We start from the raw sequence: 1,153,433 nt of genomic DNA on the forward strand, positions 1-1,153,433 counted from the left end.
GATTGTCCTTTCCTTCCCGTATGGGTCACATTTTCCTGTTTCTCTGTATGTCTAGTAATTTTGTGTAGTTTACTGAACATCATGGATGATGTATTTTAGAGACTGATATATTCTGTTATACTCCTGCCTCTAAAGAGCTTTGTTATTTTTTTATTTTATTTTATTTTATTTTATTTTATATTTTATTTTATTTCCTTTGTTTGGGCAGGCGTTTATTTTGTCTGGATACAAACTCCAAACTTCTTCTTTCCTGGTGAGAGGCAGTTAAAAGATCTCTTTCATCATTTTATTCTCAGCTGGGCTATTTGGAGTCAGCCCATACATATGTAGTTCAAAGGTTTACACACAAAAAATTGTGACTCCTCTTTTTTGGCTCTTTGTTAGGACAACTCTGATCTGTGGTGATCACACCCTGGTTCTTCCATTCCAGCCAGTAAGATGGAGAGTGTCTATTCTAAGACTCTGAGTTTCTATCCAAGTTTTAGCAGCCTCACATTGAGTCTGCCTAGAGGCAAAGAGCAGTAAAAATGGAAAACACCCACAAATCCAAGCATCCACTCTCCTACAGCTTTTTCCTGTACCTTCAAGAAGTTGTTTTAAAAAGTTTCATCCAAAGTTTATAGTTGCTATCCGTAGGAGGTTTTGTCCAATAGAAACCATTCTGCCATTACTGGAAATGCAACCTCTGTTTCTTCAGTGCTAAAAATAGTTCACCTAGAAAAACATCTAGTCCTAAAATCTGGGTCAGAAGTGAGGTTGTTGGGGAAGGAAAGGGAAACAATGGAGAAAAGAATATAATTTTTAATAAATGTCTCTGTTTCTTTCTCATTAATGAATATAGCCTTTTTTTGTACTCCAATTTTTGATGAGTTATGTTTTCAGTCATGGATTCTCATCTAGATTCATTGCTTAGTAAATGTTTCCTTAGGCAAGTAATTTAACATCTTTGAGCTACTTCTTCATTTTTGTAACAGTGTTGATCCTGCCTTTCTGAGGGCGGAAACTGAGGTAACAGGTACTCTGTAAATGTTCATCTCTCCTCATCCACTCATTCACATGTGACTTATTCAAAGGTAAGGATTGCACTTTATCTTTGAGCCTCAGCTCTAGATCATTTTGGTCGCCACAGAAATGTCTGTACAATAAATGAATAAACAGACTATGAATGTGGACAGTTGTAAGATAAAATATATACACACATTAAGCTATTGTTTTTATGTAGGGATATTTTATTGCTCTGTCCACATACCAAAATCTCCTCTATTGATACCCGTGCTAATAGAGGTGAAGTTACATCTGCTTTATTTTAACAGTAAACTATTTAGAATCTGCACTTCTATTTTTATGGTCTTTGTATACTCTTTATTACTACATAAATGAATACAATTTTGCATACCTCCTGAAAAACAGCTATATTAAAATGTTCTGCAGAAATACCTTAGTCTAAAATCAGGTAATAAAAATATTTTCCCTGGAGCCAGTTCTGGGAAAAGTATAGTAGTCCAAAATCCCACCATTGTGTAGTATAATAGTATAAACTAAGAAAAGATTGTGTAATTGCAGCTCCTTATGAGTTTTGTGAATTATATTAAGTATTGTGGAGAATATTTTCCTTGGGTGAATAAAGTTGTTTATGTAACAAAGGTCTCAACTCTGAGAAGGCCATGCAGATCTCAGCTTATAGCAGCAGATCATGGAATCTACTGCATTCTTAGCTGCTGGAGGTACGAATGTGCTCTCAGATAAAACATTTCTTGTTGCTCTTTATATACATAATTTAAATTTTATCCTGAGTGCTCACCAACCTGAATGACAAGATGTTTATTATTAATTAAAACTGGGGCTTCCATCCCAATTCCATTTCACCCTGAAACAAGTCCAGACTAGGGTCTTGGCTGTCTTGGCAAATTCTGCCCTGTTCACCCATTTCTGCAACCATCACTTGGGCATCTTGTGCCAGCAAGAGATATGGCTGTGCTGAGAATAAAGCACCTACTATGTGTTGTGGCACATGCTGGGCACTGTGGGAGGTTTTGGGAAAAAAATAGGACTTAATTCTCTTCCTCAGTGAAGTTCAGGAAAAATGTCAGAGTCAAAAATATACAGTTTACAGGCTTTTGGACATCAATGTTACTTTTAGCATAGCTACAACCAATATCAATGGAAAGCTGGCTGTAAAAAGCAGAACCATGGAACATTTAGAAAAGAGTAATGAATATGGCAGAAAATTCAATTCTCAGCAGAATCCTATCAACAGGAGAAATGCTACTCCCACAAATTTCTGAGTGGAGGGAGGCATGCAGAGAGCTTCCCAGGCCATCTATAAAACATGAGAGCAAGAACAGAGCAGATGAAGAAAGGTTTCGATTTTCTTTGTGATTTATCCTTAACTTGCGGTTTATATAAAAACGTTTTTTTAAAGGACTAAGCTCTTCTCGGGGCCATTACAGGCTGTGTGCTTGCACTAACATTGTTTATTTCTGAACATCTGTGCCATCATCCTTGGTCTTGCCTGTGGAATAGATGAGGTCATCTCTTTGGATGTTTATATAGCTGGGGAATAATCAAAACCAACACACCAGAGATGGAGTCTCTTTCCCAGAGTTTTGAGCTCTTTTGCCCTTTTCATGTCACCCCTGAATTTGCTCAATCTGGCAGCAAATAGTTGTTGAATTAATTAACAAGCATAATCTGTGACCAACCTTTGCCAGTCTTGCCCCTTCTCTCTCAACATGCGCGCGCACGCACACACGCACACACACACCCACGCATACACACACCCACGTGCACACGCACACACGTGTACACGCACGTGCACACGCACACCCACACCCACACATGTACACACACGTGCACACAGTTGAAAGCACAGGAGAAAGATGAACAACATGACTTACAGTGAGCTGAGTTCTACTCTGGAAACTTGGGCAGGTCCAGCTCCCATCTGCCACCAGGGTGAACTCTGTTCTTCTTCTCCTTGAAACCCTTCTTTTACTTCCTATCACGTGCAGGGCAAAGCCCACAGATCGTTCATGTTCTGGCCTCTGCCTACGTTTCCAGAATCATCTGTCACAATTCCACCAAAACGCACCCCACTCGTAAACATCCTGCACCACTTGCTGGCCTTAACTTTGGACATGCTCTTTCTCTCTGGCCTTTTTGTCTGCCCTTGACCCGGCTGAATGGCAACACCTCCTTTGTGACACAAACACACCCCTAAGGGCACAGAGTTGTAGCCGCAGTTGACCAAAGGCAGGTGAGGGTCTGGAACCAGCACAGCACTGAAGAAAAGCAATTATGGATTTCTTTAAAGTGGGAAGGACCATGCTGTCAGGCAGCAGGATTGGTGGAAATATTTGACATTAGAGATTAGGTTTCTTCTTGGTACCCACACCCTGTTGACATCCTCAGGCTCTTCATCTACTTTCAGATTTTTTTTCTTTTTTGTTCCAATCCTGTTGCAAGCAATACAAGCAGGACAGTCCCGGGGGCAGGAGGTGCTGGATGGCCTGCGTCGTGCCCTACCTGGATACCTCCGATGCCCAGAGCTCTCGCCCTGGGGGGCACCTCCTCCTCCAAAGGACTCACCTCTCTGTCAGTTTCTTTTGGGAAGCACACTCCTGAAGGCAAGTTACTCAGGCAGGACCCCTCTCTGTATCCAACCCCCTTTCTACTCCACCCTTCCAGAAAAGGCCCTGATGGAAATCATCAAAGGACATTTGAAATGGAGAAGGAAGCCGGAGCAGCATCGAGAATCAGGAAGGGTGCCCCCTGCATGTCCAGACTTTGGGGTGCAGCTACTAACTAGGGTGTAGGTGGGACTGGTCTGAAGGAAGTCGCCGGGTGCTGACTCAAACCTTTTCTTCCCCAGAAAGCCATGCAGTGTGGCAGGACCAGAGCAATCCTCTACCATCAGCTCTGAACCAGAAGGAGGAAGAGTTGCCTGGGCGGGGGGAGTGGTTGGCTCCAGTGAAAGACGGGGAGCAACCCCATAGGCAGTGGAACCAACGACAGTTTTTGGTGGCTTCTTAAAGAACAGTGGCCCCTCACGAAACAAAGTCTGTGGGAGGCAAGGCTTGTTAGCCGGCCATGCTTTCAATAGTGGGGGAAGGATTTCCTACAGGAATTGGACTTTCTTCTCCTCTCGGGGTGCCAAGCCATGTCCTTGAAGTAAGCTCATCCTGACCCTTCCCAGCAGCCCTAGAATGAACCATCTCTGCGCCGAGCCCCCCTGTGAACGTCTCCATATATTTCTTCCCAGTAGTGTTTTCTAGGACGACTTATGGGGACCCGGCTTGAATTTCAGGGAAGTCCAGACATTTCTTAGCTCGTCAAGTGAGCTAAGTAGGGGTCAACTGTGATATACCTGAGCTAGTGAGGACCCCTCCCCCAGCACAGGGGAGAGGCACCTGCCAGGAAGCAGGAGTCTGGCGCTGACTTCGTCTTCTGGCCCACGTGTCTCTGGACTCTGGAGGAGAAGAGGAGAATAAAGCTTAGAGAGCTCAGGTAATAGGTCCCTCCACGGAGCTCTGGGACTGTGTTTGCAGGGGACGGTGGCTGGCAGCGGCTGCCCTTGGAGAAGACTGTGGGGTCCCAGGGCAGGAGCTGGGGACAGACCGCAACACTGGAGGCGAGGTAAGCACGAGCATCCCACACAAGCTGACTGGCCAGTGCATGCCAGTGACTCACGCCCCCGTGCTTCCGTAGTCCTGGGAAGACACCTGCAGAGGATGGGCTGCTTGTCTGAACAAAAAGAGGCAAAACTGATGAAATCTTAGTGGCTATGATTAATATAACCACATCAGCACGCACAGCATTGTGAAGCTCAGGTAACTTGGACGGCAGAAATAAATATTCATTTTATTTATTTATTTTTTTGACTGCCCTTCTGCCTTCCCCAGTGAAACATAATATAATGCCACCTCCTGAGAAAAATCCTGAAATTTTCTTTCTGGATCCATGGTTCTCAACTAGAAGTGCTTTTGCCTCTCAGGGGACATTTGGTAATGTCTGGAGGCATTTTTGGTTGTCACAATTAGGAAGATGCTACTGGCATCTAGTGGGTGGAGGCCGGGAAGGCTGCTGAGCATCCTACAGAGCTTGGGCCGGACAGGATGGCCCCCTCAACAAAAACTTCCCTGGCCCAAAGTGTCAATAGTGCTGAGGTTGAGAGACCGTGTTCTGGATCTATATATTATCATTGATTTGGCAAAGCTATTTATATGGTAAGGACATTACCATGCTTTATGATATATGTTGCAAAACCTTGCCATATTTATTTGTCTTTTGCACTGAACTGTATTTTTAGACCCACAAAAATATAATTTTTATATATCTAAGTCTATTAATTTTTAGGTTATGCCAGAAAACATTATTTTTATTTTTGATATTATAATTTTCCTAGGCTAAAATTACACAAATATTCACCTATTATTTTGATGTTTTCATAGTTTTATCATTTATTTTTAGTGATCTGAAATTTATTTTGTGGTAAGGTAGAATGGAGCAATCTCAAATTATTATTTTCTTCACAAATAGTTATCCTGTTGGTCCAGCAACATATATTGAATAAACTCTATCCTTTCTCCAATTTTGAAATAACAAAATTACCATATATTCTAAATCTAAATATATACTTAGAATTGTTTCTGGGGTTTCTAGTTTGTTCTATTGGTCTGTATATTGTGGTGACAGTTCTGTTGTAGCTTTTTTATTGTAGATAGTAAGTGTGTCAAGGTCAAAGAAAAATCACACTGAGTTTGGATCAGGAAGGATATTTTCTGTGTTAATTTAGAGAGCATTGATGTTTTTGTAATAAGTTTTTTCATCCAGAAACATTCTGTTTCTCCATTTATTTCTTTATGTCTCTTAGTATAGTTCAGGAGGGTTTTTAAAAAATATCTTCTGTATGTTTCCTTCAAATTTATTGTCAGATTTTTCATATTTTTGGTGTTACTGAAATATTTTCCCCTTATGTTTTAATAGCTTATGCTCCATAGGAAAGATATTGCTTTTTTAAAAAGTTCATTTTGTAGCTGGTTTTCTAAATTGCCACTGTTAACAGTTTTTCAATTGATTCTTTGTTTATTTTCCAGGAATCGTGCCCAGTTACTGTTCTTGTGCCTTTTTCTTTCCTGTTAATGCTCTGGGGACCACCCTCACTCTTAGGAATTAGAATTGCTTTGAAGCCCTGACAAAAGTCCAAAATTTCAGAGACTAGACGCTTCCAGTAATATCTTAAGAATATGTACCAACTTGAGGATGCTATCGCCATCTTTTGCTATATGCCCTGAATATGGGATGTGCCGTATTTCCCCAGAGGATGAATGAAAATTGAGGTACGATGTTCATCTGTTGAAATGCAGAGATCTTAGTGATGTAATTTCATGAGTTGCATGTCTTCTCATAACCACCACCCGTATGAAGATATAGAACATGTCCCTTAGCCCAGAAAGTTCTCCCGGTCTGTCTTCCTTCTCCCAGATGCAACTGCCGTTCCAATCTCTATCAACCTAGTTTTGCCTGTTGTAGAATTTCATGGACATGGAATCACACAATATGTCATCCTCTGTGCTTGGCTTCTCTGTTAAACAGTTTTTGAGATTCAAGCACATCATCCTTTTTTATTAGCAAATAGTATTCCATTTGATAAGTATACTGTTTGTTTATCCATTCTTCCGTTGGTAGACATTTGGGTTGTTTTCATTTTTTTTTCACTACTATGAATATAGTTGGTAGGAATATTTCTATACAAGTTTTTCTGTGAACATATGTTTTCATTTCTCTTGGGTAAATATCTAAGAGTGGAATGCTTGGATCATTTGGCAGGTTATATATTTAACTTTATTTCAACATTTCAGTCTTTCAGAGTTTACCAATTCTGAGAGTAGGCACTTCTGGTAATACCTGAAGAGTATATATTGACTTGTGGATGCCCATTTCTTTTTTAAAGATTTTATCTATTCATTTGACACAGAGAGAGAGAGAGAGAGAGAGAGAGACAGTGAGAGGGGGAACACAAGCAGGGGGAGTGAGAGAGGCAGAAGCAGGCCTCCCACGGAGCAGGGAGCCCGAGGCGGGCCTCGATCCCAGGACCCTGGGATCCTGACCCGAGTCGATGGCAGACGCCTAATGACTGAGCCACCCAGGTGCCCCTTGAGGATGCCTATTGCTATTTGCTGTGTTTCCTGAATGTAGAATGTTTTATACCTTTGCATTTTTGCTGTAATTTTAAACTTAAAAAAAGTTGCAAAAAATAGTGCAAAGAATTCTTGCACATTTCTTATATTAATTATTCACCAGTAGTTTATGTTTTGCCCTATTTGCTTTTTCCTTTTTTTTCTGTTTACCTGTATTTATTATCATACCTGTATGTATATATGTCTACATACTAATCTTTTCTGAATTGTTAATTAACAGTCATGATAATAGTGAATTAGTTTGTAATCATTAGCTAATTCCTTTCTGAAAAATTAGCTAAGGGGATCATTTGACACTTTACCTCTAAATAGTTCAGTGATCCATCTAATAATGGTCTTACCCACTGAGTGGCATTCAATTATCTCAAGAGTTCCATCCTCTTAAGTTTCTGGCTACTTTTTGTTATTATCCAGAGTCTTCCAATAACTGTTGTCTAAAAAATATTTTGTCCAGATTTTATCATTGTTATCTTTCGGGAGGAGTGTTGTCCCGAAAAGCTGTTCCACCATTATAGGAACCAGAATCTGCCTTTGAAATTGTTTTTGACCAAACCTTAGTGAAGTACAACTAAAATCTCCCCGCGGAGTACTAATGTTCCTTCCCTCCGTTGTCATCACGGTGTGGACCATACAGCATGCATGATCACACATGAGCTCGAAATATATGTTCCCTCATTTCAGAGACATTGAAACCCAGAAAGCTCATTCAGTGATTTTTACTTCCTGTGGGATCTCAGCGTTTTGTGATAATAGCATAAAAAATTTTCCCTTTTAATCTTAGCGCATTCCTCTTTCTAGAATAATGCAAAGTAACAGAGATAAGAGCGGATTGCCTGTGTTTAATCAATGTCATAATGTAGGATCCTCCTTAAAATCATGGACTAAAACCTGATTGGTCATCATGGATTATTCCTTTAATTTAGTGTTTGAGATCAAATAACACATTACCTATGATTCGTGTGTTTACATTCATGGGTTAAACTGATCTGTACTCCTTTGAGGTTTCCGTGTCGGGTGTCTCTACATGGGTAGTGTTAGTTGCATAAAGTGGTCGTGGTAACTTACTTCACTATTTTCTGCAGAAGTTCAGAGAGCAGAGAAATCATTTGTGTTTTGGGAATTTGAAACACTGCACCATGAAACTATCTGTGTCTGGATTTTTTTTTTTTTTAAATTAAAGAGTTACTCCTACGATGAGTTTTTCAAACTTTCAAGGTTATTGGTCTGAATTCATATTTTTTCTTTCCTTTTAAATAAAATTTAGAACATGGTAATTTCCTTTAAGGTCATGTGCTTCACCAGAATCATCAAATTTATTAGAATATGCCTTCATATGTTTATGTCTTACTACTTTGGAATCCCATCTGCATCTACAGTTATGGCTACTTTAGCAATGTTGTATTTTTGTGTTAACTTTTTAATTTTTTCTAAGAACTGAGAATTTAGAATTGTGTGTTCTCCCAATTCTTCAGTGCATTTGTGGGGGGGTAGCTTTGTTCTTATTTTTTTCCCTAAAGATACAGCTCTTGTATGGATATACTTTAAATTAGTTTTCCAGTTCATTAAAATCTATGTTGCTATTAATTCCTTGCCTCTTTTCCCATATGTTTAATTATGCATTCTCTGATTTTTTGTACTAAGTACGAATTTCAATTATTTTAATTCCTTTTTTATTTTATGATGAATATAGTAAATGCTTTAAATTTTTCAACGACTTTAGCTTTGGCATATGTTTTGGTTTAATTGTGCTGCCATTTTTATTTCCAAAATGGTTCTATTCATACACTATAGATTCTACTCAATCATTATAAAAATGTGGGTGAAAAGTATTAGCGTGAATAAATGCTAAAGATATTTTTAAGCAAAAATACTGGGTTACTATCTGGCATCTACAGAATCATCCTATTTTTATCCATATATTTAGTAGTTCAACAAGTATCAAGTATTTGATAAGCATGTAAAAATATTTTTTGTGGGTAGCTATATATCTGAAATATGTATCAATCAACTGTAAAAAATTATATTAAATATATTTACAAATAATTAGATATGCATAGAAAAGTTCTGGGGAAAAATTGGCTGAGACATGATTATATGCATATGGTAGAATTATTATTGTTTTAAATACTTTTTGTTTCACTTCTATTTGTCAGTTTTCCACAATTAGCAGATATTAGATTTTTAAATATTATTGTTATTGATTTTTTTAAAATGTGGCTCTTCTTTGACCCAGTATTTATATTTGTAGGAATTTTGCCTAAGCAAATAATTCAGGATGTAGCAAGAATTTAGGAATAACATTGTTTAATGTCAGATTGTAAGTAAATCAAGAATGTTCCAACAATCTCTACGTCCAACAATGGCTATGGATAAAGTGAATCATGGGGTGGCCTTACATTGTACCATGTACCCACCAACATTATGTTACAAAATATATTTACGTGTATTGATGCGTTTTGATAAAAGGACACACTCTTAAGTGAAGAAAGCTGTTAGCAACGTATGATATATAATGGTTATACTTAGAAATTCATAATTAGATATTCATAAAGACATCTATAATTACATGGTATGATTTTAACCATTTATTTCTAAGCTGTTAGTATTATAGTGGTGTTTTATTTCATTATTAATGCTTACCTTTTTGTTTCCTAGAATAAACTCGCATGTCTTATATTATTTTTTAGAGTTGGGATGGATAAAGAAGCTGAGGCAAAACCTGTATGGTTGGTAATTGAAAGCATGTTTGTCATTGAACCCCTGTTTTGGGGGAAATTAAAACAAAATAGTTTTTCTGGAGACTCTAATAAAACTTAGATAAAATAGCAATAATTAAAATGGCAAGGGAAAGAAAAAAACCTCTATGGAATTTTTATTGCAAGTTTCCAAAAATAGAGAATGTGTGTCTGCTTAAGTGAGAACTTTCTTACTGACAAATCGGGGAAGTTTTAACAGACCAGACAACAGAAACTAAGATTAACAGCAAACGTGAAAGAAATGCATCCTTATGCTATTCAGGACCAAATACCTGGGGTCTTGCTGCTGACTGATCTGCAGGTGCACCCCCACACTCCCTGCATGGGGCCCGACTGTAGCACCATCCACTGGGGAGGAACAGCAGTGAATGGGTCAGAATGTAGGCTGGTCTGGATGAAAAGTGTGGCTTTAGTGAAGTTACTATAGAATCAGGGTGAGAGTATCGTGCCCTGAGCTTCCGAACTCTTAATTATTTTTAGAAAGTCATTTGGCAGAATACATCAAATATGTCTATCATTTGAAGTAATATCTATTTGAAACAAACTAACAAATAACCATATACGTTTGAGCTAAAAATTTCCCTGCTATGTGTACAGCAAGGAAGAATTAGAAACTAGTTTTCATTGATGCCACGGATGCTGACCGTGGACCACATTTTTGAAAATCAAGGATCTATAATACTGCTAAGGATCTATATGATAACAATCGCTCGGCTATAATGACCTTCCTCATACATAGATATACATATTACCTTAAGCAAGATACTCTGCTTTACTCAAATGAAAAGTTAAGATAGCCCCTACCTACTAAGAGTGTTGAAAGGGTCGCACTAGCTAATGCATTTGAAGTTTCGGGCAAACATACCAGGCACACTGTATGCTGTTCGTGAGCAGCTTCTCTTGCCTCTGGTAGAGCCTGGGGATAGAATCTTTGTCTTTACCGTGGCCCATTAAGCATGGCCTTCATAACAGGGGATGGCATGGATCATGAGATCTTTGAGATTAACAGAATGGATCTAGGACATTTTTAGATGGTGATAATAAGAGCTTACATTTGTCGAATCAGCCAGGTTTGTCTGACTCAGGTGCCCTCACTCTGAATCAGTACTTCTCTTGGGACATTTTTTTTTTAAAGATTTTATTTATTTATTTGACAGAGACACAGCGAGAGCAGGAACACAAGCAGGGGCAGTGGGAGAGGGAGAAGCAGGCTTCCCGCGGAGCAGGGAGCCCGATGCGGGGCTCGATCCTAGGACCCTGGGATCAGGACCCGAGCCGAAGGCAGATGCTTAACGACTGAGCCACCCAGGCGCCCCTCTTGGGGCATTTTTTTAAAAAACCTTTTCTAAGCTTTTGCAATCAGATCATTTATTTTGCCTTTAAAATTTTACTTATTTATTTATTTGTCAGAGAGAGAGAGAGAGCACAAGCAGAGGGAGCAGCCACAGAGGGAGAAGCAGGCTCCCCGCTGAGCAAGGAGTCTGATGCGGGGATGTGGGACTCGATCCCAGGACCCCAGGATCACTATCTGAGCCAAAGGCAGACGCTTAACTGACTGAGCCACCCAGGTGCCCCTGCAATCAGATTATTTAAAAGAGAGGACTTCTTTGATGAGTGTTCTGTATTTCCTAGAGTATATTGAAGAAGCCACAAAAAGATGTAAAAATATTCCATGCTCATGGATCAGAAGAATAAACATTGTTAAAATATCAATGCTATCCAGAGCAATCTGTACTTTCAATGCCATCCTGATCAAAATTCCAATGACATTTTTCAAAGTGCTGGAACAATTCCATACAAATCCTAAAATTTGTAGGGAATCAGAAAAGACCCCCAAATCGCCAAGGAAATGTTGAAAAAGAAAAACAAAGCTGGTGGCATCACAATGCCAATCACATCAAGCTATATTACAAAGCAGTGATCACCAAGACAGCATGGTACTGGCACAAAAACAGACACATCGATCAATGGAACAGAATAGAGAGCCCAGATATGGACCCTCAACTCTATGGTCAAATAATCTTCGACAAAGCAGGAAAAAATATGCAATGGAAAAAAGACAGTCTCTTCAATAAATGGTGCTGGGAAAATTGGACAGCTATATACAGAAGAATGAAACTCAAACATTCTCTAACACCCTGCACAAAGAGAAACTCAAAATGGGTGAAAGACCTCAATGTGAGACAGGAATCCATCAAAATCCCAGAGAAGAACATAGGCAGTAACCTCTTCGACATTGGCCACAGAAACTTCTTTCAAGATACATCTCCAGAGGCTAGTGAAACAAAAGCAAAAATTAACTTTTGGGACTTCATCAAGATAAAATCTTCTGCACAATAAAGGAAACAGTCAACAAAACAAAGAGGCAACCCGCAGAATGGGAGAAGATATTTCCAAATGACACTACAGAAAAAGGGCTGGTATCCAAGATCTATAAAGAACTTCTCAAACTCAACACCCAAAAAACAAATAATCAAGTCAAAAAAATGGGCAGAAGACATGAAAAGACATGTCTTTTCTTCTCTGAAGAAGACATACAAACGGCTAACAGACACATGAAAAAATGTTCATCATCATTAGCCATCAGGGAAATTCAAATTAAAACCACATTGAGATACCACCTTACACCAGTTAGAATGGCAAAAATTGACAAGGCAAGAAACAACAAATGTTGGAGAGGTTGTGGAGAAAGGGGAACCCTCTTACACTGTTGGTGGGAATGCAAGTTGGTACAGCCACTTTGGGAAACAGTGTGGAGGTTCCTCAAAAAATTAAAAATAAAGCTACCCTATGATCCAGCAATTGTGCTCCTGGGTATTTACCCCAAAGGCACAGACATAGTGAAAAGAAGGGGCACCTGAACCCCAATGTTCATAGCAGCAATGTCCGCAATACCCAAGCTGTGGAAAGAGCTGAGATGCCCTTCAACAGACGAATGGATAAAGAAGATGTGGTCCATACATACAATGGGATATGACTCAGCCATCAGAAAGGATGAATACCCAACTTTTACACCAACATGGATGCGACTGGGGGAGATTATGCTAAGTGAAATAAGTCAAGCAGAGAAAGTCAATTATCATATGGTTTCACTTATTTGTGGAACATAAGGAACAGCCTGGAGGACATTAGGAGAAGGAAGGGAAAAATGAAGGGGGAAATCAGAGGGAGAAATGAACCATGAGAGACTGTGGATGCTGAGAAACAAACTGAGGGTTTTAGAGGGGAGGGGGGTGGGGGGGATTGGTGAGCCCGGTGATGGGTATTAAGCGGGGCACGTACTGCCTGGAGCACTGGGTGTTATATGAAAACAATGGATCGTGGATCACCACATCAAAAACTAATGATGTACTGTATGGTGACTAACATAACATAATAAAATTAAATTAAATTAAAAAAAAGAGAGGCCTTCTTTATGGCTGGGCTCCCCCACCCACCACCTGTAGCTCTATCCCAGCCCTCCACAGATGTAAGGAAGACCCTTAAATTTGCGTCTTGAAAGGAATAATGTTGTATCCGACTGCAGTAAGACAAATGTAGCTGTTGATGGCTTATAAATGCCCTTCTAGAGTTGATTAGCATTTTGTGGCTGTGACAAGACACCTTCACAGTCTAAAGCATTTGGAAGAAAAGAAGATTCTCCCAGTGAGCAAAACTGATGCAGGATAGTAAGCTTGCAGCATCTGGGCAAAACCAGGAAGTGACTGACTTCCTCTTGTGGGTATAATCTTACCAATTTCATAATGCCTCCCTGAGGATCAGATAAGATGAAGTGATATTTGTATTCTACAAATCAAGATATTCTTTCCATGTAGATTGGCTCTGATGGGATTTGCTTCTATGTTGGAGTATATTTGACATAGTCTAGTTTTTTTAAAGCACGCTGAACAAGCAAGAATACAGTGGATTAAAGAGAGATTTGCATACGGGCTTTTCCCGTTGTGTTTCATAATGAAAATTTGAATTCCAGTTTCCCAGCCACGTGGTGATGACTTTAGCATAAAAGTCTCGCCAGGTAGGAGGTGGCTTCCTGGGCTGAGGGGCAGCATTCTCATGGAAAATTAAAAACAAGTGCTTCTTTTTAGCCATGAAAATGTAATCATTCTTGCGCTCAAATATGCTTTACATTACCTGGAAGAGGGTTTATTGGCACTGGGTCTGTTGTGTAACTGAGGAAACCGCTGTGTGCTATAAAAACATGCTGATGTAAAAAGCAGTCCAATGAGAACAGGCTGATGGCAGAACCAGGTAGCAGAGCACAGGGAGGCTCTCCTGGGGGACGTTTAGGAGACTGGAAGGGACCCCCCTGGTGACATGGTTAGGACAAAACCACTGTTGAACACTTGGGAAAAGGAACTCCAAGTCAGAGGAATGATTACATTAACAGCGAGTGGGATCATTTGCCCTATTTGGCTGCAAACTTTTATTTCCTATTTGCAATGGTCAATGGTCTATGAGATCTCATACGTGTGCTCTCTAGAGGGCCTTTCTTGAGGGAGAGATTCCCAAATTCCTAAACCAAGAGGTGTGGAGAAAAGCTCACAGTGATTCTTGGAGGGAGAGTAGAAATTGGCATTTTAAAGCAGGTTAACTGGGGCTAAACCTTACTCCAGGTCTCTAAGGAAAACAGGTTGGACTGACTGAGGATGGATCTCTGGATGCTCAGAATTACTGACTTGATCCCTGAGACCTCGGGATCTCATATCTATAGCTCTTGGAAATGTTATTCCACTTATAATACAGAAGCATTATCAGTGGACATAAGAATTAAAATAATCAACACTAAGACTCCTCTGGAGAGTGTGGGGGCCGGAAAGTCTTAGCACATAAGCCAGAAATATTTCCCTTTTCCTGGTCTAATGGTTGGCTACGATGATCTAGCTCCCTCGTGAACACCTCTGCTCAAATCTGGGATCTCAGGGCAAGCCCTGCCCTCACTGGATAGCTCATTCCAAGACGAAATCCCGCCCGGGTCCCTCCGACCTCTTCTTCCTTCATTCTACGGAAAGCCTGGCCCCGGCTTTCAGGGACCAGGACCCTCTCTCGTTCGTTGTTACCATGTTTTTTGTCAACCATGAGCTCTGCTCTCCCCAGGCAATGCACCGGCAACGTGCAGAAGAAATCCAAAATCTCATGCCCAGGCAGGAAGATGCAAGAAAACAAACCCAAAGAGATTCGAAAAGAAATACTGAGATAAAAGCTAAAATTAATGGAAAAGACTCCCCCCTCCCCAGAAATGATTTGATCAGCAAAACCCAAAGCTTGTCCTTTGAAATGACTAATAAGACAAATGAACCTTAGGCAAAGGGGACCGGGAAAGATGAGGCACAACTCACATTAAAACCCAAACGAAAAACCCACATGCAGATAAATAAAGTGTTTGAAAATTGTAACAGGATACTATGAAAAACGCCGTAACAGATTTGAAAACAGAGCTGAGGGCGCCTGGGTGGCTCAGTTGGTTAGGTGACTGCCTTCGGCTCAGGTCATGATCCTGGAGTCCCAGGATCGAGTCCCACATCGGGCTCCCTGCTCAGCGGGGAGTCTGCTTCTCCCTCTGACCCTCCCCCCTCTCATGTGCTTTCTCTCTCATTCTCTCTCAAATAAATAAATAAAATCTTAAAAAAAAAAAAAAGAAAACAGAGCTGAAACAGACCATTTCCCTGGGAAACATAAAATCAGAATTGGCTCCAATTCCCACACACGGAGGCTCTAGATTTTCTAGATTTGTATGCACAGTTGTTGGCACAATTCCAGTTCTTTCCCTCTACGTCTCATGCCTGCTGGACAGACTCTGCCTGACACCTGCCCTGGGTGCTGCTTCACTCTTCTCTGTGCAATTTCCTTACTATAAAAGGAGCACCCAGGAGGCGAGCAGAAGGGGCACGCGTGTCATTGGGGCGTCACTGGGCCACTCTGCTCCCGTCTCCGCCTCACACTCTTCAAGCCCCATCAAGGACTCGGAGCGTTTTGCCACGGCCTACCATTTCCTGTTTGTCCACAAGGTGTCAGTGAGCCCAACATGTGCCCCAGAATCCTGAGTTCACACATTGCCGTGCTTCTCCATCTGCTCACTGACTCGAGTCTATTTCCCACCTGCAAAATAAGAGACTCCCTGGTGGATCAGCTCTTGCAGCTCAGCCTGCGAGTGTGTGGAGAAATGGCTAGAAGGATGCACAGCAACGTACTAAGTGTGCTTTACTGCCAAGGCAGGATTACAGGTTTTCTTTCCCGGGTGTTTTTTAGTTTTCCATGGTTAGGCTGGATTGTACTTTTAAAATCATTTACTTTTTCATTCAAAAGTAAAACATGAATACAATCTCATTTATTAAAAAATATGCCACAGGTACGTAATAATGTTTCCTTAGAAGGAATTATTCATCAGTGTGGTGGGTATCCAAATGTATCTTTACTGTGAATTGCAATCTCTCGCTCTCCCTCTGTGTGTCTGTCTCTGTGTCTCTTCTCTGTGTTTTGCGGGTAGAAGGGGTTGATTTTCTATCTAAATCTCATCATACTGTACTTTTGTCTGTAAATAATACTTTTCTCATTTAACATGTTTTGAAGACCTTTGCACATTGGTCCACATAGACCTTTTTTTTTTTTTTTTTTGGTATGTACTCAACAGTCTGAAAGTCCTGCGGTGTATTTATTCCAATTTTAATGTGTTTCTCCACTTTTCCCTGTTACCCACACCGCTGCACTGAACATATTTGTCCTTTCACATCGGACGCATGCGACTCTATCTCTAGGGTAGATACTGAGGCAGGGACCTGCTAAACCATAGAATATATACATTTTTCTGACAAAATCATATCGTGGAGCAGCTTTGGAAATTTACACTCACCAAAGCAATGAATAAGAGCATCCATTTCTTTACACATCATCAAGATTGGATATGGTGAGAGTTGGTTAATCTGATGAGTAAGAAAATTACATGTTTTTGTTCTAACCTGCATTTTCTCATTACCGGTGAGGCTGAGCATCTTTCCCCTTGTGTGTGAGTCATTGGTACCTCATCTTTTAGGACCAGGGTTACCTGTTCATGATTTTTGTCCATTTCTCCATTAGGATTTTTTCATTTCTTTTTAAAACAAATATCTTTCTATGTTCTGAACATCAATTTTACTGTGGGCTGTGCACCTAGCCGCACTGACTTTGGGTACCACCTAAGGCCGTCTGGTCTCAGATGCTAGCACCCTCTTCTGTGATGTTTGGCCCAACGCAGAGAAGCAGAGACCCCAGACAACCCCATCTGCTCTTCTGCAGTGTCCCCAACAAACATCCTGATGACGGCCCCCGCCACCTCCCTCCCTGCCCCTCCGGCATCTGCTCCCCAGGCTTGTCCGTGCCTCTAGCGCCCAGCTGCCCTTCCAACAGCCCTCCCCGCTTTAGCCCACGAGTCCTCTCCCAGTCTGAGCCCGTAGTCTTTTCCCCTTTCAGGAATCCTTATAGGCTTTTTCTTTTTAAAAATTTCACTTTTTGTTTCTCGACATTTGAACAGGAAACTATATAAATTTTCAAGGAAGAACAACAAGCTCAAAGACCTTAAGGTGAGGTCACACTTCGTTTTGGGTTGATAGCCTCATCTTGTTTTCCAGTGTGTACATGGATGGTTTCCTTTGTTTGCCTGGTTTTATTCCATAATTATTAGGAATACTGGACGTTCAACCTGTGTTCATTCTGACAGCCATCTTGAACTGGAAGTCTGGTGATTTCTAAACCCTAAATCTTTATTTATTTTTTTTTATAAATTTTTTTTAAAGATTTTATTTACTTATTTGAGAGAGAGAGAGAATGAGAGATAGAGAGCATGAGAGGGAAGAGGGTCAGAGGGAGAAGCAGAGTCCCTGCTGAGCAGGGAGCCCGATGTGGGACTCGATCCCGGGACTCCAGGATCATGACCTGAGCCGAAGGCAGTCGCTTAACCGACTGAGCCACCCAGGCGCCCTAAACCCTAAATCTTTACATTATTCATTAAAAGTAAAGCTATTTCACCTAAAAATATATGAATCCAGCTACCGTGCTGCACTTGGCAGTGGGCTCGGTGCTGAGGCGGGAGCAGTAAGACAGGCTTAGCTCTCTCGGCTACAAGTGCAGAGCCTCAGAAGGACTGGAAGAAGCAGGTGTCCGCGGAACTTGCTGAAAATACATTCTGTCAGGGGTATCACCCAGAGAGAGATCCTGCAAAAAAAGTGTCGTCTAAATTAGTCATTATAATCAGGTCTCTTCCACTATAATAACAAGAGCTATACGTTTTGATGAACAAATTCATATTCATCTGCAAAACAGCCCTGTAAGGTAAAAGCTATTTTTATCCCGCTTTGCATATAGGAACTATTTTAATACTCTAAGCACACAGTATTTATCTTTCCTGCTGCACAATATGTTGCAAGAACACCCCGGCTGGTTGGCATTTTGCAGTGGCCAGCCACCACGGGGAAATGACAGACTCCGAGTAACTAGGGGAAAACCCACCAGACCTGACTACCCTCCCTCCCGAACCTATTGGCAAGAGCTGGGGTTACACTATGCCCCCCATCCTTGCTCCCCTGAGTGTTTCATCTGTCTGAAGTCATGACTCCCCACCACGCCCTCAGGGGGAAGAGCTCTTATGCACCCCTCCCCCTCCCCCACTCCAGGCACAGAGCAGGTGACTCAACCATGAAAATATTAACAACACTGGGGCTGGGGGGGTCAGGATTGGAACCTAGCTAGTAGAGCTCCGGAGTTTTCTTCTCAACCACAAGGAGGCAAACCATGGCTGGTTTTGCACAATCTGCAAACTAAAAGTGCTTTGGGAATTTTTCAGGGCTTGAGAAAACAAACAAAAGTAAAGAATAGCACGTGACAGGCTGTGTATGGCCCACACAGCCTGAAGTACTTAGTGTCTGGCCCTTCACGGAAAAGAGCTGCCAGGCCCTGCCCTGAACCGCTTTGCTGCAGGGACCGCCAACGAGCACGGGGCCAACTTCGATGACCTTGCATCAGGAGTCCATCCCAGAAGCGTGTTGGACGGTGACCGCGGCGGCAGGGGATGCTGGCCTTTGTGCATGAAAATCCCCGTGAGACAGGAGACTTGGGTTCAGGTCATTGGTTTGGTTCCACAGGTCTTTTACTTTGTTGGATCTTAGATCTGATGAACTGCGCTCATCAGCTTGGGTCTTCTAGGAATACGTGGGCCCCTTTGAATTTCAGATAGCATCACCACCCCCAGAATTATCTGCAGGTTCCTAGTGGAGTACAGAGCAAGGATGGTTTAATATGCATCACGCTTGTCCCAGAAACACTGAGCCCTGAGTCCTCCGCAATGGACTGAGGCTGGAGGGGGTGACACATTGACAACCATGGTGTGCGTGATCCTCGGTCATTCTGCAGGTCCCTTCTTCCTCTGAGAAATGGGCACATGAGGGACAGGGGAACGGAGGCATGTCTCTGTCCTGCAGCCTCTCTCCTCTCCAGGCTTTGCAATCTAGGGCTTGGGGAAGCTGCAGAGCCCCTGTGGATCCTCAGACATCAGACACAAACTGTGGCACCTGTGAGTGTAACTGGGAAAGGGATCATTGTTGACAGATTCTTAAGGATATTCAGGACTCCCCAAAGATTAAGAACGATAAGCTGCACCAGGCGACCTGTCCCATGGCCTTGTTTTATTTACACCTGAGTAAAAAGATGGTCAATGAGTTCAGTTTCTGGGTTTGGGCATTTTGATTCTTTCCCCCCTGGTTTATTGTTTTAAACAAACAAAGGAGTAATGGTTTTTTCCACCCTGTAAGGAGACGTCCTTTGGTCATCAGGGAGCCCTGAGAAGCTAACTACCCTCCCAAGGGTCCTGCAAAGGCAACAAAGATGAGAAACCAACATCTACGGAAGACCTTCTCTGTACCAGAAGCCCGAGTCTCTCCGGAAGGATGGTGACCCTCGTGTGATGGAGGAGGAGATGGAAGCTTGGTATGTTCTAATCAGCATTTCAGTGCTGCAACTCTGACCTTTCTAACTCTAAGCCCACAGTCTTGTTTTCTTCAGTAAAATTTATTTTCTTTTCTCAGATGATAGGTGTATTATCAGTATCAACAGTAAGTTAAAATTAAGACAAAGAAATCACTCTGTTATCAACGTAGTATGTTTCCTTGTCATAGATTAGATCTAGAGATGTAAATATTGATGTAGACATTTCCAAAGTCGTGATTATACCAAAGGTAACAACGTTTTATTCTGCTATATTTCACTTAACGTGATAACATGAGTGTTTGTTTGCTAGAAACATCTTTTACTGATTACATTATATTCTAAGGCAAAAACCCAGCATCATTGACTAATCCATTCAATTACTGTTGAGGAGGAAAATCGTTTGCAACATTGTATGATTCTTAATAAGACTTCCATGAACATTTGTAACCATAGAGGTTGTAGGATTATTTTCCGATGGTAGAATTGTAGAAGTAGTCACAGGGCATGAGTCTGTTTCGAGTTCTTATTTTGCATTGCCAAAACAGCTCCCAGAAAAGTGAACTTTATTTGCACTCTTAGGCACACATAAGAGTTTTTTCTGTTTCACCCATTTCCTGCATGTTTGTCAGTATGGCAACTTGCCAAATTTATAATTTCTGTCAATGTAATTGTTAAAAATGGTATTTTATGGGAGAAATCAACATGGTTGAGTACAAAGAGTGTCCCTTTGGAGCCGGAGACCTCGATATGAAGTTACTGGAACTTCAGGTGTGGGGTCTGTAGGTAAGTCATTTATCTTTCCCCATGCCTCAGTTTCCTGGCCAGTGACATTTGGAATATGACACCTGCTTGGTGGGCTTTTTGTGAAAATTAGAGTTAACAGAGGTAAAGAGAGGAACTGCAGGTTCAGGAAACCTTCCAATTTCCATCATTTGGTTGGCCAGCCATCCTGACTTGGGCTGTCTGATCACATCCATTTTCCCCTTGACCTTAGGGTTTTTGAGCTGAAAGTGTCGAGTTCTCCTTTAAAATGTTGGGAGTATCGCCTCCGTAGGCTCTTCGGGCAGATCAGAGCAAGGAGGTCAGGAGGTGAGGATGCTGAGCCCCCAGTCAGCTCTTCCCAGAAGGCGTATGGCTGCAAGCGTATGGGACCGGGACAGCCTGACTCATGGCCGAGGGGCCACACCATGCACAGGGTTCAGTGAGGCAAGGGCACAGGAAGAACCCTTGGGGATAGGAAGAAAATATTAGAACTCTAGTTTATATTGACTTTTTAATTTAAGGAAATTAAAAAAAAATAAAATAAGCTGACTACTATTTGAGTACAGGTCCAAGCATTCTTAGTTGGCCACGTGTTAATCAGTCAAAGACGTGAAGAACCCTGACATAAGACAGGAAATTGCACTAGAAGGGAGGGCTGGGCACCGGCTAGCGCATCTTTGACCATACATCTCACATGTGTCCCTGCCAAGCAAGTTCACAGATCATAAACTTAAGTGGAGCCTGTATGGACAGGTGCAGAACAGAGTCAGTATAACGTTCCTTGTAGGACTATATTTTATACAGAATTATATAAATGTATATGCATACACATAACATTATATAAAGGATTATATGTATCTGTAGGAATATATAAAGTGCCACTAATACTTAGATGTATAAAGCTATGTTCAAAATTTTCTATCTGATGCAAGTACATACATAATCCTGATTATGATAGGATTATAAATATGTACAGAGTTGTGTTTAGTGAGCACATAGATGATTTTGTAAGTATGTGTATACAGAAATACACACAACCTATGTTTCCATGTAAAGTATCACATGTGCCAATGCACATGCATATATATTATTTTGCATATACATGTAATGTGATCAAAGGATATTTTATAAGAAAATATTTATGGATATGATTATGTGTATATGCAAAGGCTTATATACGTGGGTTTGTATCTATATCCCATAGACTCTGTAACCACAAAGGTTCTTTGATTGCCCTGCAGGAATATACGTGCCACGTTTTCAAAATTGAAGATGTCTGCGAATTTTTAGTTTTAAGTAGATGGAAATTCCAAATTCACTAATACTTTCTGTGATGATAAATGATTCTGAGGACCTCACTCAGTAGGTATTATAAAGGCACAATCTGCTCCTTCAAAGTAAAAATAAAGTTTTAACAGTGACCAAGAAGGTAACTTCTTTTCGGAAGAAAATCATATAACGGAGAGAGCACTTTGATACAAATATGATGTTTGGAATCATTTTCATTGTTATGCAGTTTTATTCCTAAATATGAGTGTCACCCATAACAACATTCAGGTCTGCAGACTCTAAAAACATGGAAATGGAATTTTCTGGTTAAATACTAAATATCTTCAGTGGGCTTTGAACCTGTTGAAAATATGCAAACACCAGACCCTCTTGCCATGAGTTTGCAAGAGTGCCCGATTCCCACAAGGAGCGAAGGAAACATATTAGCCAAATCCAACAAAGTACTGTGCATAATTGGTGAACTGATCTAGCCCATTTTAGCCAAGGATACACGGATTCCTTTTGGATCTCTGAATCTTTGTGAAAGAGCTCCTCAGTTCTGAGAAACATTAAAACAAAGTATTGCAGATAAACTGAATTTAGAAGCATCTTTGAATGACTGGGTTAAAAATGTTAACCAAGGCTTTCCAGAAAGGATGCACCTTTTCACAAAACATCATTGATACTTAGTCATGGGATTGGTCATATTTACAGAGGGCAAAATAAGTTGTACAATTGAAACATAATTTTAAGACCTTGTTAATTCATCTCTTCCTCATCCTATAAAAATTTCTTTGATGTATCATTGACATATATTAGTGAGGTAAGACCTGTAATCTATAAACATATGTAAACACGTACTCACATAAAAATTATAAGCACACACAATCTCAACGTGTATGTATATAATAATATACAATACGTGCATATATATGTCTATATGTCTATATACATATATGTACGCACACACGTGTGTTACATACTTAAATGTTTTTAATGCTTGGGGGAGAAGATCAAGGATGTGTTTGGAAATCATTGCTTTCAGTAGAGTGGGTCAGAAAGGACAAGTGCTTTCTGAGAACATGTGGGTAACTCGCTCCACACACAGCTCAGCTACAGGCTTTTGTGCATCACTTAACTGTTGAGAGACATCATGGCAGCTGTTCCTGGGGTGTCAAGGTAAAGTAAAGGGAAAACCAAACTCTAGGCTCTTCCTCTCACTTTCTCCAGGTCTCAATAAGTCAAAATAGTGACTTAACTGTCAGCCTCCATTCTAGCAAAGATGCGGACTTAAAGAGTAGAGTGATAACTGGAATGAAAATTTAGAATACATTTAAAATAGTGCTGTGCAGGGGAATGTTTTCCAGCCCCCCTCTGGAGACAAAAGCCCTGACGTGTCGCATTTGCCAGTTTCCATGGTGTGACTGCCTCCATCACGGCCAGTTTCAACCCCAACACAACATCCCTGAATGCTGTTGGAAGAGTGGCGCACAACCAGCTCTCGAAGACAGGATGAGCTGGCTCCAGCACACACTGCTGGGAAAAATCATTAAAATAAATGCATCTTTAAGATAAAAGGCACCATATTGGCAACAGAATCTCTTTCCTTTTCCCTCCCCTCCCCCAACCCACAGTACTGCACCAAAAAACAGAGGGTTAGGAGTCAGAAAACTGTGTGCTCCAAGTCATCCACTTGGTCCTGAGGTCTTGTGCCAATTACAGCATCACTGTGACCTCAGTTTCCTTTTCTATGAGATGCACATGACACCAGCTCTCCCACCCAGCTTCCACGGATGTCATGAGAACCTAATGCAGCCCCGTGTACAGAATGAACTTCTACTTCCTCCTGTCCACGAGGCAAACGTTTCTCAAAGTTGAACTCTAGAGCCTTGTCAAAAAGGCAGATGCGTGAATTGTGAGTTGGAAACAAGGAAAATATAAATGTTGACTCATCTAGCAAAGGAATGTCATGCCGAGTGCCTCCCACAGTTAGGGCTTCTAGCACATTTTATTTTTCTTGATTTCTCTAATCATATGCAGTTCTTCTGTAATTAACTGGCTACTGTTCTTGAATGAGCAGAAAAACTATTTGCTGAAGGCAATGACTTGATAACAGTCACACAAAATCGTGGGCTTCTCTGGCATACGCTGTTCTTCAAGTCCGCTGCTATTTTTGTATACATCCCATACACCAAGCCCCTGCAGGAATATTCTGAAGACTCGCCTGCTCGCTGTCTGTCGATTACCTTATAGAACGTGTATTATTAATGGCAGAAATTGCTTTCTGACCTCCTTGCCATGATCCATTTCCATCCATTAAGGCATCACATTATCCACTTCAGCAAAACATGAATCATAAATGAAATATTGATTTAAGAAATCACCAACTGCTTTACATTAAAAACACAATTCCTATAAAGTAAAACTTCTTCTAAACTGAAGTGAGAATTTATGCCATTTAAAAGACACAAGGTAGTTCGAAGACTGCATGGTGATCAAATAAATACGTTCATGTGCAGTTTCCTTTTATGATAACTATTTTTAGGATCTCAAAATTATTTGCTCTTTGAATTTATCATTATTGCTTTGCATACATTTAGATCAATTTATATCTTTTATTAAAGCAATTAAGTATATGTTTTTAAAGCCCCAAATCTTCTTTCTTACTGTGCAGTGGAGAAATTAGGTCTCTGTTTCCAAAACAAAAGGGAAGACCATTCAGCAAGGGAGTGATTCTAGAGTAAGGCACTATTACCAAGCATAATGTAGTGTCTTTCAATAATGTTAATTTTCTTTGCAGTATAATAAAGGGAATTTGATCCTCTGTGACAAGTGAGACACTAGATATTTGTAAAAACATAAACTTGTCTCTCTAAATGGGATAATGTGAGACAAATGTTTATATCTATTATGATAGACGATCAGCTCTCTTGGACAGGCTTCACCCCAACATCTGAGAAGGATTATGGCTTATGCAGGGAGGAGTTGGCTGTCTCTATAAAAATAAAGTCGAGTGCTGAGAAGCTGTGTCCCTGAACGGAACATTACCCTGAAAGGATGCTAATTAAAAGGAGGGGCACTGAACTCGGCCATGTGCTGACCTCACTTTTAAAGCCTACAGAGATCCTCAAACACGCAAAGAAAAGATGATTCTCTCAAGATGAGACATTCTCATGAGGAAGCAGACCTACAGCTTTATCTGCCCATATACCACCCCTCAAAAGAAGCACACGTGGTAGTTCGTGAGCTCATTCCTGTGCTGAGACTGCCGGGTAAGTGCACCATGGGTATGGATGTTCGTGCCTGTTTCCCCCAAGCCTCAGTAAGCAGCACATAAGTGGATGTTCTGATTCATGAACCACTGCCCAGTGAGGACCTCTGCATTCTGGTCCCTCACTGACACTTGTTTCCTAAGCATCTGACTTCCCAACAAGGCCAACTTGAGATGCGAGCATCCAGCACCGCAGGGAAATGCTCTGCATCAGGTGTGCTTGGCACACCAATTGGGAAAAAGAGGGGGCGGTGTAAGGTACTCTTGAAGGTCTCCTTCGACTTAAAAATTCTGACAGTTCTCTCATCCTCTTGGTCGAGTACATACCGTTAGTAAATATCTCTGTGACTTACTTTGGCCAGTGAAATGTGATGGAAGGGGGACAGATTATGTGTGCTTGCTTTGAGAAAGAGGGCGTGCAAGCATTTTAAACTCAGTATGCCGTGGTTTCTCATGATTTTCCTGGGAATCAGAGTAGCAGGTACCTGGGCTGAAACTCAGTAGGAGAGGCTAAGGGCTGACACTCCCCTTGCAGAAGGTGGAGTGCGGTAGGTGGGACTAAGGTTTTTCTGTTAAAGGGGCTCTTAGGGAATTTGGTGCCACGAGAATATTTAACAGTGGAGCGCATCCATAGTCAGGACCCATGTAGTCCCGAGATCCCCTGTAGGAGCCAATACTCACCTGCAAGAACGATGCACTTTTGGATGCATGGGATGGTTTCTAGGGGCAATCAATCAAAACTGATATTAGGGCTGTCCAAGAAGTTTCTAGGTGAAAAACCATCTAACTTAAATATCTTTTAGTCTAAACTCATTAGGGCTTGGATTTACTCCCCCAAATCCCTGAGGCCAGGACTTTCATTATATCCCACAAGTAGTTCATCCCATCAGTGGATAGCTCTGAGAGATGAATTGATGTTTATGTTTGCCTCCTCCTGCTCTCTGGGGGGTTCAAAATAAAGGTAGAACTTTTTCACCTTGATAGATACTTCAATATTTGATGACAGTGATCATGAACACTGTCCCCATTACCCATTCTTCCTCTCATTGCTTTTAAATGTCTGCCATGCCTTTGATTAAAATTATATTATTTATCCAATAATTAATTTACAAAAGTAATACAATAATCTACTTTTATAAAGCTTTAAACAATAGAGCCATATCTAAGATAAAATGCTAAAATCCCCCTTTCTTACCCTCCACCCGTCTTCCCCATGTTTCTTTTCAGAGGTAAACATTTTTCGTAACAGTTTGGTGCACACCCTTCCAGATTCTATTCCATCCTATATGTACATATACAAACACAGAATGTTTTGGTTTTTTCTTGTGTTTATATAAATGGAATTATATTACAGGTTTATATGTTTCCATTTATTTATATATTTCCATCAAACATTTGTTTTAAAGATGTTGCTATAGCAGAACTTATAAAGACACCTCATTCTATTTAATGGCTGCAAGAGTATTCCCTAGTACCACTGCATCATAATCTATTAACATTCCCCTATGGATAGCCATTTAAGTGTTCTCCAGTTTTCCACCATTGTAAACAATGCTGAAATAAATATATTTGTATATGCATCTTGGTGCTTATGTTCAAATATTTCTTACAGGATAGACTCTAGTAGCAGAATTGCTTCTTCTTTTTTTTTTTTTTAACATTTTGTTTATTTATTTGAGAGAGAGAATGAGAGAGAGAGAGAGCACATGAGAGGGGGAGGGTCAGAGGGAGCCCGATGCAGGACTCGATCCCGGGACTCCAGGATCATGACCTGAGCTGAAGGCAGTCGCTTAACCAACTGAGCCACCCAGGCGCCCCTAGCAGAATTGCTTCTTAGAATGATATGGAAACTTAACTTTTTATAATCTATCTTGGTGTCCTTTTATTTGTACAGTCTATGCCATGCTAATTTGCAAACCCATAAGTAGCACATACAATTGTCCAATTTCACATGACAACATACTTAGCCTAAGGTGACTTAGACAGATACTGGTTGCAGAAGCAGACTGCTACCAGTATAACTGGACATAAGATATATAGCATTGGCTTCAGGGCCAGACAGTGGTGAGTGATACATGGAGGCTGAAGAGATAGTAACCCAGTTTACACAGTGGTGAAACATCTGGTCAATTTGTTTCTCTGATAACTTGGGAAGCAGATAATATACCAAATGAGCTGATGACTTTAGGCAAAGAGATTGGGAAACAGAATGCTAGCGGCAAGACTTGGTCGTTACTGGCTGCATTTGACAAGATCCTAAAATAAAGAGATGAACTCATAGAAGGATCGCCGGTTTAAAGAGATTAGAAGGACTGATGTCTGGAGATTCCTGGATTGAAAAATGAAAGATGCAACTATTCCTCATCTCCAGTTCTTTGAACAATAAAGACCAACTAATATTCAGCCTTGTCCAGTGGCAATGAGCACACTTAGCACCCTAGGGCAAGTGCTAAGAAAAACCGTGTATACAGCATTCCTGTAAAAATGCATAAACTGATTGTACCATGACTACACAATTAGAAAAATCCAGGATCCCAGGTAGAAGTTGTTCTACTAGTCTGAGTTGAAGTTTATCAACAAAACATAGGACAGTCCCAAGACAAATCATGACAGATACGTAATTTGAGAAAGAAATAAACTTTGGACATCATAAAACAGAGATTTTGAGATTTCTTGTTATCATAGAATAACTTAGCCTAGGCTTGACTGATACAGAAATGATAATAATTAAAGTGTTCTAATATCCTCAAATTATTATTTTTAAAAATAAAATTAATTTTAAACTTTATTAATTATTCATGTTGTATGTTCTTAAGGTTAACTATTAAAAATAGAAGTAAAAAATATAACATCTATTCCAGTAAGAAGAATAAGAAATAAAGTCTCAATCACAATTAAAAACAAAGAAAAAGGGAAAAAAATCATAAAATGAAAATATGAGAAATGGAACAAGGTGGTAGAAAATGAACAAGTATATCAATATAAGAATGATAATGATAAATGTAATAGACTAAGCTCACCTTAAATTTAAAAGACAAAGACTGTCAGATTGCATTAAATTAAACAAAATTTAGCCATAAGGTGTTTATAAATAACACATCTAAAAAATAGAAAATGTGATAGTAAAAGGATTAAAAATGGTATATCATACAATGATAAACCAAAAGAAAGTTCAATTGCACCTAAAACAGATGTTAATAAGACCAAATAGACTTTAAGACAAAAGGCATTACTGGGGATAGAGATCATGTACATGGTAATACAAGTTTTAATTCACAAGAAGATACAACAGTTCTTAACATGTATGCACATAGTGACATGGCCTCAAAAACAGAAAGCAAAGATTTACAAAACTACGGGAGAATTTGACAAACTCTTCTTTTTAGTGATATATTTAAACACACATCTCTCAGTTACTCATAGATTCAGTAGAAATACAAACTTAGAGAAGGTACGGAAGAAATAGAAAAGATACTTTTTTGTCAAGCAATGAGGACATTTACAAAAATTGATCACAGGTTGAGTTGTAAAGTATGTTTCAAAGAAATGCAAAGAATTGGTGTCATACAGATTATGCCCACTGATACAATGCATTTTAGAGGTCAATATCAAATAAATCAATCTTATTTATTATGTTTTTTCATTTATTATTCATAATAATTCATTTATTATGAATTATCCAAATTCATATATTTGGAAATTTAAGATACACTTCCTATGTACTCTTGGGTCAAAGAAGAAATAAAAATGAAAACTTGAAAATGCCAAGACTACATATTAAATACTACATATCAAGGGGCACATGGGTGGCTCAGTCGGTTAAATGTTTGACTTTTGATTTCGGCTCAGGTCATGATCTCAGGGTCATGGGCTCCATACTCATTGGGGAGTCCTCTTGGGATTCTCTCTCTCCCTTTCCCTTTGTCCCTCGCCCTGCTTGCCCTCTCTAAAAAAAGTTAAATAAATAAATAAATAAATAAAATCTAAAAAAAAAAATACCACATATCAAATACATGAAGTAGAGTAACAGCTGTGTTTTCGGGCAAATGTATGACTTAAAATGTTAATTTTTGAAAAGAAGAAAGTACGAAAATTAGCAAAGCACACAATAATGAAATTAGGGGAAAAACAAATGAATAAGTGGAAATCAAGTAAATAAAAGGGATCATCAAAGTCAAAAGTTAGTTCATTGAGAAATCTAATGAAATGGGCATAATTCTAGTGATAATGACCAAGAAAACAGAAGGCACAAATAAACAATATTAGGATTTTTAAAAGTTATATTCAAAAGATAAAGAAAATTCTTGCCAATAAGTTTGAAACTTGGGTAAAATAAACAGATCTTTAAAAATTAACAAAAACTGAAACCGAGAAGAAATGGAGAGACTGATAATTTCTAATGCACTACAGAAACAGAACTGATAGTTAACTTACCACAAAGAGAATACCAGAGCCAGATGTTTTCCAATGAAGTGCCAACTTTTTTGGGAAAGATTAGTCTAACTTTATGCAAACAATTCTATAGAATTGACAAGGAGAGAATACTTCCAATTCAATCTATGAAGCCAGTTAATATCAATACCCTGCAAAAAAAAGAGTATCATTAGAAAGAAATATTATAGGCCAAGTTTATACAGAAATGTAAATACAAAAATTCTAAACAAAATGCCAGTAAACTGAAATCTGCAACATATAAAAAGATACAATGAAAGCTTTGGGGTTATTCCAGACATTTAAGTGGTTTCACACTGGAAAAAATCTATACATGTAAATGCGGAAGGAATGACATAATTAGAAAACCACCATTGTGCAGCTTATAATGAAGTAATGTATCTTAGCAACAACAATTACCAGTAGACTCTAAAACCACTAGGTGAAAGATTGGATGGGAAGTTTGTCGCAGAAAGATGAGGCTGACACCATCCGAACCCCAGGGATCAGTCTTAGCTAGACTCAGAGCAACAACAGGACCCAACGGGAGGTAACAGCACCACCTGAGATGTCTTCTTAACAAAACTAAACCTGAAGCTAGAAGCTTGTATCTTAACTATCAGTTTACAGGAAATACAAAGGAAAAACAAGCTAGATGATGATACAGAGGAGCAATCAGTCAAATCCCTGACCTAGTTTCCACAAGTTAGTGACATAAAGAAAAGAAAGAAATATTTTTGTAGAATAAAAAAAGGAACAAAACAAAACAAAAATGTCCTTCAGGGGCATTCTGAAATATTATGGGTGAAACAGCATGACTTCTGTCTTACCATAATCAAATAATGGGTATAATTGAGGGAATTATTGAAACAAGATTAATAAAATACTAATAGTGTTTATCACTAGATGATGGACACATGGAGGTTCATTTATACCATACTACTCTCATACATATTTGGAAATTTTTATGATAAAAAGTAAAAAAAAAATTTAAGTGTCATTACTCAGAGAATCAGATTAAATAAGGGGAAAAATATGATTACCTTGATAAACACCAAAAATATTTACTAAAAGTCAACATCCAAGCATGATCCAAAAAATCCTCAGTACATTAGAAATAGAAAGGATATCTTTATATCAGTTAAAGGATTTCTAGTTTTTAAAAAATCTGTATCAAAATATCATACTTACTGCTAAAATGTTAGGAAGCCCTTCAAAAAAGAACCACAAATAATTGAAACCATATGACAATTGACTTTCTCTGCTTGACTTATTTCACTTAGCATAGTCTCCTCCAGTCCCATCCATGTCGATGTAAAAGTTGGGTATTCATCCTTTCTGATGGCTGAGTAATATTCCATTGTATGTATGGACCACATCTTCTTTATCCATTCATCTGTTGAAGCACTGAGTATTATACAAAAACAATGAATCGTGGATCACTACATCAAAAACTAATGATGTATTGTATGGTGACTAACATAACATAATAAAATAAAACAAACAAACAAACAAACAAAAACAACAGTACCTTATGATGAGAGAAAAAAAAAATTTCCCCCAAGGGATTTAAAAAAAAAAAAAAGAACTAGATAACAATACCCATTATCACCACTTCTTTTCAAAGTTTTATTGTATGTACTAGTTAGGGCAAAAAATATACAGACACATATACTATACCCGTTCATACACATACTCACACAAACAGATAGATAAATAATATTTAAATTAAGTAAGGATTTGAAAAGTAGGAAACAAAACTGTCATTATTGAGAAATTATGACTGTCTACCTATAAAATCTCAAATAATTGGCAGATAAATTGTTAAAACGGATAAAAGAACATTTATAAGATCAATATACAAAATGAGATCAATATACAAAAATTCATTGCAGATTCTACAGACAACAACAGTTTAAAAATGCGATCTTCAAATATCATTTGTAATAGCAATGTATGCATGTGTATCCCCTAGGAATAAATTTAAGAAGGTATGTGTAAGACTTGTATGAAAACAGTGATTAAATTCTGCTGGAAGACATTAAAGATGACCTTGTTCCTATCCCATCTTCATGGATACAAAGTTTCAATATAAAAAATGTCAATTCTTCCCAAATTAATCTATGGATTTAATATAATTACAATCTGAATGTCAATAGCATTCTTTCAGGAACTTGTCAAGCTGACTTTAAAAGTATTCTCGGGAATAGCTCCTGAATAAAGAGAATAAAGTGGGGGAAATTGCCATATCAAATAAAACACCTGTAAAGCTACCCTCAGGTGATGTGGACACAAGTGTAGAGAAACTGACCATTGATCATACTAGTGACACCAGAAACAAAGCCATGCAAACATATCTAAGGTACATAGCAGATAACCAAGGAGATGATAAAATAGTCAATGGTTCTGGAACAATTGATTATTCTTGTGAAAAAAATGAAATTGAATTCCAATCTCATGCACAAAAATCAATTTCTGTTTGATTTAAGTCTAAAATGTAAAACACTCTTAAAAGAAAACAGAAGTAAATATTCTTATGATCTTAGCATACAGAAGATCTGTTTAAACAAGAAACTAGAGCATTAACCCCTCAAATAGTTCATCAGTTCAACTGCACTGATATTAAGAAATCACCATAATTAGAGTCAAAAATAAGTAACAAAGGGGAAAACTATATTTACCAAATATAATACTTGAATGCTTAACCAGAACAAAGAATCCTATAAATGAATACCAAAAAAATAGGCAATCCCACCCGAGGGGTGCTTCTCCAACTTTAAAGAACGTACAAATCCCCTGGGAATTTTGTTCTACTGGAAGCTGGCTCTGGGATGGGGACTGAGATTCTGCATTTCTAACAAGCTCAGAGGCGATGCCGAAGCACGCATCTGCAGTCAGCAAGTTAAATGGCAAGGCAATAGGAAAATCAGCAGAAAACCTAAATGAGAATTTCATCAAAAATGAACCACAAGTGGTCAATTGAAAAAAATGCAATGATGCCCAACTTCATTAGTAATCAGGAGAATAATGTTGCAAAATTTGAAAATTTTGGCAGTTCCAAAGGTTGCCAGGAGAGTGAATTAACAAAAACTCATACACAGATAGTGGAAGTTTGCTTCTGTTTGATTAGTGAAGGCACTTTGTTTATAGAACGAATAAATTGTTATTTACTAATATAATAAAATATTATATAGCAGTGAAATGAATGAATACCAGGTGCATATAACCACGTGGGTACATTTTAAAGTATAATTTTTGGAGAAAAAATAAAACATATCATAGAAAACCACAAAGTTAGGCAACTTAAAAAAATAAAAATAAATAATATATTGCTCGGGGATGTGTATATGTAAGATACTATTTTAAAAAACAAAGAAATTGTTAGAATTACGGTCAGCTATGGAGGAGAGTCACAAAGTATAGAGAAGGGGCACAGAGTTCCGTAATATTCTAATTTGTTGTGTTGTGATTTCACAGATATTCCTGTAATTACTACATTTCATAATATATGTCCGGTAGTTATATAATTTTTCTTTGTATCCTATGCTTGCAATAATAAAAATGTAAATAATATTATAATGTTTATTTGTGTTTGTATAAACATAGATACAGATATATTTACATTGGTGTTTGTCTCCATCTTGAGCTAAACTATTTAAAATTATTTAAAGTAGGGGATTAAGAGGTACAAACTCCCAGTTATAAAGTAAATAAGTCACGGAGATGAAAAATATAGCATAGGAAATATAATCAATAATATTGTGATAATGTTTGGTGACCGATGATGACTCCATTTATCATGGTAAGTGCTGAGTAATGTATAGAACTGTTAAATCACTATGTTGTTCACCTGAAACTAATATTATGCTGTATGTTAATTATACTTCAATAAAAAATAAATTAAATTATGTAATGTAAAAACACTTCAAGAACCATTTACCTAGTTTTATAGAGACTTAGATTAAAACACTTTTACGTACTCCTAGGAAGATATATTTAAATAACACTTTGTAAAGAAAACATAGATTTATTTTCATAAACATTTAGTGCAGAAACCTATACTTTATCCTCAAAGAGTTAGAAATAGAAAAAGAAACTGACAGAGGACATTTGGGTAATCCTATACAGGTACTGATGTTTGCAAGTTCTTAGAGATAACAGATACTATACATATGCAAATACAAACGTATTTACAAATGTCTATGCAAATAAATTTACATGATCCCACACAGGTAGATATACAGATATATTTGCATAATTTTAAACAAGCCTTATATCCAGACACATGTATATAATCCCATATAGTGTCAAATATATGTATTTACATATAATTTTGTAGGTATATCAGATATATAGAGATATACACAAATATATATGGGAGCTCTATTTATGTAATTCTATGTCAATAGTGATGTAGATATTAGATATTTTCATGATCCCATAAAGGGACAGAATCTAATACATTAAATCATACCATACTGAGAGGTAGTATGTACCGAGATCTACTGAGACACTATATACTAAACACACAAAGTTATAGAGAGGAATTGACATACGTAATCTTGTAAAAGCATATTTAATTATGTACTCTAAACAATTACTGATATAGTAACATTTTTGTAATACTAAACAGACACCCACACATTTACAGAACACTAAATGTATTAGTGTTCTATAAACCAAGCTACATAATTTATTATATAATCTGAGACAGAATCAGAGAAAGATTTAGAACATCATCTAAAAGTATGGATATGTTTGCATAATCTTAACAAAATGCCCATTTCACATAATCAATCTGGAAATAAGACATTTGCATAATCTCTTATGAAGATACAGATAATCTACATAATCCATTACAGAAGTAGACTCAGATATATATGTCTATATATTCCTGTAGAGATAGATGGATATTTACACAAGTCCATACAGGAATTTCTACACAGATATATTTATAAACTACTAGATATTAAAAATATAGAGAGATGCATTTTCGTCATTTAATGATGCAAAAGATCTATATATATCTTTATGTATTTATTTACATATTTATATATGTATCTGCATATATATAAATATATATATTCCTGCACATATATAGATTTACATAGTTAAATATATACCGAAGCATGATCTTAAACAGATGTGGAATCAAAATCCTATTCTGCTACAGGTAAAAAACTCAAAATTAATAATCCTATATAGTCAGAAAATCTATATTCATAATCTCAGTGATTCTACAGCTATCAAAGCATATATATTTGTGTAAAAATTAGATCATAACCTCACCCAGATCCACATTTGGGCCCAGGTGTATGCCCTTAATGTTGTCCATAACCTAGCCCCCAACCTCATACAGGTGCACACCTGTAACTCCATTCCCACCAACACGCAAAACCACACCCCTAACCTCAGCTCTTCCCCAATTTTGTATGCTGTCCCAATCCTAACTCAGTTTCACACACATGTACATACATACCCAATTATACCATAATCTGATCATGTATTATTACTCCTTTATCAATTAACAAATTCCTATTCCTCTATACATAGCCATGCATATACCTAGTCCTCTATATACATAAACAAATGTATATTTAATGATAGGTTTACATATACCTGGATACCAATACATATATATGTACTTAGTCCTACATATACTTAATTTACTATAATAATACTTAAGCTTACCTATTTTTCTGAATATATATATTTCTGTATATACACATAATTCTATTTATATACACAAACACACGTACAGTTTGTTTGGAGGAAGTTATGTTTGTCTTGCAATGATTGAATCACATATTTTCCCACTTCCTTTTCTTGCCTAAAAATACTTGACAGATAGTTTTCTAAATCAACTGGTGGGCATCTAATTCATTCTTTTGATAGGCATTAGATTCCTTTCTCGTTTTTGCCACAACTAACAATGTTGTAATAAATATCTGTGTGTATAGATTCTTATGTATTGCGGCTTTTGTTTCTAGAGAAAATTTTCCCAGGAGTGAATTTCTGGGTCAAAAGCTATACATTATTTTAAAGATGTTGTCAGATTGTTTTCCAAAAAAGATGAACAGTTTACCTTGCCACCAGCAATGTGTGAGAGTACTTTTTCCATTGGTTCTTACCAGCAACTGTTATAAATCTTTTAATTCATTTTTACTAGTCTACGAATATTTAGTTCTATTTCATTGTTATTAATTCAATTTCCATTTCCCCAACTACTGATGGATTTAAGCAACTTTTCCTATTTTTTTGAGCCTTTTGGAGTTGCTGTAACTGTGAATTATCAATGTATACACTTTGCTCACTTTTCTTTTGGATTATTCCACACTTTCTCAATTTATAGGAGTACCTTTTATATTATAAGTCGTAATTTTACATCTGTCATATGGGTTTCAATTACTTAACCTGCATCTATTATTTATTCACTGACTGACATAAAGTTATCATTTGCCCATAGAAAAGTGCTTCACTTTAGTCATCCACATTAATTTTGAACCTTTGGGCGCCCCGTCTTGGTGAGGGCTCCTCCCACCCTTAGATTGCATATGGAGTCTCAAATATTTTCTTGAAATATTTGTATTTTTTTAATTGTTTATTTAACTCCTTTGTTTGATTATATGAAATCCTTTGCTTATCCAAACCGCCACCTACCAGTCTGGAGTGGTCTGCCTCTTTCCTGGGTCTCTCCTTGCCCTCCTTGTCTGGGTCAAGTTAGTACATCACCCCAGGAACTTTGGAGCTTGCAAACCAACAGCACCAGTGATTACCGAAATATTGTCACTTCTTTTTGTTTGACAGATCTATCCAAACCCGAGAGATGTCAAAATGTTCGACTATAATTATATTTTGATGAAGCTTTCTTTGCATTTGAAAGAGTTTTCGCTTTTTTACCTGCTACATTATTTGGTGCTATAATGTGTATCAGCTCTCTTTGGGAAGGGCGATTATGAGGAGTCACTCCGTAAATTGTGCCTCATCCTAATTTGTGTATGCATCGTCATGTTTCGTGCCTGAAGCCCCATCTCATTTGATATTACCATTTCAACCTGCACTCTGCTTTTGTTTACATTGACCTTCATATCTCTTTTTCACCCGTTTATGTTCAAGCTTTCTTTATACTTGTGTGTTAAATGGGTTTCTTGAAAACAGCATATAGCTGCATTTTGAAAAAAATCAGTCTATATTTTAATGAAAGAATTCAAGCTGCTCAAATTTATTGCAATTATTGAGCTAGTCCGTTGTATTCTTGCCATCTTCCCTTATGTTTGTTACTCGTTTTGCATAAGTGCGTTTTTTCTTTGACTTGTATTTGTGCATTTGATCAAAAAAGCATTGATTCTATTATTTTTACTTTTTGAATTGGACTGTGTATTTTCTTTTATATTATTGACTACATTTTCTTTCCCATACCCTATGTCTATGACTCTACTATTAAAACTGAAGTATTACACTTTTTGGAAATCATGACACTGTAATAGCGGGTTATAGACAAAATTATATTCATAGATTGTTACCTGCTTGTTACTTATTGAGCACCTACCATGTGCCAGAGACTTGGGAGGTGCTGGAGAGGCATCAGTGGACAAGAGAAGTCAAAGTCCCACCCAGGCTGTTTCCACCTGAGTGAGTGGTGTTGCCAAGTCACGGAAGGGGAGCCCAGGGGAAGCTCATCAGCTTATTCATGATGTTGAAAGCATGGAGCTGAGTACTGATAATAATAACTAATATTTAGGGGCGCCTGGGTGGCTCAGTCAGTTAAGCGTCTGCCTTCAGCTCAGGTCGTGATCCCAGGATCCTGGGATCAAGCCCCACGTTGGACTCCCTGCTCAGTGGGGAGTCTGCTTCTCCCTCTATCCCTCCCCCTGCTCAAGATCTCTCTCTGTGAAATAAATAAGTAAAAATCTTTATCAAAAGTAACTAATATTTATAGAGCACTTAACCATATTCCATTGTTCTATGGGTTTTCTAATGTTTCAACTCAGCTCATGTTCACGTTCTCTGAAGTAGGTACCATTACAATTTCTTCAGAACTTTGAGGCACAGAGAAATGTAAGTTTCCCATGGTTCAAGGCTATGGAGTGACAGAGTGAGGATGAGGTTCTAAGCACATTAGATCCAGCTCCCACACCCAGAACCGCTGTTCACTCAGACTCTCTGGATGAGATCGTCCAGAGAGTTCATGAAGATAAAGGAAAGAGGTCTGCAGATGGAACCCTGGGACACAGCAACACTCAGAGTTGGGACAAGGTGGAGGGACCAGGGATGGAGGCTGAAAAGGAAGGTCTGTTGGATAGAAAGAAAATCAGAAAGTAAATGAAATTGATGTTTTAGGGAAGAATTGCAACACAAAGAAGGCCCGGGCCGCCTTGAAGCCCCAACTCTGAGTGCTTCCCAGGCAACTCCTGAGTCCATCTCCACTGTGGTCCCTCACTGAAGGAGGGAGGCAGGGAGAGAGGGGAGGAGGGAAGGAGGGTGGGTGGGAGGGAGGGAAGAAGGAAGGAAGGAAGGAAGGAAGGAAGGAAGGAAGGAAGGAAGGAAGGAAGATGGATGTTAATGTGATATAAGCAAACAAAAATCCCAGTAGACTTGATCAAAATCCAAGTTTTTAGAAGTGATAAAATGGGCAAATTCTGGTAAATTTCACTTTTTAAAGCCAGAGAAAGCACAAGTATGCAACCTTAAGAATAAGGATGATTATCCATCTACAGGTACAAAGGATATCTAAATATTACGTGAGGAGATTGTACTCACACTTGTGAAATAAATCTGAAAGTATAGGTACATTGAATTAACTCCCAGGAGTAGATTAATTACCAAAATCAACTCAGGAAGAAGGGGAAAACTTAAATAGACTCAAAGTCATACCGAAAAACGGAAAAGCTAGTAAAATATCTACTTTTGAGAAGGTATTAAAAGACCTACTCAGACTGTTTTACAGAAAAAAAAATTTCCTAAGCCTTTAGGAAAAAGAAAATTGCATTTTTAAGAAACTGTTCCAGGGCATAGGGAAATGTGAAACATTTCCCAATTTATCATGTGAAATCAGCAGAGCCAACCAGGTAAAACAAACAAAGACGGAACCAAAAAATAGAACTACAGATATGTCACTTTTGAAAACATGTGCATATCACACAAAAAAATATGTAATGATTATTTGAGTCCAGTATTAAAGTGAATACTACTTCACAACCAGGCTCGGCATATCCCAGGAAGGCAAAGGTGTTCAAACCTTAGGAAATATATGAAAGGTATTTACCACATTAACAGATTAACAGATTAAAAAAGAAAAATTAAACCTCAGTCTCAAAAGATGATAAAGAAAAATACCTGAAGCTGTTCCTGATGAGAAAAATAAAAAGCACTAACAAAAAAATCATCTTAGTAAATTACATGTAGAAGAAAATGTCAGGGCACATAGGTGGCTCATTCGGTTAGGCATTTGACTCTTGGTTTCGCCTCAGGTCATGATCTCAGGGTCATGAGATCGAGTCCCATGTCAGGTTCCAAGTTCAGTGGGGAATATGCTTCAGGATTCTCTCTCTCCCTCTGCCCTGCCCCGCACACATGCTCTATCTCTTTCTAAAATAAATAAATATTTTTTTAAAAGAAGAAAATGCCAATAAGCTAATAAGCAATATTGCAGAAAAAAGTTTTAGCTATACATATCAGCAATCTCCAGATCAACTTACTAAACCATAAGTAAGAAGTCTTGAGGTAAGATGCCTCCCGGGACAGTGACTGAAGTAGCTCAGAATCATGAAGATGCAGCTTCTCTCCATATTTCCTCTCTGACATCCTCATGGTATTGGCATTCTCCTTGCCAGCTCACCCGACAGTGATAACATTATTCTGTAAAATAACAATGTGCCCTTGAAGAAGGACCATTTTCTCTTGCTGTGTGTAAAACAGGGAAGCTTTTCTAGAAGACTTTTGTTTCATTAGCCAGAATTTCATCTCAGCTCATTCTTAGACCAATTGCTGGTAATGGAAGTGGGGTTCCAAAGAAAAATATGGAGCTGTGTGGGTCACCCAAACAAAAAATCATAGTTTTATTAAAAATAAATAAGTATGCTAGTTAGGGAACCAGCAGGGTCTGTAAGAGAGCTCTATCAAAAACCTGAAATAAACAGCATGTTTAATATATAAATAAATCCTGGAAAATTAGAGGCAGGCCTCGAAGTCAGGAACAAGATGGGGGTGCCAATATCACTAGCAGTTACCATTGTGTTAGAGATCCTAACAATATTCAATATTATTTGAGTGCCTACTAGGCACCTGGTACTGTATTAGGTACAAAAAATACAATAATAAGTGAGTCTCAGATTCCGCCCTCTAGTAGAAAAAACAGTTAAGTGCAAAATAACTGCAAGTTATTCTAAAGGTTGTGAGCTAGAGAAAAGGGGCACTTTCTCCAGATAGGTGGATCCAGAAAGTCTTCCCAGAGATATATCTAAGCTAAGAGCTAAGAATTAGAAGGATCTGGCTGCAGATGGTGAGGAGCAATTGTTCCATGTGGAGGATAATGCCCAGAAGACAGAAAGGGTTGTAGTATTGGTGCTCAAGGATTGATGCAGCTGAAACATGGCAGATAGGAGGAATTTAGTGAAAGTGGCCAAGTGAAGAAGGCACTGAATTGTCAATGGCCTGCATATCTTCTAGGAGTTTGGATTCGAATTGCATTGACAGCTATTGAAGGACTAAGTTGCGAAAGTTCCAGTTCAGGAAAACCATTTCTACTACTCTTTGGAAATGGGTTTGAGGAACACAGAGTAGACATGGGGAATCCAGTTTCGAGGCAGTCGCAAGTCACCCAGATGAGAGATGATGGGGGCTGTTATGGGCTGGGTTGTGTACCTTCCCCTAGATTTCTAGGTTAGAGTCCTAACCGCCAGAACCTCAGAGCAGGACTGTGTTTGGAGATACAGTCCTAGAAAGGCAATGCATTCAAAATGAGGTCATTAAGGTGGGCCCTCATTCAATGTGACTAGTATCCCTAGAAGAAGAGGAAGTTTGGACATACACACACAAAGAGGGAAGGCGAGGCTCAGGGAGAAGACAGCCAGGCACAAGTCAAGGAGAGGCCTGGAGCAGATCCTTCCCTCATAGCCCTTAGAGGGAACCAGCCCTCCCGATACCTTGATCTTGGACTTCCAGCCCCCAGATTGTGAGACGGTAATTTCTGTTGTTTGAGCCCTGCCTCCCCCCACCAGTCCATGGTACTTTGTTATGGCATCCATGAAACTAATACAGCAGCCTAGACCAAGATAAGGGGTAGCAGAAATATGGGAGAGCAAAGGCGAATCTGCATACTGTTTGGGTACAGAATCAGATGTACTGATGGGCTATCCAGTGCAATCATACAATGAAATAAGAGGTGAAAATTTTGGAAGGGAAGATACACGTTGTCACCAGTTCTGGTGACACAGTTGTTGCCCTAGGGCCTACCCAAGAGCTATAAGGTCGTAGGTCACCGTCATTGTGATTACCAGTGTTTGGACTTTCCTGAGCCAGGTCACTCCGTGTTTTCTTTTCACCAATCGAAAGACCCAGAGCTGCTGTAAGAGCTGCCTTTAAGGACCTAAGGGGCAGTCACAGGGATTAGAAATCTGACTTGTTTTGAGAGGCTTCAGAATGTGGACAAGGAAAATGGCAAAAATTATAGGGAAGCTCAAAAAAGTTATTCCAAGGAGAAGTATCCAACAAAAGAGCTTCGTTGGTAATGAGCCTCCAGCTGCTGAAAATACTTGATCAAATGCCGAGAGACAAAAGTGATGCTCGTCTTTAAAGAGAAACGCTTCTCTGGAGGGCCTTGAGGCGAGGTGACCTCTCGGAACCGCTCCAGTGCTGACTCAGTGATTCCAGGAGATGCAGAGATTTGTTCTTATAACTCAGTAGCTGGGGTGATACCCCGTGGATCTCCATGCTGAGGCAGGGCCTGGCCATCCAGCGCGGATTAGCGAATGCAGCATGGCTGCAAGGCAGTGGAGACAACCCCTAATTCCTGGAGCTCCCAAACCCAGTCTCTTCTGTTATATTTGGTTGGGCGCCAAGCACATGGATCATCTCACTGTATTCTAGGTCAACCAAGAGAGAAGCTAAAGATCCTTTGAATCATTATTAACATTTATCAAATGCTCAGTTTCTTTCCAGCAACATTTCCCACATATGGTTCCCTTTCCTATTTAGACTCAAATTATGCTATGGCCATTTTGTTCCCAGGTTTTATTGCAGCACAAGGCAGCCCCAAAGAGCATATGAAATAGCTCTGCACCTAGCATTCTGTAAAAGTTTGGTATGGGCTGTAGTTCGTGAGCAAGGCAGCATTTGTAAAGCCCTTCCAGACTTGTCTGACAGTATTTCTTGCCAGGAAATTGCTTGATCACTAGATACCTGATGTTTGTGATTAGCAAAAATAAGCTTCTTGGAGTTGGGGTGTCTGTGTGTGAGTGTGTGTGTGTGTGTGTGTGTGTGTTTTCAGCTGGAGTTGGTGGTTTTTTTTTTCAGTTTTAAGATATTTGCAAGCATTCTTTATGTTGCCCATAAAAATACAAAATAGTTTCCCTCTTCACATTCTGCACAAGCTTGTAAAGAAAATGTTGCAGCCACATGAACAGCCTGTGCCTCCATTGTGCAGTTACGGTTTGTAATAACTCTGGAAATCACGGGCCAACGAAGGATTAGGAGCTGATCTTCAATGCTCTGACACTTCAGCAGGAAAAAGCAGTTGCCCAAGTGCCAATCTGCCAAATCCCACCATAGTTCCAGCCAGACAGTGAGCACTTTGAAAGGGAAACAGATTTTGGTGACCATATGTGCAATTATGATTCAGCCCCATGAGGATTGAATAAACAAGTGTGTTGGCCTGTCTGGATCCCAGTGTGCTAGAGCCAGGGCAGACTGATGCCACTTCACCCCTCTGCAGAAGCTTGTCCCACCTGACCCCAGAGCTAGTTCCAGAACTCCCCCCAAGGAGGGGAGGAGCCCCACCATCAGGAGACCTCAGGCCAGGATCACAAGGTCAACACTGTGTCACCCAGACATGCGTCATCCAAACAGAGACACGTGGCCATTTCCTCGGACAGTGTAACTTTAGCTTACTTCCCCATTGCCCCTGCCCCTCTGAAACCCTTGGCTTTTATCTGTCTTCATTTAATCCTATTTCCCCCATAAATTCATGCCCCCATTCATCTGTGGGAGAATTACACACTACCTTTGTCTCTTAGTTTTGCTGTGTTGTGTTTTGTTGTGTTTTAAGGCAAGAACCAGGAGGAAGATTCGCATCGTTTTCCTACCATTGAAGGTGTTTATATAACAACACAAACCAAGGGACCAAATGAAGGGAGTTATGGTTACTCTTGCTCACCAGATCTGGCTAAAAAGTGGGTCTCTTTTGTTTTTCTTTGTCTAATCTTGGATTAAAAGATGAATAAGGCACCATAATTCCTCAGTGATCATAACTTTATTCTTAATGACCTTACCACATCCCCAAATGGCCCTAGATATCCACAGCATCCTCAAGCATGTCCTCTAACCACTGAAACATCTTGCATTCTGGTTCCTGTCCAGCCACATTTCAGAGAGAACACTTAACAGAGCAAATCATGGCCAAGAACTGGCTCCAATAATAACCACAGCTGTGTAGTCATAGGCAAACGATATCCTCTCCAAACTGACAACATTCAGAATCCCTGATCTGAAGGGAAAAAATCGGGGCACATTAACCAGGAAATACCCTCTCCGGGGACTTTCCCTAGCAGGTAATTTCTTATAAATCTAGAAACATGGACACCTGTGGTACAGCTGCCATGAACATCTTCTGTTCCCCAAAGTCTATTTCCCCCTGACTACACGGCAACCACTCCTTCACCCAATCGGCACACATTTCCTGAGCCCGCCCTACGTCCCAAGCACTGTCTGAAGGAAATGCAGATGCTAAGATGAGAAGGAGACAGAGGTGGCCTGATGCGCTGTCTGGCTTCAAGAAAGCTCCCAAATTAGTTACTTGGCAATTGGAATCATTTCCTTTTCCTTTTTTTAAGATTTTATTATTTGTTTATTTATTTGAGAGGGAGAGGGAGGGAGAGCATGAGCAGGAGGAGGGGCAGAGGGAGAGGGACAAGCAGACTCTGCGCTGAGCACGGAGCCCAACGTGGGGCTCGATCCCACAACCCTGATATCATGACCTAAGCTGAAACCAAGAGTCAGGCACTTGAACCGACTGAGACACCCAGGCGCCCCGACTGGAATCATTTTCGATCAGATTAAATGATCTCGGTGCCTAATGCGACTGAGAAGTACAAATTCCTGTGGACGGGCTCAGGATGTAAACGATGCTCCTGGAAAGCAGCTGTGCTGTTTGCTCGGGGAAGCCCGCTATCTAACACATGCTGGCTCCAAAGCAAAGAACCACAGATTCCAGATAAAGTCATGCTTCCCATAGATCTAAAGTCACCTCACGAAGGTATGGATTTCAGAGATAATCTTCTCAAACTTAAAAAAAAGATGTTTTTCTAAGGAACAGTGCCACTAAATCGCAGCCCAGAAACCAGTGGTGGCTACAGGGATGGCGCGACCTTTATTCCAGATATTGAAAAACCAACAGAAGAAGGAACAGCCACAACAAATGCACTGATTTTTGTTTAATACAGTTCCTTCTTTTAAAATAGAAATAAGTTATTTGCATTCTCTTCTGTGCTTAAAAATTTGAGAGAGATACTTTTGTTAAAGGACGAAAATGCTGGGAATATTCCAGCCCCTGAGATCATCACTACCTAAATCGGATAGTCTTACCGTACACATTTACTTCTGCCCCTTTGCACTGCCGTTCACTCCCTTCACTCGCCCTCCCAACCCCCTGCCTTTATTTGTTTAACACAGGAATTGGCCAAACAGGGCCCTCCCTGCCCACTGCCTGGTTTTGCACAGCCTGGGAGCTAAGAATAGCTTTTACACTTTTAAATGGTTGGGGGATGGGGGGTGAGGGGAAGAAAGAAGATTATCTTGTGACCTGTGACAGCTATGTGAAATTTACACGGGGGTGCCCTAGACAATAGTCAACAAATGGGTGTAGCTGTGTTCTAAGAAAACTTCATTTATTGGCTGCTTTTGCAACAGGACGGCGGAGCTGAGTAGTTGTGAGAGAGGTCTCAGGGCTCTCACAGCCCAAGCTGTGGACTTCGCAGAAAAAGTCTGCCAACTCCTGGCTTGATCTCGCCTTCCTCTTTTTCTTGTCCTTGGCCTCACACGTTGGCTCTGGCTCTGTGTCTAGCCAGGTCTGTCTCCCTTACTCATCACAAAATCTGTTCATTCCACAATTTTTCTGCCTCCCTGAGCTTTGAACTTGAACATCCTGCTATCCTTTCCTGCAGGCTGAGCCTCCGCGTAGCTGGTCCAGCCCCTCCCTGTCCCACCTACCAACCTGTAGGCTGTTCCTTGTGTTGGTGACTGTCTCTGAGGCTATTCTCAATCATTTCATCTCTGGTACATTTTCTTCTCTCTAGAACTCTGCTGTATAGTCTTTCCACAGTCTTTCCTGCAAAGGACTTCGTGGGCTTGATCCCGGCAACCCTTGGCTCCCAGGTCCTCTTTTCTCATCCTCCAGGGGGCTCACCCATAATGGAGACACATGGCCGTGTCCCTTGACAATGTGACCTTACTTCCCTTCTGCATCGGCCTTCCACCTGAAACTCTGAGCTTCAGCCAGAAATTCTACGGGTTCCAAACATCTTTTTCTTTCTCTAAATATTTTAGCACAGCTAATCAAAACAAAACTGTTTTTTAGTTGGTACAGGTTTTTCTGTGGTAAACTCTTTGGAGGTTTTTGTCACAGTAGTTCTATTAAAGCCACATGGTGAAGACACATCTGTGACTAATGCTGTCAACATTCCTCCTGTCCTTCAAATTTGTTTTTGTAAACAATTTTTAATTTTCCATGGAAATGGATAGGATGGGAGGGTGCAGAGGACCATGAATCAGTGCCGCCTAGTGATAGCGCTTCCCACAATTCCCCGCTCTACTCCAGGACTGAGCAGCTAGTTTGACTCGATGGATTACACCCTTTTCTCCTTGTCCCTGTGTGCTCAGTATCAGCGGAGGTATGGACAGACCATGAAGGACTCAAGTACAATTGCAGGTAAAGAAAGAATAGGAGGGAGAGACCCTGATGATGATCCAGGAAGTCAACTGAGTTTCTGGCATTTGAGGTGAGGGGGGCTTATATCCTCAAGAATGTTTGCTGAGTTACAATCCTCTTTATTACTTTTGCAATTAAAACAATCATTTACATAAAAAGAAAAAATTATCATTCTAGACTTCCCGGAGACCAATATGAACAGAAATATGGCCCTACATTATAGAGAACTAATCTAGCCATTTGACCGCCAGTAGTTCTAGTCCCAGTTGTACTAGTACAAGATGAACTTGTTTGGATCTCAGTGTGTTAGGACCAGTACTCACCAGGGGATTGGGCAGATATTCTCCCCCTCACACAGAGGCCACAGGAAGCTGAAACCTCAGTAAAGTCAAGGGTATGGCATGATTACACGAACGTGATGTATGATTGTATGGCATGATGCATGGCGCGATGACAGCCAGACTACATGAACTTCTCTTCTGTGCATGTACCACGTGCAAATTCTACTGCAATCCTGCTCTACTGAATGGTGTGCTGTGTTATTGATTCTGAAAATACCAAACATACCATCAGTAATTCTGGGCATTCCTGAACCTGTGGGATCCTCTTCTGGGAGAAGAATGCTATTCAACCACCAGAGGTGATGCTCTGATGTCTCTGGGAATTCCTAGTCCCTGCAGACACACGTGTCTGTGCACACAGTATAACTTTTTTTGCAAAAATCTACGATGAAGGGCGCCTGGGTGGCTCAGCTGGTTAGGAATCCCACTCTTGGTTTCAGCTCAGGCCATGATCTCAAGGTGATGAGATCGAGCCCTGTGTCGGGCTCCGTGCTCAGTGCAGAATCTGCTTTGTCCCCCTCCTTCCCCCTGTGGGTACTCTCTCTCTTTCTCTCTTAAATAAATAAATAATAAATAAACTCTTTTTTAAAAATCTACAACAAAAGACCTAGGAGTCACCTAGATCCTGCCTTTCCACTGGTTATAAAAACCTACACTGTGTTCCTTTGTGCAAATAATCATGCATACACCAACGGAGAGCATCTGCTCTGAAAGAAACTGTAAGATCAGTATAAGGAAAACATGAGTAGCTGAGGTTTCTAATCTACAGTCTTCAAATGAATCCAACTCTTCCATAAAAGAGAGGTAAAATGAAGAAATAATCACTAAAGTTTAGAAAAAGAAAGGAAAAAAATGTCTGTGTGATGTGAATCTGGATTGTGTGCAACTGTAAATAATAATAACGCAGGTGGCTTAACCAAATAAGTCCTATGTGGATTTGTACCAGGCGCCATCTCTCTGTCCACTCTTACCATCTTTAGGATGTGCTTTTATTTTAATGTGTGTTGCCTCATGGTCAAAAGAGGGCTGCTCCAACTCCAGCCTCAGGATTGTGTTCCAGGCAAGAAAGTAAAATGCAATGGAGGAAGGGGGAAAAGAAATGAAAAGAAAAAGAAGAAAACAACAGCATTTGCCTGAAATGCTTAACTGATTTTGCTTCTATCTTATCCAAAATTCTATCATGCAGCCATCCCTAGCTTCACTGTAAATTGGAAAAATTAGTATTTTAGCCAGATGTATCACAAAATTGGCCCCCGATTAATAAGGAAGAATGGGAGAGTGGAAATTGGGTAGACAGCTAGAGATGTCTGCCATATATGTATAATTTCCAGTGGGGAGCTCAGAGACAACATGTTTACCCATAGCTATCTGCAACTATTACATAGGGATTCTGATCACAGACTGTCTGTTTCCGTGTGATATCAAACATCTAGCTGTATTAAAACCATCTGAAATATGTTCACATCCAACAGATGTTTGGCATGTTGGAACCCCACTCTGCATGTGCTGATTTTAACCCAGCCATCCTTCAAACAGCGGCTCTCTGGGTTATTGCATTAAAATGAAGTACAAGGCTTGTCTTATATTAGAACCAGTGAATTGTGCCAAAACATGGAAAGAATGTATGGAATGATCTATGAAAGTAGAAAGAATGATTTTGTTTTATGTGTGATATAGTAAGAATTGTTCTGATCTAGGTCCCAAAGCTGAATTTTTTGCAAGTGGAAGATTGATCCATTAATTATTTTTGAAACCCCAGGGTTCGTCATGCTTGCCTACCTCTATGCATCTTGGGTTTGTAAATTGCCAAATTGTAAGGAAAGGAGTTTCAGATACATATGGAAGCTGATTCAAAATCCAAGTTTTTCCAAGGGTGAGGTTTGGCTGACTGAATTTGCTGGGCCTTTAGGAAATAATTTTTTATTTTTTTTTACGTCCAGATTTAGTTGAGACCCTGAAATTCTGAGTCACACAGCTAGCACTCATTTCCAGCTACTAAGTTCAATAACACCCTTACCTGCCACCTTTCTTTCTCAGAGAACAGAAGCGTATACATTGAAAAGAAGCAACATTTTTTAATGGGTCTGGGAGAAGAAAACCAACTTTATTGAATACCTACCATGAAACCAGACCCAGTTCTAAAAACTCTTTGCATATTTGCAAAGTAAGATAACAGCTTAGTCTGTGAGTCCTCTGGGAAGAGAACATTTCATGACAAAGTAAGCCATGCCTAAAAAGTCTTAAGTCAAGTCGAGAAGCTGAATTGCACAACAACCCAGCTGACCAGAACTTCTGTATTATCTTTGTGATTAAAAGAGGTCAACACCGTCCAATGAGCTTCATGGCCAACCCAGTTCAGCTACTTTTCCTCAAGCCTTCTGTTTTTTCCCTCCTGGTGAATTTTATCAAGTGTCTTCTCTAATTCCTTCCACTGATACAAACTGGAAAGATTTTATATGCTGTCTTGTTGACAGATGGCAGTTCCATGTATGTGTACGTGATGGGGGAGTTCAATTTAATTTGATATTTCTAGCTGTTTTTATCCATAATTATGGGATAAAGGCTTTGTCCCCATTTTAAAATCTCCACCCTAGAGGCACATAGATTGGAAAGTTTGACCATCAGGTTCAATAAAACTTTCTAGGGTACAGAAAATTCCTATGCAAATAAGGTATTCCATAGCACAGAAAAGAATCCCCCAATTTAGTTTACTGGTCTAGCAAAACCCTTATAACAAAACCAGAAAAGAATAACTAGAAGAGGAAGATTGTAAACCGTTTCACTTACGACTATAAATATTCCAAATAAAATGCTATTGAACCAAATCCAGTAGCAAATTAAAAATATTGCAAAGAGCCTCCCCCCGGAATACAAGAAAGATTCAAAATTAGGAAATCTAGTAATGTAATTTAAATGTAAATTTACACCTGAGAATTACATCAGACCTCTTCTGTTTGGGGCAAGACAGAAGAGGAACAGAAAGTTCATCGTCCAGCTGGGAAACTTAAGAAGGAAAGGCCAAGGCCAAAGAAGCCAAGTTACTGATTTCATTTTTCAGCCATGCTGGCAAAATTTTAAAAGATTAGCAACATCCAGTGTAGTCAAGCTTGTGGGGAATGGGTACCTTCGTACTCTAATGAGTGAGTATTGGTACAGTCTTCATGGAAGGCAGTTTAACAGCTGTCTCTGAAAAGGTAAAATATATGTTTCCTGCTGACCCAACAATTCCACTAAGGAAACTGTCCTCAAAAATATTTGCATATGTGAAGAGACTCTTAACCATAGGAAACAAACTGAGGGTTGCTGGGGGGAAGTGGGTGGGAGATGGGGTAACTGGGTGAGGGACATTAAGGAGGGCACCTGATATAATGAGCACTGGGTATTATATAAGACCGATGAATCACTGAACTCTACCTCTGAAACTAATAATACACTATATGTTAATTAATTGAATTTAAATTAAAAAAATTAAAAAATAGTTGCATACATGTGTAAATATGTATAAAGATTCCTTATTTCTGCATTGGGGAAAGCTAGAAAAAAGCTGAATGTCCAACAATGAGGAAATTGTGATGTAAATATTGATGTATTCTTAAGACAGAGTACTGTATAGTTACTAAATAGAAAGAGATGGATTTATATGAATTGACAATGGGACATCTGAGACATTTTGCTGAGTGATTAAGAAGTTGCAGAGCAATATCTATAAATACTCGTCCCAATTTTAGAAATGAAACCTCTCCTTGAGTGTACACACACACACACACACACACACACACACACACACATTTTAATAATGCTTATGTCTGGATATAGCAGTGGGATTCATTGAAGGTGTAGGATATAAATGGAAACTTTTACATTTTACATCTGTACTGGTTGAGTTGTATTGCCCACAATACGTGTACTTTTGCAACGTAAAACAAAACACTACAGATGGATGTGAACAGAATTTTAGGTGGATGAGAAGGAACTGTTCTGGACAGGCTAAGAGAAGGTCGTTGTTGGAAGCACCTGACTCAGTGCTTGGGGAGTCACCTGGGGATTCACATGGGGCAAGAGACTCGGTGTCCTCAGGAAAACCAACCAGCTTCAGTACCTTACATCTAAACCTCTTCTGTTTGCTGTAGGCAACAGAAAACATAGTGTAGCTCCTTCTCAGATACCCCACTAGAAAAAGGTAATGCAGAGGGAAAGCCCCCTGTTTAGGAAACAGCACAAGACAGGAGATTCCCAGAGACGTAATCTTAGAAAACCCATGGAAGCCTCCTTCAGAGACATAGGCTTTCCTCCAGCCACCCCCGCCCTTTGGGAAATGGGATCCCAGTGTGACCTGGGATGGGCTTTCTAGAGTTTGGTTGCCAAGTTCAGGTGTGTCTTTGAGTGTATCTTGCAACCTTAATAATGGATTTAACCAGACCAAAAGATGTGGGTGGCCCCGGGGAAATTAACATTTTATCACCCTTCAGAAATAAAGTTCTTTAAGTATTTGTCTTACATCCATTTATTTAGGGTCCGAGTACTATAGGAGAAGGGTAGAGAGGTCTGTGGATAGCAGGCAATAAGCTAGCTCTTGATTGTTCTCAATAATTTAGTTCTGACTTCAGGTCCACCTTGTAAGACAATAAATTAACCTGCTCCTGAGGAGTTTAACCCCAAACCTACATGGCTCGTGACATTATTTCTTCCCATCACACTTTGTACTCTCCTTTGCATGGACTCCGGGTAAATACAACTTTCTCCACCTGTGCCCCACGTTCCACGGTTGTATTGGTTTTCCACAGCTGCGAAACAAATTACCACAAGCCCAGAAGCTTAAAGCAATGTGCATTTATTATGTCACCGTCTTCTGTGGGTTAGAAATCCAGGCACAGCTTCATTGAACTCTACTCCAGGTGGTAAGCCAAGAGTCAGCTGGGACTAGGGTCCCATCAGAGGCCAGACTGGGGAAAGAGCCACTTGGGCGATCGCTTGGGTTGTTGGAAGAATTCAAGCCTGACTGTAGGACTGAGGTCCCTGTTTGCTTGCTGGCTGTTGGCCACGGGACTCTCTCACGTCTTAGAGGCTGCTTGCAGTTTTGAGCCAAGTGGCCTGTCTCCATAGTCCTTTTCACAGCATGGCGGCTTTTATATTTGGTGGTTCCAAAATAGCAAAAGAGAGTCACGCTTGTGTATATGCTCACATGGGCGTGCACGCGCGCATACACACACACACACACACACACACACGGCAGCATGACAGGTGAGATGTCTTGTTACTTTTACCAAAGCCCATTGGTCTGAGGCAAATCAGACTCCCCCGCCCCCAGCACTCAAGGGGAGATGATCACAGACGTGAACATAAACCCATCAGTAAGTAGGGCCATGCCAGGGTCTATTGTGGGGAGGCTTAGCACCCTTTAATAGATCAGGGTCCTATCAATCAGTTGACTGGTCTACTCCTTAGTCTGGATGATGAAGTCAGATCTAAATTATTCACACGCCCTAAATTCATGACACTTCTTTCATTCTTTAGAAGATTAATGTGTTCACTTGAAAATGAGAATGGATTTTCAAGTGCTACATAATGTAAGTGTTTGAGTAAAGACAAGTATTTGAGCATTGTTTCCTGAACTTTGTTTTTGAGCAATTTGCTATTAATATTTATCTAAAAGTCAACTCGGCTCTGCTTTTCCCAGTTTCCATTGAAGGGTGAAACCATTCATCTCCGTGCACCTGATACCATCATAAATGGGATCTCTAGAAATGCAGCATGATATGGTAAGCCATTCATTAGGCCTTAATTTTACTTAAAAATCACAGGCTGCAAAGTATCATGCTTCAATTTAAAGAAATAATGGCTGCAGCAAACAATCCTGATAGTGATCCCTGGAGAAATGAATGAGTGTGCACCCTTGATGTTGGCACCTTCTCAAGAAAAGAAAGTTTTCAAATGAGGAGGCATGATGACTCATGTTTCCACGAGTAAAAAGATCATTTCTTTCCATAGAAATAAAAAGCCACTTGGCTCTCAACAAAGATCAGGAGATTGAAACTCAAGAAAACAAAATGAATAAACATGGAAAGGATATCTGGGGTCAAAGAAGAATAAATCTATTCCCCAAATCACAAATACCCTCAAAAAGAGAAACACGACACCTTCAGGAACAAATCTTATTTATCCAAAGCAGGCAAAGGCTCGGCAGGGGAGCTCGTAGGGGACCTATGATTAGCAGGGCATCACAGAGACCTCGCCGCTAGGGCATTTCTTCATCTCTTTGGAGTGGCAGCCTAAAATGGGGGGTGGCATGGCCCTGTCTCGCACTGGGACCTTGTCCTCCCTTATTTTATACCCCATCCTCACCCCCTTGGATTCCAGGATGGAGTGCTGTGGTCAATAGCTCTGTTTGCCCAAATCAATCCACTTCCTCAGACCACTCATGGCGTTGACCTGGCCTCAGGTGACTGCTCCTTGGCTAGCACCTCAAGTGCTTGCCTCTTCCAATCTCAAAATGGTTTTTTTGGTAGCTCTGATGGAACTTTGTCCACTTCACATCCATTGAACCATAGTCCGATTGGAATTTCTTGAAGGATGGGAAGACGTACCATTCAAGAAGTTCCTCAGAGTATCTCCACACTGGCTTTGGTACTCTTTCCTATTTTCCAACATCGACATAGATCATTCACTCCTTTATATTTTGGTTATATTGGGGAAATGAGAGCATAGGGGATTAAAGATGAGTTCAATCACCATCTTGAACTGGATGGTACAGATTCTTTTCACACTGAAACCCTGTTTTTAACTGCTTGTTTTTCTTGAAGGAAGAAGAGGAAGGATCCATCCCTGACAACCCTTTGTTCAGAAATCGTGTAGAATATACTAATGGAGCGATCCCATGCTTCATCGGCTTACTTGTAGCATATCTGATGCTGCAGCCCAAGGCACGGGGATGGGCTCTGGCTGAGGGAGGAACTTTGTCTCCAAGCCGCTCACTTCGTTTTGTGTGTGTTATGTCCTTTTACCCTCACCTCCACACCAGGTGTACGGTGGGGTCACACTGAGTCTTCTTCCCAGTGCTGCTGCTTGCCAAGCTGAGTGAGTGTCCCCACAGCCCAGGGAGGCCAGATGCCCAGTTCCATTGGCTGGTGGCTCCCCAGGCCACAGCACTTAACCCCAAGGATGCCCTACTCCTGATCCCATCTCTGCCAAACTACTGGGAGAGTCGCTTCAGGTTGGTAAACACATGATGCATACTGAAGAAATAAGAGCACTGAACATTGTTACAACAGTAATAGGCTTAAAAATTGAAAAACTATTAGGAGAAGAAGAAAAAATATAATTATAGTGAATTACTTAAATGGGCCAATCTCAGTTTATGAGGGCAAGTATACAAACACTAAAAAAGAGGTGAGAAGACTCTAAACTCTACAATGGCTAGAGAAGAATTAATACGACATAGATGAAAATCTACATTTTTAAAAACAACAACACACATTCTAATACAGGGTCTAGGCGTGCTTAAAGATTCATTTTGGTCACAAAATAAATTTAACACGTGTGAGAAGCAGAAATAATCAATATCACATTCTTTGACAAAAAGTAATAAACAGATGCTCTTAGTTAAACAAACAGACAAAAAAATAACTGACATCATTTGCAAATTGAAAAATTCTATGAAATAGGTTTCACCATTTTTTTTTCTGATTTCTGGAAATTCATCAGATGTAAAATGAACCACTATTTTAATAGCATTTGTTTTTAGGATTTTTAGGACAAGCTAATTAATTATATGTAGACTGGGGCCAGAAATTGACGGTATATGGTTTTTGTAAGTTTCCATAAAAACTGACCTTCTGATTTATTCTTCAGGTTTTGTAATTATAGTAAAATAGAAAAAACATGAAAATTTGTCATCGTAACTATTTTGAAGTGTACAGTTCAGTAGTGTTAAGCGCGTCTACATGGTTGTGCAATCCTTCTCCAGAGCTTGCAAAACTGAAATCCTGCTCCCATTCAAAAACTCACCCCACCCCCCCGTAACCACATGCTACTTCCTGTCTCTGAATTTGACTGCTCTAGGTACCTCAGTTATGTGGAATCATACACTATCTGTCCTTTCTGGTTGGCTAATTTCACTTAGCTGACTGTCCTCCTAGTTCATCCATGCGATGTTAAGTACGTTTTGAGAATACCTTGAGACAATTGTTTCTCTTACATTATCTACTATTACATATTTATTAATACACTCCCTAAATATTCGGGTTCCATTTTCGGTAAATCCCTTCTTGGTCACAATATTCTTTTACCACATTCTTGAACCCAATAAGTCTGTATTGAATATATATAAGCGCTATGAATGTGCTTTGTAACAAGTGTCTCTGGGTTGTTAGCTTCGGAAAGTACAGGGCTCACCACTCTACCACCAGCTTTTTGGCTGTTATCTTTGGCAGGTGTTGTTATCACTGTTTGGTTTGCCTCCTACCTGCATGGATGCCCACATTTTTTAATACTCTGGATGAGTCCATTCATTTTACATAATCTTTTCCTAGGATGTGTGTTATCCTTTCCCTGATTTGTTTATTTCTGGGTTTATCTGTATTAATTCCTTTGTTGTTTCTCCTCACGGCTCTTTGATTATTTGCTTGTTTTCTAGAGTGTATTTTTCTTTGTGGCAAATGATGAAAACATTTAAGATTATTTTTTTTCTGATTATAGATTCGGCACACTTCCATTTATTTTCACAGGCAATATTCTAATTTTCATAATTATTTATTAATGTAGATTTGATTTCCTCCTTAATGTACCATAATTCCTTGATTTGAAAAGGTCAATTTTCAAAAAAAATTAAGAAAAAACCCAAAAAATTAATAAAAGGGCCATTTTCTCATATTTTTTAACATTTTCAGAATTCTCTCGTGACTTAAATAAAAAAGACCCAGGGCAAATATGAAGATATAAATTAACATCTGTTCAATCTAACTGGTGGATGTGAAGGATCTGTTAAATAATTCTCTGTGCATATTTATATATTCAGAATGTCTTATAATTATAATAATTCAAGAACAGGCTTAAAAAAAGAATGGGCTAACGTGAGACAGGTAGGAAGTAGGGAAGGAAGAAAAACACTCGTCTTACCCAATCTACTCTTTCCACTGATGAGGTCACTGGCGTCATTTGAGAGGAAATCATGGGCCACAGAGTGGGAGTATTTTTAGGCAGTAACTTGCAGAGCAAGCTGTCCATGGAGCACATCCTGGCAAGTGAATGGTCTTGCAAGGGCTGGGGGCGGAGGAGGGCGACATGGGGGGCGCAGGTAACCCTCCAGGACCAGTCCCTGACATTGGTACCGAAATCTAAACACAGGCTTCCCATGTTGTCTGGAACCCACACCACCATTCACTTCTTTGGACTAAAACACTGGAAAATCCTAGGAGACTCATCTGGGGAAGTGAACATCCTTACCTGGCATTGCCTTTAGAAGCTTGGCCTCCATTTATTTGTCAGATATGATTGCAGCTCATCTTTAGGGGCCCTGATTAAATAGGACACGGAAAGGTTAACTTGTGAGGAGGGAATAATGGGTCAGAAAAGTCCACTTGGCACAAAGTGTGCTGGCAGGACTGACTGCCATGGGGAGGGAAGGAGGAGCAGGGCGTCAACGCCAGGATTTGACCCCATCCCCTGGTGGCCTGGCTGGGACACTGCCACGGCCGTGGGCCGCCACCCCCTTCAGGGTCAGACCTCACTGCACACTGTGCCCGTGACCAGCCTTGAACTACCTCCAAGCTCTCCTTCTATTCTCCAACCTGTAGAAAACCCCTTCTGGACCAGATGACAATATATGGACTGCTAAACTACCCGAGCTGGAAGAAGCATTTTAAAAAGCAAGTCTATCATGAACCACCTGGCTGAACTGGTACCTACGTGTTTTTGCCAATTTAATTTCTGGAAATTAGTGATAAAAACCAGAACATCAAATATTAGAGATAGGCTTCAACATCACAATCTCTTTAACTTGCTGAGGCCTGGGTTTTATTTTATTGTTTATTTTGCCACAGTAGAAATAAAAATTAACCATGATCAGATATGTATATTTTTAAAATGACAAAATATTCAAATCATGAGTCAACGCAAGTTTCAAGAAAAGAAAGTAATGTAATGCAGCTGGTATTTTGTTTGGGGTGTTTAGCAGCAGATTCCTTGCTTCACATAAATTCTTAGGGGGAAGCTGATGTGTACAACAGTGAAGGTAGAGTTTCAGTGCTTGAACATAGAGCTGCGGACATGGGGTCCGTGTAGGAGCAGTAATTCTGTGTAACAACCACAAGGGTTTAGTTCTTGCTCACAGGTCTGTGGCCTGGCTGGGGTGGCTCTGTTCCATGTCGGAGGATAGGTTTAGAATTTTGCTCTCCATGTGTTCTCACTGTCGGACCAGACAGGAGGAGCATCTCCTACCTAGGATGTACTGTCCTCATGGCAGACAGCGGGGTGCGAGAAGCTAAAGGAGAACCATGAGACACCTCAAAGTCTCTGCCCACAACTGGCAATTGGCACACAGTCGCTTCCACACAAATCCCACCAGACGAAGCGAATCGTATGGCCACACCCAACGTCAATGCAACTCCTCCTATGGAAAAAGGTGTAGAGCATTGGTTAAACTAGAATATCCACCTGCTGTGGTCTGAATGTTTGTGTCCTCCTGAAATTCCTATGTTGACACCTAACAACGCCGAGGTGATAGTATTAGGAAGAAGCCCTTGGGGGTGATTAGATCATGAGGATGGAGCCCTAGTAATGGGATTACGTCCTTATAAAAGAGCTCCCTTGCCCCTTCTGCCATGTGGAGCCAGGAGAAGGCTCTTGCCCAATGGTCTGGCACCCTGATCCCAGACTTCTGGTCTCCAGGACTGTGAGGAGGACATTTCTGTGGCTTACGTTGTTACAGCAGCCTGAATGGACGAAGACCTCCCCATTTCCTCCTTCCCCCCTTCCCCACCTGTGTGCCTCCGATCATCTCCGTTGAGCCCCAAGATCCTAGGGAGCAGAGTCTGACAATGGACAGTCAAATCCAACGCCCTTTATTTTACAGATACTGGAAATGAGGTCGGGAAGCACTCAGGCTGGAGCCTGGCAGCACCACCCTGCACACAGCATCGGCTTCCACGGAAACGGAAAGAGAGCCGCTTCACTAACCTGCGCTCAGTCCACCCGAAGAGAACTGCTCTCCACTAAATGCTAATGCACCAAACCGATTAAATATATCTTTATATACTCAAACTTTTGAGACTTAGGCAAAATTTATAATTACAGAGAATGCAGTGAGGCTGTTAATTAACTTGTGCCTAAAGAAGATTCAGGCCACTAATTCATACCCTCTGATTTCATCGATATCAAAAGCATCTTGGCAAAGATTTGCTGCCAACCCCAATCATTGGGCTTGGTCTAACTAAGGCCCCCCTCTGGACAGAAGATGGGATGAGAGTTTGGGAGAAAAGAGAGGGTTTTGTTATTGTACTTGTGGTTGATTTTTTGTTTTTTTCAGCTTTGCTTGTTTTAATTTGAGACATTTTCCCGATCAACATGAAAGAGCCCATCAAGTAACTGAACTATACAAACTACATGTAATTCCTAACAAACTCGGGAGGAGCCACAGACAAATACAGTGGAGGGAAAGATACAGCCAATTCTGTATTTGTTAAAATTCCCAAAAGGGTATTTTTCCTACGTAGTTAACAAGCCCTTCTAGAAGATTCCCAAACTTTTCTTTCTACCACAAAAGGTCTTCACACCAGCCTGCAGATTTTCGAGAGATGGGCTTTCTTGAATCTCTAGCCCTTTCTTTTAGAAAAAGAAGTGTTGAGAGGTCAGTGCTCCTCACTGACAGGCTGAGGATTTCAGCAAGGCTTTTCCCTCTTGCGCCGTTGAACACAGAGATCAGCAGGCCCAGATTTGCTTGATTCTTGAGAAATGAGCTCCTGTGGTTTTCATAGAGAAATTTGGCTGCTGGTAGATTGAGCGTTCTTTAGCTCACGTGAGCCCCTCTTTCTGAGGATGCCGACATCGGTGCGTTCTCTCTTCTCTAGATGTAGACAGCACTGATTTCCGCCCCGTGCCTGGATGTTGCTGTGGTCTGGAGATCTTGCAAACCGGCGGGAGACAAGCCCTGGCCAGAGTGGAGGTGTGCATCTCCCCCTGAGTAACCAGAGAGATGGGAAGGGCAGGGAGAGCACGCAGCAAAAGACAGAGCCAAGACAGGTGATTCTCCTGGTGCTGCAGGCTTCACCCCTTCCTGCAGGAGGGGGAGAGGCTCAAGAAGGGGACCTGAGTTTCCGGGATGGTGACCCAACTTTCTCATGAGACGCTTTCACTGTCATTACACCAACACTGACCCAGAAGCAATCAAGCTTATGATCCAGCTGAATCTCTGTTCACGAAGAACCAAGCCTTAACGATCTGGATCAACACCACCGGGGAGAATATGCTCTAATCCGTGAACCATTTATGTGCCTTACATTTCATCTGTCCCAGAACCGAGCAAATCAGTTGTTGAGTGAGACTTCAGCTTTGTTTCAGAGTTACCTTGCAAACCCCAATTGGTCCCTGCGGCTCTTCCGATGGAGCATCGTCCAGCGTACTCTTTGAGATCACGTTGTCACATCTTAGATCTAAGACGCTGATGTAAAACGTCATCCAGCCCAGCTTTAATTTCATGGATGATTAAAAATCAGAGAGAAAAGGAGTTTTTCTGACTGTGGTAGGCAGAATTTTGATACAGTCCCCCATATCCCTGCCCCCTGGTGTATATGACTGTTTAATCCTCTCCTCTGAGTGTGGGTGGGACTGTTCATGTGATGGATTTCACTTTTATGGTTAGGCTATGTTAGATGGGGGCAAAGGCAAAAGAATTTCTCAGATGGAATGAAGGTCTCTAATCAGTTGGTTTTGAGTTAATCAAAAGGGAGATGAGCCTGGGTGGGCCCAACCTAATCAGTTGAGTCCTAAATGAAATTGGAGATTCAAAGCAAGAGAGGTTCTCTGATCGGCCTTGAAGAAACACTGCTATGTTGCAGACAGGGCCACGTGGCAGACAACTTTCTCAAAGGAGCTGAGGACTTCCGTCCTACAACTACAAGGCAATGAACTTTGCCAACAACCTGCGTGAGCTTGGAAGAAGGCCCTGAGCCTCGGATGAGCATGCACAGCCCCAGCCGAGTGCTACTGGGACCCTAAGCTGTGGACCCACGTAACCTGTGCTAGCTGCTGACCCAGGCTGTGCAACAGTGAATCTGCATTGCTTTAAGCCTGGGAGTTTATGGTAATTTGTTACACAGCAGAGAAAACAAATACACTTAGATCAGATATTAAACCCCAGGCAAGGTGGGGCCTAGAACAGTCCCTTTATTCACAATTTGGTTTCCTTCTCGTGGTTGCTGCTTTGAAAGGCTTCAGCCATCCCCCAAGAACACAAACCGAAACGGGACTCCCAGAGGAGCTCAGAACCCTCGAGAAGGAGTTCACCGAGCAGAACCACCGAGCACAGCCCCATGACCCCCACCAGCCACAAAAGGGGTTTGTTTATAGCTTTACCCTCACACGTTTGGGGCAGAAATCATACACTGACAGCCCCTGGACCTCACATGCCCTGCAGAGGTGGTTCACTTAGTACTTAAGAAAACTTGAGATTTGTTACCAGTATGTGAAAATTCCAAAGATTTTATACAAAAACCAGAATGTGCGGCTTTTCTTAAAAACTTGGGAGTTGCGACATGAGCACATGGGGCCTTAGCAGCAGTGCCCTGTCCGAGTGGGGCGATCCTCACAGTTCCCATGTGGCTCCAAGTTAACCAGCACCTGAACTCTTTCCCTCATTAACTTTCAGTGCCATGTCCTGAGAGCTGGTTGGTTTGGCACATGTGTGGGACTTGTCCCTGCAGGGAGCCACTTGGCAGCATACGGAGAATGAAGGGAGGGTCCCCAGTCTGGGGGCAGGGGTCCCCAGTCCTTCCTGCCCTGGCAGGTGGAGCAGGAGAGAAGGGAGCAGAAGAGGGGGGGCTGGCTGCCTGCCGGGCACCCACCCGCTGCCGGGCACCCACCCGCTGCTGGGTGCCAAGGGAGTGGAGGCGGAGGCTGTGGTGGGGGAGGTGGCAGAAACCGCTCAGCCTCCTGGGAGGCCCAGGGAAGGGTGAGATCCAGGCCTGGTCTCCAGTTCGCCCGCTGTCCCAGAAGCCCTTCCCGCAAACTCACAGAAGCTGGACAGACAAGGCCACATGACCCTGGTTCCTAGCCCGGCCAGCCACGGCTTCCCTCAAACAGCAAATGCGTCCTGTGATGCTTCACTATGAACTCGGAGCAGTGGGTATTTGGCAGGCAGCTTAAAATGGTGTAAGCCCTCAGCCGTGCCCCAGAGGCCCCACTTTGGGTGTGTGCACAGGGCAACATTGTCTTGGGGTCCTTTTGGCCCAGAAACCAGGTCTTATCGGTCAAGTAAAGGGGTGCCCCAGCTGTGATGCGAGCCATCTCTGATCTGAAGGTCACCTCTCTGAACCTGGCCTTTTCCAGGTCGCCCATGCTGGCCGAGCATCTGGTCTCCTGTGACTGTCCACGGGCATTCCCGTGAACACATAACCAAGCCATTGTCCTAACCCGAAGCAAGTGCCAGAAGGCAGAGGCCAGCCTGGACATCAGCAAGGAACAAAGCCTTCCGGTGGGTAAGAAAATGCATCTGAAACCCATGTTTCGATAGCAAAGTGCAATCTGAATGCCATATGCGACCAGTGGGCCTTCTGCCTATGCGCTGGAGCCGAACCTGTAGGTGATGCCTTCTCCACTTAGTTGGGGGCTTCCGGTCCTATGTGCTTTGCACTGACTCACATCAGGCTTTCATTGTCTCGTTTATGCTTGAGACCCGCTCATCGGAAGACAGTGAAATCTGTCTTAGCAAAGCGGAGGGAGCACCAGACACAAGACAGGAGCTTGCACGGTTTTGCTGCTTGCCTACAGCTATCCAGGAGGGGTATGGGGCTTCCGGTGCCTCCCAGGGGCCAACCTGTTCTCAGTCCCCTGGGCTAGGAGAGACGTCCTCTCCTGGTCCTTTTTCCTGGCAAGCTCCTCGATTCCTCCTGGGCAGGAGCTTTGCCTTTTCAATGTGCACAGCAGTGAGGAGTAATCAACCTTCGATGTGGCTCAGGGAGCTGCAGACGCCCCCGCCAGGCCACCTGCCTCCCCCCATTCCCCCAGGTGAATGATTCTCTCTCCTGGGATGCCAGTGCGGTATAAATCCCTCTGCACGATTTTTCTCTCCTGATCCAAGACTCCCTTTGTTATGGCTGGATGGAAACACAGAGCCCACGTGAACCAGGGGTTGGGAGAATCACACTTGAGGGGAAAAAATTCCTCTGAAGACTGCTTTTATAAGATTCTCCACCTAGGAGTGTCGAACTTGGAATGCCTGCTCGGGACGTGGGTACAAAGCTCCACAGAGAAGCTGCAATCCACTTCTTAATCCCGTTCCTCCTGTTTGTTCCTTGAAAAGGAAAGGTGCTGCCAGGAAAATGTCTTCTATCAAGGACATACCAAACCTCTCCCCACTGAGTCACACTTGACTCTCAATTCATCAGTAAACAGCACCCTGATCAATTTCCACTGATGAGAGATAAGAAGGCTTGATGAGTCAGGTGTGATTCCTGAAAGATCCTCCCGACTCAGTCACTTTTGTGTAACACTGTGACCAAAAAGCATGTTGTAGGGGCGGGGGCATTTTAAAGGGGATGGACCGTGGTCCCTGCTCGTGTAACTTGCATAACTCGTGATTTGGCACTTCCAAGAGTTACAGGGTTTGGAATATTTGGGGGGGGGCGTATTGAACAATAAGCTGATTATCTCACCTTTCAAAAAGTCAGTTTTAAGTGATTTTTGTTTTGTTTTGTTTTGTTTTTGTCTGCAAAAAGAGAGCCTGTAAAGGGATACAAACTCCTTCCTGGAAAACACGTCTCCCTTCCTGCCCTCCCTCCACCCCTGATAAATAACATGAGCATGCAGCAATTTGCCAACAGCAACTCCAGGCATGAGGCACAACATCTGTTACTGAGACGCTGGAGAGACAGTGGAAGGCAAGTTGGCTGCCTGCCAACCCTCAGACTCCAGATTTTTGCTGACAAGGCTGTCAATAAATGGGCAGATGGTACCCGCTCTGCTGGCAGGAGAGTTCGGTTAACCCAACATGGGACATTATCTCAAATTCATGGTGCACTGGGCTGAACCCTTTGTTGGGCCATTAAAACCATTCCTTGATGGAGAAGGGAGAGGACTGGCTTCATTTAATGAGATTAACTAAGCTTCCCACAATTGGCAGGCTGAATACGATCAGCCCCTGTGACCATGGCAGAGATGGGAGGGAGGGGTATCTCATTCACACCCTGCATTTTATGCCATTTAAACACGGAGATCTGTCCTCAGTAGCTGTGCATGCATGCCCCTGCAAGGAGAACGTGACCTGAAATAAACACACCCCAGGAAGGATGTGCATGCACACGTGCTTGCCCGATCACCCCGGAACTGCATGCAAGTCTGTGAGATCCATGCTAGCAGCATCTGCAGGAACAGGTCCCAGCAAGCCCAGGGATGAGCACGGGGAACCCCCAGAGGCATCCTCTGGTGGTGACTTGGGGACAACTCCCTTTCCTGTAGGAGAGAGCGATTGAAACCTCTTAGAAGAGAAGCTTGAGGTGATTACAGTGTCATCTAGAGCACGCCGGGCCATGACCCACCTGCAGTGCGACCCAAAGCAGGTCATCAAACAACTGGCCCTATTTCCCCATCTATAAATTGGGAAGAATAACGAACCACTCAGCTGTCAGAAGTAACAAATGAAATCTTTCCACACACCGCATAGCATTTCAGAGTTACAAAGTGCTTTTGCATATTTGAAGACAGTGGTTCTCAACTGGGGATGATTTTGCCCTTCAGAGGACGTTTGGCTGTCTGGCGATACCACTGGCATCTCCCGGGGAGAGACCAGGGACGCTGCGAAGTGTCCCACCACGCAGGGGACAGCCTCTCAGCAATGGCCAGGCAGGGCAGAAAAGAAAATTTGTTCTCCGTGTCTTCAGCCGACTGACTTACTTTCAGTGCGGCTGTCCCAAATGCTATTTGCTATTTTTAACCCTTCACTAAACCAACTAGAGAAACTAAAGTTCTCTCCATTTCTTCCAGCTATTCTTGGAAGTCAGATTTGAATAATGAAATGGCACATCCATGAAAGGGCTTTTAGTTCGGTTTCTCGATCTCAGACAAGAAGATGCATCTGCCCCACAACTAGGCCCATCAGTTGAATAAAAGCAAGGTTTAAAATTGGCAGTGGGGATCTGGGATGTAAACAGGGTTAGAGGGGTTACAAGGAAGTTCAGGTGGTTGAGGGGATTGGGATGTGGTGCAGACGTGGTCTCTTTTTCATTTCTTGGCTTGGGTTCGAGTGGCTTTGGGTGGACCAGACAGGAGGGGTGACCCACTCCCAGTGTTAGAGATGTCCCCGCCCCCTTTTAGGCATCTGTCACATAAACCTTTGGGCTGCCTGCCTCTCTGCAGTGACGTAAGCTGAATTGTGTCACTCCCCAAATTCATGTGTTGGGGTCCTGACTCTGAGTAGCTCAGAATGTGAATTGTTTGGAAATAAGGTCATTACAGGTACAGTTCATTGAGATGAGGTCATACTGGAGTTGGACTCTTAATCCAATGATGGGGCTCTTTATAAAAAGAGGAAATCTGGACACAGAGGCGCACGCAGGGAGAACGCCATGTGACAACGAGAGCAGGGGTCAGGCTGATGAGTCCACTAGCTAAGGAACCCCAGCAGAACCACAAGAGAAGATGGCCAAACGTGGCCAGCAAATTGCCAGAGGCTGAGAGAGAGAGAGAGAGAGGCACGGGGCAGAGTCTTCCTCATGCCCTCAGAAAAAACCACCTGTGCCCCCACCCGGACTGCCCGCCAGCTTCTGGTCGCCAAACTGTGAGCCAGGCTCCATTGGAGGCAGCCAGAGTGGGATGCTGTTACCACAGCCCTTGAGAGGCAGCGGGGAATCGAGGTGGTGGCCAAGTGACAGGTGATTCTTGCCAGAGTCATCCTCCAGCCTCCCCACCCCACCCAGCTGTTCCTCAGGAGCCTTCGACTCCCTGCTCAGCTCAGACACTTAAACCTCCACCCCTTCCCCTCTCCAGCAGGTAGGAAGGAAGCTAGTTTACATTTCAGCAAGTCCCAGGGGAAGTTTTCCAGGAATTTTTGCTACACGGCTGGTGGTAAACTCCTTTAAAATGTCATGACAGGTTGGGGGATGGAAGGCTGCCTACCTTGGTTCCTTCTACTCTGTACCTGGGGGACCTGGGGTCTCTACACCCCTCACAAGGAAGGCTGGTTCCAGTTGGATGCACATTAGCAGCATCTGGGAGCTTCAACCAACAAAACAAAACACCAGAGTCTGGGGCCCCAGCCCAGAATCTCTGGTCAGGGGTGCTCGGCCATCATCCCCCGGGTGATCTCCTACCAGCCCAGGCTGAGAGCCTCCGGGCCAGAAGGAAGAGTGGAGCAGCCTGCAAGCCGAGGAGTGTGGGAGGGTGAGGACCCAGCATGGGACTCCCACAGGACTCGGCGGTCATGTCACGGAAGGAGGGACATGGGGACCCCGAAGGGTTCTTCCACGCTGGGCAGTGACATAGTCACATTTGCATCGTTGAAAATTATGTTAGCAGCGACCCAGAGGATGTTTTGGAAAGAGGCGGTAAGGGAGGCATGGAGACCAGTGAGAGGCTCTTGTGTGGTCCAGGTTAGTGGCAGGGAGGACCATCACGGGAGCAGTGCCAAGGGGTCCTAGCCGCGTGCACTTAAACTGAACGAACATGAACGAACTGCTTAAAACACTTTGACCGGACTGTAGACAGAAGTTGGTTTGGAGATTGAGAGACGGTCGAGTCCAAAGTGAAGCCCCGTGTGTGTGTCTGGTGGTGACACTGGGATGGGTAGGGAGCCCGGGAAGCATCCCAGCTCTGTTCCAGGAGGAGGCTGGAACTCAAGGGAGCACACGAGGCTGAGGTGGACTTTTGGAGGCTGTCACCATTTCTTGAGAAGGGGTTGAGACCAACCTTGGGAGCACCAAGGTTTAAAGGGAGTAGGGGAATGAGCAACATCGGAGCCAAGGGCGTCACAAGACAACAGGAGGCGAAGGCAGGAGGCCTTGCTTGTCAGGGGCCGCAGAGGAGATGGCTTCCAGCAGAGCAACCACGGGGCTGGGAAGGAGTTTCGGTGGATCGGTGGGGAGGAGGAGGCAGAAGAGAAAGGATCAAGGAGCTGGGCGGTGGAGCATGCCAACCGAGAGGAGCTACTTTTATAACAGTAATGTGCCTAACACCTGTGTAGAGGGCTTAATTGTGGAAACATACACATAACAGAAAAGTCACCATTTTAATCGTCTTAAGGTACACGAATCCATGGTATTTAGGACACTTACCATGTGGCACAATCACCACCACTAGTCCCAGAGCTAAAATAAACTTCCCAATAAATGTCCAGTCCCCAAAATAGACTCATTTCCCCCTTCTCCCCAGCCCCTGGCAATCGCCAGTCTTCTGTTTCTATGAATTTGCCTATTCTGAATATTCTGAATATTTCATACCAACGCGGTAGCATAGCTGATGTCTGTCATGTAGCATGAGAACTTCCCGTATCGTCAAGTCAATCCGTGTTGTAGTGTGTGTAAGTACTTCCTTTTTTATGAATGAATAACATTTCATTTTGTGGATGTACGACATTTTGCCTGTGCATTCATCAATCTGTGGGTAATTGGGTTGCTCTGCATAGAGTTTTAAAATTTACCAATTACCATCTCAGTCCAGGTTCTCTGAAAGGCAGACGCCCTAATGGGATTAAATATGCAAGGATTTCATCAGTTGAGTCACCTGTGAGGAAAAGTGGGGAAGGCTGGGGGCGGGGGCACCGTGCAAGCCTCTGACCCATTGGGGAGGGGAGGGGAGGGGAAGGGTGCATAGCGATGTCCTTGGCCCCAGCCAGTCCAAGGGAGACTCAGAGAGGCTGTCAGAGACTCTGCAAGCCAAAGTCAGATGTCCAGGACTTGTGTCCGCCATGAACGTTGGACCCTGGGAGCAATGGCTGGGCACAAACCAGCAGTGACTTCAGAGCCGGGCGGCTGAGGCCCTTGGCTGAGGTTGATAGTTGATATTATGATTACTATCCATATTGTAGAGCTCCAGAAAATAGAATCCTAGAGAGAGTCTTGGCCAATGTCAATCAGCCTGGAAGTGGTAAAACTAATTATTTAGGTTTTTTTTTTATCTCTGTTTTCCCCAAAATATCTTCAAATATTTGTAGCATCTGACCCCTCATCTCTGTTCTCAGTCCTGTTGCCATTCTCAAGTCCTCTGGGTTCATCATCCAGACCATAGGTCTGAGAAGTCTTCCTGCCTTCACTGCTTTCCCACAGATGGCCCTCCACCTCCCTGCTTAAAACACTTTGATGGGTCTCTGTTCTTATAAAATGGAACCTAACTCTTTGGCACGATTTGCAAAACCCCCAGGCCTCATCTCCTGCTCCCCTTTCCAATGCTGTGAGCTCATCAGCTGTGTCTCCATATCCTCCAACATGCTCCACAGCCGGCTGCACGGAGCCACCCTGTGTCCCCCAAAGGTCCCTGGCTCCCTCAGACCCCTCCTTGCCTTATGCTCTCTTTGCTCCTCACAAGTCCCCTCTCCATTCCTTTGATCTTAGAACTTCTACTCATCCTTCAAGACACAGTTGTTCTGATGTCCAGGTCAGAATTAGTGTTTCTTGGCAACACTCCACAAATGGGATGAGCATTTATAACTCTGCATTTAATTAATCGGCTGGCTGTTTGTCCCCAAGAATGTGGATTCCGGGAGGGCGGGGACTGAATCTGATTCATCTCCACTTTCCCTGCACCAACGGCAGCTCCTGGCACACAGTCACTGGTTAATCAATGTTTATAAGCCACCCAGTTAGATCAAGGAAACCCTATCACAGATCAAAGCCTTGCTTTTCAGTGGGTAGAACCTCACGATCTCTCACCTGAGCTTAGTGGTGGAAGCCAGTGTACTTAGCTTGTAAGGAGAGAAGTGTGTTGGAGTTGGAGGAAATCAAGGGGTAGATGACCTACCAACATCTCCCCAGCCCCCTCCCCAGTAATCTTGAGCCTTCAACTGGAGATTCAGAACATGGGAACAAAGGAAGTGGTTTTCTTCAATCACTCAAGACACATTTAAAAATAAAAAGAGCAAGTTCCCCTAATATCTCGTTAGTTCCTACCTGGAGTAGCCTGAGGGAATGGATTTCTGATTCTATGGAAAGCACAATGCTTGAAACATGCAAATGCCAGAAAAGGCTAAGGCTTTTAGTTTTGATCCATGGAAAGGAATGATAAACAGGAATAAATTCTATTAATCTCACATCAAAGTGAATCGCAACTCCTCCTTCTCAACAGCAAATAGCATGGCCATTTCTTGACTTGTTTCGGTGGAGTCAGCCCAACGCTCTCTCTTTAAAAAAAAAAAAAAGGCAGAAATTTGATCTTACAGAGCACTCTGGCAGGAATATTAAACTGCTCTCCCCACTTCCTTTCCACAACTGGAATCAAAACTACCTTTCATCCCTCTGGTATGCAGAGCCCAGAGCCTCCTGTGCAGGATGAAGTCTGCTCAGAAACGAATGTGGTGCTGGGCAGGGTTGCAAGGAGCTCCAGGACAGTGAATGTGTGAGTTGGAGAAGCAGCCTATAAATTGGCGTGTCCCCCCCCACCCCCAGATCAGAGGAAGCAAAATCATAATTGGGTCACTCTCCTTCAAGACCTTCCTTCCAAGTACAAATGCATGGTGGGTGAGAAGCCCAGAGGACAAAGCCGGCAACCGGCAGGTCAGGAAGAGAAGGGAGTGGGAAGAGAAGCAGGGACCTAACCCCAGTTCAGATGCCCCTGCCCCCTGTCCGCCCCCTGTCTGCTCCCCGGCCGGCCACGGCCAGCCATGTTTCCCGTGCTCACCAGTTGCACGCGGAAAAGCTGGCTGGGTGGACAGAAAGGCCTTCCCTGCCCGGGAGCCCTTCAAACACCTGTGCCTGGAAAAGTAGGAGTCCCGCTGATGGGTCAGGTCTCAGGGAGCCACAGGAAGCCCCTTCTGAATTCCCTGCTGACTCCAGTCTGTTTCAAACTTCCTGCTCCTCGGAAGTGGGATGTGCTCTGCACCCAGGTGTTCCCTTTTCCACTTTTACTTTTTCCCATTTAAACAACCACGTCTTTACCCACAAACATCCCCGTCTACCTCTGGGACCTACTTCAGTCTGGGGTAGGTACCCAAACGGTGTTAAGCTGTGGGGCCATGAAAAGCCCCACTATGACCTCCTGAGGGGTCTCAGCTTCCTCAAAAACAAGACGCAGGGTCCCCAAAGTTGGAACACTTTGAAGTCAATCCTTACCTGGGGAGCTGTGGCCTCGCCACCAAGCTCAACTGCTCCTCCCGTGTCCTCCTTATGGGGCTCTGCTCCCGCATCCTGCCACCCGCTACCTTCAAACATGGTTTCTCCTGTTTCAGCCTGGACACAGCCGGCTCTATTGTTTCTCCTCAGCACAGATGTCTGCATTTTTCACAGAGGCTCTTCAAACACCAAGAGAGAATAAAATTAGAACAAGTACGGATGATGCAAAAAGGAAAAACCTCTATCACTTACAAGGCTGTCCTGGCCACCAGGTACAGAGTACATGCCATCCTCATGCGATACATGGTAAGAATGAGAGATGTTAAGTACCGGGCTGCCCACCCCTCCTTCCTCTCTTCTCAGAATATCTACCCTCTTCGGGGCAAACTCTCTCCCTCTCCTCTTCAACGTGCAGTAAGACCTGCTATGGACTAGTGGTTCAAAGCATGGCTTCAGGTCAGAATTCCCTGGATTCTAATCCCAACTTTGCAACTTACCTTGGACAAGTCTCTGACCTCTCTGTGCCTAGTTCTACATCCCCAGAATAGGGGTGATCTTAAGAGTACCTCCGTCATTGGGGCGCCTGGGTGGCTTAGTCGTTAAGCATCTGCCTTCGGCTCAGGTCATGATCCCAGGGTCCTGGGATCGAGCCCCGCATCAGGCTCCCTGCTCAGTAGGAAGCCTGTTTCTCCCTCTCCCGCTCCCCCTCCCCCTGCTTGTGTTCCCTCTCTCGCTGTCTCTGTCAAATAAATAAACAAAATCTTTAAAAAAAAAAAAAGAGTAGCTCCGTCATGGATTGCCTCCTAGTGTGATGAGGAGTAAAAGTTTATATGAGTAAATGTTTGGAATATTAACAGCCATGGAGGAAGTGCTGTATGGCTATTTTGACCCTGGAGGGGACAGCCTATCATGGCACCCACCTCCTTGGTGACAGTTGATCACCTAGAGGGTGCACACGCCACTCATGTGGCTAATTAAGGTCTACCTCTTGTGTTTTTCTCAGTGGATCTGGGTCAGGAGAATCAGTCTCACTAGGGTTGGAGGGGGGCAACATTTTGAGATGTGAGGTGCAGGAGCTTTTTGCAAGGTGGGTTGAGTGCTGCTGGCAGAGCAAACTCAAGAAGAGGAAAAAGTTACAAGAGGAGCATCCCCAGCAGCCTGGTTGGGGATGTGAGTCTTCATGAAAACTAGTGGCTACCAATTCCATGCAAATGCCCAGGACACAATCAAGTCTTTTATTTTGGCAAATAAAGAAAATACCAAGCAAGTTTACACTTAATTCATACTTAGCTCTAGGGGAAATGTCTATTAAACTTACAGTTATCCATAGTTACTACAGAGCATCGACTACAACAAGAAGAGTAGTTAGTGGGTGTTGTTCTGTTCACACATGGCTTTCTCATTGATATAATATACACAGAAGAATTAGATATGCACCCAAATCCCCAACTTCACAATGGTGTCAGTAATACAAACACACATCCTGCCAGTCTCTATATGTCTCTGTGTGTCTCGTGGGTGTGTGTATTTAGAATACTCTGGGAATGAGGAATCCTGGCTCCACCACTAATGTGTAAAGCCCAGGACAAATTCAGGATTTGAGAGCATCATTTAGCCTTTTTTTCTTTTTATAGTCACAGAACTCAACCAGTGCGGTGGAAAAAGCTTGCAAGTAGAAGGGCATGAGACACAAAGGCTTCTAAACCAGTTCTGCCTTATGCTTACACTCGCTATGTGACCTCAGACAAATTACTGCCCTAGATGGCCTCACCTTCAAAATAGGAATAATAACCTCTGTCCATCTTGTTGGGTTGGAAGGATCTGATGAATTAGTATATGCAAACTACATGTGCTTTATAAGTACGGGATGACACCATCACCATCATCACCACCACCACCACCACCATCATTTATTCTTGGCCATTGTGGTGGGCATCCCAATAAGTGGGATGGGTCTAAAGCAGAGTGTCTCAACCTGGGTACTACTGACATTCTGGGCTATTGTGGGGTCCTGTCCTGTGCATTATAAGATGTTTAGCACCAACCTGGTTCTGATGCCTGTAGGATTCCCTTCCAGTTGGGATAAACAAAAATGTCTCCGGACATTTCCAAGTATCCCTTCGGGGTAAAATCACCCCTGATCGGCAACCAGTGGCCTAAGGGGCAAGACCCGTCTTCCCATGAGATGAAAGAAGGAGAGAGGAAAGAGCGAAGCTCTTTGAGCAGTATGGTGACTACTGTTCTCTGAACATCTGAATAGGACTCCAACGAGACATCCGCACCTGTGTCCCATTGCTTCTGGAGTACCGTTTTGCTCCTTTTCCCAAACATTCTTCCTCTGAATTGGAAGTCATCAGCCTGCTAGTGTTTGACTCCAGATGTTTGTCCCAGAAAGCCCACCTTTTTTTACATTAACTCCCCCGCCCTTTGCATGGAGAGTGCACCATCCCCTTTAACCTCTGCTGATCTTCCCAGTAAACTGGAATGAGGAATCTGAGGATATTGTAGAGGGATGCCTGGCTTGGGGCAAGGCCATCGGTGGTAACTCTGGTATCCATTCACCTGGGAAGGATGCAACTCAGAGAGACTAGCCAGGAGAACCCACCTTTTGTGTAATGCCACCCAGCAGCAGGTCACCACCCACCCTTCCCCAAAGCCATGTGGGGAAACTCAGCCCCGAGCACCATGGAGTGCTCCTTGGTTTGTGTCCTGCTTGGTCCTCTCCCATGAGATGGGTGCCCTCTAAAAGAGGCCAGCCATGTCTTTGCCTCTGGGAGTGTTGTCAGTTGTGTTCCATCTTGTCTAGATTCCTAAAGCTGATGTTGCAGAGTTGCCCCTGCTCCTTGCGACCACGCTGGCCCAGCTGCAGAGGCCAGGTGCCCCTTGTTCCAGCCCCAGGAATGTTTACCTGATCTCACTCCTCAGCCTGGCTCTGGAGCCCCACCAGAGGCTGAGCCCTGTATGCCGTTCTAGCCCCTTGCCAGGGAGGGGAGACAGGGGCTCTGCAACACTTGAATAAGCATACAGGATTTGAGGGGCACCTGGGTGGCACACTCAGTTAAAGGTCTGACTCTTGGTTTCAACTCAGGTCGTGATCTCAGGGTCGTGAGATCGAGCCCCATATCGGGCTCCATGCTCAGCGAGATGTCTGCTTGAGACTCTCTCTCTCTCTCCCTCGGCTTTTCCCCTCCCTGCCCCCCGGCTCTATCTCACTCTCTCAAAGAAATAAATAAATCTTAAAAAAAAAAAAAAGAGGGATGCCTGGGTGGCTCAGTTGGTTAAGCGTCTGCCTTTGGCTCGGGTGGGATGGAGTCCCGCCTTGGGCTCCTTGCTCAGCAGGGAGCTGCTTCCCCCTCTGCCTTCTGCTCCCCAAGCTTGTGCGTGCTCTCTCTCTCTATATATATATGACACATAAATAAATAAATAAAATCTTAAAAAAAAGAATAAAGGATTTGAAAAATTTAAGCACCCAGACACACAATTCCATCTCTCAATAAATCAGCCAGTTTCTTTTTTCTGTATGCCTGTCTAACCCTTGTTTAGACCCAAACATAGCTTGCACACTTACTAAGGTATAAATATAATGATGTGTCCTGCTTTTCTATAGTTAATATCATATCATAAGCATTTACCACTTTGCTTTAAAAATTACCATTTTAATGACCACCTAAGCTTCCATAGAGTGGTTATAAAATTCCTTAGTTAACCATTTTTCTGAGGTCTAGTCTTTTTCTTTTTTCCCTGTTAAAGTTAATTCCACAATTAACATTCAATATCTTCCAGAATTCAGAATTTTTTTTCTTCTAAATTATTTCCTTGGGACACATCCCCAGAAATAGAGTTGAGTTCCAGGATGCACATGTTTATATGACTTTGGTACAGCTGATTGCCCGAAGGGTTGTCCCAGTGACCTTGGCATGAGCAATGTCGGAGTAATTATTTTACCACATCCATGCCATTATTTGTACTTTTTAAAAATGGTATCAGATTATTTATCATTGTTTTTGCCAGCATCTCTTTGATTACCATTAAAGGCAAGCATTTCCCCAATGTGAATTTTGTAATTCCATCAAAGAGTTCGTGGAAGGGACAGAGGAGGGGGTTTATGTCCGAAGTTCGGCTACAATCCACCCAAAATCCCACATTAAATGTACAAATGTTCTGTCCAAAGCCTTCCTTGGGCTCACCGCTATCCGTAGGTTTGTGGTTGCTGTGTTGCTCACCCTCTCACCTCATCCTCCCTTGCAATGCCTCCTTGCTGCCATCTTTCTCTTCTCGTGGAACCTCAAACCCCTCATGCTTTTACCTCCCAGAAGAGCTCAGCTTTGCTCAAACCCATACAGGTGCAAACACCCCAAAGTTAAAGAACCAGCAGACATAGAAGACAGCGACCGCGTGTGAGGCTTCAGCTCAGCGCCCGTGGGGTTACCCCCTTCACAATAGAATTTATTGCTGATACTTCTGGACAAATAGGCAGCTGTCCAAGGAATTCTGGCGGAGAAAATGTTCTGTATCTCATCCTAAGCTTCCGTCACGGAAGATTACCTGAGTGTAATACGTCTTGGTCACACCCGGAGAACCGGTACCAGGCTTCTGAGAGATCTGACCATGCTTTCCTTCTTTGAGATAACAAAAACATCAACTATCACCATAGCATTAGCTAGCTCTTCTATAGCTCATCATACAGGCTAGGGGCGGTGCTAGGCATTTCACATTTATTAACCCACTTAACCGCCACTGGAAGCGTATGGATTAAGTATGAGAATTATGCCCAGTACACAGGTGAGGGAACTGAGGCACAAACCTCACCCAGAGCTGGAGTCCATTCCTAGACTCTCTGTGTGTCCGTGCGAGTTTTGCTGGACGCCGGGCCCAGGCGGTGGAGGAGCGTACCACGTGGGGCCATGCAGCCCCTCCGACTTCTCGCTCGATCCACACCCGGGCTGGCTCTGTGGTCAGCTCCTCGTGCAAGGCCATTTAGAAGGAACCCATGTTCCAAAACATAGTGGGCTCCCATTCTGGGAGACAGGCTCCTCGAAACATGCTAACGTCCCGTTTCTCTCTGTTGGCCAGGGTTAAGATCAGAGTGAATGTGGTTGGATAATGGATCTTAGTCAATTCTGCACAGCAGTTGTGTTTTGCTGCTCCTAATGCACCCTTAAAAATCAATCCCATTGGCATTAATAGAATGTTCTCATTAAAAATATATGAGACATGCTGAGTGGCATATGAATGGAAAATAAACTTTATGAAATGAAGTCAGGGACTGTGCAGAGTCCATTCTTTCCTGACTTCTCTTTTTCTCCAAACTCTCAGGCCCTCACTCTGATGACTGCTGATTAATTACTAGTTATTTATGCAAAATTAGCAGCATCACTGTCTAAGTGACAGCACTGTATATCAGAAAGGACAGTAGCCATGGGGTGGAATCTCAGCTGTACCACCTGGGGCAGGTCCCTCAGCAAATCTGAGCTTTGTGCTTCTCTGCTATGAAACGCAGGTGGCCGAACCTCTCCTCACTGCCCTCCAGGCTCTCAGAAACCTGCATGAGGCCATGGATGTCCCAGATCGGCCTCCACCCTCACTAACTTTGGGATTTTCATAGGTGACACACCTGGGCGAACCGCAGTTTCCTTGTCAGTCATCTGTGGATGACAGAATGGGGTTGAGTGGGGGAATAAGGGAGGAATGGGTGTGGATGTAGTTTGCAAACCCGAGGGCGCTGTGTTTGCATAATAAATGTGTCCCCTCCTGGGAACTTGACAAATCAAAACTAATGACTAAGGAAAGGATGGAGATCCTCAGTTCTTATGGTATAGCTTTTTTTTTTTTTTTGCATCCTAAAGGTGGTGTGCTGGTTGCCCTACACCATTCTTTCCTCCCCCGTTGAGAGATTGTGGAGAGGCTCACCGTTTGTCCCCAAGGCGACTCAGAGGAGGACCCGCCTCAGGACGTTCCACCTCGATGGCCCAACGTTAAAGGTAAATTAGTGCAATGTGAGCATACCACATGAGTTTCTGGTGGCTTATTCATACCGCAGGGCCGTCCAAGCTAGCGTAAGCTCTGACATTTTGGGTCCTCTCTTGGAGGAGAAGAGAAGCAGGGCTGGGCCAGGAAAGCCTGAGGCATGATGGGGGTCTGATGAAATCCCCTCCCACAACAGCGCCTTTCTTGGAGGGGAAATAATGCTCCCCACATGCCCCGAAAGAAGGACAGGTCTTAATTCCCAGTGAATATGCTCCTTTACATGCAGAATGGAACTTGGCCTGACTCCAGGAGAGATGGCCAGGTCAGCACCAGGGTGCAGAAGGATTCAAGGGGCAGGAGGTGAAGGGAGAAATCCTAGACTGCACACTCATGGCGCAGGCAGCTGGAGGGGATGACGGAGAGCACGGCCTGGGGAACACGAAAGCCCTTCATGGGATGGGGAACCAGGTGAAGGCCTCCTTATGACGGGGTTTCCAATCGAAACATCACACAAGCAGCAGGTCTGATTGCATAGGAAAGTCAGCAAGGGGCTCTGTGAAGGGGTTTGCCCGTTGTGAGGATGTTCAGCCCACAGATTGCTCTGCAGAGGCCCAGCAGGTTATGAAAGAGCATCTCATGGTGCTCCTGCACATCCCCACTGGGTGAACCTCAAGCGCCTTGAACCTTCCTGTGTGTGGTCAGCCCAGGCCTCCAACGTGCAATGGCAGCTCATCCATGCAGAGCTCATTACCGCAACACACGAGGTGCTACACGAACACCATCCAGAGATTAATTGGCTGTTAAAATCCGATTGCTTGGAGCTCCCTGGTTGAAAGTTTGAAGAGGTTAATGCCATCAGTGGGCTGCTCTGATGGCACTTTTTATAGCCGACCCGGCTGAGGACGGGGTGCTCACAGGCGCCCCTGCCACCCAAAAGAGGTCATTTGCTGCACCAATTACAGACCATGTTTTTCTAAAGCTTACCTTGGTTCTGGGTTTTCCCAAGTTGTAATCACATGAAACTGCATGAGATATTTGATAAAACAACTGGTTGTAAACCACTTGCAATTTGGTGACTTCCAGAGCTTATCACACTGGATGCCTAAGGCAATTTTTTACATGAATGCGTGTGATATTTTTTCCATCACTTTATAGGTTCATTTTGGAAGTTCGGCAAGCAAATGTTTTATTCATTAGTTCATCATTCATACTATTTTCCGCAACAATCTCTGTAACGCCATTTATCAACCTATAATGCATTACTCTAAAATCCCAACGTTTTCCTCGTACCTATGCAGAAACCAACAAGAAATAATGCATCCTGTCGTCAGATTTTGCAAAAGTACTAACATGTTTTGAAAATTTGACCGAACGGCCATTTTTACATAAAATTTATTTTAGAATTTAATATTTTGCTCAAAAGTAAAAGAAACCTTACTTATAACTTATTTTTCTTATATTTATGGCAAATTATTGGCTTAGAGAAGGTCAGAAGACAAGCTTTCTCAACCCACAAGTTTTACCACCTTAGTCTATATCCTGAAGAAAGGGCAAGTGGGCATACCAGAGAATTCATCAACTTTATGAAAAGGAGGAATCTATGCCAAAGAAACTGGGGAAAACCACAGTTAGAAACAAAAATATGACAAACATTCCTGTTTCCTTGGTTTCTTATATGTTAATAATTTACCTTATTGTCTCTTACGCTACAGAATATTGCCAAATGGTATTATGGTGGAATAGTATTATGTAGTTACATTGCTACATCATTTTGAAACTAATAATTCAATGTTTAAAGGAAAAGACATTGAATGTCTAAATATAGGCATGATGGGCTCTTTGAAAGCCAAAAATGTGTTTTCCAGCTTTTCAAACTAGAAATGATATAGCCAGGGAAGCCTCTTTCACGGCTGGAGACGTGTACTCCATAACGAGAAGACTAATAAAACCTTGTTAAGCCAGCATGCTGAATGCCTGCTGGAGGAAGTCAGTCAACGAAATCATGGTGATGCTACTTTGTGGTAAGATCAATGATGACATTAACAAATTTGATTGTTTTTTTTTTTAATTTTGTATAATGAAATATGTCGACATTTAGGAAAGCTGCATAACTCAATGAACCAATACTTTCCAAATTACCAATACATGACATTACAAAACCATGAGCAAACAATTCATTCAAAGAATAAGATAAACCAATAGGTCTTAACGTAACAGAAGACAAAAAGTTCATTGCTGTGATTTCAGACTCCACATAGCAAACGATTTTTAAGAAACCTCCACTTGTTGAATTTTGGCATATTATCAAAGAAGAATATCCACAATTGCCTGAAAAAGCTATGAAAATACTCTGCCCATTTCCAAGTACTTACCTGCGTGGGGTCAGGTTTTCTTCATAGGCTTTAACCCAGACAACATGTGGCTGTAGACAGCACACTGAGTCAGATGTAGGAATGACGCAGTGTTCAATAAGCTGGATGGTAGAGAGATTTGCAGCAATTGTCCTTAGAGCCAAAATTAGTGTTTGTTCTCTCACTTCTTGGGAGACTCCAATTCTCTCTGCCCCCAGATATCACCTCTACTGGTCCCCAGGGCTTGCCTAGCAGAATGACCCAAACCCTAGCTCCTGAGAAGTCCGAGCTCTCGGTAATCACACTTCTCGGGCTGGATGGCTGCACAGTTTGGTTCAAAGCCACAGTTGGCCAAGGCAGCACCTAGACGAACCCAAATGGATCCCATGAGTTTTACACCCCTTCCCCGACCCCTGCTACGTAACCAGGGCTGTACTGCCAAAGAGGGAAAAAAAGAGAGAGAGAGAAAGACACACAGAGAGACTTGTAAAAATGTAAACGAATACCTCTCTCCTTTCCAATAATTTGTTTTGGAAAACGTAGCCATTTTTTATAAAAATTATGTTGTTTATGTTAACATGTGATGGTCACCTGGCATTTATTTTTAAATGATTTAGCAAATAAATACTTTAAATTGTTCCCAGTTTTAATCTCAAATAGGTGAATATCAGTAGGTATAACACACATAAAACAAGAATTCTTTGAAGTCCTCAATACTGTTCAAAAATGCAACGGAGTCTGGAAACCAAAAATTTTAAGAACCTTTGATCTGAAAGAGTAAACGCATTAGAATAGTCAAGTTTTTGAAAAGGAAGAGTAAGAAAGAGGAATTTTTCCTTCTCGGATTTTAAACCACATTATAATATAAATTGGGGCACCTGGGTGGCTCACTGGCTCAGTGGGTTGAGCATCCAACTCTTGATTTCAGTTCAGTTCATGTGATCTCAAGGTCGTGGAATCGAGCCCCAAGAAGAGCTCCATGCTCAGTGGGGGGGTCTGCTTGGGATTCTCTCTCTTCCTCTGTCCCTTCCCCCCGCTCCGCTCTCACTCTCTCTCTCTCTCAAATAAATAAATAAATATTTTAAAAAAATAAAAAATAATATAAAGCCACAGGATGAGGCTGGCAACAGAAAACACATATTTGGTCCAGAATACATGTATAAATATCCAGTGAATGATAAAAGTAGCATTTCAAATCAGGGGATGGAAGTAAAGATTATGTAATAATTATTTATTATTTTTAAATCCTCTAAAGAGGTACAAGACAAAAATAAAATATAGAGAAAATATCTGTAATATGTTTTAAAAAATGTTAATAATACAGTTCATTGTCAGGAGCTCCCAATAATTAATAAGCAAAAAGAGAATCACAGGATTAAGCAGATAATGGGCTAATTCACAAAATATGTTTTTCAAAGGCCTAATAAACACATGGAAAAATGTCTTTCTCATTAGCAACAAAGAAACAGAAGAGTTAAAATCAGATTTTTCATTTTTGTTGACTGTATTAGCAGAGAAATGTACTCTCTAGTCCTGGGAACAATTTGGGGGAAATAAGCACTTTGATCATTATACTCAGGACTTAATCGGTTCATTTTTTCTGGAGTAGTCTTGGTCAATCTGCAACAAATTACTTTAAAATGTGCCTATTTCTTGACCAGGAACTTTCATTTTGGAGAATTCACACTGCCGACGGAATCCAGCAAAGGCACAGAGACTGTGTAGAAGAATGTTCTTCAAACATTGTTTTTATTTTTTTTAAAGATTTTATTTATTTATTTGAGAGAGAGAGTGAGAGAGAGAGCGCACATGAGAGGGGGGAGGGTCAGAGGGAGAAGCAGACTCCCCGCCCAGCAGGGAGCCCGACGCAGGACTCGATCCCGGGACTCCGGGATCATGACCTGAGCCGAAGGCAGTCGCTCAACCAACTGAGCCACCCAGGCGCCCCTAAACATTGTTTTTATTAGAGAGAAATTAAACCATCCTAATAATCTGTCATTAGCAAGGGGTCATGTCAATAAAACATGGTGTAACCTTACCATGACACACTGTGCAGTCACTAACAATGACAAGGACTTGGGGAAAGATGCCCGTGACAAATCACAGGCTGAAAATAGTGGATTATAAGTTAACATGTACAGTACGAACACTTGTGCGGGGGGCGTTGCCCGTATTCACCAGTATGTGGTCTTCCTCGTCTTCGGGGTGAGCAGAAAGTCCTATTTTTCAGTTTCACTGAAGTTAAGTGGAATCATAGGACCAGTTCTGGCCAAGAAAATGTGTGCAGAGAAGTGACTTGTTTCATTTCTGGGCTGAGGCAGTAAAAAGCTGATGCTGGTTGTCCAGTCCCCTTTCCCCTCCTGCAGCAACCAAGAAGGCCATGTGGGCCAGACAGTGTGGTCACAAGACGAGAGTCTCTGTTAGCTTGGCTCACAGAGTGGCTGAGTCGAACAGAGCCCCTGCCAATCTGTGTTGGAAAAGTATGAGGAATAAATCTTTGTTTTAATAAGCCACTGAGAATCCAGAGTTAATTTATTGCTGCAGCAAAACTTAGCCAAGATGAGTAATATGCTATTTTTTTAAAATAAAATCACAACAAAAGGAATGTGTGGGGTGCTTGGTAAAATATCTGGAAAATTGTATTCCCAAAGTTAAATTGTGACTTTCTCTGGGTGATCTATTTTCATAGCTGTAATTTAATCTGCATTTTTTTCCTTGAACTTTCTACAGTACACATGTATAATCAGAAACACTGAAGCTGTTTCCATTTTGGAAAATGAAAAGTACATTGATAATATCTCAGGGAGAATTCTCTGGTCATTTGAGGGCTTACTTCTGTCTCCTCACATTCAGCTGTTATTAGGGGAAGATAAGAACCGCCAAGTCTGCGTTTCTCAATAAACAGGCATATCTGTTTTAGGCGACAGTGCGTTTTCCTTTTGGAAGGGGACCCAGAGGGGCCAGCGTGGAAATGAAACGTAAGATCGTCAAAGTAGGTGGATGTCAGGTGATCAGGCCCTGAACACAGAGCTACAGAAGGAAGGACCTTGAAAGGGACAGGGACCTGCCAAGATCTGTGAACCCAGCCGAGTAAGTTAAGGTTCTGTTTGCTCATGTTTGTTCACAGAATGTTATTCTGGGACAGAGGACCAGGAAAAGCCATATATATATATATATATTTTTTTTTTTTTTTTTTTTTTCAGGACAGGAAAGAAAGGCAGGGACGTTGGTGCCATTTCATGAGGAACACTAACCCTTGCTCACGTGTCTGTGCTCCCGGTTCCTCTACACTTCCTATCACTTCAGCTTGCTCGTGGCTTCTCACGGCCAAGGCAGGAAGAGCTGAGGAAGCTACGTCCCAGGAGAGCGAGGGCCTAGGACGCCCCTGTTCCCGGGCGCAGGACGGAGGCAGGCGGCGTTTGAGGGGAGGCTGGGAGAGGGGAGTCTGCGTGTCGTGTGTAGTTTACTCTCCCCCACGGACGGGCAGTTTTCAGTTTCTGGAATCTTTAGAATTTCCCAGTGTTAACCGTCTATACAGGCAACAGTTTTTGGACAGGAACAAACAATCAATTAACATCTAAGAGCCTTTGTAGGAGGCGGGAGCTGAGGCGACAATACCTTGTCGCAGCCCCAAACCCATCCCGCTTTGCTTGTCTCCGAGATGCTGGAGCAGGACCTCTGCAGATCACATTTCTGCTCGGCCGACTGCTTCCAGCTGGGTCCGGCAGTCGGGGTGCTGGAGGGAGGCTGAAGGGAGGCCAGAGGGAGGCTGGGGGACGGGGTGGCTGACGGGAGGCTGACGGGAGGCTGGGGGGAGGCTGGCGGGATGGAGGAATGAGACAGTTTGGAAGAGCGAGGCAGGCTGTCAGGTAAGACACAGGACACCCAGATACATTTCAGTTTCAGCTCAATAACCGGTCATTGTTAACTACAAGGAGGTGCCCGATCTTGCATGAGCAATCCATCCTAAAAAAAAATTCTCTGTCGCTGATCTGCAGTTGGAACTTGGGCATTCTGTGTTTTTGTTTGTGAAATCTGACAACCCTCAGAGGAAGCATGCATTAGTCCCTGCTCCTCCCCGGATTCTTCTTCACCCCGACAGCTGCAGGGCGTTCCAGGAGAAGCGGCTGAACTCGCTGCCCAGTTTGTCCAGCCCTTGTTCGCAGAACCAGCCAATTTCACACCCTCAGTGATGCCAACACCCACTGGCCAGTGTCCCCTCATCCGAAGTCTGGGTGCCAGTGCCGCAGACCCTCCTTCAAGTCCAGAGACACTGGCCCCAGCCAGGCAGTGCCCCCTTGCAGAAACCTGCTTTAACTCTGAGAAAATTTCCACTTCTTTCCTCTGTCCCCGTCGCCTTAGGGATGGCAGTTGCTACTTCTTAAGACATGCATATTTTACTTTGGCCTTTTCAGTTCTTCAGTAACTAATGAGCAATTCTTCATAGTAAATTTTCTCTGTTAAAATGAGTGGTGTGCTTTTTCTTTGGATTGGACTTGCCTGATGCATCCGCTCTGTAGCTAATCGTGGTGCACGTATAGCGAGGGACAGGGGAAGTCGAATAGTGGCGGTGTTGTTGTCAGGTAGGGGGGAAGGTGGGCGGTTGTCTGGACTCTACTAGGGCTGGGGGAATGGGATGCCAGGGAACTAGCCTTGGAGGAAACCCGCTGTAGGGAGTATCATGCAGGTCTATAGAACTGCCCAACCAGAGAGCAAGAATGACTGTATTGCAGGGGCTGGTACCAAAGTGAAGAGAAGTTGACACTAGAATGTGGCCCCGGATTCTACAAAGATGTAGACATGAACATGAATGGCAAGAAGGAGGAACACGAATGATCAGGGGTCCAAATGTGGACCTGGGGAGCATGCAAGAGCAAGCTTTCCCCCTTTCCGGCAGGAGCTACAGCAGCGAGCAGGAACGAGACCGGCATCGGAATCATCCAGAGCCCAAGTTCCATGGAAGCCCCGGGGGGCAGACGCAGCTAAGGAAAGCACTGGAATGCATAGACATTCCCAGGGGGCAAGGGGGAGCAGAGAACAAAGGAGGGGTCTGGGCGGCACAAGGTGGGGCACACAGCACTGGGAACGCTGACTTGGGTCAGCATCTGCCACACTGGGCTGCAGAGGGTTGTGGTAGGTTTCTTTCCTCTGCTTTTCAAAGACCAGCGGCAACAGGAAGGCCCACCATGTTACTCACTAGTCCCTTGTTGGTCAGTCCCCAAGAGGAGGTAAAAAGGGGCCTGCCCGTAGCCTGGGGCAGGTGCTCATCCGCTCTCCTGCTGGCAGAGCGCCGCACCCTCCCAAGGCGGCGGTACTCACTTCCATTGCTGCTGTTAACAGGTTACCGCAAACTCAGTGGCTTAATCATCTTGTGGTTCTGGACGTCAGAATTCCAATGTGGCTCTTGCTGGCCCAAAATCAAGGTGTCGGCAGGACTGGGTTCCTTCTGGAAGATCTGGGGGACAATCTGCTCTCCTGCCTTTCTCTTCAGATCGCATAAACCTTTTGCCTTTTCCAGCTTCTAAAGGCTGCGCCTGTTCCCTGGCTCATCATGCACATCACTCTGACCCTCCGCTTCTGTGGTCACGTCTCAGACGCTCCTACTTCCCTTGTGACGTGGGCTCTCCCCAGTAATCCAGGCTAATCTCCCATCTCAAGACATGTAACTTTAGTCACGTATGCAAAATCCTCCGTTCAAGATAAGGTAACATATTCACAGGGTCCAGGAATTAGGGTGCAGACAACTTTGGGGGCCATTACTCTGCCTTCCGCAGGTGCCAGAACAGAGTTTCAAGTGTACCAGTCCCTTTGACTATTCGGGGTGGATGGGGTGCGGGGATGACTCACCTGTTTATAGTCCTAATGACCTCCAGTGGGGAGACTGCGGTCCCCTGTGGGTCTGTGCTGGGCGCCAGGAGGGGTGGCAATGAAGAAAGTGAGGACGGCTGGCTGAGGTCTCCACCGGCATGCTCGGAGCAGGTCACATGAACAGGGACAGTAGGGGCATCCTTCCCAGTGTAACCAGTTCCCCTGACCCACTGGACTGCACCCGTCCGTTTTAGCCTCTAACCCTAGAGGACTCCAGGTAAGTAGCGAACGGAAGAGAAGGTGACAAGAGGAACAGGGACAAGCTGCAGGGAGGTGAGGCGGACAGAATGCCCTCGGGTGCTGCTGCCACCCGAGCCCTCACCAGATCTCGCCCCAGAGGACAGACGTCTTCCCGTAGAGGACCGGCCAGGATGGGAGCCAGTTGGCAGTACTGTACCCATAGAAGTTTTATTTGTGACTTAACAGCCAGGACTTCTGTTCCAGAGCACCTGCCAAGTTGGCCAGCAAGAGAGGTTTTCTGAATATGCGAGGCCAGAAAAAGCAACCTCAATTTGCTCACATGACCCCTCGTCTGACAGGTTTAAGAAACACCAGAAGTTAATTATCTGAACCTAATTTCCCAACTGGAGTAATAAAGAAACAGAGATGTTAGTTAGCGGTTCCTGTGCAGCATCTGGAACGAGAGGCCTGGAAGACAAACCCGTCCCCAGGCCAGGCCGGCCCTGGCCACCACTTCATCCGTGCGAGACTTCTAGGCACATGGCTCAGGAGGCAGGCCAACAGTTGCATAAGCAAAAAAGTACATAAAGTGGCCAAGTGGTCACCTTTCATAACACATCTCTGGCCTCCTGGGAGACATCTTATTGTCACTCATGGTAGGCTCTCCAGGTCTCTCTGGTACTTGACCTGTTACTGTGTCCCTCCCCTACTGGCACCGTGCTTGTCTCTGGAGCATTGCAAACACGGGAGGGAGCCGTCCCTGCCCCGGACCCACAGCCAGGGAGCCGGCGGGTGTGAGTTGTCAGGAGTCTGAAGCGAAGACGTCACATGTTGCAAACAGCCGAGACAGTTCAAGGGGACTGGGGGAGCACAACTCTCCGTCGGGGGACAGGGGCTGTTTCCCAGAGCACGGAGAGTCTGTGCTGAGCCCCGAGGGACACAGAGGTGGAAGGAAGAACAAGGGGTAGACACGGCAGGGCTTTTTCTGGGGGGACAATTGGGTTACAATTTATAACCGTTCATAAAGGGCAATGGAGAGGAAAAGGAAGCAAAGTGGAACAGCGTATATGATTCTTGCTTTCAGGAACCTGAAGTCTTAAATGCAAACATGTAGCAACAAAGCCATAAAACAATGGGCAGGGGAGGGGGTTGGGGAGGGACAGGTGTCAGGATCTGGGTTTGGAAGGAAGTATGTGGAGTGTGACTCCGATTTCTGGGCATGTTGGCAGCCGGAGCCCAGCTTTCGAGGCATCCCCAAAGTCTATGAATGGGCGATGGTTTTAAGACCCAAAAAGTTCCAGAAGGCTGACAGGTGCCTCGGAGCTCCATTGTCATCAAAGAGAGGAACAGGGACAAGCTGCAGGGAGGTGAGGCGGACAGAACGCCCTCGGGTGCTGCTGCCACCTGAGCCCTCACCAGATCTCGCCCCAGAGGACAGATGTCCTAAGAACTGCTCTTGATTGCATTGACAGGGAGATAAGAAAGGCTCCTGAGTATCCGCCGCTGCGGAGTCAGGGGCACCCGGAGGCAGATGCTTTGCTTGGCTGGTTCCACGTTTTCTCCAGTGGCCTTCAGCGTGTCTTCCCAGACGGCAAGGCTGGAAAGCTAAAAGCAATCCCCATCTTCTCTTGCAGCCCGGGCTCCCCATGTACATCAAGCTGCAGATAAGGGCAAGAGCTGATCTGGAAACCAAGTCAAGTAGGAGCGACGCCGATGGGTAAGCGGGCAGGAGGACCAGGGAGGTGTCCATCCTGCTGCTATGGACAGTGACCACGGGGCCTGGGGGAGGGGGTCCCACGGGGGCTCTCACTGGGCAAGAACAGCAGCTCCCCTCAAGCCCTGTGCTACAGTGCGGCTTTAGGAATCTGCTCTGGACACTCCGTCTCCAGTCTGTTCCTTAAGCCCCTCCAGTATCTGGTAAGCTGTAGGATACCGTGAGACTTAGCTCTTTCTGCTTACAGGAGCTCTAGGAGATTCTGCTTTCTGCCACAGAATCCTAACTCAGAGGAGCTAGGAAGGTCTTGTGTTAGCAAAAGGCATCCCAGGTGTTGACACCTGAGATCTCAAAGCAAGGCCGAATAATGGTCCCCAAAGATGCCCACACCCCAATCTTCAGAACCCGTGAATATGTTACCTTGCACAGTAGGGCAAATCAAGGATCTTAATAGGGATCGTCCACGTGGGGACATGATGTCACCACAAGGTCCTCGTAAGAGAAGCACAGAAGGGTCAGAGTCAGAGAAGCTGTGATGACAGAGCAGGCGGGAAGGATGCAGGGCCAAGCCTCTAGAGACAGGGAGTCTCCAAGAGGTACCCGGCCCTGCTGACACCTTGATTTCAGCTCCATAAGACTCAGGACCTCCAGGACTATAGGTGGAAAAAATGTACTGCTCTAAACCACTACATGTGTGGCAATGAGTCCCAGCAGTGATGGAAATTCGTACGGTGTCATTAAGGACCCCCTGCCCCCACTGCCGCGGCTGCTGAGAAAAGCCAGAGTAACCCTACGGAGCAGTTCTTAGGTGACAGATGACCACCGACTGGGGGGCTTAAAACAATCAAAATGTATTCTCTCACCATTCCAAGGGGCAGAACTGGGAAATCCACACTCCTTCTGCAGGCTCGAGGGCAGAGTCTGTTTCTTGCTCTTCCAGCTCCTGGTGGCTCCTGGTGTTCCGGGCTTGTGGGCGCATCCCGCCAACCTCTGTCTCCACGGTCGTCTTGTTGTCCCCTCTTCTCTGTGCCTGCTCCCGTGTCTGTGTCAGGCTGACACTCCCCCTGCATCTCTCATGAGGCAGGACTGCTCCTAAGGATACGTGGGATTGTGTTCAGAGCCTACACAGATAATCTGGGATAAACACCTCCCTGAAGATCTTTCATTTAATCCCACCTTTGACCACATAAGGTGATAGTCATAGGTTCCAAGGATTGGGATGGGAACACCCATCCCACCACTGCCCCCTGGCAGGAGGCAGGTCCCCTCCTGGATCTACGAGAGGGTGGCCCGGTGACACTGGAGTGGATGGGCCCCCCAGGGGTCTGGCTCTGAGAATTCCTTCAAAGGCGGCCCTGGCTCTTCAGGGATCCCTCTGGGGCCCCCTCACTGTTGTCCAGCCCATGCCCTGTGGGGAATGTCGGGCAGGATGTCGGGCAGCAACAAAGGGATTTTAGAAGAGAGAGAGCAGGGCTTGGGCTGTCTTGGCTACACCTCCCGCTGAAATCCTGAGAAATCCCTTTAATTCATAGTCAGGGCTCCTCAGAAGTCCAGCAGTGACCCACCTTGAACACTCAAGAAGTTCTAAGACTGAAAAGCTATCAACAGACCCGGAGAAACCGGATGGAGGTGACTTCCTGACACGTTCTCATGGAAACCAACCTCCAGGGGTGACGGAAACTCTCCAGCAGATTGGTGGGTGCCAGGGGCAGAGAGAAGGGGGGACAGGGGGTGACTGCCTGTGGGTACGGAGTTTCCCTTTGGGGTGATGACATGTTCTGGAACCAGATGGGGGTGATGGTTGCACGGCATCGTGAATGTACTAAATGCTTAAAATGGTTTAAATGGTCAATATTAGTTTCAGTGCATTTTATCACAATAAAATCCTCTCGTGGCTGGGTTGGAGCAAAACAGATCAATGGCCTTGACCTTCTGCATCCCTCTAGACACCACTCAAAAGTGGGGCTATATTAAGCATCCCCCGAGCCAGCCCAGTGTAAAGAGCCATTGCCTGGGGGAGCCTCGGACTGGGCACTGAGCAGCGGGCAAGGCTGCCCACACCACCCGTCCGCAGGGGCAACACCTGCTGAAGGACCACGCCTCAATTCACGGAAGAACCCTTGAGTCCCAGAGGCTCACACATTGATAATCCCCGTTCCTCTGCTCGCAGGGAGGCACTGCAAGTAAATAAGAAGGGACAGAAAGAGGAAACACGTGTGTGTTGCCCCCCTAACTCTGCAGGGGGCTGTGGGGGTGGATGAGCTGCCAAGCAGCTGTTGTCCTCTTGCCGGTTCTCTGAGCAGCTACGGGGAGTGTCCGGGGACAACGGCTGTGCTCCCTGGTGCTCGGCTCGGCTGAGCAAGGTCTGCGGTGACAGTTGTGCCAACAACTCAGGAGCTGAGCCCGGGCCGGGCCTTCTGCTCCTTGCTCAGTCCTCCCAGGCAGCCTTCCTTCTGCCCTTCGAGGGTGACCCAGCCTCCCATCCACTTTATAGGAACTAGAGCCTCAAGCAGTGAAGCGCTGTGTCTACGGTCTCACGCAGAAAGAGTTCCAGAACCGGTCTGACTCCAGAGACTGCACTCTGAATATTGCAGGAGGATGAGATGCAGAGAGAGAGAATGGTTGCGCCTCATGCTGCCTTTAGGGAAAAAATAAAAGCCTTTGCTTTTTTTTTTTTTTTAGACGATACAGCTCCTCTTGCTCCCGGCTAACCTGCGTGCAGGTGAGAGAGGGAAGGAAGTCTTGGGGAATGTGTCCTCCCCTCGCACGGCTGGAGAGACTTCAGAGCAACCAGACTCAGAAGGCCAAAGCCCAGTGCAGACTGTTATGTCGGAGGTCCCCAGGGTGTCGGGTCATTGTGCCCCAGGGTTTAGTGCTGGGGGGAGGGGGCCGGCCGGAGACCCCCAGAGGACCAGGAAACAAGGGAAGGACTTGAGAGGTGCCCAGCAGGAGGCTGCTATAAAAATAATAGTTTTTTTCTTTTTCTTTGGACTCTGGGAAGAGACACTTTTGGAACGTTTTATTAAAGTGATCATAAATCATAAATCACAAATCATAAGCGCACGGACTGATGAACTTTCACCAACAGGACACATTCATGGCGCCAGAAGCCCATGCAAGCAATGGCAGGGCCAGCACTGCAGACCTCACCTCTGCGCCCCTTTCCTGCGCTGTCCTCCTTCCCACGAGGGTCATCTGCCTTGCACCCCATCACCAGAGATCACTGTCGTCTGTGTTTGAACTGCCTGTGAATAGAATCACGCGCTAAATACTCGTGTGTGGCCCTCTTCCGCCCGGCACTACTTTTGGAAGCTTCGTCCATATTGCTGGGTGTGGTTTAGGTTTCGTTTATTCATTCTCGTCAAGGGATAGTATCTATTTCGTGTTGTGAATGGATCTACCCATTCTACTGCTGATGGACTTTTGGGTGTTTTCCACCCCGGGGGCGAGTATAAATACTGCTGCCATGAACATTCTTCTATAAGTATTTTGGTAGAGTCTTGTATGCATTTTAGAAAATCATATTTTAGTATCTAGTTTTAAGTGTACTTTTCTCCCAACTGCACTTAACAGTTTCATCTCCAAACCTATAGTGAGGTGTTCTGTATCTATATCATCTCTATCTGCATCTGTAAAGTTCAAAACCTAAAGGCAGAGATGAAATAAAACTAAAATCCTAGATGTCCATCCCCAGTAGAACAGATAAGTGCACATTGGTATATTCCCCAAATGCAATTCGATGTTGCGTGATGGGATGTGGAAGGGGGCAGTTAAGGGTTGGGAAAATAAAGAGAATGAGACTTAACAACTCGGTTGCCCCTCCCTGAGACTCCCACGGCTATGGCCGCATCACCTGAGGGAATGAATGGGCGTCTCGGAGTTGCAGGCAGCTGCTGATAGCAGTTTCCGTGTATCGGTGGAGACGGTGCAGGTCCCCAGGTCCAAGCTCGACCACACTCCCTCAGAGTTTACCTGCGTGCATCCTTCTCTCCTTCACTCTGATTTTGTGGTTTGGTTACACAACCTTCCCCTTCCATGTAAACCACGTGTGATGTGTGCTGCTGAGGAAGTGTCCTCGGGGATAAGCAGAGACACATTTTCCGGAGCAGAGTGAGCCTGAGATAATCATGAAAAAGCCTAAGAGAACACATGCTTAAGTGCATCTGAGTGAACACAGGAGGGAGAGGAACAGAGACAGACAGACAGACAGACAGGAGAGAGAGAGAGGGAGGCTATCCAATCAAACAGAGCTGGCAGATCTTGAAAATGAGAGGCAGACGGTTGTCTCCAAACCCTTAGAAAAGACTGAGTCATAGGCTTAGTGGGAGGTGCTAAGCGTGGCCGTCCCTGGACCTTGCAAGTGCAGAGGACCGGGAGGGAAATACCTGTGTGTATTTGTCAGACTATTCTCGTTCCAACTTCTGCATTGGGGAAACTCGTGAAGCGCATGCAAGAATCCTGCAATATAAATGAGAGATTCTGTTTCCAAATCAAAAGCTGGGAGAGAGAGACACTATAGGGTTTGAAAAACAAAAGTTGAAAAATTCTCTCGGAGCATCTCCCAGCTCTGTGAAAACACACATTAATATTGATGCCTTTCCAAAAATAAATGTTTGTGAACAAAAATCTCTTCCCAAAGGAAGTCAGCCAAAATTGCTTCATTTCGGATAATTTTCCATATTTCCTCCAAAGTTTCCGTAACTCACTAAGATCCGTCGTGAGAAGGAAATAAAGAACATTGTTTCCCAGGAATACGTTTCAACAAAGACCTCCACTTGGAGACAATGTGGGGACCGCAGTGAGCTCGCTGGAGGTGTTTCGGTTGCTCTCACCAAGATCGGCATCACCGCGTGCGGCAGAACACCAACCGCAGAGAACACCTCCCACAGTGTCACATGCTCCCATCCCTTGCGGGGAAGACAGGTGATTCACTGCAAAGAACATCCTCATCTTTGACACCGGTGGGTTAAGAAGTTCTGAAGGTCAGCCTAAACTGAGTCTTCTCCAATGTAACCAGTGTATTTTTCTTTTCTTTTCTTTTCTTTTTTTTTTTTTATGTTTGTCTTTAATCTGCTTTCCAGGCACCTTGCCTGAGATTTCCCCAGCATGTTTCATTGTACAGGAACTTCCGTCTGTGGGCTGTGGAGACCGTCGGGGACCAGCACGGGGACTGAATGGTCCCGCCATGGGGACAGCAAGATGATGAGCTAGAGCTGCAGAAGCCGCCGGCCTGATCCTGCTGCCCTAGAGATAGGATGAAGCACCTGCAAACCAAAAGCAAATAACATTCGAAATAGAACTGGAGCCACATGATATTAGAAATGAAACAGTTATACATCAATACCACTGAGATGTCACAGTGTCATCTAGAAGTCACGAGTCTGTGCAGACTGAAGGTGACCATTCACACCAAAGAGAGAAGGAAAAGCAACCTTCTCTTCGTCATAATAGCACCGAGAGAATGTCGGCCACCGAGCGCCCGTACCGAGGCAGGTGCACATACTGGCTGCCTGATACAGCAAACCCACGTTCACGGCCGCCTGTGCCAGGCACTATGGCTTGCGCTGGACGCCCGGAGGGGAACCATGCAGACCAAGCCGTGCCCTTGTGGGGAGACGGATCATAAGGGCGATGGAAACCCAACAGAGCGGGTTCGCGGGAGGCTCAGCGTTGGGTGGAGTCAGTGAGGTTCTTTCCAAGGGGGTGACATTTGAGGAGGGTAGGGCTGAAGCACGGGAAGGAGGAAGGAAGCTCTGGGTACAAGACTGACAATGGACACATGCTGACAATTCACATGGTGATAAAACAAAAGGTATTTTTAAGGTTTCCATTTTGCCAGAATTCAAATACCTGCACATCGGAATAACAATAACCCTGTTAAGCCACCAAATTTTAAAAATTTGTATTACTCCGTGCTGGGGAAGAGGTAGGAAGTTGACATTTCCACGATGGCTTTTTGGCAATACCTATCAAGATTCAAGAAAACTGTATCGTCTGGTCCCTGCATTCTACTTCTAGAAATTTAAACATGAAAAAAATACAGTCCCCATACGTAGTCTATGAGGACGTTTGGTGCTGGAGCACGGAGGGCCAGGGATTGCCACACATGCATAGACAACAGACTCAGTGAGGATACACTCAGGGCCACGGCTGGCATATTTGGAAGGGGGGTGGGGTCGAAAATGGCCCTTTTATTTCATTTTTTGTGCTATGATCTACTTCCCATTCTTCCTTCTTTAGAGTCTCCTATTTGTGAATAACCTCCCACCCCCCAACAAATGTTCAAGAAAAATTGGCCTGGACTCAGAGAGTCCGAGTAAGAACTTGGTTTGCACTACCCGACGTCTGAGCAGGCTAGCTGGGAAGGTCTAGCTGTACGTGCTAGGTGCTTCTGTGGACAGAGGGGCTTCAGTCGCGGGCAGTCGGAGGGCCCGAGGCGAGTGCCCCATTCTGTACGTCGTCATCCGACAGGCAGAAATCTCAGACTGATGGCAGTGAAGGGATGTTGCAGGGAAGTGATTATGTGACATGGGAATTTGGATTTATCAGAAAGGATTGGAGACATGAGGAGGGATTTGGTATAAGGAAGGAATGCCTCCTCCATCTGCCGGGGAAACTGTTGGAGTGTAAAGGTCAGAAGAAATATAGGAAACGTCCGGGGCTGCGGAGCCTGGGCCTGGGACCAGAGAGGCAAGCTTCATCGGGGATGTCCTCAACCCCAAGAACTGGCTCAGCTGCAGAGAACCAAGGCTTGGTGTTCGTGGACTGAAGAACACTTCGGCTGTGTCGAGCACTTACAAACCACGTGTTACTCCAAGTCCCATGGTTAATGACCTCAAAGGAAAGACAAATATTTGAATCATTCCTAAAAGGAAAGAAGCAAAACAATGAAGAAAATGAAAGAAAAAAAGAATGGCCCCTTGCTCTGACCATGTCTGATCTTGAAAAAAATCCCTTAACCTCTCTGGATCCCAATTTCTCCTCCTACACAACAGGTAGGGTAGCAGGTAGACTTTGCAGGCTGTAAGGGGAGGTTTTAGACTAACTCTCAGCAGGTGTAGACCAGAACTGCTGATGCCTTACTTTTGTCCCACAAACGAGCACCGAAGTTTCATACACATGTGTTCATCTGAACGGGGGCTGAACTTGAGTGGAAAATTTATACCAGAGTCTTCCTGTCCTCACCACCCTTTGGTGATGTCCCATCCGAAGAAAAATAGAACTACAAGTGAGGGGGCAGGCCTGTGTACCAGCTGCCTTCTGGAGGGTGGGGAACCGCCCCTGGCTTTAGCAGCAGAGACGACTCGGATGCCTGGGTGGTGATTGGTAACAGTTCTGAAACACGGCTCTGTGTGTTGGAGCAGAAGCTCTAGGGTCATCTGGAGGTACCTGCTGCTCCCTCATCATTCGTCATTGGTTCCCAGGTCCCAGAGACTCGCACCTGATCGTGGGCCACTGAGACCGTGAGGGGGACATGGGGTGGGGGTGTGTGGCAGGTTAGAAGGACGGAGGGGGCGGGGCCCTGGAGATGGAGAAGTAGCTGGTCTGTACCTTGCAGGGGGAGGTGAAGCTGGGCTAGAAGGGAGGGGTGAATGAGGGAGGAACCAGGTTTGTTACTTCGGCTGTGGGCAGAAGTGCAGCCGGCTCTAGAGAGGGCACCTCCGTTGAGAAATTAACATCTTTAGCGTGGATGCAAATGTTGCTGAAGGCAAAGATGGAGTAAGCATTTGGCGAAGAAGCTGGAATTTTGGTAGAAAATGTGCTCACAGAGACGGGAGTACCAGAGGGTCTGATGTAGAGGATTGGAAGGCTCTTCGGGGAAAGGTCAAGATAGGAAGCAGGAAGCAGGAGAGTGGGGGAAAGGTGAGCTAGGGGCTCAGATTTGGGATGGTGGCCAGGAACACATGGAATTAGCAAGCCTCATGGTCGTGAAAAGATTGGTGATTAAAATTTTATTTTGGAAGGATCTGAGCTTCTATGAACCATATCCTAGGTGCTGAAAACGTATTTATTCCGCGAATTTTCTCATCTGGACCTTTATAATAGTCTTTTAATGAAATTTTTAAATCTCCAGTTGTAACCTCTGGGCAAGTCCAGCCTCCATACTCTCACTAGAATTATCTTCCTAAAATATGGACCAAGGACCTGTCCCTCCCCTGTTGGAATACTTCATCAGCTCCCCAGCCTATTAGGGAAAAGATACAAATAACTTCAAACACGTCATTGAAAGCCCAGCACAATCTGACCTATCTGACGTCATCTACCCTGCCTGGCCCCCCATGTTCCCTCTCATCATGCCAGTCACACAGGGCTCCCCGCACCGGGGAGGGCTGGGATATGGGTGAGCATTCAGGTTCAAAGCCAGTTTGCACGCGTTGGGTTGGAACCCCAGTGTCATGACATACGGAGACTGACCATCCCTTAGCCCTTCACACATTCCTGAAGTGGAATGATAGTAGTGGGTCATCATGAGGGTTTAATAAGTTCTTGCAGGCCCCGTCCTTAGATCACGGGCTTGAACCGAGTATGTGCTCAATAGATGTTAGTGATTCTAGAACAAGTGTTCACCTTTCCCGTGATGCTGAACCATCCTCTTAGTAGGAAATGTTCCTCCTGCCTTCCCCATCTCAAAATCCCTTGTCTCCTCTCAAATCCCAGCTCAAATATCACTGCTTTGAAGCTTTTAGAGCTTTTTCCTTTTCCTATTTTCCAAGTTAAAATTAATCACTGACTTCGTGCTCCCATGAGATTTATCCAGACCCAATTAGAGCAATAACAGCATTTTACTTAAATGAACTGCTTCATGCAGCTTTACCTAGAGAAAACCAAGAGCGGGCCTCCCCCTCCACTAAGGGCCACGTGCAGATTTGAACTCCGCAGCGTTTGATACTCAAGCAGTGAGAAGGCAATGTGCATATTGCTTTCATTCACCTGCATGCCCCGAGTGTCTAAATACAGTGCTCAGCCCTTAGCACGTGCTCAGTAAAGGTCTTTTGGGTCCAGTAGAATGGAATGGAGTAGGAATGAAGGGAATTGAATACGGTTATGTTTCGAGGGTAGAGAGACACCCACCACCCAGAGCCCTGAATGCAAGTAACATTATCACAAGGTTTAACTATTTTGAAGGAAAACTCTAAACCGAACCACTACTAATATGAACAACTAACATGCATTTTAATGAGCAACAGAGAGCTTACAATATCCCACTGCACTAGCCAGCAATATGTCCCTTTTCTTGCCAGTAATAATTTCAATGGGGAAAGTATCCGCAAGTATTTCTAGCTCACTTTAATGTTATTAAAAGTACCAGTGTAACCTAGCAACCACCAAGACACAGATATTAAAACAGACACTTTATAATATATTCCAGTACTTTGCCATCCATTTAGCATAAATGTCTGCATTCTAATAATTCCTGATTTCTTACTTGTAAGAATAATTTTATGCCATTTCCCTTACTATCTGTTTCAAGGCCCTAGGCCCTCCCTGTTTTGACTGATCTACTCAGATGTGATGTGTGCCGAAGAACGAGTTAGTTAAAAAAAGAAAAAGAAAAAAAAAGTAAGGAAGCAAAGAGCACCTTGAAGGCAGGGTAGGTTATGTGAAGGAATACTTGACTGGGTCGCAAGGTGTGACTTGGACTTCCTCTTTCTAAACCCCAACAGTTTGCTTTGTTAGCAGTGCAAAGGCATCGTTTTGGCTGCAAATCCATTGTCTCGTTGTGCAAAGAGTCACAGAGACCCTGGTGTAAAATGCCGTAGGTCAATGTAGATTTTGGTGTGGGGATCTTCCATGCAACTGATCCATGAGACACAAATAACAGAATCCTAGAACTGAGGCTCAGAAGAAGTCTTGAGAGCCACCTCTGCCACACTCCCACATGCCTCTGACAAGCAGGCACCCATGCTGCTCTAAAGCTTTGGCCATAGACCACACCGGCAGGGTTCTGTGCTACCAAAAGGAGCCTGAGACCCAGACTAAGGGTGGGCGGGGAGGACATGGAAGCCCCATTTTTGGGAAAAGCTTGGCTGTGAGTGTAAGAAAGTACACCGAGCCATCATCAAGATCCTTTTGAAGCTCCACAGGGATGGTAGTAGATATCTGCGGTCTTCCATGGTGAAAGAAGATGGGGAGATCGATGGTACTAGAGAAAGGACACACAAATGTGTGTATAAAGCCTGGAAGGTGCAAAGCAGGGGTGACTGTAGTCAGTGAAGCTCACACAGGTCAAAAGGAGTAAGAATATCTCTTGCTAGGTACTGAGAGGAGAGGAACACACCTGTTAGAACTACTAAATGGATCGAGTAAAGTTACAGGGTACAAAACCAGTATAAACATCAGCTGCATTTCTACATACTGATAACAAATAATCAGAAATAGAAATTACAAAAACAATATCATCTACAAATGCATCAAACTTAGGGATAAGTTTCACCAAGGAGGTGAAAGACCTGTACGTTGAAAACTCTAAGACATTGGTGAAAGAAATGAAAGAAGACACATGTAAATGGAAAGAGATTCCATGCTCACGTGCTGGGAGAGTGAAAATTGTTAAAGCATCCACACTGCTCAAAGCCATCTACAGATTCAGTGAGACACCCATCAAAATTTCAATGGCATTCTTCATGGAAACAGAAGAAATAATCCTAAGGTTTGTATGGAACCAGAAAAGACCCACTACCGAAAGCAATCTTGAGAAAGAAGAACAGAGCTGGAGGGGTCACAATCCAGATTTCAAGATATACAAAAAAGCTATAATAATCAAAACAGTATGGCACGGGCATTAAAAACAGACACATAGATTAATGGAATAAAATAAAGAGCGTAGAAAGAATCCCATGCGTATAAACAGGAGTGGGGAGGGGCATAAAATAGCTGAAGATGAAGGTACATTTCTAAGTTTTTTTGTTTGTTTGTTTACTTGATCTTGATGAAGCTATTCCTCCCTGCCAGGCACTGTCCAAGGAACTGGGGATACAACACAATTCCCTGTGCCGAGTGGCAAAGAGAAGGTCAGAAATGGAAAATCGCATTTGCAATGAGAAGTAAAGCCAAGTGTGAAAGCAGGAGATCAAGAGGAGGGATCATCTGTGCCTCAGTCACAAGGATTTCCAAGAGGAAGTGGCATGTAGTTGTGATAAGGAGGACAGATGGTTGATGTTATCAGTAAGTAGGCTGCAGGCGTTTTCTGACCACATTTTTTTCTTTGCAAAACGAAGAAGGATCAAACTGAGGAAGCACACATAAGCTCGAGCGGACGAAGAACAGCCGAGAGTGCGATCTGGTCGCTAAAGCAGTCAGACAACATCTCCAGCATCTTCTGCCTCAGCACAGAGTCCCTTCCTTGCTCCATTCCAGAGGTCATGTTTTAAGAGCATGTTCTGATAGAGGACAACTTCCAGAAGAAGGTGAGCAGGTGGAGGGCCTACAAGGAGTGTCTCAGAAAGTGTGGTGAGCTCGGTGGAGCAACAGGTGTGGAGATGAAGCTTGACGGTGGCCGAGTGAGGGTACGAGTCCTTCTCACAAACCTTCCAGGGACACGTTAGTGGGGGGTGGCTCCAACAGTTTCCCAGTGTTTTCCAAATTAAGTCAAGGGGTAACTGTCCATCCCACCCCTGCTGCTGCAGGAGCCCTGGCCCCTGGACGTGGGCAAAGGCCCCATTTAAATACAGTGAAGAGTCCCAGGCTCTGCTTGTCTCCTCTCACTCTTGAGCTCTACCTCCTTCTTCGAACCCCGTGTCCTACCCTGTCCCGTCGGCTCTGCAGCCGTCCAGCTGGGCTGCAGGAGGAGATGGAATGGGGAGCAGCAGCTGGGCCGAAAGTGAGAATCTGGCAGAGAGAGCACGGGATCAAGATTCCCTCCAGAATGAGAAAGCCATTTGGCTACCTACCTCACTGTCCTCTCCTCCCCTGCCTCATGACTGAGAACAAATGGGACCCTGACTGTTTCCTGGAAAAAATGCCGCCTGCCAAGCCCAGCACCATCTGTCGTATGCCCCAAGATCGGTTCCACCGTGCTGATAGCGCTGGCTCACGTCCTGGATGGCGGGTGTTGCCTAAATGCCTAGGCTATGAGGGAGGTGGGAGTGGAAGGGAGGTACGACCCAACGGGTAGGCAACTCATACTGGATGCGACCAAAGCCATCATAAATTGGGGGGGGTGGCATCTAGAAGGATCTCACATCTGTTGAGCAAACACGAAGGAAAATCAACAGAAAACGCTAGCACAGAATAGAACCAAGGGCCCGGTGCTTCATAGAGATGATCTCGACATCAGTACACGTTGGCACTGAGTTCAGGAGATCGTGGAACGACTGTTGCAAAGACCTGGGGGTGTTTGCGGCTCGTCTTCCCCAGCCTGTGGTGCCTCAGCTTCTGTTCCAGAGCCAGAGGCGGGGTGAATAATTCGCAAGCACCCGAGGAAGCAGGTGGCATCTTCCACCACGGTCCTAAGACCCCCACTCGGCTTCTCCTAGACGATATCGTGCAGGAGGGACACAGATGTGTCACTGTGAGTCCTCCTGCCTCACGTTCTCTCATTGTCAGGGCTGCCGCCCCCTGCAGACAGATCGGGGAAGAATGAATCCTGCAAGGCTCTGGCCATTTGGCTGCGAGCTTGAGCCTCAGCCGAGGATCGAGCGGTGTTTCCTGCTGGACTTGGCAACCAGTGGGTTGATTTGGCCTGTAACGTGGGACCCATCATCCTTGATGTTGGGGAGCCAAGACGCCTGCGGAGGAGGGCAGCTAAAAAGGCGGGGAACATTTGAAGACCCTGGAAAAGTGCCCTCCACCTTCTCTAAACCAGAATTCTCTAGAGCTGTCACTGTTAGACGAGCTGAGCCTGAATCAGAGTCGCCCCGGGGGGTGTGTTGCACCATCGACTGCCAGCCGCACCCTCAGCGTTTCTGAGGGCCTGCTCGGCGGTGCGCCTGAGAATCCACGTTTCTGGTGAGCTACCAGGTGGGCCTGATGATGCCACCCCTAGCAAAATGGGCTGCCCTGGCCTGGCTCCTGGGCTGGAGGCAGAACTGGGACCAATGCGCTATTTCACTTTGGGTTCCCCTGAGACAAAGAAGGGTTCGTGGGCAAGCAGGGTAACAGGTGGTCCCTGCCACAGTGGTGGGGGGTCGGGAAGTGAGCCGAGGAAGGGGAGGAATCCACAGAGGGCACCCAGTGAGGCCACTGACCCCATCGGGCGTCTAAATCTTCCTCTTGCGGGAGAACTAGGAAACCAGGTGGCACATGTCTCTGCATTACTCCTCTTTGGGAGAGAAGCTAGGGAGAGGGGCAGGCAGGAACTCCCCCAAGCCACTAACTGAGGGCTGCTCTGGGACTGGGAGGTCCTTAGCACATTCATCCTGCCATCGGGGTGGCTGACAGACTCTGCCCAGCTTGTCTGATGGGATCCCAACAGGACGCCGGCAGCACAGGCTGCAGAGAGAACCAGGCAGGTGGCTGCCAGCAGCACGACCAACAACCCTCCCTGCCATCTCGCTAGTCCGCCGTCCACGGACCTGCCTCCAGAGCCCATGCATCCTCTCCAGCAGAAACTGGCCACCCCTCTGTCAGCAGGACCAACATCTCTCCTGGATGGTAGGTGAATCTCAGAGGGTTAAGGGAACACTGAGGGTGTTGTCAGGGAGAGGGCATCTTTCAGGGCCCCCCTCGAGGAGAGGGTCCTGATGACACCTCCTACAGACCACTTCCCATCACCCATGTCATGGCGTTAGCTCAGACCCTGACAGTTCCTCACCTGTAAGTGTCACCTTAGCACCCTAACTTACGGATCAGGTCCTTGCCTGAGGTTTCAATCATCTCCTGGTCTCTTTTGCTAAAATTCTTAACAGGACATCCCGTCCATCCAACCACTCTCTCTCTTCCCAACCCTACACCCTCCTCTGTTCCTAACCCTACATCTTCCCCTGTCCCCGCAGAAGCCAAAGCCATCATCGCATGTGGAGCTCCTTAAAGTGCTACAAATAAAAAACATTGTTTTACACTCAGGAGTCTTTGCAAATTCTGTTCTCCTTTCCTAAGGCATGCATCCTTACTTTCCCACCTCCCAGCATTTACTCTGCTGGAATGCAAAGCTTTGGAACAACGCGCCGGATCACGCTCTATTTCCTGGGCTGAGACCCCAGTGTTTTTAATGCTTATTAAACGCTCGGTTCTTTGCTTTTCCCAGGTCTGGCAGCGGGGAGCACCTTCTAGCCTTCCTTCTTGACAGTGCCACCTAGTGCCACAGCGAGGTAACACCATTGCTGGGGTGGCCTCCCCCTCCACTTGTGAGCTGCTCAGGTTGGGGGCTCGCCACTGGCACTGGCCATGTTGGGGACCGCTGATTTCATACAGACAGCCCCGCTCCCCCTGCTCCTTTCTATTTTTATTGGAGAAGGAGGGGAAAAAAAACGGTATCATTGGTGTTTTATAATTGGAAACATGACCTATATATTCTTGGCTGCCCCAACCTTTCTTAGAAGGGGGGGAAAAAGTGAAATTTAATTTCGGGAACTAGGGCTTTTCTAATCTGTGTACTCGGCATTCCTGCCTCCAGGTTAATTAAGGACAATGAGATGTGGCCGACAGAAAACAATGTGGGAAGGAGGCAGAGAAGTTAGAAGTACAAAGCTTCCAAGAGGAAACCGAAGAACATGATCCGTGCCTACAGCAGTACCCGGAGCTTTAAATAGCTGCATTGATTAACTTGGGATTTCTGTCATCGGAACACAGCCTTGGGAAAGGGGAGCTGCTGGTGGCCCTGGGAAGCCAATCTAGCTGCTCCGTCCTGGCCCGTGAGATATGGAGATCCTGGTCAGCGCCTCCTTCAGATGCCCGTGAGCAGGTAACTTAGAATCCAAGTGGAAGGACTCAGCCTCCCAGCTTCTGCATGGCTCTGGATCCGAGAAAAGTCCAGGCCCCAGATAAGTGAGACCCCCTGACCCTTCCCCCTTCCCCACCTCTCTCCCCTGTTCCCATCTTGATGTTGTTGTCTCAAAGGCCTCTTGGCCGCTCATCATCTGCTCCTATTTGTCTTCAGTGTGGACGCTCAGCCCTACCCAATCCCTGAGCCAGGGAGAGACTCTGGCCTGGCACCCCCAGAGGGGGTCTGTCCCAGCCCAGGTCCCAGCATCCCTCACATCAGCTCCTGGTGCTGGGGATTCACCAAGCGAAAACTTTCCTCTGCGGCCCCGTGTATCGACTTCCAGGCATTCACCCTGGTCAGACGGGAGCCAGTCCCGACCAATCGGAGGCATGATCCTCACAAAATGCCTGCCACTCCCAGTCCGTGAAAGACACTGAGGCAGAAGGGGCCAGACCTGGCCACCATGAACACGGCGTCCTCTGCCATCACTGACTGCTTTCAGATTCTTACAGGTTCCAGCTCCAGCCTTGGGGCTTAGCACCTCAGTGGTCTCGGAAATGTCACTCCCTAGGTTTGCATCTGTCTCTACAATCATCCACCCTCCTGCCGCCGTGGTGGCGTAGATCCGCGACCTTAGCTACAAGGTAACCCACTGGAGAAAGGGAGGGACAAAATGGGTGGTTTGGAATGACAATCCTTCCTGCGTGCCCGGCAGGTTCCCAATTCCATACTCTGATCACAGGACCCCTCTAACGTGGGAACTGTCCTCCCTAACTTCCAGTAATTCTTTTGGAACCTCCAGCCAAGTGCTCCACCCGGTCCTCCACAGCCCACGGAGGTGCGGCACGTGACTGGGAGTGGGCTTATCAGGCACGGTTCTCCCTGGACAACGTCACCCCAAAAGAGCCAATCCAAAACATTTGCAAATTGGGGACAACTGGCTACTGTTTCTTCTTTGCCTGTGGATTGAGGATTCTCAGGATTACAGACACAAGGCTGTTGATGAGCATTTTCTCAGCCCCATGGAGAAAGATGAGTGAAAATGAGAGCCAGCTCAGACAAGGCAGAGACACAGAGGGGAGGAAAGGACCCCCCCTCTTCGTTTTCACAGATCTACCTCATTTCTCCCATATATTTCCCAGCGAACCCACCACAACCACCACACGCTCCCACTCCTACCGCCCAATTTGTTTCTGGCCAAGCCAGTTTGAAGTCGTTTTTATCACTTGAATCTAAAAGTGTCCCGAGTCGTACTCCTTGCGAATCCTTTGCTCTCTCGGTGTCGGAAACACATATACCATTACTTTTCAAAGCCTCCGTTCCCTTCATGGCATAGGACTTGCATTGTTTGGACTTTCTGTCGGCCTCCATGTGCCTTGGGTTCTTCCAGCCCTTTTAGGTTTCCTCGGCCTAGTGACAAACACCAAACACACTCACACTCCCAAGAAATATAGTCCCAAGGCCGTATCCAACTGTGCTATCTTTATGCGGGGGCAGTGTCCAAGCACACAGGGAAATGGAAGGATGGGGCACCCCAAGCCCCAACACTGCCAAAGAGAAATGAAGCCCGCCTTCCCAGGGAGTGTCTGAACCCAACATAGACCTCCAGAAAACAAATAGTCCGGTAGACTAATCAACGTGATTAATCCCGAATGGGCTGTGGAAATGTTCAGATGGACTGAGCTGTGTGTCTAGCCTAAGGAAAGTAGCAAGGGTGTCTTATGCACGGACGTTGTTTATGCCAGCTATGAAATCCCACTGCCCCTGCTTTTTGAAAGCTCCTAATGCCATAGGTTGTGAGAGGCTCATGCCATTTTCACACCCTAAAATAAACTCCCAAATACAATAACTTCACACCTTCATTATTCTAAAGATAACCACATCCAGTTTATACATGTCATTTGGCAAAGCCACGAAGACCAAGGGAAAAAAAAAATGCCCCTAAAGAATAATCTTTTCTAAGCCAATCCTGGAAAAAAAATCTTAGTGCTTTTTGGAATACAACATACAAAATGCAATTTCATTTTTCCATTTTTTTTCCCCCAGGTTTCAAGTGGCAGAAGCAATCTGATGGGCTTATAGGTTCCGTATGTAGGTCACTGGCACATTTGCATGTCCTCCCAAGAGTCATTTTCCATGGGATTTTTGCTCGGGGAGTGAACATATCTAAAATTGAAACTCTCTTTGGTGAGGCTGGTATTCGAGTGGGAAAAAATAGAGAACGGCTCCCAAGGCGTGCTAACAATGTTGGTTCTGTTTCAAAGTGTGCTCAGTCTGGTGAAAATGACAGGGATGGCCACCTAACCTGCCTAAGTGTCAAGCAGCCAAAACTGTATTTGGAAAAAAAAAAAAAAAAAGATGGTGGTGTCATTTGTAATTCACATGTGCCCTTTCTAGATTTATGCCCAAAGGCATCTTGTCATCCATTGTTTGGCCAGTGCCTCTTGGAGACATTTTTCTGTGATTATTTCCATGCCTTTCCACAGCAGCATCTGGTGCTCGGATGGTGATGCCCAAGAAGAGAATTATCGAGGATGCATATCCAGAAAGTCATGGAATCTGAGTTCTCAAAATGAGAAGTGACAAAAGCCAAGGAAGGACATGGGATGATGTGTTTCCAATTCTGTATTTAGAAATATATTCATCTACTCAGTTACTGAAGCTGTGACAGAAACTGCTTTTCGATTTGCCTTTGAGCTTCGCTCTGCTACCATCCAACAGAGGGTTAACTGGATAAATTTCACTGACTGTTCCCTCAACGAGCAGGTTGTCCTAACACAATCTACGGAGGAGGTTGACAGAGTCTGACGTGCTTGCTCTATGTCTTCCATCTGGTTTGTTTTCCTGACCCGGCAGAGGAGAGCCAGGGACCGGGGCAGCATGGTGACCTTCAGGAGGAGCTGCAGGCACTCCTTCCTCCCAGTCCTCCGCTGGTTCCCTCCCTCTCCGTAGAAGAGACGCCATCACGGTCAAAAACTCTGTTGTTTCCAGCTACTAATAGCTGGTGAAGCCAAGAATAGAGATAGATTATCTCTGCTAAACACAGCATAGCACCATCTTGCCCTCCTTGATCCCAGACGTGGTCACCCAGGACGTGGGAACACCCCCTCCCCCACCGTATCAGGATGCAGGTGGAGCCCAGGGGGACAGAATCTGGATGTGGTGGCGGAATTCAGTGCTCTGCTTTCCTTCAGCTGCCCCGCGAGCCCTGGGAGTGGCGAGCTGAGAGGAGAGCCCGGGGAAATGCTCCCGTGGCATTTTTCTTGGCTCTAGCTGAGGCCTAAAGTTAGAGGAGGGCGCATCAGCCCAGCCCAGCCCACCTCAGTAGGGTGAGCCCCAGGCCATTGTGAGGTGCCGGCCCCTGAGCTACCGGCCACCCCTGGGCCTGGCCTGATGCAGGGGGGCAGATCCTGCATAGCTGCTCCCCGGGGTCTCAACGGACAAATTCCACCAGTCTCCGATCATAGAGCCATTTACTCAACAAAGCATTCCTGGGCCCTGTGACGGGTGCTGGGGAAATAATGGCGATCAAGGAACGACCCTGCTGTAAGGTAGCACATAGCGTAGCGCGGACAGAGCCGTCTGACAGGCACTTAGGTTCCAGGGTGACCCACACAAGCACCGCCCAGAGACACCCCACGTAATGAGGCAGCCGCTCCTGGCCACACAAACAAGACTCCGAGGATGGGCTGAGGGGCGAGCAGGAGCCCACAGTGTGGGAGGAGCTAGACGAGCAGTACATTTTTGAAAATACAAGGCAGGTAAGAAAGAGAGTTTTTCCAGGGAAGAATTATTGGCTATTTCTGTACGGCTGGAGCACAAGACCCAGCAGAAGACAACAGGAGGTGAAAAAGATTGGCCGGGCCTTTATCGTGGAGGTCCTCGTACATCACTCACTCATTCATTCAGCACGTATTTCTTGCACACATTCTTGGCGCCCGGCACTGCTCTAGGCGCTGGGAATGCAGCAGTGAGCAAAGCGCACTGGTCCTGATTTCCTGCCGTGCTCGGTCTAGCGAGCAAGCAAATGACCAGACGAGGCCAGCCCTGTGAAAAGCAGTCACGCTCGACAGGGAGGTAGGAGAGATGGAGTGTGCTACTTTACATGCATGTGCAGGGAGCCCTGAATGGCAACTGGACAGAGAGCTGAAGGAAGTGACCAAGCGGTCCCGGGGTCAGGGCAGTCACAGATCTCGAATGCGCACTCGGTACCCCTGGGCCGCATCATCGCAGGTTGCTGGGCGGATGCTCGATTCATGCTTCACAGCTATCCTTCTAGATCCTTCCCAGCCCCAGGAGCCCCATACGAGCTGACCTGCTGTTCCTCAAAGCAGATGACATCACTTTCCCTCAGCGCAGAGTAAGCAGAGGCCCCTGGACGCAGCCTCTGTCCTCTGTCCCTACAACTACAGTTCCTTCTGTTCACCCAGCTGACATCCACCGAACTTACTCAGCTGCTGGATGAAGACAACTGACCCAAGCGTTTGGTGAACTTACCCCAACTCCTTATTTATCAACAATGCTCTTAACCACTTCAACACTGACTATGAACAGCTGTAAGAATGCTCATTCTTTATTCCTGATAATGAAATGCAATTTTCTATTAAATATTTCATTAGCAGAGGGGCACCTGAGTGGCTCAGATGGTTAAGCGTCTGCCTTCGGCGCAGGTCATGATCCCAGGGTCCTGGGATCGAGCCCCACATCGGGCTCCTGGCTCAGCGGGGAGCCTGCTTCTCCCTCTGCCTCTCTCCCTGCTCGTGCTCTCTCTCTCTCTCTCTCTCTCTCTCTCTGTATTTCTGTGTCTCAAATGAATAAATAAAATCTTTAAAAAATATATTTCATTAGCAGAAACCCACGCGGCAGCATTTTGTGGGAGAACTTTTCAGTTGATACTTTTAGAACCAATTTGAAATCCTTCTTAATGTCCTGTTGCTGTTTTTACAAATGTTTTAGCATTTTTAGGATTTTTCATCCTTCTTTCACAATTCCACACTTACCGTTTAACAGATGCGGAATCTGAGGTACAAACGTACAGCCCACGACAGTCGTTTCCCTGAAAATTCACATTCTTTCCCCCCTGATTTGAGTATTGTCTGATTTTTCTGCAAACTATTAACAAGTCAACACATCCAAATTGTTCCTTATTGAAATGAAAATGTAAACATTTAGCAACATGTTTGCAGTTAATTCTGATTTCTTTAACATTTGTTTCATTTAGTTCATCCTTAAAAATTTAATTGCTAGGAATATATACAAGGCTGATTTAAGGGATTAGCAAAACGATACTCATGCGTGAAGCTTTTAGAAAGAGAAAAATGGGGCGCCTGGGTGGCTCAGTTGGTTAAGCGACTGCCTTCGGCTCGGGTCATGATCCTGGGGTCCTGGGATCGAGCCCCACATCGGGCTCCCCCTGCTCTGTGGGGAGCCTGCTTCTCCCTCTGCCTGCCACTCCCCCTGCTTGTGCTCACTCTCTCTCTGTCTCTGTCAAATAAATAAATAAAATCTTTAAAAAAAGAAAGAAAAATGCATTCAAAGACATCAGAAAGCAATCAGAAGTAACAAAGGAAATCCTATTACATTTACAATACAGAAGTTTGAGTTACAGAAAAATAGTACTTTATATGGAAAATGTTCATCTGTAGTGATTTCTCTTTGGCCAAACTTTTAGAAATTTAGAATTTGCTTGACAGTTTCTTAAGCAGGGGTAGGGGGGAGAACAATTTTAGATTAGTTCCCAATGAGAAAATCTTATTATATAATCAGTACCCCAAAATGAACATTTCTGCCAGAGCTATTAAAACAGTTACATTAAGGCTTTTAAACTGCAAATCTACAATTGGTAAGCACGATAAGCTGAGTGAGTTGGTTTTTTGATGAATTGAATCCTGACTAATTGGATCTTTGAGAATTAACTTTTGGCCATATTGCCTGACTTTGAAAGAGCCAGTGCCTCTCACCCTGGGGAGTCTGTCTCCATAACCCACTTCCCGCGGGCAGTTAGTCTCTGGGCTGGTTGGGTTCTTTTCTGTCCACTCCTACTGGTACTTCCAATTAGATCATAAATCTTAGCCAAATCCATAGCCCTTGAAGGATCTGTGGCTTCGGCTTCCCTGTTAAGACAGGATGTGACTGGGATCATGAGCTGTACCAACATCTTAGCTACCGTGGAGTTCCCTCCCATTAATGCTCCCATATATCACTCTGCTGGGATCAGGACCTCTTCTTTCTGTCATCTTATAATGCAGAGGAAGCCTCGGGACGTCGGTTGAAACACTGACTTCTATCTTCGAGTGGGTCACGAGCCCAGACACCATCCCTCTCCTATCAAGTGCCTAAAACTCTTGATACCTCCTCAATCCTGGCATTTTTGTTTTGAGCACAATTATTCTCCACTTTACCTTGAGACTGTCATCCCAGGTTCACAAAGGAGAACCAGAGGATTTCCCTGAAATTACAAAAACTCTCTCTGCCATCAGCTTAGGAGAAGGACAACATAAGGTAGAGAAAAAGGCACTGAGCTAACAGCCAGGAGACCCAGCTCCACCCACATGCTGCTCATTGCGGACACTGATGCACACAGTTCCACTTCTTGGAACCTCAGCATTTAGCACCGTCCAGCCAGGGGTGGGAGCTAAGTGGTCCCTGCAGCCTCTTTTGGTGGGAACTCTTTGGGATTCTCATAAACATAGAACTTCTGTCCATATCCAGAAAAATGAGGCATCCACCCCATAAACCACTCTTAGCTGAATCATTGACAATCCAGTTATCTCACAAAATCCTGTATTTGGATTTTGGACTAATTAACAAAGATCCCTCTCCCAGAAAATCCACACTTTGAGAACTGAGATAGCAAAGCCAAGGAGAAGGTGTCAGCCATCTGCAGTCCCATAAGGCTCCATCCCAGATTCTGTTCTGTTGTAAACAAATCAAGCCCCCCCCCCCGCCGCCCCGTGCTCTGTCTTCTTTTATAACACAGAGACAATTATACTCATCCTCTGTATTAGAAAAGGAAAATATGTTTACCAACGTATTAAAGCTCAAGTAGTCCTTCTCTCCTCACATAGAAGGGTCTCTCAGTCTCAGGACTACTGACAATTTGGGTTAGATAATCCTTAGCCATGCAGGACTGTCCCATGTGTAGGCTGTTCGGCAGCATCCTGGGCTCCACCCACTAGATGCAGGACGAACCCCACCCCCCAGGTATGACAATCTCCAGATTTGTCGAATAGAACCTGGGGGCAAAACAACCCTACCTGTGAACCAACCAGTTAGGTGGTAAAACTAAGATATAAATCTAAAATGTAGATAAATGATTTAGTAGATTGTGTTAGTGATCTACAGATGCTAATGTCGTTTGATGTCTGGAAATTAAGAATCTTCAGGCCAGAGAACAGCACACTGACTAAGCAGACTCAGGAAGGAGATGAACCTCGCTTTGAATCCTGCTTCCCAACCTAGGAGCTGAGAGAGCTTGGGCAGACAACATGACTCCTCTGAGCTTCCATTTCCTCACCTGTAGGATGCAGTTGTTGGGAGGATTAAACGTGAGCATTTAGGTACTTACCATAATGGTGACTTTTGATAGCACAGCGACACCTACTGACAAAGTTTTGTGTTGCCACTCAGCTCTGCTAGAACTTTTTTATTTTTTTAATCCAGGTTAGTCAGTGTTCTATTAGTTTCAGGTGTACCATATAGTGATTCAACAATTCTGCACATTACTCAGTGCTCATCATGACAAGTGCCCTCCTTAATCCCCATCACCTATTTCACCTATATTCCCCCCCACGCCCCTCCCCTCCGGTGACCATCAGTACGTTCTCTGTTAAGAGTCTGCTTTGGGATTCTCTCTCTCTCTCTTTTTCTTGTTTGTTCATTTATTTTTCTTTCTTAAATTCCACATATGAGTAAAATGAGCACCTATCGGGTGTGTATACCAGGTACTATGCTGAGTGCTGGAGCTATAAAAACAAAGCAAACCAAATCCTTTCCCTCAAGTTTCCCATTCACTACTGGGGACGGCAAGACAGTTGATTGCTAGTCTCAATGCAATCGAGTCAGTGTGCTATACATATGCAGGGCACAACAGTCCAGAGTCAGAGGAGTATCTCAAGGAGCCCTACAGAGAGTCACAGTCTATTGGGGTAAGAGAAATGAGACCACAAACGACCTAAACAGTACACTTTGTACTGAGCAGAGATATATGAGGAGAGGCTAACATTGCCCCAGAGAATCACAGAATGGCTTTTCAGGGGAGGTGATAGGTAATGTAACACGGCCTCTAAGAATAAACTGTTTAGAGATTACTGTAATGTTATTTTTTATATTTCTTGGAAATGTTAAGAAAGATGAGAAAACAATATCTACCAATGATGAGGTATTATTATTTTTTGAGTATAGTTGACACACAATGTTATATTAATTTCAAGTGTACTACGTAGCGATTTGACAAGTTTATACATAATGTTATGTTCACCACAAATATAGCTATCATCTGTCCCAATTCATCATTATTACAATATCATTGACCAAATTCCTTAAACTCTGCTTTTTATTATCATGACTTATTCATTCCATACCCGGGAGACTGTACCTTCCACTCCCCTTCACCCCTTTTGCCTAAACCCCCACCCTCCCTCCCCTCTGGCAACCATCAGTTTATTCTCTGTATTTTAGTTCTGATTCTGCTTTTTATTTTTTTAGATTCCATTTATGAGTGAAATCATATGGTCTTTGTCTTTCTCAGTCTGACTTATTTCATTTAGCATTACACTCTAGCTCCAACCATGTTGTTGCAAATGGCAAGATCTCATTCTTTTTTATGGCTAATATTCCATTACATGCATTACACCTACATATATATGTATATATGTACACACCACATATGTGTATATGTGTGTGTGTATATAATATATATTATATATACTATATATAATAACTCATCTTCCTTATCCATTCACCTATTGATGGACACTTGGATTGCTTCCATGGCTTGGCTATTGTAGACAATACTGCTATACACATTGGGGTGCATACATCCCTTCAAATTAGTATTTTCATAGTCTTTGGGTAAATACCTAGTAGTGCAATTACTGGATTGTAGAGTTGTTCTATTTTTGATTTTTTAAGGAATACCCAGACTGTTGCCCATGGTGACTGCACCAGTTTGCATTCCCACCAGCACTGCACGAGGGTTCCTTTTTCTCCACATCCCCGACAATACTTGTTGTTTGTTGTGGTTTTTGATTTTAGCCATTCTGACAGGTGTGAGGTGATATCTCATCATGGTTTTGATTTGCATTTCCGTGATAATGAATGATATTGAGCATCTTTTCATGTGTCTGTTGACTATCTGTATGTCTTCTTTGGAAGAATGTCTATTCCACCCATCTTAATTGGATTACTTGTTTTTTGTGTGTATGTTGGCTTATATGAATTCTTTATGTATTTTGGATATTGACCCCTTATTGGATATATCATTCGTGAATATATTCTCCCATTCAATAGGTTGTCTTTTTGTTTTGTTGATACAAAACCTTTTTGTTTTGATGTAGTCCCAAAAGTTTATTTTTGCTTTTGTTTCCTTTGTCTCAGGAGACATATCTAGAAAAATGTTGCTAAGGCCAATGTCAGAGAAGTTGCCACCTGTGCTCTCTTCTAGGATTTTAACATTTCTTACACAACCAGGTTAGTGGTGATAAACTCCTTTATCTTTTGTTTGTCTGGGAAACTCTATCTCTCCTTCAAATCTGAATAATAACCTTGCCTGGTAAAATATTCTTGGTTGTAGGTTTTTACCTTTTGGCTCTTTGAATATATCACATCACTCCTTTCTGGCCTGCAAAGTTTCTGCTGAAAAACCAGCTGTAAGCTTTATCAGTTTTTCCCTCTAGGTAACTTTTTGTTTTTCTCCTGTTGCTTTCAGGATTCTCTCTTTATCTTTAACATTTGACATTTTAATTATTATGTGCTGTGGTGTGGACCTCCTTGGGTTCCTCTTGTTTGGAACTCTCTGTGCTTCTTGGACTTGGATGTCTATTTCCCTCCATAGTTAGGGATGTTTTCAGCTGTTTTTTCCTTAAATAAGTTTTCTACACCTCTCTCTCTTCTTCTTCTGGGGCCCTTATAATGCTAATGTTTGTTCATTTGATGTTGTCCAAAGATTTATTAATCCGTCTTCAGTTTTTAAAAATTCTTTTCTCTTTGTGCTCTTCAGCTTGTATGCTTTCTATTACCTTGTCTTCCAGATTGTTGGTACGTTCTTCTGCCTCCTCTAATCTACTATTGATTCCCCCTAGTGTGTGTTTCACTTCAGTTATTGTATTCTTCAGCTTTGATCGATTGTTTTTAATATTTTCTATCTCTTTATTGAAAGTCTCACTGAGTTCTATTCTTTCTCCAGCCTGGAGAGTATCTTTACAAGCATTACTTTAAATTCTTTACCAGGTATATTGCTTTTCTCTGTTTCATTTCATTCATTTCCTGAGATTTTTTCTTGTTCTTTGTTTTGGAGACTATTCCTCTGTCTTCCCATTTTGCTTGACTTTCTGCATTTGTTTCTATGGACTAAGGGACACGGCTAGTTCTCCCAAAGTTGAAGGAGTGGTCTTGTGTATGGTGTCCCCTGTGTAGATGGTGTGTGCTTGCTGACTTCTGTTGGCTGGCTGCAACTGTGGCTGTAGAGGCTAGTTACTCTTTTAAATCATGCCTTTTTACAGAAAGAATGGAGGAAAAAATAATAATAAAAGAAAAAAGAAAGCAAGAAAAGAAAAGAAGGGGGAAAAAAGAGAACAAGAAAGAAAAGAAAAATCCAAGAAGAAAAAACTAAAAACAAGACAGGACAAATTTTAAAAGTAAATAAAACAGTAAACATTAAAAAACAAAACAAGGGGCGCCTGGGTGGTTCAGTTGGTTAAGTGTCTGCCTTCAGCTCAGGTCATGATTCCGGGGTCCTGACATTGAGTCCTGCATCAGGCTCCCTGCTCAATGGGGAGTCTGCTTCTCCCTCTGCCTCTGCCCCCTCCCCTCTCGTGCTCTCTCTCTAATAAATAAATAAAATATTTTTAAATAAAATAAAATAAAAACAAAACACAAAACCACAACTTATTTTCTGTGCCCCAGCACAACCAGGGCTGATATGGGCTTCAGGACCCTGGGCCCGCTGGAGTCGTGAGCTCACCAAGGTGATTGAACCCACCATTATGGTGTCCAGACCCTGCTCCGGTCCAGGTTTCCAGGCGGGGTGAGAACCTACACCCTGTGGTTCTCCAGTGCCTCTGACCTGCAGAGCATTCTTGCAACTCCTCTGTTCTAGTTCTAGAGTTCTAGTGTTGTCTCTTTATATGCTAGCTGTTTCTTTAAACCGTGGGTTTTTTTCTGTGCCCAGGGACAGAGGGATCTGTCCCCAGTCCCTCAGTACCATCTGTACTGCCATTGGCAGCTTCAGGGTGGAAGTTCCCTACATGTCTCCATCTCTCTGGCTGTTCTCTTGCCACTATCTGTCTTTGGTTGTCCAGTAGCCATTCAGTCAGCCCTCAGTTCTTCTTCAGAAGAATTTTTCTGCTAATAAGTGCAATTTGGTGTGTTCTGTGGAGGAGGTGAGTTCAGAGTCTTCCGATGCCGCCATCTTGAACTGGAACCAATGATGGAGTGTTATGATTAGGGCTCATGGGGATATGGAGTCACATGGGGAGTCACTTTGTCACTGTGCAAACATTCTCTGTTCCACAGTGTCTGGGCTTGAGACATACTCTGGTATCGTAAAGACCTGATAAGACAAAGCAGCACTATCAGGATAATGATCAAAGCTTAAGTGACCAGCCTTTTTCAGAATTCACTTGTACTTAGACTTTCTAGAGAAGTAAGAACAGGTTGCCTCATCCTGCCATTCTTTCATTCAGAGCGCCTCTACTGGACAATGTTGGTCTCAAGTCACCTCAAAGATGTTGACCTTCTTCATGCCTACCTGTTGTCTTTAGCTCTGCACTGACTTGTGGCACAATCAGCTGTGGCCAGCATCATGGGGTTGGTTTCAGTCAAGGCATATGGCACAGGCCAAGGTAATAAAGGAAATAAAAATGTGCTTCGGATCACTGTATGGCAGAAACTTCGAAGTATATTGGCCAGACCAGTACCTCAATTTACATGCTAGTTTTGTAGTAGTTTGTAACATGTTCCTTGTGTAATAAATGACCACCAGTTGAGTGGATCAGCACAATGGAAATTTGTTCTCTCATATTCTGGAGAATTCTAATATCAAGGTGTCAGTGGACCATCTTCTCTTCAGTGAGGAAGAACCTGCCCTTGATTCTTCCTAGCTTCTGGTGGCTCCTGGAAATCACTGGCATCCTTGGCTAGTACAGCGATATCACTCCACATTCTACTTGCATCTTTACACTGTCCCCTTGTGTGTCTATGTTTCTTCTCTTCCCGTAAAGACACCAGTCACTAGATTTAGGGCCCACCCTCGCCCAGTATCTCATCTCAATCCTTAACTGGTAATATCTGCCAAGACCCTATTTGCAAATAAGATTACATTCTGAGGTTCAGGGCAGATATGAATATTTGGAGGATAGTATTTCAACCCATTACAAGCTGTAGGATTATCAGCTATTGTTCCCCAACTATCCTTTCAACCTTTGATGCAAGTGTGAATTTATTAAGAAGTTGGCTGGTCTTTTTCAAAAGAAAAAAGTAAAGAAGCTGCTTTGAAGGGTCGAGGGGAAGTCTTCACAGTCATGCATATAAATCTGGAAGAGCCGTGGTTCATCTTGGCTTGAAGGACAAGCTAGATTTCTGAAGGGGAATGTGGGCAGGGATGGACCATTTTGCAAAAAGGGAACAACATCAGCCAAGGTGAAAAAGCAGATTTAGCCATCCAGGAAATAAGGGAGAAGCAAGAACACTATCCTTAAATGTGAGCCTTTTGGTTAGGTGAACAAGGAGTTATTTGGAGTGTCATGACTTTTTTTAAGATTTTGTTTATTTATTTGACAGAGAGAGAGCACATACAAGCAGGGGGGGCTACAGAGGGAGAGGGAGAAGCAGGCCCCCCTTGAGCAGGGAACCTGATGCAGGACTCGATCCCAAGACCCTGAGATCATGACCTGAGCTGAAGGCATACGCTTAACCAACTGATCCACCCAGGTGCCCTGGGGGTCATGACTTTTTAAAAAATATATTACCATTCTTTGTAGATTTTGTATATTGCAAATATCCTCCCCAGAGTTATGAACTGTATTTTAACTTTTCTATCAATATCTTCTAACGAAGAGAAACACTAAATGTTAGTACAGAAGAAAGTTTCTGTCTTCTCCTTTATTGTCTGTGCTTTTCTCTCACTCAAGAATCCCTTTCAACTCCAATATCAGAAATATTTTACTGCATTTATTATTGACTTTTTTACACACTTAGGTCTCTATCATTCACCCTATCATTGATTTTTCTTTAAGGTATGAGGTAAGGACCTGACTTCATTGATTTGGAGGAGTTGACGTTGTACAAATGAATATGGCATGGCTCTTTAACCAAATCATCTCCGCTGGCTTATCAAATAATTTCCAAACAGTTTCTTGTCACGCGTGGACAAGAAGATATACAAGAATGTTCACTGCAATATTTTTCATACTAGTCAACGAAATGTCCCTTAAGAATAAAATGAGCAAATAACTTTCAGTGTATTTATACAGCCATGAATATAACTGCATGGGAGCACACATATCAGCAAGGGATATCTGAAAATTACCGTGTTGAGAGAACATAAAAAGTTTGAGGATGATATTTTTTTTAAAGATTTATTTATTTATTTATTTGAAAGAGAGAGAATGAGAGAAAGAGAGAGCACATGAGAGGGGGGAGGGTCAGAGGGAGAAGCAGACGCCCCGACGAGCAGGGAGCCCGATGCGGGACTCGATCCCGGGACACCAGGATCATGACCTGAGCCGAAGGCAGTCGCTTAACCAACTGAGCCACCCAGGCGCCCAAGAATGATATTTTTTAAAACCACTTAATATATGTACTGGCATAAAATGCACAAAAGAATTCCATATGTTTAATATGTAGTAATAGCATAGAAACTTCCCTGGGAATGATAGACTCCATTATGGAGTGACCGTTGGGCAGCAAGAAAAGGAACAGAATCAAGGAGGTGAACATGGGGCACGGGGCATTCAGCTTCATTTCTAGCTGTAAAGGTTTTCATTTAAAAACAGACCAGCAACAAAAACGGGTGGCGATACGGCGTGTTGTCCTAGAACCGAGTAGTACGTAACTGAGTGGGGAGTACTTGGGTGTTCATTACAGCGTGGTCTATCCAGTGATTGTCAAACTTTCCGACTGTGACCCACCGTAAGGAAACAATTATTTTACACTGTGTTACATGCACATACATGTGCATGCACACACACACGGAACTGAAACCAGATTTCTATGAAAAAAGTTTACATTTACTAAATTGATGCACTCTTCCATTTCCATCTCCTTTATTCTGTTTCTTTTCTTAAAAAAAAAATGTTACCTGCGTTTGAAAAGCCCTGGCTTATAGTTTTGCATGGTTGAAATATTTTAAAATTAAGAAATATCAGTCCTGACAACTATTTTAATTGGATGAAGGGACCGTTCACCTGAAAGGAGTACTGCTCGTGCACTCTCAACATTCAGGGCATGCTTGGTCAGAAAACAGTGATGTGCCATGGTTTCCAAAGTCTGCTTAGCCACGAAGCCCTTTTGACAAATTCAATGCAAAGAAAGTAAAAACGTGTTACCCTGAATAACAGTGCCAGGCTCTTCCTCAGGGAGGGAACAGTGGTTCTTGGAAAACTAATGCATGCCTGGAGTGGAAGGTGAGCCTCTAAGGCCCGGCTCCAAGCTTCGAAGGCAGACAGGATGCTCCGCACAACTGAGGGGGAGAATTTGGAACTGCCAGCAAGTCCTGCAGGGATGGGGTGAGGAGCAGGGTTGGGAAGGCAGCAGGGAACTCCAAGATGGCAGAGAACTGTGATGGGCAGGACGTGCCCGCCGCCCTGGAACCATTCTCCAGAAAAGTCTGTTAAGTTCATGAATGTCTGGTATATCGGAAATGGTTGTTGTTATAGAAGCCAAAGGGGCTTTGTCATAGCAGGGCTGACTTGGCATGGCAGAGTAGCCCAAGAGAACTCCAAATCCCAAGAGACAATGGAGGCCAAAGGAACATCAGCCTCCCTTGGACTGAACAGAAATCGGAAGAAAGGTTTGGGTTTCCACTGGGTGACAAAGGGAGGGATCCAACACCATTTCAAAACCAAAGGGCAGGGAACTCTGTGGACGGATATTAGGTCATGGTGGCATCTCAATACATAAAACAGATAAAAACGGGGTTGCTCGACTGAAGTAGGCAGGGGTGAGGGATATGGGGGTCAAGGGAATGGGGGATGGGGGGGCATTCAGTGGAGCCCGTGCCCTCAACCTCCCTCTGCAACTGTGGGACCTCTGGAAAATGCCGCGTGCAGCCCATTTTATAGATTAGGAAACAGAGGCCCAGAGCAGTAAAGTCACTAGCCCAAGGTGACCCAATTAAGAAAGCAGTCTGGTCTCCCGGCAGCCAGTTCAGACTCTGTCCATGACCACGTGGCACTTGTTTGGGTGACTTACTTCAGCACGTTAATTGGGTAGAACCAATAAGATCAGAGCCTTGAGAGAGTAAAACACAGGGCATCTCATTTGGGCATCGGTACGTAGGAGTTGGAAAGGAGTGAGGAATGGGACGTCCTATGGGGAGAATCTGAATGACATGCACGGCAAGGAACAAAAAAATCCAAACAGGCGGGCAAGTCTTAGCTTCTAAAGAATTTGCACAGGGCTGAACTGTCCGCGTGAGGAAGGTCGGTGGGAGCGTGTCAGGCTCAGGCAGCGAGTGTCCCTGTAAGGCTTCAGGACAAATGGCCTCCTCTCAGCTTCTCCTAATGAGCCCATGGGAGGATTTACGGTTGTTAAAGAAACTGCTGAAACAGGTCAAAAGATATATATTGTGCCAAGACACCAACAATTTGCCTCGGTTTAATTTCCACCTTGTGCCTTCCTGCCTGTTTTTATCAGGCCCACGGTGAAGCCTCTCGAAGAGAGCAAAGCCAAGGGACAACGGCTTCTACGCCCTTCCCAGCTGCTCCCCCCCCCCCGACTGCCTGAAAGGAGAGCGGCACGCAGAGCAGACAGCTCCCAGGAGGCACACTCGTCATCCGACTTTTGGGTGGTTTTTTGCAGACTCCGAGCTCCGAAGGTTACAGTGGGCTCGGGTGAGAGCGGAGCCGGGAACAAGGGCAGGGAAGTGGAGTCCGCTCTTGCGGGCACAATGTCACAGCCTGGTGTTATAAGCAGTCACAGCCACACCTCAAGCACACACGTCTCTAAGGAGAGCGGGCACATGTGCACGGCCAGAGGCTGAGTTCGAATTCTGGGTGGCGCAGCTGTTAAGAGATCCTCCAGACGCCGCATGGAGGTGTGCCCCGCGTGCCCCGTCCACGGGAGAGAGCATCCCACGGAGTCATTTGTCACCGTGCACCTTTACGCCCGGCCCCGCTCCGGACAGTCCCGACAGAGTCTGGCCCCTGGCACTGCATTCTGAAAACCACCGAACCCTATTGTGTCTGTCAGCCTCAGCCGGGGGAGCGAGTCGAATCTGGCAGATCAGCCAAAGGTTCACGAGGTGAGGGTGCCCCAAAAGCCACCTGCTCCCGAACCCCAGGCTTCAGCCAGAAGGATTCTGAGCAGGCAGACTAGGCTTTGAAAAAGCACTCTCTGGGAGAAGCAGGTTTCCTACGGAGTCCTCTGTGTGTCATCCCAGGGGAAGCCCGGGGCCGGAACAGTGAGGAACCAAGCTACTCTTGGCTCAGGTCACCACTCTCGGTGGTGGACACTGGCGCGGGGACAGTGACAGTGGTCCGGCAGCCTTCCCCTCCACTGCTGGACCTTTTCCAGCTCTCTTCTTCACGTGGAAAAGCCAGCAGAATGGTCTTGAGGCAGAAGGGTGTGACAGGGAGCTCCCTGACCTGTGTCCACAAGCCCTGAGGAGGTCTCTGCCAGACTGCCCTCCCCACAGTGACCATGGTCATGCCACACTTTGTCTCCTCATGATCCCATCACGGAGCCCGGGATGGTCCTGTCCTCCCCTTGCATGAAAGTATCGCTCAAGATGAGGGGTGTGTGGGTTTCCCAGCTCGCTACCATGTGTGCCCGCAGTCACCGATCCTCCTCTGACCAAAGCCAAGGCGAAGGTGGCAGGTGGCGGGTGGCTCCGAGGTTTAAACAGAGCTGGGCAAACCCCAGGCCCCCAGAATCCTTGGGCTCCATTTTTAAAATTATTTCCCTATTTCTTTCTTCATATTCTCTTTTGAAAGAAACACACTGTCGAATTGTAGTCTCTTCTTTTTTTCTTTCCAGGTTTTTGTTTAAATTTCAGTTCGCTAACGTAGAGTGGAATACTAGTTCAAGTAAAGAACGTTGTAACTCATCACCAACATACAACACCCAGCGCTCATCAGGACAAGCTCCCCTTGAATCCCCATTTCACGTGCTCCCCTGCCCACCTCCCCAACTTATGGTCAACATGTTAATATTGGTAGGAAAAGCTCTCCATCATTACTCCTTTTGTCTTCTTACCAGTTTATTTTGCCAGTTGAACTTTGTAATCATGCAACAGTATCCCCCAAGTTGACCTTTCAGATTTCCATGGGTGACACGAAGAATTTATAAATTTATCTGGGGACTATGGACATAGAGAGCATAGTCTTTCCAATTGTTCATCAAGTATTCCTTCCAATTGATGAGTCATTTTTTTATGTCCTTTGTTACAGCTTTGTTGTTCTCTTTAAATAAATGCTGCATATTTCTTATTTAATTTATTCCTGGGTGTATTTTTTTTTTTACTGTTGTTATTTTGAATGAGAATTTCTCCTTTATATATCCAAACTGGTTGTTTTCAGTCCACAGGGAAGTTATCAATTACTGTATTTTTATGTTAAAAGTAGCCCCCTTATTAATTCTTTTATTTCAGATACATTTTCACTTTATTTACTTGGGTCTTCCCAGAGATAGAAAACATCATCTATAAATAATAATTTTGCCTCCCCCTCTTCAATGTCTCTGTCCCTTCTTACATTTGGACTTCCCTAGCAGCAAATATACCCATAAAAATATTGAATAACAGGGGCGCCCGGGTGGCTCAGTCGTTCAGCATCTGCCTTGGGCTCAGGGCATGATCCCAGGGTCCTGGGATGGAGCCCCGCATCAGGTTCCCTGCTCAGTGGGGAGCCTGCTTCTCCCTCTCCCACTCCCCCTGCTTGTGTTCCCTCTCTTGCTGTCTCTCTCTGTCAAATAAATAAATAAAATCTTTAAAAAAAATATTGAATAACAGCGTTGATAGCAATATTTTTCACCAGTATTTAAGAAATGTTACTATGCTTAGAACATGCTAAACTCTGCAAAGCATTTACATGCTGTTGGGGACGGAATGTCGGTGTTCCCCAAAAATCGTATGTTGAAATCCTAACTCCAATGTGATGGCATTGGGGGCGGGGCCTTTGGGACCTGACTGACTAGGTCATGAGGGTGGAGCTTGAGTTAATGAGGATTATGATCTACTAAAAGAGACCCCAGAGAGCTCTCACCCTTTCCACCACGTGAGGACCAGTGAGAAAATGGCCAGCTATGAACCAAGAAATGGACCCTCACCAGACACTGGATCTATTGGTGCCTTGACTTGGACTTCCCAGCCTCCAGAACTTGAGAAATAAATATTGTTATTTGAGCCACACAATCTATGGTGTTTTTGTTGTAGCAGCCTGGACAGGCTAAGACACATACCTTATTTTATTTATCCTTCAAAATAGCATTACAAAGTAGGAGAAGATACTGAGCCTCCTATTCTCAGTATTTCCATCAGCAAAATGGGAGTAACAGCATTCCCACACCACAGGGTTATTGTAGAGACTGATGGTCTACAAGATCCTAGTCTAATTTCTCACACAGCAAGCTTCTGTGATGATAGCTGTTAACTCAACATCATGAACTACTGTTATTTTATCATTTTAGCAATGGAACAAGAGAATGAGACTTGGAGAAATTGAGATCCACCCAGCTAGGAGGTGCTAGAATTAAGACCTAGACCCCTATCTGTTTAATTCTCAGATCTATGCTTTTGCCCCTTACTTTTCCTCATTTGATGGAACTTTTCTTGTGTTTCGAGGTTAAGGACGATAGGCAAATTACCTTTCAACTTCTAGTCAATGAAAAACATTTTGTGAGGAATTATTACCAAATTTGTATCAGGGGCACTTCCAGGTATTAAAATGATCAGATAGTTTTTCTCTTCTAATCTACTAACGAATTAATTTTATGGTGTTATTTCCTCACATTGAACCATCCTTGCATTTCTGAAATCAACTCCACTTAGCGATGGTCATACTACTCTTTTAACATAGCAGTGGAAGGCTAAATTTAATTCACACCCATTGATTTATTTTCCAATGTAAGACAAGTCCCTCACTTTTTTTTTTTTGCTTTTAGATTTCAAGTACTTTGTTTAAGACATGTCTCTCAGAAACAGCATATAATGGAATTGCATTTTTATTGATTTAAGGTATTTTATATTTAACACAAGTATTTAACCCAATTACATTTTGTGGGTGGCCTTACTTCTGCCAACCATATTTCCTTATTTCTGCCCTTGCTTATTGTTTCCTGTGCCATATTTTTCACTGATTTTTCCTCATGTGGCAATTTAGAAAGAAGTTTTAAAACCTCACAAGCACTTATATTTTGGTTTTTCTTTCAATATACTTAATATAGCATGACATTCTGTTCCTTTCATGCCATGACTTCTGTATGCTTCAGTTCTTTGTTTTGATTTATCTCACAATGGCCTGGTGTGTATCTTTAAGTAAAGATTTGGGGGAAGACTATGGGGATGGTATATTATTTTTTAAGAGCTGACAAGTCTGAAAACGTCTTTTGCCTGTACTCATAAATTTAGCTGTGAATAGAATTTTTGGATCATGGCATTTTAAATTCAAAAGTCTATCTTTCTCACCTCACTGTTTTCTGTCTTTGACTTAGGGTCACCTCTCACTTTATTTACATCTCTGCTGTAGCAATTCCTACGTTATATGATGTCATATCTCTTTGTGTGATACCACGCTACTAGAAAATGAGCTCTCAAGGACTACGACTTTATCTTACGGATCTTTGGTTCTCTAAGACCTATCACCACACCCAGGACATGGTAGGTTCTTAACAAAGGTTACTTTAATTGAGGGATATGAAAGTGAATGTGCTTCACCAATTATAATGTTCTGCATAAATAAAAAGGCAAGACCATCATCAAAGCTCTTCAGTATCCATGAAGATTACAGGGCATTATGTTTAAAAGCCTTTCTATTTAGGTTAATATTATTTTAATTCTGTTTGCTGATTAATTGATTTTGTAGGTAAGAGTATGGCTGACACTAATGGTAGAATCTAGAAAAGGAAATTTCTGCCTCCCAGGGCTTTGTGGGTAAAGGCTGTGACTTCTCAATCAGAGATTTGATCATTGGGAATAACCATTTAATGAAGACAAATTGGTTAGATTTGAAAATAGCCTGGAAGAGAAGCAACAATAAAAGAAAGCTGCCATCCCGTTACAATGGGTTCAGTCACCAGAAAAGCTCGAACATCCTAACGCCAGCACAGGACAGGTGAGCATGTACCTGGGACAGGTACCTGGGAGAGCCATGCGTCTTTCCTAAGGTAGTACAGCAGGGTGCACAGACAAGTTTCAGAGTTTGACAAACTTAGACATGAATGTCACCTAACTGTTTGGGGATTATACCATGTATCAAGATTCTACCCTCAGGTTTCCTCAAATGTAAGATTGTAATAATGCACCTATCTCTTAGAAGTCTTATTAGATTGAACTATTGTAAGGTATTTAAAGGACGAAGCATGGGACCTGAAAAAATTGTTATGTGCACAATTAATATAAATCCCATTCCCTTGTCACATATGCACGGGTCTTAAATAGGGACACCGATTAATGAGTAATTCAAGTTTAGGAGTTGTTCAGCGGTCATGAAGGGTATTTTGCATGGCCATTTGTCACTAATACCTACTCAGTGAGCAGCAAAGCATTACTGTTTAGGGCTTGGCATAGTGCCATAAAATTGTAGATATTTAGTAGAATTACTTTTTTAAAATATCATCTTTGCTATTTGGTTTTTTAAAGCATGTTGGAAGAACTCCATACCTCAGATTGGTCCCAGACTCCAAAAGACCTAGATAAGCTTCAGTTTCGATAAAGTTGATTTCAGAATGAGCATTGAACGGCCCCCTTTTCTAAACTCATTGCTGGAACAAGAGCAAAATATTGGGTAAAATGTTCTTTTGGTGTTACAAGATGTAAAAGAAGGGGGGGCCCTAAAATATGCAAATAACATCCACATAAATTTTCGAAGAAAAACTAATTGTTGAGTGAGTAGCCCAACTGGCAAAAAAAAAAAAAAAAAGTCCCAAAATAAAGAATGCCAAAACAGACAATATTGTTCAACACTGATGGTGTAGAGCAAATAAGTCAGGAAAACTTGTAGTGATCTCTAAATAATTGTTAACGTGACAATGGAACTTAGTGTAAATGCCAAAAAGCATCTCCAGAAAAAAAGGGTGATCACTTAAATATCAGTAATATTTACTAGATTTATATTCTTTATTTGATTATTTGACTTAATATGAATAATAAATATATTGAATAGTCTAAAGTCTTAGATATCCCCCCAAAAAAACATACAAACAAAACAAGCAGTTATACAAAGGGCAAGGATGAAGTGACTGTGATACATTTCTCCCCAAAAAAGCAATAAATTTTTTTCATTCTTGTTTTTGATAGAAAGATATCAACTCAATATATTTTTATCTTAAAGTAACTAGAGTAGAGTAAAAAGAAATTATATATTTTGGGAAATCTAGAAGGAAAAAAGATCAATAAAATTTGAACAAAATACTCGCGTAAGACGTAGGGAAAGCCATAGTAAAGAAATCAAGGAAACAAAAATAAAAAATGCCAAACAATTAAAATCAAGCCCGTCTATGACCACAGTAAGTAGGAACATACTGAGTGCAATTAAGAAGTCAACATCTCTAATATTGAGTCAAATAAGAAAGTTCAACTTTGTTGTTTGGAAGAGAATTTTATTTCTAATAACATATATCGGATAAAAGCAAAAGGATTAGTGAAAAGGTACCAGGAAACATTAAAAAGGAAAGCAATATTATTATCAAACTAAGAAAAATTCTAAACAAATAACATTTCATAACGATAAACGTAAACCACAATGAATGCATAATAACTAAGAAATTTGATGCTTCATATAATGAAACTACATAAAGGCATGAAACTACATAAAGCCAATCTACTAGATGATGATGCTTCATATAATGAAACTACATAAAGCCATGAAACTACATAAAGCCATGAAACTACATAAAGCCAATCTACTAGAAATAGAAGAACAAGCTTACAGAATAACAACCACAGAGGAAGAGTTTCATCCACATCTCTTGTATTTGAAGGTCAAGTTGACCAAACTCAGTTGATGATAGAGAATACTCTGATAACAAAACCAACGAACTTCTTCAATAGCCACAAATGCTTGAACTCTGGCATCCCAACCCAGAATACATATTCCTCTCGAATATTTTTAGCATATTTACAAAAATCCATTTCATGTCAGAACTCAAAAACCCAACAATTGCAAAGAACAAAAATTACACATCACATTGTTTTGTGACAATTTTTAAAATCCCTCTTTGAACAAAGAAGTTGAGAACAAAAGCGTATCCAAAGAAACCTGCACGCTTGGGGATTTAAAAATACTTTTTAAAATTTAAAAAGTTTAAAATATGTTTTAACTTTGATATAAAAAAGGAAATAATGGCCCCACTCTGAAATGATGCTTTTCCTAATCACAAGAAGCACCTCATGGGCTAGCAGCCGCCGGGCGGGCCTCCCGCTGTTCCACACTCTCCCCGGGGACCAGAGGGCGGAGGTCTCTCCCACCAACACCCCATCGCCACCTGTGTTCCCACTTTTCCCTCCCTGCCTGCTTGGGGTCTCCAGGGTAGGAAGGCAAAGGACATGTTTTCTTCTCAACACTTACTGAAATTACTTTGACATTTTCTCCCTCCCCCAGTTCAGAGTCTATTTATTTTGGAAGCTTGGCTCTTGATGTATTCTTTCAAAACTCTTGTTTGGACCCTCCAGCCGAACAGTGCCTCTTTCATTTTCCACCTTTTACTGTTATCCCTTTCCTGAGGCTGCAGGCTTTAAATGCCATAGCCATGAATGAACTGAGTCCCAGAAGGGCAAGAGTAAAAGGAAATTTTAGAGAAAGCTGAGGTAAAAATGACAACATAAAATAGAATTTTTATTTTGCAATATAAGTATAATCTTGTTTAAAAAAAAAAGAATTTTACCTGCCACATCACATGCCCATGAAAACTAGGTCAATCTTCACTTAGGAATACGGATGTAAATCTTTAAGCAAAATTTAACAAATAAAATCCAGAACTATGTTTAAAAAAAAAAAACAGATTTGCCAGAAACTGGCAAAATGTTGGTAATTGTTGAAGTTAGGCATGAGAGTTCATTATGTTCATCTCTCTACTTTTGTTTTTTTTAAGATTTTATTTATTTATTTTTGAGAGAGAGAGAGAGAGAGGGAGAGAGAATGATCAGGGGGAGGGGCAGAGGGACAAGCAAACTCCCCGCTGAGCAGGGAGCCCAACAGGGACTCTAGATCCCAGGACCCTGGGATCATGACCTGAGCTGAAGGCAGACGCTTAACCAACTGAGCCACCCAGGTGCACCTACTTTTGTTTGTTTTTGAAAATTCCTGTAATAAAATGATTTTTTAAGCAAACTTGCACATCATGTCAAAGTAGACTTTATTCCATCACATTCAAAAATAGTTCAATATTAGGAAATCTATTTCTACAGTTTATCATCACATCAAAGCAAGGGGGAAAATTTGATAATATTAAATATCCATTCCTGAAAAAAGCTTTTAGTCAACTAGGAAAAATGTGATATTGTGTCAAAATGATTTTAAGGAAATATTTCAAGCTAGCAGATGTCTTATTTACAAATAGTTGCAAGCGCTTATATAGGATTTATGACACGCCAGTCTCTACTCAAGTACTTTACATATATGAATGCATCTGATTTTCCCAATATCTCTGTGAGAAACATACCATTGCCGTCCCCACTTTGCAGGTGCTGGAACCAAGAACAGAGGGGTTAAGTAACTTGCCTGAGTTCACCCAACTAATCACTAGAGGTGCAAACACATAGTTTGGTTCCAGAATCCGTCTCCCCACTAGTGTTTGGTGCCTCTCTAGGATATGTTCACGTATGGTGAAACTCAGAAGAATTTATCATCTGTACTGGGACCACATCTAAGTTGTCATGATCATCACAGCTATTCAATATTGATCTGAAAGCTCTAGTAACTCCATAACATGAGGAAAAAAACGAAAAAGAAATGTATAAATATTACAAAGAAACTGACCAAATTACTGTATTTGAAAATTTTAAAAAAATTAATTAAAAAAATAATTACCAAATTACCCTTATTTGAAAATTAAAAAAAAATAATTGCTCTAGGAAATTTAAGATAATTCACGGGAAAACTATTAAAACACATAGGTATATACGAAATAAATAACACACCCAAGAAAGTTTTTTTCCTCTACTCCAGAAATATTTAGTTAGAAAACAGTGAAAAATAGATTCCCTTTGGAAAAGCAAGAAAAAATCTAAAATGCCTAGAAGTAAACATAGCAATATGTATAAACATAACAATATGTATGCCGTGCCTGAATGAAGAAAAACACAGATTTTTATTTAATAACATACAATTAGACTTTAAAAATTAAGACATATTCCATATCCCTGGATGTGAAGTTTCCACATGGCAAAGATATTAATTTCCAAAAATCAATTGGTAATGATGATACAATCCCAATTATAACCCCAATGCTATGATCTAAATTGCTTCCTCCCAAAATTCATAACTTGAAGTCTTAACAAGGAAAAGATTCCCCCTCTCTCTGCCTCTGTGTGCAAGCCAGAAAGAGGGTCCTTATAGGAACCAACCATTTTGGACTTGATCTTGGATATGCAGCCTCCAGAACTGTAAGAGAATAAATTTCTGTGTTTAAATCAGCCAGTGTGTTCTGTAGTGTTCTGTTATGGTGGTCCAAGCTGACTCATACACCCAATAAAGGTTTTGGGGGATTTTGGGGGTAAATATTTAATAAAATTGTTCTAAGTTCATCCAAAAAACTAACCTCTTAAAAGTAATATTCTAGAAAAGCAACATTTGGCAAATCTCATCATATAGCCAATTCCACCAAAAGCCATCAATGGGTGTTAACACTAGTGGGTGAAAGTTTGATGAGTTATGGGATATTTATTGAATTTCAAAAGATCTCCCCACGTGATGCTTATTAATTACAAAGGGGAAATAACAACTTCATAGTGGAGAAACCAGGCAAACCCACCTTCACTAAGTTACCTAAGTATAATCAGTAGTAATAGGACCGATGGATCTGATGTGTCACCCAATACGAGAAGAACACAGCCTCCCTTCTGGGATATTCTTGCCCCAGGCTACATACTCTGAGTCTCATCGTGAGGAAACACCCGATAAATCCCAACAGAGGGTCAATCTGCAAAATGGTTGGCCTGCTCTTTTCAAAAAAGTGAAGTTCATGAAAGGCAAGGAAATATTGAGAAATGACTCAAAAGAAATAAAGAAGACCAAGGAGAGAGGACACCTGAATGCCGTGCGTGATCTGAGATTTTCTTTTGCTATAAAACACATTATTGGGCAATTGACAACATTTGAACAAAGTCTATAGTTTAGCTAGTATTATGGGCTCAGCGTTGCTCTCTCAACTCTGGCCATCATGCATTGGTTGCATAAGGGAATTCCCTTATTTTCAGGAAAATACACATGCAAGTACTCAGGGCAAAGGGCTTCCTGTCTATAACTTACGCTCAGTGAAGCAGAAAAATGGTGGGTGTGTGTGTGTGTGTGTGTGTGTGTGCGCGCCTAAGAAGAAGGCCCAAGAATTGAGATTCAATCTCGAAATCACAAACCCTCAAGATTTCAGGATTAGAAAAGGACAGTAAAACTGCTTCGTGGATTCTTTCAGCAATGTTTCCAACAAGGGGCACTCAGAGTATGTGTGCCCCTAACATACAAACACTGACAGGCAGCCATTAATAATGAAAATATGTATAATTAATTAAATGCTGTCATGACAGGTGCTATGCTAAGCCCTTTGCACACATTACCTCACTGTACTCCAACAACAACCTCAAGAGTTAGACTCTGTGATTTCCAGTTTAAAGAAATAGAAACAAGGGATGCCTGGGTGGCTCAGTCAGTTAAGCGTCTGCCTTTGGCTCAGGTCATGATCTCCAGGTCCTGGGATCGAACCCCACATTGGGCTTTCTGCTTAGTGGGGAGTCTGCTTCTCACTCTCTCTCTCTCTCAAATAAATAAAATCTTGAAAAAAAAGAAAAGAAATAGAAAAAAACCCAAAGAGGTGAAGAAATTTGTCCGAGATCACAGAGCTAGCCAGGTGGGAGAACCAGACCCTCCGTGTTGTCATTGTATTAAAGCTTCACCAGGATTCTCTCTGTGCCCGCTAGCCACAGCTCTTCTCCCCGGGGCACCTCTAATCACGGTTGGCACACAGTGCAGGAAGACCCTGGTCACAGGCGGGGGCCAGATCACAGAGGAGCTAGAAGTTTGAAGGACACTGAAGCTTTGGATAGAGAAAGAAAATCCAAGTGAAGTGTATCAGGAATGAAATGATCTGAAGGAAAGGGAAGGGTGTCCATCTGGGAGGTGGAAGTCGAATGAGAGGCTGGCCTCTGAGAGGGAAGGCCGGTGCCCCCGTGGGGGTGTCCAGGAGTCCCAGTCCCTGTGAACAGTGTTGTCAACTCACAGAAGTGGGCCCAGCAATCATAGGAAAAAGACCCCCCAGTTTCTCAGAGAATCAAGACTTGGGAGAAAATTATCGTAACCTGGAAGCACGCTGTGGGGTGAGAAGCACAGAGATTCACTGAATGCCTGTGCACTCTGGGCACATAGTGCAAGCTCTCTGAACTTCAGTTTCTCTAGCTCTACAATGCGGATAGTGATTATTACTTCTGAGCACTGGCTAAAGATCAAATAGTTAACATGTAAAATGTTCAGCACGCAGTAGGTACCTATGAATATTAGTTGTTTTCCTTCTTCCTTCCTACGACGAAAGAAGAGCATCTCCAAGGGCCTCCAAGAGGACATCGCATGGGGAAGGAATTCCTACAAGCATGGAGGAAGGGGATAGATCATTTGAGCCCCATCAAGCTACAGAACAACAGCAGGCCTTCAGCCGGATGAAGGCTCCGGAGGCTGACCACACAGCCAGCCCGGCATCCAGGCCGTCCTTGCTACCTTCAGTCAAGGAGCGCCCTTCTCTCCCCTGCGCTCGGCCACGTGCTTCCCGCTTTGCTTTGCTTTATTATTTTTTGTGAGTTTGCATCACGTCCCACCTAGCCCAGAACCGGTCCCGCCCCGGGAAGCCTTGGCTGTGAATCCTGATCATGGCTATCAGAACTGGAGCAGCCTCACTACACAAATAGGAAAACCGAAGCCCTTCAGGGGGAGGGTCTAGCCAGAGGTCGTAGGGACCGGACACAGACACGGTGACTTCGGGACTCCCTCCAGGAGAGGGGGTAACTTCGGAGGGTAAAGTCCAAGCTTCCCATCGGTCACAGAGTGGGGACCGATAAAAAGTTCCCAGGAGGAGAACATCAGGATCTGCAGGCGAGCTGACCCCTGGAGAGAGGCAGACTCGCATACCACACGTGGGATGTAGTCTAAGCCCAGCACGGAGAGCCCACGGGCCGGGGACTCGGTTATTCACCGTGGTTCTCCTCCAGTCATACTGTGTCGTGCTGCCAAACTATGCTGGGCTTCCTGTTCCAGTTTTGGAGAATGTCTCCTGGCTCTTTCAAACTAATTTCCAACCAGGAAGCTCCTTCCTCTTTCCAGAGAACAGAACAAGGCACATGCCAAAAAATGAACGGCAAACAGAAAAGGGTAAAGAAATGGCAAAGACAAGAAGGTGGATCCCTTAGTCCTTACGTTATTCATTAAGCATTTAGGTGGTGCTCCCCCATGGAGCCACGTGTACTGTGGGTGCGGGCCACAGACCCGCAGCACCAGCGTTTCTGGGGGAAGTTTTAGGGCCTGGGTGCAGCCCTCCTGCCTATGATGTCTCATGATGAGGCTGGGCGTCTGTGTTTTAACAGCTCTCCAGGGGATTCTGTGCCCCCCGAAGTTTGAGACCACTGCAGCAGAGGACGTAAGGCAGTGCCAAGAGAACTCTGTGGAAAATCCACCCAACAGAAGGACAGGCTCGACTGCAGCATGGCTTTGGAAAGGTCAGCCCAGGAGGCGGGCTGGATATGCTCTCCCCTGTGCCTCCACCCCGATAAAAAAAGATATAAAGAAAAGTAGGCAATTGTCATGCCTTGCATGTAAATTGCCTTCTATGGCAGGCTTTCTTTTTTTTAATTAGGTAGGTTATGTCTTGTGAATTCATTTTCAATTATTTCGAAATGAGCTTGATCCAGTTATTTCCAGAGTGCTAAATGCAGCAACTGTAGATGTTCTCATACAATCGTGGTCAAGGGACTCTGCCTTCTGTACCCACATAGTTGTCGCAGTACTGAACCTCCCCGGGCAAATCCGCAAATTGCCAAAGTCGGAGGCGAGTTGAAGATGCGGTGAACACATCCGTATATCATAAAACCTGTGTGTCCCAAGTGAGAAACCCAGTCGATACTGAGTCTTTAAAATAGCCTTTAATTCTGCCAAAAGAATAAGCATGCCTAATTGCATGTCCAATTCAGGTAATTGTTACAACTTGCCCATTATAAATCACTATTCTGTAGCATAAAAATCATCATTAAAAAGCCTCCAGGTTTTCAAAAAATCAGCACTCTATGTGTGACCTGATAGAAGGACTATAAAAGTTGACAGAGAGGTGAGACAAGATGCCATCAGTGAGGTAGAAAAGAAACAGAGGTAGCCGAGCTGGTGCTCCTCGTGTGTCCTGGGGGAGCAGGACGTCCTCTGCTGCAGTGGTCTCAAACTTCGGGGGGCACAGAAGCCCCTGGAGAGCTGTTAAAACACAGACGCCCAGGCCTGATTCTTTTGTGGTCCTCGAGTTGCACTTTGCAATGAATTGGGATCGAGTTAAGCAATGTTTGTAAAAAGCTTTGATGAAGCCTCTACTGCTCTATAGCCATTAGGAAATTTCAACTGTTGATTATTTTGCAGGAAGCTAAGAGTCTAGCCTTTCCAGAAAAAGGGAGGGTGGGAAGGGAACGTGGTTGGATGTGAAGTTCTAGAGTCTCAGGGCATGGAGCTGCCTCACATGGATCAACTCTTGACTTTGCAGGGAGCTGACTGAGAGGCGGCAAGACGAAGTGGCTCGCCTGAGGTCGCAAAGACTGAGGAAGCAGTGACCCACCCCCCACTCCCCGTGCAGGTATGCACCCCCCCCCATGGGCACCTGCGGAGCGACAGGTAACACATTTGAGAGTTTTAATTTCAGGGTCAGAGCACATTGCTGCCTTACCTTTTCAGCAACACTCGTGGCCCAAAAGATAATTTTCCAGATAAATGAGTCTAGCCCTTTTTAAGCACCAGATTTTGAAGCACTTTGGGGATGAAAATGTTTCTAAAATAAGCTAATCTCCCACACCACTTTCCGAAACAGAGAATGCTGACTAGTAAGTCCGCGAGGCAGAATTGCAGCCCCCGAGAGGTGTCTCTATCCTAATGCGTCAGCGTGCCCCCCCGTGGCCTCCAGGGGCTTTGCAGAGTAAGTTAAGGCTCTGGAGAGGGAAGGTTATCCTGGATGACGTGGGTGGGCCCCGCGTCATCTCACCAGGGCCCCCACAAGCCGGAGGCAGGAGGCTCAGGGCGGGAGGAGGAGGGGCTGACAGCCACAGCAGATGGAGTGATGATGGGGCAGGACATCTCGAGAGGAAGTTCTGTCCACGCCGGGAGGTCACATGTGAAAGGGAGGTTTCCGAGGCAGAGCGAGAGTTGCCTGGAAGATCCGTCAAGGCTGAGGAGGCGAGGTGTGAAGAGGCACTGTTTGGGGGAAGTGTGGGACTGACCCCAGGACTCAGCCCAGTGACCAGTGGGGCCGCGTGAAGAAGAGCAAGGTGCCCGTCAAAACCCCGCGTGGGGTCCACTCACGCTCACGCTCACAGAGCAACTTGGTAACGAGGGACTGTGTTCCAACAGCCACCGGCAAACGGGAGAGTCTGATTACCGGATCTGATTTTGAAGTGGTCCGTGTGCCATGTGGTAGAGGACAGATTGAAGAGGGGGGTGGAGCAGCGGGTGGGCCATGTGGAAGAGTGACGATGGTGGCTTCCTTCAGAAAGCGTGGTGGCCCTGCGGAGGGAGAGTGGGGGCAGAGTTGAGTGATCCCAAGACAGCACCATCCCCAGGCCTGTGACTGAGTGGGTGTGGAGACGGGGGAGAGACGGTGGATCAAGAACACCTCCGGGCCCCTCGTTGCAACAGCTCACCAGAGAGGAACGACGTCATTTGCAAACAGGCAATGCTGTACCTGAAGAAGGTTGGTCCTCTGGGAGGGAGGATGGGCTCTGGCCACACTGCGTTTAAAAGTTCCACATCCATCAGAATGGTAATGGATGAGTAAGATGGTCTAGGCTCCTGATGGCATGCTCTGCAGCGTTTATAAAGAGGGAATTCTATGGAAAGATGAGGAATATTCTCCAACTATATAGTTAAATGGGGGGGGGGAGTATAGCACAGAGAGGACAGTGTGCCACCATTTTGGTTTTGAAAAATGTGTGTGTGTGCACTTGGTCACTGATATAAGGACAGAAACTGGAGAATATAAAATAAACTAGTAGTAGGGACTATCTCTAGGGGAGACATTGGAGGTTCCGGGGGGGGGACAGGAAGCATTTTCATTGTATAATTTTGTGCCTCTTAACTGTTTTGACATGTGCACATATTAGCTATTCATTTAAATTGAATTTCAAATAAACACATAAATAGATGCAAAATGCGTATCTTCCTAAAAGAATGGAGGGCATGAGGTAAAGCCAGGAAAGCAAATAGAAGACAAAGGAGTGACAATATCACACAAATTAGAATTCCTGACGAAGACTTTTAAGCAGATAAAAGAGGTTCTTTTATGCTGACGAAAGATACTGTGCAGAATTAATAGATAATTACCCTGAAACTTTATGTACTAAATATCATAGCCTGAAGCATATGGAATTTTAAAACTCAAAAATATGAAGATAAATTGGCAAAACTAAAATCACAAAGGGCGATCTAAATATAGCTCTTTTTAACTGATAGAGAATAAAAACACAGGAAATAAAGAAATCAAACGGTTGAAGTTAAAGTATTATTTACAGAAAATAAGGAACTTTGTAACTTACACTCTATTCCTCACTTTCAAATAAATATGGAACGTTTACAAAAGAAAAAAAGAAAGAAAGAAAGAAATTATCTGCTAGGGCAAAATGAAATCTACAAGAAATTCCCCAAAGTAAAAACTATACAGGATTCATTCCCTCCCCATAATGCAGCAAAATTAGCAATTAATATTTGGAAAGCAACCACTTGGAAATTTAAAAACCATCTCTGAGAGAAACCTAAATTGTAATCACATGTTGTTTAGAAAGAAACAGCAGTGACATAGAGAAACATTGCTTATCAAACCCAGTGGGGCATGACTAAGATTGTACTCAGCACATCAATAGCCTTAAAAGATTTCATTATTTAAAAGAAGGAAATAATGACAAAATGAATAAACCCAAATCAAACTCAAAAAGCTCAATGAAAGCAAGAAAAAAATCCAAGTGTCCACATGCAACACACACACACACACACACACACACACACACACACACACACGGGTGAGGGGGTTGGGGAGTTCCGTGTTTACACAGCTGGTAAAACTTTTAACAGTATTGGTTAATCACCAATATGCTTTAGTATGTTGATGCTCTGGAATTTTTTACGTCCAGACAGACTGTTTAACTTCCTACAACTCCATTGAGAAGCACAGCGATGGTGTCCTCTTACCCTAGAGATGAAAATATAATTTGGGATAATTTTTACAGAGATACATTTGTAAAGACTTAGAATTTAATTGCTAATTTGACTTCTGGGTAATTGTTCAGAAGGCATAATCCTAGAGATGTGATAAAGGATCTCCGCAAGAATGATTTTGACTGGGAAGGTCGGAAAACTTCCAACGTGCAACAATGGGAGACCAATGATTCGATTTCTGAATCATCACATGGTTGTGTCCTATGTAACCCCTTAAATCCGTGTGGAGGATTCATTTATGGTTAGGTGGGGACAGCGGCTCAGAAACATGACACGCAGAGCCCCATTTTTGTAAAATGCCTCGGCTACTCTGAAAAATAAAACTTCCCTGAAAAAAACAGAGATTCCCAAGTACAGTCACAGGTGACATTAGGAGACCTGGTTCCTGGTTCTAACTCTACTTTAGCGCCGTGACTTCCCTGCACTCACAATCAGGGGGAAATCGTCTCCTCGGGTACAACATGACTTGGGAAAAATTACTTTCCCCCCTGGACCTGTCTCCTCATCTGAAGGGATTGATTAAAATGATCCCTTCCAGGCCGAAAATACGACTCTTTTATTCGAGGCGTTCACGATAATAAAATCCTCTTGGGTACGTCGTGTAAATTCAGATCTAAGGCCCTGCATTCCGTGAGTGACTGTTTTGTGCAAGTCCCCAGGGCAGGGACGGGACCCAGGGCCCTGGGGGGACTCCCCGAATCCCCTCAGTAAACCGACTGCCACCTTGCAGCAAAGGCAGAAAGCGAAGAATGCCAATGTGCCAAGCCACCTCCATGCTAGTGAGTTTTATCCTGCAGACAAAGCCGGGACAAAATAAGAGTTCGGCTCATTTCATGTCACAGTTTTAAGGGCCCCTGTTGGTTCCCCTCCTGAACTTTCAGGTTATTTTCATCCTGCCCACAGCTAATGATTGCGGCTTCCCAGGGTACACGGTGCGAGACCTGCGCCGGGATCTGTTCCCTTCACCAGCAATGTCCTATCGCTCTCTAAGAATAAGCATAGAATCTTAATTAAAGCTCCTAAGACGCAAAACACATTGGATTGTTTTTTTCTGTTATCCTTTCCCTTCCTTTTTTTTTCCCCTCCATTTCCTCACTTCTTGGCTCACGATTCAATTTTCAGTTTCCAGTGCCTCCACGTCGTGTTGTACCCGAGGAGACGATTTCCCCCTGATTGTGAGTGCGGGGAAGTCACGGCGCCTCCTCCCGCTGGGGCAGCAGAGACATTCCTTCCCCCAGGTCCCTCGCTCACTGCGGGTGGGGAACTGGGCGTTGGAGGCGGGGCGCTGGGCCCCACCTGCGGCATGGGACCACGCACGAGTCACTGCTACCCCAGCCTCAATTTTGCATCTGTTATAAAACCCAGAAAGGAGGTGAAGAGGGAGGGAAGTTGCTCCCCAGTCGCCAGCTGGAAATGCCCGGTCTGGTGAAGGGCTGTCCCTGCAGACTTGTCTGCGGGTCACTCGTTTACATGGTAGCACAGCTCTGTCACATTAGGAGACCTGGTTCCTCGTACCAAGTGTACATGAAGCAGCTACTGTGAACGGAACCTCCGCTTGTCCCTGGACATGTGACACAAGTGTGCACCTCCATCAGAGCCCGACGGATGTGAGTTCCCATGAACCTTCTTCCTTCCAGGCCTGGGGAAGTGAAGACTCATCCCCCCGCCACAATCCTACCCCAGACAGAAGCAATGCCTCAGCACCTTGCGTACAACTCTCTTCCAGGACTCAATATGCCTTCTTATAATGATGTATTTCAGCGTCCATCATTGGCAACCAACCTTGTGCTCGCTGAAGGCAAGAACCCTGGGCCCTGAGGTTAGACCTGCTGCGCTCGGTGCAGAACAAATGAGCCAGGTAGGAATGCAGGACACGCGTGATCTGGGTGGTGTCTCCAACCTGTAGGGCTCCCCCGTGAGAAGCGCAGCACTCAGTGGGAGGGACAGGCCTCGGGCTGGGAGCAGACAGCGTGGTTTTGTGGGAGAGACAGAGTTAGGCGGAGCTCACTCTGAGGCTGAGGCCGGGAGAGGCGCTCAGGGAGGGATCTGCCTCTCCTAGTGTCCGCCCCCCCAGCCGGAGTTTAGCTGGAACAGTATCAGAGGTGGGTGTAGCCAAGATGCAACCCAGGTCTCCTTTCTCCCCAAGATATAGGCAAATTCTTATGGAACTTCAAATCATGAGGCTTGTGGAAGATGGAAAACACTCGTTGGGAAACTCGGGAGGTTCCAACGCTGGGACCACCTCCCCCTCCCGATGCCGGCTACACATGCCCTGCCTAGGTTTGTCACCATGTTGACCCAGACATGACACGGCTCCCCCCCGTGTGAGACCACAGCTGCCCCCCACCAGGCACAGGACCACAGGTGAAGGTGGCCGAGGATCTGGGGGCGGGGCGACACAAGTGATGTGCTCGGTGACACGGGAACCCCGGAGCGCGCTGTAAGATCTCCCACTCTGCCCCTTCTCTGAAGCCTCTGTCAGGCCCACGGGGACACCAAGCCACGTCTAACTCTGCACACGTCTTTCCTCACCGCTCGTCCTGGCTCCTTCCACGAGGCCTCACTCCCTCCTCGTGGGTCCTCCCGCTCTCTCCCACACTAAGCCTCCAGCCCCCCGGAAGCTGGGTCCAGAAAGCAGCCATTCCCTCTCCTTCCTTCTGTGGTTTGAGCCACTGCCGGCCTCCCGGCGGCCCATCACAGACATTCCCGAGCAAAGGAAGAAGTGTGCGGCCTGCCGTCCTTCGTGTTCAATGGCACCTGCCAGAAGGCGGCCTCCTGGCCGGGGCGAGAGCCAGCCAAGGGCACGGTCCACACAGTGCTCATCTCGGAAGGCTTGGACATCGGCGTCGGGAGCATGTTCACCGGGCAGTTCGGCGGAGGACACCGAATGGCACAATGCAGGGTCTTTTCCTTCAGTCTCCCTGAGATATCTGGAAGCGTGACAGGGAGGCCATGAGGGCCCTCTTTTTCTAGGCTCTGTTATATTTCTTGAGGCCAGACCGGTGGGGTTGGGGGGAGCAAGGTTCCCTGAGACTCCTACAAGCAAGGGAAGACCGGAGGGAATTTAGAACAAAGTTGGCTTTCCTTTTTGCTTGTCTGTGGGAGTGAAAATAACATCTAAAAATCTCATCATGAGGCACTGGCTGAGCAGAAGAGCATCCCTTCCGCCTCAGGCCCAACTATGAGCCCAGCAGCAGCGCCACCGGGGTGGGGCGGGGGCGAGGGGCCTCAGTCCAGAGAGCGGTGCACTTTGCACTTCACACCGGTGGGGGCTCTCTGCTCCGGGGCCTCGCACTTAAACACAGACTTCTGCATGAGCCACTCCACCTCGTTTTTGTTTTAATCCATTTTCTAAGCTAATGTAGTGTTTTCAGTATGATTCCACAGTGTCTTGGCATAGGAGAGACCATGATGTCATATTTGAACTATTCATTATGATTCTAATATGTGAGGGGAAATGGCCAATTCTTCTCTGGCTCTGTGTGTGATGACAATATGAACATTCTCTATCCAGTTAAGAGTAAATCAAGATGCAAAAGACCTATCATTTCCCAAAGAGGGCTGTAGCCGACAGCCCTCATAAATTAGGAGTTGCTTCCTTGGAGGTTATATAAACTTGGTAATTATTTTTAGGAGTAGATAACTGTGATCTGATTGAGGGGCCCTACCGACAGAAAAGAGGGAAAGAGACAACCAAAGAGGAAAATTGAATACGGCTTGGGAACGTTGATTCTGTGTTTATTCTCAGAAGGGAGGGAGGAGAGAAGAGAGGGGCCAGAGGAACGGAGAAGAAGCTATCTTCCATGTGGGCTCTTTCACAAATGGGTCCCTCGAGTCATAGACATTCGGTTCTGGAAGAAACTGAGGCACAGAGATGCGAGGTAACTTAGCCCAATCTCGCCAGTGAGTTACGCCAGAATGAGGGTGAGGAAGCGTGTCTTCCAGGGTCCCATCCAGTGCATGAGTCCTTGGAGCTGTGTGTCTCAGGAGTGCATCAACCGGGGTTGGCCTGCCTAGTTTCTACTGTAACTTCTGTAAGAGAGCTGCCTTTTGGAGATCAGTTCAGGCTTGGGCTTTCTGCCACCACCTAACACAACCCCAGGAGAGAATTAGTCCTCAGGAGCAGTGAGGGGCTGAGAAGGGTTTCGGAATGCAGGATCAGAAGGTCAGGCTCCAAGCTCAGACCTCCCTGCCCTTTGCTCAGTGAGGCTCGGGCCCCTCCTCAAGATGAATGAGCCCATCACACCTGCCCAGTCTGCCCCACAGAGTTAAGGGTGGGTCGAGCAAGATGAGGAAGGGAGAAATGCTCATCAGTTGTAAAGCATAAAATAAGCAAGCGCTGTGATTAGGAGGATCATGATGGTGGAGATCTTCCAAAAGAATGTAAGAGTAAGAGCCCACAGACTTTCGGGTCTTCTGTGCTTGAGGCTCTGCTCCCGAGGGAAGAAGGGGGCCGGGGACCAAATGCTCTCCCACAAGGGAGACAAAGGACCCAGGAACGTGGATGGGGCAACATTCTCAGCCGGGATGCCAGGAACTTCCCTGAGGTGGATGCTGCCTGCTCCATGCCCAGCTTCGGGGCGGTCAAACTCCAGAAACCACATGCACGGTGCGACCCCAGCTCACTCAAGTTCAAAATCACCGCAAAAGGCAAAACCACATAGCGTCAGCTTTTACCTTGCCAGTCTCAGCTGAACAGATGTCACACATCTAACTCATTTTCTTAGGGCTGGAACGGGCTGGGGTCTCCCTAGTGGGGCCCCGGTTGCAATAGTTAGCTGGTATTTTGGCCTATGTTGTCCAAAAACGTACACGTCTTCAAAGACCGGAATCATAGCCAGGCAGTTTAGATGCTCAGAGTCCCAGTCCCTGGAGACTAGATGGGCAGAGAGGGCAGGAAGTCACTTTTCTCATCCCGTGGACTCAGGGAAGGAACTCATTCAGGAGAAGGATGGGCAAAGTTCCCTCCAGCACTTAGAGTCTCTCTGTCTCTTCCATCTCCTCCCAAGGTTATAACTAAGTTAGCATGTGGGAGGTGCCTTGTCTGAACAAACGCTGGAGCTCTGGACCAGTCTCAGCAGATCTCTCCCCCCACCGTGCTTACCACTGAGGTCCCTCAGGCCCCAGAACGTGCACCACAAACAGGCTCAGTCAGTGGGGCCAGGCCTAGTCGGGTGGAGCACCTGACTGGCCTCGCTTGGGATCCTGTTCACCTTTGTGGACAGGGCCCCCCCGAGAGCCAGCGGGGAGCCTCCCACCTCAGACCCTGAAAGGGTCCCGAGACAGAGCTCATGTCGTACTCTCGGCAGAGGACCAAGAACCGTGTATTGGAAATAACTCCAGTCTGAGGCCCCTTCTCCTCTTTCCTTGGCCCTGCAGACATATGTTATCTAGCCTGGGGAAGATTCCTCACCTTTCCAGGATCTGTAAACTGGGAAGATTGGCCTAGATGAGCTCCAAGCACCTCTCCTCTCTGACACCCTACCTGGACCAATGATGATGTGCTGATATACAGTGTCACCAGACGCTTTCCACAGACACTCAGGGCTGGACACACCCATCTCTAGTAACACAGCGCTCAGGCTCCAGAACTTCCTTAAAGCATCACTCTGCAGCCCCAGATTAAAAAATACAGGAATGAGACATGGCTGCCTCCGAAGTCCAAAGTGGGGGGTTTGGGGTGCTGCATCACTATTGAATGCCGGGCCCCTGGTTTATTTTAGTTAACAAGTACTTAGGCAGCACCGATGTTGCCCGACATTGTTCTAAGCGCTTTGTAAACAGTAATTCTCTTGGTCCTGGTTGCAGCCTTATTATGCCCACTTTCCTGACAAGAAAGCCAAGGCACAAAGAAATGAAGAAACTTGCCTAGGAGCATATTGCTAATAAGTAAGGGCTCCTTCACATACTTGCTCAGGGTTTAACATGATTAGCGTTCCCACCAACGGGGAGAGGGATGGGAACCAAAATCTCCAGGGAGGAGCGTTAAGAAGGCTGGGAAGTAGGCCCAGGCTTTATGACCCTCAAGCTCATGCTTTCCCCACTTCCATAGCATTTCGCACAGTACTGGCTGCCAGAAGACATTAATAGGTATTTTGCCAAGACGTGAAAAGGAGATGTAGGTGGGGCTTGAAGTTTAGCAGGTCCCTTTGCTGTAAGTTTTTTCAGAGCCTTTACTCTGAATAATACTATTAATCAATTAATCAATCATTGATTATTATCTATTTAATCATCAATTATTTTTATTTGTTATTATATAACTGCTAATCAATTATTCATTATGTAACAATAATGACTATACAATTATTAATTAACATTTATTAGTGTTATCAATTAATTAACAGTCAGTAATAATTAGTATAATGAATTCATTATTATTAATGCTACTAAGACTTTTTACCCTAATAATCATTGTGAATCTCCCAGGGAGGTGATAGAATGCAACTTCTGTCAGACATGTTTGACAATGGGGCCCTTTTCTCGAGGAGTACCCCAAGGGATGAAAGCCCTAACAAACACACTTTGGAGACACCAGCGGAATACGGCAGAAAGTTGACATGTATGCGTTACAACCTCGGATGTGACTACCCACTTCCTCCCCTTCCGAACTCAGGCATTACATGACCCTCCCCTTTCCTAAGCACGTCTAACTCACCCCTTGGTGTTATGTGTGAACACACCTGTCTCCCCTCCCCTACTAGGGGATAAACTCCTTAAGATAGAGCCCTCTCTGGTTTATCTGTGATCTTCACAGTGATGAGCACAGTGTCTTGCTCATAGTTGAATGAACGAATGAATGAATGAATGAACGAACGAAATGTTCATTCCATTTTAAAACCATTTCCATATGAGAACACCAGAAACCTGCATCCCAAGAAAAGAAAGAAAACTAAAACTGAGAGCATCCTTGGGGAGTTGGATTTCTAGGGTGGCAATGCGGTGAAAACTAGGCTGGTTCTCCCAAGAGAGTTAGGTCTCTGGTAACAGAAACGGGAGAGAGAGAAAAGCAAAAGCAGCTGCAAGATTACCCAACTTTTAGAGCCAGAGGGACATTGAAGACATACCTGCCTGAGTCTGATGTTTTATAGGTGGGGAAACAGAGGCACAGAGTGATGTCCCCCAAGGCCAAAAACTATCATCCCCAGAATTTAATAATGCTATCAAGGCTGTAAATCCAAAGAATCATGCAAAACTGACCTCCTGAAATTAGTTCTAAGGAAATGGCATTATCGGTAGGCAGGGAAAAAATCAATTTCTTATTAGATTCTCTTCCTATTTGGAAATAGGATGGGGCTATCTAATGTGGAAGGGCCAAGGGGCGATTGTCCTGTCAGTCCTGAACTGAGCTCCCAGCACCCTCCCCTCCCCCACCCCTTCTCCCAGAGCTCGTATCCAGGCTGTCTAACCGGACAGTGGCCCCTGAATGCTAAACGCTGGGTTTCTACGCCTCACACCAAGTCTGCAAAGCATAACGTTCACAGTGGAGAAAGTGCAATTTCCGCGGCTTGCCCATCAGCGGGCCTGCTCAACGCATCCTTTTTCATCAATCTTGGTAACAGTTGAAGTAAAACTCGTGTTTTTTTATGCAGGTCTAAAATAAATGAGCAGCAGCTGATTTCCTCGGCCTGGTACAAAACTGCAGCCATGAAAGATGAAAAGGAACAAAGCCATTGGGCCAGGAGTTTTTTTGTGGTTTCCTGTGAAATATCATGTTCCCTCCACATGTCCTGGAGTTCTCGCAGTGCTTACTGCAAGAAACCTCAGTCAGACGCGGGCTGCCGCTCAAATCTGGGGCCTTGTCTAAACCCTACACACGAGGGAGCTCGGGGGACAGCTCTCTTCGAGTTCTTCTAAGGTCAACGGTATTTGTTTGTAGATAGGAATGTCTGCTGAGAACAGGCTACAAACAAGTGGGAATTCCCACACTCTGTTCTCTGGAAAAAGCCATAAATGCTGCAGTAGCTCCATCAAATTTAACAATTTATTCCAACACCTATCGGAACAATTTGGGCACACTTTTATGGCTCAGTGGAGGGTTGACCTACATGGGCAGATATGGACCAAAATAGAGAGAAGGGCCACATGGGGAAAAAAAAAACCTAGATCTCTATAAGCAAGAACAAATGGCAAGTAGAATTTCTAATGTCTCCGTATAGGAGAGGCACGGTCTGCATTTTATTAAATACTTTTATCTATATTAAATCCGTTCATTCATCTTATCTTATTCAATCCTCACAAGGCTGGCGGTGGTAGTTAATGGTAGTTGCCCCGAGGTACAGCTGCTAAGACTCAGGGAAGTTAAAGAAAGCACCCAAGGTCACCCTGGGGCTGACAGAGTCAGGTTTAGGGCAAGACTGGACTTCTTCCTCTGTCCGATCAATCCACACAACTCTGGGTAGAGCCTCCTGACTTGCACACAACACTGATGGGATCCCGCCACACTTAAACATGCCATTCGGGTGCCCTGCCAGAGACAGAGACAAAATTCTCCCTTAGGGATCCCATCATCGGAGGAGCTATTCCTGGCTTGGCGGGCTTGCTGCTGCGGCGTGTGGGAGCGACCGCCAGGGGCACCATGGTCACCGGAGTAGAACCACAGGACAGAGGCAGGCAGGTCCTGGGGTACACGGTTCCATTCAAGTGCATTGTAAACAACTCTGTTTTAATAGCAGAGCGTGGCTATTATTAACCTCTATTGCTCTGTCCAGACGTGGAATCAAAATTTAGAGAAAAACAGCAACATGCAATTTAATCATTTCCATATTAATATCCAGCTACCAGCAACTGGCATTCAGTCCATCCTTGACCGTCTCCCACACTAAACTAGAACACAGTCTTGCAGGGTGGCACCTGTCAGGGACGTAGGCACAGCTCTGGCGGTGGCCCCGTTTCTTGGCCACTGCCATCCTGCCCGGCTCCATCCCAGGTGGTGAAAGCCTTTTGCCCTGACAGCCCCAGCACAGCCCATGCCCTGAGCCAGACTCGACTGAGTGTTTGGGAGCCTAGCTGTGTCCTTGGATGTGGGCTGCCAAGAGTTTTGCTGCTGTGGATCCATGCGAGCAGGCATGTGCCCGCGCGTGCGCACGCGCACACACACACACACACGCACACACACACACACACACACACACTTCAAAGGAGTGAGGCCACAATATATGGGGAATCAAATAGGTCATGAAAACAGGACCCCAGTTTCTTCCCCAGGATGAATGGGAAATGAAACAATTCTAAAGAGACCAGAGCAGAGACTTTACTTCCGCTGGATGGAAAGCCTGGGTTAGCTAAGCTTCTGATCAGGGACTGTCCGTAAGTGAGTCTTAGCATAACCACATTTCAAAGAATATAAGACACTCTAGCTTGAACTAAATATCATTATTTGATATATCAGTTTAAGAAAAAAAAAACACTTCCAATTAAGCTATGACATGCCTTCAATGTTAAGAGACATCCTAATTTCAGAATTCTGAAATGTGGGGGGAAAAAGTCTTAGAAGTGATAAAATAGCCCATGCTTATTTTGTAGATGGGGTACAGAAGGAGGGAAGGAGGAGGCCCAGCAAGGGGAGCTGATTTACTCAAGGTCACACACTCATATGAACTTGGGATGCAAATCCAATTGTATCCGATTCCAATGTCAGGAGTCTTTCTACGTGCTCTACCCACTGACTTCAACCTTTCAGACAACAAGGCCTTCTAGTACCAACCAGAGTCCTTAGGGCCTTGTGCATTCCAGAGCTGACCACCAACATGGGGACCAGCATCGCGGCAGGGCCATTAACCCTGGACCATGCCTGGGTTTGCCGCCTCCTGGCTGCCTATTCGCTGAGGTCTCACTACACCTACTGCTTGAAGTCCCCAGCAAGTCTGCGTTCTAAAGCAGCAATGCCAGGGGGATAGATGCTGGAGGTTTTGGTTTTATTTTTCTGACACAACAGACCAGAATTCTCAATAGAGGAGCATTCTTGATATTTGGGACCAGATAATTCTTTGTTGTGGGGGCCTGTCCTGTGCATCTGTAGGAGGTTCAGCAACATCCCTGTCGTCTACCCGCCAGATGTCAGTAGCAGTCCCCACATGGTGACAACCAAAAGTGTCTTCAGACATTACCCAACGTCCCCGGGGAAGGGGTAGAAGGCAAAAGCACCCCCCCACCTTGAGAATCACCACCGTAGACCTTTATTAGTCTACTTAATCAGTCTCTTCTTGATTTAAAATATTTTTCCAGGCATCTCTTTGGCATCCTCATTAGCTTTCAGAGTACTACCTTGCCTCTGGCCCCATCACAAATGGGAAAGAGAAAGGAAGGGAACAGTAGATTCCAAGTGTGCTATAAATCCATGTGCCCATATTTTCTAGGAAAACAGAACAAGGGCAGTGTTAAAAAAGAAAAAAGTTCTTCTCTCTTCCCATCAAGTATTTTGTCAACAGCACATTATTGGGTAAGTCGATGGGTTGTAACCCACTTGGGAAGGGTTGACCTGCAGCTTTCACAGCGTGACACTAACAGCTTCTAAACACAATCTAGCTTTTATTTCTTGAACGTAATCTTCGCGAACGCAATTAGGCACACATAACCAGTTTTTAAAGTGGAAGACAGGGATTTGCCAACGAGGTACCCTCCCAGTTACGTGGATTTGAGTTCAAATGTGTCTCCTCCCTTCCATTTCTACCTTCAGTAACTCAACTGGTCTACCCGGCACTGAAATCTAAGTCTAAACTGAAGCCAGAGTCCTAGTGGCTTGATTTAGAGTCTAGGGAGTTAATTCTCTTAGGATAAGATTTGAGATATCCGCCCAGTTCTCATTTCCTGCCTTTTAAGTGAATCTCTGAAGCATGGATTTAGGGATAAGTCTAAATAGTCTTTGGATAATTTTAATGATTATTAGTTTGTATTATCTTTTTCATCAACTGCCGAGAGGCACATGGAATGTTGTTAAAACTCTACGGTAAGGCTAAACTCGCGCGTGAGATGTTGGAGACAAGGATGCAGCCAGAAAATAGAGGCTTACCCCGGCTTTGCATATATTGTATTTTTGTCTGTGGCTATGCAAATTACCCCACAAAATTATAAAGAAAGTACAGCTGAGGTCCAGGAAAGTAAGAAAATAAATATGTAGTGTGGGAAGAGTGTTTTTATTAAGCAGAAAAAAAATAAGTTCTTGACCCATTTATTCCTTCATTCATCCATCGATTATTCATTATAAAAATATTTATTAAGCTGCTACTTTGGGCCAGGCAGGAACAGAGGAGATAATAGAAGCAATTCAGACAGGATGTCAGAAAGCATATGTCAAGCTGGGGAAACAGACAAATAAGAAGCACTATTGAGTCGAGCGATCATTGCAATGTGAAAAATAGACACAGTGTTGTGCGTTAAGAAGTATTCATCTTCCAGGGGAAATGAGGAAGGGCAGGGAGGTCCCGTGGAGGCAGCGATTTTTAGGTTGAAACTGGAAGGGAGAGTAACTCCTACCATCACAGCTCAGTGATCAGGAGGACGTAGAGCATTCCATGCAGAGAGGACTTCAAGCCAGGGATAGTTGGAGGTTGACGGGAACGGAGATACATGCTGACATTATGTCTTCATCTTTTAAATACAGGAAGCTTGAGGTTCAGAGCAGACATGGCCCTGTATGTCACCAGCAGAGCTAGAACCTAACTATCAGCTCAACTCTCTTGATTCAACCTCCAGGGTTTGCCTCCACGCAGCCCGAACGACTAGCTAGCTGATTCCTTCTGATGCAAGCATTGCTGCTTTCATTTAACCATTTAGACAACCTCTGTGTGTTCCTGATGATAAAAAATGGAATGGGACCAGTCTTAGACTCTGCCTCCAAGGACCTTGTAGCAAGTCACTATAATAAAATACAATATAAAATATAAAAATAATTTTGCTAAGTCCAAGAAGAGGGGCGTGACACCACACGCTGGAGGGCACGTGGAGCAGAAAAGACCCTCATTCGTTACTGGTGGGAATGCAAAATGGTGCAGCAGTTTGGTGCTCCTTCGTATTTACCTAAAGGAGTTGAAAACTTCAGTCCACACAAAAACATGCACACAGGTGTTTATAGCAGCTTTATTCATAATCACCGAAACTTGGAAGCAACCAAGATGTCCTTCTGTAGGTGAGCAGATAAATACACTGTGGTCCATCCAGACAACGGAATATCATTCAACACTAAAAAAGAAATAAGTAGCAAGCCATGAAAAGACACGGAGAAACCTTAAATGCATATTACTAAGTGAGAGAGGCCAGTCCGAAAAGGCCACATACTGTATGACTCCACCTACATGACATTCTGGAAAAGACAAATCTGTGGAGACAGTTAAAAGATCGTCAGTTGACAGAGATGAGAGGGATAAACAGAGCACGGAAGATTTGAGCAATGAGACGTTTCTGTAGGACACGATCGTATTGGACACACATCACTGTGCATCTGTGAAAACTCATAGAACGTACGTCAGTGAGACTGAGCCCCTGTGTGAACTGTGGAGCTCGGGTGATAATGATGTACCAGGGCAGGCTCATCGCTGTAACAAAAGTCCCACTCTGGTGGGGGTGTTGATGTTGGGGGAGCCTGTGGGGGAGGGGAGGGTGTATCTGGGGAAATCCTGTACTTTCTGTTCAATTTCACTGTGGATCTAAAACAGCCCCCAAAAGAAAGTCTACTTTAAAAAATTAAAAATAAAAGAGATGTGCACATGTGAAGAGCACATTTGAAGGGTGTTGAGAAAGTATATTCGTTATGAGGGAACAAGCTACTGGAATGAGGAGATCCCCAAAACTCAGTGGCTTAGAGAACAGTAAAATTTCATTCTCTCACTTAGCGCTTGCAGATGAGCACTTCCGGCGGCTCTGCCCCCGCAGCCACACCTCCCCAGGCATCTTGTCACCCACAGGGCCCAAGGTGCTTAGAGTCATCCGTCCTCGTCCCTCCCTCCAGAAGTGAGACAGCACCTTCGCTCACATGCAGCCAGAGAGACGGAGCAAGAGGCCTCACCTGGGTGCAAAAGGGGTTCTGGGGAGTGCAGCCCTGGCCTGGACAGCCATGGGCCCAGCTGTACACCTGCCACAAGGGAAAAGAGAAAGTGGAATTTGGAGGATAGTTTGTGATCTCCAGCACCAAAGGGGGTGCAATGACATAAAACATAAATGTGGTAGCTCTCTACTCCCCAGAGATCTTGCACTGTTAGATAACCCCAAACCAAGCCCCACAGTCTCCGAAGCATCTCCTAGTCATGATTTCCCGAGCACGGCGTGCTACCTGGAGTGGCAGGCCAACCCGTTACCCCTCTGGGCTGTGTCTGCCCAGACCCGGAAAGGCAGTTGTGTTCGGAGTCAGACGGAGGCAAGACAGAGAGAGCCTCAGAGATCATGAAGCCCAATTGGTTGGACTCTTCAGAAAGGGAAACTGACCCCCAGAGAAGCTAAGTAGCCCGTCCAAGTCACCTCCATGTATAGGCAGGAAAGAGGAACGCTCCTTCTACACCCAACACTGAGCTTCTGTTTTTTCCTTACCTGTCTCCCTCAGGGAGTCATGGAGTAAAATCCCTGAAAAGGAAGGTCAGTTTGTCCCCAAAGGTAGCTAAAGCATCGTGCGTGATACTTCAGAAGGTTGGGCCTTCCGTCGCCAACCAGTGGGCGGTGCCTAGCGAGCCGAGCGAAGGGCAGGGAAGATTGCCGCGTCCCACAATCACAAACCAGATCTCTCCAAACTTTGTCATGCCCTCCCACCTCAAGGACTTTGCAATCTCCACACCCCTCCGATGGTCTCTCCTTGAATTCACTTAATTTTTTCTTAGTCAAATAAAATGATTCTAAAAAGAAACTATACATCCCTCCTGCCATAAGTGGAAACCGGTATCATTTCTCTTAAATGGAAAGTAAATATGAAAATAAATAACCATTCGTTTAAAAAGATACTCACCTGTGTACTGCTTAGAATGGTCTCGCCTGTCATCAGTGGGACACACAGAGGGAAATGTGTCCTACACCGTAGGATGAAGCAAATATTATCTGTTCAGCTTGAAGAATGTGTAGGGATGTGAAAGCCTGGGCTCACCTTTGCCAGGCTGGAGGAATTTCTGAAGACTGAGGAGCTGTGTCACCATGGGGTACACACAACATGCACGTCTTAGAAAGGTGACAGATCCCCATTTCTAGGACGTCTGGCCTTGGCCAAGACCTGTTGCAAACATGCCCTGGAGCCTGAGTTCCATGGGGGAGAGTCCAGGTCCCAAATGCAAGGCCAACATCTGGGAGTTCATTTGTCTAATCCCCGTGCGTTCAATGAATGGGCGGAAACAAGTGTAACGAAGTGGGGTGGGTGGTGTTGCAGTAAAGCAACATCCGGCTCCAGCATTTGTCTTAGGGGGACAGCTGGGTTCACCTGGGGAAAAAGTCTTGGTAAATGTTTGGAGTCGAAGATGATTGAGGGGTCCGAGTGGACCCTCAACTGCCCGGGGGAAGGAAAGCCATGCTTAGTGATCCAGAGAGGGAAGCAGAGGAGAAGGGAGGAGTAGAGCCAGAGAGGAGGAAGGTGAGGAGCACATGAAGAACCCCCTCCCTGCCGTTACCCACCCCAAAGTGACCCAGAGACCGCTATGAACCTGCCACCTTCAGCCTGTGGTCCTTCTGAGGCCACCTCCTTGCATGGGGCAGGCTGAGAGCTTTCAGGACACCTGTCCCTAGCTTCCGGTGATTTCCTGAATGCCCCTGGAGTGACTGATGCCTGTCCGGGCACAGTGGGGACGAGGTGCCTGCCGGGGCTCAGGGAGGGTGGTTGCCGCGTGTTCCCGCAGAATCAAGCTGTGTTTCCTTTCACACCTCCTCCTGTATTCCTTAAACTCCGTACCTACCTCAGTGTCCTAGTTGTAAAATGGGTACAATAATATTATGCTCTCTTTTCCTGTATTAGATAGGAAATGTGAACTGTCTAATAAGAACTTCCTGAATTTCTTTCCCCTTGCCCCTCAAGCAACACGTCTACCCCCATCTTTATTGTTTCCCTGTGTCACGAAACAGTGAGCTGCCCTGGCCTGGGCTGATGGGGTCCCCTGGCCTCCGACCCATGTCTCCTTCTCCTCCTCCCCTTCCTCCTCCCCCCTCCTCCCTCCCCCCTCCTCCCCCTCTGTTTTCCCTCTCCTCCCCCTCCTCCCACTCCCCCTCCTTCCTCCCCCTCCTCCTCCCCCCTCCTCCCCCCTCTCCTGCCCCTCCTTTCCTTCATGACTGTCGGCAGCCACACCACCACCATCACCACCAATCTCATTTGCCTTCTCTCCTTTCAGCTTTCACTCCAACAAGCCCCTCCCCCCTCTTGCTCTTATCTTCAGCTGACTCTCTACTGACTCCTTCACATTCCCCATAAATATGCGGGGTTACTTCCCATGCCCAGGGAAACACCTTCCCTCAAGCCCGCCCTTTCCCTGTGGCTACTCCTCAGCCTCCCTGCCTCCCTCCACTACCAAATTCGTACCAGAGTAGCGCACAGACTGCAGCCCCTTGCTCTCCCCCTGTCACTGGTGGACCCCCTGCAGTGGGGACAGAGCCCTGACAGCTCCGGACGGTCTGACGGCCACTCGTCTCATCCCTCCGCAGCACCCATCGGTCACACCAAGGGCATGCGTGGAGGCTTCCTGTGGCCACGCACCATCAGTCCTTGTGCTAATGCTTCATGTGCATTTGGATCAATGTCTCCCAAGCTGTGAATCAAACTCAAGCTCTCTTTCGGAGCTGTGGACCAGTCCGGTGGGATAGGCACCCCAAATTCATCCAGACCCCGACAGACCTCCTTGGCGAAATCCCATGGCTGGAGGTCTCCCGCCTACCCTTCTGGAGCCATCGGTGACCCTTCTCACCCTCCCCCTGCTCGGAGCTTCCACAGGCTCCGTGCCTCTGCCTTCCAACTGTCTGGCCAGGGGAGGGCCCTAGCAGAAAACTGGAGAGAGAGGAGAGAGGGAAAGGTGCTGATTCCTCAGCTGCCTTCTGCTGGGGCCACCTGGGTGGGCTGTGTCCAGTTGTCTCTGTCCCTCTACGGAGGGTCCCGGCTCCCGCCAGAAAGACCTTCCCAGCAGACCTCCCCATGGATTCCAGCAACTTCTCCCTTCACCCTCCTCCTTCAGGCCTGAGGAGGTCACAGCTCCACTGATGTAGCCCCAGGACAGTGCACGGCCCCTGGGCCTCTGTCTACACCTCCCAAAGAGCCTCTCTGCCTGTCTTCTCACACTGGCCAGAGTGAGCGTGTCGACTCTTCCACCAAAATGATGTGTGACACATGCCTCCCCCATTCTCTGTTCCATTCAGTGGAGGGAAACCAAGACTGACCCTTTACCTTTTACCCTTCCCCCTTACGCCTCCCACCAGGAAGCTTAGGCCCTTTCCCCTCAGAGACACGGCCCCCGGACCCAGACGCCCTTCTGAATGCCTGTTCTCCCTTAGCTCACCGCTCCACACCTCGGTCCTCCCTCCCACATCAGCACAGAGGTGTTTCTAAAATGGCAGTCTGACCATTTCAGTCCTGTGTAAAAACGTCCCCACGGTCTGGGGGTTGAAGACAGAAACTACAGTCTCTGCAGGGGTTTGTACAAAGACAAGTCTCTTTGAAAACTGTAAGCAAATGACTGCCGGGAGGTTTGGAGAATTTCTACCCCAGCACATACGCACCCTTACCTAGAGACACATGCAGTGATGTTTCCCCAAATGTCTCCATGTCATGATGCAGTGGTTTCATGTGCCTAGGCACATCCGATCTCTAACATCTAGCCCCGATCATAACAGCATCTTTCATCTTTCCCAGGTCTGTGAGCGAAAATACATAACAAATCTAAAACAGAGGGAAAATGTTTGCATCCTATCCAACAAATAAAAAACACACTTAATTTTGCTGAGCAAGTGACAATGGCCGTAAAGCAATGCAGCTTAAAGTGTCCAATAATCCTATTTGACTCTGCTTGGAGTGAAGCTTTCATTTTGTGATAATTTTGGTGCAAACCTCCGATGAATAATGCACGCCAGAAAAAAAGTAACCCCCAGGCCCGGTTCAGATGCCAGTGGCCACGGAGCACTACAGCAAGGGTGTGAGGCTGTGAGGCTGCCACTTCTCAGCAGGATGGAACGACATCAGCCAATTAGGAAGAAGACTCCTGAGCCACTTTGTTCTCCACAGAGCAAACAGAGCTGAAGGTTTTAATTCCCTGGGAGCCAGAATCTTCCACGACAGAGCCTCGCATAATTTCTTATTTAGGGAGGTTTAAAGAGATTTGCACTGGGGTATTTAATCCAAAACCCTGGAACTGTCCCAGCAGTGGGTATAGATTAGAGGACAGTTGACTTCACACATTGATATTCAAAATAGAAAGTTGCTATTCTTCAAAAGTGGCAGAGAGATGGGTGAGTGACAGCATCCAACACCAGCTGTGAGGGGCAGGGACCTCCCTCTCTCACAACCTTTGGGATTCTGCAGCTCTTGGCAAGGTGGTTAACAGAGGACTCCCCCCACCCCCGCCCACCCCTCAGCCACTGGATGCCCAGCACTTTGCAAAATCAACCACAGACCTTTCAGGAAAGTCCCTCTATTGTGTCCCTCCCTCCCTCTTCTCTCTAGCACTCTCTCTCTCTGGGCTACCTTTCCTGTTCTGTTTCATTGGATTTTCATGCCGCAGACTAGGGATGTTTGCACTTGGCAGTGAGCCGACAGTCATAAAATCCAAGAAGGCTTGTTTATTTATAAGAATTCTGCAGTTGGGGTAAGTTCAGTAGAATGTTTCAATTTAAAGTAAGCAAGAACCATTGGGTAATCCATCACCAATTTACATTTTCCATTGAGAGGACACCATTTATCACTATCTGCAGATAGCCACACATTCCCTCTCAGTGTTTGCCAAGTCAAATCCCCAGCCAGCGAATGCTAGACAGCCCTGAAAGGAAGTGAATACATAAATCAAATTTGGAGGTTTTGTAGACAACATGCAGAGAGCTATAGGAGATGCCCATGGAACTTGGAAAGAAGGTGACCCCTGATGTCCAAAGTTAGAAGAATAGACTCCATGCTTTTTATACAGCCCCAAACAGAAGTGTTTCACTGCCAAGAGACATTCTGTAAGGTGTAGTGGATGAGACCTTAGAAAGCCCACGTCTAAGCTGTGCTCACGGAGGGTGGTGTCAAGGAGGCAGGAATAATTGATATCAAAGGAGGCTGGCAATATGCTCTGTTGTAGGAACATGGTGTGAACAGAGGAGAACGGACAGCATCCAGATGAAAAGGGGGCCCAAAGAACAACAGGGTGTGAGTCGCTCCAAGAGCACAAATCCTGGCTTCTGTTTGAGAGACCAATAGATGAAAATCCAGTTATAGAAACCCCAGCTAAGTAATGTGCCACATAACTGGTGCATGTCTGGACAGCCAGATAGCTCAGTCTCATCCCTCTTGCTTCTCTGTATCAACTCTGAAAAAGTGATGGCTTCTGTTTTCACTCCATAATCCCCACCCACCCACCTCATCCAAATCTACCCACCATAAATCCACACTACCTAATTGTGGAGGTACACAATCTATCCAAAATCTATCCCTCACAATGGGATAGATCATGGCCAAGTACTTACAACAGAATGGAGAAGAAAAGCAGAGGCATGGCCAATGCCTAGACTCACCTTGGCACTGGAATAGAACACATCACAATATTAACAGGAGTAATCCCAGGCACAACTCTGATTGTTCTCTTCATGTTCCAAATATTACTGTGACAGTTAGTGAGAAAAATCACAATATTTAAAAGCATGGCAAGCAAAAAATAATAAAATAAAGGTCCAGGAAGCAGTTTAAAAGGGGGTTGGCATTTAGTGGTACAGGAGGAAAAATCCTATGATGACAGATGGGTAGAGCCCAGAAGCAAGGTATCCCAAAAGATGTTCAAGTATGTGCAAAATCAAATATCAACAGATATAGGTCTCAGTCAATGGACTTAGGGTTGAGCATAGCCCTAATTCAGAGGAGGAAAAGTGAAAGAGACAAGGCAAGACCCTAGTTCTAATTAGTCATGGAGATACAAGGCAGGAGTCCTGAATAGGAAACAGAAAAAGATTTTGAGATGAAATAATGGTAGTGAGAACTAAGATATTCAAAGATAAGGGGAAGAAAACACTGGGCACCCAATGTGGGATGCCAGGTCCTGATGAGTAATGGCAGTGATAGAAGATGTGTCGTTTGTGTAGGGAAGGAAAACTAATTTCCTCCCTCCCCTTCTGAATTCTTGGCTGAGATCTCTGTGATAAAAGATGAACAAGAGACAAAGAAACAGAAGTCTATTGATATGTATGCCTCCTGCACACATGGGAGACACCCACGGACAAATGAGTAACTCAAAGCGGCAGCTGAGAACTCTGGCTTTTATAACATCTTCACCCAAGACCGGTACATCTGTGGAGAAGCGACAGGAAAAAAGAAAGCAGTTTTAGGCTTCCAAGTGTGGAGATACAGGCTGGTGAGCAAAATTTATTATGTGGATTCCTCTGGTGCCATCTCCGGGCTGATAGGGTCTGTAGTTGTCGCTGGTGATTAACTTTTATCTTTCCTGATTGAGAGGAGAGGAGAGACACCTTCATCAATTTATGTCCTGCTTCAAGGAAAACAGGAAGAGGGCAGGGAACTTTTCTTTTATCTGCTTCTTCTCAATTACCCTCAGTTCAAAATAATCCTTATGCCAAAGTGGCATGTTTTGGGGTGGCATATGTGCTACCCTTCATCTGCCTTAATGATTTCAGTTAATTTTTATGTAACAAGCAACCACAAAATCTCAGTGGCATAGAAAAGTATGTATCTATGTAACTCACATATGTGGATCAACCAAAAGTCAACTGATGTAGTCTGGTCTCAGCCAGGTGGCTCTCCTGGTCTCAGTAAGCCCCCTCACACAAGTGCAGATCAGCTGGGGATTATTAATGTAGGCTCAGCTCAGCTGGGGTGTTGGGCTGGTATTGCTCTATGCCACATGTTCTCCTCTCCTCACCAGTGGGCTAGCCCAGGCATGTTCTGCTTATAGTGAAAGAGACATACCAGAAAGCAAGCCCACTGCAAAAGTGCATTTTAAATGTTTGGCACAGCAAGCCCACTAACATGCCACTGGCTCAGAAAAGTGACAGCCACACCCAGCATGAAATGGGCAGAGAAGCACACTTCACCCCTGGAGACGGAGAGGAGGGGGCAGCCATGGGAGACATGAATATCTCTGAACAGCAATCCACTAGCCCACAGGTTTCCAAACACAATAAATTCAGAAACTAGGAGAAATGAACGAGAAGACACAGAAGGCCCAAGAACATGGCCAGGTCTGATTATCGCCACTTTGTCAGACAAACCACAGGTTCCCAACCTGTCCTCCAAGACAATAGCAGACACAAGTCAGGTTTTGATACTTATTTTTTCTTCCCACAGCTGAGGCCACATGAGCCCCATCTGCACATTCAGCTCTGCCCTGCAGGCTTGCCGCAGAGAGAATTTACAAGCTAGCCTCCCTCTCACAATTTGAACCTCCATGGTAATCCTATGAGGCACACTGCTCAGCTGTCACTGTCCAAATGGTTGGCCCATTTCCCAGAAATGATTATTCTTTAAGTGTGGAGTAGGGATACATTTTTTTTTAAATCAATTAAAGGTCAAGTATGAATAGAAACCAACATAAGGACTTGGGACCAGGATGACAGTGATTAGTGCTGGAGAAGTACTTCAACACACTTGTTCAACTCAAAACACTTCCTGGTGATAAAGTAGAGAAATAGGTGAGCCGGATGATGTCACTCAGGTCAAAATGAAACAAAAATCTGCATGGCCCAGAAGTGAAACACAATCCCAAAGTAATGAACCGGAATGGGGGAACTTCAAGGTCTGGGACCCAAAGGAAGAGGGAGGTGTCTGAGAGCTCAGCCCCCGTGGGGGTGACAGGGATAAAAAGCTGCCATAAGAAATGAGATAAGAAAGAGTCAAGGGACTGTGTGAAGTGAAGGGCTCCCCACCACACTTCAAAGGAGGCTGGAAAAAGTGGCAAGTGGCTTTACCCCCAAAGCTGTTATTGCCTAGGACGTAGTAGAGTCACAGAGGTCTGGGCACAATGAAGAGAGACAGAAATGCCTGGCTATGTGTCTGGGTCTGTGGTATCCTCCATAACACAACCAACCTGGAGCCTCCTTGAAGCCAATATGAGATGGTGTTATGCCAGGAGCCAAGGGGTCCAGGGAGATGGGGATCATGGAGGGCAGCAGAAACACATCAAGACCATTCAACAGATAGAAGGAAAGTGTGAACCATACAAATGAGACCAAACTAAAACTAAATTACTTCTCAGGATTAGCTTTCAAAACAAGGAACAACGAAATTGAAGGGCCGAGAAGAACATCCACATCAGAGCACAACCTGGTGCAGTTTGGGGGCCCTGGCAGAGTGAGAGGGCACCCACCTGAGGGGTGGGGTCAGCCCAGCACCATGTGTGAGAACAGAGAACAGAGGGACAGAAACAAAGAGAACACCTGGGTAGGGAACAGGTTCCTGGTGGTGGTGGGAGGCTAGCTACACACAGAGGCATTCGTCAAATAAGTACATATGTCGAGGATTAATGGGAGCCCGGTTTCTCACATCGGGAAAGGAACTTGTAAGTATGAGAGGAGAAAAAACTATAATGAGTAACACTGTGTGTTAACTGTACTTTAAATAAATAAACAAACAAATGAGTGAATAAAATGGAAAAAAAAAAACTGGAAGAAATCCTCTAATGTTGTTTGGGGTTGGAATTGAAGGTGTAGGTGTGAACTCATGCTTTTCAATGCATGTAAATAGGCAGAGAAATAAATACAAATGTAAATGCTTACAGATCCATAGATCTGCAGATCTATATCTGCATCTAGAACCCCTACCTGAAACCCCAGGAGCCAAGTTTCCTTGGAGAAATGACTGGTTTCATGACCAAGGCAGGAGAGATAGCATGAGCCTGGAGCATGTTGTTATGCTAGGAAGGAGGACGTACTCACTGAATGGCACAGGACCCAGGTTGAAGGGGCTCCTACTGCCCCATGATGACAACATTTGGGCATCACAATAAGCAACAATAGTAATGATTACAACCAACTGAATAAAATAAAAAGCCGTGAGCCTATGCCGATATAAATGTGTCATTGAATGAACTGAGTTTGCAAAGCAATGAAGCATAGCTTCCAAGGACCACCCCTCAGAATACTTATGAATTACAAAGAGTAAAAGAATAACTTTTCAGTCTAAAATTCCAGCTGCCACCACCTTTATTAAGTGACTAAAGTAAACACCATCAGCCATGGGATGGATTCCAGTGGGGCACCGCCTGATAGGATGCAGTGAAGTGAGCACTGCGTAACTGTTACCACATTCCTATCCAAAGAGCACAACCTGAGTCTCATGAAGAAACTTTACATAAGTGCAAATGTGTCAGGAAATGCTGAGGACCTGCTCCAGAGGAAACTAAGGAGGCATAACAAGTAAACATACAACATAATTCTGGACTGGAATCTTTTATTATAAGGGAGCTAAATGAGATAATTGATGGAATCGTAGGGAACCTGATGATTGGATTGTAGGAATGGCTATTTCCTGTGATGTAAATGTCCTGATTTTTGTAGCTGTCCTGTGTACTGACCTGTGTCATTACCACCGTTTTGTCTTTTCTAGATTGTTCTTTTTTTTTTTTAAAGATTTTATTTATTTATTCATGAGAGACAGAGGGAGAGAGAGAGAGAGAAGCAGAGGGAGAAGCAGGCTCCCAAGGAGCAGGGAGCCCGATGTGGGACTCGATCCCAGGACCCTGGGATCATGACCTGAGCCGAAGGCAGACGCTTAACCATCTGAGCCACCCAGGCGCCCCATCTAGATTGTTCTGTAATTGGCGCCATGCATATGGAGCCTTTTCAAAGTGGCTTCTTCCACTTCATAATATGCATTTAAGGTTTCTCTGTGTCTTTTTGTGGCTTGATAGCTCCTTTTTTTCTCTATTTTTTATTTTTATTGTTATTTTTTCATTTGGTTATGTATTTTTATTGTTGGCTTTTTTCCCCAAGCTTTACTGAAATCAGTGGTTGGCAGGGGTGTGAGGGGAGGGGAGAATGAGTGAGAGAGTGCAGAGGGTTTTTAAGGGCAGTAAAATTGATCAGTGTGATACTATAATAGCAGACACATGTCATTACACATTTGTCCAAATCCACAGAATGCACAACACTATGCGTGAGCCCTAGCGGTAGGCTCTATGGGCTTGGGTGATAAAGACGTTTCAACGTAGTTTCATCATTTGTAGCAAATGTACCCGCTGGTGGGGAATGCTTGTAGTAGGGAAGGCTGTGGTGTATGGGAACAGAGACTATGTGGGAAATCTCTATAGTTCTGCTCGGTTTTGCTGTGAACCTGAAAATGCTCTGAAAAATAAAGTCTATTTTTTTAAAAGACAAATATTTCCAGACCAGTTAAAAAAAAAAATTATGTGCTGCTTCTAAGGGACTTTAAAATACAGTTACAAAAGGTTAAAAGTAAAGGATATAAAAACATAAAGCATGCAAATATTAGCCCATATGAGGCTCTCACAGCTATATTAATATCAGACCACGTAGACTTTAAGGCAGGAAGCATGATTAGAAATAAAGAGGGAGCATTCCATAATGAGAAAAGAATCAACCCACCAGAAAGATTTTACCATTTACACGCACCAAGTAAAAGGGCCTCAAAACATATGAGGCAAAAAAGAATCCTAAACCCCAACATCATTTATAAGATTATACCTTTCAAACAAGTGGGGGGGAAAATCAAAGAAAGTAACACAACTACATTTGATCAATTAACTAAATAGCAATATTTTTTTTTCAAGCAACACAGCTTTCCAAATCTGTATTGCCTTTGGCAATGTTCCTTGGTTTTATTTCTGGCCTAGCAGTCTTTAAAGTTATGCTTGCTGTAACTCATGGCCATCTAGCTATATTTTGACAATAGAGGCTTTCGGAGTATTTCATTCACTGTGGAGCTAGAAGCAGAAGCCCCCTTCACAGCTCTTGTCACAGCTAAAATTTCACATTCCTACTGTGATTATTTGATTAGTATCTGTGTTTCCCACTGCCCTGTAAATTCCATCAGAGCTGAAGACCATGCTGGCTTTTGCTCACTGGTGTCTGTGCCTAGCACCATGATCAGCAAGTAATATAAAAAATGTGATCTTGCAGAATTCAGAGCACTGTGAATTCTGCAAGACTGTTGAATCACAGATCTGTACCTCTGAAACAAATAATACAATATACATTAAAGAAGAAGAAGAAGAAGAAGAAGAAGAAGAAGAAGAAGAAGAAGAAGAAGAAGAAGAAGAAGAAGATAGCAGGAGGGGAAGAATGAAGGGGGGAAATCGGAGGGGGAGAAGAACCATGAAAGACGATGGATTCTGAAAAACAAACTGAGGGTTCTAGAGGGGAGGTGGGTGGGGGGGATGGGTTAGCCCGGTGATGGGTATTAAAGAGGGCACATTCTGCATGGAGCACTGGGTGTTATTTGCAAACAGTGAATCATGGAACACTACATCAAAAAACTAATGATGTAGTGTATGGGGATTAACATAACAAAAATTAAAAAAATAAATAAATAAAAAATGTGATCTTTGCCTTCAAGAAATTTAGCAGAGAAGGCAGTTATTAAACAAAGAATAATACAAAGTAAAATAAATCTACATAGGCTGAGTGATACAAAGAAGATCTACAGCTTGCCAGGAAGTGCCTAGAAAGGGAGAAGACCCAGTCCTGAAGATCAAAGTTGACTGGTATCTAAATGGAACAGCTCTCAGGGGCACAACTCATGCCTAAGACGCTGCATTCTGCTGAGGATAAACCAAGCACAGGCCACGTTTAGGAGTCAAACCCTCCATTACCCTGGTGGGATGGGACCACTTTGCCTCAAGCCCAAGGAGGCTAAACTTCCATGGCCCATGCCCGGGTCGTGCCTCGCCATGTCAAAACTGGATTAGCAGTCTAGCCTTTGGAACCACTCTCCTGCAAGAGCAGTCATACACAGACAGGAGTTTTCCACAAGTTGAAAAGGGCTTTTTGGCATTTGAAGTTTCATAGTTCTCTGAGTTTGCCAATTTTAATATTTACAGGTCTTGAAATCTGACTGGGGTTGAACCTCCACTCTACCATTTCCTGTGTAATTTTGGTCAAATTGCTTAAGTCCCAAAGCTTTGGGTTCCCTTCTGAAAAATGGAATGAGAATGGCACGTTGACTCATGAAGACTAAATGAGACAAGATGGGTCACGTGCTCAAAAGGGCTCATACCCTCCTGCTCAGCACCGGCCCCAGGTTTCCAGCACGTGGAAACACCTGCTACTTGTCACATGGATGAGTGCCTTGTAGTTCCATAGGCCTCCATGAATATATTCTGAGCTTTGATTCTCCTATCCACTCTCATTAGATATAAAGACATCTCTTACATATCTGTAAGACTGTATCTCTTACGGTCTTCAATATTTATCCCTGTAAACTCCCATGAAGTATAACCATATGCAGACCTTTTACCATTCAGAGCTTTGTCCATAATGCCTCAATGTATGAGGCCAGGAGGGACGGGAGAGGAGGTACACCATGCATAATCTGCTCTCCAAGTCCAAGAAGGCAGAATGTGAGCAATTATTTCATCCGGCTTCATAAAGTTCACCCAGGCAACATCATCAGTTGTATTTCACAGACTTGGATTCTCATTTCAAGTAGGAAAAAAAACAGTAGAGTACAGCATGGTGACGTAGTTAACAACCCTGTATTAATGTACTTGAAAGTTGCTAAGAGAGTAGATTCTAAATGTTCTCATCATTTTTTAAAAAGGTAATTAATTAAGTGAGGTGACAGAGGTGTTAACTAATCTTATTGTAGTCACTGTTCCACAATATGTGTCAAATCATCACAGTGTACATACACCTCAAACCTAAACTTACACTATATGTCAATTATATCTCCATAATCCTGGGGGGACAGTAGTAAAGACAGGATGATAATCCTAAAATACCAGTTCATGGTAGCTCATCAATTATTGAAGGAAGTTAGAAAGCACATATGGATTGAAGGATGGATGGATGGATGGATGGATGGATTGACAGATGGATGGACGGATGCATGGGTGGATGGATGGATGGATGGATGGATTGACAGATGGATGGACGGATGCATGGGTGGATGGATGGATGGATGGATGGATGCATGGATGGATGGATGGATGCATGGGTGGATGGATGGATGGATGGATAGATGGTTGGGGATGGATGAGGTTGGAAAATATTTACAGATAAAAACAAATTTTTCCGTGTGAAAATGATGCACTTAGGCCTATACTGGGGGAGGCTTACAAAACGTATAATACAGATTAGGGACTCAGGAGTTTAGAATCTCGAGAATAAGGAAAAAAAAAAAAAAACCTGGCCAGCGGTTTGCACTGCCACTGCCTGCCTGTGCTGCAAGACCATTTCTACGGAGCAGCGTGTTGATGCAGTAACAGACAGTTTGTCCAAGCACTAAGGAGAAATGACCTCTAGAAACACGTCACTGACCTGCACAAGAAGGCCAACTGTGTCTCCTTTCATTCAGAGTGGATGGGGGAGGAAATCAGGAGAAATGACTTCAAAGAGTATTACAAAGTGACAACTCACCCTACATGATCAGGTACCACATAGGAAACATAATTCATGACCTCCGTGTGTGTGAAATGGAAGTCAGGAGGTGACACCAGCCATCTCTCTATGTGATATAATAGTTCAAATACCTCGATCCTTCTTACGGGACAGACATTTCCCACACATTCCTGCGGCACAGGACTGTGGAGAAGCAAATCCTTTAAAACCATTTGGGGATTGTGGGTACATCAGATGCCTGTGTGCAAGCAATATCTTAAAATGTGAAGTTCAGCAATGAGATAAACCCATCAGAACAGGTTCAACAAAGACCACAGCCTATTTATCCATGCTTAAATTATTTTGACACCTTGGTGAAATACCCATACATCTCTTTTCCAAGTGCCTACGATTCTAAATAACACTAATGTTAAAGAAAGAAAATACACTCTGTGGTTCTTCCCTCTTCCACCCCCCGCCCCACTAGCGCAGGGTTGTAACCACAGTGGTCTATCCACCCTGCCCCCACAAACATCATACATACATTCGCACACCCAAACATGCCCAAATAATCTGGGGAAACCCTGGAAATTTCACACACATATTTACAGAATATCCCATATGTCACCATGTGCCATCTGCTGAGTGTACCCAGATGCACCAGCACCCATGAAGAAGAACGTTTGCTCCCCGCCGACTGTGCTGCATGCTTGTATCTGTTTATGCCCCAGTGTCTTGTGGAGTTTGGATTGAACCAGCACTCCACATGCCACCCAGCACTCCGTTGAGTGAATCCAGCAGAGGCTGGGGGACAAGTCTAAGTAAAAATACAGCAGGCTTGACTCAGAATGGTCCTTCCTCACTGACGACTCAGTTTTTGTTACTTGGCCAAGACTGTCCTCTTTCTTTAAATCTGATTCTCTTCCCTTAGGGTGCATTCTGTGCCAGGGGCCTCCTCGATGCCTCACGCCCATCAGTTCGCCCTGGCCCACCCTGTAGCCCCTGGACCAACAGCGGCGTGTTTGAACCCTAGTGATGGGCACGCCACTGAGGCTCAAAGTGGGACTTACTATCCATTGTCAGCGTCATCTTCAACACTTGCTTTAAAATTAGGAAAGAAGAAAATAATAATGAATTGTTTGGGGCTGCAATCTTAGTCCTGAAGGTATTTAAAAAATACCTCTTGTGGGAAGAACAAATGTTTCTGAAACCCAAAATAGACAAATTGCACTGGCCTACTTTTCAACAAGTCCTAGCAAGACCCCCACCATAAAAACTTCCAGTTCTCTTTTGGTCTTAACCAAACTAGGAAAGTGTTGAGGTTTGGTTTGCAATTTTCCACTGGTCAAAGGAGACCACTTTCTTAAATCACAGCCTTGAGGCATTGGCACCTATATGTCCTGTGCTCCGAGTCCTCCCATCACCCACCCCCACCCCACCCCCAGAGAAGAAGGGTTGCAAGTGATCCCTCTGCCCGTGGCTAATAAATTTATCATCGAAAAGAAAAGTATCTTTGTTGGTAGGATCAATGGCTTTCCTAATGAAAAGCACATTTCCATACATGTTCCTAACAAGGTCTCACAGAGGGCCTGTGAACGCCTCAGCCGCAGCCTGCGCCGCTTTCAAAGCTAACTGCTTCCAGGTGCTCGGAGAACAGGACTCGGGCTTAATGAGCCATTTGCAACCTAGTGCCTGCGTGTCTTTGTTCTTGCAAGTGTAAAGTTTCTCTCATTCTCCATTTTATGGCCAGAGGTTTCTGGGTTGCGTAACACCCCATAAGAGAGCACCAAAGGGCTTAGTTTTATTGTTTTGTGTTTTCCTGACTATATGTTTTATTCAGCTAATGTGTGCCGGAGAGGCAGGGAGTAACAGCTCAATTATACCACCACGCTCTTCCTCTTCTCCAAGAGCCCAGCGACCCAGCACACTTTTATGACATCCACATGCAGATGGTAAGAAAAGGAAGGAACAGAAGAGGAGGCAAGGCGCTCTGGTGTAAGGGTGCAAGCTGGAACTGCTCCCTTCCCTAGTGATCCTTCAAGGCCAAGAGCTCTCCAAAGACTAGCAATTTGTTCCCACAGTGGTCATGGTGTAAGCCACCCGGTCCCTTCCTGGGGGCAGAATGCCACTGCTTTTTGGAGAAGAGCCAGGGGAAGGCTTCTCCCCATTTAGAGGACTGGGGGCCCTTGGATTGCAACATGAGCGCCCCCCAAACCCTGAGCCATTCATCCACACTTGCAATTCAGTGACATTTCAGCCAAGTGGGGAGGAGCTCAGGCACAGCCCCTTAGATTTTGCTTTAATAATGTTCGTGACATTTTATTTTTATTTTTATTTTTTGAATAAAAATATTTTATTTTAATTTTATTTTATTATGTTATGTTAGTCACCATACAATACATCATTAGTTTTTGATGTAGTGATCCATGATTCGTTGTCTTCGTATAACACCCAGTATTTGTGACATTATAAAGTAATTTATAAGAGGTCATATAACCAAAGCTTTAGAATCAGAGAGCGAGCGACCAGAGTTCAAATCCACGCTCTGCCACTTCCTCTCTCTGTGAACTTAACAAATCACTCAATTTTTCTCAGCGTCAGTTTCTTCAACTGGAAAATGGGAATAATGTTACCCGCCTCGGGGTTGCTGCGAGTATTTAATGGGATAATTAGAAAGCACGTAGCAGATCACTGAATGCACATCAACTGGTAGCAGGTTTCCTTTTGTACAGTTACAAGTCAAGTGCACTCAATTTTTGTAGTTTGCTGGTTGTCATTTGTTGCATGAAAAACGTTTTGGTGGTTTTATACATCTTCATACCATGATGTTCATTGAGTAGAAATACCATAATGTTTTAGGAATTTCCTTGCTGTTAAAGATTTCCCCAATATCTATGTAAATAATGCACAAATGTATCTATTTCTGCATAAGTTTGTCAGCATTAATGACTATGTCCTTAAAATAGATCAATAGATGAGGACTTACAACAATAGCCAAACTGTGGAAAGAGCCAAGATGTCCGTCGACAGATGAATGGATAAAGAAGCGGTGGTATATATACACAATGGAATATTATGCAGCCATCAAAAGGAATGAGATCTTGCCATTTGCAACGACGTGGATGGAACTGGAGGGTGTTATGCTGAGTGAAATAAGTCAATCAGAGAAAGACATGTATCATATGACCTCACTGATAGGAGGAATTCTTAATCTCAGGAAACAAACTGAGGGTTGCGGGAGTGGTGGGGGGTGGGAGGGATGGGGTGGCCGGGTGACAGACATTGGGGAGGGTATGTGCTATGGTGAGCGCTGTGAATTGTGCAAGACTGTTGAATCACAGATCTGTACCTCTGAAACAAATAATGCAATATATGTTAAGAAAAAAAAAGAAGAAGAAGAAGATAGCAGGAGGGGAAGAATGAAGGGGAGTAGATCGGAGGGGGAGACGAACCATGAGAGATGATGGACTCTGAAAAACAAACTGAGGGTTCTAGAGGGGAGGGGGGTGGGGGGATGGGTTAGCCTGGTGATGGGTATTAAGGAGGGCACGTTCTGCGTGGAGCACTGGGTGTTATGCACAAACAATGAATCATGGAACACTGCATCAAGAACTAATGACGTCATGTACGGTGATTAACATAACAATAAAAAATTATTAAAAAAATAGATGAGAACTTACAGGATCAAAAGATAGGAACATTTTTAAGACTCAATACTATTGCTCAATTATTTCCCAAAAAGTTCCCCTTACATTTCCCAGCGACACTAATAATGTCTCATATTGCCCATCAGAAATGGGAAGAACTATTCCAAATTTGACTTCTTTAATGAAAGATTCATATTTGGGTATAAAGTTCACATTCCCCTCTCCATAGCAAAGAAATGGGAAATAATGGTAACTATGCAGCTAACAAGAATTACCAAGAAAATTGGAAGAAAGTTGAAATTGAGTTGTCTGAATATTTTCTTAATTCTCCACACTGCATTTCCAAACACAATCTCAGTGGCACAAAACTATTGTTTTCTACCTTTTACAGTCCATATGTTTTTGTCCTAAAGTAGAAAGAGTTAAAAGCTAAGACATCCAGCCACTTTGTGGAGTCTTTAGTACTCAGTAGGTAGAACGCTGTGCCCAATTAGTGAATTCTGAGCAACTCGAAGGTTGTGTAGGACACTGTCTTCCATGGGGCCCTTAGTGTAAGGCTAGCACCTCTGTGCAGGAGGGTTTATAGATGACCCATCTCCACATTCTTATTTTTGCAAGTGAGCAAACTGGAAGGAAAAAAATGCAAGGAATCTCACCAGTTAGCCAGCTAGTAAGGGGAGAACTAGGGCCACCCACAAGCAAAGCTTGAGCCATGCTGTCTCTCTTGACAATGAGCATCCACATTACCACCAGATGGTAAAGCATTCCTAGAGTTGGCCCAGTTCTCAAATCTAGTAATACCTAAAGGACACATCTTGGTGAGAACTGAGAAATGGGCCCTAGTGAAGAAAAGCAGGAAACCATTAGTCCACATGTTAGGATAATATATGACTCAGTTGTGTTTAACCAACAGGTGTTCAGCACAGAAGTTGAGCGAGTTAACCAAAGTCCCATGTTCAGGGGCCTGCTCAACACTCTCTTCGTTTACCCCACATTAGACCCCCTGCCTCCTCCATGCACATAAGAGATGGAAAGGACTGTTTTCCAATGGAGTGAAGACCCTCAGGCCATCCCCGCCAGGCAAACTCTTGCTGCACAAAGCCAGGAAGGACAGGCTCTGCTGTCTGTGATGGCTCAGTGGTCTAGCAGACCCACAGCCAAATTGAGCCGGCAGCCTGTTTTCATATGGCCTGTGAGCTAAAAACGATTTTTACCTTTTTTTGAATCGTTGGTTAAAAAAACAAAACAGAAGAATATGCAACACAGACCATATGGCCCACAAAGCCTAAAATACTTATTATCTGGCCCTTCACAGAAAAAGTTTGCCAACCCCGCTCTATATGACATCTCAGTACTGATTTATCAAGCATACTTTCAAGGCTCTGACTATATTTTTACGCCCAAAATTCTCCCTTGTCTGTCAGAACACCTCTTCTCAAATATTGTAAAGGGTGATATTTGGAAACAGCATGTCCGGTGAGAGGAGTGCTGCTTTCAGAGTCAAAGGGGCCTGAGCTTGAAGCAGCGCCTCCATCATCTGTGAGGTGTTAGACCTTTGGGGAGATTGCTTTATTTGTGGGAATCATCATTATTTCACCTTCAAAGTGGGGGAAATATCAGTGACCACCTCACAGGGCTCTATGGAGGAGCCAATGAAATTTTCTATATATAGTTAAATAACAAAAATAAGCTGAGTACATTTGAAGATCTGATTGGCTTTATTCAGTGCCTATGAATTGGGTAACATCCCTTCTAGTTAGGAGAAAAGAGCTCTGATGAGCCAGACAAAATGAAAGGTTTTTAAAGGTGGGGGCGGGGTGCACCTGGGTGGCTCAGTTGGTTAAGCATCTGCCTTTAGCTTAGGTCATGATCGCAGGGTCCTGGGATCGAGCCCCCACATTTGGGTCCCTGCTCAGTGGGGAGTCTGCTTCTCCCTCACCCTCTGCCCCTCCCCACCATTTGTGTTCTCTCATGAATAAATAAAATCTTCAATATAAGTAAATAAATAAATAAAGGCAGAGAGGAGATAGGACACAGAAATCATAAACCAAAAAAAAAAAAAAAGGAATATTTTGGACAAGGTCACCTTCTTTTAGGAGACAAAAGTGTCTATTAGGTGGATTACCTCATGGATGCTAACCAGGAAATTCTAGACTGACTGGTTAATATTACATTCCTGGGGAAGGTGGAAACGGCAATTAGGTTAGATGGTAAATTTTGGTTTGGTCATGTGGGTCTTAGCACAAGTGACTCCATTTTGGGCCCATTGTTTCATTTTAACTATACATATTGTTTATATATATGGTTTTATAACTGTATATGTCTATACATATACATACACACATATATATACGTTATAACCTAGAAGTTATATTATATTTATATTAAAATAATACTTATATTATATTTACATATATATTTTAATATATATCATATATATATAAAGCTTTTTATAACCTATAAAGACCTACACAGATAAAGAAAGGTATTTTTACTCATAATATTGAATCCAAAATGACATTTTTTTTACATGTTCCCATTTTTTAAAATATGTCTTTGAGTATTTTTTAATTGAGGTATAATTGACATACAGCCCTATAGTAGTTTCAGCTGTACAACATAATGCTTCAATATTTGTATATGTTGCAAAATGATCACCCCAATAATCTAATTAACATCCATCACCATACATAGTTACAGTGTTTTTTCTTATGACGAGAACTTTTAAGATCTACTCTCTTAGCAAATATGCAATACAGCATTAACTGTAGTTGCTATGAGATATTACATTACATCCTCATGACTTATTTATTTAATCACTGCAAATTTGCACCTTTTGACCCCCTTCACTCATTTCTTTCACCCCTTTCTTTATTAAAGTAATAAAAAGCCTACTCATTTTTATTTTCACATCACCTATAATGACTTATCCTTGGAACTGAAAACGTGTAAGGAAGGCAAAGGTACCAAAGGGTGCATATTTTGGCAAAACTCAAACATATCCCTACGGTGTTGAGCCCATGGACAAATTAAAGCTAACCGTGGCAAGGGGGGGAGAGTAGAGAGAGAGAGAGAGACTACAAAGTCCCTGGGATAATTACCACTTACTGATTCACCAACTCATGTAACAAATGAGCTTTGTATCTCATAGAATTAAATTAGGCTCTAAACAATGACTAGCACGTAGGGATTTGTTCTTTTCTTATAACAAGAACTGACAGAAGATGGCCACTCGGGCCCTTGTGTGTGTTCCAGCTCTGTTACCTGTGGCCATCTGCCTTTCATGCGCACGGTCACAGGATGGCTAGGACTATCTCCAACATCTGCATCACATTCATGGAAAGGCAGAGGGCACAAAGCCAAGGTTCCTACCAGCTGAGCTTTCCCTTTTAAAAAGAAGCCCACCCTGGGATCTCAGAATACATCACATGCACTCCTGCTTCTAGGAAGGAGATGTACTTGTCCCTGTTCCTCCTGCTAAGTACAACAAAAAACCTTGGACATTGTATTTAAAATAAATATAAGAGGACTCTGAAACATGAACAGAAGAAGACAGACCAGCTGGGGACCTCAGGACTCCAGGAACAAAACAGTGGTGAGGTCCCTGGGTTTTTTCACCTTATGTAGTCCAGATTTGGAGCCAAAGAGGTTGGCAACGAGGAAACTCCAAAAGGCACAGACAGTAAAGCTCCAAGAAAGCCTTTTCTCTCTTGACAAAGAATCGGGGAAGTGGGAGCTTAGAAAAACAGAAATCTTTTAGACAGCAACCTCTCTCCTCCAGCCAAATACCACAGAAAAATCGGTGCACCTCCCCACAGGGTTGTAACAAGGCGTCCCAACACACACACACACACACACACACACACACACTTGTACACACACACACACATACACACTCCAGATGGTGTCAGAGACGGCCAAGTGAGGAGCCGTAAACCGTCATGATGACTGGTCGTGCACTCCAACTCCAAGGTGTCAGAGGGGACCAGGTGGGGACCCAAAACTGCCATGCTCATCTGACAGTAAGGAGGAGCCCTCCACAACCAAGGGGTGTCATCAGAGGTAGTGGGGGACCCCGAACCCCTTCCTTCACCTGACTGTAACAAGAAGTCCCCCCATCCCTGTCAGAATGGTGTCGAGAAAAGACAACCGAAGCAGAATTAAATAAGACCCGAAGCCTTGTACCGTGGTTATACAAAAATGTCCAGGCCTCCATCACAAGTCATTTGTCATACCAACACCCAGGAATATCTCCACGTGAATTTAAGAAAAGCAAAAACAAAAACAGACAATCAAGATGTGTCAACTCTGACATGAAAGAGATTTTAGGATTATCTGACAGAGTATATGTTTTATTTTTTTAATTTTTTTTTAAGATTTTATTCATTTATTTGTCAGAGCACAAGCAGAGGGAGCTCAGGCAGAGGGAGAAGCAGTCCCCCCACTGAGTAGGGATCATGATGCAGAACTCAATCCCAGGACCCCGGGATCATGACCTAAGCCAAAGGCAGATGCTTAATCAACTGAGCCACCCAGGCGCCCCCGACAGAGACCTTAAAGCATGATAAAAATGCTTCGACAAGTATTTAGGAACACACTTGAAACAGATGAAAAATAGAAAATGGCAGCAAAGAAATGGAAAGTCCCAGCAGAAGACATCTCCCCAGCCAGAGCAGGTCGCGTGGTGAACCCTGGCGCAAGGGTGGTTGAGAAGACATTTGAGCTCCACAGCATCCTGCGCAGAGGGCAGGGAGGGAAAACAGAGTTTGTGAGTGGTTGGGAACAAGCAATCTATAGTGTCTTCTAGAAACTTCTTGCATAATATGTTTGCAGCCTACTGCTTTACTCACCAGAGTTAGCTTTTTCTATGTATTTTTGGCCCCTTCCTTTTGGTGCCTGTTGTGTAAGTGCGAGCATGTGGCCCTAATCCCTTGTGAGGACGACAATAAGTAAACGAATGATTCCTTCAAGACTGAGTGGTGATTGATGATTATCGATAAGTGGTGTCTGGAGAGAAAGACTGTGAAGATTGGAAGACTTCTACTTGCACACTGGTATTTTAATTATTGATTTTAAGTGAGCTGTAAACAGGTTAATATTTCAGGGGAAATATAAAAAGGTTTTTTGAAATCGCTGTAATATGCTGTGTGTTTTCCATGACAGTAGATGCCATAACAAACCTCCTTTTTCCAAAGTGACTTTGAAACACATGCACTCAAACAAGTTAATGTTCCCCCGACTGAATGTTTTTGCCGGGAACGACATCACAAGCCAACGTGGATGGAGAAGGAGGGACCACCGAGGCAGAGGCCAGAAGCTTCCCACTGTGGGAGATATGCACGATGGCAGCTCATTAAAACAAAACAAATGGGGCCCCTGGGTGGCTCAGTCATTAAGCATCTGCCTTCAGCTCAGGTCATGGTCCCAGGGCCCTGGGATTGAGCCCCATGTCGGGCTCCCTGCTCAGCAGGAAGCCTGCTTCTCCCTCTGGTTGTACTCTCTTTCTCTTTGTCTGTCTCTGTCTCTGTCTCTGTCTCTTAAATGAATAAATAAAAATCTTTAAAACAAAACAAACAAAAAGGTGCTCTGCATGACTAATAGTTAACCAAAGGAGTGGGGGCTGGGTGGCGAATGAGAACACAGCTGAATATTTCTAAGAACCGAAGGTGCCCCATGGTTCAAGGCTAAAGCCCCAGTTACATGGTGTGACATTCTGTTCCAGGAGCAGAGTGAGGTAGGGCTTAGTGCAAGAAGGCTGCTCATTAAAAAAAAAAAAAAAAAAAATCTAAAATAATAAAGGATGCAGTGAAAATCGTTCACTGATGACATATCTTATTAGGTCCTGTGTTAATGTGTCTTCAAAAGTTTTATTCCAAGAAAGATGCATTTCTAATATATGGTGCTTGTAATGCATGAGGTGGGGCAGACAGGTGCTGCAGAGGGAAAGGTCCATAAAGGAGGGAAATCAGGCAAGAGTTTTTCTGTGGAAAAGAAAAGAAAACTAGAAAGACAGGTAGTGGAGAGAGACTTCTAGAAGGGGAAGTAACAGGGTTGGACGCGGGTGACCAGGCTCCGAGTCCAGGGGCATTCCCGTCTGCCTCTGGTCTTCCAGAGTCTGGCCGTACCATGTGGGTGGGAAAGGCCAGAGCAACCAGTCTGTTCCCTGCTTGGGTGGTAATGCTGAGAGCCAAGGAGAGCTGGGGGCCTGCGTGCGAGTCCCAGAAACAACCGCCAGCGCCAGAAGCATTAATAGGAATAGTCTAAGGACTCTCGTGTGAATGAATAGGTTCCAACCGTCTTCTTTCAAGATTTAAATGCCCCGGAGAAAGCACCTAAGCAGCCTTGTGCGGGTCAGGTTCCCACCTGCTCCCTAGGGCTCCTGCTTTTACAATCCCACTATGGATAAGAAAAACTAGAGGAGTGCTGGCCAAAGATGAGGCCACTGATGCCGACAGGTATGTGGTACTCCAGCAGAAGTCTCAGATGGGTGGGTCAGTTCTGGGAAAGCTCAAATCCCAAAGTGTTTATTGGTCAGCGGGGTTAGAAATGAAGAGTAGAGGGAGCAGGGACCGATCCCCCTCAGGGACAGGCGGAAGCAGGTGCTGTGTGCTTTCTGGGCACCCCGTCTCCTGTCCTTATAACAACCCAGTGAGTAGAGTACTAACATTTACCCCTTTTACAGATGAGGAAAGTGAGCTTCAGCGCAGTCAAGGGATGTCCCTAAGACCACACAAGAGTAAAGAAAGGAGGAAGGGCGAAGCCAGAAAGCTAGCTCTCCTGCCCGAGTCCTGGAGTTCACAAGTCCAAGAGCAAACGCGCAAACCCAAGTGTACATTCACCCCCACAGTCCCTCAGGCTGCCTGGAGCCACTATTTCTAGGTAGGCTTTCTTCTCAGAGAACAGAAGTGCTTCTGCTGCTAAATGCACAACAAACAAAACTTTGTTCAAACCTCTGATGTAGGTAAACAGACCAGAGATTTCCAGATTCTAGCCCGTGAAGACGTGCGAGACATCGTTGAGAGAGTCAACAGTGTATGGCTGAAATGTATGGGCAGAAAAACTTCTCGGACAATAAATACAGTAACAGAAAATGGTTCCAGCAAGCATTTAATGCCATCACGGCAGAAGAAAAAAATATGCAATTGGTTAAACTTCCATGTTAATTCCTTACAGTTTGGTCATTGCTACAGTGTCATTGGGCATAGTTCAGCTTTTGGTCCTGAGCTTGGTAATGCGTATCATTTAAAGTCAAAACTCTTAAAGACAGGGTCAAAATTAGAGCTAGTTTTAATAAAAAGCCTGGAAACTATTACATGTCATCTTGATGCTTTAAACTATATATTTAATGTTTTAGTTCTTGTATCAATTATTGGTATGAAATGTTATTTTATATTTCACATATAGGTATATGAAATATATTTATAATATAAATATAAATAAATACATATTATAAATATATAATATAAATATGAAATATATTTATATATAAAAAATAGTGTTATTTGGCACTTTTCTTCAACTCAGTGCACCCAAACTATATTCTTTAGTCCTCGCGTTAATTGGAACTATCCCGCCATATCTGATTCTATGCGCAGGAGCTCTATTCTCTTAACAATGACAGTATTCAATTTGAAAGTCTCTACTATATTATTGCATATGCTGTAATTTGTGCCCGAAAGCTTTTGTTAATATTTCTACAAACTGTGATTCTTTTATGTGGGTTTCATCATACCACAGATCTCTAAAAGCTGAAGGATATGTCGTTGTCTCCCTCCCTTTATTAAACAATTCAGCTTTCAGAGTTAGTGTTTCTCACTTCGTGTGACACAGAGTGGTCCACACACAGCCTCAGGGGGAAGGGGCATGGGGAACCACAGGTCTGTGACCCTTGCATTTTCCTTCTGGAGTCTCTCTGACCATTTCTAAATATATGATGCAGAAGAGGACACATGACTGAGGACCAGGGACCCAGGCCCGAGAAAACCATCCCCGTGGCTGTGCTCCTAAGGCCTCAGTCACTTCCTCTGTGAAATGGGGATAATGATTCTCAACTACATGGTTAAGAAAAATGTTGAAGCATGTTCGGCAGGATTCTTCACAGGTGACAAGGCAATGTGACATGCTTGCTCTTATACAAAGGATTAGATAATCCTTTGGAGAGGTAGCTAAGAACATAGGTTCACACCCTGCCTCCACTTTTAACAGCATCGTGACTTTGGGCAAGTTACTTAGCTGTTTTCAACCTCTACTTCTGCATTTCTGAAATGAAGATTATAATAATGTACACATTTTGTTAGAGAATTAGGTGGGTAAAGACTAGAAAGGACGTCCCAGGAACACGTGGTGCAGGCTAAGCGCTCAACTGAAGGTCAACTATCACCACCATTGTTTTTATACCTGTTGTGCTCCTAGGGATGAGGTGCTGAGTGGCAGATGCCATGGTGGCTGCATTGGATTTCCATCCCACCCCGCTCCTCATAGTTCTCCCGAGTCAAAGTCTGAAAGCTAAAAACACCTCCCAGACTCTGTTAGGCTAGAGCCCTACATGGTTTTGGCCACACCATCCAGATGAATTTACAAGTGGGGAGAGAGGCAAGGTTCAAGGTGCTCATTTTCCCAGGGCCAAGTTAAGCAGAAGAGTGTCATTCCAGAGCAGGAAGCTGTGGTAGAAACTTCTAGACTGGGCAGCTTCCTGACCAGGTAGAGGAGGACTCTCCCTTGTTGGTTCAGTTCAGTGGTGTGGTTTTTGGAGATGTTCCAAGAAGCTCAAATCTCTTCCATGCTCCCTCTGATGTTGTGAACTATATCTTGTTTTTCTAGACCAAGTGGAGAGGACTCTGTTGTCTGCAACTGAGAGGCTCATCAATGTGGAGGGTCCAAGTCACATGCCCTAAGTCATTAGCATAAACCATAGAACACCAGGTTTACAACTCCAGTGTTAGTGCTCATTCTACCATGTCACAGGAAGAAGAAAATCACCCAACTTCATCTAAATACCTTGATTAAGTCTATAAAACATGATTATGTCTCTAAAACCTGGGAACTGTACTAGGTCCTCGGAAGGAGTCTGAGTTCATTTGTAACTGAAGGAATCATCCTCAAGGAACTTGTAATCAGCGGAAGAGACCAAACAGAAGCAAATAATGTGTGATGTAAGTGTTTTCGTAAAAACAAATATTGTACAGAAGCAACAGGACGGAGAAAGCAACTATCTCCGGAAACAACAGTGTGAGTTTCTCAGGCGAGGAGGCCAGAGTGGGTGGCTGAAGATGCAGTAATTGTAGGCAAGGGAGGAGCATTTGCAGGGGCGCAAAGGGCACGCCCATTCATGGCATTTTCAGGATTGTTTTAATATTCAGATAAAAACAAATATAACTTTATTTCACAATTGGGTTCCTTTAGAATCATTTTACTCCATAGCTGTTTTGAACCCTCTTGGTTGGGGTATTTATTCCAGGGGACTCAAACAATTAACATAGAAACCCTAGGCTATGAATTAGCCAAATAAATGCATACGGCTATGAAGTGCTTAGGCTTATTTAATCACATTAATATGACTCTTGTTCCCTTTGAACACCAGAGGCCATTGTGAACCCTACTTGTGAAGAGATTATGTTCAGCCCACGAGTATTCCTGAGTTCTTACGATGTGCCATGTGCTGTGCTGGACCAGGAACACAAGATCTTTGCACCGGACAGACAGACATCCTAAGATGGATGCGGAAGGAGCATTTTAAGTTTTCTTAAATATCCATTCACCATTAATAGGAAGAAAACATGAGTAACTTCCCCTCCACATTCCTTTGCTTGTGCCCAGGTCTTTGGACAGCTATTATTCCAAATAACCCTCATATAACCCTCCTATCATCCCCAGCTCCTGGGGTAAACATTTCAATGGCTAACAGGCTGCTCATCCTTCCTTGTCTACTGTCTTCTCTACTTGCCCCCAACTCTTAAGCATCTCTCAAAAGTTTCCTTTGGTTTCCCTGCCCTACTGTTTACACCCATCTCTTACTTAAGATCTCAGAGAATCCCACAGCTTGTTGTGGTGGAAATAATAAAGAAATGGGAGTCGGGAGTTCTGGACCTGATACCCCCACTCTGGGACCCATAACCCCAAGTGGAGATGACCTGCCATATCCCTCCAGTGCCAACAACTTGGATGCTTGTGCTTTTTCAGGCCAAGGAAGTTTCTCTTAGATGCAGATATGATTATGTCTGTTGAAGATAATTGAGATGGAGCATGAGAGATAGAATATTTGTTTCTTAAACTTGTTCATAACCAAGTGAGATTGGAGTTCCTCTACCTCTCATCTAAGGAATTTAGGGGGAAAGTGGAAAAAAAAAACCAGACACATTCTGAAAATTTTCATTACAGTAGCATCTGGTGGTCAACTAGATGGAATAAATTATATGTGCAACTCCTATAGAATAAACAACAAAAAAATTTTGATAACTATGAGTAACAAAACATAAATTAATTTTATAATTTGGCCAGCTGGCTTTTACAGGCTTCTGTCATTATCTTGAGAAGTAGAACATTTTTCAGATCTAAAGCTGGAAAACACAGGCTGATATTAAATTACATGTACAATCTGGACATCATGATTTCCAGGGACTGATGAGGACAGGGAAGTGGTCAGAAAATCTGGTTCTGCTTCTGGTTCTGGTTCCTGATGCCTTCCTACTCAGTGAATAATTTCAGGTAAGCCACCCAAAGACTTTAAATTCATGTCAACCCTAATTACAGGGCCTTCGTGGGGCTCAGCAGAGACCATGAGAATGAGAGCATACTGTAAGCTGTAAAGCTCTGTACTTCCTTGGGAATTTCCTATTGTCCAACAATCCTGAGCCTTCATGTTTTCTCATGTACTTAAAAGGAATCTTAAAACATGACTTCCCATTGTTCCAGATATCGAGCTAGGTGCTTTAAATACATTTTAATTCTTACAACAACCCTCCTATTCCCCATCTTACAGGTGAGGAAACAGAGATTCAGAGAGACAAAGTAACTTGTCCAGGTTCCCACTAGTCAGTAAAAGCAGAGCCATGACTCCAACCCAGACCTAGCTGACTCTAGAACAACTAGAGGTTGTTTGGTCTATGAAGATACCTTCATAGGATATTCAACAGAATAAAACATGAGGATTCTTGATCAATTTCCAAGCAGTAAAGAAAGCAAGAGCTATTATTTATCTACAAGTGGTGCAGCTTTCTGGCATCTTCCCAGACTGCACGTTCCCATCATCTTCTCAACTCATACAGAAAGTCACCGTTATTTCCACTTGGGCTCGGGTATCATGGGTGCTACTCTTGCTGGGTATCACAGGGAGACTGCAATATTATGGCCTCTTAAGAATGCTCTCCCCATTCCCATGCCTGGTCTGTCACACTGGTTTGGGATCTTCAGATCCCTAGGTTTTTCCCACATGAGACATCTCCCACAAGCACACACTTGGCAGAGTGGTACGTAGTTGGTAAGTAGGTAGAGAGAGTCAAGAATGGTCAGACTGAACAAAGAGAAGCCAGGGAAAGCCAAGGGCTAACATAACCAGGCTTCCTCCTTAACAAGTATGTCCCCAGGCTGTCCCCATATCCCAGGTCCTAGAGAGGATAAAAATTATACTCCGTACCAGTCTCTGCTCTCGGGGGGTTTACCCTCAAGTACTAGAGGTAAGACAGATATGTGATTGCTCTTTAAATAATGCAGCAGATTTCTGGGTAGGTAATACATCTCATTTCTATAGAAGTGAATACATGGTTTTAAAGGTGTGGTAAACAGAAGATGAAATTTGCTTTATAAACTGCTAAACAGCAGCTTGCATGGGCCAGGGAGTTGGACTGACACACATATTTATGCTTGGTTCAAAATCCAGGGCAAGGATTTACAGCTGCTCTTACAGATTCGAGTGTGGTGTAAGTCCAGTACCACGTCCCATTCACACCACAGAAAGCAGGCAGCTGTAGCCAGGGGGAAATCCAGCCTTCATAACTTTCAGTGTTGCTAATTCTTTCCCAGAATGCTAGGAGTCTTTATAGGTTTGAGCGGAGAGAAAAGAGAAAAAAAAATCTTATTTCTAGAATCATAGTGTCCTTGGCCCTATTGGAATGTTTGTAGGGAATATGATAGAATGCCTACTGGCGACTCTCATTGCACAGGTGAGTAAACTGAGGCTGTTGGAGAACAGATGGCTTGTCAAAGTCACACAGCTAAAGGTGAGGGCTAGAACATTCTGATTTCAAGTGGCCTGAAAGCAGTTTCTGTCAAATGGAAGAGAGAGAGAAAGGAAGGAAAGAGGAAGAACGAAGGAAGGGAGGAAGGAGAGAGAAAAGAGAGAGAGTTCGTATTTGGTCTTACCCTTTTAATGATCGGCAGCAGCAGGAGAGCTAAGCCAGCCAGGAGAGACTCCTAACCATGAAAGCGCACTTGGAAGTTTGCCTGAGCAAAGAAGACAGTCACAGTATTAATGAGATCTGAGGCTCTTCCTGCCACTGAGATTCCATCACTGAAGGTGGGGTTGGCTGAGCAGGCAGTGGAGAGAGGATGAACATGGTGGGTCAGGAGGCTGGATGTCCATGTTACACGGAGGCAGAGCATTCAGAAAGCCTGTCCCCTGCCCCCTGAAAAGGCAGACCAGGTGCCTCCCGATCCCACAGAAGAGGATGGAAGACAGCGCAGGAGCGGTTTGTGTCGGTTGTTACTTGCTGAATTTGGCAAGGTCTTACAGGAAAGAGCGACACTCAGGAATGATGTGGCTGGTTTTTAGGCACAAATGAAAGAGAACAGAAAGATGTCAGGTATTTGCAACAGTGAGCAGTGAAAAAGCCAAATCCTTCTAGACCCTGCGCAGCACAAGATGGGGACTGGAAAAGCCTTTGAGTGGCAAAAACAAAACAAAACAAAACAAAACAAAACAAAACAAAAAACCCGGTGAAAGGTCTCAGGGGACTCGAGTGGCCCCAGGCACCGATGGCACTAAGGGTGTTTCCTTCTTGAGTGTGGCTTTCCATAGAAGGGAGGTAGCTGCCTGACTCAGAGTGTGTAGGGACAGGGGAGCAAGGAAACCAAGACTGAAATTGAGGGGAAGGGGGTTGGTAGCACATAGCACTGAATGAAAATAAAGAAATCAGAAGTCTTCCAAGTTCTAAAGGGAATTATAAATTGCTAAAGAAACTCCATTAAAAAAAAAAAAGAGTTCTGACTGTTCACCATAATGCTTGTGCTTGGGGGGGGGGGGGAGGGCGGGTGAAGGGCAGCAGAAGCTGTATAGCTCCCAAAGAAGGCATTCGCCTGCACACTCCCTTCCCGCACGGTCAAGGAAAAGTCTTCTGGGGAGGCAGCCAGGGGCCAGGGGTGGCAAGGCTCTAGCAGCCTTTCCCAACTGGGTCCCCCTCCAGGACAGAATTAAGCCCAGAAGCCCCAGGGCAGACCTTGTGAGCACTGAATTAACTCCTTCCCCACAAATGTAGAATAGTTCTAGCTACTTACCAGCCTTAGGAGAATAGGAGTAGCCACTCAAATCATTTTCTATCTGGCTTTATTCTCTCATGGAACCCCAGCTGAGAAAGGATTCCAGGGAGTTCCTTCTAGAAAACCAAACTGCTGTCTCATTAGGAAACTTTCTCCAAGGCCAAGGCAGGAGGCTTCAGGATTCCATGGCCGAGAGGGACCAGAAGCTGCTATGTGGAAAATGAGCATTCCTGAATCACACTGATGGGTGTGGACATGCACTCAACACTTTCTGGGGGTTAATTTAAAAGGCCTTTAAAAATGCACATCTTTTTTACCCCAGCCTTCCCACTTTTAGAATTGCATCTGCAGGAGATAATTGCAGATTCCTGCAAAGATGTTCACTGAAATTTTCGTCATGGAGTCAATTTCTTTCCGTGGGAACTTGGATATGCAAGAAGTATCAGTATCACTTTATAACTTTCAAATTAAAATGAAGAGAACAGCATCCACACCCAATCATGCCAGGAAGGTGGGAAATTAATCTTGGCTGTTTGGGGAGATTCCTCTCCCCAGAGTCTCCAGTCAAAGGAATCAGGAATCTTACATTGAGCCCAGTCTTGGTGGAGATGGAGGGTTTCTTTGTCCAAGCTGGCAGAGCCTCTTCTGGTCATGCCCCTCTGCTTCCAAGCCTTGCTGGGGGATGGGGGCACTTGCCAAGGCGGAGAGCCCCCTGCCCAATGCCAGCCCCCCAGCCACCATTCCCTAGCCAGGCACACATTCTGTGCCCCCCCATTTATAAACCCCAGCTCCTCCCCAGACAAAGCCACTTTGCATAATCCCCTCAATGAAGTGAAACTTACCCAAACAAAAGCATCTTCACGCCCCTGCCGCTAAGGAGCTCAGGCTTTTGGTTTCCCTTTAAAAAAGAGGGAGAGCGAAAACCGAAAATCCAACCCAGGGAGAAGGGGTACAAAGAACCCGCACCCCTTCATATTCTTCTACAAAGGGGAAACAAAACGTCAAATTTTCTTTGTCGCTACTCCGCACCCGGAGGACAGCAGAGCTATTGGGGGAAAAACTGAACCATTTGCAACGCGAGGGCATTCGGTTCATTACAGTCTATCCAGTGTAAGGAATACCATGCGTGGAGGCAAACACGGATATAGAAGCTTTAACTACAGGAAAATGTTATTAAAAAACAGGCTTTTTTTTTAAAGGGGTAGGAAAGTTGAAACCCAGGTGGCACGGAAGTGCTTAAACACTGTCCCCACTTCTATAAACCCAAAGTCTGAGGCTACGTGTGTGGACGAAGAGCCAAGCTGCGTAAAGCCGTGCCATGTGCAATACGCATGTCTCCTGTCCTTTCGCTTGCGTGTCTGTCCTACCGTCTTTATAACCACATGTGGGGTGTGCGTGACCAAGCGTTTGGAAAGACGCTGGGTGCCTCCGCGGCCCCCCTCTCCCCTTCCCCGCCTGGTTAGGCTCTGGCAGCTACTCTCAGCCCACTAACTGCGACCTCGCAAGAGCAGGGCCCACGTCCCGTGAATCATCCTTGAAAACATTCTTTAGGGGCCTTAAGGGCATTGTTGGGCCTTCCGTCCGTCAGTTAGTATTGAGGATGGGCCTGAGTCTGGGCTTCCCGCGGACGGAAGGGTGGGCGGGCAGCAAAGGCTCCATCGGAGAGGAGGACCTGGACCTGGACGGGGGAGGAGGTGCGGAGGGAGACAGGGGCTCGCTTCTCCCAAAAGAAGCAGTGAAATACGTGGAAGGGCCGGGGCTTGGATCCTGGCGCGTACACCATAAATAAATAAAGGCCTGATTCATAGTGTCGAGTTGTGCTGCGGCTTTTTTAAAGGAGGGTCAGGTTGGACATCTAGTGTCTCTGTGTCCCCGAATTCATCTCGCTCTGCGTTAACCTGTGACTCCTCAGGGGGCATCAAGGGATCTTTAGTGCCAAACCAAAGGAAAGGTCTCTGAAGTACGGTCCCGGGAAATGAAGGTTGGAAGGGCACCCCGGGGCCTCAGATGGACTCCGCCACCGACGAGCCCCAGGGGCTTTGGGTGAGACATCAGCCTTCCACGTCTACCCCGGACGTGAAGAGGTCCAGGCCGGGCTGCACCATGCCTGTCAGGGTCAGCGGCAGGAAGCCCTGAAAGTGCCCAGATCTCCAGGAACCCCCAAGGGGACACTAGGGCCGCTCCTGTCTGTGTGTGGGTACGATTTCTCTTCTATCGTTTGGTGAGTGCTTTTCCTCCGCGGAGCAGCTGCAGAGAAACTCAATATGGCGCGGGAGGGGCGCCTCAGGCCAGGCCGGGACGCCCCCCAGGACCCTGCCGGGGTCAGCCCCGTGCGGCTCCACCAACTGTCTCCTCAGAAAGGTTAGCACCTGCTGTTTGGGTGTTAAACATGGGTTCCTGAGAAGGACAGCAAAAAATGAGAATGGAGAGAGGGAGAGAAGGGAGAAGAAGGGGGAGGAGCGAGCGAGCCCGCGGTCTTCGGCAACGAGAGAACACCGGGCTGTCATGACTTCCATGGGTCCCTTCACCGTAAAGAAATCTCAAAAATTGTATTTTACAACTGCATTGATATAAACACAAATATAATCTAGCCTTGATTATATTCATTGCCTTTCTTATAAGTTTAAATGAAATTAAGACATTTCTAAGGGCCCCTAGAAGCATCCCGGTTCCAGACACTGGGCCTGCTCCGGCCGGATGGGGAAGGCGACAGCGAGCCCCCCCTGCCTCTGCTGGGTATCCACGGCGGGCTCCTTCTGGAACAGGCTCAGGCCTGCTCTGACCTCAAGCTTGGTGCAAATGTCCTAAAAGAGGGATCTAGTTTTTCAAAATCAGAGGGATGAAAAGTTAGACATAGCATTCTGTAGGAATTTTTAGGGTCTCAATGGAAGAACATGATCACAGAAACAGTAAATAAACTCGAATTACACGTTCCCTCTTCTTCGCGGCTCGATCCCTTCACCATCAGAAAGAGAAAAGTAGGCAAATAAATAAATCATAGTTTGGAAGAAATTAGCAGATCGTTATTGTGTGATTTTGCTTGGTTTCAGCAAAGTGTGGTTGACATTCTTTCTATGGGGAATAGGCAATTAGTGCACAGCGGAGACCAGAGGGAGAGGCTCATGATAAAAATAAAATAAACATGTGACCCAGGCACCATAAGGGAAGCAGCCCGGCCGCATATCGTCACAGTCGGGGCTTTCTTCAATGGCGTGTGCTCATTGCATGTCTAACACACCAAGCGAGCTAGAGGTCTCAGAAAAGCCCCCTTCAAGAACTAGGGGCCGACCATGGAAGATCAAAATTAAGGAGAAACCTGGCGAAAGAAAGGGACAAAGCAACAGCAGGGATGGATGGGGCCATTGGAATGTCAGGGTGGACCCGGGAGCTCGGTCCCCACGGTGTGCGTTACTTGGGCCAAAGGAGAGCATGGACAGTCTTCTGAAGGAAGTGGACGCAGGATATACAACTCCCCGGCCTCTGCTGGGGGTGGGGGGGGGGCAGGGGCTGACGAGCATCGCCAGGGGGGCCCTGGAACAGGCGGGCTTTTAGCACGACCCAAGGTCGCCAGGTGACCTTGGGCGAGTCACGTCAGCTCCCAGTGCCTCTGTTTCCAAACCTGTAAATTTCAAATCAAATAACGACATGCTTTTCCGGGTTTTCGTGGAGATAAAGTGACAGCATGTGTGGACACTACCCACTTAGAATAGGAACTCACTGATGGTTTGCCATTATTAGTCATGAATCTTAATATATCATGGTCAGGACTTTTAGGCAGCTCCAGGGACGACTATGGAGACATGATGTGGCAGGGTTAAGTCTTGGCTATGAGGGGCTCCCTCTGAAGAGCCGTGTTTTTAAGATTTAGGGGATTCAAAGGAGAATGGGATTGGTGAAGACCCATTAGGTTTAGTGACTGTTCTGTCCCTGTCTCTCTCTGTGCCACACACACACACACGCGCACATGCATACACATATGTGCTTCAGCACACACATTCACATGCATGCACGTGCACACATGGATAAGCACACACATGCATGCACACACATGCACACATGTGCTTCAGCACACACATTCACGTGCATCACGTGCACACATGGATAAGCACACACATGCATGCACACACATTCACATGCACATATGTGCACACATGCACACATGGCTAAGCACACACGAACACACATGCATGCACACACGTGCCTCAGCACACACATTCACATGCATACACACGCACACATGGATAAGCACACACATACACACATGCATGAACACACATGCACACATGTAAGTATACACATGCACACATACTCACATGGGCATGCACATGCACACACAGGCACACACATGCACAATTACTTCATGCAAGTTCTTCTTTGCTTCATTCAGGAGACACAACCTCATGTAACCCCTATGTAGATATAACCACTCACTACTGGCTCTCCCCGTTCTGGAAGACTTCCCAGAACCCACGGCCTTCTGCACTGACACCATGCCCACCAGCCCCACGCCCTTCCCTCAGTCCTGAGGACCCTCCAGCCAGCTCTGAGCTCCAGAGCAGTGACTCTGTGCACACGTGAGTAAAAAGAAACTGAAGACCTGGCTCAGCTCAGGGCGGGCGTGCAGCTGGGTAGGAGAGGGACACTCTGAACAATCTTCAGGACCCCTGTGACAGGCCAAGGCAGCATCCTCAGAAGCCAGCCCTGCTGAGTTACTGCTGTCCCCCACAACATGTCTAACCTCCGCACCCCTCCAGGAGCTGTGACGAGATAAAACAGCATTCATGGGTCTCTCTGCCACCATCCGTACTAGATTTGCCTCCTAGGTGCCAACCTGTGGGGGTTCACACAAGTTTACAGCTAGATGTTTAATTTCGTCTTAGAAAAAAATAGCAATTTCTTTTTTCTTTTTTTAAAGTTAGCCACCTTTTTATTTTTCCCTTCATCACCTTCCCAGGGCTGGCCCTTAACCCTGCTTTTCCACACTCTTTTCATTGTGAGGCTCCCACTAAAACCTGTAAGGCTCCCACTAAAACCTGTAAGGCTCCCACTAAAACCTGTGAGGCTCCCACTAAAAGTCGACTGCATGCTTACTGTGTGCTAGGCATCATGCTAAGCATGTAATAGGCATTATATTTCTTATGGCATTTACACATGATGAAAACCAGGCTCAGAGAGGTTAAGTTACTTGCCCCATGTCACACAGCAGGTATTATTTTACCCAAAACTCAAGGCTGTCTGACCGCAGAGCCCATGCTTGGGAGTACCAACCCTATGCTAGTTGGTAAGAGTCAAGGCAGGAAATGTAGAAACAGGTGTGCTGTTGACCAAGTCCATAAATATAAATAAAGCACACACTAGGTTAATTTAAATAAATGAAGGTGTATCATGATAGGATTAACTTACACCAGGTTTACCACAGAACAGCCTCACAGAGCCCAGGCAAATCGCATGCTGATACAGACACCAGATGCAAGCCACGCAGGCAGGCTTGGCTCTCCGAGCTTAGCCTGATGGAGTCTTCAGTCTGAAAATGAACAAGCAGGTCCATGGCTGAAAAGGCCATGGCATCAGATAAAGGTAAGTGTGATGGGCAAAACTTGGGATGTGGGCAAACTTTGAGAATTGGTATCATCTGATAAACAGGGCTGGGCTCAGTGTCTCAAGTGCGGTAGAACTCTGGACTGCAGGGCATCCATCTGGGGTCCATGGGAAGCCCGGGTTTGGGCTGCAGTCCAGGCACCGGTGAGGCTGGGTGAAACCTGAAGATCCCCGGTATTGGGGCAGGGGTGTTCTAGACTCGAGCATGGCTCTGCTCTTCTCTGTGAGGGAGCAGCTGGGGAGCATTTCCAGAGGACCATGGTCCACACCAGCCACCGGTCTCCCTTGCTCCCCTCTCCTTGCCTGGCCAGTGGCGCCATCTTTTTTTTTTTTTTCCTTTGTGTACACATTTAGTTTTATTGCAACAAAGCAACTTGTACACTTTTAACGTTTAAAACTGAGCATCATCTTTCCTTTCCAGTGAAACAAAAAGAAAATTTAAAAATAAACAGGAACAAAATTACCATAGAGAATGTCAATTCCAAATAAGATCCTACAGGTTCTGCTGATTCTCCCATCGAGTGGCAGGGCTCAAGTCATCATTAGGAGAGAGTTTTATTTTAAAAGTGTCATCTTAAACTGCAAGGATGTCCGTTAAACATCACAATTAAACACGCCAAAGGAGAAGCCATGTTGTCAAAATGCCCACTTAACCCACCCAAACATCTCAAACCCACCCTTTGCTGTCCTTCTATAATCCCATTTTTTAAAGTTTTTTTTTTCTTTTTTTTAAACAAGAGAAAGTAGACGGGTACATGTTGGTAAATGCTAACTGTCCATATTCACATAGAGACACAGTGTAATCTTTGAGCCCAATATACAGAGAAAGGAGGAAAAAAGCTAGAATTCTATGCACTACTACACAGGGGCCTCGCACCCTCCAGCTTCCAGCAGAGCCAAGGGAGCAGAAGGTTTTTCTTTTTTCCCGCAGAGCATGGTGGTGGTGATTCCATAAAGTTTTTGTTGAGACAGGAAGGGATAAAAATGAATTTGGAACAGAAAGGGGTAGAGATTCTTTTCCCACTGTATTCTGCTCAAGGTATTTCCCCCCAAAATAAGTTGAGAACCATGGTATAAAGGGAGAGAAAAGAGACTTCAAAAAACAGGGCGAATGAGCACAAGAGGAGAAAAAAAAAAAAAGACAGCAACTTGCTGACTGAAGAAAATTAAAAAAAGGAAGGTTGGAATCCATCAGTGTTCCATTAGTCATCTTCACCTTCATCCTCATCTCCTTCTTCATCGATGTCTTCCAATCCTTCTTCTTCTTCATCATCATCATCATCTTCTTCTTCTTCCCCTTCTTCATCATCCATATCGGGAACCAAGTAGTAGGAGGGGAGGCGGCGGCGGGCGGGCAGGCGGCTCGGCTCCCTCACTCACACTCCGTGGTCCGACTCGCTGCTCGCTCTCCCCAGTGGCACCATCTTAAGCTACGTTCCACCCCACCCCCAGCCCCAGCCCCAGGGCACCAGCAAACCCTCAGTTCTCAGGAGAGGCCAAAGGGACCAGTCCATCCCTGGGGCTCCCACCTATCAGTTTTCTCCCAAGACTCTTTAGCCAGTCTTTAAAAGGTTTGCACTTGTCCTCTTTCAAGGGTATGACTGTAAGAAGCCCTTCCTCTCTTTCCCCAATTCCTTTCTATGGAACACTGACCCCAGCGAACCTCAGGCCTCCTGGCTCCATGACCTGCGGTGGCCTCCATGGTCTTGGCTCAAATCTCTCCAGCCTTTGGGAGGGAGGCTTTCCCTCTCCCCTGAATGTCTGGGATTCTCCATTGCGACTGGACATGGCTTCCCCACAGCCTCTCGAGACAGACAAGCGGCTGTATACGGTCCCCAAGTGACTTCCAGTCTGTGGACCACACTTGGAGTCAGAGATCCTGGGCTCTGGGCCCTGGCCCTGCCCCACAGGTTGGGATCCCACGCACCCTCTGTCCTCAGTTTCCATCTGTACGGTCCAGGAGCTCAAGGAGACTGCATACTGCTCCAGCTGCCACAGGGCCCTGCAGAGCTCCTGGGGCTCCGAGGGACTTCGCCCCCTCCCCAGCCTTCTGTGTCGGTTTTTACTGCCTCTGATTTCATTTGAAGAAGGGTCTCTACCATGTTAGAGTTTGAAAGCCACCGGACCATCTGGCCACTCGCGCCCCTTCCAGCTGTGGCTGCCCATCCTTCTGCGACAACTCCTTCCAATCAGTAATTGCTGGCACCAGGTGTGGGGGCCCCGCGGGCGCAGGCTGGCTCAGACTGGTTTCCCTGTGGCCCCCCGCCAGGAGCCCGCACAACCTCCGCACTGTTGGGGCAGTGTCCCCGAGGGACACTCTGGTCAGCGCTCCAGACGATGGACAACAGCTGGCCAGATGCTGGTGGCAATTTCATGCTCCTGGTGGCTCATCCTTTCCCCCGCCCCCCTCCAGTCACCCAGGCCACGGAGCCAAGGCCAACCTCCTTATGGCGCATGGAGCCTCGGCAAAGCTCGAGAAGCCAGGAGGCTTCCCGAGGCTGCCAGAAATAGCCACTGCAGCCCAGGGAGGGAGGGGGGAGCCTGGACCAGCATCCAGCTCGCAGCTTCAGCCTCACATGGCCTGACAGCTCCAGGAACACGCTGACCATGGCCAGAGTCACTCCCTGTTGTCCTCAGCCTGGTTCAGGCTGGAAGCCTGGCTGAGGACAGCGGTGTCTGCTGGTGGCTTCTCTCCTGTGGGGGGAGGGGGAAGGCTCCGGCTCAGCTTCAGATTCTACCTGCTCACTTGCTTGGCCTCAAGCAGACCTGCATTCTGACGAGATGCATGTGAGTCTTGGTTCTCTGGCTTACTGACTAGAGGGCTGTGAGACTTCGCTCAGTCTCTTGAGTTCCGTTCCCTCATCTGTAAAGTGGAGGGCAGAGCACCCACCTCACTGGGCTGCTTGAGGATCTCCTGAGCCCCTGTTGGAGCACAGCACGATGCCTGCGCTCGGTATTGCTTTCTTATCACTACACTTGTTAATGAGATATGAGCCTCTGGTGCTGTTGAAAACTGCAGTCTCTTCTCACGTGCATGCTTGGGAAGAATCTATCACTGAAATGTTTATCACAGAATGCAGGCGACCTCATGACCCAGTCCACCTACAATTCCATGTCTGTCCCGTATGAGCTGAATAACCTTGATCAATCTTTAAATTGAAGGAATTGGGGTAGGTCCAGGGTTCTCAAACCTCAGCAGGTGTCAGCTTTGAAACATAGATTTCTGGGCCCCACCCACAGAGCTTTTAATTCAGAAGGTCTGAGTTGGAGCCTGGGAATCTACATTTCTGAGAAGGTCCCAGGTGCTGCCAAAGCTGCTGGTCGAGGACATATTTTAAATACTGACTCTTCATGTCCTTTCCAATTCAAGTGTTTTATGTTTTATATATTTATATTTCCTCCAATTATATTTTAAATATTTCTATTTTATGCTTTTTTTATGATTTTATGTTCTAAGTCAACCTGAGGTCTTGACCAAGGTGGGTTTCCAGGAAAGCACCATAATAGAATGGTGAAGCGCTGACAATGCGAGTTCAAGAGCTTTTGGAATCCTGGCCGCTTATAGAGGTATGTATGTGTGCCCGTGGAAAAATGACTCACCCTCTTGCTACAGTGTTCTAATCTGTAAAATGGGGATAATAATTGTACCCTACCTTACGTAATTTGGGGTGGAGAGTGGTGGTTGTCCGCTTGGACCCCTACCACAGGACATCTGTTTTGTGCCCCACCCCACAATATGGATCATAAGTGGTCAAAGCCAGTTACGTTCTCTTTCTCCAGAAACTGCTGGGGAGGAAGGGGGCAGGACACAATTCTGTAGAGAGCCTGCTGGGGACTTCTGGGGAAGACGATCATCCCCCGTCAGTGACGAGAACTTTTCAGACGAAAGTTCTATTTTCCTGTCCCTTTATGCTCTTCTGCTTGGGATGCTGTCCTGTGGAGATGTATCCTGGAGCTGCTGCAGCCACTCTGCAGTCATGAGGCCATCCACCACTGACTCACTGAAGATGGTAGAATGGAAAGGCAGAAAGGACCCGGGTTCTTGAGGGGGTCTTTTAGTTACTGAGCCAACTCTCGGTCCATTAATCTCCAGACTCTTGTTCGTAAGAGGCCACACTGATGAGCACTTACCACATTCACTATGTGGTAGATACGATGTTCTATCGGATGATACATCTGAGGCAGATGGTTGCACAGTGCCTGATCATAGTATATACTCAGTAAATGTTAGTTCTTGGAAATTATAAAAAAAAAAATCCCAATTTTTTCCTGTGGGTAATATCCTCTTTCATTTTCAGTAAAATCTCTAGGTCAAGGGAGATTTTTTGAGAGACAGCGTACATTCACTCTCTACCACTTTTGCCCTGGAGGACATTCATTATACAAGATGCATATAGAGTCCTGTCCTTAAAGATATTACACTCTAAGGAGGGAAAACAAACTAACATTCCAGGGGACAAGTTGAGTCCTATAATTTATTAGGCACAGTATTAAGAGAAGCAGTGTAGGTATTTTTAAATTTTGATTCATAAATAAAAGTAATATAGGTAAGTGGCTTAAAAACTTTAACACTACGGAAAAATATAAAATGAAAAGTATGAGTGTTTTTTTGCTACACTTCTCTGACATTGTTTATAATTTCTTATATATTTGATCAGGAAAAAAATGACGCATGTACCAACATTTCACCCTACAGACGATTATGAGTTTTATTGAGATTTAATTCACATGTCCTACAATTCATCCATTTAAAATATACAATTCAAAATATACTCGCAGAATTGTGCAACTTAGGCTGCAATTTTAGAATGTTTTCATTGCCCCCCCCCAAAAAAACCCACACCCATAGCGGTTACCCTGCAGACTCCCTCTCCACAGCCCCTGGCAACCACTTACCTACATTCTGTCTCTGTGGATGTGCCTACTACGGATCTTTCATATAAACGGAATCATACAATATGTGGCCTTTTGTGTCTGGCTTCCTTCACTGAACATGTTTTCGAGATTCATCCAGCTCGCAGCATGTACCCGTACTTCGTTCCTTTTTATTGCTGAATGATATTCCAGTTGATGCACATTTGGATTATTTCCATCCAGGGCTGTTATGAATAATCCTGTAATGAACATTCAAACCCACAAGCTTTTTTAAAAATTTCAGAAAGGGTTCAATCTTACTTTTCTTCACAGTTCATTTGTCACTTAAAAATCCACTTCAGAGATCCTTATATACAGATTGCTGGGTAGAAAAATAAGTGCATTGTAAATTTGATAAATGCAATGAGGAGATGGGGTTTGTAGGGGGGAGAAGCCACCTTTTATTTTGAATGAGCCAAATTTATAGAAAAGACAGCTGGGGCGCTTGGGTGGCTCAGTCAGTTCAGCATCTGCCTTCGGCTCAGGTGATGATCCCCGGGGTTCTGGGTTCAAACCCCACATCCGGGTCTCCCTCTCTCACTCCTCCGGCTTGTGCTCTCTCTCTCTCTCTCTCTCTCTGACAAATAAATAAAATCTGAAAGAAAGAACAAGGAAGGAAGGAACAACTGAGAATGGATGATGGTATAGATAAGGTTAAATGCTATTATCACCCACTTTTGCAAATATGGTAGGTAGCTTCTCTTGATATCCCTGGCCTCACTTCTTAACAAAAAAAATAAATAAAACGAAAAAGTTGAACAAAACAAAGCAAAGCAAACCAAACCAAACAAAAAACCACCGACGATCAGTGACTGTCAGATGACGTGGAATTGACAGGTGCACCTGCAAGCCTCTGGCAGTGCTGGCCCCAAGCTCACGGCACAGCCGTCTCCGCCCACCACCCCTCGTCGCCCTCTGCCATCCTCCTTTCTCCCCAGCCCCTCTCTCCCCAGCCCCTCTCTCCCCAGCCCAGTCCTCCATCCGTCCTCCAGATCTCACATGCCTAGTGCTTGGGTACCGCCTGTTTTCTTTATGAACGAGTCCACGATGTTTCCCCGGTGTGTTGCTCTTTCACCACCGTGCAGCCAGGAATGCTGGGCGAGGCGTCAGGCTGAGGAGAGCTGGTAAGAAAAGGGAAGGGCAAGGCACTATATTTCCCCATTGTTACCTGTTAGTAAGGTAACTGGAATGGTAGCCTACTCATCTTGCCCACCCTCGGGCAAACCTCAGGCAAAATAGTGCAGGATCTTCTTACTGCCTACTTTAGCACCCCATCGCTGTGTTTTTCCTAAGTCTGAATTGGTTGCTATATTTGTAAGAATTCATTACTGAACTATTCCACCTGGCGACCCAATCAGACTGGCAGCAGAGGAAGGCTGATTTTACAAAAACCCATCTGTCCTCATTAATCTGGGTAATGACGTGCAGAACCCCAGCCCGATACCCTGGAAGTCAGCATGAGGGTCCCTGTGCAGGAGACAGTGGGAGGGTGACACGGCTGTATACTGCCTCCCTCTTTGATCTGCAAGAGCCACATCAGAGCAATGACAGCCCGAGGTCCAAACACAGCCCAGCAGACAAATCATTAGCTGGTGTCACAGGGGACAGGACCAGTTCCTGTCGAAATTCAAGTTTGGCCCTGTCTCCAAACACACAGGGGACTTAAGCACTCCTTCCCCTCCTCCACCATTGCCATCTACCACCCTCTCCGAGACTTGAAAAAATCCTCTAGCTTTTTTAAAATGCAGTTTTAGAACATCGTGGAGGTTTGGAAATAAAAAATACAGATTCATGTGCTGCAAGCTTTGTCATCACCCTCACCGACCAGCCCCTATCCAGAATCTAAATCCCGAAATTATCCCAGGGGCTGACAGGATTAGGGTCTAGCTGGCATGCACACCTGCCATGTGCTCACTTGCAGGTGAGCTGGCGCTACTTCTTCCCAATACCTAAGATGCTCCCTGCACAGCTCTCCTGCACCACCTGACCCCCCATCCACCACCAACCCAGACTTGGAACTGTGAAGGGCAAACCCGGATGGTTTCAGTGGGAGCAGCTGTTCGTCTGGAATAAGGGTTCATGCTAATATCTAAATGTCCAGATGCCCGATGGACTCTCTTCTTGAAGGTCCCATGGGTCATTGACTCCACTTGTCTAGAACTGAACTCATTCTTTTCTCTCCCATCATCCAAATGAAGTTCTCCTCCCTTTACATTCTGGAACCACTCCCCTCAGTTCATTTTCTCAGAACTGGAGCATCCCACTCTGCTTCTCCCTTTCCTGTAAGGGAGACCACTGGATGGGCTTCCAAGCTATGATGGTGACCTGGCAATTTCCCTCCCTATATCAATCCCTACCAAGTTCCGCCCTTCATCCATCGAATTAGCCCGCATACTTTTTTCTCTTGTACCCACTATTAGTTACTGCTGTCTCCAACCTCCAGTACAATAAAACAAAACAAACGAAACAAGAAATAACATATTAAAATACATTAATATTGGAAAGGAAGAGGAAAAACGTCATGATTCTCATATGATAGGATTGCTTCCTCTAAGTCCAAAGCCAACCACTTAGCCATTCCGCTAGGAAGAGAGTTCAGCAATACCCCAGACACAGGACAAAGAAACAAAAAATTCTGTATCTGTCCCATAAACGGGCAAAAACCAAGTAGAAAATATAACAAAGACATTGCCTCCCCAAAAGCAACAAAAATATAAATATTTAGGAATTACTATCACACAAGAAGCACACAAGACTCAGATGAAAACTGCAACACTTTGAAGAAACAAAAGAATACTATGTTATTCTTAGATAGGAAGAAGCAGTGCAAAGACGATAATTTATCCCCTGAATTAATCCATGAGTTCAATTTAATCCCAATAAAAATCACCACCAAAATTTATCACAGAATTGGGGTTGTTTGACAATTCTGCGAAAGGTCATATAAGTCTAAAATTCATAGTGAAGAACAAATATGCATGAATAATGAAGAAAGTCCTGAAAATAAGAACAATTTGGCAGATGTAATTCTATTAGAATCTGAAATATGTTACAAAGTTAGAGTAATGTGTGTCTTTTTGTGACTGCAGCAAAAGACAAAGAGATTAGAGGAACAAAATGATGACTCCAGAGACGCAACAATATAGAAACTTAGTTTATGACATTTACCGGAGAGCGAAGGGGTTAGAGATGGCAGACGAAATCATTGATGCCATATGGAAAAACATACGGATTCAACCTTACCTCATATTACACATAAGACTAAAGATAGAGCAATAAATCAAGTGCAAAAATCAAAGCTCTAAAAGAAAAGATACAAGAATATTTGTGTACTCTTAGGATGGGGAAAGCCTTCTTCAGAAGACAAAGCAATCCGTAAGCCATAACATATAAGGCTAATTTAGCCACTATAAAAATTAAAACTTCATATAAAAAAACACAGCTAACAAAGTTATGAGATAATTTACATACTGGAAGAAGAAAAGTTGCAACAGGAGAATGTAGGGGGCATGGTATGAGCTAAGAGCTGAGGCAGACCATGGAGGACCTCAAGGGCCATCTTGTGGAATTTTGACTGAGGAGAATTGGACAACCAATTCTACTGGACACAGAGGGTTACACACCAGATGGTGACATGCCTGGGACTTACATTCAGAAAGATCATTCTGCTACAGGATGGAGAGTGGATGGGAGTTCAGCTGTGGTGGATGTGGGCAGACCAATTACAAAGGCTTCTAGCACAGTGGTCCAGGCATGAAGTGATGACCAGGATTGGGATGGAAATGGACAGGAATGGATACCTTGGAGAGACATGCAAGAGCCAAGGGAACAGCTCATGGCCATGGACTGTCATGGGCTCAGAGGTGAGGGAGACAGGAGTGTCAGGAATTACTGATAGGTGTCGAGCTTATGTAATTGGAATGGTGGTGGGTCCTGCAGGGAGACAGGAAACAGAAGGAGATGCTTGGAAGAAAAGCCAAAGTTTCAGTTTTGGATGAGTTAGCTTAGGAGAGGTTCGAGACCTCAGTGCCAAGCATCTGTGTCCCACGGGTCCTGGTTCCCAGGGCAATAGGAAAATAGGGCAACAGTGTGGAGAGGTGAAGATGTGGGATCTGGGGGGGGGGAGTGCACAGGGGAAAGGGGACGCTCACACCAGGAGTGGCACACCTCTTCTTCCCCCACACGGAGATACTTCGGGTCCCTCTGACTGAATCCGTGGAGAGTCTCAGGACCTAGGGGAGTCTGCAGTCAGGACGGGCTACCCGGATCCCAGGTCGTATCAGCATGAAAATCATGACAGTGGGATTCCAAGTAAACGTTTCATTCTTCTTCTTGCTCATAACTTCCAGATTTTGTCTAATATTCTTGTATTATTTCATTAGGAGGCTAAAGAATCAAGATAGATGAATTTTTTAGAAAATATGCCTTCCAGAGGAAAAAAGATGGGAAAGTGAAGATGGGAGATGATTAGTTTTCTTTTTGAATCTCTTTAATGCTTACAGTGTTTTAAAGAATGGTAACATTTGGGAGGAAACACAGAGTGGAGACCACCAGTGCCTTGGGGCGTGGGGCGTGCATGATTCTGCAGGGACAGGAGACGGGAAGGGAGAAAGAGCCCCAGGAGGGGCAGGACAGAAAAAAACCACTAACACACACTTTAAAACTAGTGACAAACCATAGGGGGTTTCTCACCTCAAAGTAAGTGAGAATGTCATTTCTTAACAAAAATATCTTCTAAAAAAAAATTGCAGTGTTGCTCCTGTTCTGTTTATCAGAATCACCCAATGCTGTTTCCAGTTTGGAGTCCTTCATATTTAAACTTAACAAAGTCGTTGAAATTAAGTAAAATTCTTCCTTTCCTCTGCCAATTATTTTTTTTTTTACCTGTACCTAGTAATATAAATGCTCAAAAAGTATTTGTTATTGACTGACTAACTCTGATTCTTGGCACTGTGGGATTTGAACAGAAATGCCCCAACACTTCCTCAAGTGTATCCAGGGTTACTGGTCCGGCGCAGGCTGCCCCAGGTCAGTTCTGCTGAGAGCCAAATTCCCTCCAGGTAGAGATTTGTGCCTTTTGCTCCTTTCCAACCCTTCCTTGTCCCTCTGAAATCCCTCTCGGTGGTGCTCTGAGCTTCATTTCAGGGTGTGAGTGAGCAGATTCTCTGACATCTGCTTCCTGAATGTGAGTCTGGTGCCTCATTTCCATCTCCAGCAGTCTAAAATTAGATGACATCACTGGGAAGACATTCATCCCAAGAAAAACCATCCATCCAGCAACATGGACTCAACTCCAGCTACCGTTCTTAGAAACAGCATCCAACCTGGACGAAAGGCGGGGAGGGGCAAGGATTGCCCTGGGAACTGGGGCACGTAAGTGGTTCAGGGTACCACCCTTCCCCAGAAGGGAGCCTGGGACCTTTGTCACAAGGAAGTTCCCTTCCACCTTCACAGAGCCCGAGTCCTGTCCAAATTTGGGTTTAGAGACCTTAATGTTCACAACAGAGCAAAATACAAAATCTGAAGCTGCGTTAGTACCTTCTCTCTAATTAGAAACTGCAAGAAAGCAGCCCATTGTAACAACATTAGAAACATCCTTTCTCTGACCCACATGAACAATACATACAGATGTGTGTGTCTATGTCCATGTGCAGCTCTAGCTATAGATATAAACATACATCAACTGAGTAAAGAAACCAGTCTCATTTGCTTTTTTCTCTCTAATCAAGATGCATTTTTTGGAGCCTGCATTCAATTCCAATTAAGGGATGCTTTTAGACCTTTTATAGAGGAACAACTATATTTAACATCACCATTCCCTCTAAATAGTAATTGGATTTTACAAGGTATGAAGCTTTTAAAGGTACCTTGAGTCTCCAAACCTTCTCTATGCCACTCCTGAGCCAAGTTGGCTGAGCTCAAAGTACAAATGCCCCAGCAGGAGCTTCCCAGGAACCAAAGAACCTGCATTCTACCTCTGAGGGTAGAAACCAGAACCATGCACAGAGGCTTTTGGCTCATTTGCACCTCCAAGGGAGTAAGCAATTCCTTTAAAAAAAAAAAAAAAGTAATTTGAGGTAATTGGCTCACTGACTTTTTTAAGAATTCAGAATTAGGTTTTAAACATGATGACTGTAAAGAAGAGGGAGGACAAATATGCATTCAGAAACATGTTTTATATATATATATTATATATATATATTCTGTTGGAAATATATATATATATTCTGCTGGAAAAAACATCAGCTAGAAAAAAAAAGGACTTTTGCAGTATCCATTGAGATTAAGCATGTTTTTCATCTCAGTCTGCTTTTATGGCAACAAATCAAAATTTTCCCAATGTCACAAAACAGTGATGCCAACTTCAAATAAGTCAGAATGAAACTAATGTGTCAACAGGATGTATTAAAAAAAATAATAATAACCCTTCAGGCATCCTCTTCTCCTGGAATGAATGAGCCTGCCCTTATTACAACCTAGACATCTGCTAGCACCCTCATCATTTTCCTCCACATGGTATTCAAACTTGATGGACAAAAAGCATCAAAACAGGTTTACTGGAGCCTCAGAAGATGGCAGAGTAGGAAGTACCAGGGATCTGTCTCTCCACCTAGACAATTGCACTGGCAGACTCTGTCAGAACTATTTTGGAATTCTGGAATTCATTGATGTCTTGCAACTTCCAGAGGAAGGTTTAGACAGTAATATGTGGTTAGTTTCTGCCAGTTTCGGCTCTTAGTTCACCAGCAGTGCCCAGCCCCACCCCAGCCCCATGGCAGGCACCTATGCACCTGTTCCTGCAGCGGTTGGCATGAAGTGTGTGTGAGTCAGAGTGGACAATAAGGACCTTGTCCTGAAAAAAATCAGGTATCTATGTTCTGATCACTGATTGCCTCTTCTGATCATGGAGGTGCAGACACAGAAGCAGGCGACCATTTTTACATTCCCGCCAGTCATTGTTGCAAGCTCCTCCCCCTGCAGTTGAAGTGACTTCCAGGGGATTTAAAAGGCTGGCATACATTTTTCCCCATTCAGTTTTCTCTTTTTCCCCTTTAGGAAACTGGCATTCAAGAACAGGTCATTCAAAAGCAACTGCATATACAGAGGAAACTCACTGTACATGACCAGGGAAAGGTTTAGGCTAGAAAAGACCCAAGAAGACCTTGAGTTTATACATCAGGCTGATCCTTAGCACAGAACCCACAACAATCGAAAAATAAACTGAAAAAAAGACCAAAAACCCCCAGAAAATTCTGGGGAAGAGAAAGTATTTAACTGACTTTCAGACTTACCACAATATCAGATCTAAATGTCCAGTTTTCAACAAAAAATCAAAAGGCATACCAAGAAAAAAAAAAAAAGGAAATTATGGTCCACTCAAAGGAAAAAAATAAACCATCAGAAACTGTTTCAGAGAGAGGTGCCTAGTGCCTCAGTTAGTTAAGCATCCAACTCTTGGTTTCAGCTCAGCTCATGACCTCAGGGTCATGAGATTGAGCTCTGCTTCAGGCTCTGTGCTCAGTGCAAAGTCTCCTTGAGATTCTCTCTCCTCTCCCTCTCCCTCTGCCCTTCCCCCGCACCACTCATGCATGCATGCATGTACACTCTCTCTAAAATAAATAAAACCTAAAAAACAAAGAAACCATTTCAGAGAAAGACCAGATGACTCACCAAGCATAAAAGATTTAAAACAACTATCTTAGAGAACAACAGGAAAATGTGGAGCGAATTAAGAAAATTATGTATGAACAAAATGCAAATATTAATAGAAATAGAAAATCTACAAGGAAATGAAAAAGAAATTCTAGAGAGCCTAAAGCTGAAAAGTACAATAACTGAAATGAAATACTCACTAGAGGTATTCAAAGGCAGAGTGAGTAGGCAGAAGAAAGAATCAGTGAACTTAGAACAATTGAAATTATTGAGTCTGAGGAACAGAAAGAGAAAGGATTGGAGAAAAGGAAACAGAATATAAGGGACCTATAGGACACCATCAAGTAGACCAGCATATTCATTGCAGGAGTCCCAGAAGGAGATGAGAGCGAAAAGGGTAGAGAGATTATTTGAAAATAATGGCCAAAAACTTCCCAAGTTTCATTGAAGACATGAATACAAAATCAAGAAGTTCAGTAAATTCCAAGTAGGATAAATCAAAGAGACCCACATCAAGACATACTATAATCAAACTATCAAAAGACAAAAACGAAATGAAAATCTTGAAAGCAGCAAGAGAGAAGTAACTCATCACATACAAGGGATACTGTATAAGATTATGAGCAGATTTCTCATCAGAAATTTTGGAGGTAGAAGACAGCGAGCCAATGTTTTCCAAGTGCTAAAAGGAAAAAAATAGCCAACCAAGAATCTTATCTGGCAAAATTTCCTTCAAAAGCGAGGGAGAAATTAAGACATTCACACCTAACTACCAAAAGCTGAAAGAGTTTGGTACCACTAAGTCTGTCCTGCAAGAAATACTAAAGGTAGTTCATCAGGTTGAAATCAAAGGACACTAGATAATAACTTGAAGTCATATGAAGAAATAAAGATTTTAGTAGAGGTAAATACATGGGCAATGATAAAAACTAGTATTGTTGTAACAATGATTTGTAACTTTAGTTTTTGTTTTCTATGTGATTTAAGACATATTAAACAAATTATTAGTTTGTGTTTTTGGACACAATTTATAGACATGTGACTTTATGACATCAATAACTCAAAGGGGTTAGGATGGATCTTAGAGGAGCTGAGCTTTTGTATGTCACTGAAGTTAAGCTGGTATAAATTCAAGTTAGAGTGCTATAACTTTAGGATGTTAACTATATTCCTCCCCACTGTAACCACAAAAAACCTAGTTATAGAATACACACAAAAGGAAATGATAAGAGAACTAAAATGTTTCACTATAAAAAAAATCAACTAAGAAGACAAAAATGCAGGGGGAAGGACAAAAAAGTGATAAGGCATACAGAAGCAAATAGCGAAATGACAAAAGTCTCTCCTTATTACTACTTTAAATGTAAATGGGTTAAACTCTCTAATCAAAAGGCAGAGATTGGCAGAACGAATGAAAAAAGCAAGATCCAGCTAGATGTTGTCTATAAGAGACTCATTTTAGGGCTAAAGACACAAACAGGTTGCAAATGAAAGGATGGAAAAAGATACTCCATGCAGATAATAACCTAAAGAAAGCAGAGATAGCGATACTAACATGACACATAATAGACTTTAAATCAAAAAAGGTGCCAAGAAACAGTGACAGACATTATATATCAATAGAAGTTTCAATATAGTGAAACAATGCAACAGTTATTTACACACTAGTAACAGACCATCAAAATATTTGAAGAAAAAATGGACAGAATCAAAGGGAGAAACAAACAGTTTTACAGTAACCATTGGAGATTTCAATGCCTCACTCACAATAATGGACAGAACAACCAGACAGAAGTAAGGAAACAGAGGACTTACATAATACAGCAAACCAGCTATATCTAACAGACATGTGCACAACACTCCACCCAAGAGCAACACAAACATTCTTCTCAGGTGCACATGGGACATTCTCCAGGATAGGTCATATGTCAAGCCACAAAATAAGTCTCAATAGGGTTAGACATTATACAAAGTCTTTTCTCCAACCACAATAAGATGAACTTAAAAATCAATAACAGAGGACAACTGGAAAATCCACAGATTTGTGCAAATTAAACAACACACTCTTAATCAACAAATGGATCAAAGAAGAAATCACAAGGGAGGATAGAAAACTCACAAGGTTAGAAATAGAATTACCATATGATGCAGCAATTCCACTTCTGGATGTGCACCCAAAAGAATTGAAAGCGGGGTCTCGAAGAGTTGTTTGCACACCGTGTTCCTAGCAGCATTTTTCACGAGAGCCAAAAGATGGAAGCCACTCAAGTGTACACCAACAGATGAGTGGATAAACAAAATATGGTACATACACACAATGGAATATTTTCAACCTTAAAAAGGAAGGAAATTCTGACACATACTACAACATGGATGAACCTTGAGGATATTATGCTAAGTGAAATAACAAATACTGTATGATTCCATTTATCAGAAGTACACAGAGTCATCAAATGCACACAGACAGTAAGTAGGATGGTGATTGCCAACGTCTGGGGGAGAAGGAGTGGGGAGTTATTGTTTAATGGGTGTAGAGTTTCAGTCTGGTTGCATGACAATCTGAATGTGTTTAATTCCACTGAACAGCACATTTAAAAACAGGTAAGACGGCAAAATTTTTGTTACACGTACTTTACCACAATAAAAAAAAAAGTGGTGTTGGCCAAACTCACAGAGCTTATGAACCTAATTCCATACTCTCCCACAATTCCATTTTCTCCTCATCTACATTTAGTCTTAGGCTGGATTTCATTACCTAGAAGTATTGCACCTGAAAGACATTCCCCCCTCCCGTTTTACCAAGGTCCATTCTCTGTGGAATGCATTGTTCAGGGGCTAAGAGAACTGGCTCTTGGAGCTGGGTTGCCTTGGTTTGAATCCCAGCTCTGCAACTCACTAGCTGGATGATGTTAAGTAACTTATTTATCTTCTCTGTGCCCTCAATTTCCTATTTGTAAAATGGAGATCATAACAGTCCTTATCTAAGAGAGTAGTTTTAAGGATTAAATGTTGAACTGTATGAATTCCCAGCGCATGTTAGGTGCTCCATTGTGACCATCATTCCATTAAAACAAGCATTTTCTAGGAAATCAATCAGGCCCCATGGATTCTATATTCTTTTGTTTTCCACTGTGCTATTTGTTTCCTAGTCTTTTAAGTGGTCTCCCTTCTCCAGTCTTGGATCTTTCCAACCCATTTTCCATCTCCAAGCTAAGGGAATTTTTCCGAAAGACACATCTGACCATGCCTCTCCCCTGCCTAAAGATCTAGCCCCTGCCAGCTCCCTGAACATTCTTCTACACTCCAGTTGCACTGAACTGCTTGTGGTTCCCTGAGTTTGCTTTTGTCATTTCATACTGTGGTGTTTTGTCCACACAGCTCCCCCTCCTGGGAAGTCCTTCCATGCTTGGTCCACCTGGAAAACCCATTCATCTTTTCAAGCACAGCTTTACAGTCACTTTTCCGTGAAGTGTTCCCTTGGCCTCTTGGCATTGGATCACAGCAACCGTAACACTTGAGTGCACTTACTTGTCTCCATCTGGCAGGAGCTGATGCTTATTCCACCTCATGTTGCCGGCACCCAGCAAGATCCTGGCTCAGGACAAACAAACAATATGGAACGAATGGACCTACTGTGCATCAGCAGGCAAGGAGAAGTAAGTCATGATACATCTGCTCTCAAGGAACTTGGAGTTATTAAGGTTAGAGGTAATGCCAGCCAATAGTTCAGGAGAGACTCCAACCAATGTGCAGTTAAATGTTTCATAAGGGGTGCAGATGAAGTCTCACCTTCAAAATGAGGTCATCACTTGCAGAGATTTTAGAAACATTAAAAGAGCAGCCAGTATCTATTGAGCACAACAATTGCCTGTCAAGGACCATGATAATTGTGTTAAAGGCATTATGTCATTTAAGCCTCATTAATTTATTAAATCATCAGTTTGCGCAGGTAGAAATCAGATACTTATATTGCACATAATTGAGTTTATACCAGGAAGTTCCCAGTTACTCCATTCATTTTCTGCTCATGTAAGTATCTGTCAATTTGTATTTATTGACCCTGTCACAGAAGGAATGCAAAGAGGCGGGAAAAAAAATAGTTAAAATAACCTTTGATCCCTCAACAAGACAATGGTTTCAAAAACTAAGCTTTAAATAAATAAAACAGGAGGAAAAAGAATCTTAACTCCAAACATTTATTTACTTATCAGAGGCAAGCACAGCAAACTTACAGACCATATAGCGTTTTACCATAAACTGTGGAACGCAGATATGAAATCAGAGAAATCTCTGCCACAAGGAGAGCGGGGAATTCCACTCCTTCTCGCCCGTGGAATGTGGGAAGGAGAGAGATGCGTCAAGAGGTGAGTCATGGATGCTGGTGAACTCACCAACTTCTAGGATGAAACCTGGAGGCAGAGGGCCAAAGTCTTTAGATGGGTTTTAAAGAATTCAAGAATACTGTGCCTAGTGGTCCATTTCCCTGAACATAGCTTGAGGAAAGTTGCAGCACTAGAAAAAGCCCTACATTTTGCTGGACAACACACCTTAAATGGCATAGAATGGGAATGCAGCCCTGAGCAGGGCAGCCATAATTTCCCAACCATGAAGGGGATCTGGAAGTTCCGTGTGCCTCAGAGAAGTTCCCAGGGGGATCCTGGACAGAAAGACTGCAAAAAATGAGCCTTGGGGTCAATGAAAAATGGCCCAGACCATAGTCTTCAGCTTTGGGTACTCATGCAAATTTTCAGAGTTCCACAGGACCGACCCAGCACATCTGAGTGGACATTATGCCGTGATCCAGGTAGAGGACAAGGCCAGCCACCCAGCAGAGGAATCAGTCGGGACACAAGAGTCAGCAAAAGGTCCTGCACTCACATAGACACAAAATGACCCCTCACTTCCCCAGGGCCATCAGATTTGTAACACCCTTACTGTAAGGCGGCCCAAATCTTTGGGGGACAAGTAAGAGGAGAGAGACAAAATCTGAATGACTGCTCACTTTCCAAAAAGGATTAGTCCATTCATTCTAAAAATACTAAGTTCCTACCCCATGTAAATCAACGCCATAGACACTGGAAATACAGCAGTGAACCACATAGGCAAAAATCCTGCACTCACAGATCTTGCATTCTATTAGATAAGACATACATATCACGGAGCACCTGGGTGGCTCAGTCAGTTAAGCGTGACTCCTGATTTCAGCTCAGGTCATGATCTCAGGGTTGTGAGATCGAGCCCCACTTTGGGCTCCATGCTGGGCATGGAGCCGGCTTAAAATTCTCTCCCTTCTCTCCCTCTGACCCTCCCCTCCCAGCTCATTCTTTCTCTCTCTCTCTCTCAAAAAAAAAAAAAAAGAATACAAATAAACAGGACAATACATCTTATAACAGAGGGGCATGCTGAACTTAGATGCTAAGGAAGAGCTTGGGGAGTGTGTTGTTGCTGTTTCACGTAGAGTGATCAAGGAAGACCTCAATGATAAGGTGGAAAATGAGGAGAGATCTGATATTTTAAGTAGTGAGTCACAAGAATGCTTGAGAGAAGAAGGCTCCAGATAGAGGAGACAGCAGGTGCAAAGGTCCTGCACTAAGAATATGTTATGGGTGTTTAAAAAAAAATCAAGGAGGCCAGTTGTGTCTGGAACAAGCAGGGCAAGAAAAACAGTGGTCAGAAAAGAGCAAGGGGCCAAATTGTATAGGCCTTATGAGCTTTCATAAGAACTTTGGGTTTTATTCTGAGAGAAAAGTGAAGGAATTGATAGGTTTTGAGCAGAGGACTGACGTTATCTGACTTGTATTGTGAACGAATCACCTCTTGGCTAAGGAACAAAGAGGTTATAACTTCCTAACTAATAGAAGGGAAGGAATGGGAAAAAAAACAGATAAAGAAAGATGGTAAATATGTAATAAAGTGATTGATATGATTAAATGCACACCTCAGTAAATCGCAAACAGTATAAATGGACTAAACTCAGGAAGGAAGGATAAAATAATTCAGCTGCAGGTTATTTAAAAGACATATGTCTTAAACATGAGGACACGGAAATTTGAAAATAAAAGATGAAAAAAAGACAAAAGAAGAAAAGGTTAACCAAAAAAAGATTGACAAAACTGACTTCAAAACTAAAAGCTGCACTAAAGATTAAGAAAACCATAGATGATTGAAGATTCTGTTCATCCGTAAGATATTCAAACTCTGGTGCCCTCAGTGCTTTGCAGATGCATGGAATCCCCTAGAGGAGCAAACATCCGTGCTAAAGGCTCGGGGAACCCCATCAATGACATTACAAGGGAGAAGACCAAAGCACCGTAGAAGACGACCAGGAATATAAGGGAAGGGACAAAGATTATTGACTAAAAACATCCAACTATCATGGCTCTTCATAGGCGACATCCAAAACTAAAGATACAGTAAGACTGAAAGTAAAAAGATGACACTTACAATAGCACCTAAAAATATAAGAACATAGGAACAATACTAGCAAAAGTTGGACAAGTCCTGGATGGGATAAATTGCAAGGCTTTAACGGAAGGTTTTTCCTAAAACTTAATGATTGCAGAAAAACCCCATATTCTTGAATAGGAAGACAACATTTTAAGTATCAGTTCTCCCCCAAATTATCCATAAAGTCAATGCAACACACAACCGAAATCCAAGCAGATTTTTTAAATAAGTTGACAGCTGATTCTAAAACTTACATGGAAAAGTTAAAGATCAAAGAAGAGGCAAAACACAACTGAAGAAGAAGCTGAAGCCAACAGGCTTGTGTCAAGATGTGTTATTAACCTGAGTAACTAATACAGTAGGGAATCAGTCAGAGTAGTCAAGTAAATGAGGAGAAAATCCTAGAGAGTCTAGAGATAGATCCACATCTATGTGAAACTTACTATAAGACCAAGTTGGCATTGCCTATCAGGAGAAAAAAAGAGGTGTACTTTTCAAAGAATGGTGCAGAGACAACTGGTATCCATGCGGGAAAAAAAAAAATCAAATTGGATACTCACACCACATCATACATAAAAATCAACTCCAAGTGGACTAAAAAAAAAAAAATTCCAGGTGATTATGAAAGGAAAACTATAAAACTTTCAGAAGACAGCATATATGATTACCTCTGGGACTTGAGGATAAATACGGATTTCTTAAAATATAAAACTCACAAATAGAAGCATAAAATATTTAAAATTCAGCTACGTTAAAATTAAGGACTTCTATTTTCTATGTGACTGAAATTTTCTATAACAAGATATTTTTAATGTAAGAACTTCTACTAATCAAAAAACACAATAAAGATAGCAAAAAATGCCATGAATTAAATGAAACCTTTAATTTAGTTAAATTATGAAGGATTAATATACAAAACACATAAAGAGCTTTCCTGAACCAATTAATAAAAACACAAACAATCCAAGAGAAAATGAGTAAAAAGAGCAATGTCAGAAAGAGAAAATGCTAGTGGACCATAAGCATATGTTCAACTCCATTAGTTTCATTAGGCATTAGGGAAATGATGATTGAAACCACAATGAGAAACCTTCTCATGGCCATCCAACTGGTGAAAATTGAAAAGTTGAACAATATCAACTGTTGGGGAGGATACAATGCAACTAACAGAATCTAAATCCACTCCTGGTAGAAGAGAAAATTACTGTAAACACTTTGGTAAACAGTTTGGCATCCTCTAATAAAGTTAAACATGTATGTATCCTGTGACCCACACATTCGTCTGCCATGACCATATATTGAGTAATCCTTACACATATACATCAGATCGTTCTCAACAGCAACTGTTTACAGCAAGGCTTTTTTATTTTCTGTAAAGGGCCAAATGATAAATATTTTATTCTTCATAGTCCATCCAGCAACTATTCAACCCTGCCAGAGTAGCAGCAAACCAATCATTAGATAATACGTAAACAAATGAACACAGCTGCATTCTAATCGAATGTTTTTGATGGACACTGATTTTTTTTAAGATTTTGGTTATTTATTTTGAGAGAGAGAGAGAGAGCATGAGCAGAGGGGAGAGGGAGAAGCAGACTCCCCACTGAGCAGGGACCCCCCCCCATGCGGGACTCCATCCCATGACTCTAGAACCATGACCTGAGCCAAAAGCAGATGCTTAACCGACTGAGCCACCCAGGCACCCGATGCTGAATTTCTAATTTTGTATATTCACGTGCCATGAAATACTATACTTGTTTTGATTTTTTCTTGCTGTTTAAAAATAAAAAACTCTTTTTTATGTTGAAGGCCCTACAGAATCAGGTGGATTTGACCCACAGGATAAATTTTTCCCTGCCTTTGGTTATAATGTAAAAAACTTTAAAAAAGGAAAAGAAAAAGAGAAATACAGGTGTCCATCAACAGACAAATAGCAGAATACGTTGCAACATATACACAACAGATGGGGAAATACCTCTGTGGAAGGAAGGAGAGGAGGCTGGAAGAAGTCGGGAAGAGCCAGACTGCAGTGAAGGAATGGGCCAGAAGTCTGGGTGGAGGCACCCCAGAATGCCATGCAGGCATGAAAAGGAGCTTCAGGGAGTCCTTGAGCCAGAGTTGGCCCACAGAGGCCCTGTCTCCCAGCCCAGGTCTACCTTGGTACCCTTACCTGAGGTCGATCCTTGGTGTGGGCAGTGAGTCATTGCTGGTGAGCAGCATGTGGGAAGTGGCCTTGGCACTAACACTCTTGAATTTCAGACCCCACCAGCGAAGCCCTGGGTCGGTTATGTTCCCTGCAGAAAGACACCCAAGGCACTGTCATGGCCACCATTATCACACAAAGCACACATCCCACTCACGTGAAGTTCTACAACAGGTGAGACTAAACACTGTTTGGTTTGTCCATTTACACATAGGGACTGAAACACAAAGATAGACAAAAGAGTGATCAACATAAACTCAGGATAGTGATTTGCCCCCCACTCCGCGCAGGGGGTTGGTGAGTAAGTGGGGAATTACTCAGCATTAGGGCCACTGGACTGGATGGAGGGCATACGGGTTTACATTTTATTATTAGTCACTAACTGCCCACGGATGTTTTATTTATTCTTTTGTATGTATGACATGTTGCCCAATAATTTTTATCGAAAAACATATTTCGCATATTGAAGTAGTGGTGTGTGTACATATTCAGCCACGCCGCGAGGATAAAGGCTCTCCACTTGGCTGCTGTCAGCTTTATAGATCATGAATGTCAAGCCACCTGGCTCGATACCTCAGAGCTCTTTCCCTCCCTTCCCTCCTGGAAGTCTTCAGCACCAGTCTGCAACTGGTCAAGTTCTTCTAGAAGATGGTTCCTCTGTTTTTACTGAGGTCAGTCAATGGGAATTACATCACTGCTGTTCAGAGGGGTCTGGAAGAGCAGTCTGCCCTACTTTCTCTTTCCTCTCATTCCTGGAGAAGGGGCAGCACAAAGGTTCATTCATTTCTGCCCCTTTCTTGATCAGTACTCACAGGTGAGAGGGAACCCGTCAACAATAGACCAGGCTCTACCGGTAAAATGCTCCATGTCACTCTAAAATTCAGGAGCATATCCTGTACTCACACCATGCTTTATATTCCCCACCAGCTTAGTTCATTCTAATTATCACTAAGTGACTCTGCATTGGAGTAGTAGTTAAGACTCTTGGCTTAAAAGAGGATTTGAGATAGAAACTTGATAATGTCGAGGAGAAATTTTCCATTCCTACTTCATTATTATTCTTTGGTAATTGAATTTAAATTTTAACAAATGCCATTTTGGTGACTCTTGATATTTTTCTTTGGACCTATGGATATATATTATAGTAAAATTTTTCTAACATCAAATCATTATTGCATTCCAGGAACATTGTTAACTGGGTCTTGAATTCATCTTAATTTAACAGAATGCTGGTCTCAATTTGCTAGTGTTACATTCTGGACTTCTTGCCTATTTTCGTAACTCAAATTGGACCATAATTTTTTGTGGGTAGAGGGAGTGGGTCATGTCCATTCTGTTACCAGAGCTATTAACAAATGAATAAGGGAAATTTCCATGTATTTCCTTTCTCTGTTTCTTATACATTCAAACAAATCTAACCATTAAAACCATCTACACCAGGTGCCCACATCCTTCTTTAAGTGTAAGTTTTGGCATCTCTGGAAATCAGTCCTCGATTATTCTCTCTTTCAAAAGTTTCCCCTTCTAATGTAAATTTTTATGGCTATATTTTCCTTAAAATTAGTCTATATTTTAAAATGTTCAAATTTATTTCCTTAATTACACAGAAAAATTCTCTATATTTTTTATTTCTCCCTTCACAAAAAACATTAAAGAGAGATCAGATTAATTTCTTTATAACCTCCATTGTTTATTGACTTTTAATTGTTAATCTGGGGCTAATATTATTCTTTCCCCCTGCTTCCATGAGATTTAATCTGCCTTTCCTTTCCTAACCTGGATCCCATCTTTGAGAGCGTCCCTCATCCTCAAACCCAACAGTTACTCTGTTTTTGAGCCATCGTTCTCTCCCCATTCCTGCTCTCATGGTGTCTCTACAGCAGATATGGGGGACTCTCGTTTTTACTGTTTTCTAGGATGTTTGAAATCACAAATTTAGGTTCAGTATTTTTTTTAGTGGACTTCAGTTATTTCCCATGTGATTGAAGTTTGCAATCACAGAAAATGAACTATATAATTTCCCCCCTTTGAAATGTATTAAGACTTTCTTTGTGATCTAATTGCGTTTTGTAGTTGTTCAATGCACTCTTACCAAAGGGCACTCAACTATGAGTAAGGTATAAATTTCAATTTGGTCTACGTAATTATACTTAGTAATGTTGTTATCCAGAATCTTTGTACTCTCACCTAGCTGGAGCTGCTGGGTCTTTCAGAGGTGTAAGAAACTATGGCGAAGTCGCTCTCCTCTGCTGGCCTTTCTAAGTTTTCTTCTTGACTACCTTATACAAAAATATCTTGTCATGTATGTCAATGACATGCTACTCATCACAGGCATATTCTGACCCTTATGTTCATAGGGTGCCCTGTACTTTTTGTCAAAATAAAATGATCTCCATCAATTGTAAATGCTTTTGTACTTTTAATTCTTAATTACATAGTCCTAACATAGGAGGCTTTTATTCAAGGTTTTTGCTTTTTGGTTTCTTTGTTTACCTGAACAAAGAATTTAAGATTTATTAGCTCAAGATTTTTCTTTTAATCTTCCTATTTTTCTTTTTTCCTTTTTTCCTTTCTTCTGATAGTCTTTTACGAATGACATATAATAAGATTTTGTTTGCTATCTTTTCATCCCAGACTAAGATTAATGTTCTGTTTGACTACCTTAATGTTCTTATGTGTGTTGTCATGGATGATATGTTTTTTTTTATTTATTTTTTTTAAAGATTGTATTTATTTATTTGAGAGAGAGAGAATGAGAGATAGAGAGCACGAGAGGGAAGAGAGTCAGAGGGAGAAGCAGACTCCCCGCCGAGCAGGGAGCCCAATGTGGGACTCGATCCTGGGACTCCAGGATCATGACCTGAGCCGAAGGCAGTCGCTTAACCAACTGAGCCACCCAGGTGCCCTTGGATAATACGTTTGATCTTAATTATGTTCATCTTGTTTCATGCTTTTGGGATTTGAGAGAATTTTTTATTGTTCTTTTTGTTGTTGTTGTTGTTGTTGTTGTTATACTTTCATTTACTTCTGCCTTCTGTGGTGATATTAACATTGGTCGTTTTTAAAACTTAGACTAGTGAGTACCCTGAAGTCTTATAAAAGTCTTACTTGAAAACATATTACTGTCATGATCAAAATCAAAAATAAAATCTCTTTGTCCTGCTCCTGTGTGAGATGAACACTCAGTGCACACTTCTTTGTCCCTGTTGCCTACCTTCTTCCCAGTTTTGTTACCTTATATTTGGGATTTTCAGAAACGTGTTATAATTAAATCATAACTTTTACATCATATTCGCTCTGTTTTCCTGCACTTAGCTTACAAAGTATACATAAGACAAAAACAATTCCATCTTTCTCCTTTAATTCTCCAAGTTGGTCCTTCCGTACTGGAAGAACCCCACTTTTACTCATTTTGAACCATTTCTTGGCCACCTTAACTGCTCTGTGGAGTCATAGTCCTCAAAAAGAATGTGTAGGTATTTTACATTATGGCCCTTCCAGTCTCCCTCCCCTTTCCCCAAAAAGAGAAAAGATAAGGTCTCACGGATGCCCTTCATATATGAAAACTTTTGCTGATATAAAATTTGGAGGCTAAAAGGTTTTCGTTTCAAAACACTAATGTGGAAAAGTCTATGGCAAGCCTGAATATCAATAGAATCAACTTCTTTTTATGTTCTTACTCCCTACCTAGATGGAATATACAAAGGCGCCACCACACAGGATGTGCTGGTCTTTCCTTTGTTTAATTGTACCGAATGTGTGCTTCTTCAGGTTCAGATGCTTTCTTGCACCTGTTCATTTCTGCTGCTTTCCCTCCCCGTGGCCATGCTCTTCTGCAGGGGTCCTGTTACCCACCTGTGGCTCCCCTTGCCACATCGTGCTCCATGCCATCCTCACTGCTCTCTTTCTTTCTTTGTGCTCTTTTCCAAACTTTGAGAGCTTTTCTCAATCCGATTCAGTATCACTTTCCAAATGGTTCTAGCCATTGAAAACAATTGCAAACAAAATCTCAGATGCCCAAATTATAAAGAATTATTTTAAAGGAAAAAAAGGATCAAAATTAGCTGCTCTGGTTGGTGTGAGCCTAGAGGGCCCTGGGCCACATGCCTTATCACCTGTTGACCCCCCCATGCCAGCAGCTGGGACACTCCCGGGTGGCTGTAGCATGCGCGGTTTGAAAAACACCGATCTGCATTTCTCATGAAATTTTCTGTAGTGTTAGCTTGCTTCCCTACTACCTTTGCTGTTGGTTTTGATTCAACGACTTCATTTTTAATGCAAAACGCTACATTTTGTTTATTAGGTTCATTCTAAACGTCCCAAGGCTGTGTACCCGACTCCTTCGTATACCTATAACCTTACAAAGCTTACATTCCACCTTTAACTGGCAACACAGGCCAAAAATTTTAAAAGAAGTCAGATCTATTAACATTTGGAGCAGTTTCAATAGCACATTTGGCATTCATTGATGGTAGGTCTCTTTGAAAAGCCGAAAGAGTAAAGAAGGAACCTAATTTATCATTTTCTTTTTGCTAACAAAGGCTAAATATACATTTAAAAAACAAATTTTGAACTCCTGAAAACATCTGTCTTGGGGTGGGAGGGGTGCAGGATGTAGATTCAGCCCCAGGAACCACATAAATTGAAAAGGAATGCAATATTCTGTGCACTTTTTGTTGGTTTTTGCATCCAGATCTGTTATAACCATTTTAAAAAGTAATTAAATTCCAGTTTTCTTAAAAGCTTTCCTTATCACAATAATCTCCCTTTTCATGAAAGCCTATTGCGTTCTCATCTCATCTGTGACTTCCTGAAGTTTATTGTGCTCAAGTCAGACATTTTCTAAAAGTTTTCTGCTCTTTCCCATAATAAATTTTTTCCAAAGTACACTGTTCCTCAGACTCTTGAGTCCCTGGTTCTCTCTCTTCTTCACTCAATCCTTTGATCGGGGGGAGATCTCAAGTTTGATATTTGTTCATAAAAAGTGCGTGTGGTTTGGTTTAGTCTCCACCCCCATCTATCTGCCTCCATGGAGCTTCACATCTCAGCCCATTCCCAGCCAACTCTCCTGTGAGCTGCAATTTACCCAACCTAAGGAAGGATCTGCCCGGTCAGCTTTCTGGTCTCAAGTGGCACATAACTTATTTCCTCATCCAAGACACAGAACGAAGAACAGAACCTTCTGTTTGCACTAATCCCACAATTTCCCAGTTGCCGAACTCATGTTTCTCCATTAGTATATTGGGATTGTAGTCCAAGAGTGGGTTGGGAGAGAGAGAGGCTATAATGGACAAAGAATTTCCTATGACCTCTTTTCCCCTATATGGCCTTACTCTGTTCCTTGGAGCTTCCTCTCAGTTCTGTGAAGTAGACATTTCTCTTGGTTTCTAGTAAGCCATTAAATAATATTTCTGGTTCCCAGCTTTGGTGGAAATCTGAATCCCCTTCTATATTTTCACAATTATGTCAGAGGGAAGGTGGGGGAGGGTAAATGGAGAGTGTCTAGTTTCCTGCCATCATAACCCACAAACTAGCACGGTAACTCAAGTACACGAGGCCACTGATCCAGCCTGCAATATTCCCGAAATCATTCGGAACGATTGCTAGTATCCAGAGTGAAATTTGACCCGTTAGCATGAAGAAGGCGGTGGAGGACTTGTGTGTATATTTGTGCATGGAATGTAGACACGTGCATGTGTATACATGACATGGGGTGCTAAGCCAATCAAGGGATGGACACATATAAAGTTAAAACGGAAACAGAAAAATGTAACAGAATTTAAAATCGGAGAGTTTGTATACTAATTTCTGGAATTTCCTCATGGCAACAGTTAAATGTCATTTATTTTATCTCCCCTCTGGACTCCAATCTACTTGGTGCATGGCCTCGCCAGGGGTTTTTGAGGGCTAGCTACTCGGTATCCACTCCCATCCTAACAGTACCCAATTTTAGCTAAGCTCTTGACATCTTTACAAAGCCCTTGTACTTTGGGGGAAGTTGACCCCACACTCGGTGCCCTGGGTGGATCCTGATTGGTCTAATCCTGTAAGAGCCCTACTACCTCCCACAGGGCTAATTCAGATAAGTGGCCTAAACCAACTGCATCTGGCTTTCCCTAGCCTCAGCAACTGGTCTAAACTTAGCAGACAACCCAGTGAGATGAGAGGAGGTTTGCGGAGAAATTCTAGGAAAGAGATGCTTTTTCCTAAGGTCACCAATATCAAACCTGGAACGGTGACCACAACTTAGCAAACATGAAGAAGTCACCCCAAAGCTAAACACGACACTGCATAAAGCTGAACAGAAACAAGAAAAGGGGCTGGGTCCTTGAGAAACTGTAGTGACTAAAGTAATCCCATCCTCAGATCACCCTACCCTGAAAATCTTCCATTCATGAACCATAAACCATGGCTTGATATAGTTCAAGCCAGTTTGAGTTGGTTTTTTCATTATCTCCAAACAGAGAATCCCAACTAACTCAGGGGCTGGGGGTCATGTTCCCTTCTATATCTCTTACCTCAAACCTGATGTCGCCTGTTCTGCTCTCTCGGTTTCCCAAACAGTTAGCCTTACAGGAAGCAAACGCCCAAATGGTTCAGAGAAGCCAGTGGTGGAAGTCAGCACTGGTTATCTGTCATCTGTGCTGGGCTGAACCAGGCCACTGACCCCGCTCAGAGGACAGCCTCATGAACAATGAAATCGTGGTGGGTTTTTATTTTATGGCACAAATGTCATCATCAGTTGAGACCATAGTCACTCTGAGAGCAAGAGCACCTGCTTTACTTTGGACAGCTGTCAAAAGTTCTCTCCAGAGCATCATTGGTGGGAAATTGGGTTGTCTCATAGAAAATGAGTTAAGGGATCTGATAAGTGAAAAGTTCCTGAGTGGACACTGCATTCCAAATGTTCTATGAAAGATGGCGCAGGAAACATGGCCTTCTGGAAAATCACTGAACCCTGCCTAACTATATAAATATCCCCTCTTGCAATGCCCACAGTAACCTAATAAAAGTTCATTGAGTTAATTGTCCACAAAGTGTAGGCTTTATCACACAGGTGTTGTGAGAAGAAAAGAACAAGAAATGGTCAACTCCATCAGAAGTAACACAAACTGGTGAAGTGACCACCAAGGATGACCTCATGGTAGATCACAGGAGACACATGGTCAGAAAACTTGGTTCAAGCCATGGTCTCGCTTGACCATTTTCTAGCTGGTGTGGTTGTGGATGGTAATTTCTATTCTTCCTCCATGCTGTGGTTGCCAAAGAACCATAGGGAATTTGAGAGGAAGTTTCAATGGCAGCACGAGTTAGACTCAGTTCTAGGCTCTGGGTGAGAGACAGGGTGAATAAAGCCCTGGAGGGAACTCTCCTTCAGAAGCAATGAGCATTCAGAAACTTCCTGGTGATAGGGAAATTTCAATGGACAGCACTTTGCTTTTCCATACACCTTGCCCAACTAGATTCCTATTAAGATAACAAATGGGAAACAAATTTAAGGAGATGAGTATTGTAAACATGTGGAACCGTGACCGCTCAGTGTTTTGTGATAGAGGCTATTACAACTACTCGGGAAAACATAGTATTAGGTCCTGACCTCAAATCATTCTTCAAAATAAATTACAGATTTACTTTACATTATACAAAATACCTTATAATAAATTAAATGAACAAATAGGAGAAAATATAGACATGTATCTTTCTATTCCTATAACGGATAAATGCTACTTTATACATAAGAGAAAACGAAGATTTGCTAAGAGAGAAAAGACTGATAAGCACCAGTATGTTTAAAAAGAACTGTTATATTTCATCTATGAAATTTTTCAACTTTTAAATAGCTCTAAACTTGGGATTGATGACATCATGAAATCATTTTCAGACATGTAGTCATTTCGAAGTACTTCTCACTCCTTACACATGCTCAGATTTGGTTATAACTATTCATAACTGTCGTTGCTTCCACAGAGTCTGTTCATTATTTGTACTATGTGCCCAAGTAGTATAATGGAAGGTAGAAAAAAGTTACCAAATTTTCAAAGCACAGTAAGGCTGGCATGACCAGTCAACACACCCAGCAGGCCTGTAGTTGAGGTGTTGAACATTGGAGACCTCCTACAGACTTTATTTAGGGTGCCCGGTGGCTCAGTTGGGTAAGCCCCTCAACTCTTGATTTCGGCTCAGGTCATGATCTTAGGGTTGTGAGATCAAACACTGCCTTGAGCTCTGCGCTCAGCATGGAGTCTACTTAAGATTCTCTCTCCCTTTCTCTCTGCCCCCCACACATTCTCTCTCTCTCTGTCTCTCTTTTCTCCCTAAAAATAAATAAATAAAAGCAATTAATAACCAAACTGAAGTTCTCTCTTTAAGAAAGCTTCTCTCTCTCCCGGTCCCTCTGCCCCCCTCTCTTGCCTCTCTAAAATAATAATAATAATAAATAAAAAGAATTGCTTAACCTCAGTGATGTGATTCATTTAAAGAAAACATAAAGTCATGAGTTAATTCAAATAAAAGTGACAACATAAAAACTTGCAGATTCAGCAGAGGGTAGATAACAACTTTGAAGAAAATCATAAAGATATTTGTGGTGCATGTTTTCCTTTTTTTTAACTGTAACATCACCAATCGGCTTTGATGGTACAGAGGATGACACTGTGTGGGAAACCACAGATATCAATGAAAACCTTTAGAGTCTTGTAAAAAATACAACTTTCAAAACTGACACTAAGAAGAAATAGAAAATTAGGATACTCTTGTATCTATGAAAGAAATTGAATCCGTAATTTTAAACCCTCCCACAAAGAAAACTCCAAACTCAGCTTCAACAATAAATTCTTCCAAATAATTTTTAAAGAACTATTTGACACGAACTTTTCCAGAGAATAAGAAAAAGCGGGAATATTTTCCATCTCTTTTATTCTCTATCCAGGATATCTTTGGTTCCAAACCCTTAAAATATATATGCATATCTATATCTATATCAAGAAAAGTCTAGTCCACTCTCCCTCATGAATATACATCAAAAGTTAAAATTAAAAAAATCAAAAACAAAATATTAGCAAATCAAATCCAGTGATATATTAGAAAGAAAATTAATAAGGATCAACCAGACTGGATTTATTTCAAGAATGCAACTTGGTTTAACATTTAAAACTCAATCACCAGATTAACATAAATATGAAGAAAACCATTTTTCTCAAATAAATGGAAAAAAACACATTCGGGAAATTAATCACGCATTCATGACTTAAAAAAAATGATAGCAAATTGGGAACAAAAAGGAACTTTTTAAATATGATAAAAGGAACCTACGAAATAAATATACAGTAAACATAACTAATGGTGAAATATGGAAATGCACGTACCTAAGTTTGGGAATGAGATAGATGCCACCATCACAACTTTTATTCAACATTGCTTTGGATATCCTAGTTAATACAAATAAACAAAGCAAGAAAAAATAAATAGAAGTTCAAAGCATTGGAGAATATTTGGAAATAATTATCACTATGCACACATGATGTAACATCCAAATAATCTGCAGCTAAGAAGTGAAAGACTTTTTTTTTATTTTTTTATTGTTATGTTAATCACCATATATTACATCATTTGTTTTGGTGCAGTGTTCCATGATTCATTGTTTGTTCATAACACCCAGTGCTCCACGCAGAACGTGCCCCCTTGAATACCCATCACCGGGCTAACCCATCCCCCCACCCCCTCCCCTCTAGAACCCTCAGTTTGTTTTTCAGAGTCCATCGTCTCTCATGGTTCGTCTCCCCCTCTGACTTACTCCCCTTCATTCTTCCTCTCCTGCTATCTTCTTCTTCTTCTTTTTTTTTTCTTAAAATATGTTGCGTTATTTGTTTCAGAAGTACAGATCTGTGATTCAACAGTCTTGCACAATTCACAGCGCTCACCATAGCACATACCCTCCCCAATGTCCATCACCCAGCCACCCCATCCCTCCCACCCCCACCACTCCAGCAACCCTCAGTTTGTTCCTGAGATTAAGAATTCCTCCTATCAGTGAGGTCATAGGATACATGTCTTTCTCTGATTGACTTATTAAGAAGTGAAAGACTTTTATACAGAAAACAATAAAATGTTACTGAGCGGAATTTTGGAAAGACCTAATTAATTGGAGGAATACACCATGTCCACCGATTTGAAGACTCAATATTATAAGGATGTCAGTTCACCTAAATTTAGCTGTAGAGTCAATGGTCAATGTAGTCTTAAGCAACTTCTTGCAGATCTTGTAGAAATTGATGAGCTGCTTCTAAAATCTGCATGGACCTGCAGAAGGGTCACCAACATCAAACTTAAAGACAAAAAACAATTTTAAATGAGTTGCACTTCCAGATAGGATAACTTGTTATAAAGCTCCAATAATTAAGGCTGTGTGTGCTGGCACAAAACTAGACAAAAGAACTAATGGAACTGGATTGAGAGTCCAGAAATACATATATATGTTCACATAAATTACGACAAAAAGACAATCTTGGAACACATTGAGGAAAGGGTGATGTTTTTCAATAAATGGTGCCAAGTCAATACACTATCCAGAAAAATAAAGAATATCTGAATTCCTAACATTTACCATAAAGAAAAATCAATTCTACAGGGATCATGGACCCAAATGTAATAGGTAGAACAATAAAGCTTCTAGATAGTAGCATAGAAGAACACAAGCTCCACAGACAGCCCACCATTAAAAAAAAAAAAAAACACAAACATAAAGAAAAAGAAGGATAATTGAACTTCATTAAATTAAGAATTCCTATTTATCAAAAGACACTGTTAAAGAGTGAGAGTCAAGTCAATGAGTGGGAGAAGAGGGATTTTAGCCAGCATATATAAAGAACACTTATATATCAATTTTAAAAGAGAGAGACAACAGTCCACCCCAGACAACAGTCTTGAACAGGAACACCAGAGTGCCTACTACATGACTCCATTTATAATAAGCTCAAAAAGAGGCAAAACCAAAATGTACAGTGAGAGAAGTCAGAATGGTGTTTGCCTTGAGAGGTAGATCATGATGAAGGCACAAGAAAGGCGTCTGGGCTGCAGCTAATGTTCTATTTCTGATCTGGGTGCTGGTTACACAATGGCTTGCCCAAATTGGTCCAGGAAGTGGAAGAAGGATTTCAAACCCGCGTATACCCGACTTCAATGTCCTGTCAATTATACTCTTTTAATACATGGGTCTATGTCGTGGTGATAAGGAGGTCGACTTCAAAATGGGTATGAGTAGGAAAATGTTCAAATGATCTCTCCTTTATTTTTTTATACATTTTTTATTATGTTCAGTTAGCCAACACATAGTACATCGTTTTTTTTAAATTTTTTATTATGTTAATCACCATACATTACATCATTAGTTTTTGATGTAGTGTTCAACGATTCATTAGTTGAGTACAACACCCAGCGTTCTCCTTTTATCATCCTTTTGGTGAGCGAAATCACAGAACCATGATTGGGAACCCACTGCCACCTAGTGGCACCTTGCCCTAATTGCAGGATCAGCTATTTTGGACATGAGCCCACCTCCAAGTGTGCCAATTCAAAACAGAAAGATGACAGCAAAAAGTTGTTCAGTCTCCCGGCACACACCCAGTAATTCTTCCTCAAGCAATGATTTATAGAAACCAATCATCTTTCTCATATCACTTCATCCTAGTAATATAAATATTCCATATTCCATCTTTATGCAATACTCGTAAAAATAATAAGAATGTTACCTACCAATTGTTGGGCAGTTACTACATGCCAGACATTGCTGTATCAGTCTCTTTGCATGGATACATGTCATTAACTTGTCATAGCAATTCAATGAGGAGTCTACTACTAGGATACCCATTTTAGAAATGGGTAAACTGAGACATGCTGAGATTTCCCAGGGGTCAACAGAGATACTAAATAATCAAGTTGGGATTGTAATCCAAGTGTGTAGGATTCCAGATGTCCTGCTCTCCTATTTCCCAAGCATGCAAATTGGACGTTTTTTCTCCTCGGAGTAGGGAATCCAGAGATGAGTATTCCAGGGCTCAAGGACCATGAGCAAATCACTTTACTTCTCAGGGACTCTGTTTTCTTATCTGCGAATGAAAAGTCTTGCCCAGATGATCTCTGAGGCTTCTTCCAACCCCATCACCTAATAGCTCCTGAACACAGAAGAAAGGCATTAGTCTAAGTCACTTGCAATATGTTTTTGCAGTTTGGTACAACTATTTTTAGACCATCACAGAATAAGAGCTCATTTCATGGAGCCAGTCACAAATTTCTCACAATCTTTGGGGGAAATCCAGGCTTGAGGGATTCTAGTGCTTAATGAGATGATGTAATGCAGGAAAATATATAGCTGCAAGAAAATTTTATTAGTGTGAGTAAATGTACATTTTCAAGTGAATTACAAGACCTTAAGAAGTAAATGTATATGCCCCGTGGGGAAGATCACCTAAGACTCTAAAACAGAGCATGTAGTGTTCATTTTCAGGCATTCTGAGAACCTCTGCAGATGTGAATAAAAAGGAAATTTGTGCAGAAACTTTAACCCTAGAAAGAAAAACAAATGACCTCAGAAAAATATCTTCAATTAAGCAAATGGAGGACACCCTGTGACAGGTGCAATTGTCAGATAAAGGGGCTTTATAATGCAACATGAGTTAATATAGTCATTCGGCACAAATACATTTATAAACCTGTTGATGTGAAATATCTACAGGATTAGCAATGTTTAAGACTAATATATGAAACTGGTCTGGCATTCAAATGGTGAGACATGAACCCTCCAGTTCAACATGCCTATTTTTCAAAAAAAAAAAAAAAAAAAAGCACGTTGGTTCATGCAAATACAAGAAGTAACATTCCGGGTCACATAAATTTCTTGAAGTGTTTCTAAATTGTCACATACCTATAATAGGTTCAACGCATGCATCATAGCAGAATTCAATCCCAGGATGTCGACTTCAGAATTTACAACTGTGACAGACTGTTAGTGAATGGGAAATGTGGTTCTTTCCATTATGATTTCAATAGCTAACCTCAGATGAATAAAATAATAGAGGTAAGGCATTGCACAATGAGAAAGGTGCCCCAGGGAGATGCTCTTTTGTCCTGCCTTACTGTATCTCTGCAGAGGTGCTCCTGCTATTTTTCAGTCGTTAAACAGAAATTTACCAGTGTGTAAGATACGAATAAATTCAGAGACTAAACATCTTAGGGAATACCACTCACCGATGCCTTCAAAACTAACAGAGAAATTAAGGGACCACAGCCTTGACGGGACTAAAGCAACAGACTCATCCCCCACCTCGTTCCTGGCATGCAAAGGGCCATACGGACACATTCACAGAGGAAGGGGCAGGAGGGCAGAGAAGGCAAAACTGTGCATGCGTCCGACAGACCCAAGTGTTGATGCCTCCAAATGTGGCCTGAGGGCTCCTCTGCCCAATGCTCCTCTGCCCATTTTAATCCTGCTATTTACCTTCTCAAGCCGTCCTCCAAAGCCAAGTTCCAGGTTTGCTTTCCCCAGGAAGCTATTTTGACTCTAGTAGCCCACGGGGATCTCCCCTTTCTCTGAACGTCTGCAGGATTTGCAATGGGAAGTACACGGTTTGTTCCTCGAACACAAAATGCCCCGATTTCAAAGGAAATCTGATTATTTTGCAAGACATTGCTCTTCATGCACAAGAAATATTTTGCATTTCTGGTGTGTCTTTTCCTAGACACAGAGCGTGGATCTTGACTTCCAAGCTGCTGAGCAGGTTTGGGGGTGGTAGGGACGGATGGAGACTGTGCTGAGTTTGAATCCGAGCGCCCTCACTTACAAGTCATTAATTTTTCTGAGACGCAACTTTTTTGTCTGAAAAAACCAATGGGGTGAGGATATCTCTACTGCAAACACAGTATGGCAACTGAATGAGACAAGTCATGTGAATGCACTCAGTATGGCATACAGCAAACTTTAGGCCTTCCACACGCGCTTGATTCCTTCCTCTATTGGAACCTAAAATGCAGGGAGGGGGGCGAAGGCAAAATAACCCCCCTCCCTCCAAGATGTAACGCTATCAAATTCTAAAACAAATAGCTTGGTATTTAAATAACTCATTGGAAGATGACTTTGAAAAAGTCAAGCTTTTTGTGTGAAACCTTTGTTTTGCAGGGTCAACCCTCAGTCCGTAAAAACCCTGTAATCGGGGAGAGAGCAGGATGGTGTTCTATGAAGGCAAAATAGAGGTGCCATGACCCCACAGAGTCAAGGACTTACCAGAACAGTGCAATTCTCTTATAAGCCAAGATCCTTGACAGCCACACTGTCTCTCTGTAATTATTTATAAAATGCCTGCAGATCATGATGGTGCTTCAGCCTTCCCTGTATCCCTGGTGGCCCTTCCCTGCCATGCGGGGTCCCCCTTGCAGCAGGCATGGCACGGGGCCGTCAGACAAGACATTGCACGGAACTCTCAGGGTCCTACATCAGAGAACTCACTCACCAAGGCAGCTTCCACTGGCCCTGTTTGCACAGTTCCTGGGACAGAGATCTAAACTTGCATAGGCAAAGTAAGACTAATAAAACAGGGTCGGTAGAGGTAGTGTGCATCACAACAGAGATGGACCGAGTGGAGTCTGGAGACTGCACTTGCTCCACACGTCTGGATTCTGCTTCTCCCTGGACAGGGACCTCACCTTCTCCTTCTCCAGGTGGCCTTCCTCCTGTGCCCCCTCCAGCTACCATCCGGCTTCCCTTTCTTCCTTGGTGGTCAGATTCCTCGACAAGGTCGTCCCCGCAAGATGGCTCCGTGTTCTCCTCTCCCACTCCCTCCCCTAACCACCCCAGACTCGTCCTACCACTGCATTCCGAAAATGCTCTCCTTCCGGTCACCGACAACCTCCGACTTGTCCACCCTAACCGCATTTTTAGTCTTGGGCCTCTTGGGCTGCTCTCTTTCTCCTTCCGTGGCAGCCCCTTCTTGGAGTCTTTGCTTGGCTCCCTTTCCTCTAATCCAACTCTTAAATTTTGTTCTTTCCCAAGGTTACATCCTCAGCTCTCTTCCATTCCCACCCTATTGTCTTGGGTTGACACAGTCACATTCTTAGCTTTAATGACCACCTTTAAGTGATGCCTCTATTTCCAACCCAGATCTTTCCTTTGAATTCCAGATCTCTAACTCTATTTTTTCCCCCGTGTCCAAAGGCACCTGGAAATCTACGTGTCCAAACTGAACTCAGCATCTTCCCCCATTCTCCTAAAGCTTGTTCCCCGTTTTTTCTGAATGGCACCATTCTTCCCTCCTGGTCCCCAGCTAGACACCTGATAACCACCCTCAGCAACCAATCCAGTTAGCCCCCGGGTCCTATTCATCTCTAGCTTATATTCGACAATGCCTTAGCTTATATTTGACAATACCAAAAGCCCTTGTCCTTTTCCCCTGAAGCACCAGAGAAATAGCCTCTAAATGATGGTGCTCGTCTCCAGTCTCCCCTTCCCATCTCTTTTCAGTCCAATCTCAAAACTCCTTCAAGCATGCACTCTCTAAAATATAACATAACTGTGATCGTGTTACTCACCCACCTTCGCTTAAAGTGCTACCAATTGTCCTCAGCATCATGTGTAGGAGAAAAACATCTGCCATGATCTGGCCCATGCCGCCTCCCCCAGCCTCCTCCCCCTCCTGAGCTCTCACCATCTGGGGCCTCACCGGCTCTGCAGGGCTGTCTGTCCAGCTAGGGCCCGCACTCCCACCTCTGCAACGTGGCCTGAGATGCTTCCCTTGACCAGGTGTTTTCCTCCTTGTTTGCCTAGAATGTTCCTACTTATCCTTCAGATCTCACGCTAAAGATTGTATTAGTGTCCTGGGGTTGCCACGACACAGTACCACTAACCGGCTGGCTCCAACACATGAAATTGATGGTCTCTCATTTCTAGAGGCTGGAAGTCCAAAGTCAAGGGGTTGGCAGGAATGGAATGGGGGAGTCTGGTTCCTCTGTCCTTGCCTTTGGCAGCCTCCGCTCTTCCCTGGTTTGAAGATAGCAGTCTGTGTCCTCACGTGCTCTTCCCCGATGCATGTGTCTCTCTGTGTCCCCTACTATAAGGGCACGGTCATATTGGATCAGGGCCCACCCCTGGTGACCTTAACTTGTCGTTTTCACCTGAAAATGTGCAAAGACCTTCTTTCCAAATCAGGTCATATTCACAGGCTCTGAGGGTTAGGACTGCAACATATTTTGGGGAGACATGATTCAACCCACAATAGCCATTATTATGTCAAATACCCTTTCTTCTTTCCGCTTAGAATTTTACCCCATAAGCACTTCCCCCACAAAGCTTTAGGCACTCCTTCACCCAATAATTAACAGGCCAAAACTGAGAAGAAGACCAGGATCCAGAGAGGTGATCCAGCCCCACTGGCCACTTGCCCTTGTGGAGAAACAGAACTATTCATTTCGGGACCTTCTGGGCCAAGGGCCAAGGGACAGAAGTGACAGCCAAGGGCCACCAGACATGAAGAGCCTGCTGGAGCCCTTCCACACCCCACATTGTACCACAGTGATGAGAAACGACAGCTATGGGGTAAGAGTGAAGCAGAAGGGCACTGGACTCCCCACGCCCAGCCCAGCAATGCATGGAGGGTGGCTTTGGTTCTGAACCGCAAAGGGAGGGAGGAAAATCTATTCCCAAGAAACAGTAAACTGATGTTAGATGCCACACAGAATTGTAGCCCAGAACTGCATCACCAAAGCCAGCTGGAAGCACCTATGCATCCAAGAAGCACATGGACATGGTGCCAAAAATGAAATGACTGGTGGATGAAAGACAGCATCTTTAGAATGAAAAACAATTCAAATCAAAACCATGTAATATTGATACAAACACAATGCCTTTTTTTTTTAAGAAAGCAAGTGGTTGGAAAACTCTTTCGGGTTTTTGGCTTAACACCTTTAAAACTGATATTCTAACATATCATGTTTGTTATTAAAATCATACATAATGAAAATTCTTCGTTCCTCTGACATCTGGTTAAATTTCTTCACTTCCTTTTTGCTCTTTTTTTTTTTTTTTTTTTTTAATAAAACCGCTTGGGCTTTTTGGGGGCAGGAGGTGTTAGGGCATTGTTGGAGAGAATTTTATTGCCTCAAATCCGGAGATGGTGAAAACACGAGAAAGCTCCGACTTTTCACAACATGACAGTCAAAACAATTCTCAGGGGTGAGTCTGACCATGGAGGAGCCAGGTGCTGCGTCCATGGCCTCGGAACGTTTAAAACCCCTTCCTCAGCTGGACATGACAGTACAGGGTCATCCTCTCTTATAAGAAGGCAGGGGTTCAGTGAGATAGCAGGATGGCGGTCAAATCAAATGAGGCATTTCCGAGCTTGAAAGGCCTTAGAAATCAGGGTTCTGCGGAAGCTTAAGCAGCTCCTTCTTTCTGTATGTAGGGTGTGCGAACCTGCTAGCGAGCTGTTTGCCCAGGTGGGTGGAGCCAGGGCGGACAGCTCACGGGACAGCTCAGGAACTGGGTCCAGTGCTCGGACAAGGGTTGAGGCAGGTCTTAAGCTCTGGGGTCCCCAAAGGGGATAAGCCTCTCCCGAGCACACTCAGGCTGAGTATTTTGCTGAGCACTAGCTGAGAGAAAGAAAAACATCCTTACCTCCTCAAAAATTCAGACCCGCACAGATCTAGAAGTAGCGTGTCAGAAACTAAATGGCTACATTATATATATATGTGTGTGTATATATATATATAGCTAGCAAAGACTTTGTAAGTGAAAAAAAATCGGAGCTATTGCAGGTAAAAAGCTCAAAAGCTGAGTCTAGAGCCCAGGTATAAGGACGCACCGTTCTGACACAGGACGTGTGGCCTATGGAAAGGGGTAACGGGTGGGAGCGGTGTGGGAGTGAATCAGAACCAGGACGATTCAGAGAAATGAGAAGACAGAGGGGGGCCCAGGAGGGGCCTAGGCCCCTGCCCACTGTTCCCTACAGATATTCTGCACTTCAGACCCGCCAGTGCAGGAGATGAGCTGTGGTGAAGACAGGTGCACCTAGCCTCGCTCTGAAGGCGCCGGGCAGGTAAGCATGGGTAAGCACGGGTAAACCCATCCTCCCTCAATGAGGCTCATTCCTTCCTGCGTCTCCCCATGGGGCACCTCCGCCGCTCTGGGTCTCCACGTCCTCATTTATACAACCAACGGGCTGGACGATATTGCTTGCGTGGTCCCTTCCGCAGGCCATTTGCTCGAGCTTCCAAACTGGGCCTCATCGGGCTACGGTCAAATGTTGGCCGAGCTGTGTCCCTTCTGGAGGCTCTAGAGGAGGATCCTTTCCTTCCCTTTACCAGCTTCCAGAAGGCCCCCTGTAGTCCTTACTCTTCGTCCTTCTTCCAGCAACGCTGGGCTGGGTCCTTCTCACACGGCCGTTGCTTGGATTCTCTCCTTGCATTTCCTTTCCCATTTCTGTGGATTCTTATGCTTACTTCGGGCCCACCCCGATAATCCAGGATAATCTCCCTGTCATAAGGTCATCTGATTCCATTAGGGTCACCTTAATTCTAACCTTAATTCCCTTTTGCCACTTAACCCATTACATCACAGATTCTGGGGATTAGAACACAGGCATCTTTGGGAGACAGGGCGGGGGGGGGGTCATTATTCTGCCTACCACACCAATAACACTAAATTCTGTTTCTATGATAATCACCTTCCCTGTGCCTTACCTCCCCTTAACCTACCTAGGGCCCGAGAGGCGAGTGCCATTGGAATAAGGAATAAATACTTGGACTTCTGAACACCCTGATCATGGTAAAGCCGAGAAAGGGGCCCATGAGCTACTTGTTAACATGTTTCGTTTACGGCATCCCATTTGTTATCCCTTCCGTAGGAGAAAACCAAGATTCGGGTCATTTAATGAACATGGCTAGTCAGCGGTGCAGTAGGAATTCAAATCACCTTTCCCGTGTATCACCTCCCTGTAAACCTACCTAGGGCCATCAGGACGGACCAGAGTTTACGTTCTTTTGCCTACGTTAGTCCTTTCCCAACCGACCAGCCCTTGACCTACGCGTGTTCCTGATGATTTTTCAAAATATAAATAAGGGAATGATACGGCTGAATACATACTCCATTCAAAAGACTGTCCTCTCTTCCAGGCTTTTGATCTTCCTGACTTTTGGTTTTAAAATGATTTCTGGTTCGGAGAATGCTGGCTATGGAAAACAAGGTTTTCTGGGGTCCTAGGGACCTGATCTTTGGTGTCGGCGCCACTGCCTACTGACCCGCCCTGAGCCTGTCTGCCTCTCTCTGAAATGAGGACGATCGGGTGGGTCTCCGAGCTGTTCCAGGGGCTGAGGTAAGACACAGGGCCCAGCGCGGCGCCTCGGATGGCTGCTGGTGGGAACTGGCTCAGGCTGCTACCTTTGCAGAGCCAGCCAATCACCGGCCTCCCTCCCTCACTTGACGCAAATGCCTCCCGCCTCCCACTCCCAGGCCTCCTCCTGGTCTTGACCTGCCGGTGGCTCACCCAGCATCGTCACCCAGCGTCTCAGACTCACCACATCCCAAGCGGAACCCTCCTCTGCCCCCAACTCTGCTTTTCTCGACTGTTCTTTGTTTCTATGCAGGACACACATCCAACTTCCCGGCGCCCAGGCCAGTAACTTAGGAGACTTCTTTGACTCGCTTTTTCCCCCTAAAGGACCAGTCCCTGCCTCGGTGACACCTCATTCTTCCACCCCACACAGGTGGGATGCCCATGGCCGCCCGTCCCCTGCTTCTCCGCCCCGGTTACGATGCTGGAGCTCTCTTCAGTCCCCTCCCCTGTTCCAGATGCCTCCCGAGTGACGTCCAGATTCCTTTGTCTCATCCTCAAATGCTTTGCAAGCTCACAGTAGCTTTCCTGGGCTCCTCTCTTTCTTACCCCTTCTTACCACATCCTGAACTCCAGCCGAATTACCAAAGGTCTGCTCTCTGCCTCACCGCCCCCACCGTGGCTGCCTGGCTCCCTCTCCTGCCTATGCTCCTCCTTCCACAAAATCGCCCTGGGTCTTGAGAAGACATCCCCGGAGGATGCTCCCTGCCCGGGCCCTTGCAACCTCCAGGAGAGTCCCACCTATAAAGAAGCTTTCCTTTCTTGTCAGCCAGAAGACTGCTCAGTTTAGTCATTGGTGTCCATCAGTCATCAGCATAAAGCTGGATGACTATGATACGTTACTTTGAATGTCATCCTCAAAGCTCTATTTGAAATACAAATATGTAAACTGTAAAATGGGTTTAGTTATGTATTCATGAAGAACAGATGCTCCCTTGTGCCTGGCAACCCAGCGCCGTGGTACCTGGCTCTTCTCAAGAGAGTTAGGACCGCACCCACTTATTCTGTAAAACGGGAGGCCCAGTGGCTCACTCAGTGGCAGCTACTTCTCCAGCACCCACCAAGATCCAGTGACAAAAGTATCACCTCTTCCCTGACTCGATGAGAAAGAGCCAGTTTCCTGGGGCTCCCCTGGGCCGGGGAATCACCACCAGGATCCTCCTCTTTCTTCCCCACCAGGATGAGGGAAGACAGGAGGTGGCATTAAGTTTCTCCCATATGCACAGCACCACACTGTGAGTCTGTGTTTTCTCTGGGGACCTGCTGATTTAGAGGAAAAAGAAGCAATGTCTAGCTCCCCTCCTCAATCTAGAAAGCAAGTCCTTAACGAGGTGGCAAGTCCTTCCCTTTCTGCCACCCCATGTGCTCACAGCTCCATCTCCATCAGGCACCAGTAAGGGGGCCTGGTTTTAGAAACCTCTCCCATGTCCCTTTTCTCAGCCAGCTCTCCTGCTGCCCCTTCCAGTCCGGTATCCACGGAGCCGAGGAGGCACTGAAATTCTGGGTGCCGCCCCGGGCACACCCCATCACAGCCTCCAGGAGCAGGGCCAGGCATCTGTGCTTTGTATGTCCTGGGGCTGCCTGATTTCTAAGTTGGCATGAGGACAAGAGTCCCATAACCATGTCTTGAATTACAATATTAACTCCCCTCCTGAGTGACTTCTAGCCCCTCTCCCTTGAGGATGCTTGACCCCTAACACTGACACTCACGTACCCAGAATCCTCCCCATGCTTGTGATGGTCACAGACTCACCCCTTTCCTGGAGCTGCCCCACCAGACATTTGAAGCCTCCACTAGAGATTATAGTGCACGACCAGCTCAGTTCCCCTGAAGCTTGAGGAATTCCAGAATCCTCTTCATGTGGCTTGCCTGATGGGAACGGGCAACATTATCATGTCTTATAAGGCTCCGTGCATTAGCAAACGAAATGAACTCTGCTCTACCTTGAGAACTAAGTTGAAGTGGACAAAGAGACATTAGTTGTTGAGACCAAATTCAATAAACTAAATTCATAAATCAAAACAAAGCCTTTAGATCCTTTCGCTCTATTTTTCTCAAGTTATTTCTTTACTATTGTATTTCAGACTCCTACTTCTGACGCCCCTCCTTCGCTGCAGATCAATCTGTTCATTTTTTTTTTTAAACTCTACCTGCATCTATTAAATGCCAGGAATGATGGCTCTGAACCAATAAATGCCTCTTACCCTGTCATTCATTTCTATAAGGAAATCGGCTGTAAATTGAGTTTGCTTCACACCCCATACCTCGTTCCATTCAGCTGCCTCTGTTTTTCCTGATGTAAATACTTTGCAAAAAAAAACTAAAAGAGTCTCAAATCTTTTGCTACTTGACTTTAGTATTATTAGCAGCTTATCAAAGAATTCCCAACTTTCTCCATGTGCTCTTTTTAAATACTTCGTCTTCTTATTCAGTGTGATTATATTTCGCCTTGGGAACAAAACCTTTGATACACTGGCTCACACCCATCTTCGGGGGTATGGATGTGCTGGTGAGAAACAGTCATAGTGGGAAGCCTGCCGTTCACCCTCTCCTGGTTGCATCCTCAGCACTGGGAGGAGGACACCAAATATCTTAGGATTCTGGCGTAAGCATCAGCAGGACATTCCTGGGGCCCCCTGGGGAAGGCTGCTCATTTTTTAGCTCAGGGTGGAGAATGGCCACTTGGTGCCATTAAAGCAGGGACATGCTGCCCAGAAAAAAATGTAGGCACCAGAAAAATGTGACCAAGAGGGAAGGACTAAAATTCTTCGAGCTGCTGTGATATGCTGAGCATCTCCTGCTTCACCTTCCAACACCAAGAGAAAAACAGGAGAGAACAATTCTCAAACTTGCAGTTTGCCAGAAAAGTTATTATTGCCCAAGTCTGTGCGAAATGAAGACCCTCACATCCCAAAGGCCCGTTAGCTCCACCTTTATGTTCTAGAGGGTGGGTGAGGCCCAGGGACGTGCTGGTGCTCGCAGGGAGATGATGAAGAAGGTGCGGGGCATGGGGTGAGAGTCACGTCAAAGTGAAGGAGGGCTGGAGGTTAGGGACGCACGTTGGCTGCCTAGCACTGCATGAAAAAGGGCCCTGGAACTCAGGGACCACAAACAGCAATCTTTATAGTGTGGCAGGTTCTGTTCGCCAGGAATCTGGACGTCAGCAGGGATTTCATTACCTGAGGGCTTGACTGGTTCTCATGCTCACTCAGGAGCTGTCCGCGGGCATGAATGGTTGGGGGCTCAGGAACAGAGCGAGGGCAGAGAATTTTGCGGTGCGCATTACTTGGCCATAAAAACACGATTTTTACATTCTCATACCCTTGCTTGCAAACATTTCGCCGTGTCAGAGTGTCCACTCCTTCAGACGCATTTATAATCGCATGTAACTCCAGCGATCCGTGCTTCTGCCTTGGTGCAGGCTTGCAAATCACCTTACGTCTGGGTGCTCAAAGCCAAGGAGCAACTGTATCAACTTACTGGAAAGGTCTTACAGGTCATGAGCATTCGGGAGGGTAGGGAGGTGCCCAAAGCTAAGTTCACTGCCCTCAGACTGACCCTAAGCCTGCACCGGCTGGAGCAAATCCAACACAACGTGTCAAAGGCGTGTGTGCTTTTACCTATGGGTCCTGTGTATTAAATTCAGATAATTTTGTAGCAAGAGATAGCTTTGTCCCTGCAAAGGCTCCCTAACTCCATCGCAGATAAAAATAAGCAAAGCTGCTGACAGCCTTCAGTGGCAGCATATGATTTGGTCTCTGAGACGTACAAAGTGTTTTAATTAAAGGTTGTCTAAAAATACAGAACGTTTCCACAACCACATCTGCCATTAACTCTTTTGACATTCTGGCGGCATGAAGCCCCAGAACATTCTTGACATATTAAAAAGACTGCAAGCGTGCCTGCACACTGCACCCACAAACCAAACCAATGGCCGATGGCAACCGCAAGAGTCACCGGGCGCCGCGCGGCCTGCTGCAATTTGTTCCTACAACTGGGGAGGCAGGCTCGGAGATTGGGAGGCATTTTGCTGAATGACTTTACGAGAGGGGAAGTGACGACGTCGGTGCCCACAAGGCCAGTCCGGGGAAAATGGCCTTTTATTCCAGTCGGTCACCAACTATTCCTGTGACTTGGAAGAAGTCAATCCGCCGCTGTGGTCCCCAGGTTGTTAGATCAATAATAATAACAATGGGTATGGAGCAAAACAATGTGGCCCGAGGAGTGTGCAAAGTGCTTTGCACGGAGGATACACCTGAACCCCACTTGTTCCCGTAAGACAGATCCTGTGATCATCTGGCTCATTTACACCTTATCTGTTGACGGATAAATCCGTCCTCTGAGAGGTGATGAAGGGTCGTGGGAAAGAGCATCTACGTGGAAGGAGAGGTCCAGAAGCTAGCTGTGTCCTTTACCAGCTGAGTGATCTCAAGTTGACCGCTTAGCCTCTCTGTGCCTCAGTTTTTCCCACCTGGAAAATGTGGGTCCTAGCAGTAGCTACCTGACAGGCTTGTTACTATGAATTGAATAAGGTGGGTAGCTTGGTACATAGTAAGTGTGGTCAAATAATCTGGTCTGGTTTGAACCAGACCTTTCCTGGAAAAAAAGAGGGGGGCTGGGGAGTTAGATTCCTGATTAGTCAGGGAGAGGGAAGGAAAAAAAAGTGCTTCATGAATGGCCTCTGTCCAGATGCGTCTCTAGAGCCTCCCACCGGAGGCAGAAAGGGGCAAAGAGCCTCAGGGCTGTCGCAGCAAAGGCGAGATACCTGGAGGACAGAGCAGAGCCTCCCGCAGAATCAGCTGCTGCTGGAGACACTTCACTGAATGGTAGCAAAACCTGCCAAGTGTACTGTAACGAAGGCCACGTTCACTGTAGGGCAGAAGTCAGCATAATTCATGCAGAATTCCAAGCTGCTGGTACCAATTAGGCCCAGTCATGAGACGCCCTTCCTCTTTCCCTGTAATCTCTGCAGCAACCTTGTAAATAATCCCTCAAGCCCCATGAGCCGAAATCCAGCTTTTTCTCCTGACCCGCAGATGGAAGCATCGATGCATGAATAAAATCTTTGTGCTTTTATTCCTTCTACACCTCAAATATTCTTCCCTACAAATGAGAGGCTGCCACATATATTCTCGGGGCTGCTGAGGGTAGCATAGGAGTTCTACTCTTTGAGACAGTAGATTGAAAAGTCTCCACACACAGGAACTCACCTCATCTATCTTTGCAGAAATAACCAAAGATGAAGCTTTCATGTTTCAGAATGTAGGGAGCGAAGTGAGAAGTGTTGGTTATTGAGGGAAGAAAGGTTCAAGTGGATGATGAGAGAAAGAGCCCCTGGCAGCTGGGGGTTCATGAGTAGAAAGAATGTCTGTGAGGAACAGGATACTGTTCAGGGAATTGAAAGGGAGGGGAGCAAGAGATGCGACGTCAAGGAGAATTTTCGGCTGAGCCTCGGTTCATGGGAGCGGTTGCCGCATTTGTGGGGGATGCTCAGAGAGGGAGCCAGGGGAGAGGATTTTTAAGAAGTGTTGCTGGGCTTTAATCATGCCTCCCTCCTGTCCTGCCCTCGGAGATTTTTCAAGAGACTAATTCAAAACTGGCAGTGACTTTCAATGTTACTATTCTGAGGGACTTTTAATTCTTTTAATCGATACTATACCAAGATGCAGCCACAGAGAGCCCCGGTTACACTGAGGTTATGTGTACAAAACACACCAGCTTCAGGGGAACATTGACCCCAGGATTTTTTAGTTCTGAGAACACAAGATCCAGGCAAATGTTGGTTAAGCAATAGTGTTTGTGCCACACGCCCATAAGAAAAATGCTCCTTTTCGACTCTGAGGTGCCCACGACCAACATTAGGAATGGCCTGGAAGGCGGACTGCAGCGGGTAAAATGTCAGGGTGGGCACGAATCTCCTGCATTTGTCAGGAAGCAGCCGGCTTCCAGCAAACCTACGTGGGTCCAGACCCACCTGGCTCTCTTCAGTTACTGTTATTATAGATCTCTTATACCCGGAGGCCGGGAAAAGACAACTACCCATCAGACAATAAGACAAGGTCACTTACCAGACACAAGAGCGTGCTGTGATTTTAAGTCACCGGGAAGGTGCTGCCCCAGGGACCACGCATTTCTTCCATTACTCAAGGAAGGATCGAATGAGGTAGCTTTCCTCTCCTTCACAGCATTTCTTCAGCTCCCCTGCACTCTCAAACCCCCTACACTGGTTTGGGGGCCCATCATTCCAACAATGACGTCCACAAACCCTGCTGCTGCTGGGTTCTCCTCTAAAAGGCTCTGCAGCAGGTTTCAGGACGGGTGACACTCGTCACCTGCGCCCTTGGGTTTCCACGAGGCCACTCGGCCTTCAGTGCCTGTCCCGGTGCGCTGGCTGTGCCTCCCGTCCCACTGGACAGGCCTCCATGCCTCTGCGTTTCATTTTTTTCTCCAGGACTCAATGCTGGGCTCTCCACCTATGACCCTGTGTCCCTCCCTGAGTGGTCACATCCTACCATCGAAACTGTCAGGGCTTCTCCCGGAGCTCAGAAGAGCCTGTCTGATTGCAACATTGTAAATCTGCACTCGCGTATCTCAGAGATCATTCACATGCAGTGTGCCCCAAACTGGACACGTTATCTCCCCTTCAAACGTTCCTCCTCTCAGTAAATACCCCAAATAACAGAATGAGAGCAAACACACGCTCTCTCCCACGCCCTCGGCACCGCGCTACACATATAATAAATGACGTCTGTCAGTCTCTTACTTTGCAGAGGAATTCTAAGGGTTGGTACCTCATTAGCCGTATTTCACAAATAAAGAAACTAAGGAACTGAGAAGTTAGATTATTCCACCGTGAGTAAGTGGTGGAGCCTCCGTCTACATGGTTGTCCCACCAGAAACGGGGGACACATCACCCCCCCCCTCACCGAGAAGCCCCGGGCCAACTCATCAGCCAGTTCTGCATATTTTTGCTTCTAAATAGGTGTTTCTTTTCTCCAGTCTCTATCTCTGCGACCACCTGCCACGATTCCTCGCTGACTTGCCTGAGATTGCCTGTCCCTCCTCCTCTCCCACCTCCTGCTCATCTCCAACACGTTCCCCACACGGCAGCCAAAATGACACTTTTAAAATCCCCTCACCTAAGCCTTTAATATCCGCCCACTGCTTTTAGACTCAAGACCGAATTCCTAATGAGCCCCTGCAACGCTCCTCCAGGTCTGTGGCGCGCTACCCCCCGCCAGCCCTCCCTTCCTGTCCTGAGGGCTGCAGTCACCCTGTTCTATCAGGTTCTCGGCATCCTGCTTCCTCCTTCTTTTACCCAGGCTCTTCCCTGTGCCTGGAAGGTTCTTTACCCCCTCCCTACCCTACCTAGTCAACACCCACCCATTCTTCAGATCTCAGACCAAATTCACTGTTTTAGAGAAAATTCCCTGCCCCAGAGCCCTGTGTTCTCTTCTTCACGGCACGAATCTCGCTTGGGCATCTGATTCATGGTTTGATCGATGTCTGTGTCCCTCACTGGTCAGCAAGGTCCTTGAAGACAACAATCAACGTCTGTTCTGTTCACCACTGCGTCCTCCTGTGACCAGCGCAAAGCCTGGCAAGTAACTGGCACTCGTGGATGTGTGTTGGGTGGAAGGATGGATGGAGAGATGGGTGGATGGATGGATGGATGGATGGTTGGATGGTTGAATGGTTAGATGGCTGGATGGCTGGCTGGCTGGCTGGATGGTTGGATGGTGGATGGACAGATGGACGGACGATGGACACATGGATGGACGGACAGATGGATGACTGAATGAAAAGGGACAATCGAAAGCCCAACCTACCTGCACCTGTTTTTTTGTTCTCCACATTTATCTAAAAGATGATCTTTTTTTTTTCTTTGCACACTCAGCCATGTCTTCAGCATGCTGCGTGGGTGTTAAGTACCAGAAGTCAAGTGATTCCTATAAACCTAAAAAGAGGCCAGCTGCCAGACTCATGAGAACAATGAATAAAACTGGAGAGGAAAGCAGAGTTCTAATCTCAGCAGGAGACAGTGCAGAGGGTGTGAACCCGACGTCTGGAGACGTGCCTCCACTCACAGCTCTGTCACACATTAGCCATGTGACCCTGGAGAAGTCTCTTTGCTTTCTTAGTTTCTCCAAATGCTATTAAAAAAAAAAAAGTCAGAGATACGATGCTGTCTTTATCTCTCAGGGTCCTTACCGGCTTATTAATGACTCTCAGCTTATTTCAATTATAGTATTTGAATTCTTCACATAGAGGAGGATTTCACATAGGATACAAAAGGGAGGTTTAAAATTAGAAAATCCATATAAGAACTAAGTATGGCTTTGAAATTTCATTTGGCATTGTTTCCAGACCAGGTACTAGCAGTGTTTTGCTGCATTTTAAAATAGCAATTTAAATGTTCTGCTTTTATTCACTATGGTCATTTATTTGCTGCTCTGTAGGACTTGAGATGAACATTGAAGAAGTCATGTTTATTTCATTAGTAGAATTATTAATTTCTCCTTATCATGAATGCTGCCAAGGAAAGTCATTTTATGCACTGTAGTTCAGGGCTGCAGCGTATCATCTATGTGTCAATCATCAGAACACATTTTCTTTGGGAAAAAAGTAAACTCTAAGCACAACAAATTGAGCTTCATCTTCTTTTTATAATAACTGAATTCTATTTGTGCACTTTCCAGACATTAGTTCTGAAAGGGAAGAAAAGCAAGCTTCAGATCTGTTAAGTCTAATTAAGGTAAGTACAGTGGATGCGATGGAGTGAGACCCAGACCACCAGGACATGTCAGGACATTTTCTGTCGAAGTGTAAATAAACACGTCCACTTTGCCATTAATAACAGCAATGGAAGGGCACTAAAAAGCTTGGCTGACATGAATAAAGATGAAGTTATGAATACTTAATGACCAAATGCCCCAGTTAAGACAGACAGACCTGGAATAGTGGGTCCAAGTGCATGTGAATTTCCAGCCGGTGAGGGAAGAACCTGTAAGTTTCACAGTAATGCTGAGCTTCAAATGTGTGAGTTCCATAAACTCATTCTCCAGCAAGACTTTTAGGTTTATTTTAGATTTGGTATTTTAAATGTAGGAGGGAAGCGATGCTTATGAATGGTAGATACAGTGTTCCTTTGTCAGGGGGTGGGTGAATATGGTTGACGAGAAGCCAAGTTGGAGATTTAAATAAACACAATCCTCTTTTATATAAGGGTTAACTCAAGAAGTACAGTTTTTCAAACCTATGTAAGTGTTTATATCCAGAAAGTAAATAAGGGTTTTTATCTAAGGGGGAGAAAAAGAGATGCAGGTGGTAACCACATTTTGGTTAGGGCTCCGGCAAGCTTGCAGGTTGGGGAACGATTTTATAAGCATTAGCTGGGAGCTCCTGGGCAAGTCGCTTCCCCTCTCTGAAATTGGTTTTCCTAGCTATGCACTTTATGCTAAGATGGAAGTCCTCCAAAGTCCCTTTAGCTGGAATATTCTAGGATGCTATAAAATCATCCTCATAATTTCAAAGAAGCATGAGTTGAGTTTTTTTCTGTGCCTGAATTTTCATAAATGAAAATTTGCCTTCTGATTTGTCCATGGGCACCTTGTAAGTTTGGTGGCTGAATGTCATTCCAGACCACTTGATCAACCATATGGCGTTCAATCATTAATTCAAACATTTATTGAGCGCCATATATCTTGTGGTTAGCAAGTGTCAGGAGCTACCTAACTAAAAACAAAGCCATGGGATGAATGCGCTCATTTGAACTTGGTCCCCGGGGAGGCCCTCTCTGTCCAGCAGGTGCTTCCATCAACTATCTCTACTTCACGGTTTTCTAACTGTATTGGTGTTCTGTTTCCAGTATTAATCTATATACTTAAAATAAGTTTTATATCTGTCTATGCCTTTTTTATCATACCAGACTGGACAGATTTTCAACAAACTTAAGAGAGAATTTTGGGAATGGTCAACTGCACATTATGGAGTACCTGGCATCCTTGAAATGTACTTGAATGGCCTGTAAGTATGACTGAGAGATAGGTCCTCTCCTGAGCCAGCCAAACCTGAGGTTTAATAGGACGTCCTAGTACCTGCCACTTGGGAAACAAATACTGGTTTCAAGTATTGGTTCCAAACTTCAGGAATTGATTTACAATGAAGCTCTTTCTCAGTGAGTAGCTCCATGTATCCTGATACAGGCAAGGTATAGCAGCAATTTACTTATTTTAAAATGATGGATGATTCTGGGGTGGCTGGGTGGCTCAGACGGTTAAGCGTCTGCCTTCAGCTCAGGTCATGATCCCAGGGTCCTGGGATTGAGCCCCACATCGGGGTCCTGGCTCAGCGGGGAGCCTGCTTCTCCCTCTGCCTCTCTCCCTGCCTCTCTCCTTGCTCATGCTCTCTCTCTCTCTCTTTCTGTATCTCTGTGTCTCAAATGAATAAATAAGTAAATAAAAATGATGGATGATTCTCCCACATAACACTGGAGGAGTCAAGTAATACGAAAGTGATTTACTTAACTCCATATGTATTCTATATTTATATAATTATAAAGCAAACATTTGTATGGGTGTTATGTACAAAGCAGAGGATTAGCAATGCACTAAATATGATCCCTACCCTTCAGCATTTAAGCTAATTAGGAGAGGGAAGATATCGACATAAATAAGTACTATAGACATTCAGTTTCATTCAGAGTAATGATAGCTTTGCCCCTTCAATCTCTTTGAAATCACCCAAAACAGCAAAGAAAATATAAACATAAAGGCAAAGTCCAGAGTAACAGGAAGAAACCAAAACATGCACATCTCAGACAGAAGCCATTAAAACATAATCCTCCTAAATAATGACTTGACTAGATGCTCTCACCTGAAATGATGAGTCAAGTGCAGGAGCCAGTTCAAGGCACCCTTCTGGATTTAGGACAAAAAAGAAGCTAAGAAGGCACGAAGAAATCAGTAATCGCACAGACACACACCCGTGGGGATGCAAACGCACACACATCCACACACGCAACATATTTGCAGGAAGTAGTTTATTGTGGAAGAATAGTGAAGGAAAAATCATCTGCATTGAAAGCAGCCTACTTCTGCCAGGCTCTGGTGACCAGGTAAAAGTCTGAATCCTAAATGAACTCATTCACATGTACAAACCTGAGAAATGAGGAACTAGGGAGAGTTCCCACTAGCCTGAAACCATCCTCGGTCCTCCCCCACTGAAATTTTCTGAAAATAGATGGTCCAGGAAAAAAAAATTCCTCATATTCAAAATTGAGTAGGGATTTTTTAAAAATTTATACAGAGATGCCCCAAAAAGTGAGTAAAAAAACAAGGAAGATAAATGACAAAAAAAAAAATGCTCACTTGAAAAAAATGTTGCCGTAAGCAGGTGATAATTGTGATCCAGGATATGGTCATGAATTTTCAGAACTTAAACAATCAAAACTATCAAACAAGAGCACAAAGTAGGAACAAAGAACTAGAAAAGCCATGAGAAAATAATACGAGGAAATAATATTGTAACTGGCAGAACTCAGAAAAGAAGTAAAACAGAGAAAGAAAATCATGACCTAAACGAAGATTATACGGGAAGCGGCAGAAGGGAGAAAAGAAACTGCTGGAAACAGAGTAATGCATGTAAAGCACAATAGCGAGAAAAACATTCAGTCGGAAATGAAAACAATCAAAAATTTAAAACAATATTTTCATTTTAACTGAAAAACAGACAAGTCATATGCTATATAGTTAAAATTGTCACAGAGGCAGAAAACTTAAATAAGGGGCAACATTAAAAGTAAATCTAAAAATATAAACAGAAAAAACCTTGAATCTACTACAACTGGAAGGGCATGTTGTTTCCTCAGCCAGAGAAGGGGCTTGGGGACAGGAGTCAAGTGATACAAAATGAACATCGATATATATTCTGGTAAAATTGCTTGACTTTATAGACAAATCATTATTTTGCCCAACCTGATAAAAAGATCAAGTCACCTATTAGGGAGAAAGGAAAAAAAATCAGGTGGCCTCAGATTTCCCTACAGCAATACTCAACCTAAGAGGAACACTAGTAAAATAATACCTATGAAGTTCTCAAAGAATGCAATGTGGGGCAAGGAAGTGAAACACAGCCAAGCTGTCATTCACATATAAAAGTTATAGATGAATTTATTTCCTATGAGACCTTTCTGAGGAAGCTACTAGAAGAGACAAGTGACAAATGGAGAAACTACATTGAAATAACAGGTATTGGACATTTAATCCACTTAACTGTTGGACTACAACTAAAGAAAATACAGAGATTAGGGGCGCCTGGGTGGCTCAGATGGTTAAGCATCTGCCTTCGGCTCAGGTCATGATCCCAGGGTCCTGGGATCAAGTCCCACATCAGGCTCCCTGCTCAGCAGGGAGTCTGCTTCTCCCTCTGCCTCTGCCTCTGCCTCTCTCTCTCTCTCTCTCTCTGACTTTCATGAATAAATAAATAAAACATTAAAAAAGAAAAGAAAAGAAAAGATTATGGCTCCATAAGCAAAGGTAAATGGTATACACCCTGACAATATAAAAGATAATAAAACAATGAGATTTGGAGAAGAGGAAAAGAAAGGAAGTTATAGACTATACTAATTTCTTCATCAGTTATAAGCTGGAAAATCAAAAAATAGGGCGCCTGGGTGGCTCAGTTGGTTAGGCAACTGCCTTCGGCTCAGGTCATGATCCTGGAGTCCCGGGATCGAGTCCCGCGTCGGGCTCCCTGCTCAGCAGGGAGTCTGCTTCTCCCTCTGACCGTCTTCCCTCTCGTGCTCTCTCTCTACCATTCTCTCTCTCTCTCTCTCTCAATAAATAAATAAAAATCTTTAAAAAAAACAAAAAATAGAACTAATAGAGTTATAAGTATAAAAGCAATAAAAGCCAACACTATGAAAAAGAATATAATCCAATAAAATAAATGAAGAAGAGGATGGAAAAGATGGAAGAAATACACTGGTTTCAATATTGCGCATAGAAACAGAAAATTGAAGATTATCACTGGAAAGTAACAACTAGAGAACACAAGTATAGAACTTCCAAATTATGAGGAAAAAATACAAACACAGAACAAAAACAATAACTATAAATAATATACCCACAGAGCTTATATAGGAAAAGATTTTTTTCAAAAAGCATTAAAAACAGAAATTAATATGTAATATTATGACAGAACAAGTCAAAGTCTGCCTATCTGTCATATTAGTAATGGTGTGGTGAAATATACTTATTCAAAGAAAAAAATCCAAACAAGTACTTGCATAATGGTTAAAAAGAACAAAGCACTCTCACAATTCCAGCCCCTCTTTTTGCAAAAATTGACAAACTGACCCTAAAATTGATATGGGAATGCAAGGGACGCAGAATAGCCAAACCAATCTTGAAAAAAGTAATTAAAGGACTCACAGTTTCTGATTTCAACATTTATTATAATCAACAGAGTATGATACTGGCATAAAGGTAGAAATAAAGATCAATGAAATAAAACTGACAGTTCAGAAATTGCCTGCCACTGATCAGTTTTATGGTCAATTGATTTTTGGAAAGGGTGCCAAGACAATTCAATGAGGAAAGACTAATCTTTTCAACAAATGATGCTGGGACCAATTGTATATCCACATGCAAATAAATGAAGTTAGACCCCTACCTCACACCATATACAAAAATTAACTGCAAATGGGCCAGACCCAAATGTAAGAGTTAAAACAACAAACACTCTGAGAAAAAAACATAGGAGTAAATCTTTGTGACCTCGGATTAAGCAATGGTTTCTTAGATATGACACCAAAAGCACAAGAAACAAACGAAAAATAAATAAATTTGACTTCATCAAAGGGGGAAGACATTGTGCTTCACAGGACAACATCAAGAAAGTGAAAAGGTAATCCACAGAATGGGAGAAAGTATTTGCAAATGTTTGTAAACATCTGTTAAGGGACTTGTATCAAGAATTTATGAGGAACTTTTAACAACTAAATGATAAAAAGACAACCCACATTTTTAAATGGGCAAATGATTTGAGATTTGAATAGATATTTCTTCAAAGAAGATCTACAAATGGCCCATAAGCACATGAAAAGATGCTCTGCATCATTAGGCATTGGAGAAATGCAAATCAAAGCCACAATGAGAAATCACTTCATGCCCACTGGGATGGTTTTAATCAAAAAGATTGACAATAACAACTGTTGGCAAGGACGTGGGGAAATTGGAACCCTCTTAACATTGCTGGTGGGAATGTAAAATGGCGCAGCCACTTTGAAAAAGAGTTTGGCAGTTCCTCAAAAAGTTAAATATAGAGTTATCATTTGACCTAGCAGTTCTACTCCTAGGTATGTATCCCAGAGAAACAAAAACGTATGTCCTATCAAAACTTGTACAGAAATGTTAATAGTGGCATTATTCCTAAAAGTCAACAAGTGGAAATTACTCAAATTCCCATCACCTGATGAACTGATAAACAAGTTGTGCCATATCCACATGGTGGACTATTATCCAGACATACAAACAAATGAAGAACTTATAGGCATAACAACGTGGATAAACCTTGAAAACATTATGGTGAATGAAAGAAACTCGACACAAAAAGCCACATGTTGTGGGATTCTATTTCTATGAAATATCCAGAACAGGCAAATCCAGAGAGACAGAAAGAGTATTCATCATTGCTGGGGCCTGGGAGGAGGAAGGAATAGGGAGTGAGTGCTGAAAGGAATGGGGGTTCTTTTGGGGGTGATGAAAATATTCTGAAAGTAGAGCATGTCGATGGTTGCCCAACTCAGTGACTATACATGAAGCCACTGGATTGAACACGTGGAAAGAGTAAGCTCTATGGTAGGGAAGGCATCCAACTTTTCATTCTATGCTCTTGTGCTTTTTGGTGTTTGCACTATGTGCAGATATTACAACTGTTAAAATAGTAAGAATTCAATAACTCATTATAAGGAAGAGTGTAATCCCCAGCATAGAGGAGAGATCGACAAAACGTTACCCACAAAAAGATGGCAGGGGAGGATTCAAGGTGAAAAGGTAACTCAATATAAGCCTGCAAAGATTTGCTGACTTCATTTGATGAGAGTCAAGGACATTTTAAAAGGACAGAAGAACTAATAGAGCAAAGGGGTAAAGATTCCCTGGGCTGTATTTGTGTCAGGTCGAAGTGTGGGACGTTATAGATGAGGCAGGTCTTGGAAAAGTAAGCATGTCAATTGTCACTACTAAAAATTGCAATGACATTTAACAACTGCTCTATTACTCACTTAAATAAGGAAGGAAAAGAATAGGCAAAACTGGGGCACCTGGGTGGCTCAGTTGGTTAAGCAACTGCCTTCAGCTCAGATCATGATCCTGGAGTCCCGGGATCGAGTCCCACATTGGGCTCCCTGCTCAGCAGGGAGTCTGCTTCTCCCTCTGACCCTCACAATCTCTCTATCTCATTCTCTCTCTCAAATAAATAAATAAAATCTTCAAAAAAAAAAAAAGAATAGGCAAAACTATGTACCAAGCATTGTCTTTAATGTGTAAGCATACTATATTGAACATCAAAAGTAATGATTATCCTTGTTCAATGCTTTCTATCACATGTTACATTTCAGAGAAAAGCTGTAAATATGAAACCAGAGGCCTCTGATTCTCTCCCAATTCCTCCCTTCCTCCTTGTCCAGCCTCCTTGCCTTCCATACTTTTGATCTACCTGAAAGAAGGAAGGAAGGAAGGAAAGAAAGAAGAAAGGAAGGAAGAAACTTCCAAAGCCCATATGTGTGGGAAGACCTCAGAACTCAGCACCATTCCCCCTGCATCGGAGTGTAACTACTGGTCAAGGCCCTAGCAGAGTTCTGGGGCACCAAGGGCTGAGAGACAACAGCAGATTCATCCAGAGCTGCTGCCTCCATCCATCAGCAGGTGTAGACAACATAACCATTGCAGAAAGTGTCACGCAATCCTCTTACCATCATTTTCATTACGCATGCTATCACACTTGGGAGCATTAAGATTTTCTGCCAAGGGCTGAAACGGGACCTTAGAGGTGCATTCTTGCACTCCCGAATCCAAGACTGTACAATTTACATCTGTTAAAATGTTCATGTCCTTCGATCCATCATTCCTATGCTAGATATTTTGTCTTAGAAAAATATTGGTGTCTGTGTAAAATAATTCATATATGAAGATGTCTGTTGCACCATTGTTTGCACAAAACCAGAAAAAACTAAATGCCCATTACTATGGAGATGATTAGCCAAGTTGTGATGCATCCATATTATGAAGAACAACATGGCATTTAAAAAGAATGATCTGGGGCACCTGGGTGGTTCAGTTGGTTAAGCGACTGCCTTCGGCTCAAGTCATGATCCCAGAGTCCTGGGATCAAGCCCTGCATGGGGTTCCTTGCTCAGCAGGGAGTCTGCTTCTCCCTCTGCCTGCCGCTCCCCCTGCTTGTGCTCTCTCTCGCTCTATCTGACGAATAAATAAATAAAATCTTTTTTAAAAATAAAATAAAATAAATAAAAAGAATGATCTGGATCTACATATACTCACACGGAAATCTTTCCAAGACATATCAACAAAGGAAAAAAATCAAGCCTCAGAAACATGTGTACAGTGAGATGTTTATTCAAAACATCTCTATACATATAAGACTCTATACATATAAGAATATAAATGTACCAGAAAAGGAATGAAAGAATTCATATCCCATTGATAATGGTTGCCAAGGGTAAAGAGATTGGGAAAATAATTGAAATTTAAGTATTTGATTTCTTCTTTATTGTTTGAGTTTTTTTTTTTTACAACCAAATAGCTTTCTGTATTATTTGTGTCATAAAAAACAATAGTAACCCACTGACTTTGCAAAAAATTTTTAAAAAGACAAAATACATAAGGAAGACATTTAAATTAACTTTAATCCTCTTGCTCTGAAATATCTACAATTAATATTTGAATACGTTTTCTTCCAGCATCCCGTGGACCTTTTTATTATAAAGTGTTCAAGGGATTTAAAACTTCAAAATGCCCAGCACAGAGCATAAGCTGACAATGGAGGGCAAGGGTTGTAGCCTCAAGTTACATTTCTATTAAAAACCAACCCAACGCTGCATGTGCACAGCCATTACAAGGAAGTTTTAAAAACCGATATCAAAGAAAATAAGAGAAGTGAAATGCCCCAAGACCCAAAACAGACTCTACCGTGGGCTTTTGATTGCTGCAGCCTCTACATCATACATTTTAAAATATCCTGCAATTGTGTTGGGTCGCTTTTATAATTCAAATAGATCTTGATCATCTTTTGAGTTCTTTGAGGAGCCAAATGTTTTAAAAATGAAATCTTACACCTGTTTATAATAGTTCTCATCTGCACTATAACCTGTACAAAGAAACACATACAATTCCTCAACACCCCAAACCACGGTCTAACAAACATGCCTGTGCTGGGATATGAGAGAGGTCTCTAACAACCACGAGGCCAAGGGAGGTGAGCTGAGAAAAATACCACCGCACCTCAGAGGAAAGCCAGTGATAAATCCTGCTTTATAACTGTTCCCGCCTGGGAAACACAGATGGGATGTCTTACTTCTCTCACTGTTTGCTTCAAAGAGACAAGGCCTATACCAAACTCATAATTAGGCAGTGCTATGGGGGCATTTTCTTGGTGACTACTGGAGTGTGAGCACCACCACCACCCAACCTGGTATGGAGGAGTCCCCATGAGTAGCACTTCCTGGGGAAAGACAGAGAAATCCCGGAACTAGATGCTGGGTGTTGTGTTTCTTAATTCCTCTACTAGTTCAGCATATCAGAGAGTAGACGTCATTGTGTTTCAACAGAGGAGAGTTGAAACAGGCAAAGGGGAAAGAGGTGAAATAAAGGGAAAAAAAACATAGAAGAAGAGTAAAAATCCTCGTTGGAGAGAGTAAATGCAAAAATTGATGGTGCAGAAAATGGAATCAATATAGTGGAAAAAAACTAGAGAGTTATGCTCAGACTTAAAAGAAAGGGATGGACAGACTAAAATGATACTAAAATGATAATAGATAAAATGATGTACAGAAGATAGTGGAACAATGCTCTGACATATACATGATTGAGATTCCTGAATAACACACCACACTAAATAAGAAAATAATTACCGAAAACATAGTAAGAGAAAGTTTCTATTAGATCAGTCATTCTCAAAACGTGGTCTGCAGACTTTTGGGGGTCCCAGGACACTTTCAAACTTGAAACAATTTTCATAATAATAATGACATTATTTGCTCCTTTTCAGGGAGTTGTTATTTGCATTGACTGCACAAGAGCAATGGTGGGTAAAACTCTAATGCCCAAGCTTCAGAAAGCACCAGAGCAGTGGAATCAAACTAAATTACTAGCCATCATATTCTTTTCCCCTATGCATTTGTTTTTTTTTTTTAAATGCCAGTTTCATTTAAGAATGTCTTTGCTCCAACAGTACAAGTAGTAACATTATGAAATCCTGGCCCTTCTATATTCTGAGCATTACACTATGGTAATGAGCCTCCAAGACATCCCAGTGGTGTGCACCTCCCAGTTCACACCCTCATCTAGTCTCCCCCATCGAATAGGGACCATTTTGTAACCAAAAGTATATGGCAGAAATAACGGTATGTAACTTCCAAAGCTAAGTCATGAAGATATATTGCCTTCCTCCTTGCTGTCCTAGATCCCTCCCTCTGGGGAGGCAGCGGCCATGTTGTGAAGACACACAAGAAGCCCTCTAGACTGGTCCTCATGGAGAGAAATTGAAGTCTACTGCCAGTAACCAGCATTGACCAGCCAGGCATGTGAGTGAGCCATCTTGGAAATGGATCTTTCCACTCCAGTCAAGCTTCAGATGATGCAGTCCCAGCCAACATCTCGACTGCAACTTCATGAGAGCATCTGAGCCAGAATCACCAAGTGAGGCTTGTCCTAGACTCCTGACCCATAGCAACTGTGTGAGATAATAAATGTTTATGTTTGTGTTCAGCCGCTAAGTATGCGGATAATTTGCTATACCCTCATAGACAGGCAGGAAGCCCCGTGCCACCTGGAGAAACACAATGAATGCTCCAAGAGAGTTGCTGGCTGCGCTAGTCACTTCTTTTCACAGAATAGCATTTTTACTGAATAAGTAACTGATACATTAGAGTTACTCAGAAGCAGGCACGTGGCAGACTTGTTCTCAAAAATGAGCAAAGAGAACCTATCACTTCCAGGACAACTGACAGCATTGGTTGCCAGTGATAAAATTTGGACTTCTAGACGGAAATTCGAGTTTTGAGAGATTTATATCTGCCACTGTGAGTCTGACAGTTTGCTGACACATTAAGTCTTTTCTGATGAGATAGTAGCCAACTAATTAATGTGATTTTTTAATATGGTATAATGAAATGTGTCCACATTTGGAAGATCTATAATACTCAGCAAATTAACATTTTCCAAATGACCAATGCATGATATCACAAACGATCCATTTGAAATGCAAGATAGACCAGCGGGTTTTAATGTAACCAGGGATGAAGAGCTCATTGATATAGTTTCAGAGTCCACATTGGCGCTCACCTTTAAGGAACTACCACTTGCCAAGTTTTGCCATAGTATCAAAGAAAATATCCATAAATAACCAAAAAGTCTCTAAAACTACTCCTCTCTTCACCAACTACATAACCATGTGTCACTGGATTTTCTTCACCTACTTCAATAGAAACAACATAATGCAGCAAAGTGGGTGAAGAAGCAAATCTGAGAATTTACCTGATTTTTAGTTACTCCCACTTAAAGAGATTTGCAAAAATACAAGGCAATGCCTCTCTTCTCATTGAATTTCATTTCGTTCTTGAAAATATAGATAGTCTTCATAAAAATGTGCTGTTTATGCCAAGATTGAATGAGTTTATGATTATATTTTGGATTAATGAATATTTTTTAATTCTCAGTTTTTTAATTTGTAATATGGCAAATGATTGATAAATATATACCGCATGAACAAAAGTTTGCAGGAGAAGGTCCTCAGAAATTGTTAAATCTGAGACCAAAAAAGTTTGAGAACTGCATTACATGTGGAAGAAGACGTGTGTGCCTGGTTGAAGGGGTTGCCTTTCTGTGATTCAGAATCAGTTGGGTCATGCCGTGGGATCACAGTGGCTTACAGCAAGAAAGGTTTATTTCTTGCTCACACTGTAGGTTCCTGATGACACAGCAGCTACGTAGGAAACTTCCAGTCATCATGACTGATGGAAAGGAGGGCCTGGCAAAGCATGAGTGGGTCTCACAACTCCCGCCTGGAAGGAACACATGTCCTTGAGTGAGGCAAGTCATAAGGACGCACCTGACCTGAAGAAAGGCAGACACTTCTTCCTGCATGGGCACCAAGTACAAGAGTTGTGATAGAGTATATGACCCCACATCCCAGACAAAAGTCCAATGAAGGGATCGACACCCTACATATATGGCTTTAACATCAGGAATAAAGAAAATCAGGCCAGTACACATGCAGAGAGAGAAAAGGTTACCTAAAAAAGGAAATAAAGTCACTCTGGCTTCAATCTTTTCTGCAACTCTGAATGCCAAAAGACAATGGATTAAAAACCACAGAGATGTAAGGATTAAACGATGTGACCCAAGAATTATCTTGGTCAGGTTTCAAGGCAACAGAAACCCCTCTGAGATGTTTAAGGGCTCCGAAATCCACCACCCTTGACTGCAAATCTCAAAGGCATTTTCCAGCTGACTGAGAAAGGAGCAATAGGAAGAGCCGAGAAATGGGAAAACCATGTTGTAAATGAAATGGTGGTGAACCCGAAAACCACTTAAACGGAGAAGAGACTAAACGCTTATCATAAATCTGGTCATAAAATGGAAGGCAAATAACAAAATTATTCTTGCAGAGGAAGTACTATATAAGAAGTAAAACTTTAATAATATCAATCAAGATCTAAAATTTCAGATAATAGAAACAAAGATTAGCAAGTGGGAATATGATGAAGTAAAGTTTTTAAATTTCTATTTCTGAAACCAGATATTACTTCCTTTTTGAGTCTGGTATTTGGTGAAGCATAGGCTGAGAGTTTCTAAAAATTTAATCTTAATTAGTCAGAGAAACCAAAATTACAGATATAAATGCAGATATTCATAGATCTATAAATTTGGTGGCATTTGGTGAAGCATAGGCTGAAAGTTTCTAAAAATTTAATCCTAATTAGTCAGAGAAACCAAAATTACAGATATAAATGCAGATATTCATAGATCTATAACTATATATTTTTTCAAATGATATAAAAAGATAAAAATAATAAAGCCATTTATAAGGAAACAAAAGAAAAGTTTTAAAACAGTAAAAAAGGGGGGGAGGGCCAGATATGATCAATTATGATGATGTTTGAAACTCAGCCAAGCTCTTCCCATTAGAGTGATTCTCTAATGGGAAATTAAACGTGCTGTTTATAAAAGGCATTCCTAAAATACGGTAGAAAAAATTAAAAGGGAAATAAGGAGCAAAGTATATCAAGCAAAAACAAAGTCAAGGTATCAATTTACTCTACACAAAATAAAGTTCAAGAAAATAAAAGACACAACAGACTGGGGAGATGGTTATTTTATCCTGATAAAAAATCACAATTTACAATGAAAAAGTAACCACAATGAATTTTTATGTGTTGAATAACCTTGTGTCCACGTACCTGTAGGAAGTATAAAGTAAGAGGAAAAACGAATACAAACGGAAAAATGACGGAAAGACCAGGGTCAGACCGTGATGAATCAGGAAGGTACAAACTTAATAAGGACAGAGAAACAGTAGTACAATTTTTAAATTAATATATAAAAGAACAGGAGAATTTGATACTTGGACTCCATCTTATCTAAAATTCATGAAACATAAAATTGATCATATCACTGGCCCGAAAAATAAGTTCAGTAAATTTCAAACAGCAGGAGTTACATGGGCCATATTTGCATATAAAGCTTCCATGAGATTAAAAATTAATTTTTAAAAAGGGGGAAATTTGACTGAGTGCCATGTAAAAAAGAATATCAAGGTATTATTAAAAGAAGAAATCAAGAATGGCTTATATTTTAGAAAATCAATTAATATAATTCATAATATCAGTAGTTCATAAAGAAAAATGAATCTCTTATTTTTTAAATGTGGAACTTGATAAAAATAAAATTACACTTCTGACATCAAAAATATATATATATTCTTAGCTAATTGAGAAAAGGAACATGGTTTATTCACATTATTTTTTAAATGCCTACTTTAATGAAAGAAAAAAATATCACCACTTATGGCAAAACTCTAGAAAAGTGAGGACCAAGACAAGCATATGCATTTCCCCCCGCAAAGAGATTGCCTATTCAACTAGCCAAAAAAGTATATAAAAAATTAAATATAATTGTTATATGAGAAAGCAATTCCACCTCTAGATATGTACCCGAAAGAATGCAAGAGAGAGTCAAACTGATCCTGTCACCAATTTCTCACTAAGGCCAAAAGGTAGAAACAACCTAAGTGTTTATAAATCAACCGATGAATGGCTAAACGAAATGCTCTCTACAGACACTGGAACACGATTCAGCCGTAGAAAGGAATGAAATTCTCACCTATCCACAACACAGGTGAAGCTTGAAAACATGCAGAATAAAGTACACCAGACACTAAAGGTCAAAAATCGTGTGAGCAACTATATGACCTCAGAGGTTACCAGCTGTGGGCGGGAAGGAGAAATGGGGACTTTTTGTTTAGCACTTCTGTCTGGGATAACGAAAAAGTTCTGGAAATGTATGGTGATGGTGGTCTCACAACACAGTGAATCTACTCAGTGTCACTGAGTTATACACCTAAATAGGGTTTAAATGGCAAATTTTATGTTATGTATATTACACCACAATAACAAATGCAAAGAGAAATTAAATCTAGAAAAAGAAAAATATAATCACTGCCTATAGCTTAAGCTATTATAATGGTATACATGGAAAATAAAGAAAAATAAACTGAAAAATTACTAGAATACACTAGAGTTTAATAAGGAGACTAATTACAAAATAAATAAACAAAATCTAATAATTTCCCATATACCAATACTTACAAATTTACATATAAAGTATAATTTATAGTACTTATAAAATGTATTAAAAGTAAAGATTCCAGTTTTAAGAAAAAGTTAAAAATATAAAATACTTAGGAAAAAAAACCTAAAACATCTTGTAAGAAGAAAGTTAAAAGCTTTATTGAATGACTTAAAAAGAACATCTGAAAAATGGACAGACATATCATGTCCCCAAATGGGAGGGCTTGATATTGTAAACATGTCGATTATCACCAAATTAATCAAGAAGTATACCTAGGGGCATCTGGATGGCTCAGTCGGTTAAGCATCTGCCTTCGGCTCAGGTCATGATCCCAGAGTCTTGGGATCGAGCCCTGGGATCGAGTCCTGCATCTGGTTCCTTGCCCAGTGGGGAGCCTGCTTCTCCCTCAGCCTCTGCTCTTGTTCTCGCTCTCTCTTGAATAAATAAATCTTTAGGAAAAAAAAAAGAAGTACAACTAAATCTCTATCAGAACTTTTCACTTAAAAAAAATTCACAAATGCATCTGGAAGAATAAACATATTAAAATCACTAAGAAAAGAAAAGGTAACAACAATCTAAAATATGTTACTAGTACTGAGATGTGCCCATTGGCCGATTCATTTCACATGTATGTAATAAAAAGCACCCAGCACACACTATGTGCCCTGTGCTAAGACACAGCGATGAATAAGACAGACAAGGTCCCTGCCCTCATGGGCCAGTGGGCAGAGGGCATTTAGCAAATCTGGCGAGAATACACTTAACTCTTTTCCCTCCACCTGTCCTAGGTTCACTGGTTGTGGCTCTGCAACTCAGACTGCAGAAAGACAAACTGACAAGAGAAAAACAGCGTGTTAACCCGTGCATCCTGCACACGCTAAGTGGGTGAACTCGGTGCCGAGGAGCTTGGAGGGGTGGTCACAACGTGAGGTTTATATGGCATTTTAACAAAGAATAATAAATTGGCAGAAAAGTGGCAAGATAAAGGAAAAGGGGTCTAGGCATTTAGGGGCAGCACACTGTGGGAAGGTAGACATATGGGGAAAACTAATAGAAAGTGAGCGTTGCTTCTGCTTCGGTGAGGTATGGGCTGGGCTGATAGGTGTCTGGAGTCCTGGGGAGCTCTGCCCTTCCCGGGACAGGAAAGGGAGACACCTTTGCAAACTCACTCCCCACTTTGAGGCAAGGAGGGGAAAAAAAGCTTTTCTTGTGTCTGCTTCTTCTCAGTTGCCTTCGGCTCAAAATAACCTTCATGCTGAAGTAGATACTTGGGTGGCGGATTTTGACGCCGAGGGGAAGGTGGGGAGAGTTGCAGTGAACCCCGTGAAGGAGAGAAGCAGGATAAAATGCGCGGAGCTGACCCAAAGGGGATCATCCCCCAGGAAAGACAGTCAGGGACCCGGAAGGTCGGTCATGTAACCGCGGAGACTTAGAGTGGGGAGTTAGCTGCGAGGAAAGCCTGCTGAGAGCGTTCCCCCAGAGGGAACAGTTCCCCCAGAGGGAACAGTGTGCACAAAGGTCCTGAAACAGGAGGGTTCAGGGGCGTTTGCGTGGCAGCTGGCCAGAGGAGGGGGGATGGAGAGCTGTCCACGGAGGATTGGTCAGCAAGAGATTTTAGCAAGAGATTCTCTTTGGGTAAGGAGTGTATTTTACCATGGTAAGGTACTTCGGTAAGGATTTTATTTTATTTGGATGAAAAGGACAGATTTGAAAGACGAGGTGGCATGATCAAACGCATACCCAGAAAGCATCAGTCTAGCTGCTGTGTGAAGAATGTGGGGGCACAGGGAATACTTGGGGTACTCAGGTGACACAGGAAGAAGCCAGTGCTGGCTTGTCCAACCCAGGTGACAGAGGGGATGGAGAAAATTAACTTGTGGTATGGGACAGGAGAAAGTTCTCCAGAACAGACCTGAACATACACAGAAACTGACTACATGATAAATAATAGTGTTTCAAATCAGTGAAGAAAGAATAAATTACACAACAAATAATTTCGAGAGGGTAAGCTCTTCCTTTGGGTAAAAATTCAGTCACGACCCTACCTCCAGTCTTACACCAAAATGAATTTGACATAATTGAAAATGTCAGCGGGATGCGTGGCTTCGCCATTGCTTTAGGGAGGGGGACAAATGTATCACCGGAATTTTCAGTCCTTTAGAACAACACGCAAGACTTTGAATTTGTGAAATCGCGAAAGGAAAGGGACCAGACAAGAAAATGAAAATTGCCACCTTGTCGTCTTTCCCTGGGCTCCTTTTGGCTCTTTCTCAGATTCTCCTTTCTTTCGATGACTTAGACAGCATTGAGGGATGCTAACCAGCTGTTTGGGAGAATGTCCCTCAATTTTGACTTGTCTGTTACTCTCATGACTAGACTGGGATTCTTGTTTGGGGAGGAAGAGCACGGAGGTGAAGGGCTACTTGCAACATATCGAATCATGGCATCCTGTCAACGTGACTTCTCATGCTCACCAGGGATCACCTGGCTGAGGTCCTGTTTGTCAGGTTTCCCCACTGTGAAGTCCCTCCTTCTCCCTGGCTCCGGGCGGTCCTCTTGGGAAGGAAGTGACTCCATGCAGCCGTGCGCGTAGGGAGTGGGGAGTTAGGCTCCACCTCCGTGGTTGCCCAGGGTCCCACATCATTTGTTTGGAATTCCTCTGCGTGGGAGATCTGTCTACTCTCCTCCATGTATTTATTTATCCAATCATTATTTATATCAGTACGGACTTGTGGATATTTATTTTATACTTGGGCTTCTAATCTAAATACTACTTTATTTATTTAGTTGCTCAAATTGTTCCCTCTTTGGCCACTGGGAGCTCTTCCATGGTCTCTGGGACCTTTGACACTTTCCATCGCTTTCTTTTTTGAGCACTTCCTTACTCACGGGCACTGCAAGAGGCTTCCAGGCTCATCTTCTATATTTCCTGTGCCAGACCTAAAATCAGTCACTTCCCCAAGGATCCTTGGTTCCTGTAGTTGGAGAACTGAATTCAAAACCAAGATCCAGATACCAGGTGTTAATTACTTTTTTTACAAATCTGATATGATTCAGTGCTGTCAAGGATGTGTTAAGAAAAAAAAAAAAGACAACTGGCACTTTCATCCATTACTGATGAAGGAGCAAATGATACAATTTTTCTGGGAAAGTAAATTTTCAATGTGTATATAGCCTTAAGACTTTTTACACAAATTTTGATATTGTTTTCTCACATTTGACGCTCTATCTTAAGTGCAAAGATTTTCTGCCATATTATGTATGATAGCACAATATTAGAAAAGCCAAAGAACGTGGAAATGATGAAATAAAAGAATAAGAATAAATTATTCGTATATGATGACTAGGGAAATAAATAGATACATACGCATACGGGTCTTGTGGGGGAATGGTTTTCATGTGAACAAGAAACAGTAACATTGTGTGTGTGTGTGTGTGTGTGTGTGTGTATTGAAATATATAATTTGTTTATAAGGAAACATCTTTTAAAATGGAAGGAAAATTTCTAAAATATTAGTAGTGATGGCACCTGAATGACAGGATTATGTCATTTTTATTCTGTTTCTTCGTATTTTTTCTCTTTTTCCAATATTCTTTTAAAAGCTCGTACTTATAAAAAACTGAACATAAAGTGTTTTTATCACCTTAAATAGCTATGTAAAGTGGACGTCTAAGCGATTCCTGTTGGCTGTTTGGGTTTCGTGGACGAGTGGTTTTCATCTTCACCGAGTGACGCCATGGTTTTTTGGCAGTAGGTTCCTCATCAGCAAGAGGGGAGGAGGGCCTTACAGGGAGATGAATGTACTGTCCCCAAATCACACAGCAGATTTTTAGCAATACTTGAACTGCACACAGCAAGGGACTCTGGTGTGAGACTGGACTAAAGGCCAGGCGCCAGAACCCTCTGGATTGATTTGCTCTGTCCCTGTTCTCTTGGCCATGCTAACTCCTGAGAAACACACCTTCCTGCGTCATCGGGAGGACCAGGGAAAAGAGCCGACAAGCCTCAAAGTAGCACGGGGAGCAGAGCATGTTGAGATTACAAAGTCAAGCGAACTTGGCTTTCAGATGTTGGCGAGGCGGGTAATTAATTCACGCGGGACTTAGAGTTCTGGATTTGTTTTTCTCTTAGGCGAATCTGGGTTTGTTTTGGTGGAGAAGTCACTAATAATTTTGTGTTGTCTTCCCCAGCTACAGAGCTAGGTCACGTGACTCAAAGTTTTACCAAAAGCAGCACTTTTATTCTGTAAAGTTGCCAAGGCAACACCAACTGCTTATGGCATCATGTGACGGAGGGGACACAGACTGATTTTAGAAGCCTAAAATTATCACTCAATCTGCTCACCAAAATCCTGAAACAGCCAAGATGGCCCCAAGCCCAAGGAAAAGCTTCATAAATACTGCCCTGTATAAATGATGATGCTGATGAATTATGTATTGTTCTCTGAAGTCTGGTACCACAGCTTCAAATCACATACTAAAAACATACTCAAGACCAACATATGCTGGACATGCAGGACACACCTGCTAATCTGTTACCCATTACAGTTTCCCCAATACCACAAGGGATAAAAATAATTTTTTAGTTTTTGTTAAATGGACTTGAAAAATTAAAACCTATTTTTATTTAAGTTAATTATATCTCAAATAGTTCTCATTCAAGATATGCTGAAGATGAAGAATAAGAATGATACTTTTCGACTGGAATATATAATTACATAGTAAGTGAGAATATATATATATGTATGTATGTATATACACACAGTAATTGTTTCAACATTTTTATGATAATAAACAACAGTACACGGACCCTGATAGGAGTCTAAATTGTAGAGTTTCCCAGAGAGAATGAATTACATGGACAGATTCCAGAGAGGTATAACCTAATTCTAAATTGATCATTTGTCAGGCATTTAGAGGCAGGGAAACTGGTCTCAACCTCTCCTCATCCCCTCTTAGAGAACAGATAAATTAGAACAGAAAGCAAAAACCGGACTCACTGCAAAATGCAATACTTGATCATATCATGTTACCCAAGCTTTACACTTTTTGTTCTCAAACCACTCACTTTGAAATTAGATGGTTGCATTGAAGGGTATGCTTTTGCTGACAAAACGGGTAAGATTATTGTTGAGGGAAAATATACAGAGGATAGATATTTCTTGTAAACAGAAAGACTCCTTGGCTCTTTATATTTAATTTTGCAAAGACGAATAATTGACCACTCACTGTGTGCAGGAGCGTGCTGGGCTCTATGGGGAATGACAAGATGAACACAATATCCTTTCCTCCAAGAATATGAGATAAAGGGACAAATAAGTAGACCAAGATAAAAAGAAGTAAAACTGAAAGCAACAGGACTATTGGATTGCAGGAAAGGCGAAGTTCTCTCTGGCAGGAAGGACCAGGAGGGCTTCATGGAGAAAGTCATATTTGGAACTGAGCTTGCAGGATGAGGAAGACTTTAAATTGAGTGGGGAATAGCATGCCGAGGCAGAGACGCAGGTGGGCGAAAGTGGAGGAAGTAAGTGAGGAGCTCGGGTGGAAAGCAAAGAGGAAAAATACATTCAGGAAGTTGTTGGAAGAGAGTCTAAGGGTAAAACAGAGGTGGGACCAGGTCCTGGAGGAAGCTGAGCATCATTCTGAGGTTCTGGACTTTATTCTGAGAACAAACACAAGTGCTGATGACTTGGGGGTGCAAGACTGACGTGTACACTAAGAAGACTAATTTGGAGACTGTCCACTGAAGGAAGGCAAACCCAGAGGAGTGGGAGTCGTGTTTTGGGGCTCGTAGAAGTCATGTAGGTGGGAGGCACTGGGGATGGGGACTGGGTAAGTGGATGAGGAGGCAGATGGCCTTAAGATGCACATAGGGGGTGCCTGGCGGGACCTGTGGCCCGCTGGGTGCATGGGGGAGGAAGGGGGTGCTCGTAGACAACACCAGTGCGTGTTCTAGGAAGACAAGCAGCTCCCTGACCTCCCTTCCAGCTGGAGTCTGGCTTTGTCTCTTGAGCTTCTTCTCCTTCCCTCCCTTCTATGGAGGGTTGTGTGAGCATGTGTGCCCAGTGTGCATGTCCCTGCGTCTGTCTGATCAGAGCCAGAAGGAGAGAAAGAGACGCAGATGTGGGAAGGCTAGGTCACTGTCAGAGAGTCTAGAAGAGAATCTAGATCATGGCGCCCGAGAGAATCGGGGACGGAAAGTGAATACAAAAGCGGGCGTCCCAACTTTGATCCCTTTAATGCATGACAGAATGAAGAACCGATTCATTTTAAATGATTTTTTCCCTGATGATGTTTAAATCCTGGAGGCCAGACTCCAGAATTGAAACCTAGGGATCACGGCTCCAAGAGGGCTGCACGCATCACGGACCGTGGTTGGTTTGGTTTGGTTCTGAGGATGGCAAGGAAGGAAGAGATTTTCAATTTAATTCATTACTTTTCCTGTTAAAGGTAAAGGCCTAAGTACCAACGTCCAGGAGGCATCATCATCGTGAAGGACTGCCCTGTGATCCGTGACTGTTGTCGAAATGGGCTTGTTCACTCGCCACTAACCGCAGGTGGCTTCAGTAAATACAGTGAATAAGTAAAAATTCAGATCCTCAGTGTAGCTGCAAGAGTAGCTCTTAGAATATTTTAATCTGCTATAAACTGTGCATGTGCATTATAACATCACACCTGCATCTAAGTCCAGATTATGAAGATACACACAGTACTTTGTAAGTCATCTTATCAAACAATTAAATTAGATTTTTGGTGCCCAATTTAACCAAACTTCTGAGTGATCATTTAAACTGTATGAATGTGAGGTTTGATAGGTGTGTGTCATTTTAAAGGTAATTCAATTTCACTTTGGAGAATTTTTAAAAATATGGAAAGGTAGAAAAAAGCTATCTTTTGCCCAACCCCCAAGTAACGACTGTTTCCATGTTGATATAGTTTTTTTAATGTTTTCTTCTCCACATAGATTTCCTGGTTGTTTTATATAGCCCAAATTATAGTTTATGTGTAAATTTGTATCACTTAATACGAGTATTTCCAGGTCATTATAAAATCTCCATAATTATTATTTTCACAGGTAAATAACATTCCATCAGATCAGTATGCCATGATTATTTAATTATTCCTCTATCATTGAAACTTCAGGTACCTGATACTTTTGCTAATAGAGGAACATCTCGTTGTATATTTTTTTCCTGCTTAGGTTTTTCCCTTGAAATGTGTTCTCAGAAGCAGGATTGCTCATTTAAGCGTAACTGTATTTTAATCAGAATAGCCTCACCCGATGTATAAATGCAGCGTCTCCCATTTCTCACAGGGAGAAGAACAAACAGTCGTGGCATTTCACGTGGCAAGCTTGCAAAGAGAGCATGCTTTTCTCTTTTTCTGGTTTTCTGTCAGGCACACAGGGTCAAAAAGCAGGAAGGGTAAACTAAGGCTGGTGTCAGATGAACTGTCCCACTGGAGAGGTGATTAGACACTACAGAAAAGTATGTGAAGCCCACTTACTTGTTCCCCGTCTTTGGGCCCTGACTCTGGGTCTCTGGTCCCTCCACCCAGGTGTGATGGACACTTGCTAACACCTGTCTGAAACGCGGCGTCAGCCTCCCCTGTCTGGGGCTCTGGGTCCTGCCCCTCAGAGCCCCAGAATCATGGAGAAAAGCCATAGCGCCTAGACTCTGATCTAATGACAACATCACTATGGGTCTCTCCCCGACAAAACACATTCTACAGTTCACTTAAACAAAGTCGGTTCTCTTGGTTGAAGATTTTCTCAGGTCTTGGTGGTGCTCTCTTACTCTGTGAACTCCCAAATGGGAAATAAAGTACATAGCATTTTCCAAACTTAGTTGCCTACAAAAGCCTTTTTCCAAGGACTTCTTTTTTTTAAATTTTATTTTATTATGTTATGTTAATCACCATACATTACATCATTAGTTTTTGATGTAGTGTTCCATGATTCATTGTTTGTGTGTAACACCCAGTGCTCCATTCAGTATGTGCCCTAAGATGTGGTGTGTATATACACACACACACACACACACACATATATATATACACACACAATGGAATATCATGCAGCCATCAAAAAAACCCCACAAAATCTTGCCATTCGCAATGACGTGGATGGAACTGGAGGGTATTATGCTGAATGAAATAAGTCAATCAGAGAAAGACATGTATCATATGACCTCACTGATATGAGGAATTCTTAATCTCAGGAAACAAACTGAGGGTTGCTGGAGTGGTGGGGGGTGGGAGGGATGGGGTGGCTGGGTGATAGACATTGGGGAGGGTATGTGCTATGGTGAGCGCTGTGAATTGTGCAAGACTGTTGAATCACAGATCTGTACTTCTGAAACAAATAATGCAATATATGTTAAGAAAAATAAAAAAGAAGATAGCCAGAGGGGAAGAATGAAGGGGGGGAAACTGGAGGGGGAGACTAACCGTGAGAGACGATGGACTCTGAAAAACAAACTGAGGGTTGCTGGAGTGGTGGGGGGTGGGAGGGATGGGGTGGCTGGGTGATAGACATTGGGGAGGGTATGTGCTATGGTGAGCGCTGTGAATTCCAAGGACTTCTTAAAGGTCTACTGATGGATGGTAAAAATGTTAGGAAACAATACTATGAAATGTGCCTCACATTACTGCTTCCTCCCTCCGTACCCAACCTCCTCCACCCAGACATTCCTCTGAAATGTGGGACGTCACCCTCCAGCAAAGCACGGTGTTAGCACTTTTGAAAATAAGTGAGCAGGTGGTCACTGCTCCCCGCATTTTATATCCCTTGTGTAAATACAAATTAACCAATTTCTTGTCTTCAAACCACTTTTCTAACAGTGTCTTTGTTCAATAATTTGTGCTCTAGAAAACATATATGTACTTAGGAAGATTATACGGCGTGCACCATGAGCAGCGTATCTTTACATTGAGCTGGCTGAACTCACCTCGAGATCATCAACCATTCATTATGGGGCGGGGGGGGGTGGGGGGTGTGGCGAGTAAAGAAAGGAAACCACATGTTAAACATCCCTGGACGCAAAACTCCAGAATAATCTGGGTTTAGGCTAAAATATAGACTTCAGGGATTGGGATGAAAATGAGAACCTGAGGACATACAGCAGTTTTAATACCTTATTTAGTAGGTTAGTATTCAGAAGCTAGGTTGTACACCGCCTTAGCAGGCAGTAAACATATTTCTTCTTTGGGAAACCGGTCATAATTGCCCAACATGGATAAAATAAAAGTGTTCGCTGAGCATCTCTCTTAGACTTTCTGCTTAATTAAAGAACATATTATATTCAAATATTTCTGAGACACTACAAATACCATCTTGTGTAAGATGTAAACTTTCCTGGTTACACATCATGGAAATGAACTTTTGACTCAGATCATCCCCAGCTATGGCCAATGTGTTTAGGGTAAATCTTCCTTTACAGAAAGAGCCATAATTTTGAGCTGAAATTATGTATAGAAGTCGTCACTCCAACTTGCCCAGTTTTGCTGGAAACTCTACATGAAATATGAGGCTGCGGACTAGGAGCTAGAGCTTTGCCTCTTCTGCCGGCACGACACCCACAACAAGGCAGCCGTAGACAATGGCCTCAGACACCAGCTTTCCAGGGTCTGGATGGAGCCAAGATGTGTGTGCATGCCTAGTACCAAGTGGAGTCCAGCCTCCTCCCAAAATTGGAACCCTCTGTATACAAAACACACTGGCTTCCAGGAACTAATTGATAGAAAGCTTAAGCATTCAGTGAAATAATACAAACAACTATAGCTTGAAAAGTAGGGTAGCCAAAGCTCCAGACTATAGATCATAATGTATTCAAATGAGTCAACCCAGAGCTCCAGCTCTTGGACTCTAGAGAATGAGACAGGTTTCTATATGCTAGGACGTCACTGCTGACAAGTAAAGAAACAGAAGGAGTGTGAATGACCTGCAAAACACAGCCCAAGAGGACTTGGATCCAGGGAGGACTTCCCAGGAATCCAGGCCTTCCTAGGAGACAGTCTGCTTCTCTCTCTCTCTTTTCAGAGCCATCTTAACCACAAGTCCTCTGGCTAACTACCTCACCCCGCTGCTCCGTCCTTAACATCAGCTACATTCTGAGTGCAACCACGGTTGGCTTTTGACCACCATGGATTCTAGCCAGGGGGTTCCTGAAGACACCAGGGGTTGTCAGAGACAAGCTTTCCCACTCTCTGACCATAAATTGATGGTTTCACTACTCTCACTGAGCTGCCCAGGCTCAGAACCTAGGAGTCGATTCCAGAATTCCCATGTCCCTCCTCCCCAAATATAATTACTCATCCAACTTTGAAACTCTCTGTACTGTCCTCCATTCCCTCCAACACACACCACTTATTACACTCCTGAGTTTTCTTGAAAATGTGTCTTGTCACACTAGACCCTGAGATTCATGAGGGTCAGGGCTACATCTACTTCCTATTCCTAACTCTGTCCCCGGTTATCGTGCCTGGCTCACAGTCGATGCCTGGGCATGTTTGGTGGAGGGAATATGACCCAGCCAGTTGCTCTGTTCCATGTGTTTCTTCCCTTGCTTTATATCCTTGCCAACGCCATCATCTTTCAACTAAGACTCAATAATACAATGATTAAATTTTGGATAGTGAATGCTGTGAAGAAAATAATGTGTAATAAGAAGACTGAGGCAGGCCATGATATCACAGACAAAACAAAGATGTCTCTGAGCAGAGGTACAAATGATGAGGAGAGAACTATGTGACTGCCTGGGAGGCAGGGGAAACATTCCAGAGGGAAACAAAAGTGAAGGTAAAGGCCCTGAGTTAGGAATAATGGCATCCTGCTTGAGGGAGAGCGAGAGGACCAACACAGCTAGAGCACCATTAACCTGGAGAAGAAAAGCTGGAGATGAGGTTGAAGAAGTAGCAGGGACTAGATCATGCCCTAGGTACGTCAAGAAATGTGGATCTTATTCACGTGCAATGGGAAACCATAGCATGGATTTAACTAAGGCATTTAAGTCACCTAAGTTAAGTCATTTAAGTCAAAAAATCATGCTGAATGCTGTGTGCAGAGTGGGTTGAAGGGGACAAGAACAGACAAAAGAGACCTGTGCAAGCATTTACGCAGAAATGTAGGAAAGAGATGGTTGCGGATTGTTCTTGGGGAGAAGTTGAGGGAATAAGTAGTGGTTAGATACCATATATATTTCAAAGACAGAACCAAAAGAATGTGCTACTGGGGTGCCTGGGTGGCTCAGTCAGTTAAGTGTCTGCCTTCGGCTCAGGTCATGATCCCAGGGTCCCGGGATCGAGCCCCACATCGGGCTCCCTGCTCCGCGGGAAGCCTGCTTCTCCCTCTCCCACTGCCCCTGCTTGTGTTCCCTCTCTCGCTGTCTTTCTCTCTGTCCAATAAATAAATAAAATCTTAAAAAAAAAAAAAAGAATGTGCTGGTAGATTGGTTGTGGCTGATGAGGAAATCTGAGGAGCCAGGGAGGCACCTGGGCCCTGGATCTTGGGTGAATGGTGAGCTGGGGGAGGAGCAAGTTTGCACGGTGGAGACAGAAGTCACAGGAAGAGAATTTGTTGGGGTTAAAGTGAAAATATCACGTGAGCAATTGGTATGCAGCTAGAGCTTAAACAAGAGGACTGGGATGGGAACATCAGTTTGGGAGTCAATCGTATGTAGAATGTATCCAGATCTGTAGGATGGGTGAGTTCAATGAGCCATGTGTTTTACTGTCATGAGCTTCCCTTTGGCCAGGAGCCATGCAAGTGCATAATGCCCTAATGAGATTGTCTCAACACCTTCAAACATTTGACTTTTACATCTACCTCATGACCCTTAAGGGAATCATTAAACTTTAAGGACTACGTAGAGAAAACAGGGGGAGAAGTGAAAGGCAGAAGAAGTTCAGGAACTCACTTGACCCCCAGGGAGGCAACACCAGAACACACCGTCTACACCAAGAAATGGTAACAAAAGTCAGGGAAACTCTCCAGCAAGTGTGACTCCAAGTTGTTTCAGCAGCAGCAACAAGAGCAATGAACAAAGGCTGGAGATGTGGAGCCAGAGGTGAGTCAAGCACATCCCCCCAGAGCCTCTGCCTCTACCAATCTCTTAGTCTAGGGATAGCTGGTCTCCAGAGACCTCCTCCATTCAGACCCTTGGGGACATTTATCAGCAGAATGGTTTTCTTCAAGCACAGCCAGCCCTGGGAGGCCCCAGTACAAGAACTCCAACGAGGGTGCTGGCAAGCTCAGCTCCAGGTTTGGCCATGCCCTTCCCCCCAAAGGGCACGCTTCTTTATCTGCAGACCCCTTTGGGTGACCTCTATGTCTGTACCTACCGCTCCCTACCGTGAGACTTCAATCCCAAGTTAGGGCTGACCAACTGGATGAGAACCATCATAGCATGGGGACTTTTCTGAATTCACAGAAGAGTCAACCCACTGAAATGTCCTGCTGATCCCTAAGGGGAACCATGAAAAACTGAAGAAAACAGTTTGTTTGTGTAATTCATTCACATTGCTGCCCCAAATTATAAGTTATTCTTTTTTTTTTTTTTTTCGCTGTAGATCAGTGTTTCTCAGTCTTTAACATCAGAATCGTCTGAAGGGCTTGTTAGAACAAGGACTGAGCCCCACCTCCAGAGTCTCTGGTCTGCTAGGTGTGAATCGAGACCCAAGAATTTGCATTCCTAACAAGTCCCCAGGTGATGCTGTTGTTGCTGACGTGTGGTCCGTGTTTTGAGAACCACTACCGTGGAATATTCCATTGTGCAACCATCCCGCAATTTATTTACACTTTCTACTGCCTGTGGACATCTGGGTTGTTTTCACTTCGGGGCCACTATAAATAATGATTCTGTGAATCTTCTTGTCCACCACATTTGTTCACATATGTAACGCGTTTCTGTTGGGTCCCTAGGAATTGCTGGGTCATACCACATGTGTGTGTTCAGCGTTAGGAGATACTGCCAAGTTTTCCAAAGTAGTTGTAACTAATTTACACTCTCAGGAGCAATAAATATTTGCGAGTTCTTGTAATGCACAGCATTCCCACCAACATTTAGGCTTGCGAAGCTTTTAAGTCTCTGCCAATCTGTTGACTGTGTATGTGGTTTTCATTGTGGTTTTAATTTTCCTTTCCCTGATGACTAATGAGGTGGAGGCCTTTTAATATGTTTATTGGGCATTAGGTTTTCTTTTTAGATGAAGTGCCTCATCAAGATTTTGCCCGTTTTTCTAATTGATTTGAATGAGTTCTTTATACATTTTAGATACTAGCTCTTTGTCACATGTGTTGCAAACATTTTCTTCCATTGTGCAGCTTGTCTTTAATCTTGATGGTGCCTTCTTGTGAATAGCATCTCTTGATTTTCATGGCGTCTGTTTTATGGAGTCTCAAACTATCTGCGGTGAAAGACCCCCCCTCCCAATCAACGGGGGACTGATACTTTTAGAAATTACAACATGATGATTCCATAAACATATAATTTTTTAAAAGCACTCGAAAAACTTTAAGCATTTTTATGATCAAGAAATGTGTTCAGGAGACCCTCCCCTCATCCCTAAGCCTCACCCAATCTTCTGAGGATTTTGTATGCAAGAATGAAGCGAGACTTGGGAATCAGAGTTTTGTACTTATCAATTGACCCTTAAACAGAACACCATCCAAGTGCCAAGCTTTTTATCATTCAGTAGAAGTCACAATAGACATCTTAGCCTACTTGCTCCCAAATATTCCTGCACCCATTCTTTTTTTTTTTTTTAAGATTTTATTTATTTATTTGACAGAGAGAAAGAGCTAGCACACACAAGTAGGGGGAGCGGCAGGTAAAGGGAGAAACGGGCTCCCTGCTCATGACCTGGCCAGAAGGCAGAGGCTTCACAACTAAGCCACCCAGGCACCGCCTCCCCACCCCCCCACCCCCGCACCCCTGCACCCATTCTTGACCTTCACTGTATTTCTGTCCTCATTCATGAGCCTCCAGTCTCCTTGAAGCACAGAGATGGTTAAAGTCCTGGATGTGATTAAGTCATCTGTACACATGATATATAGTGATAAAAAAATTATTATGGTTTTAAAATCATGTCCCCCCAAAATTTTTAATTAAAAATAAATTTAAAAAATTAAAATAATTATGGTTTTAAAATCATGCCCCCCAAAATTCAAAAAAAATAATAAATTTAAAAAATGAAAATAAAATAAAATCATGTCCAATGTCCCCAGAAATTTTTTTAAATCAGAGTCCTAATGTCAAGTAGACTAGCTGGGTGGCATGCTCATAATATAGTTTGATTGTAGCAAAACATTTAAAAGCTTTCCTATAGGATATAATGATAGATAAAATGGTACAGTGAGAACAGGAAGATTACACCATTAAGTCCTAGAAAAGGGAATGTTTGAGCAATATTATTATATAAAAGAAATTAAAAGGTAAAGACTGATTTAATTGATATGATCCTTATTTTCTTCTCTGTGAAGAAGACTTTTTTTTTTAAAGATTTTATTTATTTATTTGACAGAGAGCGAGAGAGGGAACACAAACAGGGAGAGTGGGAGAGGGAGAAGCAGGCTTCCCGCGGAGCAGGGAGCCCGATGCGGGGCTCGATCCCAGGACCCTGGGATCATGACCTGAGCCAAAGGCAGACGCTTAAGGACTGTGCCACCCAGGCGCCCCTCTGTGAAGAAGACTGAAAAAATAATTATGTGGTTCCCGCCTGTCACTGTTTCTGTGCCTATCCATCTCGGATTGTGAGCCACTTAAGAGCAGGAGTTAGATCTCCTTGTTCACCTCTGCAGTGGGTTTTTTTGTAGATAATCTTTAACAGATTTAAAAAGTTTCCTTTCATTCCTAATTTGTTAAAAGTTTACCGTAAATGAATGCTTGTGTACATGTTTTTCCTACACCTCTTGAAATGATCGTGTGGTTTTCTGCTTGAATCAGGAACCATGGCCGCATGTTCCAATAGACTTTCTCTTCTGAGGCTCTTGAGGTGCATCCGGTTTGTCATGATGTAGCATCACGTCTACACATAGCTGGATTCCGCTTGCTAATGCTTTGTTCGTCAGTTCACGAGCAAAACTGGCCAGAAGTTTTCTTCTCTCGTACTGTCCTTGTCCTGTTTCGATATCAGTGTTACACTTGCTTCATTAAACAAGTGGGAGGAAATTCCTTTTTTTTTTTCTATTTTATGGAGTATTTTATGTGAGTCTAAAACTGTATATCCCTCCAATTTTAGGATATGTGCTGCTAAAGCGAGCACTAAAACTGTATATCCCTGAATTATTTATTAGAACCTGCCTCTAAAGACTCTAGACTCAAGGGCGCCTGGGTGGTCCAGTCAGTTAGGTGTCTGCCTTCGGCTCAGGTCATGATCCCAGGGTCCTGGGATGGAGCCCCACATCAGGCTCCCTGCTCGGTGGGCTGCTCCTCCCTCTCCTTCTGCCGCTTCACCCCACTTATGCTCTCTCTCACTCTTTCAAATAAATTAAAAAAAAAAAAAAAACCTGTTTAAAAAAAAAAGACTCTAGACTCCGGTATTTCTTTTTAGGAAAACTTTAACTACAAATTACTTTCTTTAATGATTACAGTGAAAACCGTGCCTTCTGTTTTTCTTGAGTCAACTTGGATAAGTTATATTTTTCTAGGAATCTGTCCATTGATACCTAAGTTCTAAAAACATGGGGCACAGGGCGCCTGGGTGGCTCAGTCGTTAAGTGTCTGCCTTTGGCTCAGGTCATGATCCCAGGGTCCTGGGATCGGGACCCGCATCAGGCTCCCTGCTCGGCGGAGAGCCTGCTTCTGCCTCTCCCACTCCCCCTGCTTGTGTTCCCTCTCTCGCTGTGTCTCTCTCTGCCAAATAAATAAATTAATTAATCTTTAAAAAAATAAATTAATTAAAAAATGGGGCACAAAGTTATCCGTAATAGTGTCTCATTACGTGTTAATATCTGCAGCGTGTACAACTCTGTTCCTTTCTCTCTCTGGTATGCTTTATTTGAGCTTTCTTATTTTCTTGATAAATACTGCCAAGGCTTTATCCATATTATTAATCTTTTCAAACAATGAACTCTGCCTTTGTTTACTCTCTTTATTGTCCCCCTTCCTCTTCTATTTAAATAATTTTTATCCTACCGTTAACATTTTCTTTCAGGGGGGTTATTTTGTTTTTATTTTTTTAATTTACTTAGAATCACTCAAGTCATTACTTAGGCCTTTCTTCTGTTCTTGCAGACATAATTAAGGCTTTACGTTTCCCTCTACCAAATTTAGCTGCAAGTCAAGTTCACTTATTCTGCCTTTTTGTTCTTGGCCAACCCCAAATACATTCGATTTTCCATTATGATTTCCTCTTTGACCTCTGAATTCCTTAGAAGTGTTTTGAATTTCCAAATGGATGACATTTTTTAGTGCTTTTTCGATACTGATTTTTGAATTTAATTTTTGTTAACGTCCAAGAATGCGAGCTTATGGTGCCCATCCTTAAAAATGTGCTGGCTCTTATACGCAACCAATGAATCGTTGAACACTACATCAGAAACAAATGATGTACTATATGTTGGCTAACTGAACATAATAATAAAAAATAAATAAATAAATTTTTAAAAAATGTGCTGGCTTTTATGATCTAGTATCACATTGTCCAATACGTAACGACTAGCCACAATGGCTATTTAAATATAAATCCATTACAATTGAATAAAATTTAAAATCCGGTTTCTTTATTGCACTGGCCGTATTTCTGTTGCTCAGTGGCCACCACACCAGACTGCAAATACGGAACACTTCCATCACTGCATGAAGTTGTGTTGGATGGCTCTGGCATGGTGTGGGCTCAGTTCTTCTAAAGAGGCCGTGTGTGCTTGAGAAGAGTGTGACTGGTGCAGTTGTGGGATACAGGTTCTGCCACACACAAATCCGATCGTGTTGTACCGACTACTGGAGAAGTGTGCTAAAATCTCCCACGATGGTGGCGAGTTTGTTTACTGCTCCATGAAGTTCTGTCAAGTTTCATTTTACATACTTTGAGGTTATATCATTACAGGCGTGCAAGATCAGAATTGTGACATCTTCCTTGTGACTTGCATGATTTAATTTTCAGGTGTTGATCTTCTGTGTCTCCAGTGACATTTTTTACCTGAATATCTATTTGGTCTGATATGGTTACACCTGGATATGGTTTGTCTAATAGAGCTGTCCCTTTATATGGTTCATGTTTACCTGGGGTATCTTCTCCCATTCCTTTACTTTTCAACTGTGTATTTTACTTTCACTGTGTCTTTTAAGCAAATAATGACTGATCTGTTCTTTAAGTCCCGGGTGACAATATTTATCTTATAACTGGATGGTTTATGTCATTAACATATATTGAAATTAATGATAGATTAGATTTATTTCTACCATTTTATTTTGTGTGCTTTATACTTTTCTTGCCCTTTCACTTTCTTTGATTTATGTATTATTATTTTTCCTTTCTTGCTGTGTTGTAGAATAGTCAAGTTGCTTTCTTCTTTACTATGTTGAAGGTTTTGCACTCAGTGCCTACCTTGTGGTGCTTTCTCTAGAACTTGTAACATCCACACGTACCTTAGTAAAATCTTATGTTAATCAGTATCCCACCTCTTGAAGAGATTATATTTTTACTCTGATTAATCCCATCCTGACCAATGCAGTTTATGTCCAGTACTTTGGGTTTCACCTTGTCTTTATTTAAATCAGGTGTTATTTTAGTTAAATGGTTAATGATTGTTTTGCCCTGATCATTCTTAATTCCTACATTTTCTTGTCTTTGGGCTTCCGAAGAGTTCTACTTTCTTGTTAATTTAGCATTTGAAGGGTTTTTATATACATGTGTGAGCTGACAGGAGTCACTCATTTAATGAAGATCTTTTTTATTAAAGCCTAGGGGCTCATGATTTGGGGAGCCTTCCTTGTAGCTTGAAAGAGACATTTCAACCCAAGAGAATATTTATGGAGACTGTGAATGAGCACAGTTCAAGAAGTTTTAGAGACACCCCTGGAAAATTCATCACAAACATGTGCACAGCCCTCCAAGTGTGAGTAAGACTTGTCACCTGCATTACTTCCTGAGGAAAGTATAATGATAACCTGCAGTATTCAGATGAAGAAAATGTGTCTTAGATTACGGATGATCCCCAAAGCTTGAGAGAAAGATCTGGAACATGAATCCAGATCTTCTGGCTGTGAACCCTTCGGGCTGTGCTCCACCCCTCCACTCGCTTGTCCATCATAGATTGTTGAGACCAGAGTTGGAGATCCTCCAGCGGTCGTGTCCGTTTAATGTTGACAGCAAAGAGGGGAGATCTCTGCCATGGGGAGTGAGGGATGGATGAGTAGAAACTGAAGAGAGAATAACACGTTGGAGTTTGTTTTGTTTTGTTCAAAACACTGTGATTATTCTCCTAATGTCCAATCGTAAGTGCTTGCTCTCGCTTGATTGCTGTCCAAATCTCCAGATGTCTTGTAAGACAGATGCTCCAGCATGTCAAACATTTGGCCCCTTTAAGATGACAACGTATGGTTCCTGAAACACTCAATTACCAAAAATAATTGTGCTGTACTTAATAAATCCTCAGTGATGCAGCAAGCATGTGGGCAAGGCAGTATGGTAGATGTCATACAGCAAGAATAATGACAACAGATGTGCTACTACCGAGTCCTCTCTGGGACAGCCACTCCCGTTTCCTACTCCCTGTTTCAAGATTAAAAAGTGGAGCTCATTAATGAACGGTCTGGCCTTACAAGAAAAAATATACATTCTATGATCTCGCCAAGTGCCCCTGCCAGAGTCCCCAAGACAACCCCTGTCCACCCTTGGAATTCCAGGCTCTTCTGTATACTTTAGTCATCATGGACTCTTCGGAAGGCTTCACTTTCCCTCCAGCTCTCTCCTGCCATGTCAAGAGTCTTTAACTCTCATTTTAAAAATGGCATCAGATTGACAAATGTTTAATTCTAGAACCCCTTTCTATCCCTCATCCGTGTAACTGTGTGACTCTCCTGCATCACCTTACATCTCATCCAAAAGAAGGAAGTCACTGACCCTGGTGACTTCCTCAGGGCTGCCCAGAGCCTCTGGCTTTATGCTACAGCAGAGGCCCGAGCTTCTTCTGTCTGCCCTGTAAGCCAACTCAGCCCCAAAGACCACACATTCCTGAGACCCAAGTAGTCTCCCATCCCTTGCTTCTTCCAGTTTCAGGGCTTTCCTGCTTTGACCACTGCTAGAACCTCATCTTCTAGGTTCAAATCTCAGAGGCAGTCAGGCAGCCCTAAGAGAGCCACTGAAGAGAATTCAACCATGTGCCATGTCTGTGTCTACCATGAGCTTCCAGCAAAGACTCCCCCATCCAGGGAGCTATCCCCTCCTAGAGCCCGCATTGCCATGGTGGTTCCCAGGTCTAGAAAGACTGAGTGAGCAAGGAGAGATATCCTGATCCAGCTTCTCCATGAGCAAGTAACAGGTGTGGTTTCCTCTGCTCTGACCCATCATAGTCTTTTTTTTTTTTTTTAATCCTCAGCAAACTGGATTCAGTTTTGGGTCTCCAACCTCTGGGTTCCTCTGCCTTAGACACTATGGACAACCATTAATACAAGTGGAAACGACTGGTGATCACCATCTCATGTTTCTCTGTGTGACACCCATGCAGCATTCCCAAGAAAAAGGTGTTCGAATCCTATAAAACTGGAAGTGGTCTCTGAAACACAGAATGATGTTTAACAGGCTTGGCAAAAATCTCACAATGAGGTCTTCCAGAATCGAACTCTGAGTCTCCCCGACTCAACTCTTCTCTCTTCTTTTACTCACTAGAGCCAGAGGCAGCTTGAAGCTGCAGAGTACTGAGTGTGGGAGCCCCCGCTGGGACTGAGGCATAGTTGGGAAAAAGACAAAGTAGAAAAGAAAGCACTAGCCACAGAGAATTTGCTCATAGATGGGGGGGTGCTTGATCCCCCTGCATATTGCTCATCAGCCTTCATCTTTAACTCTGCCCCACTCTCTTTGAGTACCTCATCTCCAGTTCCATTAAGAAAACTGCCTCCTGCCACCCAACCACCAATCACATTATTTCCTCACCCATCACTCATCCTTACTGCATTTCATTCTTCCAGATCATGACTATTCTCCACGCTGGTGCCTTTGAGATCACCCCCTCCACCTCCTTGGAAACGGTCTTCATCAGTCTTTACCTCCCTGCCCTATATCTGAAATCTCTCTCTCCCAGCACTTTCCCTTCGGTAAATAAGCATGCTTGTCTCCCCCATTCTTTTTCAAAATCCCTACCTTAACCCTGTGTGGTAGACAGAATAATGCCCCCTCTGCCCCGAACACGTCCATATTCTAATCCCAGGAACCCATGAACATGTTATGTTACGTGGCAAAAGAGACTTTGCAGGCGTGATTAAGTGAAGTATCTCGAGATAGGGAATTCATCTGGATTATCTGGGTGGGCCCAGAGTAAATCATAAGGGTCCTTATAAGAGGAATGCAGAAGGATCAGAGCAAGAGAAAGAGATATGACAATAAAACACAGGTCAGAGGGATGCCATTGGTGGAAGGGGAGCATGAGCCCAGGAATACAAACAATCTCTACCAGGTTAGGGGCAAGGAAGAGATTCTCTAGAATCTTCAAAAGGAGTGAAGTCCTGCCAACAGCTTGATTTTAGCCTATGAGAACTATTTTCCAATTTCTAACCTCCACAACTATAAGATAATAATTTTTTGGTTGTTTTCAGTCACTAAGTTTCTGCAATTTGCTACAGCAGCAATGGGAAGCTTATACACCCTGCATCCTCCTTTAGCTAACCTTCAAGACGTTCTTCTCTCTCATCCAAACTGGCTCCCCTTCTTTTCCCATTAACCCCTCAAATCACTGTAATCTCTTCTCAGAGAGAAACACCGGAGGTATTTTCCCACCAATTCCCATTCTGGAACATTCCCGTATCTAGAACATAGTCTCTTTGTCTCCGTCTCAGAGCACTGGCTCTAACTCAAGAAGATAATCCTTAAGATCTTCTGTAAAACAAAACCTGTTGCCTCAGACCCTGGTTGCCTTGAACATTGTTTGTTCATGCATAAGAAATTCTCCACTACTTTAGTGGGTCTTCTCTTCTCTGTGGTTGAAAATATTTTCCGTCTGTGTGGATTTCTTGGAAGAAAGGGTAACACGGAAACACCTAATTAAGGGTATTTTACTCATTGTTTGTATCCCTTCAAATTCCCCCATGCCCTCTGTGAGCTCTGGCCCCTCACCCTGGTCCCGCCACTCCACCACACCTTCCCCCCAGACAAGACTGCCTTTCTGGAGCCCTCCTCTAGCTGGTCTCCCATTGCCCGTTGGGATCCTGCCCCTCTCCAAACTCACAGCATGGCTCCCTTCATCCTCCTGAGGACTTCAACCAGCAGGTGAGGTCTTGGCTCCCCTCCCTTCTTCAGACCTGTCCTGGTGTCTAAGGTCAGCTGTTCTGTCTTTCCCCTGTGCACCTGCTCCCGGGCCCCACACCATCAGTGCCATCTGCATGGGTGAGGAAGACGGTACACTGAAATGTCTTTAATGTCACTGAATGGAAACTACTATCAAGAAGACCCAAATCCACTCTCTACTGTCTGCTCTGTGGATGGAAGGGTCTGGGTGAGTTTTCCCTAGGCAGGTCCCTCTGTTGAGGAGAGCTGGCTACCTCATGTCTCTGCCTTGGCAAAGTTGTCCCGTTTGGCCTACTTTCTTCTTGCACACATCTCTTGTGGCATCTAGTTTTCTCAGCTTGGCTGATGTGTGAAGCTACCACATCTCAGACTTTTTTCTGTTTGAACTCCCAAGTTCTGAGACAAAGTGTCTTGACTCCAGCTCTTCCTTGAAGGAGACTCGGCCGCTGAAACTGTCCTACACCCCACACCAGCATCCTCCAGGATGGCCTTCGTGTGTGAAACACACAGCAGCTGGCCACCCGGCAGAAGCCCCGGGGTCTCTGCCTGGGCCTCTCTTCCTTTTCCTTCCTTATGGACAAGCTCACATATTTCAGCCACTACCTCCTCCTCAAAAGGCCTGATGCGATTGACAAAGAACCGCAACCAACAAACAAGAGCAAGCTTTCGAGGATAAAATTCTGACTGCCAAAATGTGTTTTTAAATTCTTAGTGGAAGGGTGGGAAGATAAAAGTGGGAAACCCTCCTAGACAGATGCATCAAGTCTAGAAGGTCAAAAAATCGACATATAAATTTCAGAAAGATGTACTGGCACAGGGAGAATCCTATTCAAAATTGAAAGAAAACTTCTGCAGCTAAAGAGAACACTGACCTTCAGATTAAAAGACACCCTCGAAGAGCTGGATGCTGGAGAAAGGATTCAAACCCAGACACATCCCCGTGAGGTTTCAGAACCTCAGAATGAAGCAGACGGTCCTTAAACTCCCAGACGCTAGAGAAGGAAAAGCAGGTCACTTAAAAAGAAACAAAAATTGAACAGGATCGTCCTCAGTGATCCTGGATGACCTATGACAACAGAACACCCTGTTCTCTGGATGAAACAGTGCCTTCCAGAAGCTCAAGTAACTGAGGGGTCAGAAGAAATGAGATTCAGGAAACAGTCGCTGCAACCCAGCAGAGCAAGGAGGCGCTATCCCCTGTGACACTAAGGCACCAGACCTGGAAGGCAGCCGTTGCCGAGGCCAACAGGCTGGCTGAAACTCAGCAACATAATCAAGTCAGGGGTCTCACATCCAGCCCCAGAGTAGCGATTGCTCGCATAGGACAGAGAGGCACCAAAGATGGTGGTGGTAGAGAAACGCCGTCCCCGCTCCCAGGGGTCACAGTCTAGGCCAAAGGAAACAAGCTAGGGTGGGCCCCAGCCTCCCATCCAGATACATAGTGTAACCGTCCCCTGGCTCCATGACAGAGCTGCAGCTCCTTGGCAGCGTGGTGAAGCCACATGTGACTCAGTTGCGCCACGACTGGGAGTCCAGTAGGAAAAGGGGATTCGAGGAACGACACTCCCATTCCACCCCATGGCCCATCCTTCTGCTTTCCAAACCAGCTTGCTTGCTTGCGTCCTCCAGCACCCCTGCCCCCCTGAAGGGCAGCCACAGGCAAGAGATCAGTGCCACCACTTTGGTCTGGGCCCCTCTGGACTGGGCTGGGCTGGGCAGAATTTCCCCCAGAGCCTGGCCTGTGGGCGGCCTCTTGACTGAGGCAGACGCTCCCCTATTTGCTATCCTTTTTGATTTCTGATCAAAACAGAATGGAGGTGTGGCAAAATGGAGAAAGTAACTCGATATGTGTATATGATAAAACTGCCATTTTACCCCAAGTTAGAAGGAGCTGAGAGATTGAACAGAGAAAGAAAGAAAACTGGAAGTTAATTGCTACTTGACAACAGAATAAGGAACTGAGAGAATGCCTTGCATTCTTGATTATCAGTCCTCCCTGAATTACAAAATAAACAGGATAAAACCGTATTTTCTCTATGCGGACTGAAGTGTGGCATTAAGAGGCTCTGGTAATTAAATTTAATTGGAGCCAGATTTATAAAACAGACTGTGGGCTGTTGGGGGCGAGGCCTGGGCACCATCCGCCTTCCTCTGTGCGTAAATGCTGGCTATTGTACTCGACACCGTGATATAGTATACGCAACAGAATTTAGAAATAATTGCCTCATAGAAGGATCAAAATGGGGTCTTCTACTGATAATTATAAGATTTTTGTAAGTAAATCACGGCCGGATGGACTTCTTTGTAAGGGACAGCATTCCACAGCAGGTTTGATATTTAAATGCTAGGGATAGTATTTTTGTTAGGACTCTTAGAAAATTAGGCATAAAAAGCTGTTTCCCCTCGCCAACCCAGCCCAAGGCCAGCACTCTGGATCCGTGCAAAGTCAAACTGCTTCTCTCTAAACGCATCCCCTGCCGGCTTTCAGACAGACCTCCCTCCAGGCAGACAGACGGCACTGTGTGGGAGAAGCTGGAGGCTGGTCCCATGGTCAAAAACAGCACTTTTGGAGCAGGGGGTGCCTTTCTGAGACGGCAGCAGGGAGCACGGACCAGAAGTAAAGACGGGGACAAGTTCCTGGTGACAGCGTAAGTGCCAAGACCGTGTGGGAACAAAGGAGAAGGCAGTGGGGTCGAGGTGGCAGCTTGGGGAAGGAGAAAGGGAAGTAAGAGCAAAGGGAAAAGCAAGCACGTGGAGAGAAGCGTGCGAGGAGTGAAGCCGGCCAAGGCAATGGGGCCGCCAGTTACCCTTCACGCCCTGGTCAGAGCATGGGGAAAGATGGAGGAGCTGGTGTGCGGGGAGCGGAATGGACACTCAGCTCCCTGTTTCCAGCCCCAAGTATTCCTTGACACAGGGATGATGTCATATCCATTTTCACCCACATAGCGTCACTGTCAACATCCTGGACAGAACACAGTAAGACGGATCATTCCAGAACTAGCATTTAACTGAGCAGTTACTATGGGCCACGCCCTCTGCCCATGTTCTTATTTCATTGAGTCCTCATCAGTAGTTTGTGAGAAACAGATTGTTTGCCCTCCTGTTATGAATGGGAAAAATAAATCTGAGGGCGATGAAATCATTTTCTTCATGGCCCAATATGCAGTGGCGTTTGTGCATCTGGAACGTCCTTGTCCTTAACAAGAATAAAACCCAAAGAATCGCACGGTGCTCTCAAAGTCTGCAAGCAGCCTAACAAATCTTATCTCGTTTGTTTTATAAACACTTACCTAGTGAAACAAGCAGGTCATTTATTAGTACTCTAGTCGGAAAAACGAATAAACTGGGTTGAAAATTGAAGTCACACAGCCTGGGAAAAGCGCCAGAACTGTGGCCACAGCCAGACCTCCTGAGTCCCCCGACTGGTGAGTTTCCAAGCCCCTTCCAGGTTACGGGGAAGAGCTGGGATCTATTCTCAAATGGAAGCGAGGGGGATTCTCCAAGGAGCAAAGGAGCAACAACGAGTGGGGAAAAACATACATTTTCCCTTATTATTGTATTAGGTCAGGTAGCCTTGACCGATGGAACAGATAAACTCCCACATCTCAGCAGAGTAACAGAAGATTATTTCTCATATATAAAAAATAATTTATATATAATTTTATATGTGTTTAAGGTACATTTAGAACGTACATATATAAAGAAGATGTCAGAGTATAGATGTACGGAGGCAACTGTTTTGACAGAGCTCAACTCTCAGCGGCGAGAAGAGGATGCTCTGGCGAAGGGCTCCTCAGACAATTCCAGTTTCCGAGAAACCCTCTGCCCACCCCGGAAATGCCAGGCTCCCCACCCTTGTACTTCTGGGCCTCGGGACTCTCCTGCTTGATCTTTAGGGGCACCCAGCCATCTGCCTGTCCTTCCTCCTCTTCTCCCAAGCAAGCCGTCTCTGGCACACCGAAGAGTTCAAAGTCGCCAGCCGACAGGTGACCGCACAGGGGTTTCCTTATGCTCGCTCCTCCCAGCCTCATTCGAAACCAGTGCCTTCCAAGATGGTCAGTCTCCTCAAGCCACTTTCATTCCATTCTCAAGGCCAAGGTCACTGACAAGGAAAGCTCCAGATTCCCCGGGGCATTGGACAACGATGGCCGGGGCGTTCTTTACCCACCTGCTAGGCTGAAGCCAACCCAAGGGGATACACGTCCCTACCCTTTCCTCTAGGTTCCAGATGGTTCCCTTGCCCCAGCACATAGCCAACCTCCCCTCTCCCTCATTCCTGCAGGCACAGCTTCCTTGTAGACACCACGTCTCAGAACTGATCAAGCCATCACCCCCAACGAGAAGTTCAGCCACATGTATGATCCACTTAATGTCTAAAGCCGGCCAAACCCACAAAATGTGCCCAGTCATCAGTAGCCCTTCCTCCCCCAGAAGCACCTTGGGGTTCCCTGTGGGGCAGTTTAGGGATGACCCCATCAGGGCAGAGCCCCGGGACTGATGAGGTCATCTGAGGAGGCTCCTTCTTTGCTGCGGCTCAGCTTGCTGATCCTGGGCTTTTGTGGTGACAAGCTGAGACCGTTCATGTGTCTCTGGAACTGGTCGGTAAGCTCCTCCCCCTCCGGGGCTCACCTTTGCCTCAGTGCCCAGAGGATGATCAGAACTGCAGCTGAAAGCAAAGGGCCACCGCAGTGAGCCTCCCACCCAGTCCCTGCTTCCGCTTGTCTGGCACCTGCAGCCTTGGGAAGCCAGCAAGAGAACCCGGATGGAGCCCAGCAGGAACCCCATGTGCAAAGAGGCATTCACCCTCTAGTTAATTAACTAATTCACCTGATCAGTCCACAAACATATGCCAATGCCTTCTCTCTGCCAGTTCCCTTGCTGGGAACTCACGGTCTCTCCTCCCGGACCTCATCCCAGGGGATTTTCCTACCAGGAGTCTCTCGGTCCATCCCCACACCATCTCTTTGAGCAAAGAGTCTGGAGGGCCCCTTCACAGTGTATTGGGCACCAGTCAGAGATTGAAATGGGAGTGGATTTTCTCCCCCAGAGGTATGGGTGAAGGAGATCTAAAAAACAATCCCCTTCAAGCCAAATGGCCTTGGACTCTATAAATTCAAATTTCTTCATGAATCACGGGCTCTCCTCAACTCTTTGCATGGCTCTCAGGAGCCTGATTCTGCTCCCGGCTTGGAGGTTGCTAGGAGGGAAGGGGAGCATGGTGGTATTTAGACGAACGGACGAAAACTCATATGCTCTGCCCAGAAAAATGTCTCTGTGGCCGGGTGGCAATTCTTGGTCTTCGTATTGCAGGGAACTGGGTCAAAGGTCACACACACACACACACACACACACACACACACACACACACACACACACTGCTGATGGGCCTGGTGCCTCTCCCCTCCCCGCCCACCTGCCCGTGACGCACAGGAGTCTCTCTTCCACGTAATAGTGAGGTTCATACCATGTGCCAAGCCCTATTTTCCAGATAAGGCTCTGGTCCCACCTCTCCTGTCCTGGGAATGGGTGTCCCTCTAAGGTCAGCTATTCTGAGCCTCCTGCCAGAGCACCTGCTCCTGGGGCCAGTCCTGCTGGGCAATCGGGAGTGGGGGGGGGGGCAGATTCAAAGGCCTCTGATGAGAAGCCTCGAAAATACCCCACTTCACTGGTTTCCCTTCCGGAGGTGAAGAGCCTTATCCTCAGTCTCAGTCTTGGAGCAGGGGCTTCCTTTTCTTCCTTGCACACCCCTTGCTCATTTGCATCCTGCCCAACTGTTTTTCCAGCCTGCACAGCTGCTGTCGGCTCACCCCACTGCTCTTGCAGGACTGGACATGTTTCTCTCTTTGCCTTCTCTTCCCTCATGGTAACAGACCAAGCAACAGAAGCCCCCGAGAGTAACCAGCCGGTCCAGCTGGGGTCACCGCCCGGGGCCTGTCCCCCTCCACTTACCCAGGGACAAAGCTCTGCCGGGTCAGGTTCCATCTCATCTTTAAGGGTTCCATTGGAACTGCCCCGGGGGATCTTGTGTTAATGTTGCCCATTGGAGAGCAAATTCTGTTCTGTCCTGCAAGCTCAAAGGCTTGGAGGGGGGAAGGGGGTCTGCAGTAGGGGAAAACATGGTCTCTGCTTCCCATCAACTGCCTCCTCCTTTTGGGTTTTCCACCAGCTTTCCCAAGGTCCCACAGGTCCAGCTGGTTGGCCTTGAAGAGGACCCCCTCCTCAGCTGCCCACCAGCCTGCCCTAGACCTGGTGGGATTCTTTGTTTGAAGGATCTAGCCAAGAATACCTCTCCTCTTCTACTGATGGAAACCATGAGGTCTCTGGATCCCCGCCTTATCTATAACTTAAGGAATTCTTAGCCAGGAGCAATTTTTACACATGCACACACACACACACACACACACACACACACACACACACACTCTCCCCACCAAGGAACATTGGCAATGTCTGGAGACATTCTTGGTTGTCAAACGGGGGTGGAGAGATGCTCCTGGCATCTGGTGGGCAGAGGCCAAGCATGCCACTAAACATCTCACAGGGCACAGGACCAGGACGGCCCCTCAACCAAGATGGCCTGTCCCAAGATGTCAATAGTGGCCAGTTTGAGAATCCTGGCCCTAAGGGTTTGGTATCAAGCGATCCTTAAGGTTCTTTCCAGCCTAACAGTCTCCAAAACCTATCAACTTCTTCCCATTCCCGTCCCAGAGATTTACCCATTTCAAGTTCTGAGTCCCAAGTGCTGGCAGTGAATATCCAATGGAGTGAGTAATTTCAAATAGACTAATAACAGTAATGCCTAACAAAAAATTTGTATTCACCTTAAAGATAACTCGTTTGTGTACACTGTGGCGTATTTTTTATCTGTAGAGTACCTACCCATTTAATTTTTTTTTTTAAGTCTCTCCAATTTTTTTAGAGGGCGTGTTGGGGACATTTTTTTTCAAATATTTGTTTGTTGAATATTGGATGAAGAAGTCCCTGGAGACTTTGAAAAACAGTTTTTACCAAACCTTCATAATGCAGTTTTATCTCAATGGAGGAACATGTGATTTTTCCTTAGAATGATGTAGTTTAAGTGGAAGAAATATCGACCTCGTTAAAGGTAAGGCATTTTACATCAGCAAATGTATTTAAGGAACGAAAATGAATCTTATCTTTCCGTGAAGGTTTCTACAAGATTTCCCGATAGAGAGGTGTTCTCCTTGGCCCTGACAATGCCACGGCACGTTATCTACAGACTGGAAAGTCAGGAAATTGCCTTTCTCTACACATTTGCCTCTCTAGTCAAAATTCTTGAATTCAGATTAACCTCTAGAGTGAAGTCAAATCGTTGACATCTACTGTGTCTGAAAACTTGGAAGTCAGAAACCAGTTCCTCAGCCGAACGCAGGGCCCAGGGAACTGAAAGGGAAGAAGAGATCAGGAAAGTATGTGTGTGTGGCCATGGTGGCCTCGTCCAGGAGTGTGGCTGTGTCCGGGGAGGAGGGGCGGTGGCCGGACGGGGGGGCATCCAAGGTGGGGGGAAGGAGGAAGAGGGAAGGAAACAGCCGGAAGGGAAAGACAAGGAGGAGGGCGGGAGGGCTGCTCAAGCACATTATCGCGCCACGTGCGCCCCCTCATGCTATAACAGATTGCCACAGAATAGTTTAAAAATAACAAAATTTTATTATCTTATAGTTCTGGAGGTCAGATGTCCAAAATAGGTCTCACTGGACTACAGTCAAGGTGTCAGCAAGGCGGTGTTCCTTCTGAAGGCTCTAGAAAAGAATCTGTTTCCTTGCCTTTTTTAGCTCTTAGAGACCACCCACATTCCTTGGCTTAAGACGCCTTCCTCCACCTTCAAAGCCAGCGAGCGCACCCCTCCAGCCTCCCCTTCTGTCATCAGTCCTCCTCCGTTAACTCTCCTGCATCCTTATTTCCCCCAGAAGGACCCCTGTGATTACATTGGGCCCACCCAGGAAATCGAGGATGATCTCCCCTTCTCAGGGTCCTTAGCTTCGTCACATCTGCAAAGTCCCTTCTGCCACATAAGGATCACATAGTCAGAGGCTCCGGGGATTAGGTTGTGCATCTTCAAGGAGCCACGTTTCTGTCCATTGCCCCCCAACGCTGAGTCTTTAGCCTGTGAAGCCGGTCCTACCATAGTGAAGAGGACCAGGTGGAACCCTCTGGAAGTGGAGCCCTCTGGAAATGCTCCCCTGGTAGTCCATGAGAAACAATATGAAATATGGTATCCAGGGAAAATTCCAGAGATTGGTGACATCTTTAATGATCTCGGGGATACAGCATTGGAGACCTTATTGTACCTCAGTTCAATTTACCAGTATGGATCCTCCAAAAACCAGATGGACCCTAGGGCATAACTAGAGACTCCCACAAGCTCAGTTAAGTAGTAACCTCAGTTGCAACCGCCCTGCAGACCATGGAATTATTGCTAGGACAAACTAATAAAACTTTGGGTACAAAGTATGCTGCCACTGATTTGGCAAATTCATTTTTTTCTATTCCAACCAGAAAAGAAGATCTGAAACAGTTTGCATTCCTAAGGATCAGACAACAGTATTAATTTGCAGTTTGCCTTAGGGCGATGTTAACTCTCCTGCTCTCTATCGAAAGGTAGTCTAAAGAGATGTGAAGCTCCCGGACATCCCACAGAGCAGCACACTGATCCCTCGCATTGATGACATTGTGCTGATCAGTCAGGATGAACAGAGCTGGTGAGTACTCCAGAGGCCTTGGTAAGACACTTGCTGTCCAAAGGTGGGAAATAAATCCCACAAAGATTCAGGTACCTGTTCCTTTGATAAATTTTTAGGAGTCAAGATGTCAGGGAAATACTGGGATTTTACCTCCAAAGTAAAAGACAGATTGCTACACCTTGCATTGCCTACCCTAAAGAAGGAAGATTGGCCTTTCAGGGCTCCGCATCTAGAAGTACTGCTCTTATCCACATACTAGTTGACACAGAAGGCTGACAGCTTCAAGTGCAACCCAGGGCAGAAAAGAGATTTGTGCAGTCTTGTCACATGAGCCAGACAATCTGGCAGACCATGTGATGTTGGTGGTGTCCGGGGTAGCAGAGGGTGTGGTGTGGAGTTCATTGCAAAGGCCCATGGGAAAAATCATAAGCAGGTCCCGGGGTACTGAATCGAGGCCCCATCATCCACAGCAGAGACTTATGTGACTTTCAAGAAATAGCTCATGTTGTGTGATTAGGGCCTAGTAGAGACAGAATGCTTGATCATGGAGCATCAAATGAACATGTGTCCATAGATGTCCATTACGAGCTGGGTTCTCTAAGTCATAAAGTCAGATGGGCTCACTAGTCCATTGCTAATTGAAAACGATGAATCCAAGACTGATCTCACAGGACCAAAAGGCACACGAAAGCTGCAGGAATGGGAAGCCCAGATGCCCAAGCCACCCACCACAATTTTCTCAGCTCATGTGGGACCAACTGAAGGAGGAGAAAAGGTCTAAGCTTGGTTTACTGCTGGGTCAGCTTGGGATGTGGGTATAAGCTGAAAATAGAGAGGAGCTGCGTTCTTGCCATATTCAGGGTGGTCCTGAAAGACAAGTGAGAGGGAGGAAATCTTCCCCGAGGATGAGCTGCCTACCTGGCAATCGACTTCGTGTGAAGGAGAAGTGGTCAAGAGGAAAACATCCAAACTCCCGAGCAAGGGCCAGTGGTCTGTGTAGCTGGTACGGGGCCCAAAAGGAAGAGACTGGAAGGTTGAAGACAAGGAAATCTGTGGTAGAGGCACGTAGAGGAATGTGGGAAATGGGCACAGTATGTGGTGAGTTTTTATCACCCATTGCCACCCACCAGAAAGCATCCACCATGGAAGAGATGGTGACAACCAGCTAGACGAAATGACTTGGCCAGTTGGCTTTCACCAGCCTTCGTCATTGGCCACCCCAGAACTGGCCCCGTGGGCGCAGGAGTGGAGCAGCAGAGGCCACGCATGGTCCTGACGGCGTGGACTCTCACTGACCACGGCCAGTGTAGTCGCGGCCATGTCCGAATGTTCAGCCTGCATCCACAGAGTTCAGTGCTAAGCATAGGAAGCCTCACTATTCCTTGAGGAGACCAACAGGCACAGAGCGGCAAGTTGGCTATTGTGAACCCCTCCATCCTCAAAGGGATGACTGCTCATCCTCTCTCTAGGCCTCAGGTCCTATTTCCTGCCATAAACCAAGCCTTACTCAGCTCGGGTGGATCGATTAAACTCCCTGCCTGATGACCTCAGCCTTCACCCTGACTTTGGCAAGTTCCTGGCCCATCCAGTCTCAGCTCTTAAAGTAGCTCTATTGCCATTTGTCCCATATTTATCTCCCCCACCCTCCTTCATCCTTTATATTTTGTTCAAGATGACACTGTGCGCAGCTAAAAATATCTGATTTCCCGACCCCGGGAACAGTTCTGGCCAGTGAGAGAGAGAGTCCCTGAATGAAAGGGCAGACGCTCACCAGCAAAATGTCTCCTTATGGTCCCCTTTGCGCTTTCACTGGGCCTTCCCCTCTCTCTTCACGCAAGGACTACAGGAAAGAGGGCTGGGGAGGCAGCAGCTACCTCAGCATCCCGAGGCACCAAGCACACAACACCGTGGACAGAGCAGTGGTCCCTGGTTGTGTCTCTGAGCCAGCAGACCAGCCCTGACCCACCTATTCTGGAGCTGTCTAGATGTAAATCCAGTCAAACTGGGCTTCAGCCACTATGGGAAGTCTTAAAGTCTGAATTCTGTCCCCCGAAAAAATGTACGTGGTGGTCTTAACCCCCAGCATCTCACAACATGACTTGATTAGGAGACACAGGTCCTTACAGAGGTAATCAATGGGTGGGCCCCAGTCCAATATGACTGGTGTCCTTGTAAAAGGGGGAGAGTTGAACACAGAGACACACATAGAGGGAAGACACAGGGGCAGACAGCCACCTACACACCAAGGACAGAGAGCTGGAATGGGTTTTTCCTCCCAGCCCTCAGAAGGAACCAGCCCTGCTGGCACCTTGATTTCTGCCCTCGTACCTCCAGAACCCCAAGACAGTGAATTTCTGTTGTGTAAGCCACTCAGCGTGGGGGGCTTTGTCAACCCTAGCAGAGCGATACAAAAGGGTTTTCTGTAATTAAAAATGGACGTATATTCCCCTATGATGCAGCCAGGCAGCCTCTGGCTCCGCTCCTCCCCAGCACTTACCCCACACATGACCTCAGCAATCAGCTGCGGTCGTGCAACATTCGGAAAAATCTCCCCGCTCTGGATGACTGATTGGTCACTGAGCTATAGGGATGGCCACTAAGTGGTACTTAAATGTAAGGAGCCGGTAAGAACCGCCAGGGAGATCCTTAGAGGTCTTAGCAAGAGGCTGGGGTTTAGTTCCTTCCTGTTACTCGGGGGCATCCAGTTCCTAACGGCTCAACCTGCAAAAGGACTGCCGGTGGCCATGAAGTTGTCAGAACCCGATTCCATAAGCACCACGTGGGGATGTGTTTTTGCATTCCTCTCGTCCTGTGCCTCCAACCCTGCAGACTTCCCTATTTTGAGAAGCTCCTAAGTTTGACTGATTATCTCTGGAGGTGGGTTTGGATGACACTCTACCCATTAAGGAAGGATTAATTGGGTTGCCCTGGAAGGGACTTCATTCTGGTTTCCAAATTTAATATATGGCCAAGTTCCACCAAGAACCTGCAAGGCCTGGCTCACTCACTCTCTTAGAGCGAGCGGCTTGGCAGCTCCCACCTTACTAAGCAGAGGGCAAGATATTTAGGCAATAAATTCAAAATCCCACCCCTTCCACCACTTACTCAGTCCCAAACTTCTCATAAATGTTTGAGTGAAATTTAAGGTGGTGTTTCTCCCTCCATGGAAAATATAGATTGGAGGTTTTCATTCATTTTGATCTCATCTTTGGAGTGGGGTTGCTGGGATCTGAGTGGCACGCACTCCTCGATGTATATTAATGAAGACTGAGCTCTTGAAATTAAACTTTTATGACAACAACACACTGATGTACATGCTCATACAAGAGAAGATCTAAAATACCGCTACTAATAATACATGGATCTTAAAAGCTTCCTGGTAACAATTGTTGGTCTTTGATATTTAATTAACATGAAGCCAGAGCCAGTGTAAGATATGCTGTTTAGCAAATCCTTACAGTAATAAAATAGTAATGCATGTATTTACTATTACTATATATAATCCTAGATGTCATTTGGATACAGTTAGCAATTCTTTTTTTGTTCTCATATGTCACATTCAGCGAGTCTGGGGGTCACATATGCTCCCGTTAGATGTGCCTGCTTACACGTGACATTGTGAGCTGTTCTTACCTAAAGCACTTGGAACAGAGTCTAAATCAAGCTTCTCCATCATGCAGCATTTCTAGGGTATTTATTCCACGTGTTTTAACCTCGTTTCAACATGCTGCATTTCAGCGTTCTCCCCGAAAACACACGCTTCCTAGTTTTCACCCTTCCTCGTAATTCTCATCTGTTGATTATTTGCATCTCATACATTTACATGCTTAGTCTTCCATCCCATCTTTGGGTTCTCTTCTAAAGTGTTAAATTGTCTCTTCTGGCTTCCACAGCTTAGCCCTACTTCAGAAAACCTCCAGGCCAATTTTTAGGATCTACACTTCTACACTTCTTAAAAATCTTCAGCCTTTGACTCTGTAAATAAAAACAAGATTTTTATTGTAAAAACCACACTGATTCTCTGTGGTAAGTTTAAAGTCGTTGACGATTGTTTCACCTGAAACGTCAAATGTCTAAACTTAATTTCAGAAAAAAAAATGGAATCAATGAATGCTCAGCAATGTACTCATTCCTATAAACAGAACGTATGTCCCTGTCTCCTATGATTATCAGTATTGTGTATAAACCAGCAAGGGAGGTTTTCAGATAATCTAACTGTATATTCATTGGTTAGAACAGTTATGTAGAAACCACACTCAGAAGAAAGCTGGGAAACATTTTTAAGCTACACACACACACACACACACACACACACACACACACACACGACTTTGAGTGAAATAAGCAAGCACATGGGGCTCTTTGGAGACAATCACCTCTTTCTAATGACTGTCTGGGCTCCACTTCCAAATGCGTAGTTTGCCTAAGGATAGAAATGGACCTTGTAAGTATACATAATCAAGATAAACCTCACGCAGGTTGTTTCGAGTCGTACACAAACCATGTCCCCCTGCTGAAGAGCAGTTCTTTCCTTATTTGAAGTCATCCCCAGCCCAGGTGGCCCTTCCCTGGGGCTCTCCTCAGCTCTCCGGTGAGCCTGTGAATAGAGGTGGGGAAGGTCTGACTTCTCAGCACGGTCAGCATACAACTAGGCACACGCACGTACGAAAGCTTTCTTTTTCCCAGATGGGCTTTTTCCCTATCTGCCCAACCCCTGGTGGGAAGAATTCTGTGATAAAAATATATATAAAAGAGGGACATGACTTAGAACAACAGAGTTCATAGAGACAGGTAGGAGCACTACGGTCACGAGAAGCAGGCGAGGGAAGTAATAAGGAGTTTCCATGTGGGCAGGTGAAAAAGTTCTGGAGATGGACCTTACTGATGGTCGCATAACAGTGTGAATGTGCTTAATGCCACTGAACTGGACATTTACAAATGATTAAAATGGTAAGTTTGGGGCTATGTATATTTTACCACGGTTTGTGTTGTTTTGTTGTTGTTGTTGTTGTTAAACATATAAAAAGAGGGACATATTAGTAAAATCACACCTAGACATTATGCCGTGAGAAGCTGTCGATATTAGATCTGATTGTCTCGCGGATGCTCCTCTCTGTAGACTCAGACAGGTTTACACTCTCTCCTAAGCACAGTGCCAGTGTACCTCCCACAAGGAGGAGGTAGTAGTACTGCGAGGACTTGAAGCTTCTGCACGGCGAAGGGAAACAACCAACAAAACTACAGGGCAGCCTACAGGATGTCGCATCTGCACATGACAGATCCAAGAAAGGGTTAGTATCCAAAATATATAAAGAACTTACAAAACGTAACACCCCAAAAGCAAAGAACCCGATTAATACATGGGCAGAAGACACAAACAAACATTTCTCCAAAGAAGATATCCAGGTGGCCAACAGACTCATGAAAAAGTGCTCAACAGCCCTCATCATCAGGGAAATGCAAATCAAAAATGCAGTGAGATATCACACCTCCCACCAGTCAGAATGGCTAAAATCAACAACACAAGAAACAACAGGTGTTGGCGAGGATGCAGAGAAAGGGGAACCCTCCTACACTGTTGGTGGGAATGCAAACTGGGGCAGCCACTCTGGAAAACAGAACGGAGGTTCCTCAAAAAGTTAAAAATAGAGCTACCCTGTGATCCAGCAATTGCACTACTAGGTATTTACCCCAAAATACAAAAACACTTATTCAAAGGGATACATGCACCCCGATGTTTGTAGCAGCATTATCTACGATAGCCAAACTATGGGAGCAGACCGAGTGTCCATCGACAGACGAATGGATGAAGAAGATGTGGTATATATACACAAGGGAATATTACTCAGCCATAGAAAAGAATGGAATTTTGCCTTTTGCCATTTGCCATAGCACGGATGGAACTAGAGAGCATTATGCGCAGTGAAACAAGCCAGTCGGAGAAAGACAAATACCATTTGATTTCACACATATGTGGAATTTGAGAAACAAAACAAATGAGCAAAGGGGGGAAAAGAGAGAGAGACAAAACAAGAAATGGTCTCTTAAGTACAGGGAACACACGGCTGGTGACCAGAGGGGAGGGGGTGAGGCTGTGGGGAAAACAGGGGGTGGGGGTGAGGGAGGGCACCTGTGATGAGCACCGGGTGATGTGTGGAAGTGTTGAATTGTACTTGCACACCTGAACCGAGTATGACATTGTGTGTTAACTATGCTGGAATTAAAGTGAATAAGTAAAAGTTAATCATTTGAGAAGAGAAAAAGAACCGTTATAGGAGAAAGAGCTAGAAAACTGCTAGAGAAAGAACTTTACATCCCTCCTCTAGGATGGAGATGAACCCGTCACGAGAGGACAGCACTACAGAGAATACGGAGAAGACCACGGCAGAGGAGCACAGGGGGGCATAAGCCGGTGGGGGGAGACCCGCGCCCCCATCTGACGTGGTCTCTGTACCGAGTGAAGGCGACTCTGTGAGAAACGTCAGGAAGCGGAGTGCAGCCCTTGTACCCCGAGTCCCTGCAGCCCCACTCACCATAGTCCGGATGCAGAACAACCTCCGCGTCCACCGACAGATGAGTGGATAAAGAAAATGGAGAGTCTGTGTATACAACGGAATAGTATTTAGCCTTATAAAAGAAGGACACCCAGTCATCTGCAGCAAAACAGACAGACCTGGGGGACATCATGCTAAGTGACATAAGCCGGACACAGAAGGACACATACTGCATGATCTCACATATAAGTGCAATCGGCAATAGTCAAGCTCATAGAAGCAGAGAGTAGACAGTGACTAGAAGGGGGAGGAGAGGGTCAAACGGTGCAGGAGCTCAGTCATGTAAGACAGGACTGTAAGCAGAGCGCTGTTAGCTGGCAATACCACGTCGCAGACTTCCAGTCTTGTGCAAGGTTGGATTTTATACTGTGTTCTTATTACTACTACTACAAATGGTACAGGCAGGAGGAGACCTTGGGACATGATGGATATGTTTATGGTCTTAATGGCGGTGATGGTTTCACAGGTATACACTTATCCCCAAACTCACTGAATTAAATACACTAACTATGTACGTAAAAATGCATATGTACTGCATTTTATGTCGATCATACCTCAATGAAATGGTTTCCTTTTTTTTTTTTTTTTTTTAACAGAGAAGAAGAGAGTGAGTGCAGGGGTGGGGGAACGGGCAGAGGGAGGGGGAGAGACAATCCCAAGCGGGCTCCACACTGAGCGTGGAGCCCAACGCGGGGATCCATCCCACACCCTGAGATCATGACCCAGGCTGAAATTGAGAGTCAGAGGTTTAACCGCCTGAACCACCCAGGTGCGCCAGTAAAGTGGTTTCCGAAAAAAGTGTTCGACAGCCTCTTCTGCACTTCCCATTCATTTATGGTTTCTAAGCCCCGCCCTACTCTTCCCCAGCAAGGCCTAAGGTGTTTGGAAAAACAACATGCCTTACCGCGACCTTCTCCAGCTAGCCAGTGGCCAGAGCCCATGACGGGGACTCTCCTGGGGTCCTCACCGCATCGGCCACACGCCAGCAGCAGGTGTGATGGAGCTTGGACGATCTGGGTGAGCGCCGAATAGAGAATGCACCGGCAGTGGGACCAGGCTGTCCAGAAAGCGAATGCACACAAGGAGGTCCCCCCACTCTGAGTCACTGGAGCTAAAGATGAGCGGGCCCAAAGCACAGGATTTCCTGAAAATCCGAAGCCCTCGAGCTGGGTAGCACGGAAGTGAGAACATTCGGGGTGTCATAGCCAGGATCTTCAAATCTCCGATGGGTTGGCTGTCAGGCAAAAGAGAAATTTGACTTGGTCTATAAAGTGAAAGCTGCTGGGAGAAGTTTGGACTTTTGGCTCTAGGCAAAGACCAACTTTCTCACAGGTGGACCTGCCCAGAGGCACAAGAAGGATGACTTCCATGGCCCCAAAACTCTTCCAGGAAACGGTGGGTGGAGGAGGCGACTCCAGCATCGGGGGAGGTACTGTTTCAACAAGACTACATTTCCGCTCCCTTCTTGCACCAGCTCCTGCCATGCCCAGAAGCCCCTCATTAATTATTTCCCTCCTTCCCAATCCAGCTGCTGTCTCCCTGGCCCAGAACCCTCACCACCTCCATCTTGGGTCATCTTGATCTTTCTTTCCCGTCCTGCCTACGACCAGCACTTACATCTTCCTAAAATAGCATGTTCCTTAAAAGGAGCCCCTCTGTGCAAAGGCCCATTCCCAAACACATCCCATGTAGATGTTTCTCTCTACCTTTCAAGTCCTCGAGAACCTCTCCCCACGGCCATGAGGCAATAAACGCTCTTCCAGTGGACCTTCCTTTCTCTGCCTCACCAGACTGCCACCTGGATCTTTGTTTTTTCAAAACAACGCATTTCCTAGGCAGAGGGGAAAGTCCAGGCAAAGGCTCAAATATGTAAAAACATGAGATGTATTCAGGAAACTGTAGGCAAAAGCATTTGCTCTAAAACTCTATGACCCTCCATTCAGTCACCCCTCAAACATCTTCATTCCTCTATGCTGAATAACGGGGTGACCCAGCCTCCGAGACTTCGAGTCCCCACATCACCCTGGCCCTCCCCACTGCCTGGGGTCCCCTCTGCCACCACACTGTCAACTCTAGGAGGTGGAACCACACGAAATTGCCATTGTTGGGGCTCCAGAAGGTCCAACATCAGCGATTTCACATGACTCCGTCGAGCACGTTTGCAAGGCCCTTTCAAACTCTCTCCTCTCCTCTGGTTATCCCAGATGCTCTTCACAGTTCTCACACTGAGCCATCTGCCTCCTCCAGGATCAGGGCCATGGCTCCTCACCAGTGCCCCCGGCCTCTCCTGGCTCCGTCCCAGTCCATCCGGCTCATGGTTACCGGAAAGCAGTATGAAAACTGTATCCCCTAAATGCTTGCAAGACACACCCCAAAACTCCCAACCAGGCCTTCCAGGCCTTCTACAATCTACACGTGACCTGCTTTTGCAAACGTACCTTCTACTGTTCAGTTCAGCAGGAGCCTTCCCTGGAGGGGTCCTGGACCTCACCCAGCCCAGTGGCTCCCAAACCTGGCTTCCTGTCAGAATCCCAGGAGCTGCTACTTCATCAGTCTGTTGATCAATCAACCCGGCTTTATGGCCATTCATATACGGGCTTACAATGCCTAGCACTTCAAAATATTTTTAAATTAGGAGACTATTCTTTTGAACAGTTTTAGGTTCACAGCAAAGTTTAGCAAGAAGGTACAGGGAGTTAGGGGTTCCTGGCTGGCTAAGTCAGTAAAGCCCACGGTTCTCAACCTCGGGTTTGAGTTTGAGCCCCACATTGGGTGTAGAGATGCCTTAAAAAATAAAGTCTTTAGAGGCACCTGAGTGGCTCAGTCGGTTAAGCGTCTGCCTTCGGCTCAGGTCATGATCCCAGGGTCCTGGGATCGAGCCCCGCATCGGGCTCCCTGCTCAGCAGTGAGTCTGTTTCTTCCTCTCCCTCTGCCCCTCTGCCTGTTTGTGCACTCACTCGCTCTCTCTCTCTCTCTCTCAAATAAATAAAATAATTTTTGAAAATAAAAAATAAAGACTTTAAAGAAGAAAATATCCAGAGAGCCTCTCACATACGCCCTCCCTCACACACACACACAGCTTCCCCTCTATCGATATCCCACATCAGTGTGATGTCTTACAGTCAATGAACCGACACTGACACATCATCAACTAAAGAAAAATATTTTTGAATGGATAATACTTATTGTTTAAAGAGATGCAAACACTACAAAAGGATATACAGCCCCTGATTCCTGATCCCCGTTCTCCCTCCTCAGAGATATATTCTTGATATACAAAATCACACTTGCATGTATGTCTCCATATACGATTTTAATATAAATGTCGCATACTATATGTATGATAATGCATCTTAATTTTTTCTCTTAATAATATATATTGGAGATTGTTTAACATCAGTGCACATTAAAAGGCTTCCTTCCTTTCCACAGCAACCTGCAGGGTTGTCCAAGGTATGTATTTACATCTTGAACTAATCACCCCCTACTGATGGACGTAGGGACTTTGTTCAACTGCAGACTCCCAGGCTCCTCACAAAGGTATTGATTTTCAAGGGGTGGATCTGGGAGTTGTTATCTTATACGACTTTTCCATGTTCCTCTCATGTAGGCATCTCAAGGGACAAAGCAGTTTACAGAACAGGAAGTGCGGAGGAAGGAGCCCATCCGGGAGGTCCCCCATATAGGTGTGGCTGTGATAAGTAACCCCAAATATCAGAGTCCTGCCTGTAGGGAGCTTCCCAGCGATAATTTTCTTGCAGGGCCGTGCCCTGCTATTGAAGTGCCTCCTGAGTTATAAAGGAATGTTAAGGCAATGCCATCATGGTTTTAATGCGGAATGGGTTTTACTGAACTCTAAGTCCCTGGGTGGTAGGGTGAGGTATTTTCAGTAAGCGGTATATTAAATGTACTCATAACACATTGGAGTCACTTCTGGATATTCTGTAAAAGCAGATTTCCACCTATCTGCTCAGGGTGCAGTTAGCAAGATCTTGGTTTCCAGAAATCTCTAGTCTCTACTTCAACAATGACTCCCTGTCGGGCGGGGCATTTAAGCTCTGTCTCCTGGGCTGTAGAAGGAGGACGATAGGGGAGTCCGGGTGGTTCAGTCCTTAAGCGTCTGCCTTCGGCTCAGGTCATGATCCCAGGGTCCCGGGATCGAGCCCCGCGTCGGGCTCCCTGCTCGGACAGGGAGCCTGCTTCTCCCTCTCCCACTCCCCCTGCTTGTGTTCCCTCTCTCGCTGTGTCTCTCTCTGTCAAATAAATAAATAAAATCTTAAAAAAAAAAAAAAGGAGGACAATAATGATATCCACATTATCTACCTCCTCAGGGGATTGCCGTGAGGTCATTTAAATAAAAGCATTTTGGAAAGTGTAACGTCTCCCGTACAAAATAAAATAATGGCATTGTATCATTTTTAAAGATACATTTTCCATCAAAATGTTTCAGTGTGGAAGATTCAGCCCAGGCAAAACTAACACCACACATGCATCCCACTTTGAATTTTTCACATTATTTTTGACCTATGAAAATAATGTAATTATATGGTAGAGAAAACCCTAAAGATCATGAGGATAGAAAATGAAAAAAAAATCCATTTATCAAACATAGGGATTAATAGATAGTAACAGATAGCCCTTCCATAAGCCACACATTATCCTAAGTGCTCCTCTGGGCAACCCTTTGTTAATAGTAATAACATTACTATTATTTTCCCCATTTCATAGATGATAAAACTGAGGCATAGAGAAGTTCAGTCACTTTCCCAAGTTACACGGAGTGGCAGAGCCCGCGCTCTGTTGTCAGCCCCAAATATCCATCTTATTCTCCAAGGATGACCACTGTTCAAGAGTTAATTGCCTATCTGTATAGTCTTCTATTTCTGCATCTCAAATTGCCCTAAAACTTGGACACTTAACAACAAAGTGCATTTATCGTCTCACGGTTGCTGTGGTTCGGGAATCAGCGTTTGGCTTAGCCGGGAATCTCTGACAAGCTCTCTGCCAGGTTGTAGGAGACGTGCTGGCCAGAGCTGTGGTCTCGTCTCAAGAGTCAACCTAGGGAGTCTCTGCTTCCAAGCTCATTCTCATGGTTGTAGGCTGGTCTCAATTCCTGACAGGCTCCTGGGCCGAGAACCTCAGTTCCTCGTGGCCAGAGACTCCCCCGATGGGTTTCTCACCCCGCGGACCTCTCCCTCTCAGGGCTGCCTCGGGACGTGGCTCCATCTGGAGTGAACCATCTGAGAGTTTGGAGCCTACAGAGAAGCCACGGTCTTTTTATAACCTAACTTCAGCAGTCACATCCCATCCCTTGTGCCGTTCTGTTCATTAGAAGCAGTCACATCCCATCCCGTGTTCTGTTCATCAGAAGCAAGTCACAAAGTCCAACCATTACTCGAGGGGAAGGACTATCCAGGGAGTGACCATCGGGAGGTGGGGATCACTGAGGACCGGCTGAAAGGCTGCCTATCACGGTAGCCTTGGAAACTTTTCTATGCATACAAAACTTGGCTTTTTCAAAAAGCCTATCTTTTGCATTTTGCCTTTGCAGATATCAAGGTGGTCTTCCCATTTATTGTAACGTGTAGAATTCCACTATGCGCAGGCTATAGAACTGAATGAACAAATGCCCTGTTGATGGGCATGTAGGTTATTTCAAGTAAAACAGCCTTTTCTCACTAATTTTCCAAGTGTGGACTGAGTACCCTTGTGGGTGTTGGGGGCTCAGAGATGGAAGGGCGAGACTCCCGCCCTCTAGACCTACTCAACCTAGTGGGGCAGAAAGACAAGTCAACACACAATTGTGTCATCGTGGAAGGAGGTACAGGGTGCCCTGAAGCCCAAAAGAGGGGCTCAGCATGTCTGACCCTTCCAGAAGGAAGTGAGCTACCTCTCTTCCCCCAGACGAGCAACTGAGTCACAGACCTGCTCTTTGTTTCACCCACACCTCCTGAAGACCTATGCTCCAGATGGAACGACACTCCAGACTCACGGGGTGAGCAGCCCCTCACCTCTCCTACCGGGTCAGGCCGCGCCCAGATCCTACAAGCCCCCACCAATGCCCTAGAAAAGGAAGCCAATTTGAGAAAACAGACAAAGACCTTCACATTCTGGAAACCAAACAATTGCTTACAGTTTACTTTTCAGTCAGGTGTTTGGCATCTTTTCGTCACTGTCTAAATAAATTAGTTCTGGTGACGTTTTTATGGAGTTTTTTTTTTTTTTTTTAGAGTATCCTGTACTCATTTTTAACCTCATCAAATGTTTTTTTTTTTTTTTTTTTTTTTTTTTGGTGTACCTAGGAAGAATATGTTACAGAATTAGCTTAATGTTCACCATTCGATTGGTCACAAAACAGCCAAGAAAGCACAAGGCTTTGGGAAACACATGCCAGAAAGGTCCTTGTGCACAATACGGCGATCTTCGTGTTCTTGGTTCCCCTCAGCAGCATGCGCGTGTGGCCTGGAGTCGCGATGGCAGCCAGGCCCTGGCTCCATCTCTCAGATCAATTACACTTATCAATAAGAAAGAACCATCATCATTGCCATGTTTGACTACTGTGTGATGAATGAGTGCTCACTTTTTCTGAAAATAACCTCCCATAAAAGCCATTTTTCTGAAGCGGTCAAGATAGGAGCTTTGGATTCAGATAGGCCCAGGGTGGAATCCGAGTCCAGTGTTTACTGACTGTGTGGCCTTAGGTAGGTCATTTAACTGCTCAATAGCTCAGTCTCCTTGTCTTTGAAATGGGTTTACTCATACCCACCCTGTTGGGCTGAGTGGGCACAAGACAGCTCGATAAACTGTCACAATCGTGTAAGGGATGCCTAACTCCCCCTGCCCCACTTTCTCCTTCCTGGAAAGCAGTGGGGCTTTAACAGTGGGGGAGAGCCTTTAGCACCTTAAGCATCATCGGTGGTGGCAAGGTCAGGTTTTGACTGGATTCAGGGGAGGTGCGAAGGCAAAGAGTGGGCAACACTCAGCATTAGAAGGGCCCTTGTTCCCGAGCCGACAAGGGAACGACCTTCTGAAGGTGAGAGTGATGGAAGCCAATACAAATTCTACCTCTTCCCACGCTACCTTGTCCCCATTAAGCTTTCAGGACAGCTACTACCAGCACCCCACTGGCCTGCAGGATCCAGACCCCCCGGGGGGGGGGGCAAATTTGTCCATACTCCCTGGAAAGACAAGCCTTCAGAGATAACATCTCTGGCTCACCTCACCTCTGAAAGCCACTGACGATAAGGAACCTTTTCCCAAGAGCCAACTGTGGCAGGATGAGGGGGACCGGGGAAGTAGGGAAAGGGGAAGAGCTGTTGGCACCAGATCCATGCCCAGAATTCTCCACAAAATGATTTCAGCCTCACCAGGCAGGAAGGGCACAAGCCGGAGTGAGAAAACCCAGGTTTGTGTTTGCACCGGACTGCATTTTGAGTATTTGCAAACTCAGGCCCAGTAGAACGTCAGGGGTGCCTCCCGCATGGCTCGTGGTAAGGAGCACGGGAGAGAATGGGAGAGAAGGTGCTGGGAACACTCCTTGTGAGCAGTATCACTATTAATCGGGTGCAATCTACCCCTCTTTAGTGAATAGAGGAGTTCTTTAATTCTGCGCCGCGCCCCCCCCCCGGCCCATGCATCAGCCGTGGCCTCCCCCACCATATTCCTGATATCGCTGGGGCTACCTGGGGAGTAGATAATCCCAGAACACGGCCGAGGGTCAATCTTTATGCATTTAAATGTCAGAAGAATATCACCAACTTCACTGCAGCGAACAAACAGCAGGGAAGATACATTTGCTTTGTCTACATCGGGGTTTCTCAAACCTTGGGCAGCATAATTCCTTGCTGTGCCTTGTAGGATGTTTAAGAGCATCCCTGGCCACTACCCCCTAGACACCAGGAGCACCAACCCCAGTTGTCATACCCAAAAATGTCCCCAGAGACTGCCTAAATTGGGGGGGTGCAAAGTCACCCCCAGTTGAATACTACTAGTGTACATAAAGAAATGAGTGCGGGGGTGGGGGAGATGTCAGTTCCCCGGCATTTTGTTGCTGCAGAAAGATTTCGGAGGGGTATAAAAGCAGAAAGGGACGGTGGTGACAGTCTCAGGGCATGAATGCGGCATCTCTCACCTCTCCAGCAGGAGGGCTGTCACCTCCACAGCCCGTGGCCACCTCCACGCTTGTCATTTGGGGGATCTGGGGAATGGTACAGAAGGCGTGCCTTGGATCAAAAGCTAATGCCATCCAATACCACTAGCATTTTCTACGTCCTGTGCTGGTGACAAGGGTCTGCCCTGCGGGGAAAACCAGTGGTTTAAAAGAAAGAAGGCTCTTTCTCCTAAGAAACCGACGTTTATTAATAATACATCCCCAAACTTCACGTCAACAAAGGGAACCTCTCACTGCAAAGACATACAGGCCATCCAAGGGGATGTCAGCAGCCTCAAGATCTGATCATTTTTTTTTCCCCAGAGTAGCATATGGACCACAAGATCTCTCTCCGTGTAGGAGCCCATGAGAAACTCAAGTCAAGGCTTTTGTTTTTTGCTTGCCTTCTCTGTAATCATTCTGCTAAAGCAGAAAAGCAAAGTTACATTGCTAAAGAAGTTAAGTGTAAAAAGGATCTTGGTTCTGTTCTAAGCATTTCCGAATGGCTAACAGGAAAGGTGAAATTGGACTACAATATCGCGGCTCGCCAGGCCTCGGCCAACCTCCAGTCCTTGAGGGAGAAGAAAGGGGGTAAACACCGTCTGGGAACGCTCCAGAGTTGGAGATGTTGCCAGAAATTTCCCGAGTTGGGCCACTCCTTTTTCCCTTCCCACCCCAAATTCCAGCCTCCTGCCTTTGCACGGCAGCATTTAAACCAAACAAATCAGGAGCTACGGTGTGACTAAATTTATGGACAAACAAAAATTAATACAAAAGGAAAAGAGGGACCACCACCAATATAGGTTGTAAGCCCACTGTTTGGACTCACCTGCTAAATGCTACCCATCAGCACAGATTAAAACAAAAGCCTGCCACATTCCGGGCAGACACTGCTCTCCAGGGGCAGCTCAGCTGGAAAGTTTGCTGGAAATTCAGTGGCATGCGCTGGTCATTTCTAAATACTCTCTAGAAGACAAGAGTTCAGGTCAAGTGAAAGCACGTGGCTCCATCACTTGACAAAACCCCACAGCCAGAGAACAGGTGTGGCCTGCCAAAAGCAAACAAAAACTTCCCTCAAACAACAACAAACAGTTAACACCCTCAGCCTGTCAACACCAATTAGCCAGCCCTCCCAGCAGAAGCCTCTTAAGACCGGATTCTGAAATCCAGCTAGGTCCTCTGCAAGCAGAAATGGTCATCGCGTGGCTTCCCCCAAGGAAGTGACCCTCAGTGGAAACTTAAACCAGCAGGCACAGCCCTTAGGCCCCCTCTACTCCTAAGGGGCCCCGCTGGGTGGGATCCTAACTTTGCTGGACCCCAGGCACTTTTCCTTTTCCTGGGTTTCTTCCTGCATAATAATGTTGATATTAGAATTGATTTTTGATATAATTTTAAATACTTTAATATTTTATTCTCTTAGTGTTTCAGGCAGACTTTAATTAATAGGTTCTTGTGGACCTGAAAAATTAAAACATTTCCTTTGAATAATTTCATTTCCTTTGGGTTTTCTTTCTTCTAATTTTAAAAGAAATTAAACATTTTCCAGCCCCCCCTCCTGCCCCCCACCGGGAGGTATCATGGGTCCTAGGCACTGGGCCCACTGTGTCTCAGGGAGAAGCCAGCCCTGATTCAGTAGGAATGTGCAATTTTTAAAAAATACTGTTACCCATGGTCTATACAACCGCCTCAACACAACTCTGGCCTATCCTTGAAAGCCCATTCTATCGATAAAATACTGACATAAAATGCCTGGGACGTATATACATTTTCACTCGTCTCTTAAGAGTGACTTACACAGGTGGACTCCAAGGGGCTTAAAACAAAAAAACAAAACCAACTCAGCACACAAGATAGATTTTCTTCAATATTTTATTTATATAGAAATACTTAAAAAATGAAGTAGCACCATTACTTAAGTTTTACCTTTATTATGTAGAACTTTAAATGTCAGAAAAATAAAACTCTTGATACAATTTCAAATCTTGTCTCAGCAAATATAATATTAGTATTTGACCATGAGGTTAAAGGCCCTTTATCATAAAATAAAATATACTTTGTTTTTTAAACTTTGCTCAGTAAAGTACATTTAAGCTCAAGTAACATCACCTACATATACATAAACAAGTGGTAAACAAATGTATTAAAATAGAAATACTAAAACTATAGTGGCCCAACAGAATTTTTGTAGCTTGCACTGAATTCTATTTATACAAATGTTAGAAAGCATCAACAGTTCCTTTTGACATGTTTATACATTTCCGTGGTTTTTTTTGTAATAATATAGAATAAAATATGCTTTATATCACTGAATAGAAAATATGCTGGGTGAAGCATTTCTAGAAGATTTGTCTGAACCTATAAAATCTCCATCCCAACAGAATACTGTTCAAAACATTACACATTTTATGGTTTTGTAATTCCGTCACAATTGTGTGGTTATTAAAATAATACAGTGTTCTTTGCCATAAGGCCATACTAAAATAAAAAGATTTAACCCAGCTACAAAAAAGTTCACTGAACTTAAATTAAAATACTTGTAAACATCTTTGCAATATGAAATATAATTTTTCAAGTCAAAAAAGAATAAAATACTTCAATCTGTATTAATGCAATTTCTCTTTAAAACTTTTAAACGTTTTTAATATATAAGAGATATGTTACAGTTTGTTTAACTTTTTATAAAGCTGCAGTATCCTGGCCCTTCCACAACATTCAAAAAGGATCCACTGTGTTCTATAATAAGCATCGTAGGAACCCAGCCACAAAGGGGAACACACTAAAACAGTCCACACATCCCATAAGCACTATTATTATCATCTTCATCATAATAATTATTGTTCATTTTTTTTCCTACTTTAAGAAAATGGAAAACTTGTGGGGTTTTCTTCTTTTGGAAGCTTCCTATGAAGTACAGTGTAAAAACTATCATTACTAGAATGTCGCCGTTCCTATTATTTATAGAGCATGCATTTCAGGTGGTTTCGGGGGTTTCCCAGGCTATAGTACTCTTGATGCAGGTATCCTGGCAAGTTCCTTTGTTTAAAAATTAAAATTAAAAAAAAAAAAAACGAGCGGATACTACAGCTTTCCAAGCTCCTCTGGGATCTCAGAGTGTGAGCAGGGGTGGGGGAGGAGAAGGTGGAGCACCACGGCGTCCGGCGGGCGGGAGCGGGACTGGCGGGGGGGGGGGGGGGGGTGCTGAGGCTGGAGGGAAGGGGAGGGGGCCTCCCTGCCCCCGCGGGGTGCGCGCAGGCGCGCGCTGGCTTCAGGAAAAGATGCGGATGGCCTGAGTGACCGCGGTGTGGCAGACCGGGCACTCGGGCTCGCTCTTCTCGCAGATGCGGTTGGCGCACTCCATGCAGAAGAGGTTGTGGCCGCAGGGCACCAGCGCGGCGATCACTTCGCTCTCGAAGCACACGGAGCAGTCGCGGCTGCCCTTCCGCCGCAACCCCGACGACGACGACGAGGAGCTGGAGGAGGAGCTGGACGACGACGAGGAGCCGGAGGTGTCCGACGGCTGCAGGCCGGGCAGCTGCGCCCCCAGCCCGTTGGCATAGGCGGCGTAGGTCAGGCCGCCTCCGCCCGGGTCGCTGCGCACCCGGCGAGCCAGGTGGTGCTCGCCCGCCCCCGGCGCCATGTGCAAGGGCGGGGACAGGCGCGGGCAGCTCGCGCCCGGGTGCAGCCGGCGGTGCACCAGCAGCCCCAGGTTGGCATTGGAGGGCGCGCCGGCGCCGGGGAACACCACCGAGGACGACGAGGCGGACGAAGACGCGGAGGACGAGCAGGAAGAGGACACGGGCGCTGCAGGTCCGCCTCCGGGGGAGCGCTCGAACTGAGCCCAGAGCAGCGGCGCCCCCGGCGGGGGAGCGGGAGCCGGGTCGAAGGTGGGCTGCAGCTCGGGACAGCCGTCGGGGGAAGGCACGGAAGCTTCCCCCGCCGCGTAGGTGTATCCGTTGCCGTTGTTGTTGTTGTTTCCGTTGTGGGCAAAGCTGAGCGCGGGGCTGGGGGGGCTGTAGTCCGCCAGGCGCGGGGTGGCTGCTGTGCTGCCGCTGGTCCCCCCGCCGAAGTAAGAGTCCGTGGAGGCGCTGCCAAGGGAGCTGGAGCTGTCGTTGCGGTAGCTAGAGAAGGGCTTGCGGCCGGGGGTGGGCGTGATGCTGGGGGTGGGCTTGCTCCAGAGGCTGCCTGGGCCGGACCCGCCGGACCCGTGATGCAGCTCAAAGCCCACATCCGTGCCGTTAGCGTGGAAGTCGTTCTCATCTGTGAGCTCGATGATACCGCCGGTGCGCAGGGCGATGTGCGCCTCGATCTCTTCGCGAGCTCGGTCTACGTTCTCAGGCATGCCGGTCACCTCGAACACCGGCTCCTTGTCGCGGCTGGGCGTCACGATGTACGTGTGCGTCTGTTGTTGGATGCGCTTGATCGTGGCGCCCTTGGGCCCCACCACGAGCCCCACCACGCGATAGGGCACCCGCACCTGGATAGTGGTCTGTCCGGGCAGGTTGGGCGGCCCGGGCACTGCGCCGTTGAGCGCCGTGTTCTTATTCCGCGAGGCGCGGATCATGGAGAAGTGCTCCGCGGCAGAGATGATCTCCCTCCGAGCCATGGCCACATCCTCCTTCCTGCCCGTCACAACAAAGACAGGCTCCTCCCCGCGAACCGGGGTCTTGATGTAAGTATTGGTCTTCGCCCGCAGCGCTTTGATTTTACAACCTGGGAGCCAGGGTGCAGGGGAGGGAGTGGGAGAGAGAGACAGACACGCCCATTATCCCGGGGTAACCGCGGAGACCTGGGACCTCCCGCGTCCAGGGCTGAGGGACGGCAGGACACGCTTTGGGCGGAAAGGGGGCGGCTCCCTCACTGACCCTGGGCCACGCCACGGGCTGGGAAGCGGGTTCCACCCGCGAGGCGCTCGAGGAACAGCCCATTAGCTGCCCAGCCCTCCCCCAGTGACTGCAGTCGTCCCGAGCAAACCCGAGAATCCCAGAAAAAGTCAGCCGGGGAGATGCCGCTAGGATCCAGCGGGGCGCGCCGTCCGCCCTGAAGACGCGGCGAAGGGGTTCGGGGAAGAGGGACGGAGCCGCGATCCCCCCAGAACTGGGGGACTGAGGGGAAGGGGGGGCAGTCCCGGGACCCATTGTTCCTCCTCTGGGCTCCATTCCGCTTTGCAGAAATCCAGAATCCTCCTCCCATCCGATGCTCACTCCTCCTCCTCCTCCCCCTCCCAAAGGACCGATCAAAGGCCCCCTCCCCCAAGCATCTTATATTTAAATTCTATTTCCCGGGGTGGGCTGGGTGGGGGGCGCTAGGGGAGAAGGCAGTGATTTTAGCAGGATAAAGTGCATCCCGCCGTGGCAGCGGCGCGGCTCCGGGAGACAGCCTGCCTGCACTTTCTTTGTCTGGGGCGCCGGCCCCTCGCGCGGCTCTTCCTCTCTCCTTAAGGCTCGCGGGCGCCGCGGATCCCGAACCCTCTCGCGCCCTCCCCGCGGGGCGGTGGTCCGAGACCCTCTCCCCTCCAGCTCCCCATCTCCGCCGGACCCACCTTGCCGCCCCACGATCTCGGCGACGTGTTCGGAACTGGGCACCGGCACGCACTCGGTCATGTTCACGCTCTTCTTGCGCGGCTCACTGTCGTACAGAGAGGCGCCCTCGTCACTGTCCAGCCCCAGCAGGGAGAGCTGATCGAGCGCGAGCTGCAGGGCTCTTTGGTCATCCAGGGTCTCTCCCCCGCCGCCGCCGCCGCCGCCGCCGCCGCTGCCGCCGCCACCGCCGCCGCCTCCCCCTCCGCCGCCGCTGCCGTTGCGCTCCAGGTCTGCAAACAGGGAGCTGGGCATCGCTCGGCCGTGCGCGTCGCGCCCCCGCCGGCCCTCGGCTCGGCGGCGAGAAGCTGCGGCCACAAAGGCAGCCGGGAAGCGAGTGGTCAGGGGCGGGGAGGCCGGCAGGCTGCAGAGGGCTCCGTTGCTCCTTTCTCGGCGCCGGGAGGAGTGGGTCGCTCGGTGCGGTCCGCGCCGGGCAGTGGCTGCAGGAGCCCCCGCCTGGGTCCCCACCCCAGATCTGCCGCCGGGTGGGGTGGGGGCAGAGCTCGAGCGGCAGCCGCGCGTGCCCCCCGAGTGCCCGGCTGGCTGGCCACAATGCCGAGCGAGAAGCGAGCAGGCGAGCGACAGCAGCGTTTCTTTAAGGAGCCCCTCCCCGGCTCCTCCACTCCCTCCCTCCCGCCCGCCCGCCCTCACTCAGCGCTTTTTCCTCCTCTCCTCCCCGCCTCTTGACTGAGCCTCTGCAGCCAGACGGCTCCGGAGGGGGACGAGGGAGGCGCAACGTCACCGGCGGGAGCTGACACTACAATGCTACTGACACTATCGCTGGGGGAGGCGATTGGCGCGCGCCGGGCCGGGGGCGGGCGGAGGCCGCGGTCAGGGCGAGCCGAGAGCGAGCGCCCCCCACCCCCGCGCCCGCCGCAGCCCGCCCCGTCCTCCTCGCGGCCGCGCCCCTCCCCCGCCGCCGCTAACGCCTCTCTTTGTTGTCTAATGCGGGACCGGCAGGCTCGGGACACTCGCGCGTTACCTATCGGCCGAGGACAGTCTGTCCCCAGCTCTCCTCCCTCGCCTGATGGAGAAGAGAAAACGCGCCCAACTCTGAGGCCAGCGGCCCGGCTCTAAGAGAGCGGTCCTGAGAAAGTCCCGTTAGCGTCCCCAAATAAACCACTCCTAGAGCCCACGGGGCCACTGGGAGAAGGGTCTATTGTCTGCCCAACAGGGCGGTCCGAACCCTCGGACTGGGAAAAGCGGAACTCGAGGTCCCGGTGCGCACGGGCAAAGTGGCTCCTGGCGCGGACTGCCCACCTGCGCGGGAGCGCAGGAGACACAAAGGCATAGGCCCGCCCGCATCGCTCCTCGCGCGCGCGCGCGCGCGCCCACAGCTCTGCCCCTCTCGGGCAGCACTTTGTCCAACTGGCCCTGAAACTGCAGCGGGGCCAGCCAGAACCCCGCCGCAGCGCGGGCCTGGCCCACCCTGCGGCCAGCGACCTCCGCAATGTGCGGCGCGGGGGTCCTGCACAGGCCCCCGCGCGCCTGCCGAAACCCCGCGGGCGCTGACTCGTGCACGAGCGCCGCGCCGCCACCGCGGGGACGCCAGCCATGGCTCCGGCGGGCGGTGCGGGCGTGCGCGCGCCGCCGTCCCGTCCCTCCCCGCCCCGCGGTCGGGCATGCGCGGTGCGCGCGGGGAGCGGGCGGGCCCTTTAAGGCGGGCACGGCGCAGCGCGCGCCGGCCCCTCCCGCGGCCCCGCCCCGACGGGAGGTGTGCGCCCGCCGCCCCGCCGCTCTTTGTGCGCTTCTCCGGGTGGGGTTGGCGGCGGAGGGAGGGCGCGCCCGGACCGGCCGGCGGGGACGGCGAGCTGCGCCCCCTCCCGGATCTCCCGGAGCCGCGTACGAGCGCGCGAGAAGAAAGGAGGCTTTGAGGGCCGGGCCGGGGCACGCCGCCGCCCCGTCCCCCTGCGCTCGGCCCCGCGGCGCCGCCACCCGGTCCGATGCCCCCTCGGGCCCCGCGCGTGCTCCGCTCCTTTGTTCCCGGCGCCCCCGGGCTCGCCGCGCCCCCGCGCCCGGCCTGCCGGGCCGCTCCGCAAGGCGGCCGTGGCTGCGGTTTGCCGAGAGCGCCGGCGTCCGCCCGGCGGGACGCCCGCCCGGGACAATGGGGCCATGTGGCCGCCGCCGCGCGGACGGGCTCACTCGGGGGCCCTGGAGGTTACGCGGGGTGAGCTCGGGGCGCGCAGGCAGAGGCTCCCTGGTGCTTGCTCCCTGCGTGACCCCGGGAAGAGAGCGAGCGCCCGGGCCTCGGTGTGCCCTGCGTAAAATGGGGGAAATCGTACCTGCCCTGGCCACCTCGTGGGTTCGGAGAATTGACTGTGACAGTAGACGCGAGCGCGCTCGGTAATCAGGCAGTTAGGCAAACGCCTTTACTTTGGAGAACAGGAAGGTGTTCCCTTCTTGCTCACCTGGAGCTGTCTTGGGGAAGAGGTGCTGATTATTTCCTTGGGGAAATGAGGCTTCGAAGCCACTTAGAGTGCTTATTTCCTCAGGATGTTTATGTCAGCTTCCCTGACTCTGGGTGTGTGTTTCTTCAAAGGGAATGATGGATGGGGTGGGGGAGGGTGCTATAAGTCCTCCGAGAGAGCCACCACCTAGAACTCCAGTGGAGAATTCTTGTGTTTTTTGACCTGGTTTATGGACTCAAGTCCCACTAATCTGTGAATGAGGAGGGAGTGCCTTGAGGTTGGAGGTTCTGGGAGGAGAGGGTCCTGGCTGGTCCAGGCGCCTCAGTCGGGGCCTGTAAATAAGGAGGGCAGGCAGGAAAAGCACTCCAAAGGCCTGGCCGTTGCATCTTGCCAACACAACAGGCTTGTTGCTGGCCTCTCCGCTCTGTTTCTAGGAATGTATTAGCCTCCCGATTGGGCCAACTGAGGTTTCTTTTTTCACATAACAGGATGGAAGTAAAGTTGTTGCCCAGGGGTCACTGCTGGGGAGGCCTGGACACAGGTAAATGGGGGCCTTCCTCCTGGGGTTGCTTGTGCTAGGGAACAGGACTGCACACACATCCTCCCCCTGCCATCTGCAGTGCTGGGGTTTCAGATGGGTTAAATCAGAAATTTGTTTAGAGGACTGCATGCTTCAGAGTCCCCGTGGTCCTCGGGTCAGTCCCAGGAAGGTGAAGGTGACACTTTGCTGAGGTGGCAGGTGTCTTTCTCCCCTACCGGATCATGAAGGCAGGAACTGTCCATAATTACACATACCTGGTGAAATCACACATTGAAGCCCACATGGAGGATGAGCTACAACTCTGGTCCTGGGACTTCTTGAAAAGCTGCTAAGCCCCCAGGTGCCCATGACATTCCTTGTAGCCTGGGTCACACTCCATAGACCAGAATGCTTCGGGAAAACCGATGCAAAGATGGGATCGTTTTCTGAAGACACCCACAAGACTGAGGGCCCTCCCAAGAGTCTGGGCGGGAGGGTGGTGGTCATGGTAGCAGGTGGTCAGGTAGCACCTTTGACAGAGTGGATTCCCAGTCGAGCCCTGCTTCGGTGTTCCTGTCCTGTGTAGAGGCCAGTATCCAGCTTCCCTTCTACCTCAGGGGGTTGTTTTAGCAGAGGGATAATGATGGTGAAAGCGAACTCAGTGTAAATTACAAAGTACTATGCAAACGTGTGGGTAGATTGGTGCTTTACCTGCAGCCACTTCTTATCTTCTGGACCTGTACCCAGTGCTGACTGGTCAGGGTATTTTCTGACACTTGAATGCTATTATAAAAGTAACAATCTGGAAAAATTCTCAATGAATGGCTTTAATAAGCCTAGACATGATAAAACTTGCAAAGTCCAGTTCTGTTTCTAAGTAGATAATACAACCCAACTCCATAGTTTTTGGCTAGACTTTCCCAGGCTCCTTTAGGACCCCAGCGCTTAACTACTTTTCCTGATATGGGACATGTTCCCTAAGGACTTACCCGATGTGGCCATATAATTATTATTATTATTATTATTATTATTTATTATTATTATTATTATTATTATTTTAGCACTCACAACAGCCAAGATTAACAGTGAGCCTACCTCGTACTTGCTTCCAGAGGACTCGAACCGTTTTGCACACATCTTGCTTACTTCTGCAAACTGAAGAGCTGGCAAAAGCAGCTACAGTCCTCATGGGAAAACAAGCACACTTTCGGTCAACTCACTTCACATTACTGAGTACCTACGTACTTTATTATAAGCACCCGGGAAAGTGCTGATGATACAGAAATGAACACAGCGGAGGTGGGGAGGTCCTTTCCCCTGGAACCCTGTTCATGTCCAAAGCTGGTTAGGCAGCAGGGGATGACTACCCAGGCAGTAGTGAGTCTGCCTGGACTCCGGGGAAGGCTTCCCAGAGGCGGGGACGTTTGTGTTGTGCTTTCAGAAACGAGGTGGGAGAATTCATTGAGACTTGTACCTCGTGTGGCGCGTGGTATCTGGTAGGAACTCGATCAGTGTTTATTAAATGAATGAGCGAGCCAGGCTGAAAAGGCTCCAGGTATAATTTTCTTAAGTATGCATGTGAACAACCGTCTCTGGGAAGCAGCTCAAATGACTCCAGCCACAACTCCCTGACTTTGAGTAATCACAGGAGGTATTTATCAAGCACCCGGTGTGCGCCAGGCAGCTTACCAAATGCTTTACAACGCGCTATCCTGTGTAAGCCTCCAAACCACTGAAGTCAGTACTTCTCTTGGCCCCATTTTGCAGATGAAGGGAAGTTAAGTCGCTTGCCCAAACAGGCAGATTGGCCTTGAAGCAGGTGAAGCTCAAGCTTTTGGGCCCTTCCACGCAGGATCACATGTTTTAGTAACATTTTCAAGAGTAAAGTTTTTCTTCTTTCCCTTAAGGAGGACCCCAACACTGATGTGACCTTCAGGCCTAATAAATTTTAGTCACTGTTGCGCCCAAGGTCACACAGCTGATAAACGGTACCCAAGCCTGTGATCATAAGCACCCCAAGTTCCTTCCCACCTCTGGACTGTGGATTCCCCAGCTGGAAGCTGGAAGCTGGAAGCTGGAAGCGTTTCCGGCCCCAGGCCCACCGCAGGACTCTAATGATCACATGTGTGAGGGCCCAGCAAAGCATCTTGGTTTTTGATGTCCTGTTCAGTCTTTGTATTGTTAACGTATATGTCACATGGAACACATAAAACACACACGTTTTTAAGAATATTTTAATAATATGGGAAATGCTCTCCTTATGTTGAATGAACAAAAAAAGGAGCTAAGAGGTGTGTGTGTTACTAAACACTCAGGAAGCATCAGGAGAAGCAAATGAATTAGGCTGGAAAGCAATACATCAAAATCTTCACAATGGTTATTTAAGTAGTGGGCCCACATTTTATTTTCACTGTTCCCCGTGTTTCAAGTTCTGAACATACATCTTTATTCAATTAGTCTTTAAAAGTAATACATGCTTAGTTTAACAGTTAAATAGTGTCAAAAGGCTTAGTAAAATAAAAGCACCCATACCTGCTGTAAGTAGAAGGAGGAAGAAAAAAGAAACCTAAAGTGAATCCTAGCACACATTTATATTTATTAAAGCTTTTGGAATTATGAGAGTAGAGAGGGAGGAAGTTTCATAAATTTTATAAAACGGGCCTTTAAAAGTCGCTTGACTTCTAAAATTTAGAAGTTTAAATTTTAAACTTCTAAAATTTAATCATTTACTTAATCACTAATAACCATTCTGCAGTATCAGAGAGGAATAAGAACAAAAAGTGATTTAAAAATCTCTCAGATACACAGGAATTCAAGGAGCCTGGAAGCTCACTGATCTTCGGGAAGGAGGTGCCTTTCTTCTTCTTACGCAGACATGAAAAAAATCAGTGGAATTGGGGCATATTTGCAGTTGAATCCCCCCCAATTTGCCCCAAACTCTCAGATGGAGCCCCTGCCTATGAACTGACAAAAGCCACAGGCTGCAAGAACCTCGGGATGTCCGCGCGGGTGTGGTCCCAGACCTCCATCTGGCAGGGAGCACGCTGAGGGCCAGAATAGGAAGTGGCTGAGCCGTTGGCAAATCCTCCTTGATGGTGGGTCTGGGCTGAGGATCCAGGGTCCTGACTTCCAAGGGAAGTGCTCATTCCCACTGATGTAAGGGGTTGGGCGCTGCCCGTAATGAGCCACTGTGTGTGTCATGGGTCAGTGAGGGGGGGCGGGGGGCTCAGATTGGCTGCTGTCCAACCTAAAAGGCACACGACAACTGCCCCCCAAATCTAGGTAGTGGGGAATAAGGAAGGGGCAGTCATGCAAGGGTATCTAACGGAAGGTGGTCTTACTTCCCTGGCTCCGGCCTCCTGTCCCTGAAATCAAACGATGCCTGGTGCCCCTTACAAAGTGATAGAGCAGAAGTATTTAAAGCTCCAATCTCTTTCAACATCTTGTATGGCCACACCCTCTCTGTTCCCGTAACTTTTTTAAAAAGTAAGAAATACCTTTGTAACCTAAAGAATTTGTGTTTTAAGCATCAACCTCTGAAAGTGAAGATGCTAATTAATGAAATACAGCTGTGATGTTGTCACGACTAACTCCAAACCACTAGCCTGTTTAACTTCACGATAAAAATTATTTCTTCCCTATGCGTTTCAGTTCAAAAAATAAATAATATTTATTTATTTATAATGTATTTATAAATATGATTTATAATAAAAAATAAAAAATTGTGTCAACTGAGCTGTTAATGTGTTAGCTAATAATAGAATCATTTTTGTTGTGCTAATAAAACAAAGCTACAATTTTATTAAAATTCTGCTGTCGTCACTGTAGTAACGTGTGTGTGCACCTATGTAGAGAAGACACATTGCCTCTGACAGGTAAGGAAATACCAGAGCAAGAATGCCTTTGAGGAAGCGTGATCACCAGTCAACCCAACTAAAGAACTCAAATAGAGGCCAGGATGTGAATTCCATATCTCAGAACAAAAGAAGGTGTGGTCTTCAGCAGGAAAATTTTTTTTTAAAGATTTTATTTATTTATTCATGAGAGACACAGAGAGAGAGAGCGAGAGAGAGGCAGAGGGAGAAGCAGGCTCCCAAGGAGCAGGGAGCCCGACGCGGGACTCGATCCCAGGACCCTGGGATCATGACCTGAGCCGAAGGCAGACGCTTAACCATCTGAGCCACCCAGGTGCCCTTCAGCAGGAAAATTTTGAAGACACATTATAAGTGGAGAGTATAAGATCAAACAAGCAGCCATATCCAGAAAACAGATACTCACTGGTTGGTTAAGAACAGAGATGAGGGGGCGGCACGCCCCCCCTGGATAGAGGTGGGTTCTCAGGTAGGACTTCACCTTGTGGAGGTCCCGCCGTGGTCCCTGCCCCGTCTGAGAGCTGCTGGCCCTGCCTCATTTTTGAGACCTTGAGCATATATGTGTCTTTGCTTCCTGTGCTCAGCTTCCTCGTCTATAAAATGGGTGCTTCCATCACCTGCGTCCCTGGGCTGATGTGCAGAGTGACGCACGGCACGTACGGTCACCTGCGCCGCTCATGCAACGGACAAGAAGCTCTCCGGAAAAGAAGACAAGGGGCAGCCCTTGCCCTCTGCTGTGTTCAGCCGTACTGGGCAGCTGTAAGAAATAAAAACCGCGCACCCTGGCACCAGAAGAGAGCTAGATCATTGGAACGATCTTACAGGTTTAGAAACAAACCCAAATGGAAGGGTACTGATTCTGTGACAAAAGTAGAAATGCAAATGAATGGGGTCAGAAATCATCCCCAAGAGGATGCTGAGGTGACTGGCTTTTTAGAAACACTGTATTAAGTTGGACCTTTTCCTGCCTCACAGCATAGACTCAAGTAAGTTCCAGGGGGGTTAAGGAGTTCAGCTTGAAAAATGAAATCATAAAAGAACTAAATGGGAACAGGTGGCTGTTTTGAGTAGGAGAGTAGGAGATTTTTGAGTAGGAGAAAGGCTTTCTGAGCTTGACCCTAACAGTGGTAATCATTTAGGGAAAGACTCTTGTTGACAAAGAAACTGTACTGCAGGAAAAAATCCTACACAGGAGGCCTCCCCGGATGTGATGTACCAGTGGTGACCTTGGGGGATACACAGATAAGCCCCCGATATGTTTATTGTAAATAAAATATATTTATTTTAATTGTATTATAAAATCATATTAGTATATCAAACCTTGGAATTCACTGATACCGATGCAAGGAAGAAGCTGAAGTTGGTATGTAGTTCTTTATTTCTTTTATTTTTTTATTTATTTTTAAAAGATCTTATTTATTTATTTGAGAGAGAGCATGAGCTGGGTGAGGGGCACAGGGAGAAGCAGACTCCCTGCTGAGCAGGTTGCCCGACGTGGGGCTCAATCCCAGGACCCCAGGATCATGACCTGAGGCAAAGGCAGACGCCCAACCGACTGAGCCACCCAGGCGCCACACTTTTTTTTTTTTTAATACCTTTATTGAGAAATAATCAAGATACAAAACCCTGGACGTATTTAATGTTTACGATTTGATGGATTTGCACACAGGCACGTGCCTGTGAGCCCATTACCACAATCAAGGCGGTAGACCTACCCATCACCCCCAGAAGTTTCCTGGTGTCCCTTTTTCGTGTGTGTGATGAGAACACCGACATGAGAGCTGGTCTCTTAGGTTTCAAAGTATACAATTCGGTGGTGGTAACTACAGGGGTTCTGGGGTGTGGCGGAAATCTGGAACTTACTCATCGTGTGTAACTGACGCTGCAGGCCAATTGAACATCTCCCCATTGTCTCATCCTCCTGGACCCCGGAACCACCACTCAACTCTGCTTCTGGGTCTGACCGTGCTCAGGTAAGTGGAGTCATGTGGTATTTGTTCCACTCCGTGTGGCGTCCTCCACGTTGTCACAAACACCAGGATTCCCTCCCTTTTGTAAGCCTGGCACCCTGTTTAATGTGTATACCACCGTCTCTCCATCCAGTCTTCTGTCTGTGGACGTTTGGTTGTGTCTGTATCTCAGCTATGGTGAATGACGCTGCCGTGAATACGGGGGTGCAGCCACGTCTTCGAGAACGTGACTGTGAGTTACACCCAGAAAGGGGATGGCTGGATCCCGTGGCAGCTCCACTCTGGGGCTCCACACTGTTTTCCACAGCAGCTGTACCTTTTACGTATCTGCCAACAGTGCACAAGGGTTCCGATTTCTCCACAGGACTGCCAACACTTTGCTCTGTTTGGTTTGCTTTATAATAGCTGTCCCGACGGGTGCGAGGTGGGATCTCATTGTGCTTTAGATTTGCATTTCCCTGATGATGTGTGGCTGTGGAGCATCTTTTCGTGTGCCTCTCGGCCATGTGGATGTTCTTTGGAGAAATGTCTCTTCGAGTCATTTGCCCATTTTTTAATCTGGTCTTGGCAATGAAGTCACAAGACACCAAAAGCAGAGTCAACAAAAGCAAACAAGTGGGACTCCATCAAACTCAAAGCCTCTGCACAGCAAAGGAGTCATCCACAGAATGCGAAGGCCACCTGCAGAGTGGGAGAAGATCTTTGCAAACCACATATCTGATAAGGGATTACGATCCAAAATATTAGGAAGTTATACAACTCAATCCAAAAAAACAGACCCCAACATAGTAACTCCATTGAAAAATGGGCAAAGAACTTAAAAAAAACATTTCTCCCTCTTAATCGTTATGCTACAGGGCCAGCAGAATTTTAGAACCACACACACACACACACACACACACACTAACATTTGCTCACATACTATATATCTAAATATTTAAAGCTTGTAAGTCAAGGTACCAGGTGTTGTATAAAATATGTTCTGTCCTCCTACCCAGACAAAGAGACCTTCATAATGAGCTGGAAGGCCAGGTTAGAATGCAGAACCCTCAGCCGCCGTGGGGTTCTGCCCTGCACCTCGGCCAGGACCCATGCCTCCCACCCCCCCGCTTTCTGTCCTGGGCTCCGGGCTCCATCCCACAGCAGGACGGGGTCTCGAGCACACGTGTGTAGATGCCCCAGCCCCGCCCACACCCTGCCCTGTGAACAGTCACTCCCTTAGACATACCTTGGGCCCAAGGGCACACACATTTTCGGTGGAAGACGTAAGGGACTGTCGGGAGAGGCCCACACAGACCCTAAGAACGGGCGGGTCCCACTGTGACCTCATATTCTGGGGCGAGGCACAGCCAGGGGGCAGCAAGAGTGGGCCCCTCAAAAGCATGGGGCCCAGGGCAGGAGCCTTTCTTGTCTGGCACATAGAATGACTCCAAAAAAAAAAATATATATATATATAACTATTTGGTCTCCTTGCTTCTGTTCCTGTTCCTTGCTCCCCCTGCCTGCCTTCCTCTCTTGCTTCCCTCCTTTCCTTCCCGCTCTACGCGAGCATTCGGAGAGCACCCTGGGTGCCAGGCACCGCCTGGGCCCGAGGGTTCAAGGGTAGTCGGGACAGATGCTCTCAGGTGGCATACAAGGTAATGAGGAGACTAGCATTGATCCCACACAAATACATGTCTAATTACAGACTGGGACAAGTGCACTGACAGATAAGCATGTGTTGATTTGTTGGCTGCCTTTGATTTAAGGTTTCCTGCTGAGACAGGGAGGAATGTAAATCTGTTTTTCTCTTAAAGCCAGGGGCCTTACATAGTTTCACAAACCTTCAGAATGGATGCATTTCATACAGCTACCCAGGGCTGGGTATGCTTCCGACACACATGTAAGCTCACTAAATCAACTCTACTGCTTAATGTCTGTAGTAAAACTTTACCCAAAATGTCAGAGGCACGCATTCCTGCAGGGTTACAAAGCCAACTGCCCAGTGATAGAAGGTAGGGGTTTCCCTAGGCAGCCCCCATGCCAAATTCTTATGGAAATGCAGAAGCGTCCTGTGGAAGAGGGTCTCCGAGCTCTTAGAGACCCATTTTCCCTCCTGATGTCCCTGCACCACGCACTAGAAGAAATGAGATGGGGTGAAGGATGCCTGTCCTTCCAATTACCCTACTCTAGATGATTCTAGGAAGTGAACCCTCACGGCGAGGGGGACGGGCAGCAGTCACCTTAAAGCTAGACAGAAGCTCGGCCCTTACTTTCATGCGACTGTTAAAATCCTCCACGTGTATTTTGGCAGAGAAGACCTAAAAACATGTTATTTTTAAACAGCTTTTGTATTGAGGGACAGAATCCTGGAAGGAAAATCCACTCGTGCCCTTAACATGGGCTATGTGTATTTCTGATCGCCTGCTGATGTCCTATCTTCTCGCCCATGGTTTTCATGGTTTCTGGTAAGGAATAAAGAAATCCCCATGAAATGTACCTTGGGAAAGGAACCATTATATCTTTACCATACTTGAGGGTCAGTTAGATAAACATTCCCCAAGAGGCAAGGCGGCTTATCTTCCCCTTCTCCTTCTCCCTTGCCCCAGGCTGAACATGCCAGCTTTTTAAAAATTTTCATCTCCTGCAGAGGAAAATCTTATTTTTAAAATTGGTTTTATACACACACACACACACGTCTTCCTGCGCTTACTTTCCTTTCTCAGGTTTGGGGCAGGTGCACCAGGCTGTAGGGCGTCCGTGGGAACTGGCGCACACTGGGGTGGGCTTCTTGCCCCTCACTAGGGTGTCTTCTGTGGCCCGACAGTCTCTCAGGGTGCACGAGGGGCCGGCCTGGATCCTGTGAATGAGCTGACCCCCGCCCCCTGCCCTGTCCCCCAAGGATGGTTGTGTCCTGCTCTGGAATTTCCCGCTGGGATGCGTTTCCTCGAAGTCACAAACCTCAAGGCAACTCTAGGTTTAGGGAGGTTTTTTGCCTGGGACTTGGCAGAATTGGGGCAGAAATCAGAGCTCAGAAAGGAACGAGGACATGGCTGAGGAAGGGAGACTGTCTTGTCTGCAGAGCGTCTATGACCCTATGAGCCTGAGCAGGGAGTGAGGGCCGAGGAGGTAACCAGCTTGGTCCAGGCTAAGGCAGAGGGGGATAGAAACCCAAGTCCTCGTGAAGCTTCTGGAGTGTTCTAGGACTTAACCCCCAACCCACCACCACCACCGGCTCCACCGACCACCTGTCTTCCCATCATTGCATCCTCACTCAGCTCTCAGGACGAAGCACTTCCTCAGCCCGTGGCTTTGTTCCCACACCAGATGTGTACAACCTCCCGCAAGGCCTCTGTGTGCTCGTTCCTGGGACGAGGGTGGTACGTGGGACCCCTTCACAGCGCTGTTGCTTTCTCCGGGGCGCTCCCCCCCCCTCCCCGCGCCTCGCACACGGAGAGAGCTCGGTCCACGCTGTCTCCCTCCCCACTCCTACCTCCCAACACAGCTCTCCACAGCTCCCTCCCCAGCGCCCTCTTTTAAACATTATTTTCCGCACCTAATCTTGCTCATCCTATTAGGGCTCCACACAGATGCCAGTCCCCAGGGAAGCCTCCCAAAACCAACCCCTTTTCAGCTTCCAGCCCAGAGTGAGGGTCTCCCATGCACACCCCTCTCCTTTAGCCCGATGTTGAGGTCCTTGGGGCGCTTTTTCCCTCCCCTGCTGAGCTGCACGTTTGTTTGGAAAATCCCAGTTGCACTGTCTTCTGTGTTACCTCAGAAAGGACTTAACCTCTGTGTTTCCATGTCCACCTTTGGAGAATGGGGCGATATCCATTTATCGCAGTATGTGCACGGAGTTTGCAGAGGGGCTACAGAAAACGCTACACGCAGGGCGCCTGGGGGGCTCTGTCTGCGGCTCAGGTCATAGTCCCAGGGTCCTGGGATCCAGCCCCACATCGGGCTCCCTGCTCGGCGGGAAGCCTGTTTCTCCCTCCGGATTCCCCTCCTGCTTCTGCTGTCTCTCTCTCTCTCTCTCTCTCTCTCAAATAAAGAAATTAGAACAAGTGCTACATGCAAACATGCAGCGCGGTCCCTGGTGCAAGGCTGCGGTGTCACATCGCAGATGCTCAGAAGGCGTGTGTGGGCACTGAAAGGGCAGCCAAGGTGTCACAGGGCCGAGCGGCGGGCCCCGGGAGGAGGTCTGAGGTGGTAGGTGCCCCGTGTTGCAGGGGTGAATGGAGCCAGCAGATGCGAGGGCCACAGAGAGCCGTGACTGTCCCCACTCATGGCAGGCGAGCTCACAGCCACACAGATGCCACTGTGCGCCTGGCCCCGCAGCCCGGAGGGGGGCCTCCGCAACTGCAGGCCCCACTGTTCCCGAGGGGCGGCATCTGCGGCCGGAGCCCCCACACCATATGTGCGGCCACCCCAGCACGTGCCGGGTGGCTGCTCGAGGTACAGGCGCCGCTGTGTGCTGCCCCTGGCCCATCTGCAGGGGGCCCCTCTGCAGGGGGGGCCTCTCCCAGGACTGGGCCAGCTGAGCTCCAAACAGACTCAAGACACACACACAGGGAAGGAACACCAGCCCCCGCAAGTCAGTCCCAAGGAGCTCCGTCCTCCAAGGGGCGCTCACGGCCTCCCTGCCCTGCGCCCTGTGTCTCAGAGAGAAACGGGCCTCGCGCCTGTTGTCTGGGGGGTTCATCTGTTCCAAGGTCAGCGGTCTTCTTTTTCTTTAGCTTTTCATGATTTCAAACTTGTAGGAACGGTAGAAAGAACATGCGTATGTTCTTTACCCAGATTGCTCTATTGTTCACATTTATGCCGTTTGCTTTATCGCGGTCTCTCCCTCTCTCTCTCCCCCATTTGTTTGTGTATATGTCACACACACACACTTATTTTCTGAAACCGCTGAGAGTCAGCGAGCACGCCGCGGGCCCCCACCCTGGAACACCCCATCGCGCGCCCCCCCCAGGACCGGGATCGTGTCTCACACACCCCCCTGCTGTGACCCACTCCGTGCCTTCCACGCGGACAACCTTTCATCCGGTCCACCTCCTACTCTGATGCTGTCCATCACAGTCAGCACCTTCTCTGTTCAAAGATGAAAGAATCAAAAAGATGAACGTCTCAGAGACTGAGTAGAGTCATATGTATTTTAAAATGCTCGGCTTTTGGAGTAAATTCTCAAGCGCCCCCCCCCCCCCCGGCCACACACACACAGCTGACCATGCTTTAAGCAGCCCACCTTGGTGTGCTTTATACGCTTTCATGTGTCCACCGTCTCGGTGAAGAACTCCTGCCGAGCCCCGTGTCTGCTGGGTAGGCCGTGTCCCAGGTGTTCTAGGAAGGGAGCCTCAGGGAACGAGGCGCACAAGGCGTGCAAAGCCGGATTCATTCTTTCAGCAGCTAGCCCTCGAGCCGTCCCCTGGGCTGGGCATCGAAGGTACAAACAGGAAAGCTGACCTCTGACCCCCTTTGGTGTTACTTTGCAGGTAAGAGCTCAGACTTAGAGGTAGGACAAGCCTGGGTTCTATTTGCCAGACGAGAGCAGATTACTGAGCGCTGAGCCTCAGTTTCTTGAGCTGCGCAACGGGGGTCCTAGCGAAAGCCGAGAACAGCTGTCCCGCACCAGCCCTGTCCGTGCGCGGAAGCACTCACTAAGTGCCGACCAGCGTGCTTTTGGGGGGAGAGCAGGGAAGAATCCCCAGGTTGCTATAATGGTAGGCAAGGGCCCAAAGGACCCCCCGAGAGGAAGGCCATCTTGCAGGTGCAGTCAGAGGTGTCTTCCGAGCAGGCATTTGAACCCAGAGAGGAAGGCGACTTTTCCACTGATGGGTGGGAGTCTGGAGGCTGCAGGAGGGGGAGGGAGAGGAAGGGGAGGCAGTCCATATTCCTCGCAGAGGGAACTGCACGTGCGAGGCACAGGGAACCAAGAGGCTACAGATGCTTCGCGGTGCTGGCCTTGGAGCCAAGGGCTGGGCCAGGAGGAAGGGAGGCTGGAAGGTCCCGCAGACGCGCCGGCACAAGCGATGGGCAGAGATGCTTCCTTCAAACCACTGCCCGCTAAGAGAGCCAGCCACCCCTCGTCCTCCTCTGGTCACTGCGGCCTGGGGCGTCAGCAGGTGCTAATGCCTCCCTTTAAGAGCCCAAGATAGCCAGACGCTTTTTCTGACTATAAAATTAATAATGCTCACCATCGATGGTTTGGAAAACATTTTTTAAGTCTCTTTTCACACTTTCAGTTAAGAAACTCTCCCTCCATAATAGCTTTGTTCTCTGGCCTGTCAAATTAATTAAAAGGCCGGTTAGCTGAGTATTCAGTCACAGGGCGCCGGGCAGGCCCCCCCTTCCCCCTCCCTTCCTATTACTTGTTAGCGCCAGAAGCCACCTGCAACGTCCCAGCACCCCTTCTCGCCCAGGGGGGACGTGTCCCGGTGTGGAATGCTGCGTGCTGGTTTCCCTAAAGGCGGCCCATTTTGGACGCAATGGATTTTGCTGAATGTACAACCCCTAGCTTTGAAATAAGATCCCATTCGCTGTGGTTCTTAAGCGGAAGCTAGGGGCAGGCAGCGGAACCACCAGGAGCCACCCCTCCCCTCTCCCCTCTCCCCTCCGGCTTCTGGAGCATTGCAGGGACTGGGGGGCCGGGCCTGTGTTTGGGCCTCCAGCTCCCCAGGTGATGTTGGTTAAGAACCTCTCTGTCCCAGGGTGTTTGTTTCCTGCCTCACACTCAGTGGAGAGGGACCCCAGGGGGAGCTGGAGTCCCCTCATTAGAACTCCACTCACCCCAGCGTGCCTGTAAATAGCCCCATCCCCTGAAGCTCTTAAAACACAGCTGACTTCCAGAAAGTAAGTGCTGGTCCCTGCTCTGGCAGGAACAGATCTGCGGGGGAAGGGGCGCTCGCTCTCTAACCCAGCCTCCACCCTGGCTGGGGCAGCAGTGAGGGAAACCGGAAACGGCACCAAGCAGAGATCTGATGCTCCTGGGTTACCTGTCGCGTTCTCTCTTTAACAAAATCAGGCTTCTGTTTTTCTGGCTTAGAAAATGTTCTCTTACACAAGGGCTGACGAAGGGGCTGTGTTTCACCACACAAAGGGCTTTCCGCTGAGAGCTCCTAAGAGCAGAGTGGAGGCTCCCGGAGCGCGGGAAATCTGGTTCTGTTTATAACCTCGGGTTTTATACAAACTCTGGGAGAACACAGGTTACGCGGTGGGGGCGGGGGTAGCTGCTGCAGATGTGGCCTGAGGGCCCCCAACAGCGCACCTGGGTCAGGGCAGGCGTGCGGATTACGAGCCATGCGCACTCAGCCCAACCTCGAACACTCGAACATGGCCAGGCCTCCCTGGTGTACGTGCATATCTCTCCCTGCCCCTTTCTCCCGACGCTGTGAGAAATTAGGGTAAAATTCAACCCCTTCCTGAGAAGCACTGACTGTCTTCTTAAGCGGACTTAGAAGGAAAGCCATCATTCTCTCCCGGCCTGTTTCTGTGATGTTTGTTGTTTGTGGAACAGCACCCCGTTCAGTCCAGCTTGAAAACACACCCACACCCACACCCACCACAGGGAAGCGTGTTGGAAGGACCCAAGGGCAGGAAATACAGCCTGGTCTCGTGGGCAGGCTGCAGGGACAGACGGCGGCTCAGTCTGTCCGTCCCTCTGGGGCCGCCGGGTCCCTGGCCTTCTCTGCATTTCTGCTTCTTTCTCTCACACACCACCTCTCTCTGCTTCTGTTCATGTAGCTCCCCAGGCCAAATACCTGACGGAAGCTTCCAGAGTCTCTGAGTTTATTGTAGGGACAGTCTGGTTCAGTATGAGTCCCCTTAGCTGCCGCCAAGTGGGAGCAGGTCCAGCAGGGTCCCGGGGTCGGCCCCCCCAGCACGCACCCCCACCGTGTCACCTCACCCCAACTCTGTGTTCCATAAACATGCACACTTCTCCGCTACCTCTGACTTCTCGGGCCACATGGCAAGTGTCGCTGGACAAATCTGCTGTTTCTGTCCCCCTGGCATCATCGACTGCTCTCCTCCTTCAAGCTCCAGAACCCCCGTTTGCCTTTTGGAAATAGCCCCCACCCCACACCGTCCGCCTGGTTCAGGTGAGGCTGCCACGTCCCACTCCGCCCACCTGTCTGGGCAGCGCATCACTGCGGGTCAAGTTCAGAGCACAAGCATGTGAGCCAAGGAGAGTCTCATCTAGAACTTTCTGCTGGGCCTGTCAGGAAAGGATTTTCCTCCTCCTGCTGGAGCTACCAGCGTAGGCCTGGAGCTGCCCATGGCCATCTTGGTTCGCCCCTAAAGTGAAGCCAGCACGGATAAAAAGCAGAGCCGAGAAACAGAAACAAATGATGGACAACGCGGTCTGAGGAATTCAATCTAAACACATCTGAAGCACGTGGACCCCCAAACTCCCTTTTCTGCTTAAGCCAATTTTGAGTTGCACTGAAGTTCACTTTCCCAGGAGTGACCCTGGCTGGGCACAGGGTGCCCCAGGAAGACCCTCCCGAGGGCTGAATTACTTGTAGAACTGCAACTCGTTGACTTCCTAATTTCTGAAAGCGCTTTGCACGGTGCACGTATGTGAGCAAAGTCTCCAGTTTGGGCTCTGCTCTGAGAATTCTGGCATCCGAGGCTCTTTTAAAGACTCAGACGTCAGGGATAATATAAATATGTCACTGGTGGGAATGAGAGTTTGGAAGGACAATGGACAGAACGTTAAGGACCTAGAGGATTCAACAAACAAAAAGAACACTTGCCGGCACATCAGCAGGTCAGGGGGCCTGTGCTGCAGCGGGAGCCCTTCCTCTCCGCCAGTGCGCAGCGGATCCTCTCACCAAGGCTGAGTGCGGCTGCACCAGTCCCTCCAGAGCACCCGCGCATCTTCCCTATTGCCCACGTGGGGCCCTGGGCCCAGGTCATCCAGCCAGTGTGCCCCCCGGCAGGACCAGCAGGTCTCGGGGGCACAGCCACTACCCCATGCCAATAAACCTCCCTTCCAAAGTCTGCAGTGCTAAGTGCCAGGATGAGGAGAGCACTGGAAAGCGTAGCTCATTCCCAGTCTGCTCCTCCTAAGTCCCAGCTCTGCTGCATCCTGTAATCTGACCCAGCCGGCATGCCCCCTGGGGGGACCCTGGGGGCATGACCTCAAGGTTCTCTGGCGCAGCAACCTCTCTTCTTAACAGCACTCTAGCAACCTGTTTAATTTGGGAAGTTGAAAAGCACCAAAGATGAACTACACAAAGATAACTCTAAGGAAATAAGCACCAGCCCCTCTTTGTCAGGGTTTTGAGGACCCGGGCAGCATTCTTAGCCTGGAATAACCAATCAGGATCAAGAGAGACTTAAACCATTTCTGGTGTTTGAGGACTCCAGTATGTTTTTTGGTACAAGGAAGAACATCCATATTAAATGTTTACATCAACGAACGATAGTACAATATTAATCATGCTGGTTCCCAACAATGATAGGATCTATGAAAAAAGCATCATAGTAGCTGGGGCGCCCCGGTGGCTCAGTTGGTTAAGCATCTGCCCTCGGCTCGGGTCATGACCCCAGGGTCCTGGGATCTTGCCCCGCACCGGGCTCCCTGCTCCGCGGGAAGCCTGCTTCTCCCTCTCCCACTCCCCCTGCTTGTGTTCCCTCTCTCGCTGTGTCTCTCTCTCTGTCAAATAAATAAATAAAATCTTAAAAAAAAAATTCGAAATTTCTTAGGTGAAAAATACATCTGCAGGGTTTGGATGAGGCCAGGTGTTTCTTGTTCAATATCTCAAGCCCAGGATGGTGTGTTAATTTGAAGGAAATGACATTGGACGTGTATCAAACTCAGTTGCTTTGATTGAGCAAGACACAACAGTTAAAAATAAGGATATCAGAGGGCAACTGGGTGGCTCCACCGTTAAGCGTCTGCCTTCGGCTCAGGTCACGATCCCGGGGTCCTGGGATCAAGCCCCGCATCGGGCTCCCTGCTCGGCGGGGAGCCTGCTTCTCCCTCTGCCTGAGCTCCCCCTGCTTGTGCTCTGTCTCTAAGAAATAAGTAAGATCTTTTTTTAAAAAAGCATCCTAGTACATTAGAAGCAATACAGGCCAGTCATGATACACAGGCACAGAAACGTGAGATGGACTTTTTTCCCGATCCTATTGGTGTATCTCTGTGACTACATTTATAGCCTCATTTGCGGATAACCCCAAGTCTAAATTTGAGGCTCCTCCTGAACGGTAGGCCAAGTCACAGGGCCCTCTCTCCCCATCCTGGGCCTCTGTCCTGGTCTGACATCCGCACTGAGCCCGGCTGTGGGGATCCCGGCTTCTGGAGGCCCGCGTGCTCCCTCCACGCCGGGGCCGTGGTTCACCGCAGGGGACCCCCCAACCCGGTCTGCAGGTACCAGGAGGGAACTCTTTTCTGCCCCACTCTGCAGACTGCAGGGACCGCTCTGCACATTGATTAACGGTTCCTGCTCCTACTGTTTCTACCCTCCTGCCAAATCCATGTGACACACTCCTTCCTTCGAAACTGCAGAGTGGCGAGCACCAGCCAGCTAACAGACACGGCGCGAAGGAGCTGAGCGGCCCCCCGGGAGCCCCCCGCCCCGCGAAGGAGACAGGCACAGAACGAGATCACTCCACCCAGTTCGATGGGGGCGGGGGGGGCGCTTTTCTTCAGTTTCTTGTTCGCTTACTTGCACTCTTCATCTCCCCACCAGACTCTAAGCTCCAAGAAGGTAGATGGTGTTTGTTTTGTTCTATCTCCTCCTCTCCCACAGCACAGAGTAGATGCCCAATAAATATCTGTTGACTTGACAGATACCTGGCGCGCTTTCCTATCCTGTTACTGCATGTGACATTTTCGGTGCTGTGGCAAGTATCAGTACAATTACATTATCTTTGTAAACGTCAGCTTCCAGGACATCATGGCGCGTCTCATTTTATTTCCTCTGTCAGTGTTTTCCAAATTTGACTGAAGATCAGAATCGCCTGAAGTGTCTTTCTGAAACACGGATTCCTGGGCAGCACCCCAGGCCCCTGAATCACAGTCTCCCACGGAGAGGGCCACGGTCGGCGTTAGTAACCACGCGGCAAGTGCACGAGTGGGGACATTCCAAATTCTAACTAGTTTATCAGGGATTACTTCACCTGCTGCTAGTTAGGTGATTCTAGAAAGTCTGCTCTTCGGTGGACGGTATGATCTCCGGAGCGTGTAGGTCACGGGTGTATTACTGGGCCCCGTGCAGCACACGGCTTCCCCTCAGGCTGCTGGCTTGGGCGGGGCGGGGCGGGGCGGGGCACCTGCTGACCTCGGCCTCCACCGTGACCGCCCTCGCCACCCCCCAGACTTCGCCGTCTTATAACTGACTCCGAATCTCCTCGCTTTATTTCGCGCTGTTTGATTCCTCCTGAGGCTGAACGTTTTCCTGTTCGTATACTAATCACATTTTCTCTTCGGGGAATTTTCTCACCCTGCTTTTTGCCTGTTTAATTCTTGGTCCCTTCAGGTTTCCTATCTAGTTTCTACGAATTCTCTATATACAAGATAGCAACTGCGTGTCTCTCGTATTTACTGCAAACACTTTTCCCCTCGAACACGAGAGCTACGCATGCACACCCTCTCTCTCTCCGGGAACATCGACCTGTCTGTGTGGGCTGGCGGCCTGGCCTGGAGCCACAGAGAGGGCGGTGGGAGTTGGCAGCAATAATGACATTGAAGGCCCGAGCCTCGAAGATCAAATAGGAAGAAAGTATGAAAGAGAAGAAGTACAACGACCCAAGGCCCCCACCATGCAGAAGTCGGGGCAGAGGGAGACCGGCCGGAGAGGCAGGAGTGAGGCCAGTGGCCTTGGGGGTCACAGACGCCAAGGGGGTAAGGTGCAAAGAAGACGGGGTTCTAGGAAGAGTTCGTGTCCTAGGGTGGGCGGCCTTGGCTTTTCCTTCTATTTGTTGCATGGTTCGCTTGGTGGGTTTCGCATTTAACTGCTTCAATCTGTCTGGGATGTCCGTAGGGAAGCCGTGCAAGGTGCGCCTTGACCGCCTCCAGCCTCGAGACAAAGGGGCTCTAGCCTCCTCCTCTGGAGGCGCCATCCACTTTCTCCAGCCTCACAGACCAAGGGCTAGAGGGGGAAGACAGAATGGAAACTGTTGTTTCCCTCCGTGTCATGAGGATGTGGTTTCCGGGACGGGCCCAGCTGTCTATCTCCCCCATCGGGATTAGAAGTTTGAGGTTTACTTTGGATGCTTAAAATTAAGGCGGAATTAGGGAGAAGAGCCTTGCCCAACCGCAGTAAACTATTTTTAAAATCACTTTCCATTACTTGTGATGCAAAGTTATGGCTTTGTAGTTATAGTTGAGGAAACTGAGTCACAGCATCACATGAGTTGCCTGGAAATGTCATGACTAGGAAGAAGTGGAATTGGGAGAAAACCCCCACATCCACCCATTCTCCAGCGCCCCAGGCCTCCTGGAAGCCACAAGAGCAAGACTGAGGGACCTTGTCACTTCTCTCTAGCTTGAAGGGACATCTCTGGTCACGCATTTCAGGCATTGTCTCAGGGAGACACAGATCTGAGGCAGGAGAGAAGGTCTGACAGGCATTCGGCTCAGGTGCTCTCGCGGCTTTCTGAGTAAATATGTTCTGCTTTCTTGAATGAGACAGGGACTCCTCCAGGGGCGGACCCTCCTGTGGGGCAAGAGCGGGGCTCCGTTCATTCCAGCCAGGCCAGCGGCTTGCACTCCGTCATCTGTGCCCTGACCTCGGACTCAGCAAGGCTGGCAGACTTTAGCCGGTATTGGGGTGCAATCCCCCACAGACAGAGCGAGGATGTAGTTAAGGTAGAGCAAAGTGGGGGCAAGAAAAGATGCTTAGACAACAATTTGACATTTTAGAAAGACAAGGCATTGTCACGGAGGAAATTAACCTTGTTGAACTTGCGTGTACTTATTTTAGAGTTTGGTATGGTTTCGCATTTTGAATCACACAGCGGTGTGAGGTGGGAAGGGCACAGTCCTGTGGTAGCAGACTATGTCTCTGAATAGCTTCACCATCTCTGTCTTAACACATCCTCCTCTGGGGTATCAGGTTGGGTTTGCTGTTGTTTTATTCCAGTGTCATCTATAATGCAGTGCCCATAGCTCTTTTATTCTGCTAAACGTTCCCCCTTTATTTTCTTCGGAGAGATTCTAAGGAGAGGATCAAAGCAGAGCAATACTCAGATCGGGCAACAGGGGCACCTGCAGCCCCCTTCTGGCTGCATCCTTCCCCATAGGAGGAGGAGCCCCCAGGCCAACAGAACATGCCCACTTAGAGTCCACAACCCCCTTCCAGGGACGTGGGACCCCCACAAGTCCTGCCCAGTGGCCCCAGCTCATCTCCAGACCTGCTTCTGGATCTTTCCTCCTGACGCCCAGTCTCACCAGCAGTGGGCATGGATGTGGACCTGAGGGGCGGCCAAGGGGCGCTGGGGCAGCAAAGTTTGCGCCTGTGAGCCGGGCTGTCCGCACACAGCTGTGCGAGGTCCCTCCCCATGCCGGACAGACCCAGGAACCGGGAGAATGGGTGTGGGGCCAGCGCCCGGCACCCCCCATGATGTCACACTCCAATGTGGGACCTGGAGCTGTCCGAGCACCTGACACTTGAGCCTGGCCTTCTAGGTGCTGTGCCAGTATACGTGTCAAGGAAGGAGGACAGGTAAGGGTTCGTGACCTTAGTACTCTCAGCTCGTGAGGCACAGGTGAGGCTCCAGTCCTGCTCTTCCTGGGCACCGTGCGAGTCATCAGGAGTCCTGGATGAGGGGTTGTGACCGTGTTTACAGTCTCCTGCTGTGCCTGCGCGGCCATGCTGCCCTTCCCAACAACCGCACTGGTTTACAACCGGTGCACGTGTGGGCTTCATCCCGCTCGCCCATCCTGCTCGCCCATCACGCCGCGGCTGCCAGCGTCCACTCGGTAGGAGTGGAGCGATCTGCCCACATTGTTTTACTCTGCACTCTTTGATCACCTGCGTGAGTGATAATAAAAACCACCATGTACTGAGCCCTCACTGTACGCGGGGCCCTAAGATAATACACTCTGCCCGCACTCCCTCATTTATTCCCCCCTGCAGTCCTTTGATCTCTCAGGACCCTAAAGGTCAGAGGAATAAAGGAACATGTCCAACACTGCAGGTAGTAATCAGTGCCGAGGACCTGTCCACATGGTTTCTTCTCCCGTCTCGGACCCTCCTTCCTGCCTCAACCGGCTCTGGCTCTACCCCCGTCCCTGGCGGTCACCGCTCTGCTCCAGTCGCTCCCAATGCACTTGCTCTGGACGCTTCCCAGAAGCGGAATCCTACCCGCTGGGCCCCTCTGGGCCTGGCTCCTTCCACGGCCTCCCGTTCCTGAGGCTCCGCCGTGGTGGCAGCACCATGTTCCCTTTATGGCGGCCACGGGCTACATTTTCGTGCTACGTGGTCTTCCGTCTGGACGGCCAAAAACGTTTCTTCTTTTTAAGTTACGACGCTTTTGATGAATTGCTAAAGGAGGAAGGGCAGAGGGTTGTCTGCAGGTGGTAGATGGCCCGCATCCACCTAAACCGCTTTCTTCCCTGACTTCTGCGTTCTCGGTGATCGGAAAGCCGCTGGGCTACCGGAAAGCACGTTTCTATCCACCTTAGCTGGTTGGTTAACGGGCTTGTGGATGGTACCAAAACAGAGAAAAGTGTTTTTATGGTTTCCAGGAGTTAATGAAAAGCCACAAAGGGGGCAAAAGGGAGGCTTGGCTAGAGAGGGAGCTTCCAGGTTCCTTCTAAAAATGAGCGCCAAGGTGCAGGATTTCAGAAATAACCACTGCACACATCGGTGGACACCACCTCTTTGGCGAAGTGTCTCTGAATGCCCTTCAGACGCAGAACTCTGCACACCTTCCCGAGGGCTACTTTGCGCACACCTTCTACGCCCACCAGACCCATCTCCTTCCTGGTCCTTTGTCCCAGAGAGACAGCACGCTCTCTGCAGGTGCCGCAGGGCTGGGACCTCTGGGCTGCACGTCTTCAGCTCTGCACCTGGCCAGTGGAGCCAGCTCCGAGAATGTCTCCTGAGTAACAGGTGAGCGAGAGAGTAGGTGAGCAAACGAAGTGAGACCATAGCTCTGCGGTGCAGCGCCACGCCGTCCAACCCCGTCGCTGCCGGCCACGCATGGCCACTTACATTAACGCTCATCAACATGAAATGCAATCAAAGGCCCAGCGCCTGTGTCACGCTGTCCACACCGCTGGTGCTCAGTAGCCACACGCGGCTGGTGGCCACCGCCCTGGACAACATACATTACAGAACATCCCTACCACCACAGAAAGTGCCCTTGGGCAGGCGGATCCAAACTCCTGTCTCTGTTACACACCCACCCACATGCAGACACAGAGGACCGCAGGGACGGGGAGGGTCATCTCACCCCGACGATTCAGCTGAGTCCCTGCCAGATGTGTAGGGCATCCAGATACATAGCGGGAAAGAGAAGGTTCTGGAGAGAGTTTGTTCAGGGGATGCGTTTGTTCCTAGATACCTTCCACTCCCTCCTCGGAGCCCTGCTGGGGATCAAAATTTGGGGGGAGAGCCCACGGCCGTGATGTTAGGCCATTTCACGCCTTTCCCAGACGATCAGCCTTTCATCGTATTCCCATTACTCCGCGCTTTCGATTTGTGAGGGGAAAGCCCTATGTCTCACGTGATAAGTGCTCTTTATTTATTTAGGGCTGGGAAGGGGCCATAAGCAGACGGTCAGCGTGCAGCGAGCGATAACCACAAACACCTTCCTGGAGAGTCCGCGTGGCGCACGCACGTTCCCTGCCAATTCCAAAACACCCTTTGTCGGGCAGTGTTTGCACAGAGGTCTTCAAGTGTGCTGTGCTCCTGTCTCTGGAGCTTGAGCTCAAGCCCGGCTCATCAGTCAACCATGGAGGGTCCCCTCCTTTCGGGGGACACGTCTGACTCCAGTCCCTCAAGCCAGGGAGCACTGTGCTCAGACCTCCCCGTTCCTTTTTTGGAAACAATAAGCAATGGTTACTGTGTGGGATGGGGAAATCCCTGGGGCAATAACTGGATGTTTCATAAAAATTCATGGCAGCCCATGGTCTTCCTGGCAGCAGCTTCTGTGAATGGAAGTTTTCACAGGAAAAAGATCTTGGAAATCCACTCAACACAGATACCCCGGAAGCCAAGAATGGCCACAATCTTAGGCTGGAACCTCCATGTCAAGAGAGCGGCTCACTACGCTTTGGCACTGGGAAGAGCACACAGTAGGGGTGGGGGAACACGTTTGGGAGGCCTCGGGGGCCTTGGAGGGCCTCTAGGCCTGAGGAAGGTGGCAAAGATGGTGAGGAACCGTTGTCTTGGCTACAGAAACCATATTAGCTGAGATTTCTCTGGACAGAAGAACGAGGCTTCAAAATAAGCCATTGAGCTGAGATTATGATGAGGTGGATCTCACCCAAGATGGATGAAATCAGGCAACAAAAAAATGTATCTGGTACCAAAAAATGTATTTGTCCAAGTCAGTGCCCAAGCGTTTCTGATCTCCACAAGCTCGTTATAAGGCAACTGACATGACTAGAATATTAAAAATAAGATTGTAAATGCTCCTGAAGGGTAAGGGGTGAGTGGGAGTGACTAAGAGCACACGCCGTGCCTGAGCTCGTCAGCTGCACCCAGACAACGCTGGACACCAGCGCTGCCCCCAGGGACCACCGTCAGAAGGGGTTCAGAGCGCGATGCGGACGCTATGTGCTGGGCGTGCCGCGTCTGGGCAAGAGCGCTGGGAACACTGATGGGTCTCTACAGATCTTTAAAGGGTCCCTCCTCGAGGAGAGAGCAGATAAACAATTTTACTTATACAGTTACTTGTTCTGAACAGGGAGCTGAGCAGAGAAAAGGGACGTTCCCACTCTTTTCTCATTACCCCCGGGGGCCGTGCTGGGGGTGGAAGCTGCTTATTAAACGTCAAGGTCAAGGGCGCTACTTGTAAGTGGCAGCACTGGGACTTAAACCTGCACCTGTTAGACACCCCAGTCCCCTTCCTCCAGGAAGTCCCCCCTGACGATGCCAGGAGCCCCCTGACCTCTGCCCTCGCTCTCAGATGTCATCTTTCCTCTCGGGGCCCTCCCTGGGACCTCTTCTCCCCACTGTCCACAGAACCCACACGCCCACGTGGTTCCAGTGATCATGTCTCCCCGCGGGTGAGTCCCGCCTGACACCCGCCGACCCACTTGCCCAGCCCCATACCACCCCTTGACCCCGTGTGCCGCTGTGTGACCCGTTTCCCCTCTCGCTCTGGAGAACGACTGAACGAATCAACCAGTTATATCCTGGGCGCCTACTAGGCTCAGGGTGGGCTGGGGGTGTTCAGAAAACAACCCACACAAACAAAAACATACCCAGACATCGACATTTGATTGTTCAACAGTAGACTCTGCACAACCGGCTAGCACGGGGGGGGATCGGTGGGGGTCGGCGGAGGCCGGTGGGGGCCGGCGGGCATGTCCAGGGCGGTGTTCTGGAAGAGCCCGAGCGGCAGGCGACATGGGGAGGGCACTCCCGGCAGAGTCACTTTGGACACGGAGGGTGTAAAACTCCAGGCACGGGGCCTGCGCTGCTCAGACATGTCAGCACATGGGGGTGGCTCAAAGGTGATGGCAAAGGTCAAACTGTCAGCTAACAATGAGCACGGGGGACGGACAGGGGTCGGCACTCAGCACACGGCGCAGGCCCTCAGGCCTGTTCATGATTAAGCCTGGTTATTAGAGCAAGAGCGTGGACACTTTGGGGAGGGAGTCTGGACAGTCGCGGTTGATCAGAGGTAGACGGGATGCCCTCTGATCCGGCAGTGCTCCCTAGGACGGTCCCCTACAGAAGACCATCCTGCATCTCATCGCTCAGCACATTCTTAATTTGTTTTTTTAACAGTGGGACACTGGAGACATGCTAATGCTTTTTGATAAGGAATTATTTGACAAATTACCAAACATCCATACAATGGACTATGATAGAAGGGACAAAGGAATGCGTTAAACATACATGTGTCAACATGGAGAGACTGCACTTTCTTTAGCTGTAGACTAGGACATATACAGGACTGTCTCATGCTGCCTGTGCGTGTGTGTGTGTGTGTGTGTGTGTGTGTGTGTGTGTGTGTGTGTGTGTGTCTGCCCAGGGAAAGGTCGGAAAGTATATGCCTGGTTGTACATAAGGGTTGACCCTACACCCGGGAAGGTAGAGAGTGCTTCTGGATTGCTTAAAAGGTTCACAGCACACATGAAAACTTCTGTAATTTAAAACATTTTTTGAATGAAACTATTAGAAAGAAGACGTTGACCTATAATTAGATGAACTAAAATCTAATTAAATATCTGCTCCATTCCTTCTCCAAGGGCCCCCAACCAAAGGGACAGATGTGCAGGCAGGAACCACGCAGGTGAGGCCATGCACCTGGTGCTCCCGCTGCCGGCCTGCAGGGAGGGGCGAGCGGGGCGAGGTCCTGCCGCCCCAGCTAAAGGGGCCAATGCCCATCCTGGGGGACTTAGGAGCCCTGTCGGATCCGTGTCTTGTCCATTCGCAGACCGTGTCCATGTCAGTGACTGTTCTCACACACATGCATGCACATACATGCACATGTGCACACATGTCCCAGGCCTTCAGCAGGAGCCCCCTGTTTCTCCAGCCAGCATCATTCTGGGGGCCCTGCTTCTCACTTGTGCTGGAAGCTTCCATTCGATCCCTGAGCAGGAGCCCGCATCAGCATCAGTGTCCAGAGGGGCAGCGCGGTGGAAACGTACGACCACGTGTGCTGGAGCAGTGCTACGGACCTGAGCAAGTGCACACACGTCCTAACACCCCTGGCGTCAGTCACTGCCTGTCTTGACCCCGGAGAAACACCTGGGCCTCTCTCGACAACGCCTTCCTTGCAGCTTCTTCCTGAATGCACAGACAGGCCTCGCAGCATCGGCCTGGGGACTTGGTTGGCCCAGTCTGTGTCGGGAAGGCTGCGGTCTGCACGGGTGCTCCTCACGCCTGAGCCCAGGCCTCTCCTAACGGAGCCCTCACGGCGAAATGAGAGGGGTCAGCGGAAGCACACTGGACACCACACACCAGCTCCCCCAATTAGGAAATATCCACTTTAGTCTTTGTGTCCCTGCTTCATTCACTCTTAACTCTGCTCCTCCTGCGTCGATACCTCCTTTCCGTGTCATGGCCTCTTTCTAGATTCTTCTACACACTTGAATGGTTTTTAAGGAACAATTCAGCAAAACCTTTCAAAAGCAGTCAAAGAGAAAAGGCCTCAAACCCTCACGGACTGAAGTCACCCATGGTGTCAGAACTTCGATCTGGTTCCAAAGTCACCCCAGCTGACGGGAGCTCAAAGGCTCGCTGACCATTCACTAGTCCCTGACGCTGACCCCCCAGAGCTGCTCCATGAACCTCCTCAGGACACACACCACCCTCTTGCGTGAGGTCACAAAACTCCACTTCTTCGGTAGGAGAAAATGCGGGGGACACCGGTTGAGCACAGAACACAGGATGTCAGAGCAGAGAGGGGAAGAACAAATCTCGGAGAACCTGGACATGTGGAAAGACCAGGAGACCAAAGCCCCAGAAAAGCCTGTGTGGAACGGCTGTAAGAACACCCCTCCAACGGGTCCCACAACACAGTGCCCACAAGTACTGATGGCACAAACACTTGCCTCCCCAACCCAGTGTCACTCACCTCCCTGCACATGAGCCCCTGGAATCTTGAGCTGTAGCTCTCATAGTTCACACCCTTTTAGAGCTCGCTCTGCAGCAAGCGGGTGTGTTTAAAATGTGGCCAAGGGTGGAAGTGAGTACAAAGGCTTCTGAGCAGCCCAAATGAAACCCTGTTCACCCACAAAAGCGTGTTACTCACCCATATTCAGAAGCAAGCCTCTCCAGCTCACTCAGAGCCCGTGTGCTCTTACTTAGCATGCAAATCTAACAAGACCAGATGTGCGGCTTCTAAACTAACAGCAGATCAGAGGTAACAAACTAGAAGTAGATAGAGGAACGTACCAATAAGCAACAGAAAGTGACACCTGACAGGCTGGAAGGTCCTACAGGGAAAGACAGTAAACAAGGAGTGGGTGCAAAATCTGGGCCATTACATTGGAAGACAAATAGCCTTACATCTCTCAAGGTCCTGAGCCTGAATACCAAGCCCCTCCCCTATGCCAGGCTCTTTGCTAGTAAATTAGCTAGCCATTGCTTTTGGCCACTAGTTACAGGAACCCAAAATAAAACTGGTTGAACTAAGCGGGGGGAGGGAGGTGTTTTTCTTCCATATACCAAGAAACCCAGAGATAGGGAGTCAAAGACAGATGGCTCTTGATTTCCTTGGTAACCTTCGCCATTCTTAGCATGTGGCTTCTAGCCTCGGAGTCACTTCATGATCACAAGATGACTGCCGCAATTCCAGCCATCACATCCACATTCCAGTCAGCAGGGAGGAAGAAAGGCACACTTTGCACCTGAATCGACCTCTTTGAAACCGCTTTCATGGAAGCTTTACCCGATTTTGCTTATATCTCACCGACCATCCCAATGTGCAAGGAGAATGGGAAATGAAGCTTTCCACTATGGCTCCTGACAAACACAGAGTTTTGGGTAGTAAGGACGAAATGAGAAAGAGGTGTTGGGAAAATAAATGTCACAGCCGGGGGGCACCCGAGCGTTGCAGAGATTCAGACACAACTCCGCCTTCAAGGAGCCCAGGCTTCAGGAGGATCCTTTCCTTCCAAAATGGTTAAAATAATAATTATGTCTTGAGACATAAACTTTCATCTTGATGAACAGACTCCATAATTTAGGGCAACATTTCCCCAGAAGATTCTAGACTGTGGAGAATTTTGCTGAGATTGTTTGTTTGCTTTAATTCCATAAGAATCACATTTCTGCCTATGAAATCCACTTGGGCCCTGCCCCTGTCCACCAGCATTTAGACTCCTCATAACTCTGTGGCAGGAGCCGGGAGAGGCTTTTGCTAACAGCAAATGGCCACAGAGTTCCTCAGGCAGGTAGACGCAGAAGGCCTGTACTTCCGTCTGTCCCCTCCCTACTCCGTCGGGCTGATCCCAGGATAATTCAGGTTGCGGGTATCATGGCTGCGATTCTTCTTCCATGGCACCTCTATCATGAGACAAATCTGCCACGAGAAGCGGAAAGCCCTCTGACCATGCATCATGTGGCAGCAATTCCAGACACAGGAGGGAGGCACTTTTAGATTTCATTTTGAGCAAATCTGATGTTTTCTTAGATAAAGCGAATGTGCTAAACTCCGATGGTTTTCTGCCTGTGGGGAGCAGGTGAATGTGAAGCTGGTTTCTTCCATTCCTGCGCTGGCCGGGGATGGGGATCTGCCCTGACTATGCTAGGAACCTCCTCCCTGAGCCGGGTCCGTGGGGGTGAGCGCCGCACTCTGGCACCTGCCACCTCTGCCTCAGCTCAGGCTCTACCTGCCCTCTCACATGCATAGGGCCGACCTGTAGGCTCAGCGACAGGTAGGAGTGCTGGGGTGGGGTGGCCCTGAGGGACTGGAGCCCCACAGGTGGCCTTGGGGACCGTGGAGCAGTGGGGGCTGGGGCACAGGAGGAGCACGTGCAGGGTCCAACCAGATGCGCGACAACCTCAAGAAGGAGTTGCACATCGATGCAGGTGCACCCGACCCTGCTGGCACTCACTCGGCATTAACTGAGAGCATTCCTTCTGCTGGGTGCCCACCAGGCACCATGACCTGTCCCCACCAAGTCCCTGCCCCCATGAAGTAGAAGGTACAAGGACGGCACTGGGGGAGTCCAAGGAGAAGCCCCCCCCAAGTAGGATTGATGGGCACAGAAGTTTTTCTGGAAGAGGTTTGCCCAAACTGAGTTCCAAGGAGGGACAGGGAAAGCAGAGTGGGGAGCAGGGCTGGTGGGGCCCCCCGCGCTGGTCCAGGGCAGGTGCAAGTGAGGCGGGACAGGGCTGGCTGGGGAAGGCGACAGGCCGGGATGGTGGAGGCAGGGTGCTCGGGCCCCCACGGGCTGTAGGCAAGGAAGGGCAGGGACCTACATGGCCGGGTGGAGGGCGGCTCGGAATGGGCGTTCCTGGCGGTCAGACGGCGGGTGGGCCAGGCAGGGGCAGAGGTCAGCCTGCTGGACATAAATCCAGAACCGCTGGGGAGGGATGGCCTGCTCTGGGGACTGGTGACCTCCTCCCAGCCTCACGTCCTGTTCGGAGAGAGTCTGACAGAGTGAGAGGTTCGGTGCGTCAGCCATGGCACCTCCCTCTGATCGGCTCGAGCCTGGAGCAGGCTGTCCCTGTGACGATACGTGTGCAGTTCCCCCTCGAGAGCATCAAGTGCCACAAGAAGGGACGGGGACCCTCCAAGGGAGAGGGGCCTTTTCACGGAGGCTCTGTCACCACTGGCAACTGGGACGCGTCATTTGCAAACACATTCTTCAGAAACCCCTGACGGGTAAGTGCTAGGTAGAATTAGGGATCAGAGATGGAGAGGGGCTCGCGCAAGCTGACCCAGCCAATCGGCGACAGACGCGGAACCAGGCTCCAGGAGTGGCGAGGCAGGCTTGCCAGGTGGTTAGACGAAGACCAGTCAAGGCTCAGATCCCGGCCCCACTGCTCGCCAACCTCCCCGAGCCTCTGCTTTGTCATCTGTGGACGGACGGTAAGTGATTCCACCTTCTCACAGGCACGTGGTGAGACTCGAGTGGGATCATGCAAACCCGCAACATACTTTACCCCGCGCCTGGCGCATGGAGCCACTCCGTGACTGTGCTTACTTAATAAAGCAACTAGTGGGCCCCGTCTCCTGGTGAATCTGAGAGCACGACATGAGCCCGTTGGTGGAACGTGGATTTCCACGGAGCGTTTTCCTTCCCCATGCCCAGCATCCAAAAAGCTGAGTTCATCCTCCCTCTGGAGCTAACTGCAAGCCAGGCTCTAATCCACCACTGGAGCGAGGGGGAGAATTCCTGCCCTCCTGCTGGACCTGACTTACACCTGGGATAGTATCCGACCCTCCAGGCAGAAGCAAGCCAGGTTCCGCCGTGCACCCGCTGGGCTCAGCCACAAGCGGCCACGCTCAGCCACTTTCTGCACCGCCTCCTCCAGGAGTCGGACCCTGTGGAGTCCGGCCCAGGGCCCATAGCCCTGGCCCCAGGCTGGGGCACAGGCCGGGCAGGTGGGAGGGGCCTGGTGACGGGGGTGGGGGGGGCCAGCGTGTCTTTGGGCTCTGCCTTCTGCAGAGCCAGCGCCAAGGTGGGCAGAAGATCTGACTCAGCTCGGCTTCATCTGTGTCCTCGGTCACATGTTTGTGGTCCAGACCACAGGCCTCAGTGACAATGACGTTTGACCATGAGCAACACAGCACACAACCGCGCCATTCCAGTTCTGGGAGGGTCCCACAGTTCTTCAAATCGTGTTCATGTGGTTGCTACGGACCAGACACTCCTACTTCTAAGTTCAAATGCAGCCTTTTCTTAAAAAAAAAAAAAAAAAACTGCCACAATTCAAATTGAACTTTGTTTCTATAAAAAGGAAAAAAAAAAGTAGTACTTTTTCAAAAAACCATAGCCCAAACTGGAACATTTAAATATGAGACTGATACATAAATATGCATACCCTCTCATAAAAATAGAGCGGTTTAGGTTTGTGTTATTTTTTTCCCATTGTTGAATGTCATTGAAAACCCACCAAAAGCCGTCCTGCGGTGAGTAAAATCGGCTCCACGCTGGTCACACCTCCCCCCTGCTCACAGCAGACAATTTCTAACGGCGGCAGCGGGGGGCGGGGCAGTCAGACCTCAGAGCCACATACGGGGCCACGGTAGGTTGTCACAGAAGCTACCCACAGTCGTGCCTGCCCGTTATGTGGCGGGAGGTGCACTTCCAAACCCCCACGCACGCGGAGCTGGAGGCTGGGTGCTGGCCTGTCGGTGCCAAGGGGCGCCCACAGCAGCGTCCTGCCGCGGGGAGCCAAGGGTGGGGGTCTGCGTCCACTCAGGGCCGCTCCAGGCGGAGGTGGGGGTCTGCACCACGCAGGGTAAGGCTTGGGCTCCTGTCCCGCGCCCCTCTGTGTGCGTCTCCCCAGCGCTCCGCCTGCCCAGGTCAGTGTGCAGAGACCCGGATGGCCACCTGGCCCCCGGGGGGGGGGGGGAGGTGCACAGGAGTGACTGAATGAACACATGCCACCCCCCCCCCCAGGAAGGGGCGGCGCAGTCACGGGCCAGTTGTGGCAAATAGCTGGACCCGCGTGGCCAGCTGAGGCATAGGACCAGGAATAGCCAAGAGTGGGGATGAAAAAAAAAAAGAAGAAGAAGAAGAGAGCATCTTGTGCCATAAAGACAGTGATGGAAGGCACAGCACGCCCACAGACGGGGTTTGTCAAAGGGCCAGGAGCCCAGCGACGGGAGCTGGAGAAACAAAATCAATAAGGGAGCACTGGATCATACACCGAAGTATAAAATAAGTCCCCCCGGGTCCATGCTGGTATAAATAGACAATCGAAGAGATTCATAAAGGAGAGAAGAGACAACTCTCCCACGCAGAACGCCAAGTAATTTCAGCAGGTTGTCTGCCCTCGAGCAGGCGGAGGGCTCTGCACCCCGAAGTGTGCGCTGTGCCCTTGCTTCCATCAAAGACCACGGGTGGGAAGAGAGGCAAGGGGGAGGGACCTCTTGGGTCGGGAGGAACTGGACCCGGTCTCCGCGGCCAGAGGATCCGGGCCAATGTCGCAGCCAACGTCCCGCTGACTGTGTGCACGGCGGCCCCTGCTGGGATCTGGTGAGAGTGGGGCTTCACCCCGGGGCCCCTCCTCCCCAAAACCCGGAGCCCTGCTCTAATCGTGGGCAACGCAGCAGAGAGGGTCCCCTAGAGGGGCGTCCCACAAAACACCTAACTCCCCAGGACGGCCACGCTCGTCGAAAACAAGGAGAGTCTGAGACCGCAGCACAGCCCAGAGGAGCCCGGGGAGACGGGCCGCCTCAGGCCACGTGGGGCCCGCGTGGGACCTTGACCGTGAGGTAAAAACCGAGGACGTCTGAACAAACTGCGGACTTCAGTTTATGATAATGGACCGATATCGTTCCGTTAATTCTGACAAACATCCCCTACTGGTTAGGTGAAACAATGGCAACATAGGAAAAATTCTGTAGGGGGACTGGGAGAGTACATGGAAACTCTCCATACCGTCCACTCGATTTTCCTGTAAAGATGAAACTGGTCTGTTTAAAAAAAAAAAAATGGAGTCCGTTAATTTAACAAAGGAGGAGGAGGAGCCAAGAGAATTCTTAGCGCATGCCTGCATACAGGGGAGCCCCGAGGGAGGGCGCGGTCAGTACCGGAGGTGGGGAGGCCCCGATGAGGGCCGCGGGGCACCCCGCACACCCAGGTCTGTGGGGAGGTGGGCCGACCTCCAAGGGCAGCAGTCAGGGGAAGGAGCCCCTGTCAGCGACCGGGCTGTCCGGGTGCCTGGAACTCAACATCAGCACATGAAGTGGGGAATTCCGGGCTCGTTAAACCCAACTCTGTAAAGGAAGGCCATTTCTGTGCTATATATGAGCATGATAGCCTTCTAAGGAAGGGGCACCCTCTCCTGTAAAGACCCCTTGTTCTGCCAAACACTTCTACGGCTTCGGCTATGTCAGAGATGAGTTCAGAAGGGGACGGAAGGGGGAGAGGGAGTGAAGAGAGAGGAGAGTGGGCTCCGTGGCAGAGGCCGAGGGCTACCTGGGGTGAAAGGGTGGCTGGGCCAAAAGGACTTTTCTAACAGGAATGTCAAAGGTGAGGCTGTAAGTTGTCTGCACGCAGCTCCGCGGCGAGAGCTCCTTGGTGACCCACCACTCGCCTGCAGAAGTTCTGCTGAAGCAATGGCCTGGGACATCCTGGGCTGCTTCACTGGCAGAGAAACAAGGCTGAGTGTCTGTCTGGCTATCACTCAAGCAGACATAAGGAAGCACCTGCAAGGCACGGGGCAGGAGACAAAAATACAGTCGATGTGGGAAGCTGGCTGTGGGAGCGACTCCCCCCCCCCCCCCCCCCCCCCCCCCCGCGCAGAGATCTCAGAGAGAGTGGAGATTTCCATACATCCTTCCCGGGAGGGTCTGCGTGGAACAGGGACATGGGCCAGCATCTCCCGGGGATGCCAGGAGCCGGGAGATGCCAGCTGACATGTGGGCTGCAGAACTCTACTCAGCGCTGGAGAACTTGCAGAGGTGGCCTGGTCCCTGTGACCAGGAAGGCCGGTGTGCCACGTCCGAGCCAGTGTGCCCGGGGCCTTCCTGGGGGAGACAGGGGCCCAGAGCTTGTAGACAGCAAGTTCTCAATCCAGAGCCGCACCTCCCAGGTCCTCGGCACACCCCTCGCTGGACAGCCAGACTCAAAGAACGTGCGGGCCGAGCACGCCGACAGACACAGAACATGGTGCCGGGCCGTTCCCTCCATCTGGGTGTGTGTGTTTGCTCCACGGCTGACAATCAGCTCTCATGGGTAACAACGAGCACACCATTCACTAATTAGCACCCCCCGGGAAACATCTGTTTTTCTTCTTTCTGGTGGGTATTTGGAAATAGAAATCACTGTAGAGCTAAACTGAGTGAGTGCGTGTGTTGGCGGGTGGGGGAGTGGCGTGGTGGCGAGGCAGCCAAGAGCAGCTCAATTTAAAATCTCCCCCTCCACCCGCCTCTCACCGCCTGGCCCAGGACAACTGGCGCTGGGGTGGTTCCTGTTGTCGGGAGCCGCGGAAGGGCTGGGGTGCACGCTGATGCTCCCAAGCTGCGGCGAGGTGTATCTGGCGGCAGAGGGCTCTGGGAAAGAAGGAGCCTTAGAGCATCAGGGGTGGACTTGGAGGGGCCGACGGCCGGACAAGGAGGCCGAGGAGGATCCAGAGCCAGCCCTCAAGGTACAGTGGGAATGAAAGTGGACAGGGATTAGGGGAGAGGGTCCCCAGGGGGCAGAGAAAGGGGGCATTTGGGGTGCTCGGAGCCAAGCACAAACCCAGGTATGGTCTCACTGCCCCCAGCGTGCCCCGCGGGCCAGGATCTGGGTCACACTTGGAGCTCAGGCCCTTTCTCCTCTCCAGTAGAACACCCCCCGGACTCCCGCTCATGCATGTGCAGGACGCCTGGCCAGCACCCGGTCTGGCAGCCATGCAGTGGTCAGCAGGAGGGCCACGTTCAGGCCCACTGAGATCTCTCCTGAACCCTAATTCTGTCATCTCATCTGGCCCTCAGGGAAAATGAACTCTTTCCACTGACAGTCACAGAGAACCTCCACCACTAGAATAAGCGCTTATAAAAGTGCCCCCAACTTCCAACTCCCAAGCAAGGAGAGGCCCTGGGGTTGCACATTGCTGTGGATGCCAGCCACTGGCCGCCAGTCCCACAGCTCTGGGCAGGTCTCACTTAGCAAGGCTGCTCCCAGCCCCGTGTTCCTGACTGTCACCTGCACGCACAGCGCCCAGCCCAGCCCTGGCCCAGGGGGTCTCCACCAACCTGCACGCACAGTGCCCAGCCCTGGCCCAGGGGGTCTCCGCCAACCTGCACGCACAGTGCCCAGCCCTGGCCCAGGGGGTCTCCGCCAACCTGCACACACAGCGCCCAGCCCAGCCCTGACCCGGGGGTTCTCCACCAACCTGCACGCACGGCGCCCAGCCCTGGCCCAGGGGGTCTCCACCAACCTGCACGCACGGCGCCCAGTCCAGCCCTGGCCCGGGGGTCTCCACCAACCTGCATACACAGCGCCCAGCTCAGCCCTGGCCCAGGGGGGTCTCCACCAACCTGCACACACAGCGCCCAGTCCAGCCCTGGCCCAGGGGGTCTCCACCAACCTGCACACACAGCGCCCAGTCCAGCCCTGGCCCAGGGGGTCTCCACCAACCTGCACACACAGCGCCCAGTCCAGCCCTGGCCCAGGGGGTCTCCACCAACCTGCACGCACAGTGCCCAGCCCTGACCCAGGGGGTCTCCACCAACCTGCACACACAGCACCCAGTCCAGCCCTGGCCCAGGGGGTCTCCGCCAACCTGCACGCACGGCGCCCAGTCCAGCCCTGGCCCGGGGGTCTCCGCCAACCTGCACACACAGCGCCCAGTGCTGGCCCAGGGGGTCTCCACCAATCTAACAGCTCAACGTGTTCATTACTCTTCCCAGGCCCTGGGTCAGGCTACTTTCTTGCCTTTCCCATCCTAAAAACACAAAACCCTAACGGACCATCAGAAATTGATGGCTAGGGTTCTGGTGCCCATTGCCACTCACTCCCCCCACCAAACCCAAGCACTTAATGTTTGGGTTGGGGTTGGCAATAAGGAAAGCTCAGGCACTAGGAATACAACTGCTGGTCTCTGACTACAGTATACACTATCTCTTATAAATAAGAGGTAACATGTAATGTGTAGTAATACAAACATATATGTAGCATATACTGTATACTGTGTGATGTATAATATAGAACACACTATATGTATGTGTCTCAACACATAGCAATGGGTATTAGTATGATTACTACCATTTTAATACAGTCAAATATATGATACCACTTGTCTTTGCAAGACAAATCTTTCTATAACGAGAGGAATTCACTTCCTGTTGGGTCGATTACTGTGTGCTTCACTCACGGTGGGGAAGTTCTAAAGTTCTCATCCCGGGGCGGGGGTGGGGGGGAGAGAAGGAAATTCCCTTAGGTTTTCCCAACCCTCATGCCAATTACATTGCAAGACCCGGCTTGCACACGTGAGCCGTGGATGGCAGGCCAGGGGAAGGGGTGACACACACAGACCGGTGAATCCAGGCCCACTGTGCTCTCTCACAGCCCGGCCCGGCCAGTGGGACAGATGCAAGGTCGTGGAGCCCACAGCCCACGGCGCCAGTCCTGCTCTCTGCCTCAAGCACCAGTCTCCCTTCCTGCCACCGCCTGAAGCTCCCTGTGTCTCCGAAATTCTCCAACACTGAGGAGTGAGGGCACTAGGCATTGCCGATTTCCTTCGATTTCAAAGGAAAATTTCCAGACATCCTCAGAAGCAAAAAAAAGAGGAGTTTTAGACATGATCCCAATCCTGTGGTTAGAAAAAGTATTGAAGAGTTAAGAACATAAGGAAAAAATTCTGACCGTTGAGTGTCCAGCAGTCCTAGCGAGAGGGGGGAGAAAAGCAGCCGTGCCCGTGGAAACCAGCAGGCAGACTGCCCAGCCGGGAGTGCCCACGAAGGGGCCGGGCCCCGACATCCATTCCTGCTCTGAGCCTGAAGCGTCCAGGCTCTCCTTCCCCAGGACCCACATGTCCATATGGATGTACCCGCAGGCAGTCCATGTTAGCGCTGGGAACTACTAGGGACAAGTGTCCCTAGTTCCCCAAACACCCAGGGAAAGGGAGCCGAAGGGAGATGAGGAGAAAGACACCCAGCCATCGCTCATCCCTCACAGAGGCCAGTCCAATCCAGGGAGGACGTGCAGGGACCCAGGGGGGCCCCGCTACTGACCTTGACTCAGAAAGTCAATAGGAGCCCAGGGCTGAGGCGGGCAAGCGAATCTTCACCCCACGGAGCCGCCTGCTGTCCTGTAAACAGCTTTTTGTAGCATTTGCGCTATAAAGATCACCTATGTCCATAAATACACGTCTACAATATCATGCTTAAGGGCACTCTAGTGTATGGATGTGTCATATTCTATGTCATCAATCCCCTAATCCCAGACTTTTGGGATTTTTCTCTAGTTTTTCACCACAACATACAGTGTTGCCCAGTCTCATGAAAACACCTTTGTCCATTTGGTCTATTTCCTTAGGACAAACTTCAGATGGAAATGTTGGATAGGCACACTGATAAGGCTAAATTTTATTTATTTATTTAAAGATTTTATTTATTTGAGAGAGAGAGAGAGAGAATGAGTGGGGGCAGAGGCAGAGGGAGAAGCAGGCTCCTCGCTGAGCAGGGAGCCCGACGCGGGGCCCCATCCCAGGACCCCGGGATCATGACCCGAGCCAAAGGCCGACGCTCAACCGACGGAGCCACCCAGGCGCCCGCGGCTAAATTGTAAAGACTGCTGTATTGCTACATCCTTTCCAGAAAAGGTGCAGCCTCTCTCAATCCCACCAAGTACACAGGAGAATGCCTGTTTCTCCCTATTCTCCCCAAATGAGATTTACCATTGCGAAATGCTCGCCAGAGCCTTTCAAGAGTCAGTAGATACATATCCTTTGATACATTAATTCCTCTTTCACACGTGTACAGTTACATGAACAAAGACAGGATGGAGCGGTGTGAATCACAAGCTGTGCGTGCTGTAGGGGCCTTGGAGCCGAGGGCTGAGTGCTATCCCCACTCAGTCGCGTGGGCCTGTCCTCCTGCCTCCTTGCATCGGCGTCTTAGGACCATTGTTCGTGTGACGGGTTTCCTAACAGCAGTGTTTCCCTGAAATCCCACAGCTACTCCTTGCCCATGGCTGCTTTCCCAGGACAACCACCCTTGGGGGCTTTGACCCCACTGTCCCTTAACCTGCCCATCAGACCTGATGGCTGGCAACTGGATCTTTCCGAAAAGCAACTTTTAACAGCTCATACCATGGCTCAAAGCCAAAAAAGATTCTGAAGCCACCTTGCAGGCCGCCCAGCGTGGGGCTCTCACGTCCCCTAACCCTCACCCCGGCCCTCATCCCCCGTCCTCAAGGCCAGCATTTCACAAGGCATCATCTGGCTTGTGCATGAAACCACACCTGTAAACAGCCTCTGCCCTCCTCTTCCCCCTTCCCCCGCATGGAGACCCTGCTGCCCGCCTCCGTTTGGGGAGAGACCTGGAATATTCAGAGAACATGAGGATCTGATGCGGGGAGGAAAGGGGAGACACCAGAGATCCAGAAAAAAGCAGAGATCCAGCTATGGGTGGAACTGGCCTCCCTTTCCTTGAAGTGACCCAGAAGTGATCTTTGTCCGCTCGGCCCCATTTCAAATTTCATTTCCTCATTCTGTCGGAGAGTCCAACAACTAGGAACCCATGGAGAGGGATCACAGAAGTGCTACTTCCCAGCGGGGTGAGGTAGCCAGGAATGAAGTCAATGGTTCAATCAGCTTTCTCTCCTTCAAACCCTCGGCTGCCATCACGCGTGCTGGGTGCGTGTGTGCTGGGAGGAAGGGCGAGGACTACCATGTGGTGTGGGGGAGGCCCAGGCAGTACCATGCGGGGGTGGGCGGGGTGGGGGTGAGCGGTGGGTAAGGTTAAGCCTCTGGGACAGAGGGAAGGAGCCCCAAAATGGAACAAGTGCACAGACAGGGAATCAAAAAAGATGTCAAAACGCATTTTGCTTCAACACTTGACTTGTCTGGGTCACATATGGATCCAGGGTGGAAAAGGAAATGCTTCTTGTGCTCCTCTTTTCTCTCTTTCCTCCCAGCCCTTACCCCATGCCTTTTCTTCCCCAGCTCTATTGAGATACTGTGGACATGTAATGCTGTGTAAGTTTATGGTGTACGATTTGATGAATCGATACACATGCATGTTGTAAAATGCTTACCACAATAAGGTGAGTCAGCACCTCCTTCACCTCACATAATTACCATTTGGTTGTTTCGGTGAGAACGTTTAAAATCTCTCTGCTCCTGTGAGTTCAGCTCTTCTAGATTCCACACATACATCCGACCATACAGTGTTTGTCTTCCTCTGACTTACCCCCCCGCCTTAGTACAATGCCCTCTACGTCCACCCCTGTCGACAAATGGCGGGATTTCTTCCTTCATGATATAATAATAATACATAGCATATCTCACACTTCTTTATCCATTCATCCCTAAATTTAGGGTGTTCCATCTCTCGGCTGTTGCCAAGAGCACTGCAGTGAACATGGGAATGCACGCATTCTTTTTTTTTTAATTTATTTTTTAAGAGATTCTTTTTTTTCTTTACATTTTTTATTGTTATGTTAATTCACCATACATTACATCATTAGTTTTGGATGTAGTGTTCCATGATTCATTGTTTGTGCATAACACCCAGAGCTCCATGCAGTACGTGCCCTCTTTAATACCCATCACCAGGCTAACCCATCCCCCACCCCCCTCCCCTCTAGAACCCTCAGTTTGTTTTTCAGTCCATCATCTCTCATGGTTCGTCTCCCCCTCTGACTTACTCCCCTTCATTCTTCCTCTCCTGCTATCTTTTTTTTTCTTAACATATATTGCATCATTTGTTTCAGAGGTACAGATCTGTGATTCAACAGTCCTGCACAATTCACAGCGCTCACCATAGCACATACCCTCCCCAATGTCTATCACCCAGCCACCCCATCCCTCCCAGCCCCCACCACTCCAGCAACCCTCAGTTTGTTCCTGAGATTAAGAATTCCTCATATCAGTGAGGTCATATGATACATGTCTTTCTCTGATTGACTTATTTCACTCAGCATAACACCCTCCAGTTCTATCCACGTCATTGCAAATGGCAAGATCTCATTCCTTTTGATGGCTGCATAATATTCCATTATATATATATATGCCACATCTTCTTTATCCATTCATCTGTCAGTGGACATCTTGGCTCTTTCCACAGTTTGGCTATTGTGGACATTGCTGCTATAAACGTTGGGGTGCACGTACCCCTTCGGATCCCTACATTTGTATCTTTGGGGTAAATACCCAGTAGTGCAATTGCTGGATCGTATGGTAGCTCTATTTTCAACTGTTTGAGGAACCTCCATACTGTTTTCCAGAGTGTTTGCACCAGTTTGCATTCCCACCAACAGTGTAGGAAGGTTCCCCTTTCTCCACATCCCTGCCAACACCTGTCGTTTCCTGACTTGTTAATTTTAGCCATTCTGACTGGTGTGAGGTGGTATCTCATGGAGGTTTTGATATGGATTTCCCTGATGCCGAGCGATGTTAAGCACTTTTTCATGTGTCTGTTGGCCATTTGGATGTCTTCTTTGGAAAAATGTCTGTTCATGTCTTCTGCCCATTTCTTGATTGGATTATTTGTTCTTTGGGTGTTGAGTTTGATAAGTTCTTTATAGATTTTGGATACTAGCTCTTTATCTGATAGGTCATTTGCAAATATCTTCTCCCATTCTGTCGGTTGTCTTTGGTTTTATGGACTGTTTCTTTTGCTGTGCAAAAGCTTTTTATCTTGATGAAGTCCCAATAGTTCATTTCTGCCCTTGCTTCCCTTGCCTTTGGCGATGTTTCTAGGAAGAAGTTGCTGCGGTTGAGGTCGAAGAGGTTGCTGCCTGTGATCTCCTTTAGGATTTTGATGGACTCCTGTCTCACATTGAGGTCTTTCAGCCATTTGGAGTCTATTTTTGTGTGTGGTGTAAGGAAATGGTCCAGTTTCCTTCTTCTGCATGTGGCTGTCCAATTTTCCCAACACCGTTTGTTGAAGAGACTGTCTTTTTTCCACTGGACGGAATGCACGCATTCTTTCAAGTTCGTGTTTTCATTTTCTTCAAATAAATACCCAGAAGTGGAATTGCTGGATTGTAGGGGAGTTCTATTTTAATTTCTTGAGGACCCTCCGTACTGTTTCCCGAGCTTGCATTCCCACCAGCAGTGTGACGGGACTCCTGTTCTCCTCATCCTCACCAACACCTGCTGTCTCGTTTTGATTCTAGCCACATCCTAATGGGTGCAAGGTGGTATCTCATGGTTTTGATTTGCTTTTCTCTGCTTAGTCTTGTTGAGCACCTTTTCACGTACTTGTCGATCACTTACATGTCTTCTTTGGGAAAATGTCTATTCAGATCCTTTACCCGTGTTTTAATCAGATTTTTATTTTTTTGCTATTGAGTTGTAGGAGTTCCTCATCTATTTTAGAAATTAACCTCTTATCAGAGAGATGGTTTACACACATTGTCCCCCATTTGGTAGGCTGCCTTTTCATTTTGTTGATAGTTTCCTTTGCTGTGTAGACACTTTTCAGTTTGATGTAGTCCCACTTACTTGTTTTTGCTTTCATTTCTTATGCTTTTTGTGTCATTTCCAAATCATTGTGGCCAAGACCAGTGTCAAGAAGCTTTCTTCCTATGTTTTCTTCTAGGAGTTTTATACTTTCACATCTTACATTTATTTATTTATGTCATAAAGATTTATTTGAGAGAGAGAGAGAGAGCACCTGCAACCAGGGGGAGGGGCAGAGGGAGAGGGAATCTCAAGCAGACTCCCTGCTGAGCATGGAGCCCAACACAGGGCTCAGTTCCAAGACTCTGAGATCGTGACCTGAACCAAAATCAAGAGTCAGGTGCTTAACCAATGGAGCCACCCAGGTGCCCCACACATCTTACATTTAATCCCTTAATCCATTTCAAGTTAATTTTTGTGAGTGGTATAGGACACCACATTAATAGAATGAAAGATAAAAATCATATGATCATCTCAATAGAAGCAGAAATAGCATTTGACAAAATTCAACATCTTTTCATGATAAATACTCTCAACAGAGTGGGTAGAGAAGGAACTCATCTAAACATATTAAAGGCCATATACAGCAAGCCCACGGTTAACATCACACTCAGTGGTGACGTGTTGAAAGCTCTCTAGAACAGGACAAGGATGTCCACTCTCATCACTCCTACTCAACACAGTACTGCAAGTCCTGGCCAGAGCAATATAAGCAAGAAAAAGAAATAAAAGGCATCTAAATCAGAAAGGAAGAAGGAAAATTGACTGTGGATGACATGATCTTACACGAAGAAAATACTAAAGACTCCACCAAATAGCTGTTAGAACTAATAAATTCAGTAAAGCTTCAGGATACAAAATCAACACACAAGAATCAGTTGTGTTTCTATATGCTAACAATGAACCACCTGAAAAAGAAATAAAGAAAACAATCCCACTTACAATAGCATCAAAAACAATAAAATAGGGCGCCTGGGTGGCTCAGTCGGTTGAGCATCTGCCTTTCTTAGGTCCTGATCCCAGGGACCTGGGATCAAGCTCCGCACCAGGCTCCCTGCTCAGTGGAGAGCCTGCTTCTCCCTCTCCCTCTGCTGTTCCCCCTGCTTGTGTGATCTCTCTGTCAAATAAATAAATAAAAAATTTTTAAAATACTTAGGAATAAATTTAACCAAGCAGTGAGAGATCTCTACACTAAACTCTGTAAGACACTGATGAAAGAAATTGAAGAAGACACAAATAAATGGAAAGATATCCAGTGCACATGGATTGGAAGAGTTAATATTGTTAAGTTACCCACACTACCCAAAGCAATCTATAGATCTGACATGCCCAAGGGCATTTTTCACACAAATGGAACAAGCCATCCTAAAACTCCTATGGAACCACAAAAGATCCTAAATACCCAAAGCATCTCAAGAAAGAACAAAGCTGGAGAGGCATCCCACTTTCTGATTTCAAATATGCTGCAAAGCTAGAGTCATCGAACAGGCTGGTACCGGCACAAAAACAGACAGCTAGATCCCTGGGACAGGAGAGAGAGCCCAGAAATAAATTCTTGCATATCTGGTCAACTAACACATGATAAAGGAACCAAGAACACTCAATGGGGAAGAGACAGTCTCTTCAATAAATGGCTCTAGGGAACTGGTTATCCACATGCAAAAGGACAAGATGGGACTCCTGTCTGGCTGCGCCCCCAGCAGAGCAAGGCAGCTGCAGAGATCAGCCCTGCAACCCTGGCTGGCCCTGCCCCTCGACCCCAGGGGGCGGAGGCACTGGTGTGGTCACCGCAGAACTCTCTCAAGACAAGCAAAGGAATTTTCCAGCCCATGACCAAGTGCTCTTTTCCCAAGTGGGGCGGTGTGTGTGTGGGGGGGGTGACACGATGCTTTATGATGTGGAGAGTGAAGCCACAGATTTTTTTTTTTTTTTTTTTTTTAACCATCGCTTCAAGCACTTGAATTTGTCCCCACCGGCACAAAAAGGGCTAGAGTCATTTGAATTCAGTTCTAAGGCTGCATTTCTGGAAGGGAAAACAGGGAGCCTTTTAGGAGAGTGGTCCCACTTTATTGCAGAAGAGGAACCTGGAGTGCAGAGCGTTGAAATGACCTGCCACAGGTTGCAGAGCCGGGAACACATGAAGCCCGGACCAGGTCCCAAGGCTCCTGACCCCGGAGTCCGTGGTCCTAGCCCTGCGCCAGCCTGGAAGGACCCCAGAACCGTGCCAACAACAGGGGCCCTGTGACTCTGCTGCCACTGTCCCCAGCTTCAGCCTCAGACCAGAAGAGCCCATGTCCCAGGAAGCCAAGGCAACTAAACTTGCAGGGACCCCCAAGGCTCTGCAATGCGAATGTGTAAATGTGTGTTTGTTTTCTCAGAGAGGATCCCCTCAAGTACGAGCTTCAGACCCCAGGAAACTTGATCCACCTCGGCTGACCAAAAGCATCTCCATTTCAACTTCAAAACCCCCTCTGACGGGACTGTCCTTGGCACGAGGGACACAGGAGCCCGAGCAAATATGGGCAGGGCTCTGCAGACAGAGGGAGCTTCCCCGGAGCAGCTCAAAGGACCCCTGACCTCTGAGCAGCCAGTGTGCAAACACGGCCTAGAAGGTCTCCTCCCTAAATCCCTTCCTTCCTAACTGGGGTGGGGCCGGGATGCTTTCCCACCTTCATTTAGGACTTCCCATAGACTCAGAACTCCATCTGCATGACCTGTGCCCCTGGTGACCTCCTCCCTCCAAGCCACGCGCTCACAGGACCAGAAGCTTCACAACAGAAGCTTCAGAAGAGTCAAACGGGCCACGGAAAGAGGGCCGGGGACGGGAGGGTTATATCGGAAGAGAGGAAGACATGTCTAAAGGGGTGGAGGTTGGAGGTCGCCGCGTGTTGTAGACACTAGGACTAATCAGGGGTGACTGGACATCCAAAAATAAGGCGGGAAGACTAACTGGTTTGGGGAAAATACTCAGGCACAGACTAGACAAGACGTGGTGAGTATACAGAATGGGTGGGGGGGGTGGGGGAGGAATGACTTGGGTGGAAGGTGGCTCCGTGCACTGAGGTGGGAAATGCTGGAAGAGGAACCCAGTCTGGGGGGCGGCGCGCTGGGAGGAGGGGAGTGTGGAGTCCGTGTTGGACATTTCGACTTTGTGGGACTTCAGTAGGTACTGGGACGAAGTGCCTACTGGGTGAGGGCCCAGAGCAGTGCCTGCGGTGGACAGCAGACCGGGTGGGGAAGCCCCCTTCAAGGCCGCCTGGAGAGCTCACCCAGGGACCCTTGGGGGAGTGGCCCTCGGGCTCCAGCAACCAGCGGGGTGAGGGGTCCCGGCCCACAGGGGAGTGTCAGCAGACCAGGCAGGTGAGAGCACCATGCTCTCAGGTGGAGGAGAGAGAGACATTTTAATCTGGGCCAGAGTTTTTTTAACATTTACAGGTGACTGGGAAGTTTTTAGATCTTCCTGAGATGACATCAAGGACCCGAAAGGAACGCACAGCTGCAGTTGGGATTTTTGTCTTTTTAAGGCAGTTCCAGGACCCCGCTGAGTTCAGAGGGCTCGATGAACCAGTTATGCCGTTATAGATGTTTACAGCGGACAGTTTTAGAAAACAACTCGCCTGCAGAAAGATGGAAATAAAAATCAAGCATGAGCCCCCTCACCGAAGAAAAAGTATTATTGATGTTTTGGGGGATACCATTCCAGTCTCTACTGTACCTCTTGTCGCTTGTAATCCTGATGTCATTTGAACTTGCAGAAAAGTCGCAACAACAGTGTGAGGAGCTCCCACATGCTCTCACCTTCTTCTGTCTCCGGGCACACGGAGACGGGTGTACAGACAGAATTGCTGGTATAATGTTAAATATATTCAGGTGATTGTGAATGTTAAGATAATGATTTCAGCAATATACTTCTGCATTATAGACAGAGGTTTATTTTCGGAACCATTTGAGAATAAGCTGGAGGTCCGCTTACCGCTGAATATTTCCATGTCTGTTTCCCAAGAGAACCACAGTACCAATACAAATATCTATCAGTATCCAGCCCACAGTCCATATTCAGATGACATCCATTGTCCTAATACTGTTCTGCACAGCAACTCGGTTTCCTGACTCAGCAGCCAGGCCAGGGGCCTTGGCACTTTTGAAGAACACAGGCCAGTTACTCTATAGGCTGTCCTGCAGTCAGGGGTTACGTGATGTTTCCTCGCGGTTCAGGTTATGTATCTTGGGGTACAGACACCCCAGAAGGAATGTGTGTTCCCAGTACATCCTATCAGGATGCACAGGAAATGGGCTTATCCCATTCTCAGTGATGTTAACATTCATCACCGGGTGAAGGTCAGATGTTCTCGAGAAAAACTGGCATTACACTGGATATGCTGTATTATAAACTGCTTTTTCACTGAACAACCTATTACAAATGTTCAGTATATTGGGGCTCCTGGGGGGCTCAGTCGTTAAGCATCTGCCTTCGGCTCAGGCCATGATCCCACGGTGCTGGGATCGAGCCCCGCATCGGGCTCCCTGCTCCGCGGGAAGCCTGCCTCTCCCTCTGCCACTCCCCCCTCCCCCGCTGGTGTTCCCTCTCTCGCTGTGTCTCTGTCAAATAAATAAATAAAATCTTAAAAAAAAAAATGTTTGGTATATTTTAAATCTTCTTACAAGGCACCATTTTAACAGATACATAGTTGTTTTCCATTATATGCACATCATATTTACTTATTACAATTCCTATTTTTTGCCAAATTTTTGCTAACACTAGCAATATGATGCGTTACATTTAAAAAATTTTTATGTACATCAAAGATAAGTTCCTGAGGGTAAGTTCCTAGAACTGAAACTAACAATCAAGGGTTATACATACTTTTAAGGCTAAAAAGTGCCATTAAAAGGGCCTTGTCCTCAAAAGCATTTACACCCCTCGTCACAGCACAGCAACGTGCCCCCTCACTATCCCCCCCCCTACAGTATTCCCAACAGAGGGTTTTGTCATTTTCCAAAATCCTTTCTTGCTCCAGTTTCTCCTTCTTTAGTTAGAAAATTTGAACTTTTTTCCATTTATTTTGGGCCATTTGTGCAACTTCTTTTCTTCAGCTTCCTAATCACACCCTTTGCTAGTTTTTCTGCTGAGTTTTCATCTTTTGTCATAATATGAGTTCTTGTTGTTAGTATTGTATGAACGATTTGTAAATTTGGTTTTGAGTTCTTGTTTTTTTTTTTTCCCCTTAGCATGTGTTTCTCTAAACTTCCAAACAGCGTTTCCATTACTCTATTTGTAAATAGAATACATTTGTACTCGTATTCATAATTTTTTTTTTTACACATTTGTAAATACAGTTGTAAGTCATCGCTCTGCTGGTGATTAATGTGTGGTGCTACGTCTTCTGGGTAAAAAGCAGGGCCTGGAAGCATTACCATCTGTGGTTAAGATCATCAGCTTCGGGGTCAGGCTGACCTGGTGTCAAGTCCTGTCTCCACGGGGTGACTCTGGGTGGGTCTTTCATTTTCTCATGTGTAAAGGAGGAGATAATAGCAGGGCTTGGGTGAAGATTATCTGAGAGAGTGTGTGAAGTGCCTGTTCCCTGGCGCTCAGCCAATGTGGGGCTTTGTGGCTGTTGGGTTACTGTAACCCAGACTCCTGAGGACCGCATCCAGGGCCTCGGAGTGTCCAGGACGGTATAGGAAGACAGTGAGCTGCTTCTGGGACGAGGAGTGTGGCCTTGACAGAGGTGCACGGGAGGGCCAGCACGGAGCCTTGTTCTGCCTCTGACGTTGGCCGGCCCCGAACCCTTCCAGGCTTGAAGTCAGAGCATCTGAGGGGATGAGCGGCTGTCTCTCAGGGTTCACCTTTCTATGCGGCACAGATGTCTGTCCCTTGGTGACATTCGCCAGCTACTTCCGGTCCGTGGGTGTACATCCGCCGACCACTGGCTTGGAGTCTTAACCTGAGTCAGCCCCCGAGGGAATGACAGACTTAGGAAAGCACTGAGCCCAGCGCGTGGCACAGGGTACAGGTACACAGCCAATGCAAACCACTTCCTTTCCTCCTCCTCCCTCCCCCCTCCTCCCTCCCCCCTCCTCCCTGCACTCGCCGGGGACTGGAGACGACAGGGCGGATGACAGGGCGGATGGCGTGGAAGAAGCACGAGTTAGCAGCCTGGTGCCCGCTGTGGGGCGCCACGCAAGCTGGGAACCCCCGGAACTTCTCTCTCCTCCTCAAAAAATGAGTTTGGGGGACAACTCGCCCTCAGAGGGCCATTTCCCAAATCCAACATTCTGTAATTCTATCATATGGGGATTTCGCATAATTGCCTATCCCTGAAAGCTCACACTCTTGAGCTATCTGTACGCCTATAGGAACCAGCACGGGAGACAGGCGCTGCCCGAGGAAGGAAAGCACCGGTGCGTTTGGGAGGCCTTCTGAGACCCTCTACCCCTCGGGACCTGACCTGCTTTGCAGGCGCCCCCCCCCCGACCCGGGGCGAAGCGCCCCTGCCGAAGAAGCTCCCATCTGTCCGCGCCCCCTGGAAGCCCCTTGGCTTCTCGCTCAGCTGTACGAGCTAGTTCTTCCGCAGACCCCAGCTGCGCAGATTTCGGTAAAAGGACTGAATTCTTCCCAGCCTCACGAGGCAAATCTAAAGGAAACAATGTGAGACCTGCACAGACAAGAGCACGCTCAGCAGCACCACGGTGTCATCCCCCAGACGAATCGTAACATGTCAGAACTTGGGAAACGGCCCAGGAGTGGCCCACGCTCCCAATGGGGGCAATTTGGTCCTGTGGTCCAGCAGAGAAAAAAAACCCAAAGTTTCTAATTACCTAGCCACAGGCCTGTATTTTGATGTAAAAGAGAGGAAATAGCTAAGCTCTCTCTTAGTCGGAGACACGCTAGAGTCAAGAGAAAAGCCTTGTGCCCAGACCACGGCTGGCTGCTGGCCGAGGCAGCCCCCCAGGTGCTGCTCCTCAGATGAACCTCCGGGAGCCACCAGCCACCCCGTTCATCCTCTGCAGGGGCATAGGCAGCAATGTCCTCCTCAAAACGTACCCCCCCCCTTGGGTGTCCTTTCCCACACACATCTGTTGTGGGAGGGAGGGCCCAGGGTCAGGAAGATCAAGTCACAATCCCTGCTTAGGCAGCAATAAACGAAATCACCGCTCATCCACACCAGGGCATTTCTCACCTGGTCTCCCATTCCCCCACCACTCTGTGCTTCCAGAGCCCTGACCCGTCCTTTATGCCCTCCGAGCGTCCCCTGTGGCCGTGAGGTCAGCGAAGAGCTCGTCCACTATTGGGCTGCAACAGCAGAATCAAGCTTCAATCCTCAGATTTTTAAGGAACCACTAATGTCCCATCTCAAGAATTTGTCAGAAGCCTCTCAACACGGGCAGCGTGGCCTGCGAGGATGCTTCCTAAGAATGGCATTTCTGCTTGGGAAATGCTTGGCTGTGTCTGTCTCCCTTAGTATCACTCTGAGCTACAGGTGCTCCCCACTGAGCGGCAGGATTTGCCCAACTGCCCGGAAGGGAAGGGACGAAACTCTGTGGTATTTCCTGTCCATGTTGTGGGAGCAACTAGCACACTCCTCGCCCCCTGACAACACTCACAGAAACACACGTGCCCTGCTCCCAGCCTGCCCGGGGTTTACTAGTCATTCCGTTTGCTTTCAGGACGTATAGTCAGGAGGGTGGAGTACAGACAGTGCGGCCCAGTCAAGAGGCAAGGAAAAGAAATCTGGAAGAGGGAATGAAGGATCCTCTCTTGCTGGGGTTGGCTTGCCTCTCAAGACCACTGACACTTGATATAAGCATTCATTTGACTTTTGTCCTATCTCAACAATGACAAATCCTAAAAAAATAAATAAATAAAAACAAGTTTATCACAAAGTATAAAAAGAAAAAAAAAGCACTACCGTATGTGGCTCTGGTATCTCCCCGTCCCACAGCCTCATCACACCATCCCCATCCCTGGCCCTAATTCTGTTCCCTCCGCTGGGCCACCCCGGGGCTGCTCTCTCATGGCTCCTGAGCTCCTCTCCTGCCAAAACACCGTCCGATCTTGAAGAGGGGAACCTGATCACCTGAACTGATGTGGAAAAGGGCAGAGAGTCTGTGTACAGAGAAAAAGAGGAGACTTGAAAGAGGGGGAGAAAGGGTGAGGGAGTCCAAGGCCAACCAGAGCTGGACTCCGAGACCAAGGAACAGACAGGCACACAGGCACTCCGGGGCAGCCCGGCGATGGGAGAGCTGGGAAGAGCAGAGCTCACGGGCACAGGGGTCAGGGGGCTGTCCAGTGCTCCTCTGACCATCTGCAAAGGGCCCTAGGAAAGACCTGGACAGAGATTTCAACACTTGACCCCTCCCCCCAATATCCTTGTTTCTCGTTCAAGACCCTCATCATAAGCCACCTCCGGGAAGTCTACCACGGAACGTCCTGGTGACCTCCCGGTCTGCGCTCCTGTCCCATCTCGGGGCCTGGGGCCATCGTCTCTCGGGAGTGACCCCGGGTTTGGTGGGCTCAGGCTGAGGGAGGTTTTGTGAATCCTGGCCGGCTGCTGGGACAGAATGCCACAGATGAGGCAGCTCGGGTGACAGTGTGCCCCTTGGGATTCTGGAGGCCGGGAGGTCTAGCATCCAGGTGTCTGGTGAGGCCTGCTTCCCGGCTGTGTCCCCATATGGGGACCCTCCCCCATGAGCCCTCTGGAGTCTCTGTTAAAAGGGCACTAACCCCATTCCTGGGGGCTCCACCCTGGGGAACCCCATCTCCTCCCAAGGGCGCCGCCTCGGGGCCGTCCCACCAGGAACTAGGTTTCAACCTAGGAATCTGGGGTACACAGCACGCTCCCTGCTGTCTACACAGGCGAGCTAACCTCGGTTCCCCTCCCGCCGTGGAGGCGGGAATAACAGGACTAACGGCTCACGTGCGCACCTGACTCAGTGCTCCCCGAACCCGCGCTGCGGGCGTGCGATGCCCCTTCTACAGATGGGGCACGAGCAGCTCAGGCAGGTTAAGTGCCCCAAGCCCATCCAGCTCGCAAGTGTCCACATCAGGATCCTGACGCTGAACTCTCCGCCCCCAGGGGCCAACTCCTAACCACTGCCTGGAGAACAGAGCCGCCCCGCATCCACGTCCCGGTGCGACAGAGGAAGATGCCCAGGTTCTCAGCGATGCAAGCGGTGGTCAGACCCCGAGCTTACGCCATCGCTGATTGGTGGAGCTGGAATAAGCGATCCCACCCCTTGGCTCCCCATTGGCTGGTTTGTCGCTGCACCCTCCTCTTCCGGTCCCACCCTGAGAGGCCGGCCCAAGGTTCGAGAGCTTTGATTGGATGAGCAGGGAGGGGCAGGGCCGTGTTGCCACACACGCCCACCCATGGGGGCGCGGCAGCCGGGAGCCCCGCCCCGTGGCCGCGGCAGGTGGGGAGGTTTGTCCTGCACTTTCCCCAGGTTCTGTGCTCGAAGTCCCGCATCGGGAGACCCCCTCAGCCCATGGATCACCCAAGCGGGGCCTGAACCTGAGCCGTTCCTGCCCTGACCTGTGGCCATCCAGTGAGAAACCAAGGGGTGGCCCAGCCGGCCCTGCAGCCGTCCGGCTCCGAGCATGCGGCCGCGGCCCTCCCAGGCTGGCCAGCAGGTGCTTGCACCCATCCGTCGTCGTCGGCCCCTGGGGACCCTGAAGCCGGAAGCTGCTCCGGGGCCCCTGCGGCGCCTCCAGGCCAGAGCTGGACTGGGCCTCCTGGGCCAAATCGCCCACCTTGCTTGGCACGACACGCAGCTGTCCTTAATTTCATCACGTGCATCCTGCTTCTGAGGCAGTGGGTTCTCGAAGTGGAGTCCCTGCGGACTTGTTGAGCATGCAGATCCCCTGGCCCCACCCCAGACTCACTGAATCAGGAACCCTGGGGCTGGGGCCACTCTGCGTTTTAATAAGTCCTACAGGTGATTCTGGGGAGGGGTCCAGTTTAAGAATTTCCAACACTGAACCTTACTTCCCCGGTCCAGCATGGGGCCGGCAGTCACGGGAATGAGGTATCCTCCCCAAGCTCTCAGCATCCAGAGCCTGGCCTAGCTGGAGGGAGTGGAGGCAGGGAGCTGATTGTCCGAAGGACACGTCTATGTAATGATCACCCTCCGAGGTAGAGTGGAGAATGTTGGGGCAACACTGCAAAGGTGTGAAGGAGGTGGTTAAAACCAGATGGAGAGGGGAGGGGAGAAAGCAGGCAGAGGGTGGAGACTGTTTCTAGAGATCACGCTCCAGCCCAGCCAGGCAGGTCCCTGCCTGGTTCACTCTGTGCTTCTAGAGCTCCCAAAGCAGCCGTCTTCAGGAACAGTGTCACCGGAACAAAGTGAGCACCGGGAAAAATTCCTGAGAGCAGTTTGCCCCAAAAGATCAATATTTAATTTCTAATGAGCAACTTTCGATGAGATCCTCAGTCTCACTGCTGCCCCATCACTCACCTACACCCACGCAGGCCTTCTGCTCCAGCCAGCGGCTGCATCCAGCTGATTTTATGGCCTTGATAACCTGGGCACCTGACCCACTACTGCATTAAGACAGAGGCCTTAAGACAGTGGTCGGCCTGGCAGGGCCCCAACCTGGGCAGTTTTGCCCTGCGGGAAATATTTGACAATGTCCGGAGACATTTTTGCTACTGGCATCTAGTGGGTAGAGACCAGGATGATGTCAAACATCCTACTGTGCATGGGATGGAGGGCGCCCTGCCCAACAAAAGTTAACTGCACACACACACACACACACACACACACCTGCACAGCACTCATCACCTACAATCTAAACTCTACGAATGATTTAGAGCCATGCACACCCTGGGCCGCCTGCCGTTCTGCTTTTGTCCCCCTCTCCCTCCAGTCTCTGAGCTGCAGTCCCTGTCCCAGTGACTCTCAAACCGGACTCTGCACCAGAGCCTCCTGGAGGACTTGTTCCAACACAGGTTCCTGGGCTCTGGCCCCAGTGTTTGAGTCTATAGGTCTGGACCTGGGCTGCAGAATTTGCATTTTTTTCCAGGCGATGCTGCTGCTGCTCCTCTGGGGACCACACTCCGAGAACTGCTATAGTACACCAACCTCTCTTCACCTCTGGTCCTGCCTGCAGGCTGCTGCTTCTGCCCTTGTGCACCCGTCAGGGTCCAGCTCGGTCGCCAGCCCTCCAAGCCTTCTCTGATGCCCAAGTGGAAAGAATGTTTCCGCCTTGGCCGCTCTCAGCTCTGTGGGTCTCTCTGCGGCTACTTTTTCCATTGACAGCTATTTTAATACATGCCTTGCCAGGCAGGAATGCTCAAAAGTTAGTCGTTGGAAGACAGTGTAATCAAAAAGATCATTTACAAAGATGTGGGCAGGATTAAGGGAAATTAACGAGGATGGTGAAGACCCCCAGGGCAACAGTTGCTGGAAGCCAGGACTACCCCAAGGCACAAGGCTGGAGTCAGGAGAGGGTCACTTGACCGGAACTATGGCCTTGGGAAGTGGGGCACACAGCTTCCATCCCTGCACTGAAATCCCAGGGTGTAGAGTCCATTTCATCTCAGAATCACCTCCTGGATCCAAGAGAAGCCCAGGCCTTGCCTAACATGGTAAGTTATTAATAAATATTTGGTGGATGAATCTTTCATCATTAGCTAGTGAGCATGTCTGGTGATTAATTTTCAGACGTTTTATGGAATTTAGCCGCTCAACGAAGTTTTGGAGAATATTCTAAGAATGTTCATAGCTCCGCAGGAAAACCGGCCAGTGGAGGCCCTCATGATGCGGCTGGGAAAACCAGCTCATCGTATTTCCCAGCTCTGTCCACCACTTTCTCACTTATACATCACTTTACCTTCAAGACAGAGAATATGAAGGAGGGATGTATCAGGCCTGTGGAAGAAGGAGAATTTTCTCAGGTTTTCAAGCAATCAAAGAAAACACAAAGGAACTGAATTAACAGCAGAGATACTAATGTTTTATAAGTGAAGTACAACCAAACCAAATGTAAAGGGAGAAAATTGACTACAAAATATATTTGTTTGTTTGCTTGATGATTTTATTTATTTATTTATTTAGAGAAAGAGAGAGAGAACGTGCAAGCACGGGGAGGGGCAGAGGGAGAGAATCTCAGGCAGACTCTGTGCTGAGCTCATGGAGTCCGACGTGGGGCTTCATCTAACCACCCAGAGATCCTGACCTGACCCGAAATCAAGAGTCAGACGCTTAACCCACTGAGCCGCTGAGGCGCCCCAAAACATTTACATTAGAAGTGATGATGGGTTCAAATCTATGCAATTCTTGCAAATATGACCAGAAAACAACTAGAGCTTGAGAGAGAGAGAGAGAAGTGGTCTTTATTCTAACACGACCAGCTACCATTTACTGAGCACTTGCTATGTGCTAGGAGCTGTGCTAAGTGCTTTATATATTTTGTCTCATTCAATTCCCACAACTAGCGTGTGACCTACATACTCCTTTGGTTTCCATTTTTACAGGGGTTCAAACTAAAGTACTGGGAGGCCACCTTAGTGTCCCAGGTTCTCATAGCTGGTAAAAGACAGAGTCAGAATTTAAATCCCGATCTGCCTAATTAAATCCAATTCCCACCAGCAAATAGTAAAAAGTCAAAACACTTGGATCAGGGACAGAGTAGAATCCCGCTGAAGCCCTGGGCTGGTGTCACAGCCGTGACTGTTTGCTCCCAAGCTCGCTGACCTGACATGGCTGGGCCTAGAGGCGACAGATGTTGATTTGCAGATATTGAACAGGTGGAGAGTTTCAGAAGCAAGGTGGAGGACTTTAGCCTTGGTCCCTTCCCGGGCGGGGGTTGGGGGGGGTGGGAAGGCCTGGGGCCGGTGCGGGGGGAGGCGTCGTGTGCGCCCCTGCTGGCAACTGTGGGAACTGCAAGAGGCTTTCTGCCGTCTGCTGTCTTGCCTCCTTCTGGATGCGGAGCAGGAGTTGAGGGCTTCCTCTGTCCTCCCTTTGCTTGATGTCACCTCTGTGTTCTAGAGGAAGCAGCGTGCCGTGGCCCTGGGATCCCAGCTCTGCCGCTCACGCAATTCCTAACTCAGGCCAGCCACTGACACACTCCTTTCCCAGCTCTGCAAGCGCGAGCCGTGGCCCCCCAGCCCTGCCCTGGAGCCCGCACAGCGAGTGCTCGGGAAGGGCCTCGCACTTAACAGGGGCTCGCTAAGTATTTGGTTTTTACCTTTCCCTGATTTTTATCCTTCCAACAAATTAGCGGGGGAAACACTTCTGTCCGGTCTTCATTTTATAGGATAAGGCTCAGATTGTTTGGGGGATTAACCACTCACATTTCTCTTATAGGGCCACACGGCTGGAGCCAGCAAGAGCCCGGCAGGGGCAGGCCGGGCAATATGGCAGGGCTCCACCAGAGGGGAGCTGAGAGCCGGGATGCAGGGGCTGGGCCGGGTCTGCATCCAGGGAGGAAGAACCCACAGGCACACAGAGGCTCCGGGAGGCCCTTCCAGGCTCCGTCACTGCAAACTGACAGGGTCTAGGAGTTATGAGCGGGCGTCACCAAACCGAAGACCCCAGAGGCAGAGATCTCGGTGAGGGCGAGCCCGGGATGGCTCTTCAGTTAAAGAGGAAGCAGTTCTATAGGGTCCAGAAGGAACCCTCTCAGAAGGGGGCATAAGAACAACTATTCATCAAATGTGCTGTTATAGTAAGGGTATTATTTGGGGCATTGTAAACCAATATACTCTCATCTGTGGTAATATCTAGTGCCAAACCCAGCAGGTGCAAGTCATGGCGTGTGTTCCGGGATGTGGGGAAAATCCCCCTAGATACCCTGTGGGGTTTAGGGCCTGGGCAGGGACAAGGAAACTCTTCCAGACAGGAAGAGGAAACAGAACTCCCACTATTTCCTCTCGATGGGCCAGGGAAGGGCAGGAGAAGCGGTGGGTAGGACCCATGTGTCCTCACTTCCCCAGGACGTGGTGGGAGTCGCTGGGAAATGGGCTGAGGCTAGTGCCCTGCCTTTGGGTCACGACTTTGGGAAGAGTCTTCCTCGCAGGGAGCTCTTCACGTTGGCATGGAACAGTCACGTCGAGTGGACAGAGAGGCTCAGTGTGGGAAGGGAGAGCCGAGGCCCGAGGTAGGGCTGCCCCGCTCTGCCTCGGCCAGCAGGAGACCAGAGAGCCAGCGCGTAAGAACCTCAGGTTGAGATGCAGGGACCTGGCCTGGTAAGGGGTGGAGGGGACCCCCCACAAAGGCCACAGAGGGCACATCTTAGGAGGGGTCAGGTGGAAGGTGTGTCTGACTCTCAGCAGCCATGCAGAACTGTGGAGAGCTGGGGTGGGGGCAAGTCAGCCATCAACACAGAAAACAAACTTCAAGTTGATCACCATTCCCGGCAGACAGAAGCCGAAGTAGCCCATGGACCAAGCATCCTCATCTATGCCTCTACCTTCCTGGCCGGTTCCCGCTCCCATCCTCCCTCAGAGCAGCCGCACTGGCCTCCCCACAGCTGCCATGCTGCCTCCAGCTGAGCCGCAGGGCCTTTGCACATCCCTTTCCTCCCCTCACTGGGCTCCGTAGCTCTTCCTGCTCAGTCACTTGCCCCCTTCCATACTCTCTTTTATAGCACTTGTCATTTTTATTCGCTTGCAACTTTACACTTATCTTGGGGTCTCCTTGCCTAACACCTGCCTCCCCCACACATTATAAGCAAACTAGAGGTATCACACCAATTTAGAGTCAAATACTTCAATTTGCGTCTCTAGAAAATAAGGACACTGCCCTGCTGAACGAAAATACTGTTACCACACCTCACAAGATGAACCCTAATTTCTTTATCACCTTATACTCAGGCTGCATTCAGATTTCCCCAAGAGTCTCCAGAATGTCTCCTGTGCTCGGTCCCCTGGGCCCAGGATCCAATGAAAGTGCTCACATGGAGCAGCGTGTTTTGAAAACCATCTCAAATGTCATAATTCAGACCATATGTTTACCAACGTGGAGCAGGGAGAGTGCCAGACGCCTCCCATTCACATCCCCGCAACCCCGGCCCCTTTTCAAAGCTGCCTTGCCCTGGACGGGCGTGTGTGTCCAGGAACGTGCAGCTCCATGGACCCCGCCCCCTGCCCCGGACGTTCCAGAAGCCCAAGGCAGCCGCACCGAGGGGCCACGGCTCACACTCCAGAGGCGCAGACCCATGAGCCACAGGGAAAGTATTTTCTTTCTCAAAAGGATGCCATAGCCTGCCTGGGAAATCCTGCCCCCACCCAGGACGGCACTGCCCCCAGGCCGGTCCCGGGAGGCGGCTCTGGGGCGACCCTTGAAAAGCCATCCGCTTGGGCAGCAAAGTCCGTCCCGCGTTCTGGGCCACAGTGCGAACAGGCGTTGTGTCCTCACGGACACACGCTGGGGCGTACCCATGAGCTGGAGGTGCCTGTGACAATTTTTTCCCTGTGTATCTTGATGGGCATTTTGTGGTTTTCACACTGTCTTGGGAGAAATAGGCCTGGGGTTCGTAGGACCCCACTGGGGGCCAGACACTCCTGTGAGCTGTCGGCTGTTGAGCGACAGGCCTGGCCCGTCCCCCCGGGATATGCCAGTGGTATCTGCAGACACTGCCAAGTGTCCCCCGGGTGCCAACACCATCCTCAGTGGAGAATGCCTCTTCTAGGTCTGACACAAGGGACTGGTTTGAAGAGCCAGGAAAGTTCCAGAACCAAGTGCGGGAGCTAAGAGTTTCGAGCTTTGGGAAAACCTCAAACCAGGCATTTCAGCGGTGCTCCGTGCTGGGCGGCGGGGGGGTGGGGGGGGCGCCTGCTCACTGCTGGAGGGAGACACACGGCGGCCGCCCGGCCAGGACCACCCGGGCCCCAGGGTCCCTCCCTCTGTGCCCGAGCCTGGCCTCAGTGTCGCTAGGAAGCAACACTGTCGCCGAGAGGACCGATGGGGCATGTTCCTCCTAGAACTGCAGGACCGTGACTCCTTCCTGGAGGACCCCCCCACGGCACCCACTCCCCCGCTCTTCCCCCTTCCCTCTCCCACCTCGCCCCACCCTCGGTCTGGGCCTAGGCCTCTGCCCCCTCAACCCCCACGCTGACCTCAACTCGAACGGCCCCTACCATGCTTGTTGCTGTCACCCCCTTCCCTCAGGTCCCCAGAGGGCGGCATCACAGAGGCTGACATGAGACCCCAAGGGCCTGGCTCTGAATCTGGCCTTGGCTGATGCAGCTCCAGGCCCTCTCAGCTGGAAGCACAGGGGACACGGGAGATGTGCGAAAGCCCCAGCACGGTACCCGCAGGCACTCCCAGGGGGCCCGGTGGGATGTGCCCCCTCCTCCTCCCTGTTACCCTGCCGGGGTGGTGAGGGCGGACAGCCCACTGAGGAGAAGGGGTGATGAGGCAGGTCTGCTCACTCTGCTGGGGGCGCAGGGGGATGCCCCCCGTGGCCTCCAGAGCAGAGGGCTCACCCGGCCTGGCCTGGCCCTGCCCAGGGGTCCCTTTCTCAGTAGAGGCTTTTCTGACCCTCAGGAGGTCAGGGCCTGGGGCCTAAAGTCTTTCCCTCAAAGGCACTTGCCCAAGATGGCTGGCACGCCTTCCTCCCCGGTCTGGGACGTTCCGTTTCACTCACCAGTGCCTCCAGAGCACCTGCCACGCACCTGGGACACGGCTGGACCTCAGTACCTGTTTCTTAGCTGAACGAATCTCACTCCCGATCCTTCATTCTCAGTGGACCACCTCCCTCTCCCTCTCTGCCCACAGCCCACGGCCCACCCCACACTGAAGAGTCCATGAGAGGCAGACTCACTCTCGGTCCCCTTCACCACACGCCCAGCCGAGCCCTCACGTCAGAAACGGGCACAGGTCCTGCAGGGTCGCCTGGCCAGCCTGGGACCGCACCAGGCTTGGGGGAGGGGGGGGCAGATGCAACTGGATTGGGTGAATTTCTTGGAAACGAATGTGTTTCTTGTGAAGTACATGAAATGTAACGTTCCTGTGCATCTCACTTGGTCTTCTTGGTCTGACTGAGTGCACCCAGCCTCTCTGGCTGTTCTGTGACCCGCCAGACCAGCAAGCGGGCGCCCCGCGGGGGGTGAGGTGGGGTGGGGGAGGGCAAAGTCTCGGGGGTCCGCCGGCCCGAGAGCCTGAGGCTCCGTTCCGCCACCAGTTAGCTGCTGACCTTTAGGAGCCTAAGCTCCGTGAGCCTTAGACTGGCATCTATAAATGGAGGTGTAACCAGTACATACCCCGTTCAATTAGGGGGTGGCCTGGCATGGTGTTCGGGAGCATGCGGCCTCGGGCCCGGGCTGGACCCCCAGCTCTGCCAGTTGTGGGGCCTGGGGCAGCTGGTTCATCTCTCTGCACCTAGGTTCCCTCACCTGGAAGACGAGTATCTGCCGCAGACAATCGTCACGAGGCGGGAGAACGCCTGGCACAGAGTAAATGATTAATGGTTCTGGAGGATTAGTTGTAAATTGCTTGGCACAGTGCCCAGCCCCTAAGGGGCCGTTACCGTAATGAGCTCCCTGGCTTGCCAGGGCGTTTGGAGTCAGCCTCTTGTGCCGTGCCTGGGAGTACAGCTCGTCCTCCACCTGCTCAGCCCCTTGATCTAGCTGTCTCAGCCACAGGTACCTCCAAAATCCGAGACAGCCGAGCTGAACAGCCAGTGTCTGCAGCAGGAATGATGGTTTTCGCCTCCAGTCTTCAAAGTCCAGCTGTGTAGATGGAGATAAACAGAGAGAAACTAAGAGTGACATGATCGGCGATGCTGGACTGTCCTTGATTCCACGTGTGACCGTACGTTTCAGTCGACAATGAGACGTTGTGAGTAGGGGCAGGTTTGGCCGGATATTTTCCTATTTGGCGAAACGTGGTAGCGCTCTGGTCATGACCCACAGGGAAAGGAGGTGAGGCCTCCCCTGGGCCGCTCTGGATCCAAGCATCCGTGCCACCTACCGCCTCTCATCACCTCCACGACTCGGAGCACCGGAGAGCAGATTCCAGTTGTCAACCGTGAGCAGTAGGCACCCGAGAAGCTCACAGGGCCTTCCCGGATAGAAGAGCACTGCGATGAAGCATCTCAGGTCCCCCCGATTCAAACTGCCGGCATGCCAACATCTGTGTGATGTTCGAGCGAGGTCCTTCGCCAGTCTGCTCAGTTTCCGCATCGATCAGAAGGCACTATCTGGGAAGCACGGTGTTTAACTGGGCTAATCATAGAACGTGCTCGGATGGAGTCTGGCACACGGTAGGAGCTCAAAAACTAGTATTTCTTCTCCTAACTTCTGGTATTGTCGTAAAAATGCTGAATCATCTTGGGAAGGAGTAAGTATATTATGAACGAGACAGGCACCGATCTCGGAAAGAATCCCCACGATGCTCAGTAGCCTCAGTGCCGCCTGTGCAGAACCAGGAACAGTGTGAGGGCATCTGTGCTCTGAGACCCGTATTTCTGGGACATAAATAATGTAAAAACCCAGAGGGAAGGTGACCAAGGGTCGCTGCATCCAGTGAAAGAATTAGTAATCAGTGTGTGTGTGTGTGTGTGTGTGTGTGTGTGTGTCCCAGAGCCTGTAAGATTTGGAAAATGTACCATTTATATACAAGGGGAGCTGCAACCGGCCAGACCACTGCGGAGGAACAGAAGGACCCCAATCCCTCTGCTTGCCTGAGACTCTTGGCTCTTGGAAAGGGGCCCCCGATTTTTCCTTGAAGTTCCCTGGGAGCATCTCCAAGGTGGGGTGTCCACGGTATGGAAGTGACGCCATGCTCCTAGAGCCCAGTGTACTGAGCCTGAACGGCGTTCTGGGCAGCAGGGGAGAGGTGTCTTCGCTCTCTCCCACAACGCCCTTCGCCTTAGGAGGGAGCGGGGTGCACTGCCCTCTTCCCCAGGGCCTGGGAGATCTAGCAAGGCAGCTTCTTCCGGGTTTACTCACAACCTGCAATGGGGTCATGGGAGGCTGGTCCAGGAGACACATTGGAAGAGCAGATCCTGGGTGGACTCAGAGCTGCTCCTTTCCTTGCCACAGTCTGGGGCGGTGGTCCCTAAGCCACAGAATGCATGAGAAGCGCTAGAAAGACGGACGGGGCCACCCCCACGTTCTGATTTGGTAGGTCTCGGGTGGGCCTGGGAATTCGCATTTCTGACTTGTTCCCAGGGGAGGCTGCTGCTGGTCGGGGGCCCGCTCCAGGCCTTCGTTACCGAAGTAAAGTGTCTGCCCAGACCCTCCTTCTAGAATAGGAATCTTGGGGGCTGGGACATGTGCATCTAAGTCACCTCAGTTACCCCCCTGCTTGCAGATGCTGGGAGCTTGGTGACGAGTCAGCAGCCGGCTGGGGGCGGGGGACCTGGATATGGTGTGCACGTGTGCAATTCTGGGAAGCCGGCAAAGGGGCTGGGGTGTGCAGGGGGGACACGGGGCGTGCCGCCTGAGCGGGATCTACAGCTGTGGGTTCTCAGATGTGCTCTGCTGACCCCCTCGGAGTTGCGTGGAGTCTGCCAGGAGCTGCAGTGTGCTCCTGGGGTCAGGCTGGGGGCCTCTCTTCCTCCCTCCTGCCTGCCATCTGCCTGCTTTCACACTGGAACTTGCACACTGGGTTTCTTCTGGAGAGAGCACTCTGGTTAAAAGGAGGTCAGAAGACCCCAGGGCTGGGTGGACTCCACACGTGCGCACTTTAGGCCGAGCAGACCGTGCCCTTAGGTTTCCTTACAGAGGAGAGGTACACCCGGGAAGCAGAACAGGACCGAGGCTGTGCAGCCAGGCCTTGAGCGACCAGGCCTCAGGACGGGGCGTGCCACCTGGCCATGTCAGGGTCCCAGGAGGCCCGAGGACCCTGCCTCAGAAGTTGGGCGCAGAGCTCTGGTGGCTTCCCAGCCCCTCCACCTCCTACGGACTCTCAAGGGCTCCTGTCTTCCCCTCCGTGCCTCTCCCAGCTGGCTCCAATCTCCAGAGTCCCTTTCAAGTTCCAGAGAGACCCTACGTCCTTGACCTGCGGGTGCAGACACGGGGCTAGGAACGGCCCCACTCCCCAGACAGGTGCATCCTGGCCCTTTCCCTTAACAGACACTGTAGGGGGCGGGGGGTGGGGTGGGCGCACGCACCCGGGGTTGCCCTGTCTGTGGGGTGCCCCGGCATCGGACTGGCCCCGCCTGAGGTCACGGCCGATCTAGTGCGTTCGACTCGGCCTTCGAGGTGCTCCGTACAGCGCCAACCACATCCCTCCCCAACACTCCCACTTCACAGCAGACGCCGAGCCACTCAAGCCCCTGGCAACCAGGCCACGGTGCCCCGAGTGACCGGCCAGGACGACCGAAGAAGCTGTTTCAGCTCCTAGAATTACCTTTTTCTGAGCATCAAAGGAATACCTGTGGGATTTGCAGCAGAAAACCTTGACAGAAAATCACAGCACAGAAAGAAAAGGCCCTCTGTAATGAGGGCCACAGAGGGAAGAGACCGAGCAGGTCTGTCGCTGGGTCTCCAGGTTTTTTCTGAGCGCTAACAATGTACATGAACATCATAAATACGTGATCAAAGTGGATTCAGGCAAAGTAGAGAATCTTGGGATTTCATGCCCTTAAAGGTCTTCAAACGTCCAGGGGTGGCTGTCGGTGACCCCGCTGGTCTCTGGAGCCACTGCTGATGTAAGCAGGTCTTCACCATGGATGCTGGGATTCCTCCCTCTGGGGGCTGTCACACACACAGCCTCGTGCGGATGTTTCTGTGGGAGAAGTTTCTAGAAAGATGCCCGGGCTACATGTATGCCCACTGTACCTTCTAGCGCGGATTCCCAAACTGGGCGCGGCCATTTCTCAAAGCTACTTGTCCGGGTCAGTCCGCAGCGGCCAGGGGAGGGCTGTTTCCCTCTGGCGCCCCGTCTTCAAGCCTCACCTGGCTGCCGGCTGCGGACTCCATGCAAGCCGCCATCACCACGTCGTACCCCACGTAATGGCTGTGGTGGGGGGGGCGGGAGGGGGGTCTCCTCAGAAGCTCGGAGTATGAGGAGGCAGACCCAGCTATTTGTAGGGGATTCTAAGGGACGTTCTGGTGGAGAAACATATAAAAAGGCAGCAAACACAATTGGCTGAGTAACAGGAGGAGGTAATAATTTTGAGTCCACGGGTGACGGCCATCTGAACCCAGCCCAAAGCCAGGCCTCAGGGACACCGACCTGGTCCTGCGGTGAGCTGGGTGCCAGGGAGCTGATTTACTCAAGACTCCATAAAGCCCCGGGACATGAAGGCCCACTGCTTTGAGACCTTTCCAACAGGACGACACAAAGAGGGAAAGACAGAAGAAAATAAAGAAAATCCAGCTGTATGGGGCCGGCAGGAGCATGGCCCCGTGAATGGTGGCGGCGGCGGTGGGCAGGGGCCTGGGGCCCCAGAGAACATGGGTCTGACTCTGGGCCTGAGCGAGACCGCCCCAGGAGCCCCCTGCAGTGTTGGCCAGGGGGAAGCTGCTGGTGAGCAGGGCCATCGGCCCAGGGCTCCCGTTGGGCAGGGAGGACAAGGGCTCCGTGAGGAAGGCTCTGTGCACATGACCTCAGGAATATCCACCTTTTCTGGGGGAAGGGAACCAGCTCTTAAAGAGAGAAGGCCCGGGACAGTCTCAGATGTCAGGGTGCTTCTGCCGGGTTCGGAGAATTATTTGACCAGTAAGCACCACATTTTCTGTATCCAACTCCACTCCAAATGCTAACCGCTATTTATTTGGAAGGGCTGAGTGGGGACGGGGGGTGGCAATTTTAAAAGCACCCCAAAGCTGCTGCAAACAGCTAAATGAATTCACCTCCAGGTGACATTCTCAAAACATGAAGTTGTTTTCATAAAAGAAAACGACTTTGGAAAAGGTAGCATATAAAAAGTGTGCATTGTCAGGGATTTGATGTGACGGGGAGAACAGAAGAAGTCCCCAGCTCTGAATTTTCTAGATACACTTAAAAAAATAAAAGGGGAGTAAACATTCATCACTGGACCTCTTATAAGGTCACTTTTTTTTTCCCCCTAGAATTAGGGCAAATAAAAAAAGAAACATCTAAATCTGATGTTCAAACAACTGCCGAGCATGATCCAACCCTCGCTCCTTAAAAGCACATTTTAAGTGCCCCAGATGCCCCGACTGGTTCCTCCCTTTCTTTGCTCCTGCTGGGCCTGAAAGGCCCAGAGCTGCTTCCTCCGTCCAGCAGTGTTCTGTCCAGAGTGAATGTGGATGCTCTTTCTCAAATCAAACAAACTTTTTGCTTGGTTCTGTCCTATGACCTTTCATGTCCCAATCTTAAAATAACAGCATACACATGTGGAAAGACTTAAGAATTTTTTTTTTGAAATGATCATTAGGATTTTATTACATCATAAACTCAGCCTATAAATTTTCTACAACTAATCGCTGAAAAGAGAGCATGATTTTTTTCTTTGTATCTCTATTTTTAACTTTATTATTATTTTTAAGACTTAAGAACTTCTCTGTTGTAAGGTGGAAGCTCAGTTCAGCCAGACCCAGAGACCTGGCAGAGATATGCAAAGCCTACAGGCTAATGAAGTAATCCCCGAACCAAAAGCTTGCACCTTGAGGGGCTGAGGTAGGTGAGCCCAGGGAGGGACTTGGGTGGAGTATGACCGCCTGGCCCTCTGGAATTTCCTTAGGAATGCCAGGCCCAGAGGGTGGGGACGTGTGGGTTGGAAGAGACTCTATCCCCTCCTCATGATCAAGCCTCCTTCCAGCCCCAGGCCAGGAGTACCCAAGTAGGAAGAAGCCTGGACCCTTCATTTCGGCCCTTCTCGGGAAGCCCTCGCCCCCATGCCCAGCTCCTCTGGTAGGAACTACTCTGTCTCTCTCGAGTCTGCAGCACGGGGCTCCACTGGGAAGGCAGAGACACGGTCGGGGGGGCACCTTCCCATCTCACTCCCGGGTCACCAGGAGATGCTTAGTGTTGCAGGCTCTGGGTGCGGAACAGGACCAAAACAAAGGCTTGGTGCCCCCCCTATTCTGGTTCCCATGCTTTGATTGGCCTTTTAGGATCTGATCTAAATTCTTGGCTTTTATCATTAATCTTATCTTTTTTTGGGGGGGGGTCTGGCTTGAAAGCTTAAAATGCTCTTTGCTTTAAAAAAAAAGGGGGGGGTTAATTTGACTGCTCCACAATGGAACACCTTCTAATTCCCAGATTCGATCATCTATTCCCCTGGAGGGCTCTGGCTCTGGGACGAGCTGCCTGTGGCCGTGAGCCTTATTTGTTAGTTGTAAGACAGGAGAGGAGGGAGATTCCCCATCCGGGTCCCTATGCTCAGTTCCAAGTGCACAAGTTCACCTCAATTCTGAAATCAGTTATTTTTCTAAACTTACAAGCCATAAACTGAGCCATTATATGATTTTGAAACTTGGACACTGTTAGTAGCTTTCCCTACGAGGTTGGAGACACAGAATATAAATGTCATAAACATAAAGATGCCCTGAGTCCTTCCCTCTGCCACACTGAGGCTTCAGCTTCTACTGATGATCCCAACTCAAATCAGGCAACAATCCCTGGAGCCGGTTTGTGATGCCCTGGAGACAGGGCTGACCAAGGGGCGTACCTGAGTGAGAAATGGGACCATGGGCTGTGCACTTTGCTCTTCCCAGGCCCTACTGGATTTCCTTATTCCCACTCCAACCAACATGTGTGAGAATCAAGTAATTCTGTGTGTCTGTGCGTGTGTGCGCGTGGGTGTGCACTCTTCTACACACACACACACACACACACACGTGTGTGTGTGTGTGTGTGTTTATACAGTGTCCCAAGGACCATAATGGGATCTGGGTATGTTGCTTCAGGTCTATGAAAACTCTGACCCAAGAAGCCTGTCCCTTCTCCCCTTCTCTCCCCTGGCCCGCTGGGGCCCCAGGGTTGGCGGGGAAAACGCACTCTGCTGATTTCGTCTGAGCAGAAGGATGGCTGCCCCTGGACCTCCAGAAGTGAGGGTCCTGGTTTTGTGACTCCCTCCCCCCAGCCGTCCTCATGGCCGCCGAGGCCCATCTACAAATGAGGGTGAGAAACCAGTGCAACCGCGAGAGTGAACAGGAAGAGGCGAACTCCCACCGCGGCAGGGTGTGGGCAAGGCGCTGGGACACGGACACAGCCGGACGGGGTTTCAGTGACTGGGGTCCCACCATGCATCGCACGGGGGCAGGGGGGCAGGCCAGATGACTCACATGGCGGCTTAACTTATCCCTTGGCCGCCCTCTCCCCGGGGACTTTACTGCTCATGACCGTCTCCCTCAAACACGGAGAAAGGAGGCGACCTGTCAGCGCGGCACGCCTCGGCGCCCACACCCGCACATCTGGCGGGGCCGACAGAACTGCAGAAAGAGCTCCAAGTCTTCCGGGTTGCGCCTCTTCTATTACACGCAGCGGGTGCTGATAAAGGGTAGGGTCTAAGAATACTCTTTACGGCACATCTGGCATCGTGAAGGATGTTATTTACAAATGCTATAAATCGACATGTCAGCTTTTCCTGCACTATCAAAGTTTTCAAGATAAGCCAGGACATGGAATAACTCTCCTAAGTTAATTCAAACATCGGTACCTCTTAAGCTTAAACAGATAGTCAACTACCTGGTCACGTTTTCTTCAACGTCTGGGTCAATCAGACTCGCCCAGCTATTCCAGCGCTTGACCCTTAAAGATAAAATCTGTAACTTATATTAAGACCTAGTTTATTGACCTAGTTTATGGGGGAAAAAAAAAACATGGCATTTCGAAAACAAAGTCTGGCCTGATCATTTTATGTGTTTTGAAAAAGAATCCTTCCATTTAAGTAGCTATAAAAATTACTAGTCCAACATCGAAAATTACAAAATCTATTTTTGGCTGAATCGCATTTGCTCCTTATATGGAGAGCTCCCTGAAGGACGCAGTCGAGGAGATTTAAGAAAAATATTTGCAATAAAGGCAATGATCTCGTCACATGGGCTAATACCCTTTAAGACTAAGAGGAAGCAGCCAAGGAAATTGCAGAAATTATTTTTTTCTTCTAAAGAAAGGGTATAGGGCATAACTGTCCTTAACACCTAGTTGAACATGGGCAATGTGATTCCGGAGGGGATGTGAAGACAGAGGGTGAGGCCAGCAGCACCCGGACAGGACACTGTTTGGCCAGACGGACCAACCGGAAGAAGGTCGCTGTGACCGTGCCTGGGTCAAGCAGCTAAAAGGTAGGTGGTCTCTCGAGCATGTGGTCTCCTCCAAATGATGGAAGGATTCCACGCTGTGAGGCAGGCGCGAACCGTGAGCTACATTCACGTGGAGAATCCGGACAGCAGCGTGACGCCGGGCAGAGGTGTGGCTGCTCACCATGAAGGTTGCTGTCCCGGCAAGGCACCCAGCTCACTGCTAGGGGGTCACACACTGGGTGGGGACAAGTCTCTGCTGCGTCGTTTGTAACGTCTCCCTGCATACCAGAATCAATCAAAAAAACACTTTGGAAACATGTTCTCTGACACCCTCTTCAAAATATTTATAAGGATCAGCTTTATTGAAAGTGAACGCGCAGAGAGAAGGCGGCATGGAGGAGTCTCTCCAGGATCAAACCCTGGCACAGGAAGATAGGAACGCGCCGGCAGTGGAAGTTACTTGTTTTTGCTGAGGGTTCTCTGCTTTTCTGCGTGCTCCACGATCTTCTCCTCCACGTACAGACCCTTCCTCTTGCGCACCGCATTCATGTACTTCCGGGCCTGGTTCTCGGAATCAGCCTTTTCCCCGAAATGCAAGTACTCCTCCTCGGTGGTCGGCACCCAGAAGGGGTCGCTGGGAATGATCTTGGAAGAGAAGGGGACAGAACATGCTGGATCAGGCAACTGCCCTTTCATTTCAGGTGGTCTATCAGTCTTAGCTGAAGGATAACAGTGAAGCCATGAACAGCTTCCTAGAAATGGTAATGAGAATGAAGCCTCGCAGGAGATGAGAACGAAGAGAAGCGGGATCAGCAGAGCTGGTAACACACACGCCCCAGAGCAGTCACTTCACACTAAGGAACAAGGGAAACTCTTCATTTTGAATAATGCCATAAAAAATCCCTTTCACTTGGATATATATCTGGGTACTGGTGTCTTTTCATCGGTTTTGCCTTTGTCCCAGCAAAGACTGACACGTGTAAGCCTATTCTTGACGACTCAGCCTTTTGCTCCAAAACTCAGAGCTGTGCCTGGTGAGCCGGACCGCTTGGCTCACATATTTTGCCCGGACGAGAGGCAGACGCAGGCACCTCCTTCCCTCTTTCCTCTGGGCCCACGGCTGTTCGCCACCCCGCCAGCGAGGAAGACGAGTCCAGGGGCGGGCACGCTGAGGACACTTTCCCTCTGAGGCTGCAGCTGGGGGGAGGGACGGAGAGGGCAGAGCTCGGGCGGGGGAAAGCAGCCAAGGTGGAGGGGGCTCCATCGCTCTGTGATGACCAGCAGCCAGGTCATGGTGTCCACGGAAGTGCTGACCTGGGACACGGACTCTCCTGACTTCCAGGACAGGACAGAAGGGTGGGGGGACAGTTTCCACTACGGACGGTTTCCCTCAGGCAGAGAAAGCTCCCCGAGCCCCACACGCGTAGCCTCTCTCTGCCTCCTCAGCCCAGAATCTGACTGGTGAGCGTGAGAGGTGGAAACAGACTTGGGGAGCGTGGCCTCTTCCTCCCCCTGAAGCTGCCCCCGGAGGCACACGGCCTGCCCTGTCCCTGTGTGCTCTTGACAGCGGCCACCCGCCCAGGGCTCCTGCCAGTCCAGCAGGTCTCCTTCTGGAGCGCGGTACCCGGCGCTCAGTACGGCCCACAGTCAACACCACATTCTCCACGGTCAGCTTCACCAGCAATGAAGGTGAGAGTCTGACATTAATGTGCCTGATGCTTTTTGTTGTTTTCTCTCGTTTCTCAGTTAGGGGAAGGGGGGGTGGTATTTATTAAGTGGCCTCAAATCCTACACTTTTCAATTTAAAATACAGAAATGAAAGAAAAATATATTTTAAAATAGTTGCTCTTCCATTTACAGTTGTACCAAAAGCCCTAAATGACCTAGGAATAAACCTAACCAAAGAGGTAAAGGAGTTTCAAAAGATCTCATTTTGTGTGGGCCTCGGGCATGGCCTTCTGAGGTTTGCTCAGCTTGCTGGCCAATACTCTAGAAACTACAGAACACTTAGTGTAGAAGTGGAGGAAGACACAAAGAGATGAGAAAACGTTCCACGCTCATGGACTGGAAGAACAAATATTGTGAAAGGGTCTACGCTACCCAGAACAATCTACACATTCAATGCAATTCCTATTAAAATACCATCGACATTTTTCACAGAGCTGGAACAAATCATCCTAAAATTTGTATGGAACCAGAAAAGACCCCGAATAGCCAGAGGAATGTTGAAAAAGAAAAGCAAAGCTGGCGGCATCACAATTCCGGACTTCCAGCTCTATTACAAAGCTGTCATCATCAAGACAGTATGGTACTGGCACAAAAACAGACACATAGATCAATGGAACAGAATCGAGAGCCCAGAAATGGACCCTCAACTCTACGGTCAACTCGTCTTTGACAAAGCAGGAAAGAATGTCCAATGGAAAAAAAGACAGTCTCTTCAACAAACGGTGTTGGGAAAATTGGACAGCCACATGCACAAGAATGAAACTGGACCATTTCCTTACACCACACACAAAAATAGACTCAAAATGGTTGAAAGACCTAAATGTGAGACAGAAGTCCATCAAAATCCTAAAGGAGAACACAGGCAGCAACCTCTTCAACCCTGGCTGCAGCAACCTCTTGCTAGACACATCTCCAAAAGGCCAGGGAGGATGGAGAGGGCACTGCAGATCGGAGGCCCCCTCCCCCCTCCCTACCCCACAACCACACAAGCCCCCTCCTCACGGGCAAGGGGAGGCAGCTGGGAAATGGAACAGTCACCTGGGCAGTCATCCACAAAGACTGTCTACACTGCAGAAGACTAGTTTTAAGCTGGTTACTGCTGCCCTCCTCTATCCCCCTGGACAATAAACCCATCACAGAATGTAAAGAAGCTATACATTCTTAGCAGGTCTGAGGAGCAGCGGCGAGTGAGTTGTTAATCCTGCTAAAAAAGTGACAGATTTTATAAATAGCAAGAAATGAGCTACTAGTTGAGAGACACTAGACTCAGACTGGCCAACTTAAGACCAGAGTCCTTCTTTCAAAATTATAAGACCAAAAGTTTCAAAAGATATCATTTTGTGTGGGCCTCAGGCATGGCCTTCTGAGGTTTGCTCAGCTTGCTGGCCAAGACTCCAGGGCCTTCTGCACTCAGCTCCATCTGCTGGAGGCCTCCTCCGGAGACCTGCTCCAGACCACCCCTCCCGTGGGCTCAGGTGCCCACACTGTCCTGTGCCCTACAGAACAGCATCCTCAAGGCATCAGTTTGGAAGAAAAGATGCTGTTTTCTAACCGGTTTACCCAGAATTCATCTGCCCACGGTGAGAATGGTGTTTTGCAATCCCACAGCCTGAAGGGAATGGCATTTTCGAGTTCATGGGAAGGCAGGCACCCAAGAAGAAGAAGAAGAAAGAAAAGGGAAAAAGAGCCTGGAAGGAAAGAGCCTGGGGAGCTCCATGTCCGTCCCGTGCCCAGCTACCACCAGGATTACGGCCGGCAGGTGGGAAACACTTGCTGGGCGCTACTGTGATCCTAACAGAGTGCTCCTCACCGCGGGTGAACCCTGGTCCGCCCCGCGGGGTGGGCTCAGGGTCACGCAGCCAATCCCGAGCTCGCGCTGATACGCGTGTACCACGGCACTGGCTGGGATATTTTTCTTTCTGTGCCTGTTATTAGCTCCTTTTCTTCCTTTTTCATAGAAGGGGCAAAACATAGAAAGAGAAATTATGGGATTGCTGACTTCAAAGGTTTCCTCGTGGAAAATGCCTGTAATCTTATCTCCTCTATTTTTTGAAGCACTTTCTCTCAAAAGCTCTTGATTGTAAATTATATGGTATGATAGAACACAAATGAAAGAAAGTGCCTTGGAGTGAGAAGCCAGATCTCAACAACTGCGTTATTTCTAAACCTAGCTATGGGGGGAAAACCAAGACAGCCAGAAACGATCAGATCAATGACATTTAATTATAACATCGTTTTCAACTTTCAAAGATGTGACGCTTTTGGGAAGAGGACCAGGACAGGTGGCAGGGGATGACAGAGGACAGCACCAAATTCTTGACTGTGTTCTTCTTTAAAGTTATTAAGAGACTGTTAATAACAAACTAATGAAGCCAGAAAGTATTTAAAAAAAAAAAAAAACACTATTATTAAGTATGTAACCTTGCTGGCCTTTTTTTTTAATTGAGAAAGGAGACTGAAAAAAACCACTGTGGCTTTTCCACATTAACAAAAACTGCCCATTTGGTAAAAACTTGATGTTGTTATACTAGCTGTTCCTAAATACCCATTCTCAGATGGCACTGGCTGATAGGTGTTTCGGGAGGGCATCCTTAGGCTCGGGACGAGGGGGCTCACTTCTGTGAAGAGCCAGAGAGAAAACAGTTTAGACGGCAGGCCGCACGGCCTCTGGGGCAACCACTCTGCTCTGCGTGAAAGCCGCCACAGGGAACATGCACATGAGCAGGTAGGGCTACATGCCAGTGGATTTTATTTACCAAAGCAGGTCAGGGGCCATACTTTGCTGACTCCTGATCTAGTCAAAGACGACGTTTCCCAACCTCCTTGTTAGAGGAGAGCATGATCAAATGTGACCATAGACTGGTTACGGGCAATGGGACATGTGCGAAACCCCATTCGTGTCCCTGCAGGGAGGGAGCATACCTCCCTCTTCCTGGCTGCAATGCTGGGATACCGAGGTAAAGTCGGGGGCAGAAGCCACGTGCGGAGAAAGGCAACAAACCAGAGGAGCCTGGGCTCCTGCCCGTGAGCCCCCACCATCCCTGGCTGCTGCCCCAGATGCAAAAGAGACACTCTGCCTTATCTGAGCCACTTTACTCCAAGATCCTTTTCACAGAGCAGCCTACCTGCCTATTTGCAATTAGGAAATAATGAAAACTTGACAGATTGTTTTAAAATGCATTTTATAAATCCACTGTCAGGGTTAAGTCCGACTGTAAGGTGATGGTGTATTTCTCACAAACAACAGACTATATGAATTCAAACATACAATTCCTCCAATCATGATGCCATTACACCTGCTGTGAAGACCTGCTTTGGATCTTGTGTGCAGAGAACCCCAGGGATCACTAACAACACTCTCTGTTCTGATCAAACACAGGATAACCCGGTCTCGTCAACAGTGCAGGTCAAGGCCATCGTCCTGCGATGGACGACTCGTCATCTCTAACATATTCCGAAGTGTGAGCTGCAGGTTCTAGGGGTAGTCTTCCACAATGGCGGCACCGATGAAGAAAGTGTCGCTGCTTCAAAGTGGGATAAATTCCTTTTCGGTTCTAAATATCGTTTAGCCGCATTACCCTGTAATCACACGTCTGGTCCCTAAACCACGTGGCAGAGGACTGTCATGATGTGTTTCCTTAAGAACATCACGAAAACGTATTTACATTACAGACGTGGTTCCTCAGAAGTTGCTTTGATAAATCCATTCCTTCTATTTCTCACTGGTGTGTGTTCTTATGTACAAGCTGAGTGCCAAAAAACAAAACCGAAAAGGTCAAAGTGTGGATAAGGGGGAAATTACTACCCACTTCCGTTCGGAAATGAACCAATTAAGGTAAATGTTTTAGAGCTCCTGTTTTCTACATAATGAAATGAAGAAATGACATCTATTCAGATATAAACCGATAAAACCACCAAAACTTCATTTAGTTTCTAGACAAAGACACAAAATGCAAGAAAAATTTCACAGTAAATCTGTTAGGATGAAGACTGTATTGACAAAAAAAAAAAAAAGGAACGTAAATGAGAACAACAGTAACTGTGGTTCCATCGAGCTTTAAGAATGTGAGTTCTTTTAAGGAGAAGCAGACTCACACGTGTGAGTCCTGGATTAGCAGCTTCACTTGTCTCAATTCAGGTGACAGGAACTGCCCAACTACAATCTGCCCCATCAAGTGTGTTTCTCTCAAGTGTCACCTTTCTTTACTCTGCTGATTGACTTGACGATAAAATTCATTTTAAAAAGGAGGGTCTCCCAAGGGGAACCCTCCTACACTGTTGGTGGGAATGCAAACTGGTACAGCCACTCTGGAAAACAGTATGGAGGGTCCTCAAAAAGTTAAAAAGAGAGATACCCTACGACCCAGCAATTGTACTACTGGCTATTTACCCCAAAGACACAGATGTAGTGATGCGAAGGGGCACCTGCACCCCAATGTTTATAGCAGCAATGTCCACAGTAGCCAAACTGTGGAAAGAGCCTAGAAGTCCATGAACAGATGAATGGGTAAAGAAGATGTGGTTCGTATATACAATGGAATATTACTCACCATCAAAAAAAATGAAATCTTGCCATTTGCAACAACTTGGATGGAACTAGAGAGTATTATGCTGAGTGAAATAAGTCAATCAGAGAAAGACAAGAGTCATATGATCTCACTGATGTGAGGAATTTGAGAAACAAGACATAAGCGGATCTTAGGGGAAGGGAGGGAAAAATGAAACAAGACAAAAGCAGACAGGGAGACAAACCATAACAGACTCTTAATCTCAGGAAACAAACTGAGGGTTGCTGGAGTGGTGGGGGGTGGGAGGGATGGGGTGGCTGGGTGATGGACATTGGGGAAGGTATGTGCTACGGTGAGCGCTGTGAATTGTGTAAGACTGTTGAATCACAGACCTGTACCCCTGAAACTAATAATACATATGTTAATTAAAAAAAAAAAAAGAGGTTCTCCCTCACTTACCACACTCCCCTTTGTGACCTGCGTTGAAACAGGACCCATCTGGCTGATGGAGGTGAGAGAAATAGGGGAGGGGGTTTGGCTGGAGCGGTGCTGAAGGAAGAGCCCGGGACGGGCCGCGGGGGCTGAGAGCAAGCCCAGGTGAGTGCACACCAACTATGGCCCACAGCATCGGCCACCAGGCCACCTACTCCACACGCTTTATCTGTGAAGTTATTTCTATTCCCCGTAAAGTGACAACAGAAACTGCTTTCTAACACCAGCCTTTCTACTTACATCCAGTAGTTAAAAAATTCTACTCCGGACCCGAGGCCGTGACTGGAAACCTAACAGCGGCTCCCGGCCTGTGACCTGCACTCGTCCCTCGCCGCTCCTCCCAGCAGCGCGAGCCTCTGGTCTCAGCTCTGCACGGGTCCCCCTTCAGGGACGCTTCAGGAAGCCTGCTCTGACCTCCCCACCCGCCCCGGGTTACTACTTTCCCTCAAGTGAAAAAAGCAATGTGTTCACGATCGACGTTCGCAGTGTCGATTATGGGTAAGGTTTGCTCTTCACCTAACTGTACCTACACTGACAGTGAGGTGTTCTCGTGAGCCACTTCATCCCACAACATGGGAAAGCCAGAGAAACCCTGAGCCCCCACAACGGGGACTGCAGATGAGGTGACGCAAAGGAACTGAAAGCTGTCCCTGGCAAGAAGCAGACCTGTCCCCTCTAAACACAAGTATTTCCCCCCCGGAAGAAAAGTTCCTGACAGTTTCACTTCCAAAAATGTCTGTGATTTTCCTTTAAAAATCTATCTTCGAGTGTTGGAGAGGATGTGGAGGAAGGGAAACCCTCTTACACTGCTGGTGGGAATGCAAACTGGTACAGACACTCTGGAAAATAATATGGAGGGTCCTCAAGATGTTAAAAATAGAGCTACCCTATGACCCAGCAATTACACTACTAGATGTAGTGAAAAGAAGGGGCACCTGCACCCCCATGTTCATAGCAGTAATGTCCGCAATAGCCAAACTGTGGAAAGAGCCGAGATGCCCTTCAACAGATGAATGGATAAAGAAGATGTGGCCCATATATACAATGGAATATTACTCAGCCATCAGAAAGGATGAATACCCAACTTTTACATCAACATGGATGGGACTGGAGGAGACTGTGCTAAGTGAAATAAGTCAAGCAGAGAAAGAAAGTTTCACTCATATGTGGAACATGATAGTGCAGAGGACCACAGGTGAAGGGAGGGAAAACTGAATGGGAAGAAATCAGAGAGAGAGACGAACCATGAGAGACTCTGGGAAACAAACTGAGGGTCACAAAAGGGAGGGGGTGGGGGGATGGGGTGGCTGGGTGATGGGTATTAAGGAGGGCACGTGTGGTGATGAGCACTGGTGTTATACACAACTAATGAATCGTTGAACACTACATCAAAAACTTATGATGTACCATATGCTGGCTGGCTGATTATAATAAAAAAATAAAAAAAAGTTGCATTCTATACAGAAAAAAAAATCTTTGAAAGGAAACATAGGATTGAATGTTCTGAGTCTTAAATTTTACATGCAGTAAAAAGAAAGAATGAATACATGCGTGTGTGTGTGTATTACAGGCCACCTGTGACCCAAGGATCATTCACTCTGGATGAAAAACAGCCGCACGCTTTCTCCTGCGCCATCGGCGGAGCAGAGCCCCAGGAAGGCGACCCGGCGCAGGAAGCCCTGTCTGCGCGGCCTGCTGTCGAGGGCAGGCAGCACGTGGGGACCCGAGGGGCGGGGAAGGGGATCCGGGCTGTTACCTCCCAATGGCTGAACACCAGCTGCGGGCTGGCCAGACCACTCGTCCGCTTCCTGATCTCATCTGCAAAGCCGAAACTCTCGGCGACAGGCAGCACGGCCTTGATGGTGAACATGTCTGTTCCTTCTTTCATTTCTTCTTGAAGCACTCGGCCTTCTCTCTTTGACAAGACAGCATACACCCGACCTGCAAAGCCATACCGCTTTTCAATTCGTTGAGCTGCTACATGTCTAGAGCCACACAAAGACCTGATTACTCACGCCCCCGGAACAATCTACTAGTGAGTAACTTTGTTACCAACCAGCTGTGTTTACAAAAGCATGAACACTTTTTTTTTAAGTATTTAAAAGTACAACTATAAAAAGTTAGAGATATAAAGGTAACAAAAAGTGAAACCAGCCCAAGCGGCATGACCCAAAGGGCGATCCCCCCAACACGGCATGAGAAGGGGGAGACTTTGCAAAGAACCTTCTGATACAATGTCGCCCATGAGCAGTCTCTGGGCATGAAATCCAGTGAGATGAGTGTGACTGGGCTTTGTAAATATTAAAATATCTTAATAACTATGAGACGTTATTAATACGATGGTGATAGTGTAAGGGTACCTGGGCCTAGGAAGCAAGCAACTGGCACAGTGACATTTTTATTTCAAAAATGAAAACCACACACATAGAAATGCATGCTCATGTTTTTAAAAACTGCTAATATGTAAGTGGCAGAAGTATTTTATTTCCCTGAAAACAGATGGTCTTTGGCATCTTTAACGTCTGTTAACAATGTCTCCCGCCACATCACAGGAACACCAGCAAATCCTCTTGGCTAATACTTGTATTCCGTCCTTCGGCCCAAGGCTGCCTGATGCTCAGAAGGGAGAGGTCTTCCCCGGGGCTCCTGTAGGAGCACCTCGGGGCACAAGTCTTTCAACCGGTAAGCAGGACAGACTCTGCAAAGAACAGAGACCGAGCATCACACACAGCTGTGAGGAACCGGCTGGGGCCAGCAGACACTCTGATTAAAGCCTCCCATTTTACCTACCACTCAGAAAAAGTGGTTTTAAGGGTGTAACTGATCTGGGAACACCTTATCCTTAAAGGTTTACAACGCTGTGGCTGAGCAGGGTGATTCTCTCCTCTGAGCACCAGCACAGGCCCTGGCTCTCCCTTCCTGGCTGCCAGGGGGATGACCCGGGGTGCCTGGCCCACCCAGAGCTACTTGTTTCCAACGAGAAACTGAGAACCCAGAGCCAGCCTTCTGACTGTGAACTTCTCCGACTGAGATTTCCCCCTGGTGGTGGGGATCAGGAAGGACCAAGGCAAACAAAAGGCAGGAAGCCCATTGTGTCCTGTGGCGGCCTTAGGAATAAAAAAAACCCTAAAAACGCTAATGGGTCTTTCTCATCTCCAGGTTTAGCTGAAAAATCAAACAAACCACAATTCTGTTAGTGCTGAACAGCACAGCCTTCCCCCTACTCTCCCCCACCAGCTCCCACACTTTCTGGCCCTTCCGTTTCCTGAGTGCTCAGATTCTCACTTCGTCAACACCTGGGCTCTACTGCTGGCCCGGGCTCAAGTGGAACTGCTCTGTTGACCTGTCACCGTCACTTTCAGATGGCAAATGTCCTTTTCCCATCCTCTCATGATTTCTGTGTAGCTGCAAAGCTACTGACCCATGCCGCTGACGGCTCTCCCCAGCGTCAGCATCACCCACCTCAGACCCCGGCCCTATTCAGGGACCGACGTCCCCCCACGACCACTCGCTGAGGCTCCGTTCGCTTCTCTGAACTCTCCCTGCGGAGACCTGATTCGTTTACCATTTGTGTGCATTCAACACGGAGGCCAGGCCCGAGGGGCTGAGACTGTCCCTACGCCCAGGCCCCCCACACTGTCACCCTCCAGCCCCACGCTGATCACAGAGCCAGGGCACCCCCACCGTGCAAATCCAGCACGCCTGAGATGAAACACCGTCCCGCCCGTTGTCCACACTAGAAGTCTGCGTTACGGAAACAGAAGAGAGGGTCAGAAGGGAACGGAAGGGTCACCAAGATCCACCAGAGAGAGACTGTGCTGGCCCTGCTCCAGCTCACCTCCTCCAGTGTGGCACAGGCCATGTCAGGGCCCCCCTCCCCACTGGGCCACTTCCCAGCCCCAAATCCGCTCCCCTCTAGTTTTGTTAGCTCCAGTTTCTATCACACGGGACAGTGTCGTCCCTTTGGCTCAGACCAGCCTGCAAGCTCCTCGAGGACGGCTACCTGGCTTTCTCTTCTCCGCCCTGAACACCCTCCATCTTTCCGTGACAGGCCCTTCACTCCCTGTTCCATCCTGACCCTTTCCTATCTGCGCCACCATGACCTGCTCACCCTGCCCTTGGGCATGGGGTGCCCAGAACCGCACACACCAATCTGGGGACGATATGGAAGCTATGAGACAAGCACAATGACAGTCTGTCTCCTAGAGGCTGTATGTATCGGCCTCAGATTCCCAGCAGGAGAGAAAACCGTACTACAAGAGCCAGCGTGTGTGAACAAGTAACCTTGACCCAGCTAGCTCATTCTAGGAAAAGCTTCAGGTGGTTTGCAGAAGTAAATACGAAACAGCAGGGGGGTGGGGAGGAGATCTACTGAGTGACTGGAGCGGAGACCGCAAGGTGTGGACCAGCAGGGATGAGCCCCGGCTGTGCTGCAGGGGCCCCAGCTCCTCCCCTTCCTTCGGGGATCACGCCGGCGGGATCGGATCAATAACTTCAATGGAGGCTGAATGTAATTAATCGTGTAATTTTGAGCCATGCAATTTTAATTCCACTAAAACTAAATCCTAAAACTGGGGCACAGTGATGGATCACCGAACAGAGGAAAACAGCCATAAATAGAACCTTCCAAATACACGTGGCTTTCATGACAAGTGCACCCAATGCCTCGACCCTCTAAACCCGCCACCGCTCTGAGATGTTATGGCAGCCACACCCGGGAGGCCTTGCAAGCATGTGGCCTCTGCGAATACTCCAACTCCCCTTCAGCACGACGTCGACTCCATTATACCTCAGTCATCTGTCCCTGTGTCCAAAGATCACGTGTGCCCCGCTGTACTGTGTGCGAGGCACCAAGAGGCAAGCACCCATCAGGGGAAAAATGGCAACAAAAAGGTTAATCAATAGGGGCGCCTGGGTGGCTCAGTCGTTAAGCGTCTGCCTTCGGCTCAGGTCAGGATCCCGGGGTCCTGGGATCGAGTCCCGCGTCGGGCTCCCTGCTCAGCGGGGGGTCTGCTTCTCCCTCTCCCCCTGCTCGTGATCTCTCTCTCTGTCTCAAATAAAAAAAAAATGTTTTAATAAAAAAAAGTTAATCGATGGAAACAGGTTGGTCAGGGCTGGTCTTTGAATGACTTCACCATAAACACCCCAGCCCAAATTCAAGGCCCTCTGGGGCTGCGGCAGTGACCCAGGACGTCCAGCTCCAGGACTGCCAGACCCGACAGCACACAGACTGAGCGTCCAGCCAAGCAGGAGCGCTCACCGCGGCGGCACACATCTGAGGTCCTCCCACTCCGCGCGTGCGCGCGCGGTCCTCCAACCCACAGCGCGCCTCCTCTCACTGCACAGTCGCATCCTTTTCATGAGTTAAAGCCCGTTCAGAATCACCTGCTCCACTGAGTCTTCCATGGGATCCCGAGATCAAAACCATCTCTTCACCATCTGAACCTAATTTGCTCTTGGATGGCATTATATACTCTCCTGTGTGTATTTTCTCCTTCTGTAACAGGGCAGGAAGACTGGTCTGTACGCTCCACAATCGTTCAAGCTGGACGTTTGGCAATTAAAGGTATGATTTTTTTTTTTTCAGAATTTAGGATAGGAAGCAGCTGTTCAGAGCAATGTTTTCTCTTACAGTAAACAAACAGGAAACAATGCGAACTTCCAATTTGGGGATGATGGGAAATAAATTATAGCATAACAAGTTGATGGGATGTTATGCAGAGGTTAAAATGAAATCCATGAATACTAAGTAGCCAAATGGAAGCAGCTTATAAAATAAATAAATGTAAAAAGCAAAACATCACACTCCTTCTACCATACGGTTACAGCTATGCAAAGTGTACTATTATAGACAAAGATTGTAAAACAAAGTGGAAAACAACACACTGATTTCCAAGGAGGAAGATTTTTCTTTTATCTTGTGGTTTCTGTTATTGCTGGTAACCCTTGTGGTGTAACTTCAGTGAAAACACACACGCCGGGAAATCGGTGGGCACTTCTGATTCTTATAAATCAGGTCACACTAACCCCTTTCCCTTTTGTTGCAGAGTGAGCCGACTGCTAAATCAAGCAGATGTGGTTGACAGGATGCAGATGGGCCTCCACCAAATGTGAGCTCCAGTGTGTTGTGGACACGGCGGGGAATGTGGGCTCTTCTACAGAGGAACTCAGCCCCGAGTCTGCAGGAAGTGCATGTCAACAAGTTGTCCCCCACCCGCAGCAAGATGGGTTAGCACCCTGACTGCAGCTCTGTGTCCTTATGATGGTCACCAGCAACCCACGGGTTCAGAAGGCATGATGATCACATCCAAAGTTGACAGGAGGCTGGAAGGCTAATTAACACTCTGGGACAGAGTCAAGACCACTAGGTAAGGACCCACATCCAACAAGACACAGGCTCCTGTGAGTAAATGCAAGGTCGCACGGTTGGCTTCACCCAACCCACCGTCCAGGGTTAGAGGTGACGCTGAGCAGAAGCTCCTATAAAACCAAGTGGGGACGAGTCCTCTAAGCCCCGTCGTGGTCTTCAGTGCTGGGCTACAGAGAGAGCCAATTCCACATTTAGCTGCTCTAATGCCAAATTATTCCATCCATCACAGCCCGTTTCAAAGAACTATCCCTTTCAAAAAGGCTACCCTGTTTCGAATTTTGCTAATCCCAATTTCTCAAAAAATTTCACTGGAAGACCATATTTGTTCACTGGATTCAACCGTGTTGCGCTTTCTGTTCCACATAATTAGGCTTTGTCACCTAACTCATCTCTCAAAGCAGGAATTATGCTTAACACAGTGTAGGCATCTATACACGTCCATACATTTTTGTTGAAATGAATTATGAGATGCTGAGAAAACGTAAAAAGAACCCAGCGTTTGGAAGAGAAGAGGTTTTTAGAAGTAAACAGTGAATTACTGAGAATGTTTCTGATATGTTAAGGCACGTATGTTCTCACAACGCGAGTGAGCATTTGTCTCTATGGGTAAAAACATAGGGAGGACTGCAGTAGCCGACGCGTGATTTAAAACTCTAGAGCTAGCAGAAAAAGTTCTTTTTCATACGTGAAGTTGTTGCCAAAGATAAAAACCATGAGAAGCCAAGAATGAAAGAAGCTGCCAGGTTAGAAGAGGGAATATAAAGACAGACAGCTGAAAAACACAAACGAATTTCACTGTCCAAAGTTCAAAGTTATAGGCAAAGGCGCCTGGGTGGTTGAGTCGGTTGAGCGTCCGACTCTTGATTTTGGCTCAGGTCAGGATCTCAGGGTCGTGAGATCGAGTCCCACGTCGGGCTCTGCACTGAGCATGGAGTCCGCTTGAGATTCTCTCTCTTCCTCTCCCTGTGCCCCTCCGGCTCATGCTCTCTCTCAAGTAAATAAATAAAATTTAAAAAAAAATCTAAAAAAAAAAAAAAGCTAAAGGCAACTTTCATGGGTAAAAAATGAGAACAGAACCACACCTTTAAGAAAGCAGAGTTTATAGGTGAAGAAGGCCTTTTCTTGGGATCACTTCCCCAGGTACAGTGATTCTGAGATGACTATTTTTCCGCAAAATGTCCTAAACGGATCATAAGTAATTCTATCCATTTACAGAAGGATTTCTTGTTTTAATGGTCTGTGTAGAAAGAATTAAATTTTTAAAAGAGACTAAGGACACTCATTTTGCTAAATAAAAAAGACTTGAACTTGTCTTTTTACTTGTGCCCATTCCTGGAGAATTTAGAGCACCTGCCAGCAAAGCCTGGAAGATCCCTGAATATCTAGGCAGGGAAGCAAAAGGCCTTGGGAACAGAGAGGTCTCCTCGTTTCTTGTTCCAGATGAAGGCGGTGATCCAGAAAGAAGAGGGAAAATACAGAAAGTCAGCAGCTGGCCGTACTGACCTTGGGTACTCGAACGTGGCCATCATTACCGAAGAACCTCTCAAAGCACTGAGAAAACGGACCTAAGAGGAGACTCTCACCTCTAAGCAGCTTCACACTGATGAGGACTTCATTCTAATTCAGGAGGAACAATTCCAGACCATATTGAAACACAGTTTCTTTGTAAGGTGGAGGGTGTGCGGCCAGTAGGCTGCAGAAATGATTAAGAAGGACGGCCAGTGGCCACAGTACAGAGGCCGTGCACTCACCAACCCACACACACAGGTACCACGTGGTGGGGTCAGAGGCCCAGCACCGCGCACTGGGCACCGGGAGCAGGCCAGGCAAAGACTGACTTTGCTCCTAAGAGAGGAGGACAAATAACCCCGACGATCGAGATCCGTAGCTCTTCCTACAAATGCCAGAACGGAGTGGGACGGCCAGGTGGAGAGAGCCAAAGGACAGGGTCACAGTGATATTTCGAGGGACCGTCCGAGGGCTGCCTGGTCACGTGCAGGGTCCTGGTGGTGATTTCCTAAAGGAAATGGGAAAGCGGGCACGGAGCACTGACTCAACAGGGATGACTCAACAGTCTGCCTGCAGTGTCGGGCTGATAAATGCCAACAGCTGATCCTGGCTTCATGTGGTACGTGGGACATTTGTCTTCTCAGAAAGCAAAGGACAAATGCCACTCCCAACGATAATGTAGGAGAGCCGGCAATTTGGGGAAGAGATGGGTTCCCATTACTCTCCCAGGAAGGCAGGAGAGGGAAGGACAGGCACAGATGTAGGGGGACCCCAGACTTTCGGAAGGATCATTTCAACCACATAAAGGAGAAAAAACAGAACAAGTTTTAGGAAAACAAACTCTAAGATAAAACTCCTTTCAGGAGTAACAAGAGTCTGAAATAACCACCACAAATGGTCCCAATGAGAGAAAAAGGAGGAGAGATCCTCCCCATCCCCAAAATACAACAGTAGCTCCAAAATAAACCTGTTCGGTCAAGAAGGGTATACTGCTGCGTCCTCATTCTGTTCTAATAGGACACGCACAGTGGACGGAAGAAGAAAAGGTGCATCAGGAGGGCGTCCGGGGTGTTAAGCTGAGCCTGCCAAAAAAAAAGGGCCAACTAACGACACCAGAAAGGGTCTTCTCCATTAGCTTCCAAGCAAGGATGAGACATGCCCACAATATGGAGAAACGTGTGCAGTGTCAATACAGAAGAGCTGGAAGGCAGGGCTTCTTAGTATGTGTGTCCTGCACTGTCCTCAGTGAGGAGAAACGGGGACAGCCTGTGGCGGGGGAATGAACACAGGAGAGAGAACACTCGAGTTCGAGAGAGCCAAGAAGCTGAGGAGCAGGTAGCTGGCCTCCTACACAGGGTCCGTCTCTGGGGCTGGAGTCGTATCTCACGGTCCTTAAGAAACTTGTCCTTTTGAGAAATTATGGATAATCTCTGCCAACAAATGAACTTCTGGGGGGATCAAAACCCTGGATTCTAGAAACTACAGACTCTGAAGCCATATGCTAATTTCCTGCAGAGTTTTAAGAAAATATTAAAGATTTGTACATATTTATACAAGTATGATTTAGGCCTTTGGAAATGCGTGGACTTTCTAACACAACATCTTATCAACCTACACTTAGTTCTTCTTCTATATGGTTGGTACCTTGATCATCAGGGGAAATCTACAGATATGAAGGAGCTTAATTTCATCAAAACATTCAATTCACTGCTTACAGAGTTTCAGTTCTCACCAGACAAGAAAAGACACATAAAAAAATGAGAAAAGAATCAGTGTGTTAAGATTGTGGTACTGAGACTTCTTTTTCTTGGCATTAAAAAAAAAAAAAAAACCTTCCTGTACTATTGTGTTTCTGTATAAAACCTAAGGGAAACAAGGAACTGTATAGATCCAGTTTACTTGTGTATAAATTTAGGAGTTCATGGGACTACGTAATTTCTATGGTCTAGTCAATCACCAAAATTTGGATTCTGCTTTCTGGGGATGAAGTGGGAAAACATAACTTATTTTAAAAAAAGAAATGATGTTGATCCTGACTCCCTGTGAGTCAATGACAGGATGCAGTTGCTGCTTGAAGTGGGGTGCTGAGCAAGTAAAGTACGCCCTAAAGAACAGCAACAGAACAGCGGGAGGGCACAAAAGATCCCATCATGAAAACACAGCCGACGGCTCTGGAGAGTTTTCTGCTGGACATACACTAGAGAACAAACGTGCTCCTCAGGCATGTGATGTGCCACAGCTTGTAGGAGGGACGGATGGTGGCACACGTGGCCAGAAACCAGCAGGACACAAGACATTTGCCCAAGAGAGGCAACACGATGCCTCATCGTGAACAGGTTGTGAGCTGCCCATCACCAGAGGTATTCGGGTTGAGGTGGCATCTGTCAGGCTCTTCTTCATGGTTCCCTGATTCTAACTCCACCTCTGCCTTCGTGAATTATGAAAGTTTTTGGGGAAAGTGGAGAACATACAGGAATGGTCCTGATTGGTTTCCTCAAACTAATCTATGGATTCCATGAGCTGCGAATGATATGCTGCATCCAAATAAGGCTGAGACACACTGTACACTACAGGTCACCCCCGCAGATGTTCAAGCACGCAAGGCTCTGGGCGGTCCCGCATCACCACGTCCGCGTGGCTGTTTAGCCCAGCTATTTCCGAAACGCTGCCACGGACGCTCCGTCCCTACCCTAGGAGCCCTGCTCTGGAGGCAGGCCTGAATTTCTTTTGGGAAAAAAACCCCAACAATTTAGATATCTGCTTTTAGGCATAAATTGGCAAAAGAACCTTACGACTTCCTTCTTACAGGTGAAGAAAAGAAGTCTCAGTGAGAGGGACTACCTGTCAAAAGTCAAAACAGCTACTAAACGCCAGGGCTACGAGTCTCCAGGGATCCCAGAGGATCTCCTTCTCTCTGGAGACAGAAATCAAGAGTAGTATTTGCTGTAATGGTGAGTGATGAATAAAGCCCCCAATAATCTTCTTCTGCAGGGACCCAGAATTTACCGAAGCCCTTTTGTGTTAGGTGTGCAAGAATGTCACCGTCCTCTGATCATTTCCAGAAAGGCTCTGGTTACCTAGACCGATACGGTTACTCACTTGAGAAAGAGAATGCCACGCAGGTTTGGGTGGGAACATGTATAGGTGGTTTACACCTCACTTGCCAGATCTCTCATTACAGAAAAGAGTCTATTTGCTGCAAACGAAAAGACCTTTGGTAATCAAGTTGCGTCCCACCACCACCCCCCCGTCATGATTTTAATATTTAAGGCGCCTGGCTTTCAAAGATCTTAGTTCTTTAGTAAACTAGCTGATGATGTAGCTTCTGTAAAAAAATATTAAGTGCGCTTGAGTTTTCTGACTCCGAGACCTCACTGTCACCCCTGGCGTTTCTCACTGTCCTCGCCCTTCTTACCAAGAACATCACTGGTGGTCATGATGTCACACGTGTACATGGCTGCCATCAGACGCTGAGGTTTCACCTGCAGGGCGTAGCGACACGCCTCCTTCATGGTGGCGATGAGCTGTCCTGAGAAGGGTCCGTAGCAGTCAGTGAGCGAAGCCTCCCCTTTCTGGGAAGTCTTTTTCTCCAAGGGCTCAGAGCTGCCGTCTTGGAACCCCGGGTTTTCGCCTCCACCGGAACAGGCTTCCTCTTCCCCTTGTTCGTCCTGCACCACATCCCTTTGCTCTTCACTGTGTTTATCACTTGCCCCTTGTTCCTCAAATTTACTTAGGTCCCATTTTTCCAGAACAAAACAGACACCCATGAGAGGTTCCTCACACATGGGGCCAGAGAGGGTTGCTAGCTGGAAACCACTCACGATGCTGTTGCCCAAATCTCGGTATCTACTGGCCTCTTTTGAAGCTTTGATGGCTGGGCCTGTCCATACTGAGTCCTGAAAGTCTTCGCTTTTATTAACTAATATGTTGGGCCCGCATTTTCTTGGGCCAAATGACCAGATTTGGTCAACAGTGTTCCTCCATTTTCTCCCTGTTAGGTATTGCTCTAGTTTTCCTTTGAATTCGTAAATTTTCTCTTGGGTCTTCTGGTGGATCATCTGAGTATGTCTGTCCTCATTCAAAGAGGATGTCAACTGCTCCATAGAACGAATCAAATCACTGTTTTCTTCCAGAATCTGTGTGACTTCTTCCGGAAGGGGCAAGGCTCGAACACTGAGTGTGGCAAGCTTATTGGGGGTTGTTATGGTGATGAGCCCATCAGAGTCAACTTGGATTCCTTCAGGGATTTTGCTCTGATCTTCTTTTGTTTGGTGGATAACTGCAACTTTTTGTTGTTTGCCTATTTCTTCATTGACCATGTCGACTTTTGGGGGTTTTGTGATTGTTTCTCTGAATGGAATAATGGGTTCAGAAACACTGATTTGAATCTTTGCAAACCTACAGACAAATGCAAGAGAAATAACAAGGTTATAATAAATGACATCAAAACTCCCATATAGAAATGTCACACAACAGAGATTCTGCAAAAACACAGAAACATAAAAGTGATTTTTCTAGGAAAGATCGGTACTGTACGTTATATCAGAATTCAAAGACCACTTTCATTTTGGTTTGAAAGGACCACCTCTAATAGGAACATACCTTCAGGGAGTTCTTTGCATATATAGGAATTTCACTGCTTTGTTCACGCTCAAAAAAACAAAATAAACCAACTATTTAGATAAAAATGTTTTGAGTGGAAAATAAGTATTTTAATAAGATCTGACATATGAATTCTTTAAAATACTATTTGCCAATTTAAGAACCTAGAGAAGACAAGCTCCATGATTATAACAAAGAATCAAGAACTTCAGGACATCTAGTCAAGTGCTGACAATGTATTTGGCTTCAATAATGAGGCTCACAGCGAGGCAAGGATGATGCAGGAGTGTGTCTGAGCTACACTTTCCAAAAGAACTTCCTGCTATGATGGAGATGTTCTGTATGCACTGTGATTGCTGGGCACCTGAAATGTGGCTAGTATAATGGGGAGGCTTTAATTATTTAATTAAATTTCAATAGGCACACATAGCGACTGAGCATGTGATATGTGGCTGGTGTGGCTCAGGAACTGAAGTTTTAATTTTACTTAACTTTAATGTGAAATAGCCACATGTGGCCCCTGGCTACTGTAATTGTACACGGGTTTTGAACCTCGGACCGTCCAGTACCATGTTTGGAAAGCCCCTTTTCCACATGTTATCAGGTTTAATTTCTTTTTTTTCTTTAGAAAAAAAATTTTAAAGATTTTACTTTTTATTTATTTGATAGAGAGAGAGAGAGAGAGAGAGTAGGGGGAGGAGCACAGGAAGAGGGACAGACTCCACACTGAGCACAATGCGGGGCTTGATCCAATGACACAGAGGTCATGACCTGAGCCGATACCAAGAGTTGGACACTTAACCGACTGAGCCACCAGGTACCCCTCAGGTTTAGTTTCATGCTGCATTTTCTTCCTAATGAATTATGAGTTCACAGAGGGCAGATCTGAGGAAATTGGTGTGGACTGATTGTGAGGACCAGGAAACCATGCAATCTTTCTCTTATTTTCTGTCTAGTTCACTCCCAGGTAATACCAAGGCTCTGGTCTGCTCCATGTCTGCCATTAGCAATGGGGATGGACACATGTCTGAATGTGGACATACAAGTATGTGTGTTCACATGTACACTTTATATGAGATTTTGGGACAGTGGAACAATGCTCTTCTCTGAGAAATGTTACTCAGTAAGGGCACCAAATACTAAAAGTTTCTGAAATGCTTACATTTGATTCTAGATTTGTTTCTGGTTTCTGTAGAACATTCTGTGGATCTGGACAGGTATTTAGTTTATTTGATTTTATTCTTTTTGATTAAATTTGAAAACTCAGTAACTACATGGTTTTCTAAAAAATAGCATGTTACCAAAACTGGTAAAATTGAACCTAATTGATATTAGAATATGGCACCTGAACAGACCATAATGTGTGGAAGAAAATAACATGAATAAACATTATTTCCAAGAAAGGTTTTGGTTTTGCCAGTAAGTGTGTTCACTTTCAAGGATTAGCATATCTGAATGCTGTTTCAGTTCACTGCTATTATTGTTACAGAATATACAAGATGGATGTTTTCTTGACATTGTATTAATTTAAAATATACTCTGTGAGGGGTGCCTGAGTGGCTCAGTCAGTTAAGCAGCTGGCTCTTGATTTCAACTCAGGTCTGGATCTTAGGGTCGTGAGATCGAGCCCTGTGTTGGGCTTCGCATTAATAGTGGAGCCTGCTTGGGATTCTCTCTCTCCCTCCCTCTCTAAAAAAAATTTAAAATAAATATAAAACAAATATATGCTTTGTGAAATAGGTGATGGGGATTAAGAATACACTTACCATGATGAGCACTGGGTAATGTATAGAACTGCTGAACTAACAATGCTGGAATTAAAAAAAAACTTAATAAAAAAAGCACTACTTTATTCAGGGTATTGTGACTAATCACAAAAGTGATCACTAAAGTCATCAGCGACATGCATTTGGTGCCCACTATGTACACGGGGACATGCCCTACACATTTTTATGTATTACAAAAATAGTAATAAAATATACTTTACTTAATACCTGAACTTGACAAAGACAGCATACACAGATAAACCTGCAGTTCAATCTTACTTAAGAATTCAGATATAAAATCTACAATTACAATGAGAAAAAAAGGATATATGTGTATTTTTTCTTTTTACTAGTCACTTATTACATATGAGACACTGTGCTAAGTGTTCTACACGCATTACATTTTTAGTATTATCCTCATTTTCTAGAGGAGAAAACCAGGTAAGAAAGATTAAGTCACACCCCCAAAGTCACAGAGTTCGTCAGCGGAGAAGCCAGGACTCAAATTTAGGTCTGACCTCAGAATCCATTCTTCTTCCGGTTATGCTATACTGAAAAATTAAACAGCACATCAAAGGAATACTTCACCGCAACACTAAGTAGCTTTTATTGCAGGGTATAAAAATTTATTTGTATTAAGAGATCTGTTAAAATAATATAGCACATTAAAAATGTCAAATAAAGTAATCCATCTATGTAACTATCTGTAAAACTGCTTAGCATTCAATAAAATTTAATACCCTTTCCTGATTTTTTAAAAAAGGAAAGCATTTAGAAATCTCAGAAGTAGGAAAATATTTTTAAATTATCGTTATTTTGAGAAAATATGCTCATATTCTTAGAAACTCAAGAAAATCACCTGCCGAGCTACTGAAATGATGAGTGAATACATCTACGACATCGGCCCCCTTTCCTCGAATTGTCAGGTAAAAAGGGCTGTGCGTCTTACCAGCCCTTCAACTTTCTGAGGGTCCCAAGAAGTTCCCTACAATAACCACTTACAAGAAGAATGAAAACCACTCCACGCCATGGAAGTGGGAATGTTCACATGACTGTCACACCTGCAAAGCACCTCGGGACCGAAGGCTATTCAAATCCCGGGAATGCAGAGCCTGCCATTACTTCCAGAGAATGCAGGAGGCTCAGACTCCCCCAGCAACCTCCCGTGGCTTCCTGCCATCCCTGAGCACCAGCACCGGGAGATCCTGCTGTCTCTGACCAGCCCTTCCACCCGTGAGACCTGGACATGAAGAACCTTGGCAGTCTCTCTGGCCGGGACACGACAGGCTGTCTCCTACCTCCCGCTCCTGCATGTAACGTAGTCCTGAACGTAACGTAGTCCTGAAGGTGTGTGACAGTTGGAAAGGAAGCTTACAGGTTAGAAGGCAGGTTCTCTTCCACGAGAGCTAAAAAAACCTCTAGAATTTCTAGAATACTCTTCATGTAGGTATAACTGTAAAATTTTATAGGATAGATGACAAAACAAAAATCAATTGACCCATGACTGACCGCACAGTGAACACCCACGAAAGCAGCCTCCAGTCAACACTACGAGCCCTCAGGAGGACCCATCAGGCCTTCCCCCAAGCCCACCCTGACTTTGACTGTAGTCCTTTCTTTAAAATTCTTATCCCCTAAACCTGTACCCCCTGCACGCTACAGCTCAGTCAGGTCTGCTTTTGTACTGTGTATATCAACCCCAACCAACCTTGTTTCTTCAGTTGGGTTCTTTGGCTCAGTATTATGTTGTGAGATTTCTCCATGTTTGAATGGCTAGCTTGTTCACTGAGGTTACGCTACAGAATTGCATGCTAAGACTATATCATAATTTATTTATTTATCCACTATACTGTTTGAGTTGTTTCCAGTTTGGGTCTATTAAAACGCCTGTTGCGATGAATATTCATGGCACACACTTGTTAAACTTTGTGTGAAGTATCTTTAGAAACGGGAGTAGATTTGCCAAGCCACAGAAAGTACAGGAAGTACTTACCCCCTACCTGAGTAGGTAGCATGGAATTGTATTCCAAAGCAGTTGCACCAATTCCCATTCTCACTAGTTATGTAGGTGAATTCCTACTGCCTATCTCTGCCACCATCTGATACTGTCACTTTTAAATTTGAACCACTCTGGTGGATACATAGAGGTATCTCACTTTGGTTTTAATTTCCTTTCATTAATTAAAAGTTGAATATCTTTTCATATATTTATTAGTCTCAGGCTTCTGTTATGTAAAGCACCTGTCCAAATCTTCGTTCCATTTTCTAGGATTGTTGGCTTTCATTACTTGTAGGAATTCTTTATATATTGGAGCTTTAAGTCCTTTGTTTATTATACATTTTACAAATGTGCTCTCTGACCCCAATGCTTGCCTTCTTACTCTTCACAGTGTCTTCCAATGATTAAACTTGACTCTGTCATTCATGCTTTGAACACCTTATTTAAGAAGCTTTGCCCTATCCCGAGGTCTCAAAGATATTCTCCTCTATTATCTTCTAGGTACTTTCTGATTTTTGCCCTCCACACTTTACAATGCACCTGGAATAAATCGCTGAGTTCAGGATGAGGTAGAGGCTTTCAAGACAGAGGTCCGAGCTGCCAGAACCATCTGCAGAGAGGCCAGTCCTGCCCACTGTTCCACTGGCCCCCTTTACTTTTTTTTTTTAAAGATTTTATTTATTTATTCATGACAGAGAGAGAGAGGCAGAGGCAGGCTCTGTGTGGAGCAGGGAGCCCGATGCAGGACTCGATCCCAGGACCCTGGGATCATGACGTGAGCTGAAGGCAGATGCCTAACCGACTGAGCCACCCAGGCGCCCCGCTCCCCTTACTTCTGTGCTCTCTGCACGAGTCCACTCATCCGTCTATCCTTACGTCAACAGCACATAGCCAACTTCTGTAGCTTTAAAATAGGTTTTGATTTCCAGTGCAGTAAGAACTTCTACCTTGTTCTACTTTCTTAACGGGTTTTAGTCATTACTGGCCCTTTGCATTTCCACACAAATTTGCCGAGCTCTGCAAACATATAGTTAACAGGATTTTGACTGGGACTGCTCTGAATGTATAATCACTTTGGGAAAAGGTGACATCATTTTAATACTAAATTTTTTAAAGCAATACACAACACAACCTTCTTTTGTGTTTTATAGTTTTTGCACAGAGGGCCTATAAATGAATACATTTTATTCCTGGATATTTGATATTTTTGTTACTGTAAATGGTCACCTTAAAATAATTTTCATTTTATGTTTATTAATGGTATGCAGAAATGAAATCCATTTTGCTTGCATATTAATCTTGAATAGAGCAACTCTGCTGAATTTACTTACTAAACAGTTTCCATAGATTTTTCTGGATTATTAGTCCACAATCATATCATGTGCAAAAGGTGATGGTATTAATTTTTCCTTTTCGAAAAAAAACTAATTTTATTATTTTTTATTCTTTATAATGCTGCCCAAGACCAATAGTACAATGTTCCACAGAACCTGTAACAGGGGGTAGGCACCCTTGTCTTACTTCTGATCACAAAAGAAAGCTTTCAAAAATTTCACCCAGTGAGTACATGTTTGCTATAGTTATTCTGAAGATACTCTTTATCTGTTTAAGGAAATTCCCTTCTAGTCCTAGTTTGCTAAGAGTTTTGATCATGCATGAATACTGAATTTTATTAAATGCTTTTCCTTTGTCCACTGAGATGATTTCTCTCCTTTTCCTGTTAATCTGGTAAAGGTACATTGATATATTTTTTAATTTTTAAAATTTGTATTACGTTAGTCACCATACATCATTAGTTTTTGATGTAGTGATCCACGATTCATTGTTTTCATGTAACACCCAATGCTCCATACAGTACGTGCCACCCTCCTTAATACCCAACACCAGGCTAACCAATCTCCCCACCCCCGTCCCCTCTAAAACCCTCAGTTTGTTTCTCAGAATCCATAGTCTCTCATGGTTCATCTCCCCCTCCGATTTCCCTCCTTCATTTTTCCCTTCCTTCTCCTAATGATATATTTTTTTAAATATATCATTCCCTTCATTTTTCCTTTCATTTTCATTCCTAGTCAGGCACGAACTGGGTCCTGATGGACCTGTCCACTATCCTCTCCCACACTTGGTCCAGCGGACTTCCCAGCTAACTGTCCATTCAAGTGGAATAGAGGATTCCTCCCTACGTGGGCTCCAGGTTTTCTCTCTGACGTGGGACAGACAATATTGTGCTTGAACATGAGGTCATTTCTCTACTGTACCAGGCCACAATGCATTGGAAATTATTTTTGTTTTGTGTTGAAAGGGGAAGGTGTCCTCACTTTTAGAAACTAGAATTTTTAGGAAAAGCAAATAACAAGCACTTCAGAATTCATCAAGTATCTTATTAAAGCAGTATATATTTTTTGAAAAGCAAATAGATTTCTGCTTTTGTTAGCCTCATTCAATGTAAGTCTAAATTATTTTCAGGTATTTGGATAAGGGTATTTTCTAAAAAGGTTTACACAGAGTAGTTTCCAAAATAAACTGATTTATTAAAATATTTTAATGCCACATTAAGGGCATAATAAAAACTAATTTTATTATGAACTATAGTTTTTTTCTCCTGGGATAAAAAAGTACCCATAATGAAAGCCATTAGGAAAAAATGAAAAAGACTAAACAAAGATACAAATAAGCAGTAATCAATTAAAATCAATTTTAGGTTTATGGGAAAACATTATTTGAAATGTAATTCTAAGTGCCAAAAAGCATCTTTTTAAAGAGGAGTTAATGGCCTGAGAAATGTAAGGTTATTTAACATGGATTTTAATTGGCAGCAGAGTGTGACAAGAGAAAATAATTTAGTTCAAAGACCCAAAAACGAACATAACATTTCAATAGTTTTTTAAAAATCCTCTTGAGAGCTGTTATTATCTTAAAATATACCTTAAGATTTATCCAATTAGCATTATTCTCTAACCAATATTGTAACCTTCAGAAATTGTAAGAAATGGTATCAAACATTGAGGAAACGAAAGATCTGCCTTCCAGTTTTGTACTAATCATGCCTATGAAAACATTTAAAGGAGGAATAAGCCACATCATTTTAGGCTGAAGAACAGAGCTGAGAAAACTCCCCCTCTGGCAGGAGCTTCTACAACATCCCCAAGGATGGCACTGCAGGTCACCTGTTCTCATGCTATTCCATTATGAGCAGTAGCGTGAGGACCATGGCGGGAGGACCGTGGCATGAGTATTGTGGCGGGAGGACTGTAGCACGAGGACTGTGTGGGAGGACCGTGGCTAGAGGACTACGGAGGGAGGACTGCGGCGGGAGGACCGTGGCACGAGTGCTGCGGCGGGAGGACCGTTGCACGAGTATTGTGGCGGGAGGCCCGTGGCACGAGTACTGCGGCGGGAGGACCGTGGCATGAGTACTGCGGCGGGAGGACTGTGGCACGAGTACTGTGGCGGGAGGACTGTAGCACGAGGACTGTGTGGGAGGACCGTGGCTGGAGGACTACGGAGGGAGGACTGCGGCGGGAGGACCGTGGCACGAGTACTGCGGCGGGAGGCCCGTGGCACGAGTACTGCGGCGGGAGGACCGTGGCACGAGGACTGTGTGGGAGGACCGTGGCACGAGTACTGCGGCGGGAGGACCGTGGCACAAGTACTGTGGCGGGAGGACTCTAGCACAAGGACTGTGTGGGAGGACTGTGGCCGGAGGACTACGGGGGGAGGACTGCGGCGGGAGGACCGTGTCATGAGTACTGCGGCGGGAGGACCGTGGCATGAGTATTGTGGCACAAGTACTGCGGCAGTAGGACTGTGGCACGAGTACTGCGGCGGGAGGACCGTGGCATGGGTATTGTGGCACAAGTACTGCGGCAGTAGGACTGCGGCACGAGTACTGCGGCGGGAGGACTACGGCACGAGTACTGCGGCGGGAGGACTGTGGCGGGAGGACTGCGGCACGAGTACTGCGGCGGGAGGACCGTGGCATGGGTATTGTGGCACAAGTACTGCGGCAGTAGGACTGTGGCACGAGTACTGAGGCGGGAGGACTGCGGCACGAGTACTGCGGCGGGAGGACTGCGGCACGAGTACTGAGGTGGGAGGACTGCGGCACGAGTACTGCGGTGGGAGGACTGTGGCGGGAGGACTGTGGCACGAGTACTGCGGCGGGAGGACCGTGGCATGAGTACTGCGGTGGGAGGATTATGGCACGAGTACTGCGGCGGGAGGACTGTGGCGGGAGGACTGAGGCACGAGTACTGCGGCAGTAGGACTGCGGCACGAGTACTGTGGTGGGAGGACTGCGGCACAAGTACTGAGGCGGGAGGACCGTGGCATGAGTACTGCGGTGGGAGGACTGCGGCACGAGTACTGCGGTGGGAGGATTATGGCACGAGTACTGCGGTGGGAGGATTATGGCACGAGTACTGCGGCGGGAGGACCGTGGCATGAGTACTGCGGTGGGAGGATTATGGCACGAGTACTGCGGCGGGAGGACTACGGCAGCAGTATCTTCGCAGTAGTAATAGTTGGTCGGACCAGTACCAACGTGACTGACTCGTCATAAGGATTAAATGAGACAGTGTTTAACACAGTGACTGGCATGTAATAATAATTATGTTGATTATTTATAATTAATAGAGTCCCCCAAAATTTTAAAAATAAGAGGAAGGAAGGCCATTACAAGGCAATTCATCAAAGAAGAAAAATGAATGGCCAAATAAACACAGAAAGAAATGTTTCAGTATCATTAGTTACAAACACAGAAAATGTGTTTATTCACAATGAACACCTGTTAGTTGTCTTCCAGACTGGGTAAATTTTTTTAAAATGATAATATACAGGGTTGGCTACATATGAGAAAAGAAGCACTTTCAAAGACCTTCTCCCACTTACAGAGTGAATTGTACCGGCCTTTCTTAAGGATGATATAGATCGTGAGCCTACAAAACACGCCAGCAATGTATGGCAGCTGGTGAGCCCGAAGCTTATGGTAACCAAATAACCAGAGCTGCTCCCATGCAGGCGTCCATGTACGCGGGACAACGCACAGCACAGGCTGCGGGTTTGTGGGCCCGACCGTCTCGGACATGATCTCCGTGTGGTAAGTGCCTCTTTTCATCCTTCTGTATTTTCCTAATTGCTATGATAAACACACATTAGCTTGGGAATAAAGAGAAGTGTTACTGACAAAACATGATCTGGGATGCCTACTTTATGACAGGTCCCATCACCAGGATGGAGAAATGGAAAGATTTCCCGAAGGTGTACCTTGTGGAGACGACATGAGGAAGGACAGAAGTCAGTCCCAGTCGCTCTAAGCTCACAACATAGGACTCTGTTCTGTTGACACGCGTGTGCGTATGCTCACAGGAAGATACTCACATGTGAAGCTATTGTATGACTCAAGCTTGAAAATGTAAAATTATTCAAGTATAGAAGTAAAGTGTCAGTCATTAAAAACAATCTATGATCCAACAGCACAGTAACAGTTCATGCTTGAATTGAGGGCCTTTCATTTTTCTCCAAAAACTAGCCATGTATGTCCAGTGGAACTCAGAATCCACTGGACACACCGACCCCCCAGCCCCACCCCCGACTACCACCAACCTACCTGTCTTTCAAGTCATCCAGGCATCGCTGAAGGTGGACCTCCCCCGCCGTGACTAAAACGTGCTCTCCCGTTTCTTGAATTAAAATCTGGACACAGGGGTCAGCCTGGTTTAACAGCTTCATTCCTTTGACGAGCTGAGGCATTTCACCTAGGTTAACAAGATGAAGGCTGATTTTCCTAACCTGCTTAAAAATCTACCAAATGATCTGATAAAGATAAAAAAATCAACATCTTTTAATAATATAAGAAAAATTGAGATCATGACAAATACTTACCATCGGGATTTCAAGGAAACCTTTGTATATAAACTGCTAACTGGATTTTAAAGTGGACCCTGTGATCTAGCAAAGGCAGCCCATGAAACACACAGTACATCCACCCAGTGGCTCTCGGGGGCAGGAGCACTGGGAAGTCTGGGTCCAAGAGGGTGGCCACCCCAGCGGTCAGCATCCACGGCAGACACAGCATCCATGGAGAGAGGGGCTCCGCCCCACAGTAAGGAGGGGGGCGAGGGACCAGGGCAGAGTAAACTCACAGTAACTACCCCTTGAGGGCTCACAGGAGTGAGCACAGCGTTAGAAGTACTCCCAGGCATTCTCAGTGTGCACTGAGATGGACCTTGTAGCAACAGCAAGAAGACAGAACAGTGCGTATAAAATTCAGACACGGACATGTGGGAACACGGGCTGCAGTAATACAGGCAAGAACACGCACGGTAAATCTAGCAAAAGCAATATATCTGGTGGGAAAAAGGAGCAATGCTCTTTTTAAAATTATGAAGAGAACTGGGTGCTCCTTCTCAATCATTTTAGTTTATTTTTTACAAAGTTCAGAACATTCTAATGAAAGAGACATGAGGAAAACTCTGGCATCCAGATGGATCATCCTAAGTCATTCTATTATTGCATCGCCTCATTTAAGGAGAGGAAATCACCCTTACTGAGCGTCTGCTATGGGATGGGCCGGGGCTGGGCACCAGGTCCCTGTGCTCCTGCCACCACAACGCAGGGAAGTCGCTTCGGCTGCCCATTAGGGCCAGTGGCACACAGCCGCCAGAGTTCAAAGACTATAAATTTCTATGAAAACATCATGGTCTGAATGATCAATTATTTCCTTACTCTCTGTTTTTTAAACATTTAGATCTAAATGGAATAGAGAAGAACTGAGTCCTACTAGAAAGGCCTAAGAATGAGCTACGGTTGCCAGACTCAAACGTCACAACTCCAATTAAACTTCCTTGTCTTGTACATACACGGGCCGGAGGCAGCTGACAGCGGCCAGAGCCAGGCCGGCAGTGGAAGAGAAGAGCAAACCAGGAGGGCCCAGAGAGGAAGCCGGCGTTAGAGAGAACAAGGTAAATCCATGCAGCCACCCCGCACTGTGGTCCACAATGGCGGCCCCGAAAGGACGCTCAGCTCCGGGTCCCCACGAAGATGGCTGCTCACCAGGACTGAGCCCAAAGGTCACAGATGTGGTCCTCTGAGTGTCTGCTCTAGGAGCCCAGGGAGCCTCACTGCTAAGGCCATCTGGTGGAACATGAGGCCGAGACAGGCTTTCGGAAGGCCCCAGCTCTGGGGCGAGGAGGGGTATGCGTGTGCAAGGGCAACGGGACCGTCCTCCATTTTGGCAGAGAACTACCATCTGACAGCGTTTGTCCTCTGGGTCCCCGGGAGCACAGTCTGGAGATTCTGCACTGACCTGCCAGCGAGCATTGGGAACACGGGTTAGCGAGGTCACGGGGAGCTAAATACAAGGGTTACTGAGGACCGGTCAGGCAAATGGTGTACACCAAAGACGAAGCACTAGTTATTACATGATCTGCCATATGCGGGTGGGGCAGGGAATGCTTTCTAAACAGGCCAGAAATGCTCTGTGTCCAGATAATCTACACAGTTCAGGGAAGAGCATATGACAGATTCTGGAGCAAGAAGCGTGGGCTAAGATTCTGAAACAATTGCATAAAACATGAGCTTTGCTGAGGCACCACCCATGCCAGGGTTGTGGGGGTGCAGAGATGCCCTTGTCTCTGCCCTGAAGAAGGATCCAGGTTTCCCAGGGAGAAGGTGCCTAAATATACCATGCTCCTAAGGCAGAGGTCAGACTCCCTTTGGTGAGCGGGTGGCATGCAGGGCCTCATGGCGGGAAGATCACTCCTATTACACACCCGAATGAAAATCCACAGCACACTGTTGAAGCAAATAGTGAGGAACCAAGTACGAAATGCACACATTTACAAGGTGTCATGAACATCACAGGCTTTTAAAAACAAAGTTGTCTTACTTGGGTGTTTCGGTTCAACAGCAACCCTCACAATAGGGGTAGCCTCGAAGTTGAGCGGTATAAATGGCGGGCAAGATGGCATGCTACACAGGGTCGCCGACTTGAGCACGAAGTCTTGAAGGCCCCCTATACCTGCAGGAAGGAAAAGATCTGTGCGGTCAATAAAGGGTGATCAGTTTGGAAATGACATTAGGAAAATAAGACCATCAACCCAGCATATGGGTCAGGGAGGAGACACACTTAAAAATGTGGCAAGGAACGAGGCCGACCAGCACCCCTGGATGCTATTCAATTGCTGTTAAAAAGACAAGAATTCTGTGGGCTACTGTTTTCAAGATGCACAAATCACGTAGTTACATCAAACTCGGCTAACACATCCCTAACTTTGATCACAGAAGTGATCATGTCCAGATACATACATCTGAAAATACTAATTATTTCTAATTGTAGCTCTTAGTTTTTAAAATACATTAATTTGATGAAGATGAATCTCTACAGAAATAGTCTCTTTTCCCAAATACTTGCATAGGGCTCAAGGGCATTTAGAGACTTCAAGTTTGAGGCTGCTACAGGGTACCTGACCCAAGTCACCCTTCATACCACCCCAATTTTAGAAGAGGACATTGGCCCCCTTCCCACCCCCTCCCACCGCCCTCCCCACTTCAGGCTCCCGGAGATGGCTGCCTAAGACCCTCCAGGAGGGCATCGGTCTTTGAGCAGATGGGAGCACAGGAGAGCTAAAGGAGCGCGCTGAGCCTCACATCCACAGTAAGAGCAGACATCGTTCTAGAAGAAATCGAGTTACACACACAAGGCCATTTTTGTGCTTCTGGGCTAAGGTAAAGATTGGGAAGGGCATGGAAGGGCAGGCCATCCGCTGAAGGGGAAGAGGGCACAGGGGACAGGGGCGGGGACATTCGATCAGCATTCCAGTCTCCATTTTGAGCTCAGAAACGAAGGGAAGGAAGCAAGGAAAGGAAGCTGCTGTCTTTGGTTGACACCCTGATGTGAAGGGACCGGGGTGACGGATGCCACACAACCCAACGTTCTGCCTGGGAGGGGAACTGAAACAGAAGTTTCCGGCACGCAAGCTCAGGAGGCGGTGGCAAGGCCTCTTGGTGGACTGCACAGTGTGGACAGACCTCCATCGTCCCCTGCTGAACACCTCCAGAATTCACCACCTGATGCCTTAAGGGAGAGCTCCAAGCACAAGGAAATCTTCCTTCCATCACGTGGACACCAGTCTTCACCCCATGGCTACACATGCCCTGTCTGGCTCCCCAGAGGACCTCACAAGATGTGCCTCCACATTCACCGACCACCCTCAAGATTTTGAAGGTATCTGTCAGATCCTCTGAAGCCTTTTCTGCCTCACACTAAACATCATTAGCTCAACATGATTTCTAGACCTTTCTTGTGCAGGGGACCCTCCCCAGACTGAGGTTTCCAAGGTACTAAATTTAGTCCCTGTACATCTGTGTATTTATCTGGTCAAGGTGTAACTTTCTTTTCTTTCCTTTTTTTAAAATTTATTTAATTAAATTAATTTATTTATTTGTCAGAGAGAGAGAGAGACAGAGAAAGAGCACAAGTAGGGGCAAAGGGAGAAGCAGACTCCCCGCTGAGCAAGGAGCCCGATGCGGGACTCGATCCCAGGACCCTGGGATCATGACCTGAGCCGAAGGCAGACGCTTAACTGAGCCACCCAGGCATCCCAAGGTGTAACTTTCTTATCACTGTGCCTCTTGGCCCAGCACCCAGAAAGGTCTACACCGGCCCCAGCTTCTTGCTACCTCCCCCGACTGGTTAAACAACGATGGAACAGATCTGGGTCTGCCCCAGTTCCCACCAAGTCTACTGGGAATAACATCATCTCCCCTGAGGCCAGACCCTGCATTCCCGCTGGCCAGCGCACATGTCCTTCCTGCACACACGGCCTGTGGTCTTTAATGGAACGAGAGAGGCCAGTCCTTCCTCTGTATCACCAGGGATGTGGACTGCAGATGGTCAGCATATTGTGAAGGCTGTCTGTCTGGATGTCTGGGCTGCACTCTGTTACTCAAATTACAAAATCTATTCTTGCTGCTTAGATATGTCCAGATTTATGAACATGACTATAATTCCCCAAAAAACAGAAAAGAGAAAAGTCAATACCACAGTATTCCTAGTCAAGATTAAGAATTTATAGAAGAAGCAATGTTCCAAAGATAGTAAAAAAATATCCACCACCTGTATTATGTGTCACCATTTTTACTTATTTTAAAATACAATCTTAAAATCTAGGAAAGGGACCATTAAGGTTATTTGGGCAAATCACAAAAAAAAAAAAAAAGATTTAAAAATCACTTTGAGAATTTCTTGAAATACTACCAGATAATTATTGAGTGTACAACCTGATATTTATGCAAAAACACAGTTTAAAAGAAGCTTTTTGTTTTCAAATGATATCAAGTACAATTTTGAAAAAATAAAAGTATACCCAGAATCACACCATCCTAAGACTGTCACTGTTTTCATTTTGATGTATTTCCCTCTTGCCCTGCCCCCACAGGCACACATAATTTACCGTTACAATGTCCATACAATTTTTTTATCCTTTCTCTTTTACTTCTGTTGTTCTGGTCACAGTGATAGCAATTATGTAGGAACACTTTCTTCACAGAAAGGACATCTGCTAAGGCATTTTTCAACTGGGGCTCAGGGGGGTAAAGGACATGTTCCCTCAAGAGAATCATTTCAGAATTTCTGGGACAGAACAAGTAACAGTTCGGGAAAAAAAAAATCAGAAATTAGCATGCCATCAATTTGGCTGAAGGACTAAAGAGAGGACAAGCTTTTTTTTTGGGGGGGGTAATGTTTATCACAAAAAAGGCATATGATCTCAATACAAGAGAGAGGGAGAAAACAGGCTGAGGAAGCAGGAACATGGGGTAACACCCAGAAAGCTAGCTTGTTTCTATACGAACATCGGTAAGTATTGTCTGGTTGAAGAGAAATGATCCAAGTCCTCTCTGGTCCTAACTCTTCCCCCCACAAGCGCACTTATATATGTGAGTGTGGAACTCTGGCTCCCAGGCTGGGGTGACAGGTAACCACACAAGAAACCGCTGAGCCCCCGCACCGTGTCCGCAGGCCCTCGCCGGGCCGGCCACCACCCCCTTCAAAGTCTTCTTCCTCAAAGAGCAGCATTGTACAAGCACTGTCAGGACCCAATTTTTTCCCAGGCTCTCTCTAATTCCCTTTAGAAAGTATTCCAGAAACAATATCAAGAAGCATCTTTTACGGTCTGAGACTGGAAATACGGAGGCTGAGAGATGGACGGGCCCTTTGCTGACAATGTTCTTCTACTCTGAGCAACTCCCCACATGCAAAGCTGAATGAGTCTAGGACAAGGTCACATGGGTGGGCAGGAAGACGGTGAAACTGTCACAGAATTCTAACACTGCTTCCTGTGGACCGAATGCACTGCCCATCTGGACAGAGAACAGCAATACTATCTTCAGGGAAGTCTGGATGCTGAAGTGCACTTTCATTGCTGGTATAAAAATGGTACTGGAATTAAAAAAAAGAAAAAACACTTTGTGGGAAAACATGTTAATGCTCTAGCTAGAATATGGTCTCCTAACCTCCACGGTTTCATTTCAAGCCAACTTTAGCATTACTGCTCAAAAACCATCAACTTGTTCCTCTTAATCTGTTTAATCCACCTGAGTTAACAGCTTCCTTTAAATCACCGAAGTAAGTGCAAGTTATACAGCAAGGATGCCTACAGAGCCTCAGGCCTGTGAGAACAGTGAACATGACCTCAGAAGGGACATGAGGATTCAGACCCTTGAACAACAGACCCGCTGAGCCCTGAACAACACATGCTTTTGACCCTGCGCAGTTAAAAATCCGTGTGGGACTCTGACTTTCCCCCCAAACTTAAATACTCACAGCCTGCCATGGACCAGAAGCCTTACTGATAACATGAATAGCTGATTAGCACATATTTTGTGTGTTATATTCTACACTGCATTCTTACAATAGAGTGGGCCAGAGAAAAGGTCATTAAGAAAATCATAAAAGAAAATATATTTACAGTACTGTACTTCATTTACTGAAAAAAAATCCACATATAAGTGGACCCACAAAGTTCAAACACGTGTCGTTCTAGGATCAACTGGATAAAATTTTTTTTTTTTTTTTTTTTTAAGTACAGGTTTCCAGGGCGGTGCGAATCTAGGGAACCACTGGTTTTGGAAGACCATCTTCTAATCTAGGTTCGTCTGTCTTTGGATGCCAAAGAAGCCCATATCCTCTGCCTAAAGTTTCATGCCATTATTCTGTATCTTTCAGCGAAACTCAGATTCCTCTCCCTTTGACTCAGCTACAGAGATGGTATCACAGAGGATCCATGCACTTTATAACTTGTCACGGAGGTAGGTAGGCAGGTAGGTACATGAATATAAAATATGATCAAAGGCCTTTTCCAGGCCTCCTTGGCTAATGTAATAAATAGCTTCAAAGTGGACCAATATTGCTTAGCCAAGGTTTTCAGAGGATTGGTCAAGTTTCCCCAGGACGCTAAGCAAGTCTATTAAATCAACTGCCCTTTAGCTTCTTGGTGTTACGAGAGGCCCCTGGGAAAAATCTTACAACAGTGACATCACCGGGTCAGAATTTCTTCTCGTAGGGACAGATGGAGCTGATAACCAGTTAATAATAGTTCTTCGGCAAGTTACATCAAGACCGGGGGACCTTATTCTCAGAGGAGACTACAGTAAGGAGAAAAAGGAATACCTGAGGAATCAAAAATACCTTTTTTAGAGATGTGGAGGCTTGCTGTCTTTGTCTATATTAGAGAACAGGCAGAAGCGTGCCCTGCAGTGTCCTGCACCAGGGAGAAGTGATAACTGGGTGTCACAATGGAGTCTCAGTTTATGCCCCAAGAAACAATCCTGAGGGAGCCAGACCACCTCCACTCCTGCAGGAACAGACTGACACCATAGGGCCTGGCTCCCACCCTGGGGAATGACACGGGCAGGGAGGTCTAGGATTAAAGTAATGCAAGAAGGGGCGCCTGGTGACTCAGCCGGTTGGGCGTCTGCCTTCGGCTCAGGTCATGATCCCAGGGTCCTGGGATCAGGCCCCGCATCGGGCTCCCTGCTCGGCGGGGAGTCTGCTTCTCCCTCTCCCCCCACCCCACTCGTGTTTTCTCTGTCTTTAATAAATGAATAAAATCTTAAAATAGTGGAAGAAATTCCATCTCAGGCCTGGAAGTGGAACAGATCACTACATGCTGCCTGATACCCTATCTCTGAGCAAATAAAAAGGCAGTCAGTTAAAAAAAAAAAAAAAAAAGCCCTTAAGTTATCTCTTGGTGTGTCAAACCGGGACGAAAAGGACCTCCAGAGGCTAGCCTAGGGGAAAGGAAGCGGCACGGAATTAATGCATTACAAAAGAATGTTTCCTACTGGAGCAGAAACCGAGTGGAAGGGCTGACGAGAAGGAAGGGGGTGGTGGGGAGAGGAACCCCAGCCCGGGCCCCAGCGTGTTCTGGGGGCTGGCGGCGTGCAGGGGGCCCGCGGCAGAGGGACAACAGCGAGGGGGGGGCGGTGCAGACAGGAGGCTGCCGGGGACACACACAGGGCCTTAGGGGACTCGAGCGCCACGTCGCGCCCGGACTTTCCATGGAGGGCGGTTGCGGGCGAACTAGACCCGAAGCGGAGCCAGCAGCCTTGGCAGTGACCCTGGAGCCGGGAAGCAGAGACGAGGCTAAGATCCAGATTTCAGATCCGGATTTCAGACGTGGACAGCTAAGCAGAGGATTACCTGTTCAAAGCATTTCTCTACCCTTCCTTCAGGTTCCTAAATGTCCCCGTCATTCGTGTACGTTCTTTATGGGATAAATATTGTGATTCATCATATTTTTCCCTCCAGACTCTAGTTTCTCTTTTCATTTTGTGCCTATTTTTTCTCTCTAGTACCTTTTCTGAGCCTTTTTTTGTTTGCGATCTAAGCTTAAAAGCTTAGAAAGTTATGCTTTCAAAAAACTAATGAATATTTATTCAACTTTCTGTACTTTTTTTGATGACTTTGTTTTAAGGGCAGGGGCACAAAGGCACTTCGTGAAGTTTTTTCAATGAACACGTGAACATGAGCACAGTTCTGTCCTCAAAGCTTAACATCTGGAGAGGGACAAAGGCAGATAAATAGTCAGTGACAAGACACTGTGACAAACATCACAAGGAGAGAAGCACGAGGTTTGTTCATGCGAGAGAGAAAGAAGCTGCCCGGGCGTGGGGGACAACTGTGCAGGTGTGGTGGGAGGCGACTCCAGCGTGGGGGACACGGCATCACTGGAGGCCCAGGGAGGGACCGGTCACCACCGCAGAGGCCCTGTGGGCAAGCAGGACTGCAGACCATTTTCAGCCCACTATTTCCACTTCTCGGGGACCCTGCCTGGTGTTTATGGTAGTTGTTGTTTTATTAATAAAGTTGGTGACCAATTCGGGGTTTTTTTTTGGTATATGGTATGAACTGCTTAATTTTTTTTATATATGCTATTAACTGGTTAACTGTAAAGAAGGTTATAATAACTTCCTTTGAGGCATAAAATTCATATTCATAGATCCATGTATGAGCTTTGTATCCTGGCCCGCTGACCTACATTTATATTTTACATAGTAATACAGTTTTATGGGATGCTCCTCTGAGATACGTTTCAACTCAAATGGTTTAAGTAAAGCACAAAGCACAAAATGCCTAGTACAGTTTAAAACAACATTGGAAATGTTTTCAGGTTAAAAGAAAGAAAAGAGATACGACTTTACACAACCAGGAAGTTATAACCAGATTTCTTTTTATGTTTAAACTCGAAATATTTCCAATTAAAGGCAGGAGGCAGAGTCACATCTGGATGAAATGGCAACTTCGTCACAGGCGCACAACAGATCCTGGTTGAAATGATCCAGGGAAGAAGACGGAGGACAACGTGGATGCACATGAGGCCAGAGAAGAGTGCCCCAAGCTCTGCGCTGCGGATCACATTAAAGACAAATAAGCAAGGGTCCGTTCCTACGGGTACGTACAGACAGCGTAGCAACGGCGGTGTGCCTGATTACACGGCAGAGAAAACGCGCAAAGAGCCCAGAACCACGTATGTGGGAACCCGGATGTGACCGAGGGGCGGCACGGGGGTAAGGAGGGGCCACTGGGAGAACATCACTGAGAAATTAGCTAATGATATGGAAACGATAATATGCATACCTCTACCATGCAGCACGTAGAATAATGGACTTCACAGGGATCGAAGACCGGGGTGAAACATAAAAACTGAAAGCACAAATCACAAGATGACACACTGAAGACTGGTAACTATTACTGTATTATAAGAACTGCATCACAAAAATGCCCAAAATGAAAAGTTACCAAATGTTTTCAATGTTTAAAAGACAAAGGATTAGTAAGCATAATATATAAAGAACTAGTAGAAATCAATGAGAAAGACAACCCACTAGTAACACAGGTGAAGAACATCAGCAGTTCCAAGAGGTGACTGAAAGAAAAGGAAGCCCTGATCAGTCAGAAATCATATAAAAAAGAATCTTAATCTAAATAATAACAAGGTAAATGCAAATTAAGGCAAAGAGGTGGTATTTCACACCAGTACAAGTGGCGTTAAGTCCGAAGAGAACACGGGTTTGGTAAAGAGGTGCAGAAAAAGTAGGTCTTCTGCACTGGAGACAGAAATGATGGTCATGACCTCTTGGGAGAACAAGTGTAGACATTCGGCAAAGTACGCCTGGACTGTGCAACTTGCCAGTCTGGCTTCCTGTTGTATACCGCCCACAGTGCTGGCAACAGGCAAAGTGGTGCGCCCGCAGCATCCCACAAGCTGTGATACGACTCTAGGGGCACACATTTAGGTGATCAGGTCTCTCCTGGGGGCACTTCTGGCTGGGGTCTACTGCTGGCATTCAGAGGGCAGGGCCGGGGCCCAGGGTCTTGCAATGTGTGCAAACGTCCCCCTCAAAGGATTCCCCAGGTCGCACAGCTTCTGAGTGTTCTGCTGGATAAACCTGTTTCTAATGACCTGAGCTTAAATCTAACTCCCTTTTAATTACAAAGTACCTTCTTCACAATTTAATATACATTGAGTTTTCAGGACTTCTGTTCTGAAAATGAGCTGTTCACCATGTTATCGACAGCCACTTGGGGCGTCTGAGTCATCAGTACCATATATCTGCATCAAGCCGCACCTGCTCCCGGTGATTGCGAGTTGCTGACTTGATGATGCCATCAGTAGGGTAAGCCGGAGCATTTGCATGCCGCAATGTACTAAATTTCATTGCTGATCACTTCTCTTTTATTTATCCTCCTATCAGAGCAAAGGGAACCGTATTGATGTTTTTGAAATTAGGTAAGCAGGTATTATTTTATCTTTGAATTTCATTTCTAGGTGGATGCTCATTACATTATATGCTATTTTTATGATCATAAAAAAATTTTTTTAACCAGAAGACTAAAAAAAAACCCCAAACCAGCCTTCAGTTGCTTCTGTGCCTTGAATGCTTGCATTGTTTCACCATACAGCAATAAACCCTGCAATTACCCTGCATATGTGTTACATCTGCATTAGCCAGTTGATGCCCTAGACACTGAAACTATGCTCTCACCCCTGGACCGCCGACTTGGATTTCCCTGGTGCCTGGTATCCGCTGAGGGAGTTTTGGATTCCTATCTGATGGGGAGCTGGAATGCTTCTTGAGGTTAATCAAGGTTCTGAGAGTGAGCCATCTGAATAGCCCTGGACTGAAAGCCCTGTTCCCTCTTAGTTCCACAAAGACCCTAATCTCCAGATCCCCTCACAGGCCATCCTGGCATTAGATGTGGGCCTGCGTCACCTGACCCCATCACTGTGTCCTCTACCAATCATGATGATCACTTTTCCAATGGTTAATATTTTCTTCAAAGTCAATTTAGTAATTACAGAATTTAGAGGGTCCTACAGTACCTTATAACCTCATATATCATGATTTATTTAAGAGTAGAGAGCAAAACAGTTGGTGAAGGAAAATTTCATATAATTCCTGTGCACTTTAGATTTATGTCAACAAACATCTGTTGACCACTTAGGTTTACAGGTCTGTGCTGGCCACCATGGAGGGGATGGAAACGAAGACCAAGACCCTACATTCGGTTTTCTCGCATTTTGCTACTGTAAGTGCCCCTAGAGCATTCTGAAAGCTCACATTATTGCTGATAGTTTATTCAGTCCCTGAGCCTTGGAGTTTGAGATGTCTGAGACTACTGCCATGTGTCCACATCCTGATGAAGCATGGTTACTATGGCACAGGTACAACTCATTGATACCTGAAGAAAGGTAATGCCTAAGAAGAAAAGAAACAATACTAGAATGTTAACTAGATTTTAAGCAAACATAGGTCATCCTAATGCAAGCCAGTTACTTTTGCCAGTTCATGGAGCTTTCAAAGCCTTGTTCCCGTGGATAGATCACCTCATAGATGAATGAAAGAAGAATATATCACTTTAAATATTAGTGAGGCTTACATTATTGTAGTAGTGGGCTTTAATTTTATAATAAACGAAAGCAGTTGGCAGTACTGGTATGGTATCAACTCCCCTAATAAAGGACCAAGGAATCGGTACTAGAGACTGGATTGATGGGAGACTCAGCTTAAAAAGAAGTAAAAGCAAGTAAAGACAGGGTCCCAAACTGATACATCCATTCTCATTTGCTGCCCTCTTCTAAAATGACAGGTCAATAAAATCTCTACAGGGTAGCAGTTTTCATCACTGTAAGAAAGAACATCCTAAATGTCTAGCAATATGCTAAACACACTGCATCTGGCAATAAAATACCATACTACAAATTGAATTTTGAAGACTACTGAGACACAGATAAAGTAGAATATAAAATTCTATGCAGCAAAGATAATATGAATAGAAGAGAAATATAACTAAAAATGAAAATTGTAATAGTATCAGCACTGAAATTATGAATGATTATTTTAAAATAAAAAACATTGTAATTTTACCATAAAAGTTATTAGACACAAGCTACAAGAACTTTGGAGGTGTTTTTTTGTTTTCTTAAGAGCTGTCATTACCAGAATCAAATGAACATAAACCCTATAAACTGATTTACAGCAGAGGGCACCGCTGTGCCATGAGGATCTGGTAATGACTCAGTCACTGGCATACCCGCGCTGGAAGAGACGATCCATCTGACTCCCACCTCATACCATCTTACAACCAATTTCAGATGGGTCACAAGTCTCAATCTCATAAACAGAACGAAAAAGCTTATAGAAGAATAACACAGAACTTCTTATGACTTTGGCGCAAGTGGATTTCTGAAATAGGACACAAAAAGCAGTAATCATAAAAAAAAACTGGTATTACACTATATTAAAATTTAAAACTGTGGTTCAACAAAAGACACTGTTAGAGCGCAGAAGGTAACTCCCCAAGTAGGAAGAAATATCTATAAATACAGCCAGCCAGGGACTTTAATGCAGAATATATAAAGAATGCATACAAATCAATACAAAAGGCAGAGAACCTTAAAAAAAGTGGACAAACACTTAACAGGCATTTCATAAGTGAGCAAAAATCAATGGTCAATAAATAAATGAAAAGGAATTTAAATTCACAAGTCATCAGGGAAACCAATATAAGACACTACTCCACACACACACGAGAATGGCTCAGCAAGAAACAAAACAGTCATTGGCAAAGGTATGGAGCAACTGGAATCTCCAGCGAGCTCCTAGTGGAAGCAGAAGCTGGTACATTCACTAAGGTTGTACGTACGCCCACCCGACAACATAGCAACTTCCTTTCCAACAGAGGTGTGTTCAAATATTCAGGAAAAGACATGCATGGGAATAATCAAAGCAACGATATTCCTAACAGCCACACACTGGAACTGAACTCAACACCCGCCAACAGAAGAGCGGATATATACTGTTGTAGTCATGGTAAACACAACGAGAATGGACACAGGTGACTCTCATCGCCAGCGTGCCCGACACTCGAGGACATTCTCTACGATCTGGCTTCATGGGGCTTAACAACAGGTGAAATGAAATCTATGATGCGAGAAGCCAGGACGGCGACATCCTTGGGGGTGGGGGTGGAAGGGGCAGTAACTGGAGGGGCGCTTGGCTTCTGGGATGCTGGTTATGTTCCATTTCTAAATCTGGATGCTAGCACACTGGCACATGTGCAGTTTAGGGTCCTCTATCAAGCTGTGGCTTAAGATTTGCACACTTTCCTGTCTATGATGCATCCATAAAGATTTACTTTAAAATGTTAAATGACATAAATTACAGGCTACTCTAGGTGCTTCTGAGTCTTTTGCAGATGCCATAATTCAACTGATAAAGATAAACCATTTCAGAGCCTTCACAAAGGAACTGGCAGCCGGGAGAAAGAACACATGGCTTGTTGCCTTGTCCCTCTCTTCCCGCCACATCATCCAATGACAAATGAAATGAGTCTTCCGGTGCAACATCCTTACGCGGATTCTTCTGAACAGTCTGTCCTTGAGCAAATCACTTCCTTATTCCAATCAAAGCAGCCAGCCTCCTCCTGGCTGCAGGCATCTGTCTACCCTCTGGCTCCTGACACTGCGGTTCGTTCAGAGGTTGGTCCTTTTAGATTCCCATTGGTAGATGCTCAGAATGGCTTTGAAAACTATTCTTTGGTTTTTGGTCTGTTTCATTTTGGGGGGAAACAAAACATTCTTAGCAAACATCACACACTTCTCTACTGCTGCCTTTATCTATTCATAAAAAACATCCAATACATTACCCAAAGAATTTCTGAGCATCTCCTTCCGCTCTTACCAGCTACCAATGCTGAAATCTGGCCACCATTAGAGTTAAGATGATCTTACTTACATCATGGGAAGCATTTCTTTGGCTCTAAGAGAAACAGAAAAAGTGCTGCAAAAAGTAGGTCAACAAAATAACATGAGAGTCATTTCAAGTTATTTCCATCATATGGTCCACGGTGGCCTTGTGTATGGGGGTCTCTGGACAAAGACACCAGCAATACCACTGTGAGGTAAGACTATCACTTCTAACTGACCCTGAATAGGAGACCCACAAAAAGGGATGTCAGGAGAACCTCCTTTCGTCTACCAGAGCCCCTGGTGTGTTTTCTCAATCAACCACAAATGTCTTTCTGATTTATTTATTTTTTTAAAAGATTTTATTTATTTTTTGACAGAGAGAGAGAGACAGCGAGAGAGCGAACACAAGCGGGAGAGTGGGAGAGGGAGAAGCAGGCTCCCCACTGAGCAGAGAGCCCGATGCGGGGCTCGATCCCAGGACCCTGGGATCATGACCTGAGCCGAAGGCAGATGCTTAACAACTGAGCCATTTCTGATTTATTAACGGGCCCTGCCCCTAGTGAAACCTGTTACAAACCAGAAAATTCCAGTGCACCGCAATGCAGAAATGCTGGAGCATCTGTGATGCTCCAGCCTTCCTGGGACGGACTTATGCAAACCATTCTCAGGCCTTCCTGCCCATGAGCGGGGTCAGATTAGCCATAACCAGATCCCATTGGCAGGTTTCTGTTCCATTCATAAATGGCTCACTCTACAGAAACTCAACACCCGATTTTGTCCTGAATTTAATGGACTTTGATAAAACGATCTCCAGGTGACCAACAAGATTCGAGTTAATTTGTATTTCTGCATGTTGCATTCAAGTCCAGGAAAGCAATTTTTAAAGCCTCCGAATATCATTTCAGATATAGTTTGTGACTATTCTTGACCACGGGAAGGAAATGACATATTGCTTTATGTCAGCTTTTTGATGCCCATCCAGATCTAGCATCCTCCCTGACAACACAGAAAGTCACAAGGAATCACACAACACGCAGCCATAGAAGCAGAAGGACCTCAGCAGCCTATGTGCTTCCAAACAACCCACTGCAGTGTGGAGCGTCGTCCATAGCATCCCGAGGATGGGGTGCTCACAGCAGCCCGCGTCCCTGCCGAGGAGCAGGACTTCTAGCTTGTTTGAGCGCATGTAGGAGTCCACGGCTTCATCATGAACACGCAGCTCGTGACACACACACAGCTGTTACACGTGTGAGCGCGTGTAGGGTTCACGGCTTCATCATGAACATCCAGGGCATCACACACACACACACACACACGCACACACACGGATGTTCCATTGCCTCCTCGTTTCGGGCTCTCCCTGGCTTCTCCTGTTGTATTCAGATCACATTCCTTCTTAGCAACGCCACTGCCTCTACTTTTCCCTTCTGGAGTAACACTAGCTTTTCCATACTGGACAGCTAGTTATCGCATCCTTCCCAGCACCTCTGTCTTCATAACCCCTCCTGGAAACATCCAATTCCCTCCATTCCTGGGCCCATTTCTGGGTGGCTTGTTCGTGTGAACAGGTGTTCAGCTTGTGTTGAGCACAGGTCCACCAGGAGCGAAGGGTCTGAGATGGCTTCTCTCCCATGAAGCACAGGCAGCTCACAAGGGAGCAGCTTCCCGCAAGGGTCACCCGTGTCCGAAGGATTATTCTGTCATGAAAGGCAAGGACCGAGTCCATCCAGAGGTGGCAGAAGAGGATGGCAAGCCACCTGAAGGCCTATTTTGCGGGTATGAAGGACAAGGAGCCAAGACGTGGTGCAAAGTGAGGCTTAACGAACAGAGCAGTCAGCCAGCCAAGGCCGGGCAGGCACACATGCGGGAGGGGGTCGGGCACCCACCCCTGCGTCCGTGCTGCAGCTCCCAGGCCTAGGGCAGCTGTAAAGGGCATGGGCCATAAAGGCACCGGGGAGGTCTGCGGGTGGAAAGGGTCAGCCGGCGGGAGAGAGGGCCCGGTGCGGCCATGTTAGCCCATGTCAGGTTGGCGGGGGAAGCCACAGCACCAAGTCCCGGCAATCTTACTGGAGCAGCTGAATTCGAAGTGAGGAGCGAAAAGGATCCATTCCTCAAATGCGGGGAGAAACAAAGGCTAATGACCACATTTTGTAATGATTTTGCCCCTAACATCAACTTTGTTTTCTTTAGTGACGCCAAGCGCTGCCTATGCCTGGGTGTGCGCCCGCTTCTTGGGGCACAGGGGGTGAAGATCGATTTGGCAGCGAGGCTTGTTGCTCTGCAGTGCTCACTGGTTCCTTCAGCAAGTTCGTGTCACCACGCTGCAAGGATCACGCCACCCACGAGGGCACCCTGCCCCGTGAGCAGTCACCGGCCCTGGTCCCTGCTCTCCCGAGCCGGTGGCGCTGACCCCCCGGATGGCAGCAGAGACCAGCTGAGGAGAGCAGGTCTGGCGAGGCACCCGCCCTCCCTAAATCTGATAGAAGGAGCTGGAAGACATGCAATCATAACAAAGGTTCTAAGGATGGTCCAGGAAAATTTATTCTGTGGCTCTGAGGCGCTGAATTTCTAGCCATTTTGAATATTATCACTGGGTTTACAATAGGCCCTGTGTTCTCTGTTTGTGAACAGGGTCAGTTGGCAGCTGGTTACATTTCTGAGGGAGTTAAAACAAAACCAAGCACAGGATTCCCTAAAAAGTGCAAAGCACCGGGAAGCCTGCCCAGAAGAATAATGTCAGGTTATCTTATGAGCCCAAGAGCAGAAGACTCCACCGGTGCGTATTATTAATGAAGGGCTCACCTTTCAGGGCAGCTAGAGCCAGCCGTGCCCCCTCCCCCGGGGCCTGGCTTACTTGCTGTGGGGCTGTGGCACTCCAGGACCACAGAGGTGAGGAGAGACAGGAAGCAGGACAGAACAGAGGCCAAGAAAAGTGACTCAGTCTTCTGGCTGTCATGAGAATCAGCAGTGAATAATTCTTTTTAATCCAGAGATTTGGCCTCTGATGTTGTTAGGAAAGTCATCGTTACAAACGTCTACCCTGGGAAGGCCGGCTGCTAGACCGCCACGTAGAAGGTCTGCAGCTGAGACCTACACACGGGATTCTGAGCAGCCAGTGTAACTCCTGGTACCCACGGGAGCAGAAGCTCGAGGAAGGTTCAAACCACGGCTGGTGACACACACTCACACCAATCTCACGGAGCGATGCAAGAGCATGAATTAGTTTCAAAAAAGTTACCGAACAGTGGGAAAGACAACATGCTGCCATCAGGTTGGTTGGGAACCCCTAGAGCTCATCCCCCCGAGGAGGAGGGGTTAATTACCCCAGTGAGCCTCTCCTGAGAAGGAACTGTACTTCCACTGCTCTGAAGGCACACTTCACATTCAATCAGGGTGCAGCTAAACCCCCCGCAGAGCCAACCCCCATCAGAAACGAAGCCCACGTTCTGACATGGGGTGGGCAGTAACTGGCCAGGCCGTGGCCCATACACCCTCCCCCAAGGCCTCCTCCAGCCCTGCATGTCCATCCTGTGGTTTTGGGAATCCCACCCCCCCACCCAGCCTTTTGGGAAAAAGGGAAGCTAAGTAGATTGTAAGGAAGAGAATGAATATTCTTAACTCCCTAATTCCTCAGAGGTTGACAGATACAGGATTTTTGGACAAAATGAGGTGAAACTATCTATTGCCAGAATATGTGTATCATGAAAACAAGGAAATGCGAGGTCTTCTCCGGTGAGGACTCTGGGTGGAGAGCGAGTTAGAGCGGGCTGGAGGAGTCCACCGCTGGACGAGAACGAGTTAGAGCGGGCTGGAGGAGTCCACTGCTGGACGAGACCGAGTTAGAGCGGGCTGGAGGAGGAGTCCACCGCTGGACGAGAACGAGTTAGAGCGGGCTGGAGGAGTCCACTGCTGGACGAGACCGAGTTAGAGCGGGCTGGAGGAGGAGTCCACCGCTGGACGAGAACGAGTTAGAGCGGGCTGGAGGAGTCCACTGCTGGACGAGACCGAGTTAGAGCGGGCTGGAGGAGGAGTCCACCGCTGGACGAGAACGAGTTAGAGCGGACTGGAGGAGTCCACCGCTGGACGAGACCGAGTTAGAGCAGGCTGGAGGAGGAGTCCACCGCTGGACGAGACCGAGTTAGAGCGGGCTGGAGGAGGAGTCCACCGCTGGACGAGACCGAGTTAGAGCGGGCTGAAGGAGTCCACCGCTGGACGAGACCAAGTTAGAGCAGGCTGGAGGAGGAGTCCACCGCTGGACGAGACCGAGTTAGAGCGGGCTGGAGGAGTCCACCGCTGGACGAGACCGAGTTAGAGCGGGCTGGAGGAGGAGTCCACCGCTGGACGAGAACGAGTTAGAGCGGGCTGGAGGAGTCCACCGCTGGACGAGACCGAGTTAGAGCGGGCTGGAGGAGTCCACCGCTGGACGAGACCGAGTTAGAGCGGGCTGGAGGAGGAGTCCACCGCTGGACGAGACCGAGTTAGAGCGGGCTGGAGGAGTCCACCGCTGGACGAGAACGAGTTAGAGCGGGCTGGAGGAGTCCACCGCTGGACGAGACCGAGTTAGAGCGGGCTGGAGGAGGAGTCCACCGCTGGACGAGAACGAGTTAGAGCGGGCTGGGAGGAGTCCACCGCTGGACGAGACCGAGTTAGAGCGGGCTGGGAGGAGTCCACCGCTGGACGAGACCGAGTTAGAGCGGGCTGGAGGAGTCCACCGCTGGACGAGAACGAGTTAGAGCGGGCTGGGAGGAGTCCACCGCTGGACGAGACTGAGTTAGAGCGGGCTGGAGGAGTCCACCGTTGGACGAGACCGAGTTAGAGCGGGCTGGAGGAGTCCACCGCTGGACGAGAACGAGTTAGAGCGGGCTGGAGGAGGAGTCCACCGCTGGACTGAAAAAGTCAGGAGACCCTTATGTCTCAGAAGGTGCTGACATGGAGCAGATGCTTCAGGGAGGAAAAGAAAACGGTCTCTAAGTTGGCCAGCACAATGACCTCTGTCAGACAGAGCCAGTGTGAGTTCTGCTGCCGGGACGGACAGACTCCCAGACAGACGGACTCCCAGCGCACGCCTGCCCCGCCCAGAAGATGTGGGACTCCCAGGAGTGCTGAGTGCTTGTCCCTGGTCTCCCAACCTAGACGGAGTTGGGACATCAGGCCACCTCGTTTCAGAAATAAAGACTCGAAGCTAAAATTACATGTGTACCTCACAGGGGAGGCCTAGGTAAAAAGTCAGGTGGATGAAAAGTGAGACAGGGACACGCTCTTGTTTCTGTGCGCCCCACACTGGGCGCCCGCGAGGGGGTGTTCGTCAGAGAAGGCAGAGGCCAGAACTCTTCTCTACATGCCACCGTTCCGCTTGATTCACCACAATGTGTGTATTCTCAAATGAAAAGAGACAGAAATGAAGTAAAGAAAGTTAAAGAACAACAAAAAAATTTCAATTACCTAAGAGAAATTAGGGGGAAAAAAAAACAAAGGAAGAAGTACATCTTTGCCTATAAGTTTGAAAAACTTCTCTATGGCAAAAATAAAAGTTAAAAGGCAAACCAAAAATTATAAAAAATTATATAAAGTATATCTCGGAACAAAGATAAAGAGCCTCCACACATAAAAAGCTTTTTACTAATAAATGAGAAAATGAGTAAAATATAGCCAAATTTAAAAATGGAGCCACAGAAGCAATTCCAAAGAAGCAACCCAAGGGGCCAACTTACATGCAGTGTTTCACCTCACTGATCATAAAATACACGCAAATTTCATTTAAATTTGTGTTTAAATTTGCATTTTAATTCATTTAAATTTGCAAATTTAAATGAAAACACAGTACCACTCAGTACTGGGATATATGCAGGACTCTCTAACCTAATATTCTCAGAAGAATGGACAGTATTCTCTTAAACATCTCTATGCATATCACTCTATTCCCACGCTTTCCTAATGCACATTTGCTTTCCCCTCTCCTCCAGGAGGAATTTATCCTTAGACTGATCTCTTCAAAAACATCTGCTATATATCGATTCCAGTGTATTAGTATCATCCAATTTTCCTGGTTATTCATTTCCTCGGTGTAATCATTCGCTGATTTTTTTTTTTTCCTCATGAAATAATAAAAGCAGAAGCTAGTTTTTTATACTCAGAGTTTCAGAGCCACATCTCTAGGGTTTGGTATGTAGAATCTTACTTTTGTCAACTTCAGAATCCATGTCGGCACCCCCCCTTTCTGCCTTCAAATAATATCCATAAAATGCAGGGCACTAGGCAATAGGGGGAAAGGCCATTAACAGAACACAAAAATATTCTAAAGCGCTATCCTGTATTGTCTGGCTCTCTAGCAAAGCCCAGCAGGAAAGTACATTCTCTCTCCATAAGAAGTCAAAGGAAATTCTGCTTTAGCAGCTGAACAGCCCATCAGGCTGAACTGAACCATTTCCAATTATTAGACGATCCAGTTTCACTGCACTTTGCTATTGCCAGAGGCACCACACACTTACTTTTGGATCTTTTTTTGAGTATTTATTACCTTTAATTTTGATAATCTAGCTTGGTTATAAATTATACAATTTATTTATTTGTATTTAAGTTTTGTTAGTTGACGTACAGCGCGGTATTGGTTTCTGGAGTAGAATTCGGTGATTCATCACAACTGCCCTCCTTGATGCCCATCCCCCATCGAGCCCATCCCCTACCCACCTTCCTCACAATTTAGCTTCTAATAATGGCTGAGTTTAACAACTGGTTAGCAAAATTCACTTAACACTTGGCTCTCATGAGCCTGGCAGTTTCCTTTTTCCACATCTTGCAGGGCCTGTGACACATTTTCCAGACTTGAGCTTTCTCTTCCAACTTTCTGGAGGCTCCTGTTCTTGCAGAAGTGACCTTCAGGGTGCTTGCGTCGTCTTTGACGAGGGAGGCTCATGCTGCTCTTAGGTGCAAGGCCCTGCGGCCGACACCCCACAGTGCTGTGGGGCTAATCCCCCTAATTCAGGGGCTCACTGGGGTGCCCTTCTGAGCACTCCCCTGGGACCCCAGCCTGCAGTGATTTTAGCTACTTTCTAGAGCGATGCTGTTTACCGTTCCCTTCAGCCCCGGGCTCCCCAATCACCCTACCCCTAGGATATTTCGTTGAACCTTCTTGTGTGAGCTATTTTTGATCTATTTTAAGTGCATTTCACAAATGCTCTCTGTGACGTGTCACCTTACTGAGGAAGTTAGCAGGGGGTGACAAACACCACTGCCACCACAGTGGTTCTGTACGGAGGATGCACTTGCCCGTGAGCAAAGGAGCAAACACCGTGATGCACATTTAAAAGTTCAAGTTTCACTTTTTGATTCCAAGAGTAGGGGAAAAAATACCGTAAAATGGGTGTAACTTCCACTGACATTGTTTAAAATGAAATTCAAGTGTTTAAAATCAAGAGATTACTATACCCTGTAGATGCACGTTTACACCTTTGCTCTAAAAGTGACTTGAGAGGTTGTATTTTAATATGTAACTGGTGAGAATTATTTTGAGTAAGTTTTATTAATTGTGATTTTTAGTTTACTTTACAATATAAAACGGCCTTGCAGTTTATATTTGGGGGACTTAATCAAGATTTGGCCTATAACCTAGAATCCAGTTTTTAAATTTAATTTTCACATAGGGAACAATGTTTTCCATGCACCTACTGAATTAAGTTGATGTTCTAATGAGGGAAAGAGATGGACCCAGAGGGAGAGAGAACTCATGAATCACAGCTTTCTCTTCTTGGAATATTCTGGGGACAGGAAAAGCAGCCTGATGCTGACCTAATCTTTTTCTCGTGGGTACCCCTGCTTTCCACTATGTGGATGTTCTGAAATATATATATACATATATATACATTTTTATCCTTGAACTTCTTGAGATTTCCGATGAGGATATTATGGGGGGGGTCTTCTCTCTCGCACTCCTGCCCCCAGCCCCTCAACTGTGTCTGCCCCTTAGGGAACAGTTGTTCCCTGGAACACAGTGTGTTCAACTCGAGGATGCAAGTCCCTGGACGCTCTCCTCCCATGACTTCTTTCTGGTGTGAAGACACACACGCACGCGCGCGGGCGCAAGTCCGCACACACGTCCATTTATACTAAACTCGCTGAGTCTATTTCCCATGTGGCAGCTTTTCACCCAGAGTCTGAGTTCTGTTAGAGTTTCTGGAGAGCCTTCTTCTCATTCACGGACTCGGGTCCCCTCCGCCCCGGATCTGCTCCTCCACGGCTCTGTTTTTAAAATCCTACAGCCAGACGTGTCATTTCCAGTAATGTTTCTGTTCTCAGTTCATGTGTTTTTCTTGAGTATCTGCTCTGGCTCTTATCAGTGCTGTATCCTCCAAATCTCACCTGGGATAATAATTCCTTTTTCTAAGTTCCCTCCAGTTTCTTAGAAGTCTGTTTCAGCCAATCCTATTGCGTTTGTGGGCCAAACCGGTCTTTTTCCTTTGAAATGCTCTTTCTATAAGTCCAGTGGTTCTTCCGTGTTCACTGCAGGAGAGGGAAGCGTCTGTTTTGTGAGTGGTGGGGAGCCATGCCAGAGTACTCTGGTTTCTGTTTGAATCTTCAGTCTTCACAAAAAGAGGAGGGAAGGTCGGAGACGTACTGTAAGTGTGCCATCTGGGTGATATAATCATCTATATAGTATAGAAAGGGTTGGCAACCGAAATCAGAGCAGGGGGTTTTACTTTGTCTCAAATAATACTTGTTTTTATGTCTTGAGTAATATAAGCAATAATACTGGTTTAATAGGGGTAAGTGTGCATGCATGGGCACACCTGATCTTTAACATCTGTGGAATATTTTTTTTTTTTTTTTTTAAGTAGGCTTCACACCGGGAGCCCAACTACAGGGCTTGAACTCACAGCCCTGAGATCAAGACCTGAGCTGAGATCAGGGGTTGGACGCTTAAGGGACTGAGCCACCCAGGCGCCCCAATGTCTGTGGAACATTTTAAAAAGGGACATTAGATCACAAGTAAAATCTGAATAAAGTCCCACAAAATATATACTGCACAGCTATTATTTTATTTTCTGATTCTCCTTGGATTTTTTCCATCTTAGTTTGCACCCCTACTACTGTGATTGAAAAAGGATTTTCTACAATGAAAATTATTTAAAATTCATTTCCACCACCTTAGGTATTTAAGGAAAACTGACAGTTTTTTTCACCCTGCATTCTCCCCCTGGCCACATCCAGAGCTTTCCTATACATATTACTCGTTTATTCACATCTCAGTCAATTATATATACTCATTGTAAAGAAGAAGAAAAACAACAACAGAATGGAAATCTTTGAGGTTGCTAATTTCTAAGATTACCTAAAGCACTGAAGTTTTCTTTTATGGAAAAGCAAGTTTAAAGTTTCATCATTCAAATGCAAGCCTATCTAAAACACCTGGAAATGATTTCAAAGTTTTCAAAGTCACTATTCTAATAGGTATTACTTCCAACCTAACCATTACTGGCCTTTGAAATATAGAAGCTAAGAGCAGACTGGGCAGATCAAATACTACAGACAAAAGCACTCTGAAAAGCGTACAGTGCTATAAAAACATAAGGTGGTAGTATTAAAAATGGATTTGGACATGAAATCCCAAACTCATTCATTTCAACGATTCCCTTAAACCTTGGACAAGGGCAGAGAACAGTGAGACTTTAGTCCAGACCCGGTTCTGCATCTCACTGGGGTCATGCCGGGCCAGTCAACTCCAGTCAAATTACACCCCGTCCCTACGTGATTAGAAACAAACAGGTTTTGGTCAAGTGCCCTGGGTTTTCAAACCCATCACACTCACTTTCTTGGAGGACTTTTGCAAATTACGTGATCAAATTTGAAAGTAACTTTTCAGGAGCTGCGTGTGGTCTTTCTGACAAAGAAGAGCTCTGTATTTGTGGCAAAGTGACAATTTCTGGCTGTAACTAATTCGATGGTGATAAAATCATCGCAAGGAAAATGGACGTGGAATACCAGCCGTAAGAAATCTCCGACTAACACACAACGTGTTAGCTGAAGGAAATTTATAGTATCACGCTCATCCACCCAGGAATACACAGCTGAGCGTCAGCCGAAGCTATGCAGGAAAGAGCTGCTGAAGGTAAAAAATAATGGGATTTTTTAGCATCTGCTGAGGAAAAAAAAAAAAGGCTAGGCACGCTGCCTCTGAAAGTAACAAATGCAGTAAGTAAGACCAGGTGTGGAAACGTCCGGAACCTACTAAAATAATTAAAATACAAGCAGATGTACCATCCTGTGCTTTAGGAATTACAGAAACTAGAGCTATTCATAAATAATTACTAGCAATCATCGTGGTCAGATCCTGCTGCTCTGTGCCTAACAAGGGGCTTTCATATACATTTCCTTCTCTGGGTTTCACAACTCCATAAGGTGCGAAGTCCTCGTGTGAATCAATAAAGAAATTAATAACAGTAGTGAATGTGAAACTGTGTCAGAAGGGAATGTGGTAAATTATACACAACTGTAGTGCACAATCCCTCCTGACACTGAGGGTCAAGAACTATCTGCTGAACTGCACCAAAGTCATCACAGATTCAATGCCAAGTTCACAAAACAAAGGAAAGAGCCAAAAATTGTGTGTGTGTCTGTGTGTTGTATAAGGAAAACCTATGGAAGGATACATCCTAATTTGTTACCAATGGTAACATCAGAGGAGTGCTTGCAGACATGATGCTACTATGTTTTGACATTTCTGTGTTATTCAGATATTTATATCAGCCCGTGCTACCTGTGAGATCCAAATAAGTGAAATCAAAATAAAACTGTATCAGTTAAATTTGCCAACAAATAATGGGTATTACTTTCAAAACAGGAAACAATTCAAATTTTACACACACACACACACACACACACACACACTCACACACTCACACATTTTAATAAAAGTGAAAACACCCTTGGATTTGCTCTGGTTTGTGACCACTGGATCCTGAAAATGGAACAGTGAACTTAATGACCAAATATCCACACTTGCTGGAGGGAAAAAAAAAATACAGATTCAACTATCTGTACATTTACTGAGCAACAATCATCATGATTTAAACAGTTACGTAATGACTCAGGACTTAGAGACTATCTGTACTCAATTTATCTACAGCCTTCCTTCTGTACTCAATTATATCCCCTCCTAGCTTGGCAGATAAGCAACCCTCACACTTTGAACACAAAGTCAAAGATTACTGTACTTTCTCATTGTCAAGGTTCTTATTCAAGAGTCTACGTGCAGCATTATTACACATAAAAACAGCTGTGTCTGTCCATATTCTGCCTAAATCTGGAGGCACTCGGCTAGAGTAAGATTCAGCAAAACCTTTAAAAGAACTAATTTTTTTTTTTTGGTGGTATAAAAATGCCTATCAAAGTACAAGGAATATTTTGCAAATTAAATTCTTTAAAAGGGTGTTCTTCCCTCCTCTGGCTCATAACTGATTAAGTGTTACCAAATACACTTAACTTTCAAATTAAGCCTCAAACCCATTCTTTAGAAATTACTTTACCAAGTAATTAGTGCCCAGATGTGACATACCCAGCCTGAAAAGGCTGTGGCTCAGTCACTTGAATATGCCCACAAAAATCTGTGGCCTCTTCCACTGTCTCCTTGCACGGCCTTCCAACTACCATCCCACGAGGCCTCCCCCACCCTCCTTGGCCTCGAGACAGCGTTGGCACCCACACTCCTGGCATTCGCGGTAGCCAAACCAATCTGCTCTCCGCTTGGGCACTGGAAAGCTCCTTTGTCTTGGTATTTAGGAGCAGTGTAATCTCTGCAAATGAACTCTAACTGAGAACGAGTTTACTGAGGACTTCTTTGGGAGTCCCTAGGTAACAGAACAAGGTAAGTGGCATCTCTTCCACGGCCAGGTTTGGTCAGTGGTGTTGTGGGGCTCACTGGACCCTCAGCCGCAGCTCAACCGGGCTTCTTCATCCACGGGACCTTACACTAATCTCGGACCAGACCGAACTTCACCTTTCATTCCACGTGGCCAAACTGTTTCCCCCAAGATTCATTCCAGAAACTTTTCTTTAGCTCTTACCTAGTTCAGGGCATATTACCAGACACTGTCAGAGACAAAGATGAGGCAGGTGCCATCCTGAAAGAATTTATAGTCTCCGTCTTAAATTGGTGGGATATGACGAATAGCATTTTGGAGTTGACTCTTATGTTTAAAGACTAATTTGAAAAACATAAAAGTCGGGGCGCCTGCTGGCTCAGTCGCTAAGCGTCTGCCTTCGGCTCAGGTCATGATCTCAGGGTCCTGGGATCGAGCCCCGCGTCGGGCTCTGCAGGGAGCCAGCTTCTCCCTCTGCCTCTCATGAATAAATAAAAAAAAATTAAAAAAAAAATCTTTAAAAAATAAAAACATAGGGCGCCTGGGTAGCTCAGTCGGTTGAGCGACTGCCTTCGGCTCAGGTCATGATCCTGGAGTCCCGGGATTGAGTCCCACATCGGGCTCCCTGCTCAGCGGGGAGTCTGCTTCTCCCTCTGACCCTCCCCTCTCTTGTGCTCTCTGTCTCTCTCTCTCTCCAATAAATAAATAAAATCTTTAAAAAAAATAAAATAAAATAAATAAAAAATAAAAACATAAAAGGCAATGATTTATGGAATTAAAAATAGAATATGCCTTCCAAAACATTAAGGAATCCAACAATACACAAAAGTATAGTAAAAAAAATGCACAAAAGACACAAAAGTATCGTAAAAAAAAATGCACAAAAGAAACATTAAGACCAAAGCATAAAATAATCAAGAACAAATACTTCAGTCATAACTAGAGTGGACCACAGAATTCAGCTTCCAAACTAGGATTTTCAGGAGTGAAAGAGGTCACAACACCTTCTTCAAGACAAAAGGCATAAACCAGGGCGCCCTGGACAAGCCACGCTGGGGGGTCTCAGTCAATATAAAAATAAACAGCTCACTCGACCAGGGAAGGGAGATGGAGTCATGGGCTCCAGCACTCACCTTTCCTGCCCACATCCCTCCCCACCACAGTCCTGCTTTCAGAATCTGAAAGTCAGAGAGGCATACAAAACAAAACGGAAAACAAAAAAGGATTCACACACACAAAAATATTCTGCGATGTTTGCAAAGAACAAAGCTACAGACTGGTTACATTTAGAACTAAATTTAAATTTGGTCATAATGTGAATTTTGCAAATAGTAGGCTTTTTTAAAGACACTTTTATATTTTAACACAGGGTTAACACACCTGGTTTCAGTTTTAAACTTGTCTAACCTCATAAAGGGAACTGTTTTCCAAATTTAGTATCTAAATAACTATGAATATATTAGACTTTTATGGGCCAAACAAATCCAGAAAACTCTCAGTTACTCAAAAAGTGAAGCTATTTTGAAAGATCTGAGTAAGATCAAGGTTCTATTCCTTGTAATCTCTTACAGCTAGGAGATTTCAGGCTGTGGATGTCACATCTGGGCAGACTCATGTATCTACATATGAAAGACACCCCACAACGCACGCGCATATACTCAGCCTAGTTGACCTCACATTCTGCACCTCTCAACTGACCTCGGCTCTTGGGACAAACTAATTTCTGAGAACACAGTGAACATCAGAAGCAACACAAAGAAGCAGACCAGACACATGGCTGGTGGCCACAGGCTGAAACTCAAGCACCCAGTAAGCTGGGCCCTCACACTTCCTCCCTCCCTCCCTCCCTTCCTCCCTCCCTCCCTCCCTTCCTCCCTTCCTCTCTCTCTCTCTTTCTTTCTTTCAAGATTTTATTTATTTATATTAGAGAGAGAGAGAGAGAGAGCACAAGCTGGGGGGGCGGCAGAGGGAGAGGGAGAAGCAGGGAGCCTGATGTGGGGCTCGATCCCAGGACCCTGAGATCATGACCTGAGCCAAAGGCAGACGCTTAACCGACTGAGCCACCCAGGCACCCCTCCATCCACTCTCTCTTTCTGATCTGTGGTACCTCAGTTTTCCCATATATACTCCAGAAGGAATGCCAGCAAACCAAAGAATGACTGTAACAATATGTCCTAGGATTTCCAGACTCTCTTCTTCCACTGGCTCAAAATTCCATTCCATCCCTGTGCTTGGAAGGAGCACCTGGAGGGGAGTACACACGTGTCTGTCCACTCACCCACACCCACACTGTGCCCTGGAAATGCACCCCCTCTGGATGACAGGCCCAAGAAACAAATGTTCTAAGACAGATGTATTAAAGCGGTATAGGAACTCAAAGGATGTATCTCCCGGAGCACCTGGAGAAGGCTTCAGAGAGGGGGGCATTTGAGCTGGGTTTCATGTCTGCACTCACCAGGCAGCACGGAGAAAAGGAACAGCAGGAGAGAAGACAGCCTGTGCTGACACGAGCAGGGAGCAAAGCCCTGCTGTGCACACTGCTGGTGGGAATGCACACCGTGCAGCCGCTGGGGAGAAACATGTAGAGTCCTCAAAGAACACGAATGGAGCTACCATCTGACTCGCTGGTCCTGCTTCTGGGTACATAGCCAGAGGAAATGAAAACAGGATCTCAAGGACATATCTACACCCCCATGTTCACTGCAGCATTATTCACATTAGCTAAGACATGGAAACAACCTAAGTGCCCATCAACGGGTGAACGGACAAAGAAGTTGTGGAAAGTGTGTGTGTGTGTGTGTGTGTGTGTGTGTGTGTGTGTGTGTGTGTGTGTAATATTATAATGGGATAATAACAGAATATTATTCAGCTGTAAGAAAGAAGGAAACCCTGCCATTTGCCGTAACATGGATAAGATATGCTGAGATAAGTCAGACAGGGAAAGACAAACACTGCATGAATGAGCTCACTTATATACGGAATCTGAAAACGCCAAACTCAGAGACAGTAAAATGCTGGTTACCAGAGGCTGGGGGCTGGCAGAATCTAGGGGCGATGTTGTTGATGGGTACAGACTTGAAACTAGCAGATAAATATGTCCTGGAGATCTAATGCAAGTACCGTGATTCCAGAAACAAAATGGTATTATAAACTTCAAAACTACATGTTCCCACCACAGAAATGATTAATTATGTAATGTGATAAAGACATAAGCTAATGTTACAGTGGCAATCATGTTGCAATATATAAATAATTCAAACACAATGTACACCTTAAATTTAGACTATGTTATATGTTAATTATGTCTCAATAAAAATAAATTCTTAACAATCCTAATGTATTCAGGAGTGGTGAGAGCAGAAGCACAGGGTCTGAGGAGGGGGAAGCAGACAGACAGCGAAGGGTCTATGAGGCATGCACACAAAGCAAGTCTAGGCTGCTGGGAGGAAGTATAAGGGGCCACTAGAAAATACTGCTCCCTGGGGACGGGAGTCTCACTAGCTCACCTCTGTATACGGTGCCTCTTTCTAAACTAGGTAAAACTGACAAATTCTCATTGGTCAGCTTCTCTCTTCTCCCTTTTAGAGGAGCCAGGCTACTTCCCCTCCTGTCCTTCCCTACAGTTTTCTCCCTTATAAAAGGAAAGACTGGATCCCAGTTTCAAGTCTCCTCAACCAAGCTCAGAAAAGACTAAGTCTCTCTGAGTCTCAGATTCCTCTTTTATAAAAGGACTAGACTACAGAAGGATGAAGTTCAAGGACTCCACAGGCAGAATGTCACAAATCACAGCATTTTGGCATGGCCAAAATCAGATGGAGGGAGGAGAACCTGGTGGAAGGATTTAAAATAATCTCAGCTACACAACTGTACAGGAAACAAAATCCAGCTAAAAAGGGGTGGCTGGGACAGTGTTATTTGTCCTAAGTCCAACTTCCCCGTCTCCATTTTCTCATCGGCAAAACAAAGATGATAAATTTACTACTTCCATAAGCAAACATAAATGAAATCTGGCATGCAGTAGGTGCTCAGTAAATGCTGGTTAAGTTGCTTGAGACATCGTTCATGTACATTTATAAATGGGGCATCTCTGTGTTATCAATTACCAAAAGATATGCAAATATAAACTGTTTAGAAAATGAAATGGCAGTGGTCATTTTGAAAAAACTGAAGGCTCGTGGCTTTGAAGAGAAACAACTATTCTGCAATAAATCTACTAATTGCTGCTTCTGTAGAAACCTGAAAGAAAGAAAAGCCCTTATCTTACTCCCACCCCCAGGGGAGAGGGGCTTTGTCTTTGATTTTCAAAGCATATCTGATTTCTTGCTGCTTTTACAGAGTCAAATAGTAAGATGCATTTAGCTCCAACAGTGAAGGAAAAGCAACTCTTGCTTCAAATGTGCGCTGGAACTGGCAGACCCAAATCCTTTGAAATACGACCGTCAATGCATTCATGTGCCGAGCTGCTGTAAATTAACAAACAGTCATCTGGGAGACATAAAACAAAACCAGGGACGATATGCTGCTAATTGCATGGGAGATCAGGATATTAGTGAGGTTTTCTATTCTGCTTCATTGCCTACTAACCAGCATATATTTTCGTAATAATGCTTCTTCCAAGTAGAAACAACCTAAGGAGTCATAACTCAATTTGTAAAATGAAGAGGAAAAAAGGAGAAAAAAAACATACAACTGAAACAATGCCTTTGGTATCTGGAAGAGATGTGGAGGGGCAAGAGAAAGAAAGCAAGAAAGCAAGAGTGAGCAGGCACCAAAATGAATTTCAGTGACAGCTATGAAATTGGTCCTCAGGCTCCAACAGCAAGCTGCAACTACAATCAACTTTGCTATTTTAATGACTCAGATATCTCTAAACCTCCATTAATAAAAAAAAATCCCTGCCCACCATGTGCAGGACCCGGGGCTGGGCAACAGCGCACCGTTTACAGCCCCCACACAGACACATGCCGCTTGTGTTCACACCCTTCAGTCCAACGCAGCACAGAACCTACTCCGCACGCACACACCCTTCACCCTACCGCTTGGTACTTTTTATAAACACAGTTAACAGTCACAAGTTTCGCATGCGGGCTCTGGCCGAGTAGGGGCTCAGGCGCGCGCTCAGACACCCGCCTTTGTTCCTCTGGCCTAACGCAGGATGGAAATCCATGGAAAAGGCTGCCCCCTTGTGCGTAGCTCGCTGCAGCTGCGGCCCCTGCTGGAGCCGGAACAACCAGCTCCGGTCCCAGGATGGATGGACGGCCTCGGGAGAGCAGACGTAACCCACTCAGCCTCAGCCCAGATATCAACGCTGGTGTAAATAAGGGTCAGAGAAGGTGTCAATGCTTCTGACTTGGCTCAAGTCCGAGAAAGCCATTCTGGACCTCTTGGGGCCCAGTCCTTGTGCATCCAACCAGGATGAAGGCTGCCTTTTAAAGCACTTGGTTATGATAAGAAGAGCTCTCGGGGGCCGGGGGGGGGTCCCTAACTTGTCTGCCAAATGGCACCTGGACCTCTGGCTTTCTGAATGTTACCTAGAGCAATCCACAGAGAGAGAGAGGAGAGCAAAGAGAATACTGCGCCCAGCAAAGCAACTGAAACGGATGGAAAACCCAGTTCTAGGACAGTGGGGATGGCTCATGGAAAAGCAGCTAAGAGAGAAGCAAAGGCCGTAAGACATCACCTGACACAACCTTATTTTATTTGGATACAGATCCATAGATTCGGGTCCATAGACATGGCCAACTTGCCAGAGGTCTCAACCAACAAACCCAGGGCTGTTTAGTTTGGGAGCAAAACTGTGAAAGCTCTATAAATAATTTGGAAGATTAAATGTAAGCACCCAGCATGAAAAATCTAACCTAATACAGAGTCAGATGTATAGCAAACACGAAATGCATGAATGTAAGAGAATGATTAGTCTATGAAAGTAAGCAAAGGTTTGTCTTTTCAGAGCAAATAGTTCACTACACATCAAAAAAAAATGTATCTTATTTTTCTTTTGAGAGACTCTGGATCCTGAGAAAGAAAGACTTATCAGAGACCCTGATACCCCTTCCTCCCTTCCCCAAATCCCTCCAACCCAAACCTCAAGTGAAATGTCCAAAGAAAGGTAAAAAGTACGGAAAATCGATGTCAACACAGAAAAAGGTCTCATCCAAATGCTTGGTCCAATCCAAATCTAAACTTTGAAAAATGGAACTAGATTACAGGTCACCCAGGCATACTAGAATTAACTTGTGCCACTAGGAGAGAAACTCTTCTCCCCAGAAGTTAAACATAAGAGATACTGGACCTCAGCAATATCCAGAAGTCCCTGTTTCAGGTAAGACCCTGGGGCAGAAAGACTAATTCTGGCAACTGGCAGCTGGCTCAGTTTGAGACAAGTAGGCCTGGGGCCCACAACACAAGACCCTGTGTAAAAATGGAAAGGGCTTCTTATCTGAAGAGGCCAGTACTGATATGATTTTAATTGTTTATATGATTTGGTAATAAAGTTAGGAAACCGATACAATGCAGTGCTGGGTATAAATCACAGCCCCTTCCTTAGCTCCATGTTACTAGAAAAGGCTCAAGAGGACAAAGATGTCAATTCTCCCCAAATGAACTTATAAATTCACACAAATAAAATGAGTTCCTTTTATAGGAGCAGGTGTACTTACAGCTAGAAGATTGGAAGAAAACATTACACTGGTAACACCTACAATCATCAACCCTATGAATGTAATTTACCTATTTTTCTATATTATTGAGTTTTATAGTAAAAGTGATCATGATTCATTTTTAGATTTTATTTATTTGAGAGAGAGTGATTGAGAGAGAGAGAGAGCAGGGGCAGAGGGAGAAAGCAGACTCCCCGCTGAGCAGGGAGCGAGATGCGGGACTTGATCCCAGGACCCCGGGACCATGACCTCGGCTGAAGGGAGACGTTTAACCAACTGAGCCACTCAGGAGCCCCCATGATTCACTTTTGTAAATAAAATGTCTTAATATAAATATTTAATGTACTGGAATGAAATAAAATGATCTCAAGTTCACATGGAAGAATAAATGTCCAAGAACAGCCAAAAACTTATTGAAAAAAAGTGATAAAATGAGATTAACAAAGAGTCGTTGAAACCATCAAAACCAAACAATACAGAATGGCAAATACATTAGAACAGAAAACAGAGCCCAATAACAGACTACAGTATTAGTGGAAATTTAATGACAGAAGTGGCAGTAAAACTCAGGGGTAGGTCAGGTTTATTTCATAAATCATGCTGGCACATGACTGTGCATCTGGGAAAAAAAACCAAACCTGAGCATGTAGTTTACAGGTAAGCTGTAGTCCCTGCCCTAGAAGAGCTTAAATGAGCACACGGGATTTACAGAACATGAAACATCCAAAAAGCAATATAAGAAAGAGTACAAAGGATCTGGTAGAGAAGACGGTGAATGGAGAAGAAAGGCAGGAAAGTGTCAGCGGAGCCGAAGTCTCTCAACATCACGCCTCTGAGAATACCGCACAAATAACAAGTAGGGACAGACAAGCTCTCTAGACCATGAGGCAGTGGAGTCCTGCCCTGCCGGGGGAGCACCCTCAGCTCACAATCCAGGAAAGGATTCAAACAGCTCCTGGGGGCAACAGTGGCCTTACAGAACGGAGGACAGTGCTATCCGCATGGCTGGACCAAGGCAAAGAGAAAGAGCTGAGACTCAGAATCTCTCTGCTTCTCTAACATCAAGCAGCCTCCTGCTTCTCAGCCCAGGATGTAGCAGTGAGCCTCCCAGAATACCTGGGTCACACCGAGGGGAGGAAGAAGCGATTCATCTCAGGGTACTGCAGGAGAGAAACAAAGACCTTCCAAGTGATAACATCTCCTTGGCTCTGGGGTCCTGCAAGATCTTATCACATTAAAAAATAAAAAAGGTTACTGTCCTGATACCCTTTAATGAGAAATGTTCAGACCAAGAGGAGATTCTGCTCTCAGCCATGAAATTCCAGAATATTTATAATGAAAAGAAGATGTGTCTACTATTCTAAAGAAACGTCTTCCCCTTAAGGGATTCTTCTCTCAAACCAGCTGGTGTCAAGAGCTAGGATGGAAGAAGCTAAGTACCCAGCTACAAACGGACAGAAACTTCCTTCTCTAGCAAAAGGTAAAGTGACTCTCCTGCCCCATCTACAAAACTGGAAAAAGGCCACAGTCTGTTTTATTCCAGGGCAGAACCCAGGTGCTTTCAGCTCCCGTGGTCTTAATACAATTACAGAGGTCTAAGGAGTTCCCTGGCAGATGACAGCTTAAAAAATTAATATATTTCTTTTTATTTTAAGGAAACAAATTATACTGCAATCCTGTGGAATGCCTGGTATTTATGAATCACTATTTTTGTCAGAATATTATTTCAGAAGAATATATACTCATCTTAATAGTTAATAACTTCTTGAAAAAAAAAGAAATAAAGAATTCAAATCTTAACTGAATCTACCGCACACAGCTCATGGACAAAACATGGCCTGGCCTCTCACGGAAGAATCAGTTCCTTCTGCGCTCTGTGTTCAAGCTTGCACACATGCTTCTCAGTAGAAAATTCTTGACCTCTCTCAACCTGCAAGACATAGCCTCTCCTCCTCCCAAATGCCTACATCTGGAGCCAGGCTCCGATCTAAAGCTGGGAGTGGAGCTCCAACATCAATGCTGACCATTCAGTAGCTTCAAGGATTCAGCCCTTCTGCCTTGCCTCTCTGGAAAACCAATTCCCTAACATCTCTGCTACCTGGAGCTTTCTCTTGGAGAAGCTAAGAGAAGCATCGACTCTTTCTGAGTAACTAGGAATAAGACAGAGAGTAAAGAAGTAGTTTCAGTCACAGCCAGAACATCTAATTTCTTTTCTACATATCCTGCTGGAAACATTTTTCAGATGGGCTTCACTACAACAAGGGAAGCACCAAAACGCTTATGATGGCCTACTTGGACTTTTTTATTAGATAAAAAGAACTGCTTTAAATAAATGACATGTTATATTAGAAAAATGTTCTTTAGTCTTCATAATTAAGTGCTTCACTTAGGATTTATTTTCTTTATATGTGTGACTTTTGCCAGTCAATTAATATTTCCCATGGAAATCAATGGTAATAACCTCGTTACTTAATTAACATTTTTCCCTTTGATATTTTTAGAAACAAAATAAAGGCCACCATCCCAGAGCCTTCTGTTATCCTCATCTGCAAGATGGAACTAAGGATCAGAGAGGTTAAGCACCCCACCTAAGGCTACAAAGCTAAAAACTGCTCAGTGGGAATGTAACCCAGAGTACCCTATCCCCAACCCATACACTTCCCATTTCGCAACTCAGTCCTCAGGGACAAGTTCTATAAGGCAGCACCAATGACGTCAAGTAAAGATATTAACACCATCTTTCCTCCTAATTCAAAAAATATATGAGAAGACATTCAAGATATGAAAAGCTCAAAAAGAAAAACAGAACAGACACTACAGGCCCACTAGTCATCTGAAGAAAGAAGACATTCCCCATATTAGGGTACTCCTCCCTCCTCAACCGAATCATCTCTCCAAGGAGCTACTACCTTGAACTTGCAGTTTACCTTTCCCTGCATTATTTATTATATATGGATCTGTCCCTCAACAATACACAGTATTTATGTGTTTTTAACCTCTATATAAATGCTTGGCAACTCGCTTGTTGTTTAAATCCACTGTATTTGTGAGCCTGACCCCAGCCAATACGTTGTGTTGTGGAGTCATTCACTTTCATTCGGGTATAATATTCTTCCTGAGTATGACTGCGCCATAATTTACCCATCCATTCTGCTGTCCATGGATATTTAGACAGTTACCAATTTTTTTTTTTTTTTGCCATCATAAACAGTGCTATTATGAACATCCTCGTACCTGTCTCCTTGTTTAGAGCAGACTTAAAAGCTTCTCTGATATATATACCTACAAGTGGAGCTGTTGCATCTCGGAGTCACATATTCAATTTAGGGGTATAAGAGAGCGTATTTTTCGGGCTTTGTGACAATCAGTTGATTGTCTACTGGAAAAAAATCAAATTTCACCTTGTCAACAAGAAGACTATAGTATCAATCATCAAGGACATCTTCCCAACCTTCATTAAACCATTTACAAAAGTCAAATGATTTCCCCATTCTGTCATGCATTAAAAATACCAAGAAGGTCAAATCTGCTATCTTGTCAGTGCCATTTAACAATAAAAAAAGGAAATGTCCTCTTTCAAGATGGTGGGGAAGAAAATCCCCATCAAATAATCCTTTGTTCTCGCATAATGTCTAGAGAGGCAATGAGCTTATTAACAGACAATTCTTAGGTTACAAACCTGTAATAATCTTCAAAAGAAGTTATATAGTTATAACCGGTTACTTCATTCGGTGAAAAAAGGATGAACAGTCACACCTTAACTGATGTAATAAGCATTTTGCCAAACCATATGCTAACAATTCCGTGTGAGGCCACAGACAAGTGGCCATAGGCCGGGTGGCGCTGTGAGGGCTGAAAGGACCCACAGCTTGCTGCATTTCTAATGTGCGGCTGCAGTCCTCTGGTTGGGAGGTACACAGAAAAACACAATGATAAAGAAAACAATGTATAAAACTCTAAAGAAATCCAGACAAGGTTATATGAAGATTCAGGCCATAAACACATTCATTTGAAAAATAGAAAAAAAGTGAACCAATTCTTCTAAACAAATAAGTGAAATAAAGCAATATATGATATATAGGAGGTAAGGCTTCTTAAGGATGCTAAATTAATGTATTAAGAACCTGTAATAGATGAGGAATCGATTAATGATAGAAGTAAAAATACAATGTAACAAACAACCAAGTAAGACTGATGAAGAGAAAAGGAAAAAAGAAAAAAACATTAACATAGAAACAAAGAAGGTGAAATAACATGGGTACAGAGGGAGACAAACCTCTCAGCTTGCTCTATAGATGATTACAACCTTCACAAGCCTCAGTTTTCCCATTTGTAAAATGCATCTGTTTCACTTGGCAGGGAGGAAATCAGATACTTACCCATAAATACACAGAAGTTCCCAGCACACAGTAAGCACTAACAGATGCTCATTTTTCATGTCATTATTATAATCAATATCGATCCTAGTATCCATACAAATGAACTAAATAACCAATCTGAAATGCATGATTCCCTGCGACAGCATGAAGTACCAAAATCAACGTAAGGAAGAGTAAAAAAAAAAAAAAAAAAAAAAAAACAACTGAAAGGGAGAATAACAATTGATAAAACTAACAAATCACAACCTTGACAACCAACCAGGTAGAGTTGGTTTCATGGGTGTTAATATCAAATTGCTTAAGGACCAGAAAATTCTAGTGCCATTTAAACTGTCCCATAAAACAGAAACAGTGAAAACTGTCCCTAATTTGTTATTCATTTCACGTAGCCAGTGGAATGCTGTTACCTATAATTCATGAATATAAAATAAATATGTATATAAAAAATGCAGATCAGCCAAACTTATAAACACATTACATAAAAAGCCACCAACAAATTGAATTCATTGCTCTATTAACATACTGAAATACATTCAACAGTTGCTTACTCCAGGAATATGTGACTCATTGATATTAAGAAATGTGTTACTGAGATTCATGGCATAAAATGGCTCAAAAAAGAAAGAACATCTATTGCCTGAAAGGTATGGAAAAGACCATTTGATAAAAGTCAACATCTATCTGCATTTAAAAAATTAATCTAGTAAATAGAATCAGTCGTTGTAGTCACTGTATTGTTATAAAGACCACGCAGATCAAATCTCCTATATAACCCAGAATAACGTCTGTAAGAATTCCTACAACGTCAGGAATGAGACCCCACTACTGCACCACCATTTAACACTGTCCTGGGAGTTACAGCAAATGTACTGAAACAAAAAGCTCTAAATATAAGAGAAGAGATCATCTCTAGGGGAAATACGTACAGGTTAGAAAACACAGGAAACATGATTATTTTTGTATTAAATATATACTACTCAGCTGTATACTTAAACATGGTTAAGATGGTAAATTTTACATTATTATATTTTGTACCACAATTTTAAGAAACAATATGCTCATATGTGCACATAAAGAGAGTGGTGGTCACCCCTACGGGAAGAGAGAACTCTTACTCAGCCTATCTGCATTTCTCAAATGTACCTATATTATGGCCTACACGATACTGAAAATTATCTTTTAAAGAGTACTTAAAACATAACAGCATTCATAAAGAAGAACTATAACATCAAAATAAAATAGACAAACTTACATAATAAAGAAACAAAGCAAGAAAACAGAAACTGAGAATTGAGAAAGACAATAAACCAGATCGAAAGAATCAAACATTTTATGTCTCTAGCCCAGATGATTTTACAAGTGAACTGTTTCCAAACTTTCAAAGAGAAGGTAATTATCACAGCCTATAGAAATTTCCCTAGAACAGCACTGTCCAGTATGGCAGCCACTAGGGACGCGTGGTTACTGAGCACTTGAAATGTGACTAGCGCATCTGACGGAGTCAACTTTTAATGCTGTTTGGTCCCAGCCTATGTAAATAAGCACATATGGCCAGTGGCTACCATTACACAGCCCAGCTCTCGAGGGTGGAAGAGAGGACGCTTCCCATTTTGGAAATACCAAGAAAATAAAGGCCAAACTTACTTAGTATCCAAGAGAAATCTGGACAAAATGCTAGTAAATAGAACCAATGGTGTACCACAAGAATGTGCAATGATTAAGTGCTGTTTTTTTTTTTTCTTTCCTTCTAGGAATGGAAGGACAACTGAATAATCAGGAAATAATTAAATATAATCCATGATATCAATTACAGCAAGCAGAAATGCTCTATAACTTTGTCTTTAGATGCTGGGAACACATAAATAAAATTCAGTATCTATTCCTGGTTTAAAAAAAAAAAAGCAGCATACTTTGCTAGCATGACATATTAGAGATATGAACCAACCGGCAGCAGTAAACCCGAAGCTAAAACAAGTGTTTTCATTAAAGTTAGGAAGGAACCAGACATAACAGAACAGCTGTAATGAGCACCTATCATATTTCTATAGGCAATTTAAAAATAAGAAACAAGGCACATTATAAGGACACAATAAAATCACTATCATCTGTAAAAAAAAATTATTAAAACCAGCTGAAAATTAATCCTAGGAATTGACTAATAAGGCTACTATTTACTGATTAAAATAGATTCCAAGTAAAAATGTTGATAAGGTGTATTTTTAAAAGAAATTCATATGACATAATAAAAAAAAACCTACAAAAAAAAAAAGAGAAAAGAAATTCACTAGTAAGTGAATTCAATGTACCACTAAGACTTAAGAGTCACAAACTGTTGAGATTTCCTTGGCAACAACAGAATCAAATCTGCGCGTAATGCCAAAGGTTCTGACTCCTCAAGTTCCCCACACGACTAAGGACAGACAGACGGGCAGACGGACACACACACACACCCTTCATTCAATCTCCACTGACTTCCCATCACCCAGCAACCCACCGTGGCAGAACTAAAACCAGCTCAGAAAAAAGCTAATTAATGTTATTTTCCTCCTGTTGTGAAAAGAGGAGTATCACGTTTCCTCTTATAATATGGCCTTGAAACGTTAAAGACTTAAACACATGGAAGAGTTCTGAAAGTGTATAAGAAAAGGCTAAAGATTTGGAATCCTAATTCAATTTCCCCTCACATTTTAATAGGAGCCTGTAGCAAACATTTATTTTTAGAGACGTTCTTGGTAGGGGCTGAACAAAGGGCTATTGTGTGTTAAACACGGGGAGGTCTCTCTGGTCCCATCTATCGGAGCTTTTTAAACATCAGGTTGGAATTAAATGATTTTAAACTTTAAATCAACTATTTCCAGACCACAAACTCTATTCCACACTTATCAGTCAATGTAAGTTCTCCAAGTGAGTTATAACAGAGTTCAAATGTGAACTCTACATCTTCCAAGTGCCAATAAAGGAACTTTCCTTTGGACTTTGCCTATATGCACTGACTTGTTAAAAAAATGCCATAGAAGTTTTCATTTCCTTCTCCAACAGAAATTTTCATCTGCATTTGATCAATCCGACTCGGCATCATCACTGATGAAAAGCACATGGGTATCAGTCATATCATTCTCTATTATGTTCTTATTAAACAGGAATTACAACATTTTCTCTAAATTAACAAGAGCAAAATAGACAGGATTTATAGGCCTGCCCTGATTGCTATAAACTGTTATGTCTTAATTTGTAATATGTGTCCTGTCATGGGCCTGCTAAAATAGAAGAGAAAACAAGAAATTATCTATGGTTCATGGTGTGGTCATTTTAAAACACGTTCAGAAGTTCTTTGACATGTCTTCCATCAAAAGGTGGAGTCCATCTCCTCCCTCCAAATACGGGCCGGTCGTGGTGACTCACTTCTGCTACGGAGTGAGGTCGGAGCCAGGGGAGGCTAGGTCCTAAAGCTGACAGAGTTTCTCCGGACTCGTCCTCCTGGATGCTGCCCTGCAGAGCCCAGCACCGCACTGGGAGGACACCAAGCCGCCCTATGGGGAAGCCACGTGTTCAGGCCCCAGTCCCACCCCCAGCTAGCCAGCAGCAGCCTCCCCACGAGGAAGTGAAAGGAGCCTCCTCTAAGTCCGGCACCCAGGCCCGGCGCTCCCCAGCCGACACCACGAGGCACAGAGACCAGGTGTCCCCCCAAACCATGCCCAAACCGCAGACTCATGAAAAACTACAAGCCGTCTTTGTTTTAAGGCGCCAGGCTTCGGTGCTTTGTTACGCAGCAACAATAAGTGGAACGTGTACATCAATTCGACCGGATTCAGCCATCATCTTACTTTTTTTTAACTTCAAATCTCCCCAAGAAGACAAACCGACAAGCATACAAAACCCAGCTGGGCTGCGTGCCCGCTCTGGGGCAACTCACGGGGCAACCTGGTGGCGGGGGTGCCGTTCCCCCAGCCTGCTCCTCTCCGCTGCTGGAAACGCACTCCTAGCTTTGGGAAGTTCCTTATTAAACACCCGGCTTATGAAACTGCTGCTCCTGAGACAGGTGCTCCACGTTTTTAATCAACAAACAAGTGGAATTTGCCTGAAAGTGTTGTCCTGACTCTAGTGCTGGTAACGAGGTTCAAGATGTCCCCATGCAGCCACTTAAATGGGTTATCAACCCATCCAAGTAACCTTATCAGAAATTCACTGCCCCTCAATGGACACTAGAAAGGGAAATATCCTAATTACTTGAAATAACATTTTTTTCTCTAAGAAGCACAAGCCTGAAAAGTTAAACCTGGAAGGGACCTGAGAGATACTCTAGTTTAGGATTTTTTTCAACCAGTGAAAAACTGACATAATCCATGAGAGACCTTCATGACACAAGTACTAAGAATTTTTACCTCGCTCCATCATCACTGAAATGTCAACCCACCATAATATGATGGCAACTTGAAACTTCAATTCCATTCATATCTTAAAACAAAATGTACAAAATATAATTTTGTGTACATTTTATAGCTATAGCAATAAAATGTCCTCCATATGATGCTATTTAATATTCCATCCTTAAAGTTTAGAATGTATGATAAATATAACAGTATGTGATAAATATAATAAAAGAAGTCCTGAGAGTCTTCGGGAGTCTTCCTTAAAAAAACAAAGAGTCTTCCTTAAAAAAAAATTTTAAAGTGGCTATTCTATTTTTACCACAAGAAATGTTAGCAATCACTGCTCTAGTCCAAATCATTTGGGGAAGCTGAAGTCCAGAAAGGTTACACAACCAGCCCGAGGCCATACAACTAGTTAGTGGCAAAACTATGACCAGAATTTTGGTATACTTATGTTTTCCAGTCCTGCATGGGGCTCAATTGGATCTGGATTAATAAAAGGAAAACAATTATGTTAGTTTCAATTCAAAAGGCAAATCAAAGTGGTTGGCTGGATTCCCACCCCTTCAAGGTTACATTCGTAATCCTCCTCGTGGACTATCTTCCTCCTTAACATGAAGAAACAGAATCGCCAGCAGGGCCCCAGGCAGGGCCAGGCCTGGGCGGGAGGAACGCGGCTGGCAGTGTGGATCGGCCAGTTGAAGGCTCCTCACAACCCAGGATCCCTTGCCTTACCTGCAGAGGCCGTCCCTCGCCTCTCCTGCAACTAGGGCTGGCCATGTGACAGAAGTCACAAACAATGAGAATACAGAGAGAGACGTCACTAAGTGAGCATTTCTTCCCAAATGAAAACAGAAGTGCTGTGAGAAGACCTTTGGCCCTTGTGCCCTCTTCTTGCCAGGACTGTGCGTGAGATTCCTGGAGGTCCCAAAGCTGTCGTGGTTCCCTGGGGGCAAAGGCCGTATGCTGAGCACTGCAAACAATCAGACAGAAGGAACCGGCCCCCTGAGGTCGCAGGAGAGCCATCACTCCAGCCCTGGACTATCTATCCTCCAGCTTCCTGTTGAGTGAAATTCAAAACTCCGCAGTTGGTTTTTGGTTACCTGCAGCTAAACACAACCTAACTCCTATGCAAAATAAATCTGGCTTTCCTCTTCCGTCCACTTAGTCCCGAAGTGGTGTGTCCATCTGTGTTGTTTCTAGACAGCTAAATTTGGTGAACAAACATTTCATCACCTGCACCATCACCCCAGCTCCTACCAAGCACCCCACCATTATTTTGAGATAGCAGTAAACGGAAATGAAGGCACACCTCTTTTCTCCAAGAGGAAGACAGCTTACAAAGGTCTCCTGCAGCAGATGGTGGGCAGAGGGCTGCCCTGGGTGGCAGATGAAAGACAGATGGTTTTCCTCCTTATAAACTGCAGAATCTCAGCCCTGGACAGCACGTGGAGATCCAGAAACCATTGCTTGTCAAGTCCCCAGCCTCTACCGGGGAAAGACTGCCAACACTGGTCTTAGTTGGAGGAAACAGGACAAAAACCTTTCACTCTACAAACGCCTTCTCTTTCACTTGAGGGTTGACCTTAGAGATGTTCTGCCTTACCTTCCATTTAAGAAACAAAGTGGACTGAGTCTGAGCAAAACAGTAATCTTATAACCAAAACTAGAGTATTTTCCATTCTTCACTCCCATGTCCTTCCTGATAAAGTATTTTGTTGGCTATGGCAGCTCAGAGTTCTATCAACTGTCAAGGTTCAATGGCATTTGTTAAAGGAATGGAAGAGAATGGGTAACAGTGATGAAAAGCTAGGAATTCTACTAATTCCATGGCTCTCCACCAAAAAATAAAAAATAAAAAGAATTATAAACTAAAAAAAAGAATGGATATCTGTGAGGGAGTGGCAAAATGCTTAGGCAAATTTCTTGGACTCAGGTTCACAAAATCCAAACAAATCATTAGCTGTTCTGGACCAGTAGTCTAGACCATTTCTCGAAAACATAAAGAGAATTCCCAGCCCAAGCAATCACCCAAGAAATAGCTTTAGAGCTGACAAACACCCTAAGGGTTCAGAAACCGGCAGTACAGGGGATACGGCATCCCATAGCACACACGGGGTTCCTGTGATGCTCCAAATGCAATTCCTCAATCTGAGACTTCCCGGGTTGCATTAAGGACCTCAAAAAGTGAATTCTGCACACAGAAGCAGAAGCCAATAAACATTATGGGGTTGACAAACAGTATTTATGGACGTAAGCTGATTACTACTGGTAAAGCAACATTCAATGGGTTAAAAATATTGGAAGAAATCACATCAGAATTCACATCAGAATAGTTTCCAGTAATTTAGAACCGAAGTGTCTCACTCATCAGACTTTTATGTGAGCAGGAATTCCCCTTCTTGCTCCCAACCAAATGGCACCCCCACTTAAAACAGAGCATTCGCAAATTACTTAAGCAGTGCTTTTTAAAACAGAACTACTGTAACTCACAGCAAGTTACCGATCCACATGCTAATTGCTCAAAGGTGGTATGTTAAAATCTAAGGACACCAGAAAAAAAATAACCACACTAAAAGAGATCAAAGTCATTTCCTTCTAAGAGTTCATGTGTTGGGTGAGCTCTGAGAACAGAGTGCAGGTACGGAGATATGGGGCACAGTGCCGCCTTACCTAGCACATTTCCTGGAGGTACCTCCTCTAGGCCTTCCAGCTCCCTGCCCATCAGAAGATACAGGTTTTCTAGGGTGCAGCACGCCATGTGGGGGACCGGGGGAAGGTCATCGAGTGGAGCGGAGAAGCCTAATGGCACCTGGGCAAAGAAAAATGGTTGAAGAGAAGTTAGGAGGCATTAACTACAGACATTACTTAGAATCTATACAGTTATTCCTATTCAGAGGTGAGATGGTACAGTCACACTTCATGTAAACCTGAAATATGGAAATTTGAAATGGTATGAAATAAAATATGAAGTAGTGAAACTTCTCAAATACTGAAAAACTGTCAAGAATTCAACAGTCATAAGCTTTTTTATTCTAAGATTTTATTTATTTGAGAGAGAGAGAATGAGAGAGAGAGAGAGAGAGAGAGAGAGCATGAGAGGGGGGAGGGTCAGAGGGAGAAGCAGACTCCCCGCTGAGCAGTGAGCCCAATGCGGGACTCGATCCCGGGACTCCAGGATCATGACCTGAGCCGCAGGCAGTCGCTTAACCAACTGAGCCACCCAGGCGCCCCAACAGTCATAAGCTTTATGGCTCAGGAATACGAATCCGCTGTGACCTGTACCACCATATTAGCCAATAAACACACCCCCCCACGGCCTCCTGCCAGTATTTATGTGAACCACGCCACACACCAGTTCTGGTGACAACTGTGCTATGATTATTACTATCCTCACTTCAAATTGTTTCAATCTTATTATAATGCCCTTGGAGCTTTCAGCAAGAACAGGTGCTAGTGTTGAGCTACACATAAAAATGACTTTGGAAGAGTAGTCAGATGTGATAAAAATGCCATGAAAATGGCCAAGCCACAGCTATTATATGCTTATGTTGGTAATCTGGAAGGGAGCACGCTGTGAAATGCTGGGGACACTGATGAGAAGACCGAACACAAACACGGCAAAAATTTGCTGCCAGGATAACAGGTTTATGAGCTCATCTCCTGTCGTATTCATTCTTACAGACATACCGTCTCAAAGTATGTACGTTTTGCCAAGAATTATTCAAGATGTTGAAAAGTATTCACGGTATTTCCTTGAATTATTCAGCAACCTCCATATAAATGCAAGTGCCCTGAAAACTTGTTTTTGGTGCCCCTGGGTCCAAGGCACTACGGTACCACTATCTGTGAAGTGGGAAAAACGTGAAGTTACAGCACATATAAACATAACTAACATCATGGAGCGAGTGACCAAAAAGCACTAGAGGCAAGTAAATTCATGAAAGCCCAGAGGAGGGAGAAGCTACTGTGTTGGGGTAGACTTGGAAACCCCATGAGAACGTTGGCCTTGCAGGCACATGCCACATTTAAATGTGCATGTTCTGACTCAGAGCCAACTCCGCAGGGGTAGCTCTAAAGACACACTGGGAAGACATACAAAACAGAAGGATGAAACAGGGAGAAACAGAATTATCCACAGATAATATGATCACCCACTCAAACCACACGTAAACTATAATTAGTTAAGACAATTTAGCAAGGTAGCTAGACACAAGGACAGTAACACAACAGTTAGCTGTCTATATCAGCAAGAGAAAAAAATATTTTTTTGAACAGTAACTTTTGGAGTAGCAACAAAATATAAGATAGCTAGGAATAAGTCTAACAAAAGTGATTAAAATGGAGGAAATTATAAAACTTTAATGAAAAACACTAAAAATAACCTAAATAGATATGCCTAATAGTCTCATAGATCCTGTATTGCAAAATGTCGATTCACACTAAATACATGGGCTGATTTAAAGCAATCAGAGTCTCAATGGAGCTCTTCACGGAACCTGACAAGGGGACTAAAAACTTACATGGAAGAGTAAAGAGGAGTAAGCAAGGCACTCACCAAAAAAAAAAAAAAAAAAAGGTATAGGACATGGCCTTTTAAATATCAAAATATTTAGAAGGGAAGTCAGCACTGAATAGAGACAGTGATAGAGAATAGGAAAAATGAAGTCTAACAGTTGAGGAACAGACCAATTCACATATGAAATTTGATTTATGACAGAGCCGGCAGAGCAGTGGGCAGAAATGGGAGTATTCACTGAATGGTGTTGGAACAGTTGGAACAACCGGTATTTGTATGGGGGACAAAAATAAGATTGGATCCCTTCTTCGTATCATATATAAACATTGAATTAAACATTTAAACATAGAAAGGCAAAACTTTAAACTTTAGAAGAAAACATAGGTGAAAATTTTGCCTTTGAAACAGTCATAATTTTAATTTTCTTAAATGAGATACAAAAGGCAAAACCCATAATGGAAAAGACTGATAAATTCAACTACATTAATATTAAGAATTTCTGTACATTAAAAGATACTAAATAGAAAATGTGACAAGTCCCAAACTAGAGAATAATCTGCAAAACTTAAAAGTGACAAGGAATTAGTATCCAGGTTATACAAAGAACATCTAAAAACCCGTATCAAAAAATATGTGTAGGGCGCCTGGGTGGCTCAGTCGGTTAAGTGACTGTCTTCGGCTCAGGTCACGATCCTGGAGTCCCAGGATCGAGTCCCACATCGGGCTCCCTGCTCAGCAGGGAGTCTGCTTCTTCCTCTGACCCTCTTCCCTCTCATGCTCTCTATCTCTCATTCTCTCTCTCTCAAAATAAATAAATAAAATCTTTAAAAAAAAAAAATGTGTATATAATACAAGTGAAAAATAGGCAAATGACCCAAAGATATCATCACAGGAAAAGACATGAATGACCAATAAGCATATTAAAAGAGTAATAAGGAAAAAGTAAAATAAAACCTCTTGAAAAGACCATACCATACGCATCTGATTGGCAAAAATTAAACTCCTGACCATAATAAATTCTGGTGAGGCTGCAGAACACTGGAATTGTTAGGCACCCCTGCTGGGAGTGTAAATGAACAACTACTTTGGAGGACAGTCTGGAATTGACCAGGTAAGCCGAAGATACACATACTCTATTACCCAGACAATTTCACTAAGGGTGGATTACCTAGAATTTCGTGCAAACGTGCACAAGGAAATATGTACAAAAATATTCAAGATATCATTGTTTAGATTAGCAGAAAATGAAAGGACCCAAATACATAATAACAGGAAAATGGAAAAATAAAATGTTTGTTTATATAATGGAATACTATGCAGCAACAAACAATGAAAGCACAGAAATAGACATCAATGTGGATTAATCTCACAACGTTAGGTAAAAACAGTGAGTTGTAGAAGAATAACTACAGGAAGATTCCATTAATACCAAGTTCAAAAATAATGCAGCCTTTCACAGTGCACATATAAGTGGTAAAACAGACTAAAGGTAGCCCCCTATAGCTTCTGCTTCCTGTTCATGCCTTCACGCAATCCCCTCCCCCTGGGTGTGAGGGGGACCCGTAGCTTACTTCTCATCAATGGCATACAGCAAAGGCGGCGGGATGTCACTCTCATGATTACGGAACATCACGCAAGACTGTCTTGCGAATACATTCAGCCTGGACCCTCTTGCTGGCTTGAAGGAGTGCAGCCAAGCTGGGAAAGTCCACAGGATAGGAAAGCGCAGGCTGCTTCTAGGAGCTGAGGGTGGCTGACAGCCGGAAAGAATGTGGAGCCCTCAGCCCCACAGGTACCAGGATATGAACCCTGCCAACAACCTAGGTGAACCTGGAGACAGATCCTTTCCCAAATGAGCCTCCAGAAGGCACACAACCTGGTCAACACTCTGGTTGCAGCTTTGTGAGACACCAGGCCAGACCGGCTAAGCCATGCTTGGGCTCCCCGCCCACAGAAACTGTGAGATGATACAATGTGTATCGTTGGCTAAATTTGTAGTGGTTGGTAATATGCAGCCACAGAAAAGTAACCTAAGGGATGAACACTCAAGTCCAGTAAGGTTTATGTCTGGGGTATGGTGTAATATAGTCCCCTTATTTTTAAAGCAGGTTGGAATTAGGTTTTATGGGGCCCCGACCTCTGGAGTACAGAGTCATCTGTGCCATCAATTCATTTCATCGCTGCTCCTCGAGTCTTGACACACGAGAAGTGATTTCAACCTCTAGGCCCACGAGAGCAAAGATACACTACGTAAAGAAGACAAATCGGAACGCTCGTGGAATTTATAACGCCCAATAAATCAGTACTACATTAAGTAACAATTTCTTACTCATCTTGACAGTTGAGAGAAAAAGGAAAAAAATTAGCCACCATTTGACCCTTCCCGATAAATAACAAACTATCAGCCATGTCTGAACCGAGGTGTTAAGATGTGCATAACTGGGTTTATACATGCCATCACAGCCCCCATAAAATAGAGCCCCAGGCACAACTGCGGTGCTCCCGCCTGCCGAAGCAGAACACGCCACCCCGCGAGGCAGCGGGGCCACCACCCAGCAGCGTGATCTCCGAGGATTAAACTGCTAAAACTGGTGGAATAAGCATTCAAGGCAAGTTGATGGCGGGCCCTCTCCAACGCCGCCCCGTCACTTGCCGCCAAATCCAGTAGCTTCTCTGGTTTCCCTTCAAGGAGAGGAGCTTGTGCTCTCCTCGGGACACAGCATGTCCAAGTTCTTACTCACAGCTCCTTGCTGATTGTGACTCACTCTCTGGACTTCTGGCACCTCCGTCATCCAACGACCGTTGTAACGTAACTATTACGTATATACCTTGCTTATGAACCTACGAGCTGAGGGAGCGGGAGCCTGTGGTTTCTTTCTTGCCCTTTGGCTCAGGTGTATTTAGATGCTGGCTGTTCACCTGCTTCCAGACCTTCCTGATCAATTTCTGGGATCCATCTACCATGCAACTAGGCCTGTCACCTGCTCTCTGCCCAGGCCTTTGGCCTGTGCCACCCAGTTTTTGGATCTCCGTGTTTCCTGAAGATCTGCCACTGCCCTGGCTCCAGCATGGCAGCTCTTCCTACCAGTTCTTTTCTCTGGCCCTCAAAAGCCTTGTAATTGGTTAGATAAGGCCTGAAAACTGAGTTCATATCCCGGTTTAGTTTTCCAAAACCCTACTAAGTGAGATAAATTTACCAAATGTCCCCAAAGCAACATAAGAGGAGATACATGGAATCATCTGAATGTGCCTATCTAGAGACAAAATAAATCTACCAATAAGGTAAATCTCAACCAATCTGAAAAGATGTAAGAACCTTGGAACGATATACTAATGTTTTACTTCCAATTCTTACCCGCCGCAAAAACTCAACAGGACTGTATTTGGGCCCCAGGACAAAAATTTTCTTTCCTCTTCGAGCCACACCACTGAACACGCGAGCAAATGCAATAAAAGACTCTTGGTTGTTTCCTTCCTGGGGCACAGATTTAAGGGTCATACTCTCCACCTGATGCTCATCACCTGCCAGAAACAAAAGGATAATGAGTGCCAACAACGCTCTCTCTAATCCAGGACGCGCCTAGAAATAAAGGGAACAGTGAATACGATCCATTTGGCCCAGTTTTAGGGAAGAAACACCAAGAACGACGGAATACTGATAAAAGCTACACTTAAAGGCAAGCTCAAGAGCTAGAGGAAGAGTGTCCTAAGTTAAGTAAATGCCCAATAAATCAGTACTGTGCGCCAAAACCCATTTAGGAAAGCTGTACCTTTGGGCTCTTCTCCCTTTGGGCTTGTGTCAAGGGCACTCCCGTCCTGGGGGGGTTCCGTGCGTGCCTGCCCCTGCGTTGCTGCGCGCTTCTCCGCATGCCTCTGTCTTGCACGCTCTCGCCTCTGAGCAATTTCTTCCTGAGTGAGAGGTCTACAGGAGGTCACAGATATGTTAACTTCTGGCAACACCAAGCATCTCTCAGTCGTTGGAGCAGGGAAACGTCAACGATTAACGTGGCTGGATAAGGAGGATGGGTCCCAGGTCCCTTCCAGGCGAAAGGTCTCTGCCAGCTCTCCCCCTAGCTGTGGCGGCAGAAGAGAAGGCCTCTCAGGCTTTCTCTAGAACGCTCTGTCCCCAGCTATTCGGAGCTTCTGGAGCGGCATGAGAGAGCCCATGTCCCCACACAGAGCCATCTACAAGAGCATGGAGCCTTTCTGGAATGCCCACATTCCTTCTGGGTGAGGCGACCAGAAGGGAAGGGAGGGAAACGAATGGCTGATACCAGGGCTCAGAGCACCCCCGTGGAGAAGCAAGCGTAAGACCCCAATAGGAAATGGAGGTTTTCTCCACAAGCACAAAAATATATCTGCATGAAGAACCGGGGTCCAAGAGGAAGGGTTCACGGTCAGGCTGAATGATGGCGACTCAGCGGGACTAAAAGGTCACATGGTGTTAGACCCCAGCACCACTACAGAAAAGGCAGAGTGTGGGTGTGTCTGTGTGTTTGCTGGGGGGTTAGTCTTGGTTGGAGTGGGGTAGGGGATTCAGCCGTTCTTCCTAAAGAGTTATCCTCAAGTCTAACAGGCCACAAAAAAGGCACAGCTTTAATAACAAAAGTCTTGACAAAACGGGAGCGCTAAGTTGAATAAAAATGGGCATTCTGTTTGGGAGTTTAAGTTTGGAAGGCAGAAACCACGCAGGTATATTAATTCCCAGGATGTGGCTCCTTTCCCACGTGTAGGCCTTCCTAAACCCACCAGCATGCACAACCCCAACACCAAGCAAGACCAACGGCTGCCCTGACGTCAGCAGCACTGGGGCATCGCAGCCCGGCAACTCTGGGACCGAGCATCAGGATACTCAGGCGAATTCTCTGGTCCTAATTCTATGCTCCAGCTCTGGAAGCTGAGCTCCTCGGTCTGGTCCTGTCGCCCTGTGCCTCCCTCCTGCTGTCCCTCACCTTTGGCACTATCATTTCTGCTTTTCTCCCTGATCTCTGACTTGACACCTGACAAGTAACCTCATCCCCACCGTGCCATGCGGGGCTGTGTCCCAGGACACAGGAACCTGAGAGACTGATCTTTGATAACAGCTTGGCCAGGTGCCGTGAGGCAACCCACACTGCTGGCGCTGGAGGTGCCCACTTCCCCTGCAAGAGACCAGCTCCCCTCTCCTGGAAGCTCCAAGCATTAGAGGCCCTTTCAAGTATGGGATGAAATCTGCTTCCTTGAAATTTCTTGCCACAGCTGCAGGCTGTGCTCTGGATCAACAGCCAACAAATCCACTTCTCCCTCTCCTTGGGATAGCCTGCGCTCGGGCCCTTCCCCTCACCCTGCTCTGCTCCAGGCCCAACACTCCAGCTGCCCCTTCAATCAACCCCGTGTATCTATAGACTTTAAACCCGCTTACCAGAATATCTGCAAAGTGCAAGTTAAACTATAAATGCAGGATGTAATATTATCATTAGAACAGGGAGGGAAAAAAAAATGAGACACTTGTTTGCACATGAAGAGAAAGTCTCTTTCAATGGGCTTATCACTAGGATCTTGACATGGTCTTAATCAATTTACATAATTATAGTACATACTTACTACAACAGTTAAATGAAATAGATGCTATCATCCCTATTTTACAATGAGAAAGCAGAGGCTTAGGAAATTTAACCTCACCTAAAGTCACTGGAAAATAAATGGAGGAGCCAAAACTCAAATCCAAATCTGACTCCAAACCTAATGCTCATTATCCCTAGGATGTCTCCCACTGAGAAGGAATTAAAGATGATAAAATCATCATCACATTAAGTAAATCATTTTAACTTTGGTTAAGAAAGATACATATTTATTCACATAAATTACATCCTCATTCCGCCTAAATTCATGACATGGTCTGGAACAAGTTAGCATTTATATTCATCAAGTTAGCATGAACCGTAACAAGGCTTGCTGCCCGTCCAGCACTCATCCACCCATCCAAGGGATGCCGCGCCTGTGCCTGGCACTGCTGTGGGCTGGGGGTGGTGGCACAGGGAAACGGAGCAGACAGCCAGACAGAAACCACAAGGATTTATATGAGGTACCCACTGCGTACCCTGCGTTTGTGGAGAATAAAGAGGACTGATCTACAAAAAAACAGAGCTCTACCAGCCAAGGCACCACTGTGGGTGATGAGTCCTTCAGGCTGTAGTTGAACTAACACTTCCTGCACCAGAGACGAAGGAGACCAGAGGTGAGTGTGTTGACTGGAAGGCTGGGGAAGTGAATGAGGAGGGGAAGGAGAAGAGGCAAGGACGCACATCCATCCAGCCTCTGGATTCCAGGCGGAGTGCTCACGCGCTGCTCGGTGTGGAACAGGCCGGAAGCCTGCCCACAGCCTGCCATCAGAGGCAGCAGGGATGGTGCGAAGCGACAGACCCAGAAAAGCGGCTTCTGTGTGAAGACCGCAACTTGTTCCTAGAAGGAGCTCGTTCTCAAGAAGGAAGCAAAAGCAACGCACGGACCCGGGGACGCAGTGGGAGAGACCTGCCTGAAAACTCAATAAAATGTTCCCTAACAGGCAGTTGGACCAAGTACATACTCCTAAGGATCTGTGATAAACTACAACTGAGAACAGCAAAAACAAAGGCCCCGAATCTAAAACGTGGGATGGCTGCTGGCCTAGATTTAGGGGTGGGCGCTGAAAAGCCACACCGGGTGGAACTTCCCAGAACACTTGGTGAGAAGCCGAGGAGCAGCAGCTGTTCCACACTGGCCGGTGTCTGCTCACCAGCCGTACAAAATGGTGAAAGAAACCACTTACTATGTTTTGGGGGTCAAACCCAACTCCACCAGGAAGAACTGGCCCTGGGGCACCACCCTGATACCCTGACATGAACCCAAATGAAGAAGTTTAAACAGATTTCTCAAGCTCACAAAGTGCTCTCTGATGCAGAGAAAAGGGACAGAGGGGGAGAATATGACAAAGCAGGAGAGGCAAGTAAAGAAGGCGGAGCTGGTGGAGGTGCTGTTCCCCCAGGGACATCTCTGCAATGCCTTTTGGAGGACGAGGAAGGGAGCAGAGAGAAAGGAGCGGTAAAAATGTTGTGCATCAGCTCTCAGTAACCTTAGAGGGCTGACACAACGGTGCAACAGGAAAACGAGCTCTGCCGAAGAGCAAACACGAGGGCAGGGGAGGTAAGGCGGAGCGGCGGCGTGCTGTCCCGAGGGCAGAGGCACTGGACTGCAAGGAAGAATTCCTAAGGTGGAACCTGGAGTGGCTCAGCAAATTCGGTCTGTGTGCAGAGTGCCAGGGCCAGGGGGACGGGTCAGTGCCAAAGACAGATGGAAAAGCTGCAATGGAAGATTCTAGAAGTGCGCACTGACCAAGTTATGAAAGGTGGTCAAAAGAAAACATTCCAGGTGAAGGGGACCAAGAACCAGGAGCGCAGCCAGGAGACACTACCGCTGTTTCTGTTAGTATCCGAAGGACCGTGCCGATTTTACTCAGCGAGGAGGCCTTGCCGTGTGTGTGGACATACAGCTGGCTGACACACTGTGCACTTTCAAGGCCAGTCTCTGCTCCTGACGACCGAACCCCAGACATCACCCCTCACCCAGGCCATACCGTCAAGCACGGACATGTCCCGTGTGTGCTAAATGAAGTCATGCCTGTTCATTGTAGACCACGTGGAAAGGGTCGCCTAGTCACTGGGTTTAAGGTAAACTGTCCTGAGAATGGCTTTCTTTCTCCTGATAAATACTCTTTGCTGGAAAAACCCCTACCTGAGAGGAAGGAGGTAGATGAGACTGAAGAAATGGGGCAGCCAGACTCAGTGGCCTTGTTGCCACTGCTACAATGACACACACGTGAGGCTGACGCGCGTCATCCTGGGACGGTGCTCAGTGTCAGAACTCTCAATGGGGCCGCGGAATAACCCTCACTGCTGGCCCTTTATATGCAGTGGCTGCATGAAGGACTGTAATCAGAGCTCCCGACTCACTACTGCTCTTATCTGACAGAGAGAGAGAAAGAGAGAGAGAGAGACAGAGAGCGCACAAGCAGGGGGAGTGGCAGAGGGAGAAGCAGGCTTCCCGAGCAGGGAGCCCGATGCGGGGCTGATCCCAGGACTCCGGGATCATAACCTGAGCCGAAGGCAGACGCTTAACGACTGAGCCACCCAGGCGCCCCTCCCTACTGCTTTTGTTTCAATATTCAACGACAGCGCTGTTTTCAAAGTTAAATGAAGAGTAAACTCAAATGTAAAAGCTGGAAAAATGAAAAGAGAAAAAGAAAGACAAGCCACACTGGATGAGCAAGGCCAGGTTCCACGCAGTGAACGGACAAGTCCCGGGTTTGAACATGGTGGCCTCCTTCCAGCTCCATGACCTGGAGCCCCTAACTTACCTTTTCCATCACAGGTAAAACTGAAACCCTGACTACTTCCCACTCGGGAAGTGCTGTCAGATCTCAACGGCCCATGGACACTGAGATACGAATACTGTCTGAGCTCCGCGGATGGCAGCCAGTGGTCAGTGTCACCACTGTTATTCTTTGTAAGACAGAAGAATAAGATTTAAGATGCCCCCGAGGTACCGGACATTCTTTTTTTTTAAAGATTTTATTTATTTATTTATTTGAGAGAGAGAATGACAGAGAGAGAGAAAGAGAGAGCATGAGAGGGGGGAGGGTCAGAGGGAGAAGCAGACTCCCCGCTGAGCAGAGAGCCCGATGTGGGACTCGATCCCGGGACTCCAGGATCATGACCTGAGCCGAAGGCAGTCGCTTAACCAACTGAGCCACCCAGGCGCCTGGTACCGGACATTCTTAAGAAGTACTATTTACATTATTTCTCTCGGGTTACTCAAAAAATCCTTACGAAGAACATCCAGAGTAGATGTGGGTCCTACAGAAGAGGAGCTTCGAGGCACCCACATCAAGTTTTCGCTCCAGACACCAAGATCCCAGTGTAGGATGGACGGCACACGGATTGGCAAAGCCAGAGCCCGGAGCAGGGGGACCAGCCAGGAGGCTGCAGCTGTAATTCCTGCAGGAACCGATCAGGATCTGAACGGGGAGGTAGTGGAGCCGAGGAGGGGAACACACATGGAAAACCCAAATGATGGAGAAGAGAGTCTCTGAGACACAGGAAACGTGAGAAATAACCCATCTCCCAGAGGCACCAGGCCCCACCCCGACCCACACCCATCAGCAGACACACTCACATGGTCCTAAGTCTCCACTGAGGTCGGCAAGGCAGGCTTGGAAAAGAACGTGCCGTATGCTCAATACAAATGAACTGTGGCTACTCCTATTACTCTTCTCCTTGAATTTACATCAACTCAAATCAATCGCCCTGGAGCTGATTTCAACAACTCTCTCCCCCAGAGGGGTCACAGGAAGACTGCGCCGTGCACACGGGGGTGCCCCATACCCATCCCGGTGTGAGGAGAAAAGCGTCTGCACACTCCCACCCACACCGCTTCCGCACTGCCACCAAACGCACACCATTTCCCTGGCCCGGCCCAACCTCCCCCTATCCTTACCTGGGCTTATTCTGGGGCAGGGCCTTGGCATCGACGGCGAACATTTTGGAAACAAAGATAATAACTGGAGCAGTGTCCTCGCTTCCACATTTCATGAAAGCTACACAAATAGGAAGGAAAAAGGTCACTCGCTTTTCCCATGACCAGAAAGGCAGACTTCTAAAACACAAGATGTTTAGAACACGGCGTCACCTCAATGCATAAGCGGCCTATAATCTTTTACAACAATAAAATTCTCTTTAGAAAAGTATAAAATCGCTAGAACACAGTAGAGCAAGAGCAAGCAGAACTGGCCGAAATGGGGAAAGAAAGGCAAAATGAGCAGGGCAGGGGGAGGGCTGGGTGCTGAAGCCGCCGACGGGGCTACCCCCCCCCATAAGCCCTCAGAGATCCTGCCCAATATCCACAGCAGAAGGGGTAAAACTGAGAAATGCTAAGTCAACAGTCAACAAGGCAGCTTATTAATAAAATACATACAAGTGACACAAGTTAGAAAACAGACAAGGATACCTCATCATGCCAGTAACAAAATACTTAGAAATAAAGACTCAATATTATAAAGATGTCAATTTTCCCTAAATCTATATATACTAACACAATTTCACATCAACATGTTGGCATTTTTCTTCATCTTCCTGGAGGTATATACAAAACCAGTGATGAGTGTTTTTGGGTTGTTTTTTTTTTTTTTCTTAAAAAATCACCCCCCCACCAAAATAATGTGCACATAAATGAAAGAATTCAACAGTAACATTGAAACAAGAGCAACACAGCAGGAAGTCAGAAGCAAGGGCACAGCAGATGTCTTGCCAGGGGCGTGGGTACAAGGGGTGAGGAGCAGCGTGGCCTGCCCGGACTCCCTGTCCTGGGACCACTCTGGCTGCACAAGGGAGCGAGCACCAAGGGAAACAGAGAGCAGAGGTGGGCACTGGGTGAAAAGCTGTACTGACACTCAGGTGAGAGACCATGGTGGCTTGGCCCCAGGACGCAGAAGTAGAAATGCTGGGAAGAAGCCGAATTCTGCACAGATTTCGAGGCGAGAACACGAGGATGTACAAATGGATTGGACGCAGGGGTGTGAGTGAACAGGAGCGCCACGGACGACTCCGAGCTTTCTGGAGTGAGCAAATGAAAGGACGCAGTCTCCTCTGACTGAGCTGGGAAGAACCAGGAGAAGCAGGTTGAGGGAGAAGGGAAGAAGCCTGGCGGGGGGGTATCTTAGGGCTCGCGTGCTTCTCAGAGACCCGAGCAGGGGGAGGGGCGGCGGGTACCCGAGGCTGGAGCTGAGCGGGGCAGACAGGCTCAGAGACACGGGTGTGGGAGTCATGAGCAGACTGCTGCCGCGGCAAGCCTTGAGGTGGGTGACATGGCCAGGGGAGGGAATGCAGGCCCTGCTCGGGTCCGCCCACAGTGACAAGGAGACGAGAGGGAGAGAGGGACGAGCAACAGACACGAGGAGTGCGCAGCCAGAAGAGGAGCCGGGGGGAGCGCAGGAAGGAGCGGCCGGCTGTGGCCAACGCTAGTGACACGTCTAGTCGATGATTTAACAAAGGACAGTCAACAGGGGCCCTGGGAACTGCAGACAAGTGGTTTTGGGGATGGAGGTTGCAAATTCAACAGAACGGGAGGAAAAGCGGAGACGGTAAGTACATGCAGATAGATGCAGTTCTTGGAGGCTTGCAGAGCCTGGAGTGGGCGGTTCCCCTCTTGTGGGGAGCAGTGGGCGGCCCAGCCCCGGAACCCCCTTCCACGGTCCCCAGGGACCCGGCCACGGTGCTGACACAGCAGCTCACGGACACATTCCTGGCTGTGCAGGGGCTGGGACACAAGGTCACTGGGGGCTTCTGAGACGAGATCAGGGCAGAAGGCAGGGGGCTCAGAGCCTCTGGTCTCCCACCCCAGTGGCGAACAAAACGGCTCTAGCAACACTAAAACTCTGGCGAAATGGCCTTTTGTAAACTGGCATTTGGCAAACTGGTCTAGAACAGCCTTGACTTAGGATGGTCCAAACTACGGCCCCTGCCGAGGTCCCCTTCACCTCACCTGCTTTCAGGGCCTGGGTTTCGGGCGGAAGAGAGTCAAACGTCTGCGATCCTGTGCACATCAGTCTCTCCACCCTCTCGGCTGTCATATCCAGGGGGCTGGGAAGCTTCTGACACACCATCGCTGACGTCTGCTGTTAAGGACTCACAACCTCGAACACGTGCCCTCCAGCAAGGCAACAGATTCCCAGCGCACACAAAATACCGAGGTGACAGTGTCGGTCTCTACAGAAAACACCCAGGCTGGGAAACACTATGCACCACATCTCACAATACAGACATGCTTTCAGGGAGTTCAGGGACTCGCTGGAGCCCAGGAAGGACCCCTACCACGGTGTTCCGGGACACTGATGGCCCAGGGCACAAGAGAGCACGGCACCGCTTAGTAGCTTGGCCTCCTGAGACCCTCAAGTGCTACCACTTTTTCCCACAGTTCTGGTCTATCTAAACTCCTATAAAACGACCATCAGCCACTAGCAAGGATACCAAGACGTCCCCTACCAGAGCCCGTGTCACCGCAGGGCTGAGATGCCACAGCGGGCCCACACCCAGGACACTGTGCCCACAGCCCTCCACGTGGGGACTGCGTGGGACACGCACGTCAATGAAAAGAAGACAGTTTAAATGCGCCTATAAAATTATCTAAATGTGAACCATCTCAGATCAAGTCCTCTGGGAATCACTAAGATGATAGGAAATATCAATCAGCTAAGAAAATATGGCACTGAAATGAAACCCTGATCCAACATAACCATCTAAATTATCGACTTACACGTAAATCTTAGTAAAATAAAATCTTTTGTTTTCACAGACTATTGAACAAAAATAAAAAGATGCCTCTTCTTTCTTGAAAGAACATGTATCTGAATTGGTATCAGTAAGAGCACAAATGAGTATCAGAATGTTCATTTGTAAAAGCAGTGAGTACAGTTTCAGAGTAGCATACTAACTAACCACAGAAAACTGACTTTGGGTGGAAATGTGTTCTCTCCAAAGGATTTCCTGATTGCCAGTAACATGCTGTTTCCTCCTGCTTTGTCTGAACTGTTATTGCATCAAGACAAAGGATACCCAGTACAGCATGGGAGATGGGCAGCCACTGGCTACAGATGGCATTGATCTGAACTTTAGGGTCTGAATGTCGTGCCTCCCGGGCTCCAATTTTCAATCCTAAGGAAGTCACTATTTTATCAATTTTTTCTCTGTCCCTGTAGTAAGCATACAAGGGGGGGGGAGGTCACACACAGACAGGAAGGGGCAGATGGGAGAAGGAGCTCCACATTTTTCGACACACTTCCTCCCAATGTACCTCCTCTACAAGAAAATGAACATGTTTGGGGGGGGGGCTCCCACCAGGGTCTGCACTCCCTCCCTTTCTGGGGCCCCCTCCTGCCGGGCTCCCAGGGGGCACCATCCCAGGCCCCTGAGGCGAGTTGCGGTGACCGGTGAAGCAGCCTGACCTATGAGTGCTCACAGTCATAACTCCAACTCTGGAAGAACTTTGAAAGTAAATTTACTGAAGCAAACTTTCTTTTCCACTTGTATCAGGCAAGGGTGTTCCCAAGTTCCCCATTAATGATACTGGATATCCAACACCCTTTCTACTGCAAGTACCGTTTTATTTAAGCTGGGTCTGTAAAAACAAAGATCCGGTGCTTCTGTCCATCCATCTGTCCCCTCCTGTGGGCACTCTAAAACCCTCAGTGCTGTCCTTCCTGCTACCCTTGACCGAGGTTACACACACTGCTTTCCACTGTTTCCAGGCCCTGCGATCAACTGGCCTGCAAAGGCTCTGCTCACTTCCTGGGTCTGTCTCCGCTTTCTGAAGCGTGACTCATCACACGGGAAGGTGAGGCAGATTATACCACCCAAAGACAAACAATTTTATGGCAGTCTTACTTTTTCAAAACAGCATCATACAAACTCCATATATTCTCCAGGATCAGCTGCACAAATAAAGGTTTCCTTCCTTTTGCCTGTAAAACAGAACATGTGCACTTAACTTTCTGAATATTTAACAGGTACCTTACATATTCACCCTTGACGTGTTTTGTGAACAGTATGTCTCATTTCTACCAGAAAATGTTTACTGAACAGTAAAGTCGTGGGAAATGGTTGTAACGAATTCGCTCAACAGCCAATAAGGTGCAGTTGGTAACAAACCACTGCTGTCTTCCTCTAGGAGCCAGGGTTGTGACAAATGAGACCAACTGCAGGGCATGTCGCTGCAACTGCCCCACGTCTGCCATCAAAGGAGTACACGACACCCAGGCTGAGCGCTAAGAAGTCACGCTGCGTGTGCAGGTCCCTTCCGCAGACTTCTTCTAAACAATGTTCTTAAACGTGAAAACCGTTCACCTTCAAGAAAGAGGATAGTAAAAAAACAGAAAAAAACTACCATTTCTCTGACCAAACCATACACAAAGTAACAGCACCTTGAGAAGGAAACCGTCGCACGCACGTGAGACGGGATACACACAGGCGCCCCCTTTCCAACCATCGCCTGGTTACAGGTGGAAGAATGGGGATACAGGCCACAGAGCTGGGAAGTGGTGGAGCCACGATGCACACACACACTCGGACTCTCAGCCCGGCTCTTTGCCACCTCACTACACTGGCTCCTTCTTAAGGAGCTTTTTGAAAGGCTTTTAATGGCAAGGGAAGATGCTCACGACATGATGTCAAGCAAAAAAACAGTTATGTTAGTATATAAACAGTATAAGCTCAACTGAGGGATGGATCCTAAAAGAATGAAAAAAATTAAAACCACAGCATCAGCTGTGTTGGCTTCTGTTCTTTTTTTTTCTTATGGCTTTATATTTACAAATATTTTCTAAAAGGAATCTATATGCTCCTCCATGAGAATAAATTTATAAAATCCTGAATTTTACATTAAAAAAAACAACAGGAGCAGGCCTGGTGACCAGCATTCAGTGAGAGAAGCCTGAGCTGAGCCTAGGAACACAGCGTGCTCGGAAAGAGCCATCTCTTTACAGTGAAAGGGTGTGACACAAAAGCAGGATGCAAAACATGTGTCTTCAAGTGCACAGGGTCTGAGATTTTTGCTCCTCTTAAAAAAAGTAGAAACAAACAAAAAGCAGTTCCTTGTTCCCTTATTTAAAGAACTCCATTTAAGCAATACTTGGAAGTAAGACACATGACCGTGAACCCTCACGAACTGACCCACTTTAACCAAAGCCAAATTACATCTATTAAACGTGCTACAGTACAAGTCTGAATGGGGCAGGAATGTGAGCGACACACAAAAGGGACATATGCCACATCACCTGATCCACCTTCATGATCTTCTTGGCCTTCATACTGATGTAATAATCTCCCCACAAGGTTTTCAAAAGAACTTCCTTTTTGATGCCAATTTTTTGACTGTAGATTTTGGCAAAGTGCTCAACTCTGAAAGAAAAGCAAGTGTTGGTGTTACGAGTAACAGCAGTAAGTATGAGTGTTTCTGTGTCAGGTACCGTTCAGAGTGCTCTGAATGCACTACTAGACACCCTCATTTCAACCATCCGAAGGGCTGGCACTCATTACCTCCCCATGATCCAGAAAAAGCTACACACACCAAGATATTACGTAGGTAATATGTGAGGCTGGGACCAAACCCAAGCAGTCCGGCTCCGGAGCCCGTGTTCTTGTCCAATGGCTCTACGTTCCTACAGATTAGAATCCATGCTATCGCTCCCTTCCTTAACTCTGCATGTGCAAAACGAGGCAAGGGGAACAAGGGCCAAGGAGATGCAGGCTCCAACTGCCCTACACAACTCGCCAGCAAGAAACTTCGTTTCGGCCTGTCAGGGCTATAGGGGCCTGGTGCTCACAAAGGAAAAAACGCCAGAGCCAGAGCCTGCCAGAAAAAGGTTTCTTAGCCTCCTGGATTCCACAGGAAACATACGCACACTTGGAGAGAAACCAGTTAGCACCAGTCTGCTCTACCACAAACCCCAGCCACAGGACAACAGTCACCTGACACATTGGCATGGGGCAGGTAGCATCTGTGCCGTCAGGACCTAGGACCCAGGAAAAACCTCCTTTCGCAGGGATGAGCACATTTCATGTAAGGCGTGAGTCCACCTCTCAAAGTACCAGCATCTGGGAAGATGCCTGCTATTTTGTCCACTGCACAGATGCCAAAGGTAACGTACTCTGGACAAGTTTTTACCTATCAGTCGGCAAGTGCGGTATGGCCCGAATCCAGGGTTAACTACGACCCCGTCCGATGAGCTGATATTCTCACAGCAACAAAGCCTGGTGGGAGCAAGAGGAAGCTAGAGCCCTGCAAGTTCATTGCTGTGGTCGGAAGCAGAGAAGTGAAGAGCAGGCTGCAACTCAGCACCAAAGCAGGCACCACAGAAAGTGCTGGAGGTAAGTATCCAGCATCCCCTCTCACTGAGGACGAAGGGAGAGAACACACCCAACCAGGAATCAAAGTCCAAATTCTGCAGTCACAGGCTACTGGCATTCCAGGGCCGGCCTCGAGAGGCCAGGACCTCAGAGCGACTCACTGTCATCAGCTGTATTTCCCATTTGATCCCACAATGATTTGTTCAGGTGGGTTTGTTTTTTTAATTTTCCAAAATTTTAGTTTCTATTGTAATTTTGTTTATATTTATTATACATACAAATTATGTATGCTTTCTACATACATTACATTATGATTAACTTATAACTGTCACAGTTTTGAAGGAGGGATCCCTTCTCTGCACAAATTCTCAGCTCAGTCCGTAGACCGACAGCTTCTGCCTTGGAGGGCTGACAGGAGCACGACCGCTCTCCCTCCCACTCCACAGGCTACTCCACAAGTCAGGTCAGTGGCCGGTTGTGCACAGTGCCCATGCCTCAAGGAAGAAACAGACTCTTGCTGCCTGCTCCAGGAACCAGTAAAGAGAGCCGGGCCTCCTCCCAGGCTTCTTGCGGTGAAGCATGCCCAGAGCAAGGCACAGAAGCTCCCTTCCAGATGCAAGTCAGCAGACCGCATCTCCCTGCGGCTTCTACTTCTAACCCCCTGGTTCTGCCAGGCACGGTGCCATCCTCCATGCAGACTTGCAGATCCATTCCAGGACCTATGGGAGGGGGACAACAGAGGGCAGGCACTGTGGCCGGAGGTCCCAGGCACATTCTCCAACCCAACCTTACCTGTGAGGCCTCACCTCCACCTGGATGCTTGTGAGGGCCCCAGTGAATACAGCAGACACTTTGAGTGACATATGGTTAAGTTGGGTCCATTCTTACATGGCTAAAACTGAGGGTAATGACCGAGTGATTAGCACATCAAACTTCCAATATTTTCATATTTTGTATTTTTTGAAATTGCATTTTTTTGCCTGATATAAGACCAATTTTTGTATATCCTTCACTGGCACTTAAATTCTGACTTTAATTATACTGTTCAGATGGTTTATGTTTTTATTTGACCTGTTAACAATCTGACTGATATAAAATCTTCCCCAAACCATACAGATTTCTACTTATACTTCTATTTTTGCCTCATGCACTTTGTTATGATCACTGATACAGAGTTAATCTCTGTCCATTATCCATTAACAAGGATTCTTATACCACAATATATTTCTAAAGAATCTGCATTGTGGGGCACCTGGGTGGCTCAGTTGGTTAAGCGACTGCCTTCGGCTCGGGTCATGATCCTGGAGTCCCGGGATCGAGTCCCGCATCGGGCTCCCTGCTCAGCGGGGAGTCTGCTTCTCCCTCTGACCTTCCGCCCTCTCATGTGCTCTCTCTCATTCTCGCTCTCAAATAAATAAAATCTTTTAAAAAAAATAAATAAATAAAAAATAAAAAATAAAAAATCTGCATTGTTCATCAATACTGACAAACTGACTTTCTTTTTGCTCACATTTGACTGACATATTGAGCCAAAGCTTTGGTACTTACCCTCCAGCTATTATGCTTTCTGTTTATCTTCTCAGGTAGCAAACCTTTGGATTTTTTTTCTTTTTTAATGGAATTTTGTATCGTAACTGTTCTGGAAATGTGGATTTCTAGAATGATTTCTGCTCATGCTTCCAAGACTTTTTTTAAATGTTGATTTGTGGTACCCAGACTTTTGTATTTTCTTGGTCTTATACAACACTGTGTCAGATACATGTCCTGTTTTTAATGATAAGTGGTAAACTTAGAGGTTTCTACACTCAAACCTCTATCAGAATCGTAAGTGATAGGCACAGAAATCTTCCAAAATCTTGGTTTTTACCCTTTCCATTCTTTTTCATCCCAGAGTTCCCATAAAACTTGCCTAACATCAACCCTTCCCCCCCGCTATTGCTTCATGCTTTTTGTCTGTCATTAGTTAGTTGTAATTTTAAAACTATGACAATTTCTCCGTTCTTGGATTCTGTTTTAATTCACTTCCTCCACAGAGTACCTTCAAACGGGATTCTCAGAAAGACCTGCAGACCTACTGACCCATCCATCCTGGCCTATCTTCCTGAAGGACAATGTGGCCAAGGGGGAGGTTATGGGGTATCCTTGTGTGTCCAAGCCGCCCAGCGGGCCGCCGTTAACAGCAGGAGCCGAAAACACTGGTGTACAAAGACAAACGGACCTGCTCTAGGGAGGACTCCTGTCCCTGTTTTATAGGGTTGGGAACTCAGCTGCACTTATCTACAACCGGAGCTGGACTCTGACCTATCCGAGTCAGCAGATTCTCCTGGATTGACATCTGCAACAGGACAGACTGAGGCCGTATACCCCGGTTCAGCCTCATGTCACACTCCTTCAACCTGTCCCCCGGTGAGAGTTTCAACCATCCTCCAAATTCTGAAATGTGCTCCTTTCCCACCTTTTGGGACACAGGAGTTGCCCCCTTTCCCTAGTCACGACCCATCAGAGGGAGGCCGGCAGAAATACACCTCTGGCGCTTTCATTCCCACCAGCTCCCATAAATGAACGTGTCCACTTGTCGACAACAGGCACTGTTTGGCAGGATCCTAAATGCGACCCTGCTTAACCCAGGGCATTCACTCACTGACAGCATATCAAAGTGTCCAGGGTTGTGAGGATCCCGAAACCATCTGTGCAAGCCTCTCCCCATCCCTTCTCCTTCCACAATAAACTGACACCAATTTCTGAGATTCAGACTAAAAATCGCCCGGAACGTTCAATGATTTCTAGAAATCATTCCCGGCAAAGGATAAGCCCCCCCACCCTGTGGCTCACGAGCAAAATGCTGACAGGTTAGGAAACTAACAGGCCTGACCGAGTTATATGACAGAATGAATCACTGTACTTTGTAGCTCAAAGAAATTCTCAGAAATCATCTAAGCCCAACATTCTTAGTGTTCGGGTGAGGACACTGAGGCCCAAAATGGTGCCCATGGCCTCATAAGCCGTGCGGAAAAAGGGCACATTCTCTGCCGGTTGGTAGTTTCTATTTTTGTTATATGTCCACTCTCTGAATTTCAGTAGGACCTTCACGGGCACCCAGTGGACGACAGTCTCTATAACTGATGACAAACCAACAAGGAGAAACCACGCTATTATAATTTATTATCCTGTCAAGGCAAAATCTGTCCGGTCCAAAGGGAGTGAAGGTCAAGCTCCTTTAAAAAAAGGAGGGCCGAACAGCTAAGACTGCTTGGGCCCCGCAGGCCATGCACGCTGCTCAATTTCTGATCCCGTCTTCTCTCCTGTTTGCAAACTGACAAATGTTTCTTGAACAGGCTCTGTTTGCCCCTGGCGCATTATGTCTGGTTCTGCTACCCCTGCTCTATATGCAAGACTCAGCCCACGGCCACGGCCAAGTGAATGCCGCCGTAGTCCCACAGCTGTTCGTCCGAGCTCCAGACATTTTTCACTAAGTAATAATTCTTTAATTGTATTTGGGTTTTCTGATTTTACAAGTCAGCAATGGTTGTGGTTCAGAAACATAAATCAAATGCCCATCACATTCTAAACCCGGACGTCACAGTCCATGGCCCACATGTACATATCCAGAAGGCGCCACCAGAAGAAACAAGGGTCCCTGGATCCCAGAGTAGAAGCCCCACAGTCAGAAAGCATAAACTTCAGTGTCAAGTGGACCTTAAACGCAGTATCAGCTCCTCTGCTTCATGGCTGAGTGATGTTAAACAGCTGCTGAATGTCTCTGAGCCTTGGATAATTCATAAGAGTATCTATTTAAAAGGACTGTCTTAAGAACTCAATGAAATAATTTAAGCAAAGCAACCAGCTTAACATTTAGCATGGGTACACCCGAATAAAGTTAGTTTCTTTCCATACTATCTTCTGCTAGTGCAGACAGTAAAAGTTAATAGAAATGTATTTGCTCACATATGCACAAATAACCTCCAGAGTATACAAGAAACGGCCAGGATGCACTAGTTTCCTGTAGGGAAATGAATTGAAAACCCAAGAGACAGGGTGGGAGACTTTTCATGGTCTCCCATGGATACATTTTTGTACCTTTTGAATTTTAAATTTATTCAAAGAATAAAGTTCTAAACAAATCATTTTACATAAAATCTACAAAGAGATGCAAGACTGGTTCAACATTCAAAAAGCAATCAATGTAATCCACTATACTAACAAGTTAATGAAGAAAAAACCTATGATTATATTAACCGATGCAGAAAACGCATTTGACAAAATTTGACACCCCTTCATAAAAATGACTCTGAGAAAAAAAGGAATACAGGGGAACTTCCTCAAATTGATAAAGAACATTGAAAAATAACCTACAGCTAACCTTATACTTAATGGTGAAAGACTCAGTACTTTCCCTCTAAGATCAGAACAAGGCCAGGATGTCCACTCTCCCTGCTCTTTAACAGTCCTGGAAGCTCCTGGCAGAGCAATAAGTCAAGAAGAGGAAAAAAAGTGGCAAAGTAAAGGAGGGAATACAGTAGCCCCTGTCAGCAGGTGGCATGACTGACTTGTAGAAAATGCCAAGGAATCCACAAAGAACTCTAGTAAGTGAATTCAGCAAGGTCACAGTATACAAGATCGACATACAAAAACCAATTAACTGTATTTCCAAAAGGTAGGAATGAATATGTGAGCACCAAGATTAAAAATATAATACCATTTCTAATTGATCAGAAACAATGAAAAATTAGGTGCAAGTCCAATATAATATGTACAGGGCTTTATGTTGAAAACTACAAAATGTTAATGAAAGAAATCAAAGAAGATCTTTAAAAAATTGAGAAACACAGTGTTCATGGATTAGAAGGTACAATGTAGCAAAGATGTCAATTCTCAAATTGATACAGAAGTTTCCCCAATGCTTTTTCAATAAAAACCCTAGCAACATTTTTTTTGCAGATATAGACAAAGATTATTATAAAATGTACATAGAGGGGTGCCTGGGTGGCTCAGTTGGTTGAGCGTCTGCCTTCGGCTCAGGTCATGATCCCAGGGTCCTGGGACCGAGCCCCGCGTCAGGCTCCTTCCTCAGCAGGAAGCCTGCTTCTCCCTCTCCCTCTGCTGCTCCCCCTGCTTGTGTTCTATCTTTGTCAAATAAATAAATAAAATCTTAAAAATAAAATAAAATAAAATGTACATAGAGACGGACAGACCCTTGAACAGCTTAAATAATCTCCAAAAAGAGGAATGTGGGCTGAAACAATCTACCCACTCTCAAGACTTGTTAGATACTTATAGTAATCAAGACTGTGTGGTACTGGTGGAAAGACAGCCACACAGATCGAGGAAATAGAATAGAACACTCAGAAATAGATCCACACAGGTATCCAACTGATGTCCCAACGGATTTTGACAAAGGTACACAAGCAATCCAGTGGGGGAGGTATAATGGTGCTGGAGTAACCGGACATCTGTAGCCCAAAAAAGAACCTTGACCCAAGTCTCTCATTGTATACAGAAAATTAACTCAGAATGGATCACAGACTTAAATGTAGAAAGTAAAACTATTAAACTTTTAGAAAAAACTATGAGAGAAAATCACCAGGAGAGAAAATACTAGCCATACGGGATTCTTAGATTTGACTTTAAAGGCATAATTTATAGGGGCGCCTGGGTGGTGCAGTCGGTTAAGCGCCTGACTCTCGGTTTCAGCTCAGGTGATCTCATGGGTAGTGAGATGGAGCCCCGCACTGGGAATCTGTGCTCCGCCCGAAGTCTGCTTGAGTTTCTCTCTCTCTCCCTCTGCTCCTCCCCCCAAAGGCTCTCTCTCTGAAGTAAAAATAAATAAAGCCACCCAAATTCTGCTCTATGAAAGACATTGTTAAAAGGATGAAACATCAAACTATAGACTAAAAGAAACTATTTATAAAACACATATGAGACAAAGGACTAGAACCCAGAAGGTAAAAAGAACTCCCAAAATTCAACAGTAAAAAAAACCAAACAATACAATTAGAAAATGGGCAAAGGACTACACAGCAAAGGAGATCATCAACAAAATGAAAAGGCAATTTATGGGATGGGAGAAAATATTTCCAAAACCTATATCTGAAAAGGGATTAATAACTAAAATATATAAAGGGCTCATACAACTCAACAGCAAAAAAAAAAAACAAAAAAAACAAAGAATGCAATTAAAAATGGGCAGAGGAACTGAAGAGACATTTGTCCAAAGAAGATGTACACATGGCCCATAGACGCATGAGATGCTCAACATCACTCAGCATCAGGGAAATGCCAATCCAGCCATAACCAGATATCACCCTACATTTGTCAGAACGGCCACTATCAAAAAGACAAGGACTAACAAGTGTTGGCGAGGATGTGGCCACAGACAACCCTCGTGCCCCGCTGTGGGGATGGAATTGGTGCAGCCAGGATGGAAAAGGGTATGGAGGCTCCCTGAAAAATGAAGAATAGAACTACCATAGGATTGGGTAATTCCACTTCTGGGTATTTATCCGGGGGGAAAAAAAAAAGAACTTGAAAAGATATATGTAACCCCCGGTTCACTGCAACATCATTTACAATAGCTAAGACATGGAAGCAACCTAAGTGTCCATCAAGAGATGAATGGATAAAGATGTGTACCATATATAATATAGCCTATCACATATATACATATATCATATGCATATCATATAATCATATATATAATCTGTGGAATCAAAAAACAAAAAAACAAAACCAACACAAGAGCCTCACAGATACAGGGAACAGTGGTTGCCAGAAGCAGAGGTGGGGGACGAAATGGGTGAAGGGAGTCAAAAGGTACACACTGACTTACAAAATAAGTTAACTCAGAGGATGTCATGTACAGCACATCAGAGAACAGTTAAATACAGTACAGTATATTTGAAAGCTGCTCAGAGGGTAAATCTTCGAAGTCCTTATTACAGGAAACAAACTTGTTCTGTACCAGCATATGGAAAACTACACTTAGCATGGTGGTCATTTCACAGTCTATACAAATGCAGAATTATTCTGTTCTACACTTGAAACTAATACAATGTTCCATGCTATTCCTACCTCAGTGAAAAATGAAAGAGAAAAGGAAAGAAAATGAGGCAAGGACACGAAGAGACGTCTCACCCGAGGACACACAGGGCAAATGGGCACAGGAAACGATGTTCCACAGTGCTAGCGGTCAGGAAAATGCAATTAAGACCACAACAGCGTAACAATACACACCTGTCGGAATGGCTAAAAGAAAGCGACACCACTACATAGCAGTGATGATGTGGAGAGACTAGATCACCCCCACATTGCGGGTGGGGATGTATAATGGCGCCTCTTCTGGAAAACCAACACACTAAACCTACGACTGCCAAATGACCCAGGAGGCACACTCCCACGCACTCATCCTGGAGAAATGAGAACTTATGTTCACAGAAAAACCTGTACGTGGATGTTTGTGGTAGCGTCATTCACAACAGCCCCAAACTGGGAAAACCCCGGATGTTGTTCAAGGTCGAACAGCACCCACCCCAGGGAATACTGCTCAGCCACAGAAAGGAACCAACAGCTGATACATGCAACAACTGAGTTACTTCTCTAGAGAATTCCACTGCCTGAAAACAAGCCAATCCAGAAAAGGTTACATAATGTGTGATTCTGTTTTTATAACATTGTCAAGATGACAAATTATGCAAACGGAGGACACCTGTGACTCCAGGGGTTAAGGGGGAGCAGGGTGGCTATATTAGGGAAGGATCTTCGCTGGGATGGACAGTATCAATGTCAACATTCTGGCCGTGATATTGTGCTCCAGCTTTGCAAGTTGTTACCGCTGGGGGGTACTGGGCAAACGGTACAAGAGAACTCTATTCTTTCTTACAACTCTGTATCAATCAATCATTATCTCAACAATAAAAAGTTTCATTAAAGAAATCATTTGTATACACAGTCCATGCGAAGAGATCGAAGGAGATCCGAACAGACTTACCCAAAGCCCCACCCATCTATTGCACTCGTAAACACCACATTGCCCTGATCCGGAGAGAAGTAGAGGTGAGAATCATCCGTGTCCTCCAAGCCAGTGCTCCAGTCATACACTTGCTCTCCTGGGTCAGTATTTGGATTCACTTGGGATTCAGTCTCTCTCTCTGCTCTTTCTTCTAGGACTTTGGAAGTAAAAAGAGTTCCTGTGAGTGCATTAATCTAGGAGAGAGGGTAAAATGGCAGAGCGTCACTAGATGTTTAGTACACTGTGGTGGGAGATGCGCTGTCTAGAATCATCAGTCAGTTTGGGCTCCATGGATGGAGGTGATATTTACAACAATAATTAACAGACATGTTATCAACCCATTCCTTCCAAACCCAGCAAGACTAAATTGTATGGCTTCTGTGAGGTCGTTTTGTGACCCGAGGGAGTGGCATCCAAACACGGGGCCTGGCGTCACTAGGAACTCATGACTCCACGATCCTAGTTCAGAGCCTGAGCCCGCTCCCTTGCCAGTTCTCACACCTGGACTTGTCACCACTCTCCTCGGGCCCTTTTCCTGCCTCAGCTATTTCCCTCCCAAGTGACCTTATTTCCTACCGCAGAGAGAAGATGGAACCTATTATTCAGAAACCCTGCAAGCTCCCGGGATTCCAACCGATCAGCCCGGATCTGTTTGCAAACACCGCTGGTCCCTCTCCTTCTGCCTCCCTGGTGCCCTTCTTTGTCTGGCTCTATAGGGAACTAGATCCATCGATCAATCCACGCTTTCTCGCTGCTCTACTTTGATCCCTTCCTCCCTTCGGCAAATAACTATTCTCAACTGGTCTCATCAGTGGTAACCCCCGTCCTGAAGAAAGTCCAGACCTCCACACGTGACACACGATGTTCCCCGTAATGGAAGCCCTATGTTCCCTCCTACTCCCTCCTCCTGCTTCCCATGACCCCATTCTTCAGCGACAGCAAGTCACACGCACCTCTTTGAATGAAACATCCTACTATGCTTTTTCCTGCACTTACTTTGTATATCTTTTTCCTTCTCTCCTAAATGCCCCGGCCATAACTCCCGACCTTTTTCCATCTCGAGGCTTCTGTCCCATGACTCTTCCTAACTCTCCTCTCTCTGACCCGGTCTGGGTGAGGCAGCCCTCATTCACGTTCTCCAACCACACCCGCGCCTTCTCGCTGCTCTCAAGGGTCCCTTTAAAGGTCTCCCCACCACACTTCGACATCTTTGAAGACAGGGACTCTGACCTATCGGGACATTCACACTCCCCAGCACACAGTGGACATCCGAGAATTCATTTATTCAACATATAGTTATGTAAATGTCTGCTGGGCAAATACATAAATGGTTGGGCAAAATGTCATCTAAAGGCAGGTCATAAAAAAAAAAAACCAAGAGCCTCCTAATATTGCTGCACTTTAGAACAAAGCTCTAAGCTTGTTGCAAGAGCGCTTCAAAACCTACTACCCAAGCTTTGTAGTCAAGGATGCTTCCGGTGGACGGAGGGGACTCCTGAGGGGATGCCAGCCCCACTGTCCCTGCTGTAGTATGTGATGACTCCAACACACGGCAATCCTACGTCCTAAAGATGCGAATTTCTGTGGCAACTTAACAGCTTCCTTACAACTCTTCTTGGAGCCCCGATTTTTAAAACACTGAAGTAAAGAATGAGATACCTGCTCTAAAATATTCTTGAGGTGAGAATAGGCTTCCTGCGGGGTGAATTTCAGTTCCACTATCAAGCGATCTATCTTATTGATCACCAAAACTGGACGGATGTTTTCAAGCCAGGCTTGTCGCAGAACGGCTTGTGTCTGAAAACAGGGAAATGTAAAACTCACAATTTGAAATAAAGCACATGAGAAAATCCCAATTCGTAATCCGCTCATTTCCATACTCTTGTATCACAACAGCTGCTCCCCCAAACACTCATGAAGTCTACATCACAGAAGGAAAGAACAACAGACAAGAAACTGCCCTTGCCTTTATGGAACTGACTATTTAAGAAGGATAAATAAAATTGTGCAGCGTCTACTGAATAATGAGAAAAAAAACAAATGCTCATGTTGCCAAAACACAGGCCAGAAAACCAGAGCATCCCCAGGAAGGCCCCACGTGCAACTTGCTGCCCCACCCCCACAGTTAACCTCTATTCTGCTCTTCTGGAGTCAGGTGTACTAAGGACGCTTATCTTGTCAGGACAGAGACTAAGGCTGTGCTTCCTGGGCTGGGGGACCGATGCCCTCAGGGGAAACCAGAAGGGAGGTGACAGGACAGTTACGGCACAACCTCTTGGAATTATCAAATTTTGTCCATTTGAGTAATTTAAAGCTTTTCTCATTCTTTTTAAAAAATATTACAACAAACAAGGGTATGTTAAGAAGTGGGATACAAAGGTGACATTTTTTGAGATAAAACATAAGGCCTCTAAACAAGTCCTTATAAGAACCGAGCTTGGAGAGCCACTCCAAGGTCCACGCCCAGCACATCACCCTGGTGAACTTTTCCACCTTTGGAGCAAAGGAGAAACACTAGCCTGAGGGCACAGAGGATAGAGAGAGAGAAGGGGTGGGGGGCAGGAGTGGGTGTGTAGGTGGACAGAGGCATGAGCGTAGCCTGAGAAGCCAACAGAAAAGAATTTCCCATAGGGATGAACTGGCTCAGTATCGTGCCATCAACCACTTCCCCAAATTCAGCATCTCCCCAACTCTGGCCGAGTCCCACTCTGAGAGGGCATCACAGATGCTTCCAGGTTCTTAAAGGTAAAGTCATCCTCGCCAAGATCCCTTCTGGGCGTGGGTGACTTAATGCCATCACAGACTGGAACATTATGGAATGAAATGTAAAACCAACTTTCTGACTGTCGGGGAACCATCTAAAATGGCACAGAGCCATCAGCGGCCAGTCCCTCCTGTTTTCCCCGCCTTCTTTATTTGACCTGTTACGTATTTCCACATTACGACCTATTACCTGTGGACAGACTCCTTCCACGGCATCAACCACGATGATGCACCCATCACAAATGCGGACAGCTGTGGAGACTTCCGAGGAGAAGTCCACATGTCCTGGAGAGTCTATCAGATTAATCAGGTACTCCTCGTTATCTAAAATGGAATTTGAAAACACACATTTTCAGTTGTGCAGGTACACGACATTCTCCCGGAGGCGTTCTAGAATAAGAAAGGTGCTAAGAAATGACTGAATAAAGCTAAAGAAGCCAAAAAGCTCAATCAACAGCTGTCGTTCCAACTTAGGAATTCCCACTGATGGAACTATTGATTCCAAGGAACATCTATAGAAAACATTGAGGATTTTATTATTCCCAAAGTTACCACTTCCTAAGAGCTTACTGTGAGCCAGGCACTGTGCTAAACACTTTTCATGTGCTAATCACACATGTCTTCCTGAATCCATACAGTAACCCTACAAGATAAATGTTACTATTTCACTCTACAGATTCCAAGTGGAGACTAATACCAGGGCATAAAAGCTGTTCACAGGGGGCCAAAACGGGAAATGCCAATTTAAAAAGACACAAAGCACTTGGCCACTACTGTCCTACAAGCTCTCAGAGAGCGGGGTGTGAACCTGAGATTTAGATTCAATTTTCCAAAAATTTAAGGAGGAGTTACTATGTGCCAAGCAATGTGCTCTGTGCTCACACACAGATTGCACCTCCTTCCAGCCTCTTGACAAACAGGAGTATTGAGCTTTTAATAGGATGATAACTCATGCAGAGTTGTCCCAAGCACTGAAAGCCCCACATCCCATCAAACCCCAAAGTCAGTCCCACATCCCATTAACTCCTAGGTCAGTCCCAGACAAGCCAGAACAATGAGCCACCCTAGGTTACAAAGACTTCACGCTGGAAACATAATGAAAGAAACCATGCAGAAGAATAGTAATTCATTAGATGTCTACGCTCATTCCCCATTTGCTAAACCTGATACGGTTCTTTTTTTTTTTAAGATTTTTTATTTATTTGAGAGAGAGAGCAAGCAGAGCAAACAAGAACATGAGTAGGGGGAGAGGGGCAAAGGCAGAGTGAGAAGCAGGCTTCCCGCCGAGCAGGGAGCCCAATGCGGGGCTCGATCCCAGGACCCTGGGATCATGACCTGAATTGGAGGCAGGCGCTTAACTGACTGAGCCACCCGGGCGTCGCCACAGTTCTCTTTTAAAGGCAAAGCAACCACCGAACACGCTCAGACTCCCCCACATACTTTACTTCTGCTCTTCCTCCTAACTCAGTGTTTTTCTACTTTCGTGTGCTGCAGAGCTACTCCAGGGCCCGAGGGCTGGATATTACACACGTTGCAGGCCATTTAGAGGATTTGCCCAGTGCCCTGAACCAGCTGACGACTTGCCTCACTCCCTAGCTGACAGTGATACTGAGCAAGCACCACATATTTGTGGACTCCGCCTGGCACCACGCTAAGCATTTTGCAGACACTGGGTCGTGTTTACTAGCAACCACCCTTTACAGTTGTTAGTACCATTAGCACAATTTCACAGAGCAGAAAAACTAGGGCACAGAAAAGTTAAATATCTTCCTTGAGTACATCTAACCAGAACCTGACTCCAAGGTAAACTGCCTAAGATCAAACAATTCAAAACGGTAGAGTAGAAGTTCAAACCCAATCTAACTCCAAAGACATACCTTTGACCACACCACTCAAGATGGCATCAAGTTCATCCCATGTGCTGAGAGTCCACTGGGGGTGAATTTCTAAACACTAGGTTAAGGATTCAAAAGTGCACCAGGGCTCAGTGGGAGAGAGTGCCACCAATGAGTGATGGGCTGCTTCTTACACACCACCAACCTGTCCCAGGTCTTCTCGTGCAAGTTGAGTTACAAGGAATCCTGGCTCTGCTGCACCCACCGGGGAAGGCTCCAACCAGACAGAGGACTGTGGACATCTCCAAAGAAAACCAAAGACGTCAAAGACCCAGGGCCCTGGGACGGTGGCCCCTGGGCCTCAGTGGAGCTTTTTATTGTCAGGGCTCACAGCACCCTTTGGGATAAGCCCAAGCTCTCTACCAAATAAGGCAAAGGAAAATGAGCAGCACTAGCAGGGTCTAAGGTCCTATCAGCTCCCATCACGTAAAACAGAAGCTGTGAGATTCCTAAAATCTCTCCACATTTTCCTAGCCTAACCCTTCATAGATAAACATGCCCCCAAAGGGAAGAGATGTATGCAATGTCACACAAGGAGCCAGCCAGAAACACACCCAGGTCGGTCTAATGACCTTAGTCACTTCCTATAGAGGTCCTAGATTCCTTTATACTTTGCAGCTGGGGAAACAACACTTGCTCGCTCATTTGGATGAAGTCCAAGTGTGGAGAACTGTAAGCGCTCTCCCACCCTGCCTGACAACAGCCAGGCCTGAGACAGAACTTCCAGAGCCTGTGTCTGCTGTCAGGTCCCTTACAGAATTTAAAAATACATCCACAGAGAAACTCCGGGCTTCCTACATAATAGTGCTCTTGCCTTTTACTGGGGTTACAGACCTTTTAGATGACATTCAGAAAAACAAATACACCTACCTACCAATCCACCTATCTATCTATCCACCTACCTACCCTCCCCTAATAATGCACCCAATTCCAGACCCCCTGAAATTTATTCAAGGACAGCAAGTTCAGATCCCAAAGACAACAGAAAGCTAGGGATATATCAAGTGTTTTCACCTGCAAATAGGCAACATAAAAAATAAGACTGCGTGACCAAAAACCTTTGGGAAATGCGGGGCGGGGGGGGGCGGGGTTCGGGGTGAGGAAGAGGCTCAGAACACACGTATGTACTAAAGGCTCAGAGAAGCTCTGTAATAAAGAAGCCTGACTTCTCAAATGTACCTGACGAGAGAAAGGCTTTGGGCCGTGGTCACCCACACAGCTGAGAAGCACAGAGCTCAGCATACAACCGGTCTCTGACTTTCAATGACTTTTTTTATCTTCACTCTTTCCAAGTAACTTCAAAACTAAATTTCAAAGGTAGGGAAAAGAAGTCCAATATCCATCAGAGGAAAAAAAAAAAAAGCCCATAAACCCAACTCTTCTGCTGTCTTCAGCCACGCTGTGCCTCTTTAAGACTTGTTTCCCTGAATGCCATCTACCACCGTTTGTGTGTGTGAGCATCAAACACACACACACAAATAAAAAAACAAAAAAAAAAAAAAATAAATGGGTGTGGGGCTGATCACGTTAGATATTATGACTCCTGTTAAAGGAAATTTTCACTTCTAGGCATGCTAAATGACTTTTCTGATTTGCCACACGGTCCTAAAGGCGCATATGGACTGACTCCTGCTAGCGCATTAAGCCATACTTCCCAGGCATTCCAAAACACACCTCTTCATTTCAGGGACTGCTCTAATCGGCAGAGCGCCAATCCATTTTATTTTTTTTTCCCATGTTCCAGGAGCCTGGGGAAAAGAAAAAGCTGGAAGTCCTGAAGTTAATCATGGCAGGTATCTTGCAGACAGTTTCTGCTCACGGGGAGTTATGGGAAAATCATCCCTCCCATGCCCGTGAGTCCTCCAGGCTTAGGGTGCCACGGGTAATTGCCTCACGGAAGGTGCACATCTGTCACCAGTGCCTGCCAAGGTCTCCTTTGTGAAGAGGAAAACTTCACAAGGTCATGTTCAATTTCCGAAACACGGAAGACGTTCGCTAGCACACACACACAAAGCTGATGGGAGACAACGTGCCTTCAAACAAAGGGAGATGTCCATCCACTCGTGGACGAAGATCCGCACCTCATGTGAGTGTCTCTTCTGTTTTGGCATGTTAGGAGAACACTATATCTCACGACAATGGTATCAGGAACACGGACAAAACCCAAGCCACGTGAGAACACGTTCCCTGGCACATGACTTACAGAACATGCAACACTTATGGACAAAAGTTAGGCCCCAACTAAATGGTAACCACAGGAGTTGTCACAGGAAGTTTCCACAGGAAATACCACTATCCTCCCTTTCTATTTTAAAGTAGTATGTAAGATTATAGTAAATCAACTGATATGGTTCATTATTTCAGGGAACTGAAATAATGATACATTTTATCTCCTATTTGCCAACACAGGTAACGGGTCTCTGCAGGGGAACCGAGTGGGTCTTCGTGAGAAGGCTCTTACAAGAAGAGGTTGTGGGCGGTTGATCCTGATGGTAGGAATGTCAGGAGTGAGGTGGTTTAGAGAGGAGTGAGACAATGGCCTACAACCAACCATGAACGGCAAACAAATGAAGTTTTCTTGCTGCATGGCCCCGTCCCGAAGTCCTCTCCAGACCCTCGCCCCGACGTGAAACAAAGGAGACCACACGTGGGCCACCTCTGACTACGGCTGACCTCACCGGCTTGTGGTTTTTCTCGGCGTGCCCATCCATGCCAGCCACTTGGTACTGGGGCCACACCCTGAACTCTGACATCGCTAGGAACCTCGCCACCTTTGAAATCCTGCTGCGTGGGTAGGAAATCTAGCAATTACATGACTACACTGTCTTGACCTTTCTACTTACTGGCATTTTTGCCTGTAAGGATAAAATAAGAACCAGAATAAAGAAGCCTTGTCTAAAAAAAAAAAAGGGTTGATGTTCATTTCTTGGAACCTACGTCTTCCAAACCTTGGCAACCTGCTTAGAATCTGTTTACTTCAACCCCGAGGGAAAGTCAGAGACTGAGGGCTATCTTTCATTCAATTTCATACGGGCTGTACGTGTCACTACCGGAAGGCACAGGTGCCACTGTCAGAGCCGCTCCAAGAGTGAACGCAGCATGCCCCGACCAAGACGGGGCAGGGGGACGTGGAGCTGGAAGGATGAATGAGCATCTGTTTTCACAATGAGACAGACTGGAGTGAGCAGCCTTAAAAGCTAATGGTCAAGTTGTCAGTGAAGATACAGGAGAGAAGAAACTCAGCAGGAGCCAAGTCCCGAGCACACGTCTGTCAGTAGCCCTGAGGACCAGCCAAGACCCCAGCCCAGGAAAAGGAAGAAGTGTAGCGCTAGCTCTGTCCATGGTTACAGTTCTGCTCGGAGAAATGACAGAAGGCAAAGAAACTGAGGCCCTTGGAGGGACTGGCAGTGACATGACCGATCCGGGCGGTCAGAGGCGGGCAGTGAATGCAGGATGCGGACGGGGCTCAAGGAGCAACAGAACTTGATGAAGTCCAAGAATGGGTACTTCACCCCACAGGTGAGAGAGTAGGAGGATCGAAGACTCTGGGGAAGGGAGTATTCCAACCTGAGATGTCAAAGACGGGCAGTTCCAGACGATGCTAACAACCAGAAAGGAGCCGTGACAGAGAGCGGGTGAAGAAGTGGAGATCTACCCACTGCCACTGTTGAGAGGCCACGTCGGTGGAGGGTTCGTTGTCAGGAATGGTAAAACCTACCTTGGCAGATTTGGGTAAGAAGGACAATTACGAGTCAGGCGCTAACGTCGCTAATGGGTTTGCACCATCCTCGGGAGCTGATGACGACAAGAAAGAGGCTAACAGGCCGTATGAATCTCAAAAGAAAGGGGGGTTTTAAAACAGGGCTGGAAGAATGAAGCTTTGAACTAGAAGCAGGGGATGAAGAGAATGGCAACCCCATGTCTTAACCCAGAGACGGATGGAGCAAGGCAGAATGAGTCCAAGGAGAGCAGTGTCCTGGGAAAACAGCCAGGCCAGCAGCGGAGGAGAGAACATCAACAAAAAGACGCTGAGGATGGAGAGATGCTTGTTTACCTTGGAACCTTTGCAGAGTACATTTTGGGAAGGAAGGGAATAGCAGGAGGTTGAGGGAGGGTCTTAACATCACAGAGAAACATGGGGAAGAGACGGCTAGGGAGGCTCCCATCTTGGGTGGTGACCAAGAACAGCCCGGATGTGGGCAATGCTGGCTGCAAGATGTCTCTAAGCAGCCCCAGCAATCCCTCGTGGACAGGAGAGAGGCACGCTTCAGGAGCCATCGGCCATGGTCTGGACTGACCGACCTCCAGGAGACTGCTGGTCCCAGTGAACAAGCTGGAAACGGAATCATCTGGTTCCCAGGACCACTGCCACATGCTAACGCCTCTCTCTGTGGGAAAGTTTCTGAAACTCCCTGAACTCCACTCTGTGTGTGTAAAAGGACAGTAGTACCCATCTCCCAGGCTTGCTGTGAGGAGTACCCATGAAATCATGTGTATGAGGCACTCGGCTTAGAACCAAACCAACATGCACCCATTTTCTTACACCCAGCACCAACAGAATGCTTCACAGAGAAAAGCGTTATCTTAAGAGAAAGAAGTCTGACCTTTAGCCAAGTAAGGGACAGACGATGGAACCACCACCCCCCCCCGACTCCTAGCCTGTCCCATAAATAGGACAATAATTGGGACCGTGGGTTACTGTTCACATTTCCAGAGGGAAAAGGAAGCTACCGCATCTCAGTAAGAAAGGCTTTCCAGCACATGCTGGCCTGGTGTGAATGTGGGTGGCACGACTCGGTCTCCCACTGACCCGTCTCTGCACATTAAGACCAGAGAGCCTGCAGAGAGCCTGTCCTTGGCCTCCAAGCTCCACTCGGTGGCCTTGTGGATGAACGCTGAGTGTCTCACTGAACCGGGCTGTTAGCTGGCCTGTGAGCCTCACATCACAAACCGGAAGCCTCTAAGTTAAAGCCTGCTGCAATTCTTCCATGGGGGGTTTCACAAATTTGTAAAGGAGTTGCCAACAGCTTAAAAATTGGAGGATTTTACCAAAAGCCCGAAGCCAACTTTTCTTGAAAAAGCAGATTCCCACATAACATCAGTCAGCTGGAGCAGAATGGCATCTACCCCGACCTGGGGGTATTGGGGTGTATTTCAGGGGTGGATACAATTAATTCACTGTCTAGCCTGCCTTGCTCAGGTAGAGGTATTGATACCAACACCACGTCAAAAACTAATAATATACGACTTAATGGTCACATGTGACTGGTGCTGTAAGAAGTAGTTAATGATTTGGGGAAAAATTAAGTTAGACACTTACCTCACAGCTTGTGTGCATGCGCACGCACACACATAAAATTATGGCTGGATTAGATGTAAAAACCGAAAACACAATGTGGTAAAACCAGGGGTGGTTTTTATTTCATTCTTGTGTTTTACTGCATATTCTATAATATGTTGAATTTTCTATAATACATACAAATTTGTAAATGAATTTAGAATTTTTAAAAAGATGAAGTAGAATGAACATTTCAGAAGTTCTGCAACAGTAATATTTATTCACAGGTATAAAGAATGGCTACACAGTAGAAATGGCAGCAATATGCCCTGAGACTATTCGAAGAATACTCTATGAATTTCAAATTATTTGACCCATTTAAAGACATTTCTCTCATCTTTATCTGAATTCTGGGCTAAAGGATTCAAAGGAATTACATACCCTTAGGATTTTTTTATAGAATGTACAATGTATAGTATTTCCTAACTCTTGAAATGACTAGATAAATGGATGGTATCCCTGCGGGAAGGACAAAGGGAGGTAAGAAATAGGGAAATAACAAGGTTTAACAACATGGTCCCAACATTTGTAGCAAATTTTGGTCACAATTGTAAAGATGAGAGGCTCCATTTTCTCAAGGAAGAACCGGGTCCCTGGAAAATGTGAAGTATCACCTTCTACAATATAACTGGGTTTTCCACACCATTTCAATAACATACCTGGGTTTTGTAAGCATGTTTACTTTAAACTAGGAAAATGCCCTCTCTTTTAATCCAAATAAGGATTTGAAAAAAACTTTTGGAAGCCAGTTAAATCAAGAGTCAGAACCAGAGCAGACTGAATTAACATTGAGTGCAAAGATTCTTACCACAGAGGTTATTTGGAAGGGGGCAGGAAGGAGGGGAAGACACAGGGAAATAAAAATCACCTGTGGAGTTTCTTCAACCAACAGGCTTCCCTTCCCCGGGAGGAGGTCCCCTTCAGACTGCCCCACCTTCACAGCAGGAACACCCTCTCGCAGAGAATCCGTACTGAGATACAGACGAGAATGCTGTCTTATCTTGGAGGCGCTCGGACAGCATGTGCCTCACTCAGCACCTCCAACTTCTATCCCCATTTTGTACGTAGGGAAAAGAAGACTCTGCACCAATCGTCAGGTGTAGCAACTGCCTACGCCCAAGCCCCCTCTAGGCAGTCGTGCGCACAGAGAGACACATTTGATCCTCTATGACTCCACTCCAATCACCACTCAACACGCTAGGAGGCGACCGTCCAACCCAAGGGTGGCCAATCCATAGGTGCAACCTCTGCCAGGGCCCAGCATAAAAAGATAAGCTAGGACACATCTTGCTCCTGAGACTGTGTGATCAGAAACACAAGACAAAGCAGCAGTAAGCAATGGAAATAGGGTGAAAAAACAGAAGTTGAGATGAGAGGTCAGGGCAAAGTGAGTTTGTGAAGATGGGGACACTAAGAGTAGGCAAAAGCTACGAAAGAGAGAAAAGGCTTACAGGGTAACAGAGACAAAGACAGAGGATGAGACCCAGGGATGATAAGAGTGGAGTTCCAGAGAGAAGACCCGTTAACTTGTACTAATGGTCTCTAGGGCCACCTTGGATCCAGAATCAACACCCGGCTTCAATTTCTATGAGATGTCACTCGATGTTCCTGTTTTTTTGGTTTTCATGAATACTGTCTCCAATATCGTGATACTCATAATCTTTCAATAAGCCATCCCACCTCAGCACAAGCGAGCTAAAGTCTTGGTTCTGTGCAGTCAAGAAAGCATATCTAAAACAACCTGAGAGCGAGATGCCCAAGGTCAGGGGTCAACAAAGCAGAGGTTAGACCATTCAATCCCCAGGGTCCTATAGCCATTCTACTACAACACCACGCCAGGGAGACAAGTGAATTGGAATGGGTGTTATGTGATATAAAGTAAACCTTAATAAAATGTTTAAAAAGGGGTTGGCAGAACTGGAGACCAAATTCAGAGGCAACAACTAAAACAGACATCTAGAGGAATCGTCAAATAAAAACAGACTAAAGAGTGTGGAGAGGAAGGTACAAATCTCTTGAAGTCTATAAAAAATAAGGGGAGATAGTAAATAAACTGACCCATGCCACACAACGAGGACATACCCTTTAAAATGAGAGGTAGTTTTAAAAAGATAAGGCATTACTTTAAATATTAAACATTAGGAATTCATTGAGAATACCTAAGAGCTTCAAAACTGGTTTAGTACAAAAATATTTTGCAGACTGACGTTAAAGGGACTAGAGCTGCGCCTCAGGCAGAAGGCCCCCTGGTGCCAGGGCCGGACACAGGGCACTGGGAAAGATGAGCCACAGATCAGTCGCGTAGGGAAATGAAATACATCTTTATTATTTTCTTCTAATTATAAAAAGGCACATTTTGTGTAAAGTTTCCAAAGAGTACAAAAATAAATATTTTAGAAAATGTAAGTTTCATATAACTCAGCCCCTGGAGATAACGGATGTTAAGGTTTTAGTGTGCATCCTTCCAGACATCTCTGTCTACACACATAGTATTTTATTACCAAAACACACTCTTACCGTACAAGCATTTACTCTGCGACTTGCTTTTTGTCTCAACATATTTTTCCTATATTATCACATATAGATCCAACAGGTGTTTGAAGAGCCGTATGCTTATCACGGGAAGGAAGTATCAGTGCACTTGACCATTTTCCAAAGACAGACATAAAGGTTGTTGGCATTTTTTTTAACTAATACAAACTTTCTGGTGAACATCACTGAATATATATCTCACATACTTGTAAGACTATTTCTGTCACGTAAATTCCTGTAAGTATTACCGTGGAATGACATCCTGACTTGGGGAAAGCAAGCTGTAATGATTATGGCAACCCAATTAAGAAAGATTCTAAATCCAACACTGAGGCCATAGGACAGATTAAGGATCCAGCCAGGAGATGGAACACTAAGGCTGAGCCAGCAAAGTCCTGAGACTCTTGACCGTCCTTGTGAAGAAATCCATACAATCGCCTGGGTGGATGGGGGGCAGGTGTGAACTGCCCGTTCTTCTGCCCTCAAGCCAGTCAGAGGTCCCCATCTGCATCCAAGTCTGGACAGCCTGTCTCTGACAACAGATCATCTGGAGGCCAGGATGAAATGTGTGGAATGTAAAGCAAAGAAACTGAGGCATACAATTAATTCAGAAAGAGAAAGAAGGACACTGAAGATACAAAACTATTTTTTCTTTAAAACACAGATTTACCTTTCGCATAATGTAGTGAAATGGCACTGGATTTCATAGTGATCCCTCGAACCTGTTCATCTTCTCTGCTGTCCATGTACCTTAACTGTAAAAATGCAACAAAAGCATCCTTACTTCCCAATGAATTAAAAAGTCAACATTAAAATGGACCGAGTTGGACTTTTGCTTTAAACACACAATTTTTAAACTAAAAGCCCTCTGTATTTGTTACAAGTGGGGAAGGATTGGAGAACTTTCTGAATGTATTCCAATACCACACACCCTCCCCAGAGTGCTGCTCATTCACATGTGGGCCGTGAATGACTGGGTACTCCGTGAACAAGTCACAGGAAGTAGCATGTGGAGGAATCCCTTCTGCACATCCAGAACAGAGCCTGTCTTTCCCTACTCCTAGGCTATTCGACAAAGTCCCAGCAAAGATTGAAACAGAAGGTGTCTAGAAGCATGAGGAGCCTTCACTCCTTTCCCCAAATCATCAGATTTTAAACACGTTTTTTAAAAAAAAGAACGGTATGGTGGAAGGTATTTCTAATGTGACCAGTTAGCTGATGGCTTTTATCAGTGTTAATATCACAAACAATGGCCCACACCTCGTTCTCTGGGCTCCGCAGCGCATCGGCACTGACTGAGCCACCATTCCCCTGCACCCCCTCGGCCCTGCACGCCTCACTAACTTCCTTCCTTCCTCTCCAGGACCGCCGTCGCTTGCCCTGCTTTACTTCTCTCCACTGTGTCTCCTTTGAAAAATTCTTCACCTTTACATTGACTCACTTCTTTCATTCAAATGTTGCGGGAATAACTTACTGACCTGGGACTGCCACATTCACTCATCCCACATCAACTTAATCTGCCGACAGCCTTCCATTCCCGCAGCTCTGGCAAAACCAAACTCCTAAAAGCTACAGCGACCTCTGGCCAAACACAATCATCCTAACCTTCCATCTTCCTGATTTCAGTGTGGCATCAGACAGACATAGCTTCTGACCCTTGCGTGCGGGTGTGGACACACGCACGTGTGAGATTCTTCTAGGAGTCTGCAATCTCCTAGCTCCCTTCCTAGCTCTCCTGAGATGGTACTGCTGGTTCCCCTTCACCTCTCTGACCTCTGAGGCCTTCCTCCAAAGTCTTCGTCGCTGGTCATTCTTCTACATGTGTTTTTAAGCACTGAGTTGATACAAAACATATATACAGCAAAAAGAATAATACAGTGAACACCTGTGTGGGTGCCATCCTATTTAAGAAAGAAAAAGATTTATGTTACTTTTGACGTCCCCCTGTGCCCCTGGCTCAGAGGTAACTACTATCCTAAATTTTACCTTGTTCATTCACTTGCTTTCGTTTTAAGTTTTAAAAATGAGTGTACCACCAAGCAATATGTCATTTAGAGTTGCAGGTTTTAGGCTCTATACGAATGGAATCATACTCTACATACATACATACACACACACACACACACACACACACACATATATGGTACCGTCACTTTGTCTCTGCTCAATATCATATTCCTGAGATTTGTCCAATAGGATATTGATGGGCAGACATAGTCATCATTCACTCATTTCCATTACTGTAGGATTCCACTACACAAAGCCACCACACCTTATTCATCCATGCTGTTTGTGATGGGAAAGGTGGATGGATTCTAGTTTTTTAAACTATCACTGAGCTGTCATTAACAGATGAATGTCTGTCTCTTGGTAGACTACCTAGAAGTGGAATTTCTGAGATATTAAATGCACACATCTTCAATGTTACTAGCTATTTCCACATTGTTTTCCGAAGAGACTGAACTGTCCCACGCTTTGAAGAGTGAATTAGAGCCTCTCCTGCCAGACCTCAGCAACACCTGAAATGGTCAGGCAATTTTTCAAATCAGATGGATGATAATATTTTTCTAACTTACATCTCTCCAATTATCAGTGGGGTTGAGGAACCTTCTATGAGTTTACCCTGAGTTTCCTGTTCAAGATGTTCGTCCATCTTTTTAATGGTTGTGTTATAGATTTATTCTGTTTTGGATAAGAGTTATTTATAATCGCTGAATATTAGCCCTTAGTCAATTATGTGTCATTATTTCCCCCAGTTACCAGGCTTGTCTTTTCACTTTCTTTATGGTGTCTCCTGAAAAATAGATGTTCTTAGTTTTAATGTAGTTGAGTTGATCAAACTTACATAATGGTATGTACTTCTTTGTCTTATATAAGAAATCTTCTCTTAAGGTCATAGAAGTATTGTCCTGTATTATTTTCTACAAATTTTATAATTTTGCCTCTCACATATAAGTATTTTAATTACGTGCTACTGGTTTTTGTGTGCAGTGTTAGGTAGAGGTCCAACTTTATTTATTTTCCATATAGATAACCAACTGTCCAAGGACAACGCATAGAGAGGCTCATCTTTTCCCTACAGATCAGAAATGCCAGCTCTGTGATAAATCAGGATCCCTGTTTCTAGGCCTGCTATTCTGGGCCATGTCAATTTTATCCCTCAGCCAACTGCAAACCGCAAGCTATCGTAGATTCATAGTAAGTCCTGCCATCCGGTAAGACACATTGCACACCCTACTCTTCTTCAGACATGTCTTTACAGACAAGTCATTACTGGCCCTTTGTTCTGCATGATTTTAGAATCAGCATATCAAATTCAAATTTTAAAAAACTTGAAATTTTTTACAAGAACTGCTTACAGGTCAACATGAAAGAAAACTGTCATTTTAAAAATACTGAGTCCAGCAATCTGTGAGCATGTACTTACGTTTTCCCCAATATCTCACAGGGACATGTTTTGTGCTATATAAGTGCTCTATTATATGTTCTGCTTATTGCTCATGTATACTCTTTTCAATGACTTTTGTATCCTGAAGGCTGCTAAATTCTTATTAATATCCTAGCAATTTATCTGTATACTCTTCTGCGTTTTCTACAAAGTCATACCACCCTTTCTAAAACTCCTATTTTTCTTTTTCGCTTTGTGGTTGCCGCAGAACCTCCAGGGCAGTGACAGCAGAAGCGGGAACACAATGAGCAGAAGGGGGAAGGAGCTGCCCTTGCCTTATTCCTGAATATAAATGCAAAAATGTCAACACTGCATCATTACGGGTACATGATTTTTTGTAAATACTCCATATCACAGTGCAGAAATTCCCTTCTATGCCTACTTCGCTAAGAGGTATTATCAAAAAGGAGGCTGAATTCTGTTTTCTGCATCTACTGAAATGATCATGACATTCTTACCTTTAATCTGTTAACATGATGAAATGACATATTAAACCAATCTTAAATTCTTTGCGATAAACTCTATTTAGCTATGAAAAACTAGCTCTTTATACAATTCCAGATTCTGCTTCTTAATAATGGCTCTAACTTTTGCATCTCCCATCACACGGCTGTTATGGCATTGTCCCGTCCTGTATTATTACTCTCGCCCACTTCGGGAATCAAGGTGGGGGGCTGGAGAGTACTCCCTGCTTCCTCCCCGCTGTGTTCTGGAATGGATGAGCAGAACTGAGAACATTTGTTCCCTGAATGTGTGCTAGAACAAGAGAGTTAAACCATCTGGACCTTGTGGAAAGATTTTTGCCAACAAATTCCATTTCTGGAATGCCTATTTTCTCTCTCTTCCTGACCCCACCGTGGTGGGTCCCAGCTCCCCATCTCTAAGCCTGTTGCTGGGCTGCTGCCCATCTTGTCCCACCCCCACCTTCCCATCCCTGCAGCACTTTCTCCCCTAGCAGGCTGCACTTCTCCTCCTTGCCTTTCTTCTTGATCAATTTCGCTAGATATTTATCACTCATGTTAAAAGATGACCAGAAATCGTCTGTATTGCTAATATTTTTTAATAGAATTATCTTTCTAGAGAAATTTTAAGTTCAAAGAACAACTGATCGGAGAGTACAGAGGCTCTCAACCACCACCCCCAACACACTCACAAGCAGTTTCCCTGTTATTCACACCTTGTGTTAGTGCGAGTGCAGTACACTTTACACTTAATGAACCCCTATCAATGCATCTTTATGAACTGAAGTCCCTAGTTCACGTTAGGGCTCACTCTTTACATGTGTAATGACCTGTGTCCACCTTTACCGTATCATAGGTATTGGTTATAACAATCTTTTCCAAGAACTGACTTCAGCTTCATTGATCTTTTTTATAAAATATTTGTTTTCTACTTCGCTAACGTGTGCTTCATTATTTCCATCTACTTACTTTAGGGCTATTGCACTTTTCAAACTTCTCAGGTAGAGAAAACACAAGCGGTTCCTTATTTCACTCAGTCTGGTTTCCTCGGTCCCTCTGCGTGGCACCTCAGGTCAGTCCTCACACCACCTGCCTCCAATGTGCGAGTCTGAAACCAGTCTCCTATAGCTACTTTCCTATTCATTTCTGCTTCTCTACCTCCTCTCCTCTCCGTTCCCAGTCACCTGACAAATTCTGCTGATTGTGTCCTAGATTCATTAAGGGAAGGGACATCTCCATTTCTCTATTGCCAGTAACTTATTCCACATCCTTTCACTCAGAGCTGGAAACAAACATCTCTTTAACTGCATTTCCTAAAACACTGTTTTCCATCATGACACTCAAGACTTTGGAAGTCCTCCTTTGGTACTCAAGTTAGCCTTCAAGTTCGTCTATGATCCAGTACCCTCTCTCCACCAGCGCGTTTTCCTCTCCCAGTAGTCTCTAGGCAAATGTTCCACTCAAATCAAGCATAACACACAACTTAACCTTGATCCCCATTATCCATCTTATGCCCCCACCTGACAGTTTCTCCACCTTCTCTTCAAACCACATAACCCATCCCCATGAAGAATCTCGTCCTCTGTGGAATGTTCCACAATTGTGCCAGGCTATCACTGGACTTGTCGCAAAAACTCATTTTTGCATTTGTAACATATTCATATAAAGCAATGTAAAAATAACTTTTTCTCAACATCTATTTTTTTTTGCTAACTAGATAAGCAGCTTCTTAGACACATAAACTGCACTTTACACTCTTTTAGGATCACTAAGAACACATGACATTGTAGACAGCTAATACTTACCGAAAGGCAACAAGTATTCATCAAATAGAACTTACCTTACCCGCCAGGCGGCTGGAGATGACCCCGTTGCTAGACAGAAGACAGTCAGTCAGAGTAGTTTTTCCTGTTAAAATAACAATTTTCATTCAAATCTATTTTTTTTCTAAACAGGAAGGGAGATATACCGCACCTACAGAGTTAACTTCTGACTATGAGAACTGGTTTTGCAAAGATTTCCTATTTACCTATACAGAGTGAAGCAAGACCTAATGAGCATTTAGACTTCTGAACAGAATACCATCTGGAAGGACACAGACTCTACTGCTCAAAGTGCTGTAATTTCTATTTCCACCCCGAGGGATCTCATCACCCTCACCTGAAAAGTTGTCAAGTGACTTTCCCCCCCCCAGGATAGTTGTTTTTTGTTTTTTTTTTAAACAGAGGCATCATGTATAGAGTCAAATGCAGACTCCTAGGTAATGAGATAAACCAACATGCCAATGAAAAGACAGAACATCTGATAAACGATACACAGTTAGTAAAATCTGTTCTACAAGAATTTGACTTAGTTCATCATAATTATTAATCATCTGATATCTGAAATAGTGACCATTTTATTAATTTACACTCTTGATAGCTTAGAATGACAAAAGGAGAGCAAAGCACTCATTTTTGTCTCTGAATGGCATACTGGGTAAAACACCACCGAAAAACAGAACATAATCTTCTGCCATATTTCCTCAAGTAGAGCCCTGGCTGGTATTTGCCAGTTAAACTGTCTTAAGAAAAACTTAGCAAAGAAATTCAGGAGATTTACCCTTAGCTCCTACTGTGAGGGCATCAGCTACACTGCAGCTACTCCCAAAGTTACCTAGAATCCAAACATAAAGCTAGGGAGCTACTATGTAATAAAAAAGTCTTTGTAGACTCAAGTACACACTCACAGTTTCACACAAGGTTTTATGGAGTCTACACAATTTGGAGTGGCAGATAAGTTTGTTTAAAGAGTGCTGCTTTTATAGTTACTGCAGCTGGGCTGAAGTAGCAAAAGGAGGGTCTTTTCTTTAAGACAAGTAAGTCTAGAACACTCTGGGAACTTCAGCAAAGCCATGGAATCTGTAATAGTACAAACCAGAAGGCAATCACGGGAGCACTGAAGAGCTGTAATGATGTGCTGTCCACTTGGCATGGACATCTTGTGTGTCCGCACAGTCCTAGGGCGACACTTCCCTACGATCCAGTGGAGTAGAACTCATTATCACTACGGCAAGCATGTACCCCCTGGAGTGTTAAGTGCCCAGAAAGCGCGATCTTTCTGCACTCTGGCTGCATCCCTAGGACCAGACACCATGTGATTTAATTCACAAAGCAAAAGAACAAATACTTTTGCCAAACCTGTCCTCAAAATGTGAGCAGTCATTATAAAAACTCAAGGGGGGCAGAGGGTCAGTGATGGATCTGTACATACCACTCCCTCTCCGCTGGCTTCACCGACACAGTGATCTACCACTTCTCCTTCTCCCAGTTCCCACACCACTGCCCTCAGCTACTACCTCCGGGGCAATAGCCCCCTCACTAACCTCCTATCTGCCTTTCAGTGCACATGAACACGTCCACCAGACTGACCTTTCTAACGTGCTGATTACAACAGCCCTGCTTTGTTTCGTTCTCCCAGTGGCTCCCTACTACCTCATAATAAATATTAATGATCATCTTCACAATAAAGCGTGTACTAGCCAAGGGCTTCTCATTATCACCCTGATCCACGCTCAGCGGGGAGTCTACCTGAGATTCCCTCTCTCCCTCTGCCCCTACCCTTGCTCTGCACTCGCTCGCTCGAGCTCTCTGTCTCTCAAATCAATCAATAAAATCTTAAAAAATAATAAAGTTAAAAACAATGATATACACTATATAGAAGAACGCTAATCACTAGGTAGCTGTGGTCATTTCAAATGCTTTATGGCGAGCGTCTCTAACATTAAACTTCTAAAGACATACTTGCTTCTTAGCAAGCATGTCTCAACTTCCACAGCTTAGCTTTGCTGACACATGTGGAGACACACCCCCTTAACTACTGAAAATAACCCATTTAGAAAGGCTTCTTACCATGGTCAACGTGAGCCAAAACGCAGATGTTCCTGATGTTAGCAGTGTTTTTCTGCAGGTGAATCATCTTATCCAAACTATTGAGCACCATGATCCCTTATTTCCTGTGACTAAAAATTAGGTACGTGTCACACATGGCACACGCGCTAAAGATCAGGGCCTAACATTTTTTCCCCCCGTAACGTGGGGAGCTGACAGGACGTGTCAGGTCCCTTAAGCTAAGAACCCAGGGAATGTCTGTTGAAGGGGACACACCCACCCGGGCCCAAGTCCCGTCTGAGCAGTGGAGCAGATACCACAGCACGCCTGTATCATGCAGCTCGCTCACCCTCCGGGACCCGACGGCCGCGAGGCATCCCGCAGCTCGCCGGGGCGGGAACACCGGTAACTGCCACCAGACAGGCCTTAACCGGGCAATTGTCTCCCGTGTAAGAAGGGTCGTCCGCAGGACGGAGGGAAGACGCTGACACCTCCCCCTTCCGCTCCTCGATCTTTCCCCACTGCCCTGACGCTGGCACTGTCGCTCGCGCTCACTCAAGACCAAACTCCCGGCTCCACCACCGCCCACCGCGCCAGAATAAAGTTCCGGCTCACATGCTCCCTAACCAAGCAGGTGCGCTACGGCGCCTTGGAAAGGAAGGAAAGCACCCACTGCACAGTCCCTTCCCCTCCCTGGGGCCCCGCATTCGCTGTCTCCAGGACACAGGCGGCGGTCCCCGGCCCCCGGGTGGACCCGACGGCTCCGGGCGGCGGCCGCTCCCAGCCCGAGCTCGCCCCGGCACCTCCGGCCCGCCGGCGACCCGAGTCCCCGCTGCCGCCCGGAGCCCTCCGAGGAGGACGCCAGCCGCCAGCGTGGACCCGCACTCACCGGCTGGGGCCGCCCCGCCCGTCCAGCTCAGTCCCACTCGGCCCCGGTCAGCCACTTGCCGGGCCACACCGCACGCGTCGCAGGCGCCCACTTCCCTGCGGTCCCGGACGCGCGCGCGCCGGGGGGGCGGGGCTGGCGGCCGCACGACCTCTGACCCGCGCGCGTCTCTGACGCGCCGGAAGCCGGCGCTGCGTCGGTCTCCCGGGCGCCCGAGGTTGCCATGACGACCGCCGGCGCGGCGACCCCGCGAAGCCGCAGGTGCTGAGGGCCGGCTGGGCGGCCGCAGACCGCCGAGAACATGAGGAGCTGGTGTCTGTGTCAGATCTGCACCTGCGGGTAAGGGACGGCCAGCGTGGCGGCGGGCCGGGCGCGGGGTGGCCGGAGCCCCGTCGTGGTCGCCCCCGAGGTGAAGGGACACGGACGCTCGCTCCGCGACACCCCCTACCCCCTCACTTCCCGGCTGCCGGGCTCGACATTTCGTGCTCTTAGACTCCCTGGCCAGGTGCAAAGTGAGCGCCGTCCCGCCGGGCGGAGGATACGAGCGCAGTAGCGGCCGGTCCTCAGGCTGCCCGGGAGTGGGATCGGATCCCACTGGGAGAGTGGATGCCCCCAACACCTCAGGGAAAGAGGAAGGCATAGGAATAACGACGCTGTGCAAATCCATGAGCTTTCAACCCGTGCTACGCTTTCTTCCACCTGCAGCTGTCCATGCAAGCCCGACCGTGTCCCCGGTCCCCTCCGGGCAGTGCCCCCGCTGTGCATGCAAGCCCGACCGTGTCCCCGGTCCTCTCCGGGCAGTGCCCCCGCTGTGCATGCAAGCCCGACCGTGTCCCCGGTCCCCTCCGGGCAGTGCCCCCGCTGTGCATGCAAGCCCGACCGTGTCCCCGGTCCTCTCCGGGCAGTGCCCCCGCTGTGCATGCAAGCCCGACCGTGTCCCCGGTCCCCTCCGGGCAGTGCCCCCGCTGTGCATGCAAGCCCGACCGTGTCCCCGGTCCTCTCCGGGCAGTGCCCCCGCTGTGCATGCAAGCCCGACCGTGTCCCCGGTCCTCTCCGGGCAGTGCCCCCGCTGTGCATGCAAGCCCGACCGTGTCCCCGGTCCTCTCCGGGCAGTGCCCCCGCTGTGCATGCAAGCCCGACCGTGTCCCCGGTCCCCTCCGGGCAGTGCCCCCGCTGTGCATGCAAGCCCGACCGTGTCCCCGGTCCCCTCCGGGCAGTGCCCCCGCTGTGCATGCAAGCCCGACCGTGTCCCCGGTCCTCTCCGGGCAGTGCCCCCGCTGTGCATGCAAGCCCGACCGTGTCCCCGGTCCTCTCCGGGCAGTGCCCCCGCTGTCCATCCAAGCCCGACCGTGTCCCCGGTCCTCTCCGGGCAGTGCCCCCGCTGTCCATCCAAGCCCGACCGTGTCCCCGGTCCTCTCCGGGCAGTGCCCCCGCTGTGCATGCAAGCCCGACCGTGTCCCCGGTCCTCTCCGGGCAGTGCCCCCGCTGTCCATCCAAGCCCGACCGTGTCCCCGGTCCTCTCCGGGCAGTGCCCCCGCTGTCCATCCAAGCCCGACCGTGTCCCCGGTCCCCTCCGGGCAGTGCCCCCTTAGGGATCTGCCTGACTGAGAAGGGAGTAGCCTCCACCCTGAAACCCAGAATTGGTCTGTGAGTCCTGCCTAACAACTTCCCACCCCCTGTAAACACAGTCTTCTCTCTCAGCTTCATTGTTGGCCCAGGGATTAAATCACTGCTAAATAAATATTAGGAGCATGTCGATTCCACGGAATGAATGACCATGTTACAGTGGGAAGTGAGTGGAATGGTATCAGTCAAATCTGTCATGTTTATGTTAGGATCTGAAAGTTGGCCATTTAAGCAGATAAATCAAGATGTTCAAAGCTCAAAGAAAAATTAAAAAACAGATGTAGCCTCCAGAAAAACTAAGAAGCAGAGATCATCAGAAAGTTGTTTCTAGAGACAAGAAACGTTGGGACAGGAGACTTTGGCTTTCCTTTATAAGCTTTTCGGTATTTGTTTTGTTACAATGTGAATGTATGTCTTTGCTGGAAAATAAAACAGAACAACGAGAAATTTCAAAGCTTCGACTTGATTCTTGTAACTTAGTGCACCCATATCAGAACCTCCATGCATGACCTATGTACCTGCCCCTGATTTTCCCAAGAGACCATGTGTGGTACTAAGTCAACTTCAGCACTTTCCCAAAGCCTCCATTGTCAGCCAATAATCCCAAACCTCTCAACTCCTCTGATTTTGAATTTTCCTGAATAGCCTTTGAAACCACCTCTTCACTCTTCTCTGCGTTACAGTGCTTCCTGCTGTCCAGCAACCTCCAAGCAGAGCAGCTGATCTCTCTTACGTTCTTCCTGGGGGTTCACGGAGTCCAGATATCCTAGCCGGTTCTGATTTCATCTACAGAGCATATGCGTTTTCCTCAAATTCAGCTTTCCTTGGGCTTGTATTATTAGCCCTCGCACATAGCCCGGGTCCCCAGATGACATCGGACCCGAGAAACTGACCTCATATTTCAGCATTGTGGGATGTTACTTTTTTGTTGTTTGCTTGGGTTTTTCTGTCTGTTTTGTTAAGGGCTTTTTTCTGATTATGAAATGAATATACAGGAGGCATGGTATGAAAATGCAAGGCAAAAAACATAGAATATAGTGAAAATCCCTCATAATCCTAGTCCCCCACAAATAAAAATGTTCCTTAAGACTTGTTTTACAAGTCCTTTAAAAGGGAAGAGAGAGAAACAGAGCCTACCATACATACTCTTCTACAACCCGCTTTTTCAGTGTTTACAATTTCTGCATCTTGCAGTCGCCACACCTAGAGATCAACCCCATTCTCTGTAACCACTGTGTGCTATCAGCTTATGTGATATATTGGTCAGGGTTCTTCGTTATGGAGTTAAGGAGTGGTTCCGAGGCCTACCGCTCGGCTGCAGATTCCCAGTTGTTGGCAGGGAACCACTCCTTACCGCCAAGGTCAGGGAGCTGCCAGTCAGGAAGCCACCTTGCAAACCTGAATGCTGCCTGACAACTGCTGGCTCCAGCCTCTCGGTGCCTCTCCCACGATCCTGCCAGCAACAGGGCTGGGCTCTGCCTCTCTCCCTAGGTAGCGCTCTCTGATTCCGAGTATCATGTGAACATCCAGCAGGTGAAAGCTAAATTGAGTGTGGAACGTGCCTGAAAGGGGCCTGGTAGATGTGCCTGTGAGCTTTTTCAGCTTCTTAGTATAAGGAGACCCACTAAATCTTTGTCAGAGGAAAACCAGAGTTTCCACCATAAAGGATATATCATAATTTTCTCTTGTTTTGGTAAACACCATTGCAGAATAAACAGAAGGTGTTTTGTGTTTGTTTTTTAGTAAGGTTGCTTTTAAATTTAGAGATTCTATGTTTTTTGAAGGTCTCTCTGATGAAGATGCAATTATCATAAAATATTTTTGGAAGTCAAAATAATCTTTCAGTTTATTTGTGTTTGCACAGGCGACATCACTGTCCACATGGAACCACAAGGATTTATGAAAATTCTGGTGTATCTTGCCCCACCACTGAATATTTGGAAAAATATCCTACCTATGGCAATGTTCTTCCACCTCAGAGTCTGAAACCCAAGCAAGAATTTCGAGCATGCCGTGGTAAAATGGAAGGAATAACAACATTTAAGTAAATATTAAGAAACTAACTGCTTTACTTACTTCTCTTCCAACTCTTCTGGTCTTAATAAAGTTTTTTAACTATTTAAAGTGAACTATTAAGTTGATCGAAGTTGAACCAATTCAGGAAGCAAGGAACTAGTTGAATCACAGCTTGAGAAAAACAGAAAGATGAAAATTAAGTTAGAATGACAGAAACTAAGAAAGAAAAAGGGAAATAAAAAGTTTTACTGATTTTTTTTTTTAACCACTTAAAATCTCTTATGTCTGTCTGCTTTCCACTGTCACCTCCAACTAGAGGAATACAGGACCTTCCTGTTTTTTCTGTATCTACTCTAGTTTTTACATCTCTGATCTGTTTCCTATACTTTAGCCTGCAGAGATGATCTTTTTAAAATGCAGTTCTAATCCTATCACCTCGTTGCTTAAAATACTTATACTTTCCCCACTGTATTTAATATACACTAAAATCCCTCCATGGTTTGGTCCCTAATTCCTTCTCTAATTTATTTTCAATGTACTTTTTAATGCTCACATCCCATAGGACATTTCTCATTTCTTTTTTTTTTTTTTTTGAAGATTTTATTTATTTGACAGAGAGAGAGGGAGAGAGGGAATACAAGCAGGGGGAGTGGGAGAGGGAGAAGCAGGCCTCCAGGCTGAGCGGGGAGCCCAGTGCAGGGCTCGATCCCAGGACCCTGGGACCATGACCTGAGCCGAAGGCAGACGCTTAACAACTGAGCCACCCAGGCGCCCCTGGACATTTCTCATTTCTTGAAAATATCAGGATTCCCTTGTCACAGAGCCTTCCAGTATACTATTTTACTTACTTGGAAATTTCTCTCCCTTTTACCCCAGTTAATTCCTGTGTAACCTATAGATCTCAACTCAGTTATCACTCCGAGAGCCTCTGACACGTGTGTATCCAGTTCTCAGGCTGGGTAAAAATCCCCTATGTTAGCCCTCAGAGCGTCTTCCTGTTATTTATCATAGATCCATTTCAGAGGCCCATGCAAGCAGGGATTGTGTCTATTCTTATTTTGGCATTCTATTTCCAGAAACCTAGCATGATGCCTGCTAGCATGTAGGAGGCACTCAATATTTATTCAGGGGATGATAGAAAAAAAAAAAAAAATTCCTCCTAAGCCTTAACTCCTCATTTAGGCTTAGCTTTAAAAAAAAAAAAAAATGTATCTTTGTCAATGGGTTAATTCTTTTCTTTATTCTCTTAATGTGCATACCACACTCAATGTACAATCTTAGATGTTAAGTATAAAAGGATCTATAAATAGAGGTTTCTGCTTTCAAGGAATGCCTCAGATTTCTATAATTTGGGTTTTTAAAAATGCTCTACAATTTAATTTGCTGTGTTATCCATTTTCATATCATTTTAGATAGAGCTCGTTCTACTTGCATGAACAAAGGTTGAAACCTTCAAACTTTGAGTCCAATACTTCTACCTTTAACATTTCAGGCAACCCTTGCAGTAATAGTGCTCAGTGACTCTCTTGACTTTTGTGGGTGTGTGGCTCTTCCACAGATTCGAAAATCTTCCATAGTCCTCAGACTTGGTATGCTTTAGAATCATCCAGAAGGGTTACAATTGCAGATTCCAGAGTTCCACCTAAAACAGTCAATAGATAATGGAGTGGATCCCAGGAATCTGCATTTTAACCACCATTGCTGGTCATTCTGTTGCCATAGATTCAATGAAATGGGTCAAGTACTGCACTGGTCCCTGGGCATGACGTGGGACGTAAAGAAGGACTGTGCCCCACTGTGGCTTTTACAGCCTTGTGGGAATGGCAGTTGAAAAGCAGAAACACGGATAAATAAACAAGATACAGATTAAAGCAAATGAGATGAAGAAATTGAACGACTGAGAGCAAATGGGAGTGGTTGCTCTTTTTTCTTCACCTTAGCGTTCATTCTTCCTCGATGCCTTAATAATTCAGAGTGGAGATTTGAAATAAATTCCACAATATGCATTTTGTTGAATAAAGATTTTGCATTTAACTAGTTCTGAATGTTAAAATTGGGGAAGTATATCCTGCCATATCTTTCTTTAAAAAGGCAATTGCTTTTCAATTCTGGGTTTGTCAGTTGACTTGTTCAAGTACCCCTATATAGTAAAAAAAAACAAAAAAACAAAAACAAAACACAAACCCAAAAAACAACCAGCCAACCAAACACACAAAAAACAGAAAGGAAAAGATGTCCCAACTCCCAAAAGGTCAGAATATGCCAGTAAAACTAAAATTTCCATTTCTCAAATCACATCTCAAATTACATCTTTACATCATTACTACACTAAGTAAAACACTGCATCTTTTCTTTGTATTTTGACTGGGGAACTAGCAGTATTTCCAAGAGCCTTATGCCGGGGGTTTAGAACCCTTCCTTCACTCCCTCATGTCAACTGTATTGACTAAGCAGCAAAAAGCCGATGTACCTGTACAGAGAATAAAGGGTCATCCTATACTTTTCTAGAATAGAGGACGAGACTGTAAAAAGCAGATGTCTGGACGTGCTTAAGACTTTGGACCCTTTATAGCAGGACGGTTGCCGTACAGTTCGAGGACTGCCAGAGTCGGCGAGGAGTCTGCCCTGGAAGTATGCTTATGGACATGTCCTATGTTTGGGGACATATCCAACGACTAAGGGTGTATTTACGCATTATCACTTCTCCATAGAAAGCTGCTTTGGGTTTGGAGGTACACTTTCTAACATTTAACTAATCTAACTAGAGAAACTAAGACTTCAAGCCTTTCTCTCTGTCCTCTCCCCGATTCTTCCACTCCCTGATTGCATTTTAGCCTATGTCCCTCTAGCTGGTATTTGGGAAGAGCAAGGAACAACTCAGATGTCTTGAGAATAAGAGGTATGTGATTGCTACTATTTATCTGTTAAGTAATACTTAGTAAGCGCTTGGTAGGTGTCAGGCACTGGGGTATAGCGGTGAGCGGAAACAGTCGCGATCTCTGTGCCCACAGATGCTGCCGTCCAGTGAAGGCAGCAGCGCACCGCTCAGAATAAGTACAAGATCGCAGCAGGGATACAGTCCGTGAGGGACAGGCACAAGGGGCCTTGAGAGCCAGAATAAGAGGTTTGATTTTATCAGGGAAATGAGAAGAATGAGTGAAATCCTGAAGGATGTGAAGCAATTCAGTGGATGAAGTAGGTAAGGAAATGCAGTGCAGACAGAGCAGCATGCAGCCGGCAGGAGCAGGGAGAGGAGGCGAGCAGGAGGCGAGCAAGAGCAAGTTTCCTCTAGCGGCTGGTGAAGGAGCCACGTGGGGCCTCTGGGCCACGTGTGCTGTTTTCTGCGTCCTTAGAGCAGTAAGAGGCCACTGACGGTTTCGTTTCTTTCTCATTTGTCTGCCTGCTTGCTTGTTTTCTGAGGGGGTGTAAAAGGGGGCTAATTAAGGAGGAGGCTAGACAGCTCAGGGCAGGAATGACTTGATCAAATTTACATGTGAAAGGATCGCTTTGGGTGCCACGTGAGGAAAGGCGGGGAGAAGCTAGAATGAGGGGAGGAAGATACAGGAGTTTAGGAATTGTTGAATTGATTTGAATAAGCTACTGTGGGAGCTTGGACCTGTTGCGGTAATGACAGGAGATCTGAGAGAGAGTTAGGAGGTGGAAATGACAGGAGTTGATGAAGCAGCAGCCGCAGGAGGGAGCTGCGGTGAGAAGGGTGAGGGCTGGGTCTCCACTGCTAAAGGATGGTATGCTCTTCACTACGATGGGGCGCCAGCAAACGGACCAGATCTGTTGGGGGCATGTTAAGTCTTGAGGTGCCGTTGGCAATACAGGTCGGGAGCTCAGAGAAGGGTCTGAGCTGAGCTATAAATTGGTGGGTCATTTCTATTTCAGTGGTAATTGAAGCTGTGGGAGTAGGGCTGTCTTCAGGGGTGAGCACCGCAGGAGAAGAGGGGCGTGTGCGGGCCCCAGTGTTGAGAAACCCCCAGCATTTAATGGCCGAGGAGAGGGGGGACGAAGCTGCATCAGAGACCGAGGAGAAACCAGCAGGAAGGCAGGAGGAGAGAGTCTCCTGGAGACAGAGGGAGTGGGCCATGATGCCCATCAAGTAAGAGGAGGACTACAGACTCCGTCACAGAGAAGCCACTGTGACCCGTCGGGCAGTGCTGGAGCCCGGCTTGACGGGGGTGGATGGGAGTGAGGAAGAGGAGCCAACAAGCCTAAGAAATTGTATCATGAGTAGAAGGGATTCGGTGAGGTTTTGGGGTTTTGGAGCTTATGGACATAAATAGAAAATAGTGATTAATACAAGATGGCTTACGCCAATAAAGCGAGTGACACTGTCCGTAGAGTTCAGAAGAAAAAAAGCAGTTTTGAAGACGTGTAGTCATAATAGTAATGGCTGACATGTTGCCCTTACTGTGTACCAAGCTCTCTCACACGTGTGCGTGCGTGTGTGCATGTATGTGCACCAGTCCTTGAGACAACCCTATGAGCTAGATGACATGATTGTCCTAGTTTATATATAAGGAAACTAGGGCCTGGACAGGGCAACTAAGCTGCCCAAGGTCACACATCCAATGCATGACAGAGCCAGGATTTGGACCCAGGCAGTCTGGTCACTCTGGCTCTGTCATCTGCACCCCACCAGACAGCCCCAGTGTCTACAGCACCATTTCTGCCACAGAATGTTATATAATGCCCAGGGTGGCTGGACTGCGATATGCGGCTCTCATCCACGACAAGGGCGTCTCGGGATCCAAAGACGAGTAAGAATCACATCCATACTATGAATGTGATTTATGACTGAAGGCCAGAGTTTAGACATTAATTATTTATTTAACTGGTTCTTTATAATAAGCAGGAAGACAGCATGATTTCCGTAAGAGGAAAGCACGCCCAAAGAGCTTAGTCTTTAAGTAGGATGCCTAAGGATTTTGACAAAGTAGACCCACGGGATATATTTAAAATTTTTTCTTAGACTCATTAAATCTTTCACATAAGATTTCCTTCCAGGTTAGAAAAAAAATCAGTTACTTAAAGATTTTATTTATGTAAGATCCAATCAACTGAAGATCCACATCATAATGATGTTTGAAAACTAGAATTTTTGACATATTGCTTAAGATGTTAGTCACTGGGTAGGACATAAAAGAATTAAATTATTTCTCTCAAGTAGTTTATTAACTATCACCATTTTAATATCTTCTTAGACTTTTCAACTGAAATAAACCTTGAAAATTTCAATACTGCGTTAGAAAAATTAGAAATAAAGGAACCTGTGAGGCTATGTTTCAAACTTCTATATTTCAGATCGGATTATCGTCCTTACGAGATAGTCAAACAGCCTCGCCATGTACCAGAAGAATACAAACCAAAACAGGGGGAGATTGATCTTGACACTACCTACAAACGAGACTTTAATTCTTACAAAGTGCAGCCTGTGGCCATAGTCCGGCCTTTGGAGAGACAACAAGTTAAACAAGGGAAGGTGGACACTGTCCCAACCTATAAAGGTAACTTGCCATTTCAAAAATGAAGGAGCCAAAAAATTAAAGCTCACTTCCATCTAACATCAAATCGTAATTTGGTGTGTTGCCAAACTTAGCTCCCATGGCTTAGGAAAACTTGTTTGCCTTTGGTCAAAGTAGTACTACATAGTGGAAAAAAAAGACCATTTGCCTGATTGAGCGTTCAAATTTAGCCACTTAATTCATTTTCTCTACCTAAAAACATATACAGCTGACCTAAAACAATGTGGTTTGAACTGTGTGGACCCACGTATGTGTAGATTCTTTTTGATAAATACAGTCCAGTCCTGTAAATGTGTTTTCTCTTCCTTATGATTTTCTTTTCTCTAGCTTACACTATTGTAAGAATACAGCATGTGATACATAGAACATACAAAATATATGTTGACTGTTATGCTATTTTTAAGGTTTCTGGTCAACAATAGGCCATTTGGTAGTTTTGGGAAGTAAAAATTATGTACAGATTTTTGACTGCACAGAGGTGCAGTGCCCCTAACCTCTGTGTTGTTCAAAGGGTCAACCATAAAAACAAAGGATGTCACTGAACAATCATTATGTCACACTTGGCACATCATGCCACATTTAGTTGGCACCATTCCTTTCTTTCCATTCCAGAATGAGTTGAAACTCTACTGAGTGTACTGGAGTCAAAGAAGGTCAAATAAATAGCAACCCTCTTTACCATTTAAGTTCTGAACCAACTGATAAAGCAAAAGAGTTAGCAAGTGGAGAACCAAATACTCCCTTTCTAGTGATAAAGAGGCTAGGGTAAAGGATAAAGCAGATGCTTCCCGATACTGAACTCAGAAAAAAACAGGCTTATCCACCCAGTGACAGTGTTGGACCACCACTTAGGAGACCAGCTCCTCTAAGACTTCCAGCATGGAAGAAGTGTGAGAATACCTTCTCCCTGTTGGCAACTGACTTGGACAAGTAAGGGGCTGGACAGTGTATGGCTAGTTTCTTTCCAAAAATCAACCTGATTTTAAAATACTCTATTGCTTTTGGGGAGTGGAGTCGTTTTTTAAAAGGCTATCTTGTTACTGCGTATCATTTCTATATTATTTTTTGTTAATAATATAATTGCATATTTAAGTTTATATCCTTTTTATTATGTGATATGGCTGAGTGGTTTGTCCTCATATAAAACCCTTTTGTAAAAGTGATGTCACCCACAATAAAAGCAGCAGTTTAAAGTTTAAATAGACAATAGCTGAACACATATGTATTCTTCAAATACCATAAGTAAATATATGTTTACCAGTACGCTATGATCTATAAGTAGGGAGGTCAGGAGCACTGTACTTTCATCTTTTTGGCTGTGAGCACGTAAGATGCTACACAAGGACCAAAGTTTTAAGACAATGCATATGGTAAACAAGTATACTGTCATAATGCAATATAGCATATAGCAATCACAGATCTGTATCTACTGGTATGCAGAGGTCATATACTACCATAACAATTTTACATAAAATATATTTGGTGAAAACAACGGGGTCTTTTAACAACCATAGTAGGAATTTCTTTTCTTTTTTGTCCTACAAGATCTATCAAAAAGTATCAGTAATATTGATAGTCCCCCATGCTGTGACGATTACACATCACACACACACACACACACACACACACACACACTAGTTCTAGCTTCTCATTACCTGGGTTTCCTGTAGCTTTCCGTACTTCCACCCCCATAATCCAATGTTGAGGATTCCTGGGACCCCTCTGGTTTTCTCGCTTCTGACCTTTCCTAGTGAGGAAAGGTTATCTTTGTATTTCCAGGTGTGGGAGCATGAGACAATAAATATTAAGGGCCAAGGCAGTCCTCATTCTGTGTGATGACTGTACTGCAGGTTTTGTAGATAACTATTTACGGACAGGTCTGTAGCTGATGAGAAATCGCAATGAGAAGAGACTCTCTCACTATCCACCGAGAATCAGAGAACCGAGGAAAGACAGAGAGGGGATATGATAAAGAAAAAGGAAGAGAAAACCCTGTAGGGCTGTGACGAGAAGGGTAACATCTAGATTCCAGAGACGCAGTTCTATGAGACAGGTTACTCTTAGACAGAAATGTATCTGCTCCCAGCAGCCTCAGGTTAGAAAGTCATTTATACTGAAATGTAGATGATTAAAATAGGCCAGCACTGGACTTGGTACATGTCTTAAGGATTACTCTGTTCTGTGCTAGGCACTGTAGGGAATACAGAGATCTGAACTGAGCGTGGTTGTTAACAGATACTTTATGGTTGAGGAGAAAAAGCAATAGTAGCAGAAAAAATTAAATAGCCATACGAGAAATAAATAATATGTGTTATCACTAGGGAGGAGGATAATTCACTAGAAAATTAATGGAACAAGTCATGTTTCAAAAATTTAGACTGAGCAAGACTGAGCAAAATTCAGGCCAGCCTGGGAACATATCGGAGAGCAGTAAGTATTGATCTATAGGAAAGGGAGGGACATCACAAAAACGAGGATGAAATAAGCACAAACACATAGAGCCAGAAAAATAAAGGGGTTGTTCTGTAAACATCAGAGGATTTCAGGAAGTGAGAGATTGGGGTGTAATTCTATATATGTAGGTAAAGATCAGATTGTGAAGCATCAATTACCAGACTGAGGTCCTTAATAGTTTTCTCGTAGCTGCTAAAAACGCTTCAGTTCTGTCTCCAGGAAGGATATAGTAAATGGCAGAAGGCCATTATTTCCACTGCAATAGCTAAAAATATGTATACATTTTTAAAGTGTAAAACATCTCTTTAATGGCATTGGACAGCTGTGGAAGCAAATAGCTAAAATTGCAGAGATGGAGGAGGCCTTCCTGGGTGAGCTAAGAGAACCAACTGTTTACTTCCCCGGGAGCATTTGTCACACCTTGGCCTAGGCTGAAAATGGAGCTTGGCATAAGCAGAGAGACTCTACTGGGTGAAGGGAAACCAGTGAAGCACCTGATATGTGGATTGGTATAACAAATTGGAATCCATTAGTCCTCCAGATGTATGGCTGGTTTTCCTTGTGGGATGTTTGCTGAATGTGTAGGGGGTATGATGGGCTAGGAGACTGGGCCAGAAAGATCCCACAGCTGTACTTGGGAGTAAGTGCTTAGGAGATAAAGTCCCACAGAAAGAGGGCTGTACCACAAACATACCACAATTCTTGTCCTTGTAACTGGAGGAGGATTATGTCTAACTAAAAATGCCTCTGAGCACCAGCCTAGCTCAATTCCTGATTGGATTAGGGTGATTTGCCTAAATTGGAAAGACCAAGCTTTCTCCTGTTGAAAATAACATTGATTTTATTGTCTATGGTTTACTTATACATGACACCCAGCATGTGGTAAAATATGGGACCTATGAAGAGTCAGGAAATATCTGGAGAAATGATGGTCAAGAAATTTCCAAATCTGATGAATGGGTCAGGCCACAGATTTAAGAAACTTAACAAATCCCGAAATAGATAAATACAAAGAATACCACACTTAGGCAACTATCACCAAACTTCCAAAAACCAAGTGAAGGTGAATTCTCAAAAGTAGTAAGAGAAAAACTACACATTACTTATGAAAAGAAAAATTAGAAATATACCTAACTTTTCACCTAAAGCCATGGAAACCAGAAGATAATGCAATGACATCTTTAAAGTGTTGAAAGGGAAAGAAAAAAAAAAAAAACCAAACACCTAGAAATTCAAACCCAATGAATCCCAGAATTTTATGTCTAGTGAAAATATCCTTCAAAAAATAGGGCAAAATAAAAATGTTTCCAGGAACAAACAAACAAAAACCCCAGAGATTTTGTTAGTAACCAACCCATACTACAAAAAGTAGTAAAGGAAGTTCTTCAGGTGGAAAGAAAATGATTCCAGAGGGCAGCATGAAATGCAAGAAGGAATGAAGCACACAGAAAGGGTAACTTTGTCGATAAATATAAGAGAATATTGACTTCTTAAAGTCACAATAATAATTATGTATTTTTACATAAATATAGAAGTAAAATATAATAGCACAAAAGACAGGAGGGGGTAAATGGAATTACACTGTTGAAAGTTTCTTCCACTGCTCTAGAGTGGTAAAAATATCAATTTAAGTTCAAGTAGGCCAAAAAGATCCCCTAATAAGTAAAAAATGTCTTTTTATTCTAAAAATAGGGAAAGTTTTAATTAAAATGCTAACAGAGAAAATGGAGTAATAAACATACCCTATATCCAAAAGAAGGCAGAAAATAAGGGGTAAGGGAACAAAGAACATGTGGGAACAGTCAAAAGCAAATAGCAATATAGTCAACTTAAACTCAACTAGATCATTCATTACATTAAATATAAATGAACTAAAAATTTCAATAAAACTCCAACACTGATTATTCAGTTGAAGCATACAAAGTTTCAATTTACCTCTTGAAATAGAGATGTCAAGTAGGAAGATATATATCTGGGTTTGGTGTTCGAACGGAAGTCTGGAATGGAGATTCAACCTCTGGAAGTCATCAGCTTATAGGCAGTATTACTATCATGGGAGTTGTTTGATGATATGTAGATTGAGAAAGAAATGCCCATGATGGAGCCCCCTGGCTTTATAAAAGTTGCCTCCAAGTCCTCGGTGCCATGATGCCACAGGGAACAGGTTACAAGGTACCAAGGAAGAGAACCAACATGTGCACCTCAGGGCTTTTGTCCTCAAAAGAGGAACCTAGAACAGCTCACTTTATAAGGATGGGGACGGAGCTCTGCATGCAGACGTTCAGGGTGAGCAAACACATGCAGACACCTCCTGGGGTTAAAGCTGTTCAGAAGATAACATACTTGCTAACTAGATTTTAGTGGTTAGAAACTGTGGTTAGAAGTCAAAAGAATGAGCAGAGGAAATGGAATTGCCTTTATCTAACCAGGACAATACCACAGTTGCCAGATGGCCAGACTGCATTGTTAGATGTGCATGACATTATGTTTGCCTCTTCTAGAAGTGTCATAAGACACTAAAAACAGATGATATGAATAAAGATGATGATGTTTTAAAGGTATCACTAGAATGTTATTAATAAGTATTCCAGAATGAACAAATAATCAATATTCCAGGCATATGAGCATAGGCATGTGTATAAAAGGAAAATCAATTTTCTGCAGTTATCTGGAACCGATATTCACGGTAACGTGTGCTGTCAAAACTTGTGTCTCGGTCTCCAAATTTTTGCTTCCTCTTTGAAAACCAAAGCTGGCTTGGTAAGGGAGAATTACTCTCTTCTATTTATTTTCTCTCATGAAATTAATATTTTTCCTCAGTTGTTTTGGCAGCAAGGTGGAACTTTAGGCCTTTAATAGCACCCTGTGATTTCCTTTTAGTTTCTGAAAATAGTATTATAATTTTATACTTCAGGTTGCAAATAACAGAGATTCCTTCACGGTGCCTCAAGCAAAAGAGAGTTCGTGGTAAAGGCTTCCTCTGTACTGGTGGTAGTGGAAAGCTGTCGGGGTCAGAGGAAGCTTGAGGGAAGAGTTACTCCCCCCGCCTCCCTCTCTGCAAGAGCCCCATGGTTTCTCTTACAGCATCTAGTCTGATTGCTATTCCACTACGTGGGCTCCTCTGCCTATTTATATCACTTCTTTTACCCGACAGCTGGATTTTTGAAGTCTTCACCTTACCGCAGCTCTCCAATTCCACTTCATGGCATCCTTTTAGATTCATCTCCTGCTTTTATCTGGCTCCATATTTTCAAATTTGGGTTCACAAGAACAAGAATGGCTTACCCAGCTCATCTCTTCTTGCCAGGCTGTTTCATCTGCCTCTACTGGCCTAAAGACTGTCTGCTTTGGGGCCAGGCATCCACTCTCATCCAAACATCAGTAGCTTGATGAGGTAGAGGTAACCCTTTGGTCCACAACTTGGCCATTGGGGCAGAAATGTCTGTGAATGAGGAACTGTTCTCTCCAAAGGAGGTGTCCACATAAAAAGCATTTGAGTTTTGGCCTTTCCAATAGACATTACGTGGACTTTAGTCTAGTCTCTAATACATTATCTTGCATAACTTCTGTCTTTTATAAATTAATCTTGGCTATACATCTTTTTGGGTGAAGTCAATTCCACAGTATTTCTTAGCTTTCTACCTTTCTCATCTAGAAATAAAAAAACTAAATAACCCTTGGTTGAAATATAAGTACTTCAGTTTTCCATCCACAGTCTAGGTATGCCACAAGAAGCAGAATGAAGGTATTTAACCCTAAATCTCAGACTTAGCTCTGAAGTTCCCTTCTAAATTCTACATACAAGTTCTGGTATGTTTTGAAAGCACTCAGTTCAGGCCTCTGGCCTCTAGATGGCACTCTGTCTTTTGGTGATACCTTGAAGTCCATTTTCTGAGAAGCTAAAGTTAAGGCAATCATCTTTCTGAGACAGTACAAGTTACTCTGTATGTTTGCTCAGGGAGTCCGGCAGGCTTTCCCACAGTATAGTGGAGTTGAAATTCTCCTTTGAGGAGTCCCTCCAAGGCAAAGAATAATACCCGCATCACTGTGCCCACACATCAGGGCCTTTGATTTTATGTTACTCCCTAGATTTTATGGTTTACTTTAGCATTTCATGAGTTATGGTGAAAATCCCAACCAGTTCTTGGAAAACACAATCATAATCTCCTAAACTCGGTCTTTACCCAAAACACAGGCTTTCAAAAACTATCAACAATCCAAGCTCAGATATTCCATTCCCTTGTGGTGTATTCAGGTAAATCTAGAAGTACAAAGTTATATGTACTAAAGTGGGCAGAGGAAGGTGGATATGAAGAAAACACAAATCAGGGGAAGCTGAGCAAATTCAGACTTGATTAATGTTCAGATTTCTGAAGGAAATGGGAGGACGTCTGGCAATGAGAGAAGTCAGTCATGATTTTTAGAAGAAGGTGGTTTTCTTCAGTATTTTAAATGCTCTCTTTTTTATTTTCAAGATGATTATAGAGCCTGGGACATTCAGAAAATTGACCTTTATAAGCCTGAACAAACTTATCATCCCCCCACTGTGAAATTTGGAAATTCAACTACATTTCAGGATGACTATGTTCCTCAGGAGATAAAGCCTAGGCAAAGCTTTAAACCCAGCCCTGTAGTCAAACGTTCTACAGTCCCTTTTAATGGTGAGACAAGCCATCGCCTTGATTATGTACCTTATCAGCTAGAACTCAAGTTTGCAAGGCCAAAAGAAGTGTACAAGCCAACCAACCAACCCTTTGAGGATCTCACAACTCACCGATACGACTTTCAGGGTCTTGTTGGCGAAACTGCAAAAATCTGCAGACCTCCATACACCAGAGTGACCCAAAATGCTCATTTTGAAGGAAGCACGGAATTCCGTGAAAGCTTTCAACCTTGGGAAATCCCACCACCCAAAGTCAAGAAAGCACAAGAATATGTCCCGCCTACAGGTACCATGCAGCTGAGCAGCACAAGCCATCTCGACTATGTTCCCTATCAGACCAGACGTGTCAGTCCCATCAGGCCAGTTGATCAAAGAAGAAATAACAATTTTCCTTTTCAAGGAAAAAGCACCACAAAGGAAGATTTTCCAGCCTGGGAATGCTGTCGTCAAGGTCTTATTAAGCAGCAGCAGCAGATTCCCAACCCATCTGGAAAATTTGATGGTTGGAGCACTTTCAGGTCTCACTACGTGCCACATGAGCTGATCCCGACGGAGAGCTGCAAACCAGTACATGCTCTGTTTAAGAGTTCGGCTCCATTCGATGACACAACCATGTACTCTACAGAGTACACACCAAAGAAACAGGAAATCTGCCCGGCTAGCTATCCTTCTCCTCCAGGGTATATCTTTGAAAGTACAAATTCTCAAGGCCATAAATTCTTCCGCAAGGTTACGCCCACAGTGGAGGCCTTCTAATCATCAAATCATGTTTAAAATGAAGCTAACAGATATTGGTTTTCTAAGGGCAAAGCCAGGCTTTTTTGGGGGGGGGAGGGGAAGAGGGAGAGAGAGACTCTTAAACAGGTTCCAAGTCCAGCACAGAGCCCGATGTGGGGTTTGATCTCACAATCCTGAGATCATGACCGGAGTTGAAATCAAGAATTGGACGCTTGACCGACTGGGCCACCCAGGCGCCCCAAAGCCAATTTTTTATAATCAAAATAACTTATGGGAGAGCTAAAACAAATCATTTTTAAATCTGTAAAAATTGATTTGGAAAATTAATTATAGGAAATAAGGGCCTTAAAATCCATTTTGTATTGATCCTTTACCAAGATTGTTCTTTAAGATGCTGTTCTGAACGCTGAATCATGGACATTCCCATCTGAACTACTTTAATTCCCAACCTACTCTTTGGTTGCTTCTCTCCAATCTCTTATCATTTATACCTATGTTTTTAATTATGGCAACTACACAGTTACTTACCTACCAGTTGTCATGTATCAGGTGCCTTAGGACTGTCTAGCATGTGTCTGAAAATGATGCATGGATTCCTCATCCAAGACAATGGTCTTCATTTCCTCAGACTTCAGAGCATCTACGCAGTGCACTGTGGTTGGTGGTGCTGAGGGCAGTTGCACTGCTCCTCACCACGTTCACGTTCATAAGAGGAACTATGGTGTGACAAGCAAAGGCTCTGTGGGCTGGGAATCAAGGCTCTGAGTTTGGGTTCCAATGATATCACCCTAGGCCAACGATTTGAGTCTTTGAGCCCCAGTGTCTTCATTTGTAAAAGGACACTTGCTCTGCTCAGTTCACAAATATTGTTTTGAGCATCAGATCATATGATTCATTGTAACCTGAAAACAAAAGTGCTAAACAAATGTCAGGGATTCTTAATAAGTCCCTTAATCTCGTTTTGTACCTGTTTTCTCCTTTTTCAAATTAGGGTAATTAACCTACTCAATACTCATTTTCTGTCCTGAGGCAAGAATTGTAAAATGACCGATTTTGCTTTGAGCTTATGAGTAGTAGTTCGATTCCTGAGAAGAGTCTTATCCTCCACAACCACAAGCACCTGAGAGCTCGCTACAGAGAATGGAGAGCTTGGATTCAGAGAAGAACGTGGTTGGAAAGACAGTACTTACAGGAAGGAAAAAGGTATTGTTACAGTAGTTTTAGGAATGACCGACAGTTCTGAAGAATCTTCAGGGTAACCCTGGGTAAGGATGCACCTAATGGCCACGCCCAGAGTTTCAGAAGCAGGGGCAGGCTCCTGGTGGGGCATAATTGTGTCCTTCTTCTCTAGTGTGAGCTAAGTGCTAAGAAGCGGTGGGAAGAATGATGCCAGGAAGTGAAGTAGGAAGAACACGTTGCATTTATAAATGCTGAAAATGTCCTAATGAATCAAACTCCTATTGTTTCTTTTTCTTTAATAAATGATTGCATTATGGGGAGTAGCTTGTTTTTATTTACATTTGTATTAGTGAAAATTATGATATGTAGAATTTTATATCCATGCAACACTAACAAAGCATTGATAAAATGAATGAATTTTCATGAAATAATTTCTGTACCAAATTTTCTCTGGAAAAGGGAGCTTTTTGTTTTTTAATTTTTTAGTGTTATGTTAATCGCCATACATTACATCATTAGTTTTTGATGTAGGGTTCCATGATTCATTGTTTGTGCATAACACCCAGGGCTCCACGCAGAACGTGCCCTCTTTAATACCCATCACCAGGCTAACCCATCCCCCCACCCCCCTCCCCTCTAGAACCCTGTTTGTTTTTCAGAGTCCATCGTCTCTCATGGTCCGTCTCCCCTTCCGATTTCCCCCCCTTCATTCTTCCCCTCCTGCTATCTTCTTCTTCTTCTTTTTTCTTAACATATGTTGCATTATTTATTTCAGAAGTACAGATCTGTGATTCAACAGTCTTGCACAATTCACAGCGCTCACCATAGCACATACCCTCCCCAATGTCTATCACCCAGCCACCCCATCCCTCCCACCCCCCACCACTCCAGTAACACTCAGTTTGCTTCCTGAGATTAAGAATTCCTCATATCAGTGAGGTCATATGATACATGTCTTTCTCTGATTGACTTATTTCACTCAGCATAACACCCTCCAGTTCCATCCACGTCGTTGCAAATGGCAAGACCTCATTCCTTTTGATGGCTGCATAATATTCCATTGTGTATATATATATATATATATATATATATATATATATATATATATATACCACATCTTCTTTATCCATTCATCTGTCAGTGGACATCTTGGCTCTTTCCACAGTTTGGCTATTGTGGACATTGCTGCTATAAACATTGGGGTGCACGTACCCCTTCGGGTCCCTACATTTGTATCTTTGGGGTAAATACCCAGTAGTGCAATTGCTGGATCGTATGGTAGCTCTATTTTCAACTGTTTGAGGAACCTCCATACTGTTTTGCAGAGTGACTGCACCAGCTTGCATTCCCACCAACAGTGTAGGAGGGTTCTGGAAAAGGGAGCTTTTTAACTAAAATCTTATCTAGGTTAACGTGTATATAACTAGATACTCTTATATTTTCAATAGAAAACATTATTGTATACTCAAAAGGAAACAGTAGGGAGTATGGTAATGCTCTCAACCTGGCCCATTTTCTGAGGCTGGACATTCAAATCCCTCTGCAATCTGATGCGGGTAGTCTCCTCCCTAGACAAAGGTTACCCGTAGTAAGATGTATCCTGGGGTTTCTCGAGGCAATGTGACTTGAGCTGAAGGCACAAAGATGAATAATGGTGTGTCCCTAAAACACTCAATATAACAGGTGTGACTAAGAGACTGGAACAGGGTGTACATGGCCCACTTAGCCTGGGAGTTCAGGAAAAGCTTCCTTAAGGAGAGGACAGTTGAACTGAATCTTGAGGGGTAAGTAGGAACTTGCCAGATCAAGGAAAGCAGGGAGGTGGGAACAACATGAACACAGGTACAGAGGGATCTGTAGCTCTGGGCAACACTTAGAGAGTTCCAGATGTGGTGGAAAGCCAGCACGCCCTGATTCATGGCCTTTTCAGGTCTCTTGGAATATGTACTGTGCAGGAACACACACACACACACACACACACACACACACACACACACACACACACACACACACACACCACTGTAGCAGCCCTGGAACCCAGTACTGTTTAACAACCTGCCAGTTCTAGAAGGAATTTTCACTAAGCCAAACTGGGCTGAATCCGATGAAGAAAGGAGGATAATTCAGAGGGGAAAGGCAGGAGGAAACTCCCCCCCTCCCCGCCCCATCCCATGTCCACCAGTCTCTCTGCGTATCCTTGCAGAAAATAAGCCCCACAGACTCAGAAACTAGAAAGAAAGGCTTTGTGGTTTATAAAAACTGCACGGGCAATGCTAAGAGTGAACCCTGAGGCAAACTAGGGACTTTGGACGATTCGGATGTGCCGGGCGTAGATTCACAGATTGTAACAGACGTGCCGCTCCGGTGGGGGCTGCGCCCGGTGCAGGGTGCTGCGCATGGTGGGGGGCCCGCACCCGGTGGGGGGGGGCTGCATCCGGGGGCGGGGGGCCAGCGCGTGTCGGGAGGCAGAGGGCACAGGGCAGCTCTGTACCTGCAAGTCCATTTCGATGTGAACCTAAACCGTTCTAAGAAGAAGACTATTAACAAAAACTGGAGGGCAGGAAGAGAGGAGGGGCGCGTTCACCCGTCAGAGGTCGGGAAGCCCCTGCCACAGCTTAGTACATCAGATTTACAGACTCTATTTTGTATGAAACCACTACCTAAGGCGCTGCCTGAAGGGAGGAGCCTCCTAATACAAAGGCTAGAGGAGCCGCCTGCCCAGCCCTCCGGGGAGGGAGAAGGTGAACCTTGTAATCCTAAATTAGCAAACTTCAAGAAGGCTGTTGCAAAAGAGGGCTGATAATATGCTTCTGAAGGCGTCACGGTGGCCAACAAAACATGAGGAATCTTTCATTCTCTTAAGACTTCAGCTGTTTTCCCTCTCCACTCAATGCTGTCTTATGGGGATGTGCAGATTTTCACCCTGTGTCACCCCTCCCCAAGCTACCCAGGAACACAGCACGCGGTTTGATAGCTGCTGGGGGGGGGGGGGGAGGCGGGCCTGTCGCCACCACCTCCAACATCCCCAGCGATGCTCCTCTATTTGTAGCCTTTACGGAACTATCACAGTTCACAAGGACAGAGGGCTGGCAGAGGCTTAGTCCCAGCAGGTATTTAAAGATGCTGAGTCCATGATTAAATCACGAATAGGAAGTGCCCTCAGCAGTGATAACTGACGATGAACCTGGCTGATGGCAAAAAGAAGGAAGGAAGGAAGGAAGGAGGGAGGGAGGGAGGGAGGGAAGGAAGGAGGGAGGGAGGGAGGGAGGGAAGGAAGGAGGGAGGGAGGGAGGGAGGGAGGGAGAGGGAGGGAAGAAAAGATGCTGAGTGTAGAAGAGCAGTGGGGACCGCATCTTCTAAAACTAGCCTATGTGACCTTGCACAGATTATTTCCCCTCTCTGAACCTGTTTCTTCATCTACAAAATAGACTTCAAAGGATGTGTATCTGGAATATTTAAAGAATATTTAAAACTCAAGAACAGGGAAAAAACAGGGTAAAAATCTATCCAGGTACTTCACCGAAGAATGTATCTATAGATGGTGTATTAGTTTGCTAGGGCTCCAATGACAAAGTACCCCAGGCTGGGGGGCTTAGACCACAGACAGTACGCTCCCGCGGCTCTGGAGGCTGGAAGTCTGAGATCAAGGTGTCGGCAAAGTCGGCTCCTTCTGAGGGCTGGGAGGGAGAACCTGTTCTCTTCCTCTCTTCCAGCTTCTGGAGTTTTGCCAGCAATCTCCTGTTGCCCGGCTCATACATTTCTGCCGTTGCCTTCACATGGGATGCGCCCTGTGTGCAAGCATCTGTGTCCAAATCTCCCCTTTTAATATGCCTGCCAGCCATGCTGGAGTTCACAGCCATGGGACTTGCCCTAAGCTACCCTAGCGATCCCATCCTAACTGGATTATCTGCAAAGGCCCTATTTCCAAATAAGGTCATATTCTGGGAGTTAGAAACTTTTTGAAGGGGGGACATAATTCAACCCACAAGAGATGGAAATAAGCACGCAAAAAGGTAATATCATTAGTCATTAGGGAAATTCAAATTAAAACTACAATGAGACATCACAACATACCTATCAGAATGGCTATTTAAAAAATTTTTTTGTTATGTTAATCCCCATATATCATTAGTTTTTGATGTAGTGTTCCATGATTCATTGTTTGTGCATAACACCCAGTGCTCCACGCAGAACGTGCCCTCTTTAATACCCATCACCAGGCTAACCCATCCCCCCACCCCCCTCTCCCCTCTAGAACCCTCAGTTTGTTTTTCAGAGTCCATCGTCTCTCATGGTTCATCTCCCCCTCCGATGTCCCCCCTTCATTCTTCCCCTCCTGCTATCTTCTTTTTTTTTCTTAACATATATTGCATTATTTGTTTCAGAGGTACAGATCTGTGATTCAACAGTCTTGCACAGTTCACAGCGCTCACCGTAGCACATACCCTCCCCAATGTCTGTCACCCAGCCACCCCATCCCTCCCACCCCCCACCACTCCAGCAACCCTCAGTTTGTTTCCTGAGGTTAAGAACTCCTCATATCCCTGAGGTCATCTGATACATACAAAAGATAACACACACACACAAACCTGACCATCCAGGCAGTTTGGAAAATTGCTTGACAGTTTGTAAGGGTAAACGTACACATACATCTCACAAGGCCACAGAGAAACAGGACGAGGGAATTTTAGGGGGGGATGGAAGGGTTGTGTAGGAAACTGTGTTGGTAAGCAACTCTCTGGACTTGTCGTAACTCTTAGAACCAGAAACCACAGGGTCAATTTTACTGCCCGTAACATTACAGACACCATCCCCCAGGACGCGGGGAGAACCCGGGAAGCAATGCAGACCGTGACGGCGAGTCTAAGCGTACTACCAGTGAGTCACATAACCACACAGAGGAGGCTGGGAGGAGAGGGAGGACCCAAGTAATTTTGGGAAAGAGTGTTCTGACTGAACTCTCTAAAGCTATAGATAAAAAGCATCTTACACAAACGCTGTAATCCAGCTGCTAAATTGTTTTTCTGTCACAGGGTTATGGGAAACCGAGAAAATGTATGGTAGATCAGGAGAGCCAGGCTTCTCACTGTCACAGAAAGAAGCTACAAATAAGAAAAAGGTATTGACTATAGTAAGGACCCTACGGTGTGGATTGACGTGAGGTTTCAGGATGAATTCACAGATGCAGAAATAAATAGATGTGTGTGTGTGCATGCATGGGTCGGTATACATGCAATCAATCTAAGAAGCCTCCCAATGGGCAAAGCTGGAATGATCTGAGCAACAAAATAATGACAGTTTGGATTTTAACTCAAAGTGTGTATATATATATATGTTTGGATTTTAACTCAAACAAAGTATATATATATATATATATATATATATATATGTGTGTGTGTGTGTGTGTGTGTGTGTGTGTGTGTATATATCCTGGAGTCCATACTGCTATAAATAAATAAATGGGAGAGAAGACGCAACTCTTCCTTACAGGATTCCAATTAGCAAAAGTACAAGGAATGAAGAAAACAGAAACTCACCGTTGGAACATCATCATGATAATTATTGTAGGCACACCCCAGAGGATGCTATAAAACTAGGGGACAAAATTTTAAGGAGAAACAGAATATTTGCACAGTCTCTAAGTATTGCCTCCAAAATACGTATATATTAATTACTAAGAGGAAAATACTAACTTAGAGAAGAAACCTGGCAGAAGCCACCTTAACCAAGGATCAAGGTAAACACCACCAGTAAGAGGACATACGGACACCATGTTCCCCCTGGTATTGCTCAGTCAGAAGGGCAACAATGCCTAACCTTACTCTAATCGTGAGAAAATATCAGATCATCTCAAAGAGAGGGACACTCAAAAAATCCCTGGCCAGTGTCGTGGGCAAAATTGCCATGGTCGTGAAAGACAAGAAAATTGAAGCATCACAGTTTGGAGCCTTCAAGAGGCATGGCATTGCGGGACCCTGGGCAGAACAAAGGACAATAGGGGGAAAATGGTGAAATCCCAATAAAGTCTGCAGTTAATAGGGTTGTACCAATGTCGATTTCTTGTTGTTGTTTTTTTTTTAAGTTTTTATTTAAATTCCAGTTCACATACAGTGTAATCTTAGTTTCAGGTGTACAACACTTCCATACCTCACCCAGTGCTCATCAGAACAAGTGCCCTCCTTCATCCCCAGCACCTGTTTCCCCCATCCCCCACCCACCTCCCCTCTGGTCACCAGCCCTGTGTTCTCTAGCGTTAAGAGTCTGTTTCTGGGCTTGCCTCCCGCTCTCCCTCTTTTTTTGTCCTTTGCTCACTTGTTTGTTTCTTAAATTCCACATATGAGTGAGATCATACGGTATTTGGCTTTCTCTGATTGGCATTTCACTTAGCATAATACTCTCTAGCTCCATCCATGTTATTGCAAGTGGCAGGATTTCATTCTTTATTTATGGCTGAATAATATTCCATTATATATATATATATGATACACCTTCTTTATCCATTCATCAGTCCATGGACACTTGGGCTGTTTCCATAATTTGGCTATTGTAGATAACGGTGCTATAAACATTGGGGTGATGTGCCCCCTTTGAATCAGTATTTCTGTATTCTTTGGGTGAATACCTAGTAGTACATTTGCTGGATCATAGGATAGTTCTAATTTTAACTTTCTGAGGAATCTTTGTGCTATTTTCCACGGTGGCTGCACCAGTTGCATTCCCACCAGCAGTGCAAAAGTGTTCCCCTTTCTCTACACCCTCGCCAGCATTTATTGTTTCTTGTGTTGCTGATTTTAGCCATTCTGACCGCTGTGAAGTGTGATATCTCACTGTAGTTTTGATTTGCATCTCCCTGATGATGAGTGATGTTGAGCATATTTTCATGTGTCTGTTGGCTATCTGGATGTCTTCTCTGGAGAAATGTCTGTTCATTTCTTCTGACCATTTTGTAATTGCACTATTCATTTTTGGGGTGTTGAGTTTTTATAAGTTCTTTATATATTTTGGATACTAACCCTTTATCAGATATGTCATAGGCAAATATCTTCTCCTATTGCACAGGTTGCCTTTTAGTTTTGTTGATTATTTCCTTCGCTGTGCAAAAACTTTTTATTTTGATGAAGTCCCATTAATTTATTTTTGCTTTTGTTTCCCTTACCTCAGGAGACAGATCTAGAAAGAAGTTGCTATGGCCAACATCGAAGAAGGTACTGCCTATGTTCTCTTCTAGGATTTTAATAGTTTTAGGTGTCTTATTTAGGTCTTTAATCCATTTTCAGTTTATTTTTGTGTCTGGTGTAAGAAAGTGGTCCAGTTTCACTCTTCTGCATGTGGCTGTCCAGTTTTCCCAACACCATTTATTGAAGAGACTCTCTTTTTTCCATTGGATATTCTTTCCTACTTTGTGGAAGATGAGTTGGCCACAGAGTCGAGGGTCCAATTCTGGGTTTTCTGTTCTGTTTCATTAATCTATGTGTCTATTCTTGTGCCAGTAGCAACTTCTGGGTTTTAATCACTGTATTTGGCTACGTAACACGTTAAGGTTAAGTTAGGTGAAGGGTATACCAGAATTCCCTGTGGTGCTTTTGTAACTCTTCCATATATCTTAGTCACCTCAGTATAAGAAGCTTAAAAAAATAGTTTGACTTGTTCTGCCTGGCTCATTAGGTTTGTCTTTTCAAATCTAGCCATCCATCCACCATCTATCGATAAATTTACTTATAATTTTTGAGGTCCCATTCTGCACAGCTGACAATATGTTAGATGCCAGGGACTGGATGATGCTCACGCCTTGGCAGAGCTCCGGGTCCAGTAAAGAGCTGCAGAATGTCACCCACAGCTTGACAAGGGGAACCATCCTGAACTGAGGAGCCGTGCTGGAATCCCTGCCCTGAGGAAACCTTTCCTCTCTTTGTACTTGGGAATTAGGGCTTGTTGCAAACTTCTCCTATCCTTTGTTATTACGAAGAAAAGCCTGGGGATAATCTCTCCTTATATTTTCCTAGAATGACTTTTTCACCTTTTTCCTAGTTGATATGTAAGAAATAGAGTATTTGGGTATTTACTTCATCACACTGTACACGAGAGGACCCAAGCCTTACATTAGTGCCTAGAGAGGAGAATCTGGATTTTTCAGTATTCTTGCATAGTTACTGAAGATCATGAAGTATTTCAGACTGCCAAGAAAATAGTGGGGAGTTCCTAGGGAAATTTCTCCAAGTTGGAAATGACATCTCCCATATTTCCCCTCTCTCGGCAATGCTCTCCACTCCTTGTAACCCATGTAGGCCTTAGTTTGAGAGAGGGGGAGAGAGAGAGAGAGAGAGAGAGAACAAAAGGGAAGAAAAAAGAAGAGAAAAGAGGAAGGAGGGAGGGAGGGAAGGGAAAGAAAGAGAGAGAAAGAGAAAGAAAAGGAAGGGAGGGAGGGAAGGAGGGAAGGAAAGAAGGGAGGGAGGGAGGCAGGGAGGGAGGAAGGGAAGGTAAAATTACACTTTTAGACACATCTGAGGCGTTCGACTGCTTATCTCCCATGTGGCTCACCCTCGTGAGGTTAACAGTCTCACAAGGAACTGTACAATGATTGATTTTTCTTCAACAAATGACCTTAGAAACTCCAAGGCCCAAGACAAACGGAGGGGATTCTCAAGTTCAATGACATGAAAGTTGTCTGTAAAGACTCGCTGTCAACCTTGAAGCATTATACACATGGTTGGAACACAGAGGAAGGGCTTACTCACCACCTGCTGCCAAAACGTCTTTAGGCGCAGACATCTCAAGGCAGGCCCTAAACTCCTCCTAAGGGCCCCAGCTAGTACCTCCTGCTCTCCTACTAGGACCTGCTTCTACGCCTGTCTCAGGCTGTCCATCTGGGACTCCCTTCCAGCCCCTCTGTCCTTGACATTAACTACAGTCCCCAGGGTGTAAACGACCGGGACAGGGGAGTCAGAGGGAATCTCTGAGTGATCTGCCCTGAACCTCCTCTCCCACACATCACAGGACAGGCCAGCGAGCCATCAGGTCTGCTCCTGGCCTCCCAAGGAGGCAGCCAAGGTGACAGTGGCCCAGGCTTCCAGCAATGACACAAATAAGCCACCCACATTCATGCGGATGCCACTAAATAATCAAAGTAAATTTATTTCTGAATGACTTAAGGGCCATGAAAGAAACATTAACTCTTATATTATAGAAACAGTAGTAAAATACAGTACACAGGAATGTCACTTGAACAATACCAAGACGAAAGTACAATAGTAAATGAAAGATAGCGACTTGAACTTTAAACACAGAGGTGAAGCAATTTAATAGGAAATTTTGTTGATAAGAAAAAAAAATATATGTCCCACGTCTTTATTACATACTGTACAAAATAAAATATTGCACCTTTAAGTCATATAATAAATATATACAAAGACTAGTTTACAAATGATCTTTCTTTTAATTTAAAAACCTTCCACAATCAAGTGTGACTGATGATTAACACCCCACGGGCTGTGTGTGCCCTTCACGTCCCCCTCCGTCCCGGCCACCAAACCCTCCGCGTACAGTAGTGCTCATTGTCAGTGTCAGTGAGGCTGAAGTTAGAACATGACAGCTGGTGCTCAGAACATATGGCAGAGAGACTCAGACAAATCCAAAGCCCCAACGTGCTGTTTGCTTCTTCGTGATCAGGGACTTGGTCCAGCACCACCTGCTTCAGGTGCTGCCGTGGCCAACGGGCTGTCGGCAGCATGTGCGCAGGCAGCTAGAATGCTGACCGAGGAAGGATGGCTGCATCCTTGGGTCGTGTGCCATTGAAAGCCATAACCAGTGGGATGTTAGGGGAAGGGCTCCAGGACCGAATGAGCGTCAGAACGTCACAATTTCACGCAAGCCCCAGACTCCTTCAGCAGAAACAATTCACTCCCAATTTACCCTCCACCCGGACACGGCACCCTCACCAGCACTGACCCCAGTCTGAATGTGACCCAACGCAACCCAACTTGGCCTTCTCGCTAACTGCCAACATCAACTCTCGCCTTAACCCTAACATAACCTTCCACTCTCCCCTCACCCGGTCCTAAAACTAAAGTGAACCCTAAACTTACTCACCAAATCCTAACTCTGACCCCTGGCCCTCCTGTAACTTCTAGCCTAACCCACATTCACTTTGGATTTACCGACAAATCGGTCTGAATTAAAACAATTATTCACGGTAAACAATTCTTTTCAACCACCATGTTTCCTATTTAGATGACTTTCTCATAATCTTCAGGATTATAAGAAACAAAAATCCTGAAACAAAATATCCTCAGGAGTACTATTTTATGCGTAAATTAGGTCTAACAAGGCTTCGATTTTCTGCGTGTGTGCAAGAGAATAGTGCTTAGGAAAATTTCATTCACAGCTCTTAAGAGAAAGCTTTGAATACACTTCAAAATCAGTAGAAAAGGTGGACTTTCCCTCTCCTTTGATTTCCGAAACGCCTCATCTGGTCACAGGTAGATCCCCATGGTTGTGAAAATGGCAGCAACATGTAGTTTGTGCCTTGCCCCCAGGTGCTGTAAGAGCAAGAACTAGATGCCACCGCCCCCCTCCTCGCCCCCAGGGTCCTCGGATCAGTCAGTGCAGTGACCCCGTCCAGAACGATGGCCTCTTCTCCACAGACCAGACTTAAGGACCCATAAAAATGCACTAGCGCCCTTCACACCATCTTAACAACTACTGGCCAGAGCTTCTAAAGTGTAGCTGCCTTACAAACCTGTTGAAACCCCAAAACTCGAGAGAAGAGGAAGTCATCGGCGGCTGCGTGTCCCTTGTGTCTTCAGGGTGTCCTACCCTCCACGGGTCTACCTGTCACAGGACAAGCAGCCTGTGACAACACACTGGGGATCTGGGCGGTTTCCTGATTAGAAGGACATGGGGAGGGTGCCAAGGGCAAGGGCACGCCTGCTACGGTGTTTCTGATGGTCCCGGAATAGACCACCTCAAAGAGCCGGGATTGAAAATGGGCCACGGGGAAGGCAATAGGACGACGTCCCACCAGCGGTGAGTTGGCACCGACCCCCGGAGGCGGGATCTAGAGTTCTAAGAGAAATCACACGTTTCTGAACCAGCTACATGGGGGAAGAGAGCTTCTACACGTTTTGGCTCTGTCTTCACAGCAGCGTTACGACCCCCGGCCACAGGCTTACCCTTCTTGACAAGACTGGCAGCACCTCTGTTTGTAGAGATCTAGCGAACACAAACTGAGATGCTTTACAAACATACAGTAGTGAGCCGTGTCTGAGCAGTGTCCTGCCAAAAAGAAAAAAAAAAAAAAACAGACATCCATCGAACACACAGCTCATTAGAGACAGAGTTAAAAAACATTAAAAAATAAAAAGAAAAAAACCTTTGAGTTTATGACAAGCCTACACTGCAATCCCAGAGTGAGCTGCAGAAACTGGGCTTGGATTTGTGGCCCAGGGAATACAGTCGGGGGCACCGTGACAGCGCCGGGTGGGGACGGCTGGCAGCTGTACTTGTGGGCAGCCCAGCATCACCGAGAGAGCTCTTCAATCACTACGTCTTACACCTGAAACTGTTGCAATGCTGTGCGTCAGCCGGACTCAAATAAAAAAACATTGACAAGCAACCCCGCTAGGCTTGGGTTAGAGGCACGGCCCTGCCCCTGAGCCAGAAGCACCCGGGGCTCACTTCTCAGCCAGGCCAAGTGGCCTCGCCCTGCTCTCCGGGGCCCACACTCCTCCTCGCAGTGCTGGGGCGAGGACCCCTTGGAAAACTGATAAAAGCAACGGACCTGCTCCCTAGCAAAATATATTTATGATGAAGTTTTGTAAAAATAAGATAATAATTATAATATACATAAACATATAAAATATATGTGTATATGAACATATAGATTATAATTAATATATATATCATAATAATAATATAAACACCTATGTCAAAGTTTTATTAAGGAGGGCATGTGGGGTGATGAGCCCGGGGTGTTTTACACAACTCGTGAACCGCTGAACACTACATCAAAAACTAATGATGGACTATATGCTGGCTAACTGGACATAATAATAAATTTAAAAAAATAGTAACAGGAAAAAAAGAAAAGAATCCCTATCGCAGCAGACGAGACCTCCCTCTGGGCAGAAGGGGACTCCGTCATGGTCAGTGCCGCCGACACCCAGCTGATTCTACTGTTCTTCTCGAAAGAATGCTGAGGCCCACCCACAGCGAGGCTGCTCATCTCCTAACGTCCCAGGATGTCACCTGCGTCCCGAATGGCCGGTCAGCCATGACACCAGCAAGGTGAGCGCCCCCGGGGTCTGGCTGGGGCAGGGCTGCCGCCAGTGACGGTACCTGCGAGGGGTACGTACTGTCACAGGAAGGCCCAAGGCAGTGCCGCCAGGAAGCTGGTTTCTTTTTCGGCACACAGTGTCTCTCCACCACGGGTCTGCAGCTCCTCGTGCGGACACAGTCGACTTTCCGAGACTGGAAGCCCCGGCCGCAGGCTGCCGTGCAGGGCCTCCAGGGGCCTGTGCGCCAACACGTGTCACAAGCCCCCGACGAGCAGTTCCTCCTCAAGGTGGGTCTGAAAGAGAAAAAAAGGAAAAAACAAGGGAAAAAACAAACAGTGGAAAACGGGAGAAGCAGGGTGTCACTTCTTGCTGGCATGAGCCTTCCAGCAAACTCTGTTTTCGATACTCTAAAGTCTTCCCGATTAGGACCCTATTCGTCAGGTGTGTGATGTGCACGGCGCGTGGTTGGTGGCGCAGTCATGACAAGGACAGGCAAGCAAACCACATGTTTCCACTCACTTTCTACATCGAGTCAAGACATGCACCCCGAAGGATGCACTGTCCTGATAAGCTGAAGCAGGTCAGTTTAGGCAAGGAAGAGAGGAATAGCTCACAATCAGCCACTTCAGATTTGCTAACAAACATTCAGTCGTGTTTATCGAAGCACCCGGGGTAGATTCGGGTATGAGAGTAAACGTGTGTGCGAGTGAGCTCATCTGCTAAGGGACGGCACTCTAGCAGAGTTAGGCCACACCATGATTCACAGCCAGAGTCAATAAAGACTGTTTGGGGACAGGGATCTATCTCTGGTTCCTCACCCTTTCAAACAGAACAGAGTTCTGACTTTGCGCCCTCTGACTTTGGAAGATATCTAGCCTGGAGGAGAGAGCCAGCTTGGTGGACCCACTTTGGGGTAAATGCCCTTGTTCCCTGTGGCAGGGGCCCTGGGAGATATCTCTGTACTGCCCGGGACTGTCTCCCACCGCACAGGCGGCTGAGAGCCCTAGCTTCGCCAAGCTGCTTCAATAACTGTCTTTCTTCCAGGAATTTGGAAGTTGCCGGAACAAGACCTGTAAACATGAAGGCTGGAGCAGTGCTGGCCATACTCTGCCACATGGGCCAGAGAACGAGAAAAAAAAATTCAGGAAAATAACAAAGAAGGAAGCAAAACAGAGAGAACTGCAGAGACCAGAGGGAAAACCCCCCTGTGACTTCTCATTTCTTGGTCACAGTCCTTCCTGCGGTCTGATGGCATTCTCCCTTTGGATTCTCGGGGCATTTTTGTACTCCTGTAAGAGGCTCCTTACCAGCACACATGATCTATAAGGAGTGTAGGAACACCCCTGGAAATACAGTAAGCTGGAGAAAACGGTGATAACCTGACCTGCTCCAGGGAGAAGTTATCACAAACAGTTGGAAGCAGTACTCTGAGTAGCCAGTAGGGGGAGACTCCATCAAAAGGTTTATTTGAACAACAGGGTCACACCAAACTATAGGATTTTACAAAGAAGAGGAGGGTAGCTTATTAATTACAGGGCTTTTGTTTTCCCCAGTGGGTATGAATCCTAGCGGCCAAAAGTGTAGTTGCTTGGGACAACCGAGCATAGACCCAGTACTCCTCAGCCATCCCCCCCCCATGCAGAGATGAGCTCTTTCTACTGAAGAAAAAAAAAATGGAATATTCACAGAATACACAAAAAATGTATTTTAAAAGGATACCAAATTGTTGTGCACAAGTGTTGGGTGGTCCTGTCTTAATAAGAAATCACACCCACCTTTTATGCATGTCATTCCGAGTCAACTTTGTTTCCAGCCCAAAGGACCCTAACTAACACGGCTACCTTCTGCTCTGATGGAAGGCAGGGCCAGTGGGAAGTCAGAAGGAGCCCCAGAGCTTATGAAAGAGGAGAGGACACAGGGAGCTAGAGACCAAGGCCGCAGCTGCAGATCCAGAGGCTGGTCATTGAGGACCTAGTGAAAGAAATGTCGGTTGGTCCAGCACAGAGCATCCCACGTCCTCCTGGCCAGGGACAGGGCTGGGACAGGGACGCCGCAGCTAGGGGGACACCGTCTGGACACTGGCACTATGCACACATGTGCATGCCTGGCTCACATGCTCTCCCATCTAAAACATGAAAGCGGATATGGTGCCAAAAAGCACAAAGTCCCTGTTTCTACCAGTCTTCCCCAATGTCTCATCGCTGTTCAGTCGAGCTCCTCTTTTCTACCTCAGACCACCCCTTTCCCCATCAGCCAGATGCAAGCACGGACTCCAGCGGCCAGATTCCGAGCCTGACCGGCATCCCAAGGGCCCTGCAGCTTTAAAGAGATGCAGATGGCCAGGCTCCACTCCCAGAGATACCCGTTCATGCAGTCCCAGGCAAGGCCCGAGAATCCCAGAAAATTGTGAGGAATCACCGCTTTGGAAGCAAACCCCGTGTGTCTTGGAAGCGCCGCCTCGGGGCCCCGAGCTGTATGCGCGCTGTGCTCCTCGGCTAATCCACACCCCCTCCGTCACTCTTCCACGCCCCCCCAGGCCCCTCCCAGGGAATCTTCCTTCTTCTAGTTCTTTTAAACATTTCGATGTTTTCAGTTCATCTCCTTTTCTTTTTTTTTTAAAGATTTTATTTATTGATTTGAGCGAGAGCTGGAACACAAGCGGGGGGGAGGGGCAGAGGCGGAGGGAGAAGCAGGCTCCCCGCCGAGCAGGGAGTCCGAGGCGGGGCTCGATCCCAGGGCCCTGGGACCATGACCTGAGCCGAAGGCAGACGCTTAACAAACTGAGCCACCCAGGCGCCCCCACATCTCTTTCTCTAAAGCCCCATTTGGCCATCTACTGAGCCTCCTGATAGATCCTTCCATGCTTCTATCCTCTCCACTATATTTCTGCTGCTTGTTTTCACTGCCAGTGGTTAGAAAGCACGTGGCACGTCCAGTGTGGGTCCTGAAGGAAGGACACCGTGGCTGGGACGCCAAGAGTGAGGGGGTATGAGGTTTGGGATGCGGCTGTGAAGGGAGGGAAGAGGGGCACCTGGGTGGCTCAGTCAGTTGAGTGTGTGAATCTTGATTTCAGCTGAGGTGGTGGTCTTGGGGTTGGTTGTGGGATCGAGCCCTGTGTCTGGCTCCTCGCTCAACAGGGAGTCTGTTTGAGATTCTCTCTCCCTCTGCCTCTCCCCCATGGTTTCCCTCTCTCTCTAATCTCTCTTCTCCAAAAATAAATAAATTCTTTAAAAAATAAATAAATAAAGGGAGGGAAGTGTTGACCGTGCGGTGTTTTCTAGGTCACGTTACAGACTTTGGTCACCCTTCTTCCAAAGAGCAAGGGAGGTTTCTAAAGTGGTGGTGGTGGTATAATCAGATTTGATTTTGGAAAGGACCGCTCAGGCTGGGATGGCTTGGCGATAGGTAATCGTGGTAGAGATGGAAAAAAAGTAGATGGGTTTGAGAAAATATTACAAGGAGCCAAAAGGGATATAAAAAGTTATCAGAGGGGCACCTGGGTGGCTCAGTCGGTTGAGCGTCTGGCTCTTGATTTGGGCTCAGGTCATGAGATCAGGGCCGTGAGACTGAACCCTGTGTTGGGCTCCACGCTGAGTGGGGAATCTGCTTAGTATTCTCTCTCACCCTCTGTCTCCGCCCCTCCCCTCTGCTTGCGAGCATGTGCATGTGCTGTCTTTCTCACTCTCTCTAAAAAAACAAGTAATCAGAAAAGTACAAATTATAATAGGATGTAATTTTTCACACAGAAGATGGGCAAAATTTTTAAAGACTGAAAACCCATATAATGTTCATGAAAAGGCTAAATGTCCATCAGCAATGGAATGAGGTAATCATGTTAAATACAACAATGAAAAAGAGCAAAGTGAATCTTAGGTACTAAGATGGGGAAAAAGTCTATAATGTATTGATAAGGACAAAAAGCAAGTTTTGGAAAAGTACATCAGGTATGTTAAAAAAGAAGGCTCGGTCTGACCCTCTTCCCTCTCGTGCTCTCTATCTCTCATTCTCTCTCTAATAAATAAATAAAATCTTAAAAAAAAAAAAAAGAAGGCTCGGTCCACGTACGCATTTGCGGCGGAAGTCTATCTCTGAGAATGCAAAGTGAAACATCTGGGGTGATCCATATCCGTCTGTGTGTGGTCTCTACCCTCTCAGCAAAAGACAAAACTAGGCTGTCTGTTGAGAAGGAGGGCAGCAGTTCCATTTTCCACTTGAGGAAAATAGTTCTGGCTTGAGTTGTGTTGTGGGGAATAGGAAACACAGAAGACTCTACATTGCCAAACCCTACTGAAGGCTCAAAATGGAAACTGAACCAACTGTCAGGGTCATCTCATTTTCTCTGGCAACACTCGGGGTGGGGAGGAGGGAAAGGGAGCCATATTTCGAACATCTTCTATGACCCAGGTTGCTTAGGTGCTTTCACACTAAGCCAACTACTCAAAAGCTCCCAACCATAATGTTATGTGGACGGTAATACCCCGTTTTGCAGATCAGGGGGCTGGCTAGCCTGGGTCACACAGGAAGAGTGTGGGAGAATTCCACATTCCCTCATTAGTGTGCTTTCTGGCTCTCTCCCCGCATCCCGCTGGCTGGGGCGCGCTCCTCTGGGACGGTGGAGTCGCCAGGCCGAAGGAGCCCGGGTCTCGGGGTGACCTCATGGAACAATGCTCCTCTACCCCAAACCGAGCACCGGCACTGACTTGTACACAAGAGAAAAGCAAACTCTTTTTGAGTTTAAGCCCCTTTGCAAGGTAAAAGCTTGCTTCTAGGGGCGCCTGGGGGGGCTCAGTCGTCGAGCGTCTGCCTTCAACTCTGGTCATGATCCCAGGGTCCTGGGATCGAGCCCCGCATCGGGCTCCCTGCTCCGCAGCGAGTTTGCTTCTCCCTCTCCTTCTATGCTCTCTCTCTCTCAAGTAAATAAATAAAATCTTAAAACATACACACACACACACACACACACACACACACACACAGTTTCTAGACAGAGGAATACAGCAATCCACTGAAAACATTAGGAAGATTTAATCTGTAAACTTAAATATCATTAGGCTTGACCAGCTTTGCGTATAGAGGGAAAAATATCTGTCCTCAGTGCTACTCTTTTTTTGTCTTTGGGGTGTCCCTCTCTAAATATGTTAAACGTCCAAATAATTTGTAATTATAATAGTGCATATTAATTAATATTTCAGTACAATGTATACTGTCGAGGATGGTACTATAAGAAATCACTGGATAGGAACTGTCAGTTGTGAAAGGCAGGGGACGGGAGAAGTCATTCCACTTTCAGGCAGCCCCCGACTGAGGCAAGAGAGGGTTCTGGGCCGAGTCAGTACCTCCTTCTGTCATCGCAGCGGGGGTCAGAGCTGTTGCGATGCTGGCAAACCGCATGCTGCTGCTGCATCCTCCCAGTGCGACCCAGGCAACGAGCCGGACACTGGAACAGAAGCGCAAAGCGGCATAAACAACCTGCGAGCTCGCGGGTGCTGCGCTACCAAGGTCATGCACTGTGGGGGGGTGCCGGTGGTCCCCAGGGCAAGTCGGGGAGGACGGGAGTGCAGCTCTGACGACAGACAGCCCTCCCTCAGGGCCAGGAAGGTACCTGAGCATCTTCCTCCTCCTCCTCCTCCTCCTCCTCCCCCGGCCCCCCCCCCCGAGACTTAGACCATCTCTGGGGAAAAGGGAAAAGAACGGCGCCAGTCTGTAACTGACAGGGCTTCGGTCCAGAACCGACATTGCTTAAAACCATAAGCAACTGCCAACTTTGGGTTTTCCTGCTCTGAGCAAAAGTGGAGGCCTGGGAGTTAAGGTGAGTTCAATTATAGAAAAAAATCTTTTTCTGACATGGGGTTCTTATATTTTCATGGAGTCATAATACATACTAATTTTTCCTTATCCTCTGTTTAATGCTTGAAAAGGCCTTTCCCATCACACTGGTTCTATTTTCATTCACCTTCCCGGCCACGTCCTTCGTAGCACAAAAGCTTTTAATTTTTACATTGCCCAATGTCTCTGTTGTTGTAGCTTGTGCTTTTGGTGTCATATCTAAAAAACCATTTCCTAACCCGAGGCATGACGATTTATGTCTACATTTCTTCCAAGAGCTTTATAGTTTTAGCTCTTAAATTTAGGTCTTTGATCCACTATGAGTTAATTTTTTGCATATGGCCTAAGCTAGGGTCCAACTCCATTTTTCTGTGTGGGTGGATATCCAGTTGTCCAGCACCATTTGTCAAAGAGATTATTCTTTCTCCAATGAGTGGTCTTCTCACCCTTGTATGAAACCAACTGACACAGATCTAGAAATTTCTCTCTCGACCTTAAATTCTATTCCAGCGACCTATATGTCTACCCCCTGTCAGCACCACGCTGTCTTAGTTACTACAGCTCCGTAGTAAGTTTGGAAACCAACAAGTTGGAGCCCTCCAGCCTTGTTCTTTTTTCAAGATTGATTTGGTCATTCTGGGTCCTTTATATCTCCATATGAACTTTAGGACCAGCTTGTCAGTTTCTGCAGAGAATCCAGCTGGGATTTTTACAGGGATTGTGCTGAATCTGTAGATCGATTAGGAAAGCGTGATCAGCTTAACGTTAAGTGTTCTGATCCATAAATATGGGATGTCTTTCCATTCATTTAGACCTTCTCTAATTTCCTTAAAAAACCTATTGTAGTTTAACACTGTTTTTTTAAACCATTCTTCTGTTATGGTTAAATACCATTGAACTTTAAACCCACTTAACACGGGTCTGTCCTCTCATTTCACTGCATGACTCAGGGCTACTCCTGCACTAACACTATATTATTTTACTTACCTCAGATAACACCAGCTAAAGAAGGTCTGTCCACCCCTCTAGAAGTTGTCTCTCCTAAAAATTTCCTGTGTTCATCTGTTCTCCCATATGAATGTCAGAATTACCTTAAGTTCCAAAAAAAAGAATTCTGCCGCAGTCTTTGTTGGAATTCCGTTACGTGTTTCAGTTCATTTAGGGAAGCAGACATCTTTACAGCACGGAGAGTACCTTTATTTGTCCTACTTTTTCCTTTACGTGTTTCAACAATGTGTTCTATTTCTCTTTACGGGTTCTGTTTTGGTTAATTTTATGTGTCAGCTTGGCTAGGCCATGGTGTGCCCAGATACTTGGCCAAGCAGTATTCCAAGTGCTTCTGGGAGGATGTTTCTGGAAGAGATTAACATTTAAATCCCTACCCGAGGGAAAGCAGATTGTTCCCTCTAATGTGGGTGGGCCTCACCCAATCAGTTGATGGGCTGAATAGGCCCCCCCCAAAAAGGAAGAGGGCAGTCCTCCCCAAGTAAAAGGGAATTCCTCCTGACTGACTGTCTTTCAACCGGGATATTGGCTTTTTCCTGCTTTTGGACTTGAACTGAAACACTGGCTCTTCCTGGGTCTGTAGCCTGTTGGCTTCTGAGCTGGAATGACACACTCAGCCGTCCTGGAACTTCCAGCTTCCTGACTCACCCTGCAGCTCTTGGGACTTGTCAACCTCCATAACTGCATTAACTCATTAACTCATGCACACACACACACACACACACACACACACGCACACACACACACACCCCACACCCTATTTGGTTCTGTTTCCCTGGAGGACCCTGGCTAAGGCAGATATATAGCTTTTGGTCCTGAGAAAGGGGTGCTACTATAACAAACATCTAAAACTGTGGCTCTGGAACTGGGTGATGGGTAGAGGTTGGAAGAGTTTTGAGGTACATGCCAGGAAAAGCTAGACTACCTTGAAGGGCACGTTGTTAGAAATGCGAACATTTAAGAGGACTCTGATGAGGTTTCAGGTGGAAGTAAGGAACACGCTTACTGGGAACTGTAGGAAAGGCGATCGCCATTCTCAAATGGCAAAAACTTGGGGCACTTGGGTGGCTCAGTCGGTTGAGCTTCCAGCTCTTGGTTTCAGCTCAGATCATGATCTCGGGGTCATGGGATCGAGCCCCAAGTTGGGCTCTGTGCTCACTGGGGAGTCTGCTTGAGCTTCCCTCTCCCTCTGCTCCCCCTGCCCCACTCACGCTCTTCCTCTCTCTAATAAATAAATAAATCTTAAAAAAAATAAAATGGCAAAAACTTGGCCGAACTGTGTTCTAGTGTTTTTTTGGGCGACAGAACTTGCAAGTGATGAAACTGCGTATTTCACTGGGGACATTTCTAAGCCGAGTGTTCAGGGTACCACCTGGCTTCCCCTTAGGGCTTCCAGCAGAATGTGAGTGGACAGATAAACTGCAGGAATCATTAAACAAAAAGGAATCATAACTGGAGGATTTGGAAAATTCTCAGTCCATCCATATTTCAAAGAATGAGAAAGTATGTTCTGGAAGGAACACGAACGGCGTGGCTGGACAATCACTCCATAAGGAGATTCCCCATGGAGTTAACCAGCCATCCCAGCGGAAGCCAGGAAGAGAGACAGGGCTGTGCCAGGAGAGACACTGGAGGGACCCAGTTAAGGAAGGCTTTAGAAACTGTGGATTCTACAGGACAGGATAAAGCCATTCAGCTGCAAACGCGCTTTATCCTTCAGGAAGGGGGAAGAACGACCCCAGATTCAGAGCTCACCAGGGATGCCACTCCCAGGACAGGCCCCGGGGGAGGGGGAGGCTGTTTCCTCGATTTCCGTGGGCCCCGCTGTCCCTGCCTAGTGCCTCAGGGGCAGGGCCACTCCAGAGAGCCACGTGGGGAAGGCTGCTGTCTAGGGCCATGGGGGCAAGCCGCTGGCCTGGTGGGTCTGGAGGGCAGAGTGTCAAGCCGAAGACGATTATTCTCCAAGTGTGAGGATCTAATGGAATTAGTCCTGCTAGATTTTGGACTTGACTGGGACCCACCGCCCGTTTCCTCTTCTGATTTCTCTGGTTTGGAAAGGGAACGTCTGTCCTCTGCTTGTCACATCACTGTATTTTGGAAGTATGCAACTTGTCTGCCTTCACAGGTTCGCAGGGAGAGAGGAGTTCTGCATCAGGACGGCTCACTTCTTACCCATTCCTAATTTAGATGACATGTGGTGAGACTTCGGATTTGAATTGAGGACAGAGTGGGTCAAGACTTCTAAGGGTATTGAGATGGGATGAATGTACTTTGTACACAGGAAGGACATGAATTTAGGGGAGGGGGGCAGACGGCGGAATGTTATGGACCAAACTGTGTCCCCTCAAAATTTGTATGTGGTAGCCCTAACCCCCAGTGTGACTGTATTTGGGGACAGGTTCTATAAGGAGGTATTAACAGTGAAATGAAGTCCTAAGGGTGGGGCCTTAAGCTGCTAGGAATAGTGTCCTTACAAGAAGAGGAAGAGACACCAGAAGTCTCTCTCTCTCTCTCTCTCTCAATGTCTCTCTCTGCACAGAGAAGAGCCCATGTGAGGACCCAGTGAGAAGGCAGCTGTCTTTAAGAGGGAAAGTGAGGTCTTACAAAACCAACCCTGACAGAACCTTGACCTTGGACTTCCAGCCTCCAGAATGGTGAGAAAATAAACTTTTGCTCTCCGCGGCACCCAGTCTGTGGTATTTTGTTATGGGGCAGCCCTAGTTGACTAATTAGGTTCCTAGACATTTCTTTAAACTGTTTTTTCCCAAATATTTTTTATTTATAAGGTTGTTCAAGGTGGCCTTTGGGATATGGGCTACGAGACTTTTGTGCCCATAATTACTAATGCTCTTCTGCCCCTTTTCTCGAAGTCTGGTCTTACTCGTTCTGCCCCAGACCAGCCAATCTTGGAACTTCTGTCACTGAGCTACTCTATTCAAAGACTCCAACTTTGGTTCACCTTTAGATTGGAAGACAGAAACACCGTGATTTCCAAATCTAATTCCTTGAGGTCAGACACATCCATTCACTTCAGAGATCAATCAGATGTTTCCCCCAAAATTAAAAAAAAAAAAAACCATGTATGATTACATTACTGTCAAAGCACTAGATTTGTCCACTGTACCTGGCCCCCTGGCTCAACGACCCACTGGCCACAAGGATGACCGGAACATGGCCTTCTTCCCGGAGGCCTCTCTCTAGGAGCACACGCTCTTGGAGACATCACCTGCACGGTGCCGTTGGCTTTGGCGCGTTTGCAGGTCACTTGCCGACTGTGGAACCCTTCACCGCAAGACACAGAGCACTCAGACCACGCGCTCGTGAACCACCTGGGAATAAAAACTACAGCAGCTTAGTGAGGACTGGAATGTCAGCCCCTGCAGGGAGTGTCTTGAACATCGATCCTAACATTGTGTCCCTCTGGGGGCCGTCACATGTCTCGAGGGGAATGAACCGCAGCGCCAAAACTCCAGGCTCTCTTCTCAGATTTCCTTTTTGTTCAGGGGAGTGACAGAATTACCTGGGAGAGACAAGGAACACAGGGGTGGGGTCGGGCCATCTGCAAGGATATGAGAGCTGGCACTTGCGGGGCCCCAGAGAGCACAGCTAGGGGAAAATTAGGTGGAAATTTCAAAAAGGTGGATTGCAGCTCACTGAAGCCGAAGGGAAGAAAACATTTTTAAAGCACCTATGTGGGCGCCTGGGTGGCTCAGTTGGTTAAGTGACTGCCTTTGGCTCAGGTCATGATCCTGGAGTCCCGGGATCGAGTCCCACATCGGGCTCCCTGCTCAGCGGGGAGTCTGCTTCTCCCTCTGACCCTACCCCTTCTTGGGCTCTCTCTATCTCACTCTCTCTCTCTCTCTCTCTCTCTCAAATAAATAAATCTTTAAAAAAAAAATAAAGCACCTATGTGCTATTTGCTCTGGGAGATATTTACATGTTATTCCCATTCTTTGTAGGGAAGAAACCAATGTCCAAAGGGGTAAATACATCGGTTACGGTCACATAACCACAAGCCAACAGAGCTGGGGTGGACACTGGGTTTATCTGACCCTAAGTTCCCACTTTCAAGACAGAGAACACTTGGAGCTGGACACCTTTGGGATACCGAGTGCTCTATCACGGAGGATGTTCAAGCTCTGCTGGGATCCTACCGAGCAGGGGCTCCTAACCTGAGCTCTAGGGTGCTCCAAGAGACCGCAGACCTGGACGGGCAAAGAATTACCTCTTCGTTGTCACTGAGCTACAAGTGAAATGTAGTGTTCCTTTAGTTATAAAAATGTCAGCCACAAAATACAGTAGTATTAGCACTGTCTGTGATTTTGTTACCAATGGAAAGCATAGATATTTTTACATGACCTTACAATTGTGGCAGGCATCTCAAAAAGTTATTTATATTTATCACCACTTCAAAATTAATGTACTGCTCGATATTAGTGCATTAGCAGAGAGGCAGATCTATTACCGTATCATCATTTTTCAAATGATGATGCTGTATTTCAGTGTTACTGGTTTCATGATCGAATGTATTCTATTTTACAGATTTAAAACCCTCATCCTGAGAAGGGATCCCCAGGCTTCTCCAGACAACCAGACGCATCCACAGCATACAAAGATGAAGGACCCTCAGTGCAAGAGCCCTAGGGTTACAAGACCTCAAGGTGTCTCTCATAGGTGTGACAGTAGATGGCCGCTTATCCTAGGCACGTGCACAGCTGGAGAATATGTAATAAACACGGCGGCTGATACCTTTGTTTCCATTTTGTAAGAATCAAGAATTGGCATAACCAACTCCCCCGAGTTACTGTAGCATCATTTCGCTGCTTCTTGAGGGACAGATGACTCAGCGCAAGACCTTCCTCCGAAGCACAGGATGGGTACCGAGAGACACGTCAGCCACCGACGGCCACAGCCCTGCGAGAACATGCTCCCAGGTATCTGCTTTGTTTGCCAGTGTGACCCTGTCTCCCACTCCTCTCCAAGGCCCAGATCAGCAGATTAGTGTGGGCATTTGAGCGAGGGCAGCGAACTCTCTAATGAAGTATCCATCTCACAGTCGTGCTCCAGAAATGCTACTGTTATTATTATTTTTTCTTTTCTTTTCTTTTACTGGGGATTATGGTGCCATTTGGTCAGTTACCTGCTAGGGATTCTGTGATTCAATCATTCATTCATTCACTCCACACATATCTGTGGAGGGTGCATAAATGGGGGCAGACATTGTGCTAAGTGCTGGGAATAAAGTGTTCTGCAAACAGCTGTGGATTTACCCTCCTGGGCTGGACAGTCTAGTGTGAGACACACCATGGTAAGAGCTATGAACACGAATGATAACAAAATATGAAACACATACAGCACAGGGGCCTGGCTGAGCTTGGAGGGGAAGGTTAGGGATGGTTTCCCTGAAAAGAAATGAACAGAAATAACTGAGTGGAAAGAGAGGGGAACAGTGTTCTAGGCAGAGGGAACAGTGTGTGCAAAGACTCTGAGCTGGGAGAAAGACCCATCTCAGAGACAAAAAGACAGCATGGAGTGGAGATCAGATAACCAGGCTGGGACAGAACAGCAGCCTGCGGCACAAGCACAGAGGGACTTCTGTCCTCTCGCTCCAGTATGCAGTCAGGCAGCAAATACTCACTGAGCCCTAGTGTGTGTTAGGCATTGGTTTAGACACCAGGGTGAACAAAATGAGTGAGACAGACATGCTCCCAGTGCTAGGGATTTTTGGCTTTTGTCCTAAGAACCACGAGAAGTGTCTGAAGGGTTTGAAACAAAGAGGCATCTCGGCGAATTTGTGCTTTAAAGACGATTCTGTTTATACATGGGACGAGCACTCACTCTAGGGAGGGAGACAGGAATCAGGAGGATCCTGGAGCCATCCACGCGAGGAACCTGATGGCGTGAGCTCCCGGGGGAACGGAGGAACTGGGCAAGAACGGAGGGAAGTGAGAGAAACAGGGGCGTCTGGGATGCAGTCACTGGCTCTGGAGGCCTGGGGGCGGACCAGGTTTGGTGGAGATCCTGGGTTTGATTTTGGACATTTTTTTTTTAAAGATTTTATTTATTTAATTGACAGAGAGACAGAGAGACACAGCGAGAGAGGGAACACAAGCAGGGGGAGCGGGAGAGGGAGAAGCAAGCTTCCCGCCGAGCAGGGAGCCCGATGCGGGGCTCGATCCCAGGACCCTGGCATCATGACCTGAGCCGAAGGCAGTTGCTTAACCAACTGAGCCACCCAGGCGCCCCTGATTTTGGACATTTTTAAATTATTGATTTCCATCTATTACCTAGAAAGGTTATGAATGGTTTTGACCTCTGGGGTGGAATCCAAGGAATGGCATTTTGAACAGGACCTCCAGTGATGCTGGCCCACTGCGCTATCTCGAGGCAAACCCACAGGACCAGCTCTACTAAGGACCAGATAGCCCCATGAGTGTAGGAAACAGATGTGGGCAGCGGTCAAGAGTGGAGGCTCTGAACACAGATCATCTCGATTTGAATTCTGGCCCTCGTAACTGGGTGGCTTCAGGGTGCTTTCCCACCTGTGAAATAGGAAGCTAACAACACGTACCTCCAAGGTGATGGTGAAGTGGTCCACGTAAGCACTTAGCAGAATGCCCGATGCAGAGTACATGCTAAACACATCACAGTGATTGCCCTGGGAAATCCAAATTACCATGCCTTCTAGCCCAAGCAAAAACCTGGTACTGATACGAAGAGTGACTACACATACCTGGAGGGGCAGTCCTGGATGTTACAGGGCTGAAACCCAGCCAGCGGCTTCGGGAGGTTTTGGCAAAGGGCCTCACTCACTTCCTGCCCGTTGGCCATCACACACCGGGGTCTCTGGACGCGGGCTCCCAAGTGGCCGCAGGTGGCAGAACAATGCGTCCAGTTACCGAGCTCCCAAAAAGGCTCTGCAGAAAGGAAATGAAATGTCATGACAGCCCTGAATGAGATATGATGATGGGGCTGGGAGGGACATGGCCACAGACCACCAGGAGCTGTTTTCTGGTTGGCTGCCCATCTGCTTCTTTGAGAAGCACTTGGAGAGTACGCTGTCACCTAGTGGAAGGCCTCCTTTACATTTCACGTTTCCTCCACTGACTTATTGTCCTCACTGGTAGGAATGGTGGCCAGCTTGGGGCCCTTGGACCACAGCCTGGGAGAGGTGCTATTGGAGGCCAGCTGGACTTGCCAGAAAAATCCCAGAAAGAGGGAGGAGGTGCTCCGTGCAGCGGGCTGGCTCCTCGGCATTCTCCAAGCAGAGCCAAGAGGACGAGAGAGGAGGATGTCTCCGGGGGATGCTCTCACCGGTTCTATTTCTCAAATGTGGGCCAGGCGGAGAAATAAAAGACCATTTAGCAGGGACCAGGGATTAAGTAGTCAGGTTAAAAATGAATTTCATTCCATTCTTACTTTTCCATTAATTCTTATCTAAACTTCAGCTTACTCCTGGAACTGCATAAATAATTTGTCACGGAGACATCTGGAAGGGTAAAAATGAGAGTTTCCTTTAGCAAAGTTGAAGCTGACCACCTCCAGTAATTATGGCTTTTTAATTTTAGTCTTCATTCCAAACAGCCCTTCCCTTCCTTTTTGACACTTGGTAAAAAGATGAGGTACAATACAATGATGACAGATTTGTGTGTGACCACAGAAGGTGCCAGATTTTCCCGTCACAATCACAAGTAATTGATAGCTACCAGCTGTGTCCACAGACTCCCTCACAGAGCAGAGCAATGTCTTTAACTTATTGTTTTCCAGATTTTCCTTCTGATTTTTGAATTTTTGTCTTAAGTTGCATATGGCATCCTCTGCAAAGTAGCACTGTACATATTTTTAGTTGGGCCCCCAGGATTACAGTTTATTTGAAACAATTTTTTAAAATAGCTGGGTTTATGGAGAACTTCCCAGGTGAGGGGTACTGAATTTTAGATACTTGGCCATCAGCTTTTCCCCTAATCCTTATGGCCATCCTGTGAATTAGACCAGTTTTATTTGCAGAAGTGGGAAAAAGCTAAGTGACTTGCTCAAGGTCCTTCATCTAGAACCCAAGACTGTCAAACTCCACATCTAACTCCTTCTACGATGCCATACTTCACAAAGACACCTTGACACTCCAAGGCAGAAAACACACACATTTCTTTAAAAACATGTGTGGTTTTTGTTTTAACTGAGGTGCCATTCACATACAATAAAATGTTCAGAAATCCGGTGTGCAGTTTTATGAGTTTTCACACTTGTATGTACTTTTGTAACCATGATCCACAGCAAGATATAAAACACTTCATCTCCCAAAAAGTTGCCTCCTAATCTAATTAAAGATCAACTTTAATCTTTAATTAAATTATTTTAATCAATTATTTTAATCAATTCCCCTCCCCCACCCAGGCAATTCCTTGTTCATTTCCATCAGTACCCACGATTAGTGTCACCTGCTCTTGGCTTTCATTCACGTACTCCTTTGCACTTGCTTCACATAACATTTTTGAGATTCGCCGGTATTGCTGTGCATAGCCCATTCTCTTTTATTGCTGAATAATATTCCATCATATGAATATACCATAGTTCATCTATTCTCCTTTTGGTGGCCATTAGGAAGTGAAGGCTGCTATGAACATTCTTGTAGAAATATTTTTGTGAACAAGTTTTCACTTTTCTTGGGTAAATACCTGTGAGTGGAATTGCTGGGTCAAAGGTAGGCGCATGCTTAGCCTTCTTAGAAACTACCACACAGTTTTCCAGAGTGGTTGTACCAGATTACACTCTTACCACCAATGCATATGGGTTCCAGTAGCTTCACATCCTTAACCAAATCTGGCGTTGTCAGTCTTAGTTTTCACCATTCTAGTAAGTGTGGAATCCTATCTCTTTGTGGGTTTAATTGTCATTTCCCTGATGCCATCTGTATATCTTCTTTTGTGAACCGTCTGTGCAAGTGTTTTGCCTGTTTTGTGGGGGCGGGGGAGGGGAGACTTCGTTGTTGACTTGTAAGAGTTCTTTATATACTCTAGATATAAGTTCCTCAACAGACATATGTTCAGCCAATCTTCTTCCCAGCCTATGGGTAACCATCCATTTGCTCTCTGTATTTAAGAGTATGTTTTCTTTTATCTTTTTTCTTTTTTTGTTAATTTGTTCCTTGAATTACATATGTGTGTGAGATCATATGGTATTTGTCTTTCTCTGTCTGACTTATTTCACTTAGCATTATACCCTCTAGGTCCATCCACGCTGTTGCAAATGGCGAGATTTCATTCTTTTTTATGGCTGAGTAATATTCCATTGTGTGTGTGTGTGTGTGTGTGTGTGTGTGTGTGTGTGTGTGTGTGTATCACATCTTCTTTATCCATTCATCTATTGATGGACACTTGGGTTGCTTCCATATCCTGGCTATTGTAAATAATGCTGGTATAAACATAGAGGTGCATATTTCTTTTCAAACCGTACTTTCATTTTCTTTGGATGAATACCCAATAATGGAATTACTGGACCATACGTTAGTTCTATTTTTAAAGTTTTTGAGGAAGCTCCATAGTGTTTTCCATGGTGGCTGTACCAATTTACCAATATTCCCACCAATAGTACACAAAAGTTTCTTTTTCTCCACATCCTCGCCAATACTTGCTATTTCTTGTCTTTTTGAGTCTAGCCATTCTGACAGGTGTGCAGTGATACCTCATTGTGGTTTCCATTTCCCTAATGATGAGTGATGTTGAGAATCTTTTCATGTGTCTGTTGGCCATCTGTATGTCTTCCTTGGAAAAATGTCTGCTCAGGTCCTCTGCCCATTTTAATCAGGTTATTTGTTATTTTGGTGCTGAGTTGTGTAAGTTCTTTATATATTTTGCATATTAACCCTTTATCAGATATGTCATCTGCGAATATCTTCTCCCATTCAGTAGGTTGTCTTTTTGTTTTGTTGATTGTTTCCTTCACTGTGCAGATGCTTTTCATTTTGATGTAGTCCTAATAGTTTATTTTTGATTTTGTTTCCCTTGCCCGAGGATACATATCTTGAAAAATGTTTCTACAGGCAGTGTCAGAGAGACAACTGCCTGTGCTCTCTTCTAGGATTTTTATGGTTTCAGGTTTCACAATTAGGTCTTTAATACATTTTCAGTTCATTTTTGTGTATAGGATAAGAACGTGGGCGAGTTTCATTCTTTGCATTGTATGATCCTGGCACAAAAACAGACAGCTGGATCAACAGAACGGAACAGAAAACCCAGAAATAAATCCATGCTTCTATGGTCAATTATCTTATGACAAAGGAAACCAGAATATACAATGGGGAAAAGACAGTCTCTTCAACCAATGGTGCTGGGGAAACAGGAATAAACCCTAGTCTTTACCTTGACCTTCAAAGTTCTGAATGATATGGTCCTTAGCCACCTTCCGACTTCATTTCATACCCCCCCCCATCTCTCCCCCGTGGTGCTCCCATCACATGAATTTTCTTTGTGTTTCTTGACCACATTAGGCTTGTTCCCACTTGATGGTCCTTGCATTCACTATTCCCTCTGCCAGAAATGCTCCTTCCTCATCCTTGTGCATGGATGGCTCTATCTCATTGTTTAGGTCTGGGCTCAACTATCACCTCCTTAGATGGCTTGTCCTGACTTTCTTCTCCAAAGTGGCCGCATGCACTCACTGTGCTATCACCCTATTTCGTTTCCTTCATAGCACTTACCATGGGGAAATATATGTTTGTTTCCTTGTTTATTGTCCATCTCTCCTGCTGGAATGCCAAGTCCATGAGGGTGGGGAGCTCTTCTGTCCTGCCCACTGCTGGGACAGGGCATGTTATAGATTAGGTACTCAAGAAGTATTTGTTCAATTAATAAAGGAGTCTCTTTGAAATGCTAAGGTAGGGATCCATTGAAGGTTTGGCATATTCCAGAATGTGTACACGTGTGTGTGTGTGTGTGTGTGTGTGTGTGTGTGTGTGTGTAGGAGGTGGTCAAACAAGAAAGGTAGTGTTGATAAACCAAATGTTTAAATATTCCAAAGGCTTCAACTTTTCCAGCAGTTTCAGCCTCATGAATATCCAATTTTTAAATTAATTGATTTGAGGGAGTTCCTTGATTTCATGTTCCCTTCCACATGGAACTCCTATCTGCCTTTGCACATCTGTTTCTCTGCCTGGAATGTTCTTCTTCCTCTTCCCAGAACACACATCACGGCCCACGTGAAAACGGGGTTGCCTTCTCCAGAGAGAGGTGGGCCCTTTCCTTAGTGCTGCCAGTGGACTTGGTCATCCTTCTATACCAGCACTTGCCGTCCGGCTTCAAAATACCTGTTTACATGACTGCCTCTCTGTAGAGACTATGAGCTTCCCAAGGGCTAGCTCACCTCTGTACCCCCAGCCTGGCAAAAGTAAGCACTGGGCAAACACTTGGTGGACGTTGCCATAGACTGAATGTTTGTGTCTCTCCAAAATTCGTATGTCAAATCCTAACATTCAATGAAATGGTCTTAGGAGGCGGGGCCCTCAGGGGGTGAGGAGGTCATGAAGGTGGAGCCCCCATGAATGGGGTTAGTGTCCTTACAGAAGAGAACCCAGGGATCTTCTTCGCTCCTTATGCCACGTGAGGACACAGCAAGTGGGCCCTCACCAGACGCCTGATCTGCTGGTGCCCGGATCTTGGGCTTTGCAGCCTCCAAGAACTGAGGGCAATACATGTATGTTGTTGCTAAGCCACCCAGTCTATGCTTTTTGTTATAGTAGCCCAAACAGACTAAGACAAAGGCTGAATGAATGGATAATAGTGCATTTTATAATGGTAGTGTTATGTCTGACAGAGGAGAAGAAATACATAAATACTCCTGGAGAATGAAGTCATAAATAACATGAGCTGGACTGTTTGATTGGTGGCCCAACACTATTTTCCTCTTCTATGCTCTCCCTACATCTGAGAAGGTGGGAGCCTAGGAACTACATTTCTAGAATCCCTACCTGCAGAGTTTTTCTTTGGGATATGTTCTGCAAAGGAGAGGTATTTGCTCAAGATTTAAAAGGTCGAAATGACGTAGCCAGTATTGTTCCTGTATAGGAGGTATAATAAAGCATGAAATCTAATAGGAGCTTCTCTGCATCCTTCTGTGACTTACTCACTTTTGAGCTACAAGAATCTGAGGTCATCAGTACCTTTTCCCTGTGATTCCAGCATTTCTGATTTTCTTAACTCTACCTCTCTCCCTTGGCCTCCTAAAGAGTTTTGCTAGCTTGAAAAACTTAGATTAGGTTCTCCTGACCAAACAGCAATGCATAACAAAGTTAATAAGTATAGGGGAAAAAACTTAGGAAAAGAGAAAAATGAAAGAATTGGTTCCAGAACTCAGCAAATCTTCCCTCTGTGAATATTTGCCAAGTTGGCAATAGTTTTAAAACTGGAAAACCAATCCCTGTTTTATCACAAATAATGATGCACATTTGGGATATGGGCTCTGCAGGCTTCCTCAGGAGTGATTTCTTTTTCAAAAATGTTTCAATATGGAAGGAACAAGTTGAACCACAGAAGACCGAGGGCAAGGGAAAAGCTGGCCAAATGCCTAGGAATAATTTTACTTATTGAGAAGTGTAAAACATGGAGTCTTGTAGCTAAATAAATCCTTTTCCCTGCACATGCCTCACAAATGGCAAATCCCTAAAAAGTCAGAATCTCTGACCTGGAGGTCGGGGTTCTCCTGTCGGGTCATTGCTGTTGGTTCCAGCGTTGGATGCCTGGAGCATATGATTTTTATAGTCCTTGGGAAATATGCTTTTACTGTCCAAACGTCTTTGTTCTGAGAAAAAAAAGAAAAAAGAAAAAAGGAGCCCTTGTTTTCCAGTTAAACAATCTCTAATTCTTGTCCCAGCTTGGGTGTTCTTAAAGAAGGCAACTACTAGGAAGTCAGCTCTTTCCAAAGAAATGCTCTGTCCTGGATGCTCAGGCTCACACAGATCTGGGAGTTACATGTGGGTTTGGGTGTGTGGGTGCTAGAGGGGTCTAGTTAGAGCAACTCTGCTAACATGTGGTATCTGTGCATGTTTTCAGAGTTTATACCTTAATAAGATGGGAAAAAACAGATTCACCAAAATTCCAGAAGGGATGGAGGAGGCCGCTGAGAACAGTAGAGCTCTTCCACTCAACAGGAGCCTTGGCAGCAGGAGAATGAGTGAGGTTTCACAGAGGACCTCATGTGGTGGGGAGTGTGGGCTTTCAGGAAGACCGTGAAGCTCTAAGAGCAGTGTGGTGGAAGAATGCCGTGCATTGTGTCATGTAAGACATTCTTGATTCCTCAATTTAAGCAAAGTCATGAGCTGCTTAGTGGGAGGTACTCCCGAGAGAAGAGGTGTGCGGGGCGAGGCTGAGATGGTCATGCAGCTTCAGGAGTGGAGACGAGCAGAAGCAAGGAATAAGGCTGGCACTTCTCAGAGCATGGGGAAGGCATTCAAGAATCAGACAGGCTTGGCCAAGCCCGTCAGTTGAAAATCTTCCATTCCAAGATCCTAGAAGACCACGGGGGCTCTTTGGGAAGGGCCACACGGAGGTACGGCAGAGCCTTCCTGATCAGCACTGATGGCCCAGGAGGGGTAGTATGAAGAACGCTCAAAGAGAAGGCTATATACTTGGGCTCCAGGAAAACTTTCTGTGAGTTTTAGGTCTCCTCATTCATGCAGTGGGATTAAAAATGACTGCCCCAACCCTGTGCTCTTGTAAATATCAGAGGAGTTAATGAACACTGAAGTGTTTTGTGCATGACAACTGTTCTAACTCCCCACATTGGCATCTCCCACCTGTGCATGTCACTGGGCATCTCTAACTGCCAACAAGAAAAGCCATGGAGAAGGCTCTTTTCCATCATCCTCTTGATTCCGCAGTGGATGCTATAATAACCTCATACCAGGTCTGGCAACAACTCAATTTCATTCATTTGTGAAACACTTATTTAACACTGATTACACCTGTGTTAGGTGCCTGAGCTATAAAGAAGAATAACAAATGATCCCTAATGTCCATGTGATTGACTTCTGTCATCAACTCTCAATTGGTTCCAAACCCTGATGGGAAAGAGGAGTATCATTTACTGAGTCCTAAACCCTCAACAATTTAAAGCCCATTATGATGACAAAAATTTGTTAACTCCAGAAATTATCCCTACAGATAGCAGAAACAGCAGAAGCAGCTTGTCATCCTGGGCCAAGGGGCACACTGTAATGAGCTTCTCCAAATGACATTACTGACCCAACTCTAAGGTGTCTTAAGACTCAATTGATTAGTATTTATTGAGTACCTACTGTGTGCCTTATACTGTATTATATCTTCAGGACTGCAAAAAAAAAAAAAATTCACACATGGTCTCTATAATTAAAGGACCTGCAATTAAGCTGAGGAAACATAAGTAAAAGAGGAAACAATCGGAGAGCAATGTGTGTTTGGACTTAATCAGACACCAGGTGGTTCGACCAGAGAAAAGAGGTCAAATGAAATCCAGGGGGTTCCCACAGGAGAGAGGAATTCTTCTGTAAGAGACAAAAGTTGGCCCTACATTTCTCTTCTTTGGAGAGCAGTGTGCCTGGAGGTGATACTTCCATGGAAACAGCATGTGGGCGGGGGAGTCTGTTGGATCACAGGGCAGGAAACCATGTTCACTAGACCAGAGCTCACTGCTAGCTTGGACTGGGGGTCGGGGTCAGCAGATAAGCAAATACAGAGGCAGAACATGAAGGGTCTTGATTCTGAGCAGAAGACCATATGCCAGTGTAGGTTCTTGGGCAGAGAAGTATTAGCAAGAAAATCACAGCCTTCTCAGAGAAGACCTGGGTAGGACGAAATGCCAGCTTTAGTGCTCGTTTCTATGTGGAAGGCACGGTTAAAACCATCTAATGTCCATCTTGTTTACTCCTCAGCTCCAGGATTGACAGAACGGGGGCCTGCTTTGTGCACATTACAGGAAGCACTTGAACCCGAAGAATTTGACACTTACCCAGCAGGTGCAGCACAGACGTTGCCACTGCCTTTCCAAGAGCATTGGAAGCTGTGCAGACATAGGTTCCTTCATGTTCAAGGGAAACATTCTGCAACAACAGGGATCCATTGAAAAGCAAGGAAACATTGTCACTCAGAGATCCTCCTCTCTTCAACCAAGTTATATTAGGCTGAGGGACACCTTTGGAATAAAAACAAATATGACAAAGGCAAATTCCTTTAAGAATAGGGCCACAGAACCATATGACAAATACCATTTAGCATCCTGACCACAAGTTAGCGAATGGGCTTAATTACATATAATAGGACAGATGGCTACTTCTGTTTCCATAGATCCTCTACGGCAGGTAGGGGATTCCATCAAAGCAAAGGGCTTTGGTCTATGATGCACCTGCCTGGGGTATGTATGTAAGTCAAGAGGAGCCAAAGAGGGTGGGGTAGCTCCATATCAGAAAAAAAGAAGAAACACAAAGCTGAGTGGGGGGAGCAGGGCAGTGGTTGGAAAGGAGGAGCTAGAAGCAGAGACAGAGAGAAATGTCCAGTGCCGAGTTATCACAAAGAAGTCTCCGGAAAGCAGAACTATCTAAGGCAAATCTTTAAGTTACTTGCTGCGCATGGGCAACAAAATGTCCCTCCTTCAGAAAAAGTATTAAATATTTAGGGGAAAAAAAAAACTTGTTCATTGCTAGTTTAGTAAAAGAAGATAATTTCAGGGAACACGAAGTGTTGAGTTTCCAGTCTGGGTTGATGTAGCGAGGTGCAGAGACCACAAGCAACACCTCTGGACACAGGGTGGAGCACGAGAAACAGAAAGAATTTCTCCCCTGCCCCGATCTTGAGAAGTCTTAGCATCTTGCTGGGATATGAAATGCAAAACTCAGAGGAACGTCTCTTGGTTCTGAAGAGCTGGGGCAGCCTCAGATGATCCTGAGATCCAGCTACAGGTAAGTGGTTTTGGCGACGTGCTCTCCCCTCAGTGCTCTGCTTGGAGAGAATGTGCAGGCGTGGTGAGGCTTTCTGCCAAAACCAGGTGTCACCGCTATCAACACAACATTTTCAATGCCCCTTATCGTAGGCAAAACGCCTGCCCCACGAAGGTCTGGTTAGCTCCAGCTTACAGCCGAGGAAGACAGCCGAGTCAACGCTAGGCTGGAACCTAAATACCCAGACAAGTGCTAATCACATGTACATATGCCTTTCTAGTCACTTCTACAAACACGTACACACAGAGGGGTCAAACTTTCCTAAGGTTGCCAGCTAGTAAACATCGGAGCCAAGATTCACACCCACACGGTTTATCCCAGAACTGACCTCCTAACCACAGTGTAGGTAGGTCTTGCATATTTCTTGATAAACTTATTCCTACATACCTTATAGTGTTTATTGCCAAAGTCAGCAGACTTTTAAAAATATATTTTATGGTTGTTTATTGCTAACAATAAAACTATTGGGAAGCTATGAATACTTGCACATTTCTCTTGTATTGCCATCTTACTGAACTTCATTACATCTGACCCTTGAACAATGTGGGGGCTAAGCATGCCGACTCCTCTCCCCCACACAGTCAGAATTCCATATGTAAGTTTTGACTCCCCCCAAACTTAACTACTAACAGCCTGCTGTTCAACAGAAGTCTTACCAATAGCATAAACAGTCATCTACACGTATTTTGTGTGTTATATGTATTATACGCTGTATTCTTACACTAAAGTCAGCTAGAGAAAAAATGTTATTAAGAAAACCATAAGGAAGAGAAAATGCATTTACAGGACTGTACTTATAAAACAAATCCACTTAAAGGTGGGCCTAGATAGTTCAAGCTTGTGTCATTCAAGGTCAACTGTATTTTGAATAGTTTTCAATTGATTTTTTTTTTTCAAAGGTACAAAACCAGATGTGCCTGGATGGCTCAGCCAGTTAAGCATCTAACTCTTCATTTCAGCTCAGGTCATGATCTCAGAGTCGTGAGATCGAGCCCTGTGTTGGGCTCTGCACTGGGCATGGAGCCTGCTTAAGGTTTTCTCTCTCTCCCCCCACCTCTGCACTTTCCCTGATGCTCATGCTCCCTAAACAAACAAACAAACAAACAAACAAAAAAAATACATACATACATAAAAATTTAAAAAATAAAAGGCAAACAATCATATCTACACATAGTGATAATTTTATCTCTTCTTTTCAAATATTTATACCTATTATTTCTAATTATTGCATAGCATTGACTAATGTCTTTAAAACAGTGCTGAATAAGGACAGTTACAAGAAACTTATCTGTCTTATTTCCAACTTTAAAGGGAATATTACTAAAGCTCCCTCCCTGAAGCATGATATTTGCTTTTGGTTTCTGATAGTTGTTGTCAAATCAAAGAAATTTCCTTTTATTTCTAGCTTACATGGAAATTTCTAAGTCCCTGAGTTGATACTGAGTGTATTTTAATTTTCTGATTTTAAAATTAAAATATTTAAAGCTATTAATTTTCTTTTGAATACAGCTTTGGCTATATATCTTGTATTTTGACATGCAATCCAATTATCACCATTAATTAGTTCATTCAAAAAATGTTTCTGAAGTGCCTACTCTATGTGATGCTCAATGCTGGGGCTAAGGATCTGATGGTGAACTAAGTTCCTCAAGAAATTTAACAGAAAAAGAAACTTAATTTTAAGGTAGGGCTTTGAGGGAAATAGGTGATTGCAATAAAAGGAGATGAGGGCTTATGATAAAGGTGAACACTGGATGCCATCACATAGAAGCTGCATTTAACACAGACTGAAGAGATGGAGAGCCCCACATGAAGGAACACCTCAGCTTATACCTTAGGACAAGGAGGAACATGTCAAGGGAAGGGGACAGCAGTGGTGGGGAGACAGTTTTAGGCCCAAGGAAGAGTGGGCATTAAGTCTTAGACACAAAGTAAAACAGAGTGCCTTTGGGGAATCATGGAAGTTTATTATGACGAGCTTAAAGTACATGGAGGAGAAGTGAGGAAAGATGTGATGAGAGGCGAGAAGATGTCCATCAAATGCAAATTTATTATCCATAGTAAGGAATTTGGTTGAATTTATTTTAAGGAAAATGGGAAACAATGTAATTATTTTAAATGATCTGAAAATATCAGATTGGTGCTTTAGAAGTATCAGCCTGCGTGACTCAGTCAGTTAAGCATCCGACTCTTGATTTTGGCTCAGGTCATGATCTCAGCGTTGTGAGATCAAGCCCTGCATTGGGCTCCACGCTGGGTGTGGAGCCTGCTTAAGATTCTCTCTCTCTCTCTTCTCCTGCCCCTCCTCCCTGCTTGCACTCTAACTCCCTCTCTTAAAGAAAGAAAGAAAGAAAGAAAGAAAGAAAGAAAGAAAGAAAGAAAGAGAAAGGAAGGAAAGAGAAGAAAGAAAGAAAGAAGGAGGAAGGAAGGAAGGAAAGAAAGAAGGAAGGAAGAAAAAAAGAAAGAAAGAAGAAAGGAAAGAAAGAAAGAAAGAAAGAAGAACAAAGGAAGGAAGGAAGGAAAGAAGGAAAGAAAGAAAGAAAGAAGAAAGAAGGAAGGAAGGAAGGAAAGAAAGAAGAAAGAAAGAAAGAAAGAAGAAAGGAAGGAAGGAAGGAAGGAAAGAAAGAAGGAAGGAAGAAAAAAAGAAAGAAAGAAGAAAGGAAAGAAAGAAAGAAAGAAAGAAGAACAAAGGAAGGAAGGAAGGAAAGAAAGAAAGAAAAAGAAAGAAGGAAGGAAGAAAAGAAAGAAGAAAGAAAGAAAGAAAGAAGGAAGGGAGGAAAGAAGGAAAGCAGGAAAGAAAGAGAAAGAAAGAAAGAAAGAAAGAAAGACAGACAGAAAGAAAGAAAGAAAGAAAGAAAGAAAGAAAGAAAAAGAAGAAAGGAAGGAAGGAAGGAAGGAAGGAAAGAAAGAAAGAAAGAAAAAAAGAAAGAAAGAAAGAAAGAAAGAAAGAAAGAAAGAAAGAAAGAAAGAAAGAAAGAAAGAAAGAAAAGAAAGAAAGAAGAAAGGAAGGAAGGAAGAAAGAGAAAGAGAGAGAGAGGGAGGGAGGATGGAAGGAAGGAAGGAAAATTAATTAATTAGTTAATTTCAGCCTGGATGTGATGTAAGACAAGGAAGACAGGGACATGGGTCAGGAGGACCAGTTGGGTGGTTACAAAAGCAACTGAGGTGAGACACAAAGGTGGGACAGTGGAGGCAGGAGCAGTGGGTCTAGAGAGACACAGGAGGAAAAAACCAACAGGACACAGTGATTGACTTTACATGGGGAAGTGAAGGAGAGAAGGACTTAAGGATGACATGCAGATAGATGGTGGTGCCATTAACGGAAACAGGGAAAACCCAGAGGAAGAGCAGATCTGCACGGAGGACGTGAGAAATGACTGTAAGTGTGTTGAGACGGAGGTAGCTAAATGACATCCAAAATCAACCGCCTGGATTTGGAACCCAGGAGAAATGTCTAAACTGGAGATACAAGTATTAACATAGAAATGATGATTGAAATCATGAAATTAAATGAGGTGATTACAGGGGAATGCATGGAATGAGCACAGCGGAGGGTTCAGGATAAAATCTGTGGGACAAAAGGATTTTCGGCATAGTTGGTAACCGCATCTGATTTCCTCTTTGATTCACATCCCACTTGGGAAGGAATTTTAAAATTTTCAACTTGTTGGTAATTTTAATCACCTGACCTTTTGCAAGGGAGTTGTGCCTTTAGTGCATTGTAATCAGAAAATGCAGTCCAAACAACTTCTGTTTCTTGAAATTTATAAGGTATATTTGTGTCCTAATATGCAATTGCTTTTTTTGGTAAATGTTCTGTGCATACTTGAAAAGAAGGTATATTATTTCTTTTTAGGGTATAAAGTTCAAATACTTACAATAATTAAGTCTTACTATATTCTTTTAGTATGTGTCCTTATTAACTTGCTTCTCCTTGAGTTCTCCTGTCCAGAAAAAAGTGCTCCAGTCTACTATGTTTATCAATTTTTCCTTGTGTTTTTCCGATTTTTGTTTTTATGTATTATAGCTTATCTAGCAATGACAGTTCATGTTGATGACAGTTTACTGTGGATTTTTTTTAAAAGGTGTCTTTTTATCCTTTTTTAGGGTCTTTAAACCCTGTCTTGCCTGATTTTACTTTTGTGACTGCTAGTTATTCTGTTTTCTTCTGCTTAATACATTTTTGTACAATTTTTACAATTTTCTGTATAACTCTATTTTGGAAGTGTCTCTTGTAATAGTGTATCATTAGGTTTTATTTGGAAACCCAATCTAAGGGGCCTTTGCTTTTAACAGCAATGTTAACCCTATTAATATTTAGTGTGATTACAGATATGTCTGGGTTTACCTTGTCATTGTTCTATACCTTCTGATTTTATGGGCCTCTGACTTTTGGTTCTCCTTTCTTTGTTCCCTTTTGTCTTGTAAAGTAGAAATTAAATGCTGTATTTTAAGTTCCAATAATGTTACAATTTACTTAAAAAAATAACCTAGTTGACAGCAATCTAGCAAAATCTTCCAAAATTATAATTGTATTTACCCTCTAAAGAGTAATCCCCTTTCCTAGGAATTAATGCTATCAACACACCTGCATACAAATGTTCTATTTATGCAGTTATAGAAAAGCAAAAGATTGAAAACAAGTCACATATCCAACAATATTAACTTAGAGTATATCAATGCAATGAAATATTGATGATGAACTCAAATTACTGAAAGAAAAAAGTGGCCAACCAATAATATACCTAGCAAAACTGTCCTTTAGAATTGAAAGAGGAATAAAGACTTTTCCAGATAAACAAAAGCTGAGTGAGTTCATCATCATCAGACCAGCCTCACAAGAAATGCTAGAGAGTTCTGCAAGTTGAAATGAAAGAACAGAAAACAATAACACAAAAGCATATGAAAGTATAAAACTCATCAGAAAAGGTAAATATGGGCCTTTGACTTCTTATGGGCCTTTTATGGGCCTCTGACTTTTGGTTCTCCTTTCTTTGTTCCCTTTTGTCTTGTAAAGTAGAAATTAAATGCTGTATTTTAAGTTCCAATGATGTTACAATTTACTTAAAAAATAAACTAGTTGACAGCAATTTAGCAAAATCAAAATAAGTACAGAATACTATAATACTGTAATGGAGCTGTATAAATCACTTTTAACTCTAGTATAAAAGTTAGAAGACAAAGGAGTAAGATATAAATATGAAAATTTGTTAATGGATACTCAATGTAAAAACGTGTGAAGTGTGACATAGTAACATAAAGTGGGAAGACAGGTACAAAGTGTAGAGTTTTTGTATTAGATTGAAGTTATGTTATCACCTTAAAATAGTCAATTATAAATATTAGATGATTTATGTAACCCCACAGTAACCACACAAAAAATACCTATAGTAGATATGCAAAAGAAAAGAAAAAAAAAAAAAAACCCAAAGCATGTCGCTGTTAGAAAAATCAACAAATCACAAAAGAAGATGGAAAGAGAGGAAAAGAGACAAAAGGACCACAAATAAGATAGAAAAAAATTAACAAAGTGGCAATACTAAATTCTTACCTATCAATAATTACTTTAAACATAAATGGATTAAGCTCTTCAATCAAAAAGCACAGAGTGGCTGAATTGATTTAAAGAAAAGCTCCAACTATATGCTGCCTACAAAGACTCTCTTTAGAATTACAGACATACACAGACTGAGAGTGAAGGGATGGGAAAATATATTCCATGCAAATGGTAACCAAATGAGAGCAGGGGTATCTGTACTTACATTGGACAAAATAACATCAAGTCAAAAACTGTTACAAGATATAAAGATGGTATATATTGATAACAGAGTCAATTCTTCAGGAAGATATAACAATCATAAATATATATGCACTTAATATCAGAGCACCTCAATATATAAAGTAAACATTGATAGATCTATAAAGAGAAACAGATAGCAATACAATAATAGTAGGGGACTTCAATATCCCACTTTCAACAATGGATAGTATGTCCACACAGAAAATTAATAAGGAAACAGTGGACCTGAACTACACTATTAACCAAAGAGACCTAACAGACAGACATAGAACATTCCACCCACCGGTAGCATAATATACATTCTTCTCAAGCCCAGATGAAACACTCTCCAAGACAGATCACATATTAGGCCACAAAACAAGTCTTAACAAATTTAAGAAGGCTGAAACCACACCAAGTATCTTTTCTAACCACAATGGAATAAAACTAGGAATCTGTACCAAAAGGAAAATTAGAAAATTCAGGTATGTGGAAATTAACCAAGACACCCTTGAGCAACCATTGAGTCAAAGAAGAAATCAGAAGGGAAATTAGAAAATACCTAATACAAATGAAAATGAACATACAACATAGCAAACCTGTGGGATACAACAAAAGCAGTACTAGAAAGGAAGTTTATGGCAATAAATGCCAATGTTACAAAAGAAGGAAGATCTCAGACAACCTTTAGCCTTCAAGGAACTAGAAAGAGATGAACAAACTAAACCCCAAATTAGAAGGAAGGTGAAAAAAAAAAAGATTAGAATACAAATAAGCAAAATAAGGAATAGAAAACCAATAGAAAATGTTAACATAAATAAGAGCTGGTTTTTTTTGAAAAGATAAACTAAACTGACAAACCTTTATCTAAGCTTACTAAAAAATCATTAAGAGGATTCAAATAAATAAAGAGACATTCAGTCTGATAACACAGAGGGCACCTGGGTGGCTCAGTCAGTTAAGCATATACCTTTCGGCTCAGGTCGTGATCTCAGGGTCCTGGGATCGAGTCCTGCATCTGGCTCCCTGTCCATCAAGGAGTCTGCTTCGCCCTTACCAAACTCTGCCCCTCCCCCCTGCTTGTGCGCGCTCTCTCTCTCTCTCTCTCTCTCTCTCAAATAAATAAATAAAATCTTAAAAAAAAAAAAGACTGATGACGCAGAAACCAAAAGGATCACAAGAGACTATTCTGGATAATTACACACCAAATCTAGAAGAAATGGATGTATTTACAGAAACATACAAACTACCAAGACTGAATCATAAAGAAACAGGAAAGTTCAACAGATGTGAATAATGTACAAGAAAATTGAATCAGTAATCCAAAACCTTCCAACAAACCAAAGTCTTGGACCAGATGACTTCACTGGTGAATTATACCAAACTTTTAAAGAAGAATTAATACAATCCTTCCTAAATTCTTCCAAAGCATTTAAGAGGAAGAAATAACTTCTAAACTCATTTTACGAGGTCAGCATTGCTCTGATACCAAAGCTGGAAAAAAAAACAACACTATAAGAAAAGAGAACTACAGGTCAACATCTCTGATGAACACAAATGTAAAAATACTCGAAAAAAATACTAGCAAACTGAATTCAACAACACATGAAAAGGATCATCTAACATCACCAACTGGGATTTATCCCTGGGACACATGTGAATTAATTAATGTGACAGACCACATTAACGGAATGAAGGATAAAAACCACATGATCATTTCAAAATATTTTATATATATATATATATAATAAAATGGATTAAAGACAAACATAAGACTTGATACTATAAAACTCTGAGAAGAAAACACAGGAGGAAAGCTCCTTGACATTGGTCTGGCAATGATTTCCTGGATCACCAGAAGCATAATCAACAGAAACAAAAATAGACAAGTGGGACTACATCAAACTAAAAAGTTTCTGCACGGCAAAGGAAACAAAATATAAAGGCAACCTACAGAATCCGAGAAAATATTTGTAAGCCATTTATCTAATAAGAGGTCAATACCCAGAATATAGAAGGAACTCCTACAGCTCAATGGCAAATAAACAAATAATCCAATTTTAAAATGGGCAAAGGACTTGAACAGACATTTCTCCAAAGGCATAAAGGCAGACAACAGGTGTGTGAGAAGATGCTCCACCTCACTCGGCATCAGGGCAATCAGAAGCACAAGGAGGTAGAACCTCACACTGGTTACGATGGCTATGATTGAAGACACAAAAGATGACAAGTGCTGGTGAGATTGTGCAGAAACTGGAACCCTCCTACCCTGTTGGTAGAAATGTAAAATAGTACAGCTGTTTTGGAAAGTAGTATGGAGGTTCCTCAAAAAATTGAAAAAAAATTTGAACTACCATGTGATCCAGCAATCCCACTTCTGGATGCAGTATATATCCAACAGAATTGAAACTGGATCCCAAACGGTCTCTGCGCTCCCACATTCACTGTGGCATTGTTCCAATAGCCAAGATAAGAAAACAACCCGAATATGTATTGACAGGTGAATGGATGAAGAAAACATGGTAGATACATACAGTGGACTACTCTACAGCCTTAAAAAAGGACATTCTGCCATTTGTGACAATATGGATGAACCTAGAAAACATGCTAACTGTAACAAGCCAGTCACAGAAGGGCAAATACAACATGCTTCCTCTCAAATGACAAAAATAGTCAGGTTCACAGAAGCGGAGAGAATGGTGGTTACCATGGGCCACGGGGAAGGAGAAATGGAGAAGCATGGTTCAATTGTATTAAGTTTCAGCTAATACAGGGTGAATGTGTTCTAGAGATCTGCCATACAGCAGAGCACCTATTGTCAATACTGAATTACGTACCTAAAAATGTGTTGAGAGTAGATCTCAGGTTAAGTGTTCTTACCACAAAAAAAGGGGTACACAGGGTAAATTTTGGAGGTGATGGATATGTGTATTACCTTGACTGTGAGGATTGTTAATGAGTGTATGCATGTATCCAACCTCATCAAATTATATATATTAAATATATGCAATTTTTTGAACCTCATATTTCAACGACACTGTTTAGAAAAAAAGAGATGTTCTCAGCTGAAAAATACAAGGTATAGAATGGTATGTTGAATATACTAACTTTTATATAAGAAAGAGAAAAATAAGTATTCATGCTTGCATAGAGAATCTCTGCAAGGATATGTAAGAATCTAATGAGGGTGTTTACCTGGGTGTGCGGGGTACAGGTGCATGGGGAGGGTGAACAGGGGAGTGGGAACAGGGGACTTTCCATTGTATGAGGTCCTCTGAATGCCTTACCTGCCTCCAAATTTTAAAAAGTTAGTTAAAAAACACAAGTGACATCTCCTAGATCCCCGATTCTCCTTCTAGGATAAGGAAAGGTGAAGTCTTCCTTCCCACATCTTTCCCCCACCCTTTTTTCTTTTCCTCTGACATAAAATGGGATTTGGAATTCAGGTCATTTTACATTATTACTTTTCATTATATATCTTCTTTAAAAGATTTTTTTTTTGAGATTTGCAATCTATTTCTAAGTCACTAAAATAAACTCTTAGATTCTGTATTTAAATTGATCCAAATGTTTTATTATGATTGCTTTCATACTGCAATGTCTCTGTGATCATAATTAAGATGCATTTCTTGCTTGACAAGGCAGCATTTGGGGAGTATTTTCCCCCACAAAAGTAGGTCAGTGGGTAGGATGGATTAGGAATACTTGAGTGGGCGAGAACCTTTTCTCTTCTCCTCACCAAGAAGCAGCTCAGCTTCCAACAGAATTGGAGTGTTGCAATGCACGTTCCTGCACACTGCTCATGCCACCCGTGGTCACCTGGGCTTTCACACTGTGATCGAGTCTGAGGCAAGCAGATTTTTTATTGTCTTTTAAGTAATCTGTTGTTGTTTCCTTTTTTCTTTTTGGATTCCTGCAGGATTTGTTCATGATCAAAATTTTCAAAACTTTTGCCAGGATATGATCAGGAGATAGTATTACCTGCTCATCAATTTTGCCTGGAACACTCCGGGGCATCCCGTCTGTAAACTAGTCGCTGTTCCATTCAGTAAAACTTTCTCCTCTTCTCTCTCTCTAAGTTCTGTGTCTGCTCCGTTCGCTCCATTCTCTTGCTCAGGATCACCATTTAGGTGGTTAATCTCTCCCCTCCATGTCCATCACGCAGGTGTCATTGTTTTTAGCTCTCTGCTCTTTTCCTCGGCATTCTGCAAGCAATTCTGAGCTTGCTCCTTTCCTTTTATTTCGAGTGTTTTATTTTCTGCTTCTAATATTGGCTTTATTTCTCATTGTTTTTTAAAACTCTTTCCAGCGCTATTTTTATTTCTACCTCTCTTCTACCTGGTTTTCCCCCAGCTTTACTGAAATATAATGGACATATAACATTGTGCACATAGGGCGTGCAACATGTTGGTATGAGGCACTTGTATGTTGCAAAATGACTGCCACCATCACCTTCATTAATCATGTCACATGTTACCATTTCTTTTTTGAGGTAAGTACATTTAAGATCTACTCTCTTAGCAACTTTCAGTTAAATTAACAAACAAATTAACAGTTTTTTTTTTTTTATCTTTGTTTTCCTCTTTCTTTTCTAGAGTTCTGGGGAGACACAACACATACACTACCTAACATTTACTCTTTTGATACAGTGGATGCTCTTCATGTGCCTCTTGAGTGTTCAACATCATTTTTTGCTGCTGCATTTTTGCTGCATAATCAGAGTTCTAATGAGCAGAAATTCCTCGTGGACTCATCCAGTTCCAAATGGACACTTTGGCTCCCAGTGCTGTTGATGTTTTGCATCTTTTGCACACCTTATTATTATTTCAAGTGTAACATGAGGAGGGGCAGATTTTCTGCCTAAAGACCACAGTAGTGAATTTGTGGTTTCCTGAAGGTCTTAGACCATATTGCTCAAAACTAACAAGAGTAAGGGCAAGAGACTGCGTTACACTATCTCTTGGGGTCCCCCTCAGCTGTAAGATATGCGTGAGATCAATTCATTCATTCATCCACTCACCCTTCCCTTTATGTATTTATTCAACTCATGTTTTTTATGTGCCTTCCATGACCAGAACTCTTTTAGAGCATCATTCCTGCATTCATCTCAGGCCTCCCCAGTAGATTGTGAGGACAGCATCTGGCAGCGAAAATAAATATATGAATATTTGACAAATGCATAAATGAGTTGAACAAGGGAATGGATCTACTAGAAGAAAATCATTATATCTCAATGATACCTCAGCATGACTTTTTGGTTATTCATGGCAATGTCCTCTTCCAAACAGAGAAGGTAATAAAATACAGACTCTGTGGTGAAATATTCATACCTTCATACACAATTATTTTGGGATCCATGGTAATTTAATGAAGGGCTGTATTAGCTAGGAAGAAAATAACCTCCTTCAGTATTTTGATTAAAAAATGAAAATCATTTCAAACATCTCTTTAAACACTTCACCAGCCTCCATATATGATATGTGAATTTAAATTATTTACTAAATCAAGGAGATTCCTTTAAGAGCTCCTATTGAGTAATTCGTAAGTGACTAAGCATTTTTGAAAGCAATACATAAGTTTGAAAACATTATTTTTTTTTAAAGATTTTATTTATCTGACAGAGAGAGAGAGACATAGCAAGAGAGGGAACACAAGCAGGGGGAGTGGGAGAGGGAGAAGCAGGCTTCCCGCCGAGCAGGGAGCCCGATGCGGGGCTCGATCCCAGGACCCTGGGACCATGACCTGAGCCACCCAGGCGCCCCTGAAAACATTATAATTCAAGTATCTTAACTGATTCAGACTTACCTCCTATAATTAGTCTAAATAAATGGGGTTTTTCTCAAGTTTTAAAACCTCTTCCAGAGAGAGACCCTGAAATATTTCAGATGCATTGGCTTCTTCGTTAGGCCTCCACGGTAAAAAGCATGTAAGCAACAATGCCGTCAATTCTAATTTGAAAGGTTTACTTAAGTCCTTTAGCCAGGCTGAGCAAGCCACGTGGGGCTCTCATTCAGAGGGAAGGTCCAGCAGGTGCCTTGGCCCAGAAGCAGGCTCTTCACATGGAGTCCATTAACCTCAGCTGGGTCCACAGATGAAGTCAAGGTTCCATGACCTTTTCGCTAACTCTAGCTGACATTCAGCATTTCCATCAACTATGAGCATAAGCAACAAACCAAGGTGGCAGTATTTTTGACTCTGCTGCTAGTGGAAACCACAGATAAATATTTCCATTTCACATGACCATCATTACGGATATCTCAAAATACCTTTTATGCCTCCACTACTTCAAAATTTATGGTGGTTATTGGACCTGATGCTAGATTTTGAATTGAGGGCATTATTGGAAAGAAGCACTTCTATTATTAGATCACACTTTTGATTTATTAACATTTTCATATCTGGATTTTGATAACTGGTTTTCTTTATAATATGATGTATTTTATTTTCTGCATTTGAAAATACTCTCCTGAGAAGCAGCCCCATAGGCTTCCTCAGCACACTCCTGCTACTTTGGAGGAGCACGAAAGAACACTGGGGTCGCAGAGATGGTAGTGAGGGAGGTGCAGTAGGAGACAAGGGCAGAGGAGAGGCAGGTGGGGAGGGGGCTCAGATCACAGCCCTGCAGGTCACTGGGAAGATTTGGCTTTTATTCTACAGACTTTGAGGAATGACATGAGGTCTTCTGAAGAACTGCTTTGATAGCCTGAACAGATCGCAGGGCACAAGGGCAGAGATGGGGGGACCAGGGAGGAGGCTGTTGTCACAATCCACCCGAGACATGATGGTGGCATGGACCGGTGCGGTAGCAATGGAAGTGGTGAGACATGGTCAGATTCTGGATATATTTTGAAGGCGGAAGTATTTCGAAGAATCTGACAAAGGAATGGGGGGGGGCTGACAGAGGGGTGTGTAAGAGAGAAACACAGATCAAAAATGGCCCAAGCACCTGAAATAATGGCATTGCCATTCTCTAAGATAAGAAAGTCTATGAGAGCAGCCCATTTGGGAGCAAAACTCAGGAGTTCAGTTTAAATTTGTTAGGTGTGAAACATCTGATAGTCATAGGGAGAAGCTGGGGAGGCACTTGGATCTGTTCACCTAGAGCTTAGAGGAGAGGTCTGGGCTGGAAATACCAGCTTGGGAGTTGCCGGCATATTGATGACATTTGAATCCTGGAGCACAGATGAGGCTCACAAGGGACTGAGGACCGCTAGAGAACGGAAACTGTCTGGGACCGGCCCTGGGGCACTCCACCATACAGACCGGAGAGGTGAGGCGAAGCCAGACCGGGGGGCTGGAAAGGAACAGGTGACAGCGGGAGCAGAGAAGAAAGTATTTCCAGGAGGAGGGAATAAGCAATTGTCAAAACACAATCACTGTCAGCCAACAACAGGTGCTGGTGAGGACGTGGAGAAAGAGGAACCCTCGTGCCCTGTGGGTGGGAAGGCAGACTGGGGCAGCCACTGCGGAAAACAGGATGGAAGTCCCTCAAAAAATTAAAAATAGAACTGCCATAGGATCCAGCAATTCCACTACTGGGAATTTACCCAAAGAATATGAAAACACTAATTCAAAGGGCTACATGCACCCCGATGTTTCTAGCAGCATTATCTACAACAGCCAAATTATGGAAGCAGTCCAAGTGGCCATCAATAGATGAATGGATAAAGAGGTAATGTACATATGATTATTACTCAGCCATAGAAAAGAATGAAATCTTGCCATTTGCAACAACTTGGACGGAGCTAGAGAGTATTATGCTAAGTGAATAAGTCAGGCAGAGAAAGAAAAATACCATGTGATTTCACTTATATGTGTTTAAGAAACAAATGAATAAAGGTTAAAAAAGAGAGAGAGAGACAAACCAAAAAGCAGACCCTTAACTAGAGAACAAGCTGGTGGTCGCCGGAGGGGAGGTGGGTAGGGGGCTCGGGGGGAGATAGGTGAAGGGAATGAAGAGCACACTGGTCACGATGAGCACCGAGTAATGTATAGAATTGTTGAGTCACTATATTGTACACCTGAGATTAATACAACACTTAAAAAAACAAAACTGATGGTCCTCCTGGACCTGCGCTGTCAGCATGGCCCCCACATGTCTCAAACCCTGCACGTCCCAGACCAATGCCATCACCACCACCCCCAACATTACAGGGCCCCCTCCAGCCGGCGGTCACCCACCTTGGAGCCTCAGAGCCACTCCTGGCTCCTGCCTTCTTCTTCTCCACGGGTAATTTGCCACCAAGTTTGTAAAAGTCATTTCTAATGTAGAACTCCCTTGGGTCCTGTCTGCTCTTCCCCGTGGCCACCATAATTCTTCCCTTAATTACTGAAACAACCTCTCAGCTGGCTTCCCTCCTTCCAAACCACCTCTTCGTGTGAGGTCAGAGGGAGCAAAGCACTGGCCCCTGCCCCCCTCCAGAAGCACATGGCCCTGGCAGTGCCCGCCTGGGCCGCCTGGCTCTAACCACACTCCCGGCCCCACCTCCCGCCCCTCCGGCCACGTCCCTCCTGCCACGGTCTGCACACCGCAGTCAGCTCAGTGTCCTGTCAACAAGCCCGCCCAGCCCGCCCTCTGTCCTTACTCATGTACCCACTCGGATACAGTGTTCCCACCTTCTCATCTGGGTCCAGTCCTCTTCATGGAAAGCGCCTCTGCCACTGAGTTGCTTGTATTCCCCTCCCAGGTTCTACAGAGTCTTATTCAGACACTGTTGTGTTTGCCACATTGTATCGTGGTCAGTACAACAGCTTTCTGGGAGTCCCTGTTGTCAGCTGGGCACACAGCAGGTGTTCCGCAAGTCGGCTGAGTTGAAAGTATTCATGGCTCTCGAGTGGATGTGTATGTCCCTCCCCTGCTCCCCACTACCAAATCCGTATGTGGAAGCCCTCACCCCCAGTGTGATGATATTTGGACCTAGGACTTTTGGAAGGTAATTAGGTTCAAAGGAGGTCATGAGGGTGGGGCCCTCGTGATGGGATTAGTGCCCTTTATAAGAAGAGGAAGCAACCAGAACCCCTCTCCTCTTCCCCCTCCCCCCTTTCCATCATGTGCAGAAGCAGTGAGAAGATGCTCTTTGTGAGCCAGGGAGGGACCCTCACCAGACATCAAGGCTTCTGGCACCTTGATCTTGGACTTCCTAACCACCGTAACTGTGAGAAAGAGATGGCTGTGGTTAAAGCCCCCTATCCATGGTCTTTTATCAGCCTGAGCCTTATCAGAGGAGGATTTGGCTTTGGGGGTGTGGCCTGTTATGGGACTCACCTGCCCTCAGGGCCTCGTGGTACACATTTTTGTTTAAAAAGAAAAAAAAGCTCCCCAACATGATTGTTTTTAGTCCATTTTGGTCACTAGTTATTCTGAGGCACAGGTTATGTCCTAGATGCTTTAGGTCCCCTGTGCCTTTGCTTATATCACTTTGTGTAGGGGACAACATAAATGCTACTCAGACCACCCTCCTCCCCCCACCCCAAACCCCCTACCCTTTCAATTAGTCACGAATTTATTCATCGAGTGAGTGTCCTGTAAGTGCCTACTGTGTGCCAGTACCCTGCCGGGTCCTGGGATCTTAGCCTCGCTGAAGGCTGAGCATCAGCTTCTTCTGCCTTTAGGCTTTCAGGGAGGGTAAGACTTCCCTCAGGAGGCAGTCTCTTTCCCTCATGAGCTTCCTCTGGGCTGAGACAAGCATCCATACCTCAGGAGCCCCCACGCAGTGCCTTACACACAGCAGGCTTGTTGAAGTAAATTCAATAGAACCTACAGGTTGGAGAAATGGTTTTGTTCTATACAACTCCGGCTGTCTTCTAAAGAGGTTGGATGTTTTTCCTTCAGGACATCTTGCAAGATTTTGATGCATGCGTTTGTAGGCAAGAGCCACATAACAGGGAGGAAGAATGTGAAGTTCCTACGGCAATCCTAGGGGTTGGAGTAAGTAGAGGGAGGATGGGAGAGAGAACAGGGAGCAGAGGAGTCAGGTGATGGGATGCCTTTTCCACGAGCCCTCAATCTCCAGCCTTGCTTTAAAAAGTTGCCAAATGCCTGGTACTAATGGATGTCTTGCTATGAGTAGAGACCAGTCAAGGAACTGAGTTTTGTATCCCAGTTGACCGAGGGCAGGAGAGACAGCATATGAGGTCAGTGCAAGAGGCAGTCAGAGGCAGAGCGCCCAGGCCAAGGTAAGCCCCCAAGAACTGTCAGAAGTCAGTTCCAGAAGCCTTCCGAATTCCCAATATCTGGAACTGACAGGGGTCAGAGATAACTCCACTTAAATCTCAACCTCAGAGTGGCAAGGGTATGACAGTGAGTTTATACACATGGTGACATTCCACATATACCAGAAAGTTCAGAGAAGAAAACAGAACTTGGCAAGTTTGGAGATGCGAAAGGAGACAGGAAGGTCTCCGGTGTGGAGGGAGGAGGAGGGAAGGTCTCCACCGCAACTCGGCACCTAGAAGCATCATTACACGTGCGAACATTTTCTCAGAACAGAAGAAGCCAGAGGAATTCGGATGGGATTCTTCACACTGCTGTTCTTTATGGCCTTTCAAAATAACAAGTGTTTGCTCTGCTGGAACAGCCACACGATGTCAGAAATAGTTTAAACTTATTTATCTAACCTCAAAGACAGGCTATTTCCCCCAAGACACGGAGCTCTGAAATAGCCAACGTTCTGTTTCCACAATGCTGGAATAGTTTTTGGAAGGCAAATGTGGAAAAAAAAAAAGTTCAGATCTGGAGGGCTGTAAAGCATGTGTTGCAGAAAGCCTGCACTTCTGGGTGTCTTTAAAATAATCACTGTTTAGAAACAGATATCCTTCATCCTTGAAAGGCCCATGAAACATTCCATACTGCAGAATCCTTGGATGATTCCAGACTGCTCTAAAAGGCTGGATTTTTTTTTTATTTTTTATTGTTATGTTAATCACCATACATTACATCATTAGTTTTTGGTGCAGTGTTCCATGATTCATTGTTTGTTCATAACACCCAGTGCCCCACGCAGAACGTGCCCTCCTCAATACCCATCACCAGGCTAACCCATCCCCCTACCCCCCTCCCCTCTAGAACCCTCACTTTGTTTTTCAGAGTCCATCGTCTCTCATGGTTCGTCTCCCCCTCTGACATACTCCCCCAAAAGGCTGGATTTTTATATCAGTGTGTCGCATATATTATCCCTGTATGTTTTTGTTCATTTCTTTGTTTCCTCCAGCTACTCAACACTCATACAATATTCTGTATTTTTTTTTCCACACACATGACAATTGAAAGTTGAAGCTACCATTAGTTACCTCCAGGAGCTCTGAAGAAATGGTGGTGTCAATTTATAGGATAAGAGGCAAATTGAACACGGTGTAGACAAACCACAAGGGGAGTCATTACTAACAAATGAAACAAACAAGAGCTCACAGTTGCAGTGTCAGAGGAAAAAAAGAAAACCTCACCATTACCAGCACAAAGAGTATATACTGTCCTTGAAAGTGGGGTCAGTCTTCACAAGGTAGTAAATGTTGTACGAAATGTTCCCATTCTGAGTTAACTACATACCCTTCTGTTCTTTCTGGCAATATCTACTCTATGCTTTTTGGATATAAAGACCATCCATCTATGATGCCATATCTAGAACTTCCTCCAAGTATGAGGCTACGGCTTTTACCAACCACAGAACTCTCTTGAATAGCTGCTGAAGTACTTTCTCTTTTCTAACACAATGATGTTAACAGATTGACATAATCAGGTCCCCAAGCAATTTGATCTGAGGAATTAGAAACACTCTGGGTCACAGCATCTATCCCCAATTCCATATTTAAGAGTCTTTCCCCAGAGGCTTTTAAAATGTTTCTTCTGACAGGGAGCAATGTTGTCAACAAGTCTTCTCCTGGTGTGGTCATCCCTGACTTCTGCTTTGCTTGGGACTGGACACTTCTCATCACATCTCATGAGAGCTACACAGTCCACTGCTGGATATTATCCTCCAGGGCCTTGTTCATAGGCTATAAAGGGCCCATGAGAGTTAGGCCACATATGACCTCTACACCAAAACCCTCCAGTGGTTCCTTGAAGAATAAGACTCAAAGTCAGAGCTGGTGCAAATCAAGCATAGTGATGCATGCTGAAGCTATACAAGTGGCATATACCATTCACTCCCGTACGTAGAATTCTGGAACGACAGCTCAAAGGAGGACAGCCTTGGACTTTCTGGAGACCCTTTCTGATCAACAGCAATTTTGATAACTGATCAATGTAACATGGGGATTCAGATGAACAAATAGCTATGATACGGTCCTCAAAGGCTACACTGGAAAGTATTGTCTATTTGGAAGTCATGCACCATGGCCTTCAAGTTGGTCCTGCTGCTGTCACCAGCAAACCCAAACCAACAGTGGGGCCCCTGAGGTGACATCCCAAGGCTGGGCTGACTCCACACAAGGCTCCCTTTCCACCTCCCTCAAGGTTCTGGCTCTTTGCTTGTTTTTCCAAGCTGCCCCCACTTACCCTATAAAATGGCTCCTTTCTCCTTAGGAATGGTTGGGAGTAAGATTCTGTTTTCCTAGCTCCAAAGCTTATACTCTTCTGGGAGGATAAAGGCAAAAAAGCCCTTTCAATTTATGGGTACCAAAGGCTAACAAGCACTCATCCTCCAGCCTTGGGGACCTCACTGTTTCCCAAACTGTGTAATGCTAAGATTTTCTATGTGCTCTTCTCTCTTCTGCAGATTATTTGCTATTCTCTTTTACCACTTGGAAAATTTCTGCTCATTCTTTTTTTTTTTTTTTTTAAGATTTTATTTATTTGAGAGACAGAGAGAATGAGTGGTGGGGAATGGCAGAGGGAGAGGGAGAAGCAGACTCCCTGCTGAGCAAGAAGCCCAACGCAGGGCTCAACTGAAGGACCTGGAGATCATGACCTGAGCTGAAGGCAGACACTTCACCGACTGAGCCACCCAGGGGCCCCAGTTTCTGCTCATTCTTAAAGATCCATTGTAGGCCCTCTCTTCCCTGACCCTGTCTGATGCTGAAGCTGATTCCTTCTCTGTGGACCTTTGGACACTGAGGGCTCAGCTGTTGACAGGCCTGACTCCACCTTCAGAATGAGCCCAGAGCGTGGATGCAGGCCCTGCCACGTAGCCACCTTGCCCTTTACTCCTTGTTACCCACTGTTTCCTGAGGATGTCTCTCATTTTGAAATAACATTTGCGATAGGTCCCAGGAGACTCTTTGGCCACACTTACTGGCTAATGCATTGGTTCTTAACTTTGGATACACATCAGAATTGCCTTGGGGACTTAAAAAACACAACAACATTCTCAGGCCATACTACAGATAAATTAAGTCAGATTCTCTGGGGTAGGGTGGGTGGGGTGGGAGGTAATATCCAGGCCTGTCCATAATAAAATGACTTTAGTATACCATGTGTCAGTCATGAAAATGAATACATGGCTGTTGCATTATCAAATACATAACCAGGGTGAACAAATGTAAAGATAAATGAAATCAATGAAAAGATTAAAAAAAAAAAAACACACAAAAAAGAGAGAGGCACCTAAGCCCGGATGTTAATGCAGATACTGAAATTCTATTCAGGTCCCATGGTATTTTCCCCACAAGAAGTATTTTTTTTCCGTCACCGGGTCCTGAATGCTTTGTGTAGACTATACCAAGAAGCCCTCATGCTTTTTTATTTCTGGGAGCTGAATTCCAACAAGATTTTCTCTCTCTCAGTCGGCACCCTGTGCGGGCCCCATGGGCCCTACTCTAGGAAGGCACAGTTGGGGCAAAGGAGTGAGAGCAGATGGATGGGTCGCTGGAGGGCTTTCACTAATTCCATGTGTTTTATACAATAGGTATTCCTCCAGCCCCCACAGCTAACCTGTGCCCTCTGTCACTGTCTGCGGGTCTCACAGCATGCACAGTGAGAAGCTGAGACTCCTGGGGGACAGAGAGCAAGGGAGAGCCTTTCTTAGTGCATAAGTAGGTGGGGTAAGTAGGTTGGATGTTGGCTCCTGCTGGCTTTTAAGAAAAGCCTCCCAACTGTTTACTGGCAAATCTCATACAGGTCTGGAAAACTCAGCCCTAGCCACTCTGGCGCATGCTCCCACAGTCTTCTGAGGAACCAGGAGAACACGGGGCCAGCCTAGAGCCACCACACAGGGGCTCATGGAATTGAAGCAACTTATTTCTTTAGAAACCTGGGCTTCAAGAGAATACTTGAAGTCTGAAAGCAAAGAGGATGAACCAACCCAGTTCCTGCCTCCTGGATCACCTCAGGTCTGTCGTACACAGATCAACAGGCTCCAACAGGACCAAGTCAGGGCCATTTTATTGACCTTAAAATTTAGGTGGCTTTAATGGGTCTTCACGTCAGAAATGTGGTAATGAAAAAAAGCCAGGAGGTGAAAGCTATTTTAAATCTGAAATAAGATGTAATTGTAGCAAGGTTATATGTTATTTTGGGACCAGAAACTTGCCAACGGATCATAGGCACTACTCCAGTGTTCCAATCGGTGACTCTCAAACACTGTTAGTAGTAGAACCAATTTAGGAGAAAGTCCAATTTACAACACTATAAAACATGGAGGTCTTCTAGTTGAACTGTATGTTGGGGGAGAGGGTAGGTAAGAGAGAAAGGTAAGATTGGTGTCCTTGACAGGCTCCATGGAATCTACAGTTTGAAAACCACTGGCTGATCTGCTGGTCTACCGATGGTAGACAGAAGAAAGGTTGTTTGTGGACCGGGAAGGAGTTGGGCCCAGGAGGTGGGGTCACGTGATAAGAGGCCTTATGGGTCAGCCTGTCTTCATCATGTGAAAGAGTGAAGATTAACGTGAGGCTGGAGGTCTGTGAGGTCTGGGGGACGCAGAGACACAGTGCTGGGGCTGAAGACAGAAGTGGGGTGTAGACACTTGAGGATGAAAACAGTGTTGTTGATAACAGGACCAAACCACAACAGCTGTGGTCTGGAGGCTTGAAGACGCGGCATGACTCAGTATCTGCAGACATACACACCCAAGCGTGAGGCTTTTCACAAGAAGTATGAAATTTGATAGGTTCTAGAATAGCCCTTTCTGTTTTTCATCTTACATATTCAGCTACCTTATTCTAACATTTCTCGCTCCTTCCTGATTGTGCGGAGACTCATGTTTTCTCCACATGGGAAACTGACGTAGATTAAAGAGGACAAAATCAGCGCTCAAGGAGCGCTGGGAATAGAGCTTCAGCAGGTCGTCAAAGAACAGAAAACGGTTTTACAAATGAGTCTTTTTAATCCCCTAACTCAGTAATCCAAATCTGAACACAACGAGGTCTGGGGCAAGCCTATCAAGGTTTAGGTGAGGGAGTGGGGAGTCATTACCAGACAGCCCACGATTTGCCACGTCCCTCCCCGTCGCTGCAGTAACAGCGAGAGCCCGTGTCTGGGTGGGACCTCCGTCAGCCCGGGCGCTGACCCAGCTCGCTCAGGCAGACCCCTGACCTAACCCTGGCCGGCCTCCTCATGTACTCTCCCTGGACCCTCCATCTCACACCATGGGGCACTTCTGCAGGCGACGGTGGGGCCTGCTTGTTGCCTATACCTAAGCCTCTGACCCTTGTCCCCAAGCTGTGGTACTTCCTACTTCCCCCATCAGGCCTCTATTTTGACACCCTGCTCTCTGGTTAGCACTCTGGGGTTCCCATTCCTCTGTCTCGATACCAGATTCTGTCCCTCTGGTGTCTTTCCATGTGTCTCCCCGTGTTCGACTCAATTGTTATCTGCCAACACTCTGGGCTGACCTGGGGACACCTATGTCCCAGATCTTCAATTAACGACACATCGGTTGCTAAATGCCAGATAGGCCTTCTCTCCCTCTTGGACAGAACAGAAGCATTTAACATCTTGAGTAACTGGTCCAACAATCCAATCAATGACTGTAATACAATTCCACTGATTTCAATTTATGGCTCTCTGTAGTTTCTTTCCCCTCTAATATTTCATCCACCCTGTAGGCAGAATGCTCTTTCTAAAACACAGATCGGCTCACACCACTACCCTGCTTAAAATTTTTCTTGCCTTCCCAATGCCAATGAAATGAAGTCCAAGGGTTTTAGCCTGACATTAAATGCCCTTCACAATCTGGTCCCAACTTATACTTCCAAAGCCCCCCTTCCCACTCTCCTTCACACACTCTGTTTTAAGTCACACGGATCTGACTGTGGTTTTGCAAATAAGCCAGGAGCTTTTGCATTTCTGTGCTTTTGCATATTATGCTGTTTCTTCTGCTTCAAATGGCTTCCTTTTTGTTCCAAGTGGCCTAGTTGTAACATCGTCTGTCCTGTAAACCTCTAATCCTTCAGAAGCCTTAACTATTCTCTCGTAGGTATCTGATGCACTTCATAAACACTTAGATTTCTGCATCTGTTATATCATAGTTTCCTTGTCTGTAAAGCTGCAAATTACCAGGTCTTATTCATCTCTGTACTAAAGAAGTAGATTGGGTTTAGCAGATGCTTAGTGAATGCTTGCTGAACGGATGGAAAAATGCATGGAATTTTCAATCACCCATGATTGATTGTTTGGTTGAATATGGCATTAAGAGAGGAGGATGCTGGGAAGATTTCTGTATCACAGGCAGAAGTAGGAAAAACAAGGGATGGGTAGCCTTCTTGAGCAGGAGAAAAGGTTTTAAATATATTTAAAAAGAATTTTAGCAAGTTTAAAGATTGTATATGGTTTAAGCAAGAGGTAAGCATAATATAGAAGAGGGAATACATTTCAAAAAGCGCAGGTTGAGGAAGATAAATTAGTTTTAATATGGTCCAAAGCAACAAAATACTTAGTTCACAAAATAGGAACAAGCAGATGATCCCCAGGTTTTCTTTTTAAGTATTCTGAAAATTATATGCAAAATTTTGTGGGTAAATGTATTTTTCTGGAGCAATGGTTCTTTTTTTTTTTTTTTTGGAGAGGATCAAAGAAATTTGTGATTTAAAGATGTTACATCACTACCATCGAACTCCACACTACATATAAACTGATGGTTGATGGGGGAAAATAATTGTCAGAGAGATGAGCTATGTATAGGAATTTAACCACAAAATTTTGCTGCACCACAAAAATGTTCTTAAAATCCTCCCCTATAAGGGAAATTATTAAACCCAGTTAAAAAAAAAAAAAAAAGGAGCCAGTAATTCCATTAGCCATCAACAAAACTTTAGGTATACTCCACAGCATTTTAATCCTAAAAAAAAAAAAAATCCCATGATTAAGAAAATACTTTTAAATTTATGTCATACGTTCTGACAACAATCTTTTAGACATGAAAGGCTTTCCTTCCCTCTACGCATGTTGCAGAGCACCAAGCACCCCACCGCCCCCTGGGCACACTGGCTTCCTGCCACCTGCTTGTCCATACTTGGTGGGGGGTTAATCCTGTAACTTCTACCTACTTGTTTCCCTATCCTTTCCTATCGCTGGGCAGCATAACAGTGAGAGGGATGGAGGGCTTAAACCCACACCACTGGCAAGTTTCACTTTCTAGAAGGTAATTTGTGATATGCATTTTGAGTTCTAGAAATTGTAATGCCTTATGTTATAAAAATATTGAGTGACCTGTGGCCCAGTCACTCCAATCCTGTTAATCTGTTTTAAAAAACTAATCTCAACAACACAAAGAAGTTATATGCACAAAAATGTTCCTTACACCGCTAGACGTAACTGTAAAGAGAATAAGCAGCTTAAGTTTCCCTAAATAAGAGAATGGCTTAGTCGTGCTACATTCATAGAATTTGTACGGCAATTAAATGATATTTATGATTTTTTTTTTTAGCACCATGAGAAAATTCTTTGACTTAATGAGAAAAGGTTACAGGAATGTGAAAAAGTAGAAACGCTGGTTGTGTCTTGGTGATATTTTGGGACTTTCTTTGCTTCTTAATACTTTGCTATGCTTTCTAATGATTTTACAATGAGATGGGTTACTTTTTATAATGAGACAAGAAAACAGAAAAAAAAAGGCGAGGCCTTCAGAGCAGAAGGAGTGCTGGCTCCAGCCCTTCATGGACTGGGTTCGTCACTTTGGTCAGGTCTCCCCTCTCTGGGTCTTGTTTTCAAAACATAACGGTGGGACGCATGGATTTCAAAGGTCGCTCAGTATGCAACTCCCAAGACCAACACCTGGATGGTTTCCATCCAAGGCCATCCAAGTTGCTTCAAATCACCCTCTGGATTTACTGCCCTCCAGTTAACTCGTGTTTCCTTAAACATCAGCTTTTAAATCAAGGAAAGACGTTTTTCAAATCATCAAATTCCAGTTTCACCACATCACAGATTCTTACATTCTTTGGTTCCTTCCTTTTCATCATAACTCTAGTGTCTGAGTCATAATATAGGTAAATGGGTTTTTCATGGGCTGGTGTTCCAGCTCCAAGTAACTCCTTGATAGGGACATCATATCTACCTTTTTTTTTTTTCCATTAAACATTTTTTTTTCATTGAAGTAGGGTTGATATATAATATTAAGTTAGTTTCAGGTGTATATCATAAGGATTCAACAATTATACACATTATGAAATGCTCACTACAATAAACGCATTATATTATTGACCATATATCCTGTGCTGTACTTCTCATCCCCACGACTTCTTTACTTTATAACTGGAACTTTGCACCTATTCACCCCCTTCAACCATGTCAACTGTCCCCCCGTCCATTTCCCCTTTGGCTATCTAGAGAGAGATTTTCTTTCTGGGTTCCCTCTCAGTCTCCCTGATATTGGGTGAAAACACTTGTTGGCACTCAGTTCTAACCCAGACTGGGCAGATATCTTAGCTCAAGCATTTTTCCTACTTTTACTTCCATTTGTCCCAGACTCCTACAAGAGACCAGGTGGCCAGCATAGAATTTTAGGGCTGGTCATCAGCCTCTAATCCCTTACTCTGGAACAAAAACCCTGGGCGAAGGTGAATCTGTGACAGGCCCAATGTCTCACAGCGAGGCCGAGGCAAGGGCTGGGAGGGGAACTGGAAAAAAAAAAAAGGCAGTATAACAGGTAACCACAGGTCTACCACGCAAAATTAGTGCCCATTCACACTGGACTCTATTTGCTTTAGTTCTTGGTTAAGCACTAAAGTATCACAGCTAGGCTAACATTCCTTCCCCACACTTCTCCTTTTCTCCCGGGAGTCTGGGAGTACCAACCATCCTGCCACCGGGGTCCATCCTTCCCGTGAATATCTGCGTATTTTTGCCATCGACTTATACACTGATAAATAGTATCGATGACTGCCTTGTAGGTTTTAAAACCTTGTAGCATTATCCTCTTGTGGGTATTCGGATTGCAGATTGCGATTTTAATGAGATACAATTTATGTACTGTACAATTCACCCTTCCAAGGGTACAATTCGGTGATTTCTTTTCTTTTTTTTTTTTTAAAGATTTTATTTATCTATTTGATAGAGAGAGACACAGCGAGAGAGGGAACACAAGCAGGGGGAGTGGGAGAGGGAGAAGCAGGCTTCCCGCCGAGCAGGGAGCTGATTTCTTTAGCCCACTCATAAAGCCGTGCAACCATCCCTACTCTGTAATTCATAACGTTCTCATCCCCCCCAAAGACATGTATGCCCGTTAGTCATCCCGCCCGTTTTCCAGGCTCTTAGTCACCGGCAGCCTCTTATCTGTCTCTGCGGATTTGTCTGTCCTAGACATTTCATGGAAATTTAATTACACAATATGTGATCTGTTGTGTCTGGCTTCTTTCACTAACTGTAATTTTTCAAGATCCATCCGTGTTTTAGCATGGATCAGTTCTTCATTCCTTTTTATGGCCAAAGAAAATTCCATTGCACGGATATGCTACATTTTGTTTATCCACTCATCAGTGATGGGCTCGGAAGTCATTCCTACTCTTTGCCATGGGCCTCTCTGCACACGTTTTTGTGGGGATGTGTGTTCTCATTTGTCTGGGGCATATACACCTAGAAGTGGAATTGCTGGCTTTCACTTTTGGGGGAACCGTCAGACTGTTTTCCAAAGCAACTGCACAATCTTAGATTCCTACCCGCATGGCAAGAGGGTTCTGTCTTCTCTACTTTCTCCACACTTCTATTACCTGTCTTTCTGATTACAGGTGTCACAGTGTAGAAAGTGGCATCTCATTACTGGACATTGTGTACAACTGCTGAATCGCTAAACTCTACCTTTGAAACTAATAATACACTATACGTTAGCCAACTGATTTTAATAAAATTTAAAAAAAGAAAAGAAAGTGGCATCTCACTGGGGTTCTGACTTACATTTCCCTGATGACTAAGGATGTTGAGCATCTTTTTATGGGCATATTGGTCATTTGTACATTTTTTAGAGAGATTCCACTCAGATCATTTGTCTGTTTTAAATGAGGTTGTCTTTTTATTGCTGAGTTCTAAGAGTTCCTTTTATATTTTGGACACTCTTCCCAAATGTATGATTTGCCGGAAATTTTCACTCATTCTGTGGGTTTTCCTTATACTTCCCTGACAGTGTCCTTTGCAGAACAAAAGTTTTTCAGTTTGAAGAAGCCCATTCATCCACTTGTTCTTTTTTGTGCTTATGCCCCAGCTAAGAAATTACTGCTTGGGGCACCTGGGTGGCTCAGTCAGTTAAGTGTCAAACTTGATTTCGACTCAGGTCATGGTCTCAGGGTCATGAGATCGAGCCCCACATCAGGCTCCATGATGAGTGTGGAGCCTGCTTAAGATTCTCTCTCTCCTTCTCCCTCTGCCCCTCTTCCTGCTAGCATTCATGCTCTCTCTCTCAAATAAATAAAATTTTTTAAAGACATATGGGGTGCCTGGGTGGCTCAGTAGGTTAAGCATCTGCCTTTGGCTCAGGTCATGATCCCAGAGTCCTGGGATCGAGTCCCGCATCAGGCTCCTTGCTCAGCGGGGAGTCTGCTTCTCCCTCTGCCTACTGCTCCCCCTGCTTGTGCTCTCTCTGTCTCTCTGACAAATAAAATCTTTAAAAAAAAAGAAAATTATAAAATAAATGATGTTCTTACTAAGCATTAACACTAAAAAAAAAAACAACCCACTATTAAGATTTATCAGTCATTTCTCTCAGATGAGCTTTCCCTTCTTACCAGAAGGTGGCAGAGAGGATGCAGCTTAAACTCTTCTTCCCGCATTTTTAAAAGAAAGAAAAATTTTTTTTAAAGAGCAAAGCAAAAAATTCTTGCAGCTGAAAACTTCTAACTTTTAAACATACAGATTTGCAGGTTCTATTATGTAATACAGTTATGAGAAATATCACCTAAGAGAGACCAGAGACAATCACTTTTGATACCCACACGAATTAAATAAAACATATTTGGCCATACCAAAAAACTATGAATCTGTCTAAAAGGTATGAATAGATGAGCTCATTATAGTTACTGGAAAATATTTTAAGGGCAACTGAAAAATAAAAGACAAATTTATACATGCCGCCAATTCACAGAAATAATCTCCATGTGCAATATGAAAATATAATTTTATGACGCTCGTTCGAGTCTCTACCACCTTCGTCTATAAGTGAAGGGCTGGATTAGATGAAACCCAAAGTCCCTCCTTTCACTAACGTTAGTGGTACATTTCCCACTGCCGAGACGAGGGCAGGAAGGTCCCATACGAGCTAGTGACAGAACCGTCTCTGAGACCCATTTTTTGACCCTTCCCCAACTTCCCCATCTGTCTTTAAGAAGACAGATCTCCAGAAAAAGCTACATTCGTATGGCCTTTGCCCATAAGAAAACACAGTCCAGGTTTATTTAAAATGGCACATAAACTCAAAATGAGACGGGTTTATTTTGAGAAGAAAGGGTCCTGCTGAGTCCCTGGGGAGCTAGTCCACAGGGGACGGCCGCCAGGTAAGCAAACAGCCAATGGGGCCGCGTCTGGCAGGAGGAAGGAGGGAGCAAGGAGGCAGAGGGCCCCCAACACCGAGCTCCCTTCAGGCCCCCAGGGAGCAGCGGTGGGGGGGGGTGGGCACAAGGGGCTGCCAGAGTCAGAGGGAGGTCAGAGATGGCCCGCGTGCTCACGGGGCCTGGCGCACAGAATAAAACCCAGACGCGTTTAATGGTCTTTGCTGGAGGCTTCCCTCACAAAAGCAGTTGCCACCGAATCCAGCCGCTGACTTATGACGGCAAATAATACACTACAATCCTTTCAAGGGCTCATCCCCCCACCCCCCAGAATGCCTGATTTTAAACTCTTGTGGAAGTAAGAAATGTAGAAATAATGTTAAAAGTTGGGGTTTCTCTTCATAGAAGTCAGATCTATTTTGCAGAATCCTCTGCAGGTGTAGGGCTCTAGAAACCCTAACCCTTTGTGGCTTGGCAGCTGCAAAGTTCCGTTCTGCTTTTCTCCTCGGCGTGGCCCGGGAATGTGGGCCCCGTTCTGTAATGGTAGGTAGCGCTTTGCCAGAAAACTCACATACTTGTGGGTGGAGTCAGTTGGGAGGCTGGAGGGATTTTGCAAGTCTGTGAAGGCCAAACACTGCAGGGACTTCCAAGGGGTGAAAAATAATACCTTGGGGGTTAGCAAATTTCCACTGCTCGTGGAGCCAAAGGTGCAGCTCTGGAAACATGGCAAGAAACGGACCATTACAGGGAGTGAGTGCTTGGAAGGTGGATGGAGGTGTCCTGGGCTCTCTTCGCTACGTGTGCGGTCACTGTGTCACTGAGAGCAGCGTGAGGGCTCCCCGGGTCACCCTGCTCACCCAGGCCACGGCCAAGGTAAGATCCATCCAAGTGGCTGCAACTTACAGGGGCCCCATTAGCTGGAAACCAGGGAGACTCAGACGTCCCGGAAGTGAATCAATGCACGGTAAATCACGGGTATACGCTCTGTCCCCTTAAAATAGATCTTAATTGTGAAGAGGTCCCAAGGCTCCCTGAGAAACTGATCAAAGTTAATCACACAGCACCCCTGACCCCATAAAATGGACATGTGTGCAGGCTATAATGTTGATCTCAGTTTAGAGATGCGTGGGCCCAGGTTAAGGCAGAAGAATCGGAGCAAGAATGGCCTGACATTAAGGCAAGGTCGGACTGAAAGTGTTATTTCTATTAAAGAAAGCAGTCAGTTAGAAAGAAGCCTTCTCTGCCATGGCGAACAAAGCTGAACGAGCCACTGAGGCACAGACTGGTTATGCTTGGCTTAGGACAGTCCAGGATAGAGACAGTGTGGGCTGGGAGACCTCGAGATTCCCACCCCCAGACCTGGTTTTGCCTAACACAGGCTTTGCCCAGCTGCAGGACACCTCCAACAGTTTCCAGCAAACCCCCTCGCTGACGCTCTGCTCACCAGGCAACCACAGGACTAGAAGTTGGCTTGTTGTGTAGGTCTGCCCACAGCAACAGTGTCCTGGTCACGCCTGAGCACGCCAGCGTGCGAGGCAGTCATAGTCCTCACGGGAAATGGAGACATGGGCATTTTGTTTTACACCCTGGTCCCTTGAGTTGGTCTCACCCTTGAGAGACAGATCCACTCACACTTGAGTGAGACTCAAGATTGTTAAGCCAGTCAGGCTGAGGTCTAAGATGCCAAACTGAGAGCTGCCATCTCTTGCAACACTGGGCTGGCCCATGCTCCCTGCCCCCTCCCCCGCAGAAACACCCAGACTTGCCTTTTACAGGACATCGGATTGTCACATCGGCTTGCAGGGCTGCCCCCACGACGCCTCCAACCACGACCGACAGATGGCTGTGTTCCAGTCTGCTGATATTTCTTTCGATAGACAAGATGGCAGGCGCCTCTTCATTGAAAGGGAGCAGGAAACTCTGTTAGGTTCAGGCTTTTGCGCTGGTAAACCATGCCACATCTGGTAAACTTGGTAGAGCTCACTAAGAGCAGGGGCAGAGTCGGGCTCTCTCTGTCTCCCTCATGGTGCCCCATTAGGACCGGCACATACACGGCCCGGGGGGTGCTTAGTGCCCAGATGGACAGGCGGACAGACGGATGGATGAATGCATTCAAAGAGATACCCATGGGGTGTGCTGCAACAACCATAGATAGGCTATGAGGTTGTTCTGGTTTATAACCATAATTGAGGATAAATCCCTCTTTGATAAATTGAAAAAGAAGGAATTCAGAAGTTCGTAAGAAGCCAAGAAGGCAGGGCAGGGTATCCCCTGGATGAACTAAAGCGGGGTCCAATACACCAGGGGCTTGGGACCCGCTGACTCTTTCTCTGGAAGGAACACTCGAAACAAACCTGCCTAAAACTTGCATGGAAAAATAATAATAGCAACAAAGTCACAGAGAATCAAGAACCTAATCAAGGGCTTTTTATTTCCCTGGATTTTGAGAAACGTAGACTTTCAACAGATTCATTCGTTAACTCACTCAGGAAATATACTCTGTGCCTGAGATGAACGACAGGAATACAAAGTTGGAAAACAGCCATTCTTGCCCTCAAGCAACTCCGGTTGGTGGGAGACACCAAACCACAGGGGCTGGTGGCTGCTGAGACAGAAGGAGGTGCTGGTTGCCCAGAGGTCGCTCAATAGCACGTGAGCGTCAAGGAAGGCCACATCCCGGAAAGGGTGCTGACAGGACATCCCTCTACGGAGGATGGAGGACGACCTCCATAATGGCCTTCCCTACTCCACCATTAGCACCTGAGCTGCTGGAGGGTGAGGGCTGTTTTATCACCTATGCATAGTGCATGCAAAACGAATGCATTTCAGTGGACTCTTTGGTATCCACGTATTCAGGGGCTAGAGGACATGCTGTACCAGCTCTCTCAGGAATCTGGATTGTCCTGGATGGGCTTAAGGGGAGACTCGTGAGCCCTAAGGGGGCCTGCCATTCCTCCCAGGAATTCCCGAACCTTGGGACTGACATTTTCTGGGAGGGGGCTGATGCTCACAGGAGGGTCGACGCACAGAAAATCAAGGCCTGGAGGCCCTACCTTGGGAATGCAGCCAGGGGAGGAGCTCAAGCCATACAGGTTCAAGAGCTTTTAAAAATCACCTGGTCCAACCTTCTCAATGTGCAGATAGATATGAGGTACCCGCCAGCAAGCTCAATGCTCAGTTGTCCCGAATGCTGGATTCTCATCCTTGGTATTGCTCCCCTCCTCTTAGTCTCCGTGAGCCACAGATCCCAGAAACCACAGAGCAAAGAGCTGGAGGAGGGAGCTCTTGGTTTGTTTTTAACCCCAGAACAGGAGCTTGCCACAAGGAAGCAAGGAAGCGTTGCTTACCACCTAAAAGCATTCCTTCATAATTAAGCACATTTTCATGTTAAAATGACACCACCTCCCTCCTGGGAAGAAAGGCACTAATTTACAGTCACAACCTCCTAAGAGTGTGATAGGTATGCCTTTGGAGGTAGACAGCCCTCTTTAGAGGATAATTATTCTCTCGCATTGGCGGGTGGCACTTAAAAAAACGAGAAGCCTATACTATCCATGCTGCCGGGGAAACTGTCTCATTAATTCCCGGTTCTCGGAAGGTGAGCTCTAAGGCAGATGTTTTCAAGATCTGGTCCACAGGCCAGCAGCATCGGTATGACTTGGGACCATGTTAAAAATGCAAACTCTTGGACTCCGTCCCAGACCTACTGAGTCAGAAGCTCCAGGAATGGGGTCTAGAAATCTGTGTTCTGACCACCCCCTTACCCTCGGGTGCTCCTGCTGCTTCACGCTGACATTTGGGAACTGCTGCTCTAGGGAACCCCAAACCAGGCATTCCGGGGTTTCAACAACGGGCATTACCTGCGTAGAGCACAGGAGAACTCTCCACGTCTGAACCGAGATGGTTAGCTACAGAGCATCCATACGTTCCTTGTTCCTTCTTTGTAGGGTTCCGTATTTGCATTTTTCCCATTCCGGCCAAGATTATCCTGTAGAACAGTTAGAAAGGGGTGAATTCATGTGACGTACTTCACTGCTCTGGGTCCACAGCATGTCTCAGGGAAAAGAAGACTGCAAAATTAGACCCTGGGTTGGCAAGGATCCCGCCCATAAGACTGGAGGGTGGAAAAGTCTTCCTCCTGCGCTTGAGCTCAGAGACATGGTAGCTGGACAGTGCTTGGAGAGCCAGTCTTCCTGCCTCACTTTGCATGAGAAGAGACTTTTCTGGATGGACTCAATGCTTACTCTACCACATTTTCAAAAAGACAAACAAGCAAGCATCAGCTGGCAGGATGTTAACCCCTCATTTTGTGTCCAAATCCTTCCTCACGAACAGCAGGTATGGATGTTTCAGTTTGGATTTTCACACCGGAAGTGAGCGGGTCGTTAGTTAATGCTGCTTGACTCTAGCTGTTAGCTCACCATGACTGTACAAAAAAGTCACTGGGGCAACAGTGCTAAGGCTGTGTTATACTGGACTTGGAGCAGGCTGTTCCGAATCGGGGCTGACCTGTATGAGTGCCATATGGTTTCCCCATTACTGATCGCCATAAACACCTGCAGGTAAATAGCACAAGAACCAGAGTTGTTCAGGTGTATCCTGACGGATGAGGTCATTATTCAGGGAAGAGGAAAGGATGCTTGTTCTGCTTTTCTTTTAATTTTTTCTTAACGATCTGAAGCTGCTTCTCGATCACCTGGACCAGTGGTCTGTATACTGTTTTCTTCCCTGCCGCCTCCCGCTTTCCAGATCTTAGCCATACGGACTATTCTGACCGCTAAATGCTGTGTGTTTCTTCATGAACTGAGCTGGGGCCACTTCTCCATTTCCTGTCACTTCATGTTGCTCACCCTACGCTCTAGCCGTAATGAGCCTCTAACAGTTTCCAGAACATTCTATGATCTTTCATCACCCCGAGCGTTTGCATATGTTGTTCACTGTATTTGCAATGCCCCCCCCCCCATTCTGGCAAACTCTGACTTACCCACTGAATCCTGGATCAAATATAATTTTCCCTGTAAAGCCTTCCCCAGTACTCCTAGAGGTATCTTCTCCCCCTCTGGGCTCCTTCTGCTCTGGTTCATATATTTATTTGATGAAATATCTATTTCTTCCCACCAGATTGTGATCTTTTCAAAAGCAGGGACCAAATCTTATTCACAGCTGTGCGTCGACTGTGCCTAACACAGTGCATTCTGTATAGAAAGTTCTCAGAAACCTCCAGCGACTAAACGTACGAACGGTCAGAATACAACAGAATCATGGTGCAGCGTGTGTGTGCCAGCAGGACGCAAGCCCCTGTGCAACACATATAGGAAATACACAAAAGTGGGCAGAAATACAGCTGCGGAATTGCCCGGACCAAAAACAGGAGTACGACAGACCTAGCTATTAGCAGGGTCAGCCTCCATGCTAACACCTGGCGTCTAAAATCTAAAACCCCTAATAAGGAATAGCTGATTAAGAACAAGAATAGAATGAGTAACTGCATTTGAAAAATAAATACACTAAAATGTTTTCTTCAATTATTTCATATACATGTTTATATGATTTAGCAATCCTCTAGCAATCTCTTTGTTCTGTAGGTCTCAACAGCACAGAGAGAAATCACGTGAACCTTACTTCTGAAGGAGCCGTCCCGGTATCTAGCCTGGGTCAGTCCCTGGGCTGGAGAACAGCAGGTAGGGTCCCATAAGGGATGTGACCTCGGTCTCTGCTGGACGACCTTATTCTTGACAAAGCTGATGTTTCCACAGCCATCAGCCTCAGGGAATCTACCCACAGTCCGCCCTTCCTGGCTGAGATTTCTTACCCAGCTAGCATCCAAACGCCTACACCCCTACACGCTTTCTTCTCACTGGATAGAAGCTCTCAGAAACGTAATTCCATTTCAGAGTTACTTTGACTGAAAAGACATGTGAGATTCAGAAAAAATGTATCTAAAGGTGAGAACATTTGTTTCATCAAGGAAATGAAATGTAAGAGGAACAAATTAATTAGGTAAGTTTGAGGAAGAAAACGGAAATAAGAGTGGATCTTATTTTGTTTTTTATTAACAACTTAAAAACTTTTAACAGCCATATGGGACTGCTTCGGTATCAAACAGCTGATCCCTAAAGTATGCAGAAACACATTTGGACCGGATGTACCGTGTCAAAACCTTTCTTCATATGACCTCCAGGAGTCTCAGGCTTAGAAGCTAATGTTAATTCCATGCAATCAAGTCAAACCATTTGAAATCAACTCTGTAACATTTACTTAAACTGGCCATGCTCTACCACACCCCTGCCCTACAGATCCAACCACAGGTGAAGTGATCACTTCAACTTGTTCAGCCTCTGCTTCTTATAAAATGAAAATTGCTGAGCCGTCCTCAAAGGGCGGTCCAGGGACCCCCAAAGGTTCGGGAGGTCAAAGCAATTTTCATAATAATGCTAAGCAATTATTTGCCTTTCTTGCTGTGTTGACCTTTACACGGATAGCAAAAGCATTGGCAGGTACAATTCTGGGGTCCACGTGTACCAGGAGTCCCCATGTTCTTGGCCACCACGCACTTGCCACAGAAACAAAAATGCATTTCCCTTACGAATGTCCTTAATGAGGCATGAGATTTAACCGGTTTTACTAAATCTCAACCCTTAAATATGTATATGTTTAATATTCTGTATATAGAAGGGGAAGTAAACACAAAGCGCTACATGTCTGATTTGCTAGCTGAACGAGCTGGTTTTGTTTTGTTTTGTTTTTCAGGGAATACGATTTTTACTTGAAAGAACGGCTAACAAATTATAATCATTCAGATTGGGGTATATGGCAGCAATTTTTAAAAAAACTTAACTAAAAGGAGCTGGCCCATTCAAGGAAAACAACAGACGGTGTTTAATTTTCAAAAACTTCCACGCAAAAATTAAAATTTTGGAAAATTAGTATCCTCCATTGTGAGCTTCACAGCTATGTGTGTTCTTTACATCGTCTAAGGAAACGGGCCAACACTGGGGAGATCGGTGTAACTCGGGGAGCTAATACTTTCCAAATGACCAGTGTGTGATATTATAAAACCATGTGTAGATAAAAGAGCCATTGAAAGTGCAAGATAAGGCAATATTTCGCTGTAAGGGAGTACCAAAATTTCATCAATATGGCTTTAAAGTCCACATTCCAGCTGACCTTTCAGAAGTTACCACTGGGCCAGGTTTAGTGTAGTCGTAAAGAATAGCCATGATTAACCGAAAAGGCTATGAAAATGTCCCTCTTTTTCCAACTCCCATAGCTGGATGAGGCCAAATTTTCTCTATCAACTTTACTTAAAACAACATATCACACCAGATTTAACGGAGAAGCATTTATGAGAATCCAGCTGTGTTTCATTACGCCAGACATTAAGGAGATTTGCAAAGATATAAAACAGTGCCATTGTTATCAGTAATTTTCCCTAAATATTGCTTCTTCAAAAATTGTTATTTATGAAACATGTGATGGGCTTATTGTTATTTCTAAATGGATTCATAAATAGATATGTTAAGTGTTTTATGTTTTAATTTCTAATATGGTAAGTATTGATAGCTATAACTCACATTAATGAAAGCTCTTTAGGCTTCTCAGGGAAGATTTTAAAGTTTTTTGGTTCAAAAGGGTCCTAAGGCCAAAAGTTTTGCGAACTGCTAAGCTAGTTGATCTGGAAGGTTTATTCCACTGGGAAAACAACTTTACACTCTTCTGTTCAGAGTTCCAGGACCAAAAATGAAAAAGTTAAGTTTGTTCTACCTTTTCACTCTAAGGTACAGCCTAATAATTTATTATAAAAAATTGGAGTTTTACCTAGATTTCTTCTGCCGTTTCACATATTAGGCTCAAATGCACTAAAAGACATGATAAAAATAAAATTTGCATTTTTAAAGTACAATATGGTCTGCAAAGCAATATAACATCTGCTGTTCTGTTTCTCTTAACAATCCCTAGAGGCAGCTTGAGCTCTCTGAATGCAAACTAAAAGAAAGCAAAGAATCTCCAGTCCTGTGTGTACAAACAGCAAGATTTAAGAGACTGAAGAATGCAAAAATGAATTAATATTTGTTAGTCCCTATTTTATGTGAAATGAATGAAATGTGCTATCTTTGTACTGACATGGAGATCATAGTAAAAATATGACTTAATATCGTGTTGTGAACATCTCAAAAACTTTGATCCTTATTTTTGGATTTTATGACATAACACACTGCATGATACAGAAAAGTGCTTCAGATACTCAATCTTTCTACTAAGGCTGTTATTTGTGTGATATCCAAACATCCCTGGCGGTGTTCAGGAAATATGGTCCCTGGTTCCGGATGGCCGTGAATTAGTCTTGGGATTCTGTCTCTCAGTGACCTCATCAGAAAACTATTAATCTCTGCCCTGCCAACGCTCAGGGCCAACGTGAACTCCAAAGAGATACCACATCTCCCAGGTACAGAAGGGCACTGTAAATAAATTCTGATTTGGGATTACTGCAAGGATGATTACTTTTTTGAGGCCTTATATGGATTTTGTTTTTAAATAATGTTAAGTGCTCGGCAAAGAGAGAGGCTATACATGCTTAAACTCAGTCTGACTGTACCCAGTCTTGGTAATGAAGGGGATGGTAGGGTTTAATTTTTAAAATTCCAGTGCATATCTGAAAAACACATCCCAGTTTTTTTTTTTTTTTTTTTTTTAGTCTCTTTCCTAAAGAATCCTGTTGGAAACACATTCTCAGGAGAAGGAATTTGAAAGTCTTTTCAAGAAAACTGGAATGCCCATTAAGAAGGTATGACACAGTGAACACTATTCTCCTTCTACTTACTTTTCTGAGGGTTGCAACAAGGCCCCATCCTTGGTCCATGTATACGTGGCCTGACTGGGGGTAACGAGCTCACACAGTATGTTGATGACCTCTGTCCTTTCTGTAATGTACACTGTATTTCCAATCCTTGAATTTATTGTTTTATTAAAGGAAATCGAGGTGGGCTGGCTTTGCCTCATGAGAACAGGTCTCTTCGGCTTGAAGGTCAGCTTGCCTGAGTTCTCCACATCCGAGATTTGAGGCATCCTTCTCCTTTCCCCCCTCAGCCGTGCGGGGGGAGGCACCCCTTCCTGGACGCCCCTCCACGGCTCGCGGGCTGGCTGCACCTTGGTTAACTCGGCCACCAGCTGATAGATCACCTGGGACGCGAGGTCATCACTGACCTCTCCGGTTTCCATGAGCTGACTCATGTTTCTCATCAGCTCATCAAACTGGGCCATATCCATGCTATATGCTCCGTGTTTAACTGCTGCTTCAAACTGCTTGTTCTTCAACTCCCAGAAGCTGGTGTTGCCTGCAGAATTCCTGCATGGGCCCAACAGAGCCCTCAAGAAAGGCTGCTTAGCAGTTTGGCCGTCCTCCGGAGAAAGCTCATTTTTGTTACCCCATAGCTGCCTCATTTTCTGCCACGTGGCTCCCAAGCTATTGGCTCCCTTGGGGTCCATCCCCGGATACTCCCGCACGTGCTCCCCGAGCACTGGGGGCGCAATGAGCCGGTTGTCTGTGCCGATGAGCTTGAGAACTGCGGTTTCCTGCGCAGAGCCGGCCACGCAGCGGTACGTGCCGATATCCGGGGCCGCGAGGCTGTGGATTTTTAGGGAGCCCGACTTGGTGATGCCAAGCCGTTTGGAGTTCTGCAGACAATGGCCATCCTTCTCCCACTGGATCAGGGATTTCTGGAATCGTCGTACTGGGCATTTGATAATCACCGATGTGTTGGGCAGCAAATAGGCTCTGCTACCCACGGTCAGGTTAATGCGCTTCTCTTCCCTCGTCTGAATGTAGACCCTCTGGACACCGAGGATCTGGGGCCCCTGCTCCCCAGGTTTTGTCTTTGGCTCTGGTTTGATTTCTGCAGGCGGAAAAAAGAAAGAAAATACAAACAAATATCTCAATAATATAAGCTTTCTGACAGTAGTCTTCCAAGGCTGATGCAAGTCAACAAATGTGTATTTTTTTCCTCTTTTAAAACAGCTGACAGTATATACAATGGAATATTACTCAGCCACCAGGAAGGATGAATACCTGCCATTTACATCAACGTGGAATAAATCAGAGAAAAACAATTCTCGTATGGTTTCACTCATGTGGAATATAAGAAATCGCACAGAGGATCATAGGGGAAGGGAGGGGGAACTGGGAAGAAATCAGAGAGGGAGCGAAACCATGAGAGACTCTGGACCTCCGGGAAACAAACAGAGGGTGGTGGAAAGGGAGCTGGGTGGGGGGATGGGGCGACTGGGGGATGGGCATGAAGGAGGGCACGTGAAGTGATGAGCGCTGGGTGTTACAGGCAACTGATGAATCACTGAACACTACATCTGCAATTAATGATGTACTGTATGGTGGCTAGTTGAATTTAAATTAAAAAAAGGAAAAAAAAACAGCTGACAATGAAAAGATAAATAACGGTATGCCATATATCCACAGACTGAGGTAAATTTCACAACTATCTAGTACTTTCGCAGTGAAGAATGGAAATTTGAATGAATGGCATACAATGTATAAATTATTTTGCAAAGCCCTGGCTTGGGGAGATGTGAGGTGAAGGGTTTGTCTTAGTAAGGGGGTGTCTGATATTTCAGACCTCCACCACCCACGTTCGAACCATTGCCTAACCATAACATGTCTGTACTGTGGGATAGAGGCCCCAAATATCAGATACCTCCTTACTGATACGGCTCGGCCAGAGGCACATCAGCCCTGCAGGAGAAAGCAGCAGTGGGGAAGTGAGCGAACGCATCTGAAGGATCTGGAGGTGAGGACAAGGGGGCTAAAGGTAGCAGATAACCGGAGCAAGTCAGTCAGAGCAGCAGGGCCTGAAGAAGTGTGTGAGCTCAGAAGAAAAGGGAGAACAGGCACTTCGAAGCCAGACAAACCTGAGGTTGGATCTTAGCTCTGCCCCTCGGACAAGTCACCTGATCTCTCTGAGCCTCAGTTTTCCCACCTAGGAAATTCGGGTGATGCTAGTGACCTCATCAGGGGAGTGTGAAAGTTTGGTGGGACGTTTATACCAAATGCATGGCATAGTAGTGGGTACATGATACGTTCTCATGCACGACCTCAGTGACCCCGAGTACTGACAGAGGGCAGTCCGAGAGAGAGTGAGAGAAGTGAGAGATGGGGCTGGCTCTAGCTTGTTCCTGGACGTGGGCTCTAGTGAATGGCCTCGGCCCAAAGAGGATACACCTTAGGTCTCTCCTTTGGAAGAGGAACCTGCCGGAAGGTCTTGCTGTGTTCCGGGGTGATTCTGAAGGGAGGGAGGCACAGTGTGGGTGGAAACCTGGTTCCTCTTTGATGATACCCTTAGGTCCATAGGGACATGGAGGACCTAGAAGCAGCAGGGCGTGATAGAAGAGAGACTGGACTCCTATGGAACGTATTGCTAGATTCAGAAGGTCATGGGCTCAGGGGCCTCATTACCTTGGAGGATCCCGGTTATAGGTCCTCTGGGTTGAAGCACTTCCAGGGATACACTAGGAGAAGAAGCAGACTGAGTCTCCACTTAGACGGCCCTCTCAGACCCGAGGCAGTAGCTATGGTGGGTCTACTGATACCCTGTTTTTCCAGAATAACTCCTGGCATCCTCTTGGGTGGCTCATGAGCCCCACAGGGTCTAGCTGCTTGCTGGGGTGCGGTGGTACCAGTGCATTCAGGAAAACAACAGGGGTGAACCCATAATTTCTACGGTAGATGTTCTTGGTGAAGGACACGCATAATGAGTTTGTGTGCAGATCCCACAGAGGTTTGATTGGTAGGTCAGGACTATTGTCCTGGGTTCTGCCCTTGGATGTTCCTCGGCTCACCTCTAAGTGGAGCTGGACGACCTGCCACACACAACGCGCTTCCCTGTTAAACACAGTCTCTGCGGAGGATGCCAAGCTCACCCCCGCCAGCCGAGGCATACAGATTTTCTTTCAGTTGGCAGCATAGGATGTGGAACGTACTGTTGCACGTTCAAAAGCAGGAAGAAAATGTATGAATTCGTTGGTAAATGCACAGTTTATCCATTCTTATAGGCAGAGATGCCATCCGAAATACTTAGCAATGTGCACAGCAAGGGTGTGCAGACAGAGGCTATTTACCAACCATTTGGGAAGTATGTCCATATTTTTTTTTTTTTCTTTTTGAGAGAGAGAAAGAGAGAGAGAATCTTAAGCAGGCTCCGCACTGATGCAGGGCTCTATCTCACAACCCTGAGATCATGACCTGAGCTGAAATCAAGAGTCGGATGCTTAACCGATGAGCCGGCCAGGCGCCCCAAGTACGTCCATATGTTAACAACCAGTAAGTGGAGGTTCAATATAAACTAAAGTCTCAAATTTCGCTGCCTGTTAGAAGCACCTGTATTATTATTTGTTCATCTCAATGCCCTAGGACCCATCCCCAGAAACTGTGACCTAAGGGGTACAGCCTGGGCACTGAAATTTGGTTAAGATCACCGGGTGCCTGCAATATGCAGCAAAGTTTGAGAACCCCTGCCCCCGAGCGTACCTCTGGATTCAACCAAGTCAGCAGAGAAAGGCATTCCTGACCCCATTTCCTTTACTGAAAGGCAACATGATGGGATGTCGCCGATCAAGAGAGAAGAACAGAGTAAGAAATCAGCATCTGTGTTCCCTGTGCAAACCCTACCAAAGTCTGTACAGCACGTAGTGTCTTCTGGAAGAAGACGGAAGGAGGGTTTCTTTCTGGCCTCAGCCTCAGGGATCGTCATACCCTGAGTAATTAGCTCGTCTCCTATGCATGCCAAACTGTGTCTCTGACCAGGCTGCTGCTTCAAGATCGCTGTCACGTTGGCAAGTTTAGAGCCTAATCTGTGCCCACAGACAAGAGGAGTGTACAACTCAAGACAGAATCATGTATTCGCCTCATTCGTTTTCCTTTCTCGTTCCTTACCTACTTCTAATTTTACTCACCTGGTTGCATCTCGTGAATGCTTCTAAGTGGCCGATCGCTGTCACAAGGCAGGGTATGTGTGCCTGCATGTACATGTACACACGTGAGCACAGTGTCTACACAGATGTGTGCACATCTCCCTATACAGAGTTCTCACGGTTATTTATAAGGACCTATTTGAACACCCTGTCTGGTCATTGGTCCCTCGGTGTCCGACAATGGAAAGATGGATAACTTCAAATCACAACACCAACTGGGCCAAACTCAGGTTTTTGAAATCGTGCAACTGAGGCATGCGAAGAGACAGGCTCTTTCAGGGTAGCCATGATGCGAAGGATGAGGTTCATAGCTGGAGTGTTCCTGCACTTAACCGGGATGCGGAAGCCCACGTGGGCAATGCAGTACACCAGTCTAGCTGAGTGGTTCAGGCTGGGGATGATCTGAGGCCGGTATAGGCCCACACAGCATCCCGATGACCCAGAAGCAGCCACGGATGTGGGTTCTAATTAACTTAAGTCCACTGGTAGCCAGATGTTCCTCAGTTAAGCCCGAGGCTTAAACTAGATGGGGCCCTGACTCGACCCAAGGCAGCCTGGAAAGTCTAAAGGTGATGGGAAGTATTCAGCCTTGGTGAGGAAGCTGCCCAAGGGGCTGGGTGAGCCACATGCGAGGCCATCTGCTCCCTCTGGCTGCATGCCCATTCGTTGGAAGGTCAGCCCTGTGACCCCGGCTGGCTCGGTTCCCAACCCTGCTTTCACAAGTGCTCATGCTGGGTACAGAGCAGGTGAGCTAGCAGGTGTGCCTGGGGAGTGATCTGTGATTCAGGCTCTGCCAGGCTGCCAGGTTCCACAGCGTGGACCAATTCTTCTCTTGGGACTCCTGTGGGCTCCTTTGGAGAAGTGCCCGGAGCATGACACCATTGGACACAGTTCTTAGGCAAGAACTGGTCTGGTTTCGGATGACTGCCTCCTTCTGCCCCTAGACAATGCCCCCAGACTACAACAGTGGCTAAGCCTGATCAGGGAGGGCATCATCTACCGTGCAGAGTGTGGTCAAGTCCCTATGGCATCCTCCTGAAGGGGCCACGGGCCCGTGCAAGGGTACCGACCCATCCCTCCACCTCTCCCGCTGTGCTGGATGTGAGAAATGCCACATCGTCTGGCTTTTCTAGAAAACGCAAAGATCTCTCTTCTAGAGATCTTCCTTCTGGGCCTCTGGGCCAGCCTGCCCTACCCAACAGAGGCCAGCCCTGGGCACCTGGGGCTGTTTACTGCGATTGCATCTCAGCTCCTTGCTTGTTCGTGTCTTGCCTTAATTCCAGTCCTGTCCCTGCCATACCTCTAAGCCTTGGTGCCAGGCCAGCTTTCTGCCCCATGCCATCTGGGCTGCATATTTACACTTGGTCTCACCAGCATGGGCCTCCAGCCACGCCCGAACGGGCTTCAGCGGCGATGCGGCCGCTAAGCCTTCCTAGAACCCGGCTGCACCCGGCTGCAATGCCAGCGCCATCAGAACCCACCCCTGAGTGTGGCTGCTGGGCTGGCGCTGGCCCCCAAGCCCTCCTCTGGCACTGAAGAGCCGGCAAGCTCATCTGGAGCTCAGTCAAGACTGGGCACGTTGGACTCTCTCCAGATTCCTCTGAGGGTGGAAGCACGGGCGGGAGCCAAGGGTGGGGGCAGGGGTGCTGCGGGTAGGACTCGCTAAATGAGCTGTGATGTCCCGGCCGCCCCAGGGAAGCCGGCTACCGTAAATGCCACATCAGCCTGACAATGGCTTCTGTTTATTGCCTCTCTCGGGCACTGGGCACTTTCCAACCGAACGCCGCTGGGCTTCTACTTGCAGCTCCCTGCTAAACGCTCTCTGGGAAAGGCCACCCGTGGTCCGTCCCCCCTGGTGACAAATACAAAGTCTCCCTTCCGAGTTCTTACATGGCCATTCTAGGACATGTGGCACCTTTAAGCACTCACTTCCCGAAGAAGTCCCTCTGCTCAAGTGTGTTACCCCTCACCGGGTCCCTTCCAGCCACTGCCCACTGACGCTGCTCAGCACGTCGTTGCTGCCCCCCTGCGCTCGGCTACTTTCTCTTTGTGCTCTGACCTTCTCCTCGGATGACCTTGCAGGTGTAATGAGCAGCTCAGAGCTGTCTAGCTTATCTGGTCTACTTGATCTGCTCTGGTCTATCAGTTCTGGTCTATTAGTCTAGTTTATCTAGCCTAGTTTATCTGGTCTAGTTTACCCGGTCTAGTTTATGAAGTCTAATTTATCTGTCTAGTTTACCTAGTCTAGTTTAGTCGAATTTATCAAGTCTAGTTTATCTAGTCTAGTTTATCTGTCTAGTTTATCTGCCTAGTTTATCTAGTCTAGTTTATCTGTCTAGATAATCTGGCCTAGTTTATCTGTCTAGATTATCTGGTCTAGTTTATCATTCTAGTTTACCTGGTCTAGTTTATCTGTGTACTTTATCTGGTCTAGTTTATCAGGTCTAGTTTACCTGGTCCAGTTTATCCGGTCTAGTTTATCTAATCTAGTTTATCTGTCTAGATTATCTGGTCTAGTTTATCTGGTCCAGTTTATCTGGCCTAGTTTATCTAGTTTAGTTTATCCTGTCTAGTTTACCTGGTCCAGTTTATCTGGCCTAGATTATCTAGTCTAGTTTATCTGTCTAGATTATCTGGTCTAGTTTATCTTATCTAGTTAATCTGGTCTAGTTGATCTTATCTAGTTTATCTGGTCCAGTTTATCTGGTCTAGTTTACCTGGTCTAGTCTATCTTGTCTAGTTTTCCTGGTCAAGTTTACCAGGTCAAGTTTATCTGTCTAGTTTATTTGATCCAGTTTATCTAGTCCACTTTACCTGGTCCAGTTTATCTGGCCTAGTTTATCTAGTCTAGTTTATCTGTCTAGTTTATTAAGTCTAATTTATCTGTCTAGTTTATCTAGTTTATCTGATCTGATCAAATTTATCAAGTCTAGTTTATCTATGTAGTTTATCTAGTCTAGTTTATCTGTCTAGTTTATCTAGTCTACTTTAACTGCCTAGTTTATCTAGTCTGTTTATCTGTCTAGTTTACCTGGCCTACTTTACCTGGACTAGTTTATCATTCTAGTTTATCTGTCTAGATTATCTGGACTAGTTTATCAGGTTGAGTTTATCTAGTCTAGTTTATCTGTCTAGCCTGGACCTCCCTCTGGGGCTCCAGACCTAATTATCCACTGCTTATCTGAAATCTCTTCTTGGCACTTCAAGTTTAAAATATTATAATCTAAACACATTATGTCTGCCTCCCACCCCATCCCAAGTACCCTCCTCTTCCTGTATTCCCTGAATTAATGGCATCACTTTCTCCCAATTACCCCAAGCCAGAAAGTAGAAAGTCATCATGATTCCTCCCTGTCCAGCGGTGTGCTGGCCCTACCTCTCACTGGCTCTCAGGTCAGTGAGATTGTGAGTACCCATCCCCAACTGTGCCTTCGACCATGTCGCATGGGTCACCTGAAGCTGGCCATCATGGGAGTACTTGCACCACAGAAATCAGCAAAGATGACACATAGTAGCTACCCTCCCTCCGCACCACCCCTCTGCCCCAGAACTGGTTGTTAAACACTTACAAGCACCGCCGACCCTGCCCGTCAGCTCCCAGCTCCAGGTACTTAGGCGGGATATCCGAAACACTGTGAGAACCCACCGCCATGCTCTCTCGCCTAGATATTGCCACAGCCCCTTACCCAGACTCCCAGCCTGCACCCTTGCATTTATCCAATATATCTGTATAGCTGTCAGAGCAAATACACCAAAATAAAATCTGACTGTGTCATCTCCTTCTTGGATAAAATCGAAACCCCTTAGAGACGATGGACTCTGAGACACAAACTGAGGGCTCTAGAGGGGAGGGGGTGGGGGGATGGGTTAGCCTGGTGACGGGTATTAAAGAGGGCACGTTCTGCGTGGAGCACTGGGGGTTATGCACAAACAAGGAACCATGGAACACTACATCACAAACTAACGATGTCATGTATGGGGATTAACATAACAATAAAAAAATTAAAGGGAAAAAAATAAAATCTAAACCCCTTAACATGGAGTCCTAATATCCTCTACAACTAAATTCTCAAGCTTTCTCTTTTGTCATAAACTTGAACCTATGTCCTAATCCTGTGGTATTTCTGGCGGTTTCCCCGGATATAGGACTCCATTTGACACCCTCTACCTTTGTCCACACTGCCCTCTTCTCCCAGATTCCCGTGTTCTCCTCCACGTGAGCCTGGAGAATGGACACTTATCTTCCAGAACTCTGCCCAGGGCATCCTCCTCTGAAACTTTTCCTGACCTCCCCCTCCCCCAGTGGCATCGGCCACTGCCTTCTGCATCCTATCATGGCACCCATGGCACTTACTATTCTCGTTTGTTTATATGATTCTCTCCCTTTGAACTCTGAGATCTTAGAAAGAAGAGAATGCATCTTTTCCGTTTTTGTATCATAACACCTAAAACACAGTAGCACTTGATGAATGACTGCAGAAAGAATTAATAAGGAAATAGCATCATCTGACACTGAAAACTATGTAGGTCTAGGAAGAGAGATTGTCTCTACCCTTAGGGCACAGCATAGCGCCTGATAGAGAGTAAAGTCTCACTCCTTACTGACTGGATAAATGAATGAATGACTCAAGTGTATGCCCTTGGATGCTGCAGGACAAATGATACCATCCCAAGAGGGGTGCTGCCAGGGTGGGCCTGTGCCTCCCCGGGTTTCCAAGGGCTGCAGCTATGTTGGGTGGGGGGGTGTCACTGGAAGCTGAGAAGCGACAGGGAGAGTGGAGGCAGGGGGGCTATATTCTCTCCTGAAGTCCAAGGTGTGTGTAGGAGGTAGGAGAGCTAACGAGGCAGATACGGGGTTGGAACCAAGAGGGAGATCAAGAGCCGCAGAGAAGTAAGTGTGTTCAAGATAACCCTGGCAAGGGGACGAGGCATATCTTTTCTTGACATTTCAATCACATAGGGCATGCCTGGGTGCCTCCCCTCCCTCAACCATCTTGATCTCAGCTCTTTGACAAAAAATAATAATTCTTCACCAAAACTCAGGAAACCTAAAAGCCTAGGGCTATAATTTTAAAAAATCTAAAATCAAACACTACATTTCTGTTATTATTTATTTTTCTTCAGATCCCTAATTAGAAACCACGACAGGTAGGGATGCCTGGGCAGCAGAGTCGGTTGAGTGTCCAACTCTTGGTTTAGGCTCAGGTCTGATCTCAGGGTCATGAGATCAAGGCCTACGTCGGACTCCACACTCAGCATGGAGTCTGCTTGTGCTTCTCTCCCTCTCCCTCTGCCTTTCCCCCGTGCGTTCACTTGCTCTCTCTCTCTCAAATACATCTTAAAAATAAACAAAAAGCCAAGACAGATAGACTTCTAACAGCAATATGAGGACAATCCAAGTGTGACATATTTGAAAAGCATTTCTATGGGTATAAGTCGTTGTGATAAGCACTTCTGGGGCCTATGTGGAGAAAAGTCCAGGGCTACTGTGAACCTACCCCATACAAGCTCCCGCCCTCGTGGGACACAAGATGCAGCACAAGTTGCTCTAGGCCATTTTATTCTATCTTAAAGCTATAATAGGAATTAAAAGGATGGCATTAAAAATAACTAATATTTTTGAGGCTTTAGCACAGGACTGGGATTGTTTCTAAGCCCTTTATAGGTATTATTTCTCAGAACAATTCTATGAGGTAGATTCAATGACTATTCCCATTTTACAGAGGAGAAAACTGAGGCTGGCAGAGCTTAAGTAACTTGCCCGATGTCCCAGGATGAAGGATTGGAACTGGGATTGTCACTCAAGTGAGTGAGCTTAACCACAAGGTTATATTACCTTCCAGAGACTAATACAGCTAAGAAAGATTATTGGGGAAAGCAGGGTTAGTGCTGGTCTTTCAGGAATAAGAAGAACGTCAGTCACTAGACATGGCGGGAGAAAGACTTCAAGCAGGGGTCAACGTCTGCCGTGGGCGAAGGCAGGGAATGGAGGAGAGACTCAGGCAGGGGCAGAACTGGACCCTGAGGTGCTCAAGACATCTCAGCCGCCTGCCCTCCACCCCACTCCGCATCAAAATGGTCGAAATGAAGACCAGCAAAATTCACTCCTCCAAAGAGGATGGGTTTTACTTAAACCTGAGGCACCAGTTAGAACACTTATCTAGAAGTGGAGGCTTGAGAGCACAAGATCACAGCACAAGTGGACTTGGTCTTTCTTGTGTTCAGACCCCCTTCAATAATGCAGGGGTCAGGCGCACAATGAAGACCATACATTTCCAGTCTGGAGAGCAGATGGGGCAGGCAGAAGTGAGGTGAAGGGGAAAGGAAAGCCAGAGGACACGCTATATAGGCCTTGATAGTCCCAGTGGAATAAAAGACAAGTGCACCAACAGAGAAAGGGAGTCACTGGGTGTTATTTGCAAACAATGAATCATGGAACACTACATCAAAAACTAATGATGTACTGCATGGCGACTAACATAACATAATAAAATTAAATTAAAAAAAAACAACAGAGAAAGGGAATCAGAGCTACTATGGGATAGACAGCTACTATGGTGAATTTTTAGAGGATTCTTAGGAAATAGGGAAAAACAAATACCCAGGTAAAGCAGATAGCATGAATACGAAGGACGTCTAATCAGCATGGTGATATTATTTCCTTCAGTGAATCCTAGTAGCTCGGGCCAGGGAACCAAAAGCCAAACGAATATCACCTGAAAAGTCGTACCAGGATTGAAGTGAGCAGGTGATCAAGGCAGGGGTTGAAGGAAGGGCAAGAATATCTACAGCGAGGCTTTCACCAAACAAGAGGAGCAAGATGGGGGTGGGGGAGCGAGAGCAGGAAGCTACTTCTGAGGGCCACGTCTGAGCAAGTGTAAGGGGGGGCCATGCCAGGGTGACGGGGCAGGGAAGTCAACGATGGTAGGAAATAGGGATATCGGGGTGTTAGAAAGTTCAAGGACATGGATGTTGGTTGTCGGCAAGAAGAACGGGCCTGGTGGTAGTGTGTGCTGGAAAAAGGCAGCTGGTGTCTGTAGGTCTGCACGTGATGCACTAGAAGGTGTACGGAGGGCAGTGTTAGCACTGAATGCATGACAGTGGTGGGGACGTGGTGTGAGACAGCAGGGGTCCGGAGGATGGGTGAATGCCACGTGTGTCACTTGGCTCTGTGATATGGCAGTGGGGAGAAGAGGAAGCCACGTCACAGTGCAAAGGGAGCAGCCACATTTCAGCAAGCGAAGGCCACTGAGCAAAGGTGATGGTGTGAGCCAGGCTACAGCGGGAATGGAGGCCCAGCTCGGCGTGATATGGCAGGGCTGGGAGTAGGCGTTCCCCTCTCTTCTCTGCTTCCATGACCCACACGTTTGGCAAGCTAGGGAATGGGGTGCGGAAAGAAGAAATATTACTGGCTTTTTTCTTGTTTTTTTTTTTTTTTTTTTTTTTTTGCACTCCCTAAAGCTTATACTTTTACTCTATTCTCCGCTGCATGCTGTAATAGTTTATAATTTCATCTGCACCATGTTGCATACTCTAACAACCACGATGTATTTCTGTACGCTATTCTGTGATTATTTTAGAGGAAGTTCCAGTACTCCTTTAATCTCACTCTCCTCGAAGGCAGTTTATCACATTTTTTTCTGATAAAAATCAGACAGATAAGCATTTTGAAGCATGACATGGTGCCATATGCCACAGGCATTCTTGAATTCCAGGACACAAGGAAACTTGGAATCTCACATTTTTGGAATCTCAAGATTTTGGAAATGTGTTCTAGAAGAATTCCGAGGGAAAAAAGTTGATGTTGTCCATAAATGAGCATAAAGAGGCGGCTAAGAGCATGGACTCAGGCATCAGACAGACCTGTGGTCAAACAGACCAAGGTGTCCAACTGGCAGCTACGGAACTTTGGTCAAATCTCGTACATTCTCTAAGTCTTGGGTTTCTTGTCTCTAAATGAGGATAATATCTGTCTCACAGATTGCTGGGCACTGAAGGACCTAAAGCATGCAAGGAGCTCCACACAATAAATGCAATAAATAGTCCAAAAAATGCTATTGCTTTTTTTTTAACTTATAACTGTTTTTTTTTTTGTTTATGAGCTTCTCCAGGGAAGTTTTTGGTAAATTTGGATTTTATATCTCAGGTTTTTTTTTTTTTCCTTAAGCAGCATTAACATAATAGTTCATTTTCTGATTTTTGTTTACTTACCATAAGCTCAGGAGAGTACCTGAGGTACTTAATAGGTGAATTCACTTTACGATGAATAATTAAAGACTGTGAACAAGAAAGCTGGAGACAGACCCAGAGGCTGTGCAATCCTAGTATGCCTTTCCCCTATCTCCGAACCCCACCTCCCCCCACTACTCTGCTGCCCTATTTTCTTTCTTTTTTTTTAAGATTTTATTTATTTATTTGAGAGACAGAGATTGAGCACAAGCGGGGTAGAGGGAGAGGGAGAAGCAGACTCCCTGCTGAGCAGCGAGCCCTCCATGGGGCTCAATCCCAGGACCCCAGGATCATGATGTGAGCAGACACTTAACCGACTGACCCACCCAGGTGCCCCTCTGCTGCCTTATTTTCATGTGTTGTCACCCACCCTCCTACATGAAACACACGTGTGTATGTGCAAACATATATTCTGTTATGTATACTGAAAATACAGAGGAGTCCAACATGCATATTAGCTTCTGGATATAATGAAGTCATACTATTAACTCTTTATACTAAGTTTGTTATTTAGAATTAATTGAAGAAGTGCCCAAACTACCATTTAAAAAAAAAAAAACAATGATAATTTATGTTTTCATCCTTGCTGGTTTTAGATTATACACAAGAACAGATACCTGAATACTTAAAAATACTTAGCTCTTCTACTCTTACTGGAATGGATCCAAATGCATCACTGGCGAAGTAAACTGGAAAGTAGTCCAGCTTCACTTCTACAAGAAATACTCCCGAATTGTTAGTGGAAGAAATCGTGGCCACGTGAAGGATAGAAGGAAGTATAAGTGCAAGTGAGGAAGACTAACAGATGCATTTGTTAAGTTGGGTGGACATTTCTTAACATTGACTTTCCTCCGAACGGTATCTTGTATTCAACATTATACTGGTGGTTGCTTCAAACGATTCTGGGTTCTTCTTGAACTACTTTACCTACAGATTAGGAACGTGCTGCTTTATGGGAAACACAGCCATCAGGACGAGAGGGACAGAATGAACATACCCGATAAGCATGGTCTGTACATACTTACTATCGCACGCGGGCATCTGGCAAGATCTTACAAGAGGCGGCCCTGGAAGGTCTCGGCACATCATCTCACTGAGGGGAACACGCTGGCCTTTGGCCGTCAGCCTCTGACACACCTGCTTTCTTCGCTGGGTTCCAACACCGCAACTGACGGAACACTGCAACGAGAATTGTGCACCCGTCACATGGAGCGTCCGCAGACAACGCGGCCAACAGCCAGGGCTCCGGCGGCACCAGAGCGGTCCCACGTGTGGCTGCGCCAGTACGTGAGCCATTTCCTAGTCTTGAACCCCTATTTCTTATTGATAATTTATTTCTTTAATTCAAGTACACATGACAAACAGTGTTACATTAGCTTCAGGTGTAGAACACAGTGATTGGCCAAGTCTCTGCGGTACTCGGTGCTCACTGCAGTCAGACCCATCACCAGACAACATCATTACGGTATTACTGACTGTATCCCCCACACTGTGCTTTTCATCCCCGTGACTTGTTTTTTTTTTTTTTACTTATCTTTTATAATACAGGGAGTTCCCTCCCTTCCTTCCTCCTCTCTGAGACAGTAATTAATTTCCAGTAATTTACTGTCATGGGGATTTTTTGACAGTGTAATTGATATCTGATTTATTTTTTAGCTGTTTATTTATACAGTAAGATGACTGCGCTAAAGAAAAAGAAAAAAGATACACACCCATGACCAAGACTTCAAGAAACAGAAAAGTATTAAAGGAAAGTTTTTTAAAAACCACTCAAATTACATAAAATAACACTAGTATTTGATCATCAGTGGCTGCATAACATTGATAGTTGATAATCATTGTGTGTACATGCAATTTTAATTTTAAAATGTAATGCAGTTTTATTAGGTATATTAGAAAAAAGGGAACTAAAGTAGAATTAAAGGAGCTGTTGAAGATCTGAGGCTTTTTTTTCTGCCATAACAATTCCCTAAAGAACCCTGTTACGTTAATGAAGAAAATTGAAGAAACCAACAGGAGATTTATTATTTTTTTATTATTTTTTTAATTTTTAAAATTTTTTGTTATGTTAATCACCATACATTACATCATTAGTTTTGGATGTAGTGTTCCATGATTCATTGTTTGTGCATAACACCCAGTGCTCCACGCAGAACGTGCCCTCTTTAATACCCATCACCAGGCTAACCCATCCCCCCACCCCCTCCCCTCTAGAACCCTCAGTTTGTTTTTCAGAGTCCATTGTCTCTCATGGTTCGTCTCCACCTCTAGTTCCCCCCCTTCATTCTTCCCCTCCTGCTGTCTTTTTTTTTTTCTTAACATATATTGCATTATTTGTTTCAGAGGTACAGATGCTAAGAAGGACGAGCACATGAGACCATTCAGTTCTCCCACCCCTGCCCCAAAACCTCCAGTTAGCCTCCATGATACCATTTAGGTGATGCCGGGATTTCTAATATTTACGGTCTGTTCTGATATGTGATTGCTGATTAGTCTTAACCCTGTACATGAATGAACTCATTACTCATTTTCCATCTTTTTCATCAGTGTCTGTGTTTATGCTGAGTCATCTTGGCCCTGCATGTTTTTGGCGATGGGTTTACAGACACGTATTCTCTGACCACCTCTCTATTGCTTTTTTTTTTCATTTTATTTTTTTATTTTTAATTTTTTATTTAAATTCAATTTAATTAACATATAGTGTATTATTAATTTCAAAGGTAGAGTTCAGAGATTCAGCAGTCTTACATAACACCCAGTGCTCATTACATCCTGTGCCCTCCCCAATGCCCATCACCCGGTTACCCCAACCTCCCACCCACCTTCTCTCTAGCAACGCTGTTTCCTATGATTAAGAGTCTCTTATAGTTTGTCTCCCTCTCTGATTTCATCTTGTTTTATTTTTCACTCACTTCCCCTATGCTCTTCTGTTTCTTAAATTCCACATATGACTGAGATCATATGGTAATTGTCTGACTGACTTATTTTGCTTAGCATAATCCCTCTAGTGCCATCCATGTCATTGCAAATGATAAGATTTCATTTTTTTTCCATTGCGCATATATACCACCCCTTCTTTCCTCCATTCAGTGGACATCTGGGTTCTTTCCATAGTTTGGCTATTGTGGACACTGCCTCTATAAACATTGGGATGCAGGTGCCCCTTTGGATCACTATGTTTGTATTCTTCGGATAAATACCCAGCAGTGCAGTTGCTGGGTCATAGGGTAGCTCTAATTTCAACTGTTTGAGGAACCTCCATACTGTTTTCCAGAGGGGCTGCAGCAGCTCGCATTCCCACCAGCAGTGTAGGAGGGTTCCCCTTTCTCTGCATCCTCGCCAACATCTGTTGTTTCTTGTGTTGTTGATTTTAGACATTCTGACAGGTGTGAGGTGGGATCTCTCTGTGGTTTTGATTTGTCATTTTCCTGATGCCTTCCTACACGAAGAACACCAAGAAGAGCAGATACTTGGGTCAGGCTTTCTTTCCCTTTGAACCATGTGGACCCTGTTCCACTGTCTTCGTGGATGCTACCGTGAAGATGCACGTGGCCAAACAGGCAGTTTCTGTTGTGTATCTGTTTGCCCTTTCTGCCCAGAGACCTGCAGGCTCTTTCTTTACCCATGAAGTCCTGCACCGCAGGCAAGACTATGTCGCACTGGGTCATATTTTCTTGGTACGTGGTATGCTGTTATGATGTAGAGACCAAAGCTTTTATCAAAGAAAGTTATTATTATTTGTTATTCATAAATTCCCCTTTATTATCTCTGAATATTTTTCTCTTTCATTTTCTGTGCCATCTGTTCTGTCCTTTCACAAACACCAGTGCGCTCAGGTCGATCTCCTCTGTCTCCCACGGCCGTCACCGCCTCTGAAGAGCAGCGCGCATGTGTGCTCTTTTCCTACACAGTAGGTGCAGGCTTCCAGCCTGCACACAACTCCATCTTCTGTTTTTTCTTTAATTTTGTTGTTGTTTGTCATCTATGGTTTTTTGTTTTGTTTGTTTGTTTGTTTGCCTCTGACTGTTCCAGTTGTCTTCTCCTTTTGTTGACTTACAATCTCTTTTCGAGCTCAAACCTCATTTTGAAGCTACTTTCCCATCAGACACCATGACCACACTTTCCTCGGGAATACGAGCCTATTTGTTGGAACTGTTCCCTGGGTAGTAGCTCTGTGATGTTACTGTCACTCCTCTGACTCTTGCTTGCTCTTCCCTTCCCTGCAACCCGGCTTCCTTCTTCTCCTTCTCTGTGGCCCCGTCCACCTGGTGTTGCTGCAGAGGTTTTCTGCTAGAACTCCGAGTACAGCTGTATGCGAACAACATGGGCAGGGGTGAGCTAGGGCACCTTACAGCTCTTGTGTGCAACCCTCCGGCACCACATTTTTGTGTCTGTTGCCCACGTCTGTTTGGCTCTTGGCATCCGAGGGGCCGGTGTGACTCAGAGAAGAGCCTCTTCCAAAACTGGCTCCCTGGGGACTAATGCAGCAACTGCTGTCCCTTCTTCCCCCCCACTTCATCCCTGGCAGCCTTCCTTGGCTAGGAGGCCTGTGGGTGCCATGTCTCCTTCGGCACCACCTGCCCCATGGCTCTGCGGGGACATTCTCGGGGCAGCTCACAGTCTAGCCCTCGTCTGCCCTCTGTAACCAGAGGACCATGGATGGGCCTTGGTGGACTGTCGCCCATCGTCCGAGGGAGATCTACTCCGCACTCAGCACACAATGGATACTTGCCAGCTCCCAGCCTTCGCTCTCACTTTGGCCTGGATTTTATGGTCTTTGGCAGGTGTGTTCCATGATTTATAGTTTGGGATTCTGGCCATTTCATTGTTTACTGAAGACAGAGTGTTCCCTCTCTTCCATTCTTCTTGTGGGTTTTTTGTTGGGTTTCAAAGGAAAGGAATGGAATTTTTTAAAAAAATCTTTATTGTCGTCTTTAACAGAAAGCCCTAAACTACTCATATTTTTCAGGACAGAGAAAAGCTCTGGGTAAGCTTTTGAACAAATAACTTCAAATTACCATTTACCAAATTATGGTTTATGTTTTTTAACCAAGTCAAAGCATCATCTAGGAGTTTCCCATGTAATAATTAATCAACTCCTTTTTTCATTTTAAAGATGTATTTATTTATTTATTAGAGAGAGAGAGGGAAGGGGAGGGGCAGAGGGAGAGAGAGAGAATCTCAAGCAGATTCCCTGCTGAGCGCAGAGCCCAACATGGGGCTCTATCCCAGAACCTGGAGATCATGACCTGAGCCAAAATTAAGAGTCAGCCACGCAACCAAGCCACCCAGGCGTCCCAAAAATTAACGTCAACTTTTTAACTTTGCTTCATATAACAGTGAGTTACATAATTGCCACTCTCCACTCATAAGCCATTTCTAATGATAAATATATGATTTTTTTCTCCCCATGATGGATGGCAGCATCATTTGTAAACCCCTTCTCTGGATGGAGGTCTTACATGACCTTGTGTCACCTAAGTTTAAAGTTAGGGTGCCATTAGAGAATGTTCCCACCTCAGAAAGAAAGGAAATGACCAAATCAGTGCCATTAATTACAATTCACAAAGCAGCAACCTTATCCAACATGTCTACTATTTATTCTACAGAAATCTGGTTGATTCCTTTGGAAGAGCTCAGGGGAACAAGATACCCTAAGTTTTTGCAACTTTGCAACAATTTGTCTGTGACCTTTACACTTGAAGGTCACCTTGGCAGGGTATAATATCCTTGGCTCACATTTTCCTTCTTGTAGTATATTAAATATCTTGTTCCATTGCTTTCTAGTATGAAGTGGTCTTGTAGAGTAGTCTGATGCTAATCCAATTTTCTTGCCCTAGTAAGTGACTGGGTCTTTTTGCATACCCAAACACATTCCTTTATCTTTAAAATCCAGTACTTTAGCAGAAGATGTCTCGATATTGGCCATGGTGGGTCCATTCTCCCAGGGCTGTGGTGTGCCCTTTCAATATTGTGAATTGTGTTACATGGTGATTTTATTTACAGTCTCGTTCCACTGTTTTGGTTTTCTTTTCTTGGGACTCTAATAATACTTATACGTTGAACTTTTTTTCTCTTTCGTATCTCTTTTTTTTTTACTTAATTTTTAAAAAATCTCTAATTTTTACTTAAATTCCTTCTATTATTCTTTATTTTCAATTTCCTCCTTTCTTTCATTTCTCTTATTACACTTCTTTCTAGTTTACTCTCCACTTGTGAAGTTTTCCTGTAAGCTGTCTGGTTCTCTCCTGAACCATATCAGCTCCTTCTGCTCACATCCCCATTATCTATTCAACCTCATTTCTGGGCTTTTCTGTTTCCGATTTGTCTCTATGTCTTTCTTCATTTCTTTTAGCTCATTTCAAAAGAGTAAGTTATATATTCATCTGCCAACTTTTCATGACATTGCTATATTATTGACACTTTTATCTTAAAGTTTCTTTGTATGGGGCTTGCTGATGCTCCTATTTAAATAACTTATTTTTTCCTGAACTTTTAGGAAAGTGTAAGGAGGTGGCAGTGTTTCAAGCTGTCTTCACTGTTCCTTCTTCTGATGTTGAGAAGAAGTATTAAACAGTTACGCCACAGTCCTGAGATTCATATCTTCTGGACTCTTCCGCTCCCAGGGTCTGAGCATCCCTTCCCTTCCCCTCCGTGTCCTTTCTCAGCTTGGATTATGGTTGTGGCAGGTCAGCCGGGGATTCCTTCAGCTATTATGGATGTGCATTCCCCTGGTGTTCTCCAGTCTTCTTAAGGCCCCCATGGGTCCGCATGATCTTCCTCATACTCAACCATGGCCTGGGACCCAGCATCCTCTCTCGGCGTCACCGATGGGTCTCAGACCCCGAGGTAGAAATGTATCATTGACTTCTGTGTTCCCTGGCTCTTGGCCTGCTCTTACCTTCTTTCTGTTGGCCTAGCTGCTAAACTTACAGCTTCTGCCCAGTTTCCTCTATGGCGCATGATTTGGCCTCACCCACGTGTATCACTTGTGTTAAAGTGGCTATCTGTGTTTTTTCTTTCCTCTGGCAATCCTAATTGCTCCTTTTGCGTGTTTTTTTAATCGAAGGATAGTTGACAGACAATATGATATTCGTTTCAGATGTACAACAGAGTAATTAGACAACTCTACATACATTACCAAATGCTCCCCGCAATACGTGGAGTCACCTTCTGTCACCACAAAAAGTCATTATGATATTATTGACACTATTCCCTGTGCTGTGCTTTTCATCCTTGTGACTTAATTGACTTTGTAACTGGAAGTTTGTCACTCTTCATTCCCTTCACCATGAAGGATCTGGGGATATTCCACAACCAGTCGCCATCGTGATTTCGCTTCACTGAAAGCCTCCTACTTTCAAAGGAACTGCTAGTGACAACATACGCTCATATATCCCGGTATTCATTTTTCCACGGCTTCAACTACTGCTTAAATGCTGACGCTTCCCAAAATTAACTTTAGTGCAGATCTCTCCTGAGCTGTAATTCCTTACTGATGCCTTGATAGGCCCTCAAACTACACACACCTCAAAATAGACTCATTCTGTCTCCCTTTCAAGTCACCTCCCAAATGTGTTTTTCCTTCCCCAATTCATTTTAAAAAAGAATGCCTGCTCTATCCATTGACCACACTCCGCTTTTTTGCTTCTTTCTTATGAGTTCAGTCACCAAATCTGCCCGCAACATCTGCTAACCATCGCCCACTACTATCTACCATTCTCTACCCAGCTGCTTCCTTATTTTCCTTGGTTATATTCCAAACTCCTCTAAAAAGCTCTCCCAGGCTTTGGTTCCTTCCCTCATAACACACCGTTCACACTGCAGCCAGAACCGTGTGCCTAAAAATGCTGCATTTCACTTCCCTATTCAGAAAACTTCCTCAGTGTCCTCAGCCACTGCAGGGACCTGAAGTCCTTCCCGGTCTGACTGATGGAGAGGACTCCATCTCATCCTTCTGCTTCTCTACTGCATCCTCATCTGCAGCTGCGGAAGACTGACAAGCTCGCCCCCTATGCCTGTGTGTGTGCTCCTGTCACTGCCTGGACACCCTTGGTCTCCTTTCCACCCAGCCTGCACTCAACCCTGAGGACCCAACTCTACGGCTGCATCTTCTGCAGCATTTCCCTGCGACCCACGCAGATGCAGACGTCTCCCCTCGATTTCCACTCAGTTCTGTAGACGGGAGCCCTTTAATGGGCTTGTTACATAATTTTTTGTGTCTGCCTCATTAAACTGTGAGCTCACTGAAGATCAAATTCTTGGCTGACTTGGGTCCTGAGGGCCTGGGGTAGTCAACACAGCAGTGTTTGGGCAGTGTCTGCTGGTGACATGACTGAGCACATGGGGCTGTGGCAACAGGCATGTTCAGTTTAGAAGAAGCTTTTAGAAGTCTCTTTATTTTAGTCAACAAGTGTTTACCGAGCACCAAGTGGGATATATAGATGCAGAGATGGTCCTTCCCCTGTGGCAGTTTTAATCTAGTCAAGAAAATAAGGCATATCCATGTGTGTGTGTGTGTGTGTGTGTGTGTGTGTGTACTATTTTAAATAAGTGGAAACAGGGGCACCTGGTTGGCTCAGTCAGTTGAGCGTCTGCCTTTGGCTCGGGTCATGATCCCAGAGTCCTGGGATCGAGCCCCACATCGCTCCCTGCTCAGCGGAGAACCTGCTTCTCCCTCTCCCTCTGCCTGCCGCTCAGCCTACTTGTGCTCTCTCTCTATCTCTCTGTCAAATAAATAAATAAAATCTTTTAAAAAAATAAGTGGAAACAGAGAGAAGTGCATGGACTTGTATACACTGGGTATATTTCAGATGAGTCAAAATGTACGAGTAAACTGTCATCTGGAGTCTAAAAAGACATTATTATTCAAGTAGAAGAGTGGTTATCTACAGAATTATTAATATTAAGAAACTCATAATTAATACTACATAATAAAAAGTAAAAGGAAGATTTTAGAATAAACCTGGAGAGCTGGAATACTCTTTTATTCATAGAAGGAATACCTAATGCATTTGGATCAATCACCTTGGATCAAGACCAAACTAACCCTGCAGGATAATGACTGATAGAATGGATTTTCAGCTAGAGATATTTCCTAGCTTTACCAACCAACAGTTATGAAGATAAAACTAAAAATCACCTTAGAGAAGCCCAACCGAGATTCAGACTTTGTGAAAAGGAGTCCAGACATTGGAACTTCCTGAGATCATTTCCATTGTAAGTAACCATCAATATGCTGAAACTGTCTTATCAATAGGATTGTGTGTGTGTGTGTGTGTGTGTGTGTGTGTAACCCTTTCATACAGTGGTGTGCTGGTAAACACTTCACAAATTCTTGGGGAGAGAGCACTGACTATATTTGCCAACTTCTGTGGTGTGAATGCTCCCATCATGGCTGATTTCAAGCTATTAACCCGATGTCACTGAGCATGAGGTAGGAGATCACAGTTGGTTCTTGCAAGCTGGTACGGATGGGCTCCAACATACTATCATTTTCATGAGTCATTTAGTAAGCCTATTGAAAATCAGAATGCCATATTTATAAATCCATGTGTCCAGGACATATCTTGAGCTGTTCTTTGTAAGAATTTCTTATTAAAGAGATCTTCTCCTTTTTACTTAGCATATGGATAAATTTCAAGAATTGAAGAGTTAGCAGGTGTCAGAAACTGAACACGGGAGCTGAGGAAGTCAGAGACGATCATAAGTGTTGGAAAAATGGTGGTGTACTGACAGAGACAGGGAGTGAGGTGGGGAGCCAGTTGGGAATGAAGAGGTTGTCTCTTTGCTTTCCCCGGTTGAAGACGCATCCTATTTGGAGAGCTGGGGGCACTGTATTGAACAGAAGTTAGACATTGTTCCTGCAGATAGAGAATTATCTATAGAAGTCAGAGAAGAGGTCAGGACACAGAGGCAGCTATGGAGGAAAAATGCAGTGATACACATCAAATACCTGGTCAGATATTGAGTTTTTTGGAGATCTGGAGGAAGACAAACCAATTGACAAGATGTAGTTAAGTAAATAGGAAAAATAAAAAACATCAAGAAACATCGTGAAGGAGAATGGTGAAGGTAGACAAAATGGTCAACTACTCCATCAAAGCCAAGAGAGTAAAGAATGAGGAGCGAGGGAAGCCTGGGTGGCTCAGTCATTAAGCATCTGCCTTCGGCTCAGCTCATGATCCCAGGGTCCTGGGATCGAGCCCTGCATCGGGCTCCCTGCTCTGCAGGAAGCCTGCTTCTCCCTCTCCCACTCCTCCTGCTTGTGTTCCCGCTCTTGTGTGTCTCTCTCTGTCAAATAAATAAAATCTTAAAAAAAAAAAAAGAATGAGGAACAATTTTACTGGATTTCCATCAGGGAACAGGGCTACAAAACAGGCTGAAAGGGGTCTGTGGATCACAGAAATCCACCATTTGGGAAGACTGCCCCATATGAGTCAATGCTCCCTTCTTAGAACTTGAAATGCAGTGTAAGAATCAAAGGCTTCTTGTTGCCCAAAACTCAGTTCAGATCTAAAAACTAATGAGCCAATGAATGAACAAAGCCCAAACATGCCATGAATAGAGCTAGTGTCGGGAAGGGGGACTATTCCAGCTGCAGGCTGAGAGGTCTGGCTCGGTGAAAACTGGGAATTCTGGCACGGCTCCTCAGCCTCTCTCTGTCCAGGGTTAGTGGCCAGTTGTAACGCAGAGAGGCCTGATCCAGAACCACAAGATGGATGGCTGCCCCCAAGCGAGCCAGCCCGGGGCAGAAGGACTAGTGTGGCAGAAACCTTTGGAGAGGGTGGCAGTGTGGCATCAGAACCTCTGCCAGAACAAAGCAATTCTGCAATGAAAGGAAATTTCAACAAATAGGGGAAAAGCTGAACCCAGTAGGAAACCCAGTGTGTGTGCCTGACTGGACCTGAGTCTGCATGTTGGCTTTTAGTTTCACAGGCTGAGGCTGGCTCTGCCTTCCTGAGCGTGCATGCACGCCCACCCTGCCTCCTGGACGAAGGTTTTCTAGAGATGCAGCTTTGGCTGGGAATGGGGAAGATGTCTTGACTGTGCTTGGGCTGATCTCTCGGGGGTGACCACCAGATTGCTCAGTGGTAGCCTAGGAAACCAACTCGCCTGAGTTCCAACCCAGCTCACATGGGCAACCTTCTCTTCTGTCTCCTCTTGTTTCTCCTTGCAAAAAGCCTTTTTTTTTTTTAAAGGTTTATTTATTTATTTTAGGGAGAGAGAGAGAGAGAGAGAGAGAGAGCACAACTGGAAGGGGCAGAGGGAGAGAGAGAATCTCAAGTAGACTCCCCACTGAGCATGGAGCCCAACACAGGGCTCGATCTCACAACCCTGAGATCATGACCTGAGCAGAAACTGACAGTTGGATGCTTAACCGACTGAGCCACCCAGGCTCCCCCACCCGCAAAAATGCTCCTAATTAATGATTTGCTTGTCCTTGTTAGCAGGCTTGAGCTTTTCTAAAGATCATCACTTCAACAACACTTTGCATTTCCCCTGACTTTGCAAAGAATCTTGGGGAAGAATATTTACCTGTTCAGAGCTTGGGAGAGCTCCAGGACCTGTCAGCGATCTCATGGCCACTGGCCACAAGGATACTCTGAGCCAGACAGGAAAACCAGACACATACTCAGGAAGTAGCTTCCCACTGAAGTACAGTAAAAAATTGGGTCATTGTGAGTTAAAGCTGGGAAATGCTTCATGATTTTAGGGGATGAAAGATTTCACAGAAGAGGGAAGCTCAGACCTGGATCCAGGATTTGAGAGCAAGGACAAGAGTGAAGACACAAAGGTAAGCTGGGGCAGACATGGTTAACAGTGTTACTTTGATGATACATAGTCAGCAACTGCAAATTCACCGTTCACAGAAAGAATGGAGAGGGCCGGAAGCACCATCACTCTCCACTCTAAAAGGCCAGTGAGAAGACATGGCCATGACGTCTGCTTCCAGAGCCCTTGTAGGACTGTAGGATGAGATGAGCACAGCGGGGTTTGACCATGCCCAGCACTGAACGCAGGGCTCGGGGAAGTCCAGGAATGCCAGAAAGCGCCCTTTCCTATTTGTCGAGATGATTTCTGATGTCAGCTTGCCTCTCTACCCCCACTGGGGGCCCCCAGGTTATGTACCCCAACCACATGCTTCTGGATCATCTTGCGGAGGACATATTTAGAGTCTGAAGCAAAGACGGGGCAAAAAAGAGGAGGAACCATGAGGTGGGCAATGGCCCTTACCTTTGACCAGTCTCCCACAGTGATATGTGGAGGGCAGTCTGTCCTGGCACAGGACTTATGGGAAGATGCCTTGGGTCCTTGGCACAATTCATCAGAGAGATTCAAAAAGCTGCCATCAGTTAACAGCTGCCGACAGGTGACTCTTCGATTGTGAGTTCCCCCTCCACACGTCCTGGAACACTGAGAAGGTGGAAGGAGGGGGATCAGGGCTCTTGCAGCCACGAGTGTGGCGGGCAATGGGGGCCCCAGGCCTGCCATATTACCTGCTGCCATTCTTCAATGTGCCAGCTAGGAGGGCAGTCAAACTGATTGCACGCTTGTAGGGCATGTGGCTTCTCGTCTCCACATTCCTCAGCGGGGGCCGGGGACTCCCCAGGGTGCAGGCAGTATACCTCTCGGGTCTGGATTCCCACACCACAGGTAGCTGAGCAGGGGCCCCAAGAGCCGGTATGCCACCTGTACCAAAACACAACAGGGCAAGTCGAAGTGTCCCATGAGACCTCGTGCAACGGTCAGAGCATACACAATTTCAAGTTCTCGGGACGTCCAGACTTCTCACTCCATGTGCAGACCCGAGAGCCACAGCATCCCCACTACTAGATGCGATGAAAATACAGAAACGTAATGTTTAAAGAAATGTTGGTAAGTGTTTAAAGGTTCTACCCATTTGGGAAAGCCCAGAGTACAAAAGAAGCAGATTTCTCCCCATTCTAGCATACCACCATCTATCCATAATAAAGGCTTGGGTTTTGTTTTGAATAGAGCCCCAAGGCAAGCATGATTTATATGGGTGTCAAAAGAAATTTTAAATGCTTAGAAGCACACTTCAGGAAATTTTCAGGGCACCTGGATTCATTATTTGGAATATCCCTAAGAAAATTCTTCTCTGTTAGGATTGGATTTATAACACGTGTATATATAATGTGATTCCTTTCCAATAAGATCTTGGAAAAATCAGGTTTTCTCATGAAACATCTGTAAAAATGAAAAACCAGGGCAAGCTGCTTTTGATACATATTTCCAAATTGCATTCAAGGAAGATTCTCTCAATTCACACTCCCAGCAGAAGCATGTGAGAGCGCCTGGCTTCCTACCCCTATACCAATACTGGACCATATCCCTGCCCATCTGATGGGTGCAAATTTGTACATTATAGTTATCTTAATTTGTGGGTATGTAATTATTAGTGAACATGGATTTCTAACCAGTTACTGTAGAGCTATATCATGAGGAAACAAGTTTAAAATGCTTAAAATTGACACAAAAGGATGTTTGCTCCAAGATAGTTTGTAATAGCAAAAAAAAAAAAAAAATTAAATTTTACAAAATGGAAGGAAATAATCAAAATGTTCTACAATAAAGGGTAAAATAAATAATTGTATATTCATACAGTATAATGCTAGCAGCCATTAAAAAACAAAGTAGAAGTATAGTTACTGACACAAATAAATTTGGTATTTTTTATTAGAAAACATAAAAAATACCTTATGATATTGTTTTATGCATTTATAAATGCAGAAAAAAGGTCTGCATAATTACACATCCAAATGTTAACAGTGATGATCTCTAAATGATAGGATTTTTATTTTCTTCATTCTTGCCGGTATTTTCCCCTGATTTTTCTTAAAATAAACACTCATTATTAGAAAAAGTTAGTTCTTTGAAAAAAAAAATAGTGTTAGTCTCAAGGTGATTTTCAGCTTTTCTGATTTCTTATTTTCCATAATAAACATGTTTTGCTTGTGCAAATAAGAGGAAAAATAAAAAATGAAAAATATTTGAGACAAATATAATGGGACAAAAATACTAAAATTTTTACTTATGAAGACAAAGGTTCACAAGGAGGATATAATAATCATACAAGTATGAAGACTGAGTAAAAAGCATAAATACGTATGAAGTACAGCTCTTAGATATAAGAAAAATGGAAGGATAAGTAATAAAAATTTCTAAAGGTTACAAAATACTTCTCTAAGCCCCTGGTATATAAAGAAGGCAAACCTTAATAAGAATAGAGAAAATTGGGGCACCTGGGCGGGCTCAGTTGGTTAAGGGTCAGGTCATGATCTCAGGATCATGGGGTGAAGCCCCACGTCGGGCTCTGCAGTCAATGGGGATTCTCTCTCTCCCTCTCCCTCTGTCTCTACTCCCTCCTGTGTTTTTTTTCTCTCTCTCAAATAAATAAATCTTTAAAAAAATAATGTAGAAAACTAACGCATTTGAACAGCTTGATTAAATAAATAACTTTTTAGGAAATTACAGAAGTTCTATTCAAGAAAGGGACTAGATCCTGTTAACTTTGTGGTTGAGTTCCCCCAAATTTCCAAGAAACAGGTGAATTCCCCATGTCATTTTAAAAGTTCCAAAGTGAAAAAGAAGATTAAAATATTTTAATGCATCATGAAGGTAGGAAAAACAAAATCTGACAAATATATATAAAAAGTTTTTTGCATATAATTATATAGTCTAAACCCTAAATAAAAGAGAAGTATAAATCCTAAGTAAAACAGAAGCAAGTTAATCAAAGGATTAAAATACTACATAGTCTATGCTATGGACTGAATGGTTATATCCCTCCCCAAATTATTATTATGTTGAGGTCCTAATCTCCAGTGTGATGGTATTTGGAGACTGGGACTTTAGGAGGTAATTAGGGTTAGATAAGGTCGTGAAGGTAGGACCCTCATGATGGGATTAGTGCCCTTATCAGAAAAGAAACCAGAGAGCTTGCTCTCTCTTTCTGCCAATAAGAGGACACAGAGAGAAGGCAGCTGTCTGCAAGCCAGAAAGAGAGCTCTCATCAGAAACTGCGCCCTCCTGGCACCTTGATCTTGGACTCTTCAGCCTCCAGAACTGTAAGAAAATAAATTTTGTTGCTTAATCTACCCAATCTATGATATTTTGTTATCACCAGTTGAGCTGATTAATAAGGTATGTTTTCTGACCATGGTGGAACTGTATTAGGACAATCACCAAATATTTAAAAGTTATGCAATAATCATCTAAATTACTCATGGGTCAAAGGAGAAACCACAATGGAAATAAACAGCTCTTCTTAAATGCAGGTTACTAAAAATATGAAGTGCGAAAATCTGTGGAATGCAGTTAAAGCCATGATTATAAGGAAATCAATAGCCTTAAATGAATTTTTTTTACAATATTTTTTACAATATCTACAATGTGTAAAAAGAAATGCTGAAAATCATAATCTAAGTATCCATTTCAAGCAGTTAAAAAATACAGTAAATTAAACCAAAAAAAGTAGAAAAGAGGAACAAAATATATGAGAACAGATATGAATGAACCCAAAAATAAAACAAAAGTTGCCTCTTCAAAAGACTAATAAAATTGATAAATTCATGGTGATTTATGAAGAACAAAAAATATGAACCATAAATTACCACATCAAGAATTAAAGAGAGAATCTCAAAGGCACTAAAAATAAAGAGTTTAGGGGCCCCTGGGTGGCTCAGTCGTTAAGCGTCTGCCTTCGGCTCAGGTCATGATCCCAGGGTCTTGGGATCGAGCCCCGCATCGGGTTCCCTGCTCTGCGGGGAAGCCTGCTTCGCTTCTCCCTCTCCCTCTCCCCCTGCTTGTGTTCTCTCTCTCACTGTGTCTCTCTCTGTCAAATAAATAAATAAAATCTTAAAAAAAAAAAAATAAAGAGTTTATGTGTGTGATAAAAATGACTATGTGTCAATAAATTTAAAAATTTACATAGACTGAAAATATTCCTAAAAAAACCAACTTATCAAAACTAACACATAAATGTAGAAAAATCTGACTAGTCCTATATCTATTAAATTAAATTTGTAATTTAAAATATTTATTTTTATTTTTTTAAGATTTTATTTATTTATTTGATAGAGAGAGACACAGCGAGAGAGGGAACACAAGCAGGGGGAGTGAGAGAGGGAGAAGCAGGCTTCCCGCCGAGCAGGGAGCCCGATGTGGGGCTCGATCCCAGGACCCTGGGATCATGACCTGAGCCGAAGGCAGACACTTAATGACTGAGCCACCCAGGCATCTCTTGAGCCTACTTATTGAGCCAAACTATCATATAATATTCTGGGAGGGGTTCTGCAATATTTCACCTGGGAGGAGAGCCTAAAGGAAATAATATGAAACCTAGTTATGATTTGAGGATGTTGGGGAGAGGTATTCATTCAAGTAAGCAGAAAACCCCCAGATAGGAACATATAACTCCCATTCAATATAAGCTTGCAAATCAAAGGGTCCAAGGAGAGAAAAAAAAAAAAATAATGACATGAAGATAGCAAACACACAACATATGAGAGAATTCTCCCCTGAAGAAATAGAAATAACAACAGCACTACTTGTATAGCATGTTCTATTTCCCACATTTGGTTTTAATATAATACTCACATTATCTTCATAATGTCTGAAAAAAATCTTTAACATAACTATGTGGGTTTTTTTATTCTTAGGGACTAATAGTGATCCAGGAAATAGCAGATTGGGTACATGTGCTTACTTCTGTTCCCTTCCATCCACCCCCCCCCAAAAATATTACCCAATAAAAAGACAGGAAAGGGATAAAGGTGGTATTAAACAAAGGCATATAACCACAAAAACAAAGAGACTGTGAGAGATGCAGTTGATTTTATAAGCTGGAGAGAAGATGGAAACTGACGTTTAACTTAGCAGCCTGGAGAAATCTGGAAACTAAGCTAAGAGTTTGGAAAGTCCAAAAGCAAGAAGCCATGAAACAATCAGACACAACATATTTCTAAAAGTGGGGTATAGCTGAAGTCAAAATAGACTCACTGAAAGTCTATATTAACCTGAAATCCTTTTGTGTCTCTTAGGCATGCAGGAGATTTATTCTCCCACACCGAGCAGAAAACTGAGGGGTTACTTAAGGACTTAAGGAATAGCAAAAAGTGGGAGACTGTACTAGGAATGGGGATTAAGTGAGGGTCTATGTATTGTCAGGTGAGACCGCCAGACTTCTTCCCCGACTTGGCTGAGAGAAAACACTTCCAATCAGACTTGCATCCCTTTCCCACTCTCAAACAAAAGGTTGGAGAACTCCTCACCAGAAATGTTAACTAGCTTGAGAGCAAAAAAACAAATTCAGGTCTCCCTGTGAAACAGCCCATCCAGATCACTCTAGAGTGAAACCTACCACTCAACAAATTCTGTCCATATACACAGGGCTTCCAACCTGCTTTTGGGTACACTATTCTTAAACGAGTAGATAGTCAAGGAACATAAAATATTTAATGAAAACACCTAAGAAAAAAAGAAACAAAAACAGGCATATGGGAGAAAACAGACACACTGCAAGGTACCAAAGAGAATAGAATAAAACTAATATAAAATAAAATAAAATTTCATAATTCATATTCTCAAGAAACAGAAGGTATTGTATTCATGAGATGAAAACAGGATGTTATTAAGAAAGGTACTAGGAACCTACAGAGAACCAAAAAAGACTCTTGTAAATTAAAAATGACTAAATAAAAATGTAACAAATCAGTTGAAAAACAGAAGTAAAGAAAACTCTCAAAAAGTTAGGGATAAAAGAAATGCAAAATAGGGTCAGTTCAGAATGTTGAACATTATACATGGGAGGTTCATTTAAAAAGCAGAAAAGAATAACTCAAGAAAATTTCCCAAAATGGAAAGAAGTGTTTGGATTTTAAAGCCCCTCCCTATTTCCCAGCACAAAAGATAAAAATGAACTAAACCAAAGCATGTAACGTTGTTCCACTGTCTTCCAGAGGGAACAAAACAAGTTTGTATAGAGGATGAGGGATCTAGGTGGCAAAGCAATTCTCAACAATGGCACTGAAAGTTAGAATTTGGTGAATGGAGCAATACTTTAAAAATGCTTTTTGGGGGGAAAATGATATGGAACCTTGAAATCTATACAAGACAAAACATCAAAGTGGAATAAAACATTTCCAGATATTCAAGAGCAAAAAATTTAATCCCCAGTTTTCTTGGGAAGCTCTTGGACTTATGTGCTACAACACTGGGGTTCAGGTGCCCTTTCAGGTCACTACATTTGTATCTTTGGGGTAAATACCCAGTAGTGCAATTGCTGGGTCATAGGGTAGCTCTATCTTCAACTTCTTGAGGACGCTCCATACTGTTTTCCAGAGGGGCTGCAACAGCTTGCATTCTTAAAGGGCCTACTTCATTAGTAGCTCTAGAGTTAATCAAAATCATTTCCATTTCACAAATAATCTAACAGGCTTAAAGACTCTAGTCACCACCCTCCCCCCAAACTTTACCAGGCTTTGTTGTCCGATATTTATTTCTTTTTTCACACCCATAAATCAGATATCATTATTGATTTACACAGTCAGTGACTTTCTTTTAGATTAAGTATCTTTACAATGTACTTTGCTCATCATTCATTCTTATATTCATGTATCTTTCTTCCAGGATCAGTTTCCTGCTTAATGAATATGCTCTTCTTAAAAATTATCTTTAGTGAGAGTTTGGTGATAGTAAAGTCTCCTGGTTTTGTTCACCTAGAACGTCTAATGCAAGAGTAGTTACCATTTTTTGACTACTATGTTCTAAGCTCTTTTGTAAGTAATTTACATATATAATATGTATATTTATATATTTATATCATATGTATATAGGTATATACTACTGCAATGTGAAAATATCCTGTTTCACTAAGTATGTAATACTAGGCTGACAGTTATTTCCTTGGAACGATTTCAAGATAATATCCCTTATTGCCAATGAGAAGAAAACTCTTAATTTTGCGGCTACTTTTCCTCTTGTAGATCTTTTCTCTCTGGTTGTTTTTGAGATATTTTCTTTGCCTTTGGAGTTCTCAGACTCAACTATCATGTGTTTAAGTGTTTATTTCTTTTTATTTTTCCTGCTTGGGATTTGTTGTGGCTCCAGATTCTTAGGATTCATATTTTTCATTAATTATGAAATATTCTCAGTCATCTCTTTGGGTATTACCTCTGTTTTTTTCTTCAGCTCCATTTAGATATATTTTACACCCTCTCAATATTTCCTCTGTCTCTTTTACCTCTGGGTGTGTATTTTACATACCTCGTTTGCTCTCTGTGCTTTATTCTGGATAATTTCTTCAGATCTCTCTTCCAGTTCACCTGTTTACCCCGGTCCATAACTTTGAAGTTTCGATGATTATTTTTTTAACTTCCTGATATTCTATTAGGTTAAACCATATGAAATTGCTAATAAGGGACCTTTTTGATTGATAAAATTGGAAATTCCATATAGTGCAACCTAATATTTGGTTCATTAAAAAAAAAATCTTCCAGGTATTTTTGATAGTTTGTTATTCCTAGGTTAGGTTTTCAATTCCCTGTCTTATATCTTTAAATATTTTAAATAAACTTACTTTATATTCGTACCTGATAATTCCAATATCTGAGGCCCTGTATATCTGATTTGGGTTTTCTCCCCCACTGATTCTCACACATTGTTTCTTCATGAATTTTTCTTTTTAATTTGTTGTTGTTGTTGTTGTTGTGAGATCACTAATTAGGTCTTTGTGGGAATTTTAAGTTTGGAGGAGAAGACACATTCTTCCACAAAGGGTGTGCATTAACTCTTGTCAAGAGCAATGTGAATTAACTTTTCAGATCGCACTGTCAGAGTGAATATGAACCTCATTCCTACATAAAGGGCTATTTGTGGCTTTTAAATTCTCAGAGGAGTCTTTTTTTATCAAGGTATGACTGATATGTAAACAGTTGTATATATTAAATGTGTACAACTCAATGAGTTTGGGAATAAGTCCACCTGTGAAACCATCCACACCATCAAGGCCATAAACACATCCATTCTCTCCCAAAGTCTCCCTCCACCCCTATTCTTATTCTTATTCTTTAGCATCATCATCGTTATCATTATTATTATTCTGGGTGTGGTAAGAACACCTAACATAAGATCTACCCTCTTACCAAATTTGAAGTATACAAAAACACAGTATTGTTAGCTATAAGCATTATGCTATACAGTAGATCTCCAGAACTGAACTCATCTTGTATAACTGTAACGTTGCACCCTTTGACCATCACCTCCCACTTCCCCTCCTCCCGGCCCCTAGCAGCCATCTTTCTACTCTCTGCTCCTGTAAATTTGACTACTTTAGAGTCCACATATAAGTGAGATCACACAGCATTTTTCTGTGTCTGGCTTCTTTCACTTAGCATAATGCAGGGGAGGCTTTTTTAATTCCTTCCACTCAGAGGCAAAGCCAAGACAGATAAATTTCCTTGAGATCTGCTTTTTTGGGGTGGGTATTTTTTCCAATTTGTCTTTTCACTGAGGTAGATCCTGGCTTCATATGGGAATCTCCATTCCATTCCTTATTTCCTGGAGTTCCGAGGACTTGTTTGTTTCCAGAAAGAAACTGTTAAAGCCAAAGGACTAGATTAGTGGGATTGCCAAATGTCCCCCATGGAAGCACTAACTTTAACACAAGTTCACCACGCTAGATTCACGCTATAGCTCTTCCTTTCTTTCTGCCTTCCTTCCTTTTCTCTTTCTTTCTTTTTCTTTCTTTGTTTCTCTCACTTCTGAGGATTTATCTTACTTTCTAACAAGCTTAGTTTTACATTTCAAGTTGTTTTAGACATATTTTACTCAGTATTTTAGAATCTTTTAATATAAGGGCCTTCAGTATATCTAGTCCACCACTTGGCTAAAAATGGACATTCAACATTCACATACTCAAAATGATATTTTAGCAAGTTTCGCTCTAGGTTGATCATGATTTCCCCGTAGTACTCTAAAGATAGAATTTCTTTGCTTTTGGGGAACTTCAGTTGTTAATAAGTTGTTAGTAGTTGATATGTCTTTCAGGTCTTGTAGCTCTTAGGATTTTCTTATCATCTCTGACTTTCTGCAGTTTTGTTTTATGTATCTAAGTGGGATGTGTTTTCATTTATTTTTCTTGATACTAGGAGTAGACATTTTTTTAAGTTTTAGCAAACAATTCATTTGATATCTTGTTTCTCTGCCATTACCTCCATATTTCTTACTTTTCTTCTCTTTTCCCCAAATCTTCAACTTTCTGTGCTTTCATTCTTTTGACTTCCTCAGCACAACCTTCAAGGTAACAATTCTTTCTTCAAGTGTCTGTAGTTTACTTATTTTTCACTGGCTTTTAAAATTTCTAAGTTGTATAATTGGTTCTTTTTAAGACTCACCTATTGGGACTATATTTCTGCCTCCGTTTCGTAATTTCCAGTTCTTTACATGGATAGTATTTGCCAATTTATATCACCAACGATCTCAGTAACACAGTCTTTTCTCAGACTGCTCTTGTATTTTGATTTCATCTGGAGTGAATTCAGCTTTCAACTGCTGACTCTGTTGACTATCTTCATTAGTATTAGGTTTGTTCATGTGCTCTGGAGTTTCATTTTGCGGGCTCCATTTGGTTTCTCTCTCCCCACCTCCCTTTGTCCTTTTCTCTGACTCTTCACCCTCCCTGTCTACAGTGTTGTTTGCTTCCATCTAGCCCTCCAGTGCCTCCAGTCCAGAACCAAGTCTCATATGGACAGCATGGCACAAGAGCACTCTAAGGACACTGACGATCCAGTCACCGAGCCAACGTGCAATTTGGGGCTGTATCGTTGTGTCTGTCCTCCGTCTCCCCAGGCAAGTAGGCTCATCTACACAATGGCTTCGCGTTGTGATCGGCAGCAGCTCTTTCCTGCTTCCATTCCAAGGAGCAATGAGTATGGGTCCTCTCTAAGCAGTCAAAAGGACGATGTTCAGGCCCTACCCTCTACGGAACTGAACTCTCATGTGCCCTGACTGCTTTGGGGCCTCAAGTCCACAAGAACCACAGGTCTGTTTCCACTCACCACTTCACACTTCCTTTCCTTTCCTGGCCCAGATAGTTCTTTGCATGATATTGCCTTGGGTATGCTGTTTTAATTCCCCTGCTCTTATACGGCATCTACCATTGATCTGTATTTGGAGCAGAATGTAAAATTAAAACACCAGCCTAATTGGAAGCCTACTAATTAGTTAGATTATAACTGATTATATCTAAGTTTCCAGTAGCTTTTGAGGTGAGGGAAATCACCAACAGTAGAAATATACATCATATTTTGATGGTAATCGAGCTATATGGATAAATAATTAAAAGGATGCTGTTTCACTATCAATTCAGCTTAAATATATAATTTATTTGGAGTGACTTCTGGATAATCACCTTTCAAGAAAGCATATAGCTAGAAGAATCCATCAGAGGCACAAGGGACTGGAAATGAAACCACTGTTATTCAAGAAATGGGGAACTGTTTCTTCTTAACAGACAAAAGACTACAGAATTTTTTAAAATTCAAGAACTGGGTAACAAGTAGGTAGAGAAACACATCACTCTTGCCTCTTGCTTTCTGACTTCCCTCCCTAGCAGTGCTGACTACTGTCAGAGAAGAAAGCTCTCCTCAGACGAGTGGGGCCATTATGTAACCCTGCATGTTTCTACAAGCTGCTGGCTCTCTCCTGGAAAAAGCAAACTCCATAAATAGCAGACACTCAGCAGTTATAGCATAGACCAGGGGGGAGTAACCCCATAAGAGCAAATAAACATATAACACCCCACCTTGGAGAGTCCAGGCTAATACATCAAATGCATTTGCCTTTGGGTAAATAAAGATCAATTGACTGTCCAACCCAATCTCAGTGGTAAGTTTCACCCTGGGGTGATATTTTACTGCTATTGCCCTTGGAGTCAGTAAATATTTGTGTGGAAAATATTATGCAACACCCTGTTCCTGTTATTCCTACACCACTGGTTTCTAGAACCTAAAACATTTTTGTAAACTTACCTTTACTTTGGCACCAACCCTTTGTCTCAGCTGGGTTTTTTCCAATATAATTCTCAACCTTTGAAAAGTTTATTAAATTTGCAATTTTGAAACGAGGAAGAGTATTTCCCTTCACATAAAAACAGACTCTTAATTTTGCAAAGTGGCCAAGACATAGTGCATGCTCTATTATTCCTAGCTTGGAAGGAAGCTCTGTGGGCAGGACGGTGTTGGAGAAGATAATGTGCAATCATTCTTGCTGAGGCCCAGCGATCCCAGGACAGGGATGCTGCTGTACCCGGGACAGGTCGGCACGCTTCCCTCAGCCGCCTTAAGAAACAGGGTCCAGACTTGCTACTAAATCTTGCTCCGGTTTGGTGAGCAAAGGAAGGGCAGCACTGCAGACTGAACTCAACCCTGCCATGGCCTCCTGGGCAGGTCAAGGGAAGGCTACTGTTCTTAGAACTGAAATGACCCTGAGCATTTGCAACTACTCATGAGTAGACAGGAGGATCCCCGCAGAAAGACTGGGCATAGTTCTGAAGACATGAGTAAAAAACTGCAACTCGAAAGCACCCTTTAACAGCAAAAGGTTGGAGTTGATAGGCACTTGCTGGCCACAAAGTCCAGCATTTTCTGTCATTACTCAGATGAAGAGGCCCAGAGGGCTAAGGCACCTGCCTGAAATTCCTGGAGGGGTCAGAGCTGGGGCGCCACCCCATGCCCCTGACCCACTCCCAGTCCTCTCTCAACTACGAAGAGTTCCCCTCTATCAAGGGTCTCAGCATAGGGTCCTATTTCACATTCTGTTGGACTTCATTATACCACTAAGAGGTGATCGCTTTTCGGGGAGAGATTTAACTTGTCTTATGGTAGAAAAGGGCTCCAGACAGCAGGCATGGTATGTGCAAAGTCCCAAAGGCATGAATGAACATGAGAGTGGGTCACGGTGGAAATTTATCATGGCTGCAGGGCACGTTCCTCATGGCATGTGCATGCACGCATGTGCATGCACGTGCGTGTGCACGTGCCTGTGCAGAGGGTCGTAGTGACAGGAGATGTGGTTCAGGAACCTAAAAGCAGGGGCACAAAGGACTTTATAGGCTGTTACAGTCTGAACTATTTCCCCACAAAAGTTGGTGAAGCCCTGACTCCTAGTACCTATAAATGTGATCTTATTTGGAAACAGGGTCTTTGCAGATGATCAATTTAGATGAGGTCATTAGAAAGGGCCCCAATCCTGGAGATGAACCATGAGACACTGTGGACTCTGAAACACCCCACTGAGGGCTCTAGAAGGGAGGGGTTGGGAGGATGGGTTAGCCTGGTGATGGGTATTAAAGAGGGCACATTCTGCGTGGGGCACTGGGTGTTATGCGCAAACAATGAATCATGGAACACTACATCAAAAACTAATGATGTAATGTATGGTGATTAACATAACGTAATAAAAAAAAAATAAAAAAATAAAGAAGAGCAAAAAAAAAAAAAAAAGAAAGAAAGAAAGGGCCCCAATCCAATATAAATGGTATCCTTACAAAAAGGGAACATTTGGACAAAGGGGCAAACAGAAGGAAGACAACATGGAAACATGGGGAGAACAGCATCCACAAGCCATGGAACGCCTACCAACAGCTGGGAAAGAGACCTGGACCAGGTTCTCGCTCCCTGTCTCAGAAGGAGCCAACCCTTCCCCGCCCCTTGATCTCAGACTCCCAGCCTCCAGAACAGAGACAATAAACTTCTATTGTTGAAGCCACCTGGTACTTTGTGACAGTAGGCCCAGGAAACTCACACGCATGCTAGAGTAAGGAACATGGACTGTGATCCACAGGTAAGGAAAGTTACTGGAGGGTTTTATGTGGGAGCTTCACATGGGCACCGCAATTTAGGAAGCTCTCTGTAGGACATACCTGTGCATATGGATCAGAGCAAGGAAACACAAGGGGTGGGCGTTTATTTAGCAACCGTCGAAACAGTTCATACAAAATACCTCTGCGTTCAGGTCGCAGCAGTTAGGAATGGCTGGGGCAGATTGCTAAGAGGTTGAGAGACAAAGCGACACAAATCGCGTCCATGTGATCAGAAGAGAAATGAAACCAGAAAAAGCCACAGTGCAAAGCCACTCAAAGAAGGGACTCAGATTCTATTATGAATAAAATAAATAGTGGAGAAATGTATGATTTGGACTTCATCTTAAAAAGTTAAAGGGCACCTGGGTGGCTCAGTTGGTTAAGCGACTGCCTTCGGCTCAGGTCATGATCCTGGAGTCCCGGGATCGAGTTTCGCATGGGGCTCCCTGCTCAGCAGAGAGTCTGCTTCTCCCTCTGGCCCTCACCCCTCTCATGCTCTCTCTCTCAAATAAATAAATATAATCTTGAAAAAAAAAAAAGAATGCCTTAAAAAATTAAACTAAAAATGATGAAATCGAGTTATTTACCTTACACTGAACATAATGTAGGTGGTAATGGCGACTGGGTGTGCTCATTCTTGGAGTGAAGAAAGAATGGATTGTTTTGCATTTTCTCTCTCTCTCTCTTTTTTTTTTTTTCTGAAAAAATTATATGATGACCCACTACGGCTGTCTTCACTTTCAGGGCTAGATCAGAACAGGGTTGTTTTTGCAAAAGCAAAGCCGAGTTTCTCCATTGTCCTCGGCCCCCTCAGTCCCCTGCTGGGCAAATTCCTCTCACTTGAAGCACACTTTGTGTTGGCACCTGTGTCCATTTTCCGTTTAAGTGCCACTTGTGCCCATGTCCTCATTTGTCAATGACTTGGGCTAGAAAGAAAAGACACAACTGGGTGAAGACTAGCTTTCTGTTGATAGGGAATAAGATTTGAAACTAGAAATAAAGCACACTCCCAATTTAGGGGTGACAGTTTCTTCTTTTCAGTCCTCTTTGTTTATGGCTACAGAACTACATGCTTAGCCAAACTGTAGTCACCATTTAGAGTTTGTATAAATTCCAAACCATCTCATTTATAGTCCACTTTCCAGAAAGAGAGTGCCGGCTGGTGTCGAGAAAGGGGAGGTGGTGCATGATTCCCACTTCATGGGAAAACATGTTGGGAGAGTAAACTATGTTTCCCCTTGCTGTGTTTCCCCTTGTCCCTCACCCCAGTTCAGACAGGTAGCCATCTGCTCCCATCTACAAAGCCTCAGGGGCGGGGTGTGTCAGGGAAGAAAAATAGAAACCCTGGCTTTTCCAAAAATATCTGAGTCAGTGGTTCTAGTATTAGAATAAGAAACAACTGAGAAACCCAGATAAGTATTTAGATTACGAGGGCTTGCTTGTACACTTAACGGAACTGCCATTTCTCCAAAGATAAAAGGGACACACCAAGTAGCCATACACTCAGCATTACACCCGTATGATCGATGCTTTTGGAAAGTTCTGGACACACTTGACAAAGCGGGCAGCCTAAGCCGAGGTTAGATCAAACCTCCCTAAAAACCCCTCCTGTATGTCTCTTCTGTAATCTTGGATCCTTCTGGAATGCAGTAAGCATGTGTGGGGGGTGGGGCAGGGAGGGAAGTAGATTTCCCTGTGCTGTTCCCAGGCCTAGGTCCTAACTGCTGCTCAGCGGAGCCCAGCAAGACGGCTCTAATGCAAGTCAAGAAGTCCCTGGGATCTCCTGAGCCTATAACTGAAGTCAGCAATGTGGTCATGGATATAAAACACTGTGCCTGCCTCATTGGAGGGGGTGCCCTCACCAAGGTGAAGCGCACATTGGAGCCGGTCTCCACCAGAGACTGTGCGGGTTGGAGAAGCAGACTCGGAAGAAAAGGGCCCATCTGCAGGATGGGGAGGGTGGATTCCGAGGGTGGATGAGCTTATTCCACACCCACCCCCACCTCCCTCAGACCACCAGGGCAGGACTTTTTACATCATGGCCAACACATTTCACAGAATCAAAATCAGAAGGGTCGAGAGAATTCCAGAACCAAACTTATTTCCTGAATAAACATAAAATACACCTGTCCTTACTCCAGTATGGCCGGAGGGACACAATAATCTTCCTCAGTGACTTAGGAGTCCCAGATGTTGCGAACTTGACTTTAGGGAATAAAGGTACCTCGTTAGATGGGCTATGTGACTACCAAGAGGCAATTAAGAGATTCTGGCAAAGAGAGAGGGGAGCAGACTGGGAATGAGAGCTATATTTTTGGCAACTGATTCGCGATGGAAGTGTGATCAAGACAACAAAGGTAAAGGAGTGAAGAAAGAAAAAACTGGCGGTTGGATTCTGGAGGCTCTTAGGTTAGAAACCAACGAAGCTGAGTCATAATCCTCTGCAGGCAGCAACGCCCAGGGATAGAAGAATGTGGGGAAAATCTACGCTCCCTTCCAATAAAATTCCCCAGGATCTTAAAAGGACTTAAGCAAGGAAGCTGATTAACTTTTAGGGACAACCTTTCAGACCAAGAAGACCAAAAATAAGTCGGCCTCATCTATTCATGCGGGCCTGTAACACTGCACCCCTCAGTCTGAGACCTAAGGCAAGTCAGTGGGAAGCGTGATAATACACAGTGTGTAGGTAGCAAGTAGGACATCCGCTCAATCATTCAACAAATATGGACTGAGCACCAACTGCGTACTCGTGCTAACTCTACCTCTGATCCTGTGCTCTCTGATGTGGCCTGAGGCAAAGAAGTGCCCTTGAGGAGATAGGAGAAAGAGAACAGAACTGCAGACCCTGTGGTTTTGCAAGCACAGACCAGCTGATGTTCATTCACAAGAGCCAGGGTAAACGGGATTCCTTCTCAACACGCAGTATCTGCGCACCCAGCAGGAATCTGGCTGGAGCATAATGTGAATGGAGAAGAGAGAATGCCTACCTAAGCTAGGTGGTTTACCTTGGGTGGAGGCACAAGCCTCTATGCACATGTGGGCCTCTCTGCAGGAGAGGGTGTTACCATTCGACACAGCATCCTGGGAGCACGGGATGGCACATACCTGGGTGGGCAGGGCTCCATGTTGCAAGACTGGCTCATTGCTGGAGGACGGTGGACCATATCACACAAGGTATCACTGACTGTCTGCTGGGTCTGGGTGTGCAAGCACACTGCTATGGCTTCTTGATGGCCTGGAGGTTGGAGAGAGAAAAAAATGCAAATGACGTAGAATAACTTACTGTGGGGGAAAAAACAGGGTCTCGGAACTCCTTGAGCCACCGTCCTTTGACTCTACTGCTTGGCTACAGGCTGATTTCAGGGTGCACATGGGAGCAAACCACTTTGCATTTTTCAAAGTCTTCCCATTTTTAATATTCTCCCCACTGCCCTCCCTGCCCAAATGCACTTACACTGAAACACGAGAAAGCACCCCGACTCCCCATCTACTTTCAGGCGTACCTACATTCCAAAGCACTCAAAGTCCCCTCAGCTGAACCATCAAAGTGTTCCTCCCAAACATATACCATAGTTTCCCAAGAGGAATTTTCCTATCAGCTGCTAAAGAATAACATTTTTTTCTATGTCACCGCATATGTGTTACTTTTGACGTGGAACCCTTATTAAAATTTTCATTATGGTGTGAGTTGCTGTTCACTATTACTGTAATTAGTAATATTTCCACTGCTAGCAAAAACAACAGCAATACCTCCCATTGGCGGAGGGCTTTGGCATGTACAAAGTGCTTTCAACTGTACCATCTGGGCCCACCATAACCTTGCGAGGTCCGAAGAATGGTACTATCCTCTCCATTTTATTAATTTAATAATGAGGACACTGAGGTTTAGAGAGAAATTAAGACAGCAAGAAAAGGGGTAGATTCAAAACTAAAAATTAGATTTCCTATCTCCTAAGCCAGAGCTCTGTTTTTGTCCTGCAGGGATCCCAAAATGCAATACAGTCAACCAGCTTCCCAAAGCAGGGACTGCTTCTTGGGCAAATAGAAACGCTTCCATGGGCTAATCTTTCCTTTGTCTGGCCCCAAAGCCCACATCTCAACCACTATTCTTCATGTATTGAGACAAAAAGAATTATTGGCAAATCAGAACTGAACAAAATATAAATCAAACTCTGGATGAAAAAAAATCACATAAAAATTGTAACAGCAACTTGACTCTGCTATTCGAAATATGCAAATGTATTCAGTTTCATGCAAGAATGTGTGTTCCATTATGTTAGAAGACTGTGGTTCTTTTTCCAAATGCCATGCTTCAATTCATCCATTTTATGGTATTTTACAGAATGCAGAATAGGCCAAAAGGATATATAAAATATACATTGGTGATGTTCAGTTCTTTCCACTAAATTTTCTCCTGCTTTCTTCAGATGAATTCTTATGTTCCTGGCCATGGTAGGATGCAGTCTTCAATCTCCATGGATCTCCCATGAACTTTTTTTTTTAAATAAATACTGGCTAACTTGAGATACGAAGGGGACATGGCTACCGTTGAATTACCAGTTCCCATTTGCAAGTGTCAGGCTTCCTTACGGACTTCATAGGGGCCCAGATGCTCATTTTCTAGCACGGCTGTGTTTCTTTTTCATCAAAGTCCAGTTATCTTTCACATGTATTTTTAATTTGTAATCAAAATTCTGTAGAAAATATACACAGAGACTATTCTGGAATGTTTTCTGGGGACACAGTGGGTAGGTCTTAAAGGTCTAAAGTGATCTCATTTAACCATTTGGATGAAGTGCTAAAACACTCGTGAGAAATTCTCTGTCTTAAAGCAAGCATAGTCAAAGGAATGTAAAAAATTAATAGATGGCTTAGGATACTTATTGGGGTAAAATGTATTTTCTAAAGATGGCCACAACAATATCTTCCACCGCACATACTCAACCTATGAGAAGAATTTAACACTTTTCACTTCCAGAGGCTTGACAAAACCTTTATCTTCAAAAGTAGAAGTAAAAAATGTAAGTTTACTTCATCTTATACTTAGCAAAATTTGGGTGATAATTGTGATGCATTTAGGAGCTATAAAATAAAGGAAGCATTAAAATTTCAGTATAATTTTTCTAATCAATTCCTTTGGTAGCATGAGGCAACATCCCTCAATCCACATTTGACTTCTACAATGTCATAATAAGAGGGTCTTTTGGGGGACAGAAATAATATTCAAAGCCTTCACCAAGAAATGAATTAATGATTGGGGGGGGGAAGGACTCAAAAAAGGGAAGCAGAGCCAATTAACACGTTTCCTTTTGTTGGCTTAAGGTTGGCATGAGTTGGGTTTCTTGCATGCAAGTCCTGAGTAATTCAACATGCCAAATAACATCACACACACACACACACACACACACACACACACACACACACGCACGCACCCAGTAAGAAATACCTGGAGCAATGAAGAACATCTAGCCAGAGCCTTTAAAGTGCTCTGTCCAGTATTTAATACATCAAGTTGTAAAATCAGTATGAAAAAATAAATTGAATAAGAAAAGTATGTTGATTTAATAACCGAAGAGCCTTGGGCCCTAGAAAGAGACATTAACATGCTCTTGGAGCACCAATGGAACATTAACAAAAACTCATCCTCTATTAGTCCTTAAAGTAAACTGCAATAAGTTCCAAAAGCCAGAAATCCTGCAGGTCACATTCTCTGACCACAACAGAGTCCGACTGTAAACAAATTATAAACAATTACATCCCCAAGTCTAACCATTAGAATATTCCACAAGCCATTCCCTATATATAACTGCTTGCTCAGAAAGACTGAATGGATCCCACATTATTTGTGGCCAGAAAAAAAGAGAAGAGAGAGGCTTAAAGCAACCCAAGACCAGATGAACAACTCGTAATAATAATATCAATACTGTCATGAAGTGGATGGCTTTTTTTTTCCCAAGAAAACCTAAATTAGGGAAATTACTTGGAAATTAAGATCTTGAATACAACAATAAGCAGGAGGGGTGGGGCTTGAAAATTATGTCAAAGATCCAGCCACGATGCTCTCCCCTAAATCCTGCCCCCAAAAGGGGAAACAAGAATGGGTAGTGAACCAATGCTTTCAAACTTTTTAAAAAGATAATATCCATGATATGAACTGTTTCTTAAAATATGTTATTTATTGATTTGAGAGACAGAGCATGCATGAGCGGGTGTGGGGGAGGAGGGGCAGGGGGAAAAGGGCAGAGAGAAGCAGGCTCCCCGCTAAGCAGGGAGCCCGACATGGGGCTTGGCCCCAGGACTCTGAGATCATGACCTGAGCTTAAATCAAGAGTCAGATGCTTAACCGACGGAGCCACCCAGGCGCCCCATGATATAAACTATTTAAGACTGTTGAAAGGTGTGGAAAACTCCAGTCATGTTACAAAACTACCATAACCCTGATAATGAAATCTACAGAAGAAGAAACAACCATATCGACTTCATACCGTGCTGCCTGGTACAATGCGATATCACAGATACAAGCCCAGGGCCATATTGCAAAGAACACTTAATCCATTTTCCTTTCTCTCAGCTGATAAGCCACTATGAATGAGAGGATGCTGCTCTCAAATCCCAGGTCATGAAAAAGAGGGAAAGCATGATATGCTCTGGGTCGGGAGAAGTGCCAAGGAACAGCATCATTCTTAGAGTTCAAATGCAAGGGTTACAGCACTGCAGACAGGTGAGTGCTTTTTAGCACCCAGTTGAGGACACAGCTGGTAAAGATTAAGGACTGTTGAAACCATTTGGCCGCATGAAGGGCATCATAAACATTGCTGGAGCCTGAGAGGAAGTGACCAATTATATCAAGAGTGGCTAGAAGAAATTACAGCTAGAGACCTGTCATGACTCGGAGAGATCTGAAGACAACACAACAGCGATTGCTAACCTTCCGTGTCGGGAACACATCTCCGTGGGGAGTATGCTAACATGATCCCACGGTGGACCTCGGTTTCGGTCCCACTTCCCCCTTTGTAGGAAGGCATGCTCGGAGTCCGCCACGTGAAATGGAAGAGGCCTACGTGCAGCAATATCATTCACACGTCACGAAATCCAATACTAGCATATTGTAGTCAGCTGTTTAAGAAGAGAATATTACACCGTGACCTCAAACATCTCTGCATTCACTCCCCAAATCACTCACACACAAATATTCATGCATGTGTACACACACACACACACACACACACACACACACGAAACAACCAGGAACTTCCTGCCGTCACGCATACAGACCCACGGCCTCTCACACGCATCCTGGCCTTTTCCTGGCCTATTTTTATTAGGAGCGGCCTCTTCCACAGCTGAAGACCAATCTCTACCACTGTGTGTTGGCTTTCACTCCTTTCCACCTTCCCAGGAAATCTGTTGATTACTTTAGCTTTTGATTTCATTCCGGAGCTTTCTCACTTCCTTGTAAATGTACCCAAGCCACTCAGTCATTGAACAACACAACACACACACACAACCCATAATACCTTCTAGCCTCTTCCCTCTCTCTGTCTTCTTTATCACAGGCAAATTTTGCCACAAAACTATCTATTCTTTTCATCTCCACGTTGTCACCTGTCACTCCTTCCTCCATCCTTTCAAACCTGACATCCATATCTAACACTCCAATGGATGGACTCTTCAAGTCATCAGTGGCCACCCATTCTCTTCCTGGAGATTCTCATCCATCCATGCCCCGGCTTCAATTCTCTCCATACACAGATGATTCATAAATGTATATTTCCAGCCTAGATCTTTGCACTTTGCCTCAGGTTCACACGTGCAACGGCCTACTTAGCATCTCTATTTGGAAGTCCAAAGGCATGTTAAAGTTACTACAACCAGACCTGAACTCGTGATTTCCTTGTGCCCAACTGGATCTCCAGTGAACACTCATCATCTCAGGATAGAATCCAGGACTCAGACTGGCCACCTCACTCCCGCTCACCCCCCCTCCACCCATAGACTTTCACCTTCTACACATTTCTCCAAGGCATCTGCTATACTCCATCTCCAGCATCCTTACCACTGAAGGCCCAGCCCTCGCCTGGATGAGACAATGACTCCTTAAGACGTCCTCCCTTACATCTGCTCTTATCCCTTCCACACCTTTTTTTTTTTTTTCAATACAGCTGGGCTCCCCTTTTTGAAATAAATAAAAGTTTCATCATGTAACTCATCATGTAAATTCTTTGAATGCCTTCCCCCCTGGATCTTGGGATAAAGAACCAAGTCAGCTTTGCCTGTAAGGCATTAGTCGGCCCCTGCCTTCCTCTCTAGCGTCAGCTCACCATCTTCCTGAGTACTCCAGCCGCACCTGCCTTCTTCATTCGCGAGATGGACCATGCACCTGGTACCCAAGGACTTTGTTGTACCTGCTCTTCCTTCTGCTGGGAATTCTCTCTGTGACCCGCCCCCCCCAATCCCCTCCTTTGCTGAATTAATTCCTCAACTTTCAGATTTAAGTTCAAGAGCAATCATTTTTAAGGAAGCTTCCCCTTACTTCCCGAACTAGGTCAATTTCCTCCTATTATATGCCTTGAGAGCACCATGTATCTCTTTTGCTATAACCAGCTGTGATTTACATATATGTGTGTGATTATGAGATCAGTGCATTTCCCCCACCAAGTGTGAGTCACTATCACTCAACCCAGTGCCTACGGCAAAGAAACATGCAACAAATTTGTAGAATGTTTTTGAACGAAACAACAGAGAGATTCCTGCTACTATCAGGACAAAGGCAAGGTTGGCATTGCCCACATTCCTTATTATTGTGTTTGTGATTCTAGATGATGCAATGAGATATAAAACTTACATAAGATAAATAAATGTGAAAGGAAAAAATGAAACCATCATTAATTATAGATGATTATTTTACTTAGAGAATTCGTAAGAATGGACTTAAAAATGAGTAGATGTTTTAAGGGGCTCAGAAAATCAAATTTTTAAAAGAGAAAAAATGGGAGCATTATAAGAAGAACGCCCTATTATTATTCTATGATAAAATAATCATCCCACTAACACTTATTATAGACCACGTGCCAAGCACTGTGATTAAGCACTTCTCCTACATCATCTTGTTAAATAAGCACATTCAATCCTTCCGTTGACCCTCGTGAAGTAGGGATGGCTCTTCTCATTTGACAAAAATGAGCCCCTACAAACTTATGTAAGTGGCCCGAAGAGAGTGAAGAGAGTGGCAGAGCTAGGGTTCAAAGTGCGGTCAGGCTTCAAAATCCACGCATCTGCTACTAGCTTGCGCTACTAGAAAATACCAAGGTAAAAATGAAAGGTCGTAAGTGCAACAAATAAAATAAAATACAAAGAAACTCTGGTGAGGACTGTTTAGGATGCAGTAAATTACAGAACCTTAGCAGGGGGTCTTGGAAAGGTAAGGGTATCTTCCAGGATGTCTGTGTGTACAGGCATGCGCATGCACGTGCACACATGTGCCCCCTGGAAGCTGGAAATTCAATATGTCTGCATTCTTCATGCTTTCGGGAATTAAAAAAGAATTCTCTGTTGCCACTCCAGTATGAAAGCAGACCTAGGAAAGGTTCTCAAGTATCAGCCATTACAACGAATAGATTTATTTTGATTTTCTGTATGATGTGAAGATAAGTTAGAAGATACAAATACACAGATTATCAGGGCACGACCAAAGGTTTATCTTTTCAGAAATCTGTAATTTGTATATATTATTTTTCTATCAGAAACAGGAATGTTGGGGAAATAACTAGGTGCCTGGGGAAATTCTATTTTCCTGTGGTATTCAGTTACAGCAGACCAGGGTGAGGGTTAAAATCGACATTCATAACTACACATAAGTGGACTCATAGAGGCTGAGCCTCCAAAAGCACATTAAAATGGATCACAGAGAGGCAAGTATCCCTGTGTGTAAGTAGTACCATCAAGACAGTAAAGGCAAATAACCAAAGCTGTGGTCCACCAAGTCAAGGATGGTGTCCTATTCATTTTATATCCTAATACTGAGCTCAGAACCCAGAGCCATGGAGTCTAGGACAGAGCAGACATGCAGTTCCCTGCCTTTAGAGAGGATTTTGGTTTCAAGCATTAGGCCTTCAGTTTTACAGAATTTAGTGATCTATTTAAAAGGAAAATTTAAGCTTGAGCCCACAAAGTTAAAAACATTACTTTTTGCCAAGTTAGAAAGCTTATTGTAGGCACTTCAACCAACTCTCTCTAAAGGGTGAGAATTATTTTCTGTTTTGGACTGTGTGACAGCCTCTGAGCCTTAGTTTCCCTAACTGTAAAATTTGGGTTCATGGATATCCAAGGTTCATTTAAATGATATTATTCTAGGATTAAACAATATAATAATACACCTTCACAAGGCTAAATTGCTGTTTAACTCGGTATTGAAAGATTTCCAAGTTGATCTCTGTTAAAATTTGTAAAATGGGTTCCAGATTCACAAGAGGATGTCAGAAAGTAAATGGGCACCTTCCCATCAACCATCTGAATGGTGAATTGCACTTCTGACATGTTCAAGGCAGTTCCCCTTCTCACAGCACACCCAAAGGGCCACAACGCCAATGAGGATAAACTCAATTAGCCAAGTTTCACAAAACTTGTATGTTTTAAATGGATTAAAAACTCATTCTACTACTCCGAGGTAGATACCCAAGAGAAATGAAAAAAAAAATGCCCATATAAAAATATAACACCTGAATGATCATAGCAGCAGTACTACTCACAACACCTAACACATGCAAATAATCCAAACTTCCAACTGATGAATGGATAAATAAAATGTGGTATATCCATACAATGGAATAGTATTCAACATAAAAAGGAATGAAGTACTGATTCACGCTACACCATGGATGAACTTCAACTGGAAACATTACACTAAGTGAAAGAATACAGTGACAAAGGACCACCTATTATGTGATTCCATTTATATGAAATGGCCAGAATAGACAGAAAGTAGATTAGTGGGCTGCCAGGGGCTGCCACTGGTCGGGAAAATGGGGGTTTGAGGAAAAATGGGGAATGACTGCTTAAGGGTACAGGATTCTTTGGGGGTAAGTGTTCTAACATTGATTGTGATGATGGCTGCACAACTTTGTGAATATACTAAAATCCACCAAAGTGTATAGTTCAAATACATAAATTGTATGGTATGTGAATTACATTTCAATAAAGCTATTACCAAAAAAAAAAACAAAAGAAAAAGAAAGTCATTCCCATGGGTTCAGCTATCCTGGAGGTGGACTCTAGGGCCACCTTGGTACACAATACAATAGCAGATTCTAACATTTTTGACATCAAGCTTCAAAGATGAGGTCTATTAGACTCTGCCAACTGAATCAGAATTAACCTGGTCATCTTTCCTTGGGCAACTCCAACTGCTCTGTTAGTTCCAAGGACCCAACATGTCATGCTTTCCCAAATCGAGGGGGAATTTTCCAGTCAGGGAAAGAACTAAAATCAAGGATGACAGAGTACTAGACAAAATAGCAATTCTACCAAAGTCAACATTCAAAAGCTTGAGGGGTGCCTGGGTGACTCGGTTAAGTGTCTGACTCTTGATTTTGGCTTAGGTCGTGATTTCAGGATGTGAGGTCAGGGTCTGCATTGGGCTCTGTGCTCAGTTCAGAGTCTGCTTGAGATTCTCTCCCTCTGCCCCTCTCCCAGGATCTCTCTCTCTCTCTCTCACTCTCTCCAAAATAAATAAAAAACCTTAAAAAAAAAAAAAAAGCTTGAGATTAACAGATTTGAGGATGCACAAGCAATAGTAGGATTTGTTTCTGCTCTCATAATAAAAGACAAAGCTCCAGGCTTCTGGTGAAACTGCAGGAATGCGGTAGTTTAGAAGTGGTACAGACAGCTGACACTTCACAGTAATGTAGTAGAAAGTTCCAGACATCTATAATCACAGCTGAATAGGGGACCATTTCTCATCACAGCAACTAGCTCTAGAGGGATTCTCCAGAATCATCAAGAAAGTATCAGTTTCTGTTATCGCCAAGGGCATGTCAAAAGGGGAAGGGAGGGAAAAATAAAACAAGATGAAATCAGGGAGGGAGACAAACCATAAGAGACTCTTAACTCTAGGAAACAAACTGAGGGTTGCTGGAGGGGAGGGGGGTAGGAGGGATGGGGTCACTGGGCGATGGGCATTAAGGAGGGCCCGTGATGGAATGAGCACTGGCTGTTAATGCAACTGATCAAACACGAAACTCCACCTCTAAAACTAATAATACAATATATGCTAATTAATTGAATTTTATTTATTTATTTATTTTTATTATGTTCAGCTAGCCACCATATAGTACATCATTGGTTTTTGATGTAGTGTCCAACGATTCATTAGTTGCGTACGTATAACACCCAGCGCTCAACACAACACGTGCCCTCCTTAATACCCATCACCCGGCTACCCCGTCCATTGATTGAATTTTAATTAAAAAAAAAAAAAATTCAGGTTTCCAAGCTACAACATGGGCAGTGTCCAGGGTCCTGAACTCAGAGGGCACAGGAGTGAAGTTCCGGGCCGCAGCACAGCTGCAGCTGAGATTATGCGCCCTGGCAGCAAATTAGGGTCCTGGGGAATAAGAAAATCTCACTTCCTGGCTAGCTGGGTAGGCTTCTAAAAACCAGGGCGAAGCAAGTAAGAGAGCAGAGAGAATGCGGGAGTAGGGAAGGGTTCTTTTCTTAAATTCTAGGTGCATAAGTCCATATGAAAGGCGGCAGTTGCTTTGCTGAAGCCTGGGGTAAAGCATATGTCACTCCACCTGGGTGAACTGCAGGCCAGCAATGTTAGAGAACAGGTGCCTGTGTCAGGACAGGTGGGTCTCGAGGTTGAATTAGGACAGGAGAAAGACAAATACCATCAGGTCTTAGAGACCAGATGGGAAGGACTGGGAATTTACTTAAGAGCCTGGGGGACAAAGGGTGAGGGGCTCAGGCACAGTGATGGGACCTTGAGCTCCAAGACCTGATAGGGAGGTCCAAGTACTGGGCTCAGGACCACCAAGAGGAGTGGAGCATGCACTTGACCCAGCTGTGTTCTAAGGCAGCAGCTCCTTGTATTCTTCCCACCGTTGTCTGGGACTGAAGTCAGCACACATTTAGTCACCAAGTTTTGCCACAACCACCGGAGTCCATGGGTAGGGTGTCAGGAGCCCTGGAGTCCTGATCGGATGGGCCCCCTTCACATCAGCAGAAGATCTAGCTTTCCAATTATTTCTATTTCCTTCCAAAAAAGAGAGCCCTGGAGAATGACTATCTGGACTCCAGCTCTCTACTCATCCACTCCCTTTTGGATTCCGGAATGCTTAATAATCCTGGGGCCAACTTCTACCCTACTGAGGCCCCGTGACCATATTAGCACTTCCTAATCCTAACAGGTCCACTGCCTATGCACGTGACTCCGCATGTATACACGTAAACCGTAGTCATCAGTGTGTTCTAGCCCAATGTGCGGGTATGAGCCTGACTATATTCTGAGGATGACTCTTGACAGAGTGCCATCAGATGATCTCACTTTGTAACACCGATTTATGGGCAAGACTGCCTCGACTTACCCGTTCTGCGTTTTCCTATTTATTCCATATTACTCAGCGGCCTCTTTCCCCATCTCATTTATTCAGATGCTTAGGCCAAAGGAATGTACTAAATTTTTGGCCATGATATTATCCCACTATCCTTTATCTTCCTAGAAAATAATCATAATGGACAAGAAAGAAAGAAATGGCAAGGTTTTCAGTTATCCAAATGATGTCACCTCCTTTAGACTTTTCTAACTTGTGTATTTGGCTTGAATGATTTAGTGATTTCTCAAACCATTAGCAGCACAAGATGAGACTGTCCCCCGAGCTAGAATCAAGTACCTCCCAAGCATGTGGCCGTGCAAGGGGTGAACCCAGCATACTCCCAGTGGTAAGTCATCCTGCTGTCCTCCTGGAGAGAGACGTCCAGCTCGCGGGAGGCAGGGCCCTCGCTGCACGGCTTGAGGAGGCAAGGCCGCTCGGTGGGCAGCTCGGGGCCTTCACACTCTTCCTCAGGCAGCTCAGTCTCCGTCTGCGTGAACGTGAGGAGCACGCGACACTTCACCTCTCGGACCTGGACGCCCGGCCCGCATGTGGTGCTGCAGGCTGACCAGGGCTCCGGAATGAACCTATGGAAAATCGGGGCGGGGAGAGGACACGCAACCATTACATTTGGGCCACAGAGGAGTGACAAGAATTCTCTGAAGCGAAAAAGTAACTTTATTCAGAGGGAATTCAGAACATTTGAAACGCCATATTTTTACTGATGCTCAATTATGTCACCAACAAATTTTCAAATCTTATTAACAACAGAATTTTCCCTAGAGATATACTGAACGTTTGCAACCATTTTATAACTCAAGTTCTGTGCTAGGACCTTTGCATGATATCATTAAAACTAGGGGGCGCCTGGGTGGCTCAGCTGGTTAAGCGTCCGACTCTTGATTTCGGCTCAGGCCGTGATCTCAGGGTCGTGAGATTGAGTCCCGCACCTGGCTGCAGAGACTTAGCTTAGTCTACTTCTCTCTCTCTCCCTCTCCCTCTGCCCCTCCTGGCACACTGTCTCTCATTCTCTCTCTCTCTCAAATAAATAAATCTTTAAAAACATATATAATTGATTTTTTTAATTTGGTAATAAAGAAATTCCACGGTGAAAATTTCTAATCTGATTTCTTTTATAATATGGAGATTTTTCACCAATTTTTATTTATCTAATCTTTATCAGGCTTACCCTTTAACTGGCAGGGTTTTATTCAACCCTCAATATTTAGGCGCTAAGCTACAGGACAACAAATGTTTTTGGCAGAAAACATAGATGAAGCTTACATATTCTTTTCTATTTACATAAATACACTGAACATCTTCTTGAAAATACCTTAGGTATTCCACAATCTAGCTGAATAAAGTATTTATTTCTGATCCTGAATTATTATCCACTGAATCAGAGGTTGTCCACCTACAGTCTACAGGTCAATTCCAGCCCACCTATTTCTCTACAGCCTACTAGCTAAGAATGATTTTGATGGTTTTAAATGGATCGCGTGGGGTGGGAAAAAAGGGTAACATTTTTGTGAATGGCATAAATTCTGTTTGCTTTGGTGCTACATGGCAGAGCTGGGTATCTGCAACAGAGACTGTTTGGCCAGCAAAGCCTAAAATATTTAATGTCGGGGCCTTTGCAGAAGATGTTTGCTGATTCCTGCACTGAATTTAAAAGCATAGATTCAGGAGGGACACAGGTATTCAAGATATCCTGAAGCAACACTTACATCATGAGACACTCCCAAGTGCGAGACAAGGAAGAGCTCAGTAATAGAATAAGTCTGGGGAACTGTGGGTGCTGTCCTGTTAAATGGGTTAATTTACTACAAAACCCTCCCGAAGACTATATGATATATGAACGCATACCATAAATGCTATGAGGGAATATGGTGTGCATCATTTCCTACGCTTAAGTGGATACAGACCCCTATGCACAGGGTAATGTACTAAGTCACTTCAGAAAATGATTAAGATGTAGTTCCAAGGCTTAATGTTCAAAATCTCAGAAAGATAGGGTAATAAGGGTCTCTCCGAGTCCTCCAATCTTCTCTCCACAGACAACACATCATCACAGTTGTCCGAAACAGTACATTCCACTCAGCAGAATACAACACCATTGCTATGCACGAGCCCAGGAAAGAACTACCAGTAAACCCCCCAAATTTTGTTTATTGTGTTGAAAACTGTTAGCGGAAAACTCCTTCTCTCCCTCTCCTAGCCCTCCTAGGCCAGGAGGGGGCTTGCCCGACCTCCCAGGATGGAGGAGTTACTGGAATAATATTTGCACAATGCTCTTTTCTTCCCTTGATGTTTTCCCCAGTAGAACCAGAAAGCATCCAACTCTTGATTTCGGCTCAGGTCATGATCTCAGGGTCGTGGGATCAAGCCCCGAGTTGGGCTCTGTGCTGGGCGTGGAGCCTGCTTAAGAGTCTCCCTCTCCCTCTGCCCTTCCCCTAAAATAAATAAATAAATCTTTAAAAAAAATTTAAGACAAGGAATCCATACAATGTAATAATATGAGGTCAATTAAAAGAAGGAGGTAGGTATGGGGGCACCTGGGTGGCTCAGTCGGTTGAGCGTCTGACTCTTGGTCTCAGCTCAGGTCATGATCTCAGGGTCGTGAGATCGAGCCCTGCATCGGGCTCCACACTCAAACAGGGAGTCTGCTTGAGATTCTCTCTCTCCCTCTCTCTCTGTCTCTCTCTGTCCCTACAAGCCTGACGAGGGAGAGGGAGACTCTTAAGCAGGCTCCACGTGCTCGTTCGCTCTCTCCACTCACTCGCTCTCTAAAATAAAGTATTTTTTAAGGGTGCGGGTCTATATTAATTGAGCAGGAATGGCCTCCTCTTAGAGACAGTTAAATGAAGTAAGTACGGGGTAGTTCATATACTATGATCTTCTGTCTAAACACACTCAGGTATACATAGGCATAGGTAGTGTATATATTATATAATTGTGTTATCTATAGCACATACGTCTACATACGTTGGTTCCTGTATGATTCCTCTTTTCCGGAAGTGATTCCGTGTGTCAGGGTCTAGAGTGTAAAGGGGGGGCTTCCACTTCTTATTTGTAGCTTGAAAAGGTTTGAATTTTCTAACCTTGTGTGTACTGTACTTTTACGGTCACTACTTTTCTCCTTTCCTTTCTCCTTAGGAATAAAAACTTAAAATTTGGGATTTTGCTTTAATGAGAAGTAGGTTTTTTTCATTCAGGCTGGACTCCTGGGTCTCCTGTGATCCAGAACCCTGACAGAATACGGGGCAGGAAAGAGGGCTCACCTCATTTCCCAACAGGGCAAAAGATGGTTTGCGTCCAGTGCTTTCCTAAGGCGACTGGGATGTTTCAAGTTGGTTTTCAGAGGTCCTTTTAAGGGCCCTCTTAAAAATCAGATCTGAGGGCTGTCCAGATGAGCCATGAGTGATTTCAGAGGGAAAAAGAAAAGCTATGGTAACTCACACTTTAGGCATAAACTAGCATGATTTTCTTCTGCGGATTTAAAAAAATTTTCAAATTTATTATTGCTTATTTATTTGTTTTAAAGATTTGATTTATTCATTTGACAGAGAGAGGGAGAACACAAGCACGATAAGGGGCGGTGGGAGAGGGAGAAGCAGGCTCCCCACTGAGCGGGGAGCCTGATGCGGGGCTCAATCCCAGGACCCTGGGATCATGAAGTCAGATGCTTAACTGACTGAGCCACCCAGGGGCTCCTATTATTGTTTAAACAAAAGCTATTACAGTGTTCATACAGTTCTGAGTCTTGTTTTGTTTTTCCCTCACAGAAAAAAAATTTTAAGGATAGAAAAAGGAAGAGAGCCGCATGAAAACATCTGAAGCACCATGTCTGCACAAAACACAACCAGAGAAACAGAGCACGTTCCCTACATCTGCGCTTGGCAGAAGAACTTAGAATAGCACTTCCCTACCATGAGAGTTTAGACACAAGATGATAAAACGACAGAATAAAATGGGAAACTAGGGAGCTAAAGATATAAACTGTGAAGCTTAAGGACATGATTCCTAGTCTCATCGGGAATTCAGAACCTGGAAAACACAGAAGAATCAAGGCTGATGATCAGATTGATGACACAGGCAGGACTTGACAGTGCTGAGAGAGAGAAGAGAAGCTTCTGGAGCAATCGGAGGGGTGAAGGGGAAGGACAGGCTGCAGAGAGGACTGTCTGGGGTGATGGAAGTGCTCAGTATCATGCCCAAGGCTGCGGCCGTAGGGCTGTTTCCACCTCTTAAAGCTCATCCTTTAAATAGACATGGTTTACTGTATGTAAATCACACCTCTCCAAAATGGACTTTTTAAATTTTTAAATTTTTATTTTTTTAAAGATTTATTTATTTATTTGAGAGAGAGAGAGAGCATGAGCACGGGGAGGGGCAGAAGGAGAGGGAGAGAATCTCAAGCAGACTCTGCACTGAGTGTGGAGCTGGACGTGGGACTCGATCTCACAACCCTGAGATCATGACCTGAGCCAAAATCAAAAGTCAGACACCTAACTGACTGAGCCACCCAGACGCCCCCAAAATGGACTTTTTAAAATGGCCGTTTTTAGAGACAAAGTGAGAGAGAATCTAAAGAATCTGATACTGAAGTTACCTGGATTCTTCAAGTAGGGGTTCCAATCCATGACAAACAGAAAAAGTGTTCAAAAATAAAATATGTGAAAAAGGATTAAAAACTGCCTAAAACACAGCTTGGAAAGGCACACTGTCTTCCAGGAAAAAAAGTGATAAAAAATGATTATCATAAAAACCTAGAGTGTTAGGCAGAATAGTGGCCACCCCAAAGACGCTCACACCCTAGTCCCCAGGATTTATGAATATGTTGTATTGCATGACACAAGAAATTTTGCAGATGTGGTTAAGGTTATGGACCTCAAGATAAGGAGACTGCCCTAGCAGGATAATCTAATCACACAAGGCCTTAAAAACAGAGAAGCCTCTCTGGCTGGAGTCTGAGAGATGCAGGAAAAGAGCAAGAGAGATTCAGAGCGTGAAGGGCACTCAACCCACCATTGCTGGCTCGGAGATGGAAGGGGCCAGGAGCCAAGGAATGCAGGCAGCCTCTGGAAGTTGCGAACAACTCCCGGAGCCAGCAGGGAAGTGGAGGTTTCAATTCCACGACTGCATGGAACTGAATTCTGCCAACTACCCGAATGAGCCTGGAAGCACATCCTCCCCCAGGGACCCCAGAGAGGCGCTCAGGCTCTTGATTTTGGCTCGGTGGGACCCAGTGCAGGGGAACGGGCAACAATCTGCTGGGCTCCTCACCTCTAGAACTGATCTGGCAAATGTGTATTAAACCACTTGGTTTGCAGTGAATTTTCACAGCAGCCAAAGCAATTTAAAAGGTTTGAATTTTCTAACCTGGCTAACACTTTTTTAAAAAAATCAGGAACTTTGAAATAGGTTGGTAATAAAGCAAGCTATGTCAACACACTCATTTTGAAGATGGAGACATCAATAGAAATGGGATGTTTAGGGACGCCTGGGTGTCTCAGTCAGTTAACTGTCTGCCTTCAGCTCAGGTCATGATCCCAGGGTCCTGGGATCGAGCCCCACATCGGGCTCTCAGCTCATCGGGGAGTCTGCTTCTCTCTCTCTCTCTCTCTCTCTCTCTCTCTCTCTCTCTCCCCTTCCCCCTGCTTGTGCTCACAGTCTCTCTCTCTCTTTTATATATCTTTAATATATTATAAATAAATGAAATCTGAAGTATAAGGAATAACAAAACAGGATAAGAAAAGGTAAAAGACCAGTAAAAATTTTTGGGAAGAAGAGATGAAGTTATTCTTTGATGATGACTTGATAACTATGGGAAACAGTAAAGTTAATTGAAGATCTTTAGAAAAAAAAAATCAGAGTTCAATAAAATAGTCCCTACCTATCTATCTATCCTAAAATTACCACGTTTCCCAGAATTCAGCCAACACTCACCACGCTAAGAACGGTACATGTATTATTTGAATATAATTTTCACAACCTTTTGAACAAGTACCGTTTTTTCCCAACATTACAGATGAAAAAACAACTGAAGCTTGAAACATGTAAGAAAATTGAGTTGGTGAATAAAAAGTTTGTAAGAAAGTACAGGCCACTTGATTAAAACCACAAAATACGATAGGGGGTTCTAACCGCAGAGACCGGAATAACCAGCGAGAACAGCACATGCCTCCGAATGGAAAGATTCCAAGTTGTAAAATGTTTGTTTCCCCCCCCTTAATTATTTTAGCAAATGAATACGGTTCTGATCCAATTTTGGGGAGGCTGGAAACAGACAAGACAACTCTCAAGTTGTTATGGGAGGTTAGGTGAGGACAGTCAGGAGCATGTTTAAAAGGAATAACAATTATACTGCCCATGCACAGTCTGAGAGAAAAAAAGGACTAAAAAGTTACAGTAACTCCAATACTACGGGGCTGGCAATGGGGTACCTGTTTGCACAGTGAAGGCACTGTGAAATCAGAGTGGGCAGGACAAATTATTGTCGGATAGTGCTGGGCAACTCGTTAATTATTGGGGAGAGACACCACATATCACATTCCCCATGGATCAAAGTTACATGTACACCATGAAAACATGAAAAGTATAGTTGGCCCTTGAACTGCTCAGGGTTTTGGGGCACCGACCCCCTCCTCATTCCCTGCCCACAGTCAGAAAACCACGTGTAACTTCTGACTCCCCGAACTCATAACCGACAGCCTACTGTTGCCTTGCCCATAACGTACACAGTCTTCACACCTATTTTGTATGTTATACTTCTGACATACTGTCTTCTTACAATAAAGTAAGCTGGAGAGAAGAAATGTTAAGAAAATCATAAGGAAGAGAGAATACATTTATAGCGCCACACTGCAGAAATCCACGTGTAAGTGGACCCACCGCAGTTCAAACCCGTGTTGCTCAAGAGTCAACTGTATTAGAAAGCAGCATTTTTTTAAAAAACAAAAAGGTCGTTTCCCCATGTTGATGAATGTGTGGGAAAGAGGGTGGGCTCTGGGACTGCCATAGACAGGCAAACACACACTGACTTTTTGGAATGAAATTTGACCATAGAAATTCAATGCCTTTGATGTGCTTATCTTCCGTACCAGAAATTCCACCCCAGCAGATATGTCCTATCTAGACAGAGATGTGCAATTTGAGACTGGCTGCAGTTTTTGTTTTTGTTTTTTTTTTTTTATCATAGTTAATGATCAGCAACAAGTTGCAGAGAGCCAGAAAGATCTTTCTAAAATGTAATCATGATGACATCACTTGTTAAAACCCTCCCACTGCCTCCACATGAAGTCGAAGCTCCTTAGTGAACCACGAAGACCTCCAAGACATGCTTTTGTTTCCAGCCACATCCTTGCTGCCTCGCGCTCTAGCCTCCAGGCCCCTCTCCACACTCAGTATGTCAGCAGCCAGGCATGGCCACGTGGACCAGTTGGCTGGCATGCAATCCCAAATACTTGACATTTTGCTCGCCTGACACCCGTGTACATCTCAAGACCTTAGTTCATGCACCATCTCTCCCAAGAAGCTCTCCCTGACCCCTAAACCTCACAGTACGGTAATATAACAACTAAATTCTCTTGTCTACCTTATTAGACCAACCTAAGGATGGGCAAAGCTTGAATTCAAGTCACTTAACATTAAACTGGAGCTCCTTCTAGAATCACATGCCAGAGAATCACTGTCCACCACTTAACAGCTCTGAAATGCTGGACAATGCCCTAATCTTTCTGTGCCTTGGTATCTTCACCCCTAAAGTGAGGTTAATGATAACACCTCCTCATGGGGTGTTGGAATCAAATTGGTGGAATTAAATGAGTCAATCCACATAGACCCTGGCACAAATGAAATTCTCAATATTAGCTGTTAGGACCACCGTGAGAAAAACAGATGTCTGGAAGAAGACATGATTTGGTTTTAGCAAATACAGCTTCCAAAAAAATAGCAGGGAAGAAAACATCCAAAGTGCTCTAACCCTGTCCTGTTTCCTTGGTTTTCACATACGAAAAATGGGAAAAGGGCAACACAGCTGCAGAAACATCTCGCACCCCAAAGAAACGAGGACGTCTCCAGGGAAGATCTTTTAAAAATGACGGATGCACCGTATCAACCGTCAACACATTCCACAGCTGGAAGCTTTGAAAGGTCAACACTGCAGTTCTCTTGGCATAGCTTTATAAGCTATAATTTTTATTTTCCTAATTGAAAAAAAAAAAAGCTTTTGAACATCCGCTCCCTGCGTAAATTCAGAGCTCAGGCCATGGTAAACCACAGAGGCAGAAATATTTATCTTCTCCAGGCAGGTTTGGCAGGCTTTCCTCGAGGGATCTGAAATATAGCTACGTTCCCCCTTCTCCATCATTGTCAACAAGCAAGCATCCCCAAACCACAAAAGACAGCGGTTACAGAAGGATGAACTGGAAGCTGAGGTATGTTGCGGTTTTGTTTGGAAATCGAGGGAATGAAGAGAGTCAGAAGTGGTGGGAGGAAACTATAAACTTCACACTAGGCAGCCAGGAACAGGCCAGCATCCGCCAGCAGCGTGAATTACAAAGGAAAATTGCACAGAGACCACAGAAGGAGAGGGGGAGGGAAGAAGCAGGGAGGAGGCAGCCTCGAGGGCCGAGGGCCGGGAACAGGTGCAGGGGGCTCCGGCTCCCATCCTGGAGAGAAAGGGGTGGTGTCTTCCAGGAGGAAAGGGCGTATTGGCTTTGCTTGGAGATTAAGGAGAGGAGGAAACCAGCAGCAGCAAAGGCAGGTGGGCTGACAGAAAGAGCAGGTTTGGAATGAATACAGGGCCTGAACCCACTGGAGCTCACATGATATTGCCCCTTCCAATTCAATACAATGAACAGGATTTTCAGACTGTGAAAGGGATCCTACAGACGGCCCGATCCAGTGGTTCCCAAACTTGGATGCACCTTCCCAAGTCACCTGGGATACTTGCTAAAAATGCAGGCGACAAATTCCTAGAGATGGAAAGCAGAAGAGGGGGGCAGGGGGCTAGCGGGAGGGGCGGGGGGCACTGGGGAGCTAGTGCTTCACGGGGACAGAGTCTGCTGGGGAAGATGAAGCAGCTCCGGAGGGGGGGCGGCGCTGGCTGCCCAACCAGGTCAGCGCACTTCATGCCACGGAACCGTACCCTTAAAAATGGTTAAAACGGTCATTTTTGAAAACGCAGCACATCTGACATACAACAGTCTATCAGTCTCAGGGGCACACCAGAGCGAGCTGGTAGTTTTAGACATTACGAAATGATCCCCACGATAGGTGCGTCGTCACCATCTGTCACCATGGAAAGTGATGAAATATTGACGGTGGTCCCTATGCTGCACTTTTCATCCCCGTGATTGATTTATTTTATAACTGGAAGCCTGTACTTCTTCATCCCCCTGCACCTATTCTGTTATGGATACTGTACCACAAAACAATAAACAAATAAAAGGTATCTGGCAGAGTCAAAAAAAAAAAAAAATGCTAGGGACGAAGCACGCCCTCCCCCACCCACCCAGAGTCTGCCCCTGGGGCCCAGAGATCTGCATTTCAGGAGTGCCACAGGTGATTCTGATGGAAGTGACCTGAAGACCAGACTTTAAAATGGTATTGTGGTTATTAAAGGAGGAGGAGGAGAAGGAGGAGAATAGAAGAAGTGCTTCTTCCTTAGAGACACATCCTGCGAGGTTTACAGATGAAATGCTCTGCTGTCTGGAGTCTGGCTTCCATGTTGGTGGCAGAGACGGAACGAGAGCGACCTGCTAACTGGCAACTACTGAAGCCGGATGATGGATACATGGGGGTTCATTATACTGTCCTCTCCTCTTTTATATAAGCTTGAAATTTTCTATAATAAAAACAGCTTTTAAAAAGAAAAAAAAAAGCCTTCGCCAGGTGGCCCCCGTTCCCAACAGAGAAGGGAGCGTGACTGAAAGACTGGTGGGACAAGCAAGCCTCGGGGCGGAAGGGCAGAGCCTGAGGAGTGCTGCCGGCGGTATGGCAACAGCCTTGTGTGGGGACCCATGGCAGCTACACGTGCGCTGAGCACAGCAAAATGTAGAAACTTGCAGAATCACTGTGTCGTACGCCTGAAACCAAAGTGACATTGCGTCAGCTGTCCTCGGATAAAAACATTATTAATGGCGGGGGGGCGGTGAGTGGCAGCCTCCTGTAGGGGACACACAACCAGCAGTTTACGGCAGCTGCAGCATCCCACTCAAGGCAAAGCAAGGAAGCGCTCAGGGAGGATGCTGGGAGCCCTGAAGGGTTGATGCCCCCCGCGAAGTCTGGTTGGCCTTGGGGGTGAGTGCAAATCTCTGGCTGATGGGGAACCATATTCTCAATGTTGGAAAGAAAGACTCAGATTTGTGCCTTAGCTAGACTTGTCCAGAAGCTGTGGGATGGGTGGGTTTGAGGGGACCGAGTGGGAAGCGAATCAGAAGGCTGTTTCTAGTGTCCCGGGAAGTGAGCTCAGGACCTGGACAGGATGGTAGTAGGAACAGAGCAAAGGAGCTGGAATGGAGACAGATTTTAGTGGATAGGATCAGCAGGACCAGTAGTTAGCTACATATAAGGGAAGAATGAGAGACAGGCAAGAATGACCCCAGACTTGTGGTTTGGGGAACTAGACAGCAACCCCATTAACCAAGAGCGGACATACAGGAGGAGTTGCAGTTACAATCTAGTTGTGTTCTGGGGACAGAAGATCCAAGTAGGATGCATCGTTCTAGACTGAGAACTCTATAACCTTCCTCGCGTGACAACTACACACTCCCTTCGGCTGTCTCAAATCTCCTTCTTTCCACGGGTTCCTTCCCTTACGGAATCACAGGAGATCACAGCGGGGAGAAGGTTCTGGTAGTATTGAGCCTAACACCCTTCCTGTACACTTGGGAGGTGTAGACATGTTAACTGACTTGTCTACAATCTTTACTATTTTTTAATATATTTAAGGCCATCCTGGGGCGCCTGGGTGGCTCACTTGGTTAAGCGACTGCCTTGGGCTCAGGTCATGATCCCAGGGTCCTGGGATGGGGCCCCGCGTCGGGCTCCCTCCTCAGCAGGGGACCTGTTTCTCCCTCTCCCTCTGCCGCTCTCCTGCTCTCTCTCTGCCAAATAAATAAATAAAATCTTAAAATATATATATAAGGCCATCCTAACTTCATATAAAAAATAACAAAAATCAAACATCCATAGAACCACTTCTTTCCATCAACTTCCCTACCAATCTGTACTCCTTCTTTAGTACTCAAATACCCACTCCTTCTAATTGGGAATTCATGTCTTAAATCTCTGAAATGTTTACATCTCTACCCTTGGAATGATACTACTCTACAATTAACTGGAAAAGACTCTCTTGCCCATTTAGATAGCGTTTTCCCCGTCTGCATCATTTTTCCTTGACTTTCTAAGAGATCTGCACCCCTCCTTAAACTCTTTACGGCCTTCGTCTTTCCAACCACGGTCCTTCCTTGGGTCTCCTTCTCCCTCTGCTCACTACTCCTTCTCCTGCATCACCCACTTCTTGCAACACCACCCCCCTCCTCTAGGTCACCAAACTACAGTCATGAGCTCTCTCTTTAGTCAGTTACTCTGGGGTCATTCACCTCACAGCATCTACAGTTTCTTCTGGGTTCACTTCAAAGCCTGCCACTAGTCCATGTGGAAAAGTTCTGCGCATGTCCTAAGGGGGATACGCCAATTCTCTTGGCCTGTATCACCAGAGGCATGGTGCCTTCTCAAAGAGGAGTAATCCACATTCCCCTGGGGCTCACTGGGCTAGACTCCAGTTGGATGGGACATTGACAAATGAGCATGTTCTGAAACCAGCAATGAGGTTGGTAAGGGATCTAAAAGCAAAACATGAAAACCACTGGAAAAGGCTAAGAGTGATGAGCTTGGGAAAGACCACACTCTTGGGATCCAGCTTTCCTCAAATTTGTGAAAACCTGTCACATGGAATGAGGCATCGACATGGGCTTTTTTTTTTTTTCTCTTTCAGAAAGCAGAAATTTGAAGGAGGTGTGTTTAGCTCAACCAGAGAAAAATCCTGCATATAAGTCAGGTTGTTCAACAGAAGAATGAGCTGTCTCTCAATGCAGGGAGCTCTGCATATCACCGAAGGAATTGACGAAGAATATGGCCAGTCTCCTGCCTGCTCTGAGCGGGAGACTGGCCATATTACCTTATTACCTTTGAGATCCCTTTTCCTACAACACTCTGTGAATGCTCTCTTGGTAAACAGCCTGTCAGCACCACAGACTTGACGTGTCTGACAGGGAATCGGCTGTCCTGTCCAATTACTTGAGTCTGTCATTGGTGCTGTCATTCTTCTAGACTCCTGGCTGAAAAATCTCAGAGCACCTTTGATTCCTTGCTCTCTTTAGGTCCCTATCCCTCTGCATCCAGAGGTTTCTTTGATTTGCTTTTGAATCTCAATTTCCACTGACACCATTACACTCTGGATTTGCCAAATCACATGTGGATAGAAGTCACTGGATTTTTGAGTTGGAATGGACCCTGGAGAGGTCAAGTCCAGCGTGCTTCATTTATAGGATGAGACATAGAAAGATTAAAGACTTGTCTAAGGTCACATAATTAAAAGTAGTGGTTCTAGGCTCCAAGATAAGTAGCGCCATATTCTTCCTATTGCTCCATGCCATAGCAGCTCTGGGATTTCTCCTTATAATTACTCAGGTCACCCTGATGCATTTCAATGAAACGGGTTTTATAGAGATTGGCCGTGTCTTAACCATGGGATGACTGACTGACTGATTGATTTTATATAATATTGTCATGGTCCTTGGTCAAATCATATGTGTTAATACAGATCTAGGAATTATCCCCAATCTCTTAATTGTAGCAGACCACTGGGTCTGCTTTGAGTTAACAAACACTGTTCTTTTATGTGCTTCTCACAAATACTGCCAAAGTGGGACTGCTGAATTGCGAAAGAGAGAAGAATTCTAGCCAGCTCAAGCTCTCTAGAGTCTGAGAATTCAGGTCATTTGGATTTGAAATGTATCACTGTACTCCAATGAGTACAAAAATTACATATATCATGTTAACTGGCTATGCCCTGATTACTCCCATAAAAGGTCCTGGACTCACGTTGGTTCTTCTGTTGCTATTCTGGTCTCTTCTAGTTCTTGTGCTTGTTTCAGCCAAGGTAACTTAGCTTCCACTGGACTTTTTTCTAAGAAAAAAGGAACATAAACAACAAGCTTAAGGGAGTTGGATACATGATCATTGTTTGCTGAATGTTTCATCAATAAAGCAGTCATACTTTGCAAATGCAAGCTGAGTCTTTTAGCACATGAAGCAGCTTCTGGGGTGAACCAGACATTTCTGTCATATATTTTTTTAATTAACACATTATCCAAATGCAACCAGATGATCCCATAGCACAGTTGAACACGTTCTCCAAGCGAACATAAAAACGCCTTTTATTTTAAAAAATGCCTTTTATAAACCAAAACCTGTCTCTGTTGTTTACATATTAAAGCTCAACCATATCAGCTTGCTTTCTTACTTCAACCATATCAGCTTACTTTCTTCCCTATCAGTTTGCTTTCTTTTGCCACAAATTCTTGTTGCCCATGAATAAAGAAATCACTAGAGAAAATCAAATAACATAAATGTTTGGAAAGTTGGGAGGAGGGGAATCTGTGTTCTGATTTACTTAAATTTTTATTGTTGTAGTTGCTGAGGGAGCTCATTACCAATTATAACCATCACGCAGGAGCAAGATGCATGCCCCTTTCTGTCCTTTTAAGCCTCCTAAGACATGAAGAAAGAAACACTAGTTATGAAATAAGAAAGGAAATCATTTTTGTACTGCTGTGGGGAAATCGCAGACACCAAGAATATGGCTATGAGAGCCCATCAAGTGCACCAGGAAGGAGAAAAGACTTCACTGGTGAAAGTTCTATAACTGGGATTTGTCCCTTCCACGGCAACCAGTGATTTTTCCGGAAGGCAGACACAGTAAATAAATATTTGTTCAGTGACTCATTGTAAGGCTATTTGTATGGACAATGAACCCAGAAATAATGAAGGAGAATTTTACTATACTTTCTAAGATATGAAAAGACTTCTTGACCCTAACAGGTGAGAATAATCCCTCTTTCATTTCCAGAGAGGAAATAACTTGTCTAAGGGTTGGAAACAGCTCACTAAAATAGATGGCAATAATCCTGTGTAGAGAGGAACGTATATCTGAGAGATGATGTCAAGACTTCCTGTTCATGGATGTTACCCATTTCTGCTAATTCATGTGGAACAAATAGGAACAACAAAAACAAACTCTAAAAGCATCTCTCAGTCTAGACTGGGAGCTGAAAGTCTTTGTTCATTCCGTAGTAGGCAACAGGACACACGACGAAGAACACGTATAAAATACTGTCGGAACAAGGAACGAGAACCCTGGGGGAAATTTCCTGCTCCTCTTTCTCTTTATCCTTCTGCTTTTCTACCCCCATGTCGCCTTTTTCTCCTCCTGTTCACCCTACTTCTTTTTCTCCAAAACAGGGATTAGATCAAATTATTCTATGTCCACCAAGAAATGTTAGCATAAGCCCGGATGCATAGGAGCCACTCTATGTGCACTGAGTCAGTAGGAGCTCAGTTCACCCCACCCCCATCACTGAATCACATCGGTCCAGCTTCTTTACCCAGGTGGACGGGTCTATTGCCATCTGTGGGTGACACCAATTTTTAAGAAAGTAAGTTGAATGGAAATGCTTTAATATTCGAATGAGAGCCAGAAAACACCATTTGATTTCACTTCCACATGCACTACAAACTTACCTTTTGGTTTATAACATGGGATGGGAATGATACATTCTTCTTTGATGTGTAACTTCAGCTGCGGGTTGCAGCCCCCAACGTGCTGTCCACGGTGGTTGATACACAGAACGACGCGGTAACGTAACCCTCGGCCGCAAGTCACCGTGCACTTCAAAGAAGAAATGAGAAGCCAGTGAAATTCTTGCTCATGAACAGATCCACAAAGGTACTGACGACTCATGCCAAGGAGAGCCACTCATTGGAATGAATACTAAACACAAACGACCACCTGACAACCATGTAAAGAAAGGGGTAGAAGTTGATTTCCTGTGATTCTTATGTTTCAGGGCCCCTCCCTTGCAAGGCCTCCTTCCAATTCTCAATTTGAAAAGTATTTCAGTTGAGGTCACAGCCCAAGAAAAACTGAAATGCCCTGAAATCTTTCTGCTCAAATATGAAAGAAACTTGATATAAGTTCTCAAATTTGATTAAAATTTTTTATGACATTATCCAAAACAACTTGTGAGAATGAAAAAGAAAAACTTTTTTAAACTGTCAATTCAAAACTCAAATTCTGATCAATCACGCTAGAGGATTATCTTTCTATTCTGTCTGTAGAAATCTATCTTACGAAGCTGTGATCATATGAAGAGGTCGCCAAAGAGTATTCAGCCAAAATGGTTAGGAAAAAATACTACAGACATGTCAGGCAGTTAAAATTAATAAAATATTTTCCTGTCTTTTTATGAATTTTCATGTGAAGTCTCTGTTGTATTTTTTTTCTTGCATTATTTATTATGATTTGGAAGCCACTTTTGCCGATGAATGGAGTCTTTTCATGTCATGAAAATCTAGGATATCTTTTCAATTTATCTACATATGTTGGTGAGTATATATGTGAATATGTATGTGGGTTTTTCTTATTAACAGACTTTATTTTTAGGACCATTTTATATTTACAGGAAAATTGAGCAGACAGACAGAGTTCTGATATGCCCCCACCCCTCCCTGCAGCTCCCCCTATTACTCACATCTTGCATTAGCGTGGTACAATTATTATAATTGACGAACCAATACTGATGCGTTATTATTAACTGAAGTCCAGAGTTCACATTAGGGTCATTGTCAATTTTTAAAAATTTGTGATTTCTTGCAATTTCTTTGATTATCCTAAACAAAAATTCACTTCGATACCCAATATGTTGCATTCTTTCCTCTTCAAGAGTCATTCCCAAAGTGTATAAACTTCAGGCCTCACCAATTCTGGATCCATCCGTGAGAGGGGCTGAGAACCCTTGGACATCCACTAAGGGACAGGCACTGCCCTGCAGGGGTTACCTCACTAACTGCCCCACACACCTGCAGCTCACTAGCATCCCTCCCATTTGACAGAGGAGCAAACAGCCCGCTATCAAAGGACCTTGCTCAAGGTCACAGAATTCCCAAGAGGCAGAGTGGTATTCCATCCCAGAGCCTCCTGTTGCCAAAACCATACCTTTGCCACTGATTCATCAAACTCAAAGATTCGTTCTTAAGCCTGTAGACGTTTTCTACATGATCTCAGACAAGTTTCACAGGATGCAGGGGCCTTTTCGACAAATTCACGTCTCCCGAAAAGGAATATCAGTAGAGAGCAAAGAGGTGGTCAGCAGAGGGGAGGGGAATGGGGGATGAGGGGAGGGGAATGAAGGAGGGAACTTACAATGGGCACTGAGTGAGGTACAGAAGTGTTGAGTCACTATATTGTACTCCTGAAACTAATACAGTGCTGTATGTTAACTATCCTGGAATTTAAAAAAATAAGGATTAAACAAAAAAAAAAGAACATCAGGAAACATCTGATTTCATCTTGCCACTCTTAGGACCACCGAACAAATATTCTAACGAACTGAGTGAGGTTTGAGACTAGACCCTATTTCTGGGAAACTGACTCGCCGACCCCAAGATTTATCGACTTGAAATATACGTGACACTGAGAGGCTGTTTCATCTCGGTCAAGAAAGAAAGAAAACTTCTGCCCCAAGGGAAAGAACATGGTACGATTACAAGGTATAACTATATCAGAATTGGTCAGTCCAAAGAGTATTGTCTCCTTCTTCGTAGCCTCCTCAGGAAGCTGGACATTTACCCCAACAATGGGGTCAGTATTTACATTTCCAGAACTCCACTCTGGAACAGAATTTATCCTTAATGGAAGCTAATTCTTGTTACTGAGAATGTATTTGATTTTTGAAAAGAAATGAAAAGTATCAAGAGCCAAGAAAGGTAAACGGGATGATTTGGGTAACAACCCTCTATTTTGAAATTATGAGTGACGATAAAGTCATGATATTGAAGAGGGTGTGGGGTGGTGGATTGGGAGAAGGAAGGGAAAAATGAAGGCAGGGGGGAATAGGGGGGAGAGATGAACCATGAGAGACTATGGACTCTGAGAAACAAACAGGGTTTTGGGAGGGGGGAGACTGGTTAGCCCGGTGATGGGTATCAAGGAGGGCACGTACTACATGGAGCACTGGGCGTTATACGAAAACAATGGAGCGTGGATCACCACGTCAAAAACCAATGATGTATTATATGGTGACTGACATAACATAATAAAATTTAAAAAAATAATAAAAAAAGAAAAAAAAAGAAAGCTCTAAAGCCAACACAAAACATATGGATGAGATTTCTAAGAGCCGAAAACGAGCTCTGCAGATTAGAGAAGTAAAAATGTTGATTTCTGATGATAGATCACGACGTGATTTTTGGAACATAACTCAGGAGTTCAAGAACTGGATAATCCTTTTTTAAAGATTTTATTTATTTATTTGCGAGCGAGAGAGAGACAGCAGAAGCAGGGGGAGCGGCAGAGGAAGAGAGAGAAGCAGACTCCCTGCTGAGCAAGGAGTCCGATGCAGGACTCGATCCCAGGACCCTGAGATCATGACCTGAGCTGAGGGCAGATGCTTGACCGACTGAGCCCCCCAGGCGCCCCCCGAACAATCTCGCTATAATAAAATCCCCCCATCTCAGTCTACTTATTTATGTGAACAAGTTCTCCCGGTGTGTACATGCAAAGCAAAACAAACCAAGAAATCTGCAGTAAAAATTAAGAATAAAATTACTGCTGAACCCATGTCTTATTCTGGTAACGGACTATTTTTTCAAGCCCCCGTCATTTTCTAGAAAGATTGCTTTCAATTGAAAATTTACTTTATATGTGTAAAACTGTTTACCAAAATTTAAAATCTATGTTGTTTTGATAATAACAACCCAGGGGAATATTTCTAATACTTAGAGCCTTATGGCGACAGGAAATTAAAATAAATTCATTCTCAAAGAAAATAAAATTAACTAATTTCAATCACTATACATATTTTCTTGGAGAAAAGTAGAATAGCGTAATCAATAAAAGACTATAAAGCATAAAGTTACATTATATTAGGATAAATTTCTATGGGGAGAGTGGATTGAAAGTTCAAGTTCAAGGGGCAAAAATGCAAACTATCCAAATTGTTCAAGAAGAGCTTCTCTATGTATTTTTTAAGGGAAAGATGGCAAGGGTAGAAATCAATATGGCATTTACATTCTGCTGGACACATTTTTTTAGGTGTCGTAACACTTTTATTTTAAAAAATGCCTGCACTCACAACATATTAGAAATGACATTCTTTGATACTTTTTATTTAAACTTATACAAAAATTTTAGACGTTGGGGTGCCTGGGTGGCTCAGGTCATGATCTCAGGGTCATGGGATCGAATCCCGCAGCAGGCTCTGCACTCAGCCCGGAGTCTGCTTCTCCCTGTCCCTCTGCTCCTCCCCGCTCCTCTCAAATAAATGAATAAATAAAATCTTTAAAAAAATTTTAGATGTCAACCCAAATATATGGGAAGGGGTATATAACTTTGCAAACATCTTTTAGGGGGTATGTGAAAAAAGGATCGATAACACCCAGCCAGCGTTCATTAAAATCTGAGATTTAATGACAAGTGTCCTGTCCTCAAATCTTACCTGAGACCACTCCATGGCGATCCACTTGGGGCAGTCGAACAGGTTGCAGGTCTGCATGACCTTGGGTTTGGGCGCATACATGCACTTCCACTCCTCCACCTGCAGAATCTCCCCGTGCATGGACTCCTCCACACACACGAAGCTCCGTCTCTGAATCCCACCTCCGCAAGACACCGAGCACGCGGTCCAAGGATTATGTTCCCAGCTCAAAAGCAAACAAATAAAAACACATTATTTATGTGTCATTTGCTTGTCTGTTTCAAACTTGCAAAGGGGAGAGAGGCCAGCTGTGGTTCAGCGGAAAGCACGCAGGACTTGGAGTCATGAGACTTTCGTCGTGACTGCCACACAATCTATAGTCACAGGGTGCTTCACGCCTCTGTCCCTGAGGCTACTGTCAGGAGGGAATGCGACATCTTCCCTCGTGCCCCTGCCCAGGGCCATTCTGAGAATCTCACTGGTTAACATAGAGAGTGTGAAAGCATTCTTTAAACCGTCTCTCCACTATAAATACTAACAGACAATACTACTAGAGAATCAAAGAAACTGAAAGTCAGAAAGTAGTCATCTGGGCATCAAAAGGGGATTCAAATCTCTGACCAACTGCAATGCCTGAGCTCCCTTTCTCATGGCCAGTCATCCAAGCTGTGCTTGATACCCCCAGTGACAGGAGACATCGCTCTTTGAGGGGGCGCATTCCACCTAATTCTTCGACAGATCTTCCTTACTATGGAGTTGAAGTCTGCTTTCCCTTAGCTCTCTGCAAAGAATCTAATATCTATCCCTCTTACATTTTAGATTATTGCTACACATAGGATACACTTCCTTGCAAACTACTTAGAGCAAACTGCGGAATGGAAAAGGCAAACACGTGACTCACCGAGGGAGAGGTTGGAAGTGGTCGTAGGGCATGATCTCTTTAAACCCGTCGCTACAAGTGAAATCATTGTGACAATGTCATTTCTCAATCAATTAACATATTTATTAATTTGACCACTATGGATTTGACGTCCCCAAAGACAGAGCTCTTTCACACTGAAAACTAAATACGCATGGGGTTGTAAACTCTTCCCAAAAACTCAGCCACCATCTTTTTGGTTTTCAGGAACATCTCTGGCACACGCCATCCCCAGGTCTATGAAAATTCAGAAACTAGTGGTATGTATTAGCCAAAGGAAAGAGTGTCTCTTAATTTAGATAAATCTATGTTTTTATCATCTAAAAATTTTTTTGATATAATGATATTAACACGCTATCATATTAGTAGAATCTTCAGAGAAACATTTTATTTCACAGAGTTTGTCCTTTGAAAAGGTCTCTATGAATAATTACGTTCACCTGGGATTACAGGAAATGGGCAGCTCAGTGATAGGAAATGAAATCTACTGAGAGCACTTCCTTTTCCACTAGCACACTTCTGCCGCAGCCAGCTGGCAGATGTCTGGGGGATTCTGGGACCTGATATTGTGCTGTTATTTTAAGATACTGTAGTAAAGCCAGGAAACTTCTCCAGGCAATCCAAGTCAGCAGGTACTAAATTATGCAACGGGACCATTTATGCATAGCTTTTCTGCTTTGGCATTAAAACTTTTCACTTCCTTGCACAATGCATTATTTATACCGAATTTAACGTGAACACTTCAAAAGTCAAAACGTGGTCATGGGTGACCCAGTTTAAAAGTGAAAATGGTGAGTCAAGATATTTATGACTAGCAGATGGACAAGACCTCGTACTTGGACGAGGAGACCTTTCCTATTGGGTGTGCAGGATATACTCAAAGAGCGTCATGACGAAGAGCAAATCTCCGAGTGCAGGCACGCACCGCCAGACAGGAGAGCGCTGGACCACGTGAGCTGGGTGACAAATGCAGGTAAGGGCCACCAGCGTGTGTTCAAGGTCACGTGGTGCAAATGTCACTCTGCAAAGACTGATGGGTCTGGGCCACACTTGATTTGTTTCTTTAGAGTAAAAACTATGGGTGATGATGCAAACCTCGATGGGCAAGGGTCCATGCTGCATTCCTTCAGTTTGGGTTTTGGCTTCACGTTTTCCGGGTAGTAATGGCAGTAATGGTCAGGAACCACCCTCTTCAAGCGGATATCCACACACTCAGCAGAGTTGAGCTGATAACCTAACGGAAAGAGAAAAGGCAAGTCTGACTACTGCATGGCGGCGTTTTCACGTGGCAGTGATCCCTTGCCACGCCCCCTTTTCCCCCCCTTAAGAAACTTAACTCAGTGGTTCTCATCCCTGGCTACTCAATGGAACCACTGGGAGCTTCTGGCACACACCAATGCCTGGGTCCCTTTGTGATTCAATTAAGCCAGAAACGCTGTGGCTAGGTCCAGGAAATTGGCTTTTTTTTTTTTTTCCTAATGATCTTCAGGTTCTTCTAAGATGACTAAAATGTGTGGCCAAGATCGGGAAAGATTACTTGAACTGATTGTGGAGGTCTTAGCACTTTTAACGAGAAAGTTACAGCAGCCTCCTTTTACAGAACACCTGATCCTTGGGGCCGAAGGTCACTCACTGGCCCATGTCCTCACTGTGCCCCTGGCACCGAGCCAGACGCCCTCTTCTTTCCTCACGCTTCCCCTCTCTGCCCATCCTTTCCCCCATCTGGGTTCCCCCAGAGACACCTGTTCATCGGTTATATGTTCTTCAATATGCCTCTGCCTCGTGTAACGTTGTTTGTGTGTATCTGTTTTAACCAAATAGGTATTTAAAATCTTGTTCTATTTTCTGCTTCTCTCACTCAACATTACATTATTGAGAGCAACCCATGTGCCAGGTTGGTGCTTGCTCCCACCGCATAATATCCCGTTGCAAGCATATGCCACGTTTTACTCTCTTGCTGTCCTGGGGAACCCAGGGCACCTCTGAGGCCAACAGACCTCCTTAACTGGGGAAGTAAGCACCGTCTCTACAGGGAGGAACAAAACCCGTCCCCCCTACCGGCCCCTGCCTCAAAAGCCTTCAGAGGAAAAGTGATGAAGACTCACTTCCGATTCTATTAAATTCAAATTGCCGTCGCTGAGGAAAAGTGTACATTCCAAATGGGGGAGTGCTGTAAATTTAAAAAAACGCACAAAATGATGCTTCTATTTCCTGAAAGATCTGATTCCAGGTTTCCTGTCACTACATAAGTGTCATGTTAAGTTAAAAAAAAAAAAAGGCAATTTTTCAAAACCAGAATGAGTTCTTCAGGAAAAAAATTTAAAAAGCCCAAAGCTAAGTTCTCAGCCTCAGCCAATTGGTCTAAAGCTCTAAAAATACATTTAGGGGCCTGATTGTCAAGAGGAATCTGATTTTATAAACCACTAGACAGCTTTCTGCAAGCCACGGCATGGATGTAAGCTGAGTGCAGAAGGACAGACTGGTATGCATTATAAAAAGCAAGGATGAAACCGCAAGAACGAAAATCCAAATGGAGTCAATAAAATGTTATTCGGTGCCAGTATCTGCCAGAGAGTCTACAATATCAGATGGCAGTGGCGATCCTGGAACTTTCTCCAGACTGATCTTAAGAGTCCCATATAGATGATTGCAGGCAAGACCAGGAAATTCCGTCCGAGTACCTTCGGGAGCAGGGAACTCACCTGATTATCCAAAAACTCAGAAATGGCATTTACACAAATCATGTACACTCGATTACTAATATAATTAAATTCTGGTAATGCTTTCCTTGTGGGTTTTTATGTGTGTCTTTTTATTTCCTCCAACACAAGTAGAGAATGAGATTACAGCTCCTTGAATCAAAGAAAAACCTTTGTTCTAAATGGAAACATACTTCTAGGAGACAAAAAAAAGCATACAGGTGTTTATAATTTAAGGAGAGACAATTAATTTTCCTCTTTAATTTTATGGCAGTACCAAGATAACTAAAAGCAAAGGAAATACGGCAGATTGCCTTCCTATACTATGAACAAATGTGTTGAAATTCTGCCAGTGGGCACAAAATGGCAGGCTGCAAGGGGTCCCCCACAAGCAGTGTGAAGTCTCCCTTCTGTTCTGACAACCACTCTCTGGCGGGCGGTCTGACTGCTAGGTGCTCCCATTTACGGTTCCAGCCGGGCTGACTCTGTCTTTCCTTCAGCACCCAAGTATGAGACACACCTGTGTTCCTCCCACGAATTTAACCAACCGAACTAAGCCGAATCCCATTATGAATGTCCCTCCCAGAGTGGAAAGCTTCTCTTTTCTCTTATGTGTCTACATGGGAAAGACTCTCTGAATAACGCGGTGAGAGTTAGCGAATACACTAAAAAGAAAGAAATGTTGGCTTTCCTGCTGATTAAGAATAAAAAGAGCCCCATCGGCTCTTTGCTTTTATGTTGGGGTCCATGAGAGACTCCGTCTGCCCTGGAGCCATGGCCCACCTGACTTTAAGGTGGTGGGATTCTGCTTCTGGATATATAATGCATACGTAAGGAGCTCTAGGTATGTCCCACTCACCCCTGAGAGCTTTCTACTATTAGCACTGAGTCATGTCTGTATCTCATAACACATCCCCAGGGAATGCCAGAAGGGGAGACAGCCAGAACGCTGTAGATTATGCAGAGGCATTTTTAACAAAATTCAGGTTTGCCTAGACTCTGACATAACAGGTGTTTCCCGAGCACCCACCAATGCCAGGCACCGTACTAGGCTCCTCGGCATGTGTCCTGTCATTTTGTCCCCCAACAATGCTGCGGGGGGCGGGGATCGTCCTGTTTTATGGATGAGCAGACTGAGGCTCAGAGCCAAGTAGTGGCAAAGCCAAGAAGGGAGTCCAGGTCCCGGAACCTGAGCTCTGGGACCACACCGCCTCTTGATGTAAATGTCCTCATGCAATTTTTAGAGAACACTTTTGGCCAAAATGAACCTGAGGCCCAGGTCTGGAGAGACTCACGGAATTGATGCAGATCACGGTCTTGATTCCAAATGCTGTTTGACCTCAGCATTCAACGAGATCAAATGTGTTGTAAGAATTGCCTTGCGGTCACCGTTACAAGATCAGTGACCCAAAGCTCTGAAGGAGTTTCTGCCTGGGAGCAATGCTTATCATGTTCAACAAAACACGTTCTGACTTTCAGGGAGCATCAAGAATAGACTGAGGCCTGGCAGGGACTTAAAGATGATCTCCAGCATTTTGTTTCCGTCATATTTATTTTTGTGACTATGTTCAATTTATGGCAAAGACATCATAGTTTACCACTTTGAGGGCCTCATATTAGATCCTTTTTTGTGAATATGTTTAATTATTTAAAAGGTCCATTTAAAGAAAAAACTGGAAGTAAATAATAGTGTAGGCGTAACACAGATATGGCAAAAGCAGCAAGGTTAAAACAGCTACAGCTGATATCCAAAGACATTGCTTTAGGGAGCAGTGGTTCTTAAGCTTGAACATGTACCATAATCTCCTGGAGGGACAGGCCCCACTCGCAGAGTTTTGGATTCAGTACGTCCAGGGTGGGGCCCAAGAATCTGCATCTCCAGCAAGTTCCCACGTGATGAGGCTGCTGGTCCAGGGAACCCACTTTGAGAACCACTGTTGTAGGATCATAATCTCGTGGTCTATTGCCCACGCCTGGTCCAAGAAGGACAAACCGGAAAGGTTAACTTTTTACCTTGTTTCTAGAGCCCCATTCAACCCCCAGACTATTTCTCTTCCATTCTCGGCAACACAAGCTCCTTCTGGGGTCTGGGCTACTCGGTGCTCCCCACGAAAGCACCTGCCTCCTGCTTTCATTGGGAGCCGAAATCGCAGGTTTCGGTCTGACATACATATGCACGGGAACCTGACCCTGGCTGAGGATAAAACTGAGGAGCCCTCCTTGATAAGCCTGTGGTTTAGAGGAGAAGAGGCAGCAGAAACCACACTCAGTTTTGTGGCTCTCTGAACAAGCTCATATTCAATAGTCCTGCAGGGGAGAAATGGTTTGGGGCTGGACTGACTTGGGCTGGGCTGCAGGAGGAGGATTTATTGTAGTCCTTCAAACACAACCCTACTGAGCCTGCATGCCCTGACCTGCTCCCAGGGGTGGTAGACGGTTCTTGGGAGACACAAGGGCAGAGCCATCTAGAGCATGGGGCTCTGGCATCAGATGGACCTGAAGCCAGCTCCTAGCCGTGCTGTTTGCTCACTGAGCACACGGGAGTCCATTGTTTACCCTTTCTACGTTTCCACTGCTCATACATAAAAACAGTCCTGAAAAGAGATCTTTCTTAAGGTTGTTTGGAAGAATAAACATGAAGATGAGTGCCCCAGCCCATGGCTTGATACATGTGAATGCCCGGCACTGTTGTCTGGTGTTTTTAGGGGAAGTATCAGCATTAAGTCTCTCTAGCAATTCTAGTAACTGTGGTTCTTGGGTTGGCACTTATAGAACCATTTACCTTCAGTTTACACCTTCAGTTCAATAAAAGAGAATTATCTCCACGGAGGCTCTGGTAGCCTCCTCATTTCCTCCAGATACTTTCCCCATGTTAAACAGACGATGATCCTCCACCTGAGCCTGCAAATATGTGTAGTACGTGTGTGGAGCCCTGGGTTACACTTGGCCCACAGCCTTCCCGAACCATCTGTGAAATCCTCGAACGAAGCAAACAGAAAGCAGGACTTCCCCTCACCACTTAGCAGCTACCCTTTCTCTCTCTGCTAAGTTCTGCTCTGGCACCTGAGGGAGGACAGGAGAAATCTAAACATTCGAACCAACACATCCATGACCTCGGTCAGACTGGGCAAGTGACGTGGCCCCGCTGTTTTTCAGGTTCTCCATGAAAATTAAACATAATACATGCTTTAAAGACAAAACAAGAAAGGCCAGAACTCATGTAAACACGTATCCAGCTGTTTGCTAGAAATAAAAGGTGTTTTCCAAATCCCGTTTTCATCTGTCTTCAGGAATAAAGCCAAACACGCATTCGGGAACACCACCGCATTCCAGCCACTGAATAAGATGCCGTGTGATTACACATCCCCAATCACCACGCCAGTTGTAAAGTCAGCTTCAAAAAACACAAGTATGTCATTTCTAACTCTGAGCCCGAAGCATACACGCAGTCTGTGCCTCACCTCCTCCACATGTTACAGTGCAGGGAAAGAAGTCGGTTTGTCTCCACTGATGACTGATCGGCTGGTAGAAGAAGAACTGGACCACACTGTCCTTGGCCACTGTGTACCTGGTCTGGACAGAGAGAACTGCGATCACGTGTCTGCATACAAGGAACCAGCGCTTCCCGCACCTTTCCCAAGGCGATGAATCTATTTCAGTGATGCAGACAATCACATACCGATCACAACAAACTGTGGCACATGAAGATTCCAAAAATTGTAACATGTGATAACATTTCATTAAGGTTTGTCATACATGGGGGCACAGAAGATCTTCAACCAGCCTCCCTGGAGTCATCTTTCCAGATGATTCCATGCCTGGGAGTGAGTTCTCACATGTGTCAGGTGGACTTGTTTGTTTGTGTAACTTCTTTTTTCTACCTGATACATCTGATTTTAATTTCCATGGGACCCGGGACTGAGCCAGTCTGGGTTTATTGGCAACATAGCACATAATTGGGATTCTTACACTTTCAGTAATAACATCTTGAAGTAAAGCCTTCCAAAAAGGTCTTCTGAAAGCACAACTGCAGAAACTCAAACATACACAATTACATGGTGCGTACACATGAGCGCTCCAGCATCGAACTAAGGAGGAGGGGCACCACTGCGTGTGAGCAGGCAGAGGGAAGAGGGGATGGACGCCCGAGGGACCACACTCAAGCAGCAAGTTCTCCCCCCCACTTCTCTCTTTTCTTCCCTCCTGACTGAACAAATGAATGACCTCATGGAAACTCCCAGAATGCAACCAAAAGAGAAAAAGAAAGAGGAAAAGAAGTTGAGTTCATGCAGGATCAATCCAGAAATGCCAACACACATACGGAGTTCAAGCTGGAGACACAGAGGAAATAATGAAGAGGTGATATTTGATGATATAATTGCTGAGAATTTCCTAGACCTTGCGAAAGACAGGAGTACTCAATTCAAAAATGTTCAGCAAGTTCTGAGCAGACATTTTTTACAAAGTACAACAGCCAGGATAAAGAAAAATCTTAAGTTATTGGAAAGGAAAAAATATGATTAACCTACAAAGCAGTGAGAATCAGATTGGCATTAGCCAATCTGTAAAGCTTATTCATAAATGTAAATACAAGTTGACTGAAAAATAATATTTTGATGTATCTGATCATAAAACAGTATAAAAACCCCAGCAGGAGATATGTCGTTGGGGAGGAGAGGCAGGGACGGGCGGGAGGGTAGGAGCCAAGCTGTCACCGAGGCAGAGACACGTGCAAAGGGTTTTTCCCTGGTGATGAAAGAATGTCTCTGATGAGTCCTGCCGGTGAGAATAAGTGAAAACACTGCCTAAAATAGTTTTTTTAATGTATGTGAAGGCACCAGAGAACTACCATACTAGTGAGTATTTGCAGGGCCAAGATCCCAGACACAAAGGAAGCCCAGAGAGGTGAGCATAACATTTGGCACCACCTTTGGCACCACGTTGCTACTCAAGGCATTTTCCATCATGCAAGAGTGGTGACTGAGCGGCTGAGAAGCTGAGCAGACCTGTCATCAGACTCGTGTGGCTGAGAGCAAACCCTGGAGCTCAAGATCCACCAAAGCTGAGGCGGTACCAAAAAATGCCCCCAGCACCCAACTGAGACCCCAAAAAGCTCTATCCTAGGAAAAAGTGCAAACTGGAAGTTGACCAATTTTCAAAGGGACTGAAGACCAGGTTCAGATCATTTCAATTCCTTGATGGCTGAAGGTAACTGGCTGCTAACCTATTCTACCAGAAGCAGAAATTAATCCAGTCTCAAATTTTATCTATAATCTTTCATCTACTATATATAGCAAAACTTAAAAATAACCAGGCACACAAAAAAGATAAAATTTAATAACAACCAAAAAAGGTGGAGCACTAGACTATAAATGGAATTACAGAACATCCAGGTATTGGCACCACCTGAAAGAAATTTAAACACCTGGGTATACCACCACTGCCCCCTGCAACTCTAGCTTTGGCTTCGGATGGTGTTTCACGATACTCCATACCAGTCCCAGGGTCTTAAAACATCAGGGTTAGCACATGGCTCGCTCCCAGGGTTCTGTTTTTTAGAGAGCCTGGGCTAAGATATGATGGTTAAAATGCTTAAGAAACTAAATGACAAGACAGAGAATTTCACTAGAAACAAAGAAGCTACAATAAAAATAAAGTGGCAGGGGCACCTGGGTGGTTCAGTTGGTTAAGCGTCTGCCTTCAGGTCAGGTCATGATCCCAGAGTCCTGGGATCTAGCCCTGAGTCGGGCTCCCTGCCCCTCTCCCTCTCCCCTCCCCCTGCTCATGTGCATTTGCGCTCTCTCTTTCAAATAATAAAATAAATAAAATCTTAAATAAATAGATGAATAAATAAATGAATAAAATGGCAATTCTAGAAGTATGAAGCACAATAATTTAAATCAGTATCTCAGTGGATAGACTTGACCGTGGATTAGACTGGAGTTCAGCAAATATTTTCATAAAGAACCATATAGCAAACATCATAGTTTTCAGGCCATATTGTCCCCATGGCAGTTCTTTAATTGTCTAATATAGTGCAAACGCAGCCACAATCTGTAAACAAATGGTTGTGGCTATGTCCCAATAAAACTCCACTTACAAAAAGTAGGTCATTAACTTGCTGGCCAAGATCCGCTGGCCCCTGGATTACACACACTTGAAGAGAGAATCAGTAAATGGACAGAAAAGAAGGAAGTAGAAAGTAGACATGAGAGATAAAGGTATAAACATAGTCCCAGAAAAAGAGAACACAGAGAATAGGATAGAAACTGTATCTGCAGAGGCAATAAATGAGAATCTTCCAAAATTGGTGGTGGATATCAAGCCAGAGTTGTGAAGCATCAGGAACCTCAAGAAGAAGAAAGCCACCAATTACATCACAATCAAATTGATGAAAACCAAAACCAAAGAGAAAACACTTAAAAGCAGACAAAGAAAAAGACACATTACCATCTAAGGCATAAAAATAAGACTGACAGCTAACTTCTCTACAGAATTAATGGAAGCCAGAAGACACTGGAGAGCTACCTTAGAAATGCTGAAAGAAAATCGTTTCAGAATGGTAAAACAGTCACGTCACTAGAAGAGGTAATGACTCTAAATGTTAATGTACTTAACAACTAGCCTCAAAGATAAATAATTCAAAATTAACAAGAATAGAAAAATATTAGACGAAAGTACAGTCACAGTGGCAGTTTTACCATATCTCTTATGGTAACTACTAGAATGAACAGACAAAAACCAGTAGGCTATTATTTTTAATAAAACCATTAATAACAACATGATCAATGTGACATATGAATACTGCCCAACAACAAGAGATGATGCATATCTTCTAATATTTGCTATGTTCTGAGCCACCAATTAAGTTTCAACAGATTTCAAAAAAATTGATATAATATAGAGTATGTTCTTTGACTACAGTGGAATTAAGCTATAAAATAATAATAAGATTACTGGAAAATTTCTACATACTTGGATAAAACACTTCTCAATATTCCATAAATCAAAGATTATACCGCTATGAAAATTACAACACAATTTAACTGAATGATGAGGGATATACCATAACTATGGACTGGAAAAATTAGTATTGGAAAGTTTTCAGTTCTCTCCAAACTGATAGAGAAATTCAATACAATTCCAATCAAAATCCAAAAGAATTTTATAAAAATTGACAGGCACACTTAAAAGTTTGATATGAAAATGCAAGGAGTCAAGAATATCAAAGATCATCTTCAAGAACAAAGGGGGAAAATTTACAGAAGTAAATATCTGTTTTAATGCTGCAGTAACTAAGTCACCAAGGATACTGCACAGACAGATCAATAAAACAGAAGAGAGTCCAGGAACAGACCCACACACATACGGTTTGGGCTTTAAGACAAATGGGGAAAGGACTGTCTTTTCCCCTAACGGTGCTGGGTCAATTGGATAGTCATGTGGAAAAAGAGAATGATTCTACTTCACAACATGTGCAAAAATCAACTCCAGGTAGATTGTAGCTCATAATATGACAGGTAAAACAATAAGTCTTCCAGAAGCAAACACAGAAGAATAGTTTCACGACCATGAATGAGGCAGATTTCCTAGCATACAAATACAAATAGTCTAAGCATAAAATTAAAAACTGATAGCTTACACTACAACAACATTAAGAGCTTCTGTATGGGAAAACTGAAAACATGTAACAGAGAAAAAAAAAGATTGAAAATAAAATGCATTAAGAACTGAGCTCTAGAAGCTAAAAATACAAAACCGAAATAAGTTCATGTGAAGATAAAGGAAAGAAACAAAAATAAAAATTCACATAAATTGAATAGTTTCTAAACTCTGAGTTAATCAGACAAAAATCTGGTTCTTAGATGTCTCAGAGACAAATCTTTGGATGATTTGAACAAAACAAATATTGGACAAGGAACCAACGGAAGAGACATAGTTACAGGTAAAATGAGATATTTTTTATGATAAGGCAATACTATGATTACATTTGAAAAGTCTGAAAGAATTAGATGAACTGGATACTTCCCTAGCAAAATATAAATTTCACAACTGGTTCAAAATTAAAACCCTAAATAAATCAATAAGCCTAAGAGGGACTGAAATGGTTTGCTGAGTCCCACCCATTATCACCAAAAAAAAAAAAAAAAAAAGGAAAAAAAAGAGGAAGAGAAAGAAAGAAAAGGCATTAAACCCAGATGTTTTCCATAAAGAGATGACCTTACTGAAGCAGATGCATTTAATTGCTGACCAATATCCACTTCCCTTTCCCATCCTGCCAAAGGCTCACTTTTATTCCGGTGTTCATTCTTTCCCCATGTGTCTTCCATAACGCCTGACTGTCCCATGTGATCATGGCAGGCACAGCTGCCTCACCAGGTGTGGGCCCCAAGAGAATGAGACTGCATCTCTCACTCATACAACCGCAGAGAGTGTACCTGATTGGCAGTGCCCATCCCAGGTCCAGCTCTCTGTGCGCTGCTCCTGCCCAGGGGATCTGAAGCAGGCCATTTCCTCAGAGACACTGTGTCATACGATAGATGACTCTGGCTCAGGGCCTCCCCTGCAGCGTTGCTGAATTCTCTAGAACCGCTCTCCAATCTAAGACATTCCCAACCCAACTGGCCTTCTATCCCTCTCTCCTCCACTTGTGGTCAGAGCTTCCCTGCAGCTGGACGGCTCTCCAGGCCTCTCTCAGCTCCATCTTGCCTCTTCCTTGAGGGTATCCCGCTCCTAAATGTCTCACATATCTAATCCTGTCTTGGCATCTGCTTTCTGAAGCACCCAGAAGGACTAATGCCCAGGGAATGGTTTAGAGTGAGCATGTGACCCAAGTCTTGTCAACAAGAGGTGATAAAAGGTCTGCTGTGGAGCTCTTGAGAAAAAATTTTCCTGGCTGGGAAGGTTCACAAGAAATAAAAATCTAATGGGCTTCTGGACATTGTCTTCTCTGCATGGTAGCCTTCTACTCCAAATGTAGGGCAATGACAAGCCAATTTACCTTTTTAGAAGTTGGCATATAACACTGCATCCCTTTGGGTAATGCTCTATCAGGTGGGGAAACAGCCAGCCTTTCAGCTGTCCCGTCCTTCAGACCGATCTCCTCCATGGTGGTTTTCCCCCTAGGACATGAGAGTCCAGAAAGGGGGTATGGCTTGGATCCGAGTGTGAAGGTCTTCATCCGGTCCTTGGGCCCACAGCTGTGTTCCTTGTCCCTCTAGCCACTGGAAGGACCGCAGGGAGCTTCAGAACCAGTGAACTCAGCCGTGTTCTTTGCTGGCCAGTGGAGGGTGGATTCCTTTGGTGACTGGCCCATTCCACATTCTGCTTGTGCTGCAGGTTCTCTGTGGTGTGCCTGTGACTCCTGCCTGCTCCCTGGCCTGACTTAGAGCTCCTTCCCCAGGGAGATCATATGCTTTCCTGTCCAAGCCAGGATGATTTTGAGAGTGAAAGGAAAGAATTAAGCCAGGGCCACAAGCATAAAATGGGTCATCTATGAACAAACTAGGACATATGGAAACTCTACCTTTACCTCTCCGCTACAGGGTCATTTTGCCCCCACCATGTCAGCCCCTCCAAACTTGGCCAGCAAAGAGCACAGGGAATTTTCCAGATACCTTCCATGCCACGTGGGGGCTGAGGGAGCCTCCAGGGAGCTGAACTCACATTCAACCCATGGCTAAACATTTCAGGACATTAAAGCCAATTTCATTCTGAGATGGCTTCCTCAGGTTGTTGCCTATGGAAGTAGATACCATACGGGGCATTTTCCTCTTGGAGTTCTAGATGAAAAGTGGAGCAAAAGCTCCTTTTCTGCCTTTGCTTTAAACCTAGTTTATATGATTCCCTGCTCTGGAGAGTGACCACTGTCATGACATGTGTCTCACTGCCTTGGCTCTTCCTATCTCCTTGCACATCCTTGCTGAGCTCCCTCACTACAGGGCACGCTCCTCCTGAACACACGGTGCTGAAGACACGAAGTCCACAGCGCAGCCTTATGGGCAAACAGGCATCCCCTCCATACTGGAGAAGAAACACTTAGACTTAGTCTCCGAGCTTGGCCCTTGACATCAATGGAGCTGAATCAATTTAGAAAAAGTCTTATTTCTCTCCATCAGTCTGATTCTCAAGACAAAAGTCTAAACTAAAGACGAAGAGGAGAAGGAGAATGGGGGAAGAAGAAGGAGAAGGAGATGGAGGAGAAGATGAAGATGGAGAAGGAGGAGGAGGAGGAGATGGAGGAGAAGATGAAGATGGAGGAGAAGAAGGAGGAGAAGGAGGAGAAGATGAAGATGGAGAAGAAGAAGGAGGAGATGGAGGAGAAGATGAAGATGGAGAAGAAGAAGGAGGAGAAGGAGATGGAGAAGATGAAGATGGAGAAGAAGAAGGAGGAGAAGGAGATGGAGGAGAAGATGAAGATGGAGAAGAAGAAGGAGGAGATGGAGGAGAAGATGAAGATGCAGAGGAAGAAGGAGGAGATGGAGGAGAAGATGAAGATGGAGAAGAAGGAGGAGGAGGAGGAGATGGAGGAGAAGATGAAGATGGAGAAGAAGGAGGAGAAGGAGATGGAGGAGAAGATGAAGATGGAGAAGAAGAAGGAGGAGGAGGAGATGGAGGAGAAGATGAAGATGGAGAAGAAGGAGGAGAAGGAGATGGAGGAGAAGATGAAGATGGAGAAGAAGAAGGAGGAGAAGGAGATGGAGGAGAAGATGAAGATGGAGAAGAAGGAGGAGGAGAAGGAGATGGAGGAGAAGATGAAGATGGAGAAGAAGGAGAAGAAGAAGATCCTACCTTAATAATCAAAAGTTGAACATAAATGTGTATATCCGGTTTACACATATAATTTAGCTGGGAATTCTGGTAACTACTAGAACAGTATTTGAACTGCTTTCACCAAGAAATTTCCCTCAACAGCCCACATGACAGCAAATATCAAGTGAGATTTCAAAAGTCTCTGCCTCTGTGGTTAGCGGCAAACGCTCAGGTTGAAGGGAACTCTGAGGCACGATGAAATAGGTCAATTTGCTTTTCTGTTAGGTACTCTTATGGGTTGAATTGTGCCCCCCCCTCCAAAAGAAATGCTTACATTTTAACCCACGGTCCCTCAGAATATAATCTTAGTTAGAAATAGGGTCTTCGCAGATCCAGTCAAGGTAAGGTGAGGTCATTAGGGTGGGTCCAATCTAATAGGACTGGTGTCCTCAGAAAAAAGGGAAATTTGGTGCAGAGGCAGACGTGCACAGACAGAAGCCAGTGTCAAGGCTGAGGCAGAATGCCTGAGGACACAAGCAGCTGGGGGGCGAGGCATGAAACAGACTCTCCCTCAGCCCTCAGAAGGAACCAGTCCTGCCGACACCTTGATCTTGGACTTGCAGCGTCCAGAGCCGTGAGTCAGCAATTGTCTACGGTCTGTCATTGAAGTCACCCAGCTGAGGGTGCCTTTACAGTGGCCTCGGGAAACTGATACAGGCACCGACCCTAAAAACCGGGTCTTGCTGTGTTCCTGTGAAGGTGTAAGTTCAGTCACCATCTGTACCACCTGGCAAGGCTACAGCCCGTTCTTTGAGATAAAGGAAAACAGGCAGATTCAAACCCTCGCATCCCTGGATCAGTGAGATGCGCTATGGTAACCGCCCAGAAAGAAAAGAGAGATTGTGTGAGGAGAGAACGTAACATGTACCTAGAGCTGAGGTTGAGGGAAACGGAAGGCAGAGGCTTGCCTCGCTGAACACAAGTGGAAAGACCAATCAGAAAACAGTTTCCTACAGACACACAAAATATCCGACCGGGAGAAAGATGAGAGACAACTGGAACACAAAGGAAGATTTCAGACCGTGAGGAAGAGGAACTTTATTCTCTCCCTGAAGATGGATATGTTGTGAAAGAGAGGGAAAGCTACCAGCAGAGTTAAAAATAGTGAACCATGGAAAGAGGTCTTTACCAAAGCCATTTCATTTTATTCTCATGGGCATATACTTAAAATTGATATTCACAAGCATCTACTTGCAGATGCAGATGTTCAGTAAATTCTCACTGAACAGATAGTGTCTATCATACCCTCCAATCAACAGGGCATACGGCACGAGGGACTTGATCAAGACTCTCTACTGCTACCTGGTGGCAGCATACACACATTTAAAAAGAGAAATAATACTTCAGGGGCTCTCACGCAAAATACCGTGACTCCATAGTGCTGTGACAGAGGTCATCCGTGAGAATAGATCATTCGGGAAAACAAGAATCTATAACAAGAAACCCACTGGGAAGAAAAAAAAAATGCCATTTTCAAGAATGGTCCAATCATGAAAATATAGCTTCTGAAAAAGTTGGAGAAAAATTTTTGTCTCACTGGTGCAGTGAATTGCTAGGCTTTACAATCTGAACAATGACCATAAACAAATCTAACATCCCACTGATGTCTTCAGAAGTCATTCACGATGTCAGAAGACAGTGGTTTTCAACAGTGTGTTTATTAAAAGTCCATGAAGTAAGGTCTAATCTATGACCGAACGAAAGAGTGTGCCTCAGTATCCCTCGGGGCACCCATGACTGTGCTACGTTAGCACTGGGCAGGCAGACCCGGTCTCCATTCTGCAGCCTCAGGTTGAAGGCAGGGGTCCCATTTTTAGACCAACTGCTTTTGGTTGATGAAAATGGAAAGAAATACAGCAAGACACATGGCTGACCATCATCAGTGACCTGACCGGCACTTTTAACCTCCTGCTCAAAGTACGGCCATGACTTGATTGTGTGATGAGCCACGAAGACGTGAGTGGAAGTGAAGGTCCCCACCTTAGCAACAACACAGGCTGGGTCATACTACGGAGCTCCCAGCAAAAAAAAAAAAAAAAAAAAAAAAAAAAAAGAGAGAGAGAGAGAGAGAGAGAAAGAAAAATAACCGATGGAAAAGTATATTTCCTAGAAACCCACATTATTTGGACAAGCTTATAAGTCAGGGAAAAAACAACATCAGAGTCATTCTTGCTTCATCACAGTGTCTGATTTTGCCAAATTCTCTCCCACCAAGTGCACAGTACATTTGTGAAAGCAAACGGACGTAGGCACGAGAATCAGGCTTTAGTCCTGCGTGAGTCAGACAGTTGTATGGAACACCTTCTTTGATGGATATATATTTTTTAAAAACCTTTCAGTCAAGAGAGATTAAAAGCTTCCCGGGGGCTGAAGTGAAAGCCCAGGATTGTTTATTAAATCTGAGGAAACCAGAACCCAGAGTGGAAAATAGAAGACAGTACTAATTCGGACTTGGGCAACATGCTCCTGGAATGTATTCTGTTCAGAGGTGAACACGTCATTTGGACAAGAAAGTGTACAATAATTTTTAAGTATGCAAGTGATATAGGAAACTATATTCCTCTCTTTAAGAATTGTTTTAAGTATTGGAATATTCTAAATAAAGCTAAGATCACTCCCCCAAAGCACCAAACCCTTCTAAGAGAAGCATCGTTTTCTCATGTTTTCAGTTTGGGGTATATCCAAATCTTAAAAAAAATGTGTAAACACACACCTGCAGAAATATACAGTTTGTGTGTGTGTATGTGTGTGTGTGTGTGTGTGTGTTACTACTTGGAAATCAAATGGGAAAACCCTAAAAGGAACAAAACAAGTGAAGATCACATGCATAACAATGCACCAGAGAGAAAGAAGGAAAGACAGATGACAACTTTGGCTTCCCAAAGTCTTTTGCAATGCTATCATCCAAGAATAACACTAGGTAGATGCTTTAAGGGTCTGACACAGAAGTCATTTAAGTGTCTACGAATGGCAGGTAATGTCTGAATGACAACCTCAACATCTATGAACTGACACTCGTGCCTCCAATGTTAGGAAGACAATAGGGAGCGGTGTGGACCATGGCACATGAGACAGTGTGCCCCGATGGGAAGTAGCCAACTGCTACTATGACCACGGGTAAGCTAGTAGTCAGATCTTCCCATTTTTAATGAAAAGCAGGAAAAGAATCCCGGCATTTTTATGTTACAATCCTTGATTTTTAAAGGTTGACCATTTAAAACTCAAAATTTCAGCCCAACCATGCTGTGCAGCTCATCACTTGGCTGGCCACGCTGCAGGCTGAATTGGGAGCACGGGACAGGGGTCTGGGACCAGGAACATCCTTTGACAAACGAATATGTGGCACGCAGACAGTTCTTTTTGAAGGCATTGGGTCTTTGCACAGGTAAATCTATTCCTGGCAATAAGGGCTACTTGCTTTCCTCCATTTCCATTTGGAAGGAGTTTCCAAAAAGGGATGGGACAAAACGACCCACTGAAACACCTTTTCCTTTTCTTATGTCTGAAGTATTTTGAATTTTATCAAAACTTTCACACTGTGTCACCTTGGAGATATATCGGCCACTACACTTCATGTCCACTGACTGAGGGAAAGATGGGATTCCCCCGGGGAGGGGACATAGGCTCACGGTTACCCACAAGAGGTTCTTAGAAGGGTCCCTTGTGACAGTGGCCAACAAGAGCGCGGGATGAGACACAACTGAGGAAACAAGGAGGGGAAGGGTCGGGGCTCTGTCTTCTCTGCTGTGCTCTGCAAGGACAGAGAGCGCGTGCAGAGCGCACGGCACCGGCTTAAGATGGGGAGCATTTCACCACGGACCACTTCACCAAACTCCGTCTAGAGGTTCAAAACTGAACACGACCAAGGGGCGCCTGGGTGGCTCAGTCGTTAAGCATCTGCCTTCCGCTCAGGTCATGATCCCAAGGTCCTGAGATCGAGCCCCGCGTCGGGGCTCCCTGCTCCGCGGAGAGCCTGCTTCTCCCTCTCCCACTCCCCCTGCTTGTGTTCCCTCTCTCGCTGTCTCTCTCCCTGTCAAAAAATTAAAAAAAATCTGGGTGCCTGGGTGGCTCAGTTGGTTAAGCGACTGCCTTCGGCTCGGGTCATGATCCTGGAGTCCCAGGATCGAGTCCCGCATGGGGCTCCCAGCTCAGCAGGGAGTCTGCTTCTCCCTCTGACCCTCTTCCCTCTCGTGCTCTCTCTCTCTCTCTATCTCATTCTCTCTCTCAAATAAATAATATAAAAAAAATTTTTTTTTAAATCTTCCAAAAAATAAATAAATAAAACTGAACACGACCGAAGTCTACAAATGCGAAAACAATCTCGCCCCTGTAAAAGTGAAGTCTGTTTCTTAATTAGTGGGGTTGAGGAGCAGACACTGGAGAGAGATGAACAATGTTTAGGAACCCACTGCCACATCGGAAATATCAGTGATACAGGCTCAGTGCAGAAATAATTACTGATGACTTTCTCCAGAACACACTCAATGTTTTGGAAATTCAAGACATGCCGAGCTTCGGAGGCAGGACGCTGACGAAGAGGCTCATCCTACCTTGAAGATGAAATCAGCCATCAGAGGTCCTGGAATCTTAAAGGTCTGCCTCTCTGAGCCCCTCTGAAATTCAACTGTGGTGTTTTCTATGACGAAAACTCCCGGGCTATTAAAGCTGTGTTCTCTTTTGCTTCCTTGAAGTGTTTTTGATTCAATAACTAAAATTTAAAAAGAGAATTTAAATGACAGGGCTGTCTTAAAAGCATTCTATTCCAAAATATAATTCACTACATATATCAGTGTATGATATCACCATGATAACAAGATATCCACCTAGTTTGGTGGAATACATATGTAAGCTTTTTAGTTGTCCACAGCTAAAGTGGTTAGGTCCTAACTTCATTGGTTAGGTCCAATTAGGTCTATTCAACTCTTTGGAGCCCTTTCTACAATAAGGGGAAAGAGAAACTGTCTCTTTCTTCATATTTTTTCATGATGCCGCTATTATTCAAGGTAAAGATATGTTACTCATTTTATCATCCATTGAGAAGATCTTAAACCCAGTCTTTTATTTAGACAAAATCACCATGAATTTTGAATTTGCTTTTTTAAAAATAAACTTTTTGCATTGAAATAACCAGAGATTCAGAGGAAGGTGCCAAAATAGTAGAGAGGTCCTATATACTGTTTATCCAGTTTTACCCAAAGGAATGGTTACATCTTATGTAACTAGAGTACAATATCAAGGCCAGGAAATTGCCATTGGTACAATGTGAGCATTTGTACCACATTCAACAGCATCTATCACACATCACCGCGATCGAGATAGAGAAATACTACATCACCGCAAAGATCTCTGTCCTGCATGTTATCGCTTTATTCACATTTGCTTTTATACGAACAGAAGGGCTTTTAGATCTCCTACAGAAGAAAGTCCACAGTTCAACCCCTACTTTATTTAAATGATTTTCCTTTCCTCCCTTTTTTTCCCTTTTATTTTGTAAATATCACCATCCTTAGTGGACCTGATCTGAGGTTGAGAGAGGAAATTTTTGTGTAAAAAAAACAAACAAGGCTAGGGGTTGAGGCACCTGCCTTTCTGACCCCAGCTCTATCTCTAAACCTTGGGTTTTCACTGCCTCATTTCTAAAATGTGGTGTCAGAGCAGACACTCCTACAGGTCTTCTACTCTGAAACCTACACTTGGATTTATGGATATTCAATGGTTCTTTGACCACCTTGAACAAAGGACACAACAGAACCCGAACCCCAGGAAAGCTGATAAAGCACAACAAAACCGTCTGGCACTGGGGGCTGCCATCTGCACGCGGCTATGCTTGGCTATTTTCCTTTGACTGCACTCTGCCCCTGGAGCATCTGCAGGAATCCAAGCGTCCTGGACAGACTGTGTAACAGGCATGAGGAGACATCCCTGATTATGCCTGACAGGCAGGCTGGGAACTTTTCTGGGAAAACTCAAAGGCTGGACATGAGCTCCTTGATCTGCAGGAGTCATTAACGGTCGAAGAATTCTGCTGGCTACTCTCAGGCACACAAAACCCCAACCATGTTGGCCCTGATCTCCATGACCGCAGATTTTTGGAAAGTGTGAGATTAAATTCATCTCCTAGTTCCAATGAAGATATAAAGCTGAGTGTTATAAAGTGAGCTGTCAGTAAAAATGAGATGGGGAGCTGCAGATGGTAAGAAGGCCCTCTCCTGGGTGGATTATCCCTCTAAAGGAAAGGAGGAGACGTAGCGAGCGTTCCAGCCACATCATGACACAGAGTGAAGCTGGACAAAATCCACCCTGACAGAAGGCCTGCAAAACACTGAGCTCCTAGCCTGAGGTTCAGCCTGAAATGAGCTGACTAAATTCAAATAGTGTTCTGTGCTGGGGTTGTGATTGCCCGGCATTAGCCTTCTGGACCACAGTGTCCCGAGGGCCGTCGGGCTGCAGAGCTATGGCGGGATGTCAGAATCTGGGAGGAAGGGAAGACCCGTAGGACAGCCACCCTCTAAAACCAAAGGCCAGCATTTCTGTTAGTCTGGTCCTGGTGTTTTGTGTTTTGGTGTCAAGTCTATTCCATTACTTGGGCAGCGTCCAAGCCTTTAGTGGCAAGGACATGAGAACATAAGAATTATCCAAGTCCAATACCCAATTATCCATATGCTTATGAGAAAATGTCTTCATTGCAATGATTTAAAAAAGCTTCCAGCTCTGTAGGTCACGAACACCCGTTGCATATATAGGAGGTGGAAGGCAGAGGCTCTGACCTCTATTGTATAACAGAGTCAGAAGTGGGTGGATAAAGACAGGGGGAGTGATTTGATGAAGGTGGAGTTCATTGATACAAATGATTCTGACAACTGGACTGACAAAGCCAGTGTGATAAATCTCCGGGTGAGGCAGGGGCCAGTGGAGCTTTTCAAAAGTTGTCATTTTTTGCAGATGGTAAATTTGCTTCTCTTTAGTGCCTATGCCTCTTAAAATAAGTGACAGACAGGGTTGGTGAAAACCAACAATTTAGATGATGCATTGACTTACAAATACATTTTTAAGTTTCATTGCTTTCTAGCATTCCACTGTATTCGACTGCAGCCCTATGTTGTGTTAAAGTATAATTCATGGCTCGTGAGATCAGCACACAGGATCCTTGAGCTCTCAGAGCCTTCCCGGATCCCTCTGTGGTTTCTGCAGCAAGAGAGCTCCTGCTGGATGGAGAACCCCGGAAGCCCGTAAACACACCCACCACTACGGAAAGCAGAGGGTACGGGCCTTCATCCCCGCTATCCACTGCTGACTTCTTTCTCCTCCTTAGGCCCTCTTAAATCCCCCAAATCTTCACAACTTGAGTCTATAATGGTGCCTTTAAATATTCTGATCCATCCCAGTTGTTAATAAAATAAATGATAACTATAAAGATGATGGAGGTGTCTTGGTGCTTCTAGTGGAAGGAGGAGTGCCAGTCCAGGCTTCCTTCAGAAGAGGCAGCCTCCTGTTAACCATCCTGGAAAGGTCTCCTTACAATCTAAGGCCACAGAAGTATCGCTAGGTAAACACATAACACGCGTTCAGCACAGTGAAGTCACTTATAAATACACCAAACTGAGGCTTAGAGTCGAGTGATATTTAACGGTGCATGCACATGTGATCCAACATCCACATCCTTTGGGCAGTAGGCATCTATGTTTATATTTTTAGAGTTGACCCTTGAACAACATGGGTTTGAACTGGGCAGGTCCTCTGAGAGAGGGATTTTTTTTTTTTTCCCCTAAACACAGTCCAGTCTTGTAAATGTATCTCTCTTCCTTATGACCTTCTTAATCACATTTTCTTCTCTCTAGCTTACTTGATTTGAAGAATATTGTGTATAATACAAATAACATACAACATACGTGTCAACTGACTGTTTATGTTGTCAGTAAGGCTTCTGCTCAACAGTAGGCTGTTAGCAGTTAAGCTCTGGGGTGGAGTCAGGACGCCTGCGTGGTTCAGTTGGTTAAGTGTCTGCCTCCGGCTCAGGTCATGATCCCAGGGTCCTGGGATCGAGCCCCATGTTGGGCTCCCCGCTCAGCGGAGAGTCTGCTTCCCCCTCTGCCCCTCCCCCTGCGCACACATACGCGCACGGTCTCCCTCTCAAATAAATAAATAAAATCTATTAAAAAAAGGTTTTGGGGGATTCAGAAGTTTCATACACATTCTCCACTGTGCAGGAATCAGCACCCCTAAGCCCCACATTGTTCAAGGGTCAACTGTATATGTCTGTATATGGTCATCAACAGGACTTTAGAGGACAAGAAAAACCCCAGAACAACAACAAAATGATTCTCCCTATCAATACGGGAGTTTTCAGTTAATGGTGTCTTGGCTTCTCAAGTCTATTGCAATCAAACGCATTTAATCCTAATGTGTTGCTACAATAAAATCTCTTTTGCAGGAATCCTGTTAGGGCTTCCATTTTTGAAGTTTTAGGGAAATTTGGGACTAGGCAATTGGGATAATGCTGGGGCGAGGCGTGGGACAGGACTGGAAATTTAGGATCTACACCCCTCTAGGCAATATGTAAGATAGACATTCCATTCCACGGCAAAGAGACTGACATTAACATTACTGGGTGTTCTTGGTTCTTCATTATGTAGCCTTTTGGAGGGTTGTAATTAATACAGATCTCAAAAGAATGATTTATTACAGCAAAGTAAACTTTATTTCAGGAATATATCTTTGTTTCAAATAAAAAATTAAGAAAACAGTTGTATAAATCAAGAAAATAAAACCATTTCTATATGTAGATATTCGGAAATGTTAACTAAACCCTTTGGAAATGAAGCCAGTTCTATTCATCAGCAGAGAAGGATAACTTTCGGGAACCCTTCCAGAGCCAACTCCAAGACGGTTGAGTGGAGAAATATTCCAAGCAACAGTCTGTCACCTTTGGAGAAATGGGAGCATTTTTGAGCCCTGTTCTTGGAACAGTGCCAGTTTTGAGTATAAAGTTATGTTTAATATGCCAGAACATATTTGCATGTAAATGAATACTTTGCCTCTAAGTATTCATCTTTGCTTATTCTGTTTAGTGTCTATGTATTTTGATTTTGGAACTTACAAACCTAGTTTTGGAGCTGAATTTTTGGGAATTGCCTTTAGCATCCTGAGAAAATTGGGCCCAGTCACTGAATATTTTTTTAAACATCTTTCTGATATGCCATAAAATTCACGTGCCATAAAATTCGCCCATTTATAACACAGTTTAACGATTTCAGTATATTCACAGAGTTGTGAAAAACATCACATCACCATGATCTAAGTTTAGAACATTTTTGTCATCCCCAAAAGAAACCCTATAGCCACTAGCAGTCATGCCCCCATCTCCCCACCAACCCGACTTCCCCCAGCCCCAGGCAACCACCAAGCTACTTTCTGTCCATAGATTTGCTTTTTCTGGACATGTCATATAAATGGAATCACATGTGGCCTTTTGCATCTGGCTTCTTTCACACAGCATCATGTTTTCAAGGACCATTCATGTGGTAGAATGTGTCGTGCTCCATTCTCTGCTTTAGCTAAATAATATTCTACATATGTCATATTTTATTTATCCATCCATCAGCTGATGGACATTTGGGTTGTTTTCACCTTATGGTTATCATGAATAACGCTACTAGTATGATTCAGCGCTTTGTATTTTTGAATCCCAAACTGTATGTTCCAATGTGATTCCCTCAAATGATTCACAAAATTTGGATCTGAATGTTTTTTACCTGTTTTCAAAAATCAAGTTCACATTTATAAGGATAAAGGTTTACTCTCATCAAGAGCTATAGGCTTTAAGCCATTTTAAAATGCTTAGAAAATGTTTTGATGTTTCCTTACAGAGAAAGCCTTGAATACAGTGACCCTTACAGGACTGTAAACATTTTAGTTAAAAAAAAAATTGGTCACACCTTTTAGTCATAATTGATAAAATAAAGGGTAAAAGAAAATAAAAGACTTTCAAACAATGGTTCACCCTTACTGCCCCAAAGATATTCTCTTGCTTCTCTGATTGAGATTATAATGTACTACAGAATTTCTTGTTTTTTCAAGATTTTAATCTACATTATTGGTGATCTTAAACATTTTTACTTAAATGTTTTGACATAAACTTTTCTCAAAGAACATTTCTGGTTGGAATATTACTACTGAATTCAAAATGTACAAATACACACACACACACACACACACACACACACACACACACACACACACACTTAAAAGCTACCAAAAACATGATGCTTGTGGCCCAGAGAAAATTTTACAAGTCAAAAATCTAGGATGGTGGCTCAGAAAAAAAAGGGGGGTGGGCAATCTGTGTAGCACTTTGATCCATTGGACCTTGATTTGTGTAGCTTTAAAATAGTTATAAGTACTGTTTTGCACTTTTATGGAAAGAGATGGCTGAACTCAGTAAGGTTCTTCAAGGCCAGGGAACCAGTCCTGGCAAAGACACATTCACCTATGAAAAAGACTAAGAAAGTCCTGTCTCTGGCCACAGGGAGACCTTGGGAAAGAAACAGACAAACTCCGCTATTTCCTGTTCTGTTAGGTCCTAAGAGATCAAAAAACAAAGAGGAGATGCCACCTGACTTTGGCCAAAGAAACAATATTTAGTGTCAATCTTCTATCATTTCAAACTCCGTATTCTGGGAAACCAGTGTTTATTTTCGCTGCCCCTGGACCTGAAGTTGCGATGTGTTGGTAACAAAGCTTATACTTTTCGGGCGCCTGGGTGGCTCAGTCGTTAAGCGTCTGCCTTCGGCTCAGATCATGATCCCAGGGTCCTGGGATCGAGTCCCACATCGGGCTCCCTGCTCAGCGGGGAGCCTGCTTCTCCCTCTCCCACTCCCCCTGCTTGTGTTCCTGCTCTCACTGTCTCTCTCTGTCAAATATATAAATAAAATCTTTAAAAAAAAAAAAAAACAAAGCTTATACTTTTCAGCTATAATCACTGATACGGTTCTGTGTTTAAAAAAAATTTATTTTTGTCCCAAACTTTTGAAATCTCCAGAAAACTCTTGAATACTATTCTACTCTCCCCATAAAAATAGTTTATTTCCCATACAACTTGATTTCCTCTCCCACAGGGAGACTAATCCCAAACTGGTATATTTCCAAACACTGGGGCATGAGAACAGAAAAATTCAGGGTATTGATCATTCCCTAGTGATACAGATGATTTCACGATGGTTGGCAAAATCCTTGAGATATTTTCCTACCTACCCATTAACACAAAGAAAGATTTTTCTTGTTGGCTAAATAAACTATCAGGAAATAAAAACATGTCAGGATTAAATTGTACTTACAAAGATGCGCTGGTCCTTTCACTGTAATTCTTACACTCCGACTTCCCAGAGGGACAGCAATTACATTTTCTTCCCCTAAGAAAGAATGCGCGACAAATGTAGTGAAACTTATGCCCGAAAGGCCTATCAACATAAGCAAGTCAATCAGAACGGAAGCATTTGCAAAGGGTTCTTTACCTACACTTCACCTCAGAGTCAAGAAATCTCTGGAAAGCACCTACTGTGTGTATAAGGCATATTCATACTACTCATAATTTCACTTAAAAGCATTTTTAAAAAAAATTAAAGAAAAGTTTAAAATGAATTCCCTGGCCTACCATCTCAATTGCCTTCCTCCCCCAGCCCTCAACTGCATGCTTTGATGGGGAGTTGGGGGGGGGCCCTCAAACTAGGGCCCCGGGCCAAGTCTGGCCACACCCATTCACTTAAGGCTTCTTTACCCTACCCAAAGGTAGAGTTGAGTAGTTGTAACCAAGACAACAGGGCTCAGAAAGCCTAATCTATTTACTCTCTAGTCCTACACAGAAAAATGTTTGACGATCCCTGGCCTAGATCATTATCTTGGGGCAATCCTAGTCTTCAGAGAGGTTTTTCGTTTCCTGCTTTTACAAGTTCTGAAATTAATTTTCATGGCTGCATAATAATCTAGACTCATATATAAAATTTTACCCCAGTAGTCCCCAATTTGAACATTAAGCCTGTTACTAAATGGTATTAGCATATTATCAATGATATGAATTACTTCAAGCAGATGTTTTTGTTTAACTTAGAACAAATTTTCTGGATAAATTCTGGGGCGAAATTGTTGGATCAAAGGATGTTAGTATGTTTGCTGACTTGTTTATAAGTTTTTATTAGATAAAAATATGTTTATTATTGAAAATTTAAAAATGCAAATAAGCAAGAAGATAAAATAAAACTATTTCTAATCCTGCTGCCCAGAGAGCATCACTTCTAACATTCAGATAAATATTCTTTCCAAATTTTCCGTTTGTTCCTAACATACATACATGCAAAATACCTGCATACATGCAAAATATATACATGCATACATACATGCAAAAAAACAAAACAATGGACACTATTTAAATGTCCACCATTATAGGAGAGCTGAAACAAACAATTATATTTCTGTACTAAAGAATACCCTATGTCTGGTAAAAGCAATGATAAGAAGCTATAGGACTTGAGCGCCTGGGTGGCTCAGTTGGTTAAGCAACTGCCTTCGGCTCAGGTCATGATCCTGGAGTCCCAGGATCAAGTCCCGCATCGGGCTCCCTGCTCCACAGGGGGGCTGCTTCTCCCTCTGACCCTCCCCCCTCTCATGTGCTCTCTCTCTCTCTCATTCTCTCTCTCAAATAAATAAAATCTTTATAAAAAAAAAAAGAAGCTATAGGACTTGATGTGGAAAGAAAGCCAACATACATACTGATGAATAAAAAAGGAAGTTAAAAAGCAATATATATGGGCAATGATTTCTTGGATATGATACCAAAAAGCACAGTTAACACATGAAAAAATAAATTACCTAGACTACATCATAATTAAACTTTTGTGCATCATAGGATAATATCAACAGAGTAAAAAAGCAACCCATGAAATGGGAGAAAATATTTACAAATCACGTATCAGATAAAGGGTTAATATCCAGAACATATAAAGAACTTGTATAACTCAACAATAATAGCAACAACCAACCAACCCAAAGTAAAAATGAGCAAAGGACTTGAACAGACATTTCTCTCAACAGAATATACAAATGGTCAATAAGTGCATAAAAACATGCTCAACATCACTAGTTTTTAGGGAAATGCAAATAAAACCATAATGAGATCCCACTTCACATCTATTAGGATGGCCATTATCAAAAAAACAAAACAAAAAATAATCCTCAGGATGAGGAGAAATTGGAATGCTTGTGAACCACTGGTGGGAATATAAAATAGTTCAACCACTATGGAAAACAATTCCTCAAAATATTATATACAGAATTACCATATGATTCAGCAATTCCACATCTGGGTTTATACCCAAAAGAATTGAAAGCAGAGATTCAAAGAGATATTTGTATACCCGTGTTCATAGCATTATTTACAATAGTCAAAAGGTGGAAACAACCCAAGTGTCCATCAACAGATGAGTGGAAAGCTATCATGTGGGACATATATACAATGGAACATTATTAAGCCTTAAAAAGGGGAAATTCTGACACATGCTATGCAATAGGGATGAACCACAAAGATGTTATGCTAAGTGAAATAAGTCAGTCACAAAAGGGTAAATACTGTGTAATTTCATTTGTATGAACAGTCAAGTTCATAGAGACAGAAAGTAGAGTGGTGGTTGCCAGGGCTTGGGGTAGGAGACAATGGAGAGTTCTTGTTTGTTTAGTGGGTACAGATTTCAGCTTTGCAAGATGAAAACCCTGGAGACAGACTGTGGTAATGGTTGCATATCAATGTGAATGTATTTAATGCTGCTGAACTATACACTTAAAAATGATTAACATGGTAAATTGTATGTTACGCATATTTTACCACATTAAAAAAATGCATGAGGCATAAACTCATTATAAAGTACGTGTTTAATATTGCATTTTCATGTGTATGTTATTTATAGCTGTATTTATATTATATTATATATATTTATATTGCTATAAATATATACATGTATAATACTTCATATTGTGTGTAAATGCATTGAATAACATTATATACACATAATAATATGAAAATGCATAGCAGTATGCAAATGCCTATCAGTAAATAACAGAGTGGGATTTTAATTATTTAATCCTTTAAATTCATGGAAGAGTTTTCACCAAATCTTTGACAGCAGTTACCTCTTAGAAAAGAAATGAAAGTTCTAGGAATGAGTGAAGAAGAACATAGTTCTGTATTTTTTGTTTCGTATAGTGACAATGTACTGATGAGTTACTTTTCAAATACAATGTTCAAAAGCTAAAAACATTTTTTACAAAAGAAGGTAGAAAATGAAAAAAAAAAAAAGGATCAGGGCCCAAAAGTTTTACTGGATGAGTTTTGCTAAATCTTAAGTAACATGTAAGCACATAAAAAGAAGACTGAAAGGTTCTCAGAAATGTACAATTAAAATAACTCAGATACCCAAACCAAACACAGAGAGCACAAAAATTAACAGATGAACCACATCTTAATTATGACTATGGATATATAAAAATAATAAATAAAATACAGCAAATTAATTCCAGAATTCTATCATAAGAATTATACATCATGAGTAAACAGAATATATTCTAAAAGTGAATTACTGACAACATAAAACTTGTTAATGTAACTGGTTATATTAACAGATCAAAGAAGGTAAACATTATGATCATTTAAATGAAAAAGGTGTCTGATACAATTCAGTATACATTATGATAAGATTCCTATTAAAGCCAGGGATAGAAAGAAACATCCCCAATTTGATAAAGAGTAAGAAGCCATGAGCACACTTCATGGTGAAACTCAATGATAGAACTACTTCCACCATAGTAACAAAGCAAGCATTATCATCATCATCTTTTCCATGCTCTTCTGGAGATCCTTATGCTATTCAATGTAATTAGAAAATAAATAACTTATAGGAATATATGTTAGAAAGAAAAAATTTTAAATACCATTATTTGTAATTGTCAAGTAAAACTTCAAGAAGAAAAAATCTATTACAGGCCAATAACCCTGATGAATATAGACGCAAAAATTCTCAGTTAAATAGTAGCAAACCAAATTCAATAGCACATTAAAATGATCATTCACCATAATCAAGTGGGATTTACTTCCTGGGATGCAAGAATGGTTCAACATATACAAATCAATCAATGTGATACATCACATTAATAGAATGAAAGAAAATCCTATGATTATCTCTATAAAAACAGAAAAAGCATTTGACAAATTCAACATCCACTCATGATAAAAACTCTTAGCAAATTAGGCATAGAACAAATGTATCTCAACATAATAAAGGTAATATATAACAAGCTCATAGCCAGCATCATAGTGAATGGTGAAAGGTTGAAAGCTTTTCCTCTAAGATCAGGAACAGAAAAAGATGCCCATTCTCACCACTTCTATTCAACACAGTACTGGAAGACCTATCTAGAGCAATAAGGCAAGAAAAAGAAATAAAAGATGCCAGAATTGGAAAAGAAGTAGTAAAAATGTCTCTATTTGCAAATGACATGATTTTCTATAAAGCTGACCCTTGAACAATGCAGAGGTTAGGGGCATCAACCACTCATGCCATCAAAAATCTGCATGTAACTTCCCCCAAAACTTAACTGCTAATAGCCTACTATTGACCAGAAGCCTTACAGATAACACAATGAATACATATTTTATATGTTATATGTATTATACACTGTATTCTTACAATAAAGTAAGCTGATGAATACATATTTTATTTTATATGTTATATGTATTATACACTGTATTCTTACAATAAAGTAAGCTGATGAATACATATTTTATATGTTGTATGTATTATACACTGTATTTTTACAATAAAGTAAGCTAAAGAAAAGAAAATGTTTTCAAGAAAGTCATAGGGAAAAGAAAATACATTTACAGTACTGGATTGTATTTATCAAAAATAAAAATCCACATATAAGTAGACCCATGCAGTTCAAACTCATTGTTGTTCAAGAGTCAACTGTATAGAAAATCCTAGAGTTAACATAAGATTAACATACAAATATCAGCAGCATTTCTATACACTAACAATAAATCTTTTGGGAAAAAAAGTAAAGAAATTGATCCCATTTACAATAGCATCAAAACAATACTTAGGGACAAATCTAATGAAGGAGGTGAAAGATCTCTACTCTGAAAACTGCAAGACAGTGATGAAGGAAATTGAAGAAGATACATATAAATATAAACGTATCTTATGATATCTTATGTTCATGGTTTGGAAGAATTAATATTGTTAAAATATCAATACTACCGAAGGCCATCTATAAATTTGATGGAATCCCTATTAAGTTTCTAATAACATTTTTCACAGAAGTAGAAAAATACTCTTAAAATTTACATGGAACTACAAAAGACTCCAAATAGACAAAGAAATCCTGAGAAGGAATAACAAAGCAGGAGGCATCAAACTTCTTGTTTTCAAGCTATACTTGAAAAGCTACAGTTATTAAAACATGTGGAATGTTGGGGCACCTGGGCAGCACAGTCAGCTGAGTGTCCAACTGGCAGTTTCAACTCAGGTTGTGATCTCAGGGTCATGAGATCCAGCCCCCGCCCACCTTTCCCGTCAGGCTCTGTGCTCAGACTCTCTTTCCCTCTGCCCCTCCCCCATCGAGCTCGCTCGCTCCCTCTCTCTCAAATAAGTAAATCTTTTTTTTTTTAAAGTGTAGTATGTCATAACAAAAACAAAAAAATAGACCAATGGAAAAGTATCAAGAGCCCAGAAATAAATCCAAGCACATACAGTCAACTAATATTTGACAAGGGAGCCAAGAATACTCAAAGGAGAAAAAACAGTCTCTTCAATAAATATGCTGGAATAATTGGATTCTCACATGTAAAAGAATAAAACTGGACCCATATCTTACACCACTCACAAAAATTAACTTGAAATAGCTTAAAGACTTAAATGTAAATATCTGAAACCATGTAACTCCTAGAAGAAAACATAGGAATACAATCTCTTTGACATGGGTCTTGGTAATGATTTTTTTGATATAACACCTAAAGCTCAAGCAACAAAATAAAAGATAAACAAATGGGACTACATCAAACTAAAAAGTTTTTTTGCACGGCAAAAGAAACCACCAACAAAGTGAAAAGACAACCTATGGAATGGAAAAAAATATATGCAAAGCGTGTATCTGATAAGGGGTTAATATCCAAAATTTAGAACAAACTCATACAACTCAATAGCAAAACAAACAAAAACCCCAATTTAAAATGGGCAAAGGACCTGCATAGTCATATAGCCAAAGAAGATATACCAAAGGCCAATAGGTACATGAAAAGATTCACAACATTACGAGCCATTAGGGAAATGCAAATTAGAACTACAATGAGATATCACCTCATGCACGTTAGAATGGCCATAATCAAAAAGACAAGAGATAACAAATGGTGGCATGGATTTGGATAGAAGGAAACTTTTGTGCACTGTTGATGGGATTATAAATTGGAACACCCACTGTGGAAAACAGTATGGAGTATCTCCAAAAAACGAAAACTAGAGCAATTCTATGATCTAGCAATTCCACTTCAGGGAATATAACCAAAGGAAATGAAAATACTAACAAAAAGATGTCTGCACCTGCATGTTCATAGGCATTATTTACAATAGCCAAGACATGGAAACAACCTAAGAGTCCATCAATGAATGAAAAGATATAAGTTGTGGTATATATGTATACAATAGAATATTATTCAGCCATTAAAAACTGAGAAAATCCTACCATCTGCAAGAACATGGATGGACCTCAAAGGCATTATGCTAAGAGAAAGAAGTCAGCTGTAGAAAAACAAAAACTGTATGATTTCACTTATATGTGGAATATAAAAACAAAACAAAACAAAAACAAACTCATAGAAAAACAAATCAGACCAGTGGTTACCAGAGGCAGAGCGTGGGGGAAGAAGATATTGGAAGAAAGTGATTGAAAGGTACAAATTTCCAGTTATAAGACAAAAAGCCTAGGGATGTAATGTACAACAGGATGACTACAGCTAACAGTGATGTATAATATATAGGAGAAATTTTCTCATCACAAGGATAATTTTTTTTCCTTATTCTTTCTCTTCTTTCTTTTCTTTTAATTGTATCTATATGAGAAGATGGATGTTAGCTGAACCTACTATGGTACTCATTTCACAATATATGTAAGTCAAACCATCGTATTTTATGCCTAAAACCTATACAGTGATGTTCGTCATTTATTTTTCAATAGAACTAGTGGAAAAAACTATAAACTCCAAAAAAAGTTCAGTAAGTATTCTGATATTAAATAAACTGCTTTTGTGCATTCTAACTAACATTTAATTGTATACTTTAACTGTATTTTATAACTAACATATATCATACTTACATAAATGTTAATATATTAATATACAATATCACATATATATACATACACTCTAATATTTATTCTTAGTCTATCGCCTGAAAATCCAATAAATATTAACCAGCTCAAAAAGAATGAACATTCTTGCATCCATGTGGTGCCTCCAAATACCATTTCCCACTAAAAAGAACCAGGGCTCCTTTAAGGAAATGGTTCAATCCAGGTCTGGGTCAGAAAAGGAACTAGCTAATCTTAGAATTTTGCTATGGAATAATAAAAGGGAGCTCTCAAAGATATGAATCATGTGCACTGAACTGAAGTTATGTGAAAGGACTTCAGAGTCAACATAAAGAGTATCCAATTGGGCAAAAATGTGACAATTTGAACATTAATAAGAATAATAACTGCAAAGAAGTGAATCACATGAAATATGTTTAAATCCTTAAGTCCTTAATAACACTGGAAAAAAAATCACTGGTCACATTCTGAGGATGCTACAAACCAGCTCATTGTTTTGAAAACTGATAAATAAAGACAAAAGAATAATGCATTTACCATGCCTTTCTACACAAATTGTACTTCAGGGAAACCAAACAGTTGATGAGGTGAAGTTTTTCTTTACAGAAGTACCCAAGCTGATAAGTGAAGGACTGATATATTATCATCATTTAAACATTAAGTATCCATAGCTATAGCATCACAGTAAGACAGAAAGCCATACATTATGTATCTCCTAATATGATGCATTAGGAAGTACATAACACCTACTTTAAAGTATTCTTACCAAAACAAACAAACAAACAAACAAACACACACACCTGATTATGATCAAGCTTTCATATCTAACAACCCACTAATAGGAAATGTAGGGTACAAAGGAAAATACTAAACCACATCATGGAAATGTAACGAGAAAAATATAGATTATGGGAAAATCTGTAAGACAAATGAGCAGCTTCCTTAACAAATAAATATCAAGGGGGAAAAAGGACATACTTATAATTAAAAACAAATTAAGAAACATAATTAAGGATAAAAAGAGAGGAGGACGTACTTATAATTTAAAAAAAGAGTTAAGAGACATAACATACAAATGCAACATACAAATCTTATTTAGAGACTAACTTGAATAAGCAAGCAAAACTGACGGAGTAAGGAACTCTGAAAACCACTCCTTCATGAAAACATGCACACACAAAAATGGCCAGAATCAACATTTTCAAAATTCTGGAAATTAACTAAGGCTTGCAGCAATCTGGGCAGAATTTATTCAAGAAAAACACTGGGTAAGAACAACAAATTTTATGGCATTTTAAATTGCCTAGTCCCATATCCCCCATTCTCAGCCTCCACTGTAACCTTGAAAACCAACATCCCATAGTCACTGTGAAAATCAGCAGCCTGGAAGATGCTGCAGGGGTGGATTATGGTTGGAGCTCCTTCAAAGCTCCAATTCTCAACTGTCTTTATTTGACCTGAACGATGGTTCCTTGGAAGACCTCACTCACAAAGCTGTCTTTATTTTGCCTACCTAGGAGCTTGCCCAGTACAAACAGCCTTCTCCCGAGGGGCACTTGTCCAAAACAATCAGAGGCAGTTGTTTAACATTGAGGCTGCCCAAGGTGGTAGATAACAGTTGAAGAAAACAAGCTATCCAAAAAGCTTAAAAGGAAAAGCTGGAGAATAGAGATGTCCACAGGGGGCTTTGAAAAGTGCCAACACACCCCTGGGAATCTAGAAGGCCACACATATGTGGAGGGCTGTGTGCATGCTCAGGGCTGTGTCCATACTCAGAGAAGACATGAGAAGGCCCTAAATTCTCACCTCTGGCTGACCCTGAGACTCTGCAACAAGCAGGAAGTGAAGGCTATAAGAGAGTTGTCAACTGCCTGGTTGAGTGTTGAACTGTGCCTTAACACACACACAGAGCCCCTTAGTAAAGACTTATTGATTTTAGACATTTTAAGTCATTAGCTGACCACTAAACCAACTGAGCAGAGACTTTAGTAGTTACACGTGACAAAGAATACAGACTTTACAAAATTGGTTAAAAAAATTACTTAACACACAGGAGCAACAAACAATAACAAACTCTGGTTGTCGGGGGAGAATTTGACTTCCAGATATGCAACATTATATTTAAAATGCCCAATTTTCAACAAAAAGTTACAAGACCTACAAAAGAACAAGAAAGTATGGCCCATACATGGGAACAACAAAAGCAACCAACAGAAACTGTCTCTGAGTAAGCCCAGAGTTGGAATTTTAGACAAAAGCTTTAAATAAACTACACTAAATATGCTCAAAGAACTAAAGGAAACCATATTTAATCTGAACAAGTAAACTATAAGATAATATTTATGAGATGATCTCAGAAAAATGAACACAGACTGGATATTTGATGACATTAAGGGATTATTGTTAATTTTTAGATGTAATAAGGGCTTTGTGATTATGTTTTTAAAAAGAGTCTTTATTTAGAATAAAGGTCTAAGATTTAAACTTATACTCTAGGCAAATATACACAAAAATAAAACAGGAATCATACATGATTGCCACGCAAAGTTTAACTCAAGGCAAAAATACACTAAATAAAGGAAGATCACTTCATAATAATCTAGGGAATAATTCAGCTATCATGACCTTCATATATGCTTTAGATAAATGGTACTAAAACACATGAAGCAAAACTATCAGAGGGAAAGGAAAAATGGGAGAAAATGTCTATTATTAATAAGACAATAATAATAATATCCTTTCAATTCTTGAAGGATATATGAGAAGGTATTTCATAGAAAATTAAAAATAACTCATAAACATAAGAAAATGCTCAGAGTCATGGAAAATTAATAAAAATACACTTAAAAGTTTTAATCTATCCTTTTAGCAAATTATAAAGACTGACAATATCCCACATTGGAAAAACTGAAGAAAACAGTTGTTAGAACTACGAGTGGGAGTGTAATTGGCAACATGTTTGTGAAAGGCAATTTGGCAATATCAACCAAAAATTGTATTGTGCATCCCAATTGATTCTGCAACTGCCTTTCCCAGAACTTTTCCTACAGAAAAAAAATCTTATAATTGTGCAGATAGATGTTTAACATACTTTACATACATAAAATCACAACTCTTTACAATGTTCACTGCAGCATTTTTGAAATAATAATGGGCATTGGAAACCACATAAACATTTATGAATGGAGGGTTTGTTAAATATATGTTGACATATCCATCAGAAAACCTGAGGCAGTCTACATATACCAACATAGAAGTAGGTCCACGATATAGTGTGAGGTGACAAAAATGATTAAGGGTCGTTAATATAGCATGTATATTCATAGACACATACACCATCATGTCACTAATGCTTCTCTGAGGTTTAGGAATATGAATGATTTTTGTGTTGTTCCTTATGAATTTTCTGTATTTTCCAAATTTTATATAATAAAAATGTATTGATTTTATTCTACAATGTTATTTTTAAAATTTGCTCAGTTAATTGTCCAATGGCTTCAGATTTTAAGACAGCATTTATAATATTAGAGGGTGACAAGGATCTCCAAGTAGAGTCAGAGTGACTGCAATTCTTAAAAAGCTGAGGCTGGCCAACACGTTAAGGACAGTAACCAAAAATATGCACTTCACTGGTATTATTTAAGGTAGAAGAGTAAAAAATATTATATTGATGAATGACACAGAGTACAGACAACTTGTTGACTTTTTATTTGTGTCTGACTTCTCTGTCAAGAAACACTTCTATTTAAAAGTACTAAAAACTTACCAAATCACTGCTGTACACCTAAAACTAATATAACATTGTATGTTAACTACACTAAATTAAAAAAATTAATAATAAATACCAAAGTAGCACATTATAATTATCTGAAAATTTGCTTCCAAAACCTTGTTCAGAACTCTCTAATAAAATTCTGGTGATGACTATTGTTAACACTGCTATATGGTACATTTAAAAGTGGCTAAGAGAATAGATTCTAAAAATTTCCTTGGTATAATTCACTAGTTATTCCTGATTTAAAAAAAAAAAAACAACTCTGTAAATAAAAGAAAACAAATGTTTGTTACATGATTTTAAAATGCCAGTAAAGGGACGCCTGGGTGGCTCAGTCAGTTAAGCATCTGACTCTTGATCTCAGCTCAGGTCTCAATCTTGGGGTTGTGAGTTCAATGCTGCATCAGGCTCCATGCCAGTGTGGAGCCTACTTAAAAAAGAATGCCACTAATATGATTAATATATTTTATGCTTAAATATTAGAAATACTGCTACTTAAATAGGGAAATTAGGAATGTTAATTACCATCATTTGATTTAGGATCTTTGGGAAGACTAGCCAAAGTAACTGGGCAAGAAAAAAAAATAGTCTAAGCATTAGAAATCAGGAGGAAATTAATACATGCATACCTCATTTTATTGCCCTTTGCGGATACTGCTTTTTTTTTTTTCTTTTTTCTCCCTTCCTTCCTTCCTTCTTTCCAAATTAAAGGTTTGTGGCACCCTGCATCCAGCAAGTCTATTGGCACCATTTATCCAACAGTATTTGCTCACTTGTGTGTCACATTTTGGTAATTCTCACAATATTTTAAACTTTCTCATTATTATTATTATATTTGTTATGGTAATCTGTGATCAATGATTATGACTCACTAAAGGCTCAAATAATGGTTAACATTTTTAGCAATATTTTTTAAATTAAGGTATATACATTTTTTAGATATAATGCTATTGCATACTTCATAAACTACAGTATAGTGTAAACATAACTTTGAAATGCACTGAGAAACTGAAAAGTCATTTGACTCACTTTATTGTGACATTCACTTTATTGCAGTGATCTGGAGCTGAACCTCCAATATCTCCTAGGTGTGCCTATGTTCAAAAGTTAGTAGCTTTCAGAAATACCAACAATAATCAGAAAACATAATGGAAGAAAATATCCCATTTGCAATGGCAAGAAAAAAAGATGGAATACCTTGGAATAAACTTTTTAAGAATGAGCATGACCTACAAAAAGAAAACTTTAAATGTCTTTCTAGACATAAAAATGCTTTGAGAAAATGAAAAGGCAAAGATTAATTCATTTGACATAAAACTTAAAATTGTTGAAGACAGAAAAAATTACAATTATAGACAGTTTCCTTAATATACAAAAAGTGTTTACAAGTGAATAAGAAAAAAAAAAACACACAAATTTTCAAGAAAATTGGCCAAATGCTTGAAAAATAGTTCAAAGGAAAAAGAATTAAAATGACAAGAAGCTTATGAAAAGATGCCCAACTCACTGGTAATCACAGAAATGCAGGTTGAAAACAAGATACATTTCATTTTTTTCTATTAGTAAAAATCATAATGCTCTCATAAATTTTAATTTGTGAAGATAGCAGTAAATGTTATTGGAGGAAAAATTACCAGTATCTTTGAAAAATAAAAACATATAATCAAAGATAAACATGTATAAATGTGAACAAGCATAGCAAAACTAAGAAAAAACCCTAAATGTTCATTAATATGGGTCTGGTTAAATAAATCATGGCATGTTTTTCTAGGTCAACATTTTAAGAAGATAAAGTAGACTTTTGAGAATGAAGAGGCCACAAAGCTCAGTGATAAAATTAAGTTGTGACAAAAATTATATGTAATTATCAATTCTGTTACAGCCCTCAAATGCATAAATGTGTGGAAGGTCTGTGTTATGCACTGACACTACAGCCCAAGCTTGTAAAGATTTTGAAAGAGTGCTAAGCCCAAGTGATGTGTCCAAATAGGTTTTCATCACCTCGGGAAAGCATTCCAATGCACATGCATTTTCAAAACAAATTTGTATTATGTATATGACATGCTACATGTTTACTGCAGAAAATTTAGAATATCCAGGCAAAGAAAATAAGCAAGTCATGAATGAATCACAATGCCAGTATGTTATCCTATTAGTGTGTTTTCTTCTTGGGGTGGGGGAAATGATTGAGTATGTATAATATATATTAATAATTTATAATGGTAACATTAAGGATTTTTTAAAAAAATACAAAAAGGCACAGAAGGATAGAAAGTAGAAGGTAAAAGTTATCCCCTATGACTTCACAAACTTCAAACCAATTCCATTCTTTAGAGGTATAATTATTGATAGTTGCTTATATTACAGATATTTGCTGTGTGTGTGTGTGTGTGTGTGTGTGTGTGTGTGTGTCTGTGTGTCTGTGTGTCTGTTTCAACCATCACCCATTGACGGTTACACAGTCAAGTGAAACGTCTCAGACCAGAACCCATGGCATTTGATTTTAGACAGAATGCTCAAATCTGGGAACAAATGTTCTTCTGTGTAAAAGGCAACGAATTCCCAGCTGTCCATAGTATTAACCTTGGAGAGAAATGGACATTGTAGGGCAGCTGGGCAAGGCGTGGAATGAGGGGCAACCTATAAGGGACCACCGTAAAGGATTTAATGTCCTTAGAATTATAGGAAAAGAAACCTATACGACACCGCGTTAAATGTCTTCTCCTCCTAAAGTGCAATCCCCTCCTGTTTCTGTAACTCTCCCATACAGTTTGATATGTCAAGTCTCCCTGATACTTTTATAGGGCGGTACCTCCCACAAGCACCTGGAGAACTTGTTAAAACACAGATTCCCGCCCCGCCCATAGACATCCTAACCCAGAAGTTCAGGGTGGACCCCAAGAATCTGCCGATCTAGCAGCCTCCCAGGAGGTGCTGATTCTGCGTGCTTGTGAGTCCTGCTTTGCATAGCACTGATTCTGGGAGCGCATAGGGAGGGAAAACTCCAGGTCATAATGACAGTAAGGGACGACGGCCCCACAGTCAACAAACTTGTCAGCATTTCCTCACCGCCCTGCGGGAAATGGCAGAGCTCTGCCTCTGACCAGAAATGCAGTGAGAACTCTAGCAGACAGAGGATTTTGAGGTGGGAGGGACCAGCAGTACTAAAGTCTCTACAGCAGTAAAAACTGTTACTGGGTTTTGTAAAAGCATTTTATTAAGTAGTGGGCACAGAAGGCTATTGTTTAAAAAAAAAAAAATGATGCTGAAGGAGTAGAGAGACAGGAAGTACATACAGTTTGTCCAAACTCTGTCGGTAAAGGTAGGGAGAAGATTAGGGTGGCAGCTAAAGATGTGGAGAATTTAAAATACATATATTTTAATATATAATTCACACACAAGTCTTAAAATTATACTTCCTTGATATCACTCATCATCAGGGAAGCGCAAATTAAAACCACAGTGAGATATCACCGCACACCTGTCAGAATGGCTAAAATCAAAAACAGCAAAGAACAAGGGTTAGGGACGACATGGAGAAACGGGAACCCTCACGCCCTGTGGGTGGGAATGCAAACTGGTGCAGCCACTGTGGAAAACAGTGGGGAGATTCCTTAAAAAATTAAGGGTAGAACTACCATATAATCCACTAATTCCACTACTGGGTATTTACCCAAAGAGAATGAAAATACTAATTCGAAAAGATATATACACTCCTAGGTTTACTGCAGCTTTATTTAGAATAGCCAAGATATGGAAGCAACCTAAGTGTCCACTGGCTGATGGAAGGATAAAGAAGATGTGAGATATATATATATATGTTTACATATATATATACATACATATGATACACATACACACACACATACACACACACACACTGGAATATAGTTCCACCATGAAAAAGAATGAAATCTTGCCATTTGCAACAACACGGATGGAGCTAGAGAGTATTATGCTAAGCAAAGTAAGTCAGAGAAAGACAAATACTATATGATCTGACTCATATGTGGGATTTAAGAAACAAATGAACAAACAAAGAAAAAAAAGAGACCAAGACAACCAACCAACCAACTCAGACTCTAAAATACAGAGAACACACTGGCAGTCATCAGAGGGGAGGTGGGTGAAAGAGGTGAAGGGGATGGAGAGTACACTTACGGTGATGAGCACTGAGAAATGTATGGAATTGTTGAACCACTATATCGTACACCTGTAGCTAATATAACACTGTATGTTAATTACACTTAGATAAAAAAAAAATTATACTTGTATTTAAGATGGAAGAAATCTGGGATCTCTTCTAACCCTGATGGGAAAGGAGGAGAGGGAGAGATGGAGAAGAGGGGATGATGGGTGGAGTGGGATCTCTGAGGAAGCAGAGGGGCTGGAGTCCAGGACACAGATGGGGAGATTAATTAGCCTTGGAAAGGAAGACACACACTTGTGCCTCTGCAACAGGAGGGAGAAAGGAATGGCTGCGAGCAGCCTCAGGGCGAGGTCTCTTCTGGTGGTGTCTGTTTTACTGAGATTTTTTTTCACAATCTTCTTTGGAGTCTAGCACAGAATCAGTTTTTATAAATGGTCCCTAGCTGCTTAAAAAGACAGTATATTCCCTCAAAATACAATGTTCAGTCATATCTGTTAATGTAACAATAATTATACTGTGCAGACCCTACATGTAATTTTTACTGACTTAAATGTATCAAAGTTTCTCACAGCAGTTTTACTTCTCGCCATTTTTCTTATACTTTTTTTCTTTATATATTTCGATGCAATGGTATTTGCATGCAAATTTTTAAGACTGATTTCTTCATCATCGATGGATATAAAATACTCATCTTTGTTTTTGGTGTTTTTTTTTCTTTTTGCCTGAAATTCCACTAGCTTTGATATAAATACTACTATCATGCTTTGTCTGTCTTGTCAATTACAATGGGCCACTTTTAAATCCCAAATAGCCTCCTGGTCAATTCCCCTTCAGTCTGGAGCTACCCAGAACTAGAGACCCTGATGGACGGAGGAACCAGTTGTAAATATCATGGGAACAGTGTGCTACTTGGCCTCCAGGACAAGCTAAGTATAGACCACTTAAAGTCTCCTATCTCAGGTTTGCAAAAGAGGCCACCAATCAGATCTGACTCCGAGGCTGCTTTAAGATATACTTTCTAATGGTGTAGACTCCAGTGGCTGAGAACATAGCACCTGGAGGAAAGGCTCCTTCTCTGTCCCATTCTACAGTGTTGATGGCAACAGGTCCCTGTCCTTGAAAACTCAGATTTGAGGGTGGTGGTGGTGGGTATTGGTTCCAGCTGAACACTTTCGGTGTTTCAACTATTCCAAAACTTTTTAGTTGAAATTTGGGGTAAGAGATCTCTGATACTGCTACTCACTGGGCCATTCTCCAGGGACTTCTTCTTGTCACATGTTAAACGTCATCTGCATTACTGTTACTCTACAGACTACCTGAAAATGCAATATGGATGGGTGATTAAGATCATAGATGCTGGAGCCACACAACCTGGCTTGGAATACCAGCACTGCCCCTTACAATTGCTGTGTGACCTTGGGAAAGTTTCTTACCTTCTCTGAGCCTCAGTTACATCTGTAAAATGAGGATAATAGGTATACTTGTTTCAAGGGGGTCTTGAGAGGGTTCAAATGAGGTAATATATGCACAGGGCTTAGATGGGAACTTAACCACCAGTAGGGCTGGGTTAGTGTAAGTTATTCAAACCTCACTGAGCACCTGCTATGCCCCCAAGAATGATGCCAGGTAACTTCAGATAAATCCCACCTCCTTTATTCTAATAAAAACCCTTTCCTACAAGTAAGAAAACTGGATTTTTTTTTTCACATTTAAATGACTTTCCCAAGATCACAGAGTTCCAAGGCAGTAGAGTCGAGGCTAGAACCAAAAGCTACACTCTTAACCTTAACTTCTACTGTGAGACCGGGTCAGAACCGTGTAAACCCAAACTCACTCAACAGAAGAACGTTCATTACAGACTTCCATTTTATGGGTTTCACTTGTTTGATTTTGCAATCATGGGGCTGACATAAGGATCCATTAAGTTTGCTTCCACGGACTTCCCTCCCACACATAAATGCTCAAATCCAGCTGTTCCATCATATTTTTTCTATGTCTCATTTCCTGCTGCAGATCACAGTTTTGCTAAGTAGCAAGATGTACAGGAAGTAAACTGTCCACACAATATTAACTAATCAATAAACATCAGTTTCAGCCCAGAAGGACTGTAATTTATATCAGATTGTTTATTTTCACTATAATGTCCAACTAGAACTACACCAACCTAAATATATCCATTCCATGGTATTACAAGAAAAGAGAAGCTTTACTCTCCCTTTGACAGGCTCATTCCCACTCTCCCATTACTGGTTTTTGTTTTTCAATTTTTAAAATTTGGTCGGTTGGGTTTTTTTGCTGAATAAAACTTTCCGTCAAGCATTTTCCACATTACTTTCTTGACCCTGCATTTACTTTTCCTTTCTGTTCTTTAGGTGAAAACACACACACACACACACACACACACACACACACACACACACACACTCCCTGCCCCCCACTCTCCATTCCCAAGGAACAAGGGAGTGGTTTTTTTTTTTATTTTTTTAAAGCTTTTATTTATTTCTTTGACAGAGAGAGACACAGCGAGACAGGGAACACAAGCAGGGGGAGTGGGAGAGGGAGAAGCAGGCCTCCAGCCGAGCAGAGAGCCTGATGCGGGGCTCGACCCCAGGACCCCGGGATCATGACCCGAGCTGAAGGCAGATGCCTAATGACTAAGCCACCCAGACGCCCCCCCAAGGAGTGTTTTTAAAAAGAAAGGAAGGTTATCTCAATAAATGCTAATGTGAACAATAATAACAACCTTACGGAAACACTGGAAAGAACACTGATTTTCCTTTAAAATGAGACAGTGGCTGTGAAAGCATTTTGTAAGCTGAGAAACAACAGTGTTTGTGAATGTGCTCATGTGCTCATCACCGCTCCATGTCATTTACGCCAGAAGGAGGTGGTCTGTGGGACACTGTGCAGAGTGGGGGGCTGATGACTTTTCAAAGTTGAGTACTCAGTTTTGATCAAGTTCACCTGTCGCTCTGTGCATAGAGGAGGGGACTGTGGGAGGCGAGGGAAGGGAAAGTCAGTGTATGGAGACACCCGTCCCGCAGCTGGAGGACTGTCCATGCTGCCTTCCGTAGCCAGAGGTGGGACAAATGACACACGCCAATGAGCAAAGACAGGGAAAGTCAAACTCAGAAATTGACAGCCACTTCTTAAAAGTAGAGAAGGGACACGCCAGGGATTTGATTTGGTGAGAGCAACCAGCTGCAAGCTGAAAACTGGTTTCCATACCTACACCTGCCCTGCTACGACATCCCACGGTCCTGCCCTGAGCTAATTCCACACTATATCATGGGAATCAATTATTGCTGAATCCGCATCTGAGCATCCCCAGCCATCAGCTCTTGGGTCTATTCAGAAGCATCTGCTCCCAACCTGGAGCTCTGTTTCTTTACTGGCCTAAAATGCCTTTACCTCAAAAGAGCATGGTAACAGGCAGGGTGCCTAAGAATGTACACTTCCATGCTCATTTCCAGGACTGGCTTTGAACAGCATACAGTAGGGGGGCTTCGTTACACACAAGCAGCAAGAGAGAACTTTCTGTCCAGATGTTCCCCAGCATTGTAGTGTAACTTGCTTCTCTGCCCTTTATACTGCATCTCCGAAATCAAGAGCCCAGTGAGGATTAAATGTCCATTGGCCTTCTGACTCTATAGTGGGAAGTAGGGGTTCAGAATATGTCACCCCGGATATGCCACTTTGGCATACTGATTGTTTTGAATTAAAAGTACTTGAGAAATAGCAGGTGCAATAGCAAGGACACTCTGTCCCTCCTTTGTCCACTTGAAAGCAGAAGATAAATCCCCATACCAGGGAGCATAGAAGGCATCTTTATCACCAGACACAGGAATTTAGAGCCGAGGAGGCTTCATGAACAAGCCTTATTACTACTTCACCATTTACCACCCACAGCCCAAACCCCTTGTCTTGTCAATTCTTCACAAATTTATCATTTCTTTGTTTGAAAGGTATAAAAGCTTCCTGCTTTGGCCACTTCTTTGAGTCTCATCTCTGGGGGGCTCCCATACATACGTACATCATTCAATTTCTTTTCTCCTGTTAATCTGTCTTTTTCTTACTGGGGGCTGTCAGCCAAGAACCTAGAAAGGTAGAGGGAAAATGACCTTTCCTCCACTACAGGGCCATCAGAGGCTGAAAAGCAGAGGTATTCACCAAAGGCACATATCAGAGTCACCTGGAAAATTTGGTGACAGATTTATCCCCCAAAATTCTAGGGTAGGGCTTGAGGACTAGAACAGGGAACAAGCCCTCCAGGTGGTCCTGATGTGCATGCTGGATTTGGGACCACGGGGCCAGGCTCTGAGAGGGGGAACCATGGGCAGGTGGGTTGAGGTAGCCCTTGCACAACTTCTGGTTCCATTTTTTGCTACCTTTGCTCTGACCCCATCTCTCTAGGTCTCCATGGACACTTCACCTCTTGCTCATCTTGGAAGACAGCTCAGGAGGGTGGTGCAGCACATGGACTCTGAAGTCAGATCAGCTTGAGCACTTACTTGCCGTAAGGCTTTGAATGAGGCATTTCATTTCAGGGAGCCCCTTTGTCACTGTCCCGTTTGTCAAAGGGGAGGCCATAATAGGACCTACTCTGTAGGGTTATGGTGAAGAGTCAATCACATCATACGTAAAAGCACTCAGCACAGTGCCTGGTACATATGCACAGAGCCTAGGGATGCCACTGTTATTACCATCCTGATTATTATTATCGTTAAGAATCCCCAAGCTCTCATCTGGTTAGTAGATGTCAGGTCTCCTGGGTGACTCCAGGTGGGACAGGGCTTGGCTGCCAATAGACTGCTTCTGCTTTTAATTCACATGGGCATCTGGTCTAAGTGGGTTCTTCAGTCCTGTTCCAATCAAGCCAATACACCTTTACAGAGAACATACCAGGTGTCAGGTATTGGGCCAGGTGTGAAAGGCCCTTGATGAGTTCACATGCTCTTGAGGGGGTCAGCGTACAAACAAAACCCCTCCCATGCAGGTGGCGATGGTAGCATGTAGAAGATACCCAAGCAGTGGTTCATGGGAGATAAGAGGAGACTTCACACCAACTCACTTTTCTGACACATAAAAAATTTCCCAGGCCCTTTAAGAATAAAGGTAAGCCACCTCTGTTAAGCATTTTCATTAAAGCATCAGAAAAGGTCTTTATATAAGATCCTGGTCTTATTTCTCTGACCTCCATACAATCCCAAGATCTGTGTTTTTAAAAACAAGAAATAAATTACAGATATACTTAATAAGCTTTCAGAGCTAGAAGAGGTTTTGGAAATCATCCATGCTAACACTCTTAGTATACAGATGAAAAAGCCAAGGCCCCTGTGATCCCACCTAAGATCACAGATAGTTAGTGGCCAAGCTGAGGTTATTACCCCAGTCTCTGGCTTCCAGTGCAATTCTGTTGCACAACATGATTTAGTCCCAGTGAAACCATAATAGGAAGCCGAATCATCTCTAGCAAAGGCCTGTATTCATTCGTTCAGCATCTACTGAGCTCCTGTGACATGCTCTATAAAGGCCAAGCAGGAAGTAAACAGAAAAGAGAAGAGTCAACTGTGGATTAGTAGACTGGGCGGAGAAAGCCTCCTTGAGGAGGTGACCCTTGAGCTTGAGGTGGAGAAAGACGCAACCGTGTTAAGAGCTGAGGGAGGTGTACGCCAGGTCTAGGGATTGGTCAGTGCAAAAGCCCATGGGGGGAGGGGGAAGGGCACTCGGCACTCTAGAATCTTCCAGATAGTGAGACTGGAGCCTAGTGCATGAGGGCCAAAATGGCGCACACGACATAACTAGAGCCAGCCATGACCAAGACTTTGAAGGTCATGGAAAGGGTATGGATTTTAGCATAAGTATAAAGGCAACTCATGAATGAGGTTTTAAGCTGGGGAGTTAATGGTCAGTCTGGCTACTCTGTGAAAAACAGACTCCACGGCACTCCCTCTTAATGGAGCCAGCACGTCATTTTGCTCAAGTGTGAGCGAGCTAGGAAGAGAAGGAACACGGGGCCCTAGATGTTCAGCATCAGGATCTTTCCTCTACGTTGTGCTCTCTCTCACTGAATTAAACAGGGGGAAATATCTCATTAAAATTAACAGGGTGTTGGACTTGAATATTCCTTGGCCACACAGACTTCTGGTACAGGAATATAATTGATCAGAGATCTGCCCTTGAAGGAAGAACGGGGAGGCAGAGAGAGATGATGGGAGCAGACAGTCTATGTACCATGTTACAGCTGATGCAGTCTTCCCTGTTACGGAAGGAGTTCAGGGTATGGACTATTTTTGGAAGTGACAGTCAAAGGAAAAATGGCCTGTGTATGAAGAGAAAATGTCACAATAATAACCCTCCAGGCCCAGGATTCTATTTCTGTCAGGAGTACTGAGCGAGGGATGTTTGGTAAGAGGGTGTGGTCATCTTAAAATGTCAAAGTCCAGTGAAATGCTGGGGTTCCGGGTCGGCCTTGGGCATCCCTGTATGAACAGGCTTAGTTGCTACCAGGTAAAAATGCACAAAGAGCCCAGAGCAGACCAGCTGAGCTTGTTTACTCGCCTTATGCATGTGCACCCTTATGTGGATAAGGCCAAAATAGTGGGGGCACCCGGCTGGCTCAGTTGGTTAAGTGTCCAACTCTTGATCTCAGCTCAGGTCTTGATCTCAGGGTCGTAAATTCAAGCCCCACATTGGGCTCCACACTGGGTGTGGCATCTACTTAAAAATATGTATATAAAGGACAAACCTGGAAACACAGTAGAGTCCCTAAGTGCCAAATCAAGACTCCACGTAGATGTGCTTGCTTCTTTGTTGCTGTGTTTAGAGTTTTCTCTCTTTAAAAATCGAGTGGCCTCTACTTCCCTGTTCCAACACCAAAGCTATTTATGCCATTGTTGGTTCAGTCTCTCCCCCTCTCCTGCAGAACAGGAAATTTGTGTGTTTTATCTGGATTAATTTCAGATTTTTCTCATAGCAAAATTTGGCTCCCAGCACTAGGACCTTGAACCTGCCTGGCTGCCTGGTGGAACTGATAATCCAGGAGCAACCCTGAGCACTTTATCCAGAGCCAGGCTGTGCCAATGGCGTCCCGTGGCCATGGCCTGCCTCAGCGTGAGCCCCAAGGCAGGCAGGAATGATTGCTTGGCAAGGTGAGGACGTAGGAGCTTTGTGGACTCTGCAGGCCCGGTGATGCGCACTCGGGGAGAGAGACATGGCTTGGTTTCCCACATTTCTTTCACACAAAGCATGATTATAGGGAAGTGCTTCCATATGGCCCACGGAAAATCCCAGCCAACAACGGCTGTGGCGAGCCAGTTTCAGAGCAGTAACAGACATGAAGGGGCTGTACTGAAAATCCAGGATGAGAAGCAGCGTGTTTTCACGCAGGCAGGATCTGCTAATGTCAGCCGGAGCCCAAGCACATACATACGGGGCCTGGTGACGACGGGCCAGCAGTCCCCCTCTCACCATGTCACCTCACCTGCCGGACGCTGCCATCGCCCTTTTTTCGTGGAAATTAATCAAAAAGATTAGATTTTTAGGGGTTTGTGACCTGGAATGTCCTGAACTGGCACAGGGGTCTGAGACGCCCTCAAAAAAATCAGAATGGCAAATTTGGGCCTTATGGGTACTATGTATTTCCAGGAAAATGGAGGGAAAATGCAAAATTTTCAATAGATTCTCAAAAGGACCTATAATCCAAAAAGTGAAAATCAACATGTGTGTGTGAGAGAGAGAGACACATGGAGAGAATCTGATCTACCTTTCCAGGAGCACAAAACTGTGAAATACAACCAGGCCCCTTCCAGCCAACACCCGACCCCAACCGTCCCTTCCCATTTCAGGGCCTCCTCAGCACACTTCCCCAGAAAGACTGGTTTCTTGACCCAATTTCACTCAGCTTCTCCCCTGGTTCAATTAGAAGTATCTCCATTTCTAATCTCTGTTGGACCCTGACAAGATGACGTTTATTTCTGATGAGACTTCCAGGCTTTTTAAAGCCAACACTAACTCTAGGCGCATCCCCAACACCCAAGCTGGTGATTATGTTCCCCCTTCTGGTCTTCTCATCCAAAAGCCGACCTGAATTAACTCTTTACAGTCCAGCCTGGCTCTTCACGGTCTTCCCTGGAGCTGCAACTTTCCTCCACCGTTAGTTTCTCCCCTAATTCACTCTTCCTTGACACCTCTGACAAGGTTTTCCTCCATACCCATCAGCAGCTCTCTTAAAAACAAGACCCAGATTGACAGACTGTTGACTTAGACTTCTGTTTACAAATATCCACATTGACATGGAATGTATGTAAAAGGTGCGACACCCTTCAGTACCATACCAAAGGATCCATACCTTATTAATCCTGACAATACCTCTACAAAGGCAGTACTATTGCTGTTTCCAGCATCAGTGAGAAAACCAAAATACACATAGAAGTTAAAACAAAACAAAACAAAAAAAAGAACTTGCTCTGCTTACACAGCCGTAAGCAACAGACCCCATATTTCAACCCTGGCCCCAGAGCCCAATTTCTTAGCCACTTTCCTATAGTGCCTTTCCTAATTGGTTATGAGAGATGTTTCTTAACATCTCTGGTCCTCAGTCTCCTCATCTCTCAAATGGGCTTGACAAGAGCAAAACTACAATGGAAGGGGGTTGGTGGAATTAAGTGATACTCTGTGCCTGAAGAGAACTCTGGGAATGGTTAAGCACTGTATCGATGTTAGTAATACCAGAGAGGGTGGAATGCTGTATACTTGCTTCCCCACCTCCTTAGAAGCCAGCATGTGCATGCCATGTCAATCCCCTGTTCTGGGTGAAGAGGCGGAACTCCCCGGGGAGGACTTCCCTTCCTGAATAAAGGGTAGAGCATTCAAGGAATGTCTTCGGCACCACCATCTTTATCGTCTGGGTATCGATGGGTGCAAATGTTTTAACAGTGACTTTGGAACTGCAGAGAGGAAAGCCATCCTCTAAGGATGATCAAGGAGAGAGAGAGGGGAGCCCGGGTCCTTAAAGACATAGCAGAACAGCTTCCCCAACCTTGACTGCCTCCTGCAGACTGCCCCGCATTTGTAAGTTGAACTTTCCATGATTTGTAGTGGAATGCATCCCTCACTGGTGCACCACCGCTTAAGGCCAGCTCCTTCACGAACAAACCTCTAAGAATTCCTGGTTTCCAATCTCAGGTAGCCCTCGCAGCGATTCCTCTACCTTTTCCTGTGTTTGATGAGTTCCTTCCCCTCCTTTCTTTGATGGGGACACTCTCAAGTCTCTGAGAGCCCTCACACTTACACAGCTGACTCTTACGTCTTAATGAATAGTACATACACACACAAAAAGCCAATATGCTGGAACACTGCTCATTTCTCACTGTGTTCTCCATGGCGCCCGTACAGTCATCCAGCTGCTGACATGGTGTGGGTGTGTAGCCTCCTTCTGTCCCAGACCAATCTTTCCTTCCACCTAGTCTCACCTTCTGCTCCCTCCTCAACCCACTGCAATCAGGCTTTGGCTTCAGCCTGAAATTCATGGAGACCACTCCTGTCAAGGTCACAGATGGGTCTTCAAGTTGCCAAAGAGTACATTCTGGACTCTTATTCCAATCTGTACCACAGCAGCAGTTCGCATGGTTGATCATTACCCCCTTTTTGGAATTACTCACTCCTCTGGCTTCCATGACCCTGCTTTTGCTAAGTTCTGCGTTTACCTACTCTTTTCATTTCCTCTCATTCAGATTCCCTTAAATTTCTCCACTGGCTAAATGCCTTGATTTTGGATGCTCCCCACGATGCATTTCTGGGCCTCCTGATATATTCTACACACTCTCTTTGGGTGGACCTACCTAACTTAGCTTACCACCAATAAGGGGATTTTGCCACCAGCCAAAAATGAACTGCCATATTTCAGATCCAACCTTCAACCACAAACAAAATATAATCAACATCTGTTTAAAGGTATCAGAAAGGTACCGAGACATTTAATACTTAGGGAGGGCAAATTTCCCAAGAGAAGGAAAAATCCAAGGAGCTGAGCCCTGAACTTTGGTATGGGACCCCTCTTCGTGAACCCCTCACCCAAGGGAACAGCAAACATATCCACTCTGCCACTCAAGTTGGAGTGCTGGCATCATCCTCTTTCTTGGCTCTCGTGGTCTTCATCCCAAGCATTATCAAACTCTGCAGGTTCTACCCACTAGAGATCTCTCTGATCTGTTCCTTCCTCTACCTCTCCCACCACGCTCCCTAGACTAGGGCCTCACGATTTCAAACACCTTTGAGTATTTTTTTAAAAAGCTTCCCCTTTGGACTCCTTGCCTCCAGGCTCACCTCACAGGGAGTCTAGCCTCCACCTGCTGCCAGAATTATTTTACTAAAACACAGACAGAACCACGTCAATCCCCTGCCTGGACTTGCATGAGTGACTCCACTTAACATGATGTGTGCAGCACAACAATGAGGGCATCCATGGTTGCCTGCAGAATGACATCTGTCTCATCCTCCACCCTATCCAGGGTGGAAAAGGATTCAGGCCCGAATGACGTGTTAATAGTTTCTCAAAGATGCCAGGACTTTCCTTTAGTGTCACACCATGAACTTCGTGTTTCCTCCACCTGGAAAACCCTCCTCACCCTCTACCCCTCCCATGGTGCTCTCCCCATTTGGAGAGAATAAGTAAAATCCCTATTTCATAAGTTACGTCAAGATAAATTCAAATGGGGGCGCCTGGGTGGCTCAGTCATTAAGCATCTGCCTTCGGCTCAGGTCATGATCCCAGGGTCCTGGGATCGAGCCCCGCATCGGGCTCCCTGCTCCGCGGGAAGCCTGCTTCTCCCTCTCCCACTCCCCCTGCTCGTGTTCCCTCTCTCGCTGTGTCTCTCTCTGTCAAATAAATACATAAAATCTTTTAAAAAAGAAGATAAATTCAAATGAACAGATTTTAAAGGAGGAAAACAAAACCATAAAAGTGCTGACAGAAAACACACAGGAATAATTTTTTCCCTTTCAGGCAGGGGGCCGCCAACTACAACCTGAGGGTCAAATTCAGCCTACTGCCTATTTCTGTAAATAAAGTCTGGGTTGTTTTTTTTTTTTTTTAATTTCTGTATGCCTTATATTTTTCCCCTCCATTACTACATTCTTTTGAGTTTAACTCACTTTTTATAAGCCTTTTGATTCCATTCTCATTTCTTTTTCTGTATATTTTGGATATATATTTATATACTTCTTTTAGATGTTTAGATATTGCTTATTTAAATACCATACAGATCACAGTTAATCTCTTGAATTTATAACAAGTCTAGTTTTTTTGGTCAGAATTAAAATATATATATATATATATATATATATACACATATATATATATATTTTTTTACTTTAAAAAATGGAAAAAGGAAAGCTTCAAAACCAGAGTGTGCTATTTTGTTATGAATGTCTCATGTGCATTCTAAGTACTGAAAAGCAAGCCTTTTTCCCAAAGGACAATGTTACTCGGACAGATGGACTGTAATTACAAAAGAAGGCTTTGAAACATAAAGGTGCTCGTGGCAACTAGCAGAGAGAGGAAGTCCTGGCGAGGACACAGAGCAGTGAGCAGGTGCTTGGGGAAGGCTCCAGGAGGTGAAGGATGTGGCCCCAGGTCTGCGGTCAATGTCTAGCTGACCACCTGGACGCCAAAGGGGGTTAGAACACCCCTGGCAGGATTCAAGAAGAGGGCATCCCTGCAGCCTCCAGAAAAGCCACAGTTGTGGCTCCCGAGTGGGTGGGTGTGCCCCTCCAGACTCCAGCCAGGTCCCCTCGGGAGGACTTGCTTGCTGACACGTAGTAAGAAGCCTCGGCTAACAGCACCCACAACAGGGGAGGTCCAGTATGACCAGCCACGCTTGCATGAGGTATTTTTGGAAGGGTCCTTGCTACCACTTTGAGGTTTGAGGTCCCTCAGATGCACACCACCCATGCAGCTCTGCTTCACAGCATCACAGGCGTGGCCTTCGCCCTCCATGCTCTCACTTGCTTCTGCACCAGCTTGCTCTGGCAGAACCTCTTCTCCCCCGGGATGCTCACTAAGGAAGTGATAACATAACAGACTCGCCCGTGGGTCACCAGCCGCACCTCCTTCAGTCAGTAACAGGTGACAGACGCCTCTCAACCTCTGGCCCCTTCCCATCATGGCTGCTCGCTGCCACGGTCGCCTTTGGGACTTGGGGTACCTCTTGTCACCACTCCCCAGTTTCCGTGGCTGACGTCCACAGCAAGTCTAGCTTGAATGGATACAGCTGTACATAAAATTTTATTGGAACACAGTGATGCCCATTGTTCTCAAGTCATCTGTAGGTGCCTTGGTGCTGCAAGAGCAGTGCTGAATCGTTGAAACTGGAAATTTATGTCCTGTAAGGCCCTAAAATACTTACTCTCTCGCCCTTTACCCAAAATGTTTACTGACCCCCAAATCAAAGGATTAAAAAAGGCAGATAACCACTAAAAGAGAAAAATGAAAATTTCTGAGTATATGAAACTTAGAAACCAACGACCCTAAAAACACAAACAATATTGAAAGTCAAGTACCAAACAGAGATCCATGTTTAAAAGACGTATCACCAAAAAATGGAAAAGTAAAAGTAAAATAAAATAGTATAACAGACAAAAGGTTAACACTCAGGATGTAATAGAAGCTCACAACGGTGGGGAAAAGACCAACGTCCACACAGAAAAACGAGTAAGTGACTTCAGTAGCTGACTGAAAGATGAGAAGGTAGAGAGGGGCAAGAATTACATGACAAGATGTTCTACCTTGTTAGCAAGCAAGGGAGGCAACTAAAAAGTTATGATTTCATGCTTTACCTTAAAAAAATGGCAAATATTTTTTAAAAACTCGTCATACTCTGTATCGGTCACGATTCAAAGAAACAGGTGGTCTTGGAAAAAACAATGGAACCAAAAATGTGACAGACACATGGAAGAAATCTGACTTTTGGAAAACTGGCCCACAGTGCTTTGCCACGAGAAAAGCTGAGCGTCGGGAAGCCAGTACTTCGGGACCAGCGGGGTGTGGAGCACGGTCTGCCCGGTGGGGGACGGGGGGGGGGTCCATATCACAGTGGGGTTCAAACCTACTTTTTTCCGGAGAAACGTGCGACTTCGATTGTCCCCGCACAAGCCTGCAGGTGGAGCTGTCACCAGCACAGACGCCGCAGTTGTCCTCCTGGGCGCTGCTCCCCAGGTGCCGGTCACAGCCCACAACCTGCGGACAGAAGCAGGTGTCAGGAGCCCAGAAGGGCCGAGGCTGCAGGCTGCAGGGCCCTCGGGCAGCCCCCCCACCCCCACCCCCGGAGCGTGTGAGCCTGCTCCAGTTCACCACATGCCTCTCTTTTGTGCAGACAGAGTTTCACTCTATGAGTGACAGAAAGCCTCACAGTGCCTGGCTGAGAGGACTCTCACCATGGCCCCAGGCTCCTTAAAACAGAGGAACTGAAGTTGTCCCTCCCTTTACATTTTTATTTCTGTTTTCATGTGTAGTCATATATTTTTGTGTATATGAAATGAACGGAGCATTACAGATACTCTTTGCTCTGCCCCCTCTCTCCCCACGCCTCCTCTCTCCTCGGGCCCCTCTGCTGGAGTCGAGGAATATCCTTCTGGGCCACGGTTTTACCTTCAACATTTTTTATTTTTTAATTTAAATACAACTTAGTTAACATTTAGTTTGTTATTAGTTTCAGGGGTAGAATATAGTGATTCATCAGTTGCATATAACACCCAGTGCTCATCACATCACGTGCCCTCCTTAATGCCCATCACCCGTTACCCCATCCCCCCATCTCCTCCCCTCCAGCGACCCTCAGTTTGTTTCCTAGAGTTAAGAGTCTTGGGGCGCCTGGGTGGCTCAGTCGTTAAGTGCTGCCTTCGGCTCAGGTCATGATCTCAGGGTCCTGGGATCGAGCCCCGCATGAGGCTCCCTGCTCAGTGGGGAGCCTGCTTCTCCCTCTCCCACTCCCCCTGCTTGTGTGCCTTCCCTCGCTGTGTCTCTCTCTGTCAAATAAATAAATTAAATAAATAAATAAAATCTTTAAAAAAAAAAAAGAGTCTCTTACAGTTTGCCTCCCTCTCTGTTTCCATCTTATTTTATTTTTCTTTGCCTTCCCCTATGTTCATCTGTTTTGTTTCCTAAATTCCACATATGAGTGAAATCATATGGTATTTGTCTTTCTCTAACTGACTTATTTCACTTCACATAATACACTCTGGTTCGTCCATGTCATTGCAAATGGCAAGATTTCATTCTTTTTGATGGCTGAGTCATATTCCTATGTGTGTGTGTGTGTGTGTGTGTGTGTGTGTGTGTGTGTTGCCTCTACTTTATCCATTCATCTGTCGATGGACATCTGGGCTCTTTGTAAACCATTTCTGAAATGCGGAGAGGAATGAATGGGAGAGATGTCTCATAGCATACGCCTAAACTGCTACCTTTCAGTCCTTTGTGAGTTATTTTTGTGAGTTACCTGTGTGTGCATATGTGTGTGCGTCTTTACCAGATGGTGAGCTTCCGTCTATGAGGACAAGGGCTAGGCACATTTCTTTTTACTGTACAAATACATCTTCTATATGATGCGTGCCCACTCATATTAACTGGTGAGAGAGTTTATCTCTACCTCCCTGTATCACTCAACTTTATTTGCATTTCTATACCTGGTGTTTAAGTGCAGGGACTCTGGAGGCAGGCAGCCTCTCTGCTTGGCCCCTCCAACGTTTTCAAGATGGCGGATGGCCAACAGTTCAAACTCTCAGAGATCCATCTTCCTCAAGACTAACACACCGATAATAATATATACTTCACATAGGGTCTAGTAAGGATAAAATGAGAAAATGTATGTAAAAACTCTTAGTACAGGGATTAGAACATTATAAAGGGCTCAATAAAAAAGGCCCCTTCTATCATCTCTGTTTTTCATTTTGTTCTCACTCCTGGGCACAGCCCCTACATCTCAGTGCGGGTTGCTGCGGAATCACTGCATCCAAGGTGTTGAAGAGAGAATAAAACTGGAGGGAGTTGAAACCACACCTACAGACTATTCTTTCCGAAATTTTGGTGCTGAAGGGAAGGAGAAAGACCAAATAAAAGCTTCAGGGAGAGGCAGGGAAAGTTCCAAAGAAGTTTAAGGAAAAGCCCGTGATTAAAGATATTTTTAAGTTCACAAAGGGCTGTCATGAAGAAAGGGTTTACATTTTTTCCTTGTATTTCCAAATGGTGAAAACTACAGGTTTAAGCATAAGTTTAGTTCAATAGCAGAAAGTTGGAAAAGTCAGAGTTATCCAACAATGAGTATTCAACCATGAGCTAGGTAGGAGACTTCCTGGCGGGAAAACCGGGGCGGGATTAAATTCTCTGAGGAGTCGCTAAATCCAAAGACTTTTGAGATCTTTTCATCCTGATTATATAATTTTATAAAGGTGATAATGAAATACTACCACTAATAGTTTATTTTTACTGAATGCCCACCATGTGTCTGGCATTATGCCAAGCACATCACACACTTCATTGAATCTTCACAGCAACCTGAGGACACAGGTGATATCTTCTGTCTCTATTTTACAAATAAGGCACTTGAATGTCAGTGAGGCTAAATGACTCTCCAGCATCACACAGCTAGTAAATGGTGTCAGTAATAGCCGGGAAACCCAGGTCGGCTGACACCAGAATCTTAACACCATGCTACACCTTCCTCACCTTTAGCAGCAGCAGATGGACCACAAAGAACTGAGTCACACAGGCAATTATATCAATATTTACAAGTACATGTGGAACAAATTAAGAGTGATTGATTTTGGAAACACACTTGCATGGTTGGGATTCAATCAATGAGTAACTTGTGTTCATGCAACTTTCTCCAAGGGGAGTAATTCTACCATTAAGTTATAGAAACCCTGTTCCCGAGCCAAGCTCTGTCCTCACAATTCATGTCCCTGAGCGCTCTGCATTTCATGAGAATGAGAATCACCCTCTATCTGGTCATCCAGAAAGGGTGTGGGTTTAGGAGCTAGGATGGGCTTGTTTTGAAGAACGTTTAGGGCCTTGTAAGACATTAGGCAAGCAAACACCTCCCTCAGCACTTAATTTGTTTCAGAATTTTGTTCCAAGTGACAGTTCATCCAAATCTTACAGCCAAAAAAAAACAGTGAAAACATCACAGAAAAACAATATCTGAGAAGAAGCTCTGGTTGCCTTGTGATTCATAGGGTCTAAGTCAGAACTACCCTTGAAACTGAGGGACTACTGAATTTGGGCTCTCAGATCTCATCGTAATTCATAATAAGCAACTTTTGAAAAGCTGCCTGAGGTGTTTTCAACCTCTGTGACATCTCCTGAAGTCAAGATTTCTAATTGTAATGATTTAAAAAACCACTAATCGATAGAACATGTCAATAAATTTATTAACAACTATTGAGTAACCAATTTTTATATAGGCAGGCGCTACGGGGTATAATTTAACAAGACAAGGCTCATATCCTACAGTGCAGTTAATGAGACAAGTCACACAAGATATCAGACTTAAACAAATATTTAAAATACATAAGCAGTGCTTTTGGGAATAAATACTCCTACGTAAATCATCACTTCAGCTAAGGACCATTTCACCATTTCTATATACGAATTCCTAATTGGCTAAAAGAACATAGTATTTAAATAAGTGGAATCGGGATGCCTGGGTGGCTCAGTCAGTTAAGCATCTGCCTTTGGCTCAGGTCATGATCCCGGGGTCCTGGGATCAAGCCCTGCATCAGGTGCCCTGCTCAGTAGGGAGTCTGCTCTCCCTCTCCCTCTGACCCTCCCCTGGCTCATGCACTCTCGTGCTCTCTCCCTCTCTCACTCTCTCTCTCAAGTAAATAAATAAAATCTTTAAAGAAATAAATAAATGTCATCACTCCATGTTAAGCCACATATCTTTCTAGGTAAGTCTAATTTAATCCTTCTAGAACCAATTTTTTGAGTCAACTTCTGTTGGAGATTCTTGAAAACTGGATTCTACCGTAGAAAAAACTCTAGGTTCCTGCCTTGAAAATCAGAGTATATGGAGCTCTGGTGGTCATTAGAGATGTTCTAAAATACGGAGCTTCTCCTCTCAGCCTGTGGAAGGACTCTATGTCCCCATCCCCTTCTAATTAAGTGTGGTCTTGACTGTCTTGGGCCAATGAAATAGGAGTCTAAGTGCTGGTGTAAGAAGCTTCCCCGTAAGAAGCTTTAAGGATCAGCGTAGGAGTCAGGAACTCCCCTTCTTACCACTGTTATGTAAACCATGTTCAAATAAAACCTCTCTCAGTCTGATCTCTTGACATTCAAAGAGCGGAGACCCCTGCTGACAAACGGTGGGCAAGTCGCATTAGCAAGAAGTAACCTTTAATTGTTTTAAGCCACTGAGCTGTGGCGGTTGTCAGTTACTGCAGGAAAGCCTGGCCGGTGTCAGAAAGAGCACAATTTAACCCACGAACAAGGCAAGGTCATTAACAGCAAGGTGTTATTTTCAATGGGACATTTCACGTCAAAATTCAGACTTCTGGCTTCTGTTGACAAACAGAAACTCTGATGTGTTTATGCGTAGATGCCCGCTTCACAATGAGCAGATACATATTCTCCAGGTCCCAACAGCTCTCGTGCTCCGCATGACCACACCCGAGCACTTTCTGTCTCTGAGAGTCTGTCTGGGCATGACGGTGCTGTGTGCGCAGGACCCACCTAGCATCCTGGCTGTCCTTTGCCAGAACCGCATCTCACTTCCTGTTCCAAACTTCAACCGCACTTCGGGCGACACGGAAAGTACAAGTATCATCGGTATGGTGCAGTGGTTAGGAAAACAGATTCTGGGGTCCGGTTGCCTGGGTCCAAACTCCAGCTACCCCCCTTTCTAGCTGTGCAATGCAGGAGAACTCCTTAGCCTCTTCCAAACTCATTTCCAAGTGGGGATGATGACGGTACCTACCTCACACATAGGAGTAGCTAACATAGCCAAGTGCTTTAGACAATGCCTGACACTCACTAAACACTCAGTGGATGTTCGTTGCTGTTCATTTTACTCTAACTACAAAGTGGCTTCTTCATCTAACCTGCTGTCAGGGAATTCAATAAGCATGAACAATAAATCAGACTTTGCTCTGAAGACGTGCTTCCAACCAGGCCCTGTTTCTCATAAAAATCAGACCTGCAAAGCAGAAGCAAATTTCATTCAGTGAGTGTCAATGTCTTATTCTGCCCGCCGTGCTCAGATTCACAAAAAGTTGTCCCCAGGAGCCCGGTGACTGCTCATTTAAGTGAGCAGACCATAAACACACTTGCAAAAATGTTGTGTGGTCTGTGCCAAGTGAACATCAGGGCTCAGTTCGCTCATCCAGAGGCAAGCAGCAAGAATCCCACAGTTAATTCTCTCCCATCCTACTGACCACTGATGGCCACGGCCACATTTTACAAGACGGGGAATGTGCGTGAACATTATCCTGTTGAAGGAAAAATCTGAATTCTCCTGGGTGCCCCGGTCATTTCTGAAGAAACGGCATACAATTCCTTTCACCCAAATAGCCTTGCCGAAAGAGCACTCAGCTTTTGGCAGCCAGGGTATCACCTGTTACTGCCCAAAGAATGGGCTTACCCATCAGCATCATGAAAACATGATAGAAAGCACACTTTTTTAAAATGAATGAATTCAGGACATTTTCCCTGCAAGCCCCATCAAGCCTTGGAAACTACTGGAGCCAACTCGGCCTCTGAGATCACGAATATGAAGAGGGGCCTGTGGTCACAAGCACAAGAAGGAACCAGGAAAAGGGAGCCAGTGCTGACTGCAGGCCTCCGGTGTGACAGTGACTGGGCTGGACTCATGGAATGTCGTTCGCGAAAGAACAAGCTTAAAATAGAACCTACCAGGAGAACAATACCTCTTTTTTTTTTACCTACCGGAAAGACCAAGGCTGAGAGATGGTAGGAATGAATACCACAGGAAATGAGTACATCCATGTACACTAAATGAGTGTCCGCTCCAACCATGTCACTGAGACAGCTCAAGCTGAGATCGCCGGTGGGATTTGTTTGGGCCAAATGAGGCAAGCCTATTTCCCTTCTTATCTCTCCTGATCCCTCCGAAGTATCGGACACTGCTGACTTTTCTTCTTAAACACTCACCCACACTTAACTTGGTTTTCTCTTACTTTGCTATTCTATAGAAGTTCTGCCCCATCAAGTGCACCTCTTCCAAAACTTGCTCCTAAAATGGCGGGGCCAGGACTCTGTCATTGGAAATCTGCTCTTCTTATTCAGTCTTTCCAAGGCCATCTATTAGCTTTAACCATGTGACGACCCCCAGATCTATGTGTCTCATTTAGAATTCTCTCCTAAGCTCTAAATGTGTGTATCAACTTTGATATTCACAGGTACATCAAGCTCACCATCTTTTCCCCCATATACTCGGTCCTCACCCAGTATTTTCTGTCTTGAGGAATCACCTCATTACCTACTTAGTCATCATGTCAGAAATCCAGGATTCATTCTGAACTTCTTTCTCACTCCCCACATCCAATAACAATCCAGTCTGAAAAGATCTTCTTCATTAACCTCTATAATTTGTCATCCCTTCTCCACCCAGCCTACCCTGTATACCCTAAACTCTTGTTAACCCACCCCTGACCTTCTATTGTTTGGCCAGACCCTGTCCTCTCCAAATAATCTGCCACATTGCCACTTGAGTGATCTTTCTAAAGACAATCCCAACTGACCTATTCCTTGTAAGATTCTTCAGTGACTCCTATTGCAACTTTCAGAATGTTAATGATTGGTTTCCACCTATGCCTGTAACCTCAACTTCTAGCATTATCCCACAGGTATTTTTCACCTCAATTCTACAGAGTCACAGATCCTTAAATACATCTACTGTTACATCTCTTCACCAGTGCTATTCACTCTGCTTGTGATTCCCTTTCTCATCCTGGTTTCTGTAACTACTACTCAACTTTTCAAAACCTCAAATGTCAAAACATTACCTTGTCCAGAATATTCTTCTTCAGCCCAAACTAAATTATTTTTAATAATAATTCTTTTTAATTATGCAAGCAACACATACTCCTTGTCAAAAACTTGGAAAACAAAAAAGCATGATTCCACTGACAAGTGATTCGCTTTTATTATCCTTTAGAGGAAGAGCCCAAAAGTGAACTGGTATAAAGAGAAACCACTAGCAACATATGAAATGGAAGAATGAAGTAGTAAGCCTTGAACTTTGGGAAGACTAGTCAATAGCAAGCATCAAATAAGATGGTTCAAGAGTAGGAGAGAAAGGAAGAGAGACTGGCTAGGCCACAAAGGGAGATTGGCTAGTCTAGTCTTGGGGTAAAAAGGTGAAAGTGAAAGGGGAAAAAAACAGTAAAATATGAGAGATACGATGGAGGTAGCAGGATACAGAGCATATGTGAGCAAATACATTGATGACAGTATGAATTCAGGAAGGTGACACTGAGAATTCTGGTGCCAGAAATAGAAATGAATAGGAATAGCAGTTGGAATAACTCGTGGATCTGGGAAGAACAATACTAATTTATTTGAGGCAGAGAAAGGAGCATGCTGAATTGGCAAAATTTGTGGAATCTCCCAGAATGGACATCAAACTGAGCAATAAATGCAGGACCAGAGGCTGAGAGAAAATAAAAGAGGGACCAAAATATGTGAATAACCTCTGCATTTGCAAGTGGATAAGACTCATTTGTTCAACCAGTTTTTACTGAGGACCCTCTATGGGGCCAGACATGGTAGGCATTTGGGGGTATGGTAGTGAGCAATATGTGTGATTCCTGTCCTTAAAGAACTTACATTCCAGTGTGGGAGAATGTCATAATCAAATTATCACACAAATAAATATGTAATTATGAAATACTATCAGTGCAGTTTAAAAGGTAGTATAATATAACCAGAAGGACTAATTTAGGTAGAGTAATCCCAGAAGACCTCTTAAGGAAGTGATATTAAGCTGAGAGCATAAAGACAGTAAGAGTAGCTAAGAGCATTAGGTAGAAGGCAGCAGGGACAGTATGTGTAAGAGCTTTCTGGCACTTCGCAGAACTGGAAAAACAGCACAAAAGGGGGAAGAGTGAAATCTCTGAGGAGAGGTCAGCAGAAGCTCCCCAAATCAAAAATCGAAAAGAAAAAAAGACTGGACAAAACAAAACAAAACGAAAGAACATCCAAGAACTGTGGGACAACTACAAAAGGTGTGGCCTGAGTGTAGTGGGAATACCAGAAGAAGAAAGAGAGAAAGGAACAGAAGTATTTCAAGCAATAATGACTGAGAATCTCCCCCCAATTAATATCAGACACAAGTCCATAGGACCAGGAGGCTCAAAGAAGACCAAGAAAGGTAAATGCCAAAAAGACCACATGTAGGCATATCATATTCAAATTGCAAAAAATCAAAGATAAAAAAAATCTGGAAAGAAGCCAGAGGAATAAAACACCTTACCTATAGAGGAGCAAAGACAAGAATTAAACATCTGACTTCTCCTTAGGAAACATGCAAGCAAGAAGACAGTGGAGTGAAATATTTAAAGTGCTGAGAGAAAAAAAGCCACCAGCCCAGAATTCTGTACTCTATGAAATTCTCCTTCAAAAGTGAAAGAGAAATCAAGACTTTCTCAGGCAAACAAAAATTGAGGGAAGTTTTTTGCTAGTGGACCTAGTTCTTCAGAGTAGGAAAATGATATGGGTCAAAAATGTGGATCTATATAAAGAAAGGAAGTGCGCTGGAAAATGAATAAAGGAAAATAAAATAAAAACATTAATTTTTCTTATTCTTAATAGATCTAAAAGATTATAGTTTATCAAAATGATAGTAGCAACAATGTATTCAATTGTGTGTGCTTATATATGTGCATTTGTGTAAATATATGCTTACATACACTTACGCATAAGTGAAATGGATGATAGCAATGATACAAGGGTTATAGGGAGAAATCAGGATTTTGGTGTTACTTTTACTTTGCTGCTTGTATTTTCACTATACCCATGAAGCAGTATAGTGTTACTTGAAAGTAAATTTGGACTAGTTATAAATGTATACTGCAATCTGTAGGGCAAAAACAAAAAGTATAACTGATGTATTAAATAAGGAAAGAAAATGCAATCATATAAAATGCTCGATTAAAACTGCAAAAACCAGAACAGTGAACAAAAAAAAAAAAAAAAAAAAGGAATATAGAACAAGGGTAACAAATAGAAAACAGTAACAAATACGGTAAATAATCACTTTAAACATCACTGACCTAAATGTACCAATTAAAAGACAAAGATTGTCAGAGTGGATCAAAAAACAAGCTCCAATTATCCACTGTCTACAAGAATCCCTTTTTTAAAGGATAAGCAAAATGTGGTACATCCAGACAATGGAATATTAGTAATAAAAAGAAATGAGCTACCAGGTTATGCAAAGACATGGAGGATACTTAAATGCATACTACTAAGTGAAAGAAGTCAATCTGAAAAGCATACATACTCTCTGATTTCAACTATATGACATCCTGGAAAAGGTAAAACTATGGAGACAAGAGAAAGATCGGTGCTTGCCAGGGCTTACTTGGCGACGATGCATAGGCAAAACAGAGAGGACTCTCATGGCAGTGAAACTACTTTGTAAGATACTCTGCTGGTATAAACAGCCAACAAACATTTGTCAAAACCCACAGAACACACGTCACCAAGAGTAAACACAGACTTTGGGAGATAATGATGTGTCAATGTAGGTTCATTGATCAAAACAAATGTACCACTCTGGTGCAGGATTTTAATAGCGGACAAGTTTACACATATGAAGGGGCGGGGGATAGACTGGAATTCTCTGTACCTTCTACTCAATTTTGCCGTGAATCTAGAAAATTAAGTCTATTTTTTAAAAGGGTGGGGGTCCAGGAAGAGCCTGAAAAGGCAAAAAAGGATGGTGGATTTCACCATCAGTGCAATGATAAGTCATCGAGGGATTAGGTTTTAAAGCTATCACTTTGGCTGCTGTGTGGAAAATGGACCTGAGAGGAATAATAGTGGAAGCTGAGAGATCAGGAGAGGAGGCTAGCCATGCAGTTTAGGTCAGAGTTGATGAAGGCTTAGACCAAAAAAGAAGTCATGCAAACAGAAAAGAATGGTTGATTAAAAAAAAAAAAAAAAGACTTTTGAATACAGAATAACAATGGATTAGATGTGTGTGTTGAAAGAGGAGAATCAAGAAGGCCTCCAGAATTTTGCAGTGAGCAACTGGAGGCCATTTTCTAGATGAGCAGATGGAGGAAGGAGAAGCTACTTTGAAGAGCAAGATCATGGTTCACCTTCAACCGTGTGACATCTGAGATGGCTGGTAGTGCCCGGCACTTGGTAGGTGGTTGGGGTGTTGCTCTTATTCATACTGTTTTTGTTATGAGCATAACAGGGTACGGAATACTAGACATAATTCTTTTAAAATATTTTTCTAGAGATTAAGGGAATGGGGGTGGGATCTCATAATTTCCCTGCCATCCCCCCCATACTATCTCAGCCTCCCGTCCCAGTGCCCTGAATTCTCATACCCACTGCAAGCTGGGGGAGGGCGTGGGGTTCTATGTCTCAGTTCCATGCATCACAGCTTTGCAAACTCCACCCTGAAAAATCCGCTGGAATGCACTCATGCTAAATTTTTAGTAAGTAAGTCACTGCTCCCAAAGACCCAAAACAATAAATTAATTTTAATAAAACAGTAAGTTGTTAAAAGGCTCAAAGAACCTATTGACGTTACCCTTCCAAAGTTGTGGTTCTCTAAATGGGGCCCTGGACCAGCAGCACCAGCATCTCTCATGAACTTGTTAGAAATGTAACTTATCAGGCTCCAGCCCAGATCTACTGGATCAGAAACTCTGGGGGTGGGGGCCCAGCCCCCTGCGTTTTAACAAGTCCTTCAGGTGATTCTGATGCCCTTTCAAGTTGGAGCACCAATGACCTAGACTAGGAATAAGATGTCCTCTACTGCAATCTTTTGAGTCTACCTGGACAAAGTTTACGATATTTTAAATAAATAAAACATAATTTGAAGGTGAGTGATACTCTCGACCATATTTTTTTACATGACAAGTATCAAAGGCAATATTTCATCCGCATAAAGAAGAAAGAGAGTCTCAGTAAGGAGAGTGGGCGTGGCACATGCTGGACCCGGGGGTATGGGAAGCAGGTGTGGCTTACCTGACAAATTCCACTGATGCACATGTCCAGGGAATCTGTGCTGCAGCGAGTTCCATCCAGGACCTTGGGTGCCAGCTCCACTACCAGGTTCTGTCCCCGTGCATGGCACTTGAGCGCACAGGGGGCCGCAGGATCGTTATACCGGGGAAGCCATTCATAATAACGCCCCTGATACTGGACGTCATTGTAGGCGGAGCACTGCTGGGCTCTGAAGTCCTCCGCGTCCGGGGGGCAGTCCTGCGAGCAGAGGAGAAGGGCCACACGCGCATCACTCAGGGAGATCAGCCACCCAAAGGCTGAACAAGTTTACAAGAGTCTCACGAGACCAGACCCCACCACCGGCCTCTCACCTTGGAGTCACCTCATTTCTCCACCCTATTTAAAAGGTCTCTTTTAACCATCTTGCTTTTAATTCTTCCAGGGGATCCAGGTCTTTATAGGGGATATTAATTATCATCCATGCCTTCAAGAACCATTTCAATGGGAAGGATTACTTGCCCCCACTTTCACCCCAAATTCGCCGTGCTTTGTGAGAACCTGTGTTTGTTTCTTTGTTTCTGTTTCTGTGATTGTTAATTCATGTACCCTCCTTCCCTGGTTTGGGCTCCCAGCCACTGCTTTCCTGGAACCAAGTGCCTGCCTTCAACCCACTGGAGGATGTGGAAAGACAGAACGGAGCTGTTTCAAACTCCGTCTACCACAACAGCAAGGAAATTCTAAGTAAATGCTCTAGGGAGTTCTCATAATAATAGTAAAAAGTGTGCAAGTGTTGATGACTCAGAAATCTTTTTACTTAATTACTAATCCCTCCCATCTCATATTTCCAAAGCCAGATGCTGGTTGACAAAAGGTTACTTTATTCTTCAGAGTTGGGTAAAAACTTCCTAATTGATGGGAATTAATTAATTCTATACCAACTTCCCAATGAAAGAAAACAGATACAGAAAGGCAATAAATTATTTTGTATTTCTTTCTTATTACAAAAGTAATCAATGGTCCTTATAAAACCTTTGGGAAATAGTTTCTATAAAAAAAAAGAATAAAAGACAAAGATTCATGTACCTAAATCTTTACACAAATCCTTGATGATTTCCCCAAAACGAATTTCTGGCAATAAACTTTCTGAGAAAAAGGGTGTGTTTCATGAGCTTTTCAAAATATTGCCAAATTGCCCTCCAGGAATTTCCCTCCTTATTATCACCAGGCTTCCTTAAGTTCCCTTTTTCTCACTCTCTCTTCTCACTTAACATTTTTCTATCATGTTAAATAGAATTTCATTAATTTACATTTCCTTTCATAGGTTTGATCGCTTTCACATATATTTGCTTTTTGTATTAAGTCTTCAAAAATTTCTTGTTTTCTGTCCTTCATTTATCTATTGGAATGTTTGCCTTTTTACTATTTTTAACAGATAAGACTATCAGCCTTCCTAATGAAGTTATTAACTCTTTGCCATCTGTACTGGAAATATTTTCCCCATTTGATTTTGGCTTGGTTGCTTTGCGAAGTCAAGAAGATTTATATTTCCAGGTAGTCAGCTCTATTATTATTTCCTTTTAAGGCTTCTTCCCTCATTAATAAGTTTAGAAATGCTTTTTCTACCCTGCCTAAGAACAAATAAATACTGAAATGTATTTTTCTATCTCTTTTAGAGTTTAGCAATTATATTTAACACTTTTTTTTTAAGATTTTTATTTATTTATTTGACAGAGAGAGACACAGTGAGAGAGGGAACACAAGCAGGGGGAGTGGGAGAGGGAGAAGCAGGCTTCCTGCAGAGCAGGGAGCCCGATACGGGGCTTGATCCCAGGACCCCGGGATCATGACCTGAGCCAAAGGCAGATGCCCAACGACTGAGCCACCCAGGCGCCCCTATTTAACACTCTGTTACACTGGGAATTTATTTTGATGTGTGCTGCAAGGTAAAAACCTAACATTATTTTTTCTACAAATAATTATTATTACATTATCAGCCAGAATCTTAAAATATAATTTCTTTCATTTCTCCCCTTTTTACTACTTAACTTTTGTATCTTGCTGTGTTTATGCTACTGGCCTTTATAATCTGCCTCAAATCCTTTTTGGAAGTAGGTAGGGAAGACATAAAATATAAGAAATAAACATCCCCCTGGGATTAGCTGTATTAGTTTGTGGTGAATTGTTCCAAAATCTTTAACTGCATCCACATTTTTCTTGTTTCAGAAAGATCAAACCTTAACCCAGGTCACACCTACGGAAGAAAGAGTTGAACTAAAGACTGAAACTGGTTGACCTTTTATCTCTTGAAATGAGGACTATTTTCCGTCCAGCCCCAGGGAAGATCATCAGTTGATAAAATTGTATGGCGTCTTCATCCCTTAACCACGGCTAGTTTTCTCTGTAACTGACTCTTTGAACCCCAAGCCAAGGAGTGTAAAAGAGCAGAGTGAAAACAGCTTCCCTGACATTAGGCTCACTGATGTGGCCAGCATGCTCTAGGGACCGAAATTTCTTGCTGTCTGACCCCTGACTGCCTTAAACTCCAGAAACCAAAGACGTTTCACAAAATTAACAAGGTTTAATTAACAGACAGCCAAGGATGCCAGCCTACACTGAGTCCCTGCTGAAAGGGTGGCCAGGTTTGGACACAGGACCCGGCCTCCTTGGCTATAGCTGATTATCAGAGGCAAGCACCTGGTCCACACCAGGACAGTCTTTCCCAGGAATTTGGAATTGCAATAGAAGAGCTGAGGACTCCATCTGTCTGAGACTGAGCTAACCATCTCTTTCACGAGATGCCTGTTGAAGCAAAACAAGCCAGTTCTCACAGCAAAGATGAATGAATTAGACACGAAAGAAGGAACAATGACAAACCATGTATTTCAATAAGATTATGTAACTTGGGCTTCTCACTTTCTGATTCCTGGGTCCAGGCCCTCAAGGTGTGCTGATGCCCAAAGTCCATTAAATATCCACACATCAATCCAGTGAATCCCATTTTTCTTGAGCTATTTTGAGTGGGCTTCTGTTCCTGGGAAATGATGATCCCGATGAAGACACCCTTGTATCTGGACAATGCTTTCCTGTTTACAAGGGACATTCCCTTTGAGGTAGGTGGGTCAGAATTATCATGACCCTCATTTTATAAACAGAGGAAACTGTGGTCCTCAAAGTCTTCAGTCACTAGCCCAAAGACACCCAGCTAGACTATGACAGAGCCAAGACTGATTCTCAAAGTAACAAGTGTTCCATTATATGATACCACTTTCTAGTAATCTTGCAAGACATGGAGGGCTTACGTTAAGCACTTTCATTTACTTGGCATTCTTCCAGTGTCAACACTAAGCCTGTCTAGTTGGCTTCTGCTGGGTCCCCTGCGCTGGCTCAAGACAATCTAGGGATTCTTGTGTCTTAAACAGTTAGTTGACATTTAGGAAGCTTGAATACCAAACATTTTTCTGCTTCCCTTTCCCTGAGAAGCATTTCTTCGTATCAGTTAAGACAACACATTTGTTAAATACACTTTGTGGGCTTCGCCTAGGTTACCTGCTGTGGAGAACATAAAAGAAGAATATAATCCACCACTTTCAGGTCAAGAGCCTGCTATCTTATTGGAGATGCAGCACCTACTGCATGAAATACACTGGCACAGTGGGTTACTGTCTGTATTTATAGATTCACAAGGCTTTGCAGTGAAAGAAATAAAATTGTTGTCCAAGTGTTAAATTCAAAATTGATTAAGTGGCAGGGTGCCTGGGTGGCTCAGTCAGTTAAGCCTCTGACTCTTGACTTAAGCTCAGGTCAATGATCTCAGGGTCCTGGGATGGAGCCCAGCGTCCGGCTCCATGCTCAGCGGGGAGTCTGCTTGGAATTCTCTCTCACTCTCTCGGTACCTCCCCCTCCTGCATTCTGTCTCTAAAGTGAATAAATAAAAATCTAAAAAAAATAAAAAAATGGATTAAGGGGTGTTAATAAGGAAAGAATAGATCCTAGATCAGGAAGACTGGACTTAGGAGGGGGCAGCCAGTCTGAAAAGCAGAGGAAGGAGGAGGCGGACAGAGGTCAGGGGCAGGAGGACACACTACTACCCATTAAAGGACCATGCCGAAGACAGAGACCTTGTCTCCTTCCTCGAGCCGTGAGGGTACGCAAACCATTCTCACGGACAACTTAGGGAGAAAGGCCGGGACACGGAGATCACCTAATAAAACAGAGCGTTTTTACGCATAAGAGAGACCATTAGCTAAGGGATGATGTATATAATAGGACTGAACCGAGCTTTTATATGGGTTATATATTCAGGTCATTCTTCCCAGATAACCAGCGAGTAGAGACTTAGGAGAAATATGATTTCTACTGTAAGCAAATTTAAAATTTTTATTTTATCTTCATATCCAAGTTGTACTATGCGTTAAATTTTGGGATCCTCTAATATAACCAGTGCCAAAATTTCTAGCATGAAAACAAGTTACTGAGAGTAGCCATTATAAGAAGACAGTTAGCAAATGGTGCCTCATGGAAAAGTGATGTTTCAGATGAGATTTAAGGGACGGACTGCTGTGGACAGTCCGTAGGACAACTGTAGGAAAGAACACAAAGAACAGAGACACAGCAGAAATGAAGTCAGTAGCGATGAGGGACAGGGACCAGGCATGGCCAGCAAAGGTGAAAGTTTGTGAGCTGACACAAGTCAGGGGAATTAGAAGCAACGAGGATCCACAGAGGGGACTGAAAGCGTGGCACTTCAGGAGGACCTCTGTGATGGCAGCATGGATTGGGGTAGGAACAGTGACAGTGGAAAGTAAAGAACACCTCCAAGAGGAAACTGCCAGAAACTAGCCATCCATAGGATCCATGGCATGAAGAGTCTTTCAAGGGTCACACCAAATGTTGTCTCTTCTGGAAAGCCATCAGGGACCCCACTGTGCAGAATTAACCATTGCTCCCTCTGTGCTCACATAAAAATGTGTTCATGCTGCAAAAATACTCTGACCAAATCAGGATATACTTGTTTTTAAAGGTATTTTCCCTTTGCTCTCTTCCAGCCCTGCCTTTGATCCCATAAACCCTGGCATTAAAAAAATGAGTAGTCAGTGAATTCAAGTAGTAGAACTCCTTGCTGACAGGCATGGCTTCCCTTGGAAAGTCTCCACTTGCTCTGGGAGATGACTGATAAGGAAAATTCTTAACTGAGGCCTCAGGGGCCCGGCCCTGACCGTCAGGGTCTTTGCTGAGTGCTGACTGGAGGGTTATCTCTGAAGATGGCAGATACCATGGATGAGGGGCTGCTCCAGCCCAAAGCCCCATTTTCCCCAACAGAATGACCCCAGGGAGAGCTGTGGAAGCAAAGCCTCATGTCGCAGGAAGGGCAGTGTGGTCCTCATTGCCTGGCCGCGCCTCCCCGTCCTACACACCGGGAGTGGGATTTCTTCCTCTCTGCCCTCCGAATGTGTATCCCCATCACATCCACACTTCCTAACAAAAGGACATTCGATCCTTCCTTGAGTGCCTGGAGCCTATTTTTCTCAGGTATCTTCTGCTGAGGTGGGCAGAGATCAGAAATGGGGCGGTCAAGGTCTGTCTGCGTCAAGCCTGACCCTCCCGTTTCGGGGACCCCCTCCCCCCACCTCGGGCCACTGGCATGGAAGGCCCATGGCCGTGGAGGACTTCATTTCCGTGACTTCCCTTCCGTTGCCTCTCCTGTCCCTGACTTCGGTCCCTTGCCAACTGTGAATATTCAGAAGGTCTGTCCTATAGCCCCTGGGGTTGGCGATTCTATAACGGTATCTGAAAGGGGGATGTCCCTGCAATTCCCCCCACGAGTCATGTGCTCATGAGTTGGGGGGGAGCAGCCATGTTTGAGACTACTATCTGTACTGTCATCAATCATCTAACAAAGCTCCAGACCTTTCAGGCTCCTTTCCAAGAGACAGTCTGGTGTAGCACAGTGGGTAGAAGCCTGCACGCCAGAGCCTGGAGCCCGACTACCTGGGGTCTAGTTCAGCTCTGTGCCCTTGGGCGCATTTCCTACATTTCCTCCTGTGTAAGAGCGGAAATAAGGGGCATCTGGGTGGCTCACTCGGTTGAGCATCTGACTCTTGATTTTTGGCTCAAGTGATGATCTCAGGGTTGCGGGATCGAGCCCTGCATTGGGCTCTGCGCTCAGCACAGAGTCTGCTTGAGATTCTCTCTCTCTCTTCCTCTGCCCCTCCCCTGCTCTTTCAAATAAATAAATGTTTTTTAAAAAGTGGAAATAAAAATAATATCTACTTTGTAGAGATATTATGAGGATTAAATCAGTTTATTCACGGGTAGGCACTTAGAACAATGTCTAGCATTCAGGAAGCAGTGGATACGTGTGATCTGTTGTTATTATTATTATTATTATTATTATTACTGAGTTTGGTTAAGAGTTCAAAAGCTGGCACATACAGATACAAGCTCTGTGGTTTTGAGGCCGAGAGCCTGAGCCTTCAGATAATCATGTGGAGGAATAGAAAGAAGTAGAAGCGACCTCTGGGATGGGAGGGAATGGTAGTTCTCTGGGGTCCCCCAACAGTGACCTCTGTTCCTCCATGGAGCAGACTTCCCTGATCGCCACAACAGTGAGGTCCCTCGGGGGGGAACAGAGGATCTTGCAGCCCCATCGGATGGGCTCCCATGCCCCTGGAAATATAGGTGTAGGCATCTCTGAATACAAGGCAAATCTCCCTCATAAGAGTGCCTCATCTTGGAATCACTAAAGGCAACTTCCTTCAGGAGAGTGGGTGATGGGCCCCATTTCCGGGGAAAAGGGAAACCGCTGACTGTTAAGGGGGCATGGCCTGTCTCCCACGGGGACACTGAATGGCCATGAGAAGCAACAGCAGGGGTGCACTGATGGGACCTCACGTCTCTCCCCAGTGGAGGGAGGTTGCAGACTGGTCCCGCCTCCTGCCCTCTGCACCACCCTGGGTAGCAGGGAGGGGGAGATCTCAAAAGGGTGATTCTAAACCCCAATTAATAAAGCAGGAAGCAACTCAAGAAAAGACGTGACTATCTTTGTACCCTAAGTTCATGTGGTTACATCCACTCAGGGTGCCTGACGTCCTGGGTATGTTTCTATGGTATATTCCCAGGAACACACTGTGTTCTCTCTCCTGGAAAGACCACCAGCCCTGCTGCACAGATCCACTCCAATCTGCGGGAGGGCTTGAGGATGCACGGCAGCAGGGCCTGGCACATGGAGGTGGAGGGGTTTCCCGAGTGCTACAGCTCTGAAAGACCTGCCATGACCCCTCTTATTTCCCTGAAAGAAATTTTGTTAAAAACTCTGAGTTTGCAATGGCAAGCATAGTGATTAATGCCACATTCTTATGAAATCTCTCTAAGGACCCCAACTCTGAGAGCTAGAAAGGGCAACTTTCATGTTGCGGTCCTCCCCACTGGTCACCACCTTCTAAACCTCTATGCCTCACCAGCCTAGAGGTGGTAAAGGTTTCTGCAGGATCCTCGAAGAGGGGACTTCACGTAGAGACAACAGGTCTTCCCAAGACCCACGGAGCCTCAGGGGCCTGGGATCTTCACTCAAGTGCACCCAAGTCCTAACCATTGCACCTAGTATGCGCTGATTTTAGTAGATTACATTGTATGCCTACACTGTATGACTCAACACTCCTAGACACTCTTAACACTTGTGTTGAAGAAAAGTGCCTTTTTGGAATTAGGGAGAGCAGAAACACACACACACACACACACACACACACACACACACACACACACACACATCCAAGAATGAAATCTCAAACGGCAACACTTTGATCTGGGCATTCCCCTAGATAGTTTCAGAGTCCTGCTGGCTAGGATACTGTTGTGTAATTTATTGTTGAATGGCTGCAAGGAATTTGTGGTAATTTGTTAAAGCAGCACTTTATAAAGAGGAAAAAAAAACCTAAAAACAAACAACAACAAAACAAAACAAAACAAAAATATGCACCCAGGCAAAATGTAGTAGATTAACCCTCAGGTTACTAATGCATTCATGTGCTTGCATGGGAAAACAAAGCCAGACTGTGTTTGTAACTAAATGTCTGATCTGCGCTCAAATCAATCTCTCTGCCTCCCGCACCCCCACCCGGACCTCAGCTCATTTAATTAAGCATCACGCACATGTGTCCCCCAAGTCCTCGGCCCTCCAGCCGGTCAGAGAACATGTGAAATCTATTTGCTTTGTGGCCCCAAATTCCTCCAAGGACATGGTGGATACCAATCTGTCTGCCCCAGGGCTGAGTGATATTGGAGTCTGAATGCCCAATAAATAGGTACCCACACTTCCCACTTGATTCTGAAACCAGTTGAGAGAGAAAGACAAACACTTCTGCTTCATCACTGATAAAAACAGACTGAAAACACGGCTGAGCCCTGTGGTCAGAAGGTCCGGCTCACACTATCCACTCACTGTTGCCCAGGCTTGGCAGGGCTGCCCTCCCGGGACAAGTCTGGCTCTGCGGGAATAAAGACCCTCAGACAGGACTTCTGTCTTATACCGGCCCAGAACAAGAGGGACAGAGCCCAAGTGAGTGAAACTTTTGAAATAAATTAATTACAACCAAGGGAGAAGAAATGGATTAAAAAAAAAAATCTAAATCTCACTTAGATTTCCAGATTCTAATAATTTCCTTCTTATTTGCATCATTTTGATTTGGGTCTATATCACGAACAAGGGACATGTTTTAAGTGGAAAATAGGACGGATTCCTTCTGATATTTATTTTGCATTTTCAGATCTGTAAAGCAAAAGGTTTGAATTTTTTTAGTGCTCATCATTGTAGAACAAGAGAGAGGTTTACAAACCTGTCCCTACGTACAATTTCCTTGAATCACCAATAGAGCACTCTTAAACACATCTTGCAGTGGGCAGGACAGGTGGTTTGTGGCAGGAAAAACAGCAGTAGACCAGTTAAAGCCTGTGCTCTTCCTTTGTGACCGGTGGAAACTAATTTTATCCCAGGGCCCCTCATTTGCAAAAGAGAAATAACCACACCTCGTCTGCCTGCATCTCAGAGACAGTGTGGGGATCCGGTGACATACCGTGCGTAAAGCACTTTCAACTTTGAAGGCACTTACAGGTATCAGGTATTGTTTCTACGAATTCATAAATTATTAAATATTTACCAAATCGGTTTATAAATGTGAAATGGCCTAAAAAGGTAGTACACAAGGAAGGTGTGAGATACACAAAATCTGTTGTCAAAAAAAATGTTTCAATTTTCCTCAAAGGGTACCAAGGGGCCATTAGCTTTACAGTACACATAATCTTCCAACTTAACACATGAACATTATTAGATTATAGATTTTTATTGCAGAACTTACATGATTGCTGCAGGTCTTGTATCGAATATTCTGTCCTTCACAATTCCTAGGGAAGGGAGGGAGGGAGGGAGGAAGGAAGGGAGGGAGGGAGGGAGGGAGGGGGAGGGGGGAAGGAAGGGAGGGAGGGAGGGAGGGAGGGGGGAAGGAAGGGAGGGAGGGAGGGAGGGAGGGGGAGGGGGGAAGGAAGGGAGGGAGGGAGGGGGGAGGGGGAGGGGGGAGGGGGGAGGGGGAGGGGGAGGGGGGAAGAGAGGCAGGTCAATACAAGGTGATACTGATAAAACTATTATTAGTCCACGTGACGTCAGAGATTCAAAGTTTAAATTCTAAGAAATAACATTCAAGAATCAGGAGGGCAAAAATCTCATGAAAGTGTCACTTTAAATAGAGAGTGAATTCTTTAGTTGAATTATATGTAATGACATTACTTACGTGCAGTTTTTACCCTGGGAGCCACTGAAATAAATGTATAACGTGTGTGCATACTTGTGGGTTTTTTTCTGTGAAAAAGAACAGGAAACTACGGGTGGACGCATTCATGCACCATGGCCCTCACTCCCTGAAGGAACCTAAGTTGGCTGGGCTCTCCATGGCCTCCTGCTGTAATTGACACAACGGTCTCTGTTAGACATTTGCTTGAGGCAGCGCTTCTACAATTTATTCCAACTATTGGTCTTACTGAATGGAAGCTACAAAATAGTGTGCAGGTGACTTTCTGGGGAGGCTGGTGCTATAGGGTCTGAAGTCATCTACGGGCTTGAGAATCCTCCGGGAATGACCGCCACGAACCCTATCCTCCCCTCCCGCCACTGGGTCTAGAACCCTGCCCCTCCTCCTCTAGGCAGATTCTTCCTTTGGATGCTTGAGATTCCATCTGCCAGGTACTTTCCTCCATCAGTGCTTGCTGCTTCATAGTTCATATCAACTCCTTAAAGTTAGCTGGCCTGCCCATGGTGCCTTTCTCAACTTTTCAATTACACATTCTTACCTTTGGTTTTCCTGGTCAGTTCAATGGCAGATTTGCAGCAAAGAAAGCTAAACACAGGCTTAACCCAACATCTTGCATTGAAAGTCAGTTGATACTATTTCAATGTTTTAAAATATTTAGTCCTAGAAGAATAGAAATTTTTTTAATTTTTAAAAAAATTTTTTAAAGATTTTATTTATTTGAGAGAGAGAGAGGGAGAGATCACAAGCAGGGGGTAAGGGGCAGAGGGAGAGGGAGAAGCAGGCTCCCCACTGAGCAAGGAGCCTGATGCAGGTCTCTAACCCAGGACTCTGGGATCATGACCTGAGCCGAAGGCAGATGCTTAACCGACTGAGCCACCCAGGTGCCGCAAGAAAAGAAATTTTTAAGAAGTGAATCTGAGTGCGGGCACCTGAGTGCGACTGTACGTGGGTAGCTCAGTTGGTTAAGCATCTGATTCTTGATTTTGACTCAGGTCATGATCTCAGGGTCCTAAGATGGAGCCCTGTGCTGGGCTCACTGCTCAGCCGGGAGTCTGCTTGAGATTTTCTCTTTTACTCTCCCTCTGCCCCTCTCTAAAAAAAGAAAAGTGGATCTGAGTGGATCTGATTTTTGGCTGGTATGGTTTAAATAGGAGCCTCTATGAAATAACTGACAATCTATTTCAGTAATATGCAATTCATTGCACATATTTGCTGATGATTCCATTTTTACTGATTACAAAAAGAGTAAGTGAAAACTAATAATGTGCCAAGAAGTACAAAGGAGACTAATCAATCTTTCAAAATCCCATCACCAAGACCTTCACTCTCAATATTTTGGCATTTAATGATCCAGCGTTTCTGCATGACTTACAGATGTGAAACCATACTACTAATTCAACTTCGTATTAGTTTTAATCTAATATAACAAGTAGTCCCCCCATTTTATTACTAATTCTTTGGAGAAATTGTTTTAATAACTATATAATAGTCCATTATACAGACATTACATTTTTTGTAGGTCTGAATTTAAATTTTAATTGTGGTAAAATACACATAACATAAATTTACCATCTTAGCCATTTTTAGATACACAATCCAGCATTAAGTATATCCACATTGCTGTAGAAACATGACATTTTATGGTTATTTATGCTGCCTCCTTTTTCCCCATGCTTTTTAAATTTACATACAGTAAAATCCACTCTTTCGGGGGTGTACAATTTTATGAATTTTGACAGACCCATCCTCCACATGACCAATTTTCTTTTAACGGTGTGATTATTTTGTATTTTGTCATGTCTGACACTTTATGATGCTGCTTTCCGCTTTTTCTTTCTTTGCAATCATTCTCAAACTCAGACTTTTCCATTTTCATCTCATACCATACCTTCTTCCTGTCTGTTCAAATTGTAGCACATACCCCTAATGGGATTAAGGAGACAGGCATATGGGAGGAAGAACTTTGGGGGTGAAAACAAAAAACAAAACAAAACAAAAAACAGCATTACAGATAATGCTTTCCAAGCATTATCTGCTTGGAAATGATAGTTACATTTCTGAACTTAAAGGCAGACAAGGTATCCAATCAGTGGCCCCTGTTTAATACAATTGTCATGACTTGTGGATTAGAACATCTTCCCAGATGCTAGCGTAGTAATAGGTTGACCCAGTCTTAGCATTTTGTAACACTGCCTATTTCCTCTTCTTGTGTCTTGTCATAGGTACATGACTCTGAAATTTATTAAACTTTCGATGAGGCTACATCAAACTTGAAACATCCAAGAAGCACCAAACTGGGAGGCTGGCGGGGCAAACGGTATTAGGGTGGAGAAGTCTCTCTCTTGGTTGAGGGTTAGTGATGCTCTTCTCCTGGAAGACAGAGTTATGCCAGTGGACAAGGTCATGTACTTACACAACTTATTTCAGTGTGCTTTTATTTGAGAGGAAAAAAAAAAGAAGAAAATAAATTACAGAAAAAGTGAAAGGGGTAACTTAAAGTACTCTGTTTAATTTTAGAAAGGCCCCAACTGAGGAAAGCAGCTAATAGGTTAGGGAAGTGATAACCAAAAGCTTTTGTACCACACTGACTTAGAACCCTAAAAGGCTTTTAATTCTACTGTCCAGAGAGCAGGCAAATTGCAAAGACACATGTTAAGACAGTATTTGAATTGAAATACTGATATACAAAAAACAAACAAAATGTAGAAACCTACAAAGAAAGACATTTTCTTTAAAAGTGTTCTGGAACTTCAGAAAAAAAAATGATTTCAGATGCATTGTTACCAACTGTGTAACTTTAGCTGTTTAAATGAAAAGCAAAACTACTTTTGTAGGGGCACCTGGGTGGTTCAGTCAGGTAAGCATCTGCCTTCAGCTCAGGTCATGATCCCGGGGTCCTGGGATCGAGCCCCACATCGGGCTCCCTGCTCGGCGGGGAGCCTGCTTCTCCCTCTCCTCCCTGCTTGTGTTCTCTCTCTTGCTGTCTCTGTCACTATCTGTCTCTCTCTCTCAAATAAATAAAATCTTTAAAAAAAAAGAAAAGAAAATCTACTTTTGTAAAAAGAAATTTAAAACTAAAAGGGAAAGAACATATCCTTGAACCCAGTTTATGGCTGTGTCTCAGGTCTGCTGGTATAGACCACACAGTCATGGTCTACACCCCACTGCCATCTGCTATGCCCCGATTGTAAGCCTAGCATCCAGGAGGCACAAGCTTCTGTCTTAACTGATGAGCCTGGAAATCGAAACCTACGACATGAGGATATCTCCACGACCGATCCCACTACAAGTGCAGCAAAGTGATATGGAAAGAGCATTTTACTGCATGAACTCTCAAAATAGAAAGTACCATTCTGGACTCATTCCTTCTCCAGCAACTTCTTATGGTGAACCTACTAAGTACCAGTTCATACTATTGAGACTATCTCTCAATTCCCCTAACAAATCAGTAGTAAGATTTTTTTTTTTTTAACCCAACCATCTGGCCAAGATTTTTAACGTTCTACTTCACTTCAGCCCAACACACAGTAAACTCACTGACTGGTCTCTATTGATGTGGTATGCCTTGGTTACAATTTAGTATGAAAATGAATGACCACTTTATGAAACAGGCACAAAATGAAATTCAAGTTATTTTAAAGTTAAGGACACTGGAGTCCTAATTCCCCAAGCAGGAACCTGCCAGCTTATTCTGGAAATAATTCCTTTGGCCCGAAGCAACTGAGCTGCAGAAATAATTACTTCCAAGTTTTTAATTTCATTCTAATTATTATATGCAAAAGCTAATGGTTATCAGGAGTATATGAAAATTCAAGAACATCATTTCACAATTATGTATTTTCTATCCATTACAACATTCATAACACCCTGAAACTGGAGATTTTTGAAGCCATAAATTTATGAATATATAAAAAACATATGTTGATTCCACATGAGGATACATTAAAAACATTAATAAAATTTCCCTGGAGTTCACAGCAGCATAATTTATTACATTCATTTGATGATATATTGACTCAAATACTAGTGTCTTAAAGACTGAGAAGCATGTGTTTTGAAGAATAAAAATATATTAATTTTTTAAATAGTAGTTAACTTAAACCTGTTTCCCATGGTTGGCAGTTGACTAGTATATCGAGTTACAAATTCCTGCATGAGAGACATTCTGGCTGGGTTATGCTCTGCAGTGCAAAAGCACTGACTGTGAATTTAAATATAATCAAATCCTGAAATAACATTATCCGCAAAGAAATAAATGAGCAAAATAGCTGCATTCATCCCCTCCCCTAAATCATGAATTTAAATAAGCACCTTGATAAAAAGAGAAGGCACTGAAATGCTTTCAAAAGCTTTGGGATGGTGCTTTGTTTGATTTTATACGTAACCACCTCTATCTTCCTTCTTCAAGAGAAATGGGCCACAGAGCTCCGTATTTATGAATATTTAACAAGTCTCTAAGGCTCTCCTAGCATAAAGAGACCTGATAAGCTTTCCAAGGGAAGTCGGTTTCCTTCTTAAGAATCTCAGAGTACTTTCAAAATGACAGTAAAGTTCTTAATATGGGAGGGGGTCAGGAATGATTAAAGTTTGAGGCTGCCCAAAAGGTGGGGAGCAGGGATGAGCTGAACCATTAATGCAGCTGCTGCCCTTCTTTTGAATTAATCTAATTCAATTTTTATGCAGAGACATGATGTTACTGTCTCTGTTTCTCATCAGAGACACAGAGTGAGTGGAGGTGCCACAGGCCTGGCCCCATGCCAGGAACCAAACCGGAGACAGGACATATATCACCATACATTCATCTGACTAAAAATACAAGACATACTATCTTCTCATTTAATTTTTTTAATACTTGATTAGGATCTCTTCTAACCTGATATATTTGTTCAAATTAGCTGAGCTCAGGGAGTAAACAAATTTGGAGATTCTCAGGCCTAAGAGCAAATTTTAGAAGACAGGTTAAGATTTGTGCATAAACAGACTAAAAAACACTGAAGTCCTAAAAAACTGAAAAAAAAAATTGAGCAAGTACTACTTCGGGATGAACATTTGAAATAGAGTAGCAATATGTATAACTGAATTGTTTTTGTGTTCTTACAAGTATTCTTTTATGAAATGTTTTAAGTCCACAAAAAAAGTAAGAATGACACAAACTACATATACCCACTAGAAAGCCTCATCATTTCTTAAAGTTTTCTTTGGAATTATTTTTAAGAAACCTATCATGACAAATAGGGTGCAAGTCCCCGGCCAAACCCCCTCAATCCTATTGCCTTGCCTCCCTCTGCAGAGGTAACTAAGTAGATGGTATCATAGGGTGCATGACCTTCCACAGCTTGATTTTTTAAATTTGTATCAACACTATGTTTTTGAGAACATCCATGTTGATAGACCCAACTTGAATTCATTTTGGTTCCATAGGAACCCAATGTATAAATACACCACCCTGTATTTATCAATTCTTTTTTTTAAAGATTTTATTTATTTATTTGAGAGAGAGAGAATGAGAGAGAGAGAGCACATGAGAGGGGGGAGGGTCAGAGGGAGAAGCAGGCTCCCTGCAGACTCCCCACCGAGCAGGGAGCCTGTTGTGGGACTCGATCCCGGGACTCCAGGATCATGACCTGAGCCGAAGGCAGTCGCTTAACCAACTGAGCCACCCAGGTGCCCTATCAATTCTTTTTTTTTTTTTAAGATTTTATTTATTTGGCAGAGAGACAGTGAGACACAGAACACAAGCAGGGGGAGTGGGAGAGGGAGAAGCAGACTCCCCGTTGAGCAGGGAGCCCCACGAGTGGCTTGATCCCAGGACCCTGGGATCATGACCTGAGCCGAAGGCAGATGCTTAATGACTGAGCCACCCACGTGCCCCAATTCTTTTTCTTTTTTATTGGCCAATTTTCCTAAAGTTTATGAAGATTCTGCAATAAACAATCTTACACAATCCCCTTAGGTATATCTGCATGCATTTCTCTGGGATATATAGCTGGGAGGGACTGTTCTGCTGTGGGCACTTACACCTTCACTATGACTAGATGTTTACAAACTGCTCTCTAAAGCAAGAGTACCAATTTTCACCCCCATTCGTAGCGCAGGAAGGTTCTTATTTTCACACATCTAGGTCAATATTTGGCATTTTGAAATGTTTTAAGTTTCTCCCCAATCTGAAGAATATAAAATATCTCACTTCGTATTCTTTCATGTCTTTTTGTGAATGAGGTTAATATTGCCATTTGTTTTTGATTATGCAGGTTTCCCTTCTGTGGATTTCCTGTCCCTGTTCCTTCTTCATTTTTCTACAAGTTTGTTTTTGCTTTTGTTTTTTGTTGTTGTTTTTGCTTTTGTTTTACTGGTATGTAGAAGTTACTTAGATATTTCAGATATTAAGCCCTTATGGTCTATATTCACTGTCAAGAGTCTCCCACTCTAGGCTTTTCTTTTGGTTTATAGTATATTTTTATGATATAAAATTGTGTAGTGGACTTGAATTTATCAATATTTTCCTTTAAATCTTGTATCTCTCAAATTGTGTAGTGGACTTGAATTTATCCATATTTTCCTTAAACTCTTTGTATCTTAGTTAAGGAATAATCCACTACCCAGAGATCATAAAGACATTCTCTGGTATTTTCTTCTAAATGTTTTCAAGCTTTGCTTTTCATAAGTAGCCTTTAATGCACCTAGAATGTATTCCTTATGTGTATTGACATTTTCTAATATTTTCCATTTGGATATCAAAAATCATACCTGAGCCGCACATACTGAAGATCCACCCTTTCTCTAAAAAAATTTAGTGCCACCTCTAATATATTTCAAATGCTCATATATACATGTTTTTGTTTCTTGGATCTCCATTTTGCTACATTGGTCTCTTATTTGTCCCCATGCTACTGTGGTAGTTAAATTTCTTAAATTTCAGTGTCTGGGCAAGTTACCCATTGTGTTGTTTGAAAAACTGTTTTCATTACCTTTGCATTTCCATATGATTCTTAGAACTGGAATTACACTTAATTTAAAGATTAATTTGGTGGGAAATGTATTTTTATGATGTTGTGACTTCCTATTTATGTTCATAGTATATCTCACCATTTATTTAGGTGAGATTTTAAGTCTTTCATAAAGGTCTTGTACAGCTACTGAATATTTTACAAGGCACCTCATATTTTGTTAGTAGTGTAAATGGCATCTTTATGAAATTTTGCTTTCTCAGTTCTCGCTACCATATAAGAATACAGTTGTTATCTGTGCATCAATCTTGTTTACAGTACTAGGACTCTTATTAGTCCTATTTTTTTATGTGTAGATATTCTTAGATTATATCTTAGACAATCAGGTAGTCTCTGAATCCTGAGAACTTTATTTTTTCCTTTCTAATTCTTATACTTTGTATTTCTTTTTCTCGCCTGATAATACTGACTTAGGGCCTCAAAAACAATAACAAATTTAAACAATGACAGCAGGCATTCTTATTTTATACCTAATATCAGAGAAAATGCATGATATTTTGCTATAGAGGATGGTATCTACTATAAATTAAAAGAGCACACCTCTATTTCTAGTTTGCTAAATTTTTCTTTTCAATTATGAAAAAAATGTATCAATGTAGATAACTGTAATTTGTCTCTCTTATGTCATCAGTGCTGTGCCTGATGGTGCTTACTCATGGCAAATATTTCCTTTTGTATTATGTATCTTAGGATTGCAACCTAATCTTAAATAAAGGATCTACTGGTAGGAATAGGAATCCCATAGAGCCTGCCTTGGTGGTCTGTCCCTCCACATCTTTCCTTACTGCCAGTAGCCTCAGAGCTCTCAAGGGTTACAAGACCACTTTTGATATTCATTTCTCAGCTCAAAGCTTCCACAATCATATGGGACATATACATTCAACTCAGTATGTACAATATATGTAAATCAATATACATGTACCTCAAACCCTTAGAACAGGTCCATTGTTCCCAAGTGGAAACTTTTTTTAATTCAGTGTTGAGACCAAGAATTTAAAATTTTCTACGCTGGTATGTGGTTTTGTTTTTGTTTTGTTTTGTTTTGTTTTGTTTTTTTGGTCCCAGTCCATCTGTTTAGGAAACACATGGACTTCAAAGGTCCTGCCTTTATATTATGGTTGGAGTTCCTATGCTGTGCCTCATATACACTCAAGACTTGATCTGTTGTGATTATGAAGGAATTAAAACTCAACAGCCCGAGTTCTGGATACCAAGAGATTCCCTCTCCATTCCCCAGACAGGCACAGAATCAGGTATGCACTTCTTGGTCTGGTATTCAGTTACCTCTTTGTTTTTTTGGCTCTGTGCATTCCCTTTAATTTCTTCTAGGTTCACCTATACTTTTTTATTAAGGCTTGTTAATGCTGTGGAGTTTTTTTTTTTAATCCAATTAACATACAGTGTTAGATTAGTTTCAGATATACAATATAGTGATTCAATAATTCTATACATTACTCAATGCTCATCACGAGGAGTGTACTCTTGACCCCCTTTACATATTTCACCCCCCCCCACCCTCCTCACCTCCAGCAACCACCAGTTTGTTCTCTGTATTTAAGAGTCTAGGGTTTGGGTTTGTTTTTTGTTTTTTGTTTTTTTTTTTTGGTCTCTTTTTTCTTTCTCTGTTTTGTTTCTTATATTCCATATATGAATGAAATCTTATGGTATTTGTCTTTCTCTGATTGCCTTATTTCACTTAGCATTATACCCTCTTGTCCCATCCATGTTGTTGCAAATGGCAATATTTCATTCTTTTTTACGGCTGAGTAACAGTCCATTGTGTACATATACCACAGCCTCTATAACCATTTGTCTATAGATGGACATTTGGGTTTTTTCCATATCTTGGCTATTGTAAATAATGCTACAACAAAGCGTGCATATTTCTTTTCGAATTTCTGTTTCCATTTTCTTTGGGTAAATACCAAGTATGGAATTACTAGATCACATGGTAATTCTATTTTTAAATTTTTGAGGAACCTCCATACTGTTTTCCACAGTGGCTGCACCAATTTGTATTCCCACATCAGCCATAGATATGTCTCCTCTGGCAAGGGAAATAAAAGCAAAATTAAACTAGTGGGACTGCAACAACAAAAAAAGCTTTTGCAGGCAAACCAAACCATCAACAAACCAAAACGGGGATCTACTTAATAATAGAAGATATTTGCAAATGATATATCCAATAAGAGGTTTATTCCAAAATATATAAAGAACTTATACAACTCAACACTAAAAAAGGAAATAATCCAATTAAAAATGGGCACAGGACCTGAATAGACATTTTTCCAGAGAAGACAAAGAGATGGCTGACACATTGAAAAGATGCTCGGAAGGGGGCGGAGCAAGACGGCGGAGGAGTAGGAGACCTGGATTTCGTCTGGTCTCAGGAATTCAGCTGAATAGGGATCAAACCATTCTGAACACCGACGAACTCAACAGGAGATCGAAGAGGAGAGTAGCGACAACTCTCTGAACAGAGAAGCGACCACTTACTGGAAGGTAGGACGTGCGGAGAAGTGAATCCGAGGCGATCTTCGGGAGGATAGACGGCGGGAGAGGGGGCCTCCGTCGGCCGCTTCTGGCAAGTGCTAGAGCCGCGGAGCACAAAATCGGACCTTTGAGAAGCCGGCTCCGCGGAGGGACGTCGCTCCAGTGGCTAAGCGGGGGGTGGAAACCTCCCGGGACAGTGTGGTCTCAGGACCCTCGGGGTCACAGAAAGACCGGGGTGCCTGAGTGCGGCAGAGCTCCCAGGTATCAGAGCGGGGAAGCCGGCTGCAGAGACGGAGCCGAGGCGCTGGCTCTCAGCTCGGGGTGGCCATAAACTGTGATCCGCGGCCCAGTCGGGCCACTGCTCCTCCAGCAGGGACCCAACAGGCGGCAGAGCCGGGGAGACTCCCCTTCCTCCCCCGGGAGGAGCGGCGCGGGAGCGCACCGCAGGGATCTGCTGGGTTTGGAGACTCCACACGGGGTCGGGGGCCAGAGATAGAAACGCTCGGTCACAGGCCGGGTGAGCACGGAATGCGGCCGGAGACCGGGGACACGGGAGTGACTGCTTTTCTCTGGGGGCGCACTGAGGAGCGGGGCCCCGAGTTCTCAGCTCCTCCGAGTGGAGATGGGGAGGCCACCATTTTCACCCTGGTCCTCCAAAGCTGTACCAAGAGCTTGCAGGGAACAAAACCTCCTGAGATCAAACCCGAGCAGCTTCCTTAGCCCGGACCGGCAAGGGCGGGGCAATTCCGCCTCCGGCAAAGACATTTGGGAACCACGGCAACAGGCCCCTCCCCCAGAAGATCAGCAGGAACAGCCAGCCAAGACCAAGTTTACCGATCAAGGAGAACGGGAGAACTCCAGCGCTAGGGGAATACTGCACATAGAATTCACGGCTTTTTTACCATGATTCATTAGTTTTTCAAAGTTAATATTTTTAACTGTTTTTTTTAATTTTTCTTTTTCCCTTTTTCAACCAACAACTTATCAATCCCTTTTTTAAAAAAACACTTTATTTTTCATTTTTAGAGTCATATTTTATCCCTTCATAGTAGTTACCCTTATTTTTGGCATATATATATAAGTTGTTCTTTCTTTAAAATTTTGATATACACTTTCCTCTAACAGACCAAAATATACCCTAAATCACTAGTGTATGGCTTTGTTCTAGTCTCCTGCCTGATCACAGTCTCTCCCATTTTTTCCTTTTCTTTTTTTTTTTTTGAAATCTTCTTCTTTCTTCTTTCAAACAACTTCTTATCAATTCCATTTATAAAACCTTTTATAATTTTCATCTTTACAGTCATCTTCCATCCCTTCATTGTATCAACCCTTATTTTGTACATATATAAGTCTTTCTTCCATTAAAATTTTAGGAGGCACTTTCTTCTAACAGACCAAAATACAACCAAAATCTAGTGTGTGGCACTGATCTATGCACTAGCCTGATCATATTTGATCATATTCTGTTTTTTATTTGTTTTGTTCTGTTTTTGTTTGTTTTTCTCTTTCTCTTTTTCTTTTTTTTTCTCTTTCTTTTTTCTTTCTTTCCCTTCCTTTTCCCCTGGTTTCAGGTCTTTTCTGATTTGTATAGAGTATATTTGCTGGGGACATTGTTAACCTGTTAGCATTTTGTTCTCTCATTCATCCATTCTCCTCTGGACAAAATGACAAGACGAAAAAAATCACCTCAGCAAAAAGAACAAGAGGTAGTACCGTCAGCCAGGGACATTCTCAATATGGACATTAGTACAATGTCAGACCTAGAGTTCAGAATCATGACTTTAAAGATACTAGCTGGGCTTGAAAAAACAGTGGAAGTTATTAGAGAAACCTTTCTGGAGAAATAAAAGAACTAAAATCTAACCAAGTCGAAATCAAAAAGGCTATTGATGAGGTGCAATCAAAAATGGGGGCACTAACTGCTAGGATAAATGAGGCAGAAGAGAGAATCACCAATATAGAAGACCAAATGATGGAGAATAAAGAGGCTGAGAAAAAGAGAGAGAAACAACTACAGGATCACGAGGGCAGAATTCGAGAGATAAGCGATACGATAAGACGAAACAAAATTAGAATAATTGGGATCCCAGAAGAAGAAGAAAGAGAGAGGGGCAGAAGGTATATTGGAGCAAATTATAGCAGAGAACTTCCCTAATGTGGGGAAGGAAACAGGCATCAAAATCCAGGAGGCACAGAGAACCCCTCTCAAAATCAATAAAAATAGGTCAACACCTTGACATCTAATAGTACAACTTATGAGTCTCAGAGACAAAGAGAAAATCCTGAAAGCACCTCGGGAGAAGACATATGGAACCTACAATGGTAGAAACACTAGATTGGCAACAGACCTATCCACAGAGACCTGGCAGGCCAGAAAGGACTGGCATGATATCTTCAGAGCACTAAACGAGAAAAATATGCAGCCAAGAATACTATATCCAGCTAGGCTGTCCTTAAAAATACAAGGAGAGATCAAAAGCTTCCAGAACAAACAAAAACTAAAGGAATTTGCAGACACAAAACCAGCCCTAAAAGAAATATTGAAAGGGGTCCTCTAAGCAAAGAGAGAGCCTAAAAGCAGCATAGACCAGAAAGGAACACAGACAATATACAGTCACAGTCACCTTACAGGCAATACAATGACACTAAATTCATATCTTTCAATAGTTACCCTGAATGTAAATGGGCTAAATGCCCCAACCAAAAGACGCAGGCTATCAGACTGGATTAAAAAACAAGACCCATCAATACGCTGTCTGCAAGAGACTCATTTTAGACCCAAAGACACCCCCACATTGAAAGTGAGGGGGTAGAAAACAATTTACCATGCTAATGGACACCAAAAGAAAGCTGGGGTGGCAATTCTTCTATCAGACAAATTAGATTTTAAAACAAAGACTGTAATAAGAGATGAAGAAGGACACTATATCCTACTTAACGGGTCTATCCAACAAGAAGATCTAACAATTGTAAATATCTATGCCCCTAACGTGGGAGCAGCCAATTATATAAGGCAATTAATAACAAAAGCAAAGAAACACATTGACAACAATACAATAATAGTGGGGGAATTTAACACTCCCCTCACTGAAATGGACAGATCATCTAAGCAAAAGATCAACAAGGAAATAAAGACTTTAAACGACACACTGGACCAAATGGACTTCACAGACATATTCAGAACATTCCATCCCAAAGCAACAGAATACACATTCTTCTCTAGTGCCCATGGAACATTCTCCAGAATTGATCACATCCTAGGTCACAAATCAGGTCTCCACTGATACCAAAAGATTGGGATTATTCCCTGCATATTTTCAGACCACAGTGCTTTGAAACCAGAACTGAATCACAAGAGGAAAGTCAGAAAGAACTCAAATACATGGAGGCTAAAGAGCATCCTACGAAAGAATGAATGGGTCAACCAGGAAATTAAAGAGGAATTTAAACAATTCATGGAAACCAATGAAAATGAAAACACAACTGTTCAAAATCTTTGGGATACAGCAAAGGCAGTCCTGAGAGGAAAGTATATAGCAATACAAGCCTTTCTCAAGAAACAAGAAAGGTCTCAAATACACAACCTAATCCTACACCTAAAGGATCCGGAGAAAAAACAGCAAATAAAGCCTAAACCCAGCAGGAGAAGACAAATAATAAAGATCAGAGCAGAAATCAATGAACTAGAAACCAAAAGCACAGTAGAACAGATCAACGAAACTAGGAGCTGGTTCTTTGAAAGAATTCACAAGATTGATAAACCCCTGGCCAGACTTATCAAAAAGAAAAGAGAAAGGACCCAAATCAACAAAATCATGAATGAAAGAGGAGAGATCACAACCAACACCAAAGAAATACAAACAATTATAAGAACATATTATGAGCAACTCTATGCCAGCAAAATGATAACCTGGAAGAAATGCGTGCATTCCTAGAGATGTATCAACTACCAAAACTGAACCAGGAAGAAATAGAAAACCTGAACAGACCTATAACCACTAAGGAAATCGAAGCAGTCATCAAAAATCTCCCAACAGACAAAAGCCCAGGACCAGATGGCTTCCCAGGGGAATTCCACCAAACATTTCAAGAATTAATAACTATTCTCCTGAAACTGCTCCAAAAAATAGAAATGGAAGGAAGATTTCCAAATTCATTTTATGAGGCCACCATTACCTTGATCCCCAAACCAGACAAAGACCCCATCAAAAAGGAGAATTACAGACCAATATCCTTGATGAACATGGATGCAAAAATTCTCACCAAAACACTAGCCAATAGGATCCAAAGGTACATTAAAAGGATTATTCACCATGACCAAGTGGGATTTATCCCTGGGCTGCAAGGTTGGTTCAACATCCTCAAATCAACCAACGTGATACAATACATTAACAAAAGAAAGAACAAGAGCAGATGCAGAAAAAGCATTTGACAAAGTACAGCATCCTTTCTTGATCATAACTCTTCAGAGTATAGGGATAGAGGGTACATACTTCAATATCATAAAAGCCATCTATGAAAAACCTACAGCCAATATCATTCTCGATGGGGAAAAGCTGAGAGCTTTTCCCCTAAGGTCAGGAACGCGGCAGGGATGTCCACTCTCACCACTGCTCTTCAACATAGTATTAGAAGTCCTAGTCACAGCAATCAGACAACAAAAAGAAATCAAAGGCATCCAAATCGGCAAAGAGGAAGTCAAACTCTCACTCTTTGCAGATGATAGGATACTGTATGTGGAAAACCCAAAAGACTCCACCCCAAAACTGCTAGAACTCATACAGGAATTCAGTAAAGTGGCAGGCTATAAAATCAGTGCACAGAAATCAGTGGCATTCCTATACACCAACAACAAGACAGAAGAGAGACAAATCAAGGAGTGAATCCCATTTACAATTGCACCCAAAACCATAAGATACCTAGGAATAAATTTAACCAAAGAGGCAAAGGATCTGTACTCAGAAAACTATAAAATACTCATGAAAGAAATTGAAGAAGACACAAAGAAATGGAAAAACGTTCCATGCTCATGGATTGGAAGAACAAACATTGTGAAGATGTCAATGCTACCTAGAGCAATCTACACATTCAAGGCAATCCCCATCAAAATTCCACCCACTGTTTTCAAAGAAATGGAACAAATAATCCTAAAATTTGTATGGAACCAGAAAAGACCCCGAATAGCCAGAGGGATGTTGAAAAAGAAAAGCAAAGCTGGCGGCATCACAATTCCGGACTTCCAGCTCTATTACAAAGCTGTCATCATCAAGACAGTATGGTACTGGCACAAAAACAGACACATAGATCAATGGAACAGAGTAGAGAGCCCAGACATGAACCCTCTACTCTATGGTCAACTAATCTTTGACAAAGCAGGAAAGCATGTCCAGTGGAATAAAGACGGTCTCTTCAACAAATGGTGTTCGGAAAATTGGACAGCCACATGCAGAAGAATGAAACTGGACCATTTCCTTACACCACACACAAAAATAGACTCCAAATGGTTGAAAGACCTAAACGTGAGACAGGAGTCCATCAAAATCCTAAAGGAGAACACAGGCAGCAACCTCTTCGACCTCAGCCGCAGCAACTTCTTCCTAGAAACATCGCCAAAGGCAACGGAAGCAAGGGCAAAAATGAACTATTGGGATTTCATCAAGATAAAAAGCTTTTGCACAGCAAAAGAAACAGTCCACAAAACCAAAAGACAACCGACAGAATGGGAGAAATTATTTGCAAATGACATATCTGATAAAGGGCTAGTATCCTAAATCTATAAAGAACTTATCAAACTCAAAACCCAAAGAACAAATAATCCAATCAAGAAATGGGCAGAAGACATGAACAGACATTTTTCCAAAGAAGACATCCAAATGGCCAACAGACACATGAAAAAGTGCTCAACATCGCTCGGCATCAGGGAAATCCAAATCAAAACCTCAATGAGATACCACCTCACGCCAGTCAGAATGGCTAGAATTAAGTCAGGAAACGACAGATGTTGGCGGGGATGCGGAGAAAGGGGAACCCTCCTACACTGTTGGTGGCAATGCAAGCTGGTGCAACCCCTCTGGAAAACAGTATGGAGGTTCCTCAAACAGTTGAAAATAGAGCTACCACATGATCCAGCAATTGCACTACTGGGTATTTACCCCAAAGATACAAATGTAGGGATCCGAAGGGGTACGTGCACCCCAATGTTTATAGCAGCAATGTCCACAAGCCAAACTGTGGAAAGAGCCAAGATGTCCATCGACAGATGAATGGATAAAGAAGAAGTGGTATATATACACAATAGAATATTACGCAGCCATAAAAGGAATGAGATCTTGCCATTTGCAATGACATGGATGGAACTGGAGGGTGTTATGCTGAGTGAAATAAGTCAATCAGAGAAAGACATGTATCATATGACCTCGCTGATATGAGGAATTTTTAACCTCAGGAAACAAACTGAGGGTTGTTGGAGTGGTGGGGGGTGGGAGGGATGGGGTGGCTGGGTGATAGACATTGGGTAGGGTATGTGCTATGGTGAGCGCTGTGAATTGTGCAGGACTGTTGAATCACACATCTGTACTTCTGAAACAAATAATGCAATATATGTTAAGAAAAAAAAAAAAGAAGAAGATAACCGGAGGGGAAGAATGAAGGGGAGTAAGTCAGAGGGGGAGACGAACCATGAGAGACGATGGACTCTGAAAAACAAACTGAGGTTTCTAGAGGGGAGGGAGATGCGGGGATGGGTTAGCCTGGTGATGGGTATTAAAGAGGGCACGTTCTGCGTGGAGCACTGGGTGTTATGCACAAACAATGAATCATGGAGCACTACATCCAAAACTAATGATGTAATGTATGGTGATTAACATAACAATAAAAAAATTTAAAAAGAAAGAAAAGATGCTCAACATGACTAATCATCAGGGAAATGCAAATTAAAGTCATAATGAGGTATCACTTTACACCTATCAGAATGGCTAAAATCAAAACACAAGAAATAGGTGTTGGCGAGGATGTGAAGATAAAGGAAGCTTCATGCACAGTTGGTGAGAAGACTTTATTTTTTAAAGCAGTTTAGGTTCACAGGGGAAGGTTCAGAGAGCTCCCACATGCTCCCTTCCCCCACACATGCATAGCCTCCCCCATTATCAACATCCCCAACAGAGTGGTACCTTTGTTACAATTGATGTATCTACAATGACACATCATGATCACCCAAAGTCCACAGATTACATTACTGTTAATTCTTGGTGTTGAACATCCAGTAGGTTTGAACAAATGTATAACAACATGTGTCCATCATTATGATATAATACAGAGTATTTTCACTGCCATAAAAATCCTCTGTGCCTTGCCTTTTCAGCCCTTCCCTACCCTAACACCTGACAACCACATTCTCTGGAGTTTTATCTTTTCCAAAATGTCATGTAGTTGGAATCACAGTGTACAGCCCTTTCAGATTGGTTTCTTTCACTTAGGGATGCATTTAAGGTTCCTCCATGTCTTTCCATGGATTAATAGCCATTTCTTTTTAGCGATAAATCATATTCCATTGTCTGGATGGACCACGGTTTATTTATCCATTCACCTACTAAGGACATCTTAGTTGCTTCCAAGACTTGGCAACTATGAATGAAGCTGCTGTAGACATCCATGTGCAGGTTTTTGTGTGGCTATTAGTTCTGGACTCCCTTGGGTAAATACCAAGGAGTGCCACTGCTGACTAGTGTGGTAAGAATGTTAAACATACTGCTAAACTATGTTCCAAGGTGGCTGCACCATTTTGCACTCCCACCAGCAATGAATGAGAGCTCCTGCTATTCCACATCCTCACCAGCATGTGGTGTGGTAAGGGTTCCAGATTTTTTACCTCTAATAGAAATGCAGTGGTAACTTGTTGTTTAATTTGCATTTCTCTGACAACATACGATGTGCAATGTCTTTCCATATGATCATTTGCCATCTCTATATCGTCTTTGGTGCAGTACCTGTAAAGGGCTTTGACCCATTTTTTAATTAGGCTGTCCATTTTCTTATCATTAAACTTTAATAGATCTTTGTATATTCCTTTATCAGATATGTCTTTTGCAAATATTTTCTCCCAGTCTGAGGTTTGTCTTCTCATTCTCTTGACATTGTCTTTTGCAGAGCGGAAGCTTTTAATTTTAATGAAGTGTCCTTGGTGGTGTATCTAAAAAGTCATTGTCATTGCCACACTCACGTGTTTTCTCCCACGTTATCTTCTAGACTTATATAGTTTCTGTGTTTTCTCCCACGTTATCTTCTAGACTTATATAGTTTCATGTTTTACATTTATGCCTATGATCCATTTTGAGTTAACTGTTATGAATCATGCAAATCTGGGTCTAAATTTTTTTTTTGGCATGTAAATGTGCTGTTGTTCCAGTACCCTATGTTGAAGAGACCATCTTTGCTCCATTGTGTTGCTTTTGCTCCTTTGTCAAAGATCAGGTGACTATATTCACGTGGGTCTATTTCTGGGCTCTCTATTCTATTCCATTGATCTATTTGTCTGTTCTTTCACCGATATCATATTGTCTTCATTACTGTAGCTTTATAGTAAGTCTAGATATCAAATAGTGTCAATCCTCCAACTGTGTCCTTCTTCAATCTTGTGTTGGCTATTCTGGGTCTGTCTCTCCACATAAATTTTAGAATCAGTTTGTCAATATCTTACAAAATAACTTGCTGGGCTTTTGACTGGGATTTCATTGAATTTATAGAACCAAGCTGGGAGGAACTGACATCTGGACAATATTGAGTCTTTCTGTCCATGGACATGGAATATCTCTTCATTCAGCTTTATTATTTTTAAAAAGTTTTATGTTCTACTTTACCTGGCATTTCTAGGTATTTTTTCCTAATTAATTTAAATCTTTTATTTAAAAATAATTATAAATCCCATGCATTTCTAAAAAAATAATGAAAAGAGATCCCATATACACTTGACGTTACTTCCCTCAATGGTAACATCTTGCAAAAGTATAGTATGATGACAGAATCAGGATACTGACATTAATATGGTCAAAATACAGAACATTTTAATCACCACAAGGATCTCTCAAGTTAACCTTTTATAGCTGTACCTTCTTTCTTTCCACCCTCACCTCCACCTTAATACCTGGCAACTATGAATCTGTTCTCCAATTCTTTAATTTTTGTCATTTTAAGAATACTGTAGTTGGTAACATTTGGAGAATGGCTTTTTTACCTCTGCAATCTCTGTGTTGATTCATTCTGGTTGTTGCATATATCAGTGGTCTTTTCCTTTTATTGCTGTGTTGCATTCCATGGTACGGAAGTACCACAGTTTAACCATTCACTCACCAAAGGGCATCTGAGTTACCTTCACTTTTTGGATATTACGGGTAAAGCTGCTATAAAAATTCACATACAAGTTTTAGAGTAAACAAAATATTCATATCATTTCTCTGGTATAAATGCCCAGGAGTACAACTACCGGGTTGTATGTTTACTTTTTAAAGAAACTGTCTGTTTTTCAGAGTGACTATACCATTTAATATTCCCACCACCAATATATGAGTGATCTGGTCTCTCTGCATCCTTGCCTGCATTTCATATTGTCATGATTTTTTTTTAGCCAAGCTAAGTATGTAATGATATCTCATTGTGATACTAATTTGCACTTCCCTAATACACAGTGATGGTAAGCATCTTTTTTATGTGCTCATTTGCCATATATCTATCTTCTTTACTGAAGCATCTGTTTATGTCTTTTGTTCATTTTCTAACTGGATTATCTGGTTTTTAATTATTGATTTTTAAGATTTATTAGATACTAGTCCTTTGCCAGATATGTGGTTTGCAGATATATATTTTCCCATTGATCTATGTGTTCATCCCTCTGCCAATACCACAGCTTTGATTAGCAGCTATATAATAAACCTTTATATCAGGTAGACTGATTCCTTCTACTCCATTATTTTTTTTTCAAGATTGTTTTAGCTATTCTAGGGTCTATGCCTTCCCATATAAATTTTAGAATAATATTGTTTTAGAATAATTATTTTAGAATAATCTACAAAAAAATACTGCTAGAATTTTGAGCGAAATTGGGTTTAACCTATAAATCAATCTGGGGAGAACTGAGCTCTTTCCCATGTTGACTCATCCAATCCATGAACACACTTGTCTCTATATTAATTTAGATCTTTGATTTTTTCATCAGCACTTCGCAGTGCTCAGCATACAAGTTCTGTAAACGTTTTGTTAGATTTACACCTAAGTATTTAACTTCTTTTGAGTAATTATAAATAGTATTATGTTTTTAATTTCAGTTTCTATGTGCTCATCACTAACAAGAGAAATAAAATAAATTTGTGAATGTTTGTTTCGCATCCTGTGACCTTGCCAAACTCACTTTTTTAGTTCTAGGGGTTATTTTGTAGATTCCTTGGGATTTTCTACATTGAGAAATGTTCCACATTGACAAATAAGGACAGTTTCATTTCTTCTTTTGGATTGGTATGTCTTTTATTTTCTTGCCTTATTGCATTGGGTTGAACCAGAGTGGTAAAAATAGACCTATTACTGATCTTAAGGAGAAACCATAACTATATCGTATATTTTTAACTATAGGTTTTCAGATATTTTTTATGAAGCTGAGGAAGTTCCCTTCCATTTCTATTTTTCTGAGAGTTCCTCATCATGAATCAGTGTTGACTTTTCTCAAAAACTTTTTATGCATCAATTGATATGGTCCTATGAATTTTTTCTTCTTTAGCTTGATAACTGAGTAGATTACAGTGACTGACTTTCAAATACTGAACCAGCCTTACATCCCTGAAATCAACCCCACTTGGTCAGAGTATATAACTCTTCTTATAGATTTCTGAATATTATTTGATAGCATTTTATTAATAATTTTTACATCTATATTTATGTGGAATATTGGTCTGTAGTTTTATTTTTGTATAGTTTTATCTGGTTTTGATATCAGACTAATACTATATTCATAAAATGAATAGGGAAGTATTCTCTCCTCTTCTGTTTTCCGGAAAAAAATTGTTTGGAATTGGCGCAAATTCTTCTTAAATACTTGGTAGAATTCACCAGTAAAACAATCTTGGCCTGAAGATTGTTTGGGGGTCAAGAGTTTTTATATTATGAATTCAATTTCCATAGTAGTTATGGAGCTACGTATCTTCTTCATATTAAGGATATGTCTGGATTTCATAGACCAAAGAAAGTAAGTCCAAAGACAGCAGTGGGGAATTTTTAAAAGCAATTCAGTTTGCTCTGCAGAATTCACAAAAGTCTCCAGAAGAGGCACATGAGATATTTCTGGAAATGGGATAAAGTTGGGGCCAAAAACAGTAAAACTGGTTGAAAGTCTGCCTAAGGAGCAGTTAGACTCCCAGCTCCCTTTCCTTACTTTGGCAAAACACTGCACATTATTATCTAAAGAGGGGAAGACAAAAAGTCTCCAGACTGAGAGATAACTTGGTTCAATTAAGGGCAAAGGTACCATACTGAAAATAGGGATTAAATAAAAAAATTCATATATTTAGAGCTGAGACCCCAGCTTTCAGCTCCACTTGGTTCCTAGACTGTTGGAATCAAAAGATCCTTGTCTGACAAGTCAGAGCAGCCCAAAATAAAACACCTAGGACATCATCAGGCAATGAGAAAGATGAACCACACCCCTACAATCAAGCTCACAACACTTTTTCTTAAATATGAATACACAAGGATCACCAGAAATCTTAGAAAAGTCTCTAACATGAGACGTAATGACAAACATGAAATCAAAAACAGTAATTTGGAAGGAACTAAGACTATGTGAGTAAAAGAAAACTTCCTCCTCAAAAAGTCTATTTATATGCTCGGAGATAAAAGAAAACATACTACATCCGGAGAACAGGGACAGAATGCTGTTGTTGTTGTTGTTTTTTAATTCAAGGAATAAAAAAAAATCTCAGAAAAGGTAAACAGAGAAATATATATATATATATACAGTACTTAGCAAGCTAGAAAATAATAAGTTTAGGTAAATTTCCCAGAAAATAGGGCAAATGGACAAAGAGAAGAAAATAAAAAGTCTAATATCTGAATAATAAGAGTTTCAACAAAAGAGAATAGAGAAAAAATGAAGAGAAGAAATCATCAAAGAAATAACTCATGTCTTAAAGGAGTAAATTTTCATAGTGAGAGAGTCCATGGTGAGTATAATACAGTGGGTGAGAACAGACCCACACCAAGACATAGCATTATGAAATTTCAGAAAAATGGGAGCAGACAAATGCTTTTATAGACATCCAGAGAGGAGGAAAAAAGGATAGGAAATCAGAATGCCTTCAGATTTCACAATAACACCACTCTGTATTGGAAGACAGTGACACTTGAAGATAAATGCCTTTGAGTTTCTAAGGAAAAATCATTTCTACATAATTCTGTACCTGGAAAACCATCCTTCAACTTTGAGAGTAAAATAAAGACATTTTCAGATATCCAGGAAGCTCCTGAAAAATGTACTCCATAAAACGAAGAGGAAGTTATGAGAAGAAAAAAAGAGAGGTGATTAGGGAACAGGAGGTCGAACCCAGGAGAGAGGTAAATGACATACACAGGATGGCAATAAGATGAGACTCAGGATGCCCTGAGTTCCTAGCTAGAGAGCAGCTAGTTCAACGTAAGGCAGTTAGGAATTCTCCAGGAAAGAAGTCTAAGACACGACGAAAGAGAATGAAAATTAGAAAAACTTGTGAAAATTAGAATAGCTAATTTTTTTTGAATTAGTGATAAAATGTAGAAAACTAAGAAAGCAAGCAAATAAATGAAGAGCCTATTATGGATTCTAGAGGAAAGAAAAATACACTCAGGAAAGGAAAAACAATCATACTATATTACATGACTCAGCTGTGAGTAGTATAAGGATCACAGTCATAATAATTTAAACATTGAACAGTGGTCTAGCCAAAGTTGCATATGACCCTAGGATGAGGAACTAAAAGTAAGAGAGAGAGTATTTGCATGTGTGTGTGTGTGCACACGTGCACACGTGCACAAACATACATGCACACTCAGGTAACGAGAGGTGTGAGAGTTGCTAAAATCCTCATCTCCCAAAGTACGAATCTAATAGATAATGCTTACAACCGAACAATCAAGAAGTTGCAACATAAGCTTTAGAAATTTAGAATAAATACAAAAACAGTTACCCCTGGGGAATGAAATGATGGCAAGTAGGGGATCCAGAGACTTTTCACCTCCAGCCTCGTTGAGCTATTTGGCTCTTCAAACTATATACATGTACCTCTTTGAAAAAAAGAAAGAAACATGCAAAAACTTTTTTTAAAAATCCATATTCCCCAATTTAGCTTTCAATATTCTTCACAAAATGGCCAACGCTTACCTATCTCATGGACCTATACTATAGTCAAGTAGGCTTCTCTTTAATCAATGCCAGGATTTATTAATTCATTTACTTATTTATAAAATAAAATTTGCTAAATTTCCAACATATGTCAGTAGTAACATTGAACATAAGGAGATGAAAGACACAGTCTATGCCACCTAAATTTGGTCTCAGTCGTGGAAACAGAAAAATAAAAGAACACAGTGAAATAAACACTCTTATAAAAATATTCACAAGATCCCATGGAAACATGGAAGAGTTGCACATAACCTAGTAAAGGGTAAGAATTGCCAACAAGTGCTTAAAGGAAGAAATGAGGATTCAGAAGAGTTTTCAAGGTCAACTATGTGTCAACCAGAAAAAGGGGGAAAGGAAGCTGTAGTCAGAAGGAAGAGTTGATAGTGACCAAAAAATGCAAGTTGATAGTGAGCACACATTCAATTACCCATTCAATTAACACTGTTTGGGTGCAAATCACATGTTAGATACTATGTTAGACCTTGGAGTGGTGAAATCTTTGACCTTTTCCTAAAAGGACTCCTATTTTGCCAACAATTTTAAAAAGCACAAAAGAGGAACATCAAAGTTATACCAAGGTGTCAAGATAGGTTTCCTAAATGAGGGTGACCTTGCAAAATCAGTAAGAATTAGCCAGGTATCATACTAAGAAAAAAAAAAAAAAAGACCCAAAAGCACACAAGATACAATGCAGATGATTAAGACAGTAGACACAGAAAAGGGTCAGGTTTAATGTGAAGGAAAGAATGTAAGGTAAGAAATATGCCATAGGAGCATTTTAAAACTTCATTAGAAGTCAATAAATTGACCTCTCTCTCTCTCTCTCTCTCTCTCACACACACACACACACACACACACACACAAATTCAAGTAGCAAAGATCTTTAAAAATCACCCCCAAATATACAGAAAAAGACAAAAGAGATGAAAGTGATTGGAGAGAACACAATAGAACTGGAAGGCAGACAGAAGTAACTGATGTTCATGCAGGCCAAAACAAAGGGGCAAGGACCAACAGTGAATGACACAATAGAAGAAAAGTTTTCCTACAATAAATAAGAATCGAAATCTGCACAACAAAGTATAGCTACTATGTGTCAGGGACAAATAAATTTTTTAAAACACTGAGAGCTAGGGGCGCCTGGGTGGCTCAGTCGGTTAAGCGTCTGCCTTCAGCTCAGGTCATGATCCCAGGCTCCTGGGATCAAGCCCCGCATTGGGGCTCCCTGCTCAGCGGGAAGCCTGCTTCTCCCTCTCCCGCTCCCCCTGCTTGTGTTCCCTCACTCGCTGTCTCTCTGTCAAATAAATAAATAAAATCTTTTAAAAAAAATAAATAAAAGACTGAGAGGTAGACACAACCTTATAAAATTCTTGACTTGATGAAAAAAATTAAGTCTTCTGTAGGCTGCCACACAGAACAAATAGCTTATCTACAAATGAACAAAAAAACCTCACCCTGGCCTAAGCGATCTGTGAGCAGCCACAGTATATATACCGAACATGACGGAAAAAGAACCTCTGGGTCTTGAGGAGGAAAATTTCTGTCTCAGGAATTTTATACCTAAATAAGCCACTCACTGTTTATGTGTGAAGGCAAGAGAAAGACATTTTCAGATATATAAGGACTCATAAAGTATAAGACCCACAGCTTTTTCCTGAAATTAAAAAGGCTATAAAGCCCTGCTGCTTGAAGTGTGGTCTATGGACAAGCAGCATTGACATCACCTGGGAATTTGTTAGAAATGAAAGTTCTTGGGCCCCACTCCAGACCTACTGAATCAAAGTTTATATTTTAACAAGATCCCTAGGTGATTCATAGGCACATCAAAATTCCAGAAGCACAGCTCAAACCATATCCCTGCCAACGAAGTGATGATTCAAAATGAAGAACTAAGAAGACTGATAATGAGCACTGAAATCATGTACGCACACATACACAACGAAGTTTCAACAAAGGTCTGAAATAGGATTATGAAAGAAAAGATACAAAGGAAAATATGAGTATAAAATCTCAAACAATAATAAAACCTAAGAAGTGGAAATGAAGAGGAAAAGCATAAAATATTCATCATCTTGCATTGGAGCAATCAGAAGAAACTATTTTATTATTGGCATTGGCATTGATAGTTATAAAGTAATTATTAAAATATGGCTTTCAAACATCTTCAATTTAATCATCAGTTAAAAAAAAACCCAGATCATATATATAATTTCCAAATTACCAGAGGTAAAATTTCAGAGAAAAACATAAAAGAAAAAAGATTTTAAATAGAAATAGTAATCTGAGCACATATATTGAACTCCTTCCCCCATACAAATGCATACTGAAATGATCAACCAGGTACGTTAATAAGTGGACCTCTCTATATCATACCTGGAAATCCAAAGAGGCTAGACACGACCCAGAAACTTTGAGATATAGTGTAAGCAAGTCTGAATTAAAGGGAGTGTATAAATATACTACTCACTGTACACACAAGGGAAGCCTGCCTTTGAAGTAAGCAAAAGAGATCAGTAGGAGAACCTACCAATACCCAGCCAATTAAAGTGGACAATGGAGCCACAATTCCCGGCAATTAATAGCATGGGGGTGGCTAGCATAAGACAAAAATGTAAAGGCATATAAGATCCCACTGCATGTGGGTCCCTGTGAAATCTCAGTTCCTACATGGGCTACGCTACTCTGGAAGGCTTACATACAGGATAGGTACTGCAGAAACTATCTCCAAATAGAGGAAAGCCACAATCATAGAAAAGAAATTCGTTTAGCAGAAAGGCAAATTCCTTCCCATGAATGCCTTCAATTGTGCTTCCTGTTGACCTCCCAGCATGGAGATACTGACCCAAAGCTGCAGTAGACCCAGAGCAGTGATTCTCACCCAGGCAGAGGGCATTTTTCCCATGGAGATCCAGAACTGAATTAACAAGGGACTTGATCAAATGCTGACTCTAATCCAGACCCCTGGTATTTGGAGTATAAGGACTTGGAGATACACACACACACACACACACACACACACACACGTACACATAGACTTTTTTTTAAAGGTTTATTTATTTATTAGAGAGAGAGAGAGCAGGAGGAGGGGGAGAGGGAGAGAGCATCTTAAGCAGACTCCATGCTGAGTCCAAAGCCCAACATGGAGCTTGATCTCATGATCTCAGGATCATGACCTGAGCTGAAACCAAGAGTCAGACACTTAACCAACCACACCACCCAAGCACCCCACATATATACATATTTTTTTTTAAAAAATTAGCTCTTATTGCTTAAATGGAAGCTTTGACCATCAACTGTTTGCAGCCAAGTCTTTCCTAATATATGTATTTTGGGCAATAAACTTCCTTGTAAGGATGGATTAAGGTACATCTTCCAAGTTTTGATATAGATGATCCCTCTTTATTTCTGATAATGCTTCCTTCCTTCATTTCTACTTTGACACCAGTATGGCTTCACCAATTTCCTTTTAATTAGTGTCACATGTTATAGCTTCTTCCTACACTTTTATTTTCAGGTGTTCTTACAGGTAACATTTGTCTCTAGTAAACAGCGTGTGATTTTTGTTTTATCCTCTAACAAATTGTATCTTTTAACTAGACTACATAGTCCATAAACATCTAATGTAACAACCGATATATCTGGGCGTTCAAATCTACCATCTTACCATTTCTTTTCTATTTTCACACTCACTCTACTTCCATTTCCTCTCCTTGAGTTTTCTCTTTCGTGAGTTATTAGGAATTAATTATTTTATCATTATTCTACTTCTCTCTATGATGGTTGTTAGTTATATAATTTTCTATTATGCTTTTAATGGTAACCCTAAAAATGACAACATCTATCCTTGACTTTGAAAAGTCAAATGTAAGTTAGTTACTTTTATGATTTTCTGGGCAATTCAAAAACCTTAGATCATTTTAACTCCACTTGCCCCCTTCCCAAATTTCATGTCATGGTTTCCTTCTCTTTTTAATTCTACATATACTTAAATCCCACAAAACTTACTATTATTGCTTTAAGTGGTTAATAGTCATTTACATTTCTGTTCTCAATTGCTCTTCATTTCCTCCCGCATTTCCATTCTCCATATGGGAACATCTTCCTTCTACCTGAAGAAATCCTGTTAAAATCTTTTAACACAATTCTGAAGTTTTTGTTTGTCTGAAAACATCTTTATTTCATCTTCACATGTGAAGGCTATTTTTCCTAGGTAGAGAATTCTATTGTAATAGTTATTTTCATTCAAGATGTTAAACAGGTTGTTTCATTATCTTCTAATGAGAATTTATCAGTCAACCTTATTTTTGCTCCTTTGAAGATATCTTTTCTCTGCAGCTTCTTTTAAGATTTTGCTATAATGTGTTTATGTACATTTATTCTGTTTGGGGTTTGCTGAGCTTCTTGAATTTGTGGCTTAACATCTCCAGAGCAGTAACTTTTAGAAGTTTTGGAAAATTCTTGGCTACTATCTCTTCAAATAGTGCTTCTACTCTATTCCCTATCTCTTTTCCTTTTAGGACTCCAATTGCACATGCTTTAGCCTTTTTCACCTTATACCATATATCCTTTATTCCATTTCCTGTGTTTTTTTCCCTCTATAATTTAGCCAGGATAGTTCTGCAAACCTATACTCTCTTCTGCTATTTCTAATCTACTGTTAACAGCATCTATTTAGTTCTTCATTTTAGTTATCATAGGCTTCTGTTCTCAAATTTCCATTTCATTCTCTTTTATGGATTCCAGTTCTCTGGTAAAATCCTGTATTTTGTCATTTAGTCTTATAAACATATTTATTACAGGGTTTTTGTTTTGTTGTTGTTGTTGTTGTTTTTCACACACAGATCTAACAGCTCCAGTACCTGTTTCTATTGCCTGTTTTTTCTCTTGATCCTATCTCATGGTAAGACTGGTAACGTTTTATTAAATTATGAGCTTGATCTATGAAAATCTGTATAATCCCTGGTTGATGTCATCTTCCATCAGGGTATTTTAGGGTTTTCTTTTTTAAAGCTTCTTGGAGGCAGTTGAAATAGCAACACATTTTATCACTCAAACTAGGGTTGAGCTCATTCAAAACTGGGTTTCAGTCTTAATAACATCTAGTTTATTTAGGACTGTTTTTTTTTTTCCTTTCTCCTAGGGTATAGTCCTTCAGGAATACCAATGTATCACCTGAGGTGTCTACCAGGGCTTTGAACACCAATTTTTATGTTCCAGGACCATGAGACTGTCAATAAATCTGCTTAGCTTCTCAACCTCTTTGTAACTGCTTTCTCGTTGGCCTCTCTGCCTTTCACTGCTTAAGAATCAGTGAATGCCTGGATGAAAAGCATAGCTCAGGTAAAATCACTTTTCTGCATATTGCTTCCTTCAGGGATCTTAGAATCTCAAGTTCTAAGTCCATGACTATGTTTACTTCTCAATTTCTGGTTCCTAGTTGCCCATCACTGAGCTGTTAATATCGTCAATCATTTTTATTAATCCAAAGAGAAGTGAGACAAATAAGAGCAAAAGAGTGGATTTTCATAAAGCTAAATGAATTCAATTTAAAGACAGGTTTTTAAATCTAAGAGTACATCCTACCTTTAGATGTTGAAATGACAAGATTCTGATTCTAATTCTTTTTTGAAAAGTCTGTGATGGTAGACCACAGTTGAATTTTGTTTGTTCATTTTTATTTTTGTCCTTATTTGACTGAATAATTGACAATCTATATTAATTCCAAATAGGCCTTTTTTTTTTTTTTTAATTTTACTAGTGTGTGAAATTCAAAAGTCTAAGAATCAGATTCTTTACCCTGGCCCAGAAATCCACCTTCTTCTTCAATATTGGCCCATTCTGCTGTCTCACTTGTCTGGGGTTCTCCTGGCATAAAAGCCTCTTTTCATTTCCTGCTCTAGCACCTTTATATATGCTTCTCCCACACTCTGAATTTTTTGTTCCATAACTCTCCCCTATAAGAACTATGAGAGCAGACTCTGTGTTAGTTTAATTCACAACTGTTAAACTCCTTGCATATATTAAGGCATCAAAAGGGTCTGGTGAGGAGATATTTGCAAATGACATATCAGATAAAGGGTTAGCATCCAAAATATATAAAGAACTTATACAACTCAACACCAAAAAACTCCCCAAATAATCCAATTAAAAATGGGCAGAAGACATGAAGAGACATTTCTCCAAAGAAGACCTACAGATGGCCAACAGACACATTAAAGATGCCCAATATCACTCATCATCATCAGGGAAATACAAATCAAAACCACAGTGAGATATCACATCATACCTGTCAGAATGACTAAAATTAAAAACACAAAAAACAACAAATGTTGGCAAGGATGTGGGAAAAAAGGAACCCTCATGCACTGTTGGCAGGAATGCAAACTGGTAGAGCCACCATGGAAAACAGTATGATTTTTTTTTTTTTAATTGAAAATAGAACTACCAAAAGATCCAGTAATTCCATAGTGGGTATTTACCCAAAGAAAATGAAAACACTAATTTAAAAAGATACATGCACCCCTATGTGTATAGCAGCATTATTTACAACAGCCAAATTATGGAAGCAGCCCAAGTGCCCACAACAGATGAATAGATAAAGAAGATATGTTCACAATAGAGTATTAGCCGGCCATAAAAAAGAATGAAATCTTGCCATTTGCAACAACCTGGATGGATCTAGAGAGTATAATGCTAAGTGAAATAAGTTAGAGAAAAACAAATACCATTTAGGAGACAAAACAAACAAAGAAAACAAGAAACAAACCAAAAAAACAGACTCTTAAGTATAGAGAACAAACTGATGGTCACCAGAAAGGAGGTGGGTGGGGGCATGGGAGAAACAGGTGAAGGAGATTAAGAATACACTTATAATGATGAGCACGGAGTAGTGTACAGAATTGCTGAGTCACTACACTATACATCTGAAACTAATCTAACCTGTATGTTAACTATACTAGAAGATGACAGATGATAGAGATAGATAGATAGATAGATAGATAGATAGATAGATAGATAGATAGATGGCTTTATTTTTAAAAGGGTCTGGTGCTGAAGACACCTCAGTAGAGAATTATAAAGAGGAAGGATTTCTGAAGATTTCTTTGAGAAATGTGTGCTATGAGCCTACTTTTCACTCTGCCCCACCAAGAAAGAAAAGGGATGAGGGCTTCAATCTGCTAACTCCAAATCAAGGGGATGAAATTTTAGGGACATGACTTAAAGAGTGCAATCCGTGTCTCCTGCAGTTGGTTGGTGGCTAGTTCATACCTGAGAAATTTAAGGGCAGAGAGTTTGGTCACAGTGCCTGTGTATGAAGAGTAGGTATTGCTGCAATGAATCCCAGCACTTCAAGAGTTTGTTTAGCAAAGTTCACAGGAGGGTTTCTGGTGAGCCAGAGGCGGGCCACATGCAAAACAGGCAGCATAGAGCTGTCTTAGGAACCTGCCAAGATGACCACTGAGGGGTGAGTAGACATCAACAGGGGGACACCTGGAGTATGCCTAGTTGTCCGAGAGTTAAGGAAAGAACGGTATTACCAAGACAGGATTGTGAACAGCACATTTCAAGGTCACTGCTGGCAAGACATGCCAAGGGACTGGGAGAAAAGAGGAAATAGTGCTTCAGAGAAATCCATCAAAGTGTTCACAACAGAAGGAGACAGCTTTAAACATCTGCCAAACCACAGAGCACCGAGACATGCTCACTAACATCAAGACAGACCTCCTCCTACTGCTGCTCTCCTCATGCCCATATTGCCCTTCCTGATTAGGTGCAGAACAGACAGAAGCACCTTAGCAACTTCCTTCCTTATCCGGAGTGTTTAATGATCAGCTGACCCCCAGTCAGGAAAGAGAAGATGCACATTCATACACACACTAAAATAGATCACTTAGCAAAATCATATTCCAGACAAAATCAAAGTTATTTTTTAATTAACAAAATAACCAATAAATATGTAAGCACTTTGGTTGCATGACAAAATGACAAAAGTGGTCATTCATGGTCTTCAATATATTCATCCAATTCTTTTTAACAAATATAAGTACATACTATTAAAAAAAAGACAAACACAAATAAACCCCACTCCTTCTCCAACTGAACCCCACCACCGATTGCAAATTATTCAGACTCCTCAGATTTGGAGGCCACAGAGTGGTGCTAAAGTCCTACCTTCCGGACACCAGACTCTATGCTGGAAACTTCTCCCCCAAGTGACTGAAGAGCAGTGGGAAATATCTTATTCCACACATGAGAAGTCCCTCCCTGAACCTTGCCCACAGGCACACGGCCCTCCTACTGTAGGCTTCACTGGGATCAATACATGCCAGTACAGCATAATATCCTGTCATCCTTCCACACAGCATGACACACTTAGAGTAAGAGGGTCTTCATTTCCTCCCCAAGGTAACAATATAGGGGAAGCAGGTATACCAATTTTGTCTATGCAAGACTAATCCCTGGATTCAGTTGTGCAACCATTCACTTAGAGCCCAGTGCCCTGAGTTGAAACTCAGCCTGGGGTAATGTCACCAGCAGCGCCTCCAACAGCCTCCCCCTGCTGTCCTGCAGTGAACTAAGAGTCCTCCTTCTCAAGGCCACATCACAATCTCCCAACTGTCCCACCGCACACTGTCTCAAAGAAACTGGAGGATGTATGTGGTCACTCTTTAATATCCCATAAAACAGTGACACCAATGAATCCCAACATGAGCTAGACAAAATATGTTCTCCCTGAATTTCTGATCTATACCTTGACACTCTTCAGGAATAATCAACTTACCCTTTTGCTTTACAATATCCCAAATCTGAAGACAGCTGCCATGATCCTGGAGCCTTCCTTTTGTCCAGAACCAGGACATCAGGTTTCATCAACCTGGGGCTCTGTCTTACCTGACAGCAAAGGTAAATTCTTGGCTGGGATTTAAACTGCCCTATGAAGGATTACCTCAAATTGTCCCAAAAGCAATGACAGGTGTGAGCTTCTTACAAACTTATGGGTTTTTTAAGAAGCAGATCTTACATTTTAACACATTATTTAATATAAGCGTACCTAAGATGTGAAAACAGAACTTGCATTACCTTCTTAATCGATGGGTTGCTCAGAGAAAGTGAACAAGAAATGAACTCAAATTGAAATAATTCAAGGGTAGAACCCGGAAGACTTGAGCCATTATCCCTAGTCTTGACAATTTGGGGCAAGTGACTTAACATGCCAGTCTTCCCTCCTGCAAAGCTTAAAGTGTCTAGTGCCCCAGGCTCCTTTGAGCTGGGAGTCTCATGTGGATGGACTATGACCACACTCATGAAAATGGGGCCGTTACTATTTAAATATGGTAACTTGAGGATGACTAATATTTATATATAGCAGATGTCATATCACCATCCTAGTACCCTTCCAAAGCCTAGAAGCCAAGCTGTCTCCCCAGACCCACCCTTCAAAGGCACTGACATCCATGGAGAAGAGCAGGTAAAACCACCACTTACCTCCCAGTCAAGCACCTCCGAAGAGAGTACGATGCCCCTCCCCCGCAAGTCCTCGAGCAGTCGCTCCAGCTGCCCCAAGCATCCCAGTTGCTGTCTTTGTCTTCATCGGAACGAGTGTTTCTTGAGGTCTAGAATGAGAAAAAACACAATAAATTATAGACAAATTTGCAAGAACTATCCCCAAGCTTCTCCAGTTTTTCCAGAGTCTTATTCTAAACTGTTCACAGAGGAGAAGGTTGCCTACAGATGCTTTGCTTTGGATTGGCTACATTAAGCGCGCACGCACACACACACACAGTTTTATATGGAAACTAGTGTCACATAAGTACCCTTCCACTTTATGAAGGTTTTGTCCGGGCAGCTTCTAAGCTCAGTTTTAAATCTGAGATTTTATCATTCCAAAATTTAACTAGGCTAAGTTATGTTTTATAACCTATGCAGCAGGGTCCCAGCACGCACCTAAAACTTCTCACCACTGAAATCCTGGCTTGCCCTTCTGTCAGACAGATGGGCGCTAGCTCCAAGGAAATTATTTTGCATGAGATTTGTGGAATCTCCTGAAAAGGGCTCCATCCCAAGAAAACAAAGTAATTAAAGCCTTGGGGATCCAAGAAAATAGAGAAGGGTACACCAATTAAACCACCTAATTAATTTGATTTAATTAGTCTTCTGGAATGGCCACCATTGACTTATGTTGGGATACTTTAGGGAAAAGAGGAGGACAGGTATATGTTAAAAATATACAGACAGATATAGATGTAGATATGAGAAGAAATGATGTGTACTACTTACATAAAATTATAAAACTTCACTAAAGGGCCTAGAGTGGGAGAAACGTACATAGTCCTAAATGGGTAGACTCAAAACTATAAAATGTTAATTCTCTCCAAATTAACTTATAAATTTATAACAACTCCAATCAAACTCCCCAAGGGAATTTTTTTTGAACCCAACAAAATGATTCCAAAGTTCATCTGGTGGAGTGAAAGTCTACAAGAGCCAAGAAAAAAACTGTAAAAGAAGGGAAATTGGAGGGAAATTGCCTCAATTAAGGGTAGAGAGCTGACATAGCGATAAACAGTGAAAATATACTAAATTAAAAAAAAAAAAAGAGTCCAGAAATAGACCCAAGTATAAGGAGGTAGGATGGAACCACAAGTCAGTGTGATGAATGTTTTTAAAAACAAAACAAAAACCAGGGCACCTGGGTGGCTCAGTTGGTTAGGTGTCTGACTCCTGGTTTTGGCTCAGGTCATGATCTCAGAGTCATGAGATCGAGCCTCACGTCAGGGTCCATGCTCAGTGTAGAGTCTGCTTGAGAGTGTCTCTCTGCCTCTCCCCCCACCGAAATAAATAAATTTTTAAAAAAAATAGATGACTTTTTCACAAAATACACCAAAATGATTTCCAGATATATTAGAAATTTTTATTAAAAGCACTGAGACCATAAAATAGTAGAAAAATTATAGATTAACAGTCTATAGACTTGACATAGGCAAGACTGTCCTAGATAGGTCAACAAAGGTAGAAGCTATAAAGGAAAAGACTAGGAGATTTCCATTAAATTTCCATTTTATTTACATTAAAATAAAAACACACACAACATTTGCTATCTCTTCACCCTTTGGATAAAGGTGCAGGGATCTGAGTGTACACACAAAATGCATACCACAAGGACAAGCATTATGGGCTGGAAGGAGCAACCTGCCTCTGAGAACAGAGGATGTAGGCTAGGAGCAAATGTTGTCCATGACAGAAGGGATGCAAGCTGAATGTTGTAGAGCTCCTCCACCCTCATAAAAATTCTGAAGCCAATATGACAAAATGTTACATCTGATGAAGCCAAGGGGCCCTATAACAGATGTTAGTTTTATCCGAACTTGCATTTTTTTAAATATCTTTTTCAAAAATAATTTTTTTGAAGGAGGGGGTAAAAGACAATTCTTAGAGCACAGGGGAAATCTGCATCACTTTTCATACAGGTAACCATGTATGTGCATTTAGAAAGGAGGGAGTTAATTTAAAATGTTCACCATGGCAACTTCCAGGTTCAAGGACTCTGAGTGATTTTATCTTCTTTTGTTTTTGTTTCTCTGCACTTTGCAAAAAGAAAAAAATTTTAAAGAAAACACTTTAATTCTTGAATTAAATATTTGTAAGCAAGCAAACAAAGACCACATTCACACACAGAAAAGTTCAAGTCAGAGAGAATTTAACAGGGAAGCTGCAAGTCAGAGAACAGGAACGTTTATGAAGGAAACCCTAATACTAATAAAACCACAGAGAACGGCTGAACTAGATATTACACGGGCTTCCTTAAGCCCTTAGGCCATTTTACCTCATCCAACCAAAAAGATTTTTTTTTTTAAATTAAGAGGGGGATCTGTAGAAAGTACTTTCAAAAGTGAAATGGAATAATGAACCAAGGAGGGATTTTTCAATCATTTCCACCCAAGACTCACTGGTCAATGGGTTTCATGGCTTTTTGCCAAACTACCTATTTATAGCACAGTGCACGGTCCTGCTTGAGGCAATACTGTAGGAACAGTCAAGCTAAAGGAAGGGATAAATATCTGGCAACTGATCAAATCTGTCATCAGGAATAAGGGCTAATTAAACCCATACTATTTACTGTTCTAATTAGATCACTGTTCAGTTCAATTTTCTACACGAAATGTCACCAAATGGAACTGCGTCCTGTCTATAACATAATATAAAATAAAGTTTTAATTCATAAAAAAACACACAAATTGCACTTTAATACATTCATCTGGACTTCTGGGTTGGTAAGTCCAAATCATTTAAGTAAATGTTTAAAATATACACAGCTGAAATTGATTTTTCATTTTGTCACCCGATCTACCGATAGGTTGAATGTGAGAAGTTGAAAAACATCATCATATATATTTTTAAATGAAAGTTGAGAGTTCTTTACAATATTGCTTTAATTTGTTTTTATTCCCACTATCCCATCTGTTCGGTTTATAGTTAGAGTCGGGTTTCTTTCCATAACTTCTCCACCTTTACTTACAAAAAAAAAAGAATCTTGATTCTAAAATAACTAAAATAGGCATGTTATAAATGCAGGCATTTGGTTTCTCTGGTTGGGTTGGTGAGATATTTCCCCCCCTAAGAAAAGAGAGAAAATTGCATCTCAAGAGGGGCCCCTCGAGTTTTTCTCCTGCCCTTGACCGTGAAGATGAAGATGGGATTTTATTTTGAAACCCTGCTGCCGCCTTCTGCCAGCTGGTCTTCCCTGCCCCCTTCTCACGGACGCTTCTTTACCCAAAGACCAGCAGTAATATCCCCAACATGCACGGGTTCTTGCCTCTCCCCGCTGATGCCAGTAGCATGGAGCGAGGACAGACGGTCAGAGAAAAGCCCCGTGGTGGCAGAAGAAAGCACGACCAGGGCGATACTACACATGTATATTTGTACGTTCTTCCTGATGGTGACACAGCAGCACCTTTCTGGACCACACCTCTTCCCAGAGCAGGGGACCGCCAGTCTCCATCAGCTTCTGCTAAGAACCCTGCCCTAGCTTGCCCTTCAACAGTCCCAGCTCGTCCATGAATATGTACTCTGAACACACTTAAGTTTGCACGTGTTTAATCTTAAAATGTAGTGTCAAGAATACAACACTGTATCTGAGAATAACACATACCACGCATTGCCCCACACTCCAGGGTTCTTCTGATAACATCTGAGTTTCCTCTTTCCCTCCCTCCTTCCTTTCCTCCCTTCCTCCCTTCTCTCCCTTCCTTCCTCCCTTCTTTCCTTCTCTCCCATCTTCCTTCCTTCCTTCCCTTCCTCGCTCCTCCCTCCCTCCCCCTCCCTCCTCCCTCTCTTTTTTCCTTCCTTCCTTCCTCCCTCCCTACCTTTTTTCTTTCCTTCTCTCCCTCCTTCCTTCCCTTCCTCCCTTCCTTCCCTTCCTCCCTCCTCCCCTCCCTCCTCCCTCTTTTCTCCTCCCTCCCTCCCTCCCCCTTCCTCCCTCCCTTCCTTCCTCCCTCCCTCCCTTCCTCCCTCCCTTCTTCCCTTCTTCCCTTCCTTCCTCCCTCCCTCCCTCCCTCCCTTCCTCCCTCCCTCTCTTCCTCCCTTCCTCCCTCCCTCTCTCCCTCCCTTCCCTCCTTCCTTTCTTCTCAGGCACACCATTTCTTGGATCCCATCACGGAGGCCATATCACATAATGGTTGAAAGCTATGTGACCCTGGATACATTTCTTAACCTTTCTCAAACTCATCTATAAAATGGAGATGATAACCTTCACCACAGCAGGATTTAAATAAAATAACACATATATAACAAATCACACATCCTCTCAATAAATGTAATGAGTGAATGTCTCAGTACGTTCAACATAACATCTTTTCCAAAGCAGCGACAGTAGAGCCAGCTCTCTCCCGTTTTTACTTTATGCAAGACTTAACATGAATCACTACTGAATTTCCTCTTGTTGGTTTTGGCCCAGAGTGCTGGCCTGTTGAGATCCGTTTGAATCCCGATCCTGTCACCCGTCTATGAGCCACTTCGCTTGGCTTTGCAGCTTCCCTGTTCCCTGATAAACGTGCTGGACATAATTCCCGAATCTTACAGAATTCCATTAATGCATATTTCTGCTTTTATTTTTAAGTAGTAAGCAGACCATCATGCCAAATAAGCAGCCAACTAATCAGACCTGGAATCTGTGGACACAGTTTAGTGTTACAATCAAAATATGGAATAATGCCTATCACCATCATCAAATGCTAGGGGGCAGAAGAAGCTGAGGGGAGGGAAGGAACCAGCCATTCAGGGGCCCAGATCAAGCAGGTGGGGTCTATGTTCTTGAGCTGTGGGGTGGCAGGGAGCCTCCCAGGACAAGAGGTATTTGGCAGCCCCACTTTGGCCAGCCCCAGCCCTGAAATCCAGGGACAATAAAAGCTGGCTGATGGGTATCAGCTCGATGTCTGGCCCAAAGGTGACTCTGAAGAGCCAAATTCTAGGCTTGTCAGCTGGGTACAACTGAACCCAGTTCCCTCTTCATGAGCATCTCCATAAGCTGTCTTAATTATTTAAATTCCATGTTATTAGTACTTTATACGTTGTTATCTGAACCCTATTTATAGGTCTTCTCCCCCAAGTCTCAGTCAACCAACATCATGTCACGCCGTGACCTCGCCTCGGTGGGGAGGAAAATCTGAAGGAGCCGCTCGTGCACAAAGCATCTGCTACTGATGCACAGACCGAGCACTGCTTGCCTGTCCTTTTCCTACAGTCATTCTAACCTCAACAAACCCTCGAGCTGCGTCCCACCAGCCCCATTTGACAGGTGAGGAACCGTCACGTCAGGTGTGGGGGGAGCCTCTTTCTGTCTGATCCTGACAAGCCTGCGTGTTCTTCGCTGATGCCCTCCTGCACTTGTGACCAGGAATCCAGCAAAGCCAGCAGCCAACCTATCGTCACTGGCAGGGGGCAATTTGCATCTTGGATGGAATGCACCTGCTGCTGATTCACCTGACCACAACATTCTCCCGGCATCTCAAAGCGGACTTCTCCTTTTTCCTCTCTTTACATTGCAAGCAGAGCTACGCTTCTGTTTTTCAGGTGCATTTGGCTGTATCTAGGTTATTACACGAGGGATACCCATTCTTTGACTGATGCTCACGACCCAGACACATTTGTGAATTTCCCTACACAGGAACAAAAACCAAGGGCTTCTGAAGTTCACGAATTGGTGCCCCAGGGAGGACTGCCCTGGACGGGCTGCAAGACAGCCAGCAGCAGGTGACAGGCGCTGAAGGGACGTGGTGACAAACAATCAGCCGTCGGGCCTTGACAGCGACAGACACAGGGCCCCAGAGCAAGAAGACGCTGACACAGAAGCACCTGCCACCTGGTTAGGAGAGCCTCGTTAGGGATGCACCCTTTCCAAGGACACATCAGTTCTGCTGGAGGTGCAGGTGGGCCCTCACGCATCCCAAACAACCCCTCTCCTGAGATGCGATTGCAGGTGGGGTCTCACTCTTGGTTCATCTCTTTTTTGTAACCGTGATGGAATCGGATGCTTTTCTAGTCTCTTCCCTTTGCTCATGTACAGTTCCCACTTTTATACAATGAACATGTACAGTTTATGCAATAAAACACCCAATAAAAGTTCTTTTTTTTTTTAAGGAGAAAAAAAAACACTAAAAGAAAACCTATGGAAACACATTTAGAGAAGCAAAATGCACTTTTTGCTGTTTGGTTAAAACTACCAGCCTTAAAGATCTCTTAGGAAATCATATTTTCCTAAGTTAAGTTCTAGTTGGGGAATATTTTTGGATGAAAAATTCAAAAGAGATATTGTTTACTCATTATATAATAGGACTGGAAAAAGCCAAGAATATTGTAGGAATAAGTGTGTTCACAATCTCATAAAGACTCGAGGACTCCTTGCCTTTCTTGGATCCTCATGCATAAATCAAATCATAAAATATTTTCCTCGCAAGTTCTTAAATCTGTGACTTATAATGAATAGTACAGTTCTACCAGTCTTGCAAAAATGTTAGTAATTAAACACAGATTTCACATATAAGGTCACTTATTGGAAATGCTATATTAACAGCTCCATATGAAAAACAACCCAAAATAAAATAAGTTCCACTGGGATATTACTTCCCAGACATCAAATAAATGTTCATTCCAGTGTTACCACAAAGGTTATTTAAGGAGATCACAAACGACCCAGACTTTGTTGACAGTAAATACATTATTTCAGGTTAATATGACCTTACAGCCTTTAACAACAAAAAATTTAAAAATATATGCATTTGGTAAATGACATAAAAATGTCACTCAAGCTGTCACACAAACTCAACAATCCAATTCAACCAGAATATATTAAATGCAGACATATCTACAGATGTGCGCAAGGCACTATTGAGAGATGCTCCAGACCGCTGGATCTTACCTCTCCCATGTCAGTTCATTGCTCCTCTACTGAAAAGTGTATACAGTAGTCCCCCTTATCCATGGGGGATACGCTCCAAGACCCCCAGTGGAAGCCTCAAACCACAAATAGTACTGAACCCTATATATATATATATGATGTTTTTTCCTATACATACATACCTATGATAAAGTTTAATTTATACACTAGGCACAGTAAGAGATGAACAATGGGAAGCCTGGGTAGCTCAGTTGGTTAAGCGTCCAACTTTTGATTTTGGCTCAGGTCATGATCTCAGGGTCATGAGATCGAGCCCCATGGCAGGCTCCACGCTCAGTACGGAGTCTGCCTGAGATTCTCTCTCTCTCCCTCTCTCTCTGCCCCTTCCCCCACTCACGTGCTCTCTCTAAAATAAATAAAATCTTAAAAAAAAGGGAGAGATGAACAATAACTCATAATAAAATAGAATGATTATAACAATATATGGAACAGAAATTATGTGAATGCGGTTTCCCTCAAAATATCATGTTGTTCTCACCTCCCCGTCCTCTTGTGAGGATGTGTGATGGCACAAAGTCTATGTGAGGAGATAAAGTAAGTGAAGGACATGGTCATGTGACGGAGCATTAGCTTGCTAGTGACCTCCTGACATTGGGTCAGAAGGAGGATCGTCTCCCTCAGGACTGTGGTTGACCTCCAGTAACTGAAACCATGATAAGGAGGATGCCTGGCTATCCACAACTCATGACCCTGATGGTCAATGGCCTCCAGGATTTGGTTGACCCTCTCCAACAATGTGGTCCTGGTTATTTTACCGCCTTCTTAATACCCTTTACAGATCCCTCAGGACACAGGTTCTATACCTCTTGGCTCTCTGTGACCTGTTCTGCCTCATTCTCCAGCTCCCTTTCTCCAGCTCGGGCTCACACTAACTACATTCCACATCCAAGCACATCATGGCTCAGACTGTTCCCCAAACACAAACACATCTGCCAAGCCCTGCTTCCCATGGCAAACTCCAGAGCGGCACAAAGACCCTCCTCCTGTGGCAGCGCTCTCTGCAGGAGACCAGCAAGTGGAGAGCCAGGCAGGCCCAGCTTCCTTGAGCCCGGGGTAGGTATAGTCCGGGAGAGCTTCTGAAGAAGACTCTTCCTCCTGGATTCTTCCTGCTGGTCCCAACACCTGGGAGGCTGCCCCCAGTTCGGGGATTCCTCACCTCATCTAGTGCCCTTCCTGAGTTAGCCAGGCATGGACTGACCTGATGATGTGCTTTCTACCTACTCATCCATACCCTCTATGCAAACTACTAATCTGGGGGTTAGCTGAACCTCTTGTTCTAGTAAAAGAAAAGTCTCCCACAATTGTTATGAAGATGTCCCAAATCATGGCAACTAAGGTTTTCTCCAAGTCCAGATGAAGGAACACCAACAAAACATTTCCAGACTTCTGAGAGTGAGGCCGACCTTCTGTATACATCAATCCAGTCCACTGTGTTAGGGAGGAGACCTAGGACCCAGTGGGACACAGAGGGAAGCTTCAGATGGGGACCATTTAAGGAGCGTTCTAAAAACACAAGATTGAGGGGGCGGAGCAAGATGGTGGAGGAGTAGGAGACCTGGATTTCATCTGGTCTCAGGAATTCAGCTGAATAGGGATCAAACCATTCTGAACACCTACAAACTCGACAGGAGATCGAAGAGAAGAATATCAACAACTCTCTGAACAGAAAAGCAACCACTTACTGGAAGGTAGGACGTGCGGAGAAGTGAATCCGGGGTGATATTCGGGAGGATAGACGGCAGGGGAGGGGGCCTCTGTCGGCTGCTTTTGGCAAGTGCTAGAGCCGCGGAGCACAAAATCGGACCTTTTAGAAGCCGGCTCCGCTGAGGGACGTCGCTCCAGTGGCTAAACGGGGGGTGGAACCCTCGCGGGACAGTGTGGTCTCAGGACTCTCGGGGTCACAGAAGGACCGGGGGTGCCTGAGTGCAGCAGAGCTCCCAGGGATCGGAGGGGGCTCGGGGTGGCCATAAACTGTGATCCGCGGCCCAGTCGGGCCACTGCTCCTCCAGCAGGGACCCAACAAGCGGCAGAGCCGGGGAGACTCCCCTTCCTCCCCCGGGAGGAGCGGCGCGGGAGCGCACCGCAGGGATCTGCTGGGTTTGGAGACTCCACACGGGGTCGGGTGCCGGAGATAGAAACGCTCGGTCACAGGCCGGGTGAGCACGCGGTGCGGCCGGAGACCGGGGACATGGGAGTGACTGCTTTTCTCTGGGGGCGCACTGAGGAGCGGGGCCCCGAGTTCTCGGCTCCTCTGGGTGGAGATTGTGAGGCCACCATTTTAACTCTCGTCCTCCAAAGCTGTACCAAGAGCTTGCAGGGAACAAAAGCTCCTGAGAGCAAACCCGAGCAGGTTCCTTAGCCCAGACCTGCAAGGGCGGGGCACTTCCGCCTCCGGCAAAGACATTTGGGAACCACGGCAACAGGCCCCTCCCCCAGAAGATCAGCACGAACAGCCAGCAAGCCAAGACCAAGTTTACCGATCAAGGAGAACGGGAGAACTCCAGCACTAGGGGAAATACTGCACATAGAATTCACGGCTTTTTCACCATGATTCATTAGTTTTTCAAAGTTAATTTTTTTAACTTTTTTTTATTTTTCTTTTTCCCTTTTTCACCACCATCTTATCAATCCCTTTTTGAAAAAAAATTTTTATTTCTCATATTTAGAGTCATTCTATCCCTTCATAATAGATACCCTTATTTTTGGCATACATATATATAAGTTGTTCTCTCTTAAAAATTTTGAGATACAGTTTCTTCTAACAGATCAAAATATACCCTAAATCACTAGTGGATGGCTTTGTTCTAGTCTCCTGCCTGATCACATTCTCTCCCTTTTTTTTTCTTTTTTTTTAAATCTTCTTCTTTCTTTTTCAAACAACTTATCTTCTCAATTCCTTTTATAAAATCTTTTATACTTTTCATCTTTACAGTCATCTTCCATCCCTTCATTGTATCAACCCTTATTCTGTACATATATAAGTCTTTCTTTCTTTAAAATTTTGGGAGATACTTTCTTCTAACAGACCAAAATACACCCAAAATCTAGTGTGTGGCACTGATCTATGCACTAGCTTACTAGCGTGATCATATTTGATCATATTATGTTTTTTATTTGTTTTGTTCTGTTTTTGTTTTTTTTATCTTTTTCTTTTTTTTTTCTCTTTCTTTTTTCTTTCCTTCCCTTTCTTTTCCCTTGGCTTCAGGTCTTTTCTGATTTGTTTAGAGTACATTTGCTGGGGACGTTGTTACCCTGTTAGCAATTTGTTCTCTCATTCATCTATTCTCCTCTGGAAAAAATGACAAGACGACAAAAATCACCTCAGCAAAAAGAACAAGAAGTAGTACCGTCTGCCAGGGACCTACTCAAGAGGGACATTAGCACGATGTTGAACCTAGAGTTCAGAATCATGATTTTAAAGATAATAGCTGGGCTTGAAAAAAGCATGGAAGTTATGAAAGAAACCCTTCCTAGAGAAATAAAAGAACTAAAATCTAACCAAATCGAAATCAAAAAGGCTATTAATGCAGTGCAATCAAAAATGGGGACACTAACTGCTAGGATGAATGAGTCAGAAGAGAGAATCGGCGATATAGAAGACCAAATGATGGAAAATAAAGAAGCTGAGAAAAAGAGAGATAAACAACTACTGGATCAAAAGGGCAGAATTCGAGAGATAAGCGATATGATAAAACGAAACAAAATTAGAATAATTGGGATCCCAGAAGAAGAAGGGAGAGAGGGGCAGAAGGTATATTGGAGCAAATTATAGCAGAGAACTTCCCTAATGTGGGGAAGAAAACAGGCATCAAAATTCAGGAGGCACAGAGAACTCCTCTCAAAATCAATAAAAATAGGTCAACACCCTGACATCTAATAGTAAAACTTATGAGTCTAAGAGACAAAGAGAAAATCCTGAAAGCAGCTTGGGAGAAGAGATATGCAACCTATAATGGTAGAAACATTAGATTGGCAACAGACCTATCCACAGAGACCTGGCAGGCCAGAAAGAACTGGCATGATATCTTCAGAGCACTAAACGAGAAGAATATGCAGCCAAGAATACTATATCCAGCTAGGCTGTCCTTAAAAATAGAAGGAGAGATCAAAAGCTTCCAGGACAAACAAAAACTAAAGGAATTTGCAAACACAAAACCAGCCCTAAAAAAATATTGAAAGGGGTCCTCTAAGCAAAGAGAGTGTAAAAGCAGCATAGACCAGAAAGGAACACAGACAATATACAGTCACAGTCACCTTACAGGCAATACAATGGCACTAAATTCATATCTTTCAATAGTTACCCTGAATGTAAATGGGCTAAATGCCCCAATCAAAAGACACAGGCTATCAGATTGGATTAAAAAACAAGACCCGGGGCGCCTGGGTGGCTCAGTTGGTTAAGCCACTGCCTTCGGCTCAGGTCATGATCCTGGAGTCCTGGGATCGAGTCCCGCATCGGGCTCCCTGCTCGGCAGGGAGTCTGCTTCTCCCTCTGACCCTTTCCCCTCTCATGTGCTCTCTCTCTCTCATTCTTTCTCTCAAATAAATAAATAAAATCTTTAAATAAATAAATAAATGAATGAATAAAACAAGACCCATCGATATACTGTCTGCAAGAGACTCATTTTAGACCCAAGACACCCACAGATTGAAAGTGAGGGGGTGGAAAACCATTTACCATGCTAATGGACACCAAAAGAAAGCTGGGGTGGCAATCCTTATATCAGACAAATTAGATTTTAAAACAAAGACTGTAATAAGAGATGAGGAAGGACACTATATCCTAATTAAAGGGTCTATCCAACAAGAAGATCTAACAATTGTAAATATCTATGCCCCGAACATGGAAGCAGTCAATTATATAAGCCAATTAACAACAAAAGCAAAGAAACACATCAACAACAATACAATAATAGTGGGGGACTTTAACACCCCCCTAACTGAAATGGACAGATCATCTAAGCAAAAGATCGACAAGGAAATAAAGACTTTAAACGACACACTGGACCAAATGGACTTCACAGACATATTCAGAACATTCCATCCCAAAGCAACAGAATACACATTCTTCTCTAGTGCCCATGGAACATTCTCCAGAATAGATCACATCCTAGGTCACAAATCAGGTCTCAACCGCTACCAAAAGATTGGGATTATTCCCTGCATGTTTTCAGACCACAGTGCCTTGAAACTAGAACTCAATCACAAGAGGAAAGTCAGAAAGAACTCAAATCCATGGAGGCTAAAGAGCATCCTACGAAAGAATGAATGGGTCAACCAGGAAATTAAAGAAGAATTAAAAAAATTCATGGAAACCAATGAAAATGAAAACACAACTGTTCAAAATCTTTGGGATACAGCAAAGGCAGTCCTGAGAGGAAAGTATATAGCAATACAAGCCTTTCTCAAGAAACAAGAAAGGTCTCAAATACACAACCTAACCCTACACCTGAAGGAGCTGGAGAAAGAACAGCAAATAAAGCCTAAACCCAGCAGGGGAAGACAAATAATAAAGATCAGAGCAGAAATCAATGAACTAGAAACCAAAAGCACAGTAGAACAGATCAACGAAACTAGGAGCTGGTTCTTTGAAAGAATTAACAAGATTGATAAACCCCTGGCCAGACTGATCAAAAAGAAAAGAGAAATGACCCAAATCAACAAAACCATGAATGAAAGAGGAGAGATCACAACCAACACCAAAGAAATACAAACAATTATAAGAACATATTATGAGCAACTCTATGCCAGCAAAATGATAACCTGGAAGAAATGCGTGCATTCCTAGAGATGTATCAACTACCAAAACTGAACCAGGAAGAAATAGAAAACCTGAACAGACCTATAACCACTAAGGAAATTGAAGCAGTCATCAAAAATCTCCCAACAAACAAAAGCCCAGGACCAGATGGCTTCCCAGGGGAATTCTACCAAACATTTCAAGAAGAATTAATACCTATTCTTCTGAAACTGTTCCAAAAAATAGAAATGGAAGGAAAACTTCCAAACTCATTTTATGAGGCCACCATTACCTTGATCCCCAAACCAGACAAAGACCCCACCAAAAAGGAGAATTACAGACCAATATCCTTGATGAACATGGATGCAAAAATTCTCACCAAAATACTAGCCAATAGGATCCAACAGTACATTAAAAGGATTATTCACCATGGCCAAGTGGGATTTATCCCTGGGCTGCAAGGTTGGTTCAACATCCGCAAATCAATCAACGTGATACAATACATTAACAAAAGAAAGAACAAGAATCATATGATCCTCTCAATAGATGCAGAAAAAGCATTTGACAAAGTACAGCATCCTTTCTTGATCAAAACTCTTCAGAGTATAGGGATAGAGGGTACATACCTCAATATCATAAAAGCCATCTACGAAAAACCTACAGCCAATATCATTCTCGATGGGGAAAAGCTGAGAGCTTTCCCCCTAAGGTCAGGAACGCGGCAGGGATGTCCACTCTCACCACTGCTCTTCAACATAGTATTAGAAGTCCTAGTCACAGCAATCAGAAAACAAAAAGAAATCAAAGGCATCCAAATCGGCAAAGAGGAAGTCAAACTCTCACTCTTTGCAGATGATATGATACTTTATGTGGAAAACCCAAAAGACTCCACCCCAAAACTGCTAGAACTCATACAGGAATTCAGTAAAGTGGCAGGATATAAAATCAATGCACAGAAATCAGTGGCATTCCTATACACCAACAACAAGACAGAAGAGAGACAAATTAAGGAGTGAATCCCATTTACAATTGCACCCAAAACCATAAAATGCCTAGGAATAAATATAACCAAAGAGGCAAAGGATCTGTACTCAGAAAACTCTAAAATACTCATGAAAGAAATTGAAGAAGACACAAAGAAATGGGAAAATGTTCCCTGCTCATGGATTGGAAGAACAAACATTGTGATGTCAATGCTACCTAGAGCAATCTACACATTCAATGCAATCCCCATCAAAATACCATCCACTTTTTTCAAAGAAATGGAACAAATAATCCTAAAATTTGTATGGAACCAGAAAAGACCCCGAATAGCCAGAGGGATGTTGAAAAAGGAAAGCAAAGCTGGCGGCATCACAATTCCGGACTTCCAGCTCTATTAGAAAGCTGTCATCATCAAGACAGTATGGTACTGGCACAAAAACAGACACATAGATCAAGGGAACAGAATCGAGAGCCCAGACATGGACCCTCTACTCTATGGTCAACTAATCTTTGACAAAGCAGGAAAGCATGTCCAATGGAATAAAGACAGTCTCTTCAACAAATGGTGTTGGGAAAATTGGACAGCCACATGCAGAAGAATGAAACTGGACCATTTCCTTACACCACACACAAAAATAGACTCCAAATCGTTGAAAGACCTAAACGTGAGACAGGAGTCCATCAAAATCCTAAAGGAGAACACAGGCAGCAACCTCTTCGACCTCAGCCACAGCAACTTCTTCCTAGAAACATCGCCAAAGGCAACGGAAGCAAGGGCAAAAATGAACTATTGGGATTTCATCAAGATAAAAAGCTTTTGCACAGCAAAAGAAACAGTCCACAAAACCAAAAGACAACCGACAGAATGGGAGAAAATATTTGCAAATGACATATCAGATAAAGGGCTAGTATCCAAAATCTATAAAGAACTTCCCAAACTCAACACCCAAAGAACAAATAATCCAATCAAGAAATGGGCAGAAGACATGAACAGACATTTTTCCAAAGAAGACATCCAAATGGCCAACAGACACATGAAAAAGTGCTCAACATCGCTCGGCATCAGGGAAATCCAAATCAAAACCTCCATGAGATACCACCTCACGCCAGTCAGAATGGCTAGAATTAACAAGTCAGGAAACGACAGATGTTGGCGGGGATGCGGAGAAAGGGGAACCCTCCTACACTGTTGGTGGCAATGCAAGTTAGTGCAGCCACTCTGGAAAACAGTCTGGAGGTTCCTCAAACAGTTGAAAATAGAGGTACCATACAATCCAGCAATTGCAGTACTGGGTATTTACCCCAAAGATACAAATGTAGGAATCCGAAGGGGTATGTGCACCCCAATGTTTATAGCAGCAATGTCCATAATAGCCAAACTGCAGAAAGAGCCAAGATGTCCTTCGACAGATGAATGGATAGAGAAGAAGTGGTATATATACACAATGGAATATTATGCAGCCATCAAAAGGAATGAGAGCTTGCCATTTGCAACGACGTGGATGGAACTGGAGGGTGTTATGCTGAGCGAAATAAGTCAATCAGAGAAAGACATGTATCATATGACCTCACTGATATGAGGAATTCTTAATCTCAGGAAACAAACTGAGGGTTGCTGGAGTGGTGGGGGGTGGGAGGGATGGGGTGGCTGGGTGATAGACATTGGGGAGGGTACGTGCTATGGCGAGTGCTGTGAATTGTGCAAGACTGTTGAATCACAGATCTGTACCTCTGAAACAAATAATGCAATATATGTTAAGAAAAAAAAAGAAGATAGCAGGAGGGGGAGAATGAAGGGGGCGGAAATCAGAGGGGTGACCAACCATGAGAGACGATGGACTCTGAAAAAGAAACTGAGGTTTCTAGAGGGGAGGGAGGTGGGGGGATGGGTTAGCCTGGTGATGGGTATTAAAGAGGGCACGTTCTGCGTGGAGCACTGGGTGTTATGCACAAACAATGAATCATGGAACACCACATCCAAAATTAATGATGTAATGTATGGTGATTAACATAACAATAAAAATTTTTTTAAAAAACACACGATTTACTAAGGAGCGGACAGGGCAAAGGGAAAGCACAGGGCTGACGCGGCCCTCTGCCCCCCGGCCCCAAGCTGGTACCAGGCAGGGTCTGTGAGTGCAATGATTCACACTGTCTGCCTGGGTTTTGCGTGCGAGATGGAGCAAGGGCAGCTTTGTGTAAAGGCTGCCTGACAGGCACCAAGGCCGTGGCTAAGAATTACAGCTCACATCAACCCTACAATGAGAGCCGCGGAAGCAAATACACTGCTCTCCTGCCTGTCTCCAACGCCCTGCAGTGCTCAGCGGAGCCAGGGGACATGGGAGAGTACTGATGCAGTCCGCACAGCCCGACTCCTAGGTGCAGCACGGGGTGGTGGTCAGCAAAGGGAAGATCTGGACGGCCAAGGGGAGCTTTCCAGCACAGTAACTTACTGACTCACTGGAAATGTCTTTAAGCAGAGGAGAGAGTTCGGCAAATTGTTATTTTGAAAAATTACTCTGGCCAGGATGTGGGGAAGGATTGCGGGAGGAGAGCCCACAGGGCATGCAGGAGACAAGAACCCAGGGCTGCAAGAGGAGGGCGAGGACGTGGAGGTTTGCATTGTTGTTTGTTCGTCTGTTTACTTTTGTATTGAGATATAACTGATATAGAACATATTAGTTTCAGGTATGTAACATAACGATTCGATATTTGTCTATACTACAAAATGTTCAGCACAATGAGCCTAGTTAACATCCATCACCATACATCGGTACAAAACATTTTTTTTTCTTGTGATGAGAACTTTTCAGATTGACTTTCTTAGACATGAAGTCTTCAAGAGCTAGAATCAACAGGACCTGTCAGCTACCCACATCACAGGGAGAAAGGAGGTGCTGGGGTGACCCTGGGGCTTCCGTACTAAGTGGCTTGTGGCACATGTGAATCTCACTCAGGCTTCAACCACCTGAAAATCCTGCCCTTGAGGTAAGACTCCTAATGCCCTGTGTACCGGACATAAGCAGCACCCGGACACCCACTAAGATAAAGGGAGCGAACCTGTGGTCCCAGGAGGAGCCTGGCCTGCGAATCTGATTTATTTAACGATAATTGCATATCTTACCCCCAAAAAGTACTCATTGGCTAATGTTTAAAAATATGGAGATTTTACATAACAATCTCTATCTCTGACTTCTCAGGAAAAGAAAAGAGGAAATCAACATAGGACCCACCCAATAATTGAAACAAAGCATGGCCACACGATTTTTTTTCAAGTATAATTAACATACAATCTGATACTAGTTTAGGGGCAGAATTTAGTGATTCAACACTTCCATACAACACCCGGTTCTCATCACAATAAGTGCAGTCCTTAGTCCCCATCACCTGTTTCCCCCATTTACTCACCCTCCTCCCCCTCTAGTAACCAGCAGTTGGTTCCCTATAGTTAAAGAGTCTATTTCCTGGATCATCTCTCTCTCTTTTTTCCCCTTTGCTCGTTTGTTTCGTTTCTTAAATTCCACATATGAGTGAGATCATATGGTATTTGTCTTTCTCTGAGTGACTTATTTTGCTTAGCATAATACTCTCCAGCTCCACTCATGTCATTGCAAATGGCAAGATTTCATTCTTTTTTATAGCTAAGTAATATTCCACATCTTCTTTATCCATTCATCTATATTTATTGCAGCATTATTTACAACAGTCAAGATATAGCCACACGATTTTTAAGGGGCATGGGCCCTCCCTCCAATTTGCACAGATCTCATCCAGCCACTATGAGGATTCACACTATTTCCCTGGCCCCTGGGGGCTGAACGGAGAGCTTGTTGGTAATGAATGACTGTCGGTTTGAAGGTAATCAATAGGCAAGTGTATCTCTAACTAATGTCAGATTCTTTACAATCTTGCTACAGAACAATATCATGCTCTAGAAAGTAAGAAACATAGACACTAATAACTTTAAAATAAAAAACAAAGGGCACTTTGCCATCTTCTCTGGACAGTGAGTTCAGCAATGTGCACACAGAATATAAGAAGTTATTCCATGATGCTTGTTGTCTAAACTCTATTCTGTCTGCACCCATGGGCTTTCTCTCTGGGATATTTCAAAATATAAAATATCAGTGTATTTTGAAAAAACTCAAAAGAAAGTTTCCAGAGTGTAGACAAATCGTATTTTGGAATGTACGAATGCTGGTACTAACACATGGGACAGCATGTTCCCCAGGAAGCCTAGAAATCACCGAGGGTCACCTCTCTGTAACAACCCCTACACAATCCTGTGTTATGGATTAGAACATCCAGGTAATGTTTCTCTCCATCAGTGCAATTTTCATAGGTACTAAACACATTAGAAAAGAACCATAACCAGTTCCTCTCCAACTATAGCAAGATACATAAATAAAAATGCCCAAATACTATGAGGGCTTTGTTTTGCCTAAATATAAAGGTACTTCACATAAAAAAAGATTTAATAGGATATTATCTACAATACTTGGGTAAGTCATTGTGAAGCATGTCCAACATAACATCAGGTAAGAATGACTAGCAAGGAAAACTAAATGCTGCCAATTATAAAAGTCTGTTGGACAGTTATGGAGCGCTAGGTAATATGGATCAACATCCCACTGAGGCCTAGAAAAGAAAAAATATCCTCTGTGAATCAAATAAAGACATTTTCAAAAAAAGACATTTTCAGACAAATAAAAATAGATAAAAATAGAGAATTCATCAGCAGCAGACCAGTCTTAAAGGAAATAGTAAAAGGTGGGATTTTTAAAAGATTTTTTATTTATTCATTTAGAAGAGAGACAGAGAGAGCACAGGAGTGGGAGGGGCCGAGGGATATGGAGAAGGTTCCCCACTAAAAAGGATACCTGATGTGAGGCTCCATCCCATGACCCCGGGATCATGACCTGAGCCAAAGATAGATGCTTAACACAGATGTCCATCGGCAGATGAATGGATAGAGAAGATGTGGTATATATACACAATGGAATATTATGCAGCCATCAAAAGGAATGAGAGCTTGCCATTTGCAACGACGTGGATGGAACTGGAGGGTGTTATGCTGAGCGAAATAAGTCAATCAGAGAAAGACATGTATCATATGACCTCACTGATATGAGGAATTCTTAATCTCAGGAAACAAACTGAGGGTTGCTGGAGTGCGAGGGGGTGGGAGGGATGGGGTGGCTGGGTGATAGACATTGGGGAGGGTATGTGCTATGGTGAGCGCTGTGAATTGTATAAGACTGATGAATCACAGACCTGTACCTCTGAAGCAAATAATACATTACATGTAAAAAAAAAAAAAAAAGAAGAAGAAGAAGCTAACAGGAGGGGAAGAATGAAGGGGGGGAAATCAGAGGGGGAGACGAACCATGAGAGATGATGGACTCTGAAAAACAAACTGAGGGTTCTAGAGGGGAGGGGGGTGGGGGGATGTGTTGGCCTGGTGATGGGTATTAAAGAGGGCACGTTCTGCGTGGAGCACTGGGTGTTTTGCACAAACAAGGAATCATGGAACGCTACATCAAAAACTAATGATGTAATATATGGTGATTAACATAACAATAAAAAATTTAAACAATAAAATTTTCTAGTACCTTTAAAAGATTTAATAAAAAGGTAAAATTAAAAAAAAAAAAAAGACAGACGCTGAACAGACTGAGCCACCCAGGTGCCCCATAAAAGGTGTTTCTAGGGTTAAAGGAAGCTGGGAGATGCATGAAGAAATGAAGAGTCAAAATAGCAATGGCTAATGTGGGTAAATCTAAATAAAGAGCAACTACATAAAACGGCAATTACAATGGCTTTTGGGGTTTAAAATACGTATATGTAATTAAGCTATGTGACAACAATGGTGTATGAGTCAGAAGAGTGGTGGATAACATTCAATATCCTGAGATCCTTGCACCACCTAGGAAGAAGATAAAAGGACAAATTTATAACTGACTTTCATAAGTCAAGGATACATGTTTTGGTCTCTAGTGTTACCACGAAAAGAAGAGAAAAGAGTTATAATTTCCAAATTAATAGATGAGAAAACATACATTAAGGACACATATTCAGTCAATCCAAAAGAAAGCAAAATGGAGAGAAAAAACATAGATAAGAAGAATACAATTTAAAAGCCCATAGTAAAATGAAAGATTTAAGTGCAAATATATCAATAATTGCAATAAATCCAAATAGAATAAATGTGCCAATTAAAAGATCGTCAGGGTGAAATTTGAAAATTCAATTATATTCTGTTTAAAAGAGACATTCTTTATTTTTTTTTAAGAGGGGGGTGCAGAGGGACAAGGAGAGAATCTTAAGCAGGCTCCTTCCCCGCAATCCCAGATTTCAAGATATACTACAAAGCTATAGTAATCGGAACAGCATGGTCCCAGCACAAAAGCACAAACATAGATCAATGAAACAGAATAGAGAGTCCAGAAATGAACCCACAATTATACAGTCAATTACTCTTTGACAAAGAAAAAAGAATATCTAATGCAAAAAAGACAGTCTCTTCAACAAATGGTTGGGAAAACCGGACAGCCTCATGCAAAAGAATGAAACTACACCACTTTATAACACCATACACAAAAATAAACTAAAAATGGATTAAAGACCGGGATGCCTGGGTGGCTCAGTCGGTTAAGCGTCTGCCTTTGGCTCAGGTCATGATCCCAGGGTCCTGGGATGGAGTCACACATTGGGCTCCTTGCTCAGCAGGGAGCCTGCTTCCCCCTCTGCCGGCCGTTCCCCCGGCTCATTCTTTCTCCCCCCTCTGTCTGTCAAACAAATAAATAAAATCTTTTAAAAAATGGATTAAAGACCTAAATGTGAGACCTGAAACCATAAAATTCCTAGTAGAAAATATAGGAAATTTGTAATTTTAAACATACATATTTGAGAAGAAGAAAGTCGAAAAAAATCAATGATCTCAAATTATCTCAAGGCATTAGGAAAATGGCAGCAAATGAAACCCACAGAAAGTAGAAGGAAAATAATAAAGATGTGAACAGCAATTATGAATTAGAAAACAAAAATAGAAAAAAATAGGATCAACAAATCGAAACACTGGTTTACTATAAAGACAAACAAAATTGATAAAGTTCCTTGGCAAGACTATCGAAGAAAGAAGAGAAAGAAAAGTCACAACAATCAACCCCAAGAATGAAATGTGGAGCATCATTACAGAGCCTGAAGGCACTAAAAAAAAGAGGATGTCCTCTCAATAGATGCAGAAAAAGCATTTGACAAAGTACAACATCCTTTATTGATCAAAACTCTTCAGAGTATAGGGATAGAGGGTACATACCTCAATATCATAAAAGCCATCTACGAAAAACCTACAGCGAATATCATTCTCAATGGGGAAAGGCTGAGAGCTTTTCCCCTAAGGTCAGGAACGCGGCAGGGATGTCCACTCTCACCACTGCTATTCAACATAGTATTAGAAGTCCTAGCCACAGCAATCAGACAACAAAAAGAAATCAAAGGCATCCAAATCGGCAAAGAGGAAGTCAAACTCTCACTCTTTGCAGATGATATGATACTGTATGTGGAAAACCCAAAAGACTCCACCCCAAAACTGCTAGAACTCATACAGGAATTCAGTAAAGTAGCAGGATATAAAATCAATGCACAGAAATCAGTGGCATTCCTATACACCAACAACAAGACAGAAGAGAGACAAATCAAGGAGTCGATCCCATTTACAATTGCACCCAAAACCATTAGATACCTAGGAATAAATCTAACCAAAGAGGCAAAGGATCTGTACTCAGAAAACTATAAAATACTCAGGAAAGAAATTGAAGAAGACACAAAGAAATGGAAAAACGTTCCATGCTCATGGATTGGGAGAATCAACATTGTGAAGATGTCAATGCTACCTAGAGCAATCTACACATTCAATGCAATCCCCATCAAAATACCATCCACTTTTTTCAAAGAAATGGAACAAATAATCCTAAAATTTGTATGGAACCAGAAGAGACCCAGAATAGCCAGAGGAATACTGAAAAAGAAAAGCAAAGCTGGCGGCATCACAATTCCGGACTTCCAGCTCTATTACAAAGCTGTCATCATCAAGACAGTATGGTACTGGCACAAAAACAGACACATAGATCAATGGAACAGAATTGAGAGCCCAGAAATGGACCCTCAACTCTATGGTCAACTTATTTTTGACAAAGCAGGAAAGAATGTCCAATGGCAAAAAGACAGTCTCTTCAACAAATGGTGTTGGGAAAATTGGACAGCCACATGCAGAAGAATGAAACTGGACCATTTCCTTACACCACACACAAAAATAGACTCCAAATGGTTGAAAGACCTAAACGTGAGACAGGAGTCCATCCAAATCCTAAAGGAGAACACAGGTAGCAACCTTTTCGACCTTAGCCGCAGCAACTTCTTCCTAGAAACATCGCCAAAGGCACGGGAAGCCAGGGCAAAAATGAACTATTGGGATTTCATCAAGATAAAAAGCTTCTGCACAGCAAAAGAAACAGTCCACAAAACCAAAAGACAACCGACAGAATGGGAGAAAATATTTGCAAATGACATATCAGATAAAGGGCTAGTATCCAAAATCTATAAAGAACTTATCAAACTCAACACCCAAAGAACAAATAATCCAATCAAGAAATGGGCAGAAGACATGAACAGACATTTCTCCAAAGAAGACATCCAAATGGCCAACAGGCACATGAAAAAGTGCTCAACATCGCTTGGCATCAGGGAAATCCAAATCAAAACCTCAATGAGATACCACCTCACACCCGTCAGAATGGCTAAAATTAACAAGTCAGGGAACGACAGATGTTGGCGGGGATGTGGAGAAAGGGGAACCCTCCTACACTGTTGGTGGGAATGCAAGCTGGTGCAACCCCTCTGGAAAACAGTATGGAGGTTCCTCAAACAGTTGAAATTAGAGCTACCGTTCGATCCAGCAATTGCACTACTGGGTATTTACCACAAAGATACAAATGTAGGGACCCGAAGGGGTACGTGTACCCCAATGTTTATAGCAGCAATGTCCACCATAGCCAAACTGTGGAAAGAGCCAAGATGCCCATCGACAGATGAATGGATAAAGAAGATGTGGTATATATACACAATGGAATATTATGCAGCCATCAAAAGGAATGAGATCTTGCCATTTGCAACCACGTGGATGGAACTGGAGGGTGTTATGCTGAGTGAAATAAGTCAATCAGAGAAAGACATGTATCACATGACCTCACTGATATGAGGAATTCTTAATCTCAGGAAACAAACTGAGGGTTGCTGGAGTGGTGGGGGGTGGGAGGGATGGGGTGGCTGGGTGATAGACATTGGGGAGGGTATGTGCTACGGTGAGCGCTGTGAATTGTGCAAGACTGTTGAATCACAGATCTGTACTTCTGAAACAAATAACGCAACATATTTTAAGAAAAAAGAAAAAGAAGAAGATAACAGAAGAGGAAGAAAAGGGGAGTATGTCAGAGGGGGAGACGAACCATGAGAGACGATGGACTCTGAAAAACAAACTGAGGGTTCTAGAGGGGAGGGGGTGGGGGGATGGGTTAGCCTGGTGATGGGTATTGAGGAGGGCACGTTCTGCATGGAGCACTGGGTGTTATGAACAAACAATGAATCATGGAACACTACATCAAAAACTAATGATGTAATGTATGGTATTAACATAACAATAAAAAATTAAAAAAAAATAAAAAAAAATAAAAAGAGGATGGACGATAATATATGCACACTAATATATTTCAAACTTTAGATGCAGGCCCAGCTCCCTTGCCTTGAGGCAAGACCAATTCTGCAAGGTGATGTATGCTCCAGAGCTCCCGGCAGACCAAGGCGGAGGCTGGGACTCTACCTGAAATCCCACTTTTGCTGTGCTCCTTCCTTTTCCCTTCCCTGTCTTGCTTTTCCCACTCCCTTATTAGACTTCACTAGAAATACTTCCCAAATAAATCACTTGGACATGAATCCTCATCTCAGCTCTGCTTCTCAGAACCCTACCCAAGGGCACCTGGGTGGCTCAGTCGTTAAGCGTCTGCCTTCGGCTCAGGTCATGATCTCAGGGTCCTGGGATCGAGCCCCACATCAGGCTCCCTAGTCGGCTGGAAGCCTGCTTCTCCCTCTCCCACTCCCCCTGCTTGTGTTCCCTCTCTCACTGTGTCTCTCTCTGTCAAATAAATAAAATCTTTAAAAAAAATCGTATGATCTCACTCATATGGGGAATTTAAGAAACAAAACAAAGGATCATAGGGGAAGGGAGGGAAAAGTAAAACAAGACGGAATCAGAGAGGGAGACAAACCATAAGAGACTCTTAACCACACGAAACAAACTGAGGGTCGCTGGAGGGGAGGGGGTGGGGGCTGGGGTAACTGGATGATGGGCATTAAGGAGGGCACGTGATGGAATGAGCACTGGGTGTTATATAAGACTGATGAATCACCGAACTCCACCTCTGAAACCAATAATACACTATACGTTAATTAATTGAATTTAAATAAAAGATTTTAAAAATAAATAAAATAAAATAAATAAAAATTGGGCAAAGGACATGAATCAACATTTCTCCAAAGACATACAGATGGCCAATAAAGATAAGATATACAGATGGCCAATAAACACAAGAAAAGATGCTCAACGTCACTCATCATTAGGGAAAAAAGGAGAACCACAATGAGATACCACCTTGTACCCATAGAATGACTGGTATTTTTTTATAAAACCAGAAAAAGAAACAAACAAACAAAAAGTTTGGAAGAGGATGTGGAAAAATGGGAACACTTGTACTTTGCTGGTGGGAAATCAGATAGAATTACCATGGGATCCAGCAATCCTATTTCTGGGTCTATATCCAGGAGAACTGAAAGCAGGGACTCAAACAGATATTTGTACTCCTGTGTCCATAGCAGCATTATTCAAAACAGCCAGAAGACAGAAACAACCCAGATGTCCATGGACGCACGACTGGGTAAACAAAACTTGATATATCTGTACAATGGAATATTATTTGGCCTTAAAAAGAAATGAAATTCCGGCACATGCTACAACATGGATGCAGCCTGAAGACCATTATACTTAGCGAAATAAGCCAGACCAAAAAAATAAATAAAAAAAAGACAAATACTGTATGATTCCACTTATGAAGTACGAATAGACAATTCATAGAGACAGAAAGTGGAATGGTGGTTGCCAGGGTCTGGGACGGGGAAGGAAAGAATGGGGAAATGTTTTTTTAATGGGGACAGGCTTCTAGTTTTATAAGATGAAAAAGTTCTGGGGATGGGGCTGGTTCCATAATGATGTGAATATACTTAAAGCCACTGCACTATACACTTAAAAATGGTTGAGATGGTGAATTTTAGGTCATGTATATTTTACAATAAAATAGAAAGAATAAAGGCAACACTAACATTTTCAAGTGTTTTAAAAAAAAAAAAGCTCAGAAAATGGAGCCTTTCCTTAAAAAGTCGATGAAGAAATCTAGCCAAGAGATGATTCAAAATTTTAAAAAACAGGATAGTAGAAGTCATATAAAAGGAATGGTGGTGAGTCTTTAATCCACATAAATAAACAACAGGAACGTTAAGGTTGTACGACCGAACATATACTATATTAAACTAATAAAACTATAATAAAAATTGGGAGGTGAATGGAGGAAAGTCATAGGAAAGTTAAGTAATATGGTCTGAAATTTAATCATGAAGTTTTTAAACACAGTAACTCCAAAGTCCTCATGTTGCTCATAATCTCATTCTTAGGAATGTCTCTGAGGACATGATTTATCCTTCTGTGAAGCATTCAGCCCAGGTTTTGCACGTCCTTCACTTCATTTCTTTGTCATCTATTAAATTCACAGAAATTAAATATTTCTAATTTAAAATGGCATACATCATGTGATAGTGTTTCTAGAGAACTACACCAATTTATTTGTCCTATGCAAAATCCTATTTGTATATGTGTTTGAAAATGTCCAGAAATGCTATTTACCAAGTGCAAACACTAGTTATTTCTAGAAAGTGGGATAGGGGTGATTTGTAGTTTTCTTTGTAGATTTCTATACTGCTGGATTTTTTTTTAATACAAGCATAAATTTTTTTAATGTCAATTATTCTGATACATTAATAAATCCAACCTGCATCCAAAGAAGTTGTCCCATTGTGGCTTCAAAACCCAAGGCAATTCAGGGTCTTGATGGCGAGTGCTTGCCAAGCAGCCTGTACCAGGGGCTGGCATTCCTGTAAGCGGTATTTATGAAAACTGCCTCAGGGCATCTCAAGGCTGATGGAACAAAGGCCTGCAGTCAGATGTTACAGATTATTAACTTGCAGGTCCACACATTGCAACAAATGTTCTAGAACGTTACTTCTCTTCCCGGCAGCTTTGCCCCCAAGGGAACACCTGAATATTTTGGGGTACTGAAACTAAGGCAAGGAGGGTGCGAGGGGTGGGGGCCAGGGAGGCTGCTAAACAATCTTCGGTGCCCAGGACAGCCCCTTACCACACAGAATGATCTGACCCAAAATGCTAACAGTGGTGAGATAGAGAAATGCATTCTAGAAGAATGCATGTCCACACAACCAAGATTCTTTATGCTGGTAATGACTTACACTGGTTAAAGTGAAAAGAATTCTTTTATAAACAATGTAACAACAAAGCATCATTAAAATCCTCAACCTTTAGATAGTCTTACAATGCAAACAGCTTTACTTGCCCTCACCACAATGGAGCAAAGTACCCTGCATTTACATGATGCTTCTTACAATTTTTTTATTTTATTTTTTAAAGATTTTATTTATTTGACACAGAGAGAGTGTGAGAGAGTACAAGCAGAAGGAGGGGGAGTGGGAGAGGGAGAAGCAAGCTCCCGCCAAGCTCCCGCTGAGCAGGGAGCCAGACATGGGGCTTGATCCCAGGACCCTGGGATCATGACCTGAGCCAAAGGCAGACACTTAACCAACTGAGCCACCCAGGCGCCCCCTCCTTACTATTTTAAAGTAGGTCCGTGTAAGCTACTTTATATACTTTCTTGCCCTACATTAAGAACTGCAAAATAGTCTTCAGAAGCTCTTAATTTCAACATACCTCAAACCATATTCAAAGCATTCATATTTGACAATCCACAGTGGTCTTTTCTTTCCAAGGAAAAAATAAGCATAGATTTTCAAGTTTAATGATACCGTTTTAAAAAATTCTTTTTTGACTTTTCTCAGTGATTTCCTTCCATCCACGGTTAGCCATTTCACACAGAAAAACAGAGGTTTTGTGCCAACAACTCATCAAGATTACCCAGGCCACATTTTAGGGGCATAGGCTTTAAACAAACTCCCACAAGAAATATTATTTGACAGCTACAAAAGTCAGTCATGAAAGAAGCCAGCATGTTGTTTTTATCTCACTCCTTCTGGGATTGGTGGCGGTCTGCATGCTCTGGGCCACCCATGGGTGGCATGTTACCCCAGGTAAAGAGAGAAACCGGGACATTCTGCACATCCATGGCTGGAAGACCTGACAGCAAACTCATAATTCGTTGACTAAAAATGGCAGGAGCGTCTCCCTGGTTAAATGACAATGGCCTTGTGTAGGTCATTGCTAAATGGCTGATGTTCAGATCCACTTGAGTTTTCCAGAGTTAGCCAGGGTTTTTGCAGGTTTAGCAAGGTAAAGATTCACCAGGCCTGATTTAGTCACTGCCCTCAAGAAGATTAATCTAGTTACAAGAGAAAGGAAAACACATGATTTCAAGGGGATGCGAAGTGCTCAGAGAGAAAGGACAAAAACCCTCAGTGTGGGAAGTGAGGAGTGTTTCCTGAGAAGGTGTTACTTGAGCCGAATCTTGGTGGATGAGCAGGAGTTTATGAAACCCTACCAGTGAGCCAACCCGTGGAAGGAGCCGAGATACCCTTCAACAGATGAATGGAAAAAGAAGAGGTGGTTCATATATACAGTGGAATATTGATCAGCCATCAGAAAGAATGAATAACTAGCATTTACATTGAGATGGACAGAACTGGAGGGTATTATGCTAAGTGAAATAAGTCAATCAGAGAAAGGTAATTCTCATATGGTTTCACTCATATGTGGAATATAAGAAAGAGTGCAGAGGATCATAGGGGAAGGGAGGGAAAACTGAATGGGAAAAAATCAGAGAGGGAGACAAACCATGAGAGACTCTTGACTCCAGGAACCAAACTGAGGGCTGCGGAAAGGGAGCTGGGTGCGGGAATGGGGCGACTGGGGGATGGGCATTAAGGAGGGCACGGGATGTGATGAGCGCTGGGTGTTATATGCAACTGATGAATCTTTGAACACTACACCAAAAACTAATGCTGTACTGTATGTTGGCTCATTGAATCTAAGTAAAATAATAAAAAAAGAAACCCTACCCGTGAACATCTAGGCAGAGTCTCTATAATTCATGCGGAAAGGAGGAGATATTTGTATAAATTCTAGTGGGTTGTACATAAAGTAATCAAAGGAATAGGGTCACTTGTAGAGATCTGTATCACGTAAGTTAGATTTTTATCTACCTCATAATATGATCGTAACCTTAACACCAGCCACATTGCAAGCACTTGCTGTGCACCCAGGTGGTTACTGGCTACTGCATTAGTGCAAATATAAAAAATTTCCATAATTACAGAAAGTTCTATTAGACATCAATGGTATAAATGACTGTTGGAAATATGGTCACAAAGTCAAACAAAGCCAAAAATTTTCTTGGAGAAGAAAACTTATATGTCTGTATGTGCACATACACACATACACATATGATACAACCTTACATTAAGTCAATCGTTTCTTTGATTTAATCATGTCTGTGATTAACTTAAAAATATCCAGTTGGATATGGGGGCGCCTGGTGGCTCAGTCGTTAAGAGTCTGCCTTCAGCTCAGGTCATGATCTCAGGGTCCTGGGATCGAGCCCCGCATCTGGCTCCCCGCTCAGCGGGAACCCTGCTTCTCCCTCTCCCACTCCCCCTGCTTGTGTTCCCGCTCTTGCTGTGTCTCTTTCTGTCAAATAAATAAATAAAATCTTTAAAAAAAAATCCAGTGGGTATTTTTAATAGAACTTAAACTTTCAAAATCTCCAGAGACAAGGAATTCAAGCAAAATATGGTCTGTAGAGAAAAGTACCAAAAAATAAAGAAATATACCAAAAATTGAGCCGTACCCAAAAAATATGAATGTGATAAAGGAATAAAGCAAAAAATAACAGAAAGGAGAGTAAGCATAAACAAAACAGAGCATTTTTCATTTCTTTATATTCTGTGTCGTGGATTCAGTTTTCACAACATTCTGTCCATCACACTATCAACATCCTGCTATTACATCATTTGTTTACATATTTGCCTTAACTTTTAAGCCTTTTTCATCTCATCTTGTTATATTCATATACTCAATGTTTTCTTCAATTTCATCATAGCCAAAGCAAATGTAATTTAAACCATATTTGTTTTCCTGCAATAAATTACCTTCTAAATATTCCTTTTTACCTCTTGTAGGATATAGTTGTATGTTAGGATACAGCATCTTTTCACATTTCTCGCGTTATTGTTGTTGGTTTTCATTCACTGTACAAGGAGAGATCTGTTCTAGGTTGGTGTTTGCTCCAAAATGTCGTAGGACAGACTCTTGTTGGGTAGATAGATTCTCGCTTCCCATGGGGACACTAGAGGCACAGTCCTTCCAACTAGGGTTGGCTGATGCTTGTGGAGCAGGTATTGAATCAAGACTGAGATTAGTACCAAAGAGACAATCTCACCTCTGCAATTTCTCCTCTGCATTTATTACAGTTGCTGCTTCTGAGAATGAGGTTTCCATGTGGAGTTTTCTATTCATACCAGTGAGTTTCCTGGCACAGCTGCTCACCTTCTTAGAAGGGACCCGAAATGTCAGGGAAAATCCACACGGGAGAAAAAGCACAAACGCCCAGAGCTTTATGTTTGGTGTGGCCCTGCTTATGCTTGATTTTGCCTGGGCGGAGCTTCCAAATATTGTTAACCCCCAGCGGCCCAGCCAACAAGGCTCCAAGCAGAACCACAGCTGTCCCCCTGCTGTTCGAGACTCAACTTCAAGTCCACTATAAATTTGCCTCTGCTTCTAAACTACTGGATGACCTCCAACACTTGGTTAAGTCAGCATATTGGGTTTTTTCCTTTTCCCATGATAATATAAAACGCCAAAATCTTAATGACCTTGAAATAAATATTCATCACCGACTCAAAGCTGCAACCCCACCTCACCTGGTCACCTGAGTCCACTGAGCTTTCATTCTCCAGAGCACACCTCCATGTCATTTCCTCAGAGGAACCTCCCTGACTTCAGCCTATAATTAGTCTCCATCCTAACCTGCAGTTTTGCTTTCCACGGTTTCAGGGACCCCGCTCAACCGTGGTCCGGATGCAGGTGATCCTCAGAAGGTCAGTAGTAGCCTAATGCTATGTCCCCACGCCCACGTCCCCCACCTCACGTCATCTTATCAGGTCGGCACCGTATCATTTCATAAGGAGGATGAGTGCCTAGTTGGAGAGGGAGAACACATTCACATAACTTTCATTACAGTATATTGTTTCATTGTATATTGTTACATTGTTCTATTTTATTATTGTTGTTGTCAGTTTCTTACTGTGCCTAATTTATACATTAGACTTCATCATAGGTATATATGTATAGGAAAATACATAGTAAAAATGGGGCTCAGTATAACCCTATGCAAGGTTTCAGGTGTCCACTGAGTCTAAGAATGTATACCCTATAGATAAGGGGCAGGGGGTCTACTGTATATAGCAAACCATGTGATTATCTGATTAATGTCTGTCTCATCAACTGGACTGCAAGCTCCACAAAATCTGGTATTTGATCTAGTTTTATCTTTATCTGCCAGTGTATCGCCAGCACTTAGCATAGTACCTGACATACAAAAGGCACTTAATAAAACTATTTACTAAATGAATGCGTGAATTAGTAATTTTGCTAATGAACAAACACATGCATAGAGTTAATACTTTCAATAATAAATGTGTATGGATAAAAATTCATGTTTTGAGATAATGAATCAAGAAATTAAAAATTCCTCCAACATGGAAAAAATTTCTCTATGGACCATTTTGAAAGCGAAGGGGGCCAGAGTCGTGATCTGTGAGTTTATCTTTTTTTATTGTCTTATTTTTATTCCCTAAATTAGCTTTTGATTCTGGTCACGACACCAAGCTATGCCACAGAGCCCACAAGGGAGAAAGAAACATATCCCACCCAAGTCCTCAACGAGTATGGGCTCACACTGGCTAGTTTCTTTATTGCCAGTGTTAATCCTCTTTTCATTACTATTTAAGCAGAAGCTTAGGTGAAGACATTCCACCTCTGTGCAATAAGGGAAGCTAATTCTGACTTCCGTGGAGCTGGGTTGAGTTACCGGATATGTTATAATTGATTAAGAAACAAACCCCTCAGGCTTGTGATAGCTGATACATGATTCTGGTTCAGCTTGAATCCATAATCCACTGGCTTCAAAATCTGTGTAGAAATGGGATCTGGAAGGCCATGAGTGTGGAAGAAGCAATTTGCCGACAATAGCCCAACCAAAGCTTCCAGAAGGCTGATTTTACACTAAACTAGCCTTCGGCATCTTTCTCAACACAATTAAGGAACACAAATTGATAGATAACTTTAATGTAGAATCAGAAGAGGTTAGAGCTGGAAAGGGACTTTCAGGCTTATCATTTTTACAGATGGTGAAACAGAAGCCCGGAAGCAAAGCTACACAGTCGATTCAGTGAAAGCGGGTTTGGATGAGAGCTCTACTTTCTGCTTGCAACCCAGGACTCTGGTCACTACCCCCAATCCCCGCCTTCACCAATGACTAGTCTACGGCCATTCCCGCCTTCCACATGTTGCCACTACTGTGTACCCTACACATCTAAGCTGGATGTGTCCCTTTAAAACATAGTTTCACATCTGTCACACTCACCTACTGCTCAAACTATTTAGTCCATTCCTGACATCTACGGGACAAAGTTGGAAGTCTTTGGCTTGGCAGGCGAGACAACCCACCTTCTGCCTCCTCCCAGCATGCCCATCACCTCCTGCTGTTTCCATGCAGTGACAGCCACTACCACTGACCATCGTCCTGGCTACATATATGTTTGCTTATGCCCCTCTCGCTGTGGTGATGCATGGGGCGGGGGTGCCCAGAATCCCCGCCAATGAAGCTCCTGTTGCCCTCAGTTGCAAGACCTTGTTATCAAAGAGCTGTCAGCCATCAGCCTTTTCAGAAGTGAGATGCTGCAGAAAGGCATCTCTCTGGGATCATATCCAGGTGCAGCCTCCATCCAACGACTAAGCCAAACGGAGGTATAAGGGCCCGGCCCTCTCAGTGCAACTTGGGACAACTGTAAAGGCTTCACTTGCTCCAGACCTCCTTGTGGGGTGGGTTGAGGCTGCATTTGGGTTGGCACTACAGCTCAACGTCCCCCTCTGCCTGTCTTCCCCCTCCTTCATCCCTCCCTTCCAACCTTCTCCACCATGGGTGCCCATCCCAAATAAACATCCTGCATGCTGAACTGTCTTCAGAGTCTGCTCCCCGGAAAACCCAGCAGGCAACACTCCCTGCCCCAAAATGCCTTCCTCCATTCTCTTTCACAGTCTGTTCCCCAGGCCACTCCTCTTCGGAAGTTCTGCAGCACATATAGACCATTTCACTTATTTTATATCAATATGAACCACCCACCCCATACTATTAATTACTTCATAGGTACATGGCGTCAAAAGCGTTCACTGTGCTTTACACCCATTTGTATCCACAAGACCTAGCACGGAAGTGGGTGATGCATGCACGGTAACAATGTTGATGATAATGAAGATGTAACAAATTTCTAATGCACATAATCCATAGACTATAGCTCCCTGAGAGCAGAGGACTGCTCTCCCCCCAGGTTCTTTATAACAGGCACTGAAGAGAACAAAGGACAGTAGGTTTACTTTTGCCTTCTTAGCCATGGGAGAGTAGGTGAGGAGAGAAAGGAAAGCGGAAGAAATGTTTTGCTGAAGGGGAATGACATACAAGGAATGTTGGACAAGGTCTTTTCTCCACGCCTGAATGACTCCGGAAGACACTAAGCAGACACCTGTCGAGCGCTGCCACTCTGGGGCCAGCACATCTGCTTCTGCCAGACGCCATGGCTGCCCTCGTCCATCTAGAATGAGCCACATTGTGAAGCAGTAGCCACTTCTCCGCCCTTAAACAGCCAAGCCAAACCATTCCTTTTGTTTTCTTCTTATGGAAAACCATAGATGCTTGGGAGACATGGGTTTGTCTTATTGAAAACAAGACTGGATACAGTGACTCTTAGGAAGGAGACCAAAAATCAACAAAAACCCACCATGAGCAGTTAGAGCCATGGCTTGAATTCTGTGACATGTGAGCATGTTCTGAAGAGGAACAAGAAATCTCACCCTCCAGGGAAAACTCAAAAGCCGGATACCGCCCTCCAGCGAGGGGCACTCCACTTACTGCTCTGAATGGCAAGGGGCACGGCATCCAGCCCTCGTCCTACAGGTGCAGACAGATCTGGCTGGGTACCTGACGGGAAATCGAATGAGGGGGTAATGGAAAAACTTACTGAAAACACTTCTCTTGCCAGAGCAGACACCGTCCGAGGTGGGGACACAACTACTGCCTTGAGGGGCCAAATAATGAAATGTTGTTTCAACACTCTTTCCAAGTGAGGAAAGAGGAAGTGAAAGATGAATGGCAGAAGAAAAGCAAAACAGGAACAGGACACAAGGGGAGGGTCAAGGAAGCAGGAAACCTCAGAAATGGTTAGAACTGGCTCTCGGCGGAATGGATTTCAGGAGCTTGCAGCAAGAGGGCAGCCCAACACTTCCTTATATAATATGTAATTTCCAAATGACACCTAGACCACCACATTCTCTGGGCAGCGTCCTCCGAAACCCAATCTAACCTGTCACTTCTGTTAGCTTTGGACATTTTCTTGGTGTCCAAACAGATAAATAATGAGGCAGTTCCAGAGTCCTTTTATTTCCCCCCAGCAAATCTATGACAAAAATCTTTGCCTTACGTTCCTGCAAATTAATCATTCCATCAGAATGACAGAGAAGGAAATTTCCTATTCTACTTCACTTGGAACAAAATGAGAAACTACTTCAAACCTGAGGTGTACTGTTTTCACCTAAAGCTAGCTTCGTCCTGTGACCGTCATTGTAAATACCATGCATGTTACCCAGTGTCCTTCATAAAATGACCCTGGCTTTCAGCTTAATAGTCAGGGGCGTCAGGGGCATGGGCTTAAGAATGAAATAGACCTAGGTTGATATACTGTCACCCAAGAATTGGTGATTTGGGTCCAATCATTTAGCCCGTTAAACCCGAACTTTTCCATGCATACAACAAATACAGGATTTGTGTCAGACACTAATAGTTGACCCTTGATATCCATACCTTTCTTCTTTTTCGCTGACAGAATCCCAGGTGGTGACAATCTTCTTCCCACTTTCCAGCCTCCCTTGCATTCTGGGTGGCCATGCGACCCAGTTCTGGTCAATGATACATAAGAAGATAATTGTTCTGCGTGTTCTGAGCAAACATTGCTTTTTTTTATTAATGGGACATATGTGGTTCTACCCCTCTTCTCTCATTCTTTCCTCCCAGGACCTTAGCATGGTCCGGGCAGCTGCAACAGCCAGCTCACAACGACAAGAGGATCAGCCAGTGCACTGAGTCCAGGCAACAGAAAGGCAAAGTGGATCTCTGATGGTGTCACCAAGCTATGGCACCAGCCCTATTTAAGTAACTATTGGTATGGCATTATGTTCTCCCAGCTAAAAATACTCACCTGATATAGAGGCTGTTGTGAAGATTAAAAAAGATTTTATTTTAAAGTCATTTGGTGAAGCACTGGCACCTCCTAGGTCTGTCCGACTCCAAAGCTTGCCCTCCTTCCATGACAGCAGGCTACCATAAAATTTACACTGATCTGTAACATATATTGCCCAATGGCATAACCCAAGTGTCACTCTATGTACTTTTTATTCATGTATTAATGCAAATACCTTTATATAATAAACAAACATACCCTTTTGACATTACACACTTTCTGGCTTCTCTAGAAAGACCTATGTAGGGGGGGGGGCACCTGGGTGGCTCAGTCGTTAAGCATCTGCCTTCGGCTCAGGTCATGATCCCAGAGTCCTGGGATGGAGCCCCACATAGGGCTCCCTGCTCCGCGGGAGGCCTGCTTCTCCCTCTCCCACTCCCCCTGCTTGTGTTCCCTCTCTCGCTGTCTCTCTGTCAAATAAATAAATAAAATCTTAAAGAAAGAAAGAAAGAAAGAAAGGCATACATGGGAAATCCCAAGCACTAAAGTCTTGCAGACAAACCACTCATTCTACCTCACACAAGGTGAGAATGGAGAAAATCATGGAATCGGAAGTATGTCAATTTGAACAAGAATATTTTGGGTGTCCTTGGCCAATATTAAGTCATGGATGTGGTTTAATCTTTCTTATATTGCAATGGTCCACTTTTCTAGGACAATTAGAGTGAACTGTGCCACATAAAATGAACTTTCCACATAAAGAAAGTTTGCCCCTTTAGGTATTATTTGCATTGAAGAAATATTTTCTTGTTAAATCTATTATTGTTATAAGCATCAATTATGACACTAGATTAAAATATAGCACTTTTAATATTCTCACTTGATCTCCTCATACAACTATTATAAAGCTGTCTATTATATCTTAAGGCACAATGTTAGACTCTAGTAACTCACACTTACCTTTTATTAGTTCCTCCACCTTCCCTGAATGGCATTTCATAATGTCAAAACCATTACAAATATAGATGCTTGTGCAGGGAAAAAAAAAGAGTACACCACTCAAAAGGCAAGGGGAAAGCACATTTTTTAAAATATTTGTTAAAATCAAAAAGAAGTAATGTTAGATTCCTGTTTTTGCTCATTTAAATTCAAGGCAAATGGACACAACGGTAGAAGAAATAAAAATGGAATGATTAGGTAATCAATTCTTACCAAAAGGGAGTGGATACAGATGAAGCTAAAATATAAGGACAGTTGTAATATCACAGGAGATTTAAAATGAATATTAGTGGTAGCAAGCAGAAAATAAAGTACATAAATCTGAATCCCATAAGGAACAGGAAATATTAAAGCTTCTCTCAGAATGCAGAAGAAAAGGATAAGAAAATTAAAACAAGATAAGAAATAATACTTGTGGCAATCAAAGAACAGCGTCAACAAATAACCAGTGTTTTTTATTGTAACAGAAAGAAATTTTCTGAAGTCAGATCACACCGAGACTAAAGAGATCCATTTCAGGCAAAATCATTGAAAAGAAATCCTCAAAATAACACATCCAGGCAAAATTTCTGCAAAGATTTATCTTATAAGCTTCCAGACAGGAAAAACATAAGTGATTACAAACTGAGAAAAATCATAGTTGCCAAGGATTATTTTATTGTTTTTATCTGTTATTCTACTTTGTTATTCCTAATTTTGTGTTTTAACATGAGGCTTCTTTTAATTTTTAATTTTAATTATTTTCCAAATAACTTATACTCACAGATCTTATTTCCTCCTTGATCCAAAAATTATTGGCTTAGGAGACAGGCTTACATCAACTTAGAAATGGCTAGATCTACATAATTTCATCTTTTGTTATACACATCTAATTTTAATTGCACTGTGTTAGGAAATGAGGTACACATATCTCTTACTATGGAAAACTTACTGATTTTTCCTTGTGAACTAATATGTGGTAATTTTTTGGCGCTTTCTATGTTTTTTTTAAAGAAAATATGTTTTCTATTTGGAAAGCATTGAGTCCAATATAAATCCATTAGATCAACTGTGTTGAGTATATTTCAACTTTTATCTTGCTGATTTCACCTTTTAGTTCCAACAGTTTTGGAGTTTTCTTAAATGTTTGGATTGATCATAATTTCTTCGAATAATTATAATTCTGTCTCTTTCTTTATAGTCTTTATACCACTTATTGCCTTTTCTTTTCTTATTGCATTGGCTGAGTATTCTAACATAATACTTAAAATTATTGTATGATTCTATTATCCCCTTCTTCATTTCAATAGGATGTTTTAACACTAAGTATCATGCTGATTGATAATACTCATTAAGAAATGTTCCTTACAGTACCACTATGCTTAAAAATTTCTTTATTAGTATTCTATGTTGAATTTTGCCATAGGCCTTCATGACATAGTGAGGCAGTTCTACAATCTGCTAATGATTGAATTTTTAATCTGAAATGACTGCAGTTTAAACTATTCCTTCACCCTAAGAAAAATCACATGTGATTGTGATGTATTAACCTGAAAAGAGAAAAAAAGCTGCTAGATTCCATTAATTAATATTTTATTTAGGATTTCAGCATTTGGTTCATGAGATTGGAATATAATCTTCTTTCTCTGGATTATCTTTGATGTTTTGGTATCCATAACATACTAGCCTTTTAGAGAGCTTTCTAGCTTTTTCTAGGCTCTAGACAGTTTATATTATAGAAAAAAACATAGTCCCTTGAATGGTTGTTAGAATTCATGTGGAAAAATTTCTTGGCCTGATGTCTTTCTAAGTAATAGACAGCTGGTTGCTTTTTCAACCTTTTCTATAAATATTGGTCTATTTATGTTTTCTATTATTTATTTTAGAAATTTGGGTTTTATATTGAAATTATCTATTGTATCTAATTTTTCAATTTTGTTATTAATTATACATAGGAGAGGTTGTGTGGCCTATGGAGTTCACTGATAGTTTATCCTCTAGATTTGGGCTCCCTGTCTCCCCTAGTGGTCGCTGGCTTCCTGGAGCATGAGCCTAATTCTCTGGCCCATGTTTCACTTACTGCTACCTAGGAGAAAATATTATTACGATGTACTGATCAGCTCAAACAGGGCACACCCCACTCTTTTCCCACCCCCTTTTTATCTGTTAATTCTACCTTAGGACTTCCACAGAATGGCTTCCGTCACAGAATTTCTCTTGAATATATTCTGGGCTACAGTTTCCTACAGTCTATAGGAACTACCTTTTTATTTTAGTACTTCCTTAGAATTCCTAGTTTGTTGGTACGACTTCCTCTTCTTTTCCAGGGTTATCATTGAGTTCTTGTTCTTTACAAATCTTTGAGGTCATTTCATGACATTTGCAACATGTCATAAAGTGAATGCAAAATTATTAGCCACCATCTTGATCTAAAGTGTTATGTACTGTCTTAAATTTCTTGTAAAAATGCCTACTATTTCCTTTAACACGGGGGTCTAATATTTTAAATATAAACATATAATCATTAAATATTCTACATACTCCATGGTACAGCTAATCACTTGGGAGGACCTAAATGCCAAGACTGATGGAAAATCCAATGGAATACCAGCAGAATTTCTAAGGAATGGAAGAGCAGCTTTCCCCTATTTATGAACACTAGCTTATTACCGAGGATGGTATGTTGGATAAACCTGAGGAAAAGTTTTTGCCAATATTGCTAATGTGTGCCTTAGCAATACAGAGTATTACGTTTAGTCAACTTTGCTTCCTCCTGTCCTAAGGATGGCTATTGCAGATCAAGTCAAAATCAAGTATTTGTCCCTTGTTTTCGCCATATGCAGAGCTACCCCAAATCCCTTCTGCCCAGGGATTAGGTCAAGGTATGAGGGACTGAGGCACTTTCCAAATTCCCTGGTAACCCATTTCTAGGCAAAGGTTCCCTCAAATTCTACAGTATGTGTCTTTAAGGTGAGCCTTCCCATCTAGTCACCAGCAGGTTATGGAAAACCTAAACCCATCTAATTTATGAAGTAGCTGTTGTCACAAATATTGCTCAAGCAGCAAAACAAACCCATCTACTTTTAGTTATTGAGATGCCAAAAATAAATAAAAACATGTCTTAGCTTATTAAAAATCTCCCACTGACCACAAAAATGTCCTTATAAATACTTCTAAGATTCTTAAAGAAGCTTCTAGAACATAATCATTAAAGATATAAATCTGGTAAGAAAGGTTAAGGAAACCCATCATTGGAATTTTTTTTCAAAGCCAAGTATCCTGATCTTTGTGGACTAAAGGCTACTTACTTATAAAAATCAGTAGCTTTTTCATCTTAAAATAAGCAATAGCTGGTTTTGCTCCTGAGAAACCCTGTTAGTTGATCATCTTATGGACCCTGTGAATTATGTAACTGATTGGTTTTCTCCCTCCAAGTCAGCTGCTGGAAAGCTCAGAATCGAACCTGCTCCCATCCTCTAGTAAGTACGTAGAGCTCTGTGGTGTGCATCTTTAGTGCAGTCTTATTCCCGGCTTCATCATGTGCCTTCCTCCTGTCTTTGTCATCTTCACACGGTTTCTTTGTCAGATTTTCAAGCTCTTTACAGGCTACCTTGTTTAAAATGAGATATGACTTTTTCAAAAAATAAAAACTCCCATTCTGCCACGTTTGCATAGCGAGGCTACCTCATAGAGTTTTAGTGTCCTTGAGATAGACTAGGATAACTACAGCGAGAGCTCAGAACACAGCATAATCAGATCAGAAAACCAGTACTAGGAGTACAGGCTCCCCACCTTCTGGAGGTTTCCTAAGAGGAGCTGGATGACCTCATAGCAGAGATGCAACATCAAGCAGGACACCTCTTACCTTCCCCGCTAGCTGAAGAGTTTAGAAAAAAGATGTTTCCACCCTCTGCAGCCATCGTTCCCAAGGTGAGATAGGAATTACCTGGGGGCAGGCTGAGCCCGATGCTCCGTGGGGGTCTGAAAAGGAGACTCACTTCTCCTTCGCTCCAACGATGACCTGTGCCTGCATGGTTTAGAGGAGAAATGTTCTGCTTCCTTTATGCCTGGTGTCCATATCTATAAACCATGAGACTATTTGCTGAGCATCTCCTCCGCCCCCCAAAAGGGCCCCACTTGTACCTGAGCTAGCAGGTGTAAGTCAGCAGAGACAGCTCATCACAAAAGGTGCTGCGATGCTAAAGAGTTACAGCTACTGGGTCATGGAACTCCAATATGACCAGCTCCAGGGACAGGAAACCAGGACTCCATCCCTTGCTTTCCTAGCTCTGTTCTGGTTATGCCCACACCAGCTTAGTGACAGTTTGAGGATGAAAAAAACATATATATGTTTTTTAGAGATTAACAAAATGTCATTGTTTGAAATTATTCTTCTCAGTGTCATTAACTGTGGAATAAGTCTCTACAAATCCAGATTAGCATAATAGTGACTCAGTAAAAATCCTTACAATTGCCGTATTCACTCATATCCCCTAAACCCAAGAGGGAATTTTCTTTTTTTTTTTCCTTGCATGCAAACTGCAAAATATATGTCGAAGACCTTTTTCCCTCTAAAGAACCCACACAGATGCATCATAAATTGTTGCCATAAAAATTACTATCTGGACTTAATGTTATGAGTTCATACTTTGTATTTTATAGTTAAACTGTTTCAAGCTGTAGAGAATTATTATAAAACAAAAAAATTAACAATTTCTGTTTCAGAGACTCATTATTCCCTTTATGCTAGGAGGCTCAGCACACTTTCCTCTGGTTTGAATACCAGCCTTTAATTAAATGTCCGCCTGCAACGTCTATTCCTCATATACCATTCCAGATGTCTATCCAGCGGGAAGGAGTCCCTGGGCTGTTTTGTGGTTGATGTCCGAGTCACTTTCCTGCATTTGCTGGGCACTGAGCCAAATAAATGATCTAAAGCATTCAAAATAGATGCCAAAATTAATAAATTTTTACTCGTATGAAATTCAGGACCGTGCACCCTGTTTTATGAAGTATGAGTGCTGTCAACAAACGAGAGGGGATTTTTAAATAAAGTCATCCCCCTGTAAATTTAATCAACACCATTGCTCCCAACAGCAAGACAGCTTCCATCAGACAAAACTTGGCAAGTATGGCACTGTCATTTGAAAGATTTGCACGAAAATGTGGTATATTACAGAGCAAATTATTTTCCAAGCCTCTAGACCCACAGACTTTTTCTGGTGAGTTAGAATGACATTAAACCCACCCATATAACGTGTGCAGCCCGTAAAAATGCCAAAAGACAATGAACTTAGCACCGGTCCCAGAGCTGTAATCACGCTTAGAAGCCATGACTCAGTCTCTCCCACCACCATCCGTACCTAATCTGTGGACACCCGCCATGATACTCTCCTGTCACAGTGTCGTATTAACATTCGTTTTGTCCACTCATTGTCCCTGCTGGACTGTGGACCAGTTGGAAACAGAAACTGTCTTGTTACTCATTTTCCCCCCCGGAGAGCTGGTGTATAGTAGGTGCTCACCTTGCTTGACTGAATGAAAGATTCCGTTCATTTTTGTGTAGGAGGGTGTAAGGAGACATTTTACATTTCCCATTTCACTCTTGTGATTACACCCAGACGGTCAATTTAATGAAACACAGAAAAGGGAATGATGTGGCAGGTTGTAATAAATACCAGTTCAGGAATTCTTTACCAGTATGCTTCCCGATACAATGCAGTATTGTGCTCTTTCCAAGGGCCATAATTTATCCAGCCCGTTTTGACAGATTCTAATGAACCAAATGTCACCGACGACAATATCCATTACCTGTGCTCACTGTAGCCTGACAGGAATTGTATTCAGAGTGACACCATCTCCAAAGCTAAAGAAACATACCCCTTCCACACAAAGCAAGATAAACAGGCATGTGTGATGTTCTGATGAAAATCCAACCCTATATGAGAAGTAGAAAGATAATCTAGCCACAAACGAGGGAAGTTCAATAAATTCCATGAAATGTCAATGGAATACAAATGGCGGTTCTATGGAATATAATCCACCGGTTAAAACAGAGCTGAACGTTGTTTATACAACTTCTAATACAGTCCGAGAGTATTTCTTGTGATCCAAACTCATCAATAAATGTAGATAAATGCAGAAGCAATTCCCCTGGCATATATTGTGCCCATTATTATTCAAACAGGACAGAATTTTCTGGGAAAATCCATTTTTAAGGAATCACGTAGATCCCAACCTGTTCCTTTAAATCCCAGTTATACTCAGGTATGTTTTGATCTGACAAAGGAAGCATCTGTTAGATAAAATACAGTGATGACGCGTTTATCTGACACCATTAGGGAAATTAGTTATTTTCCAAGTAATAAAGGATGCTCCTCCCAAACATCATTTTTAGTTTAACTCTTTTTAAATGGAAAGCATACATGACAGCCTTTAGACAGGGGACCTGGACCATAATGTAACACCTTCTTGGTACTCGGGATCATTTCTGGGAACACCCATTATTGTAAAAGCAATGGGTAAGTTTGTTGTGTTTTTTTTATTTTTTTTCTTGTTATGTTAATCACCATACATCATTACATCATCAGTTCTTGATGTAGTGTTCCATGATTCATTGTTTGTGCATAACACCCAGTGCTCCACGCAGAACGTGCCCTCCTTAATACCCATCACCAGGCTAACCCATCCCCCCACCCCCTCCCCTCTAGAACCCTCAGTTTGTTTTTCAGAGTCCATCGTCTCTCATGGTTCGTCTAAGTTTGTTGTGTTTTTCAGTGTTCCCACCCACTAGGCTTCTGAGTCCCTGAGGCTAGTTTTGCTTTGCTCTGAAACTGCTGTGGTTTCTTTGACCCCCGTCTCCAAGCCAGCTTCTGACTGCCCTTTCTCCCTTCCTTCTTCCTTGCCACATGGTGCGACCTGGGTACCACCCCACAGAGGATCCTCCAGTCTCAGTCTGTCTTGGTTCACCATTCCAGGCTTTGTAAGTCATTTCAAATTCAACCCTGCTGGCTTTACTCCTGGAGTCCCCACCTATAAACATCCCTTGTTTTGGCACATTGTAGGTGGGGCCAAGGCTCCTGGTCTTGTCCTCTAGCACCTCCTCTGGGCAATCGCTCATAAGCAACCCAGTACCTTCTATGAAGTTCCATGTCATCTTTATTTTTTTCAAAGATTTTATTTATTTATTTGAGAGAGAGGGAAAGAGAGTGAGCAGAGGGAGGGGCAAAAGGAGAGGGAGAAACAGACTCCCCACTGAACAGGGAGCCTGATGCAGGACTCCATCCCTGGACCCCAGGGATCACCTGAGCCGAAGACTCAGCATGGAGTCTGCTTGTGGATTCTCTCTGCCCATCGGCCCCTCCCCACCACGCTCTCTCTCTTTCTCTCAAATAAATAATCTAAAATAAAATAAAATAAGTATTTAGTCCTGGATGTCTACTCCACCATCCTTTCTATTTATTAAAATTGCCCCCAACCTTCATGGGGGTTGGTCACTTCTCCTGAGTCCTCATCACCACTTAGAGTATTTATCATGTTTATCATGTTTTCGTGATCAACATATTAGATCCACACTTGTAGAAAATCTGAGAAATACATTTAAAAGAAAACGTAAAACATTCATAATTCCACAGTCCAAAGACAACCACTGATAACATTTTGAGGTGTTTCTTGATGTTTTCTTTCTGTCCACATACGAATAAAATCAGAGACTTGTATGATTTTATGAACTGATCTTTTAACTTATGGATATTATATTAACATTCCCCCATATTGTTTCAAAAGTGTAAATGTAATAAAAATTTGTAATATTCCATCTTAGAAATCCCATAATTTACTCAGGCATTTCTTTATAGTTTAAAATTTGGACTGTTTCTGGTTTTCATGTATTATAAATAATGATGAGATTAATCAATTTTTTGCATAAAGCATTTTGTTTTGCTTAAATTTTCCCTTGAGAAATTCCCAAGAAAGACATTCTGCTGGATCAAAAAGTAAAGATATTTTTGAGGCTCTTAATACATGTTGCAAAACTTCTTATCAAAAGCCCTGTCCTTATGATTATTCAGGAGCACCTTATATACCTAATCTCTCCCACCACAAAAACCACCACTGGGTTTTCATACTTTCTTCTCTTTAAAGTAATGCTAGGGGTAAAAAATGCTATTTGGTCATTGTTTGAATTTACGTTTTGTCAAGGATAAGCTGGATCTCTCCATAGAACTGCTAACCACTTGCTTTCCTAATGGAGGAAAAATTATTTTCCTTTAAAATATTCATCTACTATCTTTAATTTTTCTTGCCTATCTGGAAGTCTTTATTTTATATAGTGAGCATTTTAACATAAGTTCTATTATGTGTTATTTTTCTTTAACTTTCCATTTGAATGTTTTTCGACAAATATCCATTTTAAGTCTTCTAAGTAAGTAGTCCAACCCATCGATACATTTCATTTTTCATTCATTGTAAGTTTCTTATTGTAATTTTGAGAAATTTGAGAAACTTCTACTTTTATGACCTTTTTATATTTTTATGGTTTAATTTTTATTTAACTCTTCAATCCATCTGGAATTTATTCTGGCATATGGTAAAGGTTTAAATTAACTTTCTCTAAATAGTTAACCAATTGTTCCAATACCACTTGTTGAATATATTAAGTGCTTACATTTACTGAAAGTATTTGAGGTAATCTGTTCACTTCTCAACAGAGATTGTAGTTACATTATAACTTTGGAGATAGTCTCACTTTTGTTAGTTCCTACAGAGTGTGTAATTGTATTTTTCATTTCCATATTTGATCAATAATTGTTATAGAAGATTTAAACATTTCTAAATGTTTATAGTTTTTAGCTTAAAACATCTTCCCTAATGTTATTCATATTACTTAGACTCAGAGAGTGTGGCCTGTATTAATTTCCGTACCTAAATTTTTTCTATTTCTGCATTTCCTAAATTCTGAGATGCCACTTCTCATTTTTTTTTTTCAATTTTTGAAATGAGAATGCAATGCATCTTACAATCAACATCCTTAGTGATAGTTTGGGATTTTTTTTTTTTTTTGCACAAGCTTTTGGTAAATCAAAGATGTCTTACCACATCTAATTTCCTCTCCTCTTCCGTCTCTCTCCTCTCTGTTTTGAGTACAAAGGTTAGCCCTCTGATATCTATACAACATAGCTACAGTCTCCTTCTCATAAAATTGATCTCCCTGTCCTTTCCCTGTATGACTGACCGGCTGATATTTGTTTTCTCTGCTTCGATTTCCTGCTGAATCCAGAATGCTTGATCCCTCCTGCATCTTGATTTCATTTGAAACGAGGCCTTTCCTTTGTGGGTCTTTGTTCACCTCAGGCCCCCTGAGAGTCTAAGCAGTTTCACAGGGGCAACATCTTCTAAAAAACAAGCAAGGGTCCTAGGTTTCTTAGTTTTTGTTTTGTTTTGTTTTGTTTTGTTTTAAGATTTTATTTATTTGACAGAGAGAAAGACAGCCAGAGAGGGAACACAAGCAGGGGGAGTGGGAGGGGGAGAAGCAGGCTTCCCGCGGAGCAGGGAGCCCGATGCGGGGCTCGATCCCAGGACCCTGGGATCATGACCTGAGCCGAAGGCAGACGCTTAACGACGGAGCCACCCAGGTGCCCCGGTTTCTTAGTTTTCTTGTAAATCTATTCTGCAGGAAGACAACCCTAAGAGTGTTTCGAGAATTGGAGGTCCCCTTCCCTCAAACCATAAAACCTTTTCGTAGGTTCTCTGATATCTCTTGTTTATACTTCTTTAAGAGGTTAATCTATCTGGAATTGGATAATAACTGAGTAGCTGAATTGGGGGTTGGGGAGGGGGATCTCTCAGAGACCCTTGGGGAAAGGGACCTTATTCACCTAAATCCTTTACTAAGGGATCTATGAGTCTGAATCGCCTGTGTATGCATATGGACAATGTGACGGTTGGGTCCAACCCCACTAAATGCTCATGAATGATAAGGCCCACCAGGTGTTTAATGATACTGCTGATCAGATGAACTCTGGTTGTTGGAAACGAGCTTTCCTATGGTGTGTGGCAAGAGTTGACCTAATACATGTAGCATATAGCCATTAAGACCACACATGGCAGACAAAGACAAAGCTGAATGTCAAGGCAACCTCCCAGCTATGCCAAACTGTTCCAATCCCAGGTCCGGTCCACTTTGCTGAATTGAAGAGTATATACGCTGCATCTAAATAAATTAAAACATTAAATATATATATATATATAAATTGCTAACTAAACTGTACAGAAAAAAAATTGTCTATACTTATCTGAACCTAGGAAAGAACAAAGGTTTTCTACCATTAGTTTTTAGGCTTTTTTTCTTTTAAAGATTTTATTTATTTATTTGACAGAGAGAGAGAGAGAGAGAGCACAAGTAGGCAGAGTGGCAGGCAGATGGAGAGGGAGAAGCAGGCTCTCCGCTGGGCAGGGAGCCGGATGTGAGGCTCGATCCCAAGACCCCAGGATCATGACCTGAGCCGAAGGCAGATGCTTAACAGACTGAGCCACCCAGGCGCCCCAGTTTTTAGGCTCTTATTCTAATATTCTACAGTAAAATTTGGCAAGTTTAATGACGTATTTTTTTAATTAAAAAATACAAATGGAATACTTTAAGGCTGAAAACAGAGAAAAAACATGCTTTTAAAACATTTTAGCTAAAGGTTTACACTAAGTTCATGGCATTATAAATCCATGTCTTAAAATTGGCTGAATTTGGGACACTTACTTTATAAGAGCATTATCCTATAATGGGACAGGGAATTAAGCTGCTTTAAGTTAGAACACAAAATAGACTCAACTTGTAAAATATGCTAATGATAACACGGGTTTCACTGCCAATAGCAGGGCATGTTTTCTGTCATTAAAATATTTTAGTGCTTAACATAGCTATTCAGAATGTAATGCTCACTGACGCATTCTAACCTTTGTCAGTGCTGACAATCCAAAATACCTTTTGTCACCAACCTCTAAATCAGTACTTCTCAAACATGTTCTGGCATCAGAATGTGTGAAACATCATGGGATGCTTTTACAAGGCCCAATGGGATACTAATAAATTAAACTTTAATTTACTATACTTATAATTTGGGACAAAACTGAAAGCTAGTTCCTATCATATTTCAGTATGACAAAGAGATCAGGGGCCATTTAAGAAATATCTATAGAAGCATCTAATTGTAAAATGTTTTTCTATTTTTTTTCTTGAGAATTTAAGATCTTTTAAATTGTATTATTTAAAAGTGAACATGTTCTCCCTTGAGAAAGACCTGGGTTCGGTGAGGTCATTACCTCCTCCAGAGCTCAACTCCCTTACTAATAATGGAATGACACCACCTCGCAGGAACGTTGGGGTTTGTTTTCTTGTTGTTTGTTCAGTAATTGTTATTGTTTTTACTTTTTATTATGGAAATCTTCAAATGTAAATATAGACAGAATGGTATCATGAACGCCCAGCGTCACTCACTCGGCCCTACAATCAGCAACACAAGGCCAATTTTGACCCACCCACTACCCACCATGCTCCCCCAGTATTTCATGGCAAACGCAAAATATTGTGTCATTCCATCAGTAAATATTTTCATGTACATCTGTGAAAGATACCCTCTTTTTTAACACAATCACATTACTGTTTTCCCAGCTTAAAAATTAGCAACTGACAATAAAATGTTAATTTTCCGATTTTCTTATGTCATCAGTGGTATTGTAATTCAGGTTAACTAGTTAGTTAGTTAGTTGGTTAGTTAGTTTCACTGAAGATCCAAATAAGACCCATATATTGCAAATGCTTGAGATGTCTTTTAAGTCTCATTTAATTGTTTCAGTGCCCCAGCTTGTCCTTTCTTTCTTTTCCCCTTTACAATTTATTTGTTGAAGAAACTGGGTTGTTTGTCCTGTAAAGTTTCCCACCGTCTGGATTTTGGTGGTTGCAGAGCCATGACTTAATTGAACACATTTCTCTCAATACTGTATTCCTTGTAAATGGGTAGAAGGATCTGGAGCCTTGATTTTTTTTTTGGAGGGGTGGGTAGGGACCACAGAGGGCAGGAGTACTCCATAGATGGTATTGTGTTCTTCATCAAGAGACACATAATGTTTAGTTGTCTCTCTTGTGATATTATTAGCAGCTGCTGCTAGTCTATGCTTAGAACCATCATTTCACTGAGGGCTGCAAAATAGATGATATTCTCACTCTGTAATCCTTTCCTTATTAGCTGGAGTATTTCTGTAAAGACAAATTTTCCTCATTTACCATTTGGTCACTCTGTGGTACAATTCATATAGAGAAGGCAAGATAAATATTTGGAGTTATTTCCCTTATTCATTTTCAATATCATGAGTTGATTTCTTAGCACCCACCAACATTAAGACATTTTAGTATCATTATTAATTTAAACATAGTTGATAAATTTAAATCCTTTGCAGTTTTTATTGTTATTGATGCCCAGATTGTCCCATTTTATGTTCATAAGAGTCTCTGCAAGTTGTCCCCTGAGCCCTTGTGATGAGGTTCTAGTAATCCAAAGTTAACCAAAGTTAATTACATGACGTTCCAGTCTAATTGTGCATATTTCTACCCCTGAGCCATTTTCCCATGAGTCCTGGGTTCCTTCTAAGTGGGAAATGATATTTAGAGACCATAATCTGGGCACGAGTGGTGCCGTTGCTGGTAAACTGGTCATTTGGTCACTGTTTTTAGTACTTTTCAGTGAGTGGGGCTAGAAAATACATACTATATTATTTTTATTTAAGATAAAATACCTCAGGGGTTCTTAACAGATACTTACAGTTCAACTTTAGGACTATTATGTTTTTCATTTCTCTTTCACATCTCTCTCTCGTTTCTCCCACACCAAGAATCTGGGTTCTCAAGAATACCAGAAATAAAAAAATGGATGATCACATTTTATTGTTCACTTGCTTTATCCCACATTACCCACAGAGCAGTCTCGGGTAGCATGACGAGTGCTGCCCCCTACAGTAAGATTACTGTAGAACATTTTATAATTTTATTTTTGGTTCTTTTTGTCCTCGGATATACCCGCATACAGTCAAACTAATATGTGTTAAAGTCACCTGGAATAATTCTTTTCTCTGTGTGGTTAATGCTACCAAATGAAAACACAGATTGTTTTTAGTTTTGTTACTTTTTATTTTTAGGGATTATACTTTTTAAATCTAATTTCATTCTATGATTTTATAAAATATTTGCAGGGTTCCAGAGTCAAATGAAAGATGTATGGGAAGAAGTTTGGCTCCCATCCTTCCCTGCTATACCTTATTCTCTCCCTTCCCATATATTAGCTCTTTGGGTTTTTGGTTTGGTTTGGTTTGGTTTGGTTTTTATCAACTCTTCACAAGTTTCATCTCAGGTAGTACAGGGGCCATGTTAATACTCTCTGTATTGTGAATTTTAGTATATGCACTCCTGCAGCAAACACAGAAGATTGTTTTGAGAAGCAACTGTAATTATAATGCCCATGCAATATGCACGTACATGGAGGTTACTTAAAGGACAGCTATCATCTTCGTCTTATTTGAAAAAGGAAGAGCCCCTTCTTCTCTGGTTTTCAAGATGGGAATTGCAGGAGGTACCCTGGAGACAATTCTATTTCACATTCTCACATCCCACACCCAGCACAGTGCCTGGCACACAACAGAGAGTCAGTCGCTATTTGCTGAGGTAACTACTGAATCAGAGCCTGAACATATAATTGCTCCTTTAGACGCTGCTGCTACCAGCTTGGATGTCAAACACCAAGACCTCAGGTCAAGGCATCTCATCTATTGTGGGAACAGTGTGTTCAGGATTAGGTTTGTAAATGGAGCACAGCTGTGCTTAATGCCTCTATTTAACACGTCGCTGCTCTATTCAATAGGTATATATTTCAGTGTGGCATAAACCTAATACAAAGGAAAAGCTTTGAGTCAAAAATCTTGTCTTTTCCTAATCAGAAAGGGAAGTCTGCTCAACCATTTTAAACTTTGCAGAATTGAAAACTTGTCAGCATTAACTCCCAGAGGAAAGGGCTCAAGAAAAGGCATCAGCTAAGTGGACTAGGAGTACTGTCCTTGGTGGCCTGCCATGTGGGAAGAGTGGAGAATTAGAAACAGAGCAGCTGGTGTCCCCAAACAAACGATCTGATTCTCCAACCAAGCCTCTGGACTCACAGTGTTTGGAAGAAAGAAAGACTTTCCCCAGTTTCAGGTAGAGAGTAAAAAACAGAAATGAACACACATACACACAAGAAAAGAAATCAGGGTAGACTTTTTGTTATGACCAAGGAAAATTAACATTTTTGAAGAACTTATTTTACTCCTTCAGGAAAACTCAGAAATGAAGGTATCGTTAGAATTTCGTCAAGTCGTCACCCCTGCAAACAGACCTTCTCTGCTCTGTGTCCACGGGAGACAGAGAAGTCACACAGGCTTGCTCCAGAATTGTTCTCAATTGTTCTGTTCAACAGAAGAAATAAGACATCCATGTCAATAATTACAGACACAGATGAAACCGTGGGGCCACGAGCAAGGATGAGCTACTGTTCCCCCCAAGAGCAGGAAGTAACCACTCTAGGCTGAGGACCTCCCTGAGAGCTACCTGGAGGTGGATGGAGGAGATGCTACTGAAGCTGGGCATTGCAGGAATCACAGATGTTCAGTGGCGAGCTTAACATGCCAAGGGGCTGGCACAGGCAAAGGTCTGGGAAAGGCAGGACATCCGTTTTGATCAGCGCACTGGGCACATGAAAAGAAATGGGGGATGAGAGAAGCCAGGTAGCCCAGGCCAAGCTGTGTAGGGACGTGAATGCTGTTCGGGGGTTGAGCTATCTCAGAGGAGGGAACATATGGGACCCACTTAAGGTTTCTGATAAGGGATGCAGCTTTCCGTAAGCCAATGTTCACTGTGCAACTACTATGTGCCAGCCTGTGAGTCAGATCTGAGAGTATGATGATAAAAAGACATAGCCCCTGCCCCTAAGGGGCTCAGAGCCTGTGGGGAGAGTCGGACGAGGAAATAATCACCGTGCTGGGGACCAAGGACAGGGAATCAGTGGAAGAACTTCCAAGGGGGTGAGGGAAGACTGAGGGGGAGAGTATTTAATTGGTTCAGCCCAGCTCTGGGAAGGGGGGTGTATGTTAGGTTACGCTCATTAATTTCTACATAACTCAAATCTGTTCATGTGAGCAGCCACATATTAACTTTCAGAAGCGAAAACCTGTCCAAAACAACTGTGCGTGTGCAGAGTGACAAAGAAATTGAAGCAGTTTCTGGGAAAAGGCAATATTAAAGGCCATCAGTCACTGTCCGGGACTATCACTGCTGACCCCAGGGACATGAGGCTCAGCAGAAAGTGCTCCAAACCTCAGATTCTGGACCATGTTTCCTTGGAACAGTTCATGATGCAGCAGCCCCACAGGCTTTGCTATTTGGAGAAATAAGTCACCCAGACTAGCACTAGAGATTCAAATTGACCAAGGGCCCTCTCTGACCACACCCACCTTCTTCTCTCCTCACTCCCTCCCTCGCCACCCAGGAAGGTCATGTTCTGCTCAGGAGGGAGGAAGTGATGTAAGAAAATAATTCCCAGGCACCTGGGTGGCTCAGTCGTTAAGCATCTGCCTTCGGCTCAGGTCATGATCCCGGGGTCCTGGGATCGAGCCCCGCGTCGGGCTCCCTGCTCCGCGGGAAGCCCACTTCTCCCTCTCCCACTCCCCCTGCCTGTGTTCCCTCTCTCGCTGTGTCTCTCTCTGTCAAATAAATAAATAAACTATTAAAAAAAAAATAATGCTCTTGGGCGCCTGGGTGGCTCAGTCGTTAAGCGTCTGCCTCCGGCTCTGGTCATGATTCCAGGGTCCTGGGATCGAGCCCCGCGTCGGGCTCCCTGCTCCGCGGGAAGCCCGCTTCTCCCTCTCCCACTCCCCCTGCTTGTGTTCCCTCTCTCGCGGTGTCTCTCTCTGTCAAACAAATAAACAAACAAACAAACAAATAAATAAAAATAATTCCCGAGAAGCTAAAGGAAGGAGCCAGCCGGCAAGCAGACTGAGTCTCACCTGGGTAGGAAGTGAAGACGAGGACGGCATCAGGGGACTTTCCTGACGAAGTAATAATTGAGCTGGAAGATAAACAAGGCTCAGCAGAAATGACAGGGGAGGGGCAGGGGGTATAAGAAGCAGAGGGCGATGTTCCAAGAACCGGGACAGTTTGTGCAGAGCCTGCCGTTGGAGAAGAGCCACGTGAAAGGACATGCGAAAGCTTCATTAATAAAACCAGGCCTGGAAATCCACTGGAAGGCAGTGCCCAGAGGACATCCAAGTGGGGCACCCTGAACAGCTACACACGTGCCCCCTACTTGCCCTTAGAATGTCCTACCAAGCACGGTAGCCAGCAGCACCCCACCCCAGAGCTACCCAATCCCCTTCAGTCACCACAGCCCAAGAGTGGACAGTGAAGTCCAGGATGGAAATTTAGATGACCAACCGTCCCCGTTCACCTGGACCATCTCAGTCCTGACAAAACCAGGACGGATGGCCACCCTACAAAAGCTCCCATAAGGCTCATAATAACGGGGTTATAAAAGATAACTCAATATAGAGAGTAACACAACAGACCCTTTCAAGATACTTCTCCACCTGGCCCCAGGCATCCACACGGCAGCACCATTTTCCCACCATCCGAGCCCTCGAGGATGCCTTGGCTCCCCCAAGTCCAGATCCAAGAAAAATCCGGTCAGAGAGATAAAGCTCCACGTGGGAGCAGACGAAAGTGTCCACGGAATGACACAAGCCCCACAGAGCTCTAGTCCGTCAGGAGCCTCCTTGCAAGCCATGCCTGCGCTTTTGTGATGTAGGCCAGAATTGGCCCAACAAAAGGAAACGTTTCCAAACTCCAAATAAGCCAATCAAAACATAATGCTTGAAATCCCTCATGATAGGGAATAAATTCCATTATTGCCTTTACCCCCAGCCCTTCCAATTCCAGCTTGGAGAGGACCAGCGATGTCTTTTCCTGCCTGACCTGGCTCTCTCTCCCCGGGCCAGCAAATCAACTCACCTTTGTTTTGTGGCTCTTTCAACCTCCGTTACTTCTGCTTCACAAAAGAAAGACAGGACATGGCTCCATCCAGCCTCCACCCGCCATTATTCCCCATCCTCGTGGCCATGCTGCAAGTCCGGTTCCCTGTCCTAAGCCCTGCACTTTCCCCAAGATGGCAGACACTCATGAAAGCACTCCCTTTGCTACGCCACAGCGGAATATAAGCCCTGGTGTGCGCTGCAGGGGAACACACGTTCGGTAGCAGAGAAGAGAGGTTGAGAGGTGAGCGCACTTGCTTTCATCCAAGGAGTGCGGATGACACAGTTAGGGTTGCTTGCAGTGACCTAGTCTCAAAGTGCTTGAAGATGGAGCATCTCTGAGCAGGGACTGGCCTGATGTCAGACAGAAGGGATGTCTGAGCACAGGCAGCAAGGGCTTTGTCAGGATGGGACCAGGCTCTGGGCACTCATGACTTGTAGGGGAAGCTGCATCAGGGACGGCTGATCTTCACCACCCTGTAGGCACCATTCAACTCACCCGGCGAAAGTGATTTAAAAAAAAATCACACAGTACCCCTGAAAAAGGAGTCCAGGAAGACAGCATTAGGAGAGGAAAGTGTCTGCATCTTTCAAAAGATGGATACTGAGTCTCCAACATCAGACCCTATTCTTTTATGCTTGAAAAATAGCTGATTTGCGGAAAGCTCAATGATAATGGAATTCAGAGTTTGCCTGTGCCAAAGCCGATCAGAACAGCACGTACTGCTGCATATACAATGGTCATGTATTTGCTCTGGGCCTGAAATGAGAACAGACTACACGTTATTCCACTTAACGTATTCTTGTCTTCTAACAGACCATGAGCTCGCTTTCTCATTAGATCGCTAAATCTTTGGAATATTTAAGGAGCATAACTACATTTGACCAAGATTACTCACTAACAAAGGAATGAGCTATTCAAGCTCAAATGGCGTGCTGCTTAAAAACATTATAAACACAGGCCAGAAACAACACAGAAACTCGCCTATCTGGAGAATACGTGAGCGCTCGTCTCAATCGGCGGGGGGGTGGGGGGGAGCTGACAATACCCTATACGTTCAATGGCTATGTCCATCTTCCTCCACCAGAAATTTCAGAAGTTGGTATATACTTCCCAAGTTAAAAACTATTACATAAATAACTTGGAAATGTCAAGTGATATTTCTGAGGCCTGCCAACAGTTTAACCACAATGAAGCTCCTCGCCAAGATATTCATGAAAAGTTCAGAAGAAGTTACTCTGAGAAAGATGTACTCACAGCAAAGAGATTTCTTCTCCTTAGAAAAAAAATGCATAAATCAATAGTTACAATAAGGAAAGGGAAAATTAGGTTTGTCGTAATAGTAGAAGAAAACAGACTTTTAAGAGAACTTTAGAAAATGAGACTACACAAAGACTTCATTATTAATATATGATTGTTACTACTAGTATTAAAAATTCATTCAAACATTTCTCTCATACTTTTCCTTGCCACAGATTAGATGTAAAAATGTCTTAACCGAGCTTAAGGGCAAAGAACAGACACTTGGCTTTGGTACCGCCTGGCTGTGTGATCTTGGGTAAGACCCTGTTCCTCTCTGGGGCTCAGATTCCTCACCTGAAAAAACAGAATCCCTGAACATCCTTCCAACTCTGACTTGCTACAATTCCAGATGCCTGTCAGGGCCACAGACCCAGTCCTCTGCCTCCCTGGCAATGGAAAGAGTAGAGAAAAAAACAAATTGGAGAGGCATTTGGAAAGGAGAAAGCACACAGATAGGCAGTCAGTGGCCCAGGGAAGGCAAGAGAAGAGTCAACTGTGACTCCAACCAGAGCGTCGTAATGCCTTGGGATTTTACAAAGACAGGATTTTATAAACATGGAATGAATCACGTAGGAGTCTGGATTTGACTTCAGGGACAGTAACTGCAATTCTTAAAAAGGACGCCTGTCTGAGGTGAGGCTGGGGCAGGGGGAGGTAGGTACTGGAAGAAGTCAGATTTTAATAAAAGCTAAACTGAGTAGGAGAAAGTAGCAGGAGACGATAAGAATTTGAACATCAAGTGGGCACTGAAAGCAACAGTAGACCCGAGTGCAGGTAACAGAGTTTCTAACTTGGAAAAAAACCTTGAATCCACTTAAACGTGGGCAGTAAGAGACAAAACGCATGCCAGATAAGGCAGGGGCTCCTTCTCTGGAGTCCAAGGGAGATAGAAGGTGACGGGGAGAAGGGATGATGGGTACCAACAGGTGTATGAGAACCTCTGCAACATGAAATCAAGGTGTTCTCTAACTGGCTGCAAGCTGACATCAGAATTTACCCTCGGTTAATTTTAGGAAAGTCAGAACCCACCACTAACCGAACACGCAGCCTTGTCCCACATGCCTAAGTCCAAGTGATTAAAGTTTGGTTCTGCCTTTCGGTGTTCTGTAAGTCTAAAGCTGCTAAGGTAGACTTTATACCACCATGTACACAACAATGAACACGGGCGCTAATTTCTAAGTGTGCTTAACCTCCTTCTATCCCACTATGGCTGCCCATAAGAGGAAGCGTATTCCAGCAAATCCACGTGGTCTGGGAAGACGCACCTTCCACATTTCCCTGCACCTAACAAACACCAAAAAAATAGAACACAAAAATAAAAGACTATTTGTGCAAAACAAGGAGTTTCACTAACATTTTTTTTAAAGATTTTATTTATTTGAGAGAGAGAGCACGAGCTGGGGGTGGGGGTGCAGAGGGAGAGGGAGAAGCAGGCTCCCCACTGAGCAGGGAGCCCGAAGCGGGACTCGATCCCAGGACCCTGGGATCATGACCTGAGCCAAAGGCAGACGCTTAACCGACTGAGCCACCCAGACACCCTGAGTTTTGCTAACTTAAAAAAAAAAAAGAAAGAAAGAAATGACTTCTAATCAAGGAAGGCTAAGCCTAGAACAGACTTTTACATCAGTCCCCATAATAAACTTCTGAGGCCCCAAGTTGAAAGCTTCAGTGAACTAGAGGTGGGGATGGAAAGACTCACCACCTTCTTTCCCAGAAAAAGACACAGGCCGAGAGTTGACTGCCTGCCCCCATAGGCTACGGAGCAAGAACAAACTGCAGAATTCAAGACTCTGCTTCCTAGAACTGGCCGACATTCAGCTGTTTGCTATGAACAGGTCCTCTGCGGGATCCACTCCAAAACCCACCATGAGAAAGGACAAAGCAATTTACCCCAGAGGCTGGCTGGCTATCAGGTCTTTGGACCACAAGCCCTTCTCTCGTTGTCCCAAACTAACACGTGTCTACTACCTTGTACGTCTGAAGCAACCAAATGTCAGGATGCTGCCCCTGTGGGGACACGTTCGCTAAACGGGAAGTCAGCACCATTTTAACTTGAGCTGCCATGTTCCACCCAGACTTTGAAAAAAACATCATTCCTAGTGCGACAGAGAATAGGAAATCCTTCCCTTGGGTCTACCAAGGTCTCCAAGACTCTGTTGACGCCAATGGTGGAAGCAGGATTTTTAGGAAAGGAGATAATCTTCTGGGTGATTCTCTTGAGAGAAGGAGCTAGGTGCCTGAGGTCAGAGTGCCATAGTCTTCGTTGTTTCAAACAACTGTCTGGGTGTCCTTGAGTTGGTCACTTGCACATGCAGAGTCTCTGGTTTTGTTTTGGTTTTTTTTGACTCATAAAATGAGGCGTTTGGGCCAAGGTCTATACCAGCTGTAAAATTCTATGATTCTCTAAGTAACGGTTTACTGCATGGCTGGCAAGACCGCCTCGATCATCAGAATGATCCAATTAACACTCTGCAATGTAGGCTATTCCATCTGTAGTTTCAAAAAAAAAAAAAAAAAACACCAGACTGTTTCAGAGTGGGAGGCTTTCAGATCATGAAACCCGGTCACTTTGCTTTTCAAAACAAATGGAGAATCTGAGGTCCAAAGATGTTGAAAACCTTTGTTAAATTACAAGCTAATTAGTAGCAGAAGCAAGACGAAGGCTGTCTGACAGGTCCTGTTTGCACTGAGCCGTGCTGTTAACCCCGCCAGCTTCAGCCCTACCGTCGGCAGCAGCAGCTGCTTCGGCCCCTGCACCTTTTATGTGACTCGTTAAACCGCCTACATCACAACTGTGCTTTCCTGGCCTTGGGGTTATTAGTTTTCCAGACACCTAACCTAGGAGACATTGGAAGAGTGACCTGAAAGGTCTTCGCGAAAGTAGGCCAGGATAAAATACTCTAGAAAGTCCTACGAGCTCTGTTGAAGACAGCAAGTATCTCTCCTGCACCTGTTGGCTTCCGATTTTGCAGGCAGGAGAATCGTTGGCGGCCAGTCCCGAGCCTATAACTTCAGGAACCAGACGGCCCCCTCAACAGCACACTCTCTCTGTCTCTCTGGCTTCAGGTGGCTGCGCAAATCTGCAAAGGCCTCAGGTAGGTACCTGGCCCCGGGCGGCCACTCCCACAGACCTGGCCCTGTTTCTGGCCAGGCTGGGATCTGTGGATTCCAGCAGCCGCTGGACGTGACAGGGCAACACCAGACAACTGTCCCCACTGCTCTCCGGATGTGGACTGCAGAGGGACAGCACTGAAAAACTTTTAGGGACACTCTGGGAACTTCCATGTGGGGAACAATGCCACATCCCACCCAGCCCGCTGCCTTGTCCAATCTCTCAGACATAACGCTGTCTGAGAGAGGCCAGACACCTATAGGTATGCGCGGTGCGACCCCATTTATGTAAAATCAAAAATATAAAGCACAACTAGGATAGTGACACAAGTCAGAAGGGGTGATACTTCTTCAGTGGGGACACAAGGAGCTTCCCAGGAGTTGGACATGCTCAGTTTCTTGATCTGGGTTTCTGTAGTCGGGTGATTCCAAACATAAAAAGGTATTTAAAAGTTCAGATATGTGTGTACTTTACTATACACATGCTAACGCTCCATAAAAAATTATTGTGTGAGGTCCCCGATGTCAGTGGAGAACACGCTTCTTCCTTTCCTTCAGCACAAGGATATCTGAGATTCTCTGAATGGGGTCTTTGTAAATCGTATGAGTCATAACAACAGCTAGATCACATGCTTACGTGCAGCAGGCCCTAGGCAGAGAGACTACACGAATGACCTCCTTTAATCCCTAAAGCATTTCCGGGTGGACACCATCCAGGTCTCCACCTCACACCGGAAGCATGAAGTCGCTTCAGGAAGTAAGGTGAAGCAGCGTGCCCAGCGTCACCCAGGAAGTCAAGCATCAGAACAGCGATTCAAAACCAACGCAGTCTGACTCCAGAGCTTGGGAGACAGAGAGAGAGAGAGAACACGAGCAGGGGGAGACGAAGGGCAGGAAGCAGGCTCCCCACTGAGCAGGGAGCCTGATGCGGGGCTCCATCCCAGGACCCTGGGACCATGACCTGAGCCGAAGGCAGACGCTTAACAACTGGAGCCACCCAGGCGTCCCCAGAGCCTCTGTTCTTAACTGATCTTCACATTTCGTTGTGTGCTGCAGGACCCGGGGATTTTTCAAGCTGGGTTTCCCTCTGCCTGAGAGGCTCCTGCCAGTACCACGTGGTCTGCACGCTCAGCATTAAGAGAAAAGAGGACCGAGGACTGGGGTGCCGGATTCTCTCTAGTGGAGCACGTTCTAGAGTTCGTTCAGGAGATACACCTAGTTGGGTACAAAAGCCTGTGTAGCCTGTTTTCTTTGCTTCTGCCAGTAGAAAGCAGGTGCTATTACTGACTTCCTATAGTCTGACCTGATTCCTTCCCCTTGAGAGAAACGCACAGTGGGGGCAACACACAATGTTTTCACATGCTGTTCGCTGGGGCTTTCTGGAACACCGTGTCTTAGGACAAGATTTCCACAGCGTGCCACACACTTTTAAGATCTGCTTTAGGCCTTTTGAAAAGGCTAAGGGGGCTTATTTTCCTCTTTTTCCAGCCTGCATATTGTTATTATATTAAACATAAATACAACGTATCCGTAGAACCTGGAGAAGGCATTAATCACTCTTTAATTAAACAGTACCTGGCTCATGATTTTCCAGACACCCTCTTTTATCCTCTACTGCCTTCTCAATTAGCTCCCTGAAGTTCTCACACAAAAACCTGTTGGATCATTGATTTCTCGATTAAAAGCCACCATAAATTACAGGCCCTATAAAAATCCACCGGGGAGAAGGGTAAAAAGCAACTTAATGATAGCTTAGACCCCATTAGCAGCCAGTCCCCAACGCCCATCGGAAGTGTTAACTGGGCTCCCCTACGTGAACGTGGGATGATCCCCTGCTGGCCCCTGCCCCCCACAGCAATGACTCACATACGCACTTTACAAGACACGTGGAAAATCGATTGCATGTTGAGATTTTTTGTTAAACAATTGGTCTCCTTTTACCACTGTTCCTGAGCACCTGGGTAGCTCCCTGCCCACAGCTGGGACCCGGGGTTCACAGCCTGCCCCTCACCCCAACCCCAGGTGCAGAGCCAAACGTCCCAAGTGCAGGCCATTCAGCAGCAGCCTGGCAGATGGAAATGAATGGGGCCTCCCCCCGAGCTGGGATGCAGGGTGCTGGGGTCAGACCGCCACTCCTGCCACCCTCGGCACCTGACTCGCCCTCCCTCACGAGCCTGGTCACTCTCCCGCCTCGTGTTCAGCACTCTGCCTGCCCGGCCTGCTCCCCATTGTCACATCCCACATCTGTGCACGCTGCGACGGCAACCGTCCCAGAGCAGCTGCTGCCGAGAAGCACCACCCACTCCCTAACTAGCATGCTGCAATCAGGCCCGAACTTGCTATGTGGCCTTGACCACACAGAAGAGGACACCTCGGTCACTGGCCCATCTTGCTCTGCCCCATCGTGTGTCCCGAGAAGACATTCTCGCCCCGTTCCACATCTGCACCTGACCCTGCAGGTGCCAGGCTCTGCCAGGTCCACCCAAGGCCTCCATCACCTTCAGTCCCACCCGAACACCCCCTGAACTCCAGCCCCACTAGCTAGAAACCTCTGCATTTGGCAGAGTGGACATGCTCTGCTTCCAATGAGTGGTGAGTGATTTCAGAGACACGTACGACCCTTCACGCTGTTAAGGCGTCAACGTGAGCTGGGAGTGGAAGGGAGTCAGTCCTGAGTACCCAGCTTCCATGCCTCAGCCAAGCACAGCCTTGTTCTCAGCGAGCTGCCATGAAGGAACTGAAACACACACACACACACGTGCATGAGTGCGCGAGGAGGCACGCCTGCCCTGTTCCTTTCCGCAAAATGGGCAAAAAGATCAATGTTGGCACTGGTGAAAGAAAGGGAGTAAAGGCCAGGAGGGCAAAGAGAGGGAGGCTTAATCAGAAAACAGTACTCTTGGATAATTTCAGATAATAAATAAATAAATTTGGTGATCACTAAAATGAACGAATCTACCACAGATTTCCGATAAAAATAAGAAAAAGTGACTCAAGCCGACACCCCGACCCGAGCAATAACCACACACTGTGTAGGAAATGGTCTGTGCAAGCGTGGGCAGCCCAGAGGTCTTGGGATCCTTCCAGAGAGTCAATGGCTTATTGAACTAGTTGTGCCAAGGGGAAGAAAACATGATTATTTTGAAGCTGTTTTTGAGAAACCGTTTCCGGCCCACTGGTGGACGGCAAAGCCAAAGGGAGGCTCTTTCAGGAGGTTCTTACCTGGTCATCATAGCGGTATGTGAGGAACTGCTCCCCTGTTGTGTCTTCGAGAAAACTTCCCTGGGGGGAGAGTGCAAACTCAGGAAGGAAGTAGGCTCCGGGGGACTTCTCTGCTGTGGCCTGAAAGGTAAGGTCACCTGGTTACAAATAAGGCCCCGTGAGGACCCCCTGACAGGTAGTCCCTGAAGCAGGGTGATTCCCAGAGCACCCACCCGCTAACGGCTGTCCTCACCAGGGAAGTGACCTTGCTTAGTAAAGGCCAAGGTGAGACACACCAGGAGTCTCTGTGAGGCGCTGTTGGGCTAGGACACCCCACTGGTCCACCTCAAACTGGCGCACACATTATTGATTGCCTGACACCTGCCCCCTCCCCACTGCCCACAACCTTCCAGCGATTCAGCTACAGTACAGTTAACTTAAGGCCTGTTGTTGCAAATCCACTGTTTCTAGGACTCTCTTCCTTTCCCATCCTTCCCTCCTTCTTTCCTTCCTTCCTGTTTTTGTTTGGTGAAAGAGTGAGATACAAAATTTTTTCCGCACTTCAAAAGAAACGCATGTTCGCCGTAGAAAACTTTGAAGATACCGATGAACACAAAAGAAGATATAAATCACCCCATAAATCCCTCCAACCTATAATCACCACTTCTAATTGTTTCGGCATATTTCCTTTGAGACTTTTTTTTTCTCATAATGCTCTGGATGTTTATATAAAAATCCAAGATGAAATAAACATGGCTTTTACAGGAAGACTCCATTGGGTTCAAGGGAAGCCCATAAGCTAGCATCTGAATCATTAGATGTAAGCCCCGTTGTCAGGGTTAAGGGGAGTCAGGAAGGAGGACATCATTTCTTGGAGACTACGGGCGGGTCCAATGGCCCAGGGGACTTGCCGCCATCACTTGCCATCACCTCCAGCCCATCCAAGAAAAGGTGGAGTGTGCCGAGTGCTTATCATGATCCCCGCTTTGACTGGTTGACAAGGAGGAAAGAGATAAAGGAGATGGAGCCCCCACCCCGTGTACAGCCCCCCCTAGTCCGGGAACACAGATCAACAATTCTGCCTCCAACAGGATACCTCACTCCGCCTGCTTGGGAAGGAGTAAGAATCCAAGAAAGAGGCCACAGGTGCTACGCTGAGGAAAACACTCTGTGCAAACAGAAAGAGTGGGGAATAAAAGTACCCCTCAAATACCTCTGCTCCTCCAATGGTCACATTCTCAAACTGCAGCAGGAACTTTGGTTAAAGCAAAAGATCCATGTGAATGCTGCACTTTAAAAAGAGCAATCAGTAGGTGATAGCTTTGGGAAGGCACAGAGAACAGATAACTCTATGTTTTGGTTGGCACTAGACTGTTCCAAAAACTTCAGAAGTTTCTTATGAAATTTCATTCACACAAGGTTTTCAGCCCAGTGAGCAACAGGAGTCTTCCCAGAGCCATGCAGCCCCCCATCTCCCTTGCCTTCCTTCAGAGCGGCTTGCTAGAGTCTGGATTCCTCTGATCTGAAGTGAAGAAAACAGGACAATCACGCGCAAGAGTTCAGTGTGGTGAGCAGCGAGGCCTGCCTTGACACAGGCCTGTCACCTCACTGTGTTTGGGCAGGTTTTCTCTAGTATGCCGCCTTCTGTGGGGGCGGCTTTGCTCCATAAGTTACGGAGAGGGGGGGTCCCCTGCAGCTTGCCGCAGTGCCAGGGGGTCAAGAGTCTGGCAGGGAAGTCTGGCCAGGCCCCGTCAAAGGTGCAGAGTGCGTCCATCACACCTGGCCAGCCGGCGCTCTGATGGTTGCTGAAGGCTATTGCCATAAGTTGCCTGGGAAGGAAAAGGGAGAGGAGCTAATACCACAGACCCCACAGAGACAACTGGCTCTCACATGTTTTAGTGCCGCTTTATGGATCTCAACATGAAACCCTAGAAAAAGCAAAAAATCTCCCCAGTGTTCATGTTTTCACTCCTTGGTGGTTATTTGCATAGGGGGGAAAAAATCACAGACTCTCTGGCTTGACTGTAGCTACAGCTGATCACCTTCCGCTTTCTGACCTGCTGTTCCAATGTGTAAATTTTAACAGGCTTAAAAAAAAAAAAAAAAGTAAGACAGGAATGAAAATGTCCATGTGAAAGTATGAGGTGAACTTAATGATAAGATTTCTTACTTCTGTGTATATTTCCTAGGCAGTTTGAGTATGTATCAAAGTCCAGTTATTCTCACCAAAGACAAACACATCTAGGGAAACCTCAGGAAAATCCTACATGACCGCAAGACAACAATGGGTTTCATCTCAAGACAGTTCCTATAAACTGATCACCAACATGCCTAGCAAACGGTCCATAACATTTCATTGCTGTAGTTGTGATTTGCTTCTGTTGCTTTTAGAATTCATAAAATCGCAATTTTAAATGCCTAAGGAGACTTGCCAGACACCACAGAGCAGAAGCCAGGCCTGGAGCCCATGAGCGACCATATGCAAAGACACAGATCCAGTTACAAAAGAGTGGGGGCTGGGAGCAGCCTAGGGTCGTCACCTGAAGACAGCTCCCTGAATACAGTGCTTTATATTTAGCTGACCACACATGCCACATGTATTTACTGAGCACCTACTATATGCCTGGAACCATTCTAAGAGCCATGGGTACGATGAGGAACAAGAAAGGTGAGGTCCTCAAATTTATGGAGGCTTCATTCTAATGGAGACCCAGAATAAGTAAATAAATTCGTAAACAAGAGAATTAAAGTTCTAAGTCATATAAAGGAAATCAATAGGGTGATATGGGGTAAGTTGAGTCTGCAGACAGGAGGGGTCAGTGAGGCTAATCCAGGTGGACAAGGAAGAGAGCAGAGAGAGGAGAATGGGAGGGGTAGGACATGCAGAGCACTGTGGGCCCAGGCAAGGGGTTAGAGAACCACCAGGTATATCTCAAACCTTGACTGCTTCATGGAGAATGGGTCAGAAGGGGGCAGGAATGGAACCATAAAGACCAGCTGGAAGGCTATTGCACTAATCCAGGAGAGAAGGGACAATTCCTTGGACAAGGATGATGGTGGAGAAGGGGAGAACTGAACGGACGAGAAGCAGAACCTACAAGACTTGCTGATGGGTGAGAAGGGATGAATCAAGGACAATTTCTGGGGTTTAGGCATGAGCAACAGGCTATAAAGGAATGCCATGGATGGGCAGCCCTGGCAGGAAGAGAGGGCAGGGAGGCAATAATTCTGTTTGAGGCATGTGAAGTCTGAGATGCCTAGGAGACATCCATGCAGAGAGCTTGAGGCGGCCATCCGTTTAATATGCAAGTCTGGAGCTCAGAAGGGCAGTCTAAGGCTGAAGACAGAGATTTTGGAAATCATCGTTGACATTTTCATACATACATACACTCACATGTTCACAGTCATCCTACCTGAAAGAACCCTCCCTAGAGAAAGAGTGTGACAAACTACAGGGCTTTGTCTGGGGCCCTCGATAATGCTAATGTCTGAAGGTAAGGAGAGAAGGAGCAAGCCCAAGAGGTTAAAACTGGTAATCACTTAGAGAAGAATAAACGAAAAAAGAGAAATACTGGGTCATGGAAGGATTCAGCATCAAAGAGAGGGGGCCAACTACCTTCAATGTCCCCGAGATATTGAATAAAAGGAGGCCGGAGAAGGGTCCACTGGGTGTGGCAACAAGGAGGTCATCGCTGACATCGACAAGATAGGTACAATGGAGTGGCAGGGAGCACGGTAATGGGTTTGGGGACCAGATGGGGGAAGACGAAGAGACCAGTAGAGGACACTTTGAACAAGGCAATGGTGAGAGGGAATATGGAAGTATGGGCAGAATTTTTAAAGATTGGAGAAATGGGAGCATGTGTGCTTGGTTATGGTAATCATCTAGCGGTAAGAGAGACCATGGAGGAGACGAGAGAGATAATCGCAGGAGTCGAGCCCTTGAGAAGACAGAGGAATGGGGTCCAAACTGCCCGCGGAGAGCCTGGCTTTCATAAAGATGATGGCCCTTGGTCCGTGTGTGTCTACACCACACCACACCCACCGGCAGACCCCTGACTTTGACCCTCCATCTTCCTTGTGCCTATTCCTAGACACCCCTCTCCAGGGTCCCAAGATCATCCACCTGTGTCCAGCACCCCACTTCCCAATTAAGCTTTCTTACCTCCCAGCTGGCTCTCTCCTGGGCCCCTCGGCAACGGCCCTACAGCCAGAAGAGCGGGCCGCCCGCATTTTCTCCCAAACCGCTGCCTTCTGCAGCAGGGTGGGACGGTCCTAAGCCTGCTGCGTGTGGACTCTTCTGAAGGTTCCTTTTGTCACACCACTGAACACTTCTCTGGGATCAGAGGATTCATGACTCTGTTTCCACACCATTAAAAACATCTACATTTAATTAGCTCCAGTGAGCTTGCTCTTCTCTGCTTAAATTCGGATGGGGTAAAATGAGGCACGTTTGCCCTATGTCTGATTCCTGTCGCAGGCTTCTGCCTCTCCTCCCAGGCCCACTGAGGTGTTGCATTTCGGAGGAAGTTCCCTAAGGCTGAGAACAGCGTCTCTATCACGTCTGCCCGTCCCGCACCGCAGGCGTGTGGGCAATAAGGAAGGAAGACTGGTGGGCTGCACTACCTGACCTGGGCAGGACAGGGTGCTTCCGCAGCCACCCCACCTGTGCGGTTCTAGGTCACTAGTCCCTGGGCAACAGCAGGTTCTCTACCGTTAAACAATGAAGACTTTATACTTAGCTCTTTTTGTCAAAATCTTTACTCCTGAGTAAATTTCTGATCACTCAAGAGTTGATTCTAAAGCCCCGCTTGCAATCCAAGTCCTTTCCCTCGATAGCGGCAAGGGTGCACCAAGGTCACAGTGCACCACCATGGCTGTCTGAAATTTGAAAGTGCGTGCTGTGGCATCCCACGATTATGAAAGCCCAGCACTTGAAAAGCCCCTCAGTCACCTAATCCGGTCTGTCTACCTCAAAATTCCTGCCAGATGCCCTACAGCCTCTACTTGAATACCTTTAGCGATGGGGAGCTCACTCCCTTAGAAGGCAACGGGGATCTGTCAGAAACTAGCAAGTTCACAGACACCAAACTGGTCAGAAGTGGCCCACTGCTCCCCAGTTGAGGTCTGAGGTGCCCCAGCCGCCAGCACCGCTCTTCTAGCATCCTCTCCCACAGCCCCCCCCCCGCCCCGCCCCTCCCTCCACAAACACATACATTCTAAGGTGAATTCCAGAGTCTGAGCCCAGTAAGCATCTGAGTCCCAGGATTACAGAATGCAAGAAACTTCAGAGACACTCGAATCCCCACCCCTCTCCTGGAGCAGGCATTTCTCCTGCAACACCTCCAACCGCCCAACAGAGGAGTCTTGAGAGGCCCTCTGGAGAGAAAGCTGGAGAAGAAGGCAATCAAGCTGTGAGGTGATATTTGTGAAAACGGTCTCATTTCATCTCATTTTGAGGTGGGTTCCGCTTGTCTCATTTCAAGACACAGGAGGGCAGGTGATTTGACCAGGGGCACATGAGCTTCCAGCAGCTGAGTGCAAAGTCACCTCTGTTCCGTTCCCCTGCCTCCATCAGTGGGAAACAGTCTGAGAAGAACCGGGCCTTCCTTTGGGAGAACTGGCTGAGTTCACTGGTGGCTTCCGAAAGCAAGCGCCATGCCGGTAACAGGCCTCCGAGAACAAGCGCCGACATCCTCACCCAGATGGGAGCAGACTCCCTACGTGTCAGGGAGGTGGCGTGCTCGGCTCCTGGCAGGGTGAGGTGACCCAAGAGGTCAGGTCCTGGAGTAGCAAGAGTGGAAGGGAAGGCAGGGGGGTAGGAAAGCTGGGCCAGGAAGTGTGCAATCTTCCCAGGGCACAGATCCAGGGCCCAGAGAGACGCTGCCAAAATGCATCATCCCCCCACCCCCACCCCCCAGCCCCTGTCCGCAGCTGCCGAGTCACCAGGGAAGGGGTCAGGAGGAATCCAAACGGCCCCTCCAGGGACCATGAATCTGAGACCTGGGGATGCAGCTGCATGTCCAGCTCCCGTTCCAGCTGAAGACTTTGACTCTGGCAGGAGGAAATAACCATATGATGCCAATTTGAGGACAAGATTTCAGTGTCCCAGGCCTCGATCTGTACCCCATAAGGATGGAGAATGCCTACCAGGACTGAGAAAAGGCTTGGCTGATATAATGGAAGGAGAGAGAAACAGGGGCGAAGAGGGTGTCCCTATAGTAGAGAAGGGGGCCCCTTGTGCCTTGAAGGTCAGGCAGTGACCAGTTAAGAAAAAAATACAATGTGATCCCCACTGAAATTCAACAGGCCAGGTTACAGACTTCTCCCAGCTTGGTCTGAGCACACCCGTGGAGCACGCACCTCCCTCCAGAGTGTGAACGCAGCCAAACACCACCCTGCTAACCTCTACAGACTTGCGGTCAGTGAAGGCCACCCAGTCTTTTCTCCATGTGCCACCACAAAGCCATGTCTCTGCACGCTGAGAACCAGACTGCACTGATCCCCATCCTCTAGACCTGGCCCATCACTCCAGCCTGTCAAGACTTTGGATCCCAACTCTGTCTCCCAGTATACACATCACTGTCCGGTCACTGTATACATCAGCCCAAATTTGAGCAGCATGCCCTCTATCCGCATCCTTGCACCACCACGAATACTGAGCAGGAGCAGGGCTGAGACCTGGGTCCTTCCAAGCCAAGAAGAGCCCGTCTCCAGGCTGACGGTGACTTTACCCAATCGCAGTCCCCTCATTTCAGATGTCCGCATGTTGGCCACTTGGGGATTCAAGAAACACCTTGCCAGATGCTTCACATCTGCAGTGACACAGACAAGGCATGAAGATGCGAGACAGAAGAACTGAGATCCCAAGAGATCTTAGTAGGTTGGGACAGAAGCTAAACGCATGAAGGCAAGGTCCAGAGGCACTAAGGAAGAACTCCTCCTCCTGACACCAGCGCTTAGCAGGCAACTGTTAAGGTTCCCATCTGGAACATTAATGCCCAGGAAGCCAATCTTGACTCATAGCAACCAAGATCCATAGGGGCAAATTCACTATATGGGTGCGAGGTTGGGACCACTCCTCCAAATGGTAATATTGGATGAGCCTAGAAGTGTGCCTCGCATGCAGAGCAGGCAGAACACACAGGTCCTGGGAACAGTCTGCAAGGACCATATTCTCTGGAGGGTCCTGAGGGTCGTTCCTCCTGGCCTGGCTAGCACACAGAACCTTACAGTGTGCACTTGCCAGAGCCCATAGGGGAAAATCAAGTTAATCAATATTATTTAAAATCAGCATACCAACCACATTTTTGCTCCCAAAAGTATGATGTGCATTTTGTCTCTTGAACCTGCAATGGTTGTTTAAAAATTTAAAAAAAAAAAAGCCCTTCCATTTGTTTTTTCAAGTAGGATGTCATCACTCCAAGACTTTTTACAATTTATATATGTGAAACCCATATATATGTATAGCACACCCACACACATACACACACACATATACTTTGGCAAGATTGGAAAAGTGGGCCAAAAGAAAATCAGTTTTCACGTTTTTTTTTGTTAGTTTTTAAAAATTTATGCTAGGGATTTAAGATTTGTCTTCCCTATTTACCATCAACTAATTAATATGTTCTCTTGATACTGTTAGGTTGAAAGACTGAATATTTGGATAAATATCTAAGTATGCCTTGCCCAAAATACCATGTAGTTTCAAACTTCAGCTTCAACTCTGAGTCACATTTTCAAAAGAAATATGAGCGGCAGACCCTTCTGGATCCTTCCTAGAGCTGTGAGGTGGAGTGTGCCTTGTGGGCATGCATATTCAGAACGAGCTGTTCCACACAGAAGGTCCTTCCCTGAATTTGTCACATTAAGACTCTCTTTAGCAAACTGGAATTTGGATCCAATAAACTCATTCATAGTACTAGTCTGCCTGCCACTAAACATGTACTCTCTCTCTCATTTTCTCTCTTCCTCTCCTTCCCTCCCTTGTCCCCCTACACACACACACACACACACACACACACACACACACACACACACACACTGGCGAACACATCTTTAATCAGCACCAAGAAGAACCAAGAGTCATGGGTGAAAAGACCTTGCTGGAACAGATTTCATCATTCAGTTTCCTGAAAAGAGAAAAGCTGAGAATGGAGTCGTAATACCTCCCTACATCTCTGAACCTTCTTCAGGGCTCAGCGCTGGGCTTTGTGCACGGAAGACATTCACCAATTCCCTTTCTTTCCCAGACAAAGCCGCATGGGTCGCCCCCGCCGCCCCCACAGAGCCCTGCATGACTGATGCCTGAATATTCTGTCCGCCACAGAGAGACCAAAACACTCTGGCTGAATATACCACACTGGCATTTCACAAGGGGGTTCTTTAAAAACTCCACTATTGCTCTGAATGGGGAGAGGAACGGAAGTCTTCCCCTGCCAATATACGCAATACAGATCCTTTTTTGCTGGACCCACCCCCCCCAAAAAAATTTTACTTAAGAGTTCATTTTTCAAGACCTTGAAGTAAGCTGACCCACTGGAACCAGCCTCAATTAGCAAAATGTCACATGGAAATAACTCTACCTTAAAATACCTCAGGGGAAAAACACTGAATATTGTATCCCCCGAACAGGGCTCTATTGGTAAAGAAAAAAACTAGATGGATGGTCACCTCAAACCTGACTAGACGGCAAACTCACTAACCCAGGCCGTCCCTCTCCCCCCCCAGTTCCTCCTCCTGGTCCGGTCCAACTGGGCAGGCAGCGCCCCAGAAGTCAGAAGTGGGGACCCCCGGTTTCTGAGGACCCTGAGCTGCTGGTGAGGATGCTGTGAGTGGGAACCGTTCTGGGCCGTCTCTGCGACCTTCCCCCCACCACTCCGCGATGGGGCTTCAGGGCTCAGGGAGGAATACTCTCAGGCCCAGCGTGGGCACAGGAATCTGCACTTTGATCCGAAAGTGAAGGATGTATTTTTCCCACAGCCTCTGCACCACTAACACTCATGATTATCTCTCTGGCAGAGAAAAGACATCTTTGCTTTTTAAATCGAGTACAAACAAGCATTTTATTTTACCAAAGTGGTGGTGAGGGGAGATCCCCAGAGCCTGGCGTGTCCAAGCAACTCTTGGGTTTGTGGTACCTATCCGGTTACTCGGTCCACATGTGTTTATTAAGCACCTACTACACACCAAGGCTGTTTTTGACACGCAGAATTCAGCAGTCAACAAAACAGACTAGAATCCCTTTTCCCAAGGAGCTTACAGTCTTAACGAGGGGAAGCAGAAAATGAACAGAAGAGAGACGTAAAATGTATACTACATCACATGGGAAAAGAATTGGGAGAGGGGACAAATTGCAGTTCTAAACAGAGCGGTCAGCACGTGACATCATGAGCACTGGGCGTTATACACAACTAACGAATCATTGCACATTACATCAAAAACTAATGATGTATTATATTTTCGCTAACTGAATTTAAATTAAAAAAATAAAATAAACAGAGAGGTCAGGGTAGGCCCAGGTAGATCAAGGTGCCTTGTGGAATCACTTTTTTTTTTTCTTTTTCTGATTTTCCAAACTGACAAGTTGGAGCCTGCCATTTTTCTTGGATGTTTCGAAATGTCTGCATTGTCTGAGACCCCAGCTGGGATCCGCAGGGCTCTGGACCCATCTGCTCCTACCTACAGCAGCGGTGTGACCCTTTGCTCCTTGGCCCCAAGTGCCCCTCTGCCTTCACAGCCAACCAACTCCAGCCCGGCCAGGCCCCAGTGCTCCAGTGCTCCCCTCTGGTTGTTCCAACATCTCCTGCTCCCAGTGAGCCACAGCCCGACCTGCCCGGGCCCCAATAACACGAGCACAATAAAGGGTGCCGAAAACCCCACTCGTTGACAACTGATTACTTATGTGGGCATGCTCTCTCTCTGTTGTCAACCTCAGAGCCCATTCCTGGGTATCAAGCAAATCTGTGTGTGTACCTCATGCATGAATTTGCATTAACTCAGTAGCAAGAAAGAAATCAAGAAAGAAGAGAAGAAAGAGAAAGAAATAAAGTAAAGAAAAAGGGAAAGAAAAAAAAAAAAAGCACTACCAGCTCTTCCTGATTTGGCAATGAGACACCACCCAACCTGACACAGTCCAGAAACACGCTGGGGACATATTCATGTTTATTCAAGATTTTTCTCACCCCCACAGCTTTATTTCTTTCAGGAAACAGCTCGTCTGTGTGGCTGAAATCATGCAGGCTTTCAAAATGCAGCCTTCCAAGAGAAGAAAAAGACAGAAATGTGCTGTTTGCACATACTCTGAAAAACATTTATATTCATCATAAGCCGGTTTGTTTTTCTAAGCTTAGCAGGGCAGGAAGTCTTCAGTACTAACACATCAGCAGAACTGCCAAATGTGCTGTGGGGATGCTCCTGCCTTTCGGAATTCTTAAACAAGCAAGACGATAGGAAGATAGTGATTTAGAGGCAGGGTGTCTTTGGTCCATGTGTATAAAGTGGCATCACGCTAATTTCCACAAACTACACAAAAACTGGAGGTTTTTCACATAAAATGCTAAGGACGTCTTGAAAACAAAAGGTGATGCTTTTATAAAATTAGGAGGCTAACGAGGCACCAGGGTGGCTAAGTCAGTTAAGCATCCGACTCTTGGTTTTGGCTCAGGTCGTGATCTCAGGGTCGTGAGATGGAGCCCCACGTTGGGCTCCACACTCAGAAGGGAGTCTGCTTGAGACTCTCTCCCTCTCTCTCTCTCTGCCCCTCTGCCTCTCCCCCTGCTCACATGTGCTCTGTTTCTCTCTCAAATAAATAAATCCTTTTTAAAAAATTAAGATGATAACATCCACCCCAGTGGTAACAGAGCCATACTGGAACCATAAATCAGCAGAAGAAATTATTACAAATGCATTACCTTTTGTTACAAAAGGAAAAGAGAGAGAGAGAGAGAAACTATAATCTTTGACCTAAGTGGGGTGTTGTTGAGATACAGGTTTATGTATTTAAGTTGATATATTTTAAGGTCCAGTTTGTTTCTTAATGATACATGGAGTGATAAGTCATTTCTTTTGAGTGCTTAAAACATCACCATACCATTCCATATTTGTTTGACATGAAAACACCACATCCTTCTCAGTCCTAAGTAAACATAGGATTAGTTTTACTAATGGCACCAGATACGTGGAGAATCACATTCATACACCAGCCACACTTGGAGACACTGGACACCTGTTACGATCGGTGATAGATGCTCAAGTTTAGAAAGGGGACTGGATTTGCAGCTGGGAGATCAGGCTCCAGCCCACCTCCACAGGAGACCGTGCAGTTCCTGGGACAGGCTTCCGGTCTCCAGGTCCTGCTCACCACATCGTTAAACAGGAGGACTGGCCTCAGTGAGCTCCAAAATTCCCCACAACTGGAGGAAAACCAGGCAAGGAGATGAAGGTGTGGTAATTTTGTTTGTTTACTGTATTTTGTAATTTATGAAAGGAATATTGTTGGTATGACTTTAGAAAGCCTCCTGCACACACACACACACACAAAATACCCAGCAGTCAAAGCAAAACTCTAGCATCCTTCTTAATGAGAGTCATTGCATTTTCTTAAACCAAAAGCAGGCCCAGGAGAGAAGAGCAGAGTGACTCCTTTAGTGACTCAAAGGCCCCTAAGATACAGCCTCATGAAGCCCAGCATTAAAAGAAAAACACAGAATAATTTCAGGATAAAAGAGTGAATGCCGTGGACACTAACCTTTTTCTCTGCGCCCCGCCGCCCCTGCCACTAGGGAGAGGGAGCTTACATAAGGTGCATTTGTGCCGTCCAAGACTCAGTTTCCTCACCTGTAAAATGGAGGTGAAAACCGTACACCTTCCCTAACTACTTAATAAAATAATGCAAATGGTGGTGCTCTTTAAATTGTTAGGAAGCTGCACAGTGTCTATTACCATGATTGTTATTATCACAAAGTCCCCAAAACACGTTTTTAATGGAAGCATTAACAGAAGCATGTCCCGAGTCCCTCCTCTTGTGCATGCACTGTGCTAGGCATCAGAGACCCCCACAAGGCACAGTCCATGCCCTTGGGAGCTCTCCGTCTTGGGCTGGGTGTGGGCTCAGAATGCTGTGGGAACATATAAGAGGGACAAGGCGGAGGAGGAAGGAGGGAGGTCACAGAATGCATCGTGAACACAAGAGCCACCCCGCTGAGAGGCAAAGAACAAAGAGGAATTAGGATAATGGAGAGAAGAATGGGGGAACAGAGGCTTCTAGAATAACGCGGGCATGACAAACAGTGTGGACCAACCAGGAGACTGGAAAGAACAGGGCAGGTTGGAGGTGGCCCTGTGTGGCTGGAGCACAGAAGAGGAGAGAAGCCGGAGGAAGCCGGAGGAAGCCGGAGGGGCAGGCGTGGGCTGGTGAAGGGGGTCTGGTGGCACAGATCCAGAAATCTGTGCTTTTCCTTGGGAAGCACTGGAGGGGTGTTAGGTAGACACGTGAGACTATGATTACGGAGACTGGATAGGAAGGGATGAGACAGAAGGCCAGGAGGCCAGCAGGCTACGATGATACCCAGCAGAGAACCAACGGTGGCCATGAGGACAAAGACGGGAATGAGCCCTAACAAGATAACGTATCTCAGAACTTAAGAAAACAATTACGCCAATGTGTTTCACATATTAGGGAGACATGAACATGTTTTAGAAACAAAAATCTAAATGATGAAAATGGACTCTTGGAAAAAAAAAAAAAACGGAAAATCTCAATGGTCTTTAACCATTAAAGAAATAGATTCAGTATTTAACATTCTTCCCATGGAGGAAACAATACATCTGGAAGGTTTTAGAGGTGAGCTCTACAAAACATTTGAAGTATAAATAATTCCAATCTTAACAACAACAAAAAAAATCTTTTAAAAAAGAGAAAAAGAGAAACCCTCGATAATTCATTTCATGAGATTATCACCTTGATAACAAAACCAGGCAAGAACGATGCAACAAAGAAATTACATCTCAACCTCACTCTTAAAATGAATGCAAAGTTCCTAAATAAAATATAAGCAAAATAAAGCTCACACTGTATAAAAAGAAACCATCCAGGGAAGGGCGGATCAATCAGTCGTGGCGTATTTGTGCCCTGGAACACAACAGAGCAGGAAAAAGGAATGATCTCAGCTTCACACATCGACAGAGATGAAATTTCAAACCACAACATGGAGCAGAATAGACACAGTATGATTTCATTTGTATACAATTCAGAAATGGTGCCACATAATCTGTGATTTAGAGATACAGACTCAAGAGGCTAGAGGCAATACAGACACAAAGTTCACTTTTTGCTGTGGTTACTTCTGAGCACACAGGAGGATGTGACAGGAAAGGGACACACAAGTAGCTTCAGGGCTACTGATAATGTGGCATTTCATAAGCTCCATGGTGAGTACTGTTTATTACATCATTGTTCCTGGGCCATCTCCCGTGTGGTTGTGCAAGTCGGGTACTGCATACTGGCATATGGCCATCCTCCTTTAAAAATCATGTTATGGGAGGGCGCCTGGGTGGCTCAGTCGTTGGGCGTCGTCTGCCTTCGGCTCAGGCCATGATCCCAGGGTCCTGGGATCGAGCCCCGCATCGGGCTCCCTGCTCGGCGGGAAGCCTGCTTCTTCTCCCTCTCCCACTCCCCCTGCTTGTGTTCCCTCTCTTGCTGTGTCTCCCTCTTGTCAAATAAATAAAATCCTTTAAAAAAACTAAAAAAATAAAAACCATGTTATGCGGGCACCTGGGTGGCTCAGTCAGTTAAACAGCTGACTCTGGATTTTGGCTCAGGTCATGATCTCAGGGTCATGAGATCAAGCCCCATGTCACTCTCCATGCTCAGCAAGGAGTCTGCTTGAGATTCTCCCTCTCCCTCTGCCTCTGCTTCTCCCCCCCCAATAAACAACTCTTTTAAAAAATCATGTTATGAACTTAGAGTGGAAATCATTTCACAATACATGTGAGTCAAACCATGAGGCTAAGCACCTTAAACCTATACAGTAATATGTCAGTTACATCTCAATAAAATTAGAAAAAAACATGTTATATAAATTGCCTTTATATATATTACCTATATTTATTATTTATAGATAATAAAAAAAGTTTTAAGTTAGACTTTTCATATATGCATGTTTATATTTCCCACTTACATCAATGGGAAAGTGGTGACTCATTCAAGAAATTCTTCAGGACAACAGGTAAATTAGGAAGAAAAAAGGGCAAATTCAGATCCCTCCTCAATCAAGGCACCAAAATCAATTCCATGTGAAAACAAATATAAGGCTAAAGCATATATATATTATATTATACTATATTACACACAGTATAATACATGACATACCATATAGATATCACATATATATCCACTATTTTATAGACTCAAGAATCATGGAAGAAAAGTCTGCTATCCACCTGTCTTCCCATGTGAGTTACTTTTTCTTTCACCCAGAATTTGTGAACGTACATAGGCTAGCTGATGTAAGTAAATGTCTACAAATGTGGCTTCCTAAAAAGACTGTTTCTATTGACTTTCTTTCCGTGTGAGTGGGCCACACTTCCCTGTTGGTTTGTGTTGCACATTTTTTTTGTTGAAAACTAGACATTTCAAAGACCAGAATGTGGCAACTCAGGAAAGCTTTCCATCTTGAACCTTAGAAGTCAGACACTTTACCAGAACATGGGTACGTCTCCGCTTGTGTCTTTTTGCACCGGTCCCGACTACGACCCTGACAGGCTCAGGCTGGTGCTCATTCAAGGACGCTTTGTAGTCAGAGCTGCTTCACTGCAGCCTCCTCCCCAGCCACTCCTCTCCCTCCATCCCCTGCTGCTCCTGCTGCTGCTGTTTGCACACTAGGTCCCCCCCCCGCCCCCCATCTGCTCCCCGCGGCTCTCAGCACTTCCCTCGTGACCGGCACTTTGTGGTTCTCCACTGTGTTCCACGGTCTTCCGTCCCCTTGCATTGCTTTCAACTCCTCCACTGCATTTTTGCTCGGAAAGCCCCATTTCTTTTCAGCTTAAGAAAGCCGCCTGGGTGTGTGGTGGAAGCTCCTTGAGGACCCTTCCTGATTTGGGACTAAATGCGCCGTCTCTGTGCTCTCACGTACACGATGCTGCTCAAAGCTGCTCCGAGAGGCCACCATGTCAGCCACGGCAAGAAGCAGGCACGACCAAGGCCCCGGGAGGCCCCCAGAGAACCCGCTGGCTGCAAGCCCTCTCCTAGGACACCAGGAGAACTCCCCTCTGCCCCTAATCCCCATTCTCTTCCCAGACAGAGAAAAGCTCTGAGCCTTTATCCTAATGCACAGTCTCCATAGGAGCTGGTAGAGCCTGAATCCTCTCTCCAGACCGGCCTGCCTGTCAGCCCCAGAACCAACCCTTTACCAGAGGGGCGGCTGGCTTTAGATAGCTTTAGAGGGGAGAGTAGCATGAACCAATTCAATCTGCTATCACCATAGGACTGCATGACCTTAAATGATTCTGATATAGCCACTGTACAGAATAAAATAGATTTAATGCATATCAGATCTAGGTGTGGGAAAAATCTTCAGGAGCACATCAAAGGCAGAACCCATAAAAATATTTATAAAGTTAATACCAAAATTAAATTTTTAAATACAATTTAAAAGTGAATACCAAAAAATGAATAATCCAATTAACAAATGGGCAGAAGACATGAATAGACATTTTCCCAAAGAAGACATACGAATGACCAACAGACACATGAAAAGATGCTCAACATCACTCATCATCAGAGAAATACAAATCAAAACCACAAGGAGATATCACTTCACACCTGTCAGAATGGCTAAAATCAACAACACAGGAAACAACAGGTGTTGGCAAGGATATGGAGAAAGGGGAACTCTCTTACACTGTTGGTGGGAATGCAAACTGGTGCAGCCGCTGTGGAAAACAGTATGGAGGTTCCTCAAAAAGTTAAAAATACAACTACCCTACAACCCAGCAACTGCACTACTAGGTATTTACCCAAATATAAAAATACTAATTTGAAGGGATACATGCACCCTGATGTTTATAGCAGCATTATCTACAATAGTCAAATTATGGAAATAGCCCAAGTGTCCATCAATTGATGAATGGATAAAGAAAATGTGATATATATATATATATCACAGACACACACACACTCTCTCTCTCTCAATGAAATATTACTTGGCCATCAAAAAGAATGAAATCTTGCCATCTGCAATGAAATGGATGGCACTAGACAGTATTATGCTCAGTGAAATAAGTCAGAGAAAGACAAATACCATATGATTTCACTCATATGTGGAATTTAAGAAATAAAACAAAGAAGCATAGAGGGAAAAAAAGAGGAAAATGAAGAAACAGACTCTTAACTATAAGGAACAAACTGCTGGTTACCAGAGGGGAGATGGGTGGGGATGGGGAAAACAGGTGCTGGGGATGAGGAAGGGCACTTGTGCTGATGAGAGCCAGGTGTTGTATGGAAGTATCAGATCACTAACTGTACACCTGAAACTAATATTACCCTGTACGTGAACTAACTGGAATTTAAATAAAAACTTTTTAAAAATCCTTTCAAAGAAAAAAATTTTAAGTGAATAATAAAACATTAAAATATTTTAAACATAAGTAACACACAAAAGGTTACTAACTTCAGTGTATAATAACACTGTTTAAAAAATCAGCAAGAAGATGAGGAAGAGATTAATAGGAACACAGGCAAAGACATGAGTAGGAAACCCATAAAAGAAGACATGAACACAGCTATTAAACTTATGGATATCACTAGCAATAAAAAATAAATTTCAAACACTTATCAGATTGGCAAAGACTCTTTAAAATACTACCCACAGCCGGCAAGGGTCACAATTGAAACACACTGTAGCAAACTAGACTTTCAAATGTTTAAATTCAAATAAAGAACACACTGCAGGGAGGAGGAGCAAGACGGCGGAGGAGTAGGAGACCTGGATTTCGTCTGGTCTCAGGAATTCAGCTGAATAGGGATCAAACCATTCTGAACACCTACGAACTCAACAGGAGATCGAACAGGAGAGTAGCAACAACTCTCTGAACAGAAAAGCAACCACTTTCTGGAAGGTAGGACGTGCGGAGAAGTGAATCCGAGGCGATATTCGGGAGGATAGACGGCGGGGGAGGGGGCCTCCGTTGGCTGCTTTTGGCAAGTGCTAGAGCCGCGGAGCACAAAATCGGAACATTTAGAAGTCGGCTCCGCGGAGGGACGTCGCTCCAGTGGCTAAGCAGGAGGTGGAATCCTCCCGGGACAGTGTGGTCTCCGGACCCTCGGGGTCACAGAAAGACCAGGGGTGCCTGAGTGCGCCAGAGCTCCCAGGGATCGGAGCGGGGAAGCCGGCTGCAGAGACGGAGCCGAGGCGCTGGCTCTCAGCTCGGGGTGGCCATAAACTGTGATCCGCGGCCCAGTCGGGCCACTGCTCCTCCAGCAGGGACCCAACAAGCGGCAGAGCCGGGGAGACTCCCCTCCCTCCCCCGGGAGGAGCGGCGCGGGAGCGCACCGCAGGGATCTGCTGGGTTTGGAGACTCCACACGGGGTCGGGTGCCAGAGATAGAAACGCTCGGCCACAGGCCGGGTGAGCACGGAGTGCGGCCGGAGACCGGGGAGACGGGAGTGACTGCTTTTCTCTGGGGGCGCACTGAGGAGCGGGGCCCCGAGTTCTCAGCTCCTCCGGGTGGAGATAGGGAGGTCACCATTTTCCCCCTGGTCCTCCAAAGCTGTACCAAGAGCTTGCAGGGAAAAAAAAGCTCCTGAGAGCAAACCGGAGCAGATAACTTAGCCCGGACCGACAAGGGCGGGGCAATTCCGCCTCCGGCAAAGACATTTGGGAACCACGGCAACGGGCCCCTCCCCCAGAAGATCAGTACGAACAGCCAGCAAGCCAAGACCAAGTTTACCGATCAATGAGAACGGCAGAACTCCAGCGCTAGGGGAATACTGCACATAGAATTCATAACTTTTTTCCCATGATTCTTTAGTCTTTAAAAGTTAATTTTTTTAACTTTTTTTAACTTTTTTTAAAATTTTTCTTTTTCCCTTTTCAACCAACATCTTATCAACCCCTTTTTTTAAAAAAAATCTTTATTTTTCATTTTTAGAGTCATATTCTATCACTTCATAGTAATTACCCTTATTTTTGGTATATATATAAGTTATTTCTTTAATATTGGGATATAGTTTCTTCTAACAGATCACAATATACCCTAAATCTCTAGTGAATGGCTTTTTTCTAATCTCCTGCCTGATCACATTCTCTAACTTTTTTTTTTAAATCCTCTTCTTCTTTCAAACAACTTCTTATCAATCCTTTTATAAAATATTTTATAATTTTCATCTTTACAGTCATATTCCATCCCTTCATCATATTAACCCTTATTTTTGTACATATATAAGTTTTACTTTCTTTAAAATTTTGGGAGGAACTTTCTTCTAACAGACCAAAATACGCCCAAAATCTAGGGTGTGGCACTAATCTATGCACCAACCTGGTCATATTTAATCATATTCTGTTTTCTTTGTTTTGTTTTTCCTTTTATCTTTCTTTCTTTCCCTTTCTTTCCCCCAGTTTCAGGTCTTTTCTGAATTGTTTAGAGTATGTTTGCTGGGGACGTTGTTACCCTGTTAGCATTTTGTTCTCTCATTCATCTATTCTCCTGTGGACAAAATGACAAGACAGAAAAAATCACCTCAACAAAAAGAACAAGAGGCAATACCAACTGCCAGGGACCTAATCAATACGGACATTAGTAAGATGTTGGAACTAGAGTTCAGAATGATGATTTTAAAGATACTAGCTGAGCCTGAAAAAAGCTTGGAAGTTATTAGAGAAACCCTTTCTGGAGAAATAAAAGAACTAAAATCTAACCAAGTCTAAATCGAAAAGGCTATAAATGGGGAGGCGGAGCAAGACGGCGGAGGAGTAGGAGACCTGGATTTCATCTGGTCTCAGGAATTCAGCTGAATAGGGATCAAACCATTCTGAACACCTACGAACCCAACATGAGACCGAAGAGGAGAGTAGCAACAACTCTCTGAACAGAGAAGCGACCACTTTCTGGAAGGTAGGACGTGCGGAGAAGTGAATCCGAGGCGATATTCGGGAGGATAGACGGCGGGGGAGGGGGCCTCCGTCGGCCGCTTCTGGCAAGTGATAGAGCCGCGGAGCACAAAATCGGACCTTTGAGAAGCCGGCTCCGCTGAGGGACGTCGCTCCAGTGGCTAAGCAGGGGGTGGAATCCTCCCGGGACAGTGGGGTCTCAGGACCCTCGGGGTCACAGAAAGACCAGGGGAGCCTGAGTGCGGCAGAGCTCCCAGGTATCGGAGCGGGGAAGCCGGCTGCAGAGACGGAGCCGAGGCGCGGGCTCTCAGCTCGGGGTGGCCACAAACTGTGATCTGCGGCCCAGTCGGGTCACTACTCCTCCAGCAGGGACCCGACAAGCAGCAGAGCTGGGGAGACTCCCCTTCCTTCCCGGGAGGAGCGGCGCGGGAGCGCACCGCAGGGATCTGCTGGGTTTGGAGATTCCACACGCGGTCGGGTGCCAGAGATAGCAACGCTCGGTCACAGGCCGGGTGAGCACGGAGTGCGGCTGGAATCCGGGGGACCGGAGTAACTGCTTTTCTGTGGGGGCGCACTGAGGAGCGGGGCCCCGAGTTCTCAGCTCCTCCGGGTGGAGATGGGGAGGCCATCATTTTTGCCCTGGTCCTCCAAAGCTGTACCGAGAGCTTGCAGGGAACAAAAGCTCCTGAGAGCAAACCCGAGCAGCTTCCTTAGCCCGGACGGACAAGGGCGGGGCAATTCCGCCTCCGGCAAAGACATTTGGGAACCACGGCAACAGGCCCCTCCCCCAGAAGATCACCACGAACAGTCAGCAAGCCAAGACCAAGTTTACCGATCAAGGAGAACGGGAGAACTCCAGCGCTAGGGGAATACTGCACATAGAATTTCATGGCTTTTTTTACCATGATTCATTAGTTCATCAAAGTTAATTTTTGTTAACTGTTTTTTATTTTTCTTTTTCCCTTTTTCAACCAACATCTTATCAATCCCTTTTTTAAAAAAAAAAACATTTTTTATTTTTCATTTTTAGAGTCATATTTTATCCCTTCATAGTAGATACCCTTATTTTTTGGCATATATATATAAGTTGTTCTCTCTTTAAAATTTTGAGATACAGTTTCTTCTAACAGATCAAAATATACCCCAAATCATTAGTGTAAGGCTTTGTTCTAGTCTCCTGCCTGATCACATTCTCTTCCTTTTTCCTTTTTTTTTCCTTCTTAAATCTTCTTTCTTTTTTCAAACAACTTCTTATCTTATCAAGTCCTTTTATAAAATCTTTTATAATTTTCATCTTTACAGTCATCTTCCATCCCTTCATTGTATCAACCATTATGTTGTACATATATGTCTTTCTTCCTTTAAAATTTTAGGAGGCACTTTTTTCTAACAGACCAAAATACGCCCAAAATCTAGTGTGTGGCACTGATCTATGCACTAGCCTGATCATATTTGATCATATTCTGCTTTTTTTGTATTGTTCTGTTTTTATCTTTTTTTCTTTTTTTTTTTTCTCTTTCTTTTTTCTTTCTTTCTTTTCCCCTGCTTTCAGGTCTTTTCTGATTTGTATACACTATATTTGCTGGAGACGTTGTAAACCTGTTAGCATTTTGTTCTCTCATTCATCTATTCTCCTCTGGACAAAATGACAAGACGAAAAAAATCACCTCGCAAAAAGAACACAAGGTAGTGCCGTCAGCCAGGGACATACTCAATACGGGCATTAGTACGATGTCGGACCTAGAGTTCAGAATCATGACTTTAAAGATACTAGCTGGGCTTGAAAAAAGCGTGGAAGTTATTAGAGAAACCCTTTCTGGAGAAATAAAAGAAATAAAATCTAACCAAGTCGAAATCAAAAAGGCTATTGATGAGGTGCAATCAAAAAAGAGGGCCCTAACTGCTAGGATAAATGAGGCAAAAGAGAGAATCAGCGATATAGAAGACCAAATGATGGAAAATAAAGAGGCTGAGAAAAAGAGAGAAACAACTACAGGATCACGAGGGCAGAATTCGAGAGATAAGCGATACGATAAGACGAAACAACATTAGAATAATTGGGATCCCAGAAGAAGAAGAGAGAGAGAGAGGGGCAGAAGGTATATTGGAGCAAAAAATAGCAGAGAACTTCCCTAATGTGAAGAAGGAAACAGGCATCAAAATCCAGGAGGCACAGAGAACCCCTCTCAAAATCAATAATAATAGGTCAACGCTCCGACAACTAATACTAAAACTTACGAGTCTCAGAGACAAAGAGAAAATCCTGAAAGCAGCTCGGGAGAAGAGATATGTAACCTACAATGGTAGAAACATTAGATTGGCAACAGACCTATCCACAGAGACCTGGCAGGCCAGACAAGACTGGCAAGATATCTTCAGAGCACTAAACGAGAAAAATATGCAGCCAAGAATACTATATCAAGCTAGGCTGTCATTGAAAATAGAAGGAGAGATAAAAAGCTTCCAGAAAAAACAAAAAATAAAGGAATGTGCAAACACGAAAGCAGCCCTCCAAGAAATATTGAAAGGGGTCCTCTAAGCAAAGAGAGAGCCTAAAAGCAGCAAAGATCAGAAAGGAACACAGACAAAATACAGTAACAGTCACCTTACAGGCAATACAATGGCACTAAATTCATACCTTTCAATAGTTACCCTGAATGTAAATGGGCTAAATGCCCCAATCAAAAGACACAGGCTATCAGATTGGATTAAAAAACAAGACCCATCAATATGCTGTCTGCAAGAGACTCATTTTAGACCCAAAGACACCCCCACATTGAAAGTGAGGGGGTGGAAAACCATTTACCATGCTAATGGACACCAAAAGAAAGCTGGGGTGGCAATCCTTATATCAGACAAACTAGATTTTAAAACAAAGACTGTAAGAAGAGATGAGGAAGGACACTCTATCCTACTTAAAGGGTCTATCCAACAAGAAGATCTAACAATTGTAAATATCTATGTCCCGAACATGGGAGCCGCCAATTATATAAGCCAATTAATAACAAAAGCAAAGAAACACATTGACAACAATACAATAATAGTGGGGGACTTTAACACCCCCCTGATTGAAATGGACAGATCATCTAAGCAAAAGATCAACAAGGAAATAAAGACTTTAAACGACACACTGGACCAAATGGACTTCACAGACATATTCAGAACATTCCATCCCAAAGCAACAGAATACACATTCTTCTCTAGTGCCCATGGAACATTCTCCAGAATTGATCACATCCTAGGTCACAAATCAGGTCTCAACCAGTACCAAAAGATTGGGATCATTCCCTGCATATTTTCAGACCACAATGCTTTGAAACTAGAACTCAATCACAAGAGGAAAGTCGGAAAGAACTCAAGTACATGGAGGCTAAAGAGCATCCTACTAAAGAATGAATGGGTCAACCAGGAAATTAAAGAAGAATTAAAAAAATTCATGGAAACCAATGAAAATGAAAACACAACTGTTCAAAATCTTTGGGATACAGCAAAGGCAGTCCTGAGAGGAAAGTATATAGCAATACAAGCCTTTCTCAACAAACAAGAAAGGTCTCAAATACACAACCTAACTCTACACCTAAAGGAGCTGGAGAAAGAACAGCAATAAAAGCCTAAACCCAGCAGGAGAAGAGAAATACTAAATATGAGAGCAGAAATCAATGAACTAGAAACCAAAAGAACAGTAGAACAGATCAACGAAACTAGGAGCTGGTTCTTTGAAAGAATTAACAAGATTGATAAACTCCTGGCCAGACTTATTAAAAAGAAAAGAGAAAGGACCCAAATCAACAAAATCATGAATGAAAGAGGAGAGATCACAACCAACACCAGAGAAATACAAACAATTATAAGAACATATTATGAGCAACTCTATGCCAGCAAATTAGATAACCTGGAAGAAATGGGTGCATTCCTAGAGATGTATCAACTACCAAAATTGAACCAGGAAGAAATAGAAAACCTGAACAGACCTATAACCACTAAGGAAATTGAAGCAGTCATCAAAAATCTCCCAAGAAACAAAAGCCCAGGGCCAGATGGCTTCCCAGGGGAATTCTATCAGACATTTCAAGAAGAATTAATACCTATTCTCCTGAAACTGTTCCAAAAAATAGAAATGGAAGGAAAACTTCCGAACTCATTTATGAGGCCAGCATTACCTTGATCCCAAAACCAGACAAACACCCCATCAAAAAGGAGAATTACAGACCAATATCCTTGATGAACATGGATGCAAAAATTCTCACCAAAATACTAGCCAATAGGACCCAACAGTACATTCAAAGGATTCTTCACGACGACCAATTGGGATTTATCCCTGGGCTGCAAGGTTGGTTCAACATCCGCAAATCAATCAACGTGATAAAATACAGTAACAAAAGAAAGAACAAGAATCATATGATCCTCTCAATAGATGCAGAAAAAGCATTTGACAAAGTACAGCATCCTTTCTTGATCAAAACTCTTCAGAGTATAGGGATAGAGGGTACATACCTCAATATCATAAAAGCCATCTATGAAAAACCTACAGCCCATATCATTCTCAATGGGGAAAGGCTGAAAGCTTTTCCCCTAAGGTCAGGAACGCGGCAGGGATGTCCACTCTCACCACTGCTATTCAACATAGTATTAGAAGTCCTAGCCACAGCAATCAGACAACAAAAAGAAATCAAAGGCATCCAAATCGGCAAAGAGGAAGTCAAACTCTCACTCTTTGCAGATGATATGATACTTTATGTGGAAAACCCAAAAGACTCCACCCCAAAACTGCTAGAACTCATACAGGAACTCAGTAAAGTAGCAGGATATAAAATCAATGCACAGAAATCAGTGGCATTCCTATACACCAACAACAAGAGAGAAGAGAGACAAATCAAGGAGTGAATCCCATTTACAATTGCACCCAAAACCATAAGATACCTAGGAATAAATCTAACCAAAGAGGCAAAGGATCTGTACTCAGAAAACTATAAAATACTCATGAAAGAAATTGAAGAGGACACAAAGAAATGGAAAAATGTTCCATGCTCATGGATTGGGAGAACCAACATTGTGAAAATGTCAATGCTACCTAGAGCAATCTTCACATTCAGTGCAATCCCCATCAAAATACCATCCACTTTTTTCAAAGAAATGGAACAAATAATCCTAAAATTTGTATGGAACCAGAAGAGACCCCGAATAGCCAGAGGAATCTTGAAAAAGAAAAGCAAAGCTGGCGGCATCACAATTCCGGACTTCCAGCTCTATTACAAAGCTGTCATCATCAAGACAGTATGGTACTGGCACAAAAACAGACACATAGATCAATGGAACAGAATCGAGAGCCCAGAAATGGACCCTCAACTCTATGGTCAACTTATTTTTGATAAAGCAGGAAAGAATGTCCAATGGAAAAAAGACAGTCTCTTCAACAAATGGTGTTGGGAAAATTGGACAGCCACATGCAGAAGAATGAAACTGGACCATTTCCTTACACCACACACAAAAATAGACTCCAAATCGTTGAAAGACCTAAACGTGAGACAGGAGTCCATCAAAATCCTAAAGAAGAACACAGGTAGCAACCTCTTCGACCTCAGCCGCAGCACCTTCTTCCTAGAAACATCACCAAAGGCACGGGAAGCCAGGGCAAAAATGAACTATTGGGATTTCATCAAGATAAAAAGCTTTTGCACAGCAAAAGAAACAGTCCACAAAACCAAAAGACAACCGACAGAATGGGAGAAAATATTTGCAAATGACATATCAGATAAAGGGCTAGTATCCAAAATCTATAAAGAACTTATCAAACTCAACACCCAAAGAACAAATAATCCAATCAAGAAATGGGCAGAAGACATGAACAGACATTTTTCCAAAGAAGACATCCAAATGGCCAACAGGCACATGAAAAAGTGCTCAACATCGCTTGGCATCAGGGAAATCCAAATCAAAACCTCCATGAGATACCACCTCACACGAGTCAGAATGGCTAAAATTAACAAGTCAGGGAACGACAGATGTTGGCGGGGATATGGAGAAAGGGGAACACTCCTACACTGTTGGTGGGAATGCAAGTTAGTGCAGCCACTCTGGAAAACAGTCTGGAGGTTCCTCAAACAGTTGAAATTAGAGCTACCATACGATCCAGCAATTGCACTACTGGGTATTTACGACAAAGATACATATGTAGGGACCCGAAGAGGTACATGCACCCCAATGTTTATAGCAGCAATGTCCACAATAGCCAAACTGTGGAAAGAGCCAAGATGCCCATCAACAGATGAATGGATAAAGAAGAAGTGTTATATATACACAATGGAATATTATGCAGCCATCAAAAGGAATGAGATCTTGCCATTTGCAACGACGTGGATGGAACTGCAGGGTGTTATGCTGAGTGAAATAAGTCAATCAGAGAAAGACATGTATCATATGACCTCACTGATATGAGGAATTCTTAATCTCAGGAAAGAAACTGAGTGTTACTGGAGTGGTTGGGGGTGGGAGGGATGGGGTGGCTGGGTGATGGACATTGGGGAGGGTATGTGCTACGGTGAGCGCTGTGAATTGTGCAAGACTGTTGAATCACAGATCTGTACTTCTGAAACAATGCAACATATTTTAAGAAAAAAGAAAAAGAAGAAGATAGCAGGAGAGGAAGAATGAAGGGGAGTAAGTCAGAGGGGGAGACGAACCATGAGAGATGATGGACTCCGAAAAACAAACTGAGGGTTCTAGAGGGGAGGAGGGTAGGGGGATGGGTTAGCCTGGTGATGGGTATTAAAGAGGGCACATTCTGCATGGAGCACTGGGTGTTATGAACAAACAATGAATCGTGGAACACTACATCAAAAACTAATGATGTAATATATGGTGATTAACATGACAATAAAAAATAAAAAAGGCTATAAATGACATGCAATCAAAAATGGAGGTTCTAACTCCTAGGATAAATGAGGCAGAAGAGAGAATTAGTGATATAGAAGACCAAATGATGGAAAATCAAAAAGAGAGATAAACAACTACTGGATCTCGAGGGCAGAATTCGAGGTAAGTGATACCATAAGAAGAAACAACATTAGAATAATTGGGATTCCAGAAGAAGAAGAAAGGGGGGGCAGAAGGTATACTGGAGCAAATTATAGCAGAGAACTTCCCTAATTTGGGGAAGGAAACAGGTATCAAAATCCAGGAGGCACAGAGAACCCCTCTCAAAATCAATAAAAATAGGTCAACACCCCGACATCTAATAGTAAAACTTACAAGTCTCAGAGACAAAGAGAAAATCCTGAAAGCAGCTCGGGAGAAGAGATCTGTAACCTACAATGGTAGAAACATTAGATTGGCAACAGACCTATCCACAGAGACCTGGCAGGCCAAAAAGGACTGGCATGATATCTTTAGAGCACTAAACGAGAAAAATATGCAGCCGAGAATACTATATCCAGCTAGGTTGTCATTGAAAATAGAAGGAGAGATAAAAAGCTTCCAGGACAAACAAAAACTAAAGGAATTGGCAAACACGAAACCAGCCCTCCAAGAAATATTGAAAGGGGTCCTCTAAGCAAAGAGAGAGCCTAAAAGCAGCAAAGATCAGAAAGGAACACAGACAACATACAGTAACAGTCACCTTACAGGCAATACAATGGCACTAAATTCATACCTTTCAATAGTTACCCTGAATGTAAATGGGCTCAATGCCCCAATCAAAAGACACAGGCTATCAAATTGGATAAAAAGAACAAGACCCATCGATATGCTGTCTGCAAGAGACTCATTTTAGACCCAAAGACACAGCCAGATTGAAAGTGAGGGGGTGGAAAACCATTTACCATGGTAATGGACACCAAAAGAAAGCTGGCGTGGCAATCCTTATATCAGACAAATTAGATTTTAAAACAGACTATAATAAGAAATGAGGAAGGACACTATATCCTACTTTAAGGGTCTATCCAACAAGAAGATCTAACAATTGTAAATACCTATGGCCCAACATGGGAGCAGGCAATTATATAAGCCAATTAATTAATAACAAAGGCAAAGAAACACATTGACAACAATACAATAATAGTGGGAGACTTTAACACCCCCCTCACTGAAATGGACAGATCATCTTAAAGACTTTAAATGACACACTGGACCAAATGGACTTCACAGACATATTCAGAACATTCCTTCCCAAAGCAACAGAATACACATTCTTCTCTAGTGCCCATGGAACATTCTCCAGAATAGATCACATCCTAGGTCACAAATCAGGTCTCAACGGGTACCAAAAGATTGGGATCCTTCTCTGCATATCTTCAGACCACAATGCTTTGAAACTAGAACTCAATCACAAGAGGAAAGTCAGAAAGAACTCAAATACATGGAGGCTAAAAAGCATCCTACGAAAGAATGAATGGGTCAACCAGGAAATTAAAGAGGAATTTAAACAATTCATGGAAACCAATGAAAATGAAAACACAACTGTTCAAAATCTTTGGGATGCAGCAAAGGCAGTCCTGAGAGGAAAGTATATGGTAATACAAGCCTTTCTCAAGAAACAAGAAAGGTCTCAAATACACAACCTAACCCTACACCTAAAGGAGCTGGAGAAAGAACACCAAATGAAGCCTAAATCCAGCAGGGGAAGAGAAATAATAAAGATCAGAGCAGAAATCAATGAACTAGAAACGAAAAGAACAGTAGAACAGATCAACGAACCTAGGAGCTGGTTCTTTGAAAGAATTCACAAGATTGATAAACCGCTGGCCAGACTGATCAAAAAGAAAAGAGAAATGACCCAAATAAATAAAATCATGAATGAAAGAGGAGAGATCACAACCAACACCAAAGAAATACAAACAATTATAAGAACGCCCCCAAATTACTAGAACTCATACAAGCAATTCAGTAATGTGGCAGGATATAAAATCAATGCACAGAAATCAGTTGCTTTCTTATACACTACCAATGCAACTGTAGAAAGAGGAATTAAAGAAACGATCCCATTTACAATAGACCAAAAACCATAAGATACCTCGGAATAAAGCTAACCAAAGAGGTAAAGGATCTATACTCTAGGAACTACAGAACACTCATGAAAGAAATTGAAGAAGACACAACAAGATGGAAACATATTCCGTGCTCATGGATGGGAAGAATAAACATTGTTAAAATGTCTATGCTACCCAGAGCAATCTATACCTTCAATGCCATCCCGATCCAAATTCCAATGACATTTTTCAAAGTGCTAGAACAAACAATCCTAAAATTTGTATGGAATCAGAAAAGACCCCAAGAAATGTTGAAAAAGAAAAACAAAGCTGGGGGCATCACGCAGCCCGATTTCAAGTATATTACAAAGCAGTGATCACCAAGACAGCATGGTACTGGCACAAAAACAGACATATAGACCAATGGAACAGAATAGAGAACCCAGATATGGACCCTCAACTCTATGGTCAAAGAATCTTCGACAAAGCAGGAAAAAATATGCAATGGATACAAGACAGTCTCTTCAATAAATGAAGAGATTAATTGATTGATTGACTGATTGACTGATTTATAAATGCTGGGAAAATTAGACAGCCCCATGCAGAAGAATGAAGCTCGACCATTCTCTAACACCATACACAAAGATAAAATGGATGAAAGACGTCAATGTGAGACAGGAATCCACAAAATCCTAGAGGAGAACATAGGCAGTAACCTCTTTGACATCGGCCACAGCAACTTCTTTCAAGATACATCTCCAAAAGCTAGTGAAACAAAAGCAAAAATGAACTTTTGGGACTTCATGAAGATAAAAAGCTTCTGCACAGCAAAGGAAACAGTCAACAAAACAAAGAGGCAACCCAGAGAATGGGAGAAGATGTTCGCAAATGACACTACAGATAAAGGGCTGGTATCCAAGATCTGTAAAGAACTTCTCAAACTCAACACCCAAAAAACAAATAATCAAGTCAAAAAATGGGCAGAAGATATGAAAAGACATTTCTCCGAAGACATACAAATGGCTAACAGACACATGAAAAAGTGTTCATCATCATTAGCCATTAGGGAAATTCAAATCAAAACCACATTGAGATACCACCTTACACCAGTTAGAATGGCAAAAATGGACAGGGCAAGAAACAACAAATGTTGGAGAGGTTGTGGATAAAGGGGAACCCTCTTACACTGTTGGTGGGAATGCAAGTTGGTACAGCCACTTTGGAAAACAGTGTGGAGGTGCCTCCAAAAATTTAAAAATGGAGCTACCCTATGACCCAGCAATTGCACTCCTGGGTATTTACCCCAAAGATACAGATGTAGTGAAAAGAAGGGCCATATGCACCCCAATGTTCATAGCAGCAGTGTCCGTAATAGCCAGACTGTGGAAAGAGCCGAGATGCCCTTCAACAGATGAATGGATAAAGAAGATGTGGTCCATATATATAATGGAATATTACTCAGCCATCAGAAAGGATGAATACCCAACTTTTACATCAGCATGGATGGGACTGGAGGAGATTATGCTAAGTGAAATAAGTCAGGCAGAGAAAGTCAATTATCATATGGTTTCACTTATTTGTGGAACATAAGGAATAGCCTGGAGGACATTAGGAGAAGGAAGGGAAAAATGAAGGCGGGGGGAACCAGAGGGAGAAATGAACCATGAGAGACTGTGGATGCTGAGAAACAAACTGAGGGTTTTAGAGGGGAGGGGGTGGGGGGGATTGTTTAGCCCAGTGATGGGTATTAAGGAGGGCACGTACTGCAGGGAGCACTGGGTGTTATACGAAAACAATGGATCGTGGATCACCACATCAAAAACTAATGATGTATTGTATGGTGACTAACAATAAAATTTTTTAAAAAACAACAACAAAGAGGAGTCTTGTGAAAAAAAAAAAGATAAAAGAACATATTATGAGCAACTATAGGCCAGCAAATTAGATGATCTGGAAGAAATGGACGCATTCCTAGAGATCTATCAACTACCAAAACTAACCAGGAAGAAACAGAAAACCTGAACAGACCTATAACCACTAAGGAAATTGAAGCAGTCATCAAAAATCTCCCAACAAACAAAAGCCCAGGGCCAGATGGCTTCCCAGGGGAATTCTACCAAACATTTCAAGAAGAATAAATACCTATTCTTCTGAAACTGTTCCAAAAAATAAAAATGGAAGGAAAACTTCCAAACTCGTTTTATGAGGCCACCATTACCTTGATCCCCAAACCAGACAAAGACCCCATCAAAAAGGAGAATTACAGACCAATATTCTTGATGAACATGGATGCAAAAATTCTCACCAAAATACTAGCCAATAGGATCCAACAGTACATTCAAAGGATTATTCACCACGACCAAGTGGGATTTATCCCTGGGCTGCAAGGTTGGTTCAACATCCGCAAATCAATCAATGTGATACAATACATTAACAAAAGAAAGAACAAGAATCATATGATCCTCTCAATAGATGCAGAAAAAGCATTTGACAAAGTACAGCATCCTTTCTTGATCAAAACTCTTCAGAGTATAGGGAGAGAGGGTACATACCTCAACATCATAAAAGCCATCTATGAAAAACCTATAGCGAATATCATTCTCAATGGGGAAAAGCTGAGAGCTTTCCCCCTAAGGTCAGGAACGCGGCAGGGATGTCCACTCTCACCACTGCTCTTCAACATAGTATTAGAAGTCCTAGCCACAGCAATCAGACAACAAAAAGAAATCAAAGGCATCCAAATCGGCAAAGAGGAAGTCAAACTCTCACTCTTTGCAGATGATATGATACTTTATGTGGAAAACCCAAAAGACTCCACCCCAAAACTGCTAGAACTCATACAGGAATTCAGTAAAGTGGCAGGATATAAAATCAGTGCACAGAAATCAGTGGCATTCCTAGACACCAACAACAAGACAGAAGAAAGAGAAATTAAGGAGTCGATCCCATTTACAATTGCACCCAAAACCATAAGATACCTAGGCATAAATCTAACCAAAGAGGCAAAGAATCTGTACTCAGAAAACTATAAAATACTCATGAAAGAAATTAAGGAAGACACAAAGAAATGGAAAAACATTCCATGGTCATGGATTGGAAGAACGAATATTGTGAAGCTGTCAATGCTACCTAGAGCAATCTACACATTCAATGCAATCCCTATCAAAACACCATCCACCTTTATCAAAGAAATGGCACAAATAATCCTAAAATTTGTATGGAACCAGAAAAGACCCCGAATAGCCAGAGGAATGTTGAAATAGAAAAGCAAAGCTGGCGGCATCACAATTCCAGACTTCAAGCTCTATTACAAAGCTGTCATCATTAAGACAGTATGGTACTGGCACAAAAACAGACACAAAGATCAATGGAACAGAATAGAGGGCCCAGAAATGGACCCTCAGCTCTATGGTCAACTCATCTTTGACAAAGCAGGAAAGAATGTCCAATGGAAAAAAGTCTCTTCAACAAATGGTGTTGGGAAAATTGGACAGCCACATGCAGAAGAATGAAACTGGACCATTTCCTTACACCACACACAAAAACAGACTCCAAATGGTTGAAAGACCTCCGTGTGAGACAGGAGTCCATCAAAATCCTAAAGGAGAACACAGGCAGCAACCTCTTCGACCTCAGCCACAGCAACTTCTTCATAGAAACATCGCCAAAGGCAAGGGAAGCAAGGGCACAAATGAACTATTGGGACCTCATCAAGATAAAAAGCTTTTGCACAGCAAAAGAAACAGTCCACAAAACCAAAAGACAACCGACAGAATGGTAGAAGATATTTGCAAATGACATATCAGATAAAGGGCTAGTATCCAAAATCTATAAAGAACTTAAACTCAACACCCAAAGAACAAATGATCCAATCAAGAAATGGGTAGAAAACATGAACAGACACTTTTCCAAAGAAGACATCCAAATGGCCAACAGACACATGGAAAAGTGCTCAACATCGCTCGGCAACAGGGAAATCCAAATCAAAACCTCAATGAGGTATCACCTCACACCAGTCAGAATGGCTAAAATTAACAAGTCAGGAAACAACAGATGTTGGCGGGGATGCAGAGAAAGGGGAACCCTCCAACACTGTTGGTGGGAATGCAAACTGGTGCAACCACTCTGGAAAACAGTATGGAGGTTCCTCAAAAAAAAGTTGAAAATAGAGCTGCCCTACAATCCAGCAATTGCACTACTGTGTATTTACCCCAAAGGTACAAATGTAGGGATCCGAAGGGGAACGTGCCCTCCGATGTTTATAGCAGCAATTTCCACACTAGCCAAACTGTGGAAAGAGCCAAGACGTTCATCGACAGATGAATGGATAAAGAAGAGGTGGTATATATACACAATGGAATATTATGCAGCCATCAAAAGGAATGATCTTGCCATTCGCAATGACGTGGATGGAACTGGAGGGTATTATGCTGAGTGAAATAAGTCAATCAGAGAAAGACATGTATCATATGACCTCACTGATAGGAGGAATTCTTAATCTCAGGAAACAAACTGAGGGTTGCTGGAGTGGTGGGGGGTGGGAGGGATGGGGTGGCTGGGTGATAGACATTGGGGAGGGTATGTGCTATGGTGAGCGCTGTGAATTGTGTTAAGACTGTTGAATCACAGACCTGTACCTCTGAAACAAATAATATATTATATGTTAAAAAAAAAGAAAAAGAAGAAGATAGCAGGAGGGGAAGAATGAAGGGGGGGAAATCGGAGGGGGAGACGGACCATGAGAGACGATGGACTCTGAAAAACCATCTGAGGGTTCTAGAGGGGAGGGGCGTGGGGGGATGGGTTAGCCTGGTGACGGGTATTAAAGAAGGCACGTGCTGCATGGAGCACTAGGTGTTATACACAAATAATGAATCATGGAACACTACATCAAAAACTAATGATGTAGTTTATGGTGATTAACACAACATAATAAAAAAAAAACCTTTCATCCAATTTAAAAAAAAAGAACACACTGCAAACTTCACTTTAAAAATCTGCCCCAAAAGTGCTGTCTCCCAAATATAATCTCAGAACAAATCCATGTTTAAAAGCTGAACTGGATAGGGGCGCCTGGGTGGCTCAGTTGGTTAGGCATCTGTCTTTGGCTCAGGTCATGATCCCGGGGTCCTGGAATCAGGCCCCGCATCAGGCTCCCTGCTCAGCGAGGAGACTGCTTCTCCCTCTGCCCCTCCCCCTGCTTGTGCTCTCTCTCTCTCTCTCTCTCTCTCTCTGTCAAATAAAATAAATAAAATCTTTAAACAGAAAAGCTGAACTGGATAAAACTACAATACCAGAGAGGATGCTGGGGACATAAAACACCTCAGCACAGCCGTGTATGCCTTCCTTCAGTACCGCTGAGCAGCAGGTCTATGCCAGACCACGTGGAGGCAACAACGACAGTGGTAAAAGTCCCAGACACAATTCTGCCCTCAAGGAATTTATATTCTCAAGAAAGTATCACAAGAACATTTCAGACCAATTTTACTAATTTTAAAATATGCAAATTATATGCTTGCTTGACCTCCCAATCTAAGAACTACCATTGAGGAATGGGGAAACATCACTCCAGACTACATAAAGCATCACCTCCACCCTGGTTATCTCCCTGCAAGGAGAAGAGAACACAGAAAGTTAGCTGGGTGTGGTCTGCGCGATGCAGGAAAGATGGGACCCAAGGCATGCTGGTTCCCACCTCTTCCCAAGGAGTCCTGCTGTCCAATCCAGGAGCCACTGGGCAACGCGGCAACTGAGCATTCGAAACATGACCACAGCAGTCCCCCCAGGGGATGTCTGAAACCACAGATCGTACTAAACCCTAGACAGCCTATGTTTTCTCCTATCCATACCTGTCTACGATCAAGTTTGATGTATAAATCAGGCACAGTAAGAGATTGACAACCCAGAACCAGGAATAAAATAGAAACTGTAAAAATATACTGTACTCAAAGTTAAGTGAATGTGGTCTCTCTGTCTCTCAAAATATCCTACTGCTCTGTATTAAGGCTTCTTCTTCTTGGGAGAATGCAAGATGACACAGAGGAGACTACATGAGGTGGGGGACGCAGGGACGGGGACATTGCGTCAGGCAGCTAGTGACCTTCTGAGGAAGCGTCAGAAGGAGGGTCACCTGCTTCAGGGCTGCAGGTGATCCCAGGTAACTGGAACTGTGGGAAAGGAAGCCGTGAATAAGGGGGACTACTGTGTTCTGAATTGAGTGTGGGAAATAAACACCTGACTTCAAATACTCCGTATGACAGAAGGCATGGTAAAGCACCTCAGTGAGAAATTTTTATACTGATTACATGTTGAAATGATAATACTTGGGAATTTGGGGTAAAATGAAATATATTGCTAAGACTGATCTTGTTTCTTTTCACTTCTTTTAACATGGGTCCAAGAAACTGTAAGGTGCCATCTGTGGCTCGTATTGCATTGCTATTGAACAACACGATACAGGGTTCTGGGGTAGTTCTTACTTCGCTGCAAGTTTTGAGAAGGAAGCCCCCTGGTCTAAAACAGGTGGGCGTCTCCAGTGCTCCGTACTCACCAAGATGCAGTCTTGGGGTCAAGACTAAGCACATGACAGGTTAAGGGGCTTCAGAAAGGAATAATCCAGGCCTCACAGCCCTGCAGACTCCATGCCTAAGGAGTCTCCACCCGCAGCTCAGTTATTGGCTCTGGTGAGAATGGCCATCAGTTGCAAATCAGCATGAAGGAGCTTAACTGCAAGAACACACCTCAAAAATCCCACATTCCAACGCCACAGTGAAGTCGAACCACTAGATTCAACGTGATTCTCAAACACGAAGTGAAGCAAGGGAGGTAAAGTACTATTATATGAGGGAGAAATCTTAAATGTTTTTCCAAACAGCAGAATGAGAAAACACAAATCAAAGAGGTAGAATAAATGGTCTCAGGCTGTCAAAGGCAAAGTCAGGTCTTCTGGATGTCTCAGGGCCAAGGCTGCTCCATAGGAGAGGCTCAAGTTTTGAATGTAATGGGGTGAATGTGGAAAAGGCCCCAGACTGGCAGGGACAAGGGACACTCTCCCGAACTCGGTGAGGGCCCAGGAGAAGCACAGAGTGCAGTGCTGGATGGACTGGGGGTCTGGCTGGATCGGACCAGAAGGCTTCAACAGGACCCATTCTCTACTTTTCACGTTATCTACTTGTCTCCCCAACTCAATATGAACGTCTTCCAAAGCAGAGAGTATGTCGTCAAATGAGTCCTCACAGTGTCCAGGGAGCTGCGCTAGACTGCGAGACCAAAGGGAAAGCAGACATAGACCCCAGGGAACGCGGGAGAAAAGTCAAATGTGAAGTCCAATGGGAGAGAAAAGACATGAATAGAAACAAGTTGGTTACCAGGTGGGACACAGTAAGGGAGAGCTTTATGGCAGGGAGAGGGCTGGGGAAGACTCTGAATGTTTTGCATCTTGAATTAAGAACAGGGGCAAGAGGAGAAAGGAATGAGCAGGGGAGGATGAGCAGAGGAAAGCATGAGCAATAGTTTGGCTTGACTAGGGCAAGGATACACAATCAGCCCACAGTTTGGAGGAAACAATGAGTCACGTACAAAGACAGCGAGAACTCAGAGATGTCTATCTTGAGGACCACAAATAGAAGGTCTGAGCAAGGATCTACTTACTTTCATTCTTCCCACTGATTTCCTCTTGGCTCAAAAGGATGACCGGTTTTATTGAGCCAATACCTGAATATGTGGCCTAAGTCCAAATATTTCCAAGTGAATTTCCTTGTACTCCCAAACCCCTGATAAATGAGGCAAGCTCTCAAGGCCTGCTTGGGATGTCTTCCTCTACCTCCACACCATGAAGGCAGTCTGGTCCACCTGACAACGGCCTGGGTAATGACCCAGTGAGAAAAGTGGATGGGAAGCAATCAGGATACATTTACATTTCTTTACAAGTTATAAACAACACATTTTTGTAACTGAAGAAATAAACATAGCTCACTTCTAAGAAAGCAAACAGTTTTAGGAAAGTCATTTGATGACATCTGCTCTCTGATGGAAAATTTAAGGAAAACAGCATGATTCAGGCCAAGCCAACAGAAAGCCAAATTAGCATTATTTAGACTACAGCACTATCATGCTTCCTTGTACAATAAACAAATACGGAATCTCTCTACCCTTTCACACCAATGTTCTCCAGCGACACCCCGAATGCTTCCTTCTTCCAACACACAGTCAGTAATCTCTTCCATACGTGGTGCCAACGGTAAGGAGGAGCTGTACTAGTAGGCTCCTCTGGCAGACCTAACACGTACGGAGGGAGAAGGGTAAAGTGGTTGGAATAGAAGAGCAAACAGTGAGGAAGCACAGAAAAAGAAGTAAAGGAAGATGTGCCTAAGGTAGTGGCAGGTACAGTGACTCAACCACTAGCCACTGGCACTGATGCCATAGGTTGTCCAGAGCAAGACATCAAGTGGACTAGAGGAGTGGGTCTAGTCCTAGTTCTGACCCTCACCTGTTCTGAGACCTTGGTTAGGTTGGTCTTGGGCTCCCCGATCGTTGGTGTTCTGTTCATCCTGCCCCTGAGTTTTTAAACACACCGGACCTACCACACATGACACCACAGGGAATGCAGAGAAGCCTGCTACAATGCTGAGCCCATCCCAAGAGCCACAGGGTCAAAATGTCAGCATTCGGGTAATGGAGGTGACCAAGTTCCCCTACCCAGAAACTGTCTAAAATTACCAAAGATAAACAGACCTTAGGAATATCAATACTTTTGAAGCATAGTCTTGAAATGATGCCAGTCATATGATATAAAGTCTAAGGATTTTTTTTTTTATCAAGTATAGGCAGGACCACATAAAGAATAAGTCACTAAGGGCAGATTTTTAAATGTCCATTCTTAGGAAAGCGGTGCATAGGAACGTTATGGGAATAAGTAAGCAAAATTCTAGAATAACTTCTAGATGTGGAGGGTTTCCCAGCTGGAAACCATGACAAAGCACAGGGGAGGCAGGAACAACCTGAAGTCTCTAACCTTGCATCAAAGTCAAAGGTAGCAGGGAAAGCAAGGGGCCACATCAAAAGGAGTCTGTAGATAGGGCCATGATCCCAGTTCCCACAATCAGACCTTTATGGTGCTGGATGAATAAAGCTGCAATGAAAAAAAAAAAAAAACCCATATGATCAAGAATGATATTTAAAGTATGTAACAACTAGTAAGTCAGAGGTATGAGCCAATCAGATGTCAGCTCTACCTACTGATATGGCCAGATTGGCAGGTACTTGCTTAACTCTTCCTACATCCGCTCCTCACAATCTTCAAGATGGATTTCTAGGGTACATGAGCAAACTAGGGGGGATCTATGGTAGCCATTAGTGCACAATCCCATCCCTTTGGAAGTTAGGTGTGGCCATGTGACTTACTTTGGCTAACAGAATGTGAGTGATTATGTGTCACTTCTATTCAGAAGCTTTAAAACTAGTTCCTGACTTGCCACATTTTCTATTTTCCTCTGCAATGTCAACCAACAATGTTTCAGATAGCAACGGAACTGAGAAGAAATGTGACCAATATGCAATGAATGAGGAGAAAGTCTTCCATGTATTATGCTGCTGCAATTTTTTTGAATGTTACTGCAGCATGCTCTAGCCTATACTGACTGATACCAAGACAAATGTGCCTCACTGGTTTTGGGAATAATACATATGGTGACAGGGTCATTGCAAATGTTCATTCGAGGACAAGTGAATGGAATTAAACCAACTTGGAAACTACAAACATCTATAGCATAAAAAGAAATAATGTAACATGCAAGAGATAAATTTTCAGAAAAAAGTTTTATTCTAGGAAACAATTTTAGATAGCATTTGCTTTGAATATTTAAAGAAACTAAAGTAAATGTGAACTTTGAGAAACAAGAATAGGAAAGATGGGTTGGTAAAACAACAGTTTCAAATGAAAAAGAAGCCAGCATATGGAAATAATGTCTGAAAGCATTAGGTAGATTAAAGAGAGAAATTAATTATGGAAAATTGAGAGTCTGTGAAGTAGCAGACAAGCATGAGAATTGGGAAGGAAAAGAAAAATGCTAGAATTATAATAGAAGATGATAGGCAAGAATAGACAAAGGAGATCCCATAAGGATAATTCATGTTCTTAAAGGAGACAACAGAAAAACTGGAACAGAAAAAGAAATGTAAAGATATACTGAAAGAAAACTCCCCAGTCCAAAGAAAATAGCTAAACCGTGTGGATCAAAATCAGAACCTAGTCATATCCTAGTGAAAATACTGAATTCCTCAAAGATAAAAAAAAAAATGCTGGATTATAAACAAAATGGTGTAGAGTCATGTGTCCCTACTCCCCCTGCTAAGTATAACTAAAAACCCTGGACATAATGAAGCAAACAATCATAACAAGCCTAGTGAAAATACTGAATTCCTCAAAGATCAAAAAAATGCTGGATTATAAACAAAACGTTGTAGACTCATGTGTCCCTACTCCCCCTGCTAAGTATAACTAAAAACCCTGGACATAATAAAGCAAACAGTCATAACAAGACTCAGAAAGGAGAAAAGAAGAGGTCTGATAGGCTAGGGACCTCAGGGCTTGAGGAACAAGATAGTAGTGCGTTCCCTGGGTTTTCCTTTTACGTTCCATATATTCTGGATAGAGTGCAGACAACTGCAACACAGAAAACCAGTAAGGAAAGACACCCACCCCATAAAAGTCCCAACAGAAGTTTATTCTCTCTAGTCAAAGGAGCAGGAGACAGCCCAGCAGGACAGAAATCCTTTTAACGATAACCACCTTGCCCTAGCCAAAGAGCATGGATAGACCCCCCCACCACCAGCAGTGCCAGCAAGGAATGAGTAGAATGAGTGGAGAGCCTGGCCTTCCACTTCTGGACTATCTCACTGGACAGTCTGGACATGCTACCTTCCCCTAGCTGATGGCCTGGTATCACCAAAGACCAGGTGGGGATCCTGGACTCCCTTCCCTACCCCTCAGCAATAGTGGGCAGCCCAAGGTGACACTTCCCCCACTGATGCACATCACCTGCTGAGACCAAGTGGGGAGCCTGGACGCCCACCCCCCGCCCAGCAGGGGCAGGTGGCCTTCCTCCCCGTCCCAAGTAGAATGAGGGGGTGGGTCAGAGCTTAGAAGAGCTTAGATACCTTAGAAGGGTAGCTAGAGAAAGGGAATTTTTAAACTTGCATATAAAGTCCTAAGCAAACCCTTAACCTACCACAAATGAAACTGACCAGTATTAACAGTATAAAAGGTTTGGGACTTGAACCAGAGTGTGGAATATCACAGCACATAAATGAAGCAAACCAGAATACCACTGCAAGGGCTCTAAAAATTGAACTGTCATTATAATTATGGCCCACAAAAGCAGACAAGGACCTGCATGCTAAACTAAACAGGGTGACTATATGCTATAACAGAATATAGATTTAAGTAGATTCCAGAGTCTTATAATACCAAAAGTGTTTAGAATAAAAAAATTACTTGTTATACTAAGAACCAAACCAGGAAAATCACAACTTAAATGAGACAAGACAACCAACAGATGCCAACACTGAGATGACTCAGATGTCTGAATTATCTGACAAGGATATTAAAGCAGCCATCATAAAAATTCTTCAGTAACCAATTATGAATCCTCTTGAAACAAAATCACAAAAAAGAAATACAAGACATGACAAAGAAAGAAACAAATAGAAATTGCAGAACTGAAAATACAACAACTTAAATTTTAAACTCACCGGATGCAGTTTTTTAGCATATTGAGATGACAGAGCTTGAAGGAGAAGAGAAATAGTGGGGGGGGGGGGGAGTATATTTGAAGAAATAATGGCCAAAATTTTCCCAATTTGGGAAAAAGCATAAAGCCAAAGATCCATGAATCTGTATCCTTAAACAGAATAACCCCAAAGAAATACACAACAGGACACATCATAATCAAACATCTGAAATTTAAGGACAAACAAAAATTCAAAAATCAGCTAGAGAAAAACAATGCAGCGCCTACAGGGGAACAATCTGAAAGACAGTGGATTTCTCATCTGAAACCAAAGCAGTCAGAAGAAAGTAGCACATGTTTCAAGTGCTGAAAGATCAGTTAGACCAGAATTCTATACCCAGCAAAAATGTCCTTCAGGAATAAAAGGGAAATGAAAACATTCTCAGGTACAGGAAAATGAGGAATCTGTCACCAGAAGACCTACCCTTAAAGAAAGGAAAAAAGAAGTGCTCCAGAGAGACGGAAAATGATAACAGAAAGAGGCTTGGAATTTCAAGTAGGAAGAAAGAACCGAGTAATGGATAAAAATAGATAACGGAATAATGAGTTGTGTTTTTTTAAAAATTTTTTTAAAAAATGTTAGACAGTTAAAACAAAAATTGTATCACCTGCTACGGCATTCGATGTACGGAAAAGAACATATTTAAGACAGTTACCATATTAAAAGTGGGGAGGGGTAAAAGAACCTACATGGAGGTAAAGTTTCTATGTATCACTTGAGATATCACATATCATATGTGATAAGACAGAGCAATCACGATGTGGGGGGCAGGGAGAATCAAGAGACATTAAAAATCTCTATAAATAAATGAACATGGAGTTCTAAAAAATGTTCAAGTAGCCCACAGGAAGGCAAGAAAAGGGAAACAGAGGAAACAAAAAGAAAAAAAATAGCAGGCTAAAGTCCTAACATAACATATAATTGTAACATATCAATAATTACATTAAATGTAAATGATCAAAATACACCAAATACATCGGTATACCAGAGAAAGACTGGCAGAATGGATTAGAGACACACACACAGCTCAACTATATGCTCTCTATAAGAAACTCACTTCAGATATAATAGTATAGATCAGTTGAAAGTAAAAGAATACTAAAGTAAAGGGAAATTTTATATTATGTGAATATTATATTTAATGGCAGTTTTTAAAAAGGAGTGGCTACATTAATATCAGATAAACTCTAGAGCAAAGAAAAGTTCCAGGGACATAAAGGAACATTCCACTAAGCAAACACAGGAATTTTAAATGAGCATGCACCAAACAACAGAGCTTCAAAATACGTGAAGCAAGAACTGATAAAATTGAAAGGAAAAATGACAAATTCACAATTACAGTTGGGGATTTCAACACCCCTCTCTCAGCAATTGACTGAATAACTAGAGAGAAAATCAGCAAAGATAGAGAAGTAAACAATATCGTCAACCAACCAAACCTAATTGATTTTAAAGAACACTCCACCCAGCAACAGCAGAATAACATTCTTTTCACGTGCCAATGGAACAATCACCAAGAGAGGCCACATTCTGGGCCATAAAATAAACCTCAATAAAGCACGCAGATTGAAAAGGAAGAAATAAAGCTATCCTTATTTGTAGATGACGTGACTGTTTAATCACCTCCAAGTCACCCCCCTGACAAGGGAGGGATTCTCCCTTGGGTTATAGGAATGGTCAGACACCTGACACCTGACGCTGAACTGATGAGACAGACAGCAGTTTATTAACCACATACTCCCAGCCCAGGAAAAGAGGGCACTGCATGCCATGCAGGGCCACATGGGGGTTTCACTTGGGAACAGAATAAACAAGCAAGGACAGAGGCGGGCAGGTAGTATCAAGACGTGGCCTCTGGTTCCTTAAGGAGGATGTGATTGGCTTGTTTGAATTCTGTAGTCTGGCAAGGAACTGAAACCCCCTTTCGGGTATAAGCAGGAACCTTGCCTGGTCCCCCAGATAAGGAAGGTTGTTTGGCTAGGGGACCATATCTATGGGAACAGAGTGGAGAAAGGAACCTGCAGTGAGGCCATTCTAGACCCTCCTGGTTTCACCAGACGTCAAGGCAGCCCACAATACTGGTCCTTAATTTTAGGTTTAATCCACATGGTCTATATACAGAATCCTAAGGAATACACACACACACACACACACACACACACACACACCCTCCTAGAAATAATATATGAGTTTAGAGAGGCTACAGGGCACAAGAGCAATCCACAAAAATCAATTGTTTTCCTATGTATTAGCAACTAACATGTGGATAATGAAATGGAAACCCCAACACCATTTACAGCCATTCCAAAAAAGTACGAACTATTTAGGTACAAATCTAAGAGACATGTTCAAAATTTTACAAAACACTTACAAAAGAAGTCAAAATCTATGTAAACAATAAAAAGTCAGACCATGTTCATGGATTGGAAGACTCAACATAATTAAGATGTTAATCCTTCCTCAAACTGACCAATAGGTTTAACACAATTCCTATCAAAATTCCAGCAAGTGAGTTAAATAAGTCAATCAGAGAAAGACATGTATCATATGACCTCACTGATATGAGGAATTCTTAATCTCAGGAAACAAACAGAGGGTTGCTGGAGTGGGGGTGGGGTGGGAGGGATGGGGTGGCTGGGTGACAGACATTGGGGAGGGTATGTGCTATGGTAAGCGCTGTGAATTGTGCAAGACTGTTGAATCACAGAGCTGTACCTCTGAAACAAATAATGCAATATATGTTAAGAAAAAAGAAGAGGGGCGCCTGGGTGGCTCATATGGTTAAGCGTCTGCCTTCGGCTCAGGTCATGATCCCAGCATCCTGGGATCGAGTCCCGCATCGGGCTCCCTGCTCCTTGGGAGCCTGCTTCTCCCTCTGCTTCTCTCTCTCATGAATAAATAAAAATCTTTAAAAAAAAAAAAAAGAAAAAAGAAAAAAGAAGAAGATAGCAGGAGGGGAAGAATGAAGGGGGGGAGGTCGGAGGGGGAGACAAACCGTGAGACATGATGGACTCTGAAAAACAAACTGAGGGTTCTAGAGGGGAGGGGGGTGGGGGGATGGGTTAGCCTGGTGATGGGTATTAAAGAGGGCACGTTCTGCGTGGAGCACTGGGTGTTATGCACAAACAGTGAATCATGGAACACTGCATCAAAAACTAACGATGTAATGTATGGTGACTAACATAACAATAAAGAATTTAAAGAAAAAGAACAACAACAAAAAAATTCCAGCAAGATTTTTTTGTATATATAGACAAGCTTATCCAAAATTTATATGAAAATGCAAAGGAACTAGAATAACTTAAATAATCGTGATAAAGAAGAATAAAGTAGGAAGGAGCATTGTACTCAATTTCAATACTTGTTATATAGCTACAGTAACACAAGTAGTGTCTTATTGGTGGAGGGATAGACATACAGCTCAATGGAACAAAATATAGTCTGGAAGTAAACCCACACAGATATTCCCAATTGATTTCTGACAAAAGAGCAAAAGTAATTCAGCGGAAGAAGGAGAGTTTTTCCAACAAATGACGCGGGAGCCTTTGGATATCTATAGGCAAAAGTAAGCCTTAGCCTTAACCTCATACCTTATACAAAAATTAATTCAAAATGAAACACAAATTTAAACACAAAGTGTAAAAATATAAAACTTCTAGAAGAAAGCATGGGAGAAAATCTTCAGAACACAGAGCTGTGCGGAGTTCTTAGCCACACCACCAAACACCATGATCCACAAATGAAAAAAAGTGATAAACTGAACTTCATCAAAATTAAAAACTTTTGGTCTACAAAAGACCCTAATTAAGAGGCTTTTAAGAGATCAAGCTACAGACCAGGAGAAAATACTTGCAAACACACCCCACAGAGGGAATTCTAGCGTACCACAGAAGCTACAACTCCTTTGTATATAACTCAACTTACTACTAAAGAGAAAGCAGAGAAGAATCTCTGAATTCTAAATGCTGAACGCAGATTAGGACTACACATGCACTTCTACTGCCAACTCTGGTCTCGTAGTAATTTCCATTGAGCTCCTTCCTTCTTGATCTCATCAGGGATTGTCAGTCAGTAGATTGTTAATTGAATCTCGGAATGATGTGCTAATCCCACAGTCTTACATTAAAGAACAGAGCTCTGAGCTCAGTGAGTACTTCCACATGAGCTACAGAAAGATGCCCATGTCCTGGGTGCCATGTGTCTTTTGAAGGACAAGCTTCCCTTGGTTATTACTAGAATGGAAAAATCTGTTAATTCCCTCCAGGAAACCACTCAAGGGCTAGCCAAGGGAGAACTCTGGGAGCCAAGGCTGGCTTGAAACACCTGTGTCCTGGGGTGGGCACCAAAGTGGATCAGCAGGCAGCATAGAAAAAAATCAGAATGAGGCCAGAAAGGACAGAGACTCTGGTCTGTCACTCTCCAGGGATCCACCAACGCCCCACTGAGGAAGGACCGAGGGCTGCATCAGCACACCATCTGTGCTGCTGTGTGCACACACATGTGCATGAGCCTATTTATTAGTTTCATCAATTAGCTACGTAATAAACCATAGCTAGCTCATTCCACAGCATTGGGTTGGGCTCTTCCCTCCCCCCACCCCAAATCTTTCCATTGTCTGTTAAAGTGTCAGGTTGCTAAGTACGTTGCTAAGGACCTACCAGGCACCAGCAGTCAGCACCCAGGTACACAGTGGGCACGAGCCAGGTAAGCAGCCTCCTCACATCGGGGCCTGAACAGAACCCACCAGAGCATGGCCGCCTGCCACTCCACGCGTTCCTTCCCTACTCTGTGCACCGAAAGCTTTCCTGGCTCTCACAAGGGCAATTGCTAATGCATCCCAGAAAGTGTTTACAGAGTGTGCAGCATAAGTGCTCCACCCCCAAAGCAGTGAACATTGATGCCTGCCACATGCTGGACCTCCCAAGGATAGAAAGGAGGGTTTGAAGGTCAGCTCAAAGCCACTGGGCTTCCTCCAAGACGCAAGGCCACAAAGCCCAACCTGAAGCATGAGGCAAAGCATGAGACCTCGACCAGGGTCTGGGAAGGTCTTCTTTCATCAGAGGGCCATGGAGGAGGGAGTATTAAGGGCCATGGTTCCTGTGACCACTGCTCCATGGAAAGAAAGCTCTACATTTTACATGTAAAGTGTGCCTTGAAAGGAATTTGCTTTAACTAGCCACAGGGTATTGGACCTGCTTCAATCTGGCCATCCCACACATTTCCCCCTCTCTCCCCTCCCAACCCGAGCTTAGTATGACCAAAAGTTATTGCCAACAAATGGGCAACCTTCCTCCAGAAGGACAGCTATGCCCCTCACCCCTGGGCTGGCTTCTTACCATCAGTTCCTTCAATCTTCAGTCCCGGCAAATGGGCAATCATCCAAGCCAACAAACAGAAGCAAACAAGCAGAAGGCAGTCTTCACAAGCCCTACCTTCACCCCAGTGGAAAATTCTGACAGTGCTTTCTTCTTTCCAGACTCATCTGGAGTCCCAGAAGTCCAGATCCCACTGAGCAACCACAAGTTTTGCTCGTAATTTTATCCACACACACCCCTAACTTATGAGTACCTTATTTTTGGACTTTAACAGTATGGGCCCCTTTTTTTCATAAATTATAAACTCCTACTAGTTTATTCATTTTCTAACATAGTTTAATATGTACCCCTAAATGAGCTACATCAACCCTCAGAATTCCAGGCTCTGAAAACCAAGGTGGCCACTTCCATCTAGATTTAAGGGTGATGCAGTTTAAAATGAAACAGACAACATTTTTTAGCGAGTGTATGGTGACATGGGCAATCTCCCAGGGAAACTCATGGGAGTGTGAACTGGCACAAATGGGTAATTAAAATATTTGTGTACCAAAATGTTGAAGATTTCATTATGGATAATATTGGAAAAACTAAAAAAACAACCGGGAGGCCAAGATCATCAGCAAATGGGGAAGCAGAATTCAATTTTACCCAACAGCTGGACCCATTGTTCCTCTCAAGGAGAGAACTATCTCTGTTTATGAAAATAGCGAGACAAGCACTTGGAAGGGGGAACGGGGGGCTCCTGAAGACAAAGATCAGCAGGAGACAAGAAGAAAATAGGTCGACTGCTCCTCTCCAGGGCTCAGTAGGACTCAGTGTAGGCAGTGAGTTAACAGCAGATGAGAAGGATCAGAAGAAAGACAGGGGATAATAGAACAGCATCCCCTAATCCAGGGAATATAATTTATAGTCAACTACCCATGGAAATTTAGAAAAACGTCAAAATGTCAGCTATCCTTGCCACATTCGTGAAATTGAGCACTTCAAAAGTCAGCATTTCAAAACTTAAAATGTAAAGACTCTGTTCAGTGAAGAAAAAAGTCAGAAATGAAAGCAAAATTTTAAAAAATTTTGAAAAATGACAAAATACCTCCCTCTGCCCCACAACGTTTTTAATTTTTGATGAAACAAAGTTTCTAGGGAAAGGTACATCACCAAAATTGATTAAAGACATAGGAGAAAACCTGAATAATCCAATAATCATATAGAAAGTAAAAAAAAAGCTGTCAGAGAATAGTCTCCCAAAAAAGGTTCTATGCCCCATTTACTATCAAGTTCTTTCACATCTTCAAGGAACAGGTTATTCCTGTGCTATTTAAGCTGATCCAGAAAAGAAAAGAAAATGATGGAAAATGCTCCAACACATTTTTTGAAGTTAACAAAAATCCTGATATAAAAACCTGAAAAATATAGTACTCGCCAACATTACTTATGAATACAGATGTAGTAGTTTTCAACAAACTATTTGGAAACCAAATCCAGTTGAATATTAAAAAGATAATATATCATGGCCAAGTACAGTTAATGCTAGGAACACAAGGATAATTCAATATTAGGGATCCCATTAATATGATTCATTGTGTTAGTAGGTCAGGGAAGTCTAAGAATATGGTCATCTAGATCTCTCTGAAGAGCCCTGATAACCAAGCATGCTGGCTATTACAGCTTTATGTGTATACCACTGGCAACAGTCAGTTCAGCAGGGGAACATGACGCCCCAGGAGATCAGAGCTACTCTAGGTGATGGCCAGCCAGAATCTGGGAGTTGTGCTGGGAGTCTGTCTCATTTATCAACCCTCTCCCTCCAGCCAAGTATCACAGAATATGGAGGTCTATTAACCAGGGCAGTGTCTTCTCAAACTGTAAATATAGCCCATTAGTGGGTTATGAAATTAATCTATTGGGTTTTAACCAGCCATTTTTTTTCCATGGGATCAATTTGAATGGAATGGGTAAAAAAGCAATTATCGCAATGAATCCTTCATAGAAATGATAAGAATTGTTTCTTGAAACTTTTGTTCCAGTAACATGAATACATGTACACATATTGTAAAATGTACTTCTTCCTGGCTAGCTTTACATCGTTGAAGTGAAACTTTGCTACAATTTCCCAATTCAGTAATATTTGCTTCCGATGAGGGTGTAAGTGTAGTGATTAAAGGATGCTCTCCAGAGCTCTACTACCTTCACTGAAAAGCTTGGCATTGTGTCCACTGATTGATGAATGGATAAAGATGTCACACACACGCACACACATGCACGCACGCACTCCCTGGAATATTACTCAGCCATAAAAAAGAATGAATCTTTCCATTTGCAGTGACATGGACAGAGCTAGCGAGTATAATGCTAAGCAAAATAGGTCATTCAGATAAAGACAAATATCATATGATTTCACTCATATGTGGAATTTAAGAAACAAAACAAATGAACAAAGGGGGGGAGAGAGAGAGAGAGAGATGAACCAAGAAACAGACTTAAGTATAGAGAACAAACTGATGGCTACCAGTGGGGGGCGGGGGGGTGGGGGGTGGAAGAAATAGGGGATGGGAATTAAGGAGGGCACCTGTCGTGATGAGCACTGGGTGATGTATGGAAGTGTTGAATCACTATATTGTACACCTGAAACTAATATCACACTGTATGTTAACTGGAGTTAAAATAAAAACTTTTAAAAAAAGAAAAGCCTGGATTTGCCAGATCAAATTAGAGTATTTGAAAATATTCACTCCTACCCCTCCCCCCCCACACACAAACACATACCCACATAATCTCTATGGGAAGAGCACACTTGCCTACTCCAGTGATTTGGGGCTTGGCCTTTTAACTTTGCCCTGACTTCACAGTAGGTAAAGCTACTTCCCTACCCCCTGACCATGGCTTCAGCTATGTGAGTTGCTTTGGCCAATGGGATGTTAGCAAAAATGACTCAAGTAGAAGGCACAAGAAAGACCCTTGTGCATTTGGACCTATTCTCATGTGTGTCTGTTATCATCAAGAGAAGAACATACCCTGGCTAGTCGGCTAGCCTAACCAAGGAGGGTGAGAGACATACGGAGCAGAGCCCCATTACCAAAAAAAAAAAAAAAAAAAAATCCCTATCAGAAGGGAACCCTCACAAGATCAATGAATACAATTTTAAAAATAGAAACATAAGCAAAAAATAAAAATAGAAACATAGGCAAATGTGGTCAATGAACATGTATAAACATGTATCACTAGATAAATTTCTCAAAACAGTCACAGATAAATGATCTCTCTTTCAAAAAGCTCAGGTGGAAATATAAAAGTATAAAGAAAACACTTGACAACAAAAAAGTGAGCTTAGAAAAAGAATGGCAAAAATTAAAAAATAAAAACATTACAAATTTGAAGCCCACACTAAAAAACCTTTCCTGAACACACAACACACACTTACGAAGAGAAAAAAAAAAAAACTGTTTACAACAAAATAATTTACATCACGTCTAGATGAAAATTTAAGACAGAATAAAGAAGAAATCATGTTAGATATCATGGCAGACAAAGTGAGGACGTACAAAGGGAAAAAAATCAGTACTGGCCACAGAGTTCTCTTCAGTAATACTCAATGCCGAAAGGTCCAGAATCGATATTTACAAAGACCTCAGGAAAAAGGTGAGAAAAGTTTTCTTTAATTGTATCATTGAATTTTTTGTGCTTTGTTCTTTTTAAGAGATATTAACTATACGTACGTTGGATCCCCTCATCATTTTTCTATTATCATTTTTTTATTATTATTATGTTATGTTAATCACCATACATCACATCATTAGCTTTTGATGTAGGGTTCCATGATTCATTGTTCGTGCATAACACCCAGTGCTCTGTGCAGAACGTGCCCTCCTTAATGCCCATCACCAGGCTAACCCATCCCCCCACCCCCTCCCCTCTAGAACCCTCAGTTTGTTTCTCAGAGTCCATCGTCTCTCATGGTTCGTCTCCCCCTCCGATATCCCCCCCTTCATTCTTCCCCTCCTGCTATCTTCTTCTTTTTTTTTTTTTAATCATATAATGTATTATTTGTTTCAGAGGTACAGGTCTGTGATTCAACAGTCTTACACAATTCACAGGATGGAACTGGAGGATATCATTTATTTGTTTGTTTATATTTCATCTTGTAGAATACCCACTCTGTCTGGCACGTTCCCAGTTCCTTAGACATTGTGTCTGTGTCATTCGTCACAGGGCCAGCTGCTGCTGAAGAACAGCAGAAGGATGTGAGTACAAGACCGAATGAACCAGAGCAATCTGGCACTTCAATTCTCCTTTGGCGTCCGGCTCATCCTCTTACTAACTAAGCTCTTTCCTTGTCTCTAGAGCAACATCTTTCTTTTATTGTCAACACTGGAAAGTCAATGAGGTCCACAGGAAGCCCCTTAACCCACAGCTCTTCGTTCTGGAAAGTACTGCTCCCTCTCCCCACCTTCTCCCCTTCACCTTCAGCAGCCTCTCTCTGCAGAAGGTCACCTTGAGCACCTAGACCAAAAAAAACTGTGTCAACAATTTTCCCCTTCAACTTTGGGTTGCTTACCATTTTTGGTGTCAGGTAAGACCTCTTCGGGGACAATACCCACTTCTTTCGAGTCCCATCAGGGCCCCCAATTTCACTGTTCTTACCAGAAGTTTATTAGACAGGCACAATTTGTGACAGTCACCCTTAGGGAAATCTCTGTCCTGCTCACAATCCAAGGAGACACATATCCACCTTCAGGATCCTCTCTCTCACATCTACGTTCAACAGTACTCAAAAAAAAAATACTTCATAGTTTGTGTTGGGAGGCTAGTACCATTTCTTTATTTCACTGAAGATAAACTTGTTCTTTTTGTTGTTTGTCTTGTGTAGTTTTGAGCGAAAGAACTCTGGTAACTTCCCCATTATGCCAAATCCCTTTTTAAAAAAACAGGATTTTTGTTCTTGGAACTTGACCAAATCATTTGAAAGACCTTCTGGATTAGTCAAAACTATAATAATGAAGAGAGGTCTTGCCTTAATAGTTACTGAACACGCTACAAAGCTACAGGAAAGTAGCTTGTTTAAAAATATGGTATTAGCACAGGAAGAGACCAGCAGAATAAATAAATAAATACATTCTAAAATTAAAATGTTAATGATCTTTTAAAAAGACTAGAAGAAGACACATATAAGCATATATTTTCTCTCAGTATGATGTTATTTCTAAGCATGGTGCAGAGGCAAAGAGCTCTTAAATTAAGAGACTCCTAGAGTAGATGGCTCGAAAATTGTAAATGTCAGTGTATCCAAAACATAGATAAAAATAAAATATTCATGACAAAATGGGAAAATTATTTGCAACATATGAAAGACAAAAGGTTAATATTCTTTATATATAAAGAACAGAACACTTACAAATTAATAAAAAGTTCTCAACAGAAAAAAATTGGCAAAAATAGGAATATAAAATCTGTTATACTATTTCTAATGTCTTAAGGAAACCTTACACAAACCAGTAATAGAAATATCCCAAAAGTATTTTTAAGAATCTCTCACTACTAAGACTTCCTTAAACCTTATATCGCCAACTACTGCAAAGTAAGCGTACACATTGAGAGAAGCTTTCTGAAAGAGAACCTGATAGTGTAAATTTAAGGTCCTAAAACTGCACACAGCTTTTGACCACCTCCCCAGATTATGTCTCAACTAATACATTTTCTAGAAATGTTTTCAAAGAAAATGATCACAAATGTGAGCAAGGACGGATATGCATGCATTTTTGTAGCAGCATTATTTGTAACAGCAAAAAACTGATCGACCTAAAGTTTTAGCAGTAAAGAATTACTTAATAAAAATGATGCAGTACTAGGAAGACCTTATATATTATTAGAGGAAAAATATTTAAGGACATATGGAAATATTCCTCACATTGTTAAATCTTTAAAAAATTATAATCAAAATACAGTATAATGACTTTTTTAAAGATGCATATATGTTAATATTCTAGGAAGAATATTAGGAATACATGTATACAACAAAATCCTAACAATTGGTAGAATTAAAGATTATTTTTGCATCTTTATCTTTCCATGCTTTCCACATTTTTTAATAAATATATTTTATGTTTTTAAAGCAGGAAAAACACACAATGGAAATTTGAAAAGAGAGTAAAGAGAATTTGAAGAGTCCTTTAATACTGTAAATGAGTTTTATTAATAAAATAGGTATTCTTCCTTTTTCTAAATTATTTTCAAAATAAAAGGCTACTATATTTATAAATGAAGACTTGGAGGACAAATGCATTTCTGAGTATTTGACCACAATAATTTATAGCATACATTGGCTGGAGCTGTTCAGTGATGACAAATTCCAGAAAGTAATGGCATAAAATACTTGGGAGAGGAAATTGCTTTATGCTTCCATGCTATTTATGGAAATTAGCATCTTTGTAAAAATAAACTGCAAGCAATCACAATCATAAACCTTGAAATGTGGTTTCTATAAGATGTTAGCTCCGGTGCTTTAAGATCCATTAGCAAGGCAGTGGGGGAACATGGCCCACTTTTCTGTTACGCAGCAATTACATATAAGTGGTTTTTTCCTCTTGTATCTTAAATCCTTTCTTTTCTCCTGGATGCTTCCCTGTGGAGTACATATATACTGAAATGTTCACCTTGCCCAGAACAACCTTGCTAATGACCCTGCTTCCGTCTCAAAGAGCATCACACATTTCCTTTCTCAGTGCCTCAGCTTCTGTAACCCACATCTTGCCCTGAAACTGCGCCTTCAAACATCACCATTTCACAAGATCAGGGTCAACTTTCACGTTCACTCGTCCCTAAAACTTGTTCAAAACCTGAAGGAATCTTCACTTCTTCCCTCTCTCTCATTCTCAACCCCACGGTAATCACTTGTCAGGATCTGCCTCCTCAGGTTCTAAAATGGTTTCCCTACTCACCCTCTTGCCTACGGCTAACTCCCACCCATGCGCTCTTGTGAACTGAGTTGAAGGTCTCATTATTACCAGCCTGGACCAGGGCTAGCTGCCTTCCAAGTATCCTCTGCTCAAAGGCATCACCAGCGGTCCAGTGGAGATGCCTTCATGGTGCCTCCCATCACCTCCTGAACACCCACAGGACTCCAGGCTGCCCCTTGAATAAAGTTCTCTTTATTATTGACTTACATAGCATGCTCGCTGAGGTCCTCTCCAGTATAACCACAAACTGCCTTTGCCCAACCTGATTTCATACCCCGTGCCGCCATGGACCTTACTCTTCAAACATATGGTATCCGTGGAAGCAGAGGGGTGGACACAGATTTAAGAAACGAGTTCTAAGATGGCACAAATACAAGTTAGTGACAGAATGGGTACAGGGCAGGGCAACAAAGAAGAATGCAGCTAGAGAGAGCCCAGGATTCTGGCTCAAATGACCAGGTGAGGGAGAATCTAAGCATTGAGATGGAGTTGGGGGCAGGGGGGATGACGACTTCCGTTTAGGAAGTATTGTGTTTGAGCCCCCACCCCCCATCGGGAGTAGCCTAGAGGAGGTGGCTAGTAGCTCCTGGATATGCTGATGTGCAGCTCTTGGAAGAGGCAGACAGAAGCCTATCAGAGATACGGGGCCTCTTCCATTTGGAGAGGTTTTTGAGTTTCGAAAAGAAAGAAAGGAAAACCAAAACAGACTTATCAAAATTGTGTTTTATTTCCAATGTTTATGTTTAGACGTTAGAGTAAAATAGAAGACATCTTTTTATCTTTTCAGTGTATGTAGAACCTTCCTGGAAGAGAACATTTCAAGGCGTGGATGACTATGAGATCTGGATCCCCCTGGTGATAAATCCCAGGCAGAAGCCGCTGGAAAGAAAACCAGAGGAGTGATGGGAGGTGCCTGGAGAGAGCGTGGGAAGAGAGAAAGAACAGGCCAAGTGCAGAACTCTGGAACTGAGCAGCTTTTTTAAAAAGCCAGAGATGGGAAGGTGAGAGAGGCGGAAAGAGAAAGGAGTCAGGTGTCACCTATGACAAACAAGGACAGGGCTCCCCTTCATCCTTCCACTGGATTTTCATGGGATCTACCCAGTGACTCCATCCTGCAGTTACAGGCCTCAGGGGCAACTTGGTAATAAGGTGGACCCTGCCTCCAGGACAGGCTGAGGTCTTTCCACTCAGGCTCCTTCCTGAGCGTCCCACACAGTGTGGAATCTGCATCCAAAATCACTGTGGAGGGTGAGGTTACTCAGAGAGTACCTTTAAGACATAAAACCGAAAGCTCTGGAAGAACTCTACCTAGGGCAAAACTGGACGAAGAGAAAAAGGCCCACAAGGGTGTGTCAAATGTGTAGCAAAGCACAGCCAACTAAGGAAAAAGTTATTTTAAGGAATATTCAAATAAGTAACAAAGATGTGAGCATAAGCTGTTCATTACAGGTGGCTGATGGCAAACACCAGTGAACGAACCATCCTAGAAACAACCGAAATGTCAAATGAAGAAATAATGTGCTTCAACAAATTATGGTATCGTGGGATATCCATAAGAACAGTGAACATAGCCGTTTCACTCGTAACATATATACTGACACGTGAAGATATTCGCGATACACTGACTGAAAACGGTGTGTAGCAGCATCTGTAGCGTGATCCCATTTATCAAAACATAACACATGTATTTATATCATATTTATGCACAGAACAAGTCTGGAAGATTACACATGAAAACACTAATAGTTACTATCTGGGTGGGAGTAGCAAGGTCAATTTTCCATTTTGCTTCTCCTTCAATTAATCCAGATCTCCTCTTTCTCTACCATTGAAGTGTCTCTGTGCATAACTTACCCGCTAGTGGTCAGTGCTGCCAGACACGGAAGGTCAAGCTATGGCAAGGAGGTCAATCAGTTCACTGTCATTCTCTGAAACCTCTTGTCTAGCTGGGGGGCCAGCAGGAACAGGGTCACAGAGCTTGGCTGGGGAGTTCTGAAGATGGGGGATCACGCAGAGGAGAGTAAGGAGATGAGAAGCGGTTGTACCAGGACCTCACCAGTGTGGCAGAACTCACTCTGTGACGAGGGACTACAAGTGTTGACCGCTGTCTAACCGCTGCTCACGCACGACCCAAGTCACTCGAGAGGACACCGACCTGGGCTGCCGTCTGAGTCCGCCACCCGCCTTCTCCCACGTCAGGAGAGTGGTTCTGAGGAGGTGGTGGATTTCTGCACCTCGTGACAACCGCCCACGCTTGGATTCTGCCTCCTGATATAAAGGGGATGGGGTGAAAGCTAAAAGGTCGGGACGAACGTCTGTGGTGTCAGACGGGGGGAACCACTGCCGAGGCCAGAACCAACACCAGGACGAGAACTACGAAAACCAGCACCTGCGCCAGGACGACAGCCACCCAGACAACACTGCCGTCAAGACCCGAGCCACCCAAATATCCAGAATCACCGAGACCAGAACCCCTCCCGATTCCAGAACTGAGGAAACCGGAACGATGGCTACAGACCGGAAATTACACCAAGACCAAAAACGATGCCAGAGAGAACCCCTGAGACCAGAACCACCAAGAACCACCTGAAACAGCAACCCTTAAAACTTCCGAGCAGAACCACTGAAATCGAATCACTGGGACCACAATTCCCAGCAACACTAGCCCTGGCCCTAAGCCTAGAGCTGGGGCGTCGAACTTTACGTCACAATACTCAACGGGCCCTTTGCCAGTGGGACCTTTCCCAGCGCCGAAACATTGGCCATCGGTGACGGAGAGGCGCCAAGCACCCCACATTCTAAAGAGAGTGACCAACATCAGGCAGACACCCGCCTCCGAGCAGGGAGTGGGGAACTGAAGGGGCCTGGCAGCCCGAGAGAGGAGGTGGCGTGGAGAATCCGATGCCTCCACTAGCCGCACAGCAAGGACGCGTGCATTTCCTACGGATCGAGTGGACAAGGCCAAAGGGAGTGGGGGCGTCTGTTTCTAACTGAAGTGTGGTTGACACACGATGCTACCGTCGTTTCGGCCGCACCACACGTGATGTGGCGAGTCTGTATGTGATGCTATGGATCAGGGTTTAAACCACCTTGCCGGTACCCCAGCCCACAGAGTTGCACGCTGGGCAAGAGGAGCCCAGCTGCGACAGGCAGGCGGGGCTGCACCCCCTGCTCCAGCAAAGGGAGGTCCCTCAGAGCCCCCCGAGGAAGCCGCACATGCCACCTGAGGGCACGAGAGTCCGCCAGAGCCAGACGCACAGCGGCGTCCGCCAGAGAGAGGCATCCAGTTAAACAGGAAGCTCTCTGCTCTTGTCCCCGTTCCCTCTGCTGTTGCCAATGCCAGGACGGCTGGACCCGGAATAACTAAAAGGAAGAAGTGTCCCAGAGCCAGTCCTCACCGCTGGTTGAGGTGGGAAGAGAAGAGACCCCAGCACAGCCCCGTTCCACATACCCGGAGCCCCGGGTCAGCCCCACACGACACAGAAGGGAGGGGAGATTTAAATCAAAGTGGGACATAAGCGAGAGCACGGAGGACCACAGGGGGAGGGAGGGAAGTCCGAAGGGGGAAAATCAGAGAGGGAGACAAACCGTGAGAGACTCTGGACCCCAGGAAACAATCTGAGGGTTTCAGAGGGGAGGGGGCAACAGAGCGATGGGCATTGAGGAGGGCACGTGCTGTGATGAGCACTGGGTGATACATGCAACTGATGAATCCCTGAACACTACACCAAAAACTAATGATGGACTATACAGTGGCTAACTGAACATAATTAAACATAAACTGAACATAATTAAAAACAAACATAATTATATAAACATAAATAAATCAAAGTGGGGAATCAAAATTTTAAACCGGACTGGACTTTTTTTTAAAGTGAAAAAAATGAAAGTGAATCCGCCCAGGATTTCGCTAAGGAAGGCAGCTGCCTTCTCGGGGAAGACCAGGGTCCCCAAGGAGAGGATCTGGAGCCACAGGGAGCTTCCAGGGCCCGTGACACAGGAAGGGTGAGGGAAAGAGCAAGCTCCTCCAGAAACGCTCAAGAACAAGCTAGAAAAACACAAGACTGCCGACCTCATGCTTTGCTCTGCAATCCATCACAGTTACTTGTGGTCAGTGAGTATAAGAGGTTAAGTTGTCTGCTGATGTATTAAAGGAAATCTAGCTTTTATTAAAGGAGTTGGCACACCCCCGCTCCCTGTGGCTCAGCCTCGTGCCTTTTAATTCTCTACCAGCCACCTAGTGGCAGCACGTACAAGGCAAGGGGAGAGAGATACTGAGGAACATCTGAAGGCGCCCAAACGCCAAAGTCCCAATATACCCCAGAGGGGCAGCTTTGAATCAAACCCAGGCTGATCCTAGGCAGACAACCACGTGTCCATCCCATGAGCAGGGTCTCAGGACTGACCGACCCTTCACTAGAACATTCTCCCACGACCCATGGGGAGACTGCCCTGGCCAATCCCCCTCACCTGCGGGAACTTCCCTGAGAAGATGGGGCCCCACCTCCTCCTCCGAGCTGGTGCAGCACCGTCTGTTCCGCCGATGCCTCCCGAGCGCCCCCTACGGTACCACAACAGAAACTACAGGCACCGCTCCAGTTTTAAACCACGATCAAGGCAGCGACCGCAGCGGAGAGCTCAAGTCCGTTGCATACGCCTTACGTGCAGACACTGTTTTGTTTTGTCTGCTCCTTTCTTCCACTTGCAGGGCATGAACTCCTCCAAACAATTCTATGAGGTAGCTCCCCCTCTCTACACATGCCGAAAGCGATGCAGACGAGTTAGTGCGACAGGTCAGGAAGCAGGGGCGCTGGGATTCAAGCAGTGGGCAGTGTGGATGATAGTGTGGTCTGAACCCTCCTTTTACGATCTCCCGCGCACACTGCCCCATACAGGGAAAAAAGCTGCCAGAGGCACACAGATATGGAAAAATCCAAAAGAGGTCACTGAGTGATTCAAGCTGGGCAAACACTGCCCTTGGCCAAAGGTCAACAGACTGCCTCAAAGCACATTTAAATTTTATAGGGTGCAAGAAGACAAAATGAAACGCGGAGCCTTGAAACCTCAGCCCCAGTTGACCAGCAATAAAGCCTGGTTCAGATCTGCTGATGGGACAGAAAAGCAAGTCTCCACCACCTGCCACCACACTGCACCTCACTGACTAGAGAAACCCTAAAATCACCCTGAAAATACTTAACAAAAGACATCTATTAGAATGTGCTTATGGAGCAGCGTCAATAAAATGGGATGATGGGGGAGAAACCGAACCTCGACAACCAGTTTTCATGAGCCACCGAAATCATGGGGCATTGGAGTTGGAAAAGGCTCAGAAACAGTGTCCAAGAAAGTGAACTGAGAGAGGCAGCCTGGTTAATCGATCCCATGGTGTGTGTCTTTATTCAAGTGTGCATCCTCACTGAACAGACATTAAAGCCCTTGCAGCCCATATGCCCAAGAAATTATGTCTGAAGAGAGGGGTTGCCTTGTTCTAATTCCCACAAGGGGCTGTCCTGGGCTAGCAGCAGCCCTGGCGACACGACACTAAGATGTGCTCCGCACCTTGAGACTGACCGAGGGCTAGAAACTGCTTGGCTAAATCCAGGCTGCAAACGCCTTTGTCTGGCTTTCAGTGCTTTCAAAACTGGGAGGTTTCATAGGAAATCTGGATGGTCCAGCTATCTTGACAAATTAGAAGATATGGCAATCCCGGGCTTGGGTTCCCACTTGGCAATGACCAGCTGGAGGTGAGTAGAGGCTGCTCTAACCACATAGAGCATGTGCCATCCACTTTGCTGCTGTCTCCACCACTCCCTATCGTCTCTCGGGCAATACTATCTTCACTCCTTTATTTCAGTCTGCCCTGTTGGCAAATAAGGATGCCAGAGATGAGCTGCCCCCTACCCAGGCTAGTGGGAAAGACAGCAGTCTAAAGAAAGGACTGCAAAATAGTGTGATATGTGTTGACGGAAGTAAACTCGGAATACTTACTTAGTTACTTAGTGGCTGAGCTAATGCCAGAACCTGGGCTCTGCCCCATTCATTGCGTCCTGGACTCTGGCAGCCTCACCTCTCCTGGGCACATGCAGATAGCCATTCTAGACTGAAAAGACAGGGTCCACCACATCCCCAAGTCATTGCTGGTACGTGGTATCCAAGGGGCATCCAGGCCCTGATCAGGACTCAGAGAGGGTCCAAGGAATTTGAATCATTCTTACAGCTAAGACAACCAGAAATACCGTTTGCTGGAGGTTAAGAGAGAAAATCAGATTCTCTTTGGTATAGGATTAACACAAATCATACCACATCTTAGGTGATCTACAATAATGTTCCTAAGCAAGCGGAGGGATGCCTGCCATTCTTCTTCTCCTCCATATTACCTGCAGGAGGGCAGAGTGCATGAAGACCATCCATATCAGCAGCCACCAGGAGCTCTGCCAGGAAGCCATGGGGTCCAGCCTCCTGGGGATCTCTCTTGAGCCTACAAAAGAAGAAAAAGTTGGTTTCCAACCTGCTCTGTGACCAGTGGCAGCACCCATTACTTAAGAGACCAATCAGAGGGAGGGATCCTGAGCCTCCCATAATGTCTTGAAAAGGTTTGTGTAGGTCCAGGATGTGGAGGGCAGATGGACCTGCCTCCCATGTGCAACCCACACCTCCAGCCCTTCAGAAGCTGAGACATCTCTGTACCAGCCACTTTCCAGCTCATGTGTCAGCAGCAGGGTGTGGCTACTGGCATCTTACTCAGGAAGCCAGCCTGGAGCCAAGGATTAGGGCACCTGCCAGCTTCTTCGACTTCAGGCAAAAATAAATCTAAGACCAACCAAGCCAGCCCAGAGAGGGGAAGGGACCTGCCTAAGGTCACACAGCAAGATGGTGACTGCTCTGGGACTGGAACGCATGTCTTGCGATAGTTCAAGGCTTTCCCCAGCAGATGACACCGTGTACTGTCCGAACCCCAGACCTGCAGCCGGAGGGGTCTGAGAGCTGAGTCTGGGGAGGTCCAGAGGGCACAGCCTCAGCGCCGGCCCAACACAACCTCCCAAAAGTAGGTGAGGGCGAACCACTGGAGGCCCCCGTGCGCCCAGGAGGGCCGCGGGGGGGGGGGGGGGGGAGGGTTCTGCAGAGTTCTCCTGACAGTTTACGGGGAAATCAGTATGAGTCGAGACTGGAAAAGCCGAGGTCACACTCGCCTCTCGCTTCGCCTCGCGGGCGCCTTGGCGGAGCCGGTGTCCGGGGGCGGGTCGGTGGCTTCTCTCCATCTGGAGAAAGCATTAAGGGCCTGGCCTAATGCGATCCGCAAATGTGCTGCTGTTGCCGACCTGAGGCGGCGACTCTGGGCCGAAGGGAGGCGGCCGGTGCCGGGCCCCGGGACCGCGCGCCCCCCTCGCCGGCTCGCCCCGGCCGCCCCGGCGCACACCCCGCGGTCTGCCCGCCCGCTGCCCGCTGCCCGCTGCCCGCCGCCCGGCGGTGGCTCCTGCGTCCGCGCGTCCCCGGCACCGTACGCTCGCTTTCCCCGCGGGCGCGTCGCCGCGGCCCCTGGCGCTCCAGGCTCTCGAGACCCACCGGCCAGGCGGCGGGACCTTCCGACGCTCACTGCTCCTGTTGGCTGTCAGTGCGTTTTCCGCCTGGGAAGCCCAACCCCGAAAGCCCCCACTCTCCGGGGTTCCCCCACAAGTGAGAGACACCCCCGCCCGCGGAGAGCCCCGCACGTCCCTCCCCGAATGCTCCAGGACCCCGCGGAGCGTGCGGACCCGAGGTCTCCGAGCCGCGGCGAGGGTCAGCGCCCCGGTCGTGGAAGACGCCGGGACCAGCGAAGTAACCCCCTCCTGCTCGGCGGCCGCTGCCCCGAGTCTTACTCCCCCCGCCCCGGGGGGCCAGCCTTCCCGCGACCCCCGCGCGGAGCTCGCGACACCCACCTTGCGCCGTGGACGCGTCTGGGACGTGCAGCCCGGGCGGCGCGGGCCCGGCGCGCGCGGCGGAGAGGCGGGCGGGAGCGGCCCCGTCAACACCTCGTGCGGAATCCGGGACCAGAACGTTCCCCGACGCCGGCCTCCAGCCCGCGGCGCCGCAGTCGCTGCCGCCGCCGAGCAGTTAAATGGGGCTGGGACGGGGGCCGCCCCGCCTCTCCCGCCCCCTCCGGGCGCGGAGCGCAGCGCTGGCAGGGGCCCGGCGGCGGAGGGCGCGCGCCGCCACCTGCACCGCCCGGCAAGTGCACGGCGCGCCCGGCCGCCCGGCCGCCCTCCGCCCGAGCCGGGGGGCGCCGGGGCACGAGGGGAGCGCGTGAGGGGCCGGGCCCGGGCCGCTCGGAGCGCGCGGGGGCCTCGGCGACGGCGAGACGCGGCTGGAACGCTCCTCCGCCCGCTTCCTGGAAGCCACTCCTCGCCCTGGGCCGGCCGCCAGGCGTGGTGCCAAGAGCCGGGATTGCCGACGCCGCCACCGCCGGCAGGCGCGCTGGGGAGAGGCGGCCGCGGCCTCGCGAGCCAGCGCGGGGCGCCCCGCCTCAGTCGGAGCCGGGAGGAGGGCTGCCGTCGCCCCCCGCCGCCCCGAGCCTCCAGCCGCCCCCTCCCGGGCCGGACGCCGCCGCTGCTCGGGCTGGCCCAGCGGCCACACGGAGGGGTGCCCGGAGCCGCCGGTTCGTGCCCGCGGGCCTCAGGCGCCCGCGGCCGGTGCGGACCTAAGTGGAGTGCAGGGGGCGCCTCCAGGCCGGGTACCGGCAGCCACTTCGTGGGAGCTGGGCTTGTTTGAGCTGCGCGCACAATGGGGTGCCAGGCCCGAGGTTAAGGGTGAAGGGGTGTCAAGACCGGGGACAGGGATGACTTTCTTTGTGGACTTCTGGAAGTGAAGAGAATTTAGACGCAAAGTTTGTCCCTGGCTTTGGCCTAATCTCGGAGGTATAAAGGCAGGGGCCGGGGAATTGCTCAGAAAGGCTGCCCCCACCTTATGCCCCCACCTAAGTACGACCACAGGCATCATTTCCTTGGGTGCCGGTGTGTGCCAGCTAATCTTCACAACGCCCAGTGGCGTTGGTTAGGATCATTATTCCCATTTCACAGCGAGGAAGCTGAGGCCCAGGGAATAAGTACCTTGCACCCAGTGAGTTGCACAGCCCGGGATGAAGCCCGTCTCCCTCCTCTCTCTAAAGTTCCTCTGCTGTTCATCCCCGAGGTCGCTCTCCTGCCTGTTCTGTAGTTGGTACATTCAGGTGGTGGTAGAGCAGAGGAGCTCGCCCTCCTCCCTGGTCTTACCTTCCCGGCCCTGGGGACGCCCCTGGCCAAGAGGAGGCTCTCCAGACTGTCTCCCCACTCCATGTGAAATGGCTAGAATCTCATGGGAAAAATGAGCAGAGCATAGGCAGTGTGAAGGGGGCAGAAGAGCAGGGTGCAGGGGGAGACTACTCAGTCCAGGGTCGGGAGCGCTGGGCAGAACCACAAAGAATGCACCTACCTACAGTTCTCCATAGTTATGTTCTTACACAGTCAAGGGAACAATGACGTTGTGAATACTGAGCCTCTGAAATACAGAGTTAGGTCCCTGCCAGCCCCCGGTCCCGTCCGTCAACCAATCAAGACACAACTTCATTTTATCTGTGGTTCTCATTAAAACATACATTATCGCTTCATGGACATTGAACCCACCCACGGCCACCAGCAGTACAACTCCTGCCCTAACGCACCACATCCCGCCGAGGATATGCTAGCGAGCACTCCAGCACTGTTCTCCCGGGCCCTGTTAAACAGCGAAGTCACCAACAAAGAAGACAAAAATGTAGAAAGTGGTACTGCACAGACCCTAAAAGGACAACTTGTTTACAGTGTGAAAGCTGATGCCAGAAGGCAGAGGAGTGCCTCCCTGTTCCACCTTCGCTGGGAACGTGCGGAGCAGGTGATCCACAATTTCCGCCCCTTTGCCAACTGACCATGAACTGCAAGTATTGATTTGCGAATTCCAAATAAATCTTTGCAAGGAAGTGAATTCACAAACATGGAAGCTGCAAGTAATGAGGACCAACCGTAGGTGCTTCTCATATCGGGGTAATAGTAGGGGATAACAACAACATTTCAGAACATCCGTGGTGTACCAGGCACTGTTCCAGGCACTTCACACGTATTAACTCAGCCATCACACCAGCCTGTGGGGGAGGCGTTGTTTTTATTCCATTTTACCAATGAGGAGACTGATGTGGAAAGGTTGAACCGCACGTTCTTAGCAACTAGAATGTGCCAGTTTTCACGTCATTCATATTCCAAAACCAGCCCTGATGTTTCGTGGAGTCTATTGCAAGAAGCACATGAATATTCAAGATGAAATGGAGAATTCAAAGAGATATTATGCCCCATGCAGCTGGGGTGAGCTGAGCTGCCCGTGCCCGCAGTTCAGGAAGGCACCAAGAAGGCCTCTGGAGCAGAAGGTGTGCTGGGAACACTGGAGTTGCTCTGCTCCAGGTATTAATGCCCCCGCAGGACTTCCTGTCTCATTTTCCCCTGGGCACTCTTGATTCCAGAGCCGGCCTCCAGGGAGAGCCCCACGTCAAGTGTAGAGGCCAGGCTGAGCCTCTCTCTCCCACGGGCTACATCTCCTACCAGGCCAGCCCCTCAAGAAATAGTGGTCAGGAGTGAAAAAGAGAAGAGCAAACATTCCCAGCTCCCTGAGTGCAGTTCTGCCTTCCTGTTCCTCCAGCAGATCAAGCCATCCTGTTTGTGACTACAGCACTGTGAGTTAGGGTGACAAAGAGCCATGAAGGGCTGACTCCACCTAGGGAGGACCGGCAGGACCTCACAGGCCCTGTCCCCAGATTCTCACCTAACTACCCCCATTAGGACTCTGCTTCACCACTCTGCCCAAGTGTAGACCCAAAACCTTCCCTCAGTCACGCACCCACGCTCCCCTCTGCCCTGCACTCCCTCCACTCAGATCTGGCCAAAATGTTTAAACAAAAAAAAAATTTTTTTTAAAGATTTTATTTATTTATTCGACAGAGAGCACAAGCAGGCAGAGTGGCAGGCAGAGGGAGAGGGAGAAGCAGGCTTCCCGCCGAGCAGGGAGCCGGACGTGGGGCTCAATCCCAGGACCCCGGGATCATGACCCGAGCCGAAGGCAGCCGCTTAACCGACTGAGCCACCCAGGCGCCCCCATTGCCGAAGAAGTAGGAGAAGATGGGGGTGTGGGAAGAAGAGAAGGGAATGAACCCCCAAAAAGCCATCCTATTGGATTGGGCCACTGGGTGCAGAGATGCCCACCCAACCCATCTCTGAGGGCTCAGGCCCTAGACTACCTCTCCCCGCCCCAAGAGAATCCTCACCGCCTGAGGACAAGGGCAGCATCATCAACCCTGAGTGGTCTGAGAAACCGAGTTCCGCTTCCTCCCAAGGATCCATCTTCCTGAGTTCCGGTTTCCATTACCAGTCACAGGATCTGCTTCTTCCCTGGAAGAGACTCAGGGATCCCCAGCTCTACTCCTAGCATAGCCTACTAACCCCAACGAGATAGGCAGACAAGCACAACAATGCAACATTTGTGTGAGAGGCGTGCACAGGGGAAGTTAATATCAATGGTGCTGGTGTGGGAGTAAGTGCATTTTACCCTAAGAGAGAGAGAGAGGACATCCCTCCCGGGCATCAGCCGAATTTGTTCTTGATACAGAATTGTTCTTTCAGCTTGCAGGACTTCTGAGATGGGTTTGGGAAGCACACCCAGGGAGATGACATTGGAGGCTTGGAGAAAAGTATTTGGGGGCAAATGCTATAGAAGTTGCCGTTGACTGTAATAGGCACCAATCATAGGCTGTCAGCCAAAGCCACCAGGAGATAAGAGGCAGGGACTGCTCGGTGAACACCGGGTCTGAGGGCTGTGAGGTTGTCAAGAGCATGCTCTTACAGGAAAAAAATGAAAGGGAGTAGAGAGCAGGACAGGAAACGGGGGAGAGCAGAGCAAACCTGGGGCCCAGGTGCAATCTCGCCTTTGCTTGATCCTTAGGGTCCCTGGAGTGGGAGCTTCACCACAGACTTGCCCAGTCTTAAGGCAACAGGCCTGGGTTGTGGTACCACATCAGTCAGTCCTCGCCTCCCCTAGAGTTGGGTGGTGGCACGACATCCCAGGCAGCTCCCATAAACCAAAGACAGTGCTCCAGAGAAGCTCTCGGGCGTGAGCCCTTGGCAGACGTGCTCTCTTCAGCCGGGGGACGGGTGCACCTGCCAGTATTGGGGATCCGGACAGAGCGTCCACACTGACAGCATCGACTGCACATGATTTTTCAAGTCTCCTTAGCCCCATATGAGAAACACGCTCAGCTAGTGGTTATAGTTCTCCGCCTGTCCAGGGTGGGGCCCCTCTTTGGAATAGAAATTTGTTTTATTATAAAATGTGTTCAAGTCTTCTGCCTCCTCAGCAAAAAAAAAAAAAAAAAAAAAAGCCCTTGGGAGGAGGGGTGACAGGAAGTGGTTCTACTTGGTGAGGGGCTCCGTGCTTTGGCACACCCTCATTCTTGGTGTCTCCTCTCATCCTGCACTGAGATCCCCAGAGAGCACCTCAGGGTGCCAGATTGGTGACTTCTTGGAGGGGCATGATTTCAAGTCAGGAGCTTAGGAATTAGGATTGCTGCAGCTCCAGAGCTCTGAGCCAATCAGAATCTCTGTCAGGATGAATGGATAAAGCAGATGTGGTATATATACACAATGGAATATTATGCAGCCATCAAAAGGAAGGAGATCTTGCCATTTGCAACGACGTGGATGGAACTGGAGGGTGTTATGCTGAGTGAAATAAGTCAATCAGAGAAAGACATGTATCATGACCTCACTGATACGAGGAATTCTTAATCTCAGGAAACAAACTGAGGGTTGCTGGAGTGGTGGGGGGTGGGAGGGATGGGGTGGCTGGATGATAGACATTGGGGAGGGTATGTGCTACGGTGAGCGCTGTGAATTGTGCAAGACTGTTGAATCACAGACCTGTACCTCTGAAACAAATAATGCAATATGTGTTACGAAAAAGAAAAAAGAAGAAGATAGCAGGAGGGGAAGAATGAGGGGGGGCATCGGAGGGGGAGACGAACCATGAGAGACGATGGACTCTGAAAAACAAACTGAGGGTCCTAGAGGGGAGGGGGATGGGAGGATGGGTTATGCTGGTGATGGGTATTAAAGAGGGCACGTTCTGCGTGGAGCACTGGGTGTTATACGCAAACAATGAATCATGGAACACTGCATCAAAAACTAATGATGTAATGTATGGTGATTAACAATAATAAAAAAATTTAAAGAAAAAAAGAATCTCTGTCAGGAGGGTGGGGTTGGACAGACTTTTCTGGAAAGCTTCAAATCCTTAGGGGTGTGATAAGGAGGGCGAGAGTCCCCTAAAGTGTTGGAAATGAACAGAGCTGGGATCTGATGACCTTCCATGCCTCAAACCAAGCCTGGTTCCCACATGGCCTCTAGGACTAGGAAGGTACTGACCTGACTTGGTTTTGTGTGTGATCTTATGCTCTGATAATCACACACACACACACACACACACACACACACACACACACACACACACACACACACGTCCAGAAAGACTCTACTGTGGAACAGGAGCAAAACACAGATGTCCTGGGATGAATGGATTTGCTAGTCCAGGGATGAATGGATTTGCTCCGCCCCTGACAACCCTTGTCCTCCCCTCAGAGGCGCAAGGTGAGCGGGGAACACTGAAACTATTATCAGGAAACACACTCCTGAGGTCCAGGATTGGCCACAAATTAGGGGATTTGGGGCAAGTCACTTCACCTCTCTGAGCATCAGCTTTCCCTGCTACATAGCAGGCAATAGATGCTTCCAGGGTAATGTCCAAAATTGTTTTTATACTCTGCTCATATAATATAGCAACAGCTTCCTAAACTATGACTTAGCCACATCAATCTGTGGCTCTAACCCCAACCAGAACAGAAAAGGCCTCTGAGTGTTCACCTGACATCAGATTTAAGCATATTATGTCTCAGCAAACACTTGGGTCTCACTCAAACTTTTGATTCTTTGTTTGCACATAGTTCCAACGTGTTTGTTCATCTGGCTTTCAAGAGTAACTTAGAGGCTCTAAATTTGAAAGGAAAAGAAAGCCTGCTAAGAAAAGGGATACTAACAGCAAAAAGTCACTATAGAAGAACAATAAAAGGCACAAGAGAAGTGGGAGAAAAAAAACCCACCATAGTCTGGGACAGTTTTATTCCCCTCAGAAGGCCTGAGAAAATCACTATGTGATGCCACAGTACTGTGTTTGTGTTCACGTTCATGTTCACCAATCCAGATGATTTATGAGTGCATTTGTTAATCAGACTCTGCTTATGGATGTATCGAAGTACATGCTACATTTTAGAAAAACATTCACTCACAAAAGGGTTAAATTGAAGAAAAAGAAAACAAAACCAAGCACGATATATTCCTTTACCTCTTCACTCTTAGCTTTCTGAAAAATATCGCATCTAGAACGTCACCTCTGACAACTCTAGGAGACCAAGACTTTATTCTGGGATTGATCAATTTGCACAAAAAGGAACAGAGTGCTAAGTACTCTGTACACACTCTTTTTTTTTTCTGTACCCACTATTGTTTCAAATTGTGATAACAGTTTTCTTCCAAGTCGTCAAGAAGAACTTATTCCTTATGTCATATTGCACATCACTTACCTTCCCCACAAAATGAGACCTGCCTGTTCAGTTGGCTTCCCCACATGTTCCTTACTCTGCCAGCTTGGCAATATTTGGGTTGGAAACACCTCTAAGAAATACTTGAAAAGTCTTTCTTCATATGTAAGTTCAACAAAAAACATTTCTACGTATTAAGTTTGCAAAACACACTTACTGTGGGATGGTTTTGATAGCCCATTAGGCACTTTTTTAAAGGTTTTATGTATTTATTTGACAGAGAGAGAGACAGTGAGAGAGGAAACATAAGCAGGGGCAGAGGGAGAGGGAGAAGCAAACTCCCTGCTGAGCAGAGAGCCCGACTCGAGGCTCGATCCCAGGACCCTGAGATCATGACCAGAGCCAAAGGCAGACGCTTAGCCAACTGAGCCATCCAGGTACCCCTCATCAGGTATTTTTATTCCTTCTTTACCAAGACGCAGGCAAAAATGTTACTAGGATGAGTGTGAAGAACCAATTTCCTTCAGATCCCACCATCCACAACCGGTCAGCTTCAGATCCGAAGAAAAATTCATTTCAATGCAGTGAAATGCCATGTATATTAAGTGACAATCTACTTTGTGCCAGGCATGGGCTAGGTCCTGGGAACCCAAAGGCATGATAAGATATTACTCCATCCCTGAAGGAGCAAATGAGATAGGGTATGAGAAATGTTCCCAGAGGTGTCAGAACAGAGAGCTATAAAAGAACTGGGTAGGATGGCAATTAATTCAGTCATGGGGGTGTTAGAGATTCTTAGGAGAAGCGATGTTCCAGTTGATAGCTAACGTTTACGAACAGGCACAGGATCTTCTTGTTTAAAATAAAATCGGAAATCTACTCTCCTTCTCTACTTTTCTCCAATGAAAACCAATCTACTATCCCAAATAGGCATTTTAGAATAATAAAAATGGCTGGGGTGGGGGTCAGATCTAGGAAAGAATAAGTAAATTCATCACATGCTCTAGAACAAATCCTATCTGACCATATAACACACATGTGAGTTATGTGTGCATCTTAAGACTAATAAGGAATTGAGGGAACATTTAGAATATCTGCAGGAGACATATCCTAACGCCCCCCCCCCCGCAGTGATCCTGTCTCCTGGTATTCACACCACTGTGTGATCCCCTCCCCTTGAGTGTGGACAGGACCTGTGACTTACTTCTAGCAATAAAATATGACAAAGGTCTCTCTTCCTTGGTGCTGCGTGCAGAGGTGGCAGCCATCTCCTGCTTGGCATCATGGCCACCTCAGACCTCTGACGAAGCCCAAGATCATTAAAAAAAGGACCAAGAAGCTCATCCAGCACCAGTCAGACCCATATGTCAAAATTAAGCACCACTGGCAGAAACCCAAAGGCATTGACAATAGGGTACATAGAAGATTCGAGGGCCAGATCTTGATGCCCAACACTGGTTACAGGAGCAACAAGGAAACAGAGCACATGCCTCACAGTGGTTTCCAGAAGTTCCTAGTCCACAGCATCAAGGAGCTTGAAGTGCTGCTGGTGTGCAACAAATCTTACTGTACAGAGATTGCTCACAGTGTCTCCCCCAAGAACCACAGAACCACTGTAGAAAGAGCAGCCCAGCTGGCCATCAGAGTCAGCAAGCCCAATGCCAGGCTGTGCAGCAAAAAAAAATGAATAGACAACTTGTGTGCCCATCATATTTGTGTTGATAAAACCATAAAACTACACACACACACACACACACACACACACACACACACACACAAAGAATTTGACAAAGGCAATGGGACAGCACTTTTTTTATTATGTTATATAACACTGGAACTTCCCTCTTGCCAGGAGACTCCCTTGTTTGATATGATCAAGGGAGCCAATAATAGAGAGACCCATGTGGCAAGGCGCTAAGGACCTCCAGCAGAAAACCATCAAAAAACCTGAATTCTGCCATCAACCACATGAACTTGGCAGTGCATCCTTCCTCAGTCAAGCCTCAGATGAGACCTCAGCCCTGGCCGACCCTTTAACCGCAGTCTCATGAAAGACTCTGAAACAGGGGATCCAGGTAAGCCCTGCCTAGATTTCTGAAATACAGAAGCTGCAAGATACGTGTGTTGTTTTAGCCACCAGGTTTGTGATACTTTGTTACATAATAATAGATAATACAGGGTTGACAACCTTATTACAGTAAAAAATATAAAATAAAGAATTAAGGGGGTGCCTGGGTGGCTTAGTGGATTAAGCATCTGACTCTTGATTTCAGCTCAGGTCATGATCTCAGGGTTGTGAGATCGAGTCCCACGTTGGGCTGGGTGTTGAGCCTGTTTAAGATTCTCTCTGTTCCTCTCCCTCTGCTCCCCCTCCACCACTCATGCTCTCTCTCCCTCTCTTAAAAAAAAAAAAAAAGAAAGAATTAAGAAATAGTTCATCTGTTACTTGTTCATCTCATTTCTCTCTTCCATACCAGCTGTGAAATGGGCTGGATATCACATCAGGTCCAGAACTAGAGATATGGATGCTCATTGACTTAGAACCAATCATCTAAACATAACTTCTTTTTATCACACAGGGAGATATGAAAATCTACATAAATAAACATTTTGATTTGATTTGGAAATCCAACTTAAAGGCATGGAACTTAGCTCTCATTTTAAGGATGCCAGTTAAAAGCCAGCTTCTAGAATACTGTTCCAGCTTTCAGAATCCTGAGGAAGAGGTTCCAGCCTAGCATTCCCATGCATTCCTCCACAAAAATAGGTCTGGGCAGGAATTATTCATGAAGAAGGTTTGGGTGTGAATTAAGATTTCCAGACAAAAAGGAAAACGTGCAAAGGCCCAAGGATGAAAGTCCCAATTTAACAACCACGTGCCTTTCAAATGTTTGGTGTGGAATGTTGCACGTTCGCCACATCCCTTCCTATAGGCCTCCTCCTTGGAGGCTACAATTCCCAGCTTTCTGGCAGAGCCATGCGACTTATGCTGGCCAATGAAATAAGAGTGGAATTGCTGTGTAGCTCTTCCGAGTCCAGGCAGTGGAAAGCTCCCGCGGCTTCTCCAGTGCCTTTCTTCCCCTTGGGCAGTTAACACAGATGCTGTGTGTTGGCATGGTGAGCCACAAGTCAAAGGATCCCGGATTGCTGACCCATGAATTCATGGACGGATGGCTTGGAGAGTCAGCCACCCTACGCTGGGATTTGTATGAACAAGCAATTACCTTTTATCTGTTGAACCTCTGATGTTTTACAGTTATTTGTCACTGTAGCATAAACCAGTCTATGCAGACGAATACATTTGGGGCACAAAGTGAAAATGGCATTTGCTCAAATTCAATGGACAGAAAGTGGGCAGGGGTCAGGTTTGTGAAGGGCACACATGCTGCCATGCTATGGGGTTTTGGACTTTAAGCTCAAGGGCTTGCTTAGTATAATATCTGGCAGAGCCACGGCACGGTGAGATTGGAGTGATTACTCTGACTGTATGTTTAATAACCCAAGCGAGGGTCCTACTAGCATACCCCGGCACGAGCAGTCATGGACATAGGAGGAAATCGATGGATTTGACAGTTGTCAGAGAGAGAGGATTGATACGACTTGGTGAATGACTTAAAAGGCAGGGGACCAGGGAGAGATGAGTCAAGGCCAGCTCCCTGATTTTTGACGTGGACCCTGTGTCATCCACTAACATAGAGAACATAAGAGGCAGAGGAACATACTGGTTTCTGATTTTGATTTCTGCCTTTGTCTTCATCATTTGCTCGTATGGCTCGGAGGCTCAGGCTTGAAGCATGTTTTCTCAACTCTGTTCTTTTGCTCTTCCATTGTGAGCGTCAGCCTGAAAGGTATACGCAGAAGCCCCCGAGTCCTCCAAGGCAAGTGTGACATTCAATCCTAGCCTGGGTCCCTTGGTTTACCATCAAAGCAAGAGTGGGACTTACATGGCATTCCCCATGAAATTGCTAAATGCTATTTCATTAAATATGTGCCAGAGCAGTGTACTTTTATTGTTGTTTTTGAAAACCAAGAAAGAAACCAAAAGACTGCATGAAATAAATGTTCCTCAGTTCATGTATGTAGTCAGGAAAACTGAGAACACAATGTTCTATGTTCTGCAAAGCATAAATAAAGAAATTGGAAAAGAAAATTAAAAAAGCAAAACAAAACAAAAACCCTGGTATTGACATGAAATTTCAGGTCAGGTAGAGACTTCTGATCCAAGAAGATGGTTTGAGCTCAATTTTTTTACTCAAACCACCTAACCATAACCACTAAATAGATATGACATAAAAGTCTACATTAGTACTGGAAACCGGGGAAGAAAATCATCCCCATAGCTGAGACACGGAGGGCTGATGACATACAGCAGTAGGCCTTGCTCTCCCAACAAGGGCCCTCATGACGAGGGAGAGAGCTACGCGCTGCCCACCTTCAATGTCGTCCTTCGGCCCTGCCGGGAAGGCAGGAAGACTGCTCTGGAAGTAAATGGGGTGACAAGCACAAAAGAAAAAGTAATGATGCAGGTTGGCAATATTGCTTTACCCCTCTGCCTTTAAAGATAGACTGATTCTGGAGCGCCTGGGTGGCTCAGTGGGTTAAGTATCTGCCTTTGGCTCAGGTCATGATCCCAGGGTCCCAGGATCGAGTCGGGCTCCCTGCCCAGCGGGGAATCTGCTTCTCCTTTTGCCCCTCCCCCCTGCTCATGCACGCTCTCTCTCTTGCTCTCTCTCTCTGTGTCACATCCTCGCTCTCTCTCTCAAATAAATAAATAAATAAATAAAATCTTTGAAAAAAAAAAGATGGACTGATTCTTTTTCTGCTCAATCAGCTGGGAGACTTCTCCTGGGTTTGGAAAGAATCAGAAGAATGTCTACTAATAAATTATATGCAGTGACCCAGAGAAGAAAGGATCCAGGGGGAGGGCAAAGGAGAGCAGTGTGCAGAGTTTGAGAGATGAGAAGACGTGGGGAGAGGTTGCTGGGGTGACCGGGGCTTTGGGGGAGAGAAAGAGCAGCTTGAAGAAGGCGGGATGCACGTTGTCCAACACACTTCTGGATGTGAAACCATGCTGACGGGGAGCCTCAAGGCACAAGCACACGCTCCAGTTTTCTTTCCAGTAGTTGATTGGAAGTGGATTGTTGTCAACCCAGTGCCTGGAGCCAGGTTAGGGATGCTATCTGCCGGCCTTCTGCATGTGGGGGGGGGGGGGCGGGGTGGAGGGGTCTCCCCTGTGTGGTAGCTTCCTGACTGCCTCTTATCAGCCTCCTCCTTTAGCTTCCTCTTGGCTAGGTAGACCAGAGACCATGGTTTTAAAAAGTATTCAGTTTAAGGTTAAGCAAGAGGGGTCATCTTCCCAGCCAAGGTTCTGAGGGAACACTAACCCCTCCATCTTTGAAATCCCAAGAGACACAGGGCCCCGGAGAAGGGTCATGTCCCGAGTTGCAGATGCACCAGGAGATCCAAGAGCGAGGCAGCCTTGTGTCCCCATCTCTCACCGTTCCTATGTCTCCGTGCCACAGTGATAAACGCGTCCATATGGACTGGATAAATACGTAGCTGAAATAGGACAGAATGGTAGGAGAATAACCATCAGCTAGCTTAAAACTAGAAATAATACGGTAGGTGTGAGCGTGCAAGGAGCCTGTGAACAGCACCTGTTTCTCTGCCCAAATCTTGAGCAGCAAGCCAGAAGGGGAACGCATGGGCAGACCCCATCCCGCGGCTGCGGAGCATCTGTGCGCCCTCTGCAGGTGAGCTGCTCCCAGGAAGGGGAAGGGAGGGGCGTAGCTTATGTCTGCCCTGCCCCTCAGTCCCTTTTCCCAAACTCGCCCTCGGATTCTGCTTCCCTCTGGACCCAGGGCTCAGGAACTAGAGGACGTACAGAGGGTAGGAAAGTCACACTAACAGAGCTGCTTCTCGGTGGAGGAAATATCGAAGCAGAGAAGGAGGATCGGCCACCAGCCCCAACGCCGGCATTCCTGGGGGGTTCTTCTGTTAGTCTCTTGGGCTCAGCCCGTCTCAGAACACCACTGCCCGTCTTCATGAGGCCACTACTGTAATATCCCCATGGACAGGGCATATGTTCCCCTAGAGGACGTGAGTTAAAACAGTGCAAGAATTGAATTAACTCCAAGGCCACTCCATTAGCTTTCCGGGGCTGCTGTAACAATAATATGCTAACATAAATATGCCCCAAATCTGGATATAAAATTTCTTCCATTACCAAATTCCCAAGAGGAAATGACTATATTGTGCTCCGGTCCTGATGCTAGGCACGAGAGCTGCTGGTGACTCACCCCGGGCCCCTTGGTGGTTCTGAAAGTGTTATCGAGTCCCCCCTCACAAAACCTGGGCTTTCCCCTGAAGACACAGTCAGCCTCCATGACGGTAGTCACGGCCAGTTCCTCATCTCCCTCGAAAAATGCAGATGCACAGGGATCCAGGTCTGCCTCCTGGGCAGATTTCCGGGGTCTGAGACCAGCATCTATTCCTGACCTTGTCCTTCTATGTTTTACCTGCCACATTTCCTAAAAACCCAACATTCCCATCAAATTTTGAATTTCACTCAGTGTATCACGTTCTATATCCCTTCCAATCGAGCTGAGTTGCCCTGCTAACCAGGTGAGTTACGAACTGTTGTTTGCCTGCAACATGGACACTTACGTGATGTAACCATAACACTGTCTGGCTTATAGGATTCTGTGGTTGTTTCAGAGAAATCTATGGAGGACCTAAGGAAAAGAATTCGTCAGACGAAGCGGTTGCCACTGACTTGCCCTTGTAAGACTGCCCCCTGGAGGCAGCTGGGGGGATAGGTGGCCTGGCCAGACACCAGTAATCAGCTCCTTAAATCAAGTACTGATTTCTAAGTGCCTACGCTTCCATAGCAGAACGGAATTTTCCTATAGACCAAGGAATGACAAGAGGCAAATACCCAGGCATTTGCTCTCTCCGGGATGTTTTGGTTAGGCCAACAGCGTATTACAGGGTTTTTTGAGAGATCAAAAGTATAGCCAACATGAGGTGAGGTCGAAGCTGGCGTCCGGCCATTGGCATGTGCAGTGATGCCCGCGGCAGCTGTTGCTCCTCAGCTCAGACCCAGTGTTTTCATGAACACATGGGACTGAGGTCAGGCTGGCTCTCTCGGATTCACAAGACCTCCCTGGAGCCCTAATCCACTTACCTGGGACCCATCCCGATCTACCATCCTCCTTCTCGAGCAGAAGTGCACTTCCACGTAGGACACCGGAAACTAATCCAATTGCGCCTTTTCTCCCCATTTCCCTTCGATCCTACCTTTCTTAACATCCTAAATAGATGTCTAATCAATTTCTGATCTTGCCCCAGTGATGTGGATTTCAATATCCTGGACTAATCTATCACTCAGCACATCTTCGACGGCTTCGTTCTTATGTCTGGGGACGCGGTAACCTTGAGCAGATATTTAGAAGCCTCGGGACACAACCGTCCATGCCCATTGCCTATTTTCCTGTAGGTATGCAGCTCTAAACTACTGTTTCTTTTTCAGAAATGATCACTAGAACCTATTTGCTACAAATTAGGTTGTGAATGTCTTAGCCCTAGACCCCACATTTGCTCATGTCTCCGGGAAGATACCTTATTCAGTAGGCTATAATTCTAAGTCTCTTTGGTACCTGCCAAGGGCCGGTCCCTGATAATGACTAATGACGTTGAATACCTTTTCAGGTGCTTATTGGGTATTTATATGCCCTCTTTTGTGAAGTGTCTCTTCAAATCTTGGGGCCATTTTTAACTGCTTATTATTGACTTGTGAGAATTCTTTACATAGTCTGAAAATAAGTCTATAGTCAGAGATAATGTGTATTGGGACTATTTTCTTCCAGATATGTATTGTGAATACTTTCATCTGTGGTTTGTCTTTTTATTACTTTTTTAAATGGCGCTCTTAGATGAGCAGAAATTTAAAAAAAAAATTTTTTTTTAAGTAGGCTCCATGCCCAGTGTGGAGCCCAATGCAGGGCTTGAACTCATAACCAGGGATTAAGACCAGAGCCAAGATCAAGAGTCGGACATTTAACTGATTGAGCCACCCAGGCACCCCAGAAATTTTTTATTTTAATGAAGTCTAATTTATCAGTTTTGTTTTTGGGGGTTAGTGCTTTATTCTGACCTAAGAAATTATGCCCACTTTCAGGTTATGAAGATATTTTCCTATGTCTTCTTCTTTTCTTAAAAGATTTATTTGAGAGAGAGAGAGAGCATGAGCAGGAGGAGGGGCAGAGAGAGAAGGAGAGAGAGAATCCCAGACTCCATGCCCAGCACAGAACCTGATGCAGGGCTCAATCCCATGACCCTGAGATCATGACCTGAGCTGAAACCCAGAGTCAGATGCTTAACCGACTGAGCCACCCAGGTGCCCTGAGAACAGAATTTTAACCATCTCTGTCCATTTATTAGATCTTCGATTTTTATATGCAAAGTCGTGTAGTTCTCAGTGTCAAGGTCTTGCATACCTTTTGTTCAAATACTTTCTTAGTATTTTGTACTTTCTGCTGCTCTTATAAATGAATTTTTTCATTATTAAATCTAACATTTAATAATTGCTTCCAGTAAATAGAAACATATTGATTTTTGTATGCTATCTCATGATCTTGATAAATTTGCAGTATACATATTATATATAGTACTATATATGTTAATATATAAATATATATGTATTAGTTCTACATTTTTTGTAGATTAAGAATTTTTTACATATTCAATCTTGCTTTCTGCAGAAAAAAGAGTTTTATTTCTTGCTTTTCAATCTCTAGGCCATTTTTCCTCCCTTGCTTTATTGTATGGTTATAAACTCATTTTAAAAACCGTTATAGGGCGCCTGGGTGGCTCAGTTGGTTAAGCGACTGCCTTCGGCTCAGGTCATGATCCTGGAGTCCCGGGATCGCGTCCCGCATCGGGCTCCCTGCTCAGCGGGGAGTCGGCTTCTCCCTCTGACTCTCCCCCCTCTCATGCTGTCTCTCATTCTCTCTCTCTCAAATAAATAAATAAAATCTTTAAAAAAAACCGTTATAAAGGATATTTCTTATAAATACTCCATTTTCCCTTTTATATAGGTCTGTCTGGCCTTCTGATAACATTGAGTCGTCTTTGAACCATGCTCATCTTCATTCCCCAGATAGAAATAAATACCTTTTCCCCATTCTCCCAGTTTCAATGAGGAGCGATTTTCTCCAAATAATCCTGGCTAGTTGAGTTACCGTGCTTGTGAATTTGGGTTAGGAACCGGGCCCAAGTATCATAGCCCCTCCTCGGAAGCTGGCCTGCATGCGGGGAATGTGCATCCTTGACCGTTGGCAGCCACGGTTAAAGGCTCTGTCCCTCTAAGAGCAGGTGACGACAGTCCACCCCTCCCAGACTGGACTAGGTGAGTACGTCTGATCCCCTTGGGGCTCTGTTAGCAGATGCTTTTGCTCTCATCCTAAGCTACATATTCTGAATCAGCCTTTTATGACGCAGGTTACATACTGGCTCTTACCTGTTTTAACCCTTGAATAATGCCCCAATTTAGAACTCACAAGGGAAAGAGGGGAGCCATTTACTGAAACCTCACAAGACCCCCCACCCCGTCTATAACTGCAGTTACAGTTAGTGCAGTTACTGCAATTAGTTTATTTCCCAAACAAGATATGGAAGCATACTGCAGGCATTGGGAATGGCTCTGGACTTCTCTTTGACCAGTTTCAAATACGGCAGCTGGCGACGGAAAGCGGACGGAGTATAAAAAGCTACTTCGTGGGGCGCCTGGGTGGCTCAGATGGTTAAGCGTCTGCCTTCGGCTCAGGTCACGATGCCAGGGTCCTGGGATCGAGCCCCGCATCGGGCTCCCTGCTCGGCGGGAGGCCTGCCTCTCCCTCTCCCCCTCCCCCTGCTCGTGTTCCCTCTCTCGCTGTGTCTCTCTGTCAAATAAATAAAAAATCTTTAAAAAAAATAAAAAGCTACTTCGTGAGTATGTGGGGGCAAACACATAGGATAAGAGGTAGCATGGGAGAGAGGTGAACACAGACGCGGGAGGGAGACTCCCTAGGTCAGGAGCCCAGCTCTGGCATTTCGCGACCACGTGACCATGGACGGATTACTCAGCCTTGCTGCATCTCAGTTCTCTTATCTGCAAAATGGGTTGTTATGAGGATTGAGTTTATTCATTTAAATGCTTACAGTAGCACCTGGCACATAGTAAGCACTCAATACATGTTAGTCATTAGTATTATTTTATTATGGACGCTATATATACAACCGCTTTAGAGGAGATGTCGGGGAAGGGAGCTGGTGGGAAAAGAAAGGAGGAAAAATGTCCAGCATGTTGTTGTGACTCTACTGATGTACCAAGGACCCAGAAGACTGAGAAGTCTGGTTTCGGTCACCTTAAACCAACCTGACCACTGGGCATTTGTTACCAATGTCAGTGAAAAGCAAGGTCCCGCCAGGTGATCTCAGTGGGCACCTCAGCGGGCAGTGGGGTGCAGCTCAAACTCCGCCTCTCACACCACAGGCTCTTGGATCCTGGGCAAGCCGTCCGATGGGTCTCCGTCTCTGTGGAAGGAAAAAGGGTACCCGCCCCTATGAGTGCTGTGGCACCCCCCGGATCCAAGTACATGATGAGTGCATACTCCGAGCGAGGCCAGGGGCTGGCTCTCTGAACCCAAGCGGTCTTATTACCGTGCACTCAACCTGACTCCTGACCCTGCTCCCTCCTGAGCATGCCAACAGGACCTGCGTGAAATGCCTACCCAATAATGGGCAGCAGCAGAAGCTTGTGTTAAGCTCTCTTTAAATAAACCTGACAGTGCATGGAAGAGTCTTCTATTCCTGAATTGGAAGGAGGGTGTGCTGTGTTCGAATCGGGGAACAGTGAAGGCCCCCTCTCAGACCTGCTGACTCAGGAAGAAGCATCCACACATCCACACTGGCGCTTAGAAGTCCATTCAACATCAAGAATAACCAAGGCTTTTTGCCAACATGGTATGGTGTGTCATATTTATTGGGCGATTCACAGTCAGCTAAAACATAAGGAAAGACCAGATGACATCAGAAATGTCAGGAAACAAAATATTTAGCATTTCTTAAGTTTCAAATTTTGCATTCCGTTGCCGCTGAGGGATATAAACGGGCAATTCATGGACATAACGGCAATTTATTTTTAGCAACAAGAAGCACATTCATTTATTCAACCGATGACTTTTAGGACAATAAGCAAAAAAAAAAAAAAGAAAGAAAAAGAAAAAAGAAAACTATAGTTTCATCATGTAGCTAAGACAGAAAATCATTTATACAAGTGAAACGGATACAAAATACATTATAAAGAGAACGCACGTACAAAAGTCATTAAGTTGGGTCCGAGAACAAGGATGTCACAGACACACTGAGACAACACCGGTGTGAATTCACTGCAGTTAGGAAGGTATGTCCGGAGTGTGAGTTACACATTTACTGAGGTAAAGGCACGATCACTTCAACATAATTAATGGGGAAGAACCCAGATTCCCCGTGTAGCAGCCCTTCGTACCAGTTTTCATCGATTTGATTGGTTAATGTAATGAGGTCCCCTTCTTTAAATCTGAGTTCTCCTTGGTTTTCTGGCTCAAAATCATAGAGACCACGACAGCAGGGCTGGTCCATGGGAACGTTAGAACCTGTCCACGTCAGATGGAGACAAAAAGTACGGGTCAACATGACACACTATCCCTGGAGGAGCGGGGAGCTGGAGAGGTCAGGAACAGCGGGCCCCCGCCTTCCTCCCCACAAGGCGGGCTGGACCCCGCTCCCCGGTGCTGGGCTCACGGTGTCTGCCCCAGCCTCCAGCCAAAGGACACCCTCGCTGACTCCCTGGGCCCACGGCTTTTGGCTTTTCCCTTTGGTACTCCCTTCCTTCCGGAGGAGTCAGGCCCAGCCCACCTCCCTGAAAGCCCGGAGCCCGAGGGGGACACAGAATATTCCAAGGCCCAAGCCCCGCCCTCAGGGAGCTGCTGGTTTGTGTGTGGACACCGGACAATGCGTGTGCAACATTCCAAGGGCACAGATGAGGTGGAGAATCACTTAAATCACTTATATGGCTCAGAAGCTCAGAGCAGGGAGAAGCAGGAAAGGCCTGGGTGGTCGGGATGTCTTCCCGGAGCCGGTGACCAGGAGCTGGAATGAGGCAGGTGTGACAGGGGAGATGGGCCAGCTAATCACAGCCCAGCCTCACGTGCTGGGCTTACTCTATGAAGCCAGGCATTCTTGGAATAACGTTTTTCAAATAGTTATTTTTTTAATTTCAAAGCTAAAACCTGGCAAGAGTAAAAAAGGGATGGAGGAGAGAAGGGAGGAAGGAGAGGGGGAAGGGAGGAGAAAAGTGTGCAAAACTGAGAAGTCAGATATAACCCACTAACCCAGAGCCAACCAATGTTAAATTAATGTTTTGGTGGACAAGCTTCCAGATGTCTTGGTGAATGCATCTGTGTATGTATTTACATAATATATTCTCATCAAAGAACGTTCCTATACATATTATTGTGAATCTCTTTCCAGAATACTTTTAATTGCCCACCAGCCGTCAGCTCGCTCAGTATGACATAATTTCTTTAACCCACTTCCTATATCGCTGGATAGATAAGGTCCTTCCTTCCCTTCTCTCTCTCTCCCTCTCTCTCTCCTCTTCTTTTGCTTTTGTTCTCTTTAGGCTTTCCTAGAGAACTCTTTGAAAAACATCCTAATTCACGTTTACATACAAACATGCACAATCAGTACCTGAAGGTAAACTTCAGAAGGGGATTTACTATTCATAGGACACAAATTTTTCCAAGACTTTTAGCTTTTACTGTCAATTTATTTGTCTATTGTTTTTTGCCTTAAAAGTTGTAGAAGCCCCTTAGAAAATGTCAAAAATATTTTTTATATTTATCATGTTTTCTTCCATTTGTTTTTGGAGCGTGTCCTGGGGATGGGGCAGGGAAGGGGGTTTCTGGCGCACATAGAAAACACATGCAGAAATTTTAATCAGCACAGTCAAGCTCATCCACCTAACCATCCCTATTTTCTCCTCCATATATATATATATGGAGAAGAAATATATATATATATGTGTATATATATATATATATTTTTTTTCAACTAAGTGCATCCCAGGAATGATTTAATTTTTTCATGTGAAAATTTTTACTCTTAATTCCATTGAGTTTTGGCAAACAGAGGCATTATTGATTTTTGACGATGCTGAAGCAGTTATCTCAAGACAACTTATCAAAGGATCCATTCTTCCTCCACTGACTTCAAATATTACTTCTATCTTCATCATATATTTAATGATCATGTTTACTTGGGTGTATTTCAGGATTTTCTATTTTTTCCACTGATGCATTTAGGTAACTGTAATGATGTATCATTTTAAATATTGTAGCTTTAAAGTAAGTGTTAATAATTCATAAGGTAAGTTCTTCACTTCCTATTCTCATGAAATCATTCCACCAGATAAGCTTCAGTATCAATGTATTGAGTTTCCCCCCATAAAAATCTCATTTGGGGGGCACCTGGCTGGCTCAATTGGTACAACATACAGCTCTTGATTTCGGGCGGTGAGTTTAAGCCCCACATTGGGCACAGAGATGACTTAAAAAAAAAAATCTCATTTTGGATCATATTTTTGATTTTAACTGGATCATACTTTTTTTAATATTAAGATTAGTTTTATAGTATTTTTTCCATAGATGTATTTATTTATTTGCGTAGGCAGGGGGAGAGGCAGAAGGAGAGAGAAAGTCCTCAAGCAGACTCCCCGCCTAGCGTGGAGCCTGACATGGGGCTCGATCCCAGGACCCTGAGATCAGGACCTGAGCCGAAATCCAGAGTCAGCTGCTTAACTGCCTGAGCTACGCAGGCAGCCCTAGAATATTCTTAATGAGGAGGACCACCTCAGGCCCTAGAGGAACCACTTACTCATGGGTGATACCTTTATCCTAGAGCTAGACTGGGTTTGTTACCATTTAAGAATTTTGCATCTGTATTTTAAAAGTGAAATTACTCCCATTTTATATTCTGGCCAGGCTTTGATATCAGAGCATGTCAGCTTTATAAAATGGACCTTTTTTTCTATTTTCTAAAATCTTCGAGCTTGAAGATTTGAAAAAACTTGCCCCCAATTATCTTGGCTTATGGATTTCTGAATGTAGAATGCTTTCTCCGACAGTTTATGATAGTGACATAAGAGTGCCTGGGAAGGAGAGGGGATCATCCCAGTCCAGGTCACCACAGCCTCTCACGGGGACGGGTGGCCTCAGTGGTTCTCATGATTCCAAGCCGAGGCAGGAGGATGAGGAGCCCGAGAGGCTACCCTGGCCAGGGGAGGTGATGCCCGACCCAGAGAGACCAAGGGCATGGACCACTGGTGAGTTCAGAGCAGACACAACTGTCCCAGGGAAGATGGAGCTGGAAGGAAGCCAAGCCCCACCCTACGAAGATCATGTACCCTGTCTACCCAGCAACCACCCCACGGGCAGAGGCCACCGCCAGAAGGCAGAACAGGCCATCCAGAAGGAGACCGGGGAGGCCTCCACACCACCCACAGCCAACTCTTCATGGCCCCATTTCTTTCGTCACGCCAGCAGAGCAAGGTCTGCAAAGGTGCGAGGCAGTGTCCCGGGGCAAGACCACGCCAGGTGCATGGTCCAAGTCCTTTAAGACGAGCTGCATCCCCACACAGGACTGAAATATCCGTGTACGTCATCTCACCTCTGCCATCCTATTTTATGCTTTCTGTTCCTACTGCCTTTTTCTGTGATTATGAAACATCCTTCTTTCTTTCTCTCTCTCGACTTTGAGAGTCGAAAGAAGTTCTGCTAAAGATTATGTTCCTCCCTCACCAAATCTTTCATGTCCCCGTAAAGAGAATATAAATTTGGGTGTTTCTCTGGTTGGTCAAGCCAGGAGAAGCTCCTCCTGGGCAGCAAATCCCTGCGTGGGGCCCGTTTGTCTCTCTGACGGACGGGGAGGCCCTCCTTCAGTGCCAGCCCCGCTCCTGACCTTGCCAGCACTCTGTCCACACCCGGGTGGGAGTGGAAGCCAGGCACTCCTTCACTTGCGGGCTGTTTATCCGTGAAGTTCCCCAGTGGGGCTGAGATGGCCCCACTGTCTTCCTGTCACCGTGGCTCTCAACAGGGCGGCAGACTAAAAAGCCGGGGCCAATTAAATCAGAAGCTCTGGTGATGGGACCTGGGCCTCAGAATTCTTAAAATTTCTCAGGTCTCTCCAATGTCCAAGGGAGGTTGTAAATCACCCGCCGAACGGCCTTCCCTTCCCTCTGCTTTCTTCAGCCAGAGCTCGGGAATGTCGAGGAGTTTCAGCTGGTAGGGAAAGGAAGGAGACCCACCTCTCCCTCTCCGGGGAAGAAGCTCCTTCCCATGTGGTAACTTACAGGTAGGTGAGCCTTTTAGAACCTAAATTCACATGCACTATAGTCTCTAGAATGTATGTGATGTTTCTGGCATTTGGATGGCTCCTTCCATGACATACCTCCATCCCACCCCGACTTGGTATATTCCATTTGTGCTAATGATGGCCGTGGAAGGACTTCAACACGGAGGTCCAGTTCATTATCTTGAATCTGAACAGAACGACATCCAGTTGCTTCCGAGCACTGGGAAACTGAGTGTTTAGCATGCAGAACTTTTCATTTTCCTTTGGAAATGCAATGCCTAGCTGGGAGGGTTGGGGGTACTGAAAATCCATACCAACTTGGGCTGTTGAGTCAAAGTCAACTTTATTAACGAATACCTGTTTTAATGTGGTCTCTAAAAGTGATTACTATCCTTTTAGCATGTCTTGCACTCCCAGCACAGTGAAGAGGGAGATGGAGTCAGGTGCCAAACCACACAGTCATCTTGGAAAGCATTTCCATGAGCGTGAAATATTAGTGCTATGAGGGTAATGGTGTTCTTCCATGGACCGTTCTCTTTTTGAAGAAGAGGCAGTGATACCTCCAAGAGGTCATAACAGCCCGGCCCCAGGACTAATGGCAAAGCCAGAACCAGACACCAGGGCTCCCAGCCTGGGATCTATCCTGCTGATGTCACCTCCTACATGATCTGTGATGCCACTAAGGGTTGCCAAGACATTTTATGGGCTATCACACTGACTACGGGTCTAACTACATCTATTCTTTCCTCCCATTGACTCTGCAAGCTACCTGCAGTGACTAAAATAAATGCTGAATGGCAGGCACGCACTCACCCTACCCACCAGCTACATGCACATCCGTGTGCACTCCCAGCACACACACTGAACAAATCAAGGAAAAGACACATTACTCACTTTGCACTTCATTTATTCTAGGCAAGGGACCACTGCCACATTGCCCACTTTGATTTTCTAAGAGCTGGAAAGCGACCAGCACTCATATCACACTCCATCAGCAAGTGAACCCAAAACATGGCGTCTCTCCCGAGAGGCGGTGGGGTGGCGTAATGATGCAGGCCAAAGTTCCTTGACTCAGGTAAGGCGTGAGCACCTGCCTCTCCGGCCACCTCTGCACGGCCCCCAGCACTGAACGCAGTTCTAACAACACAGGCCACCAGGTAAACCCGCACTGGCCAGAGCTCGGGCTGGCTGTCCTGAACTCTGCAATCAGGATGATATCCTGGAATATCACCCAGGATTGCATTTGTCAAGCTGGCTCATTTCTGCTGCCGGGGGCCTTCAGCCCAAGGAGCTGCGGCCTCCCTTACTTTAGGGAGAGAGGAGAGTCTGCACAAGAACAATGCAGTCAATGTTATAACTTCTAGGTTCCAAAATCATGCCGTTTCAGCTGCGAACTGGTGTCAAAGCCAAGGTTTACAGGCTTTCAGGCCCGTGCCAGAGCCAGGTAGGCTTTTAAGAGATTTAAGAGGCAGAGAGTGAGACAGACAGACAGGCTGACTTCTGGAGTCCAAGGAACCAGGATCTGAAGAACGCGGAGCATGGAAATTTTATTTCAAGCCGCGTAGAGGGAAGGGCTGTTTCCTGCCACCCGAGAAGACATACAAGCTCTTTCTAGAGGTGGGAAGGGGCTGGAGTGAGAAGAGGGTGGGCAAGAAGGTTGAAATGCTCCCCCGATTCCACCCCGGGGTAGGGGGGCGTTCTCAGGCCCCACTTCCCCCTGGAACTCTGGGAGTAGGCGGGTCCCCCAAGTGCTCTGAACCAACATGGTGGGGTGGTGTAATTATGCAGGGAGGGGCCTGAGGGAGCCACCCCTGGCTCCCCATGACCTGTGAACAAATCTCAAGTTCCCCCAGGAAGTGAGGAGGTGCTGGGGAGGGGGCAGCTGGACCAGAGATGGCCTGGGGGCAGGCACACAGGATGCAGAGACCCCACAAGCCAGAGCTAGAGGCTTGGACCACGGAGCCGGGCCTGGAGTGACAAGTTATCTCAGCTGTGTGAGCAGTTCAGACTCCTCGACTGCCACCGTGCCATCCGGGCAACGTCCCGACAGCCGGGCAACGTCTTGGGGGAGAGGTGTGCAGAGGAGAGGGTCTGTGAGAAAGACCAACAGCCCTGACAGGGAGTCTCAATGGAACTGACTGGGTTTAAGTCTTAAATTGACCAAGTAATAAATGTATAGTCTACTTTCTCTTGAAAGAGACCGAGTTACCTTGAAATGGCAAGATTATGGTTTTTTTCCACCATTAGAAGAGATGGAAAAAAGATTAATTTTTTTTTTCTTTTTCTTTTTTTTTGGCCAACAGTAGAAATGGAAAAAAGATTAACTTGTTTCCGCCACTGGTCTAAATGGAGACTCATAAGCAAGTTCAGTTCACTTGAAGAGAAGTAAAGCTTCTGCCCCCCGAAGTGATCACGGAGGAAGTTTCCCTCTCCACGAGAGAGAAGAAGTCAGAGTCAGCATGGACGGAGCCCACAGGGCCAAGCAGAACAGGCTGCATCTCCTCAGTGGGGTCTTGCACGCCAGACCAGACACAAACACCTGCATGGTGCCCGGGGGCCCAGTTTCCCACGATCGGAAGCCAGCACCTCCGCTGAAACCTTCCCGTAAGGAAAGATGGGTCCTACCCAGTGTCCCATCTTTGGGGACAACTCGTTCTTTTAGTCCCCTGGGGTCTTGCAGCTGTTGCCCCTTGACCGCCCGCGCACCTGGCTGGCCGATGAGGAGGCGCGTGCTGTCCGGTGTGACCCCAGCCCCCCAGCCCCAGCCTGGGCCGCCCAGAAGGGACGCTGCCTCCACCCGCCTGCCCTAGCCGAGTGGCCCATGTTTATTTTCTCTTACTCCTGAGACTGGCTTAACGTAACATGAGGGTGGAGGTGGGAAAAACACAGTCTTCCTTGTTAAAGCACCGAAACAAAGATTATTTTAACAGAGAAAAGGCAGTGTCCCTGTTGAATATTTATTATTCAAGTTCTGATCCACACCATTAGGAGAAAAAAAGAAACAAAGGAGACCAGAACGCAAGAGTTTCAAGGGGGCTGGTTGAGTAAGTACTGCATCAGGAATGCACAGTGGGTAGGGAAATCATGTTCTCCCTAAAATATGCTTCCTTTCCCTCTTGGCAATAATATGGCCCAGCTCCTAACAATATTGGGTCCCCTCTTACTATTTTTGCAACACTAAAATTCTGGGGAGTGCCCTCCCCACCCCACCTTCTGTTTCCCCAAGTCCCTGATGCAGAGGGCTACTCACTCATACAGAGATGCCTCACACATCTCATCCTGGTGGTGGCTCCATGGCCCTCAGCCCCCATCAGCAACAGGGATGACAACATAACCCTCAAAGCCAGGACAAAATTCTAAGTGCCTCACTGACATCAGTGGATTTACTTCGGTACCGTTATTCCCCCCAATTTGAGGGATGGAGAAATTAAGGCATATATAGGTTCAAAGCAGTTCAGCAACGAGGCTGAGACTTGACCTCCATCTGGGCCCAGAGTCTGCTCTTGATCTGAAAATCATTAGCTTGTGAGTTCATCCCCACTCAGTTTCTGAGCCAACCCCAAGCCAGGGGTGGGGGTGAGGGTGGGGAGCGGGGTGTATCAGTTGGGCTTGGTGAGCCTGTGCATCCTCAGCTTGGCATGCTCTGGGAAGCTCCCAGGCCCTGGAATGCTCTTTGGGAGCATTCTCCCCTAAATCCTTCCCTGGTCCTCAAAGCTCTACCCAGGTCCCACATACTCTAGGCATGTCCTTTGGGTACTTATTCTCTGTCCTGTTTTCTTCTGCCTGAGCCCCTGTTTCAAAGTGAGCAGCTCAGGCTTCAATTAAAAAACAAACAAACAAACAACAACAACAAAAAAAAAACAAAGCAAATTACAGGAGTAGACTCGGGTGGTGCATCAGCCACCAGAGTAGATGTGGCATCTGATGGGCCTGGCGTTTCTGCAGCCCGGTCTACTCCTGTGCTCTCTCCCCCTTCCTTTGCCACACGCCGGGATCTGGGGGCCGGTTCTCCAGGGCTGGATTTCTCCTCCTGGCGCTGACTGCCGCGAACAGGGAGAGGCGGGGAGTGGTCGGCGCGACAGGGGGCATCCTTCTCTCGGTAGCATGAAAACACTGCCACTCTTTTGCTGGACTTGAACTTGGGTCCCTTTCAGACCCTCAAAGGAGCCCCCTGCTCACTCTTCTCTGCCGGCCCTGACTCTGGGGATTTCATTGCCTGGAGGGACCCGGGGCAGAGCATCCCCACTGAAAGGCAAGCTATGATGCCCCCTCACTCCCCCACTCCTGTTTTTTGGAAGGGAAAGGGGACAGAGTAGTGATTCATAAACTGTTGTCGACGTGCGTGCCTATCAGGGAACGAGGTATGGCGTCTGCAGAAGCTACTGACCTGAGGAGGCTCTTTGTCTTTTAGTAAATGCCCCAGACTGCTGTGCCTTTTGACTTTTTGTTCCTGCTGTTTTGTTTTTTTAGTCTTTCTCTTGCCTCCCTTGTCGCTGGGCTGCGACCTGTCACTTTTCTGCCGTCAGTGGGCCTTCCCGAAGCAGTCCCTCGGCCTTCCTAATCTGCTGCTTCCAGTCTGCTGTAGGCTAAGAAATCAGACATCCAGTTAGGTAACACGAACAGCCACCGTGGGGTGGGCTCTTGCTCGGTGGCAAGCACCGTGTGTGCCCAGCACCTCTGATCGACATGATCTTAGAATAACCCCGTGTGGTCAGGGTGATAATTCCTGTTCTCTCGAGGGGGAAACTGAGACCCAGAAGGAGGGAGTGAGAGCCAGGGCCTGGGCCTCCCTGCGACCCCACAGCCCACCTAATGGTGAGGCCGGCAGGTGACACCCATCTGGGCCGGGTAGGCTCACATTCTGCCCACTCCCCGCTCTGAAGTCTGAAAGTTCACGCACCCGTGAGGCTGCCGAGGAGCAGAGAGGAAGTTTCCTGTTAACGGGTGGGGTTACCCCACCGGGAATGGGACCCAAGCCTCCCTCTGGAAGGAGACCTGGCTGTGCCTGCACCATAGGATGGCGGGGTAGTTCACCTCTTAACACACTGGGGCACAGAACGCATCCAAACTTTCCAATTTATTTCCGGTGCAGACTCCTCTCAGACACTCAATGAGTGCGTACTCCCTCCCAGCCAGGCACCCCGCTCAACCTATGAGATACCATCTTTTTTGAATTAGAATGAACATTTTTCGTTCAAATTGTAATTTCTCTTTTCCCAATCTAAAATCTCAAGCACTCGCAGAAAAATTCTTTGGAAGCTAAACACCTTCCCTTCAGCTGACCCAGACACAGAGCTGGTGCGGAATTGTGATAAACACCACGAAAACCATTTTGTTCACCACCTCTAACATGCTATTTTTGTCCACTGGTAATAAACTACATGGGAACTCCAGATCCCTGGTTTCTAACTCTGGATGAGGTCACCCCTGGGCCCTGATTTTCTTACCTGCAAATTGTATGCCTTAATCTGTGGTTAGTGCTACAGATTGAATATCTGCATCCCCTCCGAATTCGTACGTCGAAGCCCTAATCCCCAGGGCAGTGGCACGCGGGGCTCCGGGAAGGTGATTAGGTCATGAGGGTGACCCTCGTGAATGGAACAATGCTGCCACATCAGGACACAAGAAGATAGCCCTCCGAAAACCAGGAAGCAGACCCTCACCAGACACAGCATCTGGTGGCACTTTGATCTCGGGTCTCCCAGCCCCAGCACTGGGAGAAATAAGTGTTTGTTGGTCAAGCCCCCTGGTCTGTGGTATTCTGTTATAGCCGCCCAAGCTAACTACGACAAGTAAAGTAGCAAATTACTAAGAAAAGTCTAGCGGAAGTCTACAAACTGTCTTTCTAGAAACAGGAACACTTTATGTGTCCACAGGAGATGTGTTTTATTGAAATCCCTTGTCAGGGAAACTCAAGCTTCATCATTATACTGTAATCTATAAAAATAAGCATGTGTGATTTGTTTTACCCTGAATTCCAATCCTCCACAACTTACACAGGCTGCAGGAGATGGGTGTGAGCAGTAAGCTTTGCGCCCCGCCCCTCCCCGCCTTGCACAGCCTTGCTTGTCCCAAGATGTTATCTCAAAAGCTTCCTGGGATCCCTAGGTCCCGTGTTTATGGGCTGTCTTTGGCGCTCCGAGTGAAGGGAGAGCAGAAGACACACGGTGGCCTTAATCAGAGGTGGCTTCCGGGCCAATGGCGTGGAGTTCAAGCTCACAGATGGGTTTTTTTTTTTTTTTTAAGATTTTACTTATTTATTTGAAAGAGAGAATGAGATAGAGAGAGAGAGCATGAGAGGGGGGAGGGTCCGAGGGAGAAGCAGACTCCCCGCTGAGCAGGGAGCCCGATGCGGGACTCGATCCCAGGACTCCGGGATCATGACCTGAGCCGAAGGCAGTCGCTTAACCAACTGAGCCACCCAGGCGCCCTCACAGATGGGTTTTGTTTGGCCTGCTCCTTGCTCCATACAGTGTGGCTTGGTTACCAATATCTAAAAATCAGGAGATTGCACGTAAACAAATATATCATTTCTGGCTTCTCTTAAAACACCAGAAAGGCCGGCTCCTCTGGGCCCATATTCCTAGCTGTTTGTTAACAGCTGCACCTGACAGCCGGCGCCCCTTTGGACGGGGCAAGTATTCGGCACTTGGCTATAGACTCACCTCTTCCCTTTTGTGCACCTGTCGTGGAGGTCCGCTGACAGCCACCTGGGGCCAGGTCTGACCTGGCACTGCTCTCTTACGCTTCCCCAGTGTTTCTCAACCCCCTAATCTCACATTGGGGTTTACAGCTGGGGCCACACCCATGGGACAACTCCAGGGGGGTCATTCTTGTGGACTCAAACATAAAGTCCTCTGGGACTGTGCCCTATAACTGCCCTACGTGTTATCCCTGGAAACATCGACTTTTATACTATTTTTAAAAAACATAAGTACCTATATTAATATTTAGATGATGGCATTTCAAATTTTAGCCTAAAGACCAAATGCATCATCACTGCAGAGTATCAAAATTTTTAAATAGGCGGCATTTGAGATAATAAAATCATGCCATCATTTCAGCCATGTGGTATTAAAGTTCCCACTGCAAAATCAGAAGTTATGCCTTACGCTTTCCAAAAATTCTTTTTACAGACTGTTTAAAAGAATTACAGAAAGCCGGGACGCCTGGGTGGCTCAGTCGGTTAAGCGTCTGCCTTCGGCTCGGGTCATGATCCCAGGGTCCTGGGATCGAGTCCCAAGGAGCCCGCTTCTCCCTCTGCCTGCCTCTGTCTCTCTCTCTCTGATAAATAAATAAAATCTTCAAAAAAAAAAAAAAAAAAGAATTACAGAAAGCCATTCCCGGCAGTGAGAAAGCCTTTCCCTCTAAAGCTTCCTTGGGATGAAAAATAAGAGAGGGACTCGTCCCCCTTCCTGAATTAGTGGCTGATGAGCAACGATAAGAATCATAGCTCACATTTCATCGATTTAAAGAAATATTTTTTTAAACAGAGAACATAAAAAATGTTCAATCTGTGCACTTCTCAAGTTTTTAAGTATGCTAAATACTCATAAAGTAGAACTGCAGCAGCCACAGCATTGAGAGGGGAAGAAACTTGCAATGTGTTCAGTCCAATCATTTCATTTAGGGACAAGTTCAAACCCGCCCAGAGAAGTTAAGAAACTCACCCAAAGTCACACAGCTAATGAGTACCAGATTCTGCGCTACACCGCAGGACTCCTGTTTCGTGGTTTCTCTCTTGTCAATAGCACTGACCGGCCCGCCGGCTGATAAGGTACAGAAATGCATACGGGGGGCGGGCTGGTGAGAGCAAAACAAACCAGAAAGCCATGGGAAGGAAAGAAGAAAAAGCAAGAAACCTGGCCACTGAGCAGTCATTGCTGTCCCTGCTGAGTGAAAATTTTAATTTCCTCTTCGGAAATTTAGGTTAAAAAAAAAATGCATATATTTCTATTTGCAAAGTGCTCATCTCCTTCAAGTTTCGAACTTCACACTTGACTTTTGAATAAATGTTTATTTCTAATGTAATCCCAGAGATTTTTGCTCTGACGAGGGGAACGACTCAGACTCTAGACATTATTTCCGAGCCCCCTTAGCAGTGTCAAGAACTTTATAAAAGTCTCTTTTACACCTGGAGGGAGTGAGAATGTCTTCATAGAAGCCATTTGAGAGATTTATTTTGCCTCGCTCTGAAATGCCCATAGCGTGCACTTGGAACCCACACGTGTTCACTACCCTCAGCCTTCCATATTTTCAAAGTCGACCTCAAGCTGGAGTGTATTAACCCTAAGTTGTAATTATGTAAAGTGACACCCTCTTTAAGAACTTAAATGGGGAAAAAAGAAAAAACCTCATAAATAAAGGAGTTGATAAAAAATGCAAAGTATGCTTTTTCTAATTCCGTAAGTGACAATGAGGGGCCAGATGCCCATGAGCCGGTGCGGGGAAAACATGTGAGCCTAGGCTGCAAACTCCTCCACTATTTTCTTCAAAACCGAGGGTTTTCCGGGAACAATGCAGGCACACGTCTCAGTCTGGGGGACTTTTCTTGGCCCTGTCATCTCTTTGGGGACACGGGAGCAGCACATGCTGAGGAAGCGTGGTGACCCCACGCGCCTGGGCTTGGACGGGCTGTGCTTCCTCCAAGCCAGGGCTGAACTTGGTTCTGCCTGCAATCCATCATCTCAAGATGTGACCTCCACCACCGCCACCCCCTTCCCTGCTCCTGGCTCACTTTACTCTTTCTCTTCGGCAGCGAGAAGTGTATTATCAAAGATTCCATCTCAGTCCCACAATGGATTCTGCTTAATTGACCTGCATCCTTTCATCTCCCTCTTTTCTGTTTCTTTAGAAAGAAAGGATGAAGAAAATGTTCTTGGAATGCGTTCCTGGCACAGTCCCGTGAGCTTTGCTTTAAATTGTTAGTGAAATGCTTGACATTTTTCCTTTACTTTATAAACATTATGTGCAAATCAGTCAGAATCCTAATGGAAAGTAATTTCCCATTAATACAGTCTATAAAATGCCATTTTGTTTTGAAACCGTGCCCCAGAAACAAACAGTACAGGACCCCTTTACCCTCGCAAATTCCACCCACAAATCACCGCAGCCCGATGCTGGAGTCAGGGGCTAAAGCTACTGCCAAGGGCAATTTCAGAGAGGCCTCCTGGGAAGGACAGTGGTGGAGAGTCCAGCCATTGGACACAAAGCCTTCGGAAGAGCCGTCTTTTGCACATCTGTGATCTCTGGCTGACCATCGCTCTTCTAACAACTTAATCTGCCCAGGGACCTAGCTACTGGCCAAGGAGGAGGGGGCAAAAGCACTGACATGCACAGTCTGGATGGGAAAGCCAAAGAACTCACTGTCCTATCAGCATTTTAGATGCGGACTCCCTTTGCAACCACGTGCTGGCTACAGATTCCCTGCGATCAAGAATCTTGGAAATACATCATTCCCAATGCTCTTGGACATTTTAAATGTTCCCCAGTATTCCTTCTTAAGGATATAAAGTGTAAGATCCAGAAGGTAAAGGGTCCAGCTCTGCTACTTACGGCCTCTGTGGCCTTGAGAAAATCTCACTTAACCTCTATGAGCCTCCACTTACTCATCCGTAAAACGGGCGTAATAACCACATGAGAAATGTGTAGGAAGCCTTTAGTACATTAGCTGACCGGTAGTAAGTGCAACTGCTATATTACATTACAAAAATAACATTATTATTTGTTACTATTTTATTTTCTACTGTTACTACTTCCTTGCAACATTGTTATGGCCGTGAAATGAGATATATATATATATCATCATCAAATAATATATACCTGGCATATTTTTGGCACTCAAATGCTACGTCCTTATGCCCTTAAGAGATACTTTAGTTAAAACACTTCTTCACGGGCGCCTGGGTGGCTCAGTTGGTTGAGCGGCTGCCTTCGGCTCAGGTCATGATCCTGGAGTCCCGGGATCGAGTCCCGCATCGGGCTCCCTGCTCGGCGGGGAGTCTGCTTCTCCCTCGGACCCTCCCCCCTCTCATGCTCTCTCTCAAATAAATAAATAAAATCTTTAAAAAAAAAAAAAAAACACTTCTTCACTATTAATAGAGTGCCACACTTTCCACACTGCCAGTCTGAGAGGCCAAAGTTACTACCGTTACAGGTGGATGAGCACGCCCTTTGTCAAAGAAGAGCCGAGTTTTCCCTCGATGAGAGCATGGCAGCTTGGGAGCCGGACCCTCGGTTCCGGGGTCGGCTAGTGTGCTCCACTCAGATACAACAGAGTGCGGGGAGGGTGGGTGATGGGCTGCCTGGGGTTGGATGCATTTTCAAAGTTTTTACTTAGTTTGTTTTTCTATCCAGCTTCTTTCCAAACAGAAATTTTGAAGTGGCTTACAATAATACACATATTCAGAATATGGTGTTTCTGGACCAGAAGTCGAAAAGCAAAGCCACAAACCCTAGGGAAACAATAGATTTTCATCTAAACAAGAGAACTTTTAAGAGTAAAAGGGGGGCATTATTAAAAACTAAACTAAAGCGACAGACACGGGACTGTCTTGGGGCAGTTCGCTTGCGCCTTTGCCAAGCAAATGAGCATACACAGTGGCCCTGACGTAAGGGGAGGAGAGGCGTGTGAGGCAGCTGCATGCATGTCAAAGGTCCCTGCGCTGGTCCTTCGCATCTGGCACTGAGCTTCCTGGGGGCCAGGAAAAACAGGGAACAAAATGTGGTGCACAGGGGCGCCTGGGTGGCTCAGTCGTTAAGCGTCTGCCTTCGGCTCAGGTCATGATCCCCAGGGCCCTGGGATCGAGCCCCACATCAGGCTCCCTGCTCGGCGGGAGGCCTGCTTCTCCCTCTGCCGCTCCCCCTGCTGGTGTTCCCTCTCTCTCTCTCTCTCTCTCTCTGTCAAATAAATAAAATCTTAAAAAAAAATGTGGTGCACAATTTCTTTAAAGAAGGAAGTATACCTTTTCTTGAGGGCCATCAATTTTCCCATTATGAAATATACCTTTTATTCAGATATTAAAGAATATCTTGAAAACAGGAAAATATCACCCATAATCCTACTACCCTTTAACCTGGTCTACACGCAGATGTTGATTTGCAAAATTATCATCACACTATACTTACACCTTGGTGTCTTTCTTTTCCACTCAACCATCATACCACAAACATTTTTGTTTCTACATAATTTCCATGTGAATGCATTTGAAGAGCTGCATAATATCCCATTTGATGTACCATTATCTACTTAACCAGTATCCTACTATTGACAAATATATATAAACAAACACCGGTCATTAGGTTATTTTCACTTCTGACTTTTCATGTCTCTAGACAGCGCTGTAACAGATGGACAAATAGGCTATTGCTTAAATTACTTCCTTAGGATACATTTCTGGGAATGAAGCCACTGAGAATGCATAAATATTTTTATTAATTTCGATAGATACTGCTAAATTGATTTCCCAGTGAGTCACCCCAGGGCTCGGCAAACTATGTATGGCCTGAAGGCCAAATAATGTTTTAATGGAACACAGCCTTGCCCATTCATTTTCAGATTGTCTGTGGCCGCTTCTAACTGAGTCACATGGCTACAATAGAGGCCCCAGAGCCCACGAAGCCTAAAGGATTTACCACTTGACCCCCGACAGAAGACATCTGCCAACTCCTAAGTTACCTTAATATGCATTCCCACTAGCAGTGTGGGCATGGGCGTGGGCCACACTCTAACGGAAATGAATTATGTGGGACCCTACAGAGAGGTCAGTGCGAGACAGAACAGATGTTTTCTTCCTCAACAAACGTGTAGTAGATGTCTGCGGTAGAAGCCACAAGCTAACCACCAAAACCCAAGCTTGCTTTCTTCCCCAGGAATATGGACACAGGTAGGATGCGGCTCTCCAGCTTCCCTCCCCCTCCCCAGCCTTTGCAGCCAGGTATGGCCATCACACTCTGCCCTTGCCAGGCTGGGAGTGGGAGTGATGTGAGCCACTTAGGGCTCATTTCCTAAAGAGGAATCTCCAGCCTGGGCTCCCACTCTTAATTTCTACCTGTTGAACCACTGTTTTTTGGAGTCTCTGTGGAACATTAACTACTCTTACCTAACACAACCTAGGGCCAGAGTGGGGTGTTCTCACCATCAAGTTTGGGGTGCTCACTCGGTGGGCAGCCCGTGATGAGGAAGCAGCAGGTATAACAGGCGTGAAAGCCGCTGACCCTCGTCAGGTCGTGGCAAAACATTTGGTGAAACTGTTGCCTATGATACCTTTGAAAGCATATTGCTTACCAGTAGCTCTAAAGAAAAAAGCTGGATAAAATAAAATGTTAGTGTACATGAGCCCTTCTTGGTGCATCCAGCAAATTATTATAAGAAAGACAAGAACTGCCTGGTTTGTAAGCAAAGATACAAGGGGAGAGAGAAAGATCAGAGGGGGGGTCCCAGCACGCTGAGAAAACCTAACCGCTTCTCTGTCCCAAAGAACGGAAGACAAGCCGGCTGTTATTCCAAATCACTCTGAGACTCTCTAAGCCAAATGAAAGACCCAGCTCTGCAGCAAAGATTAAAGGAAAGGCATCACCTCCCCACTCCCACTCACCTACTGATGGAGACGGCCTCCAGGGAGCCTCCGTACCGTAAGGAAGGCTAGGCAGGAAGAGGAAGAAAGAAGATGGACTTCAGAGCTCCATCTGAGGACGGGACCTGGGGTGCGCTTACCAGACCAGGCGCTGGAGATCGGAAGCGCAGTAGGTTTCTGAAGGCACCGTGTAAAAGGAAACACAAGCCTACCCTGAACACATCTGCATCCCTTCAGCCTTGACAGGCCCGCAAGGACCCCAGGCAACCGTTAAGGACAAGTCCCCCAGGGGGGCAGCTTTCCAAAGCCTACTTCCTCCAACGTGAAGTGAAGACACAGAACATATGAAGGACTCCTGAGCAGGCAAATCTAGGGACCCCGGGGACAAAGGGCAAGGGAGGTCCCCTGCACCCTCCAGAGAGCAGAACCAGGGTCTAATCGAGGAGCCTCGATCATGGCCAAGGGGCCTTGCCATTCCTGTCCAGCAGAATTCCATCTCTCTACACACTAGCACCTGGCTGTGTGCTGCCCATTGGCCCTGCTATGGCTGCCCAACTAGAGACCGCATCCCCCAGCTCGGCCACCACCCATGGTCCTCTGATTCCGTTCTCATCCCTGCTTGTGAGACTATCACTTCCGTCTTGCTGGCTTAAGAGGAAATGTCTAGCCTGGACCACTGTTTTTTCTCCCCTTCCTGCTGGCTGGCGTGGTGACGGCCAGGACAACATGGAAGCCACATGATGAAGCTGGAAGAGCTGCCATCGGCCCAGGCCCGAGTGACTCCACGGACACTGGGAGCACCACCCATCGTGGACTGCTGCATGAGTGAGAAAACCCTATTTTGTTGAGCACTGGTTACACTTTGGGGTCTTTAAAAAAAAAAAAAAAGACAGAAACTGGTATTATCCTAATACGATACAAAAGAACTCTCCAGGGTACTATGCCTGGGTGGGCTCTTGACAATATTTTAAGGAAGTCAGTTTTATTCAAATAACGTCAAAGATTTTTTTTTGAGAGAGAAAAAGAGAGAGCAAATAACTTTAAATGAAATGTTACATCAAAGATGTAAATTGAAAACTAGTGCCACATGCCATAGAGACTGTAACCAGGAGACTAGTTATGATGGAAAATACACAATTTTTTTTTTTGAGAGAAAGAGCACGCGTGCGCGCAACTGGGGGAAGGGCAGAGGGAGAGGGAGAATCCTCAAGCAGACTCCACGTCCACTGTAGAGCCAGATGCAGGACTCAACCCCTCGACCCTGAGATCATCACCTGAGCCGAAATCAGAAGTCAGACACTTAACTGACTGAGCCACCCAGGCACCCCCAAAATAGACAATTTTATTAAATTCAAGCTGGGTACTCTTGCCTGCAAAAGGCTTTCAGGCCAAGGCCTATCTTCTCTGCTAAAATCTGACATTAAAAATATTCCAGTCCAAAACTGTGGCTTTACCTCCTTGAAATCAGAATGATGAAAAAATAATTGAGAAAAGAATAATTGTCCTATGATATAAGGTTCATTATGTCTATAGTCACTCGGCATCCAAAGCCACCTTGGGCGACAAACAGCAGAGAGACGCGTCCAGGGGGACACACACGCTGAAGGACCTGAGGGGGGTTCCTGCTGACACCACAGACTGAGTACAAGACTGCAGCCTTCCTTTCAATCTCGAATCACCATCAATTATAAAATAGGTATTTTTAAAATTTCCCAAGTGACATTGGGAAACAAGAATGAACACGCTGGCAGACCAGAAATCGTGAAGAATGTGAGAAATAGCTGGAAAGTGGATGCGGCAGATGGAAGAAATGAAGCCCAGAATGGTTCTCGAAGATGCTCCAGAAGCGGGCCCCGAGGACACCCAAAGCCTAGAGTTGGTATGGACTGGAAGCTGGATGACTGGCTGGCATTCTGGGAAAAGAACGGCCAGATGAGTCCTCCCATCCCAGGTCTCCACCAAGCACCGGGGAGCCCAGGCATCTGCCTCCAGGAAGGAGACATGAGGGCAGGGACCTGAACTACAAAGTCAGGGCAATGAGGACGCAAACACCCAGAAAACCAGAAACCAATGCACCTCCCTCAGCAGAGCATCCCTTATTCCCTCACAACCAGGGGAGGTGGGCAGTGGTAACAAGACACACACATAGAAAGTATGATTAATATTCTTAGAGGGACATGAAGAATCTAATGACTTCTCAAACTGCACGTTAAAATTTAAAAATCTGACTATTGGTGTGATAAGCAGAGTAATAACCATCTCCCCACTCCCCACCCCAGATGTCCACACCCCAGAACCTGTGGATTCCTTCTTTATGTGGCAGAAGGGGATCTGCAGATGTGATTAAATTATAGATCTCGAGACGGAACGATAACTCTGAACGACGTGGGTGGGCCCAATTTTATCACCATGTAATCACAGGGGACCTTAGAAGAGGAAGGCAGGAGAGTGAGAGTCAGAGAAGGAGGTAGGACACTGCAAGCAGAAGTCAGACAGCTTGGAAGATGGTCCACTGCTGGCTTTGAACATGGGACGAGGGGCCACAAGCCAAAGAATGCAGGCAGCCTCTAGAAGGTAGATGAGACAAGGTAATAGATTCTTCCCCAGAGCCTCTTGAAAAAACACCAACACCTTGATGTTAGGACTTCTAACCTCCAGAACCTTAAGACAGACAATAAATTTGTGTTATTTTAAGTTTATTCAATTGGAAAAAGAAATTCAATAGATGGGCTAAATAAATGAACGGGTACAAGGAAAAAAATACAGAAGGTGAAATTTTCTCAGAGAACAAAGTAAAAAGAACAAAAATCTAGAAAGCAAGAAGGAAAAGATGAGCCAAAGAGAACGAGACGGAAGTTTCAACATCTAATAGGATTTTAGAAAGAAAAAAATGAGAGAGAATAGATCAGGATACTTAAAGCATTAAAAAAAAATTCCCCGTCATTAAAAACAGTATGAGTTATCAAATTTAACAATGAGAACAAAGGGAGGGGAGGGGCATATAACCGATCTTCCCATAATTCTGATAGAACTGCCATAATTCTGATAGAATTCTGATAGAACAGGAAGAGACAACCTCATAATTACAGTCAGAGATCTCAATACCCCTTGCCTGAAAACTAACAGAAAAGACTAGACAAAATATCTACAAGGTACAGGTAACTTGAACTATGTTATCAAACAATTTGACCAAATTGGCATTTGTAGAACCCTTCACCCAACAAGAACAGAATACATGTGCATTTCAAGCAAAGAACATTTACTAAGATGGATTGTATCCTGGGTCATAAAAAGGAAGTTTCAAAAAATTTTAAAGGGTACAAGTCATTTGGAGTATGTTATCCAAGAAAAATGGAATGAATTGGAAATCTAAAACAGAAAGATAGGGAAAATCCCCCAAATATATGGAAACTAAATAACATACCTCAAAATAAACCATAGGTTAAAGAGGATATCAAACATGAAACTAGAAACTATTTTTAAGAGGATGAAAATGAAGGCAACATACCAAGATCTCTGGGGCACTGCTAAAGCAGTACTTCGAGGGAAAAACCAGCACTAAACACACAGATTAGGATGGAAGAAAGGACTCAGTGACCTCAGCCTCAACCTTAAGAAATTAGATGAAGAAGAGCAAATGAAATCCAAAGAAGAAATGAAATGATAAAGATCAAAGTGCAACTCAATGAACTAGAAAACAGTAAACAATAGAGAATCAACGCAACAGAAAACTGGTTGTTTGAGACTGATACATCTATACACCGAGAAGACACAAATTTCCTATCAGAAAAGAGAGCAGTGACATCACTACAAGGTCTATATATAATCTTACAAGGAAAATAAGGGAATATATTAACAACTTTATCCCAATAAATCTGGCAACTTAGATGAAATGGACAAATGCCATGAAAGACACAAACTACCAAAACTCACTCAAAAAGAAACAGATAACCTCAATAGCCTCACATCTATAAGGAAATTTAATTTGTAATTAAAAACCTTTGCACAGGGAAATATTTTAAAGAGTAACTTTACAGAGAAAGCTGACAAATACTGCCTCAGCCAGGTGGTCAGCAAAAGCATCGATTACAATTAACATGAATAGTAATATTTCATGTTGATACCCTGAGAATGGCACTTGGCCTCTGTGGTCTTCCAATTTCATATCCCCAATTCCATATCACCAGTCTCATCATGAAAAAAAATATCAGACAAATCTCAACTGAGGGACATTCTACAAAATACCTGAACACTGGGGCGCCTGGGTGGCTCAGTCGTTAAGCGTCTGCCTTCGGCTCAGGTCATGATCCCAGGGTCTTGGGCTCGAGCCCTACATCGGGCTCCCTGCTCTGCGGGAAGCCTGCTTCGCTTCTCCCTCTCCCACTCCCCCTGCTTGTGTTCCCTCTCTCACTGTGTCTCTCTCTGTCAAATAAATAAATAAAATCTTTAAAAAAAAAAAAAATACCTGAACACTGCTCCCCAGAGCTGCCAAGCTCTTAAAAACAAAGAAAGTCTTAGAAACCATCACAGCCAAGAGGAGTCTAAGCAGATATCATGACTAAATGTAATGCACTGTCTTGGATGGGATGTTGGAACAGAAAAAGGACATTAGGTAAAAATTAAGGAAATCTGAATAAAGTATAGACTTTAGTTAATAATAATGTAGCAATACAGGTTCACTAGATGTCCCAAACTCCTAAGATGTTAATAATAAGGGAAAAAAATAATAAGGGAACAGTTTTGCGTATATAGGAATGGTGCGTACCATCTCTGCAAATTTTCTATACATCTAAAACTATTCTAAAATTAACTGTCTTTAAAAAAAACTTTCTCACAAAGGGTTTATCCCATGAATATGATTGCTTTAATTAATTTAACAAAACTCACCTTGTTAACAAACTAAAAGAAAAAACATATTATCATTTCCATAGATGCCAAAAAAATTCATTCCTGATAAAAACTCTCAGCAAACTATGCCTGGAAGGGAATTCAATCTGATAGAGAAGGCATCTATGAAAAACCTACAGCTAACATCGTACTTAATTATGAGATACAGAATGTTACCCTTCTCACATCAAAAACAAGGCAAGCAGGTCCACACCAACTATTCTATTCAACATTATACTGGAGGGTCTAGCAGGTACAAAAAGGCAAGAAAAACAAATAAAAGGCATCTTAACATCCAGTAAATCTTTATTTGTAGATGACATGATCATCTATATGGAAAAACTACAGGATCTACAAAAAAGCTGCTGAAACTAATAAGTGAATTTAGCAACATGGCAGGACACAAGGTGAATATATAAAAATCAACTGTATGTCCGTACATAGCAATAAAAAATCGGTCATTGAAATTTTATAAAAATGATGTTTAAAGTCATGAAAAATATGAAGTACTGAGAGACTGATTTAAAAGTGTATAAGACTTATCTGCTGAAAACAGCAAAACATGGCAGAGAGAAATTAAGAAAACTGATGTGGAAAATAGACTATGTTCAAGACTGGAAAACTCCATATTGTTAAGCTATAAATCCCCACTGAATTGATTCATAGATTCAACCTCAACCAAATCAAAATCTGAGCATGATCTCTTTTATAGAAATCAAAGAGCTTTGAAAAAGACCAACGTTAGAGGACTTAGCACCACCCAGCTTCAAGACTTAGGATGAAGCCAGAGTAACCAACAATAAAAAGTTGAATGACAATGGAAACGTAATGATAGTACACTGTGTGATACAGCTGTGAATATTATTTTAATGCTCATAACATTGTAAATATTGATACAGGATATAAAAATGGAAGTTACCGCTGCGGCTTCAGAACTGTTAAAAAACAAAAATGGACGTGCAGGAGACCGCCATGTAGAAACTGCAAACAGACCAAATTAGAAGAGATAGGAAACTAGTTTTCATGACTCTTCATCCCAACCTTATCTATGCTATAGAGGCAATGACATTTAACACACCAGCGTGGAGTGGGGCCTTGGGCATGGTCAAAGTGATGGCGACAGGATGAAAACAGTGATTATGAGCAACTTGGAAGGAGGAAAGAGGAGGTGGGGAGAGAAGTACACGGGAGGCTGAGGGCAGGGAGCGCAGTCTTCACCTGCCATATCAGGAAACCACAGATAGCATCCCAAACCCAAAAATCAAGAACTAGCAATAGAAGCATATCATTTAGAACAATGGAGCTAAATACCACACAAAGAGCTGAAAGTGGGTTCTTCTGAGAGCAGGAAATGAAGACGGGGAGAGGGTAGAAAGGGAGACAGCTGTTTTTCATTAAAGGTCTGGTAGCACCATTTTCTTTTTAGAACTATAGACACAGATTAGTCCCATCATTTTTATTTTTTAACTGAAAAAGAAATCTTAAAGGATAGCAATAGTGTTGGAAGAAAATCCCACGGACAGGTGTGTTATGGAGAGGTAGTTTGAAATCCATGGGCAAATAAGTGAACTTCGACTTCAGCCTCATACAAAAATTAACTCAGAGTGGATCATGGGCTGAAATGTAAATGTGTACAACTCTGGGGAAAAAGCACAGGAGAACTTGTTCAGTCAGAGAAAGCCTCAGACTTGACACCAAAAGCACGATCTTAAAAGGAAGGAATGAGAAATGACTTCACCACAATTAAAAACTTTTGATCTGTCAAAAACCCTGTTAGAAGAATAAAAAGAAGCTACAGAGTGAAAGAAAATATTTACAAACCACACATTCGTCAAAGGACTTATATTCAGAATATATAAGGAACTCTAAAATCGCAACAATAGGGGCCCCTGGCTGGCTCAGTTAGAAGAGCATCTGACTCTTGAGCTCGAGGTCATGAGTTTAAGCCCCATGTTGGGTGCAGAGATCACTTAAATTACGAAAACTTAAAAAAATAAAAACGCAACAATAAACTGGGGAAAAAACCTATTAACATCCCCCTACGTAAAGAATGCGTATGAATCAATAAGGCAAAGTAAACAACCTAAAGGAAAAAGAATAAATTACACGAACACACAGTTCAGACCTAAGAAAATACAAATGGCAAACTGAACTACAGGGTGGGGGGAAAGTTCAGCTTCACTAGTTACCACAGAAAGGCAAAGTAAGATTGAATGCTCTTTTTAACCCATGAATGCTTAGCAAAAATGGAAGTCAAAAGACCCGGGTATGGGGAGACAGGCATTACTACATCAAGAGTAGGGTGCCCGTTTGGGAAGGTCCTTTGGCAGTAGCTACTATCAGTTAACATATGCATTCACTCTAACTTAGCAATTTCACTTCCAAGGAAGACTTGCCCATCAGCACATGGAAGCAGATACAGTGTATTGCTTTTAGCAAACAACTGGAAACAACCGTAGGGTCCATTAATAGGGAAATGGTATAAATAATGAAAAGCTATGAAGCCATTAAAAAATAGGGGGACAGAGGTAGATCTATATGCATGACATGGGAATAACTCCAAGAGAAAGCAAACTGCAGAACACCACACCCGGTACGACCTTGTATTTGAAAAACAGAAAATAGTGCGAGAAACTACAGCACGACTTATACCAACTGAATGTTGTTTTTCTCCTTCAGATCATCTTATCCGAGGATGTATCTGTGTCATGCATCTAACGAGAAAATAATGATGCAGCACTTAAGACAGTGCCTAGCATCCAGCAGGTGCCCAACAAATGCTCGTTCAAACTTGTTTTTAAAAAAACTAGTGAAATATTTTGAACTCTTTCAAAATGTACATACAGAGAACCAGGAAGCTCTCTGGTGCCCTGGCCAGGGTTTTAACATATCAGAAGGCAGTAAGTGGTGGAATTCTTCCTGGGGCTGGTTTTTGAAACTTGACGTAAGTATCCAAAACCAGGAAGCAGGAAAAGGAGCATTCCTGAGAGGAAAGGGGGGTGGCAATAACCAAACAACCAAAGAAAAAAATTCAGGGTCTCACAGCAAATACAGCAGTAAGCAAAGGCCCCCGTCCGGAGCACACTGAGCCCCACAGAATGATCATCCTACCTGCTGTCTTTGCCGATGAGGTGGTGGACACCCCATTGAGCTCACTAGGACTCCTTTTGATGGGCCGTGGCTTATACTCTCGTCTGGGGACACTGGATGCAGCTGATATTCTGAAACACACATTTTAAGATCATCAGATGAAGAAAGCCATGCTTCCAAATGTACGTTTGCACTGCCTTGGGGAGCCTACGAACTTGGGGGAGAGGTGGTGGTTGTGAACGGGGTAATTTTTATGCATTGGTTCCTAAGTAGCTCAAAGTGATAGGGGTGATATCCCCGGCATAGTTTTCCGCTATGCATTTGAAAGTGTGGGTCTCTCACAGAGTCTCTGTGGCCCCTGTCAGGTGCCAGGTTATACTGGGCGCCCAGCAACGTTAGCTGCCTTTTCTCCCCTTCTGCTCATGCAGAGAGAGAAATACACAAACGTGACCATGTGGGCACTGCATGCATGCCTCCCCCCTCCCCCCCGCAAAGAAGTGGATGCTTCAGAGACCGGCCACACCTGAGAATTCTGCCACTGATTTAAGCAAACGTCCCTCCAAATGTATTCATTACCATCATCCCATGTAAAACAATATTCGGTTACCAAACCTGGTCAGGAATGGGGTAGGTGTTTTTAACCCACTATATTAATTAATAGGGTTACTGGGCCTACTACATGTGATATTACTAGTTTTCAGAGAAATATAGAATACATCATCATTAAAACCTAAGGGGAACAGCCATCTTCCTTTGATCATTCAGAAGGCATTTTTGACTCTTTCAGTACCTCTCTGAGTCAGTATTACAAACGTGGCCTGCTATCTGTACTGGTGAAATAGAAACACATCTTTTTTCCAGATATTTACACACTTTCTGCATATCATCGCACACTTCTCCACATCCCTACACGTTGGCAAGGAGGTACATGCCATCACCACCCCGGCTTAAGCTCTCAAATCAGCAATGAAGCCGGGACAGCTCTGTCGGGTGAGCAGCTCCGTCGGGTTGCCCTGAACACAGGTCATGGAAAAGGGCTTTCATGAAACAAAAAAGGAAAAAAGCTGCCAGATTGCTTTTCCCAGCTCTGTCCCTTTGGCCAGAGCCATGTACTTATTACTTCAGTGCTATCGACACCCAACCATGAAAGCCAGCTAAGAAAATTCAAAACAGAATGGGGCGGTGGGAAGGGGCAGACGGAGGGACAGGCAGACAGAGGGACTGATTCAGATGGAGTTTACTCTGCAGCCCTGGGCTGGCAGGGCACGTGAAGGCTCTTACCGCATCTGCAGATTGCTCTGTAACTCCTGCAGGATCTCCGTGGACTGTTTGTGATAGTCTAAAGCTGCCTCTATAAACACAGCCAACTGGCTGACTTGTTCTACCTGCAGCAAAAGTGGACAATTATCCCAAGGTCTGTGTAATATTCAGAGAGAGAGAGAGAGAGAGAGAGAGAGAGAGAGAGGCGAGACCAGCAACAAAGACCCAGCTTCGCAGGGAAGCCCCGCGTCTTCCTCGGCTCTGGTCCATTTCATTTCCTTACACTGCGTCATCATCACGCGGGTGGCAGTAGAAAGCTGTATATTCTGGAAAACCATGTTCAAATTTATTTGTGATTAAAATTTGGTTTAGCTCAATGGTAGCTGGTTTTCCCAATTAGATGACACCCTCAGGAGATTTTTGTGCTCTAAAGCTCATGGATCTGAACACAGAGATAAAGCTTTCCAATGACATGGGAAGCCAACACTGAGTAAATGAACCTCTTCCTCAGTGAAACGTCTCTTCGGGCATCTTCTAGCTAAGTCAAATCAGGGAGCTAAGTAAATTAAGCTGTTCTCACCTAAGAACGGAAACCAGGGGAGGGTGGGCACCAGGGCAAACACTTGCCAGCTCCCTGTGTCTCGCCGCTGTCCACACAAAATCATGGCCATGAAACGTAACAGCCGAAAGGAATGACCTCTACAGCCTCTTGTATCTCTCAGTCCCTTGAATCAAGACGTTTATGAAATGAATGACCAAATCTCAGTGGATGGAAAAACTAAAGTAGAAAAGTTCTATAACGTAAGAAAGGCTGGAAGACCAGGGGATGCGTGGATCGAGGAAGAGGCGTCCCCTGTGGGAGCTTCCCCCGCATCCCCCATGCGTCTGAACGGCTGCTCCAGAAAAGCGGGATTCATGACGCTGATGTCGGCAAGCCTCGGACGCAGGACCTCTGGGTTGAGGTGATAAGGACCCCCAGCAAGAGCCCCGTGACCTCCATATCTGGAGAAGGTCACAAACCAAAATCAATCCCCCCTCCTCCAAAGCTTCCCCAAAGCCTATGCATCATTCCCACGTGCTAAGCAGCTTGAGGGCGGAGTCTGCCCTGCTTATTCACCCCGTAAAAGCAACCATGGATTGGTCCACCTTCAAAGACCCAAGCTGCTTCCATTTGTTGCTACAGACCCTGCTTTGGCTGCCCTACACTCGCTTTCCCTATGCACGCATAAACACGGGCTCAGTGCACACCTAAGACACCCACGGCATTCCACTGGTGCCCCGCTGTGCTCCGCATCCAAACAAGGAAATCCCATCGTGTTACATTCGCTTTGCTGTGCCTGGGGCCAGAAAAGCACCAAGCCTAGCCTTAAATTTCCCAAAACCCAATAAACAAAATAGACAGCTGGCCCCTCAGAAATTCTAAGGATTTCTTAAGTTTCACCTCTCTGGCTTTCACGTTTAAACGAGTCCAGTGCCATGGCCCAACTCGACCACAGCAGAATCTGCCGAAGCAGGAACTGTGCTCCCCAGTGGGGCGGGAGCGGCGGGTCTGGTCCGATCTGTGTCACACCTCACTGCCTTCAGTAAAGTTAACTTCTATTTTAATCCCCACTTTGAGATATGTTTGACATTTCTCTTTTCAAAGGAGCAGTGAAAAAAATGAGTATTCCTGGAAACATACAGGGGGCGGGGAGGGAGGGAGAGAGGGAAAGAGCACCAGATCTCCTGTCTGCTTGGCTCAGACAAGTTATGTAATCTAGAGATGCATCTGTCACTATTCGTTGGATGGCTGACTTTGGGAAGGAAATGAATCCCAAGGCCCCTTGGGAGAGAACAGCGGTGCTGCATGGTGCCTGCATACAGTAGGTGCTCAATGCAAACTACCGGAGAGGCGGTACCGCAAAGTTCTTGCTGGCAGGGAAGCCACGTGGTGCCACAAGGGGCTTATGTGCCTCCCCGTGCCAGAAAACGGAGGCTTCCGGTTATTCCCGGGCCATAAGCAGCAAGGTGCGTGCGGGTGGTCTCTGCCTCCCAAACCCCAGGTAGGATTCAACACCTGGACAGGCAGAACCAAGGTAGCAATAAAGCCAGACCTCGCAAGTACCTGTCCGGAAGGTAAAGCGTTTCTTCCACTGCCACACCACTCAATCTGCCAAATCCACCTGTTGACTCCAGGAAGGTCGCCTGGGATAAGACAGGTGTAACTCTACTTCCGGCTGAGACCAACACTGCCCCTCTCTGGTGGCACTTTGCGAGTGAAGTGTGACCACGCACCACATACACAGAGGTCCCGGCTCAGAGTAAAGTGCATTCACCGTCAGGGTGGGTCACACCTGGCCAGGTGCCTGAAGCAAGAAACTCAGACTTCCCAGTAAGCTATAGGAGAAGGAGGGAGGGTCCAGGTACGGGCCACGGTGCTGGCAGATGGTGGGGCGAGGACTAGGAAGCCACCCGGGGCAAAGGAACCAGAAAGAGCTCGTGGTGGAGGGAAAAATGGCCCCCAAAGACACCCAAGCCCATCTCCCCAAATCTGTGACTATGTCACCCTCCCGGGCAAGAGAGACTCTGTGGGTGTGACTGAGTTAAGGGTCTTGAACTAGAGGATGACCTGGGTTATCTGGGTGGCCCAGTGTCATCACAGGGTCCTAGAAGAGGGAGGCAGGAGGGTCAGAGTCGAAGAAGGAGGTACATCGGGGGAGCAGAGGCAGAGCAAGAGGTGTGAAGATGCCTCATGCGGGCTTCACGGCCGATGGCACCCCACTCCACGCGTCCTCGCTCCCTCCCCTGGGGCAAGACTCGGTGTATCTCCGGGGTGTCGCCCGTGGACGCACTCTCCTTCAAAACCCTCTCGTCATGTGCAAACCAAGGGCTGATTATAAGCACATGAGGTTGTTGGGGGTACTGAGCCCTGGGGATGGAGGCAGAGCACTGACGTCCCCATACTACTGTGGACTACAAATACAAGAAGTCCCCGGGCTGTGGCCCCAGGGACACTTGAATTGGACCTGAGCCACTGGGGTGACCTGCAGACCAAGTGCCAAGGATCTGGGCTGAACCCAAAGGCAGGATGGCTCCAAGGACTGCACCTTGTAGTAAGATTAGCACCCTGCAGAAGGTTATGGACACAGCGGCCAAGTAGGAGGCGGGCTGTGACCTCTCCTCCTCAGACCCTTCAGCAACTAGTTACCACAGGACTGGTTAGCAGCCGGGTAAGTGGGTGGAGAGGCACACCCCCGAAGACCACGGCACGAGGAGGGATGACAGGGATGTCAGTAGGTAACGCCCTGCACCCTCCAGATGCCTGGAATCTGCAGCGAGCCTGGCATGCAAGAATAAGGAAATGCACCTCTCCTGGAATGCGACAAGCCATGCCCTTTCACAACTGAAAATGGCATATTTCCAATGGAGAGAGCATCTTCGATCTGAATTGCGGTTATCCAAGTGATCTCTTGCTCCATCGTATCAAAGACCTCCACTCCTTCTGGACTCCCCGGAGAAGCTAGAGGAGTCCGATCTTAAACAGACGACTCTGCTAATGGGGCGAGAGCTTTACTCAGAGTTTCTGAGAAAGTCTGAGCAAGGCAATGAACTTAGTAGCCGAAATAACAGCCCCTTATGCTTCCATTCTCCACTTCAGATTCCCAAAGGGTTTCTGGCATGTAGTTGCTCACGTCGTGCCTGACATGTGTAGGTCAAGGTGACTTTCCAGGGGCAAACAGCTGAGCAGAAGTGAAACCAGAATCAGATTTCAGGTGGTTCCCTCCTTGTTGGGTGTGCCTTTCCTTCCGCGAGCCCAGTTTTTCCTAATGTACCTTGTGCCACGTGTCACCAGTCCCTTGAAATGACAGCAATAATAACAATGATGTGGAAGGTCAAACAAGTTTGAGAAACTCCCCGGTGTGCCCTGCCTTAGGAATCTCTTCGAGACCAGTTTTTCACATTATCATATAAAGACTGAAAAGTCTTGGATTCAAGAAAACCTGCTTAGTTTTGTCCGCGTGAGGGTTTGGCAAACTCATTGGAGCATAGAGACATTATTAGTGCAACCTACTACAGCCTGTGGAATGAGTTTAGGAAAATGCCACCCCGGACCAAAGGAAAGAACCCAGGAATCTGCAATCCGGTAACCCCACTTATTGCAGAAGCCCACGGATGGAGGGAGGACCCGCAGGCAGGAGATGTGGACCAGGAGAGCTAGAGAAAAGTGCAGGTGTCTGGCCTCACAGGCCTGGAATGGGGATATTCTAGGTGCTCTCTCTGGCCCCTGCCAAAGTCAAAGACCTACATTCCATGATGTCAAGGGGTGAGGAATAGACTTCTCTGCAAAGACAGAAGGAGAGTGTTAACAGGCCATTCCCAAGAAATGGTGAAGGCGGGCAACCAACCTGCTCAATTTCCCGCACCCCTACCTCAGAGCGAATTGCGATGGGCACAGGGGCCCCTCTCCTAGGGGGAGCCCCGCCAGGCCTAACCCTCGGGGCTCCCGGGAAAGCTGGGGGACCAAAACACCTCCGGGCTTGCATCTGTGCACGGAATAATGAAGCTAACTCCACAAGCAAGAGGCGAAGAGACGCCCAAGGTCTCCAATCCAGCTCCGACTGACAAGACAGCCAAGGACTCCGGGGTGAGGCCAAAGGAGACTTCTCTTTGGTTCTCCCACTCACAGCTCTGCCAAACTCAGACAGGAAAATAGACGTCAGTTTCCTTGGGAATGTCGGAGTGACCGACTCGGGTCCCTCACACCACCCCTCCCTTCTTTCCACATCACAGGTACAGGGGTGCTCTGTCTGACTGAGGAGGTCGGGGGGCCCCCAACAACCAGGGTGTCTGCGCCCAGCACTGAACAGGCGATAGGTGGAGCCTGACTCTGAGGCCTGTATTCTTTAAGAATGTGGGTTTGCCAAGATCTGCCTTTCTGCTCTGCCCGCCTCACTCCCACTACGGGTCCCAAGGTCTAGACTTCAGTCCTGGGGTAGGCAGTTAGAGTCCCATTGTGGGCCCAGGCCCAAGCTGCCCACATGGATTTCCAGAAAGTCCCATCCTCTGGGCGAGGGGCCAGTATGTGACCCTTGTTCAGCTGTCCCTGTTTGTTTCTCAGTTGGGAGAATTGAGATGTGAGGACAGATGAGCAACCAGTCCCTGGAAAGCCCCACAAATGGTCCGTTGGCCAGAAAATCCTAGGCAAGGGTTACATAATCTGCATTTGGAGATTGCAGAAAAAACAACTCTGTGCGTCTCAGTCGGGGCTCTCCTCAAACCAGGCAGATCTCTGGCGTTATCTGGTGAAGCTTTTCTTGTGTCTTAGCCATGGCTACAAGATGTGAGGGCTGAACAAGATACCCCCCCTCCCCGTTCCCTGGAGAGTGAGACTCTGGGGTTTGAACCATCAGTGCCAGGCAGAGATGGGCGGGTGGCGCCAGGCCACGGACACACCACCGCCCCCTTCATTCACACCACTCTGCTTATGTGACTCCTCCAGTCCCTCTTCACTCCTGCCGGGGAGGAGATCAGGGAACGTTCCTTAATTAGCAGGATGGCGTATTCTGCCCCCAAAGCCAGCTTTGCATGACCAGAGGCCCCATGTCTCAGAGTGTGTCTGGAGAGCCGAGCAGGGTGGCTTTGGTCAACTGAGAACAGAAGGAGCAGAAGTCCTAGCTGGACATGCGTAGGTCCGTGCCATCCCCTCCAGCACCACTGCCCAGGAGGCCCATAGGGTATAACTACTGGGTGTTCTCATCAGTGAAAAGGGCGGCCCCTTGGTTCCAACCTGGCTTCTGCATCCGTTCCTCACCTAGAACGCAAAGGGGTGGCCAGCTCTGCCTGACAGCCCCAAACCTCTAGCTCACGATGGTACCAGCATCTCCCACCTGTGTCTGGAGGAAGCGCCAGGCCCTCGGCTGTCTGCCACCACATCCCCGGGGAGCAGGCACGCACCTGGATGGTGGCAGGTGCCACTTCAGGTGCAAGCGCAGTCCAAGCCCCTGGACAAAGGCGGGGCCAACAGACCCACCGTGTTTACCTGGGAATTAAGACCCCAGCCATCTTTAGTGGCAGGGTCGGTTCCTGGAAGAAACCCCAGCCGTCCTGAAGCATCACTCCTCCTCCTGAGCCTCCTCACCCAGAAAGACAGCAGCCAGAGATAGAAGGGGCCAAGTGGCAAAGGTTGGACAGGAGCTGGTGACGCACGGGGAGCAGGAAGTCAGGGTTCTGTGGGCTCCGGGGCCCTGGGGCTGGCCTGGGGGTAGAGAAGGGCAAGGGCGGGGCTGAGAGCTCCATGAAAGCGTCGCCCCCCCACGCACCGCTTCTTTGTCTTCCCCACCAGTCACCTGCCGCTGATCCCCAAACACCAACCACCTCCGCATCCGCCTATCAGGTCCGAGGGCTGAGGTGGAGAAGATTTTGTAGACTGTGCCTCATCCACAGGACTGCCAGACCACCCGGGTAGGACCCAGACACACCGACACAGAAAAGGTCAAGACAGCCCTTCTGGGTCTGATTGCTGTTGCCCCAAGAACAGAAGGCAGGCAGCCTTCTGGAGCCTACACGGCAACTTGCGAGCGTCCTCAACTATAAGCCCAGGAAGGGGAAATGGTGAAAGCAGGCGTGCCATGCTAGAGGGGCCGCCCCCAGCACCCCCTCAGGCTCCAGCATGAGTCACTCAGCACATGGCCCTTTGCCACTGTCACCATCATCCCCGTCATCACCACTAACCGCTTCGGCACTGCTATGGCCATGCCCGCAGGAATCAGCAGGCAGAGCACCCGGGTGAGCCCCGCGGTTAAAGACGGCACAAGGAGACGAGACCAGAGAAAGGGAAGGAGCCTAGGCGGCTCAAAAGTCCTTAGCCGTCGTCTGATCTCGGTCTCCTCCCACCTGCGTGGCTGGTTTCCAGGGGCTTTTGTCAGAGGGCAGAAGCAACAGGCCATCTGTGAAATGAGCCAGCACCACCTGTCGGAACTGAGGGAGCAACTCAGGCTCCCCAGAGGTGAACGGGGGTGCCCTCCACCCAGGACACCTCAGGGGACACACTGCAGTTCCCCTGCAGGGCTGGAGTTAAGACCTAGCTCTTACTCGTGCCGGGGCGGGGTGGGAGGCAGTCCATGCATTTGCGAATACGGTCACTGTCAGCCAAGGGACAAGTGGCCAAGTTTCCATACGGAAGGGATCATTCCTGACTTCTGCTTGACCTTGAAGGGAAAACATGTCAATTGGGGGAACTGGCAGAGACAGAGAAACTGAAGGAGACCCCTAAGGAAGGCTTTGCAAAAAGCCCATCATCATCGTGCTTCATGAATGAAAAAGCACACAGGGCAGGCAGCCCGTGTGACACACGAGATTCAACCTCAGAGTTTAAATCCGCCACTACCAGGCGCAGGACCGGAAGGACGACGTTTGCCATGGCCTGGTAAGGATCAGACGCATCCGATACGTCACACTCCAAAACCACGTGCTGAATACTTCAAAAGATCAAATACGGCAATCTGAGACGAAACAAAACCAAAATTGCCGATGGCTTCGGGACAATTTCAAGAGAAAATCGATATTTTTAAGGGAAAATAAACAAATAATGGTTTATTATGGTTACACCTCTTCCCATTTCCCATAAGATGTAAAAAACCTGATAAACTATTGAAAGGAGAAGCATAATGGAGTGTACTTTTCAGCACTCAGGTTTCGTGGGTGTGGGGATTTTCAAATCATTTTCTCCAGGATCAGTGTCCTGTCAACACTGAACGTAATTCCCCCACACATCACCGCGGCAAATAAAAGCTGCTCAGTACATTTTGTTTGACTTAACTTGAAAATGCAAGACCCTGATATACCTTTTAATGAACCATTGGAAGTGGAACATGGTTTTGCAGATAAATAAATCCTCCAACTTGTCTCCACAGGTTTGAAAGGTCAACAAATAGGGTACAAAGCTAAGGCTGGGCCAAAACAGCACAGGGCACTGCCAAGGCCAAGTTTAGGACAGGGATGCCAGAGACACGCAGGTGGCAGAAGGCTCTTCCAATCGGGCAGCCACAAACACCGAAGGCCTCATCACCGAGGCAAAGGAGGGAAGCCTTCAGCCTCCATGATGCACAGGAGGGGGTGACCATGCCTCTTCGGTACGTTGAATCTAGCTTCCCTTGGACAAATAAAATATAAGCGGGTAGGAATCACAGTATGACAGAATATTTTGCATTTCTGAGGGATCTGTGTCGAGGCCTTCACGATCCCCGAGCTCACGAGCGCCACCACGCAAGTACCGCTGAACAGTGCAGGTCATGCTCTGCTATCTGAACGTTCCCGATGACAAGTGAAGGCATCAGAGAGCTGCCCCTCCTCAAACATCTGCCTTACACGGTGCTTCTCTCAGTCTCAGCCAAACCGCAAAGACCACACGATACGGGCTTTCCATTCTCCCACAGAACCACCACGCTCTGGCCTCCAATACAAAGGCCGGTCCGCTATCTAACTCCGCAAACAACCCCCCTCCCCGGGGCCACCGGGAGCACACCTCGGGGGCAATCCTGGGATGAACAGGATTTCTCGAGACCGGAGGTCTGAGCTGGGGCTTGCCAAATGTCCGAAGCCATTTCTGAGGCAGGAGATAGATAATGGCTACAGAAAATTCTGGAAGCTTTTGTAAACTGAGGCTCCAGAGCTTCTCCACATGTTGGTCCTAGTCATATGTTCAATGTTTTTAATCACATTAAAGTCTCCTGTTTGGTTTAAATACTTACATCGTTTTCTAAAAAATTAAACATGCTTCTTTCAGCCAACTCCTTTGACTCTTCAAATTTTTCTACTGCTTGTCTGACTTCTTCATCTGGTATCTTACCTACTCGCTTCTTTTTATAATCATAATCCAGGCGGCGGCCTTCCAGCTTTTTCAGGTGGTGCTAAACAAGACAAAGGAGTCCTTCAGAGAACTGTACACTCAGAACACGGGGCAAAGAAACCTTTGTTGTTTCCGTGAAAATAGCCATTGCTTTGTGTCCGCCTACACTCTAGGGGCAAGGACACATCCTACATGTCTGCGTGCCCTCAGCATCCACTTGAGGCCACCTTTACTGCAGACCCTCAAGGAATATCTTTGTGTGGATGGATGGATGGGAGGGTGGGCGGGCGGATGGGTGGGTGGATGAGTGGGCAGGCGGATGGGTGGGTTAGCGGGTAGGTGGGTGGATGGATGGGTGGCTGGATGGGCAGGTGGGTGGGCGGGCAGATGGGTGGATGGATGGGTGGGTGGGCGGATGGGTGGGTTAGTGGGTAGGTGGGTGGCTGGATGGGCAGGTGGGTGGGTAAGCAGATGGGTGGGTGGATGGGTGGGCGGGCGGATGGGTGGGTTAGTGGGTAGGTGGGTGGATGGATGGGTGGCTGGATGGGCAGGTGGGTGGGTAGGCAGATGGGTGGATGGGTGGATGGATGGGTGGGCGGGCGGATGGGTAGGTGGGTGTGTGGGTGGATGGATGGGTGGCTGAGTCGTTGGTTGGGTGGGTGGTTGATTGGGTGGGTGGGTTGGTGGGCAGCTGGGCGGCGGATGGAAGACGGGTGGATGGGTGGGTGGATGGATGGTTGGATGGATTGGTAGACGTGTGGGTGGGTGGATGGATGGCAGAGTGAATGAGTATCTATATGGAACATGAGGACACAGTATCAGCACTCAGATTCCATCTTCCAAAGTTCTTTATAGGACCCCTCACTTAAGCTCTTTTAATGTCCAGATAAGGTCCAACTAAATTACACCAAAAATAAGCACATTTCCTTTGGCACTACTGTCAAGTCCTAAGAGCTAGATTATAAAAGCAGAAATTTTTCTAGTAGCCCCTAGAATACTTATGCATATCCCATAAAGTTCCCAATTATAGAACACGTTCAATAAATGCCATCGATGAATATGTATACACAGAGTACAAACATTTACAACCTCTGAAAGGTGAGATTTCTTTAAAGAAAAATAGGATCTCTTTAACAAAATGTAACAATTGTAAATATTCGATCTGTCCACTCATGGAATGGGCTGCCTTGTGTGGTAGTAAACTCCCCATCACAGTCTGTGTTCAAGCAGAGGGATCCCGTGTCAGAAATGCTGGAGACAGCTCAGCTGTATAGGGCAAGGGAGAGGCCTGGAAGAGTTTACACCTGTAATCCTTGGAAAACAGGTATTTGCTATTGAATGTATCCACAAAACCAGCCCATCCCACTGAAGCATGCAGGTAACGTTACTATGCATTTTAGTGAACGGCACTGGTTCTACTTCCATAATGAACCGGCAAAAACAGCATACGGGATAAAAAGCCAGAAGCATCTTTCCTGTATGTTCTGTGACTCTGGACAAATCTGGCATTCCCTCTGGGCCTCTGTGTGTGGTTATAAAATGGGAATGGGGAGGGCCAGCCTGGCTGCTTATGGGCCAAGAAATGTTTGGAATCCATTAACCCTTTACAGGTATAAGTCAGCTGGTCTTAAATGAGCAGGTTCTCCACTCCCGGCGTCTGAAACACAGAAACACAGTGGAGACCGTGAACGCTTCTGAACAGACTCTGAACTCTTGATCATCGCATGACTGAGGTGTAGACTGAAGTGTAGGTTTACAGTGTTTCTGTATCAAACAGCAGCTGAGGAACGAGATGCCCCTTAGGATATTATTTTGTTGCACAGGGAAGGCCGACACTGAAGTACAGGTGTGTTCTGCACATTTGTCTGGTCCACACTTGTGTCCACAGCCAGCTCTCAAGCCGGTCCGGTGGAAGAGCTACGTTGCCCAGAGGACTCTGGGTTTTCCTCAAGGACAACAGCACAAGAAGAAACGGCGTATTATATATTTCAGCCAAGGGGGTCTCTGATTTTAAGGTTTTGCATTTGGGAAGGCTGTTCTGGTATCCCCACGTCCCCCAGAACGTCCCTTCTCCCCAGGTCATCTGCTCTTTGATAATTTGCAAGCACAAACCCCGTCCTGAGTCTGTGGTCCCACAAGTGAACAAAGCAGGACTCCTCACCCCGAGGCGCTTACTGCCCAACAACAGAGGAGTAGAAGCAGGGAGGCTCAAGGCACAGGGGAACACAGGAGCACCTGATCAAACCAGGAGAGAGCAAAGGCTTCCCAAAACAAAGAGCATCTGAGATCTGAGAGGTGAGTGACTAAGCCGGAAGGGGAGGGGAGGAGGAGAAAGTGAACAGAGCTATCCCCGGGGGCTGCAAGTATTGCAGAGAGGCTGGGCAGCACTGCGAAGGGGCCAGGGGCCAGACCCCAGAGGGAAGGAGAGGCCAGAGAATCAGGGCTAAGGTGGCGGATCTGGAAGCGGCCACCAGTGGGCAGCTCCGGAGGGTCTCCATCTAAGGCCACGCTGGGCGTGGTGTGGACAGTGCGCTGGAAGGGGCAAGGCGTGAGGCCTCGAGTCCAGGGCTGCCGAGCTCAAGCTTCTAGATGTTAATGCAAGAAGCCAAGAGCTAGAAAGGGAAGAACGGAGGTTCAGGAGACAGGACAATGGCCATGGATGGCCGTGGCCTCCAGGGCCCAGTGGAGGCCTGGCTTCAGAGGGCAGGAAGGACACTGTTTCCCCGACACGGACGGGAAAGAGGACCCGGCAAGTGGGGGATGAAGGGCATACTAGGGAGCAGGGTTGCTGAATGTTCCAGGAGTCCCTGAATGGTTGCTTTTGGTTTTCATTCAACCTCCCTGACGTCCCCTCCACACCCTCTGGTTTCCGTGCAGATTCTAATGCCCATACAGGCATCTAGGACTTCCCGTTCGGGAAATCTGGAAGACGGCTCAAGTATTTGCCTTTGTCACATGTGATGCTGATGCTGCTGGTCCAGGGGTGCCCCCACAAGAACTGCTGGGCCTGAAGAAAGGAAATGGGACATCTCCCAGGTTCAAATGACTTCCAAGCTGGCCTGGGCTTGCATTCGGATCACTCCTGAAGGTGCCTGGAGGCAGGTCCTCAGGGCAGCTCCCTAAGAGGGTCAGAAGTCAGCACAGGCTGCCCCTCCAGAGTAGAAGTCCCGGCGGGGTAGAACCCTCAAGTCTGTTTTTGCACATATAAAAAAACACCATCAAGCAAGTGGCATGTGATCACCGACAGGTCCCTGAGAGCGCCCATGCGTGCTCTCCAAGGCCATTGCTAACAGTTTTCCAAATGTAAAATGTCAATTCCCAGATACTGATTTCCTTGAGAAGCAGTAACAAATCATGACTACGGGTCTGGTGCAAAGTGTCAAAAGATAGGACTACTACGGGATGCTTTTGATTACAAAAATTCTACTATGGAGTTATGGGGTCATTTTGTTAGGTGAGAAATGGTTGTGGAAATATGCATCTTTCATCTCGGCTTTCAGCTAGCTGGCTTCAATAAAATACAGAAGAAAGGGCTAAGAGGTTCTGGGCCTTTTTCCCAGTGAGCCAGGTAAATATGGATGATTCTTCCAGCACCCATGATAAGATGATGCTTTCACTGAATCCTTACAGAAGCATTCTAATGATTTTCAATATAGACATTATTTTAAGGAGCAATGGGTAGATTTATAGCCTGGAAGACTTACCCCAATCTCTTTTAGATCTTTGTCTTGGAGTAACTGAAGTGGGTCAATAAAAGTTTGCTTTACGTTAATATCAAGAGAGTCTTTCACCTCAGCCATTAGCTTCATGGATTCCCCAACTTCTATCAATGCATTGCCTTGAATAGAAAATGCAAATAAGAAAAGTTTCTTTAGCAGAGTCGTTGAGGATAATGGTGGTATTTATTTAATTCCTTCCCAAAAGTTTGTGGATGACGGTGCAAAAAGGTCCTCCCCCCGGGACTGGTGAATCCTGACTCAGAAAAAAAAAAAAAAAAAGAAGTAGAAGAAGAACGTGAGAAAGAAAGTCTCCTTAAGGTCTGTATTTTCCTCTACCTTCTGTTTTCTCTCCACTATATAAAATAAAGGTTGGACGCTGAGAGAGACCAAAGCATTTCCCATTTTGGCCACTAGGTGGGGATAAAGCTCCTCTTTAAAAACTGGTACAGGTATCCCCTGCTTTTCGAAAGTTCACGCTGAACCCCATCACCTTTACAAAAGACCTACATTAGTACTTGGTTTTGCTAACTGAAAAAAATCCAAAGAGGATTTTTGCTTTCACTAAAAAAAAAAAAAGGCAAAATGAGAATAACATTCAGCCTTTGTTTTGCAGCAAGTTATTAGAGAGGTGATGTGTACCCCAAGTCATGAGAACAGCACACGGTACCCCAGCATCCAGCCGCCACGGCTTTGAGCTGTGTCTGTGAACATCTGTGCTCTGTCTCGACTTATTCTGTGCATGCACAAGCAAGACTAAGGTATGAGAAAAGCCTAGGAGAGGTTATTTTGGGGGTCTGGTAACACCCCCAAATTTTTCCACATAAATTAATAGTAATTTCTTCTTTGCTTTACACCATTTTGGTTTATAAAAGGACTCGTAGGAATGCTCTACTTTCAGAGAGCAGGGAAATTTCCAGTTTTGTGAACTGGCACCTAGGGCTCCTTAGAAGTTCGGGAACAAAATCCCTCTTTGTAAACTATAAAAGGATTCATTCATCAGGGCTAAGTATCAACCAAGAAAGGTTACAATAGAAATAAATGAAAAAAACCTCCTGTCAGTTTCTAGCTACTAGATCTTGAGGTCACTCACCATCTCCTTTAGATGGTTCTAAGACTCCTGACCCTTTCTGATGTCAAAGAAAGCCTGGCAGGGTCACACGGGACAGCCTTTCAGCAGGATGGGCAAGGTTTGCTCCTACAATGAGGCCCGGGCCAGCCACGCTCGGGCTTGGGCAGTGCTGGGCAACTTTTGCTGGATTAAGCCCTGGTATCTCGGTGCCAACTAATCCACAGGAATTTGCAAGCGGGAGTCCTGGTGGCTGAGCAGAACGAGGGCTGCAGTTTCTCTCAAAGGTATCTCTGGGACGTGATGCACCAGACCAAACTATTTTTCCTGTATTGGAGTTTTCCAAATTGACCTCATAAACATGTAGAGCATGGCATCTCTCAACTCTCAGGCTAGAAAAAGACCTTAAGAGGCAGCCCAACAATCTGCATTTCTAGTAAATTTTGACCTTCAAGTTGTTGCACCTACTAGTCCAGCCATGCACAGTTTATTCACCTGCAAAAAAGCGATAACAATGAAGACTCACCTCACTTTTTTAAAAATAAACGAGATAGTGCATGGTATAGGACCTCGCAAAATAGAAGTGGAAACTCTTATTCTAAACTATGGCTGGCCAGGACTCCATTCTGACCCACTGGTAGCTTCATTCCCCCTAAATGTCCTTAACTCACTCTCGAGTCCAAATCATTCCAAGATAAAGATGAGACATCCCTCCCCAGCCTGGGGACTCTTTCTTGCCCAACGGATCAGAAACGGAAGCTACTGTTTCTGACCCCTCTGCCACCAGGACCCACGCCCCGAAATGTCAAATTCGACTTTGACAGAAACATTTCCAAATATTTCTCTGGAGATTCCAAAAATTAATTCTGAATATTGGCCATCACTTCCATGGACCTGACATTCCTCCCCCTTGCTCAGGCTTAGTGCTACGGATGCCACAAGGACGTGGGGCTCAGCCTCCACCCACTGAGGCTTCTGCACTTCAAGAAGGTTCTACCATGTGGCCCCGAAAGGAAAGCACCCGATAGTACAGTCTCTTCCTCAGAACGGCAAGCAACCTATCCGCTCCTGATGCCCCCTGACATCAGCTCTCCTCAACACAAGTTCCCTTTCGTTGCTAGGGACCTGGGAAGCCATCAAACTGTCTGCCCATCCAGCCCCCTGCCCAGTCACCATGGCAGGGGCACTGCAGGACTGGCCTTGGCTGTGAGGCCCTGCCCGGCACCCTCACCTGTCCCCTCAACGAGTCTGCCTTCAGGATAAGGAATAGGCCATCTTGTCCACATTCACCCATGGAATAAAATAAAATTCACCTTCTATTGCTCTGAAAGATATTGTTACCCTCTGTGACTAATGAATGTTTTAGCAGGGAGTCTGCTTGAGGATTCTCTCTCCTTCTCCCTCTGCACCCCGCCCCCACCCTGCACTCTAAGTAAATAAATAAATGGTTAAAAAAAAAAAAAAAAAGGTGGCATTGTGCATCTCGGCCGGGCAGGAGGTGCTTGCCGCTGATCCAGGCGCTGTGCACACTCACCGAACGCGGAGCCTTCGCCCAGCTCCTTCCCGTACTTCAGCATACAGTCGCCCAGCAAGCCTTCCGTCTGGGGGTAGCCGGTGGTTTTCACCTGTCCTCGAATCTTCGACACAGTGTTCAGCATTCCCAGCTTAGCTCTGTATGCTTAAAAACATTGTCATTTGTAATTCCTTAAAATGACAAGGCAGAGCCACAGGTCCGTCGCATTGAACAAATGACGGCAAAACAGAGGCCACCTGGTGTACAACCTGCAGGAGGCCTGGAGCGAGGGACAGGGCGGGGTGTGACAGACTCCGTCTCTCACAGGATTTCCTAGACTCTTTTACCGGGGGGGGGTGGGGGGGTGGGGAGGTGCTAACCGCACCTCTGCACAGCCAGGATGGAACGCAGGGACGGTGCACGCTCCGTGGACTGCAAACACAGGACCTGGGCTACCCCAGCCCACATGCAGGGTGATCTACTGAGAGGCCTGCCGTGGCCCACACCCCGAGTCAGGTGCAGACACCTGGACAGGCACTCCTTCCCGGGGCCCCATGGGTCACTAAGAACAGACCTGCTGAGGTGGATGTTTCAAACCACCATCGGGCCGTGAACACCCTCCCCGTGCCCCAAGAATGTATTCCATCTGACTGTATCCAATATCGTGATGAAGGGCTGCTCATTCCTCTTAGGAAGCAGAGCCAATAGGAGGAAACGGATCCCCCCGCCCCCCACCCCCCAAGGGAACATGAGTCTGTGTGTGGATGGTCCCTTAGGGAAATAATGGGTGGCCACGCTCTTGAACTTCTTCTCTCCGACTCAGGCAAGGAGTGTTTACTGATCCCGGCTCTGTGGGACAGCCCATGCCAAGTACTGGGGCTCCAGAGAGACCCAGGCCGCACCGGCCCTAACGGATCTCAGGGTTTGGTACTACTAAGGCAGAATATGCAAGATGTACTTTGTAGATAAAGTTGGGGATGATGTCAGAAAAATGAAACCATAGCAATACTGCTAGATAAGGTTGGAAAGATGCCCCCAAAAAAGGCAGAAATCTTATCAATAAAGTGTGGAAGAGGAATGCTTATGGTCTATAACCAACAGATAAAAAGCAGGCAGGCTTGACCTAAACAGAAATTAAAACAGGACAAATCAGGAGATATCTATGGGAAAATATGACTATGAAGTGAATCCCAAGCTAAGGATTTGGGATTTTATCCTACAGGCCAGAGAGTGAATCACATACTAGGTTGTGGTGTTTGAGATAACTTTAGGAAGTAAGGGGAGAGACTTTTATTTTCTTTGGCTTTAATAATTACATGTTTGTTTTCATGTATTCTAGACCAGTGCCTCTCAAACTGTAATGCGCATACAGATCACCCAAGGATCCTGTTAAAATGCAAAGGCTGATTCAGGCAGTTTGAGCTGAGCCCAAGATTCTGCATTTCCCACAGTCTCTCAGGTAATGCTGGTCCTGCTTTAGCATTCCCCTGTGTCAGCCTTTTTGAAACTTGCCCACCTCAGCTTCGAAGCAGTTTGCCTCCCGGTCCCTGCACAAAATCTTCACTCTCCTACAAAACACACACACACACACACACACACACACACACACACACACACACTCGGTTCCTCCTTCCCACTGTCAGGGTAGAAACCGGGAGGTACCAGGCATGTGACTGATAGACATTAAACTGGAAATAACCAGAGGCCTCTGTCCAAGGGGACACTTCCGTTGTTGGCCCACCCCATTCCTAACCCCTTCCAACGTCGATTCTTTGAGGATGGGATCTTGGTCCAACTTCGGAGTAACCCAGGATCCAGGAAAACCCTTCACCAAGAGTAAGCTCTTGCTGAGTCATGTGCTGACTGATTTATCAGGAAAAGGAACTTACGTGGCTCATCTCAATCATTAAGGAGGCCAGGGAAGAGATACTATTTCTTACAGTTCTTAAAATTCTCATCATCTATACAATTCTAAAGACGTCTACACCCACCAACCTCCCTGGACATAATTTTGATAAAATTTATGTTTTTTTAATTTTTACTGCCTAGATTTTCAGATGGTTGGGTCTGTGCTGATTGCTACAGCCAAGGGAATCACAGTCGCTATGTGCAAATACTAAATTCCTAAAAAGGAAAGGCAGTTTTGGAGATGCACAGAATTTGGGGCTTGGATGCCCTGCCCTGTGTCAGTTTCTGTACTTCACAACCCAGGAAAAACTCATCAAGGGGTATTGCTTCCCGACCTCGGAATTAAAATCCTACTGTGGAAGCAATTTCAAGTGAATATATCCTTTTGAGCAGGATGACAGAATTTTTTTTTCTAAAAGAGGAGATTCCTCAATAAGAAAACATATACAAAACGCTTAGTGGCTCTCTGAAGCATCTCCTAAAAAAAGTCTTTGCTCAGCAGTGCCTTGCGGCTGAGCCCAAGCCTCCATCCAAATGACATCACTGTAGTTCACAGAATTGTCGACTAGAATTCACTGAAACTACCTCCGGTCCCTGAAGGCTTGACTTTAAAAAAAAACTGAATTTTATTATGTGGATGCAAAAGACATTGTTTCTAAATTATGTCAGCCATGTGTCAAGTAAACATGGGTTAGTGATCTGTGACAGTGAAAGAGCAAGGGACTATTTCAAGACATTTTTTAACTTTACCTGGATTTGGCTGAAGATATTCTGTGGCTTTCGAAATAATTTCTGCAACAGCTTTATTGGTAATGTCTATTTTCTTTAAAAGAAAAACACATAAAAATGTTGGTAAATGACACTGAATTCACAGAAAAAGAAAAGTAACATGCATTAATTTAATACACATTATTATGGTGATTTTAACCTAAATGAATTTTAGCATTTTGGGGGAGAAGCAATTAATTTCTCACTTTGATTTTGGGACAGCTCTTTTCTCCCCATGATGATGGAGAACATTCATTTCTTTTCCTTTTTAACATTAAAGTGAGTATTCATGTAATATTTAGAAAACTTGGACAAGTCATTACGCTCCTCTAGATTACTAGATACACTTGAAGGTCTCTCAAACCAACACTAGGCATGTCTGAGCCAAACTTTCCTTATCTGCTGGGTCAACTTGATGTCTATACTCACATAAGGATGCCCTGATAATGATTCACATTAGAAACTACCACAGTAAATCAACAATGATTCATTCTCACTAGCATATCACTAACATAAACACCCATGTGTTCTGTCTGTCATTTGTTAAGACTGAATCTTTCCTTCCACAAAACCATTCCTGGACACTGGCTGCTGGTCAGCCAGACACCCGAATGTGAGAACAGACAATAAAGGTAAATATGCACATTACAATAGCTTTATTTCATACCATCAATAACCTGAAAGAAAATATAAGGGAAAAGGAGATCCCATTCATAAGAGCAATTTAAAAATACGCAACAATAAGAAACAAATATAATGAGAAATGTACAATAGCTATTTCAAAAACCATATTCCTAAATGGGAAAGTTTAATTGTACAAAGATGTAAATCCTCCCAAATTAACATGTAAAATTAATTCAAATCTCATCTCAATTTTAATTTTTTTTCTTTTCTTTGTTACAACTTGGCAAATAATGAAGTTAGGTTCATGCCTCACACTACCTACTGGATGACAAATATAGACCTAAAAACAAAGTGTAAAGGTACTAAATTATTCATGAGCGCATTTTGAAATATGGGGACGGGAAGACTCTTCTAAGCATGACCCAAAATCCAAATGTCATAAGTGAAAAGACTAAAATTCTGACCCTATAAAATTAAAGACTGAACAGTGAAAAGACATAGTACATGAAGTCCAACAAAAGTGGCAAAATTAAAGAGAAAGAAAACCGTACAAGGGACACGCGCTTAGTATCCATAATACACAGAACTCCCATTTAAAAAACAAAAAAATTTAAAAAAAAAGTCAACCCAACTAGAAGGGACAAGAACATAAACTGGCAAACCACAAACTAGGAAAAATACAAGTTCAAACACTTAACAAAATAGTCAGAAAAAAATGTAAATTAAAAAGGAGATACTTTCTGCTCACTAGATTGACCCCCCAATTTTTTTAATTGATTTGACCCAATATTAGGTATTATACAGATGTGGAGGAGCGGGCCCTTTCACACACGGAGTGCAAAACAGATACAACTTCTGGAGATCAAGGTAAAGGACCTACGAATGGGCCTATTAGTGCCACTCTCAGACTTCCAGGAATTTATCATCTGGAAACACGCCAGCAACGTGCAATGATGTAAAAGGATGTCTGACCATTTTATGTCGTATTAAAAATTGAAACCAACCTGAATGATAAGTGACAAGAGATTGACTGGACAAATCGTGAAACATCCAAATAAGGAAATACTCAAATCATCAGAGAGAAAATACGAGGAAGCTCCATACGTACTGGGAAGATGCCCACAGCGCATCGTCAGGGAAAGAGAGAAAGTCATAGAGTGATTTGTAATACAAGAAATTCATTTTTGTAATTGAAAAAAACAACGATCTGGTCAGGGTCAGAAGCTTTCAACCAAGCTAGCTCAACCAGCCTGAAACTGTATGTGTTCCCCTTAGCTGAATGCCTAAATTCAGGGCCCCAGGAAGCTTTAAGCAACAGTACGTATATGATGAAGCAATGAATCACACCTGTATTACCGATGCCCACGTGCAGCTGTGTGTGAGGCGTGTGTGTGTATGTGCATCTGGCCTTGTGACCGGTTCTGTAAGGTCTGAACTCTCTTCATTGTGTTCGACGGTTTATGAAGATCGTTGAAATGTTTAAGAGAATAGGATCACCTAAATGTTTATGTTTTACTAGAGTTTCAAGAAATTTAAGTACTTAGGGAAACTCTGTTTTAAATTTGATGTGACGTTGAAGCGAATTCCATACGTCGCATTTGTGATTCTAGACATTTGAAATGTCTAAGGGAATCTGCTTAATTATGTAACTGGAGATAAATGTTTAAGGATTTGATCTGTTAAGCCTATGACTTAAGGGAACCTAAAATGAAGATTAACTGAAAATGATCATCGTTTTTACACCAAAATTACTAAATTTATAAATAAGATTCAGCAGTTCAGTTTAAGCTAAAGAAAAACGAGGTTTTAGATTTTAAACTTTCCTAAGTTTCATATTAATTAAGACACAGCTTAGAGTGTTCCTTTCCACGTATCCAACCTTCCTTAGACATGAAAAGCCACCAGGAAGCTAGGCATCATCTCTGAAGGGTGACAGTGAGATCTGTGGCAGGGGTACTTTCTACTTTAGATCCTTCTCTATCTTTTGGGGGGGGGGGGAAGCCAAGAGACAAATGGCCAAAACTCACAGCCTAGTGTGCACAGACTAGAGCAGCTTCCAGAACATCCCCAGCAATCGAAACTGGGAACCGACTCCTTACAAAATGAAGGAGATGCCCACCATGTTGTCAGATATGGGCAATCAAGATCAACACTGAAAAAATAACCAATGTAGTTTAAAAACAAAACAAAAAATAAAACAAAGCCTCCCTTCTAGAAAACTGGGGATATTGTGGGCAGGGGGAGATGTTCAGGTTAACAAAATGCTATGCAATGTCCGCTGCAAACCATCAGGACAAACAGGAGAAAAGTACAGAGGTAAAAGTTATTTTTTGTAAAGTCTATTTGGTATGAAGGCATCTTTGTCCATTGATTAAATCTGGATTTTCCTTCAAATGTTGGCACCCTACCCCTGCAGTGCCCCCAAAGCCCATGCCACTGACTCTTCCAGGCCTCAGCCTGAGCTGGAGAGCTGCTAGCAGCCCTGGTTTCTGGTGGCTGTTCACAGTATTCTATTTTTTATTATTATTTTTAAAAAAGAATCCATACCAAAAAAAGGAAAGAATCCATACCTGTCACTATATCATCTTACTCCTTATGTAATTTATTTCTCCCTTTCTTTGTCATACTTGGTAGAGGTGGCTTTTTGGGAAAAAAAAAAAAGTTCTTGTTTTTATTCATTGATTCTACCTTTTTGTTGTTATTGTTTCCTATTTTATTAATCCCTCATTTATCTGTATTGATTCCTTCCTTCCATCTAAAGTGATTTAATTTGTTGTTATTTTCCTAGCTTCTTGGCTTAAGTGATTTATTCATTTTCTTCAAACATTTATTTTCTATTAAGTGTACTTAAGATGTAGCTATATACCACAGGTTCTGATATATAGAATTCTGTCTCTCATAACTAAATGATTTTTTATTTTACTTTTCATTTCTTCTTTAAGAATAATTTTTACACATTTTAATATTTCCAAACATCCAGAATTGGGAAGGTATACCTTCCTTGTAATCCTTGTATTCTATGATTTTACACTGGGAATTTTTTTTTTAGTTTCTTCTGGAGCCTAGCATATGATTCTTTTAATTGTTCTAAAGGGACTTAAAAAGAATACAGATTCTCAATTTGAGGAACGCAGATATCTATCTATTTATAATCAAAGCTATTAATCATATTTTATACTAATTGTCTATGAGCCAATCTATTATTGTCAACTTAATCTGTGATTTTATGAGAGGTATGTGAAATCTTCTACTCTGGACTTTGTCGATTTTCCATGTATTTCTGACAACTTTTACCTTATGTATTTAGATGCCATGTTATATGGTGCATAATGGTTCATAACTATCACAATTTTCTGACAGACTACATGACTGCATCCTTTTTTATAATTTTTTAAAAGATTCATTTATTTCGGGCAGAGAGTGCAAGCAGGGGGAGGGGCAGAGAGAGAAGGAGAGAGAGGATCCTCAAGCAGACTCCCGACTAAGTGCAGAGCCGGATGAGGGGCCCAATCCCAAGACCCTGAGATCATGACCTGAGCCGAAATGAAGAGTCAGATGCTTTAACCGACTGAGCCACCCAGGTGCCCCCCTTTTTATAACTTTTTCCATTTAGTGGGTTTTGGTGTGTGTTTTTGTTTTGTTTTGTTTTTTTGCAACAAATTTTACTTTGACATTACTATTGGTCCTCCACTTCCATATGGCTAGGATTTGTCATGGAATATCTCCATTCCTTTGTCATTTCTCTGTCATGTTTTAGGTAGATCTGATACTATCTAATTAATCTCTTCCAGAAAGTCCTTAAAATCCTGGTCACATATTAGGTATTTCCATGCTTTTCACTGCTGTAAGATAACAAATAGATTTTATTTTTATATTTCTTCTGTCATTCACTGGGGCTTTAGGAAGAAAAGGAAGTAAACAAGAGGGATCTCAGTCCACCAGCTGGAACTAAAATTGCTGAAATGTGTTTTTCAATTTAACATTTAAGCTGAATCATTTTGTTAGTAAGAAAGTTACACATGATATCTTTATATACCAAGGGATTTTTAAAAGTAACTTCAGGTATGCCAATGATATTAAAAATATTTCCATGTTTTTCAATTTTCAGAAATTAAGTTTTTTCAAAAGCAAAACAAAATGAGCTTTTCCTCTCAAAGCATTAACATTTCTAGAAACTTAATAGCGCTCATCCAGAAAATAAGGAGCTCCCTGGAGGACAGTCTGGCCAGGGCCAGGGTATCCTGACAATAGGAACCCTCCAAGCCATAGCCAGGGATGGGACTTCCTCCCCCGCATCTGATGATAGCTCTACAACCTGCTATATACTGTATCCTTGATGCTACATCTGAGGAGAGATGCTTTGCTTTCTCCCTGCCCTCTCTCATCTGGGGAGTCTAGTTATTAAAACAAGGCTATGTTTAAAGGGCCCAAGACCAAGGGGAAGGCAACTGAGAAAGTTGGTAATTACTTGTGGTCCCAGTTCCACCTCCGCCTAGACCATTCCACAAAGCTGACCAGGAAACAGCTTAAGGGACAGAGATTCTACAATCTTCCTTAGGAGCATGTTACAATCATTTCTGTCACAAGCTCATCCTATTTTTCTAAATGCTTTCATACACATTAATTTTTTTGCATAATTATCCCAGCATCCATGTGAGGCAAGCAGGGTGCACATTATCAAACTTGTGTCACCGGTCAGAAAAGATGAAAGAGCTTATCCAAGTTCACACTGCTAGTTCTAGTGACAGAAACCAGATAAACGTTATTTGGCACGCAGCTTCTGCAACACATGGGATCAGAGACAGAGTCTTCCACACAGTCAATCAATCTTTATGTATTTGAAGGACCTCATCCCAGGAATACATTTTGGTTTTCCAGATACATCATCACAATTACTTTGGTCTTTTCCTTGCAATGACTGTTTGCCAAGATTGACCATCTTTTGAGCATTGTGACTTTTGTCCACTAGAGGGAACCAACTAGCCATATTCCACCTCCACGTTAGAGGAGGGTCTTTACATCCCAGATTCCCACTAATATCCTTTACGTTATCAGTACATCTCCTATCACAACGAAAATCAAATTTGTGAAACAACTGACATTAACATGCTCTTACCCTCTCCATGTCAAGAAATTCATCATCTAGTTTCGTTCCTTCGACGCCACTTATTTTTTCACTGAATAGCTGCAGAAATAAACAGAAGTTAACTGCATTGTACAATGTTACCATAATTTCTGACTCCAATTATTACAAACAAAAACAAAAACTCATGTTCAGCTTGTTGCGTTTTTTTTTTTTTTTTACTAAGTCCTCTAAAGAAAATTGTTGGAACGAGTAACTGAATCAAAGGACATGGGAATATGTATATTTCTCACTCACTCAACAGATATTAATTATGCACCTACCGTAGAAAGTACACAGTAGGTGTTCTAGTAGAAACACAGATAAATAAGAACCTTATCATCCAGGAACCTAGAGTTCAGCAGAAGAGTTAATACACGCACACTCAATTGAAATACAGGGGAGGAAAAATCTGAACAAAGTAGTGCTGGGTACAAATTATTGTAAACATACCAAGTAATAGGCATTTCAGTGATTCACAGGATTCTGGGAGCCCACAGTACAGGAGAGGAGGGGGCACATCAGGACCTGTCACCTACAAGGCTTGGCATTTGAGCTGCCCATTTAAGGATAAGGGACATTTCAACAGGCAGCACTGAATGAGCCTCGCAGCATGAGGCAGCGCGGAAAAATACCCAGAGACAGCAACGTGTAGGATGGGGTTTTTCCACCTTGCCACTCTGGTATTTAGACCAGATAATTCTCTGTTGCGGGAGGCTGTCCTGTGCATTGTAGGATGCTTAACATCATCCCTGGCCTCTACCCACTCAATGCCCGCAGCACGCACATACCCACGCAGGGACAAGCAGAAACGTCTCCGGATGGTGAAGAATCACTGGTAGAGGGCAAATGTGTTCAAGCAACAGTAAGAAATTTGGTTTGACTACAAGGAATGGTGATCGAGGGAGAATGGAGGAAAATAAATGCTGAACATTAGAGAGGGCAGCTCACACAAGTTCTCAAACGCCAAGCTAAAAGGTACGACTGAGAAGTCCCTAGATTGTTTGTCCAACACCGTGTAGTCAGAGAAACCTTTTAGCAAAGCAACTCTGGTTCCAGTGTGGGCTGCGTTAGAGAACAAGGAAGGAAAGTAAGTTAAATCGCTTTCTTTAGAAAAGTACATCATCGTAATTTGCCTATACCTTTAACATATTTATGCGACTTTAAAAAAATCAGTCGTACAGTGGGGGAGGGGTGTGCCATCAATTAATGGTCAAAGGACTGCAGGTTCTTTTATGTAAGCGTGACTTTCTGCTACTATTTACACTGTGAGGGCAAATACAGCATTACTCTTTAATAGGAGGAATGTAGGCGTAGACAATAGGTAACTTACATTCGAGGTGTGCGGAGGAATTACCTGGACAGAGTAGATAGGGGAAGAATACACAATGGCCGTGATTTTTTTATCTCCCCTGTAGCGATGTCTTTGCAGCTCCTCCTGGCCAGAGTTGGAGTTTACCTACCCCCCGCCCCCACCCCCCGCAGTGAATCCGGGCTGGACTTGACACTTGTTTTGAACTGCAGACAGAAGCGTAGGCCTTAGCAGATCTCGCATACTTTCAGTCATTCTCTTGAAACCCTGCTGCCACAATGTGAACAGGCCTGGGCTAATTTGCTGGGTGGTGAGAGACAAGTGGCCCAAACACCCCCCTCAGGACAACCAGGCAATGCCCAGGATCAGAGCCCCTGGTTGACCTGCAGCCAACTTCAGGCACGGGAGAAAGCCATGAAAACAGGAGTTGAATAGATGGTGGGTGTTTTACACGAAACATTGGAGTGCTTTGTTACTCAACCAAAGCTAGCTGATACACTACACAATAGGTCTTGGTTTTCAGGCTCAGTATAGATGTCAGAGGGGATTCTCCTAAAGCCCTGATACAAGGTATGAACCTTCCAACAGAAACAATGCAGAATCCCAGGGCCGCTCCAAACCAAGCAGTGTTTACACGGAAGTATCCATCAATAAGGTGTCCCCCCATCCCCGAACAAAAAAACACCTTTTTGTTCAGTCATGAAGCCATTTAAAATATTAGTTCTTAACTTTGGAGGTAATACTCCGAGACTCCAATGAAAGTTACACAACCACACCCCAGGAAACAACATTCATTTTGTTGCATGGTAGATTGCAAAAATGGCCACAATGCCTTGTAGCTCCTCCCACTAAGAGGTGCAGTCTATTTCTCTCCCCGGTGACTAACTTTTGTCAGTAGAATAGAGAGTAAGCAGCACCGCATGAGTACTGAGTTCAGGCCTTATAGGTATGTTATAGCAATAAAGCGGCCATGTAGACACTCCTGCTCCCCCTCTGAGCTCCGCTGTAACCATCTCCACATGAGTAAACCTGAGCTAGCATGCTGGAGAATGAAAGCCCACTCAGAGCAGAGATGAGCCTTCCAAGCTGAGTCCTCTCAGAGCACCAAACCTCCAGCTGACTTGGCAGCTGACCTCCGACAGATGAATAAGCTCAGCCCCCACTGAGATCAGCCAGACCAACAGACCTCCCCAGTGGGCCTGGCCCAAATTACAAACCCATAAAATTGTGAATAAATAGTTTTTGCTTTTGAGTCACTAAGTTTTGAGGTGGTTTGTTCTACAGCAAAAAAACTGATTGATACAGTTGCCTATAATTTCAGAGGGTTACCGTAACCCCTCTGCAGAAGCCCATGCCTAGATCCCTGTTTTAAAATACCCATTTGAAAAGCTCCTTAGCACTGATAGGCAGACCAGAAACGTCCTTAATTGGAATCCATTCTTACTGGTTCAGGTGATACCTGTTCTACTTTCAAAAAGCAGAATGTCTAATAGAAGGAGGAATGTTTCCACTTTTAAGAACAAAAAATAGTGAGATTAACATTCCTTTCTTGTTTGAAAAGAGACAATAATATAGGACGGTTTTCAACATGAATCACAGGGTAAGAGTCATGATCATTCTTCTGCTTTTTCTGAATTCCCCCAGTGAGGTTCAGTTGTTTTGAGAAAGTAAGTAATAAATATACATTTGATATCAGCTCCTTAGACCATGTGATGATATTTGATACTTCATCACTCAAAGAGTAAGGCTGAGCATCTATCTACTATGTACAAAGCACCACAATTAGTATATGGACATAAAGATGAAAAAGACAAGCATGATCCCTAAGGGTTCATGACCTCATTAAAGAGTTACAGAAACTGCAGTCCTATTTCTTGTAAGTGTTGGAAGCTAAATATAAATACTCAAGCTCCTACTTCTAGTGAAGATAACTAGATAAATTCAACTCTGATACACCCCCTCTGCTCTGAATGCATAGCAGTGATAAATTAAATCTCCCAAAAAAAGGAACCATAAAGATAAGCAATGCTTTAAAAACAGAATCAACTTTTTTTTGTGGACCAGGAAAGGAAGAGAGAAACACAACACGATGGACAGGGTTGAAGTCTCGATTGTCCTGCTGTCTTGTCAGCCACAGGCTCTGGCAGCCAGCAGTCTGGCTCCTGTTGGGTAAAAAGGTATCTACAAGTTCCCCATGAGACAAGAGCCTGGAATCAGGCTCTGCTTAAATCCAGGGGACGGGAAGGAAAAGGAAGTTGGAAAAAACATCCATTTGCAAACCACTGTCTGAGGTTAGCACCCTCAGCAATCCACAGGTCCAGGGAGACTGGAGAGCAAAGAAGCAATCGGGTTACCCCCAGCTCTCTGGCTAGGTCAAGATGTCACCAATACCACCAGAGGGCAGAAACGACCCTTCGGCAGTGGGGCCTTGGGAAGCCAGGTGGAAGAATTCACAACCACTGGAGAAAAGTGAGCAAAGATGGGGTAAGAGTAACAAAAAGACACGCTCCCCCCAATAAAAATTAAGCATAGAAATCTAAATTTTAGGGCACAAGACTAAATCTAACACCAAGTAAGAAAGCCAACAAAATCATAAATCAAAATGTGAGTTCTGGTGAATATCATTTTATGAAACAATATGACAGAAACCTTATATGTATGCCTATGATATTACCAACGTGATAAATGAAGGAATAACGTCTACTGATAAAGAGCAAACAATTACACAAAAGGGAAATTTTTTTAATTGCTATTAAAAATTAGACATCTTGGAAATAAAATACACATAGTCATGAAACCAAAAAATTTAATAAATGGGATAAACTCCAGACTGGGCACAATCAGAGAAAGAACTGGTAAACTAGAAAATATTACTAGGAAATGTATGGAAAGAGCAAAAAATTTTAAAGGAAAAAGACTTTTTTTAAAAAAGTATATGAAATACCAGTTAATCAGTTTGGAGGGTAAGATCTATCTGACGGGCGCTCCAGAAAAAAAAGGACACAATATAGGAGACTCAGTATTTTAAGAGTTAATAGCTGTTTTTTTGTTTTTGTGGGGTTTTTGGGTTTTGGTTGTTTTTTGTTGTTGTTTTGTTTTGTTTTTTGTACAACTGAAAGAGGGTATGAGTCCACAGTTTAGAAGTATACTTAAATGCTAAGCAAGGTAAATATTAATTCACATGTCAAGGTTTCAAGAATAAACAATTCTAAAACTCCCACAGGGGAATAAAACAACAATTAGATTCACAGCAGACTTCTCTTCAGCAACAGCAGATTCCAGGAGGCAATGGAAGATCAGTTTGAAAGTGCTAAGAAATGTGAAAATCTAGAATTTTGTGTCTCCCTGAACTGTTAAGAAGAAAACAAAATAAAGACATATTCATTCAGAGCATCACAGTTTCTAATAAGAGGAATGTTAAAGTACTTCGTCAAGGAAATAAAAATTGATCCAAGATGGAAGGTATGAACTGCAAGAAACAACAGTGAGAACAGAAATTGATACACTAGAGTGGTAAGTGTAACTACTGATTAAAAACAAACAAGCAAAAACAAATATGTGAGTTCACAAAAGGCAACATTATAACCTTAAGCAAAAATAAGATGGGAGGGGGAGGGTGTTCAGTGGATATTCTGAGCCCTGTAAGGTTCCTCCATGTTCAGGAGGAGGTGGGAAATGGACATCACTTTAAACATTGTTAAAACAATAGATAAGAATCTGTGTTATATAATTATTGGTAACTACTAAGAGCATAAAACAATAATTATACATATAGTACTGTGCCATGTTATAACATATATGCATACCAGCACTTCGGTGGAAAATCACAAAACAGGACAAGAAAAAAGACTGGCAAGTGGGGGGTGGGGCAGAGAACAAAGGGTATTACAAATGGAAACCACAACATAAGACAACAATAAATCCAAATACATCAGTAATTATTACCCATATAAAAGATTAAATTCAAGCATGTTAAAGGATAAATAAAGTGGATTTTTTAAAGTTTTTATTCTTTTTAGTAATCTCTACACCCAGTGGGGGGCTTGAACTCATGACCCCTAGGATCAAGAGTCATGTGCTTATAGACTGAACCAGCCAGGTGTCCCCAGAGTGGGTTTTTTAAATCCAGCTATATGCAGCTTCTAAGAGACACACCTGAAATATAATTGAAAATAAGTAGAGAAGTTATACCTACGAGGAAAATGCTGATTAAAAAAAAAGTTGGTAACCATAGTATCAGACAAAAAAGACTTTAAGGAAAAGCACTAATAAGGGTAGAGAACTGATCTAATAATAGAAGGAGAAATCCACCAAAATACTGTTATAATAATGATCCACCTAACAGCACAGCTTCAAAAAACTAATAATAAAGCAAAAACTGAAAGAAATAATTGAAGTCCACAATCATAGCAGGAGATTTCAACACAACTCTATTAGAAAACTGACAGACCAAATGTGAATTAAAAAGAAAAAAACTTGGAAGGGATATAGATGAGCTGAAGGACCAGCCCTGATCAAATACGCATACACCTACCTATCCCGCCAGCCAATAACCAGAAAAATGTATATTCTCTGTAAGTAAAAATAGAACACTAGAAAAACTGACCACTTACTATGGTCGCAAAATCAACACCATATAGAACATTTTTTTTTTAATTTTACCATCATGCCACGAAATTAGAAATCAATAATAAAATACAAAGGTATAAAAATTTTGAATTTGGTCCTAAATAATAATGAATTAAAAAAGAAGCCCTAACAGGAATTATAACAATTTTTTAATTTAACAATGAAAATAGTATCCATGAAAACCTGTGTGGGATGCAGCAAAAGTGGTATTTAGAAATCAATGAATTACCTTAAATTCACCAACACGAAAAGCCACTTCAACTTAATGTTTCAAACATTAATGACACAAGGTCATTTGATCTAATTCACCAAGTATCTGAAGGTCTGACTACATATGCTATATACGCTATATGCTAGACATACTGAAATCATGCCACGGCTCACGGGCCCACCGAGAGGCAGAAGCCGATGGCCAGAACACAATGAGACAAGTACTCTTCCATAACACAGATGCAGAATTTGCTATTAGAACTCAGATGGAAGGAAGCAAATTATATGGATGAGGAGGTGCCAAGAACGCTCCAGAACAGAGCCTAGAAGGGTATGTGGAGAGCACCAAAGAGACCAGAAGAAGTGGCATTTCTGGCTGAGAGACCAGCATAAGCTAAGACATAACTTATTTAAAAAAGATATGAGGGCATTCGGGAAACCACACAGTGATCAAGAAGGGAAACTGATATGAAAGAGTGACCCCAAATGAACATGAATATACAAGCATATGGGCAGGGGCCAGTGCCTGAGGCTGAACTTAATCCCGCAAGCAGTGGAGACACGTTCAAGTAGGGGAGTGGTATGACCAGATCTGCCTTTCCAGCCAGGAAGATCACCCCAGTGGCCCACAGAAGAACACACCAGACAGGCACCCGAGGGTGGACACAGAGCACCCACTAGGGTATCATAAGGGACACACACATGAAGAGGTAGACTGGGGAAGAGTATCAAAATTTCACTTTAAAACTCTGCTAACTACCTCCTTCAATGTCAAACGCAAGCTGCTCTCACCTATTCATCTGCCCTGTCACAAACAGCGTGCCTGACCTGGGCTCACCAGACAGGAGCTGCAAATCTAAAATACAATGTGGCCAATCAGCATGGCTCGGGTAATCTTCCCCCTGGTGAAAAAGATTACGCCGCCATAAACCAGGCGTCTCTCAGGGGGCCCTGGTCCTAGAGTCAGAGACAGAAGCCTATCTGCCATTCTCCAATTTCATCAGTAACAGGAAAACAAAAAGCATTTTCAAAGACTACAACGGAGCACTGATGTAAAAGAAGTTTACTTGGGAAACAAAGGTTTTGCATTTGGCTTTTCAGCTATAGATGTGTCACGGGTTTTAGCGGTAAATGTTAACACAGCCTTGGCCTTCTTCTTGTGCAAATCCCTGTTTTCAAAGAAACCTTGGCTTCTCCACCTTCTTCCCTTTAATGAAGCAAGAAATTAAACAGCATGAGAGACAGAACCTAGAAGAAAATGTAAAAAAAGCAAAATTTATACCTCAGGATAAATTAGAAAGTGCTCCAGAACAGTATTTTCTAACAGGTGTGCTACAAAATGCTGGCTGCCCAGGCCAATGAACAGCCCCCTGGCCATGTAAGTCTGCAAACACTGGGATTAACAAAATTGGCAGATTTCTTTACCAGAACATTTTTTTTTCAGAGACCTTAAAATGGAAACGGCATTGTGCATTTCCAAGGGGGTGCATATAAGATGTAGCATTTCCCACCCTTATTTGGCCATGGGAGATGGCTCATACGAGGAAAAAATCTCAGAGGAGATTTTGCAGAACTAGACTTTGAGAAGCCCTGCACCAAAAATGTCACCCTGTCTACTGACTCCCTGCGTTGTTGTTGTTGTTGTTGTTGTTGTTTTTATTTTCAGCCAATTAGCAGTCGTACTCTACTTTTATCAGCCTGGAAAATATGGCAAGACTCAATTACAAATACAAATAACTAAGGTTCTTTGTAAGTTGTTAACATCGGGGTAAGACAAGTAAAGGTTAGAAGTGAGCTCTCTGTACTAGTTTTGTAACTTTTCAGAGTCTAAAATTATTTCAAAATTAAAATTAGAAAAAAAATCTCTGAAGGCTTCAGAAAGCAAGCAAAGCAGTCAGAATACGAGGAGCCAAAATCATGAAGAAGAAAAATGCACTGTGAAGAGCCATCCATTTACAGCTGCTTTTTGCCTTTGGGAAAATGTCTGCCTTACAACACAGCACGTAAAGGCTGAGCAGGAAGCACCAGCCTAGAACTTGCAGAAATCTCCCTGGACTGGGGAGAAGAAAACTGGACTGCACTGTAACCAAGGAAACCAACATATAAGAGGCCAAAATTCCAGGAACATAAAGAAGTGAATACAACAGGTTATGTGCAATTTCCTCTCAAGGCTTCTAACAATTCCTAAGCTGCACATACGCAAGGCAAGATGCTAAAATACCCGTATGAAGGGGCTGCTAGAAGGCTAAACATCTAAACAGAGACTTCTGTAGTATCACAGTGATCAAGAGACAAAATTGGAGTACAGGACTGTCTTTCTCATTATTTGTCAGAATAAAACTAAATCCCCCCTGGAGGAAGATAACATCACCCAGAACTACTACAAGTATTCACACACAGTATCTGCAATTAAAATAATAATAATAATAATAAAACATCTGGTATACCAGGAGACTGAACAACCACAACAAAAAACTGAAACTAAATTTTATTTTATTTATTTACTTTTTTAAATTAAGCTCTATGCCCATCATGGGGCTTGAACTCACAACTCCAAGATTAAGAGTCACATGCTTAACTGACTGAGCCAGCCAGGCGCCCCTGAAACTAAATCTTTGAAAAACATAATCTAATACATAATCCCAAACTGACATTAGAAATTATCTTCAAGATTGGGGCACCTGGGTGGCTTAGTCAATTAAGCATCTGCCTTCAGCTCAGGTCATGAACTCAGGGTCCTGGGATGGAGCCCCGCATTGGGCTCCCTGCTCAGCAGGAAGCCTGCTTCTCCCTCTTCCTCTGCCCCTCCCCTCCACTTGGGCTCACTCTCTCTCAAATAAATAAATTAAATATTTTTTAAAAAAGAAATTATCTTCAAGATAATTATGATTACCTATGTTCAAAAAATTAGATGACAAAGTTAAATTCCACTGGAAAACATTAAAAGAGAATAAATGGAAATGGGTAGATGAAAAATGCAGTAACTGAAATTCAGAATTCAACAGCTGGATTTAATAACAATTAGACGCTGAAAAAGAGAGGAATATGTGCAGTGGAGGTAAATCACTAGAGAGTAAGTTGAAACATAAAGGGAAAGAAGATTAAAAATGCACACAGAAAAGACATTATAAACATGTAAGACACAGTGGAAACACCTAACATATGTGTATTTTGGAGTTCCCGAATGAGGGGGACAGAGAAATTGAAAAAGAAGCAATATTTGAAGAGAAGACGGACAAGAATTGTTCAATATAGTCAAAAGACATCAAACTACAAATTAAAGCTCTTCTGTGACTCTCAAGCAGAATAAGTATGAAGAAACACATACCTAGAACAAGTCTTTTGTTGAAGACCAAAGACAGAAAAACTTATAAATCAGAGAAAAAAATACACCAAAAAAGCAACAAAAAGACTGTGAGCTGACAATGCTGTAGAAATCATGGCACAGCTACAAGACAGTGAAATCCCATTTTTTAAGTGCTGACAGAAATTATGTGCCAACCTAAAATTCCATTCTCAGTGAATATACCCTTCATAAAGGAAGGCAAAATTTAAAAAATATTCAGACAAAAGAATTGAGAGAATTTTTCATTGACAGACACACACCAGAGGAAGCACTACAGGGAGTTCTTCAAATAAAAGAAAAACATCCCTGATGGAAATAAGGAAATATGGCAAAAAAATGAAGATAACTCTAGAAAGATAAATCAAAATGAATACTGACAGCTTAAAATGATTTCTTGTGAGGTTTTAAATATATGTGAAATTTTAGAAACATGAACACAATGGCACAAAGGCCACCACTAAAGAGGTAGAGATAAATTGTTAATGGGTTTTTTATTGCTTGGAAGTTTTAAAGTACTAATTTAAGAAAGACTCCACCACATAAAAATGCATGTTGTAATCTCTAGGGTTGCTTTTTAAATAATCATAAATATATAACAAGCAAGATGCTAGAGAAGAAAATGGAATAATAAAAATGATTAATTCAAAAGAAAGTAAAAGAAGGAGACTAAAGAAACAAGAATGGAACAAGTAAAAAATAATATAGCAGATTTAAATGCAAAAATATCAGTAATTACTTTAAATGTACATGGACTAAATATTTCAACCAAAAAAAAAAGCATCAGCCAAGATTATAAAATATTAAACTATATTATTTTCTGCCTATAAGAGATGCACATTAAATACGATAGGATAGGAAAATAAACAGAAAAGATATATTGGTCAAACACTAACTTCTACAACAACAAAAACTTTTGAGAAGCTAATACTAATATATAAAATATACTTTTAGAACAAAAACATTATTAGAATGAAGAACATTAAAGATGATAAAAGGTCAATTCAAAATTAAGAAAAAAGAATCCTAAATCTGTATGCATTTAATAGCATAGCCTCAAAATGTATAAAGGAAAATCCTATAAAAATAGAAGTAAATGATTCCAAATATTTCAATTTTTTGAGACCGTTCTCTCAGTAACAAATAAAACAGACCCCCCCCCCAAAAAAAGGAAACTCAGTACACTGACTTGACTCAAACAATCTAATTTACATATGGAGAAAACGACGGCAAACAGCACAGAATAACAACGGTCCTCAAGTAGACATGGCCCATTTACCAAAACAGACCATTCACTGACTCATGAAGCATGTCACCAACAATTTCATCCAGAGTATGTTCTCCGACCACAGTGAAATTAATATAGAAATCCATACCTGAAAAATTTTCCAAATTCTTTGAAAACTGAACAATACATCTAAATAACCTGAATCAAATGTGCAGTTGCTAGAGAGATGAAGAAATACTTATAAGTGAGCAATACCAAATACAGAAATATACTTAAGCTTCTGGGCTATAGCTAAAGCTGTTTCCTCGAGGAAATGTTAGAGCTCTAAATCACAAGTTCTCAAACTCTTACCTTTCAGGATCACTTTACTCTTAAAAATAATTTAGGACCCATACTTACACCATACATCAAAACAATTCCGAGGGCACCTGGGTGGCTCAGTCAGTGAAGCATCTTACTCTTGATCTCAGCTCAGGTCTTGATCTCAGGGTTGTGATCTCAAGCCCCACATTGGGCTCCATGTGGAGCCCACTTAAAAATAAATAATCAAACAAACAATTCCTCATTGATCTTAAAATAAATGTGGAAGGACAAAGTTTAAAGATTCTATAAGATAACCTTACCTTGGAATAGGAGATAGCTCAACAAATTCTGCAACATTATAAACAAAAAGACTGATATATTGGGCCTCATTAAAAATAAGACTAAGAGAGTGAAAACTCAAGTCATAGAGTAGAAAAAGATATTTCAATACATCCACCGAAGAATCACATTCAGATATTAAGAATCCCTACAAGCCATTAAGAGGAAGGCAGCATACTAAATATTTTTTAGCATAGGCAAAAACCTTGTAGAGGCAACTTCACAAAGGGGGATACCCAAATAGGCAATAAACATACAAAAATATTTTCATCTCATTATCATCATGGAAACACACATTAAACCACAATGAGATGACACTTCATCACTACCAGAGTGGCTAAAATTATTTTATAACAACAATAATGCACGTTTCTCCAAGGGTTAATGGAGCAACTGGAACACTCATACACTCTTGGTGAGGTTTACATTGGCACCATGACTTGCGAAAACAGTCTGGCAGAATCTATGATTATTGAATATATAAAAAGCTATACTCTGTGACTCATTCATTCCACTCCTAGGTATAGACCCAGAAGAAATTCCCTTATATGTAACCAAAATTCATATACAAGCAACATTACTCATAATAACCCAAAACTAGTAACAACCTAAATGTCGATTAATAATAGAGTAAATAAATAAATTGCAGCTATTTCTATAATGCAATTCTCTATCACAATTAAGACGGAACACATGCAACACATGGGTAGATTTCAAATGTAACACTGAACAAGCTCATGCTGTATAAGTTTGATTATATAAAGTTCAAAAATAAAAAGGAACATCCAGTACTATTCCATTCATATAAAATTTAAAAACAGGATTGTAGGAGATCTCAATAATCCACTCTCAGCAATAGACAGATCATCAAAGCAGAAAATCAACAAAGAAACAAGAGCTTTGAATGACACGCTGGACCAGATGGACCTCATAGATATATACAGAACATTCCACCCTAAAACAACAGAATGCTCATTCTTCTCGAGCGCACACAAAACTTTCTCCAAAACAGACCACATACTGGGTCACAAATCAGGTCTCAACCGATAACAAAAGATAGAGATTATTCCCTGCATATTCTCAAACCATAATGTTTTAAAACTGAATGCAATCACAAGAAAAAACTTGGAAGAAATTCAAACACTTGGAAGCTAAAGACCACTCTGTTCAACGTTTGGGTCAACCAAGAAATCAATTCATGGAAACCAATGAGAACAAAAACATATTGGTCCAAAATCTATGGGATACTGAAAAGGCGGTCCGAAGGGGGAAATACATAGCCATCCACGCCTCACTCAAAAAAAACAGAAAAATCCGAGAGGTGGAGCAAGATGGCAGAGGAGTAGGAGACCTGGATTTCGTCTGGTCTCAGGAATTCAGCTGAATAGGGATCAAACCATTCTGAACACCTACGAACTCAACAGGAGATCGAAGAAGAGAGTAGCAACAACTCTCTGAACAGAGAAGCGACCACTTACTGGAAGGTAGGACGTGCGGAGAAGTGAATCCGAGGCGATATTCGGGAGGATAGAGGGCGGGGGAGGGGGCCTCCGTCGGCCGCTTCTGGCAACTGCCAGAGCCGCGGAGCCCAAAATCGGAACATTTAGAAGTCGGCTCCGCGGAGGGACGTTGCTCCAGTGGCTAAGCAGGGGGTGGAATCCTCCCGGGACAGTGTGGTCTCAGGACCCTCGGGGTCACAGAAAGACCGGGGGTGCCTGAGTGCGGCAGAGCTCCCAGGGATCGGAGCGGGGAAGCCGGCTGCAGAGACGGAGCCGAGGCGCGGGCTCTCAGCTCGGGGTGGCCATAAACTGTGATCCGCGGCCCACTCGGGCCACTGCTCCTCCAGCAGGGACCCAACAGGCGGCAGAGCCGGGGAGACTCCCCTTCCTCCCCCGGGAGGAGCGGCGCTGGAGCGCACCGCAGGGATCTGCTGGGTTTGGAGACTCCACACGGGGTTGGGGGCCAGAGATACAAATGCTTGGTCACAGGCCGGGTGAGCACGGAGTGCGGCCGGAGACCGGGGACACGGGAGTGACTGCTTTTCTCTGGGGGTGCACTGAGGAGCGGGGCCGCGAGTTCTCAGCTCCTCCGGGTGGAGATTGGGAGGCCACCATTTTCACCCTGGTCCTCCAAAGCTGTACCAGAGCTTGCAGGGAACAAAAGCTCCCGAGAGCAAACCGGAGCAGATAACTTAGCCCGGACCGACAAGGGCGGGGCAATTCCGCCTCCGGCAAAGACATTTGGGAACCACGGCAACAGGCCCCTCCCCCAGAAGATCAGCACGAACAGCCAGCAAGCCAAGACCAAGTTGACCGATCAAGGAGAACGGGAGAACTCCAGCGCTAGGGGAATACTGCACATAGAATTCATGGCTTTTTTACCAAGATTCATTAGTTTTTCAATGTTAATTTTTTAACTTTTTCTTAATTTTCTTTTTCCTTTTCAACCACCATCTTATCAATCCCTTTTTTAAAAAAAATTTTTTTATTTTTCATTTTTAGAATATTTTATCCCTTCATAGTAGTTACCCTTATTTTTGGCATATATATATATAAGTTGTTCTCTCTTTAAAATTTTGAGATACAGTTTCTTCTAACAGATCAAAATATACCCTAAATCACTAGTGTATGGCTTTGTTCTAGTCTCCTGCCTGATCACATTCTCTCTCTCTCTCTTTAATCCTTTATTTTTTCAAACAACTTCTTATCAATTCCTTTTATAAAATCTTTTATAATTTTCATATTTACAGTCATCTTCCACCCCTTCATTGTATCAACCCTTATTTTGTACATATATAAGGCTTTCTTCCTTTAAAATTTTAGGAGGCACTTTCTTCTAACCAAAATACGCCCAAAATCTACTGTGTGGCACTGATCTATGCACTAGCCTGATCATATCTGCTCATATTCTGTTTTTTGTTTTGTTCTGTTTTTGTTTTTATCTTTTTTTTTTTTCTCTCACTCTTTTTTCTTTCTTTCCCTTTCTTTTCCCCTGGTTTCAGGTCTTTTCTGATTTGTATAGAGTATCTTTGCTGGGGACGTTGTTAACCTCTTAGCATTTTATTCTCTCATTCATCCATTCTCCTCTGGACAAAATGACAAGACGAAAGAAATCACCTCAGCAAAAAGAACAAGAGGTAGTACCGTCAGCCAGGGACCTACTCAATACGGACATTAGTATGATGTCGGACCTAGAGTTCAGAATCATGACTTTAAAGATACTAGCTGGGCTTGAAAAAAAGCATGGAAGTTATTAGAGAAGCCCTTTCTGGAGAAATAAAAGAACTAAAAACTAACCAAGTCGAAATCAAAAAGGCTATTCATGAGGTGCAATCAAAAATGGGGGCACTAACTGCTAGGATAAATGAGGCAGAAGAGAGAATCAGCGATATAGAAGACCAAATGATGGAAAATAAAGAGGCTGAGAAAAAGAGAGAGAAACAACTACAGGATCACGAGGGCAGAATTCGAGAGATAAGCGATACGATAAGACAAAACAACATTAGAATAATTGGGATCCCAGAAGAAGAAGAAAGAGAGAGAGGGGCAGAAGGTATATTGGAGAAAATTATAGCAGAGAACTTCCCTAATGGGAGCAAGGAAACAGGCATCAAAATCCAGGAGGCACAGAGAATCCCTCTCAAAATCAATAAAAATAGGTCAACACCCCGACAGCTAATAGTACAACTTACGAGTCTCAGAGACAAAGAGAAAATACTGAAAGCAGCTCGGGAGAAGAGATATGTAACCTACAATGGTAGAAATATAAGAATGGCAACAGACCTATCCACAGAGACCTGGCAGGCCAGAAAGGACTGGCATGATATCTTCAGAGCACTAAATGAGAAAAATATGCTGCCAAGAATACTATATCCAGCTAGGCTCTCATTGAAAATTGAAGGAGAGATAAAAAGCTTCCAGGACAAACAAACACTAAAGCAATTTGCAAACACGAAACCAGCCCTAAAAGAAATATTGAAAGGGGTCCTCTAAGCAGAGAGAGAGCCTAAAAGCAGCATAGATCAGAAAGGAACACAGACAATATACAGTCACAGTCACCTTACAGGCAATACAATGGCACTAAATTCATATCTTTCAATAGTTACCCTGAATGTAAATGGGCTAAATGCCCCAATCAAAAGACACAGGCTATCAGAATGGATGAAAAAACAAGACCCATTGATATGCTGTCTGCAGGAGACTCATTGTAGACCCAAAGACACCTCCACATTGAAAGTGAGGGGGTGGAAAACCATTTACCATGCTAATGGACACCAAAAGAAAGCTGGGGTGGCAATTCTTCTATCAGACAAATTAGATTTTAAACCAAAGACTGTAAGAAGAGATGAGGAAGGACACTATATCCTACTTAAAGGGTCTATCCAACAAGAAGGTCTAACAATTGTAAATATCTATGCCCCTAACATAGGAGCAGCCAATTCTATAAGGCAATTAATAACAAAAGCGAAGAAACACATCAACAACAATACAATAATAGTGGGGGACTTTAACACCCCCCTCACTGAAGTGGGCAGATCATCTAAGCAAAAGATCAACAAGGAAATAAAGACTTTAAACGACACACTGGACCAAATGGACTTCACAGACATGTTCAGAACATTCCAACCCAAAGCAACGGAATACACATTCTTCTCTAGTGCCCATGGAACATTCTCCAGAATTGATCACATCCTAGGTCACAAATCAGGTTTCAACCAGTACCAAAAGATTGGGATTATTCCCTGCATATTTTCAGACCACAATGCTTTGAAACTAGAACTGAATCACAAGAGGAAAGTCGGAAAGAACTCAAATACATGGAGGCTAAAGAGCATCCTAGGAAAGAATGAATGGGTCAACCAGGAAATTAAAGAAGAATTAAAAAAAATTCATGGAAACCAATGAAAATGAAAACACAACTGTTCAAAATTTTTGGGATGCAGCAAAGGCAGTCCTGAGAGGAAAGTATATAGCAATACAAGCCTTTCTCAAGAAACAAGAAAGGTCTCAAATACACAACCTAACCGTACACCTAAAGGAGCTGGAGAAAGAACAGCAAATAAAGCCTAAACCCAGCAGGAGAAGAGAAATAATAAAGATCAGAGCAGAAATCAATGAACTAGAGACCAAAAGAACAACAGAACAGATCAACAAAACTAGGAGCTGGTTCTTTGAAAGAATTCACAAGATTGATAAACCCCTGGCGAGACTTATCAAAAAGAAAAGAGAAATGACCCAAATCAACAAAATCATGAATGAAAGAGCAGAGATCACAACCAACGCCAAAGAAATACAAATAATTAGAAGAACATATTACGAGCAACTCTATGCCAGCAAATTAGATAACCTGGAAGAAATGGGTGCATTCCTAGAGATGTATCAACTACCAAAACTGAACCAGGAAGAAATAGAAAACCTGAACAGACCTATAACCACTAAGGAAATTGAAGCAGTCTTCAAAAATCTCCCAACAGACAAAAGCCCAGGGCCAGATCGCTTCCCAAGGGAATTCTACCAAACATTTCAAGAAGAATTAATACCTATTCTCCTGAAACTGTTCCAAAAAATAGAAATGGAAGGAAAACTTCCAAACTCATTTTATGAGGCCACCATTACCTTGATCCCCAAACCAGACAAAGACCCCATCAAAAAGGAGAATTACAGACCAATATCCTTGAGGAACATGGATGCAAAAATTCTCACCAAAATACTAGCCAATAGAATCCATCAGTACATTAAAAGGATTATTCACCACGGCCAAGTGGGATTTATCCCTGGGCTGCAAGGCTGGTTCAACATCCGCAAATCAATCAACATGATACAATACATTAACAAAAGAAAGAACAAGAATCATATGATCCTCTCAATAGATGCAGAAAAAGCATTTGACAAAGTACAGCATCCTTTCTTGATCACAACTCTTCAGAGTATAGGGATAGAGGGTACATACCTCAACATCATAAAAGCCATCTATGGAAAACCTACAGCCAATATCATTCTCAATGGGGAAAAGCTGAGAGCTTTTCCCCTAAGGTCAGGAACGTGGCAGGGATGTCCACTCTCGCCACTGCTCTTCAACATAGCATTAGAAGTCCTAGCCACAGCAATCAGACAACAAAAAGAAATCAAAGGCATCCAAATCAGCAAAGAGGAAGTCAAACTCTCACTCTTTGCAGATGATATGATACTATATGTGGAAAACCCAAAAGACTCCACCCCAAAACTGCTAGAACTCATACAGGAATTCAGTAAAGTGGCAGGATATAAAATCAATGCACAGAAATCAGTGGCATTCCTAGACACCAACAACAAGACAGAAGAGAGACAAATCAAGGAGTCAATCCCATTTACAATTGCACCCAAAACCATAAGATACCTAGGAATAAATTTAACCAAAGAGGCAAAGGATCTGTACTCAGAAAACTATAAAATACTCATGAAAGAAACTGAAGAAGACACAAAGAAATGGAAAAATGTTCCATGCTCATGGACTGGAAGAACAAACATTGTGAAGATGTCAACGCTACCTAGAGCAATCTACACATTCAATGCAATCCCCATCAAAATACCATCCACTTTTTTCAAAGACATGGAACAAATAATCCTAAAATTTGTATGGAACCAGAAGAGACCTCAAATAGCCAGAGGAATATTGAAAAAGAAAAGCCAAGCTGGCGGCATCACAATTCCGGACTTCTAGCTCTATTACAAAGCTGTCATCATCAAGACAGTATGGTACTGGCACAAAAACAGACACATAGATCAATGGAGCAGAATAGAGAGCCCAGACATGGACCCTCAACTCTATGGTCAACTAATCTTCGACAAAGCAGGAAAGAATGTCCAATGGAAAAAAAACAGTCTCTTTAACAAATGGTGTTGGGAAAATTAAGACAGCCACATGCAGAAGAATGAAACTGGACCATTTCCTTACACCACACACAAAAATAGACTCCAAATCATTGAAAGACCTAAACGTGAGACAGGAGTCCATCAAAATCCTAAAGGAGAACACAGGCAGCAACGTCTTCGACCTCAGCCGCAGCAACTTCCTCCTAGAAACATCGCCAAAGGCAACGGAAGCAAGGGCAAAAATGAACTATTGGGATTTCATCAAGATAAAAAGCTTTTGCACAGCAAAAGAAACAGTCCACAAAACCAAAAGACAACCGACAGAATGGGAGAAAATATTTGCAAATGACATATCAGATAAAGGGCTAGTATCCAAAATCTATAAAGAACTTATCAAACTCAACACCCAAAGAACAAATAATCCAATCAAGAAATGGGCAGACGAAATGAACAGACATTTTTCCAAAGAAGACATCCAAATGGCCAACAGAAAATGAAAAAGTGCTCAACATCGCTCGGCATCAGGGAAATCCAAATCAAAACCTCCATGAGATACCACCCCACGCCAGTCAGAATGACTAGAATTAACAAGTCAGGAAATGACAGATGTTGGCGGGGATGCGGAGAAAGGGGAACCCTCCTACACTGTTGGTGGGAATGCAAACTGGTGCAGCCACTCTGGAAAACAGTATGGAGGTTCCTCAAATAGTTGAAAATAGAGCTACCATACGATCCAGCAATTGCACTACTGGGTATTTACCGCAAAGATACAAATGTAGGCATCCGAAGGGGTACGTGCACCCCGATGTTTATAGCAGCAATGTCCACAATAGCCAAACTGCGGAAAGAGCCAAGATGTCCATCGACAGATGAACGGATAAAGAAGAGGTGGTATATATACACAATGGAATATTATGCAGCCATCAAAAGGAATGAGATCTTGCCATTTGCAACGACGTGGATGGAACTGGAGGGTGTTATGCTGAGTGAAATAAGTGAATCAGAGAAAGACATGTATCATATGACCTCACTGATATGAGGAATTCTTAATCTCAGGAAACAAACTGAGTGTTGCTGGAGTGGTGGGGGTTGGGAGGGATGGGGTGGCTGGGTGATAGACATTGGGGAGGGTATGTGCTATGGTGAGTGCTGTGAATTGTGCAAGACTGTTGAATCACAGATCTGTACCTCTGAAACAAATAATGCAATATATGTTAAGAAAATAAAAAAGAAGAAGAAGATAGCAGGAGGGGAAGAATGAAGGGGAGTAAGTCGGAGGGGGAGACGAACCATGAGAGACAATGACTCTGAAAAACAAACTGAGGGTTCTAGAGGGGAGGGGGGTGGGGGGAGGGGTTAGCCTGGTGATGGGTATTAAAGAGGGCACATTCTGCGTGGAGCATTGGGTGTTATGCACAAACAATGAATCATGGAACACTACATCAAAAACTAATGATGTAATGTATGGTGATTAACATAACAATAAAAAATTTAAAAAAAAAGAAAAATCCCAAATTCACCAAGTAACTTTACACCTGAAAGAACTAGAGAAAAAGCAACAAACGATGCCTAAGCCGTGCATTAGAAGAGAAATAATTAAGATCAGAGCTGAGATCAATGAATTAGAAACCAGAAACACAGTAGATCAGATCAACGAAACTAGAAGCTGGTTCTTTGAAAGAATTAATAAGATCGATAAACCCCTGGCCAGACTTATCCAAAAGAAAAGAGAAAGGACCCAAATTAATAAAATTATGAATGAAAGGGGGAGAGATCACGACTGACACCACGGAAACAGAAACAATTATTAGAAATTATTATCAACAACTATATGCCAATAAATTAAGCAACCTGGAAGAAATGGATGCCTTCCTGGAAACCTATAAACTGTCAAGACTGAAACAGGAAGAAATTGACCACCTGAATAGGCCAATAACCAGTAACGAGATTGAAGCAGTGATCAAAATCCTCCCAAAAAACAAGAGTCCAGGGCCTGATGGATTCCCTGGGGAATCCTACCAAACATTCAAAGAAGAAATAATACCTCTTCTCCTGAAGCTGTTTCAAAAATAGAAACAGAAGGAAAGCTTCCAGACTCATTCTGAGGCCAGCATTACCTTAATCCCCAAACCGGGCAAAGACCCCATCAAAAAGGAGAATTTCAGACCAATATCCCTGATGAATATGGATTCCAAACTTCTCAACAAAATCCTAGCTAACAGGATCCGACAACTCATTAAAAGGATCATCCACCACGACCAAGTAGGATTTATCCCCGGGATGCAAGGGTGGTTCAACATTCACAAATCAATCAATGTGACAGAACACATTAATAAGAGGAGAGAGAAGAACCAGTCGGTTCTCTCAATTGATGCAGAAAAAGCATTTGACAAAATACAGCATCCTTTCCTGATTAAAACCCTTCAGAGCATAGGGATAGAGGGAACATTCCTCAAATTCATAAAATCCACCTATGAAAAACTGACAGCAAATATCATCCTCAATGGGGAAAAGCTGAGAGCCTTTCCTTTAAGATCAGGAACATGACAAGGATGCCCCCTCTTGCCACTATTGTTCAATATAGTACTAGAAGTCCTAGTAACAGCAATCAGACAACAAAAAGAAATAAAAGGTGTTCAAATTGGCAAAGAACAAGTCAAACTCTCTCTTCGCAGATGACATGATACTTTATGTGAACAATCCAAAAGACTCCACCCCCAAATTACTAGAACTCGTACAGCAATTCAGTAATGTGGCAGGATATAAAATCAATACACAGAAAGCAGTTGCTTTCTTATACACTAACAATGCAACTGTAGAAAGAGAAATTAGAGAAACGATTCCATTTACAATAGCACCAAAAACCATAAGATACCTTGGAATAAGCCTAACCAAAAGGTAAAGGATCTATACTCTAGCAACTACAGAACAGTCATGAAAAAAACTGAAGAAGACACAAAAAGACGGAAAAACATTCCACGCTCATGGATGGGAAGAATAAACATTGTTAAAATGTCTATGCTACCCAGAGCAATCTATACCTTCAATGCCATCCCGATCAAAGTTCCAATGACATTTTTCAAAGTGGGAACAAACAATCCTAAAATTTGTATGGAATCAGAAAAGACCCCAAATCGCCAAGGAAATGTTGAAAAAGAAAAACAAAGCTGGGGCATCACATTGCCCAATTTCAAGCTATACAAAGCCTTGATCACCAAGACAGCATGGTACTGGCACAAAAACAGACATATAGACCAATGGAACAGAATAGAGAGCTCAGATATGGACCCTCAACTCTATGATCAAATAATCTTCAACAACGCAGGAAAAAATATGCAATGGAAACAAGACAGTCTCTTCAATATATGGTGCCGGGAAAATTGGGCAGCTATATACAGAAGAATGAAACTCAACCATTCTCTAACACCATACACAAACACAAACTCAAAGGGGATGAAAGACCTCAATGTGATACAGGAATCCATCAAAATCCTAGAGGAGAACATAGGCAGTAACCTCTTCGACGTCGGCCACAGAAACTTCTTTCAAGATACTATCATCTCCAAAGTCTAGTGAAACAAAAGCAAAAATGAACTTCTGAGACTTCATCAAGATAAAAGCTTCTGCACAGCAAAGGAAACAGTCAACAAAACAAAGAGGCAACCCACAGAATGGGAGAAGATATTTGCAAATGACACTACAGACAAAGCGCTGATTTCCAAGATCTATGAAAAGAACTTCTCAAACTCAACATCCAAAAAACAAATAATCAAGTCAAAAAATGGGCAGAAGACATGAACAGACACTTCTCCAAAGAAGACATACAAATGGCTAACAGACACATGAAAAAATGTTCATCATTATTAGCCATCAGTACCATTAGCCATCAAATTCAAATCCAAACCACACTGAGATACCACCTTACACCAGTTAGAATGGCAAAAATGGACAGGGAAAGAAACAAATGTTGGAGAGGTTGTAGAGAAAGGGGAACCCTCTTACGGTGTTGGTGGGAATGCAAGTTGGTACAGCCACTTTGGAAAACAGTGTGGAGGTGCCTCCAAAAATTAAAAATAGAGCTACCCTATGGCCTGCAATTGCACTACTGAGTATTTACCTCAAAGACACAGATGTAGTGAAAAGAAGGCCATATGCACCCCAATGTTCATAGCAGCAATGTCTGCAAATGGCCAAACTGTGGAAAGAGCCAAGATGCCCTTCAACAGATGAATGGATAAAGAAGATGTGGTCCATATATACAATGGAATACTACTCAGCCATCAGAAAGGATGAATACCCAACTTTTACATCTACATGGATGGGACTGGAGGAGATTATGCTAAGTGAAATAAGTCAAGCAGAGAAAGTCAATTATCATATGGTTTCACTTATTTGTGGAAAAGGAATAGCATGGAGGACATTAGGAGAAGGAAGGGAAAAATGAAGGGGGGGGAAGTCTGAGTGGGGGATGAACCATGAGAGACTATGGACTCCGAGAAACAGACTGAGGGTTTTGGAGGGGAGGGGGGTGGGGGGATGGGTTAGCCCGGTGATGGGTATTAAGGAGGGTACGTACTGCCTGGAGCACAGAGTGTTCTACGAAAACAATGAATTGTGGATCACTACATCAAAAACTAATTATGTATTGTATGGTGACTAACATAACATAATTAAATTTAATTTAATTTTAAAAAATTTAAAAACAGGAAAACTAATCCATGGTGATAAAAGTGTAGTAGTTACCTTGAAGTTACGGTAAAAGAGAGCTTTCTGGGATGCTAGTAATATTCTGTATCTAGAACTGGCTATGGGAATGTGTTCACTTTGTTTTAACAGATCACTTTGTTATAACAGATTTGTTACAACCTAAGACCCGTCACTTCCCTGTATATATGTTTTATTTGAGTAAAAAGTGTTTAACCATGCCCTCCCATAAACCCTGCATTCAATGTTTTCAGTGTGTGCACACATCGTATTTATCATGATTTATTTGTCCCTAAGGAAGTTTAACAAACGATGCTGGCCTGTTTCTTCCTCTTCCATTTGAATAGTAGAAATAACGTTCATGTCTGACTATCCACATCTGGAAGTCTCTGTTCAGTAGAATCATGACTAAACCATATAGAATCTAATAATCTATATTCAAAAGACAAACAGCCCCAGGGGCTATTATGTGATGACTCTGTCCTCTGCAACCTAAATGCTACTTCACGTTTAATTATTACAGCAGCAGAATAAAGAAATTATTTAATCTCACCAAGAGGAAGTAAGTAGATAAAATACACCTAGGAGGCAGACACTGAATCAAGCTGGTGGGCCGAATACACACATCTTCCCCTCCACTGTACCAAATACCTTTAATATACTTGTAAACATACATAGAGAGAGAGAGAAGCGTATGACACATAGTAGGACTGAGAAACAAAAAAGGTGCTAGCAGCAGATCGTAAATGGTAAGAAATGCCTAGAAGACAGAAAGCAGATGGGATCAGAGAGCAGACCAATCCATACATGGATAGAAAACTGCTCCCAAGCTAAAAGTTCATGCAGTAGTCTCCACTTATCCACAAGGGTGCATTCCAAGACCCCCAGTGGATGCCTGAAACCACGGATAGTACCAAACCCTACAGATACCCTATGTTTTTTCCTATACATACATACCTATGATAAAATGTAACTTATACGCTAGGCACAGTAAGAATAATAACTGAGAATAAAACAGAACAATTACAAAATATTGTCATAAAAGTTATGTGACTGTGGTTTCTGTCTCAAAATACCTTACTGTTCTGTACCCACCTTTCTTGGGATGATGTGAGATGACACAATGCCTACGGGAGGAGATGATGTGCAGTAAAGGATGTAGGCACTGTGACGTAGCATTAAGGCTATTACTGACCTTCTGACAATATGTCAGAAAGGAGGGACCATGGCTCACCACAGATAACTGAAATGACAGGTAACTAAAATCACGGATAGCAAACCACATGTAACTGAAACCACAGAAAGTGAAAGTGCAGATGGGGGTGGGGTGTGGGTTGGGGGGACTACTGTACAGAGAAATTCCAAGTCTAAATAGAGTAAACATACAAAAAATGGGAGTTAGCCCCTGGGAAATCATCAGGAGATTCAATAAAAGAACTGTACATAAAGCAATAAGGGTCAATGGAGCCCCTCCAACCCCATTCCTGTGCCATCTTGGTTCGAATCCCTGCTCTACTGCTAACTAGAGAGTTAACTCCAGGCAAATTAGTGAAGCTCTCTGTGCCTCCAATTCCTCATCAGCAAAATATGGATAAAATAATAATAGCAACTGCCTCATCAGGGTTAACGTATAGGTAATATTTAGAATAACATCTGACATTGTTAAGTCTCATTAAACATTAGCCATTAATATTACCCACTGAAAAACAGGCAGCTAGGGTGTCTGTCCTGCACCTGCAATCTAGAGAGAGGGGACTACTCTAATCGGTGGGCCCCAAAGTGGGCATGAGGACCTGAGAGATGCTAGTAAAAGTCCTCCATTTCCAGAGTAAAACCCTTCTTTCCAGCCTTCCTGTCTGTGTCCTGTGGCCTGACCCTAGTATAAAGCCCACTGGTCACCACACCCACCCAAAACTCAGTCCTTCCAGTAATAAAAGAAGACTGTTAGACAAATAGACAAAACCTAAGCCAACTACCTAAATGTTGGACCTAGTTCTACATTCTTATCAACTGATGGCCAGGAATCAGAAATTAAAGGAAAACTAAGAACATGAGGGAAAATGTCAAAGAAGAAACTTTAAAATGGCCCACAGGAAACAGAGGTGATGAAGGTATACAGGGGAACTTCTAAAACTTCTCATTAATACCCACAGATAGGGCGCCTGGGTGGCTCAGTCGGTTAGGCGACTGCCTTCGGCTCAGGTCACGGTCCTGGAGTCCCGGGATCGAGTCCGGCATCGGGCTCCCTGCTCAGCGGGGAGTCTGCTTCTCCCTCTGACCCTCTTCCCTCTCGTGCTCTCTGTCTCTCATTCTCTCTCTCTCGAATAAATAAAATAAAATAAAATAAATAAAAAATCTGAAAGGAATATTCCTAAAAAAAAAAAAAATACCCACAGATATATTTGAGAAGATAGTGTACGCATAAAACAAGAAAAGGCTCGGGGCCCCTGGGTGGCTCAGATGGTTAAGCGTCTGCCTTCGGCTCAGGTCATGATCCCAGGGTCCTGGGATCGAGTCCCGCATCGGGCTCCCTGCTAGGCGGGGAGCCTGCTTCTCCCTCTGCCTCTGCCTCTGCCTCTCTCTCTGACTCTCATGAATAAATAAATAAAATATTTAAAAAAAAAAAAAAAACAAGAAAAGGCTCCAGTGAAAAAGGAGCAATCAGAAGGGGGCAAAAAAAAAAAAAAAAACTCAATAAAAAAGGGTGAACACACAATAGACAAAGCTGAAATATGAACTGCTTATTGGGAAGCAAGAGTCAAGGAAATGTTTCCCAAAATCCACACCAAAAACCAACAAGAGATGGGAAGTAGAAAGAAGTTTGGTCCAACCCCATCTTGGCTAAGTGTGCCCGGGACCACCCACCTTCTGAGCACCCCACCCACTCTATCAGGAAGACCTGTGTCCTCAGGCCAGGCATGACTTTGGGCTTCCTACAGAAGCTGATTCTGAATTGTGGGCCCACCAGGAGAAAAGGGGTTCCACCTGGAGTAAATGTTCCCAGTACATGCAGAGGCTGACTCCTCAGCAACATGCCTAGAAATTAGAGGCTATCATTGAGGCTGACTCCTCTCAGCCTAGGCATGGAGCTAAAACGAATCAGCCTCAGTGATAGCCTCTAATTTCTGAGTCTAGTACAATCTCTTCTACTTATTTTCTGCATACCCTAGCTTTTTCTCAGAAGAGATATCTATGATTTGGCCAAGGAGACAGTTTGCACTCTATTGGGCAGAACTTCCTCCAAGTTGGTGACATATGGGTGGAGGACTTCCCTAGTTTCCAGCACTGATGCCGGTTTTATATTTCTTTGGCCATTTTCAAGAGGGATGTTGGATGAGATTGACTTTTCCCATAAATTTCATTGTTTCTTTTAAAGAAACTTTAAAAGTATGCCCATATGTATGCTCAATCCAACAATCATTAGTTGTAGAACTCTATGTGTCTGACCAAAAGTTTGATTGTCCCCTGTATTTGTGGTGTTTGATGTCTTTCAGAGCAAAATGTGGTCCTTCAGAATTTTCTTTGTTGAAGACCCTGCATAGTTAAGGCAGACTCTTTGGGGAATGTAACTGATCACCCTGTGCGTGGGGGCCAGACCACAGACAGACCCACATAGGAACCCAGGGTTCCACTGGGACTTGGAGAGGAAGTTATTACTCTTTTCCTTTCTTCCTTTGCTTTGATTTGTTCTGTTATGGTCCCTTTTCACTGACCTAAGTAGGTGAAGACCTCATAAGGACAGTGTCAAATAGCTCTTGAAGGGAGTTATAAAATCAGATGAGAGAATATGTTCTGAACCACATGAAACAGTGTGGCTGGAAAAATTACTTCATTCTCCTCAAGCCATCCTGTGCAACCTAGGAAAATTCCATCACCTTCCAGAGGAGGTCGGAAGTTGATGCTGAGAATGTTTTATTCCTAATGCTCACCAATAAATATCAGTTCTGAAGAGAGTTCTAGCACACATGGTACACCTGTGTTGTTGTTGTTTTAAGGAATAAGCAGGAACCCCTTGCTTTAAATTTCAAAATTGTATAACCAGGCCTTGACTGATGATAGCTCTTGTTTTTCATGTAGATGGTATTTTATAAAATTGAAAAAATAATGAGAAATACAAAATGTAAAACATGATCAAATCTTATTAAAATTTGACTTACAAGAATTAAGAAGCAAAGGTTCCCCTACTCCCTGATATAATCACTGTTAACAGTCTGGGACAATCCTTCCCACCTTTTTCCTAAGTTTAGACAAACACACACACACACACACACACACACACACACAAGCACGCACGCACACATATTTCTGTTTACAAAAGTAACAGGTTATACATGTTTATCTGCAACCACTCCAGAGTAGAGACCTTTGCATTCTGGCATTCATTCAACAGAAAAAAAGTGGAGTGGCCTCTAGGTACCAAGCTACATACAACATTTGGATGTCAGTCTATTCCCTCCTCAATACTTGGGAGACACTGCAAGTTGTATTATTTTCTGGCACTTAATGTTGCTGAGAAAAGTCTGAGGGAAGGATCTTTTCTGACATTCATTTTTGGAACTCTTTATCTTAGCGAAAAAAATTAATTTCTTCTTTATAAAGTCAAGTGGCTTTTCCCCGTTGATTTTTCTTGGTCTTCATGGAGCCCCTCTGAGTTGCAGTATTGGGTCAACTCGTTTATGAATTCTTAAGCACCTACAGACAGAAGCAGAGGTCCAGAGTCCCTTGCCCTACGCCGACGTGAGAGACAGAGAGAAGAGAAGAGATACTGCTGTCCTGGGAAGTACCTGCACCTCCAAACTCAGGGCAGATCAAAGGCCAGCAAACCCCGGGGTCCGAAGTGGGGCCTGTGGTATTAAAGGGACCGTCCCCCAAAGGATCTTCAAACAGAGGGTCAGTGCCACCAGCAGTAAAAAAGTGCATTCATTGCGGGGGTCAAGCCGATACCAACCAGAGAGGCCCGGGAGCCAATGAGGCCCCTGTGAAGGCGTCAGGTCGGAACACCTGCCAGGCAGGAGCCAGACCCATCTGCACGGTCAAAAACAACAAGCAGCCACGCCCCTGCCTCACTGTCCCCTCCTCCCACCATACACTCTAAATCCTGAGGGCCAGCCGCCCTGGGAAGGAGACTCAGAGAGGACAACAGGGGCACACGCCCTCCCAGATGGCAAGGGGCAGCCAGGGAAGGGGAGACGAGCGACTCCAGCCCCCCTTCCAGCTGTGGCGTTCACGTGGATTCGATCTGCGGGATCGCGTGGCCAGACTGACCCCGTGTTACAGGACTTCACACGGGGGACACATGGAGGCTGAGTGCGGACAGCTTTAAGGGAATACATTCCTGGATCCCCAGCCTCTCTACATACTCCTTCCTACAGCCAATTTGTCTGAGAAGACTCCTGAAGCCACTTTACCAAAGAAAAGCACAGCCCCCCCCCCCGCCCCCGTCCCCCAGCTCACGGGCACCCGCCAGGCCGAGGAAACCTCTATGGGGTCCACACCGACAGGACTCCCGCCTCCCGCGGTCTCACACGGAACTCGCACTGTTTCCCCACGCTCCCCTCTGGCCGCCTTACTTCTCAGAACAGCTTCTTCGGGAGCCTCAACGCAGACCATCCCCATCTTCCCACTTCCCGTTCACTTCTCACCCCCCTGGGGACAACCTCCCCCTCGCTAACGGCACCGGGTGTCACTCGAGGTGGCCACGCGCCCAGCCCAGGCAAAGGCTCACTACGCCACCAGTGCCAGCCCTGTCCTCCGCACCGCCCCCTCCCTGCCCAGCACTCCGCACAACCACAGCTCATCGTGTGACCCGTGAGGCCCGGCCAGACTGAGCAGAAGCCCCTGGGGTGGGGGCTTCTGGGAAACTCTGCCTAAACGGGATATACAGTGATATATCACCTGATAAAAAGGTGACGCTCTCCCTTCCTTCTTCCTACCAGGGACGTGACCCGTGGTGCCTGAGGCTGTGGAAGCCAGTGGAGACCAAGGAAACTGCAGAGATGCAGCCTTGGTAACCCCCACTAAGCTGCTGAACACCCCCAGCAGCCTCCCTCCTCTGGTCTCTGTGCTCTATGAGTAAGAGAGACCCAGATCTGTACGTGGTTGCAGTGACCTGCAGCCAAACTCATTCCTAAGTGATACCATTTATAATCTGGCTCCAATTAAACTATGCTCCCCAGTGACCTTCTAATTTCTAAACCCCCAAAATAAATCTCAGCTCTTAGCTCACATGGCCTCTTTCAGTATTCTGACCCTACTGGCCATTCTCCGCTTGAAAGTATCCCTTTCCGGGGCGCCTGGGTGGCGCAGTCCGTTAAGTGTCTGACTCTTGATTTCAGCTCAGGTCATGAACTCAGGGTCATGGGATCAGGCCCCCACATCAGGCTCTGTGCTCAGTGTGGAGTCTGCTCCTCTCTCTCTCGCTCTCAAATAAATAAATAAAATCGACAAAGAAAGTATCTCTTTCTTTGGCCTCTGTGGCCTGAGCATTCCCCCCTTACTCCCTAGATACGCCTTCATTACCTTTGTGATTTCCTTTTGTTCAACCCCGGCTACAGTCTTGGCCTTCTCCCTCTTTCTGGCCCTACATAATCTCCCCCAGTGATTTAATCAACTCCCATGGATTTATCAATCAGCCTACATATGCTGCTGACTTGGAAATCTGTCCCCTCCAGCCCAAACTACTCTCCTAAACTTCAATTATTTTCACACCCCAATTTCCTGCTAGACTCCTTCTTTAGATATTCCAAAGACACCCCAACGACACAATTTAAAAATTCACAAACTCATCATTCCATTCTTCAAATCTACTTCTTGGCCCATATTCCTTTCTCAGTGGGTGAAAGCACCATTCACACAGTCGATAAAGTCTGGAATCTGAAAGTCGTTGCAGACATTATAGAAATTCTAAGGGACTCCCAGAAACCCAGAAGTGTGTGTGTGTGTGTGTGTGTGTGTGTGTGTGTGTGTCTCACATAAGTAAAAGTGAGCAACTGCAAAAATGCTACCTATCTGTCTTCCCTCTCATTCGTCCCACACGTGCGCCCCCGAATCCCACCATGTAACCAGCCACCAGTTCCTGTCCCTCCTACACCCCAAACAGCTCTTGAGTGCATTTCTGTCTCTCCATCACCATGAATGCACCTCAGTCAGGCCATCATCATCTCATCCCTGAACTACTCCCCCCGGCTGCCAGTGAGGTATCCAAAACACCAACTAGGTAATGTTGCCCCCCACCCCAGACTGTTGCCTTTAGAAGAAAACCCATACTCCTACACCGAGTGCACCATGCTCGCCACCATCTGCCACCCTACCGCTCTCCAGCCTCATTCACTGCCAAACCCATAAGCACCCCCCACACTCCTCCATTCCTGAACTCTGAGTCACACAGAAGCACCCTGTTCTTTCCTGCCTTTGTACATGGGGCTCCCGCTGCCTGCAAGGCTCTTCCCACCCAGCTCACCTTCAAGGCGCAGCTCAAGGGTCACTGCCATGTTCAGCCTGCCTCCTGATGAGACAGGGAAACTAAAGGGACCCCATGAAAAACTGGGAGGGGGTTGTTTCTTCTCCTGCTCTGTTCTTGCTAGGACCTAACCTCTGCCTTACACTTACCTTACAGAACAGAGAAGGTAGGTCCTTGTAAAGGTCAAGGAGTTGCTTTGGAGCCTTCCAGCACAACAGATAATACCTAAGGAGTGACCCAGCAGGGTCATCAGGAATGTTTTCCAAGACCAGCGACTCACCAAGATCCTGGCTCCGGGGCATAAGGGACTCGTGGGGGACACCCACTCATCTTTGTTCCTGGATGTCTGAGAAAATGCGTGCGCCAGCCCACAATCCTCAGCAAAAACCCCAGGTGCCAAGGAAAGGTGAGACTCACTCTCGTCTTCCTGAGTCTCCCGGATGCTCTGTCTACATCTGCACTCTCGCCACGGCTTCAATAAACTCTGCTCTCACTTTCTCTCAGCTCATGTTTTATTTCTATCCTGTGCAAAGCCAAGAGTCCTCTTGGCTGGTCCTGAGGGACTCCCTCTGGGTCCTCGGACCCAGCTGGCCTGCATCTCTGAGACCTAGCTGGGGGCCCCTCCTGTGGGTCCCCTCAATACAGTAAGTGCTAACACAGCCCTTATCCCCCGACCCTGAAGACTGTGATGTGTCAGCCCCTTGCAGTGACCTGTGAGATGCCTGGAAGCAGGACCAGACCAGGTCTGTCTTATTCCTCATGGGCTCTCCAGCGCCTGAAGAGGGCATACCAAATTGGAGGCCACTGACCACAGACTGCTCCCCAAAAATGTACCGAAGGGCATGTTAAGGATATTGTTTGAATTTCTGCAAGTGAGACTTTTCTCCAATAAAAGTCCTGGAAAACTGGGCCCTGAATGATAGCAAGGAAATAACCATAATGTCTCTAAAACATGTGCTCTCCTGGCCTGGAGACCCTCAGTGAAGTTAAAAAGATGAAAGAAAGCATCTCATCATACAGTTGCTAGATGATAAGAAAAGAAAAGAAAATCATGACTATTAACTGAAGGAAAGCAAACCTGTTGCTTCATTAACCTCCAGAAAGAGAAAAAAAAAGGAAAAAGCACAAAAATAGTAACATGATTTTATCTGGATCTCTGTACATGAGTTAATGGGATAGTTTTTTTTTTTTTTAATTCTTCCTCTAAAAACAAAACAGCTGAACAGAAAGTCACACGTGAAAGGCATGAATCTACATGATTTCTCTCTGGAAATGGGAAGATACATCCTTCACAGCAAAACAACAAAGAATACAGATTCTTTTTTTTTAAGGAAACAGCCAATAGGTTAGCCAACTTGTATGCATTGAAGCTTTTGGGAGAAAAGGCTGATTCACCCACCACCCTGCAAATAAAAACCTTTGGGGCCACAGAGGCCCCACAGGGCTCCCTAACTGCGCCCGTGGTCCATCGTCACCTGCTCTCACCCCCCCGTACCTCCCTAGGGCCCTAAGAAGAGCCAGACTTCAGTAAACCTCCGAAATAGGAAGAGAAGTCATCTGTGTAGTGTATTCACTTTCCATGGCCTTTGTCACACCCTCAGGCCTTTGCTGTTGGGTTAAATTTAACACTGCTCAACACCAACTAGGACCTTCCCTGTTCACGGCTGGACGGTCCTGGTGATCCCTGGGGGTCACTGTTGCTTTCACCAGCACACGGCTCCCACGTATCAGGGAGGAGAATCTTCTCGAACTTCACATTCGGTGGTTTCTGGTGGTTTGAGGCCACTGAGACATGAGAAGAAGAATGGCCAAAACAAAACAAACTTACAAGTACTTTAGGCCACACCAGATGCATAAATTAAAGCTGGGTCTGCATCTAGAGAGGAAGGCCAGAATATTTCTGGGATTTCCTAAAAGCTCCCCAAAACGCAGAATGTGAGCTCATTCACACCTCCAAAATTCAGGTTAGAAAACTCAGTGCTGCTGGGAATGGCTTGGGATCCACCCCCCATCACAGGGCACCCCCACAGAAGAACCAGGCTTGGGATCCACCCCCCATCAGGGGCACCCCTAAAGAAGAGCGGGCTTGGGATCCATCCCCCATATCACAGGGCACCCCCACAGAAGGGCCAGCTTGGGATCCACCCCCCATCACAGGGCACCCACAGAAGAACCAGACTTGGGATCCACCCCCCCATCAGGGGCACCCCCACAGAAGAGCCTGGCTCAGGATCCACCCCCCATCATGGGGCACCCCCACAGAAGGGCCGGCTTGGGATCCACCCCCATCACAGGGCACCCCCACAAGAGAGCCAGGCTTGGGACCCACCCCCCATATCACAGGGCACCCCCACAAAAGAGCCAGGCTTGGGATCCACCCCTCATCACGGGGCACCCCCACACAGGAGCCGGGCTTGGGCAGGTGCCTGGGGTGTGCAATTCAGGACCGCTCTTCCCAGCTCTGCCCCAAGATGCTCCCCTCCTCTCCTGGGTGCCCACACTGCACCTCTCAGCAAACCCTCCCCTGGAGCCCTGCCCTTCCACACTCTTCCAAGGACAGGCACCTTAAAATACTCATGCGTTTCCACCGTGTCATTTTTTAGCTCAAGGCTAAAGGGCTAAAAAATCAAGTGAGCCACCACGGACGTGGTCGCAAAGGCACAGTAACAATAAAACGCACAATCGGTCTATTTTGAGGTGCTGATAAGAGAAAAGAAAAGGTAGAAATGAATATCTCATTCTTTCCCTTCCCACGAAAACTTCCGTGGCCTTGCTCAACACTTGACAGCCGCACTTCCTCTCCAGGATGTGTCCCTGAAAACCTATGTGTAAATCTGGTTTTCATCATTCAAAACACATTTTAAATTCATTTCAGATGCTTTATTTAAAGGTGTTATCAAAGAATCCTTTGCTAAAATGAAAGGGTGTTCATGATGCAGACATCACCCTTATATCTCGTTGTCACGTAAATTCATACGTGGGTATACCAGCTCTTCTCAAAATACTGAACATCTCTATGATTTAAGGGAAAAGGTAGTTAAGCTTTTTAAAGAAACAGTTTGTCCATCGTTCTTGCTCTAGCCCACCCAGGCTTCTTCCTGGGGCCACACTGGTTTCCTTAGATACTTTACTCAGGAAGAGACCCTCATTCGGTGATCCCAAAGCAGACTGGAGAGCCTGCATATATACTCTGCCTCTTCTTGGCCAAACTGAGATTGATTCAGAAGGTTTAGGAATTTTGCTTTCAGCTGTAATGACAAAGCAAGGGAAGAAAATCTGTGGATCAAACTCAATTCGGGAGCCAAATTAGGGTGGTCACACTCGTGTGAGCACAGAACACGTGCAGTGCTGAGCCCGGTCCAACACGCTTGCAGACACAAGGCCAGCACAGGCCTGCACCTGCTCCCCGCCCCCTCCCCGCCAGCCTATGCAGGGGGAGGCGGGGGAGATGCTGCAGTGTGTGTTGGCTGCATCAAACTTGCAGCAGATGTGGCTTGGGGGAGACTGTCCCCACAAGGTAACACTTTGGGGTCTGAGCTTTAAACTTATATCACGGTTGTTGCAGATGCTTTCTGTTACTATTGGAATAGGTAACACCCAAGATGAAAGGCACAAGAAGACCTTTCTGTTAGGACGGTCCCTCTTGCCCCCGCAAGGTCCTCTCGCTTTGAAAACGCTGGGGGCCTCAAATGGAGAAAAAAAGAAAAAAGAAAAGAAAATGCTGGGGGGCCTATGGGGTCTGGTTTCAGCTTTTCCCTCATCTCTTCTTACTCTCCTGGGAAATTCTGGACACTCTCAAAGGTTCGCCTACCACTAAACGCCCAAATTATTATCTCTAGCCCCAAATCAGTCTCCTGAGTTCCAGACCCACACATCCAGCCGCCCCCTGGAGGTCCAAGCCAACATGCCCCACACCCATCACCTCCCTTGTCCCCTCGGCATCTGTCCCTCCCTAGCCACCTTTCCCAGACCGCACCAGCGGTCCAGGTGATCAGTAGAGGGGCTAGAACAAGACCTCACATGCTATGACTCCTAGCTTTGACCTCAAAAATGCACAAAAATCTCAAACCAATTCCACGTGCCTTTGAAAATAACCAGACCCAAACCCTGCTCCTTCTGTGCTTGGCCACACCGGCCTCCACTGGGCTCGGTGTGGGCACAGCCCCTGCCAGGAGCCACTCATTCATATGGACGGACCAGAGAGCCGGCCACCACCCCAGAAGGACCCACAGGCCACTGTCCCCGGGTCTAGCAACAAGACGAGCATTACGGGTTTTCATGTTGCTGTCGGATGTCCTCATCTAACGGTTGGCTAGTCCCAGTCTGTACGGGGGGTCTGCCTACGGTCTCTCGGCTCCAACCCCTGCAGTTATCCCTGCAACCAGGCGGCGCCAGGGCTGGGGCTCAGCAGTCCGTGCCGCTCAGGCTTCCAGCTATGTTCCGGCAGTGGAAAGAGGGAGGGGGGAAGAACCGCAGGGTTCCTGCTTCCAGCCTCCAGCAGTACCCTTCCTTCCTCCGTACCTGGAGTACGGGCGCCTGGCGTCCCGGCTCGAACCACCCCTGCAGGTGAGCACCACCCAGGCAGCCTCTTCTCTGGCCACTTAGGCTTTGTGCCAGCATCTCGTCCCTTCTGTCCCCCAACTCCTCTGCCCCCCAGGAAGCGGCTGCTTCCTCTAGTTACCAGTTTCTGGATTATTCCAGCCTCCATGTTGGTTCCTTCAGCCTTCCAACCCCCATATAATCAGAAATCCCTCTCACTGGAAATACTTGGCATGGTTTCTGTATCCTACCTGGACCCTGAGTTATGATAAGAAATCTCTTTTGCTCTATAGTTTGTTTACTTCTGTGACAGATTTTATGGTTTGCTCGCAAAATATCTCTTTTTCCACTGCAGAAGTCTCGACAGGTGGTTACCATATATTCTGCCAAAGAGGCTGATTTTCGGACTGGAAAGGAAAGAACAAGTATCAGCAACAAGAAACCAAAACCTCAGAAACAGGCCAGCCGGACAGGCAGAGAATTCTGGGCCCATGATCCATATAACTCAACTTGCAGATGCTAAAGTCAACTTCATACTGAATATTGAGCAGGTGAAGAGAAATACAGGTCTATTTTAAATGTTTGCTTTTTCTCTGTACAGACACAAATACACTTTGAGATCTGATGAAGAAGACAACTCTACTTCCGACCCCTCTCTCTCTTTGGTCCCTGCCCCCCTCCTCCCCCCATCCAGAGAGTCCCGTCAGCCCCACGTCCAGAGGGTACAGGACCACCCGTCAGCCCTCCCACCTCTGCAGCAGAAACCCCAGCCCCACCCACCAGCACCGGCCCTGGGAAGACAGCCGGCCACTTTTCCAGCCCCCGGTGCAGGGATAACTGTATCAGTACGGGAAATGATGAATCTTACTCCTTTATGACACACAATTTAATAACAGATGGGTTCCACAGTTGGGAGAGTATTTTCCCTAGGTCTCTCATGTTTCTGCAGTTCTTGCAAGCAGAGCCTCTGCTCCCTCACTCAAGACAATCTTTTTAAGGATGTTTAGGTGACACCCAGTCCTAGAAGATACAGTGTTGCTCTCCAGGGAAATGGACGGGCTTATTTACTGTCCAGTATCATGAAGACAATGTCTTCCTCTGGAGCAGGGTCAGACAGGCTGTACTGCACATACAGAAGTCCCCTGGCCATCTTAATGTCTGTCCTGTGGGAATCTGGACCCGGGGCACCGGCACAAGAAAATACTGAAACTCTGGCTACTGTTATTGCCAAGAGAAATAAAGTCATCTGTCTCTGACCAAAGAGCTTATTTATGTCTTCTGCCAGCATTCACAAAACTGAGCTGGCTAACTTGTTAGCTTGCAAGCAGGGTAAAATTTCAGACTCTCTACAGTTCCTAACGTGCATTATGAAGTGTGAAAACAGAAACTATTAAGCCTTAGAAGACCAAATACATAGCTATATAATCTAGAATTGGGAAAGATGTCTTAAACAGAATCCATAAAAGCATTAACCACAGAGGGGAAAAAATAAATAAACCTGGCTATATTAAAACTAAGAACCTCCATTCATCAACAGACACTATTAAGAGTTTGAAGATGTCTGCAACAATATCAATACACAGCTGACAAAAGCTTAGTTCCAGAATGAACACATATCCTTTTTGATTAAAAAAAAAAAAAAACACACAGAAAATCCAATAGAAAAATGGGCAAAATACTCGAGGAGACCCTTCACAAAAGAGGAAATCCAAATGGTCAATAAACTTGTGCACAGGTGCTCAACCTCACTCAAAGGGAAATACAAGCACTGTGAAAACCACCATGGAAAACCATTCTGGAAAACAGGTGGCATAATCTGGTAATGTACACGATATGACCCAACAATTCTACCCCTTAGATACATCCCCTAGAACACATGTCTGAGAATGTTCACATCAGCATATGCTGTAATAGCCAAACACTGAAAACAACCGGAAATCCACCAAGAGGAGAATGGATGAACAAATTATGGTATAGTTCGTGACAGACGAACTCAAGTGGGGTTGCTTATGTCAAGAGGTTTTAAGATGGAGCTTGGACGTATTAAGGGTACGGGCCTTGGTCACATCCTCACTGGTGGAACCGTGAACTTTTGAACTGGGAAAGCTGCAAATATTCCAAGGACTTAGGCAGAGCACTGGCAACTTCCTCCAGTAAGAGATTCTGCTTAGTGATAGCCTTAGCAATCATTTTTACTCAGTCAAAATGAGCTTTTTGCTGCCAGTGCAAATCAAAAATTGTCTGTAAACAACATGCAAACATTACCCTTTTGCTTTAAAAACCCCTGACTTTTGCTCCACGGTGGGACGCTATTTGGGTTGCTTACCCAAACTCATATACCCCAAATTGCAATTCTTTGATTCCAGATGCGTGTCTTAGCTTCATTACTGCGTCCTGGCAATTTTAGGGTCACGCGACATACAATGGTATTCTATATCACAATAAAAACGAATGAACGGCATCTATACAGAACAACATGGACGGCTCTTAAAAAGTAAATGTCGAGTGAAAAGAAGTGAAACACAGAAGAAAATATACAACGTGACTTGGTTTTCATTAAGTTCAAAAACAGGTAAAAGTAACCCATAGTATTTAGGGATGCATACTCAGTTGTACAACTATAAATAAATAAGTGGTTGCTACTACAGATAAGACAGTGGTTACCAGATCGGATAGTAGTTACTTACAGGGGGAGAGGATATAACTCTAGAAGGGCAACATGCTTTCTGGGGCGCTAGCAAGGTTCTACTTCTTGGCTCTGACGGAGTTACACTACTATTCAATTTATAATAATCCAACAGTCTGTACATTTATGTTGTTTCGTGTCCTAAAAAAAAACAAAAAAAACAAAAAAAACCCAAAAACACAGCATAGGAAACAAAAGCGAAAACAAGAAACAATACCCAGGTCAGGAAACTGAACACTGCCAGGAATCCAGAAGGCCCCCACATACCCTTTTGCAATACAACCTCCTCCCTCCCCTCAGATTACCACTGTCCTGCCTTTTACCCACTAAGTGTACTCTAGTGAATACTATGGTTCACCTCAGTCTGTTTTGATTTTTACACAAATGAGAATCAACTGAGTATCTGCATTTGGGTCTGAAAACTGTGGACAGATCAATTAATTATTGTGATGTATACGCTTCTTTCAATGCAACGGTATCTTCATAGAGAATTAAATATAGTTCAGCTGAAAGATAACAGGCTAGAACTTCACAAGTGTGTGAGAAGTCATGTCGAGAACATCAATTTCGATTCAGCGAAGCAACGTTATCCATGACATTAACTCAGTGGTGTTAACTTTAATTTTACTGGGTTGGCAGTTTTATTTGCATTTGATTTGAAATAACTTTGGACTTTATAGTTGCCCCAAAGCTATAAGCAAAAGTGAATACTTAACTTTTATGTTTATACATATTTAAGTAACAATATTCATAATCAAACTAAATTTAACTCAACACAAGGAGTCCCTTATAAAAAAGGGGTCCCTGCTTCACCCTGTGTAGGAATCAGCTTTCACACTTTCCCCTCCCACTCCCCCACCTGACCCCCTCCTAGGGGCCACAGCTTGCTCCCTAAAAACCAGGCGCCTCTCAAGCAAAACACTTTCCAAATCACCCATGACATCTCTGGGCGTGATGTCAGGCGCTCTGCCTGTTGGCTCTGGAACTCATTCCAGTTCGATTTGTCATACAGGTGATCAAAGCCGGGGACCAAATTAAGGCACAGGGAGCCAGCGAAGCGTGAAAATTGTTTATTTGGGTCAGGTGACAATTCTTTGAAATGCTAATGATGACAATCCATAGCTCATACTCAGGCGTCCCTACTGCTTAATTATGATCCCGTGGAGAAAAGCCCTCACCCCGTATATTTGTCTCCTACTGCAGCAGTAAAACATTACCCAAAACTTAGCAGCTTAAAACAACACAGAGTTGTTGTTGTAAGCTTGCAGTCCTGAAGGTGAGAAGTCTAAATGCGTCTCCTAGGGCCAAAATCAAGGTGTCGGTGGGGCTGGTTCCTCCTGGAGGCTCCAGGTGACAATGCGTTTCCCTGCCTTTCCTAGCTTCTAGAGGCTTCTGCATCCCTTGGCCCCTGGCCCCTCAATCACATCACCCCAGCCTCTGCCTTCCATGTTCACGCGTTCACATTACCTTCTCCTCTGTCCTGCCAGCATCTTGTAAGGACCCTGTGATTACATCAGACCCACCCAAGTAATCCAGGATAATCACCCCATCTCAAGATTTGATCTAATAAAAAATAATGTATTATACAATTTAATTTAATCACAGCTACAAAATTCCTTTGCCATATACAGTAACATTAACATTCACAGGTTCCGGGGATTAAGACAGGGACATTTTAAGAGGTCACACCCAGGGAGCAGAGGTCTGACCTATGACAGGGTCAAAAGAGGCACACAAACTCCTGACCTAAAATACCATCTGTTTCTCGGAGAGTGGATCCTAAACGCCTGTGGTACAAGAGATGTATGTGGTCTTTGTCCTAGGTTTCTGCAGAGAGCTCTGAAAACCTTTGGAAGTTCTTGAGTGATAGGAGCGTCTTTTGTCATTCATTCATAAGGACCCCCTTTAGAGCACAGCAGAGCTTATGCTAATGAAGTGACTTAGGGAGGGGTCTCAGGATGGGACTGGTCACCAGAAAGAGCAAGTGATCAGAGGGTTGGAACTTGTAGTCCAACCCCAAACCTCCAGGGGAGAATCAGTCACCAATGGCCAATGATGTAATCAATCGTGCCTACTACATAATGAAGCCTCCAAAATAACCCAAAAGGACAGGGTTCCGAGAGCTTCTGGGTCAGTGAACACAAGGAGATCTGGGGAGAGTGACGCACTCAGAGGGCGTGGAAGCTCCACACCCCGTCCCCATCCCTCGCCCTGTGCATCTCTTCCATCCGGCTGTTCCTGAGTTATGTCCTTTTCATAATAATAAACTGGGGATCTAATAAGTACAGTGTTTCTCTGAATTCTGTGAGCCACTCTGGTAGATTAATCGAACCCAAGGGGGGAAACTCGGATGTCTAGCTACGAGTCAGAAGCACAGGCAACCTGGACTTGCAGCTGGTGTCAGAAGTAGGAGCGAGGGGGCCGTCTTGGGGGACGGAGCCCTTAACCTGCGGGATCCAGGTAGACGGTGCGAGGGCCGAGTTAACTGCTTGGTGGTGTTGGGAAAACTACCTTAATTACAACGCACTACTAGAAATTCTAAAACACACACACACACACACACACACACACACACACACACACACACACAACCATTTTTGCAATTGTCTCATTCTTTTTCCCCGGAAAATAATTCAAAGAATTTGCTTTTGCTTTATTTTTAAAATAATCTTTTTGAAATAAATGTCTGGCTTACAGAGAAGTTGCAAGAATATTACAAGGAATTCCCCAGTCCTACAGAGCTCCCCGATATCCTTCACCAATTCCCAAATGTTACTTCATTGGCTTCTCTATATGCTTCTCCCCTGCCTGCCGTTCCCCCTGTTCGTGCTTGCGCGCTCTCTCTCTCGCTCTCTCGCTCTGTGTCAAATAAATAAAATCTTAAAAAAAAAATTCCTTGCCATCACCAAGTAATTAACACCCTACAAGTTTAATGTTCAAAACCCTGACCTCATTCTGTGTCGATTAGACAGTTTCTCACAGCCCCCTCCTCTGCATGCGTCTGAACTCTGCTGTGACCAGTGGACCACTGGCGGGAGGGCGGCCGGGGAAGACGTCACAGATACACCCAGCAGTGGGAGACAGGTACGCAACAGGAAAAACACAACCTCTGTGCAGCCTGCCCTCCAGCTCATGACACAGTCCTTGAGGCCCACCTGAAGAGGAGGAGTATCTGGATTTGTCATAAGGCCCAACGCTAGGTAAGTTTCTCTAAAGAGGATTATTTTCAAATTGCTCTAGAAGGAAAAAAGACATAACCTTTTTAAAGATGTGAGAAGCAGGAAACACGCTGCTGGTGCTCCTTCACCTAGATAATGAGTATTTTCTGTGTTCTCTGCAGAATGACACCCTGTCTGGAGGGGGCTGGTGGGGAGAGAGACGGAGCGAGGTGACAGCCAGACAGGAGTGGGGAAGGATGATTACAGCGTGACTCGGGGGAGAGGGAGGGAAGGAGGCAGGGGGAAGAAAGAAGGGGGGGTGAAGTTCAGGGCCAACACAGAAGCACGGTCTGGCTTCCCTCACAGAAGCAGAGAGAGAAGATCTTTCTAAATCTAATCTGCAGGAAAACCAAAGCGAAGCAGCTTCCGTCAGAACCAGGAGCAGCTCTGCTGACGTCGGAAACAAGGACAGCATCGTGCTTTCGTGCTGCTACGAGAAAATTTTCTGGAACATAAGGCCCTCGGGGCTTCTGACTCTAAGAGTCGGGGAGACCTCAGAGAAGGCAAGAATTAGATTAATATTAAGTGAATGTAGAGCTGTTAAGACAACAAAGAGTATTAAACACATTTTACTCAAAGGTTTTTTTTAATCGCCTAAAGTATATAGCTCTATCTCTTAAACTGTTAAGTGGCTAATGCCAAGGCCCCTCATTACAGAAAGGGTCCCAGCCCTGGCTGTAAGGTTCCCTGGAGAGTTTTCAAAAATCCCCATTAATGGAGAGAAGCAGAGCGGGGCCAAGTCCCTTGAAGTAACAGGTGGCATTTGTCTCCCTGGGGAGGACCTGTCAGGGCCCGTCCCCGACCTCCTCACAGGACCCGGGTCTGAAGACCCCTGTACCATTGCTTTTCCACGTGGAAGTCCCAGAGCAGGGAGTGTGTCCTGCCGACACTATGCAGAACCACAGGATGATGACCGGCCCTCTGAGGGCCTGGCCCCCTGCAGGCCCAATATCACTCCAAGTGACAAGCTCCCCTCGTACCCTGGGGCCCCCTGTGAGCTTATACGTCTGCAACACTAAGGGACCACGCCACACCGGCCTGGTCCAAGGTAGGGGTGCTAGGAGAAAATCCCAGGGGTATTTTCTGGTAAAGACAAGGGTGTGGCTTCTCAGGAGCCAAGGTGAATTGAGGGGTTGGGGCAAAGAGATGCACAGGACATAGTGGGGATGGCAAAATGGGGCTGTTTCATCATGAGCCTGGAGACACTAATGGATGCTCACGAGCCCCAGAGAACAGGAGTTTGCAAACTTTGGGATTGTAAAGGCAGTAAATACCTATAGTAGTACTCATAATAATAAGACTAATTTAAAAAATTATATTTAACATATTATTATGATTTATATATAATAAAATATTTTATTAAAGACTTTCATGTATATTATCTAAAATAAGATAATAAATATAAAACATTACAATAATTATTAATAATTTACTATTACTATTATTGTTTCCAAACAACAAAATGTTTCTAACTTTTCATGTTCTTAGGAAGGGATTCTCCATCACTTTTCTTTTTTAACTATTGCTGTTTCATTTTAATAAGAACCTTTAAGTACCAAAATTATAAATAGAATCAAGTAAATTCAGATTTGATAGAAACTCACTTTTTTCCCCCATATTTGTCCTTATTTTCCTCATTTTGCTAAGGACCAGTGAACACTTCCGAGAAGGCCAGGAGTCCACACGCGGAGCTGGAGAGCTGGTGTGAGGGGACACCAGGCATTCCTGCGAGCCCCGCTCCTGTTTGGAGTCCTGCAGGTGGCTCTCCAGAGCAGATGCCTCCCGCGGAGAGCAAGGCAAAGGCACAAACAGTGGGGTACCAGCGCCCCCCCAGCATCCCTCACTCACTCTGCTCTTCTGACTGGCCGGTTCTCTTTTGGGAAAGCCTGCATGCCATCCTCCTGCTGAGTGGTGGACATGCTTTCTGTAGTCCTTTGCAGAGTCCGAGAAAGGATTAACTGATTGCTTCCCTCTTTTCACTTTGGCTGCTAGGAAGCTCAACATCAAATCTGAGGATGGAGGCGCCTGGGCGGCTCAGTCGGTGAAGCATCTGACTCTTGATTCTGGGTGGGGTCATGATCTTGGGGTCCTGGGACCAAGCCCTGTGTCGCACTCTGCGCTCAGTGAGGAGTCTGCTTATCCCTCTTCCTCTGCCCTTCCCCCCACTTTCCCTCTCTCTCTCTCAAATAAATAAAATGTTTAAAAAAAAAAAACTGACGATCAACAACAGCAACTCCCTGACTTATTTATAGGTGTATTTACATGTATATCTACTCCCACAGACCTCTTTCATAAGCCTTGACTTTACCACGATATATTTCTAGTTTCCCTGATCATGAGCCATGATTACCGTTAACATTTTACTTTTTAAATTTCTTACAAACTGCTTCAAATTCTATGTGGGAAAGAGAATATAAATTAAAAAAATTATAAAATTTTGCTAAAATTATAAAATTTTGCTAAAACAATTCGCTGATAGAGGACAGCTGAGGCAAACATAAGGCCTTTTATGTAATAACCAAACTACAAAGCAAAAATCATTTATGCCACCATATTAGGCATTAGGGGTCAAACTTATATTAAGAAAAGCTATTTTTTTCCCTGAAAGATATAATATAGTGGGCCATCAGCTTCATTTAAAATTCACAGAGCTTCTAAACAATAAGAGGCACTTTTCTTTTCCAAGAACAAAGACGTTTTATTCATATGTGAATAAAGCAAAGATTCTTTCTATTCTATCTACATGAAGCAATTCTGCATTTCTATACAAAATGAGGTATTTTGCACCAGGCAGAGCCATATTACTGAATTGCTGTGCATTGTGGATGAAGTTGTCTGACTGCACATGCATTAATAACAAAAAGCACTTTGTACTACCAAAGAAGAAAAAAAATCCTTAAGCCTTCCATGACACTCTCTTCTGTTTTTCCTTCAGCATAAGGCCAATGGGCAAACCCATACATTAATGCATTCCCCTGGAACCTAGCACTGGGCATGCTCCAGAAGGATGGAGGAAGCATGTGGGCCCATAGCCAGAGGACCACGTAAAAGAAACGAGAAACCCCACCCCAAGTATTTCTAAGCACCGTTCTTGGTTGGAATTTTTTCCAAGGGTGTGATTTAAAATAGGTTTTGTGAGATTGGAGGTGGGAATGGAATCTCCCCAAAGCGTTTGCAAACTCCTTTAAGACAGCAAAAAAAATTGTTTCTACTTATTCTAGGGTTAAATCCCAGAATTATTCATATTTCTTGATAAATTTAGAAGGCATTATACAAATAGCATATTCTTTAAAGAACCTTGCCCTCTTTTCCTTCTCCAAAAGTTTAAATTCTCTTCTTAAAGTATAAATAGAGTTCTGAAATTTAACAGGAACCAACACTGACCAACTGACTAAATTTAACAGAAACCAACCTTTATCACGCCAATAAAATTGGATTTGAAATATGAAGTCCTCACTTTAAAAAACAAACTTCTTCATTACTCCCACTACTGAGCAACAAATTACTGAGCAGTTCCGATCTCCTGGGTGAATAGCTCGGTGAGAAGTGAGACGGCAGAAAGTAGACACTAATTGAAAGCTGAAATCCACAGATCCGCTGGTAGCAAAATACGAACTTCACCATTACCAGTCCTTGTTATGAGGGACTGAAGCCCAGTAACATCACCCCTGGGTTCTGATCTCAGCACACACAGGCCATGCCTCCTGCTTCTTCACCTCCGACACCGCTCAAGTGCCCTTCTCCTCTCTTCTCCACAGAGGATGAGGCTTGGGCACAACGGCCCATTCCACGGACAATCCCCCTCCGACTGCCCTCACTCTGTTGCGTATCCTTCCTAAGAAAAATGGGTACTTCTAAAATGTGTGCGTATTTTTAAAGCATACTAAAATGCTCCATGTGTATAAAAAAAAAAACAAACAAACAAACATTGGGGCGCCCGGGTGGCTCAGTCTGTTAAGCATCTGCCTTCGCTCAGGTCATGATCTCAGGGTCCCGGGATTGAGCCCCGCGTCCAGCTCCTTGCACAGAGGGAAGCCTGCTTCTCCCTCTCCCTGTTGCTCCCCCTGCTTGTGCTCTCTCCTCACACACAAATAAATAAAGTCTTAAAAAAAAATATTCACTCCATAAAGGCATGCCAAGTGCTTAATTCACAGTAAGCTCCTGGGTGAGGTGCTTTTGCAATGACAGCCTCGAGGCTGCCCGGCTCCTACCTTTGCCCCTATAAAGTCTATTCTCATGCAGCAACCAGAATGTTCTTTTTAAAATTTAAATCCACCTTGTCCCTCCAATACTCCAGAAGCCTCCTCTTTTTAATCAGTGAAAGCCAGAGTCTTTGAAGTGAGGTCCCCCACCCACCCCCTGCCCCATGGACAGCCTTCCATCCCCCCTGACCACTCTCCTCTCCATCACCCCGCTCTGCTCCAGCCACCCTCCTCCCTGGTCCCCAAACTCCTCGGGGCACACTCCTGCCCCAGGCCTTGGCACAGGCTAGTCCCTCCGCCTAGCGCACACCTCCAGCAGACACCTGCACAGCCAACTTCCTCACCTCCAAGTCTTTGCTCAGATGTCCCCTCGTCAATGAGACCTATGCTCACCACCCTATTTTAAATGCAACTGCCCCCCAGTCACACCTTTAGTGATGCTATCCATCTTCCCTTCATTTTCTTTTTTCCATCATCCTTATAACTTTTGAACTTACCATAGAATACAGTCATCCGTTTTGTTCACAGAAACATTCCATGCACCTAGAAAAGTGTCTAGTACACATTTTCTTTTTTTTGAAGTAGGCTCCATGCCCAGTGGGAAGCCCAGCACAGGGCTTGAACTCACGACCCTGAGATGGAAACCTGAGCTGAGATCAAGAGTCAGACGCTCAACCGACTGAGCCATCCAGGCACCCCTCAATAAACATGCTGTTTTTGTTTTTAAGATTTTATTTATTTGACAGAGAGAGACACAGCGAGAGAGGGAACACAAGCGGGGGCAGTGGGAGAGGGAGAAGCAGGCTTCCCGCCGATCAGGGAGCCCGATGCGGGGCTCGATCCCAGGACCCTGGGATCACGACCTGAGCCGAAGGCAGATGCGTAATGACTGAGCTACTCAGGCGCCCCTGTTTTTTTTTCCTTTTTCCTTAAGATTTTATTTATTTATTTATTTATTTATTTATTTATTTATTTATTTGACAGAGAGCAAGAGAGAGAGCAAGAGAAAGCACAAGCAGGGGGAGCAGGAAGCAGACGGAGAGGGAAAAGCAGGCTACCTGCTGAGCAGGGAGCTGCATGTGGGACTCGATCCCAGGACGCCAGGATCATGACCTGAGCCAAAGGCAGACACTTAACCAACTGAGCCACCCAGACGCCCCTCAATAAATATGTTTTGGATGAATGAATGAGTACCTGGAAGATCCAAGATGAATCACAAAAAAAAAAATCCAAAAATCAATAAAAGATAACAATAAAGGTCATGAGTTAAAAATAATATATGTATGCAAAAACAGATCTTCAAATTTCAGTACTAACTGGTCAGGAAAACCATATTGTTTTACACAGAAGTATTTATATAAATAAAACCTACTCGGGTGAGGGCAGAGCTGGGATGGTGCTCAGCCTCTCAGCCAGCTCTCAGAAGCCCTTGATCTCCAAGGCAGAAGTGGCTGGAAAGCCAGATGTTAAAAAACACTCAGGAGAAAAGGGGTAAGTCACACCACCAGCAGAAGATATTAAGTACTTAGAACACTCTAGAAGAATTTGCCGGACCTCTACTGAAAGAAAACCTGCAAGACTTTACCGAGGGACATGAAAGAATTTGGAAGTACATGGTGAGACATGCCACGTTCATCAGGGGGAAGATTCAAAAGCCCAAACAAGTCCTTTTCCCACAGATCCATCTATAACGCAAGCCCGATGATAATTCTTATGTTCCTATTTTGAGAAAACTGACAAAAGGGTCCTAAGGCTCATCTTGAATAAAAATGCAAAATAAAAAATGTCAGGAATGCTGCGGAACACTAAGGAACAGGGACAGGTCTTACTAGAGATGGAGCACAGAGCTGTAGTCATTTTAAAAAGCAGGAAGCACCCAAATCAACAAAAATAACAGTGAACAAAACTGAAAGTTCAGGAATAAAGCCAATATTACATAGGCATTTACAGTATAAATAGCACTTCAGATGGATAGAAAGAGGCCAAATTAGTAAGTAACCTCATGAACCGTATTTATGACACTGAGGAAATAAAAACACACTGCCTTCCTCGCAGAGTCAAAAAAATTCCTAGTCACCTAAATGGTTTAAATATTTTTTAAATGAAATGATAAAAATAAAACCACCACATATAGGTGAATATCTGTGTAATCTCAGAGCAGGAGGGCCTTTCTAAATATGATTTCCAAATCAGAAACTGTAATAGGAAAGACTAATAAAATGGACTACAAAAAATCCTACTACATTAAAATTTTTAAAAATCTTGTTATCAAAAGACATCATTCAGTCTTTGGAGAGTGAAAAAGACAAGGCACAGAGCAGGAAAAGATATATGCACAGCATATGACAGGAAAGAACTAGTATCTACCATATATAAAGAACTGCCACAAGTAAGAAGAAGACAACTTAAAAAATGGACAAAATAGGGGCAGCACCTGGGTGGCTCAGTTGGTTAAGCATCTGCCTTCAGCTGAGGTCATGATTCCAGGGGCCTGGGATCGAGCCCCAGCTGAGCAGGGAGCCTACTTCTCCCTCTCACTCTGCCCCTCCTTGTTGCTCATGCTCTCTCCCTCTCAAATAAATAAAATATTTGAAAAAATAAAAATAAAACAATAAAATAAAATGGACAAGCATGGCACTAAAAAGAAAATTCAAGTGGCCAATAAATAAAGAGTTCTTAACCTCTTGGTCTCCAAGGAAATGTAAATTATAATCCCAATGAGGCATCACTACATAATGCAAAACACTGAAAGTCTGACAATACCAAATGTTAACAAGGATATGAAACAACGGGAGCTCTCATACCCTAAAGGTGGAAGTGTACATTGGTATAATCTGGCGTTATCTGGAAAGTGAAAGGAAAGGTGAAGATACCCACCCCCTCTAGCCAAGATACTGTACCATTAGGTGCACCTAGGAAAATCTAGGCAATGTGCCATGGGAAACGTGCCTAGAATACTCACAACAACCCTGTTAATGACAGCCCGTCACACTGGAAAACAATGCCAATGACCATCAACAAGAGAAAAGATACCTAGGTAAGTGGAGGATTTATATAATGGATTTCTAGACTGGAGATGAAATAATGAAACTACATGGATGAACTTATAAGCATGATATTGAAGACCAATTAAAAAATGTAGATGACCCCATGCATAAAAATTAAAAATCACATGCAATACTAAACTGTATTGTTTAGACACATGCACATAGGTGGGTAAAACTGTAATTATAAGCAAGGAAATCATTACTATAAAAAAATCAGAATAGGTATATTTGTTATCTATTGCTATGCAACAAATTACCCCAAAACTCAGCAACTTAACACTGCAAACATTTACTATCTCACACAGTTTCTGAAGCTCAGGAATCCAGAAGCGTCTTAGCTGGGTGGTCCTGGCTCAGAGTGTTATGAGGTTGCAGTAAAGCTGTCAGCTGGGGCTGCAGTCCCCTGAAGGCAGGAGGATATGCTACCTGGTTGTTGGCAGGCCTCTGTTACCCAAGGGCTTTTGGATTGAGGCCCTCAGTCCCTTGCTACCAGGGCCACTAAAAGAGCTGCCTGAGATGTGACAACTGGCTCCCCCCAGAATCATTCATCCATGAGAGAATGGGAGAGCCCAACATGGAAGCTGCAATCTTTGATAACCTAATCTGAGAATCGACATCCTATGATTTCTGCCATATTCTATTGGTCACATGGGACAACTGTGGGAACAGTGTGGGGGGACGTGAATCCCTGGAAGACAGAATCAATGGGGGCCACCTGTGAAACTGGCTATCACAATAGTAATTTCTTCTAGAGGATTGGAAGATTATATCGGCACCTATGGGGAGCCTCCAGGAAGCTGGCAAGATTCTACTGCTTGCCCTGGTGGTGGAAGTCGCTCATCTCATACTTATTTGATAAACTGTACAGTTCTCTTCTCTGCACTCTCCAGTAGGTATGTTATACACCACAATAAAAACATTTTTTTAAAAGACTTCAAATTTCAAATGACCAGCTAGGAAGAACTTTTTGCCACGATTTAACAATCACGTGAAATAAATAAAGAATCCTTAAAAACCAATAAAAGACAAACACCAGAGTGTAAATAAACAGGCAGTTCATTTAAAGAATGAAAATTATGAATAAAAATATGAAAATATTCCACCTCAGAATTAAAGAAATGAAAATCACAATAATGATGTACCACCTTTGGCCCTGTGTATCTGTCAAGACAGAAAGAAAAGGGGCTTCTCTTACACCATTTGAGGGAACATTTTTCTGCAACTTAACTTGGCAATGCATAACAAGTCCTTAAAATATGCAATGCTGAGCCAGCAACTTTACCTCCAAAATAACTTTTTCCCTAAGAAATTGTCAAAAATGTGTCAGAGACAGGAGCATGTAGTCACTGACTACACGTTATTCCAGTTAGGAGCATGAATTGAAGTCAGCCTACAGGGACTGGAATCCCAGCTCAAACACTTATTTTGTACATTAGGCATATGAGTGGTGCCTCAATTTCCTCATCTGTAAACAGGAGATAGAGAACACCCCTCCCTAGGGCTGGTGGGAGGGTTAGGTGAAACCAAACATCTTACATTCATCACCTGGCACAGCACTCGATAAATTTTGCGTATTATTCTTAGCAAAACACTGGGAACAACTTTAATGTCCAACAATAAGAAACTGCTTCAATACATGACAGTATATCCACATTATGCAGCCACTAAAATTTATGATGTGGATCTGTATCTGTCAGCGTATAAATATGGTCACAGCATATTGTTAGGTGAGGAAAGTAGGTTCGAAACCAGTATACGTTATTTTTATATGTTCACATACATATGTCAATGTGATAATATCGGATATACACCAAATATTAAGATTAACATAAATGCATGGTAATGAGATATGGATGCCTTTATTTTCTCTTTGCATTTTATAATTTTTCTTCAATGAAGTAGATGATGTGTGAAACAGATGATTAATTTAAAAATGAAATAATTCAAAGCATTAAACCCAGAAAAATCAGGAGGTATAAAAGTTCTCACCTAGAGGTTTGAAAAGTTAAGCACCCTTATCACATTTTAGAGAGGGCTACATTTTTTAAGTACATGTATTTAACCTGAGCCCTTGAGTACAACAGTTGTAGCTCATACAACCTTGGATCACTCAGAGCCCTTGAAATTGAGGCCCAAATACAGGTGATTGTCGTTATTCACAGTAGTTATGTTCTAAAAGTCACCTGGAACAGGGAATTAGCAAATACTGAGCCAGTACTCCTAGGGGAAACACAGGTTAAGTTCCTACAAGCCTCTGCTCACATAAGCCTCTAACACAGATATTGGGAGCTCATCTGAATTTGCTTAGTGCTAAGATTTCAATGGGTGAACAGGCAAAGAATGTGAACAAGTTATACTAGGAGAAATACAATTAGCAAATGAACCTATGAGGAAACCTCGGGCCATTCATTCACTCACACTCATGTATTCATGCATGCATAGGTCACCTCCAATGGGCAGAGCCCCGTGCGCCAGGAGACAAAGACATAGGTGTTACCCTATTCCTGAGCAGTGCAGGAGACAGGTGTATGGAGAAGGAGGGCCAACACAAAACTGAATCTGGCAAGCAGGCACAGTTGAATGCGAAGGCCATGGCCACCCCCTCTCCCCTACTGTGTGTTTTATACCTACAGTCCCATGCCACCCAGCAGCACGGCAACGGTTATGGACCTCACTCGCTCTGGGTAAGCAGAACTGTCAGATTTCTGAGGCAGCCCCAAGGAAGGCACCAAACATTTCTCTTGTAATCACATGCTCTGTAAATGCTCTACACCCTTAGCTCTGCAATTATGATCCGCTTTCCACTTCCACACAGTGGTGAAGGGAAAGCCTCCTCCCTCAGGAAAAGGTCATCCTGAAAGATTAAATGAGACCCTCGGAGAGGCTATAACTTAGACACATAGTTGTCGCTCAGTCTAAAAACATAACCACATCTGATGAGGATTTTAAATCATTCTCCAGATTAGAAATTTATGTTATTCCTAGAGAGAAATTTGGTCTCCGTTGGATCTGTGTGCATGTGAAATACTGCAATTAACATTATTAATAAAATCCTTATTTTTCTAATGAGTCATCGGGTTTCCTTCCTCTCCTACAAGCTATCCAGAAAGAGGCTGGTAAGTCTTTAAATGCAAAATACATTCTCACATGTCCAGGATGAGTAACAGATCCTGCACTCAAATAAGAAAATGAGTAAACTGACCTTTCAACGTCTCTTCCCCTTGTGATACCAATAATCCTACCCTGAATTCCACCTCTGTTTCAAGAATATTAAACAGGACCAAGATTAGCAAAGTGATTTTTTTTTTTAATTTGTAAGTCAGGGGGTGCCTGGGTGGCTCAGTCGTTAAGCGTCTGCCTTCAGCTCAGGTCATGATCCCGGGGTCCTGGGATCGAGCCCTGTGTCGGGCTCCCTGCTCAGCGGGGAGGGAGCCTGCATCTCCCTCTACCCCTCCCTCTGCTTGTGTTCCCTCTCTCATTGTCTCTCTCTGTCAATTAAATAAATAAAATCTTTAAAAAAAAAATTGTAAGTCAAGAGGAGAAAACCATATTAGGGCAAAAAGTACTCTTAAGATGCACTTTGTAAATATAAAAATTAGAGTTTATCTTAAGATATGAACTATGTCCTTCATAACTTGGGTTGCTTACAGTGTTAAGTATCAGGGAATGTAAAAATACAGGGTTTTTTCAGACAATAATTTCAAATTTCATCAATTTACTTTCACAAACTTCATAAAGTTGTCAACTGTGCCATAAACGGGGTGATAAGCTGTTGGCTTTCAAAGAACTACATAGCTCCTGCCTGTTTCTGACAAGCATACAACAACTTTGGAATATTGAAAAAAAATCAGATGAAAACAACCAAAAAGGTAATACTTTCTAGTCATTGACAGCTTAAACTAATCCCCCCCAAAGTACTAAGTTTCACAGACAGCGAGAGGACAAAGAAAAATATTCCAGAACTCACGACTAAGGGTATTGCTTAGCCTGTGTCTTCCAGAGAGCAGAGCTTGAAGCAAGGATTAACGTGCTGACAATCTGAGAGGCATAACTGTCCCAATAAGACAGAGGGAGTGAGGTCCTAGGGAGACACTAGAGAGTATACAATAAAGTAAGTGATGGCACTGGCCACCTTCAGAACAAGCCAGGAGGAGGCAGCAGACCACCAGGCAGGCATGTCCACTCGGTACTTGAGACTTTCTCAGAAAAAGCTGTAAGAACAAGCTGCACCTCAGAGTAGCCCACAGAAGGGAGGAAGAAAAGGGAACTGATCTGTGTAGCTTCCTCCTATCATGTCCCATTGGTTAAGGTTCACCACAGAGAGCCAGGGACCTAACGCTTCTGGTTTCACCACCGAGCCCTCAGCAGCCACTCAAGAAGTCAGGCCTCACGTCCTGCAGTGTGGCATTTTACCCAAGATCAAAAGTAGGGGGAGATTTGGTATTTGATAGGGCTCAGTATGTGTGGCTCAAAGGCCACATTGGCCCAGGGCTACACCTATGAACTCCAGCCTGCTTTGAGAGCTTTGCAAGTGGCCAGCAAAGGGTAGCAGTCAGGTGCTCAGGAAGGAGAGGGTCAAAGAAGTCAGCAAGGGAAAGAATCTGATGAGATGCTCGAGGCTGGTATTTAATACAGAATCTTTCCAAAAATAAAACTCCATCCAATTGTTTTAATGTTCTCAGCAATCACAATCCGCAATTTCCTCCTCGTTCATTCATTTATGCATACGTAATGAGTAGCAACCATGACCCAGGCCCAGCCTGTGTTAGGTTCCAGCAAAACAATAAGACAATTCCAATCCTCACAAATCTACTCAAGGAAACACATCATTCGCTAGACAAATGCTGATTGAGAGCCTAGCACGTGTCCTAGACCCTGCTCTGGGCCCGGAGAATCAATGATTAAGAGTCAATAAAATGACCACAAAATGGTAAACAATGAGAACTATACCAATTATAAACCTGAGTCAATGATTACCAATGTTTGAACTAGTGTTACTGCAACCTGAGTAAAATACAGGAAATCCATCAGTATACAGGGCATGAGAGCAAACAAATATACAAAACTTACACAACACAACAGGGCCTGGGCACAGAATGGGAAGATCTGAAAAGAATCCTAGACAATGAAACTAGAATCCAAGAGCCTAGCAGGTCCCTGATAATTTATAAGATGTGTTATTTCAGGAAGAGATACCAATCTGCTGAAAAATCAACATGTAGAATTGGACAAGACCCCACTGAAAGGAAATGGGGTTGGGAAGAACTGTTGACTGTTTATATGGCAGACACCTGATTCCAGTGAGGAGCATCCACTGAACAGATACCAGCTCAGATAATCGTTCTGAAGGAGCCCCCCATTCTCAATCCAGGTCCCAATCTCCAACCAGTAACATGGAGCTTGACTGCATTTGGGTTCCCAATTCTGTAGGAGATCACAGCTGGCTTGGGATTATGGGATAAAGAAATCCCTGGTGTTAATGCTTCTGTGCTGGATATAATGATTAGTAAGGTACAATCATAGCAATAATGTTTGTAGGCATTTTTATGTGTCTGTCTACTGTTTATGGAGTTCTAAGCCTTATGAGAATTACACACACTGAACTTGTAGCTATATTTTAAAATGTTTAAGGGAAATTAGTCAATGGAATGTATAAATGGTATTGTTTGAAAGGTTTACTTGGTTTTTTTATTTAGCACAAATATTACTAGGTTTACAAATGAATTTACAAGATTTATAAGTTGTTTTTTAAAAGGTTAAATGGAGGGGCGCCTGGGTGGCTCGGTCAGCTAAGTGTCCAACTCTTGATTTCAGCTCAGGTCGTGATCTCAGAAGAGTGAGATCTAGCCCTGGGCTGGGCTCTGCACTCAGCGTAACTGGCTTGAGATGCTCTCGCTCTCTCTCCCTCTCCCTCTGCCCCTCCCCTAGCTCATGACATCCATCCATCCATACATACATACATACATAAAATATTTTTTAAAAAGTTTAAGGTAGAATCTGTTTTTACATTTATGACTTTAATGAATTAAATCCTGGATAAAATACTGGTCAGCATAAATCTCCCTTTTGGAGCCTTTAGACATTAAAGACCAAGGAACAAGAAAGACAGAGCTCCTGGATCACAACGGACCAGGTATGTACATTTATACCCATGTACCTGCTATAAGGACACTGGCAGTGGAGCAACCAACTTCCCTAGTGGGGGATGGGGGGCAGCCAGGAAACAGCAAAAATGCCTAAAGGTGATGCTTCAGCAGGGTCTTGAAAGAAGAGAAGACAAATACCAGGTAGACAATGAAGGGAGACAAAGGGAAGCAGAGAGAGGAGTACGGGCATGGTCCAAAGGGGCAACCCAACCCAACTGCAGGTAGTTCTGGATGGCTAGAGCTGGGTCAGCAGACACAGGGAGAGGAAGGGCGGTCCTGGCAGCAACAGGAAGCTGTAGATGTTGACCCTGAGAGGCCACTGGAGGATTTTTAGTAGGGTGTGACATAATCAGATTAGTGTTTTAGAAAGATCCTTCTGGCAGGCTAGGGAAGATGGTCTGGAGAGGGAGGAAGCATAGGTGGGTGTATAAGCTATGTAGGTGACAGTCAGTGAGGCCGTCCCCTGAGGCAATGATGGGTATGGAGAGGGGCTAACAGATCTTAGGATACACAGAAGTAATCTCTACAGCATGTGGGTCCTGGAGAGATGTGGGTGTGGAGTGGGTACCCAGATGGGGCCAAGTAACTAAGGACAATCAAGAAATGTGGAATAAGGGACGCTTGGGTGGCTCAGTCAGTTAAGCATCTGCCTTCAGCTCAGGTTATGATCCCAAGGTCCTGGAATCGAGCCCCGCATCGGGCTCCTTGCTCATCGAGGAGCCTGCTTCTCCCTCTGCCTGCCGCTCCCCTCTGTGCTCTCCCTCCTTTCTCTCTCTCTCTCTCTCTGACAAGTGAATAAAATCTTAAAAAAAAAAAAGAAAGAAATGTCAAACAAATAATGACTAGAATCATGGCAACAATAACATAATACATGGCTCTTTGCCCAAAGGTGAAGATCAGTTGCACAGTTTCTAGCAGTGGGAGTGATGCAAACGTTTGGGGGGCGGGGGGAGGGGGAGCACAATTTTGGACCGTGTGAGATGTGTGTGGGCCTTCCAGGTAGAGATGCCTAGGAAGGCCGTCTATGACTCAAGACAAATGTCAGGAGGCAGAAATACAGATTTGGGAATTCTCAGGAGGCAGTCACACGGGTTACCTTGAGAGTGGACGGGGTCACCCGTGGAATGTGAGCATGGCAAAAGGACCAAGTGGACTCAGGGCACACCCCCCGTGATCACGGAGCCGAAAGAGACCGACAAGGGAAGGCACAAAAGGCAGTGGACAGAGCGCTCAGAGTCTAAGCAGCGGAGCGGTGCCGTGAGAACCGCAGCGCGTGTTTCAGGAGGAGGTCGTCAAGGTGCACGACCAAGCAAACAGGATAAAGGCACACATGCCTGTTGGGTTCTCTTAGGAAGACCCCGGGGACCTGAACAGAAGCCTCTCCGCAGAGAAAGTGGAAGGAAAGGCAGATGACATCGGGTAGAGGATGACAAGGAAGGGGAGGCTTTGTAATAGTCTGGCCGTGAAGAAAGGAGTGAGCCAGGACGGGCTGGAGGGAGACTGAGTCAAGGGAGGATTTACAGAAGAAGCAAACCTGACTAAGTCATGAAGACGGCGATGAAGATGAGGAGGAGAGGCCAGGACTGACGCCTGGAGATCTCAGGGCTGCAGTGGGTCGGGAAGCCATCGGGGGGCACAGTAAAGGATCAGTGACTCATCCTGAAGCTGAAGCCAGAGGTGTGGGACATCAGCACGGTCCCAAGATTCCCTCCAGCAGTGCCCAGCAGCCCCTGGGAGGAGAGCAGACAGACGGCGGGCTGTTCTGCGGCTCGAGACTTGCGGGAAGTATGTAAAGATGAGGCAGCGAGGGGCTCGCAGGGGGTCTGCAAGCCGGGGGCTGCCCTGAAGCAGAGCGAGGCAGGCAGGAAAGGAAGAGAAGCCATAAGATATCCAGCCTTGGGGAAAAAGCTTCAGGAAAAGAGCAGGGGCCGTCACGCTGCCAAGATAAATCAAAAATAGCAAGCTGAGAGGAACTTTCCTACGGACCTGGAATCACAGCTAAGGTCAAAGCCGAAGAGCAAAGGCTCCCACCCAATCCCACATTCTGAGAGTCACCAACAAGCTTCCAGCCACAGACAAAGCTTCCACCACCCCACACTTACCAAGAGATGCCAGCACTTGGCCCGGTCCCCAGCCACTGCCCCTCCTCCCGCCCAAACCCTCCACAAACCAAGACAGGGAGAGGACACGGAAGAGGAAGGGGGTGGCCAGCCTTGTGGCAAGAAGGGCCCTTCCGGGTGAGAGGAACACGGAGCACCGAGGCCAGACGGGCGGGGTTCGAGTCCCAGAACTGCCAGTCGTAAGCTGTGGGACCTGGGCCATTTCGTATCCACTCTGGTCCTCATATCTCTCATCTATAAAATGACGATAATAATACCAACTTGATATGGTTGTCACAGGGATTAGATCAATTAAAATACTTAATGTGCTCAGAACTGCACTATGTAAGTATTAGCTAATTTTCTTATTTCTTCCCCTTCTCAAGGGAAACTGATGGGAGTGCCTTCCCTTCCCCAAAGCCAGGCAGGGGGCCTCCAAGAGAACCACCGACAAAGACTGGAGATGCCTTCGAGGAAGGAATACTGTTCTCCCCGGCCCTCAGAAGGTACAGAAGACTCCAGTAGTCCCCTGACTCAAGAAGGCACAAGGCAGGGAGCCATACCAGAGGAACCATGGGATTCTCCAGGCAGCTTCAAGGGTAAGCAACAGACACAGCACTGGAGGAAATGGGGGGATTTTATACCACTGATGAGACCAACGGGAGGCACTAGAACAAGGTTGCTCACCCAGACCAAGGCCAGGGACCCTACACAACACACCATCCTCAGGTGGGAGACACCTAAGAACCTGGCCTCCCCCATTGTCCCCCTGCACCCAGCATAGGTGGCGGGCAGCTGGGGGGATGGGGAGGAGGTGCCTCAGAGCCTGAGCCCAGCCCCTCTTCCACTTAAGCAGCCGGGAGCCTGCCTCTAGCCACACTACAGGGGACAGGCCAAGTAGGAACTACGGAAATGGAAAGAGCTTAAAAACTGAGCATGGCAGGAAAGCTCTGGCTCTGTCCAAGGTACCCTCGGAGTCCTCCTCCACAGGAGGAGGATTCTCTCCAGCACGGTGGAAAACGGTGATTGATAAAAATAAAGCCAGTTTCCACTTAAGTACAGAGCTGAGACCTCTCAGAAAATAAGACAAATATAAAAGACCTTCAACCTCCATGTATGTTCTCCATGGCCACCCTCAACCCACCTGCTCCAGTGACCACGCCCACCAGAAACCAGCCCCACGGGGCACTGGTCCCAACCCCTCCAGTGGCTGATGGCTGCCATTCTGTCTGCTCCCCAAAGCCTGGAATACCCGTGATAAAACTTGGGCAGGGAGACCCACCCTCAACCTGGCCCATGTGTTCTGTTTTCAAGATTGGACTTCTGCCTTGGTTTCCTATGTTCCAATCTCATTCTGGAAAAGTCCACACCATTTGTCCAATGCCTGACAACAACCCTAGCTTTCTCAAACTCTCTCTCCCAGAGGACTGAACTCTTCTCTTACCGGATCCTCCCCTGACTGGGGTTTCCATCCTACCTCTTAGAATCATGGTGGCACAGCCCCCTTTTCTGCCCCTCCCCCATAACACCCCTGGAGTACTGCCAAGGCCAAAGTCATCACATCCTCCTGGGTATCCCCCTGGGGTTACTGACCACCACTCTAAAGGAGAAGCCCACCACCTTGCCTGACCCCCAGTCCCCAAGCCCACACCTCCCCACCCACCGCCTGGCAGCTCTGGAATGAATGTAACAGTCAAGACCACATGCCTTGCGGGGGGGGGGGGGGGCGGCCTGCAAATTAGAAAGTAGATTCAACAGGACCAGATGAATGGGTTGATTTTAGAGCAGAAGCTTATTGGATGGGATTTAAGATTTCAGGATGAAGCAGGTCTGAGTGCTATTAAAGTCTCCGGTCTGGCTACAGACACGCAGGGGGAGGAATGCAGGTTGCCAGTGTGAGCAGGGCCAAGAACGGAGATGCCCAGAACTCGCGAGCCCCTGACCCACTCAAACCAAAGCTGGCGTGTCATGGCACCAACAGTGGAAGAGGGCAATTTCGCCACAGAGCAGAGGGGCCAGAAGGGTGATCATGTGCTTCATTTTAACATTCTATTTCAGAAAATTTTGAACATATCACCAAAGTAGACAGAACCGTGTGATGAACCGCCATGTAGCCATCACTCAAGCTCAACAAGTGCTGGAATTAGCCTTTATTCCACCCCTGCTACTCCCCGGCCACTGGGTTATTTCAACGCAAATCCCAATACCTGCAAATCCTTCAGGCCATATCTCTAAGAGGACAGCACTCTTTTTTCAACATAACCAGAAATAATTTTCACACCAAAAATAATTCAACAATAATTCCTTAATATCTGACATCCAGCTGCTGATCCTATTTCCCCAATCGATTCCTGCCTTTTCACAGATCGTTTAAATTGGGATGCAGATAAGGTCTGCACGTTGCACTGGATGGAGATGCCTCTGTCTTAGTTCGGTTTCCCCTGGAAAAAGGCCCCGAAGAAATGACTTAAGCGCAAACAGTTTATCTGGGAGGTGGGAGATTAGGGGAAGGAGCCAGGGAAGGGAAGAAACCTGAGAAAGGGCGTGCGCCACGGGGACACACGGAGCATGGCTCCTCTGGGCAAGTCTAGGAGAGAGCGTGGGGCACCCCTGTGGGGTGTCTCAGCCCCAGGAGGTGAGGAGGACGTTGGGGCATTTGTCCACTTCCCTGTCCATCACTGCCTGAGGCTGAGGGGCATCTCCGGGCCACTGATTCTCTGGTGCTCTGCTCTGCCCGCCAGGCATACTCTCTTGGGCGGAGAAAAGCCCTCAGGCAGAGGGTCCCCTGCATTCCCAGTGAGCCCACACACCAGGCCCAGGCGGTCCAGCTGGAAGTGCTTCTAACCTTCTCCTGTGAGTTTCCTTCATCTACATGTCCCTCCCCATCTTACTCTTGGCCATTGACTTACTAAAGCAATGTGTTATCCCTTCTAATTCCCACATTCTAGATTTGGTAGACGGCCTCCCCGTGGTGGTGTTTCCTATGTTCCCCTTTCATATTTACTGTAAACTGAGTAGCTAGCAGATCCATCAAATCCTGAGTCTTAACTTCTGATGAGAAGACCCGTAGGTCAGGGAGGGCGTCTAACAATTACAGGTTGTCTCCCCTTCCATGGGTTGGTTTGGTGGCTTAATGCAACATATCCCCCCCAAGCAGGCCAACCTCCTCCCCATGCTGGAGGCCAGGGGAATACAAAGAGGACAAGTCAGGCTTTGCATCATCCAAACGCCTCGCTGGCTGATCCTGAGCCGGGTTTTCTCGTGACTCGTCACACACCTGAAGCTGTCACTTAGTCTCCCACTCCTTAGAGCACTTTTCAAATACAGAGCTCCCTCTGAAAGCAATTCGCATACCAGAGCAGCACAAGCACCACGTGTATTCTGACTTTGAGTCTGGGAGATGTGAATCTGTTCATGCCTGAGCCTCAACCAGTTCCAAAGCAGAGAGCCGGTCAGATCTTCTCTATCTGATCTACATCGTTTCACAAGAAAAGGTGGCCCGGCAGATTGTAATGCACACAGAGTGCCCGCTAAGGAAGCGGGCTCCTGAAGGAATGCAAAAGTTAAATTCAGAGAACGATCTAGTCCAATGCAGTGTTTCATGCAATACTGGCAAGCTGAAGATGGTCGGCCACTGATGTTTGGGAAGGAGCTGCACTGTACTTTGGATGATTATCCAAGGTCATTTCTACTTGCCTCCAACTCACTCATTCCAGAAACACCCACCGACGGGGTGAGCTTAGGAACCATGCTGACCACCAGTGGGACAGGGTCTCTCTTGACCTCCGCCATGAGGTCAGTGCCTTCAACATCACCCCAGACCAACAACATTGCAGTCTGTACATCTTAAAGCCATCGGACACATGGATCTGTTTCACCCAATACACTCTGAGCCCAAACGTGTGGGTTTTCCCTCCACCAACAATCACTTCCCCAGCTGCTAACACCAACTAGTGTCCTACAATTCCATCCAATTCTGACACTAATGGCCTGGAGTTTATATCAGACTCCAAGATTTAAGGGCTCAGCCCTCACTTCAGATGCCAGTCCCAAGCATCGGGTTACCCATACTTCTGCCTGACCTGGCTACAAAGTTAGGAGATCCCACAGTCTCCTCCGCAGGTCTGATCATTTGCTAGAATGGCTCACAGATCTCAGGGAAGCTACTATTACTGACTAGTTATTCTAAGGCATACAACTTAGGAGCAGCCTAATTGAGATGATGCATGGGGCAAAGAAGTGCAGTGGGCACACACAGAGCGTCCATGCACCACCCCCCGCCCCGTGGGCACACCACCCTCCCAGCACCTCGATGGGTTCTCCAAACCAGAAGCTCTCCAAACCTCTTCATTTAAGGGCTTTTATGGAGTTCTTTTTAGTCAGGTAGGCATGATTGATTAAATCGTTGCTCATTGCTATTAACTCAGTCTCGAGCCCCTCTGCAGTCCCCTCCCCACCGAAGTCAAGAAGTCAAAGGGTAGGGCTCAGAGCTCCAACCCTCTCATCAGGCCTTGGTCTTTCTGGCAACCAACCCCACCGAAAGACATCTAGGGGTCCCCAGCCCCCACTCATCAATTAGCATATAAAAGACTTATCACTCAAGAGATTCCAAGGGTTTTAGGAGCTGTGTGTCAGGAACCTGGGACAAAGACCAAATATTTACCTTTTTTATTTTAACACTATGGGTACTGCTTATCTGATAACAGAATGTCCAACAAAGTCAAGTCATAAAGAAGCCTTGCTCTACAAAACACAGCCCCATTACACGTGCAGCCTGGTTCATTCTAGACTTGCCCTCACGCTGGAGCCCCCCATTACTGGACACACACCTGGGACTTCTCAAAGGCAAGTACCCGGTCTTGCTTTTCTCCGCATCCCCAAGATCTGAGACCCAGCCCAGCACACATAAGTCCTTAGTCAATCATCATTCCCGCCAATGTAGCACTTCCCACATTCACCACAAAGGTCTCCAAGTCCAGGCACACCTTGGAGATATTTTGGGCTCGGTCCCAGACCGCTACGATAAAGTGAATACCGCAACACAGAGTGTCAAACACATCTTCTGGTTTCCCAGTGCACATAAAAATTATGTTTACACTACACTGCAGTTATTAAGTGTACAATAGCATTAGATCTTAAAAAATGTACAAAGCTTAATTAGAAGATACTTATTGCTTAAAAATGCTAACCATTGCCTGAGCTTTCAGCGATCAGTGACTGTGGTATTCCATAATACCACCGTGGAAAGGAAGCAGCCTAGACCCCAGGGAAGGGCAGGCCAAATATCCAAGCGTAGAGACCTCTTGAGGGTCCCAACCTCATCCTACCTGAGGTTGGTTCTCACACAAGGTCAGCAGTCTCTTCCCAATCCCCTAGCAGACCTCTGTGAGCCATACAATCCTGTCCCCGGTGACCCCATTCCCATCCCCCCTGCCACAGAGACAGGGCTCAGATCCCTTTTATCTGTTTGTCCAGCTAGCTTGCTATCTCCTTCATCGCTTCAGACAATCCCCGCTAGACTCCACTGCCTACGGGAACAAACCTGTCCCACAGGCTGTTCTCTAATAGGCCTAATTCCCCTGCTTGATTTCAGCTGGAAAGCATATTTTGATACAGCCTCTTCATTTGAGAGGTAGAGACCCAGAGAGGTGCAGCGACTCTCCCAAGATCACACAGCAGAGGGAGATTGGGATCTACAGCTGTTGTGCCCCTGGGCGAGGGCGACTGAATCATTCAATAGAAAAGGAGCCTTGGGTTCGTAGTTATGGAAGAATAATGTAGTCTGCAAATGCATACTGTTGTCCCCGGGCTATCAAACACTGGCTAAGGACTGGGTAATAGAAAATCAGTCACTGAAGAAGGGGAGTTGGAGTGAGGTCTCATCCCACCGAAGGAAGCAGCAGACATCAAAGGGAAGGACCCGCAGTTAACCCTGAACAGGGGAAATCTGAGGTGCTTTTTACCTTTTTCCTTCAGCTTTGCTGTGGGGCTTCAGTGTTCTTCACAGGGAGGTATGTATCACAATTAGGGAAAGTAGACCGATGAGCCTGATTCCTAGAGTCCCACTCAGAAGCCAGTCTCAGGTCCTGGGTGTCACACGAGAGTCACATCTGCCTGCAGAGTGCCGTTGGGAGAAGGCTTCCCAAAGCCACAGTACAGACCAGCTGTTGGCACGCACCCCGCGTAGCGCGAGCAATGCTGCACTCCCTGGGCCCCCATGCATCCCTGGTGCACAGCATTAGAGCTTCAGAACTCACCAGAATTTCTAGCAAAAAGTCAACATGGGTCCCTCTGTGGGGAGGGTGGGGAGACCCGTGCCTGGATGCCAACTGAAGTCCCCATGAAAACGAATACAAGTTTGGTGGGAGGGGTAGCAACAGGTCTGGAAAAGGTAAGAATCCATGTATCACACAGCAAAATCAGAAGGCTCTTCTACTGACGGGAAGGAATCCAGGTCTACAGGCACTGACCAGCGAACATCAGCCACCAAAACCAAAGTGGCTGCAGGTGCGCCGCTGAGCACACAGTGCATGAGCTGTGCCGCATCAAAGGGAGCACACCCTTTCCATCACGGACACTGTAGGTCTGTGTATTTATCACCCAGTTTTCCAGCACGTGGCAGTCAAAGACCTGCTCTAACAAATTTAGTATGGCACAACAGAGTCCTCACACATGGAAGGGAAGGGTCTTGAGGTCTAATTCATAAACGGAGCACCACAGGCGCTAGCAGTGACCCCACCAGCATCCTAACCTCACCAGCTGCTGGCACACAAAAGCCCCTCAGGATTCAAGCCAAGCCACACCCCCAGCCCGACACTGCTGGGGACCCCTTTCGGAAGAGATCGAGTCCCCCTGTCTCATCCGTAACTTGCATTCCTCATCCATCCTGAGCCTACAGCTCCTAGCAAGCAACCAGCAGGGTGAGCGATGCCTGCGCCAGCCGTACTCATGGGCCTGTGGCCTCCTCACCTGGGAAGAGGACCTGCGGGAAGGTGCCCATTTTCACAGCAGGAAAGACTGACCAGGTCCTGCAAGAGCCAAAGTCCATCTTACCACTTGTCAGAAAACAGATGGGGAGGGGAAAAGAGAGAAATCAGGTCAGCCAAAAAGAGCTGCCCGGCTGGGCCACGGACCAGAAGGTCCCACTGGAGACAGCAGCCCGGCCTGCAGCCTGTCAGTGAGGACAGGGAGGCACTGTGAGCAAACAGTGTGGTGCGTCCGTGAGCCAACACCAGGCCCATTCATGGACAAGCAAACAGAAACACAACACGACTGAGGCCTAGCACCAGAATTCGAAGCATAAGAGCACAAAAATAGTTCCTCGACGAATAAGAGCAAAGGCCTCATTGCACGTAGCTTTACTGCAGGGAAGAGGAGCATCTGCTGTGGGGCCACAATAGGAAACAAGGGCACAGTCCCCAAAAACAGACCACATACAAAATAGAAGAGGCAAATATGGCAAACAGAATGCAGGGATGGAAGGAGGGAGGCAGAGAAAATCAACACACTAGAGCCAAATAACAGGAAATGCGAGGCCCAGATGAACATGCTGAAAACCAGCATGAGGACAGAAGGTGGGACAGCTGGCCTGGGCACCTCAACACATGGATGTCAGAGGGAGAAAAGAACAAAAACAGGAAGGAAGGAAGGGAGGAAGGGAGGGAGGGAGGGAGGGAGGGAGGGAAGGAAGGAAGGAAGGAAGGAAGGAAGGAAGGAAGGAAGGAAGGAAGGAAGGAAGGAAGGAAGGAAGGAAATGGTAGAAGGGAACTCTTCTAGATCATGAGATTTAAGAGCAATTCCATTCATAGGCATATACCCGAAGAATTGAAAAGGTACTCAACTATTTATATATTGTATGTCTGAGTATTGCTGTGTCCTGAATGCTTCTGTCCCCACCCAAATTCATATGTGGAAGCACCAACCCCCAATGTGAATGGTATTTGGAGGTGGGGCCTTTGAGAGGTCATTACATTTAGATAAGGTCCTGATGGTGGGACACCCATGACAGGACTGATATCCTTCTATGATGTAGAAGAGTCGAGAGCTCTCTTTCCTCCACCTGAGGGCACAGCAAGATGATGACCAACCACAAGCCAGGAAGAGGGCTTTCCCCAGGAACTGAATCTTGGACTTTCTACCCAGGGACATTTAAGCCATCTGGTCAATGGTATTTTGTTATGCAGCCCAAGCTGAATAAGACAGATTTTGTTACCAAGAGGTGGGATGCTGCTGTAACAAATACCTAAAAATGTGGAAGCAACTTTGGAACTGGGTAGGGGTTGAGGCTCAATGGTGACAGGTGCCCACTGGAAATACGGATGTAAGGGCGATTCTCGTAAGAGCTCAGAAAGAAAAGAGATGCTTCTCTCTTCTTAGAGATAGAGAGATAATCATGACCAAAATGTGGAGAGAAGTAACAAAAGGAAACACCCTCTGGTGAGGCCTCAGATGGAAATGAGGAACATGTTCCTGGACACAGGGTGGTCCTCGGTGGACAGCGGTGAGAAATGTGCCCAAAGCTGCTGGCCTGTGTGAGGTCGCAGGCAGACCTATGAGCCATGAAAGTGGATGCTTAACTGAGAACATTTTTTTTTTAAGATTTTATTTATTTATTGGAGACAGAGAGCACAAGCAGGGGGAGCAGCAGAGGCAGAGGGAGAAGCAAACTCCCCGCTGAGCAGGGAACCTGATGAGGGGCTCAATCCCAGGACCCTGGGATCACGACCTGAGCCTAAGGCAGATGCTCAACTCACTGAGCCACCCAGGCGCCGCTAGCTGAGGACGTGTCTAAGCAAAACATTGAAGGAGCAACTTGGTTTCTCCTGAGTACTTATCATAAAATGAAAATGAAATGAAAGAAGGGTGAAATTAATTGAAGAGCTCATTGTTAAGCAAAAAGGAAGCAGAATCTAAAGATCTGGAAAATTCTCAGCCTATCCTTACTGCAAAAAGAATGAAAAAGCTTGAAGAGATCACTAACAGTGTGGCTGAAGAGCCATTTAATAAGGAGATTAGCCTGAGTGTGAACCATGAACCTAATGAGCCGCCCAGCGGAAACACTGCCAGTCTGAACTGAAGGGAACTAAGGACAAAATGAAGGGATTTCTTAGATCCTACAGAACTAGGCCATAGAGCTATTTAGCTGTGAACATGCACGATTCTTCAAGACAAGCAAAGAATGATTCCAAAGGCCATGCAGAGTGATCAGGGCCAGGTCGTCAGTCTCAAAGTGGGGGGGGGGGGGGATGGTGGGGGCAGGTTCACTGCCTCAACAGGGCCAGGTGGCAGCCGTCCAGAGCCATGGGTGCATGACGGGACCACCACCCCCGTGGGTACTGAAGGTGGGACCACCACCCAGGTGGGTCCCAAAGACAGAGAGCACTGAACCCAAGAGATTTATTCTTAAGGCTTAAGATCTAATGGTATTTGCCTTGCTAGGTTTTGGACACATGTAGAACCCAACCACCTCTTCCCTCCTTCTGATTTCTCCCTCTCGGAATGGCAACATCTATCCTGTGCCTGTCCCCCCACATAACTTCCCTGGTATCACAGGCTCACATATGGAGAGGAACTCTGCCTCAGGATGAAACTTACCTTGAGTTTGCCTTAGAGGATATTTAGATAAAACTATGGACTTTAGCGTTGATGCTGGAATTAAGACTTTGGGGCTGTCGCAATGGAATGAATAGATTCTTGCACGCAAAAAGGGCGCACATTTGGGGGGACAAGGGAGCTGAATGTTATAGGCTGAATGTTTGTATTCCCCCCTCAAATTCGTATGTGGGAGCACTAGTCCCCAGTGTAGATGGTATTAGGATGTGGAACCTTTGGGAGGTAATCAGGTTTAAAGGAGGTCATGAGGGTGGGGCCCTCCCGATGGGATCAGTGCCCTTCTAAGAGGAAGAAAGGCCAGAGCTCATGCTCTTCACCATGTGAGGACACAGCCAGAAGGTGGCCATCTGGAAGCCAGGAAAAAGATTCTCGCCAGGAACCCAATCTGCTGGCACCTTGGATTTTCCAGCCTCTAGAACTATGAGAAATAAGTGTTGTTTATGCCACCCAGTCTCTGGTATTTGGTTAGAGCAGCCCAAGCTAACTAAGCGAAGTATTCATAGCAGCACTCTTCCTTACAGGCACCACCTCTGGCTGTTAGGAATGGATATGGATACGGATATGGATAAATGGAGTAAACAAACCGAGGTATACATGCACACAATGGAAATATTATTCAGGCATAAAAAAGGAATAAAGCAGGAAAGGAGCAAGATGGCGGAGGAGTAGGAGACCTGGATTTCGTCTGGTCTCAGGAATTCAGCTGAAGAGGGATCAAACCATTCTGAACACCGACGAACTCAACAGGAGATCGAAGAGGAAAGTAGCAACAACTCTCTGAACAGAAAAGCGACCACTTTCTGGAAGGTAGGACGTACGGAGAAGTGAATCCGAGGCGATATTCGGGAGGATAGACGGAGGGGGAGGGGGCATCCGTCGGCAGCTTCTGGCAAGTGCTAGAGCCGCGGAGCACAAAATCGAAACATTTAGAAGTCGGCTCCGCGGAGGGACGTCGCTCCAGTGGCTAAGCGGGGGGTGGAACCCTCGCGGGACAGTGTGGTCTCCGGACCCTCGGGGTCACAGAAAGACCGGGGTGCCTGAGTGCGGCAGAGCTCCCAGGGATCGGAGCAGGGAAGCCGGCTGCAGAGACGGAGCCGAGGCGCGGGCTCTCAGCTCGGGGTGGCCATAAACTGTGATCCGCGGCCCAGTCGGGCCACTGCTCCTCCAGCAGGGACCCAACAGACGGCAGAGCCGGGGAGACTCCCCTTCCTTCCCGGGGAGGAGCGGCGCGGGAGCGCACCGCAGGGATCTGCTGGGTTTGGAGACTCCACACGGGGTCGGGTGCCAGAGATACAAATGCTTGGTCACAGGCCGGGTGAGCGCGGAGTGCGGCCGGAGACCGGGGACACGGGAGGGACTGCTTTTCTCTGGGGGCGCACTGAGGAGCGGGGCCCCGAGGTCTCAGCTCCTCCGGGTGGAGATTGGGAGGCCGCCATTTTCACTGTCCTCCTCCAAAGCTGTAGGGAAAGCTTGCAGGGAACAAAAGCTCCTGAGAGAAAACCCGAGCAGATTGCTTAGCCCGGACCGACAAGGGCGGGGCACTTCCGCCTCCGGCAAAGACATTTGGGAACCACGGCAACAGGCCCCTCCCCCAGAAGATCAGCACGAACAGCCAGCAAGCCAAGACCAAGTTGACCGATCAAGGAGAACGGGAGAACTCCAGCGCTAGGGGAATACTGCACATAGAATTCATGGCTTTTCTTACCATGATTCATTAGTTTTTCAAAGTAAATTTTTTAACTGTTTTTTTTTTAAGATTTTTTATTTATTTATTTGAGAGAGAGAGAATGAGAGATAGAGAGCACGAGAGGGAGGAGGGTCAGAGGGAGAAGCAGACTCCCTGCTGAGCAGGGAGCCCGATGTGGGACTCGATCCAGGGACTCTAGGATCATGACCTGAGCCGAAGGCAGTCGCCCAACCAACTGAGCCACCCAGGCGCCCTAACTGTTTTTTATAATTTCTCTTTTTCCCTTTTTCAACCAACATCTTATCAATCCCTTTTTTTAAAAAAAACATTATTTTTCATTTTTGGAATCATATTTTGTCCCTTCATAGTAGTCACCCTTACTTTTGGCATATAAGTTGTTCTCTCTTTAAAATTTTGAGATACAGTTTTTTCTAACAGATCAAAATATACCCTAAATCACTAGTGTATGGCTTTGTTCTAGTCTCCTGCCTGATCACATTCTCTCCCCCTTTTTTTTTAAATCTTCTTCTTTCTTTTTTCAAACTTCTTATCATATCAATTCCTTTTATAAAATCTTTTATAATTTTCATCTTTACACTCATCTTCCATCCCTTCATTGTACCAACCCTTATTTTGTACATATATAAGTCTTTCTTCCTTTAAAATTTTAGGGGGCACTTTTTTCTAACAGACCAAAATACGCCCAAAATCTAGTCTGTGGCACTGATCTATGCACTAGCCTGATCACATTTGATCATATTTGGGGTTTTTTTGTATTGTTCTGTTTTTGTTTTTAATCTTTTCGGGTTTTTTTTTTCTTTCTTTCTTTTTCTCTTTCTTTCCCTTTCTTTTCCCCTGGTTTCAGGTCTTTTCTGATTTGTATAGAGTATATTTGCTGGGGACGTTGTTAATCTGTTGGCATTTTGTTCTCTCATTCATCTATTCTCCTCTGGACAAAATGACAAGACGAAAAAAATCACCTCAGCAAAAAGAACAAGAGATAGTACCGTCAGCCAGGACCTACTCAATACGGACATTAGTATGATGTCGGACCTAGAGTTCAGAATCATGACTTTAAAGATACTAGCTGGGCTTGAAAAAAAGCATGGAAGTTACTAGAGAAACCCTTTCTGGAGAAATAAAAGAACTAAAATCTAACCAAGTCGAAATCAAAAAGGCTATTCATGAGGTGCAATCAAAAATGGGGGCACTAACTGCTAGGACAAATGAGGCAGAAGAGAGAATCAGCGATATAGAAGACCAAATGATGGAAAATAAAGAGGCTGAGAAAAAGAGAGAGAAACAACTACAGGATCACGAGGGCAGAATTCGAGAGATAAGCGATACGATAAGACGAAACATTAGAATAATTGGGATCCCAGAAGAAGAAGAAAGAGAGAGAGGGGCAGAAGGTATATTGGAGAAAATTATAGCAGAGAACTTCCCTAATGGGAGCAAGGAAACAGGCATCAAAATCCAGGAGGCACAGAGAACCCCTCTCAAAATCAATAAAAATAGGTCAACACCCCGACATCTAATAGTACAACTTACGAGTCTCAGAGACAAAGAGAAAATCCTGAAAGCAGCTCGGGAGAAGAGATATGTAACCTACAATGGTAGAAACATTAGATTGGCAACAGACCTATCCACAGAGACCTGGCAGGCCAGAAAGGACTGGAATGATACCTTCAGAGCACTAAATGAGAAAAATATGCAGCCAAGAATACTATATCCAGCTAGGCTCTCATTGAAATTTGAAGGTGAGATAAAAAGCTTCCAGGACAAACAAAAACTAAAGGAATTTGCAAACACGAAAGCAGCCCTCCAAGAAATATTGAAAGGGGTCCTCTAAGCAAAGAGAGAGACTAAAAGCAGCACAGATCAGAAAGGAACAGAGACAATATACAGTCACAGTCACCTTACAGGCAATACAATGGCACTAAATTCATATCTTTCAATAGTTACCCTGAATGTAAATGGGCTAAATGCCCCAATCAAAAGACACAGGCTATCAGAATGGATGAAAAAACAAGACCCATTGATATGCTGTCTGCAGGAGACTCATTGTAGACCCAAAGACACCTCCACATTGAAAGTGAGGGGGTGGAAAACCATTTACCATGCTAATGGACACCAAAAGAAAGCTGGGGTGGCAATTCTTCTATCAGACAAATTAGATTTTAAACCAAAGACTGTAAGAAGAGATGAGGAAGGACACTATATCCTACTTAAAGGGTCTATCCAACAAGAAGGTCTAACAATTGTAAATATCTATGCCCCTAACATAGGAGCAGCCAATTCTATAAGGCAATTAATAACAAAAGCGAAGAAACACATCAACAACAATACAATAATAGTGGGGGACTTTAACACCCCCCTCACTGAAGTGGGCAGATCATCTAAGCAAAAGATCAACAAGGAAATAAAGACTTTAAACGACACACTGGACCAAATGGACTTCACAGACATGTTCAGAACATTCCAACCCAAAGCAACGGAATACACATTCTTCTCTAGTGCCCATGGAACATTCTCCAGAATTGACCACATCCTAGGTCACAAATCAGGTTTCAACCGGTACCAAAAGATTGGGATTATTCCCTGCATATTTTCAGACCACAGTGCTTTGAAACTAGAACTCAGTCACAAGAGGAAAGTTGGAAAGAACTCAAATGCATGGAGGCTAAAGAGCATCCTACTAAAGAATGAATGGGTCAGCCAGGAAATTAAAGAAGAATTAAAAAAATTCATGGAAACCAATGAAAATGAAAACACAACTGTTCAGAATCTTTGGGATACAGCAAAGGCAGTCCTGAGAGGAAAGTATATAGCAATACAAGCCTTTCTCAAGAAACAAGAAAGGTCTCAAATACACAACCTAACCCTACACCTAAAGGAGCTGGAGAAAGAACAGCAAATAAAGCCTAAACCCAGCAGGAGAAGAGAAATAATAAAGATCAGAGCAGAAATCAATGAACTAGAAACCAAAAGAACAGTAGAACAGATCAACAAAACTAGGAGCTGGTTCTTTGAAAGAATTCACAAGATTGATAAACCCCTGGCCAGATTTATCAAAAAGAAAAGAGAAATAACCCAAATCAACAAAATCATGAATGAAAGAGGAGAGATCACAACCAACGCCAAAGAAATACAAACAATTAGAAGAACATATTGTGAGCAACTCTATGCCAGCAAATTAGATAACCTGGAAGAAATGGGTGCATTCCTAGAGATGTATCAACTACCAAAACTGAACCAGGAAGAAATAGAAAACCTGAACAGACCTATAACCACTAAGGAAATTGAAGGACTCATCAAAAATCTCCCAACAAACAAAAGCCCAGGGCCAGATCGCTTCCCAGGGGAATTCCATTAGACATTCAAAGAAGAATTAATACCTATTCTCCTGAAACTGTTCCAAAAAATAGAAATGGAAGGAAAACTTCCAAACTCATTTTATGAGGCCACCATTACCTTGATCCCCAAACCAGACAAAGACCCCATCAAAAAGGAGAATTACAGACCAATACCCTTGATGAACATGGATGCAAAAATTCTCACCAAAATACTAGCCAATAGGATCCAACAGTACATTAAAAGGATTATTCACCACGACCAAGTGGGATTTATCCCTGGGCTGCAAGGCTGGTTCAACATCCGCAAATCAATCAACGTGATACAATACATTAACAAAAGAAAGAACAAGAATCATATGATCCTCTCAATAGATGCAGAAAAAGCATTTGACAAAGTACAGCATCCTTTCTTGATCAAAACTCTTCAGAGTATAGGGATAGAGGATACATACCTCAATATCATAAAAGCCATCTACGAAAAACCTACAGCCAATATCATTCTCAATGGGGAAAAGCTGAGAGCTTTTCCCCTAAGGTCAGGAACGCGGCAGGGATGTCCACTCTCACCACTGCTATTCAACATAGTATTAGAAGTCCTAGCCACAGCAATCAGACAACAAAAAGAAATCAAAGGCATCCAAATTGGCAAAGAGGAAGTCAAACTCTCACTCTTTGCAGATGATATGATACTGTATGTGGAAAACCCAAAAAACTCCAACCCAAAACTGCTAGGACTCCAACCCAAAACTGCTAGAACTCATACAGGAATTCAGGAAAGTAGCAGGATATAAAATCAATGCACAGAAATCAGTGGCATTCCTATACACCAACAACAAGACAGAAGAGAGACAAATCAAGGAGTCGATCCCATTTACAATTGCACCCCAAACCATAAGATACCTAGGAATAAATTTAACCAAAGAGGCAAAGGATCTGTACTCAGAAAACTATAAAATACTCATGAAAGAAACTGAAGAAGACACAAAGAAATGGAAAAACGTTCCATGCTCATGGATTGGAAGAACAAACATTGTGAAGATGTCAGTGCTACCTAGAGCAATCTACACATTCAATGCAATCCCCATCAAAATACCATCCACTTTTTTCAAAGAAACGGAACAAATAATCCTAAAATTTGTATGGAACCAGAAGAGACCCCGAATACCCAGAGGAATACTGATAAAGCAAAAGCAAAGCTGGCGGCATCACAATTCCAGACTTCCAGCTCTATTACAAAGCTGTCATCATCAAGACAGTATGGTACTGGCACAAAAACAGACACATAGATCAATGGAACAGAATCGAGAGCCCAGACGTGGACCCTCAACTCTATGGTCAACTCATCTTTGACAAAGCAGGAAAGAATGTCCAATGGAAAAAAGACAGTCTCTTCAACAAATGGTGTTGGGAAAATTGGACAGCCACATGCAGAAAAATGAAACTGGACCATTTCCTTACACCACACACAAAAATAGACTCCAAATGGTTGAAAGACCTAAACGTGAGACAGGAGTCCATCAAAATCCTAAAGGAGAACACAGGCAGCAACCTCTTCGACCTCAGCCGCAGCAACTTCTTCCTAGAAACATCGCCGAAGGCAAGGGAAGCAAGGGCAAAAATGAACTATTGGGATTTCATCAAGATTAAAAGCTTTTGCACAGCAAAAGAAACAGTCCACAAAACCAAAAGACAACCGACAGGATGGGAGAAAATATTTGCAAATGACATATCAGATAAAGGGCTAGTATCCAAAATCTATAAAGAATTTATCAAACTCAATACCCAAAGAACAAATGATCCAATCAAGAAATGGGCAGACGAAATGAACAGACATTTTTCCAAAGACATCCAAATGGCCAACAGAAAATGAAAAAGTGCTCAACATCGCTCGGCATCAGGGAAATCCAAATCAAAACCTCCATGAGCTACCACCTCACACCAGTCAGAATGGCTAAAATTAACAAGTCAGGAAACGACAGATGCTGGCGGGGATGCAGAGAAAGGGGAACCCTCCTACACTGTTGGTGGGAATGCAAGCTGGTGCAACCCCTCTGGAAAACAGTATGGAGGTTCCTCAAACAGTTGTAAATAGAGCTACCCTACGATCCAGCAATTGCACTACTGGGTATTTACCACAAAGATACAAATGTAGGCATCCGAAGGGGTACGTGCACCCCAATGTTTATAGCAGCAATGTCCACAATAGCCAAACTGTGAAAAGAGCCAAGATGTCCATCGACAGATGAATGGATAAAGAAGAGGTGGTATATATACACAACGGAATATTATGCAGCCATCAAAAGGAATGAGATCTTGCCATTTGCAACGACGTGGATGGAACAGGAGGGTGTTATGCTGAGTGAAATAAGTCAATCAGAGAAAGACATGTATCATATGACCTCACTGATATGAGGAATTCTTAATCTCAGGAAACAAACTGAGTGTTGCTGAGTGGTGGGGGGGTGGGAGGGATGGGGTGGCTGGGTGATAGACATTGGGGAGGGTATGTGCTATGGTGAGCGCTGTGAATTGTGCAAGACTGTTGAATCACAGATCTGTACTTCTGAAAAAATAATGCAAGATATGTTAGGAAAAAAGAAAAAGAAGAAGATAGCAGGAGGGGAAGAATGAAGGGGAGTAAGTCGGAGGGGGAGACGAACCATGAGAGACGATGGACTCTGAAAAACAAACTGAGGGTTCTAGAGGGGAGGGGGGTGGGGGGATGGGTTAGCCTGGTGATGGGTATTAAGGAGGGCACGTTCTGCGTGGAGCACTGGGTGTTATCCACAAACAACGAATCATGGAACATTACATCAAGAACTAATGATGTAATGTATGGTGATTAACATAACAATAAAATTAAAAAAAAAAAGAACGACCAGGAAAACTCCACTGGAAAAAAAAAAAGGAATAAAGCATGGATACATGTCCCAACACGGATGAACTTCAAAAATATTATGGCCAATAAAAGCAGCAAGACACAGAAGGCCCTATAGGGCACAATTCCCTTTATATGAAATATCTAGAAAGCAGATCAGTGGTCACCAGGGCCTAGGGGCAGGAGGGGATGGGGAGGGTAACTGCATTAAAAGGTACGCAGTTGTATTTTGGAGGGGTAGAATGTTCTGGAACCGGCAGGTGGTTGCACAGCTGTGTGAATGTACGAGATGCCACTGAACTCTGTCACGTGAATCTCACTTCAACTTTTTTAAAAAGAGAGATTTAAGAGGCATAACAACTGAATGCAACATGCGGTCCTTGATCAGCCTGTGGTTTGTAGCGGCCGGCGAGAAAAGACATTTGGTCAATAAGGGAAGTCCCTGAACACAGGCTGGACATCGGATGATATAAAGAAGCGCGGCTGGGTGTGATCACCACAGCGCAGTTGAGCAGGAAGTTGCCCTTACACCTCCGACGTGCACACCGCGCTGTTTGGGGATGAAATGTCATGATGTCCATTAAAATCGCTCAGGAAAGGGGCGCCTGGGTGGCTCAGTTGGTTAAGCATCTGCCTACTCAGATCATGATCTCAGGGTCCTGGGATTGAGTCCCACGTCGGGCTCCCCGCTCAGCGGGGAGCTTGCTTCTCCCTCTGCCCCTCCCCCTGCTTGTTCTCTCTAATAAATAAAATTTTAAAAAATAGCTCAGAAAAGAAAGACGATGACTCAAGGCGGCAAAGTGTTCATTGTGAGTTGTTCATGATGTTCCATGTGAGACATACATGATGGGGTCGAGGTATTCGCTGTATTTCTCTCTTCAGTTTTCTGTATGTTTGAATTTCTTCATAATAAAAAGTTAAAAAAACAAAAAACAAAAAAACTCCCAGTCAAAATCCCAGCCAGTGATTTTGTAGATACCAACACTCTGAATCTCAAGTTTTCTATGGAGAGGCGAAAGTCCCAGAAGAGCCAACACAGTATTGGAGGACTGCTAGTACCTGACCTTAAAGATTTACTAGAATTTACAAAAGAGGAACGGCAGACGACAGCACATCTACGAAATCAACATACCAAATCCAAATACCACAACACGTGTTTACACTTATCACGATGGCTAAATTTAAAGAACAATCCAGTGTTGGCAGGGACATAACAAACCAGGTCCCTCTGAAACACCACTAAGTGACCAGATAAATTAGGATCACCCCTTTGTTTGGTGGGAAGTTGGAAACGACGATCCTCTTCTTTTAATAAGAAAACTAACTCCTTCCCCACCTCAAATTCCAGGGGCCTTCTGGTGGCCTTCTGCAGTGTCTGTCTCAGGCAGAAAATAGCAAATCAGAGAGCACCACCTCTGTAAGACAGATTTAGCAAGAACAGCTTTCTTTCAACACACCTATTTCAAACCACATATTTCTCTGCACAGGTCAAAGGAGGTATTTCCTTCAGAAAAAAAAAAAAAGATCAATCCTTGAATCTTCAAGAACCTTCCTGCTAGGGTATGAACCTTAGGGTACGAAGCCCTGCCATCTAATGCACCATGTGCTCTTTCAGATGCATGATTAAAGAAAAGCATTGCATTGTTCCCTTTCTCCCCAATTTGAAATTTCAGTTCTTAAAGAATATGTTTGCCTGGTTCAATGGAACATGGGTCAAAAACAAATAAATTAAGCCATTTCTGAAGTGAACTATATCAAAAGTAGTCATACACAGCTCTACCTAAGTGGGAGCTACTCTCTGTGATAGGAATTAGTTCCTTTGGGGCACCTGGGGGGCTCAGTGGGTTAAGCACCTGCCTTCAGCTCAGGTCATGATCTCAGGGTCCTGGGATTGAGCCCCACGTCAGGCTCCCTGCTCAGCGGAGAGCCTACTTCTCCCTCTCCCTCTCCCCCAGCTCATGCTCTTGCTTTCTCTCTCAGATAAATAAAATCTTTTTAAAAAATTTAGAAAAAGGAATTAGTTCCCTTAAGCCACACAGAACAAACAGCACAAACAGGCACCAGGAAAGACAGCATGTCCTAGTGAACATGCATTTCTAACATGGATTCCATCTCACCCATCATGAGAGGTCCCACAAGTGCTGTATGCTTTGAAAAAAGTTGCATCTCTGTGTGCCTCAGTTTCCCCACCTGTCAAACAGGGACACTAGCATCTTCTTAATAGAGCTGTTAGATTTGTAGGAGATAAAGCCTGTCAAGGATGCCTGACACATGGTTGTTGTTTTATTATTAGATAAAACAGTGAAAAAAATGGAGTTGTCGTTAATTATTCTAACAGTGTATGGGACGCCTGGGTGGCTCAGTCAGGTGAGCGTCTGACTCTTGATTTCAGCTCAGGACGTAATCTCCCGATCCTCGGATCAAGCCCCACATTGGGCTCTGCACTGGAGCCTGCTTGAGATTCTCTCTCTCCTTCTCCCTCTGCCCCTCCTAACCCCCTACCCCTCTCTAAAAAAATATATAAATCAATCAATCAATCAACAAACAGTGTAGACATATGAATTTATATTGACAGACTCCAAAGAAACAGAAAGATAAAAATAGTAGCATAAGGGTGGTAGCATTAAAGGGGATTTTTTTAACTTAAATTTTTTCATTTGTATTGTAATAGTTTTAAAATAAAAATTGGAGAAATTATTTTCTTAATGATTTTATTTATTTATTTGACAGAGAGAGAGAGACAGCAAGAAAGGGAACACAAGCAGGGGGAGTGGGAGAGGGAGAAGCAGGCTTCCTGCTGAGCGGAGAGCCCAATGAGGGGCTCCATCCCAGGACCCTGGGATCATGACCTGAGCTGAAGGCAGACGCTTAAGGACTGAGCCACCCAGGCGCCCCAAAAATTGGAGAAATTATTTAGATGTCCAGAGAAACAGCTAAAACTTAATTTTCATTCAAAGGATTTTCATCTGACATCACAATGAACACGGTCAACTTAACCACACTGATAAAGATCCTGAAGGAACTCGAAGAATAACCGTATAATAATAAAAGCTAGTATTTAGTTAGCAATGACTACATGGCAAAGATCCTACCAGGCACCTTAAACCTATCCATTCAATTAACTCTCACCATAATTCTAGGAAGGAGGTCCTGTCATTACCTCCATTTCACAGATGGAAAAGCTAAGACATGATAAATGGCATCCCCACCATCACAGAGCAGGTGGCAAAGGCAACATTCGATGCTACAGGCAGAGAGAGGATGTGAGGGGTGCCCTGCCCGTGGCCCTGGGACTCACCTCTAGATGCTCAAGGCTGTTTGCTGCAAGCCCCCGCCCCTTTTAGGTTGGGCTGTGTTTGTCTGTTTTCCCAGCTCCATGAACATCAGCCTGTGTGGCGGGCAAACACCCAGTAGTCAATGCTACTACGAGCAGCCCTCAGCCGAGGTACCCAGGCAGCGGGGAGAACACGCGGAGCCTCCTCCCTCTGGCTGGCCAACTCTCCAGTGGCTGCCATGCCGCCCTTGGGGTCCCTCCCCAGCACGACTGAACCCCAGGTGCCCTCAGACGTAACTAACTTGACAGCTCCCCCTTTACTGGCTTCTTTCTGCTCCCTCTCTTCCCCACTCCCCCCTGGTTTTCCTGGGATCACCTCGAAACCACCAACAACCCAAAAAAACTACCTCTCCAAGAAACTTTTGTTTCAAGGTCTGCCTATGGGGAACCCCAAACCAAGAAAACAAAATACACAGTCCAGCTACGTGACCCCACACCCCCAAACTACCCATCAGGCCATACTACCTACAATTTTAAATGAAACAACAGGGAATGTTCCTTCAGTGACAATCCCAAACGTGCTCTCCTATGAAGGATCCTGAAAATACGCACCTAGCCCTTACATCATCAACTGTTACGTGCAGAACTTAATATGCGCCGTATGGAAACATGTGGCATCATGGAGGGGCGGAGAGGAGCCGACAGACCGAAGTTGTCCCCAGAGGAGGCCTTCTGCGCCCCAAGGAGGCTCTGCTCTCCCTCGCTGGCTGGGCCTCCAGCGCTCCACTATGCTCTCTGTATTATGTGCCGAGGGCTGTAGCCTCCCCTCTGCAGTCAGAGTCAGTGCTTCGGGGGAGCTATGGCTGACCTACCTTTCCTGCCTGCTCCTAGGGAAACCAACAGCATTAACAGCGGTCCTCCAACAGGTGCTGCCCCTTCCATAAGGACGTTCTCCCAAGTCTTGTCTTCTCAGAGTGACCTGACCCCGTCCCACTAGCTTTCAGTTAAATGCCTTGGCCCTCCCTCCCCATTCATCCCCTGGACTCACACAGTCTCCTCACCCCCGACTCCCTACTCTCACGTCCCCAAAAGCCCTTAAGAGATCTAAGTGAGCAAATCAATAGCTTTATCAAAGAAAAAACATATCATGGATTATACTATATACCTTCTTTTGCCTAAGTCTATGGGGCTTTTGTTCTCAGAGAAGTCAATTATTTGTTTCTTAACAATCTGTGCTGGCCTTCTGATATTACACTCCTCATTCTGATGACAAGCTCCGAAAAACTTTTCAATTATGGCAATTTCAGCTGACTTCCATTCCCAAAGAACCCCCTCTACATCTCCCAAGGAGAGTAAATACACCATATTTCTTTAAAATATGCATGTCTGGCAACTCAAAAGGGTACCATCTGGTTCACATAATTTCTGCATGAAGTTTTTGAAAAGCCTAAAGAACATACATGATCCACTCCTGCTGTAACAGAAGCCAAAACATTCCACTGCTATCGTACAAAGCAGCTCAGGTTAAGTGAGGCGAAGACTGGCCGTGTTCCTTGCAAGGGGGTACAATGATCAACTCCCTTAGAACACGGCTCACAAATTAAAATACACATATTTAATCAAAGTCACGCTAGAGAAGGAAGATAAACATGGAAATGACATCACCCTCAAGAATCATTTTTTAGCCCTGGGAAAAGTAGAGAACTGGCAAGAAAAGCAAATTGGGACTCTTACAAAACGACGCAAAGGAGAATGCAAAAGAAAGTCGGAATAATTAAAACAAGAAGGCAACAATGGTAGTGGAATGATCACTGTACCCCCTTGCAAGGAACACAAAAAAATGCCAAACAACCTGGACAGAAGACACTTCTTGAGTTCCCTAGCTCCCCATCCAAGTATATTACGGTCATTCTTCTCCACCACTCTCAACTTTAGGGAGGCGTTAGCACAGGTGACTTTGGGGTACGTGTGTCTCCTAAATTACACACTAAGAATGTATTTCCAGAGCGAAGTCCTTCCCAGGTCACCAGGATGAATCAGAATTGTTTAGTGATTGGAGAGCCCCCAAAAAATGCACAGCCCAATTGCAGATGCAGACAAAATGTTTTTGGGTCTTCAGAAATGTGCATACCGGCATACATAAATTCCCCAGACTTAGAGTTCAGATCCAAGGTTGGCAAACTCTTTCTGTAAAGGGCCAGACAGTAATAATTCAGGCTTTGTGCGCCAGGCTGTCACCGGTCACAATGATTCAACTCTGCCATTCCCAGGCAAACGTGGCCACAACCTGTATACAAGCGAGCAGGGCTGTGTGCCAATAAACCTTTATTAATGGGCACGGAAATCCGAACTGTAGGTAATTACCACGTGTCACCAAATACTATTTTGCTTTTTGTTTTCTTCCGCTATTACAAAAATGTAAAAATCATTCTTAGCTCACAGGCCATACAAAAAAATAGGTGATGGGCTATATGGAGCCCACAGGCTATAGTTTGCCCACCCCTGGGTTAAAGCTTCTAGATAATATGGAGTCTAAATATAGGACATCTGTTTCAAATGAATGATGAAGACACCACCTTGAATTTATGCAAATATTAGAAATCATGAGGAAGAGAGTGGAGGACAGCAGTGGATTTATGTCACACAATGGTGACAAGGACAGTACTGTACGGTCTCAGAATCATGCAGGCCTCTCCCTGAATGCTCAGAGGACCACATTCCAGCTGCATAACCTTGAACAAGTTTTATTTAACCTTGCCCAGCCTTAGTTCCTTCCTCTGTAAAAGGGGGATAACAAAGTACCTTCTTGATAGAGTTATCATGAGGATGAAATAAGATCCTGCCTCTAAAAATACTTTGCACAGCACCCAGCATTTCTGCAAAATAAAGCTATTTAGTATTAGTCTTATCTGATAATACTCGTGGATAACTGATTGGCTGACTGCAAAACATTTTTCCTGGATACGAAGGTAAGATTTTTTAGAAATCTGGACTCCTCACTCATAAAAGCCAAAACTCCAAACATAGGAGACGCTTAACACAAAACTAATACAATGAAAGGAAATGTTAATTTTGGTACAACACCTCAGTTATCCAGCTATCGGGAATCTAGAAACCTCAAATTTCTGTAAAAGTTGTGAGCTCGAACTCATGAAGAAAGAATGCGCCATAAGCAATCATTTATTCACTCAACAAGCATCTCTGAAGACTTCTGTGTGAGAACAGTTTACAATATCGAGTAGGAAGGCCCAAGAAGTAACCAAAAGAATTTCCACATAATAAACATGACATTATCGATGTGTGTACATCAGGGCTCAGTGAGTTGTGAGTTGCGAGCAAGGGCTTTGGAAGAAAGAGGAAGAATACACAGAAGCCGGGTGAGCTGAAGTTCTGCAGGCTCAAGAGATGCCAGTGGAATCTCCTACAGAAGTAAAAGAAGAGGCAAAGGAGTGAATGGACCTGAGGCTGCTGGAGAGTAGAGACGGAGGGCTGCTAGAAGGCTGGGACCGCAGGAAAGGTCATCCCACACCAAGTTAAGGAATTGAGAGTCTACCCTTGGGCTCTGGGGACCCCTGGGGGAGCCCTGGGAGGGGAAGGCTAGGGCCCTACTCCCTGTGAAGCAGGGGGATGTGGTGGGAATGGAAAGAAGGGGGTGAATAGGAGGAATATCTAGGAGGTAGAATCTACTACACAGGACTAGTGGCTGGATGTCGTTGAGGCTGGAAACAATAACAAAAGTGAAGACATAAAAATAGTCATGAAGCAGAAAATATGGTGGATTCCAGGAGAAACGGATGGTGTGGTCTGCTGGTTTACAATCACTGTGTGTCGGGGCAGGGGGGGGTCGGGGTGGAGGAGGGGTTGATGGATGCCAGCTTCAAAGCCAGAAACAGCTAAGAAACAAGAAGAAAAGGCAGCCAAGGAAACACACTCATACGACATACTCCCAGGCCTGTGCAGAGACATGGGGAAGAACGGCCAACAGCCAAAGCAGCAGGTCACACCCTGTTGTAGCCCTCACTGAAGATGTCCCCCATGCTCCTTACGTAGTTCCTGGAAAACGTGCTACAGAAACTATCAAATGCATATAAATACACAGATTCAAATAGGATTTAATTTTTCACTTTACCCGTTTTTTTTGAATTATCATAGCACACAAAAATACTGCAAACCTTTTCTCCCTACCCCACAGAAGAATTTGTGTATCAGCCTGTGCGTTCATTCATTCGTTCTTGAGAAATCACGTTCATTTCTCACACACAGCAACACACACAGAGGCCTTCCTAATTGCTGAGTTCAAGCCCTCGCTGAAAGATGAGAAAGCTCCATGACCTTGAGAACACACCTTCACCTCTCTGGTACACAGAGGAGAACCCTGTGTACCAGATACCGGGATGCAGGCAGGAAGGAGGTCCAGGTGCTTCTCATGGGCTGTTCATCTTTTCTCATTTTTTAAAATTTTATTTATTTATTTGAGAGAGAAAGCCAGAGTGAGAATGAGCTGGGAGGAGGGACAGACAGAGAGGTACAGGCAGACTCCCCACTGAGCAGAGAGCCCAATGCCAGGCTCCATCCCAGGACCCTGGGATCATGCCATGAGCCGAAGGCAGGCGCTTAACCGAATGAGCCATCCAGATGCCTCTCTCATTTGTTAACATGGTGGAAGCAGCAACTACTTTATCAGGTTGCTGTGAGGATTATGTACATGTGTCAAGTACCTACTTAAGAGTCCGAGCAAACAAAAACACACTCGATACATGGACACTGATGAACAACCTCTGATACTGATCTCATTATTCCCTTTAGGGATGAGGAAATCAAACCCAAGGAGAGTTAAGTTACTCTTTCTCAAAGTCACACTTCCTGGCAAACACAGGAAACCTACTTCTCCCAACCCCAAATCCCATGATCTTTGGGTATTCCATGCTACCTGCACTTTGGTCCACCCCCCTCGTTCAGTACGCACGCTGGGGAGGTTGGCAGCTCCGCCATTTTGGCACAACCACTATTCAAAGACAGACCTCCAGCCTCTGCGCATCCAAGCTGTTTTACCAACATCAATACAGACCCAGCTCCTGGAAGTTTAGCTCCCAAACCCTGTAGAATGGAGTAGAATGAAGGCACATTTAATAGACTTGATTTAACAACTCCCACTCAAAGAGGGAATAAAAGACAAGAAAAAAGAAATTCCTTTATTCTCCCCAGTTGCACCCACTCTCACTACTGCTCCTTCAAAATAAAGCTGGGCCCCCATCTACTGCCCCCAGGACAGGACTCCAATGCTGAAAAGCAAGAGAAATAAATCAATTCTTGGCTTTTGAGCTTCTAAGGGCTCAAACCCTAGCTATCTATGGCCAAACCATGGGATTTTATACACCATTTACACTCTGAAATTTCTTCATTAGATGTTAACTATACAACATCACTCTTGGTCCAGGTGTCATCCCCTCATGTCTTAAAAAGACATGACCGTGTGCTTTGAACAACAACCATCTTTTCTTGGAAAAAGCACCTAGTCTAAGACATCAATTTGAATAGTAGGAATCCAGTAGGAATAAAATTCAAGGCTGTTGGTTAACTTTTTTAACACAAATGTTATGAGTTATAAAAAATGTACTGTCTGTTTTAAGACATAGGACTTTTACTTATGACTTGATGAGCACACCGAAAAGAGGTTTTATCTGCCTTAGAATATTCTAGAAACTACCTATTCTTGCATCCTCTTCTCAAAATATTCCTAAATAGGTCACCACAAGCAAAGTTCTAGCTCCAGCTCATTTCTTGCCAGTGTTTGCACAGTTGTGTGAGCTGCCCACTCATTGCAAAGTATGCCTTCTGCCACTATGCCCACTCGGCACTGTTGAATTTATACCATGACTAGACAGCTCTCTGCCCTGACACCTGATCATTCCGCAGCTCACACATCATGCCAGCCAAGCTCCTTTGGAAAGCCTAACACAGCAGTGAGCAAATGCTCAGTTCGGCTCCATCCAATGTGCCTTCCAACAAAGTTTCCAGGAACATCCCCAGACAAGAAGCCAAGAGCTGTCTTACCAGAAACCACGTTTAACTCCTAAGTAAGTACTGGCAACACCATGGGCAACCAGGAATCATCCTTCTACTATTCAAACCTGAGAAAAAAGCTGACCTGCAGATGAACCATTCAAGAAATATATGCTAGTCTAAGACCATTAAGGAAAAGTTGCTGATTATTAGTGGGGCATATTAATTTATCACACATGGTTTTCTTTTGACCTGCACAGCTTTTTAAAATTTTTAATAATTACCAATATTTTAAAAGGAGGAAACTGCATATAAAATGTAGATTTTGAACATTCCTCCCCATAAGTCAAGAGGATCTAAACAAACCACTGGTTGGAGTTAAACAGGAGAACATCCAGGTTCCAACTCACCATCCTCACTAGGTGCTGAATGTTTATTCAACATCAGCAGATGGTTACTGAGCACCTAATATGCCAGGCGGTGTTTAAAAGGTTTAGGAGGCCATACGGGATAAACGGGGCAAGAAATTAACAGACAATTATATCCGCTAAGCGGGGACTTTAATTGGGTAACACAGACCACTTCTGTTTTAGGGAAGATGGAATAGATACAGTTTTTCCTATTCCTCCCACTAACTGCAACTAAAACCTCTGGACATTATATAGAATATAAACATAAGAAACCCTGAAAGGTGGAAAGAAGAAGGTGTACTAGCTAGAAATCTCAAGACCCAAGAAACGACACGGGGGTGAGTTTCCTGCACTTTCTTTTTCCCCCATATACCCAAGACTTGGAGCTAAAGAAACCAGCAACCCAGAAATACTAACAGGTGCAAGGGGGAAAAAAGTCCCAGTAAAGACCCATCACTCTCTCTAGCCAAAGGACCAGGCAAGGGACAGCTTAGCAAGACAGAAAATGTTGAGAGAACAGAGAATAACCATTCTACTCCAGCTCTACTCAAACACTACAGAAAAAATGTGGCCCCACCCCCGCCCACACCAGCAAAGGACAAGTGGGAAGCCTAGACTTCCACCTTTCCCAGGCTATAATGAGGTGACCCAACCCTCACCGCCTCCTTACCCTGGGGTCGTGCCAGACAAGACCAAGTAGGGAGCCGGGACTTTCATCTCCACTGGCGAGTAACTACTCCCACCTTGCTCTCACCTTTGGTGTCAGCGGAGACTATGGAGAAAGCCTCGACTTCCACTTCTGCAAGGGCCAATGAGGTGCCCCACCCCTCGCTGCTGGGAGGCCTAGCAGAGAGTGAGGACTTTCACCACCGCCAAGTGGTAATGAGGCCACCCGGTCTCGTGGTGTTGGCTGAGGCCACTTGGGGAGCAGTAACAAGGCTCTTCTACCTGTCCCAGCCAAAAAGGTATCGGTGAAGGCCCAGAGGGGAGCCAGAACTCCCATTCTGAGTACCAAGACTCTGAGTGGGGGAAAGAGGGCATCCATCCCACTGAGAAGTAACAAGGCAGTGCCATCATCTTTCCCTGCCACAGCAGTGAAAGAGAAAGCCAGTAAAAAGAGGCAATTTAAATGAGATCTTGTCTTGGGGCACCTGGGTGGCTCAGTTGGTTGAGTATCTTGATTTTGGCTCAGGTCATGATCTCAGGGTTATGAGTTCAAGCCCTGTGTCAGGCTCCACACTGGGTGTAGAGGTTAGGATTCTCTCTTTCCCTCTCCCTCTGTCCCTCCCCCTGTGCCCACAATCTCTCCCTCTCTCTCTCTCTCTCTCTCTCTCTCAAGATAAATAAATAAATAAGATCTAGTCTTATAAAATAATATTTAAAATGCCCAGGTTTCAATTTTAAAAATCACCATCATGCCAATCACCAGGAAGATTCAAAATTGAATGAGAAAAGAAAACAGATGTCAACATCAAGATGACAGAACAATCAAAATTATTGGACAGAGTTTAAATGAGCTGATAAGCAATTATGACAATGCTCAAAACTAATGAAAAAATAGAAAGTCTCAGTAAATAGAAAGTTTCAGCAAAGAAACAGATGATATAAAGAACAAAATAGAAATTATATACGAAAACTCAAGTTTAGAATATTATATGAAAAATATAGTAACTGAAATAAAAAGATTCAACCTTCAACTCAACCACAGAATACAGGAGAAAACAATCAGTGACCTGGAAGGTAGAACAATAGAAATTACCCCATCTGAACAACAAAGAGGAAATAAACTGGGGGGTGAGGGAAGAACAGAGCTCAGGGACATGTGGGACTATAACAAAAGAGCTAACATTCATGTCATCAGGATCCTAAAAGGAGAAGAAAGAGAGCAGGGGTAAAAACAAACAAAGAAAAAAATCCAAAAACAAAAAACACACCACACTGGAAGAAATAAGGGCTGATGGGGCGGTTTGGGTGGTGCCAGTCGGTTAAGCATTTGCCCCTTGGTTTTGGCTCAGGTCGTGATCTCAGGGTGGTGGAATCAAGCCCCGTGTCAGGCTCCATACTCAGTGGGGAGTCTGCTTGAGATTTTCTGTCTCCCTCTCCCTCTGCCCCTCCCTGCCACGTTCTCTCTCTACATATATCTCTAATAAACACATAAATGTTTAAAAAACTAAAAAAGAAAGAAGGCTGAAAACTTCTGAATTTGACAAAAGACATAAACCTACAGATTCAAGAAGCTAACTGAACTCCAAGCAGGATAAACCAAAAGAAACCCACACCAAAACAACATGGCCAAACTTCTAAAAACCAAAGAGAAAGAATCTTAAAAGCACTGAGAAAGAAATGATACTTAACGTGTAGAGGAAAACACCATCCAAATTATAGATTTTTCATCAGAAATCCCAGAGGTCAGAAGAAAGTGGCACGATATTCAGTGCTGAAAGAAAGGAGCGGTCCACCACGAATCCTATAACCAGAGGAGGTATCCTTCAGGACTGAAGGGGAAATCAAGACATTCTCAGATGAATAAAAACTAAGAGAATTTGTTGCCAGCAGACCTATCCTAAAAACGGCTAGAGGGATTTCTCAAAACAGAAAGGAAATGATGAAAGAAGTAATCCTGGAACGTCAGGAAGGAGGGAAGAATAGAGTAAGCAAAACTATATGGTAATTAGTAGAGACTCCTCCTCTTGAGTTTTCTAAATTATATTTTATTACAAAAGCAGAATCACTGATGATTAAGTGATGAGGAGTAAGTCATAATCATAGGACACTGATGTGTTTCCAAACATATACAGAGAAAATATTCAACACAGAAGAAATACTAAACACAATTATATTATAAATGGAGAAGGATAATGGGACATAAAGGGAGATAAGTCTACATTTCACTAAAACTGCTAAAATGATGACACCAGTAGATTATGATAAGTTATGTAGATAGAACGTGATACCTAGAGCAGCCACTGAAAATGCTATACAAAGAGATACACTCAAAAACACTATAAAGTTGACCCTTGAACAACATGGGTCTAAAGTGCAGGGGTCCACCTGTATGCAGATTTTTTTTAAAGGGTTGACAGCAAAAGCCACAAAACGTTTATTTACAACTGTCCATCCCACTCTCCGTGGAACCTAATCAAAGGAGACAGGTGCAGAGGCCGGACCTCCTGCCCTAAATGTGGGGTGGAGGCAGTCGGCAGGTCCCCCATAGATCCGAAACCAGACATGGATGCATGTCACCTAGTATACTGAGGGGGTGACTGGGTCTAGGGGACTCCCTGGCCCTCTGACCACCCGAGTCCTTCACACACCCAGGCTCCAGGGATGCACCAGGGCAGCCACAGACCTCAGCCCCTCCCCACCAGGTGCAGGAACCACCCCCCCCCACCCCAGCCATACCATCTTCTCCACGCCTGCCCATCCAGGTGTGCCTGCAGCTGCCAACGGTCCCGGGCCGGTGGTACGCCTCCAGCAGATGGGGCAGGTACACTGCACCTCCAGGCCTATGCTGCTACCCACGGGCTGCTAATGCTGAGCTGAGGCCACAAGGCTACACGAGATCAGCATCTTGGGGCCACACTGGTGCCACCCTGTATCCCTCTCTCCCTCCTATACACATTTTTTTTCAACAAATACACATACAACACTATAAACATATTTTCTCTTCCTTATGATTTCCTTAATAACATTTTCTTTTCTCTAGCTGATATTATTGTAAAACTACAGTGTTTAATACATTTAACATACAAAATATGTGTTAATCAACTATGTGATTGGTAAGGCTTTTGGTCAACAGCAAGCTATTAGTAATTAGGTTTTAGGGGAGTCAAAACTTGTATGTGGGTTTTCAACTGTGGGGACATCCCTAACCCCAGCATTACTCGAGGGTCAACTGTATATAAATCAAAATGAAATTTTAAAAATCAAGTAACACACAGGAAAGCACGGAAGATAAGAAAACAAAACAAAACAAAACAACTCCCCCCAAAAAATAATTAAATGGTATCCTTTAGCCCTAACATATAAATAATTACATTAAATGTAAGTGGTCTAAATACACCAATTCAAAGACTGGAAGATTGGATTAAAAAGCATGGCTTAACTATATGCTGTCTATAAGAAACTTCCTTCAAATATTGCAATATAGGCAGGTTAAAAGTAAATGAATAAAAAATTTATATCATACAAACATTAATCAAAAGAAAGCAGAATTGGCTATATTAATATCAGATAGAGGAGACTTCAGGGCAATGAATATTACCAGAGACAGAGAGGGACATTCTATAACGACAATGGATTTAAAAGGGTAAATCCACCAAGTAGACACAGCAACCCTAAATGTGTATGCACCAAACAGTGGAGCTGCAAATCATACAAAGCAAAAACTGATAGCAGTGGAAGAGGAAAGAGACAAATCTACAGTTCTATATATGAAGTCTTCTCCCAACAATTAATAGTACTTGACAGAAAAATCAATAAGGATGTAGAAGAATCTGACACTGTTAACCTAATCAATACTTATAGAACACTCCACCCAACAACAGCAGATACACATTATTTTCAAGTACCCACAGAACATATACCATGTGTTCTGGCCATATCCTGAGCCAGAAAATAAACCTCAACCATTTTTTTTTTTAAATTGAAATCACACAGGGTGTGTTCTCTAATGACAATGGAATCAAACTAGAAATCAATAACAGGAGCATAACAGGAAAAATGCCAAGCACTTGGAGACTAAAATGCACAATTCTAAATAATCAATGGATCGAAGGGAAAATCTCAAGGGAAATCAACAAGTACACTGAACTGAATGAAAATTAAAATACAACATACCAAAATCAATGAGACACAACTAACACAGTGCTAAGAGGGAAACATATAGCACCAGTGCATATATCAGAAAAGAGGAGAAATCTCAAAATCAATGATCTGATTTCCCTCAAGAACACAGAAAAATAAAATAAATTTAGAAATAAACCAAAGCAAGCAGAGGAAGGAAATAAAGAGCAAAAATCAATGAAATTGAAAATAGCAAAAAACAACAGAGAAAATGAAACAAAGACCTGGTTCTTTGAAAAGATCAATAAAACTGACAAACCTCTAATAAGATTGACAAAGTAAAAGGGAGAAGACGCTAATTACCAATATCAGGAATGAAAGGGGGGACATTACTATGGACCCTAACTCTCCACACATAAAATTGATAACCTAAATGAAACGGACCAATTCCTTTAAAGACACAAACTAATAAAATTCCCGAATGAGAAACTTTTTTTAATGATTTTAAGTAACTCTACACCCAACATGGGACTCGAACTCACAACCCCGAGATCAAGAGTCACGTGCTCTCCCGACTCAGCCAGCCAGGTGCCCCCCAAATGAGAAACTTCTAATCCCAGATGGTTTCGCTAAAAAATTCTACTAAATGTCTAAAAAACAATTAACACCAATTCTACACAGTCTCCTCCAGAAAACAGAATAAGAGAGAACACTTCCCAATTCATTTTATTAAGGCAGTATTACCTGACACCAAAACTACACAGACAAGGTTGCTTGGCTGGCTCAGTTACTAGAGTGTGCAACTCTTGATCTCAGGGTCATGAGTTCAAGCCCAACGTTGGACATAGAGCGTACTTAATAAAAAGACAAACAAACAAAACCCTACAGACAGTACCAAAAAATACCAACATCCCTCATGAACACAGACACAAAAAAAAAAAATCCATGACAAAATATTAGCAAATAAATCCTATTCCTATAAATTTATTCTATATATTTAAAAATAAATATACACAATGACCAGGTGCATTTTATTCCAAGGACGCAGAGTTAGTTCAATTCTCAAAAATCAATTGATATAGTCCATCATATTAATACACTAATGAAAAACTATGGGATCATATCAACTGACGTAGAAAAAGCACTTGACAAAATTCAACACCCACTCATGATAAAAAAAAAAACTACTCAGAAAAGTAGAAATAGAGGAGAACTTCCCCAAAGGGATAAATAACATCTACAAAAATCCTACAACTAACATTGCAGTTAATAGTAAAAGACTGAATGGTTTCCCCTAGGATGGGGAACAGGGCAAGGATTACACTCTCACCATGTTTATCAAATAATGCTGAAGGTTCCAGCTAGTGTAATAAAGCAAGAAAAAGAAATTAAAGGTATACAGATTGGAAAGGAAGAAATACAACTGTCCTATTTTCAGACGACAAGACTGTTTACATAGAAAATCCCAGGGAATCTTAATTAAAAAAAAAACCCTCCTAGAACAATTAAACATACAAAAATCAATATTTTTACATGCTAACAGTGAAGATATGGATATTAAAAATATAATACCTTTTACAATTGCTTTAAGAGAGCATGAAATACTTAGGTGCAAATTTACCAAAACATGTACAAGGACTTGTGCTCTGAAAACTATAAAATGCCAATGAAAGAAATCCAAGCGCAAATTACATGGAGGGACACACCGTGTCCACTGACTAGAAGACTCAGCACAGGGAAAATGTCAGTGCTCCCCAACCTGATACACAGGTGTAATGCAATTGCTTTCAAAATTTCAGAAAGGTTTTTTTGTAGACACAGGAAAGATGATTCTAAAACTGAGACAAAGACACTAGAGTAGCTTAAAACAATTTTGAAAAAGACGACTAGCGTGGAAAGAATCAATCTGATTTCAAGACTTACCATGTAGCTACAGTGATCGAGACTGGATTATGTTGACAAAGGAATGGACAAATACACACAGATGAACAGGAGAAAACAGAGAAGACACGAGTATGCCCAGCTGATTTTGACAAAGGTACAAAAGCAATTCAGTGGATTTTCAACAAGTGTGAAGTGGATATCTACGGGCAAAAAAAAATTATCTCTGGCCTGAGTCTCATGCCTTATTTCAAAAATTAACTCAAGGGGCGCCCGGGTGGCTCAGTGGTTAAGCGTCTGCCTTCGGCTCAGGTCATGATCCCAGGGTCCTGGGATAGAGCCCCGCATCGGGCTCCCTGCTCCACGGGGAGCCTGCTTCTCCCTCTCCCACTCTCCCTGCTTGTGTTCCCTCTCTCGCTGCGTCTCTGTGAAATAAATAAAATTTTAAAGTAAAATAAAATAAAATAAATATTAACTCAAAACGTATTACAGACTTAAATGTAAAATATAAAACTTTTTAGAAAAAAAGCTGAAGAAAAAATCCTCAGGACCCAGGGCTAGGCAGAGTTCTTAGATCCTAATAAGCATGATCCATAAAGGAAGAAATTCTCAAACAGGACTTCATCAAAATTAAAAACTTTTGCTCTATGAAAGACCAGGTTAAGAGAATAAAAAGAAACCACAGACTGGAAGAAAACACTTGCAGACCACACGTCCAACAAAGGACTAGCATCCAAAATATATAAAGAACTCACAACAATTTTAAAAATCCTATTAAAAATGGGCTAAAGACAAGAAAAGACATTTCAGCTAAGAGGAGATACAGAAAGCCAATAAGCTAAGCACACGAAAAGTTGTTACAATTAGAGAAATACAAATAAAAACTACAATGAAATTAAAAATAAAATAGTAACAGTAAATGCTGAGGATGATGTGGAAAGATTGGAACCTTCACACATTACTAGCAGGAATGCACTATGGTACAGCCACTCTGGAAAACGAAGACAGTTTCTTAAAATACTAAACACGTGAACTACCATAAGATCCAACAATCGCAGTCCTGGGCATTTATCCTAGAAAAATGCAAACTTAAGTTCACATAAAAACCTGTACATAAGTATGTACAACAGCTATATTCGTAAGAGCCCCAACCTGGAAACAATTCCCATGTCCTTCAATAGGTAAGTGGTGATGGATCTGTTCTGTTGCCTAATTGTATCAGTTCACATAGCTTGCTTGTGATTGTGAACTCTAGTTTTGCAAAATGTTACCGCTGGAGGAAACAAGCCATGTAAAGGGTACAGGGATCTGTATTTTTTCTCCCAATTGCTCGTGAATCTGTAACTATCTCAAAACAAAGCTTAATTTAAAAATACACGGGATTGGGCACCTGGGTGGCTCAGTCGTTGAGCGTCTGCCTTCGGCTCAGGTCATGATCCCGTGGTCCTGGGATCGAGCCCCACATTGGGCTCCCTGCTCTGCAGGAAGCCTGCTTCTCCCTCTCCCACTCCCCCTGCTTGTGTTCCCTCTCTCGCTGTCTCTCTCTGTCAAATAAATAAAATCTTTAAAACAATAAAATTAAATAAAAATACACGGGATTATAAAGGAAACCAAGGACACTGAATACACTTGTCAAAATATTAAAATATTTGTGGTATGGTTTTCAAAAACGCCTGGGTAATGTGATAGCGAGGGCAGTCTATTTGAACTGGGTGGTGAGGGAAGGCTTCTCTGATGAGCACCCTGAATTCTGTGCTGTGATCCAAATGATGAGGAGACACCTTGCAAAGATCAAGAGACAAGGCAGGGCAGCTTGAGAGAGCAGCGACCACAAAAGCCCCGAGATAAGAAGACCTTAGCACATCAACGGAACGGATAGGTCAGTGTGTCTGATCACCAGCGGGGAGGGGGTGGCAAGTGAGATGCGGTTTCACAGGCCAGAGGAGGAGGAAGTCTGGGTTTTATTCTAAATGCCACTAGAAGCCACTGAAGAATTAAAGACTGGTAAGCAGAAGAAGGATACACGTCCGAGACACATTTTAAAAAAGAGCATCGTGACCGCAGTGAGTAAAAGGATTGTAGCCCATAGGAATAAAGGTCTGGGAACGGGACGGGAGACTCCTGCAGCCGCATGGGCAGGAGGCCAGGGTCAGGGCCAGGAGGAGAGTGGCAGCAGAGATAAGAGAAAGATGAACACATTAGCAGTTTGTTTTGAAAACAGAACCAAGAGGAAAGGCTTTCCGATGAACTTCCTTTCCAATGAGGGAAAGAAAAAAAAAAAAAAAATCAAAGAGGAATCCCGGTTTTTGTTTTGTTTTACTTGAGCAGCTGAGCACACGGCGGTGTGGTTTACTGAGCTAGAGACCACCAGCAGAACAAGTTGGGGCAGAGAAAATCCAGAGTTCAAGTTTGTATATCTTAAGTTTGGGAGCCTTTTAAATATCCACGGGGAGAGGTGACCTATGAGTTTGTCAGGAGCCTGTATTCAGAAGGAGCATCTGGACTAGAAATACCATTTACAAAGGAATCAATGGAATCAATGTGTGGATTGTCTATATATTCCGTGACGCTGGAGAAGATACCTTGGCAGGGTGGAGGCTGAGACAAAGGGGAGGTGCCCAAGCCAGAGCCCTGGGGTACTCCACGATGTCTGGGGGGTGAGGGTGGGAGGTCAGGAAGCAATAAAGGAGGCTGGGAAGAGGAAAAGCGAGCCAGTGCAGGATCTGCGAGTGCAGTATGGTCCTCGGAGTCACAGGCTGCTGAGAGTCAGGTGGGGAAGTGATCCCAAGATGTGGCAACTTGCGGGGGGGCGGGGGGGTGAGTCATGCAAGACCTGGACCTCAGAGCCCACAGAGGCCAGCCAGCAGGAACCGGCTGGGAACAGGAGATGAGAAAGTAGAGATGGGGCAACAGATACTGTTCTCAATAAATTTTGCTGGGAAGGGGAGAGAGATAATAGGATGGGGTGAAGCAGGATCTCGACCGAGCAAGGGCTCTTCCCTATCTTTTTTTCAAGATAGATGATAAGCGACAGTATGTCCATATAATGCGACATCCCTGAGAAGGAGAGGGGTGGGGTGTGGAGCCCAGTGGGGAGGTGGCCAGGTGCTTGTGTGTCCTTGTTACTCTAGGACAAACAGAGGGGCGCCCACGCATCAGCTGGCAGACCCCTCCAGGCCTTCAGCTGTGGCCCACAGGAAGACGGGGGATGAAGAGGTAGGGCTCCGCCATCAGGCTCAGGAGGGGGCACCCAAGTCATCAGGCCTGGAACCCCAGCAGCTTCTGCCCCTGACGGATGCTCTGAGCAGGCAAAGCAAGCACGAGGCGGCAACGGTCCGATGCCGGGGGGGACGTCACCACCATCCATCCCGTGGATGAGGAAGAAAGCTGGAAGATCACCGCTGGGGTGGTGTGCTGACAACAAGTGGACGTGACCCCGGGAATTGCAAGGCAAGAGCTCCCTGGGAAGGCATTTCACGGAACCCAACAGTTAGAATGGCAAGAGCACCTCCCTGATCCCGTCCCGAGCCTTCCCCCAGACCCGTGCCCCCACTCAACACTTCCCCAGGTTTCTACTGAAATGCAAAATCCAACCATCCACGTTTTGCTGGTGTGGAACCTCCAAAGTACATTCCCCTATTATTTAGCCAAATACGGTAGTGGCGCTATCAGTTCCCTTCACGAGCCGTTTTGTTACCTGGGTAAAGCACGCCAATAACAGCTCCCCCAAATACACATGATTCCACACACACCTAACTTTGGGTAACATAACTTGCATTCAATTGTTAATAAAGCTGAAAAATTAATCTGAAAAAAATAGCCAAAAACCAATATCCCTGCTTTTAAATACCTTTTTTAAAATCAAATTCCAAGCAAATGATACCCTAAATTACATTTACTTTAGAGAAAAAAAGTCACCAGGGGTAAGAAATGTTTGGATTATATTGTGTAAAAACCAAAATCAATTTGGCTCGGACATCTATTCTAGCGCCCTGACTTAAAATTAAAAAAAAAAAAAAAGCAAAGATTTAAAGATGAATTTATCAAGCCATCTATGTGGAAAGGAACAAGAATGTTTTAGCAGCATGTATTTTCTGATGCATCTCAGAGAAAAAAAATTAATCACCATGGATTTTGCAGAGTGCATTTTTATCTTTCTCTCTAATGAGACAGTGAAACAAGAGACGTTCATTGCCTCCCTAGAGATTCTCATAATTTACAAAGACTATCCTTCTCCGAAGTGTTTATCCATAAATGGTCAGTATGGGCAGCTGGTTGTCACACGAAAAATGTCTAGGCCCCTTATGACTGCTCATCATTTTTTCTGGTTAATACATTAGAAGACAAAGGGGTAGGGGAGTTACCCCCCCCAAAAAAAAACTGTTTTAACATGAAACCTACAAGTGTCACCACCATCTAGGGTCATCATTATGTGGTTAGTTTGGAGACAAAAGAAGAAAAAGAGGAAAGATAAACTGCTCCCTAGACTTCCCTGGGATGGGGCACACGTCTTCTGGAAGTCCAGAGAGAAAGAACATGGCTCTTCGCGCAGCGTTCAGGTCAGAGTAAGTACAGGTGTGGCCTGAGCGTCCTGTTTCAATAATAACCACCATGTCAAGAAAACCACCATGAATTATGCCTTATGAAGCATAATTAATACAAATCAATGAGTGCTAACCCTAATGAAATTACTCTAAGCTGCATTTTTATTAATCGGGCACCATGTTTGATAAGAAACCACAAGGCCATCTTTAAGCTCTTTGTATTTATCTCTAATAATTCAAGCTATATCCCTACCAGTAGGAGGGTACATTTAAAAATCCTTTCAAGAGAAAAAAAAAAAAAAGGAATTATGAACTAGGGACACTTAGGTTTCTAAGTCCCAAATGCTGAAGAAGAGAATTAACTAAACTTCGTGATCAACTCCACTTGTGCTCTCTCTCCTTAACTTTATTTCTCCCTCTTCTCTATCAGTCTCCACTGGCTGCCAAAATGAGGAATAATCCCTGGGGTTTACAGTTTTTCATTTTCTATAAAATAAGGGGATTTTTTTTCTCCCTCAGAGATAAGTGAGGTACCAAGAAAGAAGAACCAGTTATCAGGAGGTTATAAGTTATTTTACCTTGTCTATTGTTGAGAAAAATCATTTGCAGTCACCATGGTTCTAGTTCCCTTATTTGTAAAAGATCCTTCCTACCTTATCATCTTTCTCTGAAATACTTTAAGTGAATTAAGAATTTCAGAACTGGGAGGTATATATTGAGATATAATCCACAGACCATACAATTCACCCATAAAGGTGAATTCCATGGCTTTTGGAATATTCACAGTTGTGCAATTTTAGAAGAGAGACATAGCTTCCAAATCCTCTAATCCAAGGTACAGACAAAACTAAGGTTTAGATGGGTTAAGTCACGTTCCCAAGGTCACAGAGCTGGTCAGTGGCACAGCCAGGCCTGGGTCCCTGGGAATTGTCAAGCCCCTGACATCATCTGGGTCTCCCTTTCCCCTGCCCTGGAAAGGTTCTATGTGAATTAAAACCTGCTGTTAAAATGTTGTCTGAGAAGAACAGCTGGCCTTTTTTTACTCTCATGCTCCCTCTTATATTAAACCCAGTCTAATTTCTCCACCAAATCTGCCCCATTGCAAGATTTCTTAGAGAGACTTCTATCTAGAACAGATAAAAACTTATCTACTGGGCACTTTGACCACAAAATGTGGTTTGTAAAGTGCAGACAGAATCTATGATTCCTTTCTTTTCCAATAGATGCACAAAAGACCTCAGCTCATGCAACAAAGATCTAAATGAGACCCACTCTCATTTTGTTCTTAAGGGACTGATTTACAGGTGGTTAATCTCAACAACCTCCTCACTAGCATGACCCTTCTCCAACACCAATAACCTCCTAAGACCTCAACCATTCACGCTGGCTAGTGCTCAGAAGCCAACTTGAATCACCCTTGAGCTTACGTCTCTGTCATCTCTGAGACGTGCTCCTAGGAAGTTCATACCAAATAAATGAAAATCTTCCAAAAAAGGTCAGTTCCTGGCCAGTACTAGGGAAGCCAGTGCGACAAGCACAGCCAGAGATTACTCCACACCCCTGGCTGCCCAAGCGAGGGGCGCTCTAGTTCTGAGCTCACAGCAGCACTTGCCCGAGGCTCCTACCTTTAAAGGTCCCCCACCCCGTTTCCATGACATTCTCTCTTCTCTCTCCTGCATTCTACCAGTTCTTTCCTTCCTGTGCTCCTCCACCCCCAAAAGTTTCCTTTATTCAATAAATATTTATTGAGTGGCCCCTGCTTATCAAGGACTGGGCTAAACATTGTCCCTAAATGTGGCTGCTCCCGAGAGTCTATATTTAAGCGCTTACATTTTTTAATGTCCATTTAGGGCTTAAATCCTCAAGTCTGTAGTTCCAGTCCTGGCCTCACCCCCTGAGACCCAGATCAGGGCATGCACCTGCCCCGAGGCCAGTGACATCTGAATGGCCCCAAACCCTTGAAAGGGCGCAGGGCCAGCGATGAGTGCACCCAGGCGGCCCCTCCTCCAGGACTCCTTATCACCCTGCAGAGCACCACTGTCCACCCAGTGTCCCCAACCAGAATCTGGGCATCACCCCGTTTCTTCATGGAAGGGGCGTGAGTGAGGGGACAGCAGTGTCCTCAGCCTGAGACTGAGACTAGAAGAGAATCCTCTCATTTCAGCTGCTTTCCAATTTGTGGCAGAAGCAGGCTTAAGATCTCATAAATGTGGATTCTCAATGAAATCTGTCCACCTTGGTGCTAGCCAAATTGGGGGGGGGGGGGGCAGGTAGGGAGAGACAGAGCAACAAAACCAGGGCTGCAGGTTTGGGATAGGTTCTACAATGTGAGCTCTGCCATGGCCAGAAGAGACTGCAATCTTGGAATACAAATTTGCTTGTCGTCAACACACACACTCAAGTACACACAAAAATTTCACGCCTCCCTGCCTGTTTTCCTGTTTCCCTGTTTTCCTCCGCTCAGAACGCCCTTCCCCCTTCCCTCCCCCCCCACCCCCCACCACAATTCCTGCTCCTACTTAATTCCCAAACGACGCGTCTCCTCCTCCGGGAAGCTTTCCCGGACGCCCCCACCGGGCTGTCTGCCGCGCTCTGCGCGTGAAGGTGCGTCTAACGCTGTTTGTTTACGTGTCTGCCGGCGTCTCCGCGCCAGACCGCTGCTCTCCAGGAGCAGGAGCCGGGCCGGCGCCGCTGGGACGGCACGCAGGCGAGGCACCGCCATGGGGAGCCCCGGCCCGAGGTCGCGGCGCGGTCCGGCGGGGTCCACCTCCAGGCGCGCGCGGGGCCCAGGATCTCCGGACCCGCCGCGAGGCTACAAGACGCGCCCCCGAAGGCTCCCAACCTCCAGGTAGGCGCCCGGCGGCCCCGGGGTCCCCGGCCCAGCGCGGGTAGGGGGGTGGCGCCGAGCGCAGCGCGCAGGCCTCCGCACGCCCCTCTCCCGCGCGCGAGCCCCTGCGGCCAGCCGCCTCTGCAGCCGGCCCACGGAAGCCCTCCGACTGACAGTGCTCAGGGCAGAGCGTGGGCCGGGGGCGGCGTGGGGCGGCCAGGGGGCGGCGGCGGAGGAGCAGGCAGCCCTCACGGCACCTCCACGGCCCAAGAGAGGCCCCTCGGGGCGCCAGAGGCCTTAAACCTCGGGGGACCGCGGCCCCCTGGTGCCACCCCCATCCCGACCTCCCCCGTGACTCCCTACCTGGCTGGCTTTGTGGAACTGCTTCTTCAGCCCCGCCACCGACATCGCGACTGCGCCCGGCGTGGGGGGGGGGGTCTCCAGGCTTCGCCGGGCCGCGCGGCCGCGACGCTGGGGGAGCGGGCGCTGGGGCCGGTCCCCGCGCGGCTGGGCTCCGCCGGGCCCGCCTCCCACGGCCAGGGCCACGGCCACTGCCGCTGTCACACTCGCACACACGCGCGCACGCAGATGGCAACACGGCGTTCCAAAGCCCCTGCGCAGCCCATTGGCCGAGCCGCGGCGGTATGCAAATGAGGCCGCCGGGGCCGCCCACGCCTCATTGTTGCGTGGAGACCTGGGGGCCGAGCGGCCGGGAAGCGGGGCCTGGGATCGCTGGGCTTTGGGGAGCTCCCGGGTCCGGGGGGCAGACTCACGCAGGGTTTCCTGCGGGCCAGGGGCGGTAGCAGGGCCACGGCTGGGGAGGGAGGGCGCACCTCTCGTGCTTCTGGGACTTGGTGCGAAACCTGCTTTTGCTCGCGGGCAACATCGCCTCTCTCAGGCGCAATTTGGGTAGGTGTCCGTTTTGAGGTAGGGACGCTCCCAAGTACGCCTAGGGAGACCGAAATGCGACCGGAGAGGGGACCTGCGGTAGGAGGGCAGCGAGGCTGTTTCTTCTTTACCCCGCGCGGTGCTCTGGGTGCAGTCTGTCCACATGACTGTGGCCTTCTAGAAGGACCAGCAGTTACTGGGTAATTTGCTGATAAATATGGTGCTCGCGAAGCCCACTGTCAACTGCTTGAACAGCAAGGGTCTCCAAGGAGCTGTGAACTGCGCGCTCCTTGCCGGGGCGGGGGGCGGGGGGGGAGGGACGCACCACGCTCGGGACCCCGCCCCCTTGGTAATTCCTACCAGTTGCGTAGGTTATCGAGCGTCATTTCGCGCAGCTGAGGCCCAGCACGGGGCCTGGAGCATCCGGTGCCTCCTTGTGCTAGAGCTGCGCCCACCAGGTCAGCATCTGCGCAGAACCCTGCCTCCAAAGGTTCCCAGGGCTCCGCAGACCTGCAACCCACTCTTAGCCACGTTAAACCCTGAAAGAAACAGTTTCCTCCTCCAAGCTCCCTCTGAGAGAAGCTCCTCTTTTCCGAGCCCTCAACAAGTCCCACCTGGGATGACCAAGAGCCATGGATTGCCCAGGACGCTTCTGCTTTACGCTTGCCGTTTCCTGGCATCCACGCTTGGTGTCCTGCGTTTCTCCAGGAAAAACTCCTTTGCCATTAGCTCTGGACTCCCTTGTCCCTGACTTCATCCCAGTGAGGATTCGTGGGTAACTGCACCTCCCTGTGCGTGTCTCCTCACTACCCCTTAGAGGGTGTGGGCAGGAGTGAGCAGAAGCATTCTTTCTGTGGTAGGGCAGAAGGTGAGCTGAGGGGAGGGACTGGAGATGGCCATCCCAAGGATTAATTAGTATGGGCTTGACTGGCCTACAGGTGGCTGTAGACAAGCCACAGGTTAAGTAACCGGAAGGTGTGAGGATGGGGGTAGCTGGATCAGAATAGCATGGCAAGGTGGCCTGTCCACACAACAGCTGAATCCCACTCAACAGCAGGCTCCACCCCAGGAGAACTGCACACTGAGGGCAGCTGGGTGCAGGGACTAAGGTTGGGGTCCCCTTTGTCCTGGTCTAGTCCAGTACATGCTCATCTGCCTTCTTTCTCCACATTCCAGAGGCTTAAATAGCACAGGTCTGAAGGAACTTGCCCCTAAACCAATCCACTCTGTGCCCTTTGGGAAGAGAGTGAATTTTTTAAACAATTTTTTGACATTTCTTCTGTGGTTGATGGTATATTCAAGTTTCCCACTCCAGTTAATGTTGGTAATTTATCTCTTAATTTAATCAGGTATACAGTTATACATCATATCTCGTTATTTTTAAACTTCAGAATCTTTCGTGTACATTTTTTCCTTTGTAAAAGTGTTTGTGACCTTCATTTTTCAGTGATTAGACACATGAAAAGGTTTTCCAGTTTCATTGGTCTTTTAAAATGGTTCTTGAGCTTTGCATAGTGCTAATTAAAATGGCTCTTGTTTACTTATTGCCACAGATTTTTTTTCTATCATTAATTTCTTTCTCATATAGTGTTTCCTTCTGTTCTGCTCAGGAGATTGAAGTTATTAACAAAAGGAACTGGCCCTGTTTAATGTAAGCTGGAACAGGATGTAAGGGAGAAGGGTATCAGGTGGCCCAGAGATTCATGGCATAGGGTACCACGTGGGGGAATGAGCAGGAACAAGGAATCTCAGTGGTCAGATCCTCGGCATGTCCAGGGGCAGCTCATTGGGATGTGCTGGACGCTGAATGCTGGCTGTGGTTATCAGAATTAAGGCTAAGCTCTTCCCTGCTTCTTTCAGGCATTCAGGTGAGATCCAGAGTTCCAGGGGGAACGTCTGATTGGCTAATTCTAGATGCTGTGCCCAGGCTCTAGATGTCTAAGCTCCACACCATGGTGGATCTCCCTAATATAGGAAGCAGCTTTAGATCCTAGGCAGCCAAAAAAAAAAAAAAAAAAAATTAAGAAGAGCAGCAACACAAAGGCCCACTAACCTTTATTCGGGGGCTCCTTAATCTCTTCAGTGGAATATGTAGTTTATATGTTTTCTTTTGTGTTTTATAATCAGCACATGTAAGGCTATAAATTTTCTTCCTGAGTATGACTTTGGCCTCACACCTTGTTCTCCTTATGTGATATAGTTCTTCCGTTGGTTTTCTAAATAAATTCGTGATTGCAGTTTTAATGCCCTGTTTGATCTAAATGTTCAGGACTTTTTTTTTTTTAATCTTTTCTAGGTGTTTGGATCGCTTTTATTGTCTGTTAAATTCTAGACTTGTACTATTGTCAAATAACACATCCAAAAGATTTTTTTCATAGCCTGTTATATTAAATTTTATAAATGTACTATAGAGGTGACATGTGTGTTATATTTTTACAGTACAGTTTTTTTTCTTTATCTGTAACGGGAACACACGTTCCAGAAGGTCCTAGCTCGGAGTGAGATTTCAAACTCATGCTACAGTGGCCTGTTCAGGGCTTGCCCTTTATGTCACTGTAGCCCCTCCGGTGACCTGAGGGCCCACAGCTCTCCAGTCTCTTTAGGGGAGGCGTATACAAATGTCTTGGGCTATTGGACCGAGTTGGCTACATGAGAAAAAAATCAAGAGGAGGGCCTTGAGGCACGCATAAGTGTTATTCTTTGGGCATTTGGTGATCCTCATGGGTCAATGACAAGAGGGATGCTGTAGTTATCTTGGCACTCTGGATAGGTGGCCCACGTTCTGGCAGAGGTTGGGGTGTTCTCCTGTTCCTTTCCCTGTGGTCCTTGGCTCTCACATCCCCTTGACCTTCCCTGGTGCCGAGTGCTATGCTAGCATGCATTAACATTTCTCTGTCTTGTGTTTAGGCCAGCTTTTTAATCTAGTATTTGCAGTCTTTGCATCTGGTTCTGCGGTGAGTGACTCACATCTCCCTGTGTGGAAGCCGGAGAGCCCTGGGTAGGGGTGGAGGGGGAGGGAAGCATACTGATTAATATCTAAAACAGGATGACATATCCCATTTTGTACCCCATAAATCAAGTCTTGTGGACGTATTCCTCCAGGGCTCTGTATCCTGATTTTTATTTGCCTTCACTTATGGAAGATGGAGAGCGGTAGTCTACAGTGTCTTGCTTACGTTTGGGAGTTGAACTGTCAATGTTTTTCAGTGCTATGGTATTCTGCCTATGTTTATAATTGTTGTGTCTTCCTTGTGGGTTGGAATGTTAGCCATAGAAGGTAACCTATTTTGTCCTGTTTATGGCTTTTTGTTTCTATTTTACTTTGTCACATATCAATCTGTGTATCCCTACTTTTTGTTTATATGTGTTTCATGTGTTTTAGCTGGTCTTTTTTTTTGTGGTCTCTTATCTAGCTTTATAGAGCTATAATTGATATATGACATTGTGTAAGGTTAGGATGTGCAATGTGATGATTCGATACACGTATATATTGTGAAATGATCACGATGAGGTTAGTTACTGCTTCCATCGCTTCATATAATTATCTTTTTTTTAATGGTGAGAACATTTAAGACCTACTCTCTTGGCAACTTCCAAGTATGCATTCTTTCCTTTTGACCTCTCAGTTTGTTTCAGGCATGTGTTCTTATAAACGGTAAAATTTAATTTTGTTTTGGGGCCAAAATAAGTCTTTGCCTTTTGTTAGGAAGATTTAAGGCATTCGCATTTATTAGGAAAAGGATAAATGTGGTCTTGGTTTTGTCACGTTATGGCATGTTATGGCATGGGTTTTTTTTTCCCCCCTTCAAGTATTTCCTTTTATCACTAGTATCTAATTGTTGACTCAGATTTTCTTTACTCTTGGAAATTATATGCCTCTCCAATTTTTACTCAACCAGTGGTTACCATTGTTCTATAAAATATATGAACTTATATTGTCTATCAACATCAATAATTAAACATTCTGTGGAAGCCATAGCCTGACTAGCATAAGCCATGGCTGGGGCACACAGCCAAGGTCTTCTTTGTCCCTCCTTTGACTTAGACCAGCTCATACTCTGGCCCTAGCAGTCTGAGAAAATCTCCAGCAAAGACCAGAGTCCAGTATGCTTCATAGGAAACAGAATATCAACCAGGGTGAGACTGGGCTGCAAGGTGTTGGTTTTAAGTCAGGGAGGCAAAGATAAGGAGAAGACAATTTGAAATTTTGAGATAAAAGAATAGTGAAATTATTTTAAATTCAAAATAAATGTTTTCATAAGTATGTATTTCCCATTAGATAATAACAAAGAAAATTTGGAAACTCTTGGAAAGGAAAAAGGAGGAGAATTTACCTTGGCGATCACCGTTGAAACAACTGCTCTTAATATTTGGGCATATTTTTCTTTTATAGTCTATTTCCTATGCAAAATTTAAACACTGTCACAACTGTACAAACTATTTTCTTTGTTCTCTTAATTATGTGAGCATTTTATGTTTTTGTCTGGTCTTCACACATCGTTTTCATGACAACTTAATAGCCCATTATGTAGTCATATCTTTGAATTTGATTATTTTCTGTTATTACTCAATTTAAAAGTTCTTTCCCCAAATTGTTCATGATTTAAATAATGCTGCATTAAACATCTTTTTCCATATTAGGATTTCTTTCTGTATTTAGCAATAGTTCCTTAGACTAGATTCCCGGAAGTAAGATTAGTGCATGAAAGATGGGAACAGTTCTAAGTGCAAATAAATATATACTGCTCCCTGATCTGTAGTCATTAGAGGATAGTCTTATAAAAAGGGGTCAGTGAGGGGAAGGGGACAAAGAAACACGGATTTATATCTTCCAGTTGCCTTGCATTTTATGTCATTAAACATGTGACCTGGTACAAGCTCCAGATTACAGTTCTAGGCAGATCTTAAAGAGCTGAGTTCAAATCCCGGTGTCTTAAATAATCCTAAAATGTTAGGTTAACTGTGACCTCTCCATTTCCAGCTTTGTGTCTCTCTCTCTCTTTTTTTTCCTAAAGAAAGCTCTCACCCAGACCCCCTTCTGGAGGGGCATCCTGGATTGCTCATGCATGCACGGGCGTGGCTTTGGGCCACTCGGCTGCGTTTGTGCAGAAGGCCACGTATTCGGACAAACCAGACCTAGAGCGTTCTTCCCCTCGGTTTACCATCCCCACGTACCTGGCTGCAGCAGGAAGTTGAGAGCATGGAGACTGTTTTTGCTTTCCTTGTAACTTCATAGGCCTTTTATTTTGTACATCTGGGAAAAATATGTGCCCACCGATGAGGTAACAGAGCGGACATGATGAATCCCAGATGCTGAACATGGCAGTTTGCCTTAAACGTGCAAGATCACAACTGGGGACAAATGTATAGATTTTCTTCTCTTAATTGTTTTACATGAAGCTAATGGAAAAGCAATTGATCAGTTCAAAAAAAGGCCAGAGAAATCCTTTCATTTTAAAATGTAGTGGGGGAAAAAAAACTGAAGTGTGTTCATTTATGCAAAAATGAAATTGGGTGAAGGACACCATCTCAACGGTGAAAGCAAATATAATTAGTGAATCGATGCATATCAGAGTTATCTACATTACTCCATTATTCTGGGCTCTGTACACAGGTGGTTAGAATTCTGGGTCATGCTGCTATTCTAATTAGCCTTTGTTAATTACATAGGTGCCATTTTCATGTTCACACTTACCCCCAGAGGATTTCTCTTTCCCTTGTAATAAAGGGCTGCTCAGTTTGTGCTGGGGCGGAGGCATGTGAGCAGTGGCCGCGGCTTTTGTAAGCTACTGCTGCCACCTTGTGGTGGTCCTGAGAAGTGGCAGAAGTCACCCTTCAGGAACCGCGAGCATTTTAAACGGTGCTTTGTTCCCTGTCTGTTACTTATATGTCAAAGCTCTTAAGAAGCACCCTGTACCTCCAGCCATGTCACAGCAGCTCACGTGGATGGTGTTAAGATGCCGTGAGATCCCGGAGCACATCTGGGGCTTCAGTTAATAAAGAGCCTTCTTCTGGTTCTTACTGGAGGAATCTCCAGAAGGGCTGTTCCATCGCCGTGCGCTTAGCCAGAGAAGTATGAGAAAAACGAATAGGTCATGGTGTCATGGTACCAAAGGAGGAATGTCAAGAAAGAGAAGATGGCTCTTGGAGCCAGTGGTCTCAATAGCAGCCCCCTGCATCCCAATTCCATTACGATCTGTCCCTTTTTATGTTCCCTCATAGCTCTTTCCTCTGCCTGATATGTTAAAAATGTCTATTTTAATTTTTTTTTAATTATCTCTCTCCGCCACCAGAACGAATCAAAACTCTAAGGCAGCACTGTCCAACAGAACTTCCTGTGATGATGGACATCTTCTGTATCTGTGCTGCCCAGTACTGACAACCACTAGCCAACTGTAGCTATCCAGCATTTTTAAAAAGTTGGCCACCGCCGTTCCCAGTCTTTCATTTTATTTCATTTTGATTAATTAAAATTAAAATGGCCGCCCGTGGCTACTGGCTACTGTGTTGGACAGCTGAGCTCGAGAAGGGCAAGAGATGATCCTGCCGTGTTTAGTGCGGCGCTCCCAGGGCCAGAAGAGCACCTGTGACCGAACCCAAATTCATTCCTCTGCTCCATGTGCAGCAAAGACTGTCCCTGAAACATGGAGCCTGCAGCAAGGAAAGGGTTTCTTCTAGAGGCAGCCGAAGGAGGAGATGGGGGGTGGAGGGGGCAAGCCTCAAATGAAAGGCAAATGAGAATGGTGTGGGGGAAAAAGTAGCACGTGCACTTAGTACCAATAGGGTATGAGTTGCACTGACCCTTTGATTCCTGGTTTCCCACCTAGAGTGTCAGAGCTGCTCGAGAAATGTAAATATTCATTTAATGAATAAATGTTCCAAAGAGGGCAGATGAGGATCTAGATTAGCAAGAAGATCGGGGCGATGGTCAGGGACGAGTTGCGGTGGAAGTGGATGGCGTTGAGGGGCCGAGGAAATGTGATGTGTCGCTGTCCGCGTTGCGTATTCAAGGTCACGGGGGCAGTGGTCCAGCAGGCGCTGACTTCCAGGGACGGGTGTGAGTTCGCTATGCAGCCAAAGCCGGGAATCCTGCCAGGACGGTCAGCAGCTGGGAGCACAGGAAGCAAGGTTTTCCCAGGGGCGGGGTAGACAGGGAATTCCATCTGGTTATGACCTTGATCCTGACTAGCTCTCTCAGGAGACTTTGAGGTTGATAGCAATGACCTCACAGGTGTTGTAGGAAGCTTTGTTAAATACGTGAGACCTTTTCCTCGGGATCGTTACTGCACGTGGCGTGATTCCTCTCCTGGGCACTGCTCAGGGTTGTAGAGAAGTCTGTGGCCCCTCTCTGGCCGGGAGATTCTGGCCCTAGACCTCATCAGCCCAAGCTTGCATGTGTTTCCCACCTGTCTCGACTCCAGGCCCCAACTGGGACTAATGCTCCAACTGCCCATTGTTTCCATTCCTCCTTGGGAAAAAAATCAAATTCCTTTTATAAAATGTGCCGAACGAATACATTAAAGACACCAGTTCTCAGGATTTAGCAATAGTTATGGAACTGTAGATCACTGAATTATTCTAAGAGAACCCATAGAGAAGACACATTCAATTTTAAGAAAAGAATGTTTGTCACCCCACCCCTACCCCGGCCGGATCAGTCAGAAGGGTGTGTGATTCTTGATCTCAGGGCCGTGAGTTCGAGCCCCGTGTTGGGTGTAGAGATTACTTAAATAAATAAAACTTAAAAAAAAAAATGTTTGCTGGGCTATTAAAGAGTACTTTTTTCAACCTATTTTTCTATGAGCCCCCTTTTTTCTGGGGCAAAGTCAAGATTGACTTCCTATTTCTTATGTTTTACTGCCCTTGCAGGAAGAAACTGTGCTTCCCTTTAAGCGTAGGATTTTGCCGTGTTTACAAATGTAGCATGCACTTAGCATCTGGTATTTCAAGAATCTACCACTTGTCCTATATGTACCTCTAATCATAAAAGGAAGGTTTATACAGCATTACAGCGTCTGTCCCTGTCTTGATTTGTATTTTTTAAGTCAGTCCATTGCTGTTGTGATTATGGTCTATAGGGGGCAGTAGGGACCTCAGTGAAACAGCAGAACTTTAAGATCCTACCGTGGTCATATATGTGATTCCATAGCTCTCTGAAGCAGAGTTTCTCAGTCTGCAGTGTGCGCACGCATCCGCGGAATCTGGTTAGAATGCAGGCTGTGATTCCCTGGGTCTGCAGCAGGTCCCAAACCCTGCGATTCTGCATTTCTATCCAGCTCCCAGGTGATGCCAGCACTGCTGGTCCAGGGACCCCACTTTGAGTTGCAAGGTGGTAAATGACAGTCTTGTAGAGAGGCGGGATGCAGCTTTACTTACACACATTTGTCATATGGATAGTGAACATGCACGGCCCACAGCTCCTGTGTTGGATGAACTGGCTCGATTGGAAAGAGCTGAGTTTCCGGAAGGTCTTTCCCTTGACCCTGGGGGCGTGATTTTCTCTTTTGTGGCTCAGCGACTCTGTTGGTAAACTTCAGAAGCTAACATTATTTGCCATCACCTTGGCCCGGGGAGGTGTAGAATTCTGAGCCTGATTTTGCCAGATTTTACCCTAAGAGTAGAACATGCCCCCACCCCTGAAGCTTGGAACCGAAGTCCCCTTCCATGGCACAGGCCCTAGGGGGCCCCTGAACATGCAAGGGGAGAGAGGTTCCGGTGAGACATGCCAGACCCACCGTGCTGTCCTGCAACCCTGTGAGATATGCACTATCTCCAGGTCAGGGAGGAGGAGACCAAGCTCAGAGATGAAGTGTCCCCCAGCAAGATGCAACTGACCCACCTCCCAAGCTTTGGCCTCAGAAGTCCACCCATTAGCCTGGAGAGAATCAGGACTTCCGTGTATTTGAAGATCCCTGCTCTGAGATCACGAGGGCTCGTTCATGTAACACACATTTATTGAGCGCCTACTGTGTACTTGGCCTTATGCTGGGGGCTGGGCCAACAGAGATGAATCAATTTGGCTTGTAGGAGCTGATATGTGAAGTACGTGGGCAGGTTTCCACGAAAAGTCCCATACGGTCGTAGGAAAAGCCAGAGTTTGTGAGCTGGCTGATACCTGTTGCTACCACTGACCCCTCGGGGTGCTTCCCCCCCCTGCCCCGAGCAAGGTAATGCAGGAATATTCACTTGGTATGATATGCTGTGTATTTGGAGACTGGATTACTCTGTGCACTAATGTGACCCCTTATCTTACTGTATTGAGTTGTGGCTTTATTCTCCTCCATGAGAGTCTGAGCTGAAAAAAAAAAAAAAGGCTTAGTAAGCATATGCTGGATTGACTGGCACCCTTCCATCCCTGCAACTTTTCCTGACCCCTGACCTTTACCTGCCTGCACCCTCTGCCTTCCCATGCAGTTGAGTGGTGGAGATGGGTCCGGTGTGTACCCACCTGTCACCCATCGTCCTCACGGACTGTGAGCTCACCTGCATCAAGCTTCTGGAAGAAACGTGTCTTTCCACCTCTGTGCGCGTGCGCACGCGCACACACACACACACACACACACACACACACACACACACACATACACACACACACACACACTCTCTCTCTCTCTCTCTCTCTCTCTCTCTCTGACGACTATAGAACCCAACAAATTCTGTCATCCCACAACATTTGAGAAGTCAGTGACTTAAGATCTTACCTAATGGTTTTGAAGAACAGGAAGGCATTGACTTTAAAGTTCGTTTGGTTTTAGGCATACCTGATCTATGCTGTTAGAAATCAGGGTGCTGTTTCCCATTGGGAGCAGCCGACCCCGGAGGCTTCTGGGGACCACTCACGTTCTACTCTCATTCTTGGTGCAGCACACATAGGAGGCTTCACTTTGTGAAAAAATATTAAGCTGTCTTCTTAAAATATGTGCTCTTTCTAGATGCAAAAAAAAAAATTGCATAAAGTTCATAACTTTCAGAGATCTTGACTACATGCAGCCACAGTTTTGAAAACCAGAATTAAATCATAGGGCTTAAGTCCTTGACGATGAACAAATGCCCCGAATTCTCTCCTTTGCAGAGCCATCACTTCTGCTGAAAAACAAAACAAATCACCAATTACCTAATCGTGGCCACCCCCATGCAACACATTTAAGGCTAAAAAAAACTTCAAAAACGGCCCATCTTCTCTCTGTTTTCCATTCTGCTTTGCCCTCCCCCCACTGACACTTGCTGGATGATCTCACCTGATTTTTATATAGAAAATTGAGTCCATCTGGTGTTAGCTCCCTCCAGCCCCCTCATCTCCGCCTGAATATGATCCCGGGAAGCCACGTTTTCCTCCGTCCTTCCCCCTGAGTGTGGGGGCAAGGAGCCGTCTCCCCTCCGCCTTTCTGCAGCTAACTCCCCCCAAGGTCGGCCCCTTCCCACAGGCAGCATTTGCCGGATGTCCCAGACCTGGCCCCCACTCACTCCCAAAGCCTTTAATTTCAGGGAAATAACTTGAGCTCCTTTTGTGCCCCTCCAGGACAGTGCTAGGACCCTCCCCTGAGATCTGTGAGGCCACCTTTCCTATATCTTGACCTTCGATTTTTTTTTTTGTCTTGTATTTGCTAGTTTTCCAGACACATATGGGACCTAATTTTAAGGACCTTTGAAAATTTAGATGGGCAGGTTTTTGCATATAATCTAATTAAATGGACCAAAACACTTGAGTTTCTCTGAGTACCTAGAACCTCCTTGGCTCTCTAAACAGGGCACTTCACTGTGCAGCCTGAGAGTTGGAGGTCCAAGGGCTTGCCTTTCTCTCCTCCACAAGAGCCAGATCAAGAGTCTAGCAGGAAAGCACCAGGTAGCACCCAGTCTAGTTCCCAACCTGCTGGAGGGCCCCTGAGAAGCCTAATGAGCCTAAAACCCAAAGGGTCACTTCCCTAAGGATACATTTCTCCAAAATGTAAAATTGTATGATCTATTGTAGTTCAGATATGAAGTAGCCTCTGCTCTCCGGGTTGCCCCTATCCCCAATAGCATCTGTGCATTCCCATGGACACCTAACCTGGAGAGTGGAGTGTAAGCTTGCTTCTGCAGCTGGACACCTTGTCCAGGCCACAGCCTGCACAACTGTCCATAGAACACTTATCCACTCTTTCGGAGGTATTTTGGGTAACTTTTGACATCTTTCTGCTTCCTCTACTTTAAAAAAAATTCATTAAGTTTTTTATTTTAATTCCAGCATAGTTAACTTAGTGTTATATTAGTTTCAGGTGTACAGTCATATGGTATTTGTCTCTCCCTGACTTATTTCACTTAGCCTAATACCCTTTAGGCCCATCCATGTTGTTGCAAATGACAAGATTTCTTTCTTTTTATAACTGAATAATATTCCATTGTATATATATATACACCACATCTTCTTTATCCGTTCATCTATCGATGGACACTTGGGCTGCTTCCATATCTTGGCTGTTGTAAATGATGCTGCTATAAACACAGGGGTGCATGTATCCCTTTGAATTAGTATTTTTGTATACTTTGGGTAAATACCCAGTACTGAAATTATTGGATCATACTGTAGTTCTATTTTTAACTTTTGAGGCATTGCCATACTGTTTTCCGCAATGGCTGCGCCAATTTACTTTCCCACCAACAATGCACGAGGGTTCCTTATTCTCCACATCTTTGCCAACACCTGTTGTTTTTTGTGTTTTTGATTTTAGCCGTTCTGACAGGTGTGAGGTGATCTCTCATTGTAGGTTTGATTTGCATTTCCCTGATGATGAGTGAGGTTGAGCATCTTTTCATGTGTCTGTTGTCCATCTGTATGTCTTTGGAGAAATGTCTGTTCATGTCTTCTGCCCATTTTTTAATTGAATTATTTGTTTTTTTAGGTGTTGCGTTGCATTAGTTTTTTATATATTTTGGATACTAACCCTTTATCAGATATGTTATGTGCAAATATCTTCTCCCATTCCATAGGTTGCCTTTTAGTTCTGTTGATTGTTTCCTTTGCTGTGCAAAAGCTTTTTATCTTAATGAAGTCCCAGTAGTTTATTTGTGCTTTTGTTTCCCTTACCTCAGGAGACAGATCTAGAAAAATGTTGCTAGGGCCAATGTCAGATTACTGCCTGTGCTCTCTTCTAGGATTTTTATGGTTTCAGGTCTCACACTTAGGTCTTTAATCCATTTTGAGTTTATTTTTGTGTATGGTGTAACAAAGTGGTCTAGTCTTATTCTTTTGTATGTAACTGTCCTGTTTTTCCAACGCCATTTGTTGAAGAGACAGTCTTTTTCCCATTGCATATTCTTTCCTGCTTTGTCAAAGATTAATTGACCATATAATCATGGGTTTGTTTCTGGGCTTTCTATCCTGTTCCATTGATCTATGTGTCTGTTTTTGTGCCAGTATCATAGTGTTTTGATTACTACAGCTTTGTAGTATATTTCAGAATCTGGTATTGTGTTACCTCCAGCTTTGTTTTTCTTTTTCAAGATTGTTTTGGCTATTTGGAGTCTTTTGTGGTTTCATACAAATTTTGGGATTATTCTAGTTCTGTGAAAAATATTGTTGGTATTTTGATAGAGATTGCATTGAATCTGTAGATTGACAATATGTGTTCTTCCTATCCATGAGCATGGAATATCTTTCCATTTGTTTATGTCTTCATCAGTTTCTTTCATCAGAATTTTATAGTTTTCAGAGTACAGGTCTTTTATCTCCTAGGGTTACATTTATGCCTAGGTATTTTATTATTTTTGGTGTAAATGTAAATGGGATTGCTTTCTTATTTTTCTCTTTCTGTTGCTTCATTATGAGTGTATAGAAATGCAACAGATTTCTGTACATTGGTTTTATATCCTGCAACCTTACTGAATTCATTTATCATTTCTAGTAGCTAGTAATCTTTTGGTGGAGTCTTTATGGTTTTCTATATAGAATATGATGTCATCTGCAAATAGTGAAATTTTTACTTCTTCCTTATCAATTTGGAAGCCTTTGTTCCTTTTTCTTATTGCTGTGGCTAGGACTTCCTGGTTGAATAAAAGTGATGAGAGTAGACATCTTTGTTTTGTTCTTGATCTTAGGGGGAAAGCTCTCAGCTTTTCACCATTGAGTATGATGTTAACTGTGGGTTTTTCATATATGGACTTTGTTATGTTGAAGCATGTTCCCTCAAAACCTACTTCGTTGAGGGTTCTTTATCATGAATGGATGTTGTACTTTGTCAAATGCTTCTTCTGCATCTATTGAAATGATCATGTGGTTTTTATCCTCTCTCTTATTGATGCAGTTTATCACATTGATTGCTTTGTGAATATTGAACTATCCTTGCATCCTCGGAGTAAATCCCACTTGATCATGGTGAATGATTTTTTTTAATGTATTGTTGGATTTGGTTTGCTAATATTTTGAGGATTTTTTGCATCTATGCTCATCAGAGATATTTGCCTGTAATTCTTTTTTTTCTTTTTTACAGTGTCTTTATCTGGTTTTGGTACCAGGGTAATGCTGGCCTCATAGAATGAATTCAGAAGTTTTCCTTCCTCTTCTATTTTTTGGAATAGTTTGAGAAGAAAAAATATTAACTCTTCCTTAAATGTTTGGTGAAATTCACCCGTGGGGGCACCTGGGTGGCTCGGTCATTGGTCATGGTCCCAGGGTCCTGGGATCGAGCACCACATCGGGCTCCCTGCTCCACGGGAAGCCTGCTTCTCCCTCTCCCACTCCCCCTGCTTGTGTTCCCTCTCTCGCTGTGTCTCTCTCTGTCAAATAAGTAAATAAAATCTTTAAAAAAAAAAAATTCACCTGTGAAGCCATCTGGTCCTGGACTATTGTGTGTTGCTTAGTTTTTGATTCCTGATTCAATTTCATTGCTGGTAATTGGTCTATTCATATTTTCTATTTCTTCCTGATTCAATTTTGGGAAGTTATATGTTTCTAAGAATTCATCCATTTCTTCTAGATTATCCAATTTGTTGGCATATAATTTTTCATAGTATTTTCTTACTGTATTTCTGTGGTGTCAGTTACTTCTCCTCTTTCGTTTCTGATTTTGTTTATTTGAATCTCTCTCTCTTTCTCCATGAGTCTGTCTAAAGGTTTATCCATTTTGTTGATCTTTTCAACCAACCAGCTCCTGGTTTCACTGATCAGTTCTGTTGTTTTTTTAGTTTCTATTTTATTTATGTTCTAATCCTTATTATTTCCTTCCTTCTACTGGTTTGGGGTTTGCTCATTCTTCTTTTTCTAGATCCTTTAGGTGTAAGTTTAGATCGTTTATTCAAAATTTTTCTTGCTTCTTGAGGTTGGCCTGTGTTGCTATAAACTTATCCCTTAGAACCACTCTTGCTGCATCTCAAAGATTTTGGAGGGCTGTGTTTTCATTTTCATTTGTCTCCATGTATTTTTTAATTTCTTCTTTGATTTCCTGGTTCACTATTTCATAGCATGTTATTTAGCCTCCATTTATTTGTGCTTTTTTCCAGATTTTTTCTTGTAGTTGATTTCTAGTTTCATAGCACTGTGATCCGAAAAGATGCATGATAGGACTTTGATTTTTTGAATTAGTTGAGAGATCCGAAAAGATGCATGATAGGACTTTGATTTTTTGAATTTGTTGAGACTTGTTTTGTGGTCTAATATGTAATCTGTTCTGGAGAGTGTTCCATGTGCACTTGAAAAGAATGTGTGTTCTGCTGTTTTACAATGGAATAGTCTAAATATATCTTTTAAATCCATCTGGTCCAATGTATCATTCAAAGCCACTATTCCCTTGTTGATTTTCTGTTTAGATGATCTGTCCATTAATGTTAGTGGGGTGTTAAAGTCCCCTACCATTGTTGTATTACTATCAATCACTTTCTTTATGTTGGTTATTAATTACTTTAAGTATTTGGGTGCTCCGAAGTTGAGGGCATAAATATTTACAATTATGATATCTTCTTGTTGGATTGTCTCCTTAATTATTTTATAGTTTCTTTGTCTCTTGTCACATTCTTTGTTTTAAAGTCTATTTTGTCCCATAAAAGTATTGCTACCCCAGCTGTCTTTTCACTTCCGTTTACATGATAAATGCTTTTCCATCCCTTCACTTTCAAACTACAGGTGTCTTTAGCTCTGAAATGAGTCTCTTGTAGGCAGCATATAGATGGGTCTTGTATTTTTATCCACTCCATCACCGTATGTCTTTTGATTCAGTGTTTACTTCATTTACATTGAAAGTAATTATTGATGAGTATGTATTTATTGCCATTTTGTTACTTGTTTTATGGTTGTTTTTGTAACAACCTGTCCCTTTCTCTGTCCCTTTCTTCCCTGCTCTCTCCTCTCTCACAATTAGTTGGCTTTCATTAGCAATATACTTGGATTCCTTTCTCTTTATGTTTGCATATCTATTACGGGTTTTTGATTTGTGGTTACCATTAGGTTTGTATATAACCTCTTCTGCATGTAGCAGTCTATATTAAGTTGGTGGTCCCTTAAGTTTGAATACATTCTTTATTCCTCTCCCTCCCATGTTTTAGGTATGTGGTGTCATATTTTACATCCTTTTATTTTGTGAGTCCCTTGATGATTTTTATAGATATATTTATTTTTACTGCTTTTGTGCTTCCTACTTTTCTTACTCCTGTTTATGGTCTTTCCTTTCCACTCAAAGAGCCCCCTTTGACATTTCTTGTAGGGCTGGTTTAGTGGTCATGAACTCTTAACTTTTGTTTGTCTGAGAAACTCTTTATCTCTCCTGCTAATCTGAATGATAGCCTAGCTGGATAGAGTATTCTTGGTTGCAGATTTTTTTTTCCTTTCGGCCCTGTGAAGACCACTCCCAACTGGCCTGCAAAGTTTTTTGCTGAAAAACCACCTGAAAGCCTTATGGGGTTTCCCTTATTTGTAACTGTTTTCTCTTGCTGCTTGTAAAATTCTCTCTTTATCATTACATTTTGCCATTTTAATGGCTACATTCCTGGTGTGGATCTCCTTGGGTTCATTTTATAGGGGGATCTCTGTGCTTCCTGGGTCTGGATTTCTGTTTTATTCCCCAGATTTGGGGATTTTTCAGCTACTATTTCTTCAAATAGATTTTCTGCCCTCTTTTCTTTGTCTTCTTCTGGGATCCTTATAATGCAAATGTTATTACTCTTGATAGAGTCATTGAGTTATCTAAGTCTGTTCTCATTTTGCATAATTTTTTTTCTTTCACCTGCTCAGTTTGAGTAACTTCCATTACTCTGTCCTCCAGGTCACTGATCCATTCTTCTGCTTCATCTAGTCTACTATTTATTCCATCCACTGTATTTTTTTAATTTATTTATTTGTCAGAGAGAGAGAACCCAAGCAGGGGCAGAGGCAGAGGGAGAAGCAGGCTCCTCACTGAGCAGGGAGCCCAATGCAGGACTCGATCCCAGGACTCTGGGATCATGACCTGAGCTGAAGGCAGACGCTTAGTCGACTGAGCCACCCAGGCATCCCCATTCAGTGTATTTTTTATTTCATTTATTGTGTTCTTTATCCCTGACTGGTTCTTTTTTAATCTCTTTGTTAAGGGTCTCACCAATGTCCTCCACTCTTTTCTCAAGTCCAGTGAGTATTTTTATGATCATTACTTAGAATTCTCTATCAGGCATATTACTTATCTCCATTTAACTTAGGTGTCTTGCTGTGGATTTTGTCCTGTTCTTTCATTTGGGACATATTCCCATGTCTCTTCATTTTGTCTAACTCTACTTTTAATCATATCAGTAACTATTTTTTAAGCATTCCTTCTAAGGATTCTTCAATTTTATTTTCATATTACTAGTGCATATTTAACAAATTGACAGAAATCTTGGATACCCAAAGTATCAGATTTGTGTTTTTGAAGTGTCTCAATTCCACTTTACCGTTTAAAAATGAGTTTTAAAGAGCTCAGTACACCATAGGGAATTATTAAGTAAATTATAACATATGGTGGATTTATGCCAAACTAGTAAGGCCTGCCCAGATGGGTAGAATGAAAAGAGGGAAGAGCCATAAGTGTATTAAGCTCCATTGAACTTAGTTTTAAAGCTAAACAAACAAATAGGGGCACCTGGGCGGCTCAGTCAGTTAAATATCTGCCTTCGGCTCAGGTCATGATCTCAGGGTCCCAAGATCCAGCCCCGCATCGGGCTCCCTGCTCAGCGAGGAGTCTGCTTCTCCCCCTCCCTCTGTTCCTCCCACTGCTTGTGCTGTCTCTCATTCACTCTTTCAAATAAATAAATAACTAAAATCTTTTTTAAAAATTTAAAGCTAAATAAATAAATGGGTTAGGGGGGTCACAAAATACTGATTAATACGTCCAAAATTAATTGTTCACACTTAAGAAATATTTTTGTGGTTTTCTCTCCTCCATTCTCTTCCTAAAACCTGTGCCTTCCAAAGGTAGGATAATTGAAAAGAATGTTCACAATATAACCCAAGTCTGGGAGGAAGGCAGACACTCTTCTGGATAATAAAACACAGCAGATATGCCAACAGCACAAGGTATCTGACATATTTGAGATAATCCACCTGGAGACCAGATGACCGTAATGGCCTTTTTCTATCCCACCAGCAGGATCTGAGGCTCCCTCCACCCTGTTTCCAGCAAGGAGTCTGGGCAAACCAGAGAAATCTACTCCAAAAGCCTCATGCTGACTGATGAGGTACACCCAAGACCATAGCCAGAGCAGCCATTTTAGGGAGAAAAGATGAGGGATAAAAGGGCCAGGGGTGGGGGTACTGGGTGGCCAGGAAGAGTGCTCAAGGGAGCTGTTTCTGCTCGTGCACAGAGCAGGATTTTTGCAGACTGAGAACAAGCGTGGAAGAAGATCCCAAGAAGACAACTAGATATGATTGTCTGTAGGGCACCCTAAAACTCTAGGAACAAAACCTGCTACTCATGAATGGTACATGCAGATGAACCGAGTAGATTGGTCCCCACCACCCCTTTGTACTCCAAACAGATTGAGGCTATCACTTGCACATATGGTTAAGAATTAATTGAAGGATGTTTTCAGCTGAACAAGGCAGACAACATTTATCTCCACCTCCTCCCAGAATCTCACAAAAGGACCCTAAAGGAATAAGAGAATGGGAAGAGATGAAAGAGCAGAGATGTCAACCAAATTTGGAGAAAGTGGACACAGTTGAAGAAATGGCACTGACTTGGCCGAGCTGTGCCAGCAGAAATCTGACTGCTTGCAGAGGAAACAAAACTGCTAAAAACCTGGTTCCCAGTACAGAGGCCCGGGAAGGTTCAGGAACCAAGCCACAAGCCCCTTCACAGAGAGAGAATAGGGAGGTTTGCGGTGCAGGCAGAAAGCAGAACAGATGCAAATCTTGAATGAAAGGAAGACCTGGGACCCCAGATTCCAAGCCCAGCCCTCACGGCCACGGGAGTGAGCCTGCCTCTCTTTGCAGAAGGCAGGAGACTTAGTCCCCAGGGAGGCTGGACCAGAGACACTCTGGCTGAGTGTGAACCTCAGCTGACTGCAGGCTGAGGCCCCCTCCCTTCTCCCTCTCGTTCTGCAAATGCTGGCCCCAGGAGGGTGGGCTCAGAGGGGAAACCCCGCAGCTGATTGGTTAGGAGGCATGTTTGACTGCATGGAGCGTTCGTTCTTTTAGAATGTCTGGGGATGAATCAGGGATAAGTAATAGCTATAAAACTAAGTAAACAAAAAGTAAGGCAATGAATACAAAATAGTATAAGGGAAATAAAATCATAATACAGTGCATGTTCCAGCTGTGAACCTTTGCATAACCATAATGATTGCAATACAAAATATTAATTTGACAAAAAAATGATAGAACTAAATTGGGGAGATGGGGATGGGATATACGGTCATCTAAAACACAATAAAATTCGGAAATGGGAAGTCAAGAGGTGACTTCTAAGATGTTTAAAATCATAATTAGCAATATAAATGTGTTGTACAGAAATATCAAAGTTTAAAGAGAAACTGAAAACTTTAAAGCCCTTCTTGTGAGCAGCGGACATGGGAAACTGAAATCAAGGTTTCGGAAGACTGGGGCAGACCACTGCTAACTTTCTTATATGTCATGGAGTATTATTTGACTTTTAAAATTATGTACACATATTGCTTTAGTAAGAATTAACTTACATTTTTAGAAGGAATTTGCTGGACATTCTTTAGAATTAGGTGTGTGTGCCCTTGGTGGAAAGGGGTTCAGACCACCTCTTTGCTCCCCGTAATCACCGGCAGGTGCATGGATTCCTTCCCCATATACGAGAGGAATTTGAAGAGATACAACATGGAGCTACCCTTGCAGCTGACCAGTAAGACTGATTTGCTCTGTCCGCTGCTCCATCCTTCCTTCCAACTTAAAGGCCATGGCTGTCCAGGATCATGGAACTGTGGTGTAGTGCCTTGATATGCCCATTTGAATTCCATAAAACTGCATCCAGAGGGGCCTCCCTGCCTTTGGCAGCTAAACAGAATGTTTGTTATGGAGTAAAAGTAGCCCAAACCCAAGAGGTAATGATATCTGTGACGCAGCTTCTAGAAGGGCACCCAGTTTGGGAATGAATACGTCAACTGAGGACTGGGATCACACCTGATTTTGCACCATAGAAGATGCCTCCCAGACAGGCCTCCTAGAGGCTATGCCTGGGGAGGTGGCCCATAGAAGCTGTGGATATCCCTTCCTCCTGTGGAGAATCACGAATGTTCTTAATGGTATCCAGAATGGTGAATCCTTTCCAGAAGGTTTTCAGTTTACTCTGTCTGGATCCAGCAGAGGAATCACTCTATCTATGGCAGCTCTAAACTTATGAAATGCATTTCTTCAGTAATAAGACTTGAAAGTCAAAATTATTCCTTGATCCGTGGGCTACAGAGTGGATGTTGTTAGGGGCATGAAACATCTCCGTTGGAGCTCTTGGGTGGCCAGATGCATTACCAGTAAACAGTAATATCTTGAATCTTTTTTTCTGACCAGTAAGTCTCAACAATGGGCTTAAAACATTCAGCAAATGTCGTAAGCAGATATGCTGTCATCCGGGCTTTGTTGTTCCATTGACAGAGCCCAGGCAGAGTGGATTTAGCGTAATTCTTTGGGTCCCTAGGGTTTTCAGAACGGTACATGAGCACAGGCTTCAGCTTAAAGACAGCGTCTGCATTAGCCCCTAAAGATAGAGTCAACCCATCCTTTGAAGCTTTGTAGCCAGGCCCTGACCTCCCCTCTCGGGCTGTGGAAGTCCTAGATGGCATCATCTTCTGACAGAAGGCTAGTTGGTCCACACTGAAAATCCGTTGTGTTGTGGAACCACCTTCATGAATGATCTCCGCTAGAGCTTCCAGAGACCTCGCTGCTGCTTCTCCATCAGCCCTTGCTGCTTCACCTTGCAGTTTGATGTTGTGGAGACGGCGTCTTTCCTTAAACCTCACGAACCAACTCTGCTAGCTTCAGACTTGTCTTCTGCAGCTTCGTCCCCTCTCTCCGCCTTCACAGAACTGAAGAGAGTGAGGCCTTGCTCCGGACTAGGCTTTGGCTTAAGGGGATGTTGTGGCTGTTGGAGCTTCTGTCCAGACCACTAAGACTTTGTCCATATCAGCAGTAAGGCTGTTTCACTTTGTTATCATTCGTGGGTTCACTGGCATAGCACTTGTAATGTCCTTCCAGAACTCTTCCTTTGCATTCACAACTTGTCTGTTTGGGGCAAGCGGCCTGGCTCTCGGCTTATCTAGACTTTCAACACACCTTCCTCTCACTGAGCCTAATCATTTCTAGCTTTTGAGATGAGAGGTGTGTGACTCTTCCTTTCACTTGGACACTTAGAGTACATTGTTGGGTTTGTTGATTGGCCTACTTTCAACACTCTTGTGTCTCAAGGATCAGAAAGGCCTGAGGCGGCGGGAACATCTTGTAGACGGAGCAGTCAGAACACACACAAAACAATTACATAACATCGAAAATCACTAGTCACAGATCACCATCGCATATATAATAAAAATGGAAAAGTTTAAAATATTGGGAGAATTACCAAAATGTGACCCAGAGACACAAAGTGAGCAAATGCTGTTGGAAAGATGGCGCCGATAGACGTGCTCGACACAGGGTTGTCACAAACCTTCGATTTGTAAAAACTGCAGTATCTGTGAAGCGTGACAAAGCAAAGCCCAACGAAACAAGGTGGGCCTGACTTCTACGCTGAAGTTGCCGAGAGAGTAAATTTCAGATATTCTCACCACCAAAAAAAGCACAGTTGATCCTTGAGCAACACAGGTTTTAACTGCATGGGTTCACTTATAGTGGATTGTTTTCAATAAATACAGTACTGTAAGTGTATTTGCTCTTCCTGATGATTTTCTTAATAACATTTTCTTTAGCCTACTTTGCTGTAGGAATACAGTATATAATACATATGACATACAAAACATGTGTTAATCAACTGTTAGGTTATCAGTAAGGCTTCCGGACAATAGTAGGCTATTACTCTGGTAAGTTTTGGGGAGTGAGAAGTTACATTCAGATTTTCAACGGCATGGAGGCTCAGTGCCCTTAACCCCGATGTTGTTCAGGGTCAAGTCCAATGGTAATTGTGTGATGTGTGCCTTAGCTAAGGCTGTGGTAGCAGCTAATTGTGTGTGTGTGCCTTAGCTAAGGCTGTGGTAGCAATCATTTTGCAATACATATGCGATGTATATATCAATACATTGCAATACATGTGTAATATATGTGCAATATATATGTATCAAATCATCACTTTGTCCACCTCAAATTTAACACAGTGTCCTATGTCAGCTATATCTCAACAAAACCTGAAAAGAATAAAACCATAATAAAAAAAAAAAAGGAAGTAGGAAATAGATCAGAAGAAGAAAAAGCTGCAGAGAAGGTTCGGGACCAGGTTGATGGGGTCCGTCACCCTGCAATGTAGTAAAATCTCAGCCCATTGTTCACGCCAACGCATTTGCTTCTAGTGTAACCTGGGTTACACTAGGTGAGTCTGGCAATGCTTAGGAGATTTGATCACTGAAAACAGTGAAGCAAAACCTGGGATTAGACTCTTCTTTAAAGAGATGAAAGTCTAGATACTCATTGAAACGCCATTGGAAGAGGCTCTGATAAAAATCTGCAGTGCTGAGCCAGCCCCCCTTGAGGTTGGTCGTGTGGCCCATGCCCTAGGATGGGGTGGCACAGCACTGTGAGCAGGTGACCGTGGGGAGGGGTACTGGCCCATGAGCTCTGAGGACCCCAGACTGTGATGTCCCCAACAAAGAGTGAGTGGAAGCGGGGAGTGCTCCTCGCTCAAATGTGCAACCACTCCCAGGAGACTCAGGGACCACCCCCCCACACACACACACACCTTTTTAGATGGAACAGCAAGTCTGGCATTAGAAACTATAGTGAATTTTCCCAGCGATGGCACTGTGCTTTCCCTGCACTGTGTCAGGTTCCTGTCGCCTCAGGAATCCCTCAAGCCCTGCTTTTCCCATTTCAAGTGTTTTCTGTCATTTCCCTAAGAGAAATTTGATCAAGTAAGACATATAACCAATTGCCTTTCTATCAAGGATGCTCTTTGGGCACATGGGAACATGCTAAAAAATGCCAAAATTCATTGAACCCAATTAGCATGCTCCTAAGGAGCACATGGGATCACCTATCAGGTTTGGGGAGATGATCCATTCCCTCCTGCAAGTGTTTCTGCCCCCCTGCTCTGCCCGTAGTAGCTGTGGCCCACTGGTTTCCCAGGGTAACTAGAGGAGACTGTTGGCCCGTACAACCTAGGACCACCACGAGTGTTTAAGTCACCCCATTTTCTCCCTTAATGTTCCTCCACACCGATGCTGTCCAGCCCGATAGGGTCTAGGTAAGTCAGATGGGGTGAGTTAGCTGGGCAGGGAAGAGCCACTCTGTGAGCAACAACCATTGGCTTCCCAAGAGAATACCAGTCCTCTCCTAAGAAAGAGAGAGGCTGACTTCAAATGTGTACTTTCAGATTGCGGTAGCTGGTCCCTTTCATTCCAATTCTGAGTGTTCCCCTTTTAAGGCCCCCCAAGATACCCTGCACCAGGTCGATGGTGGTGCCTTAGCTTTGTCTTGGTTCTGACACCCGTGAAAGCTGATGAGATAAGAGAGAATACTCATTTTTTTTTTTTTTGCTTCATGTATGTCCCCCAGTGACAGAGCTAAGATCTGAGGAACAGAGATTGGAAAGAGCCTCCCAGACAGAAGTGAGAGCATGTGCAAAGGCCCTGAGGCTGAGGAGAGGGCACAGACCTGAAAGAAAAGCAGGGTGCTGGGACAGCTCTGAAGTCAGAGGAAATGTGGTGTGACATGAGGCTGGAGTGGTAGGTGAGGCCAGACGGTACAGGGCCTTGTGGGTGCTGTTAGAGATCTGGGTCTGAATCCTAAAAATAGTGAGGAATCGAAATTTTTTTAAAGCAGTGAGCAGATGAGTGGCCTGGTCACGTTGGCTGCATTTGTGGAAGAGTTGTGGCATGGATAAGAGATCAGAGGGACACTGGTCCGGAGGTGGCATTTCAGACGTGAGGCACTGGGGGATGAGCTAGGGTCCTGGCAGATAGAAGGGGACGGACCGCAGAGACATCCTCACGCAACAGGGACATGACTGGGTGAGAGATGGAGCGAGGGAAGCAGGTCTCAGCAATGACCTAGCCTTCTGAGGCTGTCAGGAGCTCGGCTTCCCTCCTTCTCCCCCTGGGGGCGGGGGGGAGAATAGCCTCAGATGCTAAGCTCACACTTGGGTTTTCCTTTACCTCCAAGATCTTGCCACAGTCATTATCCACTGCTCAGTTTGGGTCTCTGAGGCCTCACTCCGTCCAGTGTCTCTAGCTGTTCTCGGAGGGAGGCTTGGCCTCTCATTCGCCAAGGTTGAGGATGCATAGTCTGAGTCTACCCCAGAGATTCTGATCCCCGCTCCTCCTCCCTCGAGGGGTCACTGGGTGGGAGCTGGGAGGCAAGAAATAACAGCTTTGGCACTGTGCCAGAATCTAGAAAAATTACTTATTCCATCGTCTTTGTCATTATCCCTGAATTGCGCAGCACAAACCTACCATCCATTCCTCTTGCCCTTTCTGGCCTCATCCACTTCGAATGCATCTTTCCATACACTGATCTTGGTTTTTCTTGGTTTTTCTCATTTAATACAGATTTATTAAGTAGTTACTGTATGTCAGCGCTGTCTGAAGACACAACAGAGAACAGTGAACAGTCTGTCTCTCGTGGGGAGAGACAGACAATAAATTTATTTAACATTTTCATTGGCCGGCCTTGAAAATGCCCTGCAAGAAATAGCTTCATTCCCTCCGTGATTCATTCATTCACACGGATCCCTGCGCATTTGGAATCAAGTCCTTTTTGGTGAAGAAAGAAGGTAATTGGGATAGTTCTCATCCTTGGCGTTTTAGAGACCCAGAGAGGATTAAAAGGTGAATAAGATCATCTTCCAACCTCCATGGACAAATTCTTGACAATATGAATTATCTGTAGGAAATATTTTTACTGGCAGTCAAAAACAGTCGATAATAAAACCACCTGCCCACTGTTCCAAGACCCGCTCAGTCCCCCCTCTTCAAAATGTTATCCTGTTTGGAAATATGATATTTAAGGACCATCATTTATATATTAGTAATATTTTGAGAAAGTTTTGTAGTTTCCTCATGAACAGATTCAGATCTGAGGCGGTGGAGTTCCTTAGCGGGTATTTAGTGACCGTCTGGATTAACTGTCTACATTTGGGAAATATCACTGACATAATCAGGGCTGGCAGATGACTTGTGATATTATATTCTATACAGAAAATAGAAAAGAATTCAGCGGCACCTGGGTGGCTCAGTCCACTGAGCATCTGACTCTTGATTTTGGCTCAGGTCATGGTCTTGGGGGCGTAAGATCAAGCCTTGCGTTGGACTCCAGGCTCAGTGGGGAGTCTGTTGAAGAGTCTCTCTCTCTCTCCCTCTGCCCTTGCCTCAACTTGTGCGCTCACTCTCTCTCTCTAAAAAAGAGCAATTCATTCTTCTTTGAGCATGCTCAATAGAAATGTGTTTTTTAAGTATCGATAGTTTAGAAATAACGCTTCAGCTTTAGAGCCTCGTGTTAATGCCCCATCTGCAACTGCACGCGAGTCTCTTCAGTAACTCAGAGGGAGGGCCGGGGTGTTGCTGGGTGTTAGGTGGGGGACACGGAGGTGGCCTCCTAGCAGGCAACAGGCTGTCACTGGCGCTGGGGCTCAGGTAGAGGGTGAACCCGGGCTCAGGCAGCAGCACCTAGGTGGGCATGGGCTGGGGTGGCTGTTTTCTCTCCTTTGTCCTGGGGGGGAGCCTGCTGATGCCAGGACGGGGCCCCAGCAGGTGAGGGGCCTGGAGGCCAGAGCCGCATTAACTTGATCATCTGTCCACCGCCGCCGCTACGGAACAGCAGAACTGACCTTCCTGTCTCCGAGGGCCTTCTGACGGTGCCCAGAATTCGGCTTTACCCTCGTCGGGTGCGGACATCGTTTGAAGGGCATGACTCTTAAACAGGAGGTTTAGAAATGAGGCGGCCGCTGGGGGGAAACGTCCAGACCCCTCCCAAGGGACATTTTGGAGGCAGTCGCCATCACTGAAACTCTGTTTTTAAGGACACAGTTTCATGGACACTGTCATCACGCGTAGAGGTATTTTCATCTCCTTTCGTTAACTATATCACTTCTTTGGAACATGAAATAACTTTTGAAACAGGGATGGCTGTAGCCAGAATCAATATTTTTCCCCGAGTTAAGCCTACTTCAGAGAACAGCGCATCTCGGCCAGTTTTGCTTGAATCCTGCAGTCCCAGAGAGCTGGCGGGAGGACACCCCCTCCCCCACCCCCCTCCTCCCCCGACATGGTAGGATCTGTATTCTGGGCCACACTTCCTTGGATGGAAAACTAAAGAAATTTGACATCTTGTTCACTATATTCTTCTTTGAGGCTTTTTTCCCCCAGATTTCCTATATGTTCCTGGATAGAAACATACAGGCACTAGAAAATTTAGGGCTATTTTTTTCAAAGGTTATTAGTGTGGGCTTGGGGATAGGAAGGTGGGGGGGGGGGGCATCAATACCATGAGAAGGGAAATTGAGGCCCCAAGAGTCTTACTTGCTTCAGCCACGTCTCTACCCTCCGTTTGGTGTTACCAGACCCCAGCTGTACCCATCTCTCTACATTCTCTGCCACCTTTTTCTATTTCTCTCTCTCCTGCAAGAGAGAATTTAGCTATCACTCAAATTTAGAAGCAGTAAATTTTCCCTAATTATATGGTTTTAAAAATGAGCAAAGCAGAAATCCAAAGACAAACTGGGAAAACACTTGCAATTTATAGTACAAACAGTGGCCTTCTATGACTAATATAGCAAAACCCTAAAAATTGTACATACTAACAATACCCAAGTAGAAATATACTAACTTTAAAAAGATACCATTTGTAGCAACCACTGATCCTTTGGAGTGCCAGAGAAAGGCTGAGGCGTAGATACAGATGAGAAGAATCTGTGTGCTAGGCTTTGTCACTAGGCCCTTGTTATGAGCCAAAGAGTGTCCCCAAAATTCTTATATTGAAGTCCTAAATCCCGGTACCTGCAAACCTGACAGTCTTGGGAGGTAGATTCTTTAAGGAGGTAATTGAGTTATAATGAAGTCATTGTGGTGGGCCCTACTCCAGTGTGACTGGTGTCCTTTTAAGAAGAGGAAGTTTAGGGACCCCTGCCTGGGTGGCTCAGTCAGTTAAGGTCTGCCTGCAGCTCAGGTCATGATCTCAGGGTCCTGGGTTGGAGCCCCATGTCAGGCTCCCTGCTTGGTGGGAGCCTGCTTCTCCCTCTGCCTGCCGCTCCCCCTGTTTGTGCTCTCTCACTCACTCACACTTTCTGTCAAATAAATAAATAAGGGCGCCTGGGTGGCTCAGTTGGTTAAGCGACTGCCTTCGGCTCAGGTCATGATCCTGGAGTCCCGGGATCAAGTCCCACATCGGGCTCCCTGCTCGGCGGGGAGTCTGCTTCTCCCTCTGACCCTCTTCCCTCTCGTGCTTTCTATCTCTCATTCTCTCTCTCTAATAAATAAATAAAATCTTAAAAAATAAATAAATAAATAAATAAATAAAATATTTTTAAAAATTGTTTTAAAAATAAAAAAAGAAGAGGAAGTTTGGACACAGGCACGTGCCAAAGTTAGACCATGTGGAGACACAGAAGAGGACAGGGCCATCTACAGAGCAAGGAGAAGGCTTCAGAAGAAACCAAGCCTGCTTGCACCTTGATCTTGGACTTCCAGCTAGAAAAGACTTTCCAGGAGAAAATAAATTCCTGCTATTTATGCCCCAGCCTGTCATACATTGTTATGGCAGCCTGTGCAAACTAATACAGCCCTGAGGTCGCTCTCTGAGCAGAGAATCACAGAAGATTCTGTCTCATCTTCTGTCTTCATGATAGGAAGGAGCTGTAGCTGTGAGCACAGGCAGGCTTGGGGCCCCAGACTGATGGGTCCAGTGTAAGTCGGAGCTCCATCAGTAGACCAATCACTGGAGGCCAGGAGGGTGGTATAGAACGACTGGTTCAGGAGGTATCAAGAGCTCACTCTCAACACAGGTGCTTCCTGCCACTGACATGCCAACTTAAAGCCAGCCACGGATCCCCCGGAAAGTGCCCCACTTCCTGGCCTTCCAGAATGTTGCTCTGAGCAGAGCCATGGCATGAAAGATGAGGCCGACACTGACCAGTGGACTCCGAGAATCCAGAAGGACCCTGGACCCTCTTGGAAAACATCCGCATTCTTGGCAGTGGTTACACATTGAATTAATTGTCACGCTACTGATTTCTTGGTTGTCCTTTATTTTCTCTGTAGGTGAATTGAGCAGAGAGTCCTAGAAATTTAAGACAATAGCTCTCGGAGGGAAGTGAGAGACAAGCAGTGAGTTTCACAGATTTAAAGCTCTCGCTGGGGCTGCCTCTGTCTCTCGGCTCCCAGAAGAGAACTCTTCGCATGAGATGCAGAGTCAGCGTCAACACACGCACATCCCGTTTAGATGCTACCCAATCTAGGGGTCCTCGATTTGTGGAACAAAAATCACAAGTGCTTTGTCTTTATCCTTCTCTTGGTGCCATAATTTAACTGTGTTCCCTAAAAGAAAAGAGAAGTCAGAGTTACATCCCAAAACTTTGGCTTCTGCGTTCCACCACCAATTTAAAATTGGGCGCAAGAACCCTGTCTTCCCAGATTGTTGGCTCTTACAGGTTTCTCAGTTTCAAGGTTTTACTTGTAACTACTGGCATCTGAGCCTCACGTGGTCTGGTCATCCACTAGGATGGAGGGGAGGGGAGGGGCCTGAGATTGGGTCAACACAGCAGGTGGCCAGGCTCCAGGAGAGCAGCTAGGGCAGGTGAAGGTGCAGACAGGGGAGTGGGGGGCAGAGGGGGCAAGGAGTTAGGTCAGAGGACCCAGGGCTGAGACTTTGCAGGACCGTAGCCTGAACCAGGGTGGAGGTGAGGCATGCGGGTAACAGGCCTGGGGCAGCAGCAGCAAGCCTGTTTGGAGGTCCTGGACTGAGACTGCTATGCTGGCCTTCTGCATTTGGCAGTGTTTCTAGGAATGTCTCCATGGATTCCCCCATCATCCCCTGAATCTCCTTGGCTTGTTAAAAATACAGATTCCTCAGCTGCTCTTCATCCAGAGCCGCCTCCCGCCCCAGACCCACTGAATCAAAATCTGTAGGGTCGGTGCTCAAGAAAGCATTTTCGGAGCCCTGCACCATGATTTTTATAAACCTAGATTTTTACAATTTTACTAAAGTAGAGGCTCGTGCCTTCAGAGAGTTGGTAACTAGGTGCAAGTAGCTAGAGGGGCATTTTTGAGACCAGAAGAGCAATCAGGAGCCATATTTTTCCATCCTGGTAGATCTGGAAAGCTTTGCTGACAAACCCTCACCTCTTGCCCTAACCTTGGCCCTTCCACCCTGCCACTCCTGGTCTCCTCATACCTCTGCACTAAAGTTCAGCCTGACTCCTCCGTCCCGGAGTGCACATGTGAGGCAGGAGGTCCTCAAGCTCCCCTCCACTGAACATAGGACTGAGAGGAAGATCACGGCCCCCAGCCGACCGGCCCAGAACGAGGCATCTCCACCATCCTTGGCTAGACCTCAACATGAGACCCAGCTCAGAGGGCTAGCTGCTTCGACGCCCATTCTTAGTGTCACTGCTAATGCTTTAGTGGACTGAGGTTTTGGCCCCAGTTGCTGGTGGTTGGGATTCTTCTTCCCTGAACCACCTCTGGAGACTCTGCCTGGTTACCCATTTTCTTTGGACTCCAACCAACCAGCCTTTTCACAGAGGTCTGCCTGGTGCCAAACCTAGCATCCTGCAGGTGCTAGGAGAATAGAAGGATGGACGGGTGGATGGATGGTCCCTTCCCTTCCATCTGGCCCCTCCTCCCGCCAAGTAGAGAAGTCATGTTGCTCTAAGGTGAAGTCATAAGACCACAGATCTGTCTTGCTTCTTCTGTCACCCCAGGGCAGCCTCCGGTAAACCACTTCCATTAGAGGGTATGCATAGCTATGCAGCTAGAGACCACCAGCCCAGGTCTCCTGATAACAGATGATGCCCACCAGCCCCCAAATCAGGGGTATTCCTTTTTTGGGTGGTCTACAGCGCCCATACTCAATAATCAATCAATTCCCTCTGCTGCCTCACTGTGATACCCCAAACGTAGCCTCACTCAGAGGCTCATTAAACTGCCAGACTGAAACTTTAGATCCAGCCACATGAAAAAAAAAAAAAAAAATCACCCTAGTTGCAAACAGTATGCATTTGAAGGAGACCCAAAACACGCTAACTCAGTACAGCCTGGTCTCAGCTTCCCCATCCGTAAAACTAGGCCCAGTCCCCAGATCCCTCAGGATGGACCAGCAGCTCCCGATGCCAGGAAAATGCTTTCCCAATATCAGGTGAGCTGGACAAATGAGAGGTAATTTGACAAGCGAGCCAGCACGGGGCAGCCAGTCAGGTCAATGCAGAGTGCTCTAATGCACTTAAAAGCCCAGCGGCAAGCCCAGGCTGGGTGATAATGGCCTGAACCCCACCAGGGATTTCCCAAGTCTAACTTCCAGGCCTCATGGCCATGGTGCTCCATCTCCACTGGGCTCATTAAGGCCTGGCAGAGACAGCATCCGATGGAGGAGCTCACCCTGGCCTTGGTCTAGATTTATGGAGAAGAGAAGTTGCTAAGAAGGCGAAGTAGACATCAGCGGGGCTTCCCCCAGGATGATGAGGTCCCAGGGGCGTGAGGACCGTGAGATGCAAAGTGAACGTGGGTCAGTGCTGAGCTGTGCAGAGAGACAGGAGGTCGTTTGCTCACCGTGGGGCCCGGGTGCACTTCACTGTTCCAATCCTTAATTTCTTTGTCTGTAAGATAGAGCTGATACTGCCTATCCCAAAAGGTGGCTGTGAAAATGAATTGTAAAATGGCAGTATTGGGCCTGGCATGGAATGAATGGCCAAGAAACAGTAGCTGTTTTTATATTATGTTATATGTAATTATTGGTATCTTCTGCTACAGGGAAATATCCCCACAGGGGCCTGGCCCTGAAAAGTGAAAGTCTGTTGATCTTTCAGACCCAAAGACAGCCTAGCCCTGAATGGGATACATGGTCCTTCAGGGAAATCTACCGAGATGGGGATGTATCTGCCTACGGTGGTTATTGTTTCTATCAGCTCCCTCAAATAACCAGTCACTTCAGCCAGAATGTATGCAATTTATCTCCCCCCCCTCCCCATTCCATAACGTTAGCATTTTCCCCACACCTACCCATCCCTTTCCCACCAGTGCCACGCGCTACATTGGACCATCATACAGGGGAGCCATGGCCTGGGAAGCCTGCAAGTACAGAGGAGTCCACGCCTGTCTCCTGATCGCTCCTACTGCTTAACTCTCCCCAGAACCAGCATATGTACATAATATCCCCGTGTCCAAGCCGGAAAGACAGGTGCTAGCAGCTGGAGTCACAGTTTTTAGCTCAGTGAAAGAAGAGTAAAGAATTTCCACGGAGTAGAGCCATCCAACATGTACACATAGGCGTATGTGTATATACGCATACATACACTGTGAGAAAGAATTCAAGGGGTCACAGTCTAAATCTAGTCCGCTCCAAGCTCATACATCGCGAGACACATTATTGTTAAGACTTTAATCTTTCCAAAATTAATCTGTAAATTAATTCCAATCCAAATGCCAAAGGACAATTTTTGTTGAAAAATCGATTTTCGTTGAAAAATGATGAGTTCATTATAAACTGTATGTGGAAATGCAAAGGGCCAAGAATAGAGCAATCTTGAAAAAAGAAGAACAAAGACACACACTACCTGATTTCAAAATTTATTATAAAGCTACAGTAATCAAGAGAATGTGGTATTAGTAGAGGAATAAATAGATAGGTTAACGGCAGAGAATTGAACCCAGGCATAGGCCCACATATATAAAGACAATTGATTTTCAGCCCAGGCATCCAGGCGATCCAATGGGGAAAAAGAAAGTTTTTCAATAAATGGAGCTGATACAACAGGACAAACTTGCAGGAAAAAAAATGAACCTTGACCTCTGTCCCATACCACACACGAAAATTAATTTGAGATGGATTTATAGATTTAAACATAAAAGCTAAGACGGTGAAGCTTCTAGGATAAAAATAGGATGGGCAATGATTTTTTATGAAGGACACAAAAAGTACTAAATGTAGACAAAAGTTTTGATGAACTGGATGGTGTCCAAATCAAGATATTCTGCTTATCAAATGACACCGTTGAGAAAATTTAAAAAAAAGAACCACAGGCTGGAAGAATATAGTCACAATACCTATACGTGACCCCCCGGAAAACTTGTATTTAGACTATATGAAGAACTTCTACAAATCTATAATAAAAAGATAAAACAGTTGAATTAAAAATGGGCAAAACACTTCAACAGTTATTTTGCAAAAGAAGATACACAGATGACCAATAAGCCCAAGAAAAGATGTTCGTCATCCCTTGTCATCAGGGAAGTATGAGTTAAAACCATAGTGAAAAAAAAAATGAAAAAAAATAAAATAAAATAAAATAAAAAAACCATAGTGAGACACCATCTCACATCCACTCTGATATAAGTAAATATATGCAGACAGCTCTTCCTTACACAGAGGGAAAATAATAAATGTAGGAGTAATAACTTCACGATCACCAGTGGATGCTAGAATTGATGAATAACCGGACATTTACATAATCTCAAAGGATCTCCCATAAATGGCTTATTAATTACAAAAGGAAAAACTAGACCTTTGCAGAGAAGAAGCTTGGTGGACACCTTCTTAACCAAGTGATCAATCCACATCACCAATATTGGGACAAACTGACATCATGTCCCTCCTAATATGACACAGAGACAAAGACCACAACGTCACTCCTGCCTCCATGTCTGCCCAAAATGAAAAACCTGAATCTAATCATGAGGAAACACCAAACAGACTCAAATGGAGAGACATTCTATAAAATGACTGACCTGCACTCTTCAAAAACGTCAGAGTCCTAAAAGGCAAAAATAAATAAATAAGTAAAAAGACAGAGGAACCCTTCCAGATTTAAGAGGCTACAAGTTCAGGACAACCGAATGCCACAGATGATTCTGGAGCGGATTCCGGAGCGGGAAAGAACAGGTATAAAGGACAGAATTGTGACAATTGAGCGCCTGACTCTTGACTTTGGCTCAGGTCACGAATTGGAAACCTCGAACTCGGACCCCGGATTGACAGTATTGTATCAGTGTTCACGTCCCAATGTATGATCATTACACTGTGACTCTAAGAGATTGTCCGTGTTCTCAGGAAATATGCACTCAGGTATTTAGGGATAAGGGACCGTCATCGGTTTGAGCCGGTAAACCACTTTTGAGTAAGGAAAGCAACGACATCAGCTTATTCACGGACAGCAGAAAACTTGAAATATGTTTGAATTGAGACAAAATCCTTGGCAGCTCCCAATCCTGGTTTATCCTGTGATGTTTGAGCACAGATGAGTTTCTTTCCTGTGCTGCAGAAAACACGGTAAAAAAAAAAGCCATATAGCAAAAGCACACCCCCTGATGTCTGTCGGTGGAAGACTGGGCTTGTTACAGGCTCAGGCAGGGCTCCTGGACCAGACATCCCATCAGGGAGCCATCCCCACCCCGCGGCCCCACGTGCCCCTGTCCTGCAATCTGGACAGTGCAGGAGCCGGCTCTCCGAACTTCCCAGTTGCCTTTGACCGTGGATCCAAAAGATTGACAGCAGCCCACGTGGACTGACAGCAACGTTCTTTATGTTTTCTTAATACGTTTTCTCTACTCCTTGACTGTGTCCTCATGATTCTCAAAAGTAAGTGATTTTATCAGAGCCCGCTAGCACACAAAGTGTGACCAGGATCAACTCCATAATTCAACTGCAGGGCACGCCCGGGGCCCCAAGTCTCGTCTTCTTGCTTGTTCCAAGTTTTACAGCATGAATACAGCTTTCCCCCCTCATCCGTAGGAGGGTCCAACTTCATGATGTCGGGCACACATCCCATTTCAAGGAATCGTGGAGTATTGCCCCCCCCTTTTTTTTAATTTTTCATGTGTTTTTTTCTTCTGCGCCAAGGTTTCTCACCTTTGACACTGTTGACATTTGGGGCTGGCTAATTCTTCACTGCGGCAGAGAACGGAAAGGGTTCTGCCCATTACAGGATGTTTAGCTTCTACCAGAAGCCCGCCACCCCCCAGGTGTGACAACCATAAATGCCTCTACATAGAGCCAGACCTCCCCTTCAGGGCAAAAGTGCCTCTGGTTGAGAAACACTGTCCCGAACTGAAATCTTACAAAAGATTTCAAATATTTTATAACAGCTACCCTTTATAGCCAATCTGTTTTCTCCCAAATCAAGGCTTTTGTTTAAAAAAAAAAAAAAAAAAGCTGGGTGAGGTGTAATCCCACTGTTCAGCTGTCTCCTCCAGCATCTATCTCCCTGTATTTGCAAATTGCAATGCCTCATTGATCCCTCCTTTCATAGGTTCCATTATCCATTCATATTTTGACTCTGAGAGATGTTTGCTCAAGTCACGTCCACTGTGTCTAATGGTCTCGGTGATTTAAAAGCTTCCTGCCAGGAGACATTTCCCACTATTGACTGTGGTCTTCTGGAAAAAGTGTGCTGCCTTTGCATGATATGGTTGGGTCTCCCGCCCTGTTCCAAGCTTCAGGTGTCATCTTGTCTACAAACAAAGCAGTGGAACGTAAAGAGTTTGTATTCATTTGTTTGTGATTTTAGTCCCAGGGAGACGCCAACCCGACAGTTCTTCCTGATGCCGCAACAGGAAGTGGACTTCCGGGTAGAGAATAGCGGGGAGATTATTGTCCTATCCCCGTCCCCTCCCTTCCATTCTGAATGGGTTTTCTTTTCTTTCTTTTTCTTTTTTTTTTTTAATGAGTTTTCTTTAAAATCATCGGGACACTTATTTGCAGAAAGGTTTTGTGGTTCAAGTACGGTTTGGAAACCTACATTGCATTTTGCTCCTGGAAAGCCATTTTTTTTCCTTCTCTTGGAATAATTCTGCAAGATGGAAATGCTTCCGTGTGGTGGACGTTTGTCGCCTCATTGTTGCTTAGGGAGGAAAAACGAATATACGCTCAGCAGCTAATCTGCCTGTGATCCTAAGTGACTTTTAGCAAAGACCTTTCCTCCGAGTCAACTGCTTCTCTTTCCATTCCTTCTACCAAAACTCCGTGACACGCTCTGTATGAAACAGAATCTCTGAGCATTCTGTGGTTCTCTCTCCAGAACACTGTTCAACTCCTATGCCATTCACTCTGCCATTCATGCAAACGGATTACTGAGAACAGGTAATGAAATAAGGCACAGGGTACAAGGTGGTATGTATGTCCTGCAAGATGCATCGGTTCAGTGTTTAGAGGGTTCACTGGCTTGAGGTTGCTCGTATTTTGGGGGGTCCTGAAATATTTCTTATCATGATCATCTGTCCTCAAAATATTAAGGCACAGTGTTGTGTCTTCAGCTGGTATGTAATGCTATTCACACTGAACACCACTTAATGAACAATGTCTTGTGGCCAAAAGACCGTCACTCTGCAGGCCCCGGCGACAGGCCAGTGTGGGCACGCTGCCTCCCCGTCCTCACCTGCGGCAGCTTCCTGGGGCCACTAACGGCATAAAGCACAGAGCGGGTTTCATCAGAGATGCCTCTGGCATCTTCTTAATTTTTTCTTCCCACCTCATTAGAGAAATCCAGCACGAGTTAGTTCTAGCTGTCATATGAGGGGACTCAGAAGTCCGGGGTCTTCTCTAGGAGTTTGGCGGCCCCCCTCCAGCCCTGATGCGGGGTTTGGGGGCTCTCACGCTACAGGGAAGGCCACAGGGTGTCTGAGAAGCACACTGTAGCTGAGTGTGGTTTTTTGTGGGTTCGGGGTCGCCTCTCAGGTGGAGAATGCTGACAGTCCCCTATCACCCATTCTCTCCTTCCTTTTAGTGACAGGATTTCCTGAGTGTTGACTGAACACTTGACCACAGGGTTGGAGACAGCCTTCTCCAGCTTCCCCTGTGGCGGGGGGTGGACAGGTTCCCCTTTTCAGACAACACGTCTGAGAGGCACCGGGCTCTATGTCCAGCGTCACTGTGGACGCCTCTCTCCATCACCAAGTTCTGTCGATTTTACCTCAGTTTCCCTCAGAGACAACATCTATGTTCTTCAGCTCCACTGTTAGGTCGCTACACCAAGGCCCTGTGGTTCTTCCCCCAAACCCTATCAAGAGCCTCCTCACTGCACCCCCTTTGCCCATCATCTACCCCAAATCCGGCCTCCACATGGTTGGAAGAGTGTGCCTCTCAAAAGCCCAACTATCTCTACCACATCGGTGCCTCTGACACGTGCTAGGACTTTTCGGGCCTCCTTGGAGGAAGATGAAACCCCACCTGAAAGGTGGCGCATGAGCCCGGCAGGCCCCCCGACGCCCCCTGCCAGCCCAGGCCCACACGCATGGCCCTGCTCCTTCTGGCTCGGGGAGTGGCTACTCGCTCTTAGCTTTGCTCCTGGGAAAGCATTCCCTGACCATCTCGACAGGGCAAACATCCGCCCTGAAAGGCTCGGACCGTACCAGCTGCCCCCCCGTAGCTGGCAGGTCCTGCAGAACGCTCGTCCCTGTTGCAACTGTATGTTAGCTTAGGTGACTTTTTATTCAGATCTCTTCCAGAGAACAACAGCATCCACTAGAGCAGGGACTGTGTCTGTTCTTCCTCCTCTTTGTATCCACAGCACCTGGCTCGGGATTGGAAGGTCGTATCCAGGGTAGACCCACTTTCCCCACACCCACGCACTGCTTCAGTTGAGACCAGCGTCGTCTCTCAGCCCCAGGGCCGAAGGAACTAGGTGTGGCTTGTTTGCACTTGCACCAACCAGAAGAGGGGCAGCGCCTGTGGAGGAGGAGGCTCTGGGGTATATGCCCATGGATGGAGCAGGATGGGGAAAGGGAGGACTCAAGACCTGTCATTTCCCACAAGATCCCTCAAGCCCAATGTCCTTACCGTTTTGTTTTGTTTTTTTTTTTTTAGAAAGAGAGAATGAGCAGGGAGGAGGGCAGAGGGAGAGAGAGAATCTTAAGCAGCCTCCATGCTCAGTAGAGCCCCGACCTGGGGCCCTATCCCACGACCCTGAGATCATGACGAGCCAAAATCAAGAGTCAGATGCTCAACCATCTGAGCCACCCAGGCGCCCCCCAGTGTCCGTATCTTGAGGCTTACAAGCGTCGTGCTCTAGTTCCTGACTGTTTTACAAGCTGCATTTCTCACTCTTCTTTTTTCTGCCTTCCATAGTCCCTCCCCAGTGCCACACTGTAGCCATAATGGACAAAGTGCCATCCCCTGGACTCCCCACGTTCCCTCCATCAGCTGCACCCCATCCTTTATCCGACTGACACTGACACTTCGTTGCCACTAGAAGCTGCCTCTTTAGAGAAGGTGAGGCTGGCTGGGTGCTTTCTCCTGTGCTCTCTAGAACCCCGTGCTGACCCTACTGTCACCAGCACCTTGCACCGCTACGTCCTTCCTGATTTCCATGTGCCCCACTAGATTACAAGCTCCTCGGTGGGGGGGGCGGGGGGTCAGGTGGAGGTGTCTTAGTCACGGTCACACTCCCCAAACCTAGCACCAGGCAGTAAACCCTTGACATGCAGGCAAAGCTCAATACACATCGAATATATGCATAAGTAATAAGATGATTAAAGAAGCTCAGAGCAGGGCCCCTGGGTGGCTCAGTCAGTTAAGCGTCTGCCTTCAGGTCATGATCTCGGGGTCCTGGGATGGAGCCCCACATCGGGCTCCCTGCTCAGCGGGGAGCCTGCTTCTCCCTCTGCCCCTCCCCCAACTCATTCTCTCTCTCAAATAAATAAATCTATTTTTAAAAAAGAAAGAAAGAAAGAAAAGAAGCTCAGAGCAACTAGCCAACTTTCTCAAGATCACGATACTAGGATTCAGATCTATTAAGCAAAGAATAGAGTCTGTCTGTTTTCTCACTCTGCTTCCCAAAAGTGAAAATGATGAAAACAAGGAGCCTGTTTGTAGATGAGGGAGAGAGATTCTGGGAAAGCAGTTCCATTGGTTTCTCCCTTCCCAGAAATGACACCGATGGCCAGCATGACCCTTCCTTGGCCACGTGCTGCAAGCAGCCTTGAGTTGGAGCGGAGGAGATGGGGGCTACGTCGGACAGAGAACCTCAGACATCTCAGCTTCGAGGGCCCGTCCTAGATAATTCGTCCAGCCTCTGGCTCAGCACCTGCATCTCATCCCAGCACTTCTTGAGCACGCCCGTCTGTGCAGAGTTTGTGGGATACTTATTCCCCTTTTGAAAGAAAACAGTCCTGGGGAATTGTTGGGAAGTACTAACTTATTTTTATCCTATTGTGGACATACCTCTGTCAGTCAGATTTTTAATAATGAATACGTACGGGCACAGAGTGTATTTGCCTGCATTTGCAAGGCTGCTTTAAAATCCACAGATACCTATGCCTATTGGTGTTGGAGTGTGAACGTGTTCTTCCTTTAGATATTTTAAAAGGTGAGACCGTCTGGCCTAAGAGTTTTCACAGTTTAATGCTATGCTTCTAAGTGGATTTATGAAAAGTTACCTCAGAACTTTTGTTTCATTGCTGCTGTGAAAAGTGTGGGGTTTTATTTTAAAATTAGATCCTAAGGTTAATTTAAAGATTATGCCAAATGTATGTTCCAAATCCACTCACTCCATCCGACCTGTGGGAACACATCTGCTCTGCGTTCACCCCACCCGACTTCTGATGGTGGCATATGTCTGATTCCTTTGATTAAAGAGAAGAGTTTGTTGGGATGCCGTGTACAGTATATCAAAGGAGATCAGGCACCCGTCTGCAAGTCAGATGACAAAGGGAGCGATCAGGACTGGTTGGGCTGAACAGACGTCATGAAGAGTCAGCTCAGGGGAATGAGTCATGATTTGGAAGGGTGTTCGTTAGTGGTGGTTTTGGTCCCAGGGTCTGCAACGTTCAGCGAAGCAAGGTTATTTCCCAAGTATCCTTCTCTCCCTAGCACAGAATTCCAACCAACCTGGGCAACCAGCATGGCAAGGGAGATTTCGCAACATTTGGCAATAATTTTCCAAACTGAGATTTGCCCAGCTGTGCATGGATGGGTCTAGAGGAAGAAAGCACCTTACCTTTAATCAAAGCATGATGAAAAGCGTTTGTTTCTGAAGAGCAAGGTTGCCCAAGAACATCGTTTCCTTTTTATTGGAATCAAAATATACGTTGTTTTCTGTATTTTTTTTTTAATTTCTAGAGTAACCGGCTTCCACATTAGGCCATCCCTTGTAGTTTCTGTACCTGAGATGTGGGCTGTCCATCTGGGTTTTCAGAGATGGGAACAGAAATGAGTGTGTGGAGCTACTTCCCAGATCATGAAACTCTCACTGCCGGAAGCATGGGGTATAGCCCAGCATCATGGGTTTCCTGTGAAAGGCCCCACCCCAGAGCTGCTGAACCGGAACCCACATTGTAACATCATGGTTCAGGCAAGTCAGACATCACATTCTTTTCTTTTCATAGCCTGATCATTTTTAAGAGAGAAAATTGTCACGTGGCAAGAAGCTAGTAGTCCCTATCCGTAGACACAAGACAGATTCCCTATTTCCTTCCTTTGTTCTTTTTTTTAATGTGGATTTTTTTTTCCAGCTCTCTGGATGTGTGATTGGCAAATAGAAATTATCTATATTTGCGTGTATCCAATCACCACACTGCACACCTTGAACTTCCACAATGTTATGTCAATTGTAGCTCAGTAAAGCTGGGCAAAGTTCTATCTATTCAGAGTTCCTCAAAATATATTTCAGTCTCTTCTTGCTCCACTCAACGATTATTGAACGTCTACTATGTGGGGGGAAAAAAACTAAGTCCAACCAAGTGACAAAAGCAAAATCTATTTGTTCTGAACTAGATATAGAAAGGGAGTCAGTCACCGTCCCCTGCATCTGGGCAGAGACTCAAAAGCAGGCAGAGCAGGGAGCCAGCTTTCTAGTGGAAAAAGGGAAGGCTTCAGATGTGCCCTGATTTGGAGGCTGTTGGTGGGCTAACCAGAAGCGGGCATTCAGTGTGATTGGTTAGGGGTCACATTTGGCTTTCTCTGGTCGATCCTAAGTGGGAAACAAAGACAAAAATTAGGGAAGCTCTTCATTATCAGTGAAGTCCTGAATGATTGCTTTGCTGCTGGGATTGCTCCTGGAGACTGTAAGCTGGTCCCCTGCACGGCCGGCTTATGAAGGCAGGCCAGCTTCCTAGACTGATGACTGTAGGTAACATGCTTGGTTTTCTGGGCAGGCTGCTGCAGGATGTAAGGCGAAGGTCTGTTTTTATATTTGGTCTCATCCTTGTCTACATGCATGTTCAGTCTCTCAGGTATATCCCAGGGGCTTGGTGAAAAAGTGAGGTCTGCTCTCGGGGAGTTTGCTGTCTAGTAGTTACCGTTGTTATTAATTTAGAAAGCTTCTTTTGATGCAATAAGACATGAAAAAGAAATGAGGAGTCAAGATTGGAATAAAAGTTTACCTATATCATTATTTTCATGAAGCCTAATTGCAGTCTTTGGTGTTAGCATATGCGGTAAGGCGGACTTTAAGGCCAGTGGGTTGATAGTGGGGGCAAGAAGTAGCTCTTTTTTTTTTTTTTTTTTTTTTTTTTTTTTTTGCTGAAATTATAGTCATTAGAATGTAACAGAGACCTCCTGCTTAGGTGGCATCCACCAGGCCGGGTGAGACCTGACCCTCAGGAGTAATCAGTCTCTGAACATACCACAGTCCTGTGCACCCTAACCTGGCTCTGGGGGAGGGACTCCGTCCCATACGCAGGCACAAGCAAGACATGAGGAACCTGCAAAGATCACCCCAAAGCGTACATCTTAAAGATCCTCTCCATCCTCTTTTGGGGACTCTGTATATCTCTCTTTGCCATGGGGGCTGGTATAAGACACAGCCCCAAGAGTTGCCTTCTTGAGGCAGAGCCCCAGTGCAAGCATGGAAGGAAGAAGGATAGGTAACTCATCTTCCTCCTGTTCTCTAAAAAATCCGTACCTTACCTCCCCTCTCCTTAGAAGAAAGAAGGGCCATCTCTTAAAGTGTAAGCTGGCTTTGTGCTATGTGGACTCAGATGGTGGAGTTGGGAGGAGAGTCCCGAGGGACCTGTCACAGCTGACCCACTGCAGCATGAGCTCCCTCAGTAGCGATGTGCTCTCCATCCATGGGACGAAACGCTGGGTGACAACTTGCCGGGGCTGCCAGGGATGCTAGGGAGAGTGTGGGAGATCACGTGGTAATGTCCGCAACACCCTCCCTTACCCACACCAGCGTGTTGATATGAATGCTCGAAGAGTGAGTTCTTTTTGGTCTAAGTCAACCAGAACAATCACAAATCCTTTGTCACTATGATGCCCTGAGCCAATCAGCCCAGAGCATTCTCCAATGAGCTTGTGACCCAATTTAGTGCTCTGGGCTATAAGGTGACGCACTTCTGAAAAATGAAAAAGCTTATTCACCTTTCCAAGGGTGAGGAAACTCTCTGGGAAGGAAACTCTCTGACCTTCTAAAGGGCACGGTGTGCACATGTGAAGCCAGGAGCTGCTGCAGTCATTTTGCCATCACGAGGGAGACCAGGTTTAGGATGAAGCTTTCAGAGAGGATGAAGTCAGAGCATAAAGACAGCAAGAAACACCATCCTTAATTTCCTCACTAAACTGCTGGATCATACCACCCGACTACTTCTGGTCTTCAGGTTCTAAAAGCCAGTAAATCCCTTTATTCTTTGAACTACTTTCAGTTGGGGTTTCTGTTTCTCAACCTTGAACAGAACTTACACAGAGGGACTGCCTTTTCTGGAAGAGAAACAGGTCAAGTTGACTTTTTTTTTTCAAGATTTTATTTATTCATTTGAGACACAGAGATACAGAGAGAGAGAGAGAGAGAGAGAGAGAGAAGCAGGCTCCCCACTGAGCCAGGAGCCCGATGCGGGGCTCGATCCCAGGACCCTGGGATCATGACCTGAGCCGAAGGCAGACACTTAACCATCTGAACCACCCAGGCGCCACAGGTCAAGTTGACTTCTGAGGATGTTTCATACTTCTAAACATTTCACAGACAAGAAAAACATCCTCATCAGGGACTACTGCTGAGCAAACAAATTACATATTTAACTCTAAACTCAAGAAGCTAAAAGACAAATCTAGACTCTATGGGTTTAGGAGTGCTTCCTCCTCAAATATTGCATAAGGGATTGTATGGGGTCTGGGGAGCAGACAAAAAGAGGGAGCATCTTGGCTAAGGCCTGTGATATTCAGTACTTAACAATATGCTTAATTTGCCTGGTATCTGACGCTGTCGTGACAATGCCCTATTTGCTTATAAATTTGGTTTTGTTTGGCAGCAACAGCCCTGCTGCCTCTCAGACGTATCAGCATCCCGGCCATAAAGGATGATTAAGGCCTCAGAAGGCCTAGGGTCTACTTTTCCCTAAATCTCGTAAGATGACCTCCCACTTCTGTAGGCAGCCTCCCCGTCATGTGTGCTTTGCACACCAGGGTCCATGTCAGAGCCCTGCAGCAGACTGAAAAAATGTAAACTCTGGGGGCCAAGATAACTTTTTAAAATAAATAAAAATGAGCAAAGACATGATCGTCCACAGGGATATTTCCTCTTGGTCATGGTTCTGTTACCTTCTCTGGCTGAGAGGGTGAGCTGAATCCTGAACCTGAGTGTGGACCTGAGTGGGCTTGTTAGGATTCCAGAAACACTGGGTCGTATTTCCGCCAGAGCGTGAGCAGGAGAGAGGGGTCGCTGTTTCTCTTACAAAGAGGAGGCCATGGCCCGCGGGAGTCGTGGGGTTGTCAGAAGACCTCCACCGTCACGGTAGGGAGGCGTCGAGATGACTTCGTAAACTGCACTTCTCAAGTCCATACTTGCAAGCAGGAACGAGAGAGGGGTGCTCTTCCTCTCTGATGGGGGAGCTGCCCCAAGCTGAGGGACAGGGGTGGGCGGGCCTCCATGAGGGTTAGGGTTAGAGCCCTCGGTTCTGTGTGGGAGGGGCACGGGGCGGAGGAGATGCTCAGGACCCCGGGATGGTGGCGCACAGGGCTGGCAGGCTTCTGTGGATGCCTTCACCTGCCTGTCCCCCACCCCGTGACCTCCAATCACGCATCCCCACCTGACAGTCCCCAGAGCTGACTCTTCTTTCACAAAGCCTCAGATGCTGGGTGCTAGGATGTTTCTGATGAGTTAGTGACAGGCTGCCTCCGGCACCCTAGGCAAAGGCCAGGCCCTCTCCTCCTCAAAGTGCATTTTCAGCTAAACCTTAGCCTCTCCCGTTATCTCCCTCCCCTGTTCCCCAGGGGCAGCTGTCTGCAGTGTAATGGCTTAGCATGATGCTTCGCATCCTCTTAAGGTCTCCAGAATGCCAGCCATTATTGGTGCTGTGGGTCTGCCCTTGCCACAGCTCTGCCAACACAGAACCTTGAAAGATCACGGAGAACCCGTTTCCACACGGATGGGTTTTCCCAAACATGCAGCCTTGACGCCTGTCAGTCACCTTCAACACCCGCCCCCTCCGCCCCACCTCTCCCACAGGCAGTAACTCACCAAAATGCAGCCTGGCAAAGGGCCCCAAGGACAGTGGTGTCACCCAGCCCCTTTCAAGGTTTCAGTGTTCTCCCTGCGCCCTGGCCACCGATCCTGTCTCTGCCTGGTGACTCTGATGAAGGAGAATGGCGGCTTGTACCCCTCGCCGCACCTCCTGAGCCTGGGGTCGCACGCCGATTCCCTTCCCATAGAGTTCTGTTCGGGGGTCACATCTCATTCTCTTCCCTGGCAGCTGCTGTACCCAGAAGAGTGGTGGCCTCCAGGACCAGCCCCTCTCTCTGCTACGGGACCAGACGGCCTGTAACAAATGTGACCCAGGACCGGCGGCAAGGACAAGGGTCTTTCCTCTTTCCCCTTTAGTCACCTGAGTGACCGTGCGGTGCCTTTGGTTAACCAGGCGGGGAGGACACCCCGCAGGGCACAGAGACTGTGTCCCGAGGCAAAATGAGCTTGGACTCTGCCACACATGACAGCACCCAAGCGTTTGTGTTCACAGAAGGCTGCCGAGGCACAGATGAGCCCCTGTCGTGAGTCATGGGTAGACTTTCTGTAGGCGGTAATGCGTGTTGTTGCTTGGAACCGTGCGTGCCCGGGGAAATACTTCAGACATCATGTTGGCGCTTAGAAGCGTGGTCTCCAGGTCTCCCCTTCAGGTCCCCCCTTACGTCCCAAACAGGGCCGTGGAGGAAGGGAGTGGGCACTGATCCTTGCGTTCTAAGAGGTCTCCACCTGCGTTTGGTTAGAGAAGCTGATTTAGGACCACAAAGCCTTAAACGGAGAAAATACTCTCAATATGTGTCCTACAGGTGGGTTGGGGTGGGGAGGGTGGTTGATAAATAATACTCTTTTTTTTTCCCCCTCTCCCAAATATGGAACCAATTGATAAATATATGAGACATGTGAAACAGATGGATAGAGGTTTAAGCCATCAGCTTTATTATTAACGAGCTGATTGGAAAATGTGTCTTTAGACTCCCGGCCAAAAGGGCTTGCCAGCACTGGCTAGAAACGTGCCCCCCCCATGTTGCCCCTGGACAGATGTTGGGGGCAGATGAGGCGGGGAAGTTTCAGGTCAGTAATCGACGTATACTCACCCAGGATGTCGGCCTGGCACCTGCCCCAGCCGAGAGGAAAGGGAAGCAACAGGCTTTTGATAGATTCTTTCCTCCGCATGTGAACCAGTGTGTGTCAGCTTCTTTTTGATCTGATAACTCAGCGCCCCCCCCCCGGCCCCCGCTCCCCTGCATGAAGAGAGGAAGGACCGGGATGAGAGGCAAGGGGTGTCCCTCTCAACGTAAGTGCCTATGGTGGGAAACCTGAGGAAAAGGGAATGGACGGCCTTGTCCAATGGATGGGTGAAAGCCAAGTTTGCTACATCCCTCCTCCCCCCACAGAGAATCATAATGACTCTTCCACAAAGAGTTGTTAACATTTTGTACGTCAGGAGAGTCTACGGACTAACGAGGTCACTGGGCATAGTCTACGGGGTACAACAAGTCATGGGGTCCAAGGGCCGTAGGCACCGATGGCGCAACCCAATGGGCAGCTGGCCTCTTCTTTCCACACCTTGCAGGTCCAAGCCATCACTGGTGACCACAGCTCGGGGCGGGGGTCCTGGAGAGGTCCTGCGTGTGTGCCTGCCTGGAGGCCTCTCCCAGCATGTCACTAAGGGTGCCGAAAACCCTGGGATGTGTGCTGCCCGTGCCTGGATCCTGCCTGTCGCTGTGCTCTGCTCACGTTACTCCGTCACCCGCGTCTCAGGTCCTTGGCTCACTGGTCACTTTCTCAGGAAGGCTCTGCCCTCACACGCTTACCCGCACCGCTCAAGCCTTTACCGTCCATGCCTGTAGATGTACGGTCCTTTCCTTTGGGACATCTACTGGGGATGTGGTCTTGTGCCTGTTGGTAGGATTCTTTGGTCAATGTCTGTTGGCCCCGATAGAACCATCAGCTTCAGGAGGACAGAGACTGTGTCTGCTTCTGCCTCCTTCTGTAACCCCAGCACCGTGGCCAGCACACAGAAGGGGCTCGAATATGGGAGCCTTGAATAAATGAAAAAGTGGATGATTTTCCTACCACAGCAGAGAACAAAGATTCAAATCAGGGTAATCCACACTCCCCGTCTGTTGAAGCCCAGCAAGACTGAAAAGAATCACATGCAGGAGTGGTCAGGAACTTGAACTTGAACTCTCAAGGCACCACCAGGAGTCGAATCCTACTTTTCAGCCGTTGTTCGCAGTGTGACCTTCGGCGAATTACATAACCTGGCTTCCGGTTTCTTTTCCTGTTATCTGGGGACAATAAGAGGACCCACTTGACAAAGTTGTTGTGAGGACAAATCACACGTGTAGCGGTTAAGACGCTGCCTGGCACAGAGTAAGGACTCAGCAAACGTTGGCGATTATTGTTCCTTGAAGAGGGAAGGTTGGTGGATAGAAGCTGAGAAAGATCCGATTGAAGTTATATTGATTCTTTAGCTGGAAGGGAAGGCTATCTGCTGGCGAGGCAGGAGGAGGGTGGGCACGGGATTTGAAAGGGCTGCTATAAGACCGGGCAGGGGAGGTGGCCTGACTGCAAGGCAAAGCTGGGGCCCTTGGCTGAATGCAGAGCAACACCAACCAGCAAAAGTGAGCAATTCCCCACTCGGCTCCCGGCAGCCGGAGGAGGAGCAGGGAGACGGGAAGATGGATCCGTGCAGGACTGAGGTTTTGTAGAGCAGAAATCTCAGAGTTAAAAGCAGGGCAGAGGCAGGATACTGGCAAGGAACATGACCTGGTACCTGTTTCGTCTGTGATAAAGGTAATGGTTCAAATAAGAAAGTAGAAGCGTACCGGATAAACAATGGTGGGGGCCCTTGGGTAACTCTTTGGGGAAAAGGTAAAGTTAGATTTTTGCCTAATGTATCATGTCAAAATTATAAATAAATTGGAGTGGGAAGGAGAAAGCAGTGAGATAAGAAGGAAGAAAACCAAATAAACTTCAAGTGACAATTTCTGTGACCTTGGCAAGTGGAAGGCATTCCCAAGCCCCACAACCAAGTCAGAAACCATCTTATTAGAGGACAAATGTAAAGGCTCTACAAGCCAAAATGTTTTCTGAAAATTAATTCTCCGAGTTCACACTGGGTACAGGATTTGGAATATGGGCAAAAAAAGGAGTGTGTCTTCAATATATGAAGTATACTTTCCAAACCACAAGAGAAGAAGGCGCTGAGGAAAACAGGACATATGTGTAGGCATTTACAGAAGAAGAAATGCAAATGTCTAATTAAGCCTATGAAAAATCAAAGTATTCATCAGAGCAATCACATGGTAAATTTTGGAAAAATATAAGAGTGCTCAACCGATAAGGTTGGGGGGCAAAAAAAGAATGTTGGGAAAATTGGCCAAACTTTGAAAAAAAAAAAAAGTTAATTAGATCCTCAATTTAACTCGGACATCCGAATAAATGCAAGAAGAATTAAAGATTGAAATGTAAATGAGAAAATTATAAATGAGAGGGTATAGAAAATTCTGTTTTTTATATTCTTGATAAGGATAAAACTTTTCTTGCTGTAACACCAAGGTTGACAGTTTGGACTACATAAACATTTAAAATGTATATCAGGCCAAACAGACAAGCTCGAAGTTAAAAGACAAACAGGAAGGAAGTCTTCATAACACAACAAGCAAGGGCCTAATAATATTACATAAAGAGTTCCTAGAAGTCAGTGAGGAAAAGCTGAGCGCATCAAGTAGAAAATGCTCCATGTCTGGGACTTCATAAGCATTCAGGAATAAAATAAATGATGCAAATAGGCAGTGTACACAAGAAGAACTGAAAACAGTGAAAAGATGCCTTGGTGACCCTTGCTAAAAATCAAAGTAATGGGAATCTAAACAGTTAAGGATGATCACTTGCAAGCTGACAAAGATTTTAAGAGATGGATAGTATCCAGTTTGGGTGAGGTTGTTGGGCGACAGGCATTCTCCTACTTTGTAGGTGGGAGTGTAAATTGAAACAACCTTTCTGGAAGACAACTTGCCAACACGTATCAAAGCCGTAAAAATGTGCATACCACCTGATTAGCAAGTATCTTCCTCGGAATTCGTCCTAAGAAACTCGTTTTGTGTGTGTGCATAGATTTGTTTCTCGGGCTGGTCATCACTGCTTTATTTTATGGCTAACAGTGGTAAGCCACCTTCGTGTTCAACAGAAGAACTGGTTACATAATTGTTGGCAGGCTTACAAAAAGGCATGCCAAACTACCATTAAAAAATAACGTAAAAGAACGTTTATTGACATGTGAAGCGATCCACGGTATACTTGGAAGTGCATAAAGTAAATTACAAAGCAGTGTGTGTGATACAGAATGCAAAGTAGTTACCCGTAGGGATCAGCTTACAAGGAATGTTTGTCAGTCTTTCCGTGGCTTCTCTGTATTGTCCACATTTTCTAAATAAACAAATACTGAGTTGTAATCACAAGACTCGCAGCAAGTGGTATTTTATGGGGGGGGGATAAATGAGAAATATGAAGAATAAATTATCATTTGCTTAAACGTTCCGGTTCTCTCAGATCTCTGCAGCTTGTGGATACAAACAGGGACACGTCTTCAAAACTCATTCTGGTTTCGGTATCTCAGAACGTGTCTTGAGCCATTCACTCTTCCTGGCTGCCTTGAAGCCCAGCGAGGTTATTTCTGGGAGGAGGGAAGGGTGGTATCACAGATGCTCACCATCCTGAGCCCTGTCCGCCTCTTGCCACTGTGAAGCCACTTGAGGGCGCCCGTGACTGTGGCTCTGGGACCAAAGGGCCCTGTCGGGGCAGGACGCCTGCCCCAGGACACTGCGTCCTGGATCTCCAAACAGCAGGCCTGAGCGAGGCCCGGGGTGCCCGGTGTCCTCACACGCCGAGCCCCTTCCAGAGTGAAGAGAGGTCCCCCTTTCCCATTCTGGTGGCATTTTGACAGTCGGGCCCCCTTATCCCCCAGAATCACACACACACACACACACACACACAGTCGGGCCCCCTTATCCCCCAGAATCACACACACACACACCCTGTCCACCCATGCCTTCAGCTCTTCTTTTAAGGAACCTGGCAGAGTCCTGGCCCTGCCCCTCCACCACAGCCTGCCGTTTCTGAGCCCATCTTATCCTCCCTCCCACAGGACACTGGCCCAGACCCCTCCCACCTCCCGGGGCCAGAAGTGACAGGCCACAGCCCCAGGGAAAGGCGCCTGATAAGCCCCTCACAGCTTTAACGTGTCGTGCATTCCTCTTGTGCACGGAGCACGTTGGAGAGGACGTGAGCGCACACCCAGGAACTTCCACCTGGGCTCCCATCCCAGCAGGGAGGGGTTTGTGTCCCCATCGTCTGACTAGGAGACGGATTTTGTGGCTAATGCCCACATTCTTAGCGTGAGTCACCTGATAATTCACCTTGTTGCTTGGGTCTTCGTTTCCCCAGAGATCCGGGTTCCCGCACCACCCACTCTGCCAAGCACTGGGAGGCTGAAAGCTTGATGGGACACAGTGGGTTCACCGCTCAGGAAGGCCGTGCAGAGAACACCGGCATGGAACCGGCCCGCCCACCTGGCCTTGCTTTCTGCCACAGATGGTGGAACCCGCCTGCTCTCCAGCCATGACGAGGCCCGAGGCCAGGACCTGGCACTGCCTGGCAATGAATGCCTGAGGTATTTGGTGAGTCCGGGAGCCCACGGATGGGGTGGTGGGCGGGACCGTCTCCACTCAGTGTTTAAGGGACAGGAAATTCCTACCAGCAGGATGACCTCATGCTGACGGGGCTAGGGAGCGTCTGCCCGGGGGCTTAGTCTGGGAGAGGCACAGTGGCCTGTCCCAGGACGCACCGAGGCCACGGCCCGCGGGTTCCTCCCAGGAGGACGCAGGCAGCCCCTTTAGCATCCTGGAGGCTTAACCTCTTTGCAGACCCCAGAGCCTGACTCGGGCATGCAGGCCACTGCCCATCCAAACCCTTCCTGCACCCCCTCCTGTGAGGTTTTCTGGGCCCTCCCATGGTGCCTAGGGCAACCCAGACCCCCACCCCCACATGGCTGCAAAACCAGCTCCTTCCCCTGGACCTGGGGGGTTCAGAGGATCTGCGTGCTCCCGGCCCTGTGGACAGGGTTACCAAAGGGATGGAGGCAGGGCAGGCTCCCTATGCAGGGCATGGAGGTGGGAGGTAGGAAGGGTGGCCTGGCAGCAGGAAGATTAGGCCCAAGACTGCCTGCTTTAGAATTGGGGGCTGGGGGAGAGCACAGATGCCTGTTCGGTGACATCTGGGTGACGCTGGGCACATGTCGGTAGCCGTAGCTCACTCCCAGCCCTGCCCTGGACCTGTAACTCTGGAATCAGCAATCAGGACATGCCCAGCATGGGAACGTCCCTTCCTAAACAAGCGGGCTGAGCAGTGGGCAGACCGTGGCAGGGACTCCTGGGCCAGGGCCAAGGGCAGGGTTACACGCTCCAGGCAGAGGTGGCTCAGCCGGAGACATGCCATCGGTAGTGGAGCCCAGGGCTCTGGGCCCTGGAATTGTCCTCGGCGAGGCTGGGCACTCCTAGGAGAGGCCGTAGTGTGGCTCAGTCGGCCCTCCCTCCAGCTCTCCCTGCAGGCCACAGGTCATGGATAGGTGGGTGACCTCAATGTTTAAGGGCAGAGGCCTGCTGCAGTGCACATCTCCCTCCCCGCACCCCCAGGTGGGGCGGACACAGCGCTGGGTGCCCTGGTTGGTATGACCCAGAGTGACGAGCTTAGGGGGTCACATACCCTGTGTGGACCTGCATTGCTCATCCATGATCTCTCCCGAGGTGTAGCATGCATACACCTGATGGTCGGGGCTGATGATGGACGGATGCATTGGTGGAATGGGGGTGCTGCCTCTATCCAGGTCTGGGGGCGGTCTGCAAGCAGCCTCCTGTCTCATCCAGTCCTAAAGGGCAAACTCCCACCCCCGGTGTGGGACAGGGGGAGAATGGGTGAGCTCCAAGCCTGAGGTGCTCTGGCCCTCTAGAGGGACAGGGGAAGGTGAAGGCACTCTGGCTTGCCCTCAGAAGGAGCTCAGTTGAGGACTTAGAGTCACAGAAAAGTGGGAGTTGGAGCCTTGTCTCATACCCGACAAGGAGCCCTGTGCAGGTGATAGTTCAGCAGAGGGGGAGGTGACTTTTAAGCCTTCAGATTTTGTCTGTTCAGTACTTGCTTTTATTTATGGTTCTTCAGCTCTGTAGCCTGATGAACATAGGAGATAGAACTCTTAGGAGATACAAATCAATTTGACACCAAACACTGTAAGTGTCCCAGCATTGAGGAAAAACCAGGAGATGGGGGGTAGAAACCTAGGCACATTGCCTGGGAAAGTATGTGCCTGTACCCCCTGGAGTGTCGGCTTCCTGGGGGAGGGCGGGGATCCTTACCTGCTTTTTTGTCTCCAGCAACTAAAATAGTGCCCGGCACATAGCAGACACCCCATACATACTTGGTGAATGAATGATGCAGGGAGGTGAACCCTAAGCCTGCCAGTGTGTACCTCATAGCCGAGCAACCCTTTTGCTGGGAACTGGTCCTGATTCAGCCCCGCCCTCTGCCGGTGTCACCCTCACCCATGACTCCAACTCCGCCGCTGGCTACCGCACAATGGGAGTGGCAGGTGTTGGGGAGGATACCGTGAATCAGACAGGATCTCTGCCCTCTGGGCACTCCCAGTCCAGGGCAGGAAATCGACAAGAAGAGAGACAGATGTCATCAGTGGGGTGATTGTCTGGGGAGAAGCCGTGTGTGCATGAGCAGGGAAGGCACAAGTGACAGGGGTGGGGTGAGCCCCAGGAGATTTCGCCGGTGCTAAGGAGCAGGACTTTTCGAGTCCCAGGCAGATCCAGGCTTGAATGCCGGCCCCACCCTGGAAGGACGCCGGGCAAGTGAACTTAACCTGTGCTTCCGTTTCTTGTCTACCAAGTGGACATGATGCCCTCCCCTAGCTCTGCGAGGATGGAATTGGGATAACTCATGTGAAATGCTCAGCCCAGGGCCAGATACAGAATAAGTGCTGGTGATGGTGTTGTTACTGTTAAGGTTTTAAAAAGGAGGTGACCTTTGAGCCGGGGTTTAAAGGAGGACAAGAAAAGAAAGGGTAGCTCTAGGTGATACCGAGTGAAGTTATGGTAACTAAGCAAGTCCATCCAGGAAAGTAAAGCTGGGAGAACATGTTCTTGACCTCTGCTTGCCCAGGAAGGAACTAGAAAAAATCTAAAGAGAAGAGTAAGGTGGGGCTGGATGGGCAATGGGAGACATTGGGAATAGCCACCTTGGGGCTGGGTGTAAGAACTGATGGGGTCTGTCAAGAATCCAGTTACAAGGCTGAATATGTGGTATTTTAATGGGCCAATCCACAACATTCCAGCCAGGAGTGAGAACCAAGGAGGCAAATGATCAGGCTGGACTCGAACTGGCCCTGGTCAGGTGGTAGAGAAGGGGACAGACCTAAGAGACAGAGCAAACTTCTGAGTGTCGTTAAAGAGAATGACCCATGCTTCCAGGACCTGGCACAGAGCCCGCCATGTGGGCGTTATCCCATAAACGGTCACGAAATTCATGAGTGAAAGAAGGAATACGTGAAACGAACCCACGTTCTAGCTTAGTGAAGAAAACACTGGAAAGCAGATCCAAGGGTCTTGTCATTGCCTCTTCAACCAATGCACTCAGCCTATTTACTCCTGATAAAAGGACACCGGTGGGTCCTTGACCTCAGGGCAAGCACCATGGTCGGCAATCCTATTCTCTTCTGTTTGGGTCAATGTGACGTAAAGGAACTCTGGACCACAGCCCTTCTCAGTCAGTAGCTTTCTGTTTCTGCCGCTCTTCTTCCACCTTGAGCTGCTGATGTCAGAATACGATATCCCGCGCTACAGCAGCCCTGTTGTAACCCCAGGGAGACAAGCAATGGACACAACGCCAATGTGCTGAGGATGGTGGGGTATAAAAACAGAGCCTGGGTCTTTGATGGCATAGGCTGAGCTGCTGCACCGGTCCTGGGACTACTTAGCTCCGGACTTCTCGCTAGGTGACCAGTAAATGCCATTTTTGGATTAAGCCATTTGTGGCTTACTGTTCCTTGCAGCTGAATGCATCCTTAAGTGAGCAGGGCCACCATTTGAACAATTCACGCTGTGGCCTAGTGGAAGCACCCCAGGAGTTGTGCAGTGTGGCCTCTTGTCAGCTGGGGAGGGGGCTGGTAGCCTGGAGAAGGGATCTGGAGATCTTGAGGATTTGGAAAAGTGAGTTGATAGGACCTGAAAAGACAAAAAGCCAACACTTGAAGCTGCTGCGTTCCCAGGACGCTCTTCCCAGGGGACTCTCCCCACCTCCACTCCTGTGCCTTTTCCTCCGCTGACCACCTGCAGGTTCTGCAGCTCAGCCAGCAGGAATGCAAGCCGATGTCATCCACCCCTCCTCACTCCAGCCCCCTTTGCCTAGAACTTGCCGTCCGCACTGGTCATTCTCTTGGAGTCTCCATCACCTGGCTTTAAGGGGGGTACCTCTCTTCCCCCCCCACCTTGCACATGGAGGAGGGAAAAGTATGGCCCAAGCATAACCAATCCCTTAAGGCCAGAAACCTTCTCGTGGGGCTCTTTCTATTGTGAGTGAGAAAGTAGGCAGCTCTCTGAGAATGGGATTGGTCCTTCTACCTCCCAGCAATCCTTGCTGATAGTGGCCGTTCTCACTGGAAGACCCTGGATCCTTTCTAGATTGAGTGGCTTCCTGACTTAACTGTAATTCCAAGGCAACCGGAAAATCCCTCTCTCATCCTGTTACTGCCTGATTACTCATCCTCTCCACCTGCATCCAGGTCCACGGGGCTGCACCGTCAGCCCCCCCTTTCTGCCAGATTGGAAAGCGTGCAAGTTGGAGGTGCAACTATACGGTATTTTCTGAGTCTTTAAGTCCTTAGGGCCAAATTTCTCTCATATATGTATTTACATATGTACATATACATCTGGGGTTCCTTGAGTACTTTAGAAAATTGATGCCCTGTTGGTCACTTTTGCCCAATTTTGGAACTATTGCTGACTCTGTGTGTGTGTGTGTGCACGCACGCATAATGGAAAAGTACTTTGCGATTGTCTTAACTGTATGAGGCCTAAGGTCTCCAGAGAGCCTAGAGCAGCCCAGATGAGTAATGCAGTTCCGGTAGGAACAACTGAAATCCCAACCCCAGAGCAATTCTCCTAAGAGCACCCAGACCCAACTCACTCCATTCCTGCAGCATCTAGAAAGCTACTTTGCCACCACAGGGCTGACCCACCATTACATCATCAGGACCCAGCACAGTGAAGGGCACCCAGTGGGTCCTCGACAATTATTTAAGGAATGTATGAATATTGATATCAGGTTAATTTAGCAGGGTCAGAACTGGTGGTTAAATTTAGTTAAGATTCTTTGTTTTTCTAGAGAGGTTGTGAACGACAGCTATAATAGTGTTGTAGATAGTGCCTGCTTTGACAAAGATAGCTAAAAATTCATTATTCAGGTCCATATAAAGAACTGCAAGCAAGTCAGGTAGGGCAGAAATTTAAAAGCACCTTAAGGACAGTTACGTTGGAGGTCAGTGGTGACCTGAGGTGGGCGATTTCTGGACACAGGTGAGAGGAAGTCAAATCACTGAGGTTTAAGGGGTATATGTGAGAACGGAAATGGAGAGAACCCAGGACAGGCAGTTCTTCGAAGAAGCTCCATCGTGAAGAAAGCAGGATCTCTCAGGGCGTTTTTCTACTACCCACTCTCCCCTCCCTTCTCCTCCCTGGCACCTGAAAGAACAGAAATAAAATCAGCTTATCCAGGCACACCCTGAAGAAACAGCAAATGTTGGTGAGCATGTGGAGAAAAAGGATCCCTCGTGCACTGTTGGTGGGAAGGCAAGCTGGGGCAGCTCTTGTGGAAAACAGTATGGAGGTTCCTCAAAAAGTTAAAAATAGAACTACCCTACAATCCAGCAGTCGCACTACTAGATATTTACCCAAAGAATACAAAAACACTAATTCAAAGGGATACATGCACCCCGATGTTCAGGGCAGCATTGTCTACAGTAGCCAAATTATGGAAACAGACCAAGTGTCCATCAACTGATGAATGGATAAAGAAGATATGGGGTGGGTGTGTGTGTGTGTGTGTGTGTGTGTGTAATGGAATATTACTCAGCCATAAAAAAGAATGAAATTTTGCCATTTGTAACCACAGGGATGGATCTAGAGAGTATAAAGCTAAGTGAAGTAAGGCAGCCAGAGAAAGACAAATACTATATGATCTCACTCATACGTGGACTTTAAGAAACAAAACAAACTTGGAAAGAAAAAAAGACACAAACCAAGAAACAGACCTTTAACTCTAGAGAACAAACTGCTGGTCACCAGAGGGGAGGTGGGTGGGGGATGGGGATTACAGAGTATACTTATGATGAGCACTGAGTAAAAGAATTGCTGAATCACTATCTTTGTACCCCTGAAACTAATACAACACTGTATGTTATTGATGCTGGAATTTTTTTAAATGCACCTGAAAAAGCATCCCAGGCCAACCTCTTCACCCCCAAGGACCTCCCAACAGAGGGAACACACAGCATCAAAATACCATACTTTGTATTAAAACCCAAGTCCTTTGAAAGCCTTCTGTTTCCCATCTCCAAACAACCCCACCGAACACAAGGCAATGGCACTTAGCCTCTTGGCCCACAGGTGCCTTGAGACTCAGGTGATAGTTACAGAGGAAAAAGCATATGAAATATTACATATGCTCGAGGAGGGTTCCAGGAGCTCCTGAAGCCCACGGCGGGGTGTCGTGAATCTCAGATCTAGAACCTCTACACCAGGGGCTGGATGGTCGGCTAGGATCCATGACTCCAGAACAACTCGGGAGAGAGGGTGTCTCAGGTGCTACTTCAGGGACATCTTACTATACTTTGTCTGGGAGACTCCCGAGGAAACCCCTTCACTGCTTGACACAAAGACTAGGAAAGCCCCATCAAATTCACCAACTTACTCTGCTTTCCACTTTAAAATCCCGAGGGGTTCCCGATGGGAGGGGCAACTTGGGGAATTCCTTCCCAGTTGGACACAGGTGTGCCATGGCTCATCCCTCCTCTGCCCCCATCTGCTTGGCAAGGGGAGGGGAGATGAGGGAGGATTCCCTCGGGCCCCCAGCAGTGTGGGGTGGTGTCTGCTCTTCTGGCTGAAGGGGGCCTCCCTGACCGGCCAGGATGCCAGGAGTCTGCGCTGTGGTCCTGGGCAGAAGGATGCCCGCCGGCTGGAGGCTTCACACCTCCTGAGACCAAATGCGCTGGCATGCCCTCCCCTCCTCCAGAAGAAGGGGAGGTGGGCGCTCTAAGCCACACCTTCACCTGTTTGTTGCAAGGCTGTGGACCATGCAGCTCTACTTTAACTCCAGAATGAACCAGACTGAGGGTGGCCCCGGAGATCAGTGTTGACATGAAGATTTCTGCTCCCCGCCCTCCTTCTTGTTTCTTTTCTGTCCTCTCTTCAATCTAAACCTCCTTGTCTTTGGATCGACGGTTTCATGTCTGGCAGTGAAAGCCATCTGTAACATCTCCAGTAAGAAACAGAGGTTTTTGAAATCCCTAATTGGCTAAACACTAATATGGAAGGAACACAAAGACACACACAGCTAAGTGGAGGTGCATCCTGCTGGGCAGGTTGGATTTAATAGATCCATCCCTTAAACCATTAAATTCTCACCCAAACATGCAACCTAGTGACAGATCGCCTTAACCAGTCATCTTGCCTAATTCTTCCTGAGTCCCTCCTGGAACAGCCCAGCTCCGAGCCTGCAGGCTCCTGGGCTGTGACTCCATCCCTGTGCCAGGAGCTGTGTAATGAGGTGGCTGGAGGATGCAGGAAGGCCGACTGAGCGCCAGCTCTGACCACCCCCCCTCCCAGGAGGTGGCCGTGGTAGTTACTCCTCCGAGGGATGGTTGCGTCATGTGCCCGAGGGAGCGCCGAGCTGGCGGCGGGGGGCGGGTGACGTGGCATCCCCTCCACCTGGCACGTACCACAGTGCCCGGCATTCCGACAAGGCTCGAAGTGGATGGGATTTCGGAGACGGCAGGGGCTCGGGCGGAGCTGCTGGACCACCCAGGAGGCCGGCACGGGCATGCCGGTGCACCCGTGGGGCCGAGGCGGCGAGCGCGGCCCGGTGCGGGCAGATGTGTGTGGTTCTGGAAGGTGAGCGGCTCCTGCCGCTGCCGGGTCTCCGTGTGGTTTGCAGAGGGGCAAGGCCGACGGGGAGGCTGGGGGACAGAGCTGCGAGGGCTTTGCCTCCAGCAGCGACTGCAGAAACCACACCTCAATTAGAGGGAAGGGTCTGGAATGTGAAAAGGTCAGGAACTTGGGGGAGACGCGGTTGTGTCATTCTGGAATGTACACAGCTGGGGCAGGGGCAGGCCCGGCGCAGTCCTGAGGCCTCTGAGTCAGGCGCAGCGAGGCTGGAATCCCAGCTTGACCACCCAGGGGAGGAGGGAGGCTGCCGGTCAGCCTCCTCATCCCAGGAGTGCGGGCGAAGGTCCCCACCTTGGGGAATCCCTGTGGGGCGTGCACACAAGGCGCCAGGCCCAGGAACACGTGCCATGATCAGATGACATTAGCTCACAGTTAGTTCCCTTGGGCCGGGAGAGCAGATGCCAAACACGCGGACCAAACATAGTTTTAACCGTGGCCTTTTAAGGAACTGTTTCTTCAAAAAAGGAAATCCTGACCATCACATTTTGAACAACCCAGATGAGCACAAAGATGGGAGGCCTGTAAGGGAAGGTCTCTCCTCAGCTCAGGTGTTAAAAGCGCCTGGTGGCTCCATCGGTTAAGCCTCTGCCTTCAGCTCAGGTCATGCTCCCAGGGTCCTGGGATCGAGCCCCGGGTTGGGCTCTCTGCTCCGCGGAGAGCCTGCTTGTCCCTTTCCCTCTGCCCCTCCTCGTGCTCTCTCTCTCAAATAAATAAATAAAATCTTAAAAAAAAAAAAGCCCATGTACCCCGAATGGAAGGGGGTCATCACCCAGGGAAAAACCAAATAGCCTTGCTCTCTGCTTCCTGACCACTCTCTGTCTTCGAAGCAAACTCACCCCCACCTGCTGCCCCGTCCCCCTGCTGTCTCCCCCCCATCCGTTCAGTGATGCTTTCTGAGCACCTGCCAACTACACACCCCACTGCTTAGTTCCTCCACAACCACCTGCGATCCGTCCACCCGCCCTTCCGCTGAGGCTGCCCTTCCCAGGTCCCAGAGGGACCCTCTAAGGGCTTCATGCGACCACCACCCCCCATAGTTCTTACCTTCCGTGACCTGCAGCATCTCCATTCAATTGGAAAGCAGTTTTTATATCCCTGCTCTGTTCGGGGCACCAGAAATACTAGGGTGACGTTACATAGCTAACCACTTCCTCTTTGATTTCCTGGTTTTCCACGGTCCTTTTCTTCCTCTCATATCGTCTGCTGGCTCATCTTCCCCAATCGCTGTTTAAATGGGCTTCCATATTGACAGCCTTCTCGTGGCAGTTGGCAAGCTCCGTCCCAGAGAGCAGATGATCACGTCCAGCCCAGACCTCGCTCCCCAGCTACGGATCCTCATTTCCTGCTTCCAACTGACATGTCCGGCTGGGATTCATGGGCACCTCCGATCCCGCCTGTCCAAAGCAGGCCTGTTTCGCATGGTCTGGGAGGCCCCCACATTGAAGCTCAGCATCAGGCTGCCCCCTGCCTCTCTGTTCTTTCTGTCCATCCTTATCAGCTTCCTCCTGCCTGGGCATCTCAGCCCCCGGCCTCCCTGCCTGGAACATGCTTCTTCCCTCCGAATCTAGCTCCCATTGCTCATCCCCGCTGGCTCCCAGATCCCTGGCTGCATTGTTAGAATTACAGGCTTCTTGGGACCCACCTTGGACCTCCTGAACCAGAATCTTGGGGGAAGAGCGCTGCAGTTGTACATTTTTACAAAGCTCCCCAGTGATGACTGTGCACTCTGAAGAAGGAACAAAAAACGGGAGGCTGTATTCTAGACGCATTACAAGCAATAGTTGGCAGGATTTAGTGATTGTCTGGATATGGAATGTGAAGGAGAGGGAAGAAAGAAGACCCTTCCGACGGAATGCCAAGCTGGGAGAATGGCATCCCGGGGAATGAACGGCAGGGGCCCTGAACTGATTTTTCGTGGGTGAGCTAACACCTTCAGTTTGACCCGTCACGGAGCCCCCAGTGGGAAACGAATAAAAACATTGCTGAGGTATTTCCTGAAATTCATTCTTGGTTTAAATTCAGAATGATCTTTTATTCGTTTCCCTCTACCTAATGTTGAAACCCAAGTTGTCAACCCAAATGAAGGGATAAGACAGATGACCTTGAAGTAGTTGGCTCTGAGGCCGTGTTGACGAACAGAAGGGGGACGTATCGGGAGTCGAAGCGTGAGCTGAAAAACACTTCTTAATTGGAGCTCAAACTTATCGGCACATCTCCTTCTCCAACCATTTTCTGAAACAATTATCCTAATTTATGTTTTTGAATTGCCAAGGGAATAGTTTATCCCTGAACTCCCACTTGCCAAAAATATTTAAGCCTCCTTGGAGAGTCTTTTGAAAATCGCCTCTTTTATTGTCACTGCTGTCTATTTGTATCTCCAAATACCGTAATACACCTTATCAATAAATCCTTTCTCTGCAGAATCAGTGCTGTGATCCGAGATGTAAGCCTATATCTTAATAAGAGAAAATGCATGTCCTAAGTGTTTATACTGTAAAGTTAATCCGTGGAGATCTGAACCTTGAAATTACAGTCCAGCCTTAACATGGTCTAGCGATACAGAAAATTATAACTGAATCCAAGTTTTGCAGTTGCTAACGAGAATGAGAGATAAACAAATACTAACCGAACCACTGATGATTAGAGATAACTCTGTTGTACCTAAGAAGTGTTTTCTGTTAACATTTGTGTTTCAGGACTCGGTGCTTTTATAGATAGGAAAGTATTTAAATTTGCTGTCACATTCCTTCATAGCCTTAAATCAGCAAAGCCCAGGCTTCTACCATGACTAGAACCAAATGTTATTTTCTAAAGAAAGGAGCTGCAGGATCAGGGAAGTGTCAGGCAATTCATCAGGAGGAAGGAGGACGAGATGCCAAGCCTTTAATGCTTTAGGGCATATTAGATGTTTAACCCTTTCCATAAAATAGAAAGGCTTTTTTTTTTTTAAATGAAGAAAACATTTCTGAATTCATGCTTTCTTCTCTGGGCAGACAGCATTTGGAGTCCTAAGTTGGAATTTACCAACTAGAGATAGATCTTTAGAGCTGGGAAGCTAGTGCAGCACCTTCCTTCGCAGGTGGGCGTGTGGGGTGGGGAGCCCTGAGACCAGGTCTGCGGCAGAGCCAGGAGCACGTCCCCTGGCCCCGAGGTCCTGCTCCATGAGGCCACCTTCTGCAGCCTTCCACTTCCATGCCTAGCTTTTCACTAAACCAACGCCGCGCTTCCAACTCACGTGATTTCTAATGGGGATACCGTCATAATTAACTTGATGGCCTGTGCCCAAAGCCTGGAATAAAATATAGATGGTACCTGGCATTATGCTCCATCTGAAATTATTTTTTTTTTACATTAAAGCAAGGATCTCACTGATGAACAGTTTTCATTTTGAAAATTTCAGTCACCTGTTGTGGGTATGGGTATATGATGTCACAACAGAGGTCGGGGTCAATTCGGTAAAGATACAAGGACTTTCTATATGCAGGCCCCACTTGAAGATGTTGGAGGGAGGCAGAGGAAAGACATGGAACCAGCCTTCAGAGAATTCACCACCTAGCAAGAAGTCAGCCAGCCTGCCATATACTTACTGCGGCGGGTTAAGGACGTAAGGATAGAGGGGGTGGCTGCTGGAGCCAGCTGGCAGGAGCCCATGTCTTGCCGGCAAGCATGCATCTCGTCCCGGCTCTGACTTCAGCATCTTCACGCTGATAGCTTGAAATTGACGAATGCTATAAAAGCAGGTTCTGGGGAGTCTGTCGTTAAACACTTAACAGTGCAACATGGGATAGAAAATACCACAGAAGAGATGTGTTTTGAGGGATGAATAGGAGTTTGGTGGAGGGAGGGTCAGAGGAAGAAAAGTCATCTAGCCAGGAGGAATACGTGTCTCGGGGCATTGCATGTTTAGGAAATGCAAATAGATCCATGGTTTTCAAACTGTAATGTGCATCAGGATCACCTGGAGAGCTTGTGAAAACAGTGTGTTCATTGCTGGGCCCTGCCCTCGGACTTTCTGATTTAATACATCTGGGGTAAGGCCCAGGGAAGTGCGTTGCTAGCCCAGGTGATGCTAATGCTGCTGGTCGGGAACAGAGGTAGATGATAGAACACCCCGTGCTCGCCAGAAACCCTGGATTTTTCTCTAGCTCCTCACCTTTCCGACTGTGGTCTGGGGCCCAGCAACAGCATCGGCATCACCTGGGAGCCGTTGTTCTAAAAACAGGAGCCACAGACCTCCCAGACCTGTTGAATCAGAATCTGCAATTTAAGATCCTTGAGCGATTCGTACCCGTTTAAATCTGGTAAGCGCTCTTCTTTGTAGCCCATGGGCTCTCGAGCCTCACCCTGAATTAGAATTACCCCGGGGGGAGATTTTCAAACATACTTATGCCCAGGCCCCATCTCCAGAGACTTGGATCTAACTGACTTAGGATCAGCCTGGGCCTGGGTGTCGTTTAAAATCCCCACAGCAGGTTCTGATGTGCAGCCGTGGCTGTGAACCTGGGCTCTAGCCACAACCTTTAGGTGGGACAAGGGCTCCTTGTCGGGGCTGCCCTTGGGAATCTGCCATGGGGAGGGTTTGAAAACGTGGCCCCGAGGCTCCAAGGTCATCACTAACAGCTGAGAGGGGCTGGGGCAGGGACAGCCCACCCTGCTCTCCACCGACCTGCCCTCTTCCCAGCCTGCTGCCTCCCGCTTCCCTCGGACGGACCTCCCGTTTGGCCTTTACTTTCTCTTTCTCACTCCCTCAATGATCTATATTAGCTAACGTGAAAAAGACTCTTCCCCACGAGCATGTCCTTTCCATATGCAAAGTACTTTAACATATAATCTCACTAGATAACATGAAAGGGGGACCGTTTAAAGGCCCTTCGATTTATCTAATAAGTTACCTGGCCCTGAGCTGTCATTTAAACTGACAGGTGAATTGAATGGATTGGATTTTTCTCTCTCTAATTCAAAACCAATACCAACTAGTGACTGAGAGGCTTTGTATTTGCGAATGGCCCTCGGCTGGCCCTCCTCCCCTTAGAACTTGACCCTAAACAGAAAAGTGAGTTGCTCACTCTGCAGCAGGGGACATGTCTATGCAGCACGCATTCTGAGAGCACACTTAGCATGTACACATTAGATTACATAGCCTTCTGGGACAGTTTGGCCAGTCCAAACAGCTTTGCCAACTAATAAAAGCCATTAGCACTGAACTTCAAAAGCATTAGGCTAAGTGAAAGAAGCCAGACACAAAAGACCACCTATTGTAGGATTCCATTTGTATGAAATGCCCATGGAGATAGAAGGTAAATTAGCTGTTACCTGGGGTTGGGGCTGGGGGGGTGGGGGGCAGAAACTGCAAATGCACACTGAGGAGTTTGTGTTGGAGGGGTAGAAACATTCTAAAATTAGATTATGGCTATGGTTGCACAATTCTATAAATATACCCCACACCATTGGATTGTCCCGTAAAATGGATGAATTCCATGGTATGTAAATCATACTTCAATAAAGCTCCTTAAAAAGTAACAACAAAACATTAGCATTCAGTATTTCTCCACCTGAGAATATGCTTTTCCACCTTCCTCCCCCTCTAAGAATATACGGTGAAGAGGAGAGAGCAAAACGATGTTAATACAGACTCATTTAAGAAAAAAAAAATGTTTACATCACATGTAGTTCGAGAACATGTTTATTTGCCTTAACGTACTGTTAGGTCTCGCAAGGCCAGGAGAAGAAGGAAAAGAAAAAGAAAAAAGAGGGAAGTTTAAAAAAAGAGAAGAAATAAGACCTATTTTATGTTGTTAAAAATAGCGGCTTGGGGAAGCTCCTGGCCCTGGGAGGGTGGGGGGCAGAGCTGCGGGAAAGGGTTAACCCCGCGGGTGCTGACATCTGGAGGGAGCGAGGGCGTTGGCAGAGCCCAGTCTGCCCGTACCAGTCTGTACAGGGGAGCTGTCCCGCCTGCTGATTTATCATTCCCTAATGTCACGGGGATGGGATGTTGAAATTGTGGCTAGAATGTGAAATACGAAAAACATGAAGATTATGATTTAGCGTCTGGGGAAGATCAGCGTTAGCTGGAGAACAGCTTGTAAATGGGAGGCATCCTTGGCAACTGCCTGTGGTTTTCAGGACTCAGGGCACTCGGGGAAAGCAGGCTGTCGGGATGGGGGCCACCAGAGTGTTCTTGTGCTGGAACAGACAGAAGCAAAGGTGGAATTCAAAAGGGCGAAACCGCCTCTGTGCTGGGATGGAGATCCTGCCGGCATTCGCCAGGAGGACCAGGGTAAAGTTTAATTAAACAGAGATCTGATGTTGAAGGATAAATAAAACCATGTGGGGTGTAAACAGCTTAAATCAGTGATTCAAATGACACCTGCGGGTGTCTAGACATGAGCTGCATCCTGATAATTTGTAGTCTCCGAGAAGTGCAGATGAGTAGGATAATATCCCCAAATTTTGCTCATTAAGAGAAATAATAGCTTGAATTTTAAGGAGGTGCTAAATAAGGGACCTGAGCGCTAGAATGGCTTTAACAGTTACACGTGGAGGGAAGGGTGAGTTCGCAAAAGAAACACAAAATTACGTGTGTGTATGTGTTGCAGGTGGTTGCAGTGGATGCCTTTCATATCTGAGAAAAATTATTTGGAAAGAAAGAACAATTACTGAAGGGGCAAAATAAAAGTCCTATCATAAAGGGCCTAAAATCCACCCTCCCAAAAAAATAACCCCAAACACTATATATGTGTAAATCTTGCATCAAAAATGTGGAGGATGCCTCCTCCATGTGGCTTCTTTCTTCCTGACTAGATTTTACATATTGTGTTGGAGATTTTTGCTTTTCCCACTTGTCAGCATGCCCCCATTTCCGGGGGGGGGGGATGCAGTTTCCACATTGTTGGTTATAGGAATGAGTGTTGACAACGTTCCCTCAATGCTTATGGTGTATTTTAATTACTTCCCGTCATACTGAATGCATCTGCAGTGTGGGTTGTAAGAATTGGCCTCGAGACATGGGTGTGCTACACTGACAGTTAAGTAGGACAGCCTGACTACTAAGTCTTCACTATTCATTCACTTGTTCATTCATTTGTTCGTTCATCCAGAACAGGCACGGCCCCAGGCACTGTACAGAAATGGACAAGTTGGACCCTGCCTTCAGAAAGCACCCAGTCTGCCCAGTGGAGCAACATGGAAAACCGTGTGTGTGTGTGTGTATGTGTGTGTGTGTGTTGCTCGGGAGGGCTTGTTCTGAACCCACTTTGCAACAATACATGGGGAAAATAATTATTAAGGAATACTTTTTCTGTCCGGCAAGACTGCGCGGTGGGACTTTGCCCAGAAATCAGTGGTTCCGACAACTGAGGGTAATCGCTCTTCAGAACCAATTAAAAAACTATGAAAAGAATGTTGGTTGGGAATCACCCTATACCATAGGGCTCGCTCCCCCCTGCCGTCCTTGATCTCATTGGGTCAGGCTGACCCTCAGTTAGTCACCTTGGCACAGGGAGCTGGGAGCCTACAGGTTTTTTGGTCTATTCATCATATATCATGGTTTTATGGTTATTGCTCTGTGATTTGAAGAAGGTCATCAGACCTCCCGAATTGTGCTTCTTTGTAAAAGGTTGGGGTAGAAGTTACAAGATGTTCTTCAAGGGCCTTTTCTAGTTCTGGTAGCGTACGTTTCATGTTGTGCCGTCACAACAGTCCCGCATGCCTTGGCAGTGGAAGGCGGCGTGCCCGTGACCGTGTGGGACTCCTGCAGTCACACTGAGGCCCAGGGCCCCACACACAGTCTCAGGAGGAGGCCCCACAAAGCTCTTGGGGGTTTCTAGGGCATGAACCAGACAACATGGCCTCATGAGCTTAATAGGATCATCCTTTGGGGTTTGTTTTTTTCTTTTCTTTTTCTCTGTTTTTTTTTTCCTTTTTTTCTTTTCTTTTACTCTTTTTCTTTCTTTTTTTTTGCTTGTTTATGTTTTTAGTGGTTGTCTGGATGATCGAAGTCCCTTAAATCTTACCTCTAGATGAGTAGACCGGAACTATGCATTTTCACACCTGCCAGAGTGCTCCTATTTCTGTGACAGAGGGAAATTTCCCCTCTCATGTGCCCCAAGCTTCCAGAACAATGGCACAGAACACAGGGTGCTTTCTTTGCATCATCTAGTCTCGTTTCATCCCCAAAACGGATGCCAAGGAATTCAGCAAACATTTGTAAGTGCCTGCACCGATCCAGGCCCCGAGTGGGGTGCTGGAGATGCAGAGAGGAAAAGCCTGTTCCTGCCAGGGTGAGCTCCGCCAGCATCCACAGCCCCCTGGGAGAACATCGTCACAGAGCCCGTCAGCCTCGTGACATTTGCTCACAGATTTATATGTTTTCCCTCCAGATAAGGACCTAAACCCGAAATCCCACTGTCCTTCTATGAGGAAAGAAAACACGGTTGATATTGCCCCGATTCACGCCCTCTCCAGATATGTTGTGATCCAAGAGTGGCCATTGTTTTCTATCATAAATGTAATCCATGCTTACTGTAGAAATTTTGGAAAATACAGAAAAGGAGAAAGAAGGAACACCCATCAGCGTGAGTTGCCCCCCTGAAGAGGCAACCACTAGCAACATTTTGGCCTGTTTCCCTCCAGTCCGTATTCCACAAATACTGAGACCCTGTGCCAGGCACAGTGCTGGATACCGGGACAAGGAAGGACTCGGTACAGCCGAGAGGCAGAGAGACCCTCGCTGAGTGTGCTGTCCTGGGAGCACCTGTGGGAGGGGCCTGACCTCAGGGCACTTGCTCAACCCTGGGTTTAGCAAAGGATTTCCAGCAGAAGAGATATGTAAGGCGAGACCGGAAGAATCAAGGGTAGTTGTGCAGGAGAGGGGAGGGGTGGCCGTTGGGGTGGGGGCAGGCGTGAGTGAAATGTGGGTGTAGAATGGCTGTTGGGCAGAGGGCAGGGGCCCCCAGGAGCGGGGGTGACGGGAGATGCTGCTGGGCAGGTAAGCCAGGCCCTGCCGTGCAGAGTGCCTGTCTATTCTGTAGCTACAAGACTGGATCCTGCTTCTGTTTCTGATTTTGTTTTCAGACTTGATTCTGTAGCATAATCATGGTTCACATTATTATCCTCTATTTTATTTTATTTTTTATTAACATATAATGAATTATTTGTTTCAGGGGTACAGGTCGGTAATTCATCAGTCTTACACATTCACAGCGCTCACCGTAGCACATACCCTCCCCAATGTCCATCACCTAGGACCCACTATTTTAATGGATACACAACATTCCCCCAATGGGTGAGGCATCGTTTACTTAATTTAAAGGGAGAGAGAGAACTTGTTTTTCTGAGCTTCACATTCCCCTCCTAGTGCTCCAGGGTCTTCAGATAGTGGCAAATTGGAAAATTCTAAGTAGGGTTGATGTATTAACGTTCTTTTATTCCGAATCAGAATTTGAACGATCAGCCAGTACCCACCACCTGACTTCTGGCTGCAGAGGTTAGACTCCCTTCCGGAAGTAGAATCAACATAGCTTTCATTCCCTCCACTAAATAATCCACACAAGCATCCTGAGAAAGATAAACTCACAGGACCAGTTTCTAGGGAGCACCAAGTCCCTCCTTCCTCCCTCTGCTGGGCTCCAAGCATGCCCACCTTCTTCCCCCTCCTCTGAAGAAATAGAAGATCAAAGTCCATTGACAATATAGCAACCTTTAAGTAAAGAAAAAGCTTGAGAAGGAGAAGAAAAATCTCAGTTCAAAAATAGTGTACGAAGAAACTCACTGCTTCATCCCTCTTAACCCCAAAGAAGCAACAAGCACTCATTCCTACATTCATTTATTCAGCAAGCACTTTGTTGTGAGGCTGCCTGGCCTCTGGGTCTGGAGTAGAGGGTGACACCTGTGTGGCCACTGCCTTGCAGACCTTACTGTTGAGAAAGAGTCTGATGTTCAACAAAGAAACATCAATAAGCATTTATTTCCTACAGCGGTAGGTAGGTGCCGTGAAGGAAAACATAGTGAAGGAGAAAGCAGAGCGAAGCAGGGCCCATTTAGGGAACGGGAAGGAGGCTGTGAGGCCAGAGCACAGCGAGAGGGTGGGGGAAATGTTGGTTAGATGAACAAAAGAGATTTTCTCCTCTGTTCCTCTTTTCGTCCTTGGCACGGCCATAGACATCTTCTGAGAGACTTGGCCCATTTGGAAACCTAACAGGCTCATCTTCAGACTGGGTGGGCTTGGCATTGGGGTCGGGAAACAAGTCATGTCACCTTTAATTCATGCTGCTGCTTCCTTCCTTTGGTCTTTGAGGCCCTGAGGGTCGGTAACCTGGTGAGAAAGGCAGCCTTCAGGACTATTAAAATACTAAAAGCATACATGAATGAAGTTCTGTTTATATGCGTGCCATTTATGTGCAGCTCATTGATTTTCCTTCTGTTGATTGTTCTTAAAAAGTATCTCAAGACAGAACGCTCTCGTGAGCACAGAGGCTAGTATTAATGCTATATTCAACACCCACAGATTCTCAGGAAAGTAAGGTTACCTTTAGACCATGTTATTGATTTATTCTGCCCATCCGCGTCAGTTGGAGCTCTTTCAGTTACAAGCTGGCTTGAGCAGAAAGGGAATTTGTTGGCCTATGTTCTGGATAGTCCTGGCAGAGTTAGGCTATGGCCAGCACACCTTGGTGCCGGCAGGGTCTAAATGATCTATTTGACTCAGCCCGGCTCCGTTCTTGCAAGTGTGCTGATTCTGTTCTCGGACATCTCCCTTCGGGGTCAGAATCTCCTGCAGCTCAGTTTTATGCACCACGGTGGAAAGAGAGCTGAAGACCGTCAGTGCCCACCCTGGGAGCTGGGGAGGGAAGGGAGGCCTGCCCAAAGCACCAAGGCTGAGAGTAGGTGAGGCAGAGGGCCCATAGAAAGAGCAAGGTACTGGACTTCTTATTTAATCCAAGAAAGGGAAATAGGCCTAAGAGTCTCACCCTCCCCGCCCCCCACAAAAGAATCACTATCCCTCAAACCTAACTTTTGATAGGACCCATTTATGTGACTTGATAGAAGGAAAATTTGCAGAGCAGAGGGGGCTGGAAAGCCAGCAAAGTCATCTAGTTTGATCGTCTTTCTTTTGGCAGGATCAAATCCAGATCTTTCCAGGCGCATGAAAGTGTGTAAATGTTTCCAGTCAAAGAATCAAGTCGTGGGCCCGAGCCTCTAATGATTCTAAACCTTACCGTCAGTCACCCCTGGACCCTCCTTCTGGCCAGGCCATCCACAGAGGAAGAAGCAGATTCTATTTTCATTTTCCCCGGGATAAATTCTGTTCTTTCCTGCTTCTAAGGCTTCAAATTCCACCATAACATTTTAGATTCACATCGTTTTATTGTTATGTCATCTGACTTCCTTCCTATGTTTCTTTCATCTTAATTCAGGTTTTGTGTCTTGAAAGCATTCCTGAATTTTATAGAGAGAATAAAGCACATGCCATGTGAGATGTATTTTTTTTTGCAGTAAATATTTTTTCAGAAGTGTGTTCTTGCCCTCCCACCTCCTCCAAGTTCCTCAGCCTCTCCAAGCCTCCGTGTGCACATCTGTAAAATGGGCATAGCAATACTAAGCGGTGTCCTGGGGTTTTTTTGTGTGTGTGAGGACAAAACCACTTAGAACTTTGTCTCTGGCATTTAGTCACTTACGACAAATGTTAGCTGCTGCTGCTAGAAATATGATGATTAATTGTTATGATCATCATCAGTGTTTTATAGACTGCCCATAGACTCTCCTCCCCTTTGGGTATGTCTCACCCTTGCACCATCAGACTTTCCTTGAGACCTGTATCCCCACTCCCCACGAAACAAAAACAAAACCCGGGTTTCAGCCTTTCTTGAATCCTCCCTCCTGCCCCCTCGGCCTTGGTATTCTTATTTGGTTTAGTTCGCTATGTGATCTTAAAACAGGGGATTGGTCAGTGGCCCAGCCACCCAGGGATATGGAGAGAGAGTGGGGATTCTTGCAAAGTACATGTTTCCACTACTAGGTTCTCCACCTGGGCCCTGGTCTTGGTGCATAAACAGCCCTCCCGTCGTGCTGTCGCTCGGAGCCTCTCCCTGGACCCGACCCTGGGCCCGCAACCCCATAACACCCGTGCCTCCAGGGGCCTGAGGCTGAATGAGGCCACCTTTGCAGCAGACCTTCCAGCTCAGCAGCCCTCAGATTTACCTGATTTGCCTCCAGGGGCTGCTGCAGGGACATTTGCTGTTTAGAAGGTACCTTCCCTCCCCACGTCCCCCATCCATCAAGCCTTGAGCTTAGTGCTGCTTCCAAGCCTGGGCCCCAGCCCTGCGTCTTCCTTTCCCTCCACCTTATGCCTCTTTAAAGATTTTATTTATTTATTTGAGAGAGAGAGAGAGAATGAGAGAGAGAACATGAGAGGGGAGAGGGTCAGAGGGAGAAGCAGACTCCCTGCTGAGCAGGGAGCCCGATGTGGGGCTTGATCCCGGGACTCCAGGATCATGACCTGAGCCGAAGGCAGTCGCTTAACCAACTGGGCCACCCAGGCGCCCCCACCTTATGCCTCTTTAAACTAGAAGACATTCACGATGTTCAGCATCTGCCCCAGGTCTCCCCTGAGGTTTGGCTCCTTTCTCGGGAAACTCGGTTGGTTATAGGTTGCATTTTTTTCATTTTGTACCATTTATTCTCAATCTAACAGAAACTCCTTGAAGTTTTCTGACGTTCGCTTGGCACTCTTACCCAGCTTCTAGCATGAACGCAGACTTCCCCCATTTTTACGGATCTTCCATAATGTAACAGGTGTGAAGAGGGGGCCTGGGTACCCGAAAAGCTGAGAGTGCTGTGTTTTGCTCCTTCAACCTGGAATCTTTCTTAAGTGAAGTATTGCAACTTTGAAATGCAGCCTCTCTCCCTGCTTGAGATTGGAAAGAGAGCACTATTTCATATTTTTTGCAAAATGTTTCGAGTATCGGAGCCTCAGTAAAATCCTGTTCCTGGCACCACGCAGGGGAAATGGGGAAAACAGCGATGAGCAAACCCCTCCTGGGGAAAAGAGTGAGTGGTTTCTCCGCAGTGATGTAGGGTCTGAGCACGCCAGGGCTTCTGAGCAAGGCTGCCATCAAGGGCTCTGACTTGCCCGCCCCATGGGCCAAAGCCTGCTGTAGCCCCAGCCGTTTACTATGCACAGACAAAAAAGGAAATTCATGAGCAGAGAGAATGTCAAGTGTAGAGCTGCTGCCAAGAAGCAGAGCCAGAATCTCCTGGCTCTCTCTGAGGCTTCTCCTTGGCCTGTCCTCATTCACGAGGGTGGAGCCCCACCAGGTAAACCAACCTGACCACCTCTCTGTGTGCAAGCCCATGGCTGGCTGATGGAAGCCTGTCCTTGCAAGGGTCATCTGTGGCTTCTCCTCGGCTAGAATGAGGATGCCCGTTGTCCCCAAGCCAGGTTTGCAGGGAAAGTTCCTGTCCTGTGCAGGCACACACTTTGCAGCTTCCTTGGGGAGTGGGGGGCGGGGGGGAGGGGTTGCATGGGGCTCTCTCCAAACCATGTCACCTTCTTTTCTTCTACAATCCCCAGCCAGCCAGCCAGCCTGCCGATGCTCTTTGCTGGAGAAGACTCTAGGAAGCCACGCAACTAGGATGGAGCTTCACAATATCCCTTAGGTCCCGAGCACAGACAGCGCCTCCTGACTTCAACTCAGAGCAGATTAGGACAGATGAGCATACCTTGCCCACCTTCAGGCTGGCCGTACTGTTTGCGGAGGTGGGCGCTGGAAGGGGGAAGGGCAATGTTTGCCAAGGCCTGTGATGGGCAGGAACTTCCAAAAGACAGGGTTGGAGCCCTGGGTCCTTTGTTAACCAGCAGGGTGGCTTTCTCCCCGCCTCCAGGCTATCGTCTGCTCCAGAGTGAAATGGAGACTGGACGAGACAATTTCTCCAGCCCTTTACGGCTCTAAGAGATAGCACAGTGAACAGAAACTCAGACCACAGCTACCAAAAAGTCGCTGTTCCAAAGGGAGAGAGGGAAAGGAAGCACCACTGAAAGGTATCTTTCTCCTCCTGGGGCCATAGCATAATGCTTGGAAGTGATAGACATCTCTTCTGTCTTGTCGGAGGACCCTGGTGGAGTGAGCACCTCCTTTATGGTGCTGGGCGTGATCACAGAGCTGAACATCAGCATGGAGTCCTGGGTTCTCTTTGTTCCGGGAGAAAACCTGAAGTTTACTTAATTTACGTAAATTGAGGGACCATCCTTCACCTGCCACTATGTGTGAGGTACCACGTGGAAGATAACAGAGAAGTAGAAAATACAGTCTTCACCCTTAAGGTGATTTGTAGCTAATATGAGCTTCTTTTAGTTACTCAGTGCTCTTGTTTTTTCTTGTTTACTTCCAGGCCTTTGCACATGCTGTGCGCTCAGCCTGAAATGTTCTGTTTATCTCCATGCTAAGTACAGTTGTGCAGGTTGTAGACTGCATAATTCAAGATCTGTTTACACAGGTGTGAATGGTGCCCTCAGAAATGTGCAGTGTGCAACCTGTATGACTGCATAGCATGGCTTTGACTGTCATCTGTCCCCGTTTCTCCTATCTGGGGGTAGCTCATAGGCATCTCAGCTTTTAGCTTAGTCATTATATTTACTTTCTTTCTTTCTCTCTTTCTCTCTTTCTTTTTCTTTCTCTTCCTTCCTTCCTCCTTTCCTACTTCCCTCCCTCCCTTTCTTCCTGTCCCTCACATTTATTGAGCACCTACTATCGGACCTGAGCTAGGAGCTGGATTTAGAGTTGTAAAACAGATACGGTCCCTACCCTTGAAGCTTACCATTCTTGTGGAGTATTTATACTGCTCCTCTGTCTTCCCAGTCTGCACCCATGAATGCATCAGGTGCTTACTGACTGACTGACCGATGAATGGCTCTGACTTGGGGACCTTTGGCTCTAGAACACAGGGCCTCTGGTCTGGGCGGGGGAGGGGAGTCTGAGGAGGGCAGGAGGGGCTGAGGAGACCAACCTGAAGCTGACTGAGCTAGAGTGCCCCTCCTCCCAGCTTCCTGTCCTCGGGAGCACCCTGGGGCATTTGTGAAGCTCATTAGTGCAGCCATGATTAATACAAGGCCCAGAGCAGGACTTCCCCCTGCCAGGGAGGCTGCAAAGTTCCAGAACATCCCAGAGAGGAATGGAGCACCACCCAGGCCTGCCTCCCGGGGCTGCAAAACAATCCCTAATGAGTCCTCTCCAGGGGAGGGTGAAGTCACCTGCAAGGAGGCAGCTAAGCCTCAGGTGTTCTCCACAAGGCTTAAAATAGCCGGGCTCCCTCCACAAACACCTTCCAACACTGTTTAGGATGGCGAATGCCAGGAAACTAATGAATCTGAGCTTAGTGAATTAATTGTTGATGAAATAATATGAATAGTGTGCTTCCTGTTCATCAGTCTCTACAGAAATTAATTAGCCCCGCTTGGCAGCAAGCAGGATCAAATTTTCAACTTAATTTATGAATTTGGCCAAATTGTCTATGGGAAGCCTTGCCTGGAGGACCTTCCGTGGCTGCTTCGTGTCCGGACAGGCCTTGCCTTTCATAGAAGACATGACTGCTTTAAGAGCCCCAACAAGAGAAGAGAGTAGGATGGGGGGGGGGGAAGCGGGGAGGTTCACGCTTTGATTGTGAGGCTCCAAGCAGCCTCCACGTTCCCACGTTGCTGCCTCAGCCTTCCCCTGCATACCGCTCACCCAGGGAAGGTCTGTTAGCTTCCTGAAGGGGGGATGGCTCAGCAATGGGGCTGACTTGGGATCTAATTATTCTGAGCTGTGTGCACTCTCTCAAATTGCAGGGTGATGTGAAAGAAAATACCATGAGAAGTGGTTTTTTTGTTGTTGTTTTTGTTTTTGTTTTTTGTTTTTGTTTTTGACTATTGTAAAGTAGGAAGCAGGGCACCTCTTGGGCCTGGGAGACCCATCTGAGGACCTGGCTGTGTCATGAGGTGTGAATTAGCCTTGGTCCTGTCTGCCCCAGAATAGAGCCCAGAGGAACTCAGCTTTTGTCACCAGGGGGTGGGGGGGAGGGGGGCTCAGGCTCTGACTGCACCTGTTGCCTACAAGAATCCCAAGCAGCTTGCCCCCCGCCCCCTGGGCAGCTGAGAATCGGATGTAAACCTGGAAGCCGACTGCCAAATGATGCCAGTCTCTGAAACATTCCCTGGATGTGAATGCGTGTCTGTGTGTGTACATGCTCTTGTTCCTAAAACACCAGTTTCTCGGGGAAAAGCCTGTGAACCACTGAGTTAAAACATGCGTGGGGAGGATAAGGGGATGTGTTCCGAGCTAACGCGCAAACTTCTAGGCAGGCTCAGCAGTCAGGAAAGGACTAGAGCCCCCACGGTCATTTCCACTACTCAGAACGAGTCAGCGGTAGCCCAAGTCAACGGCTACGCGCTCGTCTAGGCATGGGAGATACGGCAGGAACCAGGCTCTCAAGGCCACGCTCCCATGAAGCTTATTTTCTATGATGAGCACCAGACACGAGCTATCAGCATCTGGTTTCTGATTTTGTTGAAGCTTAGACTTGTTAACATTTTATTATGGGCCACGTTACTGAATTCTGGGTTCCGGGCTGGTTTCTGTTTTTAAAGCGAAAGGCACATTGCCTACGAGGCACAGACAGTGTCATCTCCCTTGCGCGTGTGGCTGTTTAAGTCCACATCTGTACAGGAGCTCTCAAATGTAGTCCCAACAGGGCGTGATCTTCCAAAGGGAGCCGGAATTGGCCACCATTTCCAGACGTAGGAAGCCAGGGGAGGAAGCCTGTTTGCCCATGACATTGGCTGACCATTTGTAGATGTCCCTGAGAGGTTTGATTCTTGACTGAGAAGCGCATCAGATCAGGCTGTGCGGAAGGACTCACCTGTGCATCAGATCTGCTGCTACGGTCAGAAAAAGCCTATTCCGTGGAGTGTGTTGGAACCCGAGGGAGTGCCTACCTCCTCCCTGTAGGCGTTTGCAGCTGCAACCAGACTACCCTTCCCTTTAGGAATTTGTGATGTTATTACCAGCTCACTCTGTGACCTCAGGCTGTGTCTGCCCTTTGTTTACCTTTGTTCTCCAACTGCCAGGTATATAATTCCGCAGGTTCCCTCAGGTAGCTCCTTGGGAGAAGGTAGATTGCATAAACAAAGGTGTGTGTAGGGACAGCTCCAGCCCGAGAGCCGAGCGAGGCAATCGGATGTGCTAGAGAACCGAAGCATGGCCTCCCTTTAGCACGGCGTCCCCACTGCACCGAAGCACTGTTCCATATCGAGCGTCCTTTGCTTTGCTCATCCTTGACCTTTACCACCCGGGGCCTGTCTCCTGAACCACTTCTCCCCCCTTTTCAAACTAAATGCCGACCAGGCCCCGCTCACACGCTAGCCCACCTCTGTCGGGCTGCCCACACTGCTCTTGAAATGATCCCCTCTTGCAGATTTCCGGGTCCTCAGGGAATACCCGTGCATTCTTAATCTTTTTGTGTCCACTGTCATCTTCACACTGAAGAGAGACTCCATATGTGACTGCTCCACTCTGGGAACTTTTGAGGACAAATTACTGTTTATAGAATATGGTGAGATTGAATGCAAGAGGTCTTCATGTTAAGTCCGATTGTGCTGAGTAGACTCAATTTTTTCTTTACTGAAAGCAAATAAGCAGTTACTCTCCTTGGTGCCCCAGCGCCCAGAAATGTGATCTAGTATGGTCTTTCCACCTTCCCTCTCCCTCATTCTTTCTGCTGTGTATATATTATCCAGCATAGAAGGAGGAGACCACAGTTGACCGTGAGAGTCGGGAGACCAGGGTTCAAATCCCAGCTGAGAGACCCTGCCCGATCTTCAGTTTGCTCAGTGCTGGACTAGAAACAACCGTATCTGTCTTGCCCACCTCCAGGACAGCTGTGAAAGTTCAGTGAGATGGTATAGGTGCAGGTGCTTTAAGATGGTCACCCCAGGGGCGCCTGGGTGGATCCAACTGTTGAGCATCCGACTCTTGGTTTCGGCTCAGGTCATGATCTTGGGGTCCTGAGATTGAGCCCGGTGTCAGGCTCTGCGCTCCGTGTGGAGTCTGCTGGAGATTGTCTCCCTCTCCCTCCGCTACTCCCCCTGCTTGTGCACACACACTGTCTCTCTCTCTAAAATATATAAAAGGGTCACCCCAGGGCGTTCACTGTGGGAGATTCTCCAAGCTGCACAGTGCAGCACGTGTGTGTCTGTCACACTGCGGTAAAGTTCTTTGCAATTAACCCTTTGTACAGACATTTCCAACTGTATTGTTATTAAACTGTTCATTGAGGGAAAAGATGAAAGAACACATTGAAGTTGGCTGTAGGTCATTAACACAGTCCTGAATAGATGTTGAGTTTATATGGGACGCAACCATTTCAGTGCCTAGGGACAGTTCCACATTTGGTTAATTATTACTTCATAATCTCAGTGTTTTAGCTTTACTGTGGTCAAATACAAAAGATCCACCTTTTGGTCATCTGGAGACTTGCACGGGAAGTAAAATGTAGGAGCTCTCTGTGGGAAAGTATGCGCTCTAGTGAAAGTGATTTCTCTTACTCATAGATATTTTTATCTTTGAAATAATGACTGGGATATAGGAGCTATTATACTTGGGTTGCAAAAATGAACTATTGGGACTTCATCAAGATAAAAAGCACAACCAAGGAAAGAGTCGACAAAACCAAAAGACAACCGACAGAATGGGAGAAGATATTTGCAAATGTCTTATCAGATAAAGGGCTAACATCCAAAATCGATAAAGAACTTATTAAACTCGGGAGGCCTGGGTGGCTCAGTCCATTAAGGTTTTGCCTTCGACTCAGGTCATGATCCCAGGGTTCTGGGATCAAGCCCCACATCAGGCTCCCTGCTTGGTGGGGAGTCTGCTTCTCCCTCTCCCGCTCCCCCTGCTTGTGCTCTCCCTCTCTCTCTCTCACTCTCTCTCTCTCAAATAAATTTAAAAAAATAACTTATCAAACTCAACACCCAAAGAACAAATAATCCAATCAAGCAGTGGGCAGAAGACATGAACAGACATTTCTCCAAAGAAGACATCCAAATGGCCAACAGACACATGAAAAAATGCTCAACATCCCTCGGCACCGGGCTAAATACAGATCAAAACCTCCATGAGATACCACCTCACACCCGTCAGAATGGCTAAAATTAACAAGTCAGGAAACGACAGATGTTGGCGGGGATGCGGAGAAAGGGGAACCCTCCTACACTGTTGGTGGGAATGCGAGCTGGGGCAGCCACGCTGGAAAACAGGATGGAGGTTGCTCAAGAAGTTGAAAATAGAGCTACTGTACGACCCAGCAATTGCACTACTGGGTATTTACCCCAAAGATACAAATGTAGTGATCCGAAGGGGCGCCTGCACCCCAATGTTCATAGCAGCAATGTCCACAATAGCCAAACTGTGGAAAGAGCCCAGATGTCCATCAACAGATGAATGGACAAAGAAGATGTGATATATATATAAAATGGAATACTACTCAGCCATCAAAAAAATGAAATCTTGCCATTTGCAATGATGTGGATAGAACTAGAGGGTATTATGCTGAACAAAATAAGTTAGAGAAAGACAGTTATCATATGATCTCACTCGTGGAATTTCAGAAACAAAACAGAGGATCATAGGGGAAGAGAGGAAAAAATAAAACAAGATGATATCAGAGAGAGAGACAAACCATAAGAGAATCTTAATCATAGGAAACAAACTGAGGGTTGCTGGTGGGGAGGCAGGTGGAGGGATGGGGTCACTGGGTGATGGACATTGGGGAGGGCACGTGATGTAATGAGCACTGGGTATTATATAAGACTGATGAATCACTGACCTCTACCTTTAAAAAAAAAGAATTTTAAATATATATATATAATTGTTTGGGTTTTATTAGTTTACCACCATATACTCAGTGCCTTGTAGAGGGCCTGACCATCTGTCCCCATTTGCTTGAGAACCAAGGGGGTTCGTGAGATGCGGGACTTGCATTGCTAACTCCAGGAATGTCCTGGGCAACCTGACAGGGTTGGTCACGCTGGCCAAACACGGAGGACGCTCATGTGTTCATGCATGGAAGGCAGACAGGCAAGGAAATCAGGAATAAATTTTGGTACCATGACACCCTCCTTTCCTGTAAATTTTCTAAAAACAGACACACAAGGACATATTATAAATGTTTTGGTGTTCACCGCTCTGCACTTGGAACACCGCGGTAGGATAAAGTGGCCTCGTACAAGGTGGCCCGTGCTTGGCAAACGCTGCAGGGCTGGGACCACGGACAGACGCACAGACGTCTTCAGGTGTCTTTAGATCCAGGCGTCCCAATTCTCTCCTCCTGACGGAAGGATTTAATTCGAAGAAAGAACCATAAACTGGGGAGAAGCTACTGTCAAAATCTCACTCCAGCCTTTACTGCTGCTCAACTAGATTCCAAATGCTGAGTTGGGGATGGATGTGGTTTTCTGGGCCAAAGGCATGTGGGGCTGGAAGAGGCCTTGCAGAGCCCACCAGCCCCTTCTTCCAGCAATGGGAGAAGTCAGTGGCAGGGCCAGTGTGGGACCACCCTCCGGCCTTCCTGTGCGGCAGGCGTCGCACCTCCCCTGCTGACGTTCCCTTTTATTTCACCCCTCTTGGCCTTCATGCCTTCCACCTAGGGCTTTTTGATCAAACTCTGAAACCACATGTTGGGTTTGAGGATTCCATGTGGCTCCAGGCATGGAAACCTACCTCTAGTCCAAAACCGATTGCCCCCACCTGACTCGACCCCCACCCCAACTCTCCTCAAAACTGGATACCGTCCAGGTCTAAGGAGGGTGGCTAAGAATAAACAGTACAAAAGTATTTCTTACCCCCTAATCTCCAACGACCAGCATTGGTTTTCTTTACCCTAACTTAGGGGTAAACACTGAAGAACAACAAGACCCTACGAACTGGCTGCCCTCTGAACTTCGTCTTTGGCGTGACTGTGGGAACAGAAGCGAACGCAGTGGGGGGGACGTAAGGAACAAGGGGGTGCAAAGACCAGGGGATTCACATAGAAAACTAGTCTCAAAATCAAGAGATAGTAAACTCAAAATAACATGAGTAATGCATTAAAGGACACCGCGTGACCTGTGAGGGACTAAATGTCTGTGTCCCCCAAGTTGCGCACTGAAGCCCTAACCCCCGGTGTGACGGAATGGGGGCGGCCTTTGGGAGGTAACACCAGAGCTCTCTCCCCACCACGTGTGGGCTCAACCAGAAGGCGGCCATGTGCAGGCCGGAAAGAAACCCCTCACCAGACGCCAAGGCCCTCCCAGACCTTCAGCCTCCGAAAGTGTGAATGTCAGACTTTGGCCTCCAGCGCTGTGTAAGTCGCCCACCACAGAGCAGACTACCAACCACCACACAATTCTTCCAGCATCCTGGCCTCTCAGCTCCTTGACCTCTTGTTTCCTGGGACCTTGGCCTCCATGGCTAAACCACCTAGGGCCATGGCCACACCCCGGGGCAGTGACACTCAGCCCTGACTGCACGTCAGACTCAGCTGGGAAGCCTGGCCTTCGCCACAGCCCACTAGAATCAGAATATTCCTCGAGGTGGATGGAAAAGTCCCAGGGGTACGGGATTCCACAGGGGTAAACCCACCGAAGTACATTCAAATCAATAAAAAGACAACCTCGTAGAAAAATGGGCAAAGCAGGGGCGCCTGGGTGGCTCAGTCGGTGAAGCGTCTGCCTTCGGCTCAGGTCATGATCCCAGGGTCCTGGGATCAAGTCCCATGTCGGGCACCCTGCTCAGTGGGGAGCCTGCTTCTCCCTCTCCCTCTCCCTCTGCCGCTCCCCCTGCTTGTGCTCCCTCGTTCTGTCAAATAAATAAATAAAATCTTTTTTAAAAAATGGGCAAACATATAAACAAGCAGAAATAGAAGATGTACAGATGGCTAATAAACGTGTAGAGAAATGTTTAACCCGGCTAGGGGTCAGGGAAATGTAAAGATTTTTCTTCAAAGATTACTATTTTGGCGAAAATCAAAAAGACTGATAATATCTAGTGTTAGTAAAAGTGGAGGGCACGTGCTCATAAAATCTTCTAACATATATATCCTCAGATCCAGAAATGTCATTTCTGGTTAATGTGTCTTATAAAAACAATCACATAAGTAGACAGTTACTTACGCTCAAGTACACAAGGCTGGTTTTTATAGCACTATTTGCAACAGTGTAAAAATTTAGGAATTATAGGAGAGTTCAATAATTGTGGCACATGCACATAGGAAAAAGTATTCAGCTACCAAAAGAACAGGGAAGACGTGTAAGTACTAACCGTGGGAGATAAGTTTCTATACACATACATACGTATCAATCATAGGGAGGAAATAAAGCAAATTTCAGAATAATATGTATGGTATGATCTCATTCTTGTTCAAAAGCTCTTCTCAGTACACAGATATATTTACATCTGCATAGAAGACTGTCTTGAAGATCTTTTAACAGTAATTACCCTTAGGGAATTGGAAAGGAGAGTGGGGACTTTTGCCTTTTACTTTATATTTTGTGGCTGTTTTTACAATAAACACATGCACTATTTTTGTAATGTAAATAGTCTGGTGTGAGTTCAAACAGAAGCTGGGGCTGTTTCAGGACCATCTCTTTACCATCATTTACATTTTTAAAAAAAAATCTTTTCAGAGAATCTTCACAGCTAGGAGTATTTTGGGAAAGGGGACTGGTTTCTTCATGTTCTTTTTTAGAATTATTCTCAGATGTGGAAAAGATTGCTCTGCAGGTGATTCATTGCTGGTAGAGAAATTCCCAACCTGGCTATTTTGCCATCGATGTTTCTGTTATGGGGATGTTAGGAGACTCTTCTGTCATCAGAGAATGAGAAGGATAATGACACTCTACACGGGGCCAGACCTGGGGAGTAATGTAGGCATGCCACAGAGCTGGAGACACGTGTTCTAAGCGTAATGTTTCCCATGTCAGAGAGGATAAAGAGAATCCAGAGATGATGCTAGGGTAGTACACAGGTCTCGCCTCACAAACACCTCCCATCCATCCACTGTGATGTTTGGGGATAAGCTTGTGAAGAGCCTGAGGCCATATTGTGGCTCAAACTGGAAAGCTCTCCAGATCAACCGGTGACATCTGCGAGGATGCAGGAAGGGAGGGTGGAGACAGGCATGGTGAAATGCCCACAGGAAAGAAGCAAGAATGAAGAATGACGAAAGTTCATCACTTAGGGTGAAAAATGTGGTGTTTAATTCTTTTCCATTTTTCTCCATAAAGAACAAATAAACAAAGCACATTCCACTCTCATAACTCTTAGAGTTCACAATAGTAATCACATGACTTCTCTCCGACCATGCCGTCCAGCATCACGGTGTAGCTAGTCAGATACCTGAGTTCTTAAAACAGCCACGTGCAACTCGAAAACACCCACCTGAGCTAATATCGAATTCCGGTTCTCTTAATAAAGAGTTATTCAGAAATTCTCATTTACTGGCTGATGAAAATGCTTATGGCTCTCGGTGCCAACTTAAGCAATACGTATTATTTTTGCTGAGTCCAAACTGCAAAAGAAAGGATGGATTGGTTTTCCCCCAGAGAGCAGGAGATGGTGGTCTGGATGGGTACGGGAAGTTCCCTGTTCAAGAAAACATGTTCCATCTGTCGTACACCAGGTAGAATAACCTGGATGACAATTCAAAAGCCCTTAGAGTCAAACCTCAGTGCGGTCAATCCTTGCTGATGTCCGCACCTGGAGGAGAGGAATTTTGACTGGGTGAAGAAGCAAGAGAGGCTTCAGCCTACCCCTGTGGCCCCCTTGGCCGCCCCTTTCCTGCATTGCCCCTACACTCAAAGCGCCCCTCGCTCACCATCCCCAGACCTCGATGTCAGCTCCCTTTTGCATTCCCAGGCTTCCAGGTCTTGGCATATACTCTTCCCTCGGCCTAGAATTCCTTCTATTCTTTCTCGACTGCTCCTTCCTACTTCACTCAGCTTCTAAGCAAAGTCTGCCCTGATTCCCCCGAGTGTGCAGGACCCTATTAGGAAGCAAAACACTTACCTTGTTTTCCCCTAATTTTTTCCTCCTGCTTCCCAGACACTTTCTTGGTGCCTCTGTTACACCCCTCATCACAGTTGGATTAACATGAGTAGCTGTGTGCAAAGAACACTTATCACCCCCCGCCCAGAGGGCAAGCTTCTCCATGGCAAGAGCGTGTCTCCATTCTTGTATCGTCCATGCACCTGCCTCTTCCTTATTACACTAGGTGTGGGCTGGTGCAATACCCATAGTGTTTCCTGATATGGTGGTAGGGGGCACTCTAAAATATATCCTCAGCAAATGCAAGGGGCCAGCTAGGGTTTGGTTTCTCTGTAATCAAAGAGGTCACAAGAGAAGCATTTTGACAGATTTAACTATGTGAGGGGGGGAAAAAAAAAAAACCAACCTTGGGAAATAAAATAGCATGGATTTTGAAAGAAAGCCATTTGAAAATACTTATGATAGACTCAATTTTGAAAATACAGACCTCTGTCAAATAAGTAGGTACACTGGCAATTTTTATAGGAAACAACGTTTTGGAACAAGTATGGAAAGCAACTCAGCTTAGGTAGATCGCTATTACAGTTAGGATTGCATAAGTTGTGGGTAAATACTAAGAAGATACAACCTCTTGCAGGCACCCAAGAGCTATGCAGACAGCTGACCTGAGGGGCCAAGACCCTGGCAAGAAGAGAAGGGTGGGAGAGATGAGTGTGAGAGGCACACTTTTCCCAGTCAGGCATCTGTCACCTAGAAGACAGCCGCCAAGGAGCTGTGAGCAGAGCAGAAAGCTGCAGAAGGGTGACCGGGAAGCTGAACAGAGCCTTCAGCAGCCTCGCAGGGATGGGCAGGAATGGGCAGGAATGAATATTCAGAGACCACCAAGCAGGACAAGCTGTGGTCAGCATCCTGGCTTTCATCTGGAGCTGGGGATAGACCAGCACTCACCAACGCTAAAGCCTGCCCAGTTTTGCCTCGTGGTAAGAGAGATTAACATGGTTCTGGTAGTGGTAACTGATGATAAGTGGACAGAAGATAAGTAACAATGTGGAGAGATTTGGATAAAGTTGATCTCATTACACACAACACAACATACACACACAGTTTACCTAATACATGCAGAGGGCACACTCTTTTTAAGTGTACGTGGGAACATTTACCAAAACTGACCATATTCTGTTGGGTCAAAAGTTAACTCTCAGCAAATTTCAAAGTTTTTAAATTATACAGGATATGTTCTGAGATCACAGTAAATTACTGACACAGCAGTAATACATATATAACTTTAAAAAAACCCCAAACATTTGGAAATTAAGTAATATACTTCTAAATAACCCTAGGCCAAAGAAGAAATCACAATAGAAATTGTAAAATATTTTGAAGTAGATGCTAAGTGATATCTGACATCCCAGTGCATGGGATGCAGCTAATGCTGGTTTGGAAGGGAATTTATGGCTTTAAATGCATATATTAGGCGAGCAGGAGGTCAATTATTTGAGTGTTTATCTTGGGAAGTTGGAGAAAGAACCAAATTAAGGAAAGAATTCAGGTAAGAGCAGAAACTAGTGAAATAAAGAGCTGAAGGACAGTTGAGAGGGTCAGCAGAGCCCAAAATTGAGTCTGTACAAAGAACAATAAAACTGATAAAACCTCGGCAATATTAATCAGGAAGAAAAAAGGCCCAAATAACCAATATCAGGAATGATAAAGGATACATCACTACAGTTCCCACAGGCATGAAAATTCTCAGCAAGGATACATGTCAATCTAAAGATACATGAAAGAATGAATCATGAAACACTACATCAAAAACTAATGATGTACTACATGGTGACTAACATAACATAATAAAAATAAATAGGTAAAGAGACATGATAAAAATGCCAAATTTTAAGACATTTTCAATAGCAACAAAAATGGTAGGACTACATGAAGATTTTAACAGCTTTTGTCCTCTCCTAAGAGGACATATATAAGTTTTAATTATATCTCATTGACCTTGACTTGATAAAATACTCAATACAATTCTCACAGCATATAATGTCTGGTAAACTTAGAATTTCGGCAGTTAGATTTTAAGAAAAATAGGAAATCCCCAGAATTATTCAATACAGGAGCCTGAGAAGCTCAAGGTTCTCTAACCTGGACCTCAGCTTTAAGGTGGCTATGCCTGAAGATATTTAAGAGGTGGTAGAACCCCAAACTTCCACAGTCATCAATTAAACTGTCAGTACAGCCTTTTAAATTTTTGTATATATTTCTAGTGATAGCCCAAATGGCATTAAGTCTTTACTGTGCTATGTGACTAATTCTGAACACCTCTGCAATTAGAACACAAAAGGAAACCCAGTTTGGATTTACAACCATTTAAAGAGCACTTGTCATGGATTATGTTTCCAAATTCTCATTAACCACTTTGTGACATTATGAATTACAACCCATTATCACACTGTTAATCTAAGTGTTTACCTTGCTGAGACAGTGAAGCGTTTTAGATCAGTAACCATCCCTTGAATATTTTAAAATCTCACCCCCTTTGAGCACAAAGGGCTGAACTGGCTCCCATCTAGCTCTGTGCTTTTCTCTGTAGGGGCCCTGTTCTGCGGGAAACAAATATAGAAACTGAGATAAAAATAGGTGAGCAGTATGGTGGATCCATGTCGAGTGCCCTAGAGCAAGAACCCAGCCACAAGGTTTTAGTTCCAATATGTAATTCACTGAACTATACATGTAATTGACTTGTGACCTTGGGTAAGTCTCTTCCTCTTCTGGGCCTCGGTTTCCACCTCTGAGAATTGACAGTGATGGTCCAGGTGATCTCCGAGGGAGGGGCCTACCTGGGCTAAACATCAGGGCACATCCTCTGTTCGTGGAGGAAGCAGCAAGGACTCAGTCACTAGGGCTGGCCCCAGAGAGAAGGGGCACCCAAAGGTACCTTGTTGGGACCTAGGTGGACAGATTGGGGGATGTGGAAACAAGACCCTGCTTCCTTGTGTTTAAATGTGTTTATATACCATGCTGTGCAAGAATGTCATCAGGTCGCTCTAAAGGCCCCCACCACCCCCCACTTCTCTACTTGAGAATGCTGCGTCCAGTAGGTGAGGAGAGAATCTGTTTGCCCCATAGTCTGAGGGGTAGCTGTATAAGTCAGGGTTCTCCAAAGAAACAGAAGGTAGGTGTGTGTGTGTGTGTGTGTGTGTGTGTGTGTGTGTGTGTGTGTGTGTGTGTGTGTGTGTGTGGAGAGAGAGAGAGAGATAGAGAGATTTTAGGGAATTGGCTCACATAATTATGGAGGCTGACAAGTCCAAAATCCAACCCAAGGAAGACCCAAAGTTGTAGTTCAAGTTCAAAAGTCCATCTGCTGGCAGAATTCCTTCTTGCTCAGGGGCGGCTGGTCTCTGTTCTGTGGAGGCCTTCAACTGATTAGATGAGGTCCACCCACATTATGGAGGGAAATAACATTTTACTGAAAGCCCACTGATTTAACTGCTAATCTCATCCAAAAACATTCTCACAGAACCATCCAGAATAAGATGTGACCACATACCAGAGCACCATGGCCCATCTAACTGACACATGAAATCAACCACCACAAGTCCACCCCTTGTCAGCCTGGCACCCATCACATCTCATTAAAACATACTTCATCTCTGAATACAGAGGGGGCACATAATACAACTACCCTTCACACAACCAAAAACACACTAAACCTTTCCTCAGAAGAGGGTGCAAACTCCTCGGATGAGGTTTCCTCTCGTCCTTGATACCTCCTATCTTAAATACTGTCATGTAAAGTTAGAAATACTTACACCATGTTATATGTCAACTATATCTCAATAAGGCTGGGAAACAGAATTTAGTACTTAAATACTGTCCTGTAAAGTCACTACATACATCTTACGTTACATGATATAGTCATAACAAAATAAGAAAGAAATACTCATTCCTGTAACTGGTTACATGGTCATAGCTTGTAGTTAGCACTACCTTCCTCCTCTACCCATTTCGTATGCCTTTGCTCTCCGCCAGCACCTCAGTTGGTCATGGTTCTTTATCTGGTGGGAAGACCCAGACCCTCATTCGTGAAGGGGCTGGGCCGTTAGTAGTCCTGCGTGGGTTGTCTTGTAGTTTTCCACTGACCTTAATTACAGGGCATGGTAATAGTAAGAGATGCGCTAGGAGATCTCCCGTGTTCCGGACACACTCTTCCTTCCTTTCATTGTGGGGCGGTGATTTCCCATTGGTGGTCAGAATCAATCACCCGAGCCAGCAAAGGAATTCCCTTCCTCACCTGTTGATTTAAAGGCAGGAGGAGCCCAAAGTAGCCATGTGGCAATTTTAACATCCACTCCAATGGAATCTTTGTTGTGTCTTCTTGGTGGAAGCGTCCCTTCCTTTGCAACCAAGACGTCTAGGCCAAAAGAGCATAAGGCCGCAGGGACAGGAAGCAAAAATTTTGCTAGTGAGCTGCTAGGGGTAATAGTGACTGGAGCCACCCCCATTTCCATCCCTCAATTCCTGGACCCATGAATCCTGGCTGTGGGAGAAACAGCACCCTATACTGGACACTGATTCAGAGCATATATAGCCTTCTGGAGAACCGTGTCTAGGACTTCACTGCACTGATACCGTACCTGAGTCTTTGAAAGGCCATTCCACTGTCTACCAAGCCAACTGCATCAGCATGGTGGGGAACACGGTAGGACCAGTGAGTCCCATGAGCATGGGCCGTCGCCACACTTCATTTGCTCTGAAGTGAGTTCCTCGATCAGAAACAATGCAGTGTGAAATGCCATGACGGTGGACAAGGCATCCTGTGAGTCCGTGGATGGCAGTGTTGACAGAAGTATTGCACTCAGGGAAGGCAGGTCTGGATCCAGAGGGAGCATCTAGTCCAGTAAGCACAGGATCTGCCGCCTACAGGAGAAGCTCCAAACGCTGACAGACACACAAGTGTCTGTCCATCCCGTTCCAGCCCCTGCCTCCTTCCCCATCCTCACCGGGCATTGCTCTCTCCCCCCAGATTCCCTGCTGGAGCCCCCCCAGAGATACGGCCTCTTTCCTGACTTTGCCATAGTCTCTAATAACCCTGGGCCTCCATCCGTCCACTCGTCGATCCATTTGTTCATATGTTCATTCTATCATTAAGGATCCCCGGGTGGGCGCAACAGCATGGTCTTCACAGAGAAGATGTGCTAAATAAGCTAACACATGAGCGCGTGATGGCTGCTAGGATAGGAGACATACAGCGGACGGGGGTGGGGAACAAAACACCTAATCCACGGGGTCCAGGGCGACTCCCTGAGAAGGAGGCATTTAAACCGAAAGCAGCTGAGCACACAGGTATCAGCCAGGTGAAGAAGTCAGAGGAGTGTTCTGCCGGGGCGGGGGCGGGGGGGGGGTGCAGGATGTGTGAGACCCTGGGGGCAAGAGTGCTGTGACAAAGTTCCAGAAGCCAAAACAAGGGCAGCAAAACTGGAGTGGGAAGCGCCCGGGAGAGAGGGGATACCTGAGCCTGGGGAGGCGGGCATGGATCTTAGAGACGTCTAGTAGGAGCAATAGGAGAATTCGTGAATCATTGGCCGTGGACGGTTGGGGGGGTGTGCAAGAAAGTCTCCAGGTTTTTGGCTCAGACAACTCGGTAGAAAGCACTGCTGTAGCTCCGGAGATGTTCCCTGTTCACTCCGGAGCCCGGGAAGTATTTATTGACTCGATCAACGAGTGAATGGGAAAATGAGAATAGTTTGGGAGGAGGACGAGATGATGCGCTGGGTTTTGGATGCGGTGGGCTGCAGGCCGCTGGCGGATCAGAGGCCACTGTCGGTCCCTCGGGCCATTGCACGCGCGGGTCCGGGCTGCAGAGAGAGGTCCGGGCAGAGCCTCTGCTAGCTCTGTCCAGTGGGAATAACCGTGTCTCCCCTGCCTCCTGTCCCCGCGGAGAATCAAACGAGGGGAATCGTGGTGGTGCTTTGGAGACCGCCACGTGCTGGAGGGAAGGGTTTAGACTTGGAAGCAGACAGGCCTGGCTCGCATCTGAGCTTGCCTCTTTACAAGCCTTGTGACAGAGCCTTGGGTTTTCATGCACAGAATGGAGGTGATAGATGCCCCCTCTCTCCTCCGGTTACCGTGAGGCAATACGGAGCTCTCTTTGTATCTGGTATAGTGAAAGGGCCCGAAATGTCAGCCATCCCTGTCATTGTCCTGCAGTGTCCTTAGTCCTGGCGTTTCTAAGTCCTTTGAGGAGGTGTCACTTTGAGTTTCTTTTCCCTCCGCCCAACTGAAGCGTCCCGTGTGGCATTCCCGCCACCTCCCGGGTCTGCTCACCTTGCTCCCTCCCGTTCTAGTAGAAAGTTCTGCTTTCTCCCTCCCATCACTAGACCCCAAACGTGGTAAAACCTGAGTTGGCTTCAGGTCAGCGTCCCCTGCAGCACCAAAGGCATTCAAAGCCCAGGTTCTAAAGCCAATAAGACTAGTTTCCAACACCCACCTTGTAGCTGGGTGACCCTGGGAACTCGTTGAACCTCTCTGAACCCGGGTTTCCTTATCTGTAAAACGAGACTACTGACGGTGCCCACCTCACAGGCTTGCAGGAAGGAACAAAGAAGACTGTGGGAAGGCCGTTTATCAGGGGATCTCAACTCCCTGGGGTGGGTAAACAAGGAATTGTTTTATTTACCGAAAACTTGCCATTAGGCATGTTCTGTCAAACCCCGTTTTCCTGTTGGGCAGTAGCGCCCTTGAGGGGATGTCCCTCTGGCTCTATAACTTCTCAGCTACTTCTTTGGTTCATCCTTTGTTGTTGTTGTTATTGTTGTTGCTTCAAACAATCTTATTTCAATTTTTTAAGACTCCGTTTTGTTCACTGAAAAATGACCGATGCTGGAGCCAGCTGCCTGGGTTGGAATTCCAGCTCTGCACTCACTAGCTGAGAGCCGGGGGCAAGTTACTTAACCTCTCTGTGCCCCTAGTTTTGTCATCTGTTAAATGGGGATAATGACGGTGCCTACTCACAGGAGTGTTGCTACAATTAAAGCGTTAGGAGAGAGCCAAGCACGCAAAATAAGCATTATGTAAGTTTTGCTATTATCATACCCAGTTCAGAGTTCCTCTCCTGCTCTCCCCGGGGCAAGGCTAGACCTGTGGTTTTGTCTGCTTGCAGTTCTGGGGGTCTCTGTCATCCTCCTCCCATCTTTCCACAACGAGGCCAGCGCTGGGGCCTAGAGGAAGACGTGGAAGACAGCTGTGTCCCGGCAAGGGAGACATCACTCAGACCCAGCAATCACACCGACCCAGCAATCACATGCCCGATGTGGCCCCAGAGGAGGGCTCCCTCCTGGGCATCTCCCAACGCCATCGATGGTCCCTTTCGACTCTGGGCCTGTATCTTCCTGCCCAGCTCACAGCATCCTGGTGCATATCTGACGCCCCACTCAGTGTGGTCCCTGGCTCTCAAATGCACCTACCCTCAGTAGGCTAACTCTTAGACCTGCAGGCACATGCAGAATCAATCTTATGCTGCAGCTGCGACAGAAACTCCAGGCCAGGGGCCAAGGGATGGGGAGGTGGGTCCTGCCCCCTCTCTACCCACAGCTCCCACCAAACAGCTCACCCCAGGGCTGTTCCACCACACTGTGGCCAGTGCTGTGACAAGCTGGTCAAGGGGCTTATGGGTCCCTGCGTGAGCCAGGTGTGTGTAAGAACCCCTACCCACCAATTCGACGGGGGTTTCCGCTGAGGCCCCTTTCCTTGGCTTCAAAGAGGGAAGCACCCCCACCTCCTGCTCTCCCAACAGGCCAGGTTGTGCTCCTCCAGGCCTTATAGCCAGTGTTGGGGGATTGGGGCTGGGGAAGGAGGGGCCGACACCCCCACTTTCTGCCAAAGTGGTTTCCCCAGCAGCCCTAGGCCATGGTTCTCCGACCTAGAAGGCATGCCCCTTGATCCCCCTCCTTTCTTAGCTGCACCCTTCGCTTTACTAATCCGGGTACATGATACCTCACACTGTCCTATGATACATGATTATTAATTTTAAATAAAAGGGGGAGGAGTTACACATTGCTTTTAATGTGTATTTGAATAAGCAAGTGAACAAAAAACAAGCATATTACAAACCAGTATTATAAATACAGTAATAAAGTAATAAACTAAGTGGCAATAACTAATAGAGTAACAGGAAGATACAAAAATATGATAAATATAATAATTTTGTACATGATCTTTAAATAAAACCCTTTCTTTATCATTAAACACATGAGAACAAGCCGCCATACGAAGTCACTGTTTTTGTAGATGCACTGCCGTCAAATGCTGGCCACTCCGTATGGGCCAACCTAATGCTTACCCTCTACGGTGGGTCAGGTATTGTTTCAAAGGCTTCACAAATACTTGGGGAAGCCTCACGGATCCTAAGAGAAAAGCATCATTATGGCCGTCATGGCTGAAGCAACCAGGGCATAATTTCCTGCCGGAGAAACTCAGCAAAGTCACACCACTGGAAAGTACTAGAGCCTGAGTTCAAACCCACGGAGGCTGGCTCCGGAGGTCAGGCCCCAAACCCAAGGCATTATTCTTCAAAAGCAGCACTCCGATGAGCAGTGAACTTCCAACCTACTCCTTTGCCACTTTTATTCCTAATTCGTGGACAGATGGTGGAGCCACACCCTGGAGGGCAGAGCCTCTAGGCTTAGCAGCAAACGGTGCCCCCGGGCAAAAGCAGCAAGGCACAGCTCTCCCGGGACAAGGGCAAACACGGTTAAGCAGATACAGTATCATTGCCCTCCAAGAACATCTTTCCTGTCCGTGTGCTCTTTGTCAGTTGTCCCATCAGGAAAATGGGCATGTACCCTATGCACGCAGAGCAGTGGCTGCAAGAACTAATTAGCGCCTGAAATGGGTGTCAAGATCCCCAGCTAGAGGTGCTATAATAGGGGCAAAGGATTCTCGCATGAATTCCGGTTTTGCATCCCATGGCCCGATCCTCTCAGGGCAGGAGGTGGTGCCCCGTCTTGTCGAGATCTGATCTCTCAACGCAACCATGTGTTTTCTTTCATCCAAATGACTGTGCTCATCTCAGGAGCAGCCTTTAATTTTCTTCTTGGAACCGAGGACCATCCTTACTTACAGCAACAAAAGGTCCCTAGGACGGTGAGGTAAGATTTGAATTAAGATACCTTGGCATATTCCACTCCCTGGCAATTAACGGGCAGGAGGTTTTCAGGAGCACCCACTCGGTTAAGAGCACCCTTTGTCTCATGACTGCCTAGCGTGCTGCCGTCGCGGTGGTTCGGCAGCCCCAGCGGCTGGCTCTCTGCAGGGTGATAAGCACGTGGACGTCGCCGCTGGGACCTCGGAGGGCGCAGCCTGATGGGGAAAGCCATATGGCTCTCAGACCTCATTCTGCGTCGCTGACATCAGATACGGAGGGGCTGGCTCTCCAGGCGGCCCTTTCTCCCGTGTCTTCCTGACCCTCACCTGCCTTTTGGCCACTGCTGTTCATTAGCATCTCTCCCGGGAGACGAGAGAAGGGGCAAGAAGAGCCAACTTTTGCTTGTCCGTTTGGCTCCTTGTCAGCAGCTCTGGTAAATGTGTAATCTGATGGAACCATGGTCCAAGATGAGAATTTGGACTCCTTCCCTCTCTCTGCCCCTTGCCAGGCATGTGAACTCCTGTTGAGGCTTCAAGTCCCAGCCTTCCCCAAGGCCCCCAGGCAAAGTCAGAAGTTAGTCACTCCCTCCCTGGCTCCTGAGCCCGTCTCCAGCACTGGGGAGCACTCAGCACACGGTGCGGGTGTTCCCCAGGCCCCGTCTGCAGGCCGGTGGGCAGGGGGCTCGTGGTCTTCCGTTAGCTCCAGCCCCACACGTCCTGGGTCCAGGGCTTGGCACAGGACTGGGATGTGAGAAATGTGTACTGAATGAACACACACACCCAAGTAGACCTTCTTTACCATTTCCTCAGAAAATCAAGAGTTAATGCTTTGAGGGTTTTTCCGGGTTTTTCCACACGTTTTCATTTGTTTGTTGTTTTTAAGAAAACTACATAAACTACATCGCAGAATTTCTAGAGTCCTTGATTCACCTCATTCATTCAACAAATGTTTGTTGACTACGTGTGATGTACCGGTGCCGTTTTAGGCGCTGGAGAAAGAGACAAACCCCTGCCCTTGGGATGCCCACATTCTAGGGACGGAACTCTTTCTCAGGTACTGACTCTCCCCCATAATTTCTGGCTTTATGTTCACCTCTCTAGTCCTTTTCCCTAAAGACAATGAACCATCTGAACCGTGTCCACCCCATAAGCAGAGATACCCAGGGTAGCCGTAGGCAAAATGGCAGGCACCTCTTTTTGCCCTTTTGGGGGCCCCCGAAAATCCATGCTGGTAAGTAAAAAGCTGTTTGGGAGACCAGATGTCAGGAGGAGGCAGCAACCTGGGACAGGTGACATGACAGGGAAGGCTCATCACCTCCTGCCCTAGGAAAGACTCGGGGGCCTTCTTGATGTCTGGGTCTGAGCAGGGAGGCAGAACAGGAGACTAACCCGCGTCCACTTCCGCCTGAGTCAGGTCTTTAAGGGGAAGAACGCTGAGTTTATCTAAAGTGCTGTGAATTCCCACAGCCTTCGGCAGACCCATATTCCAGCGTAAGCACAAAAACAAATTCTACAGCCAAGTGGATGACTGGTGATGAGCCACAGGTATGTATTATCACGACTGTTGCTCTCCCCGAGAATTCTCTCTGCGAGGGGAGAGGATCCGCCCCCCAGATGTGATGTTCAGCCAACTTTTTAGCAACGGCTTTTAGTGCTTGGTACTGACATAGGGACTGGCAGAGAGGTCGATTTGCACAGTCCAAGTGTGTACCGCTCACACCTAAGGGAAGGGGGATGTTACAGACGAGGCGGTCCCTCTGGGCTTGCCATTCTGAGGATCAGGTTTGAAGCAACCAGAGCCATGATTATAAAGGGAGATCTCTGTGTGGACAGGAAGGCAATCGTTTTTTGATGAGTCTGAGTGATGACTGAAGTCATTTTGGCTTTCCTGGTGTCTGGGTGGAAAGAGAACAGGTGCATGCCTTTGCCAAAAATGACAGCCTAAGAGTTCTGTGGACACCCTGGGAGACACAGTCCTTTTGTGCCATCTGTGAATTCCTCGGAGGCTGGGAGGTCTGCAGGGAAAAGCACTGGGGGGGGGGGCGGGGGGGGCAAAGTTCTCCAAGGCCTGGTTTCTAAGCGGTCGGTGGGAACAACTGTTGAGAAATGTTTCTCCATCGCCCACGAGAACTACATACCAGGACTTCTGCTTCAGAGCAGTATTAGCTGCTGTTGGCCAACTGAGGGATCGTGGGCACACAGACGCTTTCTTTCGAAGCCTTCGGGCTTCCTCTACCGTGTCTCTGTCCTTGCCTTACGTCCGTCTCTTTCCAAGTGACATCACACGTGGCTGTGAGCAAGAACGCATGCCCATTTCCTCAGCTTTCGTTAGAGCCAGCAGGATTCCTGCAAAGGCTTTCTCAGTGAGTTTAGAACATTTGGCGAAAATCCACACTCAGGGCGTTCTATGAATGGTGGGGGGGTGGAGCAGGTGGGAGCCCTGTTGGGGAGGGGGTGCTGCTGCAGGCTGCCTGGGCCCCTGGGAAGCCAGACCAGGAGAGAGAGAACCTGGGGACGAGACATGGTTCCCCGAACGGCTTGCATGCAGCTGCATTCAAAATGACTCAAAATGACGCGGAGCTCGACGTGTGCACTCAGGCACCCGCGGGGCGCACAGGCGGGGACAGGGAGTTCCCGTCCCTCGGTGTTGTTCAAGTGCAGATGTTGCAGGCAGCCTCGGCACGGAGCTGACACGCATCCCACGGCATGACACCTGCGGCGCGCGGTTCTCAGGAAGGGCTGAGTGTGTGCATGAGGTCACTGAGCTCTGTAGCTGCCTAACCAGCCTCGGCCTGTGTCTTGGTGACACACATCTGCTGACTGGACGGCTCAGTGCCTCGCGCTGCAGGCTGACGGGTGGGCCATGCTTGAGAGCCTCCTGGCATGTGCCCCTGCCTGCATTTTTCACTCTTGACTGAAAGCATATGCTGTGCACAATCAGGACAGTGTTCGCATGCGGGTCCGAGGCGGCTTCCTACACATCTGGCTGAGGCCGGCTGAATCACTTCCCCCCGGGAGGGTAGCTGCCAGCCCCGTGACATCTGGAGAGTGGCAGGAAGTGTCTGGATTCATCCCAGAATGATTTTTATCTCCACATGCTTTTCCAATTTCATCAGGGCCTCCGTGCTACATTCCGAATGACATGTCCACATTTGCCACGGACAAGAATGACAGATGGAGAAAAATCATCTCTGACCCTTGAAAGCCGGTCATGTTCTATGAGGTAAGAGCTCCGGGGCACAGAAGGTGCTTCAGGAGCAGAGCCCAGAGATGGCTTGAAATATGTAAGTTACATAGGTATGTTGGAGCTTCTGGAAATAAAAGTCCCCCTTCCCAAACTACTGGTTTTTCGAAGCCATGGAAAGGGCATTTAAAATTTTCCTTTTTCTTTCGTGTTAAGGCATAACTTGCATCGAGTAAAATGCACAAATCTTGAATGTACACCTTGCTGACTGTTTAGTTTTTACACACGGACAAACCCCACAGTGCCACCCCCCAGACCAAGGGGTTAGGACACTCCCAGCTCTCCAGAAGGCTCCCTGTCCCCCTCCCTGTCAACAGCCCACCGTGCACGTCCCCACTGTCCTGGTCTCTCTATCACGGTCGAGTAGTGGGAAAGGCATTTTTATTTTGGGGTCTTGCTGCTTCACAAATACACACCATACACAAACAGCAGCAATTTTGTAAACTGCCATAAATTTGCACAGGGGACCCGAGTCAAGGTTCAGATTAAGGGATTTTGTGACACCCGCATGCCACGGCACCCAGAGCCGAGGTTTCACAATTGAGGAGGAAATGGTCCCGGAGGCAAACTTTGTCTCTGGCGATGGGGGAGAATTCTCTCGGCTTGTTCTCGCTTCTGAAGCCCTACTGGGGCCCGGCAACTGAGCTTGTGCACCCGTGAACGGACAGCCACACGCCCTCAGGGTCTCCCCGCTCTGAAGGACACCCAGGCCTCGGGCCCAGAGCCCCGGCTCTCCTCCTTACAGCGCCCCTCCTGGGTCTTCCTCCCTCCCGTCCAGGAATGAGGCCCTCGTTGGAGCTTGCTCCTCTCCGGAGAAAACGCTTAGTCAGACCCAGAGCTAGTTGCTGCAGGCCCCACACTGTCCTCAGGAAATACCACGAGAAAGGGCCGCAGGAGAGAGGATTAAACCCTTCTGAGTATTCCAGTGCCCCGTATCTCCGTTCTGCAACTGTCCTCGGTAGACTTTGCCCGGTCAGCTGCCCTCTCTCAGGAATAGCCATCACCCCGAGGACCTGCCCTGCGGGACACTGGCCCCGGCAGCATGGGCACACCTTTTCTGGAGGGCTGGGCTCTTTGCCACTCTACTTTCACGGTTAGATTTGAGGGCAACCACTTGGAAGGATCTTCAGTCACGTTTGGGGGGGCAGGAGAAGGGGGCGCTGGGCACAAGAAAGCTAATGGAAGGGTCCAGAACAAGAGCCATTTTTGCCTGGATACGACACTGACCGTCAGTGGGACCTGGACGGGCCACAGCATCTCTGCCCTCTGTTCCCCATCTGCACGATGCAGGCCACTGATTTAAAAAAAAAAAAAAGACTAAAGGCAGAGCTGTTTTGCTTAGAGCAGAGGTGGGGGAGGCCCGCTGGGAATGTGGCTGCTAGCAATGTGGGCTTTTGAATGAGTGCTTTCCCTAGCTTCTCTGGCTGTAGAACAAGGAGCTGAATTTCCTTATGCTCCCCCGAGGGCCCTGGGTGTCTGGCCGTGCTGACGACAGGAGGCCCCTCAGCTATCCTAGAGAAGAGGTTCCTTCCATGAGCGCTCGGGGCAAAGGGCATGTCCGACGGGTCACCGCACCTGCACTCACAGGAGGACATGGACACGGTAGGACTCAGTAGATAACTTCGAAAACCCCCGCTAGGAGGGAGGCAAGATGCTCTTCCATGTGAGGAGGGTGGACTTTTCCTTCTTCGTGGCCAAGTTCACTGTCTGTGGAGTCCGACTGAGGGCACAGGGACGTCATACAGACTCCTGGTGTTTGGGGAGCTGGCGTTTCGGCAAAACTAGAGCACATCCCAGGAGAGAACACCCGGGGTGGGGGGGCTTCTTTGTCGCCGCATCGTGGGGCCCTCCCTGTCAGACCAATCAGCCCTTGCAGGCATCTGGTCAGCACAATGGGCTCGGGTCACTGGCCTGCAGTCCCCCTCTGAGAAGGCTCTTTTTCAGGACTGTCAAGATAGTAGGAAGAATTACTGTGTTTGGTCTTTTTCTCGATTGGGCTGGTGTCATCCAGGCACCTCCTATTACTGAGAATTGAATTCATCGCAGCTTCCAGAAGAATCAGCCAGCTGTGTACGTGTGTGTGTGTTCCTATAATGCGAATGCTCTACAACATGGGGCGTTCTGATGTCCACGTCCCCCTCTGCACACTGAGGCCCTCAGCTCTATGGGGGAGAGAACAGTCTCGCACGTGCTGTTTGAACCTTGTCTTCTTTTGTCCTCGCCTTGGATTTACTTCACCCAGGTGTCCTTTTCTGGATCCTATGTCGTGCCATATTCGACACAGATTGTATGGGGCGGTCCCCCCCGCCCCGTTCGTGTTGTCATAGCAATAGTGATGGCTGCATCTCTGTACCCGCAGGTGCTCAGAGTGTACACTGGAAGCACACCGTCATCAACACGATTCATGTAGCACTGGGTAGCCCTGTCCCACTGGCTACTGCACAGACCCTGCACACACAGTCCCGCACATGCCCCCTGTGTTGTGCCATGCACACCTTGCCCAGAAACTCTTCCCCTTCAGCAGTCCGCCTCCCTGACCGCCACCACGGCCAAGAGGGGTTTTTCGGTAAAGGGAACAATTTCCAGGCTGAGAACAACTTTTGAAAATGTCGGCCCCACCGTGCAGACATCTTCAGTTTCAGCGAGTTCCTGTGGCAAGGCCTTTCCAGGAATTTGCTGCTTAACTATTTCACAGCCACACGGTGGGGACGGCTGTATTATTAAAATGCTCTGTCTGGGGCTGTCCCTCGCCCACCCGCATCCCTGGGGGTGTGGGACAGTGACTTGTACGTGCAAGAGATGTTCCGTGCATGAATGGATGAACTTGGCATCTTTGAACTTAAACCACGTCTCTATTTCCGACATACCCATCCTTGATAAAATAAGCTTGGGTTCAAAAGAAAGCTGCATCTGAAGTGAGGTCTCCTTACAGGAGAAAAAAGAAATTGCCATGCATGCATTTTAACAATGGGGATGCTGGAATGAAGATGTGTTTCCCACCCCTGAGATTCTTCAAATCATTTTTAATGAGGTGGGTTATCTATAAATAATGTCAACTTCTGTTATTCTCCTCCTCCCATTTCCAACCCCCCTGAGATGTCCTTTTACCCACCCCATCCACAACTTTGAGTATCTAATTATGTCTATTATCCAAGACCCACATTCCAAGAAACCCCCCTTAATGTTCCTGACTCCCTTCATTAAAGTATCTCTGTGGCTTCTACAGAGTTCTGCCCTGAATTCCAGCCATGTGGATCCTCGCCCAACCCTCTTACTCTGTGCTCTGTGGAAAAACTGGAGAATAGGACCAGGCTCTCCCCCGAGGGATTTTTTTTTTAATTAAGGTATAATTGATATATAACATTATCAAGAGCTTTGCACATGGTAGGCAGTCAGTGAATATGCAGGAATGAAAGGTTCCAGTGGGAACCCTTTTGTAATTCAGAAGTGATTCAGATTAACTTTTGGGAACACGGATTTCGATTATTACCACCTTCCATTTCCTCTTTTGCGTGTCCAAAAATTAAGCTATGGAAAGTAATCTGCACATTCACTTGTCAATCTTTACACATACATATCATAAAACTTATCTTTGCGGGTTCCTAGCTGGACTATTTGTAATAGCCCTAAGCTGGAAACCATCTAGATTTCCATCACTAGAAGAATGGATAATAAATTGTAGAATTTCACACAATAGAATACTACAGGGCAATTATAATGCGCAATCTACCACTATAGGCAACAATTTGGATATATCTCATTAACACAGTGTTGAGTAAAAGAAGCCAGGCACAAAAGAGTATAATCTCTTTTAGGTAAAGTACAATGAGAGGTAACACTAGTGTTTGCTATTAGAGGTCAAGATCGTGACTTCCCTCGGAAGCATAAGGACTGGAGGGGAACATGAGGGGAGGTTCTGGGGTGCCGATAGTAAGCCATTTCTTGATTTGGGTGCTGACTGTACAAGTTTTCAGTCTGTAAAGATTTACGGCATGTTTCACCTATGACACAGGTACGTTTCTCTGGGCATATCTCTGCCACCTGCACTGTCTCTGGAGAGACTTTGGCCTGGATCCTTCTTTCCATGTCAAGGATCCAAAGGTATCAGGAATTGGGGCACCCAGGTGGCTCAGTCAGTTGAGCATACAACCCTTGATACAACTCAGGTCGTGATCTCAGGGTCATGAGATCGAGACTTGCGTCGGGGTCCACGCTGGGCGTGGAGAGAGAGTTCCTCTCTCCCTCTCCCTCTACTGCTCATGCACTCTCGCTCTCTAAAAATACAAATAAATAAACAAAAAGTATCAGGCATCAAGCTCTGCCACAATGACAGTGTACGTGTGTATTAGTTATCTACTGCTGTGTAACAAATAACCCCCAAAACATAGTGGTTTTAAAGAGCAACTGTTTATCATCTTGGAGCTTCTGCAGGTCAGGAATCCAGGAGCAACTTAGCCAAGCAGTCCGACTCAGATTCTCCCATGAGGTTGCTGGCAAGATAGCAGGAGCTGCAGTCACCTGAAGGCTTACCTGGGTCTGTAGGCTCCACTTCTATTATGACTTAGTGGCATGCCTGTGGGAAGGAGGCCTCAGCTCCTCACCATGAGGCTCCCTCTGCGGATTGCTTGAGTGTCCTCACAATATGGCGGCTGGGTCCCCCAGAGCAAGTGAGAAGGAGTGCAAGGAACAGCCTCGGTGTTTTTTATCACTTAGTCTCAGAAGTCCCACTTCATCTTTCCTACCATATTCATCAGAAACGAGTCATGAAGTCCAGCCCACACTCAAGGGGAGGGGAATTAACGTCCACCTCTTCTTGAAGGAGAAATATCAAAGAATTTGTGGATATATTTTTAAAACCATCAAAGTCCATCTCCAAAACACAAATGATTTACATTCTTCCCATATGTAAAAGACAGTCATCCCCTCCCAAGGCCACCAAAATTCTTGCCCATGTGAGCATCAGCTCAAATCCCAGAATTTCATTATCTGAATCAGGTTCAGGGGCAGATGAAGCTTCCTTGGGTATAGTCCTTGAATACACTTCCTCTCAGTCTGAGCTAAAGATACCAGTTATCTGCACCCCCCCCCCCCGCCGCCGCCACAACACACACACCCAACATACAGTGATGGGACAGGCATGCGGCAACCACCATATAGATGCACCTGTTCGAAAGGGGTAAAAGAGGAGGCACCCCAAAGCCACTAGTGGGAGTGGGAGTGGTCCTGAAATGCAGCTGGGCAAATGATGGAAGTTCCCTGACTAGGATTCAGTCCTGTATCTGCTCGGGAGTGAGTCTCATGGCTCTTGATTCTACCTCTGAGTATGTCTTCCTTTTCCACGAAAGGTGACATGTGTTTGCAGCTGCATGATTTTGTTTGCTCCTTGCCAGTGGAATTCTGGGAGTCCAAAGACCTCTTTTCATCTTGTACTATCTCTTTACATTTCAGACTAAATGTGATTTTTCTATCTTTTTTTTTTTTTTAAGTAGGCTCCATGCCCAACGTGGGGCTTGAACCCACAACCCTGAAATCAAGAGTCACATGCTCTACCTACTGATCGAGCCAGCCAGGCGCCCTGCCTCAAATGTGATTTTTTTAAACCAAAGTGAACCTGGGGTACACAGCCTCTCTCCTGAGACGCAGGCTCTGAAGTGAATGTGGTCCTCTATTTCAAACTGGTGTGTGGCCACCACACCCAACAATCTCTCAACCTGCCACTAACATGCCCATGAAAACTTAGGGAAATATATATTTTTTAATTCACATTGCTGAAAACTAAGACACCCCTTGCCCCAAGAAAAAGACAAAATCTCAGAGAAACCGATATTAAACAATAAGGTGGACAGAGAAAAAATTTCATAAACTTACTGTCATTTTTTAGCTCAGGGAATGATCTGGTTTCACATCTCAAAACAGAGACCAGCAGAAGAAAAGGAGGGGAGAGATCTGTAGCTTCCTTATCATCACCAGAAACCCAGGCAGCTAGCCCTCTACCTTTTGGGCACTATGCCTGCCCACCCACCCCAGCCAGTATGACCATCTCTACACGGAGAAGGGCCATCCTGGCAGAAGGAGGTCAGGCAAATAGTCACAGATACTGGATATCCTGAGATGTAGTCCCCACAAGTGAAGCGGTAGAGACAAAAGAACCTGGGTAGCAGGGCATGCTGGGAATTGTAGTTTTTGTTTTCTACAGCAACTCAGAGTATAAAAGAAACTCGCCCAAGCACAGGGAAATTATGAGCCCCAACACCAGCTAAAAGAGATGAACTTCTCAATAAAGTACAATTAAATACAAACGGGGACATCTTTTTCTTGAAGAGTATCTACATTTTGAAGAAGAACAAGAACAGGAACAAGAATCTGCATCTAAAACCCCCAGACTGAATCTATAAACAAGAGAAACAGAGGAGAGGAATATTTAAATATCAGCTGACTATCGACCCTAACAATGGAAGAAGTGTGGATGAAAGATTTTGGAAGACTAACAACTTATGAAATTAGAACCTGGATATATATGTTTCAAAACACTAGACTTTGGCTGGAGGAATTCGTACACCTAGAAAAGTCAAGAAAATGTTACAGTGTTACTAGCAGTTCTCAAACAAGTATGCATCAGAATGACCTGGAAAACCTGTTAAAACAGTTTGCTAAGCTCCACCCCCCCCCCGGCCCCCGCAAGAGGTTATAATTCAGTGGGTCTGGGTGAGACCTGAAAATTGGCATTTTGAACAAGTTCCCAGGTGATGTTGAAGGTCCTAGGACTCCACTTGAAGACCCACTGAGGTACTGGAAAGTGTATTATAAAATTACTATGATTGATGAATGGATAAAGAAAATGTATAGCCATACAATGGAAACTATAAAAAAGGAACAACATATTGATCCATCCTACAACATGGATGATGTTGGGAACATGATGTTAAGTGAAAGAAGCCAGACACAGAAGGCCACATAGTGTATGGTTTGTTTCTACGGTGGGTGATGAAAATGTTTAGGAATTAGACGGTGATGATAGTTGCACGACCTTGTGACTATGCTAAAAAACACTGAATTCCACATTTTAAAATGGTAAATTATATGGTATACAAACTAGATATCAATTTTTAAATGTAACCAGAAAGTTTACCAAAAGAAAATATAAGTGGCTCTCTACATATTCTTGGGGTAAAGATAGACACTAAAAATGAAAAGATCATAGATTTGACTCCATGTGTCTAAAAAAAAAAAAAAAACTTGAAGCTAAATAGTAAACTTCAAAACACTATTTGCAACAACTATGGTAGCATCAACAACCTTACTCTTTCAGACTTCACAAATTATTACAAAAGAAAAAGACGAACACCTACAGAAAAGTGGACTAAAGAACTGGTAGTTCTTTTTTTTTTTTTTAAGATTTTACTTATTTATTCATGAGAGACAGAGGGGGAGAGAGAGAGAGAGAGAGAGAGAAGCAGAGGGAGAAGCAGGTCGATCCCAGGACCCTGGCATCACGACCTGAGCCGAAGGCAGACGCTTAACCATCTGAGCCACCCAGGCGCCCAAGAACTGGTAGTTCTTAAAAGCTGAAATACACATGGCTGGAAAATGTACTTAAAATAGTCAGTCTAATTACCTATCAAAAAATAGAAGTTACACTAAGATCACTAAGATACTTTTTTTGCCTAAAAAATTGGCAAAGAATTTTAAAAAACAATCTTTGGTAGGTGAGAGTCCAGACTTCCTGGAGCAGAGAGGGGCAATCTGGCAACGTGCATCTCAAACCTTTAAAGTGTATGTATCCTTAGGTATCTTTTGATCCTGCAACATCACTTACATGATTTTATACTAAAGAAATAGTTAAGGGGCACCTGGGTGTCTCAGTTAAGCTTCTGACTCTTGATTTTGGCTCAGGTCATGATCTCAGGATGTGAGATCGAGCCTTGCGTTGGCTCCGCGCTGAGCGTGGAGCCTGCTTGAGATTCTCTCTCTCCCTCTGCCCCTATCTCCCTCTAAAGAAAAAAGAAAGAAAGAGTTAAGAGTGCATCCAAGCAACTCTCCTTCAGGTGGTTGATCAACAACCCCGTTTAAGATTTCCGACATCAGAAAGAAAGGAGCTGTGTGTGAAACAGGGAGAGTTGTATTGAAAGATGGTCCAACTATCAGATGAAATGGTCCTCAGCCATTAAAAATGATGTTGTAGAATTAATATTTACTGCCATGGAAAGATGCTCATGATATACAGTCAAATGGAAAACACAGGTTACAAAATTATATATCTAGTGAGCCAAGTGTTTTTTTAAGCTGTGTCTGTGATATAAAAGATCCAGAAAGCCATACACCTGGGGTTACGGAAGGTGTCTCTGGGTGATGAGAGGAAGATGGGTTGTTTTTTTCTTTCAAGCTGCTTTCTTCTGAAAGTACTATGCAGTGCTTTTGTAATAAGGAAACGGTTTGCACCTTTCTAAAGTAATGTAATGTAAAATTCAAGGGGACACTCCATTTTCTGCGATGACACTCTGATGTACAGGAAATGGAAACCAGGAGCAAAGCGTAAAACTGCAGAATGAGGCAGAGATGCCGAGGGGCCCCACTCTTTCTGCTGTATTCTTGCAATAATATTCCCTCTGCTGTATTCATACCGTAAAAGTACACGATTCTGCTAACCAGAGGCACCCTGCTCTTGAGGAAACTCGGTAACTTCAAGGAGAAGGTGCTTCTTGAAGAACATCATACATTCTTAGAGAAATCTTTATTTCCCTCAGTATTTTATCTGGGAGAGAATTCAGAGACCCCACATCACTGAGCAGGTAAGGACATCAGACTTGAACAGCTTAGTGGGGGCCATCTTCATTAGCAAGAATAGCTATTTGCAGGCTCCACGCCAAGTGTGTTCCCTGTATTAACTTCCTTAATCCTAACGGCAACCCAATATGCTAGGTACTGTTATTATCCCCACTTTAGAATGAGAAACTGAGGCACAGAGAGATTAAGCCACTTCCCAAGCTCACAATATTCAAATCTAAACATTCTGGCTATCTGGCTATGGGCGCCTGGGTGGCTCAGTTGGTTAAGCGACTGCCTTCAGCTCAGGTCATGATCCTGGAGTCCCGGGATCGAGTCCCGCATTGGGCCCCCTTCTTGGCGGGGAGTCTGCTTCTCCCTCTGACCCTGCCCCCTCTCATGTGCTCTCTCTCTCTCTCTCATTCTCTCTCTCTCAAATAAATAAATAAAATCTTTAAACATTCTGGCTACGAAGTCTTTTTTTTAAGATTGTATTTAGTTGAGTGAGAGAGAGAGAGAGAGAGCATGCCAGCAAGGAGCAGAGGGAGAGGGAGAAGCAGACTCCCCATTGAGCAGGGAGCCCGATGTGGGGCTCCATCCCAGGACCCTGAGATCATGGTCTGAGCCAAAGGCAGACACTTAACCCACTGAGTGACCCACGTGCCCCTCTGGCTATAAAGTCCTGTAAGACTTTTTAGAGTCTCTTTAACAATAACTTTATACTTCTGGGTCCAAACAAACATCTTGCTATTGTTACTTGGGAAAGTTTCTTTACCTTCTCATCAGGCTATGATCACTCTTCCCAAGAGGGTCCGAGTAGTCCTAGAGATTTCTTGCCACTCCTGATCCTGAAGACACAGGGTTCCTTGGACTCCCCCCCCCACCCAGATCTCCTTCCCTGTTTCCCAACCCCATTGCCTCTTGGGTTCACATCTGGAGAGAAGATAGGGGTGGGCAACCCCTGGGTTGTTGGCGTGATGGATCCTCATAGCACCGTATCCTCAGGGGGGGTTAGGGTTTGCAAGTCATGCCCCAGTCCCTCCCGCCGGCGGCAGCATGCCAGGCACACGGAGATCCAGATCCTGTTCGAAACCGGAGGCATGGACAGTGCTCTTGAATTTTCAGGAAGTTATTTAGTTACAAATGGGGGAGCAGGGGAGGAGTCCACCTGGGTTGCATGGAATAAGGGACCATGTCGTCTCTAGAGAATTTTAAAACGAGAACTAAACTAGGTCTGCTTATTTGTTTGCCTTTGAATTGACACAAAGTCTGTTTTTTATCGTCTCCATGCACCGAACATTCTAAATAATGTCCGTGATAAAAGACACGATCTGGTGGACTGGACCTCTCCCACGGACACCCCCCCGCCCGCCCACTCCACACACACACCTTGGCATACCACAGCTTTCATTCGCAGCTTTTCTTAGGTTCTGGTATTTTATTTGTGAGTCATTAACCCTCACTGGGTTCTTGGTACCCCAAGTGGTGGGAGAGGAGGATGGGTTGAGGGAGCTGGGTGATGGGAGGGAGGGAGGAGTTGAACTTGCCTTGAAACGCTGTCTCTCTCTCTTCCCCAGTGAAGGCTGTCTGGGAAACAGGAGCTGGGAAGCCAGGCACGGGGCCCAAATCCGACACTCCCCTGGGGGCAGACATTGTCCCCAACTTGGAGTCAGGCTCCTGCTGGGAATAGGGCGTGCCTTGGAGACCCAGCCCTGATGTCCCAGCTTCTACAAGACGTTCCCTGTGCCCCAAGGCAAAGTTAGTCACTTCCTTCTCCAGCTCCACAGCACTCCTTTGTACACCCCTTTGTTAGAGCACTGGGCACACTGGAGCCCCCAGATCACCCCGCTCTGTAGGGACCTCCCTGAGGGCAGGCACTGACTTGTTCATCTTTGTTCCCTGGGTTCTACCCGGGGGGCGGGGGGGGGGGGGCTGACACCGAGCAGATGCTCAAAAAATGTTCAGTGACCCCAGAAACAGAATCCCACGCTGTCTTCATCTTTCCCCCCATGAAACGTGTCCGCTATCAGTCCGTGATTACTAGGGTCCGGGGTGAGGCATTACCCATTCACTCGTTCCTCGGAAGCTGGTTTATTTATTCTTATGCAATGATCATTATGGTAAGGCGCTCTTCCTGTCTCTTTACTGTCATTGATCTGAGGGGTTTCATTCATCGAAGACATTCAATGGCAAAGCTCATAGAGCAATAGCGACGCAGGGCCAAGCGCGGACGTTTCTGGAAGGAAATGCAGACATGCCGGAGGGAAGCGGCCGCGGTTCCTGCCGTCTGTGTCCCGGCCGTCCCGCCGAGGCCGGCGGCAATCAGGGCTTTGCCGGGGCCTCGGTGAAGGACAGGAACGGCTTCCCAACCACGGGTGGGGAGGAGCCGGGAGGGAAATGCGACGGGACGCGTTCAGCCTTGTCCGGGCCACACCCAGTTTAGTCAACGACTTCTGAACCCCGAGAACGTAAAGGAACACAGCGGAGCTTGGACCTAGGGCTTCGAAATAAAACTGCCAACCCGCTTCAGCAGCAAAGCACGAGCCCAGCCCTCTTCCAGGACGGCAGCGCCCCCGGCCGCCAGGACCGTCTGCAAAGGGAGAGGGGTCCTGCAGAACACCGCACAGGTCTGCGGAAGGGGCGCCCGGCCGCCCCATCTCCTTCCAAACCCCCGCACAGAGGAACCCGCACGGTGGCTCCCACCCGAGCCGTGTCAGCAGGAATCCGCGCGAAGAACTTTCTGCCAAGATGAAATTCACCCTCCGTGGGCCTGTGCTGGGGCGGCATGTTAAAATACATTTTTCGAGGCACCTGAAATGTCAAAGCATGTAAAATAAATAAAAGCCAATTAACAGTCGCATCTGGGGGGGGAGACAGCGCTGGGTGGGGGGGGAGAACGAGATGGAGGGGGAGGCCTTGGGAAGCACCCAGCTGATGGCTTTTGCAGCACTTCCCGAGGCCCAGCTTTCACCGATGCTCAGAACCTTCCGTGGCCTCTCTGGGAGTGTTCGCAAACCCATACCCCATGGGCCAAATCCAGCTCACAGCTGTGTTTCATTTGGCTCGAGGGGCGTGTTCTTTTTTAAAAGTTGAAAATCTGCTAATAGGACACGTGCTTTCCAGGCGACCGCAGTCCTCACTCCTCCCAAATGTCTTACAACAGGCTGGTCATGTGACCTGCGGGGCCGCCTCTGTGGGCATCCGGGTCTGTGACCCCTATGCTCTGGACCCTCAACCCTGGCTGCCCGTTGGACTATTCCGAGGGAGCTTTAGAAAATACCCATGTCTGGGTCCCACCCCTAGAGAATTTGCTTTAATCTACCTGGGCTACAGCCTGGACAGCAGTCTTAAAAGCTCCCCGGGTGACTCTAGTGTTCAGTGAAATTGGAGAGCCACTGCCCTTGACAGAGTCCTGACCCAGGCCACTTTCCACCAGGCACTGCTTATCTCCAGAGTGACCGGTTCTCTTGACCTAAGGCTGCACCACCTGGTCATAGAAGCACCACCTCACCCAGACCCTTGAATCTGACCTTCTCTGAAAGGGGTCCAGGCCAAACTCCCCAAAGGATCCCTAATGACTTGGAAGGTAATGATCCCTTTTGAAATGATGACTTTAGGGCCACTTTTCTAGAGCTTTTAATAGTTGGTGACTTTAACCACAGGCACATTCAGAATCAATCAACCTATATTAGGCATGAAGCACTTTCTCATTTGACTCCTCATCTTAAGATCTATAACAACATCATGAAGGTATTACTGTCCCATTTTACAGGTGGGAAAATGGGGATACCTAGCCCTGGGGCCATAAAAGCCCTACTTGGTAACTCTGGCTACAGTTGAATTTATTTTAATAAACACTCAGTGTCTGTTAATGCAGTCTGCAGAGGGCTCTATTCCAGAACAGCCCTAACAATTGTTTACAGCCAGAATGTACTCTGAAGGGTCGGTGCCTGTGCCACAGTGGTTGGTAAGTGTTTGCACTTAGAATTAACGGACATATATTAGGCACCAGACACTTTGTCCGATCACTGCTGTTGCTAGATCCACAACAAAGGTGAACAAGGTGCGGCTGCCATGCTCGAAGGCTCATGCCTCGAGGGGAAAGTAGATGCTGCCATACTCACAACGGGGTATATTGCGCAACCGAAGAGGGTGTAAGCTGAGTGTGTGAGAGCATCAAGAGGGCAGCATATACTTCAACCTGCAAACACCAAGGAAGGCTCGCAGAGCAAGAGACATTTAGATCGGCACCTTGAAAGATGAGTAGGAGTTTCCCAGGCAGAGGAGGGGGAGAGTGGGTGGAGGTAACTTGCTAAGCAAAGGCATCGAGGCGCACCACGACCCCGCATGTTTGGAAAACTTGGCTTTGCGTCAGGAAAAGAATTCCAGATTCCCTTGAACGTCAGTTTATCCTGCTTACCTATAAACCTAATGGTTCTGAATGGCCTCGATAATTTTCTTCAGTATGTGGCCCATTGAGGTGAGTTGCAGATGAGTTTCCCAGCTGCAAAGACGGAGCTTATGGCCACAGCATCTCTCTTCTGTTACCCAGCACCCCTCCTTTTCAAATAGCATTCCAGAAATCTAAAAGTGACCCTTATCTCCAGCAGAAAGTAATCTCTTCTCCTCTCTCACTGTATACATACATATACATACACATATATATAATATATATACATACACACACACACACACATAATTAGCACACTGGCGTTGTTAATTACCTTACGTTGGCTAATTCCAATGGCAGCATAATTTTTAAAAATCTCAGGAAAAAGATGGAAATCCCAGAAAAAGGAGCACACAGTGTAAACACTAATATTTGTGTTTGGGATATTTGCTTAAGCTCGTCTTGGGACAGTTAGAGCCCAAGTCATTCCACTGATCAATACACTCACATGGATGTCTGTCATTCCTCTTGGCCATGTCTCTTAAAATCCACACTCTGTCGCTTACCCTGGACATCTTTTTTTCAACGCTGTTGAATTCAGAAGTTACGGATTTTTATATTCAAGCCCCGTGAGTTATCTAAAGGCTTTTATTTGATCTAATTATGGCTCCACCTTCTAAAGTGAATGCATCCTCAGAAGTACCATTGCCTTGTCCGAGATCAGCCGAAATGTCTGTGCATGAGCCTGCACTTCTCCTTTCCACGTGCATGTGTGTTAGCCCGGAGCAATGTACATGACTTTGATATTCTTCAATATATGCAAGCTTAATTACAAACTTAGGGGCCTAAGGTAGGTCAGCCCTTCATTATCATTAATGAACCTTCTTCATCTGTACTGAGAGACCTCTAATTGGGCTTATTTCTTACAGTAGGCATGAAAGCATCCTTCAGAAGTATACTTCGCCAACCTATTTTGTGGGGTAAACCTGCTAATCCATGCAAGCTGGAGGACCCGCGGAAGATAAATAAATTTCATGACATGAGCTGGTTGAGGAAGCCACAATGAAAATCCACTATATCACAACATATACTTGGTTCATTAATCTGTAAGTAGAACCTGGCTTTAATTATTCATGATAATAGCCCTTAATATACTAGTTCGCCACAGCATATTTTGTATCAGTAATGGAGGTCTCTGTCCTTTACGAACTTATTACAACTGTCTGCTATTAAATCTTCATGGAGAGGTGGGGTAAGAGCCTGACCAGGGTTTTCATGGGAATGTCATGTTCGAAGCGTAATAACCAGGCTTTACTGTTCTGGAGAGACTTTCATCCTAAGGATCTCAAAGCACTTTACAAGGCTTCATTAGTGCCAGGAATACCCCGAAGGTACCCTGGTTTTACTATCTTTGTTTTATAGGTGAAGAAACAAGACCCAGGCTGGTGAAGTGACTTGCCCAAGGTCACAAAACAAATCAGCCGGACATCTTGCAGGGCTCAGGCAGGTTTAGGTGGTGACTGGTTTTCTCCCGAAGAAACCACTTGTGTGTCTTTTTGAGCTAAAGTCACCGTGGCCATGGCTTTCAGTGTGTGGGTGGCCCCCCACCCGGTACTCTGGCACATTCGAGGCACTTAACAGACCCTCAGTGCCTGCTGAAGGGAGAGACGAACAATCATCTTTCTGGTGCTTCCGACGATTCAAAATGCCTTGTGAGTTACTCAGACTCTTTTTTTTTCACAATTTCTGTCCCACTTGGGAAGTATGCTAAAGATGCCTCCGCTGTCACTTTCACATCACACTAAGCAGAAGTGAGTGTTTGCAGGGTTTTGCTCTTAGGAAGAGACAGAGAGAGATTTCCATCCCCCGTATTATAGGATATCAATAAAAGACCTTCGCTCAAGGTAGGCTCTGCTGTTGTTTTGGAGAGTTCTAGATAATTAAGTGGTAGGTTCTCCTGCTAAGTCCAGCTATACTTTCTAAACCCTCAGGCTTCAAGAAAATGGAGAAAGAGCTTTGAAAAAGGTATTTTTTTATGCCTAGTGACATGCAGACTGTGGATCCTACTTCGAGGTTGGGGAGGGTGGATCTTTTTTGTTTGTTTTGCTTTAAATGTGTGTATTTGAACCCAGCTCAGATTTACATTTAAGATATTTTTAAAAGCGTCCGCACTCCCCGTTGTGTGGAATGCCAGGAAACGGGTTCATTCCACGAGGAATGAGCTTTCAGCTCTGTCCTTTGTGACAGATTCCAGAGCGTCTCTACCTTCAGGCAGGCGGGTCACCAGGCCGCTCCGGTGACCCCCCCTAACCTGTACCAGGCTGCCGGCAAGCACTCCTGTCAGCTCTGTTTACTCTGGCAAGACTGATGGCATCCAGGTGGATTTCCCAACCCCCCGCGCCTCCTCACTCCGCCCCCACCGCTCCTCTCCGACCCACAGCCCCGAGGCCTTTGCCAGTTGCAGAGATCCCCATGCAAACCTGGGCTTCTGGCTCAGCTTCTGAGGAGAGCAGGCCTGAGGCAGGGCGGCCACCTGAGTCCTCCACCCCCTCCACCCCCTCCCATCACCCCCTGCCCCGGCCCCAGCGTGTGTCCCCTGGCCTCTGGGAAAATGTGCCTTTGTGCTTGTCACTGCCCTGGCTTCTCCCTGGATAAAATCACTGGCCTGGGAGGGCTGTGCTGTTAGGCAGATAATCCTGTGAAGCCTCTGGGGGGCCTGGTCAGGAGATGTTCGGCTCAAGAATGTCAGGAGGAGATGGAAGGGTGCCGGAGATGGGCTCCCGGCTCGGGCCAAGGGTAAACAGGCTGTTTCCTGGTGCACGCAGCCTCGGCTCGGCCAGCTCCCCTGGGCTGGTGATTGCTGCTGACCTTCAGGACTCAGGATCACCATGACTGTTAGGTACTGAGGTGTTGTTAGGCTCTCCCAGACGTGGCGCTGAGCACTAGGGTCTCGACCACGAGTAAGGCTCCGTTCCCGAGGGAATGTGTGTGTGTGTGTGTGTGTGTGTGTGTGGAGGTGGGGAAGGAGGGGGGCAAGTTAAAAGGTAGGAAAGCAAACGCTAAACTCCATGCTACAGAATCCAGAAAGGGAGTGGAGAGGGTGTCCAAAGGCACAAAAGGGATGGGGACATGGGGGGTGGAAAGGAGAGCATACGTGACAGAAGAGCAGAGGTGTGTTCAGGGACCGTGGCAGAGGGATGTCTGGGGCAAGGGTTCACACGTGGGGGGAGTGGGGGGGCTGGGAGAAGAGGGTCTTGAGTGCCAGGCAGAGGGGTTATTCAGCAGGCAAAAAGAAAAATGTTCTGGAAGGATTAACTAGGAAAGTGGGAGACTGGCATGATCCAGGCGGTGTTCTAGAAAATTAATCTGGCATCAGTGTGTAGGTGGAAAGAGACTGAGAGCAGGAAGCCGGTTGAGGATAGGAACCCCCACATGATTTGATAAGGCCTGCTTAACCTGTTCACAGTCGAGAGCCTTCTTCAACCCCGGAGCCTCCACACCCTTCCATGGTGAACTTCACTCATCCCTCAGGTCTTGGCTTAAATGCCACTTCTTCTGGGGAGACCTCCCTGACTGACCCCACCTTAGGCAGGGCTCCCCAAAGCCCCCTTGCTTTGTCACAGTGACCTCATTGTGTTTTGTGTGTGGTTAAAACAACAAGGGCAAACACCACCTAACATAAAATTTACCATCTTCACTATTTAAATATGCGGCTCAGTCATGTTAAGTATAATCACCATTTTGTGCAACAAGCACCACCATCCATCTCCAGAACTCACTTATCTTGCAAAACTGAAATTCCGTATCCATCTACAGCTCCCCTTTTCCCTCTCGCCCAGCCCCTGGCCACCACCCTTCCGCTTTCCGTCTCTGTGAATTTGACTACCCTTAGGTACCTCATATAACAAGTGGAATCATACAGTACTTGTCTTTTAGTATAGCCAGCGTTTAGCTACTTCACTTAGTGTAATGTCCTCAAGGTTCATCCGTATGATAGCACGTGACAGGATTTCCAACCTTTGTAAGGTGAAATAATATTCCATTCCGTAAATATCCATAATAGGGAGAGAGAGAGAGAGAGAGAGAGAGAGAGAGAGAGAGAGATGGATGGATCATATTTTGTTTACCCATTCATCCATTCATGAAAATTTGCAGACTTTTTATTTTTAAATAAAATGGACTCTGATAGAATAAAACAGAATAAAAACAGGAGAGTGCATTCTTGTAATAAGGGTTTGTATTGAGTTGAGAGTCCCTTGTCAGAACGCCTATATAACAAGATTGGCAAGATGGGAAACAAAATTTAGGAACATGAAAACTCCCTCCTCTCTCTTGTGTAACAGTGCAAGCGTGCAGAGGGGGTATGGATGACTTTCTCACCTTAAACCACCAAAATGAGCAAAAGAGGAGTGAGAAGGTGCTACTTCTCCTGGCCACATTTTTGCAGGCGTTCCCCACCCTTGGCACTCTCTGTACGGCACTACGCACGGGCTGGCTGACTAGCTCCAGTCCTTCTACCTGCGTGATCCTAGAGGCGCTCACCAGATCAGAATGTAGTCTTCTGCGACTCAGCTTCCCTGGCCACTGGAGGCCCAATTGAGGAGCCATGAGTCTTTTGCCTCTCAATGTGCTTCCATTTTATGCTCCTAGCACCGCATATTAAACCCTGGACAGGAGTCCTTCCTTAAGAGCAGGACAGTTGTCTGAAAGATTTATACCTTGCAGCCACAAAGTGTAAGGAGGGACACACACACACACACACACACACACGTGCATGTACACACACACACACACGTACACGCCTGCACGCACACCCTGGGGCCAAGGAAGCCAAGGGGAGAGGTTGCAATCATACCTTGGTGACTGTAGGATGGTAAGGAGAGGATATGGGGGTAACCGTCACCTCAAATCTTTTCCCTAGCCATCGGCAGGGACATCACCACTGCCTCCACCATATTTTCCCTTTGTTCTGGCTGTTACACAGATGTGGAATGACGTAAGTGTGCACTGAGGTCCAGGGCCTCCGTGGATGCAGCGAGGTCCTCTGCTGACCTATGTCTGGCGCCCTTGATTGCCCGAAGGCCCCAGGACTGCACTGGACCGGGAGGAAAGTCATCAATAAATACCCCAGCCTGAGAGAACCAACCAAATCTGTATAAACAAGAACTGTGAGCTGGAACTAGCACTGGTAGTTGGTTAACATAATAGTCACATCCCTTGAGATACATCTACAGTTCAAAGATCCATAAGGCATTTAGGTGTAGATAAAAGCTGCGGTTGGGATGCTAATGTGTAATATGATTATGCTAATTTTCAATATAGGTGATAACATAGAAATTCAAAATTAAAGAACCGTATCTGACACTTGCTTGTTGTAGGTGAACTTTAAAATTGCTCCGGGAACTCAGAACACCTTACTGAGATGTAGAGACACCAAAGACATGAATTGATACTGAACTTCCAATATAAATTAGACATTTAGAAGCGGGAGACTCAGTCAAAATAGGGTTAAGGTCATACTTTGAGTTCCTCTTTACCTCTACAGGTGACAATGATAGATAAAATGTAAAAATGAAACACAACAAATGCATAGCCAAGCTCAAAAAGAAAACAAATACTTCCAAGGACTCTAAATTATTCAGAAATACTAGTTGACAAGTGGTAAACAAGGTTGATGGGTTCAAAAGTACCCCATGAGAGACAGGAGACCAAAGCCAGGATCGTTACAAAACAGCCCAGATTCAAACACTGAGCAGTGAGGTGGCTTCTCTCCAGCCCAGGATACCAGGTGGAGCTTCTCCCACATCCCTAGGTAGGTGGCTTCTTAAGAGCCAGAGGTCCAAGTGATAATCTTAGCATATTTTTTATCCTAGATGTGTTTATTGGAATGATTTCCCACTTGCCTTGATTCGGGGTGCTTTTAGTGCTGCTTCCTTATGAAGAAGCATCCTTCTGTAAGCCTTGCTTTCCCTCCTGTAGGCTGGAGGGAAACGTCATCAAAGTGACGTTAGAGGCAAGATGGATTCTGCAACAGAGTATTAGACCAACAGTGGAACACTCGCGAGCAGTATCAGAAGACAGAAGACTCACAGCGGAACAACATGGCCGATGTGCTAAAAGAAAAAAGGGATCTGTTCAGAATTCTAAAGTATCATTCACAAGTAAGAGCGAAAGAAAAGCTTTTTCAGCTTTGCAAAGTCAAAGCGCATTTGCCCTTCACAGATCCTCACTGAAAAGACTACCAAAGGACTTAATTCAGGAAGAAGAAAAGTGAACCCAGAGGGATGGCATGGAGTATGAACAAAGAAAGCCCAAATGAGGGGGGAAATATAATGGTCGGTGAACTGTGGACTGTAAATTTGGGTAGAAGTTATCTGAAGATGTTTAAGATAAGAAGGAAATGTTGTAACATGAGCCAACACAAAGAAATAATTCACCAGTATGAATAAGAAAACACTTGGTCTGCTCTAGATTTGCTCTGTTCAGCCATCCACCAGAAGTGGGCTGAGTAACCTGCACCTATTGATTGATTTATACTCCAGTCTTATTCCAAGAAAGATTTAGGTTAGCTAACTTGCAGCTATTCCTGGTCTTCATTTTCAGATCCAGGAACTTCCTAAGGGAGTCGTTGGCAGCCTTTTGGTTGAACCTTTGGCACTACTCCCAGGGAGAGCTCTCCATGTTCAAATGAATCATGGGATGTGGGTTGTTTTTTTTGTTTTGTTTTTTTTTTTAGAAATCCAGTCCCTCTAGTCTTCCAGACAAACACACTAAAGACTTTTAGAAAAACTCAAAGGAACATGGGACCTATGAAAAAATTCCGCAGCAACTGAAGAATGTGGAAGACCCCAAAGGAAAATCTTCCTCTTCACATAGGTTAACTTGAAGATAAAGCTGCTTTCTATTTCCAATGAGATAAAGGAATTCATTATACCAATAAACAGGTCAGCACAAAAAGAGAATGCCACAAAATTATACCCATAATAGCTGAGATTGGGTCTTCATTAAAAGTGGTAAGAGAGAATGAAAACTGCAGAGAAGCTCTTCATCCAAACAGATGATAATACGAAGAATTATATACCAAAAGCTGGATAAATCAATACAAAATGTTTTAAATGAAGCAAAAGAAGACAATATATATGAAGAACAGGACACTGACCTGACCACCAAACTGTGAATAAAACTTTCCTGATAAAGAAGGAACAGCTGAGGGGAGCCTGTGTGGCTCAGTTGGTTAAGCGACGGCCTTCGGCTCAGGTCATGATCCTGGAGTCCCGGGATCGAGTCCCACATCGGGCTCCCTGCTGGGCAGGGAGTCTGCTTCTCCCTCTGAACCTCTTCCCTCTCATGCTATCTCTCATTCTCTCTCTCTCAAATCTCTATCTCTCATTCTCTCTCTCTCAAATCTCTATCTCTCATTCTCTCTCTCTCAAATAAATAAATAAAATCTTTAAAATAAATAAATAAACAGTTAAAATCTGTTTTTGGAAAAAAAAAAAAAAACAGAAGGAACAGCTGATTAAGAATAGGTTAGAGGCTCCTGGCTGGCTCGGTCCATGGGCATGTGACTCTTAATCTCAGGGTTGTGAGTTCAAGCACCGTGTTGGGCATGGAGCCTACTTTAAAATAAAAATTTAAAAGGAATAGGTTATAAAAGTTCCCAGAATTTGGCAGGGAAAAAAATTGACCTTGGAAATCAGGAGGACTTGCCTTATCCCAGATAAGATCAATAAAAAGGAAATAATACATACCCTCAAGTATTCTTAAACCTCAAGGGAAAAAAAACATTCCAAGGGGCTAAAATCAAGCTTGCTTTATATGTCTATTCTGCAATAGCCAACATTCAAATAGGAGAAACACCTATAGTCCAATAAGATGTAGATGTGACCCACGAGGATTTCACTTCTAGTCACGGGTTGTTCATATATAAGGGAAATTGAAAGACATTTTAAGATTTGCAGAGACTCAGAAACATCAGTAAGCTTAGTACTGTGTATGCAGATATTCTTCCAAAGTGTTCAAATCATTGGTCAGAATTAGTGAAGGAACAATTAATTGGGAAGTTACAATTACAAAAAAAATAGTGATTGTTACTGAAATTAAGTTATGGACTTAAGTATAAAAATCTACATTAGGTTTTTACAATGAACAGGGGGAAAGTGATACTGTTATCTAAATAACTGATACAGATATTGGAACAGAAGGAAAAACATTTTAAGAGAATAAAAAGAGGATGTTTTATATTGCAGTCTGCAGCTCCGAAGAGGACTCCCACAGACCCCTCCCCCGGGGTGTTCAGGTCTTTGTGAAATCTCCCTACCCTGCCGTGTGAGCCGGACACACTTCTGACAGAGTAGAGCAGAAGGGATGGAATGTCACCTCTGAGATTAGGTTCCAGAAAGACTCTGGCTTCCATCTTGCTCACCATGTCTTGTTCTCTTTTGCTTTCTCCCTTGCTTGCTCTGAGCAAAGCAGCACCGTGTTGAGCTGCCCCCATGGAGAGACCCACGTGGCAAGAAACTGTAACTCTGGCAAACAGCCAGCCAGGATCTGACGCCTGCCAACAGCCACATGAGTGAGCTTGGAAGTGGATCTTTTGAGGCCTGCCAATAGCCACATGGGTGAGCTTGGAAGCAAATGCTCCCCCAGTTAAGTTGACTGCAGTCTTACTGGAGACGTAAGACTGCGCCAGAGGACCCCCAGCTAAGCCATGGTCCCGAGACTAAATAGTTAGTTGTCTTAAGCCACCACATTTTAGGATAATTTGTTACATAGCAATATATAGCTATAATCTGATTAGATTTTCAACTTTAGAAGAACAGGAAAGGTAAGGAAAGAAGAGGGAGGCTCAGAAGGGCATAATATTTATTTTTTCCATGAAGGGGAGACAGGAGATACCAGCTTTGGTTGAGTACAGAACAGATGTTTGCAAAACGTTTCGAGAAAATTGTTGCTGGGGTGAACAATACATGAGGGGCTTCCAAGTAGCCAGAAGTAAACAGGGTTCCTTTCATATGTCAGCACAGAAACAGAGAGAAAGACTAAAGGAAGCACATCACGAAGAAATCTCTCAAGTCAGAACAAGGGTAGCGCTTAGATCGGGTGCTATTTTAGAGAGCCAGGATACTCAAGTTCGTTTAAAAAAGAGAATCCAACAATATAGACTTATTCCATAAACAAGCATCTCTTGAGTGCCTTCTGGGATACCTGGTGAGCTGGGCAGATTTCTATCTGATGGTGAATACAAATAAGCAATTGCAACACGGAATAGTAAGTGCAACAACCAGGAAAGTACAGAACATAAGAAAGCTGATTGATGGGACTCTTTCTGCCTTGGTATTGTTAACCCTTTCAGTTTGGGACTATCCACAGCTCAGCGCCCTCCTCCAAGTAGTGTTCAAGATTCCCAAGCGCTAACCCTAACACACACACACACACACACACACACACACACAGGACTGCAATGAAAACTTTTAATGCACTGTTATTCGGTTGTAATTAAATAGAGCTTGCACGAAAAAAAGAATTCAAGAATAGAGAATATGGGTAATACAACTTTAAGGTAGAATTAGGGGATGATATTTTATAGGCAGAAACACAAATTATTTTTGACAAAGCCCTGTCAATAAATTCAAACAAGCAGAAATTACATCAGCCATAATCTCTGGTCATAGTGTCGTAAAGTAAGAAATCATAAGCTAAAGACAAAAATAAAAAAAGCCATCAATCAACTGGAAAGCCTTATGTAATATCTGGCTCACAGGAAAATAACATAAGAAGAGAGGGTTTAGAAAAAATGTTATGGAAATATTACACAAGAAGACACAGGAAATGTGACTAATGATATACCAGCGTTGAACTAACAGAATGAAATTATTTTTTGAAAGACTTTAGCATTCAATGTAAGCTGCTAGAAATAGAATGAAAAAGAACTCCTAAGGAAAATAAGAGGAAGGAAATAATAAAGATGAAAGAAGCTGACTCTGAAGAAACAAATAACATGGACAAGATAGTGGCCAGTCCCTTAAGAGGAAAAAAAGAAAACACAACCAGAATTGAGACAATTGACATAGTGAAAGTGACAATGTATTTTAAAGTTATTATGTAATTGTACATAACTATGTGCGATGGGATTTTAAAATAGCAATTAGGTGGACATTGCTCCCTAGAAGTAAATAAATAATTGAAGTAGAAGAAGCAGGAAACTCAGAAAGAAAAAAACAGTCGAAAAAACAGTTGTAAAAACAAAACCTCTACCCCCGTCACCAGGTATCAGGAAGAAGTGAGTAGAAAGGTGGATGCTGTCAAATCTTACAGAAGCAGATCACTTCCATGTTAGAAAAACTTTTCCGTGGCACTGGGGAAAATGGGCAGATACCAGCTGATTAAACAAAATAAGCATGTCTAAGGAGTCCAGACTTCTCTGACTTAATATACACCTACTACAGGCCAATTTCCTTTATGTAAATACAAAAACCTAAAATGGATGGAATGCCATTGGACATGGACTATACAGTCCTACATCATTTATTGGGTACCCATTGCTGGGTACGGGGGGTCCTCCAACACCGTGCTAAACCCTGGGAAATCCTACGTCAGTAAGATACGGTCCCTGCCACCCAGGAGCTCATGGTCTCATGGAGAGGAGACACATTAAAAAAAAAAACAACAATAATTAAAATGTGTTACATGCAAATGAAATCATTCTCAGGGTGTAGCGTGGAGTGGGGACATCTAGCCCAGCAAGGAAAAGTTAAACAGGGGGCTCTGGCAAAGACTTCCCCAGAGGACAGTGTGCTTGAGCTAAGTCTCAAGGAAGAGTAGAAATTAGCCAAAAGGGAGATGTGGGGAGTGATCTTCTACCTCAGTGCGTGAGGCTATCCCAGGCACGGAGGCAGGCATTCTTAGAACAATCTATGCACCAAGATGGTCTATGCCTCCCGTTTCTCACGTTGATTTCATCGGGTCTAAACCAAAAGTGGCAGAGCATGAGGCAGAAACAAAGCAGGTGGCTGTGGACAGAACTTGAGGCACATGGAAAGGGCAGATGGAGGAAGAGGAGCCCATGAAGGACATGGAATAATCGTGAGAGGAACAAAGAAAACCAGGAGCACAGGAGGTCACGGCAAGCAGGGAGACGGTGGTCCACAGAGACCAGCACGGGGCGGAGGGTGAGCAACGGAGGAAGGCCTGTTAGACTAGAGATGAAGGATCGAGATGGGAAGTGTAGATGAGTTTGAAAAGCTGGGGCAACAAGAAGAGAAAGTGGCCATGGTGTGAGATCAAGGGAATGTTCTGGGTTTGGCTTTCCAGGTTGTTTCAGATATTTGCTGCTGCATACCAAAGCGCTCTAAAACTTAGGACTTAAATCAAGGATTTTTTTATTTCTCAGGATTCTGTGAATGAACACGGCAGCTCTTCCGCTGGTCTCCCCTGTGGTCACCCTTGGGGCTGTATACAGCTGGTGGGTCCCCTGCTTGGGAAGGTGGGGACACTAGGCTTCTCTGTCCGCAGAAAGTGGTCTCAGATCCTCTCTCCCAGAGTGGTCACTCATGCTCCAGGGCCTCTGCCACATGGCCATGCTCTCTAGCAGGACAGTCTAGACTTTCTTAGACGTGGTGGCCGGGCTCCCAAAGGGAATAATCCAAGAGAGATAAGCTCAGTATGCACACACTCGCCACGGTTCTGCTTGCACCACACCTGCTAACGACCTTTTAGCCAAAACGAATTACATGATCAAGCCTAGAGTCCACCTGGAAGGGGACTACTCAAGGGTGTGCACAGAGGGAGAACGGGGAGGGGAGATCTATGGATACAATAGTCCATTATCAGGGTGTTTTTTTCCCTTAATATGGGAGAGAGGTAAACCTGTTTGTAGGTGGAACCCAGACTAATTGAAAGGGAGGCATTGAAGACATAATCAAAAGAGATTCTTACTAATAGGGTCCCCAAGGCTGCGCTTGGCGAGAGGACAGAGAGGAACACCATCCTCTGAGACTGGGAGAAGAGAGATTAAAAAGGGGTTGGGAGGGTGTTTTGGTTAAATTGCTGAGGGGAGGAAAGGGGGGGTGTCCGTGGAAATGCGGCACTGAG

The 1,153,433-nt window shown here is 44.9% G+C and overlaps 5 protein-coding genes and 1 non-coding gene across 10 annotated transcripts; 2 read left to right on the top strand and 4 right to left on the bottom strand.

Moving 5' to 3' along the window:
* Nucleotides 1–292,905: 292,905 nt before the first annotated feature.
* Nucleotides 292,906–295,471, bottom strand: MEX3B (mex-3 RNA binding family member B). Of its 2 annotated transcripts, XM_028089385.2 has the most exons (3): nucleotides 295,396–295,471; nucleotides 295,180–295,359; nucleotides 292,906–294,350 (listed from the first exon to the last, which is right to left on the bottom strand). In XM_028089385.2, the coding sequence occupies exons 1-3, from the start codon at nucleotides 295,469–295,471 to the stop codon at nucleotides 292,906–292,908; spliced, it is 1,701 nt and encodes a 566-aa protein (XP_027945186.1). The 2 variants fall into 2 exon arrangements, with proteins under 2 accessions (XP_027945186.1, XP_027945185.1); XM_028089384.2 differs by having other exon boundaries at nucleotides 295,180–295,471.
* Nucleotides 295,472–363,286: 67,815 nt separating this feature from the next.
* On the bottom strand, nucleotides 363,287–482,668 carry EFL1 (elongation factor like GTPase 1). 2 transcript variants are annotated; one of them, XM_028089403.2, is made up of 20 exons: nucleotides 482,568–482,668; nucleotides 481,700–481,809; nucleotides 479,650–479,717; nucleotides 474,571–474,655; nucleotides 464,326–464,459; nucleotides 463,032–463,169; nucleotides 461,352–461,566; nucleotides 452,296–452,419; nucleotides 450,908–450,984; nucleotides 450,080–450,216; nucleotides 449,010–449,132; nucleotides 446,967–447,066; nucleotides 441,227–441,378; nucleotides 440,812–440,978; nucleotides 435,611–435,749; nucleotides 393,812–393,943; nucleotides 391,532–391,679; nucleotides 380,975–381,957; nucleotides 371,437–371,621; nucleotides 363,287–363,597 (listed from the first exon to the last, which is right to left on the bottom strand). In XM_028089403.2, the coding sequence occupies exons 2-20, from the start codon at nucleotides 481,788–481,790 to the stop codon at nucleotides 363,409–363,411; spliced, it is 3,387 nt and encodes a 1,128-aa protein (XP_027945204.1). In that variant the 5' UTR covers nucleotides 481,791–481,809; nucleotides 482,568–482,668; the 3' UTR covers nucleotides 363,287–363,408. The 2 variants fall into 2 exon arrangements, with proteins under 2 accessions (XP_027945204.1, XP_027945205.1); XM_028089404.2 differs by lacking the exons at nucleotides 363,287–363,597; nucleotides 371,437–371,621 and adding an exon at nucleotides 372,055–372,378.
* A 197-nt stretch (nucleotides 482,669–482,865) lies between these two features.
* On the top strand, nucleotides 482,866–499,613 carry SAXO2 (stabilizer of axonemal microtubules 2). 2 transcript variants are annotated; one of them, XM_028089386.2, is made up of 4 exons: nucleotides 482,866–482,903; nucleotides 486,055–486,234; nucleotides 491,520–491,722; nucleotides 498,670–499,613. In XM_028089386.2, the coding sequence occupies exons 1-4, from the start codon at nucleotides 482,866–482,868 to the stop codon at nucleotides 499,611–499,613; spliced, it is 1,365 nt and encodes a 454-aa protein (XP_027945187.1). The 2 variants fall into 2 exon arrangements, with proteins under 2 accessions (XP_027945187.1, XP_027945188.1); XM_028089387.2 differs by lacking the exon at nucleotides 486,055–486,234.
* A 4,288-nt stretch (nucleotides 499,614–503,901) lies between these two features.
* On the top strand, nucleotides 503,902–503,968 carry LOC114198143 (small nucleolar RNA SNORD49). Its single transcript, XR_003607042.1, has one exon. It is a non-coding gene; the product is annotated as a small nucleolar RNA SNORD49 (small nucleolar RNA).
* Nucleotides 503,969–511,938: 7,970 nt separating this feature from the next.
* On the bottom strand, nucleotides 511,939–867,869 carry ADAMTSL3 (ADAMTS like 3). Of its 2 annotated transcripts, XM_088025150.1 has the most exons (29): nucleotides 867,801–867,869; nucleotides 809,318–809,437; nucleotides 749,066–749,193; nucleotides 716,219–716,264; nucleotides 706,890–707,126; nucleotides 695,780–695,906; nucleotides 667,673–667,747; nucleotides 660,890–661,047; nucleotides 648,989–649,100; nucleotides 643,924–644,062; nucleotides 642,811–642,861; nucleotides 641,931–642,135; nucleotides 637,957–638,104; nucleotides 636,259–636,343; nucleotides 623,446–623,732; nucleotides 612,662–612,791; nucleotides 597,171–597,363; nucleotides 596,908–597,087; nucleotides 585,696–585,849; nucleotides 572,285–573,356; nucleotides 567,324–567,451; nucleotides 565,230–565,358; nucleotides 534,851–535,033; nucleotides 532,550–532,666; nucleotides 526,608–526,791; nucleotides 522,999–523,203; nucleotides 518,380–518,480; nucleotides 513,125–513,339; nucleotides 511,939–512,045 (listed from the first exon to the last, which is right to left on the bottom strand). In XM_088025150.1, the coding sequence occupies exons 1-29, from the start codon at nucleotides 867,867–867,869 to the stop codon at nucleotides 511,939–511,941; spliced, it is 5,085 nt and encodes a 1,694-aa protein (XP_087881276.1). The 2 variants fall into 2 exon arrangements, with proteins under 2 accessions (XP_087881276.1, XP_087881277.1); XM_088025151.1 differs by lacking the exon at nucleotides 532,550–532,666.
* Nucleotides 867,870–887,512: 19,643 nt separating this feature from the next.
* SH3GL3 (SH3 domain containing GRB2 like 3, endophilin A3) lies at nucleotides 887,513–936,894 on the bottom strand. The gene is made up of 8 exons (XM_028089436.2): nucleotides 936,829–936,894; nucleotides 931,071–931,143; nucleotides 928,434–928,577; nucleotides 925,819–925,952; nucleotides 922,017–922,175; nucleotides 913,309–913,412; nucleotides 912,049–912,158; nucleotides 887,513–887,718 (listed from the first exon to the last, which is right to left on the bottom strand). The coding sequence occupies exons 1-8, from the start codon at nucleotides 936,835–936,837 to the stop codon at nucleotides 887,513–887,515; spliced, it is 939 nt and encodes a 312-aa protein (XP_027945237.1). The 5' UTR covers nucleotides 936,838–936,894.
* Nucleotides 936,895–1,153,433: the final 216,539 nt, after the last annotated feature.

This window comes from Eumetopias jubatus, unplaced genomic scaffold, assembly GCF_037043125.1.
Source record: "Eumetopias jubatus isolate StellerSeaLion01/CBP00866 unplaced genomic scaffold, mEumJub1_p1.0 scaffold_7, whole genome shotgun sequence".
NCBI classification, from domain to species: domain Eukaryota; kingdom Metazoa; phylum Chordata; class Mammalia; order Carnivora; family Otariidae; genus Eumetopias; species Eumetopias jubatus.

Coding starts and splice junctions, on each gene's coding strand:
- EFL1 (XM_028089403.2), bottom strand. CDS start 481,790: ATGGTGCTCAATAGTTTGGATAAGATGATTCACCTGCAGAAAAACACT. Junction 461,567..463,031: donor TCAAGAATATTTTAGAGCAG/GTATCTCATTCT, acceptor CCTCTCTCCTAG/ATTAATGCACTCACAGGAAC. Junction 450,217..450,907: donor TATGATGCTGTTTTGAAAAA/GTAAGACTGCCA, acceptor TGCTTACTACAG/GGACAGAGAAAAAATTGATA.
- ADAMTSL3 (XM_088025150.1), bottom strand. CDS start 867,869: ATGGCTTCCTGGCAGAGCTCCTGGTGGCTGCTGATATGGATGGTCTTC. Junction 612,792..623,445: donor CACGGCCACATGCTTGGGAG/GTACTTGATTCT, acceptor TCCAACCTCCAG/GCCATCAAGAAGCCATAGCA. Junction 526,792..532,549: donor AGGAGAACCCCGACCTCCAG/GTCAGAGATTCT, acceptor TCCTTTCTGCAG/AGCCTTTTTGGGAGCTCGGT.
- SH3GL3 (XM_028089436.2), bottom strand. Junction 928,578..931,070: donor ATATCTTCAGCCAAATCCAG/GTAAAGTTAAAA, acceptor AATGTTTTTAAG/CATACAGAGCTAAGCTGGGA. Junction 887,719..912,048: donor CTCATCGGCAAAGACAGCAG/GTAGGATGATCA, acceptor TGACGTGGACAG/GTTCTAACGTTCCCATGGAC.
- MEX3B (XM_028089384.2), bottom strand. CDS start 295,471: ATGCCCAGCTCCCTGTTTGCAGACCTGGAGCGCAACGGCAGCGGCGGC. Junction 294,351..295,179: donor CGAGATCGTGGGGCGGCAAG/GTGGGTCCGGCG, acceptor CCTGGCTCCCAG/GTTGTAAAATCAAAGCGCTG.
- SAXO2 (XM_028089386.2), top strand. CDS start 482,866: ATGAGGAGCTGGTGTCTGTGTCAGATCTGCACCTGCGG. Junction 482,904..486,054: donor TGTCAGATCTGCACCTGCGG/GTAAGGGACGGC, acceptor GTGTTTGCACAG/GCGACATCACTGTCCACATG. Junction 491,723..498,669: donor CACTGTCCCAACCTATAAAG/GTAACTTGCCAT, acceptor TTTATTTTCAAG/ATGATTATAGAGCCTGGGAC.